Source organism: Pseudorca crassidens, chromosome 18, assembly GCF_039906515.1.
Source record: "Pseudorca crassidens isolate mPseCra1 chromosome 18, mPseCra1.hap1, whole genome shotgun sequence".
Taxonomy (NCBI): domain Eukaryota; kingdom Metazoa; phylum Chordata; class Mammalia; order Artiodactyla; family Delphinidae; genus Pseudorca; species Pseudorca crassidens.
The window spans coordinates 47,440,736-48,594,168 of NC_090313.1; the positions used below are offsets into that span (position 1 = coordinate 47,440,736).

Below are 1,153,433 nucleotides of genomic sequence, written 5' to 3' on the forward strand. Positions count from 1 at the left end.
TTAAATGAATTAAAACACACATACACAGAGTACTCAATAAACATTGGGTTACTGAATGTAATAAATGTTTGCTGTCATCTGATTAACTTGAAATGTTTACTGTAGGTTAGATCAGACTAATGGACTGAAATTAGTTTACAGATACCATTTGTCTTCTCTGGATTAAAAGAACTGTATGCACTTATGAATGTTACCCAACAAATTTCCAACACATCATGGGCAATAATACAAAGAATCCATGGAGATATTATTTGATTCAATACCTTAACCTCTTCCAGAACACCCTCAAAACCACAAAATGATCATGATCATCATCATCATAGTTATCAACTTATACCAAATTCACTCCCCACAGTCTTTTCTTATTAATAAAGAGGTACATTTAAATTAATTTGGTAAAATTTAAATATAAAAATATTTTTCTATTATAGAAAATATTATTTTATTATATATGAAATATTCAAAATATATCAACTATTTAATATCTTTAGGAATAGTGACTAGTGGTAAAGAAGTAGGAACCATGAAGGAATAGTTTTTTGTGTGTTTTCTTATATAATAGCACTGGCACCATGCTTAGCCTTATACTAAAAAATGCGGAAGTCATTATTCCAGAATATGCATCTACAGGCTCACAGGAAACATGATCACACAGTAAAAGCCACAATCAAGTTTGTGACCTGTTCGGTGCAGGAGAGCAAGTGAACTCTGCCTTGAATCTAATCATGCTCCTGCTACAGGGCCAGGAGCTTGAAACATTTTGCATTTTTCAATATCAAACTCACCTTAGAGTGAATTTAATCTGGATAACTGACTGGATCTAATCTTATTCATGGCCCTGGACAGTAATAATAGTGGGCTGCCAACTGCTCAAGCTATAGTCCTGAACAGGAGAGTGGCTGAATGAGGTGGAAATGTCTATGTAGGGCAGAGAAGTCAGAAGTCCTTCTCAGGGGAACTGGAGAGTGTAAGGAAATAGAGCAAAAATGAACCTTTCTCTCCCATCCATGCCAACATTTTCTTGCATAGGGACTGAAGACACTGTTTTCGCCTCCACATGAAAAAGCGAAGTAACACCAAAGACAGAGCCTACTACTTAAAAACTGCTTGGAAGAGGTAGGAGGTAAGAACAGAGCTGAATAATAATACTGTTCAACATTTCCCTCCATTATCACTGCTCTTCATTTCTTCTTGTACTTAAGCTCTTTTCAGAAATGTCAAGCAAATAGCCAGTATGGTATTACTTCGAAATGCACACTCTATCTACAAATAGTGAGGGGGTTTGATCCTTATTATATATAAACTGTTAAGGCCTTTAAAATTCAAGGATCTTAGAAAAACCTAATTAATTCATTCTCAAATTTAGACCTCCCAGCAAATGATAGCTTAAAAATTGATATTCTGACTTTAACAAAATAAAATGAGATTTCCCAGTAAGTATTAATAGGCAGAATTAAATGTAATGAATAAAAATGTAAATAGATTAGTATTGCTTTGAATTTATATCATTTTTGTCAACTATACCTCAAACTATTAAGTATATTTTTTGTTCTTGTTGCAGCATTGTATAGGTAATCTTTTAATCTTCATTTTAGTAATGAAAAAATTTTATACATATATGTGTATATATATACATATGTATATATATATTTACATATATATATATATGAAGTTAGGTAGCTGTCTTTTGGTAATTTTGATGGTGAATGCATTAAATGGAGAACTCAGGGATCCTGAGCAATTCAAGTCAATAAATATATTAGCTGTCACAAATTCTTAACCCTAACCCTAGCTAAGAGCCTTGTTATACTAGTGACTAATTGAAAAAAAGTAGGGTTGTTTTTTTTTAATTCACCTTTGTACCATCTGTAGGTGCCATCAAGTGGCAATAAGTTAGGACTCACTAGACTTGTTACAGGAATGTAGAAACACACCTTTCTCATCAAAGAATATACATTCAGGGACATATAGTCAAAACTTCACATAGCTATAAATAATCTTCAAAGCTCTTCTTTGCCAGCAACACCCTGACAAAGACTTACTTTCTCCCGTTCCTCTCATCGCATTCTCACTTAAACCCATTCCATTTTGCCCCCATTACTCCATTAAAATTGCTCTTGTCAAAGTTATCACAGACCTCCATATTGCCAAATGCAGCGCTCAGTCTTTCTTTCTCACCCTTTTTGACCTATCAGCATTGACATTTAGCACATTGATTTATCAGCCTTGACCCTGAACACAGTTGAGCACCTCTTCTTCCCTGGTACACATTCTTCACTCGGCTTGCAGGATACTACACTCTTGATTTTTCTCCTACAAGAAAAACAAAGAACTTCATAGCAATTGAACCATTTGAAAGATAAAAAAAAAGTATCTATGCTCAGAGAGGCAGCCTTTGCCAATCTCCTATAATCTGAAATGCCTGAGGGTCTACTGCTCTGAAGGTTTGAAATATTATAAAAACAAAGTTCTCCGCACCAAACTAGAGAAATGCAAACAAAGCAGGAGATGGGAAAACTAACATGAGAAGAAATTGGCATTTAAAAAAAGTCTGATGCTCAGGTCCTTCCCTAGCATCTCTTGTTATGAATTCTCTTCTTGCAAAAGGGAATAATCATTGTAATTGCAAATATTCAGTGGGTTTGCAGCTTGGGGGCTAAAAGCTGCTTAGTTATTGCCTATTCACTTGCAGACCATATGTTCACTGTGCTGTGAGACAAAGGACTAGATAAAAGTCTTGACACTGAGATCTGGGCAAATAAAGAAGAAACTGAAGGTGATTGCTAAGAAGTACAAATCCCTGCTCAGATTCTAAGTTGAATGACTAATTTAACAAGATTAAACAGATTTGGTGATTAACCCATGGAATTGCAGACTCAGAGTCAACTAAATTTTTAGATTGCTTTGCTAGAGAAATCTCAAATTTAGTAAAGAAAGGTGGTGATTGCTTAATTCCTAAGTCCTAAAAGGTGGTGATTGCTTAATTCCTAAGTCCTAAGTAATCCTTAGACCTCCTCTCAGTGATTTCCTGATAAATGGTAAAACTGGCTGCAGGGAGGGGGACCTTGATTCATAGCATTTGCTGATTTCTGTAGTATAAATACGCCCACCATGCCATTTCAAGTCGCCAATATATGTCACTGGATTCAGAGTTGGCAAGAGATATACACAATTAGCTCTCACACCCTTGCCTTCTTTGCATCAACAGAAAGTCGGCTGCTACAGACATAACTTCACCAGAAGGAGACTTGTCCTTAATGGTCATTATCTATGGAGGATACTAGACTAGGGAGATCCTTCCAGAGAGAGAGCTAGCAGATTGTATATGACCAAGGATTTTCTTTTACTCCCCAAGCAAAAGTCCATATTGGTCCTTACCTGAAGGATGTGATATATACTACTGAATCAGTGACCAGCCTTGGTTGTCTCCTATGCTATCCCCTTCTCTATATGAATTCTAAATTGAAATTAGGCTATTTTAATCTATAATTGCATTTTGAGTTAATTGGAACTACTTAGGTTTTGCATTTATCCACTGGTTCTCAGATCATGAGAATTATATCAAGATCTATTTAAAAACATGCATTATCCAGATATCTTAAATTTAGAGTTAGATGCAGTAACTGGACCAAACTCTCAGTTGTCTCCCTTTGGGAAGGACAGGAGTGTCATTATGTGCCAAGCTAAGACATGTTTGGAAATTTATATTTGTGGAGAAAGATGAGTATTCGAGCTGAGTTACCAAAAGGTAGACGCCACTTGATTTTCTCCATCTAACAGTCATTCTCCCTCTTTTCTTAACAGTGTTATATTTGGAATTCTTTTGGGTGCCCATTTCTCTTCATTCTCATCCATGCAGTGTGGCATAATTTTACCTTTTGCTCCAGGGAAAAGTATGTGACTCAGGCCCTTCCAAATAGACTTCTGCTTTCCTCTAGAGAATAATTTGATCTACCATGAGAATGTGACCCCAGTTTGTCCAGTAAGAATGAAGTCTATCACTTTTGCTGAGTTACTAGCAAGAGGTATTTTCCCTTATCTTCTGGACTTGAATCTTGGGAGATATAAGCCTGGAGATCCAGAAGCCACTATTCAGTGCCTTAAAATGATACCCCACAATGAATGGCATGGTTGAAAGAGATAAATTGATTTATTTTAGCCACTAGATCAAGCCAAACCTGAAGAAATTGTTACATGGGCCAATAAGTTATTTAACCAGTTTGAATAGGATTTTTTTACCTCTTAAAACTGTTTCAAGTACATATTTCTCTTAGCTAATTTCAAATTAAAGAGAAAAATTTTACACTAAATTATATATATTTTTTTATACTTAAGTTTTCTCAGATTCCCCTAGCCACAATCTACTTCTTTAATTAAATGGAATACTAACATTTCAAAAAAAAAATCAAATCACATTTAGGAAAGATAGAATACTGATTACTTGATTCCCTATCTGTTACCATTTCAAAAACTCCAAAAAAAATAATGCATAAAGCAAAATTTGCATATTTATGTTTATTGAATTAAGGTGAAGGATTGCGATTTCTATAGTGGCTAGTTTCTGTGATATCACCGCAGCCCTGTCATCTATGGTCAAAAATCTGTTGCCATCAAGATCTTGTCTCTGCCATGTTCCATTCAATTTATTGACCCTCAGACCTGTCAGATTTCTTGTCGCTACAAAAATCAAGATAATAAATATCAATAGCTTATATAATTAAATAATTTATATTATTATAATAGGAGAAGAACATGCTCTAGTAAAAGATCCCTTTTTGCCATGGCACATAGAAATATTTTGGAACAACTTGACATTTTGGTGTCCCTCAAACCAAAATTGTAGTGAAACTCCCACTTTGCCAAATTGTTGCAACAATTGTAGTGACTTCTTTTAAAGGCATAAGTTAAACAAAGTGTGTCTTGAAAGAGCATGAAATTTTGATTATGACAAAGTTTTAAATAAGGTAATTAAGTATCATCTGTTACAGGTAAATTATAATCCATACATAAATTAATACATCTGTTTCTTATATTTAATGATCTATAACATAAAATATATTTGATCTTTCAATGAACAAAGATGTTACATTTTTCTTTTTCTTAAACAATGAGTTTCTTTAACATTTCATCTTCCCATTCTCATACTCATAAGGAATTTTTTGTTCCCTCTAACACATGAGGGTCAGATTAATTCTCAGATTTTCTCTTGAACTTTCAGAACTCAATTGGTAGTCTCAGAAAGACATCTGTTTGAACAGAAGAAATTAGTCACCAACTTTGTATATTAAGGAAACTTAATGTAGGCACTGAATGAAATGCAGAAATCCAGGGAACATTTGTTCTTAGTCTGCTGTGCTAGGGCTAGACCAATACCCACTCAGAGCTCGGAGGGCACTTTTCAGAGCATAGATAAAATTAAGTAAAATGCTACATCTAGTCCTCTAGCTTCAAGTTCCTTCCCCATGAGATAGAAGTTGATTTACTGTGCCCAGTTTGTAAAATTTTCTAAAGAAGGATATTTTAATCTCAATCAGTTAAAACCACTGTCTCCTTCTATTCTGCATTGGAATTCTACATATTGGGGATTTGCCTAAGGGGAACTGAGTTGGGGGTACATTTAGTTTGGGTTTGGAGACATGTATTTATGTAGTTTGTGGGCACTTCCCTGGATAGCTGTTATTGCTGGCTGTCCCAGTGTGGAATGACTTCCCGGAATCTTCCTTCATCCCACTGTGCAGACCCACCCAGCATCATAATACAAGAATATCAATTACAAATTGGTTAATGAGTGCTATCAGATCAGTCACTGCTTAAGAGATCTTGAAATGCCTTGAAATCCAATAACTCATGTATGAAAGAAACTTGATAGAGGATTTTCCAAATTTAGCAACAATATTAAAATTGTATATGGATGTGATCTATAGGAGTTGTGAAGCTGAAACTTTTCTAAATTTTTAATAAGAATAAACAAGTTTAAGTTAACTATGCTAGAGGAAAGTCTGAATTATTTTTCTATTCTCTAGATAAAAAACTATATTCTGAAACTATTGTCGTATGAAGAGATCATTAATGAGTATGCTGCTAAAAAGTGTAGGGAAAAAAGTATTACAGAGGTGTATCAGGAAGTCCATCAATTAAAATAATTTTGTTAATTTTCTGGATTTTGTGATTTTTTGGTATTTCAGGCTTTTGAAATTTGTAACTTGCTGCAATTTCTACTATCTTTCTAAATAATAATCACTTTATTACCAAATCACTACTTTGTATTCTTTTTCTTAAAGAAATCCCCCTCCCCAAATTGCATAAGCTTCAGGATACACAAAACATGGATCCACATATACCTTCAAAATAAATATCAATACAATTCTATCTATTTGAGTGCAAAGTAAGAAATTTTATTATCCAGGAGTTTCCAAATATCTGGATGATTTGCTGTATTTTTAAAAATTTCTCATCAGGATGACTATCTCCTCAGATAGTCATAATCAATGAATGACATTTCAGAATTAGAATGTGATTTACAGCCTCTGCCAGTTCTCCAGGCTATGAAATCTCATTTGTTTGAGGGTTCAATCCCACTCAAAATTAAAGAAAGTTTTAAATAACTCTGGTTATCATGGAAAATAATGTTCTGGCTCTTTGCTTCCTTATCATATAGTTCTTCTCATCTAAACACAGTAAGTTCTTCCTTTACATTTTTATTCAATATCTTTTGGCTAAGAATAAAACAGTCGCTATCAACTTCTCACCAGTTCCTGAACATCCCTAAGTTGAAATTATTTTAGAGTAGTTATTCATGGGGCTTGCAAGTTGAAATGAAAAAGCAATGAAAATCAATTTCATTATAAGCTTTGAAGTAAAGGGATGTTACATCAAAAAACTTGACTGGTTGGTAGGTGGTATTTACTTATTTTATTCTGGAATGCTATAGAACAGCAGCTTTTAAACCACTGAAAAACCCAGCTGGTGATTTTCTGAAATGCATTCCCTGTACATAATCAGGGAAGTCTCAGCTTGACTAGGTGTTTGCACAGAATTCACTGAAAAGAATACATCGGTATTATTTCATGGCAGTGACTTCACTTATAACATTATGCACTTTCCTTCTCAGAGTGGATGCTTCAGTTAATGATCCTGTTCCATAGCAGGTTGGATATTTTCCCTGGTGAGTATCAAAATAGCGAGACTAACAAACAGTTCTCAAAACCCTGCGGACAGTTCAAAAATCAACGTTTGCCAGAAGCCTAAGGTTTAAAGCCATGCATACACCAGCAATGTGAAGTAGAGAATAGCAATTGACACTCAGAAATTTTAATAGCCCCAAGTGTTACTAACTTCTATGGGAAACCAGAGTTCTTCCCAAACCCCTTGAAAAGAGTCAAGGGCAAAATGGAGTCCCAAGTACACACAATTTAGGTTTTGATATCAGGAGAGGAAAATTTGGTGGAAATTGCAAAGATACAGTCAATAGAATTCAAATGAAACCATCATCCTGCCTTCCTATGCCACTGAGCTGGCTTTCTACATTCTCTTCCCCCCAGTGATGAATACATCAAGGTAAAGCCTGAGGGTATTTCCTGTATGGGAATCCTACCCTACCCCAATTTAAACAGTGTAGTCCTCTGTGGGTGCTAGGATATCCAAAAGCAAACAGAGGGCTGTTTACCAGCAGAATCCTTATTGAGGATGCCCTAACTTTGTAAGGTCTAGTGGACAGCAGGGTGGGACCAGGAAGAGGAGACAGACAAGCTCCTCTCCAGTCCTTAAAGACAGGGCTCTTGTTTTCTCTGCCAAGCTTCACAGGGAAAATTTCAGGTGCTTAGGGTCAATCAAAGAAGACCTAGGAGCAAGCCCCCAAACTACCTCTGGTGTAATCTGAAGGAATTCTCATGGATCTCATGTCCAACTACTTCACCAAGCACGTGGTCAGATAGGAGTTTTGACTAAAACCCAGGCATCAGACTTGCATATTACAGTGGCTGTGGGCATCTGGCAGATAACATGACTGATCCAGTCAGCCCAGGCCTAAGGAAAGTAAAGCATGAGTGCCCTGATACAGCATCAGTGCCACCCACCTTTAAGGTCAGGGGGACAGGACGAAGTTGGGGAGCTGCCCCTCTACTCCAGGGGATTGCTGCCAGCCATCCTGATTTTTCAAGGGAAATTGGAAATCTGGATTTTCTTGTGAAATCTCCTGATTTTTTAAGTTTTGTCAATTAACTGAAACTTTTTAAAAAACATGCTGGCTGATACCATGCAGGTCAAGCAAAAAATAGCTGTAAACTGGATGTTGTTTATGGGCCACCAATTTGTAGTCTCTGCCAGGTGTTTACCATATATGGGATCTTCATGTCCCCATGACTCTGTGTGGCAGTAAGTTGTTGTTTCAGGAATCAGAAGATCTGGGGTTCCTATCTCTTTATATGAGATGGTGGGACTAATACTACCTACTTAATAACAATAGATTCTAAAAACAAAATGGAGAGATTCAAATTCCAAGTAATATAATTATTATATTGCATTGAATTGGGATTGGAATTGGAATTGAAGGTGATAATTTTGCTCTCATTTTCATCTCAAAAGCTGGGAGACAAAATCCAATAGAGAGCTATAAAATACTTAGGTTGTAATTGCCTCATGTGGATGAGATTTTGAGGATAAGTTTTTATGTAGGATAAATTACTCAATACTCTGATTTTTAGAATAGGTAATGTTAGTACCCAGAAAAAAGTAAATTACTTTAGATTTGGAAGTAAGAATACGAAGTTCTATCTATAGAAAATCTGAAAGTGTACCACTATTATATGAGCTATTATAACACGATTCAACTCAGGAAAACCCAAAAAAACTATTGTACCTTTACGACATGTTACAAATATAATGAAACAAGTGCATTTATTATGGAGAAAACATGGATTAATTTAATGGAAATAAGCCACAGGCTCTTTGCAGATAATTTAAAAATAACTCACTGGAAGCTCAAGAAAATGTGTGACGTGAATTAAAAAGACCAGATTTCTGGAAGAAAAAAATTCGTCATGGTTGATTGCAATGTCTAAAATAATGCAATATCAAAGATGCTGTCACAGAAAGGAATAGAGCATTTCTTTAAAAATATAAAGATTTCTCACGGGAAGATCAGGTGAAAATAAAATTATGAGAGGAAAAATTATCCAAGGCTAACCGTGAATTAATATCTCAGTGATGTATAGAAGAACACACACCACAAGAGTACCAGTAAAATGGGAAATCTGAATAAAAATTGATGGATTGCTTCATGTTAACATGTTAATATCCCGGTTGTAATATTGTACTATTGTTTTGCAAGATGTTACCATCAGGGAAACTGGATAAAGTGTACATGGGATCTCTGCATATTATTTCTTACAACTGTTTGTGAATCTACAACTATCTAAAAGTAAAAATTTTAATTTCAAAACACTAATAAAATTGTAAAATATCAATGACAAGTTGTTAAAATATTGAAAGATAGGAATCTTGCTAGAGAGGCACTTAATAACCAGTGTGATACATGTACAGAGGAGAATAGAGAGAGAATAAGTTAGTTGTTTGCTTCAATCAGAGAAAAGACTTAAGGGAAGTTCTCATTTCCATGGTGTCTTTGGAAAAGAAAGATAGCAGGTACTATATCAAATATTGGCAACCACATGTACTAGCCTCAACTTAGTAGTGAGTTCTGGTAGTTCAAGACTCTGTAAGGTGTCGCTGTCAGCTATTAGCCACCATGAGCCCAAGGACAGGCACACTGCTCTATTATCTTTGTATACCTATTGCCTTTGAGAGTACCTGGCACATAATAAGCATTCAATAAATGCTTATTTTTCTATAGAAAGAAAGAAGAAAGAAAGAAAGGAAGGAAGGAAGGAAGGAAGGAAGGAAGGAAGGAAGGAAGAAAGGAAGGAAGGAAGGAGGAAGGAAGGAAGAAGGAAGGAAGGGGAGAGAGAGAGAAGTGGAGAGAGAGAGAGGAAGAGAAAGAAAGAGAGAAAGAAAGACAGGAAAGAGAAAGAAAGAAAGAAAGGAAGAAAGAAAGAAAGAAAGAAAGAAAGAAAGAAAGAAAGAAAGAAAGAAAGAAAGAAAGAAAGGAAGGAAGAAAGGAAGAAAGAAAGGAAGGGGGAGGGAGGGAGGAAGGGAGGAAGGAAGGAAGGAAGGCAGGAAGGAAGGATGAGGGAGTAAAGGCCTGAGGATTAGTGAAATGCCAGAGCAAACATTCCTCAAGAGGCAATATAATTCATAATTAAGAGGATGGGCACTGGACTTGGACTAACTGGGTTCAAATCCTGGCTCTGTTCCTAACTAGCTGGGGGGTTACGCAAACTCTTTAATCCTTGGATACTCACCCTTGAGCTGAGGATGATGAAATAACACCACCAACTTCACAGGTTTGGGAAAACTCAGAAAAGTTTAATGTAGCAAGAGTGCACAACACAGAGCCTAGGACACAATAAATGCTCAGTGAACATTAGCTGCTACTCTCCTTAAGGAAGAGCCCAGTGCTAGCTTTGAGCATTACAGGACAGTAATCCTTCCATACTCAGTAAATTAGTTAACAGTGGAATAACAGTAATGAATAGCAACTAAGATAAATAGAGCAAATGCAAGAAGATAATCCTTGTGCATTTGCTGGAGTTCTTCATGAAGACAATTGTTTACTAAATACCTAGTAAATGCCAGATGCCTTATGAAGTGTTTAACTTAACTCTAACAATAACCCTAAGAGGTAGGTACTATTATTATGCCCAGTTTACACATGAAGAAAGCAAAACCAAAGAGTTCAACTAGTTAGTCAGCTAACAAAGTCAATCAACCTGAAATTGGGAAAGCCAAACTTTAAGCTGAGGGGCTGCCTTGAGAGCCCACTCCTTTGGAGGATAAAGAAAATTAAAGTGTGATCAAGGATCTAAATACCAAAGGACATACTGTAGATTATCAGGCAGTACATACTTTTTTAGATAGTAAACAATAAAAACTGTGGAAAGAGGGTCTCAGGTATTAATAGAAATTATTTTTAATGGCTGTCTAACTAGTATAGAAACAGTCTTATAAATAAAATATATGTATGGATTAACTTCCTAATGGCTCAATGATTCTAGAGAGAAGCAACTAAAATGATCAAGTAATTTCTGGAAAAATAAACAGAAAACTAGTGACTTGGCTGCCTCTGACAGAATCTGAGTGACTGGGAGGCAGAGAGGGTCAGAGATTTACTCTTCATTATATACCATTTAGACTTTTCTAATTTTTTTTTTACCATGTATGTATTACATTTCTTAAAAAAAAAAAATGAACAGGGCTTGAAGAGTATGTTTGGGTATCCAGTTTGATACTATAAAATGCTAAAATCTCAATCAAATTATCTCTGTGTAGTTACTGGATTAGATAGACCTTGGCTTCAAACAAATATGGCATTTATGGTTTTTAAGCTTGAATTTTATTAATTACTATATTAACTTTAGACTTCACATAATCTCATTACTAAATATCTTAATATTTTTATTTCTATGCAACTTCAGTCTTTTAGTTAATATTAAAGTCTAATTAACCTTTTAGAATCTGGTCCCAATTTTATATATTTCTTTGCTTGTCTGGTATAGCAGTAATGAATTTTGTGGTAGACTGAAGGATGTCCCAAAAATGTCTATGTCCTAATCCTCAGAAAGTTTTAACTTGTTTACCAAGAATTTTTGTGTGTTACCTTGTTCAGCAAAAGGGACTTTGCAGATGTGATTAAGTTAAGGACATTAAGGTGAAAGATTGTCCTGGATTATCTGGGTGGACCCAGTATAATCACACAGGTAGTTATATAAAGAAGACAAGATAGTCAGAGAAGGAGATGTGAGACAAAAACATAGGTAAGAGTGATGCAGCCACAAGCCACAGAATACAGGCAATCTCTAGAAGCTGCAAAAGGCAAGGAACAGATTTTCCCCTAGAGCGTCCAGAAGGAATGCAACCTTGTTGACACCTTGATTTTAGCTCTGTGAGACTCATTTCAGACTTCTGACCACCAGAACTGTAGGATAATAAATCTGTGTTATTTTAAGCTCCTAAATTTGTGGTGACTTGTCACAGTAGCAATAGGAAACTAGTACAAATGCTTCGTTTCTAGTTCTTTTAAAACTGTAAATCAGTGAAGAGATATATGGATAATTGTAAAATCTAAAGACAATACAACACAATAAATAAAAATTTTGCTATAAACAAGAGGTTTATCCACAAAATTCAAGGTTATTATAACAGGAAGAAACAATCAACAAAATTAATTATATCAACAACAAATTTGTAAACACTAAATGTTTATCTTAGAAGTGAAAACTCATTATTACAATTAACTTTGATTAAACAGATATTTACTGACTTAAGCTAGGTGCCAATAAAGGCCTGAGGCCCAGGTGAGCTGATCCAGATCTACACGGCTGAGTGGAGAGCAAGAGCAGAACGTATATGAATGGGTCAGCCATGAGGCCGTGAAGGATGAGGGGGTGTTTCTGGAGGCAGAGCACGGAGGGTGGCCAGGATGCAACAGAGTGCACAGTGGAGCGAACCTGTGTGTAAGGAGAGAGCCTGCACCCACACATGTGGGTAAGGATGGAGTCTTTAGGATTTTCCCAAACACCTAGAATGGCCACAGTGATTTGCCCTGTTCAATTCATGGTTTTATCCTTTAGCTGTAACTCAGTAATCTACAGAAGGCAAGTAAACTTTTCCCATTAAGATCTACAGTATAAGAATAATTGATCTCCACAATGACCATAATGTCCATACAACAGTAAGTACATGGGAATCAGAACATGGTTTTATAAAAGAATAAAATAATCCTGACAGTTTCTTTAACTTTTTGTGTCCCTTTGTTCCCTCCTTCCCCTGTCATTTGTTCTTGAGCCCAATAGACAGACTGTGAAACATTTATATGAACCTATTTGACACATCTTAGTTTTAACTTTCTTTACCAAGACTTTTTGTAAATATAAGCCATAAGTGTTCCAAACATTGTATTCAGTTCAGAGCAATTTACTGGTAATTACTCAGACATATCTTCTCTTAGAAATTAAAAATGGAAAGAAGGGAGTGTTGCTAGGTAGAATTACAATTCATTGGTAAAACAATTAACATTTGTAAGGTGCAAAACACAGAGTTAAATTTCATATAGACTAATCATTTCTATTTCACTGTTTTGACTTTTCAAACAAATTTACCTAACTTTTAAAACAAAATTGAAAAAGTTAGCAGCCTTAACTCATTTAAAAGCAGGTTAGGGCTTCCTGGTGGTGCAGTGGTTAAGAATCCGCCTGTCAGTGCAGGGGACACAGGTTCGAGCCCTGGTCTGGGAAAATCCCACATGCCACGGAGCAACTAAGCCCATGTGCCACACTACTGAGCTGGCACTTTAGAGCCCACGAGCCACAACTGCTGAGCCCACCCGCCACAACTACTGAAGCCCATACGCCTAGAGCCCGTGCTCCGCAACAAGAGGAGCCACTGCACTGAGAAGCCTGCACACTGCAACAAGGAGTAGCCCCCACTCGCCACAACTAGAGAAAACTTGTGCATAACAATGAAGACCCAACGCAGCCAAAAATAAATAAATTAAATAAATAAATTTATTATTTTTAAAAAAAGCATGTTAAATGTGCCATGATTAAATGGGGTAAGTCTTTAATGGATAATTCAGAGAAATATTTATATACACCATAGGGCTGTTAAAACTTAACTTGTACTTACTGTGCTCAAAGTAATCACCCTATTATCTTCATTTTACAATTCTCTACACTTAGTTAACAACATGGCTCATAATATATTAAAGAATGATGCCTGCGCTTCCCTGGTGGCGCAGTCGTTGAGAGTCTGCCTGCCGATGCAAGGGACACGGGTTCGTGCCCCGGTCCAGGAAGATCCCACATGCCGCGGAGCGGCTGGGCCCGTGAGCCATGGCTGCTGAGCCTGCGCATCCGGAGCCTGTGCTCCACAATGGGGAGAGGCCACAACAGTGAGAGGCCCGCGTAACGCAAAAAAAAAAAAAAAAAAAAAAAAAAGAATGTTGCCTGAAAATAAGAATTAGATAAGCTTATGATCAGTAAATCAAATTAAGTTGACTCTAGATTAAAGATAATAGGAGAAAAACTATTCTTACAAAGAGATAATGAATCAAGAATGTTAAGTACTGGGACTTCCCTGGTGGCACAGTGGTTAAGACACCACAATCCCAATGCAGGGGGCCTGGGCTCAATCCCTGGCCCAGGAACTAGATCCTACATGCATGTCACAACTAAGAGTTCTCATGCCACAACTAAGGAGCCCACGAGCTGCAACTAATGAGCCCACGTGCTGCAATTAAGGAGCCCACCTGCAACAACTAAGGAACCCTTAACTAAGGGTTATGGGTAACTAAGACTCAATGCAACCAAATAAATAAATAAATATTTTTTAAAAAAAGAATGTTAAGTACTTAATACTTGCTGTGTTGTCATTTATCGAGTATTTGTACCCTACAAGTAAGGCTGAGATTGCCCCTTGACCTTGGTTGTAGTTACAGGTTAATCAAACCTTTGCTCCTCCTGACTTGTTTTAGAAACAGAGAAAGGTTTGTGTGTTGGGCTGCTAGGAGGTATCTTGCTAGGTCCCCCTTCTGCCCTATGAATTGATTTCCCTGGCACAGTGGTGGATCCGGGCATGAGGGCACTATTTGTGCCACCTTATTCCAGGAGATGGACAAATGACTCAAGGTGAACTCATCGAAACTTCCCCATGATCTGAGATTTTCTTTCTCCTGATAATATAAATAATTTGAAACAACCTGAATCATGGGTCAAAGAAGAGCTATTAACTGAAGTTGCAGAATTTCTAAAATGCAATGATAATGAAAACTATATATCAGTGCTCAAAAATGTCATAGCCCTAAATATTTACATTACTTAAAAAAGAAGGAATAAAAATAAATGAATTAAGCTATTAACTTAGAATAAGTTAATTTTCATTTTGTAAATAGCTGTCAGTCATTCTCAACCTTGAGAGGCCCCTGCAGTTCCTTGCTATGTTGCCCTCTTAGAGGACCTCTAACAACAGAGAGTTTTGCTTCCTTAAGGTCAGCAGAAGACTCTCTGACATCTAAACCCCTTATTAAAGGGCTCAGCTGATTAGGTCAGGCCCATTCAGGACAATCTTCCTCTTTATTAATTTAAAGTCAACTGATTAGAGACCTTAATAACATCTACAAATCTATTCACTTTTCCCATGTAATCTAATCTAATCACAGCAGTGACACCCATCATATTCACAGGTCCTGTCCACAATCAAGTGTAGGGGATTATACAGGAAGCATACACTGAAAGGCAGGAATCTTGGGGGTCATCTTAGAATTCTTCCTAATTCCGTTTGAAGTTAAGTGAAGTATCTCACTTAATTTTATCCAGAAAGCACCCCATTTTTTCCAACACCACTCAATGAATAATTCTCTTTTTAACAGGTTTCAGATGCCACATTTATCATATATTAATTTATAATATGTTTCTCAGTATCTATTTGGCTATATTTCTGGAATTCTTATTCTTATTTATTGGTTTGTCTGAAGACCTTGTAATATTTTAATATCTGGTAGGGCTAGTTCTACATCACTATTCATTTTTTTTAAAGAATTTTAATGTTTTATTCTTGCTTTTTAATTTCCTAGGTAAAATTTAGGAACAACTTGTATAGAAAAAAATTAATTTGTTGTATTTTTACTAGGACCACATTAAATTAGCAAATTAACTTAGCAGAAACTGATTTGAATCCTAATCAAGCATATGATATGTCTTTCCATTAATTCAAGTGCTCTATATGTGTCTTTCCTTTGTATTTAAATGTTTTATTCATAGAGGACTTGCAAACTTATGAAAAAAATAGGTTTGGGATTTTACTTTTTTCCATTCTTGGAATAGTTCCAATAGCATTGGAGTTACCATTTTTTTTTCTTTTTCTTTTTTTTTTTCGGTATGTGGGCCTGTCACTGTTGTGGCCTCTCCCGTTGTGGAGCACAGGCTCCGGATGCACAGGCTCAGCGGCCGTGGCTCACGGGCCTAGCCGCTCCACGGCATGTGGGATCTTCCCAGACCAGGGCACGAACCTGTGTCCCCTGCATTGGCAGGTGGACTCTCAACCACTGCGCCACCAGGGAAGCCCGGAGTTACCATTTTTTAAGATTTTATGAAATTCTTGTAAAATTGCCTGGGTCTGGTAATGTTTTTAGACGATCATGCTTTGTCAGCTGCTATTTCTTTTTGAAAATTGGTCTGTTTATATATTCATTATTTTTTATGGTAATTTATTCATTCCATCCAGGTTTTTCAATTTGTTTGCATAGAGTTAAGCGGAGTAATCTCAGAATTCTTGAAAGTCCTTTCTGTGGTTACTTTCCTACTGTCATTTATCAATCTATGTAGTTATACTTCCCTTATATTTTTCCTTAACTAATTTATGTACTCTGTTGTTTTCCACAAAGACTGAGGTTTTAAATTATTTATCACTTCAATTTTCTATTTTTTTAATTCATTAATTCTGCTTTTATCTTTACTAATACATCCTTCTGTTTTCTTGTTTATTTTGTTTTTCCTTTTCAAACCTTTTTAAGTTAATAGCTTAATTCATTTATTTTTATTCCTTTTTTAAGTAATGTAAATATTTAGGCTATGACATTTTTGAGCATTGATATATAGTTTTCATTATCATTGCATTTTAGAAATTCTGCAACTTCAGTTTATAGCTCTTCTTTGACCCATGACTCAGGTTGTTTCAAATTATTTATATTATCAGGAGAAAGGAAATCTCAGATCATGGGGAAGTTTCGATGAGTTCACCTTGAGTCATTTGTCCATCTCCTGGAATAAGGTGGCACAAATAGTGCCCTCATGCCCGGATCCACCACTGTGCCAGGGAAATCAATTCATAGGGCAGAAGGGGGACCTAGCAAGATACCTCCTAGCAGCCCAACACACAAACCTTTCTCTGTTTCTAAAACAAGTCAGGAGGAGCAAAGGTTTGATTAACCTATAACTACAGCCAAGGTCAAGGGGCAATCTCAGCCTTACTTGTAGGGTACAAATACTCGATAAATGACAACACAGAAAGTATTAAGTACTTAACATTCTTTTTTAAAAAATATTTATTTATTTATTTTTCTAATTCTGTGAAGAATGTCATTGGTAATTTGATAAGGATTACACTGAATCTGTAGATTGCTTTGGGTAGTATAGTCATTTTCACAATATTGATTCTTCTAATCCAAGAACACGGATTTCTCCATCTGTTTATGTCATCTGTGATTTCTTTCATCAGTGTTTTATAGTTTTCTGAGTACAGGTCTTTTGTCTCCTTAGGTAGGTTTATTTCCAAGTATTTTTTTCTTTTTGTTGCAATGGTAAATGGGAGTGTTTCCTTAATTTCTCTTTCTGCTCTTTCATTGTTAGTGTATAGGAATGCAAGAGATTTCTGTGCATTAATTTTGTGTCCTGCAACCTTACCAAATTCATTGATTAGTTCTAGTAGTTGTCTGGTGGCATCTTTAGGATTTTCTATGTATGGTATCGTGTCATTTGCAAACAGTGACAGTTTTACTTCTTTTCCAATTTGGATTCCTTATATTTCTTTTTCTTCTCTGATTGCCGTGGCTAGGAGTTCCAAAACTATGTTGAATAAGAGAGGCAAGAGTGGACATCCTTGTCTTTTTCCTGATATTAGAGGAAATGCTTTCAGTTTTTCACCATTGAGAATGATGTTTGCTGTGGGTTTGTTGTATGTGGCCTTTATTATGTTGAGGTAGTTTTCCTCTATGCCCATTTTCTGGAGAGTTTTAATCATAAATTGGTGTTGAATTTTGTCAAAAGCTTTTTCTGCATCTATTGAGATGATGATATGGTTTTTATTCCTTAATTTTTTTTTTTTTTTTTTTTTGCGGTATGTGGGCTTCTCACTGTTGTGGTCTCTCCCGTTGCGGAGCACAGGCTCCGGATGCGCAGGCTCAGTGGCCATGGCTCACGGGCCCAGCCGCTCCGCAGCATGTGGGATCTTCCCGGACCGGGGCATGAATCCGCATCGCCTGCATCGGCAGGCGGACTCTCAACCACTGCGCCACCAGGGAAGCCCTATTCCTTAATTTGTTAATATGGTGTATCACATTGATTGATTTGCATATACTGAAGAATCTTTGCATTACTGGGATAAAAATCACTTGATCATGTATATCCTTTTAATGTGTTGTTGGATTCTGTTTGCTAGTATTTCGTTGAGGATTTTTGCGTGTATGTTCATCAGTGATATTGGTCTGTAATTTTCCTTTTTTTTGACATCTTTGTCCGGTTTTGGTATCAGAGTGATGGTGGTCTTTGTAGAAAGAGTTTGGGAGTGTTCCTCCCTCTGCAATTTTTTTTTTTTAATTTTATTTATTTATTTTTGGCTGTGTTGGGTCTTCATTTCTGTGCGAGGGCTTTCTCTAGTTGCGTTGAGCGGGGGCCACTCTTCATCGCGCTGTGGACCTCTCACTATCGTGGCCTCTCTTGTTGCGGAGCACAGGCTCCAGACGTGCAGGCTCAGTAGTTGTGGCTCACGGGCCTAGTTGCTCCGCGGCATGTGGGATCTTCCCAGACCAGGGTTCGAACTTGTGTCCCCTGCATTAGCAGGCAGATTCTCAACCACTGGGCCACCAGGGAAGCCCCTCTCTGCAATTTTTTGGAAGAGTTTGAGAAAGAAAGGTGTTAGCTCTTCTCTAAATGTTTGAAAGAATTCACCTGTGAAACCATCTGGTCTAATAATTTTTAATTTATTTATTTTATTTTTAATTTATTTTTGGCTCCATTGGGTCTTCGTTGCTGTGCGTGGGTTCTCTCGAGTTGTGGCGAGTGAGGGTTACTCTTTGTTGCACTACGCGTGTCTCTTGTTGCGGAGCATGGTCTCTAGGCACACGGGCTTCAGTAATTGTGGCTCACGAGCTCTAGAGTGCAGGCTCAGTAGTTCTGGTGCACAGGCTTAGTTGCTCTGCAGCATGTGGGATCCTCCAGGACCAGGGCTTAAACCCGTGTCCCCTGCATTGACAGATGGATTCTTAACCACTGTGCCACCAGGGAAGCCCCATTTCTAATGTTATTGATTTGCGTCCTCTCCCTTTTTTTCTTGATGAGTCTGGCTAAAGGGTTATCAATTTTGTTTACCTTTTTAAAGAACCAGGTTTTAGTTTTATTGTCCTTTGCTATAGTTTTCTTCATTTCTATTTTATTTATTTCTGCTCTGATCTTTATGATTTCTTTCCTTCTCCTGACTTTGAGTTTTCTTTGTTTTTCTTTCAGTAGTTACTTTAGGTGTAAGGTTGGATTGTTTATTTGAGATTTTTCTTGTTTCTTGAGGTGAGACTGAATTGCTATAAACTTCCCTCTTAGAACTGCTTTTGCTGCATCCCATAGGTTTGGGGTCATCATTAATTTCTATGTATTTTTTTAATTTCCTCTTTCATTTCTTCAGTGATCTCTTAGTTATTTAGTAGCACACTGTTTAGCCTCCATGTATTTGTGTTTTTTATGGGTTTTTTTCCTGTAATCGATTTCTAGTCTCATAGTGTTGTGATCAGAAAAGATGCTTGATATGATTTCAGTTTTTTTAAATTTACCAAGTCTTGATTTGTGACCCAGTATATGATCTATCCTGGAGAATGTTCCATGTGCACTTGATAAGAATGTGTATTCTGCCACTTTTGGGTACGATGACCTATAAATATCAATTCAGTGTATCTAGTCTTTTGTGTCATTTAAAGCTGCATTTCCTTATTTATTTTCTGTTTGGATGATCTGTCCATTGTTGTAAGTGGGGTGTTAAAGTCCCCTACTATTATTGTGTTATTGTCAATTTCCCCTTTTATGGTTGTTAGCATTTGCCTTATGTATTGAGGTGCTACTATGTTGGGTATATATATATTTATAATTATATATATATATATATACATATATATATATAGGATTGATCCCTTGATCATTATGTAGTGTCCTTCCTTATGTCTTGTAATAGTCTTTATTTTGAAGTCTCTTTTAACTGATACAATTATTGCTACTCCAGCTTTCTTTTGATTTCCATTTGCATGGAACATCTTTTTCCATCCCCTCACTTTCAGTCTGTATGTGTCCCTAGGTCTGAAGTGGGTCTCTTGTAGACAGCATGTATACGGGTCTTGTTTTTGCATCCATTCAGGCAGTCTGTGGCTTTTGGTTGGGTCATTTCACCCATTTACATTTAAGGTAATTTTTGATATGTATGTTCCTATTACCATTTTCTTAATTATTTTAGGGGTTTTTTGGGGGGTGGGGGTCTTTTTCTTCTCTTGTGTTTCCCACCTAGGGAATTTCCTGTAGCATTTGTTGTAAAGCTGGTTTGCTGGTGCTGAATTCTCTTAGCTTTTGCTTGTCTGTAAAGCTTTTGATTTCTCCATTGAATCTGAATGAGATCCTTGCTGTGTAGAGTAATCTTGGTTGTAGGTTTTTCTCTTTCATCAACTTTAAGTATATCCTGCCACTCCCTTCTGGCCTGCAGAGTTTCTGCTGAAAAATCAGCTGATAACCTTATGGGGATTACCTTGTATGTTATTGTTTTCTTTTCCCTTGTTGCTTTTAATATTTTTCTTTAAATTTAATTTTTGTTAGTTTGATTAATATGTGTCTTGGTGTGTTTCTCTTAAGGTTTATCCTGTATGAGACTCTCTGTGCTTCCTGGACTTGGGTGGCTATTTCCTTTCCCATGTTAGGGAAGTTTTCAACTATAATCTCTTCAAATATTTTCTCAGATCCTTTCTTTTTCTCTTCTTCTTCTGGGACCCCTATAATTCAAATATTGGTGCATTTAGTGTTGTCCCAGAGGTCTCTGATATTGTCTTCAATTCTTTTCATTCTTTTTTCTTTATTCTGTTCCTCAGCAGTTATTTCCACCATTCTGTCTTCCAGCTCACTTATGCATTCTTCTGTCCCAGTAATTCTGTTACTGATTCCTTCTAGTGTATTTTTCATTTCAGTTATTGTGTTGTTCATCTCTGCTTGTTCTTTAGTTCTTCTAGGTCTTTGTTAAGCACTTCTTGAATTTTCTCGATCCATGCCTCTAGATCACCTTTACTATCACTACTCTGAATTCTTTTTCAGGTAGGTTGCCTGTTTCCTCTTCATTTATTTGATCTTGTAGTTTTTACCTTGCTCCTTCATCTATAGCATATTTTTTTGCCATCTCATTTTTTTTTTTTTTTTTTGATGGGTGAGGTTGTGTTCCTGTCTTACTGGTTATTTGGCCTGAGGCTTCCAGCACTAGAATTTGTAGGCTATTGAGTAGAGATGGGTCTTGGTGCCAAGATGTGGACCTCTGGGAGACCTCACTCTGATGAATAGTCCCTGGGGTCTGAGGTTCTGTGTTAGTTCAGTGGTTCAGACTTGGAGCTCCCACCAGAGTAGCTCAGGTCTGATTCCTGGTTCATGTATCAAGGTCCCGCAAGCTGTGCAGGGCAGCAAAAAAAAAAAAAAAAGAAAAGGAAAAAAGAAAAAAAGGAGAACAATAACAAAGAGTAAAAAATAAAATAAGATTAGAAAACTAACAGATAGGTTAGAAAAAATAAAAATATACAGGAAACAACAACCAGAAGGTAAAACAAAACCACAATAGCAAAAAGGAGGAAAAAAAAAACGGAAAAGGCCTTGGCCGTGGAGGGCATGGTTTAGGCAGCGGGCAGCATTTAGGCAGTAGGCAGGGTCTAGGCTTAGAACCCATGCCACTGGAAAAGGCCCTGGAGGTGCTATGGGTCAGAGCTTAGGCTCAGCATGGCCGGAGGGACCCCAGAGTGCCTCCAGCCTCAGTGGGCAGAGGACCAGTCCCAGGACCCCAGCAGGCTTCTGGGGGCCTGACTAGGTGGGGGAAACTAGGCACATGTCCCTTGATCCTCCCATCCTGGAGGGTCCCTCCCCATCTGTCTCTTCTCTTCTTACCCCCCTCCCTCCCTCCCACACCCCTAGGACCCAGGCAGCTGTAGAGGGCCTTGAAGGGCAGAGGACCTGCCTTTGGAGCCAGCAGGCTTCCCAGGGCCCAAGTGGACAGGGGAAACACCAGCTACACTTCCCCTGATCCTCCAGTCCTGGAGGGTCCCTCCCATCCATCTCCCTTCCTCTTCCCCCCTCCTCCCTCTCTCCTATGCCTCTAGGACTCACACTGCCAGAGGGTGCCTCGGAGGGTGGAGGACCATGCCTGGGAGTCCAGCAGGCTGCCCAGGGCCTGAGTGCACAGGGGAAATGTTAGGTGCATTCCCCTCAATCCTCCAAACCCCCAAAGATCCCTCCAAGTGTGGGAACTCCTCCACTCCCCCAGCTACCCCTCAGGATCTGGCCTCCACTTCTCCTCCCCCCTCATTCCCTCCACATCCTACCCAATTGCTTGGGGTTTCCTCCCAACTCCTTGGGTGTCAAGGTCCCCCACCAGTGTCTGGTAAGCACCCTAGTTGTGGGGAGACACCTATTTTATACATAATAGTTTGTACTTCTTAATCCCCTTCTCCTATCTTGCTCCTCCCCCTTCCCTCTTCCCAATGGTAACCAGTAGTTTTTTCCTTATGTCTGTGAGTCTGTTTCTGTTTTGTGATATTAATCCCTTTGTTTTATTTTTTTAATTCCACATATAAGTGATAACATAGAGTATTTGTCTTTCTCTGTCTGAATTATCTCACTAAGCATAATATCCTCCAGGTCCATCCATGTTGTTGCTTGTGGAACCAGGTCCTGGGCCCTCTGGTGGACAGGGCCGTGTCCTGGGGTGGCTGTAGGCTTAGGGTGTCTTAAGGCAGCCTGCCTGCTGGTAGGTAGCTCTGTGTCTCCACCTCACTGGTTGCTTGGCCTGAGGCATTCTCAATACTGGTGCCAACAAGCTGATGGAAGGGGCCGGGTCCCAGTGCTAATAAGCTTGAGGGAGGATTCCAAATGGCCCTTGCCAACACCAGTGTCCTTGTGGTAGAACAAGCTCTCAGAATGGCTGCCTCCAGCATCTGTGTCCCCTAGGTGAGCTCCAGTTGCCTCCTGCCGCTATGGAAGACTCTCAAGATCAGCCGGTGGGTCTGACCCTTTCAAATTACTGCTTCTACCTTGGCTCCAAGAACATTTGAGAATTTGTGTGTGCCCTTTAAGAGTGAAGTTTATATTTCCAACAACCTTCTGGCTCTCCTGAAAGTAAGCCCTCCTGGCCATCAAAGCCAGAAGTTCTGGGGGCTCATCTTCCTGGTTCAGGACCCCTGGGCTGGGGAATCTCATGTGAGGCTTGGACCCATTGCTCCTTTGGGAGAACCTCTGCAATTGTAATTATCCTCTTATTGTAGGTTTCCCACTTGGGAGTATAGGTATTTACTATACTGTGGCTCCACCCTTCCTACCCATCTCATTTTGGTTCCTTCTTTATACCTTTGGTTGTAGAAGATCTTTTCTGCTAGATTTTGGTCTTTCTCATCAATAGTTGTTCTGTAAATAGTTGTAATTTTGGTGTGCCTGTGGGGAGAGGGGCCTCAGGGTCTCCATTTCGTACTCACCAACTTAGCTAAGTTCAATTCTTTGTGGTTTGTTTCACAGAAATAATTATTTCTTTTACCATTTTAAAATATTTATTATGAAGTGCTTAGTACCAAATATCAACTATTCCATGGCATTATTTTTGGAGAGCATTCTGTTCTTGATATTGCTAATCTCTTTTATCTTTTTTCTATAGTATCATTTTATCAATTCTGTGTCAGTTTCTTTTCTGTCAGTTTTAATTTGTGAGATTTCCCTGTACTGGTTATTTGCAGTTGTTTCCTATGGAAGGGTTCAGAGCATTGCTATTAAAACTACACTGCCAAAGATACCTTAATTTAACACCATGCAATTAAAAAAACACTTTGACACATGATCTTATTTTTATTTTCATCTACCACAACCTGGTGAACCAGATAGGATAAATATTATATATTTTTCACAAGTGTATGTTTGAGATCAAACAGATTGTAAAATGTTTCCAAGTAGTACGTGATTAAAACCTAGTCTCCAAGTCTAGACTTCACTACCAAATATATGGAAATTAATACCTCTCTTTGTACTTAGCATAAGTATTCTTCTTCTAGGTGCTTTTAGCCCATCTTAAAATTGCCAGTGAGACACAACTTTTGTTATTGTCATGAAATGACTCAATAAAAGAGTAAATTTATCTATTATTCATTTCCTTCTTATATGAACTTTAACTTATATAGAATTTGGGATTATCTAAAGGAAATATTTGCTTAATTGACATTAATATGATCTATTTCCTATTCAGTGGTTAATTAGCTGGTTATTCAACTTCATGGATCAAATTTTCTTTACCTTTATAAGGGCCAGTCTTAAACCCAAATATCTAAAACAAATATTCAACGAGACTAATTCTCAGTACATACTGAGCTGAGACAAAATCATGACATCTTGAATCAAACACAAGATTGAAACACAAGATGAGACTCTCATAACCCTACCTTTCTGCAAGTATAACAGGACATTCTATGGACACCCCCCCCCCCCCCACTGTGTCATTCTCAGCCTTAGTTCTCCTCCCTGCACAGAAGGGAGCAACTCAAGGTAAGACAAACTGAAACCAATGTCCGAGGTAATTCCATGGGGCAGAGAATGGGAAATCCTCTTCTTCCTTTTTTTCCCTCCATTTTGTTCTTACCTCTCTGTCTCTCCCCTCATTGCCTTTCTTAGATGTAAGGTTAACTACGGTTGCACTTCTTTGACTCAACAAACAAGTAGTTTATGCCTACCACATGCCAACATGGTGTTAAGTACTGGAGTTTGTGATTGAGGAACAACTCTTATTGAAAGTTATAAGAAGACTTTGAAGCCTTTTAGATAGCCTCATCTACCAGAGAGCAGACAGCAGAAACAAGAAGAACTACAATCATGCAACCTGCGGAACGAAAACCACAGTCACAGAAAGATAGCCAAAATGAAAAGGCAGAGGACTCTGTACCAGATGAAGGAACAAGATAAAACCCCAGAAAAACAACTAAATGAAGTGGAGATAGGCAACCTTCCAGAAAAATAATTCAGAATAATGATAGTGAAGATGATCCAGGACCTTGGAAAAAGAATGGAGGCAAAGATCGAGAAGATGCAAGAAAGGTTTTGCAAAGACCTAGAAGAATTAAAGAACAGAGGTAACTATTTGAATACAATAACTGAAATGAAAAATACACTGGAAAGAATCAAAGGCAGAATAACTGAGGCAGAAGAACAGATAAGTGACCTGGAAGACAGAAAGGTGGAAATCACTGCTGCAGAACAGAATAAAGAAAAAAGAATGAAAAGAAATGGAGACAACCTAAGAGACTTCTGGGACAACAGTAAACACCCCAACATTTGCATTATACGGGTACCAGAGGAGAAGAGAGAAAGAATGGACACGAGAAAATATTTGAAGAGATTATAGTCCAAAAGTTCCCTAACATGGGAAAGGAAGTAGCCACTCAAGTCTAGGAAGCACAGAGAGTCCCAGGCAGGATAAACCGAAGGAGAAACACACCGAGACGCATAGTAATCAGATTGACAAAAATTAAAGACAAGGAAAAATTATTAAAAACAACAAGGGAAAAACAACAAATAACTTGCAAGGGAACTCCCATAAGGTTAACAGCTGATTTCTCAGCAGAAGCTCTACAAGCCAGAAGGGAGTGGCATGATATATTTGAAGTGATGAAAGAGAAGAACTTAAAATCAAGATTACTCTACCCAGCAAGGATGTTATTCAGATTTGATGGAGAAATTAAAAGCTTTACAGACAGGCAAAAGCTAAGAGAATTCAGCACCACCAAACCAGTTATACAACAAATGCTAAAGGAATTTCTCTAAGTAGGAAACAGGAGAAGAAAAGGACATAAAAAAACAAACCCAAAACAATTAAGAAAATGGTAATAGAAACATATATATTGATAATTACCTTAAATGTGAATGGATTAGGGCTTCCCTGGTGGCGCAGGGGTTGAGAGTCTGCCTGCCAATGCAGGGGACATGGGTTCGTGTCCCGGTCCGGAGAGATCCCACATGCCACTGAGCGGCTGGGCCCATGAGCCATGGTGGCTGAGCCTGCGTGTCCAGAGCCTGTGCTCCACAAAGGGAGAGGCCACAGCAGTGAGAGGCCCATGTACTGCAAAAAAAAAAAAAAGTGAATGGATTAAATCTCCCAACCAAAAGACACAGGCTTGCTGAATGGATGCAAAAACAAGACCCATATATATGCTGTCTACAAGAGACCCACTTCAGACCTAGGGACACATACAAGCTGAAAGTGAGGGGATGGAAAAGATGTTCCATGCAAAGGAAATCAAAAGAAAGCTGGAGTAGCAATACTCATATCATATAAAACAGACTTTAAAATAAAGAATGTTACAAGAGACAAGGAAGGACACTACATAATGATCAACAGATCAATTCAAGAAGATGATATAAAAATTAGAAATATATATGCACCCAACATAGGAGCACCTCAATACATAAGGCAAATGCTAACAGCTGTAAAATAGAAAATCAACAGTAACATAATAATAGTGGGGGACTTTAACACCTCACTTATACCACTGGACAAATCACCCAGACAGAAAATTAAGGAAACAAAAGCTTTAAATTACACAATAGACCAGGTAGATTTAGTTGATATTTATAGGACTTTCCATCTAAAAACAGCAGATTACACTTTCTTCTCAAGTGCACATGAAACATTCTCCAGGATAAATCATATCTTGGGTCACAAAACAAGCCTCAGTAAATTCACAAAAATTGAAAATGTATCAAGCATCTTTTCCGACCACAATGCTATGAGATTAGAAATAAATTACAGGGTAAAAAATGTAAAAAGCACAAACACATGGAGGCTAAACAATACATTACTATATTACCAAGAAATCACTAAAGAGATCAAAGAGGAAATCAAAAAATACCTAGAGACAAATGAAAATGAAAACATGATGATCCAAAACCTATGAGATGCAGCAAAAGCAGTTCTAAGATGGAAGTTTATAGCAATACAATCCTACCTCAAGAAACAGCAAAATAAACAATTTAACCTTACACCTAAGGAACTAGAGAAAGAAGAGCAAACAAAATGCAAAGTTAGTAGAAGAAAAGAAATCATAAAGATCAGACCAGAAATAAATGAAATAGAAACAACGAAAACAATTGCAAAGATCAATAAAACTAAAAGCTGTTTCTTTGAGAAGATAAACAAACTTGAGAAACCATTAGCCAGACTCATCAAGAAAAAGAGGGAGAGGAAGGACTCAAATCAATAAAATTAGAAATGAAAAAGGAGATGTTACAACGGACACCACAGAAATACAAAGCACCGTAAGAGACTACTACAAGCAACTCTATGCCAATAAAATGGACAACCTAGAAGAAATGGACAAATTTGTAGAAAGGTATAACCTTCTAAGACTGAACCAAGAAGAAATAGAGAATATGAACAGACCAATCACAAGTAATGAAATTGAAACTGTGATTAAAATCTTCCAACAAGGGAAAGTCCAGGGCCATATGGCTTCACAGGTGAATTCTATCAAATATTTAGAGGAAAGCTAACACCCAAACTTCTCAAACTCTTCCAAAAAATTGCAGAGGAAGGAACACTCCTGAATTCACTCTACGAGGTCACCCTCACCCTGATATCAAAACCAGACAAAGGTACTATAAAAAAAGGAAATTACAGACCAATATCACTGATGAATATAGATGCAAAAATCCTCAACAAAATACTAGCAAACAGAATCCAACAACACATTAAAAGGATCATACACTATGATCAAGTGGAGTTTATCCTATGGATGCAAGGATTCTTCACTACATGCAAATAAATCAATGTGACACACCATTTTAACAAATTGAAGAATAAAAACCATATGATCATCTCAATAGATGCAGAAAAAGCTGACAAAATTCAACACCCATTTATGATAAAAAAAAAAAACTCTCCAGAAAGTGGGCATAGAGGGAACCTACTTCAACATAATAAAGGCCATATATGACAAACCTACAGCAAACATAATTCTCAATGGTGAAAAACTGAAACCATTTCCACTAAGATCAGGAACAAGAGAAGGATGTCCACTCTCACCACTCTTATTCAACATAGTTTTGGAAGTCCTAGCCATGGCAATGAGAGAAGAAAAATAAATAAAGGAATCCAAATTGGAAAAGAAGAAGTAAAACCATCACTTTGCAGAAGACATGATACTATATATAGATAATCCAAAAGTTGCCACCAGAAAATGACTAGAACTGATCAATGAATTTGGTAAGATTGCAGGATACAAAATTAATGCACAGAAATCTCTTGCATTCCTATACACTAACAATGAAAGATCAGAAAGAGAAATTAAGGAAACAATCCCATTTACCACTGCAACAAAAAGAATAAAATACCTAGGAATAAACCTACCTAAGGAGGTAAAAGACCTGTTTTCAGAAAACTATAAGACACTGATGAAAGAAATCAAAGATAACACAAACAGATGGAGAGATATACCATGTTCTTGGATTGGAAGAATCAATATTGTGAAAATGACTATACTACCTAAAGCAGTCTACAGATTCAATGCAATCCCTATCAAATTACCAATGGCAGTTTTTTACAGAACTAGAACAAAAAATCTTAAAATTTGTATGGTGACACAAAAGACCCTGCATAGCCAGAGCAATCTTGAGGGAAAAAAAACAGAGCTGGAGTAATCACACTCCTGGCTGCAGAATAGACTACAAAGCTACAGTAATCAAGCCAATATGGTACTGGCAGAAAAACAGAAATATAGATCAATAGAATAGGATAGAAAGCCCAGAGATAAACCTATAAATCTATGGTCAACTAATCTATGAGAAAGGAGGCAAGGTTATACAAATGGAGAAGATAATCTCTTCAATAAGTGGTACTGGGAAAGCTGGACAGCTACATGTAAAAGAATGAAATTAGGACACTACCTAACACCATACACAGGAATAAACTCAAAATGGATTAAAGACCTAAATGTAAGACCAGACACTATAAAACTCTTAGAGGAAAACATAGGCAGAACACTCTTTGACATAAATCACAGCAAGATCTTTTTTGACACACCTCCTAGAGAAGTGGAAATAAAAAGAAAAATAAATAAATGGGACCTAATGAAACTTAAAAGCTTTTGCACAGCAAAGGAAACATAAACAAGATGAAAGACAACCCCCAGAATGGGAGAAAATATTTGCAAACAAATCAACAGACAAATGATTAATCTCCAAAATATAGAAATAGCTCATGCAGCTCCATATTTAAAAAAATAAAACAGTCTAATCAATAAATTGGCAGAAGACCTAAACAGACATTTCTCCAAAGAAGTCATACAGATGGCCAAGAGGCACATGAAAAGCTGCTCAACATCACTAATTATTAGAGAAATGCAAATCAAAACTACAATGAGGTATCACCTCACACCAGTTAGAATGGTTGAGCATCATCAGAAAATCTACAAACAACAAATGCTGGAGAGGGTGTGAAGAAAAGAGAACCCTCTTGCACTGTTGGTGGGAATGTAAGTTGATACAGCCACTATGGAGAACAGTATGGAGGTTCCTGAAAAAACTAAAAATAGAATTACCATATGACCCAGCAATCCCACTCCTGGGCATGTACCCAGAGAAAACCATAATTCACAAAGACACATGCACCCCAATGTTCATTGCAGCACTATTTACAATAGCCAGGTCATGGAAGCAACCTAAATGCCCATCAACAGATCAATGGATAAAGAAGATTTGGTACATATATACAATGGAACATTACTCAGCCATAAAAAGGAAAGAAACTGGGTCATTTGTAGAGATGTAGATGGACCTAGAGACTGTCATACAGAGTGAAGTAAGTCAGAAAGAGAAAAACAGATATCGTATATTAACATATATATATGGAATCTAGAAAGTGGTACAGCGAACCAGTTTGCAAGGCAGAAATAGAAACACAAATGTAGAGAACAAACGTATGGACGACAAGGATGGAAACTGGGGTGGGGGTGGTGGCGGTGGGATGAACTGGGAGATTGGGATTGACATATATACATTAATATGTGTAAAATAGATAACTAATAAGAATCTGCTGTATAAAAAAATAAAATAAAATTCAAACAAAAAGAAAGTTATAAAACTTTGATCTACATATTCTGAAGAAAAAGCTATGGAAATTTAATCAACAAAGTAGGGAGGCTGTTGTACTATAGCTTATTGTTATCTCCAATCTGCAAATGTAACAACAAACATACTTTGTGGTTTTTATTTATTACATATCATTTTCTCCTTCAGCCAGATTTGTGGCTTATAAAAATAACCAAATATTTGCTTACAAATTGTTATAATGAAAATCTGTAGCCTGATGCAATAAGATTCATGGTCACAATAACTTTGAACACATTCATTTGCTTTTGGAGTGTGGGGGAATAATTTTAATTTAAATTTTTTGCATAAATTATATGTTGAGTCCAAGATGCAGTGCAATTATGACAACATTTTTTAGAAGTTTAAAATTTATAAATACCTCTTTACATTTTGGTGGCACTAGATATTGTTTTCTAGAAAGCTGTATTTTTTGTTTGAATAGCAGTTAGCTGTTTTCACTTTCTGTAACAGATGGAACCAAACCATTGTGAACATTTTTATTAAAACAACAAATGAAGCTATGAAAGAAGTGTCACATTGCCAAGTATTCATCTTGCAAATTAAATTCTACAACTTAGCAGGTGGTTTAAGTTCCCTTTAGAAATTTAATATCAGCTTATTTCATTTATCTGCGGTTTAACAGAGACACAGGTTCACTGCTGTATTCAGTTTCACAGAATCTCTTTGCATGTTTCTTAGAATTGACAGTTGGGAAAATATTTGCCAACTCTCACTCAAAACAGCTCACAAACGCCATATTCAGATGGCTGAGTCTTTGATTTCTTTCACTGTTGAAGTCTACTATTTGTCTCTGTAATCAGTTTCAAGGCCCGGATTGATCCAAAAATTTAAAGCCCACACTCGGTATGTTTTCTGGGGATTTTTTTCTACCATTTTGATAAACATTACCATTCAGGCACTGGCACTATATTATCCAATACAGAAAATTCCAATATTAGATAGTAATTGCTATAGACAGAAAATTTGTGTCTCCCCAAAATTCATATGTTGAAAACTTAATTCCCAGTGTGATGGTATCAGAAGTTGGAGCCCTTGGGAAGTGATTAGGTCATGAGGATGGAGCCCTCATGAATGGGATTAGTGCCCATATAAAAGAGACTCTAGAGAGTCTCCTCTCTCCTTCTGCCATGTGAGGACACAGTGAGAAGGCATCATCTATGAACCAGGATCTGAGCTCTCACCAGACACTGAATCTTCTGGCACCTTGATCTTGAACTTCCCAGCCTCTAGAACTTTGAGAAATAAAATGTCTGTTGTTTATTAGCCACCCAGTTTACAGTATTCTGTTAGAGTAGCCTGAATTGATTCTAGCTTAGAGAACAACAATGAAGCAATTGACACTTCCAAGTCTCTACAGGGCTGTACTGATGAACTATAGTAAATTAGATATATTAAAGTACTGCCTTCTGCAGTCATTTCAGAGATGATGAAGTAAACCTACCTTTTCAGCTTCTAAGTCAGTGCCATAAGATTAATTTCACAAAAACATCATTTTTCCTCCAAAAAAGTTTTTAATGTTTTCCCACTACCTACAGAATAAAACTTAGATTCATCATTCACAGACTTCAATTTTGCCTCCAAACTCTTTTTACAACTACTTCTCAAAAGATCTTCTTGTTCCAGATAAACTAGTCTATTTATTAATTGTCTCCCAAGCAAGTTGGTACTACTTTGCCTGCCCCTCTTTTCACTTTTTATATACCTTCCTCCTCCTCTTTGATTGTCTAAATCATTCTTTTCCCTGCAGGCACAACTTAAATCACAACACAATGAAATCCTTCTTAACCACACTAGATTATATTTGTTTCTTCTTTAAACCTCTCTAGCATCACTTATTACATGATAGCTTGTATGGTTCTTTATATTCGATGTATACATTCTACCTCCCAATTAGAATGTAAGATCCTGAAGGTAGAGATGCCATTTTATACACCAGTACCTAGGACATAGTAATCAATAATATGTGTTGATGTTGTCAGGCTACATCAAAAATATAAAACATACTTATTGGTAGCTCATAGCCCTTAGGGTTTAAAATTATAGCTGAAGTTTTGCTTGTCTAGCATGCTTTCTCACTTCCTTTCTTCAGGCTTTTTTGGGGACTTCACCCTCACTCTATGTGGAGTTGACAATTTTAGTGTTGAATTTTTAAGAACAGGCTAGTACATGAACTTGGTTATGAGTGAATTCAAGCAAAAGTTGAATTCTCACTCACACTGTGTCCAGAGTGCTTTGGTTCTGAGCTTTTCTCCACATTATCCTTACTGTGGAACCCAGGCTAAGATTTCAGCCCCTATCTGGAACAATGAAGAAGCAAAGAAATAAAGTGTGGCCAATTGTGCACTGACTCTTAAAACTTGCTAAGGAAGTGACACACATGAACTGGCAGAAGGCTAAACATCAATGACATAGAACTGAGAACCCAGAACTAAATCTTCACATTTATCATCAATTGATTGTTGACAAGGATACAGAGAAAATTCAATGAGAGAAAAATAGTCCTTCTAACAGATGGTGTTGGGACAATTAGATAGCCGCATAAAAAAGAATTAAGTTGAACCACTACCTCACACCATACAGAAAAATTAATTCAAAATCGATTATAGACCTAAATGTACAAGCTAAATGTGAAATATGAAATAAAAGGTAAATGTAAAGTTAAATGTAAGAGCTGAAATTATAAAACTCTTAAAAACAGGACTAAATCTTCAAGACCTCAGGTTTCCTATATATGATACAAACAAAAATGTTTCCTTATATATGGCACAAACAAAAGAAAAAAATAAATTAGACTTCATTAAAATGAAAAACTTTGAGCTTTAAAAGACTATCAAGAAAGTGAAAAGACAACTGAAGGAATGGGGGAACGTAATTGCAAACCATATATCTGACAAGGGACCTGTATCCAGAATATATAAAGAAGTCTTACAACGCGACAATAAAAAGACAATCCAGTTAAAAATGGGCAAAAGATTTAAATAGACATTTCTCCAAAGAAGATCTACAACTGACCAATAAGCACATGAAAAGATAGATATTCAACATTGTTAGTCATTAAAGAAATGCAAACCAAAATCACAACAAAGTACCTTCAAGAATAGTTAAATTTAAACGATAAAAAAGTTAAACGATAGAAAATAAGAAGTGTTGGTGGAGAAATTGAAACCCTTATACATTGCTGGTAGGAATGTAAAATAGTTCAGCTTCTTTAGAAAACAGCTTAGCAGTCCCTCAAAAAGATAAACATAGAGTTACCACATGACCCAGCAGTCTCACTCTTAAGTATATATGCAAAAGAAATAAAAAGAAACAAAAACCTGTAAACAAATGTTCGTAGCAGCATTATTCATAATAGCCAAAATGTGGAGACAATCAAAATGTCCGTCAATGGGTGAACGGATAAACAAAATGTAATAGTAAATCTATACATTGAAATATTACCCAACCATAAAAAGGAATGAAATACTGATTCTGCTACAACTTGGATGAACCTTGAACACATTATGTTAAGTGAAAGAAGCCCGTTATGAAAGGCCACACATTGTATGAAACATCCGGAATAGGCAAATCTGTATAGACAGAAAATAGGTTAGCAATGTGCAGGGCTGGTGGGAGAGGAAAATGGGGAGTGACTGCTAATGAATATGGGGTTTCATTTTGGAGTGATGAAAACTTTCTGGCATTTGATAAAGGTGACAGATGTACAACTCTGTGAATATACTGAAAACCCCTGAATCATACAATTGAAGATGGTGGATTTTATGGTTTGTGAATTATTCCTCAATAAGGCTGTTATTTTTTAAAGTGATATCCATTACTTCTGCTCCCTTTCATTGGTCAAAGCCACATGACCATAAGTTACCCCCAATGAAACAGGGAAGTGCAATCCTACCTTGTGATGGAAGGAAAGTGGAAATATCTGGTGAACTGTATTAATGACTATAAGCAATGCCCTCAGCCTTTAGTTATACAGGTAAGCATGAGTCTCAGGGTAGGCCAATCATGACACTACAACCTCCTGGACACAGTGATTGGTCCTGCAGTGGGCATGTAGCATAAGCAAGGACAACAAGTCCTTTTATGGCATGGATGTATGTTACAGACAGAAAAACTGGGGTATTACTGAACAGGAGGATGGGAGTCGGGGACTATCAGAAGCCATATATAAGATACAGCCTTGTGGAGAGAACGTTCATCCAGCTATGACTTTTCACCCCCTGGATTTTCAAGACACAGAAGAATTCTGATTAATGAGTCATTAACAAAAAAACGGGATTCTAATCTTATAATTCTTTGCTTAACAGATGTCTCATGTTTCCTGAGAAATTCTGACAGTGTTCCTTCTTTGCCACCTTCCAGGATCTGCTCTTTTCCCCTCACTGTTTCCAATGCCTTAAGGGAAGGATTCTCCTACTCAAGCTCTCATGCTCCCCCTTGCCTACAACCTCAGAATCCATCTTTGATGTTGCCCCAGATTGAAAGATTTCTAATGGGGCTCATTCCTCCTGTGTTTTACTGTCTTTGCTGAACAGCTTCTAAAATTGCTCCCAATGATCCCCAACTCTTCACATATGTATGTGTGAGGGTGGACTGGACCCTTGAGAGTAGGCTGGACCTGGTGACCTGCCACTAGCAAATAGAATGCCGCAAAAGTGATGGGATGCCACTTCCAAGATCAGGTTAGAAATACTCCAATTTCTGATTTGCTTGCCCTCTCTTGCTCTCTCTCTTGCTCACTCCGATAGATGGAGACACCATGTTGTCAGTTGCTCTGTGGAGAGGCCCACGTGGCAAGAAACTGAGGGCTGCCTCCAGCCAAAAATCCACAAGAAACTGAATCCTGTCACCATCACTTGGGTGAATATGGGAGTGGATATTCCCCAGTTGAGCCTTGAGATTTCTGCAGCCCAGCTGATACCTCGATTACAGCCTGTGAGACACCTTGAAACAGAGGCCCCAACTAAGCCATGTCCAAGTTTCTGACACATACAAACTGTGAGATCATAAATATTGTTTTAAGTCACTACGTTTTGGTGTAATTTGTTATGCAGTGATAGATAACCAATATAGTGCCCCTTGCTCAAAATCTTGCCACAAGATTGGGAGTCCTTATGTCTTTGTTCTAAACTACTCTCAAAAATGATCCATTCTGGGATTCCCTGGCAGTCCAGTGATTAGGACTTGGCACTTTCACTGCCTGGGCCTGGGTTCAATTCCTGGTTGGGGAACTAAGATCCTGCAAGCCACGCAGCAAGGCCAAAAAAAAAGTATCCATTCTCATTGACTACTTATTCAAGGCCCTGAACCAAGCAGATTTACCCTGCTTCTCTTCCTTTGACTGAACTGCTTCCTCACCTCAGTATGCTGCCTGGGGAGATTAAAATGGGCCTCATGCCTCCTTCCTTGCTTGGTGGTCTTAACCCAGAGTTTCAGCCCAACGTGCCCCATAGTTTCTTTTCCCAGATGCCGCAAGGCTGCTTTCATACTACTAGAGCCTCATTGCTCCTGGACACTCTCCAAAATGCTCCAATTTTCAGTGAGCTGTAGCTAATTACCCATTATAGGAATCTCATAATAATAAGTTTGGGGACTGGATAGAATCAGGATAGTAGTAAAGTACAGAATAGGCTTAAGTAGGCTTCTTATATGAGCAGGTGTTGGTTCTACAATAAGCATGTGATGTCATGGCTATTTTCATTCCTGTGGTGGCCCATCCATCTCTACAGTAATGCCCCAGCTACTCAGCATTCTCCCTCTCATGCTGCCCCCACCATCCCTCCTCACATCCTGGGTCCAACCATGCTGCATTCCTTGGCAATCCCTAGACTTGCTAGGATCTCTCATGTCGGGTGTCTGGCATATGGTTCCCTCTGTCAAGAATACTCATTTCTAGATTACCCTGTGCTTCAAAACTTAGCTCATACAGCACTCTCACACTCTCCAGGGATGTTAAGGCTCCTCTCCACCCTGTCCTTCCTCCACAAACTCTCCCCCAGGGTACAGAAATATTGTTAAGATTGGTCATTCAAAGGCATTTTACTGATCACCATGAAAGGAAAGGAGCTTTTCCTTGGGCTGAGCAAAGGGGTCAAAAGGTGAATCCACATAAGGCAGTACTGTGTTCTCCTGATGTACTGTGAAGAGGTGCAGAGAGCTCAGAGCCTGCTCCTGCAGCCTTAGCCTGCAATGGCCTGAGCTAGGTGGGAGCCAGGGTGAAGGATAGAAGGAGGCAAAGGAGGACTTTGAGGCCACTTTCGTTCTAAGCAACTTGGCTTATGTAATTCCCATGGTCTGTCCTAACTCATTATTTCAACTGATTTAGAGCCAAATCTGATCATTAGTTTCTGTGCATACATTTCTCTGTGGAACATTGAAATGAAGGACTACTGATTAAAAAAGGATTGGGTAATCCAGGTCCCAGCTATCTATGTCTATCTGTATAAATGTATATGACATCCCATTTGATGGGACTTTCTTCCTCTGGGAGGCTCTCTGTGGCTCCCAGGCTGAGCTGGGTTTGTTCGCTGGCTTCTATAAGACTTCATACTTACATCTGATATAACACATTACACTTTGATTATTCTTTAACTCATGTGTTTCTCCACCAGATGAAGAGCTTCTTGAGAGAAGTGATCATGTCATTCAACTTTGTGTCCTCAGTATCTTGTATGGTTCTTGTCCCATGGTATTTTCTCAACATTTAAAATAGTTAATATATGAATTATACATATATGAATATATATATATGTGAATATATTTAATACAGGAATCAATGCTATATGATTCCTTAGTTCTTTTTTTAAATTTTATTTTATTTAATTAATTAATTTATTTATTTACTTATTTTTATTTTTTTATTGGGGTATAGTTGTTTTACAATGTTGTGTTAGTTTTTACTGTACAGTGAAGCGGAGTTCCCTGTGCTATACAGCATGTTCTTATTAGTTATCTATTTTATACATATTAGTGTATATATGTCAATCCCAATCTCCCAATTCATCCCCCCCACCCCAGGTGCCTTATCCCATCTTTGTCACATGATAGCAATTGATCATTACAGTATCTTGACTTGTTCTGTTATTAGTTGGCATTTACAAGTCTCATCCCTCCATTCAGAAATCACATTCTGTCCATTTCCATTTGATGTCAATTCCTGTTCCTGTCTTATCCCTTTTCTAGGTGGTCTTGATGACTCCTCATGTCTACAGTCTGCTCTGTGCTGCTTCAAAATTAAATGAGATGATATTGAATCTGTATATCAATTTTTTCATCCAAGGAATCAATATGAGTGTGAAATATTCAAGCCTGAGACATGGTTGGTGAGTGAGCCCATGAATCTATCTAGGAGAATCCTGTAAATAATTGGGGTTGAGGCTGCTTAACTGGCTCCTTCTGCTTGGGTTTCTAGGACTCCTCTGTCTTGGCCAACCCCTCCCACACACGGATACCCACCCACACATTCAACTTGAACCACAGTGGTCAGAGCCCTGGCTCCCCAGGGAAGCTCAGTCAATGTGTCTTGCCAGCAGCTGGGATCTGCCCATTACCCTGCTCCTGCCAGCCCTACCCCAAGAGGATTGGGCCCAGCCTGCCCTCTCTTGATTTGGTGTTGCTAGTAACATAAAAGACTTAGCCAGTGTCTAAAATATAGTAGACAGTTATCATTTCACTTCTCTCGTGTAACAAAGTGGTCAACTGGGGCCGCTTCCCCTCAGACAATGGAAAGTCCTGTCCACAGGCCAGTGCCCATCTGGACCTTCCCTGTGGTTCCCCACAGCCTCCTTCCCTCAACTCCTCTCAGAAGGCTGAACATCCATCTCTGCATTTACACCAGTTTCTACAAGAAATCCAACCAAATGAAATAGGTTGTGATTGTCTGTGGATTTTTATTCAAGCTGGGAGGCTCTGGGAGCATGAGGGTCTCCAATGCAGGCTTTACTGTCTGAATCCATCTGCATTTTTCACCCCCGGGTGTCCTCCCAGGTGACCTAACATGCTGAGCACACCCCCAGGGACGTGTGTCTGGCCCTCGTACTCACAGCAGTGCCTCTGCCAGGAGTTTTGGTTTAAAAAGTTTCCTCCTTCTCGTTACACTTGTTTCCGATGCACTTTCGAGTATGATTTGGCACTGTGTCTGATAACAGTTCCTTTTCTCACCTATTCAAACACCTTCCTCCCTTTTTTCTGATGCTGGTTCTAGAATTAGGCTGCATTTGCCATGCCTTGGGTGTGTTGGCCTGTTCCCCAGCATTTGGCATCCCCTTCCCCAGCTAATCCTGAATTGTTTACCACTAAACCCCTGCTTTGGGAAAACCCTAACAATTGACTGGGACAGCAAAGCTTTTTCCATTCATTGATGTGTGTGCTGAGCCCGAGGCAGTGTTTTCTCCTAGATCTGCATGCAGGGAGACAGATTAATCAAAAAGATCTTAAGCAGGCACTGTTTGTTTTGCATGAACAAACAGCAATTGTTCTTTGTTTAAATTTAATAGTTAAAAATGAACAGTTCCGGTGATAATTACCACATATTTATATTGGTATTTTACTTTTTAAGCTCTAGAAGAACAGCAGTTTAACTCAATTGAATCACATTTATCAAGCCAAAGGTTAAGTACTACTACTGCCTTTTAACACTAGAGAAGACAGAGGATTTAGTAAGAAAATGCCCAATAATTATGTGCAATATACATGTCTTTTGTGCGGGAGGGAGTGAAGCGAGAGCTAAGAGGAGCTAACAGTAGATCAAAGGAAATAAGTATAACATTTGTTTATTAATATTGGGGAACATACATAAGAAATCATCTTTGTTGCCCACATTTGCATATGGCTAACTTCTGTCATTGGATGAATGAAGCATGTTTGTCATAAAAGACACTGTAGTACAAACCAAATACTAAGCACTTCACACCACAAAACTAATCCTGCTGATGCAGCCCTTATCACACTGTGAGAATGTCGACAGTGGCATTTTTAATAAGAATATTGTTAATGATAATCTCATGATTTATGAAATACATTGCTGGTTTTAGAGTCATGCTTAATTTTAATCCTGTTTCTAGGCACCAGAAAGAGGAAAGTTTCTTTTTTCATTGTCACAGTCTATTTGCACCTCTCTTTAAAATATGTCTTTCCAGTGCATGGCACACAGGTACTTAATTAAAACTCATCCATATGAAAGCTTTCTACGTGCTCCTAGTAAATAATTACAAATAGAAATATTTGAAAGAGACTGAGTTACGAATTGAAAACAATTACCAATTTGGAATTGGAAATAGAGTAGATTACATAGAACACGTTTATAAAAATGTGCCTTTAGTTATTTTCACTTTAGGGATTTAAGATAACAATTTAAATTATAGAATTACAGAACTGGAAGAACTTTACAGGTTACCAAGATCAACCTCTCCTCACTCTCCTTAGATAAGGTAACAAGAGGTTAATTATGTATCTGAGACTACAGACCTGGTGGGAAGGGTGGAACTAATTCAAAAAGCTCCTGATTTCTAGATTAACATTCTTTCTACAACCTCCACTTGTGTTCCAGTAGTAAATAAAATTAATTTGAAGTATTAAGTTTCATTGTATTTTAATAGATCAATTTTCTCAATGAAATTAAGATATCAATATTTCAACCAGGCAAACCATTGACTTTGTGTGCATATATTTCATGTTTATAGTATTTTTCATATTTAAAATTCTAGATGTTCTTTTCCTAGACCTAATTTTCAGTCCCTACAATTACTCAAGGTTGAGGGAGGGATAAGACATAGACTTTAAATATTTGCATTTTTCTGCCAAATGAGAGTTCAAAAAATTAGTTCCACTGAGGTTTTAATATTAAAATATGACTTGAATTGTAGAATACATTAATAGGAAATATATATCCATTCTAAGGTAAGTAAAATGCTTAATCAGTTATTCCTAAGCTGATTTTTTTGTAGTTGTCTTATAAGATTAAGTTGTAGATTTCCTTTTATTAGAAAAGTGCTTTACAACACTGGTTGAAGAATACTTCACACAAATAATCTTTCTTGAGAATTTGTAATAAATCGGTGACTGTCTGACAATTAAAAATAGAAATCGTCTTCATATATCTCTGTATCAGATAAGCTGCTTCCAGCTACAAGTAACAGAAATCTTAAATTAAACTGATGAAACAAGGAAATGTATTAGCTCACAAACAGAAAGTTTGCTTTGGTTGATTTTGCAGCTCAGCCATGTCATCAAGGGCTTTAGTTCCTTTAATCTCTTTGCATGAGTGTCCAAAGTGCCAGCTTCATCCTCTGTGAGGTAGGTACTAGCATTATCCCCATTTTACAAATAAGGAAATTTATGACCTTAAAATTATGATGTCATTGTCCTTTGTGGTCCTGATATGACCTCCAGTAACAACAAGGGCTATATTATTTCCATCCAGTGGGAGAGACAGACATTAGCTTCCTATTGTTCTCTATCAAAAGAAAGGAAGGGGGGCTTCCCTGGTGGCGCAGTGGTTGAGAATCTGCCTGCTAATATAGGGAACACGGTTTCAAGCCCTGGTCTGGGAAGATCCCACATGCCACGGAGCAACTAGGCCCGTGAGCCACAACTACTGAGCCTGCGCATCTGGAGCCTGTGCTCCACAACAAGAGAGGTTGAGATAGTGAGAGGTCCGCACACCGCAATGAGGAGTGGCCCCTGCTTGCCACAACTAGAGAAAGCTCTCACACAGAAAAAAAGACCCAACACAGCCCAAAATAAATAAATAAATTAAAAAAAAAAAAAAAAAAGAAAGGAAGGAAGGATATTCACATAAGTCACTAGTACATTTCTAGGATCTTATTGGCCAGAACTGGCCTCACATTCATTCTCGTAGCAAACATTGGTGGCAGGGGGTGGAGGACGTGGGGAGGGTTACTTTAACTTAGTCAGACCCACCCTTGAGTGAGGGTCAGTTGTTCAACAAGGCATTGCTGCTACTCAGTGAGGAGGGGAGAGGTTCTGCATTGAGTAGAGGGGCCCCAACTTCCCCTCTGAAACACTCTACCCTCTTAATTTCCATGACCTCACTCTTAGCTTGCTTTCTGCCCCTCTCGTCCCCACTTCTCAGATTCCTTTTCAGGCTCCTCTTCCCCTTCCCTTTCTCTAAATGTTGGAGCTACCCATGCCCCAATCCTCAGTCTTCTTCTCCTTCTTTCTCTGACTCTCTCCCTTGGTTATCTCACGTGTTCCTGTGGCTTTGAATAGCACCCTAAATTGATAATCTCCCACCCACAACTTTCTCCTGAGCTCCAGATTCATATGTACAGCTTTATGCCATGTGGACATTCAGGTACTTCGGTTTCTTCATTTTATGTCTCCTTTTTTGCCTAAAATAGTGGTTTTCAAACTTGGGCATGCACCAGAATCATTTGGACTAAAACACAAATTTCTTGCCTCCATCCTCAGAATTTCTGATTTAGTAGGTCTGTGTTGGGACTAGAGAGTATGAATTTCTGACAAGCTTCTGAGTGATGCTGATGCTGCCCATCTGGGACAACACTTTGAGAGCAAGTGTCCTAGAGTGTTGTCCTCATACAACTGTCCAAAGCTAAGTCACTGCCACTGCAGCCGGTGGGAAGGGATAAAAAGAGAGGATAAAGGAAGAACATCCATTGGCTGAGGCATTGTCTCTAAAGGATTAGCCAGTCGTGCCTACTGACATTCTATTGGTCCCACATAAGTGAAAGGAACCTGGGAAACACAAAGCAGTTGGGCATTCGTTTACCCAGCTACATTGTTGTGCTGTAAAAGAAGAGGAGAATGGGTTCTGGTAGACAGCCATAAGTCTTCACCCTCTCCAATCTTGTAATACCAACTAGTCAAGAGCCACACTTGCTTTCTTTTATTTTCTCCAGTGTTCATGAAGTGTATTTGCACTTGTTTCCACACTGCTTACTGCCCAGGTATTAATTTATGAAGGTAGCTAAGTGACAACATGGAGAAGTTAATGCCATTGAAAGAAGATTTTTATTACTTACATTTCCCAAGAGAGAGGGGCACATGCACCACAGCACTCAAGGCAAAGGGAAAGTGCTAGGCTTTGGTCAGAAGGCAGAAGACAGGAGCCAGAGGAGAGCCTAGACCAAAGCCTTTATTGATGTTTCCACGGGAAAGACAAGGCAGGGCAGAGTAAAGAGTTGAGGATCAGCTAGTTTGGCAGGCTTTGGGCTAGAGGAGTGGTCTCTAGTTGCCTAGTACCTGGCCCTGGGATGATTTAGAGCAGGGGAAATATTGACTTGGTGTGTGAGAACTAGACAAAAGGGGGTGTTTGGGTGTATAGCTTGACGTTGGTTGCTTGGTTTGCGTATGAAAGTCATGCTCCCAGCCCAGCCCTTTGCTGTCTCTAAGAATTGGCCAGCCTTGGGAGGGGCAGCACTTCCCTGGGTCTGTAAGAACCCAGAATGCGAAAACATCCTAAGACGCAAAAAATATAAAACATGATTCTCACACACACACACACACACACACACACACACACACACACACACACACACATACATTCCTCTGTGCTCTGCATATAGCTGATTCATTCTCATCTTTGGTCTTAATTTATATGACCTCAATAGAGAGGTCTTTCCAGAAACACCTTGCTTTAAGTAGACGTCAGTCTACTTCACAGATCCTTGTTTATTTCTTTCTCATCATTCATAGCAATGTATAATTTTACTTTTTTAAAAATTTTACTATCTTGCCAGGAGTCAGCTTCATAAGGACAGGATTTATGCCCCTTTTATTCATCTCTGTATTACTCATTTGGAAAAACAATTTTTGTTGGTGACTGAAAACCATTTCCCCTCCCCTCTTTCTTACATAGCAGACTCTCAATTTAGCTCAGGTTTCAAGAGATTCTTGATCTCAGGGAAGATGGGACTAGTGGTCTAGGAGCAGGTAAGTAATCCAATTCTAACCATTGAGATACAACAAGAAGTTTGGAAAATCTTCTGTAAGTTGTATGAGGATGTAATATCTGGAGTTGCAGCAGCTGATTGTAATCATGAGGGAAAGTTCTAACAAATTGCAGAGTTACCAATCCTGAGACCCAACATCATTAAGCTGCTGCACATACCTAGCAAACACCAACCAATTGTTAAGGGAGATAATAGAGACCACTGTAGTTTAAGCTGCTTTCTATTACAGTGGTTAGATGGAGCCCAAAGTATTATGGTTTAGCACACTGCTTGACACATGCAAGCAATATGTGCTCAGTTAATACAGGTATTTGTTTTTGTTGAATGGATAAAAGACTACATAGCTAAGGCAAAATGAGAAAGGTTGTGGGAGGTATCCAGATAATATAATCTACATTAAAAACACAATTTTCTTTCTCAGGGTTAATCTTAGGGGGGAGAGAAGCAGGTTCAGGGCACATATTATGCAGACTGGTGATATTTATTAGCCAACTTATACAAATATTCTTTCATTCATTTAAATAAAAATGTAATGAGGACTTACTGCTTTGAAAAGTATTACATTAAGGAGGCACACAGTATACTGTTTGAAAATACAGGCCACTAAATACTTAAACACAACTGCTTAAAGTCTGGTGACCTTAAGTTGTCACTAAATTTCATTTAACTTCAGTTTACTCCTCGTCATAAAGGAAATATTCACACTTTTTAAAGGTTAGTGTGATGAGATGATACATATAAAGTGCTCAAAATGTCCTACATGCCCATCAAATAGTAAATAATAAAGTTTTATAATTGTTATTATAATTATTAAGCATAGCTGAGAGAAATGGGACATAAAAATGAAAAATACATCGCCTCTTTCCATAATAAAAATAACACAGAATATTTAAGTAACATAAAACAACATGAGGAATGTGAAGGAAGGAAAGGTCTTTCTGCTTTGGAGGATAAGGCAAGTTTTCAGTAGAAGAGAAGGCATTCGATCTGGACCTTTGAGAAAAGGTTGCATTTTCACATGCAGAGATGAACAGGGAAGCATGTATGTCACTGTGGTTGGAAAGAGAGAACTGACAAACATATTACAGGCAATTAGACATGGGGAGAGGAGGGCAGGAAAATACAAGGCTGTGTAGGTCATGGCTGATAGGATGGTTTGGCCCCGGAATAGACTTAAGGAAGAGGCCCATGGAGATGAACCCATGGAGAAAATGGAAGGGCCACATCTCATGGAGGAGTCTCAATACCTAACTAAGAAGGCTAGAGCTTTTTTGGCAGGCAATGAGGTGCCATGAAAAGGTTTTAAAACAGGGCAAGAAAGTGACTTGATGAAAGTGTGGCAGGCACTATTAATACCTCCCCACAGCCATCCTTCCTTTGGTTTGCCCAGCCTCAAGGGATGAATACCACCAGCTCTGACAATGTAACCCAAGTCTGAGCAATGAGTTGTAAGGAAAATCTACTGAGTGCTTCTGGAAAATAAAATTTTTTTAAAGAGAAAGATATACAAAGGGAAAAATCATTTTGCTGTCTCCTCCATCTGGTTCCCCTTGCTGAACTCATCCTGTGAATTCTGTTGTGTACAGATACCATGCTTACAGCTTCAGCAGCAATCTTGAAGAAAGATCTCTCACACACTGAGGATTCGAGAAGCCTGGGTCTTTGATAACATTATTGAACTGTTGAATCAATTCCTGGACTGCCTACTCCCAGATGACCAGTTAAGTAAACAGTAGATACATTATAGTTTAAGCCGCTACTGGTTAGGTTTCCTGTTATTTGTGGCCACACCATTCTAACTAATGCTGAGAGAGGTGTTTTAGGAAGATTCGTGTGGGATCAATGGGATGAATTGATGCAGTGATGAAAATAAGGACAGTCAGTAGAAAAACAATTATTGAGCACATCTTGTGTACATTTTTTAAATTAAGAAACACATGTATAGCACTTACAATACACCAAACATTATGAAGCACTTTGCTAATTTAATTCTCATTAAACCTTTACGAGGTAAATACTATCATTATCACCATTTTTCAAATAAGAAGACTGAGTCATGAACTGGTGATACAGTTTGCCTAAGGACACAGAGCTAGCAGTAGTGGAGCATTTACCCAAGCAGCTCAGCTCCAGAATCTGTGCTCCTAGCCACTAATATACATTTAATTTACACACAAGCACTATTCTACCCCTATGTGACAATTCTATGAGGGAAAATGCCACCATTATTGCCATTTTTCAAATGAGGAAACTGAAGCAGAGAGGGTAAGTAATTTAGGGTCATGCATATAACAAAGAATGGAGCAGGAAGTCAAGGCCAGTTCCACCCGACACCAGAGACACAACCTTGGTGCCAAATTTCCAGCGATGAGACTGTTCCAGACTTCTGAATCAGAGGAGCGCCTCTACAAAAGTAAAAGGAGAAACTTATGCAAGACAGAGATTAGGCAAGAATTAAGGGTAGATTTTATGTTAGGGGAAAGGATGAAAGGTGATTCTGGTTTTTCAAAGCTAAGCTAAAACACAGGGATACTTAAAAAAAAATTTATTGAAGTATAATTGATTTACAGTGTTTACAATGTTGTTAGTTTCAGGTGTACAGCAAAGTGATTCAGATATATATATTTTTTTCAGATTGTTTTCCCATATAGGTTATTATTGAGTATAGTTGAGTATAGTTATAGTTGAGTATTATTGAGTGTAGTTGAGTATAAAATATTGAGTATAGTTCCCTATCTATACAGTAGGTCCTTGTTGTTTATATATAATAGCAGGTCTATGTTATGCCCAAATTCCTAATTAGGGATACAGTTTTTAAAAAGGAAGTCTGGAAAATGAACATTTTAAATTTATATTTTGAGAGAACACTTCAAAATCCTGTCAGCACACCCCAGTGAGTTAGGTTCAACTCCAAAAGCAGATATTAAGATGAATTATCTTGTTTAAGCAGGAATTTCTATGTGCATCTAAAAATGTGGTCCAGGAGGAACGGGTTAGGGGCCTCTTCCACTTAATCCTTTTGCAATTTCAGATCCCTGAGGCAATTCTCTAAACAAAGCTCCCTGATAACCTACCTCCTCTAGAAGTAGTGCGGGATTGCCTGCCCCCCACTCAGGCCTCTGCCACTACCACACAAGGTCTCCCTCAGTGTAGGACACAAGGAGTCATTTGTTTTAAGAACATAATACATGTAGTGCTGTGGAAGGAGTCTCATGATAGGAGCTATATTCCCAGCGTCTCTGTGGGCTATTTCCTGGGCTTCCCTCACAGGGCCACCTGCATCCCAGCTCCAACCCTCTATTTTCCCTCTTACAGAACCTTATTTCTACCCCTTGGACAAGGCAGATGAATTATTTTAGTTTCTGTAGTCACTGTAGAAGTTTAGCTCTAGGTGAAGGCTTTGGTTTGGTGTTAAAATGCCTTTTTCCATCTCCACCTGAAACTCTGTTTGGTGGCCTCCAGGAATTCAACTTAATTCATTCAATAAACTTCCATTAAGCATTGACTAAGTGCCAGGCACCACGCTAGAAGCTTAAAGTTTAGGAAAGTGGTGCTTCTCAAACTGTGACTGCATAGGAAACACCTGGGCATTTGTTAAAACTGCAGGTGCAATAGGTCAGAGGTGGGATTGAGATTCTGCAGTTCTAAGTCTCCCAGCTGAGTCCACTTTGAATAGCCATAGAGGAAGATTGAAATATAAACAAATAATAAAGAGTTACAGATGCTATGATAAATATGTGAGAAACTGAGAATGGAAAGAAGTTTCCCAAATTTCTCTGGTCTGCACTGCTTCCTCAGTAACCTCCCCTAGACTGCTCCTGATTCATTTCAGTTTTTCTGGTCCTGCTTTAAACCTCTGCCATCAACTCCTACTCTAAACTTTTGCTACACACCTACTCCAACTAATATTCTCCTATGTCTACAAAAGCATCTTTCTGCACCACTATTTCCCTCATACTTCTCCTTTGTTTCACTTAAAGCTTTGCAGAATTCCTTCATCCTGGCTTCTAATTTCTCATCCATGGTTATCAGTCACCCTCAGGAAATTCAATTTTCCAGGCATACAATGCCAGATTCTATGATCTCATCCTCATGAACACTAGTAGTATATAAACATATACATGTTATACACTTACACTTATATGTTGATTCTTTGAATATAATCATAATAATAGTTAACAGGCATGAAAAGCTTAAAATGTGCCAAGCACTGTGATATCTCATAAAAACCTATGAAATGGGTACTCATATTATCCCATTTGAATAGAACTGAAACAGAGAGATTGAAATCACATTACCATTAACTGGTGGAACCATAGTTTAAATATTGTATCAGCAGTTAGGTCCTCAGAGGATGGTGCCATTTAAAATGAAACTAGTTACAACTAAATCTACTCACTACTGTGGTAAGTTTGGGAAGGTGTGTTAGCCATTCCTGTGGTGTGGGAAATCTCCTCCATGATGTGGAAGGAATTGGACATTTTCTCCTCTGCCTATGAGTAGAAGGAGATCTGGTGTCTATCAAATGTGCTTTCAAATCTGGTTAAATGGCTGTGTCATGGCAACTTATGGCTCTAGATGAGTCAATTAAACTCTTAAATGTAGCTCTGCCTTATATAGATGAAAGATTCACTTTTATTTGATGCTTTATGCTCTGATCAAGCCTTTCAGTCGAGTGTCTCAAAATGCAAATACAAATCTTGGTTTTATAAAATCATCTGGGTTTAGTAGAAGATCTGATCTCACTAGAGAATTGTATCATGTTGGGTTTCTTTTATGCTGTCTCTATAATTGAATTGCCTTTTCACCAGAAAGATTATTTTGAACTCATGGAAAACTTCTTAAAAAAATAAATGACAATGAAAGCCCAGAGGACACTCAATATGAAACCAAATTATTATAGCATTAAAGGATCTAAGTTAAATCCATGAAGGCAAGAAAATTCAAAGCAAGTTTTTAGGAATAAAATTTCTTCAGTTTCATGCCTCACTGCATGTGCAGGACCACTTCCTTAAACATATAGGAGGGAGTGGAGGCAGTGAAATTATTTATCTGACAACTCCCATGGACCTTCAAATCAGTGAAGGAACTCAAGATATTGGTAATAGGAGTGGGATCAGATAATCCAAAAATAGTCCAATTTTTTTTTTCAAACGAAGTGAGATTCCATTTTGAGTGCTATTACCACCTGTTCACCTGACCTAAGCACCTCCCAACTCTGACCCTCACTGCTTCCCAGATTCTGTCTTCTCGTCTTTATTTTCTTTCTCTCTGTTGGCCCATCCTAACAAGAACAATTGTAAGCAGCTTTTGGCAGGAAAGAGCCCTTTCTCTACAGGAGGCCCCTTCTGCTTTGTCACTAACCTTAAACCAGGCCCCCCTACACTCTACTCATCTTCCGCTGAGCACACCTTTCAAATCTTTTGGTCACACAATACCTTGCCTAACCTGTTGGTTCTTCCCACAGATAAAAGAAGTAGAAGTAAAGAAAAAGTAACTAACAGATGACCAGATCTCTTCCCTAGCTTTCCCTTCAGTAATCTTGCCAACTGTGTGAACAAACTGAGTGAACAAGAGAGCATCTAAAGAAAAATAACAAGAAGTCAATAAGCCTGCACACAAGCCTGCACACAGTGGGGGATGGCAACGACTCTGACCCCCGTCTCAGTGATTAACTGAGATTACTTCCCCTTTTCCCTTTAAATCTTTCATGGCCAAGCATAATCTTCGGAGGTGTTTTTGGGGGACACTGAGTCCACCATCTCCCCAGATTGCCGGCATTCAATTAAAAGCAACTTTCCTATCTACCAACATTTGCCTCTCTCGAGTACTGATCTTTGAGCAGCGAGCAGCCAGATCTGATTTGGCCGCGCAATCTTTCTTTGTTCTTTCCCTTTAGCCCCCTGTTGAAGCTCAAATTCAAATCCTTCACCAGATCTCCGCACCACACCGATGACAATGTCCAGCTGTTTCAACACGCATGCATGTGGGGTGTTCTAATATAAGCAGGCAAGAAGAGCACTCCAGAATCAGCGGGCAAGTAGCAGTTTGCATCTACTGCATCAAATCATTCAAAGGCCCTGGAACTTAGTGTGCTTCATATTGAGCCTAAAAACAAATATTTCCTGGCTCTTCCTGTAACAAAGTAAATATTCTGGAGTCACTTTTATTCGTATAGGATAACTCTTTTCTGTAAATTACAATAACCTCTGTCAGCTCCCAGATTTCTTTTCTATGACAAGTAGAGGGTGTCCTTGCCTCATATAGGCGCTGGTGTGTACACAGTGCGGGCGTTTATCCAGAGCAATTCTCTTTTCTCTCAATTGTGTTTAACAACCACTTTGGTTCAATCATGTACACAGCTTTGTAATTCAGAGCATCAGGCATAATTTATTTATCTTCTTCTTTCTCCCTTTGGAATCAAAATGGTCTGAAATTTGGTAAGTCCTCTTGCATGGTTTCAATTCAGTACGTTAACCTTTCCTCTTTGGCTATTATCCATGCTGCAGAAAAATGTGGGAGGGTGGAAAACCCACCTACATTGTATTTCTTTTAACATTAAGTCTAGCTAAGTTAACAGAAATATGCTGATTAATCTTTATTATACACAACTCTAGCTCTATAGCCCTTTCTCCACTTATTTCAATTTAGTCAAATTAGGTAATACAATGCAGTTCTGCATCTTTTTCACAAGATGGCACTATAACTTTCTGTATTTATTATTGAGCAAGGAAATACAATAGAATTCTAAAATTTATAGTTTAAATTACATAAATTGTAGTTGAATACTGAAGAGAATATAATGGCATGAAACTATATTATGATCTAATTTTCTTTAAGATATTTTAACTCCCTTTAAAAAAGTAACCAGTGAAAATCAGAACTTTTTTTTAAAATTTCTCCCTTGTTTTTAATATCTATTAAATCAGTAAAGCCTTTTTTTTCTTTTAGAATAATATGATATGGTATTTCCACTGGACAGGGATGCTAGACTTCTATTTAGTTTCTGCTTTCTTCGTTCAATTTTTCCAATACTGTAATAAATTCTTACCTGGAGTTCCATTGTCATTAATATACGAAGTGTCAGATTTTTTTTCCCCCAGAAATTTAGGCTGGGGAGAAATCAGAACTATGAATTCAAATTGGGATCTTATTACCATCTATAAGCACAACCCTATAAAGAGCAGACATTTTTCTAAAGAAGATAGAGATAATGGAAGTGATAGGGGAAATAAAAGAGAAAGTAAAGAATACATAATTACTTAAATTCTTCTATGTCCGTGCCCTGAGGTATGCACTGCATGTAACTCCATGCAATATAATAGAGAACATTTATTGAGCTCTTATTCTATGCTAAACATTATGTTGGATTCTTTACATGGACGAGCTCACTTGATTCTCAAAGCCCTATAAGGTGGTTACTATTATTATTCATATTTTAATTGGGGCAAACTGATATTCAGTAAGATCATTCATTCATTCATTTTGTCTTTCAGCAAGTGATTATTGAGTGCCTATTATGTGACCTGAACATTTGAACATGGCACAGTTAGAGTTAAACCCAGAATCTACTGAGACCAAATACCAAGACTACTTCACTTAATTACAGAACTATAAAGAATCAATTTCTCAGATAAGCCTAACGGGCAATTAAATGGTGAAAAAGAAATTCCACTATAATATGAGTAAACAAATTGACACCCCACCAAATCAGCACTGGTTTCTTGCTCTATGTGTTTTTCATAATGTTGATTTGAAGCTCCTTTATACAGGTTCAAATTAGCCAGAATACAGTGCATACATTAATTATAGAACAATTTGACAACCATTTCTTGTACACCAAATCTCTCTCAGAGTATAAAACATTTGGGGGTAGAGAAAAAGGCCTGGAATGACTTCCAGTTAAAATGGTAGGCTACACAGAAGAGGAAAACCCCTCTATTTCTCCAACAAAAACAAAAATACAGACATCTTAATAAAACATTTTACATCACTTTAATAGTATGTAGCCAACCTCAACACTAGAAAAAAAATCTCCAGGCTACATAAATGAAGAAGGAATTTAAAAACTTAGAGTAAAAAGAAATAAAGTTGCACTGTCCACGAGGTACCAGTATACCATAATCAGGGTCTTGATGCTTTGTGGAGATGAGACTCAAAGTGCAGATCCTTGCACAGCAAGAACTCCATTCCCTGCCTAAAGGTAGAAGGTGAGAAGGCTGACAGCCCCGGGACAGCCATCTGCCTGGGGATGAGGAGGAAATAGTCGACACGGAGGAATCAAATCCATGCTCAAGTGAAAGGATCTAAATTCACTCTACCCACAATATGCAAAAAAACTAAAAAACATGATAATTAGTTCAGAACCTCAGTCCAGGAAATGTGAAACCACCCCTGAGGGATGCCTTCCAGGCCCATGTGAAACTGCCAGGAAAAATGAGTCTTATGGAAAAATGAGTCTTATAAGCAGTAATTATATGAGAAATTTAGTGGCCAAAAAAAGAACCCGAAGTGGAGAAACCAAAGCCCCACCAAAAACTGGAGATTTCACAAATATGACAGTAAAGAAATCTAAAGGGGACTTTAATATAAACAATTTTAAAATGCTCAAAAATATAGTGTGGGTATATATATATATATATATATATATATATATATATATTTCAATGAGCAGTTCATTAACACTGAAACAAGTTGAACTATTAAAAAAATGATAAAAAGGAAAGAACAGAGTCACTTAAAAAAATCAATAGATGCTAAATAATAATTTAGATCCCTTTAGATAGAAGAAAAAATTAGTGAATTGAAAGACAAATCTATGGAGATAACTCAGAACACAGCACAGAGAAATAAAAAGATAGATGATATTAAAGAAGAGTTAGGAGAAGTAAAAGTTAGAATAAAAAGATCTGGGCATGAAGACAGATGGCTAAGAGATTTCCAGAAGTGAGTAAAGGAGCACACATTATTCTGAACAAGATAAATAAAAATAAATTACTCTTAAACACATAGTAAAATTGCAGGATAAAGTAATCAAACATAAGAACCCTGTGAAAATCTTAGAAGTAAACAGAGAAAAGACAGATTAACTTCCAAAATGGGCATTAACGTAAGCACTGACTTTTCAGCAGCATGAGAAGATGCATTGAAAAAAAAGTGCCATCACTGCTAATTATCAGGGAAATGCACATCAAAACTACAGTGTGGTACCACCTTCACATGGGTCAGAATGGCCATCATTTAAAAGTCTACAAATAATAAATGCTGGAGAGGGTGTGGAGAAAAGGGAACCCCTTATGCTGTTGGTGGGAATATAAATTGGTGCAGCCACTATGAAGAACAGTATGGAGGTTCCTCAAAAAGCTAAAAATAGAATTACCATATGACCCAGCAATTCCACTACTGGGCATATATCCAGACAAAACTATAACTTGAAAAGATACATGCACCCCTATATTTATAGCAGCACTATTTACATAGCCAAGACTTAAAAACAACCTAAATGTCCATCGACAGATGAATGGATAAAGAAGATGTGGTATTGATATATATACACAGCAGAATACTATTCTGCCATAAAAATAGAATGAAATAATGCCATTTGCAGCAACATAGATTGGCCAAGAGATTGTCATACTAAGCAAAGTAAGACAAACAGAGAAAGACAAATACCATATAATATCACTTATATGCAGAATCTAAAATATGACACAAGTGAACTTATCTGCAAAACAGAAACAGACTCACAGATGTAGAGAACAGACCTGTGGTTGCCAACGGGGAGGAGGAATGGGAGAGGGATGGATTGGGAGTTTGGGATTATCAGATCCAAACTCTTATACATAGAATGGATAAACAACTAGGTCCTACTGCATAGCACAGGGAAATATATTCAGTATCCTGTACTAAACCATAATGGAAAAGAAGAATATATATATGTAATATATATGTATAACTGATCACTTTGCTTTACAGCAGAAATTAACACATCATAAATCAACTATACTTTAATAAAATAAATAATTTTTTTAAAAGTGCCAAGAAACAATAACAGTACTGAGCTAAATTTTATCCTAAAGTGAGGGCAAATTAAAGACACTTCCAGATTTATTTATAACATCTAAAAGAAGTGTAAGTTGAACAATATTTTCCTCTTGCACAACCATGGTTTTCTTTTCAATGGAAAACTTGCCCAAAGTGGAGATAACTGACAAGTACATACAGTAAAGCCACTTGTGGTTAAGGGTATGTGTATTGTCTGTCCTGCTAAAAGAGGTTGTTAGTTGCCTTCTTAAGAAACCTCCTGTTGCATGAGTGAAAAGTAAACTAAAAAAAAAAAAAATTTGTTTCAGTGAGAAAGAGGGTTAGAGAGCCATAGACTTTCAGACTTCAAAATGTCAGCAATAAAAGTTTTCCTTGAAGAATTTTGTGTATAGCTACAAACCCAATGCATTACTTTTTTTCCAGGTGCCATATCTATCCTTTGGGCAGGACTAGACTGGGGACATGCAACTTTTGGTGTTTTAAATTTGAAGCAAGCCAATTCTTCCTTGCGTAGATCTGTTCTGTGCATCGCATGGAGTTTGGCATCCCTGGTCTCCACCCACTAATTGCCAGTAATTCTCTCACACCACACCAGTTATTTTGACAACTAAAATTTCCCCCATATTTATGGAGACCCAGTTCCACTGCACCACAGGACTAATTGCTTTTCTTTACCAGAGCTACCATCAGCACAGTGCTTATCTAAAGATCTTCTTTAGAAGGTCTTATCATCTTCATCATCCATTGTCTTATCACCTAAGCATTTAAACAATGCTGGCTGCAACCAGAGCAGCAGTTTGGTTCTGATTGATGCTACTTCCCAGTCTCGGCCCAATTATAGCCAATGCAATCTATAAATGTAAATAATGTTCCCTAATTAATCAATCATACTGAAGTCAATTCAAGTTATGAAAACTCAGGTTGTAGCTGAGAGGTTCGCACCCTTGTCACCTCTGCACTGTTTCTGTTCCCCTGTCCATTGACAACAAGTCCTTCAGCTTGCCTTAATTCTGAGCCCTGAGTACAAAGCCTTTCAACCTCTTACACCCTGTTTGCACCTAGAAATTCAGCCTCAGATTCATATTGTGTAGAATACATTAGGTCAAGAGTCTGGAGAAATCAGTATGTAAGCCATTTGAAAGTCGGTGAGAACATATGGGAAGAGTAGCATTACCTCGCTCCTAGGGTCAGAGAGCATTTTCAAAATCATAAATAAATAACAGGCAGAAAGGAGGAAATGTTTCCTGCTGACCCCCACCCCCACTCCATTCCAGGCACAATCGAGCCAGGCAAGTAAGGATGTGATAAAGATCCTCAGACAGAAAACCGATCTGTCCTTTTATAACAATCTTTCCTCATGCAGATAAACATTCTCTCCAGGTAAAGAATAGAATGAGAAAAATGCTATTGGTGAAATCAGTAACAAAGTGATGAGGTTGGCTTACTTCAGCAGACAGGGTCTTTTTGAGGCCTGTTGAGACTGTGCAGCCTTGGTATCGGAGACAGATAACACAGAAAGACCTATGTAAATAAAGGGAGAGGAAATGCAGCCAGGTGTCAGACTGAGCCTAAGCTTAGGAAGAAGCCTGCAAGGGGATGACGGAGGACAAAGTAGCAGCCCCTCCATTCTGTGCTACACAGATAAGGCGAGTATCCAGGACAAAACATGCAGGAGGACTAAGCTGCTGAAGGAAAAAGAAAGAGGAAACAAAATTGTGCCTACATCCAGGACATGTATACCTAGGACATCAAGGATTAGGTAATATCCAATGATTCATTCTTTCACCCAACCATTCATTTATTCATTCAACAAGTTTTTATGGCACTGTTATTACATGCCTGGCACTGTGCAAGGTGCTGCACAAAGATGAGCATAATAAGATCCCTGTCCTTCAGGTTTTAGTGAGGAAGACTGACAAACAAGCAGGTACAAAACGATGTGATCAAGTGCTTTAGCAGAATACAGGATGCCATGGGAACTTGGAGGAGAGAATGACTCTTTCCTGGAGTCACAGAGAAGGCTGGAAAATACTTCAGAGACCATGTCTTTAAAGGGTGAATAGAAAAGTGTAGGACAGGATGCTGAGATGTAGGAGCTGCAGTTGATCAGAAGCTAAATTGCCTGTGAGACAATGTAGGGAATGAGGCTAGAGAGGTGGGCAGAGGAGGCCTTTCATGAAAGACTTGTGCCATGATGAGGAGTCTTGATTTTATGTTGTAAGAAATCCAGAGAAAGTAAAGGATTTCAAACAAGGAGTAATATGGCCAATACTGATTAGAGAACTAACCAACAGCCATTCCCAACTTCCTCCTTCCTTGCCCAATTCTCTCTCTCTAGAAGCTGAAAAAAACTATATATTTTCCTGGTCTCTCTTGCAGCTTACATAGCCATAGGACCCAGTTCTGGTCAATGTGACGTTAGTGGAGGTCTCATGGGTAGACTTCTAGGAAAGATTTCCCTCCCTGGCAGAAGAAGACAGGCATGTGCAAGGAGGTCTCTCACCACCCTGGCCGCTCCCTTGCTTCTTACTTCTGAGGCCTGGAGACATGATGCTTGTGCTGTGGGGAAGAAACATCAACTAAGTGCCCTAAAATTTGAGGCTGCTGATCTAATCCCCAAACCATGTGCATCCAGGTTTTTATTACATAAACAATATTCTTATGGCTTAAGCCGTTTAAGCTTAACTCCAACTTAAGCTGGAGTTTTCTGTAATGTGCCGCCCAAAACATTCGCCTTACAGAGAATTACTAAAATGTGGTAATTCATAAACTAAACTAAACTTATTCTAGAATTTACTGAGCATTCTAAATCAGTATTCTAGTGGCTCTTATCTTCGCAAAGTGTGTTGCAGATACCTGAAATTCCTCCCACTTTCTGAAAGTATCCTTTATTGTCAGTGTGTCAACTGTGTGATGTTGGGTTGGTCCCAGTTCTCATTCACTACTAGTCTTACTCTTTAATTATAGGCATACCTTGAGGATATTGCAGGTTTGGTTCCAGACCACTGCAATAAAGCAAATATCACAGCGAACACATGGAGATTTGGGGAGAAAAGCAGCCTGGAAAGGGCGTGGGAGCTACAAGCCCTCTCCCTATACCTTGCCCTCTGCATCTCTCCCACCTGGCAGTTCCTGAGTTTTATCTTTCGCAATGAGCCAGTGATCTAGGTCTAAATGGACCATCTTTAAAACTATATCTATGGGAGAGGACCTTCAAGATGCCAGAGGATTAAGACGTGGAGATCACCTTCCTCCCCACAAATACATCAGAAATACATCTACATGTGGAACAACTCCTACAGAACACCTACTGAACGCTGGCAGAAGACCTCAGACCTCCCAAAAGGCAAGAAACTCCCCACGTACCTGGGTAGGGCAAAAGAAAAAAGAAAAAACAGAAAAAAAAAGAGGGACAGACCTGCTCCTCTGGGAGGGAGCTGTGAAGGAGGAAAAGTTTCCACACACTAGGAAGTCTCTTCACAGGGAGAGACGGGGGTAGGTGGGGGGGGGGGGGGGTGTGTGGGAAACTTCGGAGCCATGGAGGAGAGCGCAGCAACAGGGGTGCGGAGGGCAAAGAGGAGAGATTCCCGCACAGAGCATCGGTGCCGACCAGCACTCACCAGCCCGAGACGCTTCTCTGCTCACCTGCCACGGCGGGTGGGGGCTGGGAGCTGAGGTTCGGCTTCGGAGGTCAGATCCCAGGGAGAGGACTGGGGTTGGCTGTGTGAACACAGCCTGAAGGGTGCTAGTGCACCACAGCTAGCTGGGAGGGAATCCGGGAAAAAGTCTGGAACTGCCTAAGAGGCAAAAGACCATTGTTTTGGGGTGCGTGAAGAGAGGGGATTCAGAGCACTGCCTAAATGAGCTCCAGAGACGGGTGCGAGTCGTGGCTGTTAGCGCAGACACCAGAGACGGGCATGAGACGCTAAGGATGCTACTGCAGCCACCAAGAAGCCTGTGTTCAAGCACAGGTCACTATCCACACCTCTTCCCAGGGAGCCTGTGCAGCCCGCCACTGCCAGGGTCCCGTGATCCAGGGACAACTTCCCCAGGAGAACACGTGGCGCACCTCACGCTATTGCAACATCACATTCTGCAGCTGCAGGCTCGCCCCGCATTCTGTACCCCTCCCCCCCCCGTCTGAGTGAGCCAGAGCCCCCTAATCAGCTGCTACTTTAACCCCATCCTGACTAGGCAGGAACAGAAGCCCTCAGGCGACCTACACGCAGAGGTGGAGTTAACCCAAAGCTAAACCTCAGGAGCTGTGCAAACAAAAAAGAGAAAGGGAAATTTCTCCCAGCAACCTCAGGAGCAGCAGATTAAAGCTCCACAATCACCTTGATGTGCCCTGCATCTGTGGAATACCTGAAGAGACAATGAATCATCCCAAAATTGAAGCTGTAGACTTTGAGAGCAACTGTAGACTTGGGGGTTGCTATAAGTGACTGACTGGTTTCTGGTTTGATTTTTATCTTAGCTTAGTATTTAGAGTTTATTATCATTCGTAGATTTGTTTATAGATTTGGTTACTTGCTTCCTTTTTTTAATAATATATACATTTTTTTTTCCTTTTTCTCTTTTTGTGAGTGCATGTGTATGCTTCTTTGTGTGATTTTGTCTGTATAGCTTTGCTTTTGTCATTTGTCCCAGGGTCTCTGTCTCTCCGTTTTTTTGTTTTTTTGGAGTAGTTTTTAGTGCCTGTTACAATTGGTGAATTTGTTTTTTGGTGGGGTTACTCTCTTCTTTCTTTTTTTTAATTACTTTTTAATTTAATTTTTAATAATTTAAAAAAATTAATAACTTTATTTCTTTTTATTTTATTTTTTCCTTTCTTTCTTTCTTTTTTTCCTCCCTTTTCTTCTGAGTCATGTGGCTGACAGGGTCTTGTTGCTCTGACCAGGTGTCAGGCCTGTGCCTCTGAGGTGGGAGAGCCAAGGTCAGGACATTTGTCCGCCAGAGACCTCCCAGCTCCACGTATATCAAATGACAAAAGCTCTCCCAGAGATCTCCATCTCAAAGCTAAGACCCAGCTCCACTCAACAACCAACAAGCTACAGTGCAGGACACGCTATGCCAAACAACTAGCAAGACAGGAACACAACCCCACCCATTACCAGAGAGGCTGCCTAAAATCATAATAAGTTCACAGACAACCCAAAACACAACACCAGATGTGGTCCTGCCCACCAGCAGGACAAGATCCAGCCTCATCCACCGGAACACAGGCACTAGTCCCCTCAACCAGGAAGCCTACACAACCCATTGAACCAACCTCACCCACTGGTGGCAGACACAAAAAACAGTGGGAACTATGAACCTGCAACCTGTGAAAAGGAGAGGGCAAACACATAAGTTAAGCAAAATGAGAAGACAGAGAAACACACAGTAGATGAAGGAGCAAGGTAAAAATCCACCAGACCAAAGAAATGAAGAGGAAATAGAGAGTCTACCTGAAAGGAATTCAGAGTAATGATAGTAAGGATGATCCAAAATCTGGAAATAGAAGGGAGAAAATACAAGAAACGTTTAACAAGGACCTAGAAGAGTTAAAGAGCAAACAAACAATGATGAAAAACACAGTAACTGAAATTAAAAATTTTCTAGAAGAAATCAATAGCAGAATAACTGAGGCAGAAGAACAGATAAGTAACCTGGAAGAAAAAATAGTGGAAATAACTACCGCAGAGCAGAATAAAGAAAAAAGAATGAAAAAATTGAGGACAGTCTTAGAGAACTCTGGGACAACATTAAATGCACCAACATTTGAATGATAGGGGTCCCAGAAGAAGAAGAGAAAAAGAAAGGGACTGAGAAAATATTTGAAGACATTATAGTTGAAAACTTCCTTAATATGGGAAAGGAAATAGTCAATCAAGTCCAGGAAGTGCAGAGATTCCCATACAGGATAAATCCAAGGAGAAACACACCAAGATACATATAAATCAAACTATCAAAAATTAAATACAAAGAAAAGATATTAAAAGCAGCAAGAGAAAAACAACAAATTGCATAAAAGGGAATCCCCATAAGGTTAACAACCGATCTTTCAGCAAAAACTCTGCAAGCCAGAAGGCAGCGGAAGGACATATTTAAAGTGATGAAAGGCAAAAACCTACAACCAAGACTACTCTACCCAGCGAGGATCTCATTCAGATTCAACAGAGAAATAAAAACCTTTACAGACAAGCAAAGGTTAAGAGAATTCAGCACCACCAAACAAGCTTTACAACAAATGATAAAGGAACGTCTCTAGACAGGAAACACAAGAGAAGGAAAAGACCTACAATAACAAACCCAAAACAATTAATAAAATGGGAAAAGGAACATACATATTGATAATTACCTTAAAGGTAAATGGATTGAATGATCCAACCAAAAGACATAGACTGGCAGAATGAATACAAAAGCAAGATCCGTATACATGCTGTCTACAAGAGACCCACTTCACACCTAGGGACAGATACAGACTGAAATTGAGGGGATGGAAAAAGGTATTCCATACAAATGGAAATCAAAAGAAAGCTGGAGTAGCAATTCTCATATTAAGCAAAATACACTTTAAAATAAAGACTAGGGCTTCCCTGGTGACACAGTGGTTGAGAGTCTGCCTGCCGATGCGGGGGACACGGGTTCATGCCTCATTCTGGGAAGATCCCATTGCTCCGCAATGGAAGAGGCCACAACAGTGAGAGGCCCACATACAGCAAAATAAATAAATAAGTAAAATAAAATAAAGACTATTACAAGAGACAAAAAAGGACACCACATAGTGATCAAGGGAGCAATCTAAGAAGAAGATATAACAATTGTAAATATTTATGCACCCAACATAGGAGCACCTCAATACATAAGGTAAATACTAACAGCCAGAAAAGGGGAAATTGACAGTAACACAATCATAGTAGGGGACTTTTAACACCCCACTTTCACCAATGGACAGATCATCCAAAATGAAAATAAATAAGGAAACACAAGCTTAAAATGAAACAAGGTGGACTTAACTGATATTTATAGGACATTCTATCCAAAAAAACAGAATACACTTTCTTCTCAAGTGTCCATGGTACATTCTCCAGGATAGATCATATCTTGGGTCACATATCAAGCCTTGGTGAATTTAAGAAAATTGAAATCATATCAAGTATCTTTTGCAACCACAACGTTATAAGACTAGATATCAATTACAGGAAAAAAACTGTAAAAATACAACACGTGGATGCTAAACAATACACTAGTAAATAACCAAGAGATCACTGAAGAAATCAAAGAGGAAATCAAATAATACCTAGAAACAAATGACAATGAAAACACAATGAACCAAAACCTATGGGAAGCAGCAAAAGCAGTTCTAACAGGGGAGTTTAGAGCAATACAATACTACCTCAAGAAACAAGAAAAATCTCAAATAAACAACTGAACCTTACACCTAAAGCAATTAGAGAGAGAAGAACAAAAATATCCCAAAGTTAGCAGAAGGAAACAAATCATAAAGATCAGATGAGAAATAAATGAAAAAGAAATGAATGATATGATAGCAAAGATCAGTAAAGCTAAAATCTGGTTCTTTGAGAAGATAAACAAAATTGATAAACCATTAGCCAGACTCATCAAGAAAAAAAGGGAGAAGACTCAAATCAACAGAATTAGAAATGAAAAAGGAGAAGTAACAACTGACACTGCAGAAATACAAAGGATCATGAGAGATTACTACAAGCTACTCTATGTCAATAAAATGGACAACCTGGAAGAAATGGACAAATTCTTAGAAAAGCAAAACCTTCCAAGACTGAACCGGGAAGAAATAGAAAATATAAACAGACCAATCACAAGCACTGAAAATGAGACTGTGATTAAAAATCTTCCAACAAACAAAAGCCCAGGACCAGATGGCTTCACAGGCAAATTCTATCAAACATTTAAAGAGCTAACACCATCCTTCTCAAACTCTTCCAAAATATAGCAGAGGGAGGAACACTCCCAAAATCATTCTATGAGGCCACCATCACCCTTTTACCAAAGCCAGACAAAGGTGTCACAAAGAAAGAAAACTACAGGCCAATATCACGGATGAGCATAGATGCAAAAATCCTCAACAAAATACTAGCAAACAGAATCCAGCAGCACATTAAAAGGATCATACACCATGATCTAGTGGGGTTTATCCCAGGAATGCAAAGATTCTTTAATATATGTAAATCAATCAATGTGATATAACATATTAACAAACTGAAGGAGAAAAACCATATGATCATCTCAATAGATGCAGAAAAAGCTTTCGACAAAATTCAACACCCATTTATGATGAAAAACCCCCAGAAAGTAGGTATAGAGGGAAGTTACCTCAACATAATAAAGGTCATATATGACAAACCCACAGCCAACATCATTCTCAATGGTGAAAAACTGAAACCATTTCCTCTAAGATCAGAAACAAGACAAAGCTGTCCACTCTCACCATTATTATTGAACATAGTTTTGGAAGTTTTAGCCATAATAATCAGAGAAGAAAAAGAAATAAAAGGAATCCAAATTGGAAAAGAAGTAAAGATGTCACTCTATACAGATGACATGATACTATGACCAGAGAATCCCAAAGATGCTACCAGGAAACTACTAGAGCTAATCAATGAATTTGGTAGAGTAGTAGGATAGAAAATTAATGCACAGAAATCTCTTGCATCCCTATACACTAATGATGAAAAATCTGAAAGTGAAATTAAGGAAACACTCCCATTTACCATTGCAACAAAAAGAGTAAAATACCTAAGAATAAACCTACGTAAGGAGACAAAAAACCTGTATGCAGAAAACTATAAGACACTGACGAAAAAAATTAAATATGATACAGACAGATGAAGAGATACACCATGTACTTGGATTGGAAGACTCAACATTATGAAAATGACTATACTACCCAAAGCAATCTACAGATTTATTGCAATCCCTATCAAACTGCCAATGTCATTTTTCACAGAACTAGAACAAAAAAATTCACAATTTGCATAGAAACAAAAAAGACCCCGAATAGCCAAAGCAATCTCGATAAAGAGAAACGGAGTTGGGGGAATCAGGCTCCTGGATTTCAGACTACACTACAAAGCTACAGTAATCAAGATAGTATGGTACTGGCACAAAAACAGAAATCTAGATCAATGGAACAGGATAGAAAGCCGAGAGATAAACCCACGCACATATGTTCACTTTATTTTTGATAAAAAAGGTAAGAATATACCATGGAGAAAAGACAGCATCTTCAATAAGTGGAGCTGGGAAAACTGGACAGCTACATGTAAAAGAATGAAATTAGAACATTTCTTAACACCATACACAAAAATAAACTCAAAATGGATTAAAGACCTAAATGTAAGGCCGGACACTATAAAGCTCTTAGAGGAAAACATAGGCAGAACACTCTATGACATAAACCACAGCAAGATCCTTTTTGACCCACCTCTTAGAGAAATGGAAATAAAAACAAAAATAAACAAACAGGACCTAATGAAACTTAAAAGCTTTTGTACAGCATAGGAAACCTTAAACAAGATGAAAAGACAACCCTCAGAATGGGAGAAACTATTTGCAAATGAAGCAACTGACAAAGGATTAATCTCCAAAATATACAAGCAGCACATACAGCTCAATATCAGAAACACAAACAACCCAATCCAAAAATGGGCAGAAGACCTAAAATAGACATTTCTCCAAAGAAGTTATACATATTGCCAACAAACACGTGAAAGGATGCTCAACACCACTAATCAAAACTACAATGAGGTATCACCTCACACCTGTCTGAATGGCCATCCCCAAAATTCTACAAACAATAAATGCTGGAGCAGGTGTGGAGAAAAGGGAACCCTCTTACACTGTTGGTGGGAATGTAAATTGATACAGCCACTATGGAGAACAGTATGGAGATTCCTTAAAAACTAAAAATAGAACTACCATATGACCCAGCAATCCCACTACTGGACATATACCCTGAGAAAAGCATAATTCAAAAAGAGTCATGTACCACAATGTTCATTGCAGCACTATTTACAATAGCCAGGACATGGAAGCAATCTAAGTGTCCATTGACATACAGATGAATGGATAAAGTAGGCATGGCACATATATACAATGGAACATTACTCAGCCATAAAAAGAAGTGAAATTGAGTTATTTGTAGCGAGGTGGATGGACCTAGAGACTGTCATACAGTGTGAAGTAAATCAGAAAGAGAAAAACAAATACTGTATGCTAACACATATATATGGAATCTAAAAAAAAATTTTTAAAAAGGTTTCTGAAAAAGCTAGAGGCAGGACAGGAATAAAGATGTAGACATAGAGAATGGACTTGGGGACACGGGTAGGAGGAAGGATAAGCTGGGATAAAGTGAGAGAGTGGCATGGACATATATACTCTTCCAAATGTAAAATAGATAGCTAGTGGGAAGCAGCCACATAGCACAGGGAGATCAGCTTTTCCCTGTGGCCACCTAGAGGGGTGGGATGGGGAGAGTGGGAGGGAGATGCAAGAGGGAGGAGATATGGGGATATGTGTATATGTATAGCTGATTCACTTTGTGATAAAACAGAAACTAACACGCCATTGTAAAGCAATTATACCCCAATAAAGATGTTTAAAAAAAAAGTGAATATCACAATAAAGCAAGTCACACAATTTTTTTGGTTTCCCAGTACATGTAAAAGTTATGTTTGCACTATACTGTAGTCTATTAAGTGTGCAATAGCATTATGTCTAAAAAAGCAATGTACTTGCATTTAATTAAAACATACTTTGTTGCCTAATTATGCTAACTATCATCTAAGCCTTCAGCAAGTCATAATCTTTTTTCTGGTGGAGGGTCTTGCCTAGATTTTGATGGTTGATGACTGATCAAGCTAGTGGTTGCTCAAAACAAGACAATAATGAAGTTTGTCACATCAATTGACCAATTGACTCTTCCTTTCATGAATGATTTCTCTGTAGCATGTGGTGCTGTTTGATAACATTTTTACCACAGTCAAACTTCTTTCAAAATTGGAGTCAATCCTCTCATACCCTGTCTCTGCTTTATCAACTCAGTTTATGTAATATTCTAAATCCTTTGTTGTCATTTCAACAATCTTCACAGCATCTTTATCTGTAGTAGATTCCATCTTAAAAAACCAATTTCTTTGCTTATCTGTAGGAAACAACTCCTCATCTATTAAAGTTTCATCATGAGATTGCAGCATTTCAGTCACATCTTCAGGCTCCACTTCTAATTCTAGTTTTCATGGTATTTTCACAACACCTGCAATTACTTCCTCCACTGAATTCTTGAACCTCTCAAAGTCATCCGTGAGAGTTGGAATCACGTTCTTCCAAACTCATGTTAATGTTGATATTTTGACCTTTTCCCATGAATCAGAAATATTCTTGATGGCATCTAAAATGCGGAATCATTTCCAGAAGGTTTTCCATTGACTTTGCCCAGGTCCATCAAAGGAATCATTATCTATGGTAGATATAGCTTTACAAAATGTACTTCTTAAATAATAAGACTAAAGTCAAAATTACTCCTTATCTATATGCTGCAGGCATAAAAAACAACATTAATCTCATGGTACATCTCCATTGGAGCTCTTGAGTGACCAGGTACATTGTCAATGAGCACTAATATTTTGCAAAGAATCTTTTTTTTTTTTCTCCTGAGCAGTATTACTCAACAGTGGATTCAAAATTTTCAGTAAACCATGTTGTAAACAGATGTGCCACCATTCAGGCTTTGTTCCATTTATAAAGCAAAGGTAGAATTGGTTTACCATAATTCTCAAGGGCCCTAGGATCTTCAGAATAGTAAATGAGCATTGGCTTCAACTTCAAGTCACCAGCTAGATTAGCCTCTAACAAGAGAGTCAACCTGTCCTCTGAAGCTTTGAAGCCAGACATTGACGTCTCCTGTCTAGCTATGAAAGTCCTATATGGCATCTTCTTCCAATATAAAGCTACATTGAAAATCTGTTGTTTAATATAGCCACCTTCATTTATTATCTTGGCTATATCTTCTGGATAACTTGCTGAAGCTTCTACATCAGCATTTGCTGCTTCTCCTTACACTTTTATGTTATGGAGACAGCTTTTTCCTTTGACTTCATGAACCAACCCCTGCTGGATTCACACTTTTCTTCTGCAGTTTCCTCACCTCTCTCAGCTTTCATAGAATTGAAGAGAGTTAGTTAGGGCCTTCTTCTAGATCAGGCTTTGGCTTAAGGGAATGTTGTGGCTGGTTTGATCTTCTATTCAAACCACCAAAACTTTCTCCATTTCAGCAATAAGGCTGCTTCACTTTCTTATCATTCATGTGTTCACTGGAGTAGCACTTTTAATTTCCTTCAAGAACTTTTCCTTTGTGTTGACAGCTTGGCTAACTGTTGGTGTAAGAGGCCTAGCTTTCAGCCTATCTTGGCATTCTACATGCCTTCCTCACTAAGATTAATCATTTCTAGCTTTGGTTTAAAGTGAGAGACATGTGAGTCTTCCTTTCACTTGAACACTCAGAGGCCATTGTAGGGTTATTAATTGGCCTAATTTCAATATTGTTGTGTCTCAGGGAATAGGGAGGCCCAAGAGGAAAGAGAGAGATGGAGGGTGGTGGGAAGGGAACTTCTGGCTGGAGCCATCAGAACACAGACATTTATCAATTAAGCTCTCTGTCTTATAAGGACATAGTTCATGGCACTCCAAAACAATTACAACAATAACATCAAAAGTCAGTGATCACAGATCACCATAACAAATATAATAATAATGAAAAAGTTTGAAATATTGAGAGAATTACCAAATTGTGACACAGAAATATGAAGGGAGCAAATGTTGTTGGAAAAATGGCACCAATAGACTTGCTCTACACAGGGTTGCCACAAACCTTCAATTTGTTAAAAACACAGTATCTATGATAAACAAGTGCAATAAAACAAGTATGCCTATCAGGACTATTGGCTTAATCATTATCGTTAGTTTGTTTTGCATTCTTTGGTTAAGCTTACAGTGTAGGCTTATTTTCATTTGATTTATAGTTTTCCAAATACTAGGCTTTTGTTCAGGTGTGCATTGTGGTTCAAATAGAACTCAACCATATTGCTACTGATAAAGCAGTACCTCTCACCAAAAACCTGTTCATATAAGGATACTTTATTGGTGATGAGCTACTTCTGGGTTTGTGATTTTTTTTAATTTACAAATATTATCAGGGTGTCATAAAATTACATATAATTACATAAGCTTAAATATGAAATCATGCTTATATTCTTCTCCTAAAGTAGAAGCAATTCACGTGAGTTATGAAATACAAATATTTGGGCTTACATTTCTCTAGAATTCTTCTCTAAGACTGCTCCCACTGGGACTGCCCAACAGCACCGCTAATCATTACTTGGAATTCAGACCCAACAGTCTACTCAATAGGCTGATACCATCTTGCTTGAGGCCACCATGTTTTTTTGGTCACTTCAGACAAGTACATCACACTGTGCAAGTATTTGAAAATTTCTCTACTGGAGCACTAACAGGGAAAGAATAAGTTTCTAGCTAACATAAAATTTTAAAATTTTTGGTGTCAAAAGGAATGGCACCAGAGACTTCTACCTTCACAAGGAAGTCGGTCTTCCTTCATAGCCCATCTCTCCTGCATACAGGACAGGTCATGCCCCCTTCTTCAGCTTTTTCCATCTGAAACTCCACTCCCTTCTCCTAGGAACACACCACATCTTTGCATAGTAAGAGACCCCACTTCCTGATTCTTTCCCTCTTCCTATCACACAATACTTCAAATATACACTTCAGTCAGATGATTAGGGTTAAATTCTATTTCCACGTGTGAAAGTAGATACAGATTTTCTATTTTGAGTAGCTGTTTACTTTTCTGATGGTTCCTTCACCTGTAACATGCAGATAATAGTATGTATCTCACAGAGTGGCTAGGAGGATTAAGTGATAGCTCACAGCTTGTAATAGTGACTGACCCATAGAAATTGTTACAGAGAAGTTTGTTTTAAAGAAACAATGTGTTTCTTTGTGTTTCACTAGTGTGTTTCACACTAGTGAACTCCTTTCACTAGTGTATCTAATTAAGTATAACTCTCAACAACAAATACTGTTTTGTTTTGTTTTCTGAAATAGAATGGTCAAGTCCTGTGCTGGGGCTATTAGTTTGTTTAAATAAGTGAATAAATAAGTAGTGAAAGGTTTAAATAGTACTATTCTAAAAAAAAAATAGAAATGCGGGGGAAAAGCCAAGGCTAGAAAAGGGCATTGGGTTATTTTAAAAACAACATAAAAAGAATATTAAAGAAAAGAATATACGTATGTATAACTGAATCACTTTGCTATACAGCAGTAATTAACACAACATTGTAAATCAACTATACTTCAATTAAGAAAACCACAATAGTAAAAATAAATGTTTGTACACTATACAATGTATTATTAGAAAACAATAAAATATAAAATTGCCACTGAAAAAAAGAAAATAATGAAATAAAAGTGAAAGAGCAGAAAGGGAAAAATAGTAAGAGATTATATTATGGAGGAACAAAGAGAAAAGAGGAAGAAAGTCAAGTTGTTTGTTTCATTAAGCAAGCCTCAGAGTTAATGAATCTAGTTTCCTGTGGATAATGATCAGGAGAAAATGAACAGTTTAGGTAACAACCAATCCTCACTGGATGCAGAGGTCCAGAAAACTGCCAAGGCAATAGCAGCTATTTATGACATTCTGAGAAGAAAGGATATTGAGAATTTCTTTTTATTAAGTAGCTGAGACAATGGCAGGATACCATCAAATGGTGGAGGTGAGGAACAGATCATGTCCAAACCTCAGCAGAAATGCAGTCAACAGCAATACAAATGTCAAGGATGCTCTAAGTGTTTTTTTTCATTCAATTGAGTTGAACAATAAAAGAGGTGTAAGAACAGTGTGAAGAAATATGGAAACCAAAGGAGAAACAGAAGGAGAAGCTCTGTGCTTTACAGCCTCTGTAAAGATGGGGCATGACTTTTAGGGCCAAAGAAAAACTTGAACTTGGCTTCAAATCCTGACCGTATCATTGGGTAAATTACTTAAATGCAAACTTCAGTTTCCTCACCTGCAAAAAGAAGATAATATTAGAAGACTGTTACAAATATGAGTGAAATAATTTTATGTTTTCCCTGCCTGTTTCATCGTAAGTGCTCTATAAATTATAGACCTCCCCCCCTTTCTGTAACTAAATAAGAAACATTTTATAGTAGAATATGAGACTATTAAAAATTAGAAAGCATGAAACAGAAAAAAATGTTTTAATGGTTTGTGTTTGGACTACAATTAAAAGTGGAAAACAACAGAAAGGAGTCTGAGATTTATTTCAGTTCCCTAAAGTCAAAGAATTACATTACCAAGTTTAATCCTCCATGCTGTATATATTTGTAGATTTAGACTAATCTTAGAATATGATTGGCTTTTTATTATATCTAACCCAAACTTATACATCCTTGTTCCTAACTACATCTTTGCTTGAATATCTCATAGGAATCTCCAACTTTACATGTTCAAAATCAATTTCCTGAGTCTCTCAACACACAGATCTCCATAGGGATTTCTCAGAAGGCTACATGGCACCATGTTCACTTAATTAAAACACCAGACTCAAGAGGTTTCCTTGATTCATCGTTTCCTTCAGTCCCCACACCCAAGTCACCTTGAGGTCCTTTTCATCTTACCTCCCAAATCTGTCCATTATTCTTTACGTCTCTTGCCATGTCTCCGCACCAAGCCAGTACCATCTCTAACCAGAAATACTGCAATAGGCTCTACTCAGCTTCTCTCATCCAGGTTTGGTACCCTTCACACAGCCATGAGAGTGATCTTTTGAAAACATATATCTGATCATGTCATTGGACACTAAAAACCTTAGAAGGGTTCCCTTTGAACTTGGAGTAAAATTCCTCTCCTGCCTACAAAGCCCTAAATGATCTGACCCATGACTATGCTCATCCTCATCTCCCCCAGTTTCCACCAGGCTCACAGACCTTTCATGGTTTCTAGAACCTTCCACATTTTTTTCTGGGTTTTTATATTTGCTATTCCCTTAGTCTGGAAAGTTCTCCCCCAATTCCTGATGTAGCTGACCCCACCCTTTCTTTGGTTCTCAGACAAGCCTTTTCTGAACATCCAATGTAAAAAATTCCTCCTTTTTACTTTCAATCATGATCAGAGCCTGTAATTATTTATTGATTTATTGCTTTAACTTTGAGTTATCTGTCTTTCCCATGAGAATTTTGGCTTTATCAGCACAGAGACTGTGTTTGTCTTATTGTGAAGTGGAACTCTTACATTCAGAATTTTCCTAGCACATATTAGACACTCAATAACGATGTATGAAATGAAGGAATTTTTACTATATTTCCTATATTTCTATTTCTTTTAATATGTGTATGTGGATATACACATTTACACATATACTCACTGCTTAAAAAAAACAAAGTAAGCCCCCCTGAGAGTGTAACCAAAAGTTTTCTTTCCTTTACTTTTATCAACAATTAAGAAATATTTGCCTTTTGTTGTTTCCGAGGTTATTCAAACCAAACATGAAGATTACTTTCTCCCACAGTAGTTAGCTCCTTCTGCAAAAACTTTTCTTTTTTTTAACATCTTCATAGGAGTATAATTGACTTACATTGTTGTGTTACTTTTAGCTGTATAACAAAGTGAATCAGCTATACATATACATATATCCCCATATCCCCTCCCTCTTGCATCTCCCTCCCACCCTCCCTATCCCATCCCTCTAGGTTGTCACAAAGCACGGAGCTAATCTCCCTGCGCTAAGCAACTGCTTCCCACTAGCTATCTATTCTACATGTTGTAGTGTATATATGTCAATGCCACTCTCTCACTTCGTCCCAGATTACCCTTCCTCCTCCCCGTGTCCTCAAGTCCATTCTGTACGTCTGCATCTTTATTCCTGTCCTGCCCCTAGATTCCATATATATGTGTTAGCATACGGTATTTGTTTTTCTCTTTCTGACTTACTTCACTCTGTATGACAGACTCTAGGTCCATCCACCTCACTACAAATAACCCAATTTTGTTTCTTTTTATGGCTAAGTCATATTCCATTGTATATACATGCCACATCTTCTTTATCCATTCATCCGATGATGGACACTTAGCTTGCTTCCATGTCCTGGCTATTGTAAATAGTGCTGCAATGAACATTGTGGTACATGACTCTTTTTGAATTATGCTTTTCTCAGGGTATATGCCCAGTAGTGGGATTGCTGGGTCATACTGTAGTTCTATTTTTAGTTTTTAAGGAATCTCCATACTGTTCTCCATAGTGGCTGTATCAATTTACATTCCCACCAACAGTGAAAGAGGGTTCCCTTTTCTCCACACCCTCTCCAGAATTTGTTTGTAGATTTTTTGATGATGGTCTTTCTGACAGCTGTGAGGTTATACCCCATTGTAGTTTTGATTTGCATTTCTCTAATGATAAGTGATGTTGAGCATCCTTTTATGTGTTTGTTGGCAATCTGTATATCTTCTTTGGAGAAATGTCTGTTTAGGTCTTCTGCCCATTTTTGGATTGGGTTGTTTGTGTTTCTGATATTGAGCTGCATGTGCTGCTTGTATATTTTGGAGATTAATCCTTTGTCAGTTGCTTCATTTGCAAATACTTTCTCCCATTCTGAGGGTTGTCTTTTCATGTTGTTTATGGTTTCCTTTGCTGTGCAAAAGCTTTTAAGTTTCATTAGGTCCCATTTGTTTATTTTTGTTTTTATTTCCATTTCTGTAGGAGGTGGATCAAAAAGGATCTTGCTGTGATTTATGTCAGAGAGTGTTCTCCCTATGTTTTCCTCTAACGGTTTTATAGTTTCTGGCCTTACATTTAGGTCTTTAACCCATTTTGAGTTTAGTTTTGTGTATGATGTTAGGAAGTGTTCCAATTTCATTCTTTTACATATAGTTGTCCAGGTTTCCCAGCTCCACTTATTGAAGAGGCTGTCTTTTCTCCATTGTATGTTTGTGCCTCCTTTATCAAAGATAAGGTGACCATATGTGTGTGGGTTTATCTCTCGGCTTTCTATCCTGTTCCATTGATCTACATTTCTGTTTTTGTGTCACTACAATAATGTCTTGATTACTGTAGCTTTGTAGTATAGTCTGAAATATGGGAGCCTGATTACTCTAGCTCCATTTTTCTTTCTCAAGATTGCTTTGGCTATTCGGGGCCTTTTGTGTTTCCATACAAATTGTGAAATGTTTTGTTCTAGTGCTGTGAAAAATGACATTGGTAGTTTGATAGGGATTGCCTTGAATCTGTAGATTGCTTTGGGTAGTATACTCATTTTCTCAATGTTGATTCTTCCAATCCAAGAACATGGTATATCTCTCCATCTGTTTGTATCATCTTTAATTTCTTTCGTATTTTTCTGCATACAGGTCTTTTTTCTCCTCAGGTAGGTTTATTCCTAGGTATTTTACTCTTTTTTTGCAATGGTAAATGGGAGTGTTTCCTTAATTTCTCTTTCAGATTTTTCATCATTAGTGTATAGGAATGCAAGAGATTTCTGCGCATTAATTTTGTATCCTGCTACTTTACCAAGTTCGTTGGTTAGCTCTAGTAGTTTTCTGGTAGCATCTTTAGAATTCTCTATGTATAGTATCATGTCATCTGCAAAGAGTGACAGCTTTACTTCTTTTCTGATTTGGATTCCTTTTATTTCTTTTTCTTCTCTGATTGCTGTGGCTAAAACTTCCAAGATTATGTTGAATAATAACAGTGAGAGTGGGCAAACGTGTCTTTTTCCTGATCTTCTTGGAAATGGTTCCAGTTTTTCACCATTGAGAATGATGTTGGCTGTGGGTTTGTCATATATGGCCTTTATTATGTTGAGGTACATTCCCTCTATGCCTACTTTCTGGAGGGTTTTTATCATAAATGGGTGTTTAATTTTGTTGAAAGCTTTTTCTGCATCTATTGAGATGATCATATGGTTTTATCCTTCAGTTTGTTAATAAGGTGTACCACATTGATTGATTTTCGTATTTTGAAGAATCCTTGCATTCTTGGGGTAAACCCCACTTGATCATGGTGTATGATCCTTTTAATGTGCTGTTGGATTCTGTTTGCTGATATTATGCTGAGGATTTTTGCATCTATGTTCATCAGTGATATTGGCCTGTAGTTTTCTTTCTTTGTGACATCTTTCTCTGGTTTTGGTTTCAGGGTGATGATGGCCTTGTAGAATGAATTTGGGAGTGTTCCTCCCTCTGCTATATTTTGGAAGAGTTTGAAAAGGATAGGTCTTAGCTCTTCTCTAAATCTTTGATAGAATTTGTCTGTGGAGCCACCTGGTCCTGTGCTGCAATGAAGGTTGTCCATTTTATTGGCATAGAGTTGCTTGTAGTAATTTGTCATGATCCTTTGTATTTCTGCAGTGTCAGTTGTTACTTCTCCTTTTTCATTTCTAATTCTATTGATTTGAGTCTTCTCCATTTTTTGCTTGATGAGTCTGGCTCATGGTTTATCAATCTTGTTTACCTTCTCAAAGAACCAGCTTTTAGTTTTATTGATCTTTGCTATTGTTTCCTCCTTTTTTTCTCATTTATTTCTGATGTGACTTTCATGTTTTCTTTCCTTCTGCTAACTTTGGGGTGTTTTGCTTTTTCTCTCTCTAATTACTTTAGGTGTAAGGTTAGGTTGTTTATTTGAGATATTTCTTGTTTCTTTAGGTAGGATTGTATTGCTGTAAACTTCCCTCTTAGAACTGCTTTTGCTACATCCCATAGGTTTTGTGTCATCACGTTTTCATTGTCATTTGTTTCTAGGTATGTTTTGATTTCCTCTTTGATTTCTTCAGTGTTCTCTTCGTTATTTAACTTGTGTATTGTTTAGCACCAACGTGTTTGCAGTTTTACAGTTTTTTTCCTGCAACTGATATCTAGTCTCATAACATTGTGGTTGGAAAAGATACTTGATACGATTTTTATTTTCTTAAATTTACCAAGGCTTGATTTGTGACTCAAGATATGATCTACCCTGGAGTATGTTCCATGAGCACTTGAGAAGAAAGTTTATTCTGTTGATTTTGGCTGGAATGTCCTGTAAATATCAATTAAGTCCATCTTGTTTAATGTATCATTTAAAGCTTGTGTTTCCTAATTTATTTTCATTTTGGATGGTCTGTCCATTGGTGAAAGTTTGGTGTTAAAGTCCCCTACTATGATTGTGTTACTGTCGATTTCCCTTTTATGGCTGTTAGTATTTGCCTTTTGTATTGACGTGCTCCTATGTTGGGTGCATAAATATTTACAATTGTTATATCTTCTTCTTGGATTGATCACTTGATCATTATGTAGTGTCCTTCTTTGCCTCTTGTAGTAGTCTTTATTTTAAACTCTATTTTGTCTGTTATGAGAATTGCTACTCCAGCTTTCTTTTGATATCCATTTGCATGCAATATCTTTTTCCATCCCCTCACTTTCAGTCTGTATGTGTCCCAGGTCTTAAGTGGGTCTCTTGTAGACAGCATATATATGCATCTTGTTTTTGTATCCACTCAGCCAGTCTATGTCTTTTAGTTGGAGCATTTAATCCATTTACATTTAAGACAATTATTGATATGTATGTTCCTATTACCATTTTCTTAATTGTTTTGCATTTGTTTTTGTAGGTCTTTCCTTCTCCTGTGTTTCCTGCCTAGAGAAGTTCCTCTAGCATTTGTTGTAAAGCTTGTTTTGTGATGCTGAATTCTCTTAGCTTTTGCTTGTCTGTAAAGGTTTTAATTTCTCTGTTGAATCTGAATGAGATCCTTGCTGGGTAGAGTAGTCTTGGTTGTAGGTTTTTCTCTTTCATCACTTTAAGTATGTCCTTATACTCCCTTCTGGCTTGCAGAGTTTCTGCTGAAAGATCGGTTGTTAACCTTATGGGGATTCCCTTGTATGTTATTTGTTGTTTTTCCCTTGCTTGTTTTAATATTTTTTCTTTGTATTTAATTTTTAATAGTTTGATTTATATGTGTCTTGATGTGTTTCTCCTTGGATTTATTCTGTATGGAAATCTCTGCACTTCCTGGAATTGACTGACTATTTCCTTTCCCATATTAGGGAAGTTTTCAACTATACTCTCTTCAAATATTTTCTCAGTCCCTTTCTTTTCCCCTTCCTCTGTTGGCACCCATATAATTTGAATGTTGGTGCATTTAATGTTGTCCCAGAGGTCTCTGCAACTGTCCTCAATTCTCTTCATTTTTTTTACTTTATTCTTCTCTGTGGTAGTTATTTCCACTATTTTTTCTTCCAGGTTACTTATCTGTTCTTCTGCCTCAGTTATTCTGCTATTAATTCCTTCTAGAGAATTTTCAATTTCATTTATTGTTTTTTTGATTTTTAGTTCTTTAGGTCCTTGTTAAACGTTTCTTGTATTTTCTCCATTCTATTTCCAAGAATTTGGATCATCTTTACTATCATTACTGTGAATTGTTTTTCAAGCAGACTGCCTATTTCCTCTTCATTTGTTTGGTCTGGTAAGTTTTTATTTTGCTCCTTCATGTGCTGCATATTTCTCTGTCTTCTCATTTGCTTAACTTACTGTGTTTGGGGTCTCCTTTTTGCAGGCTGCAGGTTTCATAGTTCCCATTGTTTTTGATGTCTGCCCCTAGTGGGTAAGTTTGGTTCAGTGGGTTGTGTAGTCTTCCTGGTGGAGGGAACTGGTGCCTGTGTTCTGGTGGATGAGGCTGGATCTTGTCTTTATGATGGGCAGGACCACGTCTGGTGGTGTGTTTTGGTGTGTCTGTGAACTTATTATGATTTTAGGCAACCTCTCTGCTAATGGGTGGGGTTGTGTTCCTGTCTTGCTAGTTGTTTGGCATGGGATGTCCAGCACTGGAACTTGCTGGTCGTTGACTGGAGCTGGGTCTTAGAGTTAAGATGGAGATCTCTGGGAGAACTCTTGCTGATTGATATTACGTGGGGCTAGGAGGTCTCTGTTGGTCCAATGTCCTGAACTCGGCTCTCCCACCTCAGAAGCTCAGGCCTGACACCTGGCCAAAGCACAAAGACCCTGTCAGCCACACACTCAGAAGAAAAGGGAGAAAAAAAATGAAAGAAAGAAAAATAATAAATAAATAAAATAAAATGGATAAAGTTATTAAAATAAAAAATTAAAAAATATTATTAAAATAAAAAAATTAAAAAGTAATTTAAAAAAAGGAGAGAGCAACAAAACCAATAAACAAATCCACCAGTGAAAACAAGTTCTAAAAACTATACTAAGATAAACATAAAAATCAGAAACTAGTCAGTCACATACAGCAAACCCCAAGTCTACACTTGCTCCCAATGTCCACTGCCTCAGTTTTGGGATGATTCATTGTCTATTCAGGTACTCCACAGATGCAGGGTACATCAAATTGATTGCGGAGATTTAACACCCTGCTCCTGAGGCTGCACTGAGAAATTTCCCTTTGTGTTTTTTGTTCACACAGCTCCTGGGGTTCAGCTTTGGGTTTGGACCTGCCTCTGTGTGTAGGTTGCCCTCTGGCATCTGTTCTTCACCCAGACAGTAGGGGGTTAAAGGAGTAGCTGATCAGGGGGCTGTGGCTCACTCAGGCCGGGGGGAAGGAGGGGTTCGGAATGTGGGGCAAGCCTGTGGTGGCAGAGGCCAGCACATGTTGCAACTGCCTAAGGTACGCTGTCTGTTCTCCCAGGGAAGTTGTCCCTGGATCGTGGGACCCTGACAGTGGCGGGCTGCACAGCCTTCCAGGAAGGGAGGTGCGGATAGTGACCTGTGCTTGCACACAGGCTTCTTGGTGGCTGCAGCAGCAGACTTAGCATTTCATGCCCATCTCTGGTGTCCGCACTGATAGCAGCGGCTCGCCCCCATCTCTAGAGCTTGTTTAGGTGGTGCTTTGATTCCCTTCTCCTCACACACCCCGAAACAATGGTCTCTTGCCTCTTAGGCCATTCCAGACTTTTTCCCAGACTCCCTTCCAGCTAGCTGTGGCGCACTAGCCCCCTTCAGGCTGTGTTCACACAGCCAACCCCAGTCCTCTCCCTGGGATCTGAACTCCGAAGCCCAGGCCTCACCTCCAAACCCCCACCAGCCCCAGTGGGTGAGCAGACAACCATTATTGCTGTAGGGATGCTGAGGCAATGTCCTATTGCCCGTAAGACCACAACCTTTGAAGTTGGAGAGAAGAAATTGAGGCCCAGATCTGTTATTTATTAGCCACGTGACTGAACACTTCACTTGATCTCTGTAAATTTTCATTTTCTAATCTCTAAAAATCATAGTACTCCATAGGACCAGGAGGAGGATTAAATGAAACATCAAAGTGGAGCACTTAGCACAGGTGCCAAAAATTAACATTATAAATTATTATTGCTATAATATGAGACCATACAAGTGGCAAGGCCATCAATATTTAGAAAGGATTTGTGTGTGAAAAGCCCAAGAGCCTGGATGATGTTGATCTCAATATGCCCTATGTTGGCAGCTGGATCAACAATCCATCATTAGATCCCATGAATTCTACATCCAAAAATATACCTTCATCTATAGGTTTCTTCCTCTCTCCCTGGACAAATTCTCCTACCTGGATGACAGTGATATACTCCTAATTGGTCCCCCCATTCCTCTGTTTAAGACCCTACTGTGAAGCTTCCATACAGCAATCAAGGTAATCTTTAAAATATTTCAAAAGACCAAATCACTCTCCAGCTTTAACACCTTTCAGTGGCTTCTCACTTTATATGAGATTCAAGTATTTTACTATGACCTACAAGGCTCTATCTTTCCAACCTCATCTTCTCCCACTTCACATTGTCCTTTTGACTCAGCTTGAGTCCTTGACCTTGTTGAGTTCCTGCATGCCTCAGGAGCTTTACATGTGCTCTTTTCTTTTCCTCAAATGCTTCATCTTGCTGACTCCAGCCATCCTTCAGGTCACAGCATACATCATTCCCTCACTATGGGCTTCTGTCACCTTCCTCTTCCAATTCAGTTGGGGCTTTTCCATTATTATTTCTTACAGCATCTTACTCCTCTCCTTCGCAGTTTCTAACTTTATTTAGTAGGATTATATGTTTAATGTTTATCTCTTCTGAGCGGGCTGAGCCGATGTCTGTTTTAGTCCCCATTTTATGTTCGAGTCGAACACAATCCCTACTCATAGTGTTTTTTGTTTTTTTTTTTGCGGTACGCAGGCCTCTCACTGTTGTGGCCTCTCCCGTTGCAGAGCACAGGCTCTGGACGCGCAGGCTCAGCGGCCATAGCTCACGGGTACAGCCGCTCCATGGCATGTGGGATCTTCCCGGACCGGGGCACGAACCCGTGTCCCCTGCATTGGCAGGCGGACTCTCAACCACTGCGCCACCAGGGAAGCCCAGTTTTTTTTTTTTTTAAATGTTATTTCTATATATTTTGAGAGACACTTAAGTACACAAGGAAGTGTGGAATATTAAACAATAATGGGGGCTTGTCTAATGGAGAATCCAGTGCCTTTTCAAGAAACTGAAGATACTCAAAAGTCACTCCCCAATTTCTATAAACAACCTTCTAAAAATGAACCTCTCCATTTGATACAAATATAAAATGTGTGTAGTTCAGAAAAGCCTACCATTTTCAGATTGCTTATGTCCCAGAAAATATACAGTTAAAAAATACCAGAGATGTAGAGCCAAAGGCTCTCTAGACCTATACAGCAAAAATAAACATCACTTCAGCAGATAGCAATTTGTGGAGAACATGGCATCCTTGGAAACTAGTAGCACTGAAAGACGGAAGATCACAAATCTTCCAAAGATAAGATGTATATTAAAGTTCATTTTCCCCAGAATGATATTCAAGGACAAAATCTCAATACTTGAAATGCAGTGTATATCCTAATACAAAACTTCTCTCCTTAGTTGTAACACCTCACCCTGTTAGACCTGCGCGGTCTCCTAGGAGTTTCGACTCGCCCAGGAAACAACAAGAGTCGGAAGCCGATGCAAAACGCAAGAGGTTTATTGAAGGCCGGTGCACCGGGGTTCCTTGGTCCTCACGTAGGAGGTCGAAGAAGGAACCCTTTTGGGCGCGAATATGTCAGTTTTATAGGTTCCCACTTCCCCGTATGTAAATTATAGATTTGGTTGTGTTCTCCTGCTGATTGGTCCCGGCTTAGGCTCGGACCAGAGAGGGAACTTGTCCCCAGCTGCCTGATTGGTCTTTGACAGACACCTTTTTTACATTTTGTTATCTCCCTCCTTCTCCCCAGCTGCCTGATTGGTCTTTGACAGACACCTTTTTTACATTTTGTTATCTCCCTCCTTCTCCCCAGCTGCCTGATTGGTCTTTGACAGACACCTTTTTTACATTTTGTTATCTCCCTCCTTCTCGGAAGGGGGCCGGACATCCTGGAAATTCACCCATTGTCTAAGAAGCCCCTATTGTCTGGAGAGTTCTTAATCATTAGCTGGAACAATGTCCCTCGAGTCCCACAACCCTACCTTCGGCATTATACCCCCCATTAAAATAGGCACCTAGGCTCTCCACATCTCAGAAATGTCTATGGGCACTAGAGAACAGCTTTCTCCTATTTCATTCCACTTTATCAGAATAGTATTTGATACTTTCTAAAAGTACTTAAATAATCAGAATAGCCTAATTTTTAAATTTTATATTGTATCTATTAGCTGAAGTAATAATATTGAAGGATTTTTCATAGAGTTAGATCTTTCAAAGATATATACAATACTTATAGATGAAATGACACAATGTCTAGGAATTACTTCAAGTGATTTAGGGCATTGGTGGGGGCTACAAGTTCACATGAAACAAGACTGATAATTTTTGAAGTTGAGTGATGACACGAGAATGCTCTTTACGAAACAGGGAAAGGCCAGTTTTGACTCCATGCTGGATCTGCTTTTTTGACGTTAACTTTTGCTTTTCGTTGCTTTTGTTATTATAATCATATATAATAGCCTGTCAGGGAACCCTGCCCCTCTGTCTGAATGTTAAACTAAAGTGCCTTTGTTCAGCTCACAGGGAGACAATCTGACCCTGCCCATCTGTGAATGGCTGCAGAAAAGAAGAAATTAACACTTCCCCTCCCTGATGCTGGCCAAGCCAGGAAAAACTAATGGCCTTCTTACTTTACTTCCTCACCTCCTCTGCTATTCTATAAAAGAAACTGGCATCCAGACCCCGATAAGATGGTTTTTTGGGGGACCCTAGCCCGCCATCTTCTCGGATACCTGGCTTTCCGAATAAAGTCGCTATTCCTTGCCTCAGCACCTTATCTCCTGATTTATTGGCCTGTCGTACTGCGAACAGACCGAGCTTGGACTTGGTAACAATTTTACCATTCTCTTTATTTTTTTTATTTGAAATACTAATAATAAAAAATTAAAAGAATTCTTACAAAATATCATTAAAAGCTCCTAGATTCTTTACGCCTGCTTTTCTTTTCCCAGCCCCACCTTAGGTCACAATGCTGACCATATGGACTTAAAACTCTAGTGACTGAGAGTACAGTCTGGTCAAAACTGCTACAGTTCCAAACCTGGCTCCACCACTTACTACATGTCATATTGGTACATGCTGAAAGAGGCAGCATACTCTTTCTGTGGCTCAGTTTCTTTTTCTGTGAAGTGGGGAGAAAAATATCAATCTCAAATTATTTTGAAGATAAATAAAATAATGAATGTTAAATGCAGAGTCTAGCAGGTAGTAAGTGCTTATTCAGCTAATAATGACAATCAATTACAAATTAATTCAGCTGATTATTTATTGAGTACTTTTTGTAGGTCACTGTTATAAAGGTAACTATTATTATTCTCAGACTTAGCTATCAGCTGTAAATACACAGGAACACTGAATAAGAGGAGAAATTTGCAGAAACTCTAGAGTTGGACTGAAAAAGGAAAGGCATTGAAGAATCAGAATGAGGGAAAAGAAAATAAAGTCATAGGTGATAGTTTGACTATGTTTTCCTCCTTTGTCCCTGTCTCTTTATACAATGAAGGAAAGATAAGAGGACATCTTTGGTTTTTGAAGGACTTAGAACTTCACGGGCAGAAGATGTCCTTTGAGGGTCCTCTTTATAATGGATAGGAACACAATTGCCTGGTTAAAAGAAATACATCTATTCACTGGGACCCTTATCCATTCTGTAAGAACAAACCCAGGAGAATTTTTATCTCAAATTCAAATCCTTAGGGGAAAAGATTCATGAGGATTTGATATGCATTTCTTTTTCAGGCTACATCTAAGGAAAAAGCCCCTCAGCTCAGTCATGTGTCTGCGTTGCTTATTTATCCCATAGCCACCCTGTCTTGAGAGAGACTCAGAAGCAAGGCAAACAGGAAGTTTTTTCCAAGGATAAAGCTACTCTGATGTGGTGAGTTCCTCTCTTCTCCGTCTGCATCTGCCCAGTCCTGTCCCTGTGCACTAATTCTCTCCAACTTCCACCTCTGGTCAGGGGCCTCAGATCCCAAGGTGTCTGAGCCCTGGTCTTCTGCTGCCTGCCTGTCCCTGGCCTGCCTGCTCTGGCCCTGCAGCCCTCCCACCCAGCACTGTCCACCTCTCTGCTCTCCAGGTCAGCAGTTCTATGCACCTGCTGCCACCTTGGGCCATGCTGCTATCTAGAGAATGTGAGAGCAAGAATCATAGCCTTGGAGATTAAGGCCCTTACCAATAGCAGAGTTATTGGAAGTTGTATTACAGTCAACAAGTACAAAAGAAAAACTTTTAAATAGCATATCAGTTTCTTAAAATGTGGAAATTTTGTTTAGGAAAATAATTCTTTTAGAATTCTTTCAGAGTGCATTTGAAAGAATACACTCTCTTAGAAAAATATAAACTTTTACAATAAGTCTCAACTACATTACTTAATTTGAGGTGAATGCAGGGCAGCTTTGCTTTTCAGGGAGTCAGGCCTCCTCTCACCTCACCATGTGGTATCTGACAAAAGAAGTTGACTGCTGTATTCTTAAAAGTCATTTCCTCCTTTTTGATATGTGTCAAGATCTGAATTAAATACTTTTTATTTCTTTTAATTTCTTCTTTTCTTTCTTTGATTTCTTAAGTCAACCTTTAGGGAGAGAAGGAGAATGATCCCATAGTATTGAACAGTGACAATTATTAGCAGTTACAGGGGAGAATTTGAAACTCAGTTTGGCTGGTGTGATCTTTCAAACGTTGCTAGGAATTTTCTAGAATAAGTGATGCTTTCAATGACATCTTTCCTAATTTGGGTGTAGGGGAGTAGTAGGAGTTAGTAAAATGCCCACTTTTAGAATCTTGGGGGAAATGGAAGAATTCAGAGGTCTACAGGCTTAGTGTTGGTCAGTTAATATCCATCCCATGTTGATTTCCTTTTGACATCACCAATGCAGCCACTGTGGATATTGCCAACTCTCCTTCACACTCCCAAGTCCCCCTACTCCTTCCACTCTCTGCTGCTAATATCACCACTTTTCTGGAGAAATCCGGTCTCTAGAAAGTGAGCTTTCTCAGCTTTCCTCCCCTCCACTGTGATTTTCAATTTCTATATCATCTCAGTGAAGATTAAAATGTATGTGTGTGGGGAAGTCAGGTGAGAATTTTTCAAAAATACCAGCAGTGATATTCTCTAGTGGGGATATTAATAAGGGATTGCTACTTCTTAAAATTTCCATCCCTTGTAAATTGTCAAGGAAGACAGTTGATAATATTTTGATCAGAAAATAACTCTGTTTTGCAAATGACCTGAAGAAGTATTTTTTCTCTTCTCTTCAGTGTCTCTCCCTTTTTACCTCTTCTGGCAACCCCTTCATCCCTTAAAAGAGAGCCAGTATCAATTTCAGAGCAACGGGGAGTGGGTAGGGAGGGAACATTTATTTTGGAGACCTCAGAAGAAACCGTCCTTTCCCCTTGGCTCAGTTGTCACAATTTCCAGGGGCCCAATTTCCATTTATAGTCACAAGACTATCTCCCCTCCATTTTTATCCCTCGCCCCCTGGTCTTGTTCTCAGTCCCTTTTCCAGACTCTCTCCCTCATACAGCGCTGATCTTGCCCAAACCTTTCCTGCTCTCTCTCAGCCCTTCACATGCCTTGAGGAATTCTAGATCCATGCTCAGCAAACTCCTCTCTGCCTCCAACTACTTGAATATACCTTGTACTTCTGGTCTAATGAAACCTGGCAGTTCCCTGAGGACACCACTCTTGGCAACCCTCACACTCTTTTTATCTCAGGGCTAGAAGTAAAGCATAGAGTGCTCCTCATTTCCATATGTAAGCCTTTTCTCCTCCTTTAAAGTCCAGATCCTTTGATTCTCCTGCCTTCCTTTTTGCTACATTTTCTTCACTCCTTTGGCTGTCATCTACTGACCCCCTTCCTAGGCTTCTCTCTTTGAAGATTTTTGCTCACTGTCTTCTGATGCTTACAATTGTCACCACTCTCACTGACACTGGACATCCACAAGGATGACACATCCTGGCTTTCTTGGCCTTGGCCTCCCAGCTCCAGTAAGCATTTCCTTTACCCCACCTCAGAGACCCACACCCAAGGTTGGAGTCTAGTCCTTGACCTCACGGTAATGGCACCTAAAATCAAACTTGAATATGCTTCTTCTTAAATACCACCTCCTACATTTCCAGCTCACTTTTCCACTACATACACTCTAGTAATACTTTGACACTCTTAACATTTTTAAGTGATCACTTTCTACTCTTCATCGTTCCTCTTCTGTTTTCATGTCCCTGCTTCCCAGTTTAGACTTCACGGTCAGTCACTCCCAACAACCACCTTACACACACTTGCCCTCTCTTCTTCTATCACATTCACCTGTCAAAACCCCAACCTACTTAAACACATATCAGCACCGAAGTTGCTAATGGCTGCTAGGAAAATGATGCAGAGGACTTACGCGGTGACTGGTGGCATCCAACTCATGATTACAAACACCTGTTGAAATAATTTTCTAGGCCCAAGATGGAACCGCTTCTGCCTGGGGTGCACATCAGCAAATTGAAACTTCTTAGATAACTTTCGTTTTCTTGTAAATCCTCCCCCTGACCAGAAACACAGTCTATTCAGTCAGCCAATCCCTAGACACCAAGCTGACTCTGGGCCTTCTCACCCCAGAGTTGACAATATGGGCTCGGCCAATCAGATATTTCATTTGTCTCTTCCTTAGTCTTTATTCTTTATCCTCTACAAGCTTCCTGCCTTCCACCCCATTTTGCAGTTGTCCGAAAGGTGACTATCCACATCATGAAGTGTTACACAGTTTGTTTGCATCATCTAAATTGTCCTTTTAAACCATTTTTTAACACCCTAACGGGCATCCAACTGCACCCAACAATCCCACTACATTTCCCTGGCGAGTTTTCTGCCCCGATATCTGAAACCGCTCTTTAGTTCACACCTTCCCCTCTCTTTCCACACTTTCTTGCTCCTCCACTCCAGGGTGACCTTTCCTGATTCTTCATGGATAAAATAGAATTAAGAACTCTCTCTTCTTTCATGTTCTTTGCCTTCCTCATTTCCTCTTCCTCTTACTACCTTCCTCTTGTGTCTTGGCCACCATCTCTCTTTTTCTCAGACTTTGTTCCTTTGACTATTTCCTCTCACTGCAGCAGCATCAGTCTCTCCATTTCTACTGGCTAGTTCCCATCAGCACAACAGACATGCTCTGGTGTGTCCTTTTTAAAACATCAACCTTCCTTTACCCAACATCTCTCTCCAGATTTCTCCTTATTTCTCTTTTGCTTTTCACTGCAAAATACCCCCAAACATGTTCTACACTTACTTTTTCTCACTTCTTTTTCACTTCTTCATTCCCATTTTCTCTTCAAGTAATTTCACCCTGGTGTCTGCCTCCACAGTTTTTTCTACTTCAATGTCTACTGTGCATCTAAAAACTGACTTGTTCAAAGCCTTCCCCATCCCTTGAAATCATCTACCTTCTGGTCTTCCACAGTTTGGACAATGGAACCACCATCTGCCCAGACGCTGAAGCCAGAAATCTAAGGGACATTTTGTTTCATCCTGTTTTCTCCTCCTCAATACAATCCATTAGCAAATCCTGTCATTTCTTCCTCCAAATATATATAGAATCTGCCCATTCCTCTTCCTATTTACAATTGCCACTGTCTTCCAGGATAATGCTTTCTTTCTTTTCTTTTCTTTTCTTTTTTCACTTTTGGCTGTGTTGGGTCTTCATTGCTGTGCACCGGCTTTCTCTAGTTGTGGCGAGCAGGGGCTACTCTTCATTGCGGTGTGTGGGCTTCTCATTGCAGTGGCTCCTCTTGTTGCAGAGCATGGGATCTAGGTGCACAGGCTTCAGTAGTTGCAGCACGGTGGGCTCAGTAGTTGTGGCACGCAGGCCCTAGAGGGCGCAGGCTTCAGTAGTTGCAGCACGTGGGCTCAGTAGTTATGGCTTGCAAGTTCTAGAGTGCAGGCTCAGTAGTTATGGCTCATGGGCTTAGTTGCTCCACAGCATGTGGGATCTTCCTAGACCAGGTGGATTCTTAACCACTGTGCCACAAGGGAAGTCCCGATAATTCATTCTTAAGTGGACTTATGCTTCCACTCCTCCCCTTCTTCAATCCATTTTGCACAAAGCAGCCAGGAAGAGTGATCTGTTTAAATGAAAATTGGATCTTTTAGCACATCCTTTAATGGCACCCATTATACACATACAATACACTCCAAATCACCTTACCTCTTACTCTTCCCTTAGGGCGCAGCCAAGATGTCAATTTCTCCAGACCTGTCTTCTTTCACTCCACCCCAAGTCTGAATCAGTTGCCCCTCCCAGAGTCACATAGTAGTCTTCCCTCCCCCCATAGCTCTTCCCCAACCACTCTATCCTACTATTTTTTCTTCTTTTCTGCCTCTCTCTTTATGCTAAAAATTCTTTTAGAGCTGGGAATATGTTTATTTGCTCATGATTACATTGAAATCTTTTAGCAGATTGTCTAGCAGACAGGATGTCCTTGGTAAATAACCAGAATATGAATAGATAAATATCCCAGACTTTCCTGGTGGCTAAGTGGTTAAGAATCTCCTGCCAATGCAGGTGACATGGGTTTGATCCCTGGTCCGGGAAGATCTCACATGCTGCAGAAAACCTAAGCTTGTATTCCACAACTACTGAGCCTGTGCTCTAGAGCCCATGAGCTACAACTACTGAGCCTGCACATCGCAACTATTGAGCCCACGCACCACAACTACTGAACCCACATGCTGCAACTACTGAAGCTCACACACTTAGAGCCTGTGCTCCGCAACAAGAGAAGCCACCACAATGAGAAGCCCATGCACCACAACGAAGAGTAACCCCTGCTCACTGCAACTAGAGAAAGCCCACCAACGGCTATGAAGACCCAGAGCAGCCAAAAAGAAAATAAATAGATAAATGTCCCTCCCTACTCTGTATGTCACTCCCCTGTAACCACTGAAGTTCACCTATAAAAGTCACTCTGGTAGGTGCTTCTCCTCATGTTGTCCAACCCAATTATGAAATAAAATTCATATTTTATGGCAAGACAAGAAAATTTTAAACATAAAATTTTAACCATAAAATTTTTCTCTGCCCATTTAGGCCTCCTCCCTTCCTTTTAGTGTGTGTTATGCATCTGCACACATCCATCTTAGGAGATAACCTTCCTTCTGAATCTTGTAAGGGCCCATGAAGACACATGCCCCACTACTTGCTTTGTACATGTAGACCTGAGTTGTATAAGCTGTCAATGTCATTTAGTATACAGCCTTCTTGTTTCAAAATCTCATATAACTGTGCTTTGACCACTAATGGGCAAACAGTTCTTGGAGCTTTCTGACAGGCTGTTCCTGGGTTATAACCCAGGGTCAAATAAAATTTTCCATTTCTCTCTTAGATCTACTGATTAATGTTTTTGTTGACACCAAGTCCATGTGCCAGACTTGTGAGGTCAAACAAACCAAAACATTGGAGTTTGGAGCAGAGAAGTGTTTATTGCAGGGCCAACCAAAGAGAACGGTTGGCTCCTGCTTAAAAAACCCAAGCTCTTCAATGGTTTTTGTGGAAGAGTTTCTAAAGTCAACATTTGGGGAAGGACTGCGGGTACATGACTTTCTTCTGATTGGTTGGTGGTGAGGTAACAGGGTAGAGTTGCAGGAATGTCAATCATCCACCTTCTGGTTGCGAGCAGTCTAGAGTCTCAGCATGTAGTTACCATCCTCCACCTGGGTGGGAGTCTTAGTTCCTGCAGAATAACTCAAAGATGTGTGTCAGATTGTTACATATATACATACCTCCCTTGAGGAAGAACTAGGACTCTTTTATCACTGAACTAGTGCTTCTTAACTGTTTTCCTTTGTTTCTGCATTCCCTCATTTCCCTAATGAGTAACTACTTGAATCCACTCTTTGGAACCAAGGGAAGGTCTAGGAGACTAAAGTCTTTTACTACAAACAAGAAATGGAAGACACAGAAAGGCTTTTGTAGCTGGGAGGGCCTTGTAGGGTCGTGCTTTGTTTCACTCACATGTAATTGATAAAGAATCTTGTTACTGATTTAAGAGAATGTTTAGTCAATATAGATTTATTGACCTTTATTTGTTGAACATAAGGCAAAAAGCAGAAGCAAGCAATTTTTTCAGTCTGTTTAAGATTTGGAGACATGAAGGGTTCTGTGACAGAATTTTCTCCTGTAGTGTCAGCTGCCATAATTAAATGTGAAATGGTGACAAATAATTAGGACATTTACCTTTATGTTGCTAATCACACAAAGATCGATGGGCCTACATCCAAGAAAGAGAATCAGTGAAAAAAGTAAAATTATAGTCACAACTATAAGAAAACACTTTCAGCTTGACAGATTTTCTTCTAAGTATTGAAAAGAAAACCACAAACCCAAAATGGCATCACTCATGCTGAAAGCCCAAGATACCAAACCTAGATTTAATACCTGATCTAATTGCAGTTTCAACTTCTCCCAGAAATGTAATCTTAATTGACCAGTCTGGAATTTTCTAGTCAAGCATCAGTAAGGTAATCAGTCATGTAGGCCCTTTCCATCCCCCAGAGAAAGAAGAGGTAATCTGCATGATAAAACCCTTGTCATTCCCTTCCCCCAAAAAAGAAGATGTCCTGGCCTAAAAATAATCCTTTCTTTTCTTGCACTAAAATCTCCCTTGGGTTCACCCTTCTTCCTATAAAATCTTCCATTTTGTACAATTGAAACAGGAGGGAAGAAGGCAGGAAACAACCTTTGAAAGAATGACATAGCCTAAGGACACAACATAAACCGATTAGAACCGACTAGGTCCAAGATGGCAGATAGTTGACTTCCACTAGACCTTGAGCCTTAGTATGCACTCATTGTAACACATCATCAAGCTAAATGACACAACCACAGGCGCCATGATATTTCCAAGTCTGACCATAAGGATCAAAAAGTGGGCAGTGGCCCAATTCCTGGAAATCCCCACCCCTTCCCGAAATAGCTGGAATACTCCTCCCACTCATTAGCCTATGAAATTACCCACTCCTATAAAAATTATCAACCCCATACCTTAGTATGGGCTCTTGCCTTCTGAGATGGCCCACACTCTGTCTGTGGAGTGTGTTTCTCTCTAAATAAATCCACTTCTTACCTACACTTTGTCTCACTGAATTCTTTCTGTGATGAGACATCAAGAACTTGAGCTTCATTAAGTCCTGAAACCAGGTGTGTGATCTCAGTTGGAAGACCGTGGGTTATGGCCAGGTTCAAGTCCTGGACACTTGGGTTCAAGTCCCAACCTGAGATGCATGTTTTCACACCCCCTTGGATCATCCTTCCAGTTGTTCTTTGGGATGCTTCTGGATTCATGAATCTTTGAACAAGCCAATTAGGTCTTTAAATTTACTCTATTTAATTTTGTTTTTAACATAGGTATAGCTTAAAATTAATCCAAATCTCAATGAAAAGTACATTTGAGTTCTTTTGAACTCATTTGAGATCTTTTGAACTTCAATTTTTTAAAGACACCTACAATATATGTTAAAGTAGAAATAGTTTATTGTTTTAATCCGTTCATTCATTTATACAATCAACAAATATTTAATGAGAGCTTCTACATATCAGGCATTAGGCCAGGTACCAGTAATAAGCAGAGAAAAAGACCTAAAGTGTATCTGCCCTCAAGGAGTTTACATTCGAATAGAAAGATAGATGCTAAACTACTAATTATATAATTCATTTTTTAGCTTTAATTGTGACAAGTGCTATAAATAAGAAACCAAGAAACTATGAGTGCACATGGGGATAGACAATCTCTCTTTGCTTTTCATGTGAGTCCTCTCCCTGTTACCACAGATGTTTTTCCAGAATCATACCCCTGCCTCTCCCTCCAATAGAAGCCAATTACTCTTATTAAAGTTTCAGGAGGAAGCTGCAAAAAGAAAAAAAACAAGAACTGGTTAGAACCAACTGGGCCCAAATGGCAGAAGATTCGACTTCCAGTAGACCATGAGCCTCATTATACCCTCACTGTAATCCATTAGTTAAATGACACACCCACCAGTGCCATGAAAGTTGATGATTGCCATGACAACAATAGGAAAAGCCCAGACAAGGACTGGAAAGGAGAGTTGCCTCAGTTCTAGGTCCAAACCACACCCCTGTTCTCAGAAAACTCATGAATATTCCTCCCACTCTTTCCAAATCCCTCCCTTTTACTTTGACCCTCCTATATATTTGGTGTCTCTGCCCAAATTGGGTTGAGGAGTTGATTTGTGAACTAGGTTCCAGCTTCTGCATTCTTTGGCCAGTGAATAAGCTTGCGCTGTTCCAGTCTCAGCATTGGTTTCATAACCGGCTGTGTGAATCTGATCGGGAAAAGAACCTCCCTGGTGGAGAAAAGGGTCTCGGCCTGGGCTAGGACCCCAGCACGGGTCCAGTTGACTGATTCAGTAACATCCCTTCTCTGCTTTGCTCTGGCTTGGGAGGCTGACCTCTTTGGGCTACACCCATGTTTCCTTGCTCTCTGGCTTCCCTTTGTGTTCATGAGGATATAGGAGAGCAGAAGGGGATCAAGGTCAGGGTAACTACCTCCCAGGCCCCTCTCAGTCCAACCCTGGCATGGCAGTAGTTATACTGCTCTCTTTAGGTCCTGGGAACCACTTCCTTCCCTTGTCACCCAGGCCTAGCCATGGGCACAGCTCCCACGTGACAGTCTGGCTGTCCTCACTGTACTGTAACCCTGCGTGCACGTGGTGAATCATCTTCTTCTTGAGCTCATCAGTTTTCCACGTTGAGTGTGCCACCTATTTCCTGTTAGGCTCCCGAGAACTCAGAGCAGATAGCTGGGGCATCTGACCAAATTTATTTATTTATTTATTTTTCAAAATTTAGATAGAAAGGGTGAGGACAAAGAAGGCTTCCTTGAGGAAGTCATGCTTAAGCTGCCGGCTAAAGGGTGTTGCTCTCCTGGTTGGTTCTTCTTACACCTCCTCTCCTCTCCACATTAACATCCACGAGACCAGAGAAGAGTAATGGCGTCCGTCATCAATTGTTCTTTATCCCTTTGATTCCACTGCCCTCCCTCAACCCCAGCAGTGAACTTTCTCTTTCTATTTTCACTGGAATGATCCCTCCTGGGATAGGTCACCATGCGCTCTGAGATCTTTCCCTCTCCTTACTCTTTCTCCTTAATCCTCCATCTTTCCTGTCCTGTCAATATCCCTAAAATATGTGCCCTCCATGTGACCCATGCTGTGACATGTATGCCTTCTCTCACTGCTCCTGTGTATTCAGCCACACTAGACAGTTTGCTGTTCAATGCCTTTGTTCACAGTTTTTCTTCTGGATCACCCTAACCTCATCTGTCTCTTCTGTTGAAATCCCTTCCAGTTCAAATGCCACCACTGTGCAAGACCTTCCTAAAGGTCTCAGTAGGAAGTATGCACGTCAATTATTTTTTGTTCCCATAAAGACTCTTTTTTTTTTTTTTTACCTTTTTTGATCTTCTCACATGATTTATAGTTTTGATATTTGTGAAAATGCCTTATTTCTCTCCCATGATTTTCAGCTCTGAGAAGGCAGGGACTAGTTTGCCTATGGAACATCTACAACACTATATCTAATACAATGCCCAGCACTTAGTAAGAGACTCTGGCTTTTAGTATCCATTGATACATATTATTTGTCCTCTGTTGTAGAAAATCATAATGGAATCATTCCCTTACACAACAAAATAAATGAAAATGTTAGTGTGCTCTCTTTGTGGCCCCTGGCATGGTTACTTGCATAGTGTGCTTTTTATTGCAATGTAATTAAATTGTACAGTTAAAACAAACATAACTAAGGGAAATTGAGCTAAGAATATTGCCTCCAGTTACAACTTGGAAGGCCTGATTTTATCCCACCATTTCCAATCTTCTAACATTCAAGAATCAGTTATGCCACAGTATTTATCATCTCAGGAAAAACTAAAATAAAAATCTTTTAAAGCCCTCCAGATACCATAGAGCTGCATAGAGCTAGATAAATAGGGACAAGGCATAGACAGATTAATTCAGGGGAAATAAAAATATGTTTCCCTGGGTTTCCCTGGTGGTGCAGTGGTTGAGAGTCCGCCTACCAATGCAGGGGACAGGGGTTTGAGCAGCTGGGCCCGTGAGCCACGGCTGCTGAGCCTGCGCATCCGGAGCCTGTGCTCCGCAACGGGAGAGGCCACAACAGTGAGAGGCCTGCGTACTGTAAAAAAAAAATAAAGTTTCCAACTGAGATCTCTAAAAGTTCTCCCCTAGGAGGCTTTTGTTGTGTTTATTGTTTGGTTTGACAATGTTGGAAGATGAGGAATTTGGGAATTTTAACTCCGAAAAGACTTTTCAATTCTATGTATTCTCTGAAACTGAACTTGGTTTTAAATGGTAGTTTCTATACTTTAAAGATATATTTAAAATAAAGTAATAATACTAACTACCATTTATTAATCATCCAATAACTCTTTTAACCTTATAACTAGCTCCAATGCAGATATTATTGTCCCCATTACATAGATGAGGAAACCGAGACTCAAGATGTTCACTGCCCTGTTCTAGGGCACAGTTTTCAGGTGACAGCTCTTCCTTGGTCCAATGTTCTTAAACACTACTGTATACCTCCTCCTGGCAATATCACTGGGGTGATGCACATTTGTTTGGCAATCCTCTCTATACGGTACAAATGTTCTACAACCTTCTGAAACTTGTATGGTCTCAGAAAGCATCTTCCTTAGGGAGCAGAGCTGCACAAAGAGCTGGAGAAGTGATGGCCTGGAGGAAACATGACAGGGAAATGGACCAGCCCTATTCAGAGTACTGCTAGGGCTTCCTTTGCCTTTTAAACCAATAACAGCTGGGAAATGAGTCTGTTAATCTGCTAGGAAGGAGAGTCACTGGAAGGACAAGGAAGGACTTTCTGCCCTGCACACATAGGTAAGCATGCTCTGAGAGCATATATCATTTTCTTTTTTAAAAATCACTCCCGAGAATGTGTGTTTTAAAGTGGTTGGGTGGTAGATTTCTTACGTTGCTTTCTGTGCATATTTAAATACAATTTTTGGAGAATTCAAAGGAGAAAAGATAGTCTTCAATAAGTGGTGCTGGGAAAACTGGACAGCTACATGTAAAAGGATGAAATTAGAACACTTCCTAATACCATACACAAAAATAAACTCAAAACGGATTAAAGACCTAAATGTAAGACCAGACACTATAAAATCTTAGAGGAAAACATAGGAAGAATACTCTTTGACATAAATCACAGCAAGATCTTTCTTGACCCACCTCCTAGAGTAATGAAAATAAAAACAAAAATAAACAAGTGGGACCTAAGGAAACTTAAAAGCTTTTGCACAGAAAAGGAAACCATAAACAAGATGAAAAGACAACCCTCAGAATGGGACAAAATATTTGCAAATGAAGCAATGAATAAGGGATTAATCTCCAAAATATACAAGCGGTTCATGGAGTGAAATATCAAAAAAATAAAAAACACAATCCAAAAATGGGCAGAAGACCTAAATAGACATTTCTTCAAAGAACACATACAGATGTTCAAGAAGCACATGACAAGATTCTCAACATCACTAATTATCAGAGAAATGCAAATCAAAACTACAATGAGTTATCACCTCACAACAGTCAGAATGGCCATCATCAAAAAATCTACAAATAATAAATGCTCTAGAGGGTGTGGAGAAAAAGGAACCCTCCTACACTGTTGGCAGGAATGTCAATTGATATAGTCACTATATAGAAGAGTATAGAGGTTCCTTATAAACTAAAAATAGAATTACCATGTGACCCAGCAATCCCACTACTGGGCATATACCCTGAGAAAACCATAATTCAAAAAGACACATGCACCCCAATGTTTATTGCAGCACTATTTACAATAGCCAGGTCATGGAAGCAACGTAAATGTCCATTGACACAAGAATGCTTAAAGAAGATGTGGTACAGGGAGCCGGAAGTAAAAAAAAAAAAAAGAAGATGTGGTACATATATACAATGGAATATTACTCAGCCATGAAAAGGAATGGAATTGGGTCATTTGTAGAGACATGGATGGACCTAGATACTGTCATACAGAAAGAAGTAAGTCAGAAAGAGAAAAACAAATATTGTATATTAACGCATATATGTGGAATCTAGAAAAATGGTAGAGATGAACTGGTTTGCAAGGCAGAAATAGAGGCACAGAAGTAGAGAACAAACCTATGGACACTAAGGGGGGAAAGTGGGGTGGGGGGAAGAGTGGGATGAATTGGGAGATTGGGATTGACATGTATACACTAATATGTATAAAATAGATAACTAATAAGAACCTGCTGTATAAATAGATAAAATTAAATTTTAAAAAGTAAAGTGGCTGGGTGGTAGAGTTTTTACATTGCTTTCTATACATATTTAAATACATTTTTCTCCAGCTATTAATGAAAGTTGTTTAAACATCAAAATCTTCAAAGACATAGAGACCCAAGAAAAACATTTTTTATTGAATTGAAGCTATATTTTTTTCATCGAGAAAGCAGTCATCTAAATGTTTTTTTCTATTTTCTATCTCATATATAACACCTCAATAGTAATATGGGAGACAGTATTCAGAAAGCAATTCCAAACACATTAAAAAAGCTGCTTTGGAAAAATGAGTCAAGTGAGTTTTTTCCCTCTGAAGGCCACAAAAAGAAACACCCTTCTCACAGGGCAATAGGTTGTAAAGGGGATAAGCGCTAGGACTCAATATCTCATCTAAAATCTTGCAGGAAAGAACGTTTATTACTGCAGGAAGCAGAAGGTGAGCCTAGATTATAAATGAGATCCTGCAGACAAGGGAGATGTATCTTGCTGAAGTATTACTGTACAGAACGAACCTTTAGAGCTTAGACTCTGAAGGCATAAACCGTTGTCAAATAAATCTAAACTGATGTATTCATTTTTAATAAAAGAAAATGCAACATAGCATGGCCACAATAATACGTAATTTCATCCTTGCATTTCAGTTCGCAAGGGTTATTTAATTTTCCTTAAAACATTACAGAAAATACAAAGAGTTAGATGAAAATAAATATTCTCATCTTGAATGATAATTATTTCTCAGCATTTTCCCCACCAATGAGAAACAATAGTAGAATAGGCATATATGAAGGCCCGTCTATAGTTTATCTATACAATAATTTTAAATACCCCGATTGACATATAAATAGTTAAGAGAAGGGATGGCTAATTTTTTTCTTTTAAAATTATTTAAAGGTCTTTTATTTGAATATTTAAATTCTCTATAAAGAAGGTAAGTCCCACAGGAAAGACAAATATTAATTGTGAAAAATAAAGAGAACTGAACTGGTATAGAAGTATTCTATTAAAAATGGTTCCCATGTGAATAATCCATGGGGTTAATTGCAGCCATGAGACAAATGACTGCCAAAGCTGTTATTAAAAAACGTTTTCTTAATGTGACATTGAGTTTTTGATCTCAGGTTTTTTTCTCTCTCTCCTTTTTCCTCTTCGCTGTTTTCCTTCTTGCATTCTTCTCCTGCTATTTTTAAAGTAGGGCTTGAATTAGTTATATTAAAAAACACATAGAGAAGGTGGTAAATAAAATAGAAATAAAAGTTCCCGGAAACTAATGACTTTACTACAGTCTTCTACGAAGATTGTAGAATCTTTCTGTGTAACAGACAATGCAGCTGAATGAGTTTTATGGTGACCCAGGTAGATGTTAGGCATTCTTTTTTTTTTTTTTTAATTGAGGTATAGTTTATGTACAATACTATGTATCAGGTGTATGGCACAGTGATTCACAACTTTTAAATTTATAGTTATTATAAAATATTGGCTATATTCTGTGTTCTGTACAACATATCCTTGTAGCTTATTTTATACATAGTAGTTTGTAGTTAATCCCCTACCCCTATGTTGCCCCTCCCCTCTCCCCACTGGTAACACTAATTTGTTCTCTATATCTGTGAGTCTGTTTCTTTTTTCTTATTTTCACTAGTTTGTTGTATTAATAATGCTGCTATGAACATCGGGGTGCATGCATCTTTTTGAATTAGTGTTTTCCTTTTTTTCAGACATATACCCAGGAGTGAAATTGCTGGGTCATATGATAGTCCTATTTTTAGTTTTATGAGAAACATCCATACTGTTTTCCACAGTGGCTGCACTAATTTACATTCCCACCAATGGTGTACCAGGGTTCCCTTTTCTCTACATCCTTGCCAACATTTGTTATCTGCATTTTTTTGATGATAGCCATTCTGACAGGTGTGAGGTGGTATGCCACTGTGGTTTTAATTTGCATTTAGGTATTCTTTTTTAACGACCAGAATCATCAGTTACTTCCTCTTCACCAGTGCCCAACATACCAGGGGAAATTCTATTATATAATCATATTTAATGTAAGGATGTCTTTCTGGAAGCTTGTATCATGTGTTACTCAAAGGAACAGATATAATTAATGAAATAATGAGTTTGATTCCAAAAATCTGGACGCAATTCAAGGGATATTGACTTTCAGGGATATAATGTCTACAACTTTAGTTTTTATGTTGAATAGAACCTTAAAAAGTTAAAGAGGAAAACAGCTTGGCAGCTTCTCAAAAAGTTAAACATAGAATTACCATACCACATAGGAATCCCACTCTTCAGAGTATACACAAAGGAACTGAAAACAAGTACTCCAACAAATACATGTACATGCATGTCCATATCAGCACTATTCCTAATAGCCAAAGGTGGAAACAGCTCAAATGTCCATCAATAGATGAATGGATAAACAAATGTGGTATATAAAAATACAATGGAATATTATCCATCTATAAAAAGGAATGAAGTACTGATACATGCTATGGCAAGGACGAACCTTGAAAGCGTTGTACAAAGAGAAAGAAGCTAGACACAGAGGTCACATATTGTATGGTTCCATTTATGTGAAGTAGCCAGAAGAGGTAAATCCATAAAGACAGATGCAAACCGGTGGTTGTCAGGGGCTGGGAATAGGGAGCAGCTGCTTAATAGGTGCAATGTGATAAAAATGTTTCGGAACTAGATAGAGGTGGTGGTTTCACAATATTATATGTGTTCTAAATGTCGCTGAAATGTTCATTTTAAAAAGGTTAAATGTTATGTTGTATTAATTTCATCTCCAAAAAAAAAAAAGAAAAGAAAAGAAAACCTTCCAGAAAAATAAGGAATGAAAACTCAAAGTCATTGAAACTTAAATTATAGCTCAGAAAAATATGGACAGGAGGCACTGGACAGTCAGAATTTGATGTAAATGAACATGTGATAATATCAGGAGACAGAGAAGAAAAGTGACCCCAATAGCAAGTATATTATGAACAAAAATCTTCAATAGAAAGACATAATCAAACAAAAGCAAACCCTCTCTAAAGCAAACTTAGGAAAAGCTCTTTTTAAATGAGTGAAATATAAATCGTAGATATGATTTTAAATTTTATATTATTGAATCAATTACATAGTAAAAGTCCAAATTTGATTTTTGTGGTAGCTAATAGATAACTCATTTATAGTTTATTAAATTACATAATTATTATCAAATATGTAGTGTAATTCAGTGAGTTGGAATATGCTCCCTCAATCTATTTCTTCTGAAGCATAGTTGATTTACAATGTTGTGTTTCATGTGTACAGCAAAGTGATTCAGATATATATATGATATTATAAGAATATATAATACATATATTCTTTTTCAGATCCTTTTCCATTATAGGTTATTACAAAATATTAAATATAGTTCCTTGTGCTATACAGTAGATCCTTGCTGTTTATTTTATATATAGTAGTGTGTACCTATTAATCTCACAGTCCTAATTTATTCCTTCCCCTTTTTCCCTCCCTTCATCTTATTTACAGTAGAGTTTTGCTTCATACGGCTTATTTTCAGAGAGTAACGCAAAGGAAACTTTCAGTCTGTCTTTCGTCTGTTGTCCAAAAAAAATAATCTGAGTAAGTTATGTTTAAATATTTATAGCATGCAAAACAAAGAACTGTATCAGAATAAAAGATGTAGAGCAATTCTTAAATACAAAAAGGGGACTATAAAAGCCCACATGTTGGGTCTGAGTTATAGAGATGGTATGATATAGTTATTTCAAATAATTTTAATGATTAGGGTAAAGCTAATCTGAAAAAAGGAGAAAAACAGTTTGAAAAACTGGAGGCCGTGTTGAGTACAATACAGAAGTATAAGAGAGCAAATGGGAAAAGGAAATGGAAGTGTTCAGGAAGCAATTACTCGCTCTCCCAGGGTTCTGTGAATGATCTAGCAGTAGGTGCCCAGGAGTGGAAAGGGGCCACTGTGAGTGAATAGGACCTGAAGGAAGTAATCAGAGATAAGAATACGAGTATCAGAGGCACAGATAGAGAACTGAGAGAGAGGATGACAAAGTTTACAGCCTGAACTTAAAGACATTGCACAATGGGAAAGAAAGCGAAAGCTGAGAATGGAATGAGGGGTCTGCTCACAAATATTATGAAAACTTAAGATGATGGAATACAAGCGCACTGAAGGAGGCAGTAAGGGCGTGTGAGAGAAGCCAGAATGAGGGGCAAAAAGCAGTAGCATTATCAAAAGCATAAATGAATTTTTAGGTTTCGTGTTCAGATGCGTAGACAAGAAAGGTGAATAGGTGCTGCGGTTCAGAATATAAGTCTCAGAAGAAACAATTTTGGAAAACCACAGTCTCATTTTAACTGAAAAATAGAAAATTACTCACGGGCAATCAGGGACATACTGGGGCCAGAGTTTCTGTTCTAGAAGTTTCACAGAGATGCACTTAACAGAAACTAAAACAGAAAAACTTAGAGCCTTTCCCAAACACTGACTCTATATTTGGGAAAATATGAACAAATAGCACCAAGTAAATATTGGGGAGCTAATAACTAATAAAAATTCCATTAGAAATCATTTATTATCACATATCACATTTATAAACAAATGTGAAAATCAAGGAGCATATTTAACTATTTGAATTATACCAGAAACAGTTCTACCACCTTACAACCAACCCCTTCAAAAATATTTATTTATGTTTTACTGTTTTAAATGTCAAATGATATGGTCTTACATACACCTTGACTCTTTCCAGCTATGTCCCTAATATTCCTAAGTCTCAGTTTTCCTATCTGTGGAGAGGAGCTAACAACACCTGCATAAATGAATGTCACTTGTCATTAATTTTTTTGTCACTCATCACTAATGGTCATATTGCCAGTATGCCTCAGTCAAATAACATGGAAAGGGAAAAAGGAGGTTATGGCCCAAAACAATTGTGTCTATTTATTGTAGACTTATCATGATAGGAAAGAAAATAACAAGCTCACTTTTTTTTTCTACAGAATTTTTAATTAAATGTTATATTTTTATTAATAACCATATTTTGGCATAAAAGAGGAAAGCTGCACATTAAAAAATGCTTCAAAGAGAAATTAGTCCAGTGTAATTACTCTGAATTGTTGAAATACCAGCATATAAAAGTATATGTGCCCTATTATAAAAACCAGGTGTTTATATAAGATAAAATTGCCTCCTGAAACAATAGGGGACTGGAGTTGAGTTGTACTTTTCAAATATAGAAAAGATTGTTTCTAACTTCTTTCTCCATAGGTACCAAATTTGTGCATTTTATAAAAGTGTTTCAAAAAGAAGTTATCAATGCAGTTGTGAACATTTGTATGCGTTTCAGCCACTCTGGATGTATCTTTGGCCCTAAGAAAGAGAATTTAAATATCAATTTAGTATAGAATAATAGATGGAAAAACGCTAACCAAAATAGACGGGAAAAAATTTCCCCCAGAATCTTGAATTTAGCATAGAAATTTCTTCATAGCTTTGAATCTTAGGAAGGATATGTAAAGATGGAACAAGGTCCTGAAAGAGAGAGAAAGTGACTGGCTCAAGAGGCAGGTGGTGGTTTTGACCTTATAAAAGGAGAAGGAAAGACAGGAGCCTCTGAGACAGGCTGAAAGGAACTGAGTGCAGGTGTGAATGCAAATAGTTTATACATAGCAGGTCAGGATTTAAGAAAGGTCATGTTCAGTGGCCTCAATTTTCTTGATTAATTGGGAGGTAAGATTGTCTTTTGAGAGTGGAGCAGGCAGGGGCAAGTGGGGGGGGGGGGGGCTAAAACCGAAAGCAAAACCAAATGAAGCATTAGTCATTGTCACAGATCCAGGACTGGGATTAACCCCAAGAAATGGTAAACTTTCTTTCCTCTTTTACATCTTTGCCCAAAGATGTAAAAGATCACACTCTTGACTAATTTTTTTAGTCCTTTAACTGTCTATGTAGATTTCACATGCTTTCTCTCATATATATTCTTCACTAAACTGCTAGAGATACACATAGTTTGTATCTGCTCTGGTGGAAAAACCAATGCATTCATCTCCAGTTCTGCTGTGTTATCAACTATTGCAAAAATTGTTCACCTCAGATTGATAAGAGAGGTCATTCCCAGGGCCCCATATATGCATGAGGCTGTCTCTCAGCAATCATATCATCATGAAACCTTGGTTCCTCCTGAATGTCTTAGTCTCTGAAGATAATATTCTGGGAGAAATGCCTGCAATTTCTACTCTAATTACTGCAGTGCTCCAAAGGAAGCTCTGTTTGAAGGTGAAGTCAATTGCCCTCCTCTTTCAGTTTGCCAGGAAACAACTTAAGGATCTCGTCCCTTCCATTTTTACCAAAAAAAATTGTCAGATAAAGAGATGTTTTAAGTATCCTGCCAACAAAACTTACCTGTTTATTTAGCAATAATAAGCATCTTTTCACACCTCAAACATTGACAAAGATTCTCTTCTTGACCAAACTCTAATCAGGCTCCTCTGAGCTCTATTTCAACTAGGTCTCAACTTTTAGACTTCTCTATTCATCTCTGCAATGTCCAGTTTTAACAAGAATCCTGCTAAGTCCAAGTTTAGCCAGAATCCCTCATTCTCCATATCTGATAAGCCTCAATATCTAATCTCATCCTTCCCCCTCAGGTGATGTCTGATCATCCTGATGTACCTTCAGCAAGAATCCTGTTAGGTCAGTTTAGCCAGAATTCCCCTTTACTCCTGATGTTTCCTCATAGCAATTTTCCACCCACTGACCCCCACCCTGCTCCTTGACTCTAAATTCCCACTTTTTGTTGTTGTATTTGGAGTTGAGCCAATCTCTCTCCCCCACTGCAAGACCCCATTGCAGTGGTCCCTGCATCTATCACTATAGTCTCCTGAATCAAGTCTGCCTTACCATTCTTTAGTGTCATCAATTTTTTTCTTTAATAATATCAACAGTTTAATGTGGATTTAGAAAGGTGATCCAAGCCTCAGTCCACATAACATAAACTGGACAAACCACAGTGAAGTGTGACCCATAATACTGTGACACCAGGTGAAATAATTGTCTTACTTCTGGACAAGTCCTTTAGGTGGATCCAAGATATTTCTATCAGGTTATGGCTACATTCAAGGCAAACAAGATGTTGAACCCTCCAGGAGAAAAATGTGCCACTTCTACAAGGGAGACCCCTTGAGTCTTTGCTTAATCTTCATGAAGTCCTGGAAGAGCTGTTCAAAACAGCTGATGCAAGAAAGCTTTTGGACTTCAGGGGCTGTAATGTATGTGAAACTATTAAACTTAAATATTATACATATGCGAGGAAGACAGAAGAATATATATCGCCGGAGTCTAACCCATACTGAAAGCACAATTTTATCACCCACCTCCATCTATAGCCAATTCACATGGAAATCAAATTTGTGGGTTGTATAGACTGCAATCATAAAGCCTAGATGGATGGTTAAGAAAAAGGAAATGATGAAGCTGCATGATGTCCTAGAAATAGCTGGGGCTGATTCAAAGCAATGGAAGCTCCATTAGTTAGAGCACAGCTTGTTCTTTACTAACAATCAGCCCACGAAAGACTTGCTGTGGCTGGTCTGACACGTCTGAACCTGGGACTCTGTGGTTTGATAGTGAGCATTGACTTGAAAGTCATGCATCTCAGAGATCAAGAAAAACCCAACCAAATGGCAACACCCAAGGAGAAGCAAAATGGGGTGCCATAATTGGGTTTAAGCACATTTGCTAACTCACCTTCCAACCATACTTTTTTTTTTTTTTTTTAATTTAGTAAGAGAGGAAAATGCAGAAAAAAGCCTGCAGCTCGGAGTCCCTTTGTTTTACCCTAGGCAAAAACAAGTGTAATCTATGATGGAAGTTCTTCCTTTTTCCTTATAAAATAAGATCCTTCTGTCTGTTAATAGTAGACTATCAGTGTCAACTTCTTGATTTTAATAATGTATTATGTTTATGAAAGAGGCTATTGACAGGGAAAACTGGGTGGAGGATACACAGAAACTCTTTTCCAACTTCTTAAGAGTCTTGTATAAAGAGGTTTTAAAAACCAACCAAACCAAACAAAAAGATCTTTCTGCATACAAATTTGTCTCAATCTGTCCCCAGTGACCTATTAGTCAGAAAAAGATTATCTACATTATCAGCAGAGGAAGTGGTTTTCTTTCTATCCTCCTTCTAGGAGATTTCCACCTTATTCATTTTCTCAAGATGACATAAAATAGGTGTGAGGAAAAGTACTGGGCTATGTGGGTGCAGCTTTGGGGCAGAAATGTATTAGGGCTTTTATGTATTTGTCACCTGTGGGGAAACAAAGTTCACAAAGCCCATGGTTTATGAGGAGGTGGCACAGCTGGGCCCGGACTGAGCACAAAATATATGTCCCATGCCAGGGACTGGCATCCCTCTCCAGGGTCAAGGAGAGAGGGAAGGCCAACCTGTCAGCCCTTCTACCTTATTCATTTATGTCCCTGTCCTCCCCACACACCCCCACTCAACCTCCCCAGCTAGACAAAACCAGCCCAGGACTCAGTGTCTCACCCCATTGCCCAGAGACTGGCAAGAAAGTGTCCTTCTCTGATTGGGTAATGCAGACCCATTAGGCTCCTGTGGAGCTCAGTACTCCAGCCCCACCCCATGGCCAAGCCCTTCTCCAATTTCCTACCAGGCCAAAGCAAGGTCTTGTTATTAGTCAGGGTCTAGCTGCACATTTTTTTTTTTTTAATTTGGTCTGTCTTGTCTGTGATTACCGCATTTGAAAGGACTGTACCCCAGCTACTTGGATCACCTGGTACACATGATCAGTTCATCAAAGTATGTAGAAGAAAGCATTAACACTGTGCTGGTTAGCTGGCTATGTGGTTTGGCCAATGTAGACACTGGTCCTGAGTCTCCAGGAATATGCAAGAGAGATTAATGGTAGAATTAGGGGTCTTCATCTCCATATGCATCTGACTCCCACAATATTTTTACTGCTTAGTTACCATGTGTGGCTGGTGTGGGAAAGATCTCAGAAAGGCCATGACTAAAGCATTGGAAGAGAGTATCAGGAAGCACACTGACCAAGCCAGTTCTTCACTGTGATCATGGTATTGAAAAGTGTTGGGTGAGTATGACGAATATAAACCAGAAGTGATACAAGATGTGAGAAGACAGAAGGAGGCAACAGATAAGAAACAGAAGGGAGATGTAGACTTAAAGTTGAACCATATAAAGTAGTCATTTGTGTAGGTCAAAAACAGAATATCAGCAATTTCAGTGTTCAGCCTAATAAAAAGAGGCTTGGTATGGTCTCAATTATGATTTACTTCAAGAAATAAATAAGCTATGTCATGTCATTGATTAGCTCATTTATTTTGTCATTCATTTAACAATGATTTATTGAGTTTCTACTATGTTGCATGTAACATTCCAGGTGCTGGGATTCAACAGTAAGCAGGACATCCAAATATCTCTGCCCTCACAGAGATGACATTCTGGTAAAGAAAGACATGCAATAAATAAATTATACATATACATATACATACACACTGAAAAGCATTAAATATACAATATGGTATGTTGGTAATATATATGTACACATATGTATGGTTAGGCCACTCAAGATGGCTGCTCTCTTGCTCTCTGTACATCCCCTGCTTGACCAATGCCTGCCTCACCTACACCCTACTCACCTAACTGACCTTCCTACATACTTGCCCCAGGCCCCAGCTAGTGATTGTTCTTATCAAAGGGGCGGTAAGGGCAATGCCCCTCTGCTGGTTTCCCGGGTAACCGATGAGCCAACCTGATGTCAATTTCCCTATAACTGGCAAGCTCCCCTCCCCTTGGAAGTGAAGACTGCCATGTACTGCCCACCATCTGCTGCACATGGTGAGTGTCGCTCCAGGACCTTGCTTCAGACGTGTAAGATCCCTTTATCCATTAAACCATTGATGTCTTTGTTGCTGACTCTGGGCTCTTTCTTTGGTCTTGAAGCTGGGCAAGCAGAGGCCTTGTAGGCCTGTGGGTTGCAGCCCAACAATATAATATTACTATCTATCATAGAATTTCTTTTTTTTTTTTTTTGCGGTACGCAGGCCTCTCACTGTTGTGGCCTCTCCCATTGCGGAGCACAGGCTCCGGACACGCAGGCTCAGTGGCCATGGCTCACGGGCCCAGCTGCTCTGCGGCATGTGGGATCTTCCCAGAACAGGGCACAAACCCGTGTCCCCTGCATCGGCAGGTGGACTCTCAACCACTGTGCCACCAGGGAAGCCCTCATAGCATTATTATCTAACATAAATCTAACATTTTATATAGCATACATATGTATATGTACATATATTTTTGTATATATAAAAAAATATATATATGCACAGATAGTAAAATGTACTATAAAGAAAAATAAATAGGAAAGGAAGATACAGAGTGACAGGAGGTTATACAACTGTATGCAATTGTAAATAAGGTGATTAAGAAAGGCTTTATTGATAAGTTGACCTCTGAGCAAAGATCTAAAGGAGATAATAGAGTAAACAATGAGGATGTTTGGAAGAAGAACTTCCGGGAAGAGGGAACAGCAAAAACACTAGGTGACTCCAGTGCAATGAGCAAAGGGGAGAGTAATAGGAAGTGAGTTCAAAGAAGTCAAGGGAGCCTATCCTGTGGGGCACTGTAAAGATTTTGTTGCTCCGAGGGACAAGGGAGTCATTGGAGGGTTTTGAGCAGAAGAGAACTATGCTCTGACTTACATTTTTAAAGAATTCTGGCTATTCTGTTGAAGAGACTCTTCAGGAGCAAGGGTGGGAGCAGAAAGAGGAGTTAGAAACTGTTATGGTGACTGAGGGGAGGGAGTGAGTGGTGGTGATGGAGATGGTGAGGAGTGGTCAGGCTCGAGGCGTATTTTGAGGGTGGAATGAATAGTGTTTGCTGTAAGATTGGACATGGAATGTGGGAGGAAAGAGGGTCAAAGAAGACTGAAGATTTTTGTCGGAACAACTGAAAGTAATGCCGAAAGTCAGCCTCTGTGCCCTGGTGCTGAATCAAATCTTGGAGACAAAAGTTTGGGGTGAAGTAGAAAAGAATAGCTTTATTGCTTTGCCAGGCAAATGGGGACACAGTGGGCTCATGCCCCCTCAAAACTGTGTGTCCCAACCTAGGAGTATTTGATGAGAAGTTTTTTTTTAGTTTTTGGTTTTTTTTGGCTGCGTTGGGTCTTTGTTGCTGCATGCAGGCTTTCTCTAGTTGCGGCAAGTGGGGGCTACTCTTCGTTGCGGTGCATGGGTTTCTCATTGCGGTGGCTTCTCTTGTTGTGGAGCATGGGCTCTAGGCATGTGGGCTCCAGTAGTTGTGGCACATGGGCTCTAGAGAGCAGGCTCAGTAATTGTGGTGCCCTGGTTTAGTTACTTCATGGCATGTGGGACCTTCCCGGACCAGGGATCGAACCCGTGTCCCCTGCATTGGCAGGCAGATTCTTAACCACTGCACCACCAGGGAAGTCCCTGATGAGGACTTTTACAGCAATGGTGCAAGGGTGGGGTTGCTGATAAATATCAGGGTCTGTGCAGAGCCTGCATTCCTTTAATCTGGCCTCAGGTGGTCTCCTGCTGAGTTTCTGTGGTTCTCAAGGTTATAAATCTCAGCAGGACATTCTCTCTGGAATGAAGAATGCTTCATCAAGTAGTTAACATCTTCCATTTGTTGGGGGTTTTAGCTCTGCAGAAGAGCTCGAAGATATTGTTATGTGTATCCCTTGAGGCAGGACGAAGATCCTGTCCCAAGGCTGCACTATTGTTTCTTAACTGCTCTTCCCTTGTCTCTGCATCCCCTCCTTCCCTCATTAGCAACTATTTGAACCAGCCCTTTGGAACTCAGGGAAGGACATGGAGTCTGAAAGCCTATTCCCTGAACAAGAAAAGGGGAACACAGAAAGGCTTTCATGCCCAGGAGCTCCACAGGATCCTTCTCAGTTTCAAAAGCATGAAAAACTGAAAGAGTAACATGGGGAAAACTGCCATAGAAGTGAAACTGCAACCCTCAGATGGTACTTGAACCCACGTCTAGGACTCAAACCCAGCCAAAACTCAGATTGGGACTTGAACCCATGGGCTGAGAATTTTACTCAGCCAAAATGCAGACTGGGACCTATGATCTTTTAACTGAAATCACACACCTGGTCTCAGGACTTAATGAAGCTCAGGTTCTTTATGTCTCCTCACAGAATGAATTCAGCAAGAGCCAAAGTGATTGGTAAGAAGTAGATTTATTGAGAGAGATACACACTCCATAGACAGAGTGTGGCCATCTCAGAAGGTGAGAGACCCCCAAATATGGGGCGATTAGTTTTTATGGGCTGGGTAATTTCATAGGCTAATGAATGGGAGGATTATTCCAACTATTTTGGGGAAGAGGCAGGGATTTCCAGGAGCTGGGTCACTGCTCAGTTTTTGGCCATTTATGGTTGGCCTTGAAACTGTCATGGCACTTGTGGGCATGTCATTTAGCATATGCTAATGTATTACAGTGAGCATATAATGAGGCTCAAGGTCTACTGGAAGTCAAATTTTCGGCCATCTTAGACATAGTTGGTTCTAACCAGTTTATGTTGTATCTTCAATGGCTATGTCATTCTTTTAAATGTGGTACCCTGCTCACTTCTCTCCTGTTTCAGAAGCATTTCGAGGCAGGGTGAGGGGAAATAAACTATGAAGAGTTCGGTTTAGATTGTGTTGAATTTGAAGCATCTATTAGATATCTAAGTGTTATCAAACACTAATGGCCAGTGAGGCCAAACACACTGAAACATCAGAGTTTGGAGCAGATATGTTTATTGCACACCCAAGCAAGGAGAAAGGGTGGCTCATGCTCAAAAACCTCAAACTCCCTGATAATTTTGGGGGAAAAGTTTTATAGGCAAAATTTGGGGTGAGGGCTGCAAGGTGTGTGACTTTCTTCTGATTGGTTGGTGGTGAGGTAACAGGATGATGTTCCAGGAATTTTGTGCTCAGTCTGAAATTACCATCCTCCATCTGGGTGGAGGCCTTAGTTCCTCCAGAAGAACTCAAAAGTATTGTTATGTATATTTCTTGAGGAGGAACTAGAACCCTGCCCCAAGGCTGCAGTATTGTTTGTTGACTGCTCCTCCTTGCTTCTGCATTCTCTCCCTTCCCTGATCAACAACTGTTTGAATGAGCCCTTTGGAACTAGGGGAAGATCAAGGAGGCTGAATGAAGCCTATTTTGTACAAACAAGAAACTGGGAACATCGAAAGTTCTCCCTGCCCCAAACAGGGTCCTTCTGGGTTTCATAAGGGTCATAATATTGCTGCCCCAAATCTGGGTGTGCCTCTTGGTGGGTGTCAAGCCAAAAGACACAACCAAGCCAAAGATGGGGAGAAGGAAGGATGTATTATGTGCAGCAAGTAAGGGGAACACTGGGGATCTTTCCCAAAGCTGTGTCTCCCTGAAGAGCAAAGTTGGGTAAGTTTTAAGCTAAGGGCACATGGGTATTCATGAAGGGGCTTGAGCAGAGGAGAAATCAGCATAGAATTGGGGCAAATGTTGACATAGTCCAAGCTTTAGTTGATTGAAGTCACAAGGGCCAGAAAGGGTTAACATCATCATTCCTAAGGTTCGACCAGTCTGGGGTCTCAGCAAGTAGTTACCATCCTCCACCTGGGTGGGGCCTTAGTTCCTGCAGAACTCAAAGATATGTATCAGATTGTGCGGCATATCCTTTGAGGAGGAACTAGGACTCTGTTTTATATCACTGAACCATTGTTTCGTGACTGCTTTTCCTTTTTTCCTGCATTCTCTTAAGATCATTAATTACTGAGATCTGTTCAAAGGCAAGCATTGTGACCAGGCTTAGATCACAAAATGACTTAAGCCAAAAATGGCTTCTCTTATGTTAGGAAAACCATTCCTGGTTCTTTCTCAGGAGACCTACTAACCTAGACAGAATAACCTACTATTACAAAATGATAGTATTCATTCCAGAGCCAGGTCCACAAACATTTTCATATATTCATAATTTTTAAGCCCCCTCTAATGATTGCTTATATGGTTATATAAATATCTGGTGGTTTAAAATTAACTTTATTCTCATGTTAGCCCATAAGTTAACATATTCTTTTCCCAAATGAATAGGAATTATAACAACTGTCTGCAAAGAGTGTTTACAAGAATAAGAAAAGGTAGAATTTGATCCAACTTACTTTGCATACTAATCACATAATTTGGAAATCTTTGCATTAAAAAAAAACACACATTCTTCCATTCTGATTAATGTTGATTTCACTTCCAGAGTCATCTGTGTTGTCAAGACTATGGAAATTGAAAACTATCGATCCCAGTTTATCCACATGTACTTGAGAAATAAAATCTGTCTCATTTCTAACTTTTTTTTTAATTCATGAGCTTATATCTGGCGTTCAGTCATGCAGGACTGTAATTTGTTACTCTTATAGTCTCTTCATTTTAAAGTCAGCTTATTTGACTCTCTGATGTCAGAACAAATGTGTCCAGAGTTCCAAAGCATGTACATCACCCCTTTCATTTCACAGAGTCCCAGAGAAGTCTAGATCTGAAGCTACTAAGAAAACAGATTGTGCTGACCCCAGGCCAGTGGGTCATGGTAACCCTCATGCCCATGGATCAGAGACAAATGGATCTGTAAAGCAGAAATACAATTATATTCATGTCATTATTTCTGTGATTCAACTGATTTAACTTGGCATTTTATCACATTTTTCATTTGTTCCAACAGCCTTTTGGTAAATAACAGAAGAACCTTGGATTTCAATTAGCAGGAGAAATTCTTAGATGGCAAAAAGAATGAAGAGAGAAATGAGGGAAGGATGCAGTTCAGGATAAGGATAGAATATTTTTAAAAGAAAAGAATGAAGGAGGGGGGACAGAGGGAGGGAGGGAGAGAGGGTAGGAGGGAGTGAGGGAGGGAGGAAGGAAGGAAGGAAACCAAGGACTCCTCCAAAACCAGCTTTGTGTTTATTACATTTTCCCATGTTTTTGCTGCCTCTCATTTCCTAGCCACTACTGTGCTAGGTAGTTTTCAGACTCTGACTAGGCTGACTTTGTGATTTCTGTCCATTTAATCATTCCCTTTTTTTCCTATTAACCCTCCGAAAGCTTTGAAACAGATATGTTTGCCTATTGACCTAAACATAACATTTTGATCTAAGCAAAAATACAGAGTGAATAGCTGATTATACAATTAACAGCATACACCATTTTAACCTCAAGATTACCAGGGGGTCCTTCCCAAACTCCGAAAGAAGAAGCAGGTTCCTCCTAGTCAGCAAGAGCAACAATAAATCTGCAATCTTATGCTTGGGCTGCTATATGAGAATAAAACGTGTTTGAACAGGGAAGGCTGCAGACTGGTATTGTTAAACTAAATTATCCAGATAATTGCACAGTTCTTCATATCATTACGCTATTAGCAGCTTAAGCTGATATAGGCATCGACCAAGCTAAAGGCTTGTCTGCAATGCTAACTTTTTATTCTGCTTAGGTACAATCATTGAGCTTTCCTATGTTCTTTTTTAGTCACTAGACTTAAAAGTAAGGAAGAAAAAAAAGCTAGAAAGAAGAAGGAAAGATGAGTGATTTGATCATCACAAACCCCAGAACCCTGTTAAAAGGTATTTGTACTTTAAAAAGTCTTTTTTGCTGAAAGCTTTTTCAGGAGAAATAAATTATACTGACTCTATATAAATAAAAGCAGAAAGAGCAAAGACGAACATGAACATATATTACCAATGCCATTCATCAAATAGAGTTGACACTTCAATCTAATCCAGCAAATGAAAACACAGAAGTTTATAGAGTCATAGGAAGTAAGCAATTTAAACAGACCAGGGCAAGAGGTCATCTATCAACACAAGAAGGAAGATGTTCCCTTTTCTTTTCTGTTTTTCTCTTTTGCATTCTTCCACTTCTCTCAGATACAGATTGATATCCATGTTTCTTGCAGGGTAAGGTGATCTTCAAATCATATAATTAATAATAGCAGTCCAAATGTTCCTGGACAATCCACCGTCCTCTAATGTCATAAAGTAAAAGGACTTTTCATGCATTTCACACCGTCATTATGGTGCAAGGTTTCTCTCTCCATAATAAATTAATACATTTCTTAACTAATTAGGCCACTAATTTTAAATGTGATTCCCAGTAAAAACTCTTGGAGATAATTAATCTTTCTTAAAGTGTGTGAGGTTGTAAAAAACAGTTCCCCAAGCACTGTCACCACCAATCATTAATGGTCTGAATAGGTGAGGAAATACAGAGCTGCAAAAGCACATCTCATTTGTTTTTGAAAGAAAACTTCCAAGGCCACTTTATAACCAGAAATCATATCCACGTCATGAAGATGCTGTGGTAAACTTTACAGTTCCAATTAGGAACAGACAGTTCTCAATGCACTGTTCAAATGCTTTGCTAGTCTATATGTAAATACTTCACTAAAACCACTGAACGGTGATGGTGTTCAATATTAATATCACAAATTAAAGATGACATCTGAATGCCTACTATCCAGAATAGTGATCAGAGCTCATGGCAAGGCAATAATCAGCGGCTTAAGCAACTTTCAGGCACCAAGGGGGAGAAAACAAATGTGATGGAACTTGGAAATTGCACCGGTGCATGAAGAACATACCATATTAAAGAGCAACTGCCGATTGACCTGGTGATGAAGTGGAGGATACGACCATATGCTGCCATAAAGGACATTTGGAAACAGCTTTGAGATTGTCCCCCGAGAGCTCATGACTATTACCTGGTGGATTCCCATTAACTGACAATGTAAACTTTATCTGTAACTATGAAATAAGCTGTCAAAATAACTGCCTGTCCTCCTGGGAGGAAAAAGTTGCCTGAATAATTATCACGCCCAGCACATTTTCCCGACAGAAATACTGAAGGTTTATGATGTCTGGATTTACCTTAAGCTCTGTAGTCATTGCCTTGGAGAAAGAAATGGTTTCCACTTCTCTTCATTCCACGGATAAACTGGATGGGGAAAAATAGGTATGTAAACATGGAAATAGAAATATAAAGTCATAAGAGAGGTAAGACACAATCAATGAAAAGTTTATAATCCCAAGCACGAGGCCCTTTGCCATATGCTAAGGATACTACTCTGGGCCTGCTTCCTTTGGTAAATCATGTTTTACTTATAGAAACCAATCATACAAAGCAAGTAAGGGAGGGGGCACTGATGGTCCCAGACATGAGGCCTAAATCCAAGAATCTCCCCAAAGGAAGCTATGAATCTCCCAAGACACTGCTCCCCCATTTCGTCCTTCATGTTGGGAAAACGTCAAGAAGTGAAAGTGAGCACAAATGTAAATAGACATTATTTTCTCATGACAGTGTGTGCTGGGGTCACAAGAACAGACTCTGCGGGAAAGGCTGCTGGAGTTCAAATCCTGGCCCTGCTACCTCCCAGCTGTGTGGCCTTGGGCAGGTTCCTTAATCTCTCTGTGCTTCAGCTTTCCTCTGTAAAATGTGGCTACCTCACAGACCAGGGCCTGCTCTATGTCTTATAGCTACTACCTCTTATTATTGTCTTCCTGAACCTAGAACAGTGTAGGGACATGTTGAGAGAGCAAATAAAGGATCAAAGTTTGTTCTGGCCTCAGTTCATCCTCTCTCTGCTTCAAAAATGAGAAAGGTAATTTTTTTTTTAATGTCCAGTGGATGAGTTGGGTTTTTTTCTTTTGTTAACTATTATTGTTGGATTCCAAATTCCATTTATTTATTTACATACTTACTTACTTATTTTTGGCCACACTGCAGCATGCGGGGATCTTGGTTCCCTGACCAGGGATCAAACCTGTGCCTCCTGCAGCGGAAGCGCAGAGTCTTAACCACTGATCGCCAGGGAAGTCCCAAGAAGGGGAATTCTGAGGCTCTCTCATGATCGCCTTTGCTGTGTCTACTGGAGAATCCTCACCCTAGCTGCTGAACCTGGACCCAGGCAGGGATGTTCCTCCACAATACCCTTTCCACCTGGGCAGAGACCTGTATGGCTGGCCCGGACCACAGTCACCTCTTCTCCTGCTGCCCTTCTGCACTCTGTCTTTCCACGACTCCTCTACTCCCAAGCAGGGGGAGACAGATCCAGCACCATGTGGAAAGTGGGGCCATCCCACCACTGACACCTGTTTCCCCCATGTCCCCTACCACTATGGGAAGCTGGAGTCGTCGGATTCCAAATGGCACCACCTCCCCTGGCTTCCTGGGGAAATTTGCATTAGAATCCTTGTCTCAGAGTCTTCTTCTGGGGAAACCCAAACTAAGACCCTCAGTGGGTATCTTCTGGTGCTGTCACTAGAGTGTGAAATAGGTTCGGGAACTCCAGCCGTTCTGATTTGGATGTTACAGCGGTTCTGATTTGGATGTTACAGTTACTGTCAGCAGCAACCACGAAGCAGGCACCTGTGAACAGGTGAACAAAGTAGGAAATGACCATAGACACTGGCATGCTATACTAATCCTCATGACTTTTGTTTGTGGCCTACTCTTTTTCCGAATATCCTTTTGTTCCAAGAGGCTTTCAACTAGGAGTATGAAAAGAAAAGAAACAGGATACGGAAACAGTACCAAGAGAACTCTGCTTTACGCTATAATTGCCGTGAGCAGAGAGGCTATGAAGAACAGATGCCATGTCGGGTTGAGATTCTCTCCCCTGCACCTTTTCCAGGAGGCTGACGCAAATGGGAGGATGTAACACGAGAGCAGTGTCCCTGTAATAATAATCTACCATGACTGTACAATCCATAATAGCTGTAATAGAGAAAGCAACAGTAATAAAGGCACATTACCTTGCCTCTGTGAGATCAAACAATGCTCAGATTGATGGAGGGTACACTTTGCTGTCTCCTGAAAAGTCCATATTTCTGGATATCGCTGAACTACCAAGGCTTTTCCTAAGGTAAGGTTAAAAAAATAATTGTGGTTTAGGCTTCTATTTCAAAAGGAGAACAAACTGCTATTTAAGTTCTGTGTGAGAACAACAGAGACCCCAAATACAGACAGTGTCTCTGACCCGCTGTGCAGCAGAAGAATAATAAAGCTGGGCCATCCATTAATACCTGCCTTGAATTCAGGAGTAGTTGGAGTGGATAGAATAGGCAGGAGGTATTATCACTTTACAATGGCTACTTTACCAGAGATGTACACATGAGCATTCTTCTTGGGGAAAAAGCTCCTATTCTCTAAGACACTTGTCACTCTTCAATTAAAAACATATTTATTGTCAAGGGGTAGCAGAATATTGGTTTCCTTCCACCTCTATTTTGTCTATTGTTGAAAATCTTACATAAAGAAAAAGTTAGACGCCGAGATGAGCTTTTTCTAAGTCCAGAGTGGGGAAATACTGCCACTTAAAAAATACCATTTCTGAAAGAAAGCAGAGGTGTCAGAGACAAAGAGAAAAAAGGGGAGATGTGTCAGTCAGTCAATAGTCTTTATTGAACACTCACTGTGTGGGGAGAACACAAAGGGCGTAATATACACCGTGCTCGTTCTCCAGGAGCTTGGAACCAGATGGAAGGACAAGCATTAACACGAGGAAACACGCTGAAAGCATACGACTAATTGAAACTTTAAAGAGTTGTGTGTGAGTGAATGAGTGTGAGAGTGTATATGTGTGTATGTGTGTGTGTGTATTTAAAAGGAGCTTGAAAATAAGACACATAGTAATGAAATCAGAGAATAAACACCATTGAACATAGGAGAAGTAATACAAGAATACAAATCATCCTGTAGTACTTTTGTCTTTCAGTTGACTCTTCCCTGTGTGTAAATCAGAAGTAGAAATATAACACAAGATACCTTTCTTGTCATTGGGATGTCAAGTAACTGGCATCCTCCCATGTCTGATAGCTAACTCTTCAAAGATATGCATCACATGTATTACTGTTCCACCTCATGGAAGTGACTTGACTTGAAAATGCAATGACAGGGAGCCATATTGGGGAACAGAAATTGTTTACATAATTGCTCGGTCTGTTGGTGAATGCAGGCCTTCATTTAGAATTCATTATTTTATAAACTGCACAAAGGGATTTCCAAGTTGTCAAGCTTGGTTTGTAAAAAATAAAATAAAGATATGATAAAATGTCTGGCACCAGCTTTTCTGACTTTAATTTTTTTTCCTCCGTACTATTCGTCTTCCCAGTTATAGCGGGTACTCCATCAGCTGTGATAGCTGCTATTTTCTCTGGATTTAGATCAAACAACCTCAGAACATCCATCAGGGCCATTTTTACCTCCTTTCTCCTTTGATGCCAAACCCCAAAGATTCCCCATCACGTAGAGTCTGAAAGTTGTTGGACTGACAAGCATTAGTAACCTTGGAATGTCACCCAGACACCAGCTTTCATACTGGAGAAGGCTAATGAATTTTGCTGCAACCAGCTTGGTCTTGAAATGATTTTTCTTTAGGTCACCTTTCATAGTTAAAATAGTTTGCTTTCTCATAGTTTACTTTTTGTCTGCCAAGTGAAGGTGGCAGAGAGGACTGAGCTGGAGGAAAGAGTCTGGAGCACAAAATTCTGCTAACATGCTTTTAAGACTGTATATTTTTAAATCATCTCAGCAAAACCCTAATTTCTTACACACATATATCAAAATTATATTAAATGTATGTATATTACCTGCTTTTATTATTATTATTATTTTTTGTGGTACGCGGGTCTCTCACTGTTGTGTCCTCTCTCCCATTGTGGAGCACAGGCTCTGGACGCGCAGGCTCAGCGGCCATGGTTCACGGGCCCAGCCGCTCCGCGGCATGTGGGATCCTCCCAGACAGGGGCACGAACCCGTGTCCCCGGCATCGGCAGGCAGATTCTCAACCACTGCGCCACCAGGGAAGCCCTGCACGCTTTTATTTTTAAAGGAGATCTTATGCTTAAAATATTGAAAACTCTAAAGTGTGGACTATACTTTTATAATCATATTTAGCAGATGAGGACCATCTAAGAAATTTAAGTTTTGTCCAGATGATTAAAAAATACAGTGTTAATAGCACATATCAGAATTTTGTGCCCCAGACTCTCTTGTTCTGGGGCTCAGTCCTCTGCCACCCTTACTCAGCAGACAAAAGAAAAAACTAGAAGAAAAGAAAATGATTTTAAGTGTGAAAAATGACCTAAAGAAAAATCATTTTACACACACGCACGCACACGAGACTTTTAATTGTCAATGCAATTTTGGCATGCATAAAAATTGGCATGTCCTTCAAAATAACTGAGTTCCACGGGTTTGAGAACCACTGGTCCAAGGCTATAATATGCACAACTATTTCTGGTCTATAATGTACTCACATAGAGAAAAGTGCCCATGTGGCCAAGTCAAGAGTTGAAGCTCAGGATTCACTCTTTTATGTAATTAATAATATTTGTTGAAGACTAACCACATGCATTTCATCCACCATTGCTCAGGGCAGAAGAGGCGCTCAAAATTTCAATCAAAATAAATTAAAGAGTATATGTAACCTAAGTTTTCTTCTCTTTCTCCAGTTTCTAGCTACTAGCCAAGTTACCGGAATAACGGGTTCCTGCCCTCACCACCGTATAGCAGGCCTTGGGCCACTTGAAAGACCCACCCACCGGCTCTGTTTTTCTGCGCCTGCGCCCTGCGCGCGGCTCCCACGCGGAGTCCGGCCCTTGCCTCGCTCAGTGGCTCCCCGGGTCCACTGGAGGGCGCCAACGTGCTCTATCAGAAGAAGCTCTCGCCCGGCTTCCAAAGCCGCAGACTGGTCATCTCAGAGGATTGTCGCGTTCTTTGCATCACACTTTACCTGCTAGGCATCCAAAGAGGAGATGTCTCACCTAACCCCGCGTGAGCACGGCTCCCACAGCTTTGCCTGCAGCCAGTATCCCACGAGCGCATGAGGAATATCTGAGGAACCCAGATCTGAAACTCTCCGGAGCTCTCCTCCCTATGCCCACCCCCTCCCCCTGCTGCCGCTTCTGGGGCAACTACAGCAGGGCATCGGAAGCTTTTATGCAACTCCATCACCTGGGGATCTCGTTAAAAAGCAAATTCTGATTTAGTAAGACTGGCCTGGGGCTGCATCTATCAGGGCTGGGACTAGGCACAAAATTTAAGGGAGTGACAAAAAGCTTAGTAATCAAGATGGATATTTTAATGCAATAGTAATAGTATTTAATGCAATACTTTGAAATATATTTATTAAAATTAAATCTTGGGCTTCCCTGGTGGCTCATACGTTTGTTCTCTACATCTGTGTCTCAATTTCTGCTCTGCAAACTGGTTCATCTGTACGATTTTCTAGGTTCCACATATATGCATTAATATACGATATTTGTTTTTCTCTTTCTGACTTACTTCACTCTCTATGACAGTCTCTAGATCCATCCACGTCTCTACAAAGCCCCAATTTCGTTCTTTTTTATGGCTGAGTAATATTCCATTGTATATATGTGCCACATCTTCTTTATCCATTCCTCTGTCGATGGACATTTACGTTGCTTCCATGACCTGGCTATTGTAAATAGTGCTACAATGAACATTGGGGTGCATGTGTCTTTTTGAATTATGGTTTTCTCTGGGTATATGCGAGGCAATATTGATCTGACCACATTTTTAGCAGCAAGGCCCCATAGTCAAAAACATGTTGATTTCCTCCAAGAGGTAACACACACCCCACATTTTACCAACTGTGTACCGATCTGCTTAATTTGAGCCCATGCTAGGACCACTGATACCTATACAATATCTGTCTCATCCTTATAACAACCATGTGAAGTGGTAACTACAACTAGCTGAGGAAATACACTCTAGAGCAGTGGTTCTCAACTGGGGCAGATTTAGCAGTGCCTGGGAACATTTTGGGTTGTCACAGATCTGAAGGGTCTACTGGCATCTGGTAGGGAGATGCCAGGGATGCTACTGAGCAACATACGATGCACAGGACAGCCCTCCACTGCAAAGCATAACCTGGCCTCAAATATCAGCCCCGCCACGGCTGAGAAACCCCGCTATAAAAACAGTATACCACATGTAGATTACACCCCAGATAATAGGGGGCATAACTGAGCTTGAACTCAATTTTCTGACTTTTAAATGTTTTTCTCATCATCTCCGCTCTCCAGAAAGAAAGCATTTCTACTTCTGACACTGGACATTGAGTCAATAAATAACACCTCTTTATGTATAAAGGGACAATGTAAGAAAATTAATACTCTGGAAGTTTTAGGGGAACAGCCCACTGGATGAAAAATAGAAGAGGTTAGGAAGAGTTGCTACATGTTACTAATTTAGAGCCAATTAAGGATGCAAGCTCATTGTGGTCCTGTAGAAAGTTGGCTTCAATGATGCTTAATGAAAGTAAATCTTGAACCAAGTTCTCTGGTGTGGAATTTGGAAAGCTTAACCCTTCCTGAAATTTTGTAGCATGTTATATTTGAAGCCAATAGAAACTCATCTAACTTTCTAAAATGTTGTTGTATCTGTCAGCTGATTCATAAGATCAGGTACAAAAAAAGTTTAGAAACATAATTTAATATATATGATATATAAATAGTATATGTATTATTGCATAATATATAGTTATATACACTAATTTATATCTAATACATAACCTTATTTATAATGTTAACAGAGTATTTTCATCTCATAATAATCTTTTAGGAGTATTACAAATGATGCATTTAACTTTACTCTGTACCCTTGTGTTCCCAAAGCTCCAAGGCATAAAACAACTACAACTGGTTTTAAAGAGTCTTAAAGTAAATTTTGTCTGCTCTGTACAAAAATCTAAACACAAAGATACTATATTAATTAGTGATTATTGCAGAGCTCTGGACTGGTGATTTGCATACTGTGTCTCAGCTCCAAAGCCACCTTTCTGTGACCTGCTCTGTGATGCTGGGGCTGAGATTCTATGAATGGCACTTCCCAGGCTACCCTGGGTCCACCTTCTGTTAGGTTCCCTAATGGAGGCAGGAGGAAGGGAGAAGATATCTATCTTGTTCTCCAGCTCCAATAGCCACCAGTCTAGCCTCAGGCTTTTTTGGCACTCCCAGCACCTCAGGAGACCAACACCAGCTGTGGGGTGAAGTGGAGGCCGCCCCTGAGGTCCTAGGTCTTGATGATCCCCTTCCCCTCTCTTTTGTTCCCCCAGGCCTAGGGATGGTAGCTGCTTCCAGAGGTTACTAACCCTAGGGCTACTTCAGCATTTTCTCTCTGCTCTTTTAGACTTCAAACTCGTGTAAATAATTCCCTGTATGAAATTCCTCTGCTTGAAATACTTATTCTGGCGTCTATTTTCCTGACTAAAAACTAGCTGATATAGGCTACTTTAACAATAAAAATAGGGACTATATAAGATACAACAACAAAATGCATGCAAGTGTGACCTTTTCAGATACAGCTTATCAATTGTGCATTTCTCAGTGACCCTACTAGAAATAACATATGTAAAACATTACATTGCATGCTTGGAACAGAGGTGTTCATAAAAGGGGTATATTTCTTTGCCAATTGTACTGTCTTTTTTCTCCACCAGAGGAAGCTGAAGATTAGGTAGATCAAAATTATTAAGAAAAAAAAAAAAAGATTTCCAGCTGTTTGACCAAAAAAAGCAATGTCTGGAATGTATTTCAATCATGTACCTCAACCAGATGTGAACTAGAGTTTTCTCCTTTTTAAAGAGCAACGATGCCTGTCCAAGAGGAAACACTTTAATCATCCCACTCTCCCTTTGGGACTGTGGAAAATTGTTGCTTGCAGATGCCACAGGCCTCATTGATCATGTGTGGGTATATGTAAGTGACTGTGTATAACTTCCATTACTCTATTTCTGACTCGCCTGTTTATTTTTAACAAATACTTGTCCACTTTTCTATATATCCTAGATGTCCTTAAGTCTTAAGGAAATTTGAATATTTTGGCAGCCTGGCTTCAGTCATTTAAATTATACTATGTACAACTGTGAATGTTTTTCCTAAAATACAGAATCCTAGGAAAGTTGAAATTTTATGAATATTCTGACAATCATTTCATTCTATGCAAACACAGCAGTTAGTGATTTTTATACCACTAACTGTCATTTTATAATGACACTTGGTAAGTAGGTAGAAGATAAATAAAAAACTGCATTTTTATAAAGCCAGTTAGACATCTTAAAAAATATAATACTCATTATTTGTAACATTCCTGTTAGAGGAAAATGGTTTTTTGCCTCCATCCACATTGACTGAATTGAGTGAAGTCTACAGTTTTATTTATATGGCCACTTTCTGCAAGTTACCAGTGGTCCAACACCATAAACTATCCAGTGAATGTAAAACAACATCTTGGATGCTAGTAGGAGTACCAAAGGGACATAAGATATTGGCCCCTCTTTCTTAATCAATAGTTTCCAGCAGGCATGATGGGATACCGTGTATCTTTATATCAGTGTGGTAAACTTGGTAAATATATGCACATGCAGAGGGCTCTTTGTGCTGCACTGAGACATGCTTAAGTGATAGATAATTCATGGAAGAGAGGCCATGTGGAACTTAGGGGAATAATTACAGTGACCTGGGATGTTTGCCTGTAGTCTTAACCCAAGTTCCTCCTAGGAAAACAAAGCCTGAGCCCTAGGCTTTTGTGCAGGTAGTTTATTCTGTTAAGTGATCGTAGGGACCAAGAGTGAAGGACCAGGGAGAGTGAAAGCAGGAAGGAGGAGAGGGCAAATCAAGTGTTCATGACTCAGTTGGTCACAACTCTGGAGTATTACCCTGAGGGCACCTCCTGAGTAGCTGAGTAGAACGGTCCACCTGAAGGATCACAGCCTTTATCCACTGGCTCTAGGATCTCCCTTGGCACTCCTTTGGTTGAGAGTTGCCCACTGGGAATTAACTCCTTCTCACACCCGAGGCCGTAGATGTCCCACACCACAGGCAGGGATCCCAGAGCAGGTGAGAGAAGCAATTCCTTCAGCATGAGTCAGAGCTTGTGCAGACCTGTCCACAGTAGCCATGGCTTCAGCGGGAAGCAAGACAGAGGACACGGGGCAGGGCTCAAGGGGGAGTCTGATAGGGCCAAGGAAGTCTCCTACAAAAGAGATTTCACCCTCTATGCTACAGTAAGTGTTTTCATCATAAGTGCCTATCAGTAGGTCCTGATTTACATTTTCTTTTTTTTATAAAACATTTTATTTTCCCAGACATTTCACTACTAAGAATTAATTTACTTCTTAGCTCCTGTGTAAGTGATATCTCATCAACTTTGAAGAAGGGGAACCATTCTTGTCTTCTTTTAATCTGGCTAGAATTTTAATTCTTGTTGTTTACCACAGGGCCATCCCTACCTTGGGATGGGGGGAGGCAAATTTTTTTTCAAAGAGAAGCTGTCTGTATAAACAACTTGAGTTATGCAAAATCAGTCTGGCAGCATCATTCTGGTAGCCCATACATTCCTTTGACAGAAAGACTGAACTTTCTGCAAGAACAATTTGCTCACGTGGCTGCCCTCCAGGAATGGGCAACCAGCCTCAGGGCCCCAGGACAAGCCTCACCAACGTGAGTCCAGCAGTTCCCCAGAGCATCTGGCTGACCCCACACTTGGGGGCTGGGAGGTGAGTATTGGAGAGCACCCCAAAGAGGAGCGATGGAGCCTGGGGCCCACACAGAGTGGTCTGGGGCAGGGCACCCTGCTGGGATGGCACTGCCACTTGGGCTGGTCACAGCCACCAGAGGAGGACTTAGATCGTTTGAGGAGGTGCTCCAAGCACAAGGCGGAAGGAAGAGGAAGCAGCCGAGGTCCCCTGGCCCAAAGCCCAGCGCTTTTTGTCCAGGTCTAAGGGCAGAACTAGTTTTCCTAGTCACCTGCTTTTTCAAAAGTATCTTTTCTTGGGACCAAACCACTGTTATCCTGGAAGCCTAAACACTTGGAGAAATGGACTTTTCCTTTGTGTGCTAATGCCAAGTGTTTATAAATTGGGCTTCATGCAGTACAGAAATATGTATATATATCGGGAGCCCATTTTTATCTGCAATACAACCAAGGGAAACTCATTAGCAGTATTGAAACACCATCTTCATATGTTACTCTCCAGGATTCACATTACACTTAGAAGACGTTCCTGGTTTGAACAGAATGGAATGTATCTCATTTTCATTTGATCTGTAACAGAATCTATAGGTGACACTGTATATTTTCTTCTTTAAAAGATGCCTCTTTGTTATTTTAACACTTGGTTAATATTTCTTCCAACCTATATTTATATCATAGATTCTACAGAAAACACCATTATCAAGGTCAGACAGTGCAGATATTATCACATACACCCTTTCTTAAGAAGACAGCATCAATTCTCCTGTTATTGTTGAACTGTTTCCGATTCATGAGGTTAACATATAAAAATGTATTATTCATGAGATAAAATGCATTACATATATTTGCCAATTGCTACTATTGTCCTAGAGGGGGAAATAAATGAAAATGGTGGTAGTTGTAGAAATGCATCCTTATTAGGAACTTAATATACAATACCAATTTAGACTACTTACCTTCTTCAACTTTACATCTTCCATTAAACTGTAAAGCTTGATGTCAGCTAAACTCTATAAATGTTAATTTAAGGTCAAGGTGCTCCTGGGAAGCATCTGAATGCTTAGAGCAGGGCCAAAGAAAACTTCTTTTCAAAGATTTATGGGATGATATGGCTCCTTTCTGAAAAATAGGAACTCTATTTCTACTTTTTCTAATTACTTTCTATTTCAAGCTCTAGGACACACTTTCTTTTATGGACCTTTCTTAGATGTTTAATAGCATCCTGGAGATGTTAAAATGCAAATATTTTCCCATGTGTAAGGTATAGAGTCTCTTCAATTTAATCTTCAGTAAGTAATGGCAAATGCTCTGTATAGTAAGGAATGAATCATCCAAAACTCAGGAGCCCCTTCGTCCATAAAGTAGCCAAGATACAAATGCATCATTTTCAATATCTAAATTATCATGAGGTAGGGTTTTTAGCCAGTAGTCTCTTTTTCTGAAACTAAATCACATACCAAAATGCATTTAAGGTTTGGTTCAAAGAGGCCCAGGGTCCATTTTTCTTTGTTGCCTAAGTTACTAAATGAAATAAAGTTGGGCACACAGGAATCTATACACGTTCCCCCTTTTTAGCCTACCAAAGTTTCTTTCAACCGGGATCCGGAATATTTCTGGGGGGTGGTCAGGGGGAGCAGAACGGTTTATTATTTGCCTGGAAGCCTTGAGGTCACTCCATTCTATGCGTGAATGCAGGCTGCTGAGAGGGAGGAGAAGCAACATCGCCTCATCCACACGGCTTTTTGGGATTTGGACCAAACAGGCCACGTTCACTGCTCTCCTAGGAATCACACCCCCTGCCCGTGCCCCGCCGCAGCCACCCAGCTGCTGGTCAAGGAAGGCAAGTCTCGATGGTCCCTTAAGCATTTTATATGACATTTTACGTAGCACACCATCTCCTAGAGCAAGTGACGGAAGACCAGCAAATATTCAGGTTCCCCAGAGGTTTATTAGGTGGTTTGACACAACAGCTTTCTCCAAAAAGGGATAAGGCAGGGCAATGAGATTTTTCTCTTAGAAATTTGAAAGTGAAAAAAGCAAAACCCAGAACTGAGCAATTAGCAGAGGGGTTGGAGGTGAAAGGATACACAGAGAAGGCTGTTTGGAGAGGCCATGAGGGCAGTAAAGGTTGTAAATAAGCAGAAGCTCTAATAATGCCAGAGTCATAAAGCAGAAAATGGACATTGGAGAGAAATTCCTACAAAATACCAGAAAGCAAACCGTATCCATGAGGCCTAGTTGTAAACCTTTTCTTAATTCCCTGAAATACTCGTTGTTCTCATTCCCTGTCTTTCTTGTTAATTGAGATGACCTGAATTTTTTGCTCAGGACCAACAAAAGGGGGCATGCAGATAGCTTAGGGAGCTTCCAGGTAAAGCTTGGAAATTAACTAAGGAATATTTATCTTCTGATGGAGGACTCTTGGAATTACATGACTGACAAGAGGTTGAATCATGCAGACTTAACAATAGTCAGTGCGTTCCTGAGGAAAGTTCTGTTTAAGTAGCACCTCTTTGCTTGGTGGGGCTGCGGGCAGCTGGGGGTTGGCATGGATGTGACTGCCCACAGCAGCTACAGGAATCTGGAGACGGCAGAGTAACCGATACCTTGCAGGCCTGGGGAAAGGATGCCATCCTAGACACACCCTAGTTGACACTATGAGGCCTAGCTTTCTAGATAAGGGCACATCTTGCAGCCTCTCTTGGTTATCTGAGAGTGAAAGAAAGACTCCAAAATGAAACAGTCTCTTGGAGGCCTTGACACTACAAATTTGCTGCAACATGCGTGGGCTGCCCATTAGGAACTCGTTCTCTCAGGGAAAATCTGTTCTATGATCAGAATCAAGAGGGTAGGAGTGAAATTCCAGTGACCTCATCCAGCCTTGTTTCTGAGGTTGTGGGATGTGGTGGAAAGAGCACTGGGGCGAGAACTGGGAACACGCTTGGAACTGAGAGCGCCTCACTGCACTTCTTGGGCCTTGGCTTCATCACGGGTACACTGGGTGGTGGGATTAGATAAACACTAAGATCCCAGTTCTGAGGTCTCTGATTTGACGCTGACACCTCCACAGGTTTTAGAGTTCTGTTCACTCTCCCTGGCACAAGCTCAGGGCTGGAAAGGAATATTTTTCTGCTAAGAGCTTTGTAATTGCCGGCTTTCATTACTGTACGGTAACTTCCGAGGTTGTAGACAGGTATGTAACTATTGACCCATAGTCAGCTCAGACTCTACAGTATTTTGGCCTAATCAGGTTTGAAAGATACATGAATATGAGAAAGGGTAGAGTTTTCTTTAGTAGGCAACATAAACGGCTGACCATCACACAGGCTAGAAGAGCCGGGGAATTGATTCCCCTCTTGAACCCTCAAGCAAAGTCTGACCAGAGCTGGTATACAACTGTCCCTCAGGTAGGATAACTTTAAGGCACATGTCCTGCCCTGGGTCCCAGAGTTTTCCTGGTGAGATACGGCTCCAGCTGCCCACAGTTTAACCACTTCTGTAAACCTGGCCCGCTGAGCCAGGGTCCACCCCCAATCTCCTGACTGCCCAATATATCTGTATGTGTGAAATCTGAGGGCAGGTTAGTTAGTTTCAGAGAGAGAATGCACATATGCAGAGGCCCAGGGCACAGAAAGAGATGGTGAGTTAGGAACATGGCAAGTAGATCATCGTAACTGGAGCTTAAGGTGGGAAGAAGTGAGAGACGAGATCAGATATGGAAGCAATGGCCAGTTATGCCTAATAAGCCAGACTGAGGGTTTGAATTTTAGTATGTGGTAATGGGGAGTGACTGAAGGCTTTTTAGGGGGGAAATGACATGACCAATTTTCCTTTTTGGAAAACTGTTCTGGCTGCAATGTGGATAAACAAGAGGAAGCAGCAAATGGGAGACAGGAAGACCAGCCCTGAGTCACCTGGAGAAGTTTAGATGAGAGACCCTGGGGTTTTGGATGAGGTGGTGGCAGTGGGAATGGAGAAGAGTAAACTGCTAGTCAAGCTTTCTTGGCACCCCCAAGCAGATACAGGTGGGCTTCCTCTATTCTCTCTTTGAAAACTATTCGTCTCTCTGTGTTTACATTTAACGTGACCAATTATAATTGTTTGCTTGCATGTCTATTTCATCACCAGACAGTAATTTCCTTGAGGTGAATAAATGCTTATTTTCATCTTGTGTCCAGTCTGCCCACTCTCTGCCTGGTACAGAGTAGTTTCCTAGATGTTTGTTGAAGGAGAAATGTGTATCCCTTATACATTCCACCCAATTTTCTAGTTCTACCAGTAGGCAACTGTAAGGAATATATTTAAACCCATTTTGAAAGATACATGCACCCCCTATGTTCATAGCAGCACTATTCACAGTAGCCAAAACATGGAAACAACCTAAACGTCCATTGACAGATGAATGGATAAAGAAGATGTGGTATATATAGACAACGGAATATTACTCAGCCATAAAAAAAATGAAATAATGCCATTTGCAGCAACATGGATGCAACTAGAGATTATCATACTAAGTGAAGTAAGCCAGAAAGAGAAAGACAAATACCATATATTATCACTTAAATGTGGAATCTAAATATAGCACAAATGAACCTATCTATGAAATGGAAACAAAATCACAGACATGGAAATCAGAATTGTGGTTGCCATTGGGCGGGGGGGGGGGCTGGGAAAGAGGAATGGATTGGGAGTTTGGGGTTGGTAGATGCAAACTGTTATATTTAGAAAGGATAAACAACAAGATCCTATTGTATAGCACAGGGTATTATATTCAATCTCCTGGGATAAACCATACCTATTTGCAGGGTAGGAATAGAGACATAGACATAGAGGATGGACATGTAGACAAAGTGGGGGAAGGGGAGGGTGGGACGAGTTGGGAGATTAGGTTTGACATAAGTACACTACCATGTGTAAAAAAGATGGCTAGTGGGAACCTGCTGTATAGCACAGGGAACTCAGCTCTGTGCTCTGTGATGACCTAGGTGGGGATGGAAGAGAGGGGCAGGAGGTCCAAGAGGGAGGGGATACAGGTGTACATATAGCTGATTCACTTCATTGTACAGCAGAAACTAACATAACATTGTAAAGAAATTTTACTCCAATAAAAAAAATGGGACACACTAGCCCCTTTTCAAGTGCCACTACCCACACATTGGAGGTTCAGATAAAAAATAATATCCCAGAGCCCTGAACCAAGATAGCAGAGTAGAAGGACGTGCTCTCACTCCCTCTTGTGAGAACACCAGAATCACAACTAGCTGCTGGAAAATCATCGACAGGAGGACACTGGAACTCACTAAAAAAGATACCCCACATCCAAAGACAAAGGAGAAGCCACAGTGAGATGGTAGGAGGGGCACAATCCCATAACTGCTGGGTGTGTGACTCACAGACTGGAGAACAGTTATACCACAGAAGTCCACCCACTGGAGTGAAGGTTCTGAGCCCCACATCAGGCTTCTCAACCTGGGGGTCTGGAAACAGGAGGAGGAATTCCTAGAGAATCAGACTTTGAAGGCTAGTGAGATTTGACTGCAAGACTTTGACAGGACTGGGGGAAACAGAGACTTCACTCTTGGAAAGCACAAACAAAGCAGTGTGCACGTCGGGACCCAGGGCAAGGAGCAGTGACCCCAGGGGAGACTGAACCAGAACTACCTGCTAGTGTTGGAGGGTCTCCTTCAGAGATGGGGGGTGGTTGTGGCTCACCACAAGGACAAGGACACTGGCAGCAGAAGTTCTGGGAAGTACTCCTTAGTGTGAGCCCTCCCTGAGTCAGCATTAGCCCCACCAAAGAGCCCAGGTAGGCTCCAGTGTTGGGTTGCCTCAGGCCAAACAACCAACAGGGAGGGAAGCCAGCCCCACACATCAGCAGTCAAGCAGATTAAAGTTTTACTGTGCTCTGCCCACCAGAGCAACAGTCAGCTCTATCCACCACCAGTCCCTCCCAACAGGAAACTTGCACAAGCCTCTTAGATAGCCACATCCACCAGAGGGCAGAGAGCACAAGCAAGAAGAATTATAATCCTGCAGCCTGTGGAACAAAAACCACATTCACAGAAAGACAGGCAAGAAGAAAAGGCAGAGGGCTATGTACCAGATGAAAGAACAAGATACAACCCCAGAAAAACAACTAAATGAAGTGGAGATCGGCAACCTTGAGAAAAAGAATTCAGAATAATGATAGTGAAGATGATCCAGGACCTCAGAAAAAGAATGGAAGCAAAGATTGAGGAGACAAAAAAAATGTTTAACAAAGACAAGGAAGAATTAAAGAACAAACAAACAGAGATGAACAATACAATAACTGAAATGAAAACTACACTAGAAGGAATCAATAGCAGAATAACTCAGGCAGAAGAACGGATAAGTGACCTGGAAGACAGAATGGTGGAATTCACTTCTGTGGAACAAAGAAAGAAGAATGAAAAGAAATGAAGACAGCCTAAGAGGCATCTGGGACAACATTAAACGCAACAATATTTGCATTAAAGGGGTCCCAGAAGGAGAAGAAAGAGCAAAGGACCCAAGAAAATATTTGAAGAGATTATAGTCAACAACTTCCCTAACATGGGAAAGGAAATAGCCACCCAAGTCCAGAAAGCACAGAGAATCCCACACAGGATAAACCCAAGGAGAAACATGCCGAAAAACAGTAATCAAACTGGCAAAAATTAAAGACAAAGAAAAATTATTGAAAGCAACGAGGGAAAAACAACAAATAACATAGAAGGGAACTCCCATAAGGTTTACAGCTGATTTCTCAACAGAAACGATACAAGCCAGAGGGAGTGGCATGATATACTTAAAGTGATGAAAGGGAAGAACCTACAACCAAGATTACTCTACCCGGCAAGGATCTCATTCAGATTCGATGGAGAAATCAAAAGTTTTACAGACAAGCAAAAGCTAAGAGAATTCAGCACCACCAAACCAGCTCTACAACAAATGCTGAAAGAACTTTTCTAAGTGGGAAACACAAGAGAAGAAAAGGACCTACAAAAACAAACATATAAAAATTAAGAAAATGCGGGCTTCCCTGGTGGCGCAGTGGTTGAGAGTCCGCCTGCCAATGGAGGGGACATGGGTTCGTGCCCCGGTCCAGGAGGATCCCACATGCCACGGAGCGGCTGGTCCCGTGAGCTATGGCCGCTGGGCCTGCGCGTCCGGAGCCTGTGCTCCGCAACGGGAGAGGCCACAGCAGTGAGAGGCCCGCGTATCGCAAAAAAAAAAAAAAAAAAAAAATTAAGGAAATGGTCATAGGAACATACATATCAATATTTACCTTAACCGTGACTGGATTAAATGCTCCAACCAAAAGACACAGGCTTGCTGAATAGATACAAAAACAAGACGCATATATATGCTGTCTACAAGAGACCCACTTCAGACCTATGGACACATACAGACCGAAAGTGAGGGTATGGAAAAAGATATTCCATGCAAATGGAAATCAAAAGAAAGCTGGAGTAGCAATACTCATATCAGATAAAATAGACTTTAAAATAAAGAATGTTAAAAGAGACAATGAAGGACACTACATAATGATCAGGGGATCAATCCAAGAAGAAGATATAACAATTATAAATATTTATGCACCCAACATAGGAGCACCTCAGTACATAAAGCAACTGCTAACAGCTCTGAAAGAGGAAATCGACAGTAACACAATAATAGTGAGGAACCTTAACACCTCACTTACACCAATGGACAGATCATCCGAAATGAAAATAAATAAGGAAACAGAAGCTTTAAATGACACAATAAACCAGATAGATTTAACTGATATTTACAGGACATTCCATCCAAAAACAGCAGATTACACTTTCTTCTCAAGTGTGCACGGAACATTCTCCGGGATAGATCACATCTTGGGTCACAGATAAAGCCTCAGTAAACTTCATAAAATTGAAATCATATCAAGCATCTTTTCTGACCACAATGCTATGAGATTAGAAATGAATTACAAGGAAAAAAACACAAACACATGGAGCCTAAACAATACGTTACTAAATAACCAAGAGATCACTGAAGAAATCAAAGAGGAAATCAAAAACTACTTAGAGACAAATGACAATGAAAACATGATGATCCAAAACCTATGGAATGCAGCAAAAGCAGTTCTAAGAGGGAAGTTAATAGTTATACAAGCCTACCTCAAGAAACAAGAAAAATCTCAAATAAACAATCTAGCGTTACACCTAAAGGAACTAGAGAAAGAAAAACAAACAAAACCCAAAGTTAGCAGAAGGAAAGAAATCATAAAGAACAGAGCAGAAATAAATGATATAGAAACAAAGAAAACAATAACAAAGATCAATAAAACTAAAAGCTGGTTCTTTGAGAAGATAAACAAAATTGATAAACCATTAGCCAGGCTCATCAAGAAAATGAGGGAGAGGACTCAAATCAATAAAATTAGAAATGAAAACAGAGAAGTTACAAAAGACACCGCAGGAATACAAAGCATCCTAAGAGACTACTACAAGCAACTCTATGCCAATAAAAAGGGCAACCTAGAAGAAATGGACAAACTTGTAGAAAGGTATAACCTTCCAAGACTGAACCAGGAAGAAATAGAAAATATGAACAGACCAATCACAAGTAATGAAATTGAAACTGTGATTAAAAATCTTCCAACAAACAAAAGTCCAGGACCAGATGGCTTCACAGGTGAATTTTATCAAACATTTAGAGAAGAGCTAACACCCATCCTTCTCAAAATCTTCCAAAAAATTGCAGAGGAAGGAACACTCCCAAACTCATGCTATGAGGCCACCATCACCCTGATACCAAAACCAGACAAAGATACTACAAAAAAAGAGAATTACAGACAAATATCACTGATGAATATACATGCAAAAATCCTCAGCAAAACACTAGCAAACAGAATCCAACAACACATTAAAAGGATCATACACCTTGATCAAGTGAGATTTATCCCAGGGATGAAAGGATTCATCAATATATGCAAATCAATCAATGTGCTATACCATATTAACAAATTGAAGAATAAAAACCATATGATCATCTCAATAGATGCAGAAAAATCTTTTGAAAATATTCAACACCCATTTATGATAAAAACTCTCCAGAGACTGGGCTTAGAGGGAACCTACCTCAACATAATAAAGGCCATATACGACAAACTCAGAGCAAACATCATTCTCAATGGTGAAAAACTGAAAGCATTTCCTCTAAGATCACGAACAACACAAGGATGTCCACTCTTACCACTATTATTCAACATAGTTTTGGAAGTCCTAGCCATGGCAATCAGAGAAGAAAAAGAAATAAAAGGAATACAGATTGGAAAAGAAGAAGTAAAACTGTCACTGTTTGCAGATGACATGACACTATACATAGAGAATCCTAAAGATACCACCACAAAACTATGAGAGCTAATCAGTGAATTTGGTAGAGTTGCAAGATAGAAAATTAGTGCACAGCAATCTCTTGCATTCCTATGCATTAATGATGAAAAATCTGAAAGAGAAATTATGGAAACACTCCCATTTACCACTGCAACAAAAAGAATAAAATACCTAGGAATAAACCTACCTAGGGAGACAAAAGACCTGTATGCAGAAAACTATAAGACACTGATGAAACAGATTAAAGATGATACCAAAAGATGGAGAGATATACATGTTCTTGGATTGGAAGAATCAATATTCTGAAAATGACTATAATACCCAAAACAATTTACAGATTCAATGCAATCCCTATCAAATTACCAATGGCATTTTTTAAGGAACTAGAACAAAAAGTCTTAAAATTTGGATGGAGCCACAAAAGACCCTGAGTAGAAAAAACAGTCTTGAGGGAAAAAAATGGAGTGGGAGGAATGAGACTCCCTGACATCAGACTATACTACAAAGCTACAGTAATCAAGACAATATGGTACTGGCACAAAAACAGAAACATAGATCAATGGAACAGGATGGAAAGCCCAGAGATAAACTCACGCACATATGGGCACCTTATCTTTGACAAAGGAGGCAAGAATATACAGTGGAGTTAAGACCACCTCTTCAATAAGTGGTGCTGGGAAAACTGGACAGCTACATGTAAAAGAATGAAATCAGAACACTCCCTAACACCATACAGAAAAGTAAACTCAAAACGGTTAGAGACCTAAATGTAAGACTGGACACTATAAAACTCTTAGAGGAAAACATAGGCAGAACAGTCTTTGACATAAATCACAGCAAGATTATTTTTGATCCACCTCCTAAAGTAATGGAAATAAAAACAAAAATAAACAAATAAGACCCAATGAAACTTAAAAGCTTTTGCACAGCAAAGGAAACCATAAACAAGACGAGAAGACAACCCTCAGAATGGGAGAAAATATTTGCAAATGAATCATTGGACAAAGAATTAATCTCCAAAATATATAAACAGTCATGCAGCTCAATATTAAAAAAACAAAAAAACCAATCCAAAAATGGGCAGAAGACCTAAACAGACATTTCTCCAAAGAAGACATACAGATGGCCAAGAGGCACATGAAAAGCTGCTCAACATCACTAATTATTAGAGAAATGCAAATCAAAACTACAATGAGTTACCACCTCATACCAGTTAGAATGGGCATCATCAGAAAATCTACAAACAACAAATGCTGGACAGGGTGTGGAGAAAAGGGAACCCTCTTGCACTGTTGGTGGGAATGTAAGTTGATACAGCCACTATGGAGAACAGTATGGAGGTTCCTTAAAAAACTAAAAATAAAATTACCATATGATCCACCAATTCCACTACTGGGCATATACCCAGAGAAAATCATAATTCAGAAAGACACATGAACCCCAATGTTCATTGCAGCACTATTTACAATAACCAGTCATGGAAGCAACGTAAATGTCCATCGACAGAGGAATGGATAAAGAAGATGTGGTACATATATATATTGTAATATTACTCAGCCATAAAAAGGAATGAAATTGGGTCATTTGTAGAGACGTGGATGGATCTAGAGACTATCATACAGAGTGAAGTAAGTCAGAAAGAGAAAAATAAATATATATTAATGCTTATATATGGAACCTAGAAAAATGGTAGAGATGAACTGGTTTGCAGGGCAGACATTGAGGCACAGATGTAGAGAACAAACGCCTGGACACCAAGGGGGAGACCAGTCGGGGGGTGGTGGTGGTGGTGTGATGAACTGGGAGATTGGGATTGACATGTATACACTGATGTGTATAAAACTGTTGACTAATAAGAACATGTTGTATAAAAAAATAAATAAAATTCAAAATTTAAGGAAAAAAAACATTATCCCAGAAAGCCCTGTTAGATAGCACTGATGCTTCACATGTTTGTCTATTTCATCAGTGAAGGCAGTGCTCTCTGTGATTGGATTTTTCAAGAAAGTTATTCCAACTTTATGTTAAAAAAAAAAGGAAAATAAAAAATCATAATGAAAAAGAATATTAAAATACAATGTCTATATTTGTATAACTGAGTCAGTCTGCTGTACAGCAGAGATTGGCACAACATTGTAAATCAACTATACTTTAATTTAAAAAAATTTTTTGTAATAACCCATTTTGTATTTAAAGTCTCTTCAGAGTTCCCCTTTCCTCTTCCAGGTTCAACAACCTAATGCTTTCAATGGTTCAGTGTCTGACTTGGTTGTGAATCCTTCATCATCCTAGATCACCTAATTATGCTAAACTCCTAGGACTGGGCATTGCACTTCTGGAAACTTGAAAGAGAAAAGTCATGCTCCAGAAGATAAGTGAAACTGAAGACTCCACCCAGTACTGCCCTGTTGATCACTGTCCATGTGCTGCCTGCATGATCATTTTCTCCAAGGGCCAAGCTAGAGACTAAAGTGAAAAGGAAGTGAACTTCCCCAGGGAAGTGCTCCCCATGGAAGTGAACAATTTCCCCATGTATTCTACAATACTGTCCTTCATGTAAAGATTGGGGAGGGGTGGGGAGACTGTAGAGGAAGGGTCAGATGGGCAAGAGTGGATCTAGCCCCTAGCAAAGAGGACAAGGACAAACAGCCAGTTGAAATAAGAACCCCAGGGGGTCTGTGTTGCAGTTCATCCCTTTGAGGCCAAAGCACAGAGCATCAACTTCAAGCCCACTCACAAGTTACCAACCCTCTCTTTCCTACAAAACTAAAGTATTTAACACTCCTTGTCATTTTCTTTTAGATATACATGTACAAGCACATACTTTTGACAGGAGAAAGAGAGAGACAGCAATATTGAAGAAGAGAAGTTCCATTGTTCTGTTGCTTCTAAAGTAAATGATGGAAAATTATAAGCTAATTTACATGTGGGAGATTAGCAGAGTATCCCTTTATTCCTATTAATATATTTTCTCTTCCTAATTATAAAGATTTGAATCTTTTTAAAACAACTTTATACAAAACATTTGTGTGGATATAAGAACTGCAATGTTAAATGCTAATTCTGGATGAGTTATTTGCATAATCTCCCAAAGGAGCTAAATTGCTTGTATTTAATAATAAATAGAGAGTTTAAAAGGATTGTGGATATCTTGAGAGAATGTGAAACAGAGAAAGAATTTGCTTCTATTTTAAGATATAGACTGTTTTTTACCACTTTGAATTTAAAACTACTTGCCACCCTCTAGGGAAAACTTGTCTTAACTTTTCGATAAGCTTAATATTTCAAGGCTCCAACAACATAGCAATTCAAATACATTGAAGGTGAAGGGCTAATATGTTTTAAAATGAACATGGATAATTTTCAAAAGATAATAAACTGCATCTAAAATAGTTCTACATTTGGAAAGTGGAGACTTTTGAAGACTGTAGATTCTGTGTATGACAAGAAAATGGAGAGAATTGTAGAAGTTATCCAGAGAATTCAGGGAGAATCAAAATTCATGAAGAAAGAAAAGATGGGAGACTTTTCTTTAAAGAATGTGATTTGACAGTTTTATGACTCAGCAGTTGTTATTTCTGCAGGTGAGCAGGAAAAACATGTTAGCAGGTAAAACACATGAAATAACAGATGCTAAATATATCTAATTTTGCTTTGATGTTTATGCTTTTTGAAGTCAAGAACCAGTCTTGGTGGCATTCAATACAGCAGACCATTCATCTTTCTCCTTCTCCTCCTCTCCTCAACTCTTTGTTTTCTTGGTTTTCCTTCTGTCTCTTTGCCAATTCCTCTTCGGACTCTTTTGCAGACGCCTCTCTCTCTCTTTGACCTCTCATTCAGTCCTAAACCCTCTTTCCTTTTCTCTTATACCCCTCTCTCTTGGTGATCTTTTCAGTTTCCAGGGCTTTCAATTCTATATCTATGCCTCAAATACCAAATTTACATCCTAAAACCTGTCCTCTGAGTCCTGGTTTACAGATGCTTGTCAGCCTCCTCGTTCAGATGTCTGCCCGCATCTCAAATGCAGCAAATCAGTTTAAAACTACACTCTCGATGTGGCCCACCACCCATGTCTCCTCAGTCTTCTCCACTTCAGCAACTAGCACCACATCCACCCAGTCTAGCTGCTTGATATCAACACACTTTCTCTGTCATTTCATTGAAAAAGCATGTCAAATCCTTTCACTGGTCTTCATTTTCACCACTGTCACCAATAGTCTAAGTTACCATCTCACGTAGACTATTTTGTTGGCTTCTCTGCTGGTTACTGACGCTCATGTCTCCTCCAACCTGTTTTTTCTCCAACCAGCTTTTCCCACAACAATAACAAAAAGTAATCATTATATGTCATTAATTATTACCAGCTGCCTTTCCTTAGAATTAACAAGCAGATTCTATAGCTACTGTAAAATAGCTACTCTGGGTTGCCACAAGTCTGACCTGGTCTATGAACATGTCACTTTTCTATTAAAACCCTGTCAGTGGCTTCCTATTACATAAGAATAAAATATAAACTCCTGACAATGGTGTTATATGCCGAATGTTTGTATCCCCCCAAAATTCATATGTTGAAATCCTAACCCCTAACATGATGGTGTTAGGAGGTGGGGAATTTGGGAGGTAATTAGGTCATGAGGTTGGAACCCTCATGAATGGGATTAGAGCCCTTCTAAAAGAGACCCCAAAAGCTTCCTCACCCCCTTCTGTCATGTGAAGACACAGCGAGAAGATGGCCATTTGTCATTCAAGAAGCTGACCCTCACCGGACACTAAACCTTCTGGCACCTTGATCTTGGTCTTCCCAGCCTCCAGAACCATGAGAAATAAATGTTTGTTGTTTAAGCCACCCAGTCTATGGTATTCTGTTATAGCAGCCCAAATGGACTAAGACAAATGGTCTACAAAGATCCCATGTGATCTAGCCCTTGCCTATCTGACGAAATTCATCTCCTGCCCATCTACCTTTCTCACTTTCCTCCACCCACACTGACCTTTCAACCCCTCAGATGTTCTGTGTTTTTTCCAGTCTCAGAGACTTTACACATGCTGTTCCTTTACTGAGAATAGCCTGTCCCCTACTTTTTATGTAACTGACACTTTCAATTCTCAGCTTAAATGGCACTCCCTCAAAGGTCTTCCCTGCCTACCAGTCCTGAGTAAGCCCTTCTCTACAATGTACCGTGTATCACTCTACCCTCTTTGTTTCTTTCAAAGCACTGATCATAAATTGTATTTTATATTTTTTTATTTACTTGTGCATTGACATCCTCTTCTACTAGACTGCTAATACCCTAAGGACAGGGATTGTACATGTTTTATTATCTAAAGAGCTTAGTACAGTACCTGTCACAACCTAGGCCTTCAATAAATATTTGTAGAATGAGTGAAGAGTAAATCAGTGAGCTGAGGGCAATTACAGAGATAATATTTTCTATAAAAATTTTTAGTGAGTGAGCAAAACTAGTCAGCTGCTCTGTATCTGAAAACTCAGTGGTGGATGGCTGTAGTTTGCTACCTGAAAACTTGATATATACTTTCGACACAGCGATCTTTCCATGTCTGGAGAATATTAAAAGTTTTGGGAAGTAGCCTTTCAAAATGTCAAGTGCCTATTGTATTGAGGTTTTTAATGTTTTCAAATGATTTAAGCTAATTTGCATTCCCATTACTTATTCCCCAAGCACTTGCATGGCCTGAAGGAATAGAGTCAAGCCCAACAAATGAAGACACAGGGAGAGCACACAGAGACTGAAGTGGGCCATTTGTGTCAGTCTCAGACTTCCCTGAGAGGAGACGTAGAAACACCACGGCCAGGTGACTCTGGAGTAGAATTACTCACCAGTGTGGGTTCAGACCAAGTGGCTTGAACTCTGAGAGTATGTGATTCAATGACTCTCAACATAGTCAACGAGTTGATATAGCTCCTTGGACTTCTATGCTATTTTCTCTGTTCCAGTAAAGTTTTTCCTTGAGTTTTAAATATTGCTTCTGTAGTTACCTAATAATTACCTATGCAAGGATGATGTAAAATCCTTGGCAATTCCAAAAAAATGTTTTGCAACCTGCCAGGGAATAGCCTCTGCCCTGCTGATTCCACTGAGTGACATTTCAAAGCTGATTACTTAGTCCTATTCAGATAGATATCCCACTGCAATCAACATCCTTCTTGTGTTTACCGCAATAGGGATTTTGCCTTAATAAGAAATATAGAATTGGGTTCTTAGTGATAATTATGATAATAATTTTCAAAGGACAAGTCTTTCCCTTAATAAATAATCCTTCTCTAAGAGCAAGCATCCTTGAATCTTATCTCTGCTGTTTTTCAAATGAACATTCTTAAAAATCAATTTTGATACTTGAGACTTATGCAAGGATAAGTGGAACTCATAAATGACAGATTCTGTTTTCATGTGGCTATAGATGTTTTTCTAATGCCAACAGTATGGGAAAAATAAACAAATTTGTTTATTAAGGTCCTCTTTAATCTTTCACTGCCAAAGATAACCTCAGATTCATATTAAATAAATATTTCACCATTGTCCTAAATTAATTAATTAAAATCAACAGAGGCTGCCATATCAGCATATTGTTATCATTGGAGTTTAATACAAGGCAGGCAATGTTTGGATGGCTTGAGGCTATTTAGCACCTCCTATTTCCATCCATTATCCCCATCCATCTCCAATAATATATAATTAAGTAAAAAGAGAGCATTTGTTAGTGTTTAATTCCTCAGCCCTCCCTTAAATTAACACTGCTGCCTCGAAGCTGTTCATATGTGGGAATTATGGACCCATCAGTGAAGACAGTAATATAGTGAGTTAGCTAAGACCATGTAAAGGTTCTGAAGGAATACGTGTAAAGTAAAATACGTGGCCAGGAGACAGTGGGAGTCTGTACAGGATTCTCATAACACTGTCTCTGCACCATCACAGTTCAAGGCAGATGACTACATTTCATTGTTACAATGGTGAGAACACTGAACAAAGAGTTGAGCAAGCAGGAATCTAATTCAGTTATGCCACTAGTAGCTGTGGATCCTTACCCAAGACTTCAATTTCCTCATTTTTAAAATTGAATGTATTGTATTTCTGCTCCTGGGAACATAGAGTAAACATCATTTCCCTGTGTGTCATATAAAATAAAACTTTAAAACCCTGAACATTTTATATAAAACACATAGGATGTCACTGAAAGGTAGAGAGAAGAAGGCAGACAAACAAGACTTTGGAACATGAGACAAAACATGGTGGTGGGTTCTCTAAGTTTTCTTTTAACTTCATATATCCAGACCTGGAGCTGAAGAAGCCAACAATATGGGAATGCCAATGGAGGCAAGGAAAAAAGCCACAACAAAACCTGCTTTCTCTAGCCAAGCAATAAAAAAAGGGCAACCCATCAAGACAGAAAACAATAAAAGCCAAGCACCATAGAAAAGGCTGTGGCCCTACTACACTCATGCTGGCAAAGACTGAGTGGAGTGAGGAGCTGGGACTTCCACTCACACACACTATAGCAAAGTGCCCCAACACCGCTACTAAGGGGATATCTGAGAAGGCCAAGCAGGAAGATGGAACATTTACCCCTGCTGGCCAGTAATGAGTCCCCTCTCTTACACAATATTCCTGGAGACGATGTAAGAGTCTGTAGTTCCACCCCGGTCCAGCAATAATTAGGCACTCCTCCTCCTCCCTGTTAGGGCAGTGTCAGAAGAAGTCTAAGGAAGTGTGAGGACTTTCACCATCAACCAGCAGTAACAAGGCCATCTCCACTGTGATATCAGTGGAGATCGCAGCTGAGCTGAAAGTCCCACTCATCCAGCGAAATGAGGATCCCTCCGACCAGGTGTCAGCCGAGCCTGGATGGCCACAGAGGCTACCTCTATCTGGCATTAACAAGGAAGTGCCCTCCTCTTTCCCCAAAAGAACAAGTGTCAGAGAAAGAGAGTTAGAATAAGAGGAGTAAATAAGATCCAGAGTCTTATAACAAAACACAAAAATATTCAGGTTTCCACTGAAAATTACTCATCATACCAAGAACAAGGAAGATCTTAAAATGAATTTTAAAAGACTATTGATAAATGTCAATGCTGAAATGGCAGAGATGTTAGAATTATCTGACAAAGATTTTAAAGTAGCCATCGAAAAATGCTTCACTGAATGATTACAAACACTCCTGAAACTTTTGAAAAATAGAAAGCCTCGGCAAAGAACTAGAAGATATAAAAAAGAACCAAATAGAAATTTTAGAACTGCAAAATACAATCACTGAAATAAAGTGCACAAAACAGCAGAAAAGAGGTGACAGAGTAAAGAATCAATGAACTGGAAGATAAAACAATAAAAATTACCCAATTTGAACAAACAGAGAGGAAATAAGCTAAAAAAATACAATGAACAGAGCCTCAGACACCTGGGGGACTATAACAAAAATCTAACATTTGAGCCCTCCAAGTCCTGGAGGAGAGAAGAAAATGATGAGATTAAAAAAGTACTCAAAGAAATAATGATTGGAAACTGCCTAAATTTGGCAAGAGACGTAAAACTACAGATTGAAGAAGCCCAAACAGGAAAAACTCTATGAAATCCATGACAAGACACATCATCATTAAACTTCTAAAAGCTAAAGACAAAGACAAAATCCTGAAAGCAGCCAGATAAAATAACACATTATCAATGAGGGAAAATAATTCAATGACAGTGGATTGCTCATCAGAAATCATGAAGGTCAGTGGAAAGTGGAAATCGAAAAATACAATGAACAGAATGAAAAGGAAAACACAACATAAAAGTTTTGTGTGACACTCCTAAAGCAATGCTGAAAGGGAAATTTATAACACTAAAATCTCTGTTAATAAAGAAGAACATTCTCAAATCAGCAATTTAACATCCCACCCTCAAGAGCCTGGAATAAAGGGAGCAAAGTAAATCCAAAGCAAGCAGAAGGAAAGAAATAATAAAGAACATAAGTTGGTGAAATTCAAAACAGAAAAACAATAGAGAAAATCAATGGAACAAAGAGCTGGTTCTTTAAAAAGATCAATAACATTGACGAACCTTTATTATGACTGACAAAGAAAAAGAGAGAGAAGAAAAATTATCCATATCAAGACTGAAACAGAAGCTGTCACTAAAAACCCCACAGACATCAAAAGATAATAAGGGAATGTTCATCAACAAATGAATGGATAAAGAAGATGTGGCATATACATACAATGGAATACTATTCAGCCATAAAAAAGAATGGAATTTTGCCATTTGCAACAACATGGATGGACTTGGAAGGTATTATGCTTAGAGAAATAAGTCAGACAGAGAAAGACAAATACTGTGTGATATCACTTACATGTAGAATCACAAACTAATGAATATAACAAAAAAGAAACAGACTCACAGATACAGAAAACAAATTTGTGGTTACCAGTGGGGAGAGGGTAGGGGGAGGGGAAAGATAGGTGTAGGAGATTAAGAGGTGCAAACTACTATGTATAAAATAAACAAGCTACAAGGATATATTGTACAGAATAGGGAATATAGCTGATGTTTTATAATAACTATAAATAGAGTATAACCTTTAAAAATTGTGAATTACTATGTTGTACACCTGAAACATATAATATTGTAAATCAACTACACCTCAATAAAAAAAGAGAAAAGAAAAATAAATAAACATTTACCACCCCCACCCTGAAAAATAGCTCACCCTTGAACAACATGGGTTTGAAGTGTGCAGGTCCTCTTATGCATGGAATTTTTTCAATTGTAAATACTACAGTACTACACAATACACAATAGGTTGAATATGCTGATGTGGAATCATGGATATGGAGGGCCAATTATAGGTTATACATGGACTTTTGACTGCATGGAGAGTTGGTGCTCCTAACCCCCATGCTGTTCACAGGTCAACAGTACTAAAAACAACTCTACACAAATATATTTGACAACTTAGAGAAATGGACAGATTCCTCAAAAATCACAGATTACTACAAGTCATCCAATATGAAATAGATAATGTGAATTGCCCTAAAGCTATTAAGGATATTGAATTCATAATTTTTTTAATTACCAAAAAAGAACTCTGATCTTCGATGACTCTACTGGAGAATTCTACCAAATGCTTAAAAAAAAAATTATCACCAATTCGACACACAAGCTCCTCCAGAAAATAGAATACCAAAGGATAGCTCCCAATTCATTTTATGAACTAGTATTACTCTGATACCAAAGCCAGACAAAGATAGTAAAAAACAAGAAAACTGCACAACAGTACAACAATATGTCTCATGAATATAGGTGCAAAATCTTTAACAAAATATTGGCAAATAGAATTCAGCAATATATTTTAAAAAAAGAATTATATACTATGAGCAAGTGAGATTTATTCCATGGATGCAAGAAAGTTCCAATATTTGAAAACTATTCAATGTAATCAATTTGACATAATCTACTATATTAAAAAAAGAAGAAAAAATAACATGATAAAATCAATCAATGCAGAACAACCATTCAAAAAACTTCATGAAAAATAAGAATAAGGGGAATTTACACAACTTGATAAAGAACATCTACAAAAAAACCCTACAGCTAACCTTATGCTTAATGATACATGGCAAGGATATCTGCTTTCACCAATGTTATTCAACGTAGTGCTGTAATTTCTAGCCAGTTAAATAAGGCAAGAAAAGGAAATAAAAGACATACAGATCAGAAAAGAAGAAATAGAACTGTCCCTATGACAGAAGACACGATTGACTTTGTAGAAAATTTCAAATTCTACCAAAAAAATCTCATAGAACTGATAGGTGAATGCAGCAATGTGGCAAGATACAAGATCTACATACGAAACTTGATTTTTTTTTATACACTAGCAATGAACATATGAATACTGAAAAACACAACACTTGTACAATAGCTTTAAAAAATCCTTATGTGTAAATCTAACAAGACATGCATAGGATTTGTATGCTAAAACTACACAATGCTGATATAAGACATTAAGGATTTAAATAAGTCGATAGAAATACAGCGTTCAAAATCAAAAAAAAAGAAAAAGAAAACACCAGGTACATAATAGAAACTATCTTATTAACATCCATGAACAGTAGTTTGATTCCTATAAAGTAATTGCATAAAAAAAAGAGGGATTTCCCTCATGGTCCAGTGGCTAAGACTTCACCTTCCAATGCAGAGGGTGCGGGTTCAATACCTGGTGGGGAGCTAAGATCCCACATGCCTCATGGCCAAAAAACCAAAACATAAAACAGAAGCAATATTGTAACAAATTCAATAAAGACTTTAAAAATGGTCCACATCAAAAAAAAAATCTTAAAAAAAAAGAACAAGAAATACAGTGTTCATGGATTAGAAGAGTCAACATAGTAAAGATATCAATTTTCCCTAAAGTGATATACAGGTTTGACACAACTCCTATAAAAATTCTAACAAGATTTTTTTGTGAGGAGATATATATATATATATGTGTGTGTATATGCATATACACACACACACACATATATATATCTCCTAAATTTTATGTGGAAAGGCAGAGGAACTAGAATAGCTAAAACATTTTTGAAAAAAGAAGAATAAAATTGGTGGAATCAGTCTACTCGGTTTCAAGATGTATTACATAGTTACATCAATCAAGACTTTGTGGTATTGATGGAGGGGTAGACAAACAGAATAGAGAGCCCAGAAATAGATCCACAAAAATATGTCCTATAGATTTTTGACAAAGGTGCAAAAGTAACACAATGGGAGACAGAAAGTCCATTCAACAAATAGTGCTAAGGAAAGTGGACATCATCTGTAGAAAAAAAAAGACCCTTGGCCTAAGTGTCACACCTTGTTCAAAAAAATTAACTCAAAAGGTATAACAGACAAATTTAAAGCTGTAAAAAATTTAAGGAAAAAACTGAAAAATCTTGGATAACTAAGACTAAGCATAGACTTCTTTGAGTTGATGCCAAAATCATGATCCATAAAAGGAAAAATTGATAAATTAGTCTTCATCAAGGTTTTTAAATGTTTGCTTTGTGAAAGACCCTGTTAAGAAGATCAAAGGACAAATTACAGCCTGGCAGAAAATATTTTCAAATCACATATTCAACAGAGGGTTAGTATCTAAAATATATAAAGCACTCTCAAAACCAGAGAGCAAAATTCCTATTAGAAAATTGACAAAAGACATGGAGAGGGCTTCCCTGGTGGCGCAGTGGTCGAGAGTCCGCCTGCCGATGCAGGGAACACGGGTTCGTGCCCCGGTCTGGGAAGATCCCACATGCCGCGGAGCGGCTGGGCCCGTGAGCCATGACCGCTGAGCCTGCGCGCCTGGAGCCTGTGCTCCGCAACGGGAGAGGCCACAACAGTGAGGGGCCCGCGTACCGAAAAAAAAAAAAAGACATGGAGAGACATTTCACCAAACAGCATATAATGTGGCAAATAAACACATGAAGAGCTGTTCAGCCTCATCTGCCATTAGATAAATGCAAACTAAATCACAGTTAGATATCACTATATACCTATCAGAATCCCTAAAATAAAGAATAGTGATAACACCAAATGCTGGTGAAGATATGGAGAAACTGAGTCACTCATAATATTACTGGTGGGAATGTAAAATGGTACAGTCACTGTGGAAAACAGCTTAGCAGTTTCTTAATAAAGTAAAATAAACATGCAACTACCATATGTTCTCTAGTGGAGAACAGATTAGTGGTTGGCAGCCGTTAAGGAGAGGGTGATAGCGGAGGGGACGAGCGGTGAACCTATACAAAAGTAACATGTAGAATACTTGTGGCAGTAGAAGTGTTCGGCATCTTAGTATTTTGATTGTGACATTGCATTATAGTTTTATAAGATGTTACAACGGGGAGAAACTGGATAAAGGGTACACAGGATTTCTCTGCATTTTTTCTTACAATGTGAATTTACATTTATTCTGCATGTGAATAAACTGCATGTGAATTTACAATTATTTCAAAATAAAAAGTTTAATTTAACAAAAGAAGGTATAGCTGGGTAGTTTCTCATATAACTTCTCAATTCTGAGGGACTGTCTCTCAGTTATCATTTTAGTTGAACGATTATAAATACACAGAAGTGTAAACATAAGACACAAAGCTAATTTAAGCTAATACATTTTGGCATTTATGATTGAAGTAGAAATAGGTCACTAAGTTGAAAATTAATAGACTATATTCAGAATGGTAAATTCTTGCATATTTATCTCAGGTTGAGGATAGCAAATATAGGGTCAGCTTGTGAAATACTATTTGGAATAACGCAAAAATCTCATGTTCATTTCATATAATCCTGCAAAAAGCCTGCAGAAAAAAATTCTATCACAGGCATGTGGCCTAGGGTTAGACTAAGAAAGAATGAAATGACAATTTCCCATTCTCCACAAAATGTCATTCTATTTTATTTTTATTTATTTATTTTTTTGCGGTACGCGGGCCTCTCACTGTTGTGGTCTCTCCCCTTGCGGAGCACAGGCTCCGGACGTGCAGGCTCAGCAGCCATGGCTCACGGGCATAGCTTCTCCGCGGCATGTGGGATCTTCCCGGACCGGGGCACGAACCCGTGTTCCCTGCATCGGCAGGCGGACTCTCAACCACTGCGCCACCAGGGAAGCCCCCACAAAATGTCATTCTAAAGAAACACAAGGTTATATAAATACTGTGTTAATGTGGCAAAAGCAAAGATAAAACAAACTCTATACATCAAAACAATATAAAAATAAAACAACGACCTATTTCCACAGTATAGCTTTCCCTAAACATAATCCATCCACTCCTGACTGCACTCTTCTCTTTCATTAGCCCAGTTTGACTAGAGGGACTGAGGACCAAGGAGCTCACGGTGCTCTCTGTCTAGTGCTGAACTGAGGTCAAGAATCGGCACTCAGGGTCAAGATTAATAGATAGAAAGTCAGGCAGGCAGTCTAACTGGTTTCAGCTCCAGAGCCCAAAATGAGAGGCCAAGTCCAGATGTGAGATAGCAGGTAAGAAACCAGGGGGAGCAGAAATTCCATCCAGAGCAGAAGAAGCCTGGAAAGACTCTCCACATCATTGGGGCAAAACCGAAGACACGTTTACAAGGTGCCTGTGCTTTCACTACAAGTGAGAGAACTGCTAAAGGTTCAGGTCAGTTCAGACACATTTATTCGACAGCTATTTACTAGGAACCTCCCTGTGTGCCTGTGCCAGGCTTTGTGCTAAGTATTGAGGGAGCAAAGGCCTTTAAGTGCTTACAGTTCAGTCGAAGAGAGGGATAAGGTAGCAATGACCAGGACCTGTGAAAAGATGGAGTAAGCACTGGGTGAGGTGGGTGCCCCCAAAGAGGCATTTCTGTTGGTCTGTGGGTCTGTGATGGTAGAGGGATGGAGAGGGGGGCAGGCCAGAGAAACTGTTCCTGAGATCATACCACCTGAACTGGGTCTTGAAAGGACTCATGTGAAGGAGAGAAGGATTGGGAAAGAAATTTCAGGCAGAGGAAAGGAGAAGGAATCTGTGTGAGACACCGAGGCTTGAAAAACTATGATGCCACAAGAAATTTCATTTCTGAAGAAATCGACCACGTTGGGGACTTGGGGGACACTAGACAGAGATCCTGATGAGAGTGAGGCACAGAACCGAAAGCAAGGGCATTAAACTGCACAAAGAAAGGTGGATCTTCCAGCCCCACTCTTCATGCAGAATGCCAGCCTCTAGGCTCTTTCGCACGAGGGAGAGGTTCATTCAAACGTTAACGCATGGACGTATATACAGTACCAAATGTAAGGTAGATAGCTAGTGGGAAGTAGCCACATAGCACAGGGATATCAGTTCGGTGCTTTGTGACCGCCTGGAGGGGTGGGATGGGGAGGGAGACGCAAGAGGGAAGAGATATGGGAACATATGTATATGTATAACTGATTCACTTTGTTATAAAGCATAAACTAACACACCATTGTAAAGCAATTATACCCCAATAAAGATGTAAAAAAAAAAAAGTTAACGACGTATGATTCTCTAGGGGATCTTGCTGAAACGCAGACTCTGATGCAGTAGATTTGAGGATGGGCCTGAGATGCTGCATTTCTAACAGGCTCCTGGGATGATGCTGATTCTGCTAGTCCATAAACCACAGTATGAGCAGCAAGGGTTTAGAGCGCACTAGTCTCCAGAGTGGACATGGAAATGTTCCACTGGAGTGAGGGAAGGAAATGTCAAGACATATCTATAGTCTTAATCAAAAAAGTAGGAAATTAGGAGAAGGCTGTGGTGGTGCAGCTCCGGAGGGCACAGTTGCGATGCTGGCTTTGGCCCCAGCAGCACCATGGTGACGCTCGCTGAGCTTCTCGTGCTCCTGGCCGCCCTCCTGGCCACAGTCTCGGGCTACTTCGTCAGCATCGATGCGCACGCAGAGGAATGCTTCTTCAAACGGGTCACCTCGGGCACCAAGATGGGCCTCATCTTCGAGGTAGCTGAGGGCGGCTTCCTGGACATCAACGTGGAGGCTACAGGGCCTGAAAATAAAGGAATTTATAAGGGAGACAGGGAGTCCAGTGGGAAATACACATTTGCTGCTCACATGGATGGAACATATAAGTTTTGTTTTAGCAATAGGGTGTCCACCGTGACTCCAAAGATAGTGATGTACACCATTGATAATGGGGAGGCCCCCTAAGGACAAGACATGGAAACAGAAGCTCACCAGAAGAAGCTAGAAGAAATGATTAATGAGCTCGCAGTGGCAATAACAGCTGTAAAGCATGAACAGGGGAGTTTGGGAGAGAATACACAGAGCAATCAATGACAACACAAACAGCAGAGTGGTCCTTTGGTCCTTCTTTGAAGCTCTTGTTCTAGTTGCCATGACATTGGGACAGATCTACTACCTGAAGAGATTTTTTTTGCAGTCCAGAGGGTTGTTTAAAAAGCCTTTTCCTGATGAGTCCAAACTCATAATTCACTGTTTACCAAACATCCTGGTCATGATAATGTCATTAGTTTCTACGTTTTTATTTTCTGAACTGTACATTCACAGCTTCTGTTTCTTTGTGATTAAGAGATATTGGGGGAAAACACTTTTTTAGGAAAGTTATAGTGAAGTTTGACATGTGATTGGCATGATTTCATATTTGAATTCTGCCTTCATTATACAGGTCCTTCCAGAACTCAAGCACTGTAAGTGGAATATAGGTGTATAGTCCTTATTATATCTTCTTTCCTTTTGTTTTCATCATAAAATGCAGTTTGTTCAGGATAGTACTTTACTAAAATGACTGCATTCTTGGGATCCCTTATCCTGCAGTTCAAGTCATTAAAGATTCATTTTGTTGAGTCCTTATGAGAAACAACAATTTGAATCTTGACATTTTCTATCCAGCCTAATGGCAGAGCTCTGTGATTAGAATATGCTACCAGGTTGGTACTTTTATACCTTGCTTATCTTGTTTTTGCTTTAAAGATAAGACTTAAGCCAACAACCTTTTTCCCCTTATAGTTTTACTTTGAACCCTAGACCTCAATCACCTCCGCTTAAAATTGTTGACACAAGCAGCTAAAGACCCTTGTTTTGGTTTCTGCCTAACCTTGTAAGAAGTATCTATTAAAGCCATTTCTCTGGGTGTTGCAGTGAACAATAGTTCTTTTTCTTTCTATGCTGGCACATCCACTTTCTCTACTCTTGGCACATAGGAGGTATGCGTTCAAGTAATTGGAAAACTCTGGATTTCTAATGCCAAAGGGTTAAAAGCCTCTTGGATTTCTTTGCAGTGATATACAGCCACTGTTTTATTTTTGATCAGTGGCATTTGGCCACTGTTTAAGTTAGAGTACTGAACATTACTGTCAGTATTAGGATTTCTGTTTTTGTTTTTCCTGGGTCTTTCTTTTATGGCACATGTGAATTTTGTTTTGTATAAAATAAAATGACTTTCTCTTGGTCTCTGATGATGGGTTTGTACATTTTTTTTTTTTTTTTGGATCTTTGCAAGGGGAAAACTACAAGTAACGAGGTTTATGTAACTAATTTAAATTTATTAAAAGTTTTTATGTTCAGGATAAGCAATTTTTCAACCTTGGGTGAAAATACTTGCAACAGTTTAAGGTGACTGTGTTTTACCTTAGGACGACTGTTGCATGCCAATTTGTGTGCGTGTGTGTGTGAAAACACTGCAAAACTGAGTTAAAAGATATAAATTTAAAATTGGTTGTGTATCTAATCTGCCCAAGGTTCAGTAAATAAACAATTATTTTTAAAAACAAAAAACAATAAGAACAAAAGTAGGAAATTAAATGTTGTACAGTAATATACAGATCAAATCTGGTACCTTCACTCACTCTGTCTGCTGGACAATGGCTTGTGTAATATGTAAGAAATCCTGTGGGGTGGTGGACATTCTGTAACTTGGAGGAGTTGACAATGGCACCTTTTCTCCTATGTCAAATTTCAACTTATAGTCACATACTGCAATTGTATTACTCAGTGGATTTCTGGATTATGTTACCTAATGTTAACTGAGCTTCATAAAATGGACAAGTGGCTTAAAAGGATTCCTACACACAAACAACTGATCAAGAATTACAGTAGGAATATAAATACAGGTGAACAATCAAGTGGCAGTGATAATGTTTCTACTATTCCTGGAATGAGGTCTTGGTAGCTACACAGTAACATCAAAATAATGATTCCAAGATCTGACTCCAAGTTTGTTAAAAATAAATCTAAATTATGAATAAGACTATTTGCACTATGTGTTTACGTGTACAAGTATTAACAATTAACCCCACTATGACTGTATATTATTCCTTGGGATATTAGTGAAGCCATCATGATTAGCAGGACTTTTCAAAACAAAGCATTTCCATGGAGCAAACCTGTACTATTTTTCAGCTACACTTAAAGACATGCAACTCTCAATCTGGTACAAAATTTTATTAAATTTGATGTTACATTTTTAGAAACCACTTTTGCATTTTCTTACATAATAGCGGAGACAAAAAGTCATGCACTGGGGAGCGACTTAGTCTTTCTGGTGTATTTCACCACCAAAAATGTACATGAAAAACAGTATGGTAACCAACACATAGAATACCAACAGTGTCTCAAGGACTCCCCATCCTCTAGGTGCCAGGGTCATCTCCGTTCAGCTAAAAGTTGAGAATAGTACACAGGATTTTTTTTTTTTTTTTTTTTTTTTTTTTGCGGTACGCGGGCCTCTCACTGTTGTGGCCTCTCCCGCTGCGGAGCACAGGCTCCGGACGCGCAGGCCCAGCGGCCATGGCTCACGGGCCCAGCCGCTCCGCGCCATGCAGGATCCTCCCAGACCGGGGCACGAACCCGCGTCGCCTGCATCGGCAGGCGGACTCCCAACCACTGCGCCACCAGGGAAGCCCCACAGGATATTTTTGATGGGCCTAAAAATTGGCTTACATCACTTTTGCTCAGTTTCCATTCACCTGAACTCAAAACTTGACTGTAACCAACTGCAAGAGAGACTGGGAAGTATTGTCTACCAAAATTTTTAAAAGAGCTGTGTTTGAAGCCAGTATCTCTGGTGAGTAAGTAAAGCTGAGAAGAAGTGAGCCAAAGAACTATTGTATATCATTATACTTGATGGTTAAACTGTGTGCATATTGGCTTTTTGAAAATTATTTCAAAAAATAAATAAAAACAATAATAAAAGTATAAAATAAATGGGCATCCAGTCAGACATTTAGGACTAGCAGCCAATCTGATTTGTGTATGTGATTTTCTTTTTCAGAGTTTTGTTTTGTTTTTGAGGATATAGCAGTGTCTAGCCCTATTTGAAAAATGTACATAAAGAAACAAACAGGAAAAAATGCTTAAGGTCAGCTAGCATCTTATTCAGAATACATATAAATGATTTTTTACCAGATTCCTACAAAACTAATGACACATTAATAGATATTAGGGTGTATTATAAAGACTAAACATCAAAATGTATGAATCTAGGCGGGTTTACTTTCTTTTAAAATTAGTCTATAAACTAGTATATAAAATATACATTTCTGAATGCTTAATTGGTATCTAATAATATTCTCTAGAATTTAGGGAATTAATCTAATTAATTTTGCTAGGCTGACAACAAAATCACAGAAGACAACTCAAGAAATGCAGACCATATAACAGATGACTGTTCTTATTATCTCTGGATATAATAGTCCCAGGGAAGATAAAACATTCATTATACTGTTGTAAAATGAATGAAAGCTGCAAATTAAAATTCCAAATCCTGATTAACATAACTGTACAAGAGGGAAAAAAAGTGAAATTTACAAGGAACAATTATAAATACTTAGGTTTTCTAAAATTATTTTATAATGTATTTGATTGCTGAGCTATTAAGATTTTTCTCTCATAAAATTACAATAAATTCTAGGCAGTCTGAAAACTCTATCAGCAGGAAGCATGTGTCTTTTTTTTAATGCAATGTGGCTTTAAAATGAGCAATTCCCAATTATTAACCTTAAAGCATCCCAACAGACAGAAATAGAGATAAATGCTTTGTTTTTCTAGAGCCTCACACCACGCATTTTCATCCTCTCCTCCTTCCTTCATAGGAAGCAATTAAATCTTTTCATAGAAGATTTACAAGTCTTTAGAAAAGCAAAATCATTAGAACAAAACAATGTGGCCATTTGAAAAGCATATCAGGGTAGGTAATAACAACTGAACTTTCAGTTATTAAAGCAATAAATTTTTTAATCAATTTGGGAAGTATGAGTATCTGAAATCTTTACTTGGCATTAAATGACTTTTCTCTCCTAAGACAATCATTCTGAGACTGACCTCTTAAGGTTTCTCCAAGACCTAACTCAATTATTATTTTTTTCCTCAGACTTTCTAAAGAAATAATGTACTTTTGAAAATCAGTATGGAACAGAGTAGTAGTTACCAGAGGGAGAAGGGTGTGGAGGGAGGGCAAAATGAGTAAAGGAGGTCAACTGTATAGTGATGGATGAAAGCTAAACTTTTGGTGGTGAGCATGCGGTAGTGTATACAGAAGTCAAAGTATAGTGTGGTGCACATGAAACATATAATGTTATAAACCAGTGTTACCTCAACATACTCATTATGGTATTTGTTTTATTTTGTATAATTCTCTTTTTTCTTTTTTTTTTTTTGGCAGTGCCTTGTGGCATGTGGGGATCTTAGTTCCCCAACCAGGGATTGAACTCATGTCCCTTGCAGTGGAAGTGTGGAGTCTCAACTACTGGACCTCCAGGGAAGTCCCTATATTGTGTAATTTTTATAGAAGTTAGCTATCATATAAGTCTTAGGATATTTATAAAAACACTTCTCCTTTTTAACCTGATGCAACATTTAGAGTTGCTAGAAGCAAGAGCACCATCATTTATTGCTCTAAGCAGAGTTAAGGTTAATACATGATGATGTTTGGCAGGTCATAGTTGATGACATTATGGTGAGATGGTCCCAGAAACAAAGGAATGAAGCAAGGTACTTCAAAGGCCCAGTTTTAATGTAAGCATACTTGAGGTTGCAGACAGGAGCTCAGAAACCAAGACTGGAATTTGTTTCAAGTCTCCCGGGAAACTCAGCTAAAGAGAGTGCAAACACACACACACACACACACACACACACACACACACAAATCTTTCAGTTGTTGAACAGCTAAGTGCTGATGAATGTACACCTGAAGGGCTCACACCAGCAGATTTGCTGGATATGGTCCTGTTTGGGGGAGTCAGCACAATACTATGTACTTACGACCCGCCAGAGTCTAAGGATGGGCCATAGCCCAAAGATATGGACAGCAAAAGACACAGTTCAGAAACACACGACCATGAGTCAAGACCAATTCAAAAATGCCCCAAAATATTTTCAAAGGGATAGAACCATTTATTTCATGGTTACTTTTAAGAAACAAATAAAAATCCTGAAAATACTGCCTCTATCTTTGGCCTGACCTGTATTGGTCTAATTTGTTTTGTTTTGTTTTTTAATTTATTCATTTATTTATTTTTGGCTGTGTTGGGTCTTTGTTGCTGTGTGTGGGCTCTCTCTAGTTGCAGCGAGTGAAAACTACTCTTTGTTGTGGTGCATGGACTTCTCATTTTGGCGGCTTCTCTTGTTGTGGAGCACAGGCTCTAGGCACCCAGGCTTCAGTAGTTGCAGCATGCAGGCTCAGTAGTTGTGGCTCATGGGCTCTAGAGTGCAGGCTCAGTAGTTGTGGCACATGGGCTTAGCTGCTCCGCGGCATGTGGGATCACCCCGTACCAGAGCTCGAACCCGTGTCCCCTGCATTGGCAGGCAGATTCATAACCCCTGCGCCACAGGGAAGTCCCGTGTGATTTGTTTGTATCCCCCCAAGCTCATATTTTGAAATCCTAACCTCCAAAGGTGATAGTACTAGGAGGTAGTCCCTTTGGGAGGTGCTTAAGTCATTAGCTGGAGCCCTCATAAATGGGATTAAAACTCTTATAAAAGGAACACCACAGAGTCCTTAGCCCCCTTCCACCACATCAGGACACAACAAGAAGGCACTGATCATGACCAGGAAGAGGGCCTTCACCAAAACGTGACCAAGCAGGTGCCTCTAGAACTGTGAGATATAAATTTCTGTTGTTTATTAGCCGCCCAGTCTGTGGTTCTTTGTTATAGCAGCCCAAACAAAGACAAACCCCTTATACCTCTTACTAGGATTATTGATGCAGCTCCTTATCGCCTTCAGTCTCTTCCGTGACTTCTCAAATTTGAGTGTGAGCTCTTGCCAAGCTAGTCTTCCTAAAAATATATTTTCCCTGTTTCCTTATCTTTTCACAACATCTGTACCTCAGTGAGGTTGACCCATGTGGAAAACTGTTTACAAAAATGGCCACTCCAGGGGGCTTCCCTGGTGGTGCAGTTGTTGAGAGTCCGCCTGCCGATCCAGGGGACACGGGTTCGTGCCCCGGTCCGGGAAGATCCCACATGCTGCGGAGCGGCTAGGCCCATGAGCCATGGCTGCTGAGCCTGCGCGTCCGGAGCCTGTGCTCCACACGGGAGAGGTCACAACAGTGAGAGGCCCACGTACCGCAAAAAAAAAAAAAAAAAAAAAAAAATGGCCACTCCTTGTGGTCCACACCCTTTGCCCAGTGATTTTGCAGCTCTTCCTATTAAGAGGAGTGTAATTCCCCACCACTTTAGTCTGGCTTTGTGATTTGCATTGACCAACAGAACGTGGCAAAAATGATAGTGTGCCAGGTGTGAGTCTGAGCCTTGGCATACTTCTGCTCTTCTCTTCTCCCCTGTACCCCTACCAGGTGGGGAGGAGCATGGACTAGCCAGCTGGAGTATGAGAGACCACCACGTGGAGACCAGCCATAGCCCTTCAGACAACAGCCAGCAAGCCTAACATGTAAGTGAGTTTTTCCAGACTAGCCAGGCCCTAGCTGACCTCTTAGCTGACTACAAGCCTAAGTGAGATCCACTAGGCCTGGCCCAGATCAGTAGAACAATAAGCAACAGCAAATGGCCTAAAGTTGGGAGGTGATTTGTTACATAAGCAATAATGGATGAATGTAGCCCCCACACATCCATGCTTATTTCCACCTCTTTGATTCTATCCTTACATTGTTCTTCCTAGAATGCCTCCTTCCCTGTCCTCCACCTTCAATCCGTCCAAACACTTCTAAGACCCAAGTCAAGTGCTATCTCACTAAGCCTTCTCTGACTACTTCAATCTATACACATATCTCCCTTTTGTTTAGTAAAAAAAAAATTTTTTTCTCCGTAATATTTCATGTAGCCCATATTCGATTATACAGACCCTGAGTTACCCCAGTCCCTAACACAGAGCTAGCTCATATTGAATGTTTAATAAAAATTCACTAGCTGAAAGCAAACAGATCTGATAGTCTTTCCACCCATCCAACCTGTGGCCTGGTTTAGGCATCAATATAATTCCCTCAACTGACCGTGTCTTGCAACTGATTAACAGGTGCAAAACTTTCCCTGTTGAAGCTCTTTATAAAGAGAATTGATGGCTACAGTTTACTTAAACCATCAATTTCCTTTAAATAAAAGAACTGCGTAAATAGATTTTTCATATATATGTATATAAAAGCTTAAGGAAATTCCTCCTTTATTAGGGCTATCAGTTTCTGTTTCTGCTTATTAAGGATGTACTTCATATTCACTTTACTTGACACTACAGGAAATTGTGCATGTCTCAGGCTACATAATTCTGAGCTTACTTCTGAAATGCTTTGTCTATTATTTCAAACTGTCACAAGGCCAGTTGACTCTTAACATATGTCAGGTAAAAAAAGAAATATGTATATACATACTAATTTAAATTCCATAATAAATTCCTATATTCAGTATTATCCATGACCAACTCATGTTGTAATATCACTTATTTTTCAGAATATATGATACTTACACAAGATACTGCAAAAGTTACAACATTGGAGTTTTAGTGCAATAAACAATTATAGCATATTTACCACTTTGGATTCATTCATTACCTCAATACAATTCCAACAGTGAGACTGAGTAATTTAACTACTTAAAAACTAATTTCTTTCAGTATAGTTTTTCTTTTACTGGCTTTTTCTTAGAAATCAAGAAATGCATGCTCATTTCTTTTTTTTTAATAAATTTATTTATTTTATTTATTTATTTTTGGCTGCATTGGGTCTTCATTGCTACGTATGGGCTTTCTCTAGTAGTGGTGAGCAGGGGCTACTCTTCGTTGCAGTGCACAGGCTTCTCGTTGCAGTGGCTTCTCTTGTTGCAGAGCACAGGCTCTAGATGCATGGGCTTCAGTAGTTGTAGCACACCGGCTCAGTAGTTGTGGCGCACAGGCTTAGTTTCTCCGCGGCATGTGGGATCTTCCCAGACCAGGGCTCAAGCCTGTGTTGTCTGCATTGACAGGAGGATTCTTAACCACTGCACCATGAGGGGAGCCCAAGAAGTGCATGCTCATTTCTAAAAAACTGGTCTCAGCTCAAAACTCTTATGATAAGATTAGTGTTAAATAATGATATCACTGAATATTATATAAAGGCCCCTCAAGAAGTCAATCTAAGCCAATTTACAGTTTACAACTTAGCTCATGCAGAAATAGTCATCTGTTAGAAGTCGTGCTAGTTGGAAGGAGTAAGAGTAGCTCTTTCTAACTTGTGGCAACAATTTACTGAGTATTTACTATGCGTCAGGTACATGGAAAGAACTTTAGTTTTATAATCTGATACAATTCTCACAATAATCCCACAAATAATATTAGTCTCATTTTTGCCAATAAGGAAACTGAGGTTCTGAGAAGTTAAGTCACTTACCGATAATCACACGGATAATGAACCATGTTTTTAATATTACATTCCTCCCAAGTTGCTCTTGTTTTCCAGAAGTCCAGAACTATCTTTAAGTTTCCTCTTGAGATCATTGTGATGGCAAGTTTTCTTCCTGTTTTCACACCATATCCCCTTTATCCAGGTAACTGCTGCCTTCTGTGCACAACCAGCCCACAAGAGTGGGTCTGCTGCACATGTAGTTTCTTTACACATATAATTTTAATTCTTATGTCTTGATATGAGTCTGCTAAACTCAGTGCTAAATTATTAGAAACTTAAGTATTAAATTTTGAAAAACACTTATGTTTTAAAAGAAGGTATTCAAAGAGGAATTGCTTATCCAAAGGAAGCAGTTGCTAGTAGTAGAATTTTAGGCAGCTGTGAAGATGTAGGAATAGATCAGTGGTTCTCAGTCTTGGCAGCACATTAGATCACCTGTAGAGATTTTTAAAAAAATCTTTATCCAGTAATCCCCAGAGGTCTGATTCAATTGTTTTGTATGGTAGATTACTAGGTAGCAGTCTATTTTATAAAAGCTTCAAAGGTAATGATAATGGTGAACCAGGGCAGAAAACCAATAGTTGTATGAAGAGATCACAAAATACCTACATATCTAAAAAGTTGGATTTGGTCTTGGTTTTCCTCAAATGGTGTGTCAGTCTGTGGCACTGAACTTGCTCTCCCAATGAAACACAGATATTTTACCAACATTTGGGTAGGTGCACTTCAGGATTTAAAAAAAAACTTTTTCTATAGTGCTAGAAAAAAACACGGGGAGAAATGTTTGTAATGCTGAAGTGTGAAATACCTGAGTTAGACATGAATCCCAGAAGCCAAGACAAAAAATTGATAAAGCTACAATACGAGCAATTATTTTTGCATAGGCAAAATAACCATAGATAAAGTCAAAAGAAAAACCTCAAACTAAGAAAAAGCATTTGCCACATGTTGACAAATGGATAATTTCTCAAAATATAAAAAGCTTGAAAGAGCTGAGAGTGCTGTGAGCAACAACACCCCAACAGTAATGAGCACACTTGGAAACCAAATATTGGTTTCTAAATACCATCCTCCATTAAAAGGATCTAGGCTTCTTAGAGAAATGACTGATTCCAGCACGAGAGCAGCAAAAGGATGAGGTAATCCCGGAACATTTTTGTGCCAGAAAGTAAGGAAATGTTAAAAGAACTTTGATGAGATGTCAAAAGGACAGAGGAACCAGCTGCAAGAAGATCCCACTGGCTAAATCTGGGACAATTTGAGTATCAAAATAAATACAGTAACTTATTATAATCCATTTAATAAAATAGGGGCCCACAAGTCCATGCTGAAATGAATGAATGAATGAATAAATAAATAAATAGAAACTTAGATGAGGAACAGGATATTTTTGTAATCTTAAATTATCTCCCCACAAAATACTTATTAATTAAAAAGGGAACCTGTAACTTTACAGACACCACTGTAATCAAATGATCTAAGTTAACATCTTCAGTAATGAGATAAATCAAAATCACATTCCATCTGATAGAATGCAAGGAGAACAGAGCTCTGTTCTGTGGTATTCCTGCCAAAGATGTGTAACATCAATCTTATCATGGGGAAATAAAATGAAGGGGATTCTGTTAAAAAAAATTAAAAAACAACAACAAAAGCCCCACAAAAATCTACTGGATTGTAATCTTCGTAAGTGTCAGGATCATGAAAGTCAAGAAAAGACTGAGAAACTGTTCTAAACTAAAGGAAACCATGGATACATAACAACTAAATGCCACACTTCATTTCCTACCAGATCCCTTTTCTATAAAGGACATCATTGGGACAGTTGGAAAAACTTGAACGGGATCTGAGGACTAGATGGTAGTAAAATATCAATTTTGATCTCCTGACGTAGGTACTTGTTGTTATATAGGAATATAACCCCTAAAGTATTGGGGGAATTTTAGGACATCAGGTCAGCAGCCTAAGCTCAGTGGTTCAGAAAAAAATCTTTGTACTGTATTTGCAATTTTTCTGTAAGTTTGAAATTGTTTCCAAAAAAATCCAATGCTGGATTCCAATGCTGGAATTTATTAGGAAAGCTCAACGAGGTAGAGATGTGAATCTACATATTTCCCCCCAAGAAAAGCAGGAATAATAACAACTCTCTAGATACTAGTTATGGCTAAACTATAGAGAATTTTCTGGTATCAAAAATCCTACCTTGAGGTTCCACCAGTGATCTTACCTTGCCTTCTAACATTTAGGACTGCTGGGAGTAGAGGGATTTCTTGTAAAGGAAATGACTTTTATGTCCTTCTCAAAATTCAGTGGAAGAAGGAAGGAATCTATAAAGAGAAATATATATAAATAAATAAAGCCCCAAAGTTCCATAGTCTGAACATTTATGTAACTGCGGTTTTTAAAAAATGTTTTTTTAAGTACAGACACTTATGAAGTTTCAACAAATATTTCACGAGTACAATTTTTTTTTTCAGAAGTACACTAAGTTTTTTTAGAATGCTACCTCTTGTCAGAGATAAGAAAAACATACTGTTCATTGAATTAGACCTTAAAGAGACCTCTGGAGCTCATCTGACCCAAATACCTCCTGCTGGATTATAACCCCCATCACTTTGCTCTGTCCTGGTAAGAGAACAGATAGAAGTCATCCTCTGATCCTGTGAGCTCTGGGGTCTGCAGGCAGAGAGCCTGCCCCCTGTGCAGACCTGTGCAGGCTTCAACCATGCCTGATTCCCCGCGGATCTCCTCCAGCCAACGTCGATATTGATGTTTCGTGGTTCACAAGCTCCACGGGCAGCAACCTCTTCAGAACAGCAATGCTTACCTCCCAGCTGGTGTTGTTGATCTTCTTGAACTGTGTGGCTTGTGGACTAAGCTAAATGCAAAAGGGCAGAAACTGCCTTTCATTAGACTCTGAGGATATCTATGGGACACAAAATGGTCATATTTCACCCCTTCCCAGAGTGTAATCATCTTTCAAACAAGATTGCTTCTTAAAGTTACCTGTCCAGCTTCTCTTCCCAGACTTCACATACCCTGCAAAGAGGACATGCATTCAATCTCATGTTCCTCCGTCCTTACCTATCCTTCTGTAAGATGTATTAACCAGTCACCCATCAAGTGGACTGACTGAATTATCCCTACATTTTTTGCTGTCACCTGATAGGAAATGAGGGCCCAATGTGGAGAGCACCACAGGAGAGGGAAGCCAAAGACAGAGATAATGCTAAAAATAGAGAAATAACTGGGGAAATCTGTCCCGGGGAAATCTGTCCCTGGGAAATCTGAATTCAAATGTTTTATACCTGAAATAAACCACAGGAAATCAATGAAGCTTCATAAAGCCACAGAGTGGGAAAAGACTTTATAGTCACTTGTTCTGGCTGAATCCTGTTTACCATGGATATTTACAGTTCTTGAGCTATAATCTATACTCTTCATTAGCAAAAGCTTTTTTCTTTCCTCTTTAGATCCAGAAGAAGCAAGTTTGTGTAGTGTGGCCTGTCCCTATAATTTATTAAGTCCTTAACTTATGCCTGGATAAGGATGTATAGATTCTATATCTCCTAAGCCTCTCAACCTCCTTATGAATTAGGAGCTACTATTTTCCCCTCTTTCTCAGATGAGAAAATTGATTCTTAGAAAGGTGAAGTAATTTATCCAGGGCTACACAGCCTGAGTGGCAAGGCCAGGATTTGAAGCCAAAACTGTCTGATTCTGACAAGTTATTTTAGTAATCTCATTTTGAAAAGTAATTGTACTATATGATAGGCATAGAAGAATATATGTGACATATTTATAATATTCTGGTTATTTATTGCAAACCATGTGGCTTAAAACAGCAATTTATTACTATGGCTCACAATTCTGAGCATTGATTTAGCTCAGCAGGGCAGTTCCCACTTGGAGTTCTGCATGTAGTTGCAGTCAGGTGGTACCTGGGGCTGGTGTCATCTGAAAGCTTACCTGTGCTGGGCACCCATGATGATTTCTTCACTCATGTATCTGGTGCCTCAGCTGGGACAGCTGGTCAGACATCACCCTGTCTCTATGCAGCCTCTCCTTGGCTAACTTGGGCTTCCTCACAAAATGGTTGTCTTGGGGTAGTTGGACTTCCTACATGGTGGCTTGCTTTCCCGGTGTGTGTGCTCTAAGAGGCCAAGAAGGCAGATACAAAGTTTCTTATGACTTCGGCTTATAAGTCACATAGTGTCACTTCTGCTGCATTCTCTTGATTACATCCCCAGGTTCAGTGTGGGAGGGGATTATACAGGAGCATGAATACTGGGAAGCATGGTGCATTGGAGGTTCATCTTTGTAGACTAGTTACCAAATATGTCATAATGCATAATCAAAACACCAACAGCCATCAAGCCACCCTTCAAATAAAGAAGCAAAACATTACTAACACCATTGAAGCTATTGTTTGTTTCCACCTGATGCATCCTTGCGCTCTACAAGTGGTAAATACTATTCTAAATTGCTTAAATTTGTCTAAATTGCTCTCTTGCTTGTTAAAAACAAAACAACAAAAAAACAGTGTGTGTGTACAAACTGTTTAATAGTGCTCACCTTAAAACTATTTGAATGGTATCATAATGTGTAGCTTTCAGTTACTTGCTCTTTTAGTCTCAGAACTCTATTTGTAAGTTTCACCTATTCTGCTGAATGTAGACAATACTCACTCATTTTTACTGTTGTAGAATATTCTGTTTTTTGAAAGATATCACAATTCATCCATTCTCTTGTTAGTGGATATCTGGGTTGTTCCTGTTTTTTGCTACCACACACATCACAGCTATGAACATTCTTGTGCTTGTCTCCTGAGGTACATATATTGGATGTTTTCTCAGACACATACCCAGGAAGGGATACTGGGTCATAGATCACTGGAAAGATAGTCTTTCAATCAGTTTCCCTGTCCCCAGACTCACGCCTTTCTAGTCCATTCTCTACACACATGGTACAGTGAACTTTCTAAAATACAAATCTGGTGTTATTTCCTTATTTCAGGACCTTCAGTGGATGCCCACTGATGATACCAGTCATTCTCAAATTTTGTGTATGTTGGATGCAAACTTTGTGTATGTTGTCAAAAACATTAGTGTCCTGGTCCTGCCACTGAAGAATCTGATGCCATTACTAAAGGGAGACACGTGTGTTTTAACAAGCTCCCCATATAATTCTGTTGCATATCAAAATTTGAGACTCACTGGATACATGATAAAGTCCCAACTCTTTACTATAATGTTAAAACCACTCCACAATTTATTTCCTGCCTACGACTCCAGATTTATCTTTATCCCACCTTGTCAAACTCTCTCAAAGCCAGCCAGACCAAAGGGCTTAAAGTTCCCAAAATGTCTCCTCTTGCCCCAATCCCCATCCCATCTATTTCATATTGTTGCATCTGTAATTCTACAGTGTGATTATTTTTACAGTCTCTCTTTACTAAGGTGAAAGAACTTGGAAATCAAGGAATCTTGCCTATTGCCAAAATATCTCCAACATTGTGTATAGTATCTGGGTGCTTACGGAATATTTGTCAAATTCACTGATTTTCTCAAGGTCACAAAACCAGTTAATGGTACATCTGGAACAAGAACCTAGAGGTCTTCATTTCTAGTCCAACGATATTTCTACACCATGTAGTCGATCTTAATGACCAAACCGCACATTATCATAGTGTTCCTGGTATCTGGACTAAAAGAATGGTGACATTCATCCCCATTCTTAAGAAAGGACTGCATATTCACTCCTGAAGGAGTATATTGAAAAGAGTATGGGAATCTATGTAAATCCTCAGACCTCAATTTCTTTCCCATAGACTAAATTATGATTCTCCAAATCACAGGAAAGTTTGGTTCTATTAGCTTTGGTAAATATTTTACTTTTGAAAATTTATCAGTGCTTTTAAGGTTGCTTTTAGAAAGGTCCTATCTGCTTATTTTATCACCTTATACATTTATCTGTATTATTTATAGTTGTTCCCATCATTTTAATAAAAACCCAAGTAGACAGGTAGGACCTATAGAAAACTGCTCATATTTAATAATGCATTTCAGGGAGATGCTTTTTGGAGATTCCCCATAGAGCAGAATGTGAATGGAGTTGTTATTGTTGTTGTTGTGTTGTTATTGATTTGGCTTCTAGCTTTAGGATTCTCTCCAAATGCTTTCTCAGTCAGACTTCTCGGTTCTTCTGTAATTTAGTGTTTTCATGTTTCTGAATTGCTGCTTTGTAGAAAAGCCATGCTGTATGCAACTTCAAAAAATATATAAACAACAAAAAGATTTTTCTGAAAAATCAGTTAAGGTGATTTACTGGTTAAATGAGGTTAATTCCATGCTGAAATAAGCCGAGATATTTCCCTTTATCGACAGGTCCTATTTTACTAATATGAATTCTTGTCCTGACAGTGAGCCACAGAAGACAATTTGAGACAAAAATAATTAATTAAAAGATACATTTCACGAAGCAGATGACATTGACAGAGTAAGAAATGAACAAAGCAGAATTCACAATCTGAAGATGAGGCACTAAAAAAAATTCAGCCCTTTCAAGTTGTATAGGTATTTTCTTCTGATGCACAAAAATGCAGAAGACAATTCAACCCTTTAGAGGTCTGTTTTTCATCAGCTTTGATCTTAAAATTGAGACAAGTGTTTGGAGTACTGTCGCTGATAAGGAGCAAAGTGAGGGCTGGAAGCACACTCGAACAGAATGTGGTTACTCACACCCGGAACGATTAAACACTCACGCATTTTTTTAAAAGCGAATTCCACAAGTCACACAGTTTCAGAAATCATTACTGAGAAAAAGAACACCACACACAGTACTTTCATAAGAGCAAAAACTGTCATGACCACAGAATACCAAAGCATAAGCTCTGCACATATTCCCAGTTTCAGCTTTAGTTTTTCTTATTTGTTTCTCGACACTGTTTTCTCTGCCACCGACAGTGTTTACAGTCCCTGCCTGTCACATAATGAAACAGAAGCAGAAAGCCTTACTATGGTGCTAGTAAGGCTTTAGAAAGATACCAACATAGCTGGGTATCGGATTTCCTTTGTTTTATTTTATTATGTTTTAAATTCTCTCTCCTGGCACATGCTATTTTCTTGAGCTGAGGATTCTGAGGAATCCTAGGTCAGCAGGATTTTGGTAACTGAAAGATCACATTCATAGTCAGTTGCATGGTTGAGATGCAATCCGGTGAGAGACCTAAATTATTAGTTTGTCCCCTAGAAGAGGAAGAGACATCCCATAAGCCAACCCCTCCTTGAGTTCTGAAACCTTAGTGACCAGGCAAGGGGTAGATTGATACAGAGTGGAACTTCCTCAACTGTCCATTTCATTCAGTGCCCCTCTCCATTTCAGGGAGGCAATACTTCATACTCCACAGCTGAAAAACAGAAACTTCTCACTTAGCTATTGAGCTTTAGTTTCCCGTCTTGCATTAGCAGAATGTGTGAAATCTCTTAGTGTTTGTACCTTTTCGATATTTGTGCTAAATGTGCATGTGAGACAAAGAAGTATAATTCATGAAATCATTTAAACATTACTCAGCACCCACCATGCAGCAGATACTGCAAAGCTCTGGAAGCACAAAGGGGAATATGACATAACATGTCAGGCCTCGAGCAGTCAAGGTCTAGTCAGGGAGACAGAATGGCAAACACCTAATTACAACGTAGTAACAGAAAGTGGGAAATGCTATCATAGGGCCTATGTGGGGAGACGGAGGAGCAGAGAGAAGCATGAACTCATTCTGCTGAGTTTCAGGGAGAAATGAGCCCGGGACACTGTGACAGAGGAAGGGATGTCTTTATCACCTGAGCTGAGCTCTCCAGGAAGAGAAGGCATAGAAAGCCATTCCAGAAACAGCAACCTACAAAAGCCAAGGCTAGTTGAGTGTTTGAAAAGGTGTGTGGGAAACAATTCGTTTGGAAAGTTTGTTATCAAGTGACCTTCTCGGGTAAGGGGAAACCTTGGAGAGAAGAACTAATTCCAGTCTCTAACACTGGCATCCAGAGGAAAGCAGACAAAATTGACATTAGAGTTGCTTTGAAAGGGGAAAGAAGAGGTAGAGATGGTGCAAAGAGGCAACAGGCGGTGTGGGAGGGAGGGAGGGAGGAGTGTAAGAGGAGGTGAAGCTGGCCCCAGGCCAGTGCCTTCCTGTTTACATACTGTTTCCATGTCCAGACCTTTATCTGGCGGATTCTTAAATTTATTTATTTAGTTAGTTAGTTAGTTAGTTAGTTAGTTAGTTAGTTAGTTATGGCTGCGTTGGGTCTTCGTTGCTGTGCGGGCTTTCTCCAGTTGCAGCGAGTGGGAGCTACTCTTGGTTACGGTGCGCTGACTTCTCATTGCGGTGGCTTCTCTTGTTGAGGAGCACAGGCTCTAGGCACATGGGCTTCAGTAGTTGCAGCACGTGGGTCCAGTAGTTGTGGCTCGCAGGCTCTAGAGCACAGGTTCAGTAGCTATAGCACACGGGCCTAGTTGCTCCGCGGCATGTGGGGTCCTCCTGGACCAGGGCTCGAACCCATGTCCCTTGCATTGGCAGGCATGTCCCTTGCTCTCTCCCACTGCACCACCAGGGAAGCCCTATCTGGTGGATTCCTTTTCATTTCTCCACACATTACCCTAGTGATGTGGCCTCTGAAGCAGCACTGACCCCACGAGTGACTGGAATCAGAGATGTTCCTGGCTTTGCCATATCCTAGGGACAGTGCTGTCTAAATCCTAAGAGAGACCTGTAGGCTTGAGGTCTCTTCAGAAGAATAAAAATAGAAGAGAGACAAACACCACCTCCATAGAAGTTGGGATCCTGAGGAGATCAGCTCTTTGGTAGAACTGAGCCTTTGACAGCAGTGAAATTGGGGAGAAAAGCAGAAGCCTGTTACCTGAATGACCAGGAACACTCGGCCAGACTTACTACTGATGATGGGAGGAGTGACTGAGGAGAAAGAATTTCCAATCCAATGGGGACTCACCAAAAAGATTTGGGACAGATTGAAATTTGAAAGGAAGAAAGACACGTTCTCACTCATCTCCAGGTCTCGTTACTCCTTCTACCCCAACTGACACTGTATTACTGGTTTTTGTAAATTTAAGTTGTATTGAAACACAGCCATGCTCATTCATTTAAACATTGTCTACTGCTGCTTTTTCCCTACAGTGACAGAGTCGAGTAGTTGTGACAGAGATTTGTAGCCCATAAAGCCTAAAATGTTTACTATCTGGCCCTTTCCAGAAGAAGTTTGCCAACCCCTGCTCCAGATCTATCTTACAATTTTCAGGAAATACAGTGGATATAAGATCAAGTTAAAATGGTACAACAATGACGCAATCAGCCAAATCCAGACTGTGGCACATTCTACCCAAGTTTCTTCAAGAAATAAACTGCATTAAAAAGAGGGGAGGGATATTGTAGTACACAAAAGACTTAATGAACACAAGTGCTTAATGTAAACAAGAAGGAATGAGTGGCAGGACCTAAGTGAATTCAAATGCAGTTTTCTAAAAAATGTAATGGACCCAACAAAACATGTTGACTGAATTGACCAGGCACAACTTGTGAGCTGTTTGTGTAAGTGATGAATGCTCCTTAATGCAGTTGATTATTATTATTCATTTATTTCTCAAGCTTCTTCAGCTTAAATATCTGTGATTTTATGGTATTAGTTATTAATAGGTCTATTTGTCACTCCCAAGCCCTGTAGAATTTTATCCACTTGGATTTCTTTACACTTGAAATACTAATGTTTTCCCACAATGAACATTAGTTGGTGTTTTCCCAAGATTAATCACGTCATGATTGTTTACCCACACGTTTCTAACCTTGTTTGTTCCATATGTACCATGTTCTATTCTTTCCTCTGTTGAAAACATCTCATTTAGTACAATCTGCAAAGTTTAATAAATTCTTTATTTATTCTCTCATAAAACTAATAAGAATATTAAATGAAACCTTTTAAATAGTAACCAGAATTTTCACAGCTCAGTCTTTGACTCTGTATGCGATCTTAGTAAAGCTGTTTAATCTCTAGGTACTTCTCCATTTTGGTACTTTTCACCATTGCTTCATGTTTTCCACTTATTTTATTTATTACCTTGAGTGCAATGATTTCTGAGACTTTCTCCTGCTTTTTATAAGAATGAGTGTCAGAATTATAGAATGGACAAGTTGATATACCTTCTTCCTTAAAAATAATTTTTCATTTGTTCTCACTAAGTAAATATCTCATGAAGGCATTGCATGAGAGAGTCGTGCATGAATTTGTTTCTTTGATTCTGCTGTTGTCATTTAGCCACATTGTGATCAAAATGTGTTTGTAAAATGCAAACAGTATAACTACAAAAAAATATGCAAAGTGCTGCTCTAAATTCCTTCTAAGGGAAAATATGGATTATATAAGTTAAATAAAACTATATAAGATAAATGAAAGTTTATCACATAAGCATCAGAATGTGTACAGAATTTCAAATGACACACCTATAGAAAGAAGCCTAAATTTCCCCTTTGAAAATTGAGGAATAAAGGACTAAGAACTTTGTAGAAAAATGGAGAAAAGACACAAACACAATTCACCAAAAAGATATAAAAATGGTTCATAGTATATGAAAATAAGTTCAATAAAAATATAATTATATTATAAATATTAATTAATTAAGTGTTTTCCTCATAATTAGAGAAATTCAAATTAAAACAGCACTTGAGATACAAGTTCTCACTTATGTAATTGGTGATATTAAAAAGTATGACCGGGCTTCCCTGGTGGCGCAGTGGTTGAGAGTCCGCCTGCCGATGCAGGGGACATGGGTTCGTGCCCTGGTCCGGGAAGATCCCACATGCCGCGGAGCGGCTGGGCCCGTGAGCCATGGCCGCTGAGCCTGCGCGTCCGGAGCCTGTGCTCCGCAACGGGAGAGGCCACAACAGTGAGAGGTCCAAGTACCGCAAAAAAAAAAAAAAAAAAAAAGTATGACCAAAAAATAAAATTAAATTAGAAATATGACAAAAAAAATTAAATTAAAAAAAAAAGTATGACAACATATTCTGTTGGCCTAGCTATGGAGAAATAGGAACTCTCATACATTGCTGGGAGAAATTAAACTAGTACAACCATTTTGGGGGGAATTTGGCAATTTCTAACAAAATCATATATATGCTTACTTTTTGACCTGATAATCCCACGTCTAGGAATTTATCCTGATGATATATCTCCAATAATATGAAAAAGTATACTCACACAGCTATTAACTTCAGCATTATTTTTAACTGCAAAATATTTGAAACAACTTATGTGTCCACACACCAAAGGGTGGTTGAATAAGTATGGTATAGCCACACAGTGAAGTACTATGCAGCTGTAAAAAAAAAACGAGGAGGATCTTTATTGACTGATATGGATTAGTTTCCAGGATATACTTTTTTTAAATTTAATTTTATTTATTTTTTTATACAGCAGGTTCTTATTAGGTCATCCATTTTATACACATCAGTGTATACATGTCAATCCCAATCTCCCAACTCATCACACCACCACCACCACCTGCCACTGCTTTTCCCCCTTGGTGTCCATACGTTTGTTCTCTACATCTGTGTCTCAATTTTTGCCCTGAAAACTGATTTATCTCGACCATTTTTCTAGGTTCCACATATATGCGTTAATATGCGATATTTGTTTTTCTCTTTGTGACTTACTTCACACTGTATGACAATCTCTAGATTCATCCACATCTCTACAAATGACCCAATTTTGTTCCTTTTTATGGCTGAGTAATATTCCATTGTATAAATGTACCACATCTTCTTTATCCATTCCTCTGTCGATGGGCATTTAGGTTGCTTCCATGACCTGGCTATTGTAAACAGTGCTGCAATGAACATTGGGGTTCATGTGTCTTTCTGAATTATGGTTTTCTCTGGGTATATGCCCAGTAGTGGGATTGCTGGGTCATATGGTAATTCTATTTTTAGTTTTTTCAGGAACATCCATACTGTTCTCCATAGTGGCTGTATCAATTTATATTCCCACCAACACTGCAAGAGGGTTCCCTTTTCTCCACACCCTCTCCAGCATTTGTTCTTTGTACATTTTCTGATGATGCCCATTCTAACTGGTGTGAGATGTTACCTCATGGTACTTTTGATTTGCATTTCTCTAATAATTAGTGATGTTGAGCAGCTTTTCATGTACTTCTTGGCCATTTGTATATCCTCTTTGGAGAAATGTCTATAAAGGTTTTCAGCCCATTTTGGATTGGGTTGTTTGTTTTTTTAATATTGAGCTCCATGAGCTGTTTACATATTTTGGAGTTTTTTTCCATTGATTTGTTTGCAAATACTTTTTCCCATTCTAAGAGTTGTATTTTTGTCTTGTGTGTAGTTTCCTTTGCTTTGCAAAAGCTTTGAAGTTTCATTAAGACCCATTTGTTTATTTTTGTTTTTATTTCCATTACTCTAGGAGGTGGATCAAAAAGGATCAGGCTGTGATTTATGTCAAAGAGTGTTCTTCCTATGTTTTTCTCTAACAGTTTTATGGTGTCCGGTCTTACATTTAGGTCTCTAATCCATTTTGAGTTTATTTTTGTGTATAGTGGTAGGGAGTGTTCTAATTTCATTCTTTTACATGTAGCTGTCCAGTTTTCCCAGCACCACTTATTGAAGAGACTGTCTTTTCTCCATTGTATATCCTTGCCTCCTTTGTCAGAGATTAGTTGACCATAGGTGCGTGGGTGTATCCCTGGGCTTTCTATCCTGTTCCATTGATTTATATTTCTGTTTTTGTTCCAGTACCATATTGTCTTAATTACTGTAGCTTTGTAGTATAGTCTGAAGTCAGGGAGTCTGATTCCTCCAGCTCCATTTTTTCCCTCAAGACTGCTTTGGCTATTTGAGGTCTTTTGTGTCTCCATACAAATTTTAAGATTTTTTGTTCTAGTTCTGTAAAAAATGCCATTGGTAATTTGATAGGGATTACATCGAATCTGTAGATTGCTTTGGGTAGTATAGTCATTTTCACAATATTGATTGTTCCAATCGAAGAACATGGTATATCTCTCCATCAGTTGTTACCATCTGTAATTTCTTTCAACAGTGTCTTACAGTTTTCTGCATACGGGTCTTTTGTCTCCCTAGATAAGTTTATTCCTAGGTATTTTATTCTTTTTGTTACAATGGTAAATGGGAGTGTTTCCTTAATTTCTCTGTGAGATTTTTCATCATTAGTGTATAGGAATAAAAAAGATTTCTGTGAATTAATTTTGTATCCTGCAAGTTTACCAAATTCATCGATTAGCTCTCGTAGTTTTCTGGTGGCATCGTTAGGATTCTCTACGTATAGTATCATGTCATCTGTAAACAGTGACAGTTTTACTTCTTCTTTTCCAATTTGTATTCCTTTTATTTCTTTTTCTTCTCTGATTGCTGTGACTAAAACTTCCAAAACTATGCTGAATAATACTGGCGAGGGCTTCCCTGGTGGTGCAGTGGTTGAGAGTCCGCCTGCCGATGCAGGGGACATGGGTTCGTGCCCCTGTCAGGGAAGATCCCACATGTAGCAGAGCGGCTGGGCCCGTGAGCCATGGCCGCTGAGCCTGCGGGTCCGGAGCTTGTGCTCCGCAACGGGAGAGGCCACAACAGTGGGAGGTCCGTGTAACACAAAAAAAAAAAAAAAAAAAAAAAAAGAAGACAATACCTACTGAATAATACTGGCGAGAGTGGACATCCTTGTCTTGTTCTTGATCTTAGAGGAAATGCTTTCAGTTTTTTGCCTTTGAGAATGATGTTTGCTGTGGGTTTGTCATATATGGCCTTATTATGTTGAGGTAGGTTCCCTCTATGCTCACTGTCTGGAGAATTTTTATCATAAATGGGTGTTGAATATTTTCAAAAGATTTTTCTGCATCTATTGAGATGATCATATGGTTTTTATTCTTCAATTTGTTAATAGGTATATCACATTAATTGGTTTGCGTATATTGAAGAATCCTTGCATCCCTGGGATAAATCCCACTTGATCATGGTGTATAATCCTTTCAATGTGTTGTTGGATTCTGTTTGCTAGTATTTTGTTGAGGATTTTTGCATCTATATTGATCAGTGATATTGGTCTATAATTTCCTTTTTCTGTAGTAACTTTGTCTGGTTTTGGTATCAGGGTGATGGCCTCATAGAATGAATTTGGGAGTGTTTCTTCCTCCACAATTTTTTGGAAGAGTGTGAGAAGGATGGGTGTTAGCTCTTCTCTAAATGTTTGATAGAATTCACCTGTGAAGCCATCTGGTCCTGGGCTTTTATTTGTTGGAAGATTTTTTTTTAACATCTTTATTGGAGTATAATTGCTTTACAATGGTGTGTTAGTTTCTGCTTTTTAACAAAGTGAATCAATTATACACATACATATGTTCCCATATCTCTTCCCTCTTGCCTCTCCCTCCCTCCCACCCTCCCTATCCCACCCCTCTCAATTTCATTACTTGTGATTTGTCTGTTCATATTTTCTATTTCTTCCTGGTTCAGTCTCAGAAGGTTGTGCACTTCTGAGAGTTTGTCCATTTCTTCCAGGTTGTCCATTTTATTGGCATAGAGTTGCTTGTAGTAGTCTCTAGGATGCTTTGTATTTCTGTGGTGTCTGTTGTAACTTCTCCTTTTTCACTTCTAATTTTATTGATTTGAGTCCTCTCACTCTTTTTTCTTGATAAATCTGGCTAATGGTTTATCAATTTTGTTTATCTTCTCAAAGAACCAGCTTTTAGTTTTATTGATGTTTGCAATTGTTTTCTTTGTTTCTATTTCATTTATTTCTGGTCTGAGCTTTATGATTTCTTTCCTTCTCCTAACTTTGTATTTTGTCTGTTCTTCTTTCTCTAGTTCCTTAGGAATGAGATTAGATTGTTTATTTGAGATTTTTCTTGTTTCTTGAGGTAGGCTTGTATAGCTATAGACTTCCTTCTTAGAACTGCTTTTGCTGCATCCCATAGGTTTTGGATCTTCATGTTTTCATTGTCATTTGTCACTAGGTATTTTTTGATTTCCTCTTTGATTTCTTCAGTGATCTCTTGGTTATTTAGTAATGTATTGTTTAGCCTCCATGTGTTTGTGATTTTTACATTTTTCTCCCTGTAATTCATTTATAATCTCATAGCATTGTGGTCAGAAAAGATGCTTGATATGATTTCAATTGTTTTAAATTTACCGAGGCTTGATGTGTGACCCAAGATGGGATCTATCCTGGAGAATGTTCCATGAGCACTTGACAAGAAAGTTTAATCTGCTGTTTTTGGATGGAATGTCCTGTAAATATCAATTAAATCTATCTTGTCTATTGTGTCATTTAAAGCTTGTGTTTCCTTATTAATATTCTGTTTGGATGATCTGTCAATTGGTGTAAGTGAGGTGTTAAAGTCTCTCACTATTATTGTGTCACTGTCGATTTCCTCTTTTATAGCTGTTAGCAGTTGCCTTATGTATTGAGGTGCTCCTATGTTGGGTGCATATGTATTTACAATTGTTATATCTTCTTCTTGGATTGATTCTTTGATCATTATGTAGTGTCCTTCCTTGTCTCTTGTAACATTCTTTATTTTAAAGTCTATTTTATCTAATATGAGTATTGCTGCTCCAGCTTTCTTTAGATCTCCATTTGCATGGAATATCTTTTTCCATCCCCCCACTTTCAGTCTGTATGTGTACCTAGGTCTGAAGTGGGTCTCTTGTAGACAGCATATATATGCGTCTTGTTTTTGTATCCATTCAGCAAGCCTCTCTCTTTTGGCTGGAGCATTTAATCCATTCACGTTTAAGGTAATTATTTATATGTATGTTCCTATGACCATTTTCTTAATTGTTTTGGGTTTTTTTTTTTTGTAGGTCCTTTTCTTCTCTTGTGTTTCCCACTTAGAAAAGTTCCTTTAGCATTTGTTGTAGAGCTGGTTTGGTGGTGCTGAATTCTCTTAGCTTTTGCTTGTCTGTAAAGCTTTTGATTTCTCCATCGAATCTGAATGAGATCCTTGTTGGGTAGAGTAATCTTGGTTGTACATTCTTCCCTTTCATCACTTTAAGTATATCATGCCACTCCCTTCTGGCTTGTAGAGTTTCTGCTGGTAAATCAGCTGTAAACCTTATGGGAGTTCCCTTCTATGTTATTTGTCATTTTTCCCTTGCTGTTTTCCATAATTTTTCTTTGTCTTTAATTTTTGCCAATTTGATTACTATGTGTATCGGCGTGTTTCTCCTTGGGTTTATCCTGTATGGGACTCTCTGGACTTGGGTGGCTATTTCCTTTCCCATGTTAGGGAAGTTTTTGACTATAATCTCTTCAAATATTTGCTTGGGTCCTTTTTCTCTCTCTTCTCCTTCTGGGACCCCTCTAATGCAAATGTTGTTGCATTTAATGTTGTCCCAGAGGTCTGTTAGACTGTTTTCATTTCTTTTCATTCTTTTTTCTTTATTCTGTTCTGTGGCAGTGAATTCCACCATTCTGTCTTCCAGGTCACTTATCCGTTCTTCTGCCTGAGTTATTCTGCTATTGATTCCTTCTAGTGTAGTTTTCATTTAATTTATTGTATTGTTCATCTCTGTTTGTTTGTTCTTTAATTCTTCTAGGTCTTTGTTAAACATTTCTTGCATCTTCTCAATCTTTGCCTCCATTCTTTTTCCGAGGTCCTGGATCATCTTCACTACCTTTATTATGAATTCTTTTTCTGGAAGGTTGCCTATCTCCACTACATTTAGTTGTTTTTCTGGGGTTTTACATTTTTCCTTCATCTGGTACATAGCTCTCTGCCTTTTCATCTTGTCTATCTTTCTGTGAATGTGGTTTTTTTTCCACAGGCTGCAGGATTGTAGTGCTTCTTGCTTCTGCTATCTGCCGTCTCCAGGATATACTTTTAAGTGAAAAGGCCAGGTGCAAAAGAGGGTCATAGTATGTATAATATAGTGTGAGAAATATTCCCATATTGTCTCATTCGTGCAAACAGAAACACAGGAAGCATAAACAAGAACTAATTAATTTGGTCACCTAAAGGAGGTGGGTGGGCCTAGATGGAAAGAATAGGAAAATGCGGACAGAGGAAAGGCTGAGGGAAGAATGACACTGCTCTGGGTGTAACGTTTTTTGTTTTTTTTTTAAAGCTTTGACTTTTGGCATCATGGTAATTCTAAATGTAAGTTATACTCAATAAATAGTTAAAATGAATCAGGGAGTAGAGGAAACTCAAAGTACACACAGCAAAAATTTGGAAAACAGTGTTTGGACTATGTATTGTAAGGTTAACTACAAAGAACTGAACAATAGTAAATATTGTTACTAAATTTGTTTTTCACTGAGGTATTGGTTAGCAATTCAATAACTTCTTTACATGCCTTCCAGAATTGATTAAATAAATAAATATGTTGTGGATAATGAGAGTCTGTTTTCTCACTGCTGGAGAAAGAAATGAGGCAGGCTAGGGATTTGGAATCAGAGGTATCAGTGTGAATTCACAGTTTTTAATATATTTAGAGAGGGAGAAAGGTAGAGGAGTGTGTGTGGAATGTATGTGTTAGGCACACATGTATTCCTTATCTTTTTTCCCTACAAGAGCCTAGAAACAGTGACATCTCAGCAGTGAGCCCACCTGGCACTCAGATCTTGGTTTTGTTTTTAAACCATTGTCCAATAAAAGCAGCGTGCATATTCCTGGCTGATTCCAGGACTGAGGCAAGAAAAATGCAAGAGGAGCCTGAAGTATATATTGTGGTGCCAGAGAGTGAGGAAGTGCCCCAAAACTGATGGGGGCATGTGAAAAAGACACAAGAGTTCACTTGAGGGAGCTCCCCTGACCAAAGCTCGGGAAAGCCACAAAATAAATAATGAGACTAATAGAATATAACCTATAGAAGAAAATAAAATACCATGATCCATACTGAGACAAAGAAATCATTAATATTTTTATGTGGACCTTTTTTCCCCACAATATCTTCTTCTATAAAAATAGGGCTAGAAATATTTACCTTGCAGTATTGTTGTGAGGATTAATTGAGGGACAGGGTTTGAAAGAACAGTTCAAAATACATGAAAGGTGCCTATAAATTACTTTATTTTTCTGCCTCATTTTCTTTTTACACAGAAAATGAGAATATCACAATTTTGAAGTTGAATAACTGTAGTTTTGATTCAGTTTTAGAAACATAGTCATAGTCTATTTTTTTCTTTTAGCAGCTTCCTTCAAAATGGAAGCATCTACCTATTGACTTGTCAGTGATAGATAACCTATTGTAAAATAGTCTTTAGGAATTCATCGTCATTTCCCTGTGCGTTCTGCTCCAGCTGCTTCATCCCTCCAGGTGAATTGTGGAAGTGATGCTGAGACTTGAACGGTCAGAATGCTGTGATTCTGAGGCATGCCCTGGACAGCTGGCCATTAGGGAGCACTGCAGGCTTAGAAGAGGCAACTTGTTCCCTGCTTGGAGTTCCGCTCACTAGGTAGGCAGCTGTCATCTGAACAAAGACGCTGATCTCCCGCGGAAGGAGTTTCAGCTTGGCTGGAAGAGGCCTTTTTCTGTCCTAATATTTGGGTGGTCCACTTTTAGGGTTGTTAAAAGGAGTTTGATGAACATATATTTTCTATGCATGTCATCCTGTCCTTGAAGTAAGATAATCCTTGAAGGCAGAGAATGTTTCTACTTTTCTTTGATAATCCCTTAACATCTAATTTAATAATCTGCACACTGGACTTGATGCTATCAATCCGGTTTTGGGTGCAAACTAATCCTAGGAAACAGATATAAATCCAATCTTCCTTCTGTTAGAAGGAGATAACACTACCTGCTTTTTACATATTATATAGAGGTGTGTGGTAGCATCATTTCTAAAGTTAGACAAACACACTGTGATTTGTGAATAAGTGCTTTGGACTCTGGCATAAAGGCAAATAACTCATTGAATACACTATTATTTCACTTATTCAAAATTATATTATTATTCAAAAATATTTACCAAGCTTTCATGATACCCCTGGCACTGTTAAGTAGTGAAGATGAATAAGACTTAGGGACAAATAAATGACAGCATCTGCCCTCAATGGACTTGCAGTCAAGTAGAGTGTGATGGTTGTGTAAATACGTGTAGCAAAGTGCTGTGGTATACGTGTCATGATAACCACCTGTACAAGATACACTGGGACACAGGGAAGGTCCAGCAATTCCCCTGAAATTATTGAAAAAGCTTTCACAGAGAAACTATCAATTTGAGCTCTGTTGGAAAGATAATCTAGCAACAGCATGATGAACAGTTAAAAGGGAGGCTTGACTGCAAGCAAGGAGACCAGTGAGGGGAAATGTGCAAGAGTCCAGGCCAGAGAGAGTGAGGTCTGGAGCAGCAGATGGGTGAACACTAGCACTGTGCAGGGCTCAGACGAGGGCCTGAGTCAACATTTATAGAATGTGTGAAAGGGGAAACTAATAGAGACAATACATGTTAAAGTAGACGTGACAGGAATTAATCATTCATTTATTTAACAAATATTTACTATGCATCTACTAAATGTCAGACACTTCTAGGTGATAAGGATATAGAGTTTATAAAACAGACTCTGCTCTCAGGAAATGTACATTCTGATGGGGCAGGTACAGTAAACAGACAAATAAGTATAAGTCAGGTGTATATAAGTGGTGTGACGAAAAATGAAGCAGGATAGGGCACTAGAGGATAGCAGGGGAGTGAGTTGCTGATTTTATGTCAGGTAAACAGGGATGGCCTTTCTGATGATTTTTGTATCAGCAGAGAGCTGAGGGAAGGAAAGTGGGGAGTCATGTGAGCATCTGGGGGAAGAAAGGTCTGGTGGAAATAAGAAGGCTAGTATTTCTGGCACAGAGGGAGTGAAGTGGAGAGAGGCAGCAGATGAGGGCAGAGAGGAAGAGTGGGATGACCTGGGCAGATCATCGTGAGATGTCCTTGCAGGAGCACAGGAGTTCTATGGGTCTGTGCACAGATATTGAAGGGGATCCCTGGGGGCCTCTGCTGGCAGCTCCATTGATGGTGAAGGTGGCATCTCCTAAAGAACATGGGGCTCCAGAGCCCTAGGCCATTGAAAGGGAAGACTCAAGGGTGACTTCTCCTTCTTTGTTGGATTTTAGTGCCATTCAACCAGATATATAATATAGGAAAAGCAGACTGGGAAGATGGCAAATGATTTCAATTTGGATATTTTGAGTTTGAGGTTTCTAGGGGACAGCCAAGAGAGTGAGTGGGTGGTTTACGTAGGAATCTGTAGCTCAGGAAAGACTTCAGAGCTGGAAAGGAGAGTCATGTGCTTATTAGTGATAGTGATCTCAGGGGAGTTATGTGGTCACCGAGGGAGGGAGGAGAGGAGAGTGAGTGCTGGTGTCAGACCTCGAGGATTATCAACATTTTGAGACAGGGCAGGAATAAATGAGCCTGCAAACAAGTCTGAGAAGGAAAGTTGGAAAGCAGGAGGGGGATTGTGGCATCATAGAAGTCAAAGGAGAAGAGATTCCTCAAGAAGACAGGAATAATCAACATTGTCCAGTGAGCAAATGCCAATGGGAGGTGAGAACACAAAGACATTGAGCATAGACTCTTTTTCAAGAAACTTTGGTATAGGGACTTCCCTGGTGGTGCAGTGAATAAAATTCTGTGCTCCCAATACAGGGGGCCCTGCATTGGGTTTGATCCCTGTTCGGGGAACTAGATCCCACATGCATGCCACAACTAAGAGTTCACATGCTGCAGCTAAGGAGCCCGCCTGCCACGACTAAGATCCAGCGCAACCAAATAAATAAATAAATATTTAAAAAAAAGAAAAAAGAGTTTCAAAATCAATATTAAAAAAGAAAAAGAAACTTTGGTGTAAAGGGAAGATCAGGGAGGTGCCAGCTGTAGCGGAGTCAAGGCAATTGAGGTGAGGCAGTCTTAGCTTTGTTTTTATTTTAAAGGTAGTTGACACTTAAGCAGTTTGTTGGCTTTGGGGAGCAAATCTTCCTTAAGAGGAAGCTGAAGATCTAGGAGAGAGAGGAAATAGCTAACTGGGCAAATTCTCACGAGAGACATGAAAATGGGAACAAGAGCTGTCCACTTGGAAGACCGGTTTACAAGTGAGAACACCCACTCTTCTTACTAAACAATAATGCTGTCATTATTTAAAATTTGGATATTTCATAAATTATGGATTTTTGCATTAATTTTGATACCTTGAAACATTGCATTAAAATATTATTTATCTTGATTATGAAGTATTTTGAAGTTTTTTCTTGCCCCTTAAATTTTGCACCAGACGCAAGTCCACTTGCCTCAGCCTAGTCCCAGCCCTATTTGAAACAGACACACCTTATCTACCAAGGAAAATGTTGTTAGGATTAATCATCCAGGAAAGAAGTTAATTCTAGAAAAGCACTGGGGAATAGGGATACATTATGGACTTAGGCAGAGATGGACACTGTCTGGGATTCAGAGGTGTGAAGAGCTTGGATTCCAGGAAAGCAGAAACGCTCAGTTCCATCCCTAGAAGGACACTATACAGAAAGGCACCCACAAAGAACCCATCCCCCCACATACAAATGGGCCTGGCTTTGAATGTGAGCACATATGATAATAGACATTAGATGTCCACTAAATCATTCTTTTATGATCTAACCCTTCTAACTTCAGTAAAGTCTTCTTTCTACCTATGACAAACTGTTTACTGCCCAGCAAAAATATCCCAGACTCTAGCTAATGAGTTCACATTATTACCAAATTATGAACCCATGCAGTACATTTCTTTCTTTTAATACATTCCTTTCCTTTCACACAACACAATTTATGTCCTTCCTCTTGTGATAGCTTCTTCTCCATCTCTGTCTGATATATTCACGCAACAGATTTATGAGTTTCATATCTTTACCACTTTTCTAACAGTATAAGGTGCTACCCACACAGTTGATTGGTGTAGTTTTTATTTCTTGTTGAAACCTAACTTAATTCTTTACTGCTACTGATTTACAGTGTTCATTGGTGAAAAAGAGAGAACAAGGGACTCCACTTGTGACTATCGGAGTTCACAGCATTATAAAAATAGCTAGTTGATGGTGAAATGTCCCACTAGCTAGTCATGTAAATTTAACTCAGTGTTTTGTTGGGCATCTGCAAAGGAATAGACATCCATTCATACTGTCTTTGCCAAGAATGTGATGGCAAACATTTAACAACTAGCTATCCAGAAAATTTAAAAAGCCCTAATTTTGTTGTGTTCAACAATTTCCATGGTATAAATGTTCTTACCATGATTGATTTCAAGTTGCCAACCTGACATCACTGAATGTAGAATGGGAAAGAGTCACAAAATAGCATAACTGTCTATGAAATTTCCACCATACGCATACAATGAATGCATAAAAGTACAGGTAGTTGTAAAATAACTAGTAAGTGATGAATTTTGAGTGTTTATTCGTTTAAAAAAATTTGCTTAGTTCTAAGTTTACACAATTTAATTTTTAAGAGTGGCTTGCAAAAATTTTGAAAATTTAACAGTCAGCCCTAATGAGCCTTTGTGAGAGAGCTCCAGGACAACCCTACTCCTTACTACCCTTAGTGAAAAGGAGTAGGTTATGAGGAGACAGACCACCTGAAGCAAAACTTCCTTATTGATAGGACTAGCAGCAGCTTGGAGGGATGGTGGCTGCCTGCATTGAAGGAACAATGGCAGAGGAAATGCAAGACTGAGGAAAAGGAGCTTTTTGATGCAAGGGTTCAAGAGTAAGATACATTATCATGACTGTCTTACCCTCTGAAAAATTCTTGATGCTTTGACATATCGAGTTTTGTGCTGCACACGTAGGACCATGCTACTGTATCTGCCCTACTCCACTAGTCTGCTGGGTAACTTTGTTTAGAAACTTGAAAAAATTTCCCCTCTAGGTTTATAAAAACCAAGGATCCCACTCTGGAGTTGGAAAATGGGAGCTCATCATAAAGATGGTCAATTTTCTCAAAAATAATACAGGGGGTTGTTATTATAAAGTAATGCCTCTAGGATCAAAGCTCCTTTTAACGAAATAAGATTTAACATCCTTGGGTTGAGGAAAAGTTCCATTCTCCGCAGTTTTATGTCAAAGTCAGAGCAGTTTAGGAGAATGTCTTTGTACCATCTCTGCTAGAGGTTCCTTCCAGATGGGCCATAATCTGGAACCACATTTCCAGTGATCAGTCACCAGGATTGAAAGGCCTGGTCCTAGGACATGTACAAATTCTAACTACTGGGAGGATGCTCACTCAGGAGAGAGGCAAGAGAGCCTACTGCTTATCATGGGTTGTTCCAGAGCTCCAGCCCGTCACACCTGAGGGAAAGTAGAGAATGCAGACTGGAAAATGCAGTCTTGAACCTGCAGCCATTTCTATTCCTAGTGGCAAGGCATAACACTGTAATGCAACTTTTTCATAAATGTAGCTATTATATTTTATTATGTTCTATTTATGTGCTACTTAACAAATTTCCATACTTTGAGCAAATTACATTTTGATTGCTTCTCTATTCTGGCTATGAAATCTGCCAGTCAAACAAAGCATTCTTAGCATAGGGTAGTGGTTTTCCAATGATCTTCCTGATAGCAGATGCTTCCTGAGCAGTTCCTTTCGGCTGTTGAGTTCTGAGTAGGGTTTTATTTGATAAAAGAGTTTCCTCAGCTCAAAAGTCAAGTCAGAAACCACTGGTAAGCAAGAAAAGAGTCTGTACCTGTGTTACATGACAAAAGTAAGAAAGAATTAATCTGGAAGCATTGGAACGTCATTGTTGGAATTTAGACTATGATACAAGCCAGTTGGTTTAAAGCTAAAAGAGATGTGAAAAAAGCCCTCAATATTAAATTGAAGATTGTTGTCCTGATATCATTCTTACTCTAGGACTATTGATTTTTTTAAAAATCAAACTGTTTAAAAATGTTGTGCTAAGGATGAGACCATATTCAATGACAAATGGACTGCATAAACTGTCTTCCTGGGGCCTTATCAAAACTTTTCACATGGTGCTTGGATGGTTTGATGGGCAGAATCTGAGTTGTTCACCCTTATCTGGCTTCATTATTATGGATATGAACATGGTTCCTGAGACTCTCACTGGTTCCACAAAAGGAGATTTTTTTAAAAGGCAGCCCGATAAATTCCCCATTCAATAAGAGCTGAGAACCGTTTTATTCCACTGTACTACAGTTTAAAGGCATGTGACCTGAGTTTCTGTAGGAAGTTGTTTTCATAGGGAGAATATTTAGGTTACAAACCTTGACTATTACTCTCCCCACCTTCTCCTCCTCCAAATTTGATTTAAGTGCTTTTCCCCCCACATTTATTTATGCAGGAGAACCTGCAATGAAAGAAAGGGATCAGGAAAGAAGGAATTGAGAGCCCTTTCAAACACCTGGAAAGGCATTTTAGAGGAACCTCCAGCTCACTTCATCGCTGTATGAATTCAGATCCATCCAACTCACTTCGAAAAAAAAAAAAAAAGATTAGTTTTTGATCTGAAGCCCCACAGGACCACATTTTCTACTACTGATGCTCCCCAGTTTGTGCTATTGATCTCTTGTGTTTTTTTCATGACTCAGAAGTTGAAAAGGACTTAAGTTGTAGGTCAGGAAAGAAAGAAGCCTGTTACTGGGGTGAGTAATATCAGGCAAGTATATTCATTACAGGCTGGGCATTATGCAAAGATTATCTGATTTGTTTCTTATAACAACTCCAAGGAAGGAAACCTTATTATCTCTACTTTGTAGAGTAGGACATTGAGATTTAGAGAGATTATATGATTTACCCAAGGTCACTCAGCTAAAAAAAGGATGTGACACCCAGAGCAGTGGGATCCCAGTTCTGAGCACTTCACTGCAGATCCTACCACAGTGGAGTCAAAGGAGATGGAGGAGGAGTGTTACTCTATCAATGCAGGGATTAAGAGACAGCAGAAGAGGAAGAGCAATTGCCCTTTTCCTCGTAGGGGCTATTTTAGGCCTTGCTTCTTAGCATTCATCTATGCACTAAAATACTTTTCATTTCTACACATAATGCAAAATTTTCTGTGTCTCTAAAATTTTATTATGTGCCTTATGTAATAATTTGTATAAAGTCAAATTTGCATAAGTTGAGTGTTGAGCAACCCAGTGAACATCTGTACAACATTATGTGTAACTAAATAGAAAGGGGAAGGAGAAAGATGGGTAGAATAGGTTTTTTATTCGGAGGCTGAGAGAGGGAATTCATAGGGAATAAAAAAGTAGGGATGGAGAGGAAAACAGAAACTATGAGAAAGGAACCGGGTTGAAGGGGAGAACGAAACTCTTACTCAATTATAAACATGCACGTGCTAGCCGTGATCCTGCTCATTTCTTTCTCCTTCCCTCCCTCCCTCCCTTCCTTCCTTCCTTCCTTGTTTTGTTATTAAGCTCTTTTAGATTCTCAGGAACATAAATGTGCTCAGGGCATCTCAACTATGGTAGTTACTTGTAAGAATACTGGAGAAAATAAGGAAATAAGAAAAAAAGGGACAAGTCCAGCATTTAAACTACCAGGTCTTGGGAATAATAGCCCTCCGTTCACAGAGTCAGACCTTGAGGAGAACAGGAACAGCGCTTGTCTGCTCACTGGGTCGCATCTCATCATCTGCCCTCCCCCACATCAGCAAAGCCTCTGGAGTCTCTGTCTCAGCATCTACTTCTCTTGCAACCACGTATTCTACTTACTCTCTTCCCACCTCATGGCTTTTTCTTACTCTTGACTTTGACTGCCTCATGGCTTTGTCTTCCTTCTGTATATGTCACAGCTTTTGACAAACCATACAAGAAAATCTAGTTTACTCATTCTTTTATTCAAAGAATATTTAGCATGAATTAGACACCTCTCTTATATGTTCCCTTGACACCTATTTCTTCCCTGTATTAAATGCTTTCTAGAACATCTGACCAGTTCACAAGAATCCCCTTAACTATCCCATCTACCCCCTTGTGGACCCAACAGTCATTTTGTACATGCCTATCAGACAGACCAGTCCCAAGATCAGCCAATCAGAGTTTCTTTTCTGGCAACATGAAATAGGAGCAAAGAGAATGAGTCTCTCCAGGTGGCTGGGCCACTAACTTGTGTAACTTGGCTGTCTTCCTCTTGCTTATTCATGGACTGTCTCGTTTTGCTCCAACCCAGACAGAACTCAGCTCTCTATCACCATTTCCATTACAAGTATCTGGTCATTGAGTATCTTTTAACTTTTGTAGTCTTTGTTGTTAATGAGGTGAAGGGTAGAGAGGTCATTCAGTCTCTTCTCTAAACCCTCTCCTTCCTAACTGTCTCTCCTGGGTCACACCCATTCTTCTTGTTTTATGCATAGAGTTGACAGCAATTAGCTTGTGCAACTCGAGCATGCCCTGAGGGCTCACCCACTCAGCCTACCAACTTATCCAAGGATGATTTCAAACTAGATATTCCTCCTCAGAGGAATTCTGGTCAGTTTGATTATCTTCCTCAGACAGGTTTGTTCTTGGAAGCTGTGACCAGCTTTATAACTGTGACCAGTGCTTTAGAGTAGCACTCAAACTGGGGGGCAGTCTTTGGGAAAAGATAAAGAGAAGCAGAGAGGAGAGTCAGAAAGAGCACTACTGGGTGGACAATGTCTCTCCAGTTCTTGTCCCTGTCCTCACTAAGGCTAGGCTGCATTCTTTCCCTTGGGTTCTGTGAAATAGCCCGTTAGTTAATAATTCCCTTCTTTGCTTAGATTAGCTACGCTATTTGTCACCTAATAACCCTAATTAAATACTCCTCTATCAAGCATCACTTTTTATTACCATTGCCGGGTTATATCTGTGCTCTCTCTGGATTGAAAGCTTCTTAAGGGCAAGGACTGCAATTGTCTTGCTCACTGTTTTATTCCCAGCACTAAGCATGTTTCCTGGATACTTAATAAATGTATTTGGAATGACTCTGCAGTTATTGATTACCAACAGTACCAAGCACTACTTCACGCACTGCGATTATAAAGATGAAAGACATGATCCTTGACCTCACATTGCTCAGAATCTAGTTACTTCCAAATCAGTCCAGTTCTACTTCTACTTTAAGTGTCCCTTGTATTAGTTAGGACTCTTTGAGCTTTGGTGAAGGGGGCAGGGTTGGCTCAAGTGACCAAATCTCACAAGGGCCAAGGATAAAACTGGGCCATGGGAACAGCTAGAACCAGGGACAAATGTGGTCAGGACTTTTCTCCCTCTCTTGTTTCTATCTGTGGGTTGACTTCTCCACGTCAGACTTATTTCCTCCTGAGTATGGAAGAGTAACAACCAGCAATTTTCACTCTTACGTTCTTCCAGCTTTACCATGATTTTCCATGTTTCCAATTTGAAAAATCCTGGGGAGGCCTTCTAATTGGCTCAGATTTTGTTAAGGGTACTTCTCTGGGCCAATCACTGTGGAGAGAAGGCACCAGGATTATTTTACTTTGGGTTTCCATCCCTACACCAATCAGAATCAGCAGGACCTGTCAGATGGTGGCATGTTCCAATCTTAGCCACATGAATGGGGCCTGGCCAGAAAGGGGATGGGAACTCTTCTGGGAAGACAAACTAATAGATGTCTGCCTACTCCATCTCCTTAGTCCCACATGCATCAACTCCTTTCCCTGACTTTAACAAATATCTATTAGATGTTCATTTAATGCAAAGCATTGTGCTAGGCTCTTAGACTAAGCATTTACATTTTATGTATCAAAATTAATTTTTTTAAAGGAAAGCAAACATCTTTCCTTAGTCTCCACAGTCATAACCCAATCTTTCCTGCATTTATTTTTCAGAGTCACAGTATAGCAAAACCTTCAAGCACTGGTTTATTTGGACCATCCCAGTGCACATGAATCAGGTGATTTTTATCTTTTTTTCCTATCCTTGCCACCCCTAATCTGTCAGGAAGTCCTAATCTATACAATCAGGCTTATTTGTTCTACTTCTCTATCCTTTTATCATGGTTCCATTAACTCACATCCAAGGAGGTCAAGAGAATAAATAGCCCAATAAAACAAAAGAATATACTTCCAGGTTTGAAAAGAAAGAAACATATAAGAAATACATAAATCATACTGTATGACAGTAGCCTAGAAGATTGCATGGGAGGATTTTCGTGTTTTTTATAGAAGAAAAGAAAAATGGAATTTTCATGCCTTGCATCAGCACTTGACAGCTGTATATTGGACACTAAAAGGAGGGATGGGCATTAGGAATAATTTTGCCTGAAATAAGCACAATTCCATGGAGGATGACTGCACATTTTCTCTGGTGATCATCTTATAACTCAGGATAATTTAAACATGAGCCTAATTTTGTCTAAGAAATTCTTAATCATGAACATTTCCTCCTCATAAAACATGGTCCCTTACAACATGGGCTTGGCATGCCAACTTCCTATCACTTAATGTCACACCTACGTAATGGACACTCATGTCTCAATGAACTCTTCCCAGATAAGCAGAAGGCTCTTGTCCAAGAGTAATAAACACCTGGTACACAGGTTGCTAAGAGCACAAATAAAGATAAATTTGTTAGTCTGACCTAAATGTTCTCTGGATCTCAAATTAATCTAATGTTATCTAACATTTGGCACTTTCTCTATCTATCCCAAAAAGACCACTCTATTGTCAGGGTCTCATCACTCTTTTTCAAGAAGTAATTGTTCTTTTGCCTCCTGGTGCTTCTCTGCCGCCTCAGTGGGGTACATTGTGAGCTCCAAATGTAGCACCCAGATTCAAGCAGAATATAATTCAAAGTTATTCAAAATCAAATGTTTGGTTCCTGGAGTCAATGCTGTTGTAAGGCTAAGCCTAACATCTAAGGGGAATTTTTTTTCTTTTTTGAGATTCTCTACATGGCTTGAATTAGAAATAAATTATATCAGCATTTAAACATGCACTTTAGCGTTCTCAATTTAAAATCATAGTTTTACAGTTGAGGAAACTCAGACTCCAAGATCTAATTTCCCCAAGGTCACACAGACCTTAGTGAGTGCCAACTTATGTTAGAACATTCAAAATATGTTCTATACATCTTAATATGTTTAGTTATGACAAACAAAGAAATTTTCTCTGTCAGTAGAAAGCTGGATTGGTGAGCAGCCAACAAGCTTACATGCCAGCTTCTACAGATTCACAAGTCAACAATTACTTTGCCTTTCTAGGAAATAAAGATTCTGTACACCAAGTTCTGAGAAGAAGAGAATGCAGAGGCGAGAGGACCCACTGAGAAGGTCACCAGCTGTAGGTACAGAAAACACATGCCCCAATCTCCCCATTAAATAAGAACACACTTACACACTAATATTATTACTACTATTACTATTTAACATAATCTAACCTCTGATGTCCTCCCAGAGCAAGCTCCGAAATGTGGTTTATAGCTCTTAGGAATTGATTCTCCTTTTCCAGCCTACGTCTGTTAGCTGTAGTCTGAAAGCCTGGTGTTTGAAAACAGCAGCTTACTGACAGCTAAGACTGAAATGAAACCTTTTCCTCATCACTTCTATTTGAACCTAATCTAATCTTCTGCCTGAAACAGGCAAGATGGCTGTACAATAGGACAGAACAGACCACTGGAGTCACACTGCATGTGCCTCAAACCCACAACTCCAAAGGGCCGTGTGATCACTGTGTGCTCCCTGCAAACCCTCCTGGACTTGCAAATTTCCCTTGTTTACCACTTTGGCCAACTGGTCAATCCCTCTACTTCATGGTTCTGCCTACCCTCTCCACAGGATTATCATACAATGCTACAGATGTTCCCAAACATCTGCCCTTTTTTTTTTTTTTAAGACAGAGCTTGTTGTTCCTGCTTCTTACTTTTCCTGCTTTTATTTTTATTTATTTATTTATTTATTTATTTATTTATTTATTTATTTATTTATTTATTTTGCGGTACGCGGGCCTCTCACTGCTGTGGCCTCTCCCGTTGCAGAGCACAGGCTCTGGACGCGCAGGCCCAGCGACCATGGCTCACGGGCCCAGCCGCTCCGCGGCACGTGGGATCCTTCCGGACCAGGGCACGAACGCGCGTCCCCTGCATCGACAGGCGGACTCTCAACCACTGCGCCACCAGGGAAGCCCCATCTGCCCATTTTATTTATTCAGAAGCAACAGCTCTCCAGCTGACTACATCTGACGTCTTATCAAGACCAAATAGTCTTAGGGAAATTCTTTTTTTATTATTTTAAACTTCCTCCTCTTAAGATAGTTTATTTAATCATGCATGTGTTTAACATCAGAGTGAAATTTAAATAAAAGGAAATTCGTTAGCCTTTCTACATTCTGCAGGAGGCAGATTACAGGAATTGTAAATCCACATTGTAAATTGACAATACTACACAGCACTGAAACAGAATGGATTCTAGATACATGCATATCATGGAGGAATCTCCCAGATGTAATACTGAGCAAGAGAAGGGAGCACAAAAGAGTACATCCTGAATAATCCCGTATTTGTCAAGTTCAAACGCAGCAAACCTAAGTCTATGGTGATACAGGTCTGATAGTGGTTGCCTTTGGCTGGGTTATCAACTGTGAGTGGGCACCAAGAGCCTGCTGGTACTGCCAGAAAAGTTCTGTCTTGATCTGGGCAGTGGCAAAATTAACTTATACTTATGTAAATATCCACCTAGTTGTAGGCTTGAGTTGTGTACTTTTCTATATGTAAATATGTATGCAATATGCTGTAATATTAAAAATTGTAAAAACATGTTATATCTTAAAAACTTCTGTTTAAAGATCCAGTGATGTGCTCCAGTCTCTGATTCATATAAGGAGCATTCCTCAAGGTCACCATTCCTGTAATTATAAATTTCCTTTCCATAGTACACAGTCTGTTGTCCTAGCCTCGGTCAGTGGGAAGGCCCACATCTCACCCCCCCGGTCTGGCTGCACCTCCAGGAGACAATCTTGGCCAGGCTGCTCTGCAGAGGATGTAGGCACCCCACCTCACTGCACTTGGCTACATCTTTCAGTGTTGCTATGATCCTGGTCAGAATCATTTTCTAGACTGACTATCCACACATCTTTCTTTATATGCCAGACATATCCAAAGGAACACTCAGAAATCCTCCTTCAAGTATTTTCAAAATGTTTTAGATATAAAGACATCACAATACTAAGGAACATTGTGGTTGATTCATAATCTTCATAATTAATGCAATTATGAGTAGGAGTGGGATACCAACGATTATACCATGTTAGTGAATCACTTGGTTTCCTGTGTCCATGTTCTTTGTCCATCCTTTTATATATATAAAAATAATTTAAAAGATATAATCATATATTGGCATTAAAAATAGGCACATAGATCAATAGAACAGAATAGAGAGCCTTTCCAATTTGGATTACTTTTATTTCATTTTCTTGCCTACTTGCTCTAACTAGTACTTCTAGTACAATATTGAGTAGACGTGGTAAAAGCAGATATTCTTTTATTATTCCTGATCTTGGGGGATCTAGTTTTCCATCATTAAGTATGATGTTAGCTGTGGATTTTTAGAGATGACCTGTATTAGGTTGAGGGAGTTCCCTTCTACTTTCAGTTTATTGAGTGTTTTTTTCGTGAAAGGGTACTGGATTTCATCAAATGCTTTTTCTGCATCTATTGAGATGATATGTTGTTTTTTCCCTTCATTGCATTAATGTGGTATGTTATATTTACCCATGATTTTTTGAGATAAATCCTACTTGGTCATGGTGTATTATATTTTTATATGTTGCAGGATTTCGTTTGCTAGTATCTTGTTGAAGATTTTTGCATCTGTATTTATAAAACATATTGGTCTGTAGTTTTCTTGTGATGTTTTTGTCTGGTTTTGGTATCAGGGTCATACTGGCCTCATAGAATGAGTAAGAAAGGGTTCCCTCCTCTTCTATTTTTTAGAAGGGTTTGTAAAGGATTGATGTTAATTCTCCTTTAAATGTTTGGTAGAATCCACCAGTATATAATTTCCTTGACACATTTAAATGGTACGTTATTAACACAATGTTATTTTAACTGGAATTTCTTTGGTAACTAACAAGGTTAAACATTTTCCCATATGTTTGCTTGCTAATTATCTCTGTTGGTATGTCCTGTTTGTTCATATCCTTTGCTCATTTTTATATTGGGGTCTCAGTGTTTTTCTTATCAATTTTAATGAGCTTTTAGAGTAGTAACCCTCAGAACATTATATTTTAATCTACTAATTTTTCATCATCCAGAAATGTTAAAGTATTTTAGGCATAGGGAGGATAAATCAGGTTTTAGAAGCACTTCTGCTTACAGTAATTTTCTCACAACTTTATCCTGTTGGCATGCAAAAGTATTCCATATTTAATGGGGAAAACAGGAGGTCACAAATCTAATTAAAAATAAATTTAGATTCCTTGATGCCCAAGCCAATTTTTTAAAATTTATTTTCTTGAATATTTATTTGTTTTTACTATGCCAAGCCAGGCACATATATCAGACATACCCAACCCATAAGGTTTTACCCTCCCTCTGATTTCTTGCTGTTGGTTCCATTTAGTGAGTCTGACTTACTGAGTATCATGCCTACAGGCTCAGTTCAGCATCTAATTCAACTTCCCCAACTTTTTTTACCCCAGGAAAACATCAAAATGAGAACCAATTTAACCAATAAGTACCTTGAAAAATTATGTCTGTTCACTATTCTAATGAAAAACTAATGAAGAGGATTTGATGAGTCTCCTATAGTGTCAAGCATTTGATTAAGAAGGCCAGTTGGCATAAGGTCTGCTTAAAGGATTTTTAGCTAAAATATCATTCCTTATAAGCCTATCACAATGCCTGGACATCCCCCATTAGAAATGTATTATTTGTGATTAGATTTAGAGAAGACTTAATCTATATATATTTTGTGTGGGTTATGTGTGTGTGTCTGAGGGTGAGTGGATTGTGGGTGTGTGAGTTTAAATGAAGGAAAAGGGAATAAAACACACAGAGGCTCAAAGATGTATTTTTGCTAGCACAAAGTAGGAATCAAATCACTCTTAAAGTCAGCCTCAAGAAAGTAATTTAAACTACCTAGTGTAGATTTTGCTTGGCTCTTTGCACTGTCATTGGAAACAAAACTGCTGTTTGTGTTAGGAGATTTTTATCTCCTACTCTCTTGTCATTTTAGATGAGCACATAGACTGTTATACAATGTCTTTTCATTCCAAACCTATAGAAATAATACACATGCTGAATATATGGAAGGTGTTTTCATCATTCTTGGGTTTTTCACTCCTCTTTGGTCCATTTCTTGTGATCATAAATTGATGCTATTCGTATACATTTTATTCCTTGAAGAAGTATCCCCACATATTTTTATGTGCAATTTAATAAAGTATAGCTATCTCTAGAAGCTTGCTAGACGATGTATTAAATAAAATTCTACTTTTTATCCCTAAGTTATCATTCTCATTCCATTTTTTGAACTATACAAGGCTGCAAGCTCTATCATTTATGTCTATGTGATCCTTGTACAAAGTACCTAACCTCTCTGGGTCTCAGTTTCCCCATTCATAGTAGGATGATGACTCTTTCAAGATTGTTGAGAGGTTCTACCAAACTTTTGCTCCAGCCATCTTAGCAGATGTTGCAAGAAGAGAGGACACTGTCCAAAGGGCAGCAGCATAGGACCAAGGAGCATCATCAAGGAAAAAACCCTGTCCTCTCTGCTGTCCAGATGATTCATAGTCCTTGCCCATTAACTGAAAAATCACCCTGGGTGAAGGGAAGGAGAAAAGAGAGAAAAAAAGTGCTGTGTCTAGGGCAAACCATGAGTAACCAAGAAAACACTGAACTGACTGAGTCCACCATGAATTGCCCAGATTGACTTTTCTACATTAACCTGCAGTGGTGAGGCACCTTCCTTAGAGACCAATAAATACCAGCGGTCTATTGTCTTCAGTCACAGCTGGATCTAGTTTGACAGAATGGTTGGAAGATTTGGGAAGGAGTTTAATTAAAGACTGTTTCTGTAGCCTTTCCTCTTATTATTATATCTTTCATGGATATCCTATCCATTACTAGATCCGAAGTGTTGACATTAATACATAGATACCCGCTTCTTTTTGAAGCAGACAAGTGTGTGAGTCACTGCTGGAAGACTTTTCTCCAACCTTAAGTCACGAGGAGCTTCAAGACAGCGGAAGAGTAAGACACGGAGATAACCTTCCTCTCCACAAATACATCAGAAATACATCTACATGTGGAGCAGCTCCTATAGAACACCTACTGAATGCTGGCAGAAGAACTCAGACCTCCCAAAAGGCAAGAAACTCCCCATGTACCTGGGTAGGGCAAAAGAAAATAGAAAAAACAGAGACAAAAGAATAGGGACAGGACCTGCACCAGTGGGAGGGAGCTGCGAAGGAGGAAAGGTTTCCACACACTAGGAAGCCCCTTCACGGGTGGAGACTGCGGGTGGCGGAGGGGAAGCTTGAGAGCCACGGAGGAGAGGGCAGCAACAGGGGTGCGGAGGGCAAAGCGGGGAGATTCCCGCACAGAGGATCGGTGCCGACCAGCACTCACCAGCCCGAGAGACTTGTCTGCTCACCCGCCGGGGTGGGCGGGGGCTGGGAGCTGAGGCTCGGGCTTCGGTCACGTCGCAGGGAAAGGACTGGGATTAGCTGCGTGAACACGGCCTGAAGGGGGCTAGTGCACCACAACTAGCCGGGAGGGAGTCCGGGAAAAAGTCTGGAGCTGCCAAAGAGGCAAGAGACTTTTTCTCGCTTCTTTGTTTCCTGGTGCGTGAGGAGAGGAGATTAACAGCGCTGCTTAGAGGAGCTCCAGAGACTGGCGCAGGTGGCGGCTATCAGCACGGACCCCAGAGACGGCATGAGACACCAAGGCTGCTGCTGCCACCACCAAGAAGCCTGTGTGCAAGCACAGGTCACTATCCACACCTCCCCTCCCGGGAACCTGTGCAGCCCGCCCCTGCCAGGGTCCCGGGATCCAGGGACAACTCCCCCGGGAGAACGCACAGCGCGCCTTAGGCTGGTGCAACGTCACGCTGACCTCTGCCGCCTCAGGCTCAACCCGCAGCCGTACCCCTCCCTCCCCCAGGCCTGAGTGAGCCAGAGCCCCCGAATCAGCTGCTCCTTTAACCCCGTCCTGTCTGAGCGAAGAACAGACGCCCTCAGGTGACCTACTCGCAGAGGCGGGGCCAAATCGAAACCTGAACCCTGGGAGCCGTGCAAACAAAGAAGAGAAAGGGAAATTTCTCCAAGCAGCCTCAGGAGCAATGGATTAAATCTCCACAATCAACTTGATGTACCCTGCATCTGTGGAATACCTGAATAGACAACGAATCATCCCAAATTGAGGACGTGGACTTTGGGAGCAAAGATTTTTTTTTCCCTTTTTCTCTTTTTGTGAGCGTGTATGTGTATGCTTCTGTGTGTGATTTTGTCTATATAACTTTGCTTTTACCATTTGTTCTAGGGTTCTGTTGGTCCATTTTTTAAATTTTTTACTTAAAAATTTTTTTTCTTAATAATTATTTTTCATTTTAATAACTTTATTTTATTTTATCTTCTTTCTTTCTTTCTTTCTTTCTTTCTTTCTTTCTTTCTTTCTTTCTTTCTTTCTTTCTTTCTTTCTATTTTTTCTCCCTTTTATTCTGAACTGTGTGGATGAAAGGCTCTTGGTGCTCCAGCCAGGAGTCAGTGCTGTGCCTCTGAGATGGGAGAGCCAACTTCAGGACACTGGTCCACAAGACACCTCCCAGCTCCATGTAATATCAAATGGCGAAAATCTCCCAGAGATCCCCATCTCAACACCAAGAGCCAGCTTCACTCAACGACCAGCAAGCTACAGTGCTGACCAGCCTAAGCCAAAAAACTACCAAGACAGGAACACAAATCCATCCATTAGCAGAGAGGCTGCCTAAAATCATAATAAGGGCACAGACACCCCAAACAAACCACCAGACATGGACCAGCCCACCAGAAAGACAAGATCCACCCTATCCACCAGAACACAGGCACTAGTTCCCTCCACCAGGAAGCCTACACAATCCACTGAACCAACCTTAGCCACTGGGGACAGACACCAAAAACAACGGGAACTATGAACCTGTAGCCTGTGAAAAGGAGACCCCAAACACAGTAAGTTAAGCAAAATAAGAAGACAGTAAAACACACAGCAGATGAAGGAGCAAGGTAAAAACCCACAAGACTTAACAAATGAAGAGGAAATAGGCAGTCTACCTGAAAAAGAATTCAGAATAATGATAGTGAAGGTAATCCAAAATCTTGGAAATATAATAGAGAAAATACAAGAATCGTTAAACAAGGACCTAGAAGAACCAAAGAGCAAACAAACAATGATGAACAACACAATAAATGAAATTTAAAATTCTCTAGAAGGGATCAATAGCAGAATAACTGAGGCAGAAGAACGGATAAGTGACCTGGAAGATGAAATAGTGGAAATAACTACTGCAGAGCAGAATAAAGAAAAAAGGATGAAAAGAACTGAGACAGTCTCAGAGACCTCTGGGACAACAATAAATGCACCAATGTTTGAATTCTATGGGTGCCAACAGAGGAAGGGAAAAAGAAAGGGACTGAGAAAATATTTGAAGAGAGTATAGTTGAAAACGTCCCTAGTATGGGAAATGAAATAGTTAATCAAGTCCAGGAAGCACAGAGAGTCCCATACAGGATAAATCCAAGGAGAAACATGCCAAGACATATATTAATCAAACTATCAAAAATTAAATACAAAGAAAAAATATTAAAAGCAGCAAAGGAAAAACAACAAATAACACACAAGGGAATTCCCATAAGGTTAACCGCTGATCTTTCAGCAGAAACTCTGCAAGCCAGAAGGGAGTGGCAGGCCATATTTAAAGTGATGAAAGTGAAAAACCTACACCATGATTACTCTACCCAGCAAGGATCTCATTCAGATTTGAGGCAGAAATTAAAACCTTTACAGGTAAGCAAAAGCTAAGAGAATTCAGCACCTCCAAACCACCTTTACAACAAATGCTAAAGGAACTTCTCTAAGCAGGAAACACAAAAGAAGGAAAAAACCTACAATAACAAACCCAAAACAATTAAGAAAATGGGAATAGGAACATACATATCGATAATTACCCTAAATGTAAATGGATTAAATGCTCCAACCAAAAGACATAGACTGGCTGAACGGATAGAAAAACAAGACCCGTGTATATGCTGTCTACAAGAGACCCACTTCAGACCTACGGACACATACAGACTGAAAGTGAGGGGATAGAAAAAGATATTCCATGCAAATGGAAATCAAAAGAAAGTTGGAGTAGCAATACTCATATCAGAAAAATACACTTTAAGACAAAGAATGTTGCAAGAGACAAGGAAGGACACTACATAATGATCAAGGGATCAATCCAAGAAGAAGACATAACAATTGTAAATATGCACCCAACATAGGAGAACCTCAATACATAAGGCAAATACTAACAGCCATAAGAGGGGAAAACCACAGTAACACAATCATAGTAGGGGACTTTAACACCCCACTTTCTCTGATGGACAGATCATCTAAAATGAAAATAAATAAGGAAACACAAGCTTAAAATGATACATTAAACAAGATGGACTTAACTGATATTTATAGGACATTCCATCCAAAAACAATAGAATACACATTCTTGTCAAGTGCTCATGGAACATTCTCCAGGATAGATCATATCTTGGGTCACAAATCAACCCTTGGTAAATTTAAGAAAACTGAAATCATATCAAGTATCTTTTCCGACCACAATGCTATGAGACTAGATATCAATTACAGGAAAAAATCTATTAAAAATATAAGCACATGGAGGCTAAAGAATACACTACTTAATAACCAAGATATCACTGAAGAAATCAAAGAGGAAATCAAAAAATACCTAGAAACAAATGACAATGAAAACACGATGACCCAAAACCTATGGGATGCAGCAAAAGCAGTTCTAAGACTGAAGTTTATAGCAATACAATCCTACCTTAAGAAACAAGAAATATCTCAAATAAACAACCTAACCTTACACCTAAAGCAATTAGAGAAAGAAGAACCAAAAGAACCCCAAAGTCAGCAGAAGGAAAGAAATCATAAAGATCAGATCAGAAATAAATGAAAAAGAAATGAAGGAAACGATAGCAAAGATCAATAAAACTAAAAGCTGGTTCTTTGAGAAGACAAACAAAATTGTTAAACCATTAGCCAGACTCATCAAGAAAAAAAGGGAAAAGACTCAAACCAATAGAATTAGAAATGAAAAAGGAGAAGTAGCAACTGACACTGCAGAAATACAAAGGATCATGAGAGATTACTACAAGCAACTCTATGCCAATAAAATGGACAACCTGGAAGAAATGGACAAATTCTTAGAAGTGCACAACCTTCTGAGACTGAACCAAGAAGAAATAGAAAATATGAACAGACATATCACAAGCACTGAAATTGAAACTGTGATTAAAAATCTTCCAACAGGGCTTCCCTGGTGGCGCAGTGGTTGAGAGTCTGCCTGCTAATGCAGGGGACACGGGTTCGAGCCCTGGTCTGGGAGGATCCCACATGCCGCGGAGCGACTGGGCCCGTGAGCCACAACTACTGAGCCTGTGCGTCTGGAGCCTGTGCTCGGCAACTAGAGAGGCCGCGATAGTGAGAGGCCTGCGCACCGCGATGAAGAGTGGCCCCCACTCGCTGCAACTAGAGAAAGCCCTCGCATAGAAATGAAGACCCAACACAGCCATAAATAAAAAAAAAAAAAAAAAAAAAATCTTCCAACACACAAAAGCCCAGGACCAGGTGGCTCCACAGATGTATTCTATCAAACATTTAGAGACGAGCTAACACCTCTCCTTCTCAAACTCTTCCAAAATATAGCAGAGGGAGGAACACTCCCAAAATCATTCTACGAGGCCACCATCACCCTGAAACCAAAACTAGACAAAGATTCACAAAGAAAGAAAACTACAGGCCAGTATCACTGATGAACATAGATGCAAAATCCTCAACAAAATACTAGCAAACAGAAGCCAACAGCACATTAAAAGGATCATACACCATGATCAAGTGGGGTTTATCCCAGGAATGCAAGGATTCTTCAATATATGCAAATCAATCAATGTGATACACCATATTAACAAATTGAAGGAGAAAAACCATATGATCATCTCAATTGATGCAGAGAAAGCTTTCGACAAATTCAACACCCATTTATGATAAAAACCCTGCAGAAAGTAGGCATAGAGGGAACTTTCCTCAATCATAGAGGTGACTTTCCTCAAAGGTCACCATTTATTTTTGACCTATTGCTAATGGAAATATTCTACCCAAAGTCCAGGAAAAATATACCCTTTATTCACCTTACTCACATAATCATCAAATTATGAAAGTATCTACAGTCCTAAGCATATCAACATTGCCAATAACTTCAACTAGGTCGTCAGAACTTGAAATTGATAATAAGCATTATCACCAGCAAGAGCCCATAAAGCAGAGGTCAAGAGTTAGTTAGGTTTTCATACAAACTAAAGGCTTCTAAAATCTTTAGCATAGGAAACTGTTTATCAGCTCTTTCCATCCAGTGACATGGATATGCTTTATTCATCTATGGAGTACACATTGATGCTGTGAAACAAGCACTTCCTTCCCTGTAGACAACTTTCTTATCACCATCAGTGATGAATCTTCTGTTAACACAGTGTCTTCACATTATCTCTTTCTACAACTGTGAGCCCTTCTCAGCACATCAGCAAGAGCAGGAAAATGAAGAGCAAATGAAAACCTGAAAACAAGTTGGAAATGGAAGGACCTCATTTAATTGAACTGAAAAGTTCTTCCGAAACTTGCTGCAAACTCACTTGGCAGCAAAGCCTGAACTGATATAAGACTGTTTAAAGACTATTTATCCTACTTATATTATGATTATTCATTCAGTTTTCTGCAGAAATAACAATACGGTTGATTATAGGGCACAGACCTGTTGGAGAGGTTATATTACATATCAGCACATTACATAAGTTATATGCATTTAATTACCTTCTGAAACTCAAAAATCTCTGAATTCTAAAATACTTGTAACCTCAAAGCTTTTAGATAAGGAAGTATGTACTCATTTTTCTAATTCGGTTATACAGAATTATTCTAGACACTTTTATTTCATATGGCAATATACTTGGTCCATATTCCTGATTCTAGTTTCCTCATCTGTATCCATAACATATCTCATCTTAACTGGAATACTAGGTAATTAATGATAGCTAAGCACTTAACATGATAATATGTGTATATACATATATAAAACAGATATATGTTTATGTGTTTTCAAATACACACACAGAACTGCTATGGAAATCACTTCAAATTTAGTAAACACAGGTTTATAATTGATACTTTCAATCAACAATCTATTTCTCAGAAGCAAAGCTTAAATCAAGAACCCTGGCAGTGATAGGATACCATTGAAATGTCTGGTTTTAAAGAGGCTATCTTCAGGCGGAGAACTCCCAGATCTCTCTTCAAATTGCTGAATACCTTAAAGGAATTTGATCGTCATACTGGAAATCAATCTATCTGTATATTGTTTAAAGAGCTTCTATGTGACATCCACATCTACACTTAGCACTGCAAGCATTTCTTCTTGATTATATTGCAGGAATAGCTTAGGTTTATATTATGTTTTTCAAAGAACTGTAATATGTATTTTCTATATTTGATTTTGTATAATGAGGGTAATAATAGACACAGGGGCTTCCCTAGTGGTGCAGTGGTTGAGAGTCCGCCTGCCGATGCAGGGGACACGGGTTTGTGCCCCGGTCCGGGAGGATCCCACATGCCGCGGAGCAGCTGGGCCCGTGACCCATGGCCGCTGAGCCTGCGCGTCCGGAGCCTGTGCTCCGCAACGGCAGAGGCCACAACAGAGAGAGGCCCGCGTACCGCAAAAAAATAAAATTAAAAAAAAAAAAATAGACACATCAAGAGTTGTTTTGAGGGTTAGATAACACATTAAACGTCAAGCCCAATGCATTCCACATGGTACCACTGTGAGGTAGTATAGCTAGCATCATTGTCCCCAGTTTCCAGATGGGGCCCCTAAACTGTAGGTGGCTTATTCAAGGTCACATGACTAGCATACTGGAAAACTGACACTTGATCTCATTTTGCCAGCAGCTAGTTTAGTGTTCTATCCACACCGTCTCATTATCTAAAATAAATGATAGTATTTTTACCATAGCTTTTTGCAAAATGGAAACAGCTTTGTTATTTTTGCTGATTATTCAAATAATACATGCGCATTGCAGATCTAAAATTGGATAGGTGTAAAGAAAAAGAGTACAGAAAAATCACATCCTCCAATCAGCCAGAAAGACCCATGTTTAAATTAATTAGGAGCATAAACTTTAAATGTTTTTCTATGCATAAACACATGTAAATACAATATAGCAATTAAAATAGGATAACATATTTTTATAGTGTGTTTTCTCATATAATAAATTATAGCTTTATTTACATATTAATAAAGGTAAGTTTTAGTTATTAATTTCAAAATATTTACTGAAGTGTATGAAACTTACAGTAAAATACTGCTTAATTTATTCTGAAGACCCACAGCTAGTAGAAAAGTCAAACTTGGCAATTCATGGTGGACTCAGTCCACTGTTTTCTTGGTTACTCATGGTTTGACATAGTCACAGAACTTCAGGATTTTTTTTTTTTCTCCTTCACTTCACCTAGGGTGATTTTTTGGTTAATGGTCAAGGGCTATGAATCATCTTGGCAGAAGAAAACCAAGGTTAGATCCTTAATGATCCTCCTCTGTCTTATGCTGCCTTTTATCTGCCCTTTAGGCAGCAGTTTTCATTCTTGTCACATCTGGTCAAAGGGTTGGAATCATTCCTTGACATCTGGCTGTCAGATTGTACATTCTCCATCCACTTTATACCAAACACAAGGTCTCTTCAAGTCTGCCCACCAACCCATCTTCCTTAGCCTGCTATATCTGAATATACTATAGACTGAGTGGCTTAAACAATAAACATTTATTTTTCACAGTTCTGGAGGCCGGGAAGTCCAAGATCAAGGTGCCAGTAGATTCAGTGTCTGTCAAGAGCCCACTTCTTGTTCATAGACAGCTGTCTTCTCACTGTGTCCTCACATGGTAGAAGGGGCAAGGCAGCTTTCTGGAGCCTTCTTTATAAGGGCACTAATACCATTTATGAGGGCTCCACCCTCATAACCTAATTACCTCTCAAAGGCCCCACCTCCTAATACTATCACCTTCCAGGGTTATGATTTCACAGATGAATTTCAAAGGGACACAAACATCCACTGCTTAACATCACCTGTGCCCTGTCAGCTTTTCCCAATGCCAAACTGACGTTACCCTTGGGACCACCTGCTGACACATCTAATACAGTCATTTCTATTCTACTGCTAGTGTACCATGTTATAATGGCCCCCAAAGATATTCATATTCTCATCATCAGAACTTGTTATTATGTTACTTTACATGGTAAAAAGGACTTCACAGGTGTGATTAAGTTAAAGATCTTTACAAACAGAGATGATATTGGATTCTCTTGGTAGGCCCAACATAATCATAAGACCCTTATAAAAGGGAAGCAGGAAAATCAGAAGCTGAAAAGGAGATATAATAATAGAAGCAGAGAGAGGGAGAGGCTGGAAGATGCTACACTGCTGGCTTTAGAGATGAGAAAGGGGTCTTGAGCGCATGAATGTAGGTAGCCTCTAGAATCTAGAAGAGGCAAGAGATAGATTCTCCCTTAAAGACTTCAGAAGGAATGTAGCCTTCCCAACAACCTTGATTTTAGCACACTGAGACTAATTTTGTTCTTCTGACCTCTAGAATTATGAGGTAATAAATTGTATTGTTTTAAGTCATCAAGTTTCTGGTAATTTGTTATAGCAGCAATTTGAAACTAATACACGCACTAAACATAGAGTTTCTTTAAAAGACCTGCAGTGTCCCTGGGGTGTACTTAGAGAAGTAAAACCTAGGTACCCTCTTCATTGGTGCACTTTAAGTGAAATTGGATTTCTATTCTCCCCACTCATCCCACTTTCAAAGCTTAGTCAACAGGAATGCAGAGAACTATATTCCTTCTCAGAGACCACTGATAGCAGCCAAGTTTACTACTCTACTCTATGTCTGTGAAAAATAAACTTGTTTCTTTGCCCAGAAAGGAGAAGAAACTCACCGGACAATCATCCAAATCTATCATTTGTTTGAACACTTCAGAGCTTTGGCTTCTAATATGCAAAGCCAAACTTTTCAAACTAAACATCATTCTCTCACAAACTCCAGCTCTTAAAAACCTAAACTTTTATTTTTTTCCTTTATTTTATTTTAAACATCTTTATTGGTGTATAATTGCTTTACAATGGTGTGTTAGTTTCTGCTGTATAACAAAGTGAATCAGCTATACATAAACATATATCTCCTCCCTCTTGCGTCTCCCTTCCACCCTCCCTATCCCACCGAGCTGATCTCCCTGTGCTATGTGGCTGCTTCCCACTAGCTATCTATTTTATATTTGGTAGTGTATATATGTCCATGCCACTCTCTCACTTTGTCCCAGCTTCCCCTTCCCCTTCCCCGTGTCCTCTAATCCATTCTCTATGTCTGCATCTTTATTCCTGTCCTGCCCCTAGGTTCTTCAGAACCACTTTTTTTTCTTAAGACTCCATATATATATGTTAGCATATAGTATTTGTTTTTCTCTTTCTGATTTATTTCACTCTGTATAACAGTCTCTAGGTCCATCCTCCTCACTACAAATAACTCAGTTTCATTTCTTTTTATGGCTGAGTAATATTCCATTGTATATGTGTACCACATATTCTAAAACCTAAACTTCTTGATTTAAGTTTAAAATTTCATTCACATACATATGTATTATGTTATATTTGCCCTCCTTCTGAGCCACTAAATGCATTGATTCAATGATAGGTGGAGAGAGAACCTGGGTTAATATAACCATAATTTAACTCTGTTCATATAAACCTCCATCAACATTTTTTTTATTGAACTATAGTTGATTTACAATGTTGTGTTAATTACTGCCATACAGCAAAGTGATTCAGTTTATATATATATATATATACTATATATATATATACTATATATATATATAAAATATATATATAGTATATATATTCTTTTTTAAAATATTCTTTTCCATTATGGTTTATCATAGGATATTGAATATAGTTATCTGTGTTATACAGTAGGAACTTGATGTTTATCCATTCTATATATAAAAGCTTACATCTGCTAAACCCAGCCTCTCACTCCATCCCTCCCATAACCCCCTCCCCCTTCACAACCACCCATCTGTTCTCTATGTCTTTGATTCTGTTCCTGTTTCATAGATAGGCTCGTTTGTGTCATATTTTAGATTCCACATGTAAGTGATAGAATAAGGTATTTGTCTTTCTCTTTCTGACTTACTTAGTATGATAATCTCTAGGTGCATCCTTGTTGCTGCAAATGGCATTATTTCATTCTTTTTTATGGCTGAGTAGTATTCCATTGTATATATGTACCACATCTTCTTTATCCATTCATCTGTCATCCATCAATATTTTTAATGATAGTAGAATATTCTCTATTATATGGTTACTCTGGAATTTATTTACCTAATTCCCTTTTGATGGACAGTTTGATTGTTGCCAAGTGTTTATTAATATAAAAATGCAGGGACTTCCCTGGTGGTCCAGTGGCTAAAACTCTGTGTTCCCAATGCAGGGGGTCCGGGTGTGATCCCTGGTCAGGGAAATAGGTCCCACATGCCACAACTAAGAGTTAGTATGCTGCAACTAAAGGTCCTGCATGTCTCAACTAAAGATCCCACATGCCACAACTAAAGATCCTACATGCCGCAACTAAGATTGAAAATCCCATCTTCCATGACTAAGACCCGGCACAGCCAAATAAATAAATAAACAAATAAATATATTTTAAAAACGCAGAAATGAATTCTGATCAGTTATGAAATCATTTATTTAAAAAAAAAAGCCTTAGGAACAGATTTTCTAGGTCAAAGTGTATGCACATTTTACACTTGGAAACTTGTTACCAAATTGATTTTCTTTTATGGTGGAAGTAAAAATGAATTGTCCCTTTCATTGTACCAATTTTTCTTTTGTGTATACCCAAGTGTATGAGAGTCCTAGTTTATCCACGCTCTGTCCAATCACAGGAGTTAATAATTTTTCTTTATGCACAATGGATCAACAATAATATCAAATTGTTATTTTACTTTGTATGTCTTTGATTATTAGATTAAATATTTACTGGTCATTTTTATTCCTTCTCTAGATTCATCAATCATATCCTCGGTTCATTTTTTTACATTGCCTTCTTCATATAATCCTTTACATGCCATCACAACAGTTTTCCCCATGCTTGTCACTTATTTTTTTCCTTGTATTTATTTTTACTTTTCATTTTACTTTTATGGTTTCTCTGCCCCCATGAGATTGTCAAGTATGTCAGTCATTCTTTTAAATGTTCTGATTTAGCTAGTACTTCAGCTTTTAATTTTAGTACTGTTTGTGATTTGCAGAATGTGATATCTGAATGGATTAGGCAGGAACATTTAGAAATAAAAACTTTTCCTTTTTTTCCCCCCAGAGAATATTTATTTATTTATTTATTTGACACAGTTGCATTTAGGTCTCCAATCTTACTATTACTTACTTTTAAAAATTTAATTATAATTGACATACCATATTATATTAGTGTCAGGTGTACAACAGAGTGATTTGAAATTTTTATATATTTCTAAAATGATCACCATGCTAATATCCAGTTACCATGTCACCATACAAAATTATTACAATACCATTGACTATATTCCCTATGCTGTATACTATATCCCTATGACTTATTTATTTTATAGCTGGAAGTTTGTACCTCTTAATATCTCTCACCTATTTCACTCAACCCCCTACCCTTCTCCCCTCTGACAGTTTGTCCTCTGTATCTATGAGTCTGGTTCTGTTTTGATTCACTTGTTCATTTGTTTTGCTTTTTAGATTCCACATAGAAGTGAAATCATATGCTATTTGTCTTTCTCTGCCTGACTTACTTCACTTAGCATAATATTATCTACATCCACCTATGTTGTTGCAAGTGACAAGATTTCATTCTTTTTTATGCTGAGTGAAATATTACATATATATGGAATATTATTTATTTATTATATATATACACTACATTTTTTTTCCATAGTGACTGTACCAATTTACATTCCCACTAAAAGTGCATGAGGGTTCCCTTTTCTCCACATCCTCTCCAACACTTGTTATTCATTGTCTTTTTTTTTTTTTTTTTTCTTTTGCAGTAGCGGGCCTCTCACTATTGTGGCCTCTCGCATTGTGGAGCACAGGCTCTGGATGTGCAGGCTCAGCGGCCATGGCTCGTGGGCCTAGCAGCTCCACGGCATGTGGGATCTTCCCAGACCGGAGCACGAACCTGTGTCCCCTGCATTGACAGGTGGACTCTCAACCACTGCGCCACCAGGGAAGCCCTCGTTGTCTTTTTGATAATAGCTATTCTGAAAGGTGTGAGATGATATCTCATTGTGGTTTTGATTTACATTTCTCTGATAATGAGTGGTGTTGAGCATCTTTTCATGTGTCTGTTGGCCACCTGTTTGTTTTCTTTGGAAAAATGTCTGTCTGGATCTTCTTCCCATTTTTTAATCAGATTGCTTGCTTTTTTTTATGTTGAGTTATGAGTTCTTTGTATATTTTGGATACTAACCTGTTATCAGATATATTGTTTGCAAACGTCTTCTTCCACTCAGTACGTGGTCTGTTTGTTTTGTTGAGCGTTTCCTTCATTGTACAAAAGCTTTTTAGTTTGATACAGTTCCATTTGGGTTTTTCATTTGTTTTCTGTCTTTTGGGGTTTTGTGTCTCTGTGTGTGTATGTATGTGTGTGTGTGTGTGTTTGCTTTTGTTTCCTTTGCCTGAGGAGATAGACTGAAAAAAAATTGCTAAGACCAATGTCAAAGAGCATACAGCTATGTTTTCTTCCAAGAGATTTATAGTTTCAAGACTTACATTTAATTCTTTCTTTCATTTTGAGTTTATTTTTGGATATGGTGTGAGAAAGTAATCCAGTTTGATACTTTTGCTTGTAGCTATCCAGTTTTACCAATGTCATTATTGAAGAAGTTGTCTTTTCCACATTGTATATTCCTGCCTCCTTTGTCGTAGACTAATTGACCATATAAGCATTGGTTTATTTCTGGGCTCTCTATCCCGTTCCATTGTTCTATATGTCTATTTTTATGCCAGCACCATACTGTTTTGACTACTGTGTCTTTGTACAATAGTTTAAAATCAGGAAGCATGATTCCTCTAGCTTTGTTCTTCTTTCTCTATTCTTGTTTCCATAAAATTTTAGAATTATTTGTTCTAGTTCTGTGAAAAAATGAGTTTGGTATTTTGAGAGATATTGCATTGAATCTGTATTTTGCTTTAGGTAGTATGGTCAATTTAACAATATTAATCGACCATGAACACATTTTCAACATCTTACAGTTTTCCAAGTATATGTCTGTTACCCCCTTTGTTAGATTTATTCTTAGGTATTTTACTGTACTTCATGCAATTGTAAATGGGATTGCTTTCCCAATTTCTCTTTCTGATAATTCATTGTTAGTGTATAGAATGCAATAGATTTCTGTATATTAATTTTATATCCTGTAAATTTGGTGAATTCATTTATTAGTTCTAATAGTTTTTGGTGGTGTCTGTAGGAATTTCTATATATAGTATCATGCCATCTGCAAACAGTGACAGTTTTACATCTTCCTTTCCAGTTCGGATTCCTTTTATTTCCTTTTCTTATCTGATTGCTGTGGCTATGACTTCCAAAGCTATGTTGAATAAAAGCTGTGAGAGTGGCCATCTTTGTCTTGTTTCTGATCTTAGAGAAAATGCTTTCAGCTTTTCACTATTGAGCATGATGTTAACTGTGGCCTTTATTATTTTGAGATGTGTTCCCTCTATACCCACTTTGTTGAGAATTTTTGAGAAATTTTGAATTTTGTCAGAAGCTTTCTCTGCATCTATTAAAATGATCATATGATTATTATCCTTCAGTTTGTTAATTTGGTGTATCACATCAATCAATATGTAGATGTTGAACTATACCTGTATCCCTGGGATAAATCCCCACCTGATTATGGTGTATAATTCTTTTAATATATTGTTGAATTCAGTTTGCTAATATTTTGTTGAGGATTTTTGTATCTGTATTTATCAGTGATGTTGGTCTGTAATTTGTGTGTGTGGGTGTGTGGGTGTAGTGTCTTTGTCCGGTTTTGTTATCAGATAAGATGTAAATTCTGGCCTGGTAGAATGAGTTCAGAAGTTTTCCTTCCTCTGCAATTTTTTTGGAATAGTTTGAGAAGGATAAGTGTTAACTTTTCTTTAAATGTTTGGTAGAATTCACCTGTGATACTTTCTGGTCCTGGGCTTTCATTTGTTGGGAGGTTTTTTTGTTTTATTTTCTAACTCAGTTTAATTCTGTTCATATTGTGTATTTATTACTGACTCAGTCTTAGAAGATTTGTAAGAATTTATCTATTTCTTCTTGGTTATCCACTTTATTGGCATATAACTGTTTGTTGTAATCTCTTACGATACTTTGTATTTCTGTGGTGTTGGTTGTAACTGCTCTTTCATTTCTAATTGTATTTGGGTTCTCAATCTTTTTTTCTTGATGAGTCTGGCTAAAAGTTTATCAGTTTTGTTTATCTTTTCAAAGAAACAGCTATTAGTTTCCTTGATCTTTTCTATTTTTTTAAGTCTTTATTGATTCGTTATAATATTGCTTGTTTTATGTTTTGGGTTTTTGGCTGCAAGGCTTGTGGGACCTTAGCTCCCCAATCAAGGATTGAACCCACACCCCTTGTATTGGAAAGCAAAGTCTCAACAACTGGACTGCCAGGTAAGTCCCTCTATTTTTTTTTAGTTGCTATTTCATTTAATTCTGCTCTTTATGACTTCTTTCCTTCTATTAACTTATATTTGTTTTTTTCTTTCTTCCTTTAGGTGTAAACTTAGTTTATTTGAGATTTTTCTTGTTTCTTGTAGTAGGCTTGTATCATGATAACCTTCTCTCTTAGACGTGCTTTTGCTGCATCCCACAGATTTTGGATCATTATGTTTTTGTTTTTATTCATCTCTAGGTATTTTTTATTTCCTTTTTGATTTCTTCAGTGACTGATTTGTTGTTTAGTCATGTATTATTTAGCCTGCAAAAGTATACACACACACACACACACACACACACACATATATATATATCATTGTTTATAATATATATGTAAAACAGTTAACATTATGTAATGTCTTTTGTGTCTTATAATCTTTCTTTTTTAAAGTCTATTTTGCCTATTATCAATATCCCTACCCTAGCTTTCTTTCCTTTCCTTTTGCATGGAATACCATTTTCCATCCTTCACTTGCAGTCTGTGTGTCTTTTTTTTTCCTTTAGTCATGCCACATAGCAGGTAGGATATTAATTCCCCGACCCTGTGCTTCCTGCATTGGAAGTGTGGATTCTTAACCACTGGATGGCCAGGGAAGTCTCCTGTGTGTCTTTAGATTGAAGAGAGTCTCTGGTAGCACATATATGGGTCTAGTTTTTGTAGCCATTCAGCTACCCTATATCTTTGGATTGGAGTGTTTAATCCATTTACATTTAATTATTCATTAGGTATGTACTTATTTTCATTTTGTTACTTGTTTTCTGGTTGCTTTTGGAGTTCTTCTCTGTTTCTAGCTTCTCTTCATCTCTCCCATTGTGATTTGATGACTTTCTTTAGTGCTATGTTTGTATTCTTTTGTGTATCTGTTATAGGTTTGTGGTTACCATGACATTCATATATACAAGCATATATGTGCGTGTGTGTGTGTATATGTATATCATCAACTTAAAAAAATTATGCATATATATACATAATTGTATTATACAATTATATATAATATATATTATGCATATGTCAATATTATTAAGTACATAATATATTATGTACACATATTATGTATATTTTATATGTATATTTTATATATACATATATGATATATATTAATTTATATTTACATATATTTTTATTATATGCAATTATATTATATATATAATATATGAATAATATATTACATATTATTTATAATATATTATTATAATATATTATTTATAATTATAATTATATACTATACTATATATATTAAAATAATAGTATACTATATATACGAAAATAATATCATTTTAATTACATAATTATATATATTATATATAACATTAGATATTCATATAATATATGATTATATATTATTATATGTTATACAATATAATTATATTATTTTATGTATAATTATATATATCATATATATTAAATATAATATATAATTTTAATGTTATATTATATATAGCATAATATTAAATATATATTACACATACATAAATATTTTATATATAATGCATACTTATATATAAATATTATATATACAATATGTTTTGTATAATATATTATATATATTATATATTATAGTATACATTATTATGTATTATATATAATATACTGTAGGTAATACAGTTTTTAAAATATATAGTATTGGGCTTCCCTGGTGGTGCAGTGGTTGAGAGTCCGCCTGCCGATGCAGGGGACATGGGTTCGTGCCCCGGTCCAGGAAGATCCCACATGCTGTGGAGCGGCTGGGCCCGTGAGCCATGGCCACTGAGCCTGTGCGTCCGGAGCCTGTGCTCCGCAATGGGAGAGGCCACAACAGTGAGAAGCCCACATACCGCAAAAAATAAATAAATAAATAAATAAAATAAAATATATAGTATTATATAAATATTATATATTAAGTATATTATTTATTAATATATTATTATATAATATATTATAAATATAATGTTTACATATTATATTTCATAATATACAATATTGTATAATATTATTATGTTATATATTATGATATATATTATATATTACAATATATAATATATATAATATATAATATATGTTATAGTATATATAATATCTATTAAGATATAATATCTAATTTTAGTGTATATTTAATTTTTATTATTTGTATTATTAATATTTATAATATAATATATTAATATATAATATATAATTATTACATTATAATGTACATAATATATAACATCTATGACATTATGCAATATGTATAATATATATAATATATATTATTACATTAAAATATATATTACATATAGTTATATGTAATACTTCATATTATTTATAATATATTATAAGTTAAATTATATTATAATATGTAATTTACTTTATTATACATAATTTATACATAAAAATGTATAAATGCTTCAGAAATTATATATAATCTATATAATATATATAGATTATATATATAATTATGTATATAAATTATATACAATTTACTCCTTATATATAATTATATATACTTGATTATTTTCAGGTAGTTATTTCTTAAGGTTGAACAAACTCTAACAACCCTGCATTTTTACTCTCCACCTCCCTATGTTTAATGTTTTTTAGTTCAGATTTTAATGTTTTGTGTATCCCTTAACTACTTATTGTGGATTTAGATGATTTTTTTTTTTTTTTTTTTTTTTTACGGTACACAGGCCTCTCACTGTTGTGACCTCTCCCATTGCAGAGCACAGGCTCCGGATGCACAGGCTCAGCAGCCATGGCTCACGGGCCCAGCCGCTCTGCGGCATGTGGGATCTTCCCGGACCGGGGCACGAACCCATGTCCCCTGCCTCGGCAGGCAGACTCTCAACCACTGCGCCACCAGGGAAGCCCGATTTAGATGATTTTGCTGTTAATACTTTGTCTTTTAACTCTTCTACTAGCTTCCTAAGTGGTTTTTCTACTACCTTTATTATATGTTTGCCAGTGAGATTTTTTTCTTTTCATAATTTTCACATTTCTAGTTGCAGTTGTTTATGTTCAGCGAAGTTCCTTTAACACTCTTGTCAATCCAGTTTAATGGAGCTGAGCTGTTTTAACTTTTGTTTGTCTGTAAAATTCTTCCTTTTCTTCAGAGCTGTATGATGGCCTTGCTGAGTAGAACATTCTTCTTATAGATTTTTTTTCTTTCATTACTTTTATTATATTATTCCACTGCCTTCTGGCCTGAAAAATTTCTCCTGAAAAGTCAGCTGATAGTCTTATGGGAGTTCCACTTTACCAAAATAGTTGCTTTCTCTTGCTGCTTTTAAGATTCTCTCTTGATCTTTAACTTTTGTCATTTTAATTAGAATGTCTTGTTGTGGACTTCTTTGGGTTTATCTTATTTGGGATTCTCTGTGCTTCTTGGACCTGGATCTTGTTTCCTTTCCCAGTTTAGGAAAGTTTTCAGCTATTGTTTATTCAAATAAGTTCTCTGCCCCTTTCTCTTTCTCTTTCTATTTCTTGATATTTTAACACACTGTTGCCCTTGGTTCTCTGAGGTTTGTGTATGTGAGTGAGTTTGTGTGTGTCTGTGTGTATGTTGGGGAGATGCAAGTAGTAAAGAGAGAAATTCAAGCATGTAATTGTTTTATAGATAAAAGTGTTTTGACATGGGATTTTTTTTCAAATATCAGTAACTCCTTCAAAGACAGTCTTGATGAACTGATATGAATAAACAATTATCTAAATAAATACTACTATAATTATGTTCCAGATAACTTACATGTCCCTACTTAAAATAACTAAGTAAATGATACTGTAGAATATTACATAGCTATTAAAAAGAATGAACATAAATTTAAAATTCATACTTGTTGAACTTTTTCCCTCATGTACGTCTAACAATTGAAACATACTTCAGCCAGCTGATAAACATATTCAAGAATTGTCAAGCTGTGAATGGAAACAAATTGCACTTATTTTTAAAAAAATAACTTTGACTCAGAAACTATTATATTGAATATTTCTAATTCAATCTAATTGAATTTCTAATCTAATTTCTATCTTCAATACTAGAAATCTTTAATTTAATTTTGCTAAAACAGCTTGGTTAAAAATTGAGTAGTATGTTTTTTCCACTGATAAATTCAAATAGTTTGTATGAAAACTATCTGATATATTTTCATCTTATAATCTTTACTACAGACATTCAGAAAGCTTTGATTTCTCTTGGCCACATTCCATCTAAATCAAACTCATTTTGTCCAATAAAACGTTCAGGAAGGCTGCATGGAAATACTATGAATGTTGAAATACCAGACATTTTCTAGATAATTCTATAGAAAGAAAAGATAATTCTGAATGGGATTTTTTTTATCTTGATAATGTGCTGTTATTCATTTTTCTTGGAACCATTTTTTTCTAATACATAGTTTTCCTCCTGTAGTGGTGAAACCATTATTTTGTTAATAGTTAACAATATATCTCCCAGATGGTCATTTCCCCTGCTCTGGTTCTTTGACCTTTCTCTTCAGCAGTGAAAAATTCTTTTCAACAAATTCTTTCCAAAGATATCCACTAGCTTTTTTTTTTTTTTTTTTTTTGCAGTACGCGGGCCTCTCACTGTTGTGACCTCTCCCATTGTGGAGCACAGGCTCCGGACGCGCAGGCTCAGCAGCCATGGCTCATGGGCCCAGCCGCTCCGCGGCATGTGGGATCTTCCCGGACCGGGGCACAAACCCATATCCCCTGCCTCAGCAGGCAGACTCTCAACCACTGCGCCACCAGGGAAGCCCTATCCACTAGCTTTTAACAATGAGGTTTGCAAGGAACTCAACAAATTCTGTCTAATTGCTTTTCACCTCTGACCAGCCAGTCATTTTTGGCTGCTGATTTATATGTGTCCAGAATACCTAAATTCCTTATCATGCTTGTTATCACTTGTTACTTTGTTTCATACTTGTTATCGCTTGTTACTTCATTATTTCTAAATTGCAAAAATTCCTCTTCATTTTCCTTGTTAAAGAAAAATTTAAAAAAAAACAATTTCAGTGTCATAGGACATAATTGATTTCATGCTTGTCCTCATTTATTAGTAAGCTTGCTTCCTTTCTTTGTAATTCCTTCCCTCGATATATTTGTTAACACCCTGCTGATTAGTGTTAATCCTTTATATTATTAGAATATTTTGCTTGCTTGCAAACATATATCTTTTCAACTAAAATTGTCTCCTTATGTGTTTATTTTGCTTCCTTGTCATCTCATTTCCCAAATAGATTTCATTCGTCAAAATCTTTTAGTGGTATGTGCTCAAGCCACTTGTTCTATAGAGTTCTTATTCCTTAAGGAGTTAAATGTTAAGCTGGGTTTTCATTAAAATCTCTTAGATTGAACATTTCCTTCACACCTCTTGATTTTAACATATTTTTTTCTCTGCACTTGGATTAGTTGGGTATTTTTTTTCATGAATTATTATATAGTCAAGTCTCTACTGTTATACTGGAGTTGTTAATTTTCTCTACTCGTATCTGCTTTTATATCCATAATGTTGTATAAAATACTTATATTTCAACAACAGTATATCTTTTAAAAATTCCTGAAAAGACAGGCATTGTCCTCCATCTCTTCTGTAACACCTTAAGAATCTAAAATTTAAGATAAAGAACTAATTTAAGAACATAATGATGCATCTGAGGATTATTTGGATTTAAACTGTTGAAATGGAAAAATCACAAAATCTATTTAAAAAAATGTTTGAGTCTTAGTACTGCAATTTACTAACTATTATCTTGGTTGGGTTACATAAGTGATCTGTGTCTAGTCTTCATCTATAAATGTTAATATGAAGTAATTTTGAGAATAAAATAAGCACACGTTATTGAAAGAGCTATGTAAGTTGCAACACATTCTACATAAATTAAGTTTTATTAACACTCCCTCATTGTTTATGTAAGGGATCAGGAAATCTGATGTTAATTGATTTATAGGTAAAGGTTTGTTCTGGGGGAAAGTGTACACATTAAAATAAGATTAGGTGTTAGTTACTGAGGTTAGAGAAACAAGGAAAAAGAGAGGCTTTCCCTTCTTCTTTTGAAGACTTAGTTCTCTTTTTTTCTCTTCTCAGTAGTTAAAGTTAATTAAGAGACCTTCTCTATTCTCTCCCACTATCTCTCTTTTCTACCTAGCCCATGTCTCAGAACAGCTGTTACCTCGAGCTGGAGAATGCAGCCAGGGTATACTGACTGTATAGGACAGGGTGTCACTTTCCCTGCCCCAAAGATCCTTTACATACATTTTATACCTAATCACTTCTCCCACATGAAAGTTTAGTAGTACAGATTTAGTGTATATCTGTTTCTATACTGTGGTCATTTAGACAGCCACAAACCATTGTAACTAGTTAAATACTTTTTTGCCCTTATGTACCAATTTTCACCCTCTACAAGGTTATTATTGCCTCTGTGGAGAATTTGTGCTATGGGGGACACATGGGAGGATCAGTATTTCAAGCTCATCCTCCCCCTTCTGTCCATTCTCACAGTAAATCTCCCCTTAGCTGAAAACAACTGAAAGCCAGGGGACAGACGAGTTCACAGATATAGTTTATGCAGGTCACCCTCCTAGGGCACAGGGCTGGGTAGAGAAGGGTGATGAGTAGACCTGGATGGGTGAATAGAAGATATTAACACAGACAACACACCAGTAGCCATGAAATACATCTTCTATGTGTGGTGGCTTTGAGAACAGGCAAAGTCGAAAGTCAGAGGAGGTGTGTTCTGAAGGAGACAGAGCAGAAAGGCAGTCAGAGTAATAAAAAGAGAGCTTAACACAAAAAACAAGCTAACAGAAATGGCTAGGATATTTCAAGACCTAGTTCTTCTTCCCAAACTTTAAATGCATGAGTCCTTAAGTCTCATTCTAGGATTGACACTCTCCTGCTCTTGTCTTGGGCTCTTAGTTCATTAAGGTTCTGTCAGGGATGTGGTACAAAAGGGTTGAGTACAACATTTCATTTAATGAAAGGATTAATGAGGCTTAAGAGAAGATGTGATGTGGAAGAATTAGAACTTTTGTCTAATCTCTAATAGATCCCAGGACCTTCCTGGTATATCACATTATACCACTACATTTCTCTAACTGACCCAAATTTCCCAGCTCCCTCCCTTCTACTTAATTCTTTCCCATTTCACTTGACTTCTCTTTAGATTTTACAAATAGTATTGACAGTTATAAACTTTTATGTTGGGAAATTACGCCTAATAAATTATTCTCAAGCATTCACACATTTGACTTTTTCACATATCACTAATTATGAATGACCTCAAATTTGCATGTCATATAATAATTTGTCATTTTGCTGCAGGTGTTATTTTTAGTTCTTTGTCTTACAATGTAGCTGTCCCTTAGCAAGTAAGTAAGGCTAGCTTACCAACCCACATACACATTTAAATCAGCCTTGTGTTTAGCAACTTTCAGGGCCACCCACAAAGTGATTCATAAACACAAAACATTTGTGTGCAGTGATTTATATATTCATTTTCTGGTACAAATTATGCATAAAGGTGGTTTTTAGAAATAGAGCAATTTGCAAAGATATAGTGAGGGTCCACTACAGTTGAAAATCTAAGGTTATAAAACAAAAAAGAATGAGATTTCTCACAGGATTTTAATTTTGTTATTTTTTTTAGATGGCACATAAGAGAAGTCTTCAAAAAATGTAGGTAGAAAGAAAAAAGGAGAGAGTCTTAGTCATTATTCTCTTTCTGATAAAGTCCTAGAACAAACAGAGTTTTCTCAATTTATCTAACACTCTTTATAAGAGGCACAAAAATGAAACAAATGGTAATTTTAAGAGAATAAATACTGACTCTGTTCTGCTTAAAATAAAATTACATATTCCCTTGTAAAAGAAAAGATGTCAGAGTTAGCACAGAAGAATGAATTCATGTTATTAAGGATTCACAATTAAAATATTAAAATTCTGACATTATAAAAATGCTCATAAACCCACAACCATCTTTTGATGTCAGGATGATATTATAGTCATTAAAAAGTAATATTACCTAGAAATTCCATCTGAACAAAGAAATTACACAGAAGAATTTTATTAAATAAAATTAGCATTCCTAAAGATGTTTGAAATCTACTTTGAGTAACTTTTATGATTGTGAACTGTAAATATGAGTATTAAGTACATATTTCAACCTGGTGAGGTACAATCACTTTTTATTTTGATTACATCTTGAGATCTGCAATTTGTAGGAAATACTAACAAACTTATATTCAGATCAGCTTTCAATGTTTATGAGTGTATTTAAACACGTTAAAGGTACATTTCTTAGCAACGTGACACCTCAGTAGGCACTATATATAGTGAACTTAGCACTACGGGTGAATTTTATTCACCTATATGCTCATCAGTAAAATACAGAACATGCTTATTTATTTGTTTTTGTCTGCATGGTACAGTAGCATTGGCAGATGGTCAACCTTTAAATGAAAGTCTGAACCTATCCTTTAGCTTTACTTTACCTGGCATTAGAAGCAAGAATTGATTAGTGAAACAGTTTATACAGAGTTGGAAATATGTAATATAACTGCAAACTTATTTACTAACACAAATGATAGTATAACAACAATAAATGGACATTTTAAAATTATACTTTTCCCTATGCCATGTAAAATAGAAAAATTCATCTACAGACCATTATGAAATTTCATTTGCCAAGTTTCCTTCCATTCTGTGCTGTATGTATTAGCAATGAAATTCTCAAAATTTGTTAGTGGAGGTATTTTTCTGTGGAAAAATGTCTTTTTCCCTTACGACGGAGAAAATGATATTCACCACTTCACAGAATATGACACTTGGCTTTATCATACTGCAAATGTGGAAATAAGGATTTTATGATTTTAGGGGATGGTTAATTTTGTATAACAAAATTATCATTTTCAATATACTCCAGTAAACTGTTATTTTCACTATCTTCATACATATATTGACTCTCTAAGGAAACATATTTGAAATCTCAGGGTTCATATATTCAGTTTAACCAGAAATATCTTTGCAAAGCTTACCAAATTAATTTTTTCCATGCCTACTTTTAGTCCTAGTAGTATACATTTCTTTGAGGTAACTATCTGCCTTAATTTGTAAATGAGACAAATTTATAAATTCTGCTATAAGAATATTTTAGTTACTTATAAGTAAAATATGCGAGACATAGGACATCCTGTCCCCAGTTATTTATTCTACCTCTATGATTAAGAATTAATGTTCTATGCTTTCATTTTCATTGCCACCTACATAATACCTTGCTCTGCTTGGTCAAGTATATTCCTCACCTTCTTCACCGCCTTACTGAAATCATATTGAGGCAGGAGATAGATGGGCCCCAGGTTAGACATTTACAACTGCCCTTCTTCTTATATTTCATGGGGCAGGAAAAAGTGGACTTCAGGCCAGACACTTACAACTAGTCTCCTGTTTGCATTTCCTGAGACAGGAGATAGATGGTCTCCAGGTTAAACATTTAAAATCAGCCTCCAATTTACTCTCTGAAATGGAAGCAACAGAGACAGGGTAAATAGCCAGGCTTTGTCTCTTATGGATGCCTTAATATAACAGTCATGGTAAGAACAAAGAGGAGGCAAAACCTTGTTTGAGTAAAGGATCAAGGGCTCTCCGCTTCCCCCCTCCTTGGGGCAAGGGAAGCACTACATATACTCAGAAAGGCTCCTCGGGGGTCAAAAGTCAGGGGACAACACCAGGCCATAACGAGTCTTGCTTCCCCCAGACTCCTTTGCATTGAGATCCATCTTGGCTGAGAAGTGCATGTGCATCTAAGGGAAGGGTCCTGAGACAGACTAGGCAGGGGAGACAAATCAAGATGATTGGTCAGAAGGAAGACAATGACCCGGAAAACTGCCCCCTTATAAAGGATTTAAACTTCCCAAAGGCGCGACTCTCTAAGTTCGCCTGTGTGTCTTTCTGCATGTACTTTGCTTTTCCAATAAACTTTTTACTTTTCTCTTTACCTTCTGCCTCCTTGCCTGAATTTTTTCTTGACAAGGCAGGCAAGAACTGGGGATCCAGGTCCTAGTCGCTGGCCTCTGTGGTTTAGTGGTTAGGATTCCTGGTCCGGGAACTAAGATCTTGTTTCCAGCCACTGCTCCCTGTTGCTTGTGTGCATACGAAATCACTATCACACTTCCATAAACTTTTTCCAAAACTGTAGAATTGTACAATTGCCTTTCCTGATAAATGGCAATGGGTATTGACCATTGTGGAAGGCAGAATAATGGCCCCACAAAGATGTCAATGTTGTAATCTCTGGAATCTGTGAATATGTAAATTTACAGGGCAAAAGAAAATTCAGGGTGCGGATGAAGTTAAAGTTGCTAATCAGCTGACCTTAAAATAATGAGATTATACTTAATAATTGGGGTGAATCCTTAAAAACAGAGGACAAGACTAAAGAGTCACATGACTGCACATGACAGATGTGATGACACATGAAGAGGCAGGTGAGATTTGAAGCATGAGTGGGACTTGATCTGCAGTTACTGGGTTTAAGATGGAGGGAGAAGGCCATGAGCTGAGGCATGTGAGTCGTCTCTAGAAGCTGGGACCAATCTTCAGTTGACAGCCAGGAAGAAATGGGAATCTCAGTCTGCAACAGAAAGACATGAATTTTGCTAACAATTTGCATGAGTCTAGACATGCCTTCTCCTCTAGAGCTTCCAGAAAAGAATGGGCTCTGTTGACACCTTAATTTCAGCTTAGTGAGACCTATTTTGAACTGACTTCCAGAACTGTAAGATAATAAATTTCTGTTGTTTTAAGCTTAGTTTGTGGTAATTTGTGTGATAACAATAGGAAACTAATACAATCACATTCACCTCCAACCATTAATGTATTAATTAATTTAGTTATTCTACAAGCATCCATTAACTGTCTTGTAGATAGATAGGGTTGGTTCTGTTCCACTGTGACCAACTGGGTAAAGGGATTTAGCTCCTATTCTTCCCAGAATTCTATTGAAATATTAGTAAAGAAGCAAATAGGAGAATACATTCATTAAAGAATCAAAAAGAAGAGTGGGAACATCAACAGATAAGAGAGTTGAGAAGACAGAGAGCAGTTTGGAGCATATTTATGAGTAATCTGGACTGGAAGAATCTACAGACCAATACCTGCACAGGAAATCTTATAGGGGGAATGAGTATGGTTATTTCCTGCTAAGTAATGGGAGACTTCAGATTCTGTATTGGACAGTTTAAAAATAAAGTGAGACGGAAATCAAGGTGATTATGTGAAGCAAAGTCTATAGAACAGCTGTGCAATTTTCCTCATTTGCATCTCTAGGTTAAAAATAAATGGGGTAACCTGCCAAAGGAGGGTTAAGGATCTAGTGTGGGGGATTATCCACCAGAATAAGCCTCCCTCAGACTGAAAGATGGGAGAGAAGAGGACTCCCTGCCTATTCTTTCCCTTAAAGTGAAGAGAGTCAATAGATGTAATTATATTTGTCAGGTAAATGTTATAAATGTTGACAATGTAAAGACAGTAGTCTAAATGATAGAAACGGCAGGGCGGGGCGCTGCTGAGAGAGGTGGAAGGAGCTAATTTCCTCGTTTTACGGTAGTTGAGAGATGTCATCTAAAGATGCTGAAATAAGAAACAAGATTTAAGTATGCATATTATTTAAAATTATGAATGTAATATATTGTGGTAGGCAACCTCTAAGTAGCCCCAGTAATCCCTATTTCCTGGTATTCACATCTTTGTGTTATCTCCTAACCTTGAGTGAGGGCTAGGGTTATTGATTAACTTCTAATAGAATACAGCAGAAATGACAGGATGTGAATTTGAGATAGATTATTAAAAAAAGAATGTGATTTTAACCCTGAGTGCTTCCTTGGATTGCTCAGCTGCCAGGTTGTGAGACAATGTGGTAAAAAGTCCTGCAAGTGATCCTTTCCCCATCAGTGAACCTTCAGACAACACTGATGTCCTGGTTGGTAATTTGACTGCAACCACAGGAAAAATTTTAATTTTTGTATAGTCAAATAGATCTCATCCTTTTTGCCAGAAATTTTATTTTCTTATCCATAGATTATACATAGAGTATCGAAGATTTTTGTGTAAGAATGTTTTTTTAGTTTTACAGCTATAACTTTAATTCATATGAAATTTATTTTTTGTCTAGAAGAGTTTCCAATTTGACTTTTCCTGTATGCCTAGTCAGTTTTACCAGAAAAATTTATTAAATAATCCATCATTTTGCCACTTATGTAAACAAATAAAATAAATTTAATCAATTATCATATGTACTTGGATTTGTTTTTGAAGGCTATTGTGTTATGCAGATCTATTTGTTTCTTCCTATACCAACCAATATCTTACTGATTTGCTGAATGCACATTCTAGCTAATTAGTAAAGCAAGTTCTGACCCCATCCAAATTGCTTTTCTTTCTACATTGTTTGGCTAGTCAAAATATAATGTACAAAGAGCTCAAGATGGACAAGAAAAAGACACCTCAATTTTTTAAATGACCAAAGAACACAAAAAAAGTTTATTTACAAATAGCAAACTCAAATGACCAACAAACATAAAACTCTCCAATATTCAATAGTAGTCAATTAAATTAACAATAAGATATAACCTTACCTTATCTGACTGACAACAATTTAAGAGTTCTAATTTCTATTTCCAGTGAGAATGCAAAGTAAAAGAATACTTACCTTAGTGACAAGGGACTGAAATATGCATTGTTAATGGCCTTTGGTGAAGCTATCTCGATATCTAAGAGTATACATTTGACCTAGCAATTCCACTCTTGGGAATCTATATCATAGAAATAAATCAAATAGTACTTAAGACTATTTCTACAAAATGTTTATTCAGCAATGATCATTGTGGCAGAAAGCTAAAAACGTTTTTCATGACCATTAGTAAAGGCATGGTTCAAGAAATCATAGTACATGTATATTATGAAATTTTCAACTATTTAAAAAGAATCTCTTACAATTATACTAATCAATTTAAAGATATTTCCACAAAAAAAAATGAGTGAGAAGACAAAAATGCAGAAAAGTGTAGGTAACATGATCTCAATTTTGTAAAATAAACAATGACCAAAAGAACTTCTACAGTATCATCTCTTTGCACGTAGAGTAAGACCATAAAAAATGACTGTGCAAGCTGAAACCATACGCATTGGTTTAATAATCAATAGAGAAAACTAAGATTGTTCTGAAACCCTTAACAAGTTTAGTCAAAACATTAAAATTGCTCTTACTGTCAATTAGGTATAGAGAAATTAGCAAATGTAAAACGATATATTTAGTACACTGTAAGTTAAAACATTAGGAGCATTAAGAATTAAATCGTTTTATTTCATTGTAAAAAACTTATAAAACAAACTTATCAAGGATGATGGGAAGACTACTGCCTTCTCCATTGGATAACTTACTATATGGAGTAAGTATCTTTTCTATGCCTTAGCAAATTATCATTCTTCTTTTTTTTGAATTTTTTTCTTTTGGCCATGCCGTGCTGCTTGTCCTATCTCAATTCCCTAAACAGGGATTGAACCCGGGCCATGCCAGTAGGCCACCAGGGAACTCACATCATTCTTCTTTTTAAGATTGAGTCAGCTTCTGACATTTTATCCTTTCAGTGTTGTGAAATATCTCCAGAAATGCTTTTAACGTGAAGTTTTTTTTATTGGCATCACTTCCTCAGGGATATCATTCTTTTTATTACAATCACTTTCCTTATTTATGTTGATAAGTTCATCTTCACTAAGTCCTTCTGGCTGCACAGCTAGAGTCTCTTGAATGGCAGCAGTGTCAGCATTCCCATGGCCAGTTATTTCTTTCATAACTCGATTTATGTTCAGTTGGAATTTCACTACCAGCATTATGACTTTTCCTTTTATGGCTGCACTTTGATCTTTGTTGCCCATTTCCATTTTTGATTATTCATTTTGTAAAATGTCGTGTAGTTTTATCACGGGGAGACAAGGACACAACACACTACATGCTTTGCTGTCTGTGCATGACCTGAATAAAAGACGTGCAGTGACCAATCAATCAACAGATTTTGAAAAAAGTGCCATGACTGGTTATGATCATGGTGTACATTTGTTATTTACAAGATGGTTTGTAGACTGACAAGTTAGCAGTGAACTTTGTACTTTTTTTTATATAAAATTATTTATTTTTGGCTGCATTAGGTCTTCGTTGCTGCTCGCGGGCTTTCCCTAGTTGTAGTAAGAGGGGGTTACTCTTTGTTGCGGTGTGCAGGCTTCTCATTGTGGTGGCTTCTTTTGTTGCAGAGCATGGGCTCTAGGAGTGTGGGCTTCAGTAGTCGTGGCATGCAGGCTCAGTAGTTGTGGCTCATGGGCTCTAGAGTACAGGCTCAGTAGTTGCGGCACATGGGCTTAGTTGCTCCCTGGCATGTGGGGTCTTCCCATACCAGGGCTCGAACCTGTGTCCCCTGCATTGGCAGGCGGATTCTCAACCACTGCACCACCCGGGAAGTCCTGAAGTTTGTACTTTATGCAATCATTCACAGTTAATATACTGTGGCAACTGAAATTTAAACCATGTTCTTGGGAGACTGGTGTTATTCAATTGAACTGTGGTAAGTGAAATTTGTTTATGTAGGAACTGTGCAAAGTGAAGACTTCCTATATATGAACATATGTGTATGATTATATAATCATGTATTTTTAAAATTTCTAAATTTTGGTAAAAACACATAACATAAAATTTACCTATTCCAACCATTTTAAGTGTGTAGTTCAGTAGTGTTAAGCATATCCACATTATTATACAATAGATCTCCAGAAATTTTTCTTCTTGCAAAACTGAAACTCTATATCCATTGAGCAATGTGTATGTTTTACATGATTATAAAATCATGAAGAAATATCAAAAGATTCTTTATAGGCTGTAAACATTTGTTAATGGAAAGGGACTGTGTTTCTGAATAAAGGGAGGGAAAATTAGGCAAAAAAAAAAAAAAGAAAGAAAAAACTGCACTAAGATAAAAGATATACTATATTATCACATTTATGTATTATAAATGTAAAAATATTTGTGTATATATGTAAATAAAAATAAAGGTAACTAATTAAACAGAAATAAAAGTTAAATTAGCAAACCTTGGAGTGAGGAGGTAGCAGAAGGGGTAGGGGTAAGCTAATTTTCTCATCTTTCATAATAGAGTCAGTTGATACTGTTGAGTACTTATAAATTGCGAAAACAAGATGTAAGTGTAATATTCAGTATAACAAAAGTAATGACCAAAGGAACTTGAAATAAAAACAGTTAAATGTGGTTATCTCTGCTAAACAGAAGTAGGAGTAAAGAATGGGAGATTTTTGCTTTGTGCTTTATAATCTTCTGTAAACTGGATTTTTTTATTACCATATTTATTTTATTTTTATAGCTTAAAAAAATGGTAAACTGAGTACATATTCTTTGGGTGATTACCATCAAGTTACACACCACATAAGAATTAAAGTACCACACACGGCAGTAATCATTCAACTGCGTAATTATCTGTTTTGAAATATGTATATAATATAATCATTTTTTCTTAAGAAGTGAAGTTTAGTAGCAGCATTAATGAGGAGAGAGGAGGCACTACATCTAAAACTTCTGTGATCATTATGCAGACAGTAATGTCCAACACCATAAAATTCTAAGATAAATTAAGGTAAGTAGCAGGACAGCAGTAAGAACATTAACCTAAAATTTGAAACCAATTTAAATATTCTATGGTCAGCTCTACTATATAAGGGAAAACCGTGTCAGTTTCCTCATTAAGTGGATCAAGGAACTTTAGCATTACTACTATTGGGCAGACATAACAGAAAAATGGGTCCTGATCTAAAAGGTTTTCTAAAACATGCTTGATGTTGAGTAATTTTAGTAGAAGTCATTCATTTCATTCAAAACTAGTCACATTTAAATCATGGCTTTAAACATAATTGTGGGCAAATTTCCAGACTTCCAGAGAATATGTGAATATGCATGAATATGGTGGGGGTTGGGAGAGTGACTGAATTTGCCAGAATTTATGAGTAAAAATAAGATAAACTTTTATAGATGTTAAATACCTTGGAGAGCATGATAGTGTGATAGCAGCTGTGTTTTTTTGCTTTGCTGCTGCTGTTCTTTGAAGGGTGTGTGTTGGTATTTCTGTATGGAGCTAAAGAATAAAGATTTTTTATTTGTGCATGATATAAAGTTGTGGTTGGTAACAAACATTCTTCTCCCTAAGTTTTGGCATTGAAAGATGACATATTAATGTGAGAAATTAGATTTTGTTTTTCAAGAGGAGCAGAAGAGGGCTTCCCTGGTGGCGCAGTGGTTGAGAGTCAGCCTGCTGATGCAGGGCACACGGGTTCATGTCCCGGTCCAGGAAGATCCCACATGCCGCGGAGCGGCTGGGCCCGTGAGCCATGGCCGCTGAGCCTGCGCGTCCAGAGCCTGTGCTCCGCAATGGGAGAGGCCACAACAGTGAGAGGCCCGCGTACCGCAAAAAAAAAAAAAGAGGAGCAGAAGATTCAGTTACACTTTCTCAATACTCATTTTCAGAATGGATCGTGTAAATGGACAGAAAGAATGAAATAAATTAGCAAACCACATGTAAGAAAACATCTGTTGTCTAATCTTATACATGACAATTAAGGCAAATAGACTATTTGCTTGGTTGGTCCCAGCTATCTCTGAATGCATGTGAAAATCCATCTTGCAGCTATGACTGTTGCTTTTCCAGAACTATTACAAAAGCGTTGACTCCTCAGAGTTTGAGAGAGAGAGAGAGAGAGGTTGGTTATATATGTAACATTTAGCATGATTTCTTCATGAAAAAATAAAGGAGTAAATATATACAGAGGAGGTTCCATGAACCAGTGCATATAAAACTCTATATTTTCAATTATATGATTTATTTTGCAACCACACACACACAAACCTACTAATCACCTACCATGATTGAAATTTTTTTCCTTCTTAGTTTAGTTCTCAAGATATAGTCCATATTAACAAAAGTAAAGCAGAGAAAAGAATCAAGTTAGTTAAATAGATAATTTTCAAAATGTTTAGCTTTTAAGATGACTGGCTATTTACATTAGTGATTGTGCAGTTCTCCTTGTTATCCTGACTATGTAACAAAAACAAAATGTTGATTCTACCTTTATGTTTTTCTTTTATTAATTCTCTTGTCTATAATAAATTCCCTATTCAGCTCTTTCTAGAAATTAAACTTAATTCCTTGCTCTCTGAGAGTGTGAAGAGCCTCTTTCTATTCTTCATAAACTTTCAATAATGCATGGGCAAAGGTGTAGCCAGTATACCCATGTGTAAAAGAAAGGAAACTCTATATAGTTCAAGAGCTGAATGAAAAAGGCAAAGAAATGAAACAGTCTGGATACCTGAATAGGTAATGGCAGGTAGGGAATGTCTATAAAAGAGATTCTTAGGATTCTTAGGAAAGTTATACTTGGTAAATTTTAAAAATTCCCTCTTGTTATTTCCAAATCTTCAGAAGAGATTTGTTTATCATGGCAGACTGTCCATCCGTACTGAGGGGAATTAAGGGACAGATCAAATCTTTACAAATAATGTGCACTGGCTCTACTTATGAAACCTGCTCTGGAGAAGAGTAATAGTCTTCACATTGTAAACACAAGTTTCTTGTCACTGCCCTTCCATTTGTTCTCCAGCTTTCTCTCAACCGTTTCTTTTTGTTGTTTTTTTTAAAATTTATTTAGTTTATTTTTGGCCGCATTGGGTCTTCGTTGCTGTGCGCGGGCTTTCTCTAGTTGCGGCGAGTGGGGGCTACTCTTCGTTGCGGTGCGCGGGCTTCTCATTGTGGTGGCTTCTCTTGTTGTGGAGCATGGACTCTAGGCACACGGGCTTCAGTAGTTGTGGCACATGGGGTCAGTAGTTGTGGCTCGCGGGCTCTAGAGCGCAGGCTCAGTAGTTGTGGTGCACGGGCTTAGTTGCTCCGCGGCATGTGGGATCTTCCCAGACCAGGGCTCGAATCCGTGTCCCCTGTATTGGCAGGTGGATTCTTAACCACTAAGCCACCAGGGAAGCCCCTCAACCATTTCTTATGTGAGTTTTGCAGAAAAGGTTTAGAGCCAGCCAGACTCACTGTGCAGTTTATCTTTTTATATATAAATCCAAAAACTGTACCACTATCCCAAATTAATGATGACATTTTATACCCTGTGATGCACACTTACATTAGAGAATGTAAAATAAACTAATATTTACTGAATGTCCATACTATAGTATTAATCATCTCACATAATCTTTACACTGTGGATCAGAAAGATTAAAAAACTACAAACAATAAGGATGACAAGTCAAACCCAATGGGTTTTAAAACCCATTGTGGATATTTCAGTTTTGCCTACTCAGGATACTGTTCCATCTCATCTTTATTAGTGCAAGCATCCCAATTTTCTTTAAGGAACTCCACAACAATTCCTTGTGATTTGAATGCATCTGCCCACCCCATTCTCTCACTTGGGTAACTCCACCTCTCCCATGCTGGGTCCCCTCAACAAACCTAGGCATTTCACTCAGATATGACCAGTCGGAAACCTCTCTAAACATTATTTGCTTGAATTAGCAAAGAAGACTGGCTCAGCCATTGCAGTAGGAAAGAATGAGGAAAACATGAAAAAAGAAACAGAGAAAAGTGAATGTGAGAGATGTCAGGGAGAAAGAGAGAAGGAAGGTCCTGGTTGACTTGAATCTCTAGCACACCATCTTCATGGGCATACAACCTGCATGTCACACAGGATTCTGAACTTGGAAGGGCCTCACACATAATGTTGACTGCTCTGCTGTAGTCATCTTGAAATTCTTAATAATTTTTAAACAGGGCATCTTGCTTTTTCATTATGCAAATTATGTAGCCAATCCTGATCTCCAGGCCCAGCTTCTGAGATCTAGTTCTTTTTATTATGTGAACTTCCTTAGTATTTTTTTGTTATACGAAAAGACATGCCCTTCTGTGCTTCAGCTAGTCTGAGCTGAGAATTTGTGACTTGCAACGGAAACAGTTGTGACAAACATACCTTCAAACCTGCACTTTCTATCAGTCTTCAGGTTGTGATACCATCAACCCTTGATCATATGTGAAGGGTAAGGTACTCACTTATGAATGATTTATGACACAGTTTTAACACTAAGTGCTGTTTTCTGGCCATCTGTCATGCTTTCAGCTAGCTTCAAAACATCAATTTGATAGTCCATGGAATGAAAACTAATGTTAACAACTCCTAAAAATATATATGTTTCATTTATATAAAATATAAATACTTAAAATATATTTTTAAAAAAGCATATCTGATACCTATATAGCATGTGGCAAATACATGCCAGGGAAAATTATAATATATATATACTTTAGAGTGATTTTCAACTTATAAAATGTTTATACATATAACATATTACTATAAGAAGTTCTCTATTTTGAATAGAGCTACTGGGCCTATTGATAGGTAAATTATTTTGCATTTTCGTATTTTAAAAACAAATGAAAATTGTATCCACTGCCTTACAGAAGCATGGTTTACCTACATCTGAAATTCAGTTTGTGGTACTGGTAATTATAAGTTAGTAAAGATTTGGACAAGTAGGGAAAAATTCATCTATGATCAACCAAAACAGCTGAAGGGGTTGGGTGCTGCTGTACTGAGACAAGAACTCAAAGACAGGAATTCTTTCAAGTGGAAGAGAGAAAACTAAGAGAGGCCATGGTCAAAATACACGAAATCATATATATGAATTAGATCAAAAAGAACATGTGCTTTACATTCTGAAATATTAAAATGAGGTCCTGTCTTCTAAAACCTCAGTTTAGAAAGTTAGGCTGAACTAGAAGTACTACTTAATTTCAAAAAGCATTTGAGCAAATTTATTAAGGACAGAGAAACATGTGGTTACTAAAAGTAAACAGACTAAGACTGAACACTAAGGTTTAACACAGGTTTGGTGGAGGGCTAACACATGTTTCCATAGCCCTGTGGTTTTATCTGTCAAAAATATAAAAATTAGGAGAAAAAAAATTTCTGGGCTGGAGTCCCCTGTGTGTCCATCCCACCTGAAGACTTTAAGAGGGCCTGGTGTACCCAGCTGTCTGTTCAGCCTCCTTCTGAGCTCTCCTCATTTCTTCATTTGCCAGACTAATTTGTCCTTGCTCAAGACCACTTTTCAGGAAATGGGTGAGGTGCAGCTCTTCCTTGTCATAGTGTAAATGAAGAGAGGATGTTTTATTTTGCTTACAACAGTTCACTCCCTCCTGGTAGTAAGAAGTGAAAATTAGGTCTAGGGAATCACATAACTGAGAGAGGTGAAAATAGAGTTAGAGAAATGGCAGGACCTTAAAATGAATTCAGGATTTAGTAACCATCTGAAGGACAATAACAGATGGTAAGTTTAGAGGTGTACAAATATAATGGGAAGAGGTCAGATGAATTTCGATAGCAATCGCAGGAGAACTGCGTGATAGTTTTGAGGAATAAAGAAGAGAAGAGAAACCATACGGTGAGATGATAATTAGCCTCCAGCATTTGCCTTTAAGAAAAGAAAAATCTTGGAAACTTATTTATGAAGACGTAACCTGGGGTAAAGGTAAAGATTTATCGGAAAATAGAAGAAAGAGAGATGACATTATGAGTCTAAATTGCAGAATCTTGAAGAGATTTTACAGTAAAATTAAAACTAGGAAAATAAGTAAAGGAAAAATAGTAATTTAAACGACACAGAGCTATGAATCAGGCTTCCTAATGATAGAAAGAGTAGAATAGTACTGAGAAATTGAACAGAGTTCCCGAAGAAATTTTTTTTTCTTTTTCTTTTTTTTTTTTTGTCGGTACGCGGGCCTCTCACTGTTGTGGCCTCTCCTGTTGCGGAGCACAGGCTCCGGACCCGCAGGCTCAGCGGCCATGGCTCACGGGCCCAGCCGCTCCACGGCATGTGGGATCTTCCCGGATCGGGACACGAACCCATGTCACCTGCATCGGCAGGCGGACTCTCAAGCACTGCGCCACCCCGGAAGCCCCCAAGTTTTCTTTTAAGGTCAAGAGAAGGTAGATGTTTCATATCAGGAAACTAGTTAAAATGTTTTTCAGCTGCCCATTCTCCAGTCAAGGCAATGCGTATGCCACATTGGTTTATGGCAGTTTCCGCTTGAGAGGTTTCCAGTCTTATTTTTCTGAGGTATCAGAGAGTTGTGATAGCTGGAGGAGCTGGATTTTAAACCCGAGGAGAAATTAGGCAATCAGATAACCTTTTCAGAGAGAGCTCTGTGGCAGCAGCCTCTAGGATACACTGGTGGGACCAGAGCAGAGTCTGAGAAGGCAGTCAGAGGCTGGTTCAGCTGTGCAGGAGAACAGTGTCTAAGGCAGGGCAATGGTGTGGAGAGAATGGATTTGAGGCGTGTTAAGGGCTAGGAATTGACAGGATTTAGAGACTGGATGCCAAAGGGAGCAGGTTTCTGCTAAGGTAAGTGGGTAGGCCGTGTTGCTATCTGCTGAGGTGACTTGACTGGGAGAGAGGCAGGTAAAGAGACAAAGATGTTGATTTCACTTTTGTATGTGCTGGATTTTAGGTGTCTATGGGATAGTCTCATTTTTTCCCCTCTCCAGTTCTGACTGCCCGCCTTCTGATGAATATTTTTCTTTACATGGAAGTCAAAGTTATCAGTCCTTTAACGTAGGAAAAAACCCAACAATTTCTGATTATATGTTAATTTAATTAGTTTGATTATCAGAAGGGCAAACATTCCTCCTTTTCAGATTTTGGGGTGGTGCTCACTGTTCACCCTGTACCACCGTGACTTGGGTGTAATTTGTCAAAGAGAAGAAACGTCAAAGAGAACTTTCAGGATTGCTGTCTGGAATATTGAAGAACAGCAGTGGTGCTGGCAAACATTAACAACTGGGGTGGAGATTGTGAGAGGTTCAGTTTTGTTATATGCCTAAATTGGGAATATACTAGAATTGAGATATCATAGAATGTCAACATGGATGGGACTTTCAAGGAGAAGGAAAAATAACATTGAATATATAATATGTACCTAGCACTTTGCTAAAACACTTTTGTATATGTTACTTCAATTAATCTTGATAATATGCTTGTAAATTATTTCTCCTGTTTTGTAAATGGAAATAGAGATTCTCAGAGGATAGTAAGTAGCTCAAAGTGACCCAGTTAGTTATGTAGTGGATTATTTAGAGCATTTAGAGGATGGGAAGGGAGCCGATATCACCCTTGGTACCTCATGTCAAAGGTATGAAAACTGGTTCTTAGGGGGCAAAAAAAGGTCTCTCTTTATGTCTAAAGCACTGATAAATACATGGCATATCTAAAGTATTAAAATTTTACCGGGAGGCAATTAGGAAAAATGTCTACGAAGGCTCCTTAAGGGAAAGATAATAAAAAAAAATTGAGAAAAACTGATTTAGACTCCATTTCATTTAATAATTTTTTTTACTTTTTTCCAAATCCTTTTTTGTTCCACATGAAACCTCTTGTTGAAGAATTCTATGTACAAGTAAAAGCAGTGTTGGTTTAAATGTCTCTTGGGAGAGGGCCCAGAATCATTCCATTTCCTTTTCCCTCCCCTTCTGTGGTGGCCCTGGAGGTACTGATATGAAAGATTAGAGCTCTGAGCATCTTAGTTGGAATATCTGAAGAACAATTTAACCTCTTCATTTTTCAGATGAGTAAACTGAGGCATGCATGTACCGCAGAAGCATGAATTCCACCAGTCATTTGTTATTTGGAGGCTCTGCAAAAAGTGGAACTGAATTAGGTTTTCTACCTTGAGGCATACTATAGGGTGAGATGCTATCCCGAGCAAAGGTCAGGGAAAGAATGTTTAGAGAGATGATGAGAGAAATAAGCGAGTAGAGATGTTGAAGAAGGATACTCATCACAAGAAAAAAATTTTTTTTGTAACTGTATAAAGTGACAGATGTTAAGTAGACTTATTGTGGAATCATTTCAAAATATATACAGGGGATTCCCTGGTGGTCAGTGGTTAGGACTCTGCTCTCACTGCCAAGGGCCCGGGTTCAATCCTTGGTTAGGGAACTAAGATCCCACAAGCCACGTGGCACAGCCAAAAAAATAAAAATATATATATATATATGTACAAAATCAAATTATTATATTGTATACCTGAAACTAATACAACATTATATGTCAAAAAAGAAAAATAAAGAGAATGCTGTTATCAATGGCAGCAAATGGAGAGGTGATCAAGGATTGAGACCTGACAGCATAAAATTTTGTGGTCACTTGTGACTGCAGTTTCAGAACAGTGTGCAGGCAGAGCTTGATTTCACAGGAAATTGTAAATATTTCAGACATCATAGGCAAAAAACCTAAGGATGCTAACTTTGCTAACCATTGCAACTAATTATACAATACCCTCTCATGACCAGATAGAGACATCAATAGATTAATCACGGCAAACTGACAAAACTGTATTTATTCTATTGTATTAGGATGGGCTCAGCTAAAGAATTAGAACCAAAGCAAATAATACACACAAAAGAATGCCTTCAGGAGAGAGCTCAATAAAGACAGGCTTTATGTAATTTGATTTTACAGAATGTCCAAAACACAGAAATTCATCTGAGGTTAAAAAAAGAAAAACATATATGGTGATGAGAAAGAGACATTAATGAAAGAAAAAGAATATTTGAAAATCTCTATAGGGTACCATAGAATTCTAGCTTATTTTACATGTATTTTTAGCTTTGAGTTACGTAGTTACTATTTGCTATTGTTAGACAAATTATTATCCAAGTGACTCAACAAATTATATGTGGGTGTTAGTAATTGTGTTTTAATACGAAAGAATTAAACTGTAATCTTACAACAGTCTTAATGATTTCTTAATTCCTTTTTGCTACTTATTTCAAATATTGGGAGTGTGATCTGGTAGTGACATCTAACACTTTCAACTGAACCTTAGTTAAATGTTAATATTAGTTAATGTAAGTTAGTTAATATTAAGGAATATTCCTGTTCCCTTTTAAATGGCTCTATCATCTACAAACATGGGTAAATTAATTTTCTAATCAAAATCTGATAGTTTCTAATCCCAGGAAACTATTAAGCATGACATTAAACTGTGTTAATATATTAACTATATTCCCTATGAAAAATTTCTATCTGAACTTACAGCATAAGGCCCTGGAGAAAACTTAGCAGAGCACAAATTACTTAAATGTGTTTTAAGAAGAATCACATATCTATATAATAACTTTCCTTTTCACACCTACCTTGAATCAACTGTTCTCCACAGTGACTCATTATGGTAGCAAGATCTTCTTGGCCTTGCTAAACAGACTTAAAAAAAAACTGTTAAAGCCTGTGTAAATGTGTAATACGGCAAAGGGAAGAATGTGGCTCTATCATGAACATTTGTCCAAAATTAATACTTGCTTCTTACTGGAATACTACTCTCATTGAAGAAAAATAAATAACCGAACAAAACAAATTGTGATACACCAAGGGGGAAAAATAATTTAGCAGGGGTCAGAAAATATTTTTCTGTAAAGGGCCAGATAGTAAACATTTTAGGCTTTGCAGGCCATATGGTCTCTGTCCCAAGTATGCTACAGTTGTAGAGCAAAAGCAGCTATAGACAATACGTAAAAGAACAGGCATAGTTGTATTTCAGTAACATTTTTTTTACAAAAAATAAGCAGCATATCAAAATTACAATGAGATACCACTCCACACACACTAGCATAGCTAAGTTCAAAAAGTCAGGTAAAAAAAAAAAAATTGTTGGCAAGGATGTGGGGAAATTGGAACCATCCCTGCTGATGAGAATGTAGGATGGTGCAGCTACTTTGGAAAAGTCTGACAGTTCCTTAAACTGTTAGCATATGACCCAGCGATTTCTCTCCTGTGCATGTATCCAAGAGAAGAAATACTTTTGTCCACACAAAAACCTGTACATGAATATTTATAGCAGCATTATTCATAAGTCAAAAGGTAGAAAAAAATCCAAATGACCATCAACTGATGAATGGATAAACAAAATGTGCTATATCCATACAGTGAAATATTCCTCTGCCCTTCAGGGATACTTGGCCATGCTTGGGGAAATTTTTGGTGACAACTAGTGGGTAAAAGTCAGGAATGCTGCTACACATCCTACAGTATATAGGACAGTCCCTCCCATAACAAGGAGTTATCCAGCTCCAGAAGTTAATAGTGCCGAGGCTGAGAAACACTGGTGTAGACACATACATCATATAACTGTATCAGTGGTCATTCTGAGGATGTGATTTGCTTTTTTCTCATCTAACATTCTATTGTAAAACAGAAGCAATTTTAACCAAGACAGACAAGCATGTGGAAAGTGTGGAAGAAGCCATGCCTCATATCCCGTCCAGGAGGCAACACTGTTTTATCTTGTCATTGAGGGTTCGGAATGAAAGCGCAAAGTTGGTGCTAATGGCCAGACAATTATTTGAATACACTGTCATTAAGCACAAAATGCTACAGAATTTAGGTACAGTGAGGCATTCCTCCACTGTAGTCAGGTGGTAAAGCAATGATGAAAATGATAAAGTTAAATTACTTAGGCTTGAATTAGGCTTGTTATTAAGTGGTTCTTGTTTTAATGCACTGACCACTTGGAAAGTATTCATGGCAAAGAACTGAACTTGTAGTTTAACTGAAAGAGGGAAATGTAGCGGTTTTCCTTGTTCCCTAGCTCTCCACCTCTGTGCTAATTTAAGGGAGAGAAGGGAAATTCACGTGAGAAGAGAAGACAGAAAAAAAAGTGGAAAGGCAGGTGGAGGAGGAAATATGACTGATTACTCAAAATTAAAAAAAAAATTAAAGTCATCCTAAAAGAAAATTAATTTTTCCTTACATGAACTTAATAGCTCATTGTGGTCTCAATGCCAACAAACTAAAATTTTCTGAAGGAATAGGAAGAGTTAAGGGAGCTATTTCTAAAGTTACTTTATTTCTGTTAGCTTATGTATTTTGTTAAAAACCTTATATATAAAAAACTTATTTTCAACCCCCCAAAAACCCTTAATATGAAACATTTCCAATAAACAGAAAATTACAGAAAATAATAAAAAATAAAATAGACGCAAATATACCCACCATTGAGATTAAATGTGTTAATATTCTTCTAGATTTACTTCAGATGTTTCACTTTTAATAGATAAAAACATTTACCGATACTTCAGCTATAACATTTCAGCTTTAATTCCTTCCTTCTTCTTTCTTCCTTTCCTCTTTGGAACTAGATGACGTTGTTGTGTTAATTTCCCTCGTGTTTTTTCAGTGTTATAACGCACATACACATTACATTTATATATATATATATATGTGTGTATATATATATATTTTGCCACTTGATTTTCCTCTTTATTTTTGAGATTTATCCAGATATTCCCTGACTGCAGGATGGCTAAATGCTTTACCCTTTTTTGCTCTTACAGATGTTCAGGAAATACCTTTGTACGGTATCTTTGGCCTTCTCCAGGGAGACTTTAGACATGGAATTGCTGGGTCATAGGTACATGTACCTTCACCATTACTAGGTGTTTCCAAGTTGCTGCCCAAACTGGCTGTACCAGTTTTGCACTCTTATCATCTACAAAGAAATCCCTACATCTTGGTCAAAACTTGGTGATGTGGAACTTTGTAATATTTGCCAGTCTGATGAGGGTAAAATGGTATCTCATAAAATTGTTTGTCACTAAAAAAAAATTTTGAATGGGAATGATCCATCCCTTCCCTCAACTTTTCACAACTTTCTCTCTTATATAGTCATTAAGAGTGAACCCTCACAAGGATTGCATTACTAATTGTCTAGATGTTTAGAATGAACAGACATGATAAAGGAAAGAAACATATTCCTGGATTCCAAGCTTCTCCAGGTCTGCCTTTGGTGCCATTCAACTTTGTCCCAGCCCTGGGTACCAAGGCTGGCACAAGGTAGCACTTCCAAAATTGTTGACTCAGTAGGGTATATCATATCCTTCTTGTTGGGGCATCAGAATGAGGGGCAGTGCATGCTGTTGCGATGTCTAAATAATAAACACATATAAAATGCACTTTAAAAATGTGAAATTTAGACAAATGTATTATTTTCACAGGTGCATTGTGGTTGCAAAGAATTTCTATGAGAAAAATGTTAGAGTGCTCTATGTAAAGCCTGAAAATCAATTATAACAGCTCCTGCTTATTTATATTTAGTTCCATCTACATGCCAAGGACCTGAGAAAGAAAAAACCAGCCCTTGACATGAGGGAACTAGTTGCCACTTCCAGCTGGGCCTCAGTGTTTTTAGAAGCTGGCCTGACACTCACAGATAGGCCCTGTTGTTCTTCTCAAGGAAATAACCCATCATACAGAATAAGGTCAGTGGGCAAATCACTAAATACCAAACCTCTCAAGACTATCAATGACTGCTCCTCCTTTGTCAGTTACAGCTTTAGCCTCATTCTTTAGCCTGCCATCCTTCTAGATAAGATTTACTAAGCTACACACTCATCGAACTGTCCCCAATCCCTGACAGCGCTGAAATTCAGAGTAACCCTTCTCATTCTTTTTCTGGACTCTTACTGAGAAACCCCATCCCATAGTGCATGTCCTCATTCTTTATGAGTAACAAACTCCACTGGTTCAACTACACATGTTCCTCCTGGTGGTCTTTGGTGGGAGAGGCTTTCACAGACATTTCTAAGAACTTTACATATGCTACCTCATTTAAGCCTGACAACACTGCTTGTTAGGTATTATTATCATCCCCTTTTGCATATGGAAAGGCAACAGAAAGAAATTTTAACATCACCGCCAACATCACATAGCTAGTAAATAACGGGAATAAAATTTGCATCTGGGTCTAACGGTCACCAATACATAGGAACGACTTGCAGTTCTCCTGAACTTTCTGTTCTCCTGGACTTTCCCCTAAAAATAAGGTGATTTTTGAGGACAGAGACTGGCACAGAAAGTTTGGTACAGTAAACAAATATAAAAACAAACAAACATAAAACAAACAAACAACCCCCCCCCCCCCAAAAAAAAACTGTAGTGTGAAGACTTACTTGAAACTAAGGCCCATTTTCTCAACCTCTGTGCTAATCTCCTGAGTTCTTAGAGTTGTTTCTTGTACCCAAATCAGTACTGCATGTTTACCCACACCACCTCCATGGAGTCAGAAGATGGGTAGCTTAAGGAAATAGTTCAAAGGGAGAGATTGCTTTTAAAGGGGAAAGAAAACACGCTTATGTGTGGGAAAACCGCTTTGGCCTTGTATCTCGACCTTGGCTATACACAATAAACTCTTCGGAATGGTTTCGCTCGAGGCCCTTCATTACATGCCCTTGAAGTTTTTTCAACTCTTTGATCTTCACTCCTCTTGGCCTTGCTCCTGCCTGGAACGTCTTTTATCTGAAAGTCCTGCCACTCTTTTCTGTTCAGAGAAAATCTAGGCATCCTTCCTTTCGTCTTTCCAAATCCCCTCCTTCAGCTTTAATGTCAATTCCTCTCCCTTTTGTTCTCAATGAACTTTTAAAATAACTGCTATAACATTTACATTATTTTGTTATTTGTGTAAGGATTTGTGAAGGACATTAGACTGTGAGCTCCCTAAGGGCGTGGCCCAGCGCTGATATTTGGTGGCCGTCTCTGCCACCCTGAGCGGGCTCGTAGTACTCCGGCACTCAGCAGGCATTTTGACAATCTGTTGAGAAAGCATCCTTATGGAGCGCCGTGGGCGCTGTGGTTCTCTCCCGCTTAGCACCCCTTCAAGTACGGGACCCAGAACTACTTTTCTCAGTGGCCATCGCACCGAGACCTCCCGAGACTTGTAGAGAAGGTTAGCAGATGATTTCACATCCCAGCGTTGTTCATATGGTGGTGTAGGGCGGGTCTCGCCAGACTCCCAGATTAGCAAGAACCCATTCTCCAAATTCCAAATACACCCAGACAAGAGACTTCCCCATAAATTCTCCACACTTCCCCAAACCCAATCCCGCCCAGTTCCCTTAAGGTGGGCTGCCTGGACCAACAGAAGCTTGAACAGCGAAAAGAACGGGCGGAACAGCCAATCACGTTTACTTTTCCCGGAAGGGGCGGCTCCCGGGACCGTCACTGACCGCGCAGCGCGCGATTGGCGGGTCCCGGGCGGTCAGCGGCGGCGGGAATTTTCGGATGTGTTGGATGTGGCCCGGGAGGCAGCGGTTGGGCTGAACCCAACTGGCGGCGTGGGGGGCGGAACCGGGAAGGCGAGTGCGCCGCAGACCCCTGGGCTCCCGCCTGTGGCTTGTAGAGCTCCCGCCTTCTTTCTTCTCCTACTTCCCCGGAGCTGCGGGGAAGCATGGATAGGTACCGGCCACGGCTGCACCCCGCGGCGCAGGGCTCGGCCGCCGGAGCCCCCTATCCCTCCTCCGCCTCGTTCCGCAGCTGCCGGGACAGCAAGATGCCGCGCAGGAAGGGCCTCCAGCACCCTCCGCCGCCCGGAGGCCCCGAGGAGCCTGGAGAGAAACGCCCTAAGTTTGTAAGTTAGGCCTGAAGCTGGGGGGTGGGGCAGCTCCCACAGTGCCGGTAGGCTGCGGCTCGGTCCCGGGTCCTTCAATGTCATTCAGCTCTGACCTGACTGACAGCGTGGGTGGGACCACAGGGCCTAATTGGGGGCTACATTTTGTTCTAGATTGTCAGAGCTGCCAATCTCTTCGTAGACTTATGACGGCAGGGTCCAATTCTATTTGGATCCTTTGACAAATACCCTGATCAGTGTGTTGCCCCAGAGTTTTTAAGGCTGACGTGAGAAGCAGTTCAAATGTCTGAATATTGACGTCATTATGGACTTCACATTTTTTTAAGTTAAACTTTTCCTTTCCCCCCCAGCATCTGAGGGTATGAGATATATCAAAGTGAACTTTTAGGTGATAGTATTTCTTTTTCTGCTTAATATTTAAATCCCAAGAAGAATTTTAAAAAGTAGATAATGATTTTCCAAGTTGAAACAGCTCGTTTAAAATTGGCGGGTCATGTGGTCACTGCTAAAGAATGTTTTGTTTAGTTTGGAAAGAAGTCTAAGTATTTGAAACCTGCTGTTCTGGTTGCTTCTCTGACTCACTTCAACAGTCAAAGGAAGTGTCATGATTAGCGCCTTGTAAATCTTTCTGTTGGCATCAACTAGTGAAAGAATAGACAGTGAAGATTGTTTTGTTGTGTGTGTGTAAATAAATCACAAATTAATCACATAGAGAGTGGATACATTTGGGGTGGGACCAACGGAATTGAAAATTTAATACTAACCCCTCCATTTTACTTAGGAATATGGAAAAACATTTTAGTCATAGGTGAAATTTTACAGCACAGCATGTGCCTTCTGTGAACAAATGAAAGTTGTTAGGAATGTAAGTCAGGATACACAAATTAAGGGAATAAAGTCTTCTGGAGGAGGAGTGAGTAGCTACATATAACAATTAAAAATGATAGATGAATAAAACTGAGAGCAGAGCTAAGAGATGTATCAGAATACTGAAAATGAGGGACAACATGGATTAATTACACAAAATTAAGTATCAACATGGCCATAGGAATGGTGAAATTTCACAGGAGGATCAACTATGTTGTTGATTGTTATCTTGACAGAGCTGAGGAATAAATAAGATAGGGTTAGACTGGCAATGAAAGATTCTATCCCATATGAGAAGAATCCACTGGGCAATGACTTTTCTTCCTTTTACAGTTTACCATCTGGGTTAATGTTGTCATTCCATTTTGTCTCCGACTTCTGTGCTCTGGAATACATGAAGTGTAATTTGCTGTGACTCATTCCAGAACGGAGGTCATGAAAACAGAACCTAAGATAATATTTAAGTTTAGTTTCCTTGAGAAAAGTATCAGGTGATGTGAGTTCTAGGGTCTGTGCTGTTTTTCATTTCTTAGGTATTTTGTAAAGATGAAAAAAATGTCTGAAGACAACACTTTTAAGCCTTAAATTTAATAAACACATCTAAAATACTGTGTGTGTTTTTAGATAGGGGTCTGATTTGAATCAAAACTTTAAATTAATTTAGAAGTAATTTGGATTCTTTGTAATCTCACAAACTAATTTAGATTCTTGCTTACATGGTAATTTCTTGGTATTTTACATTTCACTAATTTTGTTATCAGCTCTGTCTAATCTATTTAACTTGTGAATATGTGTGTTATCAATTATTTTTTATTTCTGTAAGTTCCATTTGCTTCTTTTTCCGATCTGCTTACTCCGATCTGGTTACTGTATTCCTGATATTCCTTGTTTCATATTCCTTTATTTCTTTAGACAATTCCTACTTTACTCTTTTTATTCTTTATTTGGAATTCTGGTATGTGCATCTTTGAACTGTCTGACATTGACTTGCACCCATGGTAGCTTGGTCTCTCCCTCTGCGCTTGTTAAACTTTGTATTTCAATAATTTCAAATTCAATAATTTCATTGCTTTGTCTTAAACCTGTCTTCTAGGAGGCCTAACCGGGGAGGGTTTTCTCTGGAGATGATCTGAGTCTGTTTCCACCAGGAGCCTGGGGGTGCCACCTCCCTATTGAACTGGACTCTTAGAGGGCCTGGGGTTCCAGGCTCAGCTCTAACTCTGTCCTGGCCTAGGCTCAGTATCCCAATCTCAAGGTTACCTTCTGAGCAGCCCTTCCCAGTCTGCCTACTTCTCACTGTTCTCAGTCCCACTCCAGTAACACTTGTTAATGGGTTGGAGGGTGATCTTTGGAGACCACCTCTTCCTCATGAGATCTCTGCAATGCCTCAAAAAATGATTGTTCGGTTGTTCAGTCTGCTGTATTGCCAGACATCAAGTTGGTTCTTGGCTTTCTCTTGATTTGGGATGAAGTGATGCTAGCTAGCCTGAATCTCTTCAGGTCACCTAGTCATTAGGTCCTGTAGTTGCCTGGGGCAGCTGCTTTTGACTGGAACAAGTAGTGCGGGTTGGTGATGGGACAGGAGTAGGGATAATGTAGGTGCTTGGTGTTTGCAACCACAAAGCTACAGACTGGTAGTGGAACTCAGGGCTAACCTGGCCACTGACTCCTGTCTTAGTGTAAGAAGGTAAAAGTGTAAAAGTGTAAAAATCCTGTTTTACTTTGAACCTGGATAAAGCAGACAAACAAATCCTTGTTTTCTACTGCATGTTTGGTTGTGGGCCTCAAGTTACTTCTGAATTGTTTATAAACATCTCTAGCATAGAACTTCTCCCCATAGATGTGTGTAAATAGTAGAAGTCTGTCTATTATAAACGTAGGATAGTTTGGCTGCGTAATGAATCAACTTCTTTTGGGCTGCTTGCGAACTAACCAACTTGGTTTCAGCAGGGAATATGGCAAGCAGCGTGTGTGTATTAAGTTACTGGGATAGTTACTGGGAGATGGCTTGCAACCAGTGGAGGCTGGAAGGACAGTGCAAGAACCTGGGTGAAGACTGTGAAGGTGAATAGAATTCAGTAGGATCATTAAACTTGTACCTGCCCTAGGTCACAGCGTCAGTACCTGGACCCGAGTCCTATTTCCCTTCTAGAACAAAACAAAACAGTTTCTTACTCGTCATGAAAAGCCTGTCAGTGATTCTGGGCATTCCATTCTTACCTCCCACTATTAGAAACACACAGTACGCACAGTGGTGGCTACCAGATCCAGAGTGAGAGCAGGACTTGTGGCTTCTGGAGAAGTTTCCGTCCCTAGGATGTGTGCCAGCCCTTTGAAAGGGGGCCAGTAAATTCCATGATCCAAGCTGGAAGAGTAGCTCTTCTTTTTCAATTAGGAATATCCTTTAAGTTCTCACAGACTTTAGTGTAAATCTGGCATCTATCTAATCATGGTTTCCATTGTATAGATTGTTACTGTCCAGTTATGTCATTACAGTACCATCAGTTTTGGTTGTGAGAGGTTTTTCACCATGTCCATTAATATCTGTATGTCTACTATGTTTGGTCATTGTTAGCAATAACAGTTAACCTTAGTGAGCCGAGCACTGTTCTAGGTGCTTCATAACTTTCAAGTGCTTTAATCCTTATAACAAGCCTATGAGGTGGATAGTATTAATTAGCCTTGTTTGCTAGAAGGGGAAGCTGAGGAACAGAGGTTAAATTGCCTTTGGTTGCACAGCTGCCAGTGGGTGAGGCTGGGATTTGAACCTAGGCAAGCTGGCTTCAGAGTACACATCCTTAATCCCTATCCTGTATTACTCTCCCATGCTAGTGGGAGTTTTACTTTTACTGTTTTACTGCTTCTTTTTTCATTCAGGAACCATTAACAATAGTTAGTAATGCCTTTCATGAATATAGAATTAGTGATTTCCTGATTATAGGCAGATTGTGAGGTGGGAAGAGGTATCAGGTTGGAGAACTTCTGCTTATTGTTCTGGGAACTTGAGAGTTGAAATCGTAGTGGGCTTGGTGAGAATAGTGCCTGCACGCCTTATTTCCTTGGGCTTATTTGGAGGCAGGTGTGGTAGGCTGAATAATGATCCCCCAAAGTTATTCACGTCTTAACATTCACGTTAATTCCTGGAACCTGTGAACGTTACCTTATGACAAAAAAAGGACATTGCAGGCATGATTAAGTTAAGTTTTAAAAAATGGGGATATTTTCCTGGATTATCAGGGTGGACCCTAAATGCAAACACACTTCCTTATGAGAAGGAGGCAGAGGAAGATTTGACTACAGAAAGGGAGAAGGTGAGGTGACTACAAGGCAGAGAGATTGGGGTTGCAGCCACATGCCAAAGAATGCTGGCAGCCATCAGACACTGGAAGAGGCAAGGAACCCTTCTCCCGTATCGGGAGATCGGCCCTGCTGACACCTTGATTTTAGCCCAGTTGAACACATTTCTGCTGTTTTAAGCCATCAGGTTTGTGGTAATTTGTTACGGCAGCCACAGGAAACTAACAGCAGTTATGAGGATGACCACATTGAAAGTTTTGGTTTCACAGTTTATAAATGTATGTTTTAGGAGAACCGTCAGATTCATTTAAATCTCTTCCTGTGGTATCGTTTATTTTGGAAGATTTGTGATTTGAGCGAATATTAGATAACCACAGTTTGGTTTCCTGGAATAATGACTAGAACCTTCATTCATCTTGCTGTGCTGTATCATTATCATAAAGCAACTATGATAATGATACAGGTGATTTCTATGTGCTCTTTTTGAATTTATTTCTTCATTGAGTCCTCAGTTAAAGTGATTGCTCTCAGTTGTCCTAGAGTTACACTGTCAAGAATTGGAGATGGTGTTCTTAGTTGAAGGCTTTAGGCACCTGAGTTTTATTCATGTCAAAATTCCACCTAACCTAGCAGGCACTGAAACCTTCATAAGGTAAAAATCACTTTATTCAGTCCAGTCTTCTAAGTATAGTCGTCCTTCGTTATCCACGGGGGGTTGGCTCCAGGACCCTCCTTGAATACTAAAATCCATGGATGCTCAAGTCCCCTACATAAAATGGCATAGTGTTTGCATATAACCTATGCACATTCTCCAGTAAATCATTTCTAGATTACTTATAATACCTAATGCAATGTAAATGCTATGTAAATAGTTGCTAGTGTGCGGCAAATTCAAGTTTTGCTTTTTGGAACTGCCTGGAACTTTTTTTCCCCAAATATTTTTGATCTGTGTTTGGTTGACTAGTCAGATTCAGAACCTGCGGATACAGAGCGTTGAATGTAAATTGCTCTGAATCATCCCAGACTTCCTTTTCTTCTATCCTTCTAACAGGAAAAATAAGTTTACTTTTATTTGTTAATAGATGATTTATCAAGAGAACAAAATATATCAAGTGGCTTTTGGGGAGTATATTTAGCTGCTGAAAATAGATAATATATGGTATTTATTACTTCTGGATCACTCTGGATCTTTTCTTTGTGAGTAAAAAGGGGTGGGAGCAGGGATAATTGTCTTAGATTTAGAGCAAGGCTTAATTGCTTTTTTCAAAGACTTGGGTCTTTAATTATGAAGAAGCAAACTGACATACATTTATTGCACTGTGAAACCTTGCATCTCATCTAGTCTGTCTTGTAACAATTGCTTCTGAACAGATGTTACCTGAAATACCTTTGCGCAGTTAGTAGAATGTGAAAATTTGTCATGTTTTTATTGTTGTCTTAAATTAACTCTACTATACGGCATAACTTTATTGCTGTGTCCTAGAATCTTTATATATTTACTGCCTTATAGATTGGATTTAAAATTGGCTTTTTACATAGAATGCAAATTAACCTGTGTGTAACTTGTTTATGCTTGCAGAATAATACAAGAAAAAACTGCTATGTATTACACTAATGTAATTGTCTTTAACTCAGCACATAGTATTCTCCAAACTAGGAATGAAATGAATGCTACAGAATATGCTTACCATCACACTCTGCTTGTTTATCCCAGAAACTAATTTGACTTTTAGGTCTATAAAATATAGATTAAGCATAACCTTTTACTTTATGAGATATTAAGGATCAAAGCACCAGCTTTCTTTGAACAGGATCTACAAAGGTAACTTTCTCTCAATAGCAGCAGGGTGGCATTGAAATACCTTACCATTGGGAGTAATTTTCTCAAATAGCAAATCACATAATCATTATTAACTTAGAGGAGAATTTAAGAGTTTCAGTAAGTTAAGTTTTGGTGCTGGAGTATTCAAGTTTCTATCTAATTAATGAAAAGTACTCGGAAATGCTTTGCCATAGATTTTATTCTTCAAAGGACCCACTGCCAACCTTTCTCACAGTTTTTTGTAGAAGAGGCATTATGAATGATGTTTACAAGCAGTGACTTGTACCATTTTTAGGGCTTCGATTCCAGCTATGTCACATATTAGCTGTGTGAACTTGGGTGAACTTAGCCTCTCTCTGTGCCTGTTTCCTTCCTCATGTGTAAAATGGGGTTGTTGGGAAGATTAAAAGTTAATGTGATGGGCGGAGAACAGGACCTGTAACAGCACTGTAACCTCTAAATATTTACCGTTTATAGGTTTGTTGTTGTCATCATTAGTAGTAATAGTAGTAGTAGTACAATTTTGGTCTAGATTTTAGGGCATTGGGGATGTTACATTGGATATTGGAATAACTTTCTTATACTGGGAAATCTTAATTGGAGCAGACTTTTTCCTCATGTTGAGGCGGAGGCATTCTGTTCCCAGGTCTTATCCTGGCAGGTCAGGTGGTGACATGTGCATTGATGCAGACTTCTGATTCTTATTACTGAAAGGTCAGAGCAAGTTTCTGGAGCTTTCTGAGGGGTATGTTCTTATTTGTAAAACGAGCTTTATGCAACTATGAAACTTAGGTACCAACGAAACTTACAAAAAGAAACTGGCAAAGGAAATGACCTCAAACTTAGAAAAAAAAAATTCTTGTGATACTCCATTGTGGATTGAATGATAGTAAAAATGTTACTTATATATGTATAGATATAAAACCAAGTATAACTCTTTATGCTTATGGCTCTTTTACAAAACAGATTTACATATAAAATCCAAAACAAAGGTATCAAACGCATAAAATTTAAATTAACAACATTAATGTGATTGATAATTATTTTTGTTGAAATTAAGTCATCACTGTTGGATTTAATACGGGAAAGTTATGTGTGTGATTTGCTGTTTTCCTTTTTGTCAACTTGACTCTTGGATAGAAATGGAATTCCAGAGCTGAGGAGGCTAAGCACAGACTGATGGCTCCAAAGATCTGGCTGCACACTGTTGGTGGAGGCCTGTTATCTAACATCCCTGTTATTTTCACAAGGTCTGGACTTGAGGTTCTGGGTGAAGTAATGAACTCTTATGATAAAAAGAAAAGAGCCATATGTAAATTTTTTTTTTTTTTTTAGTAAATTATATGAAACTGTTGATAAAGAGCAGAAAGAATTGGAGCCAAGACCACCAGCCTCTATATTCATTTTTCTCTTGAAATTTAACTTTCCATAGCTTTGGGTATATCGTTCCTTGAATAGTGTCATTTTGGAATTAGAACTTTTCGAAACTGAATTCTTCTTAAGTGCAGGAGCTTGTGAACCGTACGTGGCATGATGTCCATGTTGTTGGGCCTGCTGATACCATATTGGTAGAGCACACAGATGCAGGCATGGTCACCAAAAGTGCCTGATGGAACGTGGTTCTAGAGGGGTCATTCAGATTGTACAGAACGTGCTTGCTTTATTTCTAACGTTTAATATAATCTTGGAAAAATACAAAGTTTCAAAAGTCTGATAGAATCGGAGAGTCTGTGGAAGGGCCCTGCAGACCTCAGTTTGAGGAACCTGGAGATGCCGTAAGACAAGACGTTAGGAGAGTCCTTGAACAGGCAGAGGTTTTGCACCTTTGTTTAGTCTTTTGTTTCGTGAAGAGCGAAAAGTGATTAGTAAGTATTTATCAGTAGTGAAGGATGCATACAATGTGCTTTAAAACAGTTTACCTCTAAGTGCTTTTCTAAGGGTCAACATTTCCCTTGCAATCTTTAAACAATATACTTTATCATACAAAAGAGATACAGAACACAGTGTAACTGCTCATCAGTAAGCTTCAGAAATGAAACATCATAAATTCTATTGAAATGTTCATTTCTTCCCTTTCTATTTATATCTCCTTATAATATTTACTCTTCATTTCTTTGAAGTAAGGGCTTACAGGATTTAATTTTTAAAAAATTTTGATTAGTATTTTTGTTGTTGTTGTGGGGGTTTCCAATATATCTCTCTCTCTTTTCCGTGAAAATAGATACATGAATGGAATTAATACCTAATAACCTTCTAATCCCTCCATCTTTTAGCATCATAGCCCATCTTAAATACCAGAAAAAAAGGGTATTTTTCCCTAAAAATAGATCCATGAATGGAATTAATATCCAATAACTTAATAATCTCTCTATCTTTGAGCATCATAGCCCATCTTAAATACCAGAAATAAAGGGGGCACTGGGATTTAATGTATCAAACATGTACTAAGAGCATCCTGTGTGCTGAGGGCCTTGGGGTATACCCAAGTAGCTGTGGTCTACGTCAAACCTTCATGGATTAAAGATGGCTAAATAACCTGCTCAAAGCTCTCCAAGGAAATTATTGCTAATTCTAGGTCATTCTAGATGTTAAAAGAAAAAAAAAAGTATATGCCTTTTCTGGGGTTAAGGTGTAGAATTTCTTGAAACTCTCAGTAAGATACATGGATTAATCTAATTGTAAGATCTGTAATGTTACATTTCTTTAGCTAATTTTATTGTGAGGTGTCTTCCCAAGATGCGGGGGAGTTTATCCTATAATTGCTGCATTTTCCTGAGGCAGGCTGTTTATTTGGGTGTCATAAAAATGAAACTTTGTAACATTCAGTTTTTAACCAGGATTTACAAATTGGTGACATTGATTGTGGACTGTACTGTAGTATTAAACTGTTTTTGTTTATCAAAACATTGGATAGAATGCACTTCATAAAGACAATTACAATTCATTTCTAATGAAAAATTGACAGCCCGAGAAATGAACATGAAAAATAGAATGCACATAATCTACATTCAGAAACTCAGTATGACAGTTTCATTTCTTTATAAAAGGTGATGGTCTTCATTAAAACCATGTTCTAACTGCACTCATCCTATCTTCTGAGGGTATCATTCTGCTCTTATTGATATGTTATCTCGAGCCTGCTTTCAGTTGCTGTATGCATATGTTTGTAAGCTTTTGGAAGTCACTTTCTCTCATGGTGGTACCTGATATAGGCTTGAGCTTATGATGTGAACACTTGGCTAATTGAAAATCTATGCAAAACTACTCTTGTAACCTTACACCACCTGGTTCATTAATCTATTCATGATTAATTTTAATTTAAATAATATTGATATACCCTAAATGTCTATTTTATTTTTAAAAAAGATTGCAATGGTGGTGGGTGAGGGCATGTAAAGACTACCAGAAACATCTGGGTCATTGGAGAACTGAACCTGCCGACTCAAGCTCCTCCAGGGGCCTGGCAGCGTGGCTTTAGAACACCCGCTCCAACCCTCCAACCACTGTGATAAAGAGGGCTTGGGCTGGATTCAAATATGGCTGTATGTCCTTGGGAAAATTAACTTCTGTGCCTCAGTTATCCTATCTGTAAAATGGAATAGATAATCGTAGTATTGTGACGATTAGTTGAGGTAATGCATGTTACAATAGCTTGGGCACAGAGCCTAACAGTTAATACATGACAGCTGTTATTCCAGATCTTTCTGGATTTACCATGTGGTTGGGACCCAATAAACCTGTTGTAAGTTGAAAATATAATCAAAAATCCATGGAATATGCCTAACTTACTGAACATTACAGCTTAGCCTAGGCTACTTTAAACGTGCTTGGAAAACTTAACATTGGCCTATGGTCAAGCAAACTCATCTAACACAAAGCCTATTTTATAATAAAGTGTTGAATATCTCATGTATTGAATACTGTACTGAAAGTGAAAAACAGACTGGTTGTGTGGGTCCAGAGTGATTGTTTCTCTCGTGATCGCATGGCTGATGGGAGCTGCGGCTGCTGTCTGCCCAGCATCACGAGGGAGTATCCTACCACCTATCTATCACTAGCCTAGGAAAGGATCAAAATTTAAAATTTGAAGTGCAGTTTCTATTGAATGAGTATAGTTTTCACATCATCGTAAAGTTGCAACTTTGTAAGTGGGAGACTGTAGTTTTATTCTTTTGGTTCCTGAACCCCAAAATAGGGGAGATTCCACCTCTGTAGTGTTGAATTCTCTCAGGCTGGTCATCTTGAAGGGCATGTGACATGATCTCAGTTATTGACAGCATTTTGACCTTTCTTCTGCTTCCCCCTTCCCTCCTCCTTCCTCCATTCCGGCTGGACACCTGCATTGTGTCCAGGGACCTGACCTTAATTCCAGTGGGGAACATGCCAAGAGGCTTGGTCCCTGGCCATATATCCCCTCCTTTCTGTTTCATCTAGACCTCCATCCCTTGACCTTGCCTCTCTTTCTTTCTCTGTCAGCCTCCTGCTGACAACACTTGCTCTACACTAAACCCACACCCTATGAAAGTAACCCAGGGCTTCCTTTTGAACTAGGATGCCTTTACGTTCCTCGCCTCCTCAAACCTGCCATAAGGTAGAATATAAATAAATAAAGCAGCTCTGGCCTTCTTGTCCACTTGCCTCCTATCTCCAAGCCTGGAACAACCTGATAGGCTTCTCTGTGGCTGACCCGTGCTGCTGCATCCTGGTGGAAACCCCTCCAGCTCTGTGAACTGACGCCCTTAGACATCAGGAATCTACAGACTCACTGATTAGCAGGGTCTTCAGAGATGTTGATCACAGTCATCATCATGATAGCTATGCTTATTCAGCTCTCTTGGTGGGCTGGATACTCTTTTAATCACTTAGTCCTAATACAATGCTTTGAAGTAGGTACCCTTGTGTTACACTTGATGGAACTGAGGCAGGGAGAGAGGTTTGGGGATGGTCCTGAGGTGCTGCAGCTGGGAACAGGGAATGATGGATGTGAAAGCAGCCAGGCTGGGCCAGAGCCCTGGCTTTGAACTAGCTTTTTGGTTACGTCCTTTTTTACTTCTCTCAGCATTTATGCTGAGACTGTATGTATTCACTCTTTTTACCTTCTCTATGGGCCTGATTCCTTTTTGTTGTAAATCGTTTTTTAAATTGAAAAAGTAATGTGTGAAACTCTTAAAAAGCCCAACAGTGTATGAGTTCGGAGTGAAATTCACTAAGACTCCCTTACATCCTAGACCACCAGTTCAGATTTTCCCCATACAGAGGCAATGATGACTTTTATTATTTTCTTTTGGATCCTTTAATGATATTCTCTGTGTGTGTGAAGCTCCCACTTGATACTGCACAGGAACATGCCACAGCATTTGCTGAAATGATCTTAGAGATGGTTTCTCCTGACTCTTCACACTCACCTTGACACATTCTTCAGAGAGAAAATAAAGGCCGTACTGCTTGAACTGGCTCAATTTCCTGCTACTGCTGCTGTAATCTTCTATATCTGCAACTCTTCATCCTTTCTCTTCCAATATCCACAGAAGAAGTGTCTGTTTTTCTATTCAAGGTTAATCCCTTTGCCACTGATCTTGATCCAGTCCCATTCCATGAAGCTGTTTCACTCTTCACAGGCTCCATCCCGTAAGAATGCTCAGATATCTTCCATTCTGAAAGAAAAAGCAGAAGCAAAACCAAACAACCTCCCTCTCCAACTTTCCCATGACCCTGTGACCCACTCAATACCATGCTGTTTCCTTCCCTTATAGCCAAATTCTGTGAATTAGCTGTTTTCATTTATTCTGTAAATATTTGAATGGCCTTTAATACCAAGCATAGCACAGGTGGGTACAGTTTGGTTCTTGACTTCAAGAGGCTCGCATTCAGTCTGGCATGGAGAATAGTGGTACAGACCAAGTGTGTGGTATTACCAGGGAGTCCATATTGTGTAATTTTAAAGAACTCGGGCCCTGAAGTTAACCTGGGTTTAAGTCCTGGCTCTGAAATTGGTAGCTGTGTGACCTTGGGAAATTACTTTTGTTGTTGTTTGTTTCTTCATCTATGATGTGGGAACAGTAGTACCCGTATTATAGGTTAGACATGATGTTTCAATGTGTTATAATGGGGGTTAACATGTAAGTACTAAATAGCTCTTAGCTTGCTGCTGCTGTCATGATGGCATCGGCCAAGGGTAGGGTGCGCTCATAAGGGAGGGATTCAGACACCTCCCATAGGCTCCTCAACCTGTCTTTGCTTCTGTCATTCCACTGAAATTGCTTTGGCAGGTCAACAACTGCCAACCCAGTGGCCGATTTTCAAGCTTCGTCTTACTAGACGTCAAGGTATTAGCACTGATCCCTCACTTCTTCAAACCTTTGATGTAACTTATTCTTCTCTTCTAATCTTTGCTCATCCCTCTTCCTACCCTCTTAGTGTTCCCAAGTACTGTCTCTTTGATCTTTTACTTTTTTTACTTGATACCTCCTTCCAGCATGAGCTCATTCATTTCATTAGCTTTTACTACCACCTAGATCAGTGCTGTTAAGTACAACTTTCTGTGATGATGGAAATGTTGTGTTCTGCTGTGTCCGATTTGATATTCACTAGTCATATGTGGCTAATACTACCAAAGGGCTGACTTTTTAATTTGAATTAACTTTTGAAATAGCCATATGTGGCTAGTGGCTAATGCTAGACTTTGGCCCACATTCATGTTTAAATGGACTGCCTGTGGCCTCAGGCACAGGCCATCTACAGGTCAGACTGCCTTCCAATGATGTGACAGTTTATTCCTGCTGGATAACTTGTACATCTTGTTCAGGCAAAGATGATACGCTTTCTTAGCCTCTGAAGCTACCCTCAATGATGGATTTATGAGCAAAACGACATCAACGATGACAGAAACAGGCATGGGATCACAACTGTTAGAATGGCTGTCATCAAGAAGAGAGAACAAGTGTTGGTGAGAATGTGGAGAAAAGGCAACCCTTGTGCGCTGTTGGTGGGAATGTAAACTGGTTCAGCCACTATGGAAAACAGTATGGAGGTTTTCCAGAAATTAAAAATAGAACTATCATATGACTCATCAATCCTAGTTCTGGGTATATATCCAAAGGAAACGAAAACTGGACCTCTAAAAGGTATCTGGACTCCCATGTTTATTGCAGTATTATTCACAATAGCCAAGATATGGAAGCAACCTAAGTGTCCATCAACAGTTGAATGGATAAAGAAGATATGGTATATATATATATATATATACACACACACACACACAATAGAATGTTTATTCACCTGTGAGAAAGAAAGACATTCTGCCATTTGTGACAACATGGTTGGACCTTGAGGGCATTATGCCAAGTGAGATAAGCCAGAGGGAGAAAGACAAATACTATATGATATTACCTATATGTGGAATCTGAAAAAGAAGGGTGGGGGAATGTGTTAAGGGAGATAAACTTTGGGGAGATGAGTTAAAGGGTATAAGCTTACAATCAGAAGATAAGTTCTGGAGATCTAATGTATAGCATAGTGATTATAGTCAACCATACTGTATCATAAACTTCCGAGTTGCTAAGAGACTAGATCTTAAGTGTTCTCCACACAAAAAAGAAATGATAATTATGTGAAGTGATAGAGGTGGTTAGCTAAAGCTACTGTGGCAATCATACTGCAAAATATAAATGTGTCAGATCAACACGTTGTATGTCTTTAACTTACACAATGTTATATGTAAGTTATACCCGCAGTCCTTGGTCATTTGCAATAGGTTATTAGGATCACTGGGGGCCTTCCCGTGCCTCTTGCTGTCAGCTGCTGACTTCCCCATAAACCTTGTTGACTCATTTTATTAGTGTGTTTGAATCGTGCGATGATCAATATGAAATGTGAAATTATGAATATGAATCAATATGAAACTATGTGTTTTCAGAAGTCCTTTACAAATATACTTGGGTTATTACTAGAGAGTCATCACTGAAGTCTCCTTGGTGTTGTTGGAAGATTGCCAAGGGCAGTTTAGGCTGTAGTTTCTTGAGCCTGCAGCTTGACTACAGAAATTGGTGTGTTCAAAACCTAAGTTGTGAGATAGAATTTTATGTGTTGGAATTTCACTATGTCATCGTGTGACATAGTGTAAGTTTGATATAGTATTGGACTGCTCTGTATGTAACCCCATTCAAGGATTTTTCTCTCCAAATTCCCCAAATTTCTTTGGGTGAGAAGTGCAATGAAAAGTATTAAGGTGAGGAACCCATGTATTTCTGTGTGTGTAGCAGTGGCATGATGGTTACTTATGTTACATTATTTTTGAATCACTGAAAAGGGAAAATAAGTGACCCAGGTTATTTATGTTTTCCTCTAGAACCTATTGAATTGTAAACTCCTTCAGGGCAGGTGCTGTGTTTTATAGTTCTTTATATACCAGGCCGGGCATGATGTTTTGTTAGCTTAGATGCTCAATAATGATATCTGGCTTGGTTAGTATTTCTAAGAGATGTAAAACATAACCACATTTTATGTATAGCACTGGGACTGCATGTAAGAGCTGGAATTGTGCTCTTTTTCCTCCTTTTTCAGATATTAAATTTGTAAATATGCAATCACCTTTTTGACTTAAGTGACAAACCAATTTAGAGGGTAGTAATAAAAAATAGTAATCAAATTATGCAGGAAAACTTAGTGGTGATTTAATTATTTAAAAAAGAGTTTAAACATCAATAATTTAAAAATTAAATTTTCTTTATTTAGCTTTTGCCCTGTAATTAATTTCTGACAAGTATGTGTGTGTGTTTTTTTGAATGAGATTTTGAAATGTGGATATTTTTGTGGCTCATGTTTAGTCTGATTTGGAAGGACATGGTGTATAAGGCTTGTGGCATGTACTAATGCTTAAATTCTACAAATAAAAATATAAAAACTATTGATTACATTTCTATTTTACACTTAAGCAACTTTAAAAAAAATAAAGGGGGAAACTCCCTAGCAAAACATATATTTTTGTGTTAGTCAGTTTTCAGAAATTACAATCCCCCCAGCTTCTTATCACCTCAACTTTTAAGATAAGACTTTGTACTCAGTGTTATAACACTTAATAACCGTTCAATTGGAATTATACTTATCTTTCTTTTTATTTATTTTATTATTTTATTTTATTTATTTTTTTGGGCTGTGTTGGGTCTTCACTGCTGCGCGTGGTGAGTGGGGGCTACTCTTTGTTGCGGTGAGTGGGCTTCTCATTGTGGTGGCTTCTCTTGTTGCGGAGCACGGGCTCTAGGTGCATAGGCTTCAGTAGTTGTGGCCCGTGGGCTATAGAGCACAGGCTCAGTAGTCGTGGCTCACGGGCTTAGTTGCTCCATGGCATGTGGCATCTTCCTGGACCAGGGCTTGAACCTGTGTCTCCTTCATTGGCAGGTGGCTTCTTAACCACTGCACCACCAGGGAAGCCCTATGCTTACCTTTCTTGTTAAGATTTCATTTCCAATTCCTTTGCCTCATAAACAACTCAGAAACTACTTCATTTCTACTGTAAGTCTTCCTCCCTAGGTTTGAAACAGCTGCTGTCCCATGGAGTGGCGAGGACTGAGGGAAGGGAAGGGAAGGGAAGGGAAGGAAATTGAGCCTGGGTTTGGGGTCACAGTGACCAAGGTTCCATTCCCAGCCCGGCCACTCATCCGCTCTGGCAGATCACTTTTGTGACACTCAATTTACTGATCGGTAAGATGGGATAATGGCTGATGTTTAGGATTGTTGGGTGTATTAGTAACTATGGTAATGCTCAATAGGTGACGGTGGAAATGGTGATGATGTGGGCTATATGATATGGGTACCTAGGGATCTATTTTGCAGTCTCGGGTTCTGTGTCAGTCAAGGCCTCTTTTGGCTTAAAGGAACATAACAATATCTAGTTTAACCTTAGAAAGGGCAGTTGTAAAGATGCACAGGGCTATCTCCTGGGATCAAGCACAGTGAGTTTAGCTGCTTCACTTGGATTGGAGCGGAGAACTGAAAACGGGCAGCTTGTCTCATTCCCTTTTCTGGGATCATACATTTTTGTGGTGCTTCTTACCAGGCATTGCTCCACTGTTGTATCTCTGCATTGTATCGCTTCTGCTACCTTGATTTTCACACAGCCAAGCCCAGAGTCTCACAGTTCCAGGTATACATATATGTTCTTGGTCCTGATTCTCATCTCTGAATCCCAAGTCCACATTTCTGGGAGAGTGAGGATTTAATTGGCTTTGCTTGGATTTAAGTGTTGAGCTCTGCTCACCTCAGCTGTGGCAGGGCTGGCTCACAAAGAATGATGAAGATTGCTGGTCCCACCCCTATGACATAGAGAAGGGATTGTGTGCACGAGACAGATAAACCCAACAGGTGTCTGCCATATCTGCACATGTGGGACTTTGGTGATGCTAGGCACTGGAAGACTGAGCTTGCCCAATTTAGTTGTTTCTAACCCTGGCTGTATATTAGAGTCACCATGGGGGTAGCTTAAGTACTTATGGCAGGCCCTATCTTTGGGTATTCTGATTCAGTTGGTTTGGGATGTTACTCAGGTATTTGTATTAGGAAAAGAAAACAAAAGCTCTTCAGGTGATTCTCATATTCAGATTGAAAAACCACTGGCCTAAATGTTCCCTGTGCTGTGGTATGTCTAGGAGTTCAAAGATAAGGGAAACAAGGTCCCTGCCACTTTTAAAAAAAAGGAAAGAAGAAAAAAAAGACAAACCCACAAACTGCAAGACAGTGAGTGATCAATGACCCAAAGGAATTTTTTTTTTATATACACAGAACATTTTTATTACAGGATAGGGATATAGCACAGCAATAGCAGAAGGATATGCAGTGAAAGGGGTCTGGCGATCTCAGGCATAGGCTGACACACAGGACACGTGCTGTCCGCAGGTCTTGAACCACCACTAGCATACATGCAAAGCATTTTGGTACCAGGATGCCCCAAGTCTGTTCATGCTGGGGGTCTCTTACATACATGACCAGCTTCCCCATTACCACCTGAAAGGAATAAGAGGGACTCAGTGGGTCAACTCCTTTTTTTGGGTAACTTTTATTTATTTATTTTATTTTTGGCTGCGTTGGATCTTCGTTGCTGCATGTGGGCTTTATCTAGTTGTGGCGAGCGGGGGCTACTCTTCGTTGCAGTGCCCGGGCTTCTCATTGCGGTGGCTTCTCTTGTTGTGGAGCACGGGCTCCAGAGTGCGGGCTCAGTAGTTGTGGTGCACGGGCTCAGTTGCTCCGCGGGAAGATCGTGTGGGATCTTCCTGGACCAGGGCCAAGGAACTGTAAACAAAAGGGCTATGGGGGACAGAATTGGGATCTTCATTTCTTGATGATACTGAACGTTCACCCACCCTTACTGTAAATTTATTTGTGCAATACCTGCTCAGTCTGTTTTCTTCCCTCACATTGTATTCTCCCCTTTAGCTGTCAGTCTCCTGAGGCCCAGGCAACATGCTGGCTGTAGGGATGGTGCTGGGAAACTGCCACTGCTTGGAGTTCTCAGCCCCAAAGAAAAATCACAGCATGTGAGAGGCCCCAGCAGCTGAAAGGAGGGTGGTCCAATACAACTGACACCCAGCAAAGCAGAGCTGCTGGCAAAGTGGATTCAACTGTTATTTACTAGTTAAGTTGATTACTTATAACATGTTTTTATACATAAACATTTGTGACTGTTCTGTTAGAAGAATAAAAAAGCCCATGTCCTTAAGATGGCCTGGGATGGATCTGCCCCTCCTTCCTCTTTGATTTGTTTCATGTTGCTGTTGCCACACTGGCTCCCTCCTTCCTTGAACACTAGAGGTGCTCTTTCCTAATGGCCTTTGTTCTCCCTGCTCTTTTATCTGAAACACTTTCCCTGATTCCTTAGTCCACTCCAGTCTGCTCAGATGCCACCTTCCCATTCAGACTTATGCCTACCCCAATTCCCACGTTTTAAATTGCAACCCTGCTTTCTGGGCCTGCCTTACTTTGTGCTAATTTTCATTTTTAGCAGAGCTCTCATCACCTTCTAACATCCTCTATAACTTATTAATGTGTTTGTTGTCTGTTCCCCAATAGAAGGTAAGCTTCTTTAGGACAGGAATCTTTGTTTTATTTACTGATGGTTCCCTTGTCAATACATAGAAATGTTTAATATTTGTTGAATGAATGAATGTTTTAGGAATCTGTCATTGTGTAAAAAGGACAAATTCTGTACTACCAGTTTTACCTAAATCATGGCTTAATTTGACTTTAGTTTTAGATCATTGCTATAATGTTTGCATGTTCCTTAGCAAGTATTTATGCACATATGATTAAAAATGCTGCCTTTTCTTCCTGTCAGCATTAAATACCTCTGTTATGGTGCTTATCCCACTGTCTTGCATTTTGGTTATTCAGCTACTTGTCTTGCTGCTCCTTTGGTTGTAAGCTCATAAGAGCAGGGACTGGGTCCTCTTTATATATATATATATATATATATATATATATATATATATATATTTGGCCCTAGACACCCCCCCATCCCTTTTGTCTCTGACTCTACCTCCTAGCACTCTGCTTCTTTTTTTCTTTTAAAATTTATTTATTTATTTATTTATTGGCTGCAGCAGGTCTTAGTTCTGGCACGTGGGATCTTTTGTTGCAGTGTGTGGACTCTTTGTTGTGGCGTGCGGGCATCTCTCTAGTTGTGGCGCTCAAACTCCGGAGTGCACGGGCTCAGTAGTTACGGCACATGAGCTTTCTAGTTGTGGCACATGCCTTCTCTCTAGCTGTGGTGCGCAGGCTCTTTGTTGCAGCATGTGGGCTTGTCTCTAGTTGTGGTGCGTGGCTTTTCTCTAGTTGTGGTGCGTGGGCTTCTCTCTAGTTATGGCGCTCAGGCTCCAGAGTGCATGGCCTCAGTAGTTGTGGCACGTGAGTTCTCTAGTTGTGGCATGTGGCTTCTCTCTAGTTGTGGTATGCAGGCTCTTTGTTGCGGTGTGTGGGCTTCTCTCTAGTTGTGGCGTGTGGCTTCTCTCTAGGTGTGGTGCGCAGGCTTCTCTCTAGTTGTGGTGCTCGGGCTCCAGAGCACACGGGCTCAGTAGTTGCAGCGTGTGAGCTCTCTAGCTGTGGCACGTGGGCTCCAGAGTGCATAGGCTCAGTAGTTGTGGCGTGTAGGCTCAGAGCGATTGGGCTCTGTAATTGCAGCATGTGGACTCTCTAGTTGTGGCACGCAGGCTCAGTAGTTGCAGCACGTGGTCTTAGTTGCCCTGCAGCATGTGGATCTTAATTCCCTGACCAGAGATCGAACCTGCGTCCCCTGCATTGGAAGGTGGATTCTTAACCACTGGGTGGGTCTTCTTTGTATTTAATATAGTGTCTTGCACATGTTGGCAGCCTAATTGTATTGCGTAGTAGAAAAATAGGGTTATGAGGGACTTCTCTGGTGGTCCAGTGGTTAAGAATCCGCCTTCCAATGCAGGGGACGTGGGTTCGATCCCTGGTCGGGGAACTAAGATTCCACATGCCGCAGGGCAACTAAGCCTGTGTGTTGCAACTACTGAGCCCCCGCACCCCAACTAGAGAGAATTCGCATGCCGCAACGAAAGAGCCTGCGTACCACAACTAAGACCCAACACAGCCAAATAAACAAACAAACAAATAAATAAATAAAAGAAAAAAGAAAAAAAGGATTATGAGACTAGGTCTTACTTGAACAATCATGTCTTATTTCTTATACTTTGTTATCATGTCTTCATTTGCATTGAGTTATCAAGTGAGTGGTATTTACCTTAGCTTTCTTTTTTCAATTTATTTATTTATTTTTGGCTGTGTTGGGTCTTCGTTTCTGTACAAGGGCTTTCTCCAGTTGCAGCAAGCGGGGGCCACTCCATCGTGGTGCGTGGGCCTCTCACTATCGCGGCCTCTCCTGTTGGGAGCATGGGCTCCAGACACGCAGGCTCAGCAGCTGTGGCTCACGGGCCCAGTTGCTCCGCGGCATGCATCTGGGATCCTCCCAGACCAGGGCTCGAACCCACGTCCCCTGCATTGGCAGGCAGATTCTCAACCACTGCGCCACCAGGGAAGCCCTACCTTAGCTTTCTTAAGATGGCATGAGATAGTTTACATTTATAATAAGGAAAAATGATAGATTTCTTTTATTTCTGACATTAATAAGTGTCAAAGTAGAAAAATAAAGCTAAGTCAATATATTATTGTTGCCACAGAAATTGAATTTGTGTCAAAAGGATTTGTGCTTGTGATGTAGTGATTCATATAGTTTTCTTGGAATTAAGTCTCTAGCAGGTGACAACATCAATAATTCACAAAACCAAGGAGACTTTTGAGATTGGTTAATTTATATATGTGGATTAGAAAACAAATGAATAACATGCTTAATGTATTCTGACGTATTTGAAAATATGCATTAAAAATCCAGCCTATTAAAAAGTCTCTGTTCACAGTATTTATTAGATTTTTTAGATTTTTATTTCTTTTACTGTCTCATACATACATTTTTATTTGAAAAGGAACAAATCTATATTTTCTGTTTAGTGTAAAAAGTAATATCCATAGTAATTAAAAGAAACTTTTCTCATTATAAAAATAAATATGCTCATTCCAGACAGCTAAGAAAATACAGAAAAATGTAAAAAAAAATTGTTTCAAATCCCACAATCCAGATATATAAAATTAACAGTGGTTCCTGTCTGTTTTTTTTCCATAAATGTGTATATTAATGAAGTTAGAATTATATTGCAAATGCAATTTTAAATACAGCTTTGTTTCATGTAACATTATATTGTAAGCATTTTTGCTATGGTAAGACTGTAATTTAATCTTGCACGTATTCTGGGAAGTTTTAGGTTGATTACAATTCTAGCTATTTAAAATAATGCTGTAGTGGTATATATCTATGTATAAGAATACTTGATTGTATTTCTTATTTCCTAAGTATAGATTCTACAAATAGAATTACTAGGTTAAAGAGTAATTACTAGTAGAATTACTAGGTTGAACATAGGATTTGTTTCACCAAATTGTTCTCTCAGAAGGTTTCACCAGATTTATTTCCTTATGGTGATGCTAAAATGTAAACAAATAAAACCCTTCTCAAATATAGAGCAGTGTGATGCGTGGTACTATATAAGTCTCAGGAATATCCAGTCTAAATTCGTGTCTTAGACATGACATCTAAGAGGCTGAGGCACTCTCAGAAATAACATAGTAATTAGATAAACTTCAGGGTGATTTTGGAAGCTCTGGGACCATTTAAAATCCGTCTACAGCTAATATCTTACTTTTCAGCCTTCTCCAGATAATGAAAAAGGTCTTGGGTTCTGATGACCTCGAACCAGACCTAACTTGTAAAGGGGTTCAGGGATTTGAATTGTCTTTTCCTGGACCCGTTGGAGAAGCGTTTTTGATCTGGTAATTTAGTGAAAGAAACTGGAACAGCTGAAGAGAATATCTTAAAATAGGTATGAAGGCTGTGTTACTAGGATTAGTCATTATGTTTTCTCTTTGAAAGAAAAGGAACACTAGAGTTCTGCTAGAATAAAAAATGACTTGTTAGGTGTTCAGCCCCTGTGATGTGTAATTCAGGTGAGAGTTACAAGTAGCAATTTGAGAATTGGTTTTTCTGGAGAGGTGGTTGTTTTCGAGCAGTTATGTGGTAGACTTTTGATCCTTTTGAAAACCTTGTGCCCTCTTAGAAATGAACCTTTTCATGTCTGTAAATGGTTGAATGATGCCTCCTTCTGAAACCTGGTCTTTCACAAAGAAGGAGTCATGGAGAAGGCAGGTCTGGATTCTTGGATGCTAAGGTGCATAAGCCTTGGAAAATGGGCAGTGGACAGGTGTTTATCATCCTAAGATGGGCAGGATTACAATTTTGAGTAAATGAACAGATTAAAAGATGCTGGTGAGCTTTTTCTGATTCTCACCTGTTCGTAACATCTCTCTCACTTTTCTCCACCTCAAACTAAAAAAATGACCACATGAAGAGCGAGGCAGCTTAAAAGCTTTACTTTATAGTATCAAAGAGCCAGCTCTACTCTTGTCCTCAGAGCTGGGAAAGCTTCAGTATTATTTTTGGACCCTCCTGAGCTGTTAAATCTGGAGCCCTTGAAGAACAATATTTTCAGATCTAGGTGTGTTGTGTGGGTGCTGGGGAGATACCTCTTCGACCCATCCACAGGTGTGTTTAGTGTCACAGTTGCTAGTAGTATTATTTCACATTGCTACAATCTTTATAATTGGCATTGATATTAAAATAAAGACAGGTGTGTGGATAAGAAATGTTACTAGATTAAAACACATATTTATAAGTGTATTAGTGGAAGGGAATAAGCTGGACTTTAAAACAAAACTTTGAGCAGATTATAATTCTGATTAAACAGATTACGATTAAGAGAGGACTGAGCCTGGCCCTTTCTCCTTAAGGTGTAACTGTGTTCTGTTGATCAGAACCTGTCACCCGTTTTTTCAAGCAAATAGTGTCATGTCGTGGTTTGATATAATGAACAATTTTTGATACTTAAGTACTAAATATATGCTTATGAGATTGAATTATTGTACCTTAGAGAGAGACTAAGTATTTGAATAAGTGATGCAATTGGTGATTCATCCTGCACTCAGAGATTGTTGAATTTTCTTAAATCAGTGCTAATTGGTGCCAGTCACTTCAGGGCACTAAAGCCTGTCCCAACCGTACCAGCTCCCTGTCTCTCACTTCTTTAAAATCCTCTGTGCTTCCTGTCTGCACCCTTGTTTTCATTTGTTTCTGCGACATAGATTTTAAATGAGGCACGTGACAGACGTTGGTCTGTGTGCAGCCCAGGGTATGTTTAATGCTGATAGTGGTGGAGTGTGGTCCCAGATTCGCTGCAGCAGCAGTGCCCTCGAGCCCCTTAAGTGTACAGGTTCCTAAGCCCCACCTTAGACCTACTGCACCAGGATCTTGGGAAGCTGAGGTCCTGCCATCTACTTTTACAAAGAAAGTCTTGGTGTTTTTCTTGTGCACACTAACAAGCTGAAAACCACTTGGTTTGGAGGGTCTAGTTTATGAGAATTGGGTCCAAGTCACTTGTGTTTGGAGGCTTTAATCTTTTTAATTTTTCCTCTTGTTGCTAATTTCTCATAATGACCCAGTTAAGTGGTGTAAACTTAATAGAATTAAATTGCAACAGCTAAAGATTATTCTAAAATGTTACTGTGTATTGCCTCTGCTGACAGTGATCCGAGCCTGCTAGCTTGATGCCTGGTGGGCCTTCACATGTCTAAGGACATCAGTGGACAGAGCCTTTGCTGTCTGCTAATTCACATGTGCCAACCAATGAAAGAAAATGTAAAATTTGCTAAAACGCTTAGGTTACAGCTTGGAATCTTTTTTTCATTGCATGTGAACCTCAGGGGTTTGTATGTTGCTTTGTATTATATAATTTATTTGGTCTTTGTTACTTATTTGTCAACTAAGTTGGTGGTGGTGTTCTCCATACCTCGATATTGACAGCATTTTGCACAGTGCTCTGTAAGCTCTGGATCTATTTTTTGACATTATGTACTGTCTTCAATAAAGGTTTTGATGCCTTGCTTAAATGGGAATATAGAGGACGATGTTCTGTGTTTCTGTCAAAACTGCCCCCCCCCCTTTTTTTGATTCTATGTTCTTTTGAAGAAAAATCTATAAAGACTTGTTCTCTCTTTCAATTCCAGAGTGATCCTCTTGACCATTCATCCTAGGAACTGTCATTAGCAGAAAACCTGTCTACATGTAGAGCTGCTTTCTTTTTAGGGAGAAATAGAATTAGCAGTTTGAGAAACATAGGACCACAGGAAGAAGGGTGAGGTTTGGCTTGGGAAAAGAGCCCCAGTGTGCTTTAGTACCACACCTTAGCCAATTAATTACCAGTGGTCCTGTGTTCAGAGTTGTTTATATTTTGATATTATCACCACTTTTATTCTATCTCATTGTCATAAAGCATTAACACTATAGAGTCATAGGCCAGATAATGTAACTAAAGGTCACAAAGTCACATCTAGGTGTAAGTGTTTTAATATATCTAAAATTGTATACTTTTAACTTTTCTCCCCCCTGGCAAATATAACCCTAATGTTGCTATCAGGTTGTTATTTTTAAGAGTGTTCCTATTTGATTCCATTTAATAGTGGTTTTATTATTCTGTTTCCTACTTGGTATGAATGTTAGCAAATTCTACCCATGAACTGGATTGATATGGGCAGTTTCTGTTTTCCCCAACCAGACCATATAGTAAAGAGCATGCTGGTAGCTATAAAACAGAAATACTTCATTTTTTTAAGTGTCTTAGTTAACCAGACATTTGAACAGTATTTCAAATACTAGTATAAAAGCAATACTTTTTTATAATAAAGTTTTTTTTCTTTTATACATTAAGGATGTCACCCTTGTAGTTTTGTATCTCCAAAACCAAGGCCAAAACCCCACAGAGTTATCTGAGGATTTTATGTCAGTCGTTCTCTTCTCCCTCTCCCTCCACTTTTTAGAAGTCTGTAATCTAAACAGGTAGGACTTTGAGATAATGTAAACTTTACAATAAACTTGAATTAATATTAACATTCAAAGATCCTACAAAAGGATGCCACTTGATCTAACCTTTACATTTTTTCACTAAATATTTAGTGTTTCTTTCTTATTTTTCCCAATCATATTTGAAGTGGACTGTGATTAGACATTTAAGTTTGTAGGGGAAATTACTCACACTTAGATCTACTCAAATTTTTTAATGCTAGCTTGTGTTTAGTGGTTTCTTTCAGATTGCATGTGGGTAAACAAATACCTATGTAATCTCTGTTTTCTGAAAGCTGAATCTTGAATTGAAACTTATTCTGTCTCTACTGTTTGGATATAGAAACCAACATTTTTAGATGAGTTTTCCAGCTGTTTACTCTGTTAGTCAACATCTCTAGTTCTGTCATGGGCCCTTGAATTTGCTGTCATCATGCCCTACTGGCTTATCTTGCTGGTGGTAAGAATTGATAGATAAGTGTTTCCCAGAAGAGAAGGAATAGTGAACCTGACCTTAACTTCTTGCTTGTCTCTCAGACTGTTAAACTTCCCATGCTTACATCCCTTTGAGTTTTCTTATTTTTCTATGTAAGCATTATAATTCTGTTGTAATTCATTGCGTGTTCTTTTTTGTGAAAGATTGTTATAATAATATAGCTTGTAATTGGACTTACATGCATGCCTATATAGTGTTTAAAAAACAGGCCAAGCATTTAACAAATTAATTGAGTTGCTAGATCCTCAATGAAATAGTTTAAGGATATTAAAAAAAAATTAAAAAAATACTATGACCAAAATAATGAATCCTTATGTGTCTTGTTTCTACTCGAGTGACTACTCTTTTTCTGTAAGTTATGAGTCCAACTCTAATTTAAAAGCCTGTCCTATTTTAGGCCATTGAAGGTAAATAAAAATGTTCCTCTTGGTTATTTACATCTTCTGAATTTTACATCATGTAACCTACATTCCCTATGTTTTCTGTATAATACTTTCTGTATCTTCTATGCAGTTTTTAGTTCATAAATCTTACATAGGCCCTAGTGTCATTTCTCTTAAAATTGTTTGTCTGCTTTCATTGTTTCTTTTCTCTTCTTTAACATCACTTTATGGCATTTTCCTCAAGGCAACTCAAACTGGCATTTTGGAATATTTCACTTGTGTTAGTACATGTTTTCGCTTTATTGTGGCATACTATTCCAAGTAGGATTTCTGCATGATACTTTTTCATTAGCCTTACTTTTCAAGCATTAGGCCACTTAGAATGCTGTTGTGTCAGAAGTTGGCTCTATTCCTTTTTCCTTGTCAGAGGAACTTGAAATTATCCCTTTCAGGTGTGATGTGAGTTGTGACTGGGGTGATACCTCTGGTTGGAGAGGGAGAGAGCAATGTGGTTAACCAAATGCAGTGGACTGGAAATCTCTACTAGTGGGAAAGCACACAGACAGTAGCCATGTGGGTTTGGGTTCAATTCTAGTCATGGTCTCTGGGATGAGATTGTGACCCTAAGTGCCTCAGGATCACACCCACTCTCACGGGCCTCTGTGCATACTTGTTAATTTCAACTGCTGAAGTTAATAGTGATTAAAAGTAAATTTTACAACCCAGGATTCAACATTAAACTTTGTTAATCCAGTATTATTATTTCTTTGCTCCTAGGTCAGCATATGTGGTCTACTGATCACGTAATTCAGTCTAGAACTGGCATGATCACTTATCCAGCTGCATTCTCTTTAGTATAAGCAAAGCTCATGCTGTGTCCCTCCAGTTACTGTTTTTCCTGCCGTAGAAGAAGGAACATCTTCTCTGAAAGGGTGGAGAATCTGGGATAGTGATTTACACTGTACAAATTTTTAAACTGGATCATCATCGAGGTAGATTCATGAGCATAAAAGTGCCATCATGAAAAAATCTACAAACAAATGCTGGAGAGGGTGTGGAGAAAGGGGAGCCCTCCTGCACTGCTGGTGGGAATGTGAATTGATACAGCCACTATGGAGAACAGTATGGAGGTTCCTCAATAGAACTACCATATGACCCAGCAAGCCCACTACTGGGCATATACCCTGAGAAAACCATAATTCTAAAAGAGTCATGTACCACAATGTTCATTGCAGCTCTATTTACAATAGCCAGGACGTAGAAGCAACCTAAGTGTCCATCGACAGATGAAGGGATAAAGAAGATGTGGCACATATATACAATGGAATATTACTTAGCCATAAAAAGAAACGAAACTGAGTTATTTGTAGTGAGGTGGATGGACCTAGAGTCTGTCCTACAGAGTGAAGTAAGTCAGAAAGAGAAAAACAAATACCATATGCTAACACATATATATGGAATCTAAGAAAAAGGAAAAAAAAGGTCATGAAGAACCCAGGGTCAAGACTGGAATAAAGACGCAGACCTACTAGAGAATGGACTTGAGTATACGGGGAGGGGGAAGGGTAAGCTGGGACAAAGTGAGAGAGTGGCATGGACATATATACACTACCACATGTAAAATAGATAGCTAGTGGGAAGCAGCCGCATAGCACAGGGAGATCAGCTTGGTGCTTTGTGACCACCTAGAGGGGTGGGATAGGGAGGGTGGGAGGGAGACGCAAGGGGGTGTAGATATGGGGATATATGTATATGTATAACTGATTCACTTTGTTTTAAAGCAGAAACTATCACACCAGTGTAAAGCAATTATACTCCAATAAAGATGTTAAAAAAAAAGTGCATTCTAGTTACAAGCATGAATGATAAATTTCATTCTGTCAATAAATATTGAATTTATTGATACCTATTTGCCACTTATTCCATTAGATGATGATTGCTAACACATATCCTTTTATACTTTTCATAGACCTGACCTAATTTCCTGTTTAGGAAATGTGCTTGACACTTTCTCTGCCCTTTTAAAGGTCTAATGCTACAATGAATAAGAAGAAGGAGAATTGGAAATTGATTCCAGCTACTTAAATACAAAATCTTCCCCAGCTCCAGAATTTATAAAAACTTGGATTGTTTTTCCCCTCTAAATGCTTAATTTTGCTTTCAACTCCACTTTGCAGGAAACTAATTTATTCACTTTCTAAAGTGGCCTTGTGTATGTCTAGCAAGGAAATTGGCAAAAGGGTTCTCAAAGAAGTAGCAATGAAATGGAAAAGTGTCTACTGTCAATAACTGGTGATAAATCAAACCAATGTTAAAGATGCAAATAGTCATTCTAGTACTCTCTTCTCTTTTATTAGAATTGTTTAAGTTAATTAGCCAGCAAAGTACTTCATTATCTATTATGCTGCATGCTAATGGTAGATTTAAAGTTTCACTTTTATAATTTGAACACTTTTCTGAAAATCTTATTTAAACCCCTATATCCATTGCATTCTAAGTCTGTATGGTAGCTAATACTGTTATTTGGGAGAATATATTTATTGTTCTACAGTGAGGTTTCTAGTTTGTGAGGTTTACAAAGACAAGAAATTTTAGGAGACTATCACATTCAAGGTAACTTTTGTCCATCTTTTTGAGAAAGTGATTAAAACAATATATAATGCATTTTTATCAGACTGTCAGAAATTGAATTACATTCAACTTAGCGTTGTAGAATTTTAAATGTACTCTATTAACTAATATTAAAAAAGCTGTTATAAATTACTGATATGATTGGTTTCTTTCATTTGCAGCATTTAAATATTAGGACACTGACAGATGATATGGTAAGATTATCCTTGATATTTCCTTTGTTGTGAATCTTAACTAACCATGTAATGTTGATGGTGTGCTGCACTAACACCTTTGAAATTGCTACAAACTGCATGTTTTGGAAATGGGACTCTCTTTATAGTGCTAAAGTAAGAGGTAGAACTGGTTGTGAAATACATTAGATTGTTGCTTTCAAATAGTAAAAGGGACTAGTCAATATGTTCATTTAAAAATTTTGTTTAATCACAAGTTGTTAGTCAACTTGGAATCATTCAAATCATCTCTCTTTCTTTGAGGGTGAATCGCACACTTCAAAAAGAGGTACAAAGGATAGCTAAAGACATGTCAGCTTTTCAAAAATATGTAGTTGCTAATTAAAGTAAACCAGACTAAAATATCACACATATAGTTTTTAAAAGTTTTGTTTAAAAACGAGAGAACTAAGCATGCCTTATCCTATATTCTGCATGCTGAAAATAATCAGCTTTCTTATAAGTACTTAACATTTTATATCACTGTTACAAATTCTTATATATTCAAATGAATTTTTCTGAGAAGTATATTTTTGAATGTAACTCTTGGTTAACGGTAAAAAATAACAATGAGAATAACAACAAGACCCAAATAAACAGTAGCACCAAAAACACAGAAGCATGATAAGGAGGACCAAGCACAGCACTTCGATAACTAGGATTTGAATTCAGCTTCACTTTATGTCAAATATGAAACAGTGCCTAGAACTCACTGAGCGCTCAAAAAGTGTTTAGCACCCCCAATATCCAAAGTAACATCTTAGGCACGTGGTTTAGGTGGGCATAAAAAGATGAATGAGATGTAGATCTGGACATGCACAATTTAAAAAATTGAATCAGAACGCTGTGTTTTATTCCTCTGGATAGTATCTAAGAAAAGGATATTTATGTAAACTTTTCTGGATAACATTTATTTCTCATAGGATAATATTCAGAAATGGTAGTAATATTGAGCACTTATGCAGATTATGTATATAACTTCTCACCCTGCAAGGTGGGTGATGTACTTATTGTAGTGCGGAGTGCATCGGGGCTCAGGCAGCCTAAGTAGGTAGCTTACCCAAGTATGCACAGCTCTCAAGTGGTGTAGCTGTGGCTTGAGTCTTGTTCCATGTAGCTCCAAACCCACACACTTGGTGTGCTGACTTAGCCTTCAGATGGCTCCTAAGGCCAATAATAAAACCATGTGCAATTATTAAGTATTAACTTTTATGAGAATCTACAGTGGTATATTTGCAAAGCCTTATTGAGGTATAATTCACATAGCATGTAGTTCACCCATTTAAAGTGTATGATTCAATGGTTTTTAGTATACTTGCAGAGTTGTAGAACCATCACCACAATCAATTTAAGAACATTTTCATTACCCAAAAAGAATATATATATATATTCTTTTTATATAGAATATACTATATAGAATTTTTATATGAAATATACTATGCCTGTGAATAGTCTCTCCCGAATTATTCCCAACTCGCTCAGCCCTAGGCAATGTCCAGTCCACTTTCTGTCTATAGATTTGCCTCTTCTGGACATTTTATATAAATGGAGTCTTACGTGTGCTTTTGTGACTGAATTCCTCTACTTGGCATGATGTTTTCAAGGTTCATCCATGTTGTGGTGTGTGTGAGTGCTTCCTTTCTGTTGCTGAATAGTATTCTATGTTATGATATTCTTGAGGTTTGTTCATATTTTGTGGGCACTCTACAGTTTTTTTTTTCCTCTTTTCATTCAGATCCCACCCTTACCTTTGTTTCATGACTCTGTCTCTGCACTTTGCCAACACATAATCTCTATTCCAAGTTCTAGAAACAGACTCATGTTGTGGAGTGGCTTCAGTGGGCCACTCTGGAAGCCATCGTGCTCTGATCTTACATTAGTAAATGGGTTCCTCCTCAGTGAAGACTTTCTCTGTCCATCCTGTCTCCATTCCTTGCCTCTCCCCTCATCCTTGCCCCTGGGCTTGGTAGGGTCAGAACTTTTGGGTTTTACCATAGTGCCCTGTGCATATTTTTATCAAAGCAGTACATGATTTATGGTCTGTCTTTTTTTTAAAATTTTTATTGGAGTATAGGTGACTTACAATGTTGTGTTAATTTCAGATATACAGCAAAGTGAATCAGTTATATATATACATATATCCATTCTTTTTCAGATTCTTTTCCCATATAGGTTATTACAGAATATTGAGTAGAGTTCCCTGTGCTATACAGTAGGTCCTTATTAGTTATCTGTTTTATATATAGTAGTGTGTATATGTTAATCCCAATCTCCTAATTTATCGCTTCCTGCCATATTTCCCCTTTGGTAGCCATAAGTTTGACTTCCAGATCTGTGAGTCAGTTTTTGTTTTGTAAATAAGTTCCTTTGTATCATTTTTTATTAGATTCCACATATAATATCATATAATATTTGTCTTTCTCTGTCTGACTTACTTCACCTTGTATGATAATCTCTAGGTCCAACCATGTTGCTGCAAATGGCATTATTTAGTTCTTTTTTATGGCTGAGTAAAATTCCATTGTATATATGTACAACGTCTTCTTTATCCTTTCCTCTGTCGATGGACATTTAGGTTGCTTCCATGTCTTGTCTATTGTGAATAGTGCTGCAGTGAACATTGGGGTGCATGTATCTTTTCGAATTATGGTTTTCTCCAGATATATGCCCAAGAGTGGGATTGCTAGATCATATGGTAGCTCTATATTTAGTTTTTTAAGGAACCTCCATACTGGTCTCCATAATGGTTATACCAATTTACATTCCCAATTTACAGAGTAGGAGGGTTCCCTTTTCTCCATACCCTTTCCAGCATCTATTTGTTTGTAGATTTTTTTTTTTTTTTTTGCGGTACTCGGGCCTCTCACTGTTGTGGCCACTCCCGTTGCTGAGCACAGGCTCCAGACGCGCAGGCTCAGCGGCCATGGCTCACGGGCCCAGCCGCTCCACGGCATGTGGGATCTTCCTGGACTGGGGCACGAACCCGTGTCCCCTGCATCGGCAGGCGGGCTCTCAACCACTGCGCCACCAGGGAAGCCCTGTAGATTTTTTTGATGTTGGTCTATGGTCTGTCTTTCTCACTGGTTTAAACCGTTTGAACACAGAGACAGTGAGTTGTTATTAATACTTCCAGGCATGTTGTCTGGCACATGTTAAGCATTTTCATAAATTAGTTCAACAAATGAAAGAACGAGTCTCTCTTTTGATAACCTGCCTGGTATTGTGGTTTCCTGGGATCTGGGCCTGGCTTGGTTCTGGTCAAGCTTCCTGGAGATGGAGTCTTGCCTTTGCACAGAGTAGAGAAGCTTTGACCAGGACCTGATGTCAGCCTTTCTGACCACCTGGCTGGATTTCTGACTGTTGCCTTGACCTACCTTCATCTTAGATGTTCACATGATTGACTGTCCTGGATTCCTTGCTACCCTCTCCTTCCAGGGAAAGATTGAGCAGGCAGTCTAGTTTAGGCAGCTGGCCCATTGTTGTGGAGGTCAGAGAATAAGCACGGCTCTCTTGAACAGGAGACACTGACAACTCAGTTCTTTCTTGGTCATTGTTGATTGATGCCGTGTGGAAAGAGAATTGGACTTGGAATCAGAAGACTCTCGTTGGAAGACAGAACTTCACCACTTCTTAGCTCTGTGACCTTGGCAGATCAATTATTAGATTGTTCACTTGTCAGTGAAGCAGGACTAATTTTATGCCTTCTCTGCCTTCCTCACAGGGTTTTGGTGAGTCTCATTTAAGCTCAAGTATCTTGACTACTGCATTCAGTTCTGTCCATTTTTACCCCCTTTAAAAAATACTTCCCGATGTATGGACAGAGGGGTGGTGTGACTGACTTATTTGCAGTTGACCCTTACAGGGTATGTGTGTTACAGAGCAATGCAGAGCTTTGAGGAGGGAGAGGATAGCTGGATATTTTGAGGGCTCTTTAAACTATTTCTGGTGAGTCAGAGCGCAGGGAAACATTTGCCATTATGCTTTGATGTGTGCTAGCGATATGTTTTGTAATTAAAGTTTGCCACCCCTGCAACATGTGTTGCATGTGTGCTTTTAATTTAGAACTTCCTAAAGTGAATAGCCTTTTTTGGGCAGGACTTGAGAGAAGAAATGTAAGAATGGCATCTGCTGTAGTCATATGTTTGAATAACAGTATTTTAAAAACATTAAATTGAAACATCCTGGGAAACATTAATGTTAGAAACCCATCTCTTTAGGTTGCTTTGTTAAAGGCCTGCAAAAGTACTTCACATTTCAAGGTTATTTCTTAAATTACTGTCAGAATTTAATTTCATAGGACATTGTTGGGTTAAAGGAATGAAGTATTACTGTAGCCTTGAGGCCCCTAGGCAGATTTAATATACTTTAAACAGCGTTTGCTCTACGAATATTTGGGCACCCGCTAGGTATAAAGTGCTGTCCAAGGTGCTAGGGTAATATAAAGGTGAAAAAAATCATTTAGCTTACAACGCTTCATTGTTTATACCTGGGTTGAAAGGAAAGCTTTCCTTGTAGAGGCAAAAAGGTTGGGAGGAGGACAGTGAAGGGGGGCATGTGTGAAAAGGTAAGCTGGACAAAATTGAATGTGGATGTCACAATGCTGAGTTTTCCATCAAAGTGTCCACTGGGTGTTTCTGTGGGGCAGGCGTTATTTTTGACCTGCTTTTTTCTCCCTTGTCCCTCACAACTATTTGCCTAAAGTACAGCGCTCCTGCTGATCTTCATCTCTCCTTTCATCTCTCTGCAGCCAACGTTACTGTCGTAATCCCTTGTGTGGCCTGCAGCGATGGTTTTCAAGCTTTTTTGACTAGGACCCACAGTGAGAAACACACTTTATTTTGTAGCCCAGCACACATACAGAAATTCTCTCTGTCAAAACGAAAGTTTTTTTAAGAACCAATATTTAATGTTTCTAAGCATAATGAACTCTAATCATTTTCTTTTCCTTCCTTTCTACTCCTTTGTTTGTTTGTTTGTTTGTTTTGCGGTGCGTGGGCCTCTCACTGTTGTGGCCCCTCCTGTTGCGGAGCACAGGCTCCGGACGCGCAGGCTCAGCGGCTGTGGCTCACGGGCCCAGCTGCTCCGCGGCATGTGGGATCCTCCTGGACCGGGTCACGAACCCGTGTCCCCTGAATCAGCAGGCGGACTCTCAACCACTGTGCCACCAGGGAAGCCTCTTTCCACTCCTTTTTACTCCTCTCCATTGCATGAAAAAAAAGAAAGGTGATCCATTCCACTAAATTGACTTCAAGACACCAGATAGTCCACAATTACAGCTAGCAAAACAGACATCGTCCTGTACAGCAACTAGAGGAAGTTCTGAGATCTCCATTAGTGTCTGCTCTTCATTACACGTAGGTGAATGTAGGGGAGCGGGGTTCGGGTGCCAGCTCTGCCATGTACTAGCTTTGAATGTCATTTAGCTTTTGAGCCTTGGCATCCTTGTTTATAGAGGTTTTTATAAGAGCTAAATTAAGTAATATATACTAAAATGCTTGGTAAACCATGCATTCACAATATTAGTGATTAGTAATATGCACTTTTAAAAATTGAGGTATGATTTACATATAATATAATTATTAATTTTAAAAGTGCAGTCTGAATTTTGACAAATGTATACAATCATGCATACACTACAGTTATATAAAACATTTCCATCACCTCAGAAAGTTTCCGCTGTGTCCTTTGCAGTCAGTTCTCTTCCCCCTTCCAGCTCTTGGAAAATACTGATCAGTTTTCTGAACTATACAGTAGTTCATTTTCTAGAATTTCATATAAATGGCATTACATTGTATTTTGCCATTGTGTCTGGCTTCTTTTACTTAGCATAATGCTTTTGAGACTCATCTAGTGATTGGGTGTATCAGAAATTTGTTCTTTTTGTTACTGAATAGTATTCCCTTGTTTGATAATACTAAAGTTGGTTTATATATTCAACAGTTTGGGTTGTTTGCAGTTTTTGGCTGTTAGGAAAAACTGCTATGAACATTTGAGTGCAGTTGTTTTTGGACATATGTTTTCATTTTGGAGGGCGAGTCATGTGGTTTTAACTTTATAAGACACTGACAAATTGTTTCCTCCAGTGACTAATTATGTTGGGCATCTTTTCATGTGTTTATTTGCCATTCCTATCTTGTTTGAAATGAAATGTCTATTACTAAATATAGGACTATTCAAATTTTCTGTTTCTTCTTGAGTGAGACCTGGTAGTTTGTCTTTTAAGGAATTCTTTTCCATATTATCTATGTTGTTGAATTATGAATTATTTGTGATATTTCCTTATCTTTTTAATGTAGGATCTGTATTTATTTCCCCCTTTTCCAATTCTGATATTGATAATTTGTCTTCTGTTTTTCCCCTGATTAGTTTGTCTAGAGGTTTGTCAATTTTATTGATATTTTCAAAGAACCAGGTTTTGGTTTCACTGATTTTCTTTATTTTATTTTCATTTATTTGTTAATCTTTATCATTTCTATACTTTTGCTTTATTCTTTTTCTGGCTTCTTAAGGTGGAAGCTTAAATAATTGAGAACTTTGTTTTCTAATAAGAATTTTATGCTATTAATTTCCTTCTGAGAGCTGCTTTAGCTGCTAATCTTCTGAATATTCAAAAGAGTTTTAAATTTCCTGTTGATTTCTTCTTTTGCCCATTGATTATTTAGGTATATGTTGTTTAATTTTTAAATATTTGAAGATTTTCCTGATATCTTTATGTTACTGATTTGTAATTTAATTCCCTTGTGGCCAGTGACCATACTTTGTGTGATTTCAGTCTTTTTCAATTTGAGTCTTGCTTTCTGTCCCAGAATGTGGTCTGTCCTGGTGGATGTTCCATGTATATTCTGCTTTTGTTAGAATTGGTCCATAAATAGTTAATAGGCCAAGTTGGTCGATAGTGTTGTTCACATCTTCTATATTCTGATTTTCCGTCTGCTTTTTCTAAAAATTATTGAGGAGTGTTGAAATCTCCAAGTATAATTTTGGATTTTTTAATTTTTCTTTTTAGTTCTTTCAGCTTTTGCTTCATGTTTTATGAAGCTCTGCAACTGAGTGCATATACATTTTGGATTGTTGTTTCAATTTATCATTATAAAATAATCCTTTTTATCCCCAGTGATATTCATTACTTTTTAGTCTTTGGAAGTTTAATGGATTTCTCTGCTCTGCCTGATACAGTTATTTCCTTCCTCTTTGAAAAACAAAGATTTCTTGGCTTCTGTGGCACCAAACTATAGGTTTTCATATCCCTCTGATTTTTCCTTTTCTATCTGTATTGTGTGTGTTTTTCCTTTGCCTATCTTAAAACTATTGTCATTTCTCAGGTTGCTTTCCTGAAGCCATTGCTCCTTTCCTGTGTATATAGTACTTGACTTGGTATATCTTTGTGTATATCTCTGTCTATGATCTTTCCCTCAAGTTGAGACATTCATGCATTGACCTAGAATACCTTCACATGGATGTCTCATTTGTACTTGAAACTCTGTGTGCCCCAAATTAAACGCTTTACTTCCCTCTTAAACACATTTCTATTCCTATATTTTCATAGACGGTAACTTCACCCTTCCAGTGTTTCTGATTATTTCTTGAATATATTCTCTTCTCTCAAGTCTTCTATGACAGCACTAGTCCCTTTATTATCTCGTCAGGACTCTCACAACTTTCTATTGCTTCCTAAAAAGCCAACTTCCTGCACAGAAACCAGAATGACCTATCTAAATTGCATGTCTGACCATATTTTATCCTATTTGAAACTGCTTAATTGCACCTGTTATCTATAGGTCAAGCCTAAAGCTTTTTGACGTGGCACATAAGGCCTCCATGGTAGAACCCTGCTTCTCTAACTTGGTATACGTCTCTCAGTCAACATGCAAGAATCTTCCAGGGAATAGAAAGATGTAAGATAAGTTGCTGGAGAATTTACTTAGAGAATGTAGAAACACAGCTGCTGATTGGAAAAAGGAGTGTTATGTGATGGTAAGGACAGTTAATTACTAGCTATGTGCCAAGTAGCATTCCAAATGTTAGCTTTATAAACACATTCAGTTTTCACAACAAGCCTCTGAGTGGGCATTATTATTATTCCCTTTTTCAAATACAGAGAAACTGAGGCAAGAGATAGTATAGGTAACTTGTTCAAAGTCACATGAGGCAGCTGGGAAAACTGGCAGACTGGCCCCAGAGAACATGATCTTTACCAAGAGAGTTATACTGCCACTTAAGTCCTATCCCTTTCTCCACTCAGAGTGCCAGTGTAAAATCTAGACGTATTCAATATATCTCCTTATTTTCTGCTTTTCTCTTGCAGCCACCCATATGAGACTCTGACCTTGAAACTGACAAGGGAAAGTTGTATCATAGCCATCGATCTTAATCCTGCGAAAATTATAATTGTAAAGACATAGTGTATCTAAGAATTTTTCTGTGATAAGAAATGAACTGTTTTGAATATTTCTAGTAAACAAAACTGAAAAAGGTCTGTCCGAAAGGAATAATGATATGTGTGACTGAGAGATGGCAACAGGTAAAGGATATAAGGTTTCTTAATTGCAAAGGGCGTAGAAAAACTTCTGTATGGAAATCACAGATCTAGCAACAATGGCAGCCTGCTGCCAGGTATACGTGCAGGCTTTCCTGGTTCCCCTCGGGAATGGGGTCTTAGAGACGCTGAGGGGTTCATGGTCTGGGTGTGCATTCTGATGGGTGCTTTGAGATTTCCCTGTTCTCCATGGGCCTTCAGACTCACTCAGTATAACTAACTGCTGCCAGACCACTCCAGCATATTCCTGGGTGTTTTCTGTGAGACTGGTTCACTCGAAGATGAGTTTCCAGATGGATGTGCCTGACAGGCTTGGATTTTGTCTACCTGCAGAGTATTCCTGTGCCTACCTAGATGTGCTGTGTCTTGTGGGATATATGTTAAATTAGATGTCATACTTATGAAAGAAAATAAAATGATTTTGATTATCTGAATTTGTGTCTAACTCGCAAGTACGGTCACGGGACCTAAATCATTAACTTTACAAAAAATGCTCAATGGAAAAGAATAATTTAAAATAATTATATTGGCCTAGTAAGATATAAAGCTTTCTGTACTATAATTTGTTTATTTTGCATTTTTATTCTTATTTTTCCTTTTTAAGTTAAAAACGAATGGTAAAGCAAAAAGTATGATAATATATTCAATAGCTTTTCTGTAAAACTATATATTAAAAATATTCTGTCTGAAGTAGGTATACCAGCATGGACTGGGACAACTGAATATACATGAAAATAAGTTCTATAAAACTTAAACTATTTACTAAGTTGGGTGGGCCTTTCTGAGTCCATTAATATGAGTTAATTAGAGCTTCCTGTACTTAGATTTTCAGTAGTAACACTTAAGTGCTATCTTGGACTTTTTAAATATTTATGGACTGGTTTAGAGAGCTCCTCTTCAAATCAGTAGAAACTTGGGAATAAGATCAAGAGCTCTCAGAGTTGAATATGCTAAGATGTAGTAGGGTATGCAGACTTGTTTATTCATCCTTTTATCCATTCATTCATGAAGCCTTTATTGAGGGCTTAGTACTAGTATAGGAATACAGAAATGAATAATCTGTCTCTGCCCTCTGGGAACAGTGGGGAAACAGATGTGTACACAACCAGTGTACAGTTGTAGTGCAGTGATATGGGCTGGAATGGCACAGTGGTGTGGTCAACTTTGGTCTTTGAGAAGACTTCATAGAGAAGGTGACTTTTCAGCTGAGTTTTAAAGGACAGGTTGGAATACAGGCTGGCAGGAGTGGTAGTAATTTTTTTACCCTGTAATAATTTTACTTCCTGGATATCAGTGGAATGGATTCCTAGTGGAAGTGTCAGGTTGGCAAGTAGAAAGCCATTGTTGATGTCTTCAGATAATTTTTGTGTATGGGTAGTATTGGTCTATGTCTTAAAAATAGTCTGATACTTATTTACAGAGCTAATTTATATTTCCTTTCAAGCATATAGTATTATAATATTTGAATATATGCAATTAGAAACTATTTGAGTAGATGTGGGTATATATAACTTTGAGGTATTTTGAATATTAAATTCTTTTAAAATGTATTTGTGCTCTTTTCCTTTGAGTGGGTATTTTCCTTACTATCTTATACCATGGTATTAAATTACAGAAATTCATACTTGTTTTTAGTGTAGGGGACTGCACTTTGAAATAACAGTGTTGGGAAGAGTCTGGGTTTTTAAATTTAATATATAAAAGGCATAATGTCTGGCATTCTCCGTGATATGCTGTGTTAATTATTCCTTATTTAAAATATCGTTGAGAAGGATTTAGAAGTGTAAGATGCAGTAGCTTGTGTCCTGGGCATGGAAGGTAGGAAGCTCTTCATTAATTAACCCAGTTAACAAATATTAATAGAACACCCACTACATGCTTAGGACCATGCCAAGTTCCAGGAACATTTAGTGAATAAAATAACAATTCTTGTTCTCAAGGAGTTAAAGGTTTGTTGAGTAAACATATGTATGATGAAAGGCAGTTTCAGAGTAGTATACATATAATATAATGGAAAGCACTAGGTCTGTGGGCATCTAATCCAGTCTTGAGGTGTCAGAAAGGCTCCTATGTGAGATGTAGTTCAAACTGAAAGCTAAGGATTGAGTTGAAATTAGCCAGATAAAGGGGATGGGATAGGAGTTGTGGGTGTGGATAGGTTCTAGGCATGAGGGATAGCTTGTGCATGTGTAGAAGACTCTAGGTTATTCATTACATCTAGATCATATAAGGGTGGTGGAGTAGTGAAGAGATTGTCTGGAGAGGAAGTAAGATTTAGATTAAAGTGGACCTTTGAGCCATGGTAAGATATTTGAGGGTCATCCTCTGAGTAATGGGGTTACAAAGGCTGAAGGTTTTAAGCACCGGAGTGAGGGACATGATTTGATTTGCGTTTCGGTAAGATCAAATTGACATCAGTGCAGGGAGTAGCTCGGGGAGGGGTAGAGGTAGGGGGCAGTGAAGACACAGGGACAAGTTAGGAGGCTGCAGCAATTGTCCAGGTGGCCTGAACTAGGGTAGTGGCAGTAGGGGCAGAGGGCAGAGAGAAGATAAATTGAGAAGATACAGTCCACATGGTTTGATTTATGTTTCCTAGTTAATTTTCATTAAAATTATTACAATTAAAATCACTTTTCTACTGACCAGAGTCAACATCAGAAGTCATAATCAATCCACATCTTCACTAAGCACCTATGTGCTTCTCCCTCATCCAGGTCTGTTTATTTTTCTAATCTGACAGTATCTCCCAACTTCTCCAGCCTTCGAAAACCCTCCTACTTTGTTCTTTGGAACTCAAAGCCTGTTATCTTTGAATGTTTGCTTTCCTCTTGCTCTACTTGAAACCTAGGGGTTATTTGAGGACTTTATTTTCCTGGTAGCTCTTCATTCAAAAACTTCCAGCTCTTCTTGAGCATTTTTATTTCATTTCTCCATGTTGGTCTCAACTGTAGGTCATCTAGTCCCTCCCATTGATTCACTGCAAGCATTAGAACTTGAGTTGCTTTCTTTTCCACCACTATTTCTGTTATTATTCCATATCTACCTACCAGGGACTCTTAACCTGTGGTCTATGGACTACCAAGGGGTCTGTGGTAGAATTCATGGTGTTATTGAACTTAATGGAAAGGATTAAATCTTTTTAATTAACCTTTAAGTGAAACTTAGTATTTAAAAAAATTATAAACATAGGCAAAACATAAAAACAAATGAGCAACCGAACACATGCACGCTAGGATTGGACTTGTGACTTTATCACAGATAAAGAAAGACTGAGGCCTTCGTTCTTCCCTACGTGGGCATTTCCATTGGCTGCTCTGCACATGGCACTTGGCTGTGGAATACGTATTGCATGTGGTAACTTATTTTCAAGAAATTTAAAGGAATTTCAATAATATAATGTTTTTCATTTAATAATATTAAAATACTATATGAAATCTAAATGTGAGCAAATCATTGTAAGTAGTTAATTTTTTGGGGGTGGTGGTACTTTTTCATCTTTTCAAAGAAGCGTCTGGCTAAAGACCTTTTCATAAATTTCAATAATACAAGTTAAAAGTGGGAAATGCCCATTTGTAATATTTAGGAACATTGAAGGTAGAATGAGGTAGTTGGTGGGTTTGCGGGAATTGTTATTGGGTGAACCTATGACTGGGGTGGTTAGCTTATCACACCTGAAACAATGAACGGCTAGTTTTCCTCCCCACGACGATGTCTCTTTGTAATAGTGATGTCACTTGCATTTTAGTAAAGACCATGGAACAACGCAGGTATACTGCTTAGCTCGTAACATGCACCATCTCCTGTAATTCTCATATCAGCCTCACCAGATTCCCTGTGTATCCCCTTTCCAAAGCCTCTCTTGAGGTTCCTTCTCAACCCCAGAATTAATCACTGGTCTCTATCTGTTGCTAATTTACTTATGATTTTCTTGAGGGCATTTACAATACTTTATTTGTAATTTGTTATTATATTTTTCCCTTAAGTGGTAAACATTTGTGGGATGGCACTATGTTTTATGTGTTTTATCTCTAGTAATTTCTTATTTATCCATACCTTCAAGTACTTATTGACTGCTAGCTTTCTGCCAGCAACTGTTCCATAGGCTGAACACACAACAGTGGCTGTAACAGTTACCTGCTGCTGTGTAACAAAGTAAGCCAAAACAGCAAACATTTATTATCTCATATTGTTTCTGTGGGTCAGGAGTTTGGAATTTGCTTAGCTGGATGGTTCTGACTTGGTGTCTCAGGAGGTTGCGGTGAAGAGGTTGTCTAGAGCTCTCATATCTGAAGGTTTGATGGGCTTCTGGGATGGCTTAAGCACATGACTGTTGGCAAGATGCCTCCCTGCTTCTCTGGCTTCTTTAGCTCAGTTCTTTGCCCTTTGGGCCTCCCCCTAGGTCTTCTTCAGTGTCCTCGTGATCTGGCAGCTGGCATATCCTAGAGTGAGTGATCCAAGAGGGAGCAAGACAAAAGCTGTAATGTCTCTTATGACCTAGTCTTGGAGATGACACTCCATAATTTTCACAGTGTGCTGTTGGTTACACAAGTCAGGGGATCACTGGGGGCTGTCCTAGAGACTGGCCACCACAACTAAGACAGTTGATGGTTTGTCTAGCATGGAACTTACATTTTGGTGGGAAAGAGGCAGAGTCAACAATTACAAAATATATGAAAATTATAGGTTTTCGTAAGTCATATGTCAGGATGTATGAAGGAAATAAACCGTGTGCTGTGACAGAGAAAGGGGAGTGGGTGAGCTCATGTTCTACTTTAGATAGAGAGGTCAGCCTTTTAACCCGAAGCTGAAAAGTGAGAAGTAGTTTTATTTCCTATTAACAACTCACTGCCATATTAATTAAGTATGGTGTACCACCTCCGAATAGCACTATAATAGAATTCCCTCAGTCTTCTGTATATCTAACCAGTTCTTCACCAAAGATACTATCGTGGAAATTTTAAGTAGTTTGGTTAGGGTAACCCAGCAAGCAAGGGGCTGGGCAGGATTCAGAAGTCAGACTCTGGAGCCATGTTTTTAATCAGCAAGTTGCCTGGTTAGTAATAAAGATAATTAAAAAGCCAAGTTATTTTAGCTGTTAAGGTTTTTCCTTCTCTTAAATGTAGTACAAGATTGCATGAAAATTGATAATTTTAATTGATATATTTTTCTGGATTTCAGGTATATGTGTTCAAATAGAACTTTAAAAAAATATTTATTTATTTATTTATTTACTTGGTCGTACCCGGTCTTAGTTGTGGATCGCCGGCTCCTTAGTTGTGGCATGCAAACTCTTAGTTGAGGCATGCATGTGGGACCTAGTTCGCTGACCAGGGATCGAACCCAGGCCCCCTGCATTGGGAGCACAGAGTCTTAACTGCTTCGCCACCAGGGAAGTCCCTCAAATAGAATTAATTCATTACTTAAAATGAACTGTTATTTGCTTAATAATTCTCCTGCGTTGCATGAAAATAATCCCTTCTGGGTTCTAAGGAAGTATGTTTATGATCACAAATAGTTTTTCTGACTTTTCAAATTCTAAGATGACTAATAATTACATATCTTCCTTTTTTTTAACATCTTTATTAGAGTATAATTGCTTTACAATGGTGTGTTAATTTCTGCTTTATAACAAAGTGAATCAATTATATACATATGTCCCCATATCTCTTCCCTCTTGCATCTCCCTCCCTCCCACCCTCCCTATCCCACCCCTCTAGGTTGGTCACAAAACACCAAGCTGATCTCCCTGTGCTATGCGGCTGCTTCCCACTAGCTATCTATTTTAAGTTTGGTAGTGTATATATGTTCATGCCACTCTCTCACTTTGTTCCAGCTTACCCTTCCCCCTCCCCGTATACTCAAGTCCATTCTCTAGTAGGTCTGCATCTTTATTCCCATCTTGCCCCTAGGTTCTTCTGACCATTTTTTTCCTTTTTTTTAGATTCCATATATATGTGTTAGCATACGGTATTTGTTTTCCTCTTTCTGACTTACTTTACTCTGTATGACAGTCTCTAGGTCCATCCACCTCACTACAAATAACTCAGTTTCGTTCCTTTTTATGGCTGAGTAATATTCTATTGTATATATGTGCCACGTCTTCTTTATCCATTCATCTGTTGATGGACACTTAGGTTGCTTCCATGTCCTGGCTACTGTAAATAGAGCTGCAATGAACATTGTGGTACATGACTCTTTTTGAATTATGGTTTTCTCAGGGTATATGCCCAGTAGTGGGATTGCTGGGTGGTATGGTAGTTCTATTTTCAGTTTTTCAAGGAACCTCCATACTGTTCTCCAGAGTGGCTGTATCAATTTACATACCCACAAACAGTGCAAGAGGGTTCCCTTTTCTCCACACCCTCTCCAGCATTTATTGTTTGTAGATTTTTTGATGATGGCCATTCTGACTGGTGTGAGATGATATCTCATGGTAGTTTTGATTTGCATTTCTCTAATGATTAATGATGTTGAGCATTCTTTCATGTGTTTGTTGGCAGTCTGTATATCTTCTTTGGAGAAATGTCTATTTAGGTCTTCTGCCCATTTTTGGATTGGGTTATTTTTTTTTATTTTTATTTTTTTGCGGTACGCGGGCCTCTCACTGTTGTGGCCTCTCCCATTGTGGAGCACAGGCTCTGGACGTGCAGGCTCAGCGGCCATGGCTCATGGGCCCAGCCGCTCTGCGGCATGTGGGATCTTCCCAGACCGGGGCACGAACCCCCCTGCATCAGCAGGCGGACTCTCAACCACTGTGCCACCAGGGAGCCCATGGGTTATTTGTTTTTTTGATATTGAGCTGCATGTGTTGCTTGTATGTTTTGGAGATTAATGCTTTGTCAGTTGCTTCATTTGCAAATATTTTCTCCCATTCTGAGGGTTGTCTTTTCATCTTGTTTATGGTTTCCTTTGCTGTGCAAAACCTTTTAAGTTTCATTAGGTCCCATTTGTTTCTTTTTGTTTTTATTTCCATTTCTCTAGGAGGTGGCTGAAAAAGGATCTTGCTGTGATTTATGTCATAGAGTGTTCTGCCTATGTTTTCCTCTAAGAGTTTGATGGTATCTGGCCTTACATTTAGATCTTTAATCCATTTTGAGATTATTTTTGTGTATGGTGTTAGGGAGTGTTCTAATTTCATTCTTTTACATGTAGCTGTCCAGTTTTCCCAGCACCACTTATTGAAGAGGCAGTCTTTTCTTCACTGTATATTCTTGCCTCCTTTATCAAAGATAAGGTGACCATCTGTGTGTGCGGTTATCTCTAGGCTTTCTATCCTGTTCCATTGATCTATATTTCTGTTTTTGTGCCGGTACCATACTCTCTAGGTTTCTGTTGCTTTGTAGTATAGTCTGAAGTCAGGGAGCCTGATTCCTCCAGCTCCGTTTTTCTTTCTCAAGATTGCTTTGGCTATTCCAGGTCTTTTGTGTTTCCATACAAATTGTGAAATTTTTTGTTCTAGTTCTGTGAAAAATGCCATTGGTAGTTTGATACGGATTGCACTGAATCTGTAGATTGCTTTGGGTAGTAGACTCATTTTCACAATTTTGATTCTTCCAATTCAAGAACATGGTATATCTCTCCATCTATTTGTATCATCTTTAATTGCTTTCATCAGTGTCTTATAATTTTTTGCATACAGGTCTTTTGTCTCCTTAGGTAGGTTCATTCCTAGGTATTTTATTCTTTTTGTTGCAGTGGTGATGGGAGTGTTTTCTTAATTTCACTTTCAGATTTTTCATCATTAGTGTATAGGAATGCAAGAGATTTCTGTGCATTAATTTTGTGTCCTGCTACTTTACCAAATTCATTGATTAGCTCTAGTAGTTTTGTGGTGGCATCTTTAGGATTCTCTATGTATAGTGTCATGTCACCTGCAAACAGTGACAGCTTTACTTCTTCTTTTGTGTTTTGGATTCCTTTTATTTCTTTTTCTTCTCTGATTGCTGTGGCTAAAATTTCCAAAACTATGTTGAATAATAGTGGTGAGAGTGGGCACCCTTGTCTTGTTCCTGATCTTTGTGGAAATGGTTTCAGTTATTCACCATTGAGAATGATGTTGGCTGTGGGTTTGTCATATATGGCCTTTATTATGTTGAGGAAATTTCCCTCTATGCCTACTTTCTGGAGGGTTTTTTTTTTTATCATAAGTAGGTGTTGAATTTTGTCGAAAGCTTTTTCTGCATCTATTGATATGATCATATGGTTTTTCTTCTTCAGTTTGTTAATATGGTGTATCACATTGATTGTTTTGTGTATATTGAAGAATCCTTGCATTCCTAGGGTAAACCCCACTTGATCATAGTATATGATCCTTTTAATACGCTGTTGGGTTCTCTTTACTAGTTTTTTGTTGAGGTTTTTGCATCTATGTTCATCAGTGATATTGGCCTGTAGTTTTCTTTCTTTGTGACATCTTTGTCTGGTTTTGGTATCAGAGTGATGGTGGCCTCGTAGAATGAGTTTTGGAGTGTTCCTCCCTCTGCTATATTTTGGAAGAGTTTGAGAAGGATAGGTGTTAGCTCTTCTCTAAATGTTTGATAGAATTCCCCTGTGAAGCCATCTGGTCCTGGACTTTTGTGTGTTGGAAGATTTTCAATCACAGTTTCAATTTCAGTGCTTGTGATTGGTCTGTTCATACTTTGTATTTCTTCCTGGTTCAGTGTCAGAAGGTTATGCATTTCTAAGAATTTTTCCATTTCTTCCAGGTTGTCCATTTTATTGGCATAGAGTTGCTCGTAGCAATCTCTCATGATCATTTGTATTTCTGCAGTGTCAGTTGTTACTTCTCCTTTTTCATTTCTAATTCTATTGTTTTGAGTCTTCTCCCTGTTTTTCTTGGTAAGTCTGGCTAATGGTTTATCAATTGTTTATCTTCTCAAAGAACCAACTTTTTACTAAGGATTTTTTTTTTTTTTTTTTTTTTTTGCGGTACGTGGGCCTCTCATTGTTGTGGCCTCTCCCATTGCGGAGCACAGGCTCTGGACGCCCAGGCTCAGTGGCCATGGCTCATGGGCCCAGCCGCTCCGCGGCATGTGGGATCTTCCTGGACCAGGGCATGAACCCGTGTCCCCTGCATCGGCAGGCGGACTCTCAAGCACTGCGCCACCAGGGAAGCCCAGAACCAGCTTTTAGTTTTATTGATCTTTGCTATCGTTTCCTTCATTTCTTTTTCATTTATTTCTGATCTGATCTTTATGATTTCTTTCCTTCTGCTAACTTTGGGGGGGTTTTTGGTCTTCTTTCTCTAATTGCTTTATGTTTAAGGTTAGATTGTTTAATTGAGATGTTTCTTATTTCTTAAGGTAGGATTGTATAGCTATAACGTTCCCGCTTAGAACTGCTTTTGCTGCATCCCATAGCTTTTGGGCCACTGTGTTTTCATTGTCATTTGTTTCTAGGTATTTTTTGATGTCCTGTTTGATTTCTAGAGTGATCTCTTGGTTATTAAGTAGTGTGTTGTTTAGCCTCCATGTGTTTGTATTTCTTACAGATTTTTTTTTCTGTAATTGATATATAGTCTCATAGTGTGGTTGGAAAAGATACTTGATACAATTTCAGTTTTCTTAAATTTACCAAGGCTTGATTTGTGACCCAAGATAGGATCTATCCTGGAGAATGTTCCATGAGCACTTCACAAGAATGTGTATTCTTTTGTTTTTCGATGGAATATCCTATAAATATCAATTAAGTCTGTCTTGTTTAATGTATCATTTAAAGCTTGTATTTCCTCATATATTTTCATTTTGGATGATCTGTCCATTGGTGAAAGTGGGGTGGTAAAGTCCCCTACTATGATTGTGTTACTGTGGTTTTCCCCTCTTATGGCCGTTAGTATTTGCCTTATGTATTGAGGTGCTCCCATGTTGGGTGCATAAATATTTACAATTGTTATATCTTCTTCTTGGATTGATCCCTTGATCATTATGTAGTGTCCTTCTTTGTCTCTTGTAATAGTCTTTGTTTTAAAGTCTATTTTGTCTGATATGAGAATTGCTACTCCAGCTTTCTTTTGATTTCCATTTGCATGGGGTATCTTTTTCCATCCCCTCACTTTCAGTCTGTATGTGTCCCAGGTCTGAAGTGGGTCTCTTGTAGACAGCATATATATGGGTCTTGTTTTTGTATCCATTCAGCCAATCTGTGTCTTTTGGTTGGAGTATTTAATCCATTTACATATAAGGTAATTATCGATATGTATGTTCCTATTACCATGTTCTTAATTGTTATGTGTTTATTATTGTAGGTCTTTTCCTTCTCTTGTGTTTCTTGCCTAGAGAAGTTCCTATAGCATTTGTTGCAAAGCTGGTTCGGTGATGCTGAATTCTCTTAGCTTTTGCTTGTCTGTAAAAGTTTTAATTTCTCCATCAAATCTGAACGAGATCCTTGCTGGGTAGAGTAGTCTTGGTTGTAGGTTTTTCTCCTTCTTCACTTAAATATGTCCTGCCACTCCCTTCTGGCTTCCAGAATTTCTGCTGAAAGATCAGCTGTTAACCTTATGCGGATTCCCTTACGTGTTGTTTTTCCATTGCTGCTTTTAATATTTTTTCTTTTTAGTTAATTTTTGATAGTTTGATTAATATGTGTCTTGGCATGTTTCTCCTTGGATTTCTCTTGTATGGGACTCTCTGTGCTTCCTGGACTTGATTAACTATTTCCTTTCCCATACTAGGGAAGTTTTCAACTATAATCTCTTCAAATATTTTCTCAGTCCCTTTCGTTTTCTCTTCTTCTTCTGGAACCCCTATAATTCGAATGTTGGTGTGTTTAATGTTGTCCCAGAGGTCTCTGAGACTGTCCTCAATTCTTTTCATTCCTTTTTCTTTATTGTGCTCTGCAGTAGTTATTTCCACTGTTTTATTTTCTAGGTCACTTATCCGTTTTTCTGCCTCAGTTATTCTGCTATTGATCCCTTCTAGAGAATTTTAAATTTCATTTATTGTGTTGTTCATCATTGTTTGTTTGCTCTTTAGTTCTTCTAGGTCCTTGTTAAACGATTTTTGTATTTTCTCTATTCTATTTCCAAGATTTTGGATCATCTTTATTATCAGTATTCTGAATTCTTTTTCAGGTAGACTGCCTATTTCCTCTTCATTTGTTAGGTCTGGTGGGTTTTTACCTTGCTCCTTCATCTGCTGTGTGTTTTTCTGTCTTCTTATTTTGCTTATCTTACTGTGTTTGGGGTCTCCTTTTTGTAGGCTGCAGGTTCGTAGTTCCCGTTGTTTTTGGTGTCTGTCCCCAGTGGCTAAGGTTGGTTCAGTGTGTTGTGTAGGCTTCCTTGTGGAGGGAAATGGTGCCTGTGTTCTGGTGGATGAGGCTGGATCTTGTCTTTCTGGTGGCAGGTCCACATCTGGTGGTATGTTTGGGGTGTCTGTGGCCTTATTATGATTTTAGGCAGCCTCTCTGCTAATGGATGGTGTTGTGTTCCTGTCTTGCTAGTTGTTTGGCATAGGGTGTCCAGCAGTGTAGCTTGCTGGTCGTTGAGTGAAGCTGGGTCTTGGCCTTGAGATGGAGATGTCAGAGAGATTTTTGCTGTTTGATATTATGTGCATCTGGGAGGTCTGTTGTGGAACAGTGTCCTGAACTTGGCTTTCACACCTAGTGGCCCCACTGTGATGCCTGGCTGGAGCACCAAGAGCCTTTCCATCCACATGGCTCAGAATAAAAGGGAGAAAAAATAAGAAAGAAAGAAGAAGATTAAAATAAAATAAAGTTATTTAAACAAAAAATAAGAAGATAAATTTTTAATTAAAAAATATAAGAACAACGAAAAAACGGACAGACAGCACCCTAGGTCAAATGGTAAAAGCAAAGCTATACAGACAAAATCACACACAGAAGCATACACATACACACTCACAAAAATAGAAAAAGGGAAAAATATATATATATACATCGTTGCTCCCAAAGTCCACCTCCTCAATTTCGGATGGTTCCTTGTCCATTCAGGTTTTACACAGATGCGGGGTAAATCAAGTTGATTGTGGAGATTTAATCCACTGCTTCTGAGGCTGCTGGGAGAAATTTCCCTTTTTGTTCGCACAGCTCCCGGAGTTCAGGTTTGGGTTTGGCCCCGCCTCTGTGTGTAGATCTCCTGCAGGCGTCTGTTCTTTGCTCAGACAGGATGGGGTTAAAGGAGCAGCTGATTCGGGGGTTCTGTCTCACTCAGGCCTAGGGGAGGGAGGGGTACGGATGCAGGGCGAGCCTGCGGTGGCAGAGCCATCGTGACATTGCACTAGCCTGAGGTGTGCCATGTGTTCTCCCGGGGAAGTTGTCCCTGGATCTCGGGACCCTGGCAGAGGCGGGCTGCACAGGCTCCCGGGAGGGGCTGTGTGGATAGTGACCTGTGCTTGCACACAGGCTTCTTGGTGGCGGCAGCAGCAGCCACCTTAGCGTCTCATGCCCGTTCCTGGGGTCCGCGCTGCTAGCCGCGGCTCGCACCCGTCTCCTGAGCTCCTTTAAGTGGCGCTCTTAATCCCCTCTCCTTGCACACCAGGAAACAAAGAGGCAAGAAAAAGTCTCTTGCCCCTTCGGCAGCTCCAGACTTTCCCGGACTCCCTCCTGGCTACCTAGGGCGCACTAGTCCCCTTCAGGCTTTCACACAGCCAACCCCAGTTCTCTCCCAGCGATCGGACCGAAGCCCAAGCCTCAGCTCCCAGCCCCCACCTGCCCCGGTGGGTGAGCAGACAAGCCTCTCGGGCTGGTGAGTGCTGGTCGGCACCTATCCTCTGTGTGGGAATCTCTCCGCTTTGCCCTCCGCACCCCTGTTGCTGTGCTCTCCTCCGCGGCTCCGAAGCTTTCCCCCTCTGCCACCCGCAGTCTCCGCCCGTGAAGGGGCTTCCTAGCGTGTGGAAACCTTTCCTCCTTCACAGCTCCCTCCCACTGGTGCAGGTCCCGTCCCTATTCTTTTTGTCTCTGTTCTTTTTTTCTTTTGCCCTGCCCAGGTACGTGGGGGAGTTTCTTGCCTTTTGGGAGGTCTGAGGTCTTCTGCCAGCGTTCAATAGGTGTTTTGTAGCAGTTGTTCCACATGTAGATGTATTTCTGAGGTATTTGTGGGGAGGAAGGTGATCTCCACGTCTTACTTTCTGCCATCTTGAAGCTCCTCCCCTGCCTTTTGTTTTTAAATTAAAAATAATTACTGCTCTGTTAGCATTTAAAACATTGTAACAGTAAAAACTGTTTTTTCACTCTTACAGTGTTATACAATAGCTAAACATCCAGATAGAGTTTTAAATTTTTTAAAACTGTCATTACTGATTATCAGTATGAGATAATACTCAGTAGAGTGCTCATTTACCTTCCCCTGAAGATAAGTGATATTAATTTACAAAACCCAGTACACCCTAGACACAGCTGAAGCCATATTAATTGTGTTGTGTACCACCTCCAAACAGCATTATAATAGGATTCCCCGAGTCTTCTGTGTATTTAACCAGTTCTTCAACAAAGGCAGATTGTGTACTTCACCTGCTTGGGTTGTGTTTCTAGCTGAACTTTAAGAGAATTTCAGGTGAAATTAGGAGTAGCAGTCCAAGTGCACATTGTAAAACACATACACTTACAGTGAAATTGCCAAATTAAATAACAATCGACTTACAGTTAGTATGATGGGGATTTCTATCGTGTTTTTATGTACAAAAGTGTTTTAAAAGTTTGCTTTTATGTTCTCTTGTGTCGTGTTTAAGCAAATTGTATGTGTAATTCCATGAAAGATAAATTAGGAGTGGTTTTTTTTCCCCCCATTTATGTGTGGAGTCATAGTATCATCCCCTAAAATAAATGAAACTCCTTTAGAACATTTACACTGATTTGATAGTAATGTTCACTCTGTACCTAGCTTGTAATAGTGCCCAGATTATTTGGAAACTACTTGTAGTGCTCAATAGAGCATCACATACCTGGGAATGCTTTTACTTTAAGCCCGAGGTATTCAACAAATTCAGTTTACTGTTCTAATATAGACGGATTGTATTTATTTTTCTCCCACGGCTCCTTCCTTATTTTGTCTTTCATTCCTTTCTAATCAGGGAAAATAAATAAAAGCATTGAAATTATGAAACACTGATTTTTTTCATCTTTATAGAGTTAGAAGTTAGAAAAGGAATATGCTAATTTTTCCTATCTTGCCTTTATCTAGCTAGGCTAGTGGTCCAGTGCACATTTGTTTTAACACTTGGATAGAAGGCAACCCTCCTGCAGAGTTTAGGTGCTAAGCATGTGGGGGAGGTGTGCTGATTTTGTATTATTGTACAAATTCTGGTATTGTTTATTGATACAAATGCAGTCCTACATCTAAAAACATAAGGGGTTGATTTTTTTTTTCTTTATGCTATTTTTTATGCTAAATACTATGGCATTTTTATGTTTAAAAGTGTTTTGGAGCTTGTTCTTTGTTATTTAAACATATAGTTTCCTCATTGAAGGATTAAACAAATACATTCAACCTGATGCTTCATTTCAAGCTCTTAGCACAGTGTGTCGATATAGAAGGGGCTCAATAAATATTAGTCATTGTTATTTTTATGACTTTCAGAGATTTTTATTTAAAAAAATTGTGACTTTTGGTGAAAACTAAAATTTTGAATTCTTCTACACTGTTGGAAGTTAAGTATTCACAAATTAGCTTGTGAATTGCTTAAACTTACTATTCCCATTCATTGACATGTTTACATTTATAATATTGATGTTGCATTAATGATGTTTTGCTTAATTTCACTTCATTATAAGTTTAGCATATTAATTAACTTTTTTTGTGTGTGTGTGTGAAGAGGAGTTAGCGTAGTTTCTACACTCAAGAATTGATATTACATGTATAGAAATGATGGCAATGAAGTAGTGATTCAGAAGACAGACAGAGGAACCAGCCCCATTTCTTAAAACAGCTGTTGGGTGTCCCTAGTTTTTTAAAACAAGTATCAAGGATTGGAGTACTGATGTACATAGAGACATAACTTCTGGACATATATTCATGTGGATATAATTTTATGTTTCCGGGTTATTTCAAAGCAGGGAAAGTTTATGTTGGTGAGTTAGAGGGCCCTTTTCTTTGCTACTGTGATACACTGTATACACTTCTTGCTACATTGTCTACATAGCTTTATAATTACCTGTCTATGTGCTTGTCTCCTCCACTGGACTGTTACTTGTTATTTACGTTCTAAATAGCTCATTTATCTTTGTATCGCCAACTTCTAATAGAGCAACCTCTCCATTGCTCTTCATTTCTTTTTGTAAATATGGGATTCCATTTCCATCAATTCTGTCTGAAAAGCTTCTTTTGACACTTTTTGTAGAGGAGATCTGCTGCCGACAGATTCTCTAGCTTTTGTCTGTGTGGAAATGCCTTTCTTTTGCTTCTATTTATGAAAAGTATTTTTACTAAACATAGAATTCTAGGATAAGGGTATTTTTCTTTCAGTACCTCAAAGATGCCATTCCATTGTCTTTTGCTGGCATTGTTTCTGGTGAGAAATTTTCATTTGTATCATTTTTGTTTTATATATAATGTCTTCTTTTCTCTGGCTGTACTTTTGTGGTTTGCCATTTATTTTTAATTTTCAGCAGTTTGACTATGAGGCTCCTAGCTGTTTTTGTTTGTTTGGTTTTTGTTTGTTATTTTAGTATTCTTTCTGGGATTTGCTGAGCTTCTTGGATCTATGAATTGATATATGTATATGTCTGTCTGTCTATCTATCTATCCTCTCTCTTCTGCTTCTGGACCCCAGTTACACTTGTGTTACAACATTTAATATTGTATCACGGATTGTAGTTACTCTATTCTTTTTTTTCCCTTTTCCCATTTTTTTTTTCCTTTTTGTTTCAGTTTAGATTCTTTCTATTGATATGTGTTTAGGTTCACCAATTCTTTCCTCAGCAATGTTCAGGCCATCTAATGAACTCTTCATTTCTGATACATTTTTCATTCTAATAGTTAAAAAAAAATAGTATCCATGGTTTGCTGCTGAAATTCTCCATCCTTCATGCATGATGGCCACTCTTCATTATATCCTTTAGCATATTTTTATAAATCTTATTTTAAGTAGTCTGTTTAGTAATTCTACCCTCTGGGCCATCTCTAGGTGATTTCTTTTGACTATGGGCGCATTTCTCGCTCCTTTGTGTGTCTAGCAATATTTGATTGTATGGTGGACATTTTATTTAATTACAGTAGAAATTAAATAATATTTGCTTCCAAGAAAGGGCATGCCCTTCTTTCAGGCTGTTGGAATGGGGTCTGAGTCACTGTGATCTCTAGTTGAGCTGCATTTGGTTTCCTGCTGCTTCGGTTTTTTATTCAGCTCATCTGTGGCCTCAGATGTTTTGAGGGCTTAGGATCTGAGTGCTAATGAGATTCTGGAAATCTGCTTTTTGACATTACAACTGAACTTTAGCTTTGAAAACCGTGGAATATTTCTTTCTGCTTTAAAGTCCTGATGCCCATCTTTAGGGTTACTGTAGCATTCTCTTTTTTGTTTTCAGTTCCATTGCTGTCTCTCTGTTTCTTCAGAGAGACCTGTTATCCTGCTCCCAGCCTTCGTGTGCTCTCTGTCAGCTGTGCTCAGCTGTTGTGTGCTCTCAGAAGGCCTAGATTTCTCTCAGGTCTTCTGTCTGGTCCAGAGCCTTCGGAGAGCAGCTCCTTTGCATTGGGAGAGACCTTTCATGCTTCAGGGAGCAAGCATCTCGCTCAGCTTTGCTGCTCTGCCCCCAGCCATTGGCCTCCTACCCCGTGTAGCTGGTGAAGACTTGAGGGAAAGAGTTGGTAGGAGGGTGCAGACTTGCTCCATGGTTGGGGCTTCATGACCGAGGCCCTTGGAATTCTAATCTCTCATGCCAGTACCCATGCAGCTGTCAAAGTTCATAAAAAAGACTTGGCTGGTTTTTCTTTACCTTTATTTTTCTTCAGCTGTTCGTCAGGGATAAAAGCAGTTTGTCACGTCCCAGTATTTAGTTCTTACAGGTTTTCTTGTTTCCTCAGCTTCCTGATGGGTTGAAAACAGTAGCAAGTACAATTTTGTAGGGTATCTGGCTTCTTTTGTTGTTAGGATGAGAGCAGTGGTGTTTTGTGACTACTTTGTAATCCTGCCAGAAGCTGTCATATTGTTAGTACTTTAATGTTTAGTTCATGTTAGATGGACCATGTGTGAGTGTATAGTACATGGTGTTTTTCCTAGGGATTATCTCCAAAGTGAACTTCAAGACCTATTTTGAAAGATAAACATTATTATCTTTGCATATCATTATTTGAAAAAAGTCCTATTTCTTCAGTGAAGTGAATAATCAATACTGTGACTTACTGTCCTTTTAAACAGAATTTTAAGTGTTATATTTCTTTAATGGGCTGTAGTAGCCCTATCCAGTAGAAACCTTCTGTCACGATAGAAAAGTACTTTGTGTGCTTTGGCCAATACGGGAACCACTAGTCTCTTGTGGTTCTTGAGCACTTGGTATGTGACTAGGGCAACTAAGGAGCTGAATTAAAAAATTTAATTTACATTTAAATAACCACACATAGCTAGTAGCTACTACAATGAATAGTACAGGACTATGTACTACACATATATATGGTGAAAATAGTAGCTTAATGTGTGCACAGTTATGCTGAACAATTCCAGAATCATTGTGCTTTTTAAGTACACACTTCTTTACCTTTTTTGCTGGTTACCACTTGAAACACTGTATGTGTCTGGATTCTCTGTTAGGAATAGAACTTGTGAAATTCAAGCAATTTTCAATGAATGAACAATTAACTTTGTAAACTAGTCTATGCATTTTCAAATATCCGTGGACTATTTGATGATATAATTGTAGAAGAAATCTCATTGCAGCAAAAATCCAGTTTTATTTCCCGAGGCTTTAGCTACTCTATAGTTGTTCATGAAGTTCAAATACAGACCAACCTGAATAAAGAGAAATGTGATGTCTATCAGGCCAACAAGTTATGGAGGTGTAAGTAAAAGTCAATTTTTAAAATGCCTAAATCATGCCCTGCTCCCCCACCTCCCCACCCCATAGTCTGTACTATGAAAAGGACACTGGATGAGGGGCTGGGGGGCAGGACACTGAGTACTAGTTAGAATGCCAACCACTAAATTAGCTAAGTTACCTTTGTAAAAATGCTTAATTTGTTAATCTGTAAAGCAAACGTCACTCATTAGACTCTTAATTCTATAATCTTAAGATTAGAAGGAATCTTTTGAGGTTGTATATCTCTTCTGCCTTTAGACAGGATGGTTATGAAGACTCTTATTTTTATATTTATTATTTCTTTTAATTTTAAAGATTAAGTGCTGAATTAATTGAAAGCCTCCTGATGAAATCACAGTGATAATGTAATTGACCCTGTTTGTTTTTTCATTTTGGGAATTAGGTAAATAATGTTGGAGAAGAGAATACTTACGTGTGTGCTATTTATTTTATCTTTCTTCATAGCTGGACAGATTTGCCAGCATAAGAATTCCAGGGAGCAAGAAAGAAAGGACTCCACTTTCCAACCTGAAGACTGCATTTTCAAGCAATGATTGCTCTTCAGAGATGAATGAAAACATTCCAAAGCCACTGTCAGAGAAGGAAATCTTAGAGCTATTTGAAAAGATGATGGTAAGAATTTTGATTCCTTATATAACGTTTGATGTAAAAAAAAGCCTTTGCTTCGGCTCATGTTAATGGAACCACACATGTCTGAAACTCAGGTTCCATAGGTGATTTCTGATGTCACTAAGATAGTACTTAAGGCATAGAGAGTTTTAGGATTACAAAATTAAGAATCCGAAGAAAAATGTCATACCAGTTGTTTTACACAGAAATACATAAAAACGTAAACCTCTAAAGTATCAAATGATATACTTTTTGCCTTAAATGGATTATCTAAGTGGTCTGTCTGGGTCGGTTGCATTTGAGAATGATGGTCACAGCTCTCTGCTGTGTGAATTGTTAAGTGTGCTGATTTTTGGACCTTGTTTGAGTCCTTTCTCAGTTCTCACGATAACCAGGTTTGCATAGTACTGCAACAGTTAAATCTGCACTTGAACTCACTGAATTTGGGGTGTGCCTTTGTAATTCTTTTATCACCACAAGTTGATATAATTTCAGTCTAGAACAAAAGAACATAACCATTTTTGCTAGCCTTTGCATCTGTCAATGAGACTTGTATAAGGTAGATTTTTTCAAGACTACCTTTGAGGACTCACGATAATAAAGTGCCCCCTCATTCACGTATCATATGTGGAAGCACTACCTAAATTATCTGTGAGATTCTGGAATGGTACTTTTTTGGTTCACTTGTGACTACCTTGTTAAGAAAAATTTTTCTTTTGGTTCATAATTGCTGGTGTCATCTGAGTAAGTAAAGCAAGTAGGCCAGTGATGTTAGACATTTATGGAGGCTTACTGCAGCTAGTAGTTGTTAAAGTACAACTACCTAGGAAGTACAGAACATAGTTGATGGTATTCTGTTCTGAACATGATGACTTTAGAAGTATGTTTCTGTTAGTCTTTCTTACCCTTCTCCTAGCTAAGAGTATCAATTTTAATTGTATGAACAGGGCAGATGGATTTTGGCATTTTTGAAGTGTTTACACATTTTAATAACTGGGTCAGATCACTTGTTAAAATCTTTTTTTAAAAAATTTTACATTAATTAATTAATTTTATTTATTTATTTTTGGCTGTGTTGGGTCTTTGTTGCTGCCCACGGGCTTTCTCTAGTTGCGGTGAGCGGGGGCCACTCTTCGTTGCAGTGTGCGGGCTTCTCATTGCAGTGGCTTCTCTTGTTGTGGAGCACGGGCTCTAGGCACGCGGGCTTCAGTAGTTGTGGCTTGCGGGCTCTAGAGCGCAGGCTCAGTAGTTGTGGTGCATGGGCTTAGTTGCTCCGTGGCATGTGGGATCTTCCTGGACCAGGGCTTAAACCTGTGTTCCCTGCATTGTCAGGCGGATTCCTAACCACTGCACTACCAGGGAAGCCCCACTTGTTAAAGCTTAAACAAGTCTCCTTGTTGGCAGAAGACCTTTTGCAGTCAAACTCACTTTACTCAGCAGGAGTAAAATGAATGATTGCTTTCTCAGGGCTGCCCAATTTGCTAATGAGTGAGTTTGTCACAACTAAAGACTTTAAAAAAAATAAAGGTTTTTTTTTTTTTTTTTCTCCCTTTCTGATACCTTGACCATATCACAGTGGTCAATGCAGGGAAAACCTGCTGGAGATTCTAAAGCTGAGAAGGGTCTTTCTCCTTTAAATGTGGACTAGTGATATTTCTCAGGCTTGTCAGGTGGGATACCACATCTTTGACAAATTTAAAGCTGTTTTTATATCTGGGGAGGATGCTAGATTTAGGTTGGGTTTTATTTTTGGCTTGCACCTATCTGTACCATTTTTATTAATAAAAATTCTTTTGAGGAAGCAACATTGAATAATCTGCCATTTTCATTTTTTGGCATTTGCCAAAATGAGGTTTCATTTAGAAGTTGTATCTAGATTCTTTGTTTTGGCATTGTACAGTTTAAAAAAATCTTGTTTAACGTTATCAAAGGTACTTAGATGATTTTTTACATGAAGTAAAATCTTTGTTTTGAAGAACACCTCTTTTCCCTCCTCAAGACGGTCCTTTGAAAGACAGTGTGTTGACTTGATTACTTAATGAATGCGAAGTACAGTGTAATCCTTCAACATTTGTACTCATTTCACTTTTATTTAGGAAATTAATTTAGTTGGTTGCTGGGTAACATTTTCAGTGCACTTTTTAAAAGTAGTGATGAATTTTTAGTTATGCTACTTCTTAAGGGCTTTTTTTCCTATTTGTCATCCAGTGAAAGCAGAGTTTTTATCTGAAAACTCATCTTGGTTTCTCTTTAGATCTTAGATATGTGAAATAGTTGTGTGAGCATTGCTGTGTATACAGCTTTGATTTATGGACGTCAAATTTCAGTGGTTGCTTTTGAACTCACAGTAGATCTGTGTAGCTGGCTTTTTGACCAAGGTGAACATGGTAGGTACAGATTGAAAGTGACTTGTTTGTTCCAGCCATTGCCCCTTTAAACCAGCTTTTTCAGCTTGTTCTTTCCTGCCCCTGGATAAAATTCACCGTAGGTCCCAGAGTTTTCTGTTTGCTTTCAGATAATGAAAACCCTAGTTTAATTTAAATAAGTTAACTTTTATCCAGAGAAAGCCTCTCACTTTCCCTCTTTCAAGGCTGCTCCACTTAAAGCCTCCAGTGCAGGCTGTGGTCATGGTCGTGGCCGTGCTTGGGGCCGTGGTCAGGCCCGTGCTTGGGGCTGTGGTCATGGCTGTGCTTGGGGCTGTGGTAGTGGCTGTGCTTGTGGCCGTGGTTGTGGCCGTGCTTGGGGCCATGCTTGGGGCCATGCTTGGGGCCGTGCCTGGGGCTCTGGTGGGCTCTGCTCTGTTTCCCCACACTGCAGTTCCCTTCTTTCCTGCTCTCCAGACTGAACCTATCTCCTCCAGGATGACATTGGAGATGAGGGGAGGAGGAATAAAAATACTTTGCTGGCTGAGGGTATTTATAATCTAGCGCTGGTGCCGTGGGATGTTGTGTTAGTTTTATTGCTGGCCGTGACAAATTGCCACAGATTTGGTGGCTAAAACCACACCATTGTATTGTCTCATAGTTCTGTAGGCTGAAGTCCAGGTCGACTTAGCTGGTTTCTGTAGGCTGACAAGGCTGAAGTCGGTGTCAGAGGCTCTTATCAGAGGCTTTGGGGAGAATCCTCTTCTGATTTCATTTTGTTGGCAGAGTCCAGTTCCCTGATACTGTAGGACTGAGGTCCCAGTTTTCTCCCTGATTGTCCTCTGGGGGCTGCCTTAGCTTTGAGAGGCCTCTTTCCTATCCTTCACATGGGCCCTTACATCTCAGATACATCACATCCATCTCACACTTAGAATTTCTCTGTGCCTTCTGTGGCATCTCTTGCCTCCATCTGGAGAAAGTCCTCTGCTTTTTAGGGTTTATGTATTAGCTTGGGCTCACCCAGAAAATCCAAAATAATTTTCCTGTTTTAAAGTTTGTAACCTTAATTACATCTACAGAGTCCCTTTTGCCATGTCATTTGACGTATTTACAGAAGCCAGGGCTTAGGGCATGGATATCTTTGGGGGACCATTTTGCCTGTCAGAGGTTAGGGGATTACAAATGTGGATTCCTTTCTCCTATGGTATTTTCAGGCTCCCCTGCTCCCAGTCTCACCTATAATTCCCTTGTCACTGGTGACGTCTCCTTTGGCCTTCTGCCCCAGGCTTCCATGAAACCATTCCTCTGGTGGGGTTACCTTTGGGATGCAGTATCTCTTAGATGGCCCGGGCCTGCTTCTCCCTGGGATCCATATCCTGTCCATGGGAAGCTCATGTGTCCTTTACCACAGCTCCTGTCCTTTATCTTGTTCCATTCAGAGCCTGTCCTCCACAAAGAATAGTTTACTCTGGCTCTTTCTACCAATAGCTTTTCATTTTTGCTGTTGTTTTGCTGTAGATGTTTACCCCTCTAACTGTAAGTGGCTTTCCAATCATCAGATCCTGTTTGCAACATGTAACACAGCACAGCTGACCTCTTGTTTGTGTTTCTCTTTTTCCTTTGGGTACCGTGACACTTTTTTCCTTTTCCTGATTTTTCTCCTCTCTAGCCAATTCATACCAGTTTACTTTCCATGCCTCCTCTTCTTTTTATTTCCTCTGAGTGTTGCCTCTGTCCCTCTTGTCTTTTCTTTATCAATTGTTCCCTACACACTCCTTCTAGGGGATTGGAGCCCTTTCATACTGTAGAATATTCCCTATATTCTGACCCTTTGCTGTGTCTTCTACAAAGAGCAGCTATAATCAAGCTCTCGAAGAGATGTTAAACCTCAACAAACCAGAAACTGAACTTATTTTCTTATTTTTTTCCAGTTTTATTGAGACAAAATTGGCATTTAACATTGTGTAAACTTAAAGTATACAATGTGATAATTTGATAGAGGTATATTTTTTAAGATGATTGCTACAGTAAGGTCAGTTAACACGTCCATCACCTCACATAATTATCATTTTTTTCCCCGTGGTGAGAACTTTAAGGTTTACTCTCTTAGCAAATTTCAACTATATAATATTTTTTTAAACTAGAGTCACCATTCTGTACATTACATCCTGAGAATTTATTCATTTTATAACTGTAAATTTGTATCCTTTGAAGTGGAATTGTTGGATCATGTGATAGTTCTATTTTTAATTTTTTGAGGAACCTCTGTACTATTTTCCATAGTGGTTATAACAATTTACACTCCACCAGCAATGCATAAGGGTTCTTTTTTTTCACATCCTCCCCAGCACTTAATATATATATTTTTGAAAACAGCCATTCTGACTATGTGAGGTGATATAACCATTGTGGTTCTGATTTTCATTTCCCTGATGATTAATGACGTTGAGTCCCTTTTCATGTACCTATTGGCCATGTGTTTAACCTTTTTGGAAAAATGTTTATTTAGTTCTTCCCATTTTTAATCAGATTTTGTTTCTTTGCTTTTGGGTTATATGTCTTCCTTATGTATTTTGGATATTAACTTCTTACCAGATATGTGGTTTGCAAATATTTTCTCCCATTTCATAAGTTGCCTTTTAATTTTGTTGATTTTTTTTTTTTTGCTGTGCAGAAGCTGTTTAATTTGATGAAATCCTTCACGTTTATTTTTGTTTTTGTTGCTTGTGCTTTTGGTGTCATGTTCAAAAAACTCATTGCCAAAACCAACATGAAGGAGCTTTTCCTCTATGTTTTCTTCTAGGAGTTTTAGAGTTTCAGGTCTTAAATTTAAGTCTTTAATCCATTTTGAGTTAATTTTTGTGAGTGGTATAAGGTGGAGTCCAGTTTCTTTCTTTTCTTTCTTTCTTTCTTTTTTTTTTTACATGTGATTATCCAGTTTTTCCTCCTTTATTGAGGAGACTATCTCTCCCCACTGAGTATTGTTGGCTCCCATTTCAAATATTAGTTGACCATATATGCATGGGTTTATTTCTGGACTCCTGATTCTGTTCTGTTGTTCTTTGTGTTTGTTTTCATACCAGTACTATAATGTTTTGATTACTATAGCTTTGTAATATAGTTTGAAATTGAGAAGTGTGATGTCTCCAGCTTTGTTCTTTTTCAAGATTGCTTTGGTTATTCATGGTTTTTGGTGGTTCCATACAAATTGTAGGACTGTTTCTATAAAAATGCCATTGGAATCTTGATAGGGATTGCATTGAATATATAGATGGCTTTGAGTAGGATGAACATTTTAACAATACTAATTCTTCCAACCCAAGAACACAGAACATTTTTCCTTTTATTTGTGTCTTCTGCAGCTTTTTTCATCAGTGACTTACAGTGTTCAGTGTACAGATCTTTCACCCCTCAGAGCTGCTTGTGTATAAGTCCCTTGTGTAATTTATCCTTTATTTATTATTTTGATATGTCTCTCTGCTAGATTAAATCCATGCAGCATCATCCAACTGGTTTATCATCGCAAATAACTGCCTGTTGAATTAGGTGCATCTTTCTAACTTTTAAGATTTCTAACACTTTACATTTCTTTTCACCTTCAATACTGTGTTTAGGTGGAAATTAGCTTTAATTGCCAGTTTGCTAAATAACACAAAAATGTTAAAATAGTGAATAGGAAGAGAGATTTCATGCATTCATATCTTTTCTTTGTTTTCTCACTTTCACTCTCTGTTGAGAGAACGAAAGCTGCAAGAAAGGTCATCTATCAAGATGTGATCATCAACAGGCATTAAATGAATGCCAATGATGACAGAATTACTCTAACAAAAATTATTTAAATTCTGGACTTCCTGTCATCATTTGTAAGCATGGAAGAAATGGTCTAATAAAGTTGCACGAATACTTAAGTATGAATAGTAATGATCTAATCTTTTCTTGGGAAGATGTTTACTGTAGGAGGGAGCACATTTATAAAATGCCATCAGCATTATCTCTTAAGCATGTGTTTGAAGTGTTTATTGGCATTAAGAGCTTAGATGACCTACTATTTAATACATATTTTAGCTTTTAGTGTGGGGAAACATAGTATAGATAATCCTAAAGGCATTCAAAAGTTAATTTTGAAACAATTTTTAGTATGTACTTTCAAGTTGAATCTATTTTTGTTCAGTGGTATTTTTAAATAGGGTATGTGAGGTATACAAAAAAGGATAGAACATATATAATTAATTGAAATACTTTGTGTACTCCTTTCAGTCACATTCTTCTTTAATTCCTGAAGGTGAACAATACCCTGAATCTGTTGGTTTTATTCCTATATGTTAAAAAAAAAAAGTTTTCTGTGTCTTAATGATAAATGTACAGGAAAAAACTTTTTTTCTGAACTACTTGCTGGTAAGTTGCTGACTCAATGCCTCATAATCCCTTAATATTTTAGTATTAGTCTACAAAAAAGGACATCCTCCTACTTAACCACAATATAACCACCACCATCAGGAGGCTAACACTGATCAACTTCTGTCAACTAATCCTCACGCTCTTAAGTTTTACCAGTAGTACCAGCAGTGCTCTTTATAGCAAAAGAATCCTGTTCAGAACTGTGTGTTGTATTCAGTTGTCATGTTTTAAAATCTCCTCAGTCTAGAAGAGGTCCTTAATCTTGTATCTTATGAATTTGACACTTGAAGATTCCAAGTGATTGGAATTAATTTGTAGAATGTCACTGAGTTTGCAGTGGTATAATAAGGCTTTTTAAGTTTTGAAAGTCTGTTGGATATAAACAGGTTACCTAATACTTTAAACATTTTTTTTTTCTTTGATCATAAGTGAGGTTGGACATTTCTTGACACACTTATTGGCCCTTTGGTTTACTCTTCTGTGAATTTCTTGTTCATATCTTTTGCCAGTTTTTTCCATTGAGGTTTTTTTCTTTTTTTTTTTTTTTTGATTTGTAGAATTCATCACATATCCTTAATGCTCATGTCAGTTTATGTGAGTTGTAAGTATCTTGTCCCAGTCTGAGTCTTGTCTTTTTACTTCCTTTTGGGGGTGGTAGGATGGATGAAAGTATAGAAATGTAAAAATCAATGTGGCCAGATTTATAAATCCTTTTATGGTTTCTGCTTTTTGTATTGTTAACCAAAATTTCAGAAACAGAGACCTGATTGAATAAACAGGTGTTTATTTAGGGTTTGTTAGGATTGCAGCCCAGGAGATAAAGATTCAAGGACCACTTGAATTGTGTTCCTTTGGACCACAAAATTGGGGAGGGTTATAAAGGCAAAAAACCTGCAAGGTTATTTACATAAGTTGTCTGTCAAGAATTAGGACTGGAGTTAGAAAGAAGTAAGGGTGCTTGTTAATCAGGGATTGGCTGGGGTCTGAACTGATTACATAACTGTGAAGGGGGACAGACTTTGAAACTGCTACGGAGTCCAAGCTGCTAACTTGCTCCTTGCATGACAGGCCAATAAATGGAGAGACTGAGGTGCTGGGGCAAAGAATAGTGACTTTATGCAGAAAGCCAGCAGACCTAGAAGATGGTGGACTAGGGTCCCAAAGAACCATCTTACCCGAGTTAGAATTCAGGCTTCTATACTAAAAAAGGTGGAGGTGTGGCTGGTTTTGCAAACTTCTTGGTGCAGGAATCCCTTGTTCTTGCAGCTGTCCACTTAGGTCTGATCACAATGTTCCTGTAAATCTTCAACAAGACAAATGTTATTTCTGTTCCGGAACTTTTTATCTCTGTAGGAATGAAAGTTTTATACCTTAAAGGTCAAGGCTGGGAGGCAGACCCTTAAGAATGGGCTATCATGTATATTTCAGGCTATAGGCAACTTCTTTTACAAAGGTGCACAGTCAGCATGACTAAGCAAGGCAACAGAGCACAGAGGTTAGAGCTAAAGGAATAGATACAATATGGAGTCAGGTTTGTTCTTCTTTGTTAGAAAACTACAAGGGTGCAGCTAGCAGATACTAGGAGATATTGTTTTGAAATGGCTGGTCCTGTTCTTGAATTTGATACAGTTCAGAGAAAATTCAAGTTCTTAGAGATGCAGGAATGTGTCTGAAACCACATCAACAATGGTCTGGCTCCATTTTGGATGCCTGAGCCATAGTTGCTCCATTTTGATTTTTAAACGGTCTTAAATATGTCATAAATATATTATTTAAGAAATCCTTCTCTATCCTGACATTATAGATCTGTTCTTCTACATTCCTAAAATTGTTAGAATTATGATATCTTTATGTCTGACATGAGAGATTGGATCCAATACTTTTCCTACATGGATAACTAGTTTTTCTAGCAGAATTTATTGAATAGCCATTCTTGTCCATCATTTGTAATAACACCACTGTTATACATCAAGGTATTGCTCATATGTAGGTTTGTTTCTGAGGTTTGATTTTGTCCATTGGTCTCTTTGTCTAGCTCTGCATTTATATCCACTGTCTTAATTAATATAACTGTATAATAAGCCTTCATATCTAGGACCCCCTTCCCTTCTTCAAAATTGTCCTGGCTCTTCTTGGCCCCTTTGTGATTTTATATTAATTTTACAATCAATTAGTTAAGTTTTATTATAAACCCTGTTGGGATCTTGACTGGCATAGCAATAAATTTATTGATTTAGACAGGATAAATGCCTTTGTGATATTAAATTTTTCTGTGAACATTGGATATCTTATATCTATTTATTTCGGTTTTCTCTGTTCCTGAACTGTAAAGTTTATAATTTTCTCCCTAGAGGTCGTGTACATCTTTTATGAGCTTTATTCCTTGGTTTATTTCTAAAATGTAACTAGTATTTTAAAAAAATTAATATTTTTACTAAGATTATTAATTTGTGTGTTGCTTTTGGTATTCAGTAATCTTATTGAATTCTCAGTTTTTATTCTTTGTAGAGTTCCTCATAGTTTTCTATGTATGTAATCAGAATATCTGTGACTAATTTTTGTATCTTTTCCTATTCTTATTCCTTTCTTTATCCTTTCTACTCCTTCTGGAGTAGAAAACCCCAGAAAAGAGTTATTATTTTTTTTTTCCTGTTCCTGAAGTATTTGGTAAAGGCCTTTTTTTCATTTTACATTTCAGTTATTTGTATTAAGTTGGCTAGCCCTTCACTAGACTCGCCTTCCAATGGGGTTGACGTGTAGTTCTGCTAATTTTTATCCTTTAAACTGAGTATATCCTCCATTACTGATTAAATGAGTGACTATGTATGATACATTTCTGTTTTCTTTTATTTATTATGTCATTAGATCAGTTTTCTAATCTTTTCATAAGAACTCTATTTTATTGGGCTATGAACATTTAACTTTATTCATCTTTGTTCCCTTCGTGTCTTCACAGTGCATACTTCATGTATTGTTGAATGAGTTAGTCTGTTTCTTCTGCTTTGGTGAATACCATGTCTAAGCAAGAAAAGATATAAATTAGTACACATAGAGTTAAATACTGAGATGTCTTTGTGTTCTTTGCTTTGTAGTCAACTCAGATATCTTTGAAACTAAGGTCCAGAGGAAGAAAGAAGAGCTCAAGTGAACTGATAAAATTGAATTTGATTCTTTTTGGTACAGTTGGTGGGAGGAGGGTTCTTACTGCTATCTTTATTCCACATTGCCATTCTTTGGGTACACGCTAAAGATAATTTTTCTTTTTTCTTTTTAAATCTTTTTTTCCGCTTTCATTGTTGGCGTTAAAGATTTTTGCATAGCTATTTCTTCAGTCAGACAAATGAACACCTATTGTGTTGGATGTGTAAGTGATGTCTTAAGGGTCACCAGGAGTCTGAATGAAACACCAAGGAAAACTCGTTTGTGTTAGGTCTTTAAGGGCTAATTGACTGCTATAGATTCCTACTAGCAGTTCGCTCATTTCAAGTATTAGCATTTTTTACAAATCTACTTTTCCGTATCATGGGTGTTTTTTATTTCTTATAAACTATAAAAGTATATTTTGGGTTGACCAGATAAAACAAGAGAGGTTCTATGGTAATGCTTTGTTCTGATCTATTAGTTGTCACCCATCTCCCTCTCCTTCAGGTAGAAATTGAAAAATTCAGGGAAAGGTTGTTTAAAAGCAATCCAAATAATAATCCAAATGGAGGAGGAGGAAGAGAGGGTAGAAGTGTAAGGCTATTGTCAACTTGATTCATGGGTTGTGTTTGTCAGGGGGATAATGTCAGTGCCTCGTTGTTTCTTCTAGATCCAGATAAATGAGAAAATAAATGATTTAGGAGCCTTAGATTTTGCCTGGTGGGAGTTCGTGGAACCAGTCAAATGATTAGAAAGGAGAGTTTTAAAAGGATAAAGGTTATGTTAATGTTTAAGCTTGCTCTTTCACTAATTAGGAAGTGTGCAGGTACAGCCTTTCCAAACGATGAAGGCTTTTTTTATTCTTATTTTCTTCTCTAGAAAAGTCAGCCTTTGTGCTTTGTGAAATAACCATTTTATCCTTTATGTAATTTATGAAGGAATGGCCATTTGTTTAGAAAAGTTGAAAAGCAAATAAGTGAATGAAGCCCTTTTTATAAGTAGCAGTGTTCTTTTCTGCTGGATTACGTAACAGTTGCCTGTGATTGTAGGTGCTTATGCATAAGCTTGAACAGTTTCAGCCAGATTATATTCCAAAGTAGAGTTGTGCAGCATGCTGCATATTCATCTCATTTCTTGTCTATTCTGCTAAAATTTATAGCATGTGAGAAAAAAAGTGATATTTAAGTTTCTTCTCTGTTTGTTTATTCCCTGATACTGGCATTAGGTTAAATTGGAATTTGGTTTCAAATTGAAATAGTTTGCACTCTTTCTATAAGCTCCAGTTAGAATATTCGGTCGAATAACAATGTTTATGAGTTTGTTGTCAATCTCTGGGTAAATGCTATTTTATGGCTGCTGTCCTGTTAATGAGCTAGCTATCTGATTTCCTGTTAATTTTAATTGGGATTGAGTAAGGACATTGTGGATAGAACAGTGAATCCAACCCCACTATTGGTGAAACCAAAAAATCTGACCTCTTTATAATCAAAGTTATGTAAAGGAAATGAAACGATTATATAAAGGTTAATATAAGAACATAGTAAAAATGATGGACAAAGAAAGATAAGCTGTTTTATAGCTTTAGCATATTTATGGGCATCTTCAATATAAAGTAGTAATAGGGCTTCCCTGGTGGCGCAGTGGTTAAGAATCCGCCTGCCAATGTAGGGGACACGGGTTCGAGCCCTGGTCTGGGAAGATCCCACATGCCACGGAGCAATTAAGACCGTGCGTCACAACTACTGAGCCTGCGCTCTAGAGCCCGTGAACCGCAACTACTGAGCCCGTGTGCCACAACTGCTGAAGCCCGCGCACCTAGAGCCCATGCTCTGCAACATGAGAAGCCCGTGCACCGCAACGAAGAGTAGCCCCCGCTCCCTGCAACTAGAGAAAGCCCACGCGCAGCAATGAAGACCCAACGCAGCCGAAAATAAAACAAACAAAAAAAATAAATTTATTAAAAAAAAGTAGTAGTAATAAAGTTAATTCCAAGTTCCAGGGTTTTGGTTGTATTTATATTTTACAGGTTTTCTAATTTTACTTAAGCCTAATCTAAGAATACAATATATTAAATTGCAGAACTACATGAGATTCAGTTAATGTGCACTATTTGGGAGTATATAATTACCTGGAATGAGATCATGAAATCTTTGATGTTTTTATTTGGCACTAAACCACTCATGGTAGTAAGAACATTCCTCAGTAGGGATACACATCAGCAAGACCTTTTGACATTGTGTGATATGGAAGATGAATTCCAGTGTGGTTAAGGACAGAATTATACTTTTAGAAGAAGTATGGGTAAAATTGCTCTTGTAGGATGTTGAGCTCTGAGGTCCCAGGAGAAGTAATTAGGGGATCACTGTGGACCTCTTAAAACGTATAACCAATTTGTGGCTGTAGTGAAAAAAAACATTAGCAAAACTGCTACCAAGAACAATTATTTTGGCTTTAACCCATGAAACAAAGCATTGAACACTACTGAAATGAGATGATAGCTGTTGACAATAAGAATGTTTGGTTTTGATATTGCTGTGCTTCCAATTTTTACCTTTTAATATTATGCTTATTGATCCTTATGAATGTTTTGATCCATTATTGTACTGTTTTTCCAGGATCTGTTTTATAAGTCTAGTCGTGCTTCTGCCTGTCTGTAGTGTTTTTCCTTTCTGGGTAAATTTCCTCACACCTGACCATCTTCAATTTGCTGCTTGTATATTCACTTAATTCTCCAAATAAGTCAATCATTTTAAATTTAGTCTGACTCTCCATGGCATTAACTATCCCACTCAACTTGATGTATGTAAATTTAATGAACATGCTGTCTCGTAAAATCCACATCCATGAATGAAAATAGTGAGTCTAATGTTTGTAATTCAGTTGAAAAAATGTCCACTCTCTGTTTGCCATTCTCTGCTTGATTACACCTTGGTGCTCACTAGTTGCATGTATGTGCATGAGTATTAAGATTACATCTTTTTTTCTCTCTCAGTTTTGCCAGAGAAGAAGTAGAAGGTATTTATTTTGTGTTGGTATTTTATCAGCCTAGGATGGAGTCAAGGTGTCTAAAGATAGTAGCAAACTTGGATTTTCCTGGTTTGTGAGAACTTCTGGCCCCATCTGACACATAGGAAAAATCCTTTGGAGCATCTTAAAAGCTGCTGGCTTGACTACATGTCATTGACCTGGTTTCCAGGTCAGGGCCACAGCTACCCATCTGGTGTCCTTGTGCAAGTTAGAAAAATGTGTACACCTTCTTTGCTCTGAGAGGACACAACACCACACAAAGTCACACAGCCTGGTGAGTGAAGTCTTGGTAGGATCTCAGTGCTATTCACCTCTCAAGCAGGTGCTGCTTTGCACAGCTCAACCACACACTGACGGTTCCAGGTCACAGAGGTTGTGTGTGGTTCTGCTAGTGCTCCCTGAAGACATGATGGATTTTAGCTTGGCCAGTTTTACCCGTGCCAGTGCCACTGCCTGGAGACCCTGCCTCTGGAGCTGGACTTTGTTTCCATTACTCTTCAAGGCTGGGGCTGTGAGTGTTATCTCTGGCTCCATCTCCATTTCCCAGAAAATTACCTGCATTTCATGTTTGTCCCAAAATAGGATTAGCAAATTCTATTTGGGAAGTTTTGTTATATCTCATTTGACAAATATCTAAAAAGTATATGCAATGTAAAAGAGACAGCAAGTGTAGAAAAAGTTCTTTTAAAAATTATTTGTGAAGGAGGAAAAAGAAAGGCATATACAAAGGAGAGCTAGGGTTGAGGGGAGGCTTTTTTCTTTTAATTTTTAATCCATTAAGGACTAACATGTTTATATACTGAGACCCAACGAACTGAGAAGAATTTAGTGAAACGGGATTAAAACAGGGTAACTGATGTGCAGTGCCCTTTTAGGAGGTGAAAGGAAAGAGGATCCAGAGCATAAATGAATGGGATTATCTTTGGATAGAGGCAAGAGTTGGCATAGAAAAATTAGCGTGCAAATAAATTGGTAATAGAGGAAACAGGAAATTGAATTATAGGTTCCTTTTCATGGAGGAAATTAAAATTTGCTTACTGAAAATGGTAGGTAGAAGCAATGGTTTCATAGCTCCTGGAAATGGCAAGTTTGAAATGAGTACTCTAGGGAATGTGAGGAGAGACCACTAGGATTTTCCATCAGTGTTGTAGGAAGTGATGGACCATAAGAGACTAATTGGGAGAAAATGGAGGGGGTCACGACACTGGAGGTTTTATTGAGGTCAAAAAATAGGTGGCTTGGGAGTGGGAGAAGTGAAAAGATAGAAGATTGAGGTCAGAGAAAAGGATCTTGGGGATTATGATGATACTAGAGGTGGAACAGTTTTTAGCTAATGAAAAGGCCCAGGTGTGGTCATGAAGACCGAGGCTGAGGAAAGTGGAAATGAAGATTGCTGGTTGTGGGTGTGAAGGCATGGACTGGCAGAGGAGTCAACACAAGGTGTTGGCTGCCGAGCATGTCAGATGGCATTAGGCCCAGAGGAAGTAGGATTTTATTTATTTTATTTTTATTTTAATTTTTTGCGGTACACGGGCCTCTCACTGTTGTGGCCTCTCCCGTTGCAGAGCACAGGCTCTGGACGCGCAGGCTCAGCGGCCATGGCTCATGGGCCCAGCCGCTCCGCAGCATGTGGGATCCTCCCGGACCGGGGCACGAACCCGTGTCCCCTGCATCGGCAGGCGGACTATCAACCACTGCGCCACCAGAGAAGCCCGGAAGTGGGATTTTAGATAATGAAGATAAATAATATGGAAATAAGAATGGAGAGACAAATCTAAGCTACAGGACTGTGGCCAACTTATAGGATTTCCCTAAGTTTTAGTTCTCTCATCAATAAAGAGAGGATAGTACATACCTCAAAGGGTTATTACTGAGTATTAAATGAATTGTGCTTATAAGTATTTTAGCACAATGCCTGGCTCAGACTTAACCGTTATTTAAGATTATAGAAATACCAGGTCCTTGTGAAAAGGTGTAGCAAGTGTTGCTTCGAGAATGAATGAGAAGGATGGTTCAGAGAGTAGATTTGGAATGAAATTGGGAAGACATGTGAGCATCTTGAACTTTGTGTTTTGGAAAATTCCGAAGGATGCCTGACCTTTAAAAGATTTTGAATGTGCTTCTGTTACCTGTGTCTTAACTCTTCCTCTCGGTAGCCTCAGATTTGTCTTGATAGTGGTTTCTTTACTTCCCTCCCCTCCATCAAGTTTGTGTGTATTTATTGTGGCCAATACACTACAAACATTTACTTAGTGGACGTTTAAAAAACTACTGTATTTTTAAAGAATGTAAGATGTTCCATTTTTCTTGTTCTTTTCAAATTAGTTTTTTAAAGCAGAAGTTTTATGAATATTTTAATTTAGTTTTTAAAAAACTTTATTTTGAAATAATCTTAGACTTACAGAAGAGTTGCAAAAATAGTACAGAGAATTCTTTTATACCCTTCACCCAACTTCCTCTAATGCCAGCATCTTATATAACTTTAGTGCAATTATTAATACTAAGAAATTAATGTTGGTACAGTAGTTACCAAACCACAGACTTTATTCAGATTTTAGCAGTTTTCTCACTGATGTGCTTTTCCTGTTCTAGGTTACAGCCCAGCATCACATCTTATGTTTGGTTTGCCATGTTTCTTTCATCTCCTGATCAGTAGTACTTCCTCATCTCTCATGACCTTGACACTTTCCAAGAATCCTGCTTATTTATTAGCATGCCCCTTAATTTTTTTTTTCTTCAGTATTTCCTCCCTGTATTTCTGAAATCTGCCCCTAGTGCCAGTCAGACTCACATAGTGAAGTAGCACAGTGATTCAATTTAAGTATAGTTTTTAATTAGAAAGTAATTAACTAGAGGAAAATTACTTTTTGATGCTGCGACTCCCAATTTCCCCAGGCAAAAAACTGTGTTTAAGCATGTATATGAAGGTAGTGCTATAAGTGAGTTAATTCATTATGTATGTTGCTAAGGTATTAATAGAACTTTCACAACAAAACCAATAATTACTCTTCAGATTGACAGACACTAAAGTTTTGATTGATGACTACTCAAAAAATATTTTTAAAAGAGCTATATTCAGTTAAATAGCCAACTGATAAGGTTTTTCCATTTAAAGAAATAGAACTTATCTCACACCCCCTGAAATATTAGCCTCATTCAAATCATTCCTCAGGCCTTGTACAGTTATGTGTTCTATGTATTTGCTGTTTATTATTTTATTTATTACAGATATTTATTGAGTTACATATATATCAATGTATAGATATATATATTGAAGTAAGCTGTTTTTCAGGGCTGTTATAAAATCTGTAGCTACAGTATCATTCTGTATCCATACAGTGTACTACATGTCCTGACCTGTGTTTGAATGGAAGAACTGGTCAACACACAGAGGTTTATATTGCTTGTGTAGGCCATAAATGTGGGTTTCTGTATTATTCAGTTCTGCTTAGAAAGAAGCCTTATTATAATATAAAGTAAGTTATTTTCAAATGCTGTAGTGGACACTGTTGGTGCCCCTCCAAGACCCCCTTCACCAGGCTGGTTACGGGCGTACCCAGGTGTGAGTGTTGGCTCCTGGTGGTTCACATCTGCCCTCTTAATCCAGAGATTTGGCCTCAGGGAACTGGGGTCCTGCAGCTAATGGCTGACTGACTTGGGTGGTGTCAAGGCTGGCCTCTCCCTCCAGGTACTATCTACTGCTGTGCACTTCAGGCTGAAGCGAGAATCCAGCTGAGGCCACATTTTCGAATGTCCCTGTCTCAGTCCCCTTTTCCTGAGAGCATCCCCCTCATTAATCACCTGCACCTGCATCCCTGTCCCAGGTCTGCCTCTAGGGAACGTGCCCTAAGACAACGGAAATGCGATATGATCATACTAACCAGCTGTGAACTCACTAATGTGAAAACTGATGACTTGCTCACAAGAGACCCTTTACAGTTATCTGGAAACTGCACTAGACTGGGTGTCTGGGCTCCAGTTCTCAAGCTTCTAACAACCAGATAACTCTGAAAAGTCATTTCATTTCTCTGAGCCTGTATTTTCTGTTGTGTAATACATACATGGAGTTTAGACTATGTGATATTCAAAATCTCATGCTGAAGGTTTTGCCTTAAGGCAGGGGCTTATTAAATAGAGATGCTTGGCTCCTGCATTGCCGCCGACCTCCAGGTTCTTGGATAGCCTTGGAAGATGTTCAGCTTAACTTGAATTGGAACTATAACATAAAATATGGATGTGCATTTTCTGGGAAGAAGCTTCCAATACATTTCACTAGGACTCTGTGACCCTCAGAGGTTCAGTGCCAGTGTCTTGTAGAGTTTTCTTCTTTTTTAGCCCTGTTCTCCACTGATAAAGATTCAAAATCCATTCTAAAAATCCTGTACCCTATTCCATAGATACATACATTTTTTTTTTCTTTCCATCACTCCCTTATTTCTCTTTTTCCTTTTGTAAAGGGCAGAACTTTTCTTACTCTTTCGAGTGCCATCTCTTCCTGGATGTAAAGAGAAGGACCATCTGTTAGATGAAGTTACGTACCTAGTGAGTGATCCTGGAAGGTTTGTGCGATTATGTAGGTGATTCCAAACTTCTCTGTAGTATCATTTCTTCTTTGTTTCCTCTTGTTTTTAAGCAGCCACTGTCATTAAACTTTCGTTATGGAGTTGAGTGTCATATTTAGACAAGAGAGGTGGGGTAAGCCAGAGGAAAGAAGTTGGGAGAACTCTGGGTTTCTTCCTTAATTCCAAACATACAACTTTTGTGTATAAGCTCATGTTATCGTGAAGATGCCTTTCCAGAAAGAAAGCAGTAGTCTTTTCTTTCTTACAACTCTCCACCTTAAAATTTTATTTTGATTTCAGCCACAGCTAATGGGTTTTCTGTTTTTTAGTTTTCTATATCTGTTAAGTATTTTAATTTGCTGGTTAAAGAGGCTGGGTCACATTTGGCCATTAGACAGAAAATAAAAAATACAGTGAATAATTTAAAACAGATGTTCTCTGTGCTCTTAGGTGCCCCTCACACACACCTTTTATAGCAATTGCTCCTTAACTTCCTCATTACTTTTTCTTAGTTCAATTCTTTATAGATTATATAAACTATCTCCACTCATAATTTTAAAAAAATCAACATATAATGCCTACTGTACTATATAATAAAACAGTATGTATTTCATTGTAAACAGTTGGCCATCGACTACTCAAGAAGGCACAATAAAGTCACATTCTGGAGTCTTTGCCTCATGCCACTGTGAGTACAACAGCTACGATGTAGGTTGATATAGGTGTGTTGTTCTGTTGATTCAGATACCACAAGCAGCATTGTCCTGGGATACCTAAATTTCAGAAATGGAACACAAATGATGGTAAAGCTTAAAACAAAAACAGTGCAACTATAATTTACAGAGTAGTTGGATTCTTGGAAAATTCAATGTATATTAAGTTACATAATATATAAAGTATTAAATATGTAACAGTTTACATCTTCTGTTGTACATCTAATTTCACTGAATTAGAGTCTAGGCGTAGATAATTATGATTTTCCCTCTCTCGTTCTCTCTGTGTATCTCTCTGTGGGACACAGGACAGTTTCTTATTGTGTAGGATTAGCTCATGTGTTGCAGAATGTCTAGCACACCTTTCCCCTGTAAATGCTGGTAGCATCACCTCAGTCACCATGACAACCAAAATGCCCCGAGACATTTCCGGAATGCTTCCTAAGTGGTGTTAAGGTGTATTGAAAATCACTGGCTTAGAGAAAAAAAAAAGAAACAAACTAAACCATTATTCACATAATAGGATATTTCTAACCAGAATAGCCAAGAGTGACATTACTAATTGCTACCTTTTATTGGAGTATCAAACGGGACAACTTCTAAGATCTTAAATTTTGTATCAAGGTGAAATGAAGGGAATTTTGACTTTTAATTGCTTCACAGTTTTGGTAGCCAAAAACTGAGTCAGCTAAAGGCATAAACTACAGTGTCTGAATTGTAGAACCCTTATAAAACTTAGAAGAAATTTAACTTTCTGGGCTCCCTGGGTGATCCAAAGTCCTGATTCTTATGGGCACGTTTCTGAGTGGATATGTAGTTTATATACATTAAGATGTCCTACATTGCACACAGATGACCCAAGGCTAAGATCAGGAGGAAATCCATTTGAGCTGCCCTCTCCTTCAGCCATTTTTGTCTTACCTCAGCCTCCCTTCCTTTGTCAACTGAGCTGATGGATTCTGGTCGCAATTCATATCTTTATGTGGATATTATTGACTTGCAGTTTTTAGTCAGAATTAGGTCTGTAGCAAGATCTAGCTTACCTAAACCTTTATTTTGATTGGTGCTGTTGAGAAATGTTAGGTTTTTAGGTGGTACTTCTTTTTATGAGTGCCACTTTTATGTGATTTAGAACATGCAATAAATTAATTAATGAATATTTTTGATAGGGGTGGAGAAGAGACAGTTAAAACTGTAGGATGCTTCACCTTTTGCTAGGATCAGTATTAGGTATTTGGTATGTGCTTGTAGCTTATCAGAATCTGAAAAGGGATTGGCTTATTTACCTTTTAATTCTTATGATATATGGAGGAGCGCTTTCAGAATGGTGCAAGATGGCTTCAGGTACAGCTGTTGTAAAAATATGTTTATATTTTAAAATATATTTATATAAATTATAAATATTATATATTGACTATAATATATATAGATAAATATATTTTTATATGTAATATATATATTTCACAATTATATATAAATTGTGAATCCTAATAAGCTTATGGAAGGCAGAAATCTTCAACTGTCTAATTATCTATAGTGATGTGAATGTAATTTTACTAGCCTGCTGTGAATTTAAAAAGTTTTTCTGGTAAGTGTTTTACCTGCTAAAATGATCTAGAATACTCTGTTCTCTGTATCTCCAGGTCCTTTCTCTTTTTTCTCCTGGCAGAGCTACATGTAAATCATTCCAAAACAGTTAATGCTGCTTTAGTCACAAAGTATTGATTTTCTGTTCATTGTGTATGTAGAACTGTTGCTCTACTTAGATTCTAAAACGAGACTTTTTAATTGTGTTTTCCAGGAAGATATGAATTTAAATGAAGATAAAAAGGCACCATTGCGGGAAAAGGACTTCAGTATCAAAAAAGAAATGGTGATGCAGTACATTAATACTGCTTCCAAGACAGTAAGTAAAACTGTCAAGTTGAGAAGTACTGCTGAAGCATGTTGTGGTATGGAAAACAATACATTAGCCTAATGAAGTGCCTAAGTTTGCGGGCAACTGTAATCATAGAGCTTTTGTATGTATAATTAAAGGTACAAGTATTATAATAAGTTTGTTTAATTTGAAAGTATTTCTCACCTTATAACTTTTAAACTGCTTTTGCTGTTTGGCCACTCACACTGTTAAGAAGCACTGTGGTTGCTTGGTCCACTCACTCTAGGACACCCCTCCTTGTTAGTGAATTAAGATGGGTATTGATTTCTAATGTCACTTATAAACTGGGATAATAATTGTATTGTAGAAAAGTGAGACTGATTTTACTCTAACTACCTAAATCAGGATACATAATAGTGGCTTAGAGGCCTATCTTTAATGTGAGTTTCCCTGTGGATAAAATTAGCTTGTAACAAATTATAAATGTAGACACTGCAAGGAGCATTAAGAATCCACGTGGCTGCCACTTTTCTAGGGAAACATGAAATATGTGGGTGGAAGTAATAACTAAATGTCTGAGAAACATGACCAGCACACAGAATCAATTATATTTATTTCATGGAACAACAAATGAGCTTTGTTGTCATAAAAAAAATTACGACTAAGTGGATTGGATGAAAAATATAAGATGGAAGCTAATGAAGAAGCAAGGCTCGGTAGAAAGACAGGAGAAAATGCTTTTGGCTGAACATAAAATAGAATTGGATTTGAGAAAAATAACTAAACACACTGTAGTTTTCACTGGATACTTTAACCCAAGGGCAGCTTATAAGAATGTAAGTTATTTATACTTTAACTCCATTTATCTACTAGACCAGTCAGTGATTCTGAGGTATTTTGGAGGAAAGACTCAAGTGATGTTTAATTTTTAAACATGTCTCATTTTTTGGCTGCCTGATGTTCAGGTGTAGAATTCACTGAGTACTGTGCTTTTCCCAGTTCTTTCTATGGGCTCTGTATCTTACCATTGAGATGTGAATTGCTTTTGTCCCTTGATGATACTTGGCCATCACAAATTAACAGTGGGGATTTAGGAGTCAGAGCTCCGTGTTTTGGATTGACTATTTATCCTCTGTTTGATCTTGGACATCTTATTTTATCTTTCTGATCCTCAACCCCCTCGTCCATAAGATGGGGCTAATACCTACACCATAGGCTTGTTGTTAGAATTAAATTGTTTATTCTATGATTAGAACGTAACAGATTTTTAACTGGTGGCTGCCTCTTGTGGTAGCAGTGGTTGTAGTAGCAATTGTTTGTTTTTTATTTTTCTTTGTGATTTACTGTTGAAATTCTTACTGTTGAAATCATTACACCACAATTAAAAATATAAGTAAATGTACCTCAGTAAAAATACAAATTTCTTATTAGTGAGTCTACATTTCTAAGACGTTCATTTGTTCACTCAACACATTTATTAAGCGTCTGTATGTCGGGCACTTAATAAAAGTGTCTGTATTTAAGGCCCCGGCGACTGAGCACCAAGATAGTGTGTCATTGTTTCCTATGGAGCAATGAGACACACATGACAGAAACACACAAACACATGTAATGGGAGGTGAAATGTGATGTGGGGAAAAAAATGCAGGGGGAGTGGAGATGGTGTACCTGTTTTATGTAGAGTCATCAGGGCAGAGTCTCCTGTTAGGGAATTTTAAATCCAACAAGCGTGAATCCACTTAATATAATTACAAGAGATAATACATTAGTTAGAACTGGTATAGAAAACCCTAGCATAATAGTGCAGTTTAATTCTGGAATTTCAGATAAACAGACTTTTTTATAGAATAAAACATTTTGAACTTCTTCACAGTGGATCTGTTTCAGCTTACATTCACTGATTTTAAAGTTTAATACTCTATTTTGGACTTGGGCTGGAATTTATTTACTAGAATTAAGTAATTAGGTTATCAGGATTGAAATAGATTAGTTATCTAAAGTATGATTAAAGCATTTAATTGGTGTGTGGAGAGTCATGGCTTTTCCTAGGAGGGTTCTGAATAATTCAGCAAATGGTTAACATTGTAGAAAGTTCAAACTGACCAGTCATCTGTTTTTGCTCTGGAAGTAAAAACACATTTTATTAACTCTAGGATATGGACTTTGTTATGCCAGTATATTTAGGTCAATGAGTACTGAAAAAGTTTCTCTGAGAAAAACAAAGTTCATAGATAGGTTGTTCTAGAGAGGATGTGGGGACTTTGTCAGATGTTAACATTTTAGCCTTAGAATTTGCTTTGAGATTCTCTTTTGTGGGTAAGCATTAATATTATTTTTTGGAAAATAGTATTGATGCCTACAGTTGATTTTTTGAAAACGCTTCTGAAATGTTAACATTCAAACTAGCCCTAAAGTAGATCAGCTTGGTTTTAAAATAGAAAAAAACAAAAAAACAATAAAAACCATCGATCAAACTAGGTTGTTTCCAAGATCTTAGTAGGTTTCAGTTTAGGTGGCCAAATAGTAAGACTGAATTTCTTCAGTTAGGAAAGATTATTAAAATTTACTAAGCAAATATCATACTTGAGGCTAAAAATGCCAGATTCACGTGTTTCTAAGTTCCTAGGGCATGGGTATGTGATCCAGGTTTGGCCAGTACAGTCTGATGGCCAGGTCTGGTGGGGGCTTCTGAGAAAGGTTTCTCTCCCTCATAAAAGGGTCCAGAGCAGGAAAGCTGCCATTCCCTGCTACTTGTCGTGGCTGTGAGGGGGTGTGGGGTGCTTGACGCCTGACGTCATGGAGCTGCTGCTCTGGCCCAGTGCAGTCCTGCCTCCCAACTCTTCCATTATATGAGGTGATGCCAGTTCTTATTGAAGCTGCTTTAAGCTGGGTTTTTGCTTTGCTGCTGTAAACATCCTGATAGACCATCCAGATACATTTTGGCCTACGTGGGCTATTTCTTTAATTCACTCTGGAAATTTCTTGTTCCATCCAAAGGAGTATCTTAAAAGATCCTCCCCTCACCCAGTATACTCAGAGCATAGATGGGGAGGCACTACAAGGCCAGGTGCCCATCCCTTGGTAAATGACTTGTGCTTAGCAGCAAGTTTATTGGAGAAAACTTCTTTCAAGAAAGAACGATACAGATTTTACCTATGTACTATGACTTGCTGGAGGGTAAGACTATTCTGCAATTAGTGGTAAGGACCTTATAAGTAGGATGTGACATGATAGTCCAAATGGAAGAGAACCCACAGTTCCTGAACAAGGTAGGATGAAGAAAATTCTAGAACAAGAGAGGATCTCTTAAACCACAGTTGCCAAAGAATTTTCCTATTTTCTAAATGGAAGTGAGCTAGAATTTAAAATACAAATCTACCATATAAATGTATTTAATTATGCTTATCCCAACTGTGAGTATAATTCTCTTTTATTACGTGTGGCTCAATTATTTTTAATCCTTTTTTTCCTTAAACATATTTTAAAGCCCCCTTCAGATATTAAGTGATGATTTTTGTAGTCAAGATTCTTTTGAGTGGAACCAACCAAGCTTGGGAGATATATCCTAATAGAGTTGCTGCCTTCACCAAGTTTTCCTTTTCTTATTTCTTCTTTGTTTAGGTGTACCATACCCCTTATCTGTGACATCAGTGTATATGTTGTGTTCATTTTCTGGGTGTATTTTGTCTGGGTAATATGGAAGTCTCCCGTGACAGGGTTAACAGAAAACCATGGATTAATTTATATGCAACTAAAGAATGTGTTAAAGAGGATAGCTGTAGAGAGTAGGATTTAGATCAATGAGTTGCCTACACCCCCCTACTCCCACCCCAACGCATTGCAAAGGATTAGTAAAAATAAAATCTCTTTTCTATTTGTTGAGAAGAAAAAATTTGCTGTTCCACTTCTAGGCTTTTTCAGGGTGATGCGTGGCAATTCAAAACTAGAGACAACTTAGAGAGGCCAAAACCTATATCCCAGAAAGTGAAAGGAGGAAGAGGAGAATCAGCCAGGTGTGTTTGAGCGATAGGACAGGAGAACCAGAAAGATATCTGGTCCTCTGTGGGGAGGTGGAGTTTCAGGGGGAGAGAGAGAGAGACATTTAAAGAGTTTTGAGGGACATTTTGTTTTATGCTGTGTAGTATAACACCTTTATGATGTCTTTAAGAACAATTATGTCTCTAAGAACCATTCATCTTCTTTTTTTCCTAATTTATTTTTATACATTGAGATGACGACACTGTCCAGGCAGTTTACTTCTTTACAGACTACAACCACTACAACTATGACTTATCAGCACATGGTCTTTTTTGGCTGTACCATTAGGTGTGGATATAATGCTTTAAAAATCTCTCTTCAAAATGCATACTTCTAGTTCCCGAGGATTGCACTAGGTTGGAATCCAAAGTTCTTACAGGCTCCTTGACATCCCCCGCCGCCCCCCAATATGTCATAGGAAACTGTATCCCAGCTGCAAGTAACAAGCTCATTTTAGGTGGGCTGACATGAAATAAAAAAGGCCTAATCTCACATTTCTAAGGTGCATAATTATAACATCCATCCTTTATTCCCTATTTGTATTTAGTTTTTTCCTTTTTGATTTCTTTTTCCAGGGAATGAAGCAGAAATCCTCTTTTATAAGTGCTCCTGGAAGTTTACTAGCTTCCTTTGACTTTGTTTCTAATTTTTTTCTTTCCTAGTCAATCTAGACTGCAGTCAAGTGACTTCAAGGGCTCCTCCGAGGCATTTGTTAGAAAAGTTTGGATGGCGTTTAGCTTTACTCCTTGAATCCTTTCTTAAGTATTTCTGTAGTTCTTGCTTAGTCTTCTTTAACAAAAAATAAAGTTAAATAACAAGTATTATAGAACATAATTTTAAAAGGCACATAGAAAGATTGTAACAAAAGTTTCTCATGATGAAATGACTGAGTGTAAATTGAGTTCGTAAGTGCAGGATTATAGACTTTCACATATGTGTATGTATGTAGGTGTGTAGATGTAGTGTTAAAAGTATTTTGAAAGGTATCATCACTTGTTCTAGCTCAGTAGGTCATGGTGTTCTCAAACATGGAGGACAGAGTTTTCTGCAGTATCAGCCTTCTAGGCATATTTTGATCAGAAGAGAACTGTGTTTTGAGAAAATATTAGTTGTGTGTTCATTTGTATGTATGAACGTTTTCTCCAAGTAGAAAATCTAGACTTGATTGAGGGTGTTTTCATAACTTTCAGTGTGTGTTTTATTTTTTAGATTTCAGTTTCATATGTAAATTTTGGAAACATTGTCAGATACAGGTAAATCAAGTTGTTGTTGTCCTTGTTTTATTTCCTCTATTTTTTGTCATCGTTGTTATTTAAAAAGCTTATATATTTTAACCACTAGAAACTTAGATGAACCATAAATAGTTACACATTCTTGGTAAAATAAACACGGGTTATTTTTTGGCTTACATTTCAGGTTAGGGATTTGATCGAAGCATCCCTGCCACATAAAAACTTGGTAAAAGGGGCTGGAGCTCAGTATTAGACACTTACCTGTTTATCATCAGTACACTTACAATACTTTGCCTGTTTGTCTCCACGTCTTGCTTGCTGACTAGGAGAAAATTTCAGAGCCTCAGGGCAATGAACCAACTTCTTCTTGAGAGTATTTCCTAATCTGTCTGGCATTTTAATTTCCATTTGTGCCTATATAGGACAGGTTTTATTTATGTACAATTAAAATTATCTTCTAACAGCTCAGATTCATCCAGCTTTCTTACACGTCGTTCTGAGCAGCACCAGTGGTGTATAGTGTTCTCTGATGTTACTGCATTGTGTTTTTGTTTAGGCAGGAGATGAATATGAAGAAAGCAGTCATCTTTTCTTTTTTTATATAGGATGAAATTATATTAGGTTCAAACTAGAATTGTGTATTTTGGGTCTTTTAAAAATGTTATGGCTCGTTAAGACATCTTTTCTTTCATTATAGCACTTTTTAAAAGATTCGCCAGATATAGAAACATTGTTAGTTACTAGTAAAATTTACTAGAATTTTAGAGCCTGAGAGGGCCAGTGGTGCTTATACCAGTTGCGGCATTAGAGGTCATCTGAGGTTGTTTTCATCTTGGTTATTGAGTTGTTTCTTAATCTAAGATATTTTTCTATGTTCATGCTTACTTTTTAGACTTTAATGAATATAATTAAGCTTATTTCTGATAACTGCAAAAGTAGTGAAAACTTTGAAAGTGCCAGAAAGAAGAGACATGTGATTATAATGGAGATGAAAGTGAAGAGCAAATATCCATATGGAATGAACCTTTTGAAAGAAGGAACAGTTCTGAAGGAATAAGTGAAAAATTGAGAAAAATGCTATGTATTATGTACAGTTGTTTTTCAGTGAATGAATGGAAAAGGTATGTCAGTGGAAATAATCAATAAGTGATCTATAATGGGAATAGAAAAGAGTTTTATTTGAGCCAAACTGAAGACTATAGCTTGGGAGGCAGCCTCTCAGATAACTGAGGAACTGCTCTGGAGAAGCATGGTTTTCAGCACAGTTTTATGTCTCGTCAGAACAAAGAACATCAAACAAGTCAGGGATATATTCCTTCAGGGTTTCAAAAAAATACCCAAAACACAGATCAGCATGTACACAGTATGGCCTTGGTATCTGGGGAGGGAGTCTTATCATTTAAGGAGTATCAGCATTGGCCTCCCAGGTAGGGAGGCATTTAATCTTTATTTTTAACATGGACATTCTTTACTCCTGGTCAGTGCACACTTTTCTTTAATGATTAAAGCAATTGTACAATGTATGTTTGATAGGCCACAAACAGACTGTTTTAGTCAGCATAAAATACAAATTAACTCATGTATAAACCAGAATAATGTCCCCGTACCTCAATATGTGAAAATTTCTTCTATTAGGTAATTGAAGAAATAGGAAAAAAAGTTGCCAGGAACAGTAGCGCTCAACCTTGATATCCATTAGAATCATCTGGGGAGCTTTAAAAATCTTGATATCTGGGTGCTGTCATTTACAATTAAGTCAGGTGGGCCCCAGGCATCAGTATTTAGTAATGTTCTCTCGGTGTTTCTAGGGTACAGTCAAGGATGAGAACTGGGCTGGACAAGATGAGAGTCTTTTAGTGTAACGTTAATTGAGCCAAAGACTAGAAGTTAATAGGATTGAAAGGCTGAACATGGTGAACATTACTCATAAAACTGTTATCAAGCCATTGTGGGTTCCACGCTAGTTTGCACGTGCATAACGTCAAAATGAGCGTTCAAAGGGCATACTGTAGCTACGAAGAAATTCTCCGACACTTGGCCTCTTGTAAAAATCATCAAAGGGGGGAAGGTTATCTACTGTAACAGATGGAAGAACTTGGTCTTTTTTGGAAAAGGATGCCCAGTAGAACACGTATGAACAAGGAGGAGAAGAGTGTGTCTGGTTTTAAAGCTTTAATGGTGGCAGTAAACTTAAACCCCTCTTTATTTTGGTTTGTACTTGAGAGACATCCTTTCAGTTCTTATTCCTAAAGAGAATAAATTCTATACATACTTTAAAAATCCATAATGGGTTAATCATCTTGATGTACAAAAGGTATTCATTCCTAATTTCATGCTTCCCTGATTTACTACCATTTCCTAACTGGTACAATATAATGGTTTCTCCCCCACCCTCAAGAAAATAAGTGTGGTTGGTATAGCTTCTTACCCTCAATGTAAAAATTATTTCAAATTCTTTTACTGTCAGAAGTTTTCCAGGGTAGTTTACATAAACTGGGAACCCTGCCCTTGGGATTCTTTGAGGTATGAAAATAAAATTGTCCAAAAGAAACTTCAGGCAGTCTTAGGTTTTGTCTACTCCTTGTATATTATTACTGTTACGCTAGATTTTTTTTCTTTTTTCTTTGGTAGCCTTTGGGAAAGCTGTATTGCATTGTTTTGGTGAGTTAAAAATCATCTTCTGGCTTTTTTTTGTTAAGGATGGCTTTGTTATACTCTTTCATTTAGTAGAGATTTTTGTAGTTACTGAGGTGGGTTTTTTTTTTTTTTTGCGGTACGCGGGCTTCTCACTGTTGTGGCCTCTCCCGCTGCGGAGCACAGGCTCCGGACGCGCAGGCTCAGTGGCCATGGCTCACGGGCCCAGCCTCCTCGCGGCATGTGGGATCTTCCCGGAGAGGGGCACGAACCCGTGTCCCCTGCATCGGCAGGCGGACTCTCAACCACTGCGCCACCAGGGAAGCCCTGAGGTGTTTTTTAATTTATATTAGGTCTGGAATTATCTTAGAGCATCTCTACATTTTGCAAATGAAGTGTGCAACAGCCCCCAGTTAGTAGCTAGGACTAGAAACCAGGGTTTCTGATTTTTTTAACTTTTGATTTACAAAATGAAACACAGTTATAGAAAACACCAACAAATAAATATGTAGCTTAATAAGTTTTCATAAGAACACCACCCAGATCAATAAAGAGAACCTTGTCAGCCAACTTAGAAAGCCCTCCATCTACCCTGTCTCAAATCTTGCTTTTTTCCTAAATCACTACCTTGACTTTTATAGGAACTACTTCCTTGACTTTCTTTAATTTTATCTCCCAAAATTATACCACTAGACATCATAGTTTATTGTTGCTTATATTTTAAAATTGGAATATCTTTAACTTTTTTTAATCTTCAGGTTCCCTTTATTTTATCTAAGGCAGTCTGTATTTTGCCGATTGCATACTCGTGGTAGAGTTAACATGTTTCTCTTTCCTTTGCATTTCCTGCAAAGCCGCAGCTAGATCCAGAGGCTTGATCAGACTCAGGTTTGATCCCTTTGGTAAGACCGTAGGAGGTATGTTCTGTATTAGGGAGTACTTCATATCCAGTTTATCATTAAAATTCTGTAATTTTATTTTCATTTATTAGTTAGAATATATTTAAAAAGAGACATTTTCTCACAAATACTGATTACCTTATGATATAGGAAATTTAGGATAAATGCTTGATTCTTTTATTTGCCAGTTTTCAAGATATTGAATTGGTTCCCTATCATCCTCTAAAGGTGATATATTATTTTTAATATTATTATTCTTAGTGAAGCTTAAATTGTCCCATCTGCAACCAGTGGTTCCTTGTCCAGTTGGCTTCTAGTCATTTTGATTGGCATGGCCCTGTTATTTTACATTGTTTCATTTCTATCTGGTAAGGTAAGATTACGCAGACTCCCCTCTTTTCCCACACTAGACCTGGAATCTGTCATTTCTTTTAGTGGGAAATGATATTTCAAGAACAATCTGGGGGTCAAGGATACTTATTGCTATTGGGTTAATCACTGTTTGTAGGCCTTTTCAGTGGAGAGAGAGCAAATGAAAAAAGTATGCGTATGTATTTAAAATTTTTTTCTTTCGCATGTGCTGCCCACATCTCCAGCTGTTGTTTTTCTTTTTGTACTAATGGAGCATATAGCCATTACATTTTATACTCCTTTAGCATTTACTAACTGTGTCTAACCCCTATTTAGTCTTTAATTCTCTGAATAACTGTATTTTAATGCTCACAACCAGTCCTTTTGTTAATATTTCTCTTAGTCATTTTGTTTGTCTGAAGTTTGTTCTTTAGTAGATTTGTCTGAAGAGGTCATGGAAACAGTATTCCTTGAGTTTTTCATGTTGATAACAGTATTTGCCCATTATTGTTTAGTCAGTTTTACTGGATATAAAAACTTTGGCTCACATGTTTTTTTCCTGTAGGATCTTAAATTTACAATTTTTTTCCCTTTTCTTTTTTTTTAAATTTTATTTTTATTTTTGGCCTTGTGGCATGTGGGACCTTAGTTCCCTGACCAGGGATTGAACACATGCCCCCTGCAGTGGAAGTGCTTTATTATTTTTTGTTCTTATATTTCTTCTAGTTCAAGCTTCATTTCTGAAGTGATTTATTTCCATTCTTTTTCCTGAGTTTGCTCTCCTCACTTGTCTGAGTTTTTCTAATTCTGCTTTAGGTATTTGTTTTCATGTTTTATATATTTTTTAAATGTCTCTTAGTTCATTTTGAAATCGTGACAGTTTGCTGTGTTTTATGGTTATGTTTTTGTGGTCAGTAGGAATGTTTAGCTCCTTGTTGATTTCACTCTCAACACTTTCTCCACATTGTGGGGTCCTGTCCTGGAAGGGAGCCCTGACCTCAGTGTTGGGACTCAGAGGACATTGACAGTTCCAGTCTCTTCAGCTCTTTTCTGCTTCCTGCGCTCACCCACAGCTGGTGTGGGCCAAACCCCAATCATTTTCAGCTGCTGTTCTCAAATTGCTAAAGAATACCTCTGGGCTACTTTAGAATTCTCCTGTTTTCACATCATCAGACATCTTGTTTATTTCTCTGCTTCTTTCCACACAGACCGTGATGCTGTGCAGATCGTGTGACTGTTAGTGGTTTCTCTCCAGCTGCTTGTATTTTGAGGATCATGGAGATACCTTATTGCTCAATATTGTTAGGTTTTTGGTTTTGCTATTTAGTTGTTTTGTTTCTTTTTCTGTGGAGATCCAGGCACTTTCAGAAACTATGCTCCTGCTGCCATCTGCCCAGGTCCTTTAGTCTTCTGATTTTTGAATTATTTTCCTCATTTTAGGTCAGTTTATATGTTTGGTTAAAAAACCATTTCTGGATTGTTGGTATTCTTCCTCTTGCTCTCCCCCAGCCCCTCTTGACTTTCAGTGGAGAAAATGATGATATATTAATTCATGACTTTTTCCTATATAATGTCAAATGATAGCTCTAGATTTTGCTGTTTATTTTACCGGTAAACTGTCATCAAACCTCTTAATGGTCCATGACCTACAAATAGAATTAAATAAAACACTAGTTTTAGTCTTAATTTCTATATTATGTTTGTGCAGTGCTATCATCTTATATAATTTAAATAAGTTATGCAAAATGCATTCTTTCTTATATCCCACTGATAGTTGGGAAATTCAGACTGCCCTTCAGTACTTTAACCCCACCCCTGGAAAAATAGGTCTCATCTGCTTGTGTGTGTCTATAAATTAGTGAGTGTGTTAAATCTATCACAGCATGAAATCACTTCAAGTGCTGAAAGACTATCTTAAAGAATTTAAATTGATTGCAGATGTTGGTGCAATTAAGCAGGACTGATGAGCCTCAGAATCATGTTTCTCAGATTTGAATATGAATGCATTTAAAAAATTATAGTGATGTACTCCATGTAAATGGAGTTCATAGGCATCTGAGAGTTTCTATCACCTTGTGCTTTAAAATGGTTTAGCAATGTGAGAAGTGATGTGTGACCCCTTATGCAGATACCTATATTACTTAGAATGAAAATGTATTATTCATCTTACGTATGTACTTCTGTGCCATCCTTAACCAACTAGAATTGACTTTGAATGATTATTTTCCTTCGTTATTCCATTTGTCTACCAATTTTTCTACCTTTTATGCCTGTAATTCATTTGAAAATTATTCTATAGACAGAGAAGGAAGTATAATGTTATTTCATTTGCATTTTTAAGAAGAAAAAGAGTATAACAAGCCGGATGTGTTGGTTTAGATAATAAAAGCATAGGACTTTTTTTCCCCTTGAGGTCAGATCTTTTGACTAGTAGGACTCTTCTTACCTTTAGTTGCTTTGGCTTTAAATTGCTGAGATGTAAAAGAAAGTTTTCTATTTATTATTTTAAAATATAACCTACTGGGTTGCAAATTAGGAAGTGAATTTTGAAACAAGTTTGTAACAAGATTAAGTAGAGTGTATGGCATGCTCATTTTCAATTTATTTCAAATTGATCTGTGCACATTAAGTAATTAAACTCATCAATTTCTGTAACACATTGTAAAATGTTATGGACATTAGGACTTTATTATATATATAGTAGTAAAATAAATTACAAAAATGGTGAGTATATTTAGATACTATTTTTAAATACTAAGAAAATTACTGAAATAGTATAGTAATATTAATGATTTGAAATAGGAACAAAGAATACATTATATTTTTTTCTGGATGGTGTGAATTAAAGCTGTGTTCTACAATATTTTATAAAAGGTTATTTTATTCATCACGGCACACTATACTTTGTTTTTAGGAGTTGAGAATCCAGCTTTGCTACTTCTAGCTTTGTGATTTCAGAAAATTCATTATGCCTCTTGAAAACTTAGTTTACCAAATAATAAAATTTAGGAGTGTTTTTATGAGAATTATGGTATGAGAAGTAGGGCAATGATTAAATAAAGTCTCTTATGTTATCTTTATCTTAAATCTCTTGATAAGTCATCTTATCAAAGTTTAAAGTGTAAAATGGGACTGTGTGAATGCTACAGATGAAGCATTCTTAAATCTGATTATATTGGAATAAAAAGTTAAATACAAATTATTAAAACTGGTCATCATAAAAAAATACAATCTTTTTTCTACTTAGAGCATAAAATTATATATTCACATCTCAGTATTTGAATACAGAGCCAAGCCCTTTTCTTTGAGTAGGAGTTGTTCCTACTTTGATTTTTCCTACATAAAGCATGAAGCATCAACTGTGATCACCACTTGTGTATTTTAATTCAGCCAAGAATTAATACTTGTAAAAACAGTCTAAGTTCAGACCTATGAGAATTTGTATGATTTTTACAGTGAGATCTTTTCAGTTCTCTTGATCATACCTAATTTGAAAACAAATTTTTTTTAAAGCAACTCAGCCTAATCTTGATGTTTCTAAGCATTAATTTGTTACAGAAACAACTCTTTTCATTCTTGTATATTATTACATTAACAAGAATGATATTATCATACTTCATAAACAGTTTGGGGTTTATTTAAAAAAATCACCTCTTGGTATTTACAGAATTTGATTCATAGGAGTAACTGTGTCGCCTACAGCATACTTTGGGCATCAAGCACTCTATTACAGACTAGTGGAAAGCCTGATACTGGATGTCTGTCTCTAGCACCTTAAACAAGTCACACTCCGGTGAACTTTATTTTTTTCTTTCCTTTATCTCTCCAGTGGGGTCGTAAAAATACAATTTTCTGTAACTCGTTTTATTTGTTACCCTATGTGAATGTTCTACCCTCTGTTAGAAGTGACTGACTCAGCTCCAAGTGACTCAGAAAAACAGGAACATGTTGGTTCCTGCATCTGGGAAGCCCTGGGATATGCTGGCTTCAGGCCGGCCTGGATCTAAGTTCTCAGGTGACGTAAGGACTCGGTCTTCCGTATCTCTTAGCACTGTTTCGCTATGTCTTGGCTTTATTCACGCAGGTTCTTTCCATGGTATATCTAGATGGTTAACAGAAGCTTCTGGCTTGTTTCCTGTATTTTAGGTCAGTAGTCTCCAAAATTTTTTGATTACTTACCCTATCAATTTAAAAAAAGCCGATCATATATGCCACTAAGCCAATAAATGTTTATTATAAACATGTCCATTGTATTAATACTTCATATATATTACAGTAAGTCCCCTACATATGATTGAGTTCTGTTCGGAGAGTGCATTCGTAAGAGTCCAATTTGTTTGTAAGTCCAACAAAGTTAGCCTAGGTACCCAGCTAACACAATCGGCTATATAGTACTCTACTATAGTAGGCTTATAATACTTTCCACACAAATAATACATTAAAAAACAAACACAACAAATAAAGAAAACATTTTTAATCTTACAGTACAGTACCTTGAAAAGTACAGTGGTACAGTACAATAGCTGGCATACAGGGGCTGGCATCAAGTGAACAGGCAAGAAGATTTACTGACTAGAGGAGGGGAAGGAGGTGGGAGATGGTAGAGCTGAAGGATTGTCAGCAATAGGAGACGGAGGGAAAGCTGCAATTTCACTCACACCTTACGTGATTGGACATGCGAACGCACATTTGCATCTTTGAAAGTTCACAACTTGAAGGTTCGTATGTAGGGGACTTAGTAATATAAATTAATGTATTAATATTTTATCCCTAATATATAATATGAATTGAAGATATCATTAAGATTTATAAATCAAAGTTTTAATAATTCATTAGAAAATTTTGCCTCATTCACAAACCCATTTGGTTTTTCTTTTTTTGTTTAGTTTTTTTTTTTTTTTTTTGCGATACGTGGGCCTCTCACTGTTGTGGCCTCTCCCATTGCGGAGCACAGGCTCCGGACGCACAGGCTCAGCGGCCATGGCTCACGGGCCCAGCCGCTCCGCGGCATGTGGGATCTTCCTGGACCTGGGCACGAACCCGTGTCCCCTGCATTGGCAGGCGGACTCTCAACCACTGCACCACCAGGGAAGCCCTTTTGTTTATTTTTTATCACACTTTAACTATACTAGATTCATGACAAACAGATAAATATGCCTTTTTTCCCTACTCACATATTTTTGCACAACCTACAAATTACTTGATGACTTGTTATTTTCAAGAACTATACAAGTTTCTGGGCTTGGTGCCTTTTTAAAAGTAAACTTTTAACTTAAAAATTTTTTTTATCAGTTTTCTAAAAATTATACTCTAACCCCCAATTTTAAATCTCCTTTTAAATTTAGTTACCCATTATATTCATCCTCTTATAATGGAATCTATCATAGCCATTCAGGAATGTTCTGGGAGCATGTCCAAACCTGCAGTAACCTTTGTTCATGGGGAAACCTTTGTTCCCCGAAGTTCCTGTTGACTTCCATCTTGTCCACATCAACCCTTTTTTGTTCTTGCCTGTACCAGTTCCTCTATTCTTGTACCGCTATCTAACTCCCATCCTCCACTTAGCCACATTTAATTAAAGACTCAGTTTGTGCTGTTTTGACCTCAGTACTGCCACTCTCTTTGCCAACTTGGTTAGTGCTTGAGGGCCCAGAGAAGGTACAACGTGCCCTGGCTCTGCCTTTGTGTATTGTACTTGGAGGAAAAAGACAGACGAGAGACATGCATCGAGCTCATGAGTTATCTGGACAAGGTAGATTCCTTTGTGACAGTATTACCTTTGTGAATTCATGACTGTCTACAGGTGATGGATTTTGAAGCCTCACAAACTTGACTGGTCAACATTCTAAGACTCAGTATGTATTTTGTGGGCAGGTATACAATCTAAGCTAATAGGGACTGATGTATTAAAATCCAAATATCACTTTAACAATCCGTAATCAGAAATACTATTATTAAGGAGAAAATTCTTATATTTTCTTCTCTCTTTTTAGGCTAGTCTATATTGGATGCCAAATGACAGAGAGTTGCTTACTTGGTTTGTCGATGATCCACTATGAGGATAATGGGGTGTGTGCCCATAGCATCATATGCTTTTCCTATCTGAACTGTCCTCATACTTCATGTATAAATTAAATTAGTTGAGTTAATGTGATGGACTAGAAACCCCATGAAGGCAGGGAATACATGATGCAGCACAAATTAGATGATTGTGTTAATATTTCTGGCACCCCTTTTCCTGGGGAGTCTTAGTGGGGCTCTCTGAAGAACTCTGGGTCTCTGGACATGTCTGCAGGTAGGCCTGCAGACTGCTTCCTCTTATAGCACATACTCACCACTGTTAGAGTACCCTGCAATTCTGGAGGCCATACTTTTTATTGTAATTAAAATAAATTCTTGATCTTGATGCACATGTGTAATCTCTTGGGTCATTTTAATATGAGGCTAATTATCTGTTATATTTTGATTTTTCGTAATTCATTATCTGAAGTCAGTTGTAATTTAAGATATGGGGGTATCTTAACAGTTGGTAAAATGTACCTCCCTTGAGGTTCACTTCTTAACTCCTTTTAGAGGAGAAAGTGACAGGAACTGGTGTCCTCATTTTACTCTTTCACTAAGAATTTTTATTTTTATAGCTTCTGATCTTTATATATTTCCCCCTGTCATTTAAAAAAAATTTCTTAGGAGACAAAGGCTGTTTAAATAATCAAAATGATTAGAAATTCTAAGATCAACTTATTTAGTAATCAAGTAACATTTTAAGTGTCATTCATTTATTCAGATGCTCAAATTTTAAATTATTAAAATCAAAGATACATCTTAAAAAGCTACAGAGTATCACTTAATGAGGTGGTCTTCAACCCATATGGTACTATCCTGTTGTTTTGTCTGTTCTTCCTTACTGAGAAAAGTATATGATTTCTAAATACTTTTCACATTAAAAGTTCTGTAGAGGCCTGGTTTTCTTGTGAGATGTGATCAGAATTCAAATATCATCTTAAAACAAAATAGAAATAAATAAATGAATGAATAGAATGGCTGTAAGCAATTATTTACTTTTGTATAAAGCTTATTTAAAGTTAATAACAAAATCTAAGTTAAGAATGTGACTAATGGGGAATGGACTGAATAAAGGTACTTAAACTGTAACAATTTTAACAATCTTTTTTTTCTTATTTCAAAAATAATGCATTGTTACAGAATATTTAGGAAGTATAAGACATTATAAAGAAGGAAAGAAAAAAAATCTATCAACCCAAGATAAGGCATTCAGCTACAGTATTAAGGCTGTTTTGATTCTGAAAAAGTCTAAAAAGGAATTATTATAACAGTATAACTAAGGTTTCTATAGCAGAAATATTTAATGTGACTTCTACTGTGTTAGCATTTTGGCAGAAGTACAAAGGCCAAGGATAGCAAGTGGGCTAATGATAGCAGATACCAGAGCAGTGTGGCCATGAAAAGTGACTGTGAAATGGATTGTGCTACCATTAGCTCATTCAAATCCAGGCTCTATAAGAATAGGTTAACAAATATGTAAAAAATAGAAGATTGATAGAGGCTTTCTTTGGAGATACAGGTGTCAGCTATGGCATTATCTCCGACACCTTTTAAGGGAGTAGAACCAAATGAGTGGACATTTGAGAGAAGCTGACTGTATCCTTTCCAATTTAAGGACATAGGAATTAGAAACTGGCTCTAAAGGTAAGGCCTATGTGAAGTGCTTTGGTGGCAGAGCGAGGAGAACGGCTTAGACCTATTGTTGGAACAAGTTGAACTTGTACCAGAACATTGACTGGATGTGGATCTCTCCGAAGGGAGTTGACTTTGAGTTGTCTTGGAAGGAGTTTTGCCCAAGGGGCCCACCTGCACATGCAATGACCCCCAACAGAGAGAGTCTATGTGGAGTGGACTGCCAAGTCTCAGCAAGGGAGTCTGAGTAACCCACATGCGCATCCCACAGAAGGAGGCAGCATTTGCCTATCAGCCATATCCAGAGGACAGTGGCACTGGCGTGTGACAGTGATACCTGATTACAGCAGTTTTCTACATCTTAACTTTCTTTCCTCCCTACTCTCTCTCTTTTCAACCCTGAAGGTGTTGGAGGAAACGTGGTGAGTAGCGATGATGGAATTGAAGGACAAGGTGGGAAGATAGTGAAGATCCACAGCCCTGTCCAACATTATAGATTTCCTAGTCCAAGTGAGGGCCACACTGAGGAAAGGGGAACTTTAAGTTAGTTAAGATTGAAGTTTTAAGATTAGACCTATCTCTTCAGTAAGAAAAACTCATCTTTGCTAGGCTGGGTAAGTTATATGAAATGTGGAATATCATTCTGGGGTGATATTACTAAAAATAATCTTGGAGTGAGACAGTGTTTTTAAGCAAGTTTAAATCCAGAAATTGTATAGGAAAAGATGGGTACATTTGTTAATATAATAACTCAAAACTTCTATATGGGCAGTGACAGGGAGAGGGAGGGAGTAAACAAAGTTAGAAGACATAAAAAACTGGAAGAAAATAGTTGCTAACGTATCACTAATGTGTAAAGAACACCTACAAATCATTAGGAAAAAGATGAATAACCCAATAGGAAATTTTTTACTTAGTATGAGTAAGCAATTTGCCCAAGGAAAATACAAATGGCAAGCAGCCACTTGAAAAGATGTTCAATCTCAATATGTAAATTAAAATAGGTATGGAGAGCATTTTTCATCTGTCAAAATAGAAAAGCTAAAAAAGAGTGCTGACAGTAAGTGTTTGGTGAGGGTGTAGAAATATAAAGCAATTCAACCTTTTGGGAGTATAATTTGGCAGTATCTTTCAAAATAAAAAACTTGCATACCCTACTGATCTAACAGTCCCAGATTTTGAGTCTGTTTTTATCAATAGCTTTAATATATAAAGATCTATGTATGAGGTTGTCCCTTGTAGCACTGGGTAAAATGTCAAAGAAATTTAAAATAACCAAAATAACCATCAATGGAGAAATGATTAAGTAATTTATAGCACATTCATGTAGTGATCGATAATACAGCTATTAAAATGAATGAGTTTATGAATCGGAAAGTTAGCTGATATAGAAAATGGTATAGAAGCACATGTATAGTATGAACCACTTTTTGTTTAAAGAAAGTTGTGTGAGGATGTACATGTATATGTGAATGAGTTGGTACCTGTGTGTATTTATTCATTTAAAGGAAAACTCTATGTATTCTAACCAAACTTGTTAAAACACTCACAGTTGTCTGTCATTTTGGCCTAGAATTGGAGAAACTGAGGAAAGAATTCCCATTTCCTCTCATATTCAAACAAAAAGGAGTAGTGGGATTATGGGTGACCTGTTTTTTGATGTTTTTGTGTATTTCTCAAGATGAACAGGGCTTTTTTTTGGACAAAAAGCAAAGAGGATGATATGGGGGGAAGAGTGGGACAACCATCTACCAGATTATATCAGACTGTTGCATGTTGCCAAGTGCTTGCTCCTTGATTTTAAGCTGTAGTGATCTGGTCTTTCTTCTACTACATGCGAGAAACTTGGAGAAGCTAATGTCAGTTAAGACAAGGTCTCAAGTACATCAAGGAGCTCACAGTTTAGTAGAGACAAAGTGTATCGGCAGGTGAAACGAGTACAGTGGAATACATGGGCCCTAAGTGCATGTTAAAGTGCTGGATTGTTGCCTGCAGCCATGTTGAGAAGGCCTCATACTCTGTCTTGGGAGGGTTAGTGGGGAGACCCTGGACTCTCCGCAGTCTCCTACGGGCTGCTCCTACTGCGGCTTCCTTTATCCAAGTTTTCGGTACTGGTACCAGAAACTGTCTTTTTAGAATAATATTTTCTTAGCAGAAACAAAATCTGATGTTGTTGCTAACAGAAAATACCATTTTTATCTTGTTTACCAAGTCATTTTGCCATGGCGCAGATGGCCTGATAACACAGACCACATTTCAATTAGGAAAATAAAAACAAATCAGCAGAGCTAATAGTATGCTGTTTGCAGAGCTTTTAAATGTAACTTGGAATAGCACACAGATTCATTTTACATTCTTGTAGTAAATTGGCACTCATTTAATAATCACTTTTATTTACAGAACTTACGTTTTGGAAACATCTGGATAAATCTATGAATAATTTAAATGTTCAGTTTGTGATCATTGCCAAATAGTGTTTATTAAGCACTTACCTATGTGTGACAATGCTGGATGATGCAAATACCATAATAAATGAAAAATATAGGAAACCTTGGAGACTTGACTCATAAGAGGTGTATTACTACATTAAAATATATGAAAATAATTATTTATACTTGAAGTATTTCATGTGATTTTTCTGTCTGCCTTAGAATTTATTAAGTATTACTAAAATTGATTTTTTTTCAATATGAAAAATTAGGGGGATAGATCTGATAACATCTAAGTTACTTTTCATTTCTGAAAATTCTTTGATTCCTTCCTTTACCAGGAAATGTTTCTCAGTTAGATTTCCTGCTTTCAAAAACTTGATGTCTTCATCTTAATACGTTTCAAAAGTAATATATAATCATTGCAGAAAATACATATAAACCAAAAAGGAAAAAATGAAAACCATCCACAATTTCTTCACTAGAGATAACTGTTGTTAAACATTTTTGGTTACTTTTATTCAGAATGGAAAATGTGGTTGAGAATACCAACCTCAAGATGTAGTTGTGGAAAGAATGAAATACGGAGTGTTATTACCACACACATGGTATCTGGCATATATGTTAGGTAAAGCATCTAGTAGTACTAATGAAAGGTATATTCTTTGTTTTCTAAAATGTCAGCATTATTTCTGATGTTTTTCTTTTTTTTCTTTTAATGTTGTCCTAATTATGTTCCAACTCCTTTTGTTCTGAGACTGGTTAGAGACCCTTAGTAACTGTAATTTATAGTAAGTAGTATAAGATACTCTTTGTAAAAAATACATTTGTCCTCTAAGTGTTTTTTGGCATTATCCAATGTCCCATTTCAAGAAAATTTTAGTGTTTGTGTATATAGAAGTTCAAGAAGTACATATTTTTTCCTGAAATTCATGAAATTGGTCATGGCATGTCAGAAATTGGTCATGCCAGAGATTAGTTTTCATGTTTCTTGGTAAAAAGACATGGTTGAAAACTTCTCAATGAAGTTAACTTAGCAAGAAGAGACAAATGATGGAACCATTGTGAAAGCTTCTGTTAAGTGGATAGAGGAGGAGATTCTGGAAAGGTGCTACAGCTGTATCTTCATCTAGAGATATGATATAGACAGCTAGAGAAGAATTAGAAGGGATAGTCTAGGGAGAGGAGGGCTCAGATGGGAAAATACAAAAAACGTTTTGCTTCAGGGAGACTAGCAGAGGGGGACCGAAAAGAGACATGGATTAGGAGTTCCCTGATGGTCATTTGTAAGAGAAACTCTGGGAGAGGGCTGATGAGGGCAGAGGTAAGCAAGTCTATGAAGGCTTAAGAAGTGAATGCATATTGAGGAAGGGGGGAAAGTGAATACACACCATACTTGTCAGTGTTTTAGTGGTGATAGAAAAAAAGAAATGAATTAGTAGCCTGAGGGGAAGCAGAATTGAGGGAGGTTTGGGTGAGAGGGTGGGTCTGGTTGAAAGGTTTGTAGAAAAGGAATCACTACAGAGAAAGAGGGAAATAAGGACTGGGATTAGACTGCTGGTTTAATGTTAAAAGTCATAAGAATAAAGAAGCACACATGTTTTTCTGGGCAGGGAGTCTGGTAAAGATAGAAGAAAACTGTTTCCTTGATGGAAGAGGAAAGTTGAGTCAACTGCCTAGTTTCACTGTTCTTAGTGAATTAAGGGGAAAGTCATAACGCTAAGAATAGGGCAGAGACAGGGATAGAGCTTTGAAAAGAGCCGATGGGATTTAAACAGGTATTGAAGGAATGGAATATGAATAAAAATATCTGAAAGCTTCTTGAGGGCCCATGTGAGGTTGGAAAATATAAACAAATACTAATGAAAATTCTCTTTAGTGTAAGAACCTTTTTGTGACTATATAGTCTTATATAGCTCCCTCACTACTCCCCCATCATATCTCAAAAATAAAAGTGGATCTGTTCTGTTGAAAAAGAGTAGTGGGCCTTAGAGGCCATGGTTAACCCTCCTGTGGTCAACTCTGACCATGTCTACAGAAGCCTAGAGTTCCAGGGGATACAGTATAGACTAACATAGCCTGTCCTGATAGGGGACAAGTAGAAGGCACAGTAAAGGAAGATGATAAATTAGAACCTTGATATCATCTTCCCTTTGACTACAAATGGGCCAAAACAATTCTGATCCGGCAAATAGCACCAATTCAAGTGACTCCCAGGTTAAGGCCAGGCTGAGGAGCAAGTAAATACCAGAAGTTCAAGTAAGAAGCTAGAATACATGCCTAGGAAATCATCCAAAGAAGGAAGCAACATGTGGTTCTGAGGGGTTCATGTTAAGCAAGTGCTTCCAGAAGTCTGGGAGTCAAAGAGAAGTTGTGCAGAAACAGTATAACGGATGAGGTCAGTACTGAGTGACTGGCCGTCATCCCATCTTTGTGATACCACTGGGTATGGATAAGTCTGAGTGTGGTGTTGGTGTTGGGAATGAGGTCTGGGGACTAAAGACAAATGTTGCTTTTGGATTTATGTTTGGCCATTGTTGAGAGGAGGTGTCTGGAGGCTTCCTCAATATCCCCTTGCGTGGGTGCTACAAACAGCGCTCAGTGCTTCCGTGAGTCTGCTGCTGCCTTGAAATGTGGCTTGTAAAGCTCAGGGAAGGCCTTGCAATAGCCCATCAAGTTGTGTAAATGCAGTGTGGGCTTTATTAAAACTTCCTGGAGATCTTGATAAGGGTTCATGGCTCTGTTTTTGCCCAGATTCAGAGCTCCTGTGTGCTGAGCCTGCGTGTCTGAATTCTCACTCCTTTCCTCCCAGCACGAGAGGATCTCAGCACTGGGTATTTGGGGCAGCAAAGTGTTGACATAAATTTTGCCTTATGTGGTTGTTATTAAATGGTTATTATGTAGCCCAAGTTTCTTTTCTCATCTTCCTCTAATTGTTAAGAGGAAGAATTGTAGAATTATATATATAGGAACAAGGCCTTCAGGAATCTTAAGTTTTAAAATGAGAACAGCCATGTAAAATTGTACTTTCTAAAATTAAGGATTAGGCGTCATATCCATAACTTTCTAGCCCAGTATCTGGAAATGAAGCTTACTTCACTTATGGTATAAAAAGATAAGATTCAAAGGATAAAAATTGTGTGAAATTGTGTGCTAAGAAAAAGACACATTTTTCAAATGGAAACTCTGAGTGTACTTTTACTGTAGTTCTTAAGGGTAATTTAAATAATACTGTCAATTATATATAAGTTTCAAAAGCTTTAGCTGTTGTGCATTAAGAAATAATTAGATTCATTTTTCTTAAACCATGTAGTGATATTTTCTCTTTATAAATATGTGGAGACTTAGGAACATTGACATGGGTAATGAGAATAGGAAATAATTGATATAGTACTGATTTTCTGGTACTGTCATAAAACCCACATTGTGTCAAACTTAGCAGTTCATTTGGGTAAGAACATTGCAGTATTAATCAAATCTATTTTAGTTGTCAGTGATAGAAGCTTACCTTGAACCAACTTGAGCAAAAAAGGCAATTTATTGATTTATTGACTCCTACCTGGAAGAGAAGGGATGGCTAAAATGAAGATCTAATGCCAGGACCTTCTCTTCCCTTTCCCCTTGGCCTCTGAACATTGGTGTTGTCTTCTGACTACAGAACAGCTTTCCCCCAGAAATGGAAACCTTGAAACTAAAAGAAAACATAGGCATAATCAAGTGTTCAAAGAAGAATTTGTATAGCAAACTAAGCATAGGTAAAAGACAATAGATGTAGTAAAAAATATTACTAATGATTTTGACAAAGGGCTAATATCTGTTACCCTACGGTGAGCTTTCATGAGTTGACTAGAAAAAAATCCAATAGAAAAATGGGCTAAGGACAATTTAAGAAGAACAAATCCAAGAAGATAAATACATATGTAAAGATTTGTAGTTATGGATATTCAAATTAAAGTAACTATATCCATCAAATATTTACTGTTTAAGTGGGAATGTGGGGAAAAAGTACCTTCATATGTTGCTGGTGGAGCTGTAAAATGAATACAGCATTTTTGGAAAGCTATCTTAAATATTTATGAAAAAAGGAAAATATACATGCTCTTTGACCCAGGGATTCCACTCCTGGGAATCTGTGAAGAAGGAGCAAAAGCACTAATAGATGAGGACATATGCACAAGGATGCTTCTTTCATTATTATTTACTAAGTTAAAAACCTGGAAACAAAAGGCAATGGCTAAATAAATTATGGGTAGCCATACTGGGGAGTATTATGCCAATATTAAAAACAATGAATTAAAGTTATACTAGATAATTTGAGAAACTTCCATGAGGTTTAAATCACAGAAAAGCAAGATGCAGAAAATTATGTAACATGAGGCACGGATAGCTCTCCCTACTAGGAAATCTTTCAGTGGGTGCTGGGACCTGCCCTGCTGGCCCGGGAGGGTGCGGATAGGTGCCCCCACTAGGAAATTTGCCCAGAAGAGGGGCTGAAACCACAGCTGAGCCCCAGGGGCTATGTGACTAAGGAAAAAGAGCTGGAATCTCTCCTTGTGGCTGCATGAACTGCAGAGTTACACCGCTGCTGATGGCTTCCTAAATTCAGCGGCTGTGAAACATCCGAAAGGACAAGTGCTCCTGCAGCTGGGACGGGTCTGGCTTTAGCAGCTGTGGGCTCTGTGGGCGCGTACACGTGGGGGTTGGGCCAGGCCAGAGTTCAAGTGGCCTCCATAGCTCCCACAGCGGGTCCAGGTGCATGACTAGTGCGGCACTGGGACCTGACCTCAGTGGACCTGTGCTGGTGGCCGAGTGAAAACAACTCCTGAGGGTCACCAGGGCCAATTGCCGGCCTAACCCCAGTTAAGGCAGGACTGAGAGCAGTGCCAACAACAGTGTACTTTGTGAGCCTGCGCAACAGGTGAAAGGGGACACAACAGAGCGCATTCACAGGTGAACAGCTCCAAAGGGAGAAAACTCAGTAGCTTCTCTCCTAGTGGGAGTGCTCCAGTCCCACTTACCTCACACCGTAGATCAGAATCACAGCTGAGAAACAGATCCGGGGGCCTCAACTGCAGCAACTAGGGAGCAGCCCCTGCCCCTGACAGTGACAACCACAGAACAAAGGGGAGGTCCCACTCAATCTCTAGGGCAGACTCTGGTCACCCCAACAAAAACCCCCTGTCAAGGGGATAACAGCACAAGCCTCTGGACCAACCTCACCCACCAGGGGGCAGACACCAGAAGCAAGAGGAGCTGCAGTCCTGCAGCCTGTGGAAAGGAGACCACAAACACAGTAAAGTTTGACAAAATGAGTTGATAAAAAATATGTTGCAGACAAAGGAGTAAGATAAAAACCTACAAGAACAACTAAATGAAAAGGAGATAATCAATCTGAAAAAGAATTCCGAAGTAAAGATGATTCAAGATTTTGGGAAAAGAATGGAGGCATGGATTGAGAAGATAACAAGAAAAGTTTAACAAGGACCTAGAAGAACTAAAGCACAAACAAACAGAGATGAACAAGACAATAACTGAAAAGAAAATTATGTAAGATGATAACATTAAAAAATAAACTTTCTGGGCTTCCCTGGTGGCGCAGTGGTTGAGAGTCCGCCTGCCGATGCAGGGGACACGGGTTCGTGCCCCGGTCTGGGAAGATCCCACATGCCGCGGAGCGGCTAGGCCTGTGAGCCATGGCCACCGAGCCTGCGCGTCCGGAGCCTGTGCTCTGCAACGGGAGAGGCCACAACAGTGAGAGGCCCGTGTACCACAAAAAAAATAAATAAATAAACTTTCTACCTGTATAGTTCTGTGTGTGTGTGTGTGTGTGTGTGTGTGTGTGTATGTATGTATGTATATATGTATGAAATTATGTGAGCCTGGGTTAAAATATGGAAGGTTATATATACCAGGCTTTTTACATGGGTTACCTTACAATGGGAAGGTGGGGAAAGAGCAGCTAGGTAAAAAATTTCACTTTTATGGATTTATGAGAAGTTTTATATATATGTGTATACACACACACATGAATAAAGAAATTAAGAGTTTTAAAAATTATGAAAACCTTATCAAGACGGCAATACAGGTTTGGTTATACTCAGAAATTATACTAAAGGATTACAGAATGTCACATTTATCAATAACATGTTTTACATTGAAATATAGTTGATGTACAATATTGTATTTCAGGTATACTACATAATGACTTACATTTGCATACATTATGAAATGATCACCATGATAAGTCTAATAACCATCTGTACCCATGCAAAGTTATTACAAATTATTGTCCATATTCTTTATGCTGTGTATCACATCCCCATGACTTATTTATTATATAATAATAACACTTAATCCCCTTCACCTACCCACCCCCACCCCCCAGTTCCTTCTGAGAATGCTATGTTTTAAATCCCACTACTCAAATTAAAGAAGTTGAGAAACATTGAAGACCCTGATCTTTGGGCATAAATTGAAGATGACTAATAGATTTACTGTGAAGGAAATAAACTTGAGGCAGTGATATATCTTAATCACTTTTGTATCTTCTTATCCTAGCAAGGGGTCTGCTATCAGTGTATATATGTATATCTGGCATTTAATAAATGTTGAATAAAGGAATGTGTATGCCGGTCTTCCCTGGTGGCACAGAAATGTATATGCCTAATGAATCTCTCTCTCTCTCTCTCTCTCTCTCTCACACACACACACACACAAACACACACAGACACACACACACACCAGGCATGCTCGTGCTCCCCCTCCCCCACCCCATATATAAAATGCTTAATAATATTGGTTGAGTAAATGTATTGGAAGATGCAAATTAAAAGAGAATCAGACTTTTAGAAAGAAAATTAAAAAAATATAATTTAGAGTACTGATTACATACATGTAATAAGCATAAAACTCTTAGGAAGAAATCTTTAATTCATTGTCACTTTGCTATATTTAGGTTAACTTGTTACTTAATATTGAGACAGGATGAAGTGAGATTGGTGGTTGAGCAACCTAAAATGAATATTAGCTGTTGCAAATGTGAAGATGAAAGAAATATGTTTGTTTTAGATTTTTAAGTAATTTGAAATTACATGCCATTGTGCCATTCCGATTTTCACAAGAACTCTAATTTCACTGAAGGCAGGAATTGTGTAATTTTTATCATGCCTCCATGTACAGTAAGTTACTGATGAATAAATCCATGATTTATAAGTACAGTATGTGCCAAACACAAATTAGTCTAGCACAGTGTATTTTTCACTGGTGGTCTAGAGCCAGTTTCTCTGTCACATTTGGTGGCATTGCATTTGTTGCTTGTAATCGGCCATTTGGGAGTACTTACATCCCATACATTGGCAAATACTACCAATAAGTTGTTTTTCTTTCCCTGAGAGATGGTTGTAAAACATTTACCAGCAACGCCACTGTATTTAATTATAAGTCATGACCTGTGAGGTGGTAGCTGTAAAAAAGGGAAAACCAATTATATATTCCAGAATTTAGTTTTTTTATCAGGAATTCAAGTGTAACATGTTTATAACATACAGGATATTTGCTTTTCTTATACTTAAAACTTTATAATTTTGTTTTATGCATTCTTACTTAAAAATTCAAGTGTGAATTTATTGCTTTTCCATTAATACATTTGGGTGTGGTAGTACTTCAATGATAATCCCAGTTTATGCTTAGTAAGTGACCTATGCTTATGATACATATCAGTGAATGGAAATGGCATTAAAATTATATTCCTGTAAATAAATATTATCTACTTGAATTTTCTTAGCCTGTTTATCAAGAAATATGTTTTATTAAAAGTCATATTTTATTTTGCTATTTAGTAATAATTTGTAGGGAATGTATAAGTTTCTACAGATCGTGAGCATTATTCATCATTCTGAAATATATCAATCAAAGCAGTGATTAAATAATGCCTTTTCAGGACCACTGTATTTTCTCATTGGTTTTCTGTTGACAAATTAGATACTTAATTACCTTATCTCCTTCCTATACGTGAATGTGTACAGTTCTTTATGGAGCACTGTGTTTTGTTGCTCAAAGCTATGATGAGTGGATTTACCCTTCTCTTGTGTTAGCAGTGATGACAGTACAAGTTAATGACAGGGGCTGGGAAGGTGGCCTATTTATAAACTACCCAGGGGATTTTTGAAAAAAATTTATTTAATTAATTTATTTTTGGCTGCATTGGGTCCTCGTTGCTGTGTGGGCTTTCTCTAGTTTCAACGAGCAGGGGCTTCTCTTTGTTGCGGTGCCCATGGGCTTCTCATTGTGGTGGTTTCTCCCGTTGTGGAGCATGGGGCCTAGATGTGTGGGCCTCAGTAGTTGTGGCATGCAGGCTCAATAGTTGTGGCTCGCAGGCTCTAGAGCACAGGCTCAGTAGTTGTGGCATGAGGGCTTAGTTGCACCACGGCATGTGGAATCTTCCTGGACCAGGGATCGAACCCGTGTCCCCTGTATTGGCAGGCGGATTCTTAACCACTGTGCCACAAGGGAAGCCCCGAAAATTGTTTTTTAAGATCCAGTCCAGAGATGAAAAATGTTGATGGATTGACACAGGGCTGGTCTCCAAGTCATGATCTTTATTTTGAGTCATTATAGTACCAGTGTATCTCTTAGGATAATAGAGATGTTTAACTCTCATTCATTCGTCCATTCATTAATTCATTTTCTTTTTTCTTTAAAGAAATACTGCTCTGTGCCCGGCACTGTTCTAGGCAGTAGGGTTATTGTGATGAACAAAGCTGACCATATCCCTGCTCTCACGTAGCCTGTACTTTAATAGAGGAGACAGATAATCAATAAATATGTAATATAAGGTCGGGTCTGAGAACACGAGGAACTTGTATTAATTATTTTTTACTAGTAGTATTTATGTTCATATTCTTCCAGACTACCACAGAGTTTGAGAATCTGACATGTTTATCCTTTCTACCAGGACAGATATTCTTATTTATCCATAAGGTTCATGAGGGGCAGTGCTTGGTAGATACCTGAAGGAAAGGTTTAGGAGGTAATTGAAAGGAAATATGCTGAATCACTGTCTAAGTAGTAGTGATACTGGAACTACTCTGGGAAGGAAAGAATTACCTACCAAATAGGTAAAAATCTCAAGAGTATATTTCCAAAACTTAATAGGAAGTTTTGATGGTTTTGTTCATTTCATCATTTTTAACATATAGAACACTGCCTGCATGTAATAGATGCTCTGCAAATATTTTTGAATGAATGAATGAGTGTAACTATTGTTTTAACCAACTGCCCTAATGTATTAATAGTTTTGATGAAGGTAAGATTTTTAAATTTCTTAAATGGTTTGAGTTCCTGTTTTCTGGGATGCATATAAACATAGCTGTAGGAAACACACCGGCAAAGATGCATGTATGTGGGGAAAACTGTGATGTGCACATGTGGATGGGAATTTGTTCTTTTGTCTTCGGTGAAGTTCCTATGAAAGAGAACAGTGGGATATGGGGTTGAAAAGGTAGGCTTGGAAAAATATATATATTTTTTCTTTGGTAGAGCATTGAATATTTTTGAGAAGAGTGGGATGTTTAGAGAGAAAGTCCTTTGTGTCTAATTACAGGAGAAACGATTCTTCCTGTATTTTGTCTCAAGTGCCTTGGAGACCGAACGTGTTAGGTCTCCTTAATGTGAGGTGAACCCACTTTTGTGACCAACTCTAGTAACTCATTCATTCATCCCTCCATCCTTCCCTCTCTCTCCTTCTCTCTGCTTTTCTGTCTGTCTGCCTCTTCTTTTTAAGGTTATAATAGAGCTGAGAAGATGAGTTCTATCTTACAAGTTCTGAACTGGCCTTGTCTCTCTAACCTTATAAGCGTTCTAGAGGCTCACATTTCTGCCTTCCTCACTATTGCCAGAGTATCTGTCTAACATACAGCTTAGTATTTTATTTCCAATTCTGCAGTGACTTCCTATTATATGTGGGTGAAAGTCTGCTTTCCTTGGTGTGAAGTAGGCACCTTGTGTGTTCTGGTTCCTGTGTATTTTCTGACTGCATTCTCTCTCCTCCCTACACCACCAGTGATGTAAGTAGACATGTAGTTCCTGAAAGGCACTGGCTCTTTCACCTAACTGTTGTCTGTGTTATTCTACTTTGCATTCCCCATCCTTTAAGATTTGGTTCTTGAGTTATCTCTAATAGGCAGCCTTCCCTGATTATCCACATGACAGTTGGGACATCCTCCCTTCTGCTTATTGAGAATGGATTCATATCCAGCCTCCCCCATCTTACAACTGTTTAGATGCTCTTTCTTGCCTGATGACGAGCACCTCATGGACAGGATTTTCTCCTAACTTGATTTTGAGTCTCAGTGTTCATAATAATGGTTGGTACATAAAAGATACAGATGGTTATTATTGAATCAATTCTTAGATGGATAGATAGGTTTTATAGAACATCCTAGAAATTATAAACTTGTAAAATTGTTACCGTGCTACTATCAAAGTTTTTAACCTTTTTTGGATGTTGTTAGCAGGAGCACAGAAGTTGCTCAGTCAATTCAGATCCATTACCCTCTTTATTTTCTCATTTATTTAAGAAGCATTTATATAGTATCTGCTTAGAACATAATAAGGCCAGGGATTCTGGGAAATACTAAGAAATTTGAGACAGTTTCAGCCTTTTCATATCTATATACTTAGTTTCAAGGAGGGTGAACATCTAACCCCTTCTGGACTTGAGTTGTTTCTCCTCATTTTGATGAATTCATTAGTTCATGTGGCTCCTTCTCTCACCCACCCTACAGAATGTGAGTCCTTCCTTCCTTTCCTTTGCTTTGATCTGTATACTGCACAGCTTTAAAACTTAATTTAAGAGAAGGGAATATTTGTTTATTATGACAAAATCAGATAATACAGGTATATTTCAAGTGTGTTTCAGTTGCACAGCTTCCTCCACTCTATAAGCACTGTAAATATTTTACACCGAGGAAATCATAGGTCACGGTGGAATGTGATTCTGATGCAAAGATCTTGTTTCTTCATCTCTGCTATTTATTTTTATCCTATATTTAGCTGTTAATGTTATTTATAAGAAGAATAATCTCAGAAGTGTATTAGATTTTGTGCTGTTATATGTTTTTGAGCTTTTTACTAACATAAACAGATTAGATTTGTAGGCTAGCATGTATATATGAAGAGGCAGGGTGGTTTTCTTCTATAAATCAAGAAAAAGAAAGAAGAAACAAAGGAAGATGGGCTTACACTATAAATGTGACAGTGACACTTGAAAGTAGTATTCAGAATTGTGGAGGCAAATAATTGTGTAATTACCTGGAGGGGTGGAAAAACAAATTGCCTAATTTTAAAGACTGGAACAGCTGGTGTTTTCTAACCTCTCACCCCACTACAACCTTTTTCGGTAAATGCCCAATGAAGTTTTGTTGTGTTTTTTCTTTCTACATAAACATAATCAACACAGTAAAGAAGATAAGGAACCAATGACTAAGAACATCAGCATATTTTTTTCTTTCTGTTCAGATATGCCAAATAAATCTTTATCCTTCATTGAACCATCAAATAGAGAACAAATTAGAACATCCATGTTTATTTAATCAGCTCCGTCCACCCCCAAATTTGGGCTTTTTTCCCCCCAGTTCCAAAAAATATACTGAAGATGCTAAATAAAAACAAGTTGGCCTTATTTGACTTAGTGTAACTTTTTTCATTTAATTTAATGTTTTAGCAGGGAAATATACTATATTCTGTTTAAAATATTTTAAATGGCATTTTTTTAACATCTTTATTGGAGTATAATTGCTTTACAATGGTGTGTTACTTTCTGCTTTATAACAAAATTAATCAGCTATACATATACATATGTCCCCATATCTCTTCCCTCTTGCGTCTCCCTCCCTCCCACCCTCCCTATCCCACCCTCTAGGTGGTCACAAACCACCAATCTGATCTCCCTGTGCTATGTGGCTGCTTCCCACTAGCTATCTGTTTTAAGTTTGGTAGTGTATATGTATCCATGCCACTCTCTCACTTGGTCCCAGCTTACTCTTCCCCCTCCCCGTGTCCTCAAGTCCATTCTCTAGTAAGTCTGTGTCTTTATTCCCATCTTGCCCCTAGGTTCTTCATGACCATTATTATTATTTTTATATTCCATATATATGTGTTAGCATACAGTATTTGTTTTTCTCTTTCTGACTTTACTCTGTATGACAGAATCTAGGTCCATCCACCTCACTACAAATAACTCAATTTTCTTTCTTTTTATGGCTAATATTCCATTGTATATATGTGCCACATCTTCTTTATCCATTCATCTGTTGATGGACACTTAGGTTGCTTCCATGTCCTGGCTAAATAGAGCTGCAGTGAATATTTTGGTACATGACTCTTTTTGAATTATTGTTTTCTCAGGGTATATGCCCAGGAGTGGGATTGCTGGGTCGTATGGTAGTTCTATTTTTAGTTTTATAAGGAACCTCCATACTATTCTCCAGAGTGGCTGTATCAATTTACATTCCCACCAACAGTGCAAGAGGGTTCCCTTTTCTCCACGCCCTCTCCAACATTTATTGTTTTACATTTTTTGATGATGACCATTCTGACCAGTGTGAGGTGATACCTCATTGTAGTTTTGATTTGCATTTCTCTAATGATTAGTGATGTTGAGCATCCTTTCATGTGTTTATTGGCAATCTGTATATCTTTTTGGAGAAATGTCTATTTAGGTTTTCTGCCCATTTTTGGATTGGGTTGTTTGATTTTTTGATATTGAGCTGCATGAGCTGCTTGTAAATGAGATTAATGCTTTGTCAGTTGCTTCATTTGCAAATATTTTCTCCCATTCTAAGGGTTGTCTTTTCGTTTTGTTTATGGTTTCCTTTGCTGTGCAAAAGCTTTTAAGTTTTATTAGGTCCCATTTGTTTATTTTTGTTTTTATTTCCATTTCTCTAGGAGGTGGGTCAAAAAGGATCTTGCTGTGATTTATGTCATAAAGTGTTCTGCCTATATTTTCCTCTAAGAGTTTTATAGTGTCTGGCCTTACATTTAGGTCTTTAATCCGTTTTGAGTTTATTTTTGTGTATGGTGTTAGGGAGTGTTCTAATTTCATTCTTTAACATGTAGCTGTCCAGTTTTCCCAGCACCACTTATTGAAGAGGTGGTCTTAACTCCACTGTATATTCTTGCCTCCTTTATCAAAGATAAGGTGCCCATATGTGCGTGAGTTTATCTCTGGGCTTTCCATCCTGTTCCATTGATCTATATTTCTGTTTTTGTGCCACTACCATACTGTCTTGATTACTGTAGCTTTGTAGTAGAGTCTGAAGTCAGGGAGCCTGATTCCTCCAGCTCTGTTTTTCTTTCTCAAGATTGCTTTGGCTATTCAGGGTCTTTTGTGTTTCCATACAAATTGTGAAATTTCTTGTTGTAGTTCTGTGAAAAATGCCAGTGGTAGTTTGATAGGGATTGCATTGAATCTGTAGATTGCTTTGGGTAGTATAATCATTTTCACAATTTTGATTCTTCCAATCCAAGACCATGGTATATCTCTATTTGTATCATCTTTAATTTCGTTCATCAGTGTCTTATAATTTTCTGCATACAGGTCTTTTGTCTCCTTAGGTAGGTTTATTCCTAGGTATTTTATTCTTTTTGTTGCAATGGTAAATGGGAGTGTTTTCTTGATTTCACTTTCAGATTTTTCATCATTAGTGTATAGGAATGCAAGAGATTTCTGTGCATTAATTTTGTATCCTGCTACTTTACCAAATTCATTGATTAGCTCTAGCAGTTTTCTGGTAGCATCTTTAGGATTCTTTATGTATAGTATCATGTCATCTGCAAACAGTGACAGCTTTACTTCTTCTTTTGTGTTTTGGATTCCTTTTATTTCCTTTTCTTCTCTGATTGCTGTGGCTAAAACTTCCAAAATGATGTTGAATAATAGTGGTGAGAGTGGGCAACCTTGTCTTGTTCCTGATATTAGTGGAAATGGTTTCAGTTTTTCACCATTGAGGATGATGTTGGCTGTGGGTTTGTCATATATGGCCTTTATTATGTTGAGGAAAGTTCCCTCTATGCCTACTTCCTGGAGGGTTTTTATCATAAATAGGTGTTGAATTTTATCAAAAGCTTTCTTTGCATCTATTGAGATGATCATATGGTTTTTCTCCTTCAATTTGTTAATATGGTGTATCACATTGATTGATATGCATATATTGAAGAATCCTTGCATTCCTGGGATAAACCCCACTTGATCATGGTGTATGATCCTTTTAATGTGCTGTTGGATTCTGTTTGCTAAGTGTTTTGTTGAGGATTTTTGCATCTATGTTCATCAGTGATATTGACCTGTAGTTTTCTTCTTTGTGACATCTTTGTCTGGTTGTGGTTTCAGGGTGATGGTGGCCTCGTAGAATGAATTTGGGAGTGTTCCTCCCTCTGCTATATTTTGGAAGAGTTTGAGAAGGATAGGTGTTAGCTCTTCTGTAAATGTTTGATAGAATTCACCTGTGAAGCCATCTGGTCCTGGGCTTTTGTTTGTTGCAAGATTTTAAATCACAGCTTCAATTTCTTTGCTTGTGATTGGTCTGTTCATATTTTCTGTTTCTTCCTGGTTCAATCTGAGAAGGTTGTGCAATTCTATGAATTTGTCAATTTCTTCCAGGTTGTCCATTTTTTTGGCATAGAGTTGCTTGTAGTAATCTCTCATGATCCTTTTTATTTCTGCAATGTCAGTTGTTACTTCTTTTTCATTTCTAATTTTGTTGATTTAAGTCTTCTTCCTTTTTTCTTGATGAATCTGGCTAATGGCTTATCAATTTTGTTTATCCTCTTAAAGAACCAGCTTTTAGTTTTATTGATTTTTGCTATCGTTTCCTTCATTTCTTTTTCATTTATTTCTGATCCGATCTTTATGATTTCTTTCCTTCTGCTAACTTTGGGGTTTTTTGTTTCTTCTTTCTCTAATTTTTTAGGTGTAAGGTTAGGTTGTTCATTTGAGATGTTTCTTGTTTCTTAAGGTAGAATTGTATTGCTATAAACTTCCCTGTTAGAACTGCTTTTGCTGCATCCCATAGGTTTTGGGTTGTTGTGTTTTCATTGTCATTTGTTTCTAGGTATTTTTTGCTTGCCTCTTTGATTTCTTCAGTGATCTTTTGGTTATTAAGTAGTGTATTGTTAACCTCCATGTGTTTGTATTTTTTTTTACCGATTTTTCCCTGTAATTGATATCTAGTCTTATAGCATTGTGGTCGGAAAAGATACTTGATACAATTTCAATTTTCTTAAATTTTCCGAGGCTTGATTTGTGACGCAAGATGTGATCTATCCTGGAGAATGTTCCATGAGCACTTGACAAGAATGTATATTCTGTTGTTTTTGGATGGAATGTCCTATAAATATCAGTTAAGTCCATCTTGTTTTATGTATCATTTTAAGCTTGTATTTCCTTATTTATTTTCATTTTGGTTGATATGTCCATCGGTGAAAGTGGGGTGTTAGAGTCCCCTACTATAATTGTGTTACTGTTGATTTCACCATTTATGGCTGTTAGTATTTGCCTTATGTGTTGAGGTGCTCCTATGTTGGATGCATAAATATTTATAATTGTTATATCTTCTTCTTGGATTGATCCCTTGATCCTTATGTAGTGTTCTTCTTTGTCTCTTGTAATAGTCTTTGTTTTAAAGTCTATTTTTTTTGATATGAGAATTGCTACTCCAGCTTTCTTTTGATTTCCATTTGCATGGAATATCTTTTTCCATCCCCTCACTTTCAGTCTGTATGTGTCCCTAGGTCTGAAGTGGGTCCCTCATAGACAGCATATATATGGGTCTTGTTTTTGTATCCATTCAGCCAGTCTATGTCTTTTGGTTGAAACATTTGATCCATTTACATTTAAGGTAATTATCGATATGTATGTTCCTATTCCCATTTTCTTAATTGTTTTGGGTTTGTTATTGTAGGTATTTTCCTTCTCTTGTGTTTCCTGCCTAGAGAAGTTCCTTTAGCATTTGTTGTAGAGCTGGTGCTGTATTCTCTTAGCTTTTGCTTATCTGTAAAGGTTTTAATTTTTCCGTCAAGTCTGAATGAGATCCTTGCTGGGTAAAGTAATCTTGGTTGTAGGTCTTTTTCCTTCATCACTTTAAATATGTCCTGCCATTCCCTTCTGGCTTGCAGAGTTTCTGCTGAAAGATCAGCTGTTAACGTTATGGATATTCCCTTGTGTGTTATTTGTTGTTTTTCCCTTGCTGCTTTTAATATTTTTTCTTTGTATTTCATTTTTGATAGTTTGATTAGTATGTGTCCTGGAGTGTTTCTCCTTGGATTTATCTTGTATGGGAGTCTCTGTGCTTCCTGGACTTGATTAACTGTTTCCTTTCCCATATTAGGCAAGTTTTCAACTATAATCTCTTCAAATATTTTCTCAGTCCCTTTCTTTTTCTCTTCTTCTTCTGGGACCCCTGTAATTCGAATGTTGGTGCGTTTAATGTTGTCCCAGAGGTCTCTGAGACTGTCCTCAGTTCTTTTCATTCTTTTTTCTTTATTCTGCTCTGCAGTAGATATTTCCAGTATTTTATCTTCCAGGTCACTTATCTGTTCTTCTGCCTCAGTTATTCTGCTATTGATCCCTTCTAGAGAATTTTAAATTTCATTTATTGTGTTGTTCATAACTGTTTGTTTGCTCTTTAGTTCTTCTAGGTCCTCGTTAAACGTTTCTTATATTTTCTCCGTTCTATTTCCACGATTTTGGATCATCTTTATTATCAGTATTCTGAATTCTTTTTCAGGTAGACTGCCTATTTCCTCTTCATTTGTTAGGTCTGGTGTGTTTTCGCCTTGCTCCTTCATCTGTTGTGTGTTTCTTTGTCTTCTCATTTTGCTTAACTTACTGTGTTTGGTGTCTCCTCTTCACAGGCTGCAGGTTTATAGTTCCCGTTGTTTTTGGTGTCTGTCCCCAGTAGGTTAATTTGGTTCCGTGGGTGTTGTAGGCTTCCTGGTGGCAGGGGCTAGTGCCTGTTTTCTGGTGGGTGAGGGTGGATATTGTCTTTGTAGTGGGCAGGTCCACATCTGGTGGTGTGTTTTGGGGTGTCTGTGGCCTTATTATGATTTTAGGCAGCCTCTCTGCTAATGGGTGGGGTTGTGTTCCTGTCTTGGTAGTTGTTTGGTATAGGGTGTCCAGCACTGTAGCTTGCTGGTTGTTGCGTGGAGCTGCGTCTTGGTGTTGCGATGGAGATCTCTGGGAGATTTTCCCCGTTTGATATTACGTGGAGCTGGGCAGTCTCTTGTGGACCAGTGTCCTGAACTTGACTCTGCCACCTCAGAGGCACAGCCCTGATGCCTGGCTGGAGCACCAAGAGCCTGTCATCCCCTCGGCTCAGAATAAAAGGGAGAAAAAGAAAGAAAGAAAGGAAGAGAAGATAAAATGAAATAAAATAAAATAAAGTTATTAAAGTAAAAAAACATAATTATTAAAAAATATTTTAAAAAAGTAATTAAAATAAAAACGGAGAGACAGAACCGTAGGAGAAATGGTAATAGCAAAGCTATACAGACAAAATCAAACAGAAGCATACAGATACACACTCACAAAAAGAGGAAAAGGGAAAAAGTATATATATCGTTGCTCCCAAAGTCTACCTCCTCAATTTGGGATGATTCATTGTCTATTCAGGTATTCCACAGATGCGGCGTACCTCAAGTTGATTCTGCAGATTTAATCCGCTGCTCCTGATGCTGCTGGGAGAGATTTCCCTTTCTCTTCTTTGTTCGCACAACACCTGAGGTTCAGCTTTGGATTTGGACCTGCGTCTGTGTGTAGGTCACCTGAGGCCGTGTGTTCTTCATTCAGACAGGATGGGGTTAAAGGAGCAGCTGTTTCTGGGGCTCTCTCTCACTCAGGCCATGGGGAGGGAGGGGTACGGACGTGGGGCGAGCCTGCGGTGGCAGAGGCCAGCGTGACGTTGCACCAGTGTGAGGCACGCTGTGTGTTCTCCTGGGGAAGTTGTCCGTGGATCACGGGACCCTGGCAGTGGTCGGCTGCACAGGCTCCTGGGAGGGGAGGTGTGGGTAGTGACCTGTGCTTGCACACAGGCTTCTTGGTGGCAGCAGCAGCAGCCTTAGCGTCCCATGCCCGTCTCTGGGGTTCATGCTCTTAATCTCCTCTCCTCGTGCACCAGGAAACAAAGAGGGAGGAAAAAGTGTCTTGCCTCTTCGGCAGCTCCAGACTTTTTCCCGGACTCTGTCCTGGCTAGCTGTGGCACAGTAGCCCCCTTCATGCTGTGTTCAGGCAGCCAACCCTAGTTTTCTCCCTGGGATCTGACCTCCGAAGCCCAAGCCTCAGCTCCCAGCCCCCACCCATCTTGGCCGGTGAGCAGACAAGCCTCTTCGGCTGGTGAATGCTGGTCGGCACCGATCCTCTGTGCGGTAATCTCTCCACTTTGCCCTCTGCACCCCTGTTGTTGCGCTCTCCTCTGTGGCTTCGAAGGTTCCCCCTTCCACCACCGCAGTCTCCGCCTGCAAAGTGGCTTCCTATTGTGTAGAAACCTTTCCTCCTTAACAGCTCCCTTCCACGGGTGCAGGTCCCGTCCATATTTTATTTTATTTTATTTTTGCGGTACACGGGCCTCTCACCATTGCAGCCTCTCCCGTTGCGGAGCACAGGCTCCGGATACACAGGCCCAGCGGCCATGGCCCAGGGGCCCAGCTGCTCCGTGGCATGTGGGATCCTCCTGGACCGGGGCACGAACCCGTGTGCCCTGCATCGGCAGGCAGACTCCCAACCACTGCGCCACCAGGGAAGCCCCCTTCCCTATTCTTTTGTCTCTGTTTTTCCTTTTGCCCTATCCAGGTATGTGGGGAGTTTCTTGCCTTTTGGGAGGTCTGAGGTCTTCTGCCAGCATTCAGTAGGTGTTCTGTAGGTGTTGTTCCACATGTAGATGTATGTTTGATGTATTTGTGGGGAGGAAGGTGATCTCCACGTCTTACTCTTCCACCATCTTGAAGCTCCTCCTAAATGGCATGATTTTTAAATGTAAATTAAAGATTTAAAAGGAATTCTATTTGCATGTACCTGTCTAACCTTAGAAATAGCATAAGGCATCAAACTTAGCAAATTTGAAAATGGCTTTTTAGTACTCTACATTCATAAAGTCCACATATCTTTAGTCTAGTGCTAGATAAACTATTACAGAGTAAATGCACCCATGTAATCAGGACTCAGCTGGAGAACTAGGACTGCACTAGCAAGCTCCAGTGTCCCAGTCATTCCCCTTCCTCCTCTCCAAGATATTTCCTGTTCTGACTTCTAACACAACAAATTTATTTTTTTCTGTTTTATAAATTTTTAAAAAGTTTCTTGTGGTGATATAAAATTCATCATTTTAACCATTTTATAGTGTACAATTCATTGGCGTTTATTATCTTCACAGTGTTGTGGAACCATTGCTACCATCTAGTTCCAGAACATTTTCATCAACCCCAAAGGAGACCACATGTCCTTTAAGCAGTCACTCTACATCCCCTACCCCCCCCTTTATATTTGACCAGTAGAAACCCTTTCAAGCTGGTTCTTCTGTCCTTCGGCATATCCCCTTCATTCTTTGAGCACTTCCTTACTGTCTTGCATAAAATCTTCCAAGATCATCTTGTTCTGTCCTAGCCCTTATCCTTTTTGTGGAGAATGCAATTTAAAAATCATTATCTGGGTTCTAGGTCTTCTACTAATAGGATGGCTTTACTTCTAGGCCCTTCAGACAGAGCTAGGACATAAACATGTGTATGTATGTGCATGTAGACATACATACATACATGTATATGCTTGTATGTATGACACGTATATATAGTGTGCATATTTGGATATTACATATATGTATGTATAATGTGTACATATATAATATATGTATATCCATATGTGGAATACACATGATATGTGTATACAGACATGGATCTTACATATATTTCATTCTCTATCTTTATCTATTTATGTATCTCTCTGTCTCTGTATCTATCTAAATACCCCCCTCCCAAAACCACACCTTCAAATTTCATATTCTTGCTTATTTCTCTGCCATTATTATCCATTTGAAATCCATTTGTATTTGGATTCATTTCATTTTAGGATTTTCTTCCCATTGTTCTTGATTTTTTTCTTTATGAGTATATGAAACATCACCATAGTTCCAAAAATCTGAACTATACAAAAAGGTATATTCTGAGACTTGTCACTTACCGTCCTTTCTCTTAGGTGTCCTACTCTCCCATCTTATCTATGTTCCCTTTCACCCCTGGAAGGGATAGTCTCATTAGCTCCTGGTTATTCCTTCCTGTGTCTTCCTGTACAAATAAACAGATATATGTATATTTTCTTATTTCTCTTTTATAATATACAAAGTATTATACTACAGATATTCTTTTATAATTTTTCCACTTCAAAATATGTTCTGATAAGCATGCCATGTCAATTCATAGTGATATCTTCATTCTTTATAACTGCATGTTGTATTTCATGCTATGTGTTCACGGTGTGTGGTGCTATAGTTTTTGCGGTGTGTTTGTGGGGTATGGCTCACCGTGGTTTATTCAGTAACTATTCTCTGGTAGAAGCAGCTGACTGTTAACTGTTATGGTATATCCTTTTTGAGGCTTAAAAGCTAAAGAACACCTTAGTTCTGGTCATGGTAAGCAGGTGGAAATGTTATAATGCATTCAGCAGTTGGAGCAACACTTTTTAAATACATAAAATTGTCTAAATAGTCGAGTGTCTTTTGAAGGCAATGGGCCAGCAAAGGAAAGCTTTCCTTGTGAATGGAAGGGAAATGGATGCTAGTTAGGTATTGATGGATAATAAGAGAAATATAGTGTGTTGAATTTCTTTTATTATTTATTCAAGTTAACTTCTTAGTGACTAAAATTAGTATGGGGTAAATCAGTGTTTTTTTTTTCCTCTATAAAGATATTTTAGAAACTGACAGGGGGAAGAGCAGTAGATTTTCTGTATTTTATCATGTTCCTTTGTAAAATGTACTTGGTAATTCTAAACTTTTAACATATGTTATTTTTACTGTACACTAAAAGCAGCTTTCAAAATTATAGGCAGAATTTTTGGTTCATAATGGTGTTCATTAAATGCTTATGGAAAAAAATAACTCGTTAAGGGAGTTCTTTGCTAAACTTAGTTTTGTTAGTGAATGCTCCTTTCTGCAGTACTTTTCATCGCTCATTGTTTCTACTATGAAACAATATCTTAATATCATAATATAGCATAATAGCACAATATCATCTCTGAATGACAGGTTTTATTGGCAGTGGAGATCTATTGGGATCACAAATGTTCTGAAAACAAGTAATTCATACTGCAGTGACAGGTTGGTGTTTCTTTTGATCAGTAACATTAGAGATGCTAGAAATCATTTGAAAAATGCAAGGAAATTGTCACAATGCATTTTAATAGCAATATACATGATAGTAATTTAGATTTTAATTACCTGCTTGGCAGCAACTGTGCCACCCCTTTTTTGTACAGTGGTGACTCTGCTGTTTTCTTAAAATGTCATTATCAATGCAAACTTTTTCTTTAAATACTCTCCATATTTCATATTATCTTATTTATCTTCACAAGTCTCATCATCTGAATAGGTACCAGGAATTTGGGAATTGCAATGCTAAAGAGAATCTGAGGCAGTTAATTTGTTACTGACATAAATAAACAGACATAGAGATAGACATATACACACCCATGCAAGAGTACACATACTCAATACTATGAGAACTTAGGTGTTTTGACTATTTTGGCTTTTTGTTTATGGAATTTTTCTGTATTCTGAAGTTAACCTGCTGAAAATTACAAAGTGAATGTCATGGAGAAGGATCTTGAGTCTAGTAACTCTTCATATCTTCATACAAAAAGCACTTAAATCTTCAGTCTATTCTTACAGTCCCCCAATATTTTAATTTTTTAATCTCTAGAGGCTATATTTTGGGTCTTCATGTTAAGAAATGCTGATTTTTCTTGATAGGTTTAGGTATAATAAAAAAACTGAACAATTCCCTGCAGTTGGAGATGCTGCACGGTGAATTTTGGTATAGGCTACCTACTTTCTGAGAGGAATAAGATATGATTTAACAAGTTGAGCAATAGTTTACAGTGATTGGAATAGTATTTTAAGGATACAGTTCCTGAATTCTGTGATGTCTCAGATAATGTAGGCAAAGTTTTGCTTAAAGCAACCTACCATGTGTTAAACACTCTACTAGGGACTAAAAGGCCATTGTCCTCACCCACATGGGCATTATGCTGTGTCGGCTTCCTGCAGAGCATGCAGACTTTCTAGATTTAGCTTTTTACTTTTATTATTTTAAAAATCAGGTCATCATTAAGTGGTGGATTCACCATGGTTGTATAGAAATAATTCAGTTATTTGAAAAAGGAAAGAAAGCTCTTTAGTACTTTTCACTAGTAACTCGGAAATACAACAAAACAAAATACAATACAGTATTTTTAATTTGTCATAGAAATGGTATTCCAAATTACTCTCCAAACAAATAAATGAGACAGAATAATGAAGAAATATGCTGAATAAGTCTTAACCCTAAACTGAGATGAAATGCAGGCATCGAGGCAGGTACAAATGAATCTGTTCTAAGACAGGTCAAAGGAAATGGTTACTATTACCTTTAATAGTTACATAGCAAAAGAATGAATGTTTGATTTTAGAGAAATAGAACAGGTAAGGGAAATAAGTTGTGAAAGGGTATATTACTTTTTGTACCTTAGAATATTTTTTAATAAAAAATGACAAGAGTAGTGTATGTACTTTTCTTTTTATCCTGCATATGGTATTTTAGAGTAAAATTTACTAAGGGATTAAAAAAGGTTTAAAAACTATGTTGGATAAATATCATTCTAATTTTTGTGATGTCAGGCGGACATCCTTCTCTCGTTAATGTGTTTTGATGCCACGGGATAAAGCTTTCTAAGTATTTTCATCTTCATGGCTAATGGACTTAGAGATAGGCAGACGTGAGTATCCTCCTCTTCCTGGCTGCCTGCTTCCTTTGAAGTTATGTAAAATGAAAGAAACACTGGAAGGGCTTTGTTTAAAAGGAATATTTCTGATTACTCATGTAACATAATATTTTCTCCCCTCAATTTCCTTTCTTTTGTACCTGTATTTTGATAGTAATATAATAAAAGGGGGGAAATGGTGCTGAAAACTAATCTCCCAATTATCTGGTCTATTTCCTATGTCTTTACATTGAAATAGTCCTTTCTAGCTAAGCATTCATTCTTCAGAATTTTTTTTTGGTGTGACTTATCTGCCTCTCCTTTCTTGTTGTAATCCTTAGTCCATGTGTGCCTTCCATTTTATAACCTCATTCATTCATTGAATGCTAGGCACTTTACCAGGGACTGATGACACAGTGCTGAATTAGGCTCCCAGAAGCAGACGCTGCCCTAGTAGATGTGTTCTAATGGAGAAGATGATACCACACAGAGGTGCTGACTATTCCCAGGAGGTTTGCTGACCTAGCTTATTGCTTTTCTTCCTGCTCCCTCCACTGTCATCATCCTTCCTGACTTGATCATTCACATAGATGATCAATCTAATACTTCATCCTCTTATCTCCTTGACTTTATCACTCCCAACAATCTTTGTTTTTCGCCCCAATCTCACCCACCCATTTCCTTGGATAATATTGATAAAATACCACCTCTAAATATGGTTTACAATCTTCCTTTCCTGACCTACTTACTTACTTAACATTCCCACGTTAAGAATTCTATAATCCTTTTAGAACTGCTAATCTGTTGACTCTACCATTTTTTCATGTCCATCTCCTCTCCACCCTCACCATGCTCTTACTTCTTGTCTTATTGACCTTAGACACACAGTCCTTTGTTATCTTACATAAATTTTCAGTTCATTTGCCTCTCTGTTCATATAAACTCTGCCCTTGGTTAAATGGAACTTCCCACTTCCTCTGCACTTGCACGTCAGCACAGCATACATCTGGGAGGAAGCACACAGCCACACTGACTAGTGTTTTCTGAATGACCACAGTTGGCAAAGCGAGCCTTTAACAGATTACGTTAACAGATATTCTACCACATGGCCTTTGTCAGTGTGCTTTTTTACTTTCTGAAAATGATTTCATATCTCCTCTCATACCTTTAGCTCTGCATCCTCACTTTTAGCTGGTTATATTGCCGCTTCTATCACCGAGACTGTTGATGTAATCAGAATAGAACTGCCGTACCTTACTTCCTAGTCACCAGATCTAACAAGCTACCTGAATCTGTTCCCTTAGATTCTGCTTTTGCTCTTCGTAGAATGATCCACTTTCCCTGCAATTGTGTAAGGTCAATCCTTCCTCTTGTATAGTAGGTCACATCCTCTGTCACCTACTTAAGGGTTTTTTGTTGTTGTTCACTTGTTTGTTTTCCTGCATCTATACCTATGCTTTTCATCATCAGTTTCTTCCTCTTTGCTTGGTTATTCCCATCAGCATGCAAACATGTTGTGGTTTTCCCTCCAACACCCCAAATCACACTGCAGGTTCCTTTCTAGCTACTGCCCTTGTTCTTTGCTCCCATTTACAGAATCTTCTCAAGAGTTGTCCATTCTTCTTCTTGCTTTCTCCCTTGAATTTCTGTTCAGGCTTATCTCCAATCCACCATTCAAGCTGCTCTTGTCAGGGTCACAGTAATCAGAAGATGGTGACACCATTCCCTTAGTTGTTGAGAACAAAAGCTTTGTCATCATCTTTGAATTTTAATTCTATCACACCTCACTCCTCACATCCAAACTATCAGTAAGTCTGATCTGATCTTCCTTCATATTGAGCAAATCTGTGCCTTCCATCACTGACGTCATATACTAGGCTGCTGTCAACTCTTTTTTTGTTTTCTTTTTTTGCGGTACGCAGGCCTCTCACTGTTGTGGCCTCTCCCATTGCGGAGCACAGGCTCCAGACGCGCAGGCTCAGCGGCCATGGCTCACGGGCCCAGCCGCTCCGCGGCATGTGGGATCTTCCCAGACCGGGGCACGAACCCGTGTCCCCTGCATCGGCAGGCAGACTCTCAACCACTGCGCCACCAGGGAAGCCCTGCTGTCAACTCTTGACCAGACAATGTAGAAGGCTTCTAATTTGTTTCCTTGTTTCACGTTTTGCCACTTAGAGTTTGGTGCCACACAGTAGTTAGAATAATCTTCTAAAAATGTTTTCTCTATCTTATAATTTCTATGCATGTTTTTCCATCCACTTAGAACACAAGCTAAAGTCTCTACCATGGTTTTTAAGACCTTATCAGGGGCCAGTAAACTTTTTCTTAAATGGCCAGATCGTAAACATTTTAGGCTAGGGTGTTATGTATGCTTTCAGTTGTTTCTGCTGCTGTTTCTTTCTCTTCTTTCTCCGCCTTCTCCTCCTCTTCTTCTTCTTTTTTACAAGCTTTCAAAATGTGAAAACCATTCTTAGCTCAAGTCATACAAAAACATTTGGCTGTGGTTTGTCAGTCCCCTGCTTCCAGGATTAGATGTCTGCCTGTCTTATCTGTCCTTGTCATCTATAACTCTTTGTCACACTCACTGGGATTTAGATGAATTTTCTTGCTGTCCTTCAAATATGCCAAGTTCATTCCTACCTTAGGGCTTTGTATTTGCTTTTCTATTTGCTTGAAATACCCTTCTTCCAGAATGCCCATGTTCCCTGCTTTTCTTTATTTTGGTCTCTGCTCTGATTTTATTTTCCTAGACAGAAAAAAATGTCATTTGATCAAACTTACGACTTTTAAATAGCTGCTTCCTCTATTACTCATTCTTTTTCTTCCACCTTTCCCATTTAAGTAGTTAGCACTACATTTTGGCTTAGGCCCTAAACCTAGGAGTCATCTTTGACTTTTATTTCACCAGTGTAGCCACATCATATAAACAATGTCGGCACACAGTAGGTACTCAATATATCCTTTAAGCAATAAATAGCAATTAAAGTTATTACAATACAGAGTGGTGAGTGTTTTGAAAAAGAAATCCATAGATGGGGTGGGGGGGACTCAGTTTGTGTGGCTTATAAAAAAATCCTTCCGGGAAGTTAGTTTTGGCCCAGATCTAACTGATGTCTGCGAGTAGCCAGCACGAGGAACCTGCATAGTAGTGATGCTGCGGGTTTGGGTAAGAGGGGAGGGTGTTAAGGCAGGAATCTCAGGTGAAAATGCAGAGACCTTTACACAGTAAATGTTTCAAACTGGAAAAACCTAATATGGTTGAAATAAAGAATTATTTTTTGCCAGTAAGTTTATTCTTTTTTTCCCAGTGTTTATTGGGAAAGTCTACTTGTTGCCCCATTTAAGATGTTGTCTGCGTTTACCTTCATTCTCTAATCAAACACACAGATAATTAACAGCTCAGCTTCTATGTCTTGAACCAGAGTGGCCCCAGAGAAAAGATTGACAGATTGGTCTCGGTCTTTCCTATAAAGGGAACCATACATTATGCTCTATTTTTTGTTTTGACTTCTTTAACTCAGCATAGTTTTTTGGATTCATCTATCTTGTTGCATTATCAGCAGTGAAGTTTTTTATTGTTGCATAGTATTCCATTGTATGGATACACAACAACTTGTTGATGATGGCTTGCATTGTTCCCAGTCTTTGGCTTTTATGAATAAAGCTGTTCTGAATGTTGTATGGATTTTTTCCCCTCCTGCTTAACACCTAGTTGTGCACTTGCTGAGTCAGTGTATATTTAACTTTAAAAGAAATCTCTAAACTGTTTTATAAGTGGCGGTACTGTTTTACATCTCCACTAGTTGTGTAGGAGAGTTCCAGGTGCTTCACACCCTCAGCATTCCAGGAGGTATGTAGCATTATTTTGTTTTTGGTTTTATTTTGCATTTCCCTGATGACAAATGATCTTGAACATCATTTCATGTGCTTATTGGCCATTCATACATCTTCTTTTGCAAAGTCTGTTATTCACGTTTTTAAATGGACTGTTTGTCTTATTACTATTGAATTGTAGGAGTTCATTAAATGGTTTCATCTGCCGCTCCCCATCACTTGCATTACTGCCTGAACCATCCCCCCAAGCCCCTCTGTCTGTGGAAAAATTGTCTTCCACGAAACTGGTCCCTGGCGCCAAACAGGTTGGGGACTGCTGTTTATGAGATATATTTATCGTTGGGAGAGCCAGTCTACCATGGGCCCTGGATATCCCTGTATATTCTTTCTGGTTATGCCAACATGCAGGGCCTGACCATTCTTTATCCAGGTCATTTCTCAGGACTGCATTTACAGTGAAGCAACTTTAGAGATGAAGTTGTATCTCTGTGGATAATGAGCGGGTTTGTTACTGTTCACTATAAAAGTGGTGATTGCCCGAAGCTCAGTGTTCTTCCCTTGTTATACAGTCCACTGTGTGTGTAGGTATCCGTCATTCATCAGGGATCTCTGCATCATCCCTGTGGGTTGGTGGGTTAGGGAACCAACATGTATAATAGAGTCCTTTTGTCTCTAACTGAGGAGTCCTGTGTTTTCTGTCAGAATTCATGAAATAGTAACAGGCTAACTTAGCTTGTATGTAGGGTAAAATCTCAGCCTCTGTACAATTCTTGACACATATTGCAATGTTTTCTCAGTCTGTGGCTTACCTTTCATTTTCTTAATGAAGCTATCTTAATAAAAAAAGAGGTTTTTGAAAAGTGGAAGGTTTACATTTTGATGAAATCCAACTTTATAGTTAGTGCTTTTGTATCCTAAGAAACCTTTGCCTTCCTCAGGGTAGTGAAGATTTTCACTATGTGTTCTTCTAGACATTTTATAATTTTAGCTTTTACATTTAGGTCTAGCATTTAGGTTCACATTCTTTCATGTGGATATTCAATTATTCTAACACCAGTTGTTGAAAAGATTCTTCTTACCCCATTGAATTACATTGAGATCTTTGTTGAGAATCATTGACTACATAGATTCAATATATTTCTGTACTCTCTTCTGTTCTGTTAATGTTCCATTAATTCTACTTTGATTACTGTAGCTTTTCAGTAAATCTTGAAACCAGATAAAGTAAGCCCCTAACTTTATTCTTTTTCAAAATTGTTCTATTGTAGGTTCTCTGCATTTCCATATTAATTTTAGAACCTGCTTCTCAATTTCTTCAGAAAAGCTTGCTGGAACATTGATGGTGATTATATTGAATCTATAAATTATTATTTTTTAAATGTATTTATTAATGGATTTCTTGATATTGAGTCATCTGGTCCAGGAACATGGTATAGCATCTTCATTTATTTAGGTCGTTTTTCTCTCCACAATGTTTTATAGTTTTCAGTGTATAGCTATTTCCCTTCTTTTGTTAAAAATTTTCCTAATGATTTTGTATTTTTTTGATGCTGTTAGAAAACGATATATTTAAAAGTTTTATTTTCTAATTGCTGGTAGTAGTTAGAAAAAAATTGTTTTTCTATATTGAATTTTATTCTGTGAGTTTGCTAAATTCATGTACATAATCATCTCATTTGCTAATAGACATATCTACTTCTTGCTTTCTAATCTGTGTGTCTGTTGTTGCTACTGCATTACTGCACTATCTAGGACCTTCACTACAATACTGAATAGGAATGGTGAGAGCTGACATTTCTTCTCTTGTTCCCAATTTTAGGGGGACCAACATGTTGATTTGACCAACATGGAAGTTATAATAGCTGGAAGACTTTACTAATAGGGACATACTGTTCATTAAGTGCCGTATTCTGGGTCATTAAGGCAAATTATTGTTAGGGTTTTTGGATGCCTGAACTCATCTCTTTAGGAACTTTGCTGTAAGGATCCCATAGAATGTGGATTCAGTTAGCTCCCATTTCATGGAATGGCATATTTTTCTTTAGTAAATTATGACTTGCTATTTATGAAAATCACCTGTTTCCCAGGGCTAATTTGTTTTGCATTATTGGGAATGTTTCCTTGTGCAATGCTGTAGCAAATTAATAAAAACAAAAAGAAATGAAAAAATACATCTAATTTCCTACCATCTCAACTTAGCTGCTTTTGGGCATGTACAGTTCCTTTTCTTCCCATTAGATTTGTAATCTGTAATTTAAATAGATATAATTCTGGAGTTTATTATTAGTTGGGCATCCTCATCATTTCCCATCTGGACTATACACATACCTTCTCAACAGGTCTTTCTGCTTCTGATGCTTCTGATCTCAGAGTAAAAGTCAAGTTCTTTGGTGGCCTGTAAGGACTGCAGTCCCCTCCATCACAAATTTTTTCCAGATATCTGCATGTTTAGAGCTCTCACCTCCTTCAAACCTTTATTCTAACATTCAGGTTTGAGGCCTTCAGAGTCTTTTCTGTGAGACTTTATTTTTTCTTCGACCACCCTCTTTGAAATTGCATCCCACCTCCTAATGCTGCTTATTCCTCCTCCTGTTTTTATTTTTCTCTATAGCACTTAACACTACAGTGAGATGTATGTTAATTATTTTACATTTATTGTCTGTCATTCTTTATTCTTCCCTGTGGAGAATAAAGCTCCGTGCAGGTAGGTATCTTCGTCTCTTGTTCACTGGTCTTTTTTCAGCACTTAGCACAGCGACAGGCACTTAGTAGGGAATTAATGTTTGTTGAATAATGAATGAACTCCAGCTCTTCTCATATGTATTTCATACTGCTGCCAGTGTGATCCTTCCAACCCCCCTGGAAAAGCTGTTTGTGTGGTAGTGCTTTACCACTCCAGGACCTGGCGTCTATCCTCAGTTATATGTGCTAGGTGCTTTTGTTTTTCTTTTTGGGTGTGTGCTTTTGTGTGATGTTTTAGCCTGAAAGGTATTCTTGTCTAAGTCTTTGCCTCCCTCTTACTTACCTTCCCCTTGGCTTCCCTTGTCTGTTCTGCCAAGTTGGGTGTTCCTCCTTTGGTCCCTTGGTGGCATGTTAGAGGAATTAGACTGCTCTGAATAGTACTGTTTCCTTGCTTGCGTTTCTCCTTCCAGACTTAGGTTTTGATAATCTCTGTGTCTGTATTGCCTAGAACTAGATGCTTAAAGATTTACAGCTTTTTCTGTGTTGCTTGGAATATTAATTTTAATAGGGTCATTCTTGTATTAAGTTTTGGTTTTTATTTTACATGTGCCTAAAACACATTGTTATATTTTCAGATATTTCCTATGTTTTCCACGATAGTCTGGATTTGACAAAGCAATTATTTTAATTTGAAAACCTTTTGATATTATGTTGCTATCTTTTGTGGATACCATGGATAATGAATTTATAAATTTATGGGCAGAAGTAAGGAAATCATCCTCTCAAAGTAATGCTACTCAGAGTAGTTGTGTGCTGCTGTTAATATGAAAGGTGGGATTAATGTAGTTACTATTTTAATGGATAATCTTCACACAACATGAATTAAAAATTTTTAACTTATTTTACAGGGAAGTATTAAGAGTAGTCGACAGATCTCACCTCAGGAATTCATCCATGAACTGAAGATGGAGTCTGCAGATGAAAGGCTCTTCACGTGCCTGGAGTCCCTCCGCGTGTCTTTGACGAGTAATCCCGTGAGGTAATTCGTCTTTCTGAACATGAGGGCATATTACTGAATTAAACAGATGCCATGATCTGCCACTTTTATGCAGTACTTCATGGTGCCTGTGAGTAAATAGGTGGTCTACCTCAACAACTTCTCAAGGTAAAAATTGAATGCATAATTTTTATATGCATGTGGAAATACAGTCTCAATAGTACCTTTTGTGTTTATTACTGAGTGATATGTAGCCTGTGGACTTTTAAAAAAGTCATTCTTTTTTTTTTTCTTAGAATTTTTAAAAACTTGAGGCGTTTTTCAAAAGAGAACAGTCATCAGAAACTGTCAATTTAATGGGGCTGAGTTTCACTCTGAATTTTGGTATTGTACATATATATTGGCTCATTCCTGTTTGATATACAAGAAATACCATTAATTTATTATTTCCTTTATTGGAATTGGTATCTTTGTAGGAGCCCATAGGAGGTTAGCATTGTCAGACTTAGCAAATAAAAATATAGGACGCCCAGTAAAATCTGGGTTTTAGACGTAGTTACGCTAAAAAATTATTTGTTGTTTTTCCAGAATTCCACGTTTAACTGGGTGCCCTGTATCTAGCCACACTACAATAGGTGTCTTGATAAATCAGTTTTTAGACCTTTTAGTCCAGCATATTCTTGAAAAATTTTAAGTAGGAATTGTTATAAAATGTCTGAACAGTCATAGAATCAGAATTTCTGAGCTGCAAGAGTCTATGGTAGATTAGTTTTGATTTCTTATTGTATAATGAATGCTTATTTCTGCATAAATATATATGAATATTTTCTAGCCCTCTCTTTATATACATATATATATATATATATGCATATGTGTGTGTGTGTGTATAAAATATAGACAAAGGGCTAGAGGGCCAGAATGAAAAACTATGATTGGAGGTTAATGATATATAAAAGACTTTTTTTGGTATTCTGATATTCCGAATGTTTCTGAAGTTTGGCTACAGTATGATAAAGATCCTTGACAGTATAAGTATTTGAAATAAAAAGACCCTACCTGCTGAGAGACATGAAAGTGAGGTTTAAGTAAGGAGCATGAAGAGTAAACAAAGAATCTCTATTATTTCAATTTTATCTTTATTTTTCCATATTTTACCACTTTCAGTGTGTTCTCTAGGCTGTAAATTAATGGTGGGCATGAGACCAGGGATTTCATATGTCTTATATACCTCTCTTTACCAGGCACAGTGCTTTTAGCACATAGAAAGTGCTCAGTGAAGATTTGATTGAAACAATTTTAACCTTCTTCAGTTTTATGTTGGCTATTGCTAGAAACTAAGTTGAATTAGGAGTTTGTTTATTTGACAGGTATAGTCATACATGAAGAGCTCTGGTCTCCATCTTAATCTTTACCTATTAAATGTTTTCATTTAAAAAATGGTTATTGAGCACTTGCTGTTTTCCAAGTACCAATGTTTTGTTTCCAAGTACCATCTTAGACGTGGGGCTTGAGTAAATAGCAAAGCAGGTCCAGGCCCTGTTCCTGTGGAGTTTAAATGTAGGAAGAGGGTATTTTGGGGTCAACTGGGGAGCTACAGTCATTTTTCAGTTTATCCGGCAGCTACTGGACACTGGAAATAACCATGGAATTTGAGTATAATAAGAAATAGACCCTGCCATTACCTCTTCTAATTTTTCATATTTTGAGTAGATGAACATGATAGTGAAAGAAAAACTGTGAGAGGATTTTATGTATGAATTCAGGCATATTACAATGGATACAGTTATTTATTGTGATTCCATATAAAGACAGTGGGAAATAATGCTGTATGTTTCTTTCATTTGAAAGAATAAATATTTCAAAAATAATAATTTGTGGAATTATTTCCCTGAGAGTGGCCAGTTCTATTGAGCCAATATACGTACAATAGAATATATTATCAGCAATTCACAAGTGTTGCTGTTTCCTACGAAGTAGTCTTTTTAATTGGAAAGAATAGAAAACCATGTCATTGGAGAAATTTTTCTGAAATCATGGCACTTTATGTAGATAGAAAATTGAGACATGAGTATTTCTGTGCCCAGTGCTCCAATTAGAGGAATGACTTAGCTGAACATGTAAAACTTGAAGCTATTTCTGATCAAATCTTTGGACTTTGCAGTTAGTTATGATGTGTCTGCTGATAAAGTCAGTTTTCATATTTTCTTTTTTATATACAGTATGTGACTAAATTTCAAGAGAGAAGGAATTCCAACTTTTTGTAAGCTTTTGAGATTATTATTAGATCTGTAGTATTATTGAGAAAATCAGAGTGAAATTCTTTAATGTCTGTGAATACAATTGAAAAAGAAGCAAGTGAACTAATTAATGACAGTTCTCCAGTGCTGGTTTGGGATCAGGATTTATTTAAATCAAAAATCAAGGAGGGCTTCCCTGGTGGCGCAGTGGTTGAGAGTCCGGCTGCCGATGCAGGGGACACGGGTTCGTGCCCTGGTCCGGGAAGATCCCACATGCCGCGGAACAGCTGGGCCCGTGAGCCATGGCTGCTGAGCCTGCGCGTCCGGAGCCTGTGCTCCGCAACGGGAGAGACCACAGCAGTGAGAGGCCTGCGTACCCCCCCAAAAAAAAAATCAAGGAAAAAGTAGAGCACCCCTGCACCACCCCATCCCTGATATGCAGTATTTTAGAACCATTCACCAACCTCTGAAAGTCTGCGTAACGATTATGAGACATGTCATCCTTTGACTATCTGCATAGTGAATTATGTGAAAACCAGCACTTTAAATGCCAAATTATTGGCCTTGTTTTATAAAGACTTGATTTGAAGATCACATAGTTCTTCTGTTTGAAGTTTTATTGATTATTCAACATCAAGGACAGTTTTGAGCTTAAAGACATAGAAGCTTTATTTTTGGAACACAAGTGAAAAGACCAATTTCTTCAAATTATCAAACATAACTTTTAGTGGATCTCAACACAGTCAACAGTTATGTTTGAGCTTTCAAATACGTGGAGGTAGAAACATAAAAAGGTAGACACTAACATCATTATGATTGATATTAAGCGTTTTAGTCCATTACTCATCTTTGCATATAGCAAATTAGTTATAGAATGCATCTTCATTTGCTCAAGTTGATGTGGTCGTCAAGGATAAGGTTTCTGTCTCAGAAATACCAGTCTTCTTAGATTTTTGTGTTTTGTGATATTAGGCATTATCTTTTTTTAAAAAATTATTTATTTATTTATTTTTGCTGTGTTGGGTCTTCGTTTCTGTGCGTGGGCTTTCTCTAGTTGCGGCAAGTGGGGGCCACTCCTCATCGCGGTGCGCGGGCCTCTCACTATCGCAGCCTCTCTTGTTGCGGAGCACAGGCTCCGGACGCGCAGGCTCAGTAATTGTGGCTCACGGGGCTAGTTGCTCCGCGGCATGTGGGATCTTCCCAGACCAGTGCTCGAACCCGTGTCGCCTGCATTGGCAGGCAGATTCTCAACCACTGCGCCACCAGGGAAGCCCTAGGCATTATCTTCCTTTACTCATGCTTAATGTGTGCATTTTGAAGTTTACAAGAGATATTTTACAATTTATCATTTTGTTAGAAGATTTCTAAGGAGGTTTGGAACTAGATTTGATTAAGTTAACTGTAACTTCTAGAAGATCACTTTAGAAAATTTTGCAGTATAATATATGTTTACTGCAGAGCAAGTAAGCAGCCTGTATGTGTCATTATTCCATTTAATCAGTGCTATGTTTAGAGTGTAGTTTTCCTGCATTTCTGGGCTTGAAAACATAAAGCTGGTAGGAGAGCTTATCTTTGGATTGCTGAATGTTTTGTGCCACGTACTGCACATGAGGATAGAGACAGGAGGCTTGTGGCAAGCAACGAGATCACTGTATTCCTTGATGTCAACCTGATCTGAAGAGAAAAAGTCAAGACAAAAATTTGAAGTTACTAATAGTTTGACTTACTATAAAAATTATTTTTATAAACTGTTAAACATATAAAAAAAGGCTGTTTGTCATTATAGTGAAATAAGTGCCCACTCACCTACTAATGAGGCTAGCATATAGATTACTGCCTATAACTCTGAAGCTTCTATGCCTCCCTCCTTAATTCAGTGTCCTTTTCTTGCACTATTCCGTGGTGACCACTGTCATGAGTTTTGGATTTCTTTGCATTATAGATTACCATATATGTATTCCTAATATATTGCTTGGTTTTATATCTTTTTGAACATTATTTAAATGGCATCATCTTCTATGTGCTCTTTGAAGACTTACATTTTCCTCTCAGTATTTCATATATTTATGTATGCTGTGTGCAGCTACTCACATTTTATCACAATTAATCATTTTTCATACCTTGTTCTTATATTTTAGGAACATCCATTGTAAATAGTACATGGATGCTTTTAAAAAAATCTTGTCTGATAATCTTTGTTCATATCAATTGTAGAAATATATTGGGATTTATATGACATTCCATTTAAAATTTTCAGTTTATGCTGCTTTTCCATGTTCCTCTTCCTCCTCCTCCTGCTCACCCCTCCCCCATTCTTTTCTGTATTCTTCCTTCTTCTTCCTCAAATTCTTTTGATAGATTTTAAATTTCTCATTTCATTTTTCCTCATTTACTAATTTGGAAGACATTCTCTTTGATCTTAAAACAGAAGAGAAATTTATCATGCACACGCTTAAAAAGGAAACTGTACATGCGTGTACTTAAAAGGGACACAAAAAAGCAGTCTCTCTTCCTCTGAACCTAAAATACGTTAACACCAATCATCCTCTCTTGATTTGTATGCTAGTTCTGTGTGATATTTTAATTTTCTCTTTTTTCTTTTTTTGTATTGTAAATTAGCTATTGTTACTACTGAGATATACTACAAATATGTATTTATGTATATGTGTTTATACACATACATACTCATCCTTTTTTGGTTCTTGCACATTTTTTTCTGATTTTACTTTTAGCTCAAGTATATCATTACATTCCTGTAGTGAGGGTCCTTTGATGGTAAAACTTTGTTTTATTTGTTTGAAAGCGACTTTATTTACCTTTACTTTTGAAGAATAGTTTTCCTAAGGGCATGAAATTAAGGTTTTCTGATATCTTTTCTTAGTCCATTGAAGATATTATTTTTTCTTCTGTCTTACATTGCTGTTTTTGAGAGGTAGGCTCTTTTATCTAAAACTCATGCTCTTCTAGGTAATCTGCCTTTTCTCTCTGGTTTTATTATGTTTTGTTTTTGGTGTTCTATAGTGTGTTCTATGTGTCTGGGTGGAATTTCTTTCTTATTTGTTTTTACTAGGGATTTTTTTGGACTTCCTGAATATGATTAGTGTCTTTCATAAGTTCTGTGAAAATTTCAGCCATTAACTCTTTGAATATTGATTCCCCCCTCTCTCAGTTTTGTATGTGTTAGAGCTTCTTACTCCATACACCATTATTTCCTAATCTCTTTGAAGTTTCCATCTGTTTGTCTCTCTGTACTGTATTCTGGGAATACTTTGTAATATCTTCTAGTTTCCTAATTCTTCACCATTGTCTAATCTGCTATTTAATTTATAAGTTGTATTTTAAATTTCCATTGTTATAATTTCATCCTCATAATATTTTTGGCTGTTTCAAAACTCCTTATCTTTTTTCATGATTTTTCATAATACTCCTTGCTTATTTTATTTTATTATTTTATTTTTTTGGTATGCGGGCACCTCACTGTTGTGGCCTCTCCCGTTGCGGAGCACAGGGTCCAGACGCGCAGGCTCAGCGGCCATGGCTCACAGGCCCAGCCGCTCCGCGGCATGTGGGATCTTCCCGGACCGGGGCACGAACCCATGTCCCCTGCATCGGCAGGTGTACTCTCAACCACTGCGCCACCAGGGAAGCCCCTCCTTGCTTATTTTTATCCTGTTTATTATTTCTCTAAACATATTAAATATTTTATATTCTCTGTAATTTTAGTAAATAAAGGTTTCCTAGGCCTACTCCTGGTGGTGGTTATTTGTTTATTTACTGTTTTCACCTTTACTCATTTCTTGTTTCTTTGTGTGTTTTGTAATTTTAGAGTGTGACCTCCTATTCCTTGGAACTTTTTCTTTGAGATTTATTTTGAAGATATTTTGCTAGAATGAATTAATGCTTTTCTACTACTAGGAACGTAATGATCCAGGGCTGCCTTAAACTAAAATGACCAGTTTGAGGTTTTTGCTTTTTCGTTTTTTTTTCCTCCACATATGTGTGTGACTGGGTTATGAATTATCAGAAGAAATTTGCCTTGATGTCCTCCTTTACGGGGCAGGTTTATTGCTAGGTCACCTTCTTACTTAAGGTGTGGCCCTTTGAGAGCCTTGCTTTTTGCAGGCGTTTCTCAGGCTTGAGGCTGTAACACTTGTTCTATTCGCTCTGCTTAGCTACCACAAAGGAGATGTTGGGTTTCCAGGGCTTCATGTTTGTCCCCCAGAGCAGATGAGGCTTGAGGCAGGCTTACCTGTCTAAATTCCTCTCTCTCTCTCTTTAAATTTTGCTTTTGAGGAGACTGTACTTTCTTGTCACCTCAGAGACAATTTTAAAATCATGTCTCAGTGACTGTTGTTGGAAGGGTGGTCATGGATATCTAGTTTAATACCAGGAAAAAGAAAGTTGGATAAGAAATTTTAAATTATAAAGGCATTGTATTCTTATGTCAAAAATCTGAATTTCTTAGACGGGTATAACCAGAAAAGAAAAAGTCTTCATCTCTTTTGTCATTTGATTGTCAAAGCCTGCTGCTCAGTGGTGAACTGTTAATAGGGTCTTGTGTGCCTTTGCCCTAAATTTTTAATGCATATGTTAGTATTATGTTATTTTACCTTACTGTTGCTTGCTTTTTAAATTTTTATTTTTTAAAGATAAACCCCAGAAGTTGCAGGTTTATTGCCCTGCAGGATATTAATTAGTTTTATATTTAAATTATTGTTCTTCTTCTACTATCCTTTCTTTAAGTCATTATATATCTTCTGATGTTTTTCCAATTCTTTTTGAACCAGCCTCACCATCTTGCTGGTTCTCTCATTAATGTGGTAAGTATTTGACACTGCTGGCTTTATTGGGGTGAGCAATGTTTTTATCTTTCTGAAAATCATACTTTGACATTAGACATTTGTGGGTGTGTTAATATTCCTCAGAAACATCCAAGAAATTCATGGAGAGAGTGAACCTGGTAAAAGTCTGGGTTTCCTACATCCCCTTTCCCTCCCATAGTTGAGGGAAGGGACAATGAATATGATGTAGAGATTGGGTGTTACTTGAGTGAGGAAGGCTTCTTGTCCCTCCTTTATTATCACTGCCAATCCCCGCAGGCCTTCACATCCTTCAACCGTGCCTGCAGAGTCCCTCGTCTTGGTCAGTGGATTCTATCAATGACATTGTGGTGGGGTAAGGGTGGTGCAGGCTCTTTAGAGCACTCAAACTAAAACATCTACAAGTCAAACGTTTCTCTTCTTAAAGCTTTATTATACCATATTATGATTCTTAAAGAGTTTCTGTTCCTTTCCTTGTTCTTACCAAAGATGCTTTCCTAGGAAGAAGTTGGAGATGAAATCGGAATCAAACTGTAATGCACATATATGTATATGTGTGTATTATACATGTTGTCAGGGTCCTGAGAGGAAAACAGGAACCAGAGCGCATGCTATACGCTTTTTAAAAAAGAAGTTAATGCCAGAAATTGGTTAAATGGGTGATGGAAAGACTGAGAAACCAAATAGGGAGCAGTGAGGTAGTGGAGGTTCGCAACAGCCGGAAGTTGCTCCACCCCTGTGCTGGAGGGAAAGGCAATGCTCTGGAAGCTCACAGCCTGGTGTTGAGTGGAAGAAACTGGATCCATGGGGAAGATGCAACTGTTGCAGAGAAACTGCCAAGGGAGAGAGAGAGGCCTTGTTATTCTTTCTTCACCTTCCCTCTGGTCAAACCTAGCAGAGAGCAGTTGATTACAAAGCCTGGGAACTGCAGCCTGCAGGTTCAGCCCCTTTGAGACAAGAACAGAACAGAATAGAGGTGGGGAAGGGGAGTGAGAAGAAATGGGCTGAGTACCAGTGCATTATTTATTGGGATACATAATAGGTCAATAAGTGTTAAATTTTTGTTTCTTCCAGTTTTTAGTTTCATTGGACACTTAGGTTCTTTATTTTAGTATTAGAAAATGTAAACAAAAGTGCTTTTATAGTGTGCCTCAGGACTTGAATCAGGTCAAAAACTTTCTAAGATACAAAGGATTACCCTGCTCTGAATTTCTTGAAACGACCTCTACTTAAACACAGTCAACTTGGTCAAGTGAAATAAACAGTCATCTCTCAGGTCCTGCATTTGCTTCAGCACTTTTTCAGTATCTTTCTTTTGCTTGGCCTCCCAAAGTCTTCTTTCTCTATGACTCACCCCTAAATCCCACAAAAAAGAGACCTGTTACCATTTATTCAGTTTCCTGTAATTCAACTTCTGTCCTGTTTGACACGTATACATGCAAAATACTGGGTTTTATGGTGATGCTAATTACACCGTCTTTTTGCTTTTGCATTCTGAAATACATTTAAAAAGTAGATACAGAAGCAGGGTAAGAAACAAAATCAGCTGTACTGCTGGAAAAGCTAGAGTGAAAAGCAAAACTGGGGCTTGAAGGTGAAATATACTTCTTACTTCTTCCCACTGAATCACTTATCATGTAGTAATAGGTAGAGAGAATAGGTAACTGCAGGCCAGGTTCCTATGCAGGTAGGAGCGTTGTTTTTTTCTCCGCTTTCACCAATTGGATAAAGTAATTTTTCCTGGGGGATATTCCAATAACGAGGTAGAGGGAGTGACCAGAAGTAACCCCCAATGTTGCTTTATGGGGAATATAGTAGGAGACCTCTCCCTTTGTAGAAATGAGGGAAGGAGGATAATGTTCTTTAATAATATGCTCCAGTTTATTTTTATTCTCGTGGTGTTTTGGAATTTAAATTAAGACATGAGATAAAAAGTTTTTTTTTGAAAATCAGCCTTAGAAAAACTAGCAGTTTATACATATTTACAGTGATAATTTCTGAATGGGCAAGAGGAGTAAAGGTGTTCCTTGGTAATGTACATTCTTGTAGTTTTCATCTTTCCTTTTCCTTTCCTTTCTTTCTCTTTCTTTCTCTTCAGTAATGATGTCAGAAAGGTTAGTAATGTAGATGACTCTGTGTTTTCTTTCCTGTGCTGTTCAATACAGTAGCTACTAGTCACTTGTGGCTATTTAAATTTAATTAATTAAAGTTTAATGAAAAAAAGGGCAACATTTCACATGCTCAGTAGACACATGTGGCTGTGGCTACCATATTGGACAACACATACATACCATTTCTGTTATATTTTATTATACAGTGCTGCTTAAATGCCTTGGTTCTTCTGAGTAGCTGCATATTTCTTTGATATATTTATTGCATGATTATTATTTTCTCAAAGTTATATTCAAGACTATGAGAATACATATGAAGTTAAAGTCTTAAAGACTAAAGCTTATATTTTAAAACCTCCAAGGATGAGTAGACATTCATATCAAGAGAATCAAAGAGTGATCTAAGGGAGGCTGCCTATGGCAGGGACTGTAGTCTTGGTGGGATAAGGCTAAGGGAGTGGGCTTCATACCAACTATAAAAAGTAGGAAAGGAAAGGAGAGGCTGGTCTGACAGAGTGCTATAGCTTTGGTCCATGGTGGCCTTCACTTTGGCTACCTGTGGTCAGGATGAGGAAATAGGCAATATGGCACATCATAGAAACATCCCCTTTGGTAGAGTAAAAATATTAGTGAGGTTCGTGGTTTTTTTAAACAGAAATTTCCTCAGAGATGTGCTTACTTTTACCTCTTACAAGCATTTTTTCCAGCTTGTTTTCCAGTAAGAAGTCAAAGCGTAAGGTAGGATGTTAATATTCTTCTTTACCTCTTTAGACATTGCCATATATCTTGGGATATGCCTTGCATTATTTATGTGTAAATTATCATTCAGGATTTGTAACTTTTATGACAGTATTGCTTATTAAAGAAATATTTGTTGAGAATTACCTCTAATTTTAGGCCATTTTGCTTGCTGTTCTTTCCAAAGTGCTTTAAATGAATGAAATATTAATAAAACATGCCCTGGAAGAAAATAGTTATTAATGTTTTCAAGTGAATACTAACTTGATATTTTTGAAGGGCAAGCCATTACTTTCCAATGCATTTTTCACAACAGCTCCAAAGCTGGTGTCATTTTTCTGAGAGATTCTCTAGAAGGTTGAATGTTCCCCACTAGTTGGGAGGCTTTCTCCTTTGTGTATTGTCATTCATACTATAGCTTGGCTTTGGCTCATAGATATATTAAAATGTATTATAATTATTTGGTTTCAAAGTTAACTTTACCTGTATCTTAAAGCTTTGACTTTGAATGCAAGGTTAACAATAAAAGTAGAGTACATCGAAAATAGAGTAATTGCTTTTAACAGAGAAATACATATTTTCTGCAAATGGTGAATAAGAGCTATATAGCTCAGTTTATACTTGACATGAAAAGTCCTAGAATTGTAAAGTGCTGCCAATCTATTTTAAAATATATGTCTCCCAGTCTATTCAAAGTGAAATATAAATTGCTGTTTGAATAGCCAAGATTAATTAAAAAAAATCCTATTCAAATATAAAGTCAGTTACAATGTAACATAGAGTCTCAAATTTTTGCTTTTAAAATAAAGTAGTTTGATATTCAGGCATAAAAGGGAGAATATATGAATGAAAACTATTTGAAAAGATTCGATTACTGCAATTTGGGAAAAAAAAACTGCTGTTAATCTTAAACAATTTTTTATGGATGTAAAGGCAAAATATAAGAAACTTTCTTCTTTTCGGTGATAATTGTCTGCATTTTCAGAAATGTAAACCTTCTGTGTTCAAATCTATAATAGCTATCAGTATGATGTTATTTACTGAATACTTTGGTTTCTTTGGTAAAGGTAAATATTTTCAGTGGAAAAATTATTTGTACTGCAGGCACTAAAGCTTCTAGTTATTTGGTATCCTACAAACGAAAATTTATATAGTTTAATTCTGAGACTAATTTTTTGGTCTTGACATTATGTGTTGAGTATATTGCTGAGTGGGTTAAGTAAAGAATTTAAGTAAGTTGATCCTTGTCTTGATATTCTCTGACATAACTCTACATAGAGAAATATATAACTATAAATAAAGAAAGGCCTTAATATTAAAGGAGGCACAATATATTGGCAATAGAAGGAAGTTTTAATTTCTTAGATTCAGAAAATCGTATAGAGTAAAACTCAATTTTATACTGGCCACAGATTTCTGTTTATTTTGTTACAGGTGTAATGTACATCAGAAAGAAATAGGTATACTTTTCATATGTTAAACATCTTTTGTATGTTAAAATTTATAAAAGGTAACAGAAAAGAAACACTCACATTAAGCTTAGAACCAGGAAGGTCACCTGGAATGTCTCTGCAGGGCCAAAGAGAAATTAGGCTCATTTGAACAGAAGTCCAATAACTTTGTACAGCGATGGAAATGCTCTGTGTCTATGGTGTTTCGAACTCATCACAGGTGGCTATGAAGCACTTGAAATGTGGCTACTGTGACTGAGCAATCAAATTTTAATTAATTTAAGTATACACACGTTGCTAGTGGCTACCTATTGGACAACACAGTTGTAGAGATCAGAAATTCATGTAATTTTCCTTGTGCATTTGTTTTGAGCCTTTTCACTCTTGAGTCTAGGTATGACTGCTTCCTCTGTCATGCTGTGAATTTCTGAGGAGGGGGACAAAATGTTCTGTTGTTGTAGAACCTTAATATGGGGCTCAGAAGAGAATATCAGAGTGCAGGTTAAATGAACTTAAATAGTAAGGAGAGAATAGGGAACTTAAAGCATGAAATGAAGTGATATGCATGAGCCTGTCTTGCTCATTCTTCAGGGTGGAAGGCCAGGTACTTTAGTGCCTATATGGACCTCCCTGTTACAAAACTAGAAGAGGTGCAAGCACTTCTCCTGGTCCTCACATTGCTCAGATTCCATTTGGAGAGAAATGCCTAACAAACACTAAAGAATAAATGTACCACCAGCTCTTATCTAATTAAGTCCTTAAGTATGTGTCATGGATAACATGCCACTAGAGTACAGCCGAGGGTGTAATATTCTACCTGTGTGAGGTACCACAGTAACAAGAGGCATACTGGGGAAAGTCATAGAAAATAGAAGTAAATAAAAGATATCATCAGTTCAGTCAAGAAAATGTATGGGACCAACAGTAAAGCATAGAGAGCTTTTAGATGCAAGCTGGTCAGAGAAAGTCTGAGATGGTGAAGTTTAAGAGATCAGGAGGACAAGGAACTAGATAAGAGAAGCTTAGGCATTGGTGCTGGTCCTGGAGCATCTCCTGGGCAGCAGAGACCTGAGGTGGAGAAACAGTGGCAGGCGGATGGGGCCGTCAGAGAGGTAGGCAGTGGCCAGGTCATGAGGGTCTTAAAGTCATGGTAGGGAAATTGGATTTTTATTCTAAGTAAGTGGGAGGCTATTAAGGAGCTTAAAGCAGGAAGTGATGTATTCTAACTTACCTGTTTAAAAAGATCACTCCTGCTCTGTGGAGAGAATAGATTCAAGATGGGAGAGAGTGGACAGGGAGAGCAGAAGGGAGGCTGTGGAAGTAGCCACAGGAGGGATGAGGGGACTTGGATAAGGATTGTAGTAGTGGGCGAGGAGTTGGGTGGATTTTGCAGATAAAGTGAAGTAGAAACAGTAGGACATGTTGATGGATTGGATGTAGGCTGTGAATGAAAAGGAGAACCCAAAACCTGGATTTTTGACTTGAGCAAAGAGGTCGATAGCAGTGCTGTTAACTGGTGTTGACTGAAAAAAAATTGCACAACCTAAAAGTTGAGAGTTATGTTTTATTTAGCAGACTTACTGAGGACTTAAGCCCAGGAGACAGCCTCTCAGATAGCTCTGAGGGACTGTTCGGAAGAGGTAAGGGAGGAGCCAGGATATATAGGAGCTTTTGTAAAAAAAAACCCCAGGTAGTCAGAATATCTAAAAATTACTGCTAATTAAAGAAAACCAGACATCTCAAGTTAATGAATTTAGCAGTTTTCTGTGTATGGGAAGATGCAAGAGTCTGGGCTTGTCGAAATTGTTCTTTGATATGCACCTTAACTATCCAGGGCCAGTATCATGTTTTTCTCCATCCTGAATCCCCTCAAGGAGCACCATTGGGGGTGGCTACAGAGGCTGATGTCTACAACATCCTTTGTGCATGGCAGGCGACATTCGTCATCCATGCTGGGAGAGAGGAAAATGATTGTTACTGATTCCATGCATTTTGGAGAAGAAAATCAAATATCTCTTTTAAACATGTTAAGTTTGATATGTCCAAGAGTTTCACAATTTGAGATATCGGGCAAGGAGCCAGATATGTGAGTCTGCAGCTCAGTGGAGAACTGTGGAGTGGAGATATGTACTGTTGTTTATATGTGGATTGTACATAAAGCTCTGAGAATGGCAGAGATCCAGGGCTGGGGTGTGTGTATCTGTGCACATGCATCTGGAAAGAGAGCAAGGTACAGAAGAGTTCCTGGAAGAAGCTCTGAGGAACTCAGCAATTATTTGTGGCCCAGAAAGGGAGGAGAAGCCAGGAAAACAGATTGAGCTCTGGCTGGTGGGGAGGAGGAAAAACCAGGAGGCTGATTTCCTGAACCTAAGAGAGGAAGAGTGTTTCAAAAGAAGGGGGTGGCAAACCACATAGAATGCTGCTGAGGTGGGGCAAGGTAATACAGTGGGAATTAGCAAGGGGAGGGCTGTTAGTGACCTTTGAGAAAAGTAATTTTGTGGAGTCTGCGTGGCAGAAGCCAGATTGAAGTGAGATGGAGTGAATGGATGAAGATGTACTGATTACACCTGTGATGAAATCATTTGAGACCTTCTGCTATAAAAGAAAGGAGAGAAATAAATGGACAGTAACTGGAGGAATATCTGGGATCACGAGAATGAAACCCTTTGAGCAAATGGAGAAACTTAAATTAGTGAGAGTTCAAACAAGGAGGAAACTTGAACTGGCCCTTGAAAGATGAAATCGTTTCATTGGTTAGAGAAGAGGTAATTCTGTGCAGGGGAGCATTATGAGTGAAGCTAGGAATGAACTTGACAGAATTAAGGGCAGATTATGGACTTAATAATTAAATTTATGGACTGATCTGATCTGTTGGACTAGTATTGGGCAGTAGTAGCAAGTATTTAGGGTGGGAACAGATGGTGGAAGGCCTAAAGTGTGATGACAATTTTTCTTTCCCCATTTGTTGGCTGTCAAATTAGTCTGTATTTAAAATGAATAATTCAGTTAATGCTTTCTAAAGTAATGATGCATTTGATACTAAGAAATTTGCTTACTAATACTTAAACTATTTAATAGTTTTAAACTATTTCAATTTCTGCAATGTGTTACTTTTAATAGTAGGCTTAAGTTTTCATTAGAGTGCATAGTGATTATGTTATTTTAAATCTGTAGTTCTCCTACTATCTTTTTATCTAAAGATAAAGAACTCATGTTTCTTGTATAAAGTGCTTTGTTTTTCGTCATTGCAGTTCATCTGGTTTTCTTTACATTTTATTTGGAATACTTTCTGTAGACATTTTATACCCTTGAATATGTTGTAGGTAAAAAGTAACTATGAGAACGGATTATTCAGTTTGTTACTTCATTATTTCATCTAATATTAGAGGGGGGAATAAATAGCTAGTTTTAAATACATAATTTCTTTAAAAGTCAATTCCTAGAAAATATACGTTAATGGTTGTATTTTGAAGTTTGGTAGATTTTACAATCAGAACATTATTTAGTTCCTAAATTCCCTATCCGCCTGTATAATTTAGTGTCATTTTTGTGGATGGCCTGTTGAATGGGATGTAGGTGTATGTTTGTTTTGCCCTACAGAGCATGTTAATTGCTTTGTACTCTCCCCAGAACTCTTCATCTTAAGTAATTAGTCACCTTGCTAAGAGTAGGTAAAAATGAAAGCTTAAAATAAGCTATAATTATATTCGGCATTGGTGATATATTGCTCTGACATGGGAATGTAAATTGGATCTGGATATTATACATATTAAAGCTGACCTTCTAAGTTTAAGGTCTGAAATTTGTTACTTTGTCACATGTGACCAGTGATGTATTTTTTCCTCTTTCAAGAAGCTCCTTATGTTGATTTTTAGCAAAATAACTTTGTGCTTCCCTAGGCGTTCATGTAAAATTATTGTTTTTCGTAATTAAAAAATGCTGTCTTACTATTAAAAATATAAATTCATGGCAGGAAAATAAACAATACACAAAAGCAAAATGAAGGAGAAATGAATAGCATCACCTACTTGGACACTGTAACTTCTTGGGTAGGAGTGGGTGTGTGTGAGGAGGTTCTCTTGTTTACCTCTATTGTTATTTATTTGAAAAAAGTTGGTTAAAGCAGGGAATCATAAACTAAATGATTCACATATACCCTTTTTTTTTTAAAAGTTCAAAACATAAACATCCATTTTTTTCTGTAGATATTCGATGTGGAACCCAGAGCTGTTCTTGGAGGAGACAAAGGCTGACTGCATAAACCATAGTCATGATGCGTTGTCGCCCTCATGATGGTGTTTTACTGGGGAACAGGAAAGTGGGGGCTCTACAAAGTAACCTGAGAATAGAATTCTTACTCTTTTAAAAAAAGTCTTTTTGATGATCTCTCAATATATTTACGCTTGCGTCTACATCTACTTCTATAGCACTGTTTAAATGTCATCTTTTAAAAAATGTTTCCAAAGCATTAGACTTAATTTTCATAGGAACAACAACACTTTTCCCAATGATATGTTGTCTGTTTATGTAGTTTAAATTACATAATTATAGCAATAAGTACAACTGGCAAAAATGGATTTGGAAACCAATCCATCTGATTCTTGGTGGGAGCAGAAGCATGTGGATGTATGAGAGAGTAGAACACTTGCCTGGAATGCTCATTTTGCAATGGATGTTAGCCAGTGTTTCATACATGGATTGGAAACCAGCAGGTAAATGAGTGAGCTGATTAGGTAGGAGATAATTAAGAATGTGTATAGCTCCGCATATGTGACACATTTCCTATAAAGGAAAAAAAACACATATTTTTGAAAAAAAGTAGAAATTACCATATTACCATATCTGCTTTTTAAACTGAAGATATGTTAGCATCTTTCCATGTGAAAATTGTAGGCATAAAATTTTCTTTGATTGAGGATTTTTTTCTAGCCCCTGCCACATTAGGTACTTACCTTACCTGCTTCTTTAGCATCCTTTGCTTACGTTTGTCCTAATGCTTGTTATACCCTATTTTAATTATTTGTTTGTTTACCTCTTCTTTACCTCTTCAGATTTTTCCCATCAAATCTTTATCCCCTATTACATTTATTATGCCTATTCTAATCACCCTTTTTCTTTTTTTAATTCTTCTGCAATCAGAATTTTACTATTACAGAGTTATTTATAAACTGGTCTTGAATTCAGCTTTTAATGGTTCTTTTCAGTTTTTATTTGACCTCACTTCAGCAGTTGGCCCTTGACTCTTATCTATTTTCTCTCTTCTTATGATTTGTTTTTTTAAAAAAATTATTTATTTATGAAGTATTGATTTACAATGTTGTATTAGTTTCTGGTGTATTCCTTAAGATTTGATGTCATCTTCACTGCCTTTTCTCAGGTGCCTTGGTTGGGAGTTTCTGCCGATTCTCACATGTTAACTGTAAATGTTTCAAACTTGTGTTTCTAAGAAGATGAAGTAGACCTACTTTTACCTATTCCTCACTAAGCACAACTAAAAAAATAAGACATTGTATATGAAATAAATACAAAATGGCACGTAGGCTAGGGAACTTGGGACCCAAGGAACAACATGGTGGTGAGTTCTGTGAATTTTCTTTTTGCCTCTTCGATCCCAGATTTGGACCTAAAGAAGTCAGCAACCTAGAAATACTAATAAGCGTAGACAAAATCCCAATAAAAGGCTACTACTACTCTTAAGCCAGGGGACCATGAAAGGGGCAGCCAGCAAGACAGAAAACTGTGACAGTAACCAGTGTATGCCTACCAAATACCACAGAAGAAAAATAGTGCCCCATCCCCACCCTCACCATCAAAGCCTAGTAGGGAGCCTGGACTTAGACCCCCAGACAGCAATAGCGAGGAGCTCTTCCCTCTCCCCACTGCGATGGTGTCATAAGGCACCAAGTAGAGAGTCAAAACTTGCACCACAATCCATTGGTTAACAAGATAACCCTCCTCCCTACCTCCCTTGTTGGTGCCAGTGGAAGTTCCATGGTGAGCATAATGAGGCAGTCCTATCTTTCCCTGCCAGGGAGGTACCATGGTGGCCAGGTGGGGAGCCCACACACCCACCATGTCCACAGTAACAGGGAACCTCTCCTCAGAGATGTGAGTGGAGGCCAGGTGCAGAACCTGGACTTCTGTTCCCACCTTGCAGTCTTGATGTGCTGCCTCTCCCTCCTCTACTGGAGCAGTATCACAAGAAGCCAGCTTAAAAATAAGAGATTTAAATAAGTCCAAAGTCTCCTAGCTTGGTACCCAAAATTTCCAGGATTCAATATAAAAACCTGTCATCCCAAGAAGCAGGAAGATCTCAAACTGATAAGATAAAAAAGATAATTAATAGATGCCAGTATTGAGATGATGTAGATATTAGAATTATCTGACAAGGATTTTTAAAGCAGCCATCATAAAACTATTCTAATGAGCAATTATGCATATGCTGAAACAAAAGAGAAAATAGAAAGCTTCAGCAAGGAAATAGGAGAAACTTTATTCTTCTTCTTTTTTTTTTCCTGTATTCTTCTTTAAAGATCCAAATGGAAATTGTAGAAGTGAAAAAAATGGCAACTGAAATTAAAAAAAAAAAAACTTACTGAAGGGGGCTCAGTAGCAAAATGTAGGAATGAGAGGAAAGGATTGGTAAACTGCAGTATAGAATAATAAAAATTAAAAATTACCTAATCTGAACAATAGAGAGAACATTAAAAAAAAAATAAAAAAAGAACAGAGCCTTAGGGGCCTATGGTACTATAACTAAAGATCTAACATTGCTGTCTTCAGAGTCCTGGAAGGATTTGAGAAAGAGAGCAGGATATTAAATTATTTGAAGAAACAATGGCTGCACACTCCCCAAATTTGGCAAAAGACATCAACCTACAGATTCAAGAAACTTGAATGAACCACAAACAGGATAAACCCAAAGAAATTCACGCTAAGACAAATCATAGTAAAACTTCTGAAAGCTAAGATTTTTTAGAGAGAAAAATCTTGCAAGCAGCAAGAAATGACACTTTAGTTATGTGAAAAAGCAATTTGAATGACATTGGATTTCTCATCAAACTATGGAGGCCAAAAGCCTCATTAAAAGTTTTCAAATGAAGAAAAAAAAGAACAGTCAGCTCAGACTCTTACATACTGTGAAAATATCCTTCAGGAATGAAGGGTAAATCAAGACATACTTAGATGAAAGAAAACCAAGAGAATTTGTAACCGGTAAACTTAACCTAAAAGAATGACTAAAGAACATTTTCTAAACAGAGGAAAAGATAAAAGAAGGAACCTTGGAATATTAGGAAGAAAAAAAGAACACTGTAAGTAAAGATAAGGGTATATACAATATACTTTCCTTCTCATGATTTCTGTAAATTATGTTTGATGGTGGAAGCAAAATTTATAATGCTGTCTGATGTAGTTCTGAATCCATGTAGAAGAAATACTTAAAAAACAATGATTCTATAAATGGGAAGAGTAAAGGGAGAGCTGTCATAACAATATACTACAGACTGGATGACTTAAACAACAGAAATTTATTTTCTCACAGTTCTGGAGGCTTGAAACCTTAAGATCAAGGTGCCAGCAGGGTTGGTTTCTTCTGAGGCCTCTTTCCTAGACGTGTAGACGGCCACTGTCTTACTGTGTCCACACTTGGCCTTTTCTCTGCATCCCTGGTGTCTCCTACTCTTGTAAGGACACTCGTCATACTGGATCAGGGCCCTACTCTTATGACCTCAGTTAACCTTAATTAACACTTTAAAGGCCGTATCTACAAATATAGTCACATTGTGGGTTTGGGTTTCGACATATGAATTTTGAGGAATACTTTTCAGTCCGTAACAGGAGGCAAAATTTCTATAATTCACTCAAACTTGTGAAATGGTGACACCAATAAACTGTGACATATTATGACATAATATCTAGAACAAACACTGAATAGGCCATACAAAGAGATATACATGAAAAACACATTAGGTAAATCAAAATGGAATTCTAAAACATGTTGAAGTAAACCATGGGAAGTCAGGAAAAAGAAGATAAAGTGAACAAACAAAAACCAAAAAAAAAAAAGGTTGACTGAAACCTTAACATATTAATAATTACATTAGGTGTAAATGGTTATATGCTAATTAAAGGAGATTTGCAGACTGGATTAAAAATATCACTAGTTATATATTTTCTATTAGAAATTTACTTCAAATATATTGATATAGGCAAATGGAAAGTAAAAGCTTAATAGACATATATACAGATGTTAATCAAAAGAAAGCAGTTGTGGCTATTTTTAATATAATTTAGACCTCAGAGTAAAGAAGTAAAAGAGATTGATTCTATATAATAAGAGTCAAACCACCAAAAGCTCAATCCTAAATGTGTATGTGTCAAATCACAGATATGCAAAACACATGAAACAAGAAATAATAGAACTGAAAGGAAAAATAGATAAATCCACAATTAGATATGGAGACTTAACAACTAAGTCAACAATTGATACAACATGTGGACAGAAAATCAAAAAGGGTATAAAAAATTCAACACCACCATCAAGCAAAAGCATATATTTATAGAAGAATCCATCCAATGATAAAAGAATACACATTCTTTTCTTATTACCACAGAACATATACCGAGACAGACCATATCCTGGGCTACAGAGCAAAAACCTCATCAAATTTAAAAGAATTGAAATCATACTAAATGTGTTCTCTCACCAAAATGGACTCAAACTAGAAATCACTAACAGAAAGATAACAGGAAGACTTCTGAACATTTGGAAAGTAAACAACACACTTCTATCTAGTCCTTGGGTCAAAGAAGAAGTCTCGAAAGAAACAAAAAATATACCAAGCATAATGAAAATGAGAATACCACATTTCAAAATTTGTGGGACACATCTAAAGCAGTACTATAGCACTAAACACATACATTAGAAAAGAGGAAAAGGCTCACATTAGTAATTTCAGTTATCACCTTGAGAATCTAAAAAAAATAGGGAATTCCCTGGCGGTCCAGTGGTTAGGACTCCGTGCTCTCACTGCCAAGGCCTTGGGTTCAATCCCTGGTCAGGGAACTACGATCCCGCAAGCTGTGTGGTGCCGCCAAAAAAAAAGAATCTTAAAAAAAAAAGAAAAGAAAGTAAGCCCAAAGCAAGCAGAAGGAGGGAAATAATAAACAGCAGAAATCAATTAAATTGAAACCAGAACAACAATAGAGTAAATCAGTGAAACAAGGAGCTGGCTCTTTGGAGAGATTAATAAAATTGACAAGCCTTTGTTAATATTGATGAGGAAAAAAAGAGAAGACACAAGTTACCAATATCAGGAATGAAACAGAGAATATCACTATAGACCCTACATCAAGAGGGTAATAAGGAAATGCTACAAACAACTGTAAACACACAAAATTGACAACTTAGATGAAAAAGACCAATTCTTTGAAAAGCATAAAGTACTACAACATTCCCAATATGAGATAGAAAATTTGAATAGTCCTCTATTAAGGAAATTGAATTACTAATTTGAAACTCCTTGAAAGATCAAGTACAGATGATTTCACTAGAGAATTTTACCAAATATTTGAAGAAAAATAATATCAATTCTACACAGTCTCTTCCAGAAAATACAAGAGCAGGGAACAGTTTGCAATTTATGAAGCTTGTACAGATAGCAAAACCAGACAAAAACAATAACAAGACAAAACAAAAACAAACCTGAAACCTCCACCTTTACAGAGCAATGTCCATCATGAATATAGACAAAAAAACTTATTGTAATATACTATATGGACAAGGCTAGAGAAGAACAGTCGCCTGATCATATCAATTGATGCAGACAAAGCATTTGATAAAACTTAACCCCTATTTCATGATAAAAACTGTCATAAAAATAAGAATAGATGTTATGGATTGGATTGTGTTCCCCAGAAAGATATGTTTAAGTCCTAACTTGCACCTTAGAAATGTGACTTTATTGCAGATTAATTAAGATGGGATCATAGGGAGTAGAATGGACTCTTAATCTGATATAACAGGTGTCCTTATAAGAAGAAAAGAGACATCGGGAGCACACAACGTGATGACAGAGGTATGGGAATCCTAGATTAACAGCTACCACCAGAAGCTAAGAGGAGGAAAAGAAAGATTCTATCCATAGCCTCAGTGGGAGCCTGATTCTGCTGACAATTTAATTTTGAGCTTCCAGACTCCAGAGCTATGAGAATAAGTTTGTTGTTTTAAGTCACCCACTGTGTGATACTTTGTTATAGCAACCCTAGGAAACTAATACAGAGAGGTACTTTAACTTGATAACATGAACCTACAAAAATCCTGTAGCTACTATGGTATATAGTGGTGAAATACTGAATGCTTTTCCCCTCTGACTGGGAACAAAGCAGGGACTTTCCCTCTTAACACTCTTAACACAGTGCTAGAAGTTCTCGCCAGAGCAATGAGGCCACAATGAAATAAAACACATGAATCAGAAAGGAAGAAATAAAACTGTCCGTATTTACAGGTGACATAGTTGTTTACACAGAAAAGTTCAAAGAACTTTTTGAACTAGAACTAATCACTGAGTTCAGCAAGATTTCAGGATTCAGGATAAACAAAAATCAATTGTGTTTCACAAGAGGAAACGTTTTAGAGCTCTGTTGTACAACAGTGGGAATGCAGTTGACAGTACTGTACTGAACACTTAAATATTCAGAGGGTAAATTTATATTATCTGTTTTTTACCTGAACAAAACGATCAATTGTATTTCTATATTCTAGCAATGACTTTTGGAAAACAACACTATTTACCACTGCTCCAAAACAAACAAACAAACAAAATACTCTGGTGTAAGTCTAAACAAATTGTGTATAGGACTTTTATGCTGAAAACTACAAAATCATGGTGAAGGAAATCAAAGAAGGTCTTAATAAATGGAGATATGTTGTGTGTTCAAGAATGAGGAGACTCAACCCTGTGTGCTTGATCATTTGGGTTATTAGCAGAATTCAATTCCCTGCATTCGTGAGACTGGCATCCTGTTTCCTTGCTAGCTGTCAGTTTAGGGTTGTCTCAGCTTTTTAGATTCCACCCACATTCCTTGGTTCATATTCCCCTTCCTCCATCTTTAAAGCCTGTAAAGGCAGGTTGAGTCCATCTCATGCTTTGAATCTCCTTTCTTCCATTTCATCTCTCTAACCCACCTGGGAAAGGGTCTCAGCTTTAATGAATTACGTAATTAGATTTGGTCCATCTGGATAATCTAGAGTAATCTCCCTATTTTAAAATCATCTGGTAGCAACCTTAATTCCGTTTTTAATTCCCCCTTTGCTATGTAGGGTATTCATAGGTTCTGATGTTGAGACGTGGCCATCTTTGAGGGGTAGGGGTGGGATTACTCTGTCTACCACGTATGCCTAACCCTGTAGTGGCTTCTTATTGCCCATGGCATTGTTCAGTCATCCCTTGGTATCTGTGGGGGATCAGTACCAAAATCTGAGGATGCGCAAGTTCCTTACATAAAATAGTATAGTATTTGCATATAACCTATGTACATTCTCCTGTATACTTTAAATCATCTCTAGATTACTTATAATACCTAATAATGTAAAGGCTAGGCAAATAGTTGTAAATACAACAGAAATGCTATGTAAATAGTTGCTGGTGTGTAGCAAGTTCAACTTTTGCCTTTTGAACTTTTTGGAATTTTCTTTTTTTCAAATGTTTTTGATCTGCAATTTGTTGATCCCATGGATATGGAGTGCTGACTGTATATAGGTTTTTCACAAGCTCCTTCCTACCTGTTTGGTTTTTTATCTCAGATACAGCCACTTGTGCTTAGCACAGGCCATGCCTTTCATATTTAATGTTTTTGCATGTATTCCCTCTGGCTTAGCGACTTCTCTTTCTTTCTGTGACTTATCCATCAAGACTGAGGGCAGACATCAGCTGCTTTGTTCCCAGGAGAGGTAGGTGCTGCACCTTCTTTCTGTTCCCTTAGCACCATGATTATAGCATGTCTTACATTACGGAAATAATTTTGCTCGACATTTGTTTCAACCAGTAGTCTGTGAATTTTTTCAAGGGCAGAGAACATGTTTTATTCAGCTTTGTATTTCTCATCCCTAGTGCAGTATTGAGCACACAGTGCGCCCCTACTAAAGGCTGACTGACTTAGTTAATGAGCATTTGTTTTAGTAGTGGTGAAACATCATCCTTTGAGCAGCAGTCAGTCAAGTCCTAAAGTGTGATGTAGGACAGGGACTCAGATTTATCCTTCTTGGTTAAGTATGTATAAGTACCAGTTCTAGAATCAGAATTGATGTTTCTGGCATGAAGATTGAAACAGTGTCAGTGATGTTGCGTGGAATGCGTCATCACTTGGTGCCTTTTTCTAAATATATAAAGTTAAGGTCATGAGCCAGGGCATGCATCGGCAGACTTAGTGCTATTTCTAAGCGACCTTAACTTCTCTCTGTGTCCCTTTCCTTATACAGTTGACCCTTGAACAACATAGGTTTGAACTACATGGGTCCACTTATAAGCAGATTTCTTTCAATTGTAGATACTACTATACTACACAATCTGAGGTTGGTTGAATCTGAGGATGCTGAACCGCGGATATGGAGGTACTGCAGATACAGATGTGGAGGGCTTACTATAAGTTATACACCGATTTTTGACTAAATGGAGGGTCAGTGGCCTTAAGCCCTGTGTTGTTCAAGGGTCAACTGTATATAAAAGTGGAAGGAGTTTCACTTTCATTCCAAAACTATTTTGGTGCTTAATATGTGCTAGGTGCTGGGATTTAAAGACAAATAAGAAATAGTCCCTGTCCTGCAGGTGTATGTAACAGGTGAGGTTGCCCTTATGATCTGGTAGGTTTAGTCCAACTCTGACAATCCATGATGCATTTGTCTTTCTCTTCCTTAGAGCACACTTGGGAAGAGAGGTAATAACTTTAACTTTAGTCTATGGGAAACATATAGATGGTGATTTGTTCCTTTGGCCAGGAAGTAAATTTGAGACCTGATTACCATTTCTGCTTTATGAGGTGACTGTATTTGCTTCATAAACCCAAAATTACACTGTAAACCACTCTGCACTTTTGATTTCGTCCTCTGTCTCTGGAAGCAATAACAATTTCCAATCCTAAGCTGCTTTGAACATTTGAAGGTGGTTTGAACATTTGATCCTAGAGACCAGTTGCCCCTCTCCCTCTTTTTATTTCTTCTGTCACCTTTTCACCTCTTTTTTTCTCCTACATTGAGACCCCTACTAGGAAGTGCTAAATGGTAATACACTTAGTTTTTCTTGAAGCAATTAAAAGAGAAGGGTTTGGTATTTCCAGTTATGGAACTTTTTTTTTTAAACATCTTTATTGGAGTATAATTACTTTACACTGGTGTGTTAGTTTCTGCTGTATAACAAAGTGAATCAGCTATACGTATACATATATCCCCATATCCGCTCCCTCTTGCATCTCCCTCCCACCCTCCCTAGCCCACTTTTCTAGGGGGTCACAAAGCACCAAGCTGATCTCCTTGTGAGATGCAGGTGCTTCCCACTAGCTATCTATTTTACATTTGGTAGTGTATATATGTCAGTGCTGCTCTCTCACTTTGTCCCAGCTTACCCTTCCCCCTCCCCGTGTCCTCATGTCCATCCTCTATGTCTGCATCTTTACTCCTGTCCTGCCCCTAGGTTCGTCAGAACAATTTTTTTTTTTTTTTAGATTCCATATATATGTGTTAGAATGTTGTATTTGATTTTCTCTTTCTGACTTACTTCACTCTGTATGACAGGCTCTAGGTCCCTCCACCTCACTACAAATAACTCAATTTAATTTCTTTTTATGGCTGAGTAATATTCCATTGTATATATGTGCCACATCTTCTTTATCCATTCGTCTGTCGATAGACACTTAGGTTGCTTCCATGTCCTGGCTATTGTAAATAGTGCTGCAATGAACATTGGCGTGCATGTGTCTTTTTGAATTATGGTTTTCTCAGGGTATATGCCCAGTAGTGGGATTGGTGGGTCATATGGTAGTTCTATTTTTAGTTAATTAAGGAACCTCCATACTGTTCTCCATAGTGGCTATATCAATTTACATTCACAACAACAGTGCAAGAAGGTTCCCTTTTCTCCACACCCTCTCCAGCATTTATTGTTTGTAGATTTTTTTATGATGGCCATTTTTACTGGTGTGAGGTGATACTTCATTGTAGTTTTGATTTGCATTTCTCTAATGATTAGTGATATTGAGCATTCTTTCACGTGTTTGTTGGCAATCTGTATATCTTTTTTGGAGAAATGTTTATTTAGATCTTCTGCCCATTTTTGGATTGGGTTGTTTGCTTTTTTGATATTGAGCTGCATGAGCTGCTTGTATATTTTGGAGATTAATCCTTTGTCAGTTGCTTCTTTTGCAAATATTTTCTCCCATTCTGAGGGTTGTCTTTTCGTCTTGTTTATGGTTTCTTTGGCTGTGCAAAAGCTTTTAAGTTTCATTAGGTCCCATTTGTTTACTTTTGTTTTTATTTCCATTTCTCTAGGAGGTGGGTCAAAAAGGATCTTGCTGTGATTTATGTCAAAGAGTGTTCCTCCTAGCTTTTTCTCTAAAGAGTTTGACAGTGTCTGGCCTTACATTTAGGTCTTTAATCCATTTTGAGTTTATTTCTGTGTATGGTGTTACAAAATGTTCTAATTTTATTCTTTTATATGTAGCTGTCCAGTTTTCCCAGCACCATTTATTAAGGGCGCTGTCTTTTCTGCGTTGTACTTTGCTGCCTCCTTTGTCAAAGATAAGGTGACCATATATGCATGGGTTTATGTCTGGGCTTTCTATCCTGTTCCATTGATCTATATTTCTGTTTTTGTGCCAGTACCATACTGTCTTGATTACTGTAGCTTTGTAGTATAATCTGAATTCAGGGAGCCTGATTCCTTCAGCTCTGTTTTTCTTTCTCAAGATTGCTTTGGCTATTCGGGGTCTTTTGTGTTTCCATACAAATTGTGAAAGTTTTTGTTCTAGTTCTGTGAAAAATGCTAGTGGTAGTTTGATAGGGATTGCATTGAATCTGTAGATTGCTTTGGGTAGTATAGTCATTTTCACAATGTTGATTCTTCCAATCCAAGAATATGGTATATCTCTCCATCTGTTTGTATTGTGTTTGGTTTCATTCATCAGTGTCTTATAGTTTTCTGCATACAGGTCTTTTTTCTCCTTAGGTAGGTTTATTCCTTGGTATTTTTTCTTTTTGTTGCAATGGTAAATGGCAGTGTTTCCTTAATTTCTTTTCAGATTTTTTTCCTCATTAGTATATAGGAATGCAAGAGATTTCTGTGCATTAATTTTTTATCCTGCTACTTTACCAGATTCATTGATTAGCTCTAGTAGTTTCCTGGTAGCATCTTTAGGATTCTCTATGTACAGTATCATGTCATCTGCAAACAGTGACAGTTTTAGTTCTTCTTTTCCGATTTGGATTCCTTTTATTTCTTTTTCTTCTCTGATTGCTGTGGCTAAAACTTCCAAAACTATGTTGAATAATAGTGGTGAGAGTGGGCATCCTTGTCTTGTTCCTGATGTTAGAGAAAATGGTTTCAGTTTTTCACCATTGAGAAAGATGTTGGCTGTGGGTTTGCCATATATGGCCTTTATTATGTTGAAGTAAGTTCCCTTTATGCCTACTTTCTGGAGAGTTTTTATCATAAATAGGTGTTGAATTTCGTCAAGAGCTTTTTCTGCATCTATTGAGATTATTGTATGGTTTTTATCCTTCAGTTTGTTAATATGGTGTATCACATTGATAGATTTGCGTATATTGTAGAATCCTCTCATCCATGTGATAAACCCCACTTGGTCATGGTGTATGATCTTTTTAATGTGCTGTTGGATTCTGTTTGCTAGTATTTTGTTGAGGATTTTTGCATCTATGTTCAGCAGTGATATTGGTTTGTAGTTTTCCTTTTTTGTGACATCTTTGTTTGGTTTTGGTATCTGGGTGATGGTCGCCTCGTAGAATGATTATGGGAGTGTTCCTCCCTCTGCTATATTTTGGAAGAGTTTGAGTAGGATAGCTGTTAGCTCTTCTCTAAAAGTTTGATAGAATTCGCCTGTAAAGGCATCTGGTCCTGGGCTTTTGTTTTTTGGAAGATTTTTTTAAAAAATCAATTTATTTATTTTTGGCTGTTTTGGGTCTTTCATGCCGCCTGCAGGCTTCTTGTTGCGGTGGCTTCTCTTGCTGTGGGGCACGGGTTCTAGGTGCGTTGGCTCAGTAGTTGTGGCTGACGGGCTCTAGAGCATAGGCTTAGTAGTTATGCCACACGTGGCATGTGGGATCTTCCTGGACCAGGGATTGAACCTGTTTCCCCTGCATTGGCAGGTGGCTTCTCACCCAGTGCGCCACCAGCAAAGCCCTGTTGGAAAATTTTTAATCACAGTTCCAGTTTCATTACTTGTGATTGGTCTGTCCATATTTTCCATTTCTTCCTAGTTCAGTTTTGGAAGGTTGTGCCTTTGTAAGAATTTGTCCAGTTCTTCCAGGTTGTCGATTCTATTGGCATAGAGTTGCTTGTAGTAATCTCTCATGATCCTTTGTATTTATGTAGTGTCAGTTGTTACTTCTCTCTTTTCATTTCTAATTCTATTGACTTGAGTCTTCTCCCTTTTTTTCTTGATGAGTCTGGCTAGTGGTTTATCAATTTTGTTTTTCTTCTCAAAGAACCAGCTTTTAGTTTTATTGATCTTTGCTATCGTTTCCTTCATTTCTTTTCCATTTATTTCTGATCTGATCTTTATGAGTTCTTTCCTTCTGCTAACTTTGGGGTTTTTTGTTTCTTCTTTCTCTAATTGCTTTAGGTGTAAGGTTAGGTTGTTTATTTGTTTCTAGGTATTTTTTAATGTTCTCTTTGATTTCTTCAGTGATCTCTTGGTTATTTAGTACTGTATTGTTTACCCTCCATGTGTTTATGTTTTTTACAGTTTTTTTCCCCTGTAATTGATATCTAGTCTTATAGAGTTGTGGTGGGAAAAGACACTTGATATGATTTCAATTTTCTTAAATTTACCAAGGCTTGATCTGTGACCGAAGATATGATCTATCCTGGAGAATATTCCATGAGCACTTGAGAAGAAAGTGTATTCTGTTGTTTTTGGGTGGAATGTCCTATAAATATCAGTTAAGTCCATCTTGTTGAATGTGTCTTTTAAAGGTTGTGTTTCCTTATCTATTTTCATTTTGGATGATGTGTCCATTGGTGAAATGGGGTGTTAAAGTCCCCTACTATTATTGTGTTACTGTCAATTTCCCCTTTTTTGGCTGTCAGCATTTGCATTATGTATCGAGGTGCTCCTATGTTGGGTACATAAATATTTACAATTGTTGTATCTCCTTGGATTGATCCCTTGATCATTATGTAGTGTCCTTCTTTGTCTCTTGTAATAATGTTTATTTTAAAGTCTATTTTGTCTGATGAGAATTGCTACTCCAGCTTTCTTTTGATTTCCATTTCATGGAATATCTTTTTCCATCCTCTTACTTTCAGTCTGTATGTGTCCCTAGGTCTGAAGTGGGTCTCTTGTAGACAGCATATATATGGGTCTTGTTTTTGCATTCATTCAGCCAGTCTATCTATATCTTTTGGTTGGGACATTTACTCCATTTTCATTTAAGGTAATTATTGATATGTATGTTCCTATTACCACTTTCTTAATTGTTTTGGGTTTGTTTTTGTGGGTCTTTTCCTTTTTTTGTGCTTACTGCCTAGAGAAGTTCCTTTAGCATTTGTTGTAAAGCTGGTTTGGTGGTGCTGAATATTCTTAGCTTTTGCTTGTCTGTAAATGTTTTAATTTCTCTGTCAAATCTAAATGAGATCCTTGCTGGGTAGAGTAATCTTGGTTGTAGGTTTTTCCCTTTCATCACTTTAAATATGTCCTGCCACTCCCTTCTGGCTTGCAGAGTTTCTGCTGAAAGAATAGTTGTTAACCTTAAACCTTATGGGGATTCCTTTGTATGTTATTTGTTGTTTTTCCCTTGCTGCTTTTAATATTTTTTCTTTGTATTTAATTTTTGACAGTTCAATTAATATGTGTCTTTGTGTGTTACTCCTTGGAATTATCCTGTGTGGGACTCTCTGCGCTTCCTAGACTTAACTATTTCCTTTCCCATGTTAGGGAAATTTTCAACTATAATCTCTTCAAATATTTCTCAGACCCTTTCTTTTTCTCTTCTTCTTCTTGGACCCCTATAATTCGAATGTTGGTGCATTTAATGTTGTCCCAGAAGTCTCTGAGACTGCCCTCAATTCTTTTCATTCTTATTTCTTTATTCTGCTCTGTGGTAGTTATTTCCACTATTTTATCTTCCACTTTGCTTATCCATTTTTTTCTGCCTCAGTTATTCTTCTATTGATTCCTTCTAGAGAATTTTTAATTTCACTTGTTATGTTGTTCATCATTGTTTGTTTGCTCTTTAGTTCTTCTGTGTCCTTGTTAAGTGTTTCTTGTATTTTCTCCATTCTATTTCCAACATTTTGGATCATCTTTACTATCATTACTCTGAATTCTTTTTTCAGGTAGACTGCCTATTTCCTCTTCATTTGTTTGGTCTGGTGGGTTTTTTTCTTGCTCCTTCATCTGCTGCATATTTCTCTGTCTTCCCATTTTGCTTAACTTACTGTGTTTGAGGTCTCCTTTTTGCAGGCTTCAGGTTCATAGTTCCTGTTGCTTTTGGTGTCTGCACCCAGTGGGTAAGGTTGGTTCAGTGGCTTGTGTAGGCTTCCTGGTGGAGGGGACTGGTGCCTGTGTTCTGGTGGGTGTGGCTGCATCTTGTCTTTATGGTGGGCAGGGCTGTGTCACATGGTGTGTTTTGTGATGTCTGTTAACTTATTATGATTTTAGGGAGCCCCTCTGCCTAAAGGATTGTTTGTTTTCTTGCTAGTTGTTTGGCTTGGGGCGTCCAGCACTGGAGCTTGCTGGCCATTGGGTGGAGTTGGGTCTTAGGTCTCTGGGAGAGCTCTCACCGATTGATATTACATCGGGCCAGGAGGTCTCTGGTGGTCCAGTGTCCTGAACTCCACTCTCCTACCTCAGAGGCTCATGCCTCACACCAGGCTGGAGCACCAAGACCCTGTCAGTCACATGGCCAGGTACGTGGGGATTTTCTTACCCTTTGGGACGTTTGAGGTCCTTTGCCAGCGTTCTGTAGGTGTTCTGTAGGAGTTGTTCCACACATAGATGTATTTTTCATGTACTTGTGGGGAGGAAGGTGGTCTCCACGTCTTACTTCTCCACCATTTTGAAGGTCCACCCTAGCAGTAGTTTTTTAATGGATAGTTCCATTGTGAAATCTCTAGAAAATACAAGTTGCTCACAAACCACAGGATTAACATCTGAATGTCCTCTCTGTGATCACCCTCTCTGAGGAATGGGGACGGTAGGCATCCCTCTCTTCAAAAAGAGGGCTTCTAATAGTAGCTGCTGTCCGGTTAAGGTGTCCGAGAGAGTTGTTGTCAGTTTTCATTTCTCAGATTCGTCCTTGATGGAATCAAGACATAAAGTTTCCTTCTAATTTGCTGCAACATTCTTCCAAAGTCAACGCTTTCTGCTGATCCTCTTCCTGTGAAAGAAGTTGTGTCTGATGTACTGCACCCATATCATTGAGCTCTGTATCTCGATCTTTCAGTTCTCCAGTGAGCAGCTGTAGCTCATTTCCGTTGTTTCTCAATAGTGGAAATCTCACCTTCTCCCGTTATGGAATTTTAAGAGGTAGATTTTGTGTTAAATTAGTACTTAGCACATTACTTTCTGATGTTTTAAAGCGTTTTTTTTTTTTCCATTACGCGTCATACTAATCTCTGTCATTTCTATTCACAAATAAAAAAACATTTGCCCAGTGCTTATTCATCCATGAATGCAGGTGTTTTAGTTAAACCACATAATGCCCTATGGCACTATGCTGTCAGGCACAGAATAAATAGCATAGATTTTGTTTCCTGAATATTGATCATTTATAGATCAGTTGATAATTTTTTTCCAGGTTGCTTCTTACATTGATGATGAGAAATTTTTCACTTCTGTAGAAAGCTATCGATTTTAATAAACCTCTGTCAGCACTGCAGACCTGTCTACTCAATATCACTTTTTTATCTTGAACATCTTTTCCAGAAGAGATAGGAAATGATATTTGCTCCTATTCTTAAAAATAACATTGCTGAAAATAATAGGGGTGAGGGCAAGGGTTTTGAGAGAATGGGTTTGTGAATGATAACTTGTTAATACAAGAATATGTTGGCCTTGCAAATTTTTAAGAAAAACATGGAAACTTTTTATGCACATTTAGTTTGTATTATAATATTACCTTTTCAGTAAGTATTTTCATCAGCTTTCTTTTTATGTTTACATATTAGTGTTTCTTTTGTTATCAAGCATCTTATCTTCCTTTCCCTGCACCCTGTCTGACTTTCCTTGTTATTGATATGTTTTATGATGTAAAGTATAGTCTGGCTTTCAGAAGGCTGTTGCCCATCTCTCTGATATTATCATTGTCAAGAAATTAATTCCCACCGTGAGTTAAAAGGTTGTAGTGTAAAGTAACTGGGTATAATGCTTCTTTACATTCAACCTTAGTAAGTTTCTTTTATAGAGAATTAGTTCATATGTAATATGCATGAGTGGACATAAGTTTTACTTTAATGACTCATGTTCTGCATTGTAGAAGAGAGTTATTTAGTGGGTCCAGAAATAGTTGATTTGAGAAATTCTGTGGATCCCAGTATTGTGTAGTTAAATAGTTGTTATAATAGGGTGATAAATCTTCAAAATAGCTGTGTTCTATTATTTATTACTCAGACTTGATTTACCTGGATTGATATGCTTCCTGAATTTTATAGTGGGCTCCAACATGAGCATATCATGTGCAAGAAAATCTTTTTGTTACATTAACATAATTTTAAAATACTTTGTGTATTTTGTTATAAGGCAGTTTTAGGAATAGTAACTTTATTCTGTATGATGATTGAAGGTGATAGCAGTATGAAGAATCCTAAACCATTTATATTAGCTTTACGATATCTTAATGGATATACTTTTGAATATAGAGATTGTTGAGAAACACTTCAAACAAAATACTGAAGTCTTACTGTGAGGTACTAAGACAGGAGGGTCTGATGAACAGTCGGTCCACACATCTCAGTTCCAGCCCAAGCAAAACGTTCAAATTACTCCTTGCATGTTTGATTTCAAGCTTCCCTGTTGCAAGTGAAATAAGAATAAATACAGAATTGGATGTCAACAAGGCAACCAGTTAAGTGGGATGCTGTAGGCGTTTACATGAAATATGAAAGCAAGATTTGAAATGCCTACAAGTAATCTGTGCGATGCTGATAGTGGAGAGTAAACTCTTAACTTTTGAAGTAGCATCCTGGTTTGAAAACACCAACTTATATTGAACTTTTTTCTTCACCTTAGCTATAATAGTGATCTTCAGTCTTTTCTTTTACATGGAGTATCTTTCCTGTTTAAGTGCATTCTTGAATTAGTTATTCTGTGGTTTTCATAGAGAAGAGATGAGTAAAATAGTCTGAGATGAGTCTGCCAATCTAAATGGCAAATTCTTTTCTTTGTGGGGGGGTGGTTAAAATCAGAAACTCTGACTATTTGTAGGTGATTAAGCCATGTTCACAGAAGTGTACAAGTGAAGAAGAGGGAATTTTTTTTTTTTTAATTTTTGGCCACACCATGCCAAAAATGTGGGCTCTTAGTTCCACAACCAGGGATCAAACCTGCGCCCCCTGCAGTGGAAGTGCCGAGTCTTAACCACTGGACCACCAGGGAAGTCCCTGGAATTTTTAAAATAATATTTTTATTTTTCATGCAAATATATTACATTTGGTGTTTACTTTTATTTTCTAAGGAATTAATATTGTGTCTTAAGTAAGAAAATGGCATTATAAGCTGGTATGTGACTTAAATTTTTTATTCTTTATATAACATCCTGCTTTTGATTATTGGATGAAAGTTTGTTATTAATATTCCATTTTTCAAAGGATACACACAGACACACATACACACATAAAATCATACATACAAACAAATATGTATACAAGCACATATATACAAAGAAATACACATATATAGCATATTATATCTTTTTCTTTCCTCTACTTTTTGGAAGACTTATTGTTAACATTATTTTATTTATTGTGCTAGGCTTTCCAAATCAACACTGATTTGTCCTAAGGTGGTTTTCCTATAATCAAGGTGAGCTGTTGTCTATTGGCACTGCTATCCTAATTGCATACATACTTTGATTATATTAATGGGTTTAATGGAATAGAGGTGGTTGGGTCAAGATGAAAATATTTATTTAAAAATAATGATAGGGCTTCCCTGGTGGCACAGTGGTTGAGAGTCCACCTGCCAATGCAGGAGACACGGGTTTGTGCCCCGGTCCGGGAAGATCCCACATGCCGCGGAGCGGCTGGGCCTGTGAGCCATGGCCGCTGAGCCTGCGCGTCTGGAGCCTGTGCTCTGCAACGGGAGAGGCCACAACAGCGAGAGGCCCGTGTACCGCAAAAAAATATAAATAAATAATAAATAAAAATAATGATAAAGCTGTTTTTAAAAGTGCAACTGAACGTTGAAATTTAATAAATTGTTAACATTTATAAAGATGTATTTTAGTGGTTTGGAAAATTCTCCTAGAACATGCTTTTACAATATTTTGACTAATTTTTCCAGTAATCTTTTTCTTTATGTAGACCGGAATCTTTTCTCTTTAAATATTGCTCCCTTGCCCAATTTCTGCTCTTTGGAATAGTCCAGAGTGAGGCTTATCCAGTGGTGTGCTGTTAAATGTTTAACAGCCAGCTCTGGGTGAGGGGATACTCTGATTGGCAGCATTTGCTGATTTCTGTAGTGTCAATACTTCCAACATGGCAGGTTTTAAGCTACTAACATGATGTCAATGGACATGGGGCATGGAAGAGCTGGGCACACTCAGCTCTCACAAGCCAAGTGCAAGCTGGGTTCAGCACATCACTGGCTTATCACATCATCGCTCCTTTTTTCACAAAGATTATGAATCATGAATGATTTTACACATAGTGTTATTCTTTTATTGTATTTATGACTAGAATATAACAAGTGCAAAATATTTGTGAGTATATAGCGTTATTGTGATATTCCAAACTAGAATACTGACTTAATATATGACTACCCTTTCTTCTGTTTTTCAGTTGGGTGGAGAGCTTTGGACATGAGGGGCTTGGATTATTACTGGACATTTTGGAAAAGCTGATTAGTGGCAAAATGTAAGTATTGCTAATCATTATTTCTAATTAAGCTACATTTGCATGCCCAGTGATGATTCCAACATTGATATCTTTTATGCAGACAAGAAAAAATGATAAAGAAGAATCAGCACAAAGTCATACAGTGTCTAAAGGCCTTGATGAACACCCAGGTATGTACATAGGTAATTGTAGTTGTTCTTTATCAGTTCTTACAGAAATTCTTATGAAAGAAGAGTTATGTAATATAGAATTTGCACTAAAGTGATGCATTGCTTTGATAAGCTCTTCAGTATACAATGGAAAAAATATTGAAGTATTGATTTCTAGTTTTCTGTCAAATCAACTCTCTCAACAGGAGAAACTTGGGGATGAATAGATCCTCTTCTGGTGCTTAACCCTTCATGCGCAGATTAATTTTCTTTTCCTCCTGTCCTTCCTCCCTACCTCTCTACATCCTTATCTGTCCTCTTTTTTTTCCCTTCTCTTTCTCCCTTCCCTCTTCTCTTTTAATTTTCAGAAGTATAGCATGAATCAGCTTTGAAATCATAAACGATTATTAAACGTGGTCTGCAGTAATACTTATTACCAAAGAATTAAGTTGGAAAGACTTCATTTTTATAGTCTAGAGATTTAAATTTTTAATGAAATTAATGTGAACAGATATGAACAGGTCCCAGAGGTGGAGGAACAATGATGCTTAATGCAAGTACAGTTGACCCTTGAACAATATGTGTTTGAACTGCACTGGTTCACTTATATGTGGATTTTTAAAAATAAATACATATTTGTACTGTAAGTGTATTATTTCTTCCTTCTGCTTTTTTAAAATAACCTTTTCTCTACCTTTATTGTAAGAATATAGTATATAATACATATAACATACAAAATACGTGTTAATCAACTCTGGGTTATTGGTAAGACTTCTGGTCAAGAGTAGGCTATTTGTAGTTAAGTCTTGGGGGAGTCAGAAATTATACTCGGATTTTTGACTGCATGAGGAGTTGGTGCCCCTAACCCCTGTGATGTTCAAGAGCCAACTGTAATATTGAAACCAAATATAATATGACAGGTCTGCAGTTTGAATATTTAAAGAGGATATATTAGAAGAGAGAAATGGTTTATGCTCTGTACTGAAGCTGGGTTTATCAAACTGTGTTTCCTTTTTTTCATACTGTTAATTGCAGAAATTAGCTCTATTCCATGCCATGTCTCTAGCTCTAACATCTAATCATATCTATCTCATGATGTGTGCAGTAATGATAGGTGTTTTCATTCATTAGACAGCGGGAGAGGAACTTTTATCTATGTTGGGTGATGATTTGTGTTTTATAGCAAAACTGTATTTCTGATTAATTTTAATTTTTAATATTTTTGCCTTATCCTTATTTATTTATTTTTTGAAGATGTTGGGGGTAGGAGTTAATTAATTAATTAATTTATTTTTGCTGTGTTGGGTCTTCGTTTCTGTGCGAGGGCTTTCTCCAGTTGTGGCAAGCAGGGGCCACTCTTCATCGTGGTGCGCGGGCCTCTCACTATCGCGGCCTCTCTTTTTGCGGAGCACAGGCTCCAGACGCGCAGGCTCAGTAGTTGTGGCTCACAGGCCTAGTTGATCCGCGGCATGCGGGATCCTCCCAGACCAGGGCTGGAACCCGTGTCCCCTGCATTAGCAGGGAGATTCTCAACCACTGCACCACCAGGGAAACCCTATCCTCATTTTTAAAATAAACTTTTAGAGAACTTCGTATTTAAGTACTTGTACTTAAATTATTGACATTTACATTTCTTTTTATTAAATTCAGCAAATATTTATATTTTATAATTATTTTTTAATTGAATTATTTATGGATTTTTCATCATTTTCTGGAGTTTTCTATTTTTAACCAATGAAATATTTTTCATCTCCCTGCTTCCTCCAATCAGATACGATTTTCAGGGAAAATATCTGATGTAGAAATCACAAGTACTTTCTGTACTGAACTCACTGTTTTGTGAGAATTCGATTTTAGATATATTATGTAACCTTTGTAGAGTATGTTTTAAGAGTGAGTGAATAAAGGAATCAAATTGCTCATAGGGATTTTCACACTGAGTATATAACACTTGCTTTCAGGTGGAGTGGGGGGGCTTCTAAAATAAGAATATAGCAACTGGAAATTTCACTGGTGATGGGAAGGCTAAGAGCAGCGAAAACCCAGGAACATTTTTCCAAAACAAAGGGGCACGGGGTATTTGGATCATAATTTGAATTTAAGAATGTCATGGTTAAAGTGAAGTGGTATATAGAAGATAATATTCCTACTTGGTTTAAGACTGAATTGGAAAGGGAGTAAACTTTATGTATTTATATTCTAATTAATATAATGTGATTTATTGTTAAATAATGGATTATTTTGTTTATAGTTTATGTGGAGCTGGAATATATTCCATTTGCATTTATTACTGTCATACTGCTATGAATAAAAAGTTACTGATACTTGGAATTATAATGTCTGAATTCTAAACATAATTATATGTGAAATTTTTTGGTAAATATATTTTTTCCAGGATTGGTTGATGGTTTTTCCTCTACCTTACTGTGCAGTCTTTATAAAAGTTCATTGAATGATGAAAAATATAGGCTTTAAGAGAAAAAAATGTATGTACTAGTACCTTATTTGGTACTAGTAATTAATCATATAATTGATATTATGAGTGAATCTTATATCATTGTATGAAATTGAATTTTTTTATAATACTAAATTGAACTTTATAATAGTGTTTAAATAGAAGAAGATTTTGAGTATTTATTAGGAAGAAAATAAAAGTTAAGATGAAAAGTTAAATACCTTTAAATTAAGAGGTAGTCAAAACAGGGGTTTCTTTTTGGCCAGTTAACCTTTTGTGTTAAGGTGTGTACCCCCAGCGAGGGTGCCTTTTTCCTGAAGCCAGCCCCCTCCCTACGTTATCTCTGCTGCTGGTATTAACTCAACGTGGGTAGTCATTCAGCACCAATGTTCATGTAGGGCATCTGACACAGGGATTTAGGGTATTCACCTTTCCCTGCCTAACACACCTTCAGTGGCCTGTAGTTCTATGAGGTAATAATAGGCCTCAAGTAGAATGCAAAGGGAACCTATCACTGGTCCTCAGTTTAGAAAATTTGAGTTTTCCTAAACTCTGGAGTGGATCCTTGACATTCAGTGGAGAGACAGACCTTCCAAAATTGGTCACTATCTCTCTAACCTTGTAATAGCCTTCATTTAATGCACTTTAAGTGCCAGCACTGGTAAGTTGACTATTTCTCTCACAGAGTCAACGGGTTTAGTTTTGCTTTGTTTTTTTAAATAATTGAATGATTAATTTTATACAAGTAGGCAGCAGTTCAGTCTTTAATTCTAGATACAGTAGTGGTAACCTGGCCTCATTCCAGTCTCAAAATGAGCACCGTACAATTTTCCATTAGTGAAGTCAGAGAATATTGCCAGTGATGCAGCTTTGAGTTCACAGGACACTGGTCGAAACTAGGAGATCAGAGAATGCTCCTGTTCCACTCTTGACACATGGTTTAGGGTCAGAGGGCCTGACAGAGAAGGTAGGTGGTATCCCTTAGAGGAAATCAGTATGAGTTGCTTTGAATGGCTGGAGGAGCCACAGGATTCTGATTCCAGAAGGGCAGGTGCTGGCTCATGCCAGCCCAGAGTGGGGGAAGTGAAGGAGGAAGTGCTGAAGGCAAGCTTTACTCAGTCTCAGGTTTATTAGGACAGAGCTAGCCCTTTGGTACTTGGTAATCATTGGGTGATTGACTTTTTGAATTGGGTCTAAGTGGTACATTACAAAACTCTGACAATTCCCTGGAATGATTGTCGAGGCATATTGTAGTCTTTGGCCCCATGCCTGCTTTTCTTTGTTTCCAGTTATGAAACAGCCCAGAGTACCACAAAAGTGAGCATTTCCTGGTTGGTTTAGCTGTTTCCTTGTAAACGTTTCCCTGTCACCAACAGGACAGAGAAGTCCCTTCAAAAATCATACCCTGGGGCCCTTGACCCTTCTGTTTGTACTTCCTCCTTTGTACCTGTGTTCTTTAGATAGTGGTTTAAAGCAAGTGCAATATTTCACCACAGTGTGAAGCTTCTTTACGTAAATGCGATATACAAGACAGGAAACTTATAAATAAGTTTTCATAACATTCATAACATTCAAAGCATTTGGATTTAAGCTTGTTATAGATTTTACTTTGATACCAATACCTAGTGCTAATTTTGAGTTCGTAGGTCTGTAATTGAGATTAAGTTCCTTTTTAGTGCTTAGTAGTAATTCTAATCAACTAAATTCTCACTCTTTAAAAAGGATCCTCTGGGATGTATGGTAGATAAATAGTACTGTTTTATTGCTTCTATTCATCCTCTGTTATTTGATACTTATCTTCCATAAGTTGTGAGTAGACCCTAAGAGATGTATACATCCTTAAATCAAAACACTAAGTCATTAACATAACTCCCATCTTCCAATTGAATGTGACATCCTGGCAGTAGCAAACTTTGGCCTCATTCAAAATCATTCCATTTATATAATGTGTTTACAACTGCATTGTCTTTCTGATAACAAAATATCGTTCAGATCAGAATACACATGTTCTTATGGCAGTTTCTACATGGTATCAGCCCGAATCACCCTTCAGCTTTTGCCTGTTTATGAACTAAGTGTTACTATCTAGGCCCGCACTGTGTAATGTGGTTGCCACATGTGGCTACTGAGCCCTTGAAATGTGGCTAGTCTGAACTGAGATGTGCTGTAAGTGTACAATACACACTAGATTTTGAATACTTAGGAAGAAAAAAAGTAAAAATATCTCATCAATAAATGTTCTATATTGATTATATGTTAAAATGATAATATTTTGGGTATATCGGAATAATTCTATTAAAATCAGTTTTACTTTTTGTTTGAAATTTTACATTGCACATGTGGTTCACATTATATTTCTCTGGGACAGTGATCTGTGCGTTTATTTGTGGTACCTCTTACCAACCTTCCTTCCCAGTAGAGCTCCTCACGGCCTCAGTGTCTGGTTCAGTATCAGTCTGTTCATTTTGTGTGTTCCTGTTGGGAATCTCAGTATTCCTCACTGCTTCTCTCTTTCTCTAGTTGGCCACTTATCTATCTTAGTAATTATCAGTCATATTGCTATAAAATTACCTTTGAGGGGTTATCTATATTTGATTGATTCTCATAGTTCTTAATGTAAAGGGAATACTTCTATGAATTTTTTTAGGATGTTATGCATTCTTTATATTTTCTGGCTTTACTACATGTACACGTGTATTATCTTATAAACATTTTAAAAATAACTACATTTCCTTCAGGGCACTATTTTTTCAACTAACCACTAAAATTTAACCTCTTATTTCCAAAATGTTGTAGTATGGCTTGGAAAGAATTATGAGTGAAGAGAGGAGTCTTTCTTTGTTAGCCAGAGCCATTGATCCTGAGAAGCCCAGTATGATGACGGATGTGGTTAAACTCCTTTCTGCAGTGTGCATTGTAGGGGAGGAAAGCATGTAAGTCTTCTCAGCTTATTTCTCTCATTACATAATAATTTAATACAGTTTGAGTCATATAATGTTTTCATTATTCTATTTTAGTCTAGAATTTACTTTAAAAAAATGAACTATACTTAAGCAGGTGATTTAGATTTATATTGGCTGAACGGAAATGTTTGAGTAGTAATTTTTTTCTCTTAATCAATATAGTAGTTATGGGCTAACATGTTTCTATGAAAAGTGGATTTCTTCATTATATTTAAACTGTTCTGAACTCAAAACCTAAATAAATATTCTAAATGGAGACTTTGAAAAATATACAAATTGGTTCTGTTTCTTATTTATTTATTGGATAGAATTAATTCAATAATAAGTGTGTAATTGATAATGTAATGGTTGAGGGTGCAAGGTCCTTGACAGTAAAGTACATGCTAAAGTTTTAACTTTAAAGACATTATCCACAATTGCTAGAGCTGTAACTAAAAGACCATTATATACATATTAAAAGATAAATAAAAATAAACCTGTTTTTCTTTTTAAGGAAGATTAGTGTTCTTATTACAAGAAAGCATTTAAAATTTATTTAAAATACTTTTTATAAATGATAAAGATATACAAGCTGAACAACCAAAAGAACAAACAGAAATGGCCCTCCCTCCTATAAGGGTAGGCAGAGCCCTGTAAGTGAAACCTCCTGCACACATTTAAAAATTGTCCATGTAGAGGTCCTGTGGGGCCGATGACTGTTGCGCCGCTCAGTTTGGACTTAGTTGGAGAGTCAACAGGCACCACTCAGCCCCGGCCCTCTGCCCCCATATGTAGCTATAGTGTGTATCCCTGGATGAGGCCGTGCCTGCTGCAGTCCCAGCTGCAAAGCCAGGCGTACAGCTTCTGCACTTTCCCATTTTAAAAAGGCCATGTTAATTTTGGTGCAGAAACCTAAGTGTGAGTTTAATGTCGACACATAAGATACTTCCTGTTCTCCCCCAACTCCTTTCTGCTCCTCCTCCATCCTCCTCCCTTGGCTTCCCTCCTTCCTCTTCCCCCCTCTCTCCCTTACTTCTTGTTTCTTCTCTTTTCTCTTCTTCCCTTTTCCTTCCCTATCCCTTCCTCCCTCCTTTCCTTTCTTCTTGTCCTTCTCCTTTACCTTCTCTTTCTTAATCCTCTTCCTCTTTTTCCTCCTCCCTCTTCTACTCCTCCTCCTCCACTTCCATATTATTTTTATTATTTCTTGACTTCAGGATAGGTCATCAAAATGAGTAAATAACTCTTAGGACTAAAGTGTCTACGTCCACAAACTGTGTGAGCTTTTACAGTATGCTGGGTACTGTTAGCATAAGCATTCTTTAAAGAAGTAGCAAGTATACTTCTTGCATAACCATTATTCTTTATATTTGACTGTAATTCCTTAGTACTATATGTTTTTGGGCACCAGAGCTTCATTTATTTATACTCAAGACAGAGTAGGGTTATAGTGGTTAAGAGCATTTATATAGTGCTCACTACACAGGTTTATCATTTAGTAGACCTGAGACCCTAGACAAATGGCTTAACCTTTTTCTTCCTCAGTTTCCTATCCTATAATATGGGATAAAAATAATTATCCCATATTATAGAGTTCATAGAATTATATACATTAAAAATGGTTAATATTTGTAAACCGGTTTAAATAGTGCCTGATGTGTAGTAAGTACTATATAAATGCTTGGTAAATAAACATGATCATAGGGTTATTATGAGGAATAAATGAATTAAAACATGTAACATAGGTCATGCGTGATATGTGCTATATGATCAGTAAGCTACTTTTAAAATGTTATTGGTTGCCTAGGAGTAGTCACTCTGGAGTTTAGTAGATTAAGCTATTGTATTGGGTTATTTGCTGTTTGTAATTTACTTTATAATTTCAAATTTTCCAATAGCCTTGAAGAAGTTTTAGAAGCTTTAACATCATCTGGAGAAGAAAGAAAAATTGACAGATTTTCTTCTATTGTGGAAGGTCTTCGGCACAATTCAGTTCAATTGCAAGTAGGTTTCATGTTTATCATTCATGCTGTTTTTTGTAACTGTTTCCTGATTGACTTATATTTAATACTGTAGTATGAAACCCCACATGCCATTTAATATTTTATAGCATTTTAAATAAATACAGAATTCTAACATATCATAATTTATCTTATAGATACAAATTTATGTACACCTATAATTATTTCCTTAGGTTCCTAGAAGTTGACTTACTAGATTTCTCTGTGAAATATATAATCATAGTCCATGAATTGTTATCTCAATTGTTGATTTTTATAATTTTTTAAGAAGTCTAGGCAATTGAGTGAATTGTGGCTTTTCGTTGTATTAGTTTTATATCTGAAAAGTTGAGAGTGTCCATGAGTAAAAAGACCAAGATACACTTAGAAAAATCCTTTCAAAGATTTTTTTTTCTTTCAAAGATTTTTAAGCACTCCCAAAAAGTCACATTTAGACTTGAAACACTATAATACCCAAGCTGCATGTCTAATATTCATTTAATTTCTCCCTTTTTTTTAAAGACACAAGAATTTTATTGCTGGAACTATTGTTACAATCATTGCTAATCAAACCTAAGTATTTTTAAGGAATTATCAATGACTGATTCCTACCTTCAAATTAAAAAAAGAATAATTGGTGTGGTTGGGACCTGGCTATTGGGATTTTTGAAAGATCCTCAGGTGATTCTAATGTGCAATAAAATTTGGAAACCAAGGTGCTAATAGCTATGAAGTAAATCTGTTTCACACTTAATAGTAAAATATTATAGTTTTAATTTTTACTTGAAAGCTCTGTGTACTTTAGCCATTTAATTGTTTCTCATTGTGGTAGGAATGGAAAAGCCAGATCTTAGTGTTAAGTTAATAAAAAATAAACATGGTATTTGATGAAAAATCAGAAAATGTTAGGGACTGTCATATTAATAATTTATTATGACATTTCTGAAGACGGTATTTTGTGAATCTGCTTCTGGTGACAGTGTTTGTGAATGGTGGTGAGGAACCCTGTGTGACTGGTTTCTCGGGACAGTATGCAGACTTGAAGATCTGAGTACGTGTATTGTCACTATTGCGTGGGTCCAGTTCCTGGAGCTTCTGGAAAAGAGCTCCTGCTTCCACATCTGGGAGTGGGGGCCTGGGCTTTGTGTCCACCGCTGACCTCAACCCTGCTCCTTCAGTTCCTCGGTGGGCTGGGGTCTGTTAATCCATTTACCATTACCCTCATTTCCCTTTCCTTCTCATTTCTCATTGGCCCCAGATTTCCTGTTCACCACAGGACTAATGAAGAGTGAGCCTAAAAGAAACTGTGTAGAGAAAAGCTGAACAATTACTTTATCTGGGTTTTCCTCTAGTACTCATGTAACTTTTACTTGCACAGTGTTTGTGCAAATACCATTAGGTTATTAGATTAATTTTGGTAATTTGTGCAGCTTATTAGAAATTATGTCTAGTTTAAAAATCTCACTATGAAATGTAATAGTCCCATGTAAAGTTTATTCCCTAAGTAAAGACCTTTTGGTTCTAATGCATACTTTTTGTATTTAAGGACACACATGTTACAGGAATGATGAAAACAATAGAGTTCTGAGTCAGGCAGGCTTGAATTTGAGTCCCAGCTCTTCACATCGTAGCTTTAGTGACTCTGGATCAGTTCCCAAATCTTTTCTATACTTCAGTTTTCGCAGTTGTAAGATGGCAATAATCTCAGTACCTAGCTCACTGTTGATGCAAGGATTACATAGGATATAGGTTTAAATGCTTAGTACGCTGCTTGGTTCATTAGCAGAAACGTTCAGTAAATGCTAGCTTTAAAAAGTAATTTTGGTAAATTAAAAAAATAAAGTCAGTGGAGATTAAATGTGATCTTCACTTTTTAAAGAAACATTACCAGTGTTGATATTAAAATTGATACTTTACTATACAACCCAGCATTTAATGAAAACTTGCTAATGAAAACTTATGTTCACACAAAAATGCATGCACAAATTTTTATAACAGGTTTATTTGTCATAGCCCCACACTGGGAACAACCCCGTGTCCCTCAACAGGTGAATGGTTACACTGTGGTACACCGTACATATAATACTATTCCACATCAAAGAGGAATGAACTACTGACTTAATGCAACTTGCGTGAATCTTCAGAGAATTATGCAGATTGAAAAATGCCAGTCCTAAAAGGTTACACACTGTTGAAAAATGCCAGTCCTAAAAGGTTGCCCAGTGTGGTTTCATTTATATAACATTCTTCTTTTTTTTTTTTTTTTGCCGTACGCGGGCCTCTCACTGTTGTGGCCTCTCCCGTTGCGGAGCACAGGCTCCGGACCCGCAGGCTCAGTGGCCATGGCTCACGGGCCCAGCCGCTCCGCGGCATGTGGGATCCTCCTGGACCGGGGTGCGAACCCGCGTCCCCTGCATCGGCAGGGGGACTCTCAACCACTGCGCCACCAGGGAAGCCCTATATAACGTTCTTGAAATAACCGGATTATAGAGAACAGTTCTCTAAGAACAGTTTACTGCTTTACTGGTTGCCAAAGATTTGGATTGGGGTCCGGGAAAGTGTTGGGTGTGGCTGTAAATAAATAGCAGGAAGGAGTGTCGTGCAATTAAAGCAGTTCTGTATCTTGATTGTGGTGATGGTTACACAAATCTATACATGTGATGAAATTGCATAGAACTGTACATGCATACACAGATGAGTGTAAAGCTGGTAAAATCTGAAAAAGCTCTGTGGATTGTACCAATTTCAACTTCTTGGTTTTGGTATTGTACTATAATGATGCAGGATGTTACCAATGGGAGGAATTGTGTGACGAGTACTCAGGACCAACCTGTACGTATTTTTTTTTTTTTTTTGCAACTTCCAATGAATCTATAATTACTTCAAAATAAAAGTTTAAAAAATCTTGATAAAATTGGGGTTCCAACTTGTTTTACAACATTATTACATCATTTGATGTTTGAAAGCTGTGAGGGAAAGGATAAAGAAGGGCTCTTTAAGAACAAAGTCAAGTTTTGCCTAGGTAAATGACATGGTTGACTCATTAATTGGAAAGTTTGACTATTGCAACCTTGAAATTCTTGGTTATTTGGCATATTAAATTTGTTTTGGCTACCAGACATTAAACTAAATCTATCTGGTCTTTTAAAATCCTGATTACTGTATGAACTTGAAGGCAAACTACATGAGTCAAAAAAATTCTTGGGTAAATTTATTCATTTCTATTATGGGTAGTTAGTCTGATTTTACTGAAGGTGCTAAGTTATGGAAAAATAACTTTATAGTTACGATAAAATATGATAAAAAGAACTATTAATTAAAAACTATAAATTAAGATTACTATTCCATAGAAGACAGTAAGACTTGAAGAAATGAAAATATATTCGTCTAGAGAATTGATATAATTTTGAAATGATTTTTTTAACAGTTTTATTGAGATAAAATTTATTCATTTAAAGTGTACAATTCCATGTTTTTATGTATATTCAGAATGGTGCAATTTTCACCACAATCAATTTTAGTACATTTTCATCATCCCCAAAAGAAAGCCCTCATGCCCTGGCCGTCACCCCTCGGTGCCCTCATTATCTCTAGCTGTAGGCAGCCAATACTCTACTTTCTCCCTCTATAGAGTTTTGTATTCCAGATGTTTGGTATCAGTGAAATCACAGAGTATGTGGTCTTTTCTTCCTTCTTTCACTTAGCATAGTATTTTCAAGGTTCATCCATGCTGTCGGATGTATCAGAGCCTCATTTTGTTGTGGTTGTTGTTGATGCCATATATGATGCTGCTGTATGGTATCCGGCATTTCGTTTATCAGTTGTCAGGTGGTGGGCATGTGGGCTGTTTTAAACTTTTTGGTTATTGTGAACAATGCTACTGTGAATATTTGTGGGGATGATTTCTTTCTTAATGACGGCTTATTTGCCATATTTAGTGTTAAGGCATTAAGGGTGGAGAGGAGGGGCTAGCAGCAGCCTCTTTCTGGACAGCTGTGGAAATTGCTTGAAGAATTTTTATCAGGATACAGGTGGCTGATTATATTAGCTTTTATGAAACTAATTGCTTAAGTTGTAATTAAGTATATTTTCTGTTACACTTAGTAGTGTCATTATTTTTTGATGTCCTATAAACACTATAATTTCTTGATATAGTTTTTAAAGTTTAATTTTCAGTGAGAAGTGAAAGGTCATTTTAGCATCATTTAAATTCATTTCTTGTGAATTGTTCTCAATTGAACAATTCAAAGAATTGTTCTCAATTCTAATATTCCCTACTAAACCATTTTGTTGTGTGTTTATACGCTAATGGATGTTTCTTCTTCCTGTTAAGTCAAATGTATGAAATAGCTAGCAGGTAGCAAGCTTAAGTTAAGAGTAAAGTTATTGTTTTCCTGATAGCTAACTTAGGGGGAAAAAAGTAAGTAGATTCTCTTTTCTGGGGTTGCTAATTCTATTTCCTTTAAAATGATCAAGCAGTACTTTAGTAATATCTAAATACTTTTCTCTCTGGGTGTTTCTAAAGTTAACAAAAATAAAAAAAATATTTTAGAACTAGCTGATTATCAATTTTCCCATAAAGCTATTGCTCTAAGTACCCATTTTATTCCATTAGCTATTTAAGTTGCATTTATTAAAATGTACTAGTCAGGGGTGATATTAGCAAATGAAATTAAAAATAAAACTTGTTTGTCTCTGAATAAAATAGAAACCAATTGTTTGCTTTTAAATTGGAGAAAATGGGAGATAGTAAAATTAAAAAATTCCTCATTTTTCTCTTAGTGCAAAGTATATTTATTTCAAAGTACTTTTTAAGGGAGGATTGTTACATTTACTTAAGTCTGCTAATAATAATGATGAAGATAATGTGACTACCTCTGATTCTGATAGGGTCCAGTCTTCATGTGTGTGATTAGCTCCTTGTGTTGCCTGGGTCTTCCTTAGAAGAGGGTTGGAATAATGTGAGTGCACCAATCTCTAGTATCTGTCACACTTTGATTTTCATTGTTATTTTCATTTCTATCCTCTTATTATTATTTTTTCTTTCTATGTGTGTCTTCTTTCTTCTCTTATTAGAGCCATACTTCGCTAGAGTGTCTGAAGCATTATCTAGATCCTAAAGAGTTTGTTCAAACCCATGTTGTTGGGCATAGGGCTGATGGGATTGTGGTAGATTTTTGTCAGGAAAGGAATCAAAGTGTGGGAATCCTGGAGTTTTTGGGGTTGGCTATTTGACTTTTCCTCTGCATCTGTGTCCTCAGTGACGGCACGCTGTACCTTCCCTTCCTATGGTGTCTTCCTGGACTCCTGGAGTGTCAAGAACACAAAGAATCTGTGGTTTTATGCTACTTGTAAACTACTGTGTTAGTCTGCCACACTTGTATGGGTGCTGCTGTCAAAATACACAAACTCCTAGGTCAAAAACAAAGGACTTCAGTTACCCACAGCCATAGCAGTAGCTCAGGTATCAGCTTTGTCAACCCCAGTTTCCAGTTTCAGTGGGTTGTGTTATAGGGACGACACCCTGAGCTTAGAGAATCCAAGTCTGGTATCATGGGCAGCAGTTACTCTGACTGATACAGGCTGTGATGAGCTCCATTCCATTTGTCTCCCAGAGTATTTAATTAAGCCTGCTGGTCAGCAGTGCTCCAAGCAGCAGGTTGAGGCTGCCCTGCAGTACTGACCTCAGGCATGCCTTCCAGGTCCCAGATCCCATCAGCTGAACAAATCCTGTAAACCGTCAGGGTCTATCTTAGGACACCAGGAGGCTTTCTTATCTTCTTCTGTTGCTCTTTCACTCGGCCTGAGGTATTAATGATTGCACAGACTTCTCTTTGTTCAGCAAGGAGGACATCTGGGGCAACTCTTTCATCTGTAACAACCCTGCCAGTGAGTGAAAGCTGACCTGAGTGCCTTGCAAGGCTGCTGCAGTGTCACTGATTACTTCAGCTAAAACCAGGGACACATTTCGTATCATCTGTTCTAATTCAGTGACTCATCGTAGGGATAACTGTCTGCAGGTGCACGTATGTAGTGATCAGTGTTCTCTCCAGGAAACTCCCCAGAATAACCAAAGTTCGCCTGGGTGTGGAGAGATGGCCACAGTTGTCTGAGGCTGTACGTGTGCTGGTACTGTTTCCTCACACACCTGAGCATCTCTTATGAGCACCTCTGTGGTGTAAGTCATGGTGTTTTCGGAGAGAGAGGCATGTTAATGCCTGGCTTCCCCACAAGATACATAGTTTTGAAGGTGCATATGGTGTTCCTGGAAGGAACATGTTGTTTATAGTTGTTGGGGACCCCCAATTGGGATCTCTATCAGTTGGGGCTACCAGGTGACAGTGCTTTCAACAAGGCCTCCCAGCCAGCTGATAAATTTTTGGGTTCTCAGTTCAGGAAATAATTGAGTCCAGTCTTTATTTTGGAGGGACTGTCTGAAGACATGGCTGCAATGGCAGGTCGTGTTACAGGAGCTTGGAGAACACAGATCTTTCAGAATGGGCTGTGGGTCTGCCTTCCCTTTTGCTCTGGAGGGGAGATGCTGTCTCTGTCTTCCAAGATGGTTTGCTATACAGACATCCTTGTCAAGGTCTTGCAGAAGAAAACCATCTGTACCTCTACTTGCAATACATGCAGAGACACAGAGAGAATTGCCTGGCAGCAGAGAGCAGACCGTTGCACCTCCTTCTGTCACCTTTTTGGCTTCTTTTCCTTCAGCCTGATGCTCCTGGTGTTGTTCCTGTATACACAAAGGTGTGCGTTTGTTGTACCTTGATGTTGAGTGAATGGAACAAAACCTTCACTAATTTCGGTTCATATGATATTACAGAGTAGTAGTACAAAGTACTCTGTACTTTGAAATATGTTACTTGGCAATAATCGACAAATACGACATTGAAACAAATCAGTTACAATGCCTTTTTGAATTTAGCCAAGTTTATTAGCTTCTGTTTGTTTTGTTTCCCTTACCCCTTAAATGCTCAAAATGTACCCAAGTTTAATTTTGCACGAGACCAAACGAAGGTCTTCCTATAATGAATAGTCATATCTTGATTTACTGTTTCTTTTTGTTTCAAGTATCTCCTACCCCCTCACAAAAGTCAATGTTAACTAGAGTTATTTTTAATATCAAGTAAGTCGTTCGCACATTTAATGAAGGATACAGAGTGTAGTAGAATGTTTATCTTTAGGATCACTGTTGGGGCATTCCAGAAGGATGCAGAGATCAATTTATTTTAATTCCTCTCTTTTTTTACCACTACTTTTATTGAGGTTTGCAGCAGTTTGGTTACTGTATCTATATGAATCAAACTGTTAAACATATTAAAATGGACTAGTAAATAATATGCCATTAAGCTAATAAACATTAAAGAAACAGTAAAATAATACACCAACGTGAACTCATATTGTCATGTGGAGCACACACCTACTAAACTAAAAAAAACATTTTTGTCCTAGAGTATACTGCCAATTTTCTGAGTCTGTGTAATACATTTTTTCACTTCTGCTACAATAGACCACCAAAAAGATACACTTAATTCATGACTCAAGGTAACTGCAAAATTTCATAATTAACCAGTCAATTAGTTAATTATTCAGAGATTGCCGTTCAGGGTTCTGCTAGATATTAGAACTATAAAGATGAATGAAATACACTGCTTAAGTCCTTAAGAAGCTTATACTCAGGAATTTATAGCTGGCTAATGTTTCATATGAAAATTGCGATACTAGGAGTTTCAACAAAATGAGAGAACACAGAAGAAATTCATGATGTCTCAGGGGGAGTGTCTGAATAAACCTTTAAAAATCCAAGTTCTGTCTTGAATCCAACTGTTCCTGTTCATATAAATTAGGGCCTCTTGAATCCTTCAGTTTATTTCTCTGCATCTGTATGAGATATATGCAGTTACCTCAAGCTCTGACTTGTCCTCTTACTGTGTTCATTTACCGAATATTTAATTGGAAATATAAGTAAAATTGTAGGACTTTATATATGCTGATATACTTCACTCTTTCTGTGTTTGTCTACATAATGTAGTAGTCTATTTTAGTTTATATTCTGAATTAACACATGAGATTTTAAAATTCTTTGGAGTTTCTTTAGTTGCACTGGAGGCAAGATATTTCTCTATAAGCATCATTTACTCATTTTAACTTGATAATGTAGAATTTGATTGTGCAAAGAGAGACAGATGATTTCTGCTATGGGGTAGAGGAGATGAATAGCGGTCTGACCTGTGTCTTCCAGGCCCAGATAGTAAGTATTCACAGATTCTGATAGGATTTTTATTTAAGTACTTTACTGGTGCTTGTTTCCAGTCTGAATTTAGCTTTGGAAGCTGATATGTTTTCAGTGTAGTATAGCCATCATTTTACATGTGAAAACATGTTATATTCAGGATGAATATGTTGACCAAGTGTGAACTTTCTAAAGAATGTTTGCTTTTGCTGTTTGTTGGATACCTTTTCAATTCCTTCCACATAATCGTGGAGAAAGCATCTGTGTTGGTGGTCTTTGCAAAACCTGGACAGGCCTGTGTTCGAGGCTCAAGCATCACTGCTGTTAGTATACCTGGCATTTTGTACTTAAACTTGTTTGTCTGAAAAGGGTTGGAAACCAAAGGTTAAAGATGCATAAAGTGTTTATTTTTTCTCCTGTTTGTGTTGCACATAGTGATAGACAGCAGTAAATTAAATTGTGTGCTAGAGGAACTTTAGGTGATGCATATTCACATGTGAAGAAACCTTCTCACTTCATTTTCAAGGGCAGAAAGCTGCTTTGCTGATTAAGTGATGTCAATTCCAGCATGTGTCTTTGTCTTGCTGTTTAACCTCTTTCTACTTCTAAAGATTTTCCTTTGATCATTTGCCTTGTTCTTAAGATTGCCTTTGACAAGCTCTATCCCTCATATTGAATATCTTTGAGATTTTTGCTTACAGTTTATCTACTTTGTCCCCTGTTATATGTCTTTGCCCCTCTAGTTTACAACATTGCTGACATTTGTCCCACTATTTGTAATTACTGTTTTGTCTGCTTATTTTCCTAATCCTTGGCTATGTGGGGTTTGCTGGTCTCAGCTTTTGTAGGACATTTTCTGTCTGTTGCTGTTCTTGAGGAAATCCTCAACTGTTCCGAATTCTAGCTGGATATGTGTGTGCCTCTGTGTGCAGACACATCTTTATAGCTAGAAGTTATGTTAAAAATACCTTTTCTCATGTAAGGCTCCTTTTTGATAATTGGGGCAAGAGTAACAAATGAGGTTACAGCATTTACTTTCCATATCATTAGAACTGAGTACATATCTAACACCTAAAGATGTGTCGAACTTATAAGCCTTGTTTAAACCAAAGGTTAATGAGCAGTATTTCTAAAGTATAAAGGTACATTTGGAGCAAGGAGAATATTTTAGAGCCAATTTTAATTGTATGCTTTCATTTACTGGTTGCATATGGTACATGTGAGAAGAAAATGTTTTCCATGTGCAGCAGCAGTTCTGTCCCTTTGTAGAAACTTCTCGTCAAGTCACCAATTTGCCAGATGCAGTGGTAGTTATCTTATTTGACCTATTAGAGCATTTGACACAGTTGATCACTCTCCCTGTTGACACACTTTTCTCCCATTCTTCCAGGACACCACAATCTCTTCATTTATCTTCTACCACGTTGACAGCTTTTTACTTTTCTTTAACTCATTTCCTCAACCTTCAAATCAAAACCTACAATTGAAATGTCCCAACCAGTTCTTGTACCTCCTCTTCTCTCTCTCTTTACTACTCTCTCGGTGATTCCATCTAAGGTCTTGGTTTTTACATACAAATGCTATGGTAATCTCTTTCTCCAACTGGAGTCTCCTATATCCAATTTCCTTTTCTAGTTTTTTCGATGAGGATCAATAATAGACAATATTTCCAACTTAACATCTCCAAAACTTAAGTCCTGATCTTTCTTCCCAAGCCTGTTTCCTCTGTTTATGCTGATTTTTTTTCTAGCTTAATAAGTGTCAGCCTTTGAATTGCCCAGGCAATTCAAACTGTGGATTCAATCTTGCCTCCTCTCTTTCTATAGTAGTGATTTCTGTCTTTTTCATTTCATAGCTGCATCCCTAGCACCAAGAAGTGCTTAGTAGACATCATTAACAGGCTTGGAAGGAATGAAATGCATGAGCTAGTAAACAGAGAAGGTCTGGTGCCCAAAGATAGAACCTTCAGATAAGTTAGGATGCTCCCAGGAGGGCAGAAACTCTTGTTTTCTTACCCTCGTCAGTTCCAGAGGAAGGTGGCTTTTGCCTGCTGTTGAAACTGTTAGTATGGCATAATTAGTGCAAATTAATGGAGATCATATATGCTACATTTTGGGAACATCAAACAGAACATGGTGATTAATTCTTTATGATGAATATCACAATTTCATTATTTTCTTGAGCTTCTGTTAATATTCCAGCATTCACTAATTTCTTAAATGAATGTATGATTCCTAATGTACATTTCAATCTCAGAATTTTAGAAGCAGGATTTATCCTATTCTCCTGTGAAATTTGTTTCTTTCCTTGCATTTTATGTCTCCGTTAATGGTCCCACCTCCTATCTAGTTGAACAACAAAAGTGGGAGGACTTGTAAATTCTTTTCTTTTGCCTCAACCACATGTTCACCCAGCCATCAAATGTTTTTCAAATGTTGTTCAAGACCTCCTCATCGCTCAACGAAGCTACCTGTATGATAACTTCTTAACTTGAATCTATTACCTCTATTATCGCCGCTCCTGCATAAAATCCTTTATAATTTCCCCTATTTCCAGCTGAGTCAGAAAGTTCCGATTCGGCACATGAAGCTGTGCCTCCTCTGTCTGGCTTCATCTTTATTGGGTCCTTCCCCTGTTCTCCCACTTTCCGCCTTACAAACTGCTCAGGAAATCTGAATTCCTTGTAACTCAGCAAAAGAGCCCAGATCTTTGAACATGTAAACTGCTCTGCTTTAAACATCTTGGTCCTCCTTTTCATCTGGCTGTCTCCCTATTAATCCTTAAGAGTCAGTACTGTTCCTCAGCTTTCCTTGTTTTTATTTACTGTCTCCACATTCTCATCATATACTGAGCACATCTCTTACAGTACATAGTATATTTGTGTTACTGAACCTGCTTATCTTCACTAGGGGAGGCAACATGTCCTATTTTACCTTTTTAGTTCCTGAGCCTTTTCTACTGTCTCTAGGAATTGAGTTATATGGGATAGATGCCAGATTGGCTCTCGCTTATGCTGGTATGCTATACCAGTGTGAAATCATGTGATAAAAAAGGTCTAAATGTCTCAATATATGTATTAGAAACCTAGAAGGAACTCTTTGGTCTTTATCTTGATTATAGAATTTTTTATCTGTAAGGATGTAAATCAATACATTTTACTGTATGTAGACATATGTTTACATGATATAAATTAATCAAAGAGTGGTTGTAGGTCATGATAGTGGCAAATTACTGTTACAGTTGGGAAGGGATCCTAAAGAATTAAATTCATTCTTTCGGCTTAAGTCAGTTCCTAGTTTTCTTTTTATGAAAAATTGCCTTTTAAAATGTTTCCTGGGAATAATTTGGATGATTCTTTTCCCTTCTTTCTCCTCAATTTCATGCTAATATTATTCTACACATATCAACTTTCCATTTAGGTGATATTTGCTGCTAATTTTTATGTTGTTTATTTTTGCTTCTTTCTTTGAGTTGTCTATAATTTGCATCTTTTCCTGGAAACCTGGTGGCTAATACTAATTTAATTTCTCTGAACGTAGAGAAATTAAATTAGTATGCTAATTTAAATATTTGTATGCTGTTTGTGATCTTTTAAAATGCTGAAAAAAACATTTGTGGTATTGGGTAATGACTGGCAAGGAAGTGGAAAGAAAGCATTTTAAACTTGACTTTCTGACATGAACTGGTTACAGCTGAGTGAACGTGTACTGGAAAGGTAGACGCTGTTTTTTTTCTTTTTTTCTTTTAAATATGTTTTCCTTTTCCCTCTCTTTCAAGTTTTGACAGTAGAGGCATGCTGGCCAGATTTTAGTGTTTAGATATCAAATAGAACAATTATAATATATTTCAACCAGCAGGAACTGAGACCCCTGTTGGTGTCTTAATCCCAAAATGGCATTTTAAATTCATATAAACCTTGCCTGAAGGGATGGAAAAAGGACAATTTAGGGAACAGCATGAGGTTAAACACATTGATCAGTAAGCTGGTCTTTCTTGTTAGATTTTGGTAGAATGTGGACTTAGAAAAATAACATCATCAACAACAGCAGAGAATTCTTTGCTTCTCTAGAAGCAACCTCTTTTGCTTCCATTATATAGATTTTGGATAATGAAAGATATAATTCAGCCAGGGATTAAAAAAAAAGGAGATCCAGGTTGAAATTTGGAGTGTTAAATATGAATGGGAAAATACAGCGATTTTTAATTTTCATCATTTAAGTTATAAACTAAAGCATTTAGTTAGCTATGTTATTTCTTTATGTCTTCTTAATAAGCGTAACACACAGTAAGCTGAATTTTTGTCAAAGTGTAGGAACCATTGCCTGATAAGTTAACTTCTAGTAATTAGCTGTGCAATGTTCATAATATAATTTTTGGTTATAACAACCCCATTAACTAGTTTCAGGCCTTTGCTAACTCTCATTGACTTAAAGTCTTTGGGTTTCTCTTGATGAATGAGAAATTATTTTATTATCCTATTTTAGGATAGGATCTATCTAAGGATATTTATAGTTTTTCAACTAGTGTGTGTTCAGTTTATGTCTTATGTGTATGGAATGATATTTTTGGAGAAGAACTTAACTTTTGGATGGAGTGAATTAAAAATTCCCCTGAAACTATATTTCTTGTCTAATTTATAATTGACTAAAATATTTTACATACAAATTATCGTTTTAATAGACTCACCTGTGAAGGAAGATATTTGATAATACTTGGAACACAGCCTTGATGTTTCAGTTCTATTACTCCTTTAATGTCAGAATCCAAGTCTAAGTCTTGCTGTGTAATTTATTGTAGGTAGCATGTATGCAGCTTATCAATGCCCTTGTTACATCTCCTGATGATTTGGACTTCAGGCTTCACATCAGAAATGAATTTATGCGTTGTGGATTGAAAGAGATATTGCCAGTAAGTGCCCTGCAGACTCCTTATTAATATTTAAATTAGAGAAGTACTTGAGTAGGGGGAAATTTAGATAAATTACCTTCAAGAATAATTTATCTGTGGGAAAAAAGGCTTGAGTATAAAATCTATTTTTGAAATAGATGATAAGGTTTGAGTATTATTTAACACTTTAAGTGTTTGAATGCTGTAAATCAAGTTGAATGGTTGGTTTATTGTTTATGTTTTTCATTAATTTTTTGCATCGTTAAAAACAAAACTGTTCCTTATAACTCCTATTTAATATCTCTAGAATTTAAAGCGTATTAAGAATGATGGCCTGGATATCCAACTTAAAGTCTTTGACGAGCATAAGGAAGAGGATTTGATTGAGTTCTTCCATCGCCTCGAAGATGTTAGAGCTGAACTTGAATATCCTTTTGTTCTGAAGTCTAATCAAATATGTAAAATTACTGCTTAAACAGTAATTACTGCTTAAACAGCCCCCACCCCATAAAATATTAAACTTCTGAAGCCATTTCTAGATAAATGATATAAAATCAAACCTTTATTGAATCAGAAGGATGTTTGTATAAACCTTTTTTATTTTATTAGTTTATGTGCGTTTTTGTGAATACATGCATATGCAAATGGATGTTACAATCTACAAATGGATGCTTTTTAGACAAGCCTCTTATGTATACATGTACAATCTGTTCTTTTTGTTTGGCACCTCCCCTCCCCCTAGTCCCTTCATCATTAGGAATAGGTGCCCTTAGCCTGCTGGTTAGTTCCTACCCTGTACCTTGGGTGTATCCTCATACGGGCCTTTGTTAATTCTGTGCATCTGCAGATGTCTGTGCTTGTCCAGAGATCTGCCACCTTTCTGTCTTCCACTGGGGCTGCTCCATGGTAAGTAATGCCTGGCACCAGCCCTCTTGGTCAGGGCTCCCCCAGAACCCAAAGACTTCATTCACAACCAGCTGCCCACTACTCTTTCTGCCAGCAGTATCTTGGCTCAAGAGAGGAATATTGGTTGGAGTTGATTGTGGAGGAGAAGCCAGGAAGTGTCAGGTCAGGTTGTCATTTGCACATAGTTTTCCCTCTATTCTCATTCCTAACTACATGTGTTTTATTATATGCTGAGTATATATGATGCCTATTTTAGGTTAAGATACACAGTAATCTTTCGAAGCCTTACAGAGCAGATTCCGTGTCACATTATTGCAGTTGTTCGGTATAGAGGATAAATAAATCCACATATTCCTTAATCAGTTTACTGAAGCGAATGATCTTCACAACATGGTGTGGAACACAGTTAAGGAAACCAGAGCAGAGGGATATTTCATTTCAATTCTGCAGCATCTTTTGCTGATTCGAAATGATTATTTTATAAGGTAAGAGGAAGCTATATTCTAATATTTTCTTTCACTAATAAAATTCTATTAATTGTGAAATTCACCTGATGTTTGATTTGGGCAAGCACATATTTTTAAGTTTTGTATTTCTTTCGTAATATTGATTCATAGAATGCACTGTTTCCTCTGGGCATATATTTAGGTAGAAAATGGTATAAAATGATATTACTATTACTTTCTAAGCTCCAGCAGATTCTTGGTTACAACTTTTCAGCTGAATAAAAATGCAAACTAGCAACAAATTACTAGTTTACTGCGGATGAATAATGTTTTCTGGTTAGTCCCTAGGCAGTAGGAATGGCAGATACTAAACATCACTTTTATTAGTGTTTAAGTAGCTAGCAAGTTCCTTAATAATACAGTTGTGTTTAATGTTGCTAATGTATCAGAAAGCTAGACAAATGACTTCTCAAGTTTGATTATATCCTAGACATCTTGAGCGTAACAAATTGTTTAAAGAAAATAATTGTTTATCCATGTTTATCTGTAGTTATATATGGATAGTAACACTTAAGCTGCTGGACTGTTATGAAGATTAAAATGGTAACATGAGTGAGACTCCTAGCCAAATATCTGGCATATGGTGTATGCTCAATAAATGTCCTCTATACCCTCTTAAATCTTTTATTACTGTTTTATGAAGGAAGCTGAGATCTTTGAATATAAAACCACTTTGGTCACCTTTAATTTAATTTTGCTGAAATTCATTCTCAAATACTATGGGTAGTATGTCTTTTCTTACTCTAATTTCAAGTAGAAGGAGTTGCTAGACAGTCTCATTCAGGCTGTGTCCTCTAGGTGATGTCAGAGGGTGCAATTTATGTTTTTGATGTACCTAACAAGTGAATAGAATAAAAGTCTAAATGTGGTAAAACTTCAGGTTCTTCGAGATGAGCACAGATCATCCACCCTACCTCTTTCCTTTGTAGAATTTGGAAGTCCCAGTGATATTCTAAAATAGAGTTCAGGAACCTGTTTTGAGACTTCATTTGCTTCTTTCTCATATTTTATTAAAATAAGACACTTTAAATATTTAACCACTCTGTAAATGCTAGATAAAAAATACTAATACTTGATTAATAATATTTTTAAGTATCATAGGTACCCCACTAATTGTAATACTATACTCTCCTGAAGATTTACCTAAAAATAAACTTGGAACTTCCATTTATTCTAAAGTAGCCCCATCCTTTTCTTGATACCTGTGTGGTTGGTCCTGTCAACCTCTGATTTTTTGCCGCTTGAATTTCCAAGAATTTAAGACTGCTGTTTGCTTTTGAAGCGTTGAATGTGTCTACAGTGTTACAAAGGGGGTTATTTAATCCCTTCATCTGTGTTCCAGGGAGCATGTGGTTGTGTCTAACTTCAAAACAGATTAAAAAGCACAACTGTAGTGGGGCACACTCAGGCGAGCCTTTCACTTTAGTGGAATCAAGAGTCTAAAGAAATATTACATTGTAGCATTACCAAAGTGACATTAGTGAGGCATAGAAGTTCATCTAGTTTGGTCATTTTTTGAGTAGTACCTTTTAAGTTTGATACTCGTCTATGTTGCCTTCTTTCTTGGCTCTTTAAGCCCGAGGCCCTTGGTCTTTGTTCCAGATATGGTTGCTATGAAGGCAGAATTCTTCCCATGACGGCCGTAGTGAAGATGATCCCATCGATTCTTTCCTATGTTCCAAAATTCTCAGTTATTTATTACTATTATTGTTGTTGTTGATTCTTATAGTGAGTATACATTTATTACAAGATAGAGTCAGAATTGTGGTCACTTACATAATATTTTTATTATATATTCATCCTTTTAATTAACATACAGTAAATTTTACTCTTTTTGCTGTGTGGTCCAAGATTCATAAATCTTGTTCTTTTGGTTTTACCTTCATTTTTCGGTTTTACTATCTCGAATGGACCTAGATTTCGCCTTTCAGAAATATTCAGTTATCTGAACATTTTTGACTGATGAACATTTAAAATTAATGTTGACATTAATAAATACAAATTTTGAAGTTTTTTATAAGTTAATTTTCATTGTAGAATGCAAAATATTGTCATTTAAAAGAATTAGTGGATAGGAAAATTAAAATCTTTGCTTACTTTCACATCTGGAACAAAAGGAAATTTTACTGAAATGGAACTTGATTGGAGAATGTACATCAAAGGTCCCCAAGAAAAATCAAATGCAGTAAGATAATTGGAAGGTGGATAGAAGATCAAATTCAATTCTGTAACAAATTACTAATGGCTTATTGTGTGCAGAATAGCATGTTAGTTGAATGTGCATGGGAGATAATTTCTGATATTTGGTAAAAAAAAAAAACTGCAGAGAAAGTGAAGGTGATTTCAAAATATTCTCCAACAAAAATGACTTTTATTAATGAAGTAATGACATTTATGTTTATCCCTTAATTAGGTTGTTTACATATTCCTTTGACATATTCACTACCTTACCAATATCACTCATAGAGATTATTTTCTAGATTTACATTTCTGAATTCCAGACGTACGTTGTTCTTTACTAGTATTGCCTTACTGTAAGAGTTTTTGCATGAATTTTCAGCTACATTATAAATGAGCTCATAATTTAGGGTTGTGGAAGTGAGAAAACACTTAATGACATTATGTTTTTTAAAAACATTATACACAATAGCTGGTGTTAATTTAAGCCATGTTTTTATTAAAACAACATCAAGATAACATTAAAAAGAGTAAAAAAGGGACAGAGTGTGTCATCTCAGTTTTTAAATGTGATAGCTAGAAACGTGTGTGCAATTTATGTACCTCAAGTGTAAATGTGGTTATTATAGCTAAAATATTAGGGAATGGGAGATTATTTCATTGAAAGAAGTTGAGAAAATTGATGAAAGCATTGATAATACCTTCTTGCTTTAATTGGTATCCAAGAACACTATGTCTTGAATATTTTTACTCTATGACAATTAATGAACATTGTCTTATTTGCTAATGTTAAGCTGTAGTGAATTTTATTCAGCATAATGGATGGTTTATTAGGTACCAGGTAAATAGGTCCAGGGCAGTAGGTCATAGTATACAGGGAAGGAAGTCTCAAGTAGCTGGAGGCATCATCACATACGTGGTGAGAAGGGGTTGGAGAGGAAAACTGTGTAAAAAGTCATTGAGAAGAAATAGTCCTAGATGGTGGTTCGGATGGAGGACTGTATTCATTAGAATATTACCCACCCTCTCTATCACTGTCTCTATCACTGTAGTTTGGTTTTGTTTGTAAAATCTTCTGGATATTTCTTTCACGTTTGTTGGCTTGAGTTTTAAGGGATGTATTTTAGCTTATTACTAACACAGGTGGATTGAACTTAATTGTACTAACACATGAAGGCTATTTGGGGATTTTAATTAAATTTAAATTTTGGACAAAAATTGTTATACTGAAGTTTTCTAGCTTTCTTTTGAGTAAGGAACATTCATTTGATATTGTTTATAATTCACAGTATCACAAACATTCTAAAAACAGTGAACTGTATGTTTTTAAGAACCTTCCAGATAATTTTTTAGAAAATATATCTTTTGGTTTGTATTAATAAAATGAATTAATGGTAGCTCTTTCAGTATGGTACAGTGATAGGTTGATGATCTCTGCTGAGGACTGCTTTTAAGTACATATCACTTCATTTTAATATTCTATTTCTTACTACCTACTAATTAAGTCAAGATCCTGACTTTTGCAAGAAAATGATCTTTAAAGCACACTGTATTTATAGCTAAAAGATCATAAAAAATGTAGTGTGTTAAAATCATTAGAAGGAAAGTGGCAGTTGTATTTACTCTCACTCTCATGTTAAATCTATATGTCAACTGTTGAACTATACAGTTGTATATTATTGAAGTAGAAATCAAGCTACTGAAATGTTTTGATGTAAAGTTACACTAATAGAGTGTACATTTATTCTTTTCCTTGGTTCTAGGCAACAGTACTTCAAATTAATTGATGAGTGTGTATCCCAGATTGTACTGCATAGAGATGGGATGGATCCAGACTTCACATATCGAAAAAGACTAGACTTAGATTTAAGTCAGTTTGTTGGTGAGTGTTTCTCTGTTATTTAAATGAAAATACCTTATGTCCCTTACCCATGGGTTAGTGCTAGAGTGTTGTTTCTCACAGTGTGGGCTGTAGACTCCAGAGGGTCCTGGATACCTTTTCAGGAGGTCCTAATAGTCAAAATTATTTTCATAACAATACTGAGACAGTTATTTGGCATTTTTACTCTGTTGGTATTTTCAGAGCAATATTGGGAAAACTGCTGGTACTTTGTTGTGAATCAAGGCAGTGGCACCAAGCAGTATTAGTAGCCATGGGATTCTTTATTCTCAGTAAAACAAAAGAAATGAAACAAAAAAAGTGCCATTTTTTATTTAAGAATGTCCTTGATAAAGAACTAAAAAAAGTTAATTTTATTAAATATCTACCTTTGCACACACATCATTTCAATATTCTGTGTGAATATATTCAATATTCAATATATTGTGTGTGTGAATCACTTGTGCTGCAAACCAGAGTCCAATTGGAAATACTTGTGTAATCGTCTGAGCTGCCAGCTGAAATGCCTGCTTTTTTTTTTTAACTTTGAAAAAAGGATCGTCATACAAATTGTGGCTACTCAGATGTGAGTGTTTGGCACACACTTTCCTAAAAATGAAATAAAATGTGTCTGTAACTTCAATGAAAATGATAGAATATGTTACCAATGATAAAATTGGAATATTCAGGTAAATATTTGAGTTTTGGAAAACTTGTACTTGCTACCATCATCTTGGCAGCTTTGCGGTCCTAAATTTTTTTCTGATGAGATCAGTGGTGGTATTACCCTATCTGTTTATTTTGATATTGTATGATGAGATGTGTCACCATTTGGAGGATCTGCATGACTCTGCAAACCACTCTTTCCCAAATGACCAGGGCTTGATGTGTCTAAATGATTTAAAAGTAACAGTACAAAATGGTCATTGACATCATACGCGATTCCACATTGTAACTAATGTTTAAGAAGTTACCGTATGTCAAATCTTGGTTTAGCATTAAAAAGGAATATCTATTATTTGCATGAAGTTGTTTTTTCTTCATATACTATTTGAGTTCAGGAAGAAGTGTGGAATGTATAGAATGAGAAAGGAGTAGATAATACTAGTGAGACTGATAAAGTGAATACTTGTTTCTCTCTGCAGGAGAGAAGAAATTAGGAGTTCTTGGGGGTGGGAGGGACATAGAAATGAAGAAAAATATGCTCTAAATATGTAGCAAACTAAAATGTGGAATGATTCTGAATAGTGTCTGAAGAGAAAACTTTTTCTACCTGGACATTAGGAATATTTTTTCTTGAGTAGGTGAGAGGTTTTGACATTGAATTCTTGAGAAGGAAATACTATATAATCTTTGAATACTTCTTGGCTATATAAGTGAAACATGTTACATAGTTATAATAAGTCCATTGTGTTTATTTATTGTAAATGTTTAGAATAAACTTATAGACACAATGCAGAAGACTTAAGTACAGAAGAGAGTGTCCCTGTATTTACACGCTTAGGTGAGAGAGGACAGTAGGGGAGACAGATATTGGAAAGTATAGGGCACAGATAACTCCATATATTAAAAGAGGGATTCAAGAGATGCTGTCTGTGCAACAGGAATCAGAAGATTAAGTATTAATTTAGTGTTACAGAGCCAGCAAAATGAAAGTAAAATTATCAAAAATTGGGATTAGTTGGGAAACAGTGTTTTCTTATTTCATAGTAGGAAATTATCTACAATGTCCTAAATAGTTAAATCAGAAAATAATGGTGTACACACTTTATTTTGAGTTAGGAAGCTAACCACCAGAGCTGTAAGAGGAAGCATTTAGGAAGTGGGACTGAGTTTTGGATGCAATGATTTGGTTGACTTTTGCTTCTTCTAACTTGTTCTGTGGTATATTTTCTTAAACCATGTTCATTATTACTTTCATTAAAAAAAGAAAGAAGGGATACAGTACATTCATGAGACATCCATAATGAATTCATTCATAATATGAATTACTTCTCCTGCCAAGTATCCCATCATGTGGATACATATCAGAGCTTATTAGTCAATCTATTATTGGTGGACATTTAAGTTATTTGCAGTTTTTTGCTAACATAATATTTTAATGAATATTCTTGCTTAAAGGCGAAGTCCTAGAAATACATTACTGGGTGAAAGAAAATATTAATTTTAAGTTTTAGTACATATTGCATCGTTTCTCATCAGCAAAGTTCCTTAATTATACTTCCACTGTTTTTAGGAGAGTAGGGTTCCCTGTGCTATCTCCAATACTTGACATTAGGGATCATTTAATCTTTGCTTATTTCTCATTAAAACTTTTTTATATTTTCATATTACTAGGGAAAATCAAGTATCTGTTCTTATGATTTAGCAATTTTTAATTTTTTTATTCCTAATTTTCTGCTCATTACTATTGCACATTTTCCTAGTTGGTATTGACTATCCTCTTCTCTTTTTTCAAAATATTTATGAATTGAGGATAGCAACCTTTTAGTATTGTATGTTACAGTTGAACTCCCTCCTCCTTTTGCCTAATACAAGGTTAGAATTGTAATTTGGTTTATCTTTCTCCTTAAATTTTGTGACCTTGGTATCATGCTTAGAAAATCCTCCATTCCAACATTATATGTTTCACCATTTTGTTGATTTTATTACTGACACTATTTCTAATTTTTCTGTTTTTTTTCTTTTTAAACTTTTAAAGTAACAATGAATTTAATAAAAATTTTGTCATTGCAATTTTAGATATTTGCATGTATCAGGTGAAACTAGAAGAGTTTGAAGAGAAAGCATCAGAACTTAACAAGAAAGTAAGTAATTTGACTAACTTTGCAAGACTATATGGGGGCTCCTGCAGCTCTGCTTCTGCCTCATGGACTCTGTGCCTTCTTCTCACTTCCTTCTTTACCTCCTTCAGGTATTTGCACAAATGCCATTCTCTGAGGAGGACTTCCTGGACCATTATATTTAAACATTTAAACTCCCCACTCCCAACTCTGACCCTCCCTGTGCTTCTTTTCTTGTTTTTCTACTGTTGTATTTATCACTATCTGATATGTTGCACAATTCAGGTATCTGTGTGTGTATATGGGAATGTCTTGTTTATTTCTCGCTCTGGAATAAACTTTATGAGGGATTTGTGTTTGCTTTATTCACTATCCTGGCACCTAGAACAATTCCTGGACTGAGAACTAAAACATATTCTTTGAATGAGTTGAATGAATAAATGATTGACAATGTATAGAGTCAGCATTTTAAGATTGAAGTATTTCTCAAGACATCATATAAATTCAGGCCCTTAAGATTGAAATTATGTCTAAAAATTTTAAGAGAAAAAGTTTAACTTGCTTTCTGTTTTGATTAAAGTTACTTCATTAGACTAAGAGGAACCACATAAACTTATCATTTTCATAGATAAAAAATATTGAATGTCAGCAGTTTCATTTGTTTCTGGCCAATAGTACTGCTGACCATCTAGCCATTCCCCACTTTTCTTTAAGGTACTGTTTTGTGCTTTTATCTCTACTTAATGGGTATCTATTGGACTTTTTCTGTTTTTAAAATTTTACTTTTAAATTTTATTATTTTTTGTTGTTGTTGGATTCTTTACATTTTAAGTAGTCATTCTGATTTGAATTCTTAGGGCTGGTTCCTCACATTCAAAGAATCATGGTAATTACTGCTACCACCACCTCAATGAACACATACAAAAGGAACATTTACACTGAGTTAGGCACTATTCCAGAGAGTCTACATTTTTGATGTGTCAGGCCCTAAATGAATCTTGAGAGAATTGTACATTTTTTATAGACTTTTAAGATAAAACATAACTTGCAAATGGTAGACACTTTCATAAGTTATTTGTAACTTATGAAGAACTTTGTAAGTATCCTGTCCAAGAAGTCCTAAGTTTCATCAAATACTTAGTGAGAGGATATTATCTCCCAGGCCTTTGGCTGTAAGCTTGGATTACAGCTGTGGATATATCACCATTGCTGCGAAGCAACTTAGTTTACAGGGGGAAACAAATTATTAGATCCTTTAAATTAAGTGTCATAAGTGTTCCAGTTGATAAATGTTTGTGTTGTATGGTGACCTTTCACCCCACTGACTCTGTATTCCAAGCTCAGTAAATACTTCAATTCATCGTGGGAAAGTAGTAGCAAACTTTCAAGTGTTTGATTTGAATGCATCCCAGATAGTTTAAATTTCCTTTTTTTAAAAACATCTTTATGGAGTATAATTGCTTTACAATGGTGTGTTAGTTTCTGCTTTATAACAAAGTGAATCAGCTATACATATACATATATCCCCATATCTCCTGCCTCTTGTGTCTCCCTCCCACCCTCCCTATCCCACCCCTCTAGGTGGTCACAAAGCACCGAGCTGATCTCCCTGTGCTATGCGGCTGCTTCCCACTAGCTATCTGTTTTACATTTGGTAGTATATGTAAGTCCATGCCAATCTCTCACTTCATCCCAGCTTACCCTTCCCCCTCCCCATGTCCTCAAGTCCATTCTCTAGTAAGTCTGTGTCTTTATTCCCATCTTGCCCCTAGGTTCTTCATGACCATTATTATTTTTTTTTAGATTCCATATATATGTGTTAGCATATGGTATTTGTTTTTCTCTTTCTGACTTCACTCTGTATGACAGAATATAGGTTCATCCACCTCACTACAAATAACTCAATTTCGTTTCTTTTTACGGATGAGTAATATTCCACCGTATATATGTGCCACATCTTCTTTATCCATTCATCTGTCGATGGACACTTAGGTTGCTTCCATGTCCTGGCTATTGTAAATAGAGCTGCAGTGAACACTGGTACATGACTCTTTTTGAATTATGGTTTTCTCAGGGTATATGCCCAGGAGTGGGATTGCTGGGTCACATGGTAGTTCTATTTTTAGTGTTTTAGGAATCTCCATACTGTTCTCCATAGTGGCTGTATCAATTTACATTTCCACCAACAGTGCAACAGAGTTCCCTTTTCTCCACACCACCTCCAGCATTTATTGTTTGTAGATTTTCTGATGATGGCCATTCTGACCAGTGTGAGGTGATACCTCATTGTAGTTCTGATTTGCATTTCTCTAATGATTAGTGATGTTGAGCATTCTTTCACGTGTTTGTTGGCAATCTATATATCTTTTTTGGAGAAATGTCTATTTAGGTCTTCTGACCATTTTTGGATTGGGTTGTTCATTTTTTTGATATTGAGCTCCATGAGCTGTTTGTATATTTTGGAAATTTATCCTTTGCCAGTTGCTTCATTTGCAAATATTTTCTCCCATTCTGAGGGTTGTCTTTTTGTCTTGTTTATGGTTTCCTTTGCTCTGCAAAAGCTTTTAAGTTGCATTAGGTCCCATTTGTTTATTTTTGTTTGTATTTCCATTTCTGTAGGAGGTGCATCAAAAAGGATCTTGCTGTGATTTCTGTCATAGAGTGTTCTGCCTATGTTTTCCTCTAAGAGTTTTATAGTGTTTGGCCTTACATTTAGGTCTTGAATCAATTTTGAGTTTATTTTTGTGTATGGTGTTAGGGAGTGTTCTAATTTCATTCTTTTACATGTAGCTGTCCAGTTTTCCCAGCACCACTTATTGAAGAGGCTGTCTTTTCTCCATTGTATATTCTTGCCTCCTTTATCAAAAATAAGGTGACCATATGTACGGGAGTTTATGTCTGGGCTTTCTATCCTGTTGCATTGATCTATATTTCTGTTTTTGTGCCAGTACCATACTGTCTCGATTACTGTAGCTTTGAGTATAGTCTGAAGTCAGGAAGCCTGATTCCTCCAGCTCCGTTTTTCTTTCTCAAGATTGCTTTGGCTATTCGGGGACTGTTGTGTTTCCATATAAATTGTGAAATTTTTTGTTGGTAGTATCATCATTTTGACAATGTTGCTTCTTCCAATCCAAGAACATAGTATATCTCTCCATCTGTTTGTATCATCTTTAATTTCTTTCATCAGTGTCTTATAGTTTTCTGCATAGAGGTCTTTTGTCTCCTTAGGTAGGTTTATTCCTAGGTATTTTATTCTTTTTGTTGCAGTGGTAAATGGGATTGTTTCCTTAATTTCACTAACTGATTTTTCGTTGTAGGTGTATAGGAATGCCAGAGATTTTGTGCATTAATTTTGTATCCTGCAACCTTACCAAATTCATTGATTAGTTCTAGTAGTTTTCTGGTGGCATCTTTAGGATTCTCTATGTATAGTATCATGTCATCTGAAACAGTGACAGTTTTACTTCTTCTTTTCCAATTCGTATTCCTTTTATTTATTTTTTTTCTCTGCTTGCTGTGGCTAGGACTTCCAAAACTATGTTAAATAAGAGTGGCGTGAGTGAACATCCTTGTCTCGTTCCTGATCTTAGTGGAAATACTTTCAGTTTTTCACAATTGAGTATGCTACTTGCGGTGGGTTTGTCATATATGGTGTTTATTATGTTGAGGTAGGTTCCCTCTGTGCCTACTTTCCGGAGAGTTTTTATCATAAATCGGTGTTGAATTTTGTCAAAAGCTTTGTCTGTATCTGTTGCGATGATCATATGGTTTTCCTCCTTCAGTTTGTTAATATGGTTTATCACATTGATTGATTTGCGTATATTGAAGAATTCTTGCATTCCTGGGATAAACGCCACTTGATCATGGTGTATGATCCTTTTAACATCCTGTTGAATTCTGTTTGCTACTATTTTGTTGAGGATTTTTACATCTATGTTCATCAGTGATACTGGCCTGTAGTTTTCTTTCTTTGTGACATCTTTGTCTGGTTTTGGTGTCAGGGTGATGGTGGCCTAGTAGAATGAGTTTGGGAGTGTTCCTCCCTCTGCTATATTTTGGAGGAGTTTTAGAAGGATAGGTGTTAGCTCTCTAAATTCTTGATAGAATTCACCTGTGAAGCCCTCTGGTTGTGGGCTTTTGTTTGTTGGAGGATTTTTTATCACAGTCTCAATTTCAGTGCTTGTGACTGGTGTGTTTATATTTTCTATTTCTTCCTGGTTCAGTCTCGGAAGGTTGTACTTTTCTAAGAATTTGTCCATTTCTTCCAGGTTGTCCATTTTATCGGCATATAGCTGCTTGTAGTAATCTCTCATGATCCTTTGTATTTCTGCATTGTGAGTTGTTACTTCTCCTTTTTTCTTTCTAATTCTATTGATTTGAGTCTTATCCCTTTTTTTCTTGATGAGTCTGGCTAATGGTTTATCAATTTTGTTTATCTTCTTAAGGAACCAGCTTTTAGTTTTATTGATCTTTTCTATTGTTTCTTTCATTTCTTTTTCGTTTATTTCTGATCTGATCCTTATGATTTCTTTCCTTCTGCTAACTTTGAGGGTTTTTTGTTCTTCTTTCTCTAATTGCTTTAGGGGTAAGTTTAGGTTGTTTAATTGAGATATTTCTTGTTTCTTGAGGTAGAATTGTATTGCTATAAACTTTCCTCTCAGAACTGCTTTTGCTGCATCCCACAGGTGTTGGGTTGGCGTGTTTTCATTTTCCTTTGTTTCTAGGTATTTTTGATTTCCTTTCTGATTTCTTCAGTGATCTCTTGTTTATTATTAAGGAGTGTATTGTTTAGCCTCCATGTGTTTGTATTTTTACAGATTTTTTCCTGTAATTGATATGTAGTCTCATAGCGTTGTGATCGGAAAAGATGTTTGATGCGGTTTCAATTTTCTTAAATTTACCAAGGCTTGATTTGTGACCCAGGGTATGATCTATCCTGGAAAATGTTCCATGAGCACTTGAGAAGAATGTGCATTGTGTTGTTTTTGGATGGAATGTCCTATAAATATCAATTAAGTCCATCTTGTTTAATGTATCATATAAAGCTTGCGTTTCATTATTTAGTTTCATTTTGGATGATCTATCCATTGGTGAAAGTGGGGAAATTTTCAACTTCCCTACTATGAGTGTGTTACTGTCCATTTCTCCTTTTATGGCTGTTAGCATTTTCCTTATGTATTGAGGTGCTCTCATGTTGGGTGCATAAATATTTACAATTGTTATATCTTCTTCTTGGATTGATCCCTTAATCATTATGTAATGTCCTTCTTTGTCTTTTATAATAGTCTTTATTTTAAAGTCCGTTTGTCTGATATGAAAATTGGTACTCCAGCTTTCTTTTGATTTCCATTTGCATGGAGTATCTTTTCCATCCCCTCACTTTCAGTCTTTATGTGTCCCTAGGTCTGAAGTGGGTCTCTTTTAGACAGCATCTATACGGGTCTTGTTTTGTATCCATTCAGCCAGTCTGTGTTTTGGTTGGAGCATTTAATCCATTTACATTTAAGGTAATTATCGATATGCATGTTCCTATTACCATTTTATTAATTGAATTGGGTTTGTTATTGTAGGTCTTTTCCTTCTCTTGTGCTTCCTGCCTAGAGAAGTTCCTTTAGCATTTGTTGTGAAGCTGGTTTGGTGGTGCTGAATTCTCTTAGCCTTCGCTTATCTATAAAGGTTTTAATTTCTGCATCGAATCTGATTCAGATCTTTGCTGGGTAGAGTAATCTTGGTTTTAGGTTTTTCCCTTTCATCACTTTAAATGTGTCCTGCCACTCCCTTCTGTCTTGCAGAGTTTCTGCTGAGAGATCAGCTATTAACCTTATGGGCATTCCCTTGTGTGTTATTTGTTGTTTTTCCCTTGCTGCTTTTAATATTGGTTCTTTGTATTTAATAGTTGATAGTTTAGTATGTGTCTTGGCATGTTTCTCCTTGGATTTATCCTGTATGGGACTCTCTGTGCTTCCTGGACTATTTCCTTTCCCCTATTAGTGAAATTTTCAACTATAATCTCTTCAAATATTTTCTCAGACCCTTTCTTTTTCTTTTCTTCTTCTTGGACCCATATAATTCGAACTTTGGTCCATTTAATGTTGTCCCAGACGTCTCTGAGGTTGTCCTCAATTCTCTTCATTCTTTTTTCTTCTTTCTGTTCTTCAGTAGTTATTTCCACTATTTCGTATTCCAGGTCACTTCTGCATTCTTCTGCCTCAGTTATTCTGCTATTGCTTCCTTCTAGAGAATTTTTAATTTCATTTATTTAGTTGTTCATCGTTGTTGTTTGCTCTTTAGTTCTTCTTGGTCCTTGTTAAACATTTCTTGTATTTTCTCCATTCTATTTCCAAGATTTTGGATTACCTTTACTGTCATTACTCTGAATTCTTTTTCAGGTAGAGTGCCTATTTCCTCTTCATTTGTATGGCCTGATGGATTTTTACCTTGCCCCTTCATCTGCTGTGTTTCTCTGTCTTCTTATTTTGCTTAATTTACTGTGTTTGGGGTCTTCTTTTCGCAGGCTGCAGGTTCGTAGTTCCCGTTGTTTTTGGTTCCTGCCCCCAGTGGCTAAGGTTGTTTCAGTGGGTTGTGTAGGCTTCCTGGTGGAGGGGACTACTGCCTGTTTTCTGGTGGATGAGGCTGGATCTTGTCTTTCTGTCTTGCAGGACTGCCTCTGGTGGTGTGTTTTGGGGTGTCTGTGACCTTATTATGATTTTAGGCAGCTTCTCTGCTAATGAGTGGGGTTGTGTTCCTGTCTTGCTAGTTGTTTGGCATAGGGTGTCCACTACTGTAGCTTGCTGGTTGTTGACTGGACCTGGGTTTTAACGTTCAGATGGAGATCTCCAGGAGAGCTTTCGCTGTTTGATATTACATGGAGACGGGAGTTCTCTGGTGGACCGATGTCCTGAACTCGGCTTTCCCATTTTAGAGGCGCAGGCCTGACACCTGGCTGGAGCACCAAGACCCTGTCATCCACACGGCTCAGAAGCAAAGGGAGAAAAATAGAGAAAAATCAAATCAAATCAAATCAAATAATTAAAAAAAATGATTAAAAATAAAAAAAAGTTAAAAAGTAATAGAAAGAAGAAAGAAAGAAGAGAGTAACCAAACCAAAAAACAAATCCACCAATGATAACAAGCGCTAAAAGCTATACTTAAAAAAAAAAAATGGACAGACAGAACTCTAGTAGAAATGGTAAAAGCAAAGCTATACAGACAAAATCCCACAAAGAAGCATACACATACACACTAAAAATAAGAGAAAAACGAAAAAAAAATATATATCTATATATGAAAAAAAGAAAAAAAAGGAGGAAGAGTGAAACCAAATCAATAAACAAATCTACCAATGATAATAAACTCTAAATACTAAACTAATATAAACGTAAAACCAGGAACAAATTAGATGCAGAAAGCAAACCCCAAGTCTACATTTGCTCCCAAAGTTCACTGCCTCAATTTTGGGATGATTCGTTGTCTATTCAGGTATTCCACAGATGCAGCCTACATCAAGTTGATTGTGAAGATATAATCTGCTGCTCCTGAGGCTGCTGGGAGAAATTTCCCTTTCTGTTTGTTGTTTGCACAGCTCCTGGGGTTCAGTTTTGGATTAGCTCCGCCTCTGCGTGTAGGTCACCCTCTGGCGTCAGTTCTTCGCTCAGACAGGAAAGGTTAAAGTAGCAGCTGATTCGTGGGCTCTCGCTCACTCAGGCCGGGAGGAGGGAGGGGTACGGAATGCGGGCAGAGCCTGCAGCTGCAGAGGGCTGGGGATGTTGCAACAGCTTGAGGCGAGCCGTGTGTTCTCCCGGGGAAGTTGTCCCTGGATCATGGGACCCTGGCAGTGGTGGGCTGCACAGACTCCCGGGAGGGGAGGTGTGGATAGTGACCTGTGCGTGCACACAGGTTTCTTGGTGGCTGCAGCAGCAGCCTTAGCGTTTCATGCTTGTCTCTGGTGTTCGTGCTGATAGCCGTGGCTTGTGCCTATCTCTGGAGCTTGTTTAGGTGGTGCTCTGAATACCCTCTCCTCATGCACCCAGAAACAATGTCTTGCCTCTTAGGCAGGTCCAGACTTTTTCCTGGACTCCTTCCTGGCTCACTGTGGCCCCCTAGCCCCCTTCAGGCTGTGTTCACGCAGCCAACCCATCCTCTCCCTGGGATCTGACCTCCGAAGCCTGAGCCTCAGCTCCCAGCCCCTACCTGCCCCGGTGGATGAGCAGACAAGCCTTTCGGGCTGGTGAGTGCTGGTCGGTACCGATCCTCTGTGCGGGAGTTTGAGCAGACAAGACTTTCGGGCTGGTGAGTGCTGGTCGGTACCGATCCTCTGTGCGGGAGTATGAGCAGACAAGCCTTTCGGGCTGGTGAGTGCTGGTCGGTACCGATCCTCTGTGCGGGAGTATGAGCAGACAAGCCTTTCGGGCTGGTGAGTGCTGGTCGGTACCGATCCTCTGTGCGGGAGTCTCTCCACTTTGCCCTCTGCATCCCTGTTGCTGCGCTCTCCTCCGTGGCTCCAAAGCTTTCCCCCCGCCACTCCCCGTCTCCACCAGTGAAGGGGCTTCGCAGTGTGAGAACTTTTCCTCCTTCACACCTCCCTCCCAGAGGTGCAGGTACTGTCCCTATTCTTTTGTCTCTGTTTTTTCTTTTGCCCTACCCAGGTACCTGGGGAGTTTCTTGCCTTTGGGATGTCTGAGGTCTTCTGACAGCATTCAGTAGGTGTTTTCTAGAAGTTGTTCCACATGTAGATGTATTTCTGATGTATTTGGGGGGAGGAAGGTGATCTCCAAGTCTTACTCCTCTGCCATCTTGAAGGTCTCCCCTACGTTTGCTTTTATAATCATTTTTATGTATACAGTATTCATATATGACTGGTGTTAAACTTGATATCTTTCTTAAGACATTGTTTTAAAATTGTATGCTTTTCATGTAAATAGAAGAAAGAACTTGTTCAAGGTTAGTTGTCTCCTTTTAGTCAGCAGTTATATGTGTTAGGTATATTCAGAAAATATTTTTTGCTCCATAGAAGATTTCTATTGCCACATCATTTTGTATGTGTCAGCAAGAATTTTTTTCTGATAGCTTTATAAGGACACATGTAAATACTTTGCTTTAGGCAGGAAGCTATCATGGTTGCTAGACACATTCTTTATTTTAGTGCATAAATTTGAAAAATGAAGACCAGAAATGTCAGAAAGTACATAGAGTATATTGAGTTATCCACCTTCTTGTACAGATGCACTAATACATTTACCCTAGGGAATGAAATTAAGCAGAGCTTCAACCTTAACTGTGTTTCTTGACATTTTTGCATGTAATTTTGTAAGCATAATACTGCTCTGCTAACTCTTTTGGAGAAGAAGGCTATCATATCAGTTTTTATAAAGTACGTCTTTAATGGAGATTCATTTTATCCCCAAGGCTACTGTGATTTGACTATAGATATAAAAATGCTAAAGCACACTTTATATTTCGTCTGATCGTTTTATAGGGGAAGATGTAGAAATTTATCTCTTTGGTAAGTAATACAGATACTCTCAGTATGGTCAAGTTAATTTTAATAAGTTTTCTTTGAGTGTACTAATTATGACTGGTTGTTTTTATAGTTTTATTTTTATTCCTATAAATAATTCTTTTTCCTTTTGCATCTTATTGTAAGGCCTATAAGATAGGATAGTGTACATATTGATATTGTGAAAAAGACTTCTTCATTCTTAATCTCCTAAGAATTTAGTTTTTTATTTCTTGCTAAGTAGCAGTAAACATTGGCTGAGCAGTTGTATAAAGGAGAGTAGAGAAAATGACCTCTCAAAGATTTTTGAGGCTGGGAGATTGAGGACCTAAAGGTATATATGATATTGACGTGGTTATACAACATATAAAGGAAGGTGTGACAGAAACAGTCTCATGACTTCACTCAACGAATATTTATTGAGTTTAATTATAAGTATAAAGCTTTGGAAAGGTGATGAATAAAATAGAAAAGGTTCTCACTATTAGTGAGCTTCCAGGTTGGTGGGTATTATTGAGGTGTGTGATACTACATTTTGATAATTTTGTATTACAGTGTGATAATTGTTGTGGTAGGAAAACCCTATGTGGTTTGTAAGCCTATAGATCTTGTGTGGCCAGGGAAGACTTACCCAAGGAAGTAAGAGCTAATGTGAGCCCTGATGTATTAGTGTGAGGCAACAAGGTGAGATGGCCAAGGAGGAGGCATATATAAATTTTTTCTTTTTAATAAATTTATTTTTTTATTTTTATTTTTGGCTGCATTGGGTCTTTGTTGCTGTGCGCGGGCTTTCTCTGGTTGCGGAGAGTGGGGGCTGCTCTTCGTTGCAGTGCACAGCCTTCTCATTGCAGTGGCTTCTCTTGTCGTGGAGCACAGGCTCTAGGCACGTGGACTTCAGTAGTTGTGGCACGTGGGCTCAGTAGTTGTGGCATGTAAGCTCTATTGTGCAGGCTCAGTAGTTGTGGCACACGGGCTTAGTTGCTCTGTGGCATGTGGGATCTTCCTGGACCAGGGCTTGAACCCATGCCCCTGCATTCGCAGGCGGATTCTTAACCACTCCGTCACCAAGGAAGTCGTGGAGGCATATATAAATTTATTTTGAATTTCCCATAAGTATCTGAAGCTTAATACCTTCAAAACCAAATTCATCGTTTTTGCCCATAAGTATGTCATTCCCTCAAATTATAGTACTTTGTTGCTGGCTTGCAAAGCAACAGAACAATGTCGTGATCTTAGATATATTCCCCTCACTCATTTCCTTTGTTCAGTCAGACACTAATATTTTGGATTGTGTTTATATATATATATATATATATAAAATACATATTTTTTTCTTTTCTTTCCGTTACCCTATTTTCTACCTTCATTTAGGAAGGGCTTCGGTTCTTGCTTGGATAACTTCAGTAGCTCTACACTCATTTCTGTGCCTCTAGTATTTATCTTTCAGTCCATTGTCCACACTGCTGCTGGTTGGGTTTTCCAAAGTGCAAATTTGATTATGTTGTTTTCTTATGATAAATACTCTAATAGCTCTCTACAGTTTTTAGGTTTTACAAAAAAGAAAAAGCTTCTTGGTTTATTGTGAAATTCCTTTCAACAGTTTCACTCCTGTCTACCTCCAGCTTCATCCTGTGCAGTTTGTTCTCATACCTCCTTTTGTGCCCCTTACAGGGGATGGCTTGTCATTCATGTACACCCTGTGCTAGTCACTCTATTTGAAATGCAAGCTACACTTCTCAGCTAATGACTCAAGTTCTTTAAACCTGAGATCAAGCATCATTCCTCCAGGAATGATGCACATGCCTCCAGTCTTTCTCTCTTTATTGCTGGTAATTTTCATAGATTTTGGGTGGTTAGTTTGCTTTGACTTTGCCACCAGACACTATGCTTACTAAACACAGTGATCATACTCTCTTAAACTCTGTACCCCTAGTCCCTGCTACTCTGAGAAACACATAATAGTCATGCTATTAGATATTTATTGAATAAAGGAAAATGATGGTATGGGACCAGATATCAGGGTATACTTAGATATTAGGGTAATGAGTGTGGCTTTTATAATGAAGCCACTAAAGGTTTAAGAGCAAAGGAGTCATGATATATGCGCTATATTTTAGATGGAACAGCAGTATTCAAAAATCGAAGTTTGTAGAGAAGATGATAATATTGGCTTTGAAAATACTGGAATGCTTTCTTAGTCTTGAAAAATGTTCATTAAGTTGGAAATATATTTATAGACTGGTTTACATTTTGGAGTGCAGATGTGAAGCTGAGCTGGTGGTAGGGACTTGGAAGCCATCAGTGTATGGAGTCCCTAATCCTAACCCTGAGCCCAACCCTAACTCTCTCAAGGCTACATTTGTGAAATATTTGTATTTTCTTAAATGATTATTATTATTTTTTATTTTTAAAAGGCAGTCAAATACTTGTTCTTGATTATGAGCAGTACTCTATTTGAATTCACTCCTGCTAGTAGAGGTTTTTAGTCATGATGATGGCGAGGTGAAGGTGTTTGAATACAGGATGGTAACTTGTGATGAGTGGCTGTATCAATTAGAAAACTCATTCGATTCACCAAATTTTATTATTTGCCTTCCTCCCACAAAGTGTTGCACTAAGGACTTTGAAAGACTAATTTATCATTAATTTCCCAAAGATTAATGATAAATAAAATGGACTTTATCCTCTTAAACTGTTGTTGAAGGTTAGAGCCTGCATCAGGTCCTTAAACCTCATGATGTTGTAGTAAGAAAAAAGAAAGTAATTGATGCATTTACAAAGTGGAGTTATTTATTAATAAATAAATATTAAAGTGGAATTCTTTTAAATCATGTTGATAAACTTCAGACAAGTTTCAAGTATAAGTTTTTGCAGGTAGGGGTCAGGGAATTCAGTACAATGCCTAGCTCTCTATTATTTTACACAAAGTTGCAATGATATTTAGGGGCTTCTAAGAAAAATGCCAGGGTTCCGGATAACTGTGGGCCCAGTTTGTTCTGCTGAGAGGAGATGGTCACAGATTTCATTTCTGGCTTTGTCTGCTCCTTTGCAAATGAATGATTTTGGTGGGACCTAGAGGGACCTAGAGAAAAGCTGTGGGTGACTTAGCAAAAATCTACCACTCCTTTCATAAAAGTTTATGTTCTACCAACAGATCATTAGAATCAAATTTCTAGATGAAGAATAGTGCTTTGTATTTTCATCTTACTCTCTTTCTTGTGTGTTTTTGTTTCTTTTTCTTTTTTCCTTTTCAGTTTGAAAAAGAGTTTACCGACCACCAAGAAACTCAGGCTCAATTGCAGAAAAAAGAGGCGCAGATTAACGAGCTTCAAGCAGAGTTACAAGCTTTTAAATCACAGGTAAAATACCATCTACCTGGAGTGAATTTGGGTATTGAAAGCTCACCAGGGGAACAAAGGTCGTATCATATCTTCATAGCATCAAAATGTTGAAACTTTAATTTCCCTTGTATGTTTTCATATTATTGTTTATATGTATTTCTATTCCGCTGTGTTTATTTTTAAAATGATTTTGCCCCTTTTTTTCTGCTTGCATTTTTAAGAACGTCTAAACTTTTACTAATCTATTTCCTTATGTTTCGGTTGGGTTTTGTACCTGATGTCACGTGTTTGCTAGGTAATTAAGCGTTAAGGGTAAGAAAGTCTTTTATTCTTAGACTTGTCATTCATCACTGATCTTTATCCCACTACAGAAAATTATTGCTCAAGCTATTTATTTTTTGAAAACCTTCAGCCTATGGGTACCTTGCAGTGAAAGATAACCTCTAGCTGAATGAGAACATTTTCTGATAATTTTTCAATTTCCAAAAGTAAACATTTAAAACATGACAAAAAAGAGAGCAAATCTGGATTATGGAGCAGATAATACATACACTCACATACGCTCTCTACACATAAAGCATTTAGGTAGCAAGAAATATATCATCTGCATGTTTTAAATGGATGAAAGTAAGGAAGTAGAATTTTCACAGCTAAATTTTTTCATGTAGATTTACACATAAGATGATGAGCAATAAGTATAGTTTTGCTGTTTTCCTTTCATCCTAATTTATGGTTATGTTGAAATAGTCTTAGGTATACTATTTCTTATGTTATTTTGAGAGTTTGTTTTCTTTTATACTTTAGTGTATAGTTTTGTTGCAGAGTCTGTCTGAAGATACCCTAAGAGCTATATGTTAGTGTTCAGTTTTGGAAAAAAAAAAAATAGAATCTATCTACAAGAAAATTCTCACTGATCATCTTTCTTTAGTGCTGCAAGAGAAGGTACCACAATTTATTGAAAGTTTTCATCTTTCTTATGTGGCTCCTTGTCTCTCATATTAAAAAAACATTTGTGTTTTTTAATTTCAGATTGAGTTATAGACAATGACTGAAATATTCATGAAAAGTTTTTCCTGGTCTGGGCTAGTATAAATTTAGACTTTCCTTTCTTTTTAATTTTTCCCAGTTGAAGCATTACTCGTAAATCTACTCTAGAAAATTTCAATTTATAGAAAACATATTCACCATCTTTGGATATGTTATTGCTGCATGTGCTTTTATGTAAAATGGGAATATATTTACATTTTGAAGCAGATTAAATCAAGGAATCTCCTGTGTTGTTTTAAATTGTGTACAGTGATGACCTTTGTTTATGTCTATTAGAGGAAAGCCTGTAATTAGAGACTTGACACTGGCCACAATTATTCATTTTTGAATAACAACTGACAAATACTTCCTTTGGATAAGTTTGTATTTCTCATGAAATCTATGCATTTGTCTTAATATACTTCTCTTTGATCAAAGCTATGCTGATTATAAAGGTTATGAATAAAATATGTTTTATTATCTGTGACTTCATTCCTTCAGTCACTTAACAGCCAAGTACTGTTAGGTGCTGGGGATAGAATGGGGGGCAAGGTGGTCACAGTGTCTGGCCCCATCAGTGATAAGTCTGTCACACCCATCAAAATCTAGAGCAGAAATTCAACCATACCTTTGTTTTAAGACATTAATTGTTAACCATAAATGTATACTGAGTGTGAGTATAATGTACATACATCCTTAACATTGAGAGGGCTGTGCTATTCATGATCACAGCAACCCAGCATAACACTAAAGTGATTCTTCTTTATACTTAATGTTTTTGATAAGGCATGTTTTTTGACTGTGGTTTCAACTTCTCTTAAATACTTTTTCTTTGTGCTGACCTTGGATATCGATTTCAAGCCTTTATACATGATCTGTTTTCCATAATTGTGCCATAAAACTTTTAAATGATTTATTAATACTCCTATAGCTATATGGCTCAGAGTTGAAGTTAGTAATTTCAGGAAATAACCATATCACAAAAAATTATTTATCAACCCAGATCACCTTTATGATAGTAAAAATGCATCTATTGTTATTATGCCATGGAAACATAAGGACAGAAGTGCCTAGTGGTCACAGGGACCAGATCGTGAGATGCTCTGAAGGTCCTACTAAGAATCTTAGATTTTTTTTCTCAAGGGCAAAGGCACGATGTGGCAATATTATTTACCTCTCTCTTTCTGGATCTTATTTTTTTTTTACTTACCACTTAAATGCTGGTGTCCTGTAGAATTCTGTATACAAACCTTTCCTCATGCTGCATACTCTGGGTGAACATATCTACACCCATGCCTTCTTCAGCTGTCCTGTAGAGACTGCTGACTTTCAGATCTTTTAGGCCCGTGTTGCCATTTGCCTCCTGGACATCTCCACCTGGTTGGCCATAACTACCTCAAAACGGGGAGTAATATTTCTGACAATTACATTTTTATGAAAACAAAAGCTATAATATTCTTAAATTGGGAAAAAAACTTTGAAATTTTGTTTTTAGGTTAAACCACATGACGTTACTGAAATTCAGTTGTTTTTGTTTTAAAATAATACCTTATTTTTGAGAAAAGTGTACTTTAACATGTTTTATAGAGAGTTCTTTGTCATATTTCTTCTTTTTCTTTCCCCTATAGTTTGGTGCCTTGCCACCGGGTACCTATTTGCCTTCTTCAAAAGAAAATGGAACTGGCCACGCAGCACTTCCTCCACCGCAGCCACTGCCCTCTTGTGGAGGCTTGCCCCCTCCCCCCCCACCTGCACCCCCTCCCCCCCCACCTGCACCCCTTCCCCTTCCAGGAATGCCCATGCCATTTGGTGGTGGTCCTGTGCCTCCACCACCTCCCCTGGGATTTCTCTGTGGACGAACCTCTCCCCCACCACCAACCCTGCCTTTTGGGTTAAAACCAAAGAAAGAATTTAAACCGGAGACCAGCATGAGAAGATTGAATTGGTTAAAGGTAAAACAGAAATAAATAGAGAAATAATACTGTTACCTAGATTAAAACTTAAATATAATTGTATTTAGTTTCCAATGGGATCCCTATTCAAAATGACATTAAATAAACAGGCATTATTTTAAATAAAAATGTTGAGTCAAAGCCCTTTGCTATTGACTAAAGCTCTCTGGTTTATAAATTGGGTAGGAATTGATGTTAGTTGTTACAATGGGATTTGATTGTAATTAAATTGCCAATTCAACATTACTGTGGTTGTACTCTGTATTTTGAAGTGTTTTTCAAAAGTACAAAAAAAATAGTATTCTTAGGAACTTTTTTATATTGATAGCTATTGGGAAAAGTATTACTACTTGTCAGAAGTGGTTAGTCGAGACATAGGAATTCTGAATCCTGCAGAATGATGGTTCCATGGTCACATAAATTGAGCATTGCTAAAGACTAGGAGAAGTATAATTGAGAAGAAACAAACTTCATTTCATTCAACTTCAAATTCCCAACTATTTGAGAGCCGAACCTTTTTTTTTTTTTTTTTTTTTTTCTCCCTAGTAACACATTAACTTCCTGCAGAACTTGTATTTCATTGAACATACTTTGGGAAAAAAATCTTACAGAGATTACTTCATAAACATCTACTGGCAGGTCTGGGGCACTGGGTGTATACATGGTGATTGGGTGTGGGGGACAGATGAAACACTCAACTGTGTGTGAATCTGTCTTCTCTCTGGCTGCAGATCAGACCTCAGGAAATGACTGAAGACTGTTTCTGGGTAAAAGCAAATGAAAATAAGTATGAAAATGTGGATTTGCTTTGTAAACTTGAGAATATGTTTTGTTGCCAACCAAAAGGTAAGTTTAATATCTTGGTTATTTGTTACTCTTAGTATTTTAATATTGTAACTTTTTATATGCTTACCTTTAGAAAGTATTATTTGTGTCATATAAATGGTATTTTTTTATGTTACTAATGGATAAATGAATAATCCAATGAATAATCTGAAGTTAATTTTTTATATAGAGTATCAACTGAACAATTTTTAAAATAAGGGATATTGGCTCGGTGCTTTGTGACAGCCTGGAGGGGTGGGATAGGGAGGGTGGGAGGGAGGGAGACGCAAGAGGGAGGAGATATGGGAACATATGTATATGTATAACTGATTCACTTTGTTATAAAGCAGAAACTAACACACCATTGTAAAGTAATTATACCCCAATAAAGATGTTAAAAAAAAATAAAATAAAATACAAATGATTTAATACAAAACTTAAAAAAATTTCTTTATAATACCTTCTTTGAAGATATTCTAAATTAGACTTTCGTAAAGGAGGGTATTTTCAGAGAAAATTTTGGTGTGAAAATTCCCTGTAGTCAATGAGAAATAGAAAAATGAAAACAAAATGTAACTCTTCCTCTAGTCAGAATTTTCCCACCCTTTAATGTTATAGTGGCTATCACATAATTAATTAGTATGACTCACATGGGATAGAAATATCAAATTTATAGAGCATCTTGAAAATTAGTTTGAAATAGAGTCTATGAGTAGATTATAACATCGTTTCATTAAATGCAATGGAATTCATTTTCAAAAGCCATCACAGATAGCTTTTACCTGTGCAGTGTGATTTTTCTCTTTTTAACAATTATATTTAGGAATTACTCTTGTCTGAAATTTGATTTTTTCTCATCCAGTGTCATGGGCCTACCACTTATGTTTCAGGGCTGATATGCACATATACTGTTCAGTTCATTTTTAAGTAACACATTTTAGGTTTGTAGTACAAGGCACTTAGGTCAGTCGTTGTCTTTTTTTGTTTGTTTTAATTATTTTTTAAAATTATTAGTTTTTTAATTTTTGGCTGCGTTGAGTCTTCTTTGCTGTGCGCGGGCTTTTCTCCATCTGGATGGAGATGGGAAGGCTTGGTATAGACAGAAGAATTGATTTCTTAAAGTGCCCACCGTGTACTAGGCACCATGCTAGATGCTTTATATACGTGATTTAACTTGATCATCACAGCAACCAAGGGATGTTGGCAGATAGCAAAAAAATCATTTGCTTTCCTTTGAAATGCTTTCTAAAATATAAATTAAAAACTTAAAAAAAATAATTGTAAGTTAGAAACTCTAAAAGGTAATTGTAAATTGTATTTCTAGAATTTGTGTTAAATCCAAAGCCTTTATCAGATATTTTGGAACACCATTGGTCTTGACCAAAATAGTAAAAATGATATATTTTGATCTTTGAAAAACAGGGGCATTTTCTTAGCAAGCTTACCATAGGAAAACTTGTGAAGTAAGCAGATCTTAATTTTATCTTTTGATTATGGAGAATCAAAATTTTCTTTGAATAAGATTAGTGCACTCTTCAGGCAATCAGGGAAAATATATGGCAGTTAAAGTGTGTATTTACATGTAAAATACTTCAGAATTTCAGATTTCATAATCTGGAATTGATTAGTTTTCCCTCTGCTTTTCTAGTAGGTAGAAAGGGTGGTACCTAAAAGCTATTTAAGTAATTCTGGGATCCAGCTTCTCTATTTTTTTTCCCTCTTTACTCTGATTACTTTCTTAATTAATGAGGCTCAAAAGGGAAACTTGTTAGCATGTCTTTAATTTAGCTGTAGTGTTAGCCCTAAATGAAATAATTGGACCTTTAAAAAATTCTTGTCATCTAACTTTAGTCTTACGATTTAAGGTTGAAAAAAATCAACATATTTGCTCAATCTAATACTAGTTGTAAAGGTTAAGGTGAGGAAATAATGATCCTTTTCTGAATATTCCATATATTAGTGCCTCTCTGGATTGGTGCATGCATCCACACTGCCCTGAATCTCTCCTTGGTTTGACTTAGAGGCTGGCAGAGGCTATGACTTCTTTTCTCTCAGCTCAAATGCTGCTTCCTCTTTTCTGGGACCAGTAGATGATATTTCCATAATCAACAGAAAGATAGGGAAGCCCAGGGTTGTAACGCGGGGCAGTGCCAACATTTCACAATGCCAACAGGTGGCGAGCTGAGAAGGTGACTATTTTTGGTTCGGATTTTAAAGAATAATTCCTAGAAAGCATTATTTGAGGAGCCTTAAGTGTTCTTTTTGGCATTATTAGTATTTCATTAGAAAAGGCTATTCATTGCTGCTTTCAGAAAGACAGGATTTCAGTAGATATTTTATAGGAAAGGTCAGAAAGGAAGGTAAGAGAAAGGTGCTTAGAAAACTTGGACAAGACAGAGGGCTGGTGGATAGGTTGCTCCTTGTCTCTTTATTCGTGGCCTGGCTGCGAATATTTGCCTGTTTCACGTGACACCAAAGGTTACTTTGAATCAATTTTGTCATTTCTGCAGAATTCAAAATTAAACCTATTATTCATTGTTGAGTTCCAGGTAGAAATGTAGTTGCTCTCCACTCTCTAGCAGGCAGGGGGAGATAGAGGCACGGGCTACTAGTTGATTGTCATCATTGGCTTGCATCACAACTTGGCAGGGAAGGACAAAGAATTCAGATTACTGAAGACTTGTGGATTTTTAGAGAAAATATTTTTTTTTACTTTTTTTTTAATTGAAGTACCTGTTTGGACTAAGAACCAGGGCTCTTTCTCTGACATAGCTGAATGTTCCATTCCAGGCATTTTAAATGGAAGATGCCAATCTTTGTGCTTCCTAAGCATTTGAAATTGGCAGAAAGGAAAAAGAAAGAAAGGAACTGAATCCAATAATCTAAAAAGAACCTTGGGATTTTCTCTCATGTTCTTTATTTTTTGTCCTAAGTATGGCTATTTATTTTACACTGCTTTAGGTTTATGAGACGTTTAGGTTAAGATTGTTGGGTTTCAGAGGTCTCATAACCTGGGAGTTGGAAGAGGAAGAGGAACTAATAATCCCTATTGAGTACCTGTGGTATACCAGCCCTGAGCTGGGTCTTCTTCATGTGACTTTGTTTAAACTTTACCACATCTCTGCTGAGGTTTTTCTCTTGGTCTACGATTGCAAAACAGTTCTAACTCCCCACAATAGCACCCTGCCCCACTGACTCATAGATGGAGCAAGATGTTATTGGTAAGCGAGTTGGACGTTCCCTCTTAACTCATATTGCCCTTTATTATATTTCTTCCTTTTTTTCCAGTTAGATTTTACTTACTTTGCTTTCTAAACTAATCCCCTCCCTGTGACTTTTATAGCATTGCTTCAATGAAGCGTGCCTCATGGCATATCTTTTTTTTTTTTTTTTTGCGGAGCATAGGCTCCGGACGCGCAGGCTCAGCGGCCATGGCTCACGGGCCTAGCAGCTCCGTGGCACGTGGGATCTTCCCGGACTGGGGCACGAACCCGTGTCCCCTGCATCGGCAGGTGGACTCACAACCACTGCGCCACCAGGGAAGCCCCCTTGTGTCATATCTTAAGGAGTACGGAAACCCCCCTCTAAGCCATTTCCTATGAAATCAACATTTTTTTTCTGATTCAGTAGTATCATTTTCTTTTTTATACTTTATTTCCCTATTAAGTATCTCACTTTGTTTTCCTTGCTTCTCTCCATCCTGAACTTTTGAGATACATCTTAGCTTTCCATAGTTTAGATTCTTTTGAAAATAACATGTAGACATTTTTCCTGATCATCTTTTTCTTTTATTTTTCTCATCTGCCTCTTTAATTTCTTCTGCTTTTTCTCTTTATCCTATTTGGCTACCATTGTTCAAGTCGACAAGTATTTACAGGGGACACATTGAATGTGAGGCCTTGTGTTTAGCACTGGGGACACTGTGGTGAGGGACCCTGTACTCATGTTACTCTGTGGCCTTGGTGAAGCGCAGTCAAGTTCGCAGGTGAAGTCTAAGAACAAGGAGTGGGACAACCAGTACTGATCTTGATTGTAGAAAAGACTGCCATGTTTTACTGTCTCTGGCTTCTGTTAAGACTTAACAAGGTTATAAAAGAACATTGTTTGTATATCTCTCAGAAATTTAATCACAGTGTTCATATACTATATTGAACATTTGGTATCATAAAAATAATGCTAATGGCCTGCATATTTTTTACCAGAGTGGAAGCATCTGTTGGTTAATTTTTACAGGCTGTTGGAAAATGGATTAACGTATACTAACGGCTTATTGGTGTTGGATTTATCGACTAAAATTAATATTAATTACTTTCATTATTCACAAACTGTTAACTTAATAGGGATTAAAGGGCTTTCTGAAAGTATATGAATAGTCTAATTCTCATAGACTGATTTATTATGAAAATGTGGTTCCACAATTGTTAGCTTTCTGAAGTAATCAAATTTTATAACAGGTGCATCATATTTGCCAGATAGGGCCAATAAACTGGTTTATAAATAATTTCTCAACTGAACAGTTATGGCATATGGAAACAGTTAATGGATTATGTACTTAAAAACAAATCAAGCTTCGATTTCTGACATCATAGTTCCGTGGACAAAGTATTGGGGTAGGAAGTGATAAACCATGGAGTATCCCTGTGACTTGGCTGTGTTCAGTTTGTTGCTTTGTATCTGAAACACAATTTATTCCTCTGTATGAACCAAAGTGTATCCTGAACTACCTCAGAAGCCTACATTAAGGTGAACAATATAATTTATAACAGAAGTATGGTTCTTGAGAGCATGTTAATATAGAGATGATGCCAAAATGAATGTAACATATCTTCAACATCTTAAAGGTTTCTGAAAAGACATTTGACAAACACTAGTTTGGGAAGATTGGGGAGGAAGTCAGTGGCAAATTAAATATTTCTCTAGGGATTTATTTTGGTTCTTGTCTGTGGCTGAATCTGGAAAGAACTTAAGGAAATTATGAGATAGGTCAGGAATGTTTTGCTTGTTTCACCATTAGAGAGTATCTCATTGTTACCAATTATATTCTCTGTTGGGTTGCAAAAGAAACAGAAATTTATTCGGAAAGCTTTAGAGAAATAAAACCTATAGAGAGAGCGTAAAGAAAGGGGTTATTTAGGTTGGAGCCACAGGCAACTTTCAAGTCCACAAAATGCTTCAGTTACACACTTAGTTACCCAGCATATCTTTGGCATGGTGTGATAGAAGGTTTAAAGGTCCCTGTAAATAGGCATGTTTCTTATATATTGTACTGATGCTATAAACAGAAAAGGAGGAGGCTTGGACTTGTATGTATTGTATTGGGGGGGGTATGCCCATTAACATGGCTTTTTTTCTTTCCTTTTTTCTATTCTCTTTTTTTCTTCTTCCACTGGAGAAAAGAATGGTATTAGGGCACTGGATTCAACTAGTGTCACTTGACTAGTGGTAGATTGGGGGATGCTGTCTCCCTTCCGTATTACAAGTAGCTCATCGTGGTATTTTAATTCTGGTAGCAGTTTTCAGTGGTGCGCCTGTAGCTGTCAAACCTTAACAAAATTGTAAGGTCATTACATGCCATTGTCATCGCTTAGGATTTTGTCTCTTAGGATTTCTCTTCCATTTCCTGCATTTCCTTCTTCTGTCTTCTTCCCCATTTACCCTGGCATCTCTTGTTGCCCTCTGATTGCTCAAAGTGCATTTTTCGACTGCCTTGTCTGCAGTATGTTCTATCACTCAGGACTCCCACTCATAGTTAGTGCACACCATTGTTCTTCTGAAAATATAAATGAGGCTCCTCCTTCTGAATGTGCTATTTTAATCTTAAAGTAATATTTTGTAAATCTGGCCATTCACTTCCTCTCTTCTCTACTCTCTCTGACCCCCATGCCCTCCTCCACACACACCACTTGCCAGGCTTGGAAGAGAGAGAATCACATGGAGTTAGCACTGTACCTGGATCCATCCCTGGAGCACAAGGAGGGAGTGGGATCGTGGTAGGAGAGTCATAAGGAGATAAGCGCTTCTTGCTGGATTCCGTGCTATAGGAATTCGATATTAAATAAACAGTGTAGTAAATTCTTTTGTAACAGAAAAAAAAACTTTCTGTGGAAATAACTTTATTGTAATTTTATAACTTTGAATTTCATAACTTAGGTTTGGAGGTGATTATATATTCATGTGTTTAGGTAAGCTGGGTGTTGTTGTTGTTTTCTTGGTCCCTCAAGGTTAGGTCATTTGGGCATATGCTCTGATACCTTGAACATGTTCTGTGTTTACCACAAGCTTTCATGGCTGTCATGGCATCTGAGGAGAATGCCAGTTTAGAGACCTTTGCTTATCACAGCTCTGACTTGTCTGAGTAGGTGTCTGTGCCTTAAAAGAATGGATATTTCAAAGTCAGACACACACTACACCAGGAGTTCTTAACTTGAGGCCTATGAACTTGGCTAAGAAAAAAAAAATTTAGCATCATCACTTTCATTAACCTCTAACTGAAATTTAGTTTTTCCTTCAATGATAAATATAGGCAACAAACACAGCAGTACCTATGTCGTTTCTACCTGTAAGGTTCATACGTACTTTCATATCACATGAGAATTGCTTCAGGTACATTGAAATATCATTGAAACTCATCACTACTTCAAAATTAGAGTAATTATTAGACCTGCAGCTAGACCTTGTTACTTAAGACATTAATAAAGAAGCATATTTTGTCTGTTGGGTCCTCCAGGAAGCAGATGCTGAGATGTTGAAGTGCAGGAGGGTTTTTTTAAGGGGCAAGGGATGGGTTATGTATGTGAAAGGTAAAGGCAGTTGAGAGCAGGACTAGGCAGGAAGAACCTGGGACTGTGATGCAAATCTGAGAAATCTTCTCAGCCAGCGCAGCTGGGAGGGAGTGCTGGAGCCCAGAATGCCTGTCAGAGGAGTCCCAGGTTGGGCCGTGATGGCCAGGCCTGGTTACTTCTGCCGTGCTCAGTCCTTGGCTGGGGCTCCAAAACTGAGGAGGGTCCTGAGGGTGCTCATGGCTTGGAGCCTGTCAGCTAAGTGTGTTCCTTTGTAACCGAGTGGAAAGTTCTTTCCTAAAGGGAGATCTGAGCAGTCCATCTCCATGGTTGCCATACATGTTTGTTACCAGTCCATAAACAGTGCATTTTAATAACTGCGTTCGAGAACAATTTGCTTCCTTTGAAATCTTATGTATTTAAATTATACATTTAAAAATTATTCTGAGAAGGGGTCCACTTCTCTGATTGCCAGTGGAGCTCCATGGCAAAAAAGGTTAAGGACCCTGCTGCAGCATGTAGAGGTGGGAGTGAGGTGGAGGTCAGGGGCCTCGCCTCAACTGCTGCCTATTCACAGGTATGTGGTTTTTGGGTTTGTTTTGTAATTTAAAGGGCTAGTGTGTTATTTGTAATGAGATATTTTATCCAGCTTAGAATAAGTTTTTATGGTGGTTCCAACATCTGGCCATCCATTTTTTAAATCCATGTTAACAGGCCATAATGCATTTGTTAATAAAAGCATATATCAAAAATGGAAAAAAAATAGAAAACTTATTCCTTAATTAGACAGTAATAAAACAACAGTATTAATAATGTGTCTTTCTTTTTAGCAGTTATGTTTACTTCATTTATATCGTTTTATTTGCTCCTCAAAACAGTTCTGCAAAGGGCCCCAGGCAAATGTTGTATACATTTTATCAGTAAGAAAAAGTTGTGCTCTTCAAGTGAAGTTCAGCTAAAAGGAGCCGCCACTGTGAATGGAATACAGATATGAGTGTAAAGCCATTGCTCCTTCTGCTATGCCATGCTGCTTCTCTGATTAAAAGAAATCCTATTATGTTTTATTTAAAGTGCTCTTCTTTGATTTAAAATAATTTTCCTCTCATCTCCTGCCACCTTACCACTGCCCCACAGCAGTTCATCCTCATCCCACAATTTATATTAAAGGCTTTAAAAACCTGCCGTTTTTTATTAAGACCATCTTTCATCATTTGGTACCTCTCTTTACTTCTGTAAGTATTTGAACTGTAAATACTAACATCACGCTGTGGAGTCTGCAGGAGAAGTGAGGCACTGTGGAATCCACCTACAAGTGTGCGACCCCAGCCCTTACAGCTGTAGGTGTTTCCTCTCTAAAATGGGGGAGTTAAGATCCAGCTCATAAGTTTATTGTGAGGATTATATGATGAATATTTTAAAACATATTTTGCAATGCCCAGTTCATTGTAGCAGCAGTTGTGGCTCGCAGGCTCTAGAGTGCAGGCTCAGTAGTTGTGGCACACAGGCTTAGTTGCTCCGTGGCATGTGGGATCTTCCCGGACCAGGCCTCAAACCCTTGTCCCCTTCACTGGCAGGTGGATTCTTAACCACTGTGCCACCAGGGAAGTCCCTGGCCTTATTTCCAAATGAAGCTTTCTAAACCATGAAACTGCTCTGTTAATGGACCTATGTTAATAGCCACTTAGGAAGACTTTTAGAATACTGGTCTATACCTCTTGTTTCTTGCATTTTTGTGTACATCTTAACTGTCAGATGCTTTATTAAGTTTCTGTAGAGAAGGATCTGTTGAATCAGGAATAAATGTAAAGACCTGTTTGGGATTTTATTTCCCTCTTTTTTTAAAAGTTTTTCTGTGATGTTTTTTCTTTCTTTCAGTTTATGTCGTTAATGGAGCTGGTGCCCATTAATGGAGCTGGTGTGTAATTTCATGAACTTTAAAAATTGAAAAATTTAACTTTGTTTTTCTTGGTGTGATTCTGTTTTAGAGCATTGAGCTGATGATTCGAGAGTGATCTTGGAAAGCTCATTCAGTTCTTTATAAAACCTTACTGGATCGTGTCAATAATTCCTTTTTTTTTTTTTTTTTTTTTTTTGGCGGTACGTGGGCCTCTCACTGTTGTGGCCTCTCCCGTTGCAGAGCACAGGCTCCGGACTCGCAGGCTCAGCGGCCATGGCTCACGGGCCCAGCCGCTCCACGGCATGTGGTATCTTCCCGGACCGGGGCACAAACCCGCGTCCCCTGCATTGGCAGGCGGACTCTCAACCACTGTGCCACCAGGGAAGCCTAATAATTCATTATTTTTGACACTTATTTACAGTTTCAACCTAATGAGGATGGTACGGACGGCTTAATGTCATTGTGGAACTGGGGTGCATTAAGGCGTAGGGAACCTTTAGTTGATAGGCAAATAAGAGTACCAAGTAGAGCTGATGGCCTAAATTCCCCCCAGGGTTTGCAGAAAGGATGATAACTGTTCATTTTCTTCGTTTCATAGAGTGTTAGCATGATGTTCACAGGAGTGATAATTTCTCAAGAATAGGTTACTCCTCCAGCTCTGTGATGTAAGCTAAAGAAATTATTTAGGTCAACTGTATACAATTGTATTTTATACATATGGTTTAGCCTAACTCTTGTTTCCTGAACTGGTGACAAATTAAGGAAATACATGAACAGATGTCTGGAACTTAATTGAAAATGGGTGTTGGTATTTCTTCTTCTCTGACAGCCTGTCTAGTAATAGATAGGGGAGGCAAAACTCTTGAAGTGAAAAGTGTTTATCTCAGAATGACTCACAGCCCCCAAATCTAAGATTGGATGATGAACTTAGAAACTTACATGCTGCATTAGTGTATGTAAATCAATCTTTTCTGGTGACTCTGTGAGAAAGTTTGCCTGCGGGAGACAGTACCCAGTTAAAAGTGATTTAAAAGGGAAGTCTGGTGGTTGGTAGTCCCAGAGTTAGTAAGTTCAGTATCCCAGTGATGTCAGGACTCTCAATTGGCTTCTCATCCGTTTTCCTCTCTTTCCCTCCAGTTTCAGCATAGTTTAGCTGGCAAAGGTGGGAAGAATTATTATGCTCACAGGTGGGGCTTTGTCTTAGTTTTTTATTGCTGCTATAACAAATTACTCCAAATTTAGCAGCTTAAATAACGCAAATTTACCATCTTACAGTTCTGTAGGTTAGTCTCACTGGGTTAAAATCAAGGGCTATGTTCTGGAGGCTCTCAGGAGAATCTGTCCCTTGCCTTTTCCAGCTTCCAGAGGCTGCCCACATTCCTCAGTCTGTGGCCTCCTTCTAGATTCTTCAAAACCAGCAGCAGTGAGCTGAGTCTTCCCCACCTGATTTCCTTGAGTACATGCTTCTCAGATTCTGACCTATGTCAGGAGAGGTTCTTTAAAGACTCATGTGATTAAATTGGGCCCATCTGGATCGTCCAGGAGACTCTCCTAATCTCAGGGTCTTTAACCTTAACCACACTGGCAAAGTTCCCTTTTCCATGTAAGGTAAGATATTCACAGACTCCAAGGATTAGGACGTGGACACTTCTGACAGAGGACGGGGTTTGGGATAACTGGATGCCATAAAATTGCAGCATTTCACAAGGTACTTGGCCCTGTTGATTCCGCTCATTAAAATTATGCCAGTCTCCTTTAGCCCTGCATTCCCTTTATAGGAATGTCATTTTTGGGTCCTGGGGCATTTTGGCTTAACTGTTTAAATCATTTGTTCTGTTCATTAAATGTTTATTGAGCTTTGGATCTTTACTAATCACACCAACATATGTTTTTGTTACCACAGCCAAGTGCCTTTCCGGAGTTTTAGGAAAAATCCTCATATGTCTAAGTGCCAGGAATGATTTTTCCTCTTCTTTATTTAAATATACTATATTAAATTAATGTGAAAAGGTATCACAGACTACTGTATATTTTCCAGTTTGTAATGTATACTATTAATTTCATTTTTTCTAAGATGTTAGTAAATTCTGTATATATGTTTTTACTTAATTTTTTTTTTTTCCAAGCCAGAAATACCCTTCAAAAAGCTAGGGTAAAGAACCACTGTTATTTAAAAACAAATTGGTTCTTGACTTTCACTTGTTACTATGTAAGGAAGAAAGAAAGACTGGTTCTAATTTAGAAAAAGAAATGTGTTATATTTTATACATTATAAACTTGTGGGAGATGACTGTTTCTATATTGCCTTGTTGAAAAACTTAATTCCCTCACCTTAAAGTTTAATTATATTTTAAAATACAGATTGTTACTCTTGTTTTATGAAGTTTCACAACATATTTTTATCTGAATCATTTATTATATTTATGTAATATTTATATATTTATAAATATTTATATAATATTTATATAATAGGGACTTCTGGAAGAGGGACCTTTTCCTAGTCCAAATATTACTCAGACCTAATATGAACATACAGTTTCATTACAGGCTGGGAAATGTTATTATAATTGCATATTTCACTGGATAATTTAAATACAATATATAAAAAGTTTATTTTAATTGGAAAAATTTCACCACTGAGGGATATCACATTTATCAAAAGATCTAATACAACCACATTTCACACAAACTAAGCAATTTATTTTAATTTAATTGTTGGCTCAGTTACTTGCCAGTCTACTCTTCTGTCATCGTATTGTCTGAGACTTTTTCCTCCTGAAGCAGGGCTCTTCTCCCTTCTTTAATCTTCTTTTCTTTTTCAATTAGAGAACCAATTATTTTTGAGGGTTTCACAGGTCACAATGGGATAGTTTGGCATTCTTGGTCCCGTTAGTGTAAGATTCAACCCAGAAGCGTTGAAATAGCCAGTGGGATAATTGTGTTTGTTTTTAAATGATGGACATTAGTTTTTAGAGCTTTTAAGTTTTTGTTTAAAAATTATCCTTTTTCTGAATAATATTTTTTAATTTTCCCAAGTTTTATTTAACTTCATTTAAAATCTTATCTATCTGTAAAAGTGAATATGAATTTTTAAAATTGACCAGTCATTTGTATTTCCATTAAACTTAAGCAGATTTATCTGCTTTTAATACCAATAGCAAGGAAAACAGCAGTTTGTATCAACTTCAGTGTGGTAACTGTACTTTTGTAATAGAATTTACTCTATATGTGTGTATACATACATATATGTATATGTACACATATATGTATATATCTGAAAGAATACTGTTCTGTAGACTAGGCATCCAAAAATGACTAATCAGTGGATTACTGGTTTTTTCTTTTTTAGCTATCATTTTTCCTCAGCAGGATTGTTGAGTGCAGAGAATGAAACTGACATGATGGTCCCATGCCCACTTTTGTATCTCTGAGGTGTGCTTTGTCAAAAGAGCCATTTTCGTCAGTGTGTTCTTGATGAATAAGCATAACCTACAATCTCAGTAAATCAAAATTTCTCATTATTCTTGATTATTCTAGAGTTATAAGAAGGCCAGAACAGCTGGTGGAAGCAAACAAGAATAAGAGAAAGGAACTGACTTACAAAGTAAAGGAGAAGTGGGTGTTTGCTCAGCTCCTAACTGGGCCTGGTCTTCACATTATAAGAGTTAGTGTGAGAAGCTGTTGCCTGGAGAAGTTAAAAATCTAATCCTCAAGGTCGCATCATTAGAAAGAAGTTGAAAGTCAAGGGTTTACTTCTTAACTTCATGCCTCATGTTCGTTCCTCTGTCTCCTGTTGGGACACTAGAGAAAAGGAGGGAGGGAAAGGCGTGGGAGCATGTTGGGGGGAGCCTGGGTGGAAGTCGATACGCATCGGTGTGGAAATGACCTTGAGACCAGCTACCGTGACTAACAGTGCAGCATAATGATGTATCTTCTGTTTTGGTCCTTTAAACTTTAGAAGCCATGATAGCCATTTCACTCATTATGTACTTTCTTCAAATCTTTTTTTTTGTATTGTTTTCTCATAGTCTTTCTGTTTTTAAGACAGTAATATAAACTGTCTTCAGATTTATCGTCCCTACAGGTCTCCCACATGTGCATTCATTCTAAGGGATTAAAAGAAAAAAGGCCTTCCCTGTCTGGCATTTGTAGCCTTCTGCATTCAGGTCCAAATTGTATTTTTAGCTGTATACTTCTTGCTATTTTTCTATTCTACGTACCATTCTCCGGTAAATTTGGTCTACTTTTTCCATTAAATTTGGCCATGCATTGCATTGCCTCTCTCTGTGTCATCACTTACTCTGAATGTTTTAATTTGCAGTCCCTACCCATTCTTTATCTCCTAGGAAAATTCCCCATGGGCGCCTCTGCTGCCTTGCTGCCGATGTGTCCTTCACCAGGTTAGCACTGGAGAGCCTGCCTGGCCTCCACCTCTGTGCAGCCGTCCCGTCTGCCGTTACGTGGGCCAGCCCTTTCTGCTGGGAGAGGGCTGAAGCTTTGGAAACCACTCTCACTCCTGCTCCTCTGCTTTCTCACTTCCTCTGCTACAACCTTCGTCTCAGTTCTTTCACTGCAGTCACACTGGAGAGCCTCTTTGATTCACCTCAGACATACCAGGTAGACTCCTGCCTTGGGCTCTTTCCTGCCTGGAACACTGTTATTCCAGGTGTCTGCTCGAGTCAGCCCCTTACCACCTCCAAGTCTTGATTTAAATGTCACCTTCTCAATGAGGCTCCTGTACTTACCCCCAGTTTAGTACTGCCACACTGCCTGTGTTCACCCACAACCTCTCCAACCCAACTCTCCCTACCTTGTTTTTCTTTTTTTAAAATACCATTTATCACCTTCTAACATATTATTACTTATTTAGTAGGTATGCATTTGTCTTTTTCTCTCTCCGCACCAATTGGAATTTAAACTCCTTTAGGAGAGGGATCTTTGTTTCGTCCTAAGTACCTAGGGAACTGCCTGGCACCTAGTGGGCACCAAATTAATGTTGGCTGAAATTAATGTTTTTTTATTCCTTTAAAGCAGAAATATAATAATTTCAACCTCCTCAAGCAAACTGTCTTTTTTCATTTTAAGCAAATAGGAATTTTGGAAGGAGAGTAGAATTATTTAAATGATCTAGATTCCAATTAACTCTACCACTGATGACTTTAGCTCTAAGTGAATAATGGGCTAAATTAGGTAAAAAATTCAGAGAATAATGAAGGTGGTTGAGAGTCGGGTAAGTTCAGAATCTAGATGCTAAAATGCTTCACCTTTTTTTCCTGTTTTAGCAGCAAGAATATGTATAAGAAGGAGGAATAAGTTTAGGTAAATTCTGTTATCGTTGGATGGACCTTGATTTGATGTCTACAAACCCCAGGAATAACTGTTAGCAAACAGATTGTAACACATTTTATTGTTCATAGTTTTTTTTTTCCTTAAAATTGCTCCTTTGTTGAGTATTGATTTTTTTATAGTTGTTGTTAATTGAGGTGCAATTCACATCACATAAAATTAACCAAAGTATACAATTCAGTGACATTTAGCACATGTGCCACCACCCCCTCTATCTAGTTACAGATGATTTGCATCAGTCCAAAGTAAAACCCTGTACCATTAACCAGTTTCTCCCCATTGTCTCTTCCCTCCAGCCCTGGCAACCACCAGTCTGTTTTCTGTCTCTGAATTGATCTAAGCTGGGTGTTTGATTTAGATGGGATCATGCCATACGTGGCCTTTTGTATCTGGCTTCTTTCAGCTATCAGTTTTGAGAATCGTCCACATTGTAACATATATCACTACTACATTCCTTTTAATGGCTGCATAATATTCCCTTGTATGTATTATACCATGATTTGTTTATCCATTCTTTCTTTGGTGGATTTGTGCTGTTTCCTCCTTTTGGCTATTGTGAATAGTGCTGCTCTGAACATTTTTGTACGTGTATTTGTTTGAGTACCTGATTTCAACCCTTTTGGGTTGATTTTTTTGAGTGGAATTGCTGTATCCTATGGTAATTCTATGTTTAGTTTTTTGAGGAACTGCCAGCTATTTTCCAAAGCAACTGAATTACTTTATATTCCCACCAGCAACATACAGGGGTTCCAGTTTCTCCACATCCTTGCTAATATTTCTTTTTCTTTTTTTTTTTTTGGATACAAATAATATTTAAATATAACAAATTTATTGAGTGAAATGTGGTATAGGATTCAAAGGTATTATAACTGGGAAGCTTGCAATTTTACATGAAAGATAAATGTTTTATGTGTTATTCTGTATTATAACTATAAAGTATTATATGTGTGTTAGTAATCAAGCAACAAAATATTACTTACGTTTTTATTAAAATTATGTAAAGATAATTCACTTAACTATTTAAACGGCTATAAAACTATTATGTTAGAGAAAATTTAGAAGTGGCTGAAAGAAAAAATACTACCCTAAACTCTACTACCTTACTTGAATTAATTATAGGATTTGACTGTATTTCCTTTTATCCTTTCAACATTTGTATATGCAGTATAATTTTTTGTTACTTTCATACATACTTTCTATGCTAAGTAGCTTTTATCATATCTTGACTGACCGTATTACATCAAGTCATTATATCACAACTATTAGACATATTTAAAAATCGTTGATTTACACTGGGGTAATTAGAAAAGACCTTATGAAGGAGGTAGCTTCACCTTGCTGACTCCATACATAATTCATTTCTTGACTTATGTGTCATTTTCTTAGAGATATGCCTTCTCTAACTTCCCAGATTAGGGTAGATCTCTTTGTAATTCAGTCCCACATTGCCCTTTGTTTTTCATTCATTACACTGGTTTGTGATTCAAGTAAAATTCATATCTGTTTGTTTATTTAATGTTTCTTTTCCTATTAGATTGTAATCTTTCCATGCGCAGATACATGTCTTCTCCCTACTGCATTCCCTTTACTCAGGCCAGTGTCTGATGTTAATTGTGCTTTATAAGCCAGTCGGATGGATGAGTGAATGAACACACAAGGAGAGGGAGCTGAAACTGTGAACATGTTTGCTGGGCACGTTTGGCAAATATGTAGTCTTGGAAGTTAAGAGTACTGATGGAGTGTACTTCAGTCTCTGTGGGGATGGGGAGATGGATGGGGCAATGATGAACCTGGAAAGAGGTTCATGTCACTCATTTATATATATTAAGTTAATAATTTAAAATATTAAATATATTAAATTCTATCACAAAGCTTGGACTGTTTTGAATAAATGTATAACATGATATAATCTATGCTTTGGCATGAAAATTCAGTATCGAGTTGCTCTGTGACATAGTAGAAAGTCCAGGGGCTGGAATATCAGTTAAGAGACTAATTTAATTACCAGGGGATTGGTGATGAAGTCCTGAATCTAGGATACTTCCATGGGAATGCATACATAGGAGAGAGATTTGTGGATGTATAATCAACCAAGTTTAGATAATCATTAGCTGATGGACTTTGGAAAGAATTGTAGAACCATGGGGTAATTTAGGTTTATAGCATGAATTAGGCTGGTGTCTATAGATTCTAGGCTGAAGACAAATGGGTTTTTATCCAGTTGACTTGAGATGCTGTTATGGATCTCCAGCATAGGGTGGCAAAGCTTTTCTATAAAAGGCAAAATAGTAACTATTTTAGTCTTTGTGGGCTTATACCTTCTGTCATACTTATGCCCCTGTGCTGTTGTAGTACAGAAGTAGCCACAGACTCTATTTTAACTATTGGTCATGGCTGTGTTCCAGTTAATAATTTGTTTACAAAACAAGTGGCAGATGGGCCTTAGCCCATGGGCCTATAGTTTGCTGATCCCTGGGTTATGTTACTGAGGTCTTATTTTATATCATATTGAATATTATTAAAGCATAGTGGATCCCAATGTAGGTTATGTGATTTCCTTCAACAAGGATCACTAATTGGAAATAGGACTGCAGAAACAGACATTGTATTTACTTAGGTTTGGTGATCCACCTCCCAGACATTTGTGGTTAAATGTCAAATAAGCAAGACGGAAAAGACATAGTAGGAGCTACCTTAAGAAGTTTGATCTGGAAATCTAAGGTGGGTGGTGAAAGAAATAAAGTCTGGTGGAGTGTCAGAGGGAAACTAGGTAGAATTACAGGGTTAGAGATTTTATGAATGCTAAGAGCAGGTTTCTTGGACATGAGAAGAGTAGAAAACTGTGGAACATTAAGTGCTGTGTCTTGGAATGCAGTTAAGTCCCCTACATACAAACCTTAACGTTGTGAACTTTCAAAGATGTGAACGTGCATCTTGTTCCAGCAAGGAACCAGAACCTGTGCCATCAATGTCAGGCGTGAGTGAAATCGCAGCTTGCCCTCCATCTCCTATTGCTGATGATCCTTCAGCTCTACCATCTCCCACCTCCTCTCCCTCCTCCAGTCAGTAACTCTTCTTGCCTGTTCGCTCAATGCCAGCTCCTGTATGCCAGCTGTTGTACTGTACTACTGTACTTTTCAAGGTACTGTAAGATTAAAAATGTTTCATTTTTTGTGTTTGTTTTTTATATATTATTTGTGTGAAAAGTATTATAAACCTATTACAGTACAGTACTGTGTAGCCAATTGTGTTAGTTGGGTACCTAGGCCAGCTTTGTTGGACTTAACGAACAAATTGGACTTATGAATGAGCTCTCAGAACGGAGCTCGTAGGGGACTTACTATAAAAACCTTGCAGAGATAGGTCTAATTCTAACAATCGTGCAGCCAGAATGTTAAAATGAAATAATGGAAATAGAAACAAGATTCGAATGCAGAAATTAACAGTGAAAACCTTCAGTTTTTGAATCAGACTGCCTGATTGGAATCCTATCTCTGTTTTTTTTCTTTCTGTTTGTTTGGGTTTTCTTTGACTTTGGATACATTTTCACTCTTTTTCAGATTAACTTCAATTTTCTCATTTGAAAAAGAAGGTTAATAGCTTCTTAAAGTATTATTAAGAGACTATGTCTATTGAATACCTAGCATGATACCTGATTCACATTACTTCATAACTGGCAACTAATTTATCATTATATTAATTTCATTTTATTTGTATTGCATCATGGCAAAGAAGTAGAGTAGCTGTTGAAGCTTTTATTAATGGGACATTGGACTGGATATTCTCTAAGTTTCCTTCTATATCTAGGATTTCTTTTTTATTGATATCATTCCAGGTTTCTTCAGTGGTATTAATTTCTCTGAATTCACTTTTTTTTTGCCATACGCGGGCCTTTCACTGCTGTGGCCTCTCCTGTTGCGGAGCACAGGCTCCGGACGCGCAGGCTCAGTGGCCATGGCTCACAGGCCCAGCCGCTCCGCGGCATGTGGGATCTTCCCGGACTGGGTCACGAACCCGTGTCCCCTGCATCGGCAGGCGGACTCTCAACCACTGCGCCACCAGGGAAGCCCTGAATTCACATTTTTAAAGCATAGTATTTAGTCCCACTTTTTTTAATAAAGAATAATCTTATGAGATTTATTACAAAACAATGTTATTAGAAAGATGTGAAACTCTTCCTTCCCTCTTGATAGTCTTTAACTTAGATCATAGGTTTAGATTATGTCAGATGGTACTGCATCAAAATTATTGCTTCTGTTAATGCAATGGTGCAGTAACTGGGGTCGATGGCTGCCACTGGTTTATTTCGAAACAGTAAAGTGTTAAAAGAACCAGACAGTGGGCCATGCAGAGTTAAAGTTAGGATCACTGTTTTTGCTAATGACATTTTCTTAACTGTTTTTGAAAACTATTGAACATGAGCATATGAGTTTTTATACTAATTGTAATGCATTGCTGTACCCCATAATCTATGAGAGTGTTCACCTCTGCACTCTGCCTGTCCAGCTGTTGTCTTGAACAATTATCAGCGAATTATTATTCTGGTATGAGCTGTGTCATGCTTGAAAGTGGTATGAAAAAAATGTTAATGAGTGTGCATGAATGTTGGTTGATGAAGGTTAAGTGGTTGCAGATATGCTCTCTGCATTCTTTCCTGTGAATGTTCAGACTGAGGCAATGGGTTCTGATGAGGGATTACAAACAAATGGTGCTGATTGACAGTTTTTGATTGAACATTATAGTGGTATATAAAGGCAGATTGTGTGTTTCAGCTGAACAATAGACACAGTGTTGTTGACCCCCAGTGCAGCACCACACTTCAGCCATCAGTTTTATTTTATAATTTCCATTTTTTTCTATTGTACTAGATTTTCACATTCTCTCATTTTATATTACACATTATTTTAAAGATGTGCCTGGCAGTGGTGGTAATAAAAAAAAAAAAAAAAAAATTTGTCGTTTAACAAATTTTTCAACATTTTTCAAATTTTTCAACATGTCTATTATGTACTTATGTTTTTTTAGACTAATAACTGCAAATTTATGTATGATCAAATTATTGTATCCAGTAGCTGTTCATGTTGATAAGCCTGGGCCAATATTCATCAGCAACATGTCCTTTCCTTTGTGTCTGTTTGCCTGTATTTTGTTATTTGTGTACTAATTAAAATTAGCTGTGTATATATTCTTTTGGAATCTTTCGGGTTGATCTTTGCGAACATTGCATTTCATATGCTATATATTGAACAAGAACTGTACTTTTTTTTTTTTTAAAGAAATGACAGTATAAGGAACAATATGAAGTAGTGTTGATAGGGCTTTTGTTTCCTCATCATTTTCTTCATTACTGATAAACTAGAACTTGATGTTCCAACTGGAAACTATGCTTTGTAAAGTGTAAAACGTTATACAGATATTTGTTTTTAACCTTTTTAGCCAAAAGGACCACCCATAACGATCATAGTGCTTTGCATCTTGTAACAGAAAAAGTAGGAATGTTTGTTAAATAAAAATTAACTGGTAAAGTTAATAGGATCTATAGTGATCATTTTATCATTTAATAAATGATAAATTTGATGGCTGAAAAATTTGATGGTGAAAAATTTGATGGCTAAACATAGTAGACTTAAAGCCTTTGCCAATAGAACCGTCATTGGATGCATTTGGGTTATTTGTTGATCACTGAGAAATATTTTCTTTCTTTTTTATATTCCCTATAATTCATTGCCTACTTAATGTAAGAGATTTTAATAATAACCCAGAAGGTTATTCTTAATTTTTTTATATAAGCATATTTTTAATGTGTAAAACTTGCTTTTAAAAATTTAATTTATAGGTTTAAATAAAAATTAATTCATGATTATTATAGAAAATACTCATGCACACACCCTGAGTTCTGAAAGAAACAGGACAGGAATACCCACCCGTACCTCTTGGCACTTGTTCCCACATCTGTTCTGCGGATCGATACTCCTCTGCAGAAGAGGGGCCTTCTTATCTCTAGCCCAACAGCTTTGTGCTTAAGGACTATTTCTCCTCAGAGCTCTGTAATCCTTATTGTATTAAGTGCTTAAGTTTTCGCACTCCTGTGGCTTTTTTTCTGTCAGTGAGTGAAATTGGATATACAAATCATACTCCCTCAGGGCTAGCTACTTCTTAATTCTGTGACTAGGATTGCAGTTATCTGCCATCAGCAAGCAATGGCTCTGGTTTTGGTTATTGAATAAATCATGGCAAATCATGCAGCTCAGTCGACCAGCCAGCTGACCAAACAACCATTCAGCCAAACAACAAATAATATTGGATGTCTCCCCTATAAAAGGTACTGTGCTATCTCCTGAGATGCAGTGCTGAGCAAGACAGATACAGATCCTGCCTTCGTGTAGTGTATTTTCAAATGGAGAAGATAGAAAATGAATAGGTAGATAAAGAAAAATAACCATAGTTTTTGAATGTGCTCTGAAAGTAATGAGCAAGTTGTGATAGGTGCTGGATTGGAGAGGATGGTCATGGAAAGCCTCTGAGGTCATGACATTTAAATGGAGACTCAAAAAGATGTAGGAATTTGCCAGGCAAGGGATCAAGGGACAAGATCTCCAGATGCAGGAAATCGCACGTTCAGAGTTCCTCAGGTTGGAAAGAATCTGTAACCTAGGATCCGTCAAGTTCAGTATGGCTTGGGCACATTATGTGAAGTGGAAAATGGCAGGAGATGAAGTCTGAAGCCTGGACTGTTTGGAGAATCTGAGTTGTTCTGAAGGATGACTATGATTTTTGAAAGCAGGGAGGAAGGAGAACGCTGTTCCTGCAGAAGGAATGGTGGGGGCAGAGGAAGAACTGACACACTATTGAAATGCCTGCTAACTTAGGCATAGGAAGGTAGATGGTGATGATGATGGCATTGCTGGCCAGGTTGGATGGTGGTGGTGTTACAAAGCTAGGAAGTGGCCTGCTACGAGCCTAGAAAGATTGATGCTAACGGCAAGTTCTTTTTAGAGGCTTTGCCTCTCTTAAAAGAGGTGAAAAGGTCTATAGCCCCTTTATTTCTAACACACAGAAAAGTTTGGTTGAAACTAATTAGTTTTTGAGTCAACTCTGCATTAATAAATAAATATATTTAAATAAATAAACTATCAAAAATTCCATTGCATACCAATCATGGTGTCCATTGCTTTAGTTGTGCTTTCCTGTAAGGATTGGTTTCTCTTTTGTCTCAGAGATTCACGAGGAGTTCATGTATGATGATAACTCTTAAATTAAACCCTCCTGTTCTGCAGCTGCCTTAAGTGGAATAGGACTGGAAACAACCGAAGCTCTTGCCCTTTGGATTTGTTTCTTACTCAACTTTCCTTCTACATTCTATAGAAAACTTATTCAGGACTATATTTTACTATATTGTGTGTATATACAAATTCATATATTTATATACAGAAAGCGACTATTTATGGGGGTGAGAGAAAATGAATGCATTCTAGTCCTGTCTATTCATCTTTTAAGGCCCACATCTGATACCCCTTGCTCCATGAAGATTTCCCTGATCAGTCTGGCCATATGTTATTCTTTTTGCTTCTCTGAACCTCCATGCATCTTTTTCTTGATTGGCCTCATTTCTTTTAGTCATTCAAAATTTTACTAATTTTTCAATAAACTCTTTTTCTGGGCTTTTGATTGGTTATGTATCAAATGATGCTGACTTCTCTAAAACTTTCCACTTTATGTAAGTGATTGTATTATTCTATAATTTTATCTCTGCCCATCTTATTGCTCCAACTTTAACTAAAATTCTTTAAGGACAGGAACTGTTTTACTTTCCCAGTTCTTCTGTGGATAGCCTCAGTGCCTTCTGAGTGAGTAAGTGAGTGAGTGAGTGAAACTTAAGATTGTCTTTATAGTGGCAAAGGCATCCTTGGGGAGCTCCATACTGACAACCATTACAGGTACAGTTGTTATCACTGCTCTGACAGGGCTCTCTGCCCTGGATGTCCTCTTCCAGGAAGTGGAGTATGGTACAGTGAGAATGGCCTAGAATCAAGCTGGATTCTAGTCTTGAATCTACCACTAGGTAGTTGTATGGCCTTAGAAAGGTTAGTTCTCCTGGCCTCAGTTACATATCAGTAAAATCAGAGTTAATTTTAGTTTAATATTTATAAGCTACCAAAATAAATTTTAAAAAATCTGTTTTATCCAGGTAGCAGAAGAACTGTGCTAATAGTGATAAATTGACCATACTTCTTTTTTTCATATAAGGGAATGAGATTATCACTTAGGCACAGTTAAAAGCAGACACAAAAAAGCTTATACACATAGGAAAACATATATGTATAAGGATGTTCACTGTAATGACATTTTTGATAGCAAAAGTTTAGAAACAACTTAAATACTCACCAATAAGGAAAATAGTTAAATTATGATATTGTTGAATTATGGTACCTAGGAGATATACTATGAAGCTGTTAAAAAGAATGTGGTCAATCCATAAATATGAATATAGAAAAATATTAAGGGTTTATTGCTTTGTGAAACAAGTAAAATATAAAATATTATATATGGTAAAAGCTAATTTGGTTAAAAAGAAAAAAAAACCTAAAATGTAGTTTGGTATGCACGTAATATACATCTGTTTGTGTTTATACTCATACCCATTTTATGTGTAGCCTTTTAGAAGACTACCAGTAGCAGTTTTTGTTACCAGTAACTATCATTACCAGTACTCATTATCTTTGGGGAATATTTATAGTAACGTAAAGGAACCTTCACTTTATGTACTTTTATACTGTTTGAATTGTTTTATAATGAATTTTAAAATTAATTTCTTTTTCCTAGAGAACAATTCCAGAATAATTTGGCAATTAGCTGGAATTTTTATGTTCAGTCTTTTTTTTAAAAAAAATTCTTATATATTTTATATGTGTATTGTTTAACCAGAAGGTAAAAGGGTGACTTTGCCTTAGTCAATGTAAATGAATCCCCAAACTTGTAACAAGATATGTAAGTCGTTTGTTTTATTTTTAAACAGTCACAGCTTAGGAATGACCTTAGGTTTCTGAAGTGGAAGAAATTTTTTCAAGTATATTACATACACAAGGTTCCATTAATTCAGTAAACTGCATTCAGAAGGCAATATATTTGATAGTTAATTATTCCAAATGGTGCCAGTGATCAAAAGAGACACCCATTTGTAATATAGGGAATCTGTGTAATGGTTATTCCTGAAGAATGTTTGCTCACCTGTGAGGACAGAAGTAATTGATGAAGTGAAAAGTTGCATATATCTTCCTCAGGCTTAGAAGGAGCAGTTTGTGAAAAGCTGAGAAAGCATTGTGAGTATTCAAGTAACCTAGGAGGACTAAGTATTGGGATAAGATTTTAAATTTGATAATTTGAGGTCAAGTTTTATGTGTCAATAGAAAATTATATTTTACATGTTACTTTACTTTGGGGCATTTGTATGTACATTGGGAAGAAATATTTTTTTGCAGTTTCTCTCACCGACTTAGTCTTTAAAGTTTAGAATATAATATTTACTGCTAGTATAGATTGTTTTCCTATTAGAATTGCAGGGGAATTTACATCCAGTGTGAGTTTCTCAATCATTATTTGAGAAGTCTAATGTAGTAGAGCACATATTTCTGAAAATATGTCTACTGATGCTTTAGCACTTTCACGCCCCTGTTTACAGAGCAAGATACTCTTACAGGCGCCCTCACTGTCTAAATGTGTGGGCGCCATTCTTCTCCAGAGCTTGCCCTGTGTTGGTAAAAGGCCACTGAGAGACAGTCTGCTCTGAGGTTTCCAAACCCTCTTTGGTGTCTCTTTACTCCCCAGGCCTCTCCCCCAGCCCACTTCCATCTGTGGCAGGAGGAGGGGAACACACCCTCCACAGTTGGGTCTAAAATCTGATCCCCTACAAATTCTCCATTGGCCCAAGAAGGGTTTTTTTGTCTTCCCTGTGTCTAAGACTTCGTGCTTCCCTTACATTCTGCATCTTTCCTTTCCACTGCTCGTGGGATCCTGTCCTCAGTTTTATGTAGTTAAAGGAAAATTCTGCAAATGCATTAAAATTTTTTTCCCTCTAAGTACTCAGTTCTTGCAATTGAACCACTAGCTTTCAAGACTTTTGTCTCACTGTAGATATTAACAGTAATCTAATTTTATACTCAGTGTTGAGGGATGACCTCTTATTCTAAGTGTTATCTTTACCCCAGAGGAAATAAATGCCATTGATCCTGAAATGGCAAGGCTGTGGGAAAAATCTCAGCAAAGAAAAAAAATTAATCTTCAGGTATCATCTCCAATTATTATCTGGCTCTACTTTCTCTGCAGGGTAGAATGACTCCCCGCCTTTAATTCTGTTCACTTCTCACATCATCACATTTGCAGTTTCTACTGATAGGTAGACTAGATAGGTTTCAAGTGGCCAGGATGGTAAAATTTCCAGTGGAATAAGCACAAGAAACAGGAGTCCGGAATCCTGATGTGCATTTGTCAGACTCTTAGCCTCACTCTGCTTTAGTTTTCTTGTTGTAAATTGAGATTTTTATTAGATGATTTTTTTACTATCCATTTTAATTGGGGGAAAGAAGGATTTGAAGCTTTCAGAAATTCAAGTAATCATTTGATATATGGAGTTGATGTTTGTAGCATGAAGTAGAATAGTCTTAAGAATAGAAATACAATATATTAAAACATTTTAAAGGTTAGGAATTTTGGCATGCACCAGAGAACCCCAATTAATAGGTGTTCCTAGATGTCAAAATTGTTGTTTTGTTTAATATTTCATTTCCTGTTCTGCATTGGCTTGTTGGTATATGTCTTTTGTTCATTAACTTATAATGTCTGAGATTTTCATACAGCATTTAAACTAGAGATAGTTTTTAATTAGTAAGTTTAGATAGTTTACAGTAAGTGAGTGATGTTTCAGTTCCTGTAGATTCTTCCCCACTAAGATGTTAATGCTTCTCTGCTCAATTGTCAGGTGGCCCTACATAATTGTGAAGTAATTGAGTTTAAAGTGAGATTCTCTAATAAAATTTAAGCCACTGCATTCCCATTAATGAAAGGTTTCTTCCCTTCCCCTTTCACAGAAGGGTCTGTTAAGTAGTTTCTTTTTTCCTTCTAATAGCACATTTGGTTAGTCTACTAAAGGTAAGATGGTTTTCAGGAGGCAGGCTGGAAGACATTGGGAAATTATGATTTAAAAACCAGTAACTCTAAATATAGACATTTGGAAGGAGGTGGAAATTATGTTCCTCTTAAATTCTGAGGAATTTTTGTTGGGCTTGGAGATTATAAAGCATCAGGGGTTTCTGAATCCAGTCTTGGATCAGCTCTCCTTTCTCCTTTTTATGTAGTAAGATATACCCGTAGGGATCCACAGCACAGGAAGATAAAACCATTTTATTACAGTGGCTTTTGTCTGAATATGCTAAATAGGACTCTCTGGCCTCAGGTAAGTGGTTTGAGGCTAAGAACCCATGTAGCAGCTGCCTAGATGGAGCAGCAACCAAGGAGATGAGAGGGTCAATTCCAGTGCTAGAAAATGTCAGGCTGTCTTACCTGTGCCAACTCTTAAGCAAGGAAGGAATTAAAAGGCGGGAGGACTACACTGTGTGCCTAACCTCTTAAAGTGGAGGGATAAGAAGAAGTGAGAAGAGGAATTAGATCTCCTTTTGTATAAAAATCCACCCTTGTTTTCTCACTTGTCATCTCTAATTGCAGAGTAGTTGACATAGGCTACCATATTCTTAGAAATCTGAGAGCTGGGTTGTGACATTCAAGAAAATGGAAATATGATTAGGTACTTAAAACACTGAATCGCCCAAGAATTAAATTCCTTGTACAATTTGAAGAGATAATCCAGGGTGAAGGGTAAGAGAGGAAGGATTCTTTTGTAGCAGTATTTTCTGTGTCATCAGAGAAGTAGTCAAACCACTGTATATGTGTGGGGGTATTGTGCAGAGTAAGTACCATCTTGGCCTTACCACTTCTTGGGAAAGTGGGAAAAACCATACGCATTTTAAGTGATCCCAGCTTGGTCTGGTTCAAGAATTTTGGAATCACTTAGATTTCTGTTTCTTCTATTTAAAAAAAAGTTTGTACTCATTCCTACATATATTTCCAAATCAAGAAGAGGTCAAATTAATATTATTAAAAAAATGGTTTGAAATCTAGCCTTAATAAATAGTTTTCCTATTTTTGAAAATTGTGGTTAATTTACATAACAGAATTTTACAATTTAAATTATTTTGAAGCACAGTTCTATGGCATTAAATACATTCACATTGTTGCACAGCCATTACCACCATCCATCACTAGAACTTTTTCATCTTCTCCAACTGACACTCTGTAACCATCAAGCATTAACTCCCCAATTTCTTGTCTGCCAAATAAAGATCATTTTTAGAACAGTTTCCCAGTCACAGTATAACATGTACCCTCCTAGTGCTCCCTTAACCACTTCCCTATAGTGGAAAGGTACATATGGAACATTTGGGTTGCATCAAAGGAAGGTGATGCACGGAAAACAGGTGTGTACATGAGCCAAAGTTCAGGTGGTTATGGGAAGGAAATTAGCACATAATAGTTGATTCTAGAAAATAGCCCAGACAAATAATGGACCTCCATTTTAGGTAGAACACCTGGAGACCAGAATGGTCTAGAACATGGGCAGTATCCTGGAACACAGAGGAATAAAGATTCAATAACTGAGAAATCAGGCAAATAACTTGAATTTTTAACGGAGCTATCGGAGACAGGAATATAAAATCAGAGGGACAGGATAACTACTTATCAGAAAGGCTGTATAATTAAGGTTGAATTGAATTGAATAAACATCCAGGCATTGTCTCCATCTCTTCTTCCCTATACTGGCTCCCGTGCACACAACACACACACACACACACACACACACACTACGGCATCTTTTTGATCAGAGACGACATATATACCCCTTTCCCAGGGCAATGCCAAGCCCATAGTTGTAGAAAAGTCCAAGGTTTTTATGATAGAGTACCAGAGCTTCATTTTTCTTTTCCTAACACTAAAATGTTAATGTGAAATTTGTGTGTATCCTCCACACTCTGATTAGTTTTTTGCAAAAATACAAGATCCTGAAGAATGTAAGCATGCTGTCATTGAATAGAATTATGTTCATTGTAAAATTCTGCTTTTTTTTTTCTTTGCGGTACGTGGGCCTCTCACTGTTGTGGCCTCTCCCGTTGCGGAGCAACAGGCTCCAGACGCGCAGGCTCAGCGGCCATGGCTGACAGGCGCAGCCGCTATGCGGCATGTGGGATCTTCCCGGACCGGGGCAAAAACCCGCGTCCCCTGCATCGGCAGGCAGACTCTCAACCACTGCGCCACCAGGGAAGCCCACTGCTTCTTAAACCTGAAATTCTTTCTCAGTATTTTGGAATAATGGTCATTTTAATGTCTGATCACATTTCTCCTACCAAGCTTTGGATAGTCTTGCAGGCCACTCTGATGAAACTCTGTATTGTTTTCCCCACACACTGATACATCAGGGATGACCTGCTCCCTATTTATTTATTTATATTACTGTTTTTCTTTTCTTTTTTAATGCTTACTTCTAATTTTTTTTCTTATTACGTATGCATTTTATACACATCAGTGTATACATGTCAATCCCAATCTCCGAAGTCATCACACCCCCACCCACAGCCCCTGCCACTTTCTCCCCTTGGTGTCCATATGTTTGTTCTCTACATCTGTGTCTCAATTTCTGCTTGGCAAACCAGTTCATCTGTTCCATTTTCTAGGTTCCACATATATGCGTTAATATACGATGTTTATTTTTCTCCTTCAGACTTACTTCACTCTGTATGACAGTCTCTAGGTCCATCCACATCTCTACAAATGACCCAATTTCGTTCCTTTTTATGGCTGAGTAATATTCCATTGTATATATGCACCACATCTTCTTTATCCATTTATCTGTCGATGGGCATTTAGGTTGCTTCCATGACCTGGCTATTGTAAATAGTGCTGCAATGAACATTGGGGTGCATGTGTCTTTTTGAATTATGGTTTTCTCTGGGTATATGCCCAGTAGTGGGATTGCTGGGTCATATGGTAATTTTATTTTTAGTTTTTTAAAGAACCTCCATACTGTTCTCCATAGTGGATGTATCAATTTACATTCCCACCAACAGTGCAAGAGGGTTCCCTTTTCTCTACACCCTCTCCAGCATTTGTTGTTTGTAGATTTTCTGATGATGCCCATTCTAACTGGTGTGAAGTGATACCTCATTGCAGTTTTGATTTGCATTTCTCTAATAATTAGTGATGTTGAACAGCTTTTCATGTGCTTCTTGGCCATCTGTATGTGTTCTTTGGAGAAATATCTATTTAGGTCTTCTGCCCATTTCTGGATTGGGTGCTTGTTTTTTTTTAAATTGAGCTAAATGAGCTGTTTATATATTTTGGAGATTAATCCTTTGTCCAATGATTCATTTGCAAATATTTCCTCCCATTTTGAGGGTTGTCTTTTCGTCTTGTTTATGGTTTCCTTTGCTGTGCAAAAGCTTTTAAGTTGCGTTAGGTCCCGTTTCTTTCTTTTTGTTTTTATTTACATTACTCTAGGAGGTGGATCAAAAAAGATCTTGCTGTGATGTATGTCAAAGAGTGTTTTTCCTATGTTTACCTCTAAGGGGTTTATAGTGCCCGGACTTACATTTAGGTCTCTAATCCCTTTTGAGTTTATTTTTGTGTATGGTGTTAGGGGGTGTTGTAATTTCATACTTTTACATGTACCTGCCCAGTTTTCCCAGCAACACTTATTGAAGAGACTGTCTTTTCTCCATTGTATATCCTTGCCTCCTTTGTCATAGATTAGTTGACCATAGGTGCGTGGATTTATCCCTGGGCTTTTTGTCCTTTTCCATTGATCTATATTTCTGTTTTTGTGCCGTTACCATATTGTCTTGATTACTATAGCTTTGTAGTATAGTCTGAAGTCAGGGAGTCTGATTCCTCAAGCTCCGCTTTTTTCCCTCAAGACTGCTTTGGCTATTCGAGGTCTTTTGTGTCTCCATACAAATTTTAAGACTTTTTGTTCTAGTTCTGTAAAAAGTGCCATTGGTAATTTGATAGAGATTGCATTGAATCTGTAGATTGCTTTGGGTAGTATAGTCATTTTCACAATATTGATTCTTCCAATCCAAGAACATGGAATATCTCTCATCTCTTGGTATCATCCTTAATTTCTTTCATCAGTGTCTTTTTTTTTTTTTACATCTTTATTGGAGTATAATTGCTTTACAATGGTGTGTTACTTTCTGCTTTATAACAAAGTGAATCAGTTATACATATACATAGATTCCCATATCTCTTCCCTCTTGCATCTTCCTCCCCCACACCCTCCCTATCCCACCCCTCTAGGTGGTCACAAAACACTGAACTGATCCCCCTCTGCTATGTGGCTGCTTCCCACTATCTATCTGTTTTACGTTTGGTAGTGTATATATGTCCATGCCACTCTCTCACTTTGTCACAGCTTACCCTTCCCCCTCCCCGTGTCCTCAAGTCCATTCTCTAGTAGTTCTGTGTCTTTATTCCTTTCTTACCCCTAGGTTCTTCATGACATTTTTTTTTCCCTTAAGTTTCATATATATGTGTTAGCATACGGTATTTGTCTTTCTCTTTCTGACTTACTTCACTCTGTATGACAGACTCTAGGTCCATCCACCTCATTATAAATAGCTCAATTTTGTTTCTTTTTATGGCTGAGTATTATTCCATTGTATGTATGTGCCACATCTTCTTTATCCATTCATCCGATGATGGACACTTAGGTTGTTTCCATCTCCGTGCTATTGTAAATAGAGCTGCAATGAACATTTTGGTACGTGACCCTGTTTGAATTATGGTTTTCTCAGGGTATATGCCCAGGAGTGGGATTGCTGGGTCATATGGTAGTTCTATTTGTAGTTTTTAAGGAACCTCCATACTGTTCTCCATAGTGGCTGTACCAATTCACATTCCCACCAGCAGTGCAAGAGTGTTCCCTTTTCTCCACACCCTCTCCAGCATTTATTCTTTCTAGATATTTTGGTGATGGCCATTCTGACTGGTGTTAGATGATATATCATTGTAGTTTTGATTTGCATTTCTCTAATGATTAATGATGTTGAGCATTCTTTCATGTGTTTGTTGGCAGTCTGTATATCTTCTTTGGAGAAATGTCTATTTAGGTCTTCTGCCCATTTTTGGATTGGGTTCTTTGTTTTTTTGTTATTGAGCTGCATGAGCTGCATGTAAATTTTGGAGATTAATCCTTTGTCAGTTGCTTCATTTGCAAATATTTTCTCCCATTCTGAGGGTTGTCTTTTGGTCTTGTTTATGGTTTCCTTTGTGGTGCAAAAGTTTTTAAGTTTCATTAGGTCCCATTCGTTTTTTTTTTGTTTGTTTGTTTTTATTTCCATTTCTCTAGGAGGTGGGTCAAAAAGGATCTTGCTGTGATTTATGTCATAGAGTGTTCTGCCAATGTTTTCCTCTAAGAGTTTGATAGTTTCTGGCCTTACATTTAGCTCTTTAATCCATTTTGAGCTTATTTTTGTGTATGGTATTAGTGAGTGATCTAATCTCATACTTTTACATGTACCTGTCCAGTTTTCCTATCACCACTTATTGAAGAGACTGTCCTTTCTCCACTGCCCATTCCTGCCTCCTTTATCCAAGATACGGTGACCATATGTGCGTGGGTTTATCTCTGGGCTTTCTGTCCTGTTCCATTGATCTATATTTCTGTTTTTGTGCCAGTACCATACTATCTTGATTACTGTAGCTTTGTAGTATAGTCTGAAGTCAGAGAGCCTTATTCCTCCAGCTCCGTGTTTTGTTCTCAAGATTGCTTTTGCTATTTGGGGTCTTTTGTGTTTCCATTCAAATTGCAAAATATAATGTTCTAGTTCTGTGAAAAATGCCATTGGTAGTTTGATAGGGATTGCATTGAATCTGTAGATTACTTTGGGTAGTAGAGTCATTTTCACAATGTTGATTCTTCCAATCCAAGAACATAGTATATCTCTCCATCTATTTGTATCATCTTTATTTTCTTTCATCAGTGTCTTATAATTTTCTGCATACAGGTCTTTTGTCTCCTTAGGTAGGTTTATTCTTAGATATTTTATTCTTTTTGTTGCAATGGTAAATGGGAGTGTTTTCTTGATTTCACTTTCAGATTTTTCATCATTAGCGTATAGGAATGCCAGAGATTTCTGTGCATTAATTTTGTATCCTGCAACTTTACCAAATTCATTGATTAGCTCGAGTAGTTTTCTAGTAGCATCTTTAGGATTCTCTCTGTATAGTATCATGTCATCTGCAAACAGTGACAGCTTTACTTCTCTTTTCTGATTTGGATTCCTTTTATTTCCTTTTCTCCTCTGATTGCTGTGGCTTAAACTTCCAAAACGATGTTGAATAAGAGTGTTGAGAGTGGGCAACTTTGTCTTGTTCCTGATCTTAGTGGAAATGCTTTCAGTTTTTCACAATTGAGGACGATGTTGGCTGTGGGTTTGTCATATATGGCCTTTATTATGTTGAGGAAAGTTCCCTCTATGCCTACTTTCTGCAGGGTTTTTATCATAAATGGGTGTTGAATTTTGTCGAAAGCTTTCTCTGCATCTATTGAGATGACCATGTATTTTTTCTCCTTCAATTTTTTAGTATGGTGTATCCCATTGATTGATTTGTGTATATTGAAGAATCCTTGCATTCCTGGGATAATCCCAACTTGATCATGGTGTATGTTCCTTTTAATGTGCTGTTGTATTCCGTTTGCTAGTATTTTGTTGAGGATTTTTGCATCTATGTTCATCAGTGATATTGGCCTGTAGTTTTCTTTCTTTGTGACATCCTTGTCTCTTTTTGGTATCACGGTGATGGTGGCCTCGTAGAATGAATTTGGGAGTGTTCCTCCCTCTGCTATATTTTGGAAGAGTTTGAGAAGGATAGGTGTTAGCTCTTCTCTAAATGTTTGATAGAATTCGCCTGTGAAGCCATCTGGTCCTGGGCTTTTGTTTGTTGGAAGACTTTTAATGACAGTTTCAATTTCAGTGCTTGTGATTGGTCTGTTTATATTTTCTATTTCTTCCTGATTCAGTCTTGGCTGGTTGTGCATTTCTAAGAATTTGTCCATTTCTTCCATGTTGTCCATTTTTTTGACATAGAGTTGCTTGTAGTAATCTCTCATGATCTTTTTTATTTCTGCAGTGTCAGTTTTTACTTCTCCTGTTTCATTTCTAATTCTGTTGATATGAGTGTTCTCCCTTGTTTTCTTGATGAGTCTGGCTAATGGTTTATCAATTTTGTTTATCTTCTCAAAGAACCAGCTTTTAGTTTTATTGGTCTTTGCTATCATTTCCTTCATTTCTTTTTCATTTGTTTCTGATCTGATCTTTATGATTTCTTTCCTTCTGCTAACTTTGGGTTTTTTTTGTTCTTCTTTCTCTAATTGCTTTAGGTGCACAGTTAGGTTGTGTATTCGAGATGTTTCCTGTTTCTTAAGGTAGGATTGTATTGCTATAAACTTCCCTGTTAGAACTGCTTTTGCTGCATCCCATAGGTTTTGGTTTGTCGTGTCTCCATTGTCATTTGTTTCTAGGTAATTTTTCATTTCCTCTTTGATTTCTTCAGTGATCACTTCGTTATTAAGCAGTGTATTGTTTAGCCTCCATGTGTTTGTATTTTTTACAGATCTTTTCCTGTAATTGATATGTAGTCTCAGAGTGTTGTGGTCGGCTAGGATACTTGATACAATTTCAATTTTCTTAAATTAACCAAGGCTTGATTTGTGACCCAAGATATGATCTATCCTGGAGAATGTTCTATGAGCAGTTGAGAAAGATATGTATTCTGGTTTTCTTGGATGGAATAACCTATAAATATCAATTAAGTCCATCTTGTTTAATGTATCATTTAAAGCTTGTGTTTCCTTATTTATTTTCATTTTAGATGATCTGTCCATTGGTGAAAGTGGGGTGTTAAAGTCCTCTACTATGAATGTGTTACTGTTGGTTTCCCCTTTTATGGCTGTTAGTATTTGCCTTATGTATTGAGGTGCTCCTGTGTTGGGTGCATAAAGATTTACAATTGTTATATCTTCTTCTTGGATCGATCCCTTGATCATTATGTAGTGTCCTTCTTTGTCTCTTCCAATAGTCTTTATTTTAAAGTCTATTTTGTCTGATATGAGAATTGCTACTCCAGCTTTCTTTTCTTTTCCTTTTTTTTTTTTTTTGCGGTACACAGGCCTCTCACTATTGTGGCCTCTCCCGCTGCGGAGCACAGGCTCCAGACGCGCAGGCTCAGCGGCCATGGCTCACGGGCCCAGCCGCTCCGCGGCATGTGGGATCTTCCCAGACCAGGACACGAACCCATGTGCCCTGCATTGGCAGGCGGACTCTCAACCACTGTGCCACCAGGGAAGCCTCCCAGCTTTCTTTTGGTTTCCATTTACATGGAATATCTTTTTCTAGCCCCTCACTTTCAGTCTGTATGTGTCTCTAGGTCTGAAGTGGGTCTCTTGTAGACAGCATATATATGGATCTTGTTTTTGTATCCATTCAGCCAGTCTGTGTCTTTTCGTGGGAGCATTTAATCCATTTATATTTAAGGTAATTATCGATATGTATGTTCCTGTTCCCATTTTCTTAATTGTTTTATGTTTATTATTGTAGTTCTTTTCCTTATCTTGTGTTTCTTGCCTAGAGAAAATCCTTTAGCATTTGTTGTAGAGCTGGTTTGGTGGTGCTGAACTCTTTCAGCTTTTGCTTGTCTGTTAAGGTTTTAATTTCTCCATGAAATCTGAATGAGATCCTTGCTGGGTAGAGTAGTCTTGGTTGCAGGTTTTTCTCCTTCATCACTTTCAGTATGTCCTGCCACTCCCTTCTGGCTTGTAGGGTTTCTGCTGAGAGATCAGCTGTTAATCTTATGGGGATTCCCTTGTGTGTTATTTGTTGTTTTTCCCTTGCTGCTTTTAATATGCTTTCTTTGTATTTAATTTTTGACAGTTTTATTAATATGTCTTGGAGTATTTCTCCTTGGATTTATCCTTTATGGGACTCTCTGTGCTTCCTGGACTTGATTAAGTATTTCCTTTCCCATGTTAGGGAAGTTTTCAACTATAATCTCTTCAAATATTTTCTCAGTCCCTTTCTTTTTCTCTTCTTCTTCTGGAACCCCTACAATTCGAATGTTGGTGGGTTTTATGTTGTCCCAGAGGTCTCTGAGACTGTCCCCAGTTCTTTTCATTCTTTTTTCTTTGTTCTACTCTGCAGTAGGTATTTCCACTACTTTATCTTCCACGTCACTTATCCGTTCTTCTGCCTCAGTTATTCTGCTATTGATCCCATCTAGAGTATTTTTCATTTCATTTATTGTGTTGTTCATTATTGCTTGTTTCATCTGTAGTTCTTCTAGGTCCTTGTTAAATGTTTCTTTCATTTTCTCTATTCTGTTTCCAAGATTTTGGATCATCTTTACTATCATTATTCTGAATTCTTTTTCAGGTAGACTTCCTATTTCCTGTTCATTTGTTAGGTCTGGTGGGTTTTTATCGTGCTCCTTCATGTGCTGTGTGTTTTTCTGTCTTCTCATTTTGCTTATCTTACTGTGTTTGGGGTCTCCTTTTTGCAGGCTGCAGGTTGGTGGTTCCCGTTGTTTTTGGTGTCTGTCCCCAGTGGCTAAGGTTGGTTCAGTGGGTTGTGTAGGCTTCCTGGTGGAGGGTACTAGTGCTTGTGTTCTTGTGGATGAGGCTGGATCTTGTCTTTCTGGTGGGCAGGTCCACGTCTGGTGGTGTGTTTTGCAGTGTCTGTGGACTTATGATTTTAGGCAGCCTCTCTTCTAATGGGTGGTGTTGTGTTCCTGTCTTGCTAGTTGTTTGGCAAAGGGTGTCCAGCACTGTAGCATGCTGGTCGTTGAGTGAAGCTGGGTGTTGGTGTTTAGATGGAGATCTCTGGGAGATTTTCGCCGTTTGATATTACGTGGAGCTGGGAGGTCTCTTGTGTACCAGTGTCCTGAAGTTGGCTCTCCCACCTCAGAGGCACAGCAGTGACTCCTGGCTGTAGCACCAAGAGCCTTTCATCCACACGGCTCAGCATAAAAGGCAGAAAAAGTAGAAATAAAGAAAGAAAGAGGATAAAAGAAAATAAAATAAAGTAAGGTTAAAATAAAGTTATTAAAATAAAAAAAGTAATTATTAAGCAAAAAAAATTTTTTTAAAGTAGAAAAAAGAAGAAGAAAAAAAAAAAACGGACGGAGAGAACCCTAGGACAAATGGTGAAAGCAAAGCTAAACAGACAAAATCTCACACAGAAGCATACACATACACACTCACAAAAAGAGGAAAAGGGAAAAAACCATAAATCTTGCTCTCAAAGTCCACCTCCTCAATTTGGGATGATTCCTTGTCTATTCAGGTATTCCACAGATGCAGGGTACATCAAGTTGATTGTGGAGCTTTAATCCGCTGCTCCTAAGGCTGTTGGGAGAGATTTCCCTTTGTCTTCTTTGTTCTCAGAGCTCCCAGGGCCTCAGCTTTGGATTTGGCTCCGCCTCTGCGTGTCGGTCGCCGGAGGGCGTCTGTTCTTCGCTCATACAGGACGGGGTTAAAGGAGCCGGTGATTCGGGGGCTGCGGCTCACTCAGGCTGGGAGGAAGGAGGGGCACGGAGTGCGGGGCGAGCCTGCTGCCGCAGAGGCTGGCATGACGTTTCACCAGCCTGAGGCGCGGCCTGCATTCTCCCTGGTAAGTTGTCCCTGGACCAGGGGACCCTGGCAGTGGCGGGCTGCACAGGCTCCCCGGAAGGGAGGTGTGGAGAGTGACCTGTGCTCGCACGCAGGCTTCTTGGTGGCGGCAGCAGCAGCCTTAGCGTGTCACGCCTGTCTCTGGGGTCGGCGCTGTTAGCTGCGGATTGCACCCGTCTTTGGAGCTCCTTAATCCCCTCTCCTCATGCACCAGGAAGCAAATAGGGAAGAAAAGGTCTCTTCCGTCTTCGCCAGGTCCAGACTTTTTCCAGGACTTCCTTCTGGCTAGCCATGGTGCACTAACCCCTTCATGCTGTGTTCACGCCACCAGTCCTCTTCCTGTGCTCCAACTGAAGCCCGTAGCCCGAGCCTCAGCTCCCAGCCCCGCCCGCCCCCGCCGGTGAGCAGACAAGCCTCTTGGGCTGGTGAGTGCTGGTCGGCACTGATCCTCTGTGCGGAAATTTCTCCGCTTTGCCCTCTGCACCTCTGTTGCTGTGCTCTCCTCCACGGCTCCGAAGCTTCCCCCTTCCACCATTCGCAGTTTGCGCCCGCGAAGGGGCTTCTGGTGTGTGGAAACCTTTCCTCCTTCACGACTCCCTCCCACTGGTGCAGGTCCCGTCCCTATTCTTTTGTCTCTGTTTATTCTTTTTTCTTTTGCTCTGCCCAGGTACGTGGGGAGTTTCTTGCCTTTTGGGAGGTCTGAGTTCTTCTGCCAGCATTCAGTAGGTGTTCTGTAGGAGTTGATCCACGTGTAGATGTATTTCTGATGTATCTGTGGGGAGGAAGGTGATCTCCGCGTCTTACTCTTCCGGCATCTTCCCCCTCTCTCCCATCAGTGTCTTATAGTTTTCTGCATACAGGTCTTTTGTCTCCCTAGGTAGGTTTTTTCTGAGGTATTTTATTATTTTTGTTGCAGTGGTAAATGGGAGTGTGTCTTTAATTTCTCTTTCAGATTTTTCATCATTAGTGTATAGGAATGCAAGAGATTTCTGTGCATTAATTTTGTATCCTGCAACATTACCAAATTCATTGATTAGCTCTAGTATTTTTCTGGTGGCATCTTTAGGATTCTTTATGTATAGTATCATGTCATCTGCAAACAGTGACAGTTTTACTTCTTCTTTTCCAACTTGTATTCCTCTTTTTTCTTTTTCTTCTCTGATTGCCATGCCTAGGACGTCCAAAACTATGTTGAATAATAGTGGTGAGAGTGGGCATCCTTGTCTTGTTTTTGATCTTACAGGAAATGCTTTCAGTTTTTCACCATTGAGTATGATGTTTTCTGTGGGTTTGTCATATATGACCTTGTTATGTTGAAATAGGTTCCCTCTATGCCCACTTTCTGGAGAGTTTTTATGTTAAATGGGTGGTGAATTTTGTCAAAATCTCTTCCTGCATCTATTGAGATGATTGTATGGTTTTTATTCTTCAGTTTGTTAATATGGTGTATCACATTGATTGATTTGCGTATATTGAATAATCCTTGCATCTCTAGGATGAATCCAACTTGATCATGGTGTATGATCCTTTTAATGTGTTGTTGGATTCTGTTTGCTTGTGTTTTGTTGGGGATTTTTGCATCCATATTCAGCAATGATATTCGTCTGTAATTTTCTTTTTTTGTAGTATCTTTGTCTGGTTTTGGTATTAGGGTGACGGTGACCTCATAGAATGAGTTTGGGAGTGTTCCTCTACAGTTTTTTGGAAGAGTTTGAGAAGGATAGGTGTTAGCTCTTTTTTAAATGTTTGATAGAATTCACCTGTGAAGCCATCTGGTCCTGGACTTTTGTTTGTTGGAAGATTTTTAATCACAGTTTCAATTTCATTACTTGTGATTGGTCTGTTCATATTTTCTGTTTCTTCCTGGTTCAGTCATGGAAGCTTATACCTTTCTACAAATTTGTCCATTTCTTCTAGGTTGTCCATTTTATTGGCATAGAGTTGCTTGTAGTAGTCTCTTAGGATGCTTTGTATTTCTGTGGTATCTGTTGTAACTTCTCCTTTTTCATTTCTAATTTTATTGAATTGAGTCGTCTCTCTCTTTTCTTGATGAATCTGGCTAATGGTTTATCAATTTTGTTTATGTTCTCAAAGAACCAGCTTTTAGTTTTATTGATCTTTGTTATTGTTTTCTTTGTTTCTATTGCATTTATTTCTGCTCTGATCTTTATGATTTCTTTCCTTCTGCTACCTTTGGGTTTTGTTTGTTCTTCTTTCTCTAGTTCCTTTAGGTGTAAGGTTAGATTGTTTATTTGAGATTTTTCTTGTTTCTTGAGGTTGGCTTGTATAGCTATAACCTTCCCTCTTAGAACTGCTTTTGCTGCATTGCATAGGTTTTGGATCGTCGTGTTTTCATTGTCATTAGTCTCTAGGTATTTTCTGATTTCCTCTTTGATTTCTTCAGTGATTTCTTGGTTATTTAGTAACGTATTTTTTAGCCTCCATGTGTTTGTATATTTTATGTTTTTTTCCCTGTAATTGATATCTAATCTCATAGTGTTGTGGTCAGAAAAGATGCTTGATATTTTTTCAGTTTTCTTACATTTACTGAGACTTGATTTGTGACCCAAGATGTGATCTATCCTGGAGAATGTTCCGTGCACACTTGAGAAGAAAGTGTAATCTGCTGTTTTTGGATGTAATGTCCTATAAATATCAATTAAATCTATCGGTCTATTGTGTCATTTAAAGCTTGTGTTTCCTTGTTAATTTTCTGTTTTGATGATCTGTCCATTTGTGTAAGTGAGGTGTTAAAGTTCCCCACTATTATTGTGTTACTGACGATTTCCTTTTTTAGAGCTGTTAGCAGTGGCCTTATCTATTGAGGTGCTCCTATGTTGGGTGCATATATATTTATAATTGTTATATCTTCTTCTTGGATTGATCCCTTGATCATTACATAGTGTCCTTCCTTGTCTCTTGTAAGATTCTTTATTTTAAAGTCTATGTTATCTGATATGAGTATTGCTACTCTAGTTTTCTTATGATTTCCATTTGCATGGAATATCCTTTTCCATCCCCTCACTTTCAGTCTGTATGTGTCCCTAGGTCTGAAGTGTGTCCATTGTAACCTGCATTTATAGGGTTCTTGTTTTTGTGTCCATTCAGCAAGCCTGTGTCTTTTGGTTGGAGCATTTAATCCATTCACGTGTAAGGTAATTATCCATATGTATGTTCCTATGACCATTTTCTTAATTGTTTTGCGTTTGTTTTTGTAGGTCCTTTTCTTCTCTTGTGTTTCCCACTTAGAGAAGTTCCTTTAGCATTTGTTGTAGAGCTGGTTTGGTGGTGCTGAATTCTCTTAGCTTTTGTTTGTCTCTAAAGCTTTTGATTTCTCCATCGAATCTGAATGAGAACCTTGCTGGGTAGAGTAATCTTGGTTATAGTTTCTTCCCTTTCATCACTTTAAGTATATCATGCCACTCCTTTCTGGCTTGTAGAGTTTCTGCTGAGAAATCAGCTGTTAACCTTATGTGATTTCCCTTGTATGTTATTTGTCGTTTTTCCCTTGCTGCTTTCCATAATTTTTCTTTGTCTTTAATTTTTGCTAGTTTGATTACTATGTGTCTCGGCATGTTTCTCCTTGGGTTTAACCTGTGTGGGACTCTCTGCACTTCCTTGACTTGGGTGACTCTTTCCTTTCCCATGTTAGGTAAGTTTTTGACTATAATCTCTTCAAATATTTTCTCGGGTCCTTTCTCTCTGTCTTCTCCCTCTGGGAGCCCTATATTGTGAATGTTGTTGCATTTAATGTTGCCCCAGAAGTCTCTTAGGCTATCTTCATGTCTTTTCATTCTTTTTTCTTTGTTCTGTTCCACAGCAGTGAATTCCACCATTCTGTCTTCCAGGTCACTTATCCATTCTTCTGCCTCAGTTATTCTGCCATCGATTTCTCCTAGGGTATTTTTCATTTCATTTATTGTATTGTTCATCTCTGTTTGTTTGTTCTTTAATTCTTCCAGATCTTTGTTAAACAATTCTTGCATCTTTTCGATCTTTGCCTCCATTCTTTTCCATAGTGCCTCATCTTCACTATCATTATTCTGAATTCTTTTTCTGGAAGATTGCCTATCTCCATTTCATTTAGTTGTTTTTCTAGGGTTTTATCTTGTTCCTTCATCTGGTACATAGCCCTCTGCCTCTTCATCTTGTCTATCTTTCTGTGAATGTGGTTTTTGTTCCAGAGGCTGCAGGATTGTAGTTCTTGCTTCTGCTGTCTGCCCTCTGGTGGATGAGGCTATCTAAGAGGCTTTTGGAAGTTTCCTGATGGGAGGGACTGGTGGTGGGTAGAGCTGTCTGTTGCTCTGGTGGGCAGAGCTCAGTAAAACTGTTATCTGCTTGTGTGCTGATGGGTGCGGCAGTGTTCCTTCCCTGTTGATTGTTTGGCCTGAGGCTACCCAGCACTGGAGCCTACCTGGGCTCTTTGTTGTGGCTAATGGTGGACTCTGGGAGGGCTCACGCCAAGGAGTATTTCCCAGAACTTCTGCTGCCAGTTTTCTTGTCCTTTGGTGAGCCACATCCACCCCCGCCTCTGCAGGAGACCCTCTAACACTAGCAGGTAGGTCTGGTGCAGTCTCCTATGGAGTCACTGCTCCTTCCTCTGGGTCCTGATGCGCTCACTACATTTTGTGTGCCCTGAGCGGAGTCTTTGTTTCCCCTAGTTGTGCCGAAATCCTGCAATCAAATCCCACTAGCCTTCAAAGTCTTATTCTCTAGGAATTCCTCCTCCCGTTGCCGGACTCCCAGGTTCAGAAGCATGACGTGTGGCTCAGAACCTTCACTCCAGTGGGTGGACTTCTGTGGTCTAAGTTTTCTCCAATTTGTGAGTCACCCGCCCAGCAGTTATGGGATTTGATTTTATTTTGAAAGTGCCCTTCCTACAATCTCATTGCGGCTTCTCCTTTGTCTTTCCATGTGGGGTGTCTTTTTTGGTGAGTTCCAGTGTCTTCCTGTCGATGATTGTTCAGCAGTTAGTTGTGATTCCGGTGTTCTCGAAAGAGGGAGTGAGAGCATCGACCTTCTCCCTATTTAATATGGCATGGCTTTATATCTGTCAGTTAATATAATTTATTGTTACTTTTTCTGTTCCCAGGTTACTTAGCACTGTGTGTACAAATACTAATAAGTTGGCTTATTAAGTCTTTCCATTCTACAGCATGCTAGATATCCTGAATTACCTGTGTCCTCATTTGGACTTAATCCTTCTTTTAAATTAGGAATGTACACTGAGTTCTCATTCTTTTCATAATAAGGTTCTTTTCCCCTTCAGTTGATTCTCTTGTGTATGCATTAGCATGTCATACATTAACTTTTATTCTTTGCTTTGTAATTTCTTTAGCAGAGGTATATTTCTACTTTGTAATATCATCAGAGGATATATGGGAGTAGCTTGTACTGGCAAAAACAATAGTGAGAAAAATTATTTTTTATGAATACACATATTATTCTATGAATGGGAAACAGCAACATTCAGAAATAATTCATAGGGGTAGGTTCTAGAAACATTCCTTATAGTGCGGAGATTTTGAGGATACAATTTAGGGATGTTTTTATAAGAAGTTGTGATGAGCCAAGAAAGATCATGTGAGAATGGGCTTCATTCTCTGGTAGCTGAGTGATTCCTTTTACTTTCTTCCCTCATACCTGTGGTTTATGCAATCAGAACTCATCTCAATTTGTAACTAATTTAATTAAAACAATTAACACTAAGATATACATGATAAATAGGCTTAACTGTCCTAGGGTTATTTTTCACCCCAGCAAAGCTTGTTGAGTTAAAAAAAGTTGTTGAATATGTGATTTTGAAGGGTGTTGATAATTTTATTTGGTTTGAACTCCTGTTTTTTTGCTATTTAAGTCTTTGGTCATGAAGGGGTGTTCACACAAGGGAACCTGAAGAAAGTGGTTCTTTTAGTTTGTAGTGGTAATACTTTTGAGATGAGCAATATTGCTTATTTCTGTGGTTGCAAAGGTCCTTAGAGATGAAGTAGTTTCTATAACAGTTTGTTTTGATCAGCTTGTTTTTTCATAAAGGAAAAAGAGACATAGAAAACAAAGTGCTTTTAGTTAAGTATGTAGAAATCATGTGATCACTTTGAAGTGTATGTTTTAAGTTTTTTATAAAGTGTATTCTCAATGCCTTAATAATCCTTTTGTACATCGTTTAAAAAAAAAATCTACCTACACCTCTAGTTCAAGGCTTGTTAAGTAGTGAAATCCTTCTCCCTTATCCATATAGGACTTGAGTTATAGAGAAAAAGTCCTTCAAGAAAAGTTGTTTTATACCCTTGTCTTCTAATTGTATAGAGAAATGTGCATTTATTTGCTATACTTTTGATCGTTACTGATGTTGAAATCATCTATTCCATAAGATTTTATTTAGTGGTTCAACTAGTCTTCTTATATGCTATATAATTCTTAGCCTTGGGTTGCCAAACAGATATCTTTTTGCTAGTAAAATGCTCTGATTAGTTATGGCAGTCATATATTAATATTTGACTAAAAAAAATCTGTTTCTGCCCTATTTATTTTCTTTGCAGTTAGGCACATAGCCATTTATTTTTGTGCCTAGAAATATTAAAACTGGGTTTGACAGATCAAACCATTGACAGATATGACTAAAGCTATTTATACAATTATAGTTTTCAGTACCAAAGTGTTTACTTTGATATTTTGCCAAGGGAATAGTGCCAACTTAAAAAATGCTAATTTATTCCAAGTTTTCACTTTTTTCTATGGATTTTGTATGTATCTTCTATCTTCGAGCTGCCTAAACCTTCCTTGAAACCATATCGTCCTATCACAACTCCAGCAGTACTAACTCTCAGAAATCTGCTTTCTTTTCTCAACCATTCACCTGTTCTCAATACCACCCCTAAGACTTCCATTCCGTTTACCCCACGTAGCTGAATAACTGAGCCTCGTCCAAAGGGAGCCACCATGTGAGAGTAGTGATGGTGAATTCTCAACTTTCCCTTTGGAAGTATAGTTTTTTTCCATAACTTTAAATTCTGCTCATTGTGTTCAGGAGACCAAGCATTTCTCTTCCTTCCCCGGGTCCACTCACTGCCTCACCTGCTCTCCCAGTAAACATGTGCAGCAAGGGAAAATTCCATTACCTGAAAAAGCAACGCTTGGGGAGTTAACTTTCTCTTATGAGCTTGGTTGCAGACTGTTTTCCTGCTGCAGATTCCCTGTCCCAGAGCTGCTCTGGGCCTGTGATGCAGTGGTCAGTGTTCTTGTCTGGGATCTGGTGACAGCTGAGGCCTTTGTGTGACTTCGTGCAAGTAACTCATATTTTCTCTACTTAGGTTTCCTCACTGATAGATGAGGTAGTTAAACTTCATATTCAAGGGCTGTTTGCTTCTAAATTTCGGCCCAATAAATTTTTGATACTCTTTATTGGCCTCTTAGAACCTCAGTAGTTAGAAAAGTCAGGAAGAAAAACAACCACAATTGTGCAAATAATCTCTAGTTTATAGCTCTCTCCCTGCCCCCACCTTTCACCCTATTTGAAGGTTGTGGTAGGCCTCAGTTTTCATTTCCTAATCATATGATTTATGTTCGCTTTATTTCTGTAGTTGAGATGATTTTTATTGGCTTCTTTCAGTGTCATAGAGAATGGTTATTTAATCATTCAGTCACTTCCTTTTATCCTCTGAAGGCTAGTGCTATAATAATCTAATGAACAAAAAAAAGGTAATTTATTTTAAACATACAACATGTAAAATTTAATAGCACTTGTACTAAATGAAAACCAGAAAAAATTAAAATGCTTAGTATTTTAAAAACGTTGTCATAAGATAGTTACCCAGGAAGCTCTGACAAAAATAGAATAAAAAATTATTATTCACATTTACTGATTTAAAATACTCAACTGTGGAAAGAGAAACTATAGTATTTATTACATTTTGTGCTTCTACTAGGTACTCACACGTTTAGAATTGTGAGAATTGTGCATATTCTAGAATTGTGCATATTCTAGAATTGTTTGCAGTGGTTAAATAATGTACTGTAAAATTTATGTGGAATCCTATTCCTAGAAAAAGGTCACATTTTTAATCAATCTGATTAGAAAATAATGGAAAATGAACTAGAGTAAGATGTATAACCATGTACCATGGAACTGTGATATTTAATGGAAAATTTAGTATGAAAGAAAAGATTTTGAAAGGAGATTCTTTATATAATTTTGCTGCTATTTTTGAAACTTTGAAAATAGGAAAAGAATAAAGAGAAAATGTAATTAAAAAAGACTTTTTCAGTTCATAGCTCTCGGCAACAAAGAGTTTTGCCATCTTTGACTTCTTTCTGACATAAAACCCTCATGAAATGCGGCATATGCTGTGTTAGTGATCAGAACCATTCTTGAACAGGATTAATCTTCTCTCGGAAGAATGTAGCCTTACTCAACATCTCTAGGAAGTAAGGTTAAACACGGACTTCTAATGGCAGAAAAGCTAGATCACAAGTACAGATGGCACTAATAATCTGACTTTATGACTCATACTTGAGGAGAGCTAGTCTTTTAGTGAAAATGTGTTGGTACTGGGTTTAGAATAGGAGCTCCACCAGTGGATGGGATGAATCTAAAATGTGCTCGCCTCTGGGCTCCTGAGCTGTGGTCAGGCACTCTGTTTCTTATCCCTTTTTTCTCTGTCACTGCTGAGGTAGGGGATGGTTTCAGGAAGGTAAAGATCATTTCACTTCATTCTCACAAGTCCTTAGAGGGCCAGTGTCTCCAGGTGAGGGATGTAAGCCACAGTGGACTGTGTCTGGTACTCTGTGGGGCCAGGATGGCAGAACGTGGCATTGAGATTCCAAGCCTGAGTTCCCTGCAGGACCCTGCATTCTCCTGGCTAGTATTCCACAGAGATACTGTCAGCATGGGAAACTGAAACAGGATTTTGTGAAAAAATTTCATTCCCGCTAAACAGCCTCCTTTATTCTTATTCCTCTTTAATGCATCCCTGTTGTTGTCAACATGTATTTTCTGCTTTATCAGTGACATTTGCATAAACATTTTCACTGGTTTTACTCTGATTTGAGGCAGTCCATTATCTGGCTGTGTTTTTTCCCCAGCAGTACTTTTCATTATTTCTCAGTATGAAAGATTTTAACCAAATCAGTCTGTTTGGATAATAAACTGATTATCTGGTTTCATATCTACATAAGCATATTTCTACCTTTTTTTTTTTTTTTTGAATCTTGTTTTCTGTCTTAGAAAACTCTGCTTCTTCCCCCCTTTACCCTATTTCCATTCCATCTTTCCCCAGCCATCCTTTGACTATATGGAGCAGATAAGAGAGGAGAAAGCCATGATTTCATTGCATTATGGGTATGCTGATACATTAAACTCAATAAGAGTCTAATTTGTCGTTTTTATAAAAAAGCCGAATTGGTTAAAATTGCTTCAGTTTCTGATTTGCAGGTTAAAGTGGTCAAGATTGCTAGATAAACTTTTTTCTTTTTTTTAATGTGACACCTAACATATTTTACAACTAGTGGAAAGAATATTAGAGTCAAAGTGTAGTGACCCTTATTCTTTTATCAGATCTGTTGCTTTTAAAGCTACTTACCTTAAGCATTATCTTTCTCATCATGATTATGATGATGATGATAGTAGTCACAGAAACAGTATTACTCTTATGAGAATTATATAAGCAAGTGCAACAGAAAGTGTTCAGTGCAATGCCTAGTAGATGTTCAGTCAATATTATTTAAAATTTAAGGTTATTCGTTTCTTTGACTTTTTTCTTTATGTAGACCAGAAAATGTTTCAGAATGTGGCAGGTTACTGCTTTTGAGAAATAAACTGATTTTTAAAAACTTAGAATCAGCCTTTTTCTTGAGGATAAAGATAGGAAAATAAAATGTATACATTTTCTAACGAGTAAAGGATTGCCATTTGGTCAGGTTGAGGAAAGGAAGTTCACTAATAAAATTTTTACTCACCTTCATCTAAAAAATTTAACCAGTATAACAAGACAAGGAAAAGATTTCAATACTAGGAATAAGGAGACAAATGTGTCATTATTTGCTGATACCTGGAGAACCTGTGACAGTCAGTAGAATAATTATTAGGACTGATACCTGTATCACTGTTTCAGGTTTCTCTTCTGTACATTCAGCTGCCTCTTGTACATGACTATGTGGAGATAAAAGAGCTCCTCAAACTACACGTTTAAAACTGGACTAGGTCAAAACTGTTCCTCATTTGTTGCTGAATTAAATAAACAGCACCATCATCATCTGCCTGGTTACTTAAATCCTTCTTTCTCCTTTAGTCTGCAGGTACGTACATACCTACAGACATTTACTGAGCTTCTGTTATGTTCCAGGCTTGATGCTCAGCATACAACGGTGAACAAAGTTCCTGCCTCTAGCAACTTGCTTTCTAATGGGAGAAGAGAGACAGTATCAGATTTATGATATGTGAGGAGTAAGTGCTTTGGAGGAGAAAAAAGGCAGAGTGATGTTGATAGAAAATACTGGGCGGGGGTTGGGGTGCTATTCTGTATAAGGAAGTGAGAGAAGTAAACCTTTTCTGTTAAGGTTTAACAGGAGTCTTTCGCTGCGTTGTGGTGAAGAGACTGCAGTTGGTTAAACTTGGAAATGGGGAGACTAGTTAGAAAGCAATTGTGATCCAGGTGAGAAAGGATGGTAGCCACAAGCAGGGGAGTATAGTAGCCCCTGCTTATTTTAGTGAATATTAAATTTTAAATTTAACACTAAATTTTAGTGAATATTTTAGAGTTAGAATTGATGGGGTTCACTGATGGACTAAATGTAGTTTTGGGTTAATGGAAAGAGGATGACTTCAAGCTTTGTGACTTGAGCAATTGCAATAAGAGCATTCCCATTTCTAAGATGAGGAAAATTCCAGGAAGAGCAGCATGGAGGTGTGTGAATGTGGGTTTTGGACACGTGAAGTTGAAGGTGCCCATTAGACATCCAAGTAGAGGTGTGAGACTAGGCAGTTGGATAGTCAAGTTGGAACTCAAGAGATGGGTCTGGACTGGATTCTGCTTTGAGGGCTCATCTATTCTCTCCATCCTGGTGGTCTGGGTGAGGTCCCATTTTTTTCTCATTTGGATTACTACAACTCCCTTCTGTCTTGCCCTTCTACAATTATTTTTGCCACTCTTTCAATACACCTTCAGTAAGCTGAGTTTTTTCTATAATTCAGTTCTTTTGATGTCTCTCTCATGCTTAAGCCTTCACCGGCTCCATGTTGCTCGGAGGATAAAAGCCAGAATTCTTATCATGGCTTAAAAGGTCTTGCATGATCTGATGTCTGATTAATTTCTGGTGTCATTTATTTACACCCAATATTCTTTGTTCTTCTTCTTTAATTAATTAATTAATTAATTAATTTTTGGCTGCGTTGGGTCTTCGTTGCGCGCACGGGCTTTCTCTAGTTGCGGTGAACTGGTGCTACTCTTTGTTGTGGCGTGCGGGCTTCTCATTGCGGTGGCTTCTCTTATTGTGGAGCATGGGCTATAGGCACGTGGGCTTCAGTAGTTGTGGCACGCAGGCTCAGTAGTTGTGGCTTGCGGTTTCTAGAGCACAGGCTCAGTAGCTGTGGCGCATGCACTTAGTTGCTCCGTGGCATGTGGGATCTTCCTGGACCAGGGATCAAAGCCGTGTCCCCTGCATTGGTAGGCAGATTCTTAACCACTGCGCTGCCAAGGAAGTTCAGCTCTTATTATTCTTTTTTTTTTTTTTTTTTTTTGTGGTACGCGGGCCTCTCACTGTTGTGGCCTCTCCCGTTCACAGGCTCCGGATGCGCAGGCTCAGCGGCCATGGCTCATGGGCCCAGCCGCTCCGCGGCATGTGGGGTCTTCCCGGACTGGGGCATGAACCCGTGTCCCCTGCATCGGCAGGCGGACTCTCAACCACTGCGCCCCCCAGGGAAGACCCCAGCTCTTATTATTCTTAATTCTTTCTGTGCCCTTCAAGTTCTTGCAGAACCTGAAACACTATCTTTCCGTTATCTGTCTGTGTCCTTCCTTCCCGCACCCTAAAACTTTCTCACCTGACTAACTTCTTTTCGCTTTCTAGCTTTTGCTTAGATATCATTCATTCCATGAAGACTGTCTCTGGCAAGTATAGGTTAATTTTCTTTAATATCCTGTGGTTCTTACCCAAACACTGAAGATATATCTATGTACTGTAATTGCCATTTACTTTGCAGTCCTCTCTATTGGACCTTAAATTCTTTGAGGTCAAGACATCTCCATTTTGTCTAGCATGGTCTTTTTTAGTTGGTGCTTAATAAATACTTCTTACTTGAATGAAAGAATAAATAAGTAAAGTGAATGATTATAAAACATATATGTAAAATTCAACAGTTTCTGTATTCCAGCAGTAACTAGTTGCAAAGTATAGTGGGGAAATGTAGAATTAATCAGTACCCCCAGGAGTATAATAGGAGTGTAATAGACATACTTAGGATACCTAACACTAACAATAAATGTACAGGATGCCTACGCAGAGTACTGTGTTAAGTTAAAAAGTTATAGACACATGTCATGTTCATGATTAGGAAGTTTAGAAATTGTCAACATATCAAATTTGCCTGAATCTGTTTACAAATGCCTTGCAATTCAAATACAATTCAAGTGGATTTTATTTTTGGAACTTCGGAATTACTCTAAGGTTCCTGTGGAAAAATAAATGAGAAAAGTGAAGCAAGTTTAGAAAAGGAAGAAAAGTAATTTGAACAGCCAATTATATAGTAAGATATATCATAAATCCTATAGTGCTTAAGACAGAATGATAATAGCACAAGAGTAGTACATGGAACAGTGGAGCAGAATTAGAAGTCCAGGAAAACACATAGACTTAAAGTGTAATATAAAATCAGTTGAGAAAGATGGTTGATTATTCATAAAATGATAGAGATAATTAGTTAATAAACATTTTGAAAAGTATAAAATTTGATCCCTATTTCACACTGTGTACCTAAACATGTAATTATAATGCTTTTCTGATATACAAAGAATTTAATTATAATGTGCTATCTTGTATGTGAAGATTGTTTTCGAAGTTATTCTTCCTCAACATTTGTGATTTATTTGTACGTATCTAACTAAACAGTTTGATCCGTGTTCTTTGTTATCAAGATCCTAATTTTGTAAAGATGAATTACGTTCATCAGAAGTGCTGTCAACGTATGCAAAAGAGACGAGAGGAAAGATGACAGGATCGCTTTATAGGTTACAGCTGTTAACCTTGACTCTCATGTGCTGTGCTATAATCACAGTTCATATATTGTTGTTTAGCATGATGTATTTATTCTCTTACTTATTTTTTAGCAAAGACAGAGAGGTTAAGTGCATTTGCTGAGTTTTAAAAGCTCAGATACAGTAGGTTGATTATCAAAATTTGAATATTTTTCTAAGATTTGGAAAACGAATTGTAAACATTCTACTCTTCAAGTTTTACATGAGCTGTCTTTTTAAATGAACAAGGTATATCAAACGTAAAACAGCTAGGTGTTTGTCTTTGTTTAGCGGTCTTAGAGCTAACTCCTTAACCTATCCTAAGTGTAATACATTTACTTTTATAATTGTGTACTGTACATTGTTCAAAGGAGCTAACTGTACTTATTCTTCACCTGATAGCATTGGTTTCCATAGTGCACATCAGCTTTGTTTTTGTTTTTGCTGTTTAGACCTCTAAATATTTACTCTTAGTAGTTTTTCTAGGGAAAGAGCCGCCACTCCCTATCTGAAATAGTTTAGGTCTTGGGATATCTATTATTCTATTATTTTTATAACTGATTTAAATGATTTATATCTTTTTTTAGATTCTTTTATTACAAAGTTCATATCCTGTCTTTTGGCAATTGAGTGCCTACCACCCTTAACATGGATCTATCCTTGATTTTACAGAGAGAAGAGAAGAAGATTTTGAAGAGAAGAAAGCTATTAAGAGAAGAATTAAAGAACTTAAATTTCTAGATTCTAAAGTTGCCCAGAACCTTTGTAAGTATCAGATTTCAATACAATTAAATTAGTGAAACACACCACTGAACACACTGGTTCGTTTAAATTATTTCATTTTCTTTTTGACTTGCTTTTCATTTTATGTTAATTTTATTATTATTTATAATAAATTCAAAGATAATTTTCCTTTTCTTTAGGTAAATTATGAGTTAAATTCTTCAAAAGATTAATGCATATTAGAAGATAAAACTAAGAAAGGGAAATATATTTCCCGTAACTGAAAAGAGACCTACCCTTTAAAGTCTTTCTTTTAAGTATAACAGTAAAGAATTATGGAATTTAGGTGATGACATAATATTTTGAAAAATATTGGTGGTGGATTATTTCTTGTATACCGCTGAATCTCTATTATTTGTGATACTTGATCACACACAAAGGAGGTTGGAATGTTAATGGAAATAAGGATGATGATTAAAATGAATTCTGTTATCCCATCTGAGCAGTTCAAAGCCTTTCCTCAAAAGTACTGACTGGAAATATTTTAGATTTAATTATTGTTACAGGAGCTAAATTCTTAGTATTGAATTGTTTTCCTGACTGAATTATTGTGGGAGAAGAGGGCAAATAGTTTTGCTTTTGACTGATTTCTAACTGCATCTTAAATGCATCAAAGATAGTTCTATTTGGAACTGAGATAGTATGATCTGGATATATTACTTTTCTGATGCTATAAGAGGGATAAAATGTGGAGAGTCTAGAGGCATGAAGAGCTAACATGGCTTTTAGTCTGCTTTTCAATTATTACATTCCTCAAGTGAGCTTTTTGCAAGTATTGGGACAAAACAATTCTTGATGAGAGGATAAAGATCCATGCTATTGATTAAAGAGGGAGTTAAGTTAGTGTACAGAGAAGGCAGAGTTGACATTCCTTTTGTGAAAGGTTTGGAACCCTCTTGTTTTGCAACTCATTATGGCAGAGGGCCATCTCTTGTCTGCAGTGTAAGCCTGACAGAATCCCCACGGGCAGTGTGCAGACATTAGTGCTATTGGCCAATACACAGTTTTCTATTTCTGGGCACATACCTGCCCCTTTCAAGTTAGGTGGTACCATGTGACCTGCTTGGGCCAATGAAAATATCAATGGGGATGAGGTAACTTATGTGTGGAAGTGTTAATTGCTGATGGGAGCAGTGCTCTCTGCTCCGCACCCAGAGTGGTGTTCATCATCCTGATATGAGGATGATAAGTAAAAGAGCCTGTCTTCCTGGTGTGTGATGGACATGTAGTCTGAATTAGAAATATGTTTTGCAGGGGAGGTTAGACCAGTGAAATTTTGGGGTTTGTTATGTGATACAGATATTTCAGGGCATTTCCCTCTTAAAGGAACATTGTCTCTGTTAAAAGCATTAGTAACTTAGATAATGTCAAAAAGTTCTGTACTCTGTGATTTGAAAGATGATTTTTGTCTTGAAAAATGTTTATGACCTGCGTTACAAATTGTCTTGTTAGGTAGGTGTCCTAAAGAAATATCATTTTGAGTATAATTCTTTTTAGATGGGTTAGCCATGATAAGATAGCCTAAATAGCCATCTCAAAGTTGAATACTTGACTTGTTGAATAGGGTTCTACTTACATATTACACACATGTGCTAAATGGGATTTCAAATTTAATTGTAATAGCTGGTGTGCTAGTTCTGTATTTAGCTCTTTAACCTTTACTACAGTCTCATCATGTAGGTAGTAGTATTGACATTGTAAGTAGGGTATCTGGTGGGTGTAGCAGTTCAGTGACTTGAAAAAGATTGCTGATTTTGAAAATGGCCAGTAGGTATAGGGCATATTTATTCCTGTTTAGAGATAACAAAATTATATTATCATAAAGAAGGATATTGTTGTCTGGGTTGCTGTATCTAGGGCATATGTATTCATTCATTTAATTGTTATACATGTTTTAATGTATAAGATCAAAAGGTCAGAATTCATACCAGGTCATCATATTATGAGGTAATCCATCTCAGATTATTCTTACCCTCTCTGATTGTAGCAAGTGTTATGATTTAAGCTTTAAGAAGCTTTAGCAGCCTATAATCTTTACTGTAATTATAGTCTGATTCACAGCTGGTTTTTGTCTAGGAAATTCAGAGTCTTCTGAGATACTGAATTCTGAGAAGAGTCTTGTGATGGTGACAAGACTCTATCATATCACTTAGAAATCTAAGATACTTTCTCTTAGATTTCCCTTAACTGAAATATTTCACAGAGTTTTGCAGAAAGGATCTAAAATCCACAGATTTATTTACCTATTTATTTAAATGTGGGTTGGGGTCCCTATATTTTGAGTTTGTAAAGGTTTTGGCAGACTCTGGGCTCAGTTTAAAAGATAGAATTCTAGCCATTCTAGGATCAAGAGATGGCTCAGGAGTTTTACAAGGTTCATATGCTTTACCAGATTTTTTGGAGTGGGTAGTAGAGCTATAAAGGGAGGAACCCTGAAACCTAGGAATTAATGTAAAGGTTTAAATATTTGTAAGTTCCCTTGCAAAAAACATGTGTGACTGGTTCCAAAATCTGCACACTTTACACTCCTTCACTGCATTCAAAGCTTCCCACTGGGGTCAATATAATCACATTTTGAAGGATAAAATGCATGCTAGTACAAAGATTCAGTTTAATGGATATTTTTTAAGCTTTAAATGAGTATCTCATTATTCTCAATAACTTAAAAATTTTTTTAAAGGTCTATGCTTATTTTCTGATTTGTGTTATGCATTAGGCCATTTTCAACTCTTCTGTAGTTTATTTGCCCTTAGTTATAGCAAATGTTTTCCCCAAAACTTATTCATAAACTATAAAAAAAACATAGTTCAATCTTTATAAATATATCTGTTTAATATATATGTTAATTATGGAATAATACCTGAAAGTAGTGGATGAATTACAAATATAGAAGAAAGTTAAGGAATAAGTTAGGTCTGTCTGCAAAGTAGATTTTTCTATTCACATTTAATTTTTTCTTTCATGTATAATTGTATGTTGTTAAACATGTATTATTAATTGTACATTATGTTATTTATGTTTATATAGTTACGTAATTGTATAAGTGAGATCATATAGTTGTTTTATTTGCAAAGTTAGGGGGTCCCCAAGACTACCTTCACTTCTGACACCAGTTGCAAATTTGGGGGTCCCCAAGACCACTCTTAAGTTTGATAATTTGTTAGAAGGACTCACAGAATTGACTGAAAGCTGTTTTACTCATGGTTATAGTTTATTAGAGCAAAATGGTACAGATTAAAATTGGCAAAGGGAAGAGGCATGTGGGGCAGAGTCCAGGAGAGTTGTAAGCATAAAGTTTGTAGCTGTCCTCTCCCAGTGGAGCCATGGACATTAGTAGCTTCTCCCAGCAATGATGTGTGACAGTTCTCACAGATTATTGCCAATAGAGATGCTCACCCTAGCCTTGGTGTTCAGAGTTTTTACTGGGTCTTGATTATAGCTGAACCCCCATATGATGGCCTTAGTTCCCAGCCCCTCCACAGTTCAAGCTAATATTGTGTGACCCAAAGCCCCCACCATAAATCACATTATTAGCATAAACTGTCTGGTGTGGTCCAGTGAATGCCCCCAGTAAACAAAGACACTTTTTTCGCACAGGGCATTAGGGCTTACAGAATACCTCATAGGAGCCAGACCTTACTTGGGTAAACTTAATCCTTTACCACACAGTATGTCACCATTTTCCACCAGATGCATTTTGTTTTCATATTATTCATTTAAATTTGTTTTAAATATATTGTTATGATGTATTATACATACGAGAGAATATATGAAATGCATGATATATAAATCAAACATTCATACCTAAAGAAATGGAACATTACTGATACTTAGGGACTTATATATGACCCTCTCTAATCTTATCCCCCTTCCTGTGAGAAGTAACCTTAACCTGAATCTTGAGTTAAATATTCCCTTCCTTTTTTCTCTACAGTTTTACCAACCACATACATGTTCCTAAACAATAAGTTGTTGGTTTTGACTAATATTGAATATTACATGTATAAAATCATACCATGTTAATTCATCTAGCTGTAGTGTATTCATTTTCATTGCAGTTTAGTGTGTATAACATTCTTTGAATATTATACTTTATTTCATTCGCCCTCTGGGTTGTTTCCTACTTTTGGTGATATTAAGGGTGTGGCATACTATAGTTCTCAGGCTAAATGTCGTCCATTGCCTGCTTTTTTAAACAGGTTTTATTGGAACTTAGCCAGGGCTGTCTTTTACATATTATCTATGGCTGCTTTGGGGGCTGCAATAGCAGAGTTGAGTAGTTGCAGACAGACTCTGCAATAGCAGAGTTGTGTAGTTGTGACAAACCTAAAATATTTACCATGTAGCCGTTTACAGAAAAAGTTTGGCTTTTCTCTAAGTATACCTCTACCCTAAGTATATATACCTGTTCTGCATTCGTACCAATTTTCTCTTCCAGTATCAAAGCTTGAGTGTTCCCACTGTACAAACTCTCCCATGCTTGGTGTTTTACAAGAAGCTAATGTAGCTTTAAAGAAAAAATTATGTTTAGGACTTGTTGAGCCTCCTTGTTCTGATGATTTGTCTCTCTCTAAAATTCTGGAAAATGACATTTTCTCTTTAAATATCCTTCTTCCCTGGTGTGTGTGTGTGTGTGTGTGTGTGTGTGCGTGCATGTGCGTGTGCGCACGCACGCGCGTGCATGCGTCTGTGTATGTGCATGTGTTCCTTTTGGAACTCCAAGAAGACATTTTTAGGTGTCCTTACTCATCTTCTATGTCTCTTAACCTAGTACTTTTCCATCTCTTTGTCTTTGTGTTTTGGGTAGCTTCTCTGCCTATGTCACCAATTTTCTCTTTATCTGACGTCTAATCCGTGTGAGTTTTCCATTTCAGTAGCTAAATATATATGTTTTTATTTTTAAAGTTTTTTTCTCCCTCAAATCTTTGTTTCTCTTTCATAATGTTCTTTTCTTTCCTGTCCAGTGTTTCAAACTTTTCTTTCATTTCTTTAAGTAATTATTTCATTTTCTCCAGGATTTCTATTTTCCTTTCTTTCACTAACAGCTCAGAAATAGATTTAAGATTAAGATAAAAAATAACTTTTAAGAAATATTTCAAGGTTCTCTGTCTACTTTGCCATGCTGCCTGAAATACAAAACTATAATTTCTTTCTCTCAATTACTATATTATGCCTTGGTATAATTCTTTCCTTTTAATCTTGCTATTTAACATTATAACCTTTTCTACGTTTTGTTATTGTGTCCATGGTTAGGTTTCTTGAGTAGAATTTACTGTCTCTCAAAGGGAATTTTAAGGATTCTGATTAATCTTAATATCTTTCTAAGTTTGCAATACAGGTACTATCTTAACAATTTGCCTTCTCAATTTGCTTACTTCTGATGTTTAACATATTATTTATTATTTTTTTGTAACTTTTTTCTTATTCCTTTGCGTTTTCATACATTTTTCTCATTTTCCTATTTGGACCTCACTGTTTTCTAAATGAAGTGGGAGAAAGCCCTCTGAATTTTGAGGCAGGTTCATCCCCTCAATTTCCTTGCTTTCTAATTGTTTTAAGCGCTTTTAATTGTTTTAGTGTTTTCTTTTTATTTTGTCAGATATCAATCTTTTCATATGTTTTTCACTGATTTTTATGATTAAGAAGTTCTTCTCTAACCATAAATGAGCTAATTTGCCATGCTAAATTTCTTTTAGTATTCCTATTTGTTAATATTTATATTTAATCCTACAATCATATGCAACTTGTTTTATACATGATGTACAGATTTAGATTTTATTCCCTCTCTATCAATTATTCATTGATTATCTCTTTGAGATCATATATATATATTATATTTTTGTGCTTTCTAATGTCTATAATGGGGTTATCCTTTTATAATTCCACTAATCTCTATCTTTTACAATATCATTTAGCTCCTTTGTTCCATCTTATGCTTGGGATATTGAGGGTTATACACATTTATAATTTCTAGCACTATTATCCCACTTTTATGTGTGAGTTCAAAATGTGTGAATGAAGCTGATAATAAGAACACAGATGGTGCTCTCGTTGTTCGTCTGCAATTGATCCATGGTATCCTCAGGAATACAGCCTTACTCCAAGAAAGATCATGTTTTCTCTGTCTTATGTAAAATAGTGTTTTTATATGAAAATACCTACAAGTGAAATGATATGTTTGGTATATAAAACAAAGTAGTAGGTAGTGGTAGCAAGGTCTGTGTGTGTTCAAGAAGTGACATCTGTCACTGGACAGAAGAAACAATAATACTAGTCAAATAAGGGGGGAAACAGTAAAAGCATTAAATCTAATGCTATGAAAATATTCTTATATACTTTTGAAATCATTGTGTTTTAACATAAGATGTATGAGGTATAAAAATGGAAATAATGTTGAAATTCTCAGTAATAACATATTATCCCATCTAGTCCATTTGGACAGTTTTCCATTGAAATTTGTGTTCTAATATTGCATATTTAAGCTTTAGTTACATAAAAAAGGTATTTCTCTGGCATATTGTCTACAATATTTCTGAACAGTGAAGTGCTATTATAACTTGGAAAAGTGTTAATGCACTGCTTAGCAGTTTTCTTAAAAAAATTTTTTTTCTGAACTATTTAGTAAGGCCAGAAGACATTATGCAGGCTAATAACACACATGTGTAGATAAATATTACATGTACATATTGAGGTTTTATGGTTCTTTTCATTACAATGTGATATCTCTATAGTGTTCTAAACATATTTCAGTTTTCTAAAATCACATCAAAATTGGCACCATTCCTATGTTAGGCTAATAACTAAGCATTAAAAATCAACCTCAGAACCAGCATAATAATATAGGACTGTTGTTTAAACACTAGTTCTAAAACTGGAGAAGGGTATAAAATGTGCTAATGAAAGTTTCCCCCACAGTAATTATATTAAATAATTAAAATCTCTCACTTTATGAGAGTGAGAGATTTGATTTTATATTGATTTTATATATAGAACTACATCTCAAATTGTTTTCTTACCTTCTTCATTATTAACCTTTTTTTTCCTCTTCCTCTTAGCAATCTTCCTGAGTTCTTTTCGGGTGCCATATGAGGAAATCAAAATGATGATATTGGAAGTGGATGAAACACAGTTGGGAGAATCTATGATTCAGGTAAACAAACAGGCAGAGAACTTAAATTCCAATATTTCATTGCAAGCTTCTCATTAAATAGAAATCTGTAAGTGAAGCAAAATTCTTAAACTAAATCATTCAACTGGAAAATCATCGCTGCATAATTAGTTTGAGCATAACTTCTGCATTGCCAGGAGATAAAGCTCTGCATCTTCTCTTAACTGCAAACTAAATATAATGCTATCAAACGATTACATTTCAATTATTTCAAATGACTGTTTTTGAAAGGCAAATTGTTTACTTTTATATGTACATTTATGTTACAGTTAAGACTAGTAATATGCTAATTTAAATTTATTTGTATAATCCTTATAGATTTATTTGTATAATCCTTATATTTTTCTTGGGCTTATATGTCTTATAAAGGTATATTATTGTTTGGTATAGAAGACTGAGGGAATTTACTCTTTATTTAGAGTTACCTTGATTAACAACCCTTACTTGAGTCATTTGTGTTCCCATGAATTCTAGAAATTTGTTTGCATGGTATTCTGAATCATTCAGAAGGCTGGAAGATTTTTAAAGTATTTTCTACTCACAGGATTATTTAACGAATGCTAGTATGGTTTCAGAATTACTTGCTGAATTCTATACATAAGGTACAGTAATGCATGTCTTGACAGAATTTAAAGTTGGAGAAGCAGACCACAAATCATACAGTGAGAGAATAATATCTTCAGTTTGCTGTCTTTTATTCTTATTAGTTATTTTAACAACTGATTAAAAATATTCTAGATGTTTTAATCCATTGTTAACAACTGATTAAAAATATTCTAGATGTTTTAATCCATCAGTAAGTGGTATCCTTGGAAGTTCTTGGTTTTGTCTGTCCCATCTTCTAAGTGTGGTGGTAATATATAATCCCATCAGTGATTTGTGCTGAGTCTCAGACTCATAAACTACCTAATTCAACAAACCTTTTTCAAGCATTTGCTTTTTCCTCTAGTAGTTTCTCTTTACTACATTTTGTCTTTATTCCTGTTGATCATGAATGTGCTTTGTTCTTGAGAGTAGATTTCCAAGTCCCTTCAATAAAATATTTCTACTTAATGCATATGTAATTTTTACAATGTATTTGTTAAATATTTACAGAGTAGCTTTTAAGTTGATTATATGAATATTTTGGATGATCATGTGGCTTTTGTTGTTTGAGATGGAAAAAAGTTTGCATTTTAAAATTCATGTCCTAAGAACATTCAGTTCCATATAATTTATTAATATATTAGTTTTCTATTACTGCTTTAACAATTTACCACAAATCTAGTGGCTTACTATAAAACAAATGTATTACATTTTTGTAGAACAGAAGTCTGGTGTGGGCCTTACCGTGCCAAAGTCCAGGTGTCAGCAGACTTGCATTCCTTTCCGAAGGCTTCAGAGGAGAGTTCATTTCTTTGTCTTTTCCAGCTCCTCATGGTTGCCCGCATTCCTTGGCTTGTCGATGCCTCCCTTTAATTTCGAAGCCAGCAATGTTGCAGCTCTCTGTTCCTGTCTTATATAGTCATATCTTCCTCTTACTCTGTTATTCTCTCCCTCTTCCACTTTTAATGACCTTTGTGATTACATTGGGCACATTGGATAATCCAGGATAATCTCTCTAGTTTAGGGTCAGCTGATAGCAACTTTAATTCCATCCCAAACCCTAATTCCCTTTGTCATGTAACCTAATATTTCACAGGTTCTGGGGATTAGGTGTGAACATTTTAGTGGGATTGGGGCATTATTCTGGTTATCACACTTGCTAAATATAAAACCAATCTTATGAATTTAAAATCTAAAAATTTAGTTTGGACATATGCAAAGTCTTCAAATATTCATTAACAATAAGAATTTTATGCTATTTGAAGTTTTGTTTTTAATTTTAAAAATACTTTCTAATTGTAAAGTGAAGAACTTGCCTGTTTTGAACAGGGCATGGAAAAAGCATTACTTTGTAATAATCATTATTTTGGTAGGCTTTGTTCATTATCATGATCTTATTATGGCATATCTAGTTATTTATTCATATATAACAAGATGTCAGTATTGATGTCATCTTTGCATGTTATTTTTCCACCTCATTGTTACCCATTTACCTTTGTCCCGTCAGTCTTTAATTAATTAATTAATTAATTTAGCACGTATTTCATGGTGCTCACCATGTGCAGGGCATGGTGTTAGGCTCAATCGGACATAGACTTTACCTTTCTGGAGTGGCAAGGGAGATGGCATTTATATATAACTATAATACAGGATAAACATGGCTGTGTTGATAGAACTAGGTAATGTGCTAAGTGTGCGTATCTGTGTAAGTGTCCTTAAAGGTTGAATATGGCATGTATGTAGAAAAGAGCAGAGGGATCCTGTGAGGGAAAAGCTGGGTGTGTGGGGGCAACTGAAGAATTTAGTTCGATAGGAGCTTAGGATGGGAAATATGATAAAGGGAGAGACAAAGGAAGGTCGGGCCTGTACTCTTATAAATCACAATAGTTTCATTACTTTAGAAAGCAAAAATAATGAAGTGAAAAATTAATGAATTTGTGATGAAAGATGAAAACTTAAGTATATATTAACTAAAAATACTTAAGGGGATATGATGATTATCTGAAAGGATGCTGAAGAAATTCAGAAGCCCAATGTAATAAATAGATCAGATGTCAACTAGAATGATTAAAAGAAAATATTAATAACCAGGTGTTTTGATCTCAGGCAATTCTACTAAGGGAAGCTTCTGTTTATATGGGAAAATCATATACCTTTATTGTTTTTATTCAGTTTGATAGTATTAATGGTGAATACTTTCTTTAGGGATGATCTTAAATTGCCACTTTTTTGTTTGTTTTTGGCCAGTCAATCAAGTTTATGTCCAAAGGTACACAGTGAGTCAAAAACTTGTTCTTTGATCTAACTCTTTGATATGTAACATTCTCTAACATTATTTTTTAACTAATAACACCTTTGGGTTTTTTTTTTCCTCCTTAAATATATTCAGCATGATGTAGGGTTAATTATAATTTGTACTTGACTTTGGGCTTGTACAGAGTTTATAGATGGTGTAATTTGGAATTGTGAGCACCAACCACTCTTTTCTTTCTTAATTTTAATATCCGTATACTAACTCGCTATAATACTATTATAGTCGATTATATTTTGATTATATTTTGATACAGAGGATCTATATAGACTTTGTCTAAGGGATTTTTTAACAGAGAAGCATAATTATATGTATTCCCTTGGTCTTTCTCCATTGGGAGTGTTTCTGTTGTCTAAGTGTGTGGCTTGTGACATGTTGACATGTCCTGAAATGGAAGTGATCCATTTCTGTGGCTGTGCGTGGACAAAGGAGCCAGAACAACCAAATGAACCTGTGGTTTCTGGGCTGCAGATGATATAGGCAAAGGGCTGTTACAGCCATGGCACTTAAGTTCTCTCTATATGCTTTCATCTGCAAGGTGTATCATCCTGTGTCTTCAATGCCTTTTCAAATTTTCTTTCGCATCAGAAAAGTTACTTTGTTTTAGAGATGTCTTCATTTTTATTATTAAAACTGTAATCATGTTGGTTAAATCTTGCAAATGCTGTCATTACAATTCCCTTGATTTCTTTTCCATTCTTTACCTTGCCTATTAATAGCAATATGATGATTTCTTTTATCCCTGTGAGTGAAGTGCTAAAATATGTTTGGCTTTGCCTGAAATTTATGACATTTAATTCCCTAAAGCTGAAATGTAATTGATCACATTTATCCAGGTGAGAAAGCTGTTCCTTTGGTATAGGCTGAATTCTTCTTTCTCAATATATAGCTAATCAAATAAACATTCAGTAGTACTTGATTTGAATATATAATAACCCTGGATAGAGAAGAGGAAAATTGGTTGCTTTCAAGATGCAGAGAATGTAGCTTAAGGTTTAGTATTAGGGAGGTTACCTAGAAATAAAACTAAAGATTAACTTCTTCAATGATTTCCTTCCCATAGTTTATTAAAAATTTTTCCTAGAATTTAAGAAGCAAATTTAGTGAAGATATTTTCTTTTGGTTTTAATTTTTAGAACTTAATGAAGCATCTTCCTGATCAAGAACAGTTAAATTCACTGTCTCAGTTCAAGAGTGACTATAACAACTTATGTGAACCCGAGCAGTTTGCTGTTGTGGTAAGTACTGTCTCTCAGTGTCAGCTCTCTTTGGAGGGGATTTTTATACTGTGCAAAAACAGAGAAAAGGAAATGTAAGGCTTTTCACATCATCATTGCTCAAAAACATTTAATGTCCATCTTGCATTTTTTTTTAAACCTGAGGATATTTATGGGAAATTATCTTGATTTTAAACTATATATTGAAATTCTAGCCATAAATGAAGTCCAAGGATTTTTTTCAAAAGCATAAACATGATTTTTTTTAAGTTCTCTTTTTAATGTCAAAATATAAAATGAAACCTGTACTCCTAAGACTAGAGAGTATATTTGTGATTTATTCTAGTGCTGTGTATTCCAACATATTGCAAGAGTAGCTTCAGTTTTTCGTTCTAATCATTCACGTCAGTTCATCTCATATTTTAGACTCTGAAATTAGAAATATAGTCTCTTTCTTGGCAATGAGGGTGAAAAATGAATACATTTTAGAAAATCTTCAAGACACCTTGATAATCACGTTGTTCCGGCTTCCTACTTTATAGAAGTTGGAGTCTAAAGAGGTGAAAAAAGACTTTCCAGTGTTATATATTAGTGGTATTGTAACTTTAAGATTTTTTATCAAGCTTTCTTTTCTCCTGCTCTTTCCTTCTACCATTAAATTATCATTTTGAGATTGGTTACACTCAGCCATCATGATGATATTTTAAAGTAGTATTTCACTTTTTTTAATATATAAGATTATTTTTTTCCTGCAGCCTTCAGCTATATTATTACCAACTTCCAGGGACATGATGGAATTGTATTTGATATAATTTTGAAAATTTGGATTGGATAACTAAAGGACTATGTCTACATACTATATTTGGCATGCTGTCGACGTTTGCTCTTAAACTCCTTCCTGTGTCTTCATGAACCCATTCTACTCAGCCCTTCCTACAGCACCTCCCCTCCTCCCTCACCCTCCATCCTGAACCCAAAGTTCACAAACTCAGAAGAAAAAAAAGCACCTTTTTCCTGTTCACAGCCTTATAATTTTTATTATGAAACTTTTAAATTTATTATCTTTAGAAAAATGCTTTTTTTTTTACCCAATTCTCCAGAGTACTCTTTCCTCCTCATCTTGTTTTTCTCTTTTCTTTTTTTTTTTTATTTCCTTATTTATTTTCTTTCACCTGGTCACTCTGTCGTTCTCTTGATCCCTGTTTGGCATAATATCTTCCATATGAGACACAGGAGAATTTGCATTACATTTTTAACCACAGACTACTTAGAGTTTTGATTTTTGCCCATCTTTTTTGACTCTTGAATGAAAAGCATAACATGTAAAATTATAATTTTGAAATATTCCCATCCACATTAAGCCTGAAACACATACAAACTTATGTGAAAATGTCTATTTAATGAGTAACCTTTTATGTTGCATATCATCACAGAGATTTAAAACTATTCCCATGTTCTTTCTAGTGATTGTCACAGAAGAATGAACTCAAACTTGCAGATATTTCAGGTTTATTTAAATAGCCAGGTTATGCCCGCCTTTGAAAACGAGAGTTCACATCAAAGAGATATGATTTACAAGCAATGTGCTCAGAGGGATCAGAAAGTTAAAACAATTATATTCCCAGATACCAGGGCTAGAGGTTATAGTTTTGATTTTAAGACAGAAATGGATCGCTTCCATTTCAGGACATGTCAACACAAACTTGACCTTGACTCTCCACATTCCATGCTGGATCATACCTGACTACAAATGGAATATAATGAGAAAGGAGTGACGCTGTTGAAAACCATCTGCTATGGAAATATAAACAGAGCTTCATTACCTGTTGATTATGAATATTCCTAAAAATATTGTTTCAAGTTCTGGTTTGTGTTGTACTAACATTGTAAAATATAATTGTCTTGGTGAAGAAAGCAGAAAGACAGTTGAAGAAAAAATGAAAACTTTCTATATACTCTTTTTTGGGAGAGGGGGTGACAAATGGTAATGTTCTTCAACTTCACCTTTTTTTCCATATCAATTATTCACCATTTCCAATCTGGCTCTCCCTACTTCTCAAACTCCCGCCCATCCCCCAAAAGACAGGAAAATTTGCTTAGAGTTCTCAACAATACTTGAGAGTTACCCAAAAAATGATGAACAGCATGGAATGCCTTGAAGTTTTCTGTTCTCCTTTCTGGATTAAAAGCTCAATAAGTTCACTAATTCATTAAAGAGTGATGTGTTTTCAATTTATCAACATTGTATAAATGATATAAATTTGGTGGTTTTAGGAAACTGATTATAATTACCAGGTACATTTTTAAAGATTCCCATAATGCTGTTTTATTTTTATTTTTATTATTATTTTTTTTGCGGTACGCGGGTGTCTCACTGCCGTGGCCTCTCCCGTTACGGAGCACAGGCTCCGGACGCACAGGCCCAGCGGCCATGGCTCACTGGCCCAGCCGCTCTGCGGCATGCGGGATCCTCCCACACCGGGGAACGAAACCGCGCCCCCCGCGTCGGCCGGCGGACCCTCAACCACTGCGCCACCAGGGAAGCCCTGTTTTATTTTAAAAGTTATATGCTTAATGTAATTGTGTATATGTCAAAGACGGGCTGTTATCTTGAGGTAAGCTAAACTGCAGATTCCTACAAGACTTTTCTCTTGTAGAAAAGCCTTTACTTATTGACTAAACCTACAGTGCTAATCATTTCTAGATGAAAAATCATCACAGAGTCATAAACAAGGAAGAGTCAAAGGTTGGGATAGCCTTTGCACCCAAATAGGGCCAAAGCTTGCCTTTTTATTTGTTTTCACTGTAGATAGACTTGCTGTTAGCTCTGTTTCATCTTCAGGTTCTATACACTGATATTGTGATTTCTAGCATTGTTTTCATGTTAACAAAAATCAGTTAAAACCCTGCAGTTATGTTACTTGCCAGTCAGTTTACATTTTTCTTTTATCCAGTTATGTAAATTCATTAATTTGACTCATGTGAATTACAGAAGTATTCTTTTTAAATAAACACTCAAATTTGATACAATCGATAAAGTCACTAAGGTTGTTTGCATTATATAATCAACTTTAATTCCAAACAAGAATTATGTAAAATAGTAAACAAACAAAATGCAGCTTACCTGGACATCTGTGTTTGTTTACATTATTTCTCTTTGGTAGAAAGGCAGTGTTCAAAAGTAACACATCTAAAATGCTAATAACCAATGTCAATTAAAGACCAAATAGAATGTATAAAATATAACATATAAATTAGAAATATGTTCTACTTTTGTCATGTATTACATACAACTATCCAGGGTTCTATGTCCTATAGAGTATGGTATACAAATATAGTATTCAGAAATATGTGAATATCCATTAAGTTGTACATCCTTTAAGCTTTCTTTCAACCACTAAACCATTTGCTATGTCTATATTCTTTCCAGGTTTCCTGTAATACAGAGTTTCATATCCACTTTTATTTATTTCTCCCTTGAAATTGGAAGCAAAATTCTTTAATCCTGATATTATCTCTATTCTTTAAAAAGCAGTCTTAATGCAGGTGTAGTAGACCTGGGTACTTCTATGGTTCTAAGGGTTTAGTCACTCATCTGTTATTACTGGTAACTCAGAATCTTAAAGTATCTCCCTGAACTAATTCTCCCTGCAGCCCTTCTGACTCGGGCATTGGCCAGTTTGAGCAGGACAGTTCTCAGGTGTTCCAGAGCTGGCCCTGTCTATGCCTTGTAGTCTAGTAGTGGTGTTGACATGGTGGTGGCTGGTACCTTTTAGAACTGATATCCAGTGCTGTGAATTCAGGACCTAGTAGTTTAATGCTATTATTGACTTGTTTTGTGGCTGATAGTGTATTTATATGTCCTTTGTTTTCCAGGGGATTTTGGCATAAGAAAAACAATAACCCATCAAAAAGTCTGAACAAGCTGTCATTTAATGTTGAGAGACTAAGTGTTCTAGTCAAATGGTATTTTGTTATTTTAGAGGAGCGTTCTGGGAGGTGGTTCATCTCTATATCTTTCTGTGTGACTTGAAATGAATGAGACCGTTTACATGCTAATTTTATTTGTTGGTTTAGGTTTTGGGCAGAAGACACTGAGTACTAACTGATGTGCTGAAGTTGAAATATTCTTTTCCCTGGATAGTCCAGGACACAACTTTTTGCTGAGAAATTGGTTCATATTTGGCATGTCCTTGCCTCATGCTTTATTCAACTTAATTTTCTATCAATAAGATTTAGAAATGAAAATATTCTTTCTAGAAACTCTCACTCATTGGATCAGTTACCTGTCTCTTTTCTTGGATTCTTCCCTTCCCTCTTTAGCCCCAGAACCTTCTCATTTATTTCCCCAAAATATTGCCTACTTACCAAAAGTTGGTTCCCATTGTGTAGAACCTGATTTTAGTTACGTGACTGTATTTTTATATTAGCAGTGATCTTCTGATCAATAAGCCATTAGGTAAAATCACTGTGCTCACAGTAGCATGGTTAACTGTGTGAGAAATAAGATATGTAAATATTCAGTGGGATCACAAGATTTAGCTGAAGTTTAGAAAGAGGCCTACAATTTGCATTTGAAACTTGGTGTACTAGACTTTCTTTGATTAAAAATGCTAGGTTTTTGAGTATTTGTTTCCACATTATTTAGTTCTGTTAAGCTGCCAGTTCTTCAAAGGAATCATAATGTTTATAGGAAATTGAATTAAACAATGTTCTTTTTGTGTACTGTATTTTGATCTACTACCATTTGGTGTCACTGCAGGGCAGGACTTTTAAACTTTGTGCAGTAGAGACCTCCTGTTTTGTTTTTTTTTTTAATCAAAAAATGTTGTAGGAAGTTCATGCAAATTTCCCTGCATTAAAAATGCCTCATTTTAAAATACACCTAAATATTCGTGTTATAAAATATTTAAATAGCATATAAAAATATTGAATACAATGTAGAAGCTCCTTGTTTCTCACTACCCACTGCATTCCATATAAATGATCATTTTTAACATTTTGTTGACTTTCCGATCCTATTTCTTTGTATTTACAAATGTATGCATGTTCATATGCACATTGTTCTGAACGTTTTCACCGTGAAATATGTTTTGGAGGCTTTTAGTTTTATAATGTGTTGTTTTGAAATTCCTATGTGGTATTTCATGGTCCCTACTATGACTTTTTCTGTAACTATTCCCTTAATGAAGGATAGTTGAAAGAAAGCTTCAAGGACGTACAATTTAATGGATATTCACATATTTCTGAATACTATATTTGTATACCAAACTCTATAGGACGTAGAACCCTGGATAGTTGTATGTAAGTAATACATGACAAAAGTAAAACATATTTCTCATTTACATGTTATATTTTATATATTCTATTTGGTCTTTAATTGACATTGGTTATTAGCATTTTGGATGTGTTACTTTTGAACACTGCCTTTCTACCAAAGAGAAATAATGTAAACAAACACAGATGTCCAGGTAAGCTGCATTTTGTTTGTTTACTATTTTACATAATTCTTGTTTGGAGTTAAAGTTGATTATATAATGCAAACAACCTTAGTGACTTTATCGATTGTATCAAATTTGAGTGTTTATTTAAAAAGAATACTTCTGTAATTCACATGCGTGAATTGAAGATCCACATTACTTACCTAAAGGAACGTTCTGTGTTTTGGGAGAAGCTTGGTTCTTTGCACATAATAGGAACGTGATAAAATAGCAGTTGATTAAGTCTTTCGTTTGATTGTGTGGAACATCTTGTAAAGTTGTGAAATAAGCAATGAAATGCCACTGACCATCCCTCACTAGCTCCCTAAACTGCTTCAGTTGCTTCCCATAACTTTTACATGGATGTCTAAAATTTTTAGAATAGCATTAAAGTTTTAAAAACAAACAAACCAACAAAACTTCATTGAGCTATAATTGACATACAGTAAAATGCACATATTTAAAATTTGCAAAATTTGATTAATTTTGACATAAGTACACTCATGAAACCATCACCATAATTAAGATAATGAACATACCGATCACCCCCAAGTGTTTCCTCAGACTTCTCCATAATCCCTTCCTTCCTAGCCACCCAGTCACCCAGCATTAGGTCTTTAAGGAGGCAATTCCTGCCCCGTCTGCTGTCTTACTTTCTCCTTGTGCTTTGTCTTTCCTCCACAACTTGCTGTGCTCTCAAGGCACCACACTCAGGGCTGTCAATAGGCTGCTTTTCCTTTCTTTTTGCTTTGAGGAAGCCCTTTCTGGAATTCTTTCCCTAGCATTTCTGTTATTCCCTGTAGAATTCAGGATCCTGCCTCTTTGCTACCATAATGCCCAGTGTATATATCTAAATGGTTCTTATTACCCTGGAATATAGTCATAGTATTCATGTATGCTTGGAACTTTTTGACATGGTATACTACACAGACACATCATAATTGTCCAAAGTCCATAGATTACCTTAGGGTTCACTCTTTTTTTTAACATCTTTATTGGAGTATAATTGGTTTACAATGGTGTGTTAGTTTCTGCTTTATAACAAATTGAATCAGCTATACATATACATATATCTCCATATCTCCTCCCTCTTGTGTCTCCCTTCCACCCTCCCTATAGGGTTCACTCTTGGTGTTGTGCATTCTGTGGATTTGGACAAATATATAATGACATGTATCCATCATTATGGTATAATACAGAGTATTTTTTTAAAATCACATTTTGAAATGAAAATGTTAGATAGTTTTGAGATAGTTTTTTTGTTTTTGTTTTTGTTTTTTGTGGTACGCAGGCCTCTCCTGTTGCGGAGCACAGGTTCCCGACATGCAGGCTCAGTGGCCATGGCTCACGGGCCTAGCCGCTCCGCGGCATGTGGGATCTTCCCGGACCGGGGCACGAACCTGCGTCCCCTGCATCGGCAGGCGGACTCTCAACCACTGCGCCACCAGGGAAGCCCTGAGATAGTTATTTTAATTTTTGTTAAAATGGGTCTCCAGACAATTATTTCTCTGGGTAAGAATGGGTTAATTCAAAAGTAGACCAAGTACCCAACACTTTTGGGCATAAAAGTATAATTTCACACTTTTTTTCAAAACAGAATATAATCACCCTATATGATTCTGCCACCTAACTTGTAAACTTGTCACAGTATTCCACTTTTCTCCTGGTACCACACCTACGTTGGACCTTTTCCTGATCCTTCTTTAACTCAGAAGGCCATGGTGTTTAAGTCTGTCAATACTCAGGTACTCAGTGGTTGTATATTCTAAAAAGTGTTGAGGAAATTGTGATTTGGTATAAGAATCACAGCTTATTGAAACAATTTAAGAAAAGACTGATCAAGATTGGTGAGGGACCTGAAAGAAGATGTCCACTGAGCCATCGCTTTCCCATATTTAAAATATCCATCTCTCTCATTCCTCAAGTGCTGATTATTTTGAGTGCTTTGCAAATGTCCAGACAAAAAATCATTCATGTTTCACAGAATTATCACTTTAAAACTTAACAAAAGACATGGAATTAGTGTAATACAGTGTCTTCTTCAAGGACCCACTTTGGCTTCTTATAATTACTATTTCCTTTACTCTTTAATAATTCATCTTCAGTCTTGTCTGTCAGTGGCATAAATCTTGCCAGTCTCTCCTCCTGGAAAATATGAAGTTCTGTTTGTCTTCAGTTGCTGCTTTTTGGTACCTGTCCAGTTGTCCCAGGTCCTTCATATTCCATGATGTTCTAGATAGCACTCTGGCAGTCTCATCTGCAAATCTACCCAGGAGGACATTTGTTTAGAATAATAAACTGTTATAACTCTATCCATAGCTATTTAAATCTTAGAGGTCTGCTTCTCTTAAGATCACAAACGTTCAGCTGTTGTTCAGTTATTCTTGTCACTTTGCTTTGCAACCTTCTTGACGTGCTTCTACCAGGATCCAGGACTTACTATAGGCTCACTAGCGCAGATGGCTTTTCTTCCACCTAGTTTAGGGCTTATTAATTTAGCTTGCTTTCAATTGTCATTGATCTGTAGCCTGAAATTCTTCAGACATGTAATACTTCTGTCATTTTCCTTATGATCTGATTTCTGCTTTTCATCTCCTTTAGCAGTCTAAGTCAAAATGATCACAGTGCCATTTGAATTTTTAGTGAAACTTATAGAAATTCTGTTGGTTTAAGTAGTTAAACATCAGTTGTCAGCTAATGTCTGTTGGTTTAAGTAGTTAAACATCAGTTGTCAGCTAATATCTGTCTTGCCCATCGTAGTATTTTCTCTGAAGATCTTTTCTCTCACAGATTTCTTCTTAATTCTGCCTACATATGACACAATGGGGGTACATGTTGACAGAACTCTTAAAAGGCCATTTACACCTTTTTCTTTACATGTTTAACAGGTAGTATAAAATGTGTAACAGATTTATCGATTTAGGCAAATATACTGAAATTCACAGAAAATTAGAGGCTTTTTTATGGTGGAACTTAACATAGCTTCACTGCTGATAGATTGAGTATATTTAAGAACATCTCTGGTATTGATCTGAGTTCTCATTAGATGCTTCTGAGGAAGTAGCTTCGGGTCCATTAGTGTTGCCTCAGCCTTTTGGTGTTACAGGGGTCTGGATTACCAGGTGTTTTATGGATGAATTTAGACCTTGAGATTATATTGGTAACTGTACTGCTGTCTCATGTGTTTTATTTCAATACCCGTCTCCTTGGTTCAGCAATGATTCATTCGTTTGTTCATTTATTTGGCAAATATTTATTGAACACCTACTGTGTGCTGGGCATTGCTCTGGACTCTGAGTTTGTTGCAGTGAACATGTCTCTTACTCCTTCTTGGTCTTACATTTTGGTTGAGTATAGTAACAATATACACAGAAACAAAAACGTGATGTAATATCAAGAAATACTAAGTACTCCTCAGGAAGTGGTGGCATGAGGGCGGTGCATACGTGTGAGATTAACATGGCTGGGGAAGGCCTCTCCCATCTGAGCAGAAGCCTGTGTGGCTGTCTTGGGGAAGCATGTTATAGACAGAGGAGACCACAAGCGCCAGGCTTTGAGGGATATGTGAGTGTGACACAGCTGAGGCCGGGGCTGTGGCAAAGTGAATGAGGGGGTGTGGGAATAGGAGGGGACATCAGAGAGATGCCACCAGGACCTTGCAGCCATGTTGTGAGGCCCGTGGACATTATCCTGAGAAAGCCATTGGAGAGTTTTAAACAAAGAAGTGAAATTATCCTATCTGTGCTTTAGATTTAGATCAGATTGATTATTCTGGCAGCTGTGTGAGGAACAGATTGCGGGCTGGGGCGTAAATTGAAGGCAGTGGCCAGTTAACATGTTATGACAATGATTAAGGTGAGACATAGTGGTGGCTTGACAGGCTTGATGGCAGTGTCTCTGGTGAGAAGGGCAGATTCCATATGTATTTTGTAAGTAGGGAAGCCGGGATTTCTGGCAGATTGGATTTAGGGTATGAGAGGGAGTCAAGGATGACTCCCAAGGTGCTTGGCCTGTATAATTTGAAAGATAGGAGATCCTGTTTACAGAGAAGAGGAAAAGACTTGTAAGAGAGACAGACTTTGGGAGGGAAGATCACTTAAAACACCTATAGGGCTTCCCTGGTGGCGCAGTGGTTGAGAGTCCGCCTGCCGATGCAGGCGACACGGGTTCGTGCCCCGGTCTGGGAAGATCCCACATGCCGCGGAGCGGCTGGGCCCGTGAGCCATGGCCGCTGGGCCTGCGCGTCCGGAGCCTGTGCTCCGCAACGGGAGAGGCCACAGCAGTGAGAGGCCCGCGTACCGCAAAAAAAAAAAAAAAAAAAAAAAACACCTATAGACATCTAAGTGGACCTATGAAATATGTAGTTAGGATGTAAGCTGGGAGTTCAGGGCTGGAGGCATAAATTTGGGAGCCAGTCATGTACATGTGGAATTTAAAGCTGTGGGACTGGATGAGATCAGCCAGGGAGTGAATTAGAAATGTAACACAGGAGACAGTGAAGGGTAAGGCAAAATATGCAAAGCTTACTGGTTTTCTCAATCTTCTCCTTTGAGAGAGACTCATCGTCAGCAAGGTTTTGTTTGTTTTTGCTGCTGGTTACCACCTCTCTGAGGAAAATTGCAATCCATGGTCTAGGGAATTGTACAAGGTGATTTTATAATGTGACACTATTGCAGTTTGTTTCAAAAACTAAGCATGAGGAAGGGTGAGAGGGCTGTTTGGCATTTGTGGAATATAATTCATCAGGGACCTTTGGAAAGAAGCTAGTGGTCATGAGAATGTGTATCTGTGGAAAGGAAGAAAAGACTACTTTTGCCTCTAGATTTTGCTCTCATATGAAAGAAAATGGAATGATCTCTAATATATCATAATAATAAATGTATAGTGCCTATATTATGAACTAAGATAAAGTTAAAATGCCAAAAGTGTGCAGGCATATTCTGTGATAAAGTCTTAATCAAGGGATTGAGTTCATTTAGTTCAAATCTACATCAAAATAGTAATATCAAATCCTGCCATTAATGGAAAAAAATCACTTACATACTACCAATTGTGTTCTCTGTAGAGTGGGAGAATAAGTGGAATTGAACTCTGAATGAATTCTCTTATGAGCTTTTGTTACCTTTGTTCCCCTGAAATTAGTAGAATGTCAGCTATATTAAATAACTTTGCAATTCTTTAATTTATTAGAATGAATAAAAACACAGCATGATCAGAATGATATGCTATTTCATTGAGTTGCCAACTCTGGTGAGTTTCTCAAAAACTGAATTTTCAATTGTGATTTATATTGATCTTACCCCTTTTTTCATGTGGTGGCAAAAGGTACGCAATTTTGTTTGTGTTCTATCTAACATGAAAGTAAAATGTAAAATGTTGTGAAATAATTTGATAATATTAAGTGATATCTATGTCAACTTATCTATATCACAGTCTGTTCTTAACACAGCAGCTAGTGACATAAGGCAGATAATGTTCTGTCTCTACCTGTAACCTTATACTGGCTTCCCACCTCAGAGGAGGAGCCTAAATCCTTGCTATAGTTGACAAGGTTCTGCATATGTGCCCCTGCCTCGCTGTTTCGTGCCTCATTTTCTACCACTCTCCCCTAACTCAGCTTTAACCACGTGGCCTCTGTACTGTTCTTCAAACATGCCAGTCACATTCTTGGGAGGTTTACATTGGCTGTTTATTCTCCTTGGACTTATTTCCTACATATATCCAAATAGCTTGCTTCCTCATGTCCTTTTGATCTTTCTTCCTATGTCAACTTTTGGAGGTCTTCTCTGAGTACCCTATTTGAAATTGCCCATAACACTTCTTTTCCTCTTCCCTGCTTTATCTTTCCCTCAAGCACTCATTACCTTCTCATTTACTATATTAAGTTCTGTCCATTAGTTTATCATAAGAATGACCGTGATCATGGCAGGAATCATTCTCTTAGACACCTACTGGTGAATTTCTAATGTCTTGAACAATACCTGGCATGTAATAATCACTAATAAATATCTGATAGATGGATAAATAACTTTCCCTAAGGTGCTTTATGGTTTATTTTAAATACTGAAAAACTAAAACCATTTAGCTCTTGGCTTACTTACTGAGACTTGCCTTGCCACATGTTCCTAGTACTGAAACACAAATCTGGGTTAAAATGACTTTGTCTTGGTATTCCAGGTTCCTTCAAATATCCTCCATTGCATTTCTAGTCTAATTAGACAGACTTGGGTTTGAATTCTTAAAGTACCATATACTGGCTATAAAATTTGGGGGAAGTTTCTTAATACCCCTCAATTTAATTTTCTTTATATATAAAATGTATGTGAATTTAGAGCCTATCTCATTAGGTTGTAGTGAGATTTAAGGGAGAGCGTGCATGTGTGGAGTCAATAGTGAATAATAAGTGCTCAATTCTGTTAGCTGTTTCATACCCTCCTCTTTCTCAATGACTTTATTCACTCCACAGTTGTTTTCTAATAACTCTCTTTGACCATTTTTTTAGATCTCCCAGACTTTTTTGTACTTTGACTTTTAAATATACACAATTTAATGTCCAAAGCAGCAAAGGTCATGGGTTAGGAGTGTGGCCTAAAGGCCAATTCTGACTCATGAACCATCTCAGTTATGATCAGCTATCATGACTTCCAGGTCTCATGATGAGATATGGTGCTGGAGTATTTATTTTCTGTTTGTGGGACCAGTTTTCAGGGGGACAATTCAAATTACTGAAAACCTGATTAGGATGAACGTCTCGTATTAGTGACACGTGTTGGAGCCAGAAATAACCTCTAGCTCTCTGACTAGGTATATCCAACTGAGGGTCTCTGCCTTAGGAATCTCCTGAAATTAAAATCACCCAGTTGCATACAATAATAGCTTGATGGTTATTATAGAAGGTGTGCTCAAGGACCAAAAAATACTCCCAAATTCATTTTAATTATCTGAGATATTATAATATAGCAGGTTAACCTTCCGCTTGTAAATCATGTCATGTAATAGGAGAGCTAGAGGAGATTAAAAACTTACTCTACATTAGTTTAGTCTGATTATTTTTTAATATGGTTTCTGAGACTTATTACACTTAGAAGACGAGAGTTTGGATAATAGGAGCAAGGAGAGAGATTAATTTTGGAGTTTCAGGTCAGTGACATAGGTATTGTATCAAATTAGCAACTATACCACAGTCAAGTAATTACATGACAATTATATTATTTGGCTTTAGTGATGCACAGTTCACAAGGTATATTTGTATACATTGACCTGGTAGATCTATCCCTCTGATACGACAGCCTCTTAGGCTTATAAGAACTGAAACTCATATAGAAGAGATGACAACCCAGAAACCCCCCCCCCCCACCTCATAAACAGAAGAGAAGGATTCAGACTCAGGATTTCTGACTCCACATTTCCATATTTTATTTTGTTTCCACCATACCATGTTGCTTCTAAATACAAGGTTCCTGATCTATTGGTAAAGAATTGTATATATACGAGAGGTGGGAAAGGCTAATGAATGCAAAGGGAAGGTTTTTAAAGGTAGACTTTAGCCTACATTACACTTGTGCTCAGGACTAGTCCCATCCCTGCTTTTCTTTGTAGAAACTAAATGCTAACCATTTTTTATCTTTAGAAACTCAGGGCCCAAATGGGAGGGAAATCTTCTGTCCTTCCTTGAAGAGCCTGGAATATAAACTGCCTTATCTGGCTCCATCACTCTGTGAGCACTCACATCACTTGAGAAGCCTTCTCCTCATTTTCTGTCCCCTAGTTGACAGGGAATTGGTGTTAAGAGCCCTTGAAAATATCTTTGGGATACCCAGAACCTCAACTGCGTAAGTTTTATTCATTTTAATTTGCTTGTGGCTCCTGGCACAGAGGATGGCGGTGTTTCAGTCCTGTGTTTATTTGGTTCTTTACACACTTGTCTGGGCTTCAAAAACTTTTTTTGTTGTTGCTTTTTGGTTCTTTTCCCTCTTTGCTTATATTTTTATTTTGTATTAAATTGTATGTTTCATTAAACATCCTTATCTTCCATACCAGACTTGGCTCTTTTGAAAGGATAAATGTATTTGTTTTCTTTTCTCTAACATTGGGTCAAGTTTCTTGTCCTGAAACTTAGCTATTATCCGTTATTAATGCTATTTTTCTTTCTTTACCAAGAATGCCAATTTTGTATCCAAGTTGACACATTTATTTAAGGAATAAGATGGGGAACAAAGTAATTCTTTTCCGCTTTAGTGAAAAGCTAAGGTTAACTTCCATACCACCAATATCACTGCTACCAAATCATTTGACTTTTATTTTTGTCCGAATTCCCATCTGCTAGAAATATCTAATTCTGAGTGTGTGTATGTGTACTGTACCACTTATTGACTTAACGTTATTGACCACCACTGACTTACATTAATATATTAAATAGTCAATTCAGTATAAATTTTAATATGTTTGAGTTCTCATAGTTTGTGGCTTTATGCTGAAACTGATTGGACTAGTATTCTGTCAATGTTTTGTTCATTGGTGTCACATTATGGGTTTCTTCCTGTAGAAAGAAATTCAGGATTTTTGAGTCCACATTTCCATATTTTATTTTGTTTCCTCCATACCGTGTTGCTTCTAAATACAAGACTCCTGATCTATTGGTAAAGAATTGTATATATACGAGAGGTGGGAAAGGCTAATGAATGCAAAGGGAAGGTTTTTAAAGGTAGACTTTAGCCTACATTGCATTTTTGCTCAGGACTAGTCCCGTCCCTGCTTTACTGAAGTTTTGTGCTATGGGCAAGTAGTCTTTCAGTCCTCTTTTATCAGTGTTTACTTTGTAAGTAGCTCCACTTGGAACTACTCACCACAGTAAAGCACCTCAGTCATTCTGATCAATTGAATGCTGGTATATTCTGAAAGGATTTAAGGTTCCAGTAGCTTTGTATTATGGGTTTCCTTGACACTATCGTTATTTATGCTTTTTCTAATTTCTGACCCAGAATTTTTTGAGGCATTCTCTCTCTCTCTCTCTCTCTCTCTCTATATATATATATATATTTTTTTTTTTTGTCAGTATGCGGGGCCTCTCACTGTTGTGGCCTCTCCCGTTGCGGAGCACAGGCTCCAGACGCGCAGGCTCAGCAGCCATGGCTCACGGGCCCAGCCGCTGCGCGGCATGTGGGATCTTCCCGGACCGGGGCACAAACCCATGTCCCCTGCATTGGCAGGCGGACTCTCAACCACTGCGCCACCAGGGAATCCCGAGGCATTCTATATTTTGAATGCAATTAAGAAGAAACTAGTTCAGTTAGCTTCATGACAGTCCTTTCCTTTATTGCTTAATTGTCTGTTTGCTATTCTGTTCTCATTCTATTACTTTATGCACTCTTTTTGCCTTTTTTTTTTTTTTTTTTGCTTTGCTTGTTCTTAGCCTCTTATTTCTTAGTGGATTTTTATAACCTCCTTTGGAACTCTCATTCTGACTGTTGGCTTTAGTAATTACCTCTTTTGCCAGTTGAAGACTACTTTTTCCCCTCAACTTTAACCACCCCAAAATTCAGGTTTCCATCTATTTTTTTCTAACCACGGGTCTTAGCTGTAGCCTAATCCTTTGTTAGTTATGTGCCTTGTCTAAATCCTGCCTTCACACTTTCCTTTGTCTTACCACACCTTAGTCAGTATCCACATAATTCTCCCATTTTGCCTGAAGTGCAGATCACAGACCTGGGCCCTCTGGCATCTTCAGACAAAGCAATAGACATACTTTATTACTGAAGGGCAGAAGAGTTGCCTGAAAAATGTATCAGGGTGATTTGATTTGAACACTCCCAAAACGCACCCACCAAATCAATGGCTTGAACTGAAGCATGAACCCAAACACTGAATGAATTTCTGAAAGGCCATTGATTTGCTTTTAGAAGCCCCTGAATGAACTGTATTTGTCCTAATGTAGAAACAGAATAAAAACTGCAAGCAATCAATACTAAGAAATGCAGCAAGGTGTCATTCCTAATGGGTTTCAGTTTGGAATAAATACAGAAAAAGCTTTGCCATTAATATTCTGGTATTAGAGAAGGAGCAAGAATTTGTAAAATGGCATAGGAAAAAATAAAGTCGAGGCAAAGAGTAGATCATTTAAGGGTATTTTGAGGACAGTTATTATTTTAAAATATGACTCAGATAACAAATGTTACCGGAAAAGGTCCTCTTATTCTTTATTACTTTTGAGTAAGCTAATCTATGCCATAGTTTTTCCTGTGTCACTTTCTCTTACTTCCACTACCCTGACCCTGCCACCCTGAAGTACCACCCCAAACTTTAGTGCCCGCTAGTGAGGTCAGCTTCTGGAGATAGAGATAAAAGGGTCAGCTGGCTGGCATCGCATCCAAGGATCCGAGTTCGACTTTTTGATGTCCAGCTCCAACTTTCCCTTTTACTCTGTGACTAACCTTTACCTGGTCCACTGATTAATCTTGAACATGTAATTAATTAACCACTTGTGAGTTTAGGGGATTTAGCCAAAGTGCCTCTTGAATGTAAGTATCTTGTTTATGGTATTTTAATGATTTCTCATAATCCCTCTTTTGTTAAATGAAATTCTGAAAGTCAGGCAGGGGTTGCCACGCCTAAGGTGCTTTTGTTTCATACATGTTAATGAATGGCAACGGGAAGACAAATTTAAAGTAGAATAAAGCATGGGTATTCATTTTAGAATAATATTGTTGAGAAAGGATAAAATCTCAGGGGTGGTAATGCTGGGTCAGCCCATCATAACTGTATATATTTTTGTGTTTGCCATTTGTTGATAACCTATTGTGTTTCAGGCCCTATGCCTCATGTTTTGAATGCTCTGTCCTTTTCCACATAGCAGCTAGAGATCTTTTAGTATAAAAGTAAATGTGTGCTTCCCTGGTGGTGCAGTGGTTGAGAGTCCACCCGCCGATGCAGGGGACGCGGTTTCGTGCCCCGGTCCAGGAGGATCCTGCGTGCCGCGGAGCGGCTGGGCCCGTGGGCCGTGGCTGCTGGGCCTGCGCGTCTGGAGCCTGTGCTCTGCGGCGGGAGAGGCCACAGCGGTGAGGGGCAGAGTCTTAAAAGTAGATGTGATTATGTCACTTCCAAGCTTAAAATACTCTAATGGTCTGAAGTTTACTTTGTGTTATATTAATATAGCCAGTCCAGCTTTATTTTGATTAGTGATAACTAATTTTTGTCCTTTTCCTTTTAACCTACTGTTGTTACAGGCAGCATATTAGTTGAGTATTGCTTTTTTTTTTTTTTTTTTTTTTTAAATCCAGTGTGATGATTTCTCTTTTTTAACTAGAGGGACCATTTTCTGTTAATGTGGTTATTAATATGGTGGGATTTGAATCTCCCATCTTGTTATTTATTTTCTATTTATCTCATCTATTCTTTGGTATTCTTTTTCTCTTGGATTGAGTATTTTAATAACTTTATTTTTCTGTTGGTTAATTAGTTATTACTTTTTGTTTTATTTATGGTTGCTTTAGGGTTTACATAATATATTTTTAACTACCTTCAAAGGATATGATACCACCTTAAGTGTGGTGTGAAACCTCACAACAATGTTCTCCCATTTTGGGCTGTGTGCACTTGTTATCACACATCTTACCTTGGCATATGTTTAAACTCATAACATTTTGTTATTTTTACTTTCAGCAAATCAGTTGTCTTTTTTATGTACATACTCCAGCATTCTTCACTCTGTTGTGTACATCTTCCATCTGGAATCATCTTTCTTCTGCCTGAAAAATTGCCTGTAACATTTCTTCCAGTGCTAATGAATTCTTTCAGTTTTTATATGTCTGAGGAAGTCTTTTTTAACCTTCATTCTGAAGTGTTTTCATGGGTATGAAATTCCAAGTTGATAGTTCTTTCTTTCAGCACTTTAAGTATGTTACTGCACTGTCTTCTTGTTTGAATTATTTGGGCAGGAAATCTGCCATCACCCTTAACTTTGTTCCTCTGTACATGTTTCTTTTTTTCTCTGGTTGTTTTTGAAGATTTTCTTTATCGCTTGTTTTGAATAATTTGATTATGATGGTACCTCGGGTGTAGTTTTCGTCATATTTTTGTCCTTGGGTTTCATTGAGTTTCTTGGATCTGTTGGTTTATAATTCTCTTTAAATTTGGAATTTTTTTAGCCATTATGTTTGTCAGATATCTTTTCTATACCTCCCTTCTCACCTCTATATCAGAGACTTAAGTTACACATGTATTATTCTATTATTACATATATGTTAGGCTTCTTAAACTTGTTCCACAGCTCATTGATGCCCTTTTTATTTTCTTTTTCCTCTTTTTTCATTTTGGACATGCATTCCAGTTCACTAATCTTTTCTTTTATGGTGTTTAATTTGCTGTTTTTCCTATTTAGTCAGCTCAGATATCATAGCTTTCTATTCTAGAAATTCAGTTCAGGTATTTTTGAAAAAATACCTCTCATGTCTCAGCTTAAAATCCTTGATCTTTCCTCAACCTTCTCAAACATATGAAATATAATAACTTTAAACTTTGCTGTCTAGTATTTCTATCATCTGTGCATTTGTAGGTCTGTTTTTATCAAATTTTTTCCTCATTGTTTGTATTTTCCTGATCCTTTGGGCTCCAAACAAAAATTTTACCATGTTGTACTCTAGATACCTTTGTATTCTTATAAATATTCTTGAACTTTGTTTTAGGAGGCAGTTAAATTACTTGGAAACCGTTTCAGACTTTTATGGCTTGTTTTTAAACTTTGTTACATGGTATCAGAGTAGCCTTGAGACTAGACCTTATTTTTCCCCACAACTAAGGCAATACCCTTCTGAGTACCCTACTCAATGTCCCATGAATTATGAGGTTTTTCCACTCTGCCTGTTGAGAACAAATAAGTGTTCCCAGCTTTGTCTGAGAATCGGGCACTATTACCTCCAGTGCTTTTGACTGATTCTTTCCCCAGCCTTCAGTAGTTTTCTCACATGTATGTGGTGGATACTACAGTTAAAGACATGAGCGGAAAACTCTTGAGATCTCTGGAGCTTTCTGTCTGTGCTACTCTTTCCTTTCTGATACTCTGTCCTGAGAACTCTAGCTGCCTTGGCATTCCCAGACTCTCACCTCCTTCTCAATCATGGACACCTCCTGCTCCACCTGGGTTCCTTCTTCCTGTGCTGCAGTTTGGAAACTCTTTCTAAACAGTAAGCTGGGACGGTCACAGGGCACACCTGTTTCGCCTTTCTCAGGCACCACCATCCCACACTGCCTGGAGTCAGTGCCTGAAAACTGTTGCCTCAGGGCAGCAGGGGGAAGGGAGATAAGTCCAGTCCCTGTTTTTCCATCTTTGGCCAGAAGGGGAATTTCCTTCTGGTCATTCTAATGGTTTCTACTTTCATTATAATTTGTAAGATAATCTTGTGTCTGTTTCTTCAGTCTCATATTTTTTTTTTTTTTTTTTTTTGCAGTATGCGGGCCTCTCACTGTTGTGGCCTCTCCCGTTGCGGAGCACAGGCTCTGGACGCGCAGGCTCAGTGGCCATGGCTCGTGGGCCCAGCCGCTCCACAGCATGTGAGATCTTCCCGGACCGGGGCACAAACCCGTGTCCCCTGCATCGGCAGGCAGACTCTCAACCACTGCGCCACCAGGGAAGCCCCAGTCTCATATTTTACCACTGCCTTCATTGTCCGCTGTGTCTCAGCCACATTCGTTTTTTGCTCCCACCTCAGATTTGCACTTACTCCTGCTGCAACCTCTGCTTCAGCCCAGGTGCCACTTTCCTGTGGTAGGGCTCATCATCCTGGTGTCCCCCCCACCATCATCCTACTTATTCATGAGCACTTATCCTTAACTACAGTGATCCTGTCTATTTGTTTTATTGTTTTTCTGTCTTTTTCTCTCCCTTTCTCCATCTGTTTACTTTAGTACAGCCATTTGGACCAGGTCCCTGTCATCTTATTTTCAGTGTGATTCCCCAAGGCCTTAAACAGAGTTTGGTACATAATAAGTATTCAGTAAATACTCTGATACATAAATAAATGAGTAATTATATCTGACTCTCACATAACTCCAGAAATAGGCATTACCATTTCAGAGCTGAGGCAACTTGTTCACTCAACTAGTAACTAGTACAGCTCAGCTGTGAACCATAGTTTTATGACATTAAAGGATGTCCTTCATATTTTATGGTGGCAGTCACTCTTGTGTGTTTGTTTGCTGTAGGTGCCCACTGTACTCGAAGTTGCTTTTAGCACTGGTTTCTGTATGCTTCATCACTGGAGAAAATTTATTTTTGATATTTAAAGATTAACTTGAGTTAATAATAAGTACAAATTACTTAGTATGTTTATGTAGGAGCTTAAATTATTGGGTTGTTGAACTTGAAATTAAGTTTTAGGAAATTTTGTCAGTTACTCCTTTTTCTTCTTTGGGATTTTAAATCTTCTAAATAGGCAACTAAAAAGTGGGACATTGGGCTTCCCTGGTGGTGCAGTGGTTGAGAGTCCGCCTGCCGATGCAGGGGATGCGGGTTCGTGCCCCGGTCCCGGAGGATCCCACATGCTGTGGAGCGGCTGGGCCCGTGAGCCATGGCCGCTGAGCCTGCGCGTCTGGAGCCTGTCCTCCGCAACGGGAGAGGCCACAACAGTGAGAGGCCCGCGTACCGAAAAAAAAAAAAAAAAAAAAGTGGGGCATTTGAGTCCATAATAGGAATTATGGTTGTTTTTTGGTATAGAAACGATGCTTTCTAGTTAGACCATCTATGTAGTATTGAAATTTTATGGCACAATCTGCTTAATGTGTTTCATTTGAAAAAATGAAACAAAACATCATTATAGTCACATACTAATTACTAGCCATGCATCATTCATTTGAAATAAAGCCTAAAGCATTTTGTAGTTGTAAGCAAAAAGGTCTCTTATGATTCATCACTTTGCAAACAACATTGTTTTAATGTTGCTTTTTAGATCTGAGTATCATCTAGTGCCTGAGAAGCATTTCCTGTATTCTGCAAATCTCATCATACAGGTCTCGATATTCTCTTCTAAGACTACTTTGGAAACATAATGGAAAAGGGAGACTGGACTAATGAAACTAAGTTACTATAGAGTTAGGCAGTTTTATCGCAGTGGTGGCTTAAGGTGTAATTGTTGTAGATATAGACTGGCTTATTTTATATCTCATTCTTGACGCCATCTGGAAAGGTCTGTAAAGTGCGTTTTTAATAAAGTTCAGTAAATACTATAACCAGTATTCTACTTAATGGCTCTCCCCATTAACACAAAGGTGAAAATTTGATGAGAATAACTTGTATGCATACTATATTTATATAGTCTCAAAGCATCTTCCTATAAGTAACATTAATTATATAGGGAATATGTTGTAACTTTACATTGATTGGAAAAACTGGTGGACATAACCTTAGCTAAATATTTATGTATTATATTATAGTATATATACACATATGTATTTCCTTTATAATACATATATGTGAAGAGGAAGAGAGAGAATATGATGGAGCAAATGATACAAAATGGAAACACTTGGTTAAAGAGTTTTTTGTATTCTTAAAACTGAAATTGTAATAAAAAGGTTTTAAAATTCCATTTACAGTAACAAAACTATAAAATACTTAGGAATACATTTTTAAAAAGCTGGGTAAACCACTAACAATGATAAAATGGATAAAATATTCAGGTCCTCCATTTTAAGGCCATAGACAACAAGTAGAAGAAAACTGCAAGCTTTGGGAGAATAGAAACTGCATGAACTTGTGAATGCCCAGCTTTTGGTCTGGTGAAAGTTTTCCGATAATAGCACAGAGAGCTGGGGTTTGAGCAGAAAGTATGGTTTTCTCTGGAGCTTGGAAGCAGGGATCAGACTTTATAGCAGTTGAAACAGGGCAGGCCATTATAGGGGAATGAACTGTGCAGAAAGGGACTCCAGTTTTCCTTGTGGGAGTCTCCCTGGAGTCTGTGCCTGGAGGCTGAGCTGTTCATATACTGAGCAAGATTTGCCAGATAGCACCTGCTGCACAGTGAGAGTAGAAGAGAGATACTAGGGGTCCACATTCCTAGGAGGCGTTGGAGTTCTGGCCCTGCCAGAATAGAGATAGCTTCTTGACACCTCATTAACTTACTTGGTATTCACTCAAACAACTGGAAAGGTTATACCTTAGGAAAGAAGACCAACATCCTAAAGGAGTACCTACTCTAGACTCACCCTAAGAAAACCTAAAATCAAGTCTACAGGCTTCTCTGGGAAGAATGAGTCCTACCAAGTTAGAGGGGCTAGAGAAACAACTCCCACTTTCCACAGAGCCACACTAACAAAGTGTGAGCTCAAGCCTATTAAGCCTCTAAATAAGCCTACTGAGAAATTTAAGGTGATCACCCAATGACTGATTTGCCTGCTAAAACAAGAAGGAACATTCTTCAAAGGAATATTACAACTCAAGAGTGGTTGTAACATTTCATCATTTCATTAAGAAGTAAAGATTAATAAAATGGGATGTATTGTAAAAAACAGTCAAATAAACAAGACAGCCCAGGTTTTAGATTTCAAATGCAAAGACTTTAATGTGCATATTATAAATATGTTCAAAGAACTAAAGCAAATTATCTTTTAAGAATTGAAGGAAAACATGATCTTAATTAAGGAATCTTCGCAGGGAAATGAAAACTATAAAAATTTGCCATATGGGAATTCTCAAACTGAAAAGTTCAATAACTGAATTAAAATATTCAGTATATGGGTTAATAGTATATTGGAGATAAACAGTCTAAAACACCTGTAATTGTAGTCCCAAAAGAAGAAAGTGAGATTGTGGCTGGCAAAATATTTGAAGAAATATGGGCCAAGAAATGCCAAATTGAGTGGAAAATATAAACTTATGGTTCAAGAACCTCAGCAAAACCCAGTCAGGATAAATATAAAGAGAAAGACATTTTGGCACATTCTAGTCAAACTGCTGAAAGACAAAGACAAAGTCATGAAAGTGATTTGAGGAGGGGAAAACATGTAAGAAAACGAGGAGAGAGATTTAGCTGCCCTTGCAGAAACAATGGAAAGCAGAAGTCAACATTAGGGTGTATTTTAAATGTTGAAATAAAGAAACTGTAAACTCAAAATTATCTCTTTAGTAGATAGTCTTCCCAAAATAGGGTAAAATAAATACCTTTTTAGTTCTGTGAAAACAGAGTTTGTGACCATCAGACCTGCCCTACAAGAAATGCGAAAGTTGTCCTGCAGGCCAAGTGGAAATGATACTAAATGAAAAGTGATATCCACAAAAAGGAATGGAGACCATGTGAAATAATCAACGAACTATGTTTTCTTTCTTCTCATAATTTACTTAAAACTAATAATTAAAAAAATAACATTGCAGGATGAGGTTTATATGTATATAGAAGTAAAAGATATGATAGTAGCACAAATGATTGGGTAGGACAAATGGAATTATGCTGTTGTAACATTATACCACACATGAAATGAACCAGAAGGTGGGAAGTGTGAGTGAAATACTGGAAGGGGGAGGCAGGAAATGAAACCTACGAACAGGCACCATACTGACTTAATAGTCACTCTAAGTAGACTACATAAAGAGGCATATTGGTAGTCCTAGAGCAGCCAGGGAAATATAGTAAAGAGATATAGTTAAGAAGCCAGTAGAAGAAATAAAATGGAATACTAAAAATTGCTTGATAAACACAAAAGCAGGAAGGGATAAAAGAGAGGTAAAACGCAGAAAGGACAAATGGAAAACAGATACTAGACAATAAGAAAAGTAGCATAGCTTTGTATATTTCAGAAAAATGTATATTTCAAGACAAATCATATTATAAGAAATAGAGGCATTACACAAGGATACAAGGAGTAATTTACAAGAAACAGTCATCTTAAATATGCATGCACCTAATAAAGAACATTAAAATTCATGAAGCAAAACCTGTAGAATTAAATGGAGAAATAGATAACTTCACAATCATAATGAGACCTTAATGCCCCCTTTCAGTAAATTCTAGAAAAAGTAGATCAAGAAACAAATCAGTAAATAATTAGAAAATCAAGACAGTTCTATCAACCAGCTTGTTCTAATTGGTATTTATAGAACATTGCCCATATAACTGCAGAATATACATCCGTTTCAAATACACATGGAACATTCACCAAGGTAGACTATATGGGAACATAAAATAAGTCTCAGTAATTTTCAAAAGACTGAAATCTTGTAGAGTATGTTTTCTATGTAAATTGGAATTAAATTGGACAACAATAATAGAACATCTCTCACTGTTTGAAAATTGGATAACATAGTTTTAAATTATTTATGGGTCAAAGAAGAAATAATTTTAAACCTAATGAAAATGAAAGCACTGAAAAAGAAAACTAAATTCTCATATTTCCATCAGGAATCAAAGAACGGAATCTACTACAGAAAATTAGAGACCCATATCATACATAAACATATATACAAAAATTGTCAAAATATTTTTGTATCAAATAGTGCAATGCCTAAAAAGGAGAGTGTGTCATTACCAAGCTGTGCAAGGTTGGTTTAACATTTGAAAATTAAGGTAGTTGACCATATTATCAGAAAATAGGGAGAAAAATCATATAATTATCTAGATACAAAATAAAAAGCATTTGACAGAATTGTATCTTGTTTATGATATATAAAAACTCTTAGCAAGTAGAAAAAGAAGGAAAGTTTCTCAACCTGATAAAGGACATCTGTGGAAGACACGGAGCTATCCTCATACTTAGTTGGGAAAGATTAAATTCTTTGTCATTTATGATTGGAAACCAGGCAAGGATATCTATTTTTATCACTTTTCTGCATTATAATATATGTTCTAACTTGTGTAATAAAAAAAAATGAGATAAAAGGCCTGTACATTGGAAATGATGTAAGTGAACTTATTATCTATGTAAATACATAAGGAATCTGTAGTAAACTTTGTTAGAAGGTCACAAAATAGTCACTGTACCAAAATCAGTTGTATTTTTCTCTATAAGCAATGATATATCGGAAAGCACAATAAAATAGTACTGTTTTCAATAGCATCAAAAAATGTAAAATACTTAAGGATGCGTTTCCCTGAACATACACAAATTTTCTACACTGCAAACTACAAATTATTGGTGAGGGAACTTGAAGAAGTTGTAAATAAATGGTGATACATACCATGCTCCTGGAGTGGAAGACTCAATTTGTTAAGACCTCATTTTTCCCTCAAATGATCTATAGATTCGTAATACACATACGATACACATCCTCAATCAATCCCAGCAGGTCTTATAATAGTAACTGACAAGATATCACAAAAATTCATATGGCATGCAAAGGACCTGGAATGGACAAAATCAATTTTGAAAAACAAACTTGGAGGACCTAGACTACTGATTTGATATCAGGACAGTAAGGTTTTGGTTTAAGGATATATAAATGTTTTTCTCAAAAGTATAGAGATAGATTTACAAAGATACCATCAATTGATTTTTCAACAAAGACTTTAAGGCTAGTGAGTAGAGAAAGGAACTTCTTTGTACCAAATGATGCTGCGAAACTTGGATATTCTATTGACTAAAATGAATCTCAACTCCTTCATCACACCACGCAGAACAGTTAATGAGGGATGGAATATAGACCTAAATGTTCAAAGATAAAAGCTTCAAGAATAAAGCATAACATTGGCAAAGGGGGCGTAAAGTGTCATAAGCCACTTTGTAAAAAGTTTGACAATTTCTTGTAAGGTTAAGTATGCATTTACACTATACTATTTAGTGGAAATGAAAAGACTCATATGAGAATATTCATAATATCCTGTATTAGTTTCCCTGGGCTGCCATAACAAATGTCCACAACGTTAGTGATTTAAAACAACAGTAATTTATTCTGTCATATTTCTGGAGACCAAAAGTCCTACATCAAGCTGTTGGCAGGGTTGGTTCCTTCTGGAGACTCTGAGGAAGAATCTGTTCCATGCCTCTCCCTTAGCATCTGGTAGCTGCTTGTAGCCTTTGGTATTTCTTGACTTTTAGTATCACTCCAGTCTCTGCCTCCATCTTCACAGTCTTCATGTTGCCTCCTCCTGTGTGTGACTTTCTCTCTCCTTTCTTGTAAAATGACATGGCATTAGATTTAGGGATCTCCCTGAATCCTGCATGATCTCACCTGGAAATCTTTAACTTAATTACATCTGTAAATACCCTATTTCTACATAAGGTCACCTTCACAGGTACCTGGTTTAGGATTTATCCTTCCAATGCCTATTCATTCCAACCCACTACACAGCGCCAAACTGGGAAGAAACCAAAAAGTCCATCAACTTTTTGGTTTGGGAAAGAGGCTAAACAAATTTTGGTGTATTCTTGCAATGAAATATTGCTCATTCTTGCAATGAAATATTAATAAAAAGGAACACAGTACTCAATCATACTAACATGTGTGTGAATCTCAAAGTCATTTTATTGAGTGAAAGAAGCCAGACACCAATAGTGTTTCCTGAAAGTTTCATTTATATAAATTTCAAGAACAGGCAAAACTTAGTTATAGTGATAGCAATCAAAACACTGGTTTCCTATGTTAGGGTGGGGATCGTCTGGAAGCAGACATGAATGAATTTAAGACACCAGAAAGTTTCTGGGTTTTATGCCAGCTTTTTAATTCATCAGATATGAAACTTATGTGTTGAGTGTTTGCTAAGACTGCCAAATTAAATAAGAAGTCTCTCACTCTCTAACTTTACCACTTTCAGATCCTGAGTATCTGTGGAACTCATTTGGACCTCCTGTGAAATCCTTCGTGGTCCAGAATTGATAAGCATTTGTAGACAAAGAGAAAGCATATCTGATGTCTATAGCTAATTGTCTATTTCTTGACTACCTGGAGGAATATACATTTTATCCTTTTTTTTTTTTTTCTTTTTGTATAATTCTTGGCTTTACCTTGCTCCTTTGGAAAAATGTAAAAAATGCGACTTTGGGGCTTCGCTGGTGGCGCAGTGGTTGAGAGTCTGCCTGCTGATGCAGGGGACACGGGTTCGTGCCCCTGTCCGGGAGGATCCCATATGCCGCGGTGTGACTGGGCCTGTGAGCCATGGCTGCTGAGCCTGCGCGTCCGGAGCCTGTGCTCTGCAACGGGAGAGGCCACAGCAGTGAGAGGCCCGTGTACCACAAAAAAAAAAAAAAAAAAAAAAGTGACTTTGCCATAGCAAAGTACAAAAAATGTACTTTGCTGTTGTGTAGTTTTAAAAAAAATAATTTTAGCTTATGAGTTTTATTATCAGAAGAGCACATTTATTTTAAAAATACTCTTGATATTCTAAGCACTACCCAGGCATAAGGCACTTGAATAGCTATGTTTTTGATGCCTTTCCTAAAGTGAAATGAACTTTTTTTTCTGAGAATTCTGGAGATTATGAAAATATTGGCCAGCTAACAGTAAAGGGAAGACATTTTTCATATAGTTTAATTAGAAAAATCAAGTTCAAAACTTTTTCCTAAGTGTCTTAAGTCTGTTGTTAGATCACCTTCCTTTCTCAGATGTCACTTTTCTCCCTCAACCCTTTGTTGTTTTCTCTAGTTTTGTCTTTCACAAAGATGCACTCGTTTTTTCAGTCTCCTTGCTTCTCACACCTCTCTTACGGGGAGTGGAAGAATTAGCAAATATGGAAATAAGAGTGGAGAGTGCAGTGTAATGGGACAACAAAAGTGGATCTGGAAACATACAGGGGTAGTTAGGTATACCAAGAAGAAAGGAAAGAAATATGAAGTAGTAGCAGGCAGAGCTCACAGCAGGGTCAACCTGTCTCCATAGTGATTTGTCTGATAACTACCATGGGGAAATTAAAGTCTCTTCCTACTCATAGGAAAACATAGTAGAAGTATTGATAGTTTGAGTATCAGGTGGCTTTTAAGTTGCGGTTATTAATTTCCACATTGTGATTCTCTGAGTGGCATGCACAGTTAGTTGGCAGCAAGTTAGCTCTAGGCTCATGCCCTACTGTCCCTGTGCCCTTGAAGGAGTCATTTAACCTTACAGAAATGCCGTCCCATTATTCCTTATAATTATGTATTTACAACATGTATAACGTAAAGGTTTAGAGTAGTAAATCAATTAAGACTCAAGCTAGTAGCTTTTCAATCAGCAGGTTACTTGTATTAGAAGGAAAGTTGAATGATTAATTAGTCTTACCACAACTTTAGGGAAGAATGATGAAGATATAGAGGATGTTCTCAAATTTCTTTTGAGGTGCGCCTACACAAGGCTGCAGGCAAGAAGTGGGGGAAAACCCAACAAGTTTTGAATAAGTTGGCTCCTGAAAATCTCATATTTATAAAAGAAACTGAATAAAGAGGATATAGTGTTAAATGTAGTTGGTATAAAAATGTCAGATGGATTCTGTTTTTTCCCCCTGTGAAATAATGGATAAACTTAAAATTATATGAGAAAAAGATAACCATAGTGAGATTATGGGAGAGTACATCTCCCTGAAGGCTTTTTCTCCTTTTTGCCCTTTAAGACAGATGGAAAGAATTCAGTGATACAAGGGCAGCAACCACCACTTCTGTGCCTTTTGCAACACTGAGTGGGCACCCAGTCAATGCTTTTTGGTTCACAGATTTTCTCAAGGTCTTTTCATCTTACTTTGTACCTGCTCCAACAATGTGTATATTGCCAACAAACAAAATTTTGAAATAAAAATTACCCTTAGTGTTCTGGATATTGTTTGTTGATTTTATCCAGTCACTGTTCTTAAGGTGTTTTCATTCAGGCCCATGACATCTGCGGTGGTGTGATGGGGTGGTTGCCGGAGTACTGCTGCCTGCTTTCAAAAAATAGTAATAAAACCAAAATATTTTAACTTTCTTTTTTATGCCTTTAGGTTGGTCTTCAGACTATAACTCATTATTGGCAGATTTTGGTGCTATGTGTTTACATTGCTAGGACTCTGTACTAATAAATGTAAAGGATACCTCTGTAAAAATGAATTCTAATTTCTTCTAACATTCTAATTATTAACTATCTTACAGTTAAACTTTTGCAGTAACCCTTCCCTTCTTTATCTCTTTTTTAATGACTTTCTGTTACAATTGAGAATATTATTTGAGCATCATAGCTCTCCATTTATGCATTCAGTCTAGTCTTTGACAGACAAGTCATAGTTCTAGATTCTTGGGCAAGCAAACAGAATGCAAATGTCCAGTGTTTTTGTTTTTTAAATATTTATTCATTTGGCTGCATCGGGTCTTAGTTGTGGCACATGGACTCCAGAGGCGTGGGCTCCCCAGTTGTGGCACGCGGGCTCCACAGTGCACAGGCTTAGTTGCCCTGCGGCACTTGGGATCCCAGTTCCCTGATCAGGGATCAAACCCACGTCCCCTGCATTGGAAGGCCGACTCTTAACCACTGGACCACCAGGGAAGTCCCAGCAAATGTCTAGTGTTGATAGAATATGTGAGGGGGTGAAGAAACATTCTTCAGGATTTAAAAAATATATAATATTTTCCCTTTTTTTACCTTTTTTCTTTGATCCCATCTGAAGAAATAGAGTTTGATTTGCCCAGTGAGAAAAATAACTCTGCTATTACCTTCATAGATTACAAGATTTAGATCTTAGAACATTAACTTTCATTGACTTTTTTTTTTTTTTTTTTTTTTGCGGTACGCTTGCCTCTCATCATTGTGGCCTCTCCCGTTGCAGAGCACAGGCTCCGGACACGCAGGCTCAGCGGCCATGGCTCACGGGCCCAGCCGCTACGCGGCATGTGGGATCTTCCCAGACCGGGGCACGAACCCGTGTCACCTGCATCGGCAGGCGGACTCTCAACCACTGCTCCACCAGGGAAGCCCTGTTGTTGTTATTTTTAAAATAAAAGGGGCAGCCGTTTGGCCTAGGAGATTAGCGTAGGCTAAATGGTAGACCCTGGACAGGATCTAGTTCTGGTGATCTCTCAAATTCCTTTCCAGTGCAGTAATTTTGTTCACTAAAATGCATTTGTTTCTTATCAGCCAAAATACTCACTTTTTCAAAATTTGGAAGAAAGAACAATATGAAAAAGACATCTAATTTAAAAAGGTGTTCAAAGATCTGTTTAGGTTACCCTTCCTGACTTGGCTTTGTCAGGGTATTTGATAAACTCAGCACTTTGTTCTGCATTACATCACAGACTTACTCTGTTTTTTCAAGGTACCTGTCCCTCGTGCCAGGTAGACTCATTACTCATACAAATCTAGGTTATATTTTTCTAGGAAAATTAATTACTTTGTACTGGCTACATATGGCTAGCTTGTCAGCAGGAAAGCTTTAACATACTTCGGGGTAGTTTTTTTTTTGTTTTTTTTTGTTTGTTTGTTTGTTTTTTTTGCTGTACGCGGGCCTCTCACTGTTGTGGCCTCTCCCGTCGCGGAGCACAGGCTCTGGACACGCAGGCTCAGCGGCCGTGGCTCACGGGCCTAGCCGCTCCACGGCATGTGGGATCTTCCCAGACCGGGACACGAACCCGTGTCCCCTGCATCGGCAGGCAGACTCTCAACCACTGCACCACCAGGGAAGCCCCAGGGTAGTTTAATGTAGACATTTAAGTAGTCTTTTTTCTCTTTGCACATGAAGTGGTACATTAATATATGTTAAAATTAATATATTTTGCAATACTAATGTTTTGCATAGGGTACTGGAGAATTCTTCTCTTGTTATTGCAAAGTACCAAATACCTGATTTCATAATCATGATTGAGGGCATAGGCTGAAAGCAGAGATGCTGTGGGCCCATCATACACCTTCTGAATGGCCATAACTGTATGAGCTCATGTGAGTGTTCCCTTATATGTCTTAGTATTCTAAAGGATAAATTAAATGTAACAGAGCATGGTACAGCCTTGGTCCAGTATAATATGAATGTGTGTAAATATTACATTTGTAATATTTAAGTAAGGGTACAAGTTCCAGGTAAGTGAGTCCATTTGGGAGCATTTTAAAACAAATAAAATGACTTTATCAGAAGTAATCACTGCTTACCTCTACTTTGTGTGCTAGACATACAATGTCCAAACAATGATTCATGCCCACTAAGAATTGGTATTCTAATAAGGTCTCACTTTGTCTTTCATAAATTTTTATATTACTAAAATATATTTTATAAAACCATCATTAGTAATGTTTCTTTGTACTTTAAAAAAATGTCATTTTTGAGCTTACAGTTTCTTTACTCTCTTCTAGGAGAAAAAAATTTATTTTCTCTAGATGGGATTTTGAAGACGTTTCTTGAATTCAAGGAATTTTAAGACATTCCTTAGAATACTTGTAGAGGAGACTTCTTACTAATTATATTAGTTGAGCTCTTAGAGTCTTGGTTGCATACACATAAGCATTTAACACGTCAAGTTGCTGGGGAGAATGCTTTATGTAAATTAGATATATTATTTGCTGAGAAACTATTTAGTGACTGTAAGAACTTGGTTCCTCTGAAGATATTCTCTCAGAGGTATCTACTGAGAGCTCTTTATTGCTCCGATTTTGTTAGATGAGTAAACTGGGTTATGTTGTTAAGTCATTAAAGCAGTGCCTGTAGTATCCTATTGGAATCTAATAAGTTCAGGCTTTTGTATGGTACAGTTTATTTTAAATAACAATCGTTATATTATGAGCAGATAGTTTTTAACAGAAATCCTATAAGCTTCATGTGGCATTGTTTTTTAGCTTTTCCTTGAGGGTCAGTGATTAACAGAACTATTCCCTATTTTGATCCTATCATGTTCTGTCACTGTTTTTTTTTTTTCTGACCTTGCCTCAAAGTGCTTTTGATGTTTATAATCGTTGTTGAAGTTCACCTGTTTTACCACTGCTGCCCCATCAATCTGTTTTAAGTCTCAAATTCCTAACATGTTTGGTCAAGGAATTCACACGTAACTTAAATGTGGTATGTCTCCAGCCTTCAGGCTCTACTCCCTCACGTGTGTTGCTAGCACATGGTTCGGGGGTAAATTTAAGGCAAGAAGTTGCTGACCCTCTAGCCCTTTTGTTCTTTCAACACTTTCAACCCCCTTTATACCCAGTAAGGAAACACAGAGTCCCAAACGGGGCTAACCTGGCACGTGGTAGACCTGTGGCTTTGCACCGCTTCTGTCTCCTGCTCTGCCCATGTTTTCTAACTCTGACTCTGCTAATTTAGCATGTGTCAGGAGTCATTCTGCTGTCCTGTGTTTCTGAAGAAAGTCAATTTAGTACAAATTGGGACCTATTTACTCTCCTTCAATCTAACACATACTGTTAGTCAGCAGGGCTCCTGTGGACATCAATTGCTATTTGAAGAAACAAACCCTCTTTAGACCTTTCTGAATATGTTTTAAACATGACCCAGCATATTTCAGTATTGAACAAAAATTAAAGCAGTGCTATGAATGCTTTATAATTTGTTGCCTCTGTATCCTGTTACCTTTTAAAAATTCAGTTTTTTAAAAAAAAAGATATATGTACTTTATTTCTTAAACTTTGTCATTTAAGTAAAGCTCTCTTTTCATCGAGCATCTAAATTTTTAATGTTTTCTTTGAGTGATGACTCAGGATTCCTCACAAAAACACGCAGGGCTTTTCTCTCTTCCTGCTATCAGTTTCAGGGGACATATTGCTTTTTCCATACTGTCATACCAATAAATCATCCCAGATTACTTGCAGCCGCACAGTACTAAAGTATACCATGCATTTTAAAGGAAATCTGCTATTTTCTTTTCAATCAGATGAGCAATGTGAAGAGACTACGGCCACGGCTCAGTGCTATTCTCTTTAAGCTTCAGTTTGAAGAGCAGGTGAACAACATCAAACCTGACATCATGGCTGTCAGTACTGCCTGCGAAGAGATAAAGAAGAGCAGGAGCTTTAGCAAGTTGCTGGAACTTGTGTTGCTAATGGGAAACTACATGAATGCTGGCTCCCGGAATGCTCAAACCTTCGGATTTAACCTTAGCTCTCTCTGTAAAGTGAGTTTGTTTTTTCAGAACATATAATTTGCCTGAACACTTATTCTTAAATGTCAGCCCTGATTACATTACGTATTTTTTATTTTGATGTGCTCATTGTCAAGAACTTAAAACTGAACCATCAACCCAAACCCAGAGTGAACTGAGCTCAACTCAGCCTCTGAACTAAATCCAAATGTTAATTTTCTCTGATTTGCAAATTCAACTGAAGAATTTTGTTTAACTGCAAAATTATGTTGTAAACCTGTGCTTTCTCGAACTGATGAAATGGAACATCAAAATATTATTTAAATCTAATATTCATTCAATATAAATACGTGCATATGACAGTATATATATTGAGCATTACTTGGAATTGCCACGAAAATCTTTACCTTTAACTATTTAAGTATCTCTTTGCATTTTTCTTTTTTGAAAGCTGACTAAAGGGAGAGAAAAGTGAGACTGCTTTATATAAAGGGAAAATCATTATATTAGGAATACACATAACTCAGATGTTATTAATTATTTTGAAATGTTTCTATCTAAATATAATTTTAGAGGAGATGAAAATTGAGTAAGTTTAGAGATTTTTTTTCTTCCAGGTTCTTCCATAGTTTAAATTTTCTTACAGCAAATGTATTCAGTGTTGTATATAACAGAGCTCTCTGTCTTAAGAAGTGGGCCATAGTAACAGTGCTTTATTGATCAGCTTACAACAAATTCTTCTCAGTTACACATCACAAGAAAAGCTTTCTCTTGTTCTTGACCTCGTAACATCTACGCTCCCTGATTAAGGAATTTGATTATTGCGATTACCGGTTAGATTGGAAGGTGAGAAACAAGTTCAGCTTTAGCTATGGGTTTACTGAACAGTTGATCTCTTCGTGCTTTCATGGCTTTTCTTACACAATTTCCCTGGCTTATGCTTTCTGTTGGTATCGGTGACTTGTGAGCTTTTCCCCTCTCCCATCTCCATCTTTTTATTTTCCTCTCCTTGCTTTTCATAGCCTGCTGTGTCCAGTTAAGATTCCTAGCAAGTATTATGATGTGATTCATAAGACTGCACATTTACAGAGTGCTTACTCACCCCTGTGCCAAATGCTTGACCTGATCATCTCATTTAATGTATGTGATTAATATTTACCTGGGATAATGGCACTCATATTTTTCACATGTAAGCCATTAATTATGCTTAGATGTTTTAATGGCGCTCTATACTAAAGTTATGGCAGCAGAGTTAAGAGAGAGTGGCTAGCTTGGCTAAGGAAGGGCAGTTTCACACTCAGAGAGGATCAGGAATTTGAGCTGGATCTGGAAGGACGAGTGGATGTTCCCTGAGAGGAAAGGGCATTCTAAGCAAGTGTCAACAGTTCACATTAAGGGTTATATCATGGCACAGTTGGAGCCTGGATGGAAGAGGAGTGGAGAAAATGGAAATGTGATAGTAAATGGGTCTAGATGGTGAAGAGCTTCAAATGTCACACCTTATACTGAAGGTTTTATGGAGACATGTTACTTCTGTAAGTCAAGTGATATTATCACCTGTCTTCCAGGAAGATAATTCTAACAGCAATATGGAAGAAAGGTAAGCTGCACTTCCCAGTACTGTCACCATTAGCCATACATATTTAAATTTAAATCAATTACTATTTAAATAAAATTAAAAATTTAATTCCTCACACTTACCATGTTTCAAGTGAGTCAGTGTCCATACATGCTGGCAACAAATATGGCACATTTCATCATTGCTGGAAGTTCTATTGGACAGCACTGGGTTGGGGGTGGGGGTTATAGTGGGAAGAGACTCGGTGATTGGCTGACCTGTGTCATGTGACCTGGGAGGATGCCAGAGGAAATGGAGCTGAGAAGATAGATGGGAATGGTGAAGGAAAAAGGGAGGGGTCAAAGATAACTCCTTGCTACTGACATGTTTGAAGTAGTTTGCTCAAAAGAGAAAAGAGTTCAGGCTGATTTTGGTGTGTCCTTCTCCTAGCTTACCTCAGTGTCTTAGAAGGCATCTGACTGAAGCTGCCTTATTCAAATGTTTTACCAAATATTTGAGTGTCCACTATGAAACTGTCACTGTGCTTTGAGATGTTGGAGGTCTGAGCTAAGGTAGTGGTAAAGGCGTTGAAGGGGAAAGGGGATGGAGGGAAGTGTACACATTTAAGGAACATCTAGTTATTGTCAGGGCATGGTGATTATTAACTTGGAGGCTAAAGGATAAGGAGGCAAGTAAGACTGCCAGGTTCAGGCTTTCTCTAAGAAGGGAAGCAAAGGAAGAAAAACAGGATGAGGAGCGAGGTGGGGGAGAAGTTAATTCCACACGTACAGACCTACTGGAGTTTGTTTCATAGTGCCAAGTGTCTGTTCCTCTTTAGATTTTGCATCTCAGAACTACAGCCAACTCACAAGAAGTTGACCACATACCCTCCCTTATTTCTGCCTTGAAAGAGAAGTGTAGACAAGAGATTAGGTCTGATTAATGAGGTGGAATTCCCTAATACAGTACTTGGTACATAGTAAATACTGAACAAATAGCTGTTGAATGGATAACAGTGCAGTGGACACAATGCAGTACATACAGTGTTGTGTAGAGACAATGTTATTATGTAGCTGAAAATAGAAATCCTCTCATGTTTATATACAGTCACTGATGCATAGTGATTTAAAACCTCTTACAAATACAATGCATGCTGCTACGATTTCACTATAGTCATGCTGCAAACCAGTTAATCTGTCTCCAGGTAATAGAGTTGACTGTATTTTCAGTCAATGGTACTGGCTAGTTTGATCATCCCTATAAGGAGCCTTATGTTGTACAAGAAACAAAATAAATACTACAACTTCATATTTTTTTATTAGCCTACATGTCAAGTAGGCTATATAAGCCTATATTGAACAAGATGATATCTCATCATGTTTGTCATCAGAAGTAGCAGCTTGATCGTTGACAATTGTGAATTTCACACCGAGTGTAAAGCATTTGGTTTGATAATAAGCCCACACACAGGGAATTCCATATTTATTTGACAGTAGAAAGACAGGGTAATATTTTAATCTGTTCGAACATGCTGGGTAATTATATGACATTTACTATTCTATATCCAAAATCTTTACTTTTAAATGCCCTTTATAAATTTAGCTTAAGTATGAACAGTGTGTGAAAATTCATATTAAATTGTTAACTTTGCGTTGTTTAGAAATAAATACATGAGTCATGAATCCTGTATGCACTGTAGTTTGGTTTTAGGGTTTATATTATATATTTGTGTACATTTGTAATTGAGATGACTAACTACAATAAATGAGTTCAGAGAGAAAAGATTTTACTTTCTTTTACTTAAAGATTCGATAGGGTCTGTGATAAATAAATATAAATGTTAAATATGAGATATAAAGTAACCATAGACTAGAATGTATTAAGATGTAAACATAAATTAAAGTAGACGTATAGGTTTGAGGTTTTCGGATGGAAAAAGTGAAGTGCAAAGCATGGTCATGAAACTTTTCATGAGCTAAAAATTGTGGTTTCTCTTATTAGCCAAAGCTGAACTTCACGAGAAATTTTGCGTTTGTGTCATTATAAAGGGAAAATACAGTGTTGAGCAGTGTTCCTTTAAACAGCAAGTGAAAAAATCCATTTCATGAGGTTCTTTCTTTTAGAACCACCTCCCCTTGTCTCCTCCATCTTCCCCTCCCCTCCCCTCCCCTGACAGATATGTACTCAGAGCCTCTTATGGGGTAGCACTCCAAGAGAACCCTCATAGTAAGATACATATGTATTTTTCAGTTACAGTAATGCTATCCCTAGTTTAATCAAAATGGTGTAAGTATTCAATACCTTGCTTTCTGGTGACTTGGCTTTTTAAAAGGATAAACCTCAGACTATATAGAAGAATGGACAGACTGCTTGTCATTCATAAAATCCTCCAAAGATATTACTAAACTTTAGATAAATTTGGATAATAAGCAGTTTGAGATTATATTCTTTTTTCAGGACCTGTATTGGTTAATTTGTATCCTTAGAAATACAAGCAGCAAATAGTAGGTGCTTGCCTGACCAGAATGCCCACCTAGAAAAATTTTATGTCATTAGTGTTGAAATTAGTAATTTTAGTGAATCTGTGCGTAGAGCCAAGTAGATCAGCATTCTAGCAAAAAATGAGTTGACTCAGCCATCAAAGTTCAACACCATATTAAATATATGAGATGATTTTAACTTGTTATTTAAAAAGCAGACGTTATTTATCCATGCACAATGACTATAACATGTGTTTGATAATGTTTACTAATGTCTACTGAAATGTTTGATTCCTGAGTAACAAATCATCTCAATCAATACAACTGGATGATGGAGCTGTAAATTGTAGCTCTTTGTTCTGTATAACTAAATAAAGTGACTACCTGTATTGGGATAGTAAATATAAATTTTGAAAGAGTTTACCAATTGTAATAACTTATTTCTATCAGTTTATGCTGTTATTTGGGGGGAAATTGCAGAAAAATTCACTATTGATTTCCTCTATAATTTATCCATATCATTACTTTGTAGGAAATTTTCTGTTATCAGTAGAATATGCAATTAGTTCCTCTCAAAGTTGAAATTATCAAAGGATACATAGTAATGGGGCTGTTGGTGTTGGGAGTTAGGTGATAAAAGGCAGTGGTAGCAGGTCAGATTGATTTTTGTCTAAGTTATCTTTTCTAGTGCATGAAATTCTTATCTGGTCTGTATATTTCTTTCACGAGCACAGGCTAACCAAAAGTAGAATAACTTCACCAAAGCTGTGATGGGGAAGATTTTTTAGAAAAAATGTTTAGTTTCCTCATTCTTTAATGCTGTCACCAACTCTAGTGAGTGATTTCTTAAAGTTGTGAACAGCTCTCCTTGTGGGACATCAATTCTCAACCCACAGTGCCCTTTAAAAAATACTGATGCATCAGCCTCACGTCAGATCAATTACTTCAGCATGTATGCATGTGGATCCTGTTTAGTGGCATTTTTAAAAAGCTCCCCCAGGTGATTTTAATGCACAGACTGAACTGAAAATCACTTTGTCTGTCTTCTGCCCTGCTTACTTATCCCAGAATGAAAACCAAATTGGTGGCCTGGAACCAACCAACCAACAAACACACAAAAGCAAAACCTAACCAACACAAGAACAAAATCAGAAATGAAACAACTCTACTTCCTCACTTAAGGATGAGAGGTGAAAATATTTCCAAAACTGCTGCTTTTCTTTCATGCCACGCTGGACATTATTCTGAAAGGAAGAAAGGGAGTGAAAGGAGTATGAATCTCAGGCACGTGGTGGAACTGAAATAAGTTGATGGTCAGTGTTCTGAGTTATTTTGCAGGACTTGACCTTGGAAAGTAGAGTTTCAGTGATTATGAAAAGCAGGAGGCAAATCCCTCTGCCTGTCACAGACAGTTTCTATTTCATAAGCCTGTCACAGTCACGTGGGTTGCCACTGTGAATCTTTGTGAAATTTTGATTCTTGTATATCACCTTTTCCTTTACTCCATGAAGTTATTTTTAAGAAAGACTTCTCCCAAACAAATCCATTGTTCCATCTGCATTTACTGTTTTATAAGGATTTTAGAGGGCTTTTTATTCTTTATCAGATTGGAAAACCACCCTAGTAAGTTTTGGCACCCTTCGAAAATAAAGCAGTTTTTGGCCAAAGACTTACAGATAACAAATGCCATTCTTATTTTACATCCAGCCAATTAAATCACTGAAAAATACTGACTTCCAAAGCAATGTGAAACTTTTTAGAGTCCTTAACCCTCTTTGACTCATTCGTTAACACATTTAGTCTATAGCATTTTCCAGGAATTATTTAATTAGCTTTACTAAGTAGTGTTTTTGGTAAATTTATTCACATTACCTTTGTTTTTTCAGTTACTATTAAACATTGTAAATTAGAATTATTCCTTTAATCAAATTATAAAAGATAAGTGGCTTTGCTCATGAACAGCAAATGCACTGCTTATGTGCTGTCGTCTCACCACTCTCAAAACCAGCATTGCTAATCTGTCAAACTTCCTTTCCCTGAAGCAGACAGCCTCAGAATCCTCCTTAACACCATGCTTAGAGATAGCTACTACCCATCAGAGGTAGTAATGAATCTTACCAGCCATCTTTGGTTCAATCTAGTCTCCTGTTTTTACACATTTTATAAATGAAAATAAAAAATTAAACAAGATACCCCATTCCTGATACTCTAGGAGACTTTCTTTTATCAAAGGTCTGGATCAGAGATAAAACATACAACACTATTATCTGTATAGTAATACTTAGCCAATAGTATTTGTGAACATATGTGCTTATGTAGCAGGGAAGAGTCTGATGATGAAATGAGTGCACACCAAAACCAGACAAAGACATTATAAGAAAGGGAACTTATAGACCAATATCTCTTATGAACATAGATGCAGAAATCCTCAACAAAATATTATAAATCAAAGCCAACAATATGCAAAAAAGAATTAGATACCATGACCAAGAGGGATATATTCCAGGTATGGAAGGCTGGTTTAACATTTGAAAATCAATTAATGTAATTTATCAAATCAACAGGCTCTAAAGGAGAAAAACCATTTGACCATATCAATATATGCAGAAAAGACAGCTAATCAAGTACAATACCCATTCATGACAAAAACTTTCAACAAACTAGAAATACAGGGGAATTTCCTTAAGTTGATAAAGAACATCTATAAAAACTACAGAGAGCATCATACTTAATGATAAGAAACTAAATATTTTTCCCCTAAGATCAGGAACAAGGAAACATGTCCCTTCTCACCATTTCTATTCAGCATTGTACTGGAGGTCCTGGCTTAATGCAACAAGACAAGAAAAGGACATAAAAGTATACAGATTGGGAAGGAATAAATAAAATTGTCTTTGCTCATAAGTAAAATGATTGCCTATGTAGAAAATCCCCCAAAATTGATCAAAAAAAAAGGAAAGAAAGAAAAACACTTTCTGGAACTTAATAAGCAATTAGAACAAAGTTTCTGGATATGAGATTGGCATTAAAATGTTGACTACTTTTTTAATATCAGCAATGAAAAATTAGAATTTGAAATAAAAAATGGAATATCATTTACTTTAGCACCAAAAATTTTCTACAATATTTGTATGAGGAAGATGACAAAACTTTGATGAAAGAAATAAAAAAAAATCTGATAAAGAAATAGATATCCCATGTTCATGGAAAGGAATATTCAATATTGTTAAGGTGTCAGCTCTTCCCAGCTTGATCCATGTAGTCAATGAAATTCCAATCACAATCTCAGCAAGTAATTTTGTGGGTATTGACAGATTGATTCTAAATTTTTTATGGATATGTGAAAGACTCAGAATAGTCAATACAACACTGAAGAAGGAGGAAGAAAAGGAGGAGGAGGAAGGGGAAGGACTGACTTCAAGACTTACTATAAAATTACAGTAATCAAAACTGTGGTATTGGGGGGAAAAAGATATAGTCAGTGGGACAGAATAGAGAGCCCAGAAATAGACCCACACAGGTATAGTCAACTGATCCTGGACAAAGCAGCACAGGTAATTCAATGGAAAAGAATCGTTTTTTAAAGAAATGATGCTGGAAAAACTGGACATTTATAAGTTAGCCATTATTTGAATTTAAAAACTTCTGCTCTGTGAAGTGAAAAGACAGTCCATAGAGTGGGATAAAATCTTTGCAAAACACCTATCTGACAAAAGACTTGTATCCAAAATATACAAAGAACTCTAAAACTCAACAATAAGGAAACAACCCAATTTTTTTAGAAAGGCCTGAACAGACATCTTACTGAAGATTTACAAATGACAAATAACTGTATGAAAATATACTCAACATCATATGTCGTGAGGGAATTGCAAATTAAAAAAAATGAGACACCATTACACATCTATTAGAATGGCTAAAATCCAAATCACTGACAGCACCAAATGCTACTGAGGATGTGGTACAACAGGATCACTCATTCACTGATGAAAGGAATGCAAGATAGTACAGCATCTTTAGAAGACTGGCAGTTACAAAGCTAAACATAGATTTAACATAGGATTCAGTTATCACATTCCTGTTTACCCCAAGGAGTAAAAAGCCTGCATACAAGTAGCAGTTTTATTCGTGGTTGCCAAAATTTGGAAGCAACTCGAGAAGTCCTTCAATAGCTGAATGGATAAAACCCACTGATATAGTCATACATATAGTCATACAATAGACCAGCGATGGGGAACGACAGGGGGTGGCAGATGAAGCTTCGCTTGCTCACCTCCCTGCTGCTCACCTCCTGCTGTGCGGCCAGGTTCCTAACAGGCTGTGGACCCATACTGGTCTGTGGCCTGAGCGTTGGGGACCCCTGCAATAGACTATTAAATCAGTCATAAAAAGAAAATCTCTTAAACCAAGAAAAGACATGGAGAAATGCATAATACTAAGTGAAAGAAGCCAATCTGAAAAGCCTCCATACTCTGATTCCAACTATATGACATTCTGGAAAGGACAAAATTATAGAGATAGTAAAAAATTCAGTGGTTTCTGGAGGTTTGGGGGGAGGGGGAAGAGGGAAGAGATGAATAGGTGGAGGACGGGATTTTTCAGGATGTTGAAACTATGCCCTATGACTCAGTAATGGTAGATACGTGACATTATGCATTTGGCAAAACCCATACAACTTTAGAACACAGAGTGAACCCAAAAGTAAACGGAGGTTAATAATTAATAATAATGTATCAATATCATCAATAAAGGTACATAAATTTTAACAAATGTAACACATTAATGCAAAATGTTACTGATAGGGGAATTTGTGTATGTGGAGGGGAGAGTATATGGGAATCTGTCTTTTCTGCTCTATTTGTCCTAAAGTGAAACTGCTCTAGAATATAAAGTCTGTTAATTAAAAAAATTAAGAAGTATAAAAACCATTTAATTTAAAATTAATGTATTTGAGCCATTTATATTAACTAAAGAACACTGAGCTATTTTAAATCTCTTGTGAAATAAGGGAATAGTGTAAATAATAGAACATTGAACAATATAATAATGCAACAAGATAAAATTTTACTAAAATGCAAAAATGCTTTTCATGCTGAAGTGCTCACTGAAATCCAAGAGAAATATGTTTAAAATATAATTCAGAGATAGTGTGTCTATGGAGATATAGTAGAAGTCAGTTTAATTATAGAAGCTGACATCATTTAAAGCATTTTCTTCCTTATTTAATGTTTCAACTCTCATCATTTTAAAATGAAAACTAAGCAATAAATATGTTTTTTAATATGTGAATGCTATAAATTTATCTAATATCTATTTTACCTAATATTAGTTTATCGCTACCTATCTTTAAAATCACTATGAAAGTTTTATTATAGGTATTAATAGTGACGGCAGTGACATAGATGATGCAAAGCATATTGTTTAATTTATGTTAAGATTTTAAATTTCCATTCATTTTGGAGGGATACACAGTATTTTTAAAAATTTAATCAGCACAATGATTGATTTTTAAAAATGTATTTATATATATCAGGAAACAGTTCATTCTATAGTTGTAGTTGGTTTCACTAGTGAATTTGAACCTACGCATTGACTTTTTGAGCTTCATATCTGAGCAATTATGATATATTCTTTGGCAGTTCATATTCACACATCCATTTTCATGTGGATACATGTAACTTACACTTAGAGATGTTTCAAACATATACAAAGCACCTTATTCTGCAAATGATTTAAGATGGAGTATGATGTTAGTAGATATACTTGGTTGGGTCTGTTAAAGATGAAACTTTACAGTGTCATTCAACCATATTTTTATCATATTTTGTGAGCTCTGATCTATTAGCAATATGGAAAGACTTTGCATTTGAGGTAAGATTCAGGTAGCATTTTATTAATTGTATAGATAAAACAATAGAAAGAATGCCATGCTTTTAGAACTAGAAGTGACCTCAGGATAGGGGTGTAGAGGCTTTCCAGGCTAGAATTAGCAGGTTATAGGGCTTCAGTGTTTTAAATTGCATTAATGAACACTATTTTACTGTTTTACTACTATTTTTATCCACTGTGTTTTTGAGAATTTTGTTTCTTTTGATGCATAATAATCTATATTAAATAAAGATTTTGTAGAGGAACTGCATTTTATAGTGGTTAAGAGCTTTGGATTCACACAGAAGTGGGTTCAAATAAATCTTGGCTCTACTGGATAGTAGCTATGTGATCTGGGGTATGCTACATGATGTTTCACATCTCTTTTGCCCTCTTAGTACCAGTTCCTTCCTCATAAGGATGGTGTGTGTTTCAAGCACTTAACAAGTTTGTATTATTTGGCCAATCCCTGTCTCTTAGGAAGTGCCACACAAATAAGAGTGGCTGCTGTTGTCCTCAGCATTCATACTGTTTACAAGGTAGGGTCTTCTAGAATGTTCATGGAGCCATTACAGACCCTCATAATTTTGTCATTTTTCTGGTGTTCAGCAATGTCTACAACATCCAAAGAGTCAGTGCTGTCTGGATAACGTAATTGAAGTATAGGAACATGATAATGGGGAACAGCTACTAGTTTAACAATATTCTTAAGATAAAGTTTTATTATTCAGAGTGTAAGGGGTTGTAGTTCTTTGGATTCTGAAAATCACCAAGACGATACTTAGTTTTTATTTTAGGAATTTTCTTTCTTGTCACTAAAACAATGGAATTTTCTTTAAATGTCATCCAAGTTCGTGCTGAATAGCTTAAAAATATTCCCAAACCTTGCATTGTAGCTACAAAGGAGTTCTATCCAGACTGACAACTAGGCCATGATTTATTACAGGATCTGCTTTTAACATTATTTTGTCTAGAATGAAAAGAGCGGTTGAAGAAACTCCATCCATCTTTTTGTTTATTTGACATCTATGCCACATTAAATGTTCCTTAAAGAAACAATATATAAACAAGAAATTCTCCTTAACAGTGACGATTACTCATCAGTAAGATAAATCTCTTGACAGTGATACCAAAGGAATCCTGTCAAGCAATGTCGGTGAAAATTTTTAAAAAGCATATTTTTTAAACTTAAGAATAAATTTTTAAGCCAGATATTTTAGCTTCATTTTCTTTCCAAGAGTTAGCACTACAGAGTATGCTCAAGTTGTTTTTTCTCTTCAACAAAATTAGCACCATCTCTCAAGCTTTCCTTGTTCTAGCTCAATCGCTGATTATGTATGTTATGAATAATTAGTAGAAATAGAGTGTGCCCTTTTTGTTGTTAATGTTTATCAAAAGGTGAAAAAATATTGAGCAAGTAAATGAAGACTGTGATAAATATATTTTGCTCTGCTTTCATATATTTTCATGTGCTTTCTGGGAGGGTTTTTTTGTTTGGTTTTTGTTTTGGGTTTTTTTTTTTTTTTTTTAAAGTGATTTGGGGGAAGGAAGGAAGGAAGGAAGGGAATAGAGTAATTGAGGCAGGAAGAATACCTTCCCAGCACTGTGCAGTTTTTCCTGAGAACGTTAGGAACTGAATGAAGAACCTCTGTCCTGGAATTTAGAGCAACTAGTAGTTTGTAAGTAACCGTGCATTGTCAACAAATAGTCACTCTCTGTGTTTCTTAACTTCTTATCTTTTATTAGGTATATTTTCAGATTTATTTATTTGGGAATTTGAGTGTTTTTTTTTTTAAGTCTCCTGGTTGTTAAATATAGATTCTGTTCTGGAGGGATGGGAGACTTCTATTTATTATTCAGTGAGTATATTTTAAATATTAGACTGTGACCAGTATGTGAGTTGCTAACCAGTTGATGTTTTCAATAGTACAGCCAGGCTAGCAACCTCCTCCATAAGTTAGTGTTTAGCTTTATGATTGTCTCTAAATATTTGAATCTGTGTTTGACCTGCATCCTTAACATTTATTAAATTGGTAGATGTTATATAGGTTATAGAATTCTAATTCTGAATTCTTATTGCTCATGAATAAAGATCAAGATTGATCCAGTTGCTTATTGTTGGATCATAGAGATTTCTTGATATATTAATCCTAGCAATTGCTGGCCATTTAGCTATATCACAAATAGCCCTGGAAAGCTCTTTCCAGGTGCTTGTCTTAATCAGCATTCCACACAGGACATGTGTCTAGTTTCACATGAACGGAGCATGATAAGAAAGGTGTAAATTGGTGACAGTCAGGAACTGGGAATCCACCGAAGGAACGGTGTTCTCTAGTCATTGCTATAAAGAGGGAGGTGGGGGAACAGAAGAGTTAACCATTAGAGTGCTTTAAAAAAAATAGCAAAATTAAAATCAAAGGACAGTTTTTATACTGACTGATGGTTGTACCAGGGAAAACTATTGTATTTGTGAAAGTTTGCTACTTTTACCCTAGCCTTATCCATTAAAGATGATAGTACGAATGAAATTGTAGAGTTGACAGGTAACTTTTATAAATCGGATTAACATTCTCAGTGTATGTGAAAGCTGAAACCGAAAGATTTTAACTGACCCAAGCATGCAAAAATAACTTTTGGACTGAGATTATAACTAGGTTTCTTCATTTTTATTCTAGTATTTTTTGAAAATAGATTTTGCAATGTCTACTAACACAAGTCCACTGTAAAGTATATTTAATATTTTTGGAGTGGAAAGTGAATTTAGAGTTTCCTTTTCCTGTCCAGTTCCATATTCTCACTTTATTTATGTGAATCTGAGGTCCAGTAACTTGCCCAAGGTGACATAGCTAGTTAAAGGCCAGTTTTAGTGTTATGTTTTAGCTGGTCGTTCACACGTTAGTGGCAATCAGTCTAGCTAGTGATCAGAGTCAGTTTTTGAGGAATAATTTTTCAGAACACTTAGATGAATGTTGTGATTTATGTTCCTTTTAAGAGGCATCAAATAATGGACTCTGTTCATATCAGTCAGTTTTTAAAGTGCCAGGAACAATTGCTGCTGAATGGTTTGCATGCCGAATAGGCCAGTGCAGCATTTGAACTGTTATAAGAGTAATCATGTGAAAGCCTGGCTGTCTATAGTAGGGTAGCTCTGTGTTTCCAGGGACAAGATAGTTTATGCATTAATAAGTCATGTGTGTTAATATTTGTGATGGCACAGAATATCTCCTTCTGCCACAATCAGATAGTAACTTTCATTTGATATTTTTCTGATAGTGATATAATACTTAGTGACATAGAGTTTGAAAAAAATGCATATGGATATATATGTGTATGTGTGTGTATACACTTATTTTAAGGTAGGAAATTGTTGGAAAGGAAGCAATAAGGTTGTGCACAGTTAAGTATACCAAGAATTTCCAACTCTAAATTAAATCCTGGTGTGAAAAGAGTGATTTTTTCTCCCCTTATATGTGTATCTGATCTGGATGATTACTCATTTGTAGGGAACACTATCAGATTATGTATTTGCCCTGTGTTCACACCCAACACCCCCTACCCCCATCACTCACAAAAGCTAAGCTGACCTCTATTTGTACCTAGGTTGTAGCCTAGCCTTTCTCCCTTCTAATTCATTCCTCGGCCTTTTCAGATTAGGATTGGTCCATCCTGGCCTTCTCTTCAAGCCTCTGTTCTCCTTTCTTTTATGCTGTGTACTTATTTGTGTTTATTTGGTCAACGTTTTAGCTTTGGAGGCTAAGAGCTCACAAACCGGTAATCCTAGAATAAGTTCTCACTATGTATTCTCTACAGTTTATCACCCTCAAGGGATGGAAAATTGGTTCTCGGGGAGCAAAAATATCTTTCCTATCTGCCTCTGTTTTTATGTGTAAAGCACAGATGTACATGCAGTACATAAACAGGTATACAGTATATGCATCATTTTAAAATTTCATAGGTGCAAATAATTCGGAAAAATACGCCTAAAAAAACTTAGCCAGCAATAATGAAATAAAGGTTGAGAACACTGTTCTACACCTATATATATCTATATCCTTTCCCAGCGTCTCCACTTAGATGTTATTCAAAAACTTCAAGTTCACTTGTCCCAAACTGAAACAATTCTTTTTTCTCCACCCCACCCAAATCTTTTTCTCATTCTTTCTGTCCCGTTTCAATAGATGTCATCATGTGGGTTTCCATGCCCACCCTGTCCCATTATCTCATGCCTAAGGCATTACCTCATCTCAAGGCTGTTTTCCTTCCCTGCCTGGATTATTGCTACAGCTTTTAAAATTATTCTTCCTGCTCTGTTTTTACCCTTGCTCTAATCTTTTATCCACACTGTGCTACAAGGAGCTTTCTAAAATGTACGTCTGATTAGCTCTCATCTAGTTTAAAACTTCCCAGTTCTTAGGGATCAGAATCCTATATCCATAGCATGGTCTGCCTTTCTTTTAATTTTCTGGCCTTCTCCTCATATTTCTTTCTACTCTCCCTACTTCCCCCTCCCCGCAACATGTACTTTTATTTTGGAGTCACTTGGACTCCTCTAAAGTGCCACTTTCTTCCTCATCTACGGTCTTTTTCAAACTGTGCCTTTGAGTTTTTTCCTTCCCTTCCTCAACCCATACAACTTCCTGCCTGCTGGTGTTCAGTTCAGGTGCCCTGTCCTCCTAGGCATACTGTATGATTATTTTTACTATACTCTTTGTCACACAGGGGAAATGCATATTTTCTGGGGTTTCCCCCCCGCCCCCACTAAATGGCTTCTTGAGGAATGACTTACTGGTGTTGCGTCTCTGACTCCTGCCGTACCTAGTAGGCATTCTATAAATCTGTGCCAAATGAAAAAATGAGCAAGCATGTGGGATTGTTTTAAGTGTTGATATTATATACGTTCCCAGGTTGTCCTGTTTTCCTGGGCATTTCACCATATTTTTTTTTCCCCATGAAACATTGCATACTAGATTGAATTAAGCTTATTCCTTCTTTACAGTAAATATTAATGACTTAGACCAAACAACAGTATATGAAGAGTAGCTTTTCAAGTGTTTAAATAGTGGCTTTTCAAAAATAGCATTAACTAATTTTACAGCTCATTTATTTCTTATCTGTAAAAAACAGTATTAACATTATTTAAGTAGACTATCAACATATTTTTGACTCTGTATTTTTTCTCCCTCTCATTCTGTTTAGCTAAAGGACACAAAATCAGCAGATCAGAAAACAACACTACTACATTTTCTTGTGCAAATATGTGAAGAAAACTACCCTGATATCCTCAATTTTGTGAATGATTTGGAACATTTGGACAAAGCTAGTAAAGGTTTGTACTTTTACAGAAAAGATTTTCGTGCTCTGGGTCTTCAGTTGGTACAGAAAATAATGTCTTTTATTTGAACATACTTGCCACTTTGTCACTGTGTTTTCATACTGAATATGCCATTTTAAAAATAGAAAGTTGTAGGACATTTACTTTATCAGTTGTCATTATTGGAGCTATGACTTTAATTTTTTGACTGGATAGTGAGGCCCTATATACAAAAACATATAGGTTTGCAGTTGTTTTTTTTTTTTTTTTTTTTTAACATCTTTACCGGAGTATAATTGCTTTATAATGTCATGTTAGTTGCTGCTGTATAACAAAGTGAATCAGCTATATCTATACATATAACACCATATCTCCTCCCTCTTGCCTCTCCCTCCCACCCTCCCTATCCCACCCCTCTAGGTGGTCACAAAGCACCGAGCTGATCTCCCTGTGCTCTATGGCTGCTTCCCATTAGCTATCTATTTTATATTTGGTAGTGTATATATGTCCATGCCACTCTCTCACTTTGCCCCAGCTTACCCTTCCCCCTCCCCATGTCCTCAAGTCCATTCTCTACCTCTGGGTTTTTATTCCTGTCCTGCCCCTAGGTTCTTCATAACCATTTTTTTTTTTTTTTTTTAGATTCCATATATATGTGTTAGCATATGGTATTTGTTTTTCTCTTTCTGACTTACTTCACTCTGTATGACAGACTCTAGGTCCATCCACCTCACTACAAATAACTCAATTTTGTTTCTTTCTATGGCTGATTAATATTCCATTGTGTATATGTGCCACATCTTCTTTATCCATTCACCTGTCGATGGACACTTAGGTTGCTTCCATGGCCTGGCTATTGTAAATAGTGCTGCAATGAACATGGTGGTGTATGTTGCTTTTTGAATTATGGTTTTCTCAGGGTATATGCCCAATAGTGGGGTTGCTGGGTAATATGGTAGCTCTATTTTTAGTTTTTTAAGGAACCTCCATACTGTTCTCCATAGTGGCTGTATCAATTTACATTCCCACCAACAGTGCAAGAGGGTTCCCTTTTCTCCACACCTTCTCCAGCATTTATTGTTTGTAGATTTTCTGATGATGGCCATTCTGACCAGTGTGAGGTGATACCTCATTGTAGTTTTGATTTGTATTTCTCTAATGATTGGCGATGTTGAGCATCCTTTCATGTGTTTGTTGGCAATCTGTATATATTCTTTAGAGAAATGTCTATTTAGGTCTTCTGCCCATTTTTGGATTGGGTTGTTTGTTTTTTTGATATTGAGCTGCATAAGCTGCTTGTATATTTTGGAGATTAATCCTTTGTCAGTTGCTTCGTTTGCAAATATTACCTAAAGGACACAAATTTCTCCCATTTCTCCTATTCTGAGGGTTGTCTTTTCATCTTGCTTATGGTGTCCTTTGCTGTGCAAAAGTTTTTAAGTTTCATTAGGTCCCATTTGTTTGTTTTTATTTCCATTTCTCTAGAAGGTGGGTCAAAAAGGATCTTGCTGTGATTTATGTCATAGAGTGTTCTGCCTATGTTTTCCTCTAAGAGTTTGGTAGTGTCTGGTCTTACATTTAGGTCTTTAATCCATTTTGAGTTTGTTTTTGTGTATGGTGTTAGGGAGTGTTCTAATTTTATTTATTTTACATGTAGCTGTCCAGTTTTCCCAGCACCACTTATCGAAGAAGCTGTCTTTTCTCCATTGTATATTCTTGCCTCCTTTATCAAAGATAAGGTGACCATATGTGTGTGAGTTTATGTCTGGGCTTTCTATCTTGTTCCATTGATCTATATTTCTGTTTTTCTGCCTTTATCATACTGTCTTGATTACTGTAGCTTATAATATAGTCTGAAGTATGGGAGCCTTATTCCTCCAGCTCCGTTTTTCTTTCCCAAGATTGCTTTGGCTATTCGGGGTCTTTTGTGTTTCCATACAAATTGTGCAATTTTCTATTCTAGTTCTGTGAAAAATGCCATTGGTAGTTTGATAGGAATTGCATTGAATCTGTACATTGCTATGGGCAGTATAGTCATTTTCACAATGTTGATTCTTTCAATCCAAGAGCATGGTATATCTCTCCATATTAACAAATTGAAGGAGAAAAACAATATGATCATCTCAATAGATGCAGAAAAGCTTTTGGCAAAATTCAACACCCATTTATGATAAAAACTCTCCAGAAAGTAGACATAGAGGGAACTTACCTCAACATCATAAAGGCCATATATGACAAACCCACAGCCAACATCTTTCTCAATGGTGAAAAACTGAAACCATTTCCACTAAGATCAGGAACAAGACAAGGTTGCCCACTCTCACCACTCCTATTCAGCATCGTTTTGGAAGTTTCAGCCACAGCAATCAGAGGAGAAAAAGAAATAAAAGGAATCCAAATCAGAAAAGAAGAAGTAAAACTGTCACTGTTTGCAGGTGACATGATACTATACATAGAGAAAACTAAAGATGTTACCAGAAAACTACTCGAGCTAATCAATGAATTTGGTAAAGTTGCAGGATACAAAATTAATGCACAAAAATCTCGTGCATTCCTATACACTAGTCATGAAAAATCAGAAAGAGAAGTTAAGGAAACACACCCATTTACCATTGTAACAAAAAGAATAAAATACTTAGGAATAAACCTACCTAAGGAGACAAAAGACCTGTATGCAGAAAACTATGAGACACTGATGAAAGAAATAGAAATTAAAGAGGATACAAACAGATGAAGAGATATACCATGTTCTTGCATTGGAAGTTTTGCAGTTTAAACCTTCTGAATACCTGCCAGCCCCACCCTCTGCTGCTAAGCCACTTCCACTGTGTCCAGTGCAGTTCTCTTTAGATGAGTCATTCATAAGCACCTGGGATGATTATGCATCTGAGCCAAGCACCTGTAGTCAGTGTCCCCCTTGGCCTGATTCTGAATCTCCATCTGCCTACCTTGCAAGTAGAGCCTGCTTCCTTTGCCCCAGTAGGCACCAAACTGCCATAGATTCCAGTCACTCCTTCCTAATAGCTCAGTTTCTAAGCTCCTTCTTAGCCCCTGCTGTGGGCTTAGATCTGGTTACAGAAAGGGTCAGAGAAAAGATAGTCCTATTATTTATATTTGGTTTGAATATGACTTATGCAGTTTTTTGAACATCTGAAGCATCCAGGTTATATATCACATCAGTTCTGTGGGAAAAAAACTTTACTTGCCTCAAAAAATAATGAATTTACGAATACACATTTGTGTGAATATATACAAATGTATAGATATACATTTTGGAAGACATCTCATTTGGTCTGGGAGAGTATCTCTATTCTTTTTGTACAGACCAATGGTCATTTGTCAACTTAAAGAAAGATACTTTTTTCCGGTATTATAGTGAATTTTTCTTTTAAATTAAAAAAATCACTTTTATCATTTCATACCCTGTTTATTTTTTTGAATTTTATTTATTTTTTTATACAGCAGGATGTTATTAGCCATCAATTTTATACACATCAGTGTATACATGTCAATCTCAATCTCACAATTCATCGCACCACCAACCCCAACGCCCACCGCTTCCCCCCTTGATGTCCATACGTTTGTTCTCTATGTCTCTGTCTCAATTTCTGCCCTGCAAACCGCTTCATCTGTACGTTTATCTAGGTTCCACATATATGCGTTAATGTACAATATTTGTTTTTCTCTTTCTGACTTACTTCACTCTGTATGACAGTCTCTAGATCCATCCACGTCTCAAAAAATGACCCAATTTGGTTCCTTTTTATGTCTGAGTAATATTTCATTGTATATATGTACCACATCTTTATCCATTCATCTGTCAATGGGCATATAGGTTGCCTTCCATGACCTCGCTATTGTAAATAGTGCTGCAATGAACATTGGGGTGCATGTGTCTTTTTGAATTATGGTTTTCTCTGGGTATATGCCCAGTAGTGGGATTGCTGGATCATATGGTAATACTATTTTTAGTTTTTTAAGGAACCTCCATACTGTTCTCCATAGTGGCTGTATCAATTTACATTCTCATTAACAGTGAAAGAGGGTTCCCTTTTCTCCACACCCTCTCCAGCATTTGTTGTTTGTAGATTTTCTGATGATGCCCATTCGAACTGGTGTGAGGTGATACTTCATTGTAGTTTTGATTTGCATTTCTCTAATAATTAGTGATGTTGAGCAGCTTTTCATGTGCTTCTTTGCCATCTGTATGTCTTCTTTAGAGAAATGTCTATTTAGGTCTTCTACCCATTTTTGGATTGGGTTGTTTGTTTTTTTAATATTGAGCTGCATGAGCTGTTTATATATTTTGGAGATTTATCCTTTGTCCGTTGATTCATTTCCAAATATTTCTCCCAGTCTGAGGGCTGTCTTTTCGTCTTGTTTGTGGTTTCCTTTGCTGTGCAAAAGCTTTGAAGTTTCATTAGGTCCCATTTGTTTATTTTTGCTTTTATTTGCATTACTCTAGGACGTGGGTCAAAAAACATCTTGCTGTGATTTATGTCAAAGAATGTTCTTCCTATGTTTTCCTCTAAAGGTTTAATAGTGTCCGGTCTTAAATTTAGGTCTCTAATCCCTTTTGAGTTTATTTTTGTGTATGGTGTTAGGGGGTGTTGTAATTTCATACTTTTACGTGTAGCTGTCCAGTTTTCCCAGCAACACTTATTGAAGAGACTGTCTTTTCTCCATTGTATATCCTTGCCTCCTTTGTCATACATTAGTTGACCATAGGTGTGTGGGTTTATCGCTGGGCTTTCTATCTTGTTCCATTGATCTATGTTTCTGTTTTTGTGCCAGTACCATATTGTATTGATTACTGTAGCTTTGTAGTATAGTCAGAAGTCAGGGAGTCTGATTCCTCCAGCTCCATTATTTCCCCTCAAGACTGCTTTGGCTATTTGGGGTCTTTTGTGTCTCCATACAAATTTTAAGATTTTTTGTTCTAGTTCCATAAAAAATGCCATTGATAATTTGATAGGGTTTACACTGGATCTGTAGATTGCTTTGGTTAGTATAGTCATTTTCACAATATTGATTCTTCCAATCCAAGAACATGGTATACCTCTCCATCTGTTGGTATCATCCTTAATTTCTTTCATTAGTATCTTATAGTTTTCTACATGCAGGTCTTTTGTCTCCCTAGGTAGGTTTATTCCTAGGTATTTTATTCTTTTTGTTGCAGTGGTAGATGGGAGTGTTTCCATAATTTCTCTTTCAGATTATTCGTCATTAGTGTATAACAATGCATGAGATTTCTGTGCATTAATTTTGTATCCTGCAACATTACCGAATTCATTGATTAGCTCTGCTAGTTTTCTGGTGGCATCTTTAGGATTCTCTATTTATAGTATCATGTCATCTACAAACAGTGATAGTTTTACTCCTTCTTTTCCAATTTGTATTCCTTTTATTTCTTTTTCTTCTGAGTGCCGTGGCTAGGACTGCCAAAACTATGTTGAATAATAGTGGTGAGTGTGGACATCCTTGTCTTGTTCCTGATCTTACAGGAAATGTTTTCAGTTTTTCACCATTGAGAATGATGTTTGCTGTGTGTTTGTCGTATATGGCCTTTATTATGCTGAAGTAGGTTCCCGCTATGCCCTGTCTCTGGAGAGTTTTTATCGTAAATGGGTGTTGAATTTTGTCAGAAGCTTTTTCTGCATCTATTGAGATGATCATATGGTTTTTTTTCTTCAGTTTGTTAATATGGTTTATCACATTGATTGATTTGCATACATTGAAGAATGCTTGCTTCCCTGGGATAAATCCCACTTGATCATGGTGTATGACCCTTTTAATGTGTTGTTGCATTCTGTTTGCTAGTGTTTTGTTGAGGATGTTTGCATGTATATTCATCAGTGATATTGGTCTGTAATTTTTTTTCTTTTTTTGTAGTATCTTTGTCTGGTGTTGGTATCATGGTGATGGTGGCCTCGTAGAATGAGTTTCAGAGGATTTCTTCCTCTGCAATTTTTTGGAAGAGTTTGAGAAAGATGGGTGTTAGCTCGTCTATAAATGATTGATAGAATTCACCTGTGAAGCCATCTGGTCCTGGACTTTTGTTTGTTGGAAGATTTTTAATCACTGTTTCCATTTCATTACTTGTGTTTTGTCTGTTCATATTTTGTTTTTTCCTCCTGGTTCAGTCTTGGATGGTTATACCTTTCTAAGAATTGGTTCATTTCTTCCAGGTTGTCCATTTTATTGGCATAGAGTTGCTTGTAGTAGTCTCTAGGATGCTTTGTATTTCTACATTGTCTGTTGTAACTTCTCCTTTTCCATTTCTAATTTTATTGATTTGAGTCCTCTCCCTCTTTTTCTTGATGAGTCTGGCTAATGGTTTATCAATTTTGTTTATCTTCTCAAAGAACCAGCTTTTATTTTTATTGTTCTTTGCTATTGTTTTCTTTGTTTTTATTTCATTTATTTCTGCTCTGATATTTATGATTTCTTTCCTTCTGCTAACTTTGTGTTTTGTTTGTTCTTCTTTCTCTAGTCCCTTTAGGTGTAAGGTTAGATTGTTTATTTGAGATTTTTCTTGTTTCTTGAGGTAGGCTTGTATAGCTATAACCTTCCCTCTTAGAACTGCTTTTGCTGCATTGCATAGGTTTTGGATCGTCTTGTTTTCATTGTCATTAGTCTCTAGGTATTTTCTGATTTCCTCTTTGATTTCTTCAGTGATCTCTTGGTTATTTAGTAATGTATTATTTAGCTTCCATGTGTTTGTGTTTTTCACGTTTTTTTCCCTGTAATTGATATCTAATCTCATAGTGTTGTGGTCAGAAAATATGCTTGATATGATTTCAGTTTTCTTAAATTTACTGAGACTTGAATTGTGACCCAAGATGTAATCTCTCCTGGAGAATGTTCTGTACACACTTGAGAAGAAAGTGAAATCTGCTGTTTTTGGATGGAATGTCCTGTAAACATCAGTAAATATACCCGGTCTATTGTGTCATTTAAAGCTCGTGTTTCCTTATTAATTTTTTGTTTGGATGATCTGTCCATTGGTGTAAGTGAGGTGTTAAAGTCCCCCACTATTATTGTGTTAATGTCGATTTCCTCTTTTATAGCTGTTAACAGTTGCCTTATGTATTGAGGTGATCCTATGTTGGGTGCATATATTTTTATAATTGTTATATCTTCTTCTTGGATTGATCCCTTGATCATTATGTAGTGTTGTTCCTTGTCTCTTGTAACATTCTTTATTTTAAAGTCTGTTTTATCTGATACAAGTATTGCTACTCCAGCTTTCTTTTGAATTCCATTTGCATGGAATATCTTTTTCCATCCCCTCACTTTCAGTCTGTATGTGTCCTTAGGTTTTAAGTGGGTCTCTTGTAGACAGCATATATATGGGTCTTGTTTTTGTATCCATTCAGCAGCCTGTGTCTTTTGGTTGGAGCATTTAGTCCATTCACGTTTAAGGTAATTATCAATATGTATGTTCCTATGACCATTTTCTTAATCGTCTTGGGTTTGTTTTTGTAGGTCCTTTTCTTCTCTTTTGTTTCCCACTTAGAGAAATTCCTTTAGCATTTGTTGTAGATCTGGTTTGGTGGTGCTGAATTCTCTTAGCTTTTGCTTTTCTGTAAAGCTTTTGATTTCTCCATCGAATCTGAATGAGATCCTTGCTGACGAATAATCCTGGTTGTAGGTTTTTTCCCTTTCATCACTTTAAGTATATCATGCTGCTCCCTTCTGGCTTGTAGAGTTTCTGCTGAGAAATCAGCTGTTAACCTTATGGGAGTTCCCTTGTATGTTATTTGTCGTTTTTCCCTTGCTGCTTTCCATAATTTTTCTTTGTCTTTAATTTTTGCCAATTTGATTACTATGTGTCTCGGCGTGTTTCTCCTTGGGTCTATCCTGTATGGGACTCTGCACTTCCTGGACTTGCTTGGCTGTTTATTTTCCCATGTTAGGGAAGTTTTCGACTTTAATCTCTTCACATATTTTCTCTGGTCCTTTCTCTTTCTCTTTTCCTTTTGGGACCCCTGTAATGCGAATGTCATTGCGTTTAATGTTGTCCTAGAGGTCTCTTAGGCTGTCTTCAATTTCTTTTCTTTCTTTTTTCTTTATTCCGTTCTGTGGCAGTGAATCCACCATTCTTTCCTCCAGGTCACTTTTCTGTTCTTCTGCCTCAGTTATTCTGCTATTGATTCCTTCTAGTATAGTTTTCATTTCAGTTATTGTATTTTTCATCTCTGTTTGTTTGTTCTTTAATTCTTCTAGGTCTTTGTTAAACATTTCTTGCATCATCTCAATCTTTGCCTCCATTCTTTTTCCAAGGTCCTGGATCATCTTCACTATCATTATTCTGAATTCTTTTTCTGGGAGGTTGCCTATCTCCACTTCATTTAGTTGTTTTTTCTGGGGTTTTATCTTGTTCTTTCATCTGGTACATAGCCCTCTGCCTTTTCATCTTGTCTGTCTTTCTGTGAATGTAGTTTTTGTTCCACCGGCTGCAGGATTGTAGTTCTTCTTGCTTCTGCTGTCCTTATACCCTGTTTAAATTGTTTCTTCTATAAAGTGGGGATTGTAGCACGTTTTTTTGCAGAGAGGCATGTGATTGGATGAGATGTTCTTTCACACTTTTTCCTGAGATATATGTTTGTTTGAAGTGTATATCTCATATAGTCTGTTGAAAAAAAAATTGGAAACAATTAATATGGATTTTTAAGCCAAAAATAAGTCTTTTAACTTTTCACTCTTGCATCCTAATGTTCTAATGGATTACTCCTTACTTTGCCCTTGTGTACCTTAAAATGTTCATGGCATAAGAAGATAATGTCCCTATGTATAGTTGTAAGTGTTTTAAGGGAATTTAAGAAGGGAAAATAATCCAAATCATCTTCTCATATTAAACAATGTGAGACTGGGCAAAAAGGCACAGAGGAAAAGAACATTAAAAATAACTCACAGAGGGCTTCCCTGGTGCACAGAGGTTGATGGTCCGCCTGCCAATGCAGGGGACATGGGTTCATGCCCCGGTCCGGAAAGATCCCACATGCCGCGGAGTGGCTGGGCCCGTGAGCCATGGCCGCTGAGCCTGTGAGTCCTGAGCCTGTGCTCTGCAATGGGAGAGGCCACAACAATGAGAGGCCCACATACCAAATAAATAAATAAATAAATAACTCACAGATACTCGCAATAGCTTTTACGTGATTAGTTCATTAACTCAAGGAAGGCACCTTTCTTATAATGAGATTTCTGGAATTCTGGAATAAAATTTAAGTAAATGGGATGAAAAAGAATTGAAAATGCGTGTTCTTGATGAATATTAAGCTTGATAAGCAACAGAGTACTAGGTGAAGAAGTGCTACCTTCAAGTGCCTTGAAATATAGAGCAATTTCTTTTTCTGGGTAAAAGATGGTTGAGTAGTTAATAGCTTACATCAGCATTAGGTTTTTAGCAAAAATAAAATCAATGTGGGCATTTTCTCATAATAGCAGTTTGAATTTCTGGTCACTTTACTATTTTTCCTACTAGTTCTTAAACAAAATAGTAAGCTGGAACATACTTCTCTTTCAGATGTATTTTTTATTGTATAATACATTTTCTAGCAGTTTTTGCTATGAATTAAGATAAATGTCATTTATCTATTTTGACTCATTTGATTGTACTTAAAATTCTGTATAAATATTACAATATTTTGCTTTTGAAAAGTATGTAACTTTCATATGAGTTTGCTTGCAGAGTTGTAACTTGGTAATGATATTCTTCTGTTTGTTTTCTTTCTTGGTGTTTCTGGGGGGCATTTTGGGGCCTTTAGGGGTTTTAGTTTCCATCTTTTATAGCGGAGGCATGCATATGTGTATGGGCCAGCAGATACTGAGAATGTGTTTCACAGGGAGTAGCCAACTTCATATTTGAAATAGAAAAGCCATCACTGAGAGAATATTTTTTTACTGTGTAGGTGATTGTTGAGCTAGATTTCTTTTCATGAGTTTATTACCCTATTAATGGATGAGATTTTAGAGGAATTAATGTAGTCTTGGATGAAATAAGTCTTTGTTTTCTTTGGAAAATTTCGGTGCTCTTATATTATACATCATCATTTGAAAGTTTCCAGATTTGAAATCTCCTCAGTGAGCTATCACATGAATTTAAAAGTACCTTTGTTTTTGAGACATAACATATCCTGGCCATTAGGTACTCCTGGATCAGCAGGGGGAGCTTTCATTGTAACTAATGAGCTTACCCGTATGACAGTTTTCAAGAATCTACTTCATTAGGGCTGCTTCTTTGCTAAAAGATAACGGCTTACAGCTTTTCTGTTGTATTTCAGTGAAAATATTTTTTGATCATTATTGTGTTTCTGTATACCATTGTAATATTTCTTTCCTTTATGGACTTCTAAGGGTTGAATACATTTTTCCCTTGTCTAAACAATTGAAATTAATGAACTCTAATCTATGATGGTTTTATTGATTATTCACAATAACCTGTTTCATATTAATTTGGAATGGTATTTTATTAATGAATAGAAAATATGACCAAACTTTGGGGGGGTTTGGAGTATATTAAAATAAAACCAAGGTAAATTTACAGTGTCACCTTGTTCAGCCCATGTCTTTTTTAAGGTATTATAGCTCTTCCATATATTTCCATTTTTCCCTAAATAGTTAACTCTGAATTCTAGAGATACCATGCTAGTCTAGTCTGTAACTCACTTGTTCACTCATTCATTTAAGAAGCATGTGTTGTGTGATTACTGTGTCAGAAACTGTGCTCTGTCTTGCTGCTTGTCCAAGGTGTGGTTTCTGTGTCTTGGTGCAGCCCTGGTTACCTCACTCACACCTGACTTCTGTCCCAACTGTCTCCTCTCTTTATATACGCAACTTCCTCCCCTTTTTCTATGCACCCTCTAAGTATTGCTTATATTATTAGCCTAATACTGAGTCCTTCTCTTTTTTCTCTCTGTTGCTTCTCCTTAGGTGATCTCTTTAGTCTCCAAGGGCTTAAATAGCATCGTTACATTAATGACTTACAGATTTATATCCCAGACTTCCTTCTGAGCTCCACACTTGCATATCCAACATCTTACTTGCCATCTCCAGCTACACTTCAGTGTGTAGATCATGATGTGCTGTAAAATGTGGCTCTTGGGGCTTCCCTGGTGGCGCAGTGGTTGAAAGTCCGCCTGCCGATGCAGGGGACACGGGTTCGTGCCCCGGTCCGAGAAGATCCCACATGCCGCGGAGCGGCTGGGCCCGTGAGCCATGGCCTCTGAGCCTGCGCGTCCGGAGCCTGTGCTCTGCAACAGGAGAGGCCACAACAGTGAGAGGCCTGCATACCACCAAAAAAAAAAAAAAAAAAAAATGTGGCTCTTGATTCCTACTCCCTTACTCTGTCCTCCCCAGATTTTATTTACTTGAGAAATGTCCTTTTTGGCTCACTTTCTTCTGATTTCCTTTTTCTCATTTCCCCTGCCTCTAGCCTTCAGCACGTCAGCTGAGAGCTGTGTGGTAGGTTCTGTGGGAAGTGGCAGCTGTGGCCTAGAATGTTGTCTAGGTCTCTCCTTTGTCAGGTACCTTAAAGCAAATGTCCCTTTCCCTTTGGTACTTTTTCCTGATGCTTGCTGGGAACCTCACCTAAGTTTCTGTGTATTCCAATCTTTCTTTAATGATAAATTCATAGGTTTTCCAGAAAATCTTAGACCACTATTCAAGAACTACTACTCTAGATTAGAGACTATTCCTGGAACTGCTGGGAATGAAATTAGCTTCTTGAGAAAGGACAATATTCAGTGTATTATCAGAGTGGATTTAATGATTGCCCATTATAAATTTTTTTCACTTTTACCATTTCCACATTTTCACCTTTCAGGAGCATTCTTTGATGTTTTATATTTGAGTTTTTGTTTGCTCTGTTTTATAGACCTCTCTGCTTTTAAGACTGTTTGTTTGCTTTTAGCTAGTAATACCTTGGTCTGGCCCAAATATTTGTCTAGTCAAATACATCTCCTGGTTTTCAATTCCTCATGACTTTCCAACATTTTATGATAAATGCCTTACTAAATACTGAATGCTTGTCTTTTATTCACCTACTGTGAGCACTTAGAACGCTTAATTTCCAGGTGGCTGTCACCTGGAAATGCAGAGTGTTTGAAAATTTCAAATTCATCTGCTGTAACAAGCAAAAAGCATTTTCAAAGGCTTCCATTAACCTCCTTATACTATAGACTTCCAAAAATGCCAATTAAAATGTATTAGCAAGTTGGATATGTATTTTAGATATTCAGTATTAGTTATTAATTCAACTGCATTTTATATTTTAAGTGTATATGGTAAATATATAAAAATGTTTATTATGCAACAAAATTAACAACACAACCAACATGGTGTTAGTCGGAACCATTAAGTCATGGAGATTAAAGTTGGGGCCTCATAATTTTGCAAGATAAATAAATTCTTTTGGTATTTTAAACCAATTGTAAAGTATTAAGAGTTTTATGAAAATACACATTCTTAATGTATATTTCTGACAATACAATGAAATAATTTGACAGGACACATTGTTGTTGGTGGGGGCATTTATAGTAAGATAATTTAGTTACAGAAGACAACCATGTAGGATATTGCTTTAATTGTCAATAAAGAGCACAAAATATATTCTGTTATGGGCTGAATTCTGTCCCCATATATTGAAGCCCTTTGTTTGTTGAAACCCTGACCCCTTGTACCTCAGAATGTGACTGTATATGGAGAGAGGGTCTTTAAAGTGGTGCTTAAGTTAAAATGGGACCCATAGGGTGAGCCCTAGTACAATCTGACCTATGTGCTTATAAGAAGAGGAAATTTAGACCCAGAGAGACATCAGGAGTGTGCATACCAGACCAGCCATGTGAGGACACAGAGAGAAGGTGGCTACCTGCAAGCCAAGGAGAGATGTTTCAGAAGAAATCAAACTTACCAACATTTTGAACTGTGAGAAAATAAATTCTATTGTTTAAGCCACCCAGTCTGTGGCATTTTGTGATGGCAGCCCTAGCAAACTAATCCAATAATTTAAGACATTCTTCTTGCTTAGTTTTTTGGCTTTAGAATAGAGTGGCCTATACTGCATGATTTTTTACTTTATCAGATAATTTGAAGAAACAGCCCTAGACCTGCTGTGTTGGATGTTCACTAGTAATCAATTTAGGAATAGCAAAGGTTCTTACACAAACCATGAATTATCACATGATTTTAAATAATTCCAAGTATGCCTCAATTACTTTTTTTGAATAGACACATAAATTAGTACATGTATGAGGAAATATTGAGGCATTCTAAATAAATATATTCATGAGCATTTACATTTAATTTTCAGGGTGAGATCTGTGGCATCCTGGATCTTATTTTAAAATTCATTCATTTACACTGAACTAAGTGTACTAATTTTTTGTTTGTGTTATCATGTCTTTTACTCATTATATCCCTACATATATTTCTTTACCACTTCTCCCTGTTTTGCTACTTTAATAGTTGTAATTTTCTTATAAGCAAGTAGCTAACAAAGACTAGTAACACTCTGAACTATCTGTTGACAGTTTTCTAAATGTGAGGTATGAATAGATGGTTTTACCTTTTTTTTTTCATTGTCCTGTGGAAATAGTGAAAGTATTCGATGTCTCCTACTTGTGTACCATTGATTCCACATATAGATGAAGAGTAAGAAGCTATGTCTGGAAAGCTAGTTTATGACTCCTGTGTAGTTATATCTCAACTACTTTGACTGTCTGTAGCCATCTAATACATATACTCAGGGACTGTAAAACAATTCTAATATTACTACAAGCTAAATATAATTTAAAAATAAATTTATTTTTAAAAGGCAATTCATATGTAGGTTTCCATATACTTACTAAAAGGACTATATATATAAAATTTTACATTCAGCAAATTAATACTTTTAACATAAAAAGTTATGATGAAATATAACTGAACCATTCACAAGGTAATTGCAGGATTTATGAAAAATATTTCTAGTGTACTGGGAGTGCAGTGTACTGGTAAAGAGCCACTAGGTCCAAGTTGTTTGATGAGCAACATTTTATTTAAGTCCTGCCAGTTTATTTCCAAGGATTATCTATGTAGATTGGCATCAAAAGTTTAAATTGGAGACCTGAGTGTGATAAGGTTGTATTACACTATTTTATGGTGCAAATGTAAACTATTTTGGAAGGCAGCAGAAAGGAATATAGACAGAACATGGCCAGAATCTCTAGAAGGATTAAGGATTCTTTAGAGTGACGTTGAAGAACACTGACATGGAGGAACTACTTGCAGCTAAAGATTGCTTTTTAAGATACTGAGCTAGGAACATTTCCTGAATTGGCTGCTGCTTGGGCTGATAGATGATGATGAAGAAGAAAACCACACCAGGAAGACCTCTGTATCTTTTTTGGAGGTTAGCAGACTGAAAGTGGCATCAATACAGCATTAATCTTTTCAAGAAACTAACAGTTTACAGTGTTTGCAGATTTTTGGCCAGCTACAGATTTGAAATAGCTATTTGGATAGTTCTATCAGTGTCACCTATGAGCCATAGCTAACATCAAGTAACAGGACAGGATCAACAGTGATGACCAAGGTCTTATTCTTAGACTGCTGGCTGGGAAGCAGTATTTACTGCACTTCAGTTTTGCAACATGAAGTGAGAAATTACAAACCAGGTAGATGAAAGAAAATTTTCCAGCATTTTGAAGGATAGCTTAACATAACAAATTTGTATACTATAAAGAAACCTAAGCAGTGGATGGAGCAAACACAGTTATGGCTGTCTGTTGAATCTCATTACTCACAAAACTGACATGTTACCAACTGGGTGAAGAGGCATGGAGCTGATAAGATGCCGAAGGTAGAATTGCCAACTGCTTCCCAAAACCAGACTGTGTTTATATAGCTTGCAAAATCTTGAATTAGTAGTTTTAGTTTCCTAGGGCTGCCATAAACTATCACCACATACCAGGTCACTTTAAACAACATAAATTTATTCTCTAACTGTTCAGGAATACAGAAATCTGAAATCAAGGTGTCGGTAGGATTGGTTTCTTCTGTAGTCTCTCGGGAGAAACCATCCAATGCCTCTCTCTAAGCTTCTAGTGGCTGCCAGCAATCCTTGGCATCTCTGTGCCTCTATTTTTATATTGCTTTCTTCTCCATGTCTTTGTATCCTCACATCTCTTTTTAATGAAAGCAATCACTTGATTTAGGGCCCACCCTAGATCCAGGATGGTTTCATCTTGAGATCTTTAACTAATTCTCTTTGCAAGACCCTGTTTCAAAATAAGTCACTTTCTGATGTTCTGGGTGGACATGGAGTTTGGGGGACACTCTTCAACCCACTCCAGTCATCCTTGTCATCACTCCTATAAGTGCATGGAGGCAGCACCATCATCTCTGAGTATTATGAAATAGTTAAGGGTAACTGCACTGTTAGCTTTATATATAGAAAGCGTTTATATTGTGAAATGTTTTGGTGTTTAAGGGTTATTGTTGATGAGCTTCGAAATACCTTTTTCTTATATCATCATATGCAAATACTGAAGCAGTTAAAGCTGAAATTCATAATATGCCACTGAATTTAAGGAGTTTTTATTGACAGGCAGTGACAATTACAGTAATTCCAATAAATGATTTCAGTGGGTGAAATAAAAACGTGATAGAGGCATTATATTATAGGAGAGGCTGTTATTACAGTCATGGACTCTGGAGCTAGACACCTGGGGTTCAAACCCCAACTCTGCCCATTGCCAGAGGAATAACCTTGGATGAGTTTCTTATCCTCTCTAGGACTCAGTTTTCTTGTATATAAAATGGGGATAATAGTAGTATTAATTTAGAGGTTTGGTGTGAGGATTAAATAGGTTTGTATGTGTACATATTTATAAAGCTTGTATGTAGCACCTAGTAAGCACTATGTAAATATTCTCTACATTTGTTGTAGTTGTTTTTCAGTGGTTCTTTCTTTTTTTCTTTAACATCTTTATTGGAGTATAATTGCTTTACAATGGTGTGTTAGTTTCTGCTTTATAACAAAGTGAATCAGCTATACATATACATATGTCCCCATATCTCTTCCCTCTTGAATCTGTCTCCCTCCCACCCTCCCTATCCCACCCTCTAGGTGGTCACAAAGCACCAAGCTGATTTCCCTGTGCTATGTGGCTGCTTCCCACTAGCTATCTGTTTTACATTTGGTAGAGTATATGTGTCCATGCCACTCTCTCACTTTGTCACAGCTTACCCTTCTCCCTCCCCGTATCCTCAAGTCCATTTTCTAGTAGGTCTGCGTCTTTATTCTCGTCTTGCCCCTTGTTTACACACATCTGCCTATGCTGTCATTAATGATGCAGGTAAGCATGGATATAATATAATATTATAGAATTTTAATATATATTCTCGAAAATTGTTTGAACGGATTCCAACTGTCTTGCCTAAAAATCATGCAAGCTTTAGAGTACAAAGGCCAAGAATTCTGTAGATTTGTGTTATTGAAAAACTGTTGTACTTTCTAAAAATTAGATAATAATATACATAGAGGAAATTGTACAAATCATAAATGTACAGCTCAATGCATTTTCTCCAATTGGACATAATAGCATAAGGAATGGAATATGGAAAATTCTATTTACTCTTCTGTGCTTCAGCCTGACACTATTATTAATTCATATTTTGAACTTTGATATAAAATTTCTTTTGAAAAAGGGTTCCTACTACTAAACAACCTTTGAAAACAACTAGTCTCCAGCAACTCTTCAACAACTTATAGTTATTTTTTTCCTGGAGGTGTTTGCATGTTATGTAAAATCAAATTTATCAGCCCAGAAATATTGAGGAATGCCATATGGAAATATGAACTAATACTGAACATAGATGATAGAAGTAATAGAAACATCTAAACAGATGTTTACTCTCCTTCATAGGAAAACCTAAAGAAAATGTCTTTTTAGTTAATCTTCCCCTCTGTCCTCAGAAGCAAAGATTTAAAACTGATCCGTTGGGAGACCCTTGTGTCATGTAAATATGTCTGTCACCTGGATGGCAGCTTCTCAGTAGCTGTCTGTCAAACTACATATTTTACGGAAAAAAGAGCTAGTGCTCATTAATAGTTTTTGATGTTTTGACCCTATAAGGAAAGAATTCTTTCCAAAAAGTTTATCGAACTCTTGCTGCATGGTAGACACTGTCCTAGGCACTTGTATTAATAAGGATTAGACAAACACACACAAAAAAAACCAACCAAACAAAAAAGAATAAGGATTAGACTGACTTTGAGTGACAGAAAAAAAAGTAACAGTGGCTTACATAAGATTCATTCATTCAGTATTTCGTGAGTTGTTTTCTGAATGCCTCTTCTGTCTCAGGTTCCATTTGGGGTACTGGATAGAGTAGTATATGAACACAAAGGAAAAAGTCTCTACTCTCTTGAAATTTACATTTTAGGTAGTGGATACAGAACAAAGAAAGAAGTCAATGTATATTATGTCAGGTGGTTAGCTGTGGAATCCTAGGCCCGGTGTTTTTTTGTTTGTTTTTTGGAATGTAGGTTGGGAGGTCAGAGAAGGCCCCATAGAGAAGGCCTTTGCGTGAAAGCCTGACAGAGGAGTGAGGAGGCATGACAAGGTGTGTGAGAGAAGCACTCTAGGCAGAGGGAAGAGCAGGTGCCTAAGCCCTAGAAATGGATGTGAGACTGGATCAGAGGGAGGCGGGGGTGGGGGGGGGAGGGCGTAATGGGAGATACGGTCAGAAAGGTAGCAGATCCAATAGGACGTTATTGGCCATTATAAGGATTTTGACTTTGCTCTGAGATGGGGAGCCATTGGAAGGGCTTTGAGCAAAAGAGTGACATCTGGCTTGCATTTTCAAAGGATTGCTTTGGCTGCTTCTTTGGGGAAAAATGTAGAGGAACAATGGGCAGATGCAGTGAAACCAGTTTGATGCTGTAAGAATAATCCAGGGGAGAGAGCATGTTGGCTGGGACCGAGAGGTTGTAGCAAGGGAGGTGAGAAGGACTTAGGCAATGCACCTACATTGAAGGTAGAAATCAACAGCATTTACTCTGTGATTGGGTGTGTGGGGTATGAGGGAAAGAGAGGAGTCATAACACCAATCATTTACTGAGGTGCAGGAGCAGATTCCAGAAGGAAGATAAGTTCCAATTTGAAAATGTGAGTTTAAGATGCCTATTAAATATTAAGTAAAGATACTCAATGGGCAGTTGGAGTTCAGGGGAAAGATCTAAGCAGGAGAAAAAATCTGGAATTTTTCAAGTTTAGAGATATGCATGCAGTCCAGGACTTGTTAGGCTGCATGGTCTCCAATAGCCATACATGAAAACTCATCTCATAATTTGCATGTCAGTTAGTCTATATTTATCATGGGCCACATTAAAAGCAGCCACACCTCCCTCCCACAAACATGCACACAAAACCATTATCTTGAGGGAATATTTTGAATATTGTTACGAACATCTCTATTACGGGCCTCTTTTCTTTAATATTTACCATTTTCTTGAACATCTTATTTGCAGAAAGGAGTTTTCAAATTCTTATAGGTAAACATGATTTTCCATTAGATAGGCTTCTCCCACTAATATTGTTTTCTCTTGTAAAAAGGTTGTTATGCCTTTAGCACCTTCTTTATAGTCAGAGAGGACAAAGCTGCCTCTTTTCTGCCCAGAGTGGGGGAAATGGGTCAGCAGAACCGACTGGAGCCCTTTCACTGGTTGTGCTTGTCATTTCCTCTGCTTGCCTTCTGCCTACCTGTCCTCTCTCCAGACTCCATAACAAATATAGGCAATTCCTTTGCAGTGTGATGTATATAAAAAAGGTAACAGCAAAACCGTCATTGCATGTATAGATCTTCCTTGACTTATGATGATGTTACATCCAGATAAACCCATTGCAAGTTGAAAATACCATAAGTTGAAAATTCATTGAATACACCTAACCTACCAAAGTTCATAGCTTAGCCTGGCCTAACTTACACGTGTTCAGAACACTTACATTAACCTATAGTTAGGTAAAATCATCTAACACTAAGCCTAATTTATAATAAGGTGTTGAATAGCTCATGCAATTTATTGAATACTGTGCTGAAAGTGAAAACCAGAATGGTTCTTTGGGTACAGAATGGTTTGTAAGCGTATCGATTGTTTACTCTTGCATGGCTGACTAGGAACTGCGGCTTGCTGTCCATCATCACAAAAGTGTGTACCACATATTGCTATCCTGGGAAAAGGTCAGCATTCAGTATATGAAGTATGGTTTCTATTGAATGCATAGCTCTCCCCACCGTCGTAAAGTTGAAAAATTGTTAAGTGGAATGTAAGTCAGGGGTCCTCTGTAGTACTGGGTTGGACAAAAAGTTCATTCGGATTTTTCTGTAATATCTTATGGAAAAACCCAAACGAGCTTTTTGGCCAACCCAATATAATAAGTTAATTAGGGGATGCAAATTATAATGTATTATTATGTGGAGTTCCATCAAGAATCAGAACAATGGGAAGAAGGAAAAGCTGAGCAGAAGACAAGCTGAGGGTGACTGGCCAGTCACTTAGCATTGCTTCTTTCAGTTTACACCTTTGCCTGTTATAAACCAAGCTGCAATTTATTTTGAGTTTCTGCTTTTTTTACCATCTTATTTCAGTTTTATGCTTTTCCATCAACATAATGAATGTTATAATGATACTGTAGATCTTAGATTTTGTTCTAGGCCTATTTAATGTTAGGGATTTCTTTTAATGGTACTGAGGTTTTTGTCCATCTTGTCCATTCATTTTATTATTTTTAATGTGCATTTGTGAAATATTCTTACAGCTTTATTAATACCTTTATTATTACAATCGTCTAGGAAAAATCACTATGTTGAAAGCTTGAAATGCTATAGGCTCTAGTTTCTCTCACAAAACAATTGTGTCTAGGAGCATAGGGAGGGTAATTTAGTTTGAATGTTTACAGTTTTTTGTTAATAAGTTGCTGTTTAAGCATTCTTTAAAGGAATCAACTTCCCTGAAATGTATCATGCTATGTAAGAATGACTGTGACATTTCTTAGTAAGCTTGTTATAAAATAATGACCAATACCTCCATGAGATATTCATAGACAATTATTATTTAATTACAGAGATTACTTAAATGTATACAATTTCTCCTTTTTTATTTGAAATCTTAACGTGGTAAATCATAGAGGGCATCATATTACAGAGAGCCTATATTCATGATTTCTGTAAATCTAAATATTTATGGTTGTGATTTTGACTTTTATTCAGAACTTTTCTAACACCTCTAGTGTATAATTATCATAATAACTAGGCACTTGGAGAAAAGTCTGTGTCTTGGATTTTAAGGTTTTAGATATTTAATCTGTTATATTTTCCCATTTTTAATGCTTTTATCTCAAGAGGTTAAAGTTAAATACAAAATCCATTCCTTCAACAAACATTTGAGTATCTGCACTATGTTATGTAACCCCAGGTACAAAGATGAATAAAATATGGCTCTCTTCCCTTAGGAATCCCCAGTTAGTTGGGAGAGGAAGACACATAAAACGATAAAAGTAATAGAGTGTAGTAATTGCAAAGATAGAGATAATTACCAGGTATGACACGTAGGGAAGGCATGTCACCAGGGGCCTGACCAGGGTTTTGGACTCATATTGTAGAGTATGAATAAGAATGGCTTGGGTGGAGTGGGCAAGGCAAATAGACACGGTACTTCCATCATCAGGTACGGAATAGATGAAAGGGTTTGGGAGGAAGGGAGCTACGAGCAGGACTGTTGACTTGGGAGTAAAGTGTGGCTGATTAGGAGGTAGAGCCAAGTTGTGGGTGGAACTCCGATGTTGTCATGTAAACAGTTTATTGTCTGGTTTTTAAGCAGGGAAGGGACATCTTTAAATTAATGTTTGTCTGGAAACTTCCATGTACAGTGTGGATATGGCTCTGAGAGAAACAGTAGGAGACAAGAGGGCAGAGAAAAGTGTTCCAGATGCCTTGAATAGTGTTCAACCTAGCAAGGAAGTAGGTCCTATTTGTCAAGTAAAATGTGAGGAATGTCACGATCCTTTGGATCTGAGGGTTCAGGAGAGGGAAGGGTCAAGACTAGCAGGTTTCTAGCACAGGAAACAGAATTTATGGTTCTGCTGCCCACTAACGTGTGGAGATTACAGATGGGCAGTTAGCTGGGGACAGAGATACATGGTATCTGAGGTGACATCCCATCTGATTGAATATTGAGTAAAATGCAAAAATTGAAATTGCCTTAAAAAAATCTAGTGAATTCTGTTTGATGATGGCTATGTTTTGTTACTTCTAAATAATGAAAAGGAATTAAAAATAAAAAATAAGATTAATTTCTTGGTCAAGAAATGTGACAAAGTTGAAAGATAAAATTCATACACAGGTCAGATACAGAGACACCAGTAAATTAACACTTCTTTGAGGGTGTACAATTTAAAATTCTCTGCTCCAGTTGGGATTTCTAATACAAAAAATTACAGTCACTGACCTCAAAAAACTTGACACATGAGAAAAGTGTGGCTAAATGATGTTCACGGATGTATAAAGGTGCTATCTTTGTAAACATAATTGCTGAAAAAGAAAAACACCAAAGAAATTCTTAAATACTCTTTAGTTTTACCCATCAGATGGCCCCAAACATTGGATTGTATTTTATTCTCCTAGAACTTGCACACACATTTCTTTCTTTCAGTTGTGCTTTGGTCTTCATTTAAAAACCAGCACTGCTGGTTTCACTAAAAGTTGATCAATCACACTTAAATTCTCTTAACTATAATACATAAATGTAATCAGATAGTGCTGATGAAGCTTAAGTAATGGCTTAATGGGATTTCTATCTGTAGAGTAGCCACAGAACCATTTTTTAAGACAACCTGCTTACTCCTTATGATGTCAACCTTAAATGTTTGAATATGCCCCAAAGCTTCCTAACATCCCAAACATTTTGCTCTTGAAATTAGCAACTTTTCTTTTTAGCCTGAGTTCTACAACACTGTTCCTGGCATGTTGATGATGATGGTGATGATGACGATTTTTTTTTTAAGTTTCCTTAGATTCTAATATTACTGACTTTAATCTTTAAGGTCTTCATGTCTTACTGAGTTCTAAGAATAAGAGTAACATCTCATAATCCATTTTATTTAAAAAAAATTCTTCATCCTATATCATAGCATTTGATCTTTATGAAACAGCAGTGAGGTAAAGGTATGAGGCGAGATTCTTCCTATTTCACTCATGTGGAAATTGAGCCAGTGAGAAGTTGCTTCATATCACAGTGATAGAACGTAGTCCCTGACCCACTGCTACCAATGAGTTGGAAGAGGCTCAGAGGATCCCCTAATAAGCCTTTCATCTGAACCTGAAGCCCTTCTCTCTTCCCACTGAGAAGCACTCACTCACTGGGATAGCTTTATGTTCAATTACAAGCAGCTGGTCTCCTCTGAGGGCTGCCCAGGCTGTTAGGCAGCTCTGAGGGTGACAACTCATAAATCAAAAACGTACTCATCTTATACCTCCTCACAGGTACTGGAGTTCTGCCTTCTGACCAGACATGCACTTCAGTGTCCATGCGGGAGAGTAAAAACTATATATTGGGTCTTATTCCTGATTCCTAAAATCTTTCTTAAATGATGAGAGTGTATTTTGTATGCTACTGAGATGACTCAAGGCAGAAGGGGAGGAGGGCCAGCTTAGGGAACTTCAGGATGGGGGCACTGGTTGACAGAGGTACCAACCATGTGATTAGAGGGTTAGAACTTTCAGCCCACCCTCTGAGCTCCAGTTCAGTCACCAATCGCCAGTGATGTACTCAGTCGTGCCTGTGTCGTGAAGCTGCGATGAGACTGAAATGACGAAGCTAAGGGAGCTTCTGCTGTAGTGAGCATAGGGACATGCTGGGAGGGCAGCGTACCTGGAGAGAGCATGGAGACTGTGCTACCCCCTCCCTCCCCATTCCTTGCCCTATGCATGTCTTCCATTTGGCTATTCCTGAGTTATATCCTTTATAATAAAAACTGTAGTAGCAAGTATAGTAAGTACTTCCCTGAGTTCTGTGAGGGAACTCACATTATAATTTTTCACATTCTAAAAAATAAATGGGTTGGTGGGGAGGGCATGGGAACCCTTGAATTTATCATTGGTTAGAAGTATGGGTGATCCCTGGGACTTGTGACTGTCCTGTGAAGTGAGGGCAGTCTTGTGGGACTAAGTCCTTAAACCTGTGGGTTCTGGGCTAACTCCAGGCAATGCATGTCAGAATTGAAGTGAATTGGGAGACACCCAGTTGGCGTTGGAGAATTGGTAGCTATTGGAATGAAGTATTAGGTGTCAGAAAAAAACAAATAATCCACCTATGTTCCTTCCCAGTGTTTGCCTTGTGCGTTTTGTTACATGGGAGTTCCTCAGATTTTATTTGTCTTTTCACTAGGGGTTTCCCAAATTTGATGTGTGTGTGTAATAAAATTTGATCAGCAAACTTAATCATAATGTTTTAAGTATGTGATTTTGTCCAATGGTGTGCTAACACATTCAATTTAAATGTTAATTAAAAATTATAGTATATCTCTCTTCCATCCAGCCATCTATCCATCCATCCTGGGTTTAGCTGTATGTGAAATCACTTGTGATTTGCACTGGGCAAGAATGTACACACAAAAAAATCTTTATTAGTTAATAAACACAGATTGTCCTCATAGTACCACTAAAGAAAGTTTGACCTTTGTTTCACATGTTATTCAGATAACCCCTGATACCTTTTCATTCCTGTCATGGGAGACCTTGAACAGAAGAGCATACTTTCTCCATGTTTTCCATGTATATTTTATTTTTCCCTCTCAAAAGATCATGATTTTGAAAAATGCTAAAATTATATTGAAATAGTTTTAATTTTAAAAACAATTGTCTTTCTTTGCCTTCTTTTTCTGAATAGACTGTTTATTTTGTTTTGTTTGTAGAGGTCAAGGACTCTGATTTTCAACAAAAAGTATTTCTTGAATGTGGTTTGTACATGTGAGCTTTTCCTAAATTTCATCTTCTGTTTTAAATAATCTTTTATTAAATTTTCTTCATTTCTGGATTTAAAAATCAAAAAATTTAAATGAAATTTACCTTTCATTTATTTTAGTGGATTTCCATTATTATTTTAAGGTTTTTCACAAATGTTTTGTTTCTAGAGTGTTTTACTTTTTTATATTATAATTTTGTCCTTCTAATGCGTATAATATTCTCTCTCTTAGTTTCTGTAGAAACGCTGGAAAAGAATTTGAAGCAGATGGGAAGGCAGCTTCAACAGCTTGAGAAAGATTTGAAAATCTTTCCCCCTCCTGAGGACTTGCATGATAAGTTTGTGACAAAGATGTCCATATCCTTTGATATCTAAATAGCTTAAGTCACTAGTCAATTAGGAGTACGATTTACTTAACATTTTAAGTATACTTGCATAACCAGAGATCACCCTACAGAGCCAAGAGCCAAATTATAGAAGGTTTAACCTTTGCCTTCTTGCAAGGAAATTTATCAAGGCTTTTACCTATCAAGAATAATATAGAAGTTTATTGATTTCAATCCTTTTTTTCCTTTTTATTAATATGAATAATATGTTGTCTCATCTTTTTCCTTCCATATGCCCTATTTCCTTCTGATGTTCATGGTAAACTGAAAGGATAGGAAAACTCAATTTGAGGAAGTTTGAATCTAATGTCATGTTGTGATTTAGATACTTTTGAAATGTTTTAGGAAGCAGATGAAGACTTTATAAACTGTTGTGACTAGTCAGCTTAATTTCAAGAGTTGTTATATATTAAAAATTAACTCATATTCAAGAAGCTTTAAAATCTCCTTTAGAAATACGACATGGTTCCAAAATCAGAACCGAACCTATCCAGTCACTACTGGTGTAGGTATTCTCTAGACCCAAAATAACATTGACAAAATATGTGTGTGTGTATGTTTATGTGGAAGTGTGTGTGTGGATATACATATATACATAAAAACTAATAGCATTAGGATTGTGTCCTGCTTAATTTAAGGTTCCTTGATATTCAATTATCTTCGGTTTTACTAAGTTTGTCAGTTAATCTCTAATGAGTGATTGAAGTAGTAAACTTTTTTTTTTATTTCCAGAAACTAATGTTGAGTTGCTTTCCAAACCATTCTGTGAAATTAGATGTCTTTTGCCTTCTAATAAAGTATTACTACTATGCATTATCAAAATTCCATATGAACTTCAGAATTCTATATGAAAGGATAACCCACTTCTAAACGAGCTCTTATAAATAGATACTCCTAATATTTTATTTTAAACTGAGATACTTGAAATAAAGTAACTACTTTTCCTCTTTCTATCTCTTCTCCCCTGAGATTTGTCAAATCACAAAATTATTACCTGGCTTGTCATAGATTTTATTGTATTATATACTTTCAGCTTAATTGTTAATTAGTTCAATTTTAGCTTTCTTCACTGTCTCTTTTGGGAGATATCATAAAAATGCACTCCAGCAACAATCAATTCAGGCTAATGTGTTTGTTTCCTTTCATATGTTTCCTATCCACCCAGTTTCTTCTTTTATTAGGCAGGATGCCTTTATCACTACATTTGAGAAGGTTGTTTTTTTAAAACTAAAATCTGTGTTTATCCATCAAATATATATTTGCCACACCTTCTAATTTGGCAAAGTATGCTTTTTAAACAAAATTTGTTATTGTAGAATTGTATCAGATTCATCATTCTTAGCTTCCCCCCCAATTTTATCATATTAAAATATTCATATGTGACAATTTATTATAATCATTAAGAACTGTTCACTGAAGCACTTTTTATTGTTCCCTGTAGATAGAAAGCATTTTATAAAAGGTTTTGCTTGCATACAGTTTCTGGTAATATACTGTATGTGTACTAATTATGAAGCTCAGTTACCTGGAACATAGGACCTGAGATAAATTCCTGAGCTTAGAATACAGGTGGTAGAATCCTGCTCAGCAGGTGATCTCAGGACCTATGCATACTTGTGTTCATATGACACAGAAGCTGAATGATGTCAGCTTCTTGAAAGGTATGTAGCTCATAAAAAGCAACGAGCAGGAAATCAGAAGTGGGAAGGATGAAGCTTTGTTGGAAACAATTTTTCATTCTGAGTACAATTACACTCCATGGACAAGAAAGCTTCTACATCCTGTCGCTAAATATCACAACCTAGAAGCCTCTAATGAACTGATTAGCATTCATGTATTTCTTGGAAGTCAGATATATGAACAGTTGGTGCACTTTGCTATTGACAAAGCTTATAATCATAAATATTCTTTGCTGAGATTAGATTGTACTCATTTGCTTTTCATCTTAGTTAGACATACTAGTTTCAAAGTAATTAAATTCATTCATTGCAAAGCTTTGTTTACTTTAATTAGGACTGACAACAAGTCAGATTTTGAATATTAAATGCATTTATACAGACCTTATTAAAATGGCAAATTGTGAGCTTCTTACATCTTAGAAACTGGAAGAATTTGGAAACTAAATGCACAATGAATAAAAATGTGTTTAAAGTTTGGGTTGTTAACACTGGAATTTTATGTTTTAAGTATTAGTGCTTATTAGCTAAAACACATATCAAATGTTTGGATCATCAACAAATTCTGAAAGCATATGTGTGTTACCTAAGTTGTTAAGGATGCATTTTTGCAAATAGATATTTACGTTAAACAATCATGATTTAGTGAGCTTTTAATCTGTTAACTGAATTGTTTTAAACTATAGTGTACAATTTTGTTATAATTTTACGAAATGAAATTTCACGAATAGCACTCAACTGTAGTATACTGTATTTTTATTCTGCGAGTACTTGCTTTCTTTACATACACTTCTTAATATTAAAAAATACAAATTTAGTACATTCTTTAAAAGGCATGCACAATTATTTCATATATATCACATTGACTTTTTAGTAATAATTATGTTACTTTTCGATTGCAAAGCCTGGTCAAAAGTATAATTAGAGTGGAGTAGTTTCACTGTAAATATTTGCTTGAAAATGTGTAATGTGTTTTGTGGTAGGGTCACCAATATTGTTATATATAAAGTATTATATGTGAGGTATACACATTTATTAAATTCTTTATCAGTGAGAAAATTAGGAAAATGCCAGGATTGGTGTCATGCGATGCTTTTGCATTTCTTCTGAACTTTACATTCTGGAATATATGTTATTTTGAGGAAAATAACAAATAGATCCTAGAGCATCACCCTTGAAATTCTCCTTGCACAAGGCTTTACCTTTCTCTTTTCTCCTCATCCTACCCCCTCTCCCAAGTCTCTTAGAAAAAATCATTTTGCTAGACATTTCTATATTTTTGTATTTGTCACACAACTTACGTGACACGTTATTCAACTCTTCTCCATTTTATAGTCTTTAAATTTCTTCATTGTTATCGCACTTTATTTTCACTTTCTTTTTTGTTATTACACTGTATAGCAATATTTTGGATGCTCCTCAAATTACTATGTAGATGCTAAAACTGAGGGAAAGACTTACATCTTACTTATATCTATATTCCACACTGCATAAAGCACAGCATTTTTCAGGTAAATGAATTTAGTACATTTTTATTTAATTGAACTGTGGTTAGGAGTAAAATAGAAGAGTAGAATGGGTGAGATGTAAACTAGTATATACATGGTCCATTTGCAAGAGTGGGAAGTTGCGTAATTGAGTGATTTGTAAGAGGAGAGTTTTTCTTTTGAATTAGTCTTCTTTCCTCCCTTGCCTGTTTTCTCTCTCACCTGTTTTCCATTTAACCCATTCTTAATAAACTTTTAAGTCTCAGATTAAAATATCCTGCTCAAGAGCCCTTCAAGATGACAGAGGAGTAAGACGTGGAGATCACCTTCCTCCCCACAAATACATCAGAAATACATGTACATGTGGAACAACTCCTACAAAACACCTACTGAACGCTGCCAGAAGACCTCAGACTTCCCAAAAGGCAAGAAACTCACCACGTACCTGTGTAGGGCAAAAGAAAAAAGAAAAAACAGAGACAAAACAATAGGGACGGGACCTGCACCTCTGGGAGGGAGCTGTGAAGGAGGAAATGTTTCCACACACTAAGAAGCCCCTTCGCTGGTGGAGACAGGGGGTGGGCAGAGGGGAAGCTTCAGAGCCACGGAGGAGAGTGCAGCAACAGGGATGCAGAGGGCAAAGTGGAGAGATTCCCGCACAGAGGATCGGTGCCGACCAACACTCACCAGCCCGAGAGGCTTGTCTGCTCACCCGCCGGGGCGGGTGGGGGCTGGGAGCTGAGGCTCGGGCTTCGGAGTTCGGTTTCCAGGGAGAGGACTGGGGTTGGCTACGTAAACACAGCCTGAAGGGGGCTAGTGTGCCGGGAGGGAGTCCGGGAAAAGTCTGGAACTGCCTATGAGGCAAGAGTCATTCTTTCAGGGTGCGCGAGGAGAGGGGATTAAGAGCACCGCTTAGGGCTTCCCAGGTGGCGCAGTGCTTGAGAGTCCGCCTGCCAATGCAGGGGACACGGGCTCGTGCCCCAGTCCAGGAAGATCCCACATGCTGCGGAGCAGCTGGGCCTGTGAGCCAAGGCCGCTGAGCCTGCACGTCCGGAGCCTGTGCTCTGCAACAGGAGAGCCCACAACAGTAAGAGGCCCACGTACCGCAAAAAAAAAAAAAAAAAGAACACCGCCTAAACGAGCTCCAGAGATGGCACGAGCCGCGACTATCAGCACAAACACCAGAGACAGGCATGAGACGCTAAGGCTGCTGCTGCAGCCACCAAGAAGCCTCTGTGCAAGCACAGGTCACTATCCACACCTCCCCTCCTGGGAGCCTGTGCAGCCTGCCACTGCCAGGGTCCCGTGATCCAGGGACAACTTCCCCAGGAGAACACACGGTGCACCTCAGGCTGTTGCAACGTCATGGTGGCCTCTGCCGCCACAGGCTCGCTCCACACTCCGTACCCTTCCCTCCCCATGGCCTGAGTGAGTCAGAGACCCCGAATCAGCTGCTCCTTTAACCCCGTCCTGTCTGAGCGAAGAACAGATGCCCTCAGACAACCTACGGGCAGAGGCAGGGCCAAATCCAAAGCTGAACCCCAAGAGCTGTGTGAACAAAGAAGAGAAGGATCTGCCAGCAGCCTCAGGAGCAGCAGATTAAATCTCCACAATCAACTCAATGTACCCAGCATCTCTCGAATACCTGAATAGACAACGAATCATCCCAAAATTGAGGCAGTGGACTTTTGGAGCAACTGTAGACTTAGGGTTTGCTTTCTGCATCTAATTTGTTTTTGGTTTTATGTTTACCTTACTTTAGTATTTACCCTATATTATCATTGGTAGATTTCTTTATTGATTTGGTTGCTCTCTTCCTTTTTTTTTTAATATATATATGTATGTGTATATATATATATATATATATATATATAGATATACACACACACACTTTTTACTTTTTCTCTTTTTGTGAGTGTGTATGTGTATGCTTCTTTGTGTGATTTTTGTCTGTATAGCTTTGCTTTTACCATAAATCCTAGGGTTCTGTCTGTCCTTTTTTTTTTTTTTTTTTAGTGCTGGTTATCATTTATGGCTTTGTTTTTTGGTTTGGTTGCTCTCTTCTTTCTTTCTGTCTTTTTTTTTCTTTCTTTCTTTCTTTATTACATTTTAATTTTTTTAATCTTTATTTTAATAACTTTCTTTTCTTTCTTTCTCTCTCTCGCTCTTTCTTTCTTTCTCTTTTTCTTTCTTTTCTTCTCTTTTTCCCTTTTCTTCTGAGCCGTGTGGCTGACAGGGTCTTGGTGCTCCAGCCAGGTGTCAGGCTTGTGCCTCTTAAGGTGGGAGATCTGAGTTCAGGGCATTGGTCCACCAGAGACCTTCCGGCTCCATGTAATGTCAAACAGCGAAAGCTCTCCCAGAGATCTCCATCTCAACTCTAAGACCCAGCTCCACTCAATGACCAGCAAGCTACAGTGCCGGCCACTCTATGCCAAACAACTAGCAAGACAAGAACACAACCCCACCCATTAGCAGAGAGGCTGCCTAAAGGCAAAATACTTAACAGACACCCCAAAACACACCACTGGATGTGGTCCTGCCCACCAGAAAGACAAGGTCCAGCCTCATCACCAGAGCACAGGCACCAGACCCTCCACCAGGAAGCCTACACAACCCACTGAACCAACCTTAGCCACTGGGGACAGACACCAAATGCAACAGGAACTATGAACCTGCAGCCTGTGAAAAGGAGACCCCCAAACACAGTAGGTTAAGCGAAATGAGAAGACAAAGAAACACAGCAGATGAAGGAGCAAGGTAAAAACCCACCAAACCAAACAAATGAAGAGGAAATACGCAGTCTACCTGAAAAAGAATTCAGGGTAATGATAGTAGAGATGATCCAAAGTCTTGGAAATAGAATGGAGAATAAACAAGAAATCTTTAACAAGGACCTAGAAGAACTAAAGAGCAAACAAACAATGATGAACAACACACTAAATGAAATTTAAAATTCTCTAGAAGGAATCAATAGCATAATAACTGAGGCAGAGAACGGATAAGTGACCTGCAAGATAAAATAGTGGAAATAACTACCACAGAGCAGAATAAAGAGAAAAGAATGAAAAGAATTGAGGACAGTCTTAGAGACTTCTGGGACAACATTAAACACACCAACATTTGAATGATAGGGGTCCCAGAAAAGAAGAGAAAAAGAAAGGGACTGAGAAAATATTAGAAGAGATTATAGTTAAAAACGTCCCTAATATGGGATAGGGAATAGTCAGTTAAGTTAAGGAAGCACAGAGTTTCCCAAACAGGATAAATCCAAGGAGAAACATGCCAAAATACATATAAATCAAACTATGAAAAATTAAATGCAAAGAAAAAATATTAAAAGCAGCAACAGTAAAACAACAAATAACATACACCAGAATCCCCATAAGGTTAATAGCTGATCTTTCAGCAGAAACTCTGCAAGCCAGAAGGGAGAGGGAAGACATATTTAAAGTGATAAAAGGGAAGAACCTACAACCAAGACTACTCTACCCAGCAAGGATCTCATTCAGATTCCACAGAGAAATCAAAACCTTTACAGACAAGCAAAGGCTAAGAGAATTCAGCAGCACCAAACCAGCTTTACAACAAATGTTAAATGAACTTCTCTATGTAGGAAACACAGGAGAAGGAAAAGACCTACAATAACAAACTCAAAACAAATAAGAAAATGGTACTCGGAACGTACATATTGATAACTACCGTAAATGTAAATGGATTAAATGCTCCAACCAAAAGACATAGACTGGCTGAATGGATACAAAAACAAGACCCGTATATATGCTGTCTAGAAGAGACCCACTTCAGACCTAGGGACACATACAGATTGAAAGTGAGGGGATGGAAAAAGATATTTCATGCAAATGGAAATCAAAGGAATACTGCAGTAGCAATTCTCATATCAGACAAACTAGACTTTAAAGACTATTTCTAGAGACAAGGACACTACGTAATGATCAAGGGATCAATCCAAGAAGAAGATATAACAATTGTAAATATTTATGCCCCCAACATAGGTGCACGTCAATACACAAGGCAAATGCTAACAGCCATAGTAGGGGAAGTCAACAGTAACACAATCATAGTAGGGTGCTTTAACACCCCATGTTCACCAATGGACAGATCATCCAAAATGAAAATAAGGAAACACAGGCTTTAATTGACACATTAAACAAGATGGACTTAATTGATACTTATAGGACATTCCATCCACAAACCACAGAATACACTTTCTTCTCAAGAGTTCATGGAACATTTTCCAGGAGAGATCATATCTTGGGTCACAAATCAAGCCTTGGTAAATTTAAGAAAATTGAACTCGTATCAAGTATCTTTTCTGACCACAATGCTGTGAGACAAGATATCAATAACAGGAAAAAAATCTGGAACGAATACAAAGACATGGAGGCTAAACAATACACTCCTAAATAACCAAGAGATCACTGAGGAAATCAAAGAATACCTAGAAACATATGACAGTGGAAACACGATGACCAAAACCTATGGGATGCAGCAAAAGCAGTTCTAAGAAGGAAGTTTATAGCAATTCAATCCTACCTCAAGAAACAAGAAACATCTCAATTAAACAACCTAACCTTACACCTAAAGCAATTAGAGACTGAAGAACAAAAAAAAAACCCAAAGTTAGCAGAAGGAAAGAAAGCATAGAGATCAGATCAGAAATAAATGAAAAAGAAATGAAGGAAACCATAGCAAACATCAATAAAACTAAAAGCTGGTTTTTTGAGAAGACAAAAAAGATTTATAAACCATTAGCCAGACTCATCAAGAAAAAAAAGGGAGAAGACGCAAATCAATAGAATTACAAGTGAAAAAGGAGAAGTAACAACTCACACTGCAGTAATACAAAGGATCATGAGAGATTGCAACGGGCAACTATATGCCAATAAAATGCACAACCTGGAAGACATGGACAAATTCTTAGAAAAGCACAACCTTCGAAGACTGAACCAGGAAGAAATAGAAAATAGAAACAAATAGAAATAGAAAATATAAACAGACCAATCACAAGCACTGAAATTGAGACTGTGATTAAAAGTTCTCCAACAAACAAAAGCCCAGGACCAGATGGCTTCACAGGTGAATTCTATCAAGCATTTAGAGAAGAGCTAACACTTATCCTTCTCAAATTCATCCAAAATATATCAGAGGGGGGAACACTCCCTAACTCGTTGTACAAGGTGACCATCACCCTGATACCTAAACCAGACAGAGATGTCACAAAGAAAGATAACTACAGGTCAGTATCACGTATGAACATATATGCAAAAATTCTCAACAAAATACTAGCAGACAGAATCCAACAGCACATTAAAAGGGTCATACACCCTGATCAAGTGGGGTTAATCCCAGAAATGCAAGGAGTTTTCAGTATATGCAAATCAATCAGTGTTATAAACCATATAAACAAATTGAAGGAAAAAAAATATGATCATCTTAATAGATGCAGAAAAGCTTTCAACAAAATTGAACACCAATTTATGATAAAAATGCTCCAGAAAGTAGGCATATAGGGAAATTACCTCAACATAATAAAGGGCATATATAACAAGCCGTAGCCAACATCTTTTCAGTGGTGAGAAACTAAAACCATTTCCTCTTAAGATCAGGAAGAAGACAAGGTTGTCCACTCTTACGACTGTTATTCAACATAGTTTTGGAAGTTTTAGCCACAACAATCAGAGAAGAAAAAGAAATAAAAGGAATCCAAATCGGAAAAGAAGAAGTAAAGCTGTCAGTGTTTGCAGATAACATGATAATATACATAGAGAATCCTAAAGATGCTACCAGAAAACTACTAGAGCTAATCAATGAATTTGGTAAAGCAGCAGGATACAAAATTAATGCACAGAAATATCTTGCATTCATATACACTAATGACGAAAAATCTGAAAGAGAAGTTAAGGAAACACTCCCATACACCACTGCAACAAAAAGAATAAAATACCTAGGAATAAACCTACCTAGGGAGACAAAAGACCTGCATGTAGAAAACTATAAGATACTGATGAAAGAAATTAAGGATGATACCAACAGATGGAGAGATATACCATGTTCTTGGATTGGAAGAATCAACATTGTGAAAAGACTATACTACCCAAAGCAAGTTACAGATTCAGTGCAGTCCCTATCAAACTAGCAATGGCATTTTTCACAAAACTAGAACAAGAAATTTCACAATTTGTATGGAAACACAAAAGACCCCGAATAACCAAGGCAATCTTGAGAAGGAAATATAGAGCTGGAGGAATCAGGCTCCTGTACTTCAGATTATACTACAAAGCTACAGTAATCAAGACAGTATGGTAGTGGCACAAAACAGAAATATAGATCAATGGAACAAGATAGAAAGCCCAGAGATAAACCCACACACATATGGTCACCTTATCTATTACAAAGAAGGCAATAATATACAATGGAGAAAAGACAGCCTCTTCAATAACTGGTGTTGGGAAAACTGTACAGCTACATGTAAAAGAATGAAATTAGAACACTCCCTAACACCACACACAAAAGTAAACTCAAAATGGATTAAAGACCTAAATGTAAGGCCGGACACTATAATACTCTTAGAGGAAAAATAGGCTGAACACTCTGACATAAGTCACAGGAAGTTCCTTTTTGAACCACCTCCTAGAGAAATGGAAATAAAAACAAACTAATGGGACCTAATGAAACTTAAAAGCTTTTACACAGCAAAGGTAACCATAAACAAGATGAAAAGACAACCCTCTGAATGGCAGACAGTATTTGCAAATGAAACAACTGACAAAGGATTAATCTCCAAAATATACAAGCAGCTCATGCACCTCAATATCAGTAAAACAAACAACCCAATCCAAAAATGGGCAGAAGACCTAAATAGACATGTCTCCCAAGAAGATGTACAGACTGCCAACAAACACATTAAAGAATGCTCAACATCATTAATCATTAGAGAAATGCAAATAACAATTACAATGAGGTATCACCTCACACCAGTCAGAATGGCCATCATCAAAAAATCTACAAACAATAAATGCCGGAGAGGGTGTGGAGAAAAGGGAACCCTATTGCGCTGTTGATGGGAACGTAGATTGATACAGCCACTTTGGAGAACAGTATGGAGGTTCCTTAAAAAACTAAAAATAGAACTACCATGTGACCCAGCAACCCCACTACTGGGCATATACCCTGAGAAAACCATAATTCAAAAAGAGTCATCTACCACAATGTTCATTGCAGCACTATTTACAATAGTCCGGACGTGGAAGCAGCCTAAGTGTCCATCGACAGATGACTGGTTAAGCAATATGTGGCATATATATACAACGGAATATTACTCAGTCATAAAAGGAAACGAAATTGAGGTATTTGTAGTGAGGTGGATGGATCTAGAGTCTGTCATACAGAGTGAAGTAAGTCAGAAAGAGAAAAACAAATACCGTATGCTAACACATATATATGGAATGTAAAAAATATATATATATTGCTTTGAAGAACAAAGAGGCAGGACAGGGTTAAAGATGCAAACATAGAGAATGGCCTTGAGGGGGAAGAGTAAGCTGGGACAAAGTGAGAGAGTGGCATGCACATATATATACTACCTAATGTAAAGTAAATAGTGGGAAGCAGCCATATAGCACAGGTAGATCAGCTCGGTGCTTTGTGACCACCTAGAGGGGTGGGATAGGGAGGGTAGGAGGAAAACACAAGAGGGAGGAGATATGGGGATATATGTATATGCATAGCTGGTTCAGTTTGTTGTAAAGCAGGAACTAACACACCATTGTAAGGCAATTATACTCCGGTAAAGATGTTAAAAAAAAAAAAAAAAATCCACAAGCAGTAAATGCTCGGGGGTGTGTGGAGAAAAGGGAACCCTCTAGCGCTGTTGATGGGAATGTAAATTGATACAGCCACTATGTAGAACAGTATAGAAGTTCCTTAAAAACCTAAAAATAGAACTACCATATGACCCAGCAATCCCACTACTGGGCATATACCCTGAGAAAACCATAATTCAGAAAGAGACATGTACCACAATGTTTATTGCAGCTCTATTTACAATAACTAGGACATGGAAGCAACCTAAGTGTCCATCGACAGATGAATTGATAAACAAGATGTGGCACATATATACAATGGAATGTTATCCATAAAAAGAAACGAAATTGAGTTATTTGTAGTGAGGTGGATCACCTAGAATTTGTCATACAGAGGGAAGTAAGTCAGAAAGAGAAAAACAAATAGTGTATGCTAACACATATATATGGAATCTAAAAAAAATGGTTCTGAAAACTCTAGGGGCAGGACAGGAATAAAGGTGCAGACGTAGAGAATGGACTTGAGGATATGGGGAGGGGGAAGGGTAAGCTGGGACGAAGTGAGAGAGTGGCATGGACATATATATACTACCAAATTTAAAATAGATAGCTAGTGGGAAGCAGCCATATAGCACAGGGAGATAGGCTTGGTGCTTTTTGACCACCTAGAGGGGTGGGTTAGGGAGGGTGGGAGGGAGACGCAAGAGGCAGGAGATATGGGGATATATGTACATGTATAGCTGATTCACTTTGTTATAAATCAGAAACTAACACACCATTGTAAAGCAATTATACTCCAATAAATATGTTAAAAAATTGTATATACTTCTCATCCTGTATGAATCCTCAAGTCTATGATGATCTCTTTCTTCTCAGAAATCTTACCACATTTATAACGTCGTGTTCACGGCTTCTTGACAGTCATGCTTCAGTCACTGTCACCTTCTCTGCCAGGACTTCCCTGACTACGCAGCATAAGTTAGCCTCTGTCACTGTATACAATATCACACACAAACTTTTGTTTTCTTCATCATGCTTATTATTGTCTGAATATCTCATTAATTTTCTTCTTTATTACCTGTTCACCACACTCTAGAATTCATGTTTCATGAAAGCAGGGACTTTGTTTACCTTGTTAACTACTCGTTTTCCTCATGTCTAGAAGAGTGGTACTTAGTGGTGTTTAGTGACTACTTATAGATTGGCTGCCAACCTGGCTGGCTGGCTGGCCAGATCCCGGGTACTGAAGAAGATCTATAAAATGTTTTAGATGTAGGGCTTCCCTGGTGGTGCAGTGGTTGAGAGTACGCCTGCCGATGCAGGGGACACGGGTTCGTGCCCCGGTCCGGAAAGATCCCACATGCCGCGGAGCGGCTGGGCCCGTGAGCCATGGCCGCTGAGCCTGTGCGTCCGGAGCCTGTGCTCCGCAACGGGAGAGGCCACAACAGTGAGAGGCCCGCGTACCGCAAAAAAAAAAAAAAAATTTTTAGACTATAAACATTGTAGGACTGATTGAAGCTGGTCCTTGTAAGATGATTAATGGAAGTAATAGACATCCTTGGTGGGGAAGGTGCAATAATGGGGGCAAAACATGAGAATAAATGTAGATTTACATTTAGAATAAATTTATGCTGGGTGGCTGGGTGGCTTGGGAATGAACAGTACTTGCTAACCAGGAGTTAAATCCCACATCTCATTCTGACTACTTAGTTGGCCAACACTAAACATTTTTGGTTCAATGTGTGTGAACACAGTTCTGGTTGTCATGTACCTTCATATGGGAAAATTATACTTGTTCAAGTAGAAGTTAATCAGAATTTGGCCTTAGTCCTGGTAAAGGAAAAGAAAATAGGTTTTACAAAAATATCAAGTAGTTGGATATATATCAATATTTCTGTAATGAATTTTATCAGAGTTTAATTTTGTTGTATAGCTCACCTATTTTTCTCAAGCTCTTTACAAATATAGAACTTTCTGGGGAAGAAAATAAAGCCTTATGACTACTATGGATATGGGCATTAACTTCTAGCTGGAGTTTAACAGTTGGTACAAGAACATCTGTGTTTGTTTTTTTCTTTTGGATAATGATGATTTTTTATGTGAATGTTCCCTCATCTGTTAATGAGAAAGTACCCAGCAGTAATGATGTAGAGTGCCTCATTAAGGTAACCATTTATTCCATTCTATCAAATAGTCATTTTAAACTTCTGAGAATTTATTTGGCTATTTCCAGAATTATTTCAGTTCAATCACAATTTTACCATCTTTGTGGATAATTCCACTTATTTAAAGCTCTACTTACTTTCCTTTGGGAGCAAATTGTTTTGTAGATAAAAATGATAAGAAAGTTAACTTATAAAACTCTCTAGCTGTTAAAACAAGACCATGTAATTTCCATCGTTCTGGCTCTTGGTCTTCTTTCCCATCACATCATTTAATAGAATTTTACTGTTTTATTTAAGTATGCTCAAGCATATTTCTGATATGTCATTAACTTTTGATTCTTAACCTACAATCTAAGAAGTGTTATTGAGTAATAGAGCTTTATTTTAACCTATTTGCCAAACTGATTCCTGTGAATGGGCATATTCCCAGGTATTAGAATAAAATTACTCATATTTATTAAAACTCAAAGCCTTATAAGCAGTGATAAGGGCAAAAAAGGAGTAGCTGTAGAACCATACAATTAGAAACACTCACCATAGTAGTGCAACCTGTTGTCCAGAGTAACTACTTTTTAGGAACTCTGTTAGCTCTTAACATTACATCCAAATTGTATGTGTTCGTGTGTGTGTGTGAATGTGTATATGTGCAATTTTATGAAGAGAAGTTCCTTGACTTACATCAGACTTTTGAGGAGGCCTGCTACTCTTCCCACCGAAGTTTGAGTGATGACAGTAGGGTGAAATAAGTCATTGGCACCAATGTAGCTGCAGATGATTAGACTTAATACAGCATCTAGAAAAAGGGTTAATAATCACAGGTGATCACATGGCAAAAACAAAACACTACTAGGGGATTGTACTAGAAGGGAAAACAGAGAACTTCATTACAGAGATACCTGGACTAAAAGTGCTATATATTCAGTGGAAGAAATGATCACTCACAATTGCAGAGATTAGAGAAGGTGGCTTCATGGAAGAGGAAGAATTGAACCAAACTTGGAATGATAGGTTTGGACAAGCAAAGGCAGAAAATGATTCCTCTTTTAGGCAGGAGTTAAGGATATATAAATAATCCATGTGGATATAGTCTCTATCTGGGACATAAATTTTAGGTGAGAGTTTATAGATGGAATATATAAACCAATGTTGATTTCTCAATTTGCTAGGTAAATGAAGGGATACTTACTGCACATTACAAATCAATCACCATATGTTCCATTTAATGATAGTTTCTGAATGCATTTCAAGTGTAATTTTTATTTACATAAATTTACTTTACTTACAGCATTTCACAAATATGGATGTTTCACGAGACAAAGTATATGGAAACTTGTGACTGTATAATAATTTCTTATGATTTTGTGATTTCACTAATACAAAATCTTTTGTTCATCCAAGGATTAAAAAATGATGCTACATATAAATGCATCGACCACTGGTACTATTATGATTTAGATTCTTAGAAAGTATGAGGAGGCATTTTGCTGTTTAAACTAGCCAAAGAAAGATCCATAGATTTTCTAAGCTCATTAGAAAAAAAAAAACTCAATTTAACCTATTGCATTAGAATCTAGACTCCTTACATTCTAGTCTGTTCTTCTAAAATACTATATATTTAATTAAGCAGAGCATAGTATTAAAAAACAAACAAACAAAAACAAGCATGGAAGGGCAGTATGTAATCTGTGGATTGACCGTAGACATGGGTACAGGTGATTGATGGGGATGCCTTGTTTCCTTGTGGGAGCAGCATTCTTCTCTGCCCCAGGTTCACCACATATCTGGCAACAGTGCTACCTCTTTCTTTCATTCTTTTTCTCAAAACAGAGGGCCTGGATCATTTTCCTTATTTCATCCTGTACTGGAGAATGCTCTGACCAGAGGAACCATATCTTTTTGAAATTGTGGACAATTTTTCTTTTTAGACATAAACATTCCATTTTTTTATTTTGTTCTCCCAGTCTGAGTCTAGTTATTCTTATTTTCTGACTTCTGAAAAAATGTGTTAATATCTGTTTATCCTTTTGTGTTAGAGACAATATAATGACTTCAGTAAGTTTAATGTCCCAGTTTAAAAGAGCCATAGATAATTATGACTGATGCTGTAGCGGAGTCGCCTTTTCAGAATGTGGTATGGAGATTTTTTATCTGGCTACCACAGCAATCTGTCACACCACAAAGGAAATTCTATTGTTTGTTTAGAAAATGTGTTCTAATGCCACCACCACATTCACAGAAAGTTAGTCTTCTCAGTCTCAGTGTGCTTTCAACTAATTGTCATAAATAAGTGAGAAAAGAACATTTCTGTGTGTGTGTGTAATCATAATTTTAAATCATGTAATTCATAGAAGAAATTGTATACCAATTTTCCAAAGAAGTTAAAACATGAATTTACTTATACAATATAAGAAGTTTTTAATGTAACTCAAAAAATTTATTGCTTTTAGAACCTTAAGTAGAGCTTAAATTGAATAAGTGGGCAATAATAAGACCAAGTATTTATATGTATTACGAAATGCCATTTTTCTAAGAACTTTGTATGTATTAACTCATTAGTCCTCACAACAGCCCTATAAGTGATGTTATTATTATTATTCCCATTTTACAGGTGACAAAATTGTGGCACAGAGAAATGAAGGCATTTGTCCACAGGCACAATACTACCAAGTGCAGGAGCTAGAAATTGACCCCAGGTTGTCCAGTGTAACTACTATGCAAAATGCCTATGTTATTGATTTCAATATCATTGAAACTACTGAACTATAATTTTAAATCATATTGCATGATCTGATAAGATAGGCAAATTTGAAGAAAAATTTCCTTGAACTTAATTGTAAAAGAGAAATATTAAATATATAAATAACTTTTCTGATAACTTCACCAGTGTTAATTAGGAAGCACACTTAAGATTTCATCACTGTACAGTGTAGATTGAATTGTAAGAATGGTTAACTATTAGAGCTAATTTTGGCATTTTGGAGATATGTAATAATGACTAACAATTAAATTAAAACATTGGACTTATAGGATTTTTTTTCCCCTAAAGCATTACTTTGTAAATTTCAGAATACCTTAACTGTAATATACAGCTTTGTTATCAGTGCAAAAGAACACTATGAGAAACTTTCAAAATTACATGAAAACATGGACAAGTTATACCAGAGTATAATGGGGTACTATGCCATCGATGTGAAGAAGGTGTCTGTGGAAGACTTTCTGACTGATTTGAATAACTTCAGAACCATGTTCATGGTATGTTAAAAATCTTAATTTGTTTTTTAAAAGTATTTGTATCTATATTACTATTATTATATTACTATAATATATTACTATATTACATATTATAATTATATATTATATTATATATATAATGTAATATATTACTATCTATTATTACTCTTATTACTTCATTCTACTCCTGTTGTCTGTAGTAAAATCTACCTTTTCTGATATTGAAAGTTAGCTTTAAAAATTTCAGATTTTTAAATCTATTGAAAAATGTGTTTTGTCCTTTTTTTGGCCTTCCCAACATTAAGCTGTAATCAGAAATTTTGATTGAAAAAGTGACAAATTCTGAAGCTTTTCGTAAAGACTCCCCTCCTGGCTGACTACAAAGCACTTTTGTAGTAAGCTTTTGGCTATGAATTTGTTTCTTTATACTTAAGATCAATTTGTATTTTTGTGGTATAATTTTACCAAATTCTGTGCAGTTCTTATGAAGCTTTTTTCCCCTTTTCTTAATGCATTGTATAATAAGCCACCTGCGATTTGCCTTTGAATGGATTTTACATTCCTAGGGTTTCCTTTAGATACTTTAATAGGGAGGTCAGGTCTCTGATGTGGAATCCTTTCATTTAGGCATTAAAAAGATCTTTTGAAAAGTATTAGCTGATTAGATGGGGGAGAAAACCACACACGTATTCAAGTGAGAAAGCATTGTTTCCTCTAGGGAAACTGGTAATACATTTCTACAACAAAAAATTACGTTATTCTTAATAGATGGGTGAGTCACTTCTGTGTTTCAGCAAATGTTTGTGGGGATTAAAAAGTTTTGAGGTGTAAAGAAAAAGAAGGTTGAATTTAAAGAAGGTTGAATTTCTTTTTAATCTCAGGAAAACTTTATTGCTGAATTTATTGGACTTGATTATAATCACCTGGTTGTGACTAGCTACCCTTTCAATAAAAACTCAATATTTTAAATGAAAACTGGTCTACAATAAGTGCACATTTGCTCACAGCTCTAGTTTATTTCTTCCACAAATTCAAAGTGATTTTTTAAATTATTTTTTCACTACCAGAAATGAATCTATTAAATATATTTATTATGTGCCTATATTCGTGACGTATAATATACTACTTTAATTTTTATAATATTTTATGAGACAACATGGCTTAGTGGAAGTAGCAAAGGCTTTGCAGTTTGAGAGAGCAAGGTTTGGATTCCACACTAGTTAATATATGACTATGATTCCTTTTAACTTTCTCGAGCCTCAGTTTCCATATTTGTAAAAGGGGATGTTAATTCCTTTCTCATGAGAGTATTTAAATATTAAATGAGATAATATATATTAAGTGTCATAGCTCCTGGTGCATGGTAGTTGCTTAATAAATTATTATGCAGTAAAGGGTTAACTCAGTGGGCTTAAGGTACTCAAACCCTGTACATTTTAGAGAAAGTAGTGGCCCTTGACTGGCTCTGGACAGAGCAGCTGTGAGCCTTGGAATATCCTGCCCGGTATGGCCTTCTTTGTATACCTGGGGCCTTGGGCCAAGCTAGATAGTTTATGCAAAAAATGTGATTTACGGTGAACACCTACTTTTGTTCACCAGGGGCCTTGGGCCACACTGTCAGTTCGTCGTCTGTGGGGTGCTGGAGACTGAGTAGCCAAGGTCATTCATGCAGGGAGTCTATATTCATGCCTGCATGACTGACCTCAATAACTCTTATTATTTATTTATTTATTTAAATTTTATTTATTTTTTTGGCTACATTGTGTCTTAGTTGCGGCACGTGGGATCTTTTGTTGTGGTGCATGGGCTTCTCTCTAGTTGTGGCATGCAGGTTTTCCCTTCTCTAGTTGTGGCGCGCAGGCTCCAGGGTGAGTGGGCTCTGTATTTTTGGCATGCGGGCTCTCTAGTAGAGGCACCCGAGCTCAGTAGTTGGCTTAGTTGTCCTGAGGCATATGGGATCTTAGTTCCCCAACCAGGGATCGAACCCATGTCCCCTGCATTGGAAGGTGTATTCTTTACAACTGGACCACCAGGGAAGTCCCCTCAGTAACTCTTGACATCAAGGCTTGGGTAAGCTTCCCTGGTTGGCAGTACATCACACGTGTTGTCACACATTATTGCTGGAATAATGAAACTCCACTGGAAGAAGACAACTGTGATTTTAATCTATATCCTTTCACTGTAAGAAACTGTTAACAGTGAGTGTAACAACTTTTCTGAGTTCTGTGAGTCCTTCCAACAAATTATCAAGCCTGAGGGTGGTCTTGGGGACCCATGACACAATTATGCATAAAATTATAAAATGCATATATAAAATAATAATACCCATCAGATATTGAGTATTTTGTATGAACCAGACATTTTTCCAAATGCCTAACATATATTACCTCAGTCAATCTTCATGATAATTCTGTATCTTTTCGTTGTTTCTATCCCCCTTTGGCAAATGAAGAAAGAGACCAAGGCCGTATTGTCTGGTTTTGAAACCAGATCTAATTCCACATCTTCCTGAGATCTGGTAGGAGTTCTCTGGGTGACTTGGCATTTCTGTTACTAGGTGATGGGCAGAGAGAGAAAGTGTTTGAATGGAGAAGGATTCAAGGTGGAGGGTCATAGAGTGACAGCTATACTTTGCCTATTTCACAGTTTACATGGTCCTAGAAGTAGCTGCTATCACACACACATACATATAGACACAGACACACACACACACTCATATACACATTGTACTAAATTAAAATCATTAGAGCTAAGTATAAAACACTTTATCTAAATAAGTAATCTGGAGAGGGAATTTTCTTTAGAATAAAAATAAGCATAAAGAAGACTGTAAGGGAAGTATAATTTCACACACAAATTTTTTCTTCCTTTCTTTATAGTTATACTCCTTGAATTTTGGACACTGTATCTTTAAAAAGACCACAGCGTCAAGACTGATAGAAATTACTGACAAATAGATGTCTATTTGTCAATGTCTTCTGATCTCTTAGGTTGCTATTTAATTCCATACAATTCAATTGTGGAAACCAGGCTAATTTCAATGAGTTAGTGTGAAAATATTGGGGATAGATGTGGACCTTTAATATGTTGAAGGTTTGTTCTGGAAAGCCACATTAATACAATAGGCAAAAAATATATTTTCTCTTTAAGATACACTTAAGATATGTTTACATTGTTAAGTATAGTTGATACATTAAACTATGTTTACACTATTACTTCATCCACTGACATTCATGATCCCTGGTCATGAATGAGCAGCAAATGTTCCGGTAAATTGGAGGTCCGTTTTGTATTACACATAAGAAGTTGGAGCACTGTCCTCATTCTACACCTGCCCTCCACTATAGCAGCTTACTATGGAATGTTTTCTCTCGAGTTCTGGCCACTCTGCTCATTGTTCCCTATGCCTGGCACACTCCCTCCATATTTTGCCGGGCTATATTATTGTACTCGCACTTCTAATCTGTGCTCAGAATTTCCTTCATCTAGTATCAGATGCCCCCATCTACAGTGGGTGGCATTCTCTAATAGCTAACACATATACTGCCAACCAAGTGCCAAGTGTTCTCATTCATTTTGTCGTTACAACAACAAACAGATGTGGTATGTGTACTGGATTATTCCCATTTTACAAATGAGGAAACTGAGGCTTAGATAGATAGTGACAGCTAGCAGGTGACTGAACGGAGATGCTAAGCCAGGGAGTCTCACCAGTGTTAACTAGGATCTCTCAACTAATTTGCATAGATAGAGCTGTTCAGCATCTTCCCTTCCTTCCTTCCTTCCTTCCTTCCTTCCTTCCTCCCTTCCTTCCTTCCTTCCTTCCCTCCTTCCCTCCTTCCTTCCTTCCTTCCTTCCTTCCTTCCTTCCTTCCTTCCTTCCTTCCTTCCTTCCCTCCTTCCTTTTGTCTCCCTGAGAGACTTTTTACAATAGGTAACAAAGGAACATCTGTTTCAGTCTGCTGCCTCAAGCCCAGTAGACCAAGGGGGGAAGCTTTCATGATCTTGTGGCTTCCTCTGAGGAACAGCTGTTCATTGTGACAGTTTAACTTACCCCTTTTCTATCATCTTCAACCAAATACAGCTGCCACTGATGGAATTGCTAAGACCCTGTGCTAGGTGCTCTTCATGTGTCATCCCACTTAGTCTTCACAACATTTTTATGAGATACAGAATGTTACCTGGAGGGAACTACAGGCCAGAGAAAGAAAATCCATGCCTTGGCAGACGCACTTCAGAATTGGCAGGGGCAGGATTAAATGGAGGCCTGACTGCCTGACTCCAAAGCCTGTACTTTTTTTTTTTTTTACCATTTCCAAGTACATTGCTCTCAGAGAGTTTGTAAGAACAATCAAAATGTAATTTTTAAGGTTTTTTATAACTTACTAGAGGGAATCAGCACAAGGCTCACCTTATTTCCTCACCCCTTGATAGAATAACTTTCTGTTTACATTGATGAGCTCACGATAGAAAAATGTTTGCAGGTCTGGTTCTATTTCAAAGCATAAAATGTTCACTTTTAAAATTATAGGCCTATTAATGCAAAGCCTTGTGGCTGGGATGAGGGTTAAGGTGAGCGGTACAGAGTCAGCACCTCTCTGTAATAGATTTTTATTTCCCATAGGACTCATGTGAGGCATAAAGTTCAAATTGGAGGTACTAGGTGGAAATGTTTGGCCTCACACTATAGGCTGAGCAAATTGGTGACCCACCAGGAATCAAACTTCACCAAATGAAATTCGTGCCTTCAGTGGTGTAGTGTTACATAGAAATCATCGTTTTCCACTGTGGTCTGGTTTTAGACTCATTGTTATATGCCATTACCAATGCACCTGTTATTAAAAGAGATAACATGCTTCTCCAGGATGAATTGAGCTCATTATGGAATTTTGGTTGGATCTTACAAAGACCCTCTTGTCCCCCTTTATATATATATTTTATCATCTTTATTGGAGTATAATTACTTTCAATGGTGTTAGTTTCTGCTTTATAACACTATATCCCCATATCTCCTCCCTCTTGCGTCTCCCTCCCACCCTCCCTATCCCACCCCGCTAGGTGGTCACAGAGCACCGAGCTGGTCTCCCTGTGTTATGTGGCTGCTTCCCACTAGCTACCTATTTTACATTTGGTAGTATATATATGTCCATGCCACTCTCTCACTTCGTCCCAGCTTACCCTTTCCACTCCCCATGCCCTCAAATCCATTCACTACGTCTGTGTCTTTATTCCTGTCCTGACCCTAGGTTCTTCAGAACCATTTTTTTTTTTTTTTTAGATTCCATATATATGTGTTAGCATACGATATTTGTTTTTCTTTTTCTGACTTACTTCCCTTTATCTTATCCAACAGCTGTAGCAGGCTCATGTTTGTCATTTGAGTTTAAAACTAATTTTTGTGTCTCTCGTTGGTCACTGTGGCTTTGAAGCATATGTATGTCCTGGTCCCACCTCCCACTCATCTTTATATTACATAGTCTGCTCAAACTGCTTTTACTCCCTTGGGCCCAAATTACATGGTTTCTTCTTCAACACACTCACGTCTTATCCTGATGATGCTTCTTTTTTACCATTGGAAGGTCTTTTGCTATTTTCTTTCTTTACCCAGAATTATTAGCACAGTACAACAACACTCTTAACTCCTTGAGCAAATTTCACCTGACACCTCATTTATTTTACTTAACATCTCATCTTAGAGAAATACTTCCGAATGCTTAGGATTCCTTTGTTATTTGTCTTCTTATAAGTAACATGTTTGAAAACAAATTTTCTAATAAGTTTTACTTATTAAGAATATGTCATTTTTCTGTTTTAATTAGACATATGTAACTATGTAGACCCTTTGAGTTTACAATATTATATATTCGTGTATAGAATTGATGTGATTACACTTAAAGAAGTCAAACTTTTTTGTTCACGTAGCTTTTATCCTGAGCACATAAACATTCTCTGTTGGGATGTTGAAGTACTAGAAAAGTCACTAGACATCCTTCTTTATTAATAGGTTCAAAGACCCTGCATATCTGGACACCCCACTTTAGCGTTAGGATTTTGAGGATAGCAGAAAGCAATCCCTGCCTTAAAAGGGATTACTGTTGCATACACAAAAGGTGGAGGTGCCTTGTATTTTTTTTTTTTTTTTGCACTGGGTTTAGATATATGTGCTGAAATTTGCAGTTATTAAAGTCTATAAAGTCCAGTTTGTTTCTCCCTAAATTTTGTTTTCCACATATATACCTCCCATCTGAATTGTGTGATGACAGTCAAAGAAAAATAATTTCCTCTGATTTCTTCACATTTTAAATGATTGCTGAATTCTGCCTATGATAAGCCTCACACTTTGTTTGTTTTAAATAGTGATGTTTTTCCTGTCCACGTCACTACTGGGGAGACAGCAGTGGCTGGGAGTGCAGGCTTTGGCATCCGAGTGCCTTGGGTGTTATGACTTAGGCAGATTACTTAACCTCCTGAGTCTCAGCTCCCCATTAATAACAGCATGTGTTTCTTAAGGATGTTACAGTTTGAAGATCAAATAACATAATGTTCATATACCCTCAAAATAAGTGATCTCTCTACATAGAATAGAATTAATTTTTACCTTTCCCATTTCATTTTAATAAGATCTATAGTTTAAGGATTTTATCTCTTTTTAATTTTATGCTTCCATATAAAATACTCTGAAATAAATGGCTATCTATTTTCCGTCAATAGCTTTGTCTTTAGATTATGTCTACAGTTTTGTTAAAGTTATGTTTCATCTAGTTAAAGATTTATCATTCATGCTGTTTGCAGACTTTAAGTTGATTTTTGGTTCACACAATTGAAAGATACCGTGTAGTAAACAAATATAAAATCAGTTATAACTCATTTTGTCTTGCTGCATGTGTTGATCAAATACAATTTATCCTTCTAGTGAATACTCAGACTAAAGTAGTGATTTGCCAAACAAAAATGAAATCATCCAATGAGAGGGTATTTTTAGTGTAAATTTTTTTCATATAGAGTACAGCTAGAACAAAACTCATTTTGCCGAATCATTTAAATTACCCCAGTTTGATGCTTCTCAACTCTAAATGTCATTTCTGATGATTACTATATAGACCAACTGGGTGACCAGCAGGAACTCCAAGGCATTAAGCATTTTCTGTATGCTCCTTAAATCTTGTAGATGGACTCATTATACACTGTCAGAGAAAAGAAAATCATGTAAAAGTCCTGTGATTGGATGTTGAGCCAGCTTATGTAATTATAATAGGAAGTATCTTCTATCCTTGCTGATTTGGGTGAGGTTACGACTTGAAAATTATCTTCACTGGCACCATTGTTATTCTGAGATCGTACTTAGAGGTATAAAGCTTAGAGGTATAAAGCTCCAAACCTAGAACAAAATGAATATTCTAACTATAGAATCTTCTTTTCTTCTTACCTGTTAGCATCTGTTTATTTAAAGAACTAGATCAATTCCAGGTGCTGAATATTTGGGTTTGCAGCCTTGAAAATGAATTCTGTTTGGTTCTTCTAATCTTTGTTCTTTAGGCTTTTCACAATAAAAACACACCTAGATTACTTGGCTTAATTTTTCTCTTTGCTGATAAGATTTATTCTTAGTATGCATTGCTTAGTGGGATAATAAATGCATTTGACTGACAGATTTCTGTATGACTAAATGACTGGTGATTTGTATATCCCTTTTACATTTTAAGTATTTTGTATATGGAAATAATATAGCAAAAAGTAAAGACTGAATTATTTTAATACTGTAATAAGAACAACAATTGATAATGGAGAAAAAAGAAATCAACTACATAACTGATACAGCATAATAAGTATATTAACCCTTGTAATTGGAAAGATAGCACTAAACGAGGATACCACAAATGAAAATGAATAAAACGGCATATTCTTTGTACATCAGATATACTGGTCTTCCATGTCCTGAACAGGAGAGGACAGGGGCTTCCCTGGTGGCGCAGTGGTTGAGAGTCTGCCTGCCGATGCAGGGGACACGGGTTTGTGCCCCGGTCCGGGAAGATCTCACATGCCGCAGAGCGGCTGGGCCCGTGAGCCATGGCCGCTGAGCCTGCGTGTCTGGAGCCTGTGCTCCTCAACGGAAGAGGCCACAACAGTGAGAGGCCCGTGTACCGAAAAAAAAAAAAAAAGAGAGAAGGACAGAAAAAACACTATTGGCTTAAGGCTACTTTTTATGTTATGTTTAAATATTACCATGTTTATATGGAATATTGTTGGACTTTGGTTGGATGTTTTCCTTGAGGAGCTGATTAGCAATAGCTAAAAAAAAAAAAAAAAACATGCTGTCCTATCAACAGGCCTATCTTTAAGCACCATTCTTCATGGCTGCTGTCTTGTGCCTAATCGTGCCTTTATTTAGCCTCATGATTGGCAGATAAAAAGAAAAAGAATATTTTTATAGTATATCACTTCAGAACACAAGAGAAGAGAACATATTTAATGGAAAAATCAAGTTCTACTTTGGGAAAACCTTAATTGTGAACATTTCATACTTTATTTATTAAAGACATTGTTTAATAGTTTGAAAAATCTCATTTGCTTGAAAATTTTGCAAAGTACTTGGACGAATTACAAACAAACTCATGGCATAATTATGAAGGGCCAGTAATGTTAAGTCCCTGATGGGCTAATAAGTAATTTGGTGTTTCATCTGAGGCTGACTTTACAATAAAGAGCAACTTGAAGCTAAAACTGTTTAATCATCAGCACCTGCACATCCTTTGGGACATTCTCAAAGGATAGTTTTCCATTTTCATAAGTTTCTCGGGTCGTAGAAAGTTCAACTAAAAACACTTTGTCTTGAATGTTAAGGTGATGAAGCGTTGGTGCCGGTGTATAGTATATCATGCTTTCCTGTTCTCACTGATAGCATTTTTTAATTGGATTTGGTAATACCAGAGAAAATAATCTGATTAATTTTAACTGTCATTCTAGATTCCTTTCTAAAGCATCTACCTTATAATTATTGCAAATAAAGGTTTCTAAGAATAAACGTATTTTCCATGAAGTAGTTATAATCTATTTAGTTAAAAAAGTAATTTTGATGGAAAACTGATAAGTAGATCACATACCTTTTACATGCTTAGAGACTTATGACTGGTATTAATTATCTAAATGTTTTTTCTTTCATGTTGTGTATATACAGGAGTACAGGAATGCGTTTTTAAAGTAGTCATCAGGAATTTCTGGGAAGCAGTCATTCCATATGGCTGAGTGTTGCCTCTTAAGGTTAGGTAAAGTCCTAACAAGCATTTAGTGGGAATGTGCTAGACTCTTATGTGGTTGTTTACTTTGAGAGAATTAGCCTATGTCTTCATAGTCCTAACATCCATCTCTTTGGAAGGCATGCAGATTTAAATTCAGTTTGTCTAATCTCATTTTAGGGACTTGAGACAAAATTGAATACTTAGGCAAGAAGAAAAGATTTTTGAGTTTAGTAAAAACTGTACTAAGAGATCCCTGGCTGACATAGGTTAAATATCCATTAATGGTGAAAGAAATATAACTCTGAACAAGAAGATACTTATAAACTTAATATTTTTTCATTTAATAAAATTGCCAAAATTTTCTGTTACAAAAATATATAAGACATTATCATATGTTGAAAAATGTTGAGTTGGACAGATTAAACTATTTAAATAGGCTAAGAATCAAATGGAGAAATGCAATCAAAAAGTGAGGATCGGGCTTCCCTGGTGGCACAGTGGTTGAGAATCTGCCTGTTAATGCAGAGGACACGGGTTCGAGCCCTGGTCTGGGAGGATCCCACATGCCGCGGAGCAACTAGGCCCGTGAGCCACAACTACTGACCCTGCGCGTCTGGAGCCTGTGCTCTGCAACAAGAGAGGCCGCGATAGTGAGAGGCCCGCGCACCGCGATGAAGAGTGGCCCCCACTTGCCACAGCTAGAGAAAGCCCTCGCACAGAAACGAAGGCCCAACACAGCAAAAATAAATAAACTAATAAACTCCTACCCCCACCATCTTCTTTAAAAAATAAAAAGTCAGGATCTGTGGAAGTCTGCTTGTGTCTTATACTCAAAATTTTATTTTACTACAATTTTATCTTATAACTTAAGGCTAATATATTTGTCAAGTAAAGGCGTAGTTGGAATATAGACTATTTCTTAGGCTTTTTTGGGAGGGGGTAATATGCACATTGATTTTTTAAAATTTTACTTTTGGGGAAAATAAAACGACTGTTGTATAATTGGGCAATATTTTAGGTTTATCAGAAAAGTCAAATTTCAAGTGAGGAATTTATCGAGGGGAAGAACACAGGAAACTAAACTCTTTTCCAGAAAAAATCTCTTAAAGTTTACCAGAGTATTAAAAACAATGTGTGTGTGTGTGTATGCCAGGCACTTCTGTAAGCCATTTACATGTATTAGGTCGTTTAATTCTTAAAATATCCCTATAAGCTGTGTATGTGTACATTTATACATAATTCATATATATATATGTTAAATTTTTAGCAGTAAATAGCTAGACTTCAGGTCAAGAGTACACCTAGCTTCCATGTTTAGTTCATCGCTTTATCTTCCCTGCCAAGTAATCTAGCTGTATTGGATGCATGCTTTGGTACTTCCTATCAACTCCATGTACAATCATATTCCAACGTCTCTGGATGGAAGGAATTTATATTCTCATAAGATCTGTGAAAATTGGCATCGCCCCTTTTTCTTGATAGAAACATATAAATGATGTAAGCTAGAAATGGCTCTTCATTGATTTGTTACTGGATAAATAATTGTGTGTTTGAGGTATTTGGTTAATGACATAGTAATAATGAAAATAATTTTATAAGTTTGTAATAATATAATATTACTACTAATAATATTAATAATTGCTAACATTTATATAGGTCCTACTATGTGCCAGGCACTTCTGTAAGCCATTTTCATGCATTAATTTATTTAATTCTTAAAATATCCTCATAAAGTAAGTATTATTTTACCCATTTTACTCAAGAGGAAACTGAGATACAAGTCACACAGCTATTTAGTGTCAGGTGGAGATTCAAACAAAGGCAATATGACTTCAGATTTCCTCCTTCTAACCAGTATGCTCTTTCTAATATACAGTAATAAGCTCAGATAGATTTTTAAAAATAATTTCTGAAAGCAGTGAAAGGTCATATTTACTGTATTTTTTAAGACATTCTTTTCATTCAGCAAACTGTTTTGAGTGCCTGCCTAGGACTGACTTTATATGGCTGTGCAATGTTAAATTGTTTACCTTTAGATTCTAAAACATACATGTATAATGTACCCAGGGAGAAATATACAGTGTATAAGAACTGCCACATTATACAAAAGTATTTAAAGATTTATTTTTCATTTTATTTATTTATTTTTAAATTTATTTATTTTTGGTTGCGTTGGGTCTTTCATTGCTGCACGCAGGCTTTCTCTAGTTGCTGTGAACCGGGGCTATTCTTCGTTGCAGTGTGCGGACTTCTCATTGAGGTGGCCTCTCTCGTTGCGGAGCCAGGGCTCCAGGCACGCGAGCCTCAGTAGTTTGGGCATGCCGGCTCAGTAATTGAGGCGCATGGGCTTAATTGCTCCACAGCGGGTGGGATCTTCCCGGACCAGGGATCGAACCCGTGTCACCAGCATTGGCAAGCGGATTCTTAACCACTGCACCACCAGGGAAGTCCCTACGAAAGTATTTAAGAAATAAAGATTATGTGTTGGTCAACCTTCTATAAGAACAAACTTTTGAGGACTTTGCTTTTCACAATATGTTAATAGGAATTCCTTTTTTTTTAACATCTTTATTGGAGTATAATTGCTTTACATTGTTGTGTTAGTTGCTGCTTTATGATAAAGTGAATCATCTATACATATACATATATCCCCATATCACCTCCCTTTTGCATCTCCCTCCCACCCTCCCTAGCCCACTTTTCTAGGGGGTCACAAAGCACCAAGCTGATCTCCTTGTGAGATGCAGGTGCTTCCCACTAGCTATCTATTTTACATTTGGTAGTGTATATATGTCAGTGCTGCTCTCTCACTTTGTCCCAGATTACCCTTCCCCCTCCCTGTGTCCTCAAGTCGATTCTCTACGTCTGTGTCTTTATTCCTGTCCTGCCCCTAGGTTCTTCATAACCATTTTTAAAAAACTTTTTAGATTCCATATATATGTGTTAGCATACAGTATTTGTTTTTCTCTTTCTGACTTACTTCACTCTGTATGACAGACTCTAGTTCCATCTACCTCACTACAAATAACTCAATTTCGTTTCTTTTTATGGCTGAGTAATATTCCATTGTATATATGTGCCACATCTTCTTTATCCATTCACCTGTTGATGGACACTTAGGTTGCTTCTATGTCCTAGCTATTGTAAATAGTACTGCAATGAACATTGTGGTACGTGACTCTTTTTGAATTATGGTTTTCTCAGGGTAGATGCCCAGTAGTGGGGTTGCTGGGTCATATGGTAGTTCTATTTTTCATTTTTTAAGGAACCTCCATACTCTTCTCCATAGTGGCTGTATCAATTTACATTCCCGCCAACAGTGCAAGAGGGTTCCCTTTTCTCCACACCTTCTCCAGCATTTATTGTTTGTAGATTTTTTGATGATGGTCATTCTGACCAGTGTGAGATGATACCTCATTGTAGTTTTGATTTGCATTTCTCTAATGATTAGCGATGTTGAGCATCCTTTCATATGTTTGTTGGCAATCTGTATATCTTCTTTGGAGAAATGTCTATTTAGGTCTTCTGCCCATTTTTGGATTGGGTTGTTTTATCGATATTGAGTTGCATGAGCTGCTTGTATATTTTGGAGATTAATCCTTTGTTAGTTGCTTCATTTGCAAATATTTCCTCCCATTCTGAGGGTTGTCTTTTCACCTTGCTCATTGTTTCCTTTACTGTGCAAGAGCTTTTAAGTTTCATTAGGTCCCATTTGTTTATTTTTGTTTTTATTTCCATTTCTCTAGGAGGTGGGTCACAAAGGATCTTGCTGTGATTTATGTCATAGAGTGTTCTGCCTGTGTTTTCCTCTAAAAAAATGTGTCTGGCCTTACATTTAGGTCTTTAATCCATTTACAGTTTACTTTTGTGTATGGTGTCAAGGAGTGTTCTAATTTCATTCTTTTACATGTAGCTGTCCAGTTTTCCCAGCACCACGTATTGAAGAGGCTGTCTTTTCTCCATTGTATATTCTTGCCTCCTTTTTCAAAGATAAGGTGACCATATGTGTATGGGTTTATCTCTGGGCTTTCTATCCTGTCCCATTGATCTGTTAATATGGATTCTTAAATATCCATCCCACTGCAATACAACAAAGCATTTTAAAACATGGCTGTTTTGTGTGAAAGCAAGGGAGATCTCTGAGGGTGAAAAGGGTTAAAGAGAAAAGGACAAAGCTGAAACTTACATGTTGAACATAACATAGGTACACAAGGGGGAAAGCCAAGCTTGCCCTGGGATGCCAAGATTAAGACCAGGGCTAAATGCAGGTTAGGTACACTGCATAAGATTTATATGCCAAGCCTAGGACAAAGGAAATTAAACTTATACAGGTTACAAATGATACCTGATTATTTACAGAAGCAAATTAAAAACTCTGTGCAAGAGGCAATTACAATTTTGATCCTCTAGATTCTTGCAAATTAAGTTTAATCAAATAAGAGCACTTAATCGCAATCAACAAACACACAAAGAAACAAGGCGTTGTATGGTGAAATGATCATGATAGAACAGAACAATAGATATAAACCCCCAAGACTCTAGATATTGAATAACAATTTTTGATGTTGAAGTAAATAACAGATGAGATTAAAGAGAGAGAAAGAAACAGGAAATTACCAAAAATGACGAAGTAGGTTTGAAAAAGGATTAAGATAGAATTTAAGGAAATGGAAGCATGATGGTTGAACATAAACATGTATTAAACAGCAGACTACATTCAGCTGAAGAAAGAAATGGTGAATTAGACAATAGATCTAAAGAAATTGTCCAGTGCAATCCAGGGAGACAATAAGATAAGTGTAAAAGACATGTTAAGAAACATGGAGGACAGGGTGAGAAGGGCTACCCCTTGTAACATGAGAGTCTCAGAAAGATAGACTCGAAGGAATGAATGAAAGACAATATTCAGAATGACGGCTGTGAGTTTTCCAGATCAAGAATCCATAGAATAGGAAGTACAGCCTATACCAAGCCAGATGAATAAAATGAAATTCACTTAACAAATATTGTAGTGAAACTGTAGAACACTACAAGACAAAATCTTAAAAGCAGCCAAAGAGAAAGATACAATCACTAATGCAACGACAGTTAGATACAGATGACTTCTCATTAGCAAAAATGGAAAATAGAAGAAAGTGAGATATTTTCAAGTGTTGAAAAAAAATTACTGTTCTCTTAATTTGGGGTATTCAGCATAAGCTCTTTATAGAACAAGGGCAAAATTAAACTAATTTCATGTAAACAGATAACAAAGGTGTTTTCTGTGAATATCCCTTTGTTAAAAGACCTTCTAAAGCAGAGATTGGCAGACTTTTCAATGGGCCAGATATTAAATATATGCAGCCTCTGTTGCAACTACTTAGCTCTGCTATAGCCATGCAAAATCAGCCACGGTCAGTAGGTAAATGAATGGGTGCAGCTATGTTCCAGTAAAACTCCATGTACAAAAATAGGTGGCCGAACAAGTATTGTAGTTTACTCACTCCTGCTCTGAAGGATGCATTTAAAGAAGCAGAATTTTTACTTAAAGAAAAAGTTGAGAGACAAGAAGGCATACCTACCATGAAACTAAATGTATAGAAATGAAGTATACAATAAAACAATGTGTAGCTTGTTTTGCAGAGAAGGGGAGACAGAGCTTAACTATTGGACAAATTGTTAAGTAAATTGAATGATATGTTTAGAGTTCAGGTATTTTATATTCTCTGTATTGTTCAAAGGGGAGAAAGGGAGGTCAAGATATCAATTAACTTTAAACATCATTAATTTGTGTGATAAAATTACAAGTATAGTCAATAAAAAATAGTATAAGTTCCAAACTATAGAGTAAGAAATGGACTAAGAAAGACATATGAAGTAAAACAAACAGACAAAAACTACATGTAAAAGGAGGATAGATTAAACAGAATAGAAGAAATAATGTAAGTTGTGGACACAAATATTTTATAAATTATAATAACATTTTAAAAGACCATAAGATTGGACAAAAAACAAAATATAGTCTTATGCTGTTTATAAGAAACTAACCAATAACCCAAGGATATGGAAAAGTTTGAAGTAACAAAACAGTTAATGAAATACAAGGCAAATATTAATTAAAAGAAAAAGGGAAACTATGTTAATAACAGATAAAATAGACTTAAGGGAATATTATTTCATGATAAAAAGCTTAATTCACCAGAAAGATATGATTCAAAAATTTGCATGTGCATTATAACATGGCATCAAAATAAACATGTAAATTATAGTAAACTATAGGAATAAGTTGACAGATAGCATTATATTGGAAAACTTCAACAAAGTTCTCTAACTTATTCATGTGTCAAGCATAAAAATATTGCCAAAGATATGGGAGCTTTAAACAATTCAATTAATTGATTTGATTTGATACATGTGTATAGAACCCAACCCAGCAATTAAAGAACACATATTCTTCTCAATCACAGGTAGACCTTTTGTCAAGTTAATCACATACTAGAGATTGTGAAACAAATCTTGATAAATTTGTAAGTTTCAGGTTTATTCATTGACCACAATAACATGAAGTTAGAAATAAAATTTTAAAAGGGTGACCTTTTAAAACCTTTTTAAAAAATTCTAAAAACATACTAAATAATTCATGTATCAAGGAAGAAATCATAGAAACAAACAGACCTGAAAGTACTGAAAATACATCAGAATTTGTGGGCCAAAATAATAGTCGTGTAAAGAAATTTATACCCTAAGTCTTTATATTAAAAAATCAGAAAGACAGAGTTTCCCTGGTGGCACAGTGGTTGAGAGTCCGCCTGCCGATGCAGGGGACACGGGTTCGTGCCCCGGTCCAGGAAGATCCCACATGCCGCAGAGCGGCTGGACCCGTAAGCCACGGCCGCTGAGCCTGCGTGTCCGAAGCCTGTGCTTCGCAACGGGAGAGGCCACAACAGTGAGAGGCCCACGTACGGCCAAAAAAAAAAAAAAAATCAGAAAGACAAAGTTAATAAGGTAAGCATCTGGACTTCAGAAATTTAAAAACAATTATATAATCCAGAAAAAATGGAAGGAAATGAAGGGGAAAAAATGACTTTAGAGAATTTTTAAGAACCAAAATGTGCTTATTTCAATAAGACAAGTTAATTAGATAAATTTCTGAAGAGATTAATCAAGAAAAAAGAGAAACAATATTGAGAATGTAAGGAATATAACTATAGATATAGAAGATACTAATAAAAAGAGCATATTGTAAAAATTTGTAGGCCAGAATTGGAAAGGTCGATGAAATGGATAAGTTCCTAGGAAAAAAATTACATATTGAAACTGACTTTAAAAGAAATAGAAAGCTTGAATAGGTCTATGACTAATTTTTAATTTAATGACTTAAAATCTTCCAACAAATTAAATACTTGGCCCAGAAAGTTTTACAAATGAGTTTTCCCAAATTTTAATTAAACGATTATTCCAAACTAATAGAGTGTAAAAAAAATTATGACCAAATGTTCAAAAAGGTAAATTCTTCATGTCCAAATGTCAGAAATGGAAGAAATGGAAGTGTGGTTTAGTGTGGTTTAGTATTAGAATATCCATGTCACTACATTAAGAGTTTCAATAGATTGAGAAAACATTTGATAAAATTCAACCGTTGTTCATCTTTTAAAGCAAGGACAATAAACTGGTTGAACCCTCTATCCCTAAATATGAAATGTAGGACAAAGGGAACCTTCTTTACCTAATAATGGAAATTTAACTTTTAGCTACTACAGTACAATAAGACAAGAATGAAAAGTATAAAAACTGAAAAGGAAGAAACTAATCGTCCATTATGTATTTCTTATTTTTAATAATTTTAATAATTTTCCTGTAGGTTCCTTTTTGCATTCATAGGAATAATTCGTAGGAATAATGCAAAAATGAACCTATAGGAAAATTATTAAAAATAAGAAATTTTATCAATGGAATGTATAGAATCAAATACATTTTTACACATTAGTTACAAAATATTGAAAAATCATAATTTAAAAAAAAATACATCATTTATAAGAAATAGGAAGAGAAGATACAGACAATAAATCTAACAAAAGATGTCCAAGACCTGAATGGGGTAAATTCTAAGTTTTTTTCAATAGACTTTTAAAAGATGAAACTTAATGGAGAGCCACATCATGTTCATAAATAGAAAGATTCAATATTGATATAAAGATATTGATATAAAGATATCAATTCTCAATCTACAGAATCAGCAATTCTGTTCAAAATCCTAATAAGCTTCTTCAAAACTCTTAATAAGTCTATTCTGAAATATAGATGACAAAGCAAAGGCCCAAGAATAGTGCAGTCATTTCTAAAGAAGAAAAGGTAGAAGAAGAAGAATATATAAGCTATCATAATTAAGACAGAGTGTTATTGGTGCAAACATGGATACATTGATCAAATGTATTAAAACAGCCCCAAAACATCAACATGTATATGGACACTTGAAATCCAGAAGAGATGGCTTTGTAGATCAGTGGGGGAAAGGATAGGCTACTTGTGAAATTGTTATGGGTCAACTCATTTTTCATATGAAAAAATTAAATTGGATTCCCAGCTCATTTTATTCACAACTGTATTCACAAATGTTGATCCCAGTTAAATAAAGTAGGTACTGAAATGTGAGCATCATTTAAAATTTTAAGAAGAAAATATGGAGGAATATTGTTGTCTTTGATGTAGGGAAGGATTTCTTAAATAATATATTAAAGGTATCAACAATAAGGGAAAAGAGATTTTTGACTACTACATAAATTTGAGAACTTCTGTTTACTGCAAGACAACATACATAAAGTACAATGACATTTACAATCCAGGACATATTTATAAAGCTAACAAAAGATTAGTATCCAAAATATTTAAAGAACTACAGTCATTAAGAAAATGATAACCAAATGGAACAGTGGATAAGAGATAGGAATAGGCATTTCATAGAATAGGAAATACAAATATTTTATAAACATGTGAGAAAATACTTAAATTAATAACATAGATATACAAGTTAAAAGCATGATGTGATACTATTATATACCTTCCATATAGGTAAAAACTGATGATAACAGTCTTGGTGAGTATGTAGGCTTTGATTATGTACTGACGGTGGGGGTGTACTTTGGCTCAAGCACTTTGAAAACACTTTCACATCACCTAGTGAGACTGAAGACAACCCTATCCTTTCATTCATCAGTTGTGCTCCTATCCTAGAAAGCAGTGGCTTTCAAAGTATTTGACCCTAACCCACATTGTAAAATAATATTTTATAATGGGACCCAGAACTCTTATATTTATATATTTTTTTGAACAGAAACAAGCAATACTTATCCTCACTGCTTATGTTATGTTCTAAAATGTTCTGTTCTCTTTCACTTAAAGAGTATCTTTCAACAATTTCTAAACAGATCTAAGAGCCAATGAGACCTGCCATTAAGAAAAACTCTTACACATATACACAGGGAAACATACAAAAATGTTTGTAACTGCATGGTTCATCATAGCCCCAAATTGGAAACAACCCAAATCCCACTGATAGGAGAATAAATAATAAAACACAAGTTATACATAAAAATATGGATGAATCTTAGAAATGTAGAGTGAAAAAAGCAAGTCATAGAAGTTTATAATAAAGGATAATGCAAATATAAAAAACTCAAAGATAACATTTATGATAATAGCCACGATTTCTGGAGGATTATACTCTAAATTTTAGACTTCTAAATTTTACATACATACACATACACACAGTCATTTAAATTTACTGACTTTGGTTTATTTTGCTTTCTCTGAGAGAAAATGTGTTGTATAATGCTATAATGTGTATTTAAACTAGTTGTGGGAAAGTTCTTGTTATTACATTTAGTTATGTAGAAAACAAACTATAGGAGGAAAACAATTGTGAACTGGTGTATTTTATTTTCTTCCAAAATACACAGACATGAACACATACAGACACATGTGTATTTGTTAACATATATCTATATATTTTTGTATGTACATTTATTAATATACCTCTGTATTTTTTAGAGATATTTTAGAATTTTCTATTACCATAAAAAGCACGTGAGCCTTAGGAACCCAGGTAAATTATTGGTTATACCTTTGAAGTGAACAGTCAAAATGTGACTGACGTTTTAAAATCCTCTAGACTGGTAAGCCCATAGATCTTTCAGACAAGAGCATGTACCAGGGTGTGTCTGGAAGTTCTGCAAGCACTCAAAGAATTTCTTTTGGCTTTACATAGATGAAAGTACTTAGTGGCAGGGCAATTTATTTACCAACTGACTATATGGAAAACCAGGTCAAGAATAAGTTGATTAAAAAAGAAATTGTTGTCTTATAGATAATTATGTATATGGTTCACCCGTAACTTTCCTTTCTGGCTTCAAATTTTAGAATTGAAGTAACTAAGAGGCAATTATATCTAGAATAATGCGGTTTTCTAAACTTTTCTGTTTTAGGCTGCTTTTACTTCTCAAAATTTAGAATAAAAGAAAACTCCAAATTACTAATTGAACTGAGATAGTATTTTCAGACTAACTGCCTATTTCTGTGCTATCTGTTGGTATTTTTCCAGCTAAAATTCTTCTAATAGTTATAATGTTAGAATAAGATATGTTTTCAATGAGATAGGCTTTTAAATGAAACTCTATAGTGCATTTTCCATAAAACAGAATAGCTTTAAGAACTACTTCAGACCTTATTTCTAAAGGGAAACATTATTTTTCTAGATCCTAAGAAGTAAATTTGACTTTTTATTGCCCAATGGAATATTAAAAGGGTGTGGCAATTATATCTGGTAATAGGTGATCTATTCAATGTTCTCATTGAAATGCATCCAGTCATTAAAGTAGAAAATTCACATCTGGAAATTGTATGCTTTAATAAGTTTGAAAAATAAGCTACATGATATATTTTTTATCTATTACCCGTTCCTCTTACTCATTTCCCTCAAACAAGAAATAAGCTTTGATTCCCAAATATTTGCCTAACCTTTGTCCTCCACAATCCACCTTTCCTTTCCCATCTCCCTTATACATACATACACAGGTGCACATGCACACACACATACAGATAAACACACTTGTCTGTGAAACCACATGTCTTTTTTTTTAATAGATCTTTATTGGAATATAATTGCTTCACAATACTGTGTTAGTTTCTGTTGCACAACAAAACTAATCAGCCATATGCATATACATGTCCCCATATCCCCTCCCTCTTAAGCTCCCTCCCCTCCTCCCTCTCTCACCCTCTAGGTCATCACAAAGCACCGAGCTGAGCCTATCTCCCTGTGCTATGCTGCTGCTTTCCACCAGCCAACTGTTTTCCATTCGGTAGTGTATATATGTCTATGCTACTCTCACTTCGCTCCAGCTTCACCCTCCCACCCCATGTCCTCAAGTCCTTTTTCTATGTTTACCTCTTTATTGCTGCCTTACTATTAGGTTCATCAATACCATGTTTTATTGTTTGTTTGTTTTTTAGATTCCATATATATGTGTTAGCCTACAGTATTTGTTTTTCTCTCTCTGACTTACTTCACTCTGTATGGCAGACTCTAGGTCCATCCACCTCACTACAAATAACTCAATTTCATTTCTTTTTATGGCTGAGTAATATTCCCTTGTATATATATATATATGCCACATCTTCTTTATCCATTCATCTGTCGATGGACACTTAGGTTGCTTCCATGTCCTGGCTATTGTAAATAGTGATTCAATGAACATTGTGGTACATGTCTCTTTTTGAATTATGGTTTTCTCAGGATATATGCCCAGTACTGGGATTGCTGGGTCATATGGTAGTTCTATTTTTAGTTTTTTAAGGAACCTCCATAATGTTTTCCATAGTGGTTGTATCAATTTACATTCCCACCAACAGTGCAAGAGGGTTCCCTTTTCACCACACCCTTTCCAGCATTTATTGTTTCTAGATTTTTTGATAATGGCAGTTCTGACCTGCATAGGTTGATACCTCATTGTAGTTTTGATTTGCATTTCTCTAATAATTAGTGATGTTGAACATCTTTTCATGTGCCTCTTGGCCAACTGTATGTCTTTGTTGGTGAAATGTCTATTTAGGTCTTCTGCCCATTTTTTAACTGGATTGTTTGTTTTTTTGATATTGAGCTCCATGAGCTATTTGTATATTTTGGAGTTTAATCATTTGTCTCTTATTTCATTTGCAAATATTTTCTCCCATTCTGCGGGTTGTCTTTTTGTCTTGTTTTTGGTTTCCTTTGCTGTGCAAACGCTTTTAAGTTTAATTAAGTCCCATATGTTTATTTTTCTTTTTATTTCCATTACTCTAGGAGGTGGGTCAAAAAAGATCTTGCTGTGGTTTATGTCAAAGAGTGTTTTTCCTCTAAGAGTTTTATAGTGTCTGGTCTTACATTTAAGTCTTTAATCCATTTGGAGTTTATTTTTGTGTATGGTGTTATGTAGTGCTATAATTTCATTCTTTTACGTGTAGCTGTCCAGTTTTCCCAGCACCACTTATTGAAGAGGCTGTCTTTTCTCCATTGTATTTTCTTGCCTCCTTTGTCATAGATTAGGTGCCCATATGTGCGTGGGTTTATCTCTGGGCATTCTATGCTGTACCATTGATTTATATGTCTGTTTTTGTAGCAGTACCATTCTGTATTACTGTAGCTTTGTGGTATAGTTTGAAGTTGGGGAGCTTGATTCCTCCAGCTCCATTTTTCTTTCTCAAGATTGCTTTGGCTATTAGGGGTCTTTTGTGTTTCCACATGAACTGTAAAATTTTTTGTTCTAATTTTGTGAAGAATGCCATTAGTAGTTTGATAGGAATTGCATTGAATCTGTAGATTGCTTTGGGTAGTATAGTCATTTTCACAATATTGATTCTTCCAGTCCAAGAATATGGTATATTTCTCCATCTGTTTATGTCATCTTTGATTTCTTTCATCAGTGTTTTATAGTTTTCTGAGTACAAGTCTTTCGCCTCCTTAGGCAGGTTTATTCCTAGATATTGTATTCTTTTTGTTGTAATGGTAAATGGGAGTGTTTCCTTAATTTCACTTTCTGATTTTTCGTTGTTGGTGTATAGAAATGCCGGAGATTTTGTGCATTAATTTAGTATCCTGCAACCTTACCAAATTCATTGATTAGTTCTAGTAGTTTTCTGGTGTCATCTTTAGGATTTTCTATATATAATATCGTGTCATCGGCAAACAGTGATAGTCTTACTTCTTCTTTCCCAATTTGTCTTCCTTTTATTTATTTTTCTTCTCTGATTGCCATGGCTCGGACTTCCAAGACCATGTTGAATAATAGTGGTGAGAGTGGACATCCTTGTCTTCTTCCTGATCTTAGAGGAAATGCTTTCAGTTTTTCACCATTGAGTATGATGCTTGTTTGTCATATATGACCTTTATTATATTTAGATAGGTTCCCTCTATGCCCACTTTCTGGAGAGTTTTTATCATAAATGGGTGTTGAATTTTGTCAAAAGCTTTTTCTGCATCTATTGAGATGATCATACGGTTTTTATTCCTTAATTTGTTAATGTGGTATATCACTTTGATTGATTTGCATATATTGAAGAATCCTTGCATCCCTGGGATAAATTCCACTTGATCATGATGTATGATCCTTTTAATGTGCTTTTTGCTAGTATTTTGTTCAGAATTTTTGCATCTATGTTCATCAGTGATATTGTTCTATAATTTTCTTTTTTTGTGATTTCTTTTTCTGGTTTTGGTATCAGAGTGATGGTGGCTTTGTAGAATGGATTTGGGAGTGTTTCTCCATCTGCAGTTTTTCGGAAGAGTTTGAGAAGGATCGGTGTTAGGTCTTCTCTAAAAGTTTGATAGAATTTGCCTGTGAAGCCATCTGGTCCTGGACTTTTGTTTGTTGGAAGATTTTTAATTATGGTTTCAATTTCATTACTTGTGATAGGTCTGCTTATATTTTTTAATTCTTCCTGCTTCAGTCTTAGGAAATTATACCTTTCTAAGAATTTGTCCATTTATTCGTGGTTGTCCATTTTATAGGTTGCCTTCACTTTTCCTAACTTATGTTGACTTTTTAGCAGCTGTCGTCTTATAGCTGGTGCTTAACGTATGCTGCATCAATATGAAGCCACATGGTGGAAAAAATATAAACTGTAGATAGCTTTCAAGTCTTGCTTCTGCCTCTTACTTTCAGTGTAGTGAACAAGCACACAATCACTCTGAGTCAGAATGGAGGATGCAGATTCCATTTTGAGGAAAGGAGGGATTGCATATTAAAATATGTATTATTGCAGCTGGTATTTCGTAGCTTAGCAATAATATTTAGTGTTACTATATGTCACGAACTGTGAAGAATCTGAGAATTTATCAAAGTTTCATGATTTCCATAGTTTCGTAGATGTTGGTAAAGACAAAAGACCATGGGGTCAGAAACAAAGAATGGTTTATTACAGCACTGGTCATAGCTAGAGTAAATATTTTCATAGATTACTGATCTCAGGTTCCCACAGGGCAATGTGAAGAGGGCTGGGTTTAATACCTACACACATAGTGCTTTGTATTACTGGAAGGAAATTCTGAATTTAGGGAACCCAGTCGTTTTTCAGAATTAGTAAGACTATTTGACCTTTGCTCCAGTTTATCATACTGGACAGTAAACAAATCCATTTGCTTAAGAGGTAGACACTACCTCTACCAAGAGTGTTCACTATATAAATATCTTTGAAAAAATAGTGTGGAACAAAGGTGCTTCATTAGTACTTGTATATTAGAGTACTTAGTTGCGCACTCTCTTACTTGAAAGTCTTTAGTTGTTTCCTACTTCCTTGAAAGAAACTCTAACCCCCTATCTTGTTCTAGAAGATCCTAAATGATCAGGCCCCAGCATATCTTCTGACCTCATCTAACACCACCATACTGGCCTCTTTCTTTTCTCTCCAACCCACCAACAGCCTTTGCATTTGTTTTTTGCCAGATCATTATCTGGGTAGGTCCTTGACTTTGAGCTTGAATCAAATCAGAAAGGGAGGCCTTATGTGACCACTAATGTAAGTTAACTGTCCAGGCATTCTATCACATCATTCTTTTAATATTTTTTTGTAGTACTACATTTATTAAAGATTTTAATTGTTTATCATCTGTCTTTGCCTCCTGTCCCACCCTATCACACAGAATGTAAACTTGTTTTAGAACTATATCTCTATTTCCCAAGTCTTTAGGTTAGTACCATTTACTCTTCAGTCTCTCAGTAAATGTTTATTGCATGGATGGATGAATGGATGAGTTTAATACTCCCTTTATTCTGTGCTTTTTATTCCTCCTTTTTTCTTTGCAATTTTCCTTTTATTGTTTTGATCAATAATACTTTATTTTGTTTTTTATTTTATTTCTAAAGAAAAACTTGCATTATCCCTAGGGTAAAGAAAAAAGAAGAATATTATAGTAAAGAAGAAATTAAAGCCTCCCGCCAAAATAACATGCCACCTACTTGCTAAAGTTTAATTATATACTTTTCTACTTAATTCTATTAGTGATAAACTAGCAATTAGATAACCTGTTTGGATTCATTGGTCCTGAGAATATGGTCTCCACAGGAGAGTGTAATATTATGCCATGCTGTTTGTTGGCACTTTGAAAAATCTGTGATTACCTGCTAATTCCCACAAATGCCACATGAGTGGCATTTCTTGATTTGCATAAAAATTAAAAAAATAAGAAAGTAACTAATCACATATCTATTGAGATCTTCTTATGGTTCACATGTCATTATTGGTTTTGATGAACAGTCAGAGGACCTGACTTTGAAATGCTAAATATTTCTTTAGTCATCCTTATGACACTTCTCTCTGTATGAAAGAAATTGTTATATAATGGTTTGTAATATAAGGTAGCCATTACAAAATTTCAGCTCTTTTCTATCATTTCTTCCGTGATTATTTTTCTCGTACTCAATAGTTTAATTAGCAGAGGAGGTACGGGAGACTAATACATATTCTAGACACTCTTTTGGAAGTATGTATAGGAAAACGGTTTTGATTTGTAAATTAAATGCTCTTTTATCTTTAGTTTCTGTCTTCCTTCTCTTAGTTGATTTCACTAACATGCAGGTGTTTTAAACATAACAGTTGTATTTTTACATACATAACACATTTAACAAAGGTTCATGTGCTAATATTTTAAAAGATTGTGTTACTAATATAAGAAGTAGCCATTACTTAAAGGACATTTAATCACAATTCTACAGATTAATAATTTTCCATTTTCTTTGTGGAATCCCTGTGGTTAATATTGATCATTTTCCAAAATTTGTTTGTAATAGCAAGCAATGAAGGACAATTTCAAAAAAAGAGAAGCAGAGGAAAAAGAAAAACGTGCCAGGATAGCCAAAGAATTGGCAGAGAAGGAAAGACTTGAACGCCAACGAAAGAAAAAGCGCCTATTAGAAATGAAGACTGGTGAGTACTATCAAATTTGCTATTTATACTGTGTACACCAAGATTAATATGGCTTACTTTATCAGCAGTTTAATATACTTCTGTGAAAAAGGAAGACAAGATTGCTTATTTGTATAGCTAAACAGTAGAGCAATTCTTTCTTTTATGGGCTTTCCCCACTTTAGTTTACTAACAAGTAGTGTTTTAATTCTGATATTGGTCATAGGTGATTTTGGTCCTCTGGTGTACTATTGTAGTTCCATTATATTAGCAGTTCTTTGGCAACTACTTAAATAACCAGTTCTTTGGCTACTACTTAAATAACCAATCTGCAAGAATTTATGTCAGTGAATAAATTAACTATAGGAAACTGTGGGAAATTCTCTGGGACAAGTAACCTGTTTTCTTTAACAAAATACTCTTAAGGAAGGGGAAAATATGATGGAGGGGAAACTTACTGATTAAAAGAGACTTAAAGAGACATATCGACTAATTGTAATAAATGAAACTTGTATATACTCTGATCCAAACAAATGTAGAAAAAAGTAGTCTGAAAAATTTCAATACTTTATTTTTTCTTGTAGACGTGACAACTTTGTTGTGAATATGTTTTAAAGTCTCTTTTAGAGACTCGTACTGAAAGTTTATAGATGAAAAGATATTATATCTGGGATTTCAGTCAAAATAGCCTAGCATGACTGGAAAGTAGGCAGGTGTATAGATGACACAAGATTGGCTGTAAATATTACATGGTAAAGTTGGGTGATGGGTACTTGGAGGGTTGGATGTGTTCACGATACCATTTTCTCTACCTTTGTATTTTGAAATTTTCTGTTTTTTTTAAAAATTATTTTGTTTATTTATTTTTGGCTGTGTTGGGTCTTTGTTGCTGCGCACAGGCTTTCTCTAGTTGCTGCGAGTGGGGGCTATTCTTCGTTGCAGTGCGGTGGCTTCTCTTGTTGTGGAGCACGGGCTCTAGGCACGCGGGCTTCAGTAGTTGTGGTACATGAGCTCAGTAGTTGTGGCTCACGGGCTCTAGTGTGCAGGCTGAGTAGTTGTGGCACACTGGCTTAGTTGCTGTGTGGCATGTGGGATCTTCCTGGACTAGGGATTGAACCTGTGTCCCCTGCATTGGCAGGTGGATTCTTATCCACTGCGCCACCAGGGCAGTGCCTGAAATTTTCTTTATTAAAACGTTCTTGGGGCCTTCTCTGGTGGTGCAGTGGTTGGGAGTCCTACTGCTGATGCAGGGCACACGGGTTCGTGCCCCGGTCTGGGAGGATCCCACATGCCGCGGAGCGGCTGGGCCCGTGAGCCATGGCCGCTGAGCCTGTGCGTCCGGAGCCTGTGCTCCGCAACGGGAGAGGCCACAACAGTGAGAGACCCACATACAGCAAAAAAAAAAAAAAAAAAAAAAAAAAAAAGTTCTTTTAAAAATTTAAAAGAAAACGTAGAAAAACTACTGTTTTACAGAGACGTATATGTATATTTTCTAAAGCTAAAAGTTACCACTAAGTTAGAAGCAAAAGAATTAAGTAAATTGTAGTTATATTTTTACCCTCTCAAAATTCTGTCTCTTCCACCTCCAAGCCACTAAGGATTGCAGAAAACTTTAAAAATCCATCAACTTCACTGCTCAATTACCATAGTTTACAACTCAGGGCTGCAAATTCACCTAAGGTTTCCCTGGGGTAAACCGAGATGCCTTTTTTGCCTTCTTTACTTTCACTTTTACAGGCATATTTTATCTTTAATAAAGCAAGCTGAGTATCTTAATGTATTGTACATGTTTCTTCTAGGGGAAAAAATTATCCAAGCACAATTTCTTGTTCACAGGAGTACATTTGAAATTCAGGAAGTGTTCTCAGAAGTATCTTAAAGTGTTAACAAAATGGAGATCAGGAAAACTTAGCACTGATTTTTAAAAGAAACTTCTGGACACCTTTTTAAAATAATGTATTACTGCCTAATTTACCAGACATTCTGATATTTGAACATTAGCTCATTTTGTGTTGGTTAACAAGTCATCTAGATGGGTTACTTGATGGCAGATTGGCTGTGTACTGTTTGTGGGTTTTACCTAGGGGTCTGTCACACAGAGCCTTTTTAGCAATCAGTCTGGAAAGTTGAAACCTGACAGGAAGCAAAAATTTTAATGAAACCTCACATCCAATGTAATCTTAATAATGTTTTTATTTAAATTTCTATTTCTCCTGAAGGAAGTTTTCATTTTTAAAGATAATTAAGTTTATTTTATTTTCCAATTTGAAAATAATATTTTCATGTTATAGAAAATCACCTAAAAAGTATTGGATCAAAGACCATTATCCATAATCCAAAGAATCACTGTTAATATTTTGACACATTTTTCCTTCAGTTTTAAAAGCTTGTACCTTTTAACAACGTGAGTTTAGTGTCTCACATTACCTTGCTGAACTTCCTGAATGTTTCATGTTTTACATAACTGTGATTTGTAATTTGTAATTTGTAATATCTATGTCGTTGCCTCCACTGGATATACCATGTTGCATTTGTCAATGTGAGGTCATAGAACAATAGTTATTTCCAACTTTTCAGTGTGATATTTATTTATTTATAACTAATTGAAAATATTTGTAATTATTAGAATATGGAATAGAAAAGGGTAAATATTTTTAAGACTTTTGGTGCATGTTACCAAATTGATTTCCAGAAGTATTATTCTAATTTCACCAACTTTTAACATTTAGTTAGTTTATGAATGTGTCTTAGTTGAGTATTCTCATTTTTTAAGGTTTTTGTTAATTTAATAGATTAAAAAGTTGTATTTTATTATCTTCAGTTGCATTTCTTTGAATATTACTGAATCTGGACATTTTTTCAGTGTTTATGGTGCATTTGTATATCCTCCTTGGTGAATTGTGTTGTCTTAGTCTTTTTCCTAATTGATTTATGTGTTAGTTTATTATGCATCAATATTTACCTTTTAAATAGATTTTCTCAATTTGGCTTTTTATTTTTATATCTTGACATGTGTTCCTTTTTATGTAATGTTTTATTATAATCGTTGTTTTTGTGATTTTTTTCTATCACCTTTAGGTTTAGAAAATCATCCCTTCAGCAATTTCATATTCTGCTTCAATCTTTTTTTAGTTTAAGTTATTCATAATACTATTCTGCTCCATTTACTTGTAATTCTTTCTTAATCATTCATATATTTGATGTATAATTTTTAATTTACCAGGGTCTGTTTCTGAATTCTATCAAAACTGTTCTAAAATTTGATGATCAATTATGGCTAATAGCTGGTTTATTTTGTTTTCAGATAGGTAATTTTATGTTGAGGTTGTTACTTTTCTATTCTTAATTATTAAAATAAATTTGAATATTTTTGATTTTTCAAATAAATTTAAGGAAAGTTTTCTGTTACATCTTTTGTAAATTGGAGCTCATCTTATTCGACCTATTGGATTATTTTATGAGATTTTTCTATACTATCTCTTCCCAAACATGGTCTGGAAATTATCGTAGATGGGTTTCAAATAAATGTAAGGCTCTCACTTGATGGGAGCTCCCAAAGCCTTTATATGCAGAGGTCCATATGTACCATACATTTTGACATTTTCCGGGAGAGTATTCTTCAAAGGATAGTCTGGCTAACATTGATTTATATAAACAATATTAAATAAATACTTTAATACTATATATTATGTGAATATTTTAATAGATTTAATCAATCATTTGATAAAAGATCATACAGCATTTGATACAACAGAAAGCTATGATGCAGTTCTTTTGAAAATTTTGGAAATCAACTTTGAATTATTTTCCTGTACTGTAGAATTTTAAAGAATTTAGGGCTATATCCCAAATTTCGTAGCACCTAAATATATAATTTTCTCACCGAAGTAAAAGACCTCTTCTAAAATCCCAGTAAATGATGATTATTCTGAATGGTCTTTAATTTTCCTTTAACCATAACATGATTATTAGCATAGAAAAACAAAATATTCAGTCTCAGTATTAATGTAGTGGTTATAGCCAAGTAAGTCATATAAGAATCAAATATATTATTACTATTTGTTGATACCTTTTTTCATATTTAAAAATAGTACAAATATGAAGTCACCTTTTTCTTTCCATATTAGATGTAGAACATGCTTTTCGTCAATACATTGTATTATTATGAAAAATATAATTGCTATGGTCTTCCATTATTATTTTATTGGTATAGAAAAAATTAATAGCTAGGCCACTTTTGTTTCTTTCATTCATCAACAGTTTTTTTTTCCTATGTGCTGTGATTGCAGTGGTAAATAAGGATAAATAAGGTTTCTGCTGTGATGAAGTTTATAATTATAATGAGTGAATCAGACAACCACATATGTAAGATAATTTCAGATTATAAAAAGTTATGAGAAGTAAGGTAAGACAGGATAATGAGATGAAAATAGAGACTGGCTGTGTTGGTGTGTGCTGGAGATGAAATTTGGTCTTCAGAACTAAAGAGAATATTAATGTATATCAAACTTATTCATTTAAAATATTGGTTTTAAAACTCCTTATAAACTGATAGGATAACCAGTCTCCTGTATATTTACTATGCTATATATGCTAATAGTAGGAATTTTTTAAACATCTTATTGTGAGGATCAGCTAAAACTTTATATTATTTTTCTTTCTGGGTGTTATATTTTCATACAGAATATGGTATTGCTCTAATCTTTGTAGAAGTTGTTGCCCTGGCTTTCCTTTTTTCAAAAGAATGTAGAAGGGCAAATTGTTCAATTTATTTATTTATTTTATTTTTTTTTATCTTTATTGGAGTATAATTGCTTTACAATGGTATGTTAGTTTCAGCTTCACAACAAAATGAATCTGTTATATATATACATATAGTAGTGTTTTGCCACCTCTCTGGACCAGGAACTTCTTGTTTTTTCTTATTTCTGTATGTAGAACACATACCCCTGAATGATAGAGAAGGAGAAAAATCTTCACATAACCCTACCCTAAACCCACAGGAAGCTTCCTTCCGTATATTTTCATGACTTTAGTATTTTCACCATGCAAATAAGAACTGTGTTTTTTCACAGATGTACAAACTCTTGTACCATCACCCAAGGCAGTAGAGTAAATTCAATCCCTGCTTTTCTTATCCATCATAAATCACTACTTGCCCTTGGCAAGACAGCAAGCAACTATTTTCAAGTCTACTATTTATTATCACTATCATTTCAGAATCTTATTTTTGTTAGTAGAATGAAAATAAACATGGGATGGTGGGCTGTTTCCCTAAGAAGAAAAATGAAGCATTAAAAATCCTTTTGAGCAGCAAAACTAAGAAGCACAGCATCTTGTATTATGTAATGGCATTAAAAGGTCATTTGTCTCATTTTTGTTTTCTTTAAAAATGATGAGCCTGGAGGTCTCTTAAATATTCACATATGCAGTTGTGGTTATTTCTGTTGAATGATTTGGTATTACATTAAACAAACAAGCAAATTAACTACATTTTCATGATGTCCTTGTTTAATTGGTTGAATTTTGAATACATTCTCTGAGGTTGATGTTTAAATTTGAATTATTTTTATTTAGAAGATACTGAAAGTATTAAACATCTGATGTAGAAATTAAAGTGTAGACAGTGAAATTTATTTAAAGTGTGTAGCTATCCTTATGTGTGATCATTTCTAGTAAGACAAATAGTGATTTTATGTGATTATGTACAACTTTTTCAAAGCTGCACTTCTGTTTCTTAATCATGGAAATGAATAGGGTGTTTGATAATAGAATTCAAATATTATGCTTTAAGACTTCCTGAGTATGTAAGTTGATTCACTTAATTTTTAAATAGCACATCAGAATGGTCTTGAAATGGACCCAGTGTTGTATAATTATGTTTTGTGAAGGAAGTAAATAAGAGCTTATTTAATGGAGCAATAAAAACTGTATGAGCAGCTTCTATATTTTAGTCTTTAGGTTACAATTTGTTTATTATTTATTAGACTTAAATGTCTCATTTGGTACAACTTCAGTCTATTAAATAAAGAGATAATTAGCTTTTAGAAATCTGTTGTTTACCTACATGGCCAAAACTGCTCCTTTGTTTTCCATTCTGCAATTTAGAATAACTAAGCAATTAGGCCTCCATTTTAGAGGAAGTACATATTACAGAAATACTACTTGGGAATGTCTCTGCCAGTCTCAAAGTTATGCAATTAATGTGTGTACTTGCTTTCAAAGGCTTGACAATTACCGTGTCCTCTACATATATCGTAAAACTTAGATTATTTTCCATAATTGCATACATTCTAATTTTATAGAGTAGTGTTTTCAGTTTTTTAGCATCTTTTGGCCATTTATGCATATCAAACAGTTTTAATTATTTCTCTACTTAGAAGAATAAATAAATTAGATTGCATTGGCATTGATTATTTCTCTTTTCTTACCTTCATCTTTTAAGGAATAATAATAATAATAATAATAAAAGCAACAACACCCACTACTACTGCTATCATTACCACTACCACCACCATTTTATGTATCACATATTTGCCAGGCTCTGTATGTGTTCATTATTGCATGTAATAGTTGCAGTGATCTTAGAAGACTATTTTTATCAAAGAGTCAGTTAATTCCTTTTGTACATGGTCACAGTTTTAGCAAGAAGTGAAGCCAAGACTCATGTTTTCTGACCAGAGGTCATGTTTTTATTTTTAGTTCTTTAAATTTTTTTAATTGAACTATGGTTGATTTACAATATTGTGTTATTTCAGGTGTACAGCTTTAGATTCTTTTTCATGATAGGTTAATACAAGATATTGAATATAGTTCCCTGTGCTATACAGTAAATCCTTATTATTTATCTATTTTATATATAGTGGTGTGTAGCTGTTAGTTCCATAATGCTAATTTATCCCTCCCACTTCTCCTTTCCCCTGTGGTAACGATAAGTTTGTTTTCTATGTCTGTGAGTTTGTTTCTGTTTTGTAAATAAGTTGATTTATATTATTTTTTTAGATTTCATCTCTAAGTGATATACTTTTCTCTCTCCATCTGACTTACTTCACTTAATGTGATAGTCCCAGAAGTCGTATTTTAACTATTGTGCTGTTATTCCTTTACCACTGATGACTTAACCATAATGCAGAAAATAGGGACCAAAACAATTTTGGTAATTGGTGACTGGCACTAGACTATACCTATGTATTGTATACGTTTGTTGAGAATTGTCTTCCCTTAAAACCTGTGAGAGGGACAACTGTCTCTTTAGTGCCATATCAATGGTTTTAAACTAGATAGCCTCTTCCTCTGTCTTGGGAAGTTTTGAGAGAATTGCCAAATTAGGAATGCTTCCCAAATGCTTCAGATTCTACTTTGATTCTTCTGCTTATCCAAAGATTTGTATATCCCAATGCCTAGAACTAGCACCTCCCTGCCCCACTTTTTCTTTTTAATTCTTTTATTGAAGTATACATGATTTACAAGAGGTTTAATTTTTTTAATTTTTATTTTATATTGGAGTATAGTTGATTTATAATGTTGTGTTAGTTTCAGGTGTACAACAAGGTGATTCAGTTATACATATACATATATCCATTATTTTTCAGATTCTTTTCCCATATAGGTTATTACAGAATATTGACTAGAGCTCCCTGTGCCATACAGTAGGTCCTTGTTGATTATCTATTTTATATACGGTAGTGTGTATATATAATCCCAAATTACTAATTTATCCCTCCCCCCACCCCACATTTCCCCTTTGTAACCATAGCTTGTTTTTGAAGTCTGTGAGTCTGTTTCGATTTTGTAAATAAGTTCATTTGTATCTTTTTCTTTTTGAATTTTATTTTATTTATTTTTTTACATAGTAGGTTCTTATTAGTTATCTATTTTATACATATTAGTGTATATATGTCAATCCCAATCTCCCAATTTATCCCCCCACCCTCACCCCACTTTCCCCCCTTTGCATCCATACATTTGTTCTCTACATCTTTGACTCTATTTCTGCCTTGCAAACTGGTTCATCTGTACCATTTTTCTAGATTCCACATACATGCATTAATATATTTGTTTTTCTCTTTCTGAGTTACTTCACTCTGTATGACAGTCTCTAGGTCCATCCACGTCTCTGCAAATGATCCAATTTCGTTCCTTTTTATGGCTGAGTAATATTCCATTGTATATATATACCACATCTTCTTTATCCATTCATCTGTCAATGGGCATTTAGGTTGCTTCCATGACCTGGCTATTGTAAATAGTGCTGCAGTGAACATTGGGGCATGTGTGTCTTTTTGAATTATGGTTTTCTCTGGGTATATGCCCAGTAGTGGGATTGCTGGGTCATATGGTAATTCTATTTTTAGCTTTTTAAAGAACCTCCATACTGTTCTCCATAGTGGCTGTATCAATTTACATTCCCACCAACAGTGCAAGAGGGTTCCCTTTTCTCTAAACCCTCTCCAGCATTTGTTGTTTGTAGATTTTCTGATGATGCCCATTCTGACCAGTGTGAGGTGATACCTCATTGTAGTTGTGATTTGCATTTCTCTAATAATTAGTGACATTGAGCATATTTTCATACGCCTCTTAGCCATCTGTATATCTTCTTTGGAGAAGTGTCTATTTAGGTCTTCTGCCCCACCCTGCCCCTCTTGAAGGAGGGATTTTTCAATAGTCTAAATAGTTCTGGGCCCAGAGCTCAACAGCTCTGAAAGGGGTGAAACTGTCTTCAGTATTTTCACTGTTTGACCCACGTTAGAAGTTAAGGACCCAGGGAACTTGCAGTATAGTATTTTTGAAAGGGCACAAACACCTTAGTGTGCTTTACTGGAGCACAAATGCCCTGAGACACCCCGTCTCCACCCCCCATCTCTACCATGTGACATTTTCTTTTTCTGATGGTATTAAGAGACTGAGACCCCATGAATAGTATCAAGGGGTGTCTGGTGGGAGACTTTTCCTAGAGAGTCTCACTAATAGTTATACAGGTTTTCATTTGTGTGCAGGAGTCTCTCACTGGAAAACACAGCTTCAATTTGTGGAAACTCATTTAGAGAATAGCTTTTGTGTGCACTCATAGATGGCTTCTCTGTGTAGCTGTGCAAGGCTCACATACCATTTTCTCTCCTTCCAAAATGCCCCAGAGAAGAGAAATTAGGAGAGGAGGCTCTCAGACTTCTCTAGCACAACATATCTTGAAACCTTGATTCTTTTTTTTTTTTTTTAACTTTGAGCTATGTGTGTAGTTCTTTGTTAAACATCATTATGGTACATCCTCACACTGATTGGTTTACTGCTCATCCAATATTTAAAAACCAGGGCTTCCCTGGTGGCGCAGTGGTGGAGAGTCCGCCTGCCGATGCAGGGGACACGGGTTCGTGCCCCGGTCCGGGAAGATCCCACATGCCGCGGAGCGGCTAGGCCCGTGAGCCATGGCCGCTGAGCCTGTGCGTCCGGAGCCTGTGCTCCGCAACGGGAGAGGCCACAACAGTGAGAGGCCCTCGTACCGCAAAAAATAAATAAATGAATAAAAATCATTTGCATTGCCCTTTTTATGAATATTATATAATATTAACTACATGCCAAGTAGAAAATAGACTCCATTTTTTGTTGTTTAGGTTTGTTTTGGAGTGAGAGATTAAATGCCAATCATCGGGGGGAAATCATTTAAATCTTTATAGCACAGATTTCTTTTACGAATTTTACCAAAGAAATCTTTATATTAACATCACTTATTCATAAATTTTTGTGTTACTAAGCCTAGATTCACCCTGTTTATATTCTAGGCAGAAATCATATCAATCAGTAATTCTGATCTTATTACAATATGGAGATGCTATAACTTTGATAACATCAGTTACACTTATTGTACTATAATTGAGAACTCAATCACAGTAGCATCTTCTTTGTGTATAACATTGAGTACTCCTTAGATAACTGTCTCCCTAATCAGTAGTTATTTACTGAAAGTGTACACTTTCCAAGCCAGTGGATTGTTGTCACCATGAGCCCTTCCAAGTCAGATTGCCAGTTCTGAGTGGAATTATTATTTGTATTTGATGGGAAGTTGTTCTCTTCAATTTCAGAGATAGACATTGAATGTTATCTTATTTCAGACATAATCACAAATCTCTTTGTCTTTTAACAGACTTATCTTGTTTCTGTAATCTAATGTATTCCCTTTAAACATTTTTTAAACCTCTGTTTTTAGCATTTACCCTGAGAAACAGAGGCCTCCATAAACCTCCAATTGTTTTAGATCCATAGAAGATAGACTTTTGAACCTGGTTGTTACCTTAATAGAGTCCAACCCAACACTTTACACTATATATATACACACACACATATATATATGCACATATGTATGTACATACATATGTATACACGTATATGTATGTATATGTGTGTGTGTATATACATACGTGTGTGTGTGTGTAATATATATATATACACACACACACGTACCAGGGATGGTATAAATTTTACCTTTTTTCCAATTGTTATATATGTGTGTGTGTGTGTGTGTGTGTGTGTGTGTGTGTGTGTGTGTATGCTAGTCAAAAAAACTATAGCAAACAATCAGACAAAATTGCAACCAAAACAGAATTTCTTAGGTCCTTCAAGCAGTTAAATATGTCTACATCCCCTTTTATAATTCAAAAATGCATGATGCTCTGAAAACCAAAATTTTTAAAGTAACTTTAGTGTCCAAACTGATCTGATGCCAAATCTGACCTGAACTGATAAGAGGTTCCATCAAATGTGAATATTCATGCTGCAGAAATAATAAAATTTTTAATTAGAGGATGCTGCTCTAAGTTGCTCTGGGTGTATTATGATTTTACAGCATATACACCTTTTTGACCTTTCTGCAGTCTGAAAAACTTCAATTCTGAAATATCTGACTGAAGAGGTTACAGATAAGAGACCATGAACTTGAAATTCTCAGTGACTGTCCTCTGTCTCTGTTGAACTGGTTATACTATCCAGTGTACCTCTGGCATAGTTATTCCTACTTCTCTGAATTTATTTCTGATGTTCTCTCTCCCATAAATACCTTTCTCTAATTCTTAACTGACTGAATCTAACAAAATGTGATTTAACAATTCTTGCATTCTCCAAAAAGTCTTCTCCTAACATTTGCTCTTGATAATAGTCTATTTTTTATAAACCATTATAGTCTTGCCATATAAATTATGTGTAGAATATTTGGTTATCCTCATTTTATTTGCTTTAGTCCTGTGCTTCTAATAGTTTGTGCATTTTTCAAGAATATGGCCTTATGCGTTCTTCTCGTAGGACTTAGCACACTGTGTGCACGTAGTAAATACCATGGAAGGCAGTCAGAAGATTTGCCAAACAAATGATACATATTTAATTGGCTGAAAGACATCTCTTCCATTTTGTGTTCAGTTGAGCATATTGTTATTTATATGTAAAGTAAAAATGTAGATCAAACTACAGCCCTTGAGCCAAATCAGCCTGCACCTCTTTTTATAAGTAAAGTTTTGTTGGAAAATAGACACACTCATTTCTTTACCTATTGTCTGTGGCTGCCTTTTTGCTACAAGTGCAGAGTTGAGTAATTGGGACACAGACCATTTGTCCCATATTTGCTATCTGGTCCTTTACAGAAGAAGTTTGCCAACTCCTAATATAAATAATCTATAGAGACTATTCTTTTGAGTTTTATGACACAGAGTAAAAAAATTGTTCTGTTAACTTTTTTCTTATCTTCCTATAGCCAAAGCATGCATTTGCAAAATGGCTGATCTGTGTTGCAAAACGAGGATCTAGTAGTTAAATGAGTAAAAATATTGACACAAATCATGGTAATTGTTAGGGAAAACTTAATCTTTCAACACATTTCCAACAGCAGAAAAATTACCTGACTTTTAGATTCTGTTAATTTGAAATGGAAAGTTGTGCACTTGAACTTTTGAAATGCTAACAAGAGCCTGGGCTGTCAATTGTTCCAGTAACCAACCTAGCACAACCATTGTGCTCCTATCCTTTTATCCCAGCTTTTGTCCCCAGTATTTCTGTACTATTGTTTGTATATCTTTTGAGATGAAAATATCAATGTGTCAAAAGGTCATAGGGGGAGCCAGCTTTTTCTTTATTAATAGGCTGTCTCTTTTCTCTTCCTATTTTTGGTCATTTTGACATTAAATCCTTAAAGTTGAAGGAAATCCATTCAGTGGTGTTGAACTTGGTCATGAAGGTTGCTCAAAGTCTGAAGTGATTATCTTGCTGAGTAAAAGAGGAACTCAATAGTATTTGGCTTTTGATGGTAAATAAGTATACCCTAGGGCAGACTGGGAAAATTAAGCAGAGAAATTGAATATTTATGTGTTACTTGAAAGTGGTATAAATAGGCATTAGTGTTTAGATGAAATTAGACATTATTTTGTGATAGGATTTTAAAATATTGTTTCCTGAATAGCTTCCTTCCTCAGGTACCCAATGTTCTTCAAGAAAATTAGAAGCAGCATAATATTAACGAAGTCAACATCGAGGGCAGCCTTAACACAGGAGAGGATGCCCCAAGGCAGGAAGAATTTGACAGACTAGTGTAATACAGAAAACAGATGACTGACTGTTTTTGGAACAAGCAACTCTTGGGAGACATTACTGGCTAGAATAAATTGTGTCACCATAGAACTGTCACCAGTAATTATCATTAATGGGTAAAAGTGACAGTAATTTTAGTAATATAATCCTTTGAATGTTCATTTTTAAACTATTAGTGGTATTCATGCAGCAACTCTTGCAAAGTGGAAACATTGTTTGTCAAATTAGTGTTGAGTCAGAGGCTCCATCACTAACTTTCAAGAGGGTTGTGTAAAGGAAATACAGCATTAGGAGGCTGGATAGTTTCCCTCCAAAGCCATTCCCACTCTGATTCTTTGACTTGCCGTTAGTTCTAAGCTTCTAAATGTGCAACAGTTCCTCTTTTTTAAGTTAACTCAGAATAGCCTTCAAATGTCATAAAGTCAAGAAGATTGGTGAACAAAAGGGACTCTCTGTATTCAAAAGCTAAGAATTAAGAAAAAGGGGGTTTTTCTATTGCACTTCAGATATATTTTATAACTATTGATTGTGTTAGTGCTGAATTGCAGTTATTAGCTCGTTTCCAGTGGATATTCTCAATGCTAATTAGATTATATTTTCTGTTGGTTTCATGAGTGAATAAAAGTACTTTCTTTTCATTTTCTTTGCCCTCCATTATTTATTTTAAATGGAACAATGTTAAGCTCTCAAAAAAACATGGCAACTTTTGATAGTAGTCGCTCACTATTTCTTGTTTGCGTGGAGTATTTTTATTAGATAGATATTAAATCAGTAAGTAAATAAATAGATCTATTAAATGTTTTAATAGATGATTCTACCATTTTGCTGTGCCTCTATCATTATCCTCTGATTTCAACTTTGGTAGATGAAAATATCATTTATGATCATTGGAAGCACCTTTCATCCTTTCAAGAAAGACCCTAATGTTGCTCACCTTCCCTGTAGACTGCAGCCCTTGGAGAACTTTTCCATGGGATGCTCAAGGAACTTGGTCCAAGGAAACATGGGGTTGGGGTTATACTGTGTCCTAACTGATATTCCCATTTCACTTTTCTGTGCCCAGCATTGCAGTCTGAGGAAGTGATGTTTCCTAAATCATCTGCTGGGATTGAACATAAAATGGCTTCATGTTATATTTGGAGGCATAGTAGGGAGTTTATGAACTATTTCTTCTCTGCCTGGAAAATTAGAAGAGCCCAAATGACATCAAGCTTTGTTCAGAACTACTGCACTCATGTCATAAGGGAGAGCTTGGGAAGGAGTGTTGTTTTTCCAATCTTTCCTCCTCCCGGGGAGGAAATTCCCATTTTATGTTTGGCACCATCCTATTCCTAAAGCAGTGCACTTTGGTGGAATAGAAATGGAATACCAACTCAGTTGCCATCTATCAACTTTAAAAAGAGAAAGGTAAGAAGAGAAGGGAGAAATATCTGCAACAGTGTTTACATTGTTAGAATCTGAGGAACTCTTCAAGGTAGAAAAATTTCCATCTGAGAATTACAGCTTAGCTAAGGGAGGCCTGTGTGTGTGTGCATGCTTTTAGCCTTCTCCAATCTGAGGTCAGTTAATTATGAAAATAAAAATCAAAAAATTTGAGAATTTGTTGTATTCCTCCTAAAAACTTATCAGAGGCCTCTTTGGAGTAAAAGGTTTATCTCATTTCACTAATTAGATATTTATCTTCTATAAAATGTGAAAAAAGAAGAAAATGACATGAAACATTTGCTATAGTTATTTGGAATGATACTTCAATTAATGTTCTGATTTAGCTATAAAAAATCTGCTTCTTTATACATGAAAATCAAACATACTATTATTTCTCAAGAAATCTCACAAAAATAAAATTCTTTCATACAAAATTAGTCATGTTTAAAAAAACAATAAACCTTTCAAAGTGAGTTTCTGTTTCTAATATAGTATGTTTCCCTAGCAGGTATTCAATAAGCACTTTTAAAATATTTATGGAATTCATGGCTGCAGGACAAAAATTCCTCCATTGTACATATTCTATTTGAGCAGACTCACTTAAAGGTAAATTGACCCAATCCTAGGATGAGATATGACATCTGTCATGTTTGTTTTGTTTTGTTGCTTTTATAGTATTGGTAGCAAATAGGTATTTCAGTCAAGAGAACAAATCCATGTGTAATATTTCTATAGATGTAATAGAAATATTACACGCAAAGATGTAATATTTCTATAAATACAGTTTAATTTCTGACTCTGAACCACCAGCCTGCCTAATGGTAAACAACTTAGTCAATTCTCTGTCTCTGTGTGTTTTAGCTCAGTAATTCCAGTGTAGAATTCAGTTATTCATGTTTGAAATTCCCTGCCAAGCTCTCTCCCTAAAGGGGACCCCAAGCTTGAAAGTCGGCTTGAGGTACACATCTAAGAATGTGCATTCTTCTTGGTTCTGTTCTGTCTGGGCCCAGAACACCCTCCCTACTTCCACATAATTTCTCCTGCCTGCTTTTGGTAAAGGTGATGTCTGTTTTGCTCTTGAATGGTGATGCCGGAGATCTGTCAGATTGCTCATAGATACCTACCTCCTTTGCTCCCTGACATTGGTGATTCTCAGGAGTATATCTGTGTTCTGTGGTTGGACTTTCTCTCTAACTTCCTTTCTCCCCAGCCAGTGCCCATAGGGAGTTCCTGTGTTCCTCCCACAGCTCTCAAGTCCTAGGGGGGCTTCTGCAGCCCTCTTGTGCCTAGACTTGTTCCCGGGCCACCTCTCGGGAGCACACGGTGCATCCGCACGATGCTTCCCTGGATCCGCTGCTCTCCCAGATCTGCTCGTTGGACACAAGATGCTTCCACTCTTGGATTCCACTCTCTGTGACTCCATGGGAAATTCTGCCCTTTAGTCCCATATCCTTCTGGAATGAGGAGCAGTGTGCTGGGATCCTATGCTGCATGGACTCTCCTCATTTTCTAGTCTCTCTCCCAGAAGATGGGGGCATCTTTTTCATTTATAACCCAAGTATGGGGACTTCCCTGGTAGTCCAGTGGTTAAGACTCCACGCTTCCAATGCAAGGGGTGTGGGTTTGATCCCTGGTCAGGGAACTAAGATCCCGTGTGCCACGTGACCAAAAAAAAAAAAAAAAACCCAAGTATGTGGTTTGCGTCCTCTCTTATGTGGATAGGCCCTATATTTTAAAGGTCCTTTTGGCTTCCACATTATGGTGGAAGAAGGGAGGTGGGCTGACATCTGAGCAGTAGTGGTCAGACCTCTACTCATACTTAGAAATCCAGAATCTTGAATTAGGTGGATACCAAGTGAACACAAACTGAAATAAGTCAGGGCTTCCACTGAGCCTTCCAATAAGCCTTGGAATCCATGGGCTAAATTAAGACACAGAGGCATCAAATTCATATTTGGACAGCAATAAACAGTGTAGCAGGCCTGGAATGATCGTTGAGTAGAGCTGTGGGGAAAGATGAAGCTAAATTGGAAGACTGGGGAGTGTGCTGTTTTGGGTTTCTGCTTCATCCTCCAAGGGCATTGTCTTCTTTTAGAGAGATGGATCTCATGGCAAAAAGGCAGATGGATGAGTATATGTAGAGGGAGTAGAAAGACTGAGACCAGTTAGGAATCTGTTGCAATTTTGCAGGAGTTAAATGCCAAAGGCCCAAACTAGAATGTACTGAAAACGGGAAGACAAGATAGATTGGAAAGGCAGTTAGAGGTAGTACCAATAGGCCTGTGTCGCTGATTGGGTGTAGGGAAGCAGGGAGAAACTTCCACAGCAGGGTGGATTATGCCTATACTAGCTTTAGGACATGTTGAGTTTGCATCTCCAATTTAAAGCCTTTTTATTTGGGGGGTAATTTTACCTGAAAGGGCCTGGCATAGATTATGAAACACAACAACTGCACATAAATGTTAGCTTCTTTCTTAGAGGAAAGAAACAAACTTCTTTGTTAACAAAGACAGTTTAGGTGTTTCAGTAACTACACTAACCAAGAACATTTAAAAACAAATCATGTTAGATCATAAGGATAAGCTGGGGGCACCCTTCCCCTGGAGTCTGACAGAGGCTTGGGATGCCGGTAAAGTAAGACAGAGAATGTGCCCCATTCTCCCCTTTGAAGGAAAATGGGTCACTCCTCCTCCTTCCACTTCAGCTGGTATCAGCTCAGATATTCAGTTCCAAGGCTCTGGGATTCTCAGTATTAAAATTTGTTTTCTTGTTTATTTACCTGGCATATGCGATGTTTCAGTATTTTGTGATTTTTTTAAAGCATTAATCACACCTTATCTAGCATAACAAAAGGCATTCCTAAGGTTCCTGTGTGATTTGCTCTTGTGGTTTTAAATTTCTGACCAAAAATTTATAAAAATTGGCAGTGGAGTGCCTTCCTTCATTAACAGAATTATTACTGTAATGGTGAAAAATATCCTTCCTATCAAAATGTTGCCTTCATTTAACAAATATTTATTGAACACATATTATGTCACGGCACTATAAAATGAGCAAACATCCCTGCCACTTGAGGGCTTGTATCCTGGTGGAGAAGACAGTGTTTAAGATAAATATACTATAGTGTTAGAAGTCAGTAAGTTCTGAGGAGAATAAAATAGAGCAGGGTTGTGGGGACTGGAAGCGTGGGAAGGAGTAACATTTTATATAGGGTAGTTTTTTTAATTTGCCCCAGTTCACCATGTTGTGGACAGTGCTGTTATCCCCTTGGACTATGAGCAGCCTGGTACAGTGCTGAGTGGCCCAGCCTAGTGGTCAGCGTGACCAGGTTTGCAGACCAAGTAGCTTCCCAGAACAGAAGTCTTCTTATCCATAAAATAAGGTTCCTCTGGCCTCTGAAATCTCATTTATATTCTGCAAATTAATTTTTAAGTAAAAAAACGAGCCTTGTTAGAGCCCAGGCAATCAAACTTAGTTTAGTTCTCCACTCACTCATTCTACAACACTGTTCTCTATTAAAATACAAACTCTATTATGGTAAGACTCTTTCCATTTGGCAGTAAATAGGAGTCTTCTCTCCATGTGCAGTGTATTGTTTTTGTTTTGCTTCCCATTTGGTTATAGGACAAATGTATTTGAAAGTTAACCTGTTTCGAATGTTTTCTCCACATTTTTGATCAGTAAAAGAGAGACCTGAGTTTAGAAAAAGTTACTGATATGGGGAACTTAGGGAAATACGTATATATGCAGATATGTATGTATGTATGTATGTATATGGACAAACCTTTTCAGTAATGAATTGTCTCATGTCAATTACTAGTTTGCTTCTATGCTATCTTAATTTTCTGAATAGAACGTGGTTAGTATGTATGTAGAACAGAAATGAAAATGCCATTTATTATAGAATCGGTTGACCTTTTTACAGATTGACAACTTCTCATCTTCCCTGACAGATACTCAATCAGCACTTCAGTCTGTTAAGAGCAGAACTCATTAACATGCATAAACTAGCAGCCTGATCTAGTTATAATGCATCTTTAATGTGTGACTTATACAGCGTAGTGTAGGTCCTCAGTCTTGTAATAAAACGTAGAGTAGCCTCCAGTGATCAACAAGGTTCCGAGATCAATTTAACCTGGGTAAAACCTTTATCCATAAAAACTGTCATTAGGAATGACTAACATTTCACTAATTAGCTCACCATTTACAACCCATAAGCTTCTCACAGATGGTGAATGTTTATAAACACCCACAGATGTGTGCACAGCTGACTCCCAGTTATCCGCAGGAGTAGGGGACATAGATAATTTAGATTCGCTTACAATGCAAACCCCTCATTTTAGCTAGTTTCAAGCTCCTTTCTCTTTGGACTTTTTACCACAGCTGTTAATGAAGTAGCAAATTAACTAATCTTATTTCAGCTTCTCCTCTTACTGATGCATATACCCCCTGGTGAAAGCACTAATATGTACAAATGTGATCACAAGATGGCTGGCAAGAGGATGAAAATGGGAAGTTCACGCTTAGATGAATATATGGAGCATGGAAAATCATCATATACGTTTGTGGCTGTGTGTCTAGTAAGAGGTTTCAAGTTGTGAAAGCACAGCAAGGCTCCCATTTCAACAATGTTATACCTAAACTCCCAGAAATAGAAGAGAATATCTTCTTAAATTTGAGAAAAAGGAAAGGACACCATTTCCCTTTCCCATCAGGCAGTCTGATCCTGTGTTAATTGTTTCTTTTCCAATAACTCTGTAATTTGGTCTCAAGTTTTCATTGTAACTTAAGCCTCTTTATTGTCTGGTGCTGAATTAAGATGAGGAGATGTAAATATGATAAGTTGAGTACCATGAAGTTATTTATTTCCCTTATTTTCTTCAGTCTAAAGAGTCTTAGATCTTGCTCTTCTCTTGTACGTTCTTAATCTGAAACTTTTCTTCATTCTCCTTTGTGCACTGGGCTGTATTTTACTTGTCCAAGCAGTTTAAAGGCATTGTTTGATTGAGCACACCCAGAGTCAGGAGTCATGTGGAGATAACTGAGGTCCACAGACCATTTACAGCAGTGCTCCCCAACCTTTCTGGCACCAGGGACCAGTTTCATGGAAGACAGTTTTTCCACGGAAGGGGGGTGGGGGGATGGTTTCAGGATGATTCAGGTGTACTACATTTATTGTGCACTTTATTTCTATTATTATTACACTGTAATATATAATGAAATAGTTATACAACTCACCATAATGCAGAGTCAGTGGGAGCCCTGAGCTTGTTTTCCTGTAACTAGATGGTCCCATCTGGAGGTGATGGGAGAGGGTGACACCCGAAGTCTGTTGCTTATGTCTAGTCTACTCCATAAGATGCAGCTTAATTGTCACTTGCCACTCACTGATAGGGTTTTGATATGAGTCTGCAGCTCTAAGGAGAGAGGAGAGGGTTGCCACTCACTGATAGGGTTTTGATGTGAGTCTGCAGGCAATTGATTTATTATGGTCTCTGTGCAGTCAAACCTCTCTGCTAATGATAATCTGTATTTGCAGCTGCTCCCCAGCGCTAGCATCACCGCCTCAGCTCCACCTCAGGTCATCAGGCATTAGATTCTCATAAGGAGCACACCACCTAGATCCCTCACATGAGCAGTTTACAATAGGGTTTATGCTCCTATGAGAATCTAATTCTGCCGCTGACCTGACAGGAGGCGGAGCTCAGGCGGTAATGTGAGCAATGGGGAGCGGCTGTAAATACAGATGAAGCTCCTCTCACTCGCCCTCGGCTCACCTCCTGCTGTGCGGCCCGGTTCCTAACAGACCATGGACTGGTATCGGTCCGTGGCCCAGGGGTTGGGGACCCCAGATTTACAGAATAAGCTGTGAAGGGCAACCATTTTGCTTCCCAGTGACCTGCAGGATATGTACCATGTCTTCAGGCTGAGATATTCATAAGTTAATACAAGCTGTTTCCCAGAGTTTCCTTACTCAAGAAACATTGCTTTATTTTAGCTTATTGAAGAGGAAAATTAACCATTCCATAACAGCATGTTAGAAATATCCAAAGGAGTTTAAAGAAGAAATTTTATAAATTTTATAATTTTATAATTTATAGAATTAGTGTCAAGAACATGAATGGCAAAAGAACGTGGCACCGGCATCGAGGAAAGAAATGTTGCCCCACTGGAGCTTTCCAGTAGATCTGTAACTTTTCAGATAAAAGATACATTAGTTTTTGTTGTTTTTTCATTGGGGAGAATTTGTAAGTGCTAACAGGTTCTATAGGAAACTTATTGGATATTTCCCCAGTGAGAAAAGAGACTGGGAACTCAGTGCTTTGACATAGAGAGATCCTTCTACGTATACCTGTCTTCAACAGCTGCCATCTGACTTTAACAGGTGGTGCCTTTCACTGACATAAGGAACACCAGGACAAGATGAAGTTTGGGGGAAATGGTGATGAAGTATCTGTAGGACACCTGAGTTACCATGTCTAGTGAATGATTGGGTATGGTCTAGGGTGCCCAACTCATCCCAGTTTGCCTGAGCCTTTCCCAGTTTTAGCACTGTAAGCCCTGTATTCCAGGAAACCCCTTAGTCTTTGGCAAATGGGGATTGTTGGTCACTGTAGCCAGAGCTCAGGAGTAGAGCTTGTGCTCTGGTGATGGGAACTTGGAGTTCTCAACATGCAAAGCTGTGGGAGTTAAAATGCCAGTGGAGACTGTGAGGAATGGTGTACATGTAGGCAGAGGAAGAGGAGCCAGGAAGAGAGTGTGAGAAGGAGTCGCCGTGGAGGTGGGAGGGGAACTAAGAAATTCTGGTATCATGAAGCCCAGGGAAGAGACCATTTCAAAGGAGAAAGGGTAGTCAATATTGTCAAATGCTGCCAAGAGACCATAGAATAAACAGACTGACAATTGTCCCATTGACATCAGCTCTAAGGAGAGAGGAGAGGGTTGATAAATGAGTATGGGAAGGGAGACTGAGATGTAAGAAATGTAGTAGCTAGAGGGGTTTGGTGTCGAGAGGGCAAAGCATGTGTTTGAATTTGTTTAATTGTAGGTTGGGGAAGATGAGGAAGGAAAGGAGGTTGGGGAAGAATGATACTCAATAGAGCAAGGTCCTGAGGGCAGCTGGAAAGAGTGTGGAGGATGAGATATCAGCACAGGTGGAGGAAGTTGTCTTGGAAAGTGACATGCTCTGCTAATGTGATGAGTGGGAAGGAGAAAAAGCTGGGCCCAGGTGCAGATACATTTGTAGATTTGATGGTAGGAAGTTAAGGTTTTTTTCATCAAGTAGTTTCTATTTTATATATGAAATAGAGCAAGTGCTCTGCTGAGGAAGGGTAGTCGGTTGAAAGCCTTGAAAGAAGCATTGAAACAGCCCCTCTCAGGGAGTGGGAGTGAGAGCCTCCAGGTAAAACATAGATGGTGTGTTGGATAGTACTAAGAATCCAGTTGAGGTTGGTAGCTGTGATTATGTACCAGCCCTGATCCTGCAGTATTATTTTTCACCACAGTTATTCAGCAGCTAGTGTGTAGTGCCAAGAAGATAGAATTTTCAGTTCATTTAAGTTTCACCAGTAGTCTGAGAAAGGACCGTAATGGAGGAGGAAAATAAGATATTGGCCAGTGAACCGTGGTCAAAGTGATGAACCACGGATAGGCAAGGAAGTGAAGACAGTGGGGCCAGGGTGTAGGAGATTTCCGTGGATAGATGACAGGACGAGGGTTAGGGGGAGGGAGAGGGACAAAGAGAGAGAAAATAAGGACAGATGGCTTGTATGAATCCAAATTAATAGAAATAAAATAGTTGTGGATGGTAGTAAAGTTCAGATTATGGATGTGAGGGTGGGTGACGGAAAGTAGGGAGAAAGGATTCGTCCCTGGAGATGAAGGAGGTCAAGGAACTCATTTGCTGTTGGATTAGTAGTTCACATGGAGTTGAATTCATGCAGGATGATGGCAAGACTTGACTGGCAGAGGAAGACTGAATCAGGTGACAAAGTCAGATGACAAGGAAGTATGAGAGGATGAGCAATGTCAGCTAGAAGGGGGCAGGGAGATCATCCCTCCAGTTTTCCAGTTGCAGTGAAAGGAGTGTTCATTGAAGACATCAAGATAGTAGAGAAGTTGCTTACGTTAATAAATACTGGAAGAAATAGGGATCAGAAAGAACTTATCTCTTAGATGGAGTAACTGAGAATGATAGTGGTTTGACTGGCCTCAAGGTTTTAATCCAACTGTAGCAGTTGTCCAGTAGGTGGCTTGTAGGGAGGGACCAGGAGGCCACTGCAGACTGGACTGATTCTAGTATGTCCAGGTACTCCTGGTCCTGGGAGAAGGACGATGTCTCTGGCCTTTCCCTATAAGGAAGGAGTCATCAGTGACCTGCATCTCACTTATCACCTGGTTCTGGAGAAAAGTGCCTGGCTCCCAGTGAATTTGGGGAGGCCTAATCTGTGCTTGTTGGTTGAGTTCCCAGCTATGAAAGCCACTGTCTCTTTGTGCCCTGAGGCATTTCCTAAAGCAACTCTAAGTACAGCTCAACAAAGCTGAGGGTCTGAGTACTTCTCAGTTATCACACAACGCAGATGCAGAGTATCTAGAGGATCGTAGTATCAGTGTGTCACAATACAGAGGGTCAAGAAAAGTGAGTGTAACGGAAAGAATGTCAGTTTCAGAATCAAAAGATTTTGGTTCAAACCTCCCCTTTGCTACCTACCTGTTGTAGGGCTTTTGGTGCATTACTTTACCTCTGCGGGCTTCAGGTTCCCTGGCTTTAAAATGGATCTGACAATAGCTACCTTGCAGGGCTGGAGACTTATATCAGAAAATCTAGGTAAAATGCTCCACACAGATCCTAGTACATGGGCATTCAATGATGGTTCCTCATATATCTAACTCACATTTAGTTTACGTTCTTTTTGTTATGCATTTTTTCTTTTCTAAATAAAATTGTTCTCAAACTTACCTAATATCAGTTTTTATTTAGGGGCTTCTGTATTCATTTTGTCAGCTTTCTGTAGCTGAGGGAAAAACTTCCATTGTTCTATTGAGAGAGTTTAGCACATTTTTGCCTCCAGTTTCTTTGCAGTCGTTAATGAGTTAATCAGAAGTTCAGTTGTCTCCCATTTTCTTTTCTTTTCTGTGTTATTTGCTTTCTCAAAGCATATGTCAATTCCTTTTCCTCCTCACTTTCCACTCATTCAGACTTGCCTTATTGTCTTTTCTGACTTCCTTTCTTTCAAAAATATGTTGCTGTTAACCTGATTAGGATTTTAAAATATCTTCAGTTTGTAATATTAATGTCATAATTCCTGCATCTGATTGGGGAAGGAATACTATATTTGTGCAGAAGAAATCTGTATTTTTCCTTTGAAGTGAACTGAAAAAATAATGAATACTTAATACTTGAACCACAAATTCATATTCGAAATGAACCTAGAACCTGAATCTAGTAAAATTACTTTGGGCAGGATTGGCAGTAGTGAGGTGGCACTTGACTACATTCTTGGCACCCAAAATACAAATACACAAATTTCCACTGTTTACTGTGCTATCTATAGGGTCATGTGTTTTAAAGTACAAATAAAACCTATCTTCAGAAATTTAAGTGCAAATACAAGTACAGGTACCAAAGAATAACCTCTGAAATCATCACTGGGCAGCCATAGCTATACCTCTAACCTACTGCCTCTGTATTAAGCAATTTCATACCACTTGGCTTTCTTTTTTGGAACATTTGTCATACAGGTAGTGACGAATTATGTGTTGAAATTGCCCTAAGACTGCAAGTCCCATGAGAACAGGGCAGGGCCTGGTTTCAGTGCCTGCCACATATTCCTTGGTGCACATTTGTAAGATTGAATTGAACTACAGACTTTATAGTTTTATATTTCCAACTACTTCCTGGACAAAAGAGTTTGACTGTTCTGCCAGCACCTCAAAATCAGTTCATCTAAAACCTAACTTGTCATGTTCCACATAAAACCTGATTTTTATGTTCTCATTTTGGGTTAATGATACCACTGTTTTCCCAGTCACCCAGGCTTGACACCTTCACACTGTGCCAGCTTTAATCACAGTGAAGTCCAATTTTGATTATTTCACACCTTTCAAAAACATTCTATGGCAGTTCTTCAGCCTTGAATCCAAGCTCCTTCAGCCTCCCTTCCTGACCTTATTTTCCCCTTCTTCCAGTATGCACCATATGCTGCTGTCACAGTATGACTGGTGGTTCCCTCTGGGCCCCATTCACTCTTCCAGGTACCGCTGGTTGAGAGTGGCCTCTCATGGCCTCAAGTCCGTTTGTCCCAGCTTCTCCTGAAAGAAAATTCCTGCAAAATCACCTCTATTCCCTAGCTTAGCCTCCCCTTGATTCTTGGTATTGAATAAGCATTTTTATTTTCTCTATCTGAAATCATTTCATTCTTTGTTCAAAAACTTCATGAGGAACAAAGCCATTGAAAAGTCTTTTCAGATTTTTCTAATATATGAAAATATTAAAACAAGTTTAAAATACATCTAATATATTTTCAACAGGAAGTAAGCAATTGCCGAGCTTAAGCACTGTCAGACTAATTTCTCAGGATAAAATGAAGCTCTGTGGGTGACAAGTTAAACTTCTGCTTAGAATGGTGGTGTTCTACCGTGTAATTAACCTTTTCCTCTCTGGGTTACTCTGTGATTATAGGGTCATGGGTGTTCACTGTGAGTGATAGTCACATCTTGTTAAATGTCATTATCATTTCACGTCTACATATGTATGTAAATAGATACATTATTTTTCCCCAGACACTCTGTACTTTTGCATCTGAAGACCTCTGTTCAGCACACTCAGCCCTGTACAACACACAACCTTGGCAATGTTCTTTTTGCCAGGGAGACAATACTGGTTTTAAATTTTGTTTTCTTTAGTAATTGTTAGAAAAGGTCACTGTGAACAAGCTAATCAGAGTTGGTCACTTGGATACTTACATGCGAGATATTTTAACAAACACTTAACACAGAAAGAATGATTAGTTAGTGCCTTTCTTCAACATCATGTGGTGGAGTAATTGCTAAGCAGGAAGTCAGGAAATTTATCCTCTGCTTTGTAGCTAATAGCCGTGAGTGATCATAGAAAGGTCTGTACTCAATGTCCTCATTGATAAGTGATTGGCTTTTTTCACTTACTATGTTTTGGATATGGTCCATATCAACAATTTAAATATGCTTCATTATTTTTTCCTCATCTCGGCATATTTTAGTATATGAATGTCATAGTTTATTAAGTCTGTCTCTTGCAGATGGGCATTTAGGTCATTTTCAATCACTTGTTATTATAAACATTGTAATTAACATCCTTGTACATATGCCCTTGCACTCATGAGTTACAAGTAAGATAATTTTCTTAGAAAAAAATCATTTCATCAAATGGTATGTGCAGTTTTATTTCTGATACAGATTGCCAAATTGCATTCCCAAGAGGTTGCATTAGTTTTATATTTCCACCAATAATGTGTGGAATGATCTGTTTTCCAACCTTTACCAATTATCCTCAGTTGTTATTATTGCCATGCTAATAGGTAAAAATGATCTCTCATTGATGTACGTGGAAAATCTTTAATTATGAATGACGTTGTGGATTATATCCTCTATATAAAAGCCCTATTTGTTTGTCTTTATGATGGATTCCCTGAACATATTATTTGCCTGATTTTTTGTTATTTTTTTATTGATTGTTGATTTTTTTTTTTTTTCCCCTGAGTCATAATGTTCTTTATTTCAAGAAAATCAGTTTTAGGGAATACCTGTTTTCAATTTTTTTTTCCCCTGGTTTCTCCTTTCATTGTTTATGTGTAGACTTTGTTCTTATTGTTCTTGTGATTTATAGACATTTATTATAGTACAAACTATATGACATTTGGGTATTCAGATTTTTCCCAGGAAAATCGTCTCCTTTCAGAACCAATGAAAAATATACTTTTCTATACTGTCTGCTATATTTTGCAATTTAATTTTTTCATGTTGAAATAGTTGATCCACTGGGATTTATTTTGGTATAAATAGCAGGGTGGGATCCAAATAAACTACCATCATAGTAGTTATTGAATCTTTTCTTATCCTCTACTGATTTGAAACGCCACATTTATCATGAATCATGAATTGAGTTTTCTTAGTCAATGTGAAATTCAACCATGAATTTCGTTTCAATACTCAATATGAATTGCCAAGAGCAATATATACTATACATTATTTTCCAAGCATATCTGACAACAGAACCGCCCTACTTCCCCCACAGTACACACACATGGACACACACACAGAGCTTCTCATGGGTCTAGCGTTCTGTGGTACACATTTTGGGAAATTCTGTCTGTCTGATTGAAGTTGTGTTTTGGTGTATTTTTTTTTTTTTAATGTTGGATGTCTATTTAATACAGCACAACTAAGTTTTTGCTATAATATTTCGTAATGACAAACTCATTCGTTGACTATATGGTTTCTTTAAATTTTGTGCCTTAAGTGTGCTTACATTCCAAAAGTGGTTATGCCCTTTTTATTTGAGAGGAGAATTAAGTGAGCAGACAAGTAACTTATTTTTCTGGAATTTGGTCAATTGTTTATATTAGTTTTTAAAATGAAAGAACTTTCATAAAAAATTCCAGAAGAAGGTAAATTAGATATCTTCATGAGTTAAGCTGAATGACGATGATGCCAAAATCACTTTCTTACAACAGAATCTAGATCATAAGAAATCTGGAGATTAAAAGTTAATAACAATACACTTTGATTTATATATAACAGTATATTTATTTTACCCCTTTTTCTTGGTGGTTTGTATAATTAGAATAGAACCATGCTTTATATATGACATCCAGTAATGGATTTTTTTTTCTTTTTGAGACTGGAGAGTTCATATAAGAAAAATTCTTTATTTTACAAATATCTCTATAACTCTACTTACTATAAGACATGAAATCATTTAGATTCCAGTCTGAATACAATGTAATAGTATAATAATTATGGTTTACACATTCAAATGTATCTGCAAAATAGTTTTCACTGAAGCTTTGAAAAATATAGCCTTATATTTTATCCAGAGCAACTAAAAGAATGGCCCCGTGGTCTGTGCTCAGAGTTATGATGACTGTCACATGTCCAAGCATATTCAAGGTAGCGAGAAGGGGTAGCAACGTGCGATGGCAGCCACAGCTGTCACAGCTCCGGTAGATATTCAAGATAGGAGGAAGGGGGAGAGTGGCTATCAGCATCTGCCTCTTCTGTTTCTAGCAGCACCATACAGGTGATCACTTACACTTTATCAGTCAGAAATGCATCATAGGGCCACCCTCAGCTTCACTACAAGGAAGCTTTGGAAAATGAGGTTTTAACTTTTCCAGCTTCTGTAGTGGAAGCAGACAAAGAGAGGGTAGGGAATGGATGTGTTGCACTGGCCATTCAGCAATGTGTGCCATATTAGTGAAAAAGAAGAGTCATCATAATATTAAAAATAATAGTAATATTTATTGAAGCCTTACTGTGTGTGAGGCATTATCCTAAGCTCTTTACATGTATTAGCTCACTTAATCCTCACAACAGCCTTTTGAGGAGCGTACTATTATTATCCCCATCTTATACAGGAGGAAATAGGGAGGCACAAGATGGTCTTTAAGGGGCACACAGCTGGCAAGAGCCAAGATTTAAGCCCAACACTTTGGCTCCTTGACTTTGCTCTTAAGTTTCTTTTGGAAAAAAGGAAAACAACCTTACTTCGTTGTAAAAGATGCTACATTTTTCCTTCTAACTTGTAACAGGAAATATATTTAATTCAAGATATGCAAATAATGAAGAATAGTGAATAAAACCAGAAGTATTAAAGTGTTGGGTTTCTAAATATAAAATTCCACTTCTCATGGTTGAGTCAGTCATTATAATATACAAGAGAACTGTTCTAATTATCATTTCATCAGTTAAATCCCAATGAAAATTGGCTAATTCCCTTGACTCAAATAAATTTTCAGTTTCACATCTAGATTAAGACATGTTCGAAGATGTTGTTTTGTGTTATTCCTGTCTTTTTGCTGTCTGGGTTAAGTAGTATTTTGAGCTTTGTTCTAGAAGGTTAAAGACTGAACTAGGTTAGCAAGTAAATCAAATACAGCTTTGTCCCCAGAAGGTCTGTAACTAGCAGCATGAACAGTAAATTCGTGTAATTTTGTTGGGGCAACTGTCTTGTGTTTCTTTTAGAAAGAGGTGGGTTAAATTCTGAGTCTCTGAATTTTGAGTATCAGCTGCACACTTTCAACAATTCTTTGGAGAAACTGAGCTTTCCTTCCCTATCCTCTTGCCAAATTCCAGGTGGTTATTATATGTCTTACTACTACTAAAGTCATATCAAATGTGATGAGACTTAAAGAAAGTGTGCCAGAGACTGTGGGAGTGAAAAGGGGAGCTCTGGAAGCACGTGCAAAGTGAACACAATGGAAAATGGTCACAGGTTGAGAACAGTTGGTTCCTCCTAAAATCCCCTTTGCATATTAGCTTGCCATGTGGCTTCCCCTCAGCTCTTTCCTTATGTCTACACACACACCCTTCCTAACAGAACTCATGCTCTGCCATAACATCAGTAATGACCACAGCAAAGATTAACTGTTATTAAGTTCTTATGATGTGCCAGGCACTCTGCTGAGTGTTACACATGATTTATCTCCTTTAATCCTCCCAATAATATTGTGAAGTAGGTGCTATTATTAATCACACATCAAAGTTGAGGAAAAAAGAATGGAGGTTAGTAAGGTTAAGTAATTTTCCCAAAGCCACACTGATTTCTAATTGGAAAGCCAGAATTTAAATACAGGTTGTCTAAATTCAAAACTTGTGTTCATTACCATTTCACTATGTTTATGTTCTTTTCTATAGCTTCCAGTACAACCAGTATGCTTCCAAGTTCAACTTGTTAGTATATTTAATTCCTCTCCCCCAAGTTTTAAACCTGTGAAACCATCATCCTTCTAGACACCTTTAATCACCTGCAGTTGGATATCTCATGAAGATCTCAACATATCCAAACTGAATTCTTCTCTTGTCTCAGCCCCATTCTACCATGAAACAAAAATAATTCAGTACTTGGTGAATAATAACAACATATATCCAAGTGGCCAAACCAGATACTTGGAAATTAGCCTCGACTTCATTTTTTAGTACTCACATCCACGCAGACCAAGATTTTTCTGTTTTTCCTCCTTTCTCTTTTCCTTTTTCACCACTTCTGTTCTTTACCTGATTCCCACAATCGCATTTTGCCTGGACTTAAACCAGGAAACCTGCCTTCTCCTTATTTTCCTTGCCCTTTGTCTTGTCTCTTCTCAGAGTGATCTTTGTAAAGTAGAAATTTGACCGTGTTAATTCTTCATTTAAAATAAGTTAATGGCTCCCTTCCAAACTCCACAGTCTGGCATGTTCTTCAGCGCTTGGTGATTTGGCCACTACCTGTCTCCTCAGCATCACCTCTCAGTAACCCCTACTGTAACCTGCCCTCCATTCCCATGGACATGAGAGTTCTCCCAAGTGTTTCATGTCCCCTGTACAGCTGTTCTGTGAACTCTGCAGGGCCTTCCCTCTTCAGGAAGCTCTGGCAAATGTAAAGACTCCTTTAAGTCTTAGGTCTTCAGGAGGCCTTCTGTGACGGCTTTCCCTTCTCCCTCTGCCCTATGCCAGGTGTCCTTCCTGGGTGGAGATCTCCATCACAATGCTCATCATTGTATATTGGACCATTTGTTACCTGTCTTCTTCCCCTTGTCATAGGAAAGCACGTTAAGGTCAAGAAGCAACCTCTTTCTCTCCTCTTCCTCCTTCTTGGTTGCCTCTTCCTGTCAGGAATTTTTTAGTTTCTTTGTGTGTATCAGTGTGATTTCTGCACATTCCTAAATGAAATACAGTAGGCTTATAGCAAAATAAAATACACTCTCCTTCACCATCTCAACTTCCTCCCCTTTCCCAGAGGCAACCACTTTTAATTCTTAGTGGGTTTTTTTTTTTCTGATATTTACCTCTTCCTTATTTCTAGATAATGTACTTAGATTATTATTTGTCAGTTTTTCATTTTAGTCACTGAGTTCCTAAGTGGTAGAAGGTTTAGTTCCCTTATACCCTCTCCCCGCTTATACTTCCCTCGTATACCCCTTCTCCTTTACCTCTGCTGTCTTCACATTATAATTTTATCATACCTGATGGTCAGACGAATAGCCAGTGTTTATAATAGTGCAATGGTGTAAATATTCCTCACCCCTCCAGTTAACATGCCATGATTACTTCCTATTGGACAACAATATTATTTCTAGGTTTATACTAATATTTTTTTTTAAATGTGCTGGGTATTTGTGTATATATACCTGTCACTGTTTTATCCAAACTCTCTGACAGGTCTGTGAAATAAGGAACAATCCTTTTTCCAAATGGTCAACCCAGCAGATTTGCTTTTAGTTTCTCAGCCACTGTTCTCTCCTATGGCCCAGTTGTCTCCCATGTGATCTCCTTAGCAGATCCCCCTCTGCCTGTCCTCACATCCTCTTGATTCTCCTTTAAAAATATCTCATCCCTACCTCTCCCTTCTCCATTTCCCTTGATGCTGTACGACTTCTTAAAATACGATTTACAAATTAAACAAGGTGATATGTTATTCACACAAAGCACAGCTTTGACTATTGCAGTTAGTCTATTTATTTAAAAGAGTTTTAACAGCAGGAGAGAGACTATAATAAATATTTTGAATATCAATTGACTTGTAGTTAAAGAAGTTGAATTCTAGTCTACAATAAAAATGGCTAGTTTTTATTTCTTTGGTTTGTATTAGAATAATGTAAATATGAGTCCTTTAAATACTTTATTGTACCTCACTTTTGTTTTTATTTATAACTTTTGCCTTTGAACCTGCTATCTCTTCTGCCAGGTATGCTGTTCCCTCCCCAGTCCCTGCCATGGTCAACTTCTGCTTGTTCACCAGGTCATAATTCACTAGGAAAACTTACATCTCCGATAGAACCCTCCCATACCTAGCACACTGTTCTGCTTCTGGAGAACTGAAAACATTTCTTGTTAATTCTTGGGATCTAGATATCCTTCATGCCTAGTAATGTTCTGGCGCATCATAGCCCTCAGTAAACATGTGTCAAATGAATATTCTAAATGCATTTTCAGCGTTTGGGAAAACATCTTCATTTTATGTCTCCATGTTACACATTGGATTGTTTTAAGAGTCTACCTGTATTTCTGATCAGAGCTTCCCTTAGAAATGATGTTATTAATCACATATGCTATTAAAGAGTTATTTAATTTATAATGGATCTAAAACAATGCTGAAAACCTAATCAGATATTACATAAACTTCCTATAGTGCACTATGGAGTTCATTTATGAATTTATTTCCCTACATTTTTTATCTCAGCAATTTACCACTGCTTTCATTTGTATGATCTCATTTGATCCTCTCATCAACCCTAGATAGGTATTATCTCTATTACACATGTCAGGAACATGTAGAAACATGTAGCCAGTTGACAACTCAGACTAGAATGCAGATCTTCTTTCTCTGATACACTATTCTTTCCATTGCGGGAGTGGGGAATGAAGGCCAAGCAAAGCCATTAGCTCTGGGGGACAAGACCAAAGGATAGAAGTTCCAGGTAGAGACTGATGTATGGGAGAGAAAATGTTTGTGGAGAATCACAGGCAGTTGCCTTTAGCTGAAGAACAGATTGTGATGTTGGAAACCAGAGATAAGATTTAGAAAGCAGTTGCAGTCAGTGTCAGGGCCAAGAGAAAGGGTTGGGACTTTATATTGTGGGAAGTGAGTGATATTGAAAATTTGTGACCAGGGGATCATAATTCCGCTTTAGTGCTCTATGGGATGAATTAGAATTAGGGAGAAACGAGAAGCAACATCATTTTAGGCAACTCATGCGATATTTCAGGTGAAAAATAATTCAGTTCTGGACCACCAACATTAAGTTTAGTCAGAAAAGGAAACAATGGATCACTTCTTGGGATACTGGCATGTACATGAGCAAGGTTTGGCAACTGAATGGTTGTGTGAGCCCAGGGAAAGGAGGGAACAAAGCTTTGCTGTTTACAGTGGTGGTGGGAATGTGCTCCCGCTGGTTCCCTCCCCATCGTGACCTTTATTCTTCTACGTGGTGACTCCTTCCAGCTGACCACTGCTAGTGCTTCATTTGTTAATATAGTCAGCATACGTTAATGAACACTTTCTTTGCTAGGTGTTAAAGATAAATGGAAACCACAGTCCCTGCCCTCAACAAACTCTCTGTGGTAGAAACCATCAAGTAAACAATATTGTAAAGGATTTATTGCTATATGTACCACAAGTCATTAGGACACAGAGAGGCAACCAGTTCAGCACACACAGCTCAGGAAAGGATTCTCAGTTATCTATCTTGAAGGAGAAGGAGTTAGATTGGTGAAGAAAGTGGGAAGGATGTTCTGTGTAAACAAAACAGCATGATCAAAGGTGTGAAATTGGGAACGTGGAACTGTGATGTAAGTTGTTTAGTGAGCCTGAACATGTCAGCATCTATCTCCTAAGAACAGTGACATTATCCTCCCTGATCATAATATAATTATCAAACTCAGGTAACCAACATTGGTACAATATAATTACTTAATACCCAGCAAATTTAAAATTTGTCTAATTATCCCAATAATGTCACCTGTGACTTTTTTATAATCCGAGAGCTAATGGAAGATTGTGTGTTGCATTTAGTTGCCATGTCTATTTAATCTCCTCTAAGCTAGAATGCTGCTTCCCTAAGCTTTTCTCCTCTCTTTCTCTTGCTTGGTGTTTCATGATATTGATGATTTTTAAGAAACCAGACCAGTTGTTTCACAGAATGTCGCTCACTTTGGATTTGTAAGATGGTTTCCTTACGTTTAGATGCAGGTTAAATTTTTTTGTTGTTTGTTGTTTCTGTTAAAGATGGTTTTAAGCTTTTGTTTATTTATTTATTTATTTTGGCCGTGCCGCACGGCTTGTGGGATCTTAGTTCCCCAGCCAGGGATCAAACCTGTGCCCCCAGCAATGGAAGTGCATAGTCCTAACCATTGGACCTCCAGGGAATTCCCAGGTTAAATATTTTTACACAGTTTATATTGTGTCCATCTCAGTGCATCACTTCAGGAGACAATTATTGTCAGTGTGCCCCATTACTGGTGATATCAAATTTGATTAGTTGGGTAAGGTGATATCTTTGAGATTTCTCCATACCATGTTCCTCCATAACCTTACATACAATGGGTTTTGTAACCATTGATGATTTCTGCCTAATTAATTCTTACTGTGTGAGTTGTGATATGGTGAATTTTCTGTTTCCCTTATCTATCTCTTATATTAATGGAACTCGGTCCTCTTTATATCTTTGACATCTATTGGTTCACATTCTTATTCAAAGCAGAGCTTTTTCTTCCCCGATATTTAATAAATTTTTATATTTTCAGCATCAGTATGGATGCATGATTCTTTTTTCCAGTGTGTAATAATCCGTTCCCATCATTACCCATTCAGTGCTCAAATTGTCCTAAATTTGGCCAAGGCTGTCCTTCAGTCTGGCTCCTCTGCCCTTTTGATATATCCCTATCTGTCTTTGAGCACTTTCTTATTTTCTGGCACAGTAATATTTTCTCAACTCATTTCATACTTTCTTGATCTCAGTCCTAGAATCAGCCATTTTTCTAAGTATTCCGGTTCCTATTAGTGAGTAATAATATTTAGAAACCAAGATCTGAGGGCCAGCTGTGCTCATTGCTACTGTAGTGTCATTACTTCTAGGCTCTTTTGGGCCACGAAGCTAGAAAAAGCATTTTTCTTAAAGCTTGATCTTCTATGATACCTTTAGATCCAATCCAGCACTTCATGGTTCTTCCTCTCCTTCTCCCACTCCATATTTGTATCTCGCATCCCACAGCAAGCATCCCTGTTGCCAACAGCATCAGCATGTTTACCCATCTGCTCAGGCTTATAATACACATGTAATACTTTCACAATCACGTCATCAGTACCACTAACAACAGCAAACTTACTAAAGAATGTTCAGTGTTTCCTTTTACTAATGAAATATATTCACAACCTTAAATATTTAGCTTTACCTGGAGTTCTTTTTAGAAAAAATATAGTTGAGTTTGAGTGTAAATTTTCAAAGATAGTTACTAATTAAAGTGTCTGAAATATTTGACGTATTTTAATTAAAATAGCCATCAAGCCACTTTAGAATTAAATTTACGTGTAAGTTAACAACCTCCAAATACTCTGTTTCTCACCCACCTGTTTTTGGATTATACCTACGAGGTTTAGTACTTCTCTAAAAATGAAACAGAACCAGATTGAAAAGGGCTGACACATGTTTATATTCACATATCTGTTTATAAACTGTAAATGAATGTATTATTTGTACTCTACTGCATTCATTTGTCATCTGTTCCCTATAGAGGGATTGCGTTTCAAAAAAAGAAATAAAAAGTCCAGAGGAAAATAGTTTTCTAGTACTTTACACATGGTGGTATACCAGACATACAATTTCATAGAGAATGCCTGAAAATAACTTCTCTCTAAGGGACAAAAAAAATCTTTGGCATTTTCATGAATTTAGATTGATCCAATAGTTTCTTTGAAGCTTTTTTTTTTTAACCACTTCCTTTAAATAACATCAATGACAACTGTAAATAGCTATAGATTATTACAAGATAACCAGATAGAGAGAAATGGCTCTATAACCACATCTTCATCAATTATATACAGAATATCAATTTAAACTAATCATAATGTGATATAATCATTTAGATTTTTGAGAGCCTCTTTTGGTTTATTTTCCATTGTAGAAGACAAACTTTTCATACATTCTGTAAAAGTTTGCAGTGATTGTTCTGTGTCACCTAAAGTCTGGGGACAATTATCCTGATATGAAGAATCAATTGTTGGGAGCACGTTCACAGAAATTAGCCTGGAAATATAATTTTGTATAAGTTTAGACAGCAGAATCTCAATAACGACAACAGAAATACTCTCCCACACCTGGTCGATTTTAGAAAAGGAGCCGATGCCTTGAAAATAACCCATTTCTACAAGGGAAATGTGATTTATGATAACCTGAGACACAGATACGACTAGAACCACCTTCCATTTAAAGTTATTTTGCCACCAGACTATAAAAGCAGTGCTCTGAAGTGAATCAGTCGAACTCGGTTGTCTTTAGTGGACAGTAACACGGACACTAATGAGACAGATTTCATTAAAAGATATTTGATTTATGAGAGAGTTAAGTCATATCATATTTTGAAATTGCTGGCTTAGTCCTGGCATCTGATCTTTTTTCCCCCTACCATACCATCACCAGTTTCTGCGCATGCTTTGGCATTGCTATGGTAACCCCGAGGGCTGATGGAATTCCCTGCATCTCTTTTCACAGAGGGTGATGAGACAGGAGTGATGGATAGTCTGCTGGAGGCCTTGCAGTCGGGGGCTGCCTTCCGCGACCGAAGGAAAAGGACACCGAAGCCGAAAGGTGAACATTACACTTGTTTCCTGTTCCTTTCTAGGGGACTATCACAAAGAACAACCCCCCCCCCCAGCACCCCGCGCGCGCCAACATCCCCCCCCCCGCCCCCACTTTTTGTAATTCTTTTAAAGTCATGTGTCAAGAATGCAGAGCTGTGGGCAAAAACTCTTCAGAAGTTTTATAAGTTTGTTTAATCCTTCCCTTGCAAGTGTCAGAGAGAGAAGCGTTCCAGTTGGCCAGTGTCAGTAGCGCATTAACAAATCAATGCACTGAACCTGGAAAAGCCTGATTAGTGTGACAGGTCTCATCTAAAGAACCATATGTACCTTATCCCAGTGGAGTTCACAGTAGCATAATTAAATGAGAAGTAAAAGTCATAACATTATTGCTTCAAGTATTTCAGGGTATTGAAGCATTGCTTTGCTTCCAGAAATACTTAACCTTGGAAATACGTCGAATACTGTTATACTTCCTGAGATGAACAGACCTCTATATTAAGATTCTTTTATATATATTTTTTAACAGATATTCGGCGAAGTCTCAGTCCAGCGTCTCAGCCTGTTCTGAAAGTTTGTAACCATGGTAATAAACTGTATTCATAAATTGCACATTCTCCTTATCTACTTTTATCCTCTTGATCTGTGATTTTAGTAGGTTGCTGTGAAGTTCTCGAGTTTCAGTATGACTAAAATAGTAAAAATGTGTGGATGTACATATTTGCGATGCGATTGTGCACTCATATTTTCCATCCTTCCATTATTGCCTTGAGGTAGTGTCGAGGATTCTTCTTTCAGGTCTCAAGTGCATGTTTTACTTTTAATATTATTATTTGAAGTTAGCTCACACATTCTGATCAGTGTTGTCCAGTGTATCCTTTCAAAAGCATTGTGCTTTCTTAGAACTATTTTAAGTAGTGGATTTGCTTTACATTAAGATACAGTTTGAAATATTGAATTGTTACCTGTTTTACTGTACCGTATTTGCCAGTACAGTGTGAAACACTGTGACCAGCATTTTGGCAAAATCTTTAATACAGGTGAGCTTCATGTGATATTATTGTGGCGGGATGTGCTAGAATCACTAAAAAGAAGGTGAGTTAACTTAGTCTCCGATATTTATCTGAGACTGACTCCTTTCAGACATCTCTAACTGGCTCCTGAACACGCAACCTCATGGAGCCCTCTTCCTGTCTTCAAGATGCCATTTTGTGTTGATTGGGTTTTGTTTACTTTGGTTCCCTTTCCCTCACTGTTATGTATTACAGGGTTCTGCTTACCTTTCATGGTCAAAGTCAAATTCATCCATCGTGATTGCCGTTTATTCAGTGAGATTGTTACGAAAGTTTACCAGATTTAGAAATGAAAAGATACTTGACAGATTTTTTTCGAGAGTTGTTTTGGGTACAGATGAATTGCGTTCTAGAAGTATTAATATCTGACTGCGTAGAGAAACTTAAGTAGAATTTCTAGGATAACATAAAAAAGAGTATGCGGTAAATAAGAAAAAGACATGGATGTAATGATCTTTTAATAGCTGTGTAGATCCTGACTGCTCAAGGTAAAGTATACATAATACATGCTTAATAAATGAGAGAAAAGGTAAAAATCTACACCAAAATTTTAAATAGATCTTTTGACTTTTTTCAATAGTATGTTTTTATTGTTTTGCCTTTTCCTAGTCTAACAATAGGAAGAAAAAAATGTAATAAGTCAGAAAAATTCATTGTGGATAATTAGTCCCTAGCTTTGGGTTATTATTTAGAGTCATTGTGATATACTAAATAATGGCAAAAACTGTAGAGGACAGAGAAACTCAGAGAGGCTGAAAACTTTCTTAGAGTACAGAGCTTTTTAGTGACACAACCGTAATATAGTTTTGATTTCCATCATGTTTCTTGTTTGATTGAATATAGGTACTTAGATTTTTTAATTATTATTATCAATACAATATATGAAATAAACAACTCAGCCCCCATTGTAAGTCATTAAAGAAAAGACCCACAGCCATGATATGATATGATTATAATGGCATACATATACCCATGCTGTGTTTAATTTAAAATAAATATTTTGGCCATTTTGTAGGGGGAAATTATTTAAGATAAGTTTGTGTACTGGCCTTGAGAAACACAGTCCTTCTGTGACTGTAATGTTAGTAAAGTGTCCAGGCTACAAAGGTTTATCTATAATTGTAAATTGTGATACTTCTGGTCCAGATGAAAAAAGCAGGTGAGCATTACATTTCTATCTCTACCAAGGCCAATGTACTATCGTAAGTTCTAAGGCTTTTGTGATAATTAAGCAAGTAGATTATACAGCAAACCAAAGGAGATATACCATAAAGATCAAATTCTCTGTTCTAATAAAAATGTAGTGGATTAAAATATTTTAAAAACTTATTTTCATTGATATTTCTTTTGTTTTCCCTTTATACTTCTAACCAAGTGAAAAAAATTCAAACCACCAGACTAATCTTTAAGAATTGTATGTATAAAGATAGATTTATCCGACTAGACATTGAAAAATGCAGAATTTGGTTAAGGACATTGCAACAAGCATCATGCATATTTTTTAGAAAAAGGTGACATTTCAGAGTTCATTTTGAAATCTTTTTCTAAAAATTAGTGTGTTTTCACTGAAAGTACTAACCCTACAACTGAACTATGCAACTGAAATGTAACATGGAAACCCCGTTTATTTTTTAATTTGCTTTCATGTACTTAAACAAAACTAACACCTGATATTTATATTTTCTAAAAATATATAGTAGTTGATATTATCTCATTAGTTTTAAAAGATATATGAGATTTTCTACAATTATTTTAAATTTGTTTGCATCCTAAATAAAATAATAATATTAATAGTAATAATAAAGTTAATATTTACTGTTACTTTGCTTGAGTTATTTAAGTTAAAAGCCAAGCAATATGTTGAAATGCTTTATACATATGCCATTTAATCTTCTTAATAATCCTATTAGATAGTCAATGTTTTTATCTCTATTTTATAGTCAAAAATAACCAAGGATTGAACAGGTCTGATAGTTTGTATCCAGTCCTATGACCAAATTTCAAACCCAGGTCCATCTGACTTTTGAGTCCAAGCTCTTAATCTCTCTCCCACATCGTGCTCTGAATACAACTGCTTGAATCCCTATCTTTTCCTCTTCCCATCATCTGGGTGAACCACATGTGTACATTTTTTTCTCTTGTGACATAAGTTCGAGCTATTGAGATACACCCTCACACCCTCTCAGAGGTTTTCTAGCCTCTGGTCTATCTTCTCCCTTGTTCTCAGATTGAACCACTAGATAGCATTCTTTTCTTTATCTGAGGCTTGGATTACAAGGATAAACCACCTTCTTGAATGAGGACCACTATTTATTTCTTTTAATAAACTCTCTATTAAAAGATCTAAATTAATCTAATAAGTTTATACTCTTAGAAAGATCATGGACATTTTAGATTATATATAGATTATAAATATAGACTTAGACTATATATGTGTGTGTGTGCGTGTGTGTATAGAGAGAGAGACAGAGATCATCTTTTATTGCAGAATGAGAAAATCCTGATAAAGTATCCTGTGAGACCTTGGGGCTAAAATATCACGGAATATATTTTGACAAAAGATGACCTCAAAAGTACAATATTCTAACTCCAGAAATTGTACACACTGAATAATTCAGCCCTTGTGTTGTGCTCCAAATCTCTACCCAAAATACTTTTGTTAAAACCTTTCCCTGTTTTATCTTTTGCTTTGTCTGTTAAGACCTAGGAAGAAATTAAGTATTTGGTATTTTTCCTTGCTAAACCTTCACTCATTCATTTATTTAGCAAAATGTATTAAGCACTTGCTGGGCACTTAATATGTAGTGATTCCCTCTAAGAATCCACTATCTAGTTGGGAGACAGATGAGCAACAATTCTCATATATCTAATTAATGCCAAGATAGCGGTAATGCACAGAGCTTTTGGAACACCAAGAAGTCTGAAAGACCAATCCAGACTTTATGAGGACAATTCAAACTTGGCTTCTAGAAGGACCTGAAATCAAAGCTAAGTTTTGAAGGATAAGTAGAAATGAGGCAAAACCCTGAGGGCAAGCGTGAGCGAAGAAGCAGAAGCAGCATGCACACTTTCCCAGGAGGTCTTTTCTGAACCTTAGTCTGAACCCTGTAAAACTGTATGCTCTTATAAGCACCTATATGCTCTTACTAGCACCCTGGTTTTTCCTATTATGCGACACACATTTGCCTTAAAATGTTCTTATTCATTGTCTGCCACACTACTCCTGAGTCCCATCAGGGTGCAGACAAGACAATAAAGGAGGGTTTCTGGCTTGTTTACTGCCGTAACCCCAGTTCTTCCATGGGTTGGTGCCCGACACATGGATATTTAGTAAGAATGTGTTGAATGAACAGACATGCTTATGTTTAGGCTTGCATAGAACAATTAGTGTACATTGAGCAAAATCGGGTCTGCGGTTGTCACCCAAATAAGTAGGACTTAGTATGCCAATTGCTAAAGCTCTATCTGTAGCTAGGAGTTATCCTTCTCATCTTCTCCCTAATATGTTATCTGTCATCAAAAGGAGATATTTGATCGTCACAGGTTTGAAGGTTGTTGCATTAGATGTGAAGGGTTAGGCTCAATCTTGATTGGATTATTTACTCCTTAGCAGTGGAGAGTTACTTATTAATTAGATTTCTTTCCCTTGCTTAATCAAGCAAAGTTTAACAACAGTAAATAAATGAAAGCATCTGCTAATGAGTACAGGGCATTATCTCATTTCTTTACTTAATACAGTGCATTTGAAATCTAAAGATTTTCTATAATTTGTAGAAAATAGTAAGTCAAGATAATCAAAATATTTATTAACGCATTTTAATAAAATCATACCATATTTGGGTGTTGGTGAATCAGTGTTAGTGAATCACCTGGCCTGGTTAAAAATAAAGGACCAGATAGGGAATAAGTATATTGAGAGTCTGATGCCAGACCAAGAACTTGGACTACTGAGGTTTTTGAGCAGGAAAATGACAGGTCTGAGCAGTTTGTATGGAATCAAAGTGACAAATGTTAGAGAGAAGAAAGAATCGAAAGGACTTTGTAGCCGCTTTGAGCCGACATGGTTTGGCTGCAAGGAATGGGGAGAGTTAGAGAGCTGATCAAGGTACGAGGGGAGAAGCCAAGTCTAGAGCTCTGTGTTGATACCCTCACAAAGACTTGCTAACACTGCATAAGCAGATGAGTTACCTGCAGGAAATCTTCAAAGCTAGAGAATGCAAGTCAAGGACTGAGCCTTAGGAATGGACACAGGTGAGTAACAGAGTGAGTGAGAGACAGAAAAAGGATGAAGATGGGAAGGATTGCATAATAGTGGAGCCCACATTATGAAGGTTGAAAGAAGACTTTCAAGGACTTGGTATGACTCCATGTCCTTGAAATGACTTGGTATGACTCCCATTTCTTTTTCTTTGGTTGTTTCTTTCTTTTTTTCTTTATAAAACTGAGTGGTATTACCACTGAGTGACTAGTGTTTTTCAGGGTACAGTGATTTCTACTCTCTTCAGGGACTTCTTGTCCCTTGTAGACTCTGTAAAATGTTTGTGACAAAGCTTTCACAAATATGAATTGTTCGGCCACACCTTATGGTGCATCTGCCTGCAGTTTGATTGCATCTCATTAGATGGTTCTCTTTTCATTAAGTGGTACGGTGGGATTTTTTTTTTTAATTAACTGGATATAGAGTAATCAGAAAGAATTCTATAAACTATATGCAATTAAAATCCCTAATGATAAAACTATTTAACTGTGACAAAATAAGATAAAACATAATCAAAATTTTAGGCAAACAAGGATTACACATTTTCAGTGAGCATCCATAACCTAAACAAAATCTTGCTATATTATCTTTACACCAAATCAATTCTTAATAGGCTTAATTTGGGTTTGATTATCTATTTTGACTCTTCCACTTATGTATGGAGCTTTGAGAGATTTTTATAGAAGTAAGATTGTATTGCCTCCAGACACAGCTGCTCTGCCACTCCAAGACTGGAAGTCAGAATTAAATGTGAAGCTAGGTAGATATCTTTGAATTGGCATGATTTCCCACAAAATAACACTAAGGGGGGCGCACAAGACAGGCTTTGTTGTTGATATATTAAAACTTCACACACAACCATCCCCCCTCCCTGCTTCACTCAGCCTTGGGTCCCCTTATTTCTTGACCTACCTTTTTCCGAAACAGCAAGAATTTGTCTTGAGGCAGAATTATGAAATTTGTAAGGTTTTCAGTGGTGTCTATTGAGCACTAACTACCATAAGGCTTTTCTGAAAACAGTGAGGACGACACCAAACCAGTCTTTGTCTAGAAAACCTTATCTATCAAAGTAGTAAATGGTGACAACTACCATTTCCATTTTTTTAACTGTATCCTATTTTAAAGTAGAAAGAGCATAAAGAATAATATAGTCAAATTATATGATTTTGCTAAATGTCATTGGCTTAATTTCTTGAGAATCTTTTTTTGTTCTCTTTCTGATGAATTTGTGCCTGCCTAAGGAAGGGAACTATTAAAATACTAATTGTTTTTCACACCCTTACACTTGGGCTTTCAAGCAGAATTAAGTACTACCTGTAAGTGTCAAAAGACTTAAACATTTTTTAAGGAGACTTTTCTAGCCCAAGAATATAAAACAATTTGGGTGATTTCACATTTTATTCAAACACCAGTCTCTGCTATTTACTATGTAGTCAAGCAAAAGGAAGAACAAACTCAGCAGGGCTCCTGCCTGTGTAAGGATGCCCTGTGGGTAGACAGAAAGGCCTTTCTAATTTATAGTCAGGGCAGGACAACCTTTTGGCTAGTCATTATCAAACAGACTCTTAAGCATGAACACGTTAGAAAGTTCTCAAGTAGTGAGGACCTCAAGTTGTTTTAAAAGGACATTTATGCAAGAAATAGCAAATGCCTCTCATTTAATGAGTACTCACAGATGTAAGTTGAAGGCTGAGACTAAATTGAGTGAAAGGAGATAAAGAACTATTGTATAAGAAAAGTTATGTCCTTGACTTCTCTGAAATAGTTGTTATGATTAATATGTCTCTTGTTCTATTTGTGTTACACAGTGGACTATAATTGTTATCTTTAAATTTTGGGGCCCATTCTAAATCTCTCCTTTTCTTATAGCATAGGTTCAGAGTCTGGATTTATAAGGAGTCAATGGATAGACTCTAGAAGCTCCTTTAACTCTGTACTTTCATTTTAGATTTTGTGCTTGGGCATATTTTTTTTCCTGCTCAAAGGATCTGTTGATTTTATCAAATTCTCCAAAGAATAAAAAATAATTATTTTATTGTTTTATTACTGGTTTTTTACAAATTTTCTCTATTTTTACATGTTACATTTTTATGCATATATACATGACGTGTTTTCCCCATTTGTGACTACGTCAATAAGAGTCTAGTTCTCAAATGACTTTTACTGTTATTTTTTTGTCATTTGAAAACTAAACTTTCATTGACATAATCACAAATGTGGAAAACATATCAAATGGTTGGTGGATCTACAATTTTAGTGACAAATAAATTGTTTCGGATAAACAGTTAAGGTCCAGTGAACTTGTGCTACTGTGGAGGTTCACTCAGGAGGCAGGGAGGGGAAGACATCACCTGTACCCAGGACTGTCATTAGTCTTGCTGGATCTCCCAGGCAGGAAGGTGTGTGTGCAGGGCTCACTGGGTTATGCAGCTGGGAAAGAGCAGTCTCCCAGAGGCCAAGAGAAAGAGCAGTCAGCAAAGCCATAGGCTTCAGAAAGGCCAGGTAAGGAAAGGATGGAGGAGCGCCCAGGCACAGATTGGATTGAAGGACACAGGTGTCACTGTTCACCTCTGGAAGAGCAGTTGTGGTAGAATAGTAGAGACTGAAGCCAGACAGTGTTGGTTAGAGTAGTGGAGGCTGTCCTTTCTAAAAGCCTGGCTATGAAAGAATGAAACAGAAGGGAAATAGCTGGAACTAGAACAGGTTGTAGTTCAATGAAGGGGTTGTGTTTCTTTGCCTTTCGTGTGGCTCTGGCTTTACTGTCTGTATTCTGAAGGGAAGGAGCTCCGGAAGGGAGGGATGAGTGTTTGGTGGGGCAGTATTGAGGGTGAGGTTGCTGGGGGATGGGATGGGAGAGCACCTGGACAGTGGAAAGAAAGGATATATGGAGAGAAGTGGATACAAATATTGAGTAAGGGAGTTTGGAGGTCTCACGTGATGAAGTCTTTTCTCTGAGAACTAGGACATAAGGTCTCCTCCTGAAAGTGACAGTCTCTGGGTGAGGAAGGAAGGCAAGGGCAGTGGAGGATGGCATGTCTCCTAGATGGATTGTGAGAGGTTACTGCTCAGGGAGATGCAAGATAATTTTTGCATCAATGGCCCAGCTGAAAAAAGAGGCTATTACTTGTGTAATAATGGCTGTCCGTAAAGTCTGAGGGAAAGAAAAGTAGCCCAGGTGCTTCACAGGCCCTGTGACAAAGGGCATTTTGTTCTCCAACTGCCTAAAAGCTCTAAAGGTTAATCTCCAGATGTAACCATAGGGGTCAGTTTGGCAGTAGGCCAACTGAGTGTGCTTTAGAGCAGGAGTCCCCAACCCTCAGGCCACGGACCGGTACCGGCCCGCGGACTGTTAGGAACCGGCACAGCAGGAGGTGAGCAGCGGGCAAGCCAGCGAAGCTTCATCTGCCGCTCCCCATGCTCTCATTGCCGCCTGAACCACACCCCCACCCACCGTCCCTGGAAAAATTTTCTTCCATGAAACTGGTCCCTGGTGCCAAAAAGGTTGGGAACTGCTGCTTTAGAGCACCAGCCAAGCAGAGTCATCCCTTTTTTAGCGGATAAGGTATTTCATGTTTTAAAATAGCGTAGTACTTAATTAGGAAAATAATGGACACTCTGTTGGAACATCTATGCCATCTAAACACAATGCTGAAACAGTGTGTTTAAGCATTGTTTGGGTGTCGTGCTACATATGAGGAAGGCACTCTAGCAGGGATGGTGGGGACCCTAATGCAGCTGGTTTTCCTCCAGGCACGTGCCAACTACATCATGTGTCTGAGATCTTTTCCTACAAAAACAACGCTTGGTGTTAAACTCAATATTTCTAAGGCACTACTAGATTTACTTTTATATTTTATTTTATTTGCCCCTCATTAAAGTTCAGTCTGGAGTAGCCACAGATACAGAAACCACTTTTCAAGATTGTCATCAATATCAGAAATAAAGGTTTTGCCAAGTGCCTGTCAGGTATTGTAGTTACTTAAAAAACAGCAATAGCTGTTCTTACTCACTGACTATTTGTGAAAGCATAAAACTAGCCAGATTCTTGAATCCTGCTTATAGAAGCCTTGGGTGATCTGGTCAAACAGTATGACTTGAAAACAGCATGGTGTCAGGCTCGAGCTTTAGAGGCAGACAGGCCTTGGTTTGACTTCTTGACTTAATAAAAGGGTGACCCTAGCAGCTTATTTAACCTTTGGATTTCCTTTTCCTCAGCTGTAAGAGAAATTACACTATGTGCTTCATAGACTATTTGGAAGATTAAATAGGGACTATACTAAAGTACCTACAGTTGAGTAGATAGCTAATAAATTCAATAGATGTTAGTTCCTCCTCATTCTTCCCCTTCTCTGCGTACCTTCCATGATGCATGTGTCAATAGAAAGATTATAAATTCTTGAGCAAAGTGACAGTAGTATGCAGAATGGGTGTGCTAATTGGAGAGATTGAAATTAATTCTGTTACTATGAATAGGTCCTATACTGCACTTAAAATGCATTAATTGGTATGAATTAGTTTAGAAAAGAAAAAGACAAAAAATTAAAAGTCTATAGAGACTTTTGGTTTTAAAATAAAATAATAAAGGTATTTTTACCTCCTTTTCCCCATGGGAGTCACCACAAAGCCACAAGGAAAAGGAGTAATGAAAACCAGTGTCAACTTCTATGAAGTCAAGACATGTTTAACCTGGAACAACTGCATATAAAGACAGGGAAGCAGATATTGCGGGAGAGAGGAAATTGGAATCCAGGTGTATTCATTTCCAAGGCTACCAAACAAATTACCGCAAACTGGGGGCCTTAAAACAACAGAAAATTGTTCTCTCACAATTCCAGAGGCTAGAAGTCCGAAATCAAGGTGTTGGCAGTGTTGGTTCTTCCTGGAGGCTCCGAGGGAGGACCCATTCCCCCTCTCTCATTTCTGGAGGTGGCCGACAGTCCTCGATGTTCCTGGGCTTGTGGCTGCGTCACTCTCATCTCAGACTCCGTCTTCTCATGGCCTCCCTGTGTGTCTCTGTGTCTTCACATGCCCTTCTTATATGGCCACGAATCATTTGGTTAGGGCTCACCCTAATCTAGTGTGACCCCACCTTAGCTTGATTACATCTGCAAAAGCCCTATTTCCAAATAAGGTCACTTTCACAGGTACCAGGTGTTAGGACTTCAACATAAATTTTGGGTGACACTGTTCAATCCCCAACAGTGGGGGATCCCAATGAGAAACAGACTGATGTGCTCCTCACAGCATCACATAAGGGCTCAGGAGTCACGGGTGCCAGGAACCACTGACAAGAGGAATGAGACACCCAGCTGAAAGTGGGGGTGATGGCAAAGGAGCAGGTCAACCTCCATCCAGGCAGCATGGCTCCCAAGTCCAGACTTGTGACCCTCCGGCTGCACTTCCCTCCCTTCCTTTCCTCCTCCCCTCCAGGAGGTGGGAGGTACAGATGTTGTTTGGAAAAATTGTGCTGGAAACTATAAATGGGGTGCAAGCCAGAGGTGAGGTGCTGCACTGGAAACAGGGGTTACCTGAACACAGAGGTGGATCTCCAGGAGAAAAGAGGAGACGTGAATAGCACAGGCCTCTTCTGGCCCCAGCCACCACTCAGTGGAAGCCAAGCTTATACTCCAAGCAGATGACAGAAGATTTTTCTGGAGATAATGAACAGTCTAGAGAAAAGGCCTTCAGATACTGGCATTATGGGCCCCCTTCCCTCAAAAAATGCTAACTTACTGCAAGAGCATTCCACAGAGAAGCCCACTAGTTAACAAGCCTACTCACACAAATTATTTTCTCTGAAATATTAATTTGGCCCAAGGACTCATCAGCTGACATTTGAGGAAAACATTCAACATGAAAAAAGAAGGGAAACAAACCAGAGGAACTCTTAGTAAACAGAGAATAACACCATAATAATTGCAAAGATGTCAAATATTTCAATGATGAAAAGAATAGGATGATATATGTCATATATATAAGATATATATATATGTATAAAAGGATTAGAAACAAAAATCTTTTGGATATGAAAAATATAGTAGCAGAAAAAAACAGTACAGTATTTTGAAAAGCATAAACATACAGAGTTCTAGGGAAGATAAGGGGGAAAATGTAGAATTTACAGATAATCTGATATATCTGACTGTACAATTTTTATTATATTTGTATAACTGTATACGACTGTGTACAATTGTATAATTGTATTATAAAGCTTTGGGGACAAGTATGGAAAGAGTGATAGGCACTAGGAAAATAAGAAGCAATTGTTAATTCTAGAAAAAAGTGATGTACAGTTGACCCTTGAACAACATGAGTTTGAACTATATGGGTTCACTTATATGCACATTTTTTTTTCAGTAGTAAACATTATAATACTACACGATCTGCTGTTGGTTGAGTCCATGAATGTGGAACCACAGTTGGGAGGAACCTCGTGTATGGAGGGCTGACTATAAATCCTATGCAGAGTTTCAAATGCGTGGAGGGTCGGGGCCCCTATCCCCGTGCTGTACAGGGGTCAACTGTATAATCATGGTACACTACTGGAATTTGGCATAGCCTTGTATGCTATTTTACAGTCATAATAGTAAAAGCACTGTGGTAGGCAGATTCCAAGATGGCCCTCGGTGATCGCTGCCTCCTGTTGTTCTTTCTCATGTAACCCACCCCCCAAACATTTTCCAGCATTAGTCTGTATAACCAGCGGAATGGGGTAGAAATGATAGTATGTCACGTCTGAGATTAGGTTACAAAAGATACTGTGACTCGTCTTGGGTGCTGTGTCTCCCCGTTTCTTGGTTCTGGGAGAAGCTATGTTGTGAGCAGCCCTATGGAGAGACCCAAGCTGTGAGGATATTAAGCTTCAATCTATCACAATAGAAAATCAATAAGTAATGTCTATAATTGATGAATCAAGAGATAGCAGGAGAAGCATCAATAAGGAAGAGAGTCAGGGACAGTGGACTGCTGTGTTTCATTGGCAGCCTTTTGGATTTCTTCATAAAGTAACCATTAACTTTAAAGAAAGTTAAAGTTAGAAGTATGAAACATCTAAATGGGCAGCAGGTGGGCAGTCAGGATGGCGAAACACCTAATGACTCAGTTTATCCCTATTGAGAATAACCAGAAGCTAAAATCTCTCGTAAGTTGTTTATCTCCTTCTTTACTAAAATACACAGATTTTACTTTTATTTTTCATTTTTCTTTTTCACTTTGTCTCTTCTAATAACTGTGTATAAAGGAGACTTCTCTCTGTTCTAGCTTTCAGCTTTTCATTTTTATGTGATCCAGAGACTAAAGTGCTCTTCACTATGCATTCTTAAAGAGTGATGATATGGGTGATGAGAGTGAGTTACGGTGGTACCTCTAGCTCAGGATAATGACTGTGCTTCTCCATATAAATCATACAGTCTTCCCACTTTTTTTGTGTCCTGTAGATAGCATTGGCCAGTGATTTTGCAGCACATATCTGAATATATTTGTCCTTTGTAATTCTTAATGTGAGAGAAAATGATGGAAATGCATAATAGAGAAAATCAAGCACCACTATTTTTTTTCTTTTTTCTTTTTTTTTTTTTTTTGCCTTTTAGAGCAAAAGTAGCCTTCCGGTGCTGCATAAGAACTTGATGGCTAATCTGTATTCACTGACTCCTTAGGAAACAAGAGAATGGGATGAGATTTGCATTTGGAATTCATATTAGTTACAGTTATTGAGTGAGTGTTTGTAAATTAGTGTCTTAATACATTACACTGGCCTCATGAAAGCCAAGGATGTAGCTAATGTAGCTAGAAGAACTATTTGTGCTTTGGAGGGGAATGGTGGTATGACTACTTGTTATGTAGTCTAGGTAAGGAGGTAAATATTTTTCTACTTTATGAGGGTCTATAAATTTATTTAAGAAAGCATTCACATGCATTAGGAAAGCTGCATGTCCCATTGATTCCCAAATAAATTAGAAATTATTAGTGTTAACCATGATGTACGTTATTGTGATATGATAGCATTTGGCTTAAACAGTTTCACCATTTATTAGCTCTGATATTAGAATAAATGACAATGATCATTAAATGCTATGTACATTATCATTTAACTAATTATGCTCGCAATCTCCTTCTATTAGTCAAACATCTTTGGGTTAATTAGAGGAGCTGCCTAATCCCGATTTCTAGAGGAATAATGAAATAAAGGAACATTGAAGTATGCTAAAGAAAGTGTTAGCGCATCACCGTTTACCTCATATATCGACTTCATTTACCCTCACCCAGTGCATTATCGTAGCCTCAAGGTTAAAAGATTCTGGCAATTCTTTTTATTTTGAAATATGATTAGGCCGTTAAATTATATGTTCATACTTTTCCCATTAAAGCATGTATGCAGCAGAAAAGTGCTAATATGCAAATGAAAACAAAATTCTCATACCCATATTGAAAGATGAACCAAAAAACACTGTTTAGATTAAGCATTAAAAATGTTAATAACACCTTGTACTTTGATTCTGACAAGCTAATAACTCCAAATCCATAGAATTTTAAGGTTACAAGTATAAGACACAACCAAGAAACTTTTATTATTAGTCCTTTTATTTCTTATTCTTGTTAATATAGTTAGGCTAAGGGATTCTTAAGCTGATGTTTGTTAAACCATGAGCAGGGTTTTATTTAATCCAAACTATATTTTATCATTGGGTGAAAAGTATAACTTCATCCCTTTGTCTTAGTCTTCCCCATGTCCCAAAGGAGGAGAAAAAAAGAGAAAAGTATCTTTTAAAATTCATTGTGACCTGTCATGAGGCAACTTCTCAAATAATGATGATGAGGCTCTATTTTGAACGTGCAGACAGAAATAAATGAAGGGCATAGGGCGTGAAGAGGTAACTAGTACAGTCTCCCAGGCAGAGAGAAGCACCGCCCAAGAGAGCCCCTGGGATCCGTGCTACACTTGCAGCCGTTGGCAGCAGTATCCTCTCTAATAAGTCTCAAGGTTTTCATCACTTCCTGAACACTGCTCTGTCTGTTTGCTACTCATTTGCTGGAAACTGGACAAGGCCTATTACTCTCCATTCTATTAACCTCCTTTCTCTTCATTCACTGATCCCCATTCCCTTTCCTCACCTAAATATAAAAAGACATGATCTGCTCAGGGTGAGAGATAAATATATTCAGTAATGGAACTAAGTAGGCAGAGTCAGTAACCCTAGGTACTATGTCATAGTAACTTGTAATGTTTCCTAGAAATTAACTCTGTGTTTTCTACATATTTGTTTGTTTTAAAGCCAGGAAAAGGGAAGGTTTTGAGAGTAATGTTTTTAATTATTAGTTTGTGATGAGTTTTCATGTCTTGCTGGTATGCTCTCTTTGTGGTAGTTTCTCTGCCCCTGGGTCCAGGCCTATCTGTTTTGAAAAGTGTGATTTATTTGTTTCCATGTTGTAGACCTATAGGGTTAGTCACGTGTTCCTCTTCTAAACAGATCTGTAGTCCTACCTAGAATGTCTTTATAGTTTTACACTAAGATCTTCTTTAACCCTTCACTGTCCTCTTTCAAGAAATACCGAATACTATTTCTACTTTCTTTTTTTTAAGTAAAATTATTCTTTATTATTTGAAAAAATTTTTAATTTAATTTTTATTTTATATGGGAGTATAGTTAATTTAAAATGTTGTGTTAGTTTCAGGTGTACAGTAAAGTGATTCCGTTATCGCTTCTCAGCCTTTTGCCTAAGATCAAGTGTAGTATCTGTTCTTATTAGTATTTCAAAATCAGGAATAAAAGATTTATAAATGTACAAATTGTTGCCTCAGCAAAGCCCTCTCCTTGTTTCAGTAAAGTACTTGGCACTATGCATTTCACTGCACTGGGAAGTATTATTTAGTTTTGTTTAAACATTTCTTATCTTATACTTCTTACTGCATTTTAAATGTATACTGTATATAGAAGAATAACATATAGAAAAGTACACACTTCCTGAGTACCTGGCTTGATGAATGCTCATAAAGTAAGCTTACCTATGTAACCAATACCCAGATCAAGAAACAACATTATTAGAAACACAGAGCCCCTTCCAGATTCTCCCTTTCATAACCTCGCATCCCACACATATCCTGACTGTGACAGCAGTAACTAGACTTACTTTGTCCTTTTTATAAATACAACCTTACGCTTTGTATCCATGTTGTTGTGTGAGGTTGTAATTTGTTTGTTCTAATGGTTATTTAGCATTCCACTCTGAATATGTGAATTTTTTTTCTTTTGTTCGTGGATATTTATATTGTTTCTAGATTTGGGCTATTACAAATAGTGCTGCTAAGAACATTCTTATACATGTCTTCTGGCTCTGTCAGAAATATACCTATTGATCTGCATGAGCTGTTTGTATATTTTGGAAATTAATCCTTTGTCTGTTGCTTCATTTGCAAATATTTTCTCCCATTCTGTGGGTTGTCTTTTTGTCTTATTTATGGTTTCCTTTTCTGTGCAAAAGCTTTTAAGTTTCATTAGGTCCCATTTGCCTATTTTTGTTTTTATTTTCATTACTCTAGGAGGTGTGTCATAAAAGATCTTGCTGTGATTTATGTCAGAGTGTTTTTCTTATGTTTTCCTCTAAGAGTTTTATAGTGTCTGGTCTTACGTTTAGGTATTTAATCCATTTTGAGTTTATTTTTTTGTATGGTGTTAAGGAGTGTTCTAATTTCATTCTTTTACGTGTAGTTGTCCAGTTTTCCCAGCACCATTTATTGAAGAGGCTGTCTTTTCTCCATTTTATATTCTTGCCTCCTTTGTCATAGATTAGTTGACCATAGGGGCATGAGTTTGTCTCTGGGCTTTCTATCCTGTACCATTGATCTATGTTTCTGTTTTTGTGCCCTACAAACAATAAATGCTGGAGAGGGTGTGGAGAAAAGGGAATCCTCTTGCACTGTTGGTGGGAATGTGAATTGGTACAGTCACTATGGAGAAGAGTATGGAGGCTCCTTAAAAAACTACAAATAGAACTACCATATGACCCAGCAATCCCACTACTGGGCATATACCCTGAGAAAGCCATAATTCAAAAAAACACATGTACCCCAATGTTCATTGCAGTACTATTTACAATAGCCAGGACGTGGAAACAACTTAAATGTCCATCGACAGATGAATGGATAAAGAAGATGTGGTACATATATATAATGCAATTTATTCAGCCATAAAAAGAAATGGAATTGGGTCATTTGTAGAGATGTGGATGGGCCTAGAGTCTGTCATACAGAGTGAAGTAAGTCAGAAAGAGGAAAACAAATATTGTATATTAACACATACATGTAGAATCTAGAAAAATGGTACAGATGAACGTATTTGTATGGCAGGAATAGAAACACAGAACTAGAGAATGGACATGTGGACACAGGGGGGAACGGGAGGGTGGGATGAACTGGGAGAATAGGTTTGACATAAATACACTACCATGTGTAAAATAGATAGCTAGTGGGAACCTGTGGTATAGCACCGGGAGCTAAGCTTGGTGCTCTGTGATGACCTACATGGGTGGGATGTGTGTGTGTGGGGTGGGGGATGTCCACGAGGGAGGGGATATATGTATACATATAGCTGATTCACTTCACTGTACAGCAGAAACTAACACCACATTGTAAAGCAATTATACTCCAAAAAAAAAAAAAGGAAATATACCTAGATGTGTAATTGCTGTTTCAGTGGATAAGCGTATCTTCAGCTTTAGTAGATGCTGACCAACAGTTTTCTAAAACGATTGTACCAGTTTATACTTCCATCAGCAGTGTATGAGAGTTTTCATTTCAGCAATTCTGGTAGGATAGCTCATTGTGGTTTTGATTTGCCTTTCCCTCATGAGTAACTTGAATACCATTCCATGTTCTTTTGTCTTTTTGAATATCTTATTATGTGAAGTGCCTATTCAAGTCTTTTGCATATTTTTCTATTGGCTTGTAGGTGTTTTTCATATTGAGAATAAATAGATTTTGGTACAACTTAGAACTCCATCGTAACACTTATGTCAAACTGCCCATTAAAGGAAAGACTGTGTTACTTTTTAGTAATATAATATTCCGTATCACTCAGATGTTCTAGTGAGAGACCTTAGAATGACAGGTCTGGTCAATATATGTTAAAAGAGCAAGCATGTTGTAGACTCTGCTGCCTATTTACCCTGTTCTGTTAAATTCCCTTTGGTGTACCTGTCCATTGTCTTTTCCTCCTTGTTGTCATGTGAGAGCAATTCAGGGCCCCTCTAGCTTTTCTGACTGAACTGGGGACACTACAAGAACATTATTCTAGAAAAGCTATGTCATGGTAAAACTTCAGAAAACCATTTGTAAAATGAATGAATGAATAAATGAGTGAATGAGTGAATACATGAGTGAATATGTGAATACATGGAAGAAAGAATAAACACATGATGGCATAACTGGGTCTTGAAGTTGGCCCTTCCAATGCTAATCTTGATATAAATTCCATTATGCCCTAATATTTACTATTAATCAGGAAATATTGAGTATGGTAAACTATTGCCATAAAACCTTGTCCTCAACTTGTAACTCACAAACGTGTATCAGAGGTGAACTCTCAAAGTAACAAACTTGTGATGCATTTAGATTTAATTTTATGATAAAATTTGAATAGCTTTTTTTAAAAACTATTTTTGAATACATAGTCTATTACCAAAGAAAAAATTCAGTTCAATGCACATGATTCTACTATTGATGAGTTAGATCCAGATTAAGTGAATGAATGTATACATTTCTCCTAGAAGATCACTGTCATTTATATGTCACAAAAAAATGTATCATATCTTCCAAGGTCAAATATCAACATATTAATTCAGGTAGTTTTAAACTGATACAGAATAAATATGAAGTAGAAGCTACTCTTAGTTTTTATTTATTTTTTTATTAATTTTTTTTTAAATTGTTAAAAAAACACATAAAATTTACTATCTTAATAATTTCTAAGTGTATAGGTCAGTAGTGTTAAGTATATTCACATTGTTGCACAAACAGATCTCCAGAACATTTTCATCTTGCAAAACTCAAGCTCTATAACTCATTAAACAACGACTCTCCATTTCCACCTTCCCTCAGCCCCTGGCAACCACCATTCTACTTTTCTGTTTTTATGAACTTAATTACTATAGGTACTCATATAAGTGGAATCATACAGCATCTGTCTTTTTGTGACTGGCTTATTTCACTTAGCATAATGTCCTTAAGGTTCATCCATGTTGTAGCATGCGTCAGGATTTCCTTCCTTTTTAAGGCTGAATAATATTCCATAGTATATATGTACAACATTTTGTTTATCCATTTATCTGTTGATGAACCTTTGTGTTGCTTCCACTTCTTGGCTATTGTGAATAGCGCTTCGATGAACACAAGAGTGCAAATATCTCTTCAAGATCCTGCTTTCGATTCTTTTGGATATATACCCAGAAATGGGATTGCTGGATCATATGGCAGTTCTATTTTTAATTTTTTGAGAAACCACCATACTGTTTTCCATAGCAGTTGAACCATACTCTTAGTTTTTAAATGTTGATTCTAATTTATGGAAGGGGGAAAATGATATGTAGTTTACTAAGTATGTGTTCTTAAGTTCATTACTTACCATGCTTCCTTCTCTATAAAATGTGGTATTAGACTATCCCATAGTAAGGATGGGCCCTACATTTTTAACCAGCTTCTTTAGGGTTTTACCTTTACATGGTTTAAAAATTTTTACTGTTTAATAAACAGCACTATTTATTCAGGACAAGTTAACAGATATGAACAATTTTAAGGCTTTGTTATTCATATTGCCACACTGATGTGGGAATGGTGAAGAGATTATACTAATTTATACTCCTACCAGCATCCAGTGACTGTGTCCATTCCTCAAACCTTCAACAGCACTAGATGTGTTTCACAATTTTCAGCAATTAGACAAAATAGTATCTCATTGTTTTGCATTTTTAATTAGCAATTAAATTATATCTTTTTGTCTTTTATTATAACTGACAAAATGTGAGGGGCAGGGAGATCAGAAACAGAGGAGGAGGAAAGAAACTTTCTCAGTATTTCTTTTCAAAATATGTCATCCATTAAGGAAAAACCATACATTTTAATGTTGTTATCTCTTCTGTCTTATTTCTCAGCTAGGAAGAGTTATTATTACTGTTTATTTGTGATGTTTTTCAGTGCTGCTAGTCCAGGAGTAGGTTTTTTTTTTACATTTTGGTTGTTAATAACAATACATATAACCATCTCTTGATTTATTGGAGTAATGAGGTAGAGATAGAGGGATGGAAATCAGAGACAGACCTAAATCCCAGTGGCACATAAGTGGTAAAGGGAAAGCTAAAATCTCAGGTGGACTCACACCTCCTTCCCTGGGGGTTTTGGGTCATTAGGCAGCAGCTAATAGATCTGTATAGATGCTTGTGACTAAACAGTCTACTTGATGCCAGCAGAGCCAGTTGAAAGGTAAAGAAACTGAGCCAACCAACAAACTGCTTCGGGACAAATTTGGCAGCATTATTAACAGATTTTTTTTTCCACTGAATTTATCACATGAATCCTTTTAATAAAAGGTATTTCAGTAATGAAGGCATTATACATTATGAGCACTTGGCTAAAATGTGAGTTTTTAAAAATTTATAATTTATATACCTTACTTACTTCTAGGAAGAATTTGGGATGGCTTTCAAAAGAAAGCATATAACAATCCTAATTGTAATTATAAGAGAAAACAGACACTGTAAGAAAACAAGAAAGTTGACTCCTTAGCTTACAGCTTTGGTTCTCAACTTTAGCATCTATCAGAATCCCTTGAGAGGCTTAACCAAACACAGGTTGCTAGGTCTACCCAAGAGTTACGGATTCAGGAGGTTTGTGGTGGGCATGAGAATTTGCATTTCTCATAAATTCCCAGAGGCTGCTCATCCAGGAACTACACTTGGAGAACCACAGATCTTCTATCATCATGTTTCTTGAGTATTTGGAATCATGATTGATTAATATTAGATTTTTTTTATTAAATAGTTTCTATTTGTGAACATATATCTCACTATCTAATCACACATAACAGCTATGTTATTATTTTCATAAGGCTCTTCATATGGATATAAAGGATATGATTGGTTATAATTTCCAGTCATTTTGAACCTTGGCCACATTAAATACACCTAGAGAGTTTTTAAATAACACCAATATAGAACCTTATTTCCACGGATTCTGATTTAATTGGTCCATGATGAACAATATTTTTTAAAACTTTCCTTGTGATTCCAAAGTGCAGCCAGAGTTGTAAGACACTGATAGGTAGAGAGAAGAATAGCCCATATTGCCAACAGATAATCAGGTTGTTTCATTTGTGGCTTGGGTTCCCCCCCCCCATCAATTTGCCTAGCTACTCATTCCCATTTTTATCTGTGTGGTATGCTTTTGGTTCTTAAGTATGCCATTTTGTTCTTCTCTTAATTGAACTTTATCTGTTTTTGATGAACTATTTCTCTAATCTATCAAGGTCATTTTAAATTGTATTTCTTTCTTCGAAAGTGTTTAACCCCTGCCCAACTAAGTATCATCTGCCAGTTTAATGAGCAGATTTTCAATTTCCTAATTGAGATTGTACTCATTAAGTTTTAATATTTTATAATTTTATTGCAAATTATTTCTAGCGTGCGTGTGATGCTACCTTGACTTTGCCCTGGCCGTGCACATTTTCTTCATTATCAGTGAACATTTATTTAGTGCTTACAGGTTGTGTGTTATTGAATCAAGTTCCATGACTTCTAAATAGTTGAAAATAAGTGCTGAATCTGACTCTATGTAGTTTTAACTCTAAGGAGAATGTGTATGTAACATGAGCTGCATGAACAACACAGGACATATAAGCATTTAAACACAAAAATTGAACATTGAATCTACAGTTCATTGGTCAGGTGAATGTTGTGACACTAACTGTGGCTGTAGAGAATAGAGGTCAAGAGTACCATCTGCCTCTTATTAGTTGTGTAACCTTGAGCAAGTTACTTGCTCCTTGTGCCTCAGTTTTGTCATCCATAAAATGTGATTCTAATCATTCCTGCCTTGGTTTGTTGTAAAAATTTGTGTCAGATAATGCATGGAAGATTCTCAGCACAGCCTAATACATAGCAACAGTTCAAAGAAATAGTAATGATTAAGAATCAATTAATTGAGGAATTGATAGTGGAAGGTATTTAAGGTTTGGTTTGACAAGACTGATCGTTAACAATTTAAGTGACACAGAGATGATTGGTCTGGGATCTGTCCCTAATCTGGAACTTTTGGTTTTTACAAGTTTAAGCATGTTTTTATGTAAGCAAATAGTTTAGATTTTCATTCTCAGTGTGCTATGTTTATTATTGGAAAGGGTTCTTTTGCAGATAATTATAACTACTGAGTGGCAGAGCCAGGATTCAAACTCAGGACTTCTGTCTACAAGATGCTAATTGCTAAAAGGTAGAAACAGAGAGAATAGATTGCCCCAGACATAAAGGGTGAGGGGAGTGAGAATCTATTTCAAAAAATAAGATTCCATAAAGAATGAAGCAGCCAGTATTTGACCACTTACTACGTGTTAGACATTGTTGAGTACATTATTTGCATTGTCTCATTCAGAGGCTTAAAAAGGTTAAGTAATCCTTGCCCCAAATCATAAAGCTGATAAATGGCAGAGCTAGGAATTGAACCCAGATATGTGACAGCAAATTCCATTCTTTGAATCACTTCAATAAACTGCCCATCCTTGAACAGAATCAGATTACTTTTTTCTAGAATAGAAGATGCACTCAAAAATATGATTTAGGGTACAGAAAGATAAGGTGGAGACAAAAGTTGTGTTTACTTCCTGTTTTGTGACAGAGTAAATTGGAACAGTCAACTGAGGAATTTTGTCTTGAGTTTAGCATGTATTTAAATTGTTTAAAAGTAGCTAAAAAGTGAAGGTGTCCCGGGAGAAGAAGGCTGGAGATGGCTTAGATGAGGGTTTTAGAAATAGAGATAGATTGGAAGGGGTGGGTTAGAAGCGGAGGCAATTTATGTACTTCATCTTCTTTTCTCCACTGAATTACTTAAAATAAGTAAACATCAAGAGTGATTTCTTTGAGCTTTTGAAAGCTAACACATTTTTGGTGAAACACACATTTTTATGTCACATTTACAGTTTTCAGAGGGCTTTCACATACATTCCTTTAATTTTTTTATCTTGTATTGGTGGGCACTTTTACAATTTTGCTTCTATTATCCTAAAATATCCGTAAGTACAAGAAACATTTATACCAAATTGAATGGAAGCTACAACTGCACTGAGTTTCTTTGCAGTACCTTTTAATGTGTTTATTTCGTTATAAATGACGTTTAATTATGGTCAAATTAACGTAGGTATTATTTGGAAAATAGTGGCCATCAGGCAGTGTCATGGAGGATCTTGCTTTTCTCCCCTGTCATTTTACACATTGTTTTTCTATCTCAAAAATCTCAATACTGCCACTGCTCAAACATGTTCAAAATGAAGAAATTTTCCCTATGTAATACAGTTTTGAGTCCCAAAATATCAGTTTGATAAAAAACTATATTTTTCAGACTTCCATTACTATAGCATTTTTTATGACTATAAAAAAAGAGCACTTTGTACTGCATTTTGTCTGAAGTTTAATGATTTACAAAAACTCTTGTTTTCTTAAATTAGAATTACATAAATAAATATCTAGTGACTCATGAAAGTAGAAGCTGAATTTCCTGGAAAGTCTTCTAATATTTGCCCCTTACCATTAGATTGGACTAAAATTAGACTTAGTCAAGTTTATTTATCTACATATATAAACAATGTTTTTAACTCTAAAATTATTTGTTTTTGTTCTTTGACCTGGCATTAACTGAAGTGCTACGTAATACTGTATGACCTGAACTCTGGAGGTATCATTTAAAAACTATAAAGCAGGATTATTTCTACCAAACAATAAAATAATCTTACTTTTCATTAATAGCTATTTACTACTAATAAAGTGTTTACTTTTTAAAATAATCTTTTATGGGCTTCCCTGGTGGCACAGTGGTTAAGAATCCGCCTGCCATTGCAGGGGACACGGGTTCGAGCCCTGGTCCGGGAAGATCCCACATGCCGCGGAGCAACTAAGCTCGTGCGCCACAACTACTGAGCCTGCACTCTAGAGCCTGTGCTCTGCAACAAGAGAAGCCACCGCAATGAGAAGCCCACACACCACAATAAAGAGTACCCCCCGCTCGCCACAACTAGAGAAAGCCCGCACGCAGCAACAAAGACCCAACGCAGCCAAAAGTAAATAAATAAATAATAAATTTAAAAATGATCTTTTATAAAATGAAAATAAATGTCTATATAAGTTGAGGGTTATAATTTCTGGTCAGATTGTTTGTATGTTTTCAGACATTTTGTACCAAAACCAGTAGCTAATATGCTCAGTGAGAGTTCATTTCTCTCTCTCTTCACACCGACTAATCCATAGCCCCAGATAATTAAGAAATCTGACTAAATTGAGCATCATTATGCTTATTATATGTACTGCTAATTTTGTTTTCATTTAGACTTTTCCCATTTTAGAATTTGTACTTACTGTTGTTCTCAAAAAAGACTGAAGCTTTAAAATTACTACATTAGTAGTTGTGGTGTAACACAATATAGCTGAGATAAAGAGAATACTATAGGATAGAACTAGTTTTGAATTTCAGCTTTTCTGCTTATATGCTGGCAGTTACTGAATCTCTTTGCACCTTGGTTTCATCATATGTCAGTGGGTGGAAACTATGCCCACCTTATAGGGTAATTGTGAAAACTGAATTTAACAAGCCATACAAAACACTGTGCATTCAATAAATGTTCACTGTTATTATTGATAATATTTGGTCCCGTGCTGACAGGAATGTTGGTTTGGGAGGGGGAAATATTTGAGTTTTGGAAATTTTAGAAAAGAGGAGCATCATCTGCCAAATAATAGCAACTAGCCTCATTGTCCCGTGCTGCCTGCACATCCTCCCCTTCATGGCTCATTAAAAAGTGCTCCTGGATCATATCCACGGAATGGTTTACATGACTATGAGTGGGGCTGATTCAATTATGTAGCTTGAATGCAGAGCCATTTAATGGTAGCCAAGGTAGCTTATTTCTGTGTCATTTAGATTAATTTTTTCCATTTTACTTGTATTACTACCAAACCGATTTCAAGATATTTTCAGCTTTCTGCTTTAAAAGTTTACTTTAAAAACAGTGATAAACAGGCTTCTGTTTGATTTTAAATGATTTTCTATAACTGTACGATTGTAGCTCTTGATATAAATTGCTTAGATATTGTTGTTCCTTCCTAAAATTACACACAGCTAAGGCTTGGTTGAATATCCAGGTGAAAGGAAGCTCCTGTTAATTTTTCAAACATTGTATACATTTCTATCATAGCAACTGATTGAGGGAAAAATGAGTTTGTAAATAACACTGTTAACAGCAATATAAGTAGGAAGGTAGGAGTATTTCCTACTCTTAAGGTAGGAAATAGAAAAATCAAGTTAAGACAAATCTAATGTGATCACCTAATGTGATCACTCTAATTATTTTACTGGAGTTTTAAAAGAATGGATCAATAATGATATTTTGTTTCAGGCTATTAGCAGCCAGAACCTTGTCTTACAAAATTAAGAAATCAGCTCGCGTTAATTAAACTTAAATATGGTGGCAGAGATCTTTGTGCCGTGAAGCGAGAGCCTGAACTCTGGCTATTTTGTTCTGTACTTGGTATAATGCAGTACACTATTCTCAGCCAAAGCCCTATGTTGTCTGGGCAACTCCCGTTGCCATAGCAATGAAATTCTTTTGCGAGAGCAGGGCGAATGCTAATTGTAGCCATTTGTTGTTCCTTCTGTCGATCCCTTAACTAGCACAGTTGTAGAGCAGCCAGAGACTCTGGGTGAACAGCACGAAGTGCCCCCAAAAGCATTGCTGTTGAAGGCAACCGGCTGCTCTGCTTAAAAAATTATTTGAGTAGCTGACAGTGCTGACAGTGCCACTGTGGGCAGAAGCACAGCTTGACTCAGACCCTGACAACTGTTGATCTGGGACTTAGAGAAAAAGAGAAGACTGTTTAAAACCTGTTGAGAAGGTACTGATGACATGGAGATTAATTTGACACCAGTCCCTCAGAGGTAGGTGGTAGGCATATCATAACAACTGTTTATCTGGGCTAAATGCAGTACTGGAATGCCCAGAGGCTGTAGAAGACAGATCAATGGTTCTTCCTTTTATTTCCATCTGAAACTGCAGTACTGTGGCCTAAGGTAAAATAATTCATTTGTCTAGAACCAACCAATTGTAATTCATATAGGTATTAGATTCAGTTAATACTGGTAACTCCCCCCTCTCTTTATAAAACCTTATTTTTAGAGACTTATGATTTAGTTGCCAGAAATGTGTTGAAACTGAAAATCAACTCAACATAAATGAGAACAGACCCCTTTTGAAAAATAAATGACCAAGTGATATCTATCAATTGTGTGGTCTATCGTGCTACTTTAATTTGAGAAAATGTTATTAACCTGGCTCATGATTCATTGTAAAGCCTAATTGTTATAGGTACTTGGGGAAGAAAAAAATATTATAATGTAAGAGAAAACATGTGAGGCACAATTATACTATTATATCTTCCCTTTAAAAGTGTATTGATCCTTAAAAATAGTCAAGTTCATGAGATTTTTAAAAGCAGCTACTGTGTAAACATAGTAATAAATTTCAAAGTATTTTTTTAGGTATAAATTTAACGTATGTGTCTCTCAATTGAATAGACTAAAGGTACATCCTGGCTGAAATGTCCTTAAAATGTAGAGGAACTAGTATCATAGGCTTGTTTTAGCAAGCTATTCCTCACTATAGCTTTATATTTGTTTGTATTGAGATGGTCAGAATTGGTATAAAGATAGCTCTATCATAACTACAGATTCCTCTTTTTACTGGCAAGTAGGGAAAGAAGGCCTTTCAATTCAATGTTGTTTTTTTTTTTCCTTGAAAGAACTCTATGTGTATTTAATAATTTTATTGCTTGTCCTGCTCTTTCCAGGGAGGCAACTACCTGAATATCATTCAGTGCCCTGAAAGAAATTAGTGTCCTATGATAGTGATCATAGTAAGTCATTTGTGTGCTTCAAACACTAAACAAATTAGTCCCATCCCACTGGTTAGATATTCAGTCCATAAATTCCAAGGAGGAAAGACTTGAAATTTACTTGTTGAAATTTTCTAAGATGTACTATTTTCTTCTTTTAATAATTTTTAATTAAGACAAGAAAATACCTATAAACTATATAATAAATACTATTTTTTTTTTTTTTTTTTGCGGTACGCGGGCCTCTCACCGTTGTGGCCTCTCCCGTTGCGTAACACAGGCTCCAGCGGCCATGGTTTGCGGGCTCAGCCGCTCCGCGGCATGTGGGATCCTCCTGGACCGGGGCACGAACCCGTGTCCCCTGCATCGGCAGGAGGACTCTCAACCACTGCGCCACCAGGGAAGCCCATAAATACTATTTTTTAAATGTATATATCTTTTTTTGTGAATTTTATATGTAAGGTATCTCAGATATTCCTTAATAAGTTTTTTTGGAATATTCTTTTAAAGGTTATTTTTACTAAATCCTCAACTTTAAAATATTTGGTTGTACTTCTAAAACACTGCATTCTCAGTATAATAAATGAGAAGAGAGCTTATTTGTTATTAATGCTCTTAATTCCTCTTAATTCCTCAGTCAACGAAGTTCCTTACTGTCAAATTTACTACCAATCATGACTTCTCCCATAGTGTTCAGAGAATAAATGAAGTCTAACCTTACCATGAGGCTGCACATCCATTTTTTTTCTTTTATTTTTTTGGTAGAGAGAATTTGTGTTAACATATAGCTTAGCAGTGGACTGGATGATAAACGGCACGGTAGATTTCCATCACGATTGGTCTACAGTAGCCCTCTGGAGAAATCAGAGTAGACCATCCATCCTCACTCAACCAAAGTTCTTTCTCAATGACCAGAGAGATGAAAGTCCTAAAATCTGAATATGGGATGAGGAGTGCTCTGATATCAAGCAGTGTTCTGAAAGCACATCGTATGAATGTTAAACCTCATCCGGAAAGCCAGCTCTTTGTGGTACCTAGAGCCCCCACCAACTTTCTTCCAGGGGCAGACCCAGACCACTGCTGAGGCTGTGTTCCAGAGCCTCCCTGTGTAGAAACCTGCAGCCCAGCTTGTCTTATTGGGTTCTCTGTAGGCCTTTGCTTTTAGCGATACAGCATGCCAACATCTTGCTCACTTGGGCCAAACAAACCAAAGCATTTCCAAACAACTTCTAGTGGACGTGACAGTACACAGGCTTTTAGAATCAGGTTACTTGATTGGAGTGAGTCTTACAAGGACTATCACCTGGGAAGGAGGAGTTGACTATGAGGAGACGGAATCCAGGGCCCAAGCTGCTTCTCCTGGCCTCAGTCTGGTGTGGGTGACAGGATAATCACTTCCTGAAATGATAGGTCACATGTGAGATAGTTGGCCTCTTGAAGAGAGAGCGCCTGCTAGGGTGTGTGTCAGGAAACCCAAGAGGAGATAGATGTGTCTGAGCAGTCATGAAGTTAGGTGGCCCTCCATTTCAGCTTGAGATTTCTTCTGAGGAGGGTGGGCGTCAGCAGGGAAGACAGAGCCTGATGGCTTAAAAGAACCACCCCACTGGGAAAATGAGGGAATGAGTGACCTAAATTTTAAAATTCGTTTTTAACCCCAGCTCAAAGCACTCACTCCTTGTCCCTCCTTTTAAATCAAGGAAGCTCAAAGAAGGTATGTCCCACTGTGATTCTCCCTGGAAGACTGATGAACCCTTCTAGCAATACATAGATGGAGGCAGCCTGACTTAAAAATGTAGCTGCAAAATCTGTACCTCATATGGATGTTTATTAGAAGATTCTTGATCTATGCCACAGTCAAGTCTTCCAAGGACATTATCGGGAAGTCCATTCCTTAAGTACATACACCTCACTGACAGTCCTGAATAATGGTGGCGTTTTTTGTTTTTTTTTTTTTATGTATTGGCAATTGGTAACATGGATCACCTTAGCAACCTGTTAGATATTTTTTAGTAGTTTTGTGGTTTACAGTTTGGCTCATTTTTACAGTTATTTCTCAATTATTTTTAGCCAAACATGTCTTATTCACAGTTCAACATTCTTTTTCATTGTGCCCAGCATTTGCTCCTAAGAAAATTGGTGGAAAATTAATGATTCCACCTACTAATTATATATTCTTTTTTCTTTTTTGAAACTTAGCATGATTTTATAACTTTTGGATGATAGTTCAAGGTTAAATTTTTTAAAGTTAGACTCATTTTTCTCCTTGTCAGTCATTACATGAAAATGATTAGTCAAAAGCCAGAAACTAGCACTCTATAAATTATACATAATGAGAAAAACTATCAGTGGTTCCAAACCTTGCTGTGTGTCATAATCATTGGGAAGCCTCATTCCAGACCCACTGAAGCAGAGCCTCTGGGGGTAGGTTCTCTGTTTTTAAACAAATTTCTAAGATGATTATTGTGTTCGTAAGATACCCCTAGTTGGAGAAAGAACATTTTGGAAAAAATGGTCTGGGGGTAATCTCTCTCACCTTTTAATATCAGGATTCAATGTGAAAAAAAGTCTTAAAATGTTGATGTCAATTCCAGAAATATTCACAACTAACTGGCTCATATTTTTCATTTTGGTTCTTTTTTGATGTTTGTTTTTCTTTAAAATGAAAATATTTCCAATATCTGATTATAACAGATATATAAAATTAAAAAACGATGTTAAATAGGTAATGTAAGTCTTATTGACTGGAAATAAATTTTTAGCAATACAGAACATGGACAGAATTGCTGTTTTTAAGGTATAAAAAGTTCTTTAAAAAGCACACCCCAGGGCTTCCCTGGTGGCGCAGTGGTTGAGGGTCCGCCTGCCGATGCAGGGGACACGGATTCGTGCCCCGATCCGGGAAGATCCCACGTGCCGCGGAGCAGCTGGGCCCGTGAGCCATGGCTGCTGGGCCTGCGCGTCCGGAGCCTGTGCTCCACAGCGGGAGAGGCCACAGCAGTGAGAGTCCCGCGTACCGCAAAAAAACAAAACAAAACAAAAAAAAGCACACCCCAGAGTACAAAAAAAAATAATTGTGACTGCATGAACCAGTAGATTGAAAAGATTCATTTTCAATCCATATCCTTCCAGACTATTTACTTAGACTAGCTTGAAACATACTTTCAACATTAGCGGAAACTGCCAAACAAACACAACAGACATAATTGGCTGAAATTTCATTAGAAAATTTCTTCGTTTAAAAAATAATTTTTAGAAAACCCTAAAGTGTGCATTGATTATATGCATTCATTTTTAGTCAGTTTGCTAGTGACAGTTCACCTAGAGCTGAGAAGGACGACTCTAGGTCCAGCCTGCAGTTTCCGAGCTATTAGCAGCTCATTGTTTCAACAAAGTCTGGGCTATTGGTAATGGGACTATACTGAGTGACAACTTAATCTATACTTATACGTAGGTGCAACCTCATTTTTGGTTTTTTTTGAATTTTATTTATTTTTTTTACAGCAGGCTCTTATTAATTATCCATTTTATACATATTAGTGTATATATGTCAATCCCAATCTCCCAGTTCATCACATCACCACCCCTACCCCGCCACTTTTCCCCCTTGGCATCCATATGTTTGTTATCTACATCTGTATCTCTATTTCTGCCGTGCAAACTAGTTCATCTGTACCATTTTTCTATGTTCACATATATGTGTGAATATATGATATTTGTTTTTGTCTTTCTGACTTACTTCACTCTGTATGACAGTCTCTAGATCCATCCACATCTCTACAAATGACCCAATTTCATTCCTTTTTATGGCTGAGTAATGTTCCATTGTATATGTGTACCACATATTCTTTATCCATTGACCTGTCGATGGGCATTTAGATTGCTTCCATGACCTGGCCATTGTAAATAGTGCTGCAGTGAACATTGGGGTGCATGTGTCTTTTTGAATTATGGTTTTCTCTGGGTATATGCCCAGTAGTGGGATTGCTGGATCATATGGTAATTATATTTTTAGTTTTTTTAAGGAACCTCCATAGTGTTTTCCCTAGTGGCTGTATCAAATTATATTCCCAGCAACACTGCAAGAGGGTTCCCTTTTCTCCACACCCTCTCCAGCATTTGTTGTTTGTAGATTTTATGATGATACCCATTCTAACTGGTGTGAGGTGATGATGCCTCATTGTAGTTTTGATTTGCATTTCTCTAATAATTAATGATGTTGAGCAGCTTTTCATGTGCTTCTTGGCCATCTGTATGTCTTCTTTGGAGAAATGTCTAGGTCTTCTGAACATTTTTCAATTGGGTTGTTTGTTTTTTTAATATTGAGCTGCATGAGCTGTTTATATATTTTGGAGATTAATCCTTTGTCCGTTGATTCGTTTGTAAATATTTTCTCCCATTCTGAGCATTGTCTTTTCATCTTCTTTGTAGTTTCCTTTGCTTTGCAAAAGCATTTAAGTTTCATTAGGTCCCATTTGCTTATTTTGGTTTTAATTTCCATTACTCTAGGAGGTGGATCAAACAAGATCTTGCTGTGATTTACATCAAAGAGTGTTCTTCCTATGTTCTCCTCTAAGAGTTTTATAGTGGCCGGTCTCAAATCCATTTTGAGTTTATTTTTGTGTATGGTGTTAGGGACTGTTCTAATTTCATTCTTTTACATGTAGCTGTCCAGTTTTCCCAGCACCACTTACGGAAGAGACTTTCTTTTCTCCATTGTATATCCTTGCCTCCTTTGTCATACATTAGTTGACCATAGGTGCATGAGTTTATCTCTGGGTTTTATATCCTGTTCCATTGATCTATATTTCTGTTTTTGTGCCAGTACCATATTGTCTTGATTACTGTAGCTTTGTAGTATAGTCAGAAGTCAGGGAGTCTGATTCCTCCAGCTCCGTTTTTTTCCCTCAGGACTGCTTTGGCTATTCGGAGTCTTTCATGTCTCCATTCAAATTTTAAGATTTTTTGTTCTAGGTCTGTAAAAAATGCCATTGGTAATTTGATAGAGATTGCATTGAATCTGTAGATTGCTTTGGGTAGTATACACATTTTCACAATATTGATTCTTCCAATATGAGAACATGGTATATCTCCCCATCTGTTTGCATCATCTTTAATTTCTTTCATTAGTGTCTCACAGTTTTCTGCATACAGGTCTTTTGTCTCCCTAGGTAGGTTTATTCCTAGGTATTTTATTCCTTTTGTTGCAGTGGTAAATGGGAGTGTTTCCTTAATTTCTCTTACAGATTTTTCATCATTAGTGTATAGGAATGAAAGAGATTTCTGTGCATTAATTTTCTATCCTGCAACTTTACCAAATTCATTGATTAGCTCTGCTAGTTTTCTGGTGGCATCTTTAGGATTATCTGTGTATAGTATCATGTCATCTTCAAACAGTGACACTTTTACTTCTTCTTTTCCATTTTGTATTCCTTTTATTTATTTTTCTTCTCTGATTCCCAAAATCAGAGAAGACTTTCAAAACTATGTTGAATAATAGTGGCGAGAGTGGACATCCTTGTCTTGTTCCTGATCTTAGAGGAAATATTTTCAGTTTTTCACCATTGAGAATGATGTTTGCTGTGGGTTTGTCATATATGGCCTTATTATGTTGAGGTAGGTTCCCCCTATGCCCACTTTCTGGAGAGTTTTTATTGTAAATGGGTGTTGAATTTTGTCAAAAGCTTTTTCTGCATCTTTTGAAATGATCATATTTTTTTTTCTTTAACTTGTTAATATGGTGGATCACATTGACTGATTTGCATATATTGAAGAATCCTTGCATCCCTGGCATAAATCCCACTTGATCGTGGTGTATGATCCTTTTAATGTGCTATTGAATTGTATTTGCTAGTATTTCGTTGAGGATTTTTGCATGTATATTCATCAGTGATATTGTTCTGTAATTTTATTTTTTTGTAGTGTCTTTGTCTGGTTTTGGTATCAGGGTGACGGTGACCTCATAGAATGAGTTTGGGACTTTTCCTTTCTCTGCAATTTTTTGGAAGAGTTTGAGAAGGATGGGTGTTAGCTCGTCTATAAATGTTGGTAGAATTCACCTGTGAAACCATCTAGTCCTGGACTTTTGTTTGTTGGTAGATTTTTAACCACAGTTTCAATTTCATTACTTGTGATTGTTCTGTTCATATTTTCTTTCTTCCGGTTTCAGTCTTGGAAGGTTATACCTTTTTAAGAATTTTTTCCATTTCTTCCAGGTTGTCCATTTTATTGGAATAGAGTTGCTTGTAGTAGTCTCTAAGGATGCTTTGTATTTCTGCGGTGTCTGTTTTAACTTCTCCTTTTTCATTTCTAATTTTTATTGATTTGAGTCCTCACCCTCTTTTTCTTTTTCTTTTCTTTTTTTTTTTTTTTTGGTACACGGGCCTCTCACTCTTGTGACCTTTCCCGTTGTGGAGCACAGGCTCCGGATGCGCAGGCTCTGCGGCCATGGCTCACGGACCCAGCCGCCCTGCGGCATGTGGGATCATCCCAGACCGAGCCACGAACCCGTGTCCCCTGCATCGGCAGGCGGACTCTCAACCACTGCGCCACCAGGGAAGCCCTCACCCTCTTTTTTTAATGAGTCTGGCTAATGGTTTATCAATTTTGTTTATCTTCTCAGAGAACCAGCTTTTAGTTTTATTGTTCTTTGCTATTGTTTTCTTTGTTTCTATTGCATTTAATTCTGCTCTGATCTTTATGATTTCTTTCCTTCTCCTAACTTTGGGTTTTGTTTGTTGTTCTTTCCCTAGTTCCTTTAAGTGTAAGGTTAGATTGTTTATTTGAGATTTTTCTTCTTTCTTGAGGTAGCCTTGTATTGCTATAAACTTCCCTCTTAGAACTGCTTTTGCTGCATCCCATAGGTTTTGGATCGTCATATTTTCGTTGTCATTTGTCTCTAGGTATTTTTTGATTTCCTCTTTGATTTCTTCAGTGATCTCTTAGTTATTTTGTAACGTAATGTTTAGCCTCCACTTGTTTGTGTGTTTTTTTCCCTGTAATTGATTTCTAATCTCATAGTGTTGTGGTCAGAAAAGATGCCTGATATGATTTCAATTTTCTTAAATTTACTGAGGCTTGATTTGTGATTCAAGATATGATCTTTCCTGGAGAATGTTCTGTGTGCACTTGAGAAGAAAGTGTAATCTGCTGTTTTGGGATGGAATGTCCTATAAATATCAGTTAAATCTATCTGCTCTATTGTGTCATTTAAAGCTTGTGTTTCCTTATTAATTTTCTGTCTTGATGATCTGTCCATTGGTGTATGTGAGGTGTTAAAGTCCCCCACTAATATTGTGTTACTGTCTATTTCCACTTTTATAGCTGTTAGCAGTTGCCTTATATATTGTGGTGCTCCTATGTTGGGTGCATATATATTTATAATTTTCATATCTTCTTCTTGGATTGATCCCTTGATCTTTGTGTAGTGTCCTTCTTTGCCTCTTGTAACATTCTGTACTTTAAAGTCTATTTTATCTGATATGAGTATTGCTACTCCAGCTTTCTTTTGGTTTCTATTTGCATGGAATATCCTTTTCCATCCCCTCACTTTCAGTCTGTGCACTTTCAGTCCCTAAGTCTCAAGTGGACCTCTTGTAGACAGCATTTATATGGGTCTTGTTTTTGTGTCCATCCAGCAAGCCTGTGTCTTTTGGTTGGAGCATTTAATCCATTCACGGTTAAGGTAATTATCGATATGTATGTTCCTATTACCATTTTCTTAATTGTTATGGGTTTGTTTCTGTAGGTCCTTTTCTTCTCTTGTGTTTCCCACTTAGAGAAGTTCCTTTAGCATCTTTTGTAGAGCTGGTTTGGTGGTGCTGAATTCTCTTAGCTTTTGCTTGTCCGTAAAGCTTTTGATTTCTCTGTGGAATCTGAATGAGATCCTTGCCGGTTAGAGTAATCGTGGTTCTAGGTTCTTCCCTTTCATCACTTTAAATATATCATGCCACTCCCTTCTGACTTGTAGAGTTTCTACTGAGAAATCAGCTTTTAACCTCATGGGACTTCCCTTGTATGTTATTTGTCGTTTTTCCCTTGTTGCTTTCAGTAATTTTTCTTTGTCTTTAATGTTTGTCAGTTTGATTACTGTGTTTCTCAGCATGTTTCTCCTTGGGTTTATGCTGCCTGGGACTCTCTGCACTTCCTGGACTTGGATGGCAATTTCTTTTCCCATGTTAGGGAAGTTTTCAACTATAATCTCTTCAAATATTTTCTCGGATCCTTTCTCTCTTTCTTCTCCTTCTGGCACCCCTATAATGCGAATGTTGTTGCGTTTAATGTTGTCCCAAAGGTCTCTTTGGCTGTCCTCATTTGTTTTCATCCTTTTTTCTTTATTTTGTTCTGCAGCAGTGAATTACACCATTCTGTCTTCCAGGTCACTTATCCGTCTTCTGCCTCAGTTATTCTGCTATTGATTCCTTCTAGTGTATTTTTCAATTCATTTATTGTATTGTTCATCTCTGTTTGTTTGTTCTTTAATTCTTCTAGGTGTTTGTTCTTTAACTCTTCTAGGTCTTTGTTAAACATTTCTTGCATCTTCTCGATCTTTGCCTCCATTCTTTTTCTGAGGTCCTGTATCATCTTCACTATCATTATTTTGAATTCTTTTTCTGGAAGATTGCTTACCTCCACTTCACTTAGTTGTTTTTCTGGGTTTTTATCTTGTTCCTTCATCTGGTACAAAGCCCTCTGCCTTTTCTTGTCTGTCTTTCTGTAAATGTGTTTTTTGTTCCACAGGCTACAGGATTGTAGTTATTCTTGCTTCTGCTGTGTCTACTCTGGTGGATGAGGCTATCTAAGAGGCTTGTGCAAGTTTCCTGATAGGAGGGATGGTGGTGCATAGAGCTGGGTGTTGCTCTGCTGGGAAGAGCTCAGTAAAACTTTAATCTGCTTTTCTGCTGATGGGTGGGGCTGGTTTCTCTCCTTGTTGCTTGTTTGGCCTAAGTCAACCCAACACTGGAGCCTACCAGGCTCTTTGGTGGGGCTAATGGCAGACTCTGGGAGGGCTCACACCAAGGAGTACTTCCCAGAACTTCTGCTGCCAGGGTCCTTGTCCACACGGTGAGCCACAGCCACCCCCTTGCCTCTGCAGGAGCCCCTCCAACACTAGCAGGTAGGTCTGGTTCAGTCTCCTTTGGGGTCACTGCTCCTTCACCTGGGTCCCGATGCGCACACTACTTTGTGTGCGCCTTCCAGGAGTGGAGTCTCTGTTTCCCCCAGTCCTGTGGAAGTCTTGCAATCAAATCCCGCTAACCTTCAAAGTCTGATTCTCTAGGAATTCCTCCTCCCATTGCCGGACCCCCAGGTTGGGAAGCCTGATGTGGGGCTCAGAACCTTCACTCCAGTGGGTGGGCTTCTGTGTTATAAGTGTTCTCCAGTTTGTGCGTCACCCACCCAGCAGTTATGGGATTTGATTTTATTTTGATTGCGCCCCTCCTACCACCTCACTGTGGCTTCTCCTTTGTCTTTGGATGTGGATATCTTTTTTGGTCAGTTCCAGTGTCTTCCTTTCTATGACTGTTTAAGCAGTTAGTTGTGATTCCAGTGCTCTCGCAAGAGGGAGTGAGCACACATCCTTCTACTCCGCCATCTTGAACCAATCTACAACACCAAGTCTTCATCCTCAATGGAGAATCCGAGGAGTCATGGTTTCAGATCCCTCTCAGCTGATTATGGTTCTTAGAGGTAAGGGAACCAAGGCTTTCCATAATCCAGACAATGCAGAGCTTGTCTTTTAGAGTACCAGCACTGGATAAATACTAATCAATTCGCAACCTCGTTTTGCCTCATATATTACATACACTTGGGAACTGGTAACCATTGGCTCACAGGTAATTCTCAGTTGAACAAGGAATATCTCTATTGCACACACCAGTGTCAACTGAAAAAGAAAAAAGAAAAGAAAGCACAGAAGCCTGCAAGTAAGAAAAGAGTTTATATGGGGTCTTAAGAATTATAATTTGGGAGACACAGATTCAGGGAAGAGCAATAGTTGGGTTTATAAAGCAATAGCCGTGAAGCGGTACTCTGACACAAGAAAGGAAATATTTGTCCTTGAGGAATGGCTGTCCCAAGTTCTTTCAGGACAAGAGTCTGATAAGTATTTTGAGTTTCTGGCTAATGTTCTGGATGCCTTAATTAGGACAGTAAGTGGTAAAAAGATGAGATTCCATGCAGACTGGGACATGTGTAAGCTACGCTTCCTCAATGGCTTCTGGCCTCCATCTTAGAGAGTTCGCTTAGCAATACTGTCTCCATTGTGAGTTTCCTTCCACACCAGCCATTAGTGAATGGCTTTACTTCCCTTTACCATTTCTTCCCTTTACCCACTAAAATTATAAGAGAACTCAGTATCCTTGAACTATTTATCTGAAATACTTATTCCAAGTGCTCCTCTAGTATTGGAAGGATCACCCTCCAGATATAGCAGAAGAATTGCTAAAACCTTTTGCATTCTGTTTTTAAAAGATAGTTAACCCCTACGTTAAACAATATTCACACTTGAAATAGTACTGGCCCCTGCCATGTTGGGTTTTGGTCCTTTCTCCCTTCTATTTCGCCATCTTTTTTTTTCTCTTGCTTTGTTCTTGTTTAACATGCTGACAAACCTCAGGCTGTGTGTTAAAGCCAGAGGAAAAAGAAAGACAAAAAAGTAACTAAGTTTTAAAATACTTACTTCCAGGCAGGCTAAAGTTGTCAGGTCTTAGGAAAGCAAGTGCAGCAAGAAACCTTTCTGGAACAAAAATGCCCTGAGTTTTACAAGTTGTCCATCAACTCGACTCTACTCGTCCCTAACTAAAATACTTTATTCGCTCCACATCTTACTCCCTGAGATTCTTTTTCTCCCTTGTCAGGCACATTCATCGTTTCAAAGCTCCCTTTCAGATGTTACCTTCCAGGCCCACCTCCCATCCCACTCCTGGTCAAAGAAAAATAATCCCAGCTGCTCTGTGCTGCTCCCTGTGCCACCTGGTTATTTGTCGATGCAGTTGTCATTCTTACTGGAGTATGAACTCCTGGAGGGCGGGGACCATCGTCTTCATTTCCCATTCCCTAATACTTAGCAGAGTGCCCAGAAGATACATGTATTAAGTGACCTTAATGGTTATTATTATTTCTACCCATAATGTAATTTGTCTCTAGATCATAATTTTTCGGATAATTGACTGGTATCAGAATCCAGATATTGGCTATTACATCTTCTTGGAGTATCACACTTTTAATCATTTTAAAAGTTGAGGTTTTAGTTTTAGTTGCTGCAATTTTCTTATTTAATTTTTCATACGTGCAGAAGATGCACAAATCATGAGTTCAGTGTATTTCCTCAAAATGAACTCACCATGTAACCAGCACCCGTATGGTTTTTCAGCAGTATAGAAACTTAAAGAATTGATTCTAATACAAACTTAGTGTAAGAAATGGTTTGCCACCGGTTTACTTGATTTTGTGTGTGTGTGTGTGTGTGTGTGTGTGTGTATGTTTTGAGACAAGGAAGTGACAGTGATACCTGTAGTGTGTAGTTTTTTCCTCTATTAAAGTGCTTTTTAAATTCTTCCTTTTGCATTCCCTTGGCAATTTCAAAGGAAATTGAATTTAAATGTGTTTTTCTAGCTGCATTTAAATGTATGTAAATGGATTGTAAATAAAAACTTTAAAGGAAATGAAAATGTTTTACAAATATCCCATTAATTCCCCAAGCATCCCTATATGACTCTGAAAAGAGCAGTTGTCACAGAATCAAAAGGCTACAAGAGACCCTCCAGTAGATCTATGAGTAGCCATTACAGAAAGATAATTGGCCACTTTCTCTTTAAAATGTTCAGAAAAGGAAATTTCATACTTTTTCAGGACAGTCCTCAGTCTGGGCTGTCATGCAGACCTGTAAGTGTTGAGGCTAGGATGAGAGAGTTCTCTCCGTGGGGAGTCATTCCTCAGGCACCTCCACCACATGGTGCATCTGGAGCCTCTTATCCTACATCCTAACTCCTGCTAACCCAACCTTTATTACCATCCCTATGATGGAAACCTCCTCCCTTGCTTTGTCACCTCCACTACCACATGTACACAGCATTCGTCACCAAGTACAGTTTATCCCACTTCCATGAGGTTGCTCACACCTGGCCTTCCCTCTCTTTGAACACCACTGCCTTCTTCCCATCCATCCTCATTTCTAGGTGGTTGGTTTTATTATAGTATCCCCATTACTCTCCTTCCCTCCAGGTTTCCTCCCATCCACTTCACTCCTCTGCACTACTACTACTAAAGAGATCATCCAAAAATACAGACATTTTCATGCTCTGTGTAAATGCCAGTGGTTCAGAATGTAACCCCTCACATGATCCTGCCTGTACCTCCCCAGCCTCACCTTTCTGTGCTCCATCACCGGACTCCACCACTTGGCTATACTTGAGCCATTTGCAGTTCCCAGTGTGACCCAAACTTTTCAACTTGTGCAGTTTCTTCCTGTTCTCGGAATGGTGCCTCTGTATTTCACATTCAACATTTCATTAAGATTAAAAATGTGAACTCCCACTCTGAGCACTGCCACCTTCAAAGTCTATCATTTCTTCAATTCTGAAGAATCTTGTCATAATTCATGAAGGGTGAATTGTCAAAGCTGCTTCAATATAAACATAAAATATGATAAAATAAAGTAAAAACATGACCTACTGTGTTGAGTAGACATGTCTTGATCTGTTCTTTTTCTCTTTTTTTCCCTCCTTTTAGCAGGATCTGTATTCAAATCACATGCTGCTCTTTTTAGATTACTACTCATTTGTGGATTGCTGGAAATAGTATGAGGAGGGATTGAGATGGGTGGGTGGTGACAGTGAGTTCGTGTAGTCTCAGGCTGAGATTCAAATCTCTTCAAATATTTTCTTATTGCCCTGGGTCTTCTCTTGCTTTTCAGTGTCCAGGTAGTTGTGGCTTGTGGTAATGCTTCTTATGTCACAGGCTTTTTGTCTTGGAACCTAGTGTTGTCACTGCTTTGCCTGTAACTGTCTCCCTTGGCTAGGAAGGTGGTATGTCACCATTATTTCTCCTTCAAGCCCACATTCTGTACTGTATTGTGGTGTCTGACTTGTCTCTCCTTTGCCCCAGCCATTTCTTCATTTGGCTTTTGAATCAAATACTGTTCAGGACTCTGAAACTTAAATTTAGAGAATTTGTGTTTGCTGAAAATCTGCAGGGGTATGTGTCAGCAATTAGCATCCTCCATTTCAGTGTTTTACAGATAAGCCTTTTAGTGCATTATGATTCTTTCCATTATTTCATTGAAAATTGAGGATTTTTTTACATTGTCATTAACTGTTTTCTACTTTAAGTTTTAATGTGCTGTTTCATTTTTGAACTTTTTACTGAAATATTACATACATGCAGAAAAAGGTACAAATTGTAGAAGTATATAGCTCAGTATATTTTCTCAAAATAAACATGCCATGTAACCCCACTCATACCAAGGAACAGAGCATCACCAATACCCCCAGAAGCCCCATTACTAGACCCTTCCAGTCCCTAACTCCTCTGCTCCCTCCCCCCCACCATCTCCTCTCAAGGATAACCATTCTGTGCCTTCTAAGACTATTGGGTACTGTTGCTTCTTTTGAACATCGTATAAATGGAGTATTAGTCTGTTCTTTTTGGAATTTGCCTTCTTCCACTCAACATGTCTATTATAGTCAATCGTGATGTTACACAGAACAACTGTTTGCTAATTCTTACTGCTAATGTTCCATTATTTGAATGGTCTATAACTTGTCCATTCTGCTGTTGAAGTACCTTTGGTTGGTTTCCAGTTTGGAGCTATTCTGAATAGTACTACTATGAACATCCTCAAACATGCCTTTTGGTGCACAGATATATGCATTCCTATCAAGTAAACACCTAGGAGTAGAATTGCTGGATAATAGTGTACGCTAATGTTTAGCTTTCATGAACACTACCAGAAGATTTTCCAAATAAATCTTACTAATTTATACTTCGATCAGCAGTGAATGAAATTACAGTTGCCTCATATTCTCAGCAACACTTGGTGTTGCCAGTCTTTTAAAGTTCTTTTTTATTTTAACCATTCTACTGGTGTGTATTGGTGTTACATTGGGGCTTTAACTTGTATTTCCTTTAATTTTGTAACCTCTTTCATGAAATGCCTGATTAAGTCTTTGTCCCTTTTTCTATTAAGTTGTCTTTTTCCTATTAATTTGAGAAGTTCTGGATATATTCTGGACCCAAGTCCTCTGGTGGATATATGTAATACAAATATCTTCTTCCACCCTGTAGCTTGTCTTTTTCACTTTTTCATTTTTTTAAAACAAAAAGACCTTAATTTTAATGTAGTCCAATTAATTGAACCTTTCTTTATGGTTAACACTTTTAGTGTCCTGTTTAAGAAATCTTGCCTACCTCAAGGTCATAAATGTTATTTTCTTCTAAAAGCTTTTTTAAAAAGATTTTTTTTAATCTCCTATATTTAATGCTACTATTCAGAATATGAAGTCTTTAATCTTCTATTTTGTATTCCTTTTATTTACATCTTTATCTTGTATTTTTCATCCTTTTTCTCATATATGTATTTTTTACTGTAGTAAAATATATTAATCATTTTATATTTAAATATAAAATAATTAATCATTTTAACCATTTTTAAGTGTACAGCTCTTTGGCATTAAATGCATTCATATTGTTGTGCAAACATCACCACTCTCCATCTTCAGAACTTTTCAGTCTTCTCCAACTAAACTCTCTCTCTACTCAGTAAGCCTTAGCTCCACATCCTATGCATATATTTTAAACAATAATACTTTTAATTCTTCCCACTTTTCTTGTAACATTAATACCAGATCTGCATACAAAAACATATTTTGCTCTTAATCCCAAATTTTTACAATTCCTAACTTTAAAGTGCAAACTGTCAAAAAAGAACAAAATGTAAATATTTGAAAATTTTTTGTTGTTCAGATATTTTTTACTTTACACTACATGAATTTGATTTAGCATTATTTTGTTGAAACTACATAGAGGAGGCTGAAAAATATTCTTATGTCAATTTAAGGTAGTGCTCATGACAAAAAATCAAATAAGAAACCATGAATAATTTCCCCAGTAATTTCCACAGACTTCTTTTCTTCTATTTATAAATCATGTTATATTGAATAATATTCAAAGGTCCAATTTTGGAATTGAAGAGACTTTATTTTATAAACTTTTACTCTAGGCATATTAGCTATATTTGAATTGGGCTAAAGATTTTACTCTTGTATGAAATCTTTATCAGTCTAGCTAACCATTTTTAATTTATTTAAGATTATGTAAATAATTTAGCGTTATAGAGTGGAATATATATCTAAATAAGTAACATTTTGCAACCCTGTCTCTAATTGCTAGCAATACTTACAGTTCCCTGATTACTAGCAATTCCTTTCATTGGTATTCTTCTTTCTAAAATACTCTTAAGTCTGTAATATTAAATTTGTAGTATTATGCAGATATGAGAAATTCAAGTAAGTAGTATAATAGCATAAGGACTATTAGAATTTTTTCTTTTCCCTTTATATTTACTCACATTTTCTCTTTGTTTTTTTGTCTTCCATGCACGTACTCCTAAAATATCCCTGTAATGGGAGGAAATTCAAGGAGAAAAAAACAACTTCTCTGTGAATTTCTTCTTTCCTAATTACCCTATCCCTTTTACCTATTATCTTTCTTTTAAATAGCACCTGCTTGATTTTAAATTTTTCTTTACGGTGATCATGTTTATCTTGTCAGGGATGACAGGTGGTTAAACTGTAAAATTGACCTGTTAATGGCTAGAGTGGGGCACAGGAAATAACTAGCCCCCTTGCTCCCCTACAATTCCAGGTCACCTCTTAACCTCACCCCAGTTTGCTCACCATCCCCATTGTTCCTTTTCCCTTCCCGGCCTTAGTTGTGGATACCTAGAGCTACTCCACTATTCACCAGCTCAGAGAAAATGCCCTCCATGCTTTTGGGCTACACCTTCTCTATTCATCTTCTTGTTCCACTATCCCCTTCTCCTCTTCCCTTATAGTGTGAAAAATATGAGAGGAGGAGTAAATATATTGTTTCCCTAATATAGATCAAATGATTCTAACTTATAAAGGAAAGATAGATAAGTTATCTAATTCAAGCTCGTTAAAAGTTTCTTGAACCTTTACATACAACTTGATGACATTTTTCTCAAGATACCAAAGCTAGAATTTAACTTGCTTTCACTTTCTTCCATGACATTTTTATTACTTCTTAGATGTTCATCGTTTGCTAATTTTACAGTTTCTAGAAGGCCTTGGTCCAGGGTGTTAGACATAGCATGTGGGAAATCCCAGTACACAGGCTAATTAAATGTCATTAGTACTATCATTGTAATTAATATTAGAAGGCACCGTTTACTGAGCGTTCTCTATGTGACAGGCACTGTGTACTTACTTATCTTAACTCTTACAATGATGCTGTGAAGCAAGTCAGACTATTCCTATTTCCAAGGTAAAGAGTGGTGAAATCATTAATATATGGTCTCATAGGTAGAGTATGGTAGGGATGGATTGGAACTTGGATCTTTCTGACTCCAAAGTAGGTATCTCTTGAGTTCTGTGCTTAAAGTGTCCCTTAATTGTTCTTAGACAAGAGTATGTTTTCAAAGGAAACAAAGAAAGAATATTCTGAGATGATTCTGCAACCTAACCTTGAATAAGTAGGTGAGAAGGGTGCATACACGGGATCAAAAAGGTGCATGGTGCATGTCTGCTAAACTTCCATGATTGGCATGTAAGTACGTACACTCTTGTGTATTTTCCAGTGCCCTTGGTTGCATTTTTGTAGTGCTTAACAGGAGTCAATGTAGCACTGTGGTAAGAGGATATGCATTGGGATAAGCAGACCGGGGTTCAAATCCCAGCTTTGATATTTACTTAATGTTTACTCTCTCTATGCCTCAAGGATCCTCGTCTTTAAAATCCATAAAATGCATGTATTTTGTAGATTGCTGTAGGTATTAATTAAATTCTGTGTTTCAAAGCTTTTCACAGAATGCTTGGTCCAGATGATACTTACAGACCTGAAAAACCGTAGATGGCATTGTACTTCTGATGCTACTGGCACTGGTGGTATTGTCATTGGTCCTCTGAACAGCACCAGGAGCCACACATGCTGATATTAGTATTCCCAGTTAATAAATGAGAAAATGGGTACCCGGAGTAGTTAACTATCACACATGGGTACATAGAGAATAAAGAATTTCTAATTCTTGCATCTAATGTGGGTTTTCTACTATACCTTGCAGCTTCCAGTAGTTCTGTATTAGAATGTCAAATACATTCAAGATTCAAATTACAATTCAGTAGATGAAATGTCATTAGTTTATTTTCATACAGCACGTTATTCTAGAGGATCACCTTCTTAACAAAATGCAGATTCAAAACTTCAAATCCCTTTAATAATCCCTCTATTAACAGTGGTCAGTTTTGATACTTTGGACCTAAGCATGAGGGAGATAGATCCTTAAAGCATGGTCAGGAGAAATGGAAGGCCAGTAAGGAGAGAATTTAAACTTCACCCCTGAAATGTTCTTAAATGTTCTTAATCTGAAATTGAATTGCTTCACTGCTGTTTGACCAAAAAACAAGGAAAGAAAAAAACTTCCAGAAGTGGGAAAGCCATTGGTTGTGAACACAGTCAAGTTTTTGTGGACAGATGATGTATTGGTAAAAATATTTCAGTATAAAAGAGACATAGGTAATAATGTTCAATTGTTGACTGACTAACTAAAATTTAGTAAGAGAAATTCAGGTCAGTCTGTAACTGTTATTGTAACAGATGCAGAACTGACTTGATCTACAGAATTCCCTTATGGCACTTAAAACTATCTTCATGGGTTAGTGGAATTATAGGTTTTAATTATATAATGTTGAGGAATATAGTCTCTTGTGCATATTTTCTTCTTGGTAGTCATAGTATTTGACAGTCTGGCAAATCTTTACCAGTTGGGGGCTGCCTAACATAACAGCCCCTTCCCTTTCCAGCAGAAGGAGAGAGGAAGTGCACTGAAGGGAACACGACAAGTCTTAAGCACCTTAGATACTGCTTTGGCAAGTCCGCATCTTCTGGGTCTGGCCAACATGTAGAGCACAGTCCCTCTGGAGGCAGCTCTGCTGAGCCCTTCCTACTTCTTCAGCAGCCACTCCAGGTGCTGAGACCCCATTCTTCACCCTCTTACTGCTGTGGTCCCTGTACTTTCGCAGGCTACCTTCTTGACGAAGATCTTTATTTAAATGACCTCAAACCATTGTTACCATGGGTACCAGTTTTGGTCAGGGAATTCTATAAATCAGGTAATTTTACATTTTAAGTGAAGAAGGTAGGTCTTGTACGTTTCTGAGGATTGGCAACTAAACTTGGAAGGTGTTTGAAGGTGAGGATTTGTGTATAAAGGGGAAGTGAAAGTAATATTTAATGAGCAACTATCAAATGCCCAGTGTTTTCTTGAATAGGTTAATTCATTTCAAACTCAAATCAACCTTTTTGAGGTAAATCCATTTTTATAGGTGAGAAAAAGGCAAGCTAGGAGAGTGGCTTATCCCAGATCATGTATCTAGTTAGCTGAACTGAGATTTAAATCAAGCTTTGTGAGTACATACATGTTGGAGTTTGGAGCTGGTAGAACTGTTACTGCCTTACTCACTGCGATGCTCTCTTTTTATAACCATGGCTGCTACAACCTCTCTGGTTTGGTGTCTGTTTTGTTTACCTGTAGTCCCCGTGCCTGTGTTTTATTCATTTTTCTATGTCTGATGCTTAGTTTAGCATAGAGCACATAATAGGTTCTCAATTAGTAGTAAGTAAATGATAAATGAACATACAAAGAATATAGACATTGAAATCAGGTTGAACTGACTTCAAATTCAGTTTGACATGCCCCTATGTCCTTTTTTGAAAATTGGAATAAAAATGTCTACCTTAGGTGTTTGAGGAGCCAATGAAATCATGTATATAAAGGCCCTATCAGTGCCTTGTGTAAAATACGTCCTTAATGTTTCTTCCCTTTCCTTGTCCTCTCCCCTTATATAAATGCTTCTGTTATTATGAATGATCTTTGTTTTACTTTTATTGTGCAAGATTCCTGCAAGAATCATTCATTCCCGCTTAAATGAGCTTGCTACCTAAGCAATGCCAGATGTATCCAGGTTTTTTATTAGGTATTTTTTGATGTTGAAAATTGCATAGTGAGGTGTCACAAATTCTCAAAGTGTTCTCCAAGTTCTACAAATTCAATCAGGGTTGTTTTCTTTTCCTTCAAATAACTCAGTGTTATTCAACTTCACAAAATATTTAAAGGGCACTAGTCTTAGTCCATAAGTAATAACTTTTGCAGAAAAAATTATGTATGCATATCTGCAAAGTACAGTCTTCCACAAGCAATTAATATTCAATGCTTATTGACTGATATTTGCTTATAATATTGTATTTAAATGTTTAGTGCATTTTATAATGTCATAGCTAAATAGTAAAAAAAAAAAATCTGGTTTGGGGAGATTTTGTTGAAATATTTCTTAAATAGTCATTTAAATACATGATGTCAGATCTGAAATAATCTAAAAGGAAATGTCATTTGTCTCTATTATACGTAAAATTGTAGCATTTGAATCTAAAATTTCCTCTTGCAAAGTTTTAGTGGTGTTTTAGTCATTCACCTTAAAAATCAAATTAAAGAATAAGAACATTATGTGGTATTAAATTATGAGATTACTTTCATGTAATATTAGACACTTCAAGAAATAAACTTTGGGCATTAATCTACCTTAATAGTTATATATTTTTTAAATTTGAAAAGAAAATGAGGCCAGATGGACTAAAGAGAGTTGCCAGCACCTTTCTGCCTGGTGGAATTGCTATTGATTTATGACAAATTCCAGTAAGAGCAGGCTGGGACTGGTTTGTTGCTGTCAGATGAGAACTGAAAGCAGACAGGTTTTGTTATCAATCACTGGTTGGCCGTGTCAGACAGCAATGGCTGTTATAATTGATTTGATGGCTCCGAATGACTTGAGCTTTAGTGACCAAAGCAGATTGTGGCAACTCAGCCATGCAAGACATTGACATGAAGAGGAGGCGACACGAGCCCTCAGAGGCAAAGTCAGATGATCTAGAGGGGCAAATTTACTCACCAATTCAATAATACACAAACTTTAACTTTTTTTTTTTTTGCGGTACGCGGGCCTCTCACTCTTGTGGCCTCTCCCGTTGCGGAGCACAGGCTCCGGACGCGCAGGCTCAGCGGCCATGGCTCACGGGCACAGCCGCTCCGCGGCATGTGGGATCCTCCCGGACCGGGGCACGAACCCATGTCCCCTGCATTGGCAGGCGGACTCTCAACCACTGTGCCACCAGGGAAGCCCGCAAACTTTAACTTTTGATATGAGATGATGTTGATGAGCAAAAAGAGAAAATTAGGTTTTTGTTTTTGACAGACTTTATGGTGCTTTTTGTTGGGTTAGACTAGCCTTTCATGTTTTTCTTTTTACCCCAAGACTCTGTTACCTATAAGTAATGCTTACTATATTTGTTTTAATGCAGAACATCATGTATTATATATCACTTCCATTACTAAGCCATTTGATGGGAATGTGTGCTTTAATGGGGAGCAAAGAAAGGGAGGTAATATGGACTAGATATCTACCTTCATATATGACCTTGATTCCTGAATTTGAAGAATATAAATAAGTTGAGTTTCCTTGAATAAAGCAACTTCAGGAACTAAACACAGTAGAAGGTTTGAATTACTGACTATATCTGCCTCATTGTCTGAATGAAAACAGATTTCTGAAGGCATGTATGTTATCAGTCAGTTGGGCAAACATACAGGTGTGTGTGTGTGTATGTGTGTGCATGTGTGTTGACAACCTAGTTTCCATGCCAAAGTTTTCAGACATACGTGGATTATGATCTGGGCCAGATGTGGAAAATGTTTCCTCTCAACAACCTATTGATTGGCAGTCATTTCCTGGAGCACTGGGTTGGGAAAGGCTCAGTTGGAAAGAACATTGTGCTCATTTAGTGATGTCTGTGGTGGATGCTGAATAGGGAAGGGAAACATTTGCCCTCTCTGGATGCACCTTCGACCTGTTGAGGTTAATAGTGGAAAGAGATTGGGGTGAATATTGGTTTGGAGTTTTCTTTTCCTAAGTAAACGTATGTCAGAAATCTAAGAGACCACTGATACTGCAGGCACAGAAGACTAAAATTAAATATAATTAAACCACCATATCTTGGATATCATTCTTCAAATTTTATCTGCAATGAATTCATCAGAGGTGATATATTTTTCTTTTTCTAATTTATATTTAACTCTTTTTTAATATAAATTTATTTATTTATTTATCTTTGGCTGTGTTGGGTTTTCGTTGCTGCACGTTGGCTTTCTCTAGTTGCGGCGAGCAGGGGCTACTCTTCCTTGCGGTGCACGGGCTTCTCATAGCAGTGGCTTCTCTTTGTTGCAGAGCATGGGCTCTAGGCACGCGGGGTTCAGTAGTTGTGGCACGCAGGCTCAGTAGTTGTGACTCGTGGACTCTAGAGCTCAGGCTCGGTAGTTATGGTGCACAGGCTTAGTTGCTCCGTAGCATGTGGGACCTTCCCGGACCATATATTTTTGTTTTATAAGGATGTCTTCCAGAAACCTTTCAGGATATTTTTATTTTAAACTTAAGAATAAAATGATGGAACACGCTAGTTATACACTACTTTTTCAATAGTAGCTTTTATTATTTTCTTCTCAGTAGTTATACTAGATTATGGTGTTTTAAATTGAAAATTTTTATGGAAATTAAGTTCTGGCTTTGTTTTGAGAAAAAGGAATTGCAAGGAATCTATTTCTTTCAAGTTTTACTCAGTAATGAACATTTTTTTATTCATTAATGTACTTATCTATTCGAATTTTTTAAATAGTCTCCTCTGGACAAAGTTACATCTAATTCAGGAATAGTTCTTAATGAGCAGTGATGTAAGAAAAAAGATTAACACCTAAGTGAATGCCTTAGAAATTACAGAATGTAGATACTGAAGGAACCTAAAGATCTTCTATCCCCAGTGACTTTGGAACTTTTTTGACTTAAACCCACACTTAGAAAAACATAATACAAGACCCACTATATATACATGCACACACACCTATTTAAAACCAGAAAACAAAAAGTTCAGTTTTTACCTTTACTTCATTGTGATGTAGTCTATTTTCTTTTCTAATCCAATCTCTTCTAATCTACTGTATTTCATTAAAAGTAAAATATGGGGGCTTCCATGGTGGCGCAGTGGTTGAGAGTCCGCCTGCCGATGCAGGGGACACGGGTTCGTGCCCTGGTCCGGGAAGATCCCACATGAGGCGGAGCGGCTGTGCCCGTGAGCCATGGCCGCTGAGCCTGTGCGTCTGGAGCCTGTTGCTCCGCAACGGGAGAGGCCACAACGGTGAGAGGCCCGCGTACCGCAAAAAAAAATAATAATAATAATAAAATAAAATAAAATATGTCGCACCAGTCTTGATGGATAGAAACCTGATATTTTAGAAAATACTTTTCTAATTTTATTCTCTCATTTTACTGATTAAGACACTAAAGCCCAAACTGAGAGGTACTCTGTAAAAAAAAAAAAATTAATTATATTAATAAGTTAGGACTGCCCTGATAGCGCAGTGGTTAAGGATCCGCCTGCCAATGCAGAGGACACAGGTTCGTACCCTGGTCCGGGGAGAACCCACACGCCGCGGAAAAACTAAGCTCGTACGCCATAACTACTGAGCCTGTGCTCTAGAGTCTGTGAGCCACAACTACTGAGCCCACGTGCCACAACTACTGAAGCTCACACACCTAGTGCCTGTGCTCCTCAACAAGAGAAACCACCACAATGAGAAGCCCGCGCACCGCAACGAAGAGTAGCCCCTGCACGCGGCAACAAAGACCCAATGCAGCCAATAATTAATTAATTAATTATAAAGAAAAGTTAATGCAAACCCCACAGTCTCCTGTTAAAATGTAAGAGAAATTGAGCTCCAGGCCTTCAAGGAATGTATAGACTGAAATGTAAACAGGACAAACACAATTGTATATATTACATCATTAACAACCAACCTTCTTAATATCAGATTATAACAAATAAAATTATAAATACTTAGATTATACTAACGAGAAAGCATATGGATAGACTAAAAAACTTTACAAAGAAAATGTTATTTGAACTAAATTTTGAAGGCGTAGAGAAAGGTAATTTTTTTTTTCTGGAAAAGGACTGCTTAGGAAAGATGTTTTAATAGCATTCTGTACAGATAAAGAAAACATGACAAATCAAATTTTACAGAACAATGAGGGTCAAAGTTGGAGATTGTTAACTCACTGTTGTGGTTCTAAATTACTCTAATATCCTAGAAAGTTCAGCGTAGTTTAGCACAATGATCAGAACATTGATCAGATCAATGTTCTCATAATAATAGACTTTTAAAATATTTTCAGTGACGTAGACACCAGGGTTCTGACAGATGATCAGTAAAGACTATCTAGATGTTAAAAGTCTTCAAATTCAAGTAAAACAAGCAGAAAATAAGCTAGAAATCTTTCTAAATTTAGGTACAAACATTTTCATTTCAGCTAAGAAAAGGCAAGCAACCTGACTTTTTGGTTCTTCTTGCTGTTTTCCTTTTTTTTTTTTTTTTTTTTGGAATAATTATATTGAACTATAGATAACAAGCAGGCTTGCATGGTCTTTGAATATGGCAATTAACATCTTTTGCATTGATTTACTAGCTCATTCTCTTTCTAAGCTTTTTAACTGTGGTAATCATTGTAATTACAGAGCTGCCTGTATTGTGTGAAGGTACAATTTGTAGGTCAAAAGTGTTATACAGAAGTAGGTATGGTGGCTGTCTAATTAGATTGCTTAATATTTTTCAAAATGGCACTGTTTTTTGTTGTTGTGCTTTGTTTGTCTCAGTGTTCCAAATGTTCTCTTTTAATATAATTACATGATTGGATTTTCTTTTGAACTTTATGAGACATTAATTAGCATTAAACATTTAAGCTTGAAATATGATTTGCTGTTGGACAAAATTCTACAGTTTCTTCGTCAATGTTTTGTAGTCGAATGCTGAGAACTCACTCAATAGATAGATGTTCATTGTGCAGCTCCGGGTAGCATCTGTCGTAGATGCTGGGGCTTTAGCTATTTTTGCCATTATGGACCTTACAAAGTTCACCTTCTCTTGCAGCAGCATTCTGTATTGGTGGAAATTCTAAAGTCCACACCTTGCCAGCAAACCTGGTGCTTTTTTCTTCACCATGTGAATGTTTTGGTCACAAGCTGTTCCAACTTACTCCACCAAGTGCATTATTGTGCCTTCTGAGTATCTCATGATTAGTGACGTCCTCCAGAGATTTCAGCTCCCTGGAGCTAAGAGCAGTTCAGTGAGCAGAGTCTACTCACCTGCCAAAACACTGGTTTATCTGACCTCTTGCAGCCCTTCTTTGGAACTCTTCCTACTTCTTGCAATATATCCTGTCTTTGTGGAACTATGTTCCTTACTTATAGTGCCCTAAATAGATGCTTCTCTATTTTATACAGGTGGAGAAAAATTCACCTACATAAGTGTATTGGCTTTTTTTCATTAGGTATAAATACTTCCCTATGGAACAAGGATCAAATCCAGTTTATAAATCATATATACAAGAGATGTAAGATGACTCCCGAACACCCCATCCCAGACACGTGGTTTGTGTTGTCACTGCAGTTGGTGGCTGGGCCTCCCTTTAACATCAACGTTCAGAAGAGAGTGCACTGTATTGTTCTCAGTCAGGGACAGAATTTAGAATCTTTGTTATTGACCGCTGAAAATCAGGGCATTCGGTTGTATGCCTGATCTGACTCAACCCAGTCCCTTCTGTCACAATTAATGTTTTTTGGTTACATTAAGAGCATTAAATTTCCACAGGGCAGATTCCCATTTCAACAAGGTGTGTACAACACACTAATGATGTTCTCAAATGAGAAAGCGGTGTGCATCCATACAAATTGAGATCACACCTCCATCCTTAGAATATAGTTGTGATTACATTAAAGACACATTACAAGTCAACAACAAAAAACTTCCTTATGTATTAAATTAGTAAAAATTTATATATCTTATTATAGTCACCTGTTTTTGTATTACTTCATGTCCTATATATTAATTTTCCATTTTAATTGTCACAATTGACTACTGTTTATACATACTTAACTTATTCTACTAAGCCATGATTGTATTTATTTTATAATTAATATCATTTTTAATAGATAGTACACTCTTATGGTCCAAAATTAAAACTTTATAAAACTTTCACTCCCACCCCTGTCCTTTATACACAGTTTCTTTTCAGAGTCAACTAATGTTACTAGTATCTTTTCTCTCTTTTAATTTTTATATATCTTACATCTCTTTATATCCTTTTCCCATTTTTGTTGTGTTATTTGGTCTTTTTCCTACTTTTTTCTAGGAATTCTTTATGTATTAGTTCATAAAGGTATCAGTCAACATTAAGTCATTTACAATAAAATTATCCATTGAATTTTTTTTAGAAATAGATAAGCTAATTCTAAAATTCAAATGGAAAAACAAAGAAGCAAAAACTAGAAAAAATATTTAAAAAAAAAAAAAAGGGAGAGAGAGAGAGAGAGAGAGAGGCCAGTGGAGGTCTAGCCTTACCAGATATTATGACACAAAGCAACAACAAGAAACTCAGAGAATATATTTCAACTCCCGAAAGACTAATTTCTCTGTTTTCTTTTTGATGCCCAAATTGTCAGACTTGTCCAGTAAGAACTGTCTTCAAGTTTCTGTATCCTTTTAACACTGACCCAGGCTTTTTTTAATGTGTCCTTACATTTTGGCAACAAGATGCTCCAGGCTCATTTTGAGTATTTTTTTTCCCTGCTGTAGAACTTGGAATCACTTTCTTTAATGGAGAAGACTGTTAGAGACCAAAATGTGAACATTAGTGCTGCACGTCAAATTATGTACAATTGGCCCTCCATATCCACGGATTCAACCCAGTTCCAGAAAGAAAATATTTTTAAAATTCCAGAAAGTTCCAGAAAACAAAACTTGAATTTGCAGCAGGCTAGCACCTATTTATATAGCATTTACATTGTATTTACAACTATTTGCATAGCATTTACATTGGTTCAGGTATTTTAAGTAATCTAGAGATGAGTTAAAGTATACAGAGGATGTTGGAGGATGTTCCAGGATTACGTAAGTTATATGTAAATACTACGCCATTATATATAAGGGACTTGAGCATCCATGGATTTTGGTATCCACAGGGTTCCTGGAGCCCAGGGTTCCTGGTATCCTTGGATACCAAGTGACAACTATATATGGTGGTAGACTGGCTGCATAAGACCATAACCAGGCCACTTTAATAATAGACTAGACAAGATATTCCTTTTTTAAGTGCGTAAGTTCACGATGGTTTATTTTCTCTACATCACATCTTCCTAACAATAGAAATAACAGCCAACATTTATGTAGCTCTTACTATAGCTAGGTAGTGTTTTGCCCTTACATGTAGTAACTCATTCCATCATCACAAAAATCCCATAAGGCATAGATATTTATATTTGTGTGTGTGTGTGTGTGTGTGTGTGTGTGTGTGTATAAAAGAGGGACTTCACAGAAAGTTGTTAAATAACTTGCTCAAGTTTAAATAACTAGTAAGTGTCCGAGGTGGGATTCAAACCCATGCATTTGTCCATATTCTTTACTTGAGAAAAATGGATGAATGAGTATAAGGACTCCTATGGGAAAGAGTTCCAAATTCCCCGGTTCATTTCAGGCAAACATTTGAGAAAGAGGCTGACTGTGTGTCAGCCCAGACAAGTTCTAATAGTCCTCTTCCCTGAATATTAAATAATTGTTTACTATGCTTTATGTGACCTTAAGGATATAAGACCTAATTATTACCCCAGTTTCTTAAACAACAACCTATACCCCTAAGGATTTGAGCACCTAGCTGTTGCCAGGGGGAAATAAACACCCCTTTGTTCCTGCAGGTCACACTGACCTTATAAGAAATCAACAGAGGTTGGCTTTGTTTTTGAAGAGGCTTCTTTAGATAGAATTAATTCACTGCCTCCATTGAGAGACACGGTAAAGAATAAAATATTTAATGTGAAAAAGAGACCCTCTTTCTTTGAAGGTCTTCAGTCTTTTTGTAGAAAAGATAATTTGTATGAAATGCCTTTATCAACTGAGTACATTTTATTATCATCGTTGATTTCTAGCCTCTAATCTCTTATACATTCATTGGGAGCTCTTAGCCAAAAGTCATACATTATTATTTTTAATGTGTTTGTGTTTACTTCTCTGTATTACCTAAGGCTAATTTTATTATTATTACCATCATTATTAGTAAATTGCATTTTAACACCCACTTGCCTGTTTTTCTCAAATGTCTAGTGAGGATGGTTAACTCTGAGACAGGAAGAGTCCAAAAGATCAACACTCTTATGAGTGAGGGGTCGTGAGATCAGCCATCTGAAGACTCTCACACTAGATCTGTGCCTCAGTGAATTGGAAGAAATACAGAAAGGGTTGGGGATTCCTTAGTTGGTTAGCTGGACCAGGAGGCTCAATTATCTCATGAGGCCCTGAAGTAGATATAAGGATCTATACACATAGTACAGAGCCCAGCGATGGCGAGGTCAGAGAAATGAGAGCAGGCAAATGGACCCCACCACTGCCTAGGGGTGATGGTTACCCTATCCCGACAGAAATTCAGAATCATTTGATTCATTGATTCCTGTCTTATTGTATGTGCATGCTGGAGAAAACATCAGTTACATATAAAGAATTACATATGTGTATACATATGTAGGTCCATACATATACATGCACACACAGTTATTATTTATATAGGGGTGGAAATAACTGGCTTTGTACAACATTCTTTCTATCAATTTGGTTATATGAAATAATATATGTAAATCTATACATTTAATTCTAGAATACAACACTTGTAAAGTGAAGTTCTAGTTTATGTGATAGAATGGACCTCGTAATCTGTTAAATATGGCAGCTATGTTTTCAAAAGAAATACTTTCTCCCCAAGTTAATAATAATCAAGGTTTGAGTTTTAATAAGTAATTGTAAAATTTTAGCAGAGAAAAGACATTGGTCAGCAAAGCGTATGATGCTATTTTTTTCCTGTCTTTTATCTTTGTAATAAGCCATTTTTCATAAGTCACTTTCTGCCATTGAAAATGGTAGTATTCGTGTTCTAGCAATAATTGTAGAGGTTTGAGTTATTATAAACTTTGAATATCAATTCCCCCCTTCTGTGACAGTTCTACCACTAGGGAAGTCAGGCTTGCAAGGTCTAATTACTGCAGCGTTTTGATATCCCCAGCTACAATATTGGCAGGAATTTAAGCCATGGTAGAATTCATTGGTGACACCATTGTAACTAAAAAGCACAGAATCTGTTTTTAAGCTTGTTCAGGGTGGAAAAAAGTATTGGATGATGTCAAATAGTCTTGCTGTAAGTTCAGAAGTGCCTCGGATGATTCTAATATGAAATGCTAATTATTTGCAATAGGATGTAAATAAGGTGGCACCAAGTCTTATTTGCAGTGACTAATGAAAGCTGTTGTACTGTAATCAGTGAGATACAGAGCAACAGGGCAATTCATTAGGAAAACCATAGTTGACAAGCAGTTAATGCATGCCAGTCTGGACCTTTCCTCTTGCTTCTGTTTGCTTCTATTATTTCTCGTTGATAATAATAAGTCTCATATGGAAAACATATAACAAGGATAAGAAGAAACGAGCAGCTAAATTTTGCGAAGCTAGGCCGAATATCTACAGGCTGTAAGTCTCCCTTTAGCTTTTCTCTGCCTATGAAAAACAACTGCCATATTAGGCTGATTGAAAATACAGTGATTTTCTAGTCAGCAAACTGCTAGTCTGAGAATTTTTCATGTTATCTCTCCAGACTTGAGCAAAACTTAACTATGCTGCAAATTATTTTATATTCCAGATATATATTACATTTCAAAGTTTAACCACATTTTCACTTCTCATACTTTAGCAACAGAATACTTTTAAGAAATAAAAACACAAAATTTCTTGATATACTGCTCTCTTCTCTGTGTTATCCAGTACATGCCTTAGTAAATAAAAGTTGAAACTCTGGAATAGCTTTTCTGCTCTGTACGTTCATCACAGCAGCAATAGTATAGGACACTACCCTCTTTTAAAGCTTGTATAGCCAAATTTCTAACATATAGCTATTAAAGTAAAGGAAATAATTATGTTTTATTCCCCACAGGTGGAAAAATTAGGAAGGTGACTACTGTCGTCTGTAATTTTTAGAGCTGTTTCTATCACTGATTATCCATGACTACCATAAAGGAAAGCCAGCTCATTTGATTCAGTGAGCATTTTATGGTCCCTCTCTTTTTTAAAAGATTTTAAGGTACCTTGTCTATTTAAAGCATGGAGAAGTAACTGAAAAGTCAGTACTGTGATTTATTTCTGAGCTTCCTGACAGCCAGTGGGAAGAAAGGAGGCAGAGCTGGTTCTAGAGTACCAAAACTTGGGCTGCATCCTCTGGGCAAGAGAATACTTGAATCTAGGTTCAAGGAAACAAAACCCAGGAAATACCAAGGGTCTAAGGCCAATGGAGAGTTTAATTTAGTCTTTATTCCCCATTATTTAAAATGCCATGAATTATCCACACTGAGCTCTTTCATTTTATCTGGAGGTGTCTTAAATCCTTTAGACAATCTCGGACCCCTAAGCTTGGTACAGAATAAGATCACTCTGCAGTGGTAGTGCATGCAAGGGGTTTTGCACAAGTAGGATTGCCAGATAAAACACAGATGGTCAGTTAAATTTGAATTCCAATAAACAATGAATACTTTTTTAATATCAGTATTTCCCATAAATACTTTAAAAATATTATATAAATATATCCCAAATATTACATGGGACATACTGATACTAAAGATATTGTTTGTTATTTATCTGAAACAATTGTTAACCTGAAATTCAAATTTTTGTCCTAAATCTGGCAACCCTACCCACAGCCTGCAGGCTAAGCCTCACAAACTATAATAGGGAACTGTCCCTTTATCACAAAAACTTAGTCTTTTTTTTCCTTCTTTTAACCTTTGTTGAGATATTGATGGTGATAGATAGAAAAACCATTATTTTCTAACAAGGAGAGACTTAACAAAGGAGCTTTAAGCCGTACATGATAATCAACCCAAAAAGGAAGCTTTATCAAAGGGCTATTTCAAGTGAGCTGTGGATTGGTGGGGAAAGAACACACACACACACACACACAGAGTACGGTTAAATTAAGCTTCCAGTTAAAATTGCCAGAGAGATAGCATCTTATGGGAAGTTGGATGTCTGCATGGTGGGAGCGTGTATAGCGTATCTCAATACCCCATTGCCTCCGGAAACTGATAGGGGCCTGCAGCTTCAGGAACACAGTCCTGGGAAGTAGGGTCTCACTGACTCGGAAAAGTTTAGTCCTTATTGTACTTACTGTTCTTTTATCCTTGGGGTTTTAAATCTTGGATATTATTCTGGAAGTACTTCTACTAACAATCTGGACACTTTGCATCAAGGAACTGTTTTAAACATTGGCCTCTCATCCTTGAACACATGTCAGCGTCACCAAGAGCACAAAAGATTCTGAGTGAGGGAGAGCTGAGTAGCATCCTTTAGTCCCTGAACATTATTTTGAAGTGCTCCCTTCCCTATAGACTTTGAACCCTGTATTCCTCTTCCTCTCCACTACAAACTGGAAATTTATTTCTTGAAAGGAGTATGTATGTGCTGACACGTGTTTAGGTCAAGGTTCAGCTTGAGACCAGAATTCAGTTTAAGCAGAGAAGTACTGATAATGGCATATTAAATGGATTGCAGTATCATTGGGAGAAATGAAGAAGCACTCTAGATTGAGTTTTATGAATAATATCCAAAGCCAGGACACAGGCCATCAAGGCAATTGCTCCCTCCTCTGTGAGACAGAACTGCCTGCTCAATTGGGAAGCTGCTGCTCTAGAACCTCACTGCCACTCCTGACACAAAGTCCCTGTGATCTGGAAGCTACCATCATTACTGCCAGCTACAGAACTGCACAGGGCCCTTGCTGTCTACCCCAACATAGCAGATACCCATCTTCCCTTTCAGCACCCACAAAGCTAGTGACCAGATACTGGGAACTTGCTGATGCTTCCAAAGTCACATTTGTGAGCAAAACCAGCAAAAACACGGCCTCTACTTTACTTCCACCTTTCTAAGCCTTGAGCAGTTTGGAGACTAGCCAAACCAAATCATATCCAAACTGCGAGGGGATCTTTGAGATGGTTCTTAGCTTTCCAGCCAGTATAATACAGGAAGGCACTGTAGTAGGTGGTTAAAATGGACGTTGACTGTCAGTTCTCCATAACCTTGTTTACAAGTAATCGTCACATCTTATTAATTAATCTGTCCCCTACAGAAGGGAAAAATCAATAAAGACCATGTCATAAGGCTGTCAGATGCTTTTTGGAAAATGTTTCTGAGGACCTTCTGTAAGTTAGATCATTAGTATTTCCGTCTGTAAGGTCATATACCAATTCTTGAACAGTGGCAAGTTTTTTTTTCTGACCTTGAATTCCTAAGGGCTTTGAACACAGAATCTTTGACAGGGGTAATGACATGTCTTATGTACAATGTTCTGACAACAGTTTTATGTCAAACGTAAAAGCTTCTTTATATGGTTGTATCTTTATTCAGAAGTGTTTGCCTTGCTTCCGATGCTCCTGAAAGGGCATGAGCTGCCAGCACCATTCTGGCCGTTACTTTGATGGTGCTCAGAAACTGTTCTCAGAACTAATCTACCTTGTTTCTGTTTTGGTTCCTCCAGACACAAGCAAGTAACCTGATGGGACTGGAATTCCTTCCCTTTTCACCTACTGTTATGGCTGGATTGATGCCAAGTGGGGCATACGCAAATCCACCCAAGTTTTCTTTGGTTTATTGTACATCCTCTTTTCTCTGTCATTAACCATTATTTTTTCAAATAGACCCAAAGCGAAAAGGTTCCTAAGGCAATAGTGAGAGGCAAATAGAGTAGAATTAGTGATAGTCCAGAAATACTTACAGGGCTATTTACAGGACTGGATTTTCATTTGGTAGGAATTAGAGAAACCCACATCATTGATTCACCTGGTTCTTATACAGTTGTGGAAATGTTGACAAATAACTTCAAAAGAAACATGAGTTAACAGCTTGAGTACTGAAGTATGGTTCCTCCTTTTATATTACTTGAGGAGCCATTGTTGTATAAAAATCACAGTGCAATAAATGCAATAAAAATCATCTTTATTTATCAAAATAATATTTATTACCAAGACATGAAAAAAAATGAAACTGACAAAGTAATTTATACATTACTATCAATCTTTTGCAAGTTTCATGGATTCTTTCAGTAAAAAGGCCATACTTGCAAATTCCACTTGAGCTTTTCTAATCAAATTTTCGTATAAGTTGGTTGTAATTGTTAACAATCCCTTGTGGGAAAACGGATGATTTTTTTTCTTAAATAGAACAAAAAAAGATGTGCTCTGGTATAAATGTAAAATATAATTCAAAAATCTTGACTTATGTAATGTTTAGAGAGTTATTTGTGGAATTTTTCAACATGAAAATTCAGCCAAGTATACATTTAGTAAGTTGCATTATTTTGGATTGCTTTAATAGGGTAAAAATCTTAGAAAAATAAAAGTCATGGGAATTAGGGCTAAGTTCCTACAATACTTCTTTAATAGCAACTGTATGCCTCACCCCACATAAATACTTCTTAAACTTTCATTTGGGATTGTTACATATGCTAGTCAGTCAATGAAAATGAGTTATTGGGGCAGATAAATAAATGAGCTTAAAATATTTACTTACTAGCTTAAATAACTACCAAGAACTGTATTCTGCTAAGCTTCGAAAATTCTAGTCATTTTCCTCTCTGTTTGCCTAAAGTCTTTCTCATACATTCAGCTTTATAGATAACTGACAGGCACATACAGAGGAGAACCCTTGCGTTGGTGATATATTTTATGGCATTTTATTCGTTCAACCAGCATTTTTGAGCACCAGCCACATGTGGAACCTGCCTTTGTTACAAAGGTGACACAGTGTTTCCTGGCCTGATGTACTTCCGTGTTTTACAGAAGAAACTATTGAGGTTTATATTATTATACATTGCCCATATTTATTAAAATAAGTTATTTCCAGATTTTTATGAACTTTTTTCATAGAATAAACCTAAATGTTTTCATTAAATGTTAATAGTTTGTAATATTTCAGACATAGTATTTTATTAATATTTTTAGAATCTATATTTTAATTAATTTTAATTTTTGCTAAGTAAAACATTCACATGGTTCAAACTGAGAATTTCAAAAGAAGATGCAATGAACAATCCCCCTCCCCTTTGTCCTCCAACCAGCCAGTTTCCCCCTCCCCAGCAAAAATGCATATTGGTTAAGATTAGGTTCAGGTGCATATAAGAGAAAACTCAAATATCATTGACTTAAATACTTCAGTTAGAGAAATTCAAAGATGCTTATATGGAAGTTCCACAATGTCATCAGGGACTTGGACTCCTGTCTTTTTTGTTTGTAGTTTTATAACTTTATTTGACAGTGGTTAGCTCTTATCCACACTGACTGTAGATTTTTGAAGGTGATGACAGGAACATTAATAACCAACATATAGAGCTTGTTTGGTGAGTCTTCATCCTCTTTACGTTTTCTAAACAACCACACATGGATCCAGTATGGGACATTCTGATTCCTTTGGCCCAGACAGCTTTGTTGAGCCTGATGTCAATGTGCACATCTGGAGTTCCCATCTCCTTCATGGAGAACTTCTAATTTTTTTGAGTGTCTGAGGGGCAGGCATCTTGAACCCCAGTCCATGGATGTGCTTGTGAATGTTGATGGTATATTCTCTGGTCACCACTTCATTGATGGCAGTCCCTCTTCTTGCCACCCTTCTTTGCAGGAGTCGTTCTTCCAGGCCCAGGTTGGAAAGGATGAGGGTGAGGGATTATCTCCTTCGGTCTTGATGCTTACCATCTTTAACCTTTAGCTTTTAGTCTGGAGGCTGCCCCCGGTCCAGTTTGGCTAGTGGAATGCCATGTCATTTCTGTATTCCAGGGAGGAGAAAGAAGTCAATAAGAGCCAAAAGTCATGGCTCTATAAACAGCTTTCCCCAACATGAAGAAGAGGAGTTTAGCTCACAGGGTACCCATGTGAAAGAAATGCCTGTAGCAGATAGGACATGAGCAGCTTGAGAGAAAGTATTCCCTGGAACGGAACATCACCAGGGACAGCAGTGGCCAAAGGCAGACTTCACATATTTTACTTTTTTGTTTAGGACCAACCTTTTAAAATAACTTACATGTATCATAGTTTGTTAATACATTCTTCATCAAATCATAGTATCTTATTTGTAAACTGAAATTTTACCTAGAAATGTGACATGGAACTGATACTAAATGCTGTATTTGATAAATATTTTCCCTAAGTAAGAATATTGCTCTTTATTCATTCTACAGTTCAGCCCAAATTACATAAGTACCCGGGTCCCATTTCACTTATACACTGTTTTTCGAGCAGGACATTTTATTTCACGGCTTAATTTCAAGGGGAAAAATATTCTAGAAGGAAGGCATTATATGGGGTGTTACAGAAAAAGCAGCCTACTGTTTTTTGTACTAAAGAAAACTAAGGACTTTTTAGAAAGATGTGATTCTTATCAGAGGCAGACCATGAGCTAAATCTCAGGTTAAGAGATGCACTATCAGTGGTTGTCACAGTATACTTGTTTCAGATTTGGATTCTGAATATACTTTCTATAAATTATCAGTAGAGTTGGCAGGGGGGAAAAGCTTTTTATGAGGTGGCACTCTCATTAAAGTATATGAATGTGAGGTATCTGTTACTTCTCACAGAAGCTGTAATAAATTATATGGAAAACTATTCTCCAGTCTTTTTTCAGCTTTTATGAGTTACAGTTGACATATAAAACTGTAAGATGTCTAAAGTGTACAACGTAATGATTTGACATACGTATACATTGCGACAGCACCCCCATTGAGTTAATTCATGCATCCATCACCTCACATCTTTCACATATTCATCTTTCTTTCTTTTTTGGCAAAAACATTTAAGGTTTGCTTTCTTAGCAAATTACGATTATACAATGCAGTGTTACCAACTGTAGTCACCATGTTATACATTAGATCCCCTGACCTTATTCATTTTATTAATGAAAGTTTGTGCCCTTTTACCAATCTTTCCCTGTTTCCCCCACCCCCACCTCCTACTCCTGGAACCACATTTTTACTCTGTTTCCATGAGTTTCTTTTTTTTTTTTTCTTTTTTAGATTCCACAGAGAAGTAATTCCATGTGGTAATTTCTGCCTAGCTTCTTTCACTTAGTGTAATGCACTCAAGATTTCCTTATTTTTAAGGCTGAAAAATATTCCATTACATATTGTATACGTATATATACACACCACATTTTCTTGATCCCTTCATTCATTGATGAGCACTTAGGTTGTTTCCATACCTTGGCTATCGTGAATAATGCTGTAATGAACATGAGAGTACGGATATCTCCTTGAGATAAGGGTTTCGTTTCCTCTCTAATCTTATTGAAAATTAAAAACCAGCTCAGAGCCAGCTCTACCCACCACCAGTCCCTGCCATCAGGAAACTTGCACAAGCCTCTTAGATAGCCACATCCACCAGAGGGCAGACAGCAGAAGCAAGAAGAACTACAATCCTGCAGCCTCTGGAACAAAAACCACATTCACAGAAACATAGACAGGATGAAAAGGCAGAGGGCTATGTACCAGATGATGGAACAAGAAAAAATCCCAGAAAAACAACTAAATGAAGTGGAGATAGGCAACCTTCCAGAAAAAGAATTCAGAATAATGATAGTGAAGATGATCCAGGAACTCGGAAAAAGAATGGAGGCAAAGATTGAGAAGATGCAAGAAATGTTTAACAAAGACCTAGAAGAATAAAAACAAACAGATAAACAATACAATAACTAAAATGAAAACTACACTAGAAGGAATCAATAGCAGAATAACTGAGGCAGAAGAACGGGTAAGTGACCTGGAAGACAGAATGGTGGAATTCACTGCTGTGGAACAGAATAAAGAAAAAAGAATGAAAAGAAATGAAGACAGCCTAAGAGAGCTCTGGGACAACATTAAACGCAACAACATTTGCATTGTAGGGGTCCCAAAAGGACAAGAGAGAGAGAAAGGACCAGAGAAAATATTTGAAGAGATTATAGTTGAAAACTTCTCTAACATGGGAAAGGAAATAGCCACCAAAGTCCAGGAAGCGCAGCGAGTCCCAGGCAGGATAAACCCAAGGAGAAACATGCCGAGATACATAGTAATCAAATTGGCAAAAATTAAAGACAAAGAAAAATTATTGAAAGCAGCAACAGAAGAACGACAAATAGTATACAAGAGAACTCCCATAAGGTTAACAGCTAATTTCTCAGCAGAAGCTCTACAAGCCAGAAGGGAGTGACATGATATACTTAAAGTGATGAAAGGGAAGACCTACAACCAAGATTACTCTACCCGGCAAGAATCTCATAAAGATTTGATGGAGAAATCAAAAGTTTTACAGACAAGCAAAAGCTAAGAGAATTCAGCACCACCAAACCAGCTCTACAACAAATGCTAAAGGAGCTTCTCTAAGTGGGAAACACAAGAGAAGAAAAGAATCTACACAAACAAACCCAAAACAATTAAGAAAATTTGTCACAGGAACATACATATTGATAATTACCTTAAACGTGAATGGCTTAAATGCTCCAAACAAAGCACACAGGCTTGCTGAATGGAAACAAAAACAAGACCAATCTATATGCTGTCTACAAGAGACCCACTTCAGACCTAGGGACACATACAGACTGAAAGTGAGGGGTTGGAAAAAGATATTTCATGCAAATGGAAATCAAAAGAAACATGGAGTAGCAATACTCATATCCGATAAAATAGACTTTAGGGGCTTCCCTGGTGGTGCAGTGGTTGAGAGTCTGCCTGCCGATGCAGGAGACACGGGTTCGTGCCCCGGTCCGGGAAGATCCCACATGCCGCAGAGCGTCTGGGCCCATGAGCCATGGCCGCTGAGCCTGCGCGTCCGGAGCCTGTGCTCTGCAACGGGAGAGGCCACCACAATGAGAGGCCCGCGTAAAGCAAAAAAAAAAAAAAAAAAATACACTTTAAAATAAAGAATGTTACAAGAGACAAGGAAGAACACTACATAATGATCAAGGGATCAATCCAAGAAGAAGATATAACAATTATACATATATATGCACCCAACATAGTAGCACCTCAGTACATAAGGCAACTGCTAACAGCTCTAAAAGAGGAAATCGACAGTAACACAATAACAGTGGGGGACATTAACACCTCACTTACTCGAATGGACAGATCATTCAAAATGAAAATAAATAAGGAAACAGAAGTTTTAAATGACACAATAGACCAGATAGATTTAACTGATATTTACAGGACATTCCATCCAAACCAGCAGATTACACTTTCTTCTCAATTGAGCATGGAACATTCTCCAGGATAGATCACATCTTGGGTCACAAGTCAAACCTCAGTAAACTTAATAAAACTGAAATCATATCAAGCATCTTTTCTGACCACAACACTATGAGATTAGAAATGAAATACAGGGAAAAAAACATATAAAACACATAGACATGGAGGCTAAACAATATGTTAATAAATAACCAAGAGATTACTGAAGAAATCAAAGAGGAAATCAAAAAATACCTAGAGACAAATGACAATGAAAACACGACGATCCAAAACCTATGGGATGCAGCAAAAGCAGTTCTTAGAAGGAAGTTTATAGCTATACAAGCCTACCTCAAAAAACAAGAAGACTCTCAAATAAACAATCTAACCTTACACCTGAAGGGACTAGAGAAAGTGAACAAACAAAACCCAAAGTTAGCAAACGGAAAGAAAACATAAAGATCAGAGCAGAAATAAATGAAATAGAAACAAAGAAACAATAGCAAAGATCAATAAAACTAAAAGCTGGTTCTTTGAGAAGATAAACAAACTTGATAAACCATTAGGTAGACTCATCAAGAAAAAGAGGGAGAGGACTCAAATCAGTAAAATTAGAAATGAAAAAAGAGAACATACAGCGACACCACAGAAATACAAAGCATCCTAAGAGACTACTACAGGCAACTCTATGCTGCTAAAATGGACAACCTGGAAGAAATGGACAAATTCTTAGAAAGGTATAACCTTCCAAGACTGAACCAGGAAAGATAGAAAATATGACCAGGGGCTTCCCTGATGGCGCAGTGGTTGAGAGTCCACCTGCCGATGCAGGGGACACAGGTTCATGCCCCGGTCCGGGAAGATCCCACATGCTGCAGAGCACCTAGGCCCGTGAGCTATGGCCACTGAGCCTGCACCTCAGGAGCCTGTGCTCCACAACAGGAGAGGCCCGCGTACCGCAAAAAATAAATAAATAAAAATAAAATAAAAAATATGAACAGACCAATCACACGTAATGAAACTGAAACTCTGATTAAAAAGCTTCCAACAAACAAAAGTCCAGGACCAGATGGCTTCAAGGTGAATTCTATCAAACATTTAGAGAAGAGCTAACACCCATCCTTCTCAAACTCTTCCAAAAAATTGTAGAGGAAGGAACACTCCCAAACTCATTCTATGAGGCCACCATCACCATGATACCAAAACCAGACAAAGATACTACAAAAAAAGGAAATTATAGACCAATATCACTGTTGAATATAGATGCAAAAATCCTCAACAAAATACTAGCAAACAGAATCCAACAGCACATTAAAAGGATCATACACCATGATCAAGTGGGATTTATCCCAGGGATGCAAGGATTCTTCAATATACACAAATCAATCAATGTGATACACCATATTAACAAACTGAAGAATAAAAACCGTACGATCATCTCAATAGATGCAGTAAAAGCTTTTGACAAAATTCAACACCAATTTATGATAAAAACTCTACAGAAAGTGTGCATAGAGGGAACCTACCTCAACATAATAAAGGCCATATATGACAAATCCACAGCAAACATCATTCTCAATGGTAAAAAACTGAAAGCATTTCCTCTAAGATCAAGAGCAAGACAAGGATGTCCACTCTCACCACTATTATTCGACATAGTTTTGGAAGTCTTCTCTGATTTGGGGAATCAGAGAAGAAAAAGAAAAAAAAGGAATACAAATTGGAAAAGAAGAAGTAAAACTGTCACTGTTTGAAGATGACATGATACTATACATAGAGAATCCTAAAGATGCCACCAGAAAACTAGCAGAGCTAATCAATGAATTTGGTAAAGTTGCAGGATAGAAAATTAATGCACAGAAATCTCTTTCATTCCTATACACTAATGATGAAAAATCTGTAAGAGAAATTAAGGAAACACTCCCATTTACCACTGCAACAAATAGAATAAAATACCTAGGAATAAACCTACCTAAGGAGACAAAAGACCTGTATGCAGAAAACTATAAGACACTGATGAAAGAAATTAAAGATGGTACAAACAGATGGAGGGATATACCATGTTCTTGTATTGGAAGAATCAATATTGTGAAAATGGCTCTACTACCCAAAGCAATCTACAGATTCAGTGCAATCCCTATCAAATTAACAATGGCATTTTATACGGAACTAGAACAAAAAATCTTAAAATTTGTATGGAGACACAAAAGACCCCGAATAGCCAAAGCAGTCTTGAGGGAAAAAAACGGAGCTGGAGGAATCAGACTCCCTGACTTCAGACTATACTACAAAGCTACAGTAATCAAGACAATACAGTGCTGGCACAAAAACAGAAACATAGATCAATGGAACAAGATAGAAAGCCCAGAGAAAAACCCACACACCTATGGTCAACTAATCTATGACAAAGGAGGGAAGGATATACAATGGAGAAAAGACAGCCTCTTCAGCAAGTGGTACTGGGAAAACTGGACGGCTACATGTAAAAGAATGAAATTAGAACAGTCCCTAACACCATACACAAAAATAAACTCAAAATGGATTTGAGACCTAAATGTAAGACCGGACACTGTAAAACTCTTAGAGGAAAACATAGGAGGAACACTCTTTGACATAAATCACAGCAAGATATTTTTTGATCCACCTCCTAGAGTAATGGAAATGAAAACAAAAATAAACAAGTGGGACCTAATGAAACTTCAACTTTTTTGCACAACAAAGGAAACCATAAACAAGACGAAAAGACAACCCTCAGAATGGGAGAAAATATTTGCAAACGAATCAACGGACAAAGGATTAATCTCCAAAATATATAAACAGCTCATGCAGCTCAATATTAAAAAAACAAGCAACCCAATCCAAAAATGGGCAGAAAACCTAAATAGACATTTTTCCAAAGAAGACATACAGATGGCCAAGAAGCACATGAAAAGCTGCTCAACATCACTAATTATTAGAGAAATGCAAACCAAAACTACAATGAGGTTTCACCTCACACCAGTTAGAATGGGCAGCATCAGAAAATCTACAAACAACAAATGCTGGAGAGGGTTTGGAGAAAAGGGAACCCTCTTGCACTGTTGGTGGGAATGTAAATTGATACAGCCACTATGGAGAACAGTATGAAGGCTCCTTAAAAAAGTAAAAATAGAATTAGCATATGATCCAGCAATCCCAGCCCTGGGCATGTACCCAGAGAAAACCATAATTCAAAAAGACACATGCACCCCAATGTTCATTGCAGCACTATTTACAATAGCCAGGTCATGGAAACAACCTATATGCCCATCGACAGACGAATGGATAAAGAAGATGTGGTACATACATACAGTGGAATATTACTCAGCCATAAAAATGAACGAAATTGGGTCATATGTTGAGATGTGGATAGATCTAGGGACTGTCATACAGAGTGAAGTAAGTCAGAAAGAGAAAAACAAGTATTGTATATTAACGCATATATGTGGAACCTAGAAAAATGGTACAGATGAACCAGTTTGCAGGGCAGAAACTGAGACACAGATGTAGAGAACAAACTTATGGACACCAAGGGGGGAAAGCCACGGGGGATTGGGGGTGGTGGTGTGATGAATTGGGCAATTGGGATTGACATGTATACACTGATGTGTATAAAATTGATGACTAATAAGAACCTTCTGTTTAAAAAAATAAATTAAATTTTAAAAAAGCAATCATATTAGACACTACAAGACCAAATATGTAGACTTTAATCTGGGAGAAATCAAAATGCTTTGTATGCTGAAAGCATCTCAAGAAAAGCTGGCCACACTTTCTCTCACTTCTGTTAGAACTAAACAAAATTATCTTTTTCTTTTCACAACTTTATTGGATTATAATTGCTTTAGAATGTTTTGTTATTTTCTGCTGTGTAACAAAGTGAATCAGCTATACATATACATATATCCCCATATCTCCTCCCTCTTGCGTCTCCCTCCCACCCTCCCTATCCCACCCCTCTAGGTGTTCACAGTGCACCGAGCTGGTCTCCCTGTTCTATGTGGCTGCTTCCCACTAGCTATTTTACATTTCGTAGTGTACATATGTCCATGCCTCTCTCTCACTTCGTCCCAGCTTACCCTTCCCCCTCCACCCGCCCCCCACAAAAAAAAAAACAGCTCCAAGGGTTACTGTATTGGATTACAGTCTACCGAAAGGATTTAACAAATAATCATTACTTTTTTAAAACAGATATTACTTTTTTCTGCCTTTCTCAACATTTCACTATCAAAGATGTCTCAATTACACATACTGTATAGTACATGCAGAGTTTGTCTTTAAGAGATATTATTAGAAGACAGTACCATCTGACTTTGGAAACTTGGTTATGGTGATCTCCTTTCTTCCTGGTATCATCTTAACAGTCTCATGGCATTAAGCTAATTATTTTAGCACTTCACATTCAGTAACTGTGAATAGGATTAGGTAGTCTGTTTTATTTAGGCCAGGAATACTCTGGTGTTTATAATTTATAATGCTTTTCCCTGAATAAAACACTATCTATGTTTCTGAAAATTTGGATGGATTGTCAAGTGCTAGACAGCTTTGATTTTCCTTTTGAGCTATTCAAACATAGAATATAGAACAAGAGGAATTTAGCTTTGTAATTACAAGAACTTATCACAGTACCTTCTCTAAAGTTTTAGGACCTTGTTAGAGTGGTTTATGTTCAATAATATTCTTTTTAAAGGGAGGAAAGTTTAGTGTGAGTTTTTCCTCACCACAGGCAACATCGTGTCAGGAAGGGAGCCAACAACATAACCTTGACCTTTAAGCCTGTTTGCTCACCATAACACTGAAATAACAATTCCAACCATAAAAGATTGTTATGAGTCTGAAAATGAATATATAAGGGACCTGGCTAGTGCCTGGTATATGCCAGTTCAGTAATTATTGATTTTTCTTTCTGCTGTTAAATTTCCCTGTTGTGGTTTAGTGTTCTCTGTAGAGATGGATTAGAGATTAAAAGTTCAATATGATTAGTGACATATAGGACTGTCTATTTTAATAATTGTTTTTTTGTTTTGTTTTGTTTTGTTTTTACCCTTGGAACTCAGAGGCTAGCACTTTGGAAGATTCATCCTTCTATACTATAATTCTCTTCATTACTATCAACTCAATGGTGGTAATATTGAGGTGGGTTTATGGTTATAGGGAAAAGTTACCAATGTTTCTCTTGCATAGGTAACTGGAAACATAATGTAACCATTATGGGTTTTGTGGGGGGTTTAGTTCTATAAAGATAGTATTTTCGTTATATAATATTTATTATTAAGTACATGGCCAAAAAGTAAGATTTGTCCCAAAGGGTCTAAGTGAGTAGTCAGACTTGGCCTTGGTTGGACCAGGAGGAGTGAGCTGTTGGGTGACAAATTAATGCAGGACTTGGAATTAGATGAAGCAACAGAGACCACAAGTTCCTTCCACCATGGATCACTGGATGGCACTGAAGGTGGCTGGCTGGCAGATGGCTACCCTCTGTGCAAACTGTAAAGTAGGCCCCTAAGAAAGTGCTTGCAGCTTAAATAAATGCATATAGATTAAAAATTGAAAATTTAAACATTGTACCCCATATATTATAAACTTTTAACATTTAAATGATGGTTAAGAGTTTTAATTGTTTCACAGCGAACTCAGAGTAGTTCTAAGCAGTGTTTTTCTAAAATTATACCAACCCTTATTGATCCTATATTTTGATTACTATTTAAAATGTCAACACTCCTGGACTGTTACGTTGCAGAGCTTTTGAATATATCTTGTCAGTGGTTTTGAAAATATTACATTCGTGCTTGATATATACCGTCCTGGGTGCATTTTGTGAGAGTTACTCCAGTGTACAAAATTTTTTAAAAAAATTAAATTAGAATGTTTTTATTAGTATTACCTTTTATTTTTTTAATAGGCATACCAGTCACTAGTCACAGTCATCATAAAGAAGAGATGATGTAATAATGTGAAATAGTCACATATTCCCCTATTGGTAGATAATCTCATTTAAAACAGAATTCAGTGCAGTGAGTGAATATATTTTATAATAATTCTCTCAGACCCACTTATTTTATGTGTTAAGGAACCAATAGAGGGAATATAACATCAAAGACCAGGTTTCAAATTCAGCCTTAGCCACTTATAGTGTGACCTTATTTGAGTAAATTAAGCTATCTTAGGTTCAGTATCATATTTATAAAATGGAAATGTTAATAATAATATCTACTTCAGAAGGTTTCTGTGAGCACGTAAAGCTATTTAGATGTGAAGAGTTTGGTATGTTGCCTGGCACAGAGCACTTCTCCATGAGAGGTACCTGTATTTTTGTTGTCGACATCATCTTCATTATCATCGCTTTTGAATTAACATTTCTTGGATGTCCAAGTCCAGCATTATTCCTGTGAATGTAAGAAAAGTGGAATCATGAATATTTATGCATTTCAATATAAAAATTTTCATCAAGAGACTAATACGGCTCTAGACATTATAACCCATATATAACAGGTTATTTGTTAAATGACATATCTGTGCATTAAGATTTTTAATCTAATTGATATTAATATGGCTGGTCCACTTTACAGTGTAGTTTTTGAACACTTACTCTCATCCTTTTGCAAAGGGTGATCTTTAGAAGTGCTCAGTGGTGTCATCTTCGTGCACACCTTAAAAAATGCTTACGTGGGGCTTCCCCGGTGGCGCAGTGATTGAGAGTCCGCCTGCCAATTTAGGGGACACGGGTTCGTGCCCCGGTACGGGAGGATCCCACATGACGCGGAGCGGCTGGGCCCGTGGGCCATGGCCGCTGGGCCTGTGCGTCCGGAGCCTGTGCTCCGCGGCGGGAGGGGCCACAACAGTGAGAGGCCCGCGTACGGCAAAAAAAAAAAAAATGCTTACGTGCCAGCAAGCACTGTGTGTGCTCACTTATGTTATCTCATTTATTTTTTACAATGAATGTGGCAGGTGAAGATTGTCATTCTCGTCTTAGATAAAGAGAACATCAGTCTCAGATTGTTTATAGGACTTGTTCAAAGTTTTACCTCATCTTGTGTCACTAGGTCACTCTTAATTCCATCAAACCTCCACTACTTTTCTTTAAAGGGCCATAATTGGGACAGGCTATGGGAATTTCCTCTCTGTTAACTGGGGAACAGATTTTGTCTCACTCTAAAGGAGATCATGTTAACAGTCAGGACTGTATAATGCCAGGCTGACCTCCCTTAGCACGGAACGACCTCTTTACCAGTTGTAAGATTCAAGCACAGGCAGAATTGTTGTTTGGCAGGAATGTTATGAAGAAATTGAGGTTTATATGAAGGACTGGGTTTTGTATCTAATAAAGACCTTCCAAAGCTCAAAATTGTACCTTCTAGTGATTTATTTCCTCACCCCCTCCTCTAATCAGATGCTGTATCCTGAAGATTTTACCTTCACAAAGTTTCAGAACCCTCACAAATATTATACTAGAGAACAGATGCATTAAACAAATATTTGATTGCCTACCATGTGCTGGGAACTTTGCTAAGCAGGTAATTTGTGATGTCTTCTTAAGGTGAATTCTGAATAATTCTTTGAGGACAGAGAAAATGATGTGCTCTTACTAACATCTAAGTAATAGATGGTTATATGATGAACAGTAGCAAATATTGGATGGATGAAAGGAAGGAAAACAACCATATGCCTCATATAGATAGATAAAGGGGGAAATAGGGTCTATCCTACTTGCTGGTACATAAGCATCTCAGTTTATAAGAAATTTTCATTAAAAGAAAGAAAATTATTTCAGTACTGTCCCTCCTCATTTGTCTCCCTGTTTTCTTATTGTATTTGGGGGAGGGAGAATTTAATTGGAGAGTTTTTTTGATGGGTAGAATACTTATTTATGTTCACTTTTCATATAAAATAGAGCTGTATGTTACATGTTAGAAAATGGGATTTCGTGCTCTCCGTACCCCAGCCAGCTCCCTGAGAGCCCCAGTCAGCCATCTCATGAAGCCAAGAAAGCTGAGATTTCTTGATAACTGAGATAATAAATACACCTCTTATTTAAGTCACTTTAATAAGTAATGTGTCTCTTAAAGTTGGAGCATGCTAACTTATTTGGATGGGATGAGTGGAAAAAGCCCTGTGAAGGTAAACTTTACTTTCACAGTTGAGAATATGACATCTTATTGGAGGAAGAGGGACAGGTTTAAGATCTCGACTTTTTTTTTTTTAAGTAAAACTTATTTTTATTTTGATCTTTATAAAGGCTTCAACAATGTCATCAAGGATTTGGACTCTTTTTAACCTTCCTCTTTGCTCTCCATGGCTGTTTTTTCTTGGGCTCGTCAATTTATGCTTGCAAGGTAACTGGCATCACAGCCACACACAGCCATGTCCAGAGATGTCAGGGTCTGGGAAAGGGATCTCTTCTTTTGAGTCTCTGCTTTCAGGAAGGAAAAATCTTTCCTGACAATCCTTTAACTGACTTCTCTGTCAGAACTAAAACACATGGCCATATGGGAGGCTGTCTCTGCCATTAAAAAAGGCTCTCACGTGTAGCGTTCTAATTGCACCCCTGCTCTTCCTTCTTCAAGTCTTAACACTCCTTAGTCCATCCACTGCCACCAAATTTTTCTACCTAAAGCACAGATCTGATCAGGTCATTCTACCACTTAAAGATTGTCAGTGGTTCCCCTTTAGATACTGAAGGAAGTCTACCTCCCACCCCTTCCCCATCCCAGATCACTCTGCACAGTACATGTATGATGTCAGTCCTCCATGGAGGTGGGCTAGTTTCTAGTTCTGTTTGTAAACACTTTCAGATCATACCTTGAGTGTTTGTTTTTTTTTAGGTTTCTAGAAACAGAGACCTTCAGGATACTGCAGATGATGTGTTATGTGAAGAAATAGTCATCAGTATTTATTAAGCAAATCTTTATTGTATACTCCTTCTGGGTCAGGCACTGTACTTGGAGTATAGGATTGAACAAAACAAACACAGTATTGTCTTCAAGGAGCCTGTGATCTAGAAACAGAGACTTGTTAAATTGAACAAGTAATTCTAAGTCAGTGTGACAAGTGTTAGAAAAATAGCGAGTGTCAAAAGACTCACTAACAGGAGGACCAACCCCACTCTGAGGGTGAGCTTCCCCAAAGAAAGTATTTTAAATGAGAGATGAGTAAGTCCTAGCCAAGTGCAGCAGGTGGGGCTGGAAGGCCAGCCATGTGGAGAATGGATGGAGATTGGCTGGAACTTGCCGTGATCCAGACAGGAGATGGTGGTGGGCTCGACCAGAACTGAAGCAGTGAGGATAGAGAGAAAATACAGAACACGATACGGGATTGTATGTGGGGAATAAACATGTGACTTGAGCAGATGGATGAAACTGTTGTATTCTGAGAAAAGGATTGGTGCTTGGATGGCAAAAGAGGAACCAGAAAGAGTTTAAAAGAGCACGTTGGCAGCCTCCGCATCAGTCAGCCACTTGGAGTACAGAGTGATGTTCAGGTTACTGCCATTGCCTCAAGGGTGCTGTGCCATCCAAATGATGTGTCCTCTGTCTCTGCCGCTGTTGTTACTACCAGCAGATATAATGCTTTTTACCTTTTTGGCTTATGTTTACACCGATTTTCTTGACTTTATGACTCTAACCCATTGCCTTCTCTCTTGTCCTTTTAGTGTTCCTATACTATGTGTGCCCCTCTCTATGTGTTTCATTGTCCCACAAAAGGAATTTACAGGGTGAGCTAGATAATATCAAGTCTAGAATATCCTGTCAGTCAGCATCTCCTGCCAGTTGTCCAGTGAACCATTACCACTGCTTCATGACCCAAAGCGCGGCAACTTTTATTTATCCATTCATGCAACAAATAATTTTTTAGCATTAGCTCTGTGCCAGTGATACACTAGGCCATGGTAAGAACATGTGCTTTGTAGTTATTAAAACTTTGATCTAAATTCTGGCTTTCTCATTCACCAAATACATGAACATAGGCCAAAAACGATTCTTAAGTTCTCTGTGCCTTGATTTCCTCATCTATAAAACAACACATCTGAAGTTGTTGTGAGGATTAAATGGAATAATGTAAGTAAAGGGCTTAATTTATTCATATCGATCATGAGGAGGGGTATAAGGGTAATGGCGGTGGCCGTGATAGCAGGAAAGGGAATCGTTGAGGCAGTGGGAACATGTGGTGGGAATGGAGGCAAGGGTAGAGACTTTGATCATGAGAGGTGAGGGGGTGGTGATAGTTGGTTACAGGCACAAAGTATCTAAAGGGAAACCACTGCCCTTGGCTGCTTTGCTCAGAAGAGCTGTGGATAAGAAAGGTGCTCAAAGCTTCAAGGACTGTCCAGTACAAAGGAGTTTTTAAATTTAGTTGGGCTCTATTGTTAAGAAACAAATCACTGTGCTCACTTAAACTTGGACCTTGGAGAGTATATTTTATGAGTTCAACACGGAATTACTTTCACAGTTCAAGAACACTGACAAAGTGACTTAAAAGTGTACAACAATTATCTACTTCAGATGGGGGGGAAGTCTGTATTAAAATGGAAAGAACAGTACTCACCTGCATGTGCTTTAAAGAGCAAGTTAAAGCCCCACTTCTTGGCCAGGGTGCATTATGGTCATTCAGTTACATCCTCTGAGCATTTTGTCTTTTTGACAGAACAAACTGATTTCAAAGTATAGCTTTGTTCTCTGTAATGAACTGTATTGCTTAAAAACTTTCAGGCAGAATTCAGAGCTCAGTGTGAATATTCTCTTTGTTTTAATTATTTTTGTTACTTGTTCATTTGAATAGCTCTGGTGAAAAAAAAAACTTCTTAGGAAAAAAACAAGGTGTAGTAAACAAATTTAAGAAATTAAATATAATGGTAATAATAGCTAATATTTGTTAAGTCCTTAGTTTATAGATCAGGCACTGTGCTAAGGTATTTACGTGTATTATGTTACTTAGTAATCACTATCATGAGATGAGAGCCAGCCTTATCTTCGTTTTACAGATAAAGAAACTAAAACTTAGACTGCCCCATGCTCACACAACTTGGAAGAGACAGAGCCAGCATTCACACCCCATGTTTTTAACCATGTTGTTAGTTGAACAAGTTCTTTATTATTCCTTCACTCTGTTTGTTTAGCAATAATTGGATAAGGATTGAGTTCAAATTCAGTAGAAGTTGGATTGTATACTTTTTTGAGAGTTGAATCACCATTTTATTATTACATCCCCAATCTCCTTCCATGTTTTAAATTGCATGCCTTTTTCAAATTGCAGTTTTGATTATCATGTGTTGTGTCATTTTTTAAACTAACTTTAAATGTAGAGAATACATTTGAAATAACAATAATGAAGGATTTTTTTTCCTTGAAGTCTGTAATAAGATGTTTGCAGATATACTGTAATTTTTTAAAGCACAAATTTTCTGTCATCCATCTGTTATTTTTCAGAAAGACCAACTTAATAAAAGTGAATCATGTTAAACTAATGCTTCTATAAAATTACAGGCTCACTCAGAAATAAAAGTTATTCAATAAAAATATGAAAGAGCACAAAATTATGTGCCCATTTAAAAACATTTTATCAGTTACTATTTTGTTTCAAATGGGCATAGATCCTCTTTATTTCTTCATAGACTTTAATGAATTTGTATGTGTATGAATATAGTTAGACCTAGGTTTTGGGAGAACAGGTGATTTATTCATTTTTATAGCCCTCATACCTAGCAGTTAAGAAAATCATACATGTCAATAAAGATTTTTTGAATGAATGCACTTTTAAATTAGTTTTTTTTTAATAAATTTATTTATTTTATTTACTTACTTTTGGCTACGTTGGGTCTTCATTGCTGCACCTGGTCTTTTTCTAGTTGCGGTGAGCGGGGGCTACTCTTCTTTGCAGTGTGCGGACTTCTTATTGCAGGGGCTTCTCATTGCGGTAGCTTCTCTTGTGGAGCATGGGCTCTAGGTGCACAGGCTTCGGTAGTTGTGGTGTGCGGGCTCAGTAGTTATGGCTCATGGGCTCTAGAGCACAATCTCAGTAGTTGTGGTGCACGGGCTTAGTTGCTCCGCGGCATGTGGGGTCTTCCCTGACCAGGGATCGAACCCGTGTCCCCTGCATTGTGAGGCAGATTCTTAACCACTGCATCACCAGAGAAGCCCTAAATTAGTTTTTGATTGTCCACAATAAATAGAGTCCTTTTTTTTTTTTTTTTTTTTTTTTTTACTCTGGAAGAAAGGCAGCATGGGAGGTGGGGGGAGATTATAAAAACAATACATCTTTAAAATATTCAGAACATGCATACCAAATATAGGTCAGGCCTGTGGAGGTATAAATTTGGGAATTCTCAGTAGGCAAATGGTATTTAAACAGTGAGACTGAGTAGCTGACTTTGGAAGTAAGTGTGGGCAGAAAGATAATGTTCAGGGCCTGAGCGCTGGGACTGGCTAATATTAAGGTCTCAGGATGAGCAGGAGACACATCAGAACACGGAGCAGGAAGACGAAGCATTCTGACGTCCTGGAAGCCAAAGGACGGTGATCTCAGGAAGGAGGCAGTGATGCCTGTGTCCTCTACTGACGAGGGGTCAAGTAAGGTGAGAACTGAGAAGTGACGGTTGGATTTATTATCATGGAGGTGACTGTGCAGTGGGTAGGACGGATACCTGATTGAAATGGGTTCAAAAGGGAATAAGGGGAACTAGAAACTGAGATTATAAATAACTTTTTCTAGGAAGTTTGCTATAAAAGGAAGGAGAAAAATGGGTTGGTAGTTTGAGGAGGAATTGGGGTCCAGGAAAGGGCATTTGTCTAAGATGAGAGAAACAGTGGCACGTTTGTTTGCTAAAGAGAAGAATCCAATGGCGTGGGGAGAAATTGATGGTGTTAGAACATGGTGAGTGGGTCACTGGAGTCTTGTCCTTGAAAGAGAAGCTGTGCGGTCTGGGTTGCAGGGGATGCGTTGGCCCTGTTAGAGCTCGGACAGTTCATGGGTGGAAATGGGAGGGAAGGTAGAGTGTGTGAGACAGTGAGGTGGGTGGAAAGATGTCACCAGTGAAGGGAGTTTCTGGAAGTTCTTGTCTCACTGGTTTATAAGTAATTTTCATTTCTTCTCTTCTAGTTTAAGAATTTTATGAAAAGCTTTTTCTGAATTGTACAGTTCATATAAACTACCTTCATGGAAATATTGAACCTTGATATGAAATGTATCATCCACTCTTTTAAGTTGTAAACTGTGGGGGATTTAAACTTTCCAGAAATAACAGATTTTTACTTCAATCCCTTTGAGTCCAATTGCCTTTAATATGTTCACCCAATTTTAACTTTCTAAAGCCTTATTCAGCAGTTTTCTTCCTGATATGTTGTAACTGAGAAAGTCCATTTTATTTCTCTGAGCTTTCACAGTTAACTTGAGAAAGCCCTGTTTTCCAGATATTTAACCAGTTTCTAAATTACCAGGTGCCAGTGTACTACATTTAATGTACCAAGTAATGATTACTGATTGCTGGTCAATCCATATTCTAATTGCCTTTCTCCTCAAGGTATTGTTCTCTTGGGGGAAATTGTCAGCTGTTCAATGTTTTGAGACCAGAAACATTTAAAAATGCATGAAAACTTAAACTATGAGCTTGGTAGAAACACACTTAGCTGGCTTTACTACTAGGTTCTGATCATTTTTTTCATGTAATGAATATGACTTCATTTTGTGTTAAAGTCTGTTTTCTCAGACAGATGGATATAACCATTTTCTGAAATTATTTCCACAATAACTGCTAATAATAGAATCATAATTACTTCCTTCCATTTATATGTATGTGTCAATTCTTCTCAATCAAAATATTCCCATAGAAAATATGTTATTAATATAAAATATTAATATTTTTGTTGGTAGTTTCAATTTGAAGAAATCAATTTTAACTCTCTTACTGTCCAAAAATGCTCATATGACTAACCTAAATTATTGATAGTAATCTGCGAATGACTAACAGGAGAGAGAAGGAGGAGAAGGAAGAGAGATGACCTCTCAGGGGACTACTTTATTTCCTGGTATTAGTAACAGATCTCTCACAGCTAAAGCTTATTTTGTTCAAGAATCTAGGTAACAAAAGAAATAGCCTCTTAAAGTGGTAGTGTGTGGCTTTGGACACTTTTGAGTATCTCTTTGTTTTGGGTCTTCTCATAGTTTATAAATTAAAATATCAGGACATTCTTCAAAGTATATTAAGAAAATATATTGAATTAACTTAAGCACCATTATTTGCAGCCAACTTTCAGCTTCATAGTTTGTATTTTACTCATGTTCTTAATGATTCTCATTTCTTCTTCTCTGTTTGATCTACTGACTCCTCAACTGAAGTTGGGAAGAGGTGGCTTTATTTCCTTACTTTTTTTTTTAATATGTATTATTGTTTAACTTTGAGGGTGATTCAGAATTGTAAGATGTAAAAAATACATGCAGACTTGTATCTAAGTGGATAACAAAGATATCAACAGTAAGGAAACCTATGAACAGTATGGACACAGTTCAGTCTCATGAAACACAGAATTGTTAGAGACCTGCTTAGTGACACTAGCACAGCAAAGTGTTGCATTCTAAGCTGGGACATACAGACTTTGTTTGTTTGTTTTTTTGTGGGGTGTTTGGTTTGTTTGTTTGTTTTGCTCAATCCTTTTTTTTTGGTTGAAATATAGTCGATATAAAATATTATGTTAGTTTCAGGTGAACTGCACAACGATTTGACATTTGCATACATTGTGAAATGATCACCATGATATCTAGTAAAGGCTTTGTAAACTCTAAATAATTTCATCTAGGGCTTCCCTGGTGGCGCAGTGGTTGAGAGTCCGCCTGCTGATGCAGGCGACACGGGTTCGTGCCCCGGTCCGGGAGGATCCCACATGCCGCAGAGCGGCTGCGCCCGTGAGCCATGGCTGCTGGGCCTGCGCGTCCGGAGCCTGTGCTCTGCAATGGGAGAGGCCACAGCAGTGGGAGGCCCGCGTACCGCAAAAAAAAAAAAAAAAAAAAATTTCATCTACCATAACAATTCCTAGACTTCTCTGTATTCTTAATATTTTAGTTCTTCCATGTATTCTTAATTCTTACCTTCCAATGGGCATTGTATACTTTGAAAATTATATGTTTAACCATAGGACTAAACTAATGAAACAAAACACTAAAATACTTATTTCAACAGTATTTTCACTCTTATGTATTTTCCAGTTTCTTGAAATTGCCTTCAGAGCCAGTTTACAAACCATACAAGAATTCCCAGGAGCAGTTTTTCAGAGCTATCTGAAACACTGTCTCCCGGGCTGCTGTACTCATTTTGCCCCAAATAAAACTTAACTCCAAAAAAAAAAAAAAAAAAAGAATTCCCGTTTACCACACAGTCTTCCCTTCACTGATCAGAAATGATTTTATGAGTTTCCTTTTTCATCAAACCTCACTCCAAAGGGATTCTATTTTTTTTTTCTAAAGCCAAGCCTACTTTCAAGGGGAAAATGTTTTGCCACCATTGAAAATTAAGAAGCTGCTGGCCCTGAAGGCCATTATAAAAAAATTGACAGATTGTTCTGAGCAGAATCAGAGGGACATCAAGGGAGTGAGAGTATAACTTCCCACAGAAACTTTTGAAGGAGTTGTTAATCAGGGTCCTTAGAGGTTTAAAGATTCATGGTTGCTCTCTTGTCATGCCAAGAAAGTACATTTTGTTTTTTTGGTAGGATGAATATTTCTCGGAGGGGTAAATTGGTTCGTCTTTACCTAAGAATCACTTTTATTCAGGCTTCTCTTATCTTACGAATGCAGTGGTCACAAATTCATTCTTTTATTCTTTCCATGTATTTTGAGAACTGAAGATGCAGATGTAAAACAACAGACAAAACTCCAGTTCTCCTGGAGGATACGTTCTACTGAAGCGAGAAGGTGATAAACTAAGAAAACAGAATACATAGTGTGTTAGATGGTGAAGTGTGCTCTGGAAAAAATAATAAAGCAAACCTCTGCTTCTGAGTGAGGGTGGAGCTGGTGGCAGGTCATCATCCCTAAGGCTGGAGACTGGAGGCTGGGAATCTTGCCTTGGCCCCAGAAAGAGGGTGGCTACTTCAGAGCAGCAAAACCAGCCAAGTTCTGGCAGTTGTGTGGTGCTGGACTGGCAGAAAAGGAGCCTGGAAGGTCCTCAGCACAGAGCCAGCTTCCCCTTTGTGATGTTTACTGTATTCCGAAGCTGTGGAAGGTCAGGAGTTGCAGGAGACTAAAAGTCTAAGCAGAAAATACCTTGTTGAGGACATCACAACCTGCCAGGCTGTCATTCAAAAACTCTAGAGGGCAATGCCCTAGGAACTGGGGAAATCAGAGTAGACTGAGTCTTACTAAAACTACAGCTTAGGCTGGGGTCAGTTCAGTCCCTGATTGAGTGAATCCTAAGGTAGTCACTCACTCATTCTTCCTAGGAGAGGAGAGTGTGAACCCTCAGGGAGAAGCATTATCATCAGGGCATAAGTATATACTTAACATAAAGATTGCAATAAAATGTTTCTAGTTATGACAAGAGATAAGGACGTATGAACACACTCACACTAGAAATAGATACACAGATGATCCAGACATTAGAGTTATTAGACAAAGACTTTAAATGAGATTAAAATATTCAAGAAAATAAAGGAAAAGAAAAATAGATAAGAAGATGGAGTGTTTTGCTGAAGAATTAGAATCTATAAAAAGAATTCAATGGAAATTCTAGAGTTGAAAAATACAGAATATGAAAACAAGTTGATGGGTAAAATGATGGTTGAAATGTCAATACAGACAAAACGGAATTGGTGAACTAGAAGACAGGTCATTAGAAAATATCCAATCAGGAACACAGAGAGGAAAAAAAAGGAGAAAAAATGTAATAAACATGAGACACCCAAAAATGTTTAACAGCACTGTCCAATAGACATAAGATGGCAGAATACATATTAACTTAAAGAGTTGAAATTAATTAAAAAATATATTTTAGGGCTTCCCTGGTGGCGCAGTGGTTGAGAGTCCGCCTACCGATGTAGGGGACACGGGTTTGTGCCTGGGTCCTAGAAGATCCCACATGCCGCGGAATGGCTGGGCCCGTGAGCCATGGCCGCTGAGCCTGTGCATCCGGAGCCTGTGCTCTGCAATGGGAGAGGCCACAACAGTGAGAGGCCCGCGTACCGCAAAAAAAAAAAAAAAAAATGTTAAAAATATATTTTATTTGACCCATTATTTAGTAAAATATTATTTCAACATGTAATTAATATGAAGATATTGTTAATCAGACACTTCACTTTCTTTTATTCATGCAAAGTCTTTGAAATCAATGTGTGTTTTACACTTGGCCACATCTCATTCTAGACTCTCCATGTGGCTGTCACATGCGGCTGTGGCTGCCATACTGGCAGCTCAGGTTTACATGTGTGTAATTAGAACCCCAGAAGGAGGAGAGGAAAGGAGTCAGAAGCAATATTTTTTTGAAGATTAGGTAGGAAAAGCGATCGAGAATGCTAAATATTGGTAGTGGGGACATGAGGAGGTATATGGTTTTAAAGAAAGAAATGAGGGAAGGCCTCCCTAAGAGCAATATTTGAGGATAGACATGAAGGAGATGAAGGAGTAGGTGGCTTTTGCAGATGGAGAAAACAAGAAGATTGAAGGCAGGGTCATGAGGCTGGAATATGCTGGCATTTTTTAAAAAAACATCAAGGGGCCTAGTATGTGATGGAGGGATTATCTGGGAGAGAGAAGATTTAGGGTCAGAGAAGCAAAGGGGGGCCGAGCATGTAAGGCTTTGAAGCCTTGATAGACTTTTTAAAGTTTATCATTTTATTGTGCTTCACGAACACTGTGTTTTTGTGTGTCTTTGGTTTTTTGGTTTTGGGTTTTTTTTTTTTACCAATTGAAAGTTTGTGGCAACCGTGCATAGAACAAACCTATTGGCACCATTTGCTCACTTCGTGTCTCTGTGTCACATTTGGTAATTCTCTCAGTATTTCAAACTTTTCACTATGATTCTATTTGTTATGGTGATCTGTGATCAGTGGCCTTTGATGTTACTGCCACTCACTTGAAGGCTCAGATGATGATTTTTTAGCAATGTTGTATTTTTAAATTAAGGTATGTGCATTTTTAAGACATAATGCTATCACACATTTAAATAGACTACAGTATAGTATAAACATAATTTTTATATGCACTGAGAAACCAAAAGAATTGTGTGACTTCCTTTATTGCTTTACTGCAGTAGTCTGGAACCAAACCCATAATATTTCTGACATATGCCTTATGTTTACATTTTTATGTTTTGTTTACTCACTTCGTATTGTTGATCTAAAATAAATAGACTGCCAGTTATTTCTCCACCAAAAATGGGTTTGCTCGGGATCAATAAAGAATTGTAATTCAGGATTTGCAACCATGGCAAGCCGTGTGCATTTCCCACACAGCAAGGAGAGGCCTCTTTTAAAAAGGGAAAGGAAACTGGGAGGGCTATAGTAAACAAAGAGTCTATGTGAGGATTTGAGGATTTGAGAATTTGAGGTATAGTGGCTTTTCCTTGGCTGAGTTGTGATAAAACAACTGCTGTGGTAAAAAACTGCTGCTGGTAAAAAAAGAGTACCCAGATTCCTCTCAGTGTCTGCGTCCTTACCAGGCAAGAAAGGTAGTCTTTCTTCTTATTATTGAGCTCTGCTATCGTCATAGGGTGTGAGAGCTTCCCCTTTGGCCTCCCAACCCAATTTTAAGTGAGGTTTCTGTTCATTAAGTTTTACAGTATTAAGGGGTGGGGGAAATCTTAAGCCTTAAAAATTAGCTTTGGTTTTTCTTCTGTTGTTAATTAAAAAAATACTTCCTAAGAGTAACTGACTGGTAGTCATGTGATAGCATCATAAGTGTGCCACTAAATGTGCAGTGTGAAGAGTCAGGGAAAGCGTGTGTTTGTTTTCAGGTTGACTTTCAGAAATCCTTTTCCCCTAGTCCCTAGGATATGATCAAGCCTTGTTAGCATAAGTTTTTTTAAATAACAACTTTTCCACAGTGAATGTAATAACTAGCAAGAAAATCAATATAGTTATTCATTTTTTAAATTCTTACGTTTTGTTTTCTATTTTAAAGATTGAAAATAACCACTTTCAATTAGTTAAGCATGGATTTTTTAAATTATAAATAGCTTATTCTTCAGTATATTGTATGTTAGGGGACAGGAAGATACCTGGTTAGAAGGATAAGGCATTTCTTCTCCTGACAAATGAAGATATTAAAATGAATGATGCCTGAGTGTTATATATTGTCTTCCTGCTCAAAGAGGTGTAAGTATGTAATTCTTATAGCCAAGATGGGAAAATAAATATGAATCTTCATTTGCTGAGGTTGAATGAGAGGCTTAATTATGGTAAAGGAACTTTCTTAGACAAGGAAAACAAAAGGTAAGAAGAAAAGGTTGAGAAGTTTAAGGACTAGGTCTCTTCAGGGATTGATATTAGCTCTAGGCTTACTTAACGCTTTTATAAATAATCTGGAGAAAGACAGTTCTTGGTCAAATATCAGAGGTTTTAGAGAACGCAAAACTTTCCAGTAGGAAAGAGTCAATAAATTGGTGAGTGTCCTCAGGGAGGCCCAGGCAGTTCTGTGGAGGTGGGCAGTGAGTGTTGAAATGGGCAAATGCAACAACACAGAGCTGGTCATCGAGAGTCCTGTGTATGTGTGCGTGTGTGTGTGTGTGTGTGTGTGTGTGTGTGTGTGTGTGCGCGTGGCTTTAAGGCAGTGGCTTTTTCCCTTTTTGAAGAGTACCCAGATTCCTCTGAAAATCTATTTAAAGTTATGAATCTTCTCCTTAGGAAAAAGCTAATAATCCCCACAGTAAGAAGTCATGTTCCAAGGTGGTGGTCTTGAACTAGCTTAAAAATTCAAAAATAATTTTCCTTAATCTATTCAGTGTGGGAGCAAATATTTATTGAGCTTCAGTTATAATCTTGGCCCTATATTAAGTACTGGAAAGACAAACTTGGTATCTGACCTCACATAGGTTACAATTTTGGGACAGAGATAGACAATCAAGCATTTGTGCTGTAATGTGATAACTGTTCCCATCCCCATGCTAAAGGACTGTAAGAGACCCTGGAGAGGCACCTAATTCAGACGTTAGAGGAGAAACGGAGATTTCAGAGATGGCTGTGAGGGGACATCTAATTGATATCCAGGGGTTACCTTCAGTCAAAATTTCACCCAAAAAAGTCCAGAAACAGAAATTTATTATAGCTATATTGCAAACATTTAGTATCTGTAGGTCTGATACACCTCAAGATAGGTTCAATGGAATAAAGCAACTAATATGAACAGAAGGACAAGAGCAATTTTTAAGTGTGATATTTTTGAACTAGAAGGCAGAGGCTAAGTAACATGTGTATACACACACACACACACACACACACACACACACACACACATACACACACACACGCACATTTGAGAAAACGAGAGAGTCAATGTAATGTTAGCAAAGACTTACTTACCAAATCCCTCAATACTAGAATAAAAGATATATAGCCTTGAAACTTGATCTGGGTAACTTCCTTTACTAAGTAAAGAAATTTCTGGACTCATTATCCTAAAGATGATACCAGAAGGAAATATTAATGGAAATTAAGATTTTAGAGAAATTTTAGAATGACACGAGTACTTAAATAATCTATTTCACCTTTAACGTTGACTTACCAAGGGTACCCAATCTTTATTAGTCAGGGTAATGATGACTTAACTGTCATAGCAAACAAACCCTGGAATCTCACTGACTTAACACAGTACAAGTTTATTTCTCTCCCACATGAGGTCCAGCATAGGTTAGGAGACCTCCTTCCATCACGTAGCTACACTCTCTGGAAGACCACAGTCTCTGCCAAAGGGAAGGAGGAAAGGAGGAGACACTTTGGCTCTTAATTGCCTCATCCCCAATGTGACACACATCACTTCAACTCATACTCAGAGACCAGAACTAGTCACATGACCCCAACATAATTGCAGAGCATTCTGGGGAATGTAGGAATGCACATGGAATATTTGGTGAGCACTGTATCTGCCACACCTTCCAATACTACATTCTTTGTGGACAGTTGTTGGCCAAAATATCACTGTGGCCTAACAAAGGAATTTGTGTGTACCTGTGTGTGCACCCCTACACACACACATGGCTCCCTCTTTTCTAGGGTTCTCCAAAACAAGAAGCTCCTGCCAGAAAAATATCTGGCTACTATTACAAAGAGTTCTACCTGAGTGATTGCTGGATGAAAGGGAAGCGGACAATTTGTTGTAGAGAAATATGCTGTTAGAATTCCTGTTTCCTCCCCTTTGTCCTTCCCCAGGACAGAACTACTGCAAGGGGCTAAGCAGGAAAATGGCAGTACCACTAAACAAAAATGTCAAGGTAAGGAAGAATAGCAGGTGTTTCTCCCAGGGAGAAAATAAGTCTGCTTTTAGACATGAGGAATTTGAAGAAGGTGGCATTCTATACACAGATAGAAACTGAGATCTGCAACTCAGAAAAGTGTTTAGCATAGAGGTGTAAAGTTTGGAGCCAAAAACCTATAGTTGAAACCATGGGCATAGGTGAGCTCTCTAGAAGAAAGTGCCAACATTTAAAGTTGACAGAGAGAATGTGAGGTTGGTTCTCAGAGGATCACATGGTAAAAGAAGTGAAGAAGCCATATGACTTTAGGGGCAGCAAGGATACAACAAGAAGTTTGGAAGGAAAAGGAAGAAAAAGAATAGCTCTTTCCTTCCAATTTAGAGATTAGAAAATCCAAGTGAGGGAATTCCCAGTGGTCCAGGGGTGAAGACTTCGCCTTCCAATGCAGGGGGTGCAGGTTCGATCCCTGGTCGGGGAGCTAAGATCCCACGTGCTTCACGGCCAAAAAACTAAAACATAAAACAGAAGCAATAATGTAACAAATTCAATAAAGACTTTAAAAAATGGTCCACATCAAAAAAGAAAATCTTAAAAAAAAAAAAAGAAAAGAAAATCCAAGTGAGGCCATCATGCTAATTCCGCTCCAGCAGTCAGTGCAAGGTCACTAACTGCCCAGCGGGCTCTGCTTCCCTGGAGAAAGTCCAGCTACAGATTGTGATGGAGTGGATGACTGAAACCGCTTTCTAACAAAAACCTGGAATTAAGACCAGTCTCTGCCTAAAAGAATTCCTCAAAAGAGTGGGATGCTGGGAAATAAATTTAAAAGTCTATTAAAAATTGCTGTTGAATTGACATCTCGTGTTTTCTCTGGACCTCTTAGGAAGGAGAGCAAATCTAGTCACATCATCTGTCACGTGGATTATTGGAATCACCTCTTAACTGGCTTCCTGGTCTCCACCCTCGTCCTCCTCTGGTCTGTTCTGAACACAGCAACCAGGGTGAGCTTGTTCAAGTGTAGGTCAGACTGGATGCTCTTCATCTGAAAACCTTCCAGTGGGATAAGAGACGTACAAGGCCAAACCATCCACCCTCCTCATGTCTCTGACCTCATTTCTGCTGCTTCTGCCCTGGCTTACTTGTTAGCTGACCGAGCCACCTTGCCACCCCTAGAACACGTTAGTCTGTACCTGCTGTTCCTTCTGCCCAGAATGTTTTTCCTTCCAAAATTATGCATGCTCATCCAGTTTTCCTGCAGATCACCACTCCATTTTCTCTTGATCTGAGAAAGTTATTCTGACCGTTCTTTATAAAATAGCCACCCCAGCCCTCAGTGCATTTACTTTGCCCTTTTTCTCCATTATGCCAACCACCCTCTGACATATGATACATTTACTTGTTTTGTTTGTGTCTTATGAGCCTACCTACTGCCTTTCCCCAGAATTCAAGGTCCATGAGGGCAGGAACCTTTTCAGTTTTGCTGTCTGTTCTTTCTAGAACAGAGCCTGACCAATAATAGGAGTTTAGTTACTAACTGTTGAATGAATGAATGGATAGAAAAATGATCCTTTGTAGTCACCTATATTTCATTTTTTTTAATTGAAATATAGTTGATTTATAATGTGTTAGTTCCAGCTATACAGCAAAGTGATTTAGTTATATATTTTATTTTTCAGATTATTTTCCATTATAGGTTATTACAGGATATTGAATATGGTTCCCTATGCCATTCAGTAAATTCTTGTTGCTTACCTATTTTATGTATAGTAGTTTGTATCTGTTAATCCCAAATTCCTAATTTACCCTCCCCTCCCTCCCACCTTCCCCTTTGGTAACCATAAGTTTGTTTTCTATGTCTGTGTCTGTTTCTGTTTTGTATATAGATTCATTTGTATTATTTTTTAGATTCCACATATAAGTGATATCATATAATATTTGTCTTTCTCTGTTACACATATATTTCACTTTTAATAAGAATATTTTAACACCCCCAAGAAAAGGACATATGGTAATTTTACATTTATATGAATTTAGCTTCAGGAATCATTATTTTTGTCACTTTGCCTCAGTGAATACTTGCGAGCACTGTTGAGGACCTCTTAACCATGCCATCCTAATTCTCTTAGACCTATTAATCCTTGCCGTGTAGTATTTGTGTTGTTCATAGGAAATAAATTGCTTCAAGCTGATTTAAGGAAATAAGAATATTGCTTACTTCCTACTTTTAAGGAAAGCAGGAATAGGGCTTATTGTGCTATTCTTTTTGTCAAAATATACAATTACAATACTTTTTTATGTACTAATTTAGCAACACTTGTTTTTTGCATATTCATTCCATAATGTTTTCAAGACAAATTTTAGAAAGACGGATGAAAGGAATGTTTGTTGGTGCTTTGTTATCTTTAGTATCATTAAATATTATTTTCATAGTCAAGTTGCTTCAATAACTGCTGTGTTCTAAAGTTCCGATTTCCAGATGTATCAGGTTGTCATAGAAAGTTTGTTGTTAGTACTTTTGTTTTTTCTCCTTTTCTTTTATTAGTTGTTTTGAGGCAGTAAAATAGTCCTGTGTTCCTTCATTAGAAAGACATCACTTTAAGTTATTTTAAGTCCTTGAAAAGACCACTTTACCACGGGGAATCAGAGACAGCAGACGGGAAAAGACTTTAAAACCCCATATTAAGCTCAGAGTGAAATTGTAATCAGACAACCAATTATTTAATTTTCTTAACGATGCACTTTATAAATGTCAATGCAATAACTTGTAGAGAGAAAAATAGTAAGGGTATGAAATATATTGATAATTATAAAAAGGAAGAAGACAGATCTTTGAAAGATGCTGCCCCTGTTTCAATAGTCGTAAAATAAGCTTTCTTTGTTTTATGCATATTTGGGCAAATGTACTTTATTGAACTTCCCTAGGTGTTTAATTCTTACCAACACATAACAGAATTTTCCTTTCTTTGACTACCAGCACCTAAAATATTAGTAGAAAAAAAAGCCAGGGGCATTATTTATTTCTAAACAAAATTTTTTATAGAAGTAACCATTTTATAATACAAGCACAATTAACATCTGACAATGAAAGCCTAATCATTCACTATTTCTAACCCCTTTCTTGTAAATATAAAAAGGTTAGTGTAATAAACAAGTAGTTGATAATTAGTTGGGTGATTTAAAGTTGTTTTTAAACATCATGAACGCTTGTCGTTCTTTGCTTTAATCAAAAGGTAGTCTTTATTCATAGCTTGTATGGAAGTGAAACTCAGATTCCAGATTGTTCCATTGGTAAGCCTGAAACAGGAGTCACAGTCATGAAAGGGAGGAATGATTCTTAGATATGTCACACGTTTACAATACATGTCTGTTGAAGCCAAAGAGGCAATATAGTCTCCTAGTAGCTATGATGAATAATGGGCACTCACACATTGCCTGTTTGTGGTGATATTTAAATATACTGTGTGTGTGTGTGTGTGTGTGTGTGTGTGTGTGTGTATATATATATATATACACACACACACACACACACATAATTATCGATGTTGGTACATGAACCTCAATTCCTTCTTTCAAAAGCCTTTCTGCCCTCTTGCCTGTTACTGTCAAAATGTAGAGTACTATGAGGAGGTATTACTAATAATATTTCACGTTGATGTGTCTGAATTTTTACAACTATCATTGGGTTATATAGCCTTAATATACCACATGCTAGTCAAGTTAAATGATTCAGAGATTTAGAATGAGATAATCCAGATCTCTTGGGATGTGATTTCTTAATCTATTTGAAATACAATTAAAAGTTTTGTTTTACAATAGGATAGAATTACAAGCCTGTACGTCTCAATTAATACATCTTAACTAATAAAATGAGAAGATTTTTTGGTTTCTTTATTAAGGGTTGGCATGAAATCAGGAGCCTACTTGTCATATACAAATAGAGAAAACATAGAGCACTGTAGAAAATTCAATTTAGCATTACAGAGATTACAGCAATGTAACAGCTCTTTATCTGTACTAGTATATAAAAGCACCCCTAACAGTGCATCAATTTTCACAGCCATTTAGTAGATTAGAAAGCAATTGTAAACAGTGTAAAACACACATTAACTCTTGTCAACATCCTGCCTTTTTGCTCGGTTATGGATTTGTTTGAAATAACAGTGAGATCTAAAGTGATTGCATCGACATCACAGATTGTATTATAAATTTGAATGAACCTACTGTAACAGGATGCATAGCACTATATGGCAGGCGTTTGTCCTCCCTATCATGGTAACAGGTTTGTGACATAAGGGAACATGGCATTGTCTCTAAGAAATAACTCCACATGTTCTCAAATGATAATCATATCGACTGACAGGTTTTCAGATTGCCCCAAATTTTGTATTCTAATATTCCACCATTACTAATCATATGTTGTTTAATGTTTAAAAATCAATCTAGATGATATGAAATCCCTTGAACTATTTCTCAAAAGTGATTATTAATTTAAATAATATGCCATTTTGATTTTAGTAGATTATCTTGATTGATCTCTGGCTAAAAGCATAAGATCAAGTAACCATCTCATCTGAATAGAAACTAGTGAATGTGATTGGGTACAGCTAAAATGGAAATTCTTTTGAGTGAAAGACAAGAGTTGCTGCATCCTTACCTTTCAAGCTTCAGTAAGGATTTAGTAAGCTGCTGTTTTCTTGTGTTTGGAAGATGAGAGTATATCATAGTCTCTGATTTTTGTTTTGTTTTTAAAGATAACCACACTGAGAGGATTTGGTGGTGGAACAAGGAATTTTTTTTAAAGCCATTTTTTCCATACTGTTAGATTAGAAGAAAATGTACCAGTGCATATCTTTTTAATTGCTTGATTCAGCTTGAATTGTCATTCTTTTTTAGATAAGGGTCATTTTATCCTACTACTTAATGTCCTTTTGTTAGAATACTCTTACTCTTATAAAAGGTTAGTACTAACTTAAGTACATCTTTTAGTCTTCAGAAAGAATAAATGCTCGTTTTAGTATCAGAACCGTGAATCTAATTGTGTTGTGACAGTTCACTTAATAGGAGATGATTTACCTGATTGCTGACCTCTCTTCTTTGTTAGGAACTTTGCTGTTAAGTTTTCTGATGCTTAGCGGAGGGGGCAAGTGGGCACCTGATGGAAATATTTGTTTTGTGACTTTTACATAAGAAGTACCATGCTTAATGCTTTACATACATTCTATTATCTCATTTAATAGTCTCCTTTTAACTTGTAAATATTTGAAGGGGGGAATTATCCGAACATATTAAACAGTGGTTTATTTCCAAATACACAGTTTATTTGCAAAAGCAAGCCCCAGGAGAGAGAATATAGGATTTAGTATTACTCCCCCTGGCTTTTCTCATCCTAACTCTAGCCATCACCTGAGTTCCAGAACCAGGGAAGATGAGGAAAGCCCCACAGTGCTCATCTCTGAGGGAGAGACACCCATGCTTACCTTCAAGTAAACATCAGCTACACCCAGGAATATTAACTCCTACCTGCCTTTCCCTATAGATGGGACTGGCCACATCATATCTATGGGAGTCCTGTTCTTCAAGTTGAGACTGCGTGCACGATGAAACCTAACTAGAAACCTACAAAATATATTCACTAGACGCTATGGCAGTGGTTCAAAGTTAGAAAGATGATTAGTATATTCATTTTTATCCACTGTAGTACTTTATGATGCTTATGGAAATATTTTTGGTAAATTATTCAATCAAATAAATTTTGCATGAGGGTTTTACTAACAAGTCTAAAAAATTATTTTCAACTAAATTCAGTCAGACAGATGGATTTTGTTCTCCAGGTGCTTGCGTATTTTTTGCTTGATAACCTATTTGGCAGCACTCTTTTGAACCTGTGAATATTTATATTTCAGGGCCCTCTCAATAATTAAGAAATCCACATTCAGTACCAGATGTTGCAGATGACTAAACAAGTTTGTTTCATTCTAGAACTGTAACTTTTTTTTTACTCTCTTTTTTTGTTGTTTTTAGTAAAATTTTCCTAAAAATTGGAAACTAAGCAAGTATTTACTGAAGTCTTATATTCACCAAGAAGCTATGTTAAGGCTAATTTCCTTTACTAAGCAGAAACATAGGTATCCCAAGAGCATTATTTATTTAACAATCAGGTATTTTAGAAGCTATAAATATCAGCTGGTTTATGATGTTTTCAGTTCTTAGGTTGTTAAAGTACCCAACTAAGAAACAAATTTAACTTTAGAAACTATGAAAATATGCTTTCCTCCAATGTATTATGTAACTTTTTGATGTAGAGCTTTACATTTTTCTGTTAGGAATTGTACTACAAATAAAAAATGACATGTCCTCCTTTCTCATAAGCTAGACAAAAATCAAAATGTATCAACTTCATAAACTTATTCCTAGAATAAAAACCCTAACCTGAGAAGAGATTCTTGATTCCTATAGCAAATAAATCTTGAGTGTCCTATGGAGGTTGGTGGTCATACACAATTCTCTGAGTTTTTGCCAGTCTCTGATTTTGTTTTACCTTGATTAGATCCATTCAAAGACTTTTCTTTTTTTTTAATTTAATTAGTTTATTTATTTATTTATTTGGCTGCATCGGGTCTTAGTTGCAGCACGTGAGATCTTTGTTGCAGCATGCAGGCTTCTCTCTAGTTGCAGCTTGCAGGCTCAGTAGTTGTGGTGCGGGCTTAGTTGCATGTGGGATCTTAGTTCCCCGACCAGGGATCAAACCCATGTCCCCTGCATTGGAAGGCGATTCTTAACCACTAGACCACCAGGGAAGTCCCAACTTATTTTTTTTAGTATTATTGAGGTTGATTATTGGTTATTAATTTCAAGGCCAAAAAATTTAATAGCGTCTCATATCTGTCTTTCTCTACAAAGGTAGGCAAATTGAAGGTGGAGTATTTGGCACCTGTGGTTTATATATAGCACCACAGGAATAATTCAGGATCAGCAAAACAAAGCCACTTATTTGAACAATCACATTTCAGGATATTGCTAAGGATTTTTCTTTATGGTGAATTTAGAATGTTGTATACTAAACAGATTGTCATTTCAGAAAGTTTATTTCAGAAAGTATTTCACTGAAAATTCACTTTTGGCCTTTTAAAATAAGAATTATAAAGATGCTTTAAAATTCAGACTAGAAAATACAATTTCTGAAGTCTGAGTCTGTTTCTGTTTTGTAACTAAGTTCATTTGTATCATTTTTTTAGGTTCCACATATAAGTGATATCATACATTTGTTTCTGTCTGACTTACTTTACTTAGTATGATAATCTCTAGATCCAACCATATTGCTACAAATGGCATCATTTCATTCTTTTTTTATGGCTGAGTAATATTCGATTGTATATATGTACCACATCTTCTTTATCCGTTCCTCTGTTGATGGACATTTAGGTTGCTTCCATGTCTTGGCTATTGTAAGTAGTGCTGCAATGAACATTGAGGTGCATGTATCTTTTCGAGTGGGATTCCTGGCTCACAGATTTCAAAAACAAACTTATGCTTACCAAAGAGGAAAGGTGGGGGGGGATAAATTAGGAGTTTGGGATTAACATATACACACTACTATATATAAAATAGATAATCAACAAGGACCTACTGTATAGCACAGGGAACTCTACTCAATTTTCTGTAATAACCTATATGGGAAAAGAATTTGAAACAGAGCAGATATATGAAAATGAATCACTTTGCAGTATACTTGAAACTAACACAACATTGTAAATCAACTATACTCCAATATAAAATAAAAATTAAATTTAAAAAAAGAAAATACAATTTCCAATATAAATTATGCCTCCAGTTTTACTTTGCAACTCATACTCAAATTTGTCATATAATTTTGTAACAATTTCCTTTGTTTTTTAATAAAAAACACTATATAGTTTTCAGTATTTGAAGATATCACATACTTTGTGAATTTTGCACAAGCTTTGTTACTTTTCTCTAAGATTGGGTTGTATGCTATTTTTGTTCTGCAGTTTGTTTTCATGTTAGATTGCAACACTAGGGTACTTTATATGATGCTACATAAAGACTATCAAAAGAGCACTTGCCTTGAATTGTTTTTACAAATAGGAGAGAAGACTTTGCACTGTTAACTCTATTCATTCTTTGGACTCAGGACATATACTTTAAAAGCTGAGTTCTAGTCGGTTATCCATTTTAAATATAGTGGTGTGTACCAACAGGGACCTACTGTATAACACAGGGAACTCTGCTCAATATTATATAACAACCTAAATGGGAAAAGAATTAGAAAAAGAATAGGTATATGTATATGTATTACTGAATAGGTATATGGATATGTATTACTGAATCACTTTGCTGTACACCTGAAACTAACACAACATTGTTAATCATCTATACTCCAATATAAAATAAAAAGTTAAAAAACAAACCTGAGTTTTATGACAAGGACCATCAGAAAAATGCACATCTGGATAGGTCACACTCCTGCTTAACATCTGTTAGTGGCATCCCATGGTTCTTAGAATAAAATTCCAGACCTCTGCAATCTCAGTTGAGTGAGTCACTCTTACTTTTGGTCACTACATTCTAGCCACAAGAGTCTTCCACCCAAGGGCTTTATGTAGATCCTTCTGCCTGGAATGCAGTTCTCCCATTAAACCTGTCTCGCTAACTCTTTAATTATCTTTCTGGTCTCAAGTATTATTTTCTCACTGAAGCATTCCTATAACTGCCTTGTCTCTGAAACTTAAGTCAGGTCCCCCGTTACACTTCATAATCGCATCCTTTACTTTTCCTTCACTGCATTTACAAATTATAATTACATATTTGTTGGATTATTTGTTTAATGCCTGCCTCTCCCAATAGAATATAAGCTCTGTGATTAAAGAAAGAGTTGGAGTCAGAGGAAAGACTTTATTATATACAGTATTTCATACTTTTGACAGGTAAATTAGACCAAAATATTTCCTAGGGAACAACACACAGCCTGCAAACCATAAAATCAAGGAGCAGCTCTGTAGTGTCATTGAGGTGCACAGACTGATTTTCAGAGGCCTCAAAGAGGAAGGGGTGCTGGTGGTAGGTGTGTTTTATATGGAAAGCGTGTACCATGACTGTTCATTTGGGGCATGTCTCTTGACCACTCTGGGCTTCAGTTTCCTTGTCAGTAAAAGAAAACCTAAAGTTCCGTGACTATAATATTGTCAGCCTCAAACAGAATAGAGTGAGGCTTGGGCTCTAGTACTCTTTGGTTTCTAGAAGGTGGGTTATAGTTGGGAATCATGCTAAGGATTCCAGACAGCCAAGAATATAAAGCTTCTTGCAGGAAGGGTGGTATGTAGAAGGGCTGGAGGAGGGACACAACTAGAAACTAATAACCTCTTTGGCTCCAAATTTACAATGAGTTATTTATCATTCACACCCCTTCTTAGCACACTAGTCCTAAACCTCAACCCTCCTTTCTGTCACCAAAATTTCACTGATAAATTCTCAGGATTCGGGAAAATAGCCATGAAAGCCAGTAATTTCTCAAAGCTATGAGGAATCTGTACCAAGTAAGATGGGAAAAACATAAAATTTCATTCTGTTTTTAGTTACCAAAAACATAGAACAGATTACTAACCACTACAGCTGGGGTATCCTACATTCTAAATGCTGTGAGTGGCTTTTTAAAATGCTTTTTAACTTGCCTTAGGCTCAATGAAGTCCTAACATGTACCTTGTGTAAGCGTTACACTGAAGGGTCAAGATTATTTTTAACTAGTGTTTACAATGGATCAGTGGACTGTATCCTTTTGTTTATATTACACTTGAAAGAAATATAGTTTACTTAGTCCTAAACACTCTCCTTCAGCCCTCTGCAAATGGATCGTGTACTTGAATATTAAAAAGTTCCTTGTAAACTTAAAAGGTACTTGAGCTGAAACATTCTTTCCTTTTTGTTTCTTTCTTTACCTTTCTCTAGCTTTGCTTCCTTTCTTTTGTTTACGTATATGCATTAACTAAAATTGATCTGTGTACAGACTGAAATGTTGGATGAACTTTTATTCTGAATTTTCCTGAAGCATGTGTTTACAGTGAGACAGTTTCATATAGTGAAAAGGATTATAATTTTGCTCATATAAAGAACATTAGTTTAACAGAAGGAAGCATAAGGAAATGGTTAAAATATGCCAATTTTTATTTTAAATGCTGATCCTTTATCATATTTCCTAAAACACTAAATATCATTAGGCAAGCTTTTATCATCTTTGATTGATATAGTTCAGCAAAAGATTGGTCACAGTTAATAATACAACACATGGAGTTAAAAACAATACTAATGAAATGAGTAGGTAGAAATCTCCATCTTCTGTGCAAGCCAGGGATCTATTTAACTTTCTTGATCTAGCCATCCTCTTTCCTTTAGAAAATCCAAGATGATAAGATAGTCCAAGAGGCCCCAATATGGACCAATTTTGCTTATACACTAATTTTGATCCTTTCTTTTTTGGGGGGTGGGGGTGGGGTTCACTTTTGCTAGAGAGTGAATTTTTTTCTCTGTATTTTAAGAAGTATAGTTGCTTTACAATGTTGTGTTAGCTTCAAGTGTACAGCAAAGTGATTCAATTATGCATATGTGTGTGTGTGTGTGTGTGTGTGTATTCTTTTTCAGATTCTTTTGCCTTATAGGTTATTAAAAATTATTGAGTATAGTTCCCTGTGCTTCTTTCTTATTCCCTACACACCTTAAGCACATTTTATAGTCTGCATTTCACAGATTACCATATGTTTTTTTCTTCTTGGTATCAAGAAAAAGGTCCTTGTTGATCATCTATTTTATTTATAGTAGTGTGTATATTTTAATCCCAAACTCCTAATTTATTCCTTTCACCCCTCCACCTTTCCCCTTTGGTAACTGTAAGTTTGTTTTCTATGTCTGTGGGTCTGTGTCTGTTCTGTTTTGTATATAAGTTCATCTGTATCACTTTTTTTTTTAGATTCCATATATAAGCGATATCATATATTTGTCTTTCTCTGTCTGGCTTACTTCACTTAGTATGATAATCTCTAGGTCCATCTATGTTGCTGCAAGTGGCATTATTTCATTCTTTTTTATGGCTAAGTAATATGCCATTTTGTCAATATACCATATCAACCTACAGAATGGAAGAAAATATTTGCAAACAATGTGACCAACAAGAGATTAATCTCCAGAATATACAAACAGCTCATACAACACAATATCAAAAAAAAAATAAAACAAACTACCCTCTCCCTTTTTTTTCTTAATGAGTCTGGCTAAAGGTTTGTCAATTTTGTTTATCTTTTCAAAGAACCAGCTTTTAGTTTCATTGATCTTTTCTATTGATTTCTTCATTTCTATTTCATTTATTTCTGCTCTGATCTTTATGATTTCTTTCCTTCTACTAACGTTGGGTTTTGTTTGTTCTTCTTTCTCTAGTTGCCTTAGGTATAAGGTTAGGTTTTTATTTGTGATTTTTCTTTTTCCTGAGGGTAAATTGTATTGCTACAAACTTCCCCTTTGAACCCCCTTTGCTGCATCCCATAGGTTTTGGATCCTTGTGCTTTCATTTTCATTTCTCTCTAGGTATTTTTTTTATTTCCTCTTTGATTTCTTCAGTGATCCATTGGTTGTTTAGTAGCATATTGTCTAGCCTCCACATGTTTGTGTTTTTGACAGGGTTTTTCTTGTTGATTTCTAGTCTCATAACGTTGTGGTCAGAAAAGATGTTTGATATGATTTCAGTTTTCTTAAATTTACCAAGGCTCGCTTTGTGGCCCAGCATGTGATCAATCCTGGAGAATGTTCCATGTGCACATGAGAAGAACGTGTATTCTGCTGCTTTTGGATGGAATGCTCTATAAATATCAATTAAGTCCATCTGGTCTAAATGTGTCATTTAAAGCCTGTGTTTCCTTACTGATTTTCTATCTGGATGATCTCTCCATTGGTGTAAGTGGGATGTTAAAGTCCCCCATTATTATTGTGTTACTGTCGATTTCTCCTTTTATGGCTGTTAGTATTTGCCTTATATATTGAGGTGCTCCTATGTTGGGTGCATATATATTTACAATTGTTATATCTTCTTCTTGGATTGATCCCTTGATCATTATGTAGTGTCCTTCTTTGTCTCTTGTAAGAGTCTTTCTTTTCTTTTTTTTAAAACATTATTCTTATTTAGTTGCTAGAATCTTCCCCCCATATTTCAGACCTTAAACTAACCTAGCACTAACCTTCTATTTTGATTCCATTGTTGACAAATAGAGAGCACTCATTTTTTGATAACCACATGACTTACTCCCTTATTTCCCTCAAGTCTTTTTTTTTTTTTTTTTTTCAAGTATCCAATTATATTCTGGGGTGAGCATAAAAATAAACATCACAACACAAAGTTTTAACAGACAGTTCCAGTATAATAGCTGCTGGAAGCACCAGACATTACTGGAATCTGTGGGGTTTTTTTGGGGGGGGTGCTTTTTTCTTCATTTTTTTTTAACTTTATATTATATGTTGGAATATAGCTGATCAACAACGTTGTGATAGCTTCAGGTGCACAGCAAAGCGAAGAGACTTTATTTTAAACTCTATTTTGTCTTCTATGAGTATTGCTACTCCAGTTTTCTTTTGATTTGCATTTGCATGGAGTATCTTTTTCCATCCTCTCACTTTCAGTCTGTATGTGTCCCTACATCTAAAGTAGGTCTCTTATAGACAGCATATATATGGGTCTTATTTTTGTATTCATTCAGCCAGTCTGTGTCTTTTGGTTGGAGCCTCTAATCCATTTTCGTTTAAGGTAATTATTGATATGTTTGTTCTTATTCCCATTTTGTTAATTGTTTTGGATTTGTTTTTGTATGTTTTTTCCTTCCCTTCCTCTTTTGTTCTCTTGTGATTTGAAGACTGACTTTAGTGTTGTGTTTTGTTCGATTCCTTTTTCTTTTTTGTGTGCATATCTGTTGTAGATTTTTGGTTTATGGTTACCATGAGGTTTTGATATAGCAGCCTATATATAAACAAGATTGTTTTACGTTGCTGGTCTTTTAATTTCAAATGTATTTCCAATATCCTGCATTTGTGCTCTCCTCTTCTCACAATTGCTGTTTTGATATCATGTTTGTGTTTAGATGATTTCCTACATTTACTATATGTTTGCTTTTACTGGTGAGCTTTTCCAATCATAATTTTCTTGTCTCTAGTTGTAGCCTTTTCTTTTCTGCTTAGAGAAGTTCCTTTAGCATTTGTTGCAAAGATTTTTCAATATCCACAAATCAATCAGTGTGTTACACCACATCAACAAGTTGAAGAATAAAAACCAAATGATCATCCCAATAGATGCAGAAAAAGCTTCTGACAAAATTCTACACCCATTTATGATAAAAACTCTCCAGAAATTGGGCTTAGAGGAAACCTACCTCAACATAATAAAGGCCATATGTGACAGCACTACAGCTAACATCATACTCAATGGTGAAAAGTTGAAAGCATTTCCTCTCAGATCAGTGGACAAGGATGTCCACTCTCACCACTTTTATTCAGCATAGTTTTGGAAGTCCTAGCTACAGCAATCAGAGAAGAAAAAGAAATAAGAGGAATCAAAATTGGAAAAGAAGAAGTAAAACTGTCACTTTTTGCAAGTGACATGATACTATACATAGAAAATCCTAAAGATGCTACCAGAAAACTAGTAGAGCTCAACAATGAATTTGGTAAAGTTGCAGGATGCAAAATTAATACCCAGTAATCTGTTGCATTTCTATACACTAACAATGAAAAATCAGAAAGAGAAATTAAGGAAACAATCCCATTTACCATCTCATCAAAAAGAATAAAATACCAGGGAATAAACCTACCTAAGGAGACAAAAGACCTGTACTCCAAAAACTGTAAGATGCTGATGAAAGAAATTGAAGATGACACAAAGAGATGGAAAGATATAGCATATTTTTGGATTGGAAGAATCAATATTGTCAAAATGACTAAACTCTCCAGGGCAATCTACAGAGTCAGTGCAATCCCTGTCGAATTACCAATGGCATTTTTCACAGAACTAGAACAAAACGTCTTAAAATTTGTATGGAAACACAAAAGACCACAAATAGCCAAAGCAATCTTGAGAAAGAAAAATGGAGCTGGAGGAGTCAGGCTCCCTGACTTCAGACTATACTGCAAAACTACAGTCATCAAAACAGTGTGGTACTGGCACAAAAACAGAAATATAGTTCAATGGAACAGAACAGAAAGCCCAGAAATAAACCCACGCACCTATGGTCAATTAATCTATGACAGAGGAGGCAAGACTATACAATGGAGGAAAGATAGTCTCTTCAATAAATGGTGTGGGGAAAACTGGACAGCTACATGTTAAAAAAAAAAAGAAAAAATTTAGAACATTCTTTAACACCATACACAAAAGTAAACTCAAAATGGATTAAAGAGCTAAATGTAAGACCGAATACTATAAAACTCTTAGAGGAAAACATAGGCAGAACACTCTTTGACATAAATTACAGCAATATATTTTTTGAGCCATCTCCTAGAGTAATGGAAATAAAAACAAAAGTAAACAAACAGGACCTAATCAAACTTACAAGCTTTTGTACAGTAAAGGAAACCATAAACAAAAAGAAAAGACAACCCACAGAATGGGAGAAGATATTTGCAAACAGTGCGACTGACAAGGGATTAGTCTCCAAAATTTATAAACAGCTCATACAGCTCCTTCAGCTCAATATCAAAAAAGCCAATAGCACAATCAAAAAAATAGGCAGAAGAACTAAATAGACATTTCTCCAAAGGAAACATACAGATGGCCAAGAGGCACATGAAAAGCTGCTCAACATCACTAATTATTAGAGAAATGCCAATCAAAACTACAGTGAGATATAACCTCACCCCAGTTAGAATGGCCATCATCAAAAAATCTACAAACAATAAATGCTGGAGAGGGTGTGGAGAAAAGGGAACCCTTTTGCACTGTTGGTGGGAATATAAATTGATACAGCCACTATGCAGAGCAGTATGGAGGTTGCTTAAAAAACTAAAAACAGGGAACAATATGATCCAGCAATCCCACTCCTGGGCATATATCCAGAGGAAAACATGGTTTGAAAGGATATATGCACGCCAGTCTTCGTTGTAGTGCTATTTACAGTAGCCAAGACATGGAAGCAACCTAAATGTTCATCGACAGATGAATGATTTTCTTTATTAGTCCTTTCTCCAGCAGTTAAATTTTTATGAATAAAAAGCATCTTGACAGTTCACAGCCCAACTCCTTCTGCCAGTATTCCTGCCATCATTTCCCCAAACCCACCAGACCCTTTCACATCTGGTATTTTGTTTCTGCTCCTCTTACCTGAGATGCCCTCCTCCCTTTCTTTATGTGATAGACTTGAACTCATTTGTCAAGACTCGACACAAATGTTACTTCCACCATCAGTCCTTTGGAGGCTTAGTTCCTCTGTCCTCTTTGCTCCAGCATCATTTTTCCCCATAACTCTGTTTTAGCACTTATTTATAATTTATTTGTTTTAATAATGTGCTTTTCCCTGCTAGATAGGAGTGCCTCAAGGTCTAGGACCTCCTTCACCTTTGCATTCTCAGCCCCAGCACCATGACTGGTAGGTGTGTAGTAGGCAATCTGTTACTGTTTCTTCAATGCATGAATTAAGTAACCAATTATATGAAATGTCTGAGGGACAGTCTTCTGCTTTGAAACCACTTATATTCCCAAAGTTAATTTTTAAATCTGTTGTTTTGGAACTCACAAAGCAATTTCCCACAGAAACAATGTTGTAAATGTTACAAATGGTGGGTAGGTTCCCAGGCTAGACCTCAAGAGTCTGTTTAACCCATAATGTAGCTGAAACACTATGCAATTGTAATGAAAAATAGCAGAAAGCAACAGTGGTACAAATGTGCAGTATTTTCATTACATTAAGTAAATAAATTCCTCTTCTGTGTAGAAACTGAATTCCGGGGCAAATTATACCGATGGGCAAGCGTAACGTGACCCAGCAACAAGAGCTGCATATAGGCCAAGCTTCTCTCACTAACTTGCCTCATAAGTTGCTTGACTTGACTATCCCTGAGTTTCTACATCTTTCCCCCCAGCTTGGTATTTCTTGCCTGCTCCCCCTGAAGAAAGAGCAAGGTATAAGTACATATTGAAACATATAGGGGGAACACTGTATAAATGCAATGTGTGTCATGGTATAAAGTACCTACAGACAAATGAAATTAAACTGAATTATAAACATTTAATGGAGTAAACCTGAGGTTTAAACCTCATTTGGCCTGCCCCCGAAGCTGGGAGTTGGACAACCATCATGTTACCCTCCTTCCATAATGTCCAGCTCTAGGACCTTTGAGTTAAGCTTTCTGGGCCTTAGTTTCCTCTTGGGCAAAGTGACACTGGAGTTGATGACCTTCCAGTTCTGAATGTTGTCTATCCTTAATATTATTTGGACAGAGTGGTAACTTTGGTAGGATTTTAAAATGTCCTGGAGGGCTAATAAATATGCTCTCAGTTTCTTCAATTTGCTCTTCTGTCATGGGTTTGCTTCAAGCTCCACTTTGCATACTTTATATCTTTACTGCTTTATGCAGTTGTTTCCTTAGTGTGCTGAATATGCCTACCTTAAAAGCAATGTGTTCCCCAACATCTGCCATGGGAATCTACATAGAAACTAACTTCTGTCACATAGCGTCTCCACCCAAACTTAAAGAACAGCTCTCTTCTTGTTCCTTACCCAGAATTCTGGTTTGTCCCAGGAAGAAGAAAGTTTCTCCATTGATTCTGGATCAGTAGATACATGCGCCAACTAACTGTCTAATCCAACTTTCTTCTCTATTAGGAGCCATCTGTTTGCCAATGACTACTCTGTTTGTTTTTTATTTTAGTGCAAGCCATTTTAGCTCCTTCGTCTGTTTTTACCATGCCACCTGTGCTTCCCACTTTCCCCGCTCATTCATTCCTTCATTTTGTGTGCGTGCCAGAGGGGACAGAGTGTGATGGATCAGCAGGGGTCTGCTGTCCTCCAAACAAAATGCTGGAGGCTCAACCCCTTCTCTCTGACTGGCTGGAATGCTTCCATCCTCAGTCTGTCCAAACCCTCTTCATTTTCTGCCCTATATTTAAGCTTCCCCAGAATATTTGTGGCCTTTCAAGAGACTTTCCTGGAACAAAAGAAAGAAGTTGGTAAATTCTTGAAATTTTTAACTTTCTGTAACAGGAGGTTCACATTTGTCTCTCCCTCAGTCATTGCTTTCCTTCTGTGCCTGAGGGTCCAATAGTATGTAATAAACGTGTAACCCCTTCTGTGGAAACAGTCGTTATTGGGTCAAACACCATTAGAAAAACGTTTTCTGTGTGATATTCCTGACACAATTTGATATTAAAAATGCTAGTATTTGATGACCCATGTTATGTTTTCTTGATTGCCTTCATACGTTCATCTGCATGAGTGTCACTTGTCCTGAGCCTTAATATCTACTAGGTCGGACCTTTGTAACATTTTTTAGTAAACTTCCCCTTAAGTGGGGTGCCCTGCAAATTGTTTCTGAAGTGTCTTAAGTCCTAAGTAAAAAGTGTCTTTTTACTGCAAAGCTCAGCTGAGTCCCTGCCATTGTGAAGCCTGCCTTCACTTAAACTATCCCCAGGTACACCTCACTCCTCTGAAATCCTAGTGCGTTTGCTGTGTGCACAACTCCTCTGGTACTTCCCTAACACTAAAAAATGAGCCCAATAAGCACTTCTTTTGTCCACGGTCCCTTTCAGACCAGCAACAGTACCTTCAACTTCTTGGTAGTATGTAACTCTGTAGCTCATGCATGTAGGTGCACTGTAAACCTTCATCGATTCATTATTCAATTACATATTGACTTATTTGTTAAGTTGAAGTTTTCAGCAGATTCATTTTTTGACCTTTTCAGTTATTAGTTTTTTTGTCAGTGTTTTTGATTACTCAGTTGCATTTTTGCCATCAATAGGTTATGTCTATAAATAGAGGTCTAGAGACATTTTTAATGTGCTTGGGAAGAAGTTCAGATTTTAAAATTGCAGATGAATATTGTGTTAGTGATTAACTGTAGCAAACATATTTTGAAGCAGTTTATCTAGCTGAGAAAAAGACAACAATAGAGCCATCCCTTGTGACTAGAGTTTCAATGGCTTCCTTCAAAAACAGTCATTTTAAAGTTTGTGTTTCCTTTTCTTTTAATCTCTCATGTAATGAATAATACTTAGTTGAACTCCCAAAGCAACTGGGGAAAGAAAATCTTTGCTGTTGATTTTGGATAAAATATGAGACATTTACTTTTGTGAATTTTAATCTCAGGAGACTTGAGCACAATCTTTTGTTCTCTGGTCTCTTGGGTCATTCAAAGATTTAAATTTAAATCTTTGTGTTTTTGACCATAAGAAAGCCCACTGAAACATGTAAGTATGGCAGTTTTAGTTATTAGTATCTACAGAAGTTCAGTACTCTTTTAGTTACCATTTTAGCAACTTCCAGATGGGTAATACCTGTCCTTCTGTAGGCAGTTTATAGAATAATCATCCTAATGTTATACTATGTTGCAGTTCATTATTTCTCTGAGCTTTTTGTTTTACTCATATTTGCTTAGCAGCCAAGTTAACTGTTCAAAAATTATCATTCTGGGCTTCCCTGGTGGCGCAGTAGTTGAGAGTCCACCTGCCGATGCAGGGGACACGGGTTGGTGCCCCGGTCCAGGAGGATCCCACATGCCGCGGAGCGCCTAGGCCCATGAGCCATGGCCGCTGAGCCTGCGCTTCCGGAGCCTGTGCTCCGCAAGGGGAGAGGCCACAACAGTGAGAGGCTGGTGTACCGCAAAAAAAAAAAAAAAAAAAAAAAAATTATCATTCTAATTAATTATGCTCTGAATCCTTTAGATGTATCATTTCAAAGCACTGAGATGTGAGATTTTGTCCTGACTTGTCAAAAGAGGTAACACTCTACTTCCTACATTTTTGACCTTATAATGTCCTTTCTTGCTACAAATTTCAAAACCTTATTGATCACAAAGTACACTAATAGATCTGAAAATTCATGTGTTCTTTAAAAATATGTACTTGTCGAGGACATATATTAGATCAAAAGTTTTGTCAGCTGTAATTCCCTTTTATAATTGTTTTTTAAAAGTCCAAACTAAGTTACTTCTCTCTGGTTTAAACACGTTGGCTGATTTTTAGACTTGGATGAATTTCACTGTAAATTGCTGTTTGATGTGACTTGAGTACCCAGGAGCTGTCAGGATGGCTCAGTGATTTAACGTTGGTGTCCTGCAGCTTTGACTGTAATCAGCAGATGCTGTGGTATTACCATAAATGTTTTCCTAACTGCTTCTGTCAAAAAGAGAAAATTCTTCCTGCCCCGAGTCTGCTGCTTCTGATTAAATTCAGTTTGCCTTCTTTTGCATAATTAATATCCCATGATAATCTCTAACCTTTTGTTTTTAATATTGCCTTTTGGTCTAGACTCACTCTTTCTGGGGAGGCTCCACTAAGAGCAGACAAGGAGAAAGGGATGTTGCTTTTACATGAACCCCAGCACCTCCATGGCTCTGAAGTTGTTACTGTTTTCTGTACCATCACTTGTCAAAGATCATGAAAGGTTCTGGTCTCTGCAATGTTTTTCATTGTTGTGCCACTGCTCTGTTCTACTTCTGAAGGCTGTTTCTGCAATGCTTTGGTGTACATGGTTTTACATGAGGATGTGTGATGATGGAATCTGCTTTAGAATGTGCTCACCCTGGGTGTATAAACTGTGATAAACTTCTGGCACCAACCAGGCAAAAGGCTTATTAGCCTGCAAAACTTTCTGCACCTCTAACCCAAAGCAGATCAGAAAACTGTACGTGGCACAACAAAGTAAATGTCTACAAAATATAAGTATGTTAAAAATGAATGCCCTGTTTCGTCAGTGAAAGCATTCTTTATGTTATCTCAATGGGAAAAAGGTCCTTGAATTTCTTAAATAGCAGTAACTTTTCCCTGAAGAGCCCAAAGTGCTTCATCATTTTCCTGTTTATTCTTTTAGAACCTGTGAGTACTCCTGCTGGTAACCACCTGTGACTGTTTTTTCTTTTCCTAGTAGAACATTGATGTAAATAGATAGCCTTTGTGATGTTATTCTTACAGTGTAAGATAAAAAGTATACGTGATATCTCTAAGGTACTAAATCCAGCCAATAGTAACTGGCAAATTTACGTCTTAGAAATAGTCTGTCATCTTATCATCTGAAATTAGGATTCTGCATGCTCCTTTGTTTCAGAAGAAAGGATAAAAGGCTGAGCTTCACATTTTCTGTGGTTTATCTACTTCTTTCTCATATAGGAGATTCTACTAACAAATATTTATCACATTATTTTTAGTATCATTTTCTTCATTGAATCAAAGAACTTTAAAATGGAAAAGGATCTTAGAAAAGCGTTCCTTTTGGCACTGACCAAGCTGAGCCTAAATGTCATAAAGCCACAGGTAGTGGCACATTTCGTTTGGGGATTTCCAACTCTTAACTATTGAAATGTTAACTTTGAATATAGATTTTTGTTTATCTCAGATTAAAAGCAAATAAGAGAAACAAGGGAATTTCAGAATAAACCTATCGATCCCCAAACAGATTCCACATAAAAGCAAGAGTTATGATCAACAAAACTCGTTTTTTCTTACTCAAGCTCTGTTGCTACAAAGTCTTTAAGCTCATAGCTGCTTAGATCTCCTGAAACTCCACTATATTCTTTTTTTTCCTACACAACCTCCAGCAATACCACTTTTCCATATCTGTTCATATTAGCCAACCACTTCTACAATAAAGAGCACTCCCTTCAGCAAAACAGCTAATCTGTGACCCAGAAGACGATGGCAGGGTCTCACATAAGACAGAGAGACTTTTAAGTGTTCATTCTGCCTCTGCTTTTTCCTCACTGTGCCACTGGAGTAATCCACTTAATGTCTGGGCTCAATTTCCTTGTCGGTAAATGGAGATAAACAATAACCACCTCACAGGAGGATTAAATGGATGCCATGTGTGCTAATGTGTCCACACACCTGCTTCTTTGAGACCTGTATTTGATAGCCAAGGAGAATGAGGAAGACACTTGGAAAAGGTGAGAATATAAGAACAAGGGTGCTTATATTTAATTAGAGATTTCAATGGTTCTTCTTAGTCTGTTTCCTCATTCCCAGTTAATTCGTGAATATAATGTTAGTTACTACTCAAAAAGACAAAAAGTCACAGATATGTCTCTTTCAGGTTAGTTGAACATGAGAGTAGAAGGAAATCACTTAGAAAAGCACCAACATTTTAGAGAAATGTGAACTGTTTATCTGGCTCTACGGATGAAAAATCTCCTTTCTACCCCACACACCCCCCCAAAAAAAGCTTTTCATAATCTCTTTCTTAATAGGTAGAGGCCCTGAAATCCTCACATTTGATTCTTAAATGTATTGCTGTTATCATGCTTTAAGAGGAAGCTGCCAGCTTATTTTAAATGACAAAGAGCTATAATTCATAAGTAGTGCAGCTTCCATTCTCATGAGATATAGTCAGAATTTGGATTTCCACCCACCTATTCCCAGAAAATTAACACATAAATACACATGAGTGGATTTATGACTTTAACCACGAATTTAATGATACATGTAAGTATAGCCAGTTTGCTGATGAAATGGATTATGCTGAAAATATTAGAAATGAATTTTTATTTTTGTTTTTTACATTAAAAGACATATCTTGATCAATTATTCCAAAAGCATCTATGCCTCTGTTTTTACTCAGAGTTATATGACTTCAGGAGTATGCGTTACTAATCTTTATGCTGTAAACATCAGATAAGAGGCTGAAACACAGCCACTTTCAAGATTTGTGATGAGTGGACCCTTACAATGCTGTACATTTGTGTGGTGATCTGTCCATCTAAGAGCTTTCATACATATTGTTTTTGTCATAAATATCCTGTGTAGATTTGGCTTATTTAATCAGGGCCAGTAAACAAAGAAAGATGCTGAAGTTAACAGAGATTAAAAGAATCATTCCAGGATATAAAAAGTGAATGATAGTGCTAAAAAGAAACCCTTACAATTTTTCCTTTTAGATATAAACTAACCCCATAATAGAGCACCTTCTGACCCAAGTTGTCACAAATGTGGAGTTTGCAGCTAGCCAGATGAGCCAGGGAAAATTGGTGTTGGTTCTCTTTCACATAAATCCAAAGAAACAAATCAATGAGCATACAGCTTGATAAACAAAAAGGCTGTTCCATGGTGGTAAGCTCAGTTAAAACCAAATCTGTAGAGACAGCAGTGGAAGGAGTAAAGCTAAACTTGCCTCCCACAAAAAGGCCTTTAACCTGCCTGAGGAGATCATCACAGCCTCTCCAGGAGACAGGGAAGAGTCACAGCAGCAAAGCCAAGAGCATTGTCATGGTCTGACAGATCAGTGGCTGACCTCTTGGCCTTGATTTTCTTCCTGTATAATGGGGATATCAACAACAGCTTCGGGCTTCCCTGGTGGCGCAGTGGTTGAGAGTCCGCCTGCCGATGCAGGGGATACGGGTTCTGTGCCCCGGTCTGGGAAGATCCCACATGCCGCGGAGCGGCTGGGCCCGTGAGCCATGGCCGCTGAGCCTGCGCGTCCGGAGCCTGTGCTCCGCAACGGGAGAGGCCACAACAGTGAGAGGCCCGCGTACCGCAAAAAAAAAAAAAAAAAAAAAAAAAAAAACAGCTTCGCAGAGTGTGTGAGAATGACCTGGGGAAATGTTATTAAAGACCCCTCCAGTCATGTTTAGCACACAGAGGCATACTAAATGGTAGCAGTTTCATCATTACTATTTGGCTGAGACCCGGTGAGAGATGTTTTTGGTAGAATGTAGTGGAGAAAACAGATATTAAATATGCAATTACACAAACACATCATGTTTATAGTAAGTGCAGAAGGAAAAGAACTGTGAGAATGAACAGCAGGGGTGGAGGGGCAGGAGTTAAGGAGGCTTCCGGGGGAGTGGCTTCCTGTGCCAAAGCACTTTGACCTGGTTTCAGGCTGACCGGAGAGAATGGAAAACTAGAACACCAGTGTCTTAAGAGTAGGCGAGGTGGAATGATGAATTCGGGTCATACTTCTCCCTTTTAATACAGTGTTGACAACGAGGAGAATAATAGGACTTTAACTCAAGGAAAGAACAGTGGAGGCAGCCACCATTCTCAACTACATCTGGAGCAAAAGTGTCTCGAACTCAGAACTTCTGATTACAAATCCATCTCCTTCTTCATGTGGTATTCCCCAAATCCTGCCCAATTCACCTTTTATAAACTATTCCTGATTTGATCAGCTCCTTACCTGCATTTCTACATAGGCTCTTTTTTTCCCTCCCTGTCTCTTGCCTGTCAATCCATCCCGCAAGTAGCCTAGTTCATTAGCTCTCCTTAGATTTTCTCTGATTAGGCCCTATTACCTTCAACACTGCTTCTGTTCCCTTCTTCATCATCTCCTACAAGTGATATATCCCCCTGCACCCTACGCATTCTCTTTTGAAATCTAACACACCCACAGGACTTAAACATTTGTGTTTATTATTTAAGAGGCATGGGTCCTAGTTTTGCTAAAAGCCGTAACAGATACCAAATCCAATAATGCATTAAAAAAGTGAGAGACATAATTGACAGCTCAGAACACTTTGAGCAGTTCTTGCTATTTCTCTTTACTATATATGGAAGATAATAAGGAAATATCTCTATAAATATAGATATGTCAAGGCAGTTAGATGGCAGGCTTCCTGAAGGCAGGAACCATGTCTGCTTATTCTCTGCTGTATTCCTGACACTTAGCATAGTGTGACCCACTGTACATACTCAGCGTTTTTTGACTAAAGGAGTGAAAGCAGTTGTCCATCTTGTATCCTACATCATGCCCAAAAATGATGGAACATAGACTCTGCCCCCTTGACTCTTATGATGAAATACAACACACATTTGCATATAAAGCACTGCATCTAACACCACGAGGGATTAGAAAAACACAGATCCTACTCCCAGTATTTTATGGTCTTGTCACTCCACTCTGGCCTGTAGCAGGGACACAAAAAACTATAACACTAAGCAAACAGGATGTGTAACACATGAAAGAAGTACAGCAGAAGGCAAGGGACTTCACAACCTTTTGAGAAATCAGGAGGTAGCATTTGATGAGACTCGAGGGATTATAGATTATTGTAGGCAATGCTTAGGACAGAGGAATAGAGATGGGTAGAAGAATTGCATATAGAGTTCACTGCATAAGTACAGCTAAAAAAATGCATGTCTTAGTTTAAGGAATAGTAATTTCCTCAATTATGGATTGCTAGTAAGAGAAAAACTATATGCAAAAATTTTCTAATTTAAGATAGAATTGAGGCATTTGTGGTTAGTTCATTTTATTTTTTAAAAAACTAGAAAATTTTATAACTCTGGACTCTCCTTGGTACAAATTTGGGTAGTATCAATTAAAATGTAAAGTTATTACATGTAATAATGTCAAAATAACTAGCTTTACCTATTTTCTAATGTACTAGTGAATCTGAGCCATAGATTTTTCTTCTATGAATAACTAGTTATATTGCAGTTTTAAGTACAGGCAGTACTTTATACCATACAAGCAAAAACCCTGGAAAAGTATATTCCTGGTTCATTTCAACTAGAGAGCTCAATAAATTTTTAAGGTATTTGTCAGAAACAATATTGGTAAAAGTGAAGTGTCTCGTAGTTCCTTTTTGGTTCCTTGTGCTAATATAGGAATACTGTCTGCTTCTCCTTCAGCATTTGTAGCTTTTTTTTTTTTTTTTTCCAGTTAGATAACAGTGCTATAGTTTGAAGCCTGGAGCTGAATCTGGCTCCAATTGTGCTTGAATCCTCCCTCCACCTTCACTTTCCTCCTGACCTTGGGCAAGTTTCTTAACCCCTCAACGCATCCCTTCCTCAACTGTGAAACGGGGAGAATAAATGTCACACTCCATTAGATTGTATGATGACTCATGTAAAACACCTCTTGCAGACGGGCACTTAAGTGCTCAAACACATTAGTATTGTTTTTATTATTAGTGTTTTATAAAACAAAACCTGAAGTTGGGGGGGAACCTTACATACAATTATTTTATTAATTGTAATTTTATTCATTATAATAAGATGGTGATAATGACGATATTTTTGTTAGAACTAAACCCGAGTTCCATCTTCGCAGATTGTGTCATAGTTGAAAATTTTGTTGTTGTTTTTTTTAATCAATATTTTTGGTTTGTCACATAGTAAACCTCATTGGACAGATGAGGAGTGACCCACCCCTTCATTATAATTACTTCTTTCCTCTGATAAGATATAAGATGATAAGGCTTGTATACCCCAGGAGAAAACAAACACAAGCTATTACATTAGAGAAATAAAGTCATTCATGTTGGAAGGGCCGTGAATGTTAGGGTCACCAAATGGACTTGGTAAAACTGCAGAACACAGCACTTCTCTGTTATACTCCAGAAGAACCCTTTTTATGTTGTGGGATTCCATTATTTGCAATGGTTTCTTTCCTCTTCCAATCAAGTGAGAGCCCATATGGAAAGCTAGTACCACTGTAAAATCTAAGTCCATTAGAAATAGAATAGTCAATTAGCAGACATATTATTACTATATTGTAACAGTTGTAAAAGAATGTATTATGTTCCATATTTTTAAGTCACTAAAAGTTATTCAAAGTGCTATAATACCAACTTAATGATCAGTGACAGGTGTAACTGTCTGACCTCTAGTGGCTATAGCTCATTGCTGCATCTCAGTTGATGGGTTAAAAAAACAACAACAAACTAAGACTATGGAAAGAAATCTCAGCTCCTAATAATAGAGTTATACAAGTGAGTGTATAGAAAATTTTATAACTAGAAATTATAGTTGCTCTGAATTTCTGCTGCTCTGATTTTTGGGGTGCTGCCTCAAAGGACAGAGTCCAGAACCAGCTTTGTGAATCTCTGAGTTCAGGTGCTTGAAATGTGTCAGCAGATGCTGCCCTGAGGCCCAGTAGTCAGGTTTCTCTACAGCATTTTTAATAGACATTCTGAAGTTCATAGCAAGCTTCCAGCATCGATGTTCAGCATTATTTTATAGGTTTGCACGAAATTTTTTTAGAAAAGCTATCAAATGTCTATATGAATAATATGTCTTTCATAATGTGCAGATGTTATAGGTTTATGTGAATATTTTCTGATTCAAGTTGAATAGCATTACCGTTCCTTATATACTTCATCACAAGTTAAGGATGCTGTTTGTAAACAGGAAGCAGATTGGAATCGACCAACAATTTGGGGAGATGAACTGATTATACTAAAACACTGAACTAAATAGACTTAGATATTCCGTTTAGTATGGTGCCCCAAACTGAAAAAGACTAAAAAAATTCACATTATCTTAAGACTGAATAATAAAAAATGAGAACATTCTGCTGTATGATAGTAACATATTTTCCTGTCTTTAACATAAACCATTTTGGAATATTTGATTTAATTTTTTTCTTGTCATACTTGGTATCTCAATTAACTGAATACTTTCATCTCAATAGTTTAATGAACTATAAATTGCTGGACATATATGGCTAGTGTGGATCTGCAGTCATTTTTTTTTAATTTCAAATACCATGTGGATTATAAAGTTCCATATACTTTAAGGCTTCTTCTGTGCCAACACTTGTAGCTCTTTTAGGAGAATATACAAGAAATGGAACAACTAACAATTGCTCCATCTTGTCCTCTGTCCATTTTCCTGCAGTCAGCACCTTCTTTAGCTTGCCAAGAGTACTGCACTCTAATTTCTTTCTTTTCTGCCTGCTGTACAGTACATTTCTACTGCTTTGTGTTTCGTGTTACCATAGAGACAGGAGGTGCTCCAAAGCCCTGGGAAGATGGGTAGAAGCGGGTCTTTGAGGAAACAGTCCCTGCTGGCTAGCGAAGCCTGAGGCAGGAATCTATAGCAGTAAATGGAAAGAGGGAATTACGTGAGCAGATCCGACTGTGCGTCCACAGGGTCTTAGGAAGTGCAGGCCCAGCCTGTGCTGCATTCAAAATGAGTTGTTTACAGAAACCAATTTTTCAGAGATCTCAATGCAGCGTGAGGTTTCATAGGAACCAAGCTTAGGGTTTTATTTGCAAGAAAATAACTGAAGTGACATTGACTTATTCCTTTTACTGTTTCCTCATTAAAAGGGAGCAGCTTCTAAGAAAGGTCCTCTTTGCCTGACTTATTTTGCCAATCAAAAATTTCACCTTTAAAATGCAGATCAATATTCTTTGACTCAGCCGAAACCATCAGAAGTCAGATTGCAGGCTGAGCACAAGGGACTCTACATCCAGCACCCAAGTCATTGATCCAAATATGCTAGTTCTAAAAATGAGTAGTTTTTACCATAAATTGTCATGTACCCCTTCCATATTTTAGAAACATAACTTCAAGCTTTTAAACATTTCTGTTCTATGTCCTACTATATTATTTTAGCTCATACTTGTTAATATTTTTTATTTAGGAGAAATCTATAATATTTCAAAATAATATAGTTTTTTTTCTTGCCTTTTCCTTCTGATATGTATGTGGGAATTATTGTTAAAGGCAGCCTTTTTTTTTTTTTTTTTTTTTTTTTTAGTGGATAAGATCTATACTCAGAGTATTTGTTGGATTTTTGTCACATATGTAGTAGTCAGGGAAAGAATTCAGAGAAATTCAGAAAACATCAACATGTCTTCCTAGGTTACCAGTCCAAGGGCATAGTATGCAGAATTGTACTTTGGATGAAGAAGGCCAGTAATCTGTAAATCTGTAAAAAAGGAATATGGTTGAGGAAGGTCCTCTGAGGTACTTATTTCCTCAAACTGACAGTAGGAGGCAGTAGTTTACTAGCCTGAACTCCTCTCTAAGGTAATGCCAATGACTTGTGCCAAATTTTTTTTTTACTCATTTTCTAGAAATACAAGAAACCAAAATCTTAGAAGTAGTTTAAGATTTCATAATGAAACTTGGTACCATTAATACAATACATAATAATGCTGCTGGGCTATGAATAGAACAATCAAAAAAGGCAGGTCTTTCAGCCTTAATAGTGGCGCCTCTGTGCACCTGGCCCCAATGTAGGTCCTGTTCCAATTTGAATAGGAGAGTGACAAGAAATAAAGGTCATTCTCATTTTGGAAAGGAGGAGAGTCACATTTAATATGTTAGATACTTCTAATTTTCACTGATTTACTAAAATGTCTTCAGAACTATGAAGTAAAAATAGAAGAGTCTGAATGGTAACCTGGTCTCCCTATGCCTTGGGGGCTAGATAAACATATGTCAAAACAGAGATAGTAGAAACAGTAGGTATGTCATTATAGCAATCAATTTCATGATTGCATTTTGAATCTTTAGCCATTGTCTGTTTTACCATTCACAGAAGCTACCTAAATCCAAATTACCTAGGAATGTACAACTGTGTCTTCCTTTCTGTATAAAACAAAATCACAGTGAAATGCTAAATTTTGGAATATTGCATTCTTTCATTTGATTGTTTTTCATGTAGCTAAAAAAATAATGTTTGAAAAGCATTTTACTTCTGTAATAACTGATTCCATTCATACGTTATCTTTCACTTATTGACCTAATCTCAATAAGGTATGTATTTTGGGATTTTTTTTTTCCTCAGTATTAGGGTTATATTTATATCTGCATTTATTTCCCTATGTAATTCAAACAGCACATATTTATTTGGTAACTAATTATGATTATTATACAACCTGTGACCATAGAATGAAGCTAAGATTACTAGTGTGAATTACACAGGGAAATAAATTGCTGATATAAATGCATCCCTGATACTGAGGAGAAAAGTTCCAAAGTGCATATCCATATAAGGTTGGGGCCTGTGATCTTGATATTACTTATTTTTGCTTTAGCCCTGTGAACCATACATCCCTATATGGTGCCTTATAACAAATTATAGAAGTATTTTTAGTAAATATGGGGAAATGAACAATATTAATTTCCACTAGGCTATGAATTATTCCAATTTGAACGTCTAACTAAAGTTTAAAAAATTATAATTCCTAAATTCTTTTTAATAATAATTATTAGCTTTCTAACAGTACAAAATCCAACTGAGATTGTTACCCATCACTGGAATTTTCTATGAAGATATCTGACTCAAAAATTTATAGGTATTAGCACTGTAGGAACTCCAGGTTACTATGCTGCCAATATAGTAGCCAATAGTCATATGTGGCTCTTGAGCTCTCGAAATGTGGCTAGTCTGAATTAAGATGATCTCTAAGTGTACAATACATATTTGATTTTGAAGGCTTAGTACAAAAAAAAAAACTTAAAGATTTCATTAATACATTTTTTATTTTGCTTACATATTGAAATAATAGTTGAAATTTGGTTAAGTAAAATATATTGTTAAAATTAGTTACACCTGATTTTCTTTCCCAATATTTAATGTGACTACTAGAAAATTTTAAGTAGCTTATGTAGCCCGCTTTCCTGACACTCATATTTCTATTGGACAGCGCTATTCTAGACTCAAGTCTAGGTCCTCAAGAGGCCAGAAAGCACGAAAATATACATTAAATAAAAATGACATGTAATCAGTTTGTTATTCAGGGAATGTTATTCTGAAGTGTTTTCTTTGGGAAGGATTAATATGAAACAAGGTGGTAAAATTATGCCATGCTTAGGTTCAGTCACTCAAGAAATGATGTTTTAAACACTCATTATAAAGCAGGCACTATTCTAAGTACTGTTTTATTCTAAGTGAATAAAACAAAGATTTTTGCCTTTGTGGAGCTTACATTCTAGCAAGTTAGATCAGAATTAGATGGATATGAGTTTGTTTTTCTTGCTCCTTGAACATATTACTATCTCCTGGATATAGCTAGTGACATTTATATTTAGTGACAGGCTGGGGAGAAGTAAGGGAACATTTCTATATATAAAGTCATACATAAAATTATTTCATTTAAAATCATCTTCATTACAAATGTATCCCAGGATTGAATTCTCTAATGAATAAAAACAGATAGTTTTAAGCAGCTTTTATTAGGCTGAAAATCAACTTCAAGTTTTTTCTTTTTTTTTTAATTTTTCAATTTTATTTTATTTATTTTTTTATAGCAGGTTCTAATTAGTCATCAATTTTATACACATCAGTGTATACATGTCAATCCCAATCGCCCAATTCAGAACACCACCATCCCCACCCCACCGCAGTTTTCCCCCCTTGGTGTCCATACGTTTGTTCTCTACATCTGCATCTCAACTTCTGCCCTGCAAACTGGTTCATCTGTACCATTTTTTCTAGGTACCACATACATGCGTTAATATACGACACTTGTTTTTCTCTTTCTGACTTACTTCACTCTGTATGACAGTCTCTAGATCCAGCCATGTCTCAACAAATGACCCAATTTCGTTCCTTTTTATGGCTGGGTAATATTCCATTGTATATATGCACCACAACTTCTTTAATCATTCGTCTCTTGATGGGCATTTAGGTTGCTTCCAAGACCTGGCTATTGTAAATAGTGCTGCAATGAACATTGGGGTGCATGTGTCTTTTTGAGCTATGGTTTTCTCTGGGTATATGCCCAGTAGTGGGATTGCTGGATCGTATGGTAATTCTATTTTTAGATTTTTAAGGAACGTCCATACTCTTCTCCAGAGTGGCTGTATCAATTTGCATTCCCACCAACAGTGCAAGAGGGTTCCCTTTTCTCCACACCCTCTCCAGCATTTGTTCTTTGTAGATTTTCTGATGATGTTCATTCTAATTGGTGTGAGGTGATACTTCATTGTAGTTTTGATTTGCATTTCTCTAATAATTAGTGATATTGAGCAGCTTTTCATGTTCTTCTTGTCCATCTGTATGTCTTCTTTGGAGAAATGTCTATTTAGGACTTCTGCCCATTTTTGGATAGGGTTGTTTGTTTCTTTAATATTGTGCTGCATGAGCTGTTTCTATATTTTTGAGATTAATCCTTTGCCTGTTGATTCGTTTGCAAATATTTTCTCCCATTCTGAGGGTTGTCTTTTCGTCTTGTTTATGGTTTCCTTTGTTATGCAAAAGCTTTTAAGTTTCATTAGGTCCCATTTGTTTATTTTTGTTTTTATTTCCATTACTCTAGGAGGTGGATCAAAAAAGATCTTGCTGTGATTTACGTCAAAGAGTGTTCTTCTTATGTTTTCCTCTAAGAGTTTTATAGTGTCTGGTTTTACATTTAGGTCTCGAATCCATTTTGAGTTTATTTTTGTGTATGGTGTCAGGGAGTGTTCTAAATTCATTCTTTTACATGTAGCTGTCCAGTATTCCCATCACCACTTATTGAAGAGACTGTCTTTTCTCCATTGTATATCCTTGCCTCCTTTTTCATAGATTAGTTACCATAGGTGCTTGGGTTTTTCTCTGGGCTTTCTATCTTGTTCCGTTGATCTATGTTTCTGTTTTTGTGCCAGTACCATATTGTCTTGATTACTGTAGCTTTGTAGTATAGTCTGAAGTCAGGGAGTCTGATTCCTCCCGCTCCTTTTTTTTCCTTCAAGACTGCTTTGGCTATTCGGGGTCTTTTGTGTCTCCATACGAGTTTTAAGATTTTTTGTTCTACTTCTGTAAAAACTGCCATTGGTAATTTAATAGGGATTGCATTGAATCTCTAGATTGCTTTGGGTAGTATAGTTATTTTCACAATATTGATTCTCCCAATATGAGAACATGGTATATCTCTCCATCTGTTGGTATCATCTTTCATTTCTTTCAACAGTGTCTTATAGTTTTCTGCATACAGGTCTTTTTTTCTCCCTAGTTAGGTTTATTCCTAGGTATTTTATTCTTTTTGTTGCAGTGGTAAATGGGAGTGTTTCCTTAATTTCTCTTTCACATTTTTCATCAGTGTATAGGAATGCAAGAGATTGCTGTGCAATGATTTTGTATCCTGCAACTTTACCAAATTCATTGATTAGCTCTAGTAGTTTTCTGGTGGCATCTTTAGGATTCTCTATGTATAGTATCATGTCATCTGCAAACAGTGAGAGTTTTACTTCTTCTTTTCTAATTTGCATTCCTTTTATTTCTCTTTCTTCTCTGATTGCCATGGCTAGGACTTCCAAAACTATGTTGAATAATAGTGGTGAGAGTGGACATCCTTGTCTTCTTCCTGATCTTAGAGGAAATGCTTTCAGTTTTTCACCATTGAGAATGATGTTTGCTGTGAGTTTGTTGTATATGGCCTTTATTATGTTGAGGTAGGTTCCCCCTATGCCCACTTTCTGTAGAGGTTTATTATAAATTGGTGTTGAATTTTGTCAAAAGCTTTTTCTGCATCTATTGAGATGATGATATGGTTTTAATTCTTCAATTTGTTAATATGATGTATCATATTGATTGATTTGCATATATTGAAGAATCCTTGCATCCCTGGGATAAATACCACTTGATCATGGTGTATGAGCCTTTTAATGTGTTGTTGGCTTCTGTTTGCTAGTATTTTGTTGAGGACTTTTGCATCTATATTCATCATGATATTGGTCTGTAATTTTCTTTTTTTGTAGTCTCTTTGTCTGGCTTTGGTATCAGGCTGATGGTGGCCTCATAGAATGAGTTTGGGAGTGTTCCTTCCTTTGCAATTTTTTGGAAGAGTTTGAGAAGGATGAGTCCTAGCTCTTCTCTAAATGTTTGATAGAATTCGCCTGTGAAGCCGTCTGGTCCTGGACTTTTGTTCGTTGGAAGATTTTTCATCACAGTTTCAATTTCATTGCTTGTGATTGGTCTGTTCATATTTTCTACTTCTTCCTGGTTCAGTCTTGGAAGGTTATACCTTTCTGAGAATTTATCCATTTCTTCCAGGTTGTCCATTTTATGGGCAACTGCTTGTAGTAGTCTCTTAGGATGCTTTGTATTTCTACAGTGTCTGTTGTAACTTCTCCTTTTTCATTTCTAGGTTTATTGATTTGAGTCCTCTCCCTCTTTTTCTTGATGAGTCTGGCTAATGGTTTATCAATTTTGTTTATCTTCTCAAGGAACCAGCTTTTAGTTTTATTGATCTTTGCTATGGTTTTCTTTGTTTCTATTTCATTTATGATCTTTATGATTTCATCTTTATGATTTCATCTTTATGATTTCTCTTCTGCTAACTTTGGGTTTTGTTTGCTCTTCTTTCTCTGGTTCCTTTAGGTGTAAGGTTTAGGTTGTTTATTTGAGATTTTCCTTGTTTCTTGAGGTAGGCTTGTATAGCTATTAACTTCCCTCTTAGAACTGCTTTTGCTGCATCACACAGGTTTTGGATTGTCGTGTTTTCATTGTCATTTGTGTCTAGGTATTTTTTGATTTCCTCTTTGATTTCTTCAGTGATCTCTTGGTTATTTAGTAACATATTGTTCAACCTCCATGTGTTTGTGTTTTTTACATTTTCTTTTCCCTGTAATTCATTTCTAATCTCATAGCATTTTGGTCAGAATAGATGTCTGATATGATTTCAATTTTCTTAAATTTACTGAGCTTGATTTGTGACCCAAGATGTGATCTATCCTGGAGAATGTTCCATGCGCACTGGAGAAGAGAGTGTAATCTGCGTTTTGGGGATGAAATGTCCTATAAATATCAATTAAATCTATCTGGTCTATTGTGTCATTTAAAGCTTGTGTTTCTTTATTAATTGTCTGTCTGTATGATCTGTCCGTTGGTGTAATTGAAGTGTTAAAGTCCCCCACTATTACTGTGTTACTGTCAATTTCCTCTTTTAGAGCTGTTATCAGTTGCCTTATGTACTTAGGTGTTCTTATGTTGGGTGCATATATATTTATAATTGTTATATGTTCTTCTTGGATTGATCCTTTGATCATTATGTAGTGTCCTTCCTTGTCTCTTGTAACATTCTTTATTTTAAAGTCTATTTTATATGATATGAGTATTGCTACTCCAGCTTTCTTTTGATTTCCATTTGCATGGAATATCTTTTTCCATCCCCTCACTTTCCGTCTCTAGTGTACCTAGGTCTGAAGTGGGTCTCTTGTAGACAGCATATATATGGGTCATGTTTTTGTATCCATTCAGCAAGCCTGTGTCTTTTGGTCGGAGCATTTAATCCATTCACGTTTAAGGTAATTATCGATATGTATGTTCCTATAACCATTTTCTTAATTGTTTTTGGTTTGTTTTTGTAGGTCCTTTTCTTCTCTTTTGTTTCCCACTTAGAGAAGTTCCTTTAGCATTTTTTGTAGAGCTGGTTTGGTGGTGCTGAATTCTCTTAGCTTTTGCTTGTCTGTAAAGCTTTTGATTTCTCCTTCGAATCTTTATGAGATTCTTGCCGGGTAGAGTAATCTTGGTTGTAGGTTCTTCCCTTTCATCACTTTAAGTATATCATTCCACTCCCTTCTGGCTTGTAGAGTTTCTGCTGAGAAATCAGCTGTTAAACTTATGGAAGTTCCTTTGTATGTTATTCGTCGTTTTTCCCTTGCTGCTTTCAATAATTTTTCTTTGTCTTTAATTTTTGCCAGTTTGATTACTATGTGTCTCGGCATGTTTCTCCTTCTGTTTATCCTGTATGGGACTCGCTGGGCTTCCTGGACTTTGGTGGCTATTTCCTTTCCCATGTTAGGGAAGTTTTCAACTATAATCTCTTCAAATATTTTCTCTGTTACTTTCTCTCTCTCTTGTCCTTCTGGGACCCCCATAATGCAAATGTTGTTGCATTTAATGAAATCCCAGAGAACCCATAGGCTGTCTTCATTTCTTTTCATTCTTTTTTCTTTATTCTGTTCCGCAGCAGTGAATTCCACCATTCTGTCTTCCAGGTCACTTATCCGTTCTTCTGCCTCAGTTATTCTGCTATTGATTCCTTCTAGTGTAGTTTTCATTTCAGTTATTGTATTGTTCATCTCTGTTTGTTTGTTCTTTAATTCTTCTAGGTCTTTGTTAAACATTTCTTGCATCTTCTCGATCTTTGCCTCCATTCTTTTTCCGAGGTCCTGGATCATCTTCACTATCATTATTCTGAATTCTTTTTCTGGAAGGTTGCCTATCTCTACTTCACTTCATTGTTTTTCTGGGGTTTTATCTTGTTCCTTCATCTGCTACATACCCCTCTGACTTTAATCTTGTCTTTCTATGAATGTGGTTTTTGTTCCACAGGCTGCTGGATTGTATTTCTTCTTGTTTTTTCTGTCTGCCCTCTGGTGGATGAGGCTGTGTAAGAGGCTTGTGTAAGTTTCCTGATGGGAGGGATTTGTAGTGGGTAGAGCTGGCTCTTGCTCTGGTGGGCAGAGCTCAGTAAAACTTTAAACCACTTGTCTGCTGATGGGTGGGGCTGAGTTCCCTCCCTGTTGGTTGTTTGGCCTGAGGCAACCCAACACTGGAGCCTACCTGGGCTCTTTGGTGGGGCTAATGACAGACTTGGGAGGGCTTACACCAAGGATTACTTCCCAGAACTTCTGCTGCCAGTGACCTTGTCCCCACAGTGAGTCACAGCCACCCCCCGCCTCTGCAGGAGACCCACCAACACTAGCAGGTAGGTCTGGTTCAGTCTCCCCTGGGGTCATCGATCTCTCCCCTGGGTCCCGATGCGCACACTACTTTGTGTGTGCCCTCCAAGAGTGGAGTCTCTCTTTCCCCCAGTCCTGTCGAAGTCCTGCAGTCAATTCCCACTAGGCTTCAAAGTCTGATTCTCTAGGAATTCCTCCTCCCGTTGCCGGACCCCCAGGTTGGGAAGCCTGATGTGGGGCTCAGAACCTTCACTCCAGTGGGTGGACTTCTGTCATATAAATGTTCCCCAGTCTATGAGTCACCCACCCAGCAGTTATGGGATTTGATTTTACTGTGATTGCGCCCCTTCTACTGTCTCATTGTGGCTTCTCCTTTGTCTTTGGATGTGGGGTATCTTTTTTGGTGAGTTCCAGTGTCTTCCTGTCAATGATTGTCTAGCAGTTAGTTGTGATTCTGGTTTTCTCCAAGAGGGGGCGAGAGCACGTCCTTCTACTCTGCTATCTTGGTTCCTGTCCAACTTCAAGTATTAAGTCTATATGGAAAATTTTTAAAGGTTATATTCAAAAGGATTCTCTGAGCAAATTATTCTTTTGTGTTATAGTACTGGATACACTAGTTGGATTTGTTTTTTTTCCGTAATTTTGAACTACTAAATGAATATGGTTTTGTATGTTCATAGAAATGACAGGACCCTAAATGTTTCAAGGACTCAGCACCTAGCATGGTGTATAAGTACACAGCAGGTTGAGTTGACTTAACCATAACTTCAGCTCATGATCTCTGGAGGGACAGTTGAAGAAATTGTGGCTGTTTGGCTGGCAAAGATTTGGGGAGTGTGATAGCTGTCTTTAAGTATTTGAAGGGCTGGTGAGTGGAAGAGAAATTAGACTCTTAATATAGCCCTAGTGGGAAAATCAGTAGGACTAGTGACTAAGATGTCAGGGGAACAAACACTAGATAAATATAAAGTAAAACATTTAATTAGTAGAGGAATATATTGCCTTGTGAGATTGTGAGGCTATGACTGGAGGTCTTCAAACTTAGTCTAGACAGCCACTTGACAGAATGCTGAGTGAATGGAATTCAAGTATTGGATAGGTGGTTCTACCAAGTAACTAAGGGCTTTCCAATCCTGAGATTACATGATTCTATATTATATGATTCTATGAAAGTGAAATGGAGTTGAAATAGCATACATTACTCATTCAGAAAAAAAAATCTGTACATTCGAAATATCTAATAAATATTGAATTAGGAAATATAAAAAATAAAGAAAAATACTTGAAAGCACACTGTAAGATACTACTTAGAAATGGCTTCAGGAAAACAGCTTCCTTCCTGGTCATTAGCACTGGGAATAGGCCTGTCCTCAAACCCCAAAATATAAAGTGCTCTTTACCTTTCACAGTATCTTTTTGCCATGGCTTTATCATGTGCCCCCAGAGCCATGCATGGGGGAATAAGATTTGTATTGGATTTCCCAGAAGCAAATATCAAAGTCTGTGTGGCCTTGACAGTTTGTGAACTTCTCTAAGCCTCAATTTCCTCATTTATGAAACAGTTGATAATACCTATATTTTAGTGTTGTTGGAAAATCTTTTAAATAACATGTAGAGGGTTTAATATATAGTATGTGTTCAATAACTGTAATACCAAAGCATATCCCTGTGTAATTTTCCTACCTTCTTGTCCTTATAAACCACCAGACCAACCGATTATTTATAATTTATAAATAAATAAATTATTTATTGTCTGGTATCAGCTGACAGGCAATTGCATACTTTAGAAACCATTTATTTAATAGCTACTAAGTCACACACTGGTGACCACAAGTGCCTGGTAGCCGAGACAACTGTCAGTGACAGATAGCAGGACTGGTAAACAGATGCTATCATTGGTTTTGGTATATTAGTATAAAGAGGAAGTTGCTTTGAATGTGAAAGTTTGACTCAAAAATGTGTTGTGTGATTATGGTAGGGCGTTTAGATGGAAATGCTGAGGTAGGCACAGTACCAAAGCTCTCCCGTTAGGGCTGGAGATGCAGATGTGGGTGTCTCCTTCCTAGAGGAGATAGTTGAAGCTGTGAGATCTTGGTAAAGAGAATGTAGAAAGGACAGAAATGAGCCACGGATCTAATCATGAGAAATGGCCACACGAAGAGAGGTATCCTTGTGTTTGGGAGGTCTGAGAAGGTAAAGTAAATTAGAAGGCTAAGAATGAATCATCAATAAGTGGAAGAGTAAGCATGGTAAAGGGCCTTGTCATGATGGAAGGTGCTAACCAGGGGTCTGAAGACTTGAGTTTTGTCTCTGGCTCTGCCTGAAAGTTATGTCTGCTGCCTCAACTCTATGTAAAACAAGGTAAATACATCCATGTCACTTATCTCACAGGAGTGTTATAAGAGTAAAATGAGTAGATGCGTGGGGAATTGCTTGCAAACTATAGCATATCTATGCATAAAGGTAAGGCGATGATACTGATGTTAAGTTATAGATAACATATAACGTATCTGTAATGTAATGACTTATTACATTACAATTACAATTGTACATTACAATTACTTATTACAGCTGGACGCCAGCTGTCCAGAGTTAGACCAAACTTTACAAGTCACAGTCCTCTAAAAGACTACCCTTACTTCATACACTTGCTGCAAGTTTGAGGGCTCCCAAGTCCTCCCACACTTCTGACCAGCTGGGTACAAATTTAGGGGTTTTCACTATCTCCTCAGGTTCAGTAATTCACTAGAATGACTCCTAGAATTCAAGAAAATGCTCTACTTACTATTGCAGCTTTGTTATAGCAAAAGGACACAAGCCAGAACCAGCCAAACAGGTTCCAAACATAAAACTTCTGCTGTCCTCAGGGATATATTACCCTCCACCCCCCAGCGCATCAGTGTGTGACAATATACATCATATTGTCAGTGTGTGATAATACTTATTGCCAACCAAGAAAACTCACCTGATCCTCAGTGCCCATAGTTTGTACTGAGGCTTCATTACTTGGGCATGATTGATAGGCCACATGATTGAACTCAGTCTCCACCTCCCAACCCTCCAGTCACATGATTGGTCTTTCTGATTTGGCCATCCCCCATTCTGAATCACTCATTACCACAAACTAAATAGGGTCCCGTCATGAGTCACCTCATTAGCATAAATTATTAGGCATGGTCTGAGGGGCCCAGGAGTGGGAAAAGACTAACCAAATTCTTTATTACACACACTCTGAAGTGTTGCAACTGTAAGAGAAAATGAGGCATGGAAAAATTCCATTGAGTTGAGGGATTTTGAGGCTTCTGATAATCTTGTAAGGAGCAGTTTTAACAGAGAGGTATGGCTGAAAGCCAAATTAGAATTTGCTAATAACTGGGTAGAAAGGTGAGAAAGGGAAGCAAATATAGAGTGAGACATTCAATTCAGGTGATATATTGCAAATCAGAAAGATAAGCAGTTGACTGGAAGGGTTTGCATTACTATTCCCTTTAGAGAAAAGAGCTGGATTTATCCTGGTTGTCCTGTGCCCAGGAGCCTGCAGCATCTCTAGTTCCTTCTCACACTGTGTCAAATTAGGAAGGCCAGTATAGGAAATTGTAAAATGGCAGTGCTGTCTTTAAATTTTTATTTAAAGGGCAGTGAAATAGACCAAGACTGAATAGAAGTGTATATATGACGAGTTTATGCAAAAAACCTTCTAATTTAATTGTCAATTATCTCCTTTATTCAGAAATAACTTGCATCTATCATCTCTGTCTTGTCTGTTTTGTTAGAATTAGGGGAGTAACTGCTTTGTTTTTTTGTTTTTGTTTCTACATAATTGGTTTCAATAAGAGTTTCTTGGCACTCCTAAAAAAATTTAACTATATACAAAATGCCCTTTTTGCTCTTTTTATCATTTTTATATATTTTCAATACAAAAGATAAAATAAACAGCAAAATGAAGAAAGCGAAGACAATTATTTATAGCATCAGTAAATCAACAGTAAGAAAAACCACAGGGATATGGGCTGCTGGTGGCCAGCACTAACTTCAGTTATTGCATAGATTAAAAACATATATTTGTCACACATTTTACTATCATGTAGACCCAGTAGTGCTTTAAAAATTATATTTATGGGTCATTTTCTTCTCCTGTCAAAGTAATGGCATTGCTGGGGTGAAATAAACAGCTACTTAGTAGGTCAAAGTAATAGTTAAGAGCAAAAGGTAAAGAATTGTAAGGAGAGATCAAATTTCAGGAAGACTGAATAGATGCAGTCAATTTAGAACACCAGAGTTCTATATTCTTACTCCTGTCAAAGCTGCCACAGCCTCACCATTGACCACAAAAGGCAGGAGCTCAATTTTATATGTCATCTGAGAGTTGGCACTTCTGAGAAGCCAGTGCCCATTAGAACCACAATGTGATGGAGGATCAATACCGACTTAAAGGGAATAATGCCTTTTTCTGAACCATAACTGAGATTTCCTGTAGCAGAGAGGGTTTTCCGCAAGGGCTGTCAGCCAGGGCCTTAGCCTTGCCTTCTTAGCTCAGGAAGCATAACAGCTGTTGGCTGAAATATTTTCTCATTTAGATGCCAAGTTGCATATGTTTATATTTTCGTTTTCGTCAGCAACTTTCCTGGTTCCTATGTCTTTTGTGTTACTTAAGAAACAATGCAGGGACTTCCCTGGTGGCGCAGTGGTTAAGAATCCGCCTGCCAATGCAGGGGACACGGGTTCGAGCCCTGGTCTGGGAAGATTCCACATGCCGCAGAGCAACTAAGCCCGTGCGCCACAACTACTGAAGCCTGCGCTCTAGAGCCTGCGAGCCGCAACTACTGAGCCCACATGCCACCACTACTGAAGCCTGCGCGCCTAGAGCCTATGCTCCACAACAAGAGAAGCCACCACAATGAGAAGCCCGTGCACCACAAAGAAGAGGAGCCCCCGCTCGCTGCAACTAGAGAAAGCCTGTGCACAGCAACAAAGACCCAATGCAGCCATAAATAAATAAATAAATTTATTTTTTTTTTTTTAAAAAAAGAAACAATGCAAAAGTTAGCTCAGGATGGTGGGTTTGGGGGTGGTTTTTTGTTTGTTTGTTTGTTTTTAGCTTTCTTTGTCATCCAAATCTGTAGTCTGCCAAGGTCATATGGGATCCAGCCCCGATGTGGTTTAAGGCGTTTATTCTCTCTCTCTCTCTCTCTCTCTCTCTCTCTCTCTTTTAAGTCTAGTGGGTTCTCTGTATTTGAGAGCCATTCAACTTTTCAACAATTTTCAACTTTTCAGGAAAAAGCTGTTGTGGGACTCCAGAATCAATTCTTATAGTAAGAATCATATGAGGAATTAAATTGAAATAAGTGAGTTTTCCTATCTTAAAGGAAAACAGCATGTATTCTCACCCTGTTTAATATTTCCACAGAAACATAAATACAAGATGTGTGGATTGGATTCCTTACTGACCTAGCACTAAGAAAGGCAGCTGGTCCTTGCCCATCTGTACTCCAATCACCAAGGGCCTGGATATTGGCAATAGTCCTAGATAGATCATACTTCTCTTCACAGACATCGATTATAGTGTCTTAAAGGCAAAAACAAAAAACAACCTTGGATTCAATTCATAAAATAATAGCACAAGCTTCCTATCTTTGGAGAGTTAAGCAATCATTCTACTTTGCCTTAATGTTTTTTGTTTCCATTTAAAAATGTGTATTGGTAAGGATTTGACTTGAGGGGAAATAGAAAATGCTTCTCTTTTTATTGACATCCAGCCTTATCTTCCACTGAAAGAGTCCGTGTGTCCAAGTGTGTCATCTTGTATTTGGAACTAATTTCATATAAAAAAGGTTATGAGCCCACTGGCCTCCAATTACAATTTATTTCATACTTCTGAATACCTATATAGAGTTTTCGCCAACTTGCAGGGTTGTGGTATCCCCCTGATGTTTGAAGTGAACTATTTATAAACTAAGTGCATGTTTTTGTGTAGAATTTGGGTCTCCAGTTCAACCCACATGAAACCACCAATAGTGGACTCTCAAAATAATAGTAATGGGAAAAGACACCTGGCCTTGAACCAACATTGTAATAAAATTTCTGTATAAAAGTGAACTTGCAACTTGAGAGCTTTCTCTACTTGTAAACATTTTCTCTAGTTTGCAGTGGGACAGGAGATTCATTCTCCAACCCAACTTCATTTGTCATTTTGCAGTTTAGGGTGTGACTCTCTCAGTTCCACAGTTTGGGCCTCCCAAGGCTGGGGACCCAGATGGGGACTGTTAGGATGCTGAGAGATAAATGTGAGGGCTGGAGTGAAGAAGTGTTATCTAGGAATTTCTAACAGCTATAAGCTTATTCTAAAATAAGCCCCTTACTTTCTTTTTTATTTCTTCAGTGGTTTCAGGAATGACCTCTTTCCGTTTTATACTATCTTGTCTATTGCTTCTCATGAAAGATTCTCTACCTAAAACCACAGAAGAGTTACATGCCAGCTTGGTTTTTCTTCTTATCATTTTTGTCCCTAAAGCTAGCCCACAACTATCTGGAGTTTTCTCAGTAGGGTGGAAACACTTTTGCCTGCATTGGCCACCCATTGTTATCCACCTAAGCATCCAAAGAAGTTCAAAGAGCAAACAGTAAAGAAAAACCCAGGCTCTGCTGGGCATTTCATCCTTGGATCTGGTATAGGTCAAGTAAAGGAGGACAAAAATATCCAAGTGTGTATACAGGTCTTGTTTTTGGCAACACTAGTTTATTAGTGACCTTGACAAGAACTGTTTCAGAAGAGTAAAGTGTCAAAAGCATGACTGGAGTGAGTTCAAGAGAAAAATGGGAAGAGAGGAAATGAGACAGTAGTATGGGCAATTCTTCTGAGATGTTTTGCTACAAAGGCAGTCAACAACGGAAGCAGTAAATGGAGCAGGATGTGGAATCAAATAGAGATTTTTTCTCTAAAGATTGGGACTGTTACTACACAGTATTTACGTGCTGAGGGGAATGATTGCATGAAGAAGGAAACCTTTATGACGCAGTAGAGAGAGGGCACAGCTGCCAGAGGGATGGACAAGCTGGCACCCACCTTGAGGGGTTGGTTGTCCTCAGAGGGGAGCACAGGAGATCCCCAGGAGGGAAGAAGTGGCCGTGCCTGCAATCAGCATATAGGTGTCGGGGGCACAGGAAGCTTATGGGGGTTCTCTTCTGATTGCCTCTATGAGTGAGTGAAATGAGAGTGAAGGAGAACAGGTTGGACGTTTGATGGGAGAGAAGAAGGGCTGAAAGGGTTGTCTAGGAGAATGGACAGTGAGTGCTAGGGAACTGTAGTGAATAAAGGTCGAACTTGAAGTTCGCAGTCAGGAACTTAAGTAATACCGGGAGAGAAAAGGAGTCCATGTGTGACCTTGGAGATACAGTGCTGAGGTAGTTTACATAGGTATACTATCTGCTTTACAAAGTTATTTGGCGTATTAAATGTGTCAGAAAGCATTTTGAAGTATAAGTACAGGATATCCTTATTATGAAACTTAGCTTTGAATTACTTAGCACTTTTTCTTGGCAAAAAGCTTTTTAAATTTCTTTAAGACAGCCTTACTATCTCCAGAGACAGCATTTGGCTTCTGCCACTGATTTACTTAGTAACTAAGTCTAAGCAAATGACTTAACCTCCTTTTGCTTTTTACCTCTCAATCTATAAAATGACAGTGGCAATGTTTCAAGTGCAACAGATGCTTTAGAAAGAAAGGTGCTACATAAATACAAGCTATTAATAGAATGGCATTTCAGCTCTCATGGGTATGGTCACCAGAAAGTCAGAAAGGTCAGAGCATCTGAACAAGCCTTGGGTGGTAGAAGCCTCCCTTGGAAAGCTTGGAGGGAGGTACCTCAAAGGAGTTGTCACCCACATCCTTTCCTTTAGTTCTGGTGGAGATTGATTATTAGAACCTGAGACTCAAAGAGGTGAGATAACTTGTTAGGGCCAAGGGGTTGGATTTCAACCCAGATTTACCTTAAAATCCCATGCTCTTTTCACTTTGCCACATGTGGAATTGGGCTTGATACATTATAGCCAGGGAAAGTATGGAATACTTTACTTATGTATATTACAGACCCATATTTTAGCCAATTTAATCTCTTCTCTGTTGTCAAAAATGTAATGAGAGTCGCCCAGCGGCAGAATAAACTAGTTTGTTGGAGATATCATCATGATGGAGTTGTTTACAAGAAATCGAATGACAAGAAAAGGTAGGAACGTTTTTGGGGAAGGAGCAGTAAGCTGACTAAAAATTTGCACTTAGCTACAATGCAGTTTTCAAACACCTTGGGGCAGGAGAGTGGGTGCTAGAAAATAAATAAATTTGTGCGGTCATGGAAACTGTAGGAATAGAGTGTCAGCTGTGCTTTTTTACTGCAAACATGATATGTACATTATAAACTATAGAGCATAAACAGCTCTAAGAGAAAGTCACTGAACTGTTAGTAACTTTTGAGTAACAATTGCCCACCTGATAGGGAAGGTGATGATAGGAAAAGTGTATTTATTTTCTTCCAAGAGCTAAAAAGTGATCAGACTTCTAAAATTTGTTGAGATTGTCCAGGAAAGTGTGTAAAATACTCATCCATCATCGGAAGCCCCTGGTCAGGAAATGACAGTGCAGTAAATATCTTCAGCAGTCACCTTTTAATGTACAAGCTGTTTTCGGTTGGAATTTTCAGCACTCACATAAAACACACTGTCATGAGTGACTGCTTCTGCTCCTAAGTAATCACTATTGGGATAATGGAACATCTCTCTGCAAATAACCAAAAAACTTTAAATGTCATGTCAAGTTTTTTGAAGCCATTTTCAAGCTCTGTTCAAGGTTACATGAATATTGAGGGTGTCTGTTTTTTTTTTTTTTTAATTTGAGATCTACGAGAGAGATCACTCATAAGGTTGTGCAGTGTGAGAGTCAAGTTAATTAAAAGAAAATCTGTTGCTCTTTGGGAAAGTCAATCAGCTAGCACCATTTAGCCGTTAGCTATTAAACCTCTCTCCTCACAGCCTGGATAAGTCCAGATCACTGTCACTTACCAATGAAAGAATATATATGTGTGTATAGGTTATAGGTCTGTATGAATATATGGGTACGTATTTGGCAAATTATGACATTATTTTGATTTGCTAGGAAGTTTTAACAATTTGCCTGCCAAATTCAGTATTTTTTTTTAAAAGAAAGCATTGAATTTTAAAATTCCTATTAGAAACTTTCCTCCTTAGATTTGTTTAAAAAGGAAATTAATCCTTTTATTATTCAAACTAACGCCTGTCTTGGGTCATAGAGTGTGGAAATAAATTCTTTGCCCAATGCATATTTACTGAGCATCCGCTGTGCTCCACGGCCATCCTAGGCACCGACGTTACAGCAGTATTTAGAACAATGTCCTTGCTATCTTGGAGCTTACATTCTAGTGAAGAGGTAGACAACAGACAAGTAAACAAGTATATGATGTGTCTGGTGGTTATAAGTTCTGTGAAGGGAAAGATGAGTGTAAGAAGATAGAGCGATGAAAATGTGAGTGCTATCTTAGATGGATGGTCAGAGACGGCCTCTCTCGATAGCATTTGAGCAGGGACCTAAATGAAATGCAGAACTAAGCCTTGCTAATAACTGAGTGATGGGCATTTCAGGCACAGAAGAAGTAGGAAATAAGTATTAATGCTAATGAAATTGTTGTCTATTTATATTTTTTAGCTTATTCTTAACCTCTGTGTGTTTATTTTATTTATTTATTTTTCCAATTCAGCAAGTATTTATTTTAAAATTTTTAGAAATTTATTTACTTTTAAAATTAGTTAATTAATTTTAATTGAAGTATAGTTGATATACAAAATTATATGTTACAGGTGTACAATATACTGATTCACAATTTTTAAAGGTTATATTCCATTTATAGTTATAAAATATTGGCTATATTTTCTGTTATGCAATATATCCTTTTAGCTTATTTTATACCTAATAATTTGTACCTCTTAATACTCTACCCCTATATTGCCCCTCCCACTTCCCTCTCCTCACTGGTAACCCCTAGTTTGTTCTCCATATCTGTGTCTGCTAATGAAATAGTTGTCTATATTTTTTAGCTTATTCTTAACCTCTGCGTGTTTATTTTAAATCTACCTTACTCTTTTGAATATTATTTAGTTTAGTCTGTCTAAGAGGACTTGTTTGTTGAGAATAATTACTTTAATGTTTCATAATGTGCACAGTGCTTGCTTATCACAGTGATAAGTTTTATGTTTCTTTCTTCCTTACTGTAGAAAATCAGAAGTTGCAGTTGACAGAAGGGTCACATTCACACTACAGTATCAATTGCAGCTCCACAAGGACTGCAGTCACCAAGGAGCTTAATTATAATCTAGACACTCACACGTCTACCGAGAGGATCAAGGCAGCTGAGAAGAAGGAAGCCTGTAATGTAGAAAGCAACAGAAAAAAGGAAATGGAACTTCTTGGCTCTGTTTCTAAAAACGAATCCATTCCCGAAGTTGAAGCCCTGCTGGCAAGATTACGAGCTTTATAAATTAAAGTGGTAAAAATGATTAAGCCAAATATAAAGCCATGCTCTAAGCTATACCACTTGAAAAAATTGCTTCTTATATAGGTGACTTTATATGGTTTTAATTTATGATATATATTAGAAAAATAAAACTCAATACATGATTGTAGTGGTTTTCCTATGTACTTGAGGTCTTGGCTTATTCAAGATTGTAATGGGCTTTAATGCTTTTTTTGTCTCCTGGTGTTCATGTGTTCTGTATTTGGTGGTTGAATTTTCATATAATGCTTTAGAGAGCAGGTAGGTGGCCATGTGTTCAGCAGTGTGTCCTTAAGAAAATACCATCTTCCCAAGTCACCGTAATTTTTACTTTAGTATTTTCCAACATTAATGAACATCAAATCATCAACCTCAAGTCTTGCTACATACCCCATGTATATTTCGTTTATGTTATTTATATAGGCCCAGGTTTCTCTTTAATTGGGATCTGTATGCTATCAGCGTAGCACGGAAAACATAAAACTGAATATAACATCTATGAGGAAATGATTGGTAAGCTCATTATCATCATTGTTGAATTCATGTTAATTAGACCCTGTAGGAGACTATACAGCAATTGAACACAGTTCCAAAAATGATAAATAGGAATATATGCTCTCTTTGCAAAATGTACATGCCTTTGTATAAAGTGGGTGTACACAGTATTACAGTGCTGTGGAAACTCTTAGCCGGGAGAGCATTCCCCCCGCGCCACCCCGCCCCCCACCCGGTAATTATGACTCTAGGATCGAATTGCCATTTTGAAACTTCCCAAGTAAGGAATTTTTTTAATTTCTGTGAACAAACTAGAAATTGCAGATTCTCTGATGTGACAATCAATAACTTTAACAAAGATCTGAAGTGTTTCAAGGAAAGCTTTCCTATGCAAATGTTGCAATTTTTCCTCACTGGGGGCATAAAATTAACTCTGTTAATTCTATATCAAAGAAAATAAACTTGTTACTTGCACTAAATGAAAATAATTGCTTCTGTTTTTTTGTAATTACCATGTTCCATGGATTAGCTGGAAACAGACTGTGCTCTGCAGTCTATCTAAGCATCTCTTCTGCTTTATGACGTACAATAAGCAAGTGACTGTTCTTTTACCTCCAGTTAAAAAGCAGTTACATGGAACTAGTCTGCGAGGTCCACTGCCTTTTATTTCCATGTTTAAGTTGTCACCTCCTTTCAGCTCCAAGTTAATAAAGTTAATTAATTAGAACTCTGAGCCAGGCCCTGGTTATAGACATTGGGGAACAGAGTGTTATCCACAGCCAAGGTGGGAATAAGTTGTTCTCATCTGTATCGCTGAAATGTGCATTTTGCCCTCCAGTTGCAATTCCTGTTTTCCTGAGAGCAAATCTTAAAAATCAGGAAAGGTGAAGGACATTTAAGCAGATGGAAGACCTAACCACAAGGAAAGAAGTTAAATGAAGGAATTCTGACTGTTCTTAACATAATTTTGCAAAGACTTGGGATTTTCAGAAATAAAACTGAAATTCAACCCAGTAGTTTGGACACACCAGATGGCAGGTAAATACTGTCAACTTAGGGCCGGGGAGCAGACACAGGGGAGAAGCAGCCTGGCCAGTAAAGGGAAGTGATGATGACACAACCTCCCAGGGGCAGAGGAAGGCAGGGAAGTCCCGAAACTGAGCAATCAGCCCCCAGAGCATCTGTCTGCAGAGGCTGAAGGACAACCTTCAGGCGAGGGCCAGTAGCCGGGAACTGTACACACCTGTACTGCCTCGCCCTCGCTGAGGGAGCCTTTTCTGAACAGGCCTGAATAGGAGGCCTATAGCTATGAGGAGGAAAACACAAAACAAAGAGTTGACAGAGTTAAGAGCCAACCAAGAAACATTGGTTTCTGTTGCAGATATTTCTTTCAACAATAGACGGGGGTTATAATTAGGGTTTTAAAATTCATAATATTCCTTTAGTCAACTACAGATGGAAACTGTAGAGATGACCTTTAATTTGAAGGCGGACATTGCGGTACAAGGGTGTGTTTCTGAGCAAACAGATTTTGTTCATTTGAATTAGTGGATAAAAGGCACACTGGTCGGTGCCTTGATGAGGGTGTTCCATCCAGGCTAGTGACAAGCCCCGAATAGATTCCCTTCCCCTTTCTCTCACATCAGGGGAGAGAATTTGGCAAGAACACAGACCACTAAGTGATCACTGAGTGGTCCAAAAGCAAAGACTTGTTGCTAACAAGTTTCCCAATCAAATATTTAAAGTAATTTAAAAATAAGGGGGCAATCTAATCATATATGCATGTATGTCCTTTTGTTAACATACTTGAATAGTTAAACAAAATGTGCCAAACACCTAGTGTTTATATGAGGAAGTAAACATTTCAGTAATTTATATGAAAAAAATTCTGCTAAATCTAGAAAATGCAATTATTTATACCAAGTAACTCCAAAACTCTTTTAGTTGTTACCATACAACTAAAACCATTATTCAAAAACAGGAGTTATTAATGACTTCAAAATGTTAGTTTAGCCGCAAATGATTATTTCCTGGGTGATTCGTTCTCATTTTAAAGTATCATAATCCAATGTAGATCTGAGTTTACTAGTTAGAAACTAAATCTATAATGTACATATCTGTGCTACATTTCATCTTATTAATTAAACTTTCATTTATAGATAAACGGGTGCACTGGGAGCATATTTGGTGATTAGTTTTGTGACAACCTTTTGTATAGAATGTAACTTTTGGAAAGTTGTAGGTCCTAATATAAACTGCTAATATGAATGAAAATTTTTAAAAGTGGCATTCATTGTCTTTTTCTTCATATTAAAAATTTTGAGATCCAGGAATTGTAGCTGGCAGTGACCCGGTCCTCATTTTTGTCTGGTGAATTGTTGAATGGTAGCTGTTACCTGCCCTTGCCAGGCATGACTGTTCTTAAAATACATCCTAGGGCCAAACTGTTCAACCATTTTGCTCAAGAGCTACTGTTTAGCAAAACACGTGGCGCTGCCAAAGAACCACAGAGACTGGATGGCATTTCAGTACTGAATCCAAATCTCCCTATAAAATGAAAATAATGGAACCTTAAACCATAAAAATTCATTATTTCTAAATAGACCATTGACTTCTTTGTGTGTGTGTGGTACGCAGGCCTCTCTCACTGTCGTGGCCTCTCCCGTTGTGGAGCACAGGCTCCAGACGCGCAGGCTCAGCGGCCATGGCTCAGGGGCACAGCCGCTCCACGGTGTGTGGGATCTTCCCAGACCAAGGTACGAACCCATGTACCCTGCATCAGCAGGCAGACTCTCAACCACTGCGCCACTAGGGAAGCCCAGACCATTGCCTTTTAAAATAGGTATGAAGGAAGAGGTTACAGCTAGGGTGGGGATGGGGTTTGAGTTAGAATGAAAGTTAGCTGTGCCCCTAATTAGGGTTTGGCTGTGGTAGGCTCTTCGACTCCTACTCACCTAGTTAGAGTTGAGTGTCACATTTGTCTGCAACCATACTCTCCCTTCAGCATCTCCAAGAGACAAGAACTTAAAAGGAATCTTAATTTATTTCAGGAAACCTTAAAATGATAGATTTTTTTCCCCTCTACTATCCATTTTGAAACTCCAACCATTGGATAAAAAATGTTTTGAAAATTCCAGAAATTGCCTCCTTCCAATGAATATCACTAACATGCTCCAGGTTCTGGCAGATCTATGTTGTTATACATTTTTTAAGCTATTTGAAATATAATTTTTTTAAAGGGATTCTGTTGATGAAATTAGAAGCCGAATTTTTGGATTATCACTTCAGGACCGCCTATTCATTTTCTTTTACAACAGCCTTTTAACATATTTTAGTAAGTCTATTATTTACCTTAGTTTTTTTTTTAATTGTATCTGAAGTTTGAGACTTTACATTTTTTCTTGGCATTTTTATTCCATGTTATGTTTGGATTAAAAACCTATTTATAAAAATTTCTCCTTTTTCCTTGCTTTCTAACTATGCGTTATTAAATATTTATTTTAAACATGAATCTCCAATGACAATCTAATGTTAATATTTTATATATAATCTGACTGGGTGTGATTGATGGTCAAACATTAAGATGCCAGAATAAATTAATTAAACAGATTGAATCAAGCATTCTGATGAATTATTTCTTGAGAGGGAGACCAAGTGCTCAGATGGGTATATTCCAGTTAATTTTTCCCCAGAGTATCTGTTTTCACAGGCATGGCTGATCCTGGTGGAACAGGTCTATCTTTGCATAAAAGAACAAATATTTATGGTATATTAACCATAAATATTTAATAACATGCATATTTAATTTAATATACTTAATAACATGTATAAAGGCAAATTATTGTTGTACAGATATATTAATAATATGGATATTTTTATTTACATGCTTTGTCATAATTTTAAAGTTCAATATGTGTAAAGCATTCTCTGTTAAAATATATCACAATCTGGCAACAAAATTTAGACATCATTATTAAAGTATCCGACCTCTGAGGGAAGGTTGATTTTTAAATGAAGTATTTCTTCCCTTCCCTTCTATCAGGCACAGATGGCCCTTTCCATGCAAAACCAAGCAGTTGCCTAATAAAAACAAACAAGTGCCTCTCCAGCCTGAAAAAAAACGGCATTTCTTTGGAGGGTCTCATCTTGACTCCTTTCCTTTCCTTAATGACCTAACAAGGGCCATTCTGCTGATTGTGAGAGCCGTGACTGACATCCCACACCTGTGGCCCACCCAGAGCGTCAGAGTCCAATTTGGGGTAATAAATAAAATCTTGTCGTACTATTCTAGGATGTTTGGCAAGGACAAGAATTAAGGCACTTTTATAACTCCCCAAGGAATCTGGTGATATTTCTAACATGATCTCACACATCATTCTGTCCTGCCTGACCTTCCTTGTATCACCCTCCTGAATTATAGCTTGTATCCGTTACCCTCCCCTCCTTCCACAGCCTCTCCCCCAAATAAAGGAGTGCTGACCCGAAGACAACATCTGATTTTTTTTTTTTTAACTTTATAAGAAAGTCAGTTAAAATGTCCTGGAACTCACTCCATATGTTTTCTGCAGAACATTTACTGCCCCCATTCGATTAAATGTATGTCTCACATTATGAAATGAATACTGAAGGTCTCTTAGAGATTAAAGAAGTGTCCAGAGTGTCCACCGAGAAGTGTCCAGCAGCTTCATGCCTTAGTAACTTCTGGGGTCTCGGGATGTTATAGGAAACATGTATTCACCAAGTTCACCAATGTACCACCCACTTTTTCAACGATTAGTTCCTTTATCCTGACAGTCACTTGGAAGTGTTGCCTCTCAGGCACTTTCTCATGATTCCACTTCGGGAGTTTTTTGATATGTTGTAATAGCTCTCCTCATACTCTACAGAGAAGCTTAACAGCTTCCGTCTGATGAGCCGGAGGAGAACACACTTACGTAAGAACAGGCACACTTCAAGGACACTGTTAAGCATAAAGATATTAGTGGCTCATGGGAACGGCAGCCATGCCTGTGGAGACCAGATGCCCTGTTCAGGAGGGTGACCTCGGTCAGGATGACCGTTCTCTGGGCATGCCCCAGGTACAGCATGAGGAAGGTAAGTTTGATTTTGATAAGCCCCAGTGTTCCTGAGAAGCTGGGCTTCTGCCATCCTTATGGCTTCTCCTCCTCTATACTTGAACCTCCTTTGAGTTCTTTAAAGTGTATAGTAACAGCAGTGTTACCCTTCGTTGAGGGCATATGCATTTTACATCTGACCTGTAAGGGTTGAAGGTCTACTGATGGAGAACTGAGAAGCAACAAAATGAGGGAATCTACGCCCACACATTGAATGGAACGCTGCATCCCAACTTCCCCTTGTTTCAGTCTGAATAGCATTGTCGCCACCTTCTTGTCTTCAAGGGGAGCCAATTCCCCTTTAATGCTGTGGTCAAAACATGGACAAGAGTCCCTTTCCTCCATCCTCCTGAAGAGTTGAGACAAGATAGGATTTTGAAAACACTTCACAGAGCTCTGAGTAGAAAAGCAGAGGGATAGATTGAGGCAGGAAGAAACAGAAAGGCATCCAAGTGAATAAGCAATAGTTATCCTCCACAGCAAACACATACCCCACCCCGTGCCATTTTGAGGAGAAGCTGGCTGGTGGGCACAGTCCTCTGGTAGGACAGCACATGAGGGAGGGGTCTAGTGGCCCATTTCTTAGGAACAACCCAGCCCTCTTACAGCTTTGGATATCCTACAGAATGGCAACCAGACTCATTCCCAGAATTATGGCTCACATACCCATTGGGATTGTCGGCATTTTGGCCTTCCCTAAAGCTCAGAAACAAGACACCATGCCTTGCCTGAACTATATATACAGACTCTGGGTTGACTGACATCTTTGTTGATTTGGGTTTGGGATGGTGCACTGACTGGAGGGTGTGGGTGGGAACAGAGGCCATGCACACATGTGGGGAGTTAGGAGGAGGGCAGAATAGGTCACCGAGATCAGAAGAGATTTGCTGAGCAGTGCTAGAAGGGAGGTCTCCACGGTGAGGGCTGGAAGCAATACTGACGCACAGTGTGTCTGTGTTCAGAGCACGGGAGGACTCAGAGGACAGGCCAGCTGCCTTCAAATCCTTCAAAGATTAGTATGGAAAAGATAATGAATGTATCCTGTGTGTCACCAGAGGATAGAGCAGGGGCCAACAGCCTATATGGGAAAGTATTTTAACCATAGAGCCGCCCAGTGAGAGGCTGTCCTTCAAGGTTATGAAGTCATCGAGACTTAAAATTCAAACAAGTCCTTATGAGGGACATTGGAGGTCACCTAATTCAAACCCCTTATTCTTCATCTGAGGGATGAACGGACTTGCTCCCCCATCGGAGCCCCTGTCTCCTTGCTCTTTGTACTCCCCGCCCTTATTACACAGCCTCCTTCACCAACTTACTTCAGCAAGCAAAGGCCAGTCTCTGTTTGATTGGGACGTAATGAAGGAATCTATTACTCAGGTAGAAGGTTAGCATATATGAGCCCTGGAGGATTTTATCACTCTCAGAATTTGTGTTCTGTGACTTCATGAAATCATAAGTGGGCACCCTAGCCTTGGGCTTATCACCTTCGCTCCATCACACACTCCGCTTTGCTTATCTGAGGGTCGTGATAACTGTCCTGGTTTATTCATGTACCTGCACCAGGTCTTGCAACTGAAATAAATCAGCCCTATCCTAGAAAGAAGGGGTCTGGAAAGGCAAAAAGCCTAGTGGGAAAGCATAGCTGCTAAAGATCTGGGCTGGTGTGCTGCCTCGGTCTAAGCAATAGAGCAACTCATTCCCAGCATGTGGAAAACATTAATGTGGGCTAAGCACAGTTCCAAGCATGTTATGTGTCTTATCTCACTTTATGTGTGTAACACCCTCATGAAGAAGAGTTGCTTTTGGAGCCCATTTTACCAGTGAATGAGTAGAGAAGTTAAATAATTTATCCATGGTCATCAGCCAGTAAGGATTGAACTCATAATTAAAATCTAAGCATTCAAAAACTCCAGACCCTGTGATCTTAAGCTATACTGGCTCCTTTTGCGATTCTAAAATGCCTTCTAGAAAAACAGTGGAGATGTAAGACTCAAACACCCTGCCTGCTCCATGTTTTGCAGACAGTTTTGTAGTTGCCCTTAGGGATGACTCACCACTCAGCTTCATTATTTTGTTTCAAAATGCTATGATTTCCCAGAATCTCCTATACCTATATATCAAAGATGAAAATAGATAATTTTATAAAATATTTTCTCATTTGAATTCCTGTCATCAGTGCTTCTCTTTGAGTACAGTATTGTCAAATAATCACACATAAGGTGACTAAGTTTAAACATGAACATTTGCTGCCATTGTTGGTCAAAGACAGAAATGTTGGGTCCTCTGAGGTTAGTTGACTTTGCAGACACTGCTCCCACTAGGAATGCTTTTCCTGCACAGATGAACAGCTTGTCAAGCCCTCCGTGTTTTGAAGACTCGTGAGATTTCTGTTAGTATGGTATGTACAAAAGATGAGTTCTTCCCAAACCGTTAGCCTCTCAGCAAAATAAAAATGTACATCATTTTTGTTTTTCCCTTGGCTTCCCTTTTTCTTTCTGAATTTAGGGAGAAATGGAAGTACAATACATAAGCTGTAACTTTGATAAGACTTATTTTTTGCCAAAACAATCACTTTGTTTAAAATAGGCCTTTTAATAATATCTAGAAAATTGAGTACATTCGAGCTTGGGGTTTTTGAAAAAATAAATTCAGAATGTGTGAAGTTTTTAAAGTTTTCAGTTCAGTCATCAAGGTATTTCTCATACCTTCGATTAGTAGTAAGCTGTGCATTTTGGATTAGCATTTTTTGAGAGGTTTCTGAATTCCATTATTTGGATGAGCAGCAATTTATGTTCCAATCATACTGAAGATAAGAGATTTATTGTACATGAACTGAACTGGGTATTGGCCTCCCATATGTATGCTTTTTCCATTCTCTAGTCAGCAATACTAGCAAATAAATAATTGAATTTTTAAAAGACAACTTAAATGAAAAGCAAACTTGCCTGTTATTACTAAAACATTCCAGTATAAAGTTTCTATCTGTCTATCCTTTTTGTTCCCAAATTTAATCCTTTAAAGTTAAGAGTTGCTGACATTATCCTTACACACAAATCTAGTGGCATACGTCTCCAGTATCTGACTTGCTTACAGAAAACAAGCTCTATGTTTTGTTAATTACCGTATCTTCAGTGTCCTGCATGATACCATAAAGCTTAATAAAATTTACTTCAACTGTGTTGCAAATAATTAATGAACAATTCATTTAATGAAAGAAAACTGAAGGATCTGTTAGAGAGTGATATTGGTTTATTCTTGGACAACTCTGACCGTTTTGCTAAAGTCCAGCTGTGCATATAAAATATTAATTAGATGCAAGAGCCAATCATAAGCTGTTCAGATATCAGTCCTTACTATAAAACCACTCATTCAGTAATGCCAGGGACTCTGCTAAAAACTGGGGCCATAAGGCTCAAGAAACAGAGCCTCTGCCATTGAGGGGTGTATAAGTCACCAAGGAAGACAGAGTAAGTGTGCATGGTCTAGGAAACAGGCTTTAGGACAATGGGAGGCTAACTGTGTTAATGGGGGGTCAGGAAAGCTCTCCTGGGTAGTGACTTAATTCACGTGGAGAGAATGGTAAACTAGGCAGGCAGAGAGAGCTCCAGGTAGAGGGAACAATATAGACAGAGGCCCTGAAGATGGAAACAGCATGAAATTTTCATTTGGGGACACAAAATAAGTCTGAGGTTGAGCGGCAGGTAACCAAGCCAGCAACCTACTTTGTCTATAACAACACACAGACATATATTTTTCTTGAACCATTAGAATTTTTTTTTTAATTTGACAGGAGGTTGTATAAATTTTGTTAAGCCACCTACAAAAGGAAAATAACTAACAATTACTCATGGTATCAAACATCCTAAGTTTTATTTCATCTTCATAAAAGCAAAATCTAACTAAATTAGGAGGCTTCAAATTTTTAATTTTACATGCATCAAGATTTATATTTGAGGTATTCCAAGGTGAACATCTGTTACTATATTAATTATGACAAAAATTAGCCTGTACTAAATTATCTTGGTATTTAAGGCAAGCATATCACCTTCCTACCTGATATATTTTCAGTATATGCTTTCCTGTGTTTATTTTAGAAAATAACCATAGCGTTTGAGATTGTCTGTCACTCTAATTTTTTTTAAATTTATTTATTTAATTCATTTATTACTTTTGGCTGTGTTGGGTCTTCGTTGCTGCACACGGGCTTTCTCTAGTTGTGGCAAGTGGGGGCTACTCTTTGTTGCAGTGCACGGGCTTCTCATTGCGGTGGCTTCTCTTGTTGCAGAGCACAGGATCTAGGCACACAGGCTTCAGTAGTTGTGGCGCACGGGCTCTAGATCGCGGGCTCGGCAGTTGTGGCGCCCGGGCTTAGTTGCTCCGTGGCATGTGGGATCTTCCCAGACCAGGGCTCGAACCTGTGTCCCCTGCATTGGCAGGCGGATTCTTAATCACTGCGCCACCAGGGAAGCCCTGTCATTCTAATTTTTAACACTACTGGTACATGCCATTAGATCACCCACATCACTGTGGGACATACATTCTTTAGAAATGATGGGGAGAAAAATAAGAATATGTAGAAATAAGCATCTTGTCTGATTTTTCAGAGAACTGAAAAAATTTTTTTCTTTTTCTCCACAGATGCATACTTTTCTGACAAATGTTAACAGTGGTGTTTTATCTAAGATCCATGCAGACAAGATTGTATCCACTAGGGAGCTTCCCAAAGATAGTCATTTATGAACAATAGAGCAACAATGCACAAATCAGCCAACTAATTTATGCTTCATCAATTTTACACACCCAGAAAGCATGAAACTTTAATATGATCTCACCAAAGTCAAATAAACCGAACAGAAGCTACCAAAACAGGCCTGGCGCTTTTATCTAAACAAGCTCTGTCACGCGGCCTTGGAGAGCACAGTGTGTTCTGAAAGGGCAGGCCAGCCTTGCTCCTACACGCATGTTCTACTAGACGGCAGAGAACTATAGAGGACGCTCAGAGCAAAGTGTCTGGGAACCCAAGCTGATTAATGTGTAGCTTTATTTCACTTCAGGGTAAAGCACTAGAGGGAAAAAAAGACCATAAGCTCATCTGACAGCTGTAAAGGTCACAAAGGAAATGATTGTAGGAAACATGAAGTTGTCAGCGAGGCCGGGACCCCGCACTCGGAATGCGAGGCAGAGCCTCCAGGAGTGAGTTGCCAGGCGGGCTGCCAGCCAGTGAGGGCTCGAAGACAATTGAAAAGGGCAACAGAAAAATGAGCCCCCTAGAACCCCAAATTCTAGTTCGTGGCCCTCTTCCCCAGTAAGTGAAATGAAGCGAGTTGTCTGACGCTAGGATTCTCAGCTCCTAGGTCTTCAGTGCGGTCAGTGTATTGTAAGTGTCTGACAGTAAGCTTTTGACTGCTGGGCATCCGTTTCACAACCATCCACCTCAAATTAACATATTGCCAGCTACACAAGTATGGAAGGAATCAGGCCGCCCCACCCATGAAGTTCTCCTTTGAGAAAGCCCTGCGTAACTAGATAACTGACCACTTAGGGGACCCTGTTTCTCTCTTCCTGTGCTCTTATGTTTTAAATTTGCCAATAGAGTGAACCCCTGACACCCTAGACACCCTACCTTTGGACCCTAATGAAGTCAGGCCCCAGGTCCACATTCCTTCCCTCTCACTCTGTGCCGTGTACCCACCAGGACTTGTGAGTAATAAATCTTATTCCTCAATTTCCCTGACGATGTGTTACTAGAGGGCATCCTGCAGTCATAAGGACCACAGAGGCTGGTCCAGCCACCACATTGGCCCTGGTGGCAGAGGGGAGCGTTCCCTGGGGCTCACTACAAGTCCTGTGGACATTCCTAGCTGAGAACACTGCTAGCATCAGACTGGGACCAAACAGAAAAGGTGGATATCTTCTAATCTCCTGCTCTCACTGGCTCATGGAAATCAGCTTGACACAGACCTGAGGGTCACTGAGAGCTAGAAATGGTAGTGCTAGTTAATCCCCATCATTCCCTGTTGCAGAGCAAGAATTTGGACAGAGTCACAGCCATCAGAGGGCTAAGACAGGCGCTTCCACCGGTTTGCTTTTTGTCTGCAGACAAGGAAATACCCTGTTCCTTTATTTCTCTAAGTCTTCAGGCAAACAACCTGAAGAGGTACCTGTCCTCAAAGATCATATAAAGATGGACAAATGAGCCTTACACAACCTCACTTTTAGGACCTCCATAGAATGAGAGTTCTGGGGAAAATGGAAATAAACTGAACAATTCCCAGCCCCTTCTGTCAGTGGCCTGGAGCATTAGCCTCCGAAACTGGTAACTAAGAATTACAGCTGACATTGGTAGAGATCAAAGCCTCACCCTCAATTTCTGGGCCTTGCACTTCCCTAAAACCTTCCCAATTCATTTAGTTAAGGGCTGTGGGTCTGTTGGAGAACTAAGAGCTTCTTCCTAAAAAGTGGAAAGAGCATAGAAAAGAATCATCTGATCAATACCATCCCACAAAGCTCACATATCAGTATGATAGGGACAAAAAAATTAATGTGGAAGAATTCACTCACACACTCTTTCCTACCAACCCGCATCCCTTTGCTTGGATATTTCCACGGAGATCAGGGAGCTGAGTGAGGGGTGGATATTTGGGGAATCTGTAGAATAGGGTAGCAGGATTTACACTGAAGAGAACAGAGAGGGATGAGCAAAAGGCAGCAGAGGATAGAGGAGGAAAATGTAGAGATTTCCACAGTGAGAGGTGCTTTTGCAGCCACTGTAGGTATCTGGTGAAGATGGAGGGTGAAGAGGCGTCAGAAGGCATTTTTCTGTGTGTACCATGTTTGAAGCCCTGCAGCGCTCCTTCCTAAAGACCTTTAAGAAATATCCATATGATTTCTCAAGGCATCCGGTGTCAGATTTGTGGGATGTGTATAAACGGCTCAGCTATACTTGGATAACATCTGAGACAGCCTCAAGAAGAGCCATCAAAACAGGAGACGACTCTTCTGAAATTCCTGCATCCCGTTCCAGAACAGCCCATGTCGTTTAGTTTCTGTTATAATTCTAGTTTTAAACCTTTTGTTTCCTGTAAATATATGACTTGTTGCTGCTATTTTTGCACTCTCAGAACTGCGGCTTCAGCTTCCAGATCACATTTCCATCCGTAATTGTAACAAACCAAATTGTTCTAGTGGAAAATACCGCTCTGCTTAACTTTTGGCATCTGAGATGTACCCCACAGAGTGTGCCTCTGTACCACACTGAGTGAAAAGACGAACAGTTCCGCACCCAGGAGATCAAATTAACTAATGAGGTAAATCTGACATTCATGGGTGAAACACCACACAGTGTTTAAGAATTCATCTGAAAAGAACTTTAGAGAAAATCATTAGAGAACGAAGTTTCATTCTCAGGCTATTAGGAGCAACTCTTGAGAATGTGCCACTCGTTGAGTTAGGGTAGGAAGACAGTGCAAACAAAGAGACCCGAAGACTCCGGGCTCAAGACGCTGGCAGTTCACGTCCTGCTCCCCTCACAACCCAGAGCGGTTAAGGGCTGGCCTGCAGGTGGGGCGGGATGCCCCACAAGTCTTTCAGAGCCCAGGCTGGCAGTGGCTTTGCCACTTCAGCATCTGGCTCTGGGGTTGCTGCGGGTGAGGAGGTGGGGAGAGTGGGGGGCAGGCAGCTTAAGGAGAAAAAGACCATGAAGGAGGGGACACCGGAGGTTTTCCTGGCCAGGCCTGGGAGTAGCGGACACCATTTGTGTTCACGTCCCAGTGACGAGAAGCGAATCACCTCACTACAGGGAAAGCTTAGAACTGTACCGCGGCTGTGCGCCCAAAGGAGGGGAGAAGAGTGGGAAAACGGATGATCTCCACCACAGCCGCTTCCCTGATCTTCCCTTCTGCCTTTAGGGAAATTATTTCCTGGAGAAATTTATTTGTATTTAATATGAACAGCTAGTTATTTGTATAAAGGAAGGGGAAGAATCATGACTCCTGGCCCAAGATATTGAAACGATGATGGTGCCATCGATGAAAATGAAAGAACTGGGAAGTGTGCACGTGTGTGGAGGGGACGGGGCATGTGTGAGTGTTGGGAGGGAGGGCTGAAAAGGATGGAGGGTAGAGGCGTTTTGGCAATGAGGAGAAAATAAACAACAGGATAGTAGTTAGAACAGGTAAAATGATCGAAAAAATATTATTTACATGTATTAATAATTACAGAAGGCCCACAATATGGGAGTCCTCTGTTGTAAGATGACATAGTTTTAAGATGTGGTTAGGGCTTCCCTGGTGGCGCAGTGGTTGAGAGTCCGCCTGCCGATGCAGAGGACGCGGGTTCGTGCCCCGGTCCGGGAAGATCCCACATGCCGCGGAGCGGCTGGGCCCGTGAGCCATGGCCACTGAGCCTGCGCGTCCGTTGCCTGTGCTCCGCTACGGGAGGGGCCACAACAGTGAGAGGCCCGCGTACCGCAAAAAAAAAAAAAAAAAAAAAAGATGTGGTTAGATGACACATTCGTGTCGCAGCATGAATGTGGTTTTATTAAAATGATCTCTTGAGAGAAGAATGATCGCTAAATACTAACCCATGTAGGAAAGGTAGTGATAACAGTAGCATAGATGGGGCTTGAGAGTTTATAAAGCACAGCCCACCTTAGGAAATTCAGTTAGAACATTAGAAACTCCAAAAAATATACTTTCAGGGTGACTTCTAGGGAATTACAAACATTGGCCCTTTCAAAACACGGAAAATTCCCTTTGTTGTGTCCTGCAGTCAGATAAATTTAGTTTCATACATATCTTAGTTTTTATGTAAACATTATAAATACAAATATGAAGAAACTGACAAATACCTGAAATTTCACTAAGAGTCATCACCACTAACATTTTGGGATGAAGGTGCTGCTGATAACTGGTCCTCATGCGCCCTCCTCCCTAGCTCTGCCCTGGGTAGTCCAAGACCATCCTGCTGGCAACTCCACTGAGCCCAGACTAGTGGCCACACTTTGTGTCCAGTCTCCACAAGCTTTCTCTGTGGGTTTTCCATATGTGTATATATTCCTAAAAATTGCATTTTAATCCTGTTCTACCCCCAATTTTTCTCACTTCATTTCTTTCCTCTGTTTGAAAGTTACACTCTATTCTTTTAGTAGTTTCCCTATTTTGATAGCTTTATCTTTAAAAGTTAATTAATTATTCTTTGTAACTGAAAAACTCAGTTTTTTTCTTCCTATGCAGGGAAAAACCCAATTTTTCACTTTTGCGTTTTCCTCCTGTGACTCTCATTTACTACTCACACAGGACGCTTCTGACACTTCTGGTCACCAAATGTGTGGGGTTTTTCCCACAACAACAAGCAAGTCTCAGACACCAGCTGGGTGTCCTCCAATTTAATTTGATTCTGATACTATCTACCTGGAGATAGCATCATATCCCACAGGTTGAGGGCTCAGTCCCACAAATTACCACCCTCCCAAACACACACACACACACACACACACACACACACACACACACACACACACACACACACATACACACTTTAGAACTCAATCCAAAGCCCAGGTTATCACCTGCTCTTCTGACCAACCACCTAGAGATCAGAGGCTCCAATGACCCCCTCCATGGGTTTGCTTAATTTGCTAGAGCGACTCACAGAACTCAGGGAAATGCTTACTATTACCAGTTTATTAAAGATGATCATAAAAGATACAGACAAATAGCCGAATGAAGAGATACATAGGGCAAGGTCTGGGAGGGTCCTGAGCACAGGACCTTCTGTCTCTGTGGAGTTGGGGTGTGTCACCTTCCCAGCATGGATGAGCTCATAAACCTAGGAGACTCCCCAAACCCCCAATTATTGGGATTTTCATGGAGGCTTCCTCACGTAGGCATGATCAATTATTGACTCCATCTCCAGCCCTTCTCCTCTCTCTGGAGAAAGGGGGGTGAGGCTGCAAATTCCAAGCTTCTCATCATGGTGTGGTCTTTCTGGTGATCAGCCTCCATCCAGGAACCCACATGGAGTCACCTCATTAGAACTAAAGATGCTCCCAGCACCCTTATCACTTAGGAATTCACAAGAGCTTAGGAGCCCTGTGTCAGGGACAGGGTCAAAGAAAGACTAAATATTAGAACAAGGGATGCTCCTTGCACTCTCATCACCCAGAAAATTACAAGGGTCTGTGCCGGGAACCACGGGCAGAGACGTATATATATATATGTATTTTTTTTTTCATTGTTTAACTCTTCTTCCAAATAATACAACTTCTTAACTACTTTAACATCAACTAGACCCTTCAAAACTACATACAATCTTTCTTTTTAACTCCATAAATTAGTGTTATCACTGTTTTACACATTTTTTTCATTTATACTATATTTATCAGTATCATTTCTTCTTTATTTCAAACTCTTCTGGAATCATTTTGCTTCTACCTTCAGAATTTCCTTAAGTAAGAATCTATCAGTAGTAAACAGTTTTTGAAAAGTTCTCTTTATTTCACTCTCACTCTTGAAAGATGTATTTTATGTTCGCATATTTTCTTTGAGCACAATGATGGTATCATTCCACAAATTGCATTTTTGCTATTGTGATACTGGTTGTCAGTCTAACTACTGTTCTTTAGAGGTAATCTTGCTTTTCTTGCTGAATATTTTTATATTTATCTTTGAGGTTCTGCAGTTTCACTATGACCTATATAGGTATGGCTTTGTTTTTATTTATTCTCCCCAAGATTCATTTAATTTCCTGAATTTGAACTTTGGTGTCTCTCCACAATTCTGAAAACTTCTGGCCGTTTTCTCATTGGGTATGTTTTCTCTTTTGTTCTATCATCTTTTGGAAAATTAGATATGTCCAAGATGTTGTCTATCTTCCATGTCTCTTAACTGTACTTTTGGATAATTTCTTCCCATCTATCTTCCAGGACAGTAATTTCTCTCCAGCTGGTGTTAATCTTCGGTTTAATCCACCCACTGTTTCTAACATTAACTATTATATGGTTCATTTTAGAAATCTGTTTGCTTCTTTTTCTGGTCTGCTTGGTGTATCTAGTACCCTGCTGTTTCTTTCATATTATTATTATTATTATTTGCGGTACGCGGGCCTCTCACTGTTGTGGCCTCTCCCGTTACGGAGCACAGGCTCCGGATGCTCAGGCTCTGGACGCACAGGCTCATCGGCCATGGCTCACGCGACCAGCCGCTCCGTGGCATGTGGGATCTTCCCGGACTGGAGCACGAACCCGTGTCCCCTGCATTGGCAGGCGGACTCTCAACCACTGCGCCACCAGGAAAGCCCCTCCTTTCATATTTTTATTCTCTTTTATTTACCAACACATATTAAATACATTATTTTAGAGTTTATATCTGATAATGCTGATGTCTAAACATTTTGCAAGTTTGTATCTGCTGGCTCTTGCTTCTGGTGCCTTGTTTCCTTTATTTTTGAATATGAGCTTATTTTCTTTGGACTCTTATCTCTAAGAGTTCTTTGAGGCTTGGGTTGAATTTTCATGCCTTCAGAGAGAATCTGTACTTGCTTCTGCCTGTTGCCTGGGGTCACTGCCAGCAGGAACCTTTTTGGACTAACTGTACCAGATAATGAGAATTCTGGGTGCAGAACCCCAGGAAGGCTGGCAAATCCTCAGGGTAGGATTTTTCCATTCAGTGGAAATGGACTGGTCCATGCAGTGCCAAGGCAGTGGCAGGCAAGTTTCCCTGCTCTCTCCTTCTACACAACAGGCCTTAGTTCTTGTTCACTCTTACAGGGAAAAGTATAGCCTTAGTGGTCCCAGTCAGGCCTTTGCTTTATCTTGTCCCCTTCTCCTTGTAGAAGCAACAAAAAGAGAAGATCTGGGTCATAAGGGTTGGCAGACACTCTCAGAATGAAAACTGTTTCAGTCCTCACTTATCTCACAGGGTTCTACTACAATTACACTTTTGACCTCTGGAAACTCCTTAGTTTTATCCCAGCTCAGTAATATATTTAAAGAGCTTTAACAATTTTTAATCCAGCATTTTTAGTTGTTTTCAGCAGAAAAAAAATTCAGGCTATGTATTCCACAATACTGCCAGTAAGTTCTCTATACATAGAGAATCCTAAAGATCCATCAGACAACTACTAGAGCTAATCGATGAATTTGGTAAAGTTGCAGGATACAAAATTAATGCACAGAAATCTCTTGCATTCCTATACACTAATGATGAAAAATCTGATAGACAAATTAAGGAAACTCTCCCATTTACCATCGCAACAAAAAGAATAAAATACCTAGGAATAAACCTACCTAGGGAGACAAAAGACATGTATGCAGAAAATTATAAGACACTGTTGAAAGAAATTAAAAATGATAACAACAGATGGAGAGATATACCATGCTCTTGGATTGGAAGAAACAATATTGTGAAAATGACTATACTACACAAAGCAATCTACAGATTCAATGCAATCCCTATCAAATTACCAATGGCATTTTTTACAGAACTAGAACAAAAAAATCTTAAAATTTGTATGGAGACAAAAAAGACCCCGAATAGCCAAAGCAGTCTTGAGGGAAAAAAATGGAGCTGGAGGAATCAGACTCCCTGACTTCAGACTATACTATAAAGCTACAGTAATCAAGACAATATGGTACTGGCACAAAAACAGAAACATAGATCAATGGAACAAGATAGAAAGCCCAGAGATAAACTCACGCACCTATGGTCAACTAATCTCTGACAAAGGAGGCAAGGATATACAATGGAGAAAAGACAGTCTCTTCAATAAGTGGTGATGGGAAAACTGGACAGCTACATGTAAAAGAATGAAATTAGAACAGTCCCTAGCACCATACACAAAAATAAACTCAAAATGGATTTGAGACTTAAATGTAAGACCAGACACTCTAAAACTCTTAGAGAAAATCATAGGAAGAACACTCTTTGACATAAATAACAGCAAGATCTTTTTTGATCCACCTCCTAGAGTAATGGAAATAAAAACAAAAATAAACACATGGGACTTAATGAAACTTCAAAGCTTTTGCACAGCAAAGGAAATGATAAACAAGACGAAAAGACAACCCTCAGACTGGGAGAAAATATTTGCAAACGAATCAACGGGCAAAGGATTAATCTCAAAATATATAAACAGCTCATGCAGCTCAATATTAAAAAAACAAACAACCAAATCCAAAAATGGGTAGAAAACCTAAACAGACATTTCTCCAAAGAAGACATACAGATGGCCAAGAGGCACATGAAAAGCTGCTCAACATCACTAATTATTAGAGAAATGCAAATCAAAACTACAATGAGGTATCACCTCACACCAGTTAGAATGGGCATCATCAGAAAATCTACAAAGAACAAATGCTGGAGAGGGTGTGGAGAAAAGGGAACCCTCTTGCACTGCTGACGGGAATGTAAATTGATATAGCCACTATGGAGAACAGCATGGAAGTTCCTTAAAGAACTAAAAATAGAGTTACCATATGATCCAACAAGCTCACTACTGGGCATATACCACCCAACGAAACCCATAATTCAAAAAGACACATGCACCCCAATGATCATTGCAGCACTATTTACAGTAGCCAGGTCATGGATGCAAGGTAAATTTCCCTCAACTGATGAATGAATAAAGAAGATGTGGTACATATATACAATGGAATATTATTCAGTCATAAAAAGGAATGAAATTGGGTCATTTGTTGAGACATGGATGGATCTAGAGACTGTCATACAGAGTGAAGTAAGTCAGAAAGAAAAACAAATATTGTATATTAACACATGTATGTGGAACCTTGAATAATGGTACAGATGAACCGGTTTGCAGGGCAGAAGTTGATACACAGATGTAGAGAACAAACATATGGACACCAAGGGGGGAAAGTGGTGGTGGGGTGTGGGTGGGGGTGTGATGAATTGGGCAATTGGGTTTGACATGTATACACTGATGTATATAAAATTGATGACTAATAAGAACCTTCTGCATAAAAATATAAATAAAATAAAATTAAAAAATTAAAAAAATATTTTTTTCCTCACATATATACTGTGGAGTTCTTTTTTAAGTATACAGAATTTTGTATTTTACATAACAATTAAGAATGAAAACTATATTATTTCATATTTTCTTGACATGATTAGAAACAACCATAAACAATTGCTCCAAGATTATAAATTATGTTCTTTGAGTATTTTTATTGTTTGTTTTTTTTCCCATTAAAATCTTTGATTTCTCTGCAATGTGTTGTGATATAAGTAATGAGGTTGGGAATCCAGTGTTTTATTTTTTACAAATGGCTGGCCAGTTACCCTAACTCTTTTTACTAAATAATCATTATTTTCCCTAATGATTGGAAATACTACCATTTTCATACATTCCTGAACACTTTCTCCACATTTTTTTGTGTGGATTTCTAGACTCTGTTCTCTTTAATTCATCTGTCTTCTGCTCTTGCACAAGTGTTAATTGGTTTCAATTTGTGAAATATTAAAATCAATTGACATATCTGCTAAATTGAGAGCTCTTTCATTGCTTTTGCTTTTTAAATATTTTTTCAGAATATTTTGCACTATGTTCTTGAATACTTTTTCTTCCAGATGAAATTCAGATTTATTCTATCAAGTTTCTTTGGTGTGCTCCAAGGACAAAGAACAAGATAAGCTCAAAGGGCCAATATTGCCAGAACAAAAAGTTACAGGACTCCTATCACTGTCATAATGTGACCATTGCAATGTCCCAGAGCCTTCCCAAGCAGCATGCCCTGTCCCTTTCCCATCCTATATAAGGAAAGAAATTTGCCACATTTTTCTCCCGCTCAGCACACTGAAAGTATACGTACTCTGCCCAGTCAACAGATGATTTGCAGCTTCCCTGGCTATAAAAACAGACAAGCAACCCATGCTCATTGTCGACTTTCCCTGGCTACCAGGAAGTCAGCCACTGTTCTTGCAGCCATCCTTCTCTTTAATAAACTCTATCTTCCTTACATTCTGCCTTATGTCCAGATTTCCAACCCATGCTCGGACCACAACAGTTTCTATCAAGTTATTCTATCAAATTTCCCAATAGTGCTGTTAAAATTGTGACTAGGATATACATAGTTATTTCCATACTTCCCTTTACATATTTTTAAATGGGTATCATTAAAATATTGCCGTGGTCTCCTTCAAGGAGCAGTCAGAAAGCAAAGGTACCTTAAAAGGGTTTCACTGAAGAGAAGTTAATGAAAGGACTACTTCCAGAGGTGTGGCCAGGTATGAAAGAGATGGCAGAGCATGAGGAAGCACCAGGGGCAAAGGGTGGGAAGCCATTTAGTGCCCCTGAGTCTGCAGGGGCAAAGAAAGAGACACTGAGGCCCGAGCCCACAGGAGGGGCCACATGGCAAAACACAGCCACTGCTCAAACTTTGACAGGGAAAGGACAGGTACCCTGGCCTCCCTCATCCTGTCCTCTGATCTCCTGCTGGCGCCCCCTATTGGACAAGCCCAATCAGAAACCAGAGAACAAGGAGATTTGGTGAAAGGGTTTTTAAATGTCAGCCTCCTGCAGCACAGAGAAGGTGGGAAAATGGATCTGTAGGGGCAAAGGCAAATGACAGCACAGCTTAATTTACGGCCTGGTAGCTTTTATACCTGCAACACTGTAGTGTTAAAATTTGAAATGTATTCACAAACTCCATGGAAAGTCATTCTAGAGAAATAACTGACTCATTATTATGTAGCCAGATGACTTTGTGAAAATCACATACGTTGTTACCTGAATTGGTAACAGTTGTTTTTCACTTGAGGCATGACTTGTTCCAGGCTGCAAACCTTTCTTGTTAGATGGTAAAGTTGAGATTTTTCTGGTGACAGAGAACAGCAGCAGGCAGATAACCTGTTTTCTCCATCCCTTCCCTCTGCAGACACAGAGCCTTACATTCCATCTATTACAGGACATGCTCTCATTAGCTTCCAATTTGAAATGCAGTTTTCTACTTTCTGATTGTAAAATCCCCAGCGACGCTGCAGAAGATTTTAATTTTTTCTTCCAAAAAATGCAGAATGGTAAATCTTTCATAAGGAGAAACTAAAGAAACTAATAAACAGTCATTTAAATTCAAGAGTACCTGGAAAGTGTGCAGAGATCAGTAGGTGAGGATAAATTGGGCCCTTTCCAGGAAAGGTTATTTTGGATCATTGCTTTCCTCCTTTTGCTAATTTCTCTGCTGGCCTAACCACATGAATCTGCAGTCAAAGGCCTTTGACTTAGAGAGTGAGAGGTAAAAAATCCAGTGAAATCAGCCTTTGTCAGTCCTCTGCCAATGGACATCACCCCTCCTGATTTTAGCTGGGACCAAGAAGGATGCTGAGCCTTTGTTCTAAGAACAAACACAGTCCACTCTTCCTGGGGATGCAGGGCAGCGTGATAGCACAGTGTCAATAGGCTTCAGCTGAAGGACAGACGTGAGCTGCAGTGAACTCTCTGCTCTCGCATTATCGCCAGTCATCTCCCCTGTTATATGCCAACAGGGTGGTATTAACCACGAGCCATTGTTTTCTGTGGAAATAACTGCCTTTGGTCATGATAATGTGCTTTGGCATCAGAGCATCAAAGCAAATGCAGAGAATGCCCCTGTGCAATCCCCGGCTGCACTGATAAATCACCCATCGATGGAGTATCAGAGAGAGACGAGCAAATGAACAGATTATTGAATTTTTTCAGGTCATTTGACATATGCAAGCCTGCCTAGGATAAAGAAAGCAAATAGGTCTGTCGCTTTTCTGTGTCACGTTTGTTCTTTTTTTTTTTTTTAACCTCTGCATTTTTTAAATTAATTAATTAATTTAACATCTTTATTGGAGTGTAATTGCATTACAGTGTTGCGTATTTTCTGCTGTATAATAAAGTGAATCAGCTATATGCATATGTATATCCCCATATCCCCTCCCTCTTGTGTCTCCCTCCCACCCTCCTTATGCCACCCCTCTGTGTGGTCACAAAGCACAAAGGTGATTACCCTGTGCCATGCAGCTGCTTCCCACTAGCTATCTATTTTACATCTGGTAGTGTGTATATGTCAATGATACTCTCTCACTTTGTCCCAGCTTACCCTTCCCCCTCCCCGTGTGCTGAAGTCCATTTTCTATGTCTGTGTCTTTATTCCTGTCCTGCCCCTAGGTTCATCAGAACCATTTTTTTTTTTTTTAGATTCCATATATATGTGTTAGCATACAGTATATCTTTTTCTCTTTCTGACTTACTTCACTCTATATGACAGACTCTAGATCCATCCACCTCACTACGGATAACTCAATTTTGTTTCCTTTTATGGCTGAGTAATATTCCATTGTTTATATGTGCCACATCTTCTTTACCCATTCATCTATTGATGGATACTTAGGTTGCTTCCATGTCCTGGATATTGTAAATAGTGCTGCAATGAACATTGTGGTATATGACTCTTTTTAAATTATAGTTTTCTCACAATATATGTCTAGTACTGGGATGGCTGTGTCATATGGTAATTCTATATTTAGTTTTTTAACGAACCCCCATACTGTTCTCCAGAGTGCCTGTAACAATTTACATTCCCACCAACAGTGCAAGAGGGTGCTCTTTTTTCCACACCCTCTCCAGCATTTATTGTTTGCAGATTTTTTTTTTTTTTTTTTGGCAGTACGCGGACCTCTCACCGTTGTGGCCTCTCCCGTTGCGGAGCACAGGCTCCGGACGCGCAAGATCAGCAGCCATGGCTCATGGGCCCAGCCGCTCCGTGGCATGTGGGATCCTCCCGGACTGGGGCACGAACCCGTGTCCGCTGCATTAGCAGGCAGATTCTCAACCACTGCACCACCAGGGAAACGCTGTTTGTAGATTTTTTAAGATGGCCATTTTGACTAGTGTGAGGTGATACCTCATTGTAAGTTTGATTTGCATTTTTCTAATGATTAGCGATTTTGAGTGTCTTTTCATGTGTTTGCTGGCAATATGTATATCTTCTTCGGAGAAATGTCTAGGTCTTCTGCTCATTTTGGGATTGGGTTTTTTTTTTTTTGATATTTAGCTGCATGAGCTGCTTTTATATTTTGGAGATTAATCCTTTGTCATTTGCTTCATTTGCAAATATTTTCTCCCATTCTGAGGGTTGTCTTTTCATCTTGTTTATGGTTTCCTTTGCTGTGCAAAAGCTTTTAAGTTTCATTAGGTCTCGTTTGTTTATTTTTGTTTTTAATTTCCATTTCTCTAGGAGGTTAGTCAAAAAGGAACTTGTAATTCATGTCATAGTGCGTTTAAGAGTTTTATAGTGTCTGGCCTTACGTTTAGGTCTTTAATCAACTTTGAGTTTATTTTTGTGTATGGTGTTAGGAAGTGTACTAATTTCATTCTTTTACATGTAGCTGTCCAGTTTTCCCAGCACCACTTATTGAAGAGGCTGTCTTTTCTCCATTGTATACTCTTGCCTCCTTCATCAAAGATAAGGTGACCATATGTGCATGGGTTTATCTCTGGGCTTTCTATCCTGTTCCATTGACCCATATTTCTGTTTTTGTGCCAGTACCATACTGTCTTGATTACTGTAGCTTTGTAGCATAGTCTGAAGTCCAGGAGCCTGATTCCTCCAGCTCCATTTTTCTTTCTCATGATTGTTTTGGCTATTCAGGGTCTTTTGTGTTTCCATACAAATTGTGCAATTTTTTTGTTCTATTTCTGTGAAAAATGCCATTGGTAGTTGGATAGGGATTGCATTGAATCTGTAGATTGCTTTGGTTAGTATAGTTATTTTCACAATGTTGATTCTTCCAATACAAAAACATGGTATATCTCTACATCTGTTTGTATCACCTCTAATTTCTTTCATCAGTGTCCTATAGTTTTCTACATACATGTTTGTCTCCTTAGGTAGGTTTATTCCTAGGTGTTTTATTCTTTTTGTTGCAATGGTAAATGGGAGTGTTTCCTTAATTTCTCTTTCAGATTTTTCATCATTAATGTATAGGAATACAAGAGATTTCTGTGCATTAATTTTGTACCCTGTTACTCTACCAAATTCATTGATTAGCTCTAATAGTTTTCTGGTAGCATCTTTAGGATTCTCTCTGTATAGTATCATGTCATCTGCAAAGAGTGACAGTTTTACTTCTTCTTTTCCAATTTGGATTTCTTTTTTGTATCTGATTGCTGTGGCTAAAACTTGCAAAGCTATGTTGAATAATCGTGGTGAGAGTGGGCAACCTTGTATTGTTCCTGATCTTAGAGGAAATGGTTTCAGTTTTTTACCATTGAGAATGATGTTGGCTGTGTGTTTGTTATATATGGCCTTTATTATGTTGAGGTAGGTTCCCTCTATACCTACTTTCTGGAGAGTTTTTATCATAAATGGGTGTTGAATTTTGTCAAAACTTTTTCTACATCTATTGTGATTATTATATAGTTTTCCTCCTTCAATTTGTTAATATGGAATATCACATTGATTGATTTGCATATGTTGAAGAATCCTTGCATTCCTGAGATAAAACCCACTTGATGATGGTGTATGATCCTTTTAATGTTCTATTGGATTCCGTTGACTAGTGTTTTGTTAAGGATTTTGCATCTATGTTCATCAGAGATATTGGCCTGTAGTTTTCGGTTTTTGTGACATCTTTGTCTGGTTTTGGTGTCAGGGTGATGGTTGTCTCATAGAATGTGTTCGGGAGTGTTCCTTCCTCTGCTATACTTTGGAAGAGTTTGAGAAGGATAGGTGTTAGCTCTTCTCTAAATGTTTGACAGAATTCACCTGTGAAGCCATCTGGTCCTGGGCTTTTGTTTGTTGGAAGATTTTTAATCACAGTTTAAATTTCATTACTTGTGATTGGTCTGTTTATATTTTCTATTTCTTCCTGGTTCAGTCTTGGAAGGTTGTGCTCTTCTAAGAATTTGTCCATTTCTTCCAGGTGGTCCATTTTATTGGCATAGAGTTGCTTGTAATAATCTCTCATGATCCTTTGTATTTTTGCAGTGTCAATTGTTACTTCTCCTTTTTCATTTCTAATTCTGTTGATTTGAGTCTTCTCCCTTTTTTTCTTGATGAGTCTGGTTAATGGTTTATCAATTTTGTTTATCTTCTCAAAGAACCAGTTTTTAGTTTTATTGATCTTTGCTATTGTTTCCTTTTTTTTTTTCATTTATTTCTAATCTGATCTTTATGATTTCTTTCTTTCTGCTAACTTTAGGGGTTTTTTTGTTATTTCTCTAATTGCTTTAGGTGTAAGGTTAGGTTTTTTATTTGAGATGTTTCTTGTTTCTTGAGGTAGGATTGTATTGCTGTAAACTTCCCTCTTAGAACTACTTTTGCTGCATCCCACAGGTTTTGGGTCATCATGTTTTCATTTGTTTCTAAGTATTTTTTTATTTCTTCAGTGATATCTTGGTTATTTAGTAGCGTATTGTTTAGCCTCCATGTGTTTGTATTTTTTAGAGTTTTATTCCTGTAATTGATACCTAGTCTCATGGCACTGTGGTAGGAAAAGATATCTGACACAATTTCAATTTTCTTAAATTTACCAAGGCTTGATTTGTGACCCAAGATATGGTCTATCCTGGAGAATGTTCCATGAGCACTTGAGAAGAAAGTGTAGTCTGTTGTTTTTGGATGGAATGTTCTATAAATATCAATTAAGTCCATCTTGTTTAATGTGTCAATTATAGCTTGTGTTTCCTTATTTATTTTCATTTTGAATGATCTGTTCATTGGTGACAGTGGGGTGTTAAAGTCCCTTACTGTGATTGTGTTACTGTTGATTTCCCATCTTATGGCTGGTAGCATTTGCCTTATGTACTGAGGTGCTCCTATGTTGGGCACATAAATATTTACAATTGTTACATCATCTTCTTGGATTGATCCCTTGATCATTACGTAGTGTCCTTCTTTGTCTCTTGTAATAGTCTTTGTTTTAAAGTTTATTTTTTCTGATATGAGAATTGCTACTCCAGCTTTCTTTTGATTTCCATTTGCATGGAATATCTTTCTCCATCCCCTCACTTTCAGTCTGTATGTGTGCCTAGGTCTGAAGTGGGTCTCTTGTAGACAGCATATGTACAGGTCTTGTTTTTGTATCCATTCAGCTGGTCTATCTTTTGGTTGGAGCCTTTAATCTATTTACATTTAAGGTAATTATCGATATGTATGTTCCAAGTACCATTTTCTTAATTGTTTTGGGTTTGTTTCTGTAGGTCTTTTCCTTCTCTTGTGTTTCCTGCCTAGAGAAGTTCCTTTAGCATTTGTTGTAAAGCTGGTTTGGTGGTGCTGAATTCTCTTAACTTTTGCTTATCTGTAAAAGTTTTAATTTCTCCATTGAAGCTGAATGAGATCCTTGCTGGGTAGAATAATCTTGGTTGTAGGTTTTTGCCTTTCATCAGTTTAAATATGTCCTGCCACTCTCTTCTGGCTTGCAGAGTTTCTGCTGAAAAATCAGCTGTTAATCCTACGGGTATTCCTTTGTATGTTATTTGTTGCTTTTCCCTCGATGCTTTTAATATTTTTTCTTTGTATTATTTTTTGATAGTTTGATTAATATGTATCTCAGTGTGTTTCTCTTTGGGTTTATCCTGTATGGTACACTCTGAGTTTCCTGGACTTGACTGACTATTTCCTTTCCCATGTTAGGGAAGTTTTTGACTATAATCTCTTCAAATATTTTCTCAGACCTTTTCTTTTTTCTTCTTCTGGGACCCTTATAATTCGAATGTCCGTGCTTTTAACACTGTCCCAGAGGTCTCTGAGACTGTCCTCAGTTCTTTTCATTATTTTTTCTTTATTCTGCTCCCTGGCAGTTATTTCTACTATTTTATCTTCCAGATCACTTATCTGTTCTTCTGTCTCAGTTATTCTGTTATTGATTCCTTCTAGAGTGTTTTTAATTTCAGTAATTGTGTTGTTCATCACTGTTTGCTTGCTCTTTAGTTCTTCTAGATCCTCGTTAAATGTTTCTTGTATTTTCTCCATTCTGTTTCCGAAATTTTGGATCATCTTTACTATCATTACTCTGAATTCTTTTTCAGGCAGGTTGCCTATTTTGTCTTCATTTATTTGGTCTTGTAGGTTTTTACCTTGCTCCTTCATCTGTAACATGTTTTTTGTCGTTTCATTTTTTTTTTTTTTTTTTGATGGGTGGTGCTGTATTCCAGTCTTACTGGTTGTTTGGCCTGAGATGTCCAGCACTGGAGTTTGCAGGCAGTTAGATAGAGCTGGGCCTTGGTGCTGAGATTAGGACCTCTGGGAGGCCTCATTCCAATTGATATTCCCTGGGGTCTGAGGTTCTCTGTTAGTCCAGCAGTTTGCACTTGGAGCTCCCACCACAGGAGCTCAGCTACAACCTCTGGCCTGGGAACCAAGATCCCACAAGCTGGTAACTGGGCATTTCTCCCATCCCCTTAGGTGTCCATGGTCCCCAACCGGTGCCTGGTAGTTACCCTAGTTGTGAGGAGATGCGAATTCCACATCCTCCTAGGACGTTATCTTGACTCCGCCCCTCATGTTCATTCTTTAATAGAACAGAATGGTGCCAACCTTAAGGCCAGTCTCACTCTGGCTAACTTTTGTGCATCATTTCTGGTTAATTCACCATGTTGTGAATATAGTTTAAAAAATAATTCCAGAAACAGATTTGTTTTTTGTTGGTTTTCTGGACAGGAATTTGTTTGGGCCTGATTTCACCTCTCCTTGTGGAACCTTCCCTGTTTGCTTCCCATGGCCTCTGCTATCCTGGGTCACTTACTAACACTTTCTTCCTCCACTCGGTGTCTCAGTGAAGATCATCGCCAACATCTGTCTTCAGGCACCATGCCCCCACTCTCTCCACTGGCTCAGGCTTTCACCCAAGTCTGCATCCACAGCACAAATTCCTAGCTTGAACCCTAAATTTTCTCTCATCTGTTATATATCCCATTGTATGTTCTCCTCTTACCTAAACTGCACATGTGGGAACTCAGCTGGCCATTTTCCCTCAACACCAAAGCTCTCCTTCCCCCTCACTTGCCTGTTCCTTCCCTACTAGCCTTGCACCATTTTCTAATACCCAGGATGAAGACCTCAGACTTAATATTTCAGTTTCCCTTATTGCTTCATGTTCATTCTTTTCAAGTAAGGTTCTTATCATCTCTTACCTAGATTATTATTATTACAATAGACACCCAAGTGCTCCTCTCTGTGTCTCTAATCTCTCTGATTCAGGGATCAGAGGATGCTGCCAGATTAACCATACTAAAAACACCACTTTAATCACATACCTTCTTTATCTAAAACTTGTTATGGCTTTTTGGGCCATATGTGGGCCTATTACCTGTCTGGTAACTTATTGAATCCACAGTTTAGGATTCAGGGTGCTGTACCAGCCTCAAATGAATGGTAACCCTCTCATTATTCCCTGGACCAGGGGCCAGCAAACTGCAAACCACTGGCCAAATTTGGTCCATCACCTATTTTTTTAAATTAATTAATTAATTTTTTGGTTGCGTTGGGTCTTCATTGCTGCGCGCGGGCTTCCTCTAGTTGCAGCGAGCAGGGGCTACTCTTCGTTGCGGTGCACAGGCTTCTCACTGTGTTGGCTTCTCTTTGTTGCAGAGCACGGGCTCTAGGCGTGCGGGCGTCAGTAGTTGTGGCTCATGGGCTTAGTGGCTCCGCGGCATGTGCGATCTTCCTAGACCAGGACTTGAACCTGTGTCCCCTGCACTGGCAGGTGGATTCTTAACTACTGCACCACCAGGGAAGTCCCCATCACCTATTTTTGTAAATAAAGTTTTGTTAGAACACAAGCACACCCACCTGTTCACATGCCATCTATGTCACCTTTCACACTGCAGTGGCAGAGCTGAGTAGTTGCCACAGAGACTCCATGGCTCAGAAAGCCTAAAATCTTTGCTATTCAGCCCCTTACGGATAAGTTGGTGGATCCCTGCCCTAGACATATCCTTATATTAAACTAAACTCTGTTATTTGCCACGTTCCAAACAGTAAGCCCTGAATTTCCCATTTATACATTCTTCACTCTTCTGGAACGTTTTTCCTGCCCCAACTCTACCATTTCTTCAAAATTCTCATCAAATGTCACCTCCTACAGAAACTTTCATCTGGTTGCTCTTGTTCTTTCATCATTGAATCACTTGTTTGGCAAATGCCTTTATTGAACATCTATCATCCAGGCACTGTGATAGGCCATGCGGGCATTGTGGGAAATAATAGCACTGATGAACTTGCTGTTTACTAGCAAAGAACCACTTCAAACAACTACACACCTACGTGTGTGATGGCAAACTGTAATAAATGGTATAAAGAAATGTTATGGTGCTATGAAAGAATCAAGAGAGTCTTCTTTGAGTCTGAGACCTAACTGGTGAAAAAATTGGGGGTGAGAGGGTTCCAGGCTCGGGGAGTAACTGGGGAGGTGGCCTTGGGCCAGGACAGAGCTTGGCATAACTGAGGAACTAAACGTGGATTCATGTGGTTGGTGCCTTTCCAGGAAGCAAGGAAGAATATGTACATGACAAGGTTGAGAGGCAGGCAGGGGCCCAGTCAGAAGGAGATTTGAAGGCCATACTAGGAGTTCAATTTTTTTTTTTTTTCATGAAAAACCACTGTATAGTTTTGAGCCTGAAAGAACATACTCAGAATTTTTTAAAACTTATTTTGGCTTCTGTGTGGAGAATAGACTGGAGAGGATGGCAAGGTACATTCTCTGTCATCTAACTCCCAGTGCACTTTGTTAAGCCTCTTTTATGGCCTCCATCACCTTCTACCTTGTCTTATTGTTAGTTGTGTAATAGTTACGTGTGAGCATGTCCTGTGGCCCTGCTACATGCTCACAAACTGCATCCTGGATTCTCTTACCCATCTTAGAATCTTCTGCACCATCCACCACAGTACATTGCACAAAGTAAACACATAATATTTGATGAATTAGGTTGAATTAGTTGTCCAGATTGCCCTGAAGTTACAAACTTCCAAATTTTTCTGACCCCAAATTTTTAGGCTCAGCTGAATTCATTAATCTCATTGGAAAGGAACTGAATTTCTCCTGGATATCTCCATAGGCAAAATCAGGACTGATGGGGAAAAGTTATAGAGCGTCAATTTGGGCACAATATTGGGCACAGTAAGAAGACTCTTTACGAAATTTGAATTTAGCAAAGATGGAATCACCTGCCTTGTGAGGGAAGGAGTTGCTAATCATTACAGGTTTGTGCTGTGATGGCCAGAGACACCACGGATGATGCTGTGGGTTGAATGGTGGCTCCCAAAAGATCTGTCCATGTCCTAACCCCAAGAACCTGTGAATATGACCTTATTTGGAAAAAGGATCTCTGCAGATATAAATAAGTTAAGATCATCCTGGATTATCTGGGTGGGCACTAAATCCAATGAGAACAGTCCTTGTGAAAGACAAAAGGTGAGAGGATGCAAAGCCAGTGGAGAAGACCATGTGAAGATGGAGGCAGAGATTGGAGTGATGCTGTCACAAACCAAGGAATGCCTGAAGCCACCAGAAACTGGAAGAGGCAGGAAAGACTCTCCCACAGAGCCTCTGGAGCAAACTGACCTTGCTGACACCTTGATTTCAGACTTCTGTCCCCCAGAACTTTAATTTCTGTAGTTCAGAAAAAATGAATTTCTATAGTTTTAAAGTTTGTGGTAATTTATTACAGCAGCAATAGGAAACTAACACAGAGGGGGTTCCTGGATAGGGAAATACGTTTCCCTAGATCTATGGTTTTCAAGCAACTTTTTCAAGGTTTAGATCCTTTAGTTCAAGTGGAATATTACCTGGAAGATGAGAGGTAAAACATATAGAAATTCCCCTGCTCTAGCTGAAGAAAATGGCCAGAGTCCTGCTTTCTTGCCCTTCCTCCACCCCCAAAGGTCTGTCAGGAGCTAGAAGATTTGGAAGGTCCCGTGCAACTCTATGATTCAGTAGGAAGACAGAAGTCCAGGAAACATGGGTGAGTTAGGTTGGGTACCCCCAGAAGCCAACCTTGAGTTTATTTGGGAAATTATTCCAGGAGGGGACAACAGGGAGTGGGGAAGTGAGATTGGGAATTGAAGGAAGCCGAGACAGGGTGCTCAGAGGACAGGTTACTTCTGTGGGTGACTGGGTTGCATCCTCTAAGGGGCATCTGAGAGATGGTATAGAATATGCCTCAGAAGTATTCCACCTGAGAGGCCAGGAGGGTGGAACGCGGATCCACTCATCCCATTTCACATCTGGTTAGTGCTGCGCCAGCGGTGGTCACTCCCCAGTGCCTCTGACATTTCCTCCTCTCAGGCTGAGCATGCTTGTGGCCAGAGGGAACCCTTAGAACCCGGGGTGCTGGCAGCATAAAACCACTGGCACAGACTGGAATGACCTGAAGTGAGAGGATATGGCTGGGGCTTGGCTGGCAGGTCTGGGAAACCCTCCAGTTGGCACCCCACACCCTGTGTGAGAAACAACACTGTGTAAGACCACCTACCCTGTCCAGGAGGGAACAGGAAGAGCAAGCCCTTTGTCTCCCCATTGTTAATCTTAATCCTGGAATGGAAACTTTCCTCTAAAATGTGCTTCTGTGCAGCTATAGTCAATCAACTATTTGTGTAAATAACTCACAGAACAACTGAGCATTTGCACCACAGTGACACATATAGCATATGGGCATACGAAGAAAGGAATAGAAAATGTTAATTATCCAAATAAATACACTACCTTTGTTTTAAATAAGTTTTCAGGGGGCTTCCCTGGTGGCGCAGTGGTTGAGAGTCCGCCTGCCGATGCAGGGGACACGGGTTCGTGCCCCGGTCCGGGAAGATCCCGCGTGCCGCGGAGCGGCTGGGCCCGTGAGCCATGGCCGCTGAGCCTGCCCGTCCGGAGCCTGTGCTCCGCAACGGTAAAGGCCACAACGGTGAGAGGCCCGCGTACCGCAAAAAAAAAAAAAAAGAACAAAAGTTCTCAGGAAGAAGAACTAGGAACAATGTCCCAATATTTTTATTAAAGGGTGTTGAGGATAAAACGCCCTTAAACAACAGGGGCAGCCTAATTCTAGTGAGACTGCTGGAGTGACATAGCGAGATTAATGCCTATACATAGTGGGGCTTAAAACATCATTTATTCACCTCTGTTGTTTGTAAGATTCTCAAGACTTTGGTTCTATGTTGCTCGGGGAAACACAACTGAGGGAACAAGCAGAGAGGAGATTTTGGACCTCCTGCTCCTGCAAAGGCACAGGGCAGGGGTAAAGATTTTAGGTTACTGTAGTTTTCTATCGAGATGTTCAAACCTGGGGCATAATCATTGGTTGAAAGCATGTCAAGCAGTGGCTTGAGAGCTAGGGTAAAATCAAAGCCTGTAGAAAAAGAGGAGTAACCTCTCTGCCCAGGAACATGATGTCCCGAAAGGTCTGGAGTTCCCTGGTCTGAGAGGAGATGAGTGCTTCCGGTGGGCAGGTGGCTGTGGGAGCTTCCAGCTTCCCCGACAGTCCTGTTCCGGCTCCCCAGACTCAGTCCCTGTTGCATTTTCCCAGAACATCCACATTTCCCACTAAATTTTCAAAATGCCCCCACTGTGAACCCTCCCACTCCAAACTACTGACTGTTCATAATTATTTTAAGCAGATGTAGTGGAATTAACAGAAAATCTATTTATAGGGTTTTTTTCTTGAGGAACTTGAAGATAAAATTTGAGCAATGCAGAAGTCCTCCTAGAGTTATTTCCGTACCTGCAGAAAGGTAGATTAGCAAGATGACTGTTGTCTGATGAATGGCGTGAATCGTCTTCGGGCTAAGATCCTGGCGTTTCGGTGCCAGCTGTGAGGCCAACCCCCTGGCAGGCCAAGGCAAATTGCTGACACTCACTGTGCCTCAGTTTTCCCATATGCAAAGTGGAGATAAAAATATACCTCTCCAGTGGGGATGTTCTGAGGATTAATGAAACAATATCAGGGAAGCACTTTGTGGTGTTATATATATCAAAAGGTATTACAATTATAAAAATGCACAAGGTAAGGCTCTATTTTTTACTTTGTGACTTTGATGACATGAACAAACTTCACCCTCCAGCTTTTAAAATATGATTATAAGCCCTTTACAGGAATATAGCTTTCACACGGCACAGCAGGATACATAATATTTCTTATAAATTTAATTTAGAAAACGGCAGGAAAATAATGTCAAGGATTTTCCTTAAACCTACTATAGCAAGGCAGCTCCATTAGTACTGCCCCTCCATCTATAACTCCACACACTGTGCTGTAAGATGACAGTCTTCTAAGATCCCTGCTATTCTTTGGAACAATAAAGGTAAACTAGAGATATAGGACACATTTTGTCTCTGAATTTGTTTTGCTAAAGCTGCACAGTCAGATCCCTAACAACGCCCTTCAAGTTTAGCTCTTCTTTTGAAGTAGTAGGCTGAAAAGTTCTAAGGTAAGTTTCACTTTGACTTCCAATAATGGATGTTCTTCCCTTAGCATTCTGCTGCCCACCCAGGGCTTATGAATGCCTATGGCCACAGAGGAGCTGGTCTGAATAGCATATGCCACAAGAGAGAGTGGAATTGGGAAGCTTTTAGCTTGTGGTAAAAGATGAGCAGGTGCTCTCCACAGAGACTGAAAAATGATTCACTACTTTGGATAAATTATCCCTGGTGGGAGGGCATCTGGCTCTCCACCTCAGAAGGGACCTGTATTAGTTTTCTGTGGCTGTTGTAACAGGTGATCACAAACTGAATGGCTTAAAACAACACGCATGTATTATCTTACATGTTCTATAGATTATAAGTCCAGTGTGGGTCTCACGGGTACCCACAGGGCTGTGTTCCTTCTCCAGGCTCTAGGAGAGAATCTGTCCTTGACTCTTCCTGCTGTCTGTATTTCTTTCCTCGTGGCCCCCTTCTCCCATCTTCAAAAGCAGCAGTAGGGGTCAAGTCCGTCCTATATCATCGCTCTGACCTCCTCTGCAGGTTCCCTCTTTTACTGGTTTTTTTTTTTTTTTTTTTTTTTTGCAGTATGTGAGCCTCTCACTGTTGTGGCTTCTCCTGTTGCGGAGCACAGGCTCCGGACGTGCAGGCTCAGCGGCCATGGCTCACGGGCGCAGCCGCTCCGCGGCGTGTGGGATCTTCCCGAACCAGGGCACAAACCTGTGTCCCCTGCATCAGCAGGCAGACTCTCAACAACTGCGCCACCAGGGAAGCCCCCTCTTTTACTTTTTAAAGATTTTTGTGATTACATTTGGCCTACCCAGATAATTGAGGATAATCTCACCTATCTCCAGGTGAGCTGATTGAGACCTTAATTCTATCTGTAACCTTAATTCTCCTTTACTATGTAATTTAACATATGCAAAGCTTCTGGGGATTAGGACATGAACAACTTTGGGGGTGGGAGCTGTTATTCTGCCTATCACAGGACCCAAGTATATTCCCCAACTGTTGTTACAATGGGTGGGCCTCACCAACTCCAAGGATGACACCATGGGATGTTTTCCCTGGTGTTGGAATGTGGGATGGACCACTGATCTTCCCCACTGCTTGAGTTTCTCATTCCATGGGCAATGCTGTCTTTCTTTTCAGTCCTTGCACCCCAAATCAAATCTTCACTCTACTCGTGTGAGCAGCTCATCAAATCCAGGTCAATGACGATATAGGCATCTCACGTAGACAATAGTTATCATCTCACAAGTGGTCTGAATGCATTTTGAATATTCTAAACACTTACTGATGAACCGAGTCCTCATGATAGACTTCTGCCCTACATTTATTGAAATAACAACTGATTTATGTTTTTGTGTTCTTGACTGAAGGCAGGTCTGGTCATTGTTAAACTCACTTGGGCACCCACTATGCACGGGGACCCAGCACCCTCATACACCTTGAGACACTCAGAATGCCTTTTTTGGTGCCCTTTTCCATCCGTTTCCCTTTATTTTTGTGTGGAATCTGTCTTAGAGCAGACTCCCGGGTTGGAAGCAATTGGTTATTTGCCTAGGAATTTCTTATCCTTGGAAAGAAGCCCTAAGGAGCAAAAGAAAGGAGTAGGGGTAGGTTCCCACACCCTGGCACTCTGACAAGAAGATGGCTTTGGTCCCCAGGGGTCCTCAAATCCTTCCATAGCGCAGCCATCTGTGTTTCAGCCACAGTTCATTCCACATGGAAGAAAATGAAGCCGAAACTTCCCTTCTGTGAGATTCTATAGAATTCAAGGAGGAAAGTGAGTTAGACTGACTGGCAACCAAAGATTAATTGGGTCTGTGTGGGTAAGTGGTTGATGGGACAAGGTCAACTTCTGCTCAGTGTCGGCTTGAAAGGGGATGTGGGGAGTGGAGTCAGGAGGCTGTGAAGGGCGGCCTCAGGGTCAGAATGACAGCAGCTCGGGGAAAGCTCTGGGCTGTGAAGTAAGACAACCGCAAGTGTAAATGACCCGGGGCTCTGATGATGTGTGGCAGAGATGTTCATGCTTTTAGACTGACATTCAAATGACTGAAATATCACCTGCCTCAGCAGCCTGATCTGCGCTAAGGGAGAGTGAACTCAGATCATCCACCAAGAGTTTATCGTTTACTAAACAGAGTGTTAAAAGGTTTCTGGGTCCCTGAGGTTTGAAGCTTCTGTGATAATGCCACAGTAAGGTGCAGTTAAGGCAATGAGTGGGTGGCCCATTTAAAATATTTACTTCTAAATGAGCCCATTAAATTTCTAAAAATATTAATCTATAACAGATATAGCTCTTTCCCCCAAAGACAGATTAAAAGAAAAACACATGAGATGTCTCAGCCGGTGTCACTCCTGACCCATTTGAAGCTCAGAACTGTAAAACGGCCCCAGTGATTTCTCATTCTATGCAGATATCCATCTTCAAGGGAAGATTTGGGGGAGGGAGGTAAAAGAAAAATAGAAAATTTTCAGTATTGGAAGAGTTATCATGTGGAAGAGTGATTAGATTCAAAGCACGGGAGTCCATGTGCACAACTGGGAATGGCTGTCCAGGACAGCCTGGGGTTGCTCTCCTGGGCCTGGGCCTTTGGTGCAGCCATTGGGCAGGGCCTGGACAGCAGCCTTGGAGGTCCCACACCTCTGTGTTTGGTTTTTCCCAGAGAGGAATAAGTTCAGGGGACTGATTCAAGCTAACAAAACTCAAAAGAGACTAAATGTAAACATGGTGTTATCTTATTAATATTCATCAGGAAATATGCTTTTATTGGCAGCCAAGGATACTAATGAATCAGGTATGTAGGAGGTCAAGTTAATAATCAGAGAGTTGCTTGACTTGAAGAGAATCGTATCAAAAGAGGTGGAAGCTATGGAGGTGTAGTTCATCCCACTCATGGGGTGACATATTAGAAGTGTTCAGGTCCATAACAGAGCACACCTAATAATATCACATTAAAACTAATATTTATTTAGCATCCACACATAACAGGAAGAAAGCTGAGCAGTTTATATGCTCACAGTTATTATTCCTACTTTACAGAAGAGGAAATTATGGCTTAGCATTGATAACTTGTGCTAGATCACATAAACTGCAGAGTGACAGATTTGAGGTTAAACCCAGGTCTCCTCCCCTCCTCTCCCTCCAGTTCCTCATTCTGCCCCTCCCCCCTTTTCTAGCTGACATCATTCATCCTTTTATTCCACAAATATTTATTGAGCATTGGGTACATTATCAGGCACTGTTTTAGGCCCAACGAGATAGACATGGAGCTTCCATTTTAATGGTGGTGGACAAACGACAATCAAATAAACCAATAAAAAGGGATACCCCCAGAGTGTGATAAGTGGTATGTGGAGAATTAAACTGGTGGTGATATGATGGTAAAGGGAGAGCTCAGAAAAGATGTCTGAGGCTATAACTCTATGCTGTGATCTGAGTGATGAGGGAACCAGCCACGGAAAGTTTAGGAGGACCAGCCTGTACAAAGGTTCAAAGTGGGAAGGCAGTTGGTGAATATGAGGCACAGAAAGTCCAGTATGGCTGGGAGTGGGCCATCATAGTAGGAGTTGAGCTTGGAGAGAAAGACAGGGACTAGATCATATGTGCTTTCATAGCCCCGAAAAAGGAGTTTGAATTTTATTCCATTCAAGGGGAGCCACTTTGCACTGATAAGTGGCACAATCTGGTTTCCTTTTTTTTTAAAAATTGAGATGTAATTGACATACAGCTGGTTTCCATTTTAAGAAGTTTACTCTGGCTGCTGAGTTGGAAATGGATGGTGTGTGTGCTGGGGTTGGAAGGGCAGAACAGAGGCAGGGAACTCAGTTAGGGCTCCACCGAGGGCCAGACGAGAGGTGGCGGGGCTGGACAAGAGCAGTGACTGCAGACTGTGAGACGGTGTACATTCAGTGTGTTTTGGAGTTGGCCGAGTTTGCTTCTGAATTGGGGGTGAGAGGTCAGGGGAGGTTTGAGGTTGAAGGAAAGAGGTGAATCAAGGTTGATTCCTGCTATTTGGTCTAGGCAACTGAATGGATGTGGGGACATATTCACAGCTGGGAAAACTGAGGGAGACACTGGTAAATAAGGGCTGTAAGTTCTGTGAGGGCACGGAAAGGTATGCGAATGATAAATACATGATATATGAGTAAGTGAATTATTTCACCTTCTTCTATTTACTGTATTTGGATTAGTTAATATCTCTGACTCAACACAAGTGATTGTGTACTGGTTATGTGTTGTAACATCTTGGCCATGCACAGATTATTTCTTGAGGTCAGTCCTTTCTCTATCTAAATAATCTCATCTCCTAGATTTTGATTCTGATTTTACACTTAGCATCATTGAGGATCCTAGGGAGAGCAGGGGCTATGCTGTATTTGTTTTATCACCAGCCCTTAGTGCGGTATCTAACATGTACAGATGTTCAGTAATAATTTATTAAATGAATAAACTGACCAATGTCTAAAATATACATGAAGGCAGACTTCAACTTTATCAAACATTTTATAACAATTGGGGCATTGGGATTGCCAATCTGTCATCTCCCAAATCTGAGTTTTTTATAATAGAGACGGCTGGGTGAGGTGATAAATGAGCTTACAAAGGGATATTATTTAAAGGAATGTATTATTTACAGCAACATAAAATGAAGTTTCAAACATTCCTATGACTCTATTTATTATCTTCTCTTTTCTTATGGGAAAATCACTTGGAAACTGAGGAGGCTCCTGGGAACAAGATGATATTCTGAGCGTCCCGAGCTTAGATTTCCAAACCAATTTCAAGTAGCTCAACTCTTGTGCTCTAACGCAGAGGCTCATATTATTTCCTAATTTCTACCCACCTACTTTAGGGAGACCTTGATGTGAGGATTAACTAAGAGATGAGTGTAAACAACTTTGCCTTAGTAAGTGCTGGGTGTTACACTGTACAACCAATTTGAGCAATGTCTGTATTTATCCAGTAAAATTTGCCTTCTAATAATAAGTATTCAGTTATCCTGTGATACCAGGGCTTGGGTCATTTTGCTTACAAGTTCTAAGTCTGAATAAATACAGAAAGCAGCCTTTGTGTATTTATTGTGAAATACACAATAATAAATGTGTGGAATAATAAATTATGTGAAAGCTTTGGAGTCCAGAAGAGCTTTTGTCTCCATTTTCAATAATCAGACTCAAGAAACACTTGTCTATTAAACCATCATATATTGAGTTTCATTGTGGTTGTAAAGTAGGTGGCAAAAACCTAATGAACACTTTAGGATTCAGCGTAAGCACTCTTTGGGAAGTAACAAAAGTTTAAGTTCGTTCCAAGAGTAATTATAGGTTTTTAACAGAAAGGAATGTTGAGTAAAGATTCCAGTCTTAACAAAACTTTCCCCGGGAGCAGTGACACTGAAACGACTAAAAGATCATGTAGGTAAAGCAATCAGATTATACCTAGTACTTTAGATTTATCTATAATCTCTGAAGTTTTTGTTTACTGGCAAGAAGATAGAAATCTCTGAGTTAGAGGATGTATATGGAGACAGACTAACCAGGTGACTGGGGAATTATTTTTTTTTTTGCAGCAAAGGAGTAAAAAGCAAAAAGAAGCAGGAGTTAACTTGTTTTCCATACAGGAAAACAAACAAACTCCTTCACTATAGCTAAGTCTTGATGATTTTGTCTTCCAACAAACCCCCAAACATACATAAAGTGCTTCAAGTGCCAGTTTGAATTTGGCAGGCAAGTTGGGCTGCAAATGATCTAATTTATCTCAATTCAAATCAGCTTAGCAGATTTGGAAGATGCTATATGAAAATAGGTAACGCGGGAGTCACAAACACATGAATTTTAAAGTCTTTAAGTAGCAGTGACTTCCTAGGACAAGCTGCTTCCTGTTATCCTTCCAGTAAACAGTACACACGGAAACTGGGGAGATAGGGTACTGGGTAGAAAGCTTGCCTATTTAAATGCTTGGCTCAAAAATAACAATTACAAGCCACCTGCCTGCTTTTCAGAAGGAAAGGAACTTTCAAGAGGCAACAATCTAGCTGAAACCCTAGGGAGAAGTGGGAGTACAAAGAGAGGCCGCAGTGGGAGAACACAGTAATTATTCAATAATTATTGGCAGTGAATAAAATGCATGAAATGCAGGTGTAAATTATAATGCAAGAATGCCATAATATCCTAATGGCACTGCCTCCTCAGGCCAGAAAAGAGCACCTCTGTGGATTCCTTTTCCAAACCCTTTACTTTGCTAAGGGGAGCTTTAGAAAGGGCAGCAGATTGGGGTTTATAAAAGTCACAGCACATTTAGTAAGAGGATTGGGCCTCGGGTCACTGAAGAATTTTAGAACTTTACCTTCCCTTTTCTGAGTTTGGCAATTTTAGTATAAAACATAAGCAGTAAATGGGAGATTTGGTTCCTTAACCTAAGAACAATAATGAAAAACAGTAACACAGGGACTTCCCTAGTGGTCCAGTGGTTAAGACTCTGTCCTTCCAATGCAGGGGGCATGGGTTTGATCCCTGGTTCGGGGGAAAAAGGATCCCACATGCCGTGGGGCACATCCAAAAAAGAAAAAAAAAAAAAGGAAGAAAAACAACAACACAAAAGAAAACTGAACCCCAAAATGAGGCTTTCAGACATGGGCAAACTGATTGCTATTTCTGTGGCAATTAGGGCCACTGAAAACCCGTGATTAGTGTTATAGAATGCCTTATGTGATGTATTGCTTTATGGTTTACAAGGTGCTTTTATATCCATTTCCCGTGGCTCTTACAGCAACCTTGTTTTAGGTAGGAATTATTTATTTATGTATTTATTTGTTTTTGCTGTACGCGGGCCTCTCACTGTTGTGGCCTCTCCCGTTGCGGAGCACAGGCTCCAGACGCGCAGGCTCAGCGGCCATGGCTCACGGGCCCAGCCGCTCCGTGGCACGCGGGATCTTCCCGGACCGGGGCACGAACCCGTGTCCCCTGCATCGGCAGGCGGACTCTCAACCACTGCGCCACCAGGGAAGCCCAGGTAGGAATTATTAAACGAAGCAAGGGGTATGCAAGGTGTCTGGCATATACTTGGCATGTAGTTGGCACTTTACAAGTGAGAACACTGCAGGGCAGAGAGGTTAAGTGAGGAACCCAAGGTCACATGTCCTGTTTGTACCTAAACCACCTCAAATTCAGGTCTTCAGATTCTCAGCACAGACCACATTTCCACTACCTCATACTGATTTTCTGGGTTCTCAGGGCACAGAAAGAGACAACCTAAAAACATCCATTTATGCTAGAGTTTCCATTAGTTTTTCCACAGAAGCTGTTAATTGGTAGTAATGTTAAATGATTTCATTTCTTTGTCCTCTTCTAGAGGTGATGATGGGCAGAAAAATGAGCCATCAAAAGGAAAGAGGATATTTCAACCCTCAACTCATTAATCATTGTGCTCTACTGAAATAATTGCAGGAGATTCAAGACATTTTTTCATGCACTCATTCCTCGGTTATACAACCTCAAACAAGTAGTGCATTTATCTGATCTGTGAACGGTGGAAACTTTCCATCTCATACTTTTCAAAATCTTGGTGCCCATCCAGCACAAAATGAGGATGGGATTTAGAAAACATGGGATTGATTTTATCAATATATAAAACTGGAAACCATTTCTGCCTGCCCTTAAATGTTCCCAAGGGGATTGCCTTCAATTAAAGCCTGAGACTTCAATTTATCCTTTACCCAAGGACGGTGCCTTTATATGTCCCACCCAGACATCTTGTGAGCTCCAGACCCTAATCCAATTGGTCGTCTCTACTTGGATAACAAAGTCAACATCATAAATGAAACTCAACAGTTTTCCCTCAAAAGTGTCTCTTCTTCCTCACTTGTGTTTTGGAAGGTGACCACACCATTTACCCATTAGTCTAGCTAAAACCCAGGAGGCCACAGCAGGGTCTGAGTGGGCCCACAGAGGTCCAGATGCCACAGGGAATACCCAGCTCTCACCCTGCTGGCAGGATGCAGGGCCCTAGAATAACACGAACTCTCCGTGAGAATACTATTCCCACCACCCTCCTCTGACCTCAACCTGCTTTATGCCTGCAACTACCCAACTAACAGTCCCCAAAACTCATCAATCAACTCCACCTCAGGCAGGGGTCGGCTAACTACCAGTTTCCTCTAATGAAGTTTTACTGGGACTCAGCCACCCTCATTCGTTTACGCACATCTGAGGCTGCACTGCCAGAGCTGAGTGATCGTCGTGACAGAGAACTTACGTTCCACAAAACCCGTCTGGCTCTTTACAGAAAATGTTCTCTGGCTCCTGCCCTGAGAGAACATCCGACTAATCCCATGAGTGCTCAGGGTATTATCCCCATCATGGCTCCATGCAGCTCTCTCCCGACCCCAGTTCCTACACCTCAGAGCCTTAAACTTGGCAACTGTATTTTCTAGAACTCACTGAGTGTCATCAGCAAAATCCCCTAAATCCTTCAAAGTGCCTTCCACCTTCTCGTTCCTAAGGAAATCTGGCTGTCCCTTGAGGCCAGTGTTTTCCCTGTGGCTTTCTCAAATGATGGCCGTTTTCCTTCCCACCACCCCATAGACCACTGGACCTAGAGTGGTAACACTCTTCATTCCCACTTCCAGACCACCATTCCCCTGCCTCCCTGACCCCACCCAATGATTTGACTATGCTATTTGGTACCCCTCTTTTTAATAATCACTTACCATCCTTCTAATCTTTTGCCTTAATTAGTTGAAGAATTTAGGCCCTGGATCACTGGAAGTTTCCCTATCACTATTCTATTATTATCCTTTGTGTTTTTATATCTATATGGATAATTTGTCCAACACGTTGTCTTTACTTCTAATGTTCTTGTCTTCCACTGCACCTTAGTTATCCAAATCCATGGTATGCTTTGTTACCCTTACATACATCTCTTTCAAAATCTCAATTTGAGGCATCCCCCTCTGATCATTACCTCCTATTTTTCCATCTCACACTAATAGCCCCATACCAATAATTTTTTATCCCCCTGAGACCTTCTATCCATTGACCCTACCTCTTTCTGCTGTCCTTCAATGCCCCATGTCCTCACTTTGCTCCTTTATATAATTTAAATGCCAGAGTCCATATTTATAATTGTTCCCTTACACACCCTCAAATCCGTTCTCCCCTTCTCTCTCCACTGTGTTCACATTCAAAACTCTAATCTTGATCAAATCCAACTTTTCATATTCTTCATTACTGTTCCCAAGCAGCTGATCATGGCTGAAACCAAAGCATGCAGGCGATGTTGCTGGCTTTAAATTAATGACTACAATCCTCAAGGGGCTCTCAATATTGCCCAGGAAACCTACAACATTTCCATAGTCAAAGCATTCTGTCACTCTCAAATATTTCACGCTTAGTTTTCTCCTGTAACACCCCCCCCCCCAACACACACACACACGGATTTAGCAATGCCCCTGCTTCTTATTCCACCAGGGAAATAGGTGCAGTGTACTGGTCTCCCTACGTCTGTCCCTTCCCTCTGGTTCTACCTTTCCCACTTGTTAATGAAGGAAGAATCGTCTCTGTTCCTATCGTACATTAACCCCTCGTCTTGTGCACTGGATCCTATTGCCTTCTTGCCCAGTCAAGGACTTTGCCTCTGCTTTTATTCCCTTCACTTCCTGTATCACCCATTTCTCCTTCACTAGACTATTCCCACAGGCACATAGACTTGCTGGTATATCTCTAATGTGAAAAAATGAATAAAAACAAAAGCAACACCTCCTTTGACAATGCATTGTCCTTCAGTCCTTTTTTTCTGTTATTCTTTGGAATGAAATTCCTTAAAAATTTCTCCACATGGCATCAAAAGTAAACCTTCAAAACTGTAAACCAAGTCATGCCACACTTGGCCAATCCTCCAGAGTTTTCCCTACACACTGAAAATAAACTCCCAAGTCCTTACCACAGTTTAAAAATCTTACATAATCAGGCCCCAATTTGACCTCTCCTTTCATTCCTTTTCTCCCCAGTCATACCTTCCATCTGCTTATCCTGCTTTATTTTTCTTCACAGTAGTCAGAACTTGACTGTGGTTGGATGAATAATGGTCCCCAAAGATGTCACATCCTAATCCCCAGAATCTGTCATTAATTTTGTCAGTTTACATAGCAAAAGGTATAGAAAAACGGACTTTACAGATGTAATTAAGTAAAGGATATCAAGATCATCCTGGATTGTCTGCGTGGGACAAGAGTACTTATGTGAGGGAGGCAGGAGGATCAGAGTCAGGGAGGGAGATTAACAGGGGAAACAGAGGTCAGAATGAGGCTGTTGTAGGAAGGGGGCCATGAGCCAAGTAATGCAGGTGGTCTCGAGAAGCTACAAAAAGCAAGGAAATGGATTCTCAGAATGCGGTCTTGTTGACACTTTGACTTTAACCCATAAGATCCATTTTCAGACTTCTAAACTTCAGAACTGTAAGATAATGAATCTGTGGCATTTTAAGCCGCTAAGTTTCTGATACTTTGTTACAGCAACAATAGGAAGCTACTATACAGATATTATGTTGTTTCTTTACCTCTTATTATCTGTCTTCCCTAATATAATGTAAGCCCCATGAATTGAGGGGTTTTCGTTCTCTTTTTCACTACAGTATGCCCAGCAGTCAGAATGATGGATATTTGCTGAATTAACAAATGCCTACCTGACTATAGAAAAATGAATGAGAATCACTTCCTCCCTGGCTCAAGCGTGTCCTTCATGCTTCCTTTTGGCCACATGGTCATGGTCTCTGGGACCAAAGACCACAAGAGACAACCCAGGGTACTCCTTTGACCTCCATGTTTCTGGATTTCCACACAGGGTCTAACAGTATCAAAGAACAAGTCCTGAACTCTCTCCAGCACCCAGATAATTTGCCCGTGGATCACCATCAGAATGTTAAATTAAGGAGTTCATCTTATTTTCTGGAAAATTGTCCATTTCTCCTGTATACTGCCTGGTATATGAGAAGATGGATTAAGGGAAAAGGCATGAACTAGAAATTGTCTTAAACTCATTTAAACCCATTTGTTTTTCTTCCTCACTAGAATATAAGTTCATGAGGGACCAAATGCCTTATTCATTGCTTTATCCTCAGGGCTCAGAAACATGCTTAGTACTTAGTAGTCTGTCAATCAGAATTTAATGAATGAACAAGTTTTCTTTAATTTCTCCTCCCCTCAACCTCAAATGCAGGCAACCTCCAAATCCTGTAGATTATCTTCCCTAGCACATTTAAATCTTCCCTCCATGCTCCATCCCTCCTCTTTCTGGCCGCCTTTCAGGGCCCCTCACCCTCCCTACTGGGATGAATGGAGTATTCCCAGGGCTTCTGCACACTGCTGCTAGAAGGGCTGTCTCAGATCTGATCATATTAACCTCCCACGTCCCCTCTAAGACCACTTCAGTGGCTTCCCCATTGCCCATAGAATAGACTGCCCCCCTTGGTATGGCATCAACAACTGTCCATATCCTGTGCCTGACCCTGCAGCCTTATGCCATGCTTTCCTTCTATCCCCTTTCCTCAACTTCAGTGAGCCTGTAATGCCCGACGTCAGGCTGTTGTTCAGTGACCCTGTGCTGTTACTTCAGCTTCCTCCTTTGTGCTCTAGTTTCTACTTCTATGTAAGAAGCTGAAACTGCACAATTAAGATTGGGACTGGAACCCACAAGCTGGGACTCAAACCCAGCCAACACCGAGATTGGAATTTAAACCCAAGGGCTGAGACTCAAACCCACACAAAACCCAGATTGGGACTTGAACCCACTGTCTCTTAATTGAGATCACACACCTGGTCTGAGGACTTAATGAAGCACAGGTTCTTTTTTTTTTTTTTCTGTTTTTGCGGTACGCGGGCCTCTCACTGTTGGGGCCCCTCCCGTAGCGGAGCACAGGCACGGGACGCGCAGGCTCAGCGGCCATGGCTCACGGGCCCAGCCGCTCCGCGGCATGTGGGATCTTCCCGGACCGGGGCACGAACTCGTGTCCCCTGCATCGGCAGGTGGACTCTCAACCACTGCGCCACCAGGGAAGCCCAAGCACAGGTTCTTGATGTCTTGTCACAGAAAGAATTCAGTGAGAGACAAAGTGATAGGTGAGAAGTGGATTTCTTTTAGAGAGATACACATTCCATAGACAGAACGTGGTCCATCTCAAAAGGTAAGAATGGCCCTGGGAGAAACATACTCCACAGACAGAGTGTGAGCCATCTCAGAAGACGAGAGGCCCCAAAATATGGGGTAGTTAGTTTTTATGGGCTGGGTAATTTCATAGGCTAATGAGTGGGAGGATTATCCCAACTATTTTGGAGAAGAGGTGGAGATTTCCAGAAATAGGGCTATTACCCACTTTTTGGCCTTTTATGGTTGTCCTCAGAACTGTCATGGTGCCTGTGGGTGTGTCATTTAGCATGGATATGCATTACAATGAGTGTATAAAGAAGCTCAAGGTCTACTGGAAGTCGAATCTTCTGCCATCTTGGACCTAGTTCATTCTAACCAGTTTTTTTCATGTCCTATGGCTATGTCATTCTTTTAAAAGTTGTGCCCTGCCCCCTTCCTTCCTGTTTCAAACCACCCCAAAATACTCTGGCTTAAAAACAACAAACATTTACACACAATTGTTTTCACTCAGGGTGGTAGAGGATGACTGGGCTCAGCTAGGTGATTCTCACCTGTGTTCTCTCATGAGGCTGAAGTCAGACAGTCGCTGGGGCTGGAGTCACCTCAAAGGTTTCCTCATTTGGAGGTGTGGCAATTCATAGTGGCTGTGGGCTCAGCCAGTGCTGACAGCTGGGGTCCTTGGCTCCTGTCCACACGGGCTCCCCCATGAGGCCTGGGCTTCCTCATAATATATAGTGTCTGGGTTCCAAAAGCAAGCACCTCACACACACTAGGTAGAGGTGGCATGGCCTTTTAAAATCTGGTTTTGGAAGTCACACAGTGTACCTCTGCCCCTTTCTACTAGTTAGAAGGGGTCACTAAGATCGGCCCATATTCAACGGTTGGGAAATTAGATCCAACTCTTGATGGAACAAACATCATTCGGGTATGAGGTGGGAGGGAATTGATGGTGATGGTCTTTGGAGACTAGTGGCCACAGTCAGGAATGCTTTCTTCTCTTCCTCTTCACTTCTATAAGCAAAATCCTTTACCTTTGAAGATCCACTTCATCTCTGACTCATGGACCTCAAAGCAGAATGAAGCCCACCCTCCTTTGTAAGCCTACTCTTCCCCTGTGGGCTTCTCATTTGCCATCCACACATATTGTTTAATTACTCCTTGGCACATACACCTCTCCTAAGCACTTCTAGGAGCCCGAAATTTCTATTAGTCTTCAGGGAAGAGCTTTTATGGGCAAAATCTGGGGAGAGGGCTGCAGGGTGTGTGACTTTTTTCTGATTGGTTGGTGGTGAGGTAACAGGGCGGTGCTCCAGGAATATCAATCATCAGCCTTCTGGTTCCAACTAGTCTGGGTTCCACTGCTTGTGCTCACACTGAAGTTACCATCCAACACGTGGGTGGAGGCCCTAGTTCCTGTGTGACTCAGAGCTCTGTAGCAGACTGTTATGTACATTCTTTGAGGAGGTACTAGGACACTTTCCCCATTGCTGCACTATTGTTTCTTGTCTGCTCCTCCCTTGTCTCTGCTGCCTCTCCCTTCCCTGATTAGCAACTGTTTGAACCTGCCCTTTGGAACTCAGGGAAGGTCAAGGAGGTTGAATGAAGGCTATTTCCTACAGATAAAAAAATGAAGACACCGAAGGATTTGTACTGGGAGGGCCCCACAGGGTTTTGCTCACTTTCAGTAGTTCCACTTGCCGAATGGAAAAAAAATCTGTTTGTTCTTGAGGATTAAATTAACGAGAAATATGCTTTACACGATTGGTATTTAAGAGAAGAAAATTCAAATGGAGATGCTGACAGGGGAGTCCTAGGAAGCTCATCCCTGAGGCACACATACCTGGGTCACCCTGCACATTGGGATTTCATAGGATCCTGGCCATATTTAAGATAAAAGGGGAAAAAATTACCTCAGTGTCAGGAGGTATTTTAGACTCATTTGAAGAGGTCGAAGATCATAGCTGTAAATGGAACCTTCTGTTGAAGTAAAGGGGAATTTTGAATGTCGCTGAGCATTTCAAGTGCTCCCAGGCTGGAAATGCCTTTGGAGGTAGAAAGAGCTTTAGTGCTCTTTTTTTCCCCTTAGTGGACTCCAGCTGTTTGTGGTGAGTGCCCACGGGGCGCCAGGGCACCCACAGAGATAATGGGCAGGCTCTGGAGCTCCAGCTGACACCACAGCTAGGAATTATCACCAAAGTTTACCGACTGATCAAGTGCATAATAAATTAAGGAAACATTTAGCCAGGAGTGATAAGAAAGTCTAAAATACTTCTCTATTCAGATTTAATTTTCCAAGCAATAGTTTCTAATATTAACCAAGGCGGTGGAGCTCCTAAATTATTTTTTAAAATCTTTTAAGATTTCTTTGAATATCTCATTCCAGTGACTAATCAGATGACACCAAAATAGCAGGTGACTTAAATTGTTCCATCAGTATTACAAAGCCAACATTTTATGGATTCAGTCCTTTGGGGTTTGATTTCCTAATTAGCTTTTAAAAGAGAAATACAAAGGTTAAAAGCTGCTGCCTTTCTAGAATTTGAGTATTTAAAACTCCACTGCCAACCTGGAAACTTAATTTCAAAATTAAACAATCTGCCCAGAGCATCTAAATAAAAATCTAATAAAATCTGTTTATAGGTGAACCAAAGTAAGACTTGTGACAAATCTTGCTATGATCTGCTCCTTTTTAAATTCAACACTTTGTGGGCATAAATAGTGTCTTCATAAACCCTATACTAAGGCTTATTTCATGCTGTTGGCAAGGTGTGAAACAAATTTTATGTATATGTCTGATAGTCTTTCAACTGGTTCTTTAGATCAGATTAACAAGAGGTTAGAGAACCAGAGAAGAGTTATAAATGGGGAAGGGCAGGCAAGTTTGGAGACATAATGACTCATATTTTTTCAGAATCCTATCTATATAGTACATTTTCTTATTTAGTTTGACTCACCAAATTATAAATATTTTCACCCATCAAATGTATTCATCCTTTCCTTTGATTTCTTTCATGATTTTATATATAGAAAGCTCCTCCAAATCCAGATTTTAGAGCATATGCATCCATGTTTTTTTCTGTAATTTTATATACTTACATTTTTATTGAGGTGAAATTCACATAACTAATCATTTTATTATACATATTTATTATATATTTTAATGTATTATGTATATATTTTACATATATGAATAACCATTTAATTTATAAAATATATGACTTAGTATAATGTGTATGGAGCAAAACTTGCCACCCCAAAATGTGTTTCTTTGGCATGAGGATTAATCTAGGCAGGTTATTTTTAAGACCCCAAAGACTCAGGAAGAACCTTTGACCTTCTCCATAACTGCCCAGAAGAATGTAGGACTTGTTCCACCAAGGGAGCCATCACCATAGATAATATGAACTAGATAGATGTGGTCGACAGAGAGGAACCCAGCAAAGTCTATTTGTTAAAATTACTCTCTTTGTCCCACTGTCTCTGAATAGCCCAGCAGACATTTGTTTACCAAACATTTGCTTTTTCATCTCCACATGAATTGCTTTCCTTCCCTTGGAAGCCCCAAATCCCTAGGCCCAACAACCTCTTTTGTTTTTAGCTAAAGATGGTATTTAAGGTGAGGGTGTCAGCCATTTTGGGGAGTTAGTTAGTTTTGGGGAGTTATTCAGTTTGGTCTCCCCCATGTATGCATGTTATTAAACTTTTGTTTGATTTTCTCCAACAGGAGAAAATCCGTCTCATGTCAGTTAATTCTTAGACCAGCCAGAAGACCCTAGAAGGGTAGAGGAAAAACTCTTCCTCCCCAACAAATATTTTTTAGGTTCATCCATCTTGGAGCATGTATAACTGTTACCAAATTAAGTCATATGGACCCCTGCTTGAGCCCTAGGCTTCTGCCTTCTTTTTCTGTTGGGTTCATGCAGCCAAAAATGAAACCAAAACTGAGATTGAAGCAATGCAAGTTTTATTCAATGGCCAGAGACTGGAGAAGTGGGAATTTATTTCACAAATCAACTTCTCTCCTTAATGTTGAGAGGAATTTATTTTAAGGACTAAGGACATTATGGGGAGGAGTGAGACTAATGATGGGGAGGCATAGGCATTAGTTTTCTGGGAGAGAGGCAGGGCTTTCCTGGAAATGGTTTTTTGGTCACTGAATTCCCATTGTGGTGCTTGTAGGTGTGTTAGCTAATGTAGTAAAATCAGTGTAGAATGAGACTCAGGGTCAGCTGGAGGTCAGATTAATCCCATCTTGGTTTTAGCTGGTTCTCTCTGGTTCTTCCTATAGCTTCCTTTCTTTGTGTACAGACCTGTGACTTAAAAATATATGTTAGCTCCTTTTCAAGGGAGGGGTTTTGCAAGGGTCTGGTGGCAACTCTGGTAACATAACCACTTCAATCCCTTGTATGAATAGTATTTCATTATATGATATACCATATATTTTTAACCATTCATCCATTGGTATACATTTGTGTTGTTTCCACTTCTGGCTATTGTGAATAGTGTTGTTGTGAACATTTGTGTACAAGTGTTTGTTTGAATATCTGCTTTTAATTATTTTGCTATATACCTAAGAGTATAGTTTCTGGGTCTTGGCATAATTATATTTTAACTTTTTGAGTAACTTATTTTTATGTTTAATTTTTTAAATTCATCTGTAATATGAGGTTCTAAATGGATTGTTTCTAAATTGTTGATGTAACCAAAATTATTTATTGAATAATTTATTCCTTATCCTATAAATTTGCAGTTCTATTGTTTCATCTGAATATTTTCTCAGAATTAGACACTTGAAAAATTATTACTGTAGCTCTGAAGATTTAAAATATCTGGTAAAGAAAGCCCTCTTTTATCATTTATCTTTTTCAAGATTTTCTCAGGTAGTCTTGCTTTTTAATTTTTCAGATTAAATTTAGAATCATATCTGTCAAATTTTTTTAAAAGTCATTGCTCTTTTAATTGATATTGTATTCAAGCTATATATATTATTTTGGAAGAAATTGAGATTAGTTAGTGTGCCTTTCCACTTAGTCATATTTTCTTTGGGATCTTTCTGTAGACTTTATAGTTTCACTTGTAGGGGAGGAAAAATCCCTCTTCCTCTGCCTTCATAGGTTCAATGGATAGGGCCTGAGATTCACACTGGTAAAGACATTAAAGAGAGAAAAAACAATTTTCATTACTTATGATGACTGATGTCCAGAGTTTTGTAAAGAAACGAGACTCAAATTGGTAGCCAGATGATTGAGGCTCTATACCATCTGACACTTAACGAAGAAAAAGGGGTTTGGGGCTTCAGGGCCAAGAGGCAAGTTATATAGGAAGGTGAGGGGAGAAAATAGATGGTAAATAAGTGTTGTCTTATGCAGGTAAGAGTCTCAGGTGATAAGGATTATCTCAGGGGTAGCTCTCTTCTGGGTGTGGAGACACCTTTACAAATGAAAATTTCCTTTATAAAAGGGGATGTTTCTACAGTTGACCCTTGAACAACATGGTTTGAACTGTGTGCATCGACTTATACGTGGATTATTTTCAATAGTAAATACTACAGTCCTACATGATCCATGGTTGGTTGAATCCATGGATGCAGAACTGTGGATACAGAGGGCAGACTATAATTTATACGCAGATTTTCCACAGCTCGAAGGGTTGGCGCCCCTGACCCCTGAGTTGTTCAAGAGTCAACTGTGGTCTATTTTTAGGCAGTTAGGGAGAGGTAAATAGATTGCCCTGCCTTTGCTGGATCTCAGTAGTCTGGCCCCAAATAATCCATATGCCAAAGAGGCATATTTTGGGGTGGCGTATTCTAGTACTCTTCACATTCATTCTGGTGTCTGCATATTCCTTGGTAAGGTACTTAGTTATTTTATCTTTTTATTACTTTATGCATAACATTTCCTCCCAATATTAATTTGGAGGCATTTATGTTTTAAATTTCACTTATTAATTCTAGTTCATTTTCAGTTTATTATCTGATATTTTCTACACAAACTACTGCCTACATAAACTTACATGATTTGTAAGTAACAATAATTTTCTTTCTCCTTTCCAATAGCTATATCTTTTTTTTTCTTTTTTTGCAATACACGGGCCTCTCACTGTTGTGGCCTCTCCCGTTGCGGAGCACAGGCTCCGGACGCGCAGGCTCAGTGGCCATGGCTCACGGGCCCAGCCGCTCTGCGGCATGTGGAATCTTCCCGGACAGGGGCACGAACCCGTGTCCCCTGCATCGGCAGGCAGGCGGACTCTCAACCACTGTGCCACCAAGGAAGCCCCTCCAATAGCTATATCTTTATATCTTTTTGTTTGGTGAGAACTTTCAAGACAACAGACTTTATTTTGTTCATTTTTATACCCCCAGGGCCAAGAAAAATGTATGTGCTTAATATATATTTTTGAATAACGAAGAGGGATTTTTGTGTAATAATTATTGTAGTAGGCATTATTGCTTCATTCAGATTTTACTAGAAATATGTACAGTATTTTACCATTGACTATGATATTACCAATTGGTTTGAAATAGGTATTCATTATAGGAAAATAGTTTTCTATTCCTAATTTTTAGAGACCTTAAAGTTAAGAATAAGAATAAATTTTTATCAAACATCTCTTCTGAATGTACTATTATATTTTCTACTTATTTTGATGTTTAAAATGTTATATTAACAAATTTACTGTAAGAAATTATGCTTGGTGAGATAATGAATTATTATTTTAATGTACTGTTGAATTTAAATAATTAGTACTATATTTGGAATGTTCATATAAGCTTTCAAAATTAGTTTGGAGGGTGTGAAGTTCAAAGGCTTGCCTCTGAGCTCACTTCCTGCCTCACTTCCCCTCAGGGTGTGGTCCATATGTTCCTGGAAGGAATGGAATTAATATCAGAAAGGATAGGATTAGCACAGCCCCGAAGGAAATGGGGACTTGGTATTGCACATTGGAAATCAATCCTCCTCGTTTTCTTCAAATTCTCGGAAGCCACAGACTGGCATCAGCTAAGGTAATGTCTGGAGCCTATTGTTAGGTTAAAGTGTTTGCACCAATCCCTCATTGTCTACAGATTTTTCTTTCCTTTTCCATGGTCATTTTCTTGAAGGAGACTCAAGCTATCATGAAAGTTGCATTTTCCCATTTCATGGGATGGTTTTATTGTTGTTGTTTCCTTGAGATAAGTTCAGCACCGTTATTTGCATACACTTTGTTGGGCATTAGGAGTCAAAACCCTTTCATCAGAAGCCAGAATAACTGGTAGAAAGAGGATTAAACAGTTCATATGCAGAGCACACCACACAGGGTAACCTGAGAAGAGTGCTTCCTGGCTCATTGATAACCATCCTGTGTCCTAACACCACAAGCATGGTGCAAGAATGCATAACATGGAGAATGCACAATGCAGTTTACCATGCAAGTTTTTGCTGCCTCAAAGTACAGAATAGTGTCAGGGCAGGGGGAAATCATCTAGTAACCTTGAAAAATGTTTTTGCTACCGACAGAACACTTGTGTCCCTCTCTCCCCAATTCATATGTTGAAATCCTAATGCCCAGTGGATGGTATTAGGAGGTGGGGCCTTTTTGAGGTGCTTAAGTCATGAGGTGGAACCCTCATGAATGGGATTCATGCTTTTATAAAAGAGACCCACAGAGTTGTCACTCTCCTTCCACCGTTTGAGGACGAAGATTGTTTCAGACATAGTTTGTGACTAATCAGTGCTTGCCGTGACAGCATTAAATCGAATATGCATGTTTCAGAACACACCTCAAAGACAAACAGAAATGATTATTTTAAATAACATACCAACTTGAATAATAGAAAATATTATTACCTCCTTGTAGATAATGGAAGGTTCATTATAATCTAGGTTCATTTCTATATGAACATAGTAGATTTGGAAAAGGCTAAAATAACTTGTGGGTGGCTAAACTTTATCTTTTTGGCCATACTGTGGGTGGAGTTGTGGAAACATTTTCCACATTCTCAGGTGGTTAGGACCTGCCTAAACAAGTTGACCTGACCAAAAGTTAATACCACATCCACCAGATACGGTGTTCACAGTGCCTGGCACATTCTAGGTGTTCAATATTTGTGGACTAAATAAACGAATGGATATTTAGTCCAAAATATCCAAATATTGCAAAAGATGCAACTGATTATGTTTGGATAAGTATGAAGAAAGTGACAAATATTTTCTACCCTTTCATGTAACACTATAATTTTTAACATAAAGAACTGAGAAAAAAATTACCGATTTCTGTGAAGTTACTTTAAAGACCTGGAGGAGTAGCCCCCAAGGTTATGCATTCAAGGTTTCTGTTGGCACATCCCCTTCCCCTCATGTCCTCTTAGTAACAGAGGTGGGGACAGGAGTGGGGTGGAAATTGAAAATGGCCTTCAGGGAACAGCCATAAAAATGATGAGCAAGTGGGCTTCCCTGGTGGCTCAGTGGTTGAGAGTCCACCTGCCGATGCAGGGGACACGGGTTCGTGCCCCGGTCCGGGAGGATCCCACATGCCGCGGAGCGGCTGCACCCGTGAGCCATGGCTGCTGAGCCTGTGCATCCGGAGCCTATGCTCCGCAACGGGAGAGGCCACAACAGTGAGAGGCCCGCGTACCGCAAAAAAAAAAGAAGACACCCTCATTCTTGTAGTTTATATTCATCTATGCTAGAAACCTCAAGGAATAAAGGTTGTCTCTTGGAAGATAAAATTATTGGTTGTTTTGGGATATAACCTAGATTGTAATCAACAATAGTGAAAACTGTCCCAGAGTAAAAGGGAATTCCTTTTGCTCCAGAAGTTACTAAAGGTACTTCACAGAGAGTGCCACCTTAGGAAAAAAAAGAAAAGAAAAAGTAAACCACTGGCATTTGAACATCAAAATTTCAGGATCTGGCAAGAGATGTGGACACACAGAGTGACGATTATGATTAGGGATGCTCTTATGAGACAACGTTAATGAAGAAATGAAGAATAGTTTGTACTAGGGAGGGTGCTATAAAATAGGCACTCTTACACTGCTAGAAAGATTGAAAAGGCTACAACCATAGTCTTTCTGGAGAAAAATTTGGCAGTGTGCATTAAGAAGATGTTCTACCTCATTAATTTACTAATTTAATTTTTTGGAACTTAACCTAAGGAAACAATCAGAGGTGTAGACTAGAATGTTTGTTGCAGTCTTATTTGTGGTTGTAAGAAATTTTAAAGCAATCCCTAATGGCCTGCAGATTTTTCACACATAGTCAAAGAAGTAAAAGTGACAATATATAAAGGATATATATGTAAAAGAAGTATTCATATATTGTTTGTAGTGCCAAAAAAACCCACAAAAACCCAAAACAACCCAAACAAACAAAATCTAGAAACAAGTGAATGTCCTTCCTTAAGAGAATGGTTAAATAAACCCTGGTAATTTCATGGAATATTATGTTGACATTAAAAAGAACGAAATTTAAACCACTGTCTTAGAGGATTTTCCATAATGCATTGTTAAGTGATAAAAGCAAGATGAAAGGAAGAATTCATAATATGTTTTCATTAAAAACAACTCATCCCTATATGTGTACATGTTTGATTATATTAGAATGTATGAATGTGGAAGCAAGCCAAAATATGTGTTTAAAAAAACATGGCTATGATAAAATTAACATGCATAATAAGGCCCTGTTTATGTAAAATTATACAAATTTATGTGTATTTGTTTGTAGTAAGATATTTGAAAGTTTGTTTACTGACTGTAGTTCTCTTTGGGTTGTAGGATTTAACATGATTATTGCTTTAGTCCTTATTCTTTTGTATACTGCTTGATTTCTTTGTATAATGAGTATACAGAACATAACATTTTTTGTTGTTAAAACAAAAAAAGCCCCACCAGTGGAAGTATGAAAATGAACAGAATCCACTCTCTGTCATCATTTAGGAACTAGGAAGCAGAGGAAAAGCTGTGCTGGAAAGTATGAATGACCAGAGATGGCTTTCATAGAGAAGTGTTGGATGAGGCTGAACAGAGGGGAAGGAGTTAAGGAGAAATGGTGGAGGAGGCATCAGACACAACAGTTAGAGGTGGTCTGTGCAGAAAAGGGCTCTGAGAGCCTAGAATTGCTTGCATTCTGAGAAGAAGGAATCCATGTGCCTAAGGTCCACTGAGATGACTACACCAGCTCTGTTGGTGGCGGGGGAAGGTAAGAGTTGGGGTATTTTCAGGAAGCTTTCCTGTTGACCCCTGGCATGCAAGTTACCTGTCCCTTCTCACTGTTAATGACTCCTATTATCTACACTCCCTCGAACATTCTCCGCTCTGCCCTGCTTGTACTTCTGGACAACTGAGGCAGTAAGACTGGGAGAAAAAAGCAGGAAAGGAGATCCCTGACTCCTGAGTCTCCCTGCCTCCTCCAGTCTTGGGTCCCTGGTGAGAGGAAATGGGTTTCCCTTCTTATTCTCAATCAAACGCCCTGTAATTGGCTTCCTTATAGCGCTTACCATAGTTTCTAGTTTCTTGTCGTTGTTAGTGGAATTATCTTTAAAGTTCTTTAAGATTACAATCTGATATTATAAGATGTAAAATTTAGGTTAAGCCCATATCCAGGGATTAATTTAGAAAGCACGGTCAAGACTGGTCAGCTAGGATGCTAATTAAGTATAGCTGAAGGGTCAGAAAGCACTCTATCAGAAAGGACCACACTCCAGAGGTAGCTATCGCAGGCCCTCCAGTTATCCACATCTCCATCAACATTGTTTCTAATTAACATATTTGATGTCAGAAATAGGTTTCTATTTGCATAAAATGCAGCCTGTTGTTTAATGTGGGGAACATTAGAAAATGAGCTGTCAGTTGTGAAATTGAGGAATTTAATATCCAATGAATGTTTAACAAATAGCATAAATAGGGTATAAGAATCCAGCAAGGTTTGTGACTGTACCCTCAGGGACTGCGCTTGAAAGGTCTGGTTTGTAGCCATGAGCTCTAGACTCTGTCAGGCTATCAGGGTGACAGAATCCTGCCTCTGGAAACTTGGCATTGTCCTAAAATGAGCCTTTCATGCAAGTTAGTGGTTAAAACATCTGAAAGGGAAGAGAATGGAGGCCTTCTCCAGTCTACAGAAGTCATAAGAAATTTTTTTTTAATACTTGCTTTGCTAATAAAATTTTAGTTAATAAACATCTATTGGTCTGACTTGTTTTAAGCATAACTTATTGTCAGGAAATGGCTGACTCTCTCTACTTGAAACTTCTTTGGTGGCCACCATTTTCTATAAAAGACCCTAAGAATTGTGCATGTGGTCAACAGGTCAGTTTGCAGTAGTTGGCATCGTGTTTGTTGTATTCCTCTTTCCTTAGTCTGTAAACTCCTCATCTGGTTTATACACTGACACCTAGTGCAGGGGCTGCTACTGTAAGTGTGTAGAAATAACTAGGTTGTGATTCAGTTGGCTGTGCTCTCTGGTGCTCTTTCCTACTCTTCTCCTATCTTCCTGCTGAAAGTAATCAAAGAAGCAGGACCTTCTGACACTGCCCGGAGAACGACCCAAAGCTTCAATGAGTTCAGTCAAGGAAAAGGGACTCTCTCCAGGCTGAGCTATGAATCTTATTCTTGGCCCTTGGGAAATATGTATAGTGGCCACATGTTTACACAAACTTCTTTTTAGGAGTGGTTGTGAAACCATGCACCTCAGATTGGGACTTGAACCTGTGTGCCAGGACTCGAACCCAGCCAAAACCCACAGTCTTCCAACTGAGATCACACACCTGGTTTCAGGACTTAATGAAGCTCAAGTTCTTAATGTCTCATGGCAGAAAGAATTCAGTGAGAGACAAAGAGATAGGTAAGAAGTGGATTTAATTAATTAATTAATTAATTTCCTTTTGGGCTGCGTTGGGTCTCCGTTGCTGCGCGCAGGCTTTCTCTAGTTGTGGCAAGCAGGGGCTACTCTTCGTTGCCTGCACAACGACTATAGTCACAGGCTTCAGTCACGTGCATGGGCTTCTCATTGTGGTGGCTTCTCTTGTTGTGGAGCATGGGCTCTAGGCACACGGGCTTCAGTAGTTGTGGCATGCGGGTTCAGTAGTTGTGGCACATGGGCCCCAGAACGTGCAGGCTTCAGTAGTTGCTGTGCCTGGGCCCAGTAGTTGCGGTGTGCGGGCTCTAGGGCGCGTGGGCTTCAGTAGTTGTGGCACGTGGGCTTTAGAGTGCACGTTCAGTAGTTGTGGTGCACAGGCTTAGTTGCTCCACAGCATGTGGGATATTCCCAGACTAGGGATCAAACCCATGTTCCCTGCATTGGCAGGCAGATTCTTAACCACTGTGCCACCAGGGAAGTCCTGAAGTGGATTTATTTAGAGAGAAACATGCTCCACAGACAGAGTGTGGGCCACCTCAGAAGGCGAGAAAGGCACCAGGGTATGGGGTTGTCAGTTTTTATAAGGGTGGGTAATTTCATAGGCTAATGAGTGGGAGGAGTATTCCAGCTATTTTGGGAAGGGGCGGGGATTTAAAGGAATTGGGCCACTGTCCACTTTTTGATCCTTATGGTGGCCTTGGAACTGTCATGACGTTGGTGGGTGTGTCATTTAGCTTGCTGATGTGTTACAGTGAGTGTATACTGAGGCTCAAGGTCTGGCGGAAGTCGACTTCTCTGCCATCTTGGACTCATTTGGTTCTAATCAGTTTATGTCATGTCCTTGGGCTACGTCATTCTTTCAAATGTTGTGCCCTGCCCCCTTCCCTCCTGTTTCAGTTGTGGCAGATTGGACAAGTGGAAATGAAATAGCATGGTCATAGAAGGAGTGGTCGTAGAATCAAACAGCCTAGTTAAACTCTGCTCCTCTTCTTCCTGGTATGATTGTGGACAAGTTTCCTCATAAAAGCAGTAGTGACTTACTTACAGGTTTGCTGGGAGGATTAAAGGAGATAATACATGTAAAATATTTAGAAAAGAGCCTGCTGAGCCTGAGGTAAGCTCTAGGTGATAATTAGCATTTCTTATTATCGTCATTATTTATACCAGGAAACAGTTGTGAATAAAGTGTTTGGGTACCAGGTGCTCATTTCTCTAAGTAAGTGTTTTCAAACTGGGAAGAACATTGAATCATCTGGAGAGCCTGTTAAATATTTGGATTTTCATCCCCTGCCCCTGGAGACTGATTAAAAGTCTCTGATCTGTAGTCAGAGATTCCCCTCAGGTGATCCTTCTGTTAAGCCAAGTTGGGGAGCACTGCTTTAAGTGAGTAAGGAAATGAATTTCTAAGCACCTGCAATCATCTAGTTTAAAGTTGGTTTCTGATTAAGAAACCTGCCTGGGGCCATCTTTGGTGCCTCAGGGCACCTTTTGGTAGAGAGAGCTAATTTTCTTCCTTAAAGCAATAAGAATTTGGACTTCGGACTCTAAAACAGTTGGGTTTGAATCTGTTACTGGAGTGTGACCTCAGGCCTTTCTCCACTTCCATTTCCGTGTCTGTAAAATGTAAACAATAACAATTTCCTCCCCTGGGGATTCTTGTAGGATTAAATGAGATTATTTATTTATCTACCTATCTACCTACCTATCATCATCATCTACCAACTATCTATCTATTTATTAATCACTGAGCAAATTACTTTACTGAGCAAAGGCTCAGTAAGTAATTATAAATCATAATTAGGATTAGTCATAATCTGACCTCCCCTTCCAGTGTGGCTTGGGTAACCTCTACTGAGCCTACCCTCCTGCTGGTAACTATAAGTTCTGGACAAAACTGAAAAACCAGTGACCTAAAGGCATGAGAGAATGAACAAAAGCAGGCAGATTCTGGAGAGAAGCTGACACTTTAAAAAAGTGAACTGCATGGATGAATTACCCATTTTCCAATAGTATTTAGTCTGAGGGCAGGCCAAAGTTGGCATCAAGATGTCACTAAAACTCTAAAAGAGGGGCTTCCCTGGTGGTGCAGTGGTTGAGAGTCCACCTGCCGCTGCAGGGGACACGGGTTCGTGTCCCGGTCCAGGAAGATCCCACATGCTGCGGAGCAGCTAAGCCCGTGACCCATGGCCGCTGAGCCTGCAGGTCCGGAGCCTGTGCTCGGCAACGGTAGAGGCCACAACAGCGAGAGGCCAGCGTACCTCAAAAAACAAACAAACAACCAACCAACCAAACAAACAAAAAACCTCTAAAAGAAAATTTTCAATTTTTCTGGCCTAAAGAACCAGAGCACAAGTTTGGGCAACCACAGGTATTGACAAATGAAGAGAAAATTCCAGAGACTTTGAGAGGGAGAGCTCCAAGTTCTGTTATAAAATCTGCCCAAGTCTCTGGCTAAATGTCAAACCATGCATGGGACAGATTCCAGCCAAATATTAAAGAACTGAACTAAGTTTTAAGCTATTTTCCAAGAGACAGTGTTTTCAGTTTGACTCCAACCAAATAATTGTTTACTAAAACAGAAAATTTACACTCTTCAGAGGAATATAAAAGAATTCAGTTTTTAAAACACAATACTTACAATGTTGAGGATACAATCCTGAATAACTAGACATTTAAAGAGCCAGGAAAATATGATCCGTTCGCAAGAGAAAAGACAAATTCTGAGGTGGACAAGATGTTAGAATTAGCAGGCAAAGATTTTAAAGCAACTATTTAACTATGCTTAAGGATGTAAAGAAAAATATGCTTGCAGTGAATTAAATATAGAAAATCTCCACAAAGATAATGAAAAACCATTTGGATTCTATAGAAATAAAAATACCATATCTTAAAATTTTAAAAAGTTACTGAAGTAGACTGTAGCTTAGCAGTCGACTGTAAATGAGAGAGGAAAACCAGTTAACTTGAGATAGATTAATAAAAATGATCAAATCTGAATTCATAGGAAAAAAGATTGAAAAAATTGAATGGAGCCTCAAGGTACTATGGAATGATATAAAAAGTCTAACATATGTAAAACTGGAGTCTCAGAAACCGAGGCGAGAATGAAATAAATCCTAATTCTAACCCTGACATGAGTAAAGAGAGATAGGGTAAAGATGTAGAAGGAGCCATGAAGAAATTTACCAGAACTTCGCCCGGTGGGGAAAAAGTTCTTTTAGATGTCTTCCTCTATCATCTATTATAATCTTTCTAAACTTTCAGAATGCAGATAGCATCTCTTACTTGAAATGTTGATTCTTTGAAAAGTTCTCTCTCTTTCTTTTTCTGCCTTCCTTCTTTCTTTTTTCCTTCCTTCCCTGCATTCCTCCTCCTTTTCCTTCTCCTTCCTCTACTACTACTACCTCTCCTCCTCCTCCTTCTTTCTCTCTCTCTCTCTCTCTCTCTCTTTCTCTCTCTCCTCCTGTCAGCAAATGTTTATTGAGTTCTTAATACATTTTCTGGAGAACAAGAACTTTATCTAGTTCCTATTGCTGGCCTCCTACTGGAGAGTACCTATAAAGCTCTTTTCTTGGTTTTAAAGGTTTAATGCATGCTTGGGTTGAATTGGGGCGGGGTTCGATTCAGCAGCACTTTTCTCTTGCCTAATAGACTTTCCTGTTTTCCTTGCTCTCTGGAAATATATCCCTTAATCTTCTCCTTTACTGTGCAACTGGAGTGGGTTTTAATATCTTAACACTGCTTTAAAATTTCAGTGGCTCATAGTTACCTTCCCAACAGAGTCTAAGCTTTTTATTTTGAGATCTAGGCTCCTTGTGGCTTCCAGGCTCACCTTAAGCTCTCACCAACTCATTTATACCCCACTGTGCCCTGTTGCTTCATGTCTCCATGTTTTCTTCTTCCCCTCTCATATCTGCCTGATGGAGGCCTATCCAGCAATAAGACAACAATTGAACAAAAACATACTCAGGTATGATCTCTGAGAATCAACCCAGACCATCCTAGAGAAAGTTAATGATTCTTTCCTTTATATTACCATATTAGATCAAATCTAAAACACAGTTTTTCCCCTACATCTTATCATTTCTGAAATCAGAGAGCCTTTATATTTGCTGGTATCTTCTGATCACTGGTGGCCGGGCAGACAGCAGTTATAACATAGTTGTTGTTTTATGCACATACTTAAAGTTGGTTATTATTTATGGAAACATGACTGAACAACTGCACACCCTCATTGTAAACACACTATTTAAGGAAGGCTTTCAAAGAAGGATAATGAATCTTGTTTGAAATCTTTTGTTGACAACTTCTCCATAAAGTCAAGAAAAAAGTGGGCAAATACTTGCAGAAAGAGTATCAGCAACTTGAAAGAAAATCCTACACTGTGTTGAAAGACATAAACATGAAAAACTCTGACTCAAAAAGTAATATTGAAAAGATAAACTGAATTGGAAGAAATTTCAGGAGCATATTAATCAATTTATTTCACTTACATTTTCCTTTTAATGTACATACAATATAAATATGTATGTTCAAAATATATATGCAATGATATATAAGCTATCTATCTATGCACAAAGTACAGTGTCATGTATATAGGAGATTTTTATAAATATTTCTTAAAATAAACTAAACACAACTTGTAAAGGAGACCAAGAACTGACAAAGAAGCATTAAAAAGATCAAATGGGTCAGAAGCAGTCCTAGGTCAAATGTGCTCGAGACACAAACCTCCTTGACTAATCGTCTCATTCACTTTTTGTTTAGATTGGCATTGAAAGTCTATTATCTCCACACCCAGAACACCTGACTCTAAGACTAGCCCTAGGAAGAATACAGCAGTGACTATGATAGAAGTGCAAATAGAAGAGGGGTTGAATCCTACAAATCCAGTGTGAGTGGTTATGTAGCCATGTGGTGGTGATAGATGGTCAGCACCCAGAGTGGTCTGGGACCATTGGGAAGAAGGTCAGGTCTGAGAGATGCTGGGCTTATGGATATGGTCTTCAAACATTTTTTTGCCCTTCTATGTATTTTTAAAATGACCTCAAATAATTTTTACCATAAGTTTAGATAATTGCAAAGGGATGCAGATTTCTGGTATTTTCTAAATATTGACATTTAAGTGTGAAACTGTTACATCACCCTTTTAGATGTATCCAGTGGAATCTAAATACCATGATTTTTTTTTTTTTTTTTTTTTTGTGGTACGCGGGCCTCTCACTGTTGTGGCCTCTCCCGTTGCGGAGCACAGGCTCCGGATGCGCAGGCTCAGCGGCCATGGCTCACGGGCCCAGCTGCTCAGCGGCATGTGGGATCTTCCCGGACTGGGGCACGAACCCATGTCCCCTGCATCGGCAGGCGGACTCTCAACCACTGCGCCACCAGGGAAGCCCCCATAATGATTTAATATCCATTATCATCCAGTTTAAATATTTTGCTCTTAAGTTTAGAAACTTTTATAATTTTCCCTGTCTCCTTGAACTTGAGTTTCTGATTTCAGGAAAGCAAAGTATGCCAAAAAGATTCTATCAGACTTATCAAATGACAATTAATTGTACCTATTATTTTAAAACTTATAGGCACCCTGTTTACTCAAACCCAGTGTATACTCAGAAAGAATAGGGAAACTAAATACAGTGTTAATTTTATTCCACTTTTGCCAGTATTATATTTTGATAAAATACTTCTATTTTATCATGTAGCTTAAATAGTTTTTCATCTAAAACTTAGAGTAGAAAATTTAGCTCATTAATGATTAACATAGAGATTACTTAAAAAGCAAAGGCACATTGCCAAACTGATTAACTTAACTTCATCTCAGAAGATGTCTAACTTCATTTATTTGGAAAAAAAATTTAAACATTTTTAGATCATTATAGATTCACAGAAAATTCCAAAACCAGTAGAGAGAGATCTCATGTACCCTTCACTCAGTTTCCCCCACTGGTTACATCTTACATATCAAAACGAGGAATGTTAGATCTTTTGTTATAGTCACAAATCTTTAAGGCTCTGTTAATTGTTTTCAGTTCATTTTTCTTTCTGTTGCTTAGACTGCGTAATTTCTATTGTTCTGTCTTTTAGTTAACTGATTCTTTCCTCTGTCCTCTTATTCTGGTGTTGACCCCATACACTGAGGTTTTAAAATTTCAGCTATTGCTTTTTTTGGTTCTAAAATTTCCATTTGTTTTTCTTTTTTTATATCTTCTATTTCTTTGCTGAGGTTTCTACTTCCTTCCTGAACCTTCCTATTTCTTAAAATTTGTTTAAATCATGTTCGTAATTGCTGCTGAAACATTTTTATCATGGCTGCTTTAGAATCTCTATCAGATAATTCTACCATCTGTGTCATCTCCATGTTGGGGTATGTTTGATTATCTTCACTCATTTGAGTTAAGATTCTCCTGGTTCTTGGTAAGATGAGTGATTTTTTTTATTATATCCTGTATATTTTGAGTATTGTGTATTAGACTCTGGATTTTATTTAAATATTTTGTTTTAGCAGACTTCCTCTGACAGCATGCTGGTGGGCAAAGATGGACACCACTCAGTTGCTGTCAGGTGCAGGTAGATGTCCAGATTCCATGAACACTCTGGGAGAGGGTGCCTTTGTTACTGTTGGACAGGGGTGGATGTTTAAGCTCCTCATGTAGCCTCCACTGGGATCTCTTTTTACCACTGGGTGGTGGTGAATGTCCTGGCTCCCTGCTTAGCCTTGTCTGACACCACCCTGGCAGCAGGAAGGCACACCTTGGGAGTGGGAGTATGGCCTTGACTTTTTTCATGGTATGTGGCTGGAGTAGGGCAGTATTGTCTAAAACTTTTCTTTGTTGCTGGGTAACCCTTTCCTGGCCCTCTGGCTAGAGAAAGCAGGCTTTGGGGGGGATTTTTTCCCCCCTGTACCTGTTGGTGTTTCTGGCTTCTCTGGTGCCCAGTCTAGAATATATAGAAGGCAAACAGAAAAACTAGGGAACTTATTGCTGTGCTGTTCCATAGGTCCCAAGGTTCCTCACTGGTCCAACTTCTTCCTTTCAGAGCCTTCTTTTTTGTTTTTTTATATAAGGTACTGAGTTTTAAGTTGTACTTAGTTGGTGGAATATAGAGAAGTGTGTCTACTCCATCTTTTCCTAGAATTGGAGATCTCTCTGACTTCATTTTTAAATTAAATAAATGTATCAAAAAGTGGGTTTTGAAGTATATAATGGAAACTCTGAAGAAAGAAATTATAGAATACATCTTATAAAAGTGATTACTAAAACTGTTAAATCAACATTTAAATGTTTTTGATTTAATACATCTAATTTATCCATTTATACTAAGGCATAAAAACAAAATAATTCAATATATAGTTTCTCATTACTTAATTTGTAACAATGTAGTGTAATGTATAGGTAAAATTATGTCACCAAAAAATTAGAGATTATAGTAAAAGTCATGACTTTTCTTAGGTAAATATGTGTGCACGTGTGCATACGTGGTGTGTGTGTGTGTACATCATATTTTGGTGTCTGGTTGTTAAGTATAATTAAATAATATGCAGCTATACACATTAGTAATAACTCCATTATTTTAGTTTGACACTATGATCAAAGTTCCTACATATGAAACAAAAGAGAAAGGTATATAAACTGCTGAAAATGAATCAGTCTGGCAGCTAGCATAATTTTCTATTTTATTAATAGCAGGTAGAAATACTAAACTTTTCATAAGATGAAGATTAGAATAAATATTTCAAGATATGACTAGATAAAATAGTTTTAACTACCTTATTTAATAATACACACCAATTTCTGAAAGAAATCTTATAGAGGTTTATATGTGGGTTTTACCTAATCTATCTTGCAAAATTTGGAAACCTAGGAAACATTCCACTTACATTTAAAAGATCTATGTCACTAACCCATACTGTTTTGGCTGATGGAAAGTGCTTTTCTTTTTTCTGATGCAAGCTGCTTTTTTCCCAGCTAATAACATGTCTTAGGGATGAGCACTGAGAATAGCTGAAAAGAAGTGCTTATATTTAAATACATAAAAAGAAGATACCATTTTTAGACTTCAATATTTCCCATAGATACTCCTTTTGCCTTACTCTCAACAGATTCTCCCTCATGCATAATGAATCTTTTGGTAATAATCTGAGTATAAAAGAAGTAAAGTCATTAAGCAAAAATGATCGTTACTTCCACATTATTTTATTTTATTATCAGCCCCACTTTATTGTATATGTGCTTTTAGAACATACAAACAGGGACCAACATTTTTCATTTTTAATGCCCGCCTTCATTCTTATCAGAAGTACATAAAAAAGAGGAAACGACTGGAAGCTGTAAGAACTTAGAGTGTCTTGCGTAGTCATGAAAGAAGGTCCTCTCCCCTGATGATTCTTACAGTGGGAGTGGGGAGTGAAGCTGTGGCTCACTTTTTGTAAAGCAAGAAAGGGGCTCTTGGTGAATCCAGGTGCATTCTCAGGCAAATCCTTCTTAGGAAAGGGTATGAGTGGAGTCTGAGAACCTGGAAATTGATTTTCTTAAATCTATAGGGGGATTCTGATTCAAGGTGGTGACATAAGAGGATCCTGAACTCATCTCCCCCCACAAACACACCAAATCTACAGATACATATAGAATAACTTGCTCTGGATAAAACCTAAAAACTGGCTACACGTCAGGCTCCTACCCATCAGGTGAATGAGAGGAGGCCCACATAGCTCAAAGCACGTAGGAGAGGCTGGGACACAATTTAGTCATAAACCCCACCATGGTAGGTATGGCAACTACAGTTAATAATACTGTATTGCATGTTTGAAAGTAGCTAGGAGAATGGATCATGAAAGTTCTTATCACAAAAGATTTTTTTGTAACTATATGTGGTGATGGATGTCCAGTGAACTTATTGTGATGATCATCTTGCATCTTGATACAAATATGGAATCATTACATTGTACACCTGAAACTAATGTAATGTTCTGTCAGTCATACCTCATTTTTAAAAAAAGGAATGCCCAGACAACTGTAGGAATTCCCATACCCCTTAGAAAGCCTTTATACTCCCAGGGCTACGAGTATCCCATTTGACCATCCCTGCTCAGATCACTGCCTTAGCGTATGGACCTTGGGACATGAGAGGGAACAAGAGAACTGACATGATATCAAAGCCCTAGGAAGAGTGCCTCTTTCAATAGCTGTTAGATTATCAGTGTGTTCGGTGATAACAGTGACACAGAAGTTGTGAGAGATATCAGGACACACGCTGAGTTTGAGAACTTAGAATTGTTTTTTTTTATTGGTTAGAATAACCATACATTCCCTTTATGTGCACTCTTGCTTATTTATGAAATTTTGACTCTTTTCATTAAAATTATATGGGGTAATCACCCATTGATAGAGGTTTACAATTAGCTGGAAGGGTACAAGGGTCACTAATTGGATTAATTAATTCAAACAATGATGCTGTCTCAGGGTTAGTAATACTGCACTATGCTCCTTTTCTCATGTGACAAGTTTGACTTTTGTTGATAACATTGGCATATGTGTATAAAGGAGACAAAAAACTTGCAAGTTGCTTGTACAGCAGTTAGAGAAATCCTTAGGATTTCTGTAGCTAGAATGAAGAAGATCTATTGGTTAGGGATCATTAAAATTGTAAGTCAGAGACTGGGAGCTGATGTTGCATAACATCCTTGAGTAGAAAAGAGTGAATTGATATCATCATTGCATCTAAAAAGACAGAGTAGAAATTTTATGTCAGGACCTACAGGCATATTATCAGCCTCCAGGTCCTCCACATCCCCTTTCATTCAGGCTCAGTGTGGTTAGTTTGCAACTTGTCATTTCCATTATTTGCAAAGTCTGATGAGAAGCTAGATTTGAAGGTGATGTAAGAAGGAAATTATATGGAGTAAAGTCCGGGAGGCCAACAGCTAGGGTGGTCCTCACTGAAGTTAGAACTCCCAGTTTCCTGCAGAGAAATTATGCATTGGAATGCACAGTCTACGTGTCTGGACGTCACCCATTCACCCACCTGGTTCTGTATCCAGTCAAAGAGGATCACTTGGGGAGCTAAATTTCTATCCACCTTGGAAGAACCCCTCTGAATCAGGAGTGGGATGGACTACTTGTTTCTTTTTTTTTTTTGCGGTACGCGGGCCTCTTACTGTTGTGGCCTCTCCCGTTGCGGAGCAGAGGCTCTGGATGCACAGGCTCGGTGGCCATGGCTCACAGGCCTAGCCGCTCCGCGGCATGTGGGATCTTCCCGGACCGGGGCACGAACCCGTGTCCCCTGCATCGGCAGGCAGACTCTCAACCACTGCACCACCAGGGAAGCCCTTGCTTCTTTTATTTAAAGTATTCCCAGTTCTCCATTTACAATTTTGTTAGGTCCTTCATGAAAAATTCCTTTGGATAAGCTATAATTAATTTATGCCAGAAGAACAAGACAACAGAAATTGTGCTTCTTTTTACATGTTATGTCTGACTGAATTGATTCTAATCAGTAAATCTGTACATTTGAACTTAATTTTGGTGCTTTTCTCAGTAAGCCCATAGTAGTTAATGAGCTTGGGATGGAGGGTTTATGGAGATATCTTTTAATGGCCTTGATGTAAAGCACCAAGAAACTTTATAAAAATTTTAATTGATAATGAGGAAGCAGAGGAGCAGAACAGAAGATAGTTTCTTAAGTGTATAGAGACCTTGAATTTATTGTTTCCTTTGCAAATTCTATTAGTAACCCCTGACAAGAAGCCTGCAAGTTCAGGTGTTTGCACTTGCCTAACCCTTCAAAGCTACTCTTTGTGGGCTCTTGATCTGGCCTGGCTGCTGGAGGCTCTATTTTATATTTATTATTTGACTGAAGACTAAATAACTTTATTAAAGAGGTATTTTCCCCATTGTGCAGCTGGGAAGTGGGAATCAGAGAGGGTTGACCCATAGGTCACAGCTGTTGTCACTGTCAGAGTTGGGATTGACCTAGGTCTGCTCAACTCAGCTGGACGTACATTTTCTACTACATTTATCCTATCCACCATTCACTGAAGCAGGGGCAGAGTGAACCCAGACTAAGGTTCTCAGGAGCCAGTGGACATTGTGTGTCAGAGAGGACTGGAGGCAGGTAAATCTCCTCCAGGACCATTGCCCACTCCCCACTGAGCAGTGAATCTCAGGTGGTTCCTGTAGTCCTGGCTGGTAGAAGAGGGTTGAACTCTAAATTTGGGTTCACAGGCCTAGGTCTTTGCCTCCTACCCATCCTTTAGAGCTTTGCCTAGACTTGATTCCCTCAAGAAAACCCTCTCTGGCACTCCTATAAAATGGGTTTCCAGATCATAATGCTTATCAAATCATGTTTACTTATCTTTCTCCCATTAGACTATAAGATTTGTGAGGCTAATCTGATCAGCAAACACAGCTAGCAGGTATGAGAATGTCACACGGTCATTAGAAACAGGAGAATATGTTAGCAATTGTACTTAACTCTTGAGTTTATTTAACCTCAATTAAATAAACACAAGAAAGATTGCCCCTTAAAAAAAAAAAAAGATTTGTGAGTGCTTTGTTTACTGTTGTTTTCACAGCATCCAGCAAAACGTCCAGAGCTCAAATATTTGTTGATAAATGAAGAATGTCATTAGCTCCCTGGGTGACTTGGGAAAGATATGTGTCTAGGTCTTAATTTCCCCTAATGAAAAATGAGGATGTTTTCCTGTATGGTCTCTAAGATCATGTCAGACGTAGGGTTCTGATAGTAGCTATGCATGCTACTAGAAGATATTTGACCTCCTTGATAAATTCCAGAATGCTTTTCTTGCTTATTGATGCAGGGAGAGGAAGGGACTCTGTTTTATCCCCATTGTTTCCCAGAGCCCATGGTATAGGCTCAATATATAATCACTGAATGCATCGATCTTTAGTTCTTAATAGATAATGTCTAAAGACAACAAAATCTACTTCAGCATGATCATGTGGCCTTGTGAAGGCAGGATTCTACCTGTGGCTCTGAGACAAAGTCAAAATGCTCCATTGTGGCCTTCATTTAAAGATGTCTAGTTAGGCTTGCTGGGCAAAGGCTCAGTTCCACTAAGCCACAGAAACTTAGGCCTCCAGTGACTTTCAATATTCCAACAACATTTCACAGCTGAGATTTCCTTGCAACTGGAGTGATTTTTTTCAGGGTCACATAGGCCGGTAGTGGCAGAGCTGGGACTCAGTGCCAGGTCTTCTGACCCCAAGTCTAATACATTTTTAATCCCACACGTTGTTTGTAATAAGTTGATTATCTTGGCTCACCAAGACTAGCATCCTGAATATGCATGTCATTGATCACACACGAGAATGATTTACTGCAAACCCATCATCATTGCTTGAAACAGTGGCAGACACATACCCTGCCCCTTAAAAGGCCCCATTAAACAAGGATAATGTTGAGAGGGGAACATGCTCTCTGGGGCTCACAGCCCCTCTAACACCTTTCTTTGATGCTCTTGAAATTCCCATTGGCAACCAGGAATTTCCTGCTACTTCTTACCTCCTTCAAGAGGAACACCAAACTAGAGTGTTCTGTCAACAAGTATCTCTGTCTATTTTCTCTCTAGACTGTCAGATTCCTAAGGGCAGTGACCATGAGTAGTCCCTTTGAAAACTTCTGTCTATTACAATAACTATCGCATTGAGACATCCAAGCCGCAGATGCTGAATGAATGAAAGGGCCTAGAGAACTCGAAATGACTTGTCTAGATGGAATTAGCATTGAGGAAGTTAAGTAAATATTGCATTATTGAAGCAAAATAAATACTTAAATAACTGCTTATTTTTTGAAATGCCAGTTTCCTTCACCGTTAGGGGCTTCCTCCAGGCTTGCTGAATTTGACTCCCTGAGTCTGTAGTTTCATTTGCTACAATTTTGTGGATCTGGTCTTTCCTGCTCCATCAGTTGTCAAGCTGCTTCTCTTTTAATGCATGCATAAAAACCTATTTTAATAATGCATTTGTTGTACAATGAGGTCCTCTTAAATCTAGTTCTGATGGCCGTTTGGAAGTGCAATATGCTTATATTCTCAAATTTCACTGTTAAAGAAAACTGAAATCTGAATATTTTCCTATCATTCTGATAAATTTCCATCATGGACCCTCATGTGAATAGTACAATTTAGCCAATGGCCTCCTATGGATAATAGAACAATATGTCAGAATTAAACAGAGCCGAGTCCATGCATCTTTTAAAATTGTCAAATACAAAGTCCTCCTGGTCACATAAATATACATGAAAGCTTGATTGTATCACAGTCTGCAGGCGTATAGCAAGCGTGTGTTATGATAGCCACATGCCAGCATATGCTATTGATTATTAAAGTCAGATATGAATTTTTCCAGCAGGGTCTTCAGAATTTTGACTCTTTAGTTTTTTTCCTGTTGGCCACATTTTATAAAATCTATATATTTTTTCCTTTTGTATGCAGGAGGGAGGGATCTTTCTTAGGAGGCCAGGACAGTGCTTTGGGTCTAGTGGGAGGGAAATGGGTTCTCATATTGCAATGTGCTGGCACTGTGTCCTCAGCACAAGACCACCATGGTCCTTGGTGGGGTGGTCCTGGGAAGCTGGAGGAGAATTCTGCACTACTGCACTGTTTCTGACACAAGCTAGGCTGCAGATATCTTTCCATTGCAAACCCCTAAGTTTTTCAGACTACCTGTCATTACTCCTTCAACCCAACACAAATTCTGTGGAAGGGAGAATCCTCAAGTGGGGTAGGAGGAATGGGGGATTCACAGAGGTGTTGCAACAGGTACATTCACAGAAAGAATGGCTCAGATTGTTTTTCTTCCCTATGATCTCAGGAAAGGACACACTGTAGATATCAGTGGCTCTAGAATTTCTACAATATTAAGTTCAACCATGTGAAACTGTGGACATGCAACCATTCTTGACATGTAAAAAGGGTTATTTAATATGGTTCAAACTAATAGAAACGGTTTAGGGACAGCAAGTGGGTTGGAGATGGGAACTTGAGAGGCTCATAATTGGGCTTGCTAAAGAAAAAATGAAACCACGTTGTTTTACTTATATATATGTTTTTATTGTATTTTTATATGGATTGCTTAAGGGAAGCACCAGTGGAGATTATCAGTGGGTGTTAGGGGGCCAAGACCCTCTCAGGAGGCACTCGCTATGCTAGACTTGATGGAGAGAAGGCAGTTGGGTGAAGGGCCCTGATATAACCATCAAGAGTTAACAGTAGTTCGTATTCCTCTCATACACACACTCTTTTCCTTTCCTTTGCCTTTGTGGTTCTTCTATTTTTCAATTGGTCAGTGACCTGAAGAAGAGAGAAAGAGGTAATTTTCCAGAAATTAGAAAATATCCCCCAAATATATCAGCTATAAAAAGAGTCAAAATTCAGTGAAGCAGAATCAGACATGAATCATAAGCCGTGATTTTACTAGGGTAAGCACTTATGGGAGCAATTTTTCAATATGAAAGGATGTATTCTGAAAATCAAAGAAAACATACTTTAGGCACTCAATGGCACTGTATTCTATGTAGCACAAGAATCCTGGTCAAACAGACTGTAGGTGTGTGGCACTGATAGGGGAGCACTCTCCGTTTTGGGGGCTCAGTGTGTGTGTGTGTGTGTGTGTGTGTGTGTGTGTGTGACGTGGGAGACTACAAGGACATTTATAGGTGTATAAACTTCTTTGTGAGTCTCCTTTCTTTACTTCATCCCCCTCAATTTTTCTGCTTCCTAACTTCAGTCTTGGCTGTCATTTAGTAGAAGGAAAATGTCACGTGATGAGGCTGTGTTCTCAGCATGAGACCACACAAAGCCCTCAGTGGAGTGGTTTTGGGATGCTAGAGCTGTTTATTCTACAATTTAAATCCTCCGTAAAACACCAGTACCCCTAAGAAGGATAGCACACTGACTTTTCCATCACTTCCAATCTCCACTCCATTATCAAGTCCTGTGTTTTTTATTTCCTACATGTTTTTCAATTTTTTTTTCTCTTCTTGTTATATCTATCATCACTGCCTTAGTTCAGTCTCTCGTCCTCTTTGTCCTGGACTTCTACCACCACCTCCTAGTGGGGGTTCTGCCTCCAGCACTCTGGTCTCGTCCTCCTCAAATGCCCTCTCCACACTCTGGCCGGGGTGACCTCTCTGACATTCAAAACTGACCAGTTAATCTACCGTGCAAAACCCTTTCTCCACAGGGTAAAGTCTAGGTGCCAGTCATTACATACACCAGCCCCCTCCCTACCCCATGGAGTGATCCCATCTCTTGCACTGCCCCTTCTCACTGGTGATTTGCCACACAAAGCATGGTGTTTCACACCATCTCCCTTTGCTCTGCCCGGAAAAATCTCTTCTGCCTAGAATGACTTTCTCCAAACCTGGGCCCACAGTATTTTCACAGTCACGCCCACAATGAGTTGTGCTTGCTTCATTCACTCATTCTTTCTTTCTTTTTCTGCTCTGTCGTAATGGACATAAGGTTAAATCACAGGTAGTACTGACCTTACTTCTATGTCAGGATGAATACAGTAGGCCCTCTGTATCTACAGGTTCTGCATCCATAGATTCAACCAACAGTGGATTGAAAATATTTGAAAAAAATTCCAGAAATTTCTAAAAAAGCAAAACTTGAATTTTCTGCATACCAGCAACTATTTATGTAGCATTTACATTGTATTAACAACTATTTATATAAGTTTTACATTGTATTAGGCATTATAAGTAATCTAGAAATGACTTAAAGTATACAGAGGAAATATATAGGCACACTTATGCTCATTGCAGCATTATTTACAATAGCTGAGATGTGGAAGCAACCCAGGTATCAATAGATGAATGGATAAAGAATACATGGTATACAAGAGGGAAGAGATATGGGAACATATGTATATGTATAACTGATTCACTTTGTTATAAAGCAGAAACTAACACACCATTGTAAAGTAATTATACCCCAATAAAGATGTTAAAAAAAAAAAAAAGAATACATGGTATATATATATATATATATATATATATATATATATATATATATATACACAATGGAATATTACTCAGCCATAAAAAAGAATGAAATCTTGCCATTTGCAACAAGATGGACCTAGAGGGTATTATACTAAGTGAAATAAGTCAGAGAAAAACAAATACTGTATGATTTCATTTCTATGTGGAATCTAAAAAACAAAACAATAAGCAAATGTAACTAAACAGAAACAGAGTTATAGATACAGAGAACAAACAGGTGGTTGTCGGGGGTGGAGGTGGGGCATGAGAGAAATTAAGTGAGGGTGATTAAGAAGTACAATTTTCCAGTTACTGAATAAATGAGTCATGAATATGAAATGTACAGTGTGGGGAATATAGTCAATAATTATGTCATATCTTTGTATAGTGACAGATGGTAACTAGACTTATCATGGTGATCATTTTGAAATGTATAGAAATTTTGAATCACTATATTGTACACTAGGAACTAAAATAGTGTTGTAGGTCAATTATACTTCAAAATCAACAAACAAACTCATCGAAAAACCGATCAGATTTGTGGTTACTGGAGGTGGGGGTTAGGGGAAGGGGGATTGCATGAAAGTGGTTAAAAGGTATAAACTTCCAGTTATAAGATAAATAAGTATTAGAGATGTAAAATACAACATGATAAATATAATTAACGCTGCTGTATGTTACATATGAAAGTTGTTAAGAGAGTAAATCCTAGGAGTTCTCATCACAAGGAAGAAAATTTTTTTTCTATTTCTTTTATTTTGTATCTATATGAGGTGATGGATGGTCACTAAATTTACTGTGGTAATCATTTCATGATGTATGTAACTCAAATCATTATAGTGTATACCTTAAACTTATACAGTGCTATATGTCAATTATACCTTAATAAAACTGGAAGGAAAAAAATCCAAACACAGGCTTCCCTGGTGGCGCAGTGGTTGAGAGTCCGCCTGCCGATGCAGGGGACACAGGTTCGTGCCCCGGTCCGGGAAGATCCCACATGCTGCGGAGCGTCTGGGCCCGTGAGCCATGGCCACTGAGCTTGCGCGTCCGGAGCCTGTGCTCCGGAACGGGAGAGGCCACAACAGTAAGAGGTCCACGTACTGAAAAAAAAAAAAAAAAAATCCAAACACAAATAAAATAAATAAAGTATATGGGAGGCTGTGCCCAGTTTATACACAAATACTATGGCATTTTATACAAGGGATTTTAGCATCCACAGATTTTGGTATCCGTGAGAGTCTTGGAATCAAACTCCATAGGTACCAAGGGACAATTGTACTAAATTTCAACCAATGGGGCTTTGGAGCAAAAGGGGAGCAAGAAGGTATTTTGACTTAATTATCTAATATTATTCCTTAGAGATAGGTTGATGGGTTCTTAAGTTGGGCTCCATGGACCTGGTGTGTCAATGTATTTCTGTCTGGGGATAAATCCATAGCTTTATTTAGATTCTCAAAGGAATCCAAGACCCAAAAGGATTAAGAGAAGAGTGTCTGTGTGTTTGTGTGTGCATGTTCCAACTACATTTTCTTATTCTTAGAAAATTTCCTTCTATTTTAGACCATTTCTACTCATATGCTTTTTGCAATAATTTGCTTTTCCTTTTATACATTCCCATTTATGCCTCAAGTGAAAAATCCTTACTGAAATTTTAGGCAATTCTTTATCTTTTCCATAAAACTGTATTATTAGTTAAAACAGATGTCTGACAGTCAATAGACAATGTTTAAACTTGGGCCTCAAAGTTTTTGAAAGATGTCAGGTAACAGAAATAATGATTACTTTTATCATGGATCTATTACTAAAGATCAAAGTCACAAAATAAAATTTGTCAAAACAAGTTAGAAAAGGGTAAAATAACAATAGCAACACAGATAAGAAAATATCTAAAGGGGTTAAAAGTACTGTTCTTGGAAATATGTACTTAAATCTAACACAGTAAAACAAACATAGAAATATGTAGACAGATTAAAAGCCTATCAAATGCTCAGTTTAAAACACAATTATCTAATGAGACCATTGATGTGAAAGAGGGTTTTTATTTTGAAAGAAAAATTATCTTAGATAGAAATTGAAACTGAGAAAATTTGTAAAGAATGTATTAAGGAATTTGCAAACACTTCCTCTGATATCTAAATGAATAATTTTTTTAAGTGAAAGAATCAAAGCTTGAACTTTTAAAATAAAGACAAATGAGAAATGTTTCTATGCTAGGAAGAATAATTTAGTGTAGTAGTCTTAAGGTTTGTTTATTTGTTTTTTCTGAATGTTCTAAGTTACAGTATGCCTGGGGGTCAAGTGGGATAAAGGTTGCCCTGGGAAATTTAGGTAGGAATTGGGCTTCTGCCCATTTGGAAAAGACACTAGGTGACTGAAACTACAGAAATGATAAAAAATGTCCAAGGTGAAGGAGGAGAAGAAAGAATTAGTGAAAAAAGGGAGGAAGGAGAAAAGAGAGAGGGAGAGTGAAAAAAAGAATAATGGCAAAAAGGCTAAAAGAAAGGAAGGAGGGGGAGGTGGAGGGAGGGGGGAGGAGGAGAAGGATAATCGAGAGGAGGAGAGGAGGAAAGAGGGGGAGGTAGAGAGACTGGAGATACAAGACTGCTATAAACTTGGCCTCTCAGAATACTGCTGGGCTGGAATACCTTACTTGTGATTGCTATGTGATCCTGACGAATCTTGAGAATCATGTTCCCTGACCCCCTAAACTGCCTGGAAAAGGGTCAGGGGAGAACTTTGTGGCGGCAAGATCCAAGTGGCTACCCATTTGAGAAGTGTATGATGATTGCCGTTTCCCAAGGTCTTAGCTGGGGCCAGAATTTACAGAACAGAGAATTTATTTCAGAGCAAAAGACATGAGCCAATGTGCCCATGCCATAGGATTCACTGGCCCTACTGTGTACCCTGACGTTCAAAAACAGCTGGCCTCGTAGCTCAGTGGGATGGCCCATGAAGACTCAGTTACCACTCTGGTTGGGTGACAGCTCTGTGTGCAGGCTGTGTGTTATTTTCCAAGATGTGGTTTTGACCTGAGCCAGTGACCAATATGTGGTGCCGTTTCCTCCACAGCCAGAACGCAGGGGTCCTGAAACCAAGGAAGTGGGTAATAGTGGCATATTTCACTATTATCACCAAATAACTCTAACAGTGTTTACTTCCTCTCCTTGGGTTACCAAACTCAGTTTTGGCTGCTCACAGCTCAAAAGCCAATACCTGAGAGACAAGTGTTGGTAGGAATGCAAAAGTTGCTTTATTCAGGAGGTCAGCAACCAGGGGAGAAGATGGACTAATGTACAAAAGCCAACTCCCTGCTGCCAATCAGGGAGCAAGACCTTTTAAAGGAGGATTTTAGGGGTGTATAAGCAGAGGGAGGGGGCTACATGCAGAATAGCACAGTCGGCTCTGGCAATCATCTTGAAATTAGTCATGTGGTGGTCTGATCAGTGCCATCTTGATTGTTGTTAGTACAGTTAATCTTCGGATCCAGGATCAGTTTGATCCCATTTCTTTGAGGCCAGTTCTTGGAATTATGTAAGATGGAGCAACTTATGTCATGGCTGCACTCTGTTCATCATGCAGTTAACTTCTTCCACCTGGTGGGGGTTTCAGTATCTGCAAAACAGCTCAAAGGATACAGCTCAGAATATTATCTGTAACCCTTGAGGAGGAACTAAAGGTCCTTGACTTTGTTTAATAACTAAACTATTATTATTTTGTCCTGTTTGACTGCTTTTCTTTGCTTCTTCATTTTTTCATTTCTCTGATTAAATTTATTCGAAAAATCATTGCCAAGACCCATGTTAAAAAGCTTTTCCCTGTGGTTTCTTCTAAGAGTTTTATGGTGTCAGGCCTTACATTTAAGTCTGTAATCGTTTTGAGTGAATTTTTGTGAGTAATGTAATAGAAGGGTCTAGTCTTATTCTTTTGCATGTGAATAGCCAATTTTTCTACAACATCTTTGTCCCTGTTAAATATCCCTTTTAAAAACTTCTTATTTCATCACCAGAGCTGGCTTTGTTGTATGTAATCAAGAGCTCTGCCTGATATCATCCATTGCCCGCTTACTATCTTACAAAACTAGTATTTACAAAACTAATAATTTATGAAACATTCATTTAAGTGACTAGGAAGATTCTTGGATCTTGGAAATTGTAGGCAAATGACAGTTTCTAGACATTATTATGATATCCATTTTTTATAGATGGGAAAACTGAGGCTTATAAGAGTCAAGTAACTTAATCAAGATATCATACTACTATGTGGCAGAGCTGAGGCCTGCCAATGATGTGTTGCTCTATCCTGTAATTCTTTTATCAACAACTATCCGGAAGAGATGAGAGGAGAAATTGTCAGACCTGAGAGTTTGTCATAACTGAACTGTGAGTTCACTGTTGTCAGAATGTATCAATATTCACTTGAAAGTTTTGTCTATTCTTAGTACACTTGCTGCTGGGATGAATAACCTACCTGCCACTACAGGAGAGTTAATTCTTAGAGGACCCCAGGAATATGGGTCAGAGATCTCTTCTAAGCATTTCCTTTGATATGTGAATGGAATCTTTTCTGCTCATCCTTTCCAGGACTGGAAGGAGTTCTGGAAATCACAAGTCTTCCTTATTTGTTTGTAATGCATTCTCTTAGCTGCATAACCCTGGCCCAGAGCTCCCTATCTCAAGGCCCTCAGAGGCCTGTGTTGGTGCTACTGAGCCCTAGGGTCCTGATTTCCCTGCTCTTTGCTCACTGGTGGGCTAATGTTTTCTCTTAAACTACCTTACAATCCTTCCCACTACTTCTCCTCTTCCCCACAGAATGGGAAGTTCTGGAAGAATGTTCTTTGCACCTATCACTTAGATCTAATAGCTTTTGTGGATGGGAAAAAAGTTTCCTGATATTTCTGAAATAATGCCATACTTAACTTCATTATTTCTAGTTACAAGCCTTTCGCCAGGCGAAATAATTGTTATTCATGGTGTTTGCACCTTCCAAATAATTGCAGACTTTTCTCTAGTCTTGAAATTATAAATATTTCTCCCCATTAACTCTTTTATTTGCATCACACTTGGTGATTCTCCATTCAGCTTTGTTCTCTATTCTCAGGCTTTTTCAGATTGAATACAGGGTTCCAAATTAGACATGCTGTTCCAAGTTCAGGTCCATTAGAGTTGTAAGGAAGGGACATGGAATTTCCTCTCTCCATGAGCCAGTGCCTTCATATTTACCCTAATATAGGTCTCCTTTTCGGGGGCATGGTAGCTCTCACATAACATTACAAGACACACGTATTCTGTATTGCTATCATATTTGTATTGCATATTCTGTATCTCTTCCTTCTTTTTGCTTCCCTGTGTTTTTAACCATCGCAGGTTTATTTATTACTGTGTTGTCTTCACTGGTATTAGCAACAGCTCTTAATTTAGCGTCATCTGCAAATTTCATTTAAGTACCATTTGCTGTCTCTGCAAGATCATTAATAAAGATGTCAACCATAGCACCTTAGAAAGTCACTACAACACTTCTTCATCTTTAGGAAAAAGGGAAGATGTAGAGGAAGTTTTCCCTGACATAAAATATTGAGCTCCTCTCCTTGTTTGACTTCTGAGGCCCTCCCAAGTGTCTGCTGAGAGGCGGCCACACCATTAGCAGGGACCTGGCTGCATGCTGCTTCTTGTCATGTTTTCATTGTGTTAAAATGAGTTTTCTTAAAAAAAAAAAAAAATCACTGGTTTGTATTAAATCAACAGGAGAAATGTCAAATATTTCTAAAAATTTGAAATGTTGATGTTTGGGAAGTCAGATAGGCCAAGAACGGAGAAATAGGAGATTTGATTCTCAAAAACCTGATTTTGAGCCAGAGAGTTCTGTTCTCTCAGGAGGTGGATGTGGATAGAAAGCAGCCTAAAGAAAGAAAGGGACCCATTTACCTGCCCTGGGTGTGATTTGAGTGAAATTTATATTTTTCCCTCTTTGCCTCTTCTCTGTTCTGCTCGGGGCTCCCAACACTATTCCACGTCCATCTGCTGGCCTGGGTTTGTGTAATAAATATAAACACTTCAAGCTTTATGACAGCCTCCAGGTTCTTTATCTTAAACCAGGGCAAACTTTGTGGGTTCGACAGTTAAATGAGGAACCTCTCCTTTTTTCATTGTGTCCTCTTGCCACTCTCCTTTTCTTCTCAGACATGAAAGAAGACTCAGACATGGACACATCACTTAGGTGCAGGTTAGCTGACCTTTCCAACTCTCCAAAATCTGACCAGTAACTAGGAACCAAGCAGAAAAGAACCTGCCAATTTAAAACAGATAGTCCATGTACCAAAGTACATTCATTCTGATTTTACACACAATTCCAGTAAGTTGGTGGCAAAATAAGTGATTCTTTGTGTGTGTATTTGCTGTGTTTTCCCCTCCTCTTCCATTCTAAGCAGGTAGAAATTTTGCAGGATGGAAAGCAAAGCCTGCTGAAGGCTGGAGCCTTTTCTGTCATTTGTAATGTTAGTCTGGACTTCAGGCTTTCACAATATTTCCCTGAATGTTACTGTGGGAGAGAAGAAAGGTTTATACAAAAATGGGATAGTCAAAGCAGAGCTGGAGGCCTTGACTGCAGCAGTTTTGGGACCCAATCCCCGGCAGGGCTGGGGTGGGGCTGGGAAATGATGGTGGAAAGATCCCAGAGGTAGGGCCTGTGCTGTGCACACGTGGCCTCAGAAATACTCCTGGGCTCTTTGCGCCGCCCAGAAAGCATGGAGTCTGGCACCTGGAGGAAACCTGCACCTGATGTGCAATGACAGGTGGTGACCACAGGAACTCAGGGGAAACTTTGATACAACCCTGGGAGAAGAGACCAGTAATGCCAAAGAGTGAATTTCTTGCCAGCCAGATGGCATGGGGCTTGGAGTTAAGGTTAAAAAAAATAAAGGAATACAGTTACTTTTTCCCACCCAAGTTTGTGGTCTTAGATTTCTCCTTTGCTCCATTTGACTATCTACTCGCTCAATGAACAGTAAACTAAAGTGGGTAACTGGTTTACTGACAGTCACAGAGTGTTTCCACTACTGACATAAGGAAAATAAAACCCTTAGATTTGGAGGGAACAGTTAATAAAGGATCCCTGGGGACCTAGCAGTTGTGGAAGAGTTTATTGTCCCCAAGTATCTCTTCTCTCCTTCCTTCAAGTCATAGAGCACATCCCCTCCCACTGTATTTCCCAGCCTCCCTTACAGCTGAGGGCAACCATGTGACCAAATTTTGGCTGCTGGGATACGAGCAGAAGCCACTTTGCCACACATCCTTAAAAATAAAGTAGAACTTGTTCTCTTTCCTCCTTCCATTAGGCTAGAACTGGAACATGACACAAACTCAGCTTTGATCATGCAAGAAAAAAGATAAGCTGGTGGAAGGTGAAGAACCAAGATAGAAGAAACCTGGTTTCCTGAATGACTTTTCAAAGGGAAGCTACTCAACAAGCCTACACCACCCAGGTGAGTACATGAGAGAGAAATAAACCTCCGTCTTATTGAAGCCTTTGTATTTTTGCTGTCTTTTTGTTACAGGAACTTAGCATTTACCTTAACACATATAGCAGATACCAATATTCGCTTGCTATATCTTTTGTCAAACATGTAAACAATAATGTTAGCATCTTCTATTTAAGAAGTAGACAGTGAATTATAACAATTCTGAAGATTTGATGTTTAAGTTTTAGGCAGTACCATATGCATAAACACTAGCTTTGTCCTTGAATTTTATGTTTAATATATAATGAGCAGCTCCACCTCACCTCCCCCCACATCACCAAATATTCCCCAGAAACATTCTTTTTAATGACATAGCATCTGGATATACGTAATTTATGAATGAACCTCCTGTTGTTAGGTATTTAAATCATTTCCAGGTTTTTCTGTTATTTGTAGTGCTACCATGAATATTTTGGTACAAAAATCTTGGTCTTTATCTTTTATAATTTCCTAAGGTTGGAGGCTTAGAAGTAGAGTATGCTATATCACATTTCCTCTTTTTTCCAGTCCTGGACCACCCAAGACCCATCTTCAAATAGCCCCAATACCAAAACTTCTCCTTATGTACCCCCAAAAGACAATATTTGAAACAATGTCTTGTCCAAACTTTCCTCTAGAATGAAATCTATTCTCTGTAACACAGACTTCAGGACCTTCCTCGATTACCAATTTACCTTCTATAAACTTATTTTTAAATTACACTTGTATATGAATACTCTGCTTCAGTTCAAAAACTCTACTCCTTGAATGCACCTTAATATTTCCTACCTTCATGCCCTTTTACTTGAATGGAGCACCCTTTAATCTTCTTTCCATGTCATCATATACCCATTCTTCAAGACACCATTTACTATTCACCTCCTCTATTGAGGCTTCTCAGAGCTTCCACCCACATGGGTATCTACTACCATGGAAACGTTGGAGCACTTCCCTTTTTACTATATATTTGGCATATACCTTACATGGCACCACTGGCGTAGCCCTAAATGCCTTTGAATGGCATGTATATATATGTAAAAAGGATATATTTGGAGGTGCTTACTTTCCACAGTCCTATAAAGCTCTAGGTGCTCACAAACCTCCAGCCAAACTGATAAACAGATGAGCTTCTGAGTCAAGGGCAAGCAATGCAGAATGACTATAATGGTAAGGAGGATCCTACCTGACAGAAATGACAGACACAATGCTGGTCACATGAGGTAATGGGCCCTAGAGTTCAGAGTCAGGGTGTGTTGGGCCATGTTCAGATATGTGAGCAGAGGAAACCAGGTAAGACAGAAAGTAATTCAGAGTAAAGGATTCATGAAAGGTAGAGTTTAGAGATCTTATCATCAAAAGAGGGAGAGTAAGTCCCTGCCTCAATTCCTAGAACCGTTCTGATTTCCAATCTAGTTTACATGAGGCTCAGCCATATTTCCTTTTCTTGTTTAAGATAGCCTTACAATAAATCACAATTTTATTTGAGTTCTCTTGAATGGGTTTCTGTTTCATATGATTTAAAGAAACTTGAGTAGAACAGGTCCAATCAGGGGTCTAGGTTCTTTAACAGTAAGAACAATACCCTATACTTTGTTATCTCTCCTGCAGCTTTGTCCTATAAATTGGTTCAAGCAATTTCTTTAAAAAAATTTTTGTCTCTTCACAATCTCTTATTTCTATCATAAATGATATCCTCTCCAATGTATCATATCATCCAAATATTCTTACAACTTCAACATTTATATGGGTCTGATTGGATTTGAGTCCCAGTTCTACCATTTACTAGCTGTGAGATCTCACTATGAAGTGAAAAGATTATACCAGCAGATGGCTAGAAAGCATTTATACCACTGGGATTAGAAGCCATCATTAACCATCAGGGAAAGAAATCTGAGTTAGTGGTCTAACAATTACATTCATAATTTTCCCACTGAGCAAGTGCCATGCATGGGATAAAAATATAGCATTTTTAATAAAAACTAAGCTCATCAGCAGAGCATATGAAAATATTATGCTATTTGGGGTTGGAAGATGTAGCACTCTATTCAGATACAGTGTGTGTTTGTGTAAAATATTTAAAGGAAAACAAAACATATGTAAAATTGAAAGGTAATTGAGACAATGCTACTGGATAAAATTTAAAAAAAGAAACCCAAGACAGACAATGAGATCCTTCAGGTAATGCATTACTCAGTTTATTATGAATGTTCATTATTAACAGATATCTTTATTTGGGGAGAGTTATAGCAAGAGCTCACATTTCTGGGGTTCTTACTTTATGATCAGCATTTTACTCACTATATGTGGTATACAAATCAGCCTCAAACAGTCCTATGATGTGAATTCTGTAATAGTTTCCATTTTACAGAAGAGAAAATTGAGGTTTATGGAATAAAATGATCTTTCCAAGGATTTGAACATAAATAATCTCTTTGATTATTCACGTCAAACTATATCACTTCATTGATGACTCCCTTTTGACATGTAAGAGTGAAGAAAACAACAAAACCTTGTATATATCATGGTGTTTCTTGCTTACACCTGCTAGAGTGGGACCTCCAGAGCCTTGTAAAGTTCAGCCTAGTTACTTCTGGCAGTGTCCAGAGGGTGTTTTGTATGTGTTAATGACCAAATCTGATGGGCCACCATGGGATGCACCAATTACTTGGGGTCAGATAATTGAAAGGACTCGAAGGACTCTAACAAGGTATATGCTCATGAAAGATTGATTACAAGCAAAGGATACAGGCACCAGGAGCCAGAAAGCACAAAGCAACATTACAGAGGCTGGAACATCTGGGCACAGCTTCCAGGGTCCTTTCTCTGTTGTGCAGAATATGCTCCATCTCAGGATCATGGTCTACCAATATGAGCACGAGATATCTGTTTCAGGGAAGACAAGGCACCAGTTTGCTTGGAGATCTTTCATACCTCACTGATCACACAGCCAAAATCAGGCTGAGTGAGCAGGTAAACCAGGTGGGGAACATCAATCTATACATTGTCACTAAACAATGCAGACAAGCTGGCACTGGGCATCTCCAGGGGAATTTGGGGCTTTAAACAGCACATCATAAATCATTAGCTAGAACATTTCATTGCTATCTTGGCCAACGGTCTGTACCATAACTCCAGGCATCCCTGGAGATGCCTGCAGATGAGCTGTAATTTAATCTTATTCCTATGTAATGTGGATTTGTCGCTTCAGAAGTTCTTCCTTTGCTCTAGCCCAGTGCTAAAACAATAAACTTTCTGTAAAGATGAAAATGTTCTTGATCTGTGATGTCCAATACAGTAGCAATAGCTGTAGCAACTCGTGGCTACTGCACTCTTAAAATGTGACTAGTGTGACCAAGGAACCGAATTTTAAATTTAATTTTTGTTTAAGAGCCACCTGTGGATATTGGTGACCATATCAAACAATGCAACTGTAGTCTGTCCCTGTGCTGGACTCAGCTCTCTCTGTCGGACACCATTGTGTCTGCTGGCACCACTGTGGCTTCCATTTGGTACCGCCTTTCTATCTGGGTACTGCTTTGGTAGGCATTGTTGCTACTTCTGCTAGTATGGCTCTGTCCACTGGCACTGCTGTGCCCTCTGTGGGGTATGGTGGTGGATATTCTGAGCCACCCAAGGTAAGTGGTAGGCACTGTTGATTGCCTATCCAACCCCCCACTTGCTTGCTGGCAGAACCTGCCTCCCACTCTAGAGACTGAAAATTCTAGATTCTCATTTCCATCCCACTTTGTACTTATGGCATGAGCATGTACCCCCACCCTGGTGAATACAACCCAAAGGAACGTCTGCTTTAGTTGTTAAGGTAGGTTTCCTCTGTAATAAAAGAGGTGGATTTGAGGAAACAACTCTTTTCTTCAAGCTGATACTGGGACTGTGGCATCCGCATGGCCACATTTACGAGGGGCAAATCTCCTCAGATTGACCCAGCCAATGCTCTGAGGATGCCCGTGTAGAAGGAGCCTGGCTCCTGGTGACAGTGTTGCAAGACTGAACCAATCCTGGAAATTGCTACTTCCTGATTTCACGTTATGTTTAATGATGAAATTGTGCTGTAAATCTCACAGTGCTTTAAGTTATAGCTCCCCCTCTCCAAAGATATGATGGCAGGATGGGAGGAGGTAAAAAACAATTTTAATTAATAACACTATATTTTAGTCAGAATATAGTCCTACTGAGGCATAGTTACTTCAAAAACAAGAAAACCCTTAAGAGTGGATGGGAGGTAAGGAAATGTGTGTATAGGAAGCTTGATGGAGCAGGACTCTAAGTGGAGGGAGGTGTAGTCATTGCGAGGGCACATTGGAATGCTGATGGAAAGACCACACAGACAACACTCAAAACAACAACAACAAAACAAAACGGAAAAAAGAGAAGTGAAAGAAGACCCTACATGGAGGGGTGAAGTGTTGTCAGAAAAAGGAACACAGCTCTGATTTTAAAGTTATGATTGCTCTTCATGTTTATCCTTCTCTTTCTTGCATCTCTAACGTCTTCCTGATTTGTCTAACTGGATTACTTCACCTCGTTTGCTTAGGAGACATTTTTAGAGAAATAAAACATTCTAGAGTGAAGGCATTCCTGGCACTGCTCTCTGACCTCATCGTCCTCCCTCCAAGAGACCACTACATTCTGAATTTGTTGTTTATTTTTGCCACACAAGTCTTTGTTCTTTAGTACATATGTATGTATGTATAAATAAAACACAGTACTGTCTTCCATGCTTTTAAACTTTTTATGTCTATCACACTCCACATCTCTTTCTGAAGTTTGCTTTGTTTTGTTTTCTGTTCCACATTATTATTGAGCTTTATCCACCTTAAAACGTGAGTCCCATCTGATTACGTTAAGAGCTATACAAAATCTACCGATTAAATTTACCATTTGGTTATTTTCTTACTGATGGAAAAATATTCATTATTCTTAAAATTTAACTTAAAAAAATCTAAGTTTTATATACACTCGGAGTTTAAAAGGGTCGCATTGTTCCATAAGCCTTCTTAAATGACTCTTGCCACCCTTAATGCGGAACACCCTGACACAGCCATGTTCAACTTTTGCAGCTGATTCATTTGGTATTTGCCTCTAAAACTCTAAATGTTTATAGCACTACTTATTTTTAGACTTTAAGCTTTACATATTATTTGATTTTCCGCTATCGGAGACAGTTTTAGCTCTCTTTTCCACAAATACCCACCTCTCCCACACACTGCGGTTCTTACCCTCCATCTTTTCAGTATATGTAGTTCTATCATAATATTTTAAATTTTTATTAAAATTAAAAAAATTATGCAATATTTAAAGGTTACGTTCCATTTATAGTAATTACAAAATATTGGCTATATTCCCTGTGTTGTACAATACATACTTGAGCCTATCTTACACCCAGTACTTGTACCTCTCACTCCCCCCACTCCTCTATTGCCTCTCCCCCCACCACTAGTTTGATTCCTGTATCTGTGAGTCTGCTTCTTTTTTGTTGTATTCACTAGTTTATTGTATTTTTTTAGCTTCTAAATCCTCTAATATTTATTTTATTTTTTTAAATTAATTTTTATTGGAGTATAGTTGCTTTACAATGTTGTTAGTTTCTGCTTTACAGCAAAGGGAATCAGCCATACATATATGTATATCCCCTCTTTTTTGGATTTCCTTCCCATTTAGGTCACCACAGAGCACTGAGTAGAGTTCCCTGGACTATACAGTAGGTTTTCATTAGTTATCTATTTTATACATAGTACTGTAGATGAACTTATTTGCAAAGCAGAAATAGAAACATCAGACATAGAGAACAAACATATGGATATGAAGAGGGGAAAGGGAGGGTGGGATGAATTGGGAAATTGGGATTGACATATGTACACTACTATGTTGTATTTTTTAGATTCCCCATATAAGTGATATCATACAATATTTGTCTTTCTCTGTCTGACTTATTTCATTTAGCATAACGCACTCCAAGGTCATCCATGTTGCTGCAAATGGCAAAATTTCATTCTTTTTTATGGCTGAGTAGTATTCCATTGTACATATATACCACATCTGCTTTATCCATTCATCTGTTGATGGACACTTAAGTTGCTTCCACATCTTGACATTTGTGAATAATGCTGCTATGAACATTGGGGTGCATGTATCTTTCTGAATTAGTGTCTTTTTTTTTTTTTCAGATATATATATACAGGAGTGGAATTGCTGGATCATATGGTAGTTCTATTTTTAGTTTCTTGAGAAACCTCCATGCCATTTTTCATAGTGGCTACACCAATTTACCTTCCCATCAACAGTGTACAAGTGCTCCTTTTTCTCCAGATCCTCGCCAACATTTGTTATTTGTGTTCTTGGATGGTGGCCATTCTCACAGGTGTGAGGTGATATCTCATTGTGTTTTTGATTTGCATTTCCCTGAGGATTAGTGACATTGAACATCTTTTCATGTGCCTGCTGGTGATCTGCATTTCCTCTTTGGAAAAATGTCTATTCAGTTCTTCTGCACATTTTTTAATTGGGTTGTTTGTTTTTTTGATGTTGAGTTGCATGAAATGTTTATATACGTTGATATTAATCCCTTATCAGTCATATCATTTGCAAATATTTTCTCCCATTCAGTATGTTGTCTTTTCGTATTGTCGATGGTTTCCTTTGCTGTGAAAAGCTTTTAATTAGGTCCCATTTTAATTTTTGCTTTTATTTACTCTATCATAATTTGATTAGATCAATGTATAATGTTTATTATGACTTTGAGACCATTATCAGAGTTGAGTCATACAGTGATCAATGATTACTATTTTCTTTTTCCTGCACAACTTTTTGTCCCTTTTGGAGTTAATAACAGTCATTTTGTTTATTTGGATAGTTCTGTGTAGTTGTGTGTTTTCTGAATCCATATAAACATAGTTGATATTCTCTCAATCTCATCTTCCTGAAGCCATTTCTACCAAAACCTTGTGCTCTGCTCCAGTCTGGAGTGGGTGCCCTGTGTGCTGTATGACTTGCAGGCTTGGTATTTTGCTTTACCACAATCTGAGTTCTAAGAAATGGAAACTAATTCCTGGTTTCAGGATCCTATGTCTTTTTCTTTCTTGACTTTCTTTCTCATTTTGATGAAGCTCACTGTTGGTTAGCTTCCTGAGAAGAGGTCAGTGGGAAATAACATTTTTGAGACATTATTCACTCCTCACTTTTATTTCATAATTTGGCTGGGAGTAGAATTCTACATGACAAATACTTTTCCTTCAGAATTTTACCAACATTGAAAAATTGTCATGCAGTCTTCAGTCTGTTGATTGCAAAGTCTGATGCCATTTTGATTCTCGATTCTTTATGTAAGTTAGGGGTTAGCAAAGTATGACACACTGCCTGTTTTTAATAAACTTTTATTGGAGCACAGCCATGCACATTCATTTGCATATTGTCTATATCTGCTTTCACACTATAACTGCAGAGCTGCATAGTTTTGACAGAGATATTATGGCTTGCAAAGTCTAAAACATTTATGATTTGGCTCTTTACAGAAAAAGCTTGCCAATCCCTGATATAAGTCCTATGTTGGTTTCCTCTTTAAAGGCTTGTAAGATTTTGTTCCCAGTGTTCTAATGTTTCTTGGTCCATGTTCATTCATTGTGTTAAGTACAGTGTCCATTTCTGGTATATTAACTTGAATTATCCCTACTATACTTTCTTCTCCTTCTTTTATAATTTCCTCATTTCTCTATTTTTGGAGCTTCTATTATGTGGATCATCCTTTATATTTTCTCTCCTTTTATCTTTTTTAAACCTCTTTGTCTTTTTACTCTAATTTCTGGGATATTTTTATAACTATTTGCTAAAGTTTCTACTAAGAAACTTTAAAAAGCAGAACTTTTTTGGTTCTGCTATCATACTTCAATTAAAAAATACTTTTCAGTTCTCGTTTCAATATACCCTCCTTAGTCTCTGAGGATAGTTGATGATAGTTTTTGTTTTTGACATTTTTCTCTTTCCTTTATAGCTTCTGTCTTCCATGTTTTTTGTTTGTTTTTTTTGTTTTGTTTTTTGTTTTGTTTTTTTACATTTTTGCAGCTCTTTTTTTTTCTTTTTTTTTTTAAACATCTTTATTGGGGTATAATTGCTTTACAATGGTGTGTTAGTTTCTGCTTTATAACAAAGTGAATCAGTTATACATATACATGTGTTCCCATATGTCTTCTGTCTTGCGTCTCCCTCGCTCCCACCCTCCCTATCCCACCCCTCCAGTCTGTCACAAAGCACCGAGCCAATATCCCTGTGCCATGCGGCTGCTTCCCACTAGCTATCTACCTTACTACGTTTGTTAGTGTGTATATGTCCATGACTCTCTCTCGCCCAGTCACAGCTCACCCTTCCCCCTCCCCATAACCTCAAGTCCATTCTCCAGTAGGTCTGTGTCTTTATTCCTGTCTTACCCCTAGGTTCTTCATGACATTTTTTTTCCTTAAATTCCATATATATGTGTTAGCATATGGTATTTGTCTTTTTCTTTCTGACTTACTTCACTCTGTATGACAGATGCTAGGTCTATCCACCTCATTACAAATAGCTCAATTTCCTTTCTTTTTATGGCTGAGTAATATTCCATTGTATATATGTGCCACATCTTCTTTATCCATTCATCCGATGATGGGCACTTAGGTTGTTTCCATCTCTGGGCTATTGTAAATAGAGCTGCAATGAACATTTTGGTACATGACTCTTTTTGAATTTTGGTTTTCTCAGGGTATATGCCCAGTAGTGGGATTGCTAGGTCATATGGTAGTTCTATTTGTAGTTTTTTAAGGAACCTCCATATTGTTCTCCATAGTGGCTGTACCAATTCACATTCCCACCAGCAGTGCAAGAGGGTTCCCTTTTCTCCACACCCTCTCCAGCATTTATTGTTTCTAGATTTTTTGATGATGGCCATTCTGACTGGTGTGAGATGATATCTCATTGTAGTTTTGATTTGCATTTCTCTAATGATTAATGAAGTTGAGCATTCTTTCATGTGTTTGTTGGCAGTCTGTATATCTTCTTTGGAGAAATGTCTATTTAGGTCTTCTGCCCATTTTTGGATTGGGTTGTTTGGTTTTTTGTTATTGAGCTGCATGAGCTGCTTGTAAATTTTGGAGATTAATCCTTTGTCAGTTGCTTCATTTGCAAATATTTTCTCCCATTCTGAGGGTTGGCTTTTGATCTTGTTTATGGTTTCCTTTGCTGTGCAAAAGCTTTGAAGTTTCATTAGGTCCCATTTGTTTATTTTTGTTTTTATTTCCATTTCTCTAGGAGGTAGGTCAAAAAGGATCTTGCTGTGATTTATGTCATACAGTGTTCGGCCTATGTTTTCCTCTAAGAGTTTGATAGTTTCTGGCCTTACATTTAGCTCTTTAATCCATTTTGAGCTTATTTTTGTTTATGGTGTTAGGGAGTGATCTAATCTCATACTTTTACATGTACCTGTCCAGTTTTCCCAGCACCACTTATTGAAGAGGCTGTCCTTTCTCCACTGTACATTCCTGCCACCTTTATCAAAGATAAGGTGTCCATATGTGCATGGGTTTATCTCTGGGCTTTCTATCCTGTTCCATTGATCTATCTTTCTGTTTTTGTGCCAGTACCATACTGTCTTGATTACTGTAGCTTTGTAGTATAGTCTGAAGTCAGGGAGTCTGATTCCTCCCGCTCCTTTTTTCGTTATCAAGATTGCTTTGGCTATTCGGGGTCTTTTGTGGTTCCATACAAATTCTGATTTTTTTTGTTCTAGTTCTGTGAAAAATGCCAGTGGTAGTTTGATAGGGTTTGCATTGAATCTGTAGATTGCTTTGGGTAGTAGAGTCATTTTCACAATGTTGATTCTTCCAATCCAAGAACATGGTATATGTCTCCATCTATTTGTATCATCTTTAATTTCTTTCATCAGTGTCTTATAATTTTCTGCATACAGGTCTTTTGTCTCCTTAGGTAGGTTTATTCCTAGATATTTTATTCTTTTTGTTGCAATGGTAAATGGGAGTGTTTTCTTGATTTCAATTTCAGATTTTTCATCATTAGTATATAGGAACGCCAGAGATTTCTGTGCATTCATTTTGTATCCTGCTACTTTACCAAATTCATTGATTAGCTCTAGTAGTTTTCTGATAGCATCTTTAGGATTCTCTATGTATAGTATCATGTCATCTGCAAACAGTGACAGCTTTACTTCTTCTTTTCCGATTTGGATTCCTTTTATTTCCTTTTCTTCTCTGATTGCTGTGGCTAAAACTTCCAAAACTGTGTTGAATAAGAGTGGTGAGAGTGGGCAACCTTGTCTTGTTCCTGATCTTAGTGGAAATGCTTTCAGTTTTTCACCATTGAGGATGATGTTTGCTGTGGGCTTGTCATATATGGTCTTTATTATGTTGAGGAAAGTTCCCTCTATGCCTACTTTCTGCAGGGTTTTTATCATAAATGGGTGTTGAATTTTGTCAAAAGCTTTCTCTGCATCTATTGAGATGATCATATGGTTTTTCTCCTTCAATTTGCTAATATGGTTTATCATATTGATAGATTTGCGTATATTGAAGAATCCTTGCATTCCTGGAATTAACCCCACTTGATCATGGTGTATGATCCTTTTAATGTGCTGTTGGATTCTGTTTGCTAGTATTTTGTTGAGGATTTTTGCATCTATGTTCATCAGTGATATTGGCCTGTAGTTTTCTTTCTTTGTGACATCCTTGTCTGGTTTTGGTATCAAGGTGATGGTGGCCTCGTAGAAGGAATTTGGAAGTGTTTCTCCCTCTGCTATATTTTGGAAGAGTTTGAGAAGGATAGGTGTTAGCTCTTCTCTAAATGTTTGATAGAATTCGCCTGTGATGCCATCTGGTCCTGGGCTTTTGTTTGTTGGAAGATTTTTAATCACACTTTCAATTTCAGTGCTTGTGATTGGTCTGTTCATATTTTCTATTTCTTCCTGATTCAGTCTTGGAAGGTTGTGCATTTCTAAGAATTTGTCCATTTCTTCCAGATTGTCCATTTTATTGGCATAGAGTTGCTTGTAGTAATCTCTCATGATCTTTTTTATTTCTGCAGTGTCAGTTGTTGCTTCTCCTTTTTCATTTCTAATTCTATTGATTTGAGTCTTCTCCCTTTTTTTCTTGATGAGTCTGGCTAGTGGTTTATCAATTTTGTTTATCTTCTCAAAGAACCAGCTTTTAGTTTTATTGATCTTTGCTATTGTTTCCTTCATTTCTTTTTCATTTATTTCTGATCTGATTTTTATGATTTCTTTCCTTCTGCTAGCTTTGGGGATTTTTTGTTCTTCTTTCTCTAATTGCTTGAGGTGCAAGGTTAGGTGGTTTATTTGAGATGTTTCCTGCTTCTTAAGGTGGGCTTGTATTGCTATAAACTTCCCTCTTAGAACTTCTTTTGCTGCATCCCATAGGTTTTGGATCGTTGTGTCGCCATTGTCATTTGTTTCTAGGTATTTTTTAATTTCCTCTTTGATTTCTTCAGTGATCACTTCATTATTAAGTAGTGTGTTGTTTAGCCTCCATGTGTTTGTGTTTTTTATTTATTTGTTTATTTTGGGCTCTGATCTTCATATTTGTTATCTTCCTCAAATGCTGGTGATCCTTGGCTTTTGCCACTGTGGGCTTCTCTATAAAGTAATCTGACAAGGACTTTTTCTGGGAGAAATCCTTGATAGAGGTATCTCTGTAGCCTTTTCTTTGGGGCTTGTCAGGTTTTCTAGGGAAGGCTCTTACAATATCTGGCCTGGGGGCTTAAACCTAGAGTTAAATGGGAGAAGAGTTCTGGGGGTGATCTCAACATTTAATATGTTCAGTTTTTCTAACACCCCAGTTTTAAGAATGGTCTCCCAGCCATCAGCTGACTCTAGTGCTCCAGTCAAGACACGATCTGTCCTACCCCTCATCTTCTACCCACAAGAGGAAAGGGTGATTGCTCAGTTGCACGAATGGGCAATGGGGTCTGGGAGGGACTCCGTGTTGAACAGATGTAGCAACTCAGCTTCAGTACTCTTTCTGTTCCCCCTGCTATCATGACTCTTTTGAACTCTTGCTTGTATTGGAGGAGCTAGAAGCCCAGGAACTACATTCCCAGAATTATTTGCTGGCCAAGTTCTGGATTCAATTCTGCCAATAAGAGACACACCTACAAGAATGGAAGGCATCAAAAACGTGGAAACCATGTTATTTATTGCCCTCTGGCAGTTGTAGGGAATTTTGTGGACTTCAGCGTATATGAGATTTTACAGCAGCCTCAGAGTATTTTCTTGCAAATCACCTGCTATGATGCTTCAGACAGCTGTGATCATCTTTGGCAGTTTTCTGAAGTTTTGCAACTTCTTGATTTTCTGAAAACTGACAGTGAAACTGAGAAGTAACCATGGCTTTCTCTGACCTGCACTTCTCTAGTTTTCCCAACAGTTTTGTAAGCAGCTAATTCTCTGTATTGAATCATTTCTTGACTGGTACAGAGTTTCTCTGATTCTTTTTTTTTTTTTGCGGTACGCGGGCCTCTCATCGCTGTGGCTTCTCCCGTTGCGGAGCACAGGCTCCGGACGCGCAGGTTCAGTGGCCGTGGCTCACGGGCCCAGCCGCTCCGGGGCATGTGGGATCTTCCCGGACCAGGGCACGAACCCGTGTCCCCTGCATTGGTAGGCGGACTCTCAACCACTGCAACACCAGGGAAGCCCTTCTCTGATTCTTGAATGGACTTTCAAGCAATCCTTCTGTTTTTAGATTCACCTTTACCCCATGTCTAGAGGTAACTTGGTAAACCGGGCAACTTCTTCACTTTCCCCACTGCTGACTTTCTCAGAGTTGATAAATCAATTACCACTTGCTCACATGCTTTTCAGACTATAAAATTTTGATGCCGTTTGTCTCTTCTGCATCTTTCTTTGTTCTTGGGGGTTTATGCCTTTTATAAAAGATTTATTTTCTGTTTGTCATTTTATAATGAATTTGGGGAGGAAGCAAAGAAATTTAATCCTGCATTCAATTCACTACTAGTCTATATCAACTCCTCTATTCACTCTTCAATCACTCCAGTCTGGACAGTGGCCTCATCTCCAGCCTCATCTTGTACCACTTTCTCCTTTACTCCATTTACACTGACCTTGATGATATTCCTTGAACCCACCAAGGTCTTTCCTGTTTCCAGATCTTTTGCATTTTCTGTTACTTTGCCTGGTCCCTCTTCCCTCTACTTGATGAGTCTAAACTTGCATCTGTTCTTTACATCTCTCAGAGAGTCCGTCCCTGACACACTCACATATAAATAATGTTATCCCCATTTTTCTCTCATGGAACACAATTCTTTTCCTTTATTGCACTTATGTTTTATGGTCATATTTATTTGTTTATTTATTTAATGTCTATCTCTTTTACAAGAATATAAACTTTATACCTAGTATACATAATAGAATCTCCATCAATAATTGAATAGGGAAAATTATTTTTAAGAAAAATTACAGAAAAGGAACATTATGTATTGCCTGGCCTGTCTGTTGCAGTATCATTAAATAGAAACGACATTACAAAAGATTAATTTCTTAAAAGACTCACCCTCAAAATATAAATTTCCCCATCCTCTTTTAATTCTACAAACTATCATCAAGGATAAAAGGAAAAAGGACCAATTTATAGGCTATATGGCTTAGTATCCCCATAAACCCTTTCTTTCTTCCTTTCCTTTGTTTTTTAACTGAAGGAACTCATTCATTTCCTTTTTTTCATCCCCTTAGGCTTGAGCCTGTTGGGAAAAAACTTCCTTAATAGTGTTCAAATGAAAACAAAAAAAAAAAAGAAAAAAGAAAAGAAAAAGTGATAAGAAAATTAATATAATGAAATAATCAATGCAAATGACATTCCGTTGTCCAGGAAAAAACCCTCAATCAAGTCTCTTAGAATTACAGAATCTGATGAGCAATTGTGGCTTAATCTCTAATTGTAAGATCAAAGCACATTGTCAGGAGTACTGCCAACATTAAATAGACATTTTATAGTGCTCATTTTAAGGTAGAACTTTAAAGAAATTGAAAACCATTAATCAAAAACATAAATCACCTACACCAAATATTAACTGAAAATCCCTAAGTCTGGTAGAACTAAAATTTACATTTGTCATCAAATAACACTCATCAATGCTTTATTTTTCTAGAGTCTTCAAGAGTAAGAAAAGTTTAGAGGAAATTTTTTATAATAATTTCAAACTATATCCTTATCAGATGACTGAGTGTGAAGTGTGTCCACACAGCTAAAGAATCAGGGTTTTGGGGGTGGGGGTTGGGAAGGGGAAGACACTTATTTATAGTATTTGTTTTATGAAAATATGTAACAATGAATACATTGCTTTAGTTTTTCTTCTATGTTGTTTGGGAAAACAATTTAATAATATTTTGTGTATGCACACGCACAGCAGTTTACAGTTTTGAAAATGCTTTCCCATGTATTACTCATTTTATAATAAGTTTTATTTTTATAATGATTTCTTAACCTCATTAGGTCTTAACAAATGAAGTGGCCGGGGTGAGCAATCATTAAGGCTTTTTCCAGCTTTTATCCTATTATGTGTTCAAGCTATGACTCTGCCTAATCACAAGCACAGCTCAGTAAATTCCTCTCCTCTGTGTGTTTCTGTTTGTCTCCGTCACTTTGGCGTTCTCCCAGTAGACACGTCGAAGGGCTTGCTGATTAAATTAGTCAAATTAACTCTTTGCCTGACTCGATCCTCATTAGGCTAATGAGCAGACTCAGGAGTACATCTGTGTGTCTAAGTTGTTCTAGGTCAGAGGTACCGTCACTAGGAGCACCAATTAAAAGTTGTAATTGGGACACTCTTTAGGAGTTTTTAGCTGGCAGCTCATTTTCCTTCCTTTCTCAAGAGGGAGCATGTGGCTCTGCTGATAGAAGCTGTAATGTGTTGGGTGATCTCATTTTCTCTGCTGGATCATTGTAAAGGAGGGTGTAATTTTGTTTCCTCCTGCAGGAAAGAGTTTCTTGGGTAGGCAAATGTGAGAGTTGTTGAACAAGCATTCATCAAAGGGGGGAAATTCTATTACAGCCATAAGGTGCTGGGAAGTGATAGATCTTAATGATGGAGTAGCCATGCGAATAGCTACTCCATGGGTTTGTTTTGAAAAAGTGTGTGTTTGTATGTAGGGGATGAGAGGAGGTGACTTGGAGATGGGTGTGGGGGAAAGATGGGTGAGGAAGGGAAGTGGGATCGACCAGCTTTGAAGGTTGAGTGTCCTCTGATTCTAAAAGGCGTGCGTCCCGGTCCAAATGACACAACAGGACAATTTATTTGACTAAGTCAGCGGTCCCCGACCTTTTTGGCACGAGGGACCAGTTTTGTGGAAGACAATTTTTCCAAGAACGGGGGTGGGGGATGGGGGCGGGATGGTTCAGTCAGTAATGGGAGCCGCGGGGAACAGCAGATGAAGCTTCACTCACTTGCCCGCAGCTCACCTTCTGCTGTGTGGTCGGTTCCTGGGGGTTGTGGACCCCTGGGCTAAGTGACATTTCATATACATATTAAGCATGGATCTAAAATTTTCACACTGGCCAAATAATTTTCAGCATTTGGGTACATTTATAAAACTTAAAACACTGAAGGTTGATAGCAAAGTGGCCTGCACATGGTAGGTGCCAAATTCATGGATCTGAGTGGTCGGAAGGCCACTGTGAGCCACAGTTGTGTTTAGATATCACCTCTGGCGGAGTCCCACTGGGGCCTGCAGTGGCCTATACAATAGCTTCCTCTGGAGGAGCAAATAGTGTGGTTGAAGAGATAGCAATACATACAGGGATTGTGGTCCATTTATGAGGGAAGTCCTTATTGGTTTTCTAGAAGGAAAAAAAAATTGCTGTCTCTAACCTTATGAGTATTGGGTGAGGCAGAAGTTTCTCTCCTTGGGGCTCTCAGGTGAAAACTGTATCACCACATAGGCCTGAAAGTAAAAAAAAAGATGCATATACACAACCAGCAAATGTCTAATGTTCTAGAAATTATGTGAAAACTGTAAGTCCTTCAAAAACGTTTGACGATTTTTTTTCAGTTATGGTTTGTAGGGCACAAAACCCTTTTTTCAGTTCAGATCTGAATACTTCTCAGTGTGTGACATTCTCCTGGACAGCTCAGAACATTGATCAGTAGATCCCAGAGCTGTGTTTATGGCTCTGTGGCAGCTGAGAAAGTTGTCTGCTGGGAATCATAACTGATCCGAGGAGTGCCTGGCACAATTTCTGTAGCAACAAAATACAAGTTTCTACACTTTTTGACTTTTTATTTGCCCAGCTCTTGCCAAGATGGTTAGCAACTGCAAAATATCTAGATCCATCTTTGTTGTAGGGAACAGGCATACCATAGGGACAAGTACCATGGGAAAAACAAAGGCTTTCAGTAATGGAACACTCTTGTCACCACACTGTTTCAGATTTCACCGGGAGGTTTATGTCCTGGCTCCACATTCTACCATCTGTCTGTTCTTACTGTCAGTCTCCCCATCCGTAAAATGGGGATAATTAAACTACCTACATCATAAGGTCATTGTGAGGATTAAATGAAGTAATCCATGCAAAATGCTAATACTCTGCCTAGCACAGAGAAAGCATTCAATAAATGTTAGCTGTGATTACACATGTAGCCTGTTGGAGCTAGGGCTGGCGTAGTTGCTTGAATCTTTTTTTTTAATTGCAGTATAGTTGATTTACAATGTTGTGTTCGTTTCAGGTGTACAGTAAAGTGATTCAGTTATGGAGTAATTGCTTGAATCTGGAAGTATTACGGTGATTAGTGACAACTTTTTTTTTATTTGACAAAATACAGCTTTTTTATTTGATGAAGTGAAATCTTCCTAGTCAAGAGGAGATCCCATGGCTACTATGGGCCCATGGAACTAGAATGATTCTTTGAAGACTGATTTCAACATTGTCATTCTTGCAAAATGCAGAGGATGCTCTTTCTCTATTTTTCTCCATTGGAGGGAAGGGCTATGCCAGCAAAATGACTTATGCCCCACAGTCTGAGTTTGGTGACGTAGCTCTCTTAGTGAACACTAGCCTACCCAGTGCGCACAGAGGAATGGACTTTTAAAATGGTACTGAAGTTTCACAGGATATGGTGAATGTTCCAGACCGAACCGCGCTCAAAGGCCCAGAGCAGGCTGGGGAAATGTGAGGAAAAATTGTTGGTGATGCGTGACCTGGGGCCACAGTGAGGTGCAGCCCAGGAACCTGGAAAGATTACCCTCCAAGTGTTTCTATGAAACAAACACTTAATATATCAGAACAAAGATATATGATTACCTTACAGAGGCAGAACGCCTCCCAGGCTAAAATTGAAGGGAAGGTATTCATGTGGCAAAGGGAAAAAGTGTCTTAATCTGAAAGCTGATTGGTCAATAATAGGGCCAGTCAAAGGGGACGAAGATGGGCTCTCCATCTCCAGCCTTCTCCGGAAGACTGGGTGTCCTGAACCATGAGCTCAAGGTCCTGGCCTGTGCAGTGCAGGTATCTCACAGCAGATGTTCAGGTCAGGCAGTAAGCTTCTGACTCTATATCCATCAAGCAATCTTCTGGTGAGCATTGCCGTGTCTGGATCTACCCATGCAGAGGGACAGTTTTGCTATAAGTGAATAAATTGGCGCTGTGGATTCTTAACATCAGACTTGGGAGCTGGGTTGGTGTGAGTATGTCTCTGAGCCCAGTTACCTCTGGATGCGCTGACCACTGAATTTCCAACCTGAGTATCCATGATCCAGACCCCTGGTAACCACATGAAGGCTCTCCTTCTCTGTGCGAACTTGTCGGAGGCTAGTTGGCTTTTCCCAGGAAGTATTGCTTTATCTTTTTCAAACTACAGTATGCATTCAGCATAACCATAAGGGGAAATCAAGGGCTTTGTCACTGCAGTTAGTGTTAATATTGTTGTTGCCATTACCATAGAAATACTTGGGAAGGGGATTTAAAACTTGCTTCTGAATTTGGACTTCTTTCCAAAGTCTTCCAAGTACTAAAAAATGAGTCTCTACAATAGGACTTTTCCACTTACAGCAAAACAAAAGACAAGTCCCTTTGCAAAAACCATCTCATCTACTAGTTTTTAAGTAGGAATGTGTTAAGACTAAGTTTAAAAAACAATAAAATTAATATGCATGCCATAAATTGTAATGAAATTTGAGCTTTGAGCAGATGTGTAAGAATGATCTCTGGTACCATAGATCAACAAATCTATCAATGGTTTAAATCTTTTCTAAAGTTCTTTTCCTTCTTTCATATAATTTGATACTCATAACAACCCAGTGGGGTAGTAGATAAGTGAATATTATTATATTATTCCCATCTGAAAGTTGAAGAAACTAAGAGATAGGAGTTTATAGGGCTTCCCCATATGGGACATCAAGTGGCTGGTTAGCGGAAGAGAAAAAAAGAGGCTCAAGCCTCACCTCGATTCCTTGGGTGTGTCCCCCCACTGCACCACGCTGTTTGCTCATGTTCACTTTGGCTGTTGATAACAATCACAGCTGCAGAAGTGATTGCAGAACAATCTCCACAGATAGTAACAATGAAGATTGTGCCATAATCCACTCATTTCTTGTCTATAGGTAGTTGCAGCCTAAGAAACCTCCAGCTCAAATAATATTCAGATTAGTTCATGGGACTGTCCTCAATTGACATGATCACCCTGATCCTTTATTATGCGTTGTTTCTCCACAGATTGTGATGGAATCAACTCTAAATAATCAGGTCCATATTTCTAGGTCTTTTCAAGATTTTTAGCCGGGGATGAAAGTCTATTTCTTGTCATGGAAAAGTTTGATTCCCATAGAGGCATCAAATCTGTAATTCTGGTCTTTTCATTATAGCCTCAGATAAAAAAAAAAAATCACCTTATCCCTTCCAACACAACTCTCAAAATGGCTATTTATTCTTTTATAAACCCTTTTTACTTTGCTGCAGTTTCCTTCTGAGACTTCCTGCTTTTCACTGATTCCACTCTGGTCAGTTGAAAATGCTAAAACATTTTTCTTTTTCAGCAGATCTGTTCTCTTCAAATTCCTTTGCTGCCTTTTGGAACCACATTTAAACTTTGTGGGATTTTTTTTTTTTCTTTAAGATTCCTAACAAACTGAATTTTTAAACCAATCAAAATGAATAATAACTATAATACAAATTTTCAATTTTCAGCAATAAATAATTCTGGCAATCAGAAGGAAAAAAAATTAAACTAATGAGTGCATTTCCATACTACGCTGAGAAGAATAACTGTAGGAAATTATTAGAGTCTCTTCTGTTAAGTGTGTTAGCATAGAACCTGACGTTCTGCTCTGTTCCTGCCCCCCTACCCCCCGCCCCCCAACAAAGGGTGTGAATTATCTAGTCAGAAATTTCTATAAAGGTAAATGTGAACCAGGTAGTATAAATAGAATAAGAAAGGGAGCCAGGGAGGGGAGAGAGAGAGAGCGAAAGATTGGGATGATTGGAGAAAGAGAAAGCAGTGCTTAACACAAGTTTGTGTTACGCAAATTCTCTGACATGATACTGCCTAGGAGAAGGATCCGGCAAGATTTTTCTACATCCATAGAAGCAAGGAGCTCTGACACTTTCCAGCTTCTTTAGAACAACATGTGATGGCTCTGGCTCCTACAGTTCCTGTGTTTGCCCCAAGGAATAGGAACTGATGTGTAAGGAACAACCACAGTTCACTGGAGACTCGTTTGTAATCAAATTAAAAACTTGAATTTTCATTCTTCTCCCATTTTAGAAATGCACCACTTATTGAATAAAATGACCAAGGCACTCCACAGTGCATTGTAAGTATTTCTATAGGCCTTCGTGAAGGATATTGCCTCTGGAGACAAACATGGTGTTTTCTATAAATACAGCTCAGGTCAAAACTTGTTAATCTTTTTTTAAAAAAAAATTTGGTTGTGTTGGGTCTTTGTTGCTGTGTGCAGGCTTTCTCTAGTTGTGGCGAGCAGGGGCTACTCTTTGTTGCGGTGCGTGGGCTTCTCTTGTTGCGGAGCACGGGCTCTAGGTGCACGGGTTTCAGTAGTTGCAGCGCATGAGCTCAGTAGTTGCAGCGCGCGGGCTCTAGGGCGCCTGGGCTTCAGTAGTTGTGGCTCGCGGGCTCAGTTGCTCTGTGGCATGTGGGATCTTCTTGGACCAGGGATCAAACCTGTGTCCCCTGCACTGGCAGGCAGATTCTTAACCACTGTGCCACCAGGGAAGTCCCAAGACCTGTCAATTTTGATTCACTGGTATTTCAAGCTGTGTTACCAGAAGTCCGGGGCAGGTGGGGGATGACTGAGCAGACACCAGTCAATCCTGAACCCACAAGGTATATTGAACTTGATATTCAAATACTCATGATAGAAGATATTTGTCATGTCGGTCTCCCATCAGCAGGAATGAATGCAAAAAGCTTTAGCTTTTCAGAATTACTTTATGTAAAATGACATAAATCAGAAATTAAGTTTAGAAATAAGGACAATTTTGACAACAGTACATTACAGTTAGCATTAACTGTATTGACTGGTCTATGACAGCACCGTTTACCAAAGCAATCAAGACGCGTCTGCTCTTCTGTAACTGCTTATTTAGGTGGAAGTTTATGACGTTTCTATGCGAAGTGTCTTGCCTTAAATCTCTTTTTCTTTCATGTTGGTAAATAGAAATAAGAAGTTTTCTTCTTTATAAAGACAGACCAGAAAGAGATCAATAGAGAGCCAGTAATATATTTTTAAGCTTAACAGATGTTACTAAAATGAGATAATAGAAATTGCTAATTGGATTTGGAAGGCAGAACTGTGGCAAGGAATAATTTTTAGAGGGTTTAAAAAAATTTTTCTTTTTATTCAAAGGAGGTAGATTAGAAGACAACCCTGGCGTTGGGATCTGGAATGGCCTAATTTTCTTTGGAAGGTCTCAACTTGTTGGTTTATTGAATCCTGTTTTCATTAACTTCTTCGAACAGGGTACTCAGTTTTCTTAGATTATCTTCTCTGTTGCAAAATGATTAAAACTACTTGATCTCAATGGATAATTTTTTCTCTGGAAAGCTGCAAAAAAGGCAGCAGGCAGCAATTATTTATGCATTTACTATTTCATTGTTAGTGCCCATATACCTCCTACAAATAAGCTTTTCATATTTGCCAACCTTCACAATGATACATTGGTCTTAACTACTACTGCCTTTTCATATGTGTGTATATCTGTACATATATGTCTTTGCAGAAAAGAATATCCTGTATACCGTTGGAAGAATTTTAATTAAAAATGGTTATAACTTCAATTTTCAGTTAGAATGCAAGGAAATACAGTTTTAGTTTTAGCCTATTGTCGAGATAATTAGAGGCCTAGAAAATTACAAGCCTTTCATTAATATACTTATTGGAAGAGAAATTCCTCTCTGAATATTTAGCAGGTTGAAGATTCCTGGACAGTGAATGAGTCTTACATGCCTTTTTTTGCCACAGCATCTAGTAAGAGTTCTGTAATTTGTAATCTTCTTTCTTCAAAAAAGTATCGAATGTAGATTACCACTGAAGACACGTAGAGTAGAATTGCTAAAGATAAAAGGAAAGAATTAAAATATGATAGGCAGGAAGAGAATTATATCCCAAACCTGGGCTAATATTGAATTCTGCAATTTTATCTCTAAGCTTCCTAAGACAAGAAATAAAACATAACAGATAAATATTTTTCATTATTGAGTACAAGAAAGTAAATCATTTTGACAAAAGCAACAAGCTTTCACTGGTAAAAACATCTGAAATAGATTCATCATATGGATCTGCAGGAGGAGACTACTGAGCTACATCAAGTCTATCTTAAAGAGGATTTTTTTTTAAAGCCGAAATGTTCTTGGTATGATTATTTCTTATACTGATACGTGAACAAAAATAAACTTGCTTGCCTATTATGAAGACGTAACTCAGCAGTCACCACGGACAAAAATGCTGCATGGAAAGATCGTCATATCCTCGAAATTAGATGGCTGCTTAGAGTTACATAAACAAAGAAGAGCTGGAAAGAGTTCAGCATTATAACAGCAGCAACAAAAATACACTCAGGCAAAAGCTGCACTAAAGAAAAGCCTCACCCTGGAAAGCCACTGAGGGAAGTTACTCAGACCAGGCAGAACCCTTCCTGAGAAACCTCTGCTTCCTGGTTGGAAACCTTTCCTCCAAATCCTAAGTTTTCCAGTCATTTTTTGAGAATTTTGCCCAGAGGGACATTTGTTGGGTTCCACGTCCCTCACTGCCCCCTGATCCAGATACCAGGTGAAGGAGCTCTCTCTTACCTCAGTGCCTTGGCACATACAACTTCTCTGCTAAACGCCTCCATGGCCACCTCCTCTCCCTGCTGGGCCAAAACCTACTCATCAGTTCTGGGGTAGTCTCTGCTTAAATACACTTTCTTCACAGACTAGTCCTTGCTGCCCAAATCCAAGATAGGTGTCCCCAGATCAGTGGGTCTTATCCCTGGCTACATGTTAGAAACACCTGGTATGCGTTTGAAACATGCCAAGTCCCCATCTCCATTTTCTCAGATTAAAACTAGAACACTCTGCTTTGATTGGTCTGGGTGAGGCACAGACAGAGAGAGGTTTTTTTTTTTTTTTTTTGCGGTACACGGGCCTCTCACTGTTGTGGCCTCTCCTGCTGCGGAGCACAGGCTCGGGAGGCGCAGGCTCACCTGACATGGCTCACGTGCCCAGCCGCTCCGCGGCATGTGGGATCTTCCCGGACAGGGGCACGAACCCGTGTCCCCTGCATCAGCAGGCGGACTCTCAACCACTGCGCCACGAGGGAAGCCAGAGAGAGTTTTTAAAAGTTCTCCAGGTGATACTAATAAGCAGGCAATGCTAGGAAACTCTGTTCCATATGATCTCTTATTTCTCTGACCTTCCCTATCATGACACTCACCACCAATTCAATTTAATTCAATACTAATTTATTGAGTCTTTTCTATGTGTTTAGGATAATTTGGTGACTAGTTAGTGAGTGAAACAGGCAAGATCTCTACCTTAATGGAGCTTACAGATGAGTAGGGAGACAAATACTGAACAAATTATTTATAAGGGCAATGAATAATTAAAAAGGATCAGTACAGGGTACGATGGTTAGCTGTAACAAAAAAAAGTAACCTAGTAGAGTAAATTGAATCATAGTTTGCCATTCTTGACATTCACCCTGTTAAGCAGACTATGGAACTTGGCAGTGCCCTCCCACAGTGGTCACATCCTGTTGCATTGATGCTGAGGTTGCATTGACATTGGCCATTGCCTTGGCCAATAGAAAGTTAATGGATGTCATGGAGCAGATGATTTTAATGCATTTGACATTTTGTGCTTCAGCAATCCACCATGAGGGGAGCATGCTTTGAGAAGTCTGTGTCCCAGAATGAACACAAGTGTCTTAGACCAGAACCCAACTCACAGGGAGGAGCGAGGCCCAGCCAAACTTCGGCTTGAAGCAGAATGTCTGCAGGAACCCAGCCTGGATCGAGCAAACTACAGAGAACCTGCAGACCTGTGGGCAGGAGAACACATGCTGACTCTTGTAAGCCTCCAAGTTTTGGGGTGGTTTGTTATGCAGCATCACAGTGGAAATAACTAACTAACGCACCAGTCTGGGGGTCAGACCACATTGCATTTGCTGAAATAAGCCATGTTTACTTGTTCATCATTGTTTTTCCTGTTCCTGTCACACTGTGATATGTAACAGGTGCTCAAAAAATATGTATTGAAGGAATGAAAATGTGGTTCCTGGCCTCTGTGACCTCTTAGGCTAGTGTGTGAGACAGGTCTGTGAACAAATAGTTACAATGTGAAGTAATAAATGCAGTAATAGAAGAGCTATAATCACATGGAGGTAGAAAGCCTTCAAGTGTGGTGTTACCTACACCAAGGGAAAGTGTCAAAAACCAAGCACTCAGATTTGAACATAATAAGAACCACTTACTTTATCATCAGAAGCTTTTGTTAAGCTTCCTGATGCAAGCCAGGTTACTTTAAAAGTCACATAAATAGATGTATAGTTTCTCCCAAGACTCAATAAATTGTATGTGTTTAAAGATTTCCAACATATATACTATATATATAACTATATAACTATATGTATATATAACTCTCTCTATATAACTATATATATATAACTATATATACATATGTATATTTTAGCTGGGTTTGGGAAAAGAGAGGGCCAAAGTGTTTGTAGTTAATCTGCCATTTTTCAAACCAGAAATCCAAAATATTGTTCATTATAACTAAAAATCGGAAACAACCTATATTCCTCCAGAGAAGGAAGTTGTTGGATAAATTAGGTATATGTGCATGCCAGAATAACATGCAGGCACTCAAAATCATATACTAAAGATTATTTAAGGACAAGAAGAAATAGAATAGAAAATGATTGCAGAAGTCAGAATATAGAATTCTCTTTACCATGTGACCTACCTCAACTTATTCACTGACATATCAAAATAATAGTTCTTAGTGTATTTGGATGAGGAGATTGCAACAAATTTATTTCATTTATTTCAAGACATTCAGCTTTTTTAATGTTACTTTTATAATCAGAAAAATAATTTTAAAAAACTATACCAATATTTTCTTCATGTCTAATTGTTTAGCAAATCTCTCCAATCTTGACTATGGATAATTTTATCTATTGGTGAATAAAGCAATCATAATCTGATTATTTGCCATCCAATTACCAGATTGATTGGTTACATAATTTTTCAAAGCCTCAAATTCCCAAAATGTACATGCTTAAAAATAGCATTTCTTCTGGGACATTTTCCTGCTTCCCACCACTTTCCAGATGAATAAAAAAAGGTAGTGGGGTTATAGAGAGAAAGGTCTTCAAAATTCAGCATTACTAACACAAATACACTTTTTCAGTCAACTACGCTTTTGCATTCAGCTTTGCACAACTGGGTATGAAAAGCATTCCCATTTCATCTATATTAAATGTTCTGAATTACATTCTCAAAAGTCCCTTAGGTGTACCTAACTAACAGTCCACTAATAATTTCAAACAGCATGACCAAAGCAGGAAGTTGCATCCCTAAATAAAGCAGGAGGTTCCACTTAAAGCCTCACCATGGGACATTTCATTTCTTCTGAATCTGTGTGCCGTGATTTGTTCATTTCAAAATTTTCAGATTGCAAGCAAGTCTTCTAGATTATAGAGGTGAGAGTACTAACATTTTCATCTAGGTTGTTACATTTCTTAGCTCAAGTGAGAGGGTATGTACGTCTATAGTCAATTACCTTAAATGTCATGATAGTTGTTTTTTTTTTAAAGTCTCTTGCCCTTGAATAAAAATCCAAGCTCCTCACCATGTTCTTTAAGGATCTGTTGTGCAGTCTGTAAAGTTAATGTTAAAGAAATTGACAGGGTTAGTAAGGGTCTTGGAGGGTAAGAGATGGGATAGTGTGGAGAACCCAGAGCTTGTGATGAGACAGAGCTTGGCTTTTTCAAGGAATGGCGAGAAAGCCGCTGTGGCTGAAGCACAGGGAGCAAGGTGGAGAATCATATGGCTCTTCAACAATACAGTAGCCACCCTCCCTTATCTGCAGGGATGTGTCCCAAAACCCCTGGTGGATGCCTGAAACCGAGGATGATACGGAGCCCTATATATACTGTTTTTTCTTATACTAATGGGCAGGTGGTGTGTTCAGCGTGGACACACCAGACAAAGGGATGATTCAGGTCCTGTGGGATTGAGGCCAGAGATCTCATCAAGCTACTCAGAAAGCAGGCAATTTAAAACTTATGAAGTATTTCTTTCTTGAATTTTCCATTTAATATTTTCAGAAAACTGTAGACCATGGCTGGCTGAAACCACAGAAAGCAAAATTTTGGATAAAGGGGGACTATACCATATTGTTCTTGATTAACCCAGATCTCTGAGTTGGCTACAGTGCCTCCTCCTTAAAGTGTTGATCCAGTGCTCTGTGTTCTCAACAGCCGACATCAAGGCCCTCCCGCCCAGCTTTGGCCCCAGCAGGCTGGCACTACAGCAGGCCAGCAGGGACACTGGGGTGCGCTCTGACCCCAGGATGAAGCCCCTAGAGCAAACTTCCCTGCTGGCTGAAGACAGCCCTAGACTTGTAGTTACTTCTTACTGACTCACAGGACCACCCTGCCTGCGATTCAGACAAGAGAGAAACTTTGAGATAAGCAGAAAATAACTTAAGAAAGTAACTATTCTCATTCAGTAAATATGCAATCCAACTTGTGAGAAATTCATGTACTTCACCACAAAGAATAGGATGAATGGGTGTGAGATATGGGGAAAAAGACTAATGTTGGTCTCTTCTTGTTAACTTCATCTGTGAAGACTAGAAGTATGCCTGGCACATGTAGGTACTAAAATAATGTTTGTGATATGAATGATAAATGGCTTATTGTAGGGCTGGGACAGGAAGGTATAAGATGAGCCTGGACCATCTCGTTATGCCAGAAGTAAGGAGGTGATCAAAAAAATGCATGGACATAACAAAAGCATAGGTAAACCAGCTTGAAGAAGTTTTGCTGGCCAAATCTGGGACAATTTTAAGCATCACAGTAAATAAGGATAGTAACCCACTGAATAAAATAGTAATCTATGAGTCTATACCGATAATATTAATATAGTAAAAAAAATTGGAAAAGGGAGTGTTCTTCCTTTAAGAATAAATTCAGACAGATAAATGTGGATGGAAGGGCTTCCCTGGTGGCGCAGTGGTTGAGAGTCCGCCTGCTGATGCAGGGGACACGGGTTCGTGCCCTGGTCTGGGAAGATCCCACATGCCGCGGAGCGGCTGGGCCCGTGAGCCATGGCCGCTGGGCCTGCGCGTCCGGAGCCTGTGCTCCGCAACGGGAGAGGCCACAACAGTGAGAGGCCCGCGTACCGCAAAAAAAAAAAAAAAAAAAAAAAAAAAAAAGTGGATGGAATAGTGGACTTGGAAATTCACCATTTTCCAATTATCATAATAAAGATTTGTTTGGGCAAGAATCATTAATGGATGCTAAATCTTGGGGGAAGAGTGTGATGAAAAGCAGGATTTTTATATATTCTTAATATGACTACCTCCAGTTTGCTTATTAGCTGTGATGATAAATTCAAAGAAATGACATGACTTTGATTAAATGCAATCTAAATGAACTATGTGATCTTAAACTGGATCCTGTGTTAGAGGTTACAAAAAAATTAAAAAGGACTTTATTAGAATAATTGACAATATTGGAATATGGACTGCTTAGATAAAAAGTATCATATCTATATTAAATTTCCTGAAGTTGATAACTGTACCAAGGACACATAAAATAATAGCTTCATTCTTAGGAAATACATACTGAAATGCTAAGGGATAAAGGGGCATGATAAATACCACCCATCTGAAAGAAGTTCATGAGGGAAATATTGGACATAACACATGCCTACAGAGAAAGGAAAAGATACAACAAATATTGCAATGTTAAAATTTGTTTATCTGTGTAAAAGGTATTATGCTTTGTATTATGTTGGCAACTTTTCTGTGAGCTTGAAATTATTTCCAAATAAAAAGTTAAAGATATAATATGGCAAATACATAAAACAAAATAAGGTCAGAGAGGGTATAATCTGAGTACTACTGCTGGTCAAATAATGGGAGGAATTTTGACCAGAGGAAATGAGAGGGCAAGGAGGTCTTTAAGCCAGGAAACAAACAAACAAAAACAAAAGACAAAAAAACTTCACAGGAGCAGAGATATGGAGGAGAAAAATAAAGGCATAGGGAGAAAAGAGTCCTGTTTAGCTAGGTGTATACGATTATAGAGATAAATCAATAATGGTAATTTGGAGATATATTGTGAGAATCTATCTTGAATGTCCAAGTACAGATTATCAACTCAAATCCAAACAACTATATTGTAAGTAATACATCCTATCTTCATATATGATGTTACAATAAAGGCCATAAAGGAAGATTTTTTAAAAGTATCATTTCAGAGAAGAAAAGATTATTTCTAGCTCTTTCTAAATCAAAATAAACGCTAATCAAACAAAAATATTGGAATATGCTGCTCACATGTTTAGTTATAAAACTAAACCCCAAATATGCTGCTCAGAAAATTAAAAAAAAAAAAAGTGGAGACAAGTTATTACAGTGAACTTTGGACCCAATTCAAATTCCCTCAGAATTTTCATTTTATTCAACTATTTGTTAAGTTGATGAAAAATTATTTGAAAGAAGATTTGCATTTTCTAATCATAGGCAGCTCTTTTCTTTCCTCAAGTTACTTCAGCCTGCACAATCAACACTTTCAATGAAAAGGATTCTCCTGTCAAGGCTTCTCTCTCTGAGCTGGGAGCTACTTTGTAGCAAGCAAAATATGGCGGGTCAGCTGCATGCTGTTCTGCATTCTGGGCAAAAGAACACATTCTGCCTGGTCCTTGCAGGAGTTATCAATGGACCCAAGGAGAGTGTTTCACAAGATCAAAGGGAGCTGTGAGGCCAAGGGGGCCTGGCTGGTGCAGAGGTCAGGAGGCTGAGCCCCCTGGAGGAGGTAATTGGAAGCTTTGTGTTTCAATGGAGTGAAGTGGGTAAAAGCTGGATTAGAGAAGGTCAAAGAGAGAATTGAAGGAAAGAAATTTACAGGAACAGTGTGAACTTTTAGCTAAGAGAAATTATTTAACCAAAAGAACAAAGTTAAGAGGAGAGATAATCAAAGCCCAAGGAGTCAACAGGGAATATGGTACTCTCCCTGGACAGGGCTCAGAACCTGGGCACAGTGAGTATGAAGGAGCTGGCAGTACAACCAGATGAGGGGGGTTGAAAATCAAGGTTAATGGAAAGCTACCTATTATGAAACAAGAGTTGGGAAAATCAGACTTGGAGAACTTGAATCCAACAGAGTGTGTAATAAGAAGGGCTTTTAAATCCATATGTCAGAGTGGTTAATGGATTAGAAGCTGTGAAAAGTATAAGTGGGACAAAGAAAAAAGAGGAAAGAGTGTTACTAAAGAAAAAAGAACAGAGAGAGGCTTCCAGGAAGAAATATTTTATGTTAAAAACAGTGGCTAAGCCAACAAAAGAAACTCAGCAGCATGTTCTTTTATATAGGTGTCTATAAGATTTGTTATTAAAAAAGTTTTAAGCATAAAATATTTGCTTCATAAAAACTCTACATTTAATACACATATAAAATGTAAGACATAGTAATCAAATGAATACTCACAACACTAGCACCCTATGTAGGAACTAGCACATTACCAACTTCCTGTAAAAGGGAAGCCTGAGCTCCCTCCCCTGCTTCCCTGCACAGAGGTTATGTGGAATCATGCAGTGTGGGGCTTATCTTTTCCTTTGTAAAAATATTTTTTCCACATATGTATATATCCCAAAACATTATATTGGTTGGTTTTCTCTCTTTTTGAGCTTTATAAATATGGTAACACAGTACCACTGGATGTTATTTTATATGCTTTTATCACTGATGTTTATGCATTGTGTTAGTCAAGTTTCTCCAGAGAGGCAGATCCAATGGGAGGTAGATATATATTTATTTATTTTAAGGAATTGACTCATATGATAGTGGGGACTGGCAAGTCTGAAATCTGTAGACCAGGCTGCCAGGCTGGAAATGGAAACTCAGGCAGGGTCTCTATGTTTCAGTCTTGAGGCAGAATTCCTTCTAAAGCCATATATGACAAACCCACAGCCAACATCATTCTCAATGGTGAAAAACTGAAAGCATTTCCTCTAAGATCAGAAACAAGACAAGGGTGCCCACCTCACCACTATTATTCAACATAGTTTTGTAAGGTTCCATGGCAATCAGAGAAAAAAAAGAAAGAAAAGGAATCCAAACTGGAAAAGAAGAAGTAGAACTGTCACTCTTTGCAGATGACATGATACTATACGTAGAAAATCCTAAAGAAGCCCCCTGGAAAACTTCTAGAACTAATCAATGAATTTGGTAAAATAGCAGGATACAAAATTAATGGACAGAAATCTCTTGCATTCCTATACACTAACAACGAAAGATCAGAAAGAGAAATTAAGGAAACACTCCCATTTACCATTGCAACAAAAAGAATAAAATACCTAGGAATAAACCTACCAAAGGAGGCAAAAGACCTGTATGCAGAAAACTGTAAAACACTGATGAAAGAAATCAGACTATACAAACAGATGGAGAGATATACCATGTTCTTGAATTGGAAGAATCAACATTGTGAAAATGACTATACTACAAAGCAATCTACAGATTCAATGCAATCTCTATCAAATTACCAATGGCATTTTTCACAGAACTAGAACAAAAAATTTTACAATTTGTATGGAAACACAAAAGACCCCAAATAGTCAAAACAATCTTGAGAAAGAAAAACGGAGCTGGAGGATTCAGGCTCCCTGACTTCAGGCTATTGTACAGTAATACAAGGCAACAGTAATCAAGACAGTATGGTACTGCCACAAAAACAGAAATGTAGATCAATGGGACAGGATAGAAAGTCCAGAGATAAACCCATACACATATGGTCACCTTACCTTTGACAAAGGAGGCAAGACTATACAACGGAGAAAAGACCATCTCTTCAATAAGTGGTGTTAGGAAAACTGGACAGCTACATGTAAAAGAATGATATTAGAACACTTCCTAACACCATACACAGAAATAAAGTCAAGGGCTTCCCTGGTGGCACAGTGGTTGAGAGTCCACCTGCCGATGCAGGGGACACGGGTTCGTGTCCTGGTCCAGGAAGATCCCACATTCTGTGGAGCGGCTGGGCCCATGAGCCATGGCCAATGAGCCTGCGCTTCCGGAGCCTGTGATCCACAATGGGAGAGGCCACAACAGTGAGAGGCCTGCATACCGAAAATAAATAAATAAATAAATAAATAAATAAAGTCAAAATAGATTAAAAAACTAAATGCAAGACCGGACACTATAAAACTCTTAGCAGAAAACATAGGCGGAACACACTATGACATAAATCACAGCAAGATCCTTTTTGACCCACCTCCTAGAGTAAAGGAAATAAAAACAAAAATAAATAAATGAGACCTAATGAAATTTAAAAGCTTTTGCACAGCAAAGGAAACTATAAACAAGACGAAAAGACAACCCTCAGAATTGGAGAATATATTTGCAAACGAAGCAACTGACAAAGGATTAATCTCTTAATTAATTAAGCTGCTTGTAAAGTATACAAGCAGCTCATGCAGCTCAATATCAAAAAAACAAACAATCCAATCCAAAAAAGGACGGAAGATGTAAATAGACATTTCTCCAAAGAAGACATACAGATTGCCAACAAACACATGAAAAGATGCTCAACATTACTAATCATTAGAGAAATGTGAATCAAAACCACAATGAGTTATTAGACAAAGAAGAGATCTCAGTGGAGTTGGAATAACTAGGCTCCAGTTGTGTCCATGGGCCAAGCATGTCCCCCTGTGGACCTCAGCTTCATCATCTCCAAAATGATTAGATTCAGTTCATGGGACCTCTTCCAGCTCCAACATTCAATGATCCTATTATGCCCTGACCCTCCATTCCTACCTGACTGCAGAGCACAGCAAGAAATAAGCTTCCTTCCAAATAATGACTTGGGACACCTCCACCCCTCTCCGTGAGCAGCCCCACCACAGTGCTCTGGTAGACCAGGAGAAGGTTTAGGTCCCTGCCACCCCCTCGCTGCTCCCTCTTCCCTTCCACTTTTCCCCTCCACACCTGTCTCCAGACCTCGACTTCCTGGGTCACAGTGGGAAACTCCCACCTACCAGCCGGGTTGGTTTTATTCTTGAGTAAAGAGAACAGCTGGATGATTTAAAGATGGAACTTACGACCCACTTAACTAATCAACTCTAGTTGTCAAGCCCCAAAGCTGTATTTAAGGATAGGAGTTGTGGATGTGACATGAAAGCCAAGAGGCAGTATGGGATAGATGCATACGATCTAGACCCTGGCATTAAAGACCCGGCAATATCACTGGGGAGACAGTATAATAATATAAACAACTTATAATAAATAATGTTTCTAGGCACAAAAGTCCTTATTGCTACACCACCGAATATGCTGAATGCACCTGAGCAAGGTACTTAACCTCTCTGTTTCTTGGATGCTACCTCTGTAAGAAGATATTATTTACATACACACAAATATAGGTAGTAACTAATAGAATTAAATATAAAAATTTAATATTTAGAGAACTTATGCTCATGACCCTGGGGATGGGGAGAGGTCTACAATTTACTTTGGAACTTTCTGCCACAGGGCTGCTCACAGATCACAGAGAACGCTGAGGTTCCACTGTGGCATTTACCCTCTCCTGGCCCTCCCTCAAAACAGGGTCCTTCTCTGACCATCCGTCTTTGGGGGTCTTACCTCTGATGTAGCCCCAATGTATTCCTTTGTGATAGACCCCCATACTGCCCTTACCCAAGACCTTGATAAAGGAGTGTGTTTCTCTCACTCTCTGAAGCACCCAAGGTGACAACATAACTAGTCTAACAGAGAGTGATCGGTGTTAGAAGGTGAGGGTCACAGATGAAGTGGCTCCTTGTAACCCTTTGCAAGGTTACAAGTGATTTAGCAGGTACCTTGGTGGTCTAAGCCAAAAAATGAGACAAATGATAGTAACTGAGGACTATGTCTTGAGAACTCTGACAATCCTTTAAGGATTCCTGCATTGATTCAGTGAGTCCCCTTGTCTAAATATAAACATTATGCAGTCAGGTGTAGAACGGAGCTGGGAAACCTGGGTTTTATTCTTCCCTCTGCCACAGCTGTATGATCTTGGTGAGAACTTACATCTCTGATTCCTAGTTTCTTTGTTTTCTCTGTGTGACCTATAAGGTTGTTAAGGGACTGTAATGAAATAATGTATGTGAAGGCACTGACTATAAAGAATATCACACCTAGGAGAAAAGGAACCTTCCCACACTGGTGGTGGAAATGTAAATTAGTACAGCCACTATGGAAAACAGTATGGAGGTTTTTAAAAAGCTAAAAGAACTACCATATGACCACCAATTCCACTCCTGGGTGTATATCTGAAGAAAAAGAAAAACACTAATTTGAAAAGATACATGGACCCCAGTGTTCATAGCAGTATTATTTACAATTGTCAAGATGTGGAAGCAACCTAAGTGTCCATCAGCAGATGAATGGATAAAGAAGATGTGGCATTTGCAGCAGCCTGGATGCATTTGGAAGGCATTATGCTAAATTAAATAAGTCAGAGAAAGGCAAATGCTGTATGATGTCACTTGTATGTGGACTCTAAAAAGAAATACAATAAACTAGTTAATATAACAAAAAAGCAAACTCACAGATATAGGGAACAACCAGTGGGGAGATGGAAGTGGGAGGGGCAATAAAGGATTAGGGGATTAAGAGCTACAAGCTATTATGTATAAAATAAGCTATACACAGGATATGTTGTACAACATGGGGAATATAGCCAATATTTTATAATAACTACAGACCATAACCTTTAAAAATTGTGAATCACAATATTGTATACCTGTAACATATAATGTACAGCAACTATAGTTCATTAAAGAAAGAAAAAGAAAAAAAAACCCACAATGAGGTATCACCTCACATTGGTCAGAATGGCCATCATAAAAAAATCTAGAAACAGTAAATGCTGGAGAGGGTGTGGAGAAAAGGGAACCGTCTTACACTGTTGGTGGGAATGTAAATTGATGCAACCACTATGGAGAACAGTGTGGAGGCTCCTTAAAATATTACAAATAGAACTACCATATGACCCAGCAATCCCACTACTGGGCATATACCTTGAGAAAACCATAATTCAAAAAGATACATGTGGGACTTCCCTGGTGGCACAGTGGTCCCAATGCAGGGGACATGGGTTCGATCCCTGGTCCAGGAAGATCCCACATGCCACGGAGCAGCTAAGCCTGTCACCACAACCACTGAGCCTTCACTCGAGAGCCCGCAAGCCACAACTACTGAGCCTGCACACCTAGGGCCTGTGCTCTGCAACAAGAGAAGCCACCTCAGTGAGAAGCTCGTGCACCACAATGAAGAGTAGCCCCTGCTTACCACAACTGGAGAAAGCCCGCGCGCAGCAACGAAGACCCAATGCAGCCATAAAAAAAAAAAAGATACGTGTACCACAATGTTCATTGCAGCACTTAGCCAGGACATGGAACCAAACTAAATGTCCATCGACTGATGAATGGATAAAGAAGATGTGGCACACATATACAATGGAATATTACTCAGCCACAAAAAGGAATGAAATTGAGTTATTTGTAGTGAGGTGGATGGACCTAGACTCTGTCATACAGAGTGAAGTCAGAAAGAGAAAAACAAATACCGTATGCTAACACATATATATGGAATCTAAAAAAAAAAAAAAAATGGTTCTGAAGATCCTAGGGGCAGGACAGGAATAAAGATGCAGATGTAGAGAATGGACTTGAGGACACAGAGAGGGGGAAGGGTAAGATGGGATGAAGTGAGAGAGTGGCATGGATTTATATATACTACCAAATGTAAAATAGATAGCTAGTGGGAAGCAGCCACATAGCACAGGGAGATCATCTCGGTGCTTTGTGACCACATAGAGGGGTGGGATAGGGAAGGTGGGAGGGAAGCTTAAGAGGGAAGGGGATATGGGGATATAGGTATACATATAGCTGATTCACTTTGCTGTACAGCAGAAACTAACACAACATTGTAAAGCAATTATACTCCAATAAAGATGATAAAAAAAAAAAGAACAGAAGCTCTCCCTAATTTCCTGGGTCACAGAAATGTTGCCATTCTCTTCAAGCCTAAGAAAGGGGGGAGCAGATGTTGAAAATTACAAAAAAAAAAAAAAAAAGAAACCTCAGTCTTTGCTTTTAAGTCCTTCAACAGATTGGTTGGGGCCCACCCACATTATGAAGGATAATCTGCTTTATTTAAAGTCTACTGATTATACATTTTGATCACATCTGAAAAGTATCTCCACAGCAACAACTAGGCTAGTGTTTGACCAAACCACTGGGCACCATAACTTAGCCAAGTTGACATGTAAAACTAACCATCACATGTTTCTAAGATTCACCCTTGTTTTGTGTAGCTTTAGTTCATTTCAGCTCACTTGCCATTCCGTTATTTTCACATTCTCTCCTCAATCAACGCTTAGGTGTGTCCATTTCTCTGGTGTTGTGAACAAAGCTGCAATAAACATTCATGTGCATGTCCCCTTGTGCACATATGCAAGAGTTCTTAAAGAGTGTAGGAATGGAATTGCTGGGTTGTAGACTATGTTAATTCAACTTTAAAGGATAGTGCTAAACTGCTTACTAAGGTGATTGCATCAAGTTACATTCTTTCAAAACATTTAATTAGGTGGAATTGTGGTTTACAAAATTCGAGTTCCAAAAACAGGTGAAGAGTCGAATTCATTTGACGATTTGATCCTTTTCCATGCTTTCTCCCCTTGTACCTCCATATCTACCTCTCAATTATTTAGAAGCTGAAATGTAGAAGTGAGGCAAGGTTTATGAAGAGCTTTTTTTTTGTTGTTGTTGTGGTACGCGGGCCTCTCACTGCTGTGGCCACTCCCTTTGCGGAGCACAGGCTCCGGACGCGCAGGCTCAGCGGCCACAGCTCACGGGCCCAGCTGCTCCACGGCACGTGGGATTCTCCCAGACCGGGGCACGAACCCGTGTCCCCTGCATCGGCAGGCGGACTCTCAACCACTGTGCCACCAGGGAAGCCCTATGAAGAGCTTTTAGTAAAGACATAGTAAGCTACTCCTTCATGCAGCAGGAACATCTGCTAAGTACCCAGCACTGTGCTGGGCATTGGGCAGGGTATGTAATGTTGGATGATGCCCCATGCACGCCTTCATAACTAAGAGTCTGGAAGGGACATAGATGTATCAATAGGCAATTGTAACTGCTAAGATTGAGTAAGTATACATATCAGGATACAGTAGGAGTACCTGTTTATAGTCTTTGAGGATTGCGGGACATTTCATAGGATATTTAACCACTTATGGTAACTAATAATATATAGGCATTGGTAGACATGGTAGATATATGCATGGGTAGATATGTGGCATTAAAGCTATTAAATATTTGAGTTGCTATATAGTGTCCACTGGAGACTGTACTAAGCCTACCTCCCTGGGGTAGTATAAGACTTCTCACATATAGAGAGAAGTTCAGTGAAGGAAAATTTCAGTTTTCCATAGTAAGAAATCACTACCCTCAAGGTGGGAGAGACTAGTATTAGGGACCCCAAATTCTCCTGATCATTTCAAAGCCATCTTTGAACATTTCTTTTGGAAGCTTCTTCTTATCCCTTTGAGCAAGGTACCAAGGAAGCTGTAGAAGTGAGTTTTTTCTTGATCCTGACATGAGTGTAACTTGAACCAAGAGTTTAGGAAGAGAGCAGAGAGACTTTTCATTACCTCCCAGTGATGGCACAAGAGCAATTGCTTTTCATCTGCTTGAGTTGTAGGATGTCATTCACATAAGTTTTCCAAATGATGTGGTTTATTTCTAAATGATACTCTTCTTAGAATAACAAGCATTTATTTCTAGGGTAGTGGCTCTTAGCCTGTTGTTTCTTTGCTGCATATTTGTTAGCAAGTATATTGATTAAGAATGCAAGCTCTTTTCTTTGCATAATTCATTTTCTGTAGCTACTCTTCCTAATCAGGTCTTTGCATTCTGTAATAAGCGTCTTTATAGGAATGCATGACTATAAAAATAGGTTGAAATTCAATACACAGAAACAGCGAGCTTCAGACCAGCTAGCAGGAAGATTTATTTTAGCAATATAGCTCTATGGAGGCTGCTGCTTGGTACTTTTTGTCCAGCTTACAACACTTTATCTCCTTATGTTGGCCAGAGTTAGTCCTAAGAGTAGGATTCATCTTTAGGAAATCTTAAGTGTCAATAAACTGCATTGGTCTTGCAGAAGTCTCCAGCCCCATGAATTCTGAGAAGTGTGGCATACCATCCCAGTAACATATCAGTTCCTTCAGACTCTATACTTTACCTGGCTCTTTTGTCAATTTGTCTGTCTCCCCTCTCCTAGTAACACCAGGCATCATAGTACTTGCAGTGGGTGGGGCAGAGAGCTGGAAGCAGGGCCATTAAACTGCACTAATCTATGGAATCCTCCACAGTTCACTGTCCTCCCTAATCCCTGCTTTTCTAGAATGCAAATGTAACTACACAGGACCCTATGGGGGCTTCCCAGGGCAAACCTCTCTCCCAAATCCTCTGCTTTAGCTCCTCTCTGAAGTACCTAGATATTAGAATCTGATGCATAATTCCTGAGTTGTTTTACAGATGCTAAAATCCCCACCAAATAGAAATTAACTACTTGATGACCATGAGCACATAGCCCCCAGGCCTCCTGGTGCCTTAGGATTGATAATGGTAACCCCTGTGACACCACCATCAACCAATCAGAGAATTGTACACGAGCTGATCACATACCCTGGGATGTCCCTCCCTCATCTTGCCTTTAAAAATGCTTTGCTGAAAGCCATAGGGAAGTTTGGGCTTTTTGAGCACTAGTTGTCCTGGGCTCCTTGTGTGATACCTTATAATAAACACTGCATTTTCTTTTACCACAACCCGCTGTCAATAGATTGACTTTACGGTGTGCTTGCGAGTGAAACCACGCTTGGTTGGGTAACACTAATAGTCAGTTTTATGATGCCTCTTCACAAAATTCCCCTGCCCCCAGGGAGGGATTAGAGAATTTTTAAAGAAACACAACTCTTCCAGAGAAGGGATCTCCACATACTGATATTTCTCTTTTACCAAAAGCCTTGTTTTCTTCAGAGCTAAACATCACCAGTTTAGCTCATGAGTGGACAAGTCATGCCCATGTGCACCACACTCGACTGACGGACAAGTCATACTCGGGAACACTGAACTTCTAATCAGCAACTTGGAAAGTGTCAGCCTTAAATGTGAATGTTCAGCCAAGGATCACTATATATTTGAGGAATGCATCCAACATTAAAGAGAAAAACAAACAAACAAGTAAAAAAGGTCCCATAAAACACAGAGACAATGCAGAAGAAAACAAACAAAAATCTATATTTAATATCTTCAGAGCAATAAAAGATACTACATCTATAAAACAAACACAAGAGGCTATAAAAAAAATCAACGGGTTAGAAAGAGCCCTTAAAATTAGAAATATGGTAGTAGAATACAAAATTCAATAAAAGGACTAGAGGATGAAGTTGAGGAACTCTCAGAAAATAGAACCAAAGAGGACAGAAAATGGAAGAAAGAAAAGGAAATTAGAAAATCAATCCAGAAAGTCTAACATCAGACTAGTAAGAGAGACATAAAGACAAAGATGAGGAAATTATAAGAGAAATAATAAAAGATTTTCCAGACATGAAAATACTTAAAAAAAGAAAAGATCTTCCCTGCTTCCCTTCTTGGGAGGCAGCTGGAAAATGAGCTCCAGCAAAATAGGGAGTAAACAAAGAGGAAGACCAAGAAAAATTGGTACCCATCTAAAATCAGAAGGAAGAAAGGGAAGCCCTAGATGTGCTTGCGGGGAGGAGCTGACTACTTGATCTAGATCAACATCTAGTTAAACAATCGAAAAATATTAGGGGGCGTTATAGAGAAAAGGAGAAACTATTAACTTTAGGAAAAATGTTGTACAAGAAAGGAAATGTAATTGTAGCACACTTCTTGACTCAGTACAGTATATATGTAGCTATGATAATATAAAATAAAGATGGTGAGATAATATTGGGAGGAGGAAGGGACAGGAAGTAAGGATGAGTGGGGATGGGGATGATGCAGGAGAGCTGAAGTCTCAGCCACCATAATAAGATCAGTATGTTATGTCTATAATTAACGAATCAAGAGGTAGCAGGATAGGCATGTTATTTTAAAATACGAGTTACACATCAGAAGAAGCCTATCGAAGAGTTGAAAGAGATGGAATCTATGGAATGGGCTCTGAGATGGGAAATAGGGGGGCAGGGGTGGCTATGTTCACCATAAATCTTATAACCCGCTTCCTGTTTAAACTATGTGCATACATTCCATCGATAGAAATAAAAATTAACTTTCAAAATAATGCGATAGGGGTTCTTTCATATAAATTACTATGCATAGCTCTAATTTTTTCCTTAGGATTAATCACTAGAAATAAAATTACTGGATCAAAGGACTTGATCATTTTAAGGTCACATATATATCTATAGATCTATAATTCTCAATCTACTATCTATCTATCTATCTATCATCTATTTACGTATCTATCTATCTATCAGTTTTCTCCCTGGCTTACTGGCAATTCATAGAGTGCCTGTTTCCTCACATCCTCATCAACGTGAGATATCCCCATTAAAAAGTTTTTGCTGGTCTGATGAGTAAAACTATTTTAAAATTTGTTTTAAAATTATTTTAGTCTCAATATTTTGATTTATTTTAATTTTTGGTAGTGCCGTAGACAAACAGTGTAATACATCTATGGTAAATGATTCAAGCCTTACATAAGCAAAGATTAAACAAAGAAGCTAACCTTTCAATCTCTTTCTAGTCTCCACTCCCCTACCTAGGAGTGACCAGGCTTAACAGGTTTTAGTTTATAGATAAAATAGATATACAAATAGTTATTTTTATATAAATGGAATAATACAACCCTTGTTTTACAAATTGCTTTCTATGCTTAAGAATACATCTTGGCAATTTCCCCAAGTTAAGTTTTTAAATAATATTTGCTCATCTGCATTTGGAACAAGGCGTTGTGGTCCATCCAGGGAGGCAGGTGGACCTCCACCTCAACTGTGGTCGTGATGACATTACACAGGCATCAAGAAGGTGTAAAAATGTTTATTACTCACATAATGAGGCTCTCTGGGGAGAACAAAGCAGGCTCCCGAGCTGGTCTGAAAAAGGCTTGAGAAGAGAAGGGAGATTCTAGGGTGCTTAGGGAGCTGTGGCCGGGGAGGAGTTGGGGTGATGTTCCCCACCTCTGGACTGTGGCTTGTGTGGTTTGAACTTGGCTGTGAGCGCCAACGGCTTCCTCGTCAGCTAGCTGGGATGTGGGGCAGGGGAAGGGGATGGGGGCGCCTGGAGAGCTGTCAGCAGCCAGACATCAAAGGTGGAGTCTGACTCGTCCTTTCAAAATGTTGGCTGTTCCTTGAGAGCTTAGTTTGCACGGGTCCTCTTTACTCTAGGAAAATAATTCTCCGGCTTCCAAAGAGTAGATGGAGCTAAGAGACACACTAAGGCAATGACTTTGTGTTTGCTGTTGCTTTAGTAACCTCCCAGGCTGCCGACCACGCTCCTGATGGCCGAAGAATGGCGGGTGACGAGTCAGGCTGGCCCGCCAGCGCACGCGGCACCCACGCGGGTCTCCATCTGCAGAGGCCGAAGCGCGCTCCTCTGCTCTGGTCTCATTTTACTGCTGTGTGCGAACCCACCCACCTTGTTCTTGACAGTCCGCGTTGCCGGCCTGGCTGTGACCAGCTTCCTCATGCGGCCTGATGTTGCTTCAGGCCTGTTTTCCGCTAGCCTCTGAAGGGCTTTCTCTGTCTCTTTTATGGAAGTGAGTTACCCTAGGCTTTGGTCCCAGGAGGAGGACTCATCTTCGGCCCTCCCGCCTCAGAGCTCTGTAGGCAATGAGATTAAGAGTGGAAGGAGGGTCTACCCTGGTGGCGCAGTGGTTGAGAGTCTGCCTGCCGATGCAGGGGACACGGGTTCGTGCCCCGGTCCGGGAGGATCCCACATGCCCCCGTGAGCCATGGCCATTGAGCCTGCGCATCCGGAGCCTGTGCTCCACAACGGGAGAGGCCACAACAGCGAGAGGCCTGCGTACCACAAGAAAAAAAAAAAAAGAATGGAAGGAGGCCTAATATGTTCCGAGTCTCAGAACCACATGATTGACTGTTGTCTACTCAGCAAGTGTGAAGGGCTAAGTGAGAGTAACTGGAAGGCATGATGACTGAGGTCTAATCACTGAATTTTGAGTAAAAGCTTGAAAATGGCCTGTTGATAGTACATAATAGCCAGAACAATTGTTCTCTCCCTTGCAGAGAATTCTAATTGACATGGAAATGCAAAAGAAAAGACTGAGTTGAGAACAGAAGGTCTTAAGACATCAAGAGATTGGCTTGATGCCTTAAGCAGAACTTACAGCCCTAGGAAGTATTTAGGCCCAATTTGACATTTCAGATCGGAAGATTAAAGTCCAGGGTTTTTTCCACCTGGCATAATCCCAGCCTGTGGAAGCCACAGTTAATAATTATTTCCCTGGGCCTAGAGAGCATTTCACAATAGAATCTCTGACCCTGGCAAGCCCAGGGTGAGTTGTGGCCAGCATTTTCCAAGCTGGCAGACAAAGGCTTGGCCTGCTCTGGGTGAAAAAGTCCTTGGCATGAAGTGCTGCTGTTCCTTTGTCCCCCGCCACTTTTTGACCACCTCTGCATCACTAATCTCTCAATTCCACTTGCACTCTTGGCACTTGAGAGTGACTTGGCACTTGGAGGAACTGGCCGGCATGTGCAGGAACAGGAGGGAGAGTTTTAATGGCTGTGCATATCAGGATAGATCGGCCAAAGGTCTACAGTGGGTCTGGATCTGTCAAGCACTTTGGAAACTTGAATTGCTGACAAACTGAAGGGTAAGGATTTGGTCCCTCACTAATGACAACAATGCAGGGTCACTCAGGATGCAAGAAGTTACCATCCAAGGCACACCCACACATGAACATTGGGTACCTGTGCTGTCCAGCGTGCTGGGCCAGATATTAGGAGACACTCAAAGCCAAGTTGGTAAAATGGCAGATAATGTGCCCAGAGGAAGGAGCTTTAAGGCAGAGTTCCGGCCATTGACTCACTGCTCTCAAACCACAGGCCCCAGCTTTGCTTTGTCATCCGTAATTGATGCACTTTTGCTCCGTTCCTTTTCCTAGAGGTAAGTCTTAGGAGACAGGTACTAATCTACTAATGATTCCAGTTTCTTCCTGGAGATGTAAAATCACAAATACCATCAACTAAGGTAATGTATATATCACAGCACTATGCTGGGGACACAGTGCTCACTTAACTGTTATCATCATCTACGCAAAGATGCATGTCCCAGTTCTTCTCTTTCATCCATTTACTTCTTCCCTTCCCTCTCATGCCTCTTCTGCATTCCCTTCTTCTCCCCTTTCCTCCCTTTGCCTGATCTTGTTATTTTTGTTGGGTATCTCTCTCCATAGATGCTCTCTCTCCTGCACTGGATTGGAAGCTCTTGAGAATAGGGCCTGTGTTTCTGGGTTTTGCTCTCTACTTCCATTGACTAGCACAGGGCCTCGCTGGTGGATTCACTTATACACACCAGAAAATGACCTGCATCTCAACCCTAGTGGAGATTACCTACTATGGGAATTGCCTACCTTATTATATCGTCACCCAGTTTAAAGCAGGGCAGGATTGGTCCCAGAGCCCTTAAGTGTTACCATAACTACTGTGTCCAGCCTACATGTATAAGGTATGCAGGTGGAGAAAAGGGAAGGGAGGCAGAGGTGCTGCTAGGCAATAGCTGCAGCTCTTTTCCTGTATTTTGTGGACTTCAAAACTGACCAAGGCCACCTCGAGGAAGCTTTGTAGCAAAAGGATGGGAGGAGGATGGTTTGTTTGGGAGGCTTATCCCTGCTGCCTGAACTCAGAAGATTTTCTCAAACCGTGGCCTTTCTAGCTAAGGGATTGAACACCTGTGTGTCATACATACTTAGAGAAAACCTTAGGCAAAAGTGCCTAAGAGAGATGCAGAAATTTTCTTCCCTTTTCTGAGAAAGAAAGGAATGAAAAGGTAAAATGCTGCTAGGAGATATAGTTCTTCTCCAGAGAAGGAAGTACTGGTCATTGGTCATTATTCATGGGTCCTTAGTGTGTGGGTATCAATCACCCACCTACTCCAATGCTCTTTCTCAGTCTCTTTCCCTCCATTTCCCCACCTATTATAAATACTCACTCTGCCCCTCAGAGGCATATTTACTATCCAGACCTTCAGATTCCAGGTACCCAGCATGGCTCTGTACCGCGCCCAGGGTATCCTCCCTCATCCCATTGCATCAGTTACCTCTGTCTTCTGTCCCACTCGTTCAGGCCCTGATTGCTGACTGGAAATCCACACTTTCTTGGGCCATTTCAGGGGACAGCCTCTGCTGTCTAATGCATTATTTCCATTTAAACAAGATTCTACTTGGAACCCAATGGTTTAAATCCAAAGAAGAACTTCTGATGGTGAGGTTTTCAGGCATAAAGCCAGAGTAGTAGGGTTGGTCGATCTGAGTGGAGAAGAAGACCAAACTTGAGCCCTTGGTGTTCCATTGCTCAGGTTGGAACAAAGCTTCAGTCTTCACTCGTAACGCTCAGCTACCATTTCTGAGATGTGCTCTAGTACATGTCTAAAACTATTTCTTGGGTAGGGTGTCAGAAAACCTGAGTTCCAGGTCCAGGCTACTGCTATACAGCTGTGATATTAGGAGTCTGGGTCTGAGTTTCTCATCTGTGAAATGAATGTGAAGGATTAGGTCACCTTGGAAGTTCCTTTCAGCTGTGATTCCACGACTTTCTGATACGGAACTTTGTAGGACTTGATTTAAACGTGATAGTAGGAGATTATCAAATGGTACCTGGAGAGGGAGGCTGAATGCATATGAAATGCCAGGGTAAATCTGGTCGTTTTGTCATCTCTGTGTGAAAGGCAACCCAGAAGGCAGTCCTTCCCTAAGCAGCTCTAATTTGTGTGGAATTTCTGTTGCTGAAGTAGAAACACTCATTGCTAACACTTTCAATTAAGTTAAATGACTTCATGTTCTGTTAAGTTCAGGCTGGCTAGGAATTTCATGACTTTTCCCTGAGTTCATTACAATAATGCTTAGCACTAGGTTCACATGGGTGATGTCTACTTGACAGTATTTTCATAATTGTGCAGCTATCATCAAATTATGTTGATTCATGGCTGGTTGAGAAATGACAGTGAATAGCATAACTGTGAAACTTCACAAGGCACTGACATTTGTGCTTAAACCACAGAAAAATTCAGCAACTAAGACTACTACGACGGGAGTGCAATTGTGAAGACTTCGTGGAAAAGTTCACGGATTCAAATGTAATTAAGCATGAATTAAACATGGTGAGCTACAGGGCTAGTTCTAGCAGTGCTGAAGCTACATTATAGAAAACCTCTTCAGAAATATGACCAGCTCCTTTTTAAACATATGTCAGATGCCTAACATATGGTCTCCTAAGGCCTCCAGCATACCTTGGGTGAGCCAGGGCAGTCAGCATATGCTTGGCACTGTTGAAGGTCTAGCTTATCAAGCCAAGAAGCCAGGGAGCATGATGGGGAATCAACCCATGATTGTCAGAATCTCACTTCTCCTTTAGAACAAGTATTATAAATTCAAAGAGAAGTTTGAGCCTTTGTAGGATATAGTGCTGTGTTCTGACTTTTCATGCTGGTGTAAGAAGCAACAAACCATGAAAGTAGGCTAATGTCTATTTACAATCAGTTTATGGGGATGATAACGAAGTAAAGAGAGAAATTTCATAAGCTATGCTCACTAATGAAATCAATTGACAACTCTATACCTTGTATTGGTTGAGGGACAGAGGTAACATGGAAAACAACATCCTTATAACTATCTCTCATCCCCTGACCTCTCTCACATCCCTGTCCCCCAGTCTCCTTTGCACCCTCCTCTCAACCTCAAAGAGAAAAAGTAAGAAGCTAGGAGTCTGAAAAGCAGAATTGCATGCTCAAACCTTCCACTGACTGCCGCGGGTGGGGGGGGGGTGTTGATCTGCTTTCGGGGTCACCTTCCTTATATTGTAAAATTAGGATAATTATGTTACCTTTCCTACCTCACAGGGCTACTGTGTGAATGTGATGTGATGACTGCAAAAGATCTTCATCTGTATCTGTCTGTATTTATATCACCTAAGTAGAAGATAATGTTATGATTGGCTCTCTTTTCTGGTCATATCCCTAGTAGACTATGGGAGATAATGATCAAAATGATGAGAATAACAACAGCAATGATGACCATGTATTATATTATTCTGTGCCAGGCACCATACTAAACATCTTATATTTGCTTTGTGTATTTATAGAGATAATTTAATTGTATAACACGATCCTTTCTGAATCCTAGAACTGTAAAGTGTAAAAAGAATAAAAATATCTAAAATGTAATAGCCACTTTCTCTTAAAAATAACATACTTTCCTGGCTGTAATTACTGAAGTGAAATATGTTTCTCCATTATTGGCAGTGTTTTGTGGTCTTCATGTTGAAAGTTGTGGCTGCATCCTGCCCCAGTGAAAGGTTTTGGGAACATTAAGTATTTTTTAAATCATATCTCATAGTAGTACAAAGGAAGTTCCCTCCATCCAGCCCTTTGTTTTTTTCCCCCAAATCCAGGTACACAGAATGACCTTCTTTCAACTGGAAAGAAGTAAACTTGGAACTTGAGAAGCTCACTGCCCAAAAATGGTGGAGGATACTAATCACATAAACAGCTTGCAGGCCTAGTTTAGATAAATAACAATGACAGAGCATTAATGGAGGTTCAGGTGTGTCTTGAAGGTTGATGTGGAAGAGCACAGAGACATCCTTTTGCAGCATAAATTTCAGTGACTCAGACAGAGACAGGATCTGCCACCTGGGACCCTGCAAAAAATTGTGTTTTTTTTGTTTGTTTGTTTTGGGGGGGTGGGGTTCACGGGCCTCTCACTGCTGTGGCCTCTCCCATTGCGGAGCACAGGCTCCGGACGTGCAGGCTCAGCGGCCATGGCTCACAGGTCCAGCCGCTCCGCAGCCTGTGGGATCTTCCCGGACCGGGGCATGAACCCGTGTCCCCTGCATCAGCAAGCGGACTCTCAACCACCAGCGAAGCCCACAATTGTGTTTTTATGTAAAATCTTCCTTAAGGTTACAGGGGTTAGAGGCTTCTTTTGGCAAGCTTAGGTAATATAGGTGGGGAAGAGAAGAAACTGTTTATTAGCATCTACACTGTCATCATTTGATCATCTTATCATCATCAGTTACCTAAGGAACATCAGTTAGAAGTTGAGTTTCCACTGTGTGCAATATAGTTCTTGCCCTGTATGTGTCTATACTCAAAGGTTTCAAAGAAGTGAACAAGCAAAGAAGAACGTGCAAATGAATCATCCCCAACGGAAATAAAAATAAGAAACCAAAAAAGAGATCTCACAATTAATGTGATTTTTTAATCTCAAATTGATCTGCAAAACCCAGGAATGTGGTCTTTGGACCACCGAGGTTCCTAACTGGCATCATAGTAGCAGTTGCCTCCCCCTTAGCCTGGAATCTGAGGTCTGCTGTGCTCATATTTAGTTTTCTGTGCTTACAGAACACTGGGATGCAAACCACCAAATCCTCTGCTGAGTGTCTCAGTCATTTATTTATCTATTGAACATTTATTGAATTCTTACTGGAATATTCTCTAATTTGTCTGAGTACTCTCTTTGTATGAGATACTTTTCTGACCATTTTATATGTACTAACTCATTTATGCCTCACAGAAACATTAGGCAGTAGGTATTATTAATTCCCAAATAACATACTTATTAATAGGGGTGGTAACTGTGTTCTTCAGACTGAGAATCATCTGTATGACATGCTAGGAAGTTTTGTTATTTTCCCTGTAGTATGTATTTTAAGGGACAAAAGCAGAGGAGAACTCTTTAGGATATATTTAAGGGGGAGCAGAGGAGACACAAGGAAATACATCAGGAGTCCAGTGCTACATTTCAGGAAAGTAATGACCAGAGCCTAACCATAGCATTGAAAGTGGAGATGGATGTGAGTGGAGCTGTGCAGAAGTATTTAAGAGAGACAGTCAATAAGATTGGGTGTGAAGGCAAAGGATAGGAAGAATCTCGATGGCCTCTCAGGCTCTGGGTTTGGGTGACTAGGGGTGAACTGAGAAGCCATCAGGGACAAGATGTTTTTTGTGAGGAAGCTTTATTCAATTTGAGATGTGTTGAGTTAGACATAGTTCTGGGCTTTCTAAAGAGAAGCTTTTAGTAAACTCATGGACAGGGGGATTGGGAACTAAGGAGAACAGGATTGCTATTTGAAAGTCCTCTGTGTATAAGTGTTCAGCAATGGCTGGTGGGTGAGTTCTTGTAAGTAATATGTGATGCTGAGACAAGAAAGGGAGCAGAAGAGAAGTCAGCAGGAGAGACGACAAAGGGATGGAGAGATTGAGGGTTGGGGTCATAGGAGCTGCAAGAAGAGAAGGTGGCCAACTGTGTCAGATGCAGTGAGTGAGACAGACAGAAAAGTGTCCGTTGGGTTGTTGTTGATTTGGTGAGAGCTGTTTCAGTTATGCCAGGTGAATCAGAGGGGACAAAGTACAAATTGTTAAGTATAAAAGAGGCCTTTTAAGTCACCTATGAAAGTGGGGAAGGAAAGAGTTAAAGGGATAACAATTCTTTTAAGCAGGGAGAGACTTACCTGCCAAGAGTGAGTAGCACAGGAGAAGGTGCAGACAGAGGAAGGGAAGGGAGGCCATAACTGATGGAGCAGGCTCTGTGAGGACTTGGACGAAATGTGATCCTGAGCGCATGGTGGGGGGGACTTCACCATCGGCAGCAGAAGAACCACCTCTCCTTCTGAGGTGGAAAAGAAGAGAGTAATTATCCAGACACCTTTTGAGGTCAAAAAGTAGGGAGAGGAGGTTGAGGTGTTTCTTTTCCTATGGCTTTTATTTTCTCCATAGAATAGGAGGTGTAGTTGGCTGAGAGTCAAGGTGGGAATGGGATTTGATGGGAGCGGAGACTGTTCAAAAGACCCTGCTCAGATGTTAACATTTTGGGACGGCATCTGGAGAAAGGTGACTAGGTGCACCGGGAGCTCAGATTGTGGGCACGGGTGGCGATGGGGTTCGTTAATTAGGAATTGTACCATTCTACACAGTTAGGACAATTTTATCCTGAGTTATACAGTCGTCAGACCAAGTATGTGAAAGGAGAGGTAGATGGGTGAATTGATTGAGGAGGTTTTCCTAGCAGGTTCATCCAAGGGACAAAGATCAGAAGATGACTGATTAAGAGCCTGCAGATAGAATCTCAGGAAGATTCAAGGGCAAGGAAGCGTGATAAGGTAGGGGTCAACCTGGTCAGCTTTATCCTCTTTGTTTCTCAATTCTCTCCCCCCCCAATCATGAACCATTTGCTTGGCCATGGACCTTGATTCTACCTGCCTGGTTCCCACTATCTCTTTTCTTTGCATTGAATCCTGCCTGTAGCATCTTTCACTGTCCATGTCTCAGGCACCACCTGATGCCCAGAAATTCTGCCACCTGGAGATCCCTCGTGGTGTCAGCCAGGCCCCTGGGACCAGACCCCTGCATGTTGCTCCATTCCAGAGTAGGCAAACCTTCATTGCACACCCTGGGCCAGTGTTCCTGAGCTCTTGGCTCCTTCCTGGAGGTGGTGTGTCCCCTCTCCAGGTGGGTTACTCTCCTGCCTCCATGTTCCAAGGCCAGGATGCGATATTTTTGTGGGAGCAAGGAAAGAGAGGATCAGAAAGCATTACCCTTATATTTACTAAATATCTTACTAAAATATGTCACCTGGAAATGGCAGAAAGAAGAAAAATCACCGTTGAAACATTTAGTCTCCTGCTTTTTGAGACTAAAAAGATGATCGCACATTATTAGGTCATACAAGAGTGGCTGATAAATGGTCATATGTTCAAATATTGGTCATATTTTCAGCTTTTCTGGAATAACTCCAAGAAATCAGCCCATTCCTTTTCTCCATCTGTACCATGTTTTACTGGACCCGAGAGGGTCAAAGCCAGAGCTGGCCTTGTATTTTATGGATGTCAACAGGCTGCTGGCTTTCTGCCCTGGAGTGTTTTCCTGCTCCCTACTTTGTATGCAGGTCATACCTGAGAGCCCTTCTATGAGGCTGCTGCAGGGTTTCCATCTGTCTTGAGCTCAGCAGAACTTCAGGGATCACAGTAGGAGATTCACGTGCACTGACAGGGTTTTTATTTCACCTGCTGTTGACAGTTGATAAATAAGACAAAAGTGAAAATTCTATATATTCAGGCTATTCCTTTTCTTTCCAGAATTCATTGAATAAATATTTATTGACCACCTACTAAGTGCCAGACACCCTCCTTGTTGCTCAGGATGCTAGAGAGAACCCAAGTAGACATAATTCTTGATAATCCAATGGGGGTAGAAGGAGAGTAATTAAATAATTTTTGAAACAAATGTAGAATTTCAGTTATAATCAGTGTTACAAAGAAAAAGCATATTGTGTTTTGACAATAGATGAGAGGTACCCTGCCTTACTCTGTGAGGTTAGGGAGGAGTTTTTAGGGGAAGTGACATTTGAGTTGAAATACAAATGATGGGTAGGAACTAACTAGGTGTAGAGTGGGAGGGATGGGTAAAGGCAGAATGGAACTGAAGGGTGGTTATGGGCATGAGTTCAGAGACTGAGTGAAGTGTGGGGCAAGATGAGTCCCCAGAAGGAAATGGGAGACTTTTAACATTCTTTAAACAAAGGAGTAATATTATTAGTTAATATTTGTGAAAGGTCACTCACTTACTGCAGTACAGAGGATGGATTCAAGGTGGGAAAAATGGATATTGGGATAACAGTTAAGGGACAACCTCAGTGGTTCAACTAATCACTGTTAGTAGGCTGGATTAGGATTGCGACAGTAGAGACTGAAAGGTGTAGAAGAATTCATGCTGCATTTTGGAGGTAGAACTAATAGGACTTATTGGTGGATTAATGTGCCCCAGGGCAGAGAGAGTGAGGAATGATGGATGATTTCCAGGATCTGGCTTTGGCAACTGTAGGGATGGTGGTGACAGTTTGTGTTCAATCAGAAGACTAAGGGTGAAGCAACTTTGGTCAGTTAGGTCCTAACATTAATATAATGATGTGGGATTTTTTCCATTTCATGTAAAGTTCAGAACTCCTAAATTATTATTTTCAGTTTTTTAGAATTTGGAAACAAATTATTTGTGAAAAGTGTATTTGTGGGTCATTTGAAGTCATGATTGGCGATAACGTGTAGTCAAAGATAGAACAACTGCGTTTGCAGCAAGAGACATAATATATGTATAGAAATATGTAGGACAAAATCTCAAAAGGAAGTGGGAATTTAAGGCTCCCCATAGAGGAGTGTGTGTGTGTGTGTGTGTGTGTTGGCTGTATGTAGGAGTATATGTGGGCAGATTACAGTCAGTAGATGAGCTTATTTCCTTAGCTACCACATCTATAAATTGGCTACAGTCTTCCCCCACCTTGGTGTGTCATGAGTATAGTAGACCTTATCCTCCTGTATAATGATAAATTGAGACAAATTTTTCCTTCTTGGTTTTATGGTTATTTCTTCTCTCTAAAATCTGGAATAATGTTTTTTCTTTAAGTTACTGTAAATAATCATTCAACTTCAATGCTGAATATTCCAGCTCTTTTTCCCCCCTAGTTCATAGCTATTGCTATTTTGTGTAAGATGGGGAACTGGGTCCAATTATAGCTTTGCATTTCATTATAAACTTTGCATATGTGTGCATTAATTAGAAGATTTTATTGCTTTGTATTTTATGGCTGGAGGTTGTGAACTATAGCAATCCAATATACCTCTTAAGGGTATAATACAAATTTAGAATAATAAAAAGAAATTTATAATGATCGTTTCAGGCATCCAAAGTATTGTATAGAAAAATAATAAAGCATAAATGCAATATACACAAGACTCAAGCCCATTCTCCATCTTTAATTAAGAGGTTTAATCTTGTAAAGAAGATATGTAAAGATCTGGCGCAATATATATTTGACACTTGTTTAGGCTAAGGATCTAAAAGTAGGACCTCAGAAGTGTGTTTAAATGTGCCTGCTCTCTAGAAGAAAAGGGATCATTATGTCAAAACCCAATGCTCTAAGGTCATATGTAAGTGAAGAAAGGGTCCCATGCCTATGAGAAGGGACACAGGTTGCTTGAAGAAGCCTTCAGTCAAGAATCTTACTGCTAGAAAAGAGTGAACCTAAGTAACTTTGTAAAAGAGTATTCTGACTGAATATTGGAAGACTAAAGACAAAAGTAACTGTATACAAATGCTGTAATCTAGTTAGTAAATGTGCTTCTAACAGGGGCATGGGCTAGAAATCCTGAAACACTTCATGTATACACTAGAGATGAACAAAGGAGGTCATATATTCACTTATAAGTAATAAAGTAGACATTAAACCAGGTTTATCATTATTGGAGGAAGGGGGAAGGCTAAAACCTATAAGATTGGCCTGGAATCAGAGGTATCAGTATAAACTCATGGACATATATATATATCTCACATATATATATATATATATATATCTCACATATATATATATATATATCACACACTCACTCACACACACACACAGAGATGGATACAAAAATACAGATATGTGTGTACGCATGGGTTAGTATACACACAGGTATTTCCTAGCTCTGTCTGCTGAGAAGGCCTAAGAAGCAATGGCACTGCAATAGCAGAGTATGCCTGGTGTCCAGATCTTGGTTTCTGAACACCGTTCTTCAATAAAAGGAACCAGAGCTTCATAAAGAAGTGATTGATTACAGGTGTAGGGCAGGGAAAACACAAGATTAACCAGGATCATCTTGCGGCACAAGGAAGTGCTAGAAAAAGGAAGCATGCTTGCTGTAAGGACATAGGAGGAGTTAACCTGAAGGGACTCTTAATGCCCAAAGCTGGAACAATTTGAGCAAGAAAATAAATAATGGAAACACTGATTATAATTAGGGTTTCCTCAGAGGGTGTCTTTGAGAAGAGCTGGTTCTAGAGACCATAAGGAATTTCAAGAAGCAGCTTGAGGATCCAGGGGAGGAAATTGGGCACAGTTGTCTTTGGTTTGGGAGGGAAGTAGCCCCCTGAAGGAGCAGAGCCTTGGGAGAGGCAGTGATGGCAAGAGCTAAGTGGGGTAAGAGGCATTATTTAGGCAGAATAGGTCCAAGTGGGAAGAAGACTCTGAGCCTGGGTTAGGTTGAGTCACAGTGTCGCAGGGTTGTCCCCCTCTAATGATTCCGGATAAACAGACCACATAGTCCCTTTGTTTTCTTTGCAAGGACAAAGAAACATTTTGGGAATGAGAGTGGGAAGGGGTTTCCAGGACTGGCATACACAAGGTGCTTGTCAGGTATCTCTCTGCAGTAAGTATATTGGCTCCTCTCTGAGGGAGGGGCCTCCAGAAGGAGGCCTGAGAGACCTGGTGTTTCTCTCCCTTGTGGCTCTCAAGACCTCCGAGAGCAGAATGTGATGAGGAATATTATGAATTATGCCACATGCAAGGAATAGGCTCACCTGCTGCCTTTCTCCAAACTCTGCTCAGGCTTCCCTCAGTGGAGTAGTCTGAATAGCCAGACACCAGCCTAATGGCTTTCCTTAGTTCCTTTTATTGTCCCAACTAACTGCTTTAGATTATCCTGATTATTTCCAGGATAAAACCCCTTCTTATTACTATGTAAACTTTAGTTTGATTGCTTCCTCAGAATTATATGGGTAAAATATATAAAGTGTTCCAAATATTAAAGTAGCAAAAGATTAAATAAAGGTCAGTGGACTTGATAACATCAGTAATCTTCCCTTCTACCCCAAACGAAGCTAGAATGCTAGGACAAATGGATCTGTGAAGAGAAGCTTCTATGAGTCTGGTCCTTGCTCCTTGGAAGATTACCTGAAACCAGTAAACCGCTTTAAGATTCACTATGACCAAAGTCTCTGTCTTTTCAAAGTTCCCCAGGCCAATAGGTGATGGTGCTGGTGAGGAAATGGGGTTAAAAATGAGGCTGTCAGTTGCCTATCTAACATTCACTGCCTATCTACTCTTAACACAAACTCACTTTTGTTCAGTACCCTGCCCACCCCACTGCAGCCAAATGGAGAAGTGGATCTTACCTCCAGCTCCAAGGACCTGACTTGTTCAAGGGGTATCACATTTGTTTAACAAATATTGAGGGAAACTTATGTGCCATGCCATGTTTTAGGTAAGTAAGGAAGTTCCAGATCCCTGACACAATGAAGTTGATGTTATAGTATGTGTGAAAAGAAAATGTACAAATAACAGTGCGAAACACATGGTGATAAAGACTAAGGAGGAAAATAGGGCCTCGGCAGGGCCAGAAGGGGATGTAGGAAGATGGTGCTGGGGAGCAGTTGTTATTTTAAAAGGCTGATCAGGGAAGGGCTTGATGAAGTGACATGTTCTCCTTCCCATGTCCTGCTTTAAAATGAGGTCAGTTCTGCTAATGAAACCAGGGGGCAGTCTACTGGGGAACCTGTAGGAAAACGTTTCCTCACAACAAAGATAGAGACGCAGGAAGAGGCGATCTCTCTTCTTCCTCTGGATGTTACAATTGTATGTGATGCCAGGAAGAGCAGCAGACACCTTGCTACCAGCTTGATGACACCAAGAATGATAGGATGGAGAGAGAGAGAACAAAATTTGACCTCGATTATTTTTTTTGAGCCACAGAATTAACTAACCCCGAAGTCTGATCTGTGTCTGTGCTTCTTGTAACATGAAATAGTAATTTTTCATATTGTGTATGCCAGTTTAAATCAGGGTTTCTTTTTCTTGCAGCTGAAGTCATCCTAACTGATATAGAACAGGTTCTGGTAGCTCTAATTGACTGCAATAAACCAGTTTGCAAAATTTGAAGTAGAGAGGGGTAGGAACTTGTGACATTGCTCATAACACTGGCATTTTTCCTGCACACAACCTTAGAGGTAAGCTTAATAGAGTTTGAAGCAGTTGGCTAGAAAAACGACTACCTGTTAGAGCTCATTTGCCCAAGACAGTGACATAAGGGAATCCAGACAACATTCTTAAAAACCTTGTGTTCAGGGAGTCATGGTCCATATACCCTAATTTCCAACTAAGTGTGTATAAGAGCTACATAGATGGAGGAGGTGTGGGTTAAGACTACTCTAGAATAAATAAATGATGTAGAAGCACTGGAGTGGCTGTGATGGTGGTTATGGTGGGGAGGTGGCCACATTGAGAGTTTGGAGTTAGCCTTTCAAAAATTCCCATTGTAACTGAGAGCTGGTAAAGAACTACAGCCTCTGATTTCATTGCCACAGGTTGCTAACTGTGGTAGGCAGAATAACAGACCCCACCTTCCTCCAAGATGTCTACATCCTAATCCCCAGAATTTGTCAATATGCTATGCTATGTGGCAAAAGAAATTTCTGCAGATGTGATTGCAGAAGTTGATAAAAGTTATGGAGATGGGGAGATTATCCTGGATTATCAGGGTAGGTCCAATCTAATCCCATGAACACTAAAAAACAGAAAACTTTTCCACCTGGAGTTAGAGAAATGTGATGGACAAAGATGCAGGAGAGATTCTAAGTATGAGAGGGACATCACCTTGCTGGCCTTGAAGATGGAGGAAGGAGCTAAGACATGTAGGTGGCCTCTAGAAGCTGGGAATGGCCCTTAGCTGACAGCCAGCAAGGGAACAAGGTTGTCAGTCCTCTAGAAGCGAGGAACTGAATTCTTCCAACAATCTGAATGAGCAGGAAAACATAGTCTCCTCTGGGGGCTCCGATAAATGAGCACAGCCATGCCGACACCTCAATGTTAACCTGGAGACCTGTGTCAAACTTCTGACCTACAGAAGTGTGAGATCATAAAGGTGTGTGGTTGTGAGCTGCTAAGTTTGTGGTAATTTGTTATCACAGCAACAGAAAATGAATACGCCCACCTACTAGAGAGCTGTGTCCTGCGCGGATGAGCATGGACCGAACTACTGGGCAGTGTGGAGGGGGAGGGAAGTGCAGCTTTGAAGCGGCCCAAGTAAGCTGGAGGCAAGGGGGTCGGTCTGAGTGGTGGGGTGGAAAAGACATGGAAAGTGATGGAGACACAGTGGGTATATATTCTGTGTAACAACTATCCCCAAACTTAGTGGCTGAAAACACCAACAGTTGCCCATGGGTCAGCAGTTAGCACAGGTCAGTTCTTTGGTTCTCCCACTGAGCTCAGCTGGGCCCTGCTGCATTCGTGGGCGGCTGCCTCTGGGTTGACTTGCGGGCTGGGGTGACAAGAGGACTGGCCGTGTGTTTCTTACCATCCAGCAGAGTAACCCAGACTTGTTCACAGGGCTGCTGGCAGGGATCTCGAGTGCAGCAAGAGACACTGTTCCAGTCTCTGCTTGTGTCATATTTGTCCTGCCTCACTGGCCCAGGTGAGTCACATGTGTGGCCCAGAGTCAGCATATTAGTTTGCTCAGGCTGCCTTCACAAAACACCACAGACTGGGTGCTTTCAACTCACGAAACACCACAGACTGGGTTTTTTCAACTCACAAAACACCACAGACTGGGTGCTTTCAACACAGAAATGTATTTTCTCACAGTTTTGGAGCCTGCACCTTCAAGATCGAGGAGCTGGCAGGCTTGGTTTCTTCTGAGGCCTCTCTCCTTGGCTTGCAGATGGCCTCCCTCCTGCTGCCTCTTCACATGATCTTTTCTCTGCATGTGCTTCCTTGGTGTCCCTTCTTCCCAGACAATTTGGATAAGGGCTCCACCCTAACGTAATCGTTTTAACATAATCACCTCTCTAGAAGCCTGATCTCCAAATGTGGTTACATTCTAGGTAGCAGGGGTTAGGACTTTAACATATGAGTTTTGGAGAAACACAATTCAGCTCATAACAGTCACTATGCGGGGAGACTGCCCAGAGGCATGGCTAGTGGAAGGCACAAAGAGATTGGGCGTGGGGAGGGAATCATTACTCTAACAATTTACCATAGAAGGTTATTGAAATGTGGACTAGGAACTGAAAATTCACAGTATTTCCCAGGGTTGACTTTGTTTAAGATACAGTATTTTAGAGAAGCGGGTCTGCAAACTATGGCTGTGGGCTAAATCTGGCCCCCAAATTATTTTTGTAAATAAAGTTTTATTGGAACCCAGCCACACTCATTCATTTGTGTCTGGTCTGTGGCTGGCTGGCTTCCTGCTACAATGGCAGAGTTAAGTAGCTGTGACAGAGACTGAATGGCCTATTGACTTTTAACCTTTTCACTATCTGCCCTTTTTTTTCCTTAATGTTTATTTTTTATTTATTTATTTTTCTTATTAGTCATCCATTTTATACACATCAGTGTATACATGTCAATCCCAACTGCCCGATTCATCACACCACAACACCCAACCCCTGCCTCTTTCCCCCCTTGGTGTCCATACGTTTTTTTCTCTACTTCTGTGTCTCAATTTCTGCTCTGCAAACCAGTTCATCTGTACCATTTTCTAGGTTCCACATATATGCGTTAATATACGGTATTTGTTTTTCTCTTTCTGACTTACTTCACTCTGTATGACAGTCTCTAGGTGCATCCACATCTCTACATATGACCCAAGTTTGTTCCTTTTTATGGCTGAGTAATATTCCATTGTATATATGTACCACATCTTCTTTATCCATTCATCTGTCGAGGGAAATTTACCTTGCATCTATGACCTAGCTACTGTAAATAGTGCTGCAATGAACATTGAGGTGCATGTGTCTTTTTGAATTATGGGTTTCTCTGGGTATATGCCCAGTAGTGAGATTGCTGGATCATATGGTAACTCTATTTTTAGTTCTTTAAGGAACTTCCATGTTGTTCTCCATAGTGGCTGTATCAATTTACATTCCCATCAACAATGCAAGAGGGTTCCCTTTTCTCCACACCCTCTCCAGCATTTATTGTTTGTAGATTTTCTGATGATGCCATTTCTAACTAGTGTGAGGTGATACCTCATTGTAGTTTTGATTTGCATTTCTCTAATAATTAGTGATATTGAGCAGGTTTTCATGTGTTTCTTGGCCATCTGTATGTCTTCTTTGCAGAAATGTCTATTTAGGTCTTCTGCCCATTTTTGGATTGGGTTGTTTGTTTTTTTAATATTGAGCTGCATGAGCTGTTTATATATTTTGAAGATTAATCCTTTGATGATTCATTTGCAAATATTTTCTAGCATTCTGAGGGTTGTCTTTTCATCTTGCTTATGATTGCCTTTGTTGCGCAAAAGCTTTGAAGTTTCATTAGGTCCCATTTGTTTATTTTTGTTTTTATTTCCATTACTCTAGGAGGTGGATCAAAAAAGATCTTGCTGTGATTTATGTCAAAGAGTGTTCTTCCTATGTTTTCCTCTAAGAGTTTTATAGTACCTGGTCTTATATTTAGGTCTTGAATCCATTTTGAGTTTATTTTTGTGTATGGTGTTAAGGATTGTTCTAATTTCATTCTTTTACATGTAGCTGTCCAGTTTTCCCAGCACCACTTATTGAAGAGACTGTCTTTTCTCCACTGTATATCCTTGCCTCCTTTGTCATAGATTAGTTGACCATAGGTGTGTGGGTTTATCTCTGGACTTTCTATCCTGTTCCATTGATCTATATTTCTGTTTTTGTGCCAGTACCTTATTGTCTTGATTACTGTAGCTTTGTAGTATAGTCTGAAGTCAGGGAGTCTGATTCCTCCAGCTCCATTTTTTTCCCTCAAGACTGCTTTGGCTATTCGGGATCTTTTGTGTCTCCATAGAAATTTTAAGATTTTTTGTTCTAGTTCTGTAAAAAATGCCATTGCTAATTTGATAGGGAATGCATAGAATCTATAGATTGCTTTGGGTAGTATAGTCATTTTCACAATATTGATTGTTCCAATCCAAGATCATGGTATATCGCTCCATCTGTTGTTACCATATGTAATTTCTTTCAACAGTATCTTATAGTTTTCTGCATACAGGTCTTTTGTCTCCCTAGGTAGGTTTATTCCTAGGTATTTTGTTCTTTTTGTTGCAATAGTAAATGAGAGTGTTTCCTTAATTTCCCTTTCAGATTTTTCATCATTAGTGTATAGGAATGAAAGAGATTTCTGTGCATTAATTTTGTATCCTGAAACTGTACCAAATTCATTGATTAGCTCTAGTAGTTTTCTGGTGGCATCTTTAGCATTCTCTATGTATAGTATCATGTCATCTGCAAACAGTGACAGTTTTACTTCTTCTTTTCCAATTTGTATTCCTTTCATTTCTCTTTCTTCTCTGATTGCTGTGGCTAGGACTTCCAAAACTATGTTGAATAATAGTGGTGAGAGTGGATATCCTTCCCTTGTTCCTGATCTTAGAGGAAATGCTTTCATCTTTTCACCATTGAGAATGATGTTTGCTGAGGGTTTGTCATATATGGCCTTTATTATGTTGAAGTAGGTTCCCCCTATGCCCACTTTCTGTAGAGTTTTTATCATAAATCGGTGTTGAATTTTGTCAAAAGCTTTTTCTGCATCTATTGAGGTGATCATATGGTTTTTATTCTTCAGTTTGTTAATATGGTGTATCACATTGATTGATTTGCATGTATTGAAGGATCCTTGGGATAAATCCCACTTGATCATGGTGTATGATTCTTTTAATGTGTTGTTGGATTCTGTTTGCTAGTGTTTTGTTGAGGATTTTGGCATCCATATTCATCAGTGATATTGGTCTGTAATTTTCTTTTTTTGTAATATCTTTGTCTGGTTTTGGTATCAGGGTGATGGTGGCCTCATAGAATGAATTTGGGAGTTGCCTTCCTGTGTAATTTTTTGGAAAAGTTAGAGAAGGATGGGTGTTAGCTATTCTCTAAATGTTTGATAGAATTCACCTTTGAAGCCATGTGGTCCTGGACTTTTGTTTGTTGTACGATTTTTAATCACAGATTCAATTTCATTACTTTTGATAGGTCTATTCATATTTTCTATTTCTTCCTGGTTCAGTCTTGGAAGGTTATACCTTTCTAAGAATTTGTCCATTTCTTCCAGGTTGTCCATTTTATTGGCATAGAGTTGCTTGTAGTAGTCTCTTATGAGGCTTTGTATTTCTGTGGTGTCTGTTGTAACTTCTCAGTTTTCATTTCTAATTTTATTGATTTGAGTCCTCTCCCTCTTTTTCTTGATGAGTCTGGCTAATGGTTTATCAATTTTGTTTACCTTCTCAAAGAACCAGCTTTTAGTTTTATTGATCTTTGCTATTGTTTTCTTTGTTTCTATTTCATTTATTTCTGCTCCGATCTTTATGATTTCTTTCCTCCTGCTAACTTTGGGTTTTGTTTGTTCCTCTTTTCCGTTTCCTTTACGTGTAATGTTAGATTGTTTATTTGAGATTTTTCTTGTTTCTTGAGGTAGGCTTGTATAGCTATAAACTTCCCTCTTAGAACTGCTTTTGCTGCATCCCATAGGTTTTGGATCATTGTGTATTCATTGTCATTTGTCTCTAGGTATTTTTTGACGTCCTCTTTGATTTCTTCAGTGATCTCTTGGTTATTTAGTAACGTATGTTTAGTCTCCATGTGTTTGTGTTTTTTACGTTTTTTTGCTTGTAATTGATTTCTAATCTCAGAGTGTTGTGGTCAGAAAAGATGCTTGATATGATTTCAATTTTCTGAAATTACTGAGGCTTGATTTGTGCCCCAATATGTGATCTATCCTGGAGAATGTTCCATGTGCACTTGAGAAGAAAGTGTAATCTGCTGTTTTTGGATGGAACGTCCCATAAATATCAATTAAATCTATCTGTTCTATTGTGTCATTTAAAGTTTGTGTTTCCTTATTAATTTCCTGTTTGGATGATCTGATCTGTCCATTGGTGTAAGTGAGGTGTTAATGTCCCCCGGTATTATTGTGTTACTGTCAATTTCCTATTTTAGAGCTGTTAGCAGTTGCCTTATGTATTGAGGTGCTTGTATTTACAATTGTTATATCTTCTTCTTGGATTGATCCCTTGATCATTATGTAGTGTCCTTCTTTGTCTCTTGCAGTAGTCTTTATTTTAAAGTCTATTTTGTGTGATATGAGAATTGCTACTCCAGCTTTCTTTTGATTTCCATTTGCATGGAATATCTTTTTCCATCCCCTCACTTTCAGTCTGTATGTGTCCCTAGGTCTGAAGTGGGTCTCTTGTAGACAGCATATATATGGGTCTTGTTTTTGTATCCATTCAGCAAACCTGTGTGTTTTGGTTGGAGCATTTAATCCATTCATGTTTAAAGTAATTATAGATATGTATGTTCCTATGACCATTTTATTAATTGTTTTGGGTTTGTTTTTGTAGGTCCTTTTCTTCTCTTGTGTTTCCCACTTAGAGAAGTTCCTTTAGCATTTGTTGTAGAGCTGGTTTGGTGGTGCTGAATTCTCTTAGATTTTCCTTGTCTGTAAAGCCTTTGATTTCTCCATCAAATCTGAATGAGATCCTTGCTGGATAGAGTAATCTTCGTTGTAGTTTATTCCCTTTCATCACTTTAAGTATATCATGCCACTCCTTTCTGGCTTGTTGAGTTTCTGCTGAGAAATCAGCTGTTAACCTTATGGGAGTTCCCTTGTATGTTATTTGTCATTTTTCCCTTGCTGCTTTCAATAATTTTTCTTTGTCTTTAATTTTTGCCAGTTTGATTACTATGTGTCTCAGCGTGTTTCCCCTTGGGTTTATCCTGTATTAGACTCTCTGCACTTCCTGGACTTTCATGGCTGTTTCCTTTCTGATTTTAGGGAAGTTTTTGACTATAGTCTCTTTAAATATTTTCTCGGGTCCTTTGTCTCTCTTCTCCTTCTAGCAGCCCTATAATGTGAATGTCGTCCCAGAGCTCTCTTAGGCTGTCTTCATTTCTTTTCCTTCTTTTTTCTTTATTCTGTTCCACAGCAGTGAATTCCACCATTCTGTCTTCCAGGTCACTTATCTGTTCTTCTGCCTCAGTTAGTCTGCTATTGATTCCTTCTAGTGTATATTTCATTTCAGTTATTGTATTGTTAATCTCTGTTTGTTCTTTAATTCTTCTAGATCTTTGTTAAACATTTCTTGCATCTTCTCAATCTTTGCCTCCACTCTTTTTCCGAGGTTCTGGATCATCTGCTCTATCCTTATTCTGAATTTTTTTCCTGGAAGATTGCCTATCTCCACTTCATTTAGTTGTTTTCTGGGGTTTTATCTTGTTCTTCCATCTGGTACATAGCCCTCTGACTTTTCATCTTTTCTATCTTTCTGTGAATTTGTTTTTTCCCCCACAGGTTACAGGATTGTAGCTCTTGCTTCTGCTGTCTCTAGTGTGGTGGATGAGGCTATCTAAGAGGCTTGTGGAAGTTTCCTGATGGGAGGGACTGGTGGTGGGTAGAGCTGGGTGTTGCTCTGGTGGGCAGAGCTCAGTAAAACTTTAATCCACTTGTCTGTGATGGGTGGGGCTGGGTTCCCTCCCTGTTGGTTGTTTTGACTGAGACAACCCAACACTGGAGCCTACCCGGCCTCTTTGGTGGGGCTAATGGCGTACTCTGGGAGGGCTCACGCCAAGGAGTACTTCCCAGAACTTCTGCTGCCAGTGTCCTTATCCCTTGGTGAGCCACAGCCACCCACCACCTCTGCAGGAGACCCTTTAACACTAGCAGGTAGGTCTGGTTCAGTCTTCTATGGGGTCACTACTCCTTCCCCTGGGTCCCAATGTGCACACTACTTTGTGTGTGCCCTCCAATAGTAGAATCTCTGTTTCCCCCAGTCCTGCCAAAGTCCTGCAATCAAATACTGCTAGCCTTCAAAGTCTGATTCTCTAGGAATTCCTCCTCCCGTTGCCAGACCCCCAGGTTGGGAAGCCTGATGTGTGGCTTGGAGCCTTCACTCCACTGGGTGGACTTCTGTGGTATAAGTGTTCTCCAGTTTGTGAGTCACCCACCCAGCAGTTATGGGATTTGATTTTATTGTGATAGCACCCCTCCTACCGTCTCATTGTGGCTTCTCCTTTGTATTTGCAAGTGCAGTATCTTTCTTGGTGAGTTCCAGTGTTTTCCTGTTGATGATTGTTCAGTAGTTAGTTGTGATTCTGTTGTTCTCGAAAGAGGGAGTGAGAGCATGTCTTTCTACTCCACCATCTTGAACCAATCTCCACTATCTGCCCTTTTACAGAACAAGTTTGCCAACTCCAGTGTTCGAGAATTACAAGAAAGCCATGAATCGAGTAGAAGTAGGGTAAAAGAACCAGACAACCAGCAGCAGGACACATGCAGTCCAAGGAAGGTAGAGGCAGAATTTCCCTTGCTGACTTCTGGTGAACAAATTACCAGAGAAACAACAGGTCAGGAATTGTTACAGGCTTTGTTCCTAATGTGCTGCTTGTGAAGTTGGCTGAACTGCTTTCTTGGAATGCTGTTTCACACAGTTTTGGCCGCCCACCCATCTGCTGCCCACACAACTTAGTCCTTTCAAGTATTATCTAGAGGTATCTAGTTGTCATCCACAGAGAACAAAGTAAGAGTCTCCGCCTTGACAGGGATTTCTCCTCTTTTGATATTTCATGCTAAGCCTCATTCACACCCAATATGAAGGCAGGGCTGCTTTTAAAACCCACTTCACATTTTAAAACCAATTCTGTTAAGCATGACTTCAGCTGTCACTTCTTGTTTTTTGGAGAAGCTTGACGCTCATGGGTTTGAAACATCCCATCCATTTGTTCAATGGACTTCTGATAACTATCCCTGACCAAATTAGTATGAAGTCGACACCAATTATGCGTCTGACCACCTTCACAATAGAGTGTTTTAGAACAGCCCACGATGCTTTGTCACTCCTTATCATGTGTGGATGCATTGTGCTGAAAGGCCTTGGAAAATGGTGCCATTTTACTACTGCTGCAAGTGAAGAGTGCAGGGAGATTTTGGGAATGAATGAAAGCTGAGAGTAGGCTGAGGGCTGTCTGCTCTGCAGACATGGTCCGTAACCCCTTTGGATTCAAGAGAAGCAGGCTTTTCAAACCCTTGCTGCATAAGCGTTGTTATCACCAAAATAGACCACTTGAGATGGAAGTACAGACAGATTTGCTGATGATGACAGCTCACCAGGACCCAGCTCTCCATTCAGGTACATTGATACGCATATTCGCTCTACTGGAAAAAAAAAAATCTCTTCTTCTACCCTGGGATGCTGCTTCTGTAGGCTCAGATTCTGCTATTTTATACCCACCCGCTGCTCCAGTATAAGCAGCCGCAATAGGCGTCAAGCTATGAAAAGCTCTGAGGACCACTGTTGCCGTGCAAATTGCTTCCTTGCTGGGTACTGCTTGGTGATTGCAAGATGGATTGCCAGATTAGCATAGGCATGTGGTGTTTGTGTAAGGAACAGGGAGGGTGATTTTCCCCTGCTTCTCCCACCAGCTATTTCTTACCAGTCCCTTTGCTTCCTACAAAAAATGAGGTATTTGTTAATGTCATTTCTTAGTGGAAATTCAAAGGGCAGAATCACTGACGCAAGCCCAAAGTGAAACTACTCTGTTTCTTTCTGCCCTCCTACTGCCAGATAAGAGCCTCTCAAGCTACTGGAAAAAGAGGTCACTGGCCTATGCCACTGCCAGCTCGTGGAAGCTTTCAACACAGTGGTTTGCTGTCCTTTGCTGTTTTATATCATGAACTAACTAAATCAACATAGCTACCTTTCCTGAATGCAGAAGGTTGTTTCCAAACACAAAAACAAGTTGATGAAACAGGTAGAACTACAGGCGGTCTGGAGGCATGGAGGCTGCCTCATTCTTTGGGAGACTTGTGCAGCCTGTGTGGGTAATCTGTGTTAACATCTTGTCTTCAAGACGTTGACCTCACTTTGATTCAGACATTCTAGAAAAGAATTCATTTCTTCTCCATTTCAAAGCTGTTTATCTGACTTAGAAAATAGCTGCTTTAAACAGAAGCCTTTATACTTGTCTGGGTAAATTCTGTTCCAATTTTTGCTTTGGCCACAAGTCAAAGATAACAGCTGTCCACTTGTGGGTTCACTGAACTCTACGTGCTTGTTGGCTGCATCACCAACCAGAGGGAATAACCAATAATTAGAACATTTCAGGTCATCTTGTGAAGAACAGAGTTTTCTCATGTTTGGAAAGGTGATGCGACCTCCCTCTGATTTTCCTGAATGTGGATCTGTCTGTGACTACATGTGGAGCTGAATATACAAGCCTGGACTCACAGCCACTGTGTCCTCCCTTTCCCAAAATATCGCCTGATAAATGGAGGCTTAAAACTATATTTAATGTTTTTCAGCTTAACTCTAGCACTGCAACAGGCCTGACCCATGATAACAAGCAAAAGTCCTTGCGTATTCCTAGTACATCAGCATTTCTGGTCATAATGATTTGTGATTCAGACCTTGAAAGCTGTGGGGTTTCTTCCTAGTTGAATCAATACAAGTTTACATAAATATATGTTTCTGTTTTCCTTTTGTTCTTGCTTCAGCATTCATGTTTCCTCGCTGGCAACAACAGACTCTGGGAGGGTGGGGAAAAGAGAAATGGAGCAGATAGAGAGACAATTCAGAAGAAATTATTTGGGCGGGTTCTAACTTCTTTCCTGATTATGACATTTTTGTTCGTTTCATTTATGAACGGTAATGTGTTGGAATTTTCATTTGAAAAGGTAAAATATATCCCATGTATTTAAAGAATATAATCGTACATGTCTTACATCTGATTGTAAACTAAAGCCATTCCTACACGAGCTGCTTGTGTCAAGGTGTTTGGTGTGCTAGCACTTTTCGTGGCAGCACTAGGTGTCCCAAACCATTAATCCAACAGTGAAGGAGAGGCTGGTTTGCTACAGATGCAAAGAACCAAGTGATCATTCCCTCTGTCTTCAAAATCCCCCCGGTCAAGGAGACAAGGTTGGCAAGAGATATGGTGGTTATTTTTTGCTTGCTTTTATGCCATGGATGGGAGAACTTTTCACTTTCACTTGAATAACCACAGGAAGAGGCAGAGGCTACCTTTTTGAAGACTCACCTGTGGGACAGTCCCTATTACCAGCACCAACCCATCCAGATGCCTTCTTTCACTCTGCTGTGGGAGGTGCCCCGTGCACATGGAGGCTGCAGCTCTCTGTGACTGTGCTGCTTGTGAAACATACAACAACCACTGAAGTCACAAGTGGGATCTAAAATTCAGACCCCCTTTTTCTGCTCAACAAACTCTGGGCCCACAGGGCTGCCTCTGCTCAGGGTTGGGGCAGGGATCCGTCTACATTTTCTGTATTGGCTAGTGGCAGCTCTCAGCATGTTTGTGCTCTTGGTATCAGTTTGAACCCAAGACCCTCTACTTTGATCAACCCTGACTTCCCTAGCCTTCAATCCTATGACAATATGAGAGTAAATGAACGATTGTTGTTATTAGTTAATATTGATACAATTTCTGTCTGGGTTCACTTGGGTAAAGCCCAGCTACATATAGATATTTGTGTGGGTTATCTACATATCTCCCAGTTATTTCTTTAAGAATACTTCCAATGACATTTTATACTCAGAGAGAAACATTGGAACTAATTAGAAGGCTATGGGCATATATTATATCCACTCTATTAACCAGCATTTGACCACTGAAATAGATTCTTGAAATCTAACCTAGATCAGGATTGATATTACTGGTTGGTAGCAAGGAATCCTGCCTAAAAAGCCACAATATGAAAATATCCATAGCTTGTCTTGATTCCTGAGGTTACATACTCAGAGCACAGTGGGTACCACCAAGCCGTTTACTGGCTGTGTCCTGAGGGCTGTTTCCTAAACTGGTCCTGAGAACAAAGAGCTCCAAATGAGCCAGGACTGTTTAAATTTTTCATCAAAGATGGAACGTGTGAGTTCAACTGGAGGAGACTGGGAACCACTCATCTTCCTGAAACAAGACACAAACATGCTGCCACACTTCTGGGTCACATTTCCTGTCTGCTGGGAGCATTCTTCTAGGATTGAGGGAACAAAGAGAGGTGGGAGGGACAATTCACCGAATCTCAGAGATGTCTGTGCTTGCAAATTATTTGTGTGTGAAGATTTAGAATCTGGGGAAAGACAGGATAGTGTGCAGCAGGGATTTCTTTTTTTCCTCTTCAGCACTTCTAGCAATGGACTGATTGGTGTGAGAAATTAGCTGTCCTGCTGAGGAGTTAGGTGTAGCATCATAATCGGTCCTTCAAGTGAGCCTCTGTTTCTAGTCTTTTTCTAGTCTTTTCTGGTCTTTTAAACCGTGGGGCCTTTCCAGTAGTTTTCCTCATTACCTTCCTTGCATTGTCACACAATGGGTATAGTAAACAGATGGCGGGTCTGTATCCATTAATATGTAAAATCGGATTAATTTTTATTAATCAGTGCTTTTTCTCTTTTATTACTCAAAGTGGCTTTATCTCCTTCACTTCTGTCCACGCCACCTAGGTGCTCATTTAACGATGAAAGAGGACCTCCAGAGTGTCTCCTTCTGTTGTGTGGACTTAAATGAATTTAATGACTGCAGCAGGGCTGATTTCCTCCTAACACACAGGAGTAAATTATGATTACGTTTTCTAGGGACCTAAAGAGAAAAACATAGATGTTTCTATTAAAGAAACAGAAGGCACTTTGCCTATGATCTGAAGTTAGATATTATTAATAATCATTATTATTGTCATCCTCATTTTATTCCTACATAGAAGTCATTCTTTCTGACCTATAAACATCATGAGAAACAAATATTTGGGGAAGGAATAAATCAGTAGATATTGTATAGGCAGCAGTGTCTTAATGCTAGAACTGATTCCCTGCTTCCCATTAGCCTTTTAACCTTAAATTATTAGTTCCTTAACAGTGTTTAGTAAATGCTGTCTTTAGCTTAAGGAAAGAAGAAAGGAAATAAATCTTTTAAACAACCTACTATGTGTCAGGTGTTATGCTAACTGCTTCTTATTTGTTATCTCAGTGAATACTCATAACAATCTTGTGAGGTGGGTGGTGTTTTTGTTTTACAGATGAGGGAAATGAGTAAAATAGAACTAAGTAGTAGGTGGCGGGGGGCGAGGGGGGCAGAAGGACCAGGAACTGGGGTTCCAGTTCTTAGTCATTTGGGCTCTGACTTTACTGTGCTTTCTGACCTCAGCATTACAGTGGCCCCATGTGGCATTTGAAAGGGGCAGAGCAGAGTTGTTTCTGCTGGGAGACCACAGGGGTACTTTTGGATCTGAGGGAGAGCAGGATTTGTTACCCCCAAATACTCCTTTTTGGCATAAAGATTATTTTAGGCTGATTATTTTTAAGAAACAGCAGACAACGGAGAAGCTCTGAAGACTGAGTAGCACTTACCCTTTTCTAAGAGACATTTACATGCATAAGGGAACTGTCCATTTCTAAGCGTGTTTTCCTTTCTGTACCAGGAAGAAGAGGATAACCAGATCTCTAGAAACTCTTATCAATGGAGAAGGCATAACTACCATGCCCTTGTTTACTGCACTTTTCCTGGTAACGGCCTGTAACTGGCCTTCCCCGTACTCCCCAACATCTTTTGTCTTTAGCTAGAGATGGTATTTAAGGTGGTGTCTTGGGTCATTTTGGAGAATTGCTCAGTTTTCCTGGGTCTCTCCCATGTATACAGGAGGTATACATGTGTTAAACTTGTGGTTTTTTTTTCTCCTGTTCATCTATCTTTTACAATGGGGGATCTCAGCCAAGAACCTAGAAGAGTAGAGGGGAAAATGTCCCCCTTCTTTAGGAATGAACTAACCCCAACAGGAGAATCTGCTGGCGAGAGCATAGGGTGTGGGTGCCGTCCATGCAAAGGCTCTATTTTGGTCATATGGTGACATAGCTCCACACAACTCCAGAGCTTGCAAATATTGTATAAATAATGACTTACACTTACTAAGCACACACTCTGGGACAGGCACTGTTCTAATGGCTTAACATTTCATCCTCAGAACCCTATAACGTAGATAGTAATATTATCTCCATTTTACAGAAGGGAAAACTGAGGTAGCTATTGAGTAGCAGAGAGGATAAGTCCCCTGTCAAAAGTCACAAGTAAGTTAAGTGGAAGTGGGGTTTGCTCAGAGGCAGGCTGGCTTCCGAATGATGTTCTTCACCACTTCTGCTCTTGCCTTTCACCCAGGCCCTCAGGGCTGTCCTTGGTAAGGCTTACTTTTGGGGATGAGGCTCCTGTTCCTGTGACTGTTTTTTTCACCTCCTCCTTCCAAGTTGCTGCCTTCTGACTTACTTTCATTTTGGAGGGATCTCTCCTTCTTTCTTAGAGGGACTTCAGCTCTCTTGAAACCCTGTTTTCCTATGTTCTTGCAGAGTGGATGACCCATTATTGGGTTCAGCATTTTTGGAACCCAAATTGTTAGCAATCGGTAAGATAGCTTCTTTTTCTTGGAGGGCAGGGAGAGCTCAATCTTCACATTTTCTAGGAGATGAGTAGAAATGTTTTCATTCCATCTTTTTAATGTAGCAGAGAAAAAAAAGCCAATAAAACAGTAGCATTTAGACAAACAACTACATATCCTGCCACAGAGATAATCAAAGGGTAGTTCACAGAACTATAGTAAAAACTTCGGTTTATAGCTTCACTCCTTCACATAACTAGCCGGCTATGTATAGAACCACTCCAAGTCCTTGGCTTGTCATCTATAAAACAAGTTTAATTTCTAGCTTATTGCATGGTTGTGAGAATCAGTGAAGATGTTGTATAGAAAGTGCTAATCACAGTGCTTGGCTGTAGTAAGCTTTTAATAAAAGATATTTTTATTAATTATTATTATTAAAGCCTGGATGACTAAAAAACTGGCCAAGCCTATTGTATCTTAACTCTAGAGATGTCTTGAAGACACTTACTGTGACTTGGAGTATCTTAAATCAGTTTGGGACTTGCCATGCTTTGATAGCCCCTTCCTTATTGAACACTTCGCTACATGGGAAGCACTGTGCTAAGTGCTTTTTACATACTCTCTAAACTTCACAAACTAACGTCTTATGGGCCTTGTCCATCTCTAGCCTTATTTCACTTTTCCAAGCTGGGAAGGGGCAGAGGTGGGATTTGAATACAAGCTTCAAATCCTCACCATTATATTTTGCTTGTGTCCAGAAACAGAAGCAAGATGACTCCTTACTGGAATCCAAGTTCTGAGTGCAGACCCTTTGACTCAAATTCTTTTTTGTTTTAAATTGAAGTATAGTTGATTTACAATGTTGTGTTAGTTACTGCTGTATAGTAAAGTGATTCAGTTATACTTATATAAACATACTTTTAAAAAATATTCTTTTCCATTATAGTTTATCATAGGATATTGAATATAGTTCTCTGTGCTATACAGTAGGACCTTTTCATTTATCCATTCTATATATAAAAGCTTACATCTGCTAACCCCATCCTCCCGCTCCAACCCTCCCCCATCCCCCTTCGCCTCAGCAACCACCAGTCTGTTCTCTATGCCGTGATTCTGTTTCTATTTCATAGATAGGTTCATTTGGTTCATATTTTAGATTCCACATATAAGTGATATCATATGGTATTTGTCTTTCTCTTTCTGACTTACTTCACTTAGTATGATAATCTCTAGTTGCATCCATGTTGCTGCAGATGGCATTATTTCATTCTTTTTTATGGCTGAGTAGTATTCCATTGTACATATGTACCACATCTTCTTTATCCATTCATCTGTTGACGGACATTTAGGTTGTTTCTATGTCTTGGCTATTGTGAATAGTGCTGCTATGAACATAGGGGTGCAAGTTATCATTTTTAATTATAGTTTTGTCCAGATATATGTTCATGCGTGGGATTGCTGGATCATATGTTAATTTTATTTTTAGTTTTCTGAGGAACTTCCATACTGTTTTCCACAGTGGCTGCACCAACTTACATTCCCACCAACAGTGTAGGAGGGTTCCCTTTTCTTCACACCCTCTCTAGCATTTGTTATTTGTAGACTTTTTAATGATGGCCATTCTGCCTGGTGTGAGGTGGTACCTCTTGTAGTTTTGATTTGCATTTCTCTAATAATTAGGGATGTTGAGCATCTTTTCATATGCCTATTGGCTATTCTGAATTTCTTCTTTGGAGAAATGTCTATTTAGGTCTTCTGCCCATTTTTGGATTGGGTTGTTTGTTTTTTTGTTGTTGAGTTGTATGAACTATTTGTATATTTTGGAAATTAAGCTCTTGTCGGTTGCATTGTTTATAAATGTTTTCTCCTATTCTGTAGGTTGTTTTTTCGTTTTATGGTTTCCTTTGCTGTGCAAAAACTTGTAAGTTTGATTAGGTCCCTCTTATTTATTTTTGTTTTTATTTCTATTGCCTTGGGCAACTGACCTAAGAAAACATTGGTATGATTTAGGTCAGAGAATGTTTTGTCTATGTTCTCTTCTAGGAGTTTTATGGTATCATGTCTTATGTTTAAGTCTTTAAGCAATTTTGAGTTTATTTTTGTGTATGGTGAGAGGGTGTGTCTAACTTCATTGATTTACACATGGCTATACAACTTAGACTCAAATTCTTGATAGCTAAGTGAGCCTAACTCCTCTGAACCTCTCTGACTCTGTTTTTTCAACTAGAAAATATGATAAGATGACCAATCCTGAAAGGCTATTTTGAAGAAACAAATGAAATAATGATCAGGGTCTGGCATGGATGTTAAATAGGCCTGATGTTGAAAAAGACCTTTGTTTCCCAGAGTATGAAACATGTGAAGCCAGATGGCTGGGGTATTTGTTGTTGCTCCACATCAGGGAAGCTGAGAAATGGGTTTACTCAGGAAAATGAAGGTACTTTAGGAAAAAGTGCTCATCTGGCAAAATAGCAGGGAAGACAGTCTACTTCCCCCAAAACTCACTCTCCAAATTGTAGGATATGACTAAGAGAATATTCGAAGTATAGAAGGCATAACCATCAATGATTAACTATCTCTTTAAAGACGAAAACTGATTCTTTTATGATGTGAGACTGTAAATTAGCTGCTTCTAGTTCAGCAGTTAGAATCATGTGGTCATGAAACTAAGGATGGGCTAGATCCAGAAGGCATGAGTCTAAGGTTAAAAGAAGTCAGTTTAGGGCAAGTGAAGACATGGATAAATTTGTAAAATATTGCCCAAAGAGCCTGAGTTTTCTACTTGTTCAGCCTTTTGATGCCATTACATGTATCATTTTGACAATAAGCATAAAACGGTGATTTGAGTAGGTGAAAATTTTGCTTCCTTGCAAAGAATTTTACTGGTTGAATTTCAACTATGTAGGAAAGGTTTATTCACGTAATTGAAATAAAAATTTTAAGTGTGACTAAGGTGGTAATGAAAAAAAAATCACAATTCTCTAAATGTCACTTCATTCAGCAGTGCCCATTGTCTGCATTTCTTCTCAGCAAGTGGGGAAATGAAAACTGTCATGTACACACAAGGTTGCCAAATTGATTTTTCTTTGTGAGTACACATCTCTGCGTTAAGAATCAAGAAAAAATATTTGTGCTTTACGTGTTTAATGCTGAATTTATACCACTTGGCCCATTTAAAAATTGCTGAGAAGAAAACAGAGGTAAGACATCAATATTTCTGTGATGTTTCGATATTTACTGGCAATGCTTTCTTAAGTATCACCTGCTCCAATGAAGCTGAATTCAGAAGGTAAATAGTAATTTTCAGGCATTATTATTTATTTTCAACATTTCTAGATAGAAAATGTAAAATGTTAAAAATAAATCAAAATGACTTGATATGTAATTTTTGCTCTTTCAAAAATGGCTTGATGTGTAATTTTTGTTCTTTCTTCACTCAGAATTTCTAAATTCACATATGGTCTTTGTTCTAAACTCTGCTCCTGTGAGAGACCACAGCCCTCAGGATAAATATCAAATATGTAATTTTCCCCCTGAGGTCATCTGTAAGATGATTCCCCAAAAGAACAAAAAAATTGCTTTTAAACAAAGGATAAACATGGAGTTTTGGAAACTCTGATTAAACTTCTTTGAAAGTTTTAAGCCAAGGCAAAAGGGGACAAGTGAGACTATAATAGAATTCATCTTGCCAGCAGCGTCATATAGCATTTGGTCTCCTGCACAGTGATTTCAGCTGTGATTTATTAGGGGACCAAGTTCATGTCATTGCACCAGATCTTCAGAGACCTGGCTTCAAACCCTGATTTTACTCACAATCGAAAATGAGGCTGGTGGTCAGGTCCTAGCCTCCTTTGACATGATTGTCAGCCTGCACTCGGGAGAATGGCCGTCTGGACAAACAGGGAGTGTTAACTTGCGGGTCAGGGACTCAACTGTGTATCAGTGGAGTTTTTATCTGCAGTGAGCCTGAGAGGGGCTGTGTCTGTGGCTCCTGACCCTCTCAGTGGGAAGCTTATTAAGCTGCCAGACAAAGAAGGCTAATACAATCCTAATATCCTCTGAAGGAAGCTTTTGTTCTTTCTTCTTCTTTTTTTGGGTCGAAGCTTAAGAAAAAGACTAATTATTAAAATTTTGGAAAAGAAATAGCTCTGGGACTTGGAATGTCTGTGTAAAATCTTAAAGGCAGCCAATTTTGCTTCCTGGCATTTACTTGCCCTGTGCAGCTTATAAACAGTTTCCATGTGGCTGCTGCTTCAGTGCAGACCTCTGATAAGACGATGGGGAAATTAGTTTTGTCGAAGTCTGTCAGTCTGAGGATAATGTGTATGCCTAAGTGTAATTGTTAAAAAAGAATTTTTTTGAGGGGTCTAGAGAAGGAAGGTTATTTGCCAGCTTCTGTGGAGAACAATAGGAAAAACAGAAGATTTATGATAATTAATTTTATAATCTAAGACAAAAAAGCCAATTAATGGAATTAATTTCAATGTTGAATTTAAGAGAAGAAAGAATAAAGGATTTGACTATAGTTCAATGCTAACTTGTTATCAGATCTTGAGATCTCTGTTCCCTTGAGACCACCTCTTACTTTTGGTTGAATATCTATTTCATACAAGAAGGAGATGTTGGGCCCCACTATGGCCAGTGTCTTGGGAAAATGTATGCCATTCATTCACTGGAGGGAAGGGGACATGATTTGAATATAATCCTAGTGAATCTTTTTGGTAGAGAGAAAGGCTGCTTCAGACAGATGCTCTCTTTCCCCCAGAGAAAGGTCATTTCATCTATAGAAAAGCAGATATTATCTGGAATGAATTATGGTTCGCCACCCTGTCTTGATAGGCATTGAATGGGGAAGGGGCTCATGATACTGACTTTTATTTAACATAACCTTTCAAAGCACTTACTAAGGGCCAAGCACTATTCTGAAAACTATACATATATTAACTCATTTACTCCTCATAACAACCCTATGAAGTAGGTGCTATTATTATCCCCATTTCCCAGATGAGGAAACTGTGGCACAGAGATGTTGAGCCGAAGGTCCAATATGTGGTAAATGGGGAGCCAGGTTCAAACCCAGGCAGTCCATTCAGCTCTGTGGTCCTTGCTCATTCTAAAGTGCTTGATAGTGGTGAACCCTGACTAACTAGTCTTTCCCAGTGAACCAACCACAGATTTAGCACACAAGAACTTTCTACAGATGCTCAGGGGTCATCCTGACTACGGGATTCAATTCATTTTGAATTCTGCATGTGGTGCTGGGGTAGCTCATCTTGTGCAAGAACACAATAGTTTAACTTTAAATGCTTTTTCAAAATTGAAGTATAGGGTTTCCCTGGTGGTGCAGTGGTTAAGAATCTGCCTGCCGATGCAGGCGACATGGGTTTGAGCCCTGGTCTGGGAAGATCCCACATGCAGCGGAGCAACTAAGCCTGTGTAGCACAACTACTGGGCCTGTGTTCTACAGCCGGCGAGCCACAACTATGGAAGCCTGTACACCTAGAGACCATGCTCCACAACAAGAGAAGTCACCACAATGAGAAGCCCATGCACCACAACAAAGACTAGCCCTGCTTGCTGCAACCAGAGAAAAGCCTGCATGCAGCAATGAAGACCCAACGCAGTCAAAAATAAAAAAAATAAAAATAAAATTGAAGTATAGCTAATTTACAATGCTATGTTAGTTTTCTGCGTGCAGCAAAGTGATTCAATTTCATATACATATTCAAGTTTATGTATATATACAAATATTCTTTTTCAGATTCTTTACCATTATACATTATTACAAGATATTGAATATGGTTCCCTTTGCTACACAGTAGGCCCTAGATTAGTTCAAAATGGTGGAGTAGAAGAATGTGCACTCACTCCTTCTGGTGAGAGCAACGGAATCACAACTAACTGCTGAACAATCATCCACAGGAAGACATTGGAACTCACCAAAAAATATATTCCATATCCAAAGACAAAGGAGATGCCTCAGTGAGATGGTAGGTGGGGCACAGTCACAATAAAATCAAATCCTATAACCACTGGGTAGGTGACTCACAAAATGGAGGACAATTATACTACAGAAGTCCATCCACTGGAGTGAAGCTACTGAGCCTCATGTCAGGCTTCCCAACCTGGGGGTCCAGCAATGGCAGCAGGAATTCCGAGAGAATCAAACTTTGAAGGCTAGCGGGATTTGATTGCAGGACTTTGACAGGACTGGGGGAAACAGAGACTCCACTCTTGTAGGGCACACACAAAGTAGTGTGCACAACAGGACCCAAGGGGAAGGAGCAGTGATCCCATAGGAGACTGAACCAGACCTACCTGCTAGTGTTGGAGCGTCTCCTGCAGAGGTGGAGGGTGGATGTGACTCACCACGGGGACAAGGAAACTGGGAGCAGAAGTTCTGGGAAGGATTCCTTGGCATGAGCCCTTCTGGAGTCTGCCGTTAGCCACACCAAAGAACCTGTAGCCTCGAGTGCTGGGTTGCCTCAGGCCAAAAAACCAGTAGGGAAGGAACTCAGCCCAACCCATCAGCAGACAAGCGGATTAAAGTTTTACTGAGTTTGCCCCCCAGATCAACACCCAGTTCTACCCACCACCAGTCCCTCCCATCAGGAAACTTCCACAAACCTCTTAGATAGCCTCATCCACCAGAGGGCAGACAGCACATGCAAGAACTACAATTCTGCAGCCTGTGGAATGAAAACCACATTCACAGAGAGATAGACAAAATGAAAAGGCAGAGGACTATGTATCAGATGAAGCAACAAGATAGGCAGAGAAACGAAGTGGAGATAGGCAAATGAAGTGGAGATAGGCAACCTTCCAGAAAAAGAATTCAGAATAACGATAGTGAAGATGATCCAGAACCTCAGAAAAAGAATGGAGGCACAGATCGAGAAGATGCAAGAAATGTTTAAAAAAGACCTAGAAGAATTAAAGAACAAACAAACAGAGATGAACAATACAATAACTGAAATGAAAAATACAGTAGAAGAAATCAGTAGCAGAATAACTGAGGCAGAAGAACAGATAAGTGAGCCGGAAAACAGAAAGGTGGAATTCACTGCTGCAGAACAGAATAAAGAAAAAAGGATAAAAAGAAATGAAGACAGCATAAGAGACATCTGGGACAACATTAAACACACCAACATTCTCATTATAGGGGTCCCAGAAGGAGGAGAGAGAGAGAAAGGACCCAAGAAAATATTTGAAGAGATTATAGTGGAAAACTTCCCTAATATGGGAAAGGAAATGGCCATCTAAGTCCAGGAAGCACAGAGAGTTCCAGGCAGGATAAACCCAAGGGGAAACACACTAGACATAGGAATTAAATTGACAAAAATTAAAGACAAAGAAAAATTATTAAAAGCAACAAGGGAAAAATGACAAATAACATACACGGGAACTCTGAGAAGGATAACAGCTGAGTTCACGGCAGAAGGTCTACAAGCCAGAGTGAGTGGCATGATATACTTAAAGTGATGAAAGGGAAGAACCTACAACAAAGATTACTCTACCCAGCAAGGATCTCATTCAGATTTGACAGAGAAATCAAGCTTAACGGACAAGCAAAAGCTAAGAGAATTCAGCACCACCAAACCAGCTCTACAACAAATACTAAAGGAGTTTCTCTACGTGGGAAACAAAAGAGGAGAAAAGGACCTACAAAAACAAACCCAAAACAATTAAGAAAATGGTAATAGGAACATATATATTGATAATTACCTTAAATGTGAATGGATTAATTGCTCCAACCAAAAGACACAGGCTCGTTGAATGGATACAAAAACAAGACCCATATATGTGCTGTCCACAAGAGACCCACTTCAGACCTAGGGCACATACAGACCGAAAGTGAGGGGATGGAAAAAGATACTCCATGCAAATGGAAATCAAAGGAAAGCTGGAGTGTCAATACTCATATCAGATAAAATAGATTTTAAAATAAAGAATGTTACAAGAGACAAGGAAGGATACTACATAATGATCAATGGGTCAATCCAAGAAGACATAACAATTATAAATATATATGCACCCAACATAATATCACCTCAATACATAAGGCAAATGCTAACAGTTATAAAAGAGGAAATCAACAGTAACATAAAAAGAGTGGGAGAATTTAACACCTCACTTACACCAATGGACAGGTCATACAGACAGAAAATTAAAAGGAAACAAAAGCTTTAAATGACACAATAGACCAGATAGATTTAATTGATATTTATAGGACATTCCATCCAAAGACAGCAGATTACACTTTCTTCTCAAGTGCACATGGAACATTCTCCAGGATAGATCACATCCTGGGTCACAAATCAACACTTGGTAAATTTAAGAAAACTGAAATCATATCAAGCATCTTTTCTGAACACAACACTATGAGATTAGAAATAAATTGCAGGGAAAAAAACATAAAGAACACAAACACATGGAATCTAAACAATATGTTACTAAATAACCAAGAGATCACTGAAGAAATCAAAGAGGAAATCAAAAAATACCTAGAGACAAGTGACAATGAAAACGTGACCATCCAAAACCTATGGGATGCAACAAAAGCAATTCTAAGAGGGAAGTTTATAGCAATACAAGCCTCCCCCAAGAAAGAAGAAAAATCTCAAATAAACAATCTAACTTTACACCTAAAGGAGCTAGAGAAAGAAGAATACACAAGACCCAAAGTTACTAGAAGCAAAGAAATCATAAAGATCAGAGCAGAAATAAATGAAATAGAAACAAAGAAAACAATAGCAAAGATCAATAAAACTAAAAGCTGGTTCTTTGAGAAGATAGCAAAATTGATAAACCTTAGCCAGACTCATTAAGAAAAAGAGGGAGAGGACTCAAATCAATAAAATTAGAAATGAAAACTGAGAAGTTACAACAGACACCGCAGAAATACAAAGCCTCATAAGAGACTACTACAAGCAACTCTATGCCAATAAAACAGACAACCTGGAAGAAATGGACAAATTCGGAGAAAGGTATAACCTTCCAAGACTGAACTAGGAAGAAATAGAAAATATGAATAGACCAATCACAAGTAATGAAATTGAAACCATGATTAAAAATCTTCCAACAACAAAAAGTCCAGGACCAGATCGCTTCAAAGGTGAATTCTATCAAACAGTTAGAGAAGAGCTAAGATTCATCCTTCTCAAACTTTTCCAAAAAATTGCAGAGGAAGGAACACTCCCAAATTCATTCTATGAGTCTATCATCTCCCTGATATCAACACCGGACAAAGAGACTACAATAAAAGAAAAGAAAATTACAGACCAATATCACTGATGAATATAGATGCAAATATCCTCAACAAAATACTAGCAAACAGAATCCAACAACACATTAGAAGGCTCATCTCTTCATCTATTAAGGAAACAATCACATTCACTACTGCAACAGAAAGAATATAATATCTAAGAATAAATCTACCTTAGGAGGCAAAAGGCCTGTACTCAGAAAACTATAAGACACAGATGAAAGAAATCAAAGACTATACAAAGAGATGGAGAGATATACCATGTTCTTGGATTGGAAGAACCAACATTGTGAAAATGACTATACTACCCAAAGCAATCTACAGATTCAATGCAATCTCTATCACATTACCCATGGCATTTTTCACAGAACAAGAACAAAACAATTCACAATTTGTATGGAAACATAAAAGACCCTGAATAGCCAAAGCAGTTTTCAGAAAGAAAAACAGAGCTGGAGGAATCAGGCTCCTAGACTTCAGACTATACTACAAAGCTACAGTAATAAAGACAGCATGGTACTGGCACAAAAACAGAAATAGAGATTGATGGAACAGTATAGAAAGCCCAGAGATAAACTCATGCATATATGGTCACCTTATCTTTGATAAAGGGGGCAAGAATATACAATGGAGGAAAGACAGTCTCTTCAATCAGTGGTGCTGGGAAAACTGGACAGCTACATTTAAAAGAATGAAATTAGAACACTCCCTAACACAATACACAAAAATATACTCAAAATGGATTCGAGACCTAAATGTAAGACAAGACACTATAAAACTCTTAGAGAAAATCATAGGAAGAACACTCTTTGACATAAATCACAGAAAGATCTTTTTTGATCCACCTTCTAGAGTAATGGGAATAAAAACAAAAATAAACACATGGGACTTAATGAAATTTCAAAGCTTTTCCACAGCAAAGGAAACCATAAACAAGACAAAAAGACAACCCTCAGACTGGGAGAAAATATTTGCAAATGAATAAACAGACAAAGGATTAATCTCCAAAATATATAAACAGCTCATGCAGCACAATATTAAAGAAACAAACAACCTAATCCAAAAATGGGCAGAAGACCTAAATAGACATTTCTCCAAAGAAGACATACAGATGGCCAAGAGGCACATGAAAAACTGCTCAACATCACTAATTATTAGAGAAATGCAAGTCAAAACTACGATGAGATATCACCTCACACCGGTCAGAATGGCCATCATCAGAAAATCTACAAACAACAAATGCTGGAGAGGGTGCGGAGAAAAGGGAACCCTCTTGCCCTGTTGGTGGGAATGTAAATTGATACAGCCACTGTGGAGAACAGTATGGAGGTTCCTTAAAAAACTGAAAATATAATTACCATACAACCCAGGAATCCCACTAATGGGCATATACCGAGAGAAAACCATAATTTAAAAAGACACATGCATCCCAATGTTCATTGCAGCACTATTTACAGTAGCCAGGTCATGGGTGCAAGCTAAATTTCCCTCGATAGATGAATGGATAAAGAAGTTGTGGTACATATATGCAATGGAATATTACTCAGCCACTAAAAGGAATGAAATTGGGTCATTTTTAGAGACATTGATGGACCTAGAGACTGTCATACAGAGTGAAGTAAGCAGAAAGAGAAAAAGAAATATCATATATTAACGTATATATGTGGAATCTAGAAAAATGGTACAGATGAACCAGTTTGCAAGGTGGAAATAGAGACACATATGCAGAGAACAAATGTATGGACACCAAGGGGGGAAAGTGCAGTGGGGTGGTGGTGGTGGGATGAATTGGGAGATTGGGATTGACATATATATACTAATATGTATAAAACAGATAGCTTATAAGAACATGCTGTATTAATAAAATAAAATAAAATTCAAAAAAAAAGAAAAAAGGATTTTACTGTCAGCAATCCATCCATGGTCATATTCAAGGTTGTGGAAATAAAACTTAACCCTCCATCATGAACAAAAAACTAACTAACTAAGTAACTCACTAACTAGAGATTTCTTCTCTGGGAGATAACAATCAAAGACACTCAAAACCAAAATAACTTAGACTCAAAACCAAAATAACTTAGACAATAAAAAGTGAGAAGGCAACAATGGACTAAATAATTCTCACTTATCCAGGCTATTTATATGTTTTTGAGGGGCATAGCTGAGTTTCCCTTAATTGTTTTTTTCTCCTCCAATTGGCTACCTGCCTATTCCTTAAGTCAAATAAATCTTCACTGTATTACTATTCCTAATAAGTGGTAGACAATTTTGAAAGTAGTAGTAAAGGTAGGAATTGGAGATATTAAGGAAAAAAAACAAAACAAAAAATACAGTAGGTCCTTGTTTACCTATTTTATATATAGTAGTGTGTATATGTTAAGGTCAAACTCCTAATTTGTCTCTCCCAACCCTCCTCCACCCCTGCTATCCCCTTTGGTAACCATAAGTTTGTTTTCTATGTCTGTGAGCCTGTTTCTGTTTTGTATATAATTTCATTTGTATCTTTTTTTTAGATTCCACATACAACTGATATCATATGATATTTGTTTTTTGCTCTCAGAGCTGGTTAACCCTGCCTGGGCATCTCCAGGTCGACTGAAATCCTCCATCAGAATGAATTTCTAAGAACTAAATTTTGGACAGATTTTCCCCCTAATTGGTCAAGAAGCTTTTCCCATCCCTTTGTGGGTAGCTGTCCCGTATTGATTTATAGTGATAAACCTGGATTACAATGACACTTTCCTTGATTGCCTCCCTCATATTATATAAGGTTTGTGAGACAGGGTTTATGCCTTATTTGTCTTCTCTCAACCTCTCCCTAACAAAGCACCTGATCTGCAATAGGTACTCATAGGGATTCAGAGAGGTTTCTGACTGCATCGGACGAGCTGAGCTTTGCTGCCTGGTTTCTGGGTACTTCCAGGCTGTGCCAATGAACAAAGACTGTCTCTTCTCTACCACAGGGGATATAGTTTGTGATTGATTTTATGAAGTTAGGAAGTAGCTTTACTTGTGGCATTACTTGTCAAACTAAATTTACTGATTGTCAGAGATTTTAAAATAGAAATGGGGAAAAATGGAATTTTTTATTTGGAGAAACTCCCCAAATAGTTATTAAACATCAATTTCACAGAAGAAACTAGAGGGATTTAATTGCCTCTGGACACATTTTGCCAATGCTAAGGTGTCTTAAAAAATGAAAATAGTGCCAAATAAGAGGTTATTATGAACATAGAAAAAGTGATTTTAGAGTATAAAAGCTTCCCTCATATTTGTCCTGTTTGTCACTTGTGATATCTAGATTACAGGAAGTGGTGTAGCAATGAACCTCCCTTGACCTAAAGTCCAACATTTCCCAAGTAATCTAAGTACATAGTCTAACCTCTTAGACCTCATCCAACACACCTACTCACTCTAATTATCTCTGCCCCCAGAGTCTTGCAAGTCCTGTCTCCTCGCTGTCATCTGAGGTGATTTTCAATTTTATGTGGTCGTCTCTGCGTCCCTCCCACATGACTGTGTGCATGCATGCACACACGCACGCACACGTAGAGTGGAGAGATTTTATCTTCTTTTAGCTCTTTCACTTCTCTCCTCTCTGCATTTTCATAGTAAAGATCATAAGATAGCAGGGCTGTTCTGTGGATGTGGAAGGAGGAGATAGTTAAAGATAAAAATTGGCTACCTCTTGCCTTCTAGATGTGTGGCATTTTCTTATCTGCTTGTAGGGGAGGGTTAAGGTTTGCTCAGCTAGTAAGGAGTTATTTTCAGGAGTCCAGAGGATTTTCCAACAGGAGTGGTTTAGACTGTTTGCTAAAGCAGCAGAGATTACAAGCAACCTAGGGAGGGTATTTGTAGTACCGACCTCCAAGCAGGGATGAGCATGTTAGCTGTGGCCTGGCTTTGAGGTTTCTAGGGCTAGGCTGTTTCTGCACATGGTGGGTACATCACTGTTGAAGAAATATACTAAACCTTTGAATAACTGCATCCTTGACAATAAGTATCCTTTTCTAAGGAGGAATGCTGCAGTTATCTAACAATGAATTACAACACTCCACAGCTGTCTGGGCAGGTAATGAAAATTATCCTGGCTATCTCAAAACGGGTGTTTGGAGAAAGTGGGAGGGTCCAAGAGTTGCTACAGACTATTCTGGATTTAGGGCGCTGAGCCTGCCTGATTAATTTTATCTCATATTACAGGGTCCTTGGCTATTAGATTTCAGATAGCTTTAAAAGATTTGAACCATCTAAAATCAAACAGCATGGTTACATAGATTCCAGACCTATGAATTAAAGTGAAAAATATGTCTACTTTTGGCAGTAGGAAGATTTCCCTTCATCTTCCCATGCGATGAATAAATTTCATTAAAAAAATTAATATCCAAGTTACCTCAAAGTTAAATGTGATGGAGCTATGACTACTGGGGTATCACTTAGTAATTATTATTCCAGAAGACAACTGGTCTTATTTTTATAAAGAATGTGATCATTGAATAACTGCTCATCCAATGGCCAATTTGTGTGCCATCCATACCACTTCACAAAGTTGCATTTCCCAAGCACAGCTAAGATCAGACTACTCCTCTTCCCAAGGAACCGTCAATGGCTCCCCCATTGTCCTCAGCAGTGTTTTTGAAACCATAATGTGCAAAGATTCACCTGGGGATCTTGTAAAATTGTAGATTCTGGTGTGATTGGTCTTGGATGGGACCTGGGCTTCTGCACATCTAACAAGTTCCCAGATGTTCCTGAGGTTCCTGTTCTTTCTAGTGCACTCTTTTTTTTTTCCTTTGGCCATTCTGGGCGGCTTACTGGATCTTAGTTCCTCGACTAGGGGTTGAACATGGGCCACAGCAGTGAAAGCGCCAAATCCTAACCACAGTACTTCCAAGGAATTCCCTCGACCAGACTGAGTAGCAAGGGTCTACAGGAGGAGCCCGACAATTATGGCAATACATTTGGCTTCCAACATCTTCCCAGGCTGATTGCCCTTAATATTCTTGATTCCCCACAGTCACTCTACTGTTTGGCCTTCCCAGGCTATTACTATTTCTCAGATGCATACATGCTTTCTTCTATGCTTCTGGGATGTTAGTTCCTATCCATGTCTTACTTGCCTTTATTTACCCAAAGAGCCCGCATCTCTACAATCCCTTCTCAGACTTGTCTCTACCCTGCCTATCATTAGAATCACTCTTTTCCTCTCCTACTCTCCTCTTGCATTTTAGTTGGAGATCGATTTTGCAACTTAACTACTGTCTGCCAGATTATACATATTGGGTGTGTATCTGTCTTTCTCAATGAACCGTGAAACTCCAGTGGACAACAATCTCATTCTACACCTCTCTGCTTCTTCTGCAGCATTTTGCACAATTCCCATGTAGAGCAGGTGCCAATAAAAGTTTGCTGGAATTTAATAAAATTCACAAATTGTGTAAAATCACTCTTCTAGATGGCTTTCTCTTGAAAAGCTGAAACTCACCAGCATTCAGAGAAACCTCTTCAGTGTTCTTTCCTGAGAGGGTATGTCTTACTCTTTGGTAGTTAGGAATCATTACTACCAAATAATGGGTGTTTTTAAAAAAGGTTTTGATTTAGAGGATCTATGAATGTGACTATGTGGGCTAAGCTACATAAAGGGGCAACCAGCTGAGAATCACAAAAGAAAGCTGAGGCTGCTTCCTTTGCTGACCATACAAACTGGTTTTTCCTTGTGCTATTGAGAGCCACTTATGTTGACTGTCTAACAGGATGTACCTTAATTCTTTCTCATTAGACTTCTAAAATTAGCCTTATCTTGCCCTGCCCAAAGAATGATGAGATATGCCACTTTTTCAGTTTCAGGCAGCATGATGGGAGAATTGGTAGTCCATGCCTAGAGTCTGGGAGGACATTCCTAGCTGGGCAATATTAATGAACAAGCTTTTTGAATCATAGTGACCTGGGCTCTAATTTTGTCACTGCAATGTGTTAGCTTTGTTATCTTGAACACAATATTTAGCCAATTTGAGTCTCATTTTCCTCATCTCATAATACAGTAAATCATACCCACCTGAAAGATTATTGATATTAAATAGAAGAATGTGTATAAACCGCTTGGCCCCATAACAAATAGTGGTGGGTGTTATTACAATCAACTTTTGAACATCACCGGTCAATCTTTCAGTACTTGAAGTCCATCATCCACGTTTATTGATCACATTTCAACTATTAAAACTTGGGGATGAGAGAGGGGCTTTTTTTTTTTCAGGTTCTTCAGGGGGCAGGAAGCCAAGAATAACACAACAAGTTGAGTTGGCACCATAGAAGACTGGGAAGGTTAATGGAAGGATGGAGAGAATTACCCAGTCCTCCCCCAGTTCATTTTCCCTGCTCAGGAAACCCTAGAGCAAAGATGACTATTTGAGGCAAAGAAGGAAGGGTGGTTTGATAACCTTTCCTATTATATCCTGCACTGGGAACTATTGTCTTTCAACCATATCTGGGTTTTTGATATAAAATGGTTTCTAAGATAAAATGATGATCTCAATAAAGTTTGCAGTGATAATGAATAACATTCCAAGTTAGGAAACTTCTGTTTTGGATGTAGAAGTGAATTTGCCCAAGCAACAAGTACACTGTTCACCATTTATCTTGGTCCAGGTGGTAGATCTGTGTGCAGGGCTGACTTGCATCAATAAACGTTAACACAGTGGATATGGAAACATGTCCAGGCTTTGCTCATCCGTTCCCATTTTCATACTTCTTGCGTAGGCTGGGAAATGTGGAAGGACAGCATGAATTCAATTTAACAGTCCAGTAAGTGCCAAAGAAATGATCATATCTCTGAAACTAAGTGTTTTAAACAAGATTTTTCAGATGGTAAGAAAAGACAAATTCCTTGTTTAGTAAACAACAAACACTTTAAACATTAATCATCCACCAGACATTAAATGTAATCAAAGGTTCAATTTTAGTTCAAATACAACTTATGTTCCCCAATTAATTACTTACAGGACTATGTAGTTTGCATTTTTAAATGAATTTTCTGCTTCCCAGATGTCTTCTTATAGGGATGCTGTGACCCTTCATAGAGAGGCTGGTTCTCTTATCACAGTGTTTTCAAGGCCCCTTGGGTGTGAAAAATACGATTTAAGTACCACCTGCCATATTGGACTGAATAAGGAATTCGTGAAGTTGGAATGCAGTTCCTACACTTAAGTAGGTTATATTCTTGGCAAAGAGGCTGTGAGTTGAGATGATGTAATTCAAATTTGATTTTTTTCCGGAGAAACATTATTATAATGGGGTTATTTTCTTGACCAAGGGTCAAGTCTTAGTGGGTTTGCAGAAACGAGACTATCAGACTAGTAAGAAACATCACTATAATCTGGGTCAGTCCTCTTTCTTGAATCAGAAAAGTGCTATTCTCACTTTTCAGAGACAAGTGAACTTTATTTAGAGGCTAAGTGTTCTGCTAATATGCCAACTAAGGGTGGGGTTTTTGGAGGGTGAGGAAAGGATCTAGAACAGCACCATCCAAAAGAACTTTCTGTAATGATAATGTTCTATATCTGCACTGCTCAACACAGTAGCAACTAGCCACATGTGGCTACTGAGCACTTGAAATGTGGCTAGTGTGACTAGAAAATGGAATTTTCAATTTTATATAATTTTAGATCATTTAAATTTAGATATAACTAGCCACATGTAGCTAGCACAGGTAAACTAAACCTAATTTTAGGCATTTTGAAAGGCAAGGGCTAGGTAACAAAGTGAAAAGCGTAGCCAAGAGAATAAAATCTGATAACTACCTTGCTGACTGAGTTGGTTATTTCATAGTGACGTTTAAGGATCGTCAATCTGTTGGTCAATACCAAGGAATTTTAGTGGTTTATAGCATGGTAAAGTCTCAGAGTCATTTAAAAAATTTTATAGTACAGGGAGGAAAAGGCACACAGAGAATCCTAAGGGCATGGACAAGTATGGAATAAAACATTTAGACTTAGGGCAAGACACAAATGCCATAACTCATGACAGAGTTAAGAATTTTAAAGAAAGATTTCCTAAGGACAAAGGAGGGAGTTGCCTTGGAAAATTATGGAATATATTTCAAAAACCAAAACTATACATGGTTTTGACTGTGGCTGGCCGTAGGTCTAGAGGCAAAAATTACACTTCTTATAATTCCTTTCACTAGTTCGCTTTTACTTTCAATTTTAACATATACCTACCTTTAAAAAAAATTGTAAAAAATACACAAGACGTAATCTTAAATTTTTAAGTGTACATTACAGTATTGGTAATTATAAGCACAATGTCATACAGCAGATCACTAGAATTTTTTCATTTTACATGACTGAAACATTACACTATTGAACAACAATTCCCAGTTTCCCTCTTCCCCCAGCCCTGAAACCACCATTCTACTTTCTGCTTTGTTTGACTGCTTTAGATACTTCATATAAGTGGAACCATGCAGTATATATCCTTCTGGAGCTTATTTCAATTAGCATAAAGTCCTCAAATTTCATCCACGTTGTAGCATAAGACAGGATTTCCTTTCTTTTTAAGGCTGAATAATATTCCATTGTATGTATATACCACATTATCTTCATTCATTCATCAGTCAAAGGACATTTAGGTTGTTTCTACCTCTTGGCTAGAAGGTTTATAAACAATGCTGTAGTAAACATGGGAGTGCATACATCTCTTGGATATTCTGATTTTAGCTTCTTTGTGGGGGATAAATGCCCAGAAGTGGTTGATGCATCATATAGTAGTTCTATTTTTAATTTTTTAAAGAACATCCATACTGTTCTCCATATTGGCTACACCATTTTACATTCCTACTGCAATGTGTAGGGGTTCCAATTTCTCCACATCCTGACTCATACTTGTTATTTTCTGTTTTATTTATTTATTTATTTTTATAATGGCCATCCTAATAGGTATGAAGTGATATCTCATTGTGGTTTTGATTTGCATTTCTCTGATGATTAGTAATGTTGAACATCTTTCATATACCTGTTAGCTATATGTATGTCTTTTTTAATTTAAATCTTTTGTCCATTTTTAAATCAGGTTATTATTATTTTTTCCTATTGACTTATAGGAGTTCTTCAAGTATTTTGGGTGTTAATCCCTTTGGAGATATACGGTTTGCAATTATTTTCTTCCATTCCATAGATTGCCTTTTTACCCTTTTGATTGTTTTGTTTACTTAGCAGAGCTTTTTTGTTTGATATAGTCCCACTTATTTATTTTTGCTTTTGTTTTCTGTGTTTTTGGTGTCATATCCATTGCCAAGACCAACATCAAGAAGTTTGCCCCTATGTTTTCTTCTAGGAGTTTTATGAGTTTAGATCTTACATTTAAGGCTTTAATCCATTTTGAATTGATTTTTGTGTATGGTATAAGATAAAGGTCCCATTTCATTCTTTTGTGTGTGGTTATCCAGTTTTTTCAACACCATTTGAAGAAATAATGCAATCTCCATTGAGTATTCTTGGCATCATTATTGAAGATCAGTTGATCATATATGCATGGGTTTATTTCTGGACTCTCTATTCTGTTCCATTCATCTATATGTCTGTCTATCTGCTAGTACCATATTGTATTAATTACTGTAGCTTTGTGATATGTTTTGAAATCAAAAAGTGTGAGGCCTTCAGCTTTACTCTTTCTTAAGATTATTTTGGCTATTTAGAGTCTTTTGTGGTTTCATATGCATTTTAGGATTTTTCTTCCTATTTCTGTAAAAAATACTATTGGGTTTTGATAGGGATTGAATTGAATCTGTAGATCACTTTGGGTAGTATGGACATTTTAATAATGTTAAATCTGCCAATCAATGAACGTGGGAGGCTTTTCGATTTATTTGTGTTTTCTTTAATTTATTTCAGCAATGTTTTGTAGGTTTCAGTGTACAGCTTTTCCACCTCCTTGCTTAAGTTTATTCCCAAGTATTTTATTCATTTTGATGCTATTGTTAATAGAATTGTTTTCTTAATTTCCTTTTGGATTATGCATTGCTAGTGTATAGAAACGCAATTGATTTTTATTTGTTGATTTTGTAGCTTACAAGTTTTCTGTATTCATTTATTAGTCCTTACTTTTTGTGTGTATGTGTGGAATCTTTAGGGTTTTCTACATATAACATTATGTCATCTGTGAACAGAGGTAAATTTACTTCTTCCTTTCTGATTTGACTACCTTTTATTTGTTTTTCTTGACTAATTGTTTTAGCTAGGACTTCCAGTATTATGTTGAATAGAAACAGAGAGAGTGGGAATCCTTGTTTTGTCCCTGATCTCAGAAGAAAAGTTTTGAACTTTTCATTGTTGAGTATGATGTTAGCTGTGTGTTTTTCATGTATGGCCTTTATAATGTTGAGGTACAATTTTTCTATTCCTAGTTTGTTGAGTCTTTTCATGATGAAAGAGTGTTGAATTTTATCAAATACTTCTTCTGTGTCTATAAAGCTGATCATGTAATTTTTATTCTTTATTCTGTTAATGTGATGTATCACCCACATAGATTTATTTTCATATGTTGAACATGAACATCCAGGGATAAATCCTACTTGGTCATAATGTATGATCCTTGTAAGGTGTGTTAGATTTTGTATGCTAGTATTTTGTTGAGGATTTTTTTAAACCTATATTCATCAGGAATATTGACTTTATAGTGTTTTTTCTGGCTTTAGTATCAGCATTAGCTGGCCTGATAAAATGAGTTTAGAAGTGTTTCCTTCTCTTCAGTTTTTTTGAAGAATTTGAGAAAAATTCGTGTTAATTCTTCTTTAAATGTTTGGTAGAATTTACCAGTGAAGTCATCTGGTCTTGGGCTTTTCTTTGATGGGAGGGTCTTGATTACTGATTCAATGTTCTTACTAATTATGAGCCTATTTGATGTTCTATTTCTTCATGAATCAGTGTTGGTAGATTGTATGTTTCTAGGAATTTAACCATTTCTTCAAGGTCATCCAATTTATGGAGTATAATTGTTTATAGTTGTCTCATCATCCTTTTTATTTCTGTGGCATCAGTTATTAACTTCTTTCATTTCTGATTTTATTTATTTGAATCTTCTCTCTTTTTCTTGGGCAGTTTAGCTAAAGGTTTGTCAATTTTGTCCATCATTTCAAAAAGTGGACTCATTTTTGTTGACTTTTTCTGTTGTTTTTCCATTTTCCATTTCTGCTCTAATCTTTAGTATTACTTATCATCTGCCAACTTTGGGCTCAGTTTGTTCTTCTTTTTCTAATTCTCTGAGTTGTAAAGTTGTGTTGTTTACTTGAGATTTTTTTTTCTCTTTTAATATAGACTTTTATCCCTATAAACTTCCCTCTTAGAACTGCATTTGCTACATCTCATAAGTTTTGATATGTTGTGTGTTTTGTTTGTCTTGAGATATTTTCTAATTTCCCTTTTGATTTCTTCTTTGTTCCACTGTGCAAGAGTATGTAGTTTAATTTCCACATACGGCAAATTTTCCAGTTTTCTTTCTGTTATTGATTTCCATTGTGGCTGGAAAGATACTTGGTATGATTTCAATTTTCTTAAATTTGTTAAGACTTGTTTTGTGACCTAACATGTGATCTGTCCTAGAAGTGCTCCATGTGTGCTTGAGAAGAACATGTATTTTGCTGCTGTTGGGTGGAGCATTCTATATATACCTGTTAGGGGCATTTGATATATTTTTTCTTTTTAAAATAAATTTATTTATTTTATTTATTTATTTTTGGCTGCATTGGGTCTTTGTTGCTGCATGAGGGCTTTCTCTAGTTGCAGCAGGTGTGGGCTACTCTTTGTTGTGGTGCACAGGCTTCTCATTGCAGTGCCTTCTCTTGTTGCAGAGCACGAGCTCTAGGCATGCGGGCTTCAGTAGTTGTGGCACATGGGCTCAGTAGTTGTGGCTTGTGGGCTCTAGAGCGCAGGCTCAGTAGTTGTGGCACACAGGCTTAGTTGCTCCATAGCATGTGAGATCTTCCCAGAGCAGGGATCGAACCTGCATCCCCTGCATTGGCAGGCAGATTCTTAACCACTGTGCCACCAGAGAAGTCCCAGGACAATTTGACCTTTAGTCTTAGTCAAGTCTTTTGTTTCCTAATTCATCTACTGTTTGGATATTTTATCCATTATTGAAAGTGGGGTATGGACAACTCCTACAATTATTGTGTTGCTGTCTATTTCTCTCTCCAGTTCTGTCAATGTTTGCTTTATGTATTTAGGTATATATACCTCTGATGTTGAGCTATAATTGTTATATCTTCTTGTGAATTGACCCTTTTATCATTATATAATGTTTTATCTTTGTCTCTTTTGACAGTTTTTGACTTAAAGTCTATTTTGTCTGATATAATTATGCCCACTCTTGATTTCTTTTGGTTACCATTTGCACATAATATGTTTTCCATCCTTTCATTTGCAGCCAATGTGTATCCTTAAATGTAGAATGAATCATTGTAGACAGCACATAAGATTTTGTTTGTTGCTTTTTGATTAATTCAGCCTTTCTATGTATTTTGATTGGGGAGTTTAATCCATTTACATTTAAAGTAATTATTGATAGGAAAGGATTTACTATTGTCATTTTGTTAATTGTTTTCTGTCTTGTAGTTCTTTGTCTTTTACCTTAGACTTTTCAGGCTGCTATTAAAAAATGCCACAGACTGGGTGGCTTATAAACAACAGGAATTTATTTCTCATAATTCGGAAGGTTCAGAAGTCCAAGATCAATCTGGGGGCAGATCAATTTTTTTGTTTTGTTTTGTTTTGTTTTGTTGTGGTATGCAGGCTAGTGTATACCACAGGCATACCATAGGTATACCAGTTATACCACTGCCGTGGCCTCTCCCGTTGCAGAGCACAGGCTCTGGACACGCAGGATCATCAGCCATGGCTCATGGGCCCAGCTGCTCCGCAGCATGTGGGATCTTCCTGGACTGGGGCACGAACCCATGTCCCCTGCATCGGCAGTCAGACTCTCAGCCACTGCGCCACCAGGGAAGCCCCAGATCAATTTTTTCATGTTGCTGATGTTACTCTTCTACATACTTGATTTTGATTGTGTTTAGTGCTTTCATCTAGGTCAAATGATTGAGAAACACTGTATTTAAAAGTTACAAATTATTTCCTGTCACTTAGTCAGGGTTCTTCAGAGAACTAGAACCTTCAGGAAACATATATATATATAAATTTTTTTTTTTTCTTTTTTCTTTTTTTTAAGGACCTGTCTTATAAGATTGTAGGGGCAAACTTTAAATCAATAGGGCAGGTTGGTATACTGAAAACTCAGGTAGGAATTGGAGTCTTGAGTCCAAAACTGGTAGGGTGGTCTAAAAGACTGAACACTCAGGCAGGGTTTCTCTGTTATAGTCTTGAGGCAAAATTACTTTTTCTCTGAGAAACCATAGTTTTTCTCTTAAGGCCTTCAAATGACTGAATAAGGCCCACTTACCTTATTGAGGATAACCTCCTTTACTTAAAGCCAACTGGTTGTAAGTGTTAATCACATCTATAAAAAATATCTTCACTACATCATCTGGATTAGTTTTGACCAAACAGGTGGACACGATAGCCTAGCTACGTCGACACATAAAATTAACCATCACAATACCTTACAGTATATGAATTGACTAACCTAACCTCACAGAGAATCAAAGATGTCAGGGTAAGGACACTGAGACCTAGCTTAACAACACGGCTCTCCCTGGTGACGGCACCACAAGAAGATGGTGGAGACAAAGAAGGCACAGGGTCTTGATGTTCTGGCCAGGTGTCAGGCCTGTGCCTCTGAGGTGGGAGAGCCAAGTTCAGGACATTGGTCCACCAGAATCCTCCTGGCTCCATGTAATATCAAACGGTGAAACCTCTCCCAGAGATCTCCATCTCAATGCTAAAACCCAGCTCTACACAATGACCAGCAAGTTACAGTGCTGGACATCACATGCCAAACAACTAGCAAGACAGGAACACAACTCCACTCATTAGAAGAAACGCTGCCTAAAATCATAATAAGGTCACAGGCACCCCAAAACACACCACCGGACGTGGTCCTGCCCACCAGAAAGGCAAAATCCAGGGTAATCCACAAGGACACAGGTACTAGTCCCCTCCACCAGGAAGCCTACACAATCCACTGAACCAACCTGAGCCACTGGGAACAGCCACTGGGGGCAGATCAAAAACAATGGGAACTACAAACCTGCAGCCTGCAAAAAGGAGACCTCAAACACAGTAAGTTAAGGAAAATGAGAAGACAGAGGAAAACACAGCAGATGAAGGAGCAAGGTAAAAACCCACCAGACCAAACAAATGAAGAGGAAATAGGCAGCCTACCTGGAAAAGAATTCAGAGTAATGATAGTAAAGAAGATCCCAAATCTTCAAAATAGAATGGAAAAAAGGCAAGAAATGTTTAACAAGGACCTAGAAGAGCTAAAGAGCAAACAAACAATGATGAACAACACAATACATGAAATTAAAAGTTCACTAGAAGGAATCAAGAGCAGAATAACTGAGGCAGAAGAACGGATAAGTGACCTGGAAGATAAAGTAGTGGAAAGACCTACCACAGAGCAGAATAAATAAAAAAGAATGAAAAGAATTGAGGACAGTCTCAGAGACATCTGGGACAACATTAAACGTACCAACATTTGAATTATAGGAGTCCCAGAAGAAGAGGAGAAAAAAAAAGGGACTGAGAAAATATTTGACGAAATTATATTTGAAAAATTCTCTAATATAGGAAAGGAAATAGTCAATCAAGTCCAGAAAGCACAGAGAGACCCATACAGGATAAACCCAAAGAGAAACACACTGAGACACATATAATCAAACTATCAAAAATTAAATACAAATAAAAAAATATTAAAAGCAGCAAGGGAAAAGCAACAAATAACATACAAAGGAACCCCCATAAGATTAACAGCTGATCTTTCAGCAGAAACTCTGCAAGCCAGAAGGGAGTGGCAGGACACATTTAAAGTGATGAAAGGGAACAATTTACAACCAAGATTACTCTACACAGCAAAGGTCTCATTCAGATTCGATGGAGAAATTAAATCTTTACAGACAAGCAAAAGATAAGAGAATTCAGCACCACCAAATCAGCTCTAAAACAAAGGCTAAAGGAACTTCTCTAGGCAGGAAACACAAGAAAAGGAAAAGACCTACAACAACAAACCCAAAAGGATTTAGAAAATGTTAATAGGAACATACATATCGATAATTACCTTAAATATAAGTGGATTAAATGCTACCAATAAAAGACAGAGACTGGCTGAATGGATACAAAAAGAAATCCTGTATATATGCTGTCTACAAGAGATCCAATTCAGACCTAGGGACACATACAGACTGAAAATGAAGGGATGGAAAAAGATATTCCATGTAAATGGAAATCAAAATAAAGCTGGAGTAGCAATTCTCATATCAGACAAAATAGACTTTAAAATAAAGACTATTACAAGAGACAAAGAAGGACAGTACATAATAATCAAGGGATCAACCCAAGAAGAAGATATAACAATTGTAAATATTTATGCACCCAACATAGGAGCACCTCAATACATAAGGCAAATGCCAACAGCCATAAAAGGGGAAGTAGAGAGTAATACAATCATAGTAGGGGACTTCAACACCCCACTTTCACCAATGGACAGATCATCCAAAATGAAAATAAGTAAGGAAACACAAGCTTTAAATGATACATTAAACAAGATGAACTCAACTGATATTTATAGGACATTCCATCCAAAAACAACAGAATACACTTTCTTCTCAAGTGCTCATGGAACATGCTCCAGGATAGATCATATCTTGGGTCACAAATCAAGCCTTGGTAAATTTAAGAAAATTGAAATCGTATCAAATATCTTTTCTGACCACAATGCTATGAGGCTACATATCAAATACAGGAAAAAAAAACTGTAAAAAATACAAACACATGGAGGCTAAACAATATGTTATTAAATAACCAAGAGATTACTGAAGAAGTCAAAGAGGAAATCAAAAAATGCTTAGAAAAAATGACAGTGAAAACATGACGACCCAAAACCTTTGGGATGCAGGAAAAGCAGTTCTAAGTGGAAAGTTTATAACAATACAACACTACCTCATGAAACAAGAAACATCCCAAATAAACAACCTAAACTTACACCTAAAGCAATTAGAGGAAGAAGAACAAAAACCCCAAAGTTAGCAGAAGGAAAGAAATCATAAAGATCAGATCAGAAATAAATGAAAAAGAAATGAAGGAAACGATAGTAAAGATCAATAAAACTAAAAGCTGGTTCTTTGAGAAGACAAATAAAATGGATAAACCGTTAGCTAGACTGATCAAAAAAAAAAAAAAGGGAGAAGACTCAAATCAATAGGATTAGAAATGAAAAAGGAGAAGTAACAAGTGACACTGCAGAAATACAAGGGATCATGAGAGATTACCTCAAGCAACTATATGCCAATAAAATGGACAACCTAGAAGAAATGGACAAATTCTTAGAAAAGCACAACCTTCCAAGACTGAACCAAGAAGAAATAGAAAATATAAACAGACCAATCACAAGCACTGAAATTGAGACTGTGATTGGAAATCTTCCAACAAACAAAAGCCCAGGACCAGATGGCTTCACAGGTGAATTCTATCAAACATTTAGAGAAGAGCTAACATCAATCCTTCTCAAACTCTTCCAAAATATAACAGAGGGAGGAACACTTCCAAACTCATTCTATGAGGCCACCATCATTGTGATACCAAAACCAGACAAAGATGTCACTAAGAAAGAAAACTACAGGCAAATATCACTAATCAACATACATGCAAAAATTGTCAACAAAATCCTAGCAAACAGAATGCAACAGCACATTAAAAGGATCTTACACCATGATCAAGTGGGGTTTATCCAGGAATGCAAGGATTCTTCAGTATACTCAAATCAATCAATGTGATAAACCATATTAACAAATTGAAGGATAAAAACCATATGATCATCTCAATAGATGCAGAAAAACTTTTTATAGAATTCAACACACATTTATGGTAACAATCCTCCAGAAAGGTATAGAAGGAACTTACCTCAACATAATAAAGGCCATATATGACAAACCCACAGCCAGCTTAGTTCTCAATGGTGAAAAACTGAAAGCATTTCCACTAAGATCAGGAACAAGACAAAGTTGTCCACTCTAACCACTATTATTCAACATAGTTTTGGAAGTTTCAGCCACAGCAATCAGAGTAGAAAAAGAAATAAAGGAATCCAAATCAGAAAAGAAGAAGCAAAACTGTCACTGTTTACAGATCACATGATGCTATACATAGAGAATCCTAAAGATGCTCTGAGAAAACTACTAGAGCTAATCAATGAATTTGGTAAAGTAGCAGGATACAAAATTAATGCACAGAAATCTCTTGCATTCCTATACACTAATGATGAAAAGTCTGAAAGAGAAATTAAGGAAACACTCCCAGTTACACTGCAACAAAAAGAATAAAATACCTAGGAATAAACCTACCTAAGGAGACAAAAGCCCTGTAGGCAGAAAACTATAAGACACTGATGAATGAAATCAAACACAATACAAACGGATGGAGAGATATACCATGTTCTTGGATTGGAAGAATCAACATTGTGAAAATGACTCTGCTACCCAAAGCAATCTACAGATTCAATGCAATCCCTATCAAACTACCAATGGCATTTTTCACAGAACTAACTAATTTTTCACAGAACTAACAAAAAATTTCACAATTTGTATGGAAACATAAAAGACCCCGTATAGCCAAAGTAATCTTAAGAAAGAAAAATGGAGCTGGAGGTATCAGGCTCCTGGACTTTAGACTATACTACAAAACTACAGTAATCGAGACAGTATGGTACTGGCACAAAAACAGAAAGATAGATCAATGGAACAGGATAGAAAGCCCAGAGATAACCCATGCACATATGCTCACCTTATCTTTGATAAAAGAGGCAAGAATATACAATGGAGAAAAGACAGCCTCTGCAATAAATGGTGCTGGGAAAACTGGACAGCTACATGTAAAAGAATGAAATTAGAACACTCCCAAACAGCATACACAAAAATAAACTGAAAATGGATTATAGACCTCAATGTAAGGCCAGACACTGTAAAACTCTTAGAGGAAAACATAGGCAGAACACTCTATGACAAATCACAGCAAGATCCTTTCTGACCCACCTCCTAGAGAAATGGAAATAAAAACAAAAATAAACAAATGGGACCTAATAAATCTTAAAAACTTTTGCACAACAAAGGAAACCATAAACAAGATGAAAAGAGAACCCTCAGAATGGGAGAAAATATTTGTAAATGAAGCAACTGACAAAGGATTAGTCTCCAAAATTTACAAGCAGCTCGTGCAGCTCAATATCAAGAAAACAAACAACCCAATACAAAAATGGGCAGAAGACCTAAATAGACATTTCTCTAAAGAGGACATACAGATTGCTCACAAATACGTGAAAGAATGCTCAACGTCAATAATCATTAGAGAAATGCAAATCAAAACCACAATGAGGTATCACCTCACACCAGTCAGAATGGGCATCAACAAAAAATCTACAAACAATAAATGCTTGAGAGTGTGTGGAGAAAAGGGAACCCTCTTGCAGTGCTGGTGGGAATGTAAATTGATACATCCACTATGGAGAACAGTATGGAGGTTCCTTAAAAAACTAAAAAAAGAATTACCATATGCCCCAGCAATCCCACTACTGGACAACTGAAAAAATATTCCCTGATTTTATTTCAGTCTAAATAAATGAGGATGGCATGGATTAAAAAGTATATGCAGTTGACTGGATAGTCTACCACATTTAATATAATTTCTTCTTATTTAATATATTTAATTATATTATTAATTAAATTTATATTTAAAAATAATATAATTAAAGTTATATTATTTAATTATTTATATTTAAATAAATTTATTAATATTAAAAATATTTAAATATAAATTATTATATTTATTTAAATTATTTATAAAATTTATATTTAATTAGTCATATAATTAAATTTATATCATTTAATTATTAATTAAATTTATATTATTTAATATATTCTTATTATTTAATAAAATTATTTAATATACTTTCTTATAAACCCTGAGAAAACCATAATTCAAAAAGAGTCTTGTACCACAATGATCATTGCAGCTCTATTTATAATAGCCACGATATGGAAACGCCCCTAATGTCCATTGACAGATGAATGGATAAAGAAGATGTGGCATATATATACAATGGAATATTACTCAGCCATAAAAGGAAATGAAATTGAGTTATATGTAGTGAGGTGGATGGTCCTAGAGTCTGTCATACAGAGGGAAGGAAGTCAAAGAAAGAAAAACAAATACCATATGCTAACACATATATATGGAATCTAAAAAAAAAAAATGGTTCTGAAGAACCTAGGGGCAGGACAGGAATAAAGACACAGACGTAGAGAATGGACTTGAGGACATGGGGAGGGGGAAGGGTAAGTTGAGACAAAGTGAGAGAGTGGCATAGACATATATACACTACCAAATGTAAAATAGATAGCTAGTGGGAAGCAGCCGCAGAGCACAGGGAGATCGGCTTGGTGCTTTGTGACCACCTAGAGGGGTGGGATAGGGAGGGTGGGAGGGAGTCTCAAGAGGGAGGAGATATAGGGATATATGTATATGTATGGCTGATTCACTTTTTTATACAGCAGAAACTAACACAGAATTGTAAAGGAAGTATACTTCAATAAAATTGTTAAAAAAAAGATATCAGGGTAGAAAATGACATGGGAGACCATACAGTCTTCATTTTACAGGTAAGGAAAGTGAGGCACAGTAAGGTGTACTGACTTAGTGGAGGCAATGTGAATTAGTAGATATGATTTGAGAGTCAGAAAGATATAAATGTAATGGGCAGGTTCATGTTTTATCAGTTGTATATCCTTGGACAAGATATTAACCTCTCTCTGTCTCATTTTTAACATTTAGGAATTATCTACTACCCTTACAGTAACATTTTGTAAGAACAGTCTGTTGCTTTATAAATGGAAATTAACTATAATCATTATTGACAACAACATGGATACTTAAAAGGTGGCTTTCCACTTGCTTAAGAACTCAGCTAAGTGGCGGAGAATCTCACCTTCCTAGATCTTTGTTCTCTATCATAATGGTGCCGTCACTAATAATAAGAAATTATATTAAATGTAGTAGACTATCCAGTCAACTGCATATACTTTTTAATCCATGCCATCCTCACTTATTTAGACTGAAATAAAATCAGGGAATGTTTTTTCAGTTGCAGATTCTCATCAGGGTTAGGAAATTCTAGAAGTTTTTCCCATTTACAGAGAAGTATTTGGAGGACTGTTCTGGTAAGGAGTCCTGGATCCATGCTGGTGAATTTCTGAGGTGTTGATCCAGGGTTGTTTGTTTTGTGGCTTTTGTGTTCTCATCATGAACACAGCTTTGCAAGCATGGGGCTTAGAGCTCACGGTGCTGTCCTCTCTGTTTGGAGTCAGAATGTCTGTTTTTGCTGCCTTGAGCCACTGGCTTGCCAGCTTAGCCACTTCCCCGTGCTTGTGGATGTTATGCAGAGAATACCTACATTGGCAGAACCTGAACTAACCCACCCTTGTGAAGAAATCTCCATCTTTTGATCCTTTACCATGCTGTTGCTTCAGTGTCGAGAGCCTAAAATCTTTGGTTTGAATGGTAGCCAAATGTACAGGCATTCAGGACTGAGCTTGATCCTTAATCCACAAAATCAAAGGTTCTCGTCTCTCAGCCACAGGTCCTGCTTGCTACCTTATAAAATTGGATTAGTACTGTCACTGGAGCACTGTCTTTTCCTTTATCAGCCCATCTAAAAACTTCACTGCAGGTGTGCTTTTTTCTTTTATGTATGTATGTATGTATATATTTATGGCTGCATTGGCTCTTCGTTGCTGCATGTGGGCTTTTCTCCAGTTGTGGCGAGCGGGGACCACTCATCATTGTGGTGTGCGGGCTTCTCATTGCGGTGGCTTCTCTCATTGCAGAGCACAGGCTCCAGGCGCATGGGCTTCAGTAGTTGCGGCACGCGGGCTCAGTAGCTGTGGCTCACGGGCTCTACAGTGCAGGCTCAGTAGCTGTGGTGCATGGGCCCAGCTGCTCCGCGGCATGTGGGATCCTCCCAGACCAGGGCTGGAACCCGTGTCCCCTGCATTGGCAGGCGGATTCCAACCACTGCACCACCAGGGAAATATTGAGACAGCCCCCACTCCCCACAAACACAGCAGAAAAACTGCCAACTAAATCTGTCTTTGGAAGTCATTTTTCTTCAAATATTGTTGAAACTCACTTCTTAGAAATTAAAAAAAAATGCCTTCTAGTGACAGTTTTAACAAAAGAGAAAAATTAATGTTGTTACGTTAGAGTCGGAGGACATTCTTCCAGGCTTTATGGTATTTTTCCCCTTCATTTTCCCAGTTTTTCTTGGAGAATGGGAGGTGGAGGAAAGAATGGGGGAGTCAAAGCTAAGAAGTCAGACAGAAGCTGGGGGACCTGGATGGAAAGCATAGGGTAATGCTTCTCAAACTTTAATGTGCATGAAAATCTTTGGGGATCATGTCAAAGATTCTGATTCAGCAGGTCTAGGGTGGGGAGTGAGGGTCTACGTTTCTAACATGTTTCTAGATACTGCTGCTGCGGGTCCATGCCCTGTTTTTTTTTCTTTTTTTTTTTAATTTAAGTAGAGCTTATTTACAATGTTGTGTTAATTTCTGCTGTACAGCAAAGTGATTCAGTTATACATACATATACATTCTTTTTTATCTTTTCCATTATGGTTTATCATAGGATATTGAATATAGATCCTTGTGCTATGCAGTAAGACCTTGTTGTTTACCCATCCTATACATAATAGCTTACATCTGCTAACCCCAACCCCCCACTCCATCCCTCCCCCAACATGCCCTGTGCTTTAAATAACAAGAATACAGGGAAAGGAGGAAGCCAAGGTATCAGGCTCACTCTGGACCAGATATTTAACAAGTTCACTCAGTCACCCCTCACCACAGCCCTGTAAGGTTAATTTTTCCCTGTTACAAATAAGGTTTCAGACTCAAGAGAGTTTTGGTAGCTGAACAGAGTTGGGGTACAAATGCCGATCTAGCTGACATCAAGGATCACAGGTGGCCTCCTCTCAGCCCTTCCTGCCTTCTGATGCTACTGATGCTCGGTCCCCAGCAAGGTGCATACAATTCTGCTCCATGGAGGTTTCTCATATCAGCTGTCCCTTTCCATTCTCACTCAACCAGGGGCTTTGGTTTGGCTACAGCCTCCTTCCCTACCTCTATCTCTTTTTCTCCTCCAAGCACTCTACACAGAGCTGGCAGAGTGATGTTTAAAATGCAGCTCTAATCAAGTGCTCTTCTGCTCCAAAACCTTTTGAATATATGACACGCTCTTTGGCTTGACATTCAAGGCTTTCCATGATATCATCCTGCCTTCCCAGGTCTCTCCTGCATATCTGCTGTGCTGCCACCAAATGGGGCCACTCCCGTTTGCTTGAATAGACCCTGAACTGCCCTGCTGCCCAACCTTTGCTTATCTGATCTTTCTCCTGCGATGCTCGACCCTCCATCTCAGCACGTTAAGATCCTTCCTGTGCCTGGTCTGTCCCCCTCAGCCAGATACCAGTGGAAGTTTCCAGAGTCTGTCCCTGATTAAATATTTCTTACTCATGTGGTATCAGCTCATTTGTTTGTACCAATCCCATTCTAGAGTAGGATGCAAGGCAGTCTTCATAGGTGTCATCATCATTTCATACTTAACCGACCCTCACCTTGCCTATCAGGGGCCCAGGGAGTAGAGCCAGCACTAAACAATATTTCATGAATTAAGTTGCATGATACTGTGAGAGTGAAAACTGTGAATAGGATTAGATGGTGAATGAATTGTAAGTTAAGCACCACTGGAGTATTAGTTCTTAGGTTTTTGTGTTTTTGTTTTTTTTTGAGACTCTAATGAGCTAACTAAAGCTCAGAATCAAACCTATGCATGAAAACAGAATGTAATGTGTCCAAATGCTTATTCTCATCATTATCTGTAAAATGCAATAAATAAACCCCTGGCTCTTAAGATTGCAGGTTTTTTTTTTTTTGTTTTTTTTCTTTCTGAATCTGAGGCCATAGGAGGATAACTAGCACAGTGCCTGGCATATAGGAGAGGTTTACCGAATATTGATTTCCATCACGGCTCTCTAACTTAATTGTATAGGACTGTTGAAGGGATTTCTTTGATCTGGAAAGCTTGCATAGCAGTGAGAAGGGAGTGCTCGATTTTCTGTGTTTTATTTAACTGCTAGGTGTAGAAACATCTTGTGAAGGAGAATGTAGGAAGCCACATCTCCCTGGAAACCTTTTTAGTATTAGACAAATCAGAAGAGCAATGAATAGCCACTGATAATAACAATAACTCACTAAGCATCACATGCCTTTGTCTTGGTGGAATGTTTTCGAATGACTGTCAGTCTTTGAGTTCTTCCATAAAGCAATCTTCCTGCTATGATTCAGTTTGAGGGAAGACTACCCCTTCTTCACCTATGATGGAGACTAAAGAAGGAAGATGAAACACAGTACAGACACAAACTTAGTGAGAGAATTATTCAAATCACTGTACTCTTCCCTCATGTCACTAGCATTGATGTCAAGATAGAAAAGATTATTCCCTACATGTATTGACAACAGTGACCATTAAATTATAATGTGCATAAGAACCTGGGAAGCTTTTTAAAATGTAAATCTCTGAGAAATTCTGATTTAGTGGTTATAGAGTAGGACTGAAGACTCTGATGCAAGTGACTCTTAGATTACTTTACAGTGTTTATAAACAGTTGAGGAAACTGGGGGTCAGAAATGCCATGTGATTTTCCAAAGGTCACATAGGTAAGAAATATAGAACAGCCAGGATTCCAGCCTAGGTGTTTTGTTTTTTTTTTAATGCCATTTATTTGTATTACTTTTAACTCACAGTTACCTCCAATTATCTAGGGATATGCATCTCAAAAATTAATGTACATTAAGAATCAACTGGTAAACTTGTCAAAATGTAGATTCTGACACAGTAGGTCTGAGGAGGGGCCAGAGATGCTGCATTTCTAATCGCCTGCTGGGAAATGCTGCTGCTGCCTGTCTGTGGAGCACATGTTGATAGCCAGGATCTAGTACCTCACTAGGCATGGATTGAAATACTTAAGGAAATGAGAGCTGGCCATGAGCTAAAATAAATTGACCCTTTCTGACTTGTAGCCTCTATTGTGGATAATACAGGCCTGAGTAAACCGAAGGCTACTAGATAAGTAAAAATAACATTTAGTTGCTGCAAGGCCCAGGGGAATCAGTGAGCCTAAATTTAGGTGGTGGCCCTGAGCAAAACTTGGCTTGCCTCTTTTTTTCCCCCTTTGGTATAGTTTTCATGGTGGTCTGTTTCCCTGGGAAGTGAGTGAGTCTGATGAAGGCAGATGCTTTTTCCTAGAGAAATGAGCAAAGTAGCAAGAAATAGAGAAGATGCATGGGAAGAAATAGAACACAAAGCATGGCTGGGATTAATGTGGATTTTTTAAGTTTCTGAAATGACCTAAAAACAAAAAATGAAATGAAAAATATTTATGTGTGTTCATAAGTACAGGCAACAGGTTTTCAAAAAATATCATAAAATTAGGTTGTGGAAGTAAGATTATTAACCAGAAAAAGAAAAATGGACACATAAAATTACTTGCTACTTTTTCTGAAGTTTTTCAGAAGACTAGCTGTTTTATACCTTTTCAGAAAAGGGAAGAGAAGTAAAAATTTGCATTGCAGTAGAAGTATTTCATTTGGCATAAGAGAAAAGTTCAGAGTCTCTAAAGTCTGAAAATAGTGTATTGGGGGAGGATATAGACACAACATTCCCAGAAATTTTTAGAAAGTAGTGTTTCTTCTCTGAAGAACTTTAATCAATTAAGATTTGAGTTCCTATTATGTGCCAGGCACTGGGCTGGGCACAGGAATACTGCAATGATAAGAACTGGCACAGGAGACAGGAAACAGATATGCAAATAGAGAATTACAGCACAATGGAATGAGTGCAGTCTTGGAACTGTGATCAAAATGTGGGAGATCAGTGGAGGAAGTCGCTCCATCCAGGGCAGTTAGGGGAGTCTGCAGAGAGGATGTAAGCATGGAAGAGATGGTCCAGAAAAGTTTCTTAATATTTACTCAGTAAATATTATTTACTGGTACACAATGTGGATAATGAAGGAAGATGTCCTACGGAAGCTGATAGTCTCGGGTTCAAATCCCACACTACTGCTTCTTGGTTGTATATTGGTCATATTATTTAATCTCTCTGAGCCTAGATTTTCTAATTTGAATAAGAATATGGTATGTCCTATGAGGAAATAAATGAGATAAATGAGAAAACAGTAAGTGCTTGCCTTTCAGTCTTCTAGATATGCCTGAATTCCAAGGTCAACAGATTTAGTGTCTAACTGGGATCCTAACTGCATTCCTGAACACATGATTCTTTGGAATGAGGCTGCTCTTCTTGGGTTGAATTCTCTATTCTAAGATTTCCATTTATTTCCTGGTCTAGATTCTCCCTTATGACATTTGTACTGTGTTAAATAGTGTCCCCCACAGAATTCATGTCCATGCAGAACCTTAGAATGTGACCTTATTTAGAAACCATGTCTCTGTAGATGTAATTAGTTACATTACGATCAGGTCATACTGAATTAAGGTGGGGCCTAAAGCCAGCATGACTTGTGTCCCTAGAAGAAGAGAAGAAGACACACAGAGAACCTGGGAAGAGGTCATTTAAGACAGAGGCAGAGACTGGAGTTATGCTGCCACAAGCCAAGAAACACTGAGGATTGTTGGCAACCACCAGAAACTAGAAGCAAGAAAGGATTCTTCCCCGGGCTCCAGAAAAGCCTTTGAAGGAAATGTAGTCCTACTGACACTTTGATTTTGGAATTCTAGCTTCTAGTACTGTGAGAGAATAAATTTCTGTTGTTTTAAGCTGCCCAAATTGTGACACTTTGTTACAGGAGCCCTAAGAAATGGACACAACACCTATACACCATCCACGTTCAGTTAGAATCACAAAGTCAGTTCTAAAAGCGTGTTCTTGCTCTGCAGCATGTTGACTTGACCAGGCTGGGCTGCATTTCCCAGAATCCCCCTCCTTGTATGTTTCTAATCAAGGCAGGTACAAGAGATATTTTTGTGCAAGCTTTAGGGGGCACAACTGTAACAGCAACTACCCTATTGTTTTTATGCTTGGAAGACCGGGAAGGGTCACCAGGTCCTTTTGTCACTCCTACACAGAGGTGAGCATCTGCTCATTCACTGCCAGGGTGAGGGGCAGCAGCTGGGTCTACAACTGCTCTGTCTTCTCCTGAATCCTTCTGCAGCTTCTCCAACTCCTGGCCAAGTGTGAGTTTGTCCTTGTGAGGGACTCTCCCCAGATTCCAGCTCATCCCCCCTCACTGCCCACTTTACATCCACCTTCCCTTCTGGGCTGCCTGCCCTCTGCACATCAGGCTCCAGCATCAGATGCAAAGACAACAGCTTTGCAGAGACTATTTACCAGCTCCCTCAATTTTGTAAGTCAAATCCGCACAATAAATTGCTTTTCTGATTGGACCCTCACAGATACAGGCACTCAGAGCCTCATAGTTTAGTCCCAAGGTTTCAGGCAATCTGTCCCTGTCTGCAGATGAGACGGCTGTATTTTTAAAATCCTTGCACCCGAGGTTCTTGAACACACAAGGTGAAACGCCAAATGGTGTCGGAAGTGAACTTAACCTATTGCGGTTTTCAGATTCCAGTGAATTTAGCGGCTCAGCATAAAGATCTCCTGTTTCCTCTCCCTTCTGTTAGTGACACTTCTCCTTGCTCTGCTACCACAGAAAAAGAAAATTACAGTCAGTTCCTACCATTCCCTGATTCTCCTCTTACTGGGAGCAGGAGGCTCCAGGGTTCACGTCCTGGTTTTTCTTTTTCTTTTTTTTTTTTTTTGCGGTACGCGGGCCTTTCAATGCTGTGGCCTCTCCCGTTGCGGAGCACAGGTTCTGGACGCGCAGGCTCCGCGGCCATGGCTCACGGGCCCAGCCGCTCCGCGGCATGTGGGATCCTCCCGGACCGGGGCACGAACCCGTGTCCCCTGCATCGGCAGGCGGACTCTCAACCACTGCGCCACCAGGGAAGCCCTGTTCTGTTTTATAAAGGCCTTTTCAGCCCTTGTTCAGGCCAACTTTGGCTCGACTCTCAGCTTGGTGCGTGGTGTCTGCAGCTGGGGCCTCAGAGGAAACCCTGCCTCTTCAGCGACACCCCTTCCCTTCAGCCTGGCCCTAGATCTTTTCCCCAAATGCCAGATAACCTAATCTGAGACATCCTGGTGCTGATGGGAAGAAGATGAATCACAATGATAATGGACGTTGACTTTTTTTTAAACTCCCATTCACTTTGTGCATAAAAGCTGGACATGACATTAGCAGCTGGCTCTACCAGCCCATTGTCCTCGTGCCAGTCCTGAGTATGCTCTCCTAATGCAGCCCACAGTGAGAGCTTCCTGCAATTATAGTGAAGATCCTGTAGTTGGATGAATGACTCCATTCATTGCAAACATAGAACTTTCTATGGAGGTTCAATTACATGAGATGCCTCCTGGATGGTGTAGAAGGGGAGGTGAAATGGTGATATCAGCTTGGGGGAGGAAGGTTAGTGTAAGCAAAAGGACCCTTGCTGTTCTCAATTCATGCCAGCATGCCAGTAGAGTGGTGTCTGCAACCTGGAACTCTGCTCCTAATAGGTTGTTGATAACAGTTGTTACTCACTGGTTTTAGAGGATCCTTCCATAGCTCCCTTGGACCACAGGACTGAGTGCCAGTTCATTAACCTAGCATACAGGCCCCTTACCAACCCAGTCCCAATGTCGTGGCTCTAAACCATTGACCATTCCTTTAGAATACCTGTGGTCTGTATATTTTTCTGCCTTTATTTACCCTATGCTTTCTTCCAGGACATTTCTTACCTCTTTTCTACTTTGGAAACTCTTACATTTTAAGAACTAGCTCAAACATTACTACCTTTGACATCCTCAGACAAAATTGAGATTTTTTTCTACTGTGTTCCTGTAGCATCTTCTTTGAGCTTGTATTACTATCCACAGAACTAATCATGTAATTATTGACTTACCTGTCTAACTTAAAAGTTTTGAGTTTCTGTGGACTTAATTGATTCATCAGAATCTAGAACAGTTTCTGGAACTCATGCAGAATTAAAAGCTTTTCTTTTTGAAGAGAATTAGATAGTGTTGGCAAGAGGGAAATTGATTTCACCAAAGAGCTTTAAATTAGGGATTTGGGCACCTGGGTTCTAATCTTAATTTTGTTTATCTCCATATGACCTTATGACTGGCCATAGTTGAGTGACACTGACAACCATGGAAAGTTTCAATTTCTTCTTGCCTTGATTTCTTCATTGGTCCATTGGAGAATGTGATATTTACTTTTGCTAACTCATAGTTGTGTATTAAAAATCAAATGAAATAAAAAATATAAAAATAACCCCCCCAACCTCTATCCCCAGAGAGCATTGAGAAATACTGGTTATTTCAAATAATTCTTTCCCCTTTTCTTCAAAGGTCACTAACGCTCTGACAGTGGGCTGTTAGAACAGGCTGATCTGGACAGAGGGTTGGTTTCTCTGACAACCATGATTGGTGGGGAGGAGGTCCAGTGAAGGGCAGTGGCTTCCAAGACTTAGGAGCATGAACCTTGTTGTGTGGCCTGTTTGTTGTGGGCTTTCCTGCTCCTTCCCCCGGCTTCTAACATGTGCCAGAACCTTGGTAAAAATAGTGGTGATCAAGAGAAAAACATGAGCTTGAAATCCCAGGTCATTTAATGGACTGAACTCCCCAAGAATGATCATTCAAAGAACATTTCTTGGGAGGCTCTGGAGGGTTACCGAGGGATAGTGTAGCTCTTCAGAGGCCTTTACAAAGGAGAGACTCTTACTGGCCCAGGGCTCCTCTTATTTGAGGCTGTTTCTACCTCCTGCCCAGATATAAGCTGACATAACTATTTTCTTTGGCAGTTGGCTTCACTATAACCCAGGAAAAACTAAAAAGCAGGAAAAAGTGGCCTCTGGTGTCTTCACATCCCCTTATGTACTTTCTCCAGCATTCTTACAGGTTCTTTTCCTTTACTTTCTAGGATTCAGGGGCCTTACTTTACCCCTTAGCTGTCCAAAAGTCACTGCTCCCTTTTTTTCCTTTTCCCAAAAAGAATTAGTAGCTTATTGTTTTAATTATAAAAAATGCTCATTTTTTTATGAATTGATATATCTTTCTTCTCTGTCTCCAAGCTTTTATTGGGAGTAATACAGTACAATTTCAAAACAGACTATAGTGATACAAACCACAGAGGAATGTTTTTCTCTGATAATTTCAATATCTGTGCTAATTAATAGTTGTAGACATCTGCACATTTGATTGTGATGTGTATTGTCAGAATTTTAGTGATTTCTCTTGTGTCTATAGAGAAGAGGTGAACTTCAAACACTTTCCAAGTGGAGGCTCTTAAAATCAGGAAACAATTCATGCCTCTAGGCCAAGTCAAAATAAGACAATCATTGCGTTTGGGGGTGGGGGCAGTGGTAGATATAAGATAAAAGGAGCAGATTTTGTTTTGCTTTTGTATTAATAACACAGATGGTGACACTACTGAAGACAGCCACATCTTAATAAATTATAGTTACACTGGCAGCAACAAAGAAACCTAGAATGAATACAAAGCAAAGGCAACACACTTCTTCATGAAGTAATAAGAGTTGCCATTAACATGATGAGTTTTCAACTGGTCAGGTAAAAATACAGTTTGCTAATGAGATATGACAACCTTAAATAAGGCACACGTAGTGAATTCACATATTAGGTACAGAAAAAATGAGTTTTCTAGTTATAAACACAAGATATTTGTGTCTCATTAGCGAAAAATAAAACTTACTAATAGGTGATAGCCTTGTTATATCAGTGACATCAAGAGTGCCTTAATTGTCGTAATGCTGTAGGAGTGCCTTCTATGTCTATTAGCAAAATAGACTAAAATTATCCCCCTGTGAAAATGAGTGATTTAGTGCTATTCCCTAGACAGGAATGGTTTCATTTAAAGCAGTAATAAACACCTGGCACGTGCTCATCTCTGCTTTCTCTTTCTGTCCAGCTTCTCTCTTCATTTCATAGACCCTTAGTTGGGAAGGGTCCCCTTGCTCATCCACTCATGTGATGCTTGGATATTTTCCAAAGAAGAACAAACAGAAGGGCTTGGACTGCTCTGGTGAGTGACCTCCTGAGGTGACCCATTCTGAGTTTGGACGCCCCTGACTTCTCAGAGTCCTCCCTCTGCATCTTTTTTGCACTGACCCTGACTCCACTTACTGGGACTACACAGAATAATGCCAGCCCCTCCTGAAAATGATAGCCCTTCAAGTATTCATCAGGTCATATGGAGCCTTTTTTCCCCTCAGACTAAACATTCTGCATCTTTCTATCATTCCTCACAGGACAAAGTTCAGAGTCCCTTCACCATTCTGGCCACTTTCTTCTGGTTATCCACGTGCTTCTTAAATGCAGTATCAAAATGAAATGCAACTCTAGATGTGGTCTAACCAAGAAGAGGAGGACTATAATTTTCCTTAATTTATATTCAAATGAACATATATTAATGTTGCTTGAACTTAACCCTTTCAAAGTCATATGAGATTGACTGGTATCAGTGACTTTTAAAAAATCATAGAGCTGCTAAACAATGGCTTCACTTCATCCTGTCCTTGTACAGTTACTTATATGGATCCACATATCAGACCTTTTATTTATTCCTACTAACCTTCATTTTGGGCTTTTGATTCATTATTCCTACCTATTACACTTTTTTTCAAAATACTTTCAGATTATGAGAAAAATGTAGAGATCATCCAATCCAACCCCAGACAAAGATGCAAAGTCATTGACCTCAGTGACTGACAGTCAGAGGTTTCCTTGCATCTTTTTCTCTGTCTTGGTCTCTTGTAATAATCTCTGTGCTCTCAGCAATGTTGCCTTTTCCCTTTGGGTTATTGAATGACTGATTTTAAGAGCCCACTAACTTTCATTTGGATAACTACTGTAACGCATTATTGTGAAAGATACTTTCTCATTTCCTTTACAGAAGAAGTCCTGAGATGAAAACCATTTCCTGTCTGAGATCTGGTCTCCCATTGACCTTTTGAGATACAAAGTTAATGATCATGCTGATTGATCAGCACTTACTTCAAATTGTAATTGCTTTAATAATAATAACAATAAAAAAGATGAACCTCCTTACAGTGTTGAGATTCAGGAAATGTTCATTCTAATCCTGACAACTCCCTGGGCAAGTGAGTTCATGTCTCTGGGACTCAGTTGCTGGAACAAAAAGAGCCAGATTGTGTTTTTTGGCCTCATGATCAGTGCTTTGGCTATGTGTAGACACACCATAGTTTCTTTATCAAGGAAGCAAGTTTAAAGTTTCGTCATTAGAAATTGAGTCCTCTGCGCTAAGGCAAGAGTTTTCCATTCAAGCCTAAATACACCATGGGAAAGTTCACACATTTAAATTAACTGCTAATACTTTAGAGTACAGCTTTGTGGAAGGTGTCCAATGGAACAGATAGCTGAAGGAAGCTCTGAACTGGATGAGATTCATGGTAGGAAAGTATAGGTGGGAGATAGCTGAAAAGGCCCATGCTGGGAAATGGAAGGTCTCATGGGCTCTATGGGGCATCTGGAGGTAGGCTTAGAAGCTGTGAGCCCAATTATGAAGAGATGAAGACACATTATTGTGGGAACTGGAAAGGGAGTTAATGAAACCATCCAATTCAATCCCCTCATTTTCTGGATGATGAGACCCGAGGTTGCCCAGCTGTTAAGTGGTGGGGTCAGGTCCCTGATTCTGGTGCAGTGCTTTTCCTCTAGATCATGAAGACAAACTACACCATTTTGCCTAAAATGTCATGCTCTCAGGTTCCAGCACCATGCAAAGTGAGCAAGATTGATGAGGTGGTTGAAGCAGTCTCTCTGGGAGTAGAAAAATCCTCTCCCTGACGCTGCATGGCCATCGTCTCAGCAACGTTTGGGTAAAGGCATCAGTGTGGTCGGTCTCTGTGGAGATTGGCAGAGACCACAAAATAGAGTCCTCTTATATTGCTCTTCTGTGGAGGCAGATTGTACTGATTAATTGGACTCAAAGTCCTGGCTGAGGACATTCACAGAATGATTTTGTGGCTGAACATGTAGTCCCAGATGTAGATAAATATTACCAGGCAAACGGATCCTAGATGAGAGGAGAATGCTCATGGAATGACACGTGAAAGCCTTTAGTGGGGTAACGAGCTCCATCGTCTTTGCTGTCTCCCAGGGCATGTGCTGAGTACTCTCAGTATTAGCATTTTCAGGATTTATTCCTGAAAGGTTTCCTCTTTAGGATTTCTCTTGAAGCTTCAAGCTTGCTCATTGTGGCTGAATAAACACTGGTCATCTCCTTCTACCATCCTGGCTCTCATTTTAAAGGAAAACCTCCAAGGATAACACTCCCCCCCCCACTTCCCCCCCGACCCCCCAACCTAACTCTGCAGACTTAGAACCAAGGCCAACCTTGTTTCTGGAGCAGCTATCTATGGTGGTGCTTTTCAAACACGCAGGGGCATATGAATCACCTGGGCATCTTACAATAATGCAAATTCTAATTCAGTAGTTCTGGGATGGGGCCCGAGATTCTGTTTCTCAAACAGGCTCCCAAAAGATGCTGGTACTGCTGCTCTGTGGACCATACTTTGAGTAGCGAGGTGGACCATACTTTGAGTAGTGAGGCAGAGCTCCATCTTAGCATCAGCCTGACATGGGGAGAAGCTTGTGAGGTCTGCTTAGGTGGGCTTTTCCCCACTCCATTCCTAGAAGAGTGTTTAACCTGGACTTTCCTGGGCCCAGAGGGAAAATTATTGAGTCTATTAGGCACTAGCAGTGAACACGGATCTTTGCACCTAAGCCTTCTTAATCAAATCTGCAATATTTGTGGGTGGCACTGTTTGCTTGCACAAACACCCTACACTTGCCCACAGTAATTAGGTAATTGAATTGCAAACAGTAATTAGCTGCCTAACTGCCTGCTTGTTCATGCAGGTATCCAATTTGCTTTTGAAATATAGGCTTATACTGGTGAAAATGGAAGCTGCCTTTATTATAAAGACTCCAGACAGGATTAGGAAGACCCACTGAAAAACCAATCCTAAGTTAGCAGCTGATGACTACTTCTCCCTTATATATATATATATATGTTTATTTTCTCCCTATTCTAGTTACTCCAATTACATTTTTTCTCTGTGGACTTGGAGAATCTCAATTCCATTGTATTACTTAGGAGAACGGAGAGGTGGTATTGGATGTCTGTTTTTGTGTCTTTGGGATAAAATGAAAGACTAAGTGTTGTGCAACAGAGTGACAGCTGGTTCGCTGCTTTCTTAGTGAACTGACAAACTTGTTTACTTCTCAAGAGCTTGTCTTTCTGCACAGCCCATCAGAAAACAGGTGAGGGCTTCTGCTGCCATTTCTCCCATCTCTCCCATACCTGTGGGATTCGTGCTTCAAATCGTGGTCCAACAAACACAGTTCTCTTTTAACCTGTGCTTATTTTCATAACAAAGAGAAAGCTAGAAATAAGAAACATCTGCTTCTCTGATGCAGTGGGTTAGTGTCCAGGCTTCACAAGAAGCTTCAGTGAGGACATGAGGCGATTTCCTCCCACTCTTTCAGAATCCTTAATTCTTTTAAAACATGTCTCACAATCCTGTCATCCCACCCACTTCTAACGTCTAAGACTCAGACTCCTCTGTATCCAGGCTGTGGGTCCCTGAGCATCTGAGTGCCAAGCTCTGCTGAGGTTGGTATGGTTATCTAATTCACATCATGTTCTGGAGCTCTTCAGAAGGTGCTTCTAAGGGGTGACCTTGAACCTGCTGACCTACAAAACAGTGTTCAGCTAAGCCGGCCCATCCTTCCTAACAGGTGAAAACCTTTGGAATACACAATTATTCCAAGTGTAGAACAACAGAGAGTTTGGTTAGCATGGTGCAATCTTTGTAAATTATATTATAATAGTATTCATCTACCCACACTGAATCGTGGCTCTTTTCAGTTCTTTCATGTAGCAATAATTTTGACCAGATTTTAGCAGAAGATTTAAATTTTTAGGGGGAAATGTATCTTGCAAAACTCCCCTCTTTTTAAAAAATAATTGGCACAAAGACCATTGTGTGGTCTCCAACTTTAAAGGATATATATATAAAAGAGGATGTAGAAACATTAAGTTGAAATCTATTTAGTTTTAATTTTATTATGAAGTGTACTAAAGGTCCCATGGTCAAGGCTGTTACTGAGCTTTTGGAGGTGGAAATCTGAGGTGTCATCAGAAAAAAATGAAAAGAAAGAAACACCAAAGGTGTTTTTATACTCAGTGTAACAGAATAAAATTAGGATACAGAAAACTATGAGTTTCAGAAATCATGAGGCAACTTACACGTTAAGATGAGAAAATAAAATATTAATGACTGTCGCTCCTATAAGATAAAGAAATAAGGTGTATAATTTTAAGGTTCCCCCAATTTTTTCCCCAGTATTTTTCAACAAGAGTGAAGACTTCCTAATATTCTTCTTTATATAATAGGGGCTGTGAAAATCCCCAGAAGGATTCCTTGGGGGTTCTACTTTTGCTTTGTTTTTTGACAAGAGGAGAGTAACTTTTCACAGTGTATAATTCTGAGTACAACATTCAACTTGGGTTTTCCTCTCCATACCTACAGGAGTTGCTTTAGTTTAGCCTTCATATTTCTTTGCTGGACCATGGCAATCCCACCAAATTTTCCCCTCATCTTTTTTCTCATCTTGTGCATATTGTCCACACTGTCACCAGGATTATTTCTTTCAAACAAAAAGCATCACATTACTGCAAAGGATTCCTGTTGCTCAGATATGAAATCCATTCCATAACATATAAGGCTATGTACAGCCTGTCTCCTAACTCATTAGGCAGACCTGTCATCAGCCCTCTGCCTGGCTGTGCACCCAGCACCCTTGTCATGTTCAACTTCTCAACCTTCCCTGAATTCATGCATCTTGTTACACTCTATCCCTGGTCCAGTGGACAGGGACTCAGACTGGGATAAAAACAGGGACCAGTTGTAGGGTATGGTCTAAACTCTGATAGAAGGGAAGAAATTATGGGTAGATAATTGGGAGTGATTGTACTTTAATCCTTTCAAAGGTTTATTGAGTAGAAAGAACACTTGTCTAAATAAGCTCAGTGCATAGCAGTTATCCATATCACATTGCTTTATAACCAACATTCAAGGAATTATATTAGCCTCCTGGCTACAGAACATATGGAAGTCCAGATGGATGTAGGTTTTTTTCCCTTTTCATTTTGTTCCACTTGTGCTGACAGTATCAGATTTTCCATCTCCAGAGTCGTAGCTTGTACTTGTAAACATAGTGGGTTCAGTGGAAGAGGAGAGGGAAAGGCAAAAAATGTCTTTTGTGAGGAGAGAACAGAGTTCACCTTCCTTCTTAATGTCTGGTAATAACATGGGTATCCATGAAGATCAGCTCCTCTCTGGCAGGAAAAATTCAAGGTTTGGTGATCTTTAGGAAAGAGTCCATTTATAACATCTGCAGCTTCACAGAGCTGAACGGATTTTTTGGTTGAGTGAAATTTTCCCTTTAGATAATCTGTAATCTGAGAATGGGAGTGAATTCCTGGAAACAGCATCCAATCTTTTATTTTGCTGCTTATTCTGTCTTCTCTATCTTGTGACACTCAGAGCAGGGCAGGGACCCTTGGTCTTCTAGAAAAGAGGAATGACCTCCATTTCCAGGAAGCTGGAGAGGGGAGGGCCAGGGGAAGCAGTGCTGGTACTGAGATTCCTCTTGTAGTTGGGAGAGGTCTCTAATGCTCGGTCCACGTTTCTTCCCCAGGAATGCTGGCAAATGAGGGGTGTCTAGGAGTCCTCACACTAGGAAACAGGACCCAGCAGGCATGCAGACTTTAAATTTGCATAGACCACGATAAAAATGCACATGGACATGGCTGCCTTTCAGTCACAGTTGTGTGACTTATTGTAAATGAGTGCATGTTCATTAGGAGGACACTTTGTGAGAAATTTAGTGAAATGGATAATGTCAGATGTTTAGTTAGAAGAAACAAAATTTACCCGGTATTATGTAAAGTATAAAAGCACATAAACCCTTACTGCCAGCTGCACTCTTGTGAAGGCCCTTCCTTGATTGCCATTCAGATGAATCAAACCAGAAGCAAAGCCAATCAATGGAAAGTCAATCCTGTTTAGAGTTGTCTCCTTCAGCTAGATAATGAGACTACATAGAGCAATGGGGAAAAAAGTGAAAACCAATGACTGATAAGCTCAGACTACCTTTCTCTCATCAAGAATGGGCAGACAATCTGAATCAGATTACTTGGAAAAGCCAAAGGCAGTGATTCAGGAAGCTTAAAACTTGCCTCACCTATGACTGTGGTAGCCCTAGAGCTGCCCCTAAAGGAAAAGGTATATTCACTCATCAACAGGCTTCAATTAGAGTTGACATTTGAACAACATGGGTTTGGACTTCGCAAATCAACTTATTTGTGGATTTTGTCAGTAATAAATATGGCAGAATTACATGATCCATGGTTGGTTGGGTCCACAGATGTGAAACTGTGGATATGGGTAAAGGTTTATACAGAGGACCAACTGTAAGTTGTATGTTTTCCACAGTGTGGAGGGTTGAGTGTCCCTAACCCTCGTGCTGTTCAAGGGTCAACAGTACTATGTATCTACTACCATGACTAGAACTGGGGAAATCTAGTGAATGTGGTACATCTCTGCTCTGACAGGGGTTGATGTCTGCTGAAAGATACAAACAAGGAGGAGTATGATGGAGGTCAGCTTACTTAGAGATACATTATTCAGATAGCTCCTGATTGTATCAGACACTGTGGTAGACAAGGCTTTAAAATCTCCCAATGGACCCAGTATTCTATTTTGAGGTTTCTAAAGCCTTGACTCTCATAATCCACACTGAATTTCTTCTTTATTTCAAGAGCAGAAGGGAGAGGCTGAGAGCTTCACGTGCTGCAGTGGGGAGTGCTGCATTAACTGTCCATATTGTGCTAAGTCTTCTTTAGTCAAGCAGATCAAAGTTGTAGCTTGTGCAGTTGGATAAGATGATGCCTGGAACTCTACCCACCACCAGTCCCTCCCATCAGGAAACTTACAAAAGAGTCTAAGATAGCCTACTCCACCTGAGGGCAGACAGAAGAAATAAGAAGAACTACAATCCTGCAGCCTGTGGAACAAAAAACACATCCACAGAAAGAGAGACAAGATGAAAAGGCAGAGGGCTATGTACCAGATGAAGGAACAAGATAACACCTGAGAAAAACAACTAAATGAAGTGGAGATAGGCAACCATCCAGAAAAAGAATTCAGAATAGTGATAGAGAAAATGATCCAGGACCTTGGAAAAAGAATGGAGGCAAAGATCGAGAAGATGCAAGAAATGTTTAACAAAGACCTAGAAGAATTAAAGAACAAACAAACAGAGATGAGCAATACAATAACTGAAATGAAAATTACACTAGAAAGAATCAACAGCAGAATAACTCAGGCAGAAGAATGGATAAGTGACCTGGAAGACAGAATGGTGGAATTCACTTCTGTGGAACAGAATAAAGAAAACAAGAATGAAAAGAAATGAAGACAGCCTAAGAGACCTCTGAAACAACATTAAACACAACAACATTCACATTATAGGTGTCCCAGAAGGAAAAGAGAGAGAGAAATGACCCAAGAAAATATTTGAAGAGATTATAGTCAAAAACTTCCCTAATATGGGAAAGGAAATAACCACCCAAGTCCAGGAAGTGCTGTGAGTCCCATACAGGATAAACCCAAGGAGAAACACACTGAGGCACATAGTAATCAAATTGGCAAAAATTAAAGACAAATAAAAATTATTGAAAGCAGCAAGGGAAAAAAGACAAATAACATACAGGTAACTCCCATAAAGTTAACAGCTGATTTCTCAGCAGAAACTCTACAATCCAGAAGGGAGTGGCATGATATACTTAAAGTGATGAAAGGGAAGAACCTACAACCAAGACTACTCTACCAGCAAGGATCTCATTCAGATTCACTGGAGAAATCAAAAGCTTTACAGACAAGCAAAAGCTAAGAGAATTCAGCACAACGAAACCAGCTCTACAACAAATGCTAAAGGAACTTCTCTAAGTGGGAAACACAAGAGAAGAAAAGGACCTACAGAAACAAATGCAAAACAACTAAGGAAATGGTCATAAGAACACACATATTAATAATTACCTTAAACGTGAATGGATTAAGTGCTCCAACCCAAAGACATAGGCTTGTTGAATGGATACAAAAACAAGGCCCATCTATATGCTGTCTACAAGAAACCCACTTCAGACCTAGGGACACATACAGACTGAAAGTGAGGGGATGGAAAAAGATATTCCATGCAAATGGAAATCAAAAGAAAGCTGGAGTAGCTATACTCTTATCGGTTAAAATAGACATTAAAATAAAGAATGTTACAAGAGACAAGGAAGGACACTCCATAATGATCAAGGGATCAATCCAAGAAGATATAACAATTATAAATATAAATGCACCCAACATAGGAGCACCTCAATACATAAGGCAACTGCTAACAGCTATAAAAGAGGAAATCGACAGTAACACAATAATAGTGGGGGACTTTAACACCTCACTTACACAAATGGACAGATCATCCAGACAGGAAATTAATAAGGAAACACAAGCTTTAAATGACACAATAGAGCAGATAGATTTAATTGATATTTATAGGACATTCCATCACAAAACAGCAGATTACACTTTCTTCTCAAGTGTGCACAGAACATTCTCCAGGATAGATCACATCTTGGGTCACAAATCAACCCCAGTAAATTTAAGAAAATTGAAATTATATCAAGCATCTTTTCTGACCACAACACTATGAGATTGGAAATGAATTACTGGGAAAAAATGTAAAAAACACAAGCACATGGAGGCTAAACAATACGTTACTAAATAACCAAAAGATCACTGAAGAAATCAAAGGGAAATCAAAAAATACCTAGAGACAAATTTCAATGAAAACACAATGATCCAAAACCTATGGGATGCAGCAAAAGCAGTTCTAAGAGGGAAGTTTATAGCTGTACAAGCCTACCTCAAGAAAAAAGAAAAATATCAAATAAACAATCTAACCTTACACCTAAAGGAACTAGAGAAAGAAGAACAAACAAAACCCAAAGTTAGCAGAAGGAAAGAAATCATAAAGATCAGAGCAGAAATAAATGAAATAGAAACAAGAAAATAATAGCAAAGATCAATAAAAGTAAAAGCTGGTTCTTTGAGAAGATAAAGAAAATTGATAAACAATTAGCCAGACTCATCAAGAAAAAGAGGGAGAGGACTCAAATCAATAAAATTAGAAATGAAAAAGGAGAAGTTACAACAGACACCACAGAAATACAATGCATCATAAGAGACTACTACAAGCAACTCTATGCCAATAAAATGGGTAACCTGGAAGAAATGGACAAATTATTAGAAAGGTATAAACTTCCAAGACTGAACCAGGAAGAAAGAGAAAATATGAACAGACCAATCACAAGTAATGAAATTGAAACTGTGATTAAAAATCTTCCAACAAACAAAAGTCCAGGACCAGATGGCTTCACAGGTGAATTCTATCAAACATTTAGAGAAGAGCTAACATCCATCCTTCTCAAACTCTTCCAAAAAATTGCAGAGGAAGAAACCCTCCAAAACTCATTCTATGAAGCCACCATCACCCTGATGCCAAAACCAGACAAAGAGACTACAAAAAAAGAAAATTACAGAACAATATCACTGATGAATATAGATGCAAAAATCCTCAACAAAACAATAGCAAACAGAATCCAACAACACATTAGAAGGATCATACACCATGATCAAGTGGGATTTATCCCAGGGATGCAAGCATTCTTCAATATATGAAAATCAATCAATGTGACACACCATATTAACAAATTGAAGAATAAAGACCATATGATCATCTCAATAGATGCAGAAAAAATTTTGACAAAATTCAACACCCATTTATTATAAAAACCTCTCCAGAAAGTGGGCATAGAGGGAACCTACCTCAACATAATAAAGGCCATATACAACAAACCCACAGCAAACATCATTCTCAATGGTGAAAAACTGAAAGCATTTCCTCTAAGATCAGGAAGAAGGGAAGGATATCCACTCTCACCACTGTTATTCAACATAGTTTTGGAAGTCCTAGCCATGGCTATTAGAGAAGAAAAAGAAATAAAAGGAATATAAACTGTTAAAGAAGAAGTAAAACTTTCACTGTTTGTAGATGACATGATACTATGCATAGAGAATCCTAAAAATGCCACCAGAAAACTACTAGAGCTAATCAATGAATTTGGTTAAGTTGAAGGATACAAAATTCATGCACAGAAGTCTCTTGTATTCCTATACACTAATGATGAAAAATCTGAAATAGATATTAAGGAAACACTCCCATTTACCATTGCAACAAAAATAATAAAATACCTAGGAATAAACCTACCTAGGGAGACAAAAGACATGTATGCAGAAAACTATAAGACACTGATGAAAGAAGTTAAAGATGATACCAACAGATGGAGAGATATACCATGTTCTTGTATTGGAAGATACAATATTGTGAAAATGACTATACTACCCAAAGCAATCTACAGATTCAATGCAATCCCTATCAAATTACCAATGGCATTTTTTTACGGAACTAGAACAAAAAATCTTAAAATTTGTATGGAGACAAAAAAGGCACTGAATAGCCAAAGCAGTCTTGAGGGGAAAAAATGGAGCTGGAGGAATCAGACTCCCTGACTTCAGACTATACTACAAAACTACAGTAATCAAGACAATATCGCACAAAAACAGAAACATAGATCATGGAACAAGCTAGAAAGCCTGGAGATAATCCCATGTACCCATGGTCAACTAATCTATGACAAAGGATTCAAGGATATACAATGGAGAAAAGACAGTCTCTTCAATAAGTTGTGCTGGGAAAACTGGACAGCTATCTGTAAAAGAATGAAATTAGAACACTTCCTAACACCATACACAAAAATATACTCAAAATGGATTTGAGACCTAAATGTAAGACTGGACACTGTAAAACTCTTAGAGGAAAACATAGGAAGCACACTCTTGACATCAATCACATCAAGATCTTTTTTGATCCACCTTGTAGAGTAATGGAAATAAAAAGAAAAATAAACAAATGGGACCTAATGAAACTTCAAAGCTTTTGCACAGCAAAGGAAACAATAAACAAGACGAAAAGACAGCCCTCAGACTGGGAGAAAATATTTTCAAACAAATCAATGGACAAAGGATTAATCTCCAAAATATATAAACAGCTCATGCAGCTCAATATTAAAGAAACTAACAACCAAATCCAAAAATGAGCAGAAGACCTAAACAGACATTTCTCCAAAGAAGACATACAGATGGCCGAGAAGCACATGAAAAGCTGCTCAACATCACTAATTATTAGAGAAATGCAAATCAAAACTACAATGAAGTATCACCTCACACCAGTTAGAATGGGCATCATCAGAAAATCTACAAAGAACAAATGCTGGAGAGGATGTGGAGAAAAGGGAACCCTCTTGCACTGTTTTTGGGAATGTAAATTGATACATTCACTATGGAGAACAGTATGGAGGTTCCTTAAGAAACTAAAAGTAAAATTACCATATGACCCAGCAATCCCACTACTGGGCATATACCCAGAGAAAACCATAATTCAAAAAGACACATGCACCCCAGTGTTCTTTGCAGAGCTATTTATAATAGCCAGGTCATGGAAGCAACCTAACTGCCCATCGACAGACAAATGGATAAAGAAGATGTGGTACATATATAGAATGGAATATTACTCAGCCATAAAAAGGAATGAAATTGAGTCATTTGTTGAGACATGGATGGATCTAGAGACTGTCATACAGAGTGAAGTAAATCAGAAAGAGAAAAACAAATATTGTATATTAATGCATGTATGTGGAACCTAGAAAAATGGTACAGATGAACCAGTTTGCAGGGCAGAAGTTGAGACACAGATGTAGAGAACAAACGTATGGACACCAAGGGGGGAAAGCCGTGGGGGAGTGGGGGTGGTGGTGTGCTGAATTGGGTGATAGGGATTGACATGTATGCACTGATGTGTATAAAACTGATGACTAATGAGAAAGAAAGAAAAAAAAAAGACGATGCCTGCATTCATCCTTCAAGCAAGAATAATGTGCAAAACTTTATGAACAGTAGAGTCATGATCACTGATCTCAATAGATGATCCCCATCTTTTGCTGTTACAGGCAGAATTGTTTCCCCCCATAATTCATTCATTAAGGTCCTACTCCCCAATATCTCAAAAGATGACTTTATTTGGAGATAGGACCTTTAAAGAGGTAGTTCAGTTAAATGAGGGTGTTAAGGTGGGCCTTATTCAATGTAACTCATGTCCTTATAAGAAGAGACTAGGACACAGAGAGAGACACCAGGGGTGTTCATGCAAGGAGGAGAGACCATGTGAGGACACAGCGAGAAGGTGGCTATCTGCAAGCCAAGGGGAAAGGCTTGGAACAGACCCTTCTTTTATGGCCCTCAGAGGAATTCAACTCTGCCAGAACCTTGATCTTGGACTTCCAGCCTCCAGAACTATTAGAAAATAAATTTCTGTTGTTTCAACCACCCAGTCTCTGGTTTTATATGGAAATCCTAGCAAAGTAATATACTTGACTTTGTATCCTTTGAGTATTCTGTGGTGCAGTAACTTGACAGACTAACCTTTCAAAAGAGAGGGACTTTACTTTTCCTTAGTTGCCACTCAAACAAGGATTATTTTTCCATCACCTCCCATGGCCACCAACCTGGACTCATTATGAACACTATATTTACTATTTAGTAATCTCCCAAATACAAGGAGGCACTATTAACTTGCCTTACATGGATTGAGTTCTTTAAGAATGGAACCTGAAAAATCTGCTAATATTTGATATTTTAATATTGACATGCTTGAAGAGAGGGCTAGGAAATAAATGACCACTTCAGATCTGTTCTGGCTCAGTGATCCACAAGCATACCTTGAAAGGACTTTGATCTTCTCCAAGGCTCTATGTAAATTCAAAGTACATAGTATTTCTAAAATATCATCTGCGACTAAAATTATTTTTCTATTGGATGTGGTTGAAAATCACATAGATAATATTTAATAATCAGGAGATTGACATGTAAATCTCCATTGTTTGAAAAAGCTCACTGATGCAAAGATGTAATTTTCTCTCTCCTCCCTAAACCAGTAAGAAAGCAAATAATAACCTTCTTGTAATCCTGTGGTTAATAGATTGAAGATTTGTGTTGGGGGATATTAGAAACGCTATTTTTCTGGAGCTTTCTGGTTGATAAAGTGTTAGATAATGCAAGCTTTTTACTGAAATTCATTTCCTCTGCTTAATGACTAATTGCAGCAGAATAGACATGGCTTCAAAATCATGTCTTTTCTATTTGCATTTTTTCCTTCTGATTCTTAGATTTAAAATTCCAGTTGTGCTAGAAATCATGATATGTCTAACACTTTTTGAAAATTATATAGATCAAAAGAGAAAGCATGTTCATAGACTATCAAAGCTTTTGATAGTCTCCTTCTAATAAACCCCCTTTTAGACATTTTTAATTTATACAGAAAAGTAATGTTCCGTTGGGAAATGTCCAGATATTGTGCTTTAAAGTCTTAATTTATGTGATCAGTTTGATTCACATGGTGCACATTATCCCTAACTGTCGGCAGAGGGAAAAATTTAGCTTGATAATATTTTCTACCCTTTGTGAACAGAGAATATGCTTATTAGGGAACCCAGGAGGCAATGCTGAGCTGCTGCTAGCACAAGTACTAACCCAATGTGTGCTGAGTTGCTATGATTTGGCTAAGGAGACCTTTCCCTGTCCTTTTCTGTTGCTATAGTCCCTTAGAGATCACTAATTCCTTTCTTATTCTATAGACAAATCCAATAGCAACAGAAGACAACATCTTTGTTCAATGGGTATATTTTTGCCAGCTTACATTAAATAATTCATTACAAATGTTTGTAGGGCTGAAACTAGCCTTTATTAAATATAGAAGCAGGCATCATCACCATTCCCAGATGAGAGCAATCAACCCCTTTAATGATTCCTCTCTCCAAGTGCTATTGTAAGGACTTTACATTTTTTTTAAGCATTTCTTACCAGTTTTTATGGTTGGAATTGTGTCTCCCCCGCAAAGATATTGAACTCTTAAACCCCAGGACCTGTGAATTCAACCCTATTTGGAAATAGGATCTTTAGGATCATCAAGTTAAGATGAGGTCATCAGGGTGGGCCTTAATCCAATGTAACTGGTGTTCTCATTAAAAGGAGAAATTTGGACACAGAGACAGACATGCACATGCAGATGCTTACAGAAGGAGGACCATGTGAAGCCACAGGGAGAATGCCATCTACAAGCCAAGGAATACCTGTGGCTACCAGAAGCCAGGAGAGAGGCCTGGAACTAATTCTCTCTCACAGCCCTCAGAAGGATCCAGCCCTGCTGATGCCTCGATCCCAGCCTTCTAGCCTCTAGACCTGTGAAGCAATACATTTCTGTTGTTTAATTCACCCAGTTTGTGGTTCTTTGTTAAAGCAGCCTTAGGAAACTAATGTACCAACTAAGTCTACTGTACCAGGGTTAGGACAATTCCATCAATTAGAAGTCTTTGAGTAGTAACATGTGCTCCCATGTTAAATTATCCCCTCGTAAAATTGCATTCCCAGACACTTCTTATGCCCTTCTATTTTATTTTTCTCCTTAGCACTTATTGTTTAACATGCAATACATTTTATTTATTTGTTCTTTTTTCATCTGTCCCCTCACTAGAATGGAATCTTCACAAGGGCAGGGAGTGTTGACTATTTTCCTAAATGATATACCCAGCTTGTACAAAGGTGGTACTCGGATACTGTGAAATGAATGATTAAAAGAATTAATTGCTTCCTCCTCTTTCTCATCTCTCTCCATTCCGCATAATCCTCAACACCCATCCTACTATGAACACAACCGCTCCACAGAGACCACTGCCAATTAAGAAAAGGAAGAGGAGAAATGAAAGGATGCTGTCTATGAGACGCTGGAAAACTTGCCTAATCTAGGATCTATTTCATTCCAAGTCACAGGTAGTAGGAGAATAAGATGATTGTTCTTTAGGACAGATCCTTTCATCTTTCATTTCTGTTCATCCCTATGCCTTGGGGTCAGCCCATTTCAAGTCTATGAGATTTCAGTAATTTTTGAATAAGTACCATTTATTTCCTAAGGGATGGCACAGCAACTTGGAACGTCCATGTTGAAATCTCTGGTTTTTAGATTAACTACTCATAGGGAAAAGTCATGAAGTTATAACCTGCCTGGGTTCAGATTTCCATCCAGTACACTTCAGTAGGCACTATGTGTGAACAAGCAAATCATCAAGCCCTAGTTTAAGGTTCTGAGAGGGTTTCGTGTCTGTGAAAATACTGTCTTATAAAAGAGAGGGCAAGGCTCCATTACACTGGCCCCTGTGGGCAGGGAATTCATTTATCTGGTTAAGGTTACAATGTCCCAGTCTGAGCTCCTTCCTCAACCTCTTCTAACCTAGAATAATGTGGTCTGGGCTTTCCAGGGGTTTTATTCAATTTCTCTCAGGGTTAGCCCAATATAGTTATACCTAGTTGATCACCATGGTTTTACACTGCTTAGACTGCAATATATAATTCACTTGTGGGTTATATTTCCAGTTCCAGAACAGAGAGGAGCAATGGTCTGGGATCAGAAAGTCTTACCACTCTCTGTCATGGGGTCTTGGGCAAATTATTTTGCCTTTTGAAGCCTATGAAAAAGGAATAATAGTAACTAACCTTACAGGATTATTGTTTAGAGAAAAAAGAATATGTAAGGCTCTGGAACACGATAGGCATTCTGCAAATGGCAGATTGCTGTTTCCCCTGGAGGCTGGCAATTCTGATAATGTATTTACTTAACCTATGGGCTCTGGGCTGCTCAGACTTCAGCAGAAGTATTAACAGTGGAGCTCTTCCCCACTGGTGGGGCAGGGAGGGATGCCTCTGATCGAATGGGCTCTTCTGCGTTGTAGATCTGGATGTGATTCTGTGTGGGAAATTCAGGTTGCAGGTGCCAAGGGGAGGAAGAGGAGGGATGTGTGTGAACTCTCACGAAGAGCCTCGAGGGCTCTCTGACAGAGTCTTCCATAAAATCCCACTTCGAAAACTCCCCAGGGACCAAAAACCTCTTACTTTGATAGTCGCTGTGATTGTCCTGGGCCCAGCAGGGGCTTTGTGAGTCCACTGCTGTACCCCTTGGGCAGAAACACTCAGACATCCTTGAGCAACAACCTCACCTGTTTTTCCAAAAAGCACTATCTCCCAATTCCACTGAGATGGTGTGAATGTTCATTAAAGCACTTCACCAGCATACAGAGAAAAAGGAAATCAAATTGAAAGATAATTGATGAGCAACACTTTTCAGTGTTTGAAAATATGCCAGCACATCTAGCAGAAGCCACTCTGGTTGTTATGGATTTTTTGTTATTGTTGTTTGTCATTTTGGTATGATAACCACCTGTAGTCATTAACTCTCCCTGTTTCTAGCACAGGGTCTCAAACATCTGCTGCTGCCGTCAAAATGTCCCTCAACAGACTTAAACTTTAGGTCCTTGAAATGAGAATTTCATCTCCCATTGTTGGAATTACGCATATGTCTTCTTCAGCCTGCAGTCTGGTGATTCTCTGTGCTCCTAAAGCTCTGTGCTCCTAAAGCAGTTTGCGCCGCCCTGCTCATCCTCGTAACTGGGCTTTTGATTTTAGGCGTTCCCATGAGTGTCTTATCCCTCCTGCTGGACTTCAGGCTCACTTAGGGCAAATATAAAGCTTCCTGCAGTTTTATGTCTCATTCTGAACCTAGCAGAGTAGGGGGCTCAGTAAATGCTTCTTGTATATATTTTGCATGCAGTTCTGTAGAAATAATAATACTGGACAGTTGACAGATAGGAAAAAGGGAGGAAAGGGAAGAAACTAAAAGAAATCACTTTGGTTGTTTATTTCAATGAAATTATTCCTAGAGTCATACATTGGTCTTAAGTCCTAAATTACTGCAGCAACTCGAATTATTCATACTTATGATAAAGTGTGAAAACTCTACACTGATATATATTGGAGGTTTTTGTCTTCCGCTCTAAACGTAGGTTCTCAAAATAAAGGATGCTAGATTTTATTTTCCCTGCAAATGGTTTATTCTGGAAATCCTTTTCTCCTAAGCACAACTCCGGGTATTTACAGCTGCTGCAGTTTATTGGTCTCACTTCAGTAAATTATCCTGAGAGATCACAATATTGCATCTCAGAGGTTTTAAAGATATTAACATTCTAGTATGACACTTTTTTTTTAACTGGAAAGAAACTGATGTAATTTGACCTAAAACTATGAAAATGTGATCTTCCATTCAGACCAAACAGAGGCTTCATATCTCATGGACCATATTTCCTGTAAATGTTCTACGTGTGTTCTAAAGGATGTGTTTTTCATGGTCCCTAAGTGAAACTTAAGTCGCGTGCACTCAAAAATGTTTTGCTTTCCAGAATTTCCTGAAGGCTTAAAGAAATTTAAGTATGAATCACAATATGAATATAATTTACCACCTAGGTGGCAGTTATTTTGAGTAAAAAAAAGTTTTTATTTTCTATAGATACAGATATATTATTCTTATAAATGATGAAATTATATATTATGTTAATTATAAAAAGAAATGTAGAAAATGAGACATAAAGAAAACTGCTTAAGTTAGTCTATATGTACTCAGGGGGATCCCCTGGCAGGCTGGAGTCACTGTCTTGGTCTATATACTGACTTTCTCCAGGTTTAACACAGACAATTTCTAAAAAGAAACCAGATGAAACTTAGGAAACCAAAATGTATTGGTTTTTCTTAATTTACGACATAAGCGGCCAGGACATCATCTGCAGTAGCTGAGGACAGTGCTGCCCAAAGTCCCTTGTGCTGCCTTTCCAGATAGCCCTCCTGGCACGGACACTGAGCTCAGAAACACAAAGTCTTTCTAACGTCAGGTCATTAGAAATAGAAGATGAAGAAGATTTGCAACATTTCTTTGCTGCAGGCTCAGGATTGCTGACAATGTCCAGTCTGTCAGAGAACAGAAAATAAGTGATATAAAGTAATTTTCATGAGCATTGCCTTTTGAGCTCATTTACCTCATGATAGAAGCCAGAGAATGAATGTGAGCATGTGTCAGTGTGTCGGTGTTGTGAGTGTGTGTGATGTATATATGTGTGGTTTACATGTTGTATGTGTGCATGTGGTGCTAGTGGGTGTGTTCTGTGCTATGTTTGAGTGTATATGTACATATATGTATATGTGGGATATGTGTGAATGTCTGTGTGTGGTACATATATATGTGCCTGTGATGTGTATTTGTGTGTACATGTGTGTGTTTGTTGTGTATGTGTATGCATGTGTACATGTGTGTGTTTGGAGTATGTGGTATATGTGCATTTACGTGCTGTGTGTGGGTGTGCAGTGTATTATGTGAGTTTTGTGAATGGTATGTATGTGTGCACAGGGTTATCTATAAATATGTTTTTGTTGAAAGAAAAGTCCCTCCAAATTTTATCCCTTTCAATCCATGCTCCTCTTTGCTTCAGGGTTATCGCACAAAGCTGAGTTGAGCTTATCCCTGCTCAAGAAAAAAAAAAAAGGAAAGAAAAAGGAAAGAAAAATATGGCTCCCCAGAGCCTAGAGAGGGCAATCGAAGGAAGGCCTTTCTCAGCCTGGCCACAAGGTGCTTTTCCAGCTCTCCTTAGACAGAGGGAATGATAATAGTACCTTTTCTCCTTGAAGAATGAGGATGTCACTGTGAAGATGAAACAAGTTAATATATAGAATGAACTTAGGACTGTGTTGGGGCAGCGAGTGAGTGCATGTAAGACTCAGTGATTATTTGTCTCCATGCATACTAGTCTCCATGTGTACATTTTTCCCTTTGGAATGCCTTTTCCTCTCCTACACATGTGAAATACCTTTGGGAATCAGCAGTGTTAAAGGAGCTTATGTATGGGAACAGTGTAGTGGAGCAGTCCCCTCCACTTTGGATTCCTTTGGCATTTTTTTTTCTGGATGCATACACCCAATTATCTGCCTTGTGTTATCCTTACCTTAGTGCATGTCTAGATTGCATCAATTATTTTTCTTTCCCTCCTTTGACTAGTACAGTGTTATGTTCGTGATACACCCTCAAAAAATATTTGTGGAATAAGCCAATAATGAGAATGAAAGAGGAATCAGAAAGTGAATCATGAGTTTCTAGGGTCAGCCTAAAAGCCATTACTGTAAGAATATATAACGATATTGATAAACATTCAAAGAGCTGCCTTTAAAAGTTTCACAGCTCAAAGAGTCCCTGAAATCTTTGGAAGGCAAAAAAGACTTTTAAGAACATACTTTAATTTGTTTTCATCCCCATTTCTTTTGTTGTCATGTGGTGAAGAAGGCTGATTCTCAGGGTCATAGCAAATTGATTTTGTGCTGTGCACTTAAAAACTGAAGTGGGTTCTTAGAGTTTTGTTCACTGTTATTGCTCCTAAGGATTCTCATGCTGATCATTGATTTAATTTTTTTTCGGTAATAGCTTTTTGAACTACAACAAAAAATTATTTTAGCAAAAATATTAGCCCTGTGGATAATTGTTAAGGGACTTTTTTGGGTGTTGTAAATATATGTGTAGAAATACTGTAAATCATATGATTTTCAAACATCAAATTTGTGGAGTGCAATAAATATGGTATGTTTCTGGTAGTTATATTTTTAAGTGCCTTTAAAGGTCTTTTTATAATCTGTTATGCAAATGTTCATGATCTGTAGTTGTAGTCAAAATGTGGACGGTAAGAGGGAATGTGTGTAAAATGTTATATTTTATCATTTTATTATTTGTATACCTCTCTTTGAGTGTTTCAAAACTGCCATTTCTTAATTTTTCTCATTGTACTTGAAAAGGGCTTTCATACTGCCTGTTCTAACAGTTTACAGCAGAATCCAACAATCACCTTTGTAAATTTCAGAACTGGTACATAAACTCCAGAGGGACCAATCTTTAGCAGCCCGAATTGATCACTAGGAGATTGATTTTATGAATTGGTATTCAAAGTGTTTCTTGCTTTAATAAAATGTAGCCTCTTCATCCACCTGAATAGGGTTCTATAATCCACTATTTTCTCAGATTCTTCAGCTGTTTTTTCAAATAGTATTCTTCTGGGAGGCTGTGTCCAACCATCTTACACAACAGTAATAAATGGACTGTTTGCCCTTTGCTGTGGTTTTAGTCAGCACCTTGGAGAGTAGAGGTTAAACCTTAAAAAAAGGAAGTGATGGAAAATAAAAAGGGAAATTTCACAAGGTGATAAAAAAAATCATTCCAATTATAAGTGGGTGATATATACAAATGCTCCATTGATGAAATGGCTTTCCTCACTGTGTGTAAATTAAAGAATCCTTGGACCCAAACCCCTTTAATACCCCCAAATAAGACTCCTGCCACACCAGGAAGTCAATTATCTCCATGGCAACCAAAACAAATAGTGAATATTGCCTTAGCAGACAAGGTGGATAAAAGGTGCATCTAAAATTAATTTATGTCTTGGGATTGGATGCTTGCAATGAGAGAACTGGTCCATAAAGTACCCAAAAGGAGCTATTAAAAGAGAAACAAAATAAGTCCCTTGTTGAGTTCCCAAGAGAGCTGTGGCTGAAGCATATAAATCCTTTTTGCTCTCTCTTTAACTGGGGAAGTTGTCAATATGTCCCCATTTACATGGCTGCTTTGATGATGGCCCTTGTAAATCTCAGGCCTGCCAAAGAATGTCTATTAAGAAGTGTTTTCAGGAGTGATCTCTTAATCCATCCTCTAGTACAGTGGGGATATTTTTTATTATTATATACATCAATTCTGAGATGCAGAGATGCTCCCAAAGATTAAAGTTCAGAAGATTTTGAGTCTATAAAAATCTTGCATTAAAAAAATAGGAAGAAAGAAAAAAGTTCTTTCACAAATACATAGAATCCTCAGAAGCAAATGTGGAGCTGTAAATTTTTCATTAAGTGCAGAAATTATAAACAGTAATTAAATCACTGTTTGGAAAATAACTCCAAATATTGAAAGGAACTTTTCAGGGGGAAAAGTGTCTCTGCATTTCTGTGCCTGGAGCTGTGGCTCTTGAAGTCAGGGGAACTCAGGTGGGTACCCGCTTAGTGGGGAGTCCATTTCTTACCCTAAGCATGGACATGAAGGCTGAACAGGATGCTGACCCCAACCCCTCCCTGTTAGGGCAGAGCTGTTCTTCCCAGACTGGAATCACACTTAATGCTTAACCTGACTCAGCCTTCCTCTTTGTAGTAGATTTCATCCCGTCCCACCCCTCTACCATTTCTCTAAGATCACAGTTTCCTCTTTTACATGCAACTTTCAATGAATCCCAGAGTGCAGCTGTTTCTTTCTTCCTGAGACTTCTTGCCAATTTCCCTTCCTTTCTATCCACACTTATTATTGCACAACTGGATGACTATAATAGTCCCCTAATTTACTCTGCCATCTTCTTGCCCTCCTCAGTCCTATCTTTCCTATACACTGGTTGGATTCATTCAGAAGATCATTTTATTATTCACTCGTTCTAAAAAACATAATGACTTCCTGCTGCCTGTAGAATAAAACTCAAATTCCTCTATGTGGCATTAATGGTTCCCCACCAGCTGACCTTAATCTGTATTCTAACATATCTTCCCACTAATTGCTTCCACAAATCCATTGTTCTAATCATTATCATTTACTACAAATGCCTTATACTTTCCTGAGTGTCCTTACTTGTGCAATTCTTGTTACTAACTGGAATAGCCTCCCGCATGGGCATTTATTTCTTCCTCCCCAACACAAAGAGCAGGTCTCATGCATCCTCTTAAAAGCCAACTCCTGTTTTATATCCCTGAACACTTTCCAACCTCCCAGTCTTCATTATCTCATTTTCCTCTGAACTCCAGTAGTACTTAATACCTGTGGTAGGCAGAATAACCTACAAAGATGTCCATACACTAATCCCTGGAATCCATGATGTGTGACCTTATGGGGCAATAGGAATTTGGCAGGTGTAACTAAAGTTACAGACCTTAAAATAGGGAGGGTATCCTGGATAACCCAATCTTATCACCTGTAATAAGATTGATAAGGGCTTAATCTTATCACATGAGCCCTTATAAGAAGAGAACTTTCTCTGGCTGCAGTAAGAGAGATGGGGCAGAAGAGTAGCCAGGTGAGATGCAGCAGAAGGAAAAGTTAGATATAAGTGTGAGGACTATTTCATGTACTGTTGCTGGCTTTGAGATATAGGGGCCCACATGGAAGGACTGGAGAGAGGCTTCTAGGAGCTAAGTGACTCCAGGCTGACAGCCATCAAGAGAATGAAACTTCAGTCCTTCAGCTGCAAGAAACTGAATTCCTCCGACAGCCCAGATGAACTAGGAAACAGATTCTTTCCAGAACTTCCCAGTAAGAGCCCAGTCTTCCAAGTACTGACCAGGCCTGACCCTGCTTAGCTTTTGAGATCAAATGAAATTAGGTGCATTCAGGATGCTATGGCCATAGACAACATATAGAATGAGAGAAAATATTTGCAAATGACGTGACAGATGAGGGATTAATCTCTAGATTATACAAATAGCTCATAGAGTTCAATATTAAAAAAATAAATAATCCAATCAAAAACTGGGCAGAAGACCTAAATAGATATTTATCCAAAGAAGACAAACAGGTGGCCAACAGGCACGTGACAAGATGTTCAACATTGCTAATTAATAGAGAAATGCAAATCAAAACTACAGTGAGGTATCACCTCACACCAGTCAGAATGGCCATCAACAAAAAGTCTACAAATAACAAATGCTGGAGAGGGTGTGGAGAAATAGGAACCCTCTTACACTGTTGGTAGGAATGTGAATTGGTATAGCCCCTATGGAGAACAGTATGGAGGTTCCTTAAAAAACTAAAAATAGAGCTATCATATGATCCTGCAATCCCACTCCTGGGCATATATCCAGAGAAAACCATAATTTGGAAATATACATGCACCCCAATGTTTATTGAATCACTGTTTACAATAGCCAAAACATGGAAGCAACCTAAATGTCCATTGATGGATGAATAGATAAAGAAGATGTGATATGTATATACAATGGAATATTACTCACCCATAAAGAAGAATGAAATAATGCCATTTGCAGCAAAATGGATGGATCTAGAGACAATCATACTAAGTGAAGTAAGCCAGACAAAGACAAATATCATATGATATCACTCATATGTGGAATCTAAAAAAAAATACAAACGAATAAATCCATAGACATAGAAAACAAACTTATGGTTACTAAAGGGGAAGGGGTGAGGAATAAATTAGGAGTTTGGGATTAACATATACACACTACTGTATATAAAATAGATAACCAACAAGGACCTATTATATAGCACAGGAAACTATACTTAATATTTTGTAATAACCTAAAAGGAAAAGAATCTGGAAAAGAATATATAATTGAATCAGTTTGTTGTACACACCTGAAACTAACACATCATTGTAAATCAACTATACTTCAATTAACAAAAAAAAAGAACTTAAAAAAAATAGAGGGCTTCCCTGGTGGTGCAGTGGTTGAGAGTCCGCCTGCCGATGCAGGGGACATGGGTTCGTGCCCCGGTCCGGGACGATCCCACGTGCCGCGGAGCGGCTGGTCCCTTGAGCCATGGCCGCTGAGCCTGCGCGTCTGGAACCTGTGCTCTGCAATGGAAGAGGCCACAACAGTGAGAGGCCCGCATACCGTAAAAAAAAAAAAAAAAAAATAGAGCCCAGCCTTTATTTTGGTTTTGTGAAACCTGGAGCAGAGAAACCAGCCAAGGCAACCCAAGCTTCTGACCTACACTACTGTGAAATAATACATTTGTATTGTTTTAAGTCAATATCTTTGTGGCAATGTGTTATGTCAGCAATAGAAAATTACTGCAGTACCCTAACAGCATTTCACAAACTGTGGTGTTCAAGAGAATGGGATTTAGATTTGACTGCTTGGGCCTGCATTCTGCTTCAATGTCTTCAAACAGCATGACCTTGGTCAAGTTACTTAACCTTTTAGGTACTAAGGTTTCATCATGTGTACTAATAAAACTTATTATCACTCAAAATAATTCATAGGACTATAATGAATACTAAGATAGATGATACATATAAAGGCATTAGAAACTTGCCTCACACATACCAGTAAAATAATGCTATGTCTGGTGGCAATTTATACTTATGATTTCTGCAACTAGATTCTAAGTTCCTGAGATAGGGAGAAGTGATGGATTAAAAATGATCACCAACCCTTCACAGCTCTTTCCACAAAGAGATGAAGCCTCTTTTTCCTCATCACTTACATCTGAGTGGGTCTTTTTCTCCTTTTGTACAGAAGAGCATAATAGACTTGATGCTGTGGAAGTCTCAAGGAGACTGCAGATTTTGGTTTTGCTCTTGCTTCTTTGAAATGCTCTGCCATCGCGTGAAGAAGCCCAGGATGAAGGATCAAGTAGAGAGAGGTCCAGCCATCTCCGTTACCTTAGACATTCCCACTTAGACCCCAAGCCATCAGAGCACCCAGTGCCAGCCAAGCCACCAGCCTACTGCAGCCCCAGAGTCCACTTGAGATCAGCAGAACTGCCTGGTCAGTCCACCAAGGGGGGAAAGTGGCGGTGGTGGCGGTGGTGGTGGGATGAATTGGGAGATTGGGATTGACATATATACACTAATATGTATAAAGTGGATAACTAATAAGAACCTGCTGTATATAAAAGAAATAAAATAAAATTCAAAAAAAATCCTGAAATATAATAAATTGTTGTCTTAACCTGCTCAGATTCATTTTTTGTTTTGTTTTGTTTTTTTTGGCAGCAATACATAGCTGATGCTGGAGGTTACCTTAAATTTCTTTGCATTTGCCCCATCAGCCTCCTTAGAACTTAGCCCAGCACCTTGTATATTATAAACACTCAAGTGTTTGTTAATGCAATTAGTACCTGATTTTTTCTTGATCTTTTAAAATATTCAACTTATTGAATTTTATTTAATTGTTTATTAAGTTAAAAGTTTTAGTTTACTCTGGTTATAAAGAAGACTGACCACATATTTGCAAACTAGTTTCATAATTTGAATAAAAATAGACTTATCTTTAAACTGTGTAGACAGGGTAAGGCAAGTAAGAAAGGTATCCCTGACTATAATAACTGGATAAATGTGTGAGTTGCATATCTTTGATTTATGCTGATTTTGCATAAGTCATATAACTTCTTGGGCCTCAGTTAGCTTGTCTAAGCTGGGAGGCCTGGATCAGAGGATCTCTACCATATTTTCCAAACATTCTATTTACAGACCTGACTTAGATAGTTGTGGCCATAGGGGCAAGAACTGCTGATTTCATTCCAAGTTTAAAGTAGTTGCCAAAGAGGAGAAACTGTTGCCTTTGGGGTAGAAGCCAAGACCCAGTGGTCACCAGTTTCATGATACGTTTTGTCATTTGTTGGGAAGGAAATTAATTGGTGATCCTTGTCTAGCTCCCTCCATCTACATCATAAAATACATCACAATTGGCAGGTGGCTGGCAGCCTCAGCAGGGAGAAGAGAACACGGAATGATTTTAAGAATGAATGGGCCTCGGAAGGAAGGCTTTGTTCCTGCAGATTCCAGTGCCTCATAGCCGACCTGCTACTGCTTTCCCCTGGGTACTGGGTCAGAAATGATGAGTTGCTTTGACCTTCAGGAAGGATTGGATACAGTCATTCTTTAAGCTATCCTATTGGAGGTGTCCTGCAAGGTTGGACATACGAGGTTCAAAAGAGGGATCTGGGGTGGAGATACAGATGAAAAGAGTCATTATCATACAGAAGAGATGGATCCCATGTCACATTTACCATGTAGTACTGCAGTCTCAAGCTCTTTTACATTAAAAAGAGCTGCCAACCAAGGAGCCTCAATTTATTTGAACCACATTCAAAGTACTGTGTATTGAAAATGGCTTCCTAGTTCTCTGCACTCAATTATTCTAACAACAAGAAAGATCTCTCTAAAGACAGAGTAATGAAGATAAACAGCAGACTGCGAGAAGCAGTTTGTGGGACCTCCCATACATAAGAGAGAAAAGTCAACAATGGTCTGGTCATGGGGAGGAAAGGAAGTTTCACAAAGTTCAACGAAGAGGAGAGACAGGAACAAAAAGGCAACCAGGCACATTTTCTGACTTATTGGTCTACAAAACTGAAGCCTAATTTTTCCATTAGTCCAAGATAAATACCAACTTAACTTTGGTGGTAGATTCAAATTACTATAGTCTACAAAGGAATACTCAGACCCCCTGTCTTTTCATAGCTCCACTAGGTCAGCAGACTTTGTTGTAACCGAAGGCTGGCCACCCCGGAAAGTCTCGGACAATGACATGTTTCTTGAGCAACCCTAAGAAGTAAGGAAGGTAACCTCCATTTTACAGAAGTAACAGAGGCTCACGGGGATCCAAGAGCTTGTCCATGGTCATCCCTCAAACACCCTCGAGTCTGTCTAGTTCCTTTGTCCACACTTCACAACCAGGAGAGACTATGCTAGATGCATTCCAAAAGCCAGTTAACTAAATGCTAGGAGAGTGAATTTTATGTTGTCCCTTAGTATCCTCGGGTGATCAGTTCCAGGACACTCTCAAACACCCATCCCCGTGGATAACAAAATCCGGAGATTCTCAAGTACCTTATGTAAAATAACTAGTGTCATTGGCCCTCTGCATCCATGGGCCTGACTGTACATTCCTCCACAGGTCTACATTGAAGTTTCAAGAATTAGAAAATAAAGTTCATTGATATACTGTACTATTTCAATCTTTTAAGAAACCATCTTGAGTAATTGCCATGGCACAAGGAATATCACAGAAGTAATGTTAACCATGATTTTAAGTACTTCAACAATCTCTAAATTAATCTGACAATTGTAAATTTCTTTTCCGAATCTCAGAATAAAAATTCAAAAATCAAAAAAAGAAAAATAATGAATGGGCCTCTTTCACCTTGCAGAGTGGCAGTTTCTTTCACATTTCTGTTGCAGTAAACATGTTGCAGCAGTGCTAGAAGATGCCAAAACTTGTTCTATGTCTGGTCAGTAAGAGGAAGTAAAAAGATAATTTTCTTAATCTAAACTAATCTAAATAATGTCTTATGCCTTAGGGAGATAATTTATGCACACAAATTTCTTTTCTGTTGTTGTTGTATAATTACTGCTCTCTCTTAGTAAATGCGTGCTGCTGATCACAACAGAATGAAATGCTCTGTCCCTCTGGATGAAGTATTTAATGCCCACTAATGGAGGGACAGAAATTGCTAGATTACAAGCTGTTCCATCCACTCTCAGGTCTGAGGATATACAAGCTGCTACCTCTAACCTCCTGCTCTCGAATTCAGACCTTCTTATTGTGGCTGGTTTCTCTGGTCTTCATTTCATAGCTTAGGAACCTGAATACTTCATTCTTCCTCTTGGCCATTCCCACCTGCCTCTCCTGGTTCTAGCCCAGAGACCTGCAGTTTGAGAGCAACTGACCTCCCTCCTCTGAGCCTAGTCCACATTCTTGGAACTAATACCTTATCTGTGTTTTGGGAAGGAAAGATAAAACATCTTTCAAAGTTTCATAGGAATAGAGACAAGTATAAAAGTTCTCTTTATTTCTAGCCTGTCTCATGCAGATGGAATACATCTCCACATATGAGATAGAAATAACTTCAATGTCAGTCACGAAACCCAGCAACTTCCGGTTCTTTCATTGTGGATCCTGTTACAGACAGTCATGTGTCACACACCTGCACATTGTCCATAACTTTGGTTCAGTGTACTTCCCACAGCATTCTTACAAGTAATTACCAAATATTTTTAGACTTAAAAATAAAGTCAGCATTATAAAAATCAATGGTCACCAGGCCACCTGCAAAATGTTAATATAGATTAAAAATTATAATACTTAAAAAATTTTTTGATAACCCTCTCTTCTAAATCGGTATAAATTGAGGTATATTGAGGAGCTTGCCGTATTCACTGAACTTTAAACATACAAACACTAGAGATAAAAATACGTTTCAAAACTCTTGCAAGTACTTCTTCCAGCTATAATGGAACACAGGGACCAGAACTACCCTCCCTTCTTAAACTACTAGAAAACTGGACAAAACATATGAAAAAATGATGTTCACCCATTGGAAGATAAGTACTTGGACAGTGATTCCTGGAGAAGGAAAACAAATGAGGTATTTTCTGTAACTGACCCAGTTTACTGACTGGAAAGGGTGTTCCAGCTACACAGCAGGGAGGGGGAACCAAAAGCAAGCCTGCGGATCTACTGACTTGAGGATACAGAGTTCAAAATTTAGGAAGGACAGGATCAGGGCCAGGACTAGTGTGAGGAGAGTAAGCCACTTGTCTCAAGCACAAGTTTAAAGGGATGCCAAAAAACTAAGTAATCAAGATAAATACTATTTTAATCCCATAGTTTAAAAATTAAAATTAGTATAAAAAGTTCATGATGAACAAAATATCAAACTTTTAAATAAAGACAGAGACTGACTCTGAACGTGCATGATTTGGCTGCTCTTGCCTCACCCTGATCCCGGCTCTGTCAGAGATTTTTAATTTTGATGAAGTCCAACTTATCAATTATTTTTTGTCTTCTGTTTATGAAATATTTACCTATATCAAGTTTACAAAGATTTTCTCCTATGTTTTTCTCTAGGAATTTTATTGTCTTCTCTATTAAATTTAGGTACGAATTTTATCAAATTAATTTTGTATATGGTGTCAGATGCGGTCAAGATTCATTTTTTTTTTTTTCATACAGGTATCTAGTAGTTTCAGCACCACTTGATGAAGTGAATATGTTTCTTTATTTGATGACATTTTGGCTTTTGTAAAAAATCAATTGGCCACATATATGTATATCGGTTTTTGGACTCTATTCTATTTCTATGATACTTTTGTCTATCATTACACCATTATTGCATTGTCTTGACTAGTGTAAATTTTAGTAAGTCTTACCATGAGATGGTGTAATTATTATAGCTTGTTCTTTAATTTTAAAATTGTTTTGACTATTCTAGGTTCTTTTATTTGTATATCAGCTTTTGAATGAGCTTATTAATTTCTACTGCTGTGACTTTTAAGTGAGATTGCTTGAATCTGTAGTTCAAATTTGGGGAGAATGAACATCATAATATCAAGCCTTCCAGTTTATGAACTTGAACTTGTAATATTGTATATCTCTCCAGTTAGTCCACTGTAATGTCTGTCCATAATGCAGTATAGTTTTTAGTATAGAGATCATGTACTTTTTAAATTAAATTTATTCAATTAATTTTAACTTTCCAGTTTGTTGTTGGTGTATAAAAATACAATTGATTTTTGTGTATTAAATTTTGCTAGCTAAATTCACATATTAATTTCAAAAAAATTTGTAGATACCTTAAGAATTTTATGTAGAGAAAATCATATGGTCTGTAAACAGAGATAATTCTGCTTCTCCATTTCTCTTTTCAAATCTTTATGTGCTTCCTCCCTCCCTCCCTCCCTCTCTCCCTCCTTCCCTCTCTCCCTTCCTTTCTTTATTTTGTCTATATCTATCATCTATCATTTTCCAATTGTAACACTTGAGACCTCTTGGGGCTCTGTTCATTTTTCTTCAGTATTTTCTTCTTTCTGATTTTCAGATTGGATTATCTCTCTTCATATATCTTGAAGATCACTAAATCTTCTGCCAACTCTAATATGCAGTTAACCCCATTTTCTCATTTTAGTTGTTCTACTTTAAGTTGTACAATTTATATTTAAAATTTTTTAAATTATCTTCTGAGATTTTCTACCTATTTACTTATTACGACCAACCATATTTTCCTTTACTTTTAAAACAATTTTTCTTTACTCTTTGAACATATTTATAGTCGCTGCTTTAAAGTCTTTGTTTGGTAAATCAAACATATGAGTCATCTTGGGAATGGTTTTTTTTTTGACAGCTTTTTTTTTTTTTTGCGGTACGCGGGCCTGCCACTGTTGCGGCCTCTCCCGTTGCGGAGCACAGGCTCGGAGCCATGGCCGTGGCATGTGGGATCTTCCCGGCCCGGGGCACAAACCCGTGTCCCCTGCATCCGGCAGGCGGACTCTCAACCACTGCGCCACCAGGGAAGCCCTTGACAGCTTTTTTACTGACTATGACTCACGTTTTCTTGTTTCTTTATGGATTTGTTTGTTTGTTTGTTTGTTTAAAGTCTTTATTGAATTTGTTACAATATTGCTTATGTTTTATGTTTTGTTTTTTTGGCCCTGAGGCATGCGGGATCTTAGCTCCCCTACCAGGGATCGAACCCGTACTCCCTGCATTAGAAGGTGAAGTCTTAACCACTGGTCGGCCAGGGAAGTCCCTGGATTTGGTTTTATAGCCATCATCTTTGATAGTACATTGTTGAGACTCTGGAAAATGTTGATTTTATTTTAGCAGTCAGTTCAATTATTGGCTGATCACCTTGCATTTTGTAACCTTAGCCTTAGTTATATGCTTTGTCAGGATAGATGTTTGGAAAGGTGTTTGGAGGTGTTTTCCAACCTCCTCTTGATGGGACTCAATTTCTGCACTCTGTCTTCCAGCTGATCTTGTCAGAGTTTGGTTTTAGGTTTTGTTTGGGTGGGTATGGAGTAAGACAGAGGCTTTACTTCTAAAGGGCAGTCTTTTTTGCCCTGGAGGATATCCAAAGTGCTAGTGACATTTTAACAAGCACTGCTTGACCACTAATATCTCTTTTCCAGGTTGAACCCTGTAGCAGCTGCTCTCTGGCAAGCCTCATGTGATATCATTTTGACCATGCACAGCACAGCCTTTTGTCATGTGGTGCATGAGGAAACCCCATTCAAACTTTTAAAGTTCCATGCAGCTTCTGCCTCTGGCGTCCTGGTCCTATAGATTCTAGCTGCTTCAGTTGCCCCAAATCTGATCTCTGGCTCCTCAGCTCAGATAAATTGCCTTGATCTGCTTGGACTCCAGCTCACTGCACTGTAATCAAGAATTTGTCCCTAGTCAGACACCTGGGCTATTACGAATGAGACTCACATCTTGAGTTCCTTTTTCAGGGAGCACAGCCTTATACTGTTTGTAGTCCAGAACCGGAACCAAGTTGCCTCATATATTTGCCCCGTTATTACACTCATTTATGATGGGAGTGCTACTTTGGTACTAGTTACTGCACTATTGTCCGGATCATTTTCATCTTTATATAATATTAATGAAAGAGCTCATTTATATTTATTTGACATAGTATTTTTTTGATCATACATCCCTCCTGTGAATACATGTAAAACAAAAATGTAAGTGAAATGAATTGGATATTATTCCTAAAACTTCAAATTCTTTTGAATTACTTCAGCTCAAAGCTGTCAGTGCTTGTATTTTTCCATACCACTGTATGGCTCTCTGGGCCATTGAGATCACTAGTGACGCGGGATTCCTCAAATGACTGATCTATTGATTCTGTGATTCTCTTCCAAGTTGCTGTCACTTCTGCATTTTGATGTTGATACGTTTAAGGAGTGTAAATGTTCAGGCAGCGTCATATGTTATGACTGCCATCTGGTCCATGGTAATTATGAGATGTCATGGACAGCAAGAAGGCATCCAGATCTCCAAGATATTAAAATGTGGGTAAATGTGCAGACTTGAATCAGTGTCATATGGTATCTGACTCTTAAACTGTATGTATCTTAATTGTGAGAAAAATAGAAACTAACTCTTAAAAAAATAAAAACATTTTTCTTATGGGGACTGTATTTAGCATGACTCTAGAGTTAATCACAGTCTTTACTATTACAGTCTTTACTATTGTAACAAACCTTGGATATATAATGTAATCAAGTAGTAATTTTTATTAATGTAACTAAATAGAGAGTCAAAGTTAATTTTGAATGCCAACGTGAAAAAAAATGTGGAGAGGAAAGAAGAATATTTACCTACAAGTATCAATCTATCTCCTGTGTTAGGGCCAAGGGCAGGCTGCCCCAACACATACCTCAATGGCATACTTATTATTTTGAATTAAAGGTAAATGAGAAACAGCTGGTTAAAAAAAAAATGATATGTAAAAAACACTCTTACCCCCCAACTTTCCCCTAAAAGCAGGAAATAAATCTCCCATGTGAAGGCCTCCTTCCTATACCAGGAGGATAGAAAGCATTCTTATCAACAAAGTTAGGGAATTCAAGGCTAAGAAAGCTGTATAAACAGACTTTGTTATTTCTTCATTAGCCTGCTACCCGAAGCACAGCCCCTTTCATAAATACTTATTTCTTTGTCTAAAAATGATATATAAACAGCCTACTTTGGTCACTTCGGGGGCCCTATTTCTATGAGAGCTCTGTGCATATGAATTAAATTAGTCTTTTTCCCTTGTTAATCTGTCTTGATCAATTTAATTATTAGACCAGCCAAAAGAACTCAAGAGGAGTAGGGGAGAAATTTCCCCTTCCTGACACTTGACAAGAAGTTAGGAGAAATGAGTTCTAAACTTGAATAGCTAACGTACTGGCACTGTTCTGTGAACTTTCAGTACAAGTTTCCTTGGCCACCTGGATTGAGAAGACTACTTACCTTTCTCCATATCATCTGTAAAACACACTGACATACTTAAGGCACATCTTCAGGAAGCTGACCACCATTGCTCCTCTAAATCAAGGTACATGTTATCGAGTCAGAGATATTTGGACCCAAATCTGATTATACCAGTTGCATTTGTTACAACAAAACATATTTTTATTAAATATAACACAATTCAATGAAGTAAGAATCCCAGTAGAAAAGAAGGTTATGTTTATAAAAACTAACTTGAATGTACTGGGAGGATTCAATCAATATGATATAGTTTTCAAAAAGGTGTTGAATTAGGTACAGGTAAGACAACAGCTATACATTTGGAAACTGTAAAAATCTAAGAGTTCTGTGCTTAGATGGACTTACAATGTCTTTAAAATGCTTGCTGTACTTTGAAGGAATGGAATCTTTATGGATGACTGGAAACAAAGTAGGATGGCTTGTACTCAAAGAAAAGGCCTTGGCCCTACATGAAAGATGGATAAATAAAATAAATACGTTTTAGGTTAAAATAAATAATTTATTGTGTATTTTTTAATGTATCACTGCTTACAATGAAATTTTGATACTGTTGTCTTTATGACATTGAATAAGAGGGCTTCCACTCTGCTATTATTATGTCTATTTTACAGATGAAGAAATTGAAACCTAGAAAGATTAATAAAGAAACACGCTATGGTCACATAGTCACCAAGTGATGGAAGGGGGATGCTCAGCAGGCAGTACAATTCCAGAGCTCCCACCCTCAAGCTTAACAGCCTCCCACTGATTCACCACGTGTACTTAGAAAAAATATTCACCTTCTCCAAATGTGAATATTTATATCTGTAAAACAAGGGAGTTGTTTCAGATATCTTAGTTCCCATTTTAATTCTAAAAAATTAACTTCTGTGACATAATTCTCTACCACTTGAGCATGGCTCTGATACTTAAGTTCTTCATGAGTACTTTTACCAGACAGGAGCAGGTGAGGAAAAACACTTTCAATCTTTATTTGAATTTTTACAACATCATACGGATAACAGCATGGCTGAACTGGGACAGTCCTACTAAGAGATGCTGAGCTCCTCTTTGATGATTTTATACTTATTCCAAGTTTCAAAGTCATTTCTAAGGACTCAAAAATAAAGACAGTGACATTTCCCTTGTCAAATATCGTGTAATTAAGGCTGTTCAAATTTTTGATACCTAAATTCAAATATCCTTTTTGAATAATTGTTACACTCTGTTCCTTTTGCAGCCTCATAAATCTTTCCTGGCCTTAAGTAATGAACGGCCTTTGGTGGACATCTAAGAACACCCTCTGATAGCACCTCACTGTTCTGGAATCTTCCAACAATCTCTCTTTGTTGGTCAATATGTAATAGGCATTTTGTTTCACTTTAATCATAACTAAAAAATCTACCACTATTTGGTAAGCTTCTCAAAAGATTTGACATTATCAGTGTCTACTGGGCAATATATCAAAAATGGTATTTTTCCATAAAACTGTGCATGTTTGGAATCCTAAGTGTCCTTATAAGTAGAGTTGAGCTAAAAATGTGTATAAAATAAATGACAATGATTAGCATAGAGTGCCATTGAAAAAGTGTGTAATACTACATAATAAAACAGATATACTCAGGAAAGTATAATTTTGCAATGTATGGAAATAATTCTATTTTCACATAATCTATAATTTGATTTAGGTCAGAGAATTTTATAATTAATTCCCAATCAATTCTTGGCACAGTTTGTTGCTTTTACTTCCAGAAGATAAAGTGCATAGCAAGAATAAGCTATTTCTGAATTTTTCCATGTTCTTGAATTCTATTACTTTAGCCCTGCATTTATCTCTATGTGTTCATGTACAATGATCTAAATGAAATTTTTGTGATGAATATTAGTTTTTTACAACATACCAACATCTGTTCCCAATAGAGGTAATAGGGTTATAGTCAATGGGATATAAACTACTCATGGAAGCATTCATGTTGAGAAAGAACCTTCTGGGACAATTGAAAAATGGATCTTCTGTTTCCTAGGTGAGTGCCTTCCACTGGAGGCTGGGGAAGCATCAAGACTGGACGACAACACAGATTAGCACCAATACAAAGATGAATCTCAGACACAATCTGAGATCAGCCACCCACAGAGCTTTGTTTATTTTTAAAATGGTTGATCAGATATGGCGTTCCTTATGTGGAAAAATGTAGTAAATGAAAAGACAGAGGGAGAAGTGTGACTGTTCACCGATAAGCTTGAAACATTTATTAAACCTTGTTTTATCTTAAGCATTTCACTAGGAGAGTATGTGTAACTTTGACTTAATATCAGGGTAGTGACTGAGGAAACTAAAAAAGTGTATCTCAGAATATATTTCTTTAAACAGATTCTTCATTTATTTATTTAAAGTCTTTTTTAAAAGAAGACTTTGTTTTGATCCATATGACAATTTTAGATTTGAGGAACAAAGGGAACCACATAGGATAAGTTATCAGCAAAGGGAACAGAAGTTAATTACATATACCTTCTTGCCTTTTCATATTTAATCAAGCTTGTTTCATTCTATTTTAAAACACTTTTGTGTCAAATGGAATACTGATAATTAGTTTCGATGTAAAATCTGAGCAAGGGTGAGGTGGCATGTTCCAGGATGCTCTGATCTCAGGAGGTTTTCTTGTTGTTCTGAGACAGACACTATAGGAACGTTTGTTTCATCTGTCTTCCTGGAATCCCTCACTCTCCAGCAGAGACCACAAACTACACCTGAGGGTCTTTGGCTTTTTTTTTTTTTTAACATATTTATTAGACTATAATTGCTTTACATTGTTGTGTTAGTTTCTGCTGTATAACACAGTGAATCAGCTATACATATACATATATTCCCATATACCCTCTCTCTTGCTTCTCCCTCCCACCTGCCCTATCCCACCCCTCTAGGTGGTCACAGACCACCGAGCTGATCTCCCTGTGCTACGCGGCTGCTTCCCACTAGCTATCTATTTTACATTTGGTAGCGTATATATGTCCATGCCACTCTCTCACTTCATCCCAATTTACCCTTCCCCCACTCCATCCTCAAGTCCATTTTCTACATCTGTATCTTTATTCCTGTCCTGCCCCTAGGTTCTTCAGAACCATTTTTTTTTTTTTAGATTCCATATATATGTGTTAGTGTACAGTATTTGTTTTTCTCTTTCTGACTTACTTCACTCTGTAGGACAGACTCTAGGTCCATCCACCTCACTACAAATAATTCAATTTGTTTTCTTTTTATGGCTGAGTAATATTCCATTGTATATAGTGCCACATCTTCTTTATCCTTTCATCTGTCGATGGACACTTAGGTTGCTTCCATGTCCTGGCTATTGTAAATAGTGCTGCAATGAACATTGTGGTACCAGGCTCTTTGAATTATAGTTTTCTCTGGGTATATGCCCAGTAGTGGGATTGCTGGATCACATGGTAGCTCTATTTTTAGCTTTTTAGGGAACCTCCATACTGTTCTCCATAGTGGCTGTATCAATTTACATTCCCACCAACACTGCAAGTGGGTTCCCTTCTCTCCACATCCTCTCCAGCAATTATTGTTTGTAGATTTTTTTATGATGGCCATTCTGACTAGTGTGAAGTGATACCTCATTGTAGTTTTGATTTGCATTTCTCTAATGATTAGTGATGTTGAGCATCCTTTCATGTGTTTGTTGGCAATCTGTATATCTTCTTTGGAGAAATGTCTATTTAGGTCTTCTGCCCATTTTTTGTATTGTGTTGTTTGTTTTTTGATATTGAGATGCATGAGCTGCTTGTAAATATTGGAGATTAATCCTTTATCAGTTGCTTCATTGGCAAATACTTTCTCCCATTCTGAGGATGTCTTTTCGTCTTGCTTATGGTTTCCTTTGCTGTGCAAAAGCTTTTAAGTTTCATTAGGTCCCATTTATTTATTTTTGTTTATATTTCCATTTCTCTAGGAGGTGGGTCAAAAAAGGTATTGCTGTGATTTATGTCATAGAGTGTTCTCCCTAAGCTATCCTCTAAGAGTTTTATAGTGTCCGGTTTTACATCTAGGTCTTTAATGCATATTGAGTTTATTTTTGTGTATGGTGTTAGGGAGTGTTCCAATTTCATTCTTTTACATGTAGCTGTCCAGTTTTCCCAGCACCACTTATTGAAGAAGCTGTCTTTTCTCCATTGTATATTCTTGCCTCCTTTATCAAAGATAAGGTGACCATAGGTGCGTGGGTTTATCTCTGGGCTTTCTATCCTCTTCCACTGATCTATATTTCTGTTTTTGTGTCGGTACCATACTGCCTTGATTACTGTAGCTTTGTAGTATAGTCTGAAGTCTGGGAGCCTGATTACTCCAGCTCTGTTTTTCTTTCTCAAGATTGCTTTGGCTATTCGGGGTCTCTTGTGTTTCCATACAAACCATGAATATTTTTGTTCTAGTTCTGTGAAAAATGCCATTGGTAGTTTGATAGGGATTGCATTGAATCTGTAGATTGCTTTGGGTATTATAGTAATTTTCACAATGTTGATTCTTCCAATTCAAGAACACGATATATCTCTTCATCTGTTTGTATTGTGTTTGATTTCATTCATCAGTGTCTTATAGTTTTTGGCATATAGGTCTTTTGTCTCCTTAGGTAGGTTTATTCCTAGATATTTTATTCTTTTTGTTGCAGTGTATCTGGGAGTGTTTCCTTAATTTCTCTTTCAGATTTTTCATCATTAGTGTATAGGAATGCAAGAGATTTCTGTACATTAATTTTATATCCTGCTACTTTACCAAATTCATTGATTAGCTCTAATAGTTTTCTGAGAGAATCTTTAGGATTCTCTATGTATAGTATCACGTCATCTGCAAACAGTGACAGTTTTATTTCTTCTTTTCCAATCTGAATTCCATTTATTTCCTTTTCATCTCTGATTGCTGTGGCTAAAACTTTCAAAACTATGTTGAATAATAGTGGTGAGAGTGGGCAACATTGTCTTTTTCCTGTTCTTAGTGGAAATGCTTTCAGTTTCTAACCATTGAGAACGATGTTGGCTGTGAGTTTCTCATATATGGCCTTTATTGTGTTGAGGTAAGTTCCGTCTATGCCTACTTTCTGTAGGGTTTTTATCATAAATGCATGTTGAATTTTGTTCAAAAGCTTTTTCTGCATCTATTAAGTTGATCATATGGTTTTTATACTTTAATTTGTTAGTATGGTGTGTCACAATTATTGATTTGCATATAGTGAAGAATCCTTGCATTCCTGGGATAAACCCCACTTGATCATGGTGTATGATCCTTTGAATGTGCTGTTGGATTCTGTTTGCTAGTATTTTGTTGAGGATTTTTGCATCTATATTCATCAGTGATATTGTCCTTTAGTATTCTTTTTTTGTGACATCTTTGTCTAGTTTTGGTATCAGGGGGATGGTGGCCTTGTAGAATGAGTTTGGGAGTGTTCTTCCCTCTGCTATAGTTTGGAAAAGTTTGAGAAGGGTAGGTGTTAGCTCATCTCTAAAAGTTTGATAGAATTTGCCTGTGGTGCCATCTGTTCCTGGGCTTTTGTTTGTTGGAAGAGTTTTAATCACAGTTTCACTTTCAGTGCTTGTGATTGGTCTGTTTACATTTTCTATTTCTTCCTGGTTCAGTTGTGAAAGGTTGTGCTTTTCTAAGAATGTGTCCATTTCCTCCATGTTGCCCATTTTAATGGCATATAGTGGCTTGTAGTAATCTGTCATGAACCTTTGTATTTTACAGTATCAGTTGTTACTTCTCCTTTTTCAGCTCTAATTCTGTTGATTTGAGTCTTTTCCCTTTTTTTCTTGATAAGTCTGGCTAATGGTTTATCAACTTTGTTTATCTTCTGAAAGAACCAGCTCTTAGTTTTATTGATCTTTGCAATTGTTTCCTTCATTTCTTTCTCATTTATTTCTGATCTGATCTTTATGACTTCTTTCCTTCTGCTAAGTTGGGTTTTTTTGGTCTTCTTTCTCTAATTGCTTTAGGTGTAAGGTAAGGTTGTTTGTTTGAGATTTTTCATGTTTCTTGAGGTAGGATTGTATTGTTATAAACTTCCCTCTTAGAACTGCTAAGCTGCATCCTATAGATTTTGGATCGTCGTGTTTTCATTGTAATTTGTCTCTAGGTATTTTTTGATTTCCTCCTTGACTTCTTCAGTAATCTCTTGGTTATTTAGTAGCATATTGTTTAGCATCCATGTGTTTTTATGTTTTACAGTTTTTTTCCCCTGTATTTGATATGTAGTCTCATAGCATTGTGGTCGGAAAAGATACTTGATACGATTTCAATTTTCTTAAATTTACCAAGGCTTGATTTGTGACCCAAGATATGATCTATCCTGGAGCATGTTCCATGAGCACTTGAGAAGAAAGTGTATTCTGTTGTTTTTGGATGGAATGTCCTATAAATATCAGTTGAGTTCATCTTGTTTAATGTGTCATTTAAAGCTTGTGTTTCATTATTTATTTTCATTTTGGATGATCTCTTCATTGGTGAAATTGTGGTGTTAAAATCCCCTACTATGATTGTGTTACTGTCCATTTCCCCTTTTATGGCTCTTAGCATTAGTCTTATGTATTGAGGTGCTCCTATGTTGGGTGTATAAATATTTGCAATTGTTATATCTTCTTCTTGGATCAATCCCTTGATCATTATGTAGTGTCCTTCTTTTTCTCTTGTAATAATCTTCATTTTAAAGTCTATATTGTCTGATATGAGAATTGCTACTCCAGCTTTCTTTTGATTTCCGTTTGCATGGAATATCTTTTTCCATCCCCTCACTTTCAGTCTGTATGTGTCCCTAGGTCTGAAGTGGGTCTCTTGTAGACAGCATATATATGGGTCTTTTTTTCATATCCATTCAGTCAGTCTATGTCTTTTGGTTGGAACATTTAATCCATTTATATTTAAGGTAATTATCGATAGGTATGTTCCTATTATCATTTTCTTAATTCTTTTGCATTTGTTATTGTAGGTCTTTTCCTTTTCTTGTGTTTCCTTCCTAGAGAAGTTCCTTTAGCACTTGTTGTAAAGCTGGTTTGGTGGTGCTGAATTCTCTTAGCTTTTGCTTGCCTGTAAATGTTTTAATTTCTCCATCAAATCTGAATGAGATCCTTGCTGGGTAGAGTAATCTTGGTTGTAGGTTCTTCCCTTTCATCACCATCACTTTAAATATGTCCTGCCACTCCCTTCTGGCTTGCAGAGTTTCTGCTGAAAGATCAGCTGTTAACCTTATGGCGATTTCCTTGTATGTTATTTGTTGCTTTTCCCTTGCTGCTTTTAATGTTTTTTCTTTGTATTTAATTTTTAATAGCTTGATTAATATGTGTCTTTGCATGTTTCTCCTTTGATTAATCCTGTATGGGACTCTCTGCACTCCCTGGATTTGATTGACTATTTCCTTCCCATATTAGGGAAGTTTTCAACTATAATCTTGTCAAATATTTTCTCAGTCCCTTTCTTTTTCTCTTCTTCTTCTGGGACCCCTATAATTCAGACGTTGGTGCATTTAATGTTGTCCCAGAGGTCTCTCAGACTGTCCTCAATTCTTTTCATTTTTTTTCTTCATTCTGCTCTGTGTTAGTTATTTCCACTATTTTATCTTCCAGGTCACTTATCCGTTCTTCTGCCTCAGTTATTCTGCTATTGATTCCTTCTAGAGAATTTAAAATTTCATTTATTGTGTTGTTCATCATTGTTTGTTTGCTCTTTAGTTCTTCTAGGTCCTTGTTAAATGTTTCTTGTATTTTCTCCGTTCTATTTCCAAGATTTTGGATCATCTTTAGTATCATTACACTGAATTCTTTTTCAGGTAGACTGCCTATTTCCTCTTCATTTGTTTGGTCTGGTGGGTTTTTACTCTGCTCCTTTATCTGATACGTATATCTCTGTCTTCTCATTTTGCTTAACTTACTGTGTTTGGGGTCTCCTTTTTGCAGGCTGCAGGTTCATAATTCCTGTTGTTTTTGGTGTCTGCCTCCAGTAGGTAAGGTTGGTTCATTGGGTTGTGTAAGTTTACTGGTGGAGGGGACTAGTGCCTGTGTTCTGGTGGATGAGGCTGGATCTTGTCTTTCTGGTGGGCAGAACCACATCCAGTGGTGTGTTTTGGGGTGTCTGTGATCTTATTATGATTTTAGGCAGTCTCTCTGCTGATTGCTGAGGTTGTTTTCCTTTCTTACTAGTTGTTTGGCATGGGGTGTCTATCACTGAAGCTTGCTCATTGTTGAGTGGAGCTGGCTCTCATCGTTGAGAGGGAGATCTCTGAGAGAGCTCTCACTGATTGATATTACATGGGGCTGGGAGGTCTCTGGTGATCCAATGTCCTGAACTCGGCTCTTCCACTTCAGAGACTTGACTCCCGACTGAAGCACCAAGACCCTGTCAGCCACACAGCCAGGTATGTGGGGAGTTTCTTGCCTTTTGGGGCATCTGATTTCTTCTGCCAGCTTTCAGTAGGTGTTCTGTAGGAGTTTTTCCACATGTAGATGTATTTTTGATGTATTTGTGGGGAGGAAGATGATCTCCGTGTCTTACTCCTCCGCCATCCTGAAGGTCCTCCACCTGAGGGTTTTATAAGTACCTGCCCACATCTTGGGTCTGGCTGAGCTTCCTTTGTTACCACTGCTCTAACAGTGCGACTGGTTCAATTTCCTCCTTATAGAAAGAAAAAAAATGTCTTTATTCCTTGAAGTGTGATAGCTTCTGGAAGTATTTTTGAATAAACATCATTTTCACTAAGAAGAATTTTCTCCCTGTATCTCTTTGTCAGGCTATTGTTCTCCCAGAGGATTGGCTTTGAGGTTCTTCTTTTCCAATTGTACTGACAAAACCAGCCCGTGTAGGTGATCCTACCAGGGGTAGTACTGCTTTCTCAGGGAAAGCTCCTTGGACACTTATTTAAGATTCCTTAACCTATGCACCACTGAGAACTTCTCCTCCAGTTTGAACGTATACACATCTATGGAAGATAATCTCCTTCCCTCTACCTTCATCCATTTCTGTGTCTCCCCATCCTTAATAAAAATGATCTACAGGTTCTGAGAGGCACCTCCTGAGCTGTTCGTCTCTCTTTGCCTCAAACCAAAGAAGGCCTTTTAGAAGCTGGGATTGTCTTTAACCAGAAACCTCAAAAGTGAACTCTACAAAGAAAATGTGTATGTTTGCGTGCATGTTACAGGATGATAGGAGAATAATACCTTTACGAATTTCTTATAATAAACTGTTAATTAAAAAGTTTAAGAGTTCACTTAGGTCCTAAGGGAAGTACAGAGACAAAAGTAGACCCCCAATAGTTGGAGTCTCCTAGAACCTAAATTATATTCTTAGAGTTTTATCAGGTTGTTTTATCCTTTAATTAAAAGAACAAGTTTTGAACATGGGGTAAATCCTGGGAGGTGCCACTTAGTTCTTTGTAGCAGGAATTTAAAAAATGGCAGCCTGGTGACTTGACAGATTTTATGCCGTTTCAAAAAGGCCAGCCAAGTTTATATTCAGACCCAGGAAAAATCTGGAATGTTATCTGCATATATCTTAATCAGCTACTTCCTCTCAAAGAGACCTCAATGACCAGTGTACTACAAAACCAGGGCTTCTGAAGGTGTTGTCAATGTCACCTCACCAAACTCCCAGGAGCAGTGACCTTGGTTCACCTTAAAACCATCATGCCTTTGCTCTGTGTTTTACAAGGTGTTCACCTCCACTATGCGATTTCACTTCCAGGCTCTTCATCTCTGTGGAGAGAGTCAGTGCCAGTGCCTGCACCAACATTTCAAGAGGGTAAAGGAAGAACTCTCAGTGTGGTCAGAGGTGTCAGAGACCTTAACACCAGGCCCAAGGACTGAAATCTGGTCTGAACGTGACAAGTCAAGAGGGAATGGCCAGCACTGCAATACCCTCACCTACCAAGTCACTGTGATTAAAAAAAAAAAAAAAAAGCCTTTTAGAGAACATATTGGCGTAACATGGAATGGGAAAATGTCAAGTTTAAGGAGAAGGTATAGAGAAGGTAACTGTTGCATTTTCAGAACCGTTGCCATGAGTTTCAATGATTTAAAAGTTTTGAGTTCTAATCCTACCTTCAAAGCTTTCTTATTCCTTACAATTTTGTTTCCCCATTTATGGTAACATCCTCCTTAAGGCATTATGGTGAGAAATAAGTCAAATGCATTTAAAATTATTTTTTTCTTTGGGACAAAAACATTGCTGTTTAAATGTGAATAAAAGTTTCTGGTTTCATTATTTATTTTTCTCCATCTGAGGTGTTGAACCAGTTGGAGACTAAAACTACCAGCCCACTAAAGATCCAACAGAATCATGTTCACTGTTCAGCCTGGGTTGCAAGCAGTGTTTCTAGTGCAAATGCTCAACAGACATTCAGTAGAACTACTCACGCTTCAAATTCTGTAACACCTGGCTAGTCATCAAACCTCTTTTTAAAAAAGTAACTGAAAGAAATATCAATTATAGCAGATATTTTAAACTCTTATATTGTCTGTTCACAGCAGACCTTTAGATTGGTAGATTTCCAGAGAGAATGAGCTACTCAGTGAGTTCAGCCCACAGTATACCAGATGCCTTGTCCAATCTGCATATATTCTTTCCCCAGCTCCCATTGCCTAATTACATGTAATAAATGTGTTACAGAGATTTGACTTTCTTCCCCTGACCACAATGAAAAAGAGAGCTTATGTTTTCCATACTTATTCACATGCTCATGATTTTCCTGCCCTTCCATGTAGGGTACGTTTTGGTCACAGGACAACCTCCATCCAAATTCTTGTAGCTAAGAGCTTGGTGATGAAATCTTTGAAGGAAACTGCTTTTAGCTGAAGCTCTGTCATGGGACTACAGGACTCTGTTGGAGTCTAGGTATATTCACGGGATCTAAGTATCGGTGGTCCATTCTGACTGGACTTATCTTCCTTCCCGGGAAAACAGACAGCCACTGTTTAGGATGATTTTGGAGTATTAGGCCTACTATTAAGCAGGATAATTTTTTGTTGAGAAGGACTGTCCTGATCTTGCAGAATGTTTAGAAGCATCCCCAGCCGCTGTCCTGCTGATGCCAATAGCCCCTCTCCTCTGCTCCTGGTTGTGACAACAAAAAATGTCTCCAGGCATTACCAAATATCTCCCGGGAGGTAAAATCACTCCCAAGTCCACTCCCCTGAAAACCAATGGGTTAAAGGACTGTTTGACAACATCCTGCTGTTAGTACTTGGAATTTCAATTTCACCTGAGTTAACACATTAGTAGCAGTGTATTGCATTTATAATTTGCAAAGTGCTTTTCACATAGAAGTACTATATTTAACTTTCCCAACACTCCTAAGACACATTTGTTGATATTCTTTCAAAGAAGTAGAGACTAGCTCAAGGATGGTAGGTGACAAACTCTTAAAGTGACAGGTGACAGCATACTTAAGGTGGGGCTTCTGGGATACTCCCCTTGGCCTTCAGCCCCTACATTCCAGTTGTTCAGTCTGTCTGCTATGACCATGCACTGGGTTGTCTTATTAATTTTTCTTATGTTAGGGATGGAAGGAATCCAAGGGTTTTCAGGTCCATCCCTTCTATTTTAGAGAGGAGAAAACTGGGTTGCAGAGGACATAGGTGAGTTGCCCAGATAACTAATGTGGCAAAGTCAGGACAAATCCAAGTCTTCAAATTTCCTAACCAATGTCCTTTTTATTAGGTGTTGCTGGATCAATATTCCATGAGTGGATGAAAAAACAGGATAAAAATAAATACATTTGTGTGTTTGTGTGTGTGTGTGTGTTGATGAAGACAGAGCTCCCTTCTGTGTTCTGCAGTGTTGGAAATGGTTGTGGCTGCCTCCCCCAGTATTATCAGGCAGAATATTTGTGCCTTGGAATGAACATCAGAAGAGAAAGAGGTGGTGGGAGGAAGGGAGCCCTTTAAGGAAAGAAATTATTGTGCTTAAGAAGACAGCCTTCCTGGTAAACCTCAGCTCCGTAACCTCTCTCCTTATAGTAGATGAGAAATCTTCAAATCCTAGATTTGATTGGGTGGGGGGTGGGGGTGGGGGAAGGTGCCAGTGATTTGCTGGACCCGCTGTCTGGAAATCAGAATGCTCTATGCTAACAGCGCTCCAGTCCTTCACACTGATCCTTTGTTTCCATGTCCCCAAAGTCTTTGCTTATGCAAATCAAACTACAGGGGCACTTGAACATGGAAATCACATAATCTCCCTCACGTGGGATGAATTGACAGGATTTAAAACTCCTTGACTGTTGGGAGATGATGAAGGGTACTTATTTAACCGGCATCGTTGCACTGGGCACATCTCACACCGGGCTTTCCTCGGTGGTGCCGCCCTGCCAGCGGAGAGCCGGCGATTATGAACATCACTGTCAAAGGAATCAGAGGGCCTCGAACCTCAGAAATACTAACCCCCTTTGAGGAGGAAAGTAAGTCATTCCTCAGGAACTGCTCTGAGCTCTGTGTCTCCCTTGCGGGCGGGTTTTTCTTTGATTACGTTGAATGAACATTGAGTCTTCCTGGAAAAGGCTGTTTGCGGCCTGTTTCACAGGTAAAAGAGCCAAAGAGAGTTAAAGGGACATTTCAGGCCCCGCAGCCCGGAGGGAGTCCCAGGCGGAGGCTGGGGCAGGGGCAGGCCCGCCTTCCCAGCTGCAGGCTGCAGCCCTGATCCTTCCTCACGCCAGCTTCCTTCGTATGACGGGGATCATGCTGGCGATGGAGGGAGCAGTGACCAGACCCTGTTGGTAATGAGAGCTGAGCTGCTTGGGCAAGATGTGCTTGTTCCAGAAATGAAGTGCGATTCCATTAAAACGTGTGAGCTCTAGAGATAGCCTACCTTGTTTTGGAGTGTGTGTTACTGGATTTATTTGTTGGGAATAAATTGATGAGAACTATATTTTGGCCCTCCAGCATGAGTTTGAGCAACTTCAGCTTCTAATCGGCTGGTTGCTCTTCCTCTGTGTGTTTGAAGGGTTTGACAATTATGACGTGCTCATTTCAGCCACTACCTGTGTGGCAGTCCCCAGCTGGCAATGTTCCAAGACTTCTTTTGATCTGAGTACTTGGAACTCAATACACATTTTCCCATAGAAACAATGGCTGTAAGCCTTCTTGGATGGTGGACAAAAATTCATTGGACCAGAATGTAGCGGAAATACTGTGCGTTTTGAATTTCAAAGCTAGCAAGAAAAATTAGAAGTGAGTATTAGAAATTTCCTTTTGTAAAAAATATTACATAATGTATTTAAACCTATCTAAGCACTGCAGAATTTAAAACTACAAGACCCTTGGCCTAAGCTGCCTTCCTTAGTCTGATCCTTTTGGAGGAGTGGAAACAAGAGCCCCCTTGGAGCATTTCCTTAACATACCACCAGAGTTTAGGAGGGAGGAGGAATGAAAAGGGGATGCTGACCTAAATAAGAGGGGAGAAAATGTGACTTAATCACCCTAAGCCAGACTCTCTCCATCCCTCGCTGCTCCTCAAATTATCGGGTGAGGGGGTGTGGTCAATGCTGTGGGGCAGCATCCACGCCCCCTTCCAGTGAAAGACATCAGTCCCCCAGATTCTGGGGGGTGTTGCTGCTGAAGACTCACAGCTGAGCCCCTCCCCAGGAATCGCTCTCTATCTGCTGGAGCTGCCTTACCCAAGACCAGGATCACTTCCTAGAGCAGCCCTCACCTAAGAACCTGTCAACTGAGGAATATAAAGCCCCAGCCCCCTTGCCGTAACTGGGACAACTCTGAAGGACCATGCTAGCTTCAGTGCTCTCTGTAGGTCTGGCCCCCAGTGTGACTACATCCCAATTCATCTCCTTCCTCTTACCGCGAACCCCTTTCCTTCACTTCTGTTCTTCACTTCCGTGTGCACGTCGGTCCTAACTTCATGCCCCAATAAAACTGTGTGCAAGTCTCTGTCTCAGGGTCTGTTTCCAGCAAACCTGACCTAAGACAGACAAGCAGACAAAGACAAGTGAAAATAAAGAAGTGACCGATAGATATGCTGTCCATTACTGGTGGTAAAGGGGCTGGTAGCTGCCCCAGAGGTAAGAAAAGCACCTGTAAGGATTCTAGAAGAGTGAATCCCACACTGAGGTGAGAACAGTTATTCAGGCAGAGTAGGTGGTTAATATTATTTCTATGTGAAATAGATCCAATGACTTGGCCAAAGCCATCTTTACACAGAGTGGTGAAGAATTCAGGTGAGCTGCACTCGCTGACCTTCCTCTAGAGTTTCAGGAGGGTGAGTGACATCTCTGTTTCTGAAGCAATTTGGGTGTCTCATTGCTCTCTCAGGATGACTCTTTTGTTGAGTTCTAAAGCCTGATATTTCTGAATAGGATGCTCAAAGATTATTGATCACAGAAACACCTTTCCTCCAAATGACTTCTTGCTGCCAGCTCAATCAGCAGTGGTACTGTATTGGGGTGGGGGTTTGCTCACGTTATTAACCTGAGTTTATATGGCTTCCTCATCCCATGGCTCCAATTCTTAGTTTCATCACATTGAGATTTTTATGTGCATCAGATACACACTAAAAAATGGGCAGTATGAAAAAGTATTTTCAAGATTTCTGAGAGCTGGCCATCTTCTCCAAATGCTGAGACTAAGGTATGTCCAGTAGGCAGTGGACTCCCAGCAGCTGTGAGTTCACAGTGCTGTGGGAGGAAGTTGGAGAAGGGCAAGGACCCCAACGTCAGAGTGTAACTATCTCCCATGCTAAGGAGCTGGCTGTCAAGGTCCATCAACTCTTGTTTTCAAAATGTCTGTTTTCCTGAAGATGAAATATGGTGCAATGTTATTCGGGGAGTTCACAAAACAACTTGAAGGCCAAAAAAAGGAGAATTTGACCTGACATGCTCAGCAGACCCCAGAACAAAATATTATTTCATGCTCCGATGTTTAGCTATTGTTTTCCGGAAGGATAAGAAATGTAAAATGGTAGTGGTAATACTCATCCAAGGATCGGCAGCTTGCAGGAGGAGTAAGAATACAGAATTGTTCTGGAGGCCAGAGTGGATGGTTTAAACCTGACCTTCCCAAATCCAGCACTGTGTTGGCTGATCTGGTGATGCCAGGGCTGAATTTTAGGAGGCAATCTGACTGCAAGCCTGAATTTTAAGCAGTTATTACATGGGTTTCTTTAGAGAAAGGCTTTTTTACCATGTCAATAAGAGGTCATTAAAAAACCCTTTGATTTGGAACCGTGGGTACATTGCAATGGTAAGATGAGGATCATAATAACCTCAGAAAAAGCCTAAACCCATCATTTATTAAACAAATGTCACTGACGGCTAACCATGTGGTGCTGAGCAAATGTTTGAAAAACTGGAGAAGTGAAAATTTCCTTCCAGATTGCAAATTATTTTACATAGAACAAATGATTCCAATTATTGTTAATTTTCATGATATTAGGAATATTATAGCTTTTGTATAGATCTGTGCATAAAATCCAAACTTCTTATGAAGGCTTATAAAAGACCTGTGTGACTGTGTCCTGCTAATCCTTTTACAGCTGCACCCCTCTCGCTCAGTGTGGACCGTGACTGTGTCTTGTTCTCTATATCTGCTCCTCTCTTTGCCTGGGAAACATTTCCACATGACACCTTCCCCCAGCCCCTCTACCAACTCTCCCTTTGACTTACTAACTATTACTCATTCCTTGGATCTGGTATTAAATTTCATTTTCTCTTGGGAGGACTTCTATAAACCCTTAAGATTGGGTTAGGTGCTCCTATAATGCTCTGTGATTTTCCTATTGAATCAGTCTGCTAGAACTGACATCACAAAATACTATAAACTAGGTGGTTAAAGAACAGAAATTTTCTGGAGGCTGGAAGTCCCAGACCAAGGTCCAGCAGGATTGGTTTCTGGTGGGAGATCTCTCCCTGGCTTGTAGACAGCCACCTTCGTGCTGTGTCCTCACATGGTGAGGAGAGAGCAAGATTGTGAGCTCTCTCCACTCATGTCTCTTCCTACAAGGACACTAATCCCATCAGATGAAAGCTCCAACCATGTGACCTCATTTTACCTTAATTACCTTCGTAAAGTCTCTGTCTCTAAATATAATCACCTTAGGGGTTGGGGCTTTACATATGAATTTCAGGGAGACACAAACATTCAATCCATAACACCCATTATATTTCTTATCCAGAGCACTACCCACATTGCGGTTTGTGAAAATGTCCTTCAGGGAAAAATGTAAATGTCCAGGTACACAGACTACAATGTGAGTGGTGCCCTCCCAATACTGCACTCATCATACTGTATTGCAATTGATTGTTTACTTGTCTTTATCCTTCACTAGAACTAAAGCTCTTCATGAGGGCAGGATCATGCTTATCTTATTACTGTCTTCTCAGTACTGACCACAGTGCTTCATAAATATAGAAACTAAATGAACTCATTGAGTAAATGACCTTGACAACAAAACACAACCAGATCAAATCTGTTTGTGATTTTGTTGTAGTCATTTGAGGACAACTTATTTACTTGGATCATGGGTTCTGGTGCAAAGCCTTTAGCTATGTCCTCTCGTCCTATTGCTTTTCTCAAATGGATGTCTTTATCAGTTGTACTTTCTCTAGAATGTACTTTAATTATCTTCCTTCAGATACGTTATTTCTTCTCCAATGTTGTCTTCCTGTACCAGCCAGCTTTTTCCTTCTGTGCTTCACAAGTTCTGAGTATCTTGACTTTTTTTCATAAAGTATCTTTTAATTAAGGTGTATGTACACTGTTTTTTAAAATTTATTTATTTATTTTTAAGATTTGATTTAATTTTTATTTTTGGCTGCGTTGGGATTTTGTTGCTGCGGGCTTTCTCCAGTTGCAGCGAGCGGGGGCTACTCTTGGTTGTGGTGCACAGGCTTCTCATTGCTGTGGCTTCACTTGTTGTAGAGCACGGGCTCTAGGCACGTGAGCTTCAGTAGTTGCAGCATACCGGCTCTAAAATACACGCTCAGTAGTGGTGGCACACAGGCTTAGTTGCTCCATGGCATGTGGGATCTTCCCGGACCAGGCATCGAACCCCTGTCCCCTGCATTGGCAGGCAGATTCTTAACCACTGTGCCACCAAGGATGTCCCATGTATCTTGACTTTTTTTTTTTTTTTTAAAGGGATGTTGTTGGTTAGTTACAGACCCAGCCAAAGCTATTTAGCAAAGTATGTGATTGTCCTGCCTGATGGAAAATTTTTTTGATGCTGGGGGTAGGAGTTTATTAATTAATTAATTATTATTTTTGCTGTGTTGGGTCTTAGTTTCTGTGCGAGGGCTTTCTCTAGTTGTGGCAAGCGGGGGCCACTCTTCATCGCGGTGCACAGGCCTCTCACTATCGTGGCCTCTCTTGTTGCGGAGCACAGGCTCCAGACGCGCAGGCTCAGTAGTTGTGGCTCATGGGCCTAGTTGCTCCGCGGCATGTGGGATCCTCCCAGACCAGGGCTCGAACCCGTGTCCCCTGCATTAGCAGGCATATTCTCAACCACTGCACCACCAGGGAAGCCCTGTATCTTGACCTTTAATCTTGGCCTCTCCAGATATTTCTGTTAAGGTTTTTACAAGACAGAAAGAGACTCACCGAAGTTGACACTTTCCCAAGGCCTTTTGGTAATACAGAGGCAGTGCTAAAACTAGAACCTGGAAGAGTTCTAATGTTGCAGGACAGAAGCATTCTCAGGAGATTTCCAGGCCTGTTTGGTCAAGGGTTGCTTGCAGTTTGGTAGGGGAATGCGGAATAGAGAGGGCAGTGTAGTGCCCTCTCTACACTGGGTGTGAAAGAACACCCAGCAAACCAGGAGATATTTGAATAGTTACAACATACAAAGCACAGGACTAGGCGTAGTGGAGCTATAAAAATAGCATAAACCAAGATTCTTGGAGATTATAACCATTTGGAAGATATATCAATACATTCATAAAAAGTTAATCTTCAGTACAAGGCAGAATGTGGGAAAGACTGAATGATCATCTAGAGAGTGAGAATATTAGGAGTTAAAAGGAGAAAGATCATCCTGGGAAGGGGTAGTCCAGAAAAGAGTCATGTATGAGGTGGGGCTAGAACTTTTCCTAAAAGGATGGCTTTAGATAGATTGACTTCTAAATGTCTTTCAAATTCATCCTTTCCATTCAAGGCCACAGAGTTGAGTCACTTGGTCATTATTTCTTAAATTTTCTCTCTTTAAATTATACAACTAAGAGTTCTCATTTAAAAAAATTCAGGCAGAATATAGTAGTAAAATGTGAAGTGACACATAAGCACATAAATAAAGAAGGTTTTAAAAATTAAACAAGATTATATTATACAAAATTTTTTGCAATTTGGTTTTACTGTGAAAAATATTCCTTGAAGATTTTTTTTTATGACAGGATATACAGCTCATCCTTTTGTCTTCCCTTTTTGCTTGGACTTTGGTGAAAGACTATTCTATTGACTTCTGGCCTCTTTTAGTACATTCTTTTCCCAGTTCCTACCAGTAATATTTTAATAAAATGTATATACAATTATGCTACTTCTTTGCTTAGAGTCTTTTGTTGGCACTTGTATTAGTTAAAATCTTTTGGTGGAAAGAAACAGCAAAACTCAAAGTGGTTTAGGTAATAAATAGAATTTTATTGGTTCACATCACCAAAGATCCCAAAGTAGGTGGACTTCAGACAAGACTGGACCCAGGGATTCAATGTAGTCATCAGGAGCCTGGTTTCTTTTTCTCACTCCAGTATACCTGCCAGAGTGTCCGCTTCATTCTAAGGCTATCTTCCCTCTTAGCCACAGTGAATCCTGTACAGTGGTCTCAGCATTATCAATAACATTTTTGGGTTTCATTTTGTTTGGACAATCCCTGGAACTATCTCCAAATGGACATTGGAGGCTGATGGGAAATGGAGAAGTTACGCTAAGGCAGCAGTCATATATTTACACTAAAGCTCTTTGTTGTTGAGAGTAAAGTACAAATTACAGTTGACCCTTGAACAGCATGGTTTGAACTGTGTGGGTCCACTTATATGCAGCTTTTTTTTTTCAGTTCTAAATATTACAGTACTACACGATCTGCAGTTCATGGAATTTGAGGATGTGGAACACGATATGGAGGGCTGACTATAGTTATATGCATATTTTTGACTGTGTGGGAGGTTGGCGCCCCTAATCCCCACATTATGGGAGAGTTAACTGCATCTGGCATGGTTTACAAGGTCTTTCACCACATGGTCTCTTTTTATCTTTTCAACTTCATATTTTGGTCATATGTGTACTCCACCTACTTTGGCAATGGTGGTCTTGCAATTCCATGTTCACTTCATATATTCTCATGCACTTTTTCTCTTTTCTGGAATGGCCTAGATTAAATGTTACCTCTATGAAGCTATTATTAACCTTTTTCTGTTACCAGCAGGATTGCTATGGATGGCTTCTCAGGTGGTACATTACACAACGCTAGTGTCATCACTCACAGACACTGTGACATGAATGTTGCCCCCTGAATTGTGCAGTGTAAAACCTTCACACTGTCCATGGTGGCCTTTGCAGGCTTTCCATAATATCACACTACATTCTAATGGTTTATTTAAATGTATACCAACCTTCAAGTCTGTGAGTTTCATGAAGGCTAGCACTGTATCTTAAGAGTATGGTTATATTACTTGCTTCCTCTAGATCTGTATCTTTCTTGTCTGTCAAATGCTAAAAACACTAAAATAGTTATTGAATGATTCAATAAATAAATAGCTATCATTTCTGAGTGTAAGTTCAAAAATAAATTATTTAACCATCAAACCATTCTTAAGAGGTAGGTATTATTTCCCTTATTTTGCAGCTGAGGAAACTGAAGCTCAGAGAAGTTGGGTCATTTGTCTAGGGCCACACAACTAGTAAGTGAAGGAGCTGAATATTTCTCTCTTCCTCTCTCTCTCAAGTCAGAGTTTTTCAGTTCTGATAAATGGTAGACATAAAGTTTCAGCATTGAGAATGTCTTGTTCTGTTGCTTTAACTGCATGATGGAAAGACGAACCACTCAATCTACCTCACAGAGTTCCCAGGATTAAGTGAGATTATGTCTGTGACTATGCTCTCAAGCACAGAGGTACATAATACTATGTAAATATAAGATATCATAAGATTACCTTGGTATTGATGGCTTCAACTTCATAATTAGCTTAGGATGCACACTTTAAGGAGGTGCATATTTTAATATTTTTATGCATGTGAAAATGGAATCTTGAAATACATTTGCAGAGAGGTGCTGTAGTCCCGAAGGGAAGCAAGGCAGCCTAATTTTATGGCCCATGTACAGGGCCAAGACCAAGAAGCCTCACAAGGCATCTTCCTTTTGCTCTTAGTTCTCATTAGCTGAATTCAAATTCCAGCGGTGATAATACACAATTCTTCAGCTGCTTATAGATTCTGCCTCTACAAAAGGAAAAAAAAATCTATAAATGTAAGCATCTCTCCCTTGTCAGCTAATGTACCACAGTAGTAACTATAAAACGGTTTTCTTTAGGTGCTTTTGTGCGATTTATTCCTACTGGCATGGATCGGGATATGAGCAGCATTTTGTTTCAATAGAGCCTTTCTGTAGCTTTTAACCAGTTACAAAGGGTGTCTCTCTATACCTGGACACAATCCTGCAATAGAAATGAAACAGGCTTTTAAGTCTTGAAAGAAAGAAAAATAGAAGGCCAGTGGCAAATTGTCATTTCATCATCTTGTAGGGCAAATATTATATATCTGGGAAAAAGACTTTTTAAAAGTATGTAATTTAGGAGTGTGTAAAGGTGTTTTGTTAGGTCAATTGTGTACCAGAAATTTAAAAGGAAGGTCCTATAGATCTTTAAATGCCCCCAGATAAGGGGAGCTTAATCTATTGTAAATTATACTTCCCACTCCCTATCTAGGAGAAAGGTTTTCTGTCTTGCTTTCAGTATTTAAAATCTGAAATAATATAGACCCAACTACCCAGGGGTCTGCCTCTTGGCCTGATGCTTTGTCATCATAATTGAGATGGGCAGGCTGGAAGTAGCGGCATGTCCCCCAGTGTAATTCACAGGGGCGAGAGACAGTGTTGTCTGCGTTTTTCCCAGAGGCTGGCTGGAACTATACTCCCCTTGAGTTTCCGCCAAAGCACATCACTAAATAAGAGGGAGGCAAAATAATGATAAGATTTAACTGCTTCTTTCCAGGGAGGCTTGGAGACAGTCTCACTTCCTTTTTTAAAAGTTGGAGCAATTTTATTTGTTTGGGCAAATGTTATGGGAAATGAATAAGTATCAACTGACATGCTTCAGTAAGCTGAAAATAGATCCCAGTACACGATTTCTTTTTTATTATCAGCCATACGTATTTATTCCAGGTTTCCTTTTCACAGCCTCCCAGATTGGGAGAATCAGAGATAGTAATAGCTAGCAGGCACAGATCACTTTTAGTTTGTTTGTTTTGGAGGTTACCTCCCAAAATTTTATTTTGAAAAATTTCAAACCTACAGAGTAGTTGAAAGAGTAATATAAACATTTTGCATGTTTGCTTTCCCTCTCTCTGTCTTTCTTTTTGCCTGAAGTTTGAAAGTAAGGTTCGTGTAGAATCATGACAGTTCATCTATAAATACTTCAGCATATATTTTCTAAGAACAAAAACATCTTATTATAATCATTTCCAAGGAACTTAACGTTGATATGATGATATATTTTAACCTACAGTCCATATGCAAATTCCCCCCAACTGTCCCAATAATGTCCTTTATGGTTATTTTTTGTGGTTGAATTCAAGATCCAAGAAAGGATCACACATTATATTTCATTATCTTGTCTCTTTGGTCCTCGTTCATCTAGTACAGTCCCCCTTGCCTATTTTTTTCAGTTTTAACATTAATATTTTTGAAGATTCCAAGACGGACACCCTATAGAAAGTCCCACAATCTGGATTTACCTGATAAGGTCCTACCAAGTGTATTGTCAAGACTACAGTGTTCAAAACATTCTGCTTCTCTGTGTGGTTATATCATCAAGTTGATATATGGTTAAGTTCATTTTTTTCTGTTTGTATTCAATTTTAGAGCTTGCTTTTTGTAAATCCTTTTTCATTTAAATTTAATTTTTGAATATGTAAAATATATGATTCAAAAGGCAAAACTGCATAAAAAAAAATCTATTCAGAGAAACCTTATTTCTATCTTTCTCCCAATTTCCATCTACCACTTATGGGTTGTTGTTTTTATTAGTTTCTGGTTTATTCTTCCTATATTTCATTTTGCAAAAGTTGAGTAAATAAGTTACATATGAATATGTGTATCAATATTTGCATAGGTATACATGCATATGTATATGTATGTGTTTCTATATATGCATGTAGATACATACATATTTCTGATTTTCTGTCTTATGATGAAGGTTTTACATATATATCATAATATTCTTTTGCATTTGCTTTTTTCACTTAATACATCATAGAAATCCCTTGATATCAGTTCATACAAGTACTTCTCACTCTTTTCACAACTGCATAGTGCCCTATTGTGTCAATCAGCGTTCTGCGGTGGCACATTTAGATTTTTTTCAATACTTTGCTATCACAAACAAAGCCTTGACAAGTAACCTTGTGTCTATGCTGTACTCTACTTGTGGAGGTGTACTTGTAGGTGCAATGCTGGACCAAAAGGTAAAATACACATGTGGTTTTGTTACATATTGCAAATTCCTCTCCATAGGGTTGTATCATTCTGCACCTCCACAGTGTGTGAGCGTGTGTGGCACAGATATAAACACTTCACATTATCTCACTGAATCCTCACAACAACCTTTTCAGGAAGACTCTTTTATTACCCCCATTTTATACCTAGGAGGATAAGGCTCAGAGATCTTGACAAATATCTCCAGGTACACATCGCTAGTAAATGGTATAGCTAGGATTTGAACCCAGACTCATGCAACTAGCCACCTCACTGTACCATGTGTTGCTTGCATTAAGCTGCATGAATCATATTTTGGCATCCTGATAAAATTAATGAGAAATCATTTATTTCCGGAAATGAAGTTCCTGTAAATGTCAAGAAATACGAGAGAGTCAAGAAAATTTACCATCTCAAGGAATGTTGGAGGAGTAAGAAAACAGTCTTCATGTTCAGCCTGTTTCTTAAGGAGGTGAATATTCAACCAAAGTTCCTAGGTCCAAGCCAAAGATTCTGATCTAGTGAGTGTAGCTTAAAGATAATAACTTTTAGGAAGGTCCCTTTGTGAAAACAAGGCATGAGGGTACAGGGAGCCACATCTAGTTCTGAGACAGAAGGTGCTGGTAGGAAGAAGACAGGCATCAGGGTCAAACATAAACATGTCAAGATTTGAGGCAGCCCCCAGTCCCAGCAGAGAGTGGGAAAACAAATCAGAAACCTGGAGAGAATCTAAGGACCACACTTAGATGGTCAGAATGGAGGAGAAGCCCCAGGGAAGAATGAGGCTATTCAGAGACTCAGCCTATGGCAGACAACAAGAAAATACCTGATGTCAGATACAGATAAATGCTATGATCCAAGGAAATGGAGTAGAGAGCAGTTAGAATTTTAGAGCAGACCTCTTGAGGATGTGACATTTGAGGTAAGACTTGAATAAGAAGGAACTGGTTATCCAAAGACTTGGAGGAACAACCTTCATGGTAGAGGGAACAGCAAATGCAAGGGTTCTGAGGGGAAAATGAGCATTGCAAGTCATGTAACATGAAGATTGGTATGGCTGGGATATATTAAATAAGGGAGTAATAATTGATGAGCAATTGACAGATCAGGCAAGGCCTTGTCGGTCAGGGTTAAAGAGTTTGGATTTTATTCTAAGTGCATCTTGGTATTCTTGGGGTAGGCATGTTCCAAAGGACTTTTGGAATGAGTGGCATTTTAGTAATCTGAGAATGTATTTAAATTCATTTATATGAGATATGATGCATTCCAAGGAAATATAAATAGAAGAAATTGTTATTGATGGTCATATGTTTATTTATTTTTAAGTGAGAGTTATTTTTCTTAAAGCAGCCTATCAAATGAGGCTGAACCTGAAGTTTGGCCAGCAGTGTGGGTTAAAGGACATTTACAAAAATAAATACATTGCTACTTACATTTACCACCTCCAGATGACTCATCAAGAGAAGCATGTTCTTTACATTCAAGTGTGAATAAACTACTTGTTTCAGTAGTATATGTATAGTAAACATATTTTATTTCATGGAAATAAGCAAAAAATATAAAATATCTCGTAATGTGCCACATGTGAAGCTCAGAATGTGGGCCACGGATGGGTTTAAATAGGCAGTACCACCCACCCCCACCCTGTTCATCAAATCTTCATTTTTTGGTGAAATTAGGTAACAGAAACTTTCTTGTGCTTATATCCCTCATTTTGCCTTCAGTATTTTTATAGATTCCTGAAATCAGAGAGATTTGTAACATTAACTAAGAAATCAAGCTGTTAAAATTATAAATCCTCAAGAAATAGAGTGAAAAAACTTGAAATATGCCATATCACAAAACAGCTAAAACAGAGTAAATGGCAAGAGCATAACTGAGAAGAAACATTGAAGTGAAATGAATGACAGTAAATATATTTAAAGTCGTGACAGACACATCAAAATAAGGATAATTTAGTACCAAGTCAACTTATAAGAAAAAAAACCCAAACATAATATTTAACATTAAAGCCAAATCATAATTAGCTAAGTAAAAATTCAGTAGGAGCATTAAAAATATGGAAATGTGTTTTACATGTCCTAATTATCTTTCTTCCTTAGGCTGATCTATAAGATATGCCAATGATCCAGGTATCTTTAAATATCTAGGTGTTTGATATCATGTAGATCAGAAATGCAGACTTTTGACTGAATTTTCTAATTTTAGCTGGCTATTTAGAATCATATAGAAATAACCTGAACAATCTCTTTAAAACTTATAAATTAGGCATAGATAATTTTCCTTGTAGGTAACATATTATCTTAGGGAAAAACCAGACGAACTTTTTGGCCAACCTTATATAATGTAATAAAACCAAAAGAGTGACCACCCAAAGAACTAAAGATTGTAGTTGTTTGTTTATTTAAGATAGCCATCATAGATTTATTTAATAAGCATTTTTTTACATCTTTATTGGAGTATAATTGCTTTACAATGGTGTGTTAGTTTCTGCTTTATAAAAAAGTGAATCAGTTATACATATACATATGTTCCCATATCTCTTCCCTCTTGCGTCTCCCTCCCTCCCACCCTCCCTATCCCACCCCTCTAGGTGGTCACAAAGCAGGGGGCTGATCTCCCTGTGCTATGCGGCTGCTTCCCACTAGCTATCTATTTTACGTTTGGTAGTGTATATATGTCCATGCCACTCTCTCGCTTTGTCACAGTGTACCCTTCCCCCTCCCCATATCCTCAAGTCCATTCTCTAGTAGGTCTGTGTCTTTATTCCTGTCTTACCCCTAGGTTCTTCATGACATTTATTTTTTCTTAAATTCCATATATATGTGTTAGCATATGGTATTTGTCTTTCTCTTTATGACTTACTTCACTTTGTATGACAGACTCTAGGTCCATCCACCTCATTATAAATAGTTCAACTTCGTTTCCTTTTATGACTGAGTAATATTCCATTGTATATATGTGCCACATCTTCTTTATCCATTCATCTGATGATGGACACTTAGGTTGTTTCCATCTCCGGGCTATAGTAAATAGAGCTGCAATGAACATTTTGGTACATGACTCTTTTTGAATTATGGTTTTCTCAGGGTATATGCCCAGTAGTGGGATTGCTGGGTCATATGGCAGTTCTATTTGTAGTTTCTTAAGGAACCTCCATACTGTTCTCCATAGTGGCTGTACCAATTCACACTCCCACCAGCAGTGCAAGAGGGTTCCCTTTTCTCCACACCCTCTCCAGCATTTATTGTTTCTAGGTTTTTTGATGATGGCCATTCTGACTAGTGTGAGATGATATCTCACTGTAGTTTTGATTTGCATTTCTCTAATGATTAATGATGTTGAGCATTCTTTCATGTGTTTCTTGGCAGTCTGTATATCTTCTCTGGAGAAATGTCTATTTAGGTCTTCTGCCCATTTTTGGATTGGGTTGTTTGTATAAGCTGCATGAGCTGCTTATAAGTTTTGGAGATTAATCCTTTGTCAGTTGCTTCATTTGCAAATATTTTCTCCCATTCTGAGGGTTGTCTTTTGGTCTTGTTTATGGTTTCCTTTGTTGTGCAAAAGATTTGAAGTTTCATTAGGTACCATTTTTTTATTTTTGTTTTTACTTCCATTTCTGTAGGAGGTGGGTAAAAAAGGATCTTGCTGTGATTTATGTCATAGAGTGTTCTGCCTATGTTTTCCTCTAAGAGTTTGATAGTTTCTGGCCTTGAATTTAGGTCTTTAATCCATTTTGAGCTTATTTTTGTGTATGGTGTTAGGGAGTGATCTAATCTCATACTTTTACATGAACCTGTCCAGTTTTCCCAGCACCACTTATTGAAGAGGCTGTCCTTTCTCCACTGTACATTCCTACCTCCTTTATCAAAGATAAGGTGAGCATGTATGCATGGGTTTATCTCTGGGCTTTCTAACCTGTTCCATTGATCTATCTTTCTGTTTTTGTGCCAGTACCATACTGTCTTGATTAGTGTAGCTTTGTAGTATAGTCTGAAGTCAGGGAGCCTGATTCCTCCAGCTCCAGTTTTCATTCTCAAGATTGCTTTGGCTCTTCAGGGTCTTTTGTGTTTCCATACAAATTGTGAAATTTTTTGTTCTAGTTCTGTGAAAAATGCCAGTGGTAGTTTGATAGGGATTGCATTGAATCTATAGATTGCTTTGGGTAATAGAGTCATTTTCACAATGTTGATTCTTCCAATCCAAGAACATGGTATATCTCTCCATCTATTTGTATCATCTTTAATTTCTTTCATCAGTGTCTTATAATTTTCTGCATACAGGTCTTTTGTCTCCTTAGGTAGGTTTATTCCTAGATATTTTATTCTTTTTGTTGCAATGGTAAATGGCAGTGTTTTCTTGATTTCACTTTCAGATTTTTCATCATTAGTGTATAGGAATACCAGAGAATTTTGTGCATTAATTTTGTATGTTGCTACTTTACCAAATTCATTGATTAGCTCTAGTAGTTTTCTGGTAGCATCTTTAGGATTCTCTATGTATAGTATCATGTCATCTGCAAACAGTGACAGCTTTACTTCTCTTTTCTGATTTGGATTCCTTTTATTTCCTTTTCTCCTCTGATTGCTGTGGCTTAAACTTCCAAAACTATGTTGAATAAGAATGGTGAGAGTGGACAACCTGGTCTTGTTCCTGATCTTAGTGGAAATGTTTTCATTTTTCACCATTGAGGATGATGTTGGCTGTGGGTTTGTCATATATGGTCTTTATTATGTGGAGGAAAGTTCCCTCTATGCCTACTTTCTGCAGGGTTTTTATCATAAATGGGTGTTGAATTGTGTCGAAAGCTTTCTCTGCATCTATTGAGATGATCATATGGTTTTTCTCCTTCAATTTGTTAATATGGTGTATCCCATTGATTGATTTGTGTATATTGAAGAATCCTTGCATTCCTGGAATAAACCCCACTTGATCATGGTGTATGATCCTTTGAATGTGCTGTTGGATTCTGTTTGCTAGTATTTTGTTGGGGATTTTTGCATCTATGTTCATCTGTGATATTGGCCTGTAGTTTTCTTTCTTTGTGACATCCTTGTCTGGTTTTGGTATCAGGGTGATGGTGGCCTCGTAGAATGAGTTTGGGAGGGTTCCTCCCTCTGTAATATTTTGGAAGAGTTTGAGAAGGATAGGTGTTAGCTCTTCTCTAAATGTTTGATAGAATTCGCCTGTGAAGCCATCTGGTCCTGGGCTTTTGTTTGTTGGAAGATTTTTAATCACACTTTCAATTTCAGTGCTTGTGATTGGTCTGTTCATATTTTCTATTTCTTCCTGGTTCTGTCTTGGCAGGTGTGCATTTCTAAGAATTTGTCCATTTCTTCCAGGTTGTCCATTTTATTGGCATAGAGTTGTTTGTAGTAATCTCTCATGATATTTTGTATTTCTGCAGTGTCAGTTGTTACTTCTCCTTTTTCATTTCTAATTCTATTTATTTGAGCCTTCTTCTTTTTTTTTTTTTTTGACGAGTCTGGCTAATGGTTTATCAATTTTGTTTATCTTCTCAAAGAACCAGCTTTTAGTTTTATTGATCTTTGTTATTGTTTCCTTCATTTCTTTTTCATTTATTTCTGATCTGATTTTTATGATTTCTTTCCTTCTGCTAACTTTGGAGTTTTTTTGTTCTTCTATCTCTAATTGCTTTAGGTACAAGGTTAGGTTGTTTATTCGAGATGTTTCCTGTTCCTTAAGGTAGGATTCTATTGCTATAAACTTCCCTCTTAGAACTGCTTTTCCTGCATCCCATAGGTTTTGGGTCATCGTGGCTCCATTGTCATTTGTTTTCAGGTATTTTTTGATTTCTTCTTTGATTTCTTCAGTGATAACTTCGTTATTAAGTAGTGTATTGTTTATCCTCCATGTGTTTGTATTTTTTACAGATCTTTTCCTGTAATTGATATCTAGTCTCATAGCATTGTTGTCGGAAAAGATGTTTGATACAATTTCAATTTTTTTAAATTTACCAAGGCTTGATTTGTGACCCAAGATATGATATATCCTGGAGAATATTCCATGAACACTTGAGAAAAATGTGTATTCTGTTGTTTTTGGATGGAATGTCCTATAAATATCAATTAAGTCCACCTTGTTTAATGTATCATTTAAAGCTTGTGTTTCCTTATTTATTTTCATTTTGGATGATCTGTCCATTGGTGAAAGTTGGGTGTTAAAGTCCTCTACTATGAATGTGTTACTGCTGATTTCCCCTTTTATGGCTGTTAGTATTTTCCTTATATATTGAGGTGCCCCTATGTTGGTTGCATAAATATTTACAATTGTTATATCTTCTTCTTGGATCAATCCCTTCATCATTATGTAGTGTCCTTCTTTGTCTCTTCTAATAGTCTTTATTTTAAAGTCTATTTTTTCTGATATGAGAATTGCTACTCCAGCTTTCTTTTGGTTTCCTTTGCCTGGAATATCTTTTTCCATCCCCTTACTTTCAGTCTGTATGTGTCTCTAGGCCTGAAGTGGGTCTCTTGTAGACAGCATATATATGGGTCTTGTTTTTGTATCCAATCAGCCAATCTGTGTCTTTTGGTGGGAGCATTTAGTCCATTTACATTTAAGGTAAATATTGATATATATGTTCCTATTCCCTTTTTCTTAATTGTTTTGTGTTCGTTATTGTAGGTCTTTTCCTTCTCTTGTGTTTCTTGCCTAGAGAAGTTCCTTTAGCATTTGTTGTAAAGCTGGTTTGGTGGTGCTGAACTCTCTCAGCTTTTGCTTGTCTGTAAAAGTTTTAATTTCTCCATCAAATCTGAATGAGATCCTTGCTGGGTAGAGTAACCTTGGTTGCAGGTTTTTCTCCTTCATCACTTTAAATATATCCTGCCAGTCCCTTCTGGCTTGCAGAGTTTCTGCTGAAAGATCAGCTGTTAACCTTATGGGGATTCCCTTGTGTGTTATTTGTTGTTTTTCCCTTGCTGCTTTTAATATGTTTTCTTTGTATTTAATTTTTGACAGTTTGATTAATATGTGTCTTGGCATATTTCTCCTTGGATTTATCCTGTATGGGACTCTCTGTGCTTCCTGGACTTGATTAACTATTTCCTTTCCCATATTAGGGAAATTTTTAACTATAATCTCTTCAAATATTTTCTCAGTCCCTTTCTTTTTCTCTTCTTCTTCTGGAACCCTTATAATTCGAATGTTGGTGCATTTAATGTTGTCCCAGAGGTCTCTGAGACTGTCCTCAGTTCTTTTCAGTCTTGTTTCTTTATTCTGCTCTGCAGTAGTTATTTCCACTATTTTATCTTCCAGGTCACTTATCTGTTCTTCTGCCTCAGTTATTCTGCTATTGATCCCTTCTAGAGTATTTTTAATTTCATTTATTGTGTTGTTCATTGTTGCTTGTTTGCTCTTTAGTTCTTCTAGGTCCTTGTTAAATGTTTCTTGCATTTTGTCTATTCTATTTCCAAGATTTTGGATCATCTTTACTATCATTATTCTGAATTCTTTTTCAGGTAGACTGCCTATTTCCTCTTCATTTGTTAGGTCTGGTGTGGTTTTATCTTGCTCCTTCATCTGCTGTGTGTTTTTCTGTCTTCTCATTTTGCTTATCTTACTGTGTTTGGGGTCTCCTTTTTGCAGGCTGCAGGTTCATAGTTCCCATTGTTTTTGGTGTCTGTCCCCAGTGGCTAAAGTTGTTTCAGTGGGTTGTGTAGGCTTCCTGGTGGAGGAGACTAGTGCCTGTGTTCCAGTTGATGAGGCTGGATCTTGTCTTTTTGGTGGGCAGGTCCACATCTGGTGGTGTGTTTTGGGGTGTCTTTGGACTTATTATGATTTTAGGCAGCCTCTCTGCTAATGGCTGGGGTTGTGTTCGTGTCTTGCCAGTTGTTTGGCATAGGGTGTCCAGCACTGTAGCTGGGTGGTCGTTGAGTGAAGCTTGGTGCTGGTGTTGAGATGGAGATCTCTGCGAGATTTTCGCCGTTTGATATTATGTGGAGCTGGGAGGTCTCTTCTGGACCAGTGTCCTGAAGTTGGCTCTCCTACCTCAGAGGCACAGCACTGACTCCTGGCTGCAGCACCAAGACCTTTTCATCCACATGGCTCAGAATAAAAGGGAGCAAAAGAAGAAAGAAAGAAAGAAAGAAAGAAAGAAAGAAAGAAAGAAAGAAAGAAAGAAAGAAAGAAAGAAAGAAAGAAAGAAAGAAAGAAAGAAAAGAAAGAAGGGAGGGAGGGAGGGAGGAAGGAAGGAAGGAGGGAAGGAAGGAAAGAAAGGAAGAAAGAAAGAAAGAAGATTAAATAAAATAAAATAAAGTAAGATAAAATAAAATAACGTTATTAAAATAAAAAATAATTATTACGAAAAAAAGATTTTTTTTAAAAGAAAGAAAAACAAAAACGGATGCATAGAACCCTAGAACAAATGGTGGAAGCAAAGCTATACAGACAAAATCTCACATAGAAGCATACATATACACACACACAAAAAGAGGAAAAAGGGAAAAATCATAAATCTTGCTCTCAAAGTCCACCTCCTCAGTTGGGGATGATTCGTTGTCTATTCATGTATTCCACAGATGCAGGGTACATCAAGTTGATTGTGGAGCTTTAATCCGCTGCTTCTGAGGCTGCTGGGAGAGATTTCCGTTTCTCTTCTTTGTTCTCACAGCTCTCGGGGCTCAGCTTTGGATTGGCCCCGCCTCTGCGTGTAGGTCGCCAGAGGGCGTCTGTTCTTTGCTCAGACAGGACAGGGTTAAAGGAGCAGCTGCTTTGGGGACTCTGGCTCACTCAGGCCGGGGGGAAGGAGGGGTACGGAGTGCGGGGCGAGCCTGCGGCTACAGAGGCCGGAGTGACGTTGCACCAGCCCGAGGCGCGCCGTGCGTTCTCCCGGGGAAGCTGTCCCTGGATCCCGGGACCCTGGCAGTGGCGGGCTGCACAGGCTCCCCGGAAGGGGTGTGTGGATAGTGACCTGTGCTCGCACACAGGCTTCTTGGTGGCGGCAGCAGCAGCCTTAGCGTCTCATGCCCGTCTCTGGGGTCCGCGCTTTTAGCCGTGGCTCACGCCCGTCTCTGGAGCTCCTCTAAGCAGCGCTCCCAATCCCCTCTCCTCGCGCAACAGGAAACAATGAGGGAAGAAAATGTCTCTTGCCTCTTCGGCAGCTGCAGACTTTTCACCGGACTCCCTCCCGGCTAGCCGTGGTGCACTAACCCCCTGCAGGCTGTGTTCATGCCGCCAACCTCAGTCCTCTCCCTGCGCTCCGACCGAAGCCCGAGCCTCAGCTCCCAGCCCCGCCCGCCCCGGCGGGTGAGCGGACAAGCCTCTCGGGCTGGTGAGTGCTGGTCGGCACCGATCCTCTGTGCGGGAAACTCTCTGCTTTGCCCTCCGCACCCCTGTTGCTATGCTCTCCTCCGCAGCTCCGAAGCTTCCCCCCCGCGCCACCCGCAGTCTCTGCCCGCGAAGGGGCTTCCTAGTGTGTGGAGACCTTTCCTCCTTCACAGCTCCCTCCCACTGGTGCAGGTCCCGTCCCTATTCTTTTGTCTTTTTTTTTCTTTTTTCTTTTGCCCTACCCAGGTACGTGGGGAGTTTCTTGCCTTTTGGGAAGTCTGAGGTCTTCTGACAGCGTTCAGTAGGTGTTCTGTAGGAGTTGTTCCACATGTAGATGTATTTCTGGTGTATCTGTGGGGAGAAAAGTGATCTCCACGTCTTACTCTTCCACCATCTTCCCCTCGTCTTCCTAATAAGCATTTTTTAAACAGTCTTTTCGTAGAAACTTATCTGGTGGATATGTGTGGTTGATGGAAACACCCATTGAAACAGGTAAAATATTCAAATTCTTTTAATGCAGGTAAAGGACTCAATTAACTATACATAAATGACCTTCTACAAAGGGGCATAGCAACCTCTGGTGTCAAAGAATGGAGTTTTCCTGGCCCTCAAATAGTCTTGAAGATGTCTGTGGCCCCTGACAGCATGTAACTGAGGTGAGGAGCACTTCAAGCTCTTCCAAAAGACTTGCTCCATTTCTGGAGGGATTCCCTCTTGGGCTTTACCACATTCCATGGAGATTATGGCTTCTCGTCTGTCCTTTCCCCAGTACACGACATTCCAGAGTGTTTGCTTTGAGAGTGGCTGAACCCCAGGCCCACTTCCCACACATCCCATTTCCCCAGTGGGAATACCTACAGACTGTTACAGTCTAATTGGTTGAAGCCACCTTAATGACACCCAGGGTCTAACTTAGGAGTTTTTTCTTGATCTGGTAGGCAATAGGGAGTCATTGTACCTGCTTGAGGAAGGGTGTGCTAAGATGAAAATGATGTTTGAGGAAAATACTGATGGCTTTTTTGGAGTGACCTGGAGGTAGGAGAAATGGAAGAGAGGCAGAATATGTGATAAAAACATGATACGTATGGGTCTGTCTATCCTTCTCTGCTACCTTTGGTTTCAACAATTTTCTCAGCTACGTTACTAGCCTGAGTCAAAAACCGTTTACAGGTGATCTCGGTGGGAGGTAGGAAGTGAAGGGAAATGGTTAGTGGCACTCAGGTAAAACACATGTGTCTGTCTCTAAGGGGCCAGTGGACGTGAATTGAAAGATCAGATGTAGTGACAAGTGTTGCTTTGACAGAGAGCCATGGTTAGCCTGAACAGTCATGTAGATCAAAGTTATTTGAGAAATGCCTATATTGAGTAGGTTGGTGCAGAACTGACTAAGCTTATGGCTCAAGATTATTCCCAGAAGGGATCCTGGGATAGAGTCTAAAGAGGACTTTAAGAAGGATGTACAACCCATGTGTATCACTCAGAGTCCACTCAGGAGGTAAAATACACACCCATTATTTTAATAGAAAGAATTTAAAATAGAGAACTATTCGATACCTATTGTTACCAGGTACTGCAGAAATGAAAAGGTCGAAAGGGAACACTAAGCACAACCCCAGGACGGCAGGAAGAGGGAAGAGATCGGGATTATCAACACTGAGTGGCTGTGAGAGGGGCTCTGCAGAGCCTCTGAGTCGTGTGTTGAGGCTGGTTCTCTGAGTGTTGTAGACTGAGATCAACGACTACATTAGAACCAACCATCAGGGTGAAGAAAAGCTGTCAGAGTGACACAGAAGAGGAAAGTCAAGCAACAACAGAAAATGAAAATAGAAGCAGGATGCAAACAGGAAGGAAGAACTTCCCTCTAGCATCCCCTTGTGTCAGAGCCTAACAGGGAGCTGCTGGCAAAGGAAGAGGAAGGTTTTTAGAGTCTCAGCCCTTGTGTTGCCAAACAGAGTATAGAAAATAGGGTCTGACGCTGAGAGACAACAGTTTAATAATTAGGAAACTGGGACATAGATACTGATTGGTGGAATGGGTGTCACAAGGAGAGTGGAGTGATCAGTAGAAACTGGCCATGGACATTTCTTTGACAGAACATGATTGAGACAAATGATGAGCTCAGGGCCTCTTCCAGAAGGAAGACCTATTTATCTTGAGACTATGAACAGCTAATGGTGAGTAATAAAAGTACTATCAAGAGCATCACTTGATGAGTACTTTTTAATGTGCAAAGTTGTGAATATAATCTCATTTACTCTTCACAACCATACAGTGAGGGTAGGTATTATTGTCCTCATTTTGCAGATGAAAAAAGAAGAATCAGGAAGAAGAACATCCAATATGATTGGCAAATTTATGATTCAAACCAGAGTCTGTCTGATTCTAAAGCCTAGGTAGTAAACTACTACTTGAGTTTCAATGATTGTCAGCTCCATCAGCTCTCTTTAAAACAGCCATCAGTGATTGCTTTAGTAAATTTCAACTATTCTGGGAGAGTATGTCAAAAGAATGTGGGCAAAGTTGAATTTTGTGTTGAAAATGGGAGAACTCATTCAAAAAACCTCCACTATTTTATGTGGTGACTTTGTGAATGCCCCACAGATACTGTTTAAAAAAAAAATGAATCAATGTTCTCTTTTTCTTATGTGTGTTTTTGTCTGGATTACTTTGTCCCTTGGTGGTTTGTTTGGGCATGGTGTAAGCTTTCCTAAAGAGTTTAATGATATTTGGTTGATTATTCACACTTTGGTGAGGTACTGAAAACCTGATGAAATCTGCATTTTGTTGATAGAGTTTGTTGACTGAGGTCTTCTTCTGGTTAACTGAATTTTGGGGGGCAGGGGAAGGATCTTTAAATATTGGTATCTATAGGTATTTTCTCTGGCTACCAAATTAGAAAGAATTTCAAATTTAGAGAAAAATTTTAAGACTAGTGAATATACACCCCCCCCCTTTTTCTTTTTCTGTATCATATGAGAGTAAGTGGCCTACGTGGTACTTTTGTGTGTATTTCCTGTATACAAGGACTTTTCCCTATATAACCAGATTGTACACCAAAATCAGGAAATTAAGATTGCTGCTGTTTAACCTTCAGATCTCATTTAAATTTTCCCATAATGTCCATTATGGGAAGAATCCAGGCCAGTCTCATATGTTGCCTTTTGCTGTCATATCTCTTAGGCTCCTTCAGTCTAGAAAAGTTCCTCAGTTCTACCTCAACATTTATGACCTTAACATTTTTGAATGTCAGATATTTTGTGGAATGTTCTTCTATTTTGCCTTTTACTAATAGTTCCTCCTGATTATTTTCATGTTATGTGTCTTCAGCAGGAATATCACAGCAGTAAACTTCTTACTGCATTCTATCACGTGGTGGTGCACAATTTTGATTTGATCCGTTATTAGTTATATTAAGTTTGAACATTTGAGTTAGTTGGTGTCTGCCAGGATTCTTCACAGTAATGTCACTCCTTTTCCCTTGGTAATTAAGATGTGTTTTATGTGGGAGGTGCTTGAAGATTTTGTAAATATCCTGTTTTTCATCAAATTTAATTCATTAGTTAAGATCAGTATGAACTCACAGATTTCTATTTTGTTGAATGGTTATAATTTGTTGCTACATAGTTTTCTATTGATGCTCAAATTGTCCCAGATTTGACAAGTAGGAGCCCCTTCAAGATGACCTCTGTATCCTGTTGACACAGCCCCATTATTCCTGGAGCACTTCTTTTTGTCCTTGGCACAAGATCATCTAGAAGCCAGGAATCAGCCCTGGAATCAGCCCTTGTTCCTTTTAGCAACAAATAGTGTTTAGAAACCCCGATCTTTATGCTATGTATGCTCTACTCAGGTTCCAACATGCCACTCCAAGCCCCTTCCCCAACCCCTCAACTCTTCTCTTCCTACTTAGTTCTAATATCCCCTCTGTTGATGCTGCTTTGCCTTCCCTCCTTCCCCAGAAATGCAAAGCTATGTATCTGGTTTGGCCCCAGCTACTGATTTGAGGTCAATTTTTCAAGAATAGAAGAGAAAAAGGAGAGCCAAGACCCATATTCTAAAGGAAACTCTCAGAAGAATGGAGAAACTTCTGGAAGTTGGAGTGGAAAGGCAGAACCACGCTGCTGAGTTCCACTATGATTTCAATTTTAAGAATACACACATACATATAAGTAATATAAATACATATAAGTAATGTATAGCCTTCAAGCCAAGTCAGTTACTTTACTAGGTCCTCAACCAAAAAGAAACAATTTATTTCCACATTTTATTGAAAGAAAATATAACAGTTTTATTGAGAGCTCTTCTTGGGTTCCCAGGAGCTGACTTAGAGACAAAGATTCAAGTGTAAGTGATGTGTATGGGAGGTCATCCCAGGAAATACTGGGAGAATAGAGAAGTGAAGGAAGGAGATGAAGACAATTAAAGGTGTCCTCTGAACAGTTAGCTCTGAGGATATCTGGAGCTCAGCCCCTCAAGGGAACTCTGGAGGACAGTGTGAACATATTTCATTTGTCGCAACTGATGGCCAAGGAATAAGTGACATTTACCTATCAATTGCTTTTTTGTCATTTGTTGAAGATTCTGAGAGGCATTAACTCTCCAGACTTCTGGCTGACCCTAAACATGGGCTGAGGGTGGGCCCACAGACATATGAAAAGTCCTTGAGCAGAGAGTTGGCAGGTGTTTGCATGCAGTAAGGATATCAACAGGGCACCAACCGTGTTTGATATAGATGCTGTGTCTTTTCAAGGCTCTGTACCCAAAAGAGTACATACTACCTTAGGGAGATTTTCAAGGGCATGTTAGGTTATGCTGTAATTTGTGTTACACCCCAGTGAGACTCCAGTGAACCAGAAAAAACCTAATAATATATAACATACATATATAACATATATAATAATAGCTTACAATATCCCATATTTTGAGTACTTACTATAGTGCTGTAATATTTTATACAGTTAATCTTCAAAGGAACTCTTTAAGACCAGTATTGTTAAGTATTTACATTTAATATATAAGGAAACTAAGACCTTGAGAGGATTAGCAAATTTCTCAATGTGGCAATGCTGGTAAGTGGTGCTGTTGGGTTATAAATGGAGGCAGGGAGGCTCCAGAGCTACCTCGTAGCCAGTTTCTCTGTTTGCTAAAGCAAAGCCATTGGAGCTTCCCCAAAAGCAATAGAAAGAAGACTTCTGGGGAGGAACCACTAAATGCTCCCACAATCAATCATCTAGTGAAGAAACATCGATTCATTGATGAGGAAAGCTTGGATTTAGACCGGAGGTCTATAAATGTAAGTAATCAGCCTTAGATTCTAATTGGAACCCTGGTGTAAAATTTTACCCCAAAGAAACCTATTGAGTTCAAAACATCAGTCATGGCTATGGAACTCACTTCCAGCTTCCATAAACTGCTAATGAGAGAATCCCAGCAAATGCAACAGGGATCTAGAGGCTGGAAAAACACCATTTGCTCTTCCAGGACCCTGACCTGAGAGTTGAGATGTGTGAGCCATACACTTGGGATCTTTCACTCACTTTTCAGTTTAAAAAAAAAAGGTACCATGCTTGTTCTTTTTGATTCAGATTCTGACAGAGTAGAAATTCTTTTTCTTTTTTTTAAATTTTTTTAAATTCAAGTATAGTTGTTTTATAATGTTGTGTTAATTTCTGCTGCACAACAAAGTGATTCAGTTATATATATCCATTATGGTTTATCACAGGATATTGACTATAATTCCTGTGCTATACAGTAGGACCTTGTTGTTTATCCATTCCATATGTAATAGCTTACATCTACTAACCCCAACCTCAACCTCCCACTCCATCCTTCCCCCAACCCCATCCCCCTTGGCAACCACGAGTCTGTTCTCTATGTATGTGAGTCTGTTTCTGTTTCATAGATAAGTTCATTTGTGTCATATTTTAGATTCCACATATAAGATGTATCATAGGGTATTTGTGTTTCTCTTCAAAGCAGAAATTCTTAATGCAACTAAAACTCTTCTTTGCAACATAGAGAATTACTTCTTGTCTCCAAAAAAATCTAGGAAAAAAGGAAGATGAGTATTGATTGTAAAGTCAATCTAAGTTTAATTCCAAATGGAAGTGATTGAAAACCACGTTAAGATGCTACAAAATAATTTAAATTGCATTTTTAAATGTCTTTAAGAAGCTAAAAAAACTGTCCTTGGAACACAGGTGCAGTATGGTTAAATGGTTAATATGTTTTTGGTTGAAACTTCACCACTTTCTATTTTAACTGGGAAGCTTTTGTTTCAGCTTTAGTGTATTTTTAAATACAGTATTGAAAAATGCATTTGTTCAGAGACATTATTTATATTTGGGCTTATGACCTCTTTAAGTATGTGCATAGGAAAATGAGTAGAGCTATGAATCTAATTAATGTGGATCTAAATTGAAGAAATTTAAGGTGTCTATTAATCCAAATCTAGAGGAATCATTCAACGAGAGGAACTAGACAGAAATAACCAGGGATAAAAACATAACCGTGGGGAGGACAATACTAGTTGGGTTAAAAAACTGTTTCTACCATCTATACCACTGTTCACAAGACTTTACAGACTATGAAGTTACAAGCAATTATTTAAGTTTTCAGGTCCTGGACTGAACTGGTGAATAGTCATTTAGCTTTGGTCATTTAGTTAGGACTCAAATGGATCAGGAAGACATTTTTTTTTTTTTTTTTTTTTTTTTTACCAGCTTCTCACATTTTATTGAGCACATAGCTTGGTTCAGGTGCCACACGTTGTTTGGATTAAGTGAAATAAGAGAGTCTTAAGTAAACAGAATACAAATGTTAGTTATTTTAAACTTTGTTATATGTCTATAAGCATTATTATTTAATTTTTCCCATGCTGATTTCTTGTTTATTTCAACGGCTTATGGGCAGTGACCATTTCTGAGACTTTGAATCCCCCAAAAGACCTAGTTCAAAATTGAGCACATAATAGATACTTAGTGAATATGTGTTGAAGGCATAGCTTTTTGTTTTAATTATTTTTTTTTGCAGTATAGTTGCTTTACAATGTGTTAGTTTCTACTGTACAGCAAAGTGAATCAGCTGTATGTATACATATATCCCCCTTTTTTTGGATTTCCTTCCCATTTAGGTCACCACAGAGCACTGAGTAGTGTTCCCTGAGCTATACAGTAGGTTCTCATTAGTTATCTATTTTATACATAGTATCAATAGTGTATATAAGGCATAGCTTATTTTTAAGTGGGATACTTCTATTCACAGTGACATTTTATCTTGATTAAAAAAATTTAATTGTTATATACATAACATAAAATTTACTATTTTAATCATTTTTAAGTGTACAATTCAGTGGCATTAAGTACATTCACATTGTATAACCATTGCTCCTATCTATTTCCAGAATTTTTCCATCATTCTAAATAGAAACTTCGTACCCACTAAACAATAACTCCTCATTTCTCCCCTCCTCCAAGTCCCTGGTGAACTACTCTACTTTCTGTCGCTATGATATTGCCTATTCTAGGTACCCCATATAAGTGGGATCATACAGCATTTGTCCATTTGTGTCTGGTTTATTTCACTCAGCATAAGTTATCTCAAAGTTCTTCCTGTTATAGCACATGTCAGAATTTCATTCCTTTTTAAAGCTGAATAATATTCTATTGCCTGTATATGCCACATTTTGCTTATCCATTCTTACATTGACGGACACTTGGGTTGTTTCCACCATTTGGCTGTTGTGAATAATACTGCTGTGAACATGGGTGTGCAAGTCTTAATTTGATGTTAAAGCAGCAACTTGGGCCTCACATCTGGAATGGACACCCGTGTTTCTGTGGGGCAGTGCAGCAGTGGGACGCAGCTCCAGTGTTTCTGTCGGAGGCGTGCTTGGGATATCGGAAGGGTCTTGTGTATGCCTAGTCACGACATCTAGTCCCTGGCACAGCTATGAGAATGTCCACAGTTTGTGGCCATCTCCTTACTTGGCACGGAAGGCCTCTAAGGGACAGGGAGAACACAGGGAGGGTGACATCGGCGTGGATGGGCACAACATGTGTTTGTGCAGGTGGATCTCTTCCTGTCCATTCCTGGATATGACATGTCCAACCTGTTCTGGGCCGACTGGTTGAAGGTGAGCATCGATTTGCTGAAGAATCAGAGGTTGGTGTCTCGGAGCTAGAGGTCAGGCTTCCATATCCTGGGACTGTAAGTGCTGTATGTGTTTGGCTGATAAGCCTTTGGTTGTTGGCCGTCTGTTGTACAAGTAGAAGCTGATGACTCTGAAGGCATGTTATGGCAGAAGAATGTGCGGGGTATGTGGCCATTACTCCCACTCCTGAGAAATGCAATCATTTCTTACTTAGGTCATGTAGCTCCGAAGACACAGCTCCCCAGGCCTGCAGGTTTTATACCAGCTGCCAATGAATTCTCCAATCTGTGTGAACAGAGAACGCACTGCACGGCCCTGAAGCCTCTCTCATTGATCCTGCCGTCTGTGAGATCAGATTCCAGGATGATGGGCTTTTGAACGTCTTTGAGTCTCAGACGAAGTCAGATGAGGACAGTACAGGCAGGTGTTCTCATATGACCTTGGTTTTGGGATCTGTCCCTTTGGGTTTCAATCATTCGGTAAAAATTCAGATCCTTTCATGCGCTGTGGTTGTAAATGGTTTGTGTTTACTGCTTGCTAGACGGTGTAAAAGACCCTCATAAGATGCACTAAGAAAAATAAGGATGTTGGGCTGTTAGGAAACAAAGGACTTAAATTTCATATTTTGGTTAACTGTAGAAATAAAAGAGTTTATGGAACACTATAGCTCCAAACCCAGTGCCTGGGCTGCAGTGCCCTCATTTTTGTTGCTTGCTGGGTTTCTAAAAATTTAACTAGTTCCCTCTCTTTCTCTCTCTTTTAAAAATTAAACTATAGTTGATGTACATTATTATATAAGTTACAGGGGTACAATATGGTGATTCACAAATTTTAAAGGTTCTACTCCATTTATAGTTATTATAAAATATTGGCTATATTCCCCACATTATACAATATATCCTTGTAGCTTTCTTTATGTGGTACGCGGGCCTCTCACTGTTGCGGTTTCTCCCGTTGCAGAGCACAGGCTCCGGATGCGCAGGCTCAGCGGCCATGGCTCACGGGCCCAGCCGCTCAGCGGCATGTGGGATCCTCCAGGACCGGGGCACGAACCCGCATCCCCTGCATCAGCAGGCGGACTCTCAACCACTGCGCCACCAGGGAAGCCCCTTGTAGCTTATTATTTTTTTTTTTTAACATCTTTATTGGGGTATAATTGCTTTACAATGGTGTGTTAGTTTCTGCTTTATAACAAAGTGAATCAGTCATACATAAACGTATGTTCCCATAAGGAAAACATGTTTTGATTGTACTCAAGCCCAGTCATGTGTTTTGTACAAAAAAAAATAAACTTTTTTTTTTCTTGTGGAAAAATGCATTTTGGAAAAGCTTTACTGAGACATATACTCCATACTCCAGTGATCTAAGTGAGTAAACACTTCTCTTCCCTCCATAGATTTTGGATAATTGTTTTGCTTCTTTCTTAGCCCTGTAAAGGAAACTTTTAAGTAGTAACCACTAAAAATCCCAATAAAGTAAAGAAATAATAAAAACAAATGAAAATGTTTCCATCTGGAATCTCTTCAGCTTTCAGGGTGAATAAATTGGCACATACCTGGTAGAGCCCTGGGGCCAAAAGCTGAGCTTATTTTGTTTCTGTTTTCATTTCTCCTTTTTCCTCCTTGTTAGTTGAATAAAATCTCTGCTGATTTTCTGGAGACTCAAGCCTTCCTGATGGCCATTTGTCACTCCCTCAGCTTCCATGGCTGCTGGCTGTGGATACCAAAAAAGCACCAAGGTGAAGAAAAAAAAAATCAGGAAATAATGTTTAGTTGAATGTTGTCTTCCAGAATTTCAATTAAATTCATAAACTGAAGCCAAGTGGCAAAGTAAAGATTTTCTTCCCATGGATCTTCTAATTGCCCCCAAAAGGCAGCCCTTGGGGTCATTGAGGATTTTAAGCATTCAAGGTGTGTTGACTGTAGGCTGATAGTCATAAGGCAGATGGCAGGGAATCTACTGGAAGGCTGAATTTTCACTGGTGCCAAGTAGAGCTGACTGCACAGTAGTTAAGTGGGGTAGCTGTCAAGGAAAGAGACGCTTTCCCTCCCCTACAGGGACAGTTGAACCACACAGTTCCCCGTTCCCAGTTGCCCTGGGCATTTTTCTCTGTTACAGCATTTCACTCCTGAAATGAATGGCACTTAGCAGGGAAGGTGTCTTTGGTAAGTATTTTACAACAGTGCAGGAGTTAACAGTTTCTTTTTTCATTAAAAGTGAGTTTTGGTGGCTTTGTGACTGGCAGCCTGGAAACTTCTTACTTCCCTTTGATGCAGTGATCTCATAAAGGGTCTCCTTTTCTCAGACATCTGCCAAAGGGAAGGTTATGCTTCTTTCCTCTCATTCTTCTGCCTTTGTTCCCTGCTCCTTTTCCCTCCCAAGAGTCATAAGAGAGATTTTTGCAAAATCCCTGTGAATATGCAGCAGTGATAGATGCTAGGTAATACCATAAATACCACCATCAAATGATTTATTTAGTAAGGTGTGTGTGTGTGTTTGTGTGTGTGTGTGTGAGAGAGAGAGAGAGAGAGAGAGAGGGAGAGAGAGAGAGAGAGAGAGAGAGTTTCAAAATAAGCTTGGGTGACATAGGAGGTAAAGTTATAGCTCATTGAAATAGATAACATAAAGGAGAGGAGAAGAGAAAAATAGTAGCCACTTTACAAATCAGTGGACATACCAGTTGTTATTTTTTTAAATGTAGATCTGTTGCTGTTAATATTCCACTTACAGCCAATTAAATATTGATAAGGCAATTCTATTGCAAGGGGGATAATATACTGTTCCAAAGTCAGAATGTGTCCTCCTTAAGGACAGGCATTATATCACACTTATTACGGCTGCACAGAGCTTACCATGGGGCTTGGCACAAAGAAGGCGCTAGATAAAGATTTGTTAAGTTGAATTGAAAAAAGTTAGTAGATCACTACATTATGAACTCTGCAAAAGTATTTATGAGAATTAAGGTAGTGATTATATGTAAGTGGAAGCTGATTTATCTGTTATTCTTCTGACCTACACTTCTTTAGCACAATCACTCTTCTGCAGGAAGATGCACCTGAGACGTTAGCAGGGCTTAAAGTATCATCTGAAGCATCCAAGAAAAATTTCATTATATTCTGTATAATTTGAGTACTTTTAATCTTAAGGGTATTTTACTATACTTTAATTATTTGAATATTGGCAATCCATTAATGATCCGTAAGATAAATGGCTAGCATCAGTCTCTAATTAACTAGGGCGCCGAATGTGCATCGATTAAAAAACTGCTTTCAGGTGGACAGAACTGAGGTGGAAGGCTGATTTTGCAGTTGCTAGCTTTGGGATCTTGGGCAGGCCCTTGAACCTCTCTAAACTTTGGATTCCTCGTCTCTATAAAATGGGAAGAATAACACCTTCTCCCTCCAGGGCTGTTGGGAGGATGGAAGAAGATAATGGCTGTGCTCAGCAGTGACAGGAACTTGAAAACCGTTCTGTAAGTAGTAGGAGTCGGTGTCGTAGCAGCCCTGGTGTCTGTACCATCCTCCACATTGGCTGTGCCCTGCCCTATGTTTATAGTATGGAAGATATACTAGGAGAGAGGAAACCCTGGGTGTGCACCATTGGGCTTCCTATATTTCTGCTCTAGGGTTTAGAACTTTATACTAAGAAGGAAAATTATAGGTAGGGGAAAACTTTTCCAGTGTTTGGCAGCATGTTATTAGTATCAGGAGTGAATTAGTCTAGATGTATATTTTTCCAAATATAATTTGTTACTTTCTAAGGTGGATCTATACACATACCTGTGTTTTTACTCCAGTCCCACAGGCAATTTGAGATCAGTTCAGTGAAAATGCCATCTGTTCTTTGTAGTCAGAAATGAAAAGAAACTGAGTTTTCAGTCTCACTCTGAGATTTGCATTTGAATAATAGGTGTCTGCTACACTGGTACCCATTTCTTTGAAGTGTGAAGTTAAATGCTAGAGATTTCACTCAGTGTTGGGAAGCAAGACATTAATATCATAATTATCTTTTTCCTTAATCAGATGATATTGAGAAGCAGGTTTAGGAAAACTTATTGAATAAGATGCTGAGAATGAAGGAAAGGTGAGTTGGCTGGATTTTCTTTCTCTCTCTTGGTGGGGCTTACATTGGAAAGAGGAAGAAGAATCCATATGTTGTTGCTGAGAAGCTCAGGCTACCCTTCTTGGATGCCTAGACCCCATTTCTGTGAGCTGGATAAGGGCTGAAAGTCTGAGGAGCTCTGTCTTCTGACAATAGTTGGCTTTATAGGGCTAGAACCCTTAGAAAGTTACTGCAGAATTTCTAAAGCATTACAGATTCTCCCCCATCCCTCTGACCTTCTCCACCTGCAATTTCAGGGGTCCCCAAGACCATCCACAGGTTCAATAATTCACTAGAAAGACTTGGAGAACTCAGAAAAGCTGTTATACTCATGGTTTGGGTTTGTTATAGTGAAAAGATGCAGATGAAATCAGCAGAGGGAAGAGTTGCAAAGGGAGGGTTCAGAAGATACGGAATGGAACACCCAGTTTTCCGCTCCCAGTGGAGTTTTGTGGACAGTGCCTATTTCTCTCAACACCTGGAGTACTGCCAGCAGGGAAGCTTACCTGATCTTTAATGTCCAGAGTTTTACTGGGGCTCAGTCATATAGACATAGTTGACTGTCCATGTGGCTGACCTTAGTCTGCAGCCCATCCAGAGACTGAGCTGATGCCACGTGGACAAAGCTCCCCACCATAAGTCACTTCGTTAGTATAGACTATCTAGCATGGCTCAACCACGCCACCCCCACCACCAACAAAGACACTCTTATCAGTGGACATTCTAAAGGTGTAGAGATTACTTCCCAGGAGCTGAGGGCAAAGGTCAAACCTCAGTCTGGGCTAAATTAATCCTATACTGTATACTACTCTGCCCTCCTTCCATACAGAAACATAATTTTGATCCTGATACAGAATTCGAGTGAGGTGACTATATAGAGCAAGTTGAGAAGCAGCATATCCAGTGTAGGTTCAACTTATTTCTGGCTCCTTGATTTCTGAAGGAACTTGCAATTGTCAGTGACACTTTCTATGTAGGTACAATTCTGCCAGAATTAAGGAAATGGACAAATTCTTGTAATCTCGCTGCCCTTTTGTACTCAGGCATTACCTTACCATACCATAAAAGGTACCCTGATAATCTATTCAATTTTATTTAAGGGCTTACTTATCAATATTATCTTCCTGATCCTTGAATAAAATTTAACACTGGAAAGAAACATCCCCCTGTTTGGGAGAAAGTGAATATTCCTGCTAGCTTCTATTAAAAGAGAATTCGCCTAAGAATGCAGGCTCACTCATCCCAAACACTGTAGAAGAGTCTCTTGGGAGTTATCAAGAAAATAGAATGCTTCCTTTCTTTAGTTCACCTTATTTTTTCATCCATACAGAGAACGTATGGGAGAACGAGCCCTGAAGTTTGCATTTTCTCACTACATTTCAAGCAAACCTATTGTTAGGATGTATTGAGCTATTATCAAAAGTTCATGTCCCTCCATATCTCACCTCCCTTTTTACACTCAGCTACGAATCATAAATACAAATGCATATGGAACTAGGTGAGTAATATAAATGTGTGAACTAGAACAAGCAAAACAGGAGGGAAGGGGGCAGGGCACAACCTTTAAAAGAATGACATAACCTGACATAAACTGATTAGGACCAAATAGGTCCAAGATGGTACGAACTGACTTCCACTAGCCCTTGAGCCTCAGTATACGCCCATTATAACACATCAGTGAGCTAAATGACACACCCACAGGTGCCATGACAGTTCCAAAGTTGACCATAATGGTCAAAAAGTGGGCAGTGAGCCAATTTCTGGAAATCCCCACCCCTTCCCCAAAATAGCTGGAATACTCCTCCCACTCTTTAGCCTATGAAGTTACCCACTCCTATAAAAACTGACAACCCCATACCTTGGTGCTGCTCTCACTTTCTGAGATGGCCTACACTGTATCTGGGGAGTGCATTTCTCTCTAAATAAATCCACTTCTTACGTATCACTTTGTCTCTCACTGAATTCTTTCTGCGATGAGACATCAAGAACCTGAACTTCATTAAGACCTGAGACTAAGTGTGTGATCTCTTAAAAGAAGGTGGGTTCAAGTCCCAATCTGGATTTTGCCTAGGTTCAAGTCTTGGCCCGTGGGTTCAAGTCTCAATCTGAGGTCCATGATTTCACAAGTAGATGACTGGATATTACTGGAGATTATGGCAAAGTGGAGATTATCAGTCTGCTACAGAGTTCATGTTCAGATTTAAAAAAATATTTTACAGGCAAATACAACACATCTTTTGGCAGACATGGCCCATGAATCTCCAGTTTGGGACTCCTATAACAAAGGGATACAGGAGCAAATGTCCATATGTAAGTAGGACAGAAGATAGAATTTACCTTTTGGCTCAACATTTCAGATATTTTCAGATTATGCAATCTAGCTTGATGTTGACTATAAAAATTCAGTTTTCCAGCTTTCATAAAAAATGTAAAAATAAAAGCTAAACAAAGAAATATACTAAATAGTGGATGGAGACAGCAAGCAAAAAGAATTATGATTTCATCCTATTCATTTTTCATTCTTTATGGTAAGGACTTGACCAGGAAAGGGAGAATTGAAGCAGAGCAGGACCCTGTGAGGCTCCCAGGTCAAAACCTTTCTATGTCCCTTGCTTCTTGTTTGTAGGAAATAGGCTTCATTCAGCCTCCTTGATCTTCCCTGAGTTCCAAAGGGCAGGTTCAAACAATTGCTAATCAGGGAAGTAAGGGGAGGCAGAGACAAGGGAGAAGTCAAGAAACAGTAGTGCAGCTTTGGGGCAGGGTTCTGGTTCCCCCTCAAGGGATATACATAATAATACCTTTGAGTTATTTTGCAGAACTAAGGCCCCCACCCAGGTGGAGGATGGCAACTTGAGGCTGAGCACAAGATTCCTAGAGCACCACCCTATTACCTCATCATCAACCAATCAGAAGAAAGTCACATACCCTGCAGCCCTCACCCCACATTTTGCCTATAAAAACTTCTGCCTCCTAAACCATCAGAGAGCTTTGGGTTTTTGAGCATGAGCCACCCCCCTCTTCTCCTTGCTTGGCCCTACAATAAACCTTTCTCTGCTCCAAACTCTGATGTTTCACTTTGTTTGTCCTCACTGTACATTGGGCACACAAACTTTGTTTGGTAACAGAATCAGTGAAAACTTTTGATTAAAAGCACCTAAACTGCTCTGTGATAGAGATAATGGAAATATGTATTTTAAGGTAAAGAAAGTAAATAACAATATCTAATCTTTAAATTCTAGACAGTGAAGCAAGAGTAGTAGGGAGACTTACACAGTAACATTTTTGACCTTTCTAATCTAATTTAAGGTCACAAAGTATACAGTCTATAAAATGTATTTATGAAAAGTAAGTCTATGATTATTTCATTGAGATTGAAGTAAAGCACAGTTTCCTGCACTTCTATCATGTAGCAGGCATTTAATAAACCTTTACTGAATGAATAAAAATATGTTTGCTTGGGTCTCTCCTCAGTGCCCTACTGGGATTTCTAATCATGTATAGAGTCCACCTCCCATGAAAGAAGATAAATTGTGCATAGTAAACAATGGCCCTCTTTTCGTCATACCCAGAATTAGAAGCAGAAAGGCTAGTGTTTGAGGGGAAATTATTCTCTTGATAAAATTCTAAGAACTTGAACTTTTATAAGGCCGACATTCCCAGTGAGATTTTAGATCCAAAGTTTTAGTAAAGAATCAGCGTAAGCACTCACAAGTTTGGGTGCTTATCCAAACTGAAATTAATCTCTGAACCTTTTAAGGTTTTCTGAGTTCTAAACAAAGTTGAGAAAGCCAGAGAGGGCAGAGAAATCAGAGAAAAACCAAGGAGAGGGATCATAGGAGAAGCTTGGGAGGCCAGAAAGATCACAAGGGTGAGTGGAGGGCAGAGGGAGCAGAGGAGGTCATGGAAAGGGCTACTGAAATAGAATAGGATAACGGAGGAGCAGAGGCAGCTTGGAGACAGCCAAAGGGGCCAGAGCAGAAGAGATGCTGGGGGCAGGGACAGCACAAAGAAAAGAGAGCCGAGTGGAGAGATTACAGAGAGAAGAGCAGGGGTAAAATTGTGGACAGAGCAAGCAGCACAGAGGAGGAAGGGCAAGAAACATGTTCTCAAGAAGGGCTAGACTCTCAACTCCTTCTGTTTACAGGGAAGGTGTTTGTAAGAACTTTTATTTTGATAGTGACAGTCCAAAATCTTGAAAAGTTTCCTCTCCTTTCCTTTTCTCTTTTCTTCTCACCTCCCTTTATTACATTTCCTCTAATAGAAGAGTAGAAGAGGAGAGAAAGGGGATGATTTGAATTTTTCCTAGATACTTTGAAGTTTGATTATCAATATGTCATGTGAGACTTAAAATGCAATGCAAGACTGAAAAGATGAAACTGACTTGAAACAGAATATATCTTTCTCCTTTCTGAAAACTCTCCATCTTTATTTCTTCTGAAAATTCAATGTGAAGAAACTACTATATTTGATGACAATGAAAAAAACATTTTTTAGAAATATTAAAAAAATGCTGGTAATAATACAACAAAAATAAGTGCTTATGAGTTAAAGTATTACACAGTAGTATTGTTTACTGGACAGAATCCCTTTATCACACGATGTAAGAAGAGCTGGGGTGAAGCACATCAGTGTAATACAATGTGCTGCAAGATCATTATGTCACAGTGCCTAGAACTCCAGTTTTAGCTGATTTTGGAGTTTATATCTCTTCCCAATTCAATCCCATCTTTTACAGATGAAGAAAAAGATATTCAGAGAAATTGGCATAGTGTCTTAAGGCCATACACTACTTAACAGTAAGACTATAAAGTCTGTAGTAAACAAAATTCTGATAAGATGTGTAACATTTTATACCTTCTTAGGTTCTGAATCACAATTTATCTGTAGGTTATGTTGAGGTAAACTGTCATATGTAATTGAAATTAAAAGCAGAAAAGCAGCTATTAGTGTGACCCCTGAAATAACCTCTGGGTCTAGTTCCTGGGTACTTATGGTGGGATGTCTTCCTGGTTCTGTCATAACATGTTGATAAGAGCCAACTTTCTTTCTTTTCCCCAGATAGCTCTCGCATGTACAACCTAACCCAGTCCATTGGGATTTGTTTTGCTTTGTTTTTTTTATCGTAGATGTGTGATGTTTATTGAGAGGGAAGGTAAGAGGGAGGGGTCAAATAAGAGAGTAGATGAATAAGCTCTGTCTTTCACCAGTATAAAAACATGCAACTAAGATCATAACAGGTAAAGGCAGTAATCTTCATGTTAGACATACAGTATAGAATATTTTTTAAAATTTATTTTATTTACTTATTTATTTTTGGCTATGTTGGGTCTTCTTTGCCGTCCTCCGGCTTTCTCCAGTTGCAGAAAGCAGGGGCTACTCTTCGTTGCAGTGTACTGGCTTATTGTGGTGGCTTCTTTTGTTGTGGAGCACGGCCTCTAGGTGTGCGGGCTTCAGTAGTTGTGGCACAAGGGCTTAGTTGCTCCGCGACATGTGGGATCTTCCCGGACCGGGGCTCGAACTCGTGTCCCCTGCCCTGGCAGGCGGATTCCTAACCACAGAACCACCAGGGAAGTCCTTAGAATTTTTATCATTATAAAACTTTCCTTTTCTCCAACACAGCCTTACTACTGAACAAGAAACCAAGAGAGTACAGTGCTTACTCTTCCAACTTCTTAGACTGGCTGGATAAGAATGTGCTACACTCAAACTCCATCATTACTCTCATTTCAGATCTTGGTCCTGAGTTCATACAATGGAAATTTTTATTAACGTGACTTCTAACTTCCAGCAGCAATTGGGTTACAACAGCTCCTCCACCTACAGCATTATCCTACCCATCAACATGAAATCCTCTCCATCTGTTCAAGAATCCTACTCAATGATTTCATTGTGCTCTTTATTCTTTTCTCAATAATAACTTTAATTCTTTCTTTTGCAATAATCCTGTAAGTAATCTAGTGGATATTAGATTAGCAGACAGTTATTTTTTTCAAGTATCAATATTTTATTGGGAGCTAAGGTGGAGCTGTGTTGGGAATTTCCTGGTGGTCCAGTGCAGGGGGCTTGGGTTTGATCCCTGGTCAGGGAACTAAGATCCCACAAGCTGCACAGCAAAAAAAACAAAAACAAAAATGAAGAAGCTGTGTTAAATCTTTTTCTTATTTATATGGACTTATGTGCATATCTCTTCGTCAAATTATAAGTCATTTAAAGTTAGAGACTTCGGTTCTCCTTATCTAACTCCCCACAGTCCATGGTATGGTATTCAAAAAACAATAATTGTAATTTCTGGGCTAATAGGCCTCTGCCTAGCCTCCCTAGGATCTTAAGCAGTTTGTCTGACTTATTCAACAGTCATTATGGGCAAGTCAACTTCTTCAGTCACAGCATCTATCATTTTTCCATCTTATTCTTTTATTTTTCAGAATGGATCCCATTGATTATTGTCTTTCATTTACCCATGCCTGGTTCTTTGCCTTTTCACTCTGAGAGAATAACACCTATGCTACTTCATGGGCTTGCTGTGAGGACCAAATGAAATGCTGTATACATTTGAACAGTAGGTATAGAATGCATTACAAGTAGATGTTAGTTTCTTAGAGCTGTTTCCTTCAGTGTGAAAGTAGAGAATATAGGCAATTTATTTGTGAAGCAGGGTATAAATATATTATTCATAAGTTTGGCATATGGAAATGTTAGAAATTCTATACATTATAACAATTAGAAACACATTTTTATCAGGCCAACTATCAGTAGCAGTAATCAAGAAAAACAACAGGTAATAGAAAAGCAATTTTGTTTCACTGTTCAGCGGACCAGAGATATACAATTAGATGCAAGCACCACTTATATATGCATGATGCAAGATCACATGCCCACTCAGTCATCCTCTCAGGCTCAGGAAATATTGTCAGGCAGGAGCATGGACTCTGGAGCAAGACTGCCTAGGTCAGAATCTGGCTCTTCTACTTAGTAGCTAAGAGTTCTCTATAAAGGGCTTAAGAAAGTGCCTGGTATATAGAAAGCTCTATATAGTTGTTAGCTGTTATTAGTCTATTATATCAAAACATCTGATTGAAAGGTGAGAAGTGTAGCCAACCATTCTGGGTTTTGTTCTCCCAGACATTTAACATCAGGCTTTGTTTGTGAACACGTAGATGGTAGGCAGTACTTCTCGCTCACTTCCAATCCTGGCTGAGCTTTCCTGGTGAAGACCTCAGATCCCACTCAGTGAGGAGGGAAAGGAAGAGCAAATAGTAGATAATAAGTGAATATTTTATAAGATGAAATCAAACTAGATAACCTGCCATTGCCAAATGGCCAAGAGCAAAGGCATTGGAGTCACTCCTGGGTTCTTATCCCAGCTCTTCCCTTGAGCAGCCAGGTGGGCTACACGTTCCAAGCTGGGAGGCTGCTTCATGGCACAGCGCAGAGCAGCGGGCATGGCGGGTGACACACCCTGCACGGATGTTAGTTTCTGTTCAGTTTGGCCAACTACACATGGTTCTGTTTTGTTTAAACTCTCTGGCTTTGCTTTAATGACTTGAGAGAAACAGCAAATATCCACTCCTTTTTGCAAATATTTTAGCACTTCAAGATTATCATTCGCACAGTTATTACATCGATAACAAAGCAAGCCTGAGCCCCGCTGGGGCAGGGTCTGTTCCCGGGGAAATAGCCTGTCTGTTTCTTCTTTGCCTCCTCTGCTATGTATATTTCAGTTGTTAGTTGGAGATGGAAATGTTTCCAAGCTTTCTTCCTCCCTAGGTATTGATCTTTTGGGTGAACATAAAGTCTTAACCTCTTAAGCTTTATCACCATGCTTTCTCTACCTTATCAATTCAGATCGATTTAGCATGTATTATCAATATTTAGATTTTGATTTTCTACTTCTTTCTCCTTTAAAGCAATCTGTCTAGCGACAAACCTCTTGTTAGAAGAGATTATATGATTGTTTTGGGGGGTTTTAATCTGTTTGAAGAAGTGGCGGCACACTTGAGGATTTAAAATGATGTCTCAACAGGAAACAGCTTCTCTGTTGAAAACTTGATTTCTCACAGTACTGCTTTTTCTTTCTTTATAATTTTTTTTCACATTTGATCACATTGCTACCAGGATATTTGGTTTTATTTAAATGCAGCAACACAAACATCACTAATCTGGTTTACCCAAATTCATTTGTGCACTCCCTGTCAACAGTGGTTTTATCAGCCATCAAAATCTAATTGAAATGGCAGTGCTGCATGTAGTCATCCAATAATTAGAAAATAAACAGACTGAAAATTCAGATGCATTTGAACAAAACCATCTAAGTAACATAAACAGGAGAAAAGGTAATTAAAGAGCTTTCTCTCTTCAGCTTTCAACATTGCAGGTTTATTTAAATGCAGCAGTAGCAGGAGACATGAGCTGGATTGATTGGCCAAATTTGTTGGCTGATGCTATTCTGAAATGTGCCTCATTAAAAATGCGGCAAAGAAATTTAAAAAGCACAATGATCATAGTACCTCAAAATCACACTTTACTTCCCCTTTGAGAACTTCCGTGGTAATGCACACATGTGACAGTTAATAATAGATGACAAAAGGCACTGCCCTTTATCATCTAAACACCAAATCTTCAGAGGCTTGGGCAAAAAGTGCAGTCTGGTCCCTGACTATAAAACTGTGGCGTCAAAAGATTGCTCTGCACAAGCTGCAAACCTCCACTTGGGTTTTTCACCTGCTGGAGAAAAGGAAACCGCCTGACTATCAGAGACTGTAATGCATGAATGCAAGCAGTTTAGCAATAAGAGATTCAAACTTTTGAAAGAGAGGTAACAAAGCCCTAAGAATAAGCCCTGGTCATGAATGTATATATAGTCCTGGAGCTGGTTGGCATGGCAACTATTTCTGAGAACCCTGGTGCTGCTTAAGTAAACAGCTGAAGCACAGAGCATGCCTCAGCTAAGCTGGGTCCATCTGTAGTATCAGCATGTGAGGATCAGAACAGGAACATTTTCTCCAGCGAATCAATGATATTTTGGTATTTCTTCCTAATAACTCTATTGTTCTCAGAGCTTCATGGCAAGCCTCTGGTTCTCTCTATTTTTTCATATGGCTGTTTTGTTGAACAATCTCAACATAGGTGAATCTGACTGGGTTGGTTTGGGGATAACTAAGAAGTGTCCAAGCCCAGTATCTTTCATCTGTTATTTGCCAAGAACTTCCAAGGAAAACAAACTGATGATTCAACAGCAACTTATTATGATGATTCAACAGAAACCATAGCTGCTGAAGTTTTTACTGAAAAGTTCAGCACGCTAGGTAATTGTAAAGGTTTTAGAATCAAACTTAGCTGTAGTTTCTGGCTCCACTATGAAAAATGCTGTGACACTGGGATATCATTGATCTATTAGGCATAGTATTGATTCTTTCCACAACTGTTTTCTCATATGTAAAATGAGAATAGTAATAAATAGCTCATGAGTATTTGAAGATAAAATAAAATATTGTATTAAAATGCTAAATGCAGTACTCAGGAAATGACAATGCTAACAGACCCTGCTGGGTTCCTAACCAATGGACATTTTAGAACTTAATGTGTTCAGTGCCCACCCCTTCCCACATGATTCAGCAATAAACCCTGACTTGTCCTAGCCAAGTGTGGTAGTCTAATTCCCCTCACCAGTGGCTGGATATGTCACCAGAAGTGGATGTGTGAGTCCAAGCTTGTTCTGCTTGCCACATAACAGGCCAATAAAACAGGAGATGAGGTGTTGGAGCAAGGAATAATGACTTTATTCAGAAAGTCTGAGAAGATGGCACACTAACATCCTAGAGAGCCATCGTACCCAAGTCAGAATTCAGGCTTCTTTTATGCCGAAAGGGGAGGGGGTGTGGTTGATTGTTACAAACTTCTTGGTGTTGGAATCCTTTGCTCTTATAGCTGTCCAGGTAGGTCAGGTCAGATGTTCCTGTAAACCTCCAACAAGACAAATGTTATTCGCTATTCTGCAACTTGTTATCTCTATATGAATGGAAAAGTGTTACACCCTTAAAGGTCAGAGCCTTGAGAATAGTCTATCCTGTACATTTCAGGGTATAGGCAACATTCTTAACTAAAGCTAAAGCAATAGAATACCAACGTTAAAGCAAAAGAAATAGATCTAATATGGAGTCAGATATGTTCTTTCCTATTATATGACCTCATTCTGGCCACTGACACAGGAGGAGAATTCTTCGTAAACAGGAGAGTGGTAAGAGAGTACATGAACTTGGACTAGGGTAGCAGGAGGCTCCCAGGAGTTTCAAGGTTATAGAATAGACAAGTATACACATGATGAGAAGTTTTATGCACTTGTAAGCAGATACAGTTAATACTTGGGGTTTGTGAGTAGTGATTGGAAATTCCTGTTTGGGCTGGACTTCATTAGAAGTGATACTCTTTGGGAACTGCACTACGCAGACTATTGCTTTATAGGCATTTTAAAAGTACACACACTATGATGCTTTGAAAATATATGTAGTTGAGTAATTCACCAGTGTCTTGTTTCTGTGGAGAAAGGACACAAAAGAAAAGCTCTATCTCTTGGAAATGTTTGAGGTCTTCCTGGAAAACACTTTTTAGCTCTTGAGAGAATGTGAACAAGGGTTTTAACTGACAGACCGTTTCCTTCCTTGGGGGTCTGCTCTACCACCCATTTCTGATGAGGGAAGAAATTTTAATGAGAAAGACTCAGCGGTGAGGTCAATTTGAGTCTCTTTTATTAATATCAAAAGAACTGTGCTTCCTGAGAAAAATGAACTGAGAATCATTGAGAACTTCTGAAGTCTGGAAAAGAACTCTGAATGTTTTATAGTCAGACTCCCATTCCTAGATACCCCTTATAAATTTTTACCCCAAACTAGTCCTTCTAAGTTCAAAATGATTTATTTTTATCTTGCTTTTACCCCTGATAATTTTATAGTTTTGTGTTTCCAAGAACTTGGAGTGTTTTCATGAATCATGCCTTTTTCTGATCATTATAAGTTAAGATTTTTCTTACTCTGTGAAATTCAGGAGTTTACAAAGAAGGATGAGCTAACAAAGGATGAAACCTAGCGTCTGTCTGTGAGCTGCAGATTCCTCTCCTTGGGAGTTTCACTGAATAAGCTGCCACTAATATGATGCATGATATTGTCTTGTCAGTTTATTATTTTGAGGCAATAGAACACAACACATTGGAAGGAGCTATCTTGATCTATTATATCAAGAATCTACAATTTATACTTCTGTCTATTTGGTAGTAAAAAGACACTCTCTGAGAATTAGAAGGATTGTAGGTATATGTGGTGATAAGAATATGGTCCTTTAAAATATTTTGATATCATTATAAGGATGCTCAACATCACTAATCATTAGAGAAATGCAAATCAAAACTACAATGAGGTATCACCTCACACCACTCAGAATGGCCATCCTCAAAAAATCTACAAACAATAAATGCTGGAGAGGGTGTGGAGAAAAGGGAACCATCTTGCACTGTTGGTGGGAATGTAAATTGATACAGCCACTATGGAGAACAGTGTGGAGCTTCCTTAAAAAACTAAAAATAGAACTACCATATGACCCAGCAATCCCACTATTGGGCACATACCCAGAGAAAACCATAATTCAGAAAGAGTCATGTACCACAATGTTCATTGCAGTACTATTTACAATAGCCAGGACATAGAAGCAACCTAAGTGTCCATCGACAGATGAATGGATAAAGAAGATGTGGCACATATATACAATGGAATATTACTCAGCCATAGAAAGAAATGAAATTGAGTTATTTGTAGTGAGGTGGATGGACCTAGAGTCTGTCATACAGAGTGAAGTAAATCAGAAAGAGAAAAACAAATACTGTATGCTAACATATATATGGAATCTAAAAATAAAGAAAGGGGCTTCCCTGGTGGCACAGTGGTTGAGAGTCCGCCTGCCGATGCAGGGGACGCGGGTTCGTGCCCCGGTCCGGGAGGATCCCGCATGCCGCGGAGCGGCTGGGCCCGTGAGCCATGGCCGTTGAGCCTGCGCGTTCGGAGCCTGTGCTCCACGATGCGAGAGGCCACAACAGGGAGAGGCCCACATACCGCCAAATAAATAAATAAATAAATAAAAATAAAGAAAAAAAAAGTTCTGACAAACCTAGGGGCAGGACTGGAATAAAGACGCAGACGTAGAGAATGGACTTGAGGACACGGGAGGGGGAAGGGTAAGCTGAGACAAAGTGAGAGAGTGGCATGGACATATATACACTACCAAATGTAAAATGGAAAGCTAGTGGGAAGCAGCCACATAGCACAGGGTGATCAGCTCAGTGCTGTGTGACCATCTAGAGGGAAGGGATATGTAGGGTGGGAGGGAGATGCAAAAGGGAGTGGATATGGGGATATATGTATACATATAGCTGATTCACTTTGTTATACAGCAGAAACTAACACAACATTGTAAAGAAACTATACTCCAATAAAGATGTTAAAAAATATTTTAATATCATTACATTTGAATGGTATCTATGATTAGGGTGAAAATCCCTTTGTTTACAACCTTATATTTTATATAAACATATGAAATATGTGTATTTGTTAGATGTACATTATTATATTTAATCTCCACCACAATCCTGTAAGGTGAATTATATGAATTCTCGATGCACAGATGAAGAGCCTGGGATACAGAGGAAGTTAAACAACTTGCCTAAAGCCACATAGCAAATGAGTGACAGAGGGACTCAAACCCAGGTCTTTTGATTCTTAACGGTGCTGTTTATTTTTTCATAGCTGCTTCTGTGAGTATCTGTGGTTTGGCCCAGGGCTAATTCTATTTTTTCATAAACACTTGTAATTGTTTTGGAGATGCTGTGCTCACCCATGGCTAAAGGCTGGTCAGTTCCCCTTCTCAGAACTGGTCAAGTCCATATCCCAACCATTTCCCTTATGGAGCTTCCACACTCCAGGGCTAATATGCACCCACTGTAATTGCCCCAGAGCCAGATGCCAGACAACAAGGGCAGCCCCTATACCCGGGAACCCACGGAATTATTCAAATTAGCTGATCCACAGGAAGCTTGAAAAACCTAGCTCAGCCCACCCCACTTGCCATACTTACCCTGCCTCTGTCCCCAGCTTGTTGTCATTCTTCCTCTATCCAGCCGCTAAGTGGCCTTGCCTGATAGCCTTCTCTCATTCGATGCTGAAGTGATAGAGTTTGTTTTTTGTCTCATCTATCCAGCTTTCATTGCACTATGTCTCGCCCTCAAAAGATTCTTTAAGTCCTTATACAGCACCACTTTGGAGTTTAAATTGATCTCTAACCTTCTTAGTTGAACTGTGGTATATCTGGAAGAGCTTTGGCTAGAGAGACAAGTAACTGGTCTTCTACTACAAGCTTTGCTTGGCCTTAAGCAGGTTTATATGACTTCTCTGAATCTCAGCTTTCTCACCTATAATATAAGTGACAACCCTCAATGCAATGGCTCCTGTTTTGGGTTGGAATTCTAACATTTTGTGCTATAAATTGGTGTTGCCAAAGTACAAGGGTATTTGGGGTCAAATTGAAAGAGAAATATTCAGTTAGAAGGCAGAGCCTACATTCTGTAAATGTGAATCATTCAGTATGGTTCATCCACATTTAAGTCAGGATAACATGACAAAAGATGTCATGAAGAAATCCTTTTGTCAAAATGATAGAATAGCACGCAAAACTGGACTCTATCTAATAAAACAATAATGATCAGTACCTACCTAGGCTGGTTGGTAACCCATCATTACAGTCCCAGAAACTTGCTTGTTATGGGGTTCTGAGAGTCTCCTTTCCAGAACATAGCCTATGAATTCTAAGACCATGTGTTTTTGTTCCTTTGAAAATGTTTTTCCTTTCTCTCTCTCTCTCTCTTTATTATTATTTTTTTTCTGGTCAGGGACTTCAGAAGCTCCTGAAGCTGCAGATTTTGGTATCATTGACCTGCCTTCCTCTTTGTTTGGCAGTTGATAAATCCTTGGGGAGAGGTGTCTGCAACCCTGACGGAGAGCCAGAAAATAGAGTTTCTGTGAACAGTAGCCCCTGGAGATCTGATTTTTCTAGAAGATAGGCTCTTGATCAGGCAAGCAGGGGCTTAGTGATTTATGCCTTCATGCTCAACTCCAGATAAATTTAGACTATATCATAAAGTGTATATAGGAGGAAAAGCTATTACAACACTTTATTTATTAGTGATAAATTCTGGAAAAAAAAGAAAGAGAGAGAGAAAGAGAGAGAGACATATTATTAAATAGCTTGTATTTGAAGTGGTCTCCAAATTTTAGCAGCCCAGGAATAATGATAATAATAGAAGAGGAAGTCTTAAAACACTTTAAGGATTCTCATCCTCTTCCACCAGGCTTTCTTCTTATTTAAGATCTAGCTCAGAGTTTTATGCTGTATTTGTACTTTAGAAACAGAATGGGTGAAAAATAGCATGTCTAAGGTTTAGAAGAAGCATGAGATTTTTCTAACCTTTCACCAGCTCTTTTCTAAAGACAAACGATTGTGTTTTAATAACCCCCAAAAGAGGTGGGCTTAAGATCCCGCCTTGGGATTAGAAATAGAATTAAGTGTCTAAGTTATAATATTGAATCATTCTAGAGTTCCCAAGAGGTTCTACCTGTTTTATAATTGGTTAGTCATCTCTGATTCTGTAAAATAATTTCTTCTTCGTGTCTATCCCAATTCTAGCTATCCCATAAGGTTCCTTACAGGTGATGAGCCTTCTCCTTGAATGGAATTTTCCCTAATAGAGCAGACCTTGGTGTTCTATGCAGATGACCTCAGATCTCTTCACCATTTCTGTGTTCTCACTTGGTTTCAGCGTGTTCTTTCTTCTGACCGTTGACAACTGCAGCTGTCTTTTGAGGACTTCCCTCAGGCTACTGCAGCCACTTCTTTGCAGTTCAAGGGGTCCCACCAGGAGCTGGTGTGCCTGGGAGCTTCCCTGTCTTTCAGAGGCCCTTGGCCAATGGGTACAGAAGTACGGAAGCTCAGGACTCTCTCTCTAAGCCGTTCTCATATTCCTGACTTATCATATAGGATCAGGTTGAAACCATCTTCCATGAGACTTTCAAAATTTTCCTGGCTTGGCTTTTTCCCTTTCCCTGTCCTGTTTTCTTCATTTCCTTAACAGTTTATTTTGAGGGCACTTTTGTAATGCAAATCCTATCTCAAGGTCTGCTTCTGGGGAACTTGACCTAAAATACAACTTTACTGGTATCCCTTTCCTTGGAATTCTAACAGCAATCTCTGTGTGGTTGAACACTAGTAATAGACTACATTACTTGGTCTCTTTTCTCTCCCATGAGATTGTGATCTCTCTGATAGCGGCTGGAACCCTATCTTAATGTCTGCTATTTTTACTTTGTTGTTTTATCCTGCATCTATTTCCAAAAAGACTTTAGGAGCTTTACAATAAAGGAGTAAGAAGAATAAAACCAAATTCAGTGGACAGAAGACAAAGGATAGGAAACAAAAAATAAAGCGGTGGGGGGAAGAAGATAAATCAATAACTATAGACTGAGAAAAGCAACCAAAATCAAGAATCATATTTAGCTTACATTTCTTAGCAGCGAGGATAAAGATGGAAACATGATTTCCTTGCTAGTTTTCAATGTTTAGTAGTATGAAGTTGCCTTAGTTATCTATTGTTGTGTAACAGGTTACCCCCAAATTTAGCAGCTTGAAACAACAAACATTTATTGTCTCTCACAGTTTCTCAGGGGCAGGAAACAGGGAGCATCTTAGCTGGGTGGTTCAGGCTTACTTTCTCAAGCTGCAGTCACGCTGTTGGCAAAAGCTGCAGTTGAATCAAGGCTTGACTGGAGCCTGAGAATCCAGTTCCAAGCTCACTCATGTGGTTGTTGGCAGGCCTCAGTTCCTCACTGGCTGTTGTCCAGAGGCTTCCCTTCCCACCACACGTGCATCTTCACAGGTGACCTGAATGTCTTCATGACACAGCAGCTGACTTCCCCCAGAGTGAGTGATCAGAGAAAGAGAAAGAAAGCCAAGACAGAAGATGCAGTCTTTTATATGTACTCTGGGAAATGCTAAGCCATCACTTCTGCTCTAGGTCACTGGTCTCACAGACCAAGCCCAATACAACACAGGAGGGGACTACATGGAGTGTGAATGCCAGGAGGTGGAGATCATGGGGGTCATCTTAGAGGAACATGACCACAGAAGTATATCACATATATTCATTTCTCCTGAAAGCTAAGAGTAAAAAAGATACTTCAAAGGAAGACCACATATGTACTTTTTTTTTGTATCCTCCATGTTCTTGTCATATAAAGGGTTTTCAATGAATATTGATGGGTATTCAAAACCTACTAGTCTTCCAGGATGTTTTCTCCATAAAGAAGAGTAAGTCAAATAAAACGAGGATAAAATACTCTGCCCTAGATACTATCAATACACTGGATGCTGATTTAGGTACTTGTAAATCAATCTTCTTTCAAAAAATGCGATAGGGATGCCACTTCCTCTTTATTTCTAACGCTAACACTCTAAAGCAAATGCTTAGATTTCTTCAGCAGCTTCTCAATGAGCCTTTCTTTGTCTAAATTCTCTTCATCCTATATCTCACTTTCATCATGTCATTATTGCTTAATGACTCATTACTAATAGAATAAAGTCCAATCTCCTTGACTTTTCAAAAGCAGAATTTATCTATCCAAGTCTCTCTTCCATAGCTTCCATCATGAGCCCTTTACTTCAACCTGGAAGTACTCTCACTGTATTCCAAATATCCATGTTAATTTTTAACTTGTAACTCATTCTTGTTGCTATTTAACCTGCTGGGAATTTCTTTTTCTAATATTTGTTATCTCCAAGTGCTTGTTGAATTGACCTCCTCAGTATTTCCTTTTCTTCATCACATTTGCCTTAGTCTGAGATCTCAGTAATTCTTAGCTGAATTATTATCTTAACTGTTTTTTAAAACTTTCTGGGTTCTTTCTTATTCAGTCAATCCTCCATATTGCTCCATTGTTTTTTACAACATGTCACACTGATCACACCACTTCCTTGCTTAAAATGAACAAAACACTTTGAGGGCTTGGCACTTAGTAAATACTCAGTAATTGTTAATTGCATGAATAAAAGGTCCAGGTAAAGTCCCACTCTCTATTGTCATGAAGTTTTCTTGTAATTCTGCCTCTCACTTTGATCTTTCCCTCTTTTGAAGCTCTGTGATCATCTGTATTGTCTGGGTCACTCATTTTGATGTTCTATAATGTGCTTCCTCCTATTATCACTTAACTCTTCTCTTTCATTCTTTTATCCATCTATTAATTCAGTACATTCTTTGAGTCCATATGATATGCCACACACCATGCTAAGACTTGGGGAATACAATGATTAGGAAAAACAGACAGGCTTTCTGCTTTCATGGTCTTTAGAGCCTAGTGGCAGATAGGGACAAGATTAAATAATCACATCAAAGAGAAAAGTGCTACAAAGGAAGGGCACGTAGTTGTATAAAGGCACATTACACAGAAACCAGCCCTAGACTCAGGCTTTAGAGAGAGTCCTCTGAAGAAGTGACTTTTGAGCTAAGATCTGAACAATGAGTAGAAACCACATAGCAAAGAGAGCTGGGGGGAAGAGTGAGGGTAAGAGAATATTTTAAGTGATACAGTGACATGCATAATGGCTGTATGATGGGATAAGCATTTAAGAGAAGGGAAGGGTGATTAGACCCAGGAATAGAAAAAGAACATTAATGGAAAAACTGGTGAAATCTAAATAACGTATGGAGTTTAGTTGATAGTAATGTACTAATGTTAGTTTCTAAGTTTTGACAAACATATAGTTACATAAGACGGTAACATTAGGGGAAACTGAAATTGAGTGAGTTGTGTATGGAAACTCTCTACTACCTATGCAACTTTTCTGCAAATCAATGATTATTCCAAATTAAAAGTTTATTTAAAAAAGAAAGCCACAATGGAAGAAGCTCATATGTAAAGGAACAATGGTGCAAGATAAGGCTGAAGATTTCTAGGGACCTTGTGCAGTCTTTATCTTGCAGTGAGGGTAAGACACAGCAGAGCTACATTTGAAAATACTACTGGCCTGGGGACAGTGTGGAGAATGGATTAGAAGTGTGCTTGGGTGGGTAAGGGAGGCTAGGTGTGACACTCTTATAGTTATTCAGACAAGAGCTAAGCTACATCGGGACTTCCCTGGTGGTCCAGTGGTTAAGACTCCATGCTTCCACTGCAGGGGGCATGGGTTCAAATCCCTGGTCTAGGAATTAAGATCCTTCATGCTGTGAGGCCTGGCCAAAAAAAACAAAACAAAAACAAAAAAACAGGTAGATTAATGTGGGGCAGACTCTCCTTAGCAAGATATATATGTTTTGGACTGCTTTTATTTCTCTTTAGTGTCTGTCACAGAATTCTGTACATCATATCTACAAATTACATATTTCACAGTTGAATAAATGAATAGATAAATAGATGAATTAATGAAAAAGGATCAGCTCAGGTGAAGTCAGCCCTGGAGTCAGCAGCCCCTTGGCAGTATCATGGTGACACTATCCCAAACTCAAGGGCTGGGACTGGTGATTTCTGACAGAATCAACAGACTATTCCTCATGGTTTTTCCCTAGTTTCATGGACCCTTATTCCAGAAGTGGGTGATTCCTCGTCTTATTTTTGGAATGCCCAGTGCTTGCACAGAAGTTCTGGGAGGAGCACTGAATGTAAAAGCAGAGCCTCAAGATACACTTTGAAAGACAACTTGAGAGTGTTTCATACCAGAAAATGTAAGAAACAAGTCAAGGTGTGGTGAGACATCTGCACAATGGCTTCTTCTTTTGAGCAAGTTCATTCTGCGTATAATTTGTATTTCTTTGGCAATAGTAGCAATCTTAGCTTTCTTAGAGCATCCATAATTAGGAGATCTTCACCTCTTGGGGGAGTTTCTAATTTCCCGACGGATAAAGCAAGGCTGAGGAAGGGTTGTGTATGAGGAAGGTGCCAGACCAAGAGTTTTGTTTGCTCACTTTGGTGAGATAGAGGAGTTTGGGCAGGGGCAGGTCTGAGTTTTCTGCAAGCTTTTCTCATTTGAAAAGACGCTCAACGGTTTTTTAAGAACCATCTCTTGAACTAATTAGCTTGAAGATCAGGAGGAGACTGCGGGGTTGCTTTCGATCTATGGGAAGAAGAAAATAAGAATGATTAACATTCCATGATTATTTCAGCCAGGCAACCCTGAAGATCCCAATTTCCCTCCTAGAACCTTTGTACTAACGTCTGAGCTCAGTGTATAGAGAGGGTTATCGCTATCCGTGTTTGGTTTCTAACACATGACCAGTTTTAGCCAATGGAGTTTATATCATGGATCTCAGAGTTTGATCTCTTCCCTTTCTTGTCTCCTCTCCGACCCCAGACATGCATTCATTTGACTGGCAGCCTGGAAAATTGAAAAATGCCACAGAGGTTATTAAGGTTGAAATCGTCTCTGCTCTTTGAAGCTCTGCAAGCTAGTTATTCCTGCACCTATAATATTCAGGCATCAGAACAGCACATATTGTTCTTAGCTTGGTTCACACAGGCCCATCTCAGCTGTAACACCCAGATAGAATGAAGGGGTCTCAAGATGTCATTTCTCTACTCTGAACTATATCTTCAGTAGATTAAATCAGAGTCCCTGAAGTTATTAGAATGTATTCTGTGTCTTTGTGCACACACATTTGTTTTACTTTTGTTCTTATTAAAAAGGTAAGCCTAGAGAAAAGGAGAGAAGAGAATCTTCCATAATCCATATTTTAAAAATTGCCTGAGCACAATTTACTCTACAGAGACTTTCCTGTTTCTGTAACTATTTACTTGGCTCCTTTACGAAATGTGTATTACTTACCTGGCCTGGTAGACCATGACACAGCTTCTGGCTTATCATGTAATCCTGCATTTGGCTCTCCGTGAGTCACTATGGCATGTCAAATCTGTCTGTAAGGTGGAGGTATTATTTTAAGGGATCTTTTTTCACAATAATGGCTGCAAATTGTATAAATTGTATTGAGTCATTATGATGTTAATATATAAATATTAAGAAAACCTTTGAGAAAAAGTTACTGTGTAATTGAGATAGCTTATTTTCCAATGTTAATAACTTCTTCATTAATTTTTTTTTCTCCGTAAAAATATTGAGGGGGTTTAATGCACATAAAAACTTATAAACATTTATTTAAAAAGAAGAGATCATTTCTCACCCCACCTTAGTAACAGGAAAAAATACCACCACTCCATAGAAAACTTCCATTTCTTTGTCATTCAAACAAAACAAAGAAAGAAAAGAAAAACATTCCAAAGCCAAAGTACCACCATGGTAATAGAAACTTCAGAGAGATTCTTCAGGAGAGAGAATTTGTTTCTATTTAGCTTTAGGGCCCAGGCAAATGATTCAGTATTAATAGTAATGTCTGTTTATGACTAAGAACAGGAGGATGGAAGATACTCTACAATAACAAAAAACCCTAATCATAAAAATGAACTTAAATCCATGTCCTTCAAAAATTCCATGCATGTAGTTGGTTTACTACTATACTGGTGTATCAGTCAGGGTCCCTGCAAGAAACAGAATTAATTCCTGATGGTTCAAACGAGAAGACTTTAATAAAAGGCATACTTTTAGGGGTGTGGTGGCTGGGATCAAATGAGAATGAATGAAGGATGAACAGGTGCTCCACTCAGGGGCTGAAAGCAGGAACCCATTTCACACCCCGGGCTGAGGGACTGAGGGGAGGAAATATGTAACTGGAACCCAGTGAGCATTGGAATTGTGGAGGGAGAGGGCTGCTGTCATAGTGAGTGGATACAGTTGCCACCACAGATATGGTATGAAAACGGAATGAGTAGGGAAGAAACAGCCCAGCTTCTATCCTGCCAACCATCTCCTGCTGGTCCTTCTGTTGGCCAACACCACCCAGAAGGCAGCTAGCAAGAGATTCCAGGAGATGTGGTCTGCAGGAACCAACTCCTGAGCATCAAAGCAGGACAGAGGAAGAAAGGAAGGAAGTGAAAAATGGAAAATATCTAGAACAGTTGGTTTCTGGATCACTAAAGAGTTAGTATTATTGATGTCTAAAGAACTAAATTATTATCAAGGGATTATGCTTTTTACCCTTCATGAAAAAGTAGCTAGAAGTTCCATATTTTGTTCCACATAAGACAAGGATTTCAAAATGATCATAGGCAGGTCTTTCTCTTGCTTTGCAAAAATTTCCCAAATTTATAGGAAATTACCATTTTCAAAGGACTTTTTCCAGACAGTATCTCATTTAACCCTAACTTATATCCTAAGAGTTAGGCATTATTTGATTTATTTTACAGGTGAGGAGACTGAAGCTCAGAGCATAAAGTGACTTCCCCAACATCTTAAGTCAGAATTAGCAGCATCAAAATGCATCAAAATGCAAACCTAAGTTTCTGGACTCCAGCTTCCCAGTTGTTTGTCTTACACCACTCTGCCTTTTTCAAAATAAGAATGTCATAAACTTGTGATAGCAGCTACGCTGAAAGAAGAACAGAACTGTCTGTACCTTGCAGAAAATTGCATTTACAGGGGAACTAGAATCTTCACATCAGGCAAGCGCAGTTTCAGGAAGTAAAGGACAGTCCAAATTATCAAGTTTCAAGTGGAAGGAAATGATGCAGGGAGAGATTCAAGGAGATTTGGGAGGCAAAGACTGGAAAGACACCCCAAGGAAATGGTAAGAAGTAGGGAGGAAACTTTTATGAGGAATGTGCCTTCCTGAGAGTGTTTGGTAGAGAGTATTAAGGATGTAAGCAAGGCTTCTCAAGTGTTAAGCAGAAGGCTGCAATATTTCTTAATGTAAGTATTATTCATGGACCACTTACATCAGAGTCGTCTGGGTTACTTATAATACAGGTCTACACAAGATCTCCTCAGACTTACAGAGTCAGATCTATTTGAGAGGAACTATGCAGTTGGGCATTTGACATGTCCTCCCCATTAGTCCCCTACCCTGCCCCCTCATCCTTTCCCCTCCTACATATACACAGAAGTGGAGAACCACTGATGGAGAGCAAATTTAGACAGCTTGACTAAAAAGAGCTCTGTAACAGAACAATAAATATTTGGTCACAGCTCAATTTTCTGGCATGGCTGAACATAAGCCATCTGATTACCTATCTATCATCCCAACTTCTATTTCTTTGCTTCAATCATACATTTTGAATATGTTTTTGAAAACGTATTTTCTAATTTTATGCTTTCATAAACAAGGTATATGAAACACAAATTGACTTTTCAGACTCTTATACTGCCTTGAGTTTAATATTTTAAGCAACAGTTATGGTGAACATTAAAGATGTAATTGTAGTAAGGTGAGAAAGTGGGTTGAAACTGTTTGGAGGCTAAGATTGCTTTTATAAAGGAATCCCTAATACCAGAATATGCTTTTGCTATTTAATCTTGTTTTCAGAAAAGTAATGTGACGAATGAACAACTTGCAAGAATTCGAAGGTGAGATAATATGGTTGTCTTTTTTTTTTTTCAAAATTAATTATCAACAACAGATGAAGTCATTTCCAAGATGTTTTCTAATCGACACTAAAAACTTCTTTTCTGTTTTTATCATCATCCTTTTGCAGCATTCAAAACATTATGTATTGTCAGCTTGCTTTAAGACTCAAGTGTTTGGGTGAGATTTCTCGGTTTAGTGTTTATGGTACAGAATGGAATTTTGATCTTCACTGTTTTCAGTAAAGGTTTTTTTGGTCATTTGGAACTTCATTCTGTAGAATATGGATGCTCTACCTTCCTACTCTATTATAACTTTCTTTCCATTTGGAACCCTATAATCTAAGTCATCTCTCAACAAATGGCATTTCAAATCCTGTTTAATAACAGTTTTAAAAGAGTGACTGAGGCCGGCTGTAACTTAACTGCGAATCTATAGGCCATGTCTGCAGATTGACCTTGCTGATTCATAGAGAGGCACAGATACTTTGTAACTAGTAATCTTTGGTTGAGTTTGAGCTAATTGTAGAACTTCCCTTTGTTTATTGCAATTCAAAATGGAAAATATATTGGTTTTCTTCCCCCTAAATGAAGGTAGCATTATTGATCAACCATAAGAACCAGGCCTACTGGTTGATTTTTTCCCCATTACTGAGTCATGTTTTAGGGTGGGTCTGTATATTTTGAGTTGTTTTTCCAGTAACGGTCACGGGTTTGAATTGATTCGTTTATACTACAGAGTAGTCTTGGATTAACATCTGTGGTTTTGATTTGGCTGGCCTGGTTGGAAGCTACAACCTATAGTCATGGAACAAAACCAAAATAAACAGCTTATTTCAGAATTAACTCAAGAGTTTGACCTCATTTGCAACATGCTCTACACCAGAGTTTATTGGTTTTAACCTAATGGCTATTTTTAAAATTAAAGTCCTTATCTTTGGTGACTTTTTCAGATAATCCAGCAAATACTTTTTCAAATATCCATTATTTCTTCTTGATAAGAGGCAGAAGAAAATATAAACATCATACATTTTGGTATAAAGATAACACAGAGCAATCTCTATAGTAATTTCCTGTAAATTTTTATCAAAGCAATTTAAAGCAAACAATTGGAAAGTGAAAATTAAATGTGATCACCTTTTTTGGAGAGGTGTGTTCACAATGCCAAATAATCAATTGTATTGATTTCCCCCCTTCTGAGCTGACCAGTTGTTTTGTTTCCCTGTAGTGTCACCTCAGCATGTACATCAGAGAGCTGTCTAGGAAGAGAACTAACAGGTGTTACCATTGGACCAGGTCATTATGTTTAAGATGGTACTTTTATAAGACCTGACGCTAACTTGAGTGTTATTAATTCTTGGATTGGCATTAGAAGAAAAATATCACTCAGCTATTCTTTTAAGGTTTAATTACATAAATGCATGAGTGTATGTCATTTCTCACACCCAATTTTCTTTGCCGTCTGTTACTCTATTACTGGAAAGCAGATGTTTGTTATAAATTATATTTCTTTAATATGTGACTAAGTAAAGATATGGGGTTGAATTATTTATTTTTTGAACTTCTGCCTAAAACATTAAACTATACAAATATCAACTCTACGGAATCTCTTTAAAAATAGGAACAACTGAGCTTCCCTGGTGGTGCAGTGGTTGGGAATCTGCCTGCTAATGCAGGGGACACGGGTTTGAGCCCTGGTCTGGGAGGATCCCACATGCCGCGGAGCGACTAAGCCCGTGCGCCACAACTACTGAGCCTGCGCGTCTGGAACCTGTGCTCCGCAACAAGAGAGGCCGCGATAGTGAGAGGCCCGCGCACCGCGATGAAAAGTGGCCCCCGCTTGCCACAGCTAGAGAAAGCCCTCGCTCAGAAACGAAGACGCAACACAGCAAAAATAAATTAATTAATTAATAAACTCCTACCCCCAACAACCAAAAAAAAAAAAAAGGAACAACTGGGATGCAGTATTTCATGACTGAATGCTACAGCTTTCATATTGAAAGAAAGCCGGGAGGTAAGAGCAATTGAAAGACTCTAAGTGCATCATGTCTGAAAAAAACAAAAGACAAACTAAAGCTATCAGGACTTCTTGTCATATTCATTGCTTCTTTCTGTCCAGACAGTAAGGGTACTGTAAGCCAATTGAGTTCTTTCAAAACTCTTGACTGGAAATTTGTTTTCAAGCTAATACAAATTTTTCTATTTTGTAAATAGAGATTATTTATTCTTAATTTGGTCATATCCTGAAATTAAATAAAATTACAGTTCAATACTTTCCCCCAGTTGTCTTGCACTATTGCATAGGAAAACAGCAATAAAGAACCTGCTGATTCCCATCCTTTCAAGTTGACAGTCATTGCTATTTTTCCTTTTCCTGTTACCATTTGAAATTTTGGCATTTTTCCTCTATATTGATATGAAACAGAAAAGCTTGACATGACAGGAAATGGGAACTATATATTTCTTTCTTTGTGGTTTAACACATACCGTGGTCTCTGCATTAGAAAGCAGTGGTTTTCAATTGAGTGGTTTTGTAGCCCCTTCCTCTCTCCTTTCTCTGCCCTCGAAGGCAGATGGCAAAGTGTGGAGACAATTTTGATTGTCAAGACTTGGGGGTGAGAGGGGCTACAGGCATCCAGTGAGTAGAGAACAGAGATGTTACCAAACATTCTGCAATGCACAGAACAGCCCCACAACAAAGAATTATCTAGCCCCAAATAGCAATAGTGACAAGGTTAAAAAACCCTGTTCCAAAACAACCCCCTCCAAAACTTGGCTTGACCCTTGTATCCATTCTAACTCTGGCTCATCTCTGGCTTTCCACTGCCAGGCTTTCACTGCTTGCTGACCCATTTCCTAGTTCACACTAACAATTCCACTCCACTCCACTCTGCTGTTGGGAGTAACATAATTTTATGAAATTCTAAGGCTTTAAAACCTCACCTTCTTTAATTGTGGAGCATTTGATCTTCCTGGTAGAAGATCTTTTTTCTTTTTTTGCATACTGTTATTTTGTTTTGTTTTTTTAATTTTTTAAAATTTATTTATTTATTTATTTATGGCTGTGTTGGGTCTTTGTTGTCGCTCACGGGCTTTCTCTAGTTGTGGCGAGTTGGGGCTACTCTTCATTGCGGTGCGTGGGCTTCTCACTGTGGTGGCTTCTCTTGTTGCAGAACACGGGTTCTAGGCACACAGGCCTCAGTAGTTGGGGCGCACGGGCTCAGTAATTGTGGCTCGCGGGCTCTAGAGCGTAGGCTCAGTAGTTGTGGCGCGGGCTTAGTTGCTCTGTGGCATGTGGGATCTTCCTAGACCAGGGCTCGAACCCATGTCCCTTGCATTGGCAGGCGGATTCTTAACCACTGTACCACCAGGGAAGCCCTTGCATACTGTTCTAAGTGCTTCTTCATTTTAAGCTCACAACATCCCTATGAGGAAGATATTATTATCAATTAGCCCCATTTTACAGATGAGGAAACCAAACCGAGGTAACTTGGAAAAGGTCAATGCAGCTAGCAAGCCTTATGTTCTCTTGGGTCTCCCTTTCATCTTCCAATCTCTCAGTAGTCCTAATCTCTGACATCTTCTCTCTATCAATCACATTCCTGTGTGCTCAAACTCTCCCAATACTATATTAATGTGCTTTTTAGGTAGCACTGAGCCCTAGATTGCCCTGTCCTGGGCTGGCAGGGGCATGGAGAACTGTCCTGCTGACTCTGTTTCCCTCATCCACTTTGGGGTCATACCTTGAAGGGTCCCTGGCCTGTGGAGTATCATCACATGGAGACCATGGTGCTAACAGAGGGCTCAAGCACCCATGTTTGCTCTCCTTCTAGAGCACCAGCTGTCTGTGTCAGGCACTATGCAAGGTGCTTTGCATACATTACTTCAACTGGGTAGACATTATGAACCCTATTGTACGCAAGAGGAAAAGCAGGCTCAGAGAACTCAGCTATTAACTGAGGACAATGGCTAGTGATACTTAGAATGAGGAGTTACATTCAGAACTGTTTGGTTCTCACGCTTTCCACGGGATTCTGTTACCTCATGTCCTGCAAATAGTCGGGGACCTCCCAGCATGCCTAACTACTGGCATGCCCAGCATGCCATGGCTACTTTCTCTGAACCATAGAATGGCTTTCAGATGACCACAGTGGCTTGAATCAAACTGACCTGGTGCTCTCAAAGTTGGAAAATATTTCATTTGTTTTTACTCTCTCTTTTGAGGCCAGAGTAGAATTGGTTTCATTCACTTACTCAACATCTAACATAATGCAGAAATTTTGCTAGTTTGCTAGTTCTTGGCTAGTCTCTTAGACTTCCAGAATCAGAGCGTGCTCAGGAGGCACCACAGCAGGCTCTGTGGTCTGACGGTCTTGGTTTGGCACCAGGCTGCTGCTCTATGATGTTCCTTCTCAGTCATCTAACTTTACTTCTCTAAGCTTCAGGCTGCTCAACTTTCAAATAGGGATAGTAATACTTCAAATCATGGGGTTGTGGAGAGCCTCAAAAGTCCCAATGCATAAAGACTTCATTGACAGGGAGTAAGCAGAGAGCAAAACCCCCTACAGTTCCTCCTCATTTCAGGTAACAGGACAAGGGTACCCAGCAGGATGTGTCTGCAATTAAATAAAACATCCCCAAACAAGACAAAGTGCCTAGGTGCTACAAAAAACAGAGGTCACTTGTTTGATAACAGACCAGAGAAGAGAGGTGAAATGTGGAACTTCAGTGGGAGATGCTTTAAGTAGATATATTCTATTCTAACAACCCGTTTTTGTAGCTTCGCTCTGGTGAAAGTGGCTTCTCTTTTCTTGTTTAACCTGTGTCATAGAATTCCTGTGTGCAGCATGGTCAATTACTGCCATATCCTGTTTCAGAGATGGCTGATCTTCTGTCATGGATAGAAATTTTCCAGTGCATAAAAGTGTGAAAGTGTATAATAAGGGTGTGAATGTTTTTGTAAGCAAGATATTCTAGATATTATTTCTACCCACAATTTACTTTTATGCTTTCTTTGGGTGCTTTGTAAAATCTTTCAAAATACTATCTAGATAGTTTCAGTCCTGAAAGTGAATCTCTCCATAACCTGTATATGTTCTCTTATTTGTCTGTCCAATTGTGGCAGGCACCAATTTTTGGTAGATCATTAGACATTCCCCAGCTCTTTCTGCCAGCCATTCTGGAGACTGGAAAAACTCAAGGCTCACATTGTCAGAATCCCTGTGTTGTCCTGAGAAACACTTCTAGCTAATAAGATACAAATAGAAGTCTGCAGGGGGGTTGGGGGCTTGGGGAAAACTTTTACTTTTCCTTGTAAAAGTGGCATATACTACATATACCATGAGTACTAGTCATTCCTCCTTTCCTCCCCTCCCATCCTCTGTCATCCTTTTATCCTTTCTTTGCTTTGTTGTTGCCTTGAATGAAATTACAATGACTGGACCTGCAACAGCTATCTTGTGATCAAGAGGGAGGATCCCTCAAATCACAGAAATTCTAGCTCTTATCTTTTGAGACTGCAGAATTAATACCAGCAGCTGCCTATCTCTAGGCTTTTTATTATGTGAAACAAAGAAATCCCCATTGCTTTGAACTGCTGTCCATCACAATTTTTTGTTACTTGTGGCTAGTTAAATTCTGGGTATGGTAACAGAATGTTCCATTCACCTGTGAATTCTCATAGATCTCCATCACTCCTTGTCTGTTAAAAACTCTCCTCTTTCAGGAAGACATAAATGATTGAACCCACATCTGCATCACAAGTATATTCTTTTCTTTTTATGGTAATTATTAAACACTGTATTGGGCATCCCTTTACTTCTTGACTTTGCGCTTTGCAATATGAATACCTTCTATTTGTTGCTATGTTACCTTGTAGAGATATTCTTATGTTTTGCTTTTTGTCTTTGAGATATAAAGTCTAGTTTTTTTGTTTTTTTTAAATTTTAAAAAAAAATTTAAATTAAATTAAATTAAATTAAATTTATTTTTGGCTGCGTTGGGTCTTCGTTGCTGCATGTGGGCTTTCTCTAGTTGCAGCAAGCGGGGGCTACTATTCGTTGCAGTGCACGGGCTTCTCATTCTGGTGGCTTCTCTTGTTGCAGAGCATGGGCTCTAGGCACACGGGCTTCAGTAGTTGTGGCATGCGGGCTTCAGTAGTTGTGGCTCATGGGCTCTAGAGCGCAGGCTCAGTAGTTGTGGCTCATGGGCTTAGTTGCTCCATGGCATGTGGGATCTTCCTGGACCAGGGATTGAACCCGTGTCCCCTGCATTGGCAGGCAGATTCTTAACCACTGCGCCACCAGGGAAGCCCTGTTTGTTTTTTTATTCCCTTAAGATGAGTAACACAGAGCTCTCTTCTCATTAGACACTTCAGTAGGTATATTTGATGGATGGACACACTGCCCACTGAATTCTGCCAGCTGCTACTAGGCAACCAGAAAGGGTGTCTGTGTGTGGTGGTATACACACCCACAGAGCTAGGCCTAGATGTACTTTCATAGTGTCACTTACTTCAACTGGGAAAGAGCCAGAATTGTAACTAGATTTGCGACCCACCCCCTCCCCCCCCCATTTCTTTAGCTCAGAACTGCTTTTCTCAATAGCTCCCCACTGCAGGATGCCTTTCAGAGCTCAAGCTCTGAACGTTTATGTGGCATGTATATTAAGAGAGTTCTTTTTTTCAAAGTGCAGATCTTTTCTCCTTAATTTGGCATCTGACTGTGGTTATTTCTATTATTAAACATCAATGATTCATATTACATAACAGTAGTTATTCAGAATGAGAAGGTATGATACAAAGTAATAAGGTACCTTCAGCTATGCATTGCTTTATGGTACCTGGATGATTTTTTTTTTTTTTTGTATTTCATTTCTGGCTGTCCCTATCATTTCCATTGAATTGCACACACAGTATTTTCTTTACATAAAAATTTGTCTTCTTTTTCCTTAAAGGAAAACATTGAAAAGGGCAATAGATTCCGACCCTTTGAATGTCAACTTCTTTTTTTACACAAATGCTTGAAAACCCTCATTAATTAGAAACAAAACAGCACCGCCCACATTCCTTTTGCTTCTCTGTGTCATCTCTGACAGTTATGAGAGACAAATACATTTCCTCTCATTACTAGCACTGTTCAAGCAGTAAAGCTCAGAGAGAAGAAGTGCAAACAAATGCCAGGCCATGGACATCAGTTATATATGGTCATGGGCTGACCCAAACATGATTCAATCCTAGAGACAGGAAACTCCAAACATCATCCTATTTTTCCATATTATCAAGGATATGACATTTTAAAAAACATGGCTCTCCTATGTCATTTCTTCATTAACTGATTTAATATCCTTATTTCTGATTTGAAATCAATAAAGGGAAGACAGAGAACCTGCCTTTTCCTTTCTGAAATTCAAAAGGAATGCTAGCTGGGAAAGACTGGTTGATTGGAATGAATTGTTCAAGAACACGACGAAGACTGTAACACATCTTTAAAAACTCTGAAGCCGTCTTTGTGCTCAACACAGAGCTAGCCCACTGTCGGCGTCCTGTACAAGAGTCCTATGAGATGAAATTTTTGTCGATGTAGGACTGTTATCACACCCCTCGCAGTCTCATTTTCACTTGCACCTCAGCTATACATTCATGGCTTCCTGACAATCCACTTGATTACTGTGGAAATGTCTAGGTTCAAAGCCAGGCTTATGTCCCCATCTACTCATGTAGCTTGTTTTCCTTCCCTTTCTCTATACTGCTTTGTTTTGACCTCTTTTAATTAAAGAAGCAGAATCTTTTGACTTCTTCATTCTGTATTCCACTCACTTTTGTTGTTGATAAATGGAAATGTCACAGCAAGGCTGCCTGGAGATGTGTTGCTGAAGAGAAAACAGCGCTGGCTGGAAGACACATCTGGGCATGTCTGCCTGAGACATCTGTCCAGAGATCAAAGTATAGCAACCCATGGCAGCCAAGCCAGACGCTACCACCATCCCCTCTTCCTGCTTAAGCAACATTTCATTGTAACCACTCATCCCAGCTGCTGTTTCCATCTTGCTTCACTCAGCCATCTCCATCCTTATAAACATCGCAGGGGCACAAGCTGTGGGCACTGAAGCCTCCTAACCAGCTTACCTGACTTGTGGCTGTCAAAGGGGGATGTTTCCTGAGAACACAGTTCCTTGGAGTGAGTGGGAGAAGATGTTTGAGAAATCACTAATAATAACAGCTGTCCCTAACATCTGGAAGCCTTTTACAGCTAGGGTACCATTTCATACAGCATCTCACTTGACAGTTACACAATCCCTCACAGGAAACGATATTAATAAGGTGGTGTTATTATCCCCACGTTAAAGATGAGACGATACCTTAGAAAAGTCACTCAACTCATGAAGTCAGGACCGAATTCATGTCTGTTATTATTACCTGCTTTTGACATGCTATCCCACCTCATTTAGAATAGTGATTAATGACTTTTTGAGGCCATCAATGCCTTTGAAAATCTAGTAAAAGCTATGAACTTTTTTGAAGAAATATGCACAAATACTTCTGTATGCAACATTTTTGTATAAGGTTAAGGGGTTCAACTGCACCTTAGCTCATGGGCCCTGATTAGGAGCCAAGCGACCACATTTGGGGATGGGGAGCTGGAAGGAGGGATGGGACAACCCAGGCTACCCATCAAGCCTATCAGGGCAGGGGAGCCATGCCAAAGCAAACCAGTTGCCTATGTATTTCAAGAATTATCTTGTTTATGTAATTACGTATTATTTTTATTGGGCGCTTATTTGTGTCAGACATTCTGCTAAGTGCTTTTCAGGAATCATTTCATCCCATGGCTCATCACAACTCTATGAGTTAGGTACCCATATTGTCCTGAGGTTTAACCAGTGTGCCCAATGTCAAGATTGTTGAGCTGGTCAATGGTTGAGCTGGGTTTTGAACCCAGACTGTTTGCCTCCAGATCCTGCTTCCTTGTCCATTATACAAGTCTTCTTCTTGAGTTGCAATATGAAGCCAACCACATGGGTTTTCTGAGATCTGTCTTCATTATGATTTAAAGGCAGGTGTGCTGGGGCAGGAGGCTCACTACCAAATTTTGCAGTCAGCACCTGTATTGAGAGCTCTGTGTCCTCTGCCTAAGAAGAGCTCCTTGAAATATTGCATTATTTTCTTCTCTATAATTTTCAGTTTACATCAATGCTGTTCTTTCTTCACATTAATATTGTTTTTATGGTGCTAATCTACTGTATTTTATGTCTGGGAGAATTTTTCTCTCTAACTTAAATTGCAAGTCCCTTGGGTGGGAACCACATCTCCATACACAGCATACATTCTAGAGCAGTGCTTCTCAAATTTACCGTGCATACTAGTCACCTGGGGGTCTTGATAAAGTGCAAATTATGCTTTAGCAGATCTGGGGCAGGGCCTGGGATTCTGTATTTCTGACAAGCTCCCTGCTGTTGCCAAGCCTACTGGTCTACAGATCACAATCTGAGTAACACATTCACTGTCAACCTATGTGAGGAGTCAGCAGCTACCTATACACCAGGACCAGGCTTATTTATTCAACAAACTTTTATTGAGCTCCTGTTGTGTGCCAGATATAAGAAACAGTAGATTTTAACTCTGGTTCTCCCACTCTCTTAATTCAAAGATGACAGAATGGACAATTTTGTTTCCACTTTTATCCACAATTAGCTGGGAGCCAGTATGGTACACTGGAAGAAGAATGGCTTGGAAATTAGATGAATTTATATTTTAATCCTTCCAATTCTCATGATTTCATAACCTCATGACATTTATTTATTCTTGAGTGTCAACAACTTTCATTGTTTACCTTTCAAATACCAGGCATTGGGCTAAATTCTGCAAGTGTAAGGGGCTTGTGGGCTTATTCTAGATACTGGAGAAAAGACAATGAAGTAAATGGATCTATGAAGGTGAGTGTGATAAGTGCTGTGACAGAGAAATGACAGGTTATTTAGGGGATATAGAAAACAGCATTGAAGTCAAATGATGGAGTGAGGAAGTTTGTTTGGGATAGGAGTTAGTGTGAAATGGTCTGACTCATGATGAAATTGATTTTGGAGGCAGGTTTCAAGGCTTCAGACCTCATCTCAACTCATGGCTGTGAATTATTGTGTAAGTTAACTCTTTAAGTCTCGGTTTCCTTGTCGGCTTTCCTTGGGAGAGAATAATAACCATCGTAGCCTCTTCATGGGGATTACATGAGCAATTCACATTGAGCGCTTGGCACAATGCCTAGCATATGTGAGAACTTGTCACATGGAGGCTTGGGTAGAAGCGTGTAAGTATGAAAGAGCGTGTTGTATGTGCAGATCTGAAATTGGTTCCATCATCTGGGTGAAGAGTGAGAGCAGAGAAGAGGCAGGAGATGGTCAGAAAGAATGCGTTTAACAGTCTTTTTGTACTAAAATACAGGGTTTGAGCAGAAATGTACAAAGATGGAAGTGAGGGTGGGGGTCATAATAGGGGATATGGGGACTGACACGGGAGGAGAGAAGACTGTATAGGATTTGGATCAACTTTAGTTTCCCATCTGCGATTCAGGAGCCTTCCTGAATTGAGATTGAGCATCTCTCTGCTAATCAAGGCAGATCAACTGGTCTGAGGGCCCAGGTTCTCTTGGCTTTGTTCCTCTGCCCAGGTATCTGATTTTTCTCTTTGTTCTCTTTAGCCTGAATTTCTGATCCTTGCTGCCTGACTCCCAGAAGTGTCACCTTTGGTCACCTGGATAAGGTTATCTGTGAACTCACTGAAAGCAGAGGTTGAATTTAGAATGTTGTAGGTGCTCAACAAATATTTATGACAGTTGAATGGACAAAGAGTGAATATTTAATAAATTCTTGCTGTACACCTTATTTGTCTGCACCTTGTTTAGCCAATGTTCCTAAATTTGACTGGTGTTTAATTTATGCTCCTTATTTGACCACCTCTAATTCAACCAGACTCATATAGAATCCTATTCCAAAAGATTTTCCCCGAAGTTCTAACATGAAACTTTTTTTGCCTGAATGGGGTATATCCTGATATAGTAATTCCTAAGTACTTGAACATTACAAAGAATGGAAAAAAACTTTTTTCATCTCCTTTGGGTTCTTTCTATGGGTTTTGCTACAGTTCTGTCTCTCTCTCTGTCTTTCTGTCTCTCTCCTTCTCTCTCTGTCTTTCTCTTTCTCTCCCCCCTGCCTGCACACGTTACATACACACATGCATGTATGAGCACACATGTTCTTATGTCAGGCTTAATGAGGAAAGTGTGACACATTCAGAATTTTCTAATTTGTGTGTGTGTGTGTGTGTGTGTGTGTGTGTGAAGTCCAATATGTTTCCAAAAGGTACTGGCACAAATATGTAATTTATTTGATTTGGTCTCTGTGCACTGTGAAGTTTTGTCCTCTCCAGGTTTTCAGAGCGACTTGCTCCCAAGGCTTCAGCTGTCTTTTTGTAAAGATTTACTGTAAACTTTGTTCGTTTGAATTGTGACAACAGACTTCCTTACAGAAGGAAGTCAGAGATGAAGTTGCAATATGGATGCAGAGAGGAGTTTGTGGAAAATGAGAAGCCCCAGTGAAAAGAAGTTATTCTTATTTTCAGTTTATCTTCCTGGTTGTTTGGCTGATGGCAGCTCCTGGGGACAAGTTTGCTTCTTACACTTCCCTTGCCTGCCCCATCTACATATCCCCTCCAACTACGAAAAAGAGATCTGTTTTAGGTTTCATTGTCTCTGCTAACTGAACAGCCTGTGTTTTCTTCTTCCCCACATTCTCTATAAGAAAAGATCAGGTAGGGCTTCCCTGGTGGTGCAGTGGTTGAGAGTCCGCCTGCCGATGCAGGGGACACGGGTTCGTGCCCCGGTCCGGGAAGATCCCACATGCCGTGGAGCAGCTGGGCCCGTGAGCCATGGCCGCTGAGCCTGCGCGTCTGGAGCCTGTGCTCCGCAACGGAAGAGGCCACAACAGTGAGAGGCCGCGTACCACAAAAAAAAAAAAAAAAGAAAAGATCAGGTAAAAGTTACTGTTCCTAGCCGGCTGCTGAAATCTCGGGGACTTATGCCAGCCACAGAGCTTCAGACTGGGTTTATGAACAAGGCAAAGAAGGAGGATATAGACACGTCTAAGAAAACTAAAATTACACCCTAACATAGAAATGATTTGAGTGGTTGGGTAACCTGAAGTTTGCAGTCAATTACCTTTTTCCTTTTTGGGTTTGTAACGGAGTGTACTGTCTGCTATGTAGCTTGCCTTCTTACTAATCATACAAACATTAAATGAGAAATTAGACTATTAAGGTGACAGATTCAGCTCCAATTATTTATATTTTTAACCTTACATATTATTTTTGAGTCGTTAACAACTTCTAAAACATGCATGTTGTATAACTTTATGGTGAATGGAGTGAAATAGCTCTACGTGCCACCTAATTAGAAAAACGTTGTCATAGCAGCTTTTTCCTTCTCTACTCCTCATTTTATTTCTCACCATAACTCATTCCTCAAACTAGAGTTCTCTTACTAGATAGAAAAAAAGAATAATTGAAATTTCTATTATTTTAAAATTCCATACAAAATTATGTAAAAATAAATTTTTCATAAGGAAAAAGTATAGATTTTTTTCTACATTAACTGTCAGCATGGCTTGGGATTTTTTTTTTTTCTAAACACGAGACCAGCTCATATACTAGCACCTGAGTGTCCACTGAGAGTGCTCTTGTGCATGTGTGTGTGTGTGTGTTGAAATGAGGTAATGAATTTTAGTTCATTCAAAGAACATAAAGATTCTCAATTAAAATCAACCATTTTAAACTCTATGTTTAAATTATTTTTTACAGGTGAACCAAACCATTAAGTCAATGTATGAAATTATTTAGTTTGATATTTTGTGTGGCAAAACCCTAGGGATCGTGTTTATAACTTGTTAATTTAGTCTACATAGAGTCAAGAAACAAAGATAAAAGGGCTCAGTTGTATATGACTGATCCCACTCTGCCCTGAAACAAAGGTCAAATTTCTTCTGTGTCTGTGTCTTCGTTGTTTGAATGAGGAAATAAATATGTGTTGGTTGGTGAAGTTTGGGGTGGGGGTGGAGAATCATGTCTAATTTTAATGCTTTCCCTACATTTACCAAAATGTGTTTCAAATTTTTCTGAAAATGCATTTACTTTTCTAAATTGTAGTTGCCAATGCTTATGCAAATATTGCATAAACCTTAATTTCTTTTTTGAATACTTTCCACATCTGGTCTTTGCCCTTATTTTATCATTTTACTTCACAAGGCTTAACCTTGCTACAGACAATATTCTCCCCCCAAATTGCTATGCTGAGGTAGACTGATTATCATTGCATAAATATTATCTCCAGATAAGATTTATTGACTGCCCACCCGTGGAAAGCACTGAACGAGGCCTCGCAATAAATGTTATTGAATAGCTTCCACCTCCGTTCATAAGATCTATGCTGCTCAAAAAGTAAGGCAAAAATTATCTCATATCCTATTTCCTCTGCTGTACTCTGAATATAGATTTATAGTTGGATTTCTTCTTTCTACTTTGTGATCTGGAAACTCTCATTATGAAGTAGTTGTTCTTTCCATAAACTTTTTAGATCTCTGTGAGCTCTCTTTTATTACTTTTTCATGCTGATATGCTCTGGCATCAAGGAGTCTTTACAAAGGATATCTCTAGGCCTATTCCTTGGTCATTATAGAAAACAGTACTTTTTTTTCCATAAAATAAGAATTTGGTGCAAATGCAAATCATATGCTGAAGTTCTCATTTAAGAGAAAGTTCATCACTATCCATCTATTTGGTAATGTTTCAGGCACTTTGATTTTGAAAATTAGTATTATATATTAAATACATGATTAGATTTGTAAACCTAAACATAAATTTAAAGATAAATTTGGGTTGAAAAGAAAAAAAATGGAAAGATGGGTTTGATAACATTAAATGCTTGCTTGACTTTAGCATCATTTAGAAAATATATTAAATGGTTTGTGTGAGAACGTTTTGGAGATGCAGGTAGGGAGTAAATATGCTCATAAGTTTATATCTTCAAGGAGAACAGGGGATGTTGCCTCATTTGCTCAGTTGCTTTTGGAGAGTGTTGCTTTCAGTGTCACACTTAGGGTGGGGCCCTGAACAGACTGGCTCAAATCACAGCTTTGTTTTTCTTTACTGCAAGACTTTGGACAATTCAAATTTCTGACCCTCAGTTTCCTTACCTGTAAAATTGGAGCAACGGTATCTATTTAGCTGGGTGGATGTTATAAGTATCATAGATAATTTAATGTATAGGTGTAATTTAATGTATAAGTACCTTATACCTAGTCAATATTAGATATATGGTAACTATTAGTATAGCTTTTAGCAGGTCTTACACATGTGTTTAAGAAATCATTTAGGTCCCCAAATTATACTGGATTTGTAAATCTTATTAAACCTACCATGTTTAGAGTAGTATTCTTCCTGCTCCTCTCTTAGTTTTCTTATTACCTTATATTGCTTTCCTTAACCAATTAGTTTATAGAAAATGTGCAATGTGGAATCACAAGTGAATTTTTTAAAAGCCTACCTACCAGGACTTAAACATCTAAATGAGTCCTTTAAAGTGCCCCCATAGAGAAGCTCTCTATTACACCAACATTACTGCCATTGCTTAAGATCATTTTAGAGCTTCCCTTTGAAAATTGCCTTCAAAGTCAATATGCAAGCCATCCAGGAAAATCAATCACGTTGCTTTAGAGTCACTCCTTATTCATATTGAAAAGCAAAAGTGTCATCTAGCTTAGCTCTTTATTTTATTAAGGAAGTATTCACCCTGAATTAAGTTTAGTTTTTCTCATTTCCTTTCCTTTCCTTTCCTTTTTCTTTCTTTCTCTTCCCTCCCTCCCCCTTCCTTCCTTCCTCCCTCATTTCTTTTCTTTTCTTCTTTTTTTGCCTACCCAGTTCTATTTGATTCAACAAATATTTATTAAGCACCTACTATGTGTAGCATCAGTGGATAAGAAACCTAAAGATTCCTGCCCCATGGAGTTGGCAGTCTAGAATTCACTTCCCTTTTTCCTAAGTGCACCCTGATTCCCATTGAGGAATTCCTTCTCCTTCATCTCGTGACAACAAAGTAAAGGTAAGTCCATGTGCCTGGTTGCTCACTAGAGAATCCAAAACATCCTTGTAGGCTCCTCCCTCCAGATCCTTCTTCTCACCCCCAGTACTATCAAGGGCAACTTGCCCAATTGGACACTTTCTTCTGGGAAAATTGAACCTCGAGTGTGACGATGTAAGAAAAAAAGATTTTATTAATTCTAGTCACAGCAGTGCCAGGGCCAAACTTCTAGTGTTTCCTGTCACAGGGACCCTGTGGAGCTGCCTGCTTCCTGATTCCATCCTGACTTCCCTTTGGTCCTGTGAAAGCCCTCATGTTTTTCCAATATTTTTTTTTCCTTAGGCTGGTGAGCTATAGTTGCTTTCTGCTGCTGGTATATACAGATGAAATGCCAGCTACCATTTCAGCTTTGATAGTGATGACAGGTTTGTGTTAATAGCAGTGTTTGTATAATTGTTTGAATATCACATTGGATTGTCCTCACTATTTCCAAAAAATATATTGGAAAACAGAAAAAGCAAAATGCTGATACAAGTAATCAGAAGTAAATCTCTCAAACATTTGTAGATATATAGCTGAGATAAAAATGAAAACTTAGCATGTCACCAATTCAGAATCATTAGACCCATAGAATTAAGCTGACTGTATATTCAATTATGAGCAAAAAGAAGAAAATCAAAGAATAGGTATAAGTACTAAAATTATACAATCAAATGTATCTCCAAGGAGAAGGATAATAGAACAGATTTTTAAAAATAATATTTTAACTCTTTAGGAACTTCCCTATAATATATATTTTTAGTCAATTTTTATTCTGTTGGCACACACATGTTTTCAAGTATTAATTAGGTTGTTATTTAGTAATAAGTAATCAGAATACTTAACCATAGGGAAATGGTTAAATAAATTAGGATACATTTGTACAATGAAATACTATATAACCATTAAAAAACTTTTCTCATGAATCTTTATAAGTTTGGGAAAATGTCCACAAAGTGAAGTTACCTAGGAAAGAAAAGAAGCTAAACTGGATAAAAAATATAATCCAAATTTTAAAAAAAAAGTCTTTATGTACATGCAGAAGGAAACCTGGAAAGAAATACATCAAAATGTTGAGTCTCGGTAGTAAATTTGTGAGAAGTTTTTATTTTCTTTTTGAAACATTCTTGTATTTTCCTAATTTTACAAAAAATGAATTTGTAAAATGGGCAAGAATTTTTTTAAACAAAGTTAAAAGATAAACATTTATATTTAGAGTTAAGATTTAGAAATACACTAGTAAAATTTTTAAATATAAAGCCAAATGAGTTGGACAAGAAATGACAGATAGGACTGATAATTTTTAATAGGTTATCTTTTCATATATCTTAAGTTCTACAAAATTGCATGTTCTACTCTTCTGTGGTTAACTCTTGTTTTTAAAAATATTCTGGGATAGTCTGTCCCCAAAAGATAAAATTCAGAGGGGAATGAGGAATTACCTAATGAATTAAACTAATTCGGAAAGCTTGGCTGGAAACTTCAGCTGCTTAAACTGATTTTCTACTTTAATATCACTACTCCACCTCCAACTGGCCTCATAAATAATCAGTTATCAAACCACCTAAATTAATTCTACTTATGGGAGCAACCCAAAATTTCAGATGCCTTAAACTATTAAAATAAGTCCATAAAGAGTAAGCGCAGTGAAACTCCACTTGTTATAAACTTAGAAATAGCTGTAATCCAATAGAGCTCAGTATTACTTATACACAATAATTTAAAAAATTAATCAGCACAGTTTTATATGTATCCACAAATTCTTCTTAATATTTTAAACTTCTGCTATGATCTCTATCTGGATATGTTAACGGACTAGAAAAAAATGAACGTGGCACCTTTCACATGTTCAGATGTAACTTCTTCCCTTTGCTCACTGACTGTATCTGCTGTTGCCTTGGTTGTGACATATTGGGACATTTTGGGCAACTTCATTCTCTCCTATGCACAGGGCTATTGTGTCACAAAGTACATTGGATTGGAATTTTGGACACATTGTGTTGAATAGTTAAGACAACAGCAGTAATAAAAGGCATCAAACACCTTAACAAGTTGGGCCTCCAAGCATTTTCCTGAATAACGTGACATGCAACATAGATTGCCCAAACTTCCAAAATAACTCACAATTAAACCATGACTCCCTTTAGACATAAATAATATTAGGAAATATCTGGAAATTTAGGCTTTGAAATTTTATGTAGCACATTTAATTTCCTTGGTCTTCAGAAAGTAGACATTCAAACCTCTTCATTTTTCATCAGAGCAAGCTATTAAATGTGTTTGTTGATGCCCTCAGGTGTAGAAAAAAAAGCATGCAGTAGTTAACTTGCTTTTAAGGCATAATAGTCAACTTATTAAAGTTAGAGATTTAAAAACCTAGTTCTTCCTTAAGCCTTTAGTTTTATTTTACAAAATTTACTATGTAAGTCTACAATAACTTTTAAAGGCCTTTGAATAACATTTGGATCTGTTTGCAAGTGTATATACCTCTAAATCATTTAAACTTCATTAGCAGATTTAATATTTTCTTTTTAACTGTGTCAATGATATCATTGGCAAGTTTCACGAATTTTATTTCTTAAAAGTCTAATAAATTAAAATTACAAATATGAAAAAGTTTGTTTTTTTAAGTGATCTGATATATAAAACCAAAATTTCCACTTAAAATCATCAATATATTTAAATTCTGGTTACACATTTTGACTCAGAATTACAAGCCTGATGTGTTATTCCAATAAGCTGAATTCCCTTAAACACAACACATATTTAAAATACCAAATGTTTACTGATTCATTGCTCAGTGAACATAATAATACAATGGATATGATTCTAAATCTTTGCCATAAGGCTAGAAATCTCAAACTCCACTTGACTATCTACAGACCTCTTAAACTTAACATATTCAGAACTGGACTCTTGATCTTCTAACCTAACCATGCTTCAATGGCAACCTTCTGTATCTATAAATGCCAACTTTATACTAATAGTTGCTCAAGCCCCCAAATTTGGAGTTATCTCTGACTCTTCACACTGACATTTGGTCCTGAAATTGTCTTGACTTCACCTACAAAATATGTCCAGAATCATACCACTCTCAACACCTCTGTTACTAGCCTTCTGGTCCAAGCCATCATAATTTCTTGCACATAATTTTTTTTTTTTTTTTTGGCTGTACGCGGGCCTCTCACCGTTGTGGCCTCTCCCATTGCGGAGCACAGGCTCCGGACGCGCAGGCTCAGCGTCCATGGCTCATGGGCCCAGCCGCTCCGCGGCATGTGGGATCTTCCCGGACCGGGGCACGAACCCGCGTCCCCTGCATCAGCAGGTGGACTCTCAACCACTGCACCACCAGGGAAGCCCACTTGCACATATTTTTCCCCCTTTTTAGATTTTTCTTTTTAAAACTGAGATAAAATTCACATAACATAAAATTAACCATTTAAAGTGAATAATTTAGTGGCATTTTGTATATTGACAATGTTGTCAACCACCACCTCTATCTAGTTCCAAAATAGTTTCATCACCTCAAAGTAAAACCCTGTCCCCGTTAGGAAATTACTTCCCAAATCATCTTCCCCCAACCCCTGGAAACTACTAGTATGTTTCTGTCGTTATGGATTTACCTATTCTGGATATTTCTTATAAATGCAATCATACGGTATGTAACCTTTTGTGTCTGGCATTTTAAAATTTAGCATAATATTTTTGAGGTTTACCCTACTTTGTAGTATGTATCAGTATTTCATACCTTTTTATGGCTGAATAATATTCCATTGTATGTAAATACCACAATTTATATATCCATTCACCTGTTGATAGACTCTTCTTTTTAAATATGTTTATTTATTTATTTATTTTGTTGTGCTGGGTCTTAGCTGCGGCATGCAGCATCTTTAGTTGCGGCTTGCGGGCTCTAGTTCCCTGACCAGAGATCGAACCTGGGGCCCCCTGCTTTGGGAGCACCGAGTCTTAACTACTGGATCACCAGGGAAGTCCCTGTTGATGAACTTTTGTGTGTATTTTTGTAATAGATGTCCAACTGTTCTCCCTGCTTCTATCTTTTACCTCCTACAGTCTTTTCTCAACACAGTAACTAAAAAGATTTTAAAATGTCAGATTATGTTACTCCCCCACTCAAATCCTTCCATATCACTCTATTACTTAGGCTAACACCCAAAGTCTTTATAAGAGCTTATAAAATCTTTAATACCTCCCTACAGCTGTTACCTCACTCATATCCCATACTCTACTACTCCCTCCCTCACACACTCCATTGCAGTCACAATGGTCTCCTCCAAAGCCCTGAAGGCACCAGGCGTACTCCTGCTGCAGGGACTCTGCATTAGCTTTCCTCCCTTTATCTCCATGGTTTACCCTTTTATCTCCTCAAGTCTTTGTTCAAATGCCTTCCACCACCTTGTCCCTTGCCTTTTAATCCAGATCCTTCTTAATATGTTCTGTGCTTTCTCATAGAGTGTATCCCCTTTTAACCTACTATGTAATGTACTTGTTGCCTAGGACAGACAAGTTCTTCTAGAAGCAGATCCTGAGACAAAATTTGAGTGTAAGTAGTTTATTTGGGAGGTGACCCCAAGAAAAACAGGTAGAGGAGTAGGGTAGTGGGTCAGGGAGAGGTAGTTTATCAGCAGATTATCTTGGTGGACAGCTGAGGCTCAACTGCTTGCCACCAAGAGGTGAGGAGCTGGGGTGTGTATCACCCAACACCACTTCTGTCTTTGGATGAGGGCTCTTTTCAGGACTTGAAAGCTCATTTCTGCTGTTTCTTGAGTGTCAGAGGACTGTGCTCCTGCAGCTCATGGAGGTACAAGGTAGGTCCACAGAAATGGAAGATTGGGAGGGACACTTCTAATCCCAACTTTCAGATTTTCTGTATAAAAATCCGTTGCCTTCTTTTAGAATATTCTTTGGCTTTCTAATGCACTTTAACATGTAATTAGACTATAAACATAATTTTAAACGCTATCATTCATTGTGTATCTGCTACATGCATGATATCATAGTAATTTGATTTCATCTCTAATCTTCACAGTTATCCTGAAACATAAGTAAAGTAATAAAGTTATTCCCATTAAACATGCTGAAATAGGTGCAGAGTTGTCAATTTATACAGCTAGTAAGTAGCAGAACCAATATTTGAACCAATCCTATCTGTCCTAAACCTTCCTAGGTGTAAACAGTGTTTTGTCAATTAGTGGATATTCAATGAAGAACAGTGAAGAGCCAACATTTTTTATGAAGAATGCTACTGATTTTTTTTTTTTTTTTGAGAAGGCTCAGGATTTAGGATCCAGAGGAAGCATGCTATTTTTGACTCTAGTGTTCAATTCATGAATTCACCAGTATTTTATGTGAGAATTAAAAATTGTATTGGACAGAAAGCTTTAATCTCCAACATAAGAGTTTTATTGAGAAAATTCCTAAATCAGTTATGTAATTTTATCCACACAGGACAGATGAATGAACCCATTATGAAAGAATACAATGTTGTTCTAAATGCCCTTAAAGACCCTTAGATAGTGGGAAAGAACAGAATAATGGGACAGGTGGGGAAACCCTCCCAGTAGAACTGGTGCTACTGCGTACCTGTTCAAGGTGGTAATGGAGATCAGAGTTGAAGGAGGAAGTCCTATGTCACCTGTAGGCTCATTGTTTTGATCAGAAATGAAATATGCTTTCAATGAGACCAGTTCAGGGAAGGGGGAAAGAAAGAAAAGAAACAGAAGAACAAGGCGTATTGAAATACCTGGAAGCTCTAAGGCAAGAAGAAACTAGTTATAATCATTGGATTTTTATAAGAAGCAGCATTAATATAGTGTCTGTTGTGCAGCTAGACATTCTTTCTTATATCATGAATACATTTTTGAATAATGTTTCCAAATTTGGTATGCTTATACTATGAGTGATACAATTTAGGTCATTGTCATAATCATGACTATGTTCTAGATTGCTTTTCTATTCCCATTTTTAACTGCCTGTTCTTTCAATGGGACCCAAGAGGTGCAAAATTTGGTGGTATGGTTATGTAGCCAGCTGTCTCTGTTAATTAGATTAATCTATATTAGATAGAAATTAAATATTAAATTAATCTATATTAGAAATTAAATATTTCCTTAGAAGTCCTCTAGTGTAATGTTTCCAAGCAATGTTATGATTTACATAAATCATATGTTATAAAAGAGTTTGGGAGGACTAAATGTAATATTCTACATCCAAAAGAAATTTCACTAAATCGTCACTAAAAGAAAATCTAAACTTCTTAGAATTTTAGAAAGTCTAGAGAGAATATTCCTTAGCCTTCTAAAATGTGTTTTCTAATCTTAATGTCATCCATTAAGTGTAAATTTTTTCTTATTCCTAATTTAAATTTTCTCTTCTTCATCGTAAGTTTATTTCTTTAGTCTCCAACTGTCATTACCTATTGATACTGTCATGCTAGCCCATTCTACTTAGCTGTCATCTTAGCCCATTCTACTTATTGCTTTTGAGTCTGTGGTATATTCCTAGGTAACTGAGGGTCAGGATAGCCTTCTAGGCCCTGCAGCTAGACTGATGGTGTTCAAAATTCTGACTGTGGGAACTTGTGGGCAAAATTACCTAATCTCCTTATACTTTAGTTTCTCATTTGTAAATGGAGATAATTATAGTAATATGATAATAATAGTATATATGATTGTATACTAAATGAGGTTTTATAAGTACAAAATACAGGACAGGGCTTGGTATATAGTAATTTTCAATAAAATTAGCTAGTATTTTCCTTATCTTTTTATTCTGAGATTATTTTTGACAAAGTGGGGATTCAGTGATCCTTGGAATCTGTAACTTTAGGTTGAATTTCCTCAGCTGTTTCTTTCAACTTTGCTCTATTGGTAAGCAATCTGACTAGATGTCATATTATTTAGCACACAAAACAACTATAAATGTTTGAAGGTGTGTTCAGCCATGCACTCATTAACCAAATCACTTTTGAATGAATGAGTATCCTGATTATTTTGAATACTTCCAATGACTGGAATCCCAGGCATACCATTGAATCATTGCATGCCTGTTTATGTGCTAGGGATTTTCCTTTCTGTTAATGTAAATCATTGTCTGAAACAACTGGAATCCATTTGTTATTGGTTCTATCACTGCCTAATAAAAGCAACTTGTCCCTATCTTCTTTTTGGATCTTGTTCCCTTTGTGTATTTGGTTTTATAGTAATTATGTCCTCTCTTAGCTGGTTTTGGCTTTGCTTTTGACTGAACATAGACTTAATTCTCTTGATCTCTGAAAGCAAGTCTGGTTTTCTAAACTTTGTGTCTGATAGTTTGTCTGTCTATGTATCTATCTCCCTAACAATCCATATTAATTCATTTATTTTTCTTTGTGTTTGTTTTTTGTTCTCCTGTGTACTGTATACAACACTTTGTGCAATGATTGTGGTCAAAGAACAGGTGCTTTTCTAACTTTGGCCTAACCTATAGTGTTGAGAACTACTGCTACTGAAAAATTACCTTGCTTGTTTTACATGATATGTCTATTAATACAATCCTATATAGCATTTGCCTTTTGGTGACAGTGTTACACTGCTGAATCATATTCAATTTTTCATCCATTATTTCTTCCCTGGTGAATCACAGAACATTTGTCTTTATTAGCTCCTGCACTATTGATTTCCTCCCTTTCCTTCTTCTATTGATATCAAACCACATTTTAATCATATCTTCCAAACTAGATTCTTGTGTCTTAACATAAAAAGTATCCGAGTGGGAAAAACTTTTTTTAATGAATTTAAGCAAGCAATGTTCTGTTGTATTACATTGTGAAGTTCTATGTATACAGAATCTTGGGGATGGTAGGAAGACCTCAATAAATGGTTGACACTAATTTTCTTTTGCCCTGAAGAGAGCTTTGTAGATATAAATTGCCAATGATGATTGGTTTCACCTAATTTACCATGGAAAACTAAGTCAGAATTTTATGTTTAAAAAGTCTATAGAATGGGCAGAATCATGTTTATCATCAACCAACATTTTTGAGTGTCTACTGTATGTAGGGCTCCATTCTAAAAGTGATGTTGAATAGCATAGTTTTCTTTCTATGATGATTGAAAAACATACTCCCAGATTATATGAATGTAACAGGGTCAATTTTGATATTTATTCTTAGCCAATTAAATGTTTATGCAACAATTATAGAATGTAATCCTTTTCAAAATATAAATACTCATGTTATATTACATACTCCAAAGCATTTTCCTTTAGTCTCTACATTTCAGAAAATAATTGTTTCCCACTTTTTATGAAATAATTGGCTATTTATAACTTGGCCATTAGGAACTTTCAAAATTTTAGTCTTGTATGGAAAATAATCTTTCATTTTGAAAAATGAATATAAAATTAAGTAACTGAATAGGCTGCAAACTACCAGCTAAGGGTTTACATCTCAATAGAAACAAAATGTTAGAAAGTTTTGTGACAGAATTACTACAAAGAATGATTAATTGGATCAGGTTTCTTTGACATATGACTATGCTTTCTTTATGGCCTCATTTATTTGTGGCCTCTAAAGGGGTGTTTCAGTCATAGTGGCTATAGGCAATTCATTATTTCTTTTAAGAAAAAAATCAAAATGACAACCTTTTATTTTTAAACGATCAACTGCATTGTCCTTGCTATTTCTAATGATGGCTATTTGTTGAAAGTGACTATAAAAGCTGGCATAACCTAGAAAGAGTATTGGCTGTATCTATTCCAGCTGTGAAAATGTTTCAAATAGGAAAAGCTTAATTTAATTTGGTTCTCCATTTTTGACATTAAAATTCACAGGAGGACTCCGCAGTCCTCTCAGGTGAGCTCAACCAAGGTGCACTAGCTTGACATATTCATGTAAAAATCTGATACCATCTCACAGGGCCACTGTGGTGCAGCTGGTTTGTGCTTCACAGACAGAAAACATGAGGCAAAATCTCTGTCTGTTTCTTTTGAGTATAATTTACTGTGCAACTTAAACTCTAGACCTGTTTAATGGTCCTAACAGCACAGTTTCTAGGCCGACAACTAAATCAGCTACAGTGCTCTGCATTTTCAGACAAGGCTTATGATTTACAAAATTTAATAAGCTGGGCCCTCATGGCCTTTCCCCCCAAGTCACAAAGGCATATACATATATTCCTCCTATTGGTAATTCATTAACAATGAATAAATTCTGGAGTGTTCCCCTTGCCAGATACAGTAATACATTAGTGACTTTTTGCATTGCTTTATGGGAGTGATATTTCTTGGGAAGTATTTTTGTGGGTGTCTGCCAACCAGAGTGCAGACAAAGGTCAGATGACTTAACAGTTTCTCATCTGCACACTGATTCTTGAAGTCAAGGTTTGCCGTAAGTCAAAGCCCCTTGTCACAACTTGATAGTTTATCTTTTGTATTGAGGGAACATACAGTGTTTTGTTTGGATTTTTTTTTTTTTTTTGTCTGTTTGCTTTAAAAAGTACAACTGTTTAGCAGCTTTGCCTAAGAGGTTTCTGTTATTTCAGCCTGGATTGCACTGCTTTGTTATATCAGGCTGGCTCTTTGGGGACAACTTTGGTTTTCAAATAGAAGAACAAAGCATTGGGATTATTCTATTTCATTCAAATAGATTCTACTCTCAACCATCATGCTTTGCTGGCCTTGGGGGCCCTGGTGTGCCCATTGTGTGATAGTGCTAATTGAGAAGCCTCATCCATCTGGGTTACCTGGCTTGGTTAACAGTCTCCTGGTAACTGGCACACCTGGTGGTGTTATTTGCTATTAAATAAAAGTAACTTATTGAATTAGAAGTAACCCCGAGGTGTCTCTTTTGAAGGGATGTTGTTCCTGTTGAGATTGCGCACAAAAATAATGCATCTCCCATTGTTTTAGGCTTATTCACCCTTCCTTTTAAAGCTGGGTTTCCTGATACCAAAATAGCCACATACTCCAAATCTTTAAATCGGTTTGTCTTCTGTGTCCTGTTTCCTGTCTCGCATTGTTCTCTTCTTTTTTATTTCTCCCAATCAACACCTTGTTTGCTCTGTTACATGTGCTTGTAGATTAGTTCCACAGCATTTTTTCCCATGCATCTCAGTCTCGGGGGGAATTGTATCCCTATTACGAATGTATACATTTTACACTTTTTGGGAAGATTGGCTTAAATATAATGACAAATGTGAGGAAAAACAGATATATCCTATTATCATAACCTGCCTGCTCTATTTTTTTTTCCGCTATAGGGAGTTTTCATGGGCGCATGGCAAAACAAATTGCAATCACCTGAGTGTTTTCCACTCTAATTCTATCATTCTGAATGATAAATGTATTTATTCTTTAGCTGAGAATTAATATATCTATACATCTATCTACCTATATATACACACATAGGTCTTTCTATATGCATGGACAGTTGATAAGCCACAACTAAAGAGGACAGGTTGAGAATATTTTTTTTTTCTAGGATCAATGAAAAAATGTTTTATGTTCACATTTAAACGTTTAAGACCTGAGATAAGACAGCTTTTAAGGTCAACCAGAAAGGAAGATTTTCCTCTCCTAAGTATCTATCAACAGTCCTTGGAAGAGCAGTCAGCACTCGCATAATTTAATACGACTTCTCTGTGAAAAGAATGCCTCTTTGACATCATGTCACAACTTGTGCTTCAACTGAAGATTTTCTGGTGGTCTCTTTTGCTGTATTGATTTTCCTTTATCATTTAGTCACACACAGTTTCAAATCCCCTTTTTCCTTATGTGCTCTAGAAACAAGGGAAATAAAGACACCTAAAAATTATGCATTCCTCTGGCGTTCTTTCCACACTGGAAACAAGGCACATTTGCTCCCCTGCAGATGGTTGGCAGCCCTGTTCCAGGCTCTGCTGAGCCTGTGGGTCACCAGGGTTAGACTGTGACATAGCTCGTTGGGGATTTAACCACCAGGCTTGACAAAAACAGCTGATTGAGAAGGGACAGATAAATTGGATGATGTCTTTTACCAGCAGGGGCTGCTGCAGAGTAATAATAGTTGGGGAAGTTCATCTGAATAAGACAAAATAAAATGTGCAAGAATGTTTGTTCTGTTGAGGCAGGGGATGTGAGAGAGGGAAAAGCACAGGAGATAATGAAACAATTGAAATTAGCCAGGGAAGCCTATATGCAAATTTCTTGGGTAAAGAAGAATGAAGCAGTATCCAGGGAGTTCAAGGTTAATTAGTACATGTCAAAGCCAACTTTCAAAAAATCTTGAGAAACATAAATACGTTTTATCTTTGCAAATATAACTAGAGATTCCATTTAAGACTGCAGGAAAACGATGCCTTCTTCACACTCACTCTCCTCCCCCAAAGATAAACCACATGCCTTGAAGATATTGTAGTATACTTTCTTCTGGGGAGGTCCCTATTCAGAGAAATAAATCAGATATTTCTATACTTTTCCATTGTTTGTTTCTCTAAGACAGTTTTCTGTGAACTGTGGGCTTTAAAAATATATGGCAGTTGCACAGATGGGTAACACAAAGTGTATATTTACCAAAGAGACTTGGAATATATGGATTTAGGCTGGTACGTCATATTCAGAAGGGAAAGGTTATGCTATATTTTCTTAGAGTGGGATTTTCTATGTGTTTGGAATAGTAAGAGTTGTGAACATAAAGATGCATTCCTGGAATATCTTTTTTTCCCCCAGAATTTCAGTACTGAGGAAAGATGTAGGAAAGAAAACATCAGGACACTGTCTACTGACCACTTCTCATACAATGCTGGGGGTGCAGTTGGTCCTTAAATTTTCATTTTGCATGTAATCCAAAAGAGGCTTATTTGTAAAAATCAGTCTTTAGAGCAATCACAGTAAATTCTTTAATACAGAATTCTAGTTCTAGTAATCCAGCAAGTAAAGGGAAAGAGTACATAGAATGAAGAAGCTGGAGCACCTGTTGGCAAAATCTCACAGGAGACACTGGCTCTAACTGAAATGCATTTGCTTTACCCAGCAGTTCAGGAATATCAGCTGAAATGTCAGGCTAAATGGAGGAAGGGAAATGGATGAAATTGTTGAATTTAGCTTTATATAAATACTGCAAACACTTACGTATGCATTGGATTTTCTGATATCTAATTTAAACTAGTATTGATCAAAATTCTTTTAAAATGACATTTGGTAACTTGAAAGTGGTCCTGAAAGTCTTTATGAAGTGATATGTTATCATTCCTTCCAGGTATGAACAGGGATTAGCTGAAAAACTGGCTGAAAGCTAATGCATGAGTGAATCAGGTTATAAAACTGATACCATCTATGAAGGTCTTTTACAAATTCAGTTCACTTCAGCGAAAACTTGTTTAGCATCTACTAAGTGCCGGATACTATGTTAGGAATTAGCAACTATAAGAAGAATAAGACAATTCTATTGACCTAAAGAGACTTAAAGACTGGTGGGGAAGACAGAAGTGATTTTCAAAGCAATAGGAAAGGTACTATGAAAGAAATATTCCCACAGTACTACAGGAGTTCTGGGTGTGGTGGATCTGTGTCGGGGGTGTGGTGAGTACTTAACCCAGACTGGGGAGTCAAGGCTGGCTTTTTGGAGGAGATGATGTTTGAGTTGATTTTCAAGTATTAATGGCAATGAACTATGGACATAGGTCTTGAGGTTATCTTTAGAGGATTGATTTGTGTGTTCTACCATCTCAATTTTTAAATACCCTTTTGTATATGTGACTCTATCCTACTTTCAGAACCTTTAAATTAAATTCCTCTAAGGATAGTCTGACATTTCAAGGAGTAGGATTAAATCAGTCAACAAAATTTTCTATTGATTTAACTTATTTTAATATGAGAGATGACCATTTATTCATTGACAAGCAACGAGTGAGCGTCTACTACATACCAGGCGCTGTTCTACCCACTGGGGTTAGAGCTGTGAATTAAAGACTTTCTCTGCCCTCATTAGTCTTATATCTCATCACATAGGCTTAAACCAAATTTATGAATAACAGCTATTGCGGCTTATAGGACACTTTCACATACATACTTTACTTTTTGTCAACAGTTTTGTGAGACGGTAGGCTATCTGCCTTTTTTCCCCTCCTTTGAAGCAGACTGCTGCACTTACATATCTTTGAAGTATTAAACATGAGGTACAGAACCCCAGGACTACCTCTCCTCTGGTTTGATCCCAACATGATCCCAAATTTTATTTTTGAACTTTAAACTGAATCCTGTTGATAACCTCTTAGTCAAATTTAACATACCAAATTCAATAAATATTTGTTGTTAACATGGCCAAGCCCTGTTTAGAACTGGAGATACTTCCTCTGGGTTTGGGTAAATTGTTTTATAGTTAAATTTAATATTATGCTTTCACACTTACTTAGCATGCACCAAATACTCCAGTGACAATAACAATTAAAACACCTTCCATTGAGTTTTGTGGTCCAGATGCTGCTACTTTTTCTTCCCTTTCTTTCATAGCCAGACATCCCTGAACCCTACATCTGCTTCCTTCCTTTTCTCACCAAGTTCATCAACTCCTTTTTGCCTGCCTTCTATCCCAAATAATAATCTCAGGGTTTGTCAGTAACTTTTCAATTATTAAAGCCAAATTTTTCCTTAATGACTATTACCTTTAATGATTATAGAATTGGACTCCACTCATTTGACTCCTGTGGCATTTTATCTTCCTGGTTCTTCTTCTATCTAAAGAAGAATGTCTCAGTTGTGTCTATCTGTTTCTTCCTCCTCCCATTCCACCCCTGTGGCTATTTATCAGAGCTCTGTCCTCAGCATCTATTCTTCCCCCCTCCATTTCTTCCTGGGAGACCTTTCATGACTTCAAGTGCCACCTCCATGCAGATCATTCCAAAATGTATTCCTCTAGTCCTGATATTTCTTCCCAGCTCTAGTCTCATGATTCCAACTAAATTATGCAGAGATTCTACTAGGTGCCCTGCCAGTATCTCAAAGTTAATAGGTCTAATGCTGAATTAGTCATCCCTTGTGCTAGTTTCTCTTTTAGTAAAATGACCAGAAGATCATCTGGGTGACAACAGAGGTTCCCAAACTTGACTGATAATCAGCATCTTTCTGGTGTGCAATGCTGGACTAGGTATTCTAAAAAGTTCTTCAAGTGATTGCAATGCTCAGCCAATTTGGAAACACTGTTCTAGAGAGAGGATCATCAACGTAACTGATCTCAGGCCTTAAGAGGTTATAAATTTATTCTATATTCTCTCTTTCCTCAAATTGGCACTGATATTTAATAACAATGTGATACTAGGAGAGCTGTTTTATTTCCTTGAGTCTCAGTCTTCTCATCTGTAAAATAAGTATCAAAATATCTATGGCAGATTATTGTCGTGATGAGTAAATGAGGTTAGATGTGTAAAATATGCATTTTAGTGACTTGTACACAACAGGAGCTTTCTAATCTGCTTGCCTCCACCTCTATCCTTTTGAGTCCATTCTACACTCCACTAACAAATTGAGTTTCTGTGTCACTTTTATTTTGTCACTCTTCCTCATGACCTCAGTGGTTTTCCATTATCTTCAGCAATGACACTCAGACCCCTGCTCCAAAGGCAAAAATATCTACTTGAGAGCAGTTCGTGGTGTTTAATCACCTTTAATTTCTGATTTAGCATCCATGTAGTTCAAAATTTAGAAACAGATTTCTTTCTAATGTGAATGTTAGGAATTTTGAAATTTTGGTCACATCCTCCCATTGACCAATATTAGAAAATAATCCTTTTCTTGTCAGGTTAGTCCTCAAAAACACAACTGACCTCTGTAGCAGAAAACCATACACTTGTAATAAAAATATTAAAAATGGGGGAAATAGCAGAAAACAATTCCACTGCACAATTATTTTAAATACTTTAGCTACATGTACTTCTCTAGCCCAGGAACTTCTGGAAATAAGCCCCTGAGTGATTCAGCCAGGCCTATATTGGCTCTGCAACACATTCCCACTAAGCTGTAAATGATTGATTTCAGATCAGCCTTTGAGCTGATAGCAGGAAGGGAGAGAGAGCATGAATATTTTGGATGCCTGGATGGAACACTAGCAAAATAGTAGAGGCGGTAGCAAAAATAACTTAAATGTCTTACTAGCAGAGTTTTATTGTGTTGGCCTCCTTCAATCCATGTGGGTCATTTACTTTTTATATTGTCATGTGTACTGTCACTTCACTTTTTTCAGTTCCTTTTAATGTTTAGGGTTGAAGAGCACTATTATTAGCTGTTTAGGATAAAAAGGCTTCTCCCAGAACCCCCCAAACTTAAATTCCCTCCCAGACAGGAACCAGGACCCTAATGAGGAAGGGTTGTTAGGAGGCTATTTCTAAACATTCCTGTTGTAAGTCCAGTTTCTTATTTTTAATTGTTGTTTATTGTTCCATGGTATGGCTCTTCCATAATTTATTTAATACTCCTATTCATGGGCATCTTTTCCCTCAATTTTTTATAGTTATCAACAACGATACAATGAACATCCATGTATACAATGTACCTGTGTGTGTTTCTTTAAAATTAATTCCTGGAAGTACAGAAGGGAGGCTCTGTTCTGGGCAGGAACCTCAACTGTGTAGGGACAATGCTACCGTTCCACAGAGTCACCTTTAGAGAAAAGATGCAGGTGGTAGAGTGGGGAAGGAATTGGAGGTGAGAATTTACTTTTTCTTGTATTTCTTACTTACTTCAGCACCATTTCATGTTTTTAAAGTAGAAATTTACTATAAGTTGAATTTCTCAATTAAAAATGAGCAGTATAGGGAGCTCCACACACTCTGGCAGGAAGAAGAAGACACAGTGATGCTTGCTGATCCCTCGGTTTAGGATGGCCTTTCCTGGAACCAACAGAAGAGAAGGCGTTTTTTCCTCTCTCTGTGGAATGGATGTGTACACAACACAGACATTGTGTTAACCACTAAATTTGTTTCCCAAAAGGGCATGTTTCTCCAAATTTTCTTTTGTAAAGAAGTGATGAGTGGGGCCTCCTCTTTTCCATGTTACTCACTTCCTTGAAAATTTCCTTTGTTATTCTCTTCCCTCAGCCCTTCCTCGCCCCCCAGCTTCTCCATCCTCCTCCCACTTGCAGACCTGACATTAAGACCTGGATAGTTTCTGTGAATTTTCCTTTCAAAACTTAGGTTAATGTAGCTTTTTAATATAATTAGAAAGCAGAAAGTGTGATGCCTCCAGTTTTGTTCTTCTTTCTCATCATAGATTTTGCAACTTGTTGTCTTTTCTGATTCCATATGTATTGTAGAATTGTTTTTTCTATTTCTGTGAAGAGTGCCATTGGAATTTTGATAGAGATTATGTTGAATCTGTAAATTGCTTTGAGTAGAATGAGCATCATAACAATATTAAGTTTTCCAATTCATGAATGTGGAATATCTTTCCATTTGTTTGTGTCTTCTTTAAATTATTTCATCAACATTTTGTAGTTTTCAATACACAAATCTTTCATCTCTAGTGCAACAGCCCTAGAAAAGAGTATTGAAGTTCTTCAAAAAATTAAAAAGAGAACTACCATATGATCCAGCAATCCTACTTCTGAATATTTATCCAAAAGAATTGAAATCAAGATCTCAAAGAAACATAAGCGACCAGTCCCTCCCATCAGGAAACTTGCACAAGCCTCTTAGATAGCCTCATCCACCAGGGGGCAGACAGCAGAAGCAAGAAGAACTACAATGCTGCAGCCTGTGGAACAAAAACCACATTCACGGAAAGATAGACAAGATGAAAAGGCAGAGGGCTATGTGCCAGATGAAGGAACAAGAAAAAAACCCCAGAAAAACAATTAAATGAAGGGGAGATAGGCAACCTTCCAGAAAAAGAATTCAAAATAATGATAGTGAAGATGATCCAGGACCTTGGAAAAAGAATGGAGGCAGAGATTGAGAAGATGCAAGAAATGTTTAACAAACAACTAGAAGAATTAAAGAACAAACAAACAGGGATGAACAATACAATAATGAAATGAGAACTACAATAGAAGGAATCAATAGCAGAATAACTGAGGCAGAAGAATGGATAAGTGACCTGGAGTAAAGAATGGTGGAATTCACTGCTGTGGAACAGAATAAAGAAAAAAGAATGAAAAGAAATGAAGACAGCCTAAGAGACCTCTGGGACAACATTAAACAAAACAACATTTGCATTATAGGGGTACCAGAGGAGAAAAAGAGAGAGAAAGACCAGAGAAAATATTTGAAGAGATTATAGTTGAAAACTTCCGTAACATGGGAAAGGAAATAGTCACCCAAGTCCAGGAAGTGTAGCGAGTCCCATACAGGATAAACCCAAGGAGAAACACACCGAGACACATAGTAATCAAATTGGCAAAAATTAAAGACAAATAAAAATTATTGAAAGCAGCAAGGGAAAAAAGAAAAATAACATACAAGGGAACTCCCATAAGGTTAACAGCTGGTTTCTCAGCAGAAACTTCACAAGCCAGAAGGGAGTGGCATGATTTACTTAAAGTGATGAAAGGGAAGAACCTACAACCAAGATTACTCTACCCAGCAAGGATCTCATTCAGATTCGATGGAGAAATCAAAAGCTTTACAGACAAGCAAAAGCTAAGAGAATTCAGCACTACCAAACCAGCTCTACAAAAAATGCTAAAGGAACTTCTCTAAGTGGGAAATACAAGAAAAGTAAAGGACCTACAAAAGCAAACCCAAAACAATTAAGAAAATGGTCATAGAACATACATATCGATAATTACCTTAAATGTGAATGGATTAAATGCTCCAACCCAAAGACACAGGCTTGCTGAATGGATACAAAAATGAAACCCATATATATGCTGTCTACAAGAGACCCACTTCAGACCTAGGTACACATACAGACTGAAAGTGAGGGGATGGAAAAAGATATTCCATGCAAATGGAAACCAAAAGAAAGCTGGAGTAGCAATACTCATATCAGATAAAATAGACTTTTAAGTAAAGAATGTTACAAGAGACAAGGGAGGACACTTGTCAAGGGATCAATCCAAGAAGAAGATATAACAATTATAATTATATATGCACCCAATATAGGAGCACCTCAATACATAAGGGAACTGCTAACAGCTATAAAAGAGGAAATCAACAGTAACACAATAATAGTGGGGGACTTTAACACCTCATTTACACCAATGGACAGATCATCCAGACAGAAAATTAATAAGGAAACGGAAGCTTTAAATGACACAATAGACCAGATAGATTTAATTGATATTTATAGGACATTCCATCCAAAACAGCAGATTACACTTTCTTCTCAAGTGCACATAGAACATTCTCTAGGATTGATCACATCTTGGGTCACAAATCAAGCCTCAGTAAATTTAAGAAAATTGAAATCATATCAAACATCTTTTCTGACCACAATGCTATGGGATTAGAAATGAATTACAGGGGAAAAAACGTAAAAAACACAAGCACATTAAGGCTAAAAAATATGTTACTAAATAACCAAGAGATCACTGAATAAATCAAAGAGGAAATCAAAAAATACCTAGAGACAAATGGCAATGAAAACACGACGATGCAAAACCTATGGGATGCAGCAAAAGCAGTTCTAAAAGGAAAGTTTATAGCTATACAAGCCTACCTCAAGAAAAAAGAAAAAATATCAAATAAACAATCTAACCTTACACCTAAAGGAACTAAAAAAAGAAGAACAAACAAAACCCAAAGTTAGCAGAAGAAAAGAAATCATAAAGATCAGAGCAGAACTAAATGAAATAGAAACAAAGAAAACAATAGCAAAGATCAATAAAGCTAAAAGCTGGTTCTTTGAGAAGATAAACAAAATTGATAAACCCTTAGCAAGACTCATCAAGCAAAAGAGGGAGAGGACTAAAGTCAATAAAATTAGAAATGAAAAAGGAGAAGTTACAACAGACACTGCAGAAATACAAAGCATCCTAAGAGACTACTACAAGCAACCCTGCCAATAAAATAGACAAGCTGGAAGAAATGGACAAATTCTTAGAAAGTTATAATCTTCCAAGACTGAACCAGGAAGAAATAGAAAATATGAACAGACCAATCACAAGTAATGAAATAGAATCTCTGATTAAAAATCTTCCAACAAACAAAAGTCAAGGACCAGATGGCTTCACAGGTGAATTGTATCAAACATTCAGAGAAGAGCTAATACCCATCCTTCTCAAACGCTTCCAAAAAATTGCAGATGAAGGAACATTCCCAAAGTCATTCTATGAGGCCACCATCAGCCTGATACCAAAACCAGACAGAGATACTACAAAAAAAGAAAATTACAGACCAATATCACTGATGAATATAGATGCAAAAATCCTCAACAAAATACTAGTAACAGAACCCAACAACACATTAAAAGTATCATACAACATGATCAAGTGGGATTTAACCCAGGGATGCAAGGATTCTTCAATATATGCAAATCAATCAATGTGATACACCATATTAACAAGTTGAAGAGCAAAAACCATACAATGATCTCAATAGATACATTAAAAGCTTTTGACAAAATTCAACACCCATTTATGATAAAAACTCTCCAGAATATGGGCATAGAGGGAACCTACCTCAACATAATAAAGGCCGTATACCACAAACCCACAGCAAACATCATTCTCAATGGTGAAAAACTGAAAGCATTTCTTTTAAGATCAGGAATAAGACAAGGATGTCCAGTCTCACCACTATTATTTTAAAAAGTTTTGGAAGTCCTAACCACAACAATCAGAGAAGAAAAAGAAATAAAAGGAATACAAATTGGAAAAGAAGTGAAACTGTCACTGTTTGCAGATGACATGATACTAAACATAGAGAATCTTAAAGATGCCACCAGAAAACTACTAGAGCTAATCAATGAATTTGGTAAAGTTTCAGGACACAAAATTAATACACAGAGATCTCTTGCATTCCTATACACTAATGATGAAAAATCTGAAAGAGAAATTAAGGAAACACTCCCATGTACCATTGCAACAAAAATAATAAAATACCTAGGAATAAACCTACCTATGGAGACAACAGACCTGTATGCAGAAAACTATAAGACACTGATGAAAGAAATTGAAGATGATACCAACAGATTGAGAGATATACTGTGTTCTTGGATTGGAAGAATCAATATTGTGAAAACGACTTTACTATCCAAAGCAATCTACAGATTCAATGCAAACCCTATCAAATTATCAATGGTATTTTTTACAGAACTAGAGCAAAAAATCTTAAAATTTGTATGAGACACAAAAGACCCCAAATAGCCAAAGCAGTCTTGAGGGAAAAAAAAGGAGCTGGAGGAATCAGACTCCCTGACTTAGGACTATACTACAGTAATCAAGACAATATGGTACTGGCAGAAAAAAGAGAAACACAGATCAATGGAACAAGATAGAAAGCCCAGAGGTAAACCCACGTATATATGGTCAACTAATCTATGACAAAGGAGGCAAGGATATACAATGGAGAAAAGACAATCTCTTCAATACATGGTGCTGGGAAAACTAGACAGCTACATTTAAAAGAATGAAATTAGAACACTCTCTAACACCATACACAAAAATAAACTCAAAATGGTTTAGAGACCTAAATTTAAGACCAGACACTATAAAACTCTTAGAAGAAAATATAGGAAGAATATTCTTTGACATAGATCACAGCAAGATCTTTTTTGATCCACCTCCTAGAGTAATAGAAATAAAAACAAAAATAAACAAATGGGACCTAATGAAACTTCAAAGCTTTTGTATAGCAAAGGAAACCATAAACAAGATGAAAAGATAACCCTCAGAATTGGAGGAAATATTTGAAAATGAATCAATGAACAAAGGATTAATCTCCAAAATATATAAATAGCTTATGCAGCTCAATATTAAATAAACAAACAACCCAATCAAAAAATGGGCAGAAGACCTAAATAGACATTTATCCAAAGAAGACATACAGATGGACAAGAAGCACATGAAAAGCTACTCAACATGACTAATTATTAGAGAAAGGTAAATCAAAACTACAGTGAGGTATCACCTCCCACAAGTTAGAATGGGCATCATCAGAAAATCTACAAAGAACAAATGCTGGAGAGGGTGTGGAGAAAAGGGAACCCTCTTGCACTGTTGCTGGGAATGTAAATTGATACAGCCACTCTGGAGAATAGTATGGATGTTCCTTAGAAAACTAAAAATAGAATTACCATACGATCCATCAAGTCCACTACTGGGCATATACCCAGAGAAAACCATAGTCCAAAAAGACACATTCACCCCAATGTTCATTGCTGCACTATTTACAATAGACAGGTTATGGAACCAACCTAAATGCCCTTTGACTGATGAATGGATAAAGAAGATGTGGTACATATATACAATGGAATATTACTCAGCCATAAAAAGGAACAAAATTGAGTCATTTGTTGAAACATGGAATAATCTAGAGACTGTCATACAGAGTGAAGTAAGTCAGAAAGAGAAAAACAAATATCATATATTAACACATATATTTGGAACCTAGAAAAATGGTACAGATGAACCGGTTTGCTGGGCAGAAATTGAGACACAGATGTAGAGAACAAACGTATGGACACCAAGGGTGGAAAGCCATGGCAGGCTGTGGGTGGTGGTGTGATGTATTTGGTGATTGGGATTGACCTGTGTACACTAATGTGTATAAAATTGGTGAGTAATAAGAACCTGCTGTATAAAAAAATTTTTAAAACTTCAAAAATTAAAAAAAAAGAAATATTAGCACTCTCATGGTCATTTTAACACTCTTCACAATAGCCAAAATGTGGGAACAACCTAAGTGTCCATTGACAGAGAATGGATAAAGGAAATGTGGTATATTTTAGTCTTGCAAAAGAAGAAAATTCTGCAATATGTGACAACATGTATGAATCTTGAGGACATTATGCTCAGTGAAATAAGATAGTCACAGAAAGACAAATATTACGTGATTCCACTTATATGAGGTATCCAAAATAGTCAAATTAACAGAATCAAAGAATAGAAATGTGGTTGTCAGGGACTAGGGAAATGGGAAGTTACTAATCAATGGGCATAAAGGTTTTTTTTTTTTTTTTTTTTTTTGCGGTATGCGGGCCTCTCACTGTTGTGGCCTCTCCCGTTGCGTAGCACAGACTCTGGATGCGCGGGCCCAGTGGCCATGGCTCATGGGCACAGCTGCTCTGTAGCATGTGGGGTCCTCCCAGACCGAGGCACGAACCCAGGTCCCCTGCAGTGGCAGGCAGACTCTCAACCACTGAACCACCAGGGAAGCCCTAGGCATAAAGTTTTAAGTAAGCAAGATGTGTAAGCTCTAGGGATCTGCTTTTCAACATTTTACCCATGGTCAACAATATGTATTGTACACTTAAAATTTGATTAGGGTAAATGTTATGTAAAGTGTTCTTACCACAATAAAATAGAATTAATAAAATTAAGTAAGCTGCATAAAAAAGAACTTAAATGAATAGTAAAAGCTAGCTAAGAAACCTGGCCTTCTACTTATGAATTATGCTTACTTGAGCAAGGGACTTAATTTTCCAGAACCTCAGTTTTCCTACCTGTAACGTGATGATGCAGGAATTCCCATCACACAGGGATATTGTAGGAACCAGATGAGATACTCTATGAAATTTTAATGGTATTTATCATTTTCTAAAGCTCTTCCCATGGCTCCTGGTGCATGCTAGGGACTGGGAACATGTTTTGATGATGTTTTTTATCAGTATGTGCATTAGTCAATACCAAATTGTGTTCCCTTTTGGTATAACACATGCTATTAATGTAAGAGATGAAGCAGAAGCAGATAGCAGAATTATTGATGATTTCTCCTAATTTCCTGAGGTCTGCTTTTACCTTTCTTCTTTGTTTAGACTCTTTTACTTTTAACCCACAGACAAAGCAGATAAATACAGTTTACAAGATATTTGAATATCTCCATGTCCTTATAATATTTCCAATTACCTTCTCTACACTGGAAAGGCCATAGCAATGACCAAAGTGGCTTGCATGAAAGGAGACTGTCAATGGAGAGCATGTGTCCATTAAGTCACCCAGAAAGAATTCTGACTTGTTAGGGCATTGCTCTGTAAGGAGGGCTGCTTATTTGATTTGATTTGTCTGTTATAAATGTAAAATTCCTCCTCCTATAGTGAAACTGTCTTTATTTTTTTTTTCTGATGGACGTATACATGTTCTTCGGAAAAAAATGTGAAATAAGAATAAAGTATAAGAAACCAAAAACAGGAGATTAGCTCAAGATGGCAGAGTAGAAGGAAGTGAGCTCATCCATTCTTACAAGAACACCAAAATCACAATTAACTGCAGAACGACCATCAACAAAAAATGCTAGAACCTACCAAAAAAGATACCCTACATACAAAGACAAAGAAGAAGCCACAACGAGATAGTGTGACCCCATAAGAGACTGAGCCAGATGTACCTGTTAGTGTTACAGGGTCTCCTGTGGAGGCAGGGGTGTGGCTGTGGCTTACTGTGGGGACAAAAACACAGGCAGCAGCAGTTCTAGGGAGTACTCAATGACATGAACCCTCCCGGAGGATGCCATTAGCCCCACCCAACAGTCTGTAGGCTCCAGTGCTGGGATATCTCAGGTCAAAAAACCAACAGGGTGGGAAGACAGCCCCACCCATCAGCAGGCAAGTGGCTTCAAGTCTTCCAGAGCATGGCCCTGCCCACCACAGGGAAAAGACCCAGCTCCACCCACCACTGGGCAGGAACCAATCCCTCCCATCAGGAAGCCTGCACAAGCCTCTTAGATAGCCACATCCACCAGAGGGCAGACAGCAGAAGCAGGGAAAACTACAGTCCTGCAGCCTGTGAAACAGAAACTGCAATCACAGAAAGTTAGACAAAATGACACAGCAGAGAAATATGTCCCAGATGAAGGAACAAGATAAACTCCCAGAAGAATAACTAAGTGAAATGGAGATAGGCAACCTACCAGAAAAAGAATTCAGAATAATGTTAGTGAAGATGATCCAGAATCTCAGAAAAAGAATGAAGGCAAGGATAGAGAAGGTACAAGAAATGTTTTAAAAAGACCTAGAAGTGTTAAAGAACAAACAAACAGAAATGAATGATATAATAACAGAATTGAAAAATACACTAGAAGGAATCAATAGCAGAATAACTGAGATAGAAGAACAGATAATTGACCTGGAAGACAGAATGGTGGAAATCACTGCCATGGAACAGAATAAAGAAAAAAGAATGAAAAAAAAAATGAAGACAGTTTAAGAGACCTCTGGGACAACATTAAGTGCTACAACATTTGCATTACAGAGGTCCCAGAAGGAGAAGAGAGAGAAAGGACCTGAGAAAATATTTGAAGATATAATAGCTGAAAATTTCCCTAACATGTGAAAGGAATCAGTCACCCAAGTCCAGAAGCACAGAGAGTCCCAGGAAGGATAAACACAAGGAGGAACATGCCAAGACACATAGTAATTAAATTGACAAAAATTATAAACAAAGAAAAATATTAAAAGCAACAAGGGAAAAGCAATAAACAATATACAAGGAAACTCCATAAGGTTATCAAATGATTTCTCAGCAGAAACTCTGCAGGCCATAAGGGAGTAGCATGATATATTTAAAGTGATAAAAGGGAAGAAACTACAACCAAGAATACTGTACCAAGCAAGACTCTCAGTCAGATTTGATGGAGAAATAAAAAAAACTTACAGATAAGCAAAAGCTAAGAGAATTCAGCATGACCAGATCAGCTTCACAACAGTCACTAAAGGAAACTCTCTAAGCAGAAAAGAAAAGGCCACAACTAAAACAAGAAAACTACGAATGGAAAGGCTCACTGGTAAAGGCAAACATAGAGTAAATGTTGGAAATCATCCTCACAAAAATATGATATCAAAACTGGCAATTGTGAGAACAGGAGAGCACAAATGCAGGATATTGGAAATGCATTTGAAAGTAAAAGACCAGCAACTTAAAACAATCTTGTTTGTATACAGACTGATACATCAAAACCTCATGGTAACTGCAAACTGAAAATCTACAAAAGATACACATACAAAAAAGAAAAACGGATCCAAACACAACACTAAAGTTAGTCATCAAATCACAAGAAAAAAGAAGAAAAGAGGAAGGAAAGAAAAAAAGACCTACAAAAACAATCCAAAACAATTAAGAAAGTGACAATAGGAAGACACATATGGATAATTACCTTAAAGGTAAACGAATTAAATACCCCAACCAAAAGACAGACTACCTGAATGGATACAAAAAGACCCATATACATGCTGTCTACAAGAGACCCACTTTTGATTTAGGGAACATACAGATTGAAACTAAGGGGATGCAAAAATTTTTCCTTGCAAGTGGAAATCAAAAGAAAGCTGGAGTAGCAATACTCATATCAGAAAAAATCGACTTTAAAATAAAGACTGTTAAAGAGACAAAGAAGGACACCTCATAATGATCAAGGAATCAATCCAAGAAGAAGATATAACAAAAAGCTACAGTAGTCAAGACTGTATGGTACTGGCACAAAAACAGAAAAAAAAGATCAATGGAACAGGATAGAGAGCCCAGAGATAAACCCATGCACCTATGGTCACCTAATCTATGACAAAGGAGGTAAGACTATACAATGGAGGAAAGACAGTCTCTTCAATAAGTGGTGCTGGGAAAACTGGACAGCTTCATGTAAAAAATGAAATTAGAACACTCTTTAACACCATACACAGCCATAAACTCAAAATGGATTAAAGACCTAAATGTAAGACCGGATACTATAAAACTCTTAGAGGAAAACCTAGGCAGAACACTTTCTGACATAAATTTCAGCAGTATCTTTTTCTATCCACCTCCCAGAGTAATGGAAATAAAAACAAAAATATACAAATGAGACCTAATTAATCTTAAAAGTTTTTGTACAGCAAAGAAAACCATAAAGAAAATGAAAAAGCCCACAGAATGGGAGAAAATGTTTGCAAACAATGCAACAAACAAAGGATTAGTCTTCAAAATTTACAAACAGTTCATGTAGCTCAATATCATAAAACAAACAATCAAAAAATGGGCAGAAGACCTAAGTAGACATTTCTTCAAAGAAGACACACAGATGGTCAAGAGGCATATGAAAAGATGTTCACCACAGCTAATTATTAGAGATATGCAAATCAAAACTACAATGAGGTATCACTTCACACCAGTCAGAATGGCCATCATCAAAAAAATCTACAAATAATAAATGCTGGAGAGTGTGTGGAGAAAAGGGAACCCTCCTGCACTGTTGATGGGAATGTAAATTGTTAGAGCAACTATGGAGAACAGTATGGAGGTTTTTTAAGAAATTAAAAATAGAGCTACCATATGAGCCAGGAATCCCACTCCTTGACATATATCCTGAGAAAACCACGGTTTGAAAGGATACATACACCCCAATATTCATTGCAACACTGTTTACAATAACCAAGACATGAAAGCAACCTAAATGTCCATCAACAGATGAATGGATAAAGAAGATGTGGTACATATATACAATGGAATATTACTCAGTCATTAAAAGAATGAAATAATGCCATTTTCAGCAACATGGATGGACCTAGAGACTGTCATACTGAGTGAAGTAAATCAGACAGAGAAAGACAAATATCATTTATCACTTATACGTGCAATCTAAAAATAATGATACAAATGAACTTATTTACAAAACAGAAACAGACTCACAGACTTAGAGAATGAACTTATGGTTACCAGGGGGACAGGTGGGAGAGAGGTGTAGATTGGGAATTTGGGGTTGACATGTACAAAATGCTATATTTAAAATAGATAACCAAAAAGGACCTACTGTATAGCACAGGGAACTCTGCTCAATATTCTGTAATAACCTAAATGGGAAAAGAATTTGAAAAAGAAGATACATGTATGTGTATAACTGAATCACTTTGGTGTACACCTGAAACTAACACAACATTGTTAATCAACTATATTCCAATATAAAATAAAAATTAAAAAAAAGAAACCACTCACAAGACTATCACACAGAGATTCTTTTAACTAATACTCACCCTATGAGTATACCAAAACACTTCTCACTTCACTACTACTGATAATATCCATGGAATTGTTACAGTTTTTAAAAATAATAATATAAGATTCAGTGATGTATATTCATGTACAGATAGTGTTGCCCATATGTCCAAATCTTTCCTTTCAAGAAATTCTTCCAAGATTAATTTCCTCAATGAAGCTATGCATTTCTAAATTACTTTAATGCATGTTTCTAACATGCCTTAAAAAAAGGCAGGTGTCATATCACAAAAGATCTTGTAAGTCATTTAAAAGCATTTTAGATTAAATGTAAAAACAGGGTAGACCAGTAAATTATTTAAAGCAGGAATGTCATGTGGTTTGATTTGAATTTTAGGTAGCTGTATTGGTCAAGTTTCAGTAGCAGACAACTGAACAATCTCTAGCCAGTTTCAGCAGAAAGGGATTTATTACAGAGTATTTAGCAGCTTACAGACTTGTTGGAAGGGCTGGAGAAGCTGACTCTAGTCTGAGCTTCCAGAAACAATTGCACAAGTCACATTGCCATGCTGGCTGGCCAATGAACTGCTGCGTTTGCTGCCACAACCTCTCATTCGTGAATCACACTGCCTTGGCCACACTCAGGAAAGCTGTTGAATCAGGAGCAATGGCTGCTACCATGGCTTGGGCTTGGCAACCAGGGAGTTAGGGACCAGCTAGACATCAAGGTAATTTTTCCCTAACTTGGCTTCCCACCAGCATCCCTTGGAGTGCTTAACAAAGTGCTGATGCCGGGCTTGCACCTCCAGAGACTGTATTTAATTGACCTGGAGCAGGGCCCAGTCATAGTATTAAAAATTAAACAAAAAAAGTCCTCTCCAGGTGATGCTTGTACACAGCCAAGTTTAAGAACCATTGCATAAGGATCTCCAGGAAAGCTGCCACAGGATAACAAATTTGCTTCCCTGTCAGTGCTTTCAAGAGAACTGAATGACTGCCATTTCATCATACTTACTTCTATCCTCTAGCCTGGAACATAATTCTGCTTGAAAATTCAGTGTGGAAAGCCCAGCTTGAGGGTAGATTGGGAAATGTAGTCCTTAAGCATGCCAGTCTCTGTTCATGTTGGCAGGATTGGCTGATCTGGTGGTAAGGGAGCCAGTCTATTGTATTTTCCACTCTAATTTGTGATTAGTTCAGGTAATTAATGAACAGGGCTGACCTAGGGCACTGATAATAGGGACATAGTGAAGGACCCTATTTCAAGAATTTAAGAGATGGAATAAGGTGGACTTGGATGTTTTACATGTGTGAGTTAATGGAAAGGGAAGAGTAAGATAGGTAGAATGTTGGATTGGGTAATCTACTGAATGGCTTCATCTTGGGAGGAATGGGTTGAGGTTTAGGTGGAGAGCAGTGAATTCAAGTTTAACCATGTTCAGTATGAGATGTTTATAGAATATACAGATGAAGATGTCCAGTAGACAGTTGGATAGCCAAATCTGGATATCAGGAAAGAGAACTGAACAAGAGGTAGAGATTTAGGAATATTTGATCTTTAGATTTTAATGAATTCCTAGAATGAACGAAGCCACCTAGGGATAGGATCTGGAGCAGAGTAATGAAAAACATCAATATTTAAAATATGGGTGGATGAAGAGGAACCTACATAAGAGGGAGGAAAACCAGTAAAGTATGATCTCAGAGAAGTCTGAGGGAAGGGAAAAATAGATACTTCTCCAAAGAGAATAAACAATGACTAAGAAGCAAATGAAAAGATAAGATCATTAGTCATTAGGGAAATGAAAATCTAAACTACAATGAGATACCATTTCATACCAACTAGGGTGGCTATAATTAAAAAGATAGACAATACCAAATGTTGTTAAGGATGTGGAGAAATTGGAACCCTCTTATGTTGCTGGTGTAGCCACTCTGGCAAACAGTTTGATGGTTCCTCAAAAAATTACATATAGAGTGCCCATGTAACTCAACAATTCCACTCCTTGGTATACACTCAAAGAGAACTGAAAACATATCCACACAAAACCTTGCACAGGAATGTTCATAGTAGCCAAAAAGTGGAAACAACTCAAATGCACATCAATTAATTAATGGATGAACAACATGTATGTGATATATTCATGCAATGGAATATTATTCAACCACAAAAAGGAATGAAGCTCTGATACATGCTATGATGTAGATGAACCTTCAAAATATGCTAATTGAAAGAAGCTAAACCCACATATTATATGATTTCATCGTATGAAATGAATAGAATAGGCAAATCCAGAGAGTCAGAAAGTAGATTTATGTTTGCCTGGGGAGGAGAGAGTAGGGAGTGACTGTTACTGGGTATGGGGTTGCTTTTTGGAGGTGATAAAATATTCTGAAGTTAGATCATGGTGATCAATGAACAACTTTGTAAATACACTAAAAACCATTGAATTGTACTTTTGAAAAGTGTGAAGTTTATAGTATGTGAATAACATCTCAATAAAGCTGTTATTTAAAAAAAAACCCTCAGGGGAAAAAAGCATTCAAAGGAAAATATCTAGCAATGTCAATTGCTGCCAAAATGTCAAGCTTTTATTGCAACAAATAACATTGGCAGAAAGAGTTCCAATTGTCTAGTGAGGTTCAAATCATATTGAAGAGTAAACAGGAGGTGAGAAAGTATAGATCATGAATATTAGACAACTCTTTCAAGAACTTTTGATGGGAAAAACCGAGAAATAGGGCAACAACTGGAGAGAATATGAAGAAGGATGGATTTAACTTTGAGATATAGTTTTGTTTGCATCTGGGCAGGAGAGAGACTCATATGTGATTCAATGCTGATGCAGAAGGTCCAAAAGAGTATGATCCAGGAGTGAGAGGAAAATATATAGATTACAATTCCTGAGAAATCAGGTGGTAGTGTACAGAAGGGTAGAGAATATTTGAAATAACTTCTTTGAAAAAAAAGAAAAGAGATGACTAAGAAATAAGTCTACTGGGAAATTCTGAAGGTATTATGAAGGCCTTGAATTTATGGTAGCATTCATTCATTAATTCACTCATAATTCACTGAACACCTATACCAGCCCAAGGACAGCATACCAAGTCATATGCCTTTTTATTTTTTAATGGTAATCTAGGACTGGCATTTTGTACAGTGAGTGCAATGGAAGTACAGTGGGGTAAAAGAATTGAGGGTGTTGGCAGGAGAATGTCTAAAGTGAAAGACTACAATTTTTTAAGATAGGTAGAGAGGGAAGTGGGTTTAGAAGTGAGTTAACAAAGAAGAAATTAAAGGAGGGAAGTCACTAGAGATCTTGTTAATGTCAAATAATAATAAAAAGGACTATGATTTATTACATGCTTCCTCAGTAGCATCATGCTAAATGTTATGGGTTATGTTATCTTCTCAACAACAACGATTATTTACAAAAGAAAAAACAAAGGCTTAGAGAGGTTAAGAAACTTGCTCATGTTCATACATCTTAAACATAGTAAAACTGCTGTTAAGCCCAGAGTGTCTGCTCCAGAGCTCTTGCTGTAACCATTGGGATGCTTTGCAGCTACAGGTATTATGTAAGTAGCTGAGTGAAAGAATTGGAAAGTTAGGAGTTGTGGTTATTAGATCAGGATGTTTAAATTTAGGAAATCAGACATGAGCATTTCAAGTGATGACAAAGGAAGAGGTCCTATCTATGGGATGTGGGTAACAGAATTAGAATGTTGGGGAAGGTCATTGAAATTATAGAAATAAAGAAATGTTTGAGGACAGTTTTGGATATATTGTTCACCTGTATGGTCAACTTTCTGTTAATGCTGGTAGAATCTGGAATGGAGAGGAAGACTGTGAATTAGGTTATAAAGTTTTTAGTAAGTGAGGGACAATGAAAAGGAAGTTGGTGGAGGACAGTGATGCTGTGAGGATAAACATTATACAAGATGGTGGATGAGGAATGGTTTGGAAATGGTAGTGGAGACCATATTCAAGTGTTGAGATCTGTGAAGTTTGAGGAAATTAACAGACTCTGCTGGAGAGAACAGGAGAAGAAGGACTATTCCCAGAGTAGAGCTAGGGTTTGATTTAAGGCAGTGGGCCTTGGATTTCTAAATTTGTATTTATTCCTTTGAAAGTCATTTGAGAATTTGATGAAAGCCACAGACTTGTTCCTAGGAAACTGCATATAAACACACATATACATAAGAACTGCATACAAGGTATTCTGTTGAATGGAAAATTGATTTCTTTTCAGAGACAGAATGTAAAATCAATCTCTACAAATAATTGCATCTTTTGGTTTTGCTTTTTCATGCCAACAACAAATGGTGGATTTCCTAAAAAATTAACATAATTGCAAATTATGCAGATTTTAAAAGTAAATTTTAATGTGTTTTAAAGCTTAATGAGAAAGCTCAGTTTTATTCACAAAAAAGAAAGAGAAAGAAAGGAAGAAAAGAGAGGATGGGAGGAAGGAAGCAAGCTGTAGATATCTGCAAATGTAAAAAAAAAAGAAAGGAAGGCAGGAAGGAAAAAAGAAAGAAAAGAAAGAAAGAAAGAAAGAAAGAAAGGAAGGAAGGAAGGAAGAAAGGAAGGAAGGAAGGAAGGGAGGAAGGAAGGAAGGAAGGAAGGGAAACTAAGTTCTTTACGGTTTACTTCTACTTAGGTGACCTTAAAATCAAAGCATGAATTATTATAATTTTCCTGCTGACACTGAGAGTGTCTGTGTCATAGTCCTTGAAGGTAGCTTCTTTTGTTTGAAGACAAGGGAAATGATATTACATTCATTCATCATTCAATGATGTTACATTCACTCATCATTCAAATGATGTTACATTGAATTCAACTACTCAACTTGGAGAACTGGGTGATCTCTGGAATTCCCCACACAAGCCCACTGTTATCTGAGGGTGAGCTAGGAGAGGGTTGGTTCCACTTCCTGCCTCAGCCTTTGAAGTCAGAGTGTTCCATATTTCTTGGCATTAAAATAAAGATAAATGTTTTAGTAATCCTTGGCCTTTCCCACATCAAAGGCACACTACATCTTTCTTCCTTCCTTCCTTCCTTCCTCCTTCCTTCCTTCCTTCCTTCCTTCCTTCCTTCCTTCCTTCCTTTCTTTCTTTCTTTCTTTCTTTCTTTCTTTCTTTCTTTCTTTCTTTCTTTCTTTCTTTCTTTCTTTCTTTCTTTCTTTCTTTCATTTCCAGGTATCTGCAGCTTTCTGCTTGCAGAGACATTAAAGCTTTGTCACTCTTAATTTTAAACTGTGGAAACACTTCATTAACATTACATTTATATAGTCCTCTACCTCTAATCTCTTCAAAAGTGAGCAGCTTGACCCAAATGCACATATTCTTGTAATAACCTCCCTGACAATGTTGGAAGACCTTGAGTAAAAAGATGTATCACATTAATGTGGCCAAACATGGCTTCCAAATAAGGCAAATCATGAATGAACTCTGTTCTGAAAAACTATTAGAGTTGTCTGGCCTTTTTGCTCTCTCTCTCAAAAAAAACAAAAACCAAAAACCAAAAAAAACCCGGGCTTCCCTGGTGGCGCAGTGGTTGAGAGTCCGCCTGCTGATGTAGGGAACACGGGTTTGTGTCCCGGTCCGGGAGGATCCCACATGCCGCGGAGTGGCTGGGCCTGTGAGCCATGGCCTCTGAGCCTTCTCGTCCAGAGCCTGTGCTCCGCAACGGGAAAGGCCACAACAGAGAGGCCTGCATACCACAAAACAAAAACAAAAACAAAACAAAACAAACAAAAAACCCACAAAAAACAAAGCCCCCCCAAAACCTCCAAAAAACAAAAAGTGAAAAACAAAACCCCCAAAACAAATAGTGAAATATCTCCCCAGAGGTTAATCAAATTCTTCCAGATTTGCCCTATGGAAGATCAGAAAACTCTAGTATAAAAGTTAATATTTTCACATTCTGCTTTCATTTCTTGATTAAATCCTCAGGAAAAACTGGTCAGTCATGTTCGGTTTCTGATGAAGTTAGTGACTTTCTCAGTGGAAAATAAGATTTGATGCCAATATATACCAATGGGGATAGCAGTGAGTCACATGGACATACGAGTTCCTTTCTTTACTAAGCTATCAAAAATATCATGCATACTCGAGTCTCGTCTTTTTCACTTGTTCCTTTCACATAGAACATTCTCTTGCAGACATCTGTATAAATCAATCACAAACTCCTTCAGCTCTCTGCTCAAATGCCATCTTCTTAGGGAGGTCCCCCTGATCTCCTCTTATAAATGGCATGGAGCCCTCCCCAGCTGCTGCAATCACATCAACCACACTTTCTTTCTTCCACAGCTCTTAAAACCATAGGACATAATTTAGGGTATTTTTAAATTATCCATCTCTTGCACAGGGACCTATGTTCCACAAGGCCTAGGCTGTGGTAGTTTTGTTCACTTCTCTTATCCCTGGCACCTAGAGGAGTGTTATTAACTAACAATATAAGTTCGTTGAACAAATGTTCCATCAGCTCTAAGTACAAAATTTTGTCTGAGGATCTCCAGAAAAGGAAGGCTTCTGTTTTTACCAGTTGTTGCCCTTCACTGCTCACTCCTAACTACTGCTTGAGGCCCCTCACGTACACTCCTGGCCTTCCCATCACTGCTCTGTGAGCTGCTGTCCTCTCCCATACTGCTTTGCCACAAGCATAAATAGAGCCTATTTATTTCCTTCTCCAAGGCTATACTAACATGCTTTTCTAAATATGTGTGGCTTTCATAAGAGGATTACAGAGGAGAAAAAGGAAACTTGGAAGTCAGTTCATTTGTCATTAGCTGTCACGGGGGGTCCTTGCTGACTTCTTCCCTTGGCTCTAGCTATCCTTACAGATTTATGCAATCTGTGATCTGTTCCTTCTCAGGTCAGAGCCTCTTATCCCACCTCCTGCCTTTCCTGAGCCTCAACTACCCCATGAATCCCATCCCAAAGAACATAAAGGAATAACTCCCTTCTCTGGCTAACCATGTGACAAGTTAACATACCCTAACATTAAAAAAACAAATCACTGACATGATCCACAGCTTCCTTGAGGTTAAATAAAATTCTTGAAGCATGTCAGGATCATGAAGTAACCTATATCATGACACATTATGTGCACATTTGTGAATGAAACTGATTCTGGACATGGGAGTCACATCAGTTTTTTCATATGTTCTCTTAATGGCAGGAAGCTTTTCTGTAAAGTCCACACAGATATCTTTCTTTACCATCTCCACTTTCAGATCCCAGAGGAACTGCTCCTCTTTCATATCATCAGATACAAAAAGGCCTCCCCAGGTCCAGCCAAAATGCAGCAAAACCCAGATCATTCCATGAGCCAGGGAGCTGTCCTTGGTGGCCATCTAATAGAGTGATGAGACCTGGTTTTTATTGCTCATAATGAGATGGAAAGGACCATATGTGACCTGAATAAGAAAAGAAATAGCCTGGCTCTGTGTTTAGTGTACTATGGGGTTGTTTCCCTTAGTGGGTGGGTGAGAAAATTCTCTACACAACAAAGAAATTGACTGAAGTATAAAGTGAATAGAAAGACTTTGTAGAGATGATCCAGTTCTCTATTCTGGGAACATAGAAAACCATGTTTCCCAAGCCCATTGCTTTTAGAGAGGGACTTCCAACTAGTTCTGATCAGTGGATCACTCCCAGACCAAAGCAGGACAAAAAATGTGTAAAGACCCTTGTGCTATGCATTCCCTGCAGAGGGGAATTGAAGAAGGCATGAACTTCAGATGATATATCACCATTATAGTGGAGTTTCTCTCAGCCTTGCCCCCTACAACTGAGGGAGCAGGACCCTCCCTCCCCCAGCAACCAATGTTGGCTGAAAACTTTGAGACAGAAATAAACCTTTACTGTATTAAAAATAAAACAACAAAGTCAACAAACTCTGATTTGTCCAAAAGCAACCTCTAATTTCATTATATTATTTTACTTGCAATTGTAGTACAAATTAACCCCAAAGACTTTAATCTTCAATAAACAAAGTGATTATTTAAGATTTTCTTCTACCTCAATAGTTTTCCCTTCATCACAACTTTCCCCCAGAATTTCCAAAAAGTCTCAGTTTCAAAAACAACCATAGTGATGTATCTGTTTTCTCTCTTTCTCTTGTCTTGCAATGTAAGAATCACCCTGGTTGACTGCAGAATTGAAGGAAGTGAGGACTAACACTAGAGGCACAGAAAGGATTGCAGTAATTGTAGTAATAGGTGACCTCGCTTGGACAGGAGTGATGGCTGTGGGTATGGAGAGAAGTGGATGGATTTGAGAGATATTTAAGGGTTTTAATCCATAGGCGTTGGAAAGTGAATAGATGTGGGGTGAAGAGTGAAAGACAGTGAGGAGTCCAGGATGGGACTTGATTCCTGGCTTGGCAAGGTTTTGGTAATGTTACAGTGTTTCCAATCCAAGTATATGGGTGCGTGTGTATGTGTGTGTGTGTGTGTGTGTGTGTGTGTATAAAGGTCCACAAATTCAAGGCAAACCTTTTGCTAGCTTTGTGTGTCCATTCATGCAAACCTTTTGATACAAAAATTATTGTGGCTTGTGTGTTCCTTTTCAAAGTTAAAACCAAAGGATATAAAACGCTCCTTATAATTTATTTCCTTGGAAGTTTTCTGCAAGTTAATCTATGCTTAAAGTAAACACTAATAGTTCTCTTTAATCATAAGGCAGAGACATTTTATTTAATTTTTGTCAATAGAAAACATTTCAAAACATTATAAGAAGTTTTAATGTTGATTGCACGTTGCTTGATCATATAAACTAAGCAACCTAGACCTTTTGTAATAACACAGTATCCTTATAATACAGAGACAATTTTTTTTAACAAAGACATATTTCAAAATAATAGAAAGAAAACTTAAAAATTGTCTTTTTAAGCATGTCACTGACTCCTTGAAACATAGTTCATGGACCTCACATCAGAAGCTCCAAGTTCTTAACCAAGGTGGAAGACATTGTTCAGGAAGAGTTTAAAGATGTAAGGGTTAATCAGATTGGAATTCCAGAGAACACAGTTGAAAGGTTTTGGAGAGACAGTAGCAGTGAGGCATGGATTGGTGAGAACATGTACCAAGCAGTTTGGGTGTCAAAGGACTGGGTGAACAAGAAGGATTAGTTTGGTTGCTAACAAAGATGACTGGAGTGTGAAGTAGCTGATTTGAAGGGTGACACGTAATTTATCTTAGCCATTCTCTCACTGATGGAGAAGTGCATGTTTCTCAGGAGGTATGCATTACCTTAGATTGGATGCAGCTCCAAAGAAACCCTAGTCTCTCGTGGATTGAAAACTTTGGCCTTGTAGGAGCAGTAAGTAGCGTTCCATACTGATTACCTGGAGACTTGGGAGCAGCTCACACATTTTGGAAGCATTTCAGAATTGTTTAATGCTTATTTCTATTAATGTTTCACCTTGGCTTCAGTGGTCTCTTACAAGGATATGTAAATGAAGTACACTACTCCCTATTTTCATTAATGTGGAAACAAGAAATACGGATTCCTTAAAAGAAAATCAACCCAATTTCCCTTTTATATTTTTTACCAAAGTGCCTTACTGAATGCATGTATTTTTTGAGAGTCTCTTCATTCCAAGCTTCTGGAAGTGATTATACATGGTTTGCTGAAAGGATGCAGATATTTTCTTATCTTTCATACAAATGATATATGTTTCTTTTTTATGTTTCTGAAAATATCTTTATTTTCTCTCCTTTTGTACAATAGGTTAATTGGGTATAGAATTCTAGCTTGACAGTGATGTTCCTTTATAACTTTAAAAATATTATTGTCTTCTGGCATCTATTGTTACTAATGAAATATATTTTGCTGGTTTAATTGTTATTTCTTTTTTTAATTGAAATATAGTTGACATACAATATTATGTTAGTTTCAGGTGTACTCAATAATGATTTAACATTTGCATACATTAAGTGATAACCATGATAAGTCTAGTAACCATCTGTACCCATACAAAGTTATTACAACATTATTGACCATATTTCTTATGCTGTATATTACATTCCTGTTACTTATTTATTATATAACTGGAAGTTTGAACCTCTTAATCCCCTTCAACTATTTCGCCGGGTTTTCTACCCTCCTTCCTTCTGGCAGCTACCATTTGTTCTCTGTATCTATGAATCTGTTTTCATTTTGTTTTGTTTGTCTGTTTTGTTTTTTAGACTCTGCATTTAAATGACATCATGCAATATTTGTCTTTCTTTGTATGAGTTATTTCACTTAGAATAATACCCTCTAGATCCATCCATGTCATCACAAATGGCAACATTTCATTCTTTTTTTATGACTATTATTCCATTATATATATGATTCCATTATATCTTCTTTATCTATTATTCTATCAGTGGACCCTTGTATCAGCTATCATAAATAATGCTGGAATGAACATTAGAATGCATACTTCTTTTTGAATTAGTGTTTTTATGTGCCTGTTGGCCATCTGTATGTCCTCTTTACAAAAATGTCTATTCAGTTCTTCTGCCCATTTTTTAATCAGGTTGTTTGTTTTTTGGTATTGAGTTGAATGAGTTTTGTTTTTTGTTTATATTTTGGATATTAAGCCCTTAACAGATATATTGTTTGCAAATACCTTTTTCCATTCAGTAGGTTGCCTTTTCGTTTTGTTGATAGTTTCCTTCACTGTGCAGAAGCTTTTTACTTTGATGTAGCCCCATTTGTTTATTTTTGCTTTAGTTCCTTTACCTGAAGAGACCGATCCAAAAAAATATTGCCAAGACAGATGTCAAAGAGCATACTACCTATGTTTTCTTCTAGGAGTTTCATGGTTTCAGGCCTTACATTTAAGTCTTTAATGCATTTTGCATTTATTTTTGTGTAAAGTGTGAGAAAATAGTCCAGTGTGATTCTTTTGCATGTAGCTATCCAGTTTTTCCACTCCATTTATTGAAAAGGCTGTCTTTTCCTCATTTTATATTTTTGCTTTCTTTGTTGTAGGTTAAGTTGTCCATATAAGTGTGGGTTCATTTATGGACTGCCTATTCCATTCCATTAATCTATGTGTCTGTTTTTGTTCCAGTACCATACTGTTTTGATTAATCTGGTTTGTAGTATAGTTCGAAACCAGGGAGCATGATACAGCCAGGCTTTGTTCTTCTTTCTCAAGATTGTCTTGGCTATTTGGGGTTTTTGGAATTTCCATACAAATTTTAGAATTATATGTTCTAGTTCTGTGAAAACTACTATTGGTATTTTGATAGGGATTGCGTTGAATATGTAGGCTGCCTTGAGTAAGATGGTCATTTTAACAATATTAATTTTTCTAGTTCATGAGCACAGAGCATCTTTCCATTCCTGTTTGCTGTCATCAATATCTTATAATTTTCTGAGTACAGATTATTAACTTTCTTTGGTTAGATTTATTCCAAAGTATTTTATTCTTTTCGATGTAATTGTAAATGGGATTGTTTTCTTAATTTCTCTCTGACAGTTTGTTGTTAGTGTGTAGAAATGCAACTGATTTGCAATATATTAATTTTGTAACTTACAACTTTACTGAATTCTTTTATTAGTTCTAAAAGTTTTTTTGGTGACATCTTTAGAATTTTCTATATAGTATCATGTCATCTGCAAACAGTGACAGTTTTATTCTTCCTTTCCAATTTGTATTTCTTCTATTTCTTTTTCTTGTGTTATTGCTGTGGCTAGGACTTCCAATACTATGTTGGGGAAAAGTGGTGAGAGTGGGCATCCTTGTCTTGTTCCTGATCTTTGAGAAAATGCTTTCAGCTTTTCAATGTTGAGTAGGATGTTGGATGTAGGTTTATCATATATGCCTTTGTTATGTTGAAGTATGTTCTCTCTATAACCACTTTGTTGAGAGTTCTTATCATAAATAGATGTTGAATTTTGTCAAAAGCTTTTTCTGCATTTACTGAGATGATCATATAGACTTTATTCTTCAATTTGTTAATGTGGTATATCACATTGGTTGGTTTGCAGATTTTGAACCATCCTTGTATCCCTGTCATAAATCCCACTTGATCATGGTGAATAATTCTTTTAATGTATTGTGAATTTTGTTTGCTATTTTGTTTAGGATTTTTGTATTTATGTTCATCAATGATATTGGCATGCCATTTGTGTGTGTGTGTGTGTGTGTGTGTGTGTGTGTGTTGTCAACGTCTGGTTTTGGTATCAGGGTGATACTGGCCTTGTAGACTGAGTACAGAAGCTCATAGAATGAATTTCTTCCTCTTCAAATTTTTCTGGAATCATTTGAGGAAAGGTGATAACTCTTCTTTAAATATTTGGTAGCATTCACCTGTGATGCCTTCTGGTCCTGGACTTTCAGTAGTTGGGAATTATTTTTTATTATTATTACTGATTCAGTTTCATTACTGCTAATCTGTTTATATTTTCTGTTTCTTCCTGATTCAGTCTTGGGAGATTGGATGTTTCTAGGAATTTATTTGTTTCTTTTAGATTGCTCATTTTATTGCTGTATAATTATTTGTAGTAATCTCATAGTCTTTTGTATTTCTGTGGTGTTTTTGCAACTGTTCCTCTTTTGTTTCTGATTTTATTTACCTAGCCCTCACTCTTTTTTTTTTCTTTATGAGTCTAGCTAAATGTTTATCAATTTTGTTTATCTTTTCAAAGAACCAGTTCTTAGTTTCAGTGATCTGTTCTATTTTTTTTTCTCAATTTCATTTATTTCTGCTCTTTATGATTTCTTCCCTTCTATGAACTTTGGATTTTGTTTGTTCTTCTTTTTCTAGCTCCTTTGGGTGTAAGGTTAGGTATTTATTTGAGAATTTTCTTGTTTCCTGAGGTAAGCTTGTATCTCTATAAACTTCCCTCTTAGAACTCTTTTCATTGTGTACCATAGATTTTGGATTGTGGTGTTTTCATTTTCATTTGTCTCCAGGTATTTTTAAATTTCTTCTTTGAATTTTTTGGTGAACCATTGGTTGTTTGGTAGCATACTGTTTATCCCGCATGTGTTTGTGGGTTTTGCATTTTTTTTTTTGTAGCTGATTTCTAGTTTCATACAGTTGCGGTCAAAAAACATGCTTAATATGATTCCAATCTTAAATTTACCAGGGCTCATTTTGTGGCCTAACATGTGATCTATCCTGGAGAATGTTCCATGTGCACTTGAAAAGAATGTATATTCTGCTTCTTTTTAATGGAACATATATTTATTAAGTATATCTGGCCTAATGTGTTATTTAAGGCCAGTGTTTCCTTATTGATTTCTGTCTGGTTGATCTATTGATGTAAGTGGGGTGTTAAATCCCCTACTTTTATTGTGTTACTGTCAGTTTCTCCTTTTATATGTGTTAATACTTTCCTTATGTATTTAGGTGGTCCTATGTTAAGTGCATATATATTTACAATTGTTATATTTTCTTCCTGGATTGATCTCTTGATCATTATATAATGTTTTTCTTTGTCTCTTGCAACAGTCTTTTGTTTAAAGTCTATTTTACCTGATATAATTATTGCTACCTGGCTTTCTTCTGATTTCCATTTGCATGGAATACTGTTTTCCTTCCCTCAATTTCAGTCTTTGTGTATTTTTAGATCTAAATTGGGCTCTTGTAGGCAGCATATATATGGTCTTGGTATTTTATCCAACTAGCTACCCTGTGTCTTTTGACTGGAGCATGTAGTCCATTTATATTTAAAGTAATTATGTTATTGATAGGTATGTCTTTAATGTCATTTTGTCATTTTCTGGTTGTTTTGTATTTGCTTTTGTTCCTTTCTTTTTCTTTTGTTCTTTTCCCTTGTAATTTGATGACTATTTTTAGTGCTCTGTTTGGATTCTTCTCTCTTTTTTGTGTGTATATATATATATGTTAGTGGTTGTTGGTTTGTGTTACTATGAGGTTCATATATAACAGCATATATTATTGATATGATTATTTTAAGTTGATTTTCTCTTAAGTCTGAACACATCTTAAAAACCCCACATTTTTACCATTTTTATTCCCCTCTCCTCATGTTTAATGTTTTTGAAATTATATTTTACATCTTTTTGTTTTGTGTTTCCCTTAACTGCTTGTTGTGGATATAGTTGATTTTACCACTTTTGTCTTTTAACCTTCTTACTAGCTTTATAAGTGGTTGAACATACCTTTATGTATGTTTGCTAATGAGATTTTTTCTTTCATAATTTTTATATTTATAGTTGTAGTCTTTTCTTTTCTGCTTAGAGGAGTCCTTTTAACATTTCTTGTAAAGCTGGTTTGTGATGCTGAATGCTTTTAGCTTTTACTTTTATGTACAACTCATTATCTTACCTTCAAATTTGAATAATACCCTTGCTAAGTAGAGTATTCTTGGTTGTAGGTTTTTTTTTTTTTTCCCCCATCACTTTGAACATGTCATGTTTCTCCCTTCTGGCCTGCAAAGTTTCTGCTGAAAAGTCAGCTCATAGTCTTATGGGAATTCCCTTGTACATAACTAGTTGCTTTTCTCTTTCTGTTTTTAAGATTTTATTTTATTTTTAACTTTTGCCATTTTAATTGTAATGTGCTTTGGTGTGGATCCCTTTGGATTGATCTTGTTTGAGACTCTCTTTGCTTCCTGGAGCTGGACATTTGTTTCCTTTCCCATATTAGGGACGTTTTCAACTATTATTTCTTCAAATAAGTTCCCTGCCCCTTCCTCTCTCTCTCCCTCTCTTGTCTTTATAAGACCCATTGATTCAAATGTTAGTATGCTTGATATTGTCCAAGAGTTTTCTTAAACTATCCTCATTTTAAAAAATTCTTTTTACTTCTTCTGTTCAACTTGGATAACTTCCACCACTCTGTATTCCAGTTTGCTGATCCATTCTTCTGTATCATCAAATCTACTGTTGATTCCTTCTAGTGTATTTTTTAGTTCAGTAATTATATTCTTCAGCTCTGTTAGGTTCTTTTTTATATCCTCTAACTCTTTGTTAAACTTCTACTGTGTTCATCCAGTCTTCTGAATTTATTAAGTACCTTTATGATTATTACTTTGAACTCCTTATCAGGTAGATTACTTATCTCCACTTTGTTTAGTTCTTTTTCTGGGTGTTACCTTTTCTTTTACTTGGAACATATTCCTCTGTCTCTTAACTCTGATCATTATCTATCTCACTAGACTATAGATGTCAAGGGAGCAGAAATCATGCTTGGCTATTTCCTCTTGTATGCCCAGTACCTAACCAACTACCCAACACGGGTAATTGCAAGAAATTGATGTTTCTTGATTGATTAAGTGTATACTTAAAGAAATGTTTTGCTTTTTTCTACCTTCCCTTACATAATTTCTATGACTAAAACACTTTAATCTGTCTTTATGGCAGAACATTTTCTCACTTGATGGAATAATCTGACCATGTCTAAAAGGAACAGAACGTACCAGATGGTTAATAGAACATGTGCAAATGATTTATGAATTAAAAATATCTTTTGGGTGTTCATTATTCAAGTCAGATACAGGCATACCTTGGATATATTATGGGTTTTGTTCCAGACCACTGCAATAAAGAGAATATCACATGAAGTTTTTGGTTTCCCAGTGCATATGAAATTTATGTTTACACTATATTGTAGTCTATTAATGATATCATTATGTTTTTTAAAAATGAATATACCTTAAAAATACTTTATTGCCAAAAAATGTTAACCATCTTCTGAGCCTTTGGTGAGTTGTAGTCTTTTTGCAATAGTAACATCAAAGATGACTGATCACAGATTACCATAACAAATATAATAATAATGAAGAAGCTTGAAATGCTGCAAGAATTATCAAAATGTGACACAGAGACATGGAGTGAGCAACAGCTGTTGGCAAAATGATGCCAGTAGATTGCTCAATGCAAAGTTGCCATAAATCTTTAATTTGTAAAAAACACAATATCTGCTAAGTACAATAAAGCAAAACTCACTAAACAAGGTATATTTGTATTTACATTGTCTAATTCTCATTGATATTTTTTGTTTTTCCCTTTGGTGATATAACTGAACTTTTATTCTTTATTGCTGAAAAGAGAAAAGAGTCAAGTGTCATTAGATCTTGGTTTCACTCTGGTTTTATATGTGACTTTAGGTAAGTCATAAGCTGTGAGCCTAAACATTGTCAGCTGTGAAAAACTTACATGACTATATATTTTTTCTCCACAGAATATTGTAAGGAAAAAATAAGATAATTATACATACATATATATTGAACACCTTGACAAAAATGTTAATATATTAATACACACATATATTTCTCTTGGTCTGGCTGTGGATACAGTTAATAAAATGATAGGGGATGACTACATAAAAATTATAAAAAACAGTGACAGTAGCTATCAATTGTCACTTTGTAAAGTGCCAAGAATTGAGCTAAATGCTTCCCATATATTTTCTTATTTGATTTTCACAAACATATGTTAATTACTTTTCCCTTCTCCATTTCTACTCCTCTCATTCTTTCTTGAACTCACTTCATGAAATAAGGTGTTTGACCCATCACTCCACTGAATGTTTTCTTCTCGGGGTCACCAATGGCCTCTATCTTGACAATGCCAATGGTCAATTCTTCCTTCATCTCACTCAGTGCCTCTGTAACATATGACAGTAGGTCATTTCCTTTTTCTTGAAACACTTTATTTTCTTGACTCTAAGAAACTCCCCTCCCATAATTTTCCTGCATTTTTCTTATTTTCTTGACCTCTAAATATTGGAGACCCCTAGAGATCAGACCCAGAGTCTCTTTTCTTTACTATTTTAACATATTCCTATAGCAATCTCACTCAGTTCTCATAGCTTAAATATATTTCTACTCTTTTAATGCCTATATTTTAAGATCCATTCTTGACCTCTTTCTTGAACGCATACATTTTATATCCAATGGTTGACTGAATATTCCCACATGGATGCTTAATTACTATCTCTAACTAAACTCTATAATGCCCCTTCTTTTTTTACCTGTTCCTTATTCTGTCTCCATTCATCCAGTTACTTAGACCCAAAACTTTGACATCATTTTTATTTTCTTTCTCACAACTCATATTCAATCTATCAGAAGTTATGTTGAGTCATGAATCTAATTGGTTTTGGCTGCTGCCAGGTGTGGGGTGTCACCTTCCTATTTGAAGCCACCAACATATCTTGCCTGCACTATTGCAATTGTCTTTTCTTGGTTGTCCTGCATCTACTCCTGGCTCCCTAGAGTCTATTCTTCACATAGGACCCGTAGTGATCCTCTCAAAACATAAATTGCCATCATGATACTCCCCTACTAAAAAATGTCCAATGATTTCCCATCACAGAATAAAATCCAAAATCCTACTATGGTATATAAATTTCTGCATTACTTAATCCCTGGCTACCTTTCAAATTCAACTCATAAGTCACTGAACACCAACCTCTGTTGGTCAAACCTTCTGTCTTCCTTCTTCAGTAAGAAAGGTAACTGAGATTCAGAATAGTCAAGTCGATTTTCAAGATCACATAATTATTAAATGATACAGTTGGGATTTGAATACTGACCAGAGGATAAATCTTGCACTTTTAGCCACTATGCCATATTGCTTCCTTCTTTATACTATACTGTTTTCCCTCAACATGCAATTATCTTGGAAATTCAGGATCCCCAAATTTCCATAAACATTTTGTTATAATTGTCAAGACACTCATATGTATGCTCACATTTCAGCATTTGTTGCCTTTCAGGGTTTCAGGTCCACACACATGTATACCCAACAGCTTATAGTTCAGCTTCCCTAAAGGGAGATTTAAAAAGGAGAAAAATACCTTCCAAAAGACATTGATGCAAAAGATTTTTAAAAACAATCGATGACACATCACTGAAAATTGCATAAATGTACAAATCCTAGGAATTTCAGGCTATAAGTGAAAGTGATAGGGTCAGGTCACTTTTATCTCTTTGATCCCACATTCAAGTTTCACATAGGCCTGAAGCAGTGCTTAAACCATAACACCATTACAAGAGGAGCTATTGACTTCAGCATTAGAGGAGACCTAATGCCAGTTACTGAAGTCAGGTTTTACTGATTTTTAACACTAAGATTTCTCTAAAAGGAGCTCTGGCAATTGTCTTTTTAAGGTGCTCTTAAGAAATGCTAGATTCCCCTCCTCCCCCCTTTTAACCATTACTCCATTTTCATTTTGTCCACATTTAAAGAAAAACTTGAGTAAGGAAGTCAAAGCATGCAACATATCAATTTTGCCTGGATTTATATTAATGTTGGCATGGAAGTTGAAAAAAAAACAATCTTTCTTATCTGATGCTAAGAGTTGAAAATACCTGAGTAATTTTTCAGTTTTCTATGAAATGTAATAATAGTTAACATTTATGAAATCCTGGTTCTACCACTACCAGTTATGTGACTCTGTGTACATTACTTAACTTCTTTTTTGTCTGTCAGTTTCTTATTCTGTAAACAGGGGATAATACTAGGACTAATCTCATGGTATTTGGGTGAGGTTAGATGAGATAATGTCAATCACTTAAATAACCCTTAGCATGGTGTGAGGGCTCAGGAAACACCAGCTATTATAATGTGTGCACAACTACTAGATCAGGATTTCTCATCCTTGGCACTGTTGACATTTGGGGTCAGATAATTCTTCATTCTTGGATGCTGTCCTGTGTCTTATAGAATGTTTAACAGCATCCCCAAACTCTTACCCCACTAGAATCCAGTAACAGCCAACCCCTCCCCAGCCCTAATAACCAAAAATGTCTTCAGACATTTCCAGATGTCCTCTGGGGTGCAAAATCACCCTGTGTTGAGAACCGCTGTACTAGACTAATGCTTTACATGTTACCTCTTAATTTTCACAACAAGCTTCTGGGGTAGGTACAAATGAGGAAAGTAGAATTTAGGAACATTAGGTATTTGCCTAAGACACACAGCTGGGAAAGGCTGAACTGTTACTGGAATCTGATGGTGTCTGACAACAAAGCTTTGATGGCATGTTAGTTATGTCTCCAGTTGAAGGGTTGTTCCTGTGAACAATGCCAAGAAGTCAACAGTCCAATGCATTTCTGCTGTCCTCTACCCAGGAGTCTACAGTGAGTTTACTTTGTCTGGTTTTATAGTCCAGTTTCCTTTCATTTTACAACTTGCTCTTGTCTGCATTGAAGAATGCTATGCTTTTCTATTAGGACTCAATTGATGGGCGAGGCTTCTCATCTCTCACAAAATACCCATTGCACTCTTAACATGACATTAAAGCCAAAGTTTCCACCCATAATTGGCAAGAGATAGAATCTGCACTCCTGGTACTTGTCAATGAGAATAACACTGAACTGACTTTTGCTTAACATTTATTACAAGTTTAATTGTGAAGAATGAATTTAGGAATTTTATCTAAGAAATTTGTAGTGCTTTGAGAATAAGGTAGAGAATGAATAAATAGAATAAACTTATAAAACTCCTAAATAATATGTGAGTATGCAGACTGTGGCCTTTCCAAATGTTTCTTCATTTTAGGTTTCTAAGTTCTTTTTTTTTTTAATGATGTAGATTTGTATTAAGGTAGGGAGAGGTAGAGAGGGAGATTAATTTGTATTTTTCCATCTTTATCTTACTGGAGCCTTCTGCTTCATTTTTCACTTTTGGGGCTCCCATAATATTAATGTATTATGGATTCTCCTCCTTTGGTCAGCTCCTTGCTGTTTCCTTTCTTGGTTACTTTTCTTTTGGAAATCGCTAAAATAATTGTTGTGTCCCAGGGTTGGATCCTGAATTCATAACTTATCTCACTTGCTCTCTCTCTCTCTCTCTCTCTCTCTCTATATATATATATATATATATATATATATATACTTTTTTTAATTTATTTTTTGGCTGCGTTGGGTCTTCGTTGTTGCGTGCGGGTTTTTTTTTCTCTAGTTGCGGGTAACAGGGGTTACTCTTCATTGCAGTGTGCAGGCTTCTCATTGCGGTGGCTTCTCTTGTTGCAGAGCACGGTCTCGAGGCACATGGGCTTCATTAGTTGTGGCACGCGGACTCAGTAGTTGTGGCTCACAGGCTCTAGAGCACAGGCTCAGTAGTTGCGGCACACTGGCTTAGTTGCTCCGCGGCATGTGGGATCTTCCCGAACCAGGGCTCGAACCCACATCACCTGCATTGGCAGACAGATGCTTAACCACTGCGCCACCAGGGAAGCCCCTCACTTTCTATAGTTTTTGAACAATGTTATTCAGTCTCCTGGTTTCAGATAACATTATTTACCAATGGATTCCAAATCTAGGCCTGTGCTCTGAGCTCTAGACTCATCTACCCAGTTACTACGTGGGCATCTCTACAAGAATGTTCCATAGACACTTCTGTTTTAACACAGTTTCCCTAAGCTGGCTCTTTTCCCTTGGTTGGTTGGCACCACCATCCAGCCAGTTGCTCCAGGTAGAACTTGTGCATCATATAGTATTTTGAAATCTCTCATCTCTTCATGAGATGCCCAATCAATCACCAATGTTTGTTAATTCTACTTCCTAAACATATTTTCAACTCATCTTCTTGTCGAATATTTTCCATCATTGTCATTATCTTTCATCAGAACTGCTACCTTCACCTCCCAAAAGGTCATTGGGACAAGATAACATGCAAGTAGTTAATGACTATGGAACCTCATTGATATGGCCCCTCTCTATCTCTGTCACTCTTCATTTCTACCATCTGCCTTAGACTGGGCACTCAGGCAACCCTGAGCTGTTTGTGGGTTTCTATATGTAATAGATTAATTTTCACTTTTCTTTGTTCAACTGTTCCTTTGTATGGAATGCCTTTTCCCTAATTATCACATTGTTAAACCTTACTGTTCTCTCCCTTCCCACAATCCTCCAATACAATTATTCTGGTTGCGTTTCTGTGGTTACTCTTCCATATTGCTTTATAATCATTAGATTCTTTATCTCTACCTCTATATATCTTATGTGCACACCTAGCCAACTATGGGGAAAAGAAATAGTGAATACTCCATAAATGTTTGTTGAGTGAATGACTGTGTCAGCTAGCTCACTGAATTGGTAGCAATCTACTAAAAGGGCTTTTTAAAATAATCTTTCAATGCAGTTAAAAATCTTATATTATTTACCGATGGAGGTTAGCCTTGACTTATACATTAAGTAGAACACTATGTCTTTCTTTCATCTAAACATCCTTCAATAGATGTTTTCTTGGCTTGGGGCAGAGATCCTAAGCTGTCAGCTATATATATAAACCTCTTGCACCATAGGGAGCAGTATGTAGCCACTGGGATTAGATTCTGGGCATGTGGGATATTGGATCCTGGGCCAGCATTCTTGATCAAATCTCTTTGCTCCAAAGAGATTTAATGCTGCCCTTGAAGCTATATCTCTCAGTATCACTTCTGGGGTTAAAAGTGGGAAAAAATGCCAACAACAAAAGCATGTATGTGCTTTAAACTTTTAATATTAAACACATCATTTTATTTATTTATTTTGCGGTACGCGTGCCTCTCACTGTTGTGGCCTCTCCTGTCGCGGAGCACAGGCTCCGGATGCGCAGGCTCAGCGGCCATAGCTCACGGGCCCAGCCGCTCTGCGGCATGTGGGATCTTCCCGGACCGGGGCACGAACCCCTGTCCCCTGCATCGGCAGGCGGACTCTCAACCACTGCGCCACCAGGGAAGTCCCTAAACATATCATTTTAAAATCATAGCTATAAAAAAAATAAAGTTGCAAAACAGATGTGTAGAGAATAGATTTCATATTGCAAATATATTTCTGGCTTTACTAACAGGTTCACTGCAAAATGTATTTAAGTAGTGAGATCTCAGTGAAGTAAAATACTATATGATTAAAAAAGTATTTCAGATACATTTTCAGGAACAGATTGGAAATATTAGAAGATACTGTTCTTTAGACTCATAAATATATATTTCCTTATTAATCCTTATATTGCTATATGAATATACATTCAATATTTCTTTTCATTGTTTTTTTAAATGTGACCATATTTATGATAAATACTATGTATTTATTTATGTATTATGTTCACATGCAAAGTAATAAGCCTTTGAAAATGTCATTGTCCTGAATATTTATGTAGTGTCCTGTCAGTGCTAAAAACAATTTTAAGTAATAGATGTTCTGTGGCATATGCGTCATGTGAAATAGATGTTAAGCACACCATTTAATGTGTATTGTGAAAAGAAATTATCAGAGTATATAGTATGTTTCATTATTGACCAGTTTTATTTTATTTAAAAAAATTTTATTGAAATATATTTGATTTACAATGTTGGGTTAGTTTCAGGTGTACAGCAAAGTGATTTAGTTATACATATATATATAAATATACATATTCTTTTTATACTTTCTCTGTTATTAACCAGTTTTAACCTAAAATTCAAGAAATTTCATGCTTATATTCTTTGTCAAAATCTCTCCCACTAATACCTGAAAGACTCTATACAGTTGTAAATAGTGTCACAAGGATGTCAAACTTGACTCAGGTGGATCAACAAGCCATTATTCCTCTCATCTGTACTCGTTTTTAATGATCAGCAGCCTAGACTGGCAGTATTTTTGTGACACTTTCAATCTACAGGACTGAGAGAGTGGCTGTTTATTCCTATCTCACCGGAGACATTAGCATTAACAAGCTGACTCCTGCACTGCCTGGTGCCAGCTACGGGTCACGCTGATGTGGAGGCAGCTGTCTCTTGTGTGGGCCATGCCATCTTTATTTCCCAGACAACAGCTGGCCGAGGGATCTCACACTATTAACATCAATGTGAACTGAATACCAGCTACCTGCGTTACGACCTTAGGTCTAGGAAGGGAAGCATGGCACTGCTAGCAGAACCCATGCACATTGCCCATAAGAAGTGGAAGGAGTTACATATGGCAGGTGAACAAAAGAACTCATTAGACTTCCCCTTGTCCATATCCAGTCAACTGACACTGTTGCCCTTGCTATTTTAAATCAAGATGAACAAATTCAGGGCTGCCAACACTGATTTTAGAGTGGCATGGTTTTCTTTTCTAATAGTTTATAGATTAGCACAACAACTAGAGTTTATTCATTTAAAACAATTACTTTGATTTCCAATCATGCACATTCTCTGAGATCCACTAATATTAATAATATTTTTGGTATGTATGTGTTAAAAAGGTAGAAAAAGGAAATTACCATATTCTTTTCAATGTGAGAGTTCTTTCTGTTCTTGGTAGAGAAATTAAGCTCTCAAAGCAAATATGACCCTGAAGAAAGTTCTTCACAGAAAAATATATTATTGCATTACTATTTACTGAAATTGTTTCAAAAGTAGTTTTGATTGGCAGAGCTTTGCATAATAAATGTTAAATAGTTTTCTGCTTTACTTCCTGTGAATCTCATGGTCCTTTGCACTTTTAGTCTCAGATTAAGATGATATCTGATCATTTTGTTCATTGTTGGCAGTCTACAACATCTAGGCATAACATTTCTTCCTGCTCTGAGCAAATCAATGAATTTGGAAAAGAATGTAATTATCCTTTAAATTTGTGGCTACACAATGGCAGAATAAACAGTTGAAAATTGAAAACTGGTTATTTGCCTTGTTTTAGGTGAAAAGAAAGACAAGGGAAAAAATCCTACCATTTGAACTTAGATTTTAAAATGAGATAAATTAGTTACTTGTTGAGATACAAATTAATTTAGATTGAAAATACATGTTTTGAGGAGACATTTTTCTTACTTCATACCTCAGAAAAAAATAGTTGCATATCTATTTTTTTTTGTACAAATAGATGAGTTCTTTTTGCTTTTTTCATCATTTGGAAAACAAAACCATCAGAATCAATTGTCCCCTCCTCCCCTGCAAGGATATAGTAGTGTTATCATTAAATTCAGGAAGTGGGTAAATGCTGAAATAACATAAACACATTCCATTGTATATAAATAAGTAAGCCAGTTTAAAGTAATTTAGTAAAGGAAAGGCTCTATTCCTTTCTTAATTTTTCCTAAACACTTTGTTCCATTGTAACATGTACTGGGCCTACATGTTTTAATGTTCGTTTTTTCTTTATGTCTCCCTCTGGGGTTTCAGTCCAGTAAATTCAAAAATCATTGCCTTTTTGGGATTTATTGGTATTTAAAAGCAGATCCCAGCACCTTACAAATTGCAGTTATAGTCTGTGTAAGGTAATGGTCAATAAGGGAGAGTAAGAACACTAAAGCTAGATTGTGAAAAAAGAAAGGAAAAAAGCTTACTACATTCTTTCTAAACAAACAGAAAGTCATAATTGGAAAAATTCTTTTTTATGTTTTCTTACATTAGATAGGACCACTGAATGAAACATTCACTGATGAATTACTCCCGTAATCTGTGTAGGAAAAACAGCTACTGGCAAATTAAAGAGTCCTGGAACAAAGCCATGAGAACTAAATGGCTAAAAATGAAAACAGGCAAACATCTGAGAGTATTCTACAGAATACAGATCCTTCACCACCTCCCCATTTTCACTGGTTGATTCATTGTCATGGAAACAGAATTTATCAAAATGTTCTTACTCACTCCTAGTGACCCAGTGAGTAGACTTACAGAGCTGGTGAAAGGTAACTCAGGCTGAAGCAATTTTTACAAATGATATGCTGCAAGTCATCAACTGGTTAATATTCAATGGTGTGATTGTGTCGGTTGAACAGGTTTCCAAGTCTCAAAGAGTTCACTTTTTTGTTTTTCTGTTTTTTTTTTTTTTTTTAATCTGACAGACAGAGAAACCAGAAACCTTTGCTAGTGATTGAGCATGGATGACTAACCCCATGGAAAGTGGCTGATTTGGGGTTTTAACTCACTTTTCCCCCTCAATTGTTTTTCTTTCCCCAGTCTAGAGAATGTTCAAATCCAGTGTTTGGTAGCATTTACTGGGTTATTCATTGTCCTCAGCAACTCTCTCAGCTCTAAGATGCAAAAATCCCTCACTCCTCATTGCAACCTTCTCCCCATATCTGTAGCAGAAGCTAGGTGCTGGCAGTCAAAGCCTGACAGATCTGGATGGCTTTAATCTGACACCATTGCCAGACCAGAGTTAACGCCACAATGAAGTGGCTTCTTCATTTCAGGAAAGTGACTTGAGGAATTGCCTAAGGAAAAGTGCCATTTTACTATTTACAAAAAAAATTCAGCATCATCCATGTAGCTGCCAAATTCAGGGAAGGTTGATTTTTTACTTTATGTTCACAATTAGTGACTCGTTGTCATGGAAACCACTCTTCAGATGATTCTTGAACTTAAATGACTGGATGTGATCAGGCAGAAACCCTCCCCCTTTTTTAGGCTCAGTAGTCGATGTCTCTCTCTGGTTATTCTGATAACAGAATCACATAAAACATCTATAAACATGCAAAATAATAGCACTGGGGCAACATCAATTAAAACTGAATATTCAATAATTCATTCTTTAATTAAGCCTCTTTCCTCTTTTCCTGAAGCTGTAACCTTTCAAGTGTTAAAAAAGACATAAGAACTAAATCATTTAGTAAAAGAAATCTTTTCTAATTAGCAGTTTGTGATACACGAATGAAGAAACAAGATTTGAAATTCCTTTTTGGTTTTCAATGTTTAATATAGAAAGCAAAATGAAAGGCTTCATTTGGAAAGTCTATTCAAGGTGAAATAACTATGGTTTGAGGCTCTGGCCTTTTCATGTGTGTGTTTCTTTTGTCTCTGAGTGAGGGAGGGGTGGGGTTTATCATGACAACAGCATAGCCCACTCATGGTTCCTGGCAGCCAGAAATAATTAATCTACATTGAGACTGCAGGCATTGTGTCCGTGTTTGCATATGTGACTACTCTGTGTTAGGGTTGGGAAATGAAAACCTCCAACCATCAGAGCATCTCGTCTTTAAAAAGGAAAAATCAAACTCTCAGGAACTCTGGATTTATTTGCCGATCTCTGTTTGAATACAGAATTCACTACTCTTCAGAAATACTATTATGCGGCATGTACACTAAGCTCTCTATATGTGTCTGGCTTTCTTTGCTCTCCAGGTACGGGGAGTTCACTTCTCTCACTCCCTTCATTAATGCTAATTCATGGACAAGAGGCCCTTAGGAGAGGGAACAAAGTAAGGCTGGTCAATTTTCTTTTTTAATTTAAGAGATATGCTCGTTTTTTATTTTGTTTTGTTTTGTTTTGCTAGTGAAAAAGTCGACTCTGAACATTTTTTCAATTAACATTGAGTGTAAATTCACCATAAATTTTATGTAACAGGTAAAAACAAACAATTGCATAATGTTACATGAGATATACTTTACATGACATGTATATTACAGGAAGTACAGATCTCATGGGTCCTGATGTATGGTAACATTTGTAACAATTGTGTGTGAAAGTGTAAGTGAAATGATTTGGCTGACAATCATGAAGCCAGACTTAAAAAATGACTTCATTTTTGCAATTATACTCCATTTCTTAGTTTAGATAAATCGTCTAACCTCCCTGTGACTTAGTTTCTTCATCTTTATAATAGGAAAAGTATCTGACAAATTTAAGTTCCCACAGACGTTACAAAGGCTGTTTGAGTCTTGGGGGCACTCAATATATTTTGATGAATGAATAAATCACCTTGGTATTTTCTTTTGCAAATTGAATAGTGACAACTGTGGCCACTGTTTTTTCTTGGTAAAGACAAAGGAGTTATGAAGAAAAAATATTCAAAATAGTTGCCTTTTCTCCCCTAAAAATCTATCATAAGAAACAGATTAGGATGAAATGTGCTGCTTACAGCCATGCAACAGTCAGGCTATAAGGTATGTGGAATCAGAGAAAACTGGTAAAATGAGAAAAGTGTACTGGTGTGCATTTTGTGTCAATTTCTTTTTTCTTTTTTCCTGCCGTACGCGGGCCTCTCGTTGTGGTCTCTCCCCGTTGCGGAGCAACAGGCTCTGGACGCACAGGCTCAGTGTCCATGGCTCATGGGCCCAGCCATTCCACGGCATGTGGGATCTTCCCAGACCAGGGCATGAACCCACATCCCCTGCATCGGCAGGCCGATGCAGGCAGACTCTCAACCACTGCGCCACCAGGGAAGCCCTTGTGTCAATTTCTTAAACACAGATATCTACTAGGAAAACACAAGGTATCACTATATTTTTTGCCAAGAAACAGTATGCACAGAGATAATAGAAAGGATGTGATGCATGAGGATAGTTCTTTTGATTCTGAGGCCAGAGAGAGTTAGTTGAACAGGAACAGGGTTCTCACCTTCTACCTTGTAGCCTTTGCTCACTCACAGCACTTTACATGGAGGTAGAGCAAAACACTCTTTCTCTCCCTGAGAAAAATGTCCTTGAAAGTCAGACACAGTCAAGAACTAAAGAGAATGATGCTGGTGTCTGGTACCTCTCCCTCACTGCTCTGTGTCCTATGTGTATAGGGAAGTTAGTTGAATACGATCTCTTGAAAGCTAGTGAAGAGAAAGCACATTCATATTTAACTTGAATTCCAGTGAAAACTAAACATTACTGATAGAACACTGCTTTCTTCCTACATTGATTTTATCTGTTTTAGAAAAGTAATATCCTAAATCGAAATCAGGTAAGTGGAAAATAATTCTTTTCAAACATAGTGTGCTCTTGAGGGGAAATTTTCATACACACACATGCCTATGTTTTAGCACACACACATTTTCCTCTATGTCTTTCAGCCACGTTTAGTAGAGGATGGTTGAAAATATTTGGGACAGGCGACACAGTGAAATAACTCAAAGAACGGGACCATCAAGTTGTGCACAGCTGTTCTTGGGGACATCGGATCAACATTTGTACTCGCTGTGTAGCTGTCTGCCCTGGTCTGTCACCAGAATGCTTTGAGTCATAGGGGCAGCCTAGTCCAGGTTCTGATGAATCTCAGAGTTTACCTTGGAGCTGTCATCAGCAGTGTTACCTTTCATACTCCCTGTCTCCCCATTGGTGGTTGTGGGGAATATGTAACATGGTGTAAACCAGAAATAGAACTCAAGGAGAAAAGGATACATTGAATCAAAGTTACCATTTTCTTTGGGTACCTAGTTTGCTTTTTGCAACATGCTACCAAAATGCCTGGTAATTCAGATAAATTCGTAACATACTGAGAGACTACCTTGCTAACAGTTCCTTCCAAACATGAACTAGGAGGCAGCTTCTGGTTCTTCATTCATCTTATCACATGATCCTTCTGCTTAGCTCAGAGATGACTGGATTAGGAATGGGCACCTGAGCTGCATATAGTCATCTTATAGGTTGGCCAACATCCTGTCAGGTGGTTTGATAAAGGAATCCTGTCTCGTAGAGGTTCTGATGCTGGAGGGTGATTAACCCAGTCAGATTTTCTCTTAGTGATAGGGACATCCAGAGAGGGACACGGACAATAAATTGATCACAAAGCTAAGAGACACACAGCAGGCATGAGGTGGTAGAAGCCATGTAAAAAAGGACATGAGGAAGGGAAGGAAGAAAGTAGTCAGAAAACAGACCATTTCCACTCACAGTAGAAAATTTACCTGTGAGGATAGTGACTGCTAGATTACTGCTAGATTAGGAACTTGTTGCCTTGACAGCTGAATGTGGTTTTCTGCACTCCCTAATTTTCCCTTGTATCCTCACTACAAATCGCCATCACTTCATTAATACTTTAAACATTTCTCCTTTTCTCTCTTTCTTCTCATTCTGATATCCCTATTAGGTAAATATTATACCTTTGTATTTGTTCCACAGTTCTCGGATATTCCATTCCTTTTTTTCCCCAGTTTTTAAAAATCTCTTTGCTTTTCAATTTGAGAAGTTTCTATTGACATATCTTCAAGTTCACTGATTCTTTCCTTGGCTTCATCCTGTCTACTGATGAGCGGATCAAAGACATTCATTCCTGCTGCAGTGTTTCTTTTTGTTTTTTGGGGTTTTTTTCTGGTACGCGGGCCTCTCACTGTTGTGGCCTCTCCCGTTGCGGAGCACAGACTCTGGATGTGCAGGCTCAGCGGCCATGGCTCACAGGCCCAGCCACTCCGCGGCATGTGGGATCTTCCCGGACCGGGGCACAAACCCGTGTCCCCTGCATCGGCAGGTGGACTCTCAACCACTGCACCGCCAGGGAAACCCTGTTGCAGTGTTTTTGATTTCTAACATTTCTTTTTAATTCTCTCTTAGAATTTCCATCTCTCTACTTACATTACCCATCTGTTCTTACATGTTGTCCCCTTTTCCATTAGCAGCCTAAGGATATAGTTAAATTCCAGGTCTAACAATTCCAAAATATCAGCTAGATCTGTGTCTTCTTCTAATGGTTGCTATGTCTTCAGACTGTTTTTTGTCTTTTAGCATGCTTTGTAATTTTTGGTTGAAGGCTGACATGTGTATTGGGTAAAAGGAACCGAGGTAATGAGATCTTTAGTATGAGGTTTTTTAATTTATCTGGCTAGGTGTTAGGCTGTTCACTATTTGCTATAGATGTCACAGGCTAAACTTTGTCATGTCTTTTGTCCTCTCCGGCTTTGGTCTTCTCTTGTATTTGGGTTTCCCTAAAGCCCCCTTTGTAAATAAGGTCTGAGCTATACAGTAATTTTTAGCTGTAATCCCCTGTTATTATTCAGGACCCCTATTGATGTGGTACATGTGGGAATTAGGGAATCATTCCATAGTCCTATGATTATGTCTAAGTCTCAGTTTTGTTTTGTTCTGTTTTCCCCCTTAGGTGAGACAGGAAGGCTAGAGGGGGTTGGAGTTGTGCATTTCCCTTCCTCCAGATCTGTTAGGCTCTGGTAAAACAATTTTCCTTAAAGGAAGTCTTTTTTAAGGAGAAAAAAAAATGTTCTATTTATATTTCAGAACAGTTACTTTCCCCCTCCTCTTCCAGAAGCTTGAGGAGATTTTTCTCTGATTTCTCAGTAAGAACCTGGTAGTGTTACTGGAGGTAAAACTCATGCAAGTGATGGGGGCACCCCCAAGTTTGGGTCTCCAGAAGGTTTTATTTCTCAAGCTTGGACTGGAAACTGAAAGTGATCCCTATTACTTGACAATAGCCAAAATCCCCCTCTGTTCCTTGCAACCTATAAATGTATAAAGAACAAATTTGGGGTCAGCCCTGATTGAGGGCTTTTTTTCTCTCTCACTCTCCTTTTTTAGATAAGTTGATCAGACATGATCTCTCTTATCATATTTGAAAGTTCTCTTATTAGATGTTCAAAAACTTGTCTTTATTCAGTAGGAGCTGAGGCAAGTTACTTGACTCATTTCCTTCTCAATTTCTTCATTGGAGGGATAGAGGGAGAGAGAGAGACAGAGAGAGTGAGAGAGACTTTTCTAATATATAATCAGATAACTATAGAAGAACACTGTTACGAATTCATGCATGGAGGATGATTGAAAAATATGGAGTGCTACATAAATTTAAATAATGTAATCCTGCATGCTCTTTTTTGACTATTATGAAGAAACTTTATGTGGTGTACTTTTTAAAAAATACTTTAAGGTGATATATTTTAGTGTCATTTCTTCCTTTAAATTCCTCTCCCCACCTCTCAATTTAGATGTGCCATTATTTCAGATAACTCTCTCATGTCTACAATTTTATAAGAATAATTTATGGGCAGGTATGCTCTTGAGAAAGTATTTTCTTATTATCAGTTTTGACAATAGACCTGTTATATAAAGGGAGTCTTTGAAATAGAAGCTATAATATCAGTCATCATTTTAACAATGTAACTTATGTACTACAATAGGGACTCAATCACTTTCTTTGCATTTTGGTTTGTTTCATGAATTTTCACTGCCTATACTCTCTTACTTGTTGTACTAATGTAATTTTTTTCATGAACTTATCAAATGTTATCTCTCTGTGCATTAAAAACATACTGGATAAAGAGGATCAACTTACTAATTCAACTTTATAAAGGATAAAGCACTTGCCCTTGAATCTATATCATCATTATTGCTTTTCAGTGTCTTCAAAGAGAGAAAAAAAATCCTGGAATAGCAATGTTTCTGTTTTTCTTTTTATTTATCTAGCCACAAAGTAGCCTTGAAAGATCAGCTATCACACAATCCTGGAGACCTTTTTTATTTTTTTCTATTTAATGCTATGTGGGGTAAAAAGGATGTGGGTAAAGAAAAATAATTAGGCATGACAGGTTATTTGACAATTTGCTAACACAAATTAACCTTCTTTTAAGATTGGCTGCATGTGAACATCTCGTTTTACTCCAGCTTGACAATATAGCCTCGGTTTGTGGGACGTTCCTAAAGAATGTAAAGTTTGGAGGATGGCAGCAGTGGGGAGTGATGACACTGCTGCTCTATTCTGAGCGCTGTGAAGCTTTCCATGAACAATATGATGTTTTTGCTTGGTTTGGAATCTGTCTATTGATCTGTTCATCTCTGAGTTGTCTCCAGAGGATATGAGTACTTTGGGCAAGAATGCTGTTTTTCCTTTCTCATTTAATGTTTGAAGAAACTAATGCACAGTAAAATGATGTGGCCAAGGCAGGGCAGTAAGACTGAGATCAGCACTCACCGTGCTCATGTTTGAATCTTGTCCTTTCACCAATAGTCTTAGTCTGTTTGAGCTCCTATAATGAAATACCACAGTCTGAGTGGCTTATAAATGACAAAATTTTACTTTTTACAGTTTTGAGGGCTGGAAAGGTCAGGATCAAGGTGCCAGCATGGTCGCCTTCTGGTGAGAGCCCTCACCCTGGTTCATAGCCTTTGCCTTCTCATTCTTTCCTCACATAGTGGAATGGGCTAGGGATCTTTCCAGAGCCTCTTTTATAAGGCACTAATCCTCTTTATGAGGGCTCCACCCTCATGGCCTAAGCACCCCCCCCCCACAAAGACCCCCTCCTTCTAATACCATCCCATTAGGCATTAGGATTTCAACATACAAATTTAGGGAGACATAAACATTCAAAGCACATTTTGCTAGTGGTGTTCTTGAGTTCAGAATTAATCTCTTCTTTCTCTAAACCTCTAAGACTCTAGCTCACTCTTAAGGCACATGTTACAGTCTAAATTATGTATTAGGTATTTATGAATGTCTTGTCTTCTTTCCTAGGCTGTAGAGTCTTTGAAGACAGAAGAAACCTATCCTTACTCTTATGTAAAATGTCAATACCAACCCATAAAGCTAATAATAAAAATAAGTTGTCTTCCACATAATAATTGTATAATTTAAGCAATTATTTCTAATATGCCATATGAATGAAAATTCCAAATGGTATCCTGATAACATATTTTAGTGCCTTTTTTTAATGAGAAGGAAAAATAGATACATGCTGAAGTGAAAGCCAGTGAAGGACATGAGTAAGCTTGTGGACTGAGCTCATCTTTCCCGCCTACGCTTTGGGCAGGAAATTTCTGGGCCCAGAAGAAAAGACTTTTTCAGGATGCATATAATTCAAAAACAGTCTCTTCTACGTTTAGTAGGGAACATAATGATTCCCAGAGATTGCCGATGATTTATCTCAATTTTGAGCATGTATTGCTTCGCCTGTCACTTACCTAACCCTCTCTAGGCGCATCTGTCTCTCACGTCAACACCGTAACGTGATCCCATCCCAACTCATACTTATCTGGTGAAAAACTGATATCACGACTGTGGTCATCATCAGCTTTCCTTTTTTCCAGCATGTCAGCATCTGACCTCTCCCCTCCCTGACAGCCTGGTTTGAGGGATTTAAAGTTTAAAGTATATTTTATCTCTGTACCTTTCTGATATCGGTAGTAGAATAGGTTGACTGGGCGACAGATTGTGAATGAGAAACTATGTTTCTCCTAAACTGTGAACCTGGCTTTACACTCTTAAAAATCTAGCCTGAAAAATGAGTTCTGCTCTCCAGGTACAGGGTAACTGCAGTTCCTGACCATTTTAATTTTGCCTGTTTGACATAACACCGGTTGTAGAAACAGAGAAAAGCGGCAGAAATTCCTTATGGGATGTCTGCCCTTAGGTGTCAAACCCAGAGATTAGTTCCAGAGTAAATTTACAATGTCCTTGTTAGCTGGTCAAGTTTCAGTTTTTTTAATTAAAAAATAAGTTTTTAGGTTACATTTATTTGCCTATTACATTTTGTGAGCTCAATATATTTGATTTTAGCAGGTAATCAATTGAATTTAGCAGGTAACCAATTGAATTAAATATTATTACACAGATGGTAAAAATCTCAGGGTGTCACCAAAGTTTGGTGGGTGGGGTCTGTATGAAATATGGTAATAGAAGAATAGATCCAATTGAATAGAAATAGACTTTGTTTAGTGGAGAAATTCACAATAGTACTCTGTGTCAATATCATTTATGCCTGCTTAGAAATCCAAAATCCTAAAAGCAGAAATTTATTGGAGATCACTGGCGTGTGTATGAAAGGTGAAAGGACAGAGGTGATATTATGGTGAAATGTACCAAATGTTATTTGACCTGATGTAAGAAATAAATGATTTATTTCTGATTTAAGTCATATAAGTTGCCTAGATATAAAACACAGTAAGTAGGGGAATTTCAAAAATTGGGGGAAGTATAATTGGGGTAGTCTCATTCAGCAAATAGTAAAACATCTGACAAGTTCTTTACTTGCTTTGTCTCAAAATGTATCTCTCAGAGTTATTGAAAACAACTGGGAATAATGATTACTTTGTATCTGTGTTTGAGTAACAGAGAAAATTTTTGGCAAAATAGAAGTTGTTACAAACTAGAAAGAATGTGGCCATGTCCTTTCAAGGTATATGATGCCAAGGAAAGAAAAGAGTAGTCATACATATTCCCTGGATTCTGGGAAAGCAGATTTCAATATATTCAGAAACATGGTCAGCATGATTTTGTGGCATGAAAATTCACAGGGGCATCTGTCTCAAGAGGAGTGTGATAATTGAAGGCTTATCATTTAGGACAGGGATTGGATGTACTGATTATGGCTCTAAAGATGAGAGCTAGAATGAGTGGATGGAAGCTAAAGGAAAACAGATTTTCAGCTCAATGTAAGAAACAACATTCTAACTTTCAGAACTGTCCAAAGATAAAAATGGGCTGGCGTGGGAAGTAGAGAGTTATTCATCACTTGATGTAGCCAAGCATAAGCTGGATGACTTCTTACCTAAATATTCTAGAGAAGAATTGAGCATCAGACAGGTAATTGGACTAGGTGATTTATGATTCTTTTCAATACCACATGTGCCCGTTATTGACAAAAACACAGCTCAGTTATTTAATTCTGTAGTAGATAACAGTGCTCTCATAATAAGTATTTATTTAAATTGTGCACTGTAGTTTCTTCCATCCTGTTAATAATTACTAAAACTGTCAATTAAAACTTCTATTTGCTTTCTTTCTCTCTTCTACCATTTCAACTAAACACACACTTCATCTGATGGGGCACAACACTAAAACTGTGTTAGGTACTTACATCACTATAGTCACTTAAACAGGATGGAAATTTGTTTTTCTCCTATACAAATCAAGTCTGGAGATAGACACTGTTATGGCAGCTCTAGAAAATCATCAGAGACCCAGTTTCCTTATACCCTTCTGTTCATCATCCTCAAAATCACACGATAACTCTTGGAGCTCCAATCATTATAACTTTATTGCAGGCAGGAACACAAGACCAACGGACAAGGCAGTTTCCCTGGAGATCACTTACATCTCAATGGCCACCTCTATTTATAAATGTGGTTGGGAAATAAAGTTCTTTAGCTAGGCACATTTCCCAGGGCTCTCTTATTAAACATGAAAGGGAGAAAAGCATCTTCAAATCTTTGCCACCGGCATCTTATTTCACATTTTCATAGTTGGGCAAGAAATGACTGTTTCTCTTTGTACAGTTGTAATTTTCAGTGACATATAGCCAAAGTCTAACAGATTTTTAGATGTCCTGAACATGTTTATAATTTGGTACCCTTTTAAAAATTATTGTTCTTTATTTGTTCAACAAGTATTTAGAAGAGACCCTGAACCCTTAATGAGGAAGAGGGAGACAAGGAGAGCAGCTTGTAGGTGGACCCAGGCTTTCTTCTATAGACCTGAAAAATCAGTCCATCCCCCTAATTTTCTTTTACCCCTGTTAGCAACAGAGAAGACCTATAAGTAGCTAAGCTTCCTAATCAGACTTTTGAATTTATTAGTGTATTCATTCATTACCCAGTAGTCTAATAATTCTGCTGAACAGTTACTATATGGTAGGTAGTGTTCTAGGCACCAAGAATACCGAAGTGACTGAAATAGATAAAATTCCTCATCCCCATGGTGTACACATATGGTGCATACCGGAGAGGTCTACCTTCCTGAGAGACATTCTGAGGAAAATCTTCTCTCTTTACATTTCATGTGATGTTTTAACTGCCTGCTATTCCAGATTGGCAGCTATGGCAACTCTTCCCCTGGCCCACCCTTTTATCTAGCTCTTGACTTGATGGTCACCCCCACCAAGGGAACTGAGTTAAGGTGATAGTTCACACTGTCCATTTCCTTTTATCCCTTTCTCCATCAGAATCCTTATGCACCCCACGGGCTGTTCCAAAATACCTGTACATGCCCACAACATCTGCTCTCTTTTAAAGGGCAGTCTCTTCCAAAATTACCTCTATCTGCTGTACCTAAAAATTCCTTTAAAAAGCACTCATCTCTTGTCAGGTGTTAGGCAATTTGGTTACAGTGAGTTTTTTTTTAAAGTTCATAGTTATTGATTGCTTATCCCCCTGTACTAAGAGCTTATTGAATCCTCACAAGAAGTTTATGTAATCAGTATTAATATTTGCATTTTAACAGTTAGGAAATTGAATATTAAAAAGTTAAAAAACATATTCATTGAGTGATTCGCCAAACTCTAACTCAGGTCTACCTGGCTCCAAAACCCCACTCTTTATTTTTTTAAATTTATTTTATTGAAATATATTTGATTTACAATGTTGTGCTACTTTCTGCTGTACAGTAAAGTGATTCAGTTGTATATATACATACATACATACATACATATAAACATATATATATTCTTTTTCATATTCTTTTCCATTATGGTTTATTACAGGATATTGAATACAGTTCCCTGTGCTATAGAGTAGAACCTTGTTGTTTATCCATTCTGTATATAATAGTTTGCATCTGCTAATCCCCAAACTCCCAAACCATCCCTCCCCACTGCTTCTCCCCCTTGGCAACCACAAGTTTATTCTCTACATCTGTGAGCCTGTTTCTGTTTTGTAGAAAAGTTCATTTGTGTCATATTTTAGATGTCATGTATAAGTGATATCATATGGTGTTTGTCTTTCTCTGACTTAGTTTGATAATCTCTAGGTCCATCCATGTTGCTGCAAATGGCATTATTTCTTTCTTTTTTATGGCTGAGTAGTATTCCACTGCATATACGTACCACATCTTCTTTAAACATTCATCTGTTGATGGACATTTAAGCTGTTTCCATGTCTTGATTATTGTAAACAGTACAGTATGAACATAAGGATACATGTGTCTTTTCAAATTATAGTTTTGTCTGGATATATGCCCAGGAGTAGGATTGCTGGATTATATGGCTCTATTTTTAGTTTTTTGAGGAACCTCCATACTGTTTTCCACAGTGTCTGTACCAATTTACATTCCCACCAACAGTGTAGGAGCAAAACCTCACTCTTAACCACTACACACATAGGTTTCTATGCTTGCTGAGTTTAATTCCTTCAGAGAGCATTTGGATTATACTTCTTCAAAAGGTTGCCTATTAGCCTAAATATATAAATGGTTTGATATGTATATGACATACCCTTTTGTTCACCCACATATTGTTCAGCGATGATCTGTTGTCCAGGTAAAGGCAAAAAACATAGCTGGCAACTGTTCCTTACTCTTTAGGCAGGTGGATGTCAAAAGGTTCTGGGAAAAAAAAATGTGTCCAATCTTGGACTGATCTAGGCAAAAATTACAGATGATTAGAGTTAGTAGAGAGAGTAGGCTTTAAATGGGACAAATTTTGACATCAAGAGCAGTGAGCTGAACTTGGAAGAAGATTGGACAGTGAAAAGAGCATGGATTTTGGAGACAGCTGATCAGTTACTTATTGGTTGTAAAAATATAAGTTTTTGTCATTCCAAGTATCAGTTTCTTCATATCCCAAAGCAGATAATAACATCTGGTTATTAGCCACATTGTGAGGACCAGGTATAATATGCTTAGTATATTTTAATATAATTGACCTGTGATGGGGACTCGGTATCAGGTGGAATTCCAGTTAATAAATGTAGAAGGAACTAGAGAAATAAAAACTCACTTTATAAGACCACAGTCATAACTGTTGTAGACAAGATCTACTGATGAATGTTAAAATTCATGGATAAAAGTTTGAGGAGAAACATTATTTGCATAGTTTCAAAGTATCAAGATACTTATTAAATACTAAGGGAGACATAATAACCTTACAGTGGAGAAATCCAGTAGACATGATTTCAACGAAGTTATCCAAGTTAGTGTCACCAGGAAAAAGACATGGATATCATGAGCTCTTTGATATAATACACTGAGAAGGATCCATCACTTCTGGGTATTCTTACAAAAATCATCACTCCATTCTCATCATGAGAAAACAAATCCAGACAAATCCGAAAGGACATGAGTGGAACAACTTCAAAGACTCTAATAAGATTTTTAATTGAGTTAATATACTGTACTAATGTTAATTTGGCTCTGATCTTTGTACTGGGTAAGGAGTTAATGTCACAGGAAGCAGGTGAGGGATATATGAGAACTCACTCTATTATTTTTGCAATTTTCCGTAAGTCTAACATTAGTTCAAAATAAAGTTAAAAAAAATCCCCAGTGATTCTAATATGTAACCAAGATTGAGAATCTCTGGATTAGAATGCAGTACATCCTCAGCAAATGATAGCTATTACCAAACCTTGCTAAATGTCATGCATGACCAATTAGTTTTGCTGTTCAGAAGTGTTCATTTTTTAATGTCTGTCTGACCTGGATTTGTCTTTCCAGACAGTGATGGTTGAATACATTCAAATATGACATAGTCTTAAAAAATAGTCAAAGGGAATTTTGTATGATTCAGCTTTAGAAACTGTGTGTTTTTTCTAGGTAATAAAGGAACACCTCCTATTTCCCTGTCAAACTTTCCACATTAAAAATGTGAGTGACCTTCACCCCTACATAATCCTTGCTTTAAAGCCTGAGTCCTTTCATTCCTCGTTAATTTTGTGATTGTTGATGAATAGGATGGGGTGTCTATTTAAGTTTGGCTTTGCATAGAAAAAAAAAAAAACAATAGTATGTTACTCACTGAACATTTTCTAGGGCAGAACAATTATCTTGGTTTGATTAGCAAGGAAGGAAGGAAGAGGAATTAAGGAGGGACAGTTCTGTTTATTTTCAGGCCCAAATTTAGAAATTCAGATTGTATCCTTTAAGTTGAAAACATTAGGTAAAGCATAAATATTTTCTTCAGCATGTATCACCCACAAGAGAGTTTAGGAAGGAAGGAGACTAGAGTAGCTATTTACCTCTTTGTAAAGTTTTAAAATAATTACTTATATGGCAAGACTGCTCAATTTTTAAAATCAGAAAATTTGGAATAATAATTTCACTCCGGTTTATAACAGAGTTTAAAGTTCTTACTTCTTCCAAATGGATCTCCAAATAAAGGACCCACTGCTTATGTGTTAAAGTAAAAATACAAGTGATGAAGACAACCTGTGGAAGCAAGGGGCTCTAAAGCCAGTAGTTCAGAATGTGCTGTGGTTATCTGCATAGGTTGCTTAATATCTTCATACTCTTTTTCCTCATCTGCAAATGGGGCTAATAATAGTGATTTTTTTCATAATATTGATACAGGAAGCAGTAAGATAATTTTTAAAAGTGCCTAGTAGAGTACCTGACACATAGTAAGTACTAAATATATGTTGTGTTTTGTTTTTTTCCTTTTTTTTTTCCCCCTAAGAAAAATGAAAAGAAGAAAAAGAGGTTAAAGAAAAAATCTGCACCCAGTTCTGGTAGAATCCCTAGATAGTGGCCTGCACCTATATCTACCTATTAGTTAGCTGGGTATTTTTGATTAGTTCTTTTTTTTTTTTTTTTTTTAATTTTAGCCATTCTAACAGGTATAATGTGATATCTCACTGTGTTTTTTTTCTTGAATATTTCGATTTTATTTAGTTTATTTTTTTATACAACAGGTTCTTATTAGTTATCCATTTTATACATATTAGTGTATATATATTTTTGATTAGTTCTTGACATATATTAGGAGTTAGAAGATTATTGCTAAATAAATTAATATAATCATGCTCTTGCAAATGTCTTCAACTCCTTTGACTCTCCATTTCTCCTCCTCCTTGACCTGTGATAACCCTGTTTACTTGAGTTCACATGACCAGCTTCTCCTTGGATATCCCTGAGCATCTAAATACTGCTGGAGAAAGTTACCTGTCTGAGCTGACTGGTTTCCTGTGAACTATCACACACCTCAAATGGACCTTCACCACCACTCAGAAATGTTTCCTCAGTAACTTTGCTCCCCAGCAAGATTTTAATTTCAAACCCTCTTTCTTTTCACACTTCCCACCCTCTCATTCTTAGCTGAATACCTCACTTCATTTTTCATTCAGAAAATAGAAAACATAGAATGAAAACTCCATCTGCCCACAGCTAAATCTAGAAACCTAAGTTCATTTGCCCCCATGTTTGTTATGTTCCCACCTGTTACTATGGAGGCCAGTCTCTGCACTGTTGCTCTGAATCCCATTCACAGACTCTCAATCACCTTTCCTGATATACATCCACTTTCCTACATCCTCAGTCTTTCCCTCGCTTATTTCCATGTACATGTAAACATGTCCCACTACTTACCTTCTTAAAATATAGTGTTTCATTGATCTGACATCCCCATCAACTACAGCTCAATTTCTCCATTCCTTTCAGGAGCCTACCTTTGTGAATTCATCAAGCCTTATTTTCTATCTCACCTTCTATTTGCTTTTCACCCAACTCTAATCTGATTGTCACCTTCACCATTTCATTGAAGGTAGTGGGTTTGTAGTATGGGGCCTTAAGTTTAATTTAGGAGGACATATTAGCAAAGTCATTTAGCCTTAAATCCAAGCCAGTCTCTAGTTTAGATCCATCAGTAAATGATAATTTGATTTTCAGTTTGGACTCCCATTAACATCTTGGCAGATGAAAAAAGAAAGATCATTTATTGGCCCCTTAAAAACCCTAGCAACGTTATGAATCAGCTAGGAACACTGGAAAACTGACAAGTACTGGAAATTGGGACTTAAAGTAATATGGAAATAAGCTTTTCTGAATGATTGGTTATTCAGTTTTCATAAGTACACATCATGTTGATTTTGACCTTGGTGGGTCACAACAGCTAAATATGACTGATATCTCAGAAGCAAGGATAATTTTGGTTAGATGAAGGCTTTTGTAAGCAGAGGCTTTATGGACAGACTGGGGCAGCAGATGCTGACCTGAGCCAGGCAGGTGCAATTTCTACCTCAATGGCATAGTCAGTGTGTGGCTTAGATTAGCTGGAAAAATCATCTTTTCATCCTAATTAAGATCTGCCTCAAAACAAGCAGAGTTTTAACATATGGAGTCTAAGTAATTGGAGTTGAGGAACTCAAGAAATTGACAGAGACTGTGTCAGATGGCAGACAAAATTGGAGAACAGGCCCCTGAGTAGAAATAACAGTTTGTAAATTCGGTTGAGATTTTCTACAGAACAAGGCCAAGAAACGTTTTGTACAATTTTGAATTATTTCCATGAAAAAAAACAAGAACATTTTCTTAAAATTTCAGCATTTAAAGTGTGTCAGCTCTTTGGAAAATTTACTCAAATGAATTACATGAATCACCCCGATATTAATGGGTACTGTTGGCTCAAACCTCTAATCCATATCTTGAATACAGTCACTTTTTCAACATCTCCACTGCTTCCACCACAGCCTCAGGCATCATCATCATCTTTTTCCTGGGTATTGCGATAGCTTCCTGGTCTCCGTCGTATGCTTGCCCCTCTAGAGCCCAGTGCTCTACACAGCAGCCAGAATGACCTTTTACAAATGTAAATCAAATCATACCATTTTCCTGCTTAATATCCTGCAGTGGTTCCCATAGCAATTAAGTTAAAATCCGTTATTACTTACCATGATTTACAGGGACCCTACATAATCCACTCCCAACCACCCTTTATCATCTTTTCTCCTGGCAACTTTGCTTCAGCTGCAACAGGGGTCCCCAACCCCTGGGCCACGGACCGGTATGCGGCCTGTTAGGAACCGGGCTGCACAGAAGGAGGTGAATGGCAGTGGAGCGAGCGAAGCTTCATCTGCCGCTCGCTCCCCACTGCTCCCCATAGCTCCCCATCGCTCGCATTACAGCCTGAACCATTCACCCCCGCCAGCACTGCCACCCCCCCGTCCTGTCCCCCATCCGTGGAAAAATTGTCTTCCATGAAACCATTCCCTGGTGCCAAAAAGGTTGGGGGACTGCTGAGCTACAATCTCAGGTCATTCTCTTTTCAGAGATTATGCATGTTTTATTCCTTTGGCCTTGGAATGCTTCCTCTTTCTTATCCCCTACCCGTCTCCACCCCTCCATTCAGACTTTAGTTCCAATGTCATCTTCTCAGAGAGACATTTCCTGATCTCATTATCTAAAGCAGTGCCCAACTCATTCTTTCACCTTGTCACCTTCTAACCCATGACCTTGTTTTCTTCTTTCTGTAACACCTATCACTCTGAAATTATCTTATTTATGTATTTATTATTGTCTGCCTATCTCACTGGAATGGAAGCTGTATGAGGCCAGGGACTTTGGTTCATGGTTGCATCCCTAATATCTAAAAACCATGCCTGACAGCAAGGAGCATATGTCACGCTGGTGATTAAGCGATTTGCCTCTCAACACCAAACTCTCCTTTCAATGTTGTGCTTTGTGCTGCTGGGGCTGGGAACCTGCCAATCACATTTCTCTCCCAGAGTTGGGCTCCTCTTAGGTTCTGCCGATTGGCGGCAACAGAGGAAAATTACAAGGCTGGAAAAGAAGAGACCTCCTCCTACTCGTTCTTCTGTAATTCCTGTCAGCATCCCTGCACCAACATTCCTTCACCATGGCAGTGACACTTGATTCAGCAACAATCAGCTCCAATTTGCAGACTTCCATGCCTCCAGAACCAGCCCCATCACTCTCTCTCAGACACATTAACACCAACCTGCAGCGCCCTCTCAAAAGACTCCAGTTCCAGGGGGCCTCCTAAGCCTGTAATCCAGTACTGCCCAGTAGAAAGAAAATGCAAGTCATTTGTAAAATTTTGTTTCCTTGTAGTCACAGTATAAAAGTAAATATAAATAGGTGATGTTATTTAACCCAACATATCCCAAAATATTATCATTTCAACATGTAATCAATATAAAAATTATTAATGAAATACTTTACCTTCCTTTATTCACACTTAGTCTTTGAAATCTGGTATTTTACACTTTCAGTTCATCTCAATTCAGAATAATGACGTTTCAAGCTCTCAAAAGCCGAATGTGGCTGGTGGCTACCATGTTGGACAATACCACCCTACCTGTGATAAAACCATGTTTCCAGTTTTTTAACACCTACTTAATCATTCCTTGTATAAATCATCCTTGATTGAAATAACTAGTCTGCTTTCTATTCCTTAACTGAATTCTATTCAATACTTTTGTCCAATAAATGAATGATGCTGTTGGGAAAATAAGATCATTATAACTTAAAATACTACACAGATGATATGGTTTAATTATTTGGAACAGAGTAAAAGGGCTGAGCGCTGCTGAAGAAACAGAGCCTGGCAGAGTAGTCATGTAATCTGAGATCTGCTCACTCATGAGCTGGGGAAATGTCTTTTCTCTGGACTGTGGAGCAGTCCAATTTTGTCACCTGCCCTCTCTACTCCCCTTCATATCACAAAGAGAGACATGACTATTATCTGATGGAATTTGGCCAAGTTTTTTGTAAAACCACAAGATGGTTTTGGAATTATCCAGTACAAAATC

The 1,153,433-nt window shown here is 37.9% G+C and overlaps 1 protein-coding gene, 1 non-coding gene and 2 pseudogenes across 4 annotated transcripts; 3 read left to right on the forward strand and 1 right to left on the reverse strand.

Annotated features, from left to right (window-relative positions):
- The first annotated feature begins 144,360 nt into the window (after positions 1 to 144,360).
- Positions 144,361 to 145,200, forward strand: LOC137210944 (transmembrane emp24 domain-containing protein 2 pseudogene; annotated as a pseudogene).
- An 86,345-nt stretch (positions 145,201 to 231,545) lies between these two features.
- DIAPH3 (diaphanous related formin 3) lies at positions 231,546 to 783,047 on the forward strand. Of its 3 annotated transcripts, XM_067713993.1 has the most exons (29): positions 231,546 to 231,899; positions 260,065 to 260,097; positions 287,078 to 287,245; positions 307,248 to 307,352; positions 357,027 to 357,157; positions 391,701 to 391,775; positions 391,858 to 391,927; positions 397,158 to 397,294; positions 399,199 to 399,304; positions 412,337 to 412,447; positions 412,734 to 412,852; positions 413,701 to 413,817; positions 417,780 to 417,898; positions 420,638 to 420,702; positions 433,429 to 433,533; positions 436,170 to 436,493; positions 437,225 to 437,339; positions 487,005 to 487,097; positions 494,171 to 494,265; positions 498,316 to 498,417; positions 530,589 to 530,828; positions 545,898 to 546,027; positions 570,252 to 570,375; positions 586,643 to 586,808; positions 612,321 to 612,456; positions 647,868 to 647,963; positions 648,483 to 648,539; positions 774,280 to 774,354; positions 779,293 to 779,424. In XM_067713993.1, exons 1-28 carry the CDS (start codon positions 231,720 to 231,722, stop codon positions 774,330 to 774,332), a joined length of 3,372 nt encoding a protein of 1,123 aa, XP_067570094.1. In that variant the 5' UTR covers positions 231,546 to 231,719; the 3' UTR covers positions 774,333 to 774,354; positions 779,293 to 779,424. The 3 variants fall into 3 exon arrangements, with proteins under 3 accessions (XP_067570094.1, XP_067570092.1, XP_067570093.1); XM_067713991.1 differs by lacking the exon at positions 774,280 to 774,354 and having other exon boundaries at positions 779,285 to 783,047; XM_067713992.1 differs by lacking the exons at positions 260,065 to 260,097; positions 774,280 to 774,354 and having other exon boundaries at positions 779,285 to 783,047.
- LOC137211535 (U2 spliceosomal RNA) lies at positions 662,980 to 663,162 on the forward strand. The gene has a single exon (XR_010937134.1). It is a non-coding gene; the product is annotated as a U2 spliceosomal RNA (small nuclear RNA).
- On the reverse strand, positions 708,122 to 769,062 carry LOC137211446 (large ribosomal subunit protein eL31 pseudogene; annotated as a pseudogene).
- Positions 783,048 to 1,153,433: the final 370,386 nt, after the last annotated feature.

Excerpts from the sequence above, each read along its gene's own strand:
- DIAPH3 (XM_067713991.1), top strand. The coding sequence starts at position 231,720 with ATGGATAGGTACCGGCCACGGCTGCACCCCGCGGCGCAGGGCTCGGCC. Across the intron at positions 287,246-307,247 it reads AGCTATTTGAAAAGATGATG|GAAGATATGAATTTAAATGA; the intron begins GTAAGAATTTTG and ends TGTGTTTTCCAG. Across the intron at positions 433,534-436,169 it reads TACAAGCTTTTAAATCACAG|TTTGGTGCCTTGCCACCGGG; the intron begins GTAAAATACCAT and ends TTTCCCCTATAG.